Below are 1153433 nucleotides of genomic sequence, written 5' to 3'. Positions count from 1 at the left end.
TTGTGTTCACTCATACCATTCTCTATCTGAGAGCATCTGACTTGTGTTCACTCATACCGTTCTCTGAGAGCATCTGACTTGTGTTCACTTATACCGTTCTCTATCTGAGAGCATCTGACTTGTGTTCACTCATACCGTTCTCTACCTGAGAGTATCTGACTTGTGTTCACTCATCCCGTTCTCTATCTGAGAGCATTTGACTTGTGTTCACTCATCCCGTTCTCTATCTGAGAGCATTTGACTTGTGTTCACTCATCCCGTTCTCTATCTGAGAGCATTTGACTTGTGTTCACTCATCCCGTTCTCTGAGAGCATTTGACTTGTGTTCACTCATCCCGTTCTCTGAGAGCATTTGACTTGTGTTCACTCATCCCGTTCTCTATCTGAGAGCATTTGACTTGTGTTCACTCATCCCGTTCTCTATCTGAGAGCATTTGACTTGTGTTCACTCATCCCGTTCTCTATCTGAGAGCATTTGACTTGTGTTCACTCATCCCGTTCTCTATCTGAGAGCATTTGACTTGTGTTCACTCATACTATTCTCTATCTGAGAGCATTTGACTTGTGTTCACTCATCCCGTTCTCTATCTGAGACAGGTTATGATATCACCATTTTAGAGCTGAGCAAATTGAAGTATAGAACGGTAAGGCCGCCCAGCTAGTGAGAAAGGCAGCCAGGATCTGGACGTGGGTAGGCTGGCCCCAGGAGTGCCCCCACTCTCTCCAGCGAGCGGCAGACCCAGCCAAACACCCGTATTCCAGAGGCACCTGGAACTCCATATGGGGACTGATCATTTTCCTTCCCTAAACCACTTTTCTTTTTTTTTCTGGAGACAGAGTTTTGCTCTTGTTGCCCAGGCTGGAGTGCAGTGGTGCGATCTTGGCTCACCAAAACCTCCACCTCCCGGGTTCAAGCGATTCTCCCGCCTCAGCCTCCCGAGTAGCTGGGATTACAGGCATGCACCACTATGCCTGGCTAATTTTTTATGTTTTCAGGAAAGACAGGGTTTCTCCATGTTGGTCAGGCTGGTCTCGAATTCCCGACCTCAGGTGATCCACCCGCCACAGACTCCCAAAGTGTTGGGATTACAGGCGTGAGACACCGCGCCCAGCCCCCAAACCACTTTTTCCTGCAGTATTTCCTGTCTCGGTTGGTGCCATCGCTTCCAGAAGAAACTCCCTTTCTGCAGACCCCCTCCATCCTCCTGCCTCTTAACAGTCTTTTATATCCAGCTCTTCTGCGGCCCTGCCCTGCTCTGGGCCTTGGGAATGTGTGGCAAGCTCTTGGTTCCCGTGTGCTGCCCCGTGTGGGTGTGGTGCCAGCCTTTGGCTGCAGTGCTGTGAGAGCCCTGCCCCACTCTCCCAGCTGCCAGTCTGGTCCCCTTCCAGCCCACCACCTGAGCTGCTTCTGTGGTCATTGTCAAATAGCATTCTGACCCTGTGCTCTCTCCTGCTGGAAACCTTCTAAAGGTTCCCACAACCATCAGGACAAAGTTCTCCACCATTAGCCTCTGCCTACCCTTTGGCCCTTCTGTCTCACTGGTCCTGCTGTGAATTTGTACTCCAGCTCAGCAGCTCATTCCCTGTGCACACCACACTGGTGCCACCTCCTGCCTGCACAGGCTGCCCTCTCTCCCAGACTCTCTGCCACCTTCAAACTTACACAAAAGTTACAAAATAGTATAAAGAAATTCCCTATACCCTTCACCTTCACCCAGATCGTGGTTAGCATTTCACCATATACAAATGCACACACCCACCATATGTATATTTTTCTGAGCTCTCTGGGAGTGAATTGCAGATATACTATTTCCCCTTTCCCCCAAATACACCAGTGTTTACCTCCTAAGAACAAACATTCTTTTTTTTTTTTTCCAGAGACAGTTTTGCTCTTGTTGTCCAGGCTGGAGTGCAGTGGCGTGATCTCGGCTCACCGCAACCTCCGCCTCCCAGGTTCAAGCAATTCTCCTGCCTCAGCCTCCCGTAGCTGGGATTACAGGCACGCGCCATCACACCCGGCTAATTTTGTACTTTTAGTAGAGATGGGATTTCTCCATGTTGGTCAGGCTGGTCTCAAACTCCCGACCTCAGGTGATCCACCCGCCTCGGCCTCCCAAAATGCTGGGATTACAGGCGTGAGCCACCGTACCCGGCCCAAACATTCTCTTACATAACTAAACTACAGTTATAAAAGTCAGGAAATTTAACATTTTTGTAATGGTTTCTAAACTGCAGGCTGTGCTCAGATTTCACTAATTGTCTCAGCAATCCTCTTGACGGCTATTTTCTTTCCTGGTTTGGGATCACGCAGTATGTTTAGTTGTCATGTCTTGGTTTCCTTTGTTCTGGAACAGCCTCTCTTTCAGCGTCCCTGGCATTTTCAAAGAGCACAGGCTAGTTGTTTTGCAGAGAGTACCCCAGGGAGAGTTTGTGTGATCCTTCCTCTGGATTAGATTCAGATTCCGCCTTTTTGGCAAGAACAGCCCTGCAGCAATGCTCTGGCCTTCCCAGCTCAGCATCTCAAGGACCACATGGTGCTGCTGGGTTGGCCCCGTTACTGGTGATGTGGATACTGATGACTTGGGAATGGTGGGGTCTTATTTATTTTTTACAACCTCCGTATTCATGACCCCTCTGCTAAGAAAGCTTGCGTAGACCCCTCCAGGCACCCACAGTTAGGGTAGGTGTCTGTTCCCTCACCTGAGTCCTGGGTACAGTGCCTCGCCTGCACTGACCAAGCCATCTTGGTGTGTGTCTCTTCCCCCGCTCGACTGCAAGGCTCAGGGGACCTCATCTTGCTCACGATGGTGCCCCAGCTCCTATGGGCCTGGCACATAGTAGGCACTTAATATATTAAGATTTCTTGAGTGAATGAAAGAATGAGTGAGATTTCGGAGCTGATTGAGTTACAAAGCAGAAACCTCCGAATCTCTCCAGATAGGTCTTTGTGTGTGGTTTTCACTGTTTTACTCGTGAAGCATGGCTAAATGTTGGGGTTTCTTTTTATGCCAGATTCTCACTGAAAGCATGAAACTCTGATCAAATCCCAAGTAAAAAGCATGATATTTATCCTTCCTTTGGGGAATCACAGAATGGACCAGTTTTAGAAACTTGGAACCCCATCCTAGATTTTTCCATGTGTTTCTTCATGGGAGGGTGGATGGGTGTGAGGGGAGAGTCTCTGGGTCTTTGATTGTGGGAACTATTTGGCCTGGACAGAGCAGCAGAGAGTCTTGGGCCCCCTGCCCTGCTGCCTCTGTCCAGCCACACACTTCATGCACCAGTAGGGAAGTGCCTGGCGGGGCGTCTGGAAGCCTCTCAGGAGGTCACTGTCTCCCTTTGCTCTTTCAGACGCAGGAGGAGGGAGATGCACTGATGACATCGGGCCGCTCCTGCAGCTCGGGCGCCTCGCAGTCTCCAGGTGCAAGGCCAGCGCTTCCGCCGTGGCTGCTTCAGGACATCCCCCAGCACAGCCGCTCCTGGAGACCCGGCCATCTTTTCTGCATCGTTTTGCAATTTGTGAAACTTAGGACAGCAGCCGCCTGTTCAACCAGGCCCTCCGCCGGATGGCTCTGGGAAGTCACCGCTGGGCATGGCTGTGTCACTAGGGCTTTGTGGCTGATGAATAACAGCTGTCGTGTGCTGTTTCTGGGTGGAGATGTCCCAGGAAACCAGTCCTACTCTGCCAGCCAGTAGGATGGGGATGCAGGTCCCGCCAGCAAGGACTGGCTGAACCGTGCCACCCATGCAGTAGGGCCCTTGGGTCAGCTGTCCCCACCCACTACACTGATGGTGAATGAGGCCAGAAGACAGGGGGCTCTGCGTGAAGCCCACCAGCCCCTGCCATGTGATGGTTGCAACGCGTACCTTAGAGCTTCCAGTTCCGTCTTAGGACATTTTCAAAGATGAGCGTCCTCAGGAGGGGCGGTGGAGGGGGCATGTCTGGAGGGACCTGAGGCACGGGGAGCCTCGGTGCCCAGGCCGAGCAGTGCCACATGTGTGCACGAGTTATGCCTGCAAACACGGGTTACGCCTGTGAGACCAGTGGGCTCCTTCCAGCCGGGCTGCCTGAGGCCACTGTCTGTGTGCTGGTGCCCATTGTGGGCTCCAGGGCGCTCTTTCCTTGTGCTGACGTGAGTGGAGTTGAATTGCCCTGAATCAGATTAGACTGAAATAAATTGAATTGAAAGGCCTACAAATAAGTATGAATCTCTTGCTGAGTGCCAGGCTCTGGGGAGTCACAGCTGAGTAAGACAGCCACTGCCTGTCTTCACACTAGCTGGGCCCATAACTAATATTATGGACTTGCAGCAAGAACATATTGGGGGTGGTGGGTGGGAGTGGGGAGGGGGGCGAGAGGCTTCAGGAGGAGGAGATCTTTGAGCTGAGCCTTTGAGAATGGGAGTGGGGATTTTGGAAAAAGGTGAAGGTAAGAAGGACACAGGGGACCTGGGAGGCAACAGGAGCAGAGGTGCACTGCATCTGAGGCGAACACAGGAGAGGGCGGAGGCGCAGTGCTCACTTGCCACCTGATGGAGGCACACACGTGCACACAGAGTCACAGGCAGAGAGAGGCATCGCACACTCAGCCTGTGAGCCACACGCATCAGAGCCACCCGGAACACACACACATGCCTACTCCAGCAGAATCTCAGGGAGCCGACCCAGGAAGCTGCATTTTAAAACAAGCTCTACATGGGAATTCAAAGATTGACACTGTGTGTGTTGGGGGTGGGTGGTAAGCCTCTGTCAGCCAGCGGGGGTGCGGGGGCATTCAGTGATTTGCAGGCTGGGCCTGCCAGGATTTGCCCCTGGCACGTGAGTAATTGTTGCACTTCACCACACAGCACAGTTGCCTGCAGGACTTGTCCACACACAGACTGCTGGGCTCCACCCCCGAAATTCTGAGTCAGTCGGCCTGGAATTGGGCCCAGAATTGCTTGCTGATCAGTTCCCTGATGGGTGATGCTGGTACAGGGGCCTCTGAGAAAAAGGTGGATTGGAGAGAGATGAGGCATCAGCCAGACTGAAGGAAGCCCTCACTGGCTCTCCTGAGACTGAGGTGCCGGGACAGTCGCAATATTGGCAGCACTTTGATTTGACCAGATGTGCCTTTCTCTTCTGTGTGCCCATCCTTGGTTTCAAGCCCGGCCTGCGACAGTAGTATGGTATTCTGGACATATGACAGACACCCAGTGCCCCGATCTGAAGATGGGTGAGCCTGGGTCACGCCGCCCAGTGGTCCCCGCCAGGGTCCCTTGCTCAGGGTGATGCCATCTCCTAAGCGGTGCAGCAGAGACCTGTGGCTCTGAGGCCACTTAGGAGCATTTCTGGGCATCCATGCAGTGCCTTGATTCCAGCACCCAGAAATGCTTCCAGTGTTACCAAGGTCACAGTGGAAACCCCAGATGTCCCTTGGAAGGCTGTGCTGCCATCACCCGTGGGGCTTGGTCACGTCCTGGATCTAGGGGTGATCATTTATCAGCAGGCTACACAGGATTGGAAGAAGGGCCCCTGGGAATGATAAGTCTGTTCCCAGTAGGAACCCAATGTACCACCAGCAAGGAGCTCAGCACTGTGCTCAAGCCCAAAGGCACAACCAGCTTCCAAATCCCATCTTTGCAGGTCTATGGCTGGGACTACTCATGGTACCAATGCTGTACCAAGCAAGAGAGGAAACCACATATTAATTTGAATGGGGGAAGTTTGACATAACTGTAACAGGTTTAGAGTAGTGAGGGGTTGGCTAGTAAGAAGTCAACACCAATCATCTAGGAAGAGCAGCTATAAGAAACAGCCTCTCAGCCGAGATCCTGCCACTGCACTCCAGTCTCTGGGCGACAGAGCAAGACTCTGTCTCAAAAAAAAAAAAAAAAAGAAACAGCCTCTCATCCAACCGCTCCTCCACCCCACCTCGAGCCCTCATTTGAGAGAGCACTGCCCCGACTCACCGAAGGGCTGAGAAGTTGCTGTTGGTGCCAAAGCAGTGGGAGTTGCTGGATATCCAGCTCTGGGTCGGGCGGGGGGGCCAGAGTTAAACTGTTCCTGTAAGAGAAGTGCCTTCCTGGAGGAAGTCAGCCACAAACTGCTTGAAGAGGTTGGAGGAAGCTGCTGGCTGCTGGGTGCTGCTGACCACCACGCACTGCAGGAGCCTGGTGCTGGAGGGTCCATGAGCATGGCAGGAGTCAGCCAAGTGGACACATAGCACAGGAAGAAAAACCTTCTGGCCGTGTCCTATCACTTCTCTCTCTGACAAAACCTAACACCGTGTCAGCACACAAAGGAAACATGTCTAAAGGGGCCAGATCCATTTTCTCAAAGCAGGCAATGAAGGATGAACTTGGAGCTGCGTGGCACTAAATTGATAAGGGGCACAGTTCCCAAAGATTGTCTGGTCCTTGACAGTAGAGTCGAGGGTGTGGGAACTTGGCAAACCTATTATTTGATCGGAGGAGCAGGAGAATTGGAAGGGGCCTCAAGAGCTCCTCTGTCCAGCCTCTCACCACTCCCAATACAATACCAATCCTCTTACCAAGGCCACACAGCTCGGTGGGGTGGGAGAGAGGGACTGTACCACCTTGTTCTCCTTGCCCTCACACTCTGTCCTTCATAGGCTTCTTGCCATTAGATTGAACAGATAAACTGGTAGCATCCATTTTACAGATAGGCACCCAGAGCTGAGAAACCCCCTTTAGACGAATAAATATTCCCAATCAAAGAGAACTCAAGACACCCTATCTAGTTCTAGGACAGAGGAATTTCCTGACTTTCCCAAAAAAAACTCCATAACTTTTCTTGTTTCTCTGAATTCCATAAAGATATTTTAATGAAATGTGGGGACCACACTGGGCACAGTGGCTCAAGCCTGTTATCCCAGCACTTTGGGAGGCTGAGGTGGGCAAATCGCTTGGGATCAGGAGTTCAAGACCAGCATGGCCAACATTGTGAAACCCCGTCTCTACTAAAAATACAAAAATTAGCCAGGCATGGTGGCGGGCGCCCGTAATCCCAGCTACTCGGGAGGCTGAGGCACTAGAATCATGTGAACCTGGGAAGTGGAGGTTGCAGAGAGTCGAGATTGCACCACTGCACTTCAGCCTGGATGACAGAGCGAGACTCAGTCTCAAAAAAAAAAAAAGAAAGAAAGAAATGTGAGGACCAGCCAGCGTGATTAAAGCAGTGCTTTCCATACCTGGTATGGTATTGTAGGAGCCCAGTGAAGATCTGTGGATTTGATTTATAACTTGCCCAGCACAGGCCTTGGACCTTGGACCTTGGGTCATGCGTTCTCCCGTGAGCAGTAAGAGAAGGGTTGTCATTGCGATGGTTGTGCCGGTCCCTAATGCTGATGGAGAGTGTCCTGTGTGCTGTGCCCGCAGCATCTCATGAGACTCCATAATGAAAAAGCCCTGTCATCATCCACTTGTCTGTCAGCTGTATCAGGAACATGCAGAAAATCCACCAGGGCAGTGCACTAGTCAGGGCTGGATGCCACAGCAAAGCCCTCTGTCCGGGGGGCTTACACAGTAGAGACAGATTTCCTCACTGTCCGAGGAGCTGGAAGCCCGAGAGGAAGGCTTCGACAGGGTTGGTTTCCCCCAGGCCTCGCCTTGGTTTGCAGCCGTCTCCTCCTGCCGTGTCCTCTGAGTCTGTGTTACAAGCTCCTCTTATAAGGACACCCGTCAGATTGAATTAGGACCTACCCTGATGGCCTCACTGAAACTGAATTACCTTTGTAAGGGCCCTATCTCAGATACAGTCCCATTCCGAGGTAGTGGGGGCTTCACTGTATGGATTTTGGGGAGACTTAGTTCAGCGTAGAGCAAGCAGTATTTCCTACAGACTTGGCTATCTATGTGGATAAGGGCTTTGCATACTACTTAAGAGCTACCATCTGAAGTTGAAGCTGCCCTTCCTTACCTCGTGATCTAGTTAACTTCATCTTCAGATAAACATGTAACACCTGCAACCCCCAAGCTCTTGAAAATACTCGAAGCCCCATCCCCTTCAGTTTGTATAATTCTAAGCAGGTTCTTAGAATTAGAAAAGCTTCTAAGCCTCTCTCTAGTATCAATAAAAAAAAAACCTGAGCTCCGGTCCCAGAATCCTCCGGCCTTCCCGGCATGTGGTGTGATGATGGTGTATACTAGGATCTTGTTCAACAACTCTGGGACACAAAGGGGACCCATGACTTTCACAGGCAAGCATTCCTGTGGTGGGCAGCAGGGTGGAGGAATATTGCGAGTTTACGGCCCACTCCCCCGGCTCAGGTGGGCAGCAATACCAAGACAGGCCAACAAGGGCATCGCCTCGTGGGGCCCCGCGCCCTGAAGTGCCCTTTTTGCCCAGATCCAGGACACCCCACGGCCTCTTAGAAAAGGAAACGTTTGGGCCAGGCAAGGTGGCTCACGCCTGTAATCCCAGCACTTTGGAAGGCCGAGGCTGGTGGATCACCTGAGGTCAGGAGTTCGAGACCAGCCTGGCTAACATGACGAAACTCCGTCTCTACTAAAAATAACCAAAATTAGCCAGGCGTAGTGGCAGGCGCCTGTAATCCCAGCAACTTGGGAGGTTGCAGTAAGCTGAGATTGTACCATTGCACTCCAGCCTGCGCAACAAGAACGACACTCCATCTCAAAAAAAAAAAAAAAAAAAAAAAAAAAAAAAAGGAAAAGAAAAAAGAAAGGAAGAAAAAAAGAAAAGGAAATGTTTGGCTGAGCGCGGTGGCTCACGCCTGTATTCCCAGGACTTTGGGAGGCTGAGGCAGGTGGATCACCTGAGGTCAGGAGTTGAGACCAGCCTGACCACCATGGAGAAACCCCATCTCTACTAAAAAGCTGGGCGTGGTGGTGCATGCCTGTAATCCCAGCTACTCAGGAGACTGAGGCAGGAGATCCCTTGAACCCAGGAGGCGGAGGTTGTGGTGAGCCGAGATGGCGCCACTGCACTCCAGCCTGGGCAACAAGAGTGAAACTCAGTCTCAAAAAAAAAAAAAAAAAAAGGAAAGAAAAGAAAAGGAAACGTTTGTGCCTGCAGATGACAATTGTGCATATTATGTGGAAATATTTAGACAGGTCAATTTAGGGACACTATGAATCCTTCCCTCTATAATCAGATGTAAAATTAAGGCTATTCTTTTCCCAGCACTATAAAATGACTACAGTTGACATTGTTTGAGCCACCTCTTTTGAGAGTGTTGCATTGTCCCCACATGTCCCTGGGTATAGAAGACTGAGGGTCTATCTCAGTGTAGCCCTTAGGTTCTGAGGGAGGCTTGGGGGCTATCGCTTTAGGGGCTCAACTCATCTGCAGCTCTGTAGGCACTGTGTGTTCTGGGCAGTGGGCATTTTAAACCCATATGGGAGATGAAGATGACTGAGGCCCAGGGCTGCTGGATCGCACACAGAGAGTGAGGTGAGGGCTTGGACTGGGGCCGTTTGGCTCCAAATCCCATAAGCTGACCACACTATCGCACTCCCAGGGTACCCTTAGATCAGCCAGTCCCAGCCCTCCTTGCACTTTAGAAAGCTCTCGGGAGCCACGCGGGGCGCGTTGGCTCACGCCTGTAATCCCAGCACTTTGGGAGGCTGAGGCGGGTGGATCACTTGAGCTCAAGAGTTCAAGACCAGCCTGGCCAACATGGTGAAACCCCATCTCTACTAAAAATACAAAAAATTAGCTGGGTGTGGCGGCGGGTGCTTGTAATCTCAGCTACTCGGAAGGCTGAGGCAGGAGAATCGCTTGAACCCAGGAGGCGGAGGTTGCAGTGAGCTGAGATCATGCCATTGCACTCCAGCCCGGGCAACAGAACAAAAACTCCATTTCAAAAAAAAAGAGACATAGACTGAATAGCTAAAAGGTATTTGGTGCTGGGATAAGTTTTGGATGGTACACAAAAAAGAATAATTGCCTCCATCCTATCCTTCGGGATCTGAAAATCTAGCTGTGGAGACAGCTCAGCTTATTTTTAAAAAGGCAAATGTGCTCCAATGTATCGTAGGAACCAAGCGAGTGAACACCAGAGAGCTGGGGTAGTCACAGGGGGCCTCAAGGAGGTGGTGAGACTGAAGCAGCAGAACAGGATTTGGAAGAAGGATTTAGGATTTGGAGGGCTTTTTAGGGGAGGGCCAAAGAGAGGACAGGTGTGCCCAGGCATGCCCTGGGGGTGTGAGGGCAGCTGGATCCCAGGGTGTCTGAGAGTGGTCACCTGAGGGCATGCTCATTGGTGGGTGTGGACATCACAGGACATGGCTACAAGGGGCGTGACTATCAAAAGCAGAGCCATTCAAGGTCGTGCCCATCTGTGGGCGAGGTCACCAGGGCCGTCTGTGGGCGTGGTCACCACAGGGCGTGGCTGCAAAGGGTGACAGATGGTGGTCATGGTCGGATGAGTTGGGAGGCAGAGGGTGGGCTTGGGCCTGTTTGGGAAGCAGAGCTTGGATGTCATTCTCCAAGCCTCAGAGGCCACTGGAGGTGTTGGGCAGGGAGGGTGCATGGACAAAGAGGTGCTTGAGGAACAATGATCAGATATGTGCCAGCTTCAGCTGTCCTAGCGTCCCCGTCCCTAGGTAGGCACTGGGAAGAAGAAAGGCGTCTGGAAGTCCCATCCAAATCCCCCCGCCGCCCCCACCTCGCCTCTCAGGCTTCACTGTGAAGCGGGTCAACTTTTTCCAAGGGCAGGAGAATGTGGTTCCCTGTTGCTTGAGGGGCTCTGCAGGCCGAAGGTAAGGAGTGCTTCTGCCCCTGCGGAAACCGGGTCAAGCTGGTCCGGCACCCTCATCCCTTTTCTACCTGAAGCAGAACTGCGAGTGGAGCCCGCACCGCAAACGCAAGGCCTGTCTTTGGTGAAAAGAGCTGTCTTTGGGACCTTCCTCGCTGGGCTGTTCCAGCACTCGAGTCTCAGCGCTGCCATGTGACGCCCACGCCCCCTTCCCCTGTCGCGGGATCGACCCCTCTGGAGCTGCCGAGCGGCTTTCTCACCGCCATCTTCCCTTCTCTGGAAACATCCAAATCCCCACCCACTGCCCCAGGCCAGGCCAATCAGACGCGCTGGCCTGGAAATTCCACAGGCAGCAGGGAGAGCCCCAGAGTCCCTGGGCTGCGGGGCTGCAGAGGGCAGGGCCTGGACTCCGCGCTGCTGTCCTGTGTGTGGTTTTGCTTTGTTCCTTGTTTTTACCTTCTGTCAGCGCATCACCGGAGGCCTTTGGGTCGCCCCTCCTCCCTGGCCACTCCTCTCCCCCGGACCCAGCCCTCAGTCCCTCCCTGCCTCGCCCAGCCTGGCGCACTCAAGCACTTGCCCTGGTCGCTGTTCCTGGACACGCATGGACACTAAAAGCCAGGCTTTCTCGCGCAGTCCGCATTTTATTTGCAAAGCGAAGCGGGTGCTGCATTGCGGTCATTCAGCCCTGCTGTCCCTTGGTCTCGGCAAGGGCTGCTCTGCCCTTCCACTGCTCTGGGTCCCAAACCAGCTCTGCCCACACCCTGCCCTTTGCCCATCGTCTCAGCCCAATGGCCTGTCTTCACCCTCACCTTCAGGGAACTGGGCTCTCTCTTTTTAGGCAACACTGTTCTCGCCCACTTCCTCTTCAAGCGTCTCACCCTCTGTCCTCTGACTCTTCTTCCCCAGCGTGTCTGTCTCTTTCCTAGGTCCCTAGGTCCTAGGTCTACACCGGCCACTTTTCCTGATCTCATTCACTCCTACGGCTCCTCCCACAATAACCCCAACCTGGCTGTAGCTCTTCCCCGACCCCTGGGCTCCAGACATCTCCACCTGGATGTCTGCGGTGGACCCACAAGTCTTTCTTCTCCTCCTGGAGGCAGCCCCCACATTCTCTTCTTGGGATCCTCCCCTTTTCTGTGCAGGAGGGGTGGGGATATTTGACTTGCCCACTGCTTCAAGAATGACGTGTGACCCAGAGGTGGGCACGTGCCTCAGACCAGCCTGAAGTTCTGGTCTCTTGTTAGGATGAGCTGCTGTAGTCACCAAGCTGGCTGCACATAAGCTGAGCGACACTGCTGCCTGGCAGGTGCCCTCCCTGAGGAAGAAAGCAGAACCAGGAGATGGGACATGGTGGGCTCCAACACTAGCTTTGGTGGACGTGCATCTAACTAAAGTCACTTTCTGGACTTTTTGTCAATGTGGGCTAACCCATTCTCATTTTTGTAGAGGCTGGTCTGAGTTATTTATTTATTTATTTATTTATTTATTTATTTATTTGTTTATAGTAGAGATGGAGGTCTTACTTTGTTGCCCAGGGTAGTCTCGAACTCCTGGACTCAAGTGATCCTCCTGTCTCTGCCTCCCCAAGTGTTGGGATTACAGGCATAAGTCAATGCACCCAGCCTCTGAGTTGAATTTTTGTCACTTGAAGACCTCTGATAGACACCTCCAACAAGAAGGAACCCATGATCTCTGTGTTCCATCAAACTGACTTCTCCACCTGGCTTCCCTGGCATCCTTCATGGCACCATCTCCCCCAATTTCCAGTGACAATGTTGAAAGCTTGACTGCGCCCCCATTGCAATCTTCGTTAATCAAGTACTGCCAAATGCGATCTCTCCAGTGCTCCTCTCCTCCCCAGCCCACTTCAAACCCTCATTACCTTTCCTCTCTCTCCCCAACTCATTTTTTTTTTTCTTTGAAAGGGCCTTGCTACATTGTCCAGGTTGGTCTCGAACTCCTGAGGTCAAGTGATCCTCCTGCCTCAGCCTCCCAAGTAGCTGGGATTACAGGTGCACACCACCACATCTGGCCCTCGTTACCTTCTGCCTAGACTGCTGGCTCCCCGTCTCACACTGTTGCTAGGATGTTTCTAGACCACAGTTCCGGTGCATTCACGGATGCCCTCAAGAACCTTCAACGGCTCCCACCTCCAGCAGGAAATGAACTCAAGTGTTCAGAGCTCTCCTGACTCCCTGACTCGCTCATGCGTCTATTCACGGTCTGCTGTGCGGCATGTCAGCCAGTGGCCTGCCTCCCCTTCCAGCCGTAGCCCACACCACTCTGATGTGATGGGACACCCCGTGGCCAGCCTCCCTGTGCCCTGAGCTTCTTCCTGGCCCCGGGCCGGCGACGCTCCTCCACCCTGCTGCAACCTGCAGAAATCCTTCCAGGGGCCTCGTTCTATAAATTCTGTCTACATGTCCCCAACTAGCAGTGCCCCCCACCTCCAAATGCCCTTGATGCTCTGGGCTTGCCACTCCATTTAACAATGTCCTTCTCGGCTGTTTTCTCCGAAGCGGCTGGAGGGCAGAGTCTGTGTCTCATTTGCCTGAGATTTCCTCCCCTGCTGAGCTCAGGGCCTGCAAATATTTGCTGGGTAGACATGGATGGACAGCCTGACCAGGACGCCTCCTGCTCCCAGCACTGCCCCTCCCCGTCTGGGGTCCTCCTTCTGAGTCATCTGGATACGCCAGCAAGCCTAGATTCTCATCTGCCTGCCGGACTCCCCCGACTTTTTCAGAGATCATTGCAAAGCTCACTGCCATAAAGCCAATCTGCAAACACTTTTCTTGCTTCTTTTTTTAACCTCAATTAAACACACTAAAATACATAAATGAGTAAATAAATAAATAACAGGAAAACTTGGTGTGGTGTAATTCAGTTTTGGTAAACAATGATGGTGTTCTCTTCTTATTCGCACCCCCCTCCCCTGCCACCTCTCTTACACTCTCCTGCTCTCTCCTGCCACCCTCCAGGTGCCCTCTCTGACCCCACCTCCCCTCCTGCCCTCACTCACAGTCAGGAAGGCTTCCCATTTCCTCCCGACTTCCCCAGTGGGACCCAAGTCCTTGGGAGTCAGGACAGAAGGTGACTTGGGTGGAGGCAGTGAGCTAGGAAAGAAAGGCAGCAGGTATGATCTGGGCCATTCAGAGGGCAGGGCAGGGGCAAGGAGGCTTGGCTGGCTGGGTGGTGCTCTGGGGCCCATCCACCCTGAACTGGGAGGAAGGGTGTTGCCCCCATCCAGTGAGCATGGGTGGCAGGGGCACTGAGCTGCAGAGGCCACCACCCCAGAGCCGCCAGAGCCACTCTTGACCAAGCACTGAGGACCAGCCTTGGCACAGGCCCTGGGTGGAGAAGTCCCAAGGACACCAAACCCACCATTAGTGCTGGCTTGACTGAGCCTCCCTAGTGCTGATACCAGATAACAAGTGCAACTGTGTCCAGATCCAAGGGCAGCCATGGGTGTGAGATTCGTGGGAGGGCAGGGCCGCCAAAAACAGGAGTGGCTGGTTCAAAACACTGAACGGGGTCAGGGGCCATTGGTTAGGCCTTGGTATGGAAACAGAATTCTAGGTGGGGACAGACGGGGGCCCCACAGACAGGAGCGTGGAGCAGTGCCATGGGGTCAGCAGGGAGACCCGACAGGACCAAGGAGCTGAGGGAGGTGGGCAGGGTCAACAGCAGGGCCGGCTTCCTGCAGTGGGACCCCTGCGAGGGCCTGTGCTTGGAGTTCAATGCTCCCAGGGCCCCATCTTGAAACTCTTTATGATACTATCTTTGAACTGAGATTCGTCAGTGAACTCTGATGGGACAATGGAGTGTGCACTGGGTGCCGGGAGCCCTGGCTCCTGTGTGGTCCTGCCTCCCTCTCTCTCCTGCCTCCCTGCCCTTGCCTAGTGATTGCGGCCCCCTTGGCCCCTGGTGGAGGCCTGGGTGTGGAGGCAGAGAGGGTCGGGTGGATGTGAGATCTCAGGCACCTGTGGACACCTGCATGTAAGTATCCCAATGTCTAAGGTAATGTAGCCTTGGAGAGCCAATTGGCCGGGCACAGTGGCTCACGCTGTAATCCCAACACTTGGAAGGCCGAGGTGGGAGGATTGCTTGAGCCCAGGAATTTGAGACCAGCCTGGGCAACATAGCGAAACCCCATCCTACAAAACATACAAAAAAATTAGCTGGGTGTGGTGGTGTGCACCTTGGTCCTAGCTACTCGAGAAGCTGAGGCAGGAGGATCACTTGAGCCTGAGAGATTGAGGCTGCAGTGAGCTGAGATTGCGTCGCTACACTCCACCCTGGGCGACAGAGTGAGACCGTGTCTCTTAAAAAACAAAAAACAAAACAAAACAAAAACAAACACAAGATGGGCACAGTGGCTCATGTCTGTAATCTCAGCACTTTGGGAGACCAAGAGGGCAGATCACTTGAGGCAGCCAGAAGTTCGAGACCAGCCTGGGCAACATGGTAAAACCTTGTCTCTACTAAAAATACAAAAAAAATTAGCCAATTGTGGTGGCATATGCCTACAGTCCCAGCTACTCAGGAGGCTGAAGCATGAGAACTGCTTGAACCCAGGAGGTGGAGTTTGCAGTGAGCTGAGATTGTGCCATTGCACTCCAGCCCAGGCGACAGAGTGGGGCCCCACATTTTCATTTATCCATATGGATCCCACCATTATGAGCCAGCCCTGACAAGTGCGTATCAGGAGACCAGGGACCCAAAGCTTCAGGGAAGTGAGCCAGGTGGAGGCAACTGCTCCTAGACTCAGTGCCAAGGTCGAGCCCAGCCACAGGTTCTTAGAAGTTCCCTTTTGGGGGGTAGGTGGTAAAGTTGGGTGGGAGCACCTGTGCCAATGTATGTAGAGGAGTGGCTGCAAAAGCAGGGAAAGAGGCCAGGCAGGAGGCTTGAAGGAAGGTTCCAGTACATATCCTAGATATCAGAGAGTTACCCCAGACCAAACAATGGCTCCATTGCAAACAATTTGCCTTGGTGTTAGCTTGAGGGGCAACTAGAGGTACAACTGAGGGGCAGGAATCTGGAACAGTCTTTAACAGAGCCCTGGTTTGCAAACTTTTCTGGGCTTTAGCAAATTCTCTAGGAATTTGCTAAAAATGTATATGGCTGGGTCCTCCCTCCTGAGATCCTGAATTAGTAGATCTGAAATGCAATTTTTTTTTTTTTTTGAGACAGAGTCTCACTCTTGTCACCCAGGCTGGAATGCAGTGGCGTGATCGTGGCTCATGGTAACATCTGCCTCCCAAGTTCAAGTGATTCTCCTGCCTCAGCCTCCCGAGTAGCTAGGATTACAGACACCTGCCACCATGCCAGCCTAATTTTTGTATTTTTAGTAGAGATGGAGTTTCACCATGTTGGCCAGGCTGGTCTTGAACTCCTGACCTCAGGTGATCTGCCCACCTTGGCCTCCCAAAGTGCTGGGATTACAGGTGTGAGCCACTGCACCCGGCCTGAAATGCAATTTTTAACAAGCAACCCAAAGAATGTTCTTTTAGTGGGTAGGTGAGTGGGTGGGTTGTACACACAGAGGCACCTGATATGAGCGAGAAAAAATGGTCTTGGAGGCTCTGCCCTAGCTGATGCCTCATGGAGGACAGATGAGCCATCCCTGCAGAGCCCTGCCCAACCCACCAAATCCTGACCCAAAGTTTTGGTGTTCTTCGTCATGCAGCAAAAGAGAACTGGAACAGTTGGGAATTTACTCAGTGACCCTGGGAATATGTATGCCAAATATCTATGTGCCAAATCACAACAGTGCCATGTTTCCCAGAGGCCACGCATTCCTAGTTTTCAGTAACTCCCTTTTCAGTGGACGACACACACCACCCATTCTTGGGGACTTCTGTTTTAGGATTTTTCTGGTGGAGAATTTCATCCCAACAAAAGCACTCAATAGCCAGCTGACCTGGGCAAATCATTTCAATGCTCGTCCCTGCTCTGAAGGAATAAGGATTTTTTTCCTTCACAGCTCACTGGACTTGGGTGAAGAAAAGAAACAAAAACCACAGGAAAACACTGCAGTGTGCAAAGTCCTGTACAAACACATCTGAGAATGAGGAAGGGAAAAGTGAGGCCCAATGAAAAGAGCAACACTCACCAAATTAACACGGTATTTGAGAAGTGAGATGACTTCCTTAATTTTCTTTATATTTTCCTGAAGCTCCTAAATTTTCCACACTGAGCAAGGCGTTACTTTTACGTAAATTCCCATAAAAGAGTCATGTCAGATCCATGGAGGAAGGCAGGGCTGGGGAGCAGCTGAACCCCTTGCTGGCCCCACAGCCTGGGAAGCAGATGCCACCGTGGGGACATGAATTCCTGCCCTGACAGCTGGGCAAGACTTGAAGTGGTGAACGGCAAGGGCCAGGGATGTCACTTCCCCACTGGGCTGTGGCTTCCTTCCCCTAACAGTAAAACGGGAAAGGAGTGACCGCTTGTTTCTTATTTAGGACACTGACTCTGGCAGCCTAGAATTGGAGGGGACTCTTTTGTTGCTAAAGAGCAACCTTCAATTACAAGCTTAAAATAAGCCTAGTCATCCTCCCTCACTCCTGGCCTCCTCAGGGAGGTGGTTATGAAGGGGAGAGGCCTGAGCGCTGCAGGCCCAAGGCTTAACACCAGGACAGGCAAGCAGGCAGCTGGCGCTGTTGGCCAGTGGTTGGAGGCCCCCCTCGCTCCTCAGCCCTTTCAAAGTAGCCTTGGAATCCACAAGGATGGCAAACAGGCAGAAACCCCAAACAAGACTCTTGGGGCACTCGGGTTTAGGCAGTGGCTGAGTCTGTGCTGGGGCTGGAGTAGGGACTGTGGAAGGAACCTCTGGAGGGCCAAGATCGGCACTCTCTAAAGCCATATGTGGCCTCTGCCCACTCATTCTGAGATGGATTCTGTCTTTGAGGGGGAGAATCCACAGCTGTCTCTGCAGCCAGCTGCCGAGTCCGCCATCCACCTTATTCTGAACCAAGCTTTGGGGTCTAGACCGGAGCTTCTCAAACTTCAATGTGTGCACATATCCACTGTGGCCCTTGTTCACATGCAAATTCTGACTCAGCAGGTCTGGGTGGGTCAGAGGTTCTCATTTCTTTTATTTTTTGGTTTACGTTTTTATTTTTGTGAAGATGCGATCTCGCTCTGTCAATCAGGCTGGAGTGTGAACATAGCTCACTGCAGCCTTGAGCTCCTGGCCTCAAGCGATTCTCTTGCCTCAGCCTCCCAAAGTGCTGGGACAACAGGCATGCACCACCACACCAGGTCGACCTGAGGTTGCCATTTCTAACAAGCTCCCAGGGATGCTGATGCTTTGGGTCTTCAGATGACACTCTGAGCAGCAAGGTAACAAGGGACTAGGCCTCATCCTGGGTGCTACGTCTATGCCGCCAGCTCCCCCATCCCCATGCCCCATGCCCTCCTCCAGTGGAGGAGGCTTTGGTCCGGGGTGGGGATGCTGGATAAGCACCAAGGCCCAGGCAGAGTCCTGGGGCCATGGGGAGGTCACAGGCTGAGCGGGAAGGTAGTGGGATTACAGGGCCAGAGGAGGCCAGGTAGGAGAAGGTGACAAGACTCCCTGGGGTTCAAGGACAGTGCCTGCATCTTGGTGATCTCCCACAAGGCCCTCCTCTGGCTGTTCCCCGCACTGTGCCATGAATGTGTGTGGTGAAGTTCTACCTACTTCCTCACCAGGCAACCAACGAAGCATTCCCATGAGAAGACTGTAGAAACAATAATGAGAGCCCCTAACATGCACCTTATGTAATTAACTCATAGCATCCACACAACAGTGCCCATGAGGTAGGTACTATCGCTATCCCTTTCTTAGGAATGGTGAAATTGAGGCACAAAGCCATTCACCAGCCCCAAGAGGCAGAGCTGGGATTGTCATGCCAGCCAGCTTGTCCCCAGCAACACAGCTCGTGGCCACTTCTTTGTCCTGCATCTCTAACACAGTGCAGGTGGTTGGCTATGTCTTTGGGCAGAGGACCTGAGGTTTGAGATCCGCTTACCCAGGGCTAGTACATCTCCACCTGCCACCGCCCACTCAGGCATGCGGATCCCCCAAGCTCCCACATATAAATGTGTGTTAAATTCTACGTCTTTCAACAGAGGGGCCTGAAAAAGCTTAAGGACCACAGCCACAGCTCTGGTCCTGCAGGGAGGTGGCACTTAGCAGTGTATGGTACAGTGCACTCAATGCATTTTAGCATTATCCACAATCAGCCGCCTCCAAAACCAACTTCTTTCAGTGTTGGTTTTTTTTTTTTTTTTTGAGACAGTTTCACTGTGTTGCCCAGGCTGGAGTGCAGTGGCGGCATCTCGGCTCACTGCAACCTCTGCCTCCTGGGTCCAAGGGAGTCTCATGCCTCAGCCTCCGGAGTAGCTGGGATTACAGGCACACACCACCACACCCAAATTTTTTTGTAGTTTTAGTAGAGATGGGGTTTCACCATGTTGGCCAGGCTGGTCTCGAACTCCAGACCTCAAGTGATCCTCCCGCCTCGGCCTCCCAAAGTGCTGGGATTATAGGCGTGAGCCACCGCACCCAGCCCCCAGTGTTGCTTTTTGAGAGCCACTCCCTAGTTATAGGAGTTGAGGCTCTGCTAGGAGTTGGGGCTCTGCTGATTGCTATTTTACCCAAATGTGAGTTTTAACCTGCACCATCCCCAGCCCTAGGGTTGCTGTCCCCTCCCGTCTCACCAAAATCTGGTCACACTAACAGATTTTGTTCTCCCTCCACTAGGTGCTGACTCAATCACTTACCACTGGGTTGGAGGAAGAAGAGGCGAGGTGGACTTCTTAGGCATTATTGCACAGGAAACAAAAATGCTGGCTTTAGCCAATGACAGAGTGGCCTGCACTGTGGTGCCTCATTAGGTCCAGCCTCCTGGCCCTGTGCACCCAACACCAAGGTCTCCACTCTGAAGCTCTGACAGTGGCCATGCACTTAACTTTCCACATGCTCTCAAAGCAGCTCTCACAACTGCAGCCGAGTGCTTTTATATACAGCAGGGTCTTGCTGTGTCCCCCAGGCTGGAGGGCAGAGGAACGATCGTAGCTCATTGCAACCTCAAACTCCTGGGCTCAAGCGATCCTCCTGCCTCAACCTCCCAAATAGCTGGGACAACAGGCATGTACCACCATGCCGAGCTAGTTCTTAAACATTTTTTTCTAGAGATAGGGGTCTCACTATTTTGCCCAGGCTGGTCTTGAACTTCTGGTTTCAAGTGAATCTCCTGCTTTGGCTTCCCAAAGTGCTGGGAGCATAGGCAAGAGTCACTGCCACAGCCTCCAGCACAAATAAAAATGCTGCCTGGGTGACAAGAGCTTCCCTGGGCACCTGTGACTCCCCCCAGTGGTACTGCACACCTGGGACCTGCCCCAAGTGGGCTGTGGGTTTGGGGATGGGATCACAACAAATCACAGGACGGCCACGTGACCGGCAATCTGCCGCTTTTAAAATATAACATTTATTGCTTAGATGGTTTGATACAGAACAGCTTTCTTCTCATTCTGAATTTGGAAGTTCTATACAACTGAATACAAAGAGGAACAAAAAGTACCAAAACCAAACTTGTGATTCTCTGTTCATGTGGCATAAACCACTTTTGTACATAACATGTAGCAGCAGTTTTTAAGTTCCCTTTAGAAAAATATGAATTCTACAAATTTATTATTGTTTCCTGTTTAATGCATGGGCTGAAATCACTAGGATCAATTTCCTTCTTGAAGAAAGAGGAGAGGAAAGAGACGAACAGAGGGTCAGAACGTATGGTGAATCTTCCCAAAACTGGCATCCGACTGTTACGTAGCTTCCCCAGCGCTGCTTGGAACACAGCCCTCTGGGTTGTTTTGTTTTCACAGCCAGGTGTTTCATGTAGTGATTGAATCTCAGCATCATGTCCATTAATCAATGAGAAAAAAAAAAAAAACAAGAGAAAAAACTTGCACCTCAAAAAACTTTTCAGAAGATCCATATATATATATATTTTTTGTAAAAGCCCTGAGAGAAGGAGAAAGAGAATCAAACAAAATGTATAGAAACAAATTAGCTGGACATGCAAACTAAGCTATGATTCACCCAGAGTTTAAACAAATCACAAATTTCACAGTTTAATATTGGGGGGTGGGGGAAGGGCAAAAACAACAAACAAATAATACGTTTCTCCACCTCACTAATAAAATGTGGCAAGACCTTATTGACTACGAGGGTACAGATCAAGGCTAAGTAAAGCTTTAAATCAATAGTGATTATTGCGAGCGGCAGCCCCGGCTACACACGTCGCTGGGAGCTGATTACTGCTACATCTCACCGCAGCGTAGAGTTTAGTCACAGCTTCTCCCCACAATATTGCAAGTTTAGTGTGGAGAGTCGCAAAGAAAAAACACAAGAAACCCCAAATAATAATAACAACAAAAACAACAACAACTGTGATAATAATAATAATAAAAAAAACCCTAAGGGATGTATGAACTGGTTTTAACTAAGTAGACGAAGGGATCATTGGTTCTGATTTGCATTCATCTCTACAGTAAATAAAACCTCGTTTTTAAACTGGTTCATACATCCCTAATACAGTTAAAAATCGTATATACCTCAACCTTTTTTCCTTTCGTATGCGAAGATATCACTTTTCATTATCTCAAGAATATCTATCTTCTTGTGAAGTCTGGGAGGTTGGATTTCAGAAATTGGTGAAGTGGCGGAGAAAAGGGGGCGTGCACGTTTCTGTGCGAACAAGTCTATGTAAAGGAGGAGCACTGGGGCCAGAAAAGGCCAGGGGAAGGAAGCTGGGGTACAGGGGTGCCTCCCCAGGGGAAGGCAAGAGGCTCCACACACTGCAGCAAGCACAGGGGTCCCCAGCAGCAGGCTGGCTGGGGACCCCTGAGGTCTTGGCTGAGGGACCAGGAGCTCAGGTGCAGTGAGGTACATTCTCCTCCCTGCAGGCGGGGACAGTGAGGGAAGTCTATTGCCTGCATAGGATGCTCACGGGTAAAAATAACCCTGCCTTTCTGCATCCAGGGCTTTGGGCTATTTAAGAAACTAGAAACAGCACATTTGTCTTCAAGCACCAACCCCACATCGCAGGAAGGTAAATATAAACCTATTTCTCACCTGACATCTTGCATGTGTAGTTTTATTACCAGTAGTAGTATTTCCTCGCTTTGCAAATGACAGTAGCACAGCTGGGTAAGGCTTGGATTAGGCTTAGCAGGAAGACTGGGAATACCTCGCTCACGAGTAACGTGCCTGGTCACTGGGTCACTGCTTTGCTTTCTCCAAAGTCATCTCCGCAGTGCTCCAGGCACGGCCCTGGCTTCTTGATGCCTGTTCCCTGGATGCATGCATCCTCACTCCACCCTCTCTGAGCTGCTCCTGGACCATGCTTGGGAAGACTGCTCACGGCCCCTTCTAAATTCTGCAGTGACAGAAGAAAGGCTTGTCTCATTACAGTAGAAGAGCTACCACCCGAGGGTGCCAACCACAACCGCAGGCACACGTTAACACAGGGACCTGGGTGCGGCACAGGTCTCCCAGGACAAATATTGCCCATTTGATTCTGCTCACTGCAGAGAACAGCAAACTGATGAACTAATAATAATAATAATAATATTAATAATACATATACTGAAAGGGAAGAGGAGGCAATCAAATATATCCTATCCGTGCATGTTTTCCATAGGTTAAGACGCCAGGGGAGTAACTCTTCTCTATAGTTAAGAATGGATGTCTTGAAACTTGAACAGTGACCATGTCTAATGCTGACAGACTGGAAATGGACATGAGGCTGAAGCTAGAATCTTTCCTGGTTTTGGCCTGAAACCATATTGGAAACCTTCATCAACCACATCCTGTAATACCAAGGACCAGATGACAGCTCCACCATGAAGCACAAAGAAAAAAGGAAAATGTCTATTTAAGAAATTATCATCTTATCCATCTTTCCTCTGGTCATTTACATGAAATTCACATCATTTTCTTCCAGTTATTGGCTATGGGTACCCAAGGGTATGTTTTTTCCTTCTGTTTCCAGCTCACAGAACAAAGGGTGCTATCACAGATTCACAAGAACAAGCTCACACACACCAATACAAAATAACGCTAATGCTCAAATGAAGAGGTCCTCTCCAGACAATTCATTATAATATTTGTTTTGTTTAAGAAGTCATTTTGGAAAAATACAACACCCATGATAATATGGAGGGATCCGGTAAGTAGTTAAGGCACTGGAATCGGCACGGGCTGTGGCCTCCCGCGCAGGCTGCGGTAAGGCTATGGCACTGAGCGAGCAGCCACGCTCCTGCTTGTCTCTCTCACTCTCTCTCTCTCTCTTACTCAACAGCCAAAGGGCACTGAGGAAACCCCATGAAGTATACACGCTTTGCTCTGCTGGCTTTTGTCTGTGCTGAGGGGGGCTGAGGCTGTCACTCCATCCCCACGAGCTGGGAGGCGCCATCAGCTGTGGCCAGGGTTGGGTGGGCAGGCCTCTTGCTGCGTGGCTCCAGCAGGTCCTGCCCCAGGGCCGCCGGGCTCTCTGGGTTAAGGTCACCCTGGCCAGGCTCAGACGGCCACCCTGCCGTGACCTTCTCCTCCCTGTGGCTGCAGTCCTTGGTGGCACTGGCCAAGCCCTCCTTCCGGCTCCGGGTGACGGCCATGTGGTTGCTGGCATTGGGAGCCAGCTCAGCCTCGTTCTCTGAGACGGCGTTGTTGCCGCTGTGGGTGGACTCGTTCTCGCTGTCCTCCTCACCCCGCTCTTCCTTGTCGCTGTCCTTCCCGTGCTGTTTGGCATGCCTGGCTTTCTGGTGGATCCGCTGGTGGCGAACCAGGCTGTGCTTCAAGGTGAAGGTTCGCTCGCAGGTCTGACATTTGTATGGCCTTTCCCCTGGAACAATGGAAGAAAGAATTTCCATTAACCAAAAGGCACCAGTACCCACTGCACCCTGCTCTGCACAGGAAGAATGAGGCTCCCAGGCTATGTGCGGGGGGCCAGAACTCTGTCCTACTCAGCCAGAGGCCTCTTCCTTGAACCAGCAAACTGAGGACGGACAAGCTCTGTTTGCTGGTTCAAGCTGTCAGTTTGAGACCTTTCCTCTCCTTCCTCTCTCAGCCCAGGAACTCTACATACTGATCCAGAAAACCCAGGTCCCAGAAGCAGAAGCCTCAGGAGATGTGCAGACTGGCCAGGAATCTAGAGGGGGACAGGAGTGGACCCTCTCAGGGATCTGCATGGACAGCAGCACCTAGGTCGGGGGCACCAGTTACCCTCTGCATTGCGATGTGGTGCAGCGGGGGCTTTCCTGATGGCTCACACGCCAGGCCCGGGGCAGGGCCCACTACGCTTGTTGGGAGCCCAAGAATATCCCTCTTCTGAGAGCCAAGGACCCTGGCCCTTCACACGGGCAAGCGCAGGGCAGAGCCGACTGCGCTGGGTCGGGGCACATGTGTTCACTGCGGGCTGCAGCTGTGACAGGGAGGGAAGCTGCGGCTGAGAGGAGGGACAGGTTATTTTGGAAAGAAGGAGGATGTATCTCTGGACTCCATGAGCCATATTCAGGTCTTTGTGTCGAAGTAAGCGCCCCTGCTCTGGGGTCTGCAGCCTCCACCCTGTAGGTGGTGGGTGAACTCTAGAACAGTGTGAAGGGCAGTGGCTAAGGGTCCTGTCCCAGTCATCTCAGCCGAACTGCACGGCTAAGAAAGGAAAAGGCCCTCCTGACGCTGATGGATCACCCAGGGTGCCTGCCCCACAGCGGCCTGGGGCAGTGCCTGTCGTCCAGGCCACAGGACTAGACAGGACTAAGTGGCCCAAATGCCCAGCACAAGCACCCTCTCCTAGATACCTCTATGAAACAGGGCAGCTGTTACCCCCACTCTACAGATGGGGAGGCGGAGGCAGCAGAGCTAAAGGCGGATCACAGCGTTCTCAAAAACACAATGGCCAAGGACCCTCTCCTGCCTGGCTGCAGGAGGCCTGCACCGTCTTCAAGGGCTGAGAGTACAACTCCTTAAAACTCCTAGTTCACGGGCTTAAAGGGCGCACCGGCAACGTAAGCAAACGTTCTCCCGGTGGCCTCCAGCGCCGCTTCAGGGGAGCTCCTAGGAGAGGTGCCCGGCTCGCCTCCTGTTGTTGGGCCGGGGACCTGGCCTGCCCTGGTTACCTGTGTGGGAGCGCATGTGCCGGGTCAGGTCCTGCAGCGACCAGAACCGCTTGTTGCACACGCTGCAGACCTTCTTCCTCTTGTCTGCCTTGCTGGCCACGCTTTTGGGGGAGTCTGTCTTTGGTTTCTTGTCATCGTCGCTCTTCTCTGAGGACCTTTTCTCGGCCGCGCTCTCCCCGTCGGAGGGGCCCTCCGTCTCCTCCGCGGGCTTTTCCGCCGGGGCCTCCCCGGCACCCGGGGCCGACTCCACCACCTCTGCCGGGGTCTCGGGGGGCTTCTCCTCCTGTTCAGGGGCGGGCTGGGGCCCCTCCTCTGCAGTGCTGGCGCCATCTCCCTTCTCGTCCTTGGGCTCCTGGCGGCCGTGCGCCTTCCGGTGGCGGCTCAGGGTGCCCAGGAACTTGAAGCTCTTCCCACAGGTGTCGCAGGCGAGCTTCTGCTCCTGCGAGGCCGCGCCCCCGGCGCCTGCCTCGCCGTCGCCCTCCGCCAGCTTGAAGTCCATGAGCTTGGTGGCGAAGTCCAGGTCTAGGCTCTGGTTGCTCGACGCGTCCTCTTCCGCGCCGTCGGCGTCCCCAGTGCTCTCCTCAGTGCCATGCTCCTCCTCCGGCTCATGGCTCTCCCCACGCCCGTGCTCTTCCCGGTGCACCGGCGAGGCCGTTTCCGCCTTGGCCTGCTCCACAGGCGCATCCCCTGCGACCTGGCGGAGCTCAGTGGCGCCCTCCGACGGCTGCTCTCTGTCCCGTGAGGTGAGGTCTAGCACTTCGCCCGCGGCGGCTGCAGTCTCCGCATCCGACTGACTGTCTGTGGGGCAAGCACAGCGGGGAGGGCTCAGAGGGGCACCACCAGGTACGCCCATGCCAGGGATGTCGCCGGGAATGGGCTAGACCCACGCCAGCAGCCTGAACCCCAAACCAGTGAGGACTTCTTTCGGCCCAAATCCTCACCACCTGTTACATCCCCCAGGAGGACCAAGATGACCCTGGGGACGTTAAGAAAGGCAAAAGCAGCCTCCACATCACCTCAGGTGTGTTCCCAGGGCTGGCTGTGCCCCTGAACCCCTGGCTTCCACTGCCCCCGCCCCCAGGAAGGTGTGAGTGACTCAGGCAGGGCAGACAGGGGCTGCGAGATAGGAGAGGGGTGCATTCCAGAGACTCGCAGCGCTAGGGAAGTTGAGGAAGCTTGAGTTATAAGTTATTTTTCCAGTGCAAAGAGATCATACAAACATGCAACATACACAGGACCACCCCTACCCCTAATCCTCCAAAGCATGGTCTTGATGAGTTTCACAGGAAACGACCCCAAGCCTGCATTCTGTGTGTATGGTATGCACACTCTTGCCTGACGCTCATCTCCAGGTGGAGGCTGCAGAGACCCAAGGGGGCGCAGGCAAGCTTGTAGGCTTCCTAGCTGTCAGCCTCCCAGGGGTGGTGGAAATCTTTCAAAGGAAGGGCACCCTTGATGCCAGGCTTGGCAACAGCACACAGTGAGGGGAGCGGACTGTGAAGGGCTGTGGGTGCCTGTGAAGACAAGGGGTTCTGGGTTCCAGGCATCTCACCTGGACTTCCTGCCTCTTGATTTGTTCCTATCTGTCCATTCCACCCAGTAAAACTGTATGTGGAAAGCCTATCAGTTTTCAACAGTCCTTTTAAGGGATGGCACGGCTGCAATATTCACATCAAACAGTGTCAAAAGGCCTTCTCTTTACTAAGGTTGAAAGAAGACTTAATAACTTCTTAAAATTATGCACTATGACAGTACATTGGAAGCTGGTGGGACCTATTATTTAGCTGCAGATCCTATGTCTGATTTATTTTTTATTATTTTTTCAAGACGGAGTTTCGCCTTGTCACCCAGGCTGGAGTGCAATGGTGTGATCTCCACTCACTGCAACCTCCACCTCCCGGGTTCAAGCAATTCTCCTGCCTCAGCCTCCCAAGAGCTGGGATTACAGGCGCCCACCACCACGCCCAGCTAATTTTTGTATTTTTAGTAGAGACGGGGTTTCATCATGTTCGCCAGGCTGGTCTCGAACTCCTGACCTCAGGCGATCTACCCACCTCAGCCTCCCAAAGTGCTGGGATTACAGGCGTGAGCCACCATGCCCGGCCACTGTCTGATTTATTACTGCAGGGATTCAGAAGTTCCTCTGATAATTGGGTGGATGAAAGTCATTGTTTTATGGCACAAGTACGAGATGCCCCTCCCTCAATAGGCCAGATGTGATTGCAGTCCTTGAGCCAGCAGATTCACGCACCTAACCTGGATTCTCACTTGACGTGATCAGGTGTAACTACAATGTCAGCCTGCATCCATCACACCTCCTCAATGTCACATGCTTGATTATTTGCCATCAAGGCGGTCAGGAGGGCTGGGGTAAGGAGCTGGTTCTGCCCCGTCCCGAGGTCTGAGGAGACAGTACCTACTGTTGTTCACACCTGCTTGGGGCTTTAGGCTTTACCCGCAGCCATCTGCATAACACGGCTACTTACATCATTTCATTTCATTAGTTTTACACTGACTGCACTTTTTGGCAGCCACTGTTTGGGTACCTCAAGAGGTTTCAGAAGGAAATATTATGGTGTGAATATAAAATTTTAAAGAAGAAATGATTTTGCAAAATTATCCAAAAGCTTAAAGAATATGAGTCCTGGGATATGCACACCAATGTCTGGGCCACATTCCAAGGAAAAACTAGATGTTCGTTTTTCTTGAATCATTTCAACAGAGAGCATCTATAGAATGGATATTGGTATAAACTCTACAATAAAAATACAAAACGCTCAATTTGTTTGCTGGCTTTGTGGGTCATTTCCCTCCCTAGAGTCAGGGTCTCCCTATGTTGCCCAGGCTGGTCTCGAACTCCTGGGCTCAAGGGGTCCTCCTGCCTTGGCCTCCCCAAGTGCTGAGGTTATAGGCATAAGTAACTGTGGCTGGCCTTTGTAAGTAATTTTTTTTTTTTTTTTTTGAGATGGAGTCTTGCTCTGTCACCCGGGCTGGAGTGCAGTGGTGCAGTCTCAGCTCACCGTAACCTCTGCCTCCTGGGTTCAGGCGATTCTCCTGTCTCAGCCTCCCAAGTAGCTGGGATTACAGATGTGAGCCACCATGCCCAGCTAATTTTTGTATTTTTAGTGGAGACAGGGTTTCACCATGTTGGCCAGGCTGGTCTCAGAACTCCTGACCTCAGGTGATCCACCCTCCTCGGCCTCTAAAAGGGCTAGGACTACAGGCGTGCGCCACCACGCCTGACTGGTAATTTGTAAAAGAAGGTTTAATCTCTGGTTACTTCCCCTTTGTCCCCAGTATATCCTAGACTACACTTCTATTATTTTTTTTCAGCAAAGAACATGCATTATTTTAACTGCACAGAACATATTTAACATGATAGAGCTTTAAAGAAAGTAAAATAAATTTTGAAACAAAACCCAAAGAAATATAAGATCAAATTGTTCCTGCTCTCGGGCCCTTCCTTTGCACGGATAATGGAGAGAGATCACCCGGAGTACAATGAAAGGCCAACTCCCTCTTTGGACACAGGGGGCTTGGTTGTATTCTACCAAACTCCCACTAGGGGGAGTGTTTTAGCAGTGTAGGCTGTGCCCTTCACATTCTAAACAACTGATTTTCATTAGTGATTCTCATGAACAAAAAACTTCACCTCTTCACCTATCATGAATAGTCAACTTATAAGGCCAGGTGCTGTATAAATCCCCGCCCTCAACACCCAGACTCCCAAATGCAGGTAGCTGAGCTGATGACTTTTTATAAGCAATGCTACCTTAAAAATATGCAGTTCTTCCCTCTCCCCATCAGTCCCTCGGTTTGTGTTGTTCAACAACTAAGAAAACTGTTAGAGGAAGCAGAAGGAATCCTGGTAGATAATAAACCCGCAGCTCCTCCTACAGGACTGTGGAGACAGCCCTAGTCAGCTCAACAATTAAAGATCTATTGCTTCCTAAAAATTAAATGAGCCTCAACCAATGTGAGAGACTACCAACCTAAGTAATTATCTGACCTGGCAGGGGTGCCTTTGCAGGGGAAGCCGCTGTGTCTGCACTCCACCCAAAGCATTTGAGGATGGAGAGGGTTTCCTGAGGTGCAGTCCATGCTGACATGTGGGACTTCTGGCCTGGTAAAGGCGGCCACCATTAAGGGAGAGTTTAAACACTTTCATGTTTATACGAATTAAAAACAGCCCTATGTAGGTGCCTACAAACACAAAGACGGGGCATCATCGGAGGAAGGACCAAGGGCATATCTCTCAAGGGCAGAGGGGGCCAGGCTGCCTCTCTGTCCAGGACAGTGAATGAAGAATTTCAGTTGAAATTTGAATATTCAAAATGGACCTTTAAGGGAGAACTGCCCCCACTGTGGCATTTTTAGCATTCTTTTGGGGGACTTTATGAGACTGAAAAATGTCAGACCTACATTATAAAACGTGTAGGAATTTTAAGAAAATGCCACCTAGGCATACAAGCCTAGAAAACCCCTCAAGGACCTCCGTGGTCATTTCCTTCCCCCCCCCCCCCTTTTTAAGTGGTCTTCCTTCAAAGCCTCACTTTTTAAACTTCACTGGGGGGGGGGGGGGGGAACCCAGAATGAAGGCTTCACCCCATGTCCATCATGCTCATCTGCATTTTAAAATCCTCCTTGAAATCACTAAACTCTGCCTCCCTAACCTTTTCTCTCCCACTTAAATCTCAGTCCCTTTTCTCACCATGGACTGTGACCACAACTAAACCAAACATGTATTTTCTCTTTGCTGGTTTCACATTACAACTTTCAGTGACTTTTCTTTATTTCTAGAGGCTTTGTCCCTTCAAGGAACCCTATATAACTTCCGGGGTGGGGTGGAGGTGGGAAAGGGCTTTGTTGGGATTTGGACAACAAAACTTATGACTGCAAACTTATAAATACACTTGGTGCTGAACCGAAGCTAAGACCATAAATTCCGACTCAGCTTTGTGTCTGCAGATGTCAGCAGGAGCCCCAGTCTTTGTTCCTCCCTTATGATAAAGAAGCTGAATGCAAAATGCACATCCAGCACGGAGTTACTAAGACTTATTTGTAAACATGGAAACCCAAGGGCTCCCCCTCAGCTCCCTCAGTTACCGGCTGCTTTCGCTACTGTGGAACCACCATGGGAAGATCACAGGGCAGCTTTCTAAACCAGGATGAAAGAAAATGTTCCAGACTAACAGGTAATGTGGCGGCTGATGGTTAAACATTAACAGGATGGTCTGCAGCAAACACGTGCCTGCCAGCACTGGTGTGCGCTTCCAGTGGGCTGAACTCCAGGTCATCTTTGGCTCACAGGGGTCCAAGTTAGGCTAAGATTCCGTGGGCACCCACATCTTTCTTCACTCAAAGATACTGGTGAGTTATGTGGAAGTGGAAGCTGGGGAAGCAGTGAGCAAACCAGCTTACCCTTTCATACCCTCAGAGGATCTGATCTAGACTGGCGGTTGGGCAGTCAAGAGCACTCACAGTTGGTTTCACTAGGGCTCAGTGGGAGGCGTAGAGATGGGCAAAGGGTGGCCTCTCCACTTCAGATACACCCTGTACCCCTGTAACCAAGGTAAGGACAAGGGGCTAAGATTAATGCCCAACCCTCTGTCCACACCGACTCCTGAGGCAGGGGTGCCTCATAACTACAGGGCACCCCATCTCCACCCTAGTCTGAGGAATAGAAGCCACAGGACGCAAATACAACCCTAAAAAAACACAGCTGGGGGGATCTCTTTGCAGCCACGAGATAGTGTCAGGTTTTCAAGACTTGCAAAACTGGACCCAGCAGCATGATGCTGTCCCTGTTACTAATCAGTGCCAACTGGCGGGATATCTAAGTGGCCTGCAGCAGGCTGGCTTTCGTTTTGTTTGCTCTTGGGGGTGAGGATGGAGAACCCCAGCAGTCCGAGCGGATGGAGTGTACTGATAGAGGACATGAGGAAATTCAGAAACTATAAGGGAAACAAGGTGGCACAAGACGTATCGGGCAGCCGTTAATTGCTCTGTGGGTGCTGGAGGGAGGAAGCACACATCAGCACAGGAGAATAATACCCGGATTCAGGTCAAGCAGAGATGTGATTAAAGAAAGGACATGCACAGTGCTTTTTCAAACAAGGACAGTCTTACACCGGGAAGAGAGTTATTGAAAAGAAGAACACCGCACCCCTCGTTCCTACAATACCCTGATATCCCAGGGAGCCCAGGCCTGCTCCCGAGGAGGCTGCAGAGGCTAAGGCTCCCCAAACCTTTAGGTTTCACATCCCCTTTAGATGAGTTCATACCCAGGGCTAAAGTTGTAAGCCTTCCCATACATCCCACCTCCCAACATCGGGAACAAAGGCCTCTTCTGCCAATAGGGTGACAGATCTTCCCTAGCAGCCCCGAGAGTCACCGAGGGAAACTGTCACTGTTTTCTGCTGTCTGTCTAGGCGATCTGACCCAGGAGTTATACTCCCTCCCAATCATCAGCAGGGCCTGCCTTTCTATTAACAGGCTGTGGGCTCTGAATCCTACAGAGAAGTGAACAAGCAGCCCCTCCACAGCTCGGACTGGAGTTTGCTACAATTCTTAACCGAACTCCTCTCTCTCCCTCTTCCTGGGTTCTTGTTCACCTGGCGGCACTACCTGTGCTATCATGGGATCCAACATCACTCTCTTTTGACTGGGGGATAAGCCCGTTTCTTCTCAGGGAACAGGTGGTAACTCCGTGTTTGCGCAACTGGTGGCGTTCACAGTTAGATTTGGTAGAAAAGAAGGCATCGCATTTTTGACAAGGGAAGGGTTTCTGACCTGAAGCAGGAAAAAAAATATATATTTATCTGGCTTTCTACTGCAATGAAATAGAAAAGTCGCTTTTGTTTATTCTCCTGGGATCATCGGCAGTTGTTCCCCCCTCCTCCATCCCTTCAAGAAAATTAACAAAACACATTAAAAAAAAAAAAATAAATGACTAAAATGATCATTCTCCCTTTTCCTAAGTTGAATGGAATATGAATTTTTGTCCTCAAAATACTAAAATAAATGAAACTGAAAGATATACATTTAATGTAAAACAATGGTATTACAATTAAAATATTAACGACAACAACAAAAAAAGCGAATGAAGAGATTTTAGAGCACAGCAAGAAAACACCTATATTCTATCACAAAGAGAAAGACGCCCTCTAACGAGTTCTAGTGTGGCAAGGACACCGTAATATGGACACTAGGAAATCCAATGGGGAACCCCTGGGTATCTTTGGGGGCCCATGAAGAGAAGAAGTCAGGGACAGCCCCCGGCCAGGGTGGCCAGTCCCCCTTCCTGGCCTTGGTGGCTGTGTCCCTCCCACAGGGGAACGGGAGCAGTGAGTTCTGACTTCCCAGGACAACTCCTGTCTGACTTGCCGAGACATCCTGCAGTGACCTCTGCTCAAGTTCACTGTGGTCCTAGGTGGCAAGAGTCAGGAGATCTTCTCATTAAAGGTTCTTTGTTCCCCCTGCTCCAAGCTTGGTTGCAAATGAGTGACCAATACGTAACTATGTCTGCATTTGATCATGTGCTCCACTCAACAGATGTGCATGTGAAGAGGACATTTTGGCAGCCCTGCCTCGCCCCTAGACCCATCCCAAACGCACAGATGGATGAGCCACTGAGAGAGGCACAGTCCCCTCCTGCTTTGGTCTGCCTACCCTCTCCTTTTACTTGGATTCCTTTTGTGCTGTAAACATCATGTTTCAAAATGCAATCGAAGCTCCTCTACAACTTGTCCTGGGTTTGTGCGGATGCATGTGAGGGAGAAAGAAAGCACAAGGGAAAAAGGAGGTGGAGAGGAAAAGAGAGGAGAAGGGAGGGGATCAGGGGCCTTCAGGAGGCGGAAGTTGGTGGTGCATCACTTGTGTATCACTGAATTCCTCCCTTTCCCCCAAGTTGCTGGAGTCCAAGGTCCCAGTTGCTAATGTTACAGGGTAAAAGGTTTTGTGTGTTAACCAACATGACTTCAGAGCTGGGGCCCAGTACTTTTGTCTCATAACCCTGGGATTGCCACAATTAAACACAGCTCCCTGGAAACACAGATCACAGGGGCCTCTGGCGTTAGATTAATGTCGATAGAAGCCTGAACTAGTGCAGGTGCCCAAGGCCACGCACTCCCCTGTGAATGCACAGCAAGGGCCTGGCACCTGGGGACCAGCCAGAGGGGCCACATGTTTTCCCAGGGGAAGGAGGGACTAGCCTTGACCGCCACTGGCTGTGTCACACGACTCCAGGGGGCGCCATTCATACAGAGCCTGAAGGTGTGGACCTGGCACCGCCCCCATGACAGCATGGCCACAATTTCACATCAGGAGTAATAATCAGAGACAGGGGACACTGATTCCCTCCTGAGCTAAAAGACCCTTTAAGATGATGCTTACAAATCTCCTCAGGCGCTTTTAAGAATAAAGATGCAACAATCAAAGACAACAGAATTAGAAACCTGGAAAGGGCAGAATCAGAAACCCAGAAACCCGGCCTGTGTGCTTCTGAGTAGCTCCACAAGGCAACCTGAACAGAAGTGGAGAACCCCACTGACTGTTTTCAGGGTCTCCTCATATCATTCTGCAGGTGTTTTCTGCAAAATTTATTTTTAAAACATCCACATTAAAAAAAAAAAAGTGTGACTAGTTGTACAGTATGTCAGTGTTCATGGTGCGTCTTCCAAATTACTTCTTGTGGTCATGTGCGGTGGCTCACGCCTGTAATCCCAACACTGTGGGAGGCCGAGGTGGGCAGATCACTTGAGGCCAGGAGTTGAAGACCAGCCTGGCCAATATGGTGAAACCCTGTCTCTACTAAAAATACAAAAATTAGCTAGGCATGGTGGTGCACACCTTAATCCCAGCTACTGGGGAGGCTGAGGTGGGAGGATTGCTTGAGCCTGGGAGGCAGAGGTGGCAGTGAGCAGAGATTGTGCCACTGCACTCTAGCCTGGGCGACAGACAGACTCTGTCTCAAAAATAAAATAAAATGAAAAAAATTACTTATTGTTTTTCATTTAAAATTGAACACAGTATTTAATAATTTCAAGTAAAAATAAAGTACTTTTAACATTTTATTGTCAAAAGGTAACACTGCTGCTTCTCTGAGTCTGGCCAGATTGAGAAAAGAACTGGGCCAAGAGGAAAACAAGTAAGAAGCTACTATGATAGGATTCTTGATTTCAAAGAAAACAATCGGCTTCTCGCTCCCCCTGTCACATGGTTTACTCTGTAATTTTCACACTGGTAAGTGCGTCACCTTTACAGTTGGTTAGGACTGCCAGGCTGACGTCCCCATGAGAAGGTCCCTATTAATGCTAAATTCAGAAAACAATCCATGATGTGAAAGTATTGCATCAAACTACAAAGGCTCCCAAAGTGACATAACAACTCACGTGAGTCATTAGAAGCTCACATTTCACTGCGTAAGTCTGATATTTTTACATAGTGGTGGGCTCTCTGGATTGCAGGGATGCAGGAAAACGGGCCCATTTAGTATTTTATAATAACGCAGGTTTCAAAAACACTTGTTGGCCAGCCATCTATATAGAAAGTAGCAAATGATTCTATTTATTTGGTAGCTGCCACGAATAACTGCTTTAGAAGGGGATTTGTAAAACACCTGTAACCACAGTGAGTTACCTGTGCACTCAGGACCTACAGCATTCTGCAAGCCCCAACGCGAGCGCTTAAACCATCAGCCAGCTGGGCAGAGTGGCTCATGCCTATAATCCCAGCACTTTGGGAGGCCAACGGAGGTGGATCGCTTGAGCCCAGGAGTTTAAGACCAACTTGGGCAACACAGTGAGACCTTGTCTCTATAACAAATAATAAAAAAAAAAAAGGCCAGCACAGAGGCTCACACCTGTAATCCTAGCACTTTGGGAGGTCGAGGCTGGTGGATTACCTGAGATCGGGAGTTCAAGACCAGCCTGGCCAATGTGGTGAAACCCTGTCTCTACTAAAAATACAAAAAATTAGTTGGGTGCAGTGGCGCACGCCTGTAATCCCAGCTACTCTGGAGGCTGAGGCAGGAGAATCGCTTGAACCCGGGAGGCAGAGGTTGTGGTGAGCCAAGATCACGCCACTGCACTCCAGCCTGAGCTACAGAGCAAGACTTTGTCTCAAAAAATAAAAAAATTAGCCAGGCATGGTGGTGTGCACTTGTAGTCCCAGCTACTTGGGAAGCTGAGGCAGGAGGATCACTTGAACTCAGCCAGGAGTTCAAGGCTGCAGTGAGCTGTGATCATGCCACTGTACTCTAGCCAGGGTGCTTGGGTGACAGGGTGAGAGCTTGTCTCAAAAAAAAAAAAAAAAAAACAACCTCCAAAAACAAACAAAAAAAATTAGCCAGTGTTTACTCTCCCAGAACAGTCAAGAAACGAAGAAGGACATTGGGGCAAGAGAAGAGTGAACAGTGAGAATAGTTTGACGAGGAGACTGGGGCCTTGGCCTCCAAGATAAAAAAAAAAAAAAAAAACAGAACTGAAAACATTTCTGTTCATTTTTCAAAGACAATCAGGGTTAGAAAGGTGGGGTCTAACTAGCATAGAAAACCTTGCAGTTGCTTTTCTTTTTGTAACAAGATGACAGCCTGAGCAGCCCAGCCTTCTCTCCACTGCTCCTCCACCCCTGCAGGCAGGTATCTTTCTTTTGGTATTTTCTCTCTGTATTTGGCAGAAGTGTACACAGGACTGGGTACAAATGGCCAAAGCTGTCTTTTAAGAAAGCTAAAAGGAGCCAAATACAAGTGGTGTCCTAGGTGCTTTCCACACCCAGGTTTGGATGACTCACTGACCGAAGCTCTGACCCTCACTGCCAGGTAGGAGCAGGGAGGAAAGGGTGTGGGGGGAAAGCCTGAGCCGGCTCAAAAAAGGCGCTCAAAGCACCCATGAGAAAGTAAGCAAGCCAGGGAAGCCCAGAATGGACACCCCATAGTCCCAAGCCCATCACTGTGGGACAAGGAACTGGAGCAAAGGGAAGGGGGAAGAAAATGAGGACAGAGGCTAGAACAGACTGGCTGTGTTTCCTGGCACCCTCTCCTCCACCTGTGGCCTAAAAACACACGAGATGCTCCCGAGGGGTAAAGGCAGGAACAGTGCACTCTTGTCTCCTATGGAGTGGCGCGTTTAGGTAGAGAAAGGTAAGGAACCAGGAACTGTCCTCATCAGGAGGAAAGTATGGTCTGGGAGAGAGCTGGAGAGGAGTGGAAGGAAGGAGGAAAGGCAGGTGTGTGTGGAGACTGTGCCAGGGGGTGTGAAAAATGACAGCCCTGCCAGCTTCCTCATCAAACACAGTTCCTGGAACCTGAGCCGGGAGCAAGAAAAGGCTGAGGCCACATGCTCCTTGCCAGCAGCCAGCAGGTATACCCCTCGTTGGACACTGAACACCGGATCTGCTTCTTGCTGTCCCTTTGAGGACTGGGAGGACTGGAGAACACGTGTTTTGAGACAAAGTAGAGACAGTACAGTAATTTGCTGAGGGGGTAGGAGGAGGCCAGCATTCAAGGTGTAGACAGTTTGTTTAAATGCAGTCCAAAACCGGATGCTGCTCAATGCTTCTGGCTGGAACTCAGCTAGATTTTAACATTATACTCAAAAACACACAACGGCCAGGCACCGTGGCTCACGCCTATAATCCCATTACTTTGCAAAGCTGAGGAGTTCGAGAACAGCCTGGGTAACATGGTGAGACCTTGTCTGTACAAAAGCAAAAAACTAGAAAAAACAAAAATACCCCACAGAACATCTTCTCCGAATAACACCTTTGTTTGCAGGGTGGCTGCAGAGTCAATGTTTAACATGTGTACACTCAAGACTTTTTTCAAAGTTTTGGAGACAGTGCCTCACAGAAGCCTAGGGAGCCAAGGATCCATGTGGCTCTGAGTGACAGCAGAGCTGCCTACCAGGAGAAAGATCAGGTCTGTGGGCTGAGGGGCCATCAGGTGACTTCCCAGGCTCCTTCCAGCTCTAATGCTCTGTGAATGGAAAATGCTCTAACACGACACTGGATGTAGCCAAGTGCTCCATATAACATGATTTAGCAGTGGTGATGCTGAACATCCCTGGAAGCTGAGAGTGAAGCCCAGCAAAGGAAATTAATGGAGCTCAATGGGCACCAACCTTCATATAGTGTCTATGCATGTGGCTAACACGATTCTGTAGTCATTAAGTCTGAAATTAGCTAATAACATTCTGATCCACAGTGGTGTCCCCCCTTATCTCAAACTACTTCCAAACCTTCTGCAATGTGGACATGTGGGAACACAGGGAGACATGGAAGGTGCACTCTGCCCGCCTTCTGCCTTCACACAGAGGACACACTGGGCACACACACCCTGACCAGTGGGCAGCTGCACAGAACCGGACCCTGGCTTGGAACAGTAGCTCCATCTCTTATTCCCCATATGGCTGTAGGCAAGTTACTTAGCTCCTTAAAAGTAAACCTCAATTTCCTTGTGGCAACACATGGATGACATCACCCTCACAGGACTGTCATGAAGACTAGCTCTACCAAGAACATATTATGATAGGATACAGGGACTGCGCCAAAGCAGACACATCTATCAAGGTTATCAATAACTTTTAAGGGACAAGAGGCAGAATGTTTATATTTATATCTACCCCATCCTAACTTAAACAAACCTCCTGCTTTCTTGCTCAGTTTCAGATGCTACTAAATTTTAAACCAACACTGACATTTTGGCATTCAAAAGCCAGGCAATCATGACTGGATTCACAAATGGGAACACATATCAGGCACCTGCAAAGACATGGGCACAACTCTTAAAAAAGAAAATACTAGAGGAGGAAGATGGGGAGGTTGGGTGATAGCAGGGGGAGGTGGGAGCACTGAGGAAGGGGGCGAGCCAAGCCAATCATCAGATCCAGACCATCTGCTTTCTGAAAAGTGGTAACAGAAAGACTCACTTCTCCATAAACTCTCAGTAGGTGATAAACAGGTGGCACCCAAAAAAGGGTAGCAAAAGACATTGCTATAAGGGGCACCTTCTCTTGAAGATGCATTTTCTTCCCTGAACTGCTGTCATCATTAGAATGGTTGCTTTACTTGTCAGGCTTAAACTATTTTAACAGGGAGACAGTGGTATGAAAGGGCAGTACATACTTTACAAATCTAGAAATCCTGGTTCTCCTTGAGTCCTCCCTGGATAGGCACTCCTGACTTGCTACTCCTCAATCCCTGGATTCAAGGACCCACCACAGCAGAAAGAAATGCCGTGTCTGTGTGGCAAGCTCTGGTGACCAGTGCAGCCACTGAGAGTCCTATCGCTCCCAGCCACAACTCCCTCTGGCTCCCAGATTCCTCTCCCTCCCCAGGCTCCATTCTGCACACTGTTCAGGTATCCAGCGGTGGCTCCATGACCTCCCTCCTGCTGTTCCACCTCATCTAGGAGAAACATCCTTCCACGAGCTTCTCCAAAGCTTTGTGAATGCATTTCCACCTGGACACAGAGCACAGCTCACACCAATTCCCACAACCCACCCTCAACATCCTGTCATAAACCTCCTGACTACCTTGGGTTACCATATTTAGCGCAAAAAGAAAAACCCACAAAAAAAACCCAGGATGCCCAGAGCTAAATTTGAATTTTGGATAAACAAATAATTTTTTAGTAAATCCCAAGAACTACATAAAAATACTTATACTAAAAATTATTTGTTGTCTATCTGAAATTTAAATTTAACTGGTGTTCTGTATTTTATTCACCAATCCGGTACCATTTGGTTTTAGGCCCTATCTATATATTAATATTTTGGTTGTAAACTCCAAAAAGATAGGATCTCACTAATTTGCCCTTAGTTCAATAACACAAATCACTGAATACTGAGACTGTTCACTGAGAAAATTCAGAAAATTATAATTCAGATGAGAGTTGTATGGCCATTTATATACTAGAAGCACCTGATACAAAATTATTTAAAGTATATTCCTATCCTAAACTTCTCTTTAAAAATCAGCTTCTAGAAACTAACATTTGAAAAATATTTTTGGGCAGGCCGGGTGCAGTGACTCACGCCTGTAATCCCAGCACTTTGAGAGGCCAAGGTGGGCAGATCACCTGAGGTCAGGAGTTTGAGACCAGTCTGGCCAACATGGTGAAACCCCATCTCTACTAAAAATACAAAAATTAGCTGGGCATGGTGGCGCATGCCTGTAATCTCAGCTACTTGGGAGGCTGAGGCAGGGAGAATTGCTTGAACCAGGGAGGCAGAGGTGGCAGTGAGCTGAGATCATACTACTCCACTCCAGCCTGGGTAACAGAGCGAGACTCCGTCTCAAAAAAAGAAAAATACTTTTGGGGCCAGGTGTGGGGGCTCATGCCTGTGATCCCAGCACTTTGGGAGGAAGAGGCAAGAAAACTGCTTGAGCCCAGGAGTTTGAGAGCAATATAGTGAGACTCTGTCTTTTATTTAAAAAAAAAAAAGAAAAAAGAAAAAAGGAAGGTACTTTTGGGGTATCACTTTGACAATTTAAGTTTGTTACTTAGGATTTTTTCACACTTGGGTGTGAGTTCTTGGGGATGGACAGGTCGATGGGCTCCATGGAGCAGTCGTAGGGGGCTAAGGAAGAAGGGCTCAAGAAGGAGTTGTTTTCCTGCTTCACCTGGACCAGCGCCAGGCCCTTCTGACAGAAGTTTCTCAGAAAGGCTTACAATTGTAGTATAAACAGAAATTTTAAAACATTCTACCACCACTCATTGCTGATTTTCACAATCAACAGGGGAAGATGTGACTGCCTTAGTGAACTGAAAGAAAACAGCCAACCTCACAATTTGTAATATTTCTCTTTAAGAAGACATGGCATCCAAAAAAACTTCACAAAATTGTCAAAATTTAAAAAGCTGCATTGAGGACACTGGAATGGAATGTCAAAGCACCGAGCTCATTATGCCCCAATACCTTAATACAAAGTCTCATGTCTCTGGAGCCACCTCCCTGTTTAACCCAGTAGATAATCTGGCTACCACCTCCGGAAGGGATGAGGCGATGCCATGAGTGATCTGAGGGCCTGTGACCACTTTCACCTCAAAACGCCCTGGATGAACACTCAGTAGAATGCTGCCCTTGGAGGGCTCGGCCCCTGCACAAAGGCCATGTGGGTACTGAAAGCACACAGGAAATACAGCACCACCAGACAAGCTCGGGGCTTCGGAGACTGGGGAAGAAGCCAAGCTAGGAATAACTGGAGCTGTGGGAGATGGGTCTCGCTTTTGACCCCCACTCGTGGCTCCCCCTGCCAGGAAGTAGGACTCACTGCCTGGGAGCCCGGTGGCCCTCTTACCAGTGTGTGTGAGCATGTGCCTCTGTAGGGAGCTGGCCCAAGGGAAAACCCGGGGACAGTGGGGACAGGTGATCTTCTGCAGGCAGCTGGTGTACGAGTTCCGCTTGGCCCTCAGCAGCTTGTCTTCTGGGGGACTGCCCTGCTCTTCATCACTGGGCCCATGGTGGTCGGCAGGGGCTCCGGCCACCTCATCCTGAGTGTTGTCCTCCGCTGTCTGCAGAAACGGACTGAACTTGTTGGTGTCTGTGGTGGCCAGCATCTTCTCGATGCTGGCAAACTCCCCGCTGGAGTCCAGGTCCACCCCGCCGCTGTTGGCGCGGGGTCGGCTCCTCATCCCCCTTTTCCGGCCCCTCTTCTTCGACGTGCCCGCTGGGCCCTGCTCGGTGGGAGAAGCAGCCTCTGGGCTGCTGGCTGGAGCGGGAGGCTCACTAGACTCTTTTGGGCTGGTGGTGGCAGCGGGGGTGGCGGTGGTGGCAGCTTTGGGGACAGAACCTCCTAAGCTGTCTGAAGCCGTGGTGTTACTGCCAGTGCTTACGGGCCCTGGGTCTGCCACCTTGGTTTTCAGCAGGGTGGGGGCTGAGGATACAGATGAGATGATCTGGGCAATGGAGGCCAGCGGGGGCAGCTCTTCTGTCACGGGGGGCTTTGGCAAAAGCAGCGGGGGCTTGGGCCGCAGTGGACGCAGCAAGGCTGTGCCACTCAGGAGGGCTGAGCTGCCCACGAGTGGAGGGCTGCTGACCAGGGCTGAGGAGTAGATTGGGACCGCCAGCTGAACAGGCCCCTGCAGGGGCTGTGCTGGGGGTTCCGGGGTGGCCGCCGGAGCAGGGGCCATGGGGCTTTCCAGGATTCCGCTGGGCCCCAAAGTTACAGGAAGAGAAGGGCCGGGTGCTGGGCAGGGAGAGGGCTGCTCGCTGCTCCCCGCCTCCTCCTCAGGCTTCTTGGCTTCGCTGGGAGTGACCAAATCCTTGTCCCCTTTCCTGAAGTTCTTGGGGATGGACAGGTCGATGGGCTCCATGGAGCAGTCATAGGGGACCAGGGAAGAAGGGCTCAGAAAGGAGATGTTTTCCTGCTTCACTTGGACCAGTGCCAGGCCCTTCTGCGAGAAGTCCAGGGGCTCATTGAAGTCCACCGCAAAGCTACTGGCGGGCTCCAACTTGATCGAGACATGGGGAGGTGGAGGCTGGGTGGGGCCCCTGTGAAGAAAGCCGTTCTGGGGTTCCAGGAAGGCAGTGAGGGGCTTGCAGTCACCAAGGGCAGCGCAGCCACTGTCCTCCCCGCGCCCCGAAGCCTCAGCGGCCGGCGCCTCTGCGGGGCCCAGGCCGTCGGCGGCCAGCACGTAGCTCTCGATGTCCTGCTCGGGCACGTGCAGGTGCTGCTTGAGGATGTGGTGGATGCAGTTGCGCTTGGCCGCGAACGCGGCGCTGCACTCCTTGCACTCGAAGGGCTTGCGGCCCTTGTGGCCCCCGCCCAGGCCGCGGCCGCAGTGCGTGCGCATGTGGATGCGCAGGGCACGATAGTGCTTGAGGTCCTCGCCGCACAGGCGGCACACGGTGTCCGGGGCGCAGAAGGCGTCCACCAGCTCGGCCGCGCTGCTACTCACATACTCGATGTTCTTCTCGATATCCTTGCGGGTGGCCTTGAGGTGCTTCTTGCGCAGGTGCCGCTCGCAGTTGGCTTTGACAGTGAAGGGGTAGTGGCAGATCTTGCAAATGTAGGGCCGCTCCCCACTGTGCGTGCGCAGGTGGCGGATGAGCGCGGCCTTGTCGGCGGCGATGTAGTCGCAGATGTTGCACTGGTATGGCGAGATGCCCAGGTGGGAGCGCACGTGGGCACGCAAGACCCCCGAGAAGGCAAACACCTGGTTGCAGAAGCGGCAGGGGTAGAGCACCTTGCGCATGGCGGGCGTCTTCTTGCCGCTGGGCGCTGTCATGAAGGCCTTGAGTTCCCCCTCTGTGATCTCCTGCTTGATCTTGGCCTCCATGCTCAGCGGCAGCAGGGCCTCGATGATGCTGTCCTGCTCCAGCTGCGTCTTCATCTCAGGCTGGCCCGGCAGCTCCGCCCGCGGCTGCTGCAGGGAGAGCCGCGTGGCCGCGTGGGGCTGGGTCCCGGACTTGGACTGCAGCAGGTGGGCGTTGGAGGCCGCCTCCACTGAGCCTTTGAGGAGCTTCAGGGGCGGTGGCGGCAGGCTGGGGCTGATACAGCCCGGGGAAGCCTGCTGGGCGTTGATGAGAGGCGGGGGCGTGGAGGTGGCCACCACCGTCCGTGGTGTGACCAGGGGCTTTGGCTTCAGAGGGGGCATGTGCTTGAAGATCGCCTGCAGTGGGGCGGCGGGGGCCTTGGAGAAGGGCGGAAGACTGATCTGAGGGGGAGCCGAGGCCGCCATCTTCAGAATCTGCTGGATGTCTGCCAGCTCGATGGCCGACTCGCCAGAGATGGGCTTGACCACAATGCTGCTGTCAGGCTGGATGATGAAGCCCTTCTGGAAGGGCTGCAGGGACAGGTGCTTTATGCTGTCCTTGGTCGCGGGGAGAACTGTGAGAGAACCGCCTAGGGAAGCAGCTTCGAAAGGTGACAGGCTCAGCAGGTTGGTGCAGCCGGGGTCCTGAGGTAGCTGACACTTGAGTGTCTGGAGCTGAATTGCCTGGTTGTCATCCGGCAGGGGCTCCTCGGCGGGGGCAGGCCTGACGTCTTTGGTGTGCTGCAGGCCAAGCAAGGCCAGGAAGCCCTTCTGGTCCAGGGCGTCACCAGGCAGGGGCGTGGCCTGCGGCTTTTCTTGACCCTGGTCTGCCGCCACGTGGGTCTGCTTGTGCAGAGCCAGTGAGCAGAGCATGGGGAACGCCTTGTCACAGGTGTCGCAGACAAAACGGTGTTGCTCGCTGATGCACCTCCGCAGGTTTGTTTCGCACCAGGCCTATATAGAACCCACCGGTAAAAGCAAGGGAACACGTGAAGATTGAAAAAATAATCACTGAACGGAGATGCACAAAGTATTTGTCGTACATTTATCCCAGTACACAGCCTTTCCCCATAACATAAAGAGTTCCCAGCCTGGGCAATATAGCAAGATCCCGTATCTCTACAAAAAATAAAAAAAAAATTAGCCAGGTGTGTTGGCTCATGCCTCTAGTCCCAGCTACTCCAGAGACCGAGGCGGGAGGATCACTTGAGGCCAGGAGTTTGTGACTAGCCTGGGCAACATAGCAAGACCTTGTCTCTATAAAAAAAAAATAAGAAAATTAGCCAGATGTGGTGGTACATGCCTGTGTCCTAGCTATTGGGAGGCTGAGGCAGGAAAAGCACCTGAGCTTAAGGAGGTTGAGTCTGCAGTGAGACATGATTATGCCACACTGCACTTTAGCCTGGGCAACAGAACAAGACTCTGCCTTAAAAAAAAAAAAAAAAAAAAGTTGACCTTCTCCTGCTTGCTAACACACTGGACTGAATAAGGAAATCCACAAAGCATCTTAAGAATCATGTTTGCGTGATAACTGATATCAACCCACAGGGTATCTCACTAGAGATTCTGAAGTATAGTTAAGTAACAATACCACAAGGGTAGAATTAATTCTCTTTGTAAAAGTGGGTGCCTTGCAAAACTGAGGGCCAGAGATGTTGGAGAATCAGCTACCCTACCCCTCTATGATTGTGGAAGGGGGATGCTGCCTAGGAGGGGCTATGAGGAATGTCACCTGGGGGGTGTACACACATGGGTGTGTGCATATGGAACAATCCATTGAGTTTGTACCTTGTACACTTGAAGAACAACACTGTTGATACCTTCTATCTCAACTTTTTAAAATGGGGGAAAAAATAATTTCAAAGCAGTTTTAGTTTTATTTATTTATTTTTGAGACTGAGTCTCGCTCTGTCACCCAGGCATGATCTCGGTTCACTGCGACCTCCACCTCCCGGGTTCAAGAGATTGTCATGCCTCAGCCTCCCCAGCAGCTGGGATTATAGGCATGTGCCACCATGCCCAGCTAATTTTTTATATTTTTAGTAGAGATGGGGTTTCACTGTGTTGGCCAGGCTGGTCTTGAACTCCTGGCCTCAAGTGTTCCACCTGCCTTGGCCTCCCAAAGTGCTGGGGTTATAGGTATGAGCCATTGTGCCCAGCCAGTTTCAAAGTAGTTTTAGCAGGTGCTTTATTAGCAGTGAATATATATGGCTCTTTTCTTATTCAGGTCAATAATGACCCAAATTGTTTTTAATAGAAACCACAACGCTGGAATATTTAGCTGCAATGCAGATAGTAAAGAAAGATTTTTTTAAAATCCCACGAATTCCGATTATCATAGGACTGGGGTGTTTTACAATTCACAACTTTTATGTTATTTAAAAAAACTTTTTTTTTTTTTTTTTTTTTAGACGGAGTCTCGCTCTGTTGCCCAGGCTGGAGTGCAGTGGCGCGATCTCGACTCACTGCAACCTCAGCCTCCCGGGTTCAAGCGATTCTTCTGCCTCAGCCTCCCAAGTAGCTGGGATTACAGGTGCGTGCTACCACGCCTGGCTAATTTTTGTACTTTTAGTGCAGACAGGGTTTCACCATGTTGGTCAGGCTGGTCTTGAACTCCTGACCTCATGATCCGACTGCCTTGGCCTCCCAAAGTTCTGGGATTAGAGGCATGAGCCACCACGCCCGGCCCTAAAATTTTATTTTATTTTTGAGACAATCTCTCTCTGCCACCCACGCTGGAGTGCAGTGGCACGATCATGGCTCAATGCAGCCTCAACCTCCTGGGCTCAAGTGATCTTCCCACCTCAGCCTCCCAAGTAGCTGGGACTACTAGGTGCACACCACCACGCCTGGCTAATTTTTAAATTTTTTGTAGAGATAAAGTCTTGCTGTGCTGTCCAGGCAGGTCTCAACCTCCTGACCTCAAATGATCTTCCTGCTTTGGCCTCACAAAGTGCTGGTGTTACAGGTGTGAGCCACTGGGGCCTGGTCTACAACTGACAACTTAAACCTCAAAGACCCAAGAACGGGCAAAAGGCACAGAAGAGCTAGACTGTTGCACAGTTCATAGGATATTCAACCCCAAACAAGACTATGCACCTTTCTCAACCCAACAACCCAAGGGAGACCGAAAGGGCCAACGATAATTTTAAGAAAAAAGGTGTTACAAAAAAAGACAAAGCCCAACCGACATTTTAAGGAAAGAAACCTCAGGGAGAGGAAGTTTCCATGGTCTAACTGTGTGGACCATGGAAGGCAGTTGCTGGTTGCTTCCATGGGCTGATCAGAATACCTGAGAAATGCGAGGAAACTTCCTACAGGAGAAGTCCGTGAATCCTAAGTCGTGGAAGCCAGCAGGAATCGAAGGGTTGTTCTGTATGAAAGGTCTGCCCATTGCATCCCTGGGAAGTTGTTTGTGGACAAGCGCGTTGTGACGCAGCAGTCCTCGATGTGTTCGAAAGGTGACACAACAAATGTCACATCTAGGAGAGGAAAGGGAGAACATATGAGGCAGAAAGGGAGAGCATATGAGGAAGCAGTTAAGTCAGAGTTTCCACTCTTCCAGACTTAAGTTTTTGTTGATTCATTTCAATTGAGTAAAATAAAAATGATATGATGTCAAGAAGCCAGGCTGCATGGTTAGCACCAAAAACCTCTTCCTTTTAAAAAAATTGTATTCTATCAACTTCTGGATACCAAATCTTTGAAGGCAGCACAAGATGTACGTACGACCTAAACACCCACAGTCTGAGCACAAGAAGACAGCTGGGATCCTGAAGCCACCGTGGCCGACCTGCTCGCTCTCGCCTCGATCAGGCATTAGTGGGATCATGTCAGAGGTTTCTCTCTCCCTGAGTTCACTGGATTCTAATTATTGTAAATGTTTAAAAGTCAAAAGAGCATACATTTAAGTAGTATCTAGGGCAATTAATCAGCATCCCTGGCATCTGATAGGGATAAAAATTATTAAATTTTCCAATCTAATTAGAAGTGATGGTGATTGTGCATTAAGTTGTGGTATTAGCATCATCATTATCTGAATGATAACCATGGTCCTCATGGACTGAGCCCAGGCGCCCTGACAGCTCAGCCCATATGACAACCCCAGCAGGCAGGTGCGTATCATGACCCTCATCTTCCAGATGAACACCGGTGATCAAAAATACGAAGCGATGTGACTCAGGCCACACAGCCAGTAAGAAGCACACATAAAATGTCAGCCTGAGTTCCTGCTCCCACCCATGCTTATCACAAGGCTGTCTCCCCTTCCTTGAAAGACTCCCACAGAGGCAGTCCACTTCAAAATCTGACCCTTCATTTCAGAGATGATCTTTGACATCCTAAATGTTCTGGGCCACACAGATGCATAGCAAACACCACTTTATAATATTGTCTCTGCTTTTCATACCAGTATTGTCCTCTAGGTCTTCACTGAGAACCATATTAAAAATTTTACATCAGTGTGCAGATGGGTGGATAAAAACAAAATACCATCGTTATGGTATTATCAACATCCCCTAGACTTGCATGGAATGTAGTAGCCACCAAAGCCACATGTGGCTATTCAAATTTAAATTAAAGTTCCTCAGTCACTTCAGCCTTCTTTTAAGGGCTCAACTGCATCGGGAAGCACAGACACAGTATGTTTCCAAGATCACAGGATATTCTGTTGGACAATGCTGTATACCAAGCATCATTCCATGTATTTACGTGTGCAAGCGTATCTGACCCTCACCACCGCTAAGGTAGCTCCTTTTATCACTGTTTTAGCCAGGCAAAGCCACTTGCTTACGTCCACACTGCATGTACATCAGTGAAAACTTTTTTGAGTTGAGAGTCTTCCCTGGAAATAAAGAGATAACGAAGTCAGCCACGAAGCAGCTGTGCTCACTTTCAGGAAGCACTGAAAGGAAGAAGTGCCAGTATGTGCCGCCCTGCTTGCCTTATCACGCTGTAGCGGGCACAGCAGAACCCGGTCCTGCTGTGCATGCTCCTCCCCTGGCTCCCCTGTTCAGGAAGGGCCTCTCCTGAGCACTCTCCTGTCACTGCTCAGCTACCTTTGGAACCCCAAACCCGGGTTTCCATGAGCCACTCAAAACACAGCGTTCCTTTTGAGGGAATTCTGCTGAGCTCACCACTGTGGTCAAGGCCCAGGGAAGGGACAGATCTGGATAATGAAGAACACCTTTAGGGGCTGGAAGTCCTCACACTGCGGGCCCAGATGTCAAAGTACCCAGCGATCTAAATCACAGGCCATGAGACAGATCCTGCGGGGAAGCAGAATGGACACAGCCCCTCTGGGTGAGGTTCTTTCTGGCTGAAATACGTTCAAGCTCTGAGCTGTGCACACAGAGAGGACAGTGACCCTTGGAGGCAACCACAGCCTCTGTCCTGGAGATAGAGCTCCTTCCTTCTCCCACCCCCACTTCATTTCCCCCATGCTCAAGTTCAACTGCACCCTCCCCATGGTCACCAATCCATCACCTCGCCACCACTTGGCTGAAAGATCTATATTGGACTGAAAGGATAAGAGAAATGTCTGAATTGGGAAAATCTAACTCTGATCAGAGATATTTGATATATTCACAAGTGACTGAATTTTTTAGTTATGATAATATTTTGGCTATGCTTTTTAAAAAGGTTCCTTTTAAAAAAAGATATATAATGCAATATTTATAAATAAAACATAGGATATCTGGGATTTGTTTTGAAATTACCTGGGTTGGGGAAGAGAGAAAACAAAATTGGCTGTGAGTTGATAATCCCTGAAACTGGATAAGGGTACATGGGAGTTTATTATACCAGAATTTTGCAAGCCAAACTAAAGCAGAATCCTAGATTTTTACGATTATGGCATTCAACTGTGCACAGGTATCTTACCTAGCCTAAATTTGACAGCAACTAAAAAAAAAAAAATACTCTGTCCAATCTGCACTGTAAATAAGCCTTTCCAACATAAGTTTCCACAGAGACTATTCTTTTATTAAAACAACATTCCATCAGCTTATATAAAATTTAATTAAATTATAATAAATTATTACAAGTATTACAGACATAAACAGGTTGGGAAGAGACTTTTCGTAGCATACAAGTCAACTGCAAAGGGCAGGCAGGTAGGACTGAGAGGTGGCTGCAAACTTTCTGAAATGTGTACCGCTTCTATAAAAAAGGTTTTCGTACCTGGTCCATATGTGTTTGTTGTTTAGCTGAGAATGTGTATGTGTGTACGTAGGTAGTATATGTATTTATGTACACATGTATTTGCATATATGTAATGTGCCAGGCACATTACCAAATAGACATTTTAAAAGGGTGAGATAAAAAATATATTTTTTTCCTTGTATCCTAGAGATCTTCCTGAATACTCTTCACCTTTTTTTTTTTTTTTGAGACAAGAGTTTTGTTTTGTTGCCCAGGCTGGAGTGCAATGGCGCAATCTTGGTTCACCGCAACCTCCGCTTCCCCGGTTCAAGTGATTCTCCCGCCTCAGCCTCCTGAGTAGCTAGGATTACAGGCATGCGCCACCACGCCCAGCTAATTTTTGTGTTTTAGTAGAGACGGGGTTTCTCCATGTTGGCCAGGCTGGCCTTGAACTCCTGACCTCAGCTGATCTGCCCGCCTCAGCCTCCCAAACTGCTGGGATTACAGGCGTGAGCCACCGTGCCCGGCCTTTTTTTTTTTTTTTTAAAGAGAGTCTTGCTCTGTCGCCCAGGCTGCAGTGCAGTGGCATGATCATAGCTCACTGCAGCCTTGAACTCCTGGGCACAAGTGATCCTCCCACCTCAGCCTCCCTTCATAGCTGGGACTATAGGCATGTGCCACTATGCCTGGCTAATTTTTAAAATTTTTTGTAGAGACATGGTGTCACCATGTTGCCTAGGCTGGTCTCGAACTCCTGGGCTCAAGCAATGCTCCTGAATTGGCCTCCCAAAGTGTTGGGATTACAGGTGTGAGCCACTGTGCTTGGCTACTCTCCACTTTTGAGACTTCTGTACTAGTGCACAGCCTATTGGTTATGAATATTTAGTGTGACTGGCATTAATAAGTAGGTTTTATGAAGGGAATGGAAAATGAATGCCTCTTAATATGGCAATTAGATTTAGAATTTACTGTACCTCTATGGTTGTAGTGATTTTTTTCTCTTTTTTGAGGCAGGCTTGCTATGTTGCCCAGACTGGCCTTGAACTCTTGGGCTCAAGCAATCCTCCCATCTCAGCCTCCCTAGTAACTAGGGCTACAGGTGTGCACCCCTACACCTGGCTTGAATTTTTAATAACATTGAGGTTTATTTTTGTCTCTTATGCCTGTGTCTGTCTTCTTCATTCTCTCCCTCACCCTTAAATCCCTCCTGTTTCTGGACAGCTTCATACGTAGTAGGTGATGAAGGCATGACAATAAAGACGTGGCAGAATTATTCAGTATTGATCACAAACTCTGTGTCCCTGGGAAGGCAGCTGTGGAGCAGTGGGTGGTAGGGGGATGTGGGCTCAGGGACCAGAGACACCAGGTGGGGATCAGGGAGTTCAGATTGCATGACCTTGGACAACATATTTCCATGTGCACTTCAGCTGCCGGCTATGTAAAATTTCCCAAACATGCCAAGAGATAAGAATCCCCACATGACCTTGTTAAAAAAAGCAGACTCCTAGATCACCCCAGACCAACTGAAATCAGAATAACTAGAAGATGGGCCTAAGAATCTGTATATGAACAAGCACACCAGCGGATTCTTATAGTTAGATAAGTTTGGAAAATATAGTGAGTTAGGTGTGAGAATCTGCTATCTAGAAACGTCTTAAACTACAAGCCTGTTAGAATGTTAGAACTCCCAGAGAAAAGAAATTACCAATACTTTACTCATCTTTGTTACTTCTCTCCTGTTCCTTTCCTTCTTCACACCTCAGTTTCCCTTCTCATCTAAAACAGGGGGATCTTTGCAGTTACTGTGAATAACAAAGTGCTTTGAAAACTGCAAAGTACTTTTCCAAATTTAGTCATTATGTTATTGTACTAGGGGAAAAAAGAAATCAGGAAAAGCCCGTTTCCTGGCACGTTTTAGCTAACGTGAAAAATCAGGAAAAACTGAGTTTTAATTTCAAAGGAACGTGTTCTCTCTTCTCACTTTCAAGAACTTCACAATTGTCCTTACTACTTCTGTCTAACTGCAAGACTCATAGGGAGAAAAGTGTTCTTTCTGGCCAGTCTTCTGCCTCATCCCACCTGCTCCCTTCACCTGCCTCCTGAAAAGAAGTGCATGCTCTCCCAGCCTGCACAAGCACTCAACCTCCTAACAGAGTCTAAGCAAGGTGATCCACACTTCACACCCTTTTCATGGAATTTCAACTAAGGCACTCCTATAAGTCAAAAGACATAAAACATGAAAGTGGCAGAGAAGAAATTTCTGCTTTGAAACCAGAAGCATGTGGTGCAGTTGGTTAAAGGAAGAAACACCCACAGAAAAACACTTGCCTCCCTGCCTCACACTCAGCACCTGTTGATAGACCTTAAATAAAACCAGTGTGGAAAACCACCACCCAGAAACACTTGGATCAGCCCTATCAGGTGGAGACGCGAGGGTTCATCCAGCCTTCCCAAGGCCCCAAGGAGAAAGCTTTGCAACCTTGTTTCTAAGCAGCTCTTCAAGGACAATAGAGGCCACTGTAAATCTGTGGAGGGAGCTGCTGGATGCAAAGCCGGCTGCAGGCATCAGGGTATTTGCAAACCTCCTTTGGGCTTGTCAATCTCCATTAAGACCACAGCCACTGGCCAGGTGGTCCCCACGACTCTCTCCTCACCCCGTCTGTGGCGTATCTCCACTCTGCCAGGGGCTCATAAAGAGCACGATTGCAAAATATTAATATTTAGATGGGGCAGAACTGCACTTAGAGCCACAGGAGAGGGGAGGGCTGTAGGACAATTTCGTTTTGCAAGAGATCTTGACAATGTGCCAGAGGAAAGGTTTACAAATCTGATTGGCTGCCTTTTGATTTTCTGGCAACAGAGATAACTCGATGTTGGAAACAGGATAACTTTTCCAAATGGAAACTAACTTTGCTGTCAGTAAAGTAAATGTATTTGGGGGAAGTGTATCTCTTTGTAGAATTTAAAGAAAATTAACAAAACCCCACTGACCCTTTCAAAAACAAAACTTTCTTTTTCTTTTAAAATCACACTACATTACCTTCAGGAAGAAAAAAAAAATCGTCAGTGGAAAAATCTCCAAACGACAGATTAAGGTTAGATTACACACGGAATCCAAGATGGACATTCAGCCTGACCTCAACTTACAGGAGCTGCTTAGCATATGTGAACTCCAAATCACTGTGCTCACAGAAATAAGTGTGTCTGTACCAAGACAGTGCACAAGAGCCTGTTTCACCCAGAAAACACCTGCATTCTAGCACACGTTGGCCAGTGTTTCTGTAAGAGGATAAGAAACTTTAGTTTAGAGTGCTGGAGTAGATTGGACCATTCCCCACCCCCTGTATGACATGCCAGTCGCTGAACTGTTGGTCCTGCCTCCAATGGGGCTGCTCCACTGTGGAGGTTCCTATTATGGGGTGGAGGGGCTCTAGCAGTTCTCAAGGTAGATGGTAGGAGGGGGCTGTGGTGTTGGGGTGTGTGGAATTGGGGCTCCCTGGAACAGCAGAGGTGAAGCAGCTGCCTGCACTTCTCCTCCATCCCTTCCTTCCTCCCTTAGTATCAACTGTAATGTCCCTGGCGGCACTGGGTAGGGTGAAGTAGAGAGAAGGGCTGGGGGTCCCAGTGGAGGAAGACGACTCCCAGGTCATGAGGTAAGCTCTTTCTACATGGCCCCTGGTATGTAAAGGCACAGATGGCAGGAAGGTGGCTGCCAACACCAGGGGCCGGGAACCACGATCACAGAGTCTCTGATATGTGCTTAGAGAAGTGCCTGTGGTTGTCAGTGACTACACAGGCACTGTCACAGCCCTTACTGTCCCTTTTCCAAAAATCAAACAGACAAGCAAAATCCCACAGCATACTGGCTCTGACCCTTGCTGGGCTGGAAAGGGCACAGCGCTAACATGGTCAGAGAAGTCTGACTCCCACACGAGCTGGTGAACTCCACGCTGTCCTGAAGTCATAGAGACCCAACCTGCCAGCCACTGCCTGACCACGTGCCTGAGTCACCAAAGGCAGGAGGTACATAGGGTGAGGGGTGGGACCAACCAGCTCCAACAGGTCAAGAAAATACACTCAGTTGCTAGCTGGGGTTTTGTCCTTTCAATCCTCAAGGGACTTTAATACAACAAATACTGTTCTTATTCACACTCAGATTCACTAAGTCTTAAGAAAACAAAAGTAAATTAAAATTTTATTTTATTTTTATTATTTTAGAAACAGCGTCTCACTCGGTCAGCCAGGAGGGAGTGCAGTGGTGCAATCTCAGCTCACTGCAACCTCTACTTCCCTGATTCATGCGATTCTCATGCCTCAGCCTCCCCAGTAGCTGGGATTACAGGTCTGAGACACAGTGCCTGGCTTTTTTTTTTTTTGTATTTTAGTAGAGATGGAGTTTCGCCGTGTTGGCCAGACAGGTCTCCAACTCCTCACCTCAAGCGATCCCCTTGCTTCAGCCTCCCAAAGTACTGGGATTACAGACATGAGCCACCGTGAGGCCCTAAAATTTTAAAAAGCATTGAATTAATGGCTGTCTGTGCTACACAGCCTACCTATTTAGGCAGGGCACAGATATCTGTTCTTCTGACAGCAAATGTCTTTGGAAGAAGACAGGATATCCTTTTTTTTTTTTTTTTTTTTAAAGAAAGTTGCACAATTCTGAGCTGGGATAGAAATGCAGTGTGATAAATATGTAAATATGTTGTTATGGTATGGACATTCTCTAGAGGGAGTAATGGTAAAGAGGCAGCCAAAAATAGATCCAGCAGTTTTGATACCTCACAGCAGAGTTAAGGTACTTATCAGGAATAACTATCACTGTTAAAAGCATCAGCCCTGAAAAGGGAATCTGCAATCTGTAGCCAGTAACTGAGCCTAGTACCTAAAATGGGCAGGGTGCATGCCCAAAGGCAAATTTATCAGCAATGTGATTTACAGAAATGGAAAACAAGGACACCAAAAGTCTTTTTTTTTTTTTTTAACTTCTTAACCTTGTGGCTAAACAGTTTTGGGATTAGCTCCCCCAGTGCTCACTAACAGTAGTATTTTATTCATCTGGCGACCTTAACTCTCCAGAATAAGATGAAAATCCCAAAGTCAACAAACAAGCCTTAACAGAGTGGCCCAGAGATGAGAAACCACTCAGGTGCTTCCTTGGGCTCTCTTCTCTGTCACGTAACTCCATCAAGTCTACCATTGTGATAGCTGAGGGACAGATATCTGACCTCCTCACAATCAGCAAGAAGGGTGAATTTTCTTTTTTTTAAACTATGCTAAGCATATTTTTGAAAGGCTGCATTGGCAAATTTCAAACATCAGGAAACTCACTTCCTTAGAACCCTAGGGTTCCCCCAACAATCTAAAGAAAGTGATGTGTTGTTCTGTTACATAAAGGTGTCGAGTTCCTTCACGTTTCTAAATATCTGCTTTTCACACAGTGGGATTAAGAAACGTGGGAAGCAAGAGTCAAACCAAATTTAAAGAGCCACTCCATTTCCCAATCTTTACAAATGCGAAACTAGATAAAAACAGCTGTTTATAAGAGTAAAGGACAAATTGCTTTCATGTTCTCTGCCAAGTAAATCGCACCTGGAAATTTGACTCCTTTTCAATTCCATTGGAATGGGATAGCCATAGAGTGGCACAATGCCTATAACTGTAAATGCTGGAAGGTTTAAAATATCTAAAAATTTTAATTTTATATAAAATTTTATATAAAAAATACATTCTAAATAATAGTATCAGAAGAAAAATTTCATTTAGTATTTGTTACACTCTGAGGATTGTGGATTATCTCCCTTCGTCCTCACAACAGCCTTCAAATCTATTTTCCAGATAGGGAAACCAAGTCAGCACTTGCCCGAGGTCACAGAGCTGCCAGGCGGCAGGCTGGGACGGAGCCGGCTGGCTTCGTTCCACTCTGCCAGGCTGTGCGTTCAGAGGACAGCTATTTGCAGATGCCCTGGCTCCTTATGTGACCCACACATCCTTAATGCCTGGACGCTGGCTCAGCTGGGAGCATTTCCTAATGCTGACACTCCCTGCTCCCTGCAACCCTCATCAGAAGAACCTGCGAAATACCTGCCGAGAAGCTGCCACTCAGCTTGGCCATTTCCTTCAGATACTGAATTCCTTCCTCATTATTGTGTTTTAATGGAGAGACTGGCATTCCTTCTCAAAAGGGATTTCATGCTTCATTTTTCCTGTTCTGTCTCCAGAGGCCAGAAGGAGTAAGTGCAAACAACCTCTCCTCTAGAGTCCCAACCAACTCACACATTCTTCTCTCCTCAGCCCACCCTCCCCTGCCCATCTCGGGGCAGAGAACTGACATCCGACAGCTGCACTAATCTCTCCCAGTTGCTGCGAGCAACAGTGATGGCCCTGTGACAGGGCCCTGGCCAGGCAGCCGTCCCTCCCCATGCCCCAGGAACCCGCCCAGGCTGCACACAGCAACCCAATGCCCCGCTCCGACTGTTCAACCAAACCAGTGTGGCGTGAAGCACTGGGCAGAGTCTGAGGGACTTCACAAAGGGTGTGTAGTGGCTACCGAAGCTGGGTGGGCCACTCCTTGCTCTGGGCCTTGGGTGGGGGACAGGGTAGTCCTGACCAAGGCTTCTGTACCTCTCAGGTGAGGGGTGGGGGCAGTCTTCCCCTCCTTGAGGGACCTCTGTTCATAGCCCCCAGAAGTGTTTAAAATCTGTTTCTGCCTGCCCAAGCCTCAGACTCAGACTCTTCAATAGAAATGCTGACAAATATTTTATCTTTTCCCTGTTTTTAGGATGACATTTGACAAGGGTGGGATCAATAACGGGTATATGAGGAGTCTTGGGGTCTCTGTAGGTGGTAGGCGTGCAGTGAAGGGAGATAAACATTCCTTGGAACACTGGAGAATGCAGGAAAAAGAAGGCATTTCCCTTTGGTGGCCCCACTACTAAGATACAGGAAGGGGGTGGTCTCAGCTGCCCTCACTACTCATGGAGCCGAGGTTCCTGCCAGAGCCCCCTTGGGCTCCCTATGTACTAATTCCCAACAGAGATTTAATGTCATCACCTTGAACTCAGAGATGACCAGGGTCAATGAAGTACCAGACCCGGTTGGGCCCTGACCCAGAGGAAATTAAGTGAAGCACCACAGCCTCTGATGTAAAATCCCAAGGAGAAGTTTTGCATCCACCAGATCCCTCTGCCTGCCTGGAATCTGAGGGAAATGTGCCCTCCTGGGCCCTGAACTCACCCCTGAACTTTGTTTTATAACCAACCAGCTTGTTTTGTGCCTAGCCCGTACCCTGTCTCAAACATCACTCTTTCCTTCAAGCCTGGGCAAGTGCCTGGCACACAGTACAAACTCAATCATTTGCTGGGTACATTTTAACTGAAATGATGTTAACATTACTTATTACCCGAACTCCTTTCGTCAGGGGGCCATCTAAGATTACACAATAACTTTGGCCAAGTTTCACCCTCAGCAGTGGCTGTGCCAACAGGGTGACCATCCAGCTGCTGCCCTTGGGCCTTCACACACAAGACACGGCTCTGCGTCAAAGCTGCAGCCCTCCCTGCCGTAGGTGGCTCATCTGAAACCTCTCTGTGGGCTGTTAAGCACCTGAAATGTGGCTGGTGTGGCGCAGCCAAGACGGGCTGGGGTCGCGTCACACACACCAGATTTCAAAGAGTCAGTACATGGAAGCAAGAATGTGAATCACATCACTCACAATTTTTCTATTGATTATGTGTTGACATTATATTTTGATGATACTGGTATACTCGATGAAGCATTATTCATTTTGTCTCTTTCTTTTTACTTTTTAAAACATGACTACTAGGGCCAGGCAGGGTGGCTCACGCCTACAATCCCAGCACTTTGGGAGGCTAAGGTGGGCAGATCACCTGAGCCCAGGAGTTCAAGACCAGCCTGGGCAACATAGGGAGACTCTGTCTCTGCAAAATATACAAAAAAATTAGCCGCATGTGACGGCACATGCCTGTGGTTCCAGCTACTTGGGAGGCTGAGGTGGAAGGGTCATTTAAAAGCCTGGGAGGTCAAGGTGCAGTGAGTCATAATCATGTCACTGGACGCCAGCCTGGGTGACAGAACGAGATCCTCAAAATGAAATGAAATGAAATGAAATAAAAAATGGCTACTAGAAAATTCCAAGGACATGCGTGGCTCAGATTCTCTTGCTGGCCGGGCTGACCTGGATGCTTCTCCCAGCTGACTTCATTCACAGCAGGGTATGGCCAGTTGCTCAGTTCTATTCTGATGGACATTCAATGCCCAGCAACATCCTCACACAAAGGATGTCCTCTGTGTAGCCGCCTGCTCTCTTGAACACTCCGTCCCTCACCTCCGATTCCAAACGCCAGCTCGCCATAGCCTGACTCCGCTTCCTCCTCTGCCTTCTCTCCCTCATCTGGGGAGCCCTGGGGGAAGGGGGATGACTGACCATTGGTCATGTCAGGGTGAAGCTAACACCTGATCCTAAGAGCTGGCATCCCTACAGGCAGCTTTGTGTCTTCCTTTTGTTCTACGACACTTCATTCATTTGAAACACAGTGGAGTGGAGGGAAATGGAGTTGAGATTTATATGAGTTTGGATTTCCAACACTTTTTATTAAGGAACAATGGGCACCTTGCCAGTTGGTGGGGGGGTGGAGAAGGGGGACAAGTGCAGGAGAGTGAGAAGGCAACAGCTGTTTTGAGTTACAAACCTTCAGTCTAAGCGGGTAGCATCCCACTGTGGTTCTGCCGCCTCTGGGATTTGAAATGGAGCTGGTGTCTATTTTAGTTCTGGGTTAACAAGCTGTCTCTCCCACTAGCTACTGTCCCAGTCCACCGCCTGGCTAGGCCCCGCTGGCGCAGGCTGCCCCAGGCCTCCTATGATAGCAGGCTATTATGGGGATCGGCAGAGCAGAGAGGAGCAAAGGGACATTAACCGTGTTCTGTAATCAACTCTTTTTGGTTTCCAGATGCCAGCCCCACCCCATCTAGCAACAATTATAGATAGAGGCACAGGGCAGGGGTGGCCTGTGTGCCCCCACAAAGGATGCCTGGCAACTCTCTTCTTACGGGCCACCCCTCAGCCACAGCTGTGGGGCCAGCGAAGTGAGAGCCTGCCCAGAGGGGCCAAGTCCCTGTCAGGCTACAAAACTGTGAAGCCAACCCCTCACCAAACACAGGGCATTATTAGTAAACAGGTGAGGAAAATCCTCTAGGTCGGCTAGCTGGACGTGCAGGACTGAGGGTTCAACTTCACAGCCTGTCTACAGCACCAGCCCTACCATCATTGTGGATTAATCACCCACCAAATCCTACCCATCCCAACTATGAAAAAAATGACGAGCGTCCAGTGCAATGCCCATCTCCAACCTCTGTGCAGAGGAAGCCTGGCCTCTCCCTGGAGCAGGTCCTTGTTCAGAGGATTGCTCCAGGAGAACCTTGTCCCTCACCCAGGTCAGCATTTCAGAAGGAGACACCTGATCTGCGTCTATCGCTGCCACACACCATGCTATGCAGGCTTGGACTGCTGAGAAATCTCTTGTGGGAGCCACATTATTTTTCCTGCAGAATAGAATTATCTAGAAGGGGGTAAATGATAGTTTCTAAGGTGGTATCTGATCACAGAATAAAATATGAAGTGAGATGAAGTATACAGACGGGCTCAGAGACAGCCTGTATTCACTGCAGCACTGGCTCTGAAGGCTGCTGGGTAGGAACGTGAGCAGGAGCTGGGGTCCCCTGTGCTGTTTCTGCCTCTGCTCATGATTCTCTTTGGGAGGTTCAGCTGGTAATGTCATCTCTGCTCACTCGGGTCCTTGATCTAGAGAACTATTTCAGTATTTGCCACCCACCACAAGCCCACATCCTGGGGATGCTGTGAACATTCCTGAACCTGTGAAGTTTCCCAAATCTCTCAGAACTAGAGGGCCTACACAGGGAGGGGCCATATGCCTTTTCCTGGTAGACAGAATAAAACAACTGTTAAGAGGCAGGCTTTGGGGCTGAGCATGGTGGTTCATGCCTATAATCCCAGCACTTTAGGAGGCCAAGATGGGGCAGATCACCAGAGGTCAGGAGTTTGAGACAAGCCTGGCCAAAATGGTGAAACCCCATCTCTACCAAAAATTAGCCAGGTGTGGTGGTACACACCTGTAATCCCAGCTACTCGGGAGGCTGAGGCAGGAGAATCACTTGAACCCAGGAGGCAGAGGTTGCAGTGAGCCAAGATTGCGCCAGTGTACTCCAGCCTGGGTGACAAAGCAAAACTTTTCTCAAAAAAACCAAAAATAAATAAATAAATAAAAATAAGGTTTTAGTAACACAAGGATTATCTGGTCCTGCCCTCCTTCAATTTGAAGGATGAGAAAACAGGTTCAGATGTAGCTGGCTGAGGTCCTGTATGAGCAGAGAGAGGAGTGAGGTCTAGGCCTGACAACCAGTCTGTGCCCAACCCAATGATCAGGCAATTTCTTGAGACTGGGGAGTTCCGTAAAGACATTTTATAGCACTTCAATTGTTCAGCAGTTTAAATTCTTCGTAAGTTCCTTTTTCCCTCACCAATGGAAAAATGTCAGGCTAATGTGATTAAGGATAATCATATTTGACCTGGCATCAAGTTACTGTACGATTTGGATTTTCCCTATAACATAAGTCTTCAGCTTGCTCAGACTTTCCCATTCCTAAGTCACAGCTAAACATGTGTCTTCAAGAAGGAAATCTGGTCCATATATCAGGGATTCAGGCAAACAGATGCCCAAATTCCTGCATTCCCAAGCTGTCTTCTAAAACCCAAAGCTGCACGCGTGTATGGCCCTGCTGTGTGCTCGTGACCCTGCAGCTGTGTGTGACTTCCAGGATGGGCCACTTTCAAGTCTCTCAACGACAACAGGGGTTCCTAAGTAGTTCTTTGTTCTTTCTAATGCTTAAAATCTCTGGCAGTTAACATTTTTAAAGTGGCAATTTTCTAGGAATAACTTCCAAATCTATCAACTCATCAAGAATACAGGACTAACGGTTGCCTGATGAGTTATCAGAGAAGGTAGAGAAAGAAAGATGAGTCCCCTGAATTCTTGTGGGAAGTCCTGTCACTACTCGTGTTTTCTGCCTGGCAAGGCTGAGGATCAGAAACACTGGAGCTGGGAAGCCCCTACAATTGAAGCTGGATGGCAGAGCAATCACCTGTCACTTTTTTATTGAAACATATCAGGTTCTATTTTTGGCCAAGTGTCCTGCACTAAGTAGAACTTTCTCTGACCCCAAAATGGCTTCTCAGGTTTCTGTGCTATCAGGTCCAGCTCAGTTCAAACACTTCTGAGTGCCTATGATGGACCAGTGCTGTGCCAGGGGTATCCAACACGTGGGCTGTCCCTGTTTGGGCCACATATTCATGCATTGCTAATAGTCATTTGAGTTGCAACATCTTTTGCGAAGAAAATCTATCTGTTGTCCAAGAACACCCATGATAGCAGACTCCCCAGTGTTCAGGGGCTCACTGGTGACTACTCAAGGGGCTTTGCTGAGAGAAAGAAGGCACAGTGAACCATGTGAACACCCTGTGGATACAGCCACCCTCTGACAACTCTCAGCCAACTTTTTCCCCACACCAATACTTTCTTAACTGCCTCCCTAATGTTGTTGTGCCCAAGTTCAATCACTGGAGCCCGGTGTGGAGTAACGGGACTTAAGAACATTGTCACATGCCAGGAGAAACAGGAATGAACAAGGTCTAGTTCACTCTTTCTCCTACCTTAGTGGGTTATCTGAATGGGTCTCCATGTGGGTCTCCAGTCCATACTTGCAAACAAACTCCTTGAAACATACTGGGCAGTGAAAGACTTCATCAGCTTTCTTCTCCAAGTCACCTGACTGCCCGTCTTCTACCATCTGAGGGAAAAGGAAAAAAGTGAAGTCACGAAGGTCTCCCACATGGGATGGCTTCAGAAGAGAGGCCAATGCTAAATTCAGAGATTTACAATAATAAAAGGCAAGGGTTGCATTATCCAATCCTGATTATTAAGGACCTGACCATTCATTCATTCACACAACAAATACTCCCGGAACGCTACCATCCATCCATCCATCCATCCATCCATCCATCCATCCATCCATCCATCCACCCACCCACCCTCCCACCCACCTGACAAGTACTTTTGCAGCACCGGGTATCTGCCAGGCACTGGTAATAAAAAAGTGAGGACAAAAGAGTCCCGAATGCTTATGCAGCTTGTGCTTTAGCTAGAAAAAACAGGTAGAAAGCATGGAAACAATTGTAAAAGCTCTTCATTTCATCTCTGGGCTCAGCAGAGGGGCTCAAGAGGAAGTGCACATTGGTACTCTTTTCTTAGACACTTTACAGAAACAGTATGGGAAAACACAGGTTAAGAGCTTAGGATGTACGTCTGCCAAGTCTCCACACTGAGAAAATAAAGATTAGTGGTATTTCTGACAGAAGTCCCATGAGCAGGTGAATCTGCACTGGGAGCCAAGAGGACCTTTTTAGCTGGTGCTGGGTCTTCTCTCTCTGACTCAGCATCGTGACTCAGTTTCCTCTTGGAGGACAATCGCCTACGTTTCAGAGGAGATGGAGGGGCTGTGGCTGTGGCACTGTTAGGGTCCTTCTCATGGATCTTCATATGTCTGAAAAGAACACACACACACACACAATGTGATCTAACAAAGAAGTCAGTTCATTTATGTTTTTAATATTTTATATTTAGGCACTGGTACTTAAACTTTCTTTAGTTAAGAGATATGAGGTATAATTTATACAGTGACTTCTATCTTTTTAAAACTCTATAATCTCCTTGAACCTCTCTTAAAGCTCTTACAAGTGCTGTCCAAAAGCGTTGCTTAATGTCTTGCTGTTCACTGGAAGACATTCATGAACTTAACTGACATTAACAAGATGAAACAAACTATCTGGTGACCTGTTCCACTCATGCAGACAAAAAGTACTATTTTAGGACATGGAATTCTATAGAATAAAGAATTCCCAGATACCTAAACTGTTCCACTAGTTCATAAACTAAGTGATAATGCTATCCTTGCCCCAAGAACCCACTGCCCATCTATCTGTTGTACACATCTCTCTTTTCTGCTTTGGAAGCATTTTGGTGGTCAAATTTGAGACATGCTAACAGAGCAAATGTCCACAGTGCTTAAGACCTGAAAGCAGTTCCCTGTTGTTCGTAGTATTGTGTGGATTTATAGATCACAAGAGTTAACTCGGACAGTGGAATGAAAAAGTTACATGTGGTAACTCTAATATCTATAGGACTAGGCTACCCATATAGTTAAGTATTATATAAAATATGTGCATGTCTATTCCAAAAAGAGAGTCTTATGGGTTATTCAACTTAAGTGACCTTACTTTATTGAGTTCTAAAACAAACATTCTAAGAACAAGGTCCCAAGATATACAGGAAACGAATGACATTACAAATGAATAGTGAGTTTTAATTTCCTAATTTTGCAACATAAAAATGATTTAGTTTTGCCAATGACAATCATCATCACCCTCATCACGTAGCCGTGGTTGAACTGTGCCAGATTTAGGTCCATAGCCACAGCTTTTTATGAATAACTATTCTATAGGATTATCTTGCTTGAGAAATTCTCAGGAGTAGGGAAAGACAGCAAAATTTTCATGAGCTATCCTGTCAACCTTCTGAAAAGAAGTTCTGCTCTCTTTTTAGCTGTACTCTCCTTTTTTGTTGTTGAGATGGAGTCTTGCTCTGTCGCCCAGGCTGGAGTGCAGTGGCACGGTATTGGCTCTCAAGAGGTCATGGCTGCAGTCAGCTATGACCATGTCATTTCACTCTAGCCTGGGAGACAGAGTGAGAACCGGTCTCAAAAAAAAAAAAAAAAAAAAAAAAAGGAAAGAAATAGAATAATAATAAAGAATCACAGACAACCATTATTTAGTTCTTGGCCTCCTAAAGCCTTGTGAAAGTTAATGGGAACAAGTAGCTTTGTTCTAAGCACCTCTATTCCAAAGTGATTATGATTTGAGGACACCATCCCTCAATATCAGCATTAGGAGCAAAAAAGAAAGGCTGGCAAGTTTTTCACACTCCAATTTTAGAAATGCTCATTTTAAAGAAAGCATCTAAGAGTTGAGAAAGTATAAGAGATGTAAACTAGCATCAAACCTGCCCTTTCAATAAATTACTCAAAATTAATTTTAATTAACAAAATCCACGCCCTTTTCTACAGTTGATATGAGAATATTAAAAATTAGAGGTTGACAACTGTAAACAGTTCATGAGCCCATTTCAAGCTATATCTTTTGAATCATATGACACAATATTTATAGAAATACAAAATGGTAATTATTTTGTTCTTGGGATTTATGAAAGAAGCTGTTTTCATAAAGGAGGGACTGGGGCCAACACTTAGTTGAGGGCCTAGTAGGAACCTTAGACAGATCATTATTTCCATTTTGCAGATGTGGCAGCTGAGGTGCAGGGAGGCCAACCTGCCCATAGCCTCAGAGCTTGAGCCGACCTATGTGCACCAACTCTGAGCTCATGCTCTTCCCCCAAACCCAACCTATCTCCCAAGACCATGCCAGTCAGTTAACTCCGTTCTGGATCACCAGCTGGAATCTTAGGGATATAACCTGAACCTGGACACTTCCTCTCTGGTGGACTGTGGCCCAAGGTGGCACAGTTACTACCAAAGTGAAGAGGGTGAGGAACCCACAGCTCAGGCATAGAACATTCCCACCTCCAGTTTTGCTCAAGGACTGCAGAGCCTCTGTCCTAGTCTGGAAAACCGGGGCTGCCCTTGAACTGCATCACTCCTAGAAGTGGCAGAGTGACCAAAGCAGGCCAAGGCAGTCTGACAGACAGCGGCTCACTCCAGTTCTCCCACTGAGCCCCGGAGTCCCAGGTGCAAAAGCACAAGCACCGCTCCATTTCAGGGTGAAATCCCCAGCTACTGGGTACAACATGGGAAGTTCCTGCTTTGTCCTTCCAGCCGCTTGATGAGCAAAAGCTGCACTGACAACCTCAATTCAGCCCACGGGTGAACTGCAGGGTTGGAGGGGTCCGGCCAGGTCTGACGATGGATTTGATGTAGTGAGAGATTCTCCCCACTGCTCTGACCCCTGCTCTGCTTCCCTAGCCTCCAACAACAGGAGTGGCAACTGGAGCTGTTCATTTCCTCCCAAAAGCTCACAGGAAGTGCAGCCAGGATCATCATGATGAGACACTAATGACCCCTTCCCTCAAGCTGTGGCCAAAACAAATTAGGGGTGGTGGGAAAGAGAGTATTCCAATCCTTAGAAGGCTTGGGTCTGTCTTTCTCTCAGGGTTGATTTCAAGGGCTAATTTGTCTAATTTCCACGCATCCTGAGAGTCAATAAATGACAAGGAGCCCATGAACTGGAAGGGAGCTGGGATGGGATTCAGCCCTCTACTCTGCATAGAAAGTCCCTCTCCACAGCAGACTGGAGGCATCACCATTTAGTTCTGCTTGGACACTTCCACCAACAAGGACTTTTCCGGCTCTTCTAATTGTTAAAACCATCTCCCTCACATTGACTCAGAAATTCTGTCTATCTGTCCTCAAGGGAGATGCTGTGTTATAACATCAGTCCATGTTCTCATCTGCGTGGCAGCTCTTCAAATAGTGTAAGAGGACTACTGCGTTTCTGCAATGTGTTCTCTTTTCAAAAGCGAACAGCCCCCCTCAAGCTCTGCTTGCAAGTCTGTGGAATTATACTGGTCCTAAGTAAACTTGGAATGCTCTCCAGTGTACAGGTATCCTTCATGAAATGCTGGATCCAGATGCAAACTCCAGTCTGGATGTGATCCGACAGCTCAGGGCACATGGCTGGCACTATGACCTCCAGAAGGTACATAAAGGGAGCCTGGGTGGGTTCCATTGGGTGTGTTTATACCCTCAGTTCCTACCAAGTTTGTCGTCAATCACGATCCCCACGATTCCTTCATTTACTGCTATCAAACCACATCTCCTCCATTCTGCACCTGAGCAGTGCATCTTTTCACCTTCCAGACTGGCGAGGGTGTGAAAGTCTTACATTAACAATATGCGATGTTGGTGTGGTTCAGAAGACTGGTACTCTCCCATCGTTGGTGAGAGTAGAAATGAGTGACTGCCTTTCTGCAAAGTGGCTGAGCACTAGAGATATGAATTTTAAATATGTATGCTCTTTGCCTCAGTAATTCTACTCCTAGAAATCTGTCTTAAGGTCTAATAACTGAACAAATGTGCAAAGATCCATATATAAGGATTCATGTTTCAATGGATACATTGCACAAACACTAGCAATGGCAGGAATTCCTACCAGCTGGTCTTAGTATCTTAAGCTGGCCCCTCTGCTCTTCCTCTTGCTCTCTTATTTTCCATTTTCTATCCAGCAGCCAGACTGAGCATCTAAAACACAGGACCAATCATACCACTCCCCTGCTTAAATTCCTCTGACAGTCCCATTCTTAGAATTAAAATAAATCTGGCTTCCACCTATCTGCTAGACTTCAATAGTGGAGCACCCTGCCCTCTTCCATCCCAAAGCTCTTTCAGACAGACTAGCCCCTGTGGGTCCCTCAAATGCATCCAACTAGTTCCCGCCGCTGGGACTCAGATGCTTGCTGCTCCTGCCTGGAAAACTGCACCCCAGACCTTCCCAAGCCTGGCTCCTGCCATCCAGGTTTCGTGCCACGCGCCTCACCTGCAAAGCCTTCCCTGAGGCCCCACACCCTACTTGTGCAGATGCTCTTACACCCACAATTCAGCGTTCCTTCCTCCACAGCACGCAGCAGTAGCGGAAGGTATCATGTATTTTACTCGTCTGACTGTCCCCTCACCCTCAGTTGAAAGTAAGTTCCATTACAGCAAGAACCTGGTCTATGTTGTTCTCTGCACGAGCCCTGGTGGCACATAGGTGTTGGTCAGTAAGTATCTGCTAAATTGCTGGATGGAAGAACAAACAAATAAATATTTGTTGAATCCCTGAATGGACAAATGAAGGAAGGAAGGAATGAAGTATAGGTAGAAAATGTTTGCTTCACTCAGAGTATTACTATGACATACACTCTCAGGTTCCAGGACATCTTATAACTTGCCTTGCTAGAATTTGGTGTGAGCAAACATGACACGAGATTATGAACAGTGCCACACTGAAGGGACTTCAATCGAAAACACTCCAACAATGAACACTGAGGACATGTGTTAATCTTTTCTTATTGGAATTCATATGTTTGTTCATTCAAAACAATACCTACACTCATTGTAGAGAGAGGTTAATATAAAATCCAAGTATAGTTCTGCCTTTCCATAAAATTCTGTACTTTTCTTTTGGAAGCATGACACTTTAACAGTAGGAATCCTACCGCACTGTGGTCTTAGGAAGGAATTTTATCAGAACTTTTGGAGTCAAGAGAAGTTTTATCCTATTCATAACACCCAAAGAGGCTTTTACAGTGATGAACGAACACAAATATAGCAGATGTTTTTTAAACGTGGAAAAAACCCCCAAATCTGAGCATTTTTTGGCACAATTGGAGCCTACTTTGAATCTAGGAGTAGATGCTGATTTTCAACTTAAATGGCTTTTCTCCCACAAGTGTAATCATTTGCTTTCTAAAATTTGAGATGGTCCATTTTAGCAGGGTAGGTTGTCTGTAAGAATATTGAAAACATCAGAGTTAAACCAAAGAGTACACCCTGTGCAAGGGCTGAAGGCTGGTCAATAACTCCAGGGAGACAGACCAATCCCTAAAAGCTGACCCTCCCTGCCTCCCTAAATGTTCTCCTTTCCAGTTCCAAACACAGGAACTTTCTGCTGACCTTCCTTAGGCATGGAAGTCATTAGATTTGGGAATGGGGTAAAGCTCTTAGCTATTCAAGCACTGGCTTGCTCTGAGCAGCAATCAGGAATCTGGGTGGAAAGATGGTGTAGACAGAGACCATGTGATGCAAAGAAGCTTTTGGGTGGTCTCTGAGCAGTGACACATTTGAGACGTGTGATCTCTGTTCTGCCACCTAGTAATTATGGAGACTCCAGAGAATCTTGGGCTACCTCAGCTTCAGTTTCCACACTGGTAAAATAGGGACAATCCTGTCAGTCTCCTAGAACACCAGTGTTCACTCTGTAGGCTTCTGACCAGCAGCATGGGCACCACCTGGGAGCTTCATGCAAATAAAACCCCCCAGTCCCATCCCAGGCCTGCAGACTGGTAGGCGCTGGGTCGGGGCCCAGCAGTCTGGCTTGCACAAGCCCTGCAGGTGATACTGAAGCCTGCTTAAGTGTGAGAACCATGGGATCACAGTGAACTTCTCCAGCACTCTGCACCGTTTGCAGGTTCGGTCAACCATTTGACCAGGACACTGACATTTTTTGGATACCAGCATTAAACATCTCCCAGACTCATCTTCCAATATACCAGCAGTCTCTCCATCAGTTTACCAGGCATAAATGCTTAACCAAAAAGTTGGGAAATTTAACATTCTTAAAATTCTTTTGGGGGCAAAATCCTTTGGGAAACTCTCAACAAGTTTAAATGTGATCCAAACCAAAGATTACTTAGTCATAGCTGCCCTCAGAGCAGGTCTCAGACATTCTTCAAGCTCCCCATATGTAATTTGCATGTGAAGGTTAAACCTCAGGAGAAATCTAGACACTTCCAGTATTTGCTAACTTTTCAGTCTCAATTTCCTCCTAGGACTGTTAACGGAGGAGCCGACTTCTTTGATACTCTGAGTGAATGGTACCGTAAGGAAAGTCACTCCGTCAGGACACAGGACACTGTATACAAAGCACACACAGCACGGCCCAGGACCTGCCAAGCTGGAGGCAACAGGTTCAAACAGGGTCTAGCAGCCTGGTTATAGAGACATCCCCATCCGTATCTGGTGCTCGCTTTTTTTTGTCCAACAAAGCTTTGTGATAAACAAAAAGGGAATGAATAAGATTAAGAACCCCCACAGCTGCACAACCTACATTTCTGGCCAAAGTATGATTCTAGAAAGATGTGTGTATGTTTTCCTAACAAATGCCTAGGAGTTCAGTGTGGAGGGCTGTGGATGATGCTTGTAATGCCAATCAAGTTCTATGCAAACAAATGGGGGATGGAGAGCAGACACAGAGAGGGAGGAGGTGGGGGGAGGACAGCAAGGCGGCAACTGAGCAATTCCTGGTGTGGCCCCACCTGTAAAGTACAGAGGCACCTTCTAGTAATTCAGGTGTTGTATGGGTTCAGTCATGCTTGTCCGGAAGGCAGGTCACACCAGCTGTCCCAGGGTGTGGAGGAAGGTTAGACAATGTGTAAGCACCTGTGCTGACCTCCAAAGCCAGCCCTTAGAAAAATCTAAAGTCAGCCTGGCATGAAGTGTAAACCCACAGTCTGTAGGCTCGCTGTGGGAATGCCGTCAGCCAGGCAGCTCCCAGGGCTCGCAGGATGCTCCTGGTGAAATGCACCGGACACTGCAGCCACCACCACTGGCCAGTTAGATCCCACAGTCTCTGATGTGGGCAATGTGGCCCATGGAGGCCATGACAAAGTCAAGCTTTGCGGCTGATACTGAGGTTTATTCCTACTGCCTCCATTCTGGGAGGTGTCTATAAAGACCACATGCTCCACAGCATGGATGTCTTCTACAAGCCCCCACTTTCCCTGCAATACTAGGGCAATACGTCCCCAGAATAGAGAACGTCTCTCATCTGTTGACTGTAGCATAGTATTCCAAGGGAGCCAGTATAAGGATAAAGTTAAATTTTATCAGAAGTTAAGGAATCTTAATTTGAAGTCCAGGAGTACCAGGGGTTCATTTTCATGTTCCTTATAAGCAAACGCTTTGGTGGACTCTCAATCTCCACGGCTTATCAGCACAGAGCTTCTCTCCAAACCCAGGCATGGGGTCACGGTTCTCCAGGCTGGACAACCATCTCTGCTCTCCTACCTCAGGTTCCTTGGCAGTATTTGGAGACAGCACTTCCTTTTCTATCTTGGTCCTGGGTAAAGACCCTTCTGCATTCTTGGTACAGATACTTCCTTAATGATGCATTGAGCTAGAATTATAATGCCTGAAGGATATGTATTCTTTTCTTTTTGGAAATAGAATCTTGCTGCACCACCCAGGCTAGAGTGCAGTGGTGCAACCCTAGCTCAGTGCAGCCTCAAACTCCTGGGCCAAGGGTTGAGGGATGACATTCTCTTGCTAATGACTGTCTACTTAGAAAACTGAGGGCCCTTCTCTGCTGCCTCTACAGCTCCTTCCTCCTCTCCTGACTTTCAGATCCAGTAGGGGGTAGAGAGGTGTTGGCAGTCCACATGAACCAGCACTAACCTTTTAAAAATCTTTTACTCTAGACATGATTCCTAACTGCCCTACCCTTGAATCAGTAACACCCTACATCCTCCTGTGCTTGTCTTTTTCCCTTGCCTGCTTGTGTTTTGCTAAAATAAATTTTCATGTTATTTGGTCCCCATATCTATTTACAAAATCCACAAAAATACATAGTAATATGTCCATACAAAGTCAGACATTCTTAAAAACAAACAAAAGACCTCAGAAGTTGGATGAATTGATGTTCCTCTCACCCAAAGAGAACTCTCATTAACACAGAACTACAATCGGCCAGCTAGGACCTTCCTGGGTGAGTCCAGAGACATCAGTGGAAGGCTCTCATTTCCCACGGACAGGCCTTAGACACCTCAGGGCAGCTGCTGTGTTGCCATGGCCTCTTCTTCTTCCCCAGGCTAACCTCCCTCAGTTTCCTCAACATTTACATGCAGCCTGGGGTCCAAATCCCCACACTCATGGCTGGCCTCTCCCAGCAGGGATGCTGAATATCCCCATATTACAGTCTGAGGTGATGGTGCCCCAACGGAAGTCATCATTCCCAAAGTGACCTCAAGAGCCCAGAGCTGTCCCCTCTGAGGGAAGCCATCGCCGGCCACCAGAGACCAGCTTCCCAGGGCAACGACTAAAATCATACACCCCAATCCCCACACCTAAGCTCTGTAGGAGGAGGGAAGTGCTGAAGTCACGGGCCATTTCCCACTTCAGCTTGAAAGGCGATCACTTGAGGTGTCTTCAAGAAGGCAGGACCTAGTTACTTACTCACTTTCTGTGCAGGAGGAAGAGATGACTATCTTCATGATAGGGCAGTGCTAAGTCACTGCTACTCCTCAGCCAGTTCCAAAAGAGGAACAAGAAATGCACGGGTGGGGCCATCCCAGATGGTCGGCCACGCGCCCACAAGGAAAGTGGAAGGTGCCGTGGGCGAGTGCAAGAAGCAGCGTAGTGAAAAAGGAAAGCCACCCACTCTGGGGATGTTGTGTTATATTACTTACGGGCCACTGAGAAACTGCTGGCAAGGAAAGGGGAACCAAGATTGGAGAGAGAATGAATATAAATGAATCCAAAGAGAAATGTCACCTCCCAAGACCAACCAGGCGACAGAGCCCTTCTGTATGACCAAGGCCGTCTATAGCCACTTTTATCTAAAACGGATGGACATGGTGCACACATGGCCTCTGTTCTCCAGAGATGTCGAGGGAGGAACAGTACACCATCTACCAACAGAAATTGGAGAGGAGGGCCCCAGAAGAACCTGCAGCATTGCAGACCTCAGTTTTCCCACCCATAAACTTGGAACAGCAGTCCTCTTGAGCAAGCTGGGTTATATAAGCATGAAGAGGAAGAATTAAGTGCTGACACCACAGGACCAATGAACCCATTATGCAACTGAATCTCCGGTTTAAGGAAATACAAAATCTGTCTCCACTGAAGGCCAACAACCTTTCCATTAAGCATCCCAGAGCCCCAAGAGAAGCTGAGGATGGCCCATAGGCACACAGACATGCCAAAGGTGAGATGAGGATCCGTGTCATGAATACACAGGCTAAGACTTCAGTGCTTCCTGTTCATGTTTCAGTGGGGAGTGTGGGATGGGGGTTGGGGGGGGACAATGTTGCCACTAATCACCTTCCTTAACACATCAGAAAAAGGTTGACAGTGAGTGGGCACGCTTCGGTGTTTGCTAGCACCAGCTTGTTCAGCCCGAACAGGTCGGACAGGTTGGATATTTAAACAAAGGCGGAAAAATGTAAGGTATAAAGCCCTGTGAAGTGCTACGGTGGAAATGCTGCCAGCTCCCTGCAGGTTTCATTTTGTGATCTAATGCTGGAAGTCAGGCTCCCTCTTGACTTTGCTACTTTCGTGTTATGAAACTAAACTGGACACACACTCAGGACCTGTTCAAAGTTCTCAGTGCATCAGACGAGGGGCATGGTGGGAGAGGACACCGGGGCATGTTGCATTCCGGAGCAGAGGCCAGCTCCCTGCTAGTCATCCTACCCCCAGCAAGCCCATCCCTAACCTTCCCTAACCTAATTTCTCACTCTCACCACTGCCTGCTGTTCAAGTGTGGGCAAGCACGATGTTCCAGATTCTGCTGCCATCCACCAGTTTTACCCGGTAAGACTGAGCTGCTGAAATACCTCAACAAGATATGTCAAAAATACTGTACTGCTTGCATTAAAGATAAAATTTATTTTGCATTTCCTTTCCAAAACACAAACTGACAACAACTCTGCTAAAACAGAAGAAAACTTAAGTTATAAATATTAGCATCCAGTTGGCCAAATGATAAAAAACTAATTATGAACCAGATCATAAATTTGAGAACCAGTGATAGGACGAAAAAGGCTTGATTGTTGCTTAACATGTCCACTGAGGGGACAGTGTCCACTTGGACAGTTTTATGATTGTTATGCTCTTTGGCATAACTGAACTTGAACTTGGTCAATTCAATTCAGAGAGAAATTCTAAATCAAAAGTAAGCATCGGCCACAAGAGGTTTTTCAAATATTTCTTCAAAAATATAAAATAGGCCAGGCATGGTGGCTCATGCCTGTAATCCCAGCACTTTGGGAGGCTGAGGTGGTCGGATCACCTGAGGTCAGGAGTTTGAGACCAGCCTGGCCAACATGGTGAAACCCCATCTCTACTAAAAATACAAAATTAGCTGGGTATGGTGGCGCATGCCTGTAATCCCAGCTACTAGGGAGGCTGAAGCAGGAGAATTGCTTGAACCCAGGAGGCAGAGATTGTGCCATTGCGCTCCAGCCTGGGCGACAAGAGTGAAACCTCATCTCAAAAAAGAAAAAAAAAAAAATACACACACACACACACACATATATATACACACACATACATACATATATACACACACATATATATATAATAAGCTGTGCTGATTGTTAAAGGGTATTAGAAAAGAAAAAAACACAAAGTAAAAGGGAAAAATGTTTTGAGGAAGGTCAAGTCTAGCAAACAAAAAACAGGCTACACAAGAGACTGTCAATTAAAATTGGCCAACTTTTAGCTTTGAATAATTTTCTTACACTTTTTATCTAATTTGAAGAATAAAATTCAGTGACAGATCACATTTGCCTACCCTTTTTCTCAGAGGATAGTGGCAGCTTTCGATTATTCACAGATTTCTAAAATGCAAAGTAAAAATTCTGGAAAGAACCACAGAATCTCATCTAATAGTATTAATGCAAATCCACACTAAGAAAGTATAAAAACAGGCCAGGCATGGGGGAGTGTGCCTGTAGTCCCAGCTACTCGGGAGGGTAAGGTGGGAGGATCGCTTGAGCCTGGGAGGTTGAGGTTGCAGTGAGCTATGATGGCGCCACTGCACTCCACCCTGGGAGACAGAGTGAGACCCCGTCTCAAAACAAAACAAAACAAAAAATCACACACACACACACACACAAAACCCAAGCACACACATATATATATGTAAACATCATAGAACAAGCAATCAAAAAAGAAGAAAAAAAGGCAAGTGTTCAAATAATAAGGATTTGCACAACTTGGCCATGGAAATTCAGCACATGATACACAGCACTGTTACCAGGTTCTTGGGTTCTTAGAATGCAGTCTATGTTGCCCCAATTGTTAAGAAGCTGGGAGTCTATTTTCTCACTTTAGTAAATCCATCTGCTGAACTAGTATGTATAAGGAACTGCTGGGTTAAATATCTTAAGGGAGAAGAGAAAGGAAGGCCTTGAACTACAATTTGTTGAGCACCTAACGTGAGCCAGAGGCTTGAGTATATGTTACAGCATTTAATCCTTCTAACAGATTTTGTGAGTAAACGTTACGCCCACTAAAGATGAAGAAATTGAGGCTCTTGACCATTCCAGGGAGTATCCTTTATCAGCCCTGGCCAGAAAAGTTAGGCGGAGCTATCAGAGGACTCAGAAGCACCAAAGAAAATGTCGCCCTTCTTTAAACCACTACTGAAGTAAAAACAAAAGCACCCAGGTTTCAAATCCAGCCAACAAGATGTAAAGAAAGGCTAAATTTGTTTAATCAATCAATAAGCTTATGTGGTGAAAGCTTAATAATGCTACTGGGGGGAACTGGTAGCCCAGACATTCTGCTGCAATAAACAGATTTGTAAATATCCGCTCTTTTTCTCCATGTCTTATCTAGTGGAAAATCTCCACTCTGGAGGGAAGATTATGGGCCTCTTACCAAGGTGCACTCTCAAGAGTGAAAAGCATATTAAGTGGAATGATCATGGAATGGGATATTACACTTACATATTTTTTTTAATCTGGTTGAAAAGAGAAGTTTCAGCCCTTCTTAAAGAAAAGCTTTCTAAATTATACCAGAAGTATGTCTATTTTAGTGTTCAGAGTACTAACATATGCTGAAAACTGCTTTGATACCCAAGTATTATCAATAATGAAACTACAGTACCAAATATTCACTAAATGCCCAACATATATAAGGAGATATATACAGTTCATACAGCTATGCTGACTACGTATATCCCATTAAAATCACATTTACACGAACCCCTCAACAGTCTTTGCACAGAACATTTATGTCCTTCTAAGTGGAGTTAAATGTGTTAAGATCTCTGAGCATCCCTGAAGGACATTTGCTTTTGATTTGTCCTTCCCCCTTGGATGTAGACAACTGAAATGCTTTTAAGATTTTCTTTTCCATAGAAGTATTTCAAGGGAAACAAAACATTCACACAGTCCGGGGCAGGGTGACCCACAGATTTTTATCCTACAAATAAATATATAATTTATTCCCATGTGAACTGTCCTGATACTTTCCTTCCTGCAGAAGAATATGTCAAGAGGGACAGGGACCTGGTGATTATGACATTAATTTTAAGATGGGACTGACTGAACCTTTGAGTGGTCACCTCCACCCTTCAGAAGCAGCAAGCGCCAGAACGAGCTACAGGGTGTCCTCAGAAACTTGATACGACCATGATGGAAGTTCACAGGACCCTTCCTCTTGCGGGGAACTGAGGGTAAAGAAGTGACTGTCCCCTGCTTTCAGAGACACTGTGCTACCTCTGTTCCTTGTCTCATTTAATACTGGCCACCTGTTCCAGATACCCCACTGCAGTTGTGCGCCAAGGGCTGGCTTAGCCTAAGCATCTTAGAGTAGCATGCTAAATTCAGAGCCTTCGTGGTCTCATTTGTCATGGAGCAGGTCACATTTCTGCACAGCTAATATTTTCTTCAAGCATAATAGGAACATATAAGCCTCTTCCTGAAGCCTATCCTGATGTCCAGGGGCATCCTCAGGGCCTATGTCTCCCATACTTGGCAACAGAAAAAATCATGCCTATGGCTGCAGGAAAAAAGCCTGCAACGAAACAACTAGATGATGTTCCAAGGATTTCCCTTCTTCATCTTCACCCTTCTTTTTGAGGCAAAGTCTCGCTTTGTTGCCCAGGTTGGAGTGCAGCGGTGTGATCTCAGCTCACTGCAGCCTCCACCTCATGAGTTCAAGTGAACTCAACTTCCTGAGTAGCTGGGATTATGGGTAATCTGGCTAATTTTTGTTTTTTTTAGTAGAGATGGGGTTTTGCCATGTTGGCCAGGCTGTTCTCAAACTCCTGTCCTCAAGTGATCCATTCACCTTGGCCTCCCAAAGTACTGGCCCATCTTCACCATTCTAATGACAGCTGAAATCAGAACACATCCCTACTCTTCAAAGAATCAGTGAAGTTAGTCATGAAAGCTTGCCCCTGCCAGGGTCTTAAGCATGCCCTTAAATGTAAGACATGCTCCACAACTCTTTAAAATTAAAAGTCTACAGTCTGTAAAATAAGGAGCAAAGTGAAAATTAATTTCCTATTTTCCCAAGGCAATTTTAAAAGGAAAATACCAGTTTTAGAGACAGGCTTTATTCCAAATGAGGCACATTTCTAGCCTCTGTTTCAAGTATCATTTCTTCACAGCTTTGCAGCTCAGCACTTTCTGGAACAAGCTTTGCAAACTGCAAAGCTCAATGCCCTTTTTCCTACATTGAGCTCTCCCAGAGGCGTGCTCTGGCTCAGTTTCCCAAGTTTGTTTTGGAAGACGAGCACCACTCAATCCAAATTTTCAACGTGGGAGCAACTGATAAAGAGTTCTGGGAAGTTAAAAGCTGGATCCACAGTGATGTTTCCGTGCTACATGTTTTGTACTTGATGGTAACCTACTCTTCTGCTCAGCAACTGAGCTGTGGTTAGAAAGGCTTGGGACAAAGGATTTTCAAACCTCAAACACAGGAGAATCTGCATACAGGGAAGTGGCAGCTCACAAAGCTGTACCAGATATAGTAATAAATTAAAAAGGTCTTTACCCTAACCTTTCTCAGAATAAATTAAAATAATATAAGTAATAAATTAAAAAGGTCTTTATCCTAACCTTTCTCAAAATAAGTTGGAATTAGCATCACTCTCATCTCCCTACTTGCCAAAATATAATTACTTTTAAAAGATCAAGTAAATTTATTTACTAGAAAAAAGTATAGTAAGTTATAGGCTTTATCAGTGCTACAAAGCAACTGTCAATGACTACACATAATTTAATATGCTACCTTCATTCTGTGAAGTTTACTTTATTTGACCAATATAACAATTCTGAGTGTCCTCTTATAAAACTAAGATAAAGGAAACTCTACAAAAAGACTGAGTAGCATTACAAATACAGATAACTAACAAATACTCATAAAATGACTACAGGCCAAAGGAAATAGAGTGAGTTGCTCTATAAAGGCACCTCAATATCAGCTAAGAGTAACTTGAAACTTGAAAGGATGTAGTCCTCAGAGTCTGTGTTGTGAGGCCGAGTGTTTCAGCAAAAAAAAAAAAAAAAAAACTTTGGGGTGGAGCCCAGATCTGCCTCAAGCAGGCAACACCGGAGGGCTGGGCTCATCTGGAAGAGTGTGCACACACACGGAGGTGTGCATCCCACGTGTGCGTGTGGACAGCCTTCAGAGCAGGGGGTGAGCAGGAGGAGGGGGAAGGGTAAGCTGTGTAGTTGTCAACTGTGCTGTTGAGGAGCAGAGCACAGACCAGCCTTGTGGAATCAAGCCTCCAGAGAAACGGAACTCCAGAAATCTACGCTACAGAGAATCATGCCGCAGCAGAGGGCCCACCCAATCTGTGCCCCTCAGGGGAAGAGTCAAAAATCAGAGCACAGGGTCATGTCAGACGAAACTGGCACAGTTGAGGGAGGGCCTCAAACGGGTTACAAACAAGATGGAACGGAGGCACCTGGGTGTGGGTGTCCTGGGAAGCTGAGGCAGAGGTTCTCTGATCCCTCAGCTTAGCATCGGCTCTGGAGACCCCATGAGGGAATTCCTGTGCACTACCCAATCCCAGCAGGTGCCAACAGACCTTGGGAAGCAGTGGTAGCGGAAGGGAAACAAGAAAAAGAACTTTGATCTTAAGCACTAAACTCTCACAGATCGACTGATTTCCTTTCATACTTCTCAGGACCTGGGTTGCATTACTCTTTTTAATTCCTGCACACACATCCCAGGGCAGTTCTGGCCCCTGATTAACGTAACACAGGCCCACAGGTATTTGCTTGGGAGAGATCACAGCTCACTACTAGAGTCTCAGATTCTGGAACAGATCCACCGGGGCAAATAAATCTAACTCCATTCTCTCTGGCACATTTTTGTAAGTGTTCTCACATTTTTATAATTTTTTTCAAAAGTACAGTTTCGCTAACAAATGAAATGGTAATGACTTTTATGTGATTTACCAAAACCCAAATGTTCTTTTAACTCATTATTTGCAACTTTCTGCAAAGACATAATAAATGTGGTATGATAATCCCTAGTATTTCAAATATATTATTACTTAAATTACAGATTAAGTGTAGCAAAAAGTAAAACAAGCACACTTAAAAGAAATCACTCTCAATTTACTCAATTTATTTTCTGGCATTATATGAATGTTTACTCAATATATTTTCCCTCTCTGGCACATACAACAATAAAAGAGTAGTAACCATTATTGATATGGACCATTTAACAAGCACTACCCCAAGTGCCTTGCATGTAGTATTTACTGATCATCACAACATTCCCATACGGTAGGTACGGATAATACTACCTTTTACAGATGAAGTAATTAGGACACAGAGGTGTCAGGTAACTTGTCTGGGATCACACAGCTAGTAGTGGAACACTTCCTTAGATTGTCATTACGGTGGTTTCAGCTCTAACAATACAGACTCAGAAACTCCCTCTACCTAGGGCATGTCCATAGTACACTGTAAACCTTCAGAACCCTTTTACAAACATTCTTAAATCTGAGCCCAAGTTCAATATGAGGTAATACTAAGCCATTCTGTTAAAGTGTCGAAAATTTAAGAGATTTCCACAAAGTTCTGCAGAACTAAGATTAGAACTTAGCCCCAATTTAGTCCTCTCCTCTGATTCAAGGTGCCTCAAAATAAGGAAAATCAGTACCAGAAAACCAACAATTAGCACAAACAAGTAGCACCAAGGCCTGCTTTTCTTCTGTTCCCCAGGCTCGAGTGCAGTGGCAAGATCTCGGCTCACTGCAACTTCCACCTCCTGGGTTCAAGCGATTCTTGTGCCTCAGCCTCCTGAGGAGCTGGGACTACAGGCACACATCACCACACCCGGCTAATTTTTTGTATTTTTAGTAGAGACATGATATTGTTATGTTGGCCAGGCTGGTCTCAAACTCCTGGCCTCAAGTGATGGGCTTGCCTCAACCTCCCAAAGTGCTGAGATTACAGGTGTGATCCACCGTACCCGGCCAATGCCTGCTTTTAAAAAAATATTTATAAACAACTCCAAAATACAATGACCATAAATGAGAAATGTATCTTAGAATAGTACCAAGGGCTATGCTATAAAAAATTCAAAATAATTTCTAAGACTATCCAAGTAAACCCAAACAACACAGAGTAATAAAATTCAGTCAAAATGGCTGCCCCCAAAACTATCCCATGCTCACTATACATAGAATATGCTACTGGGATGACAGAAATAGTTTAACATTGAAAATAACGTTCTATAACAGCACAGAATTGTGTTGAGAATGAGGAAAAGAGTGAAAGAGTGCTTTTTTTCTAATATGCAAAGTGACACAAAAGCTACATCAATTATTTCTCACGTACAGTCTGTGCGTCCCAATCAGAAAATCTGAAATCTGAAAGGTTTCAATATTCAAAACTTTTTGAGTGCTGACATGATGCCACAAGTGAAAATTCCACACCTTACTTCATGTGATGGGTCCCAGTCAAAATTTTGTTTCATGCACAAAGTTATCAAAAATATTGCATACAATTACGTTCAGGCTATGTGTATAAGGTATATATGAAACATATATAAATTTTGTGTGTAGACCTGCATCTGTGTCCCATCCTCAAGATACCTCATTATGTATGTGCAAATATTCCAAAAAACAAAACAAAACAAAAAAACAACAAATCAAAATCCCAAACACTTCTGGTCCCAAGCATTTTGGATATGGGGTACTCAATCTGTGGTAGTTAAAAGCATGGCCTCTGAAGCCAGATATCCTTTATTCAAATCTTAGCACTGTCTATTACTTTAGTCCTTTCCTCATTTGCAAAATGGGATAATAATTATACAATCCTTACAAGGCAGAGTACATAAAAATAAATGGAGATCAATAAGGAAATGGAAGACTTGAACAATGCTATAAACCTACTAGACCCAACAGCAAATCTATAGAACACTCCACCCAACAACAGCAGAATACACATTCTTCTCAAACAGATGGAACATTCTCCAGGATAAACCATATGCTAGGTAATAAAACAAGTCTCAGTACGTTCACAAAGTTTGAAATCATGCAAAGTATGTTCTCCAACTATAATGGAACGAAACTAGAAATCACTAACAAATTAATGGAATGAATTTCCCCGACCATAATGGAATGAAACTAGAAATTAATAAGAAATTTGAGAAGTCACAAATTTGTGAAAACTGAAGACCACATTTCTAAATAACCAATGGGTCAAAGAAGAACTCACAAGGGAAATTAGAAAATATGCTGAGATGAATGAAAAAGAAAACACAACATACAAAAACTTATGGGAAACAACTAAAGCAATGCTTATAGGAAAATGGATAGCTATAAAAGCCTGTATTTAAAAAGTTCTCAAGTCAATAATCCAGCCTTATACTTTGCTATAACACTGGGAAAAGGTCAAACTAAACCTAAAGAAAGCAGAAAACGGATAATAATAATGTTTAGAGCAGTAATTTAATGAAACAGAGAACAGAATAGAGGGAAATCAATGAAACCAAAAGTTGGTTCTTTGAAAAGATCAATAAAATTTACAAATGTTTAGCTAGATTGACTAAGGGAAGAAAAGAAGATTCAAATTATTATAGTTAGGAGTGAAAGAAAGGAAATTATTACTGACTTTACAGAATAAAAAGGATTACAAAAGGATATTATGAGTTATTGTATGCCAACCAATTGTATCACTTGATGAAATGTCCAAAATTCCTAGAAAGACACAAATTGTTGAAACTGACTCAAGAAGAAACAAAATCTGGGGTGAGGCGCGGTGGCTCTCACCTGTAATCCCAGCACTTCGGGAGGCTGAGGCGGAAGGATTACCTGAGGTCGGCAGTTCGAGACCAGCCTGGCCAACATAGCAAAACCCCATCTCTACTAACAATACAAAAATTAGCCAGGAGTGGTGGTGCACGCCTGTAGTCCCAGCTACCCGGGAGGCTGAGGCAGGAGAATCACTTGAACCCGGGAGGCGCAGGTTGCAGTGAGCCGAGATCACGCCACTGCACTCTGACCTGGGTGAAAGAATGAGACTCTATCTCAAAAAAACAAATGAACAACAACAACAACAAAAGAATAAAGGACAAAAACAACCCAACCATAGATGCAAAAAAAAAAAAAAAAAAAAAAAAAAAAAAATCATCTGACAAAATCCAATACCTTTTCATAATAAAAACACTCAAAAAACTAGGAAAAGAAAGAAACTTTCTCAAACTGGTAAGGAACATTTATTTTAAAAACCCACAACTAACATCATATTTAATGGGGAAAGACTGAATGCCTTCTCCTTAAGATCACAAACAAAAAAAGAATCTTCATTCTCTTCACTTCGATTTGACATTGTTTTGCAGGTTCTAGCCAGGGCAAGTAGGCGAGAAAATGAATAACAGACATGGTATAGGATAAGGAATCCACTAAGTAACTACTAGAATGAATAAATGAGGTAAGGTTGGAGGGAACAAAATCAATATATAAATTTTAACTAGCCATGAACAACTGGAAAATTAAATTAGAAAACTCTACTTATAATAGTGCCAAAAATAATAAAATACTTAGAAATAAATTTAACCGATATAAAACTTGTACTCTGAAAACTATGAGACGTTGAAAGAAATTCAGGACAACTTAACAAATGGGAAAACATCCCATGTTCATGGATCGAGTTAGTATTGTTATGATGGCAATACCCCCAAATGGAAAGTTTTAACAACAGTTTGGCAATTCCTCGACTTAAACATGGATTTACCATATGACCCAGCAATTCCATTCCTAAGTGTCTACCAAGAAAAATAAAAACACAGGCCCACACAAAATGTCGTACAACAATGTCAACAGCAGCTTTGTTCATAATAACCAAAAAGTTGAAACAACCCACATGTCCATCAGCTGATCAAGGGATAAGTAAAATGTATCATATTTCTACAATGAACTATTATTTAACAATAAAAAAGAACCTGAAGCCCATTGAAGTGCACACTTTACATGGTATAATGTATGATGTATGAATTATACCGTAAGATGTAAAAAAAAAAAAATGAAAAGTGAATACAGACATGTGTTCACGTAATACAGATATGACACCCAGAGCACCACAGTTTCAGCAATGATTATTTGTAAAAACACACTGCCACACAGGTTACTGTAGAAGACAATAACTACGCCTTTTATAGCTGTGTTTATTTCAATCATGTCTCAAAATAGAAAATGTCTGAATCAGGAGTGATTGGGCCTACCATCAAGAGATGTCTCATGGAGGATCACAGTGGTCAGTGGTTAGGGCCAAAACGCCACTAGGAGGGGCCTCTTTACCAATGTGCCCACTTGCCCCTGCCAACTTGGAGCTGGCCCATGGGGAGTTCCACTGAGCAGAGGCTCAGCAGGAAAAAGTGATGGAACCCCCAAGAGGGGAACAGGCAATACCTCTAGGACCAGATTCTGAGAAGGGCAAATGTGTAAAGGACAAAGGACTTTTTGGGGGTGTGGGGTGTAGAACGAGCAGACCTAAACAGAAGGCAAAAATAAAGGATACCAACAGGCCAACATGGTGGTAAAAAAATAAAAAGCTAAAATGCAAAATATTGTATTGTAAAATAGTAACACTATTCAATTCCTTTGTACCCAAAAACAGTCCCAGGAAGAGATGAGGGGCAAAGAGAATAACCCATCAGGACTGAAATTTATGAGAAAATAAAAAGCAAAACACTTTGTAAATTCTTAAAATATTCACACTTTTCATGAAGTCATACTATACCTCACTTCTAAGAGTTTAGACTGAGATATACACAGGCTTTAAATTACTGCAGCATTACTTAGAAACCCAAATAATAATGAACATTGAGTGCTTAGTTTGTGCCAGGAACTGTATGCTAAACTAATTAGCACCTAATCCTCAGCCTTATCCAGTGATGTAGGTACGATTAAAAATCTCGTTTTGGGGGGTCAAAATAGCATGAAAGAAAATAATAAAACAAAAAAACCTCATTTTAAAGATGAGAAACTGGAGTACAAAGAGGTTAAGTAACTTGCTTGAGGATAGAAAATTTACAAGTAGCAGTTGAGACTTGAATTCAGGTCCTAGTTCCCAAATCAAGAAACTTAACCGCTGTATCAGTATGTCCCATGTGTACGTGTAATAAACTGGTCCAACTCATTTTAGTGTTTATATAACCAAATATAACTAGCATATCAATTTTATAGTAGTTATATAAAGTTTTCTTTTGAAATAAACATGTAACAAATGTGACTCAACTTTTTTAAAAGAAAGCAGAATAAGGACTGGACAGGAATATGGAAAAGTAAACCCCTCAAAACATGTATGATCAGCCTGTAAACTCTATTTTCCATAGGTTCACCCCAAACAATTTTAATATGTCTACCACTCTGCTGTCTCCCACTTGAGTGAGCATCTTTCTCTCTCAGGAATTAATGTCCTGATGTTTATCAGATTTTTTTCTTAATTTTATCCTATCTTATCCTGAAGCTCCAGGACCAGGCCACTTAACTATTTATTAAAAGGTCCCAGACTTTTTGTTTTTATTTGCAATGAAAAGGTCTGTCAGGAATCTGGTAGGCATATGCAAATATTTTTTAAATGGCAGGGTTACGTGGATGCTACTCATGGAAAGTTCTTCTCTTACATGTGATAATCTGCCCACTTCTAGCACCCAAACAACCAACCAACTCCAATCGGCAGAGGGGAAATGACTCTGTGTTTCATCCTGAGGAACTCTGAAGGGCCACAGACCTTGCCAAGGTACTTCACCTCTAATACCCCAGAGATAGTGTGCATCTCTGGTTTTTCCATACAATGGACAGAGCTCCAGAACTTTCTGTACCTTTAGGCAAGTCTTCTGAAGGCTCAGAGGCCACTGTCCTGCCTGCCAACCTCCAAGTACCAGCCAACCCCCCAAGCAAAGGGCACCCTCACCCACCTGTGCATGTTCCCATTGGTGGTAAATGACTGGCCACACACAGTGCACTTGTAAGGCCTCTCGCCAGAGTGCACCAGCATGTGGCGATCGAGGGAGCTGGCCGAGCTCAGTGACTTGCCGCAGATGCTGCATGAGTGGTCGGCTCCTCCAGTGTCTGTGTTGTGCTGCAGAAAGCAATGGTCACAGCGGTCACTTAAGAAAGTGCATCAGAAGCTCAGCTCTTAGGAAATGCAGATCCAGAGCTTTATTAAAAAAACCAATGAACTTTCTTGGCTATGTGTTTCTCTTTCATTTTAAATATCTTTCTGAAGGGGTAAAATGTATCAGGAAAACAGGCAAATAAATATTTTGTATGATATTCCTCCATTCCCACATTGTTTTGAAAACTACTTCTACTGAAAGGCTCAGAAAGAAGTAGAGCCTTCCCAGGTCTTTCTTTGAACCACATACAGATTCAGTGACCACATATATTAACTCCTACAAGCCGAAGGACACTCAACAGTGAAGGAAATATGTCCTTCCATTAAAGGAGTCAACGTCCCTTCTTCAGATTTGATGACTCAGGCCTGCCGTCAGAGAAAGAGAACTGAAACCTGCACAGGGTAGAGTTTTGGCCTCTGAAAGACGGTAAAAAGGAACATTTCTATTCAAACCCGAGTTACTTTAGTAACCTGATGTTAATTCAGTACTATGTCATGATTTTACTAGGTCATCAATCCTTCACTGTTCTACACTCATCAATATTTTGTCATGAATTGGCCACAGCAGGAGAAGAAGGGTAAATCTCATAATAAAGGAGAAAAGCAAAAAAAGACCCCAAGCTGAGTAGATTTCCTTCTGTGTTATGTACGTTTATACTAATATAAACGTGCTGAAACCCCGTCTCTACTAAAAATATAAAAAAATTGGCTGGGCGTGGTGGCGGGCGCCTGTAATCCCAGCTACTTGGGAAGCTAAGGCAGGAGAATCATGTGAACTCAGGAGGCAGAGGTTGCAGTGAGCTGAGATCGCACCACTGTACTCCAGCCTGGGCGACAGAACGAGACTCCGTCACACACGCGCGCACACACACACACACATGTGTGGGGGGGAGCGATTCTATTTTATTTTATTTTATTTTATTTATTTATTTTGAGATTTATTTATTTTGAGACAGAGTCCCGGTCTGTCACCCAGGCTGGAGTGCAGCGGCGCAATCTTGGGTCACTGCAACCTCTGCTCCCGGGTTCAAGTGATTCTCCTGTCTCAGCCTCCCAAGTAACTGGGATTACAGGTGCATGCCACCATGCCTGGCTAATTTTTGCATTTTTGGTAGAGATGGGTTGGCCAGGCTGGTCTGGACCATGTTGGCCAGGCTGGTCTCCAAATCCTGATCTCAAGTGATCCGCCTATCTTGGCCTCCCAAAGTGTTGTGGTTACAGGCATGAGCCACTGCACCCAGCCAAAAAGGAATTCTGTGTTGACCTAAGACTTTGTCACAGGAATATGCATATACAAAAGTCATTTCATAACCACCTCCCAAAATTATTTAAAAAACTAAATTTAAATTAGGCACAGCTACAGCTCATCCATTAAAATCCAATTACCCTGCCCTGTGCTTAAGGAAGAATAATTTAGATCAAAAATAGGCTGGTCCAAAGGTAGTGAGTTATCTCAACTGATTGCTCACAGTGAGTGTTTAACTCCTTGTTCTACTCTTCCCCCTCTTCTCATTACTGCACTTGACTAAAAAAAAATAAAATAAAATAAAATAAAATAAAATAAAATAAAAGAACAGTGGGAATCTACCTGGCGAATGTGCATGGTCAGCTGGTGCTGGGTAGTGCAAATCTTCTCACACAGGGGGCAGTTATAGGAAGACTTCTCCTCTTTCGTTTCCTAAAAAGAAAGATTAAAAGGGAAGATAAATTTCAAATCACAGTCAACAAGTGCCTTTTCTTTCTGTAATAAGTGTAATAAGCACTTGTGTCTATGTAGCTGAGAGCATGGGCTCCAGAACCTGCCCAGGTATAAGCTTGTGCAAGTCACTGCCCTGTCTGCCTCAGTTTCCTCATTTGAAAGATGGGAAAAACAGTACCACCTACCACACCATGCTGTGATGCAGGTTAAATTAACACATGCCAAGCACTAGAACAGTGCTGGGATCATAGTCAGTACTCAATCAATACTAGCATTCTAAGTACACAGACACCACTTAATAATCTGTGATGGTGAAAAATTAAGCATTGACTCATGGAAGAGCTAGAAAGGAATACATTTCTCCCCAAGTCCAGCCTGGGCTATTTTGCAACAGGTTTCAGGGTCTCCAAGAACACATGAGAGATAACAAGGTTCTCATCAGAAGAGCCCACCCTACAAAGAGGGAAGCCCTCAGTGCCTAGCTGTGCACCCAGTGGGCATGCCCCTGCCCACTGCTAGCATCTGCTTAACACTGCTCATAAATACTCAACAAAAACGTCACACTGAGAAAATTGCTGTCCTTATCACGACAACTTTGATAGGAATGCCAACCCAAACTGAAGACTTCCACAGAAGGTGACAAAAGAACCAGCTCACTACTTGGTGAGGGGGCTCCTTTTATGTTCCCTCAGAATGCACAGGTCAAGCAGTATGTTTTGTCTTTTTCAGAAAAAGCCAATGTCGTTCACTAACCCTATGCTACAGATCCTCTTTCCAAATAATTCATGCAGAGTTCTAGGCTGTGTGCATCATTGACTCCTCACCCCCACAGTCCCTAAGACCACGGGTTCCTGTCTCAATACCCAAAACTAACTGGACCTAGGCTTGGATACCTCTCCCAGTAATTTGGAGTTGGGATGCTCAGAGATTTCTGAAGATCAGCAGAATCACCTGGGGGGTTGGTTTCTATGCATTTAACCAGATTCTGGACGTGCCACATCGGAGTCACTGGGGGACTGGGGTTGGGGGAGTAGAACCCCAGAAATCTGTTTGTCTCACAAGCTCCCCAGATGATGGTGATATGTGCCCAGGTTTGAGGATGGCTAAGTTACTAAGTTGGGTGATTATGAGCACTTGAATTGAAAGTTCAGGGAGAGGTAGGGCTGAACCCAAGGAGGCTTGCACCTGGGCAAGCCCAAGCCAGGAGAAAGCAGTGTGGAAGATGTCAGTGTTAACCCAACGGGATGGAGGGCACCGTCCCTAGGGCTGGATGCTCTGTCTAGGCTCTGGGTCATTTCCTATCCTCGGGCATCTTTCAATAGACCTCTTTTTACTTGCATTCATTTGAATGAGTTTCTGCTCCTTGCAAATAACACCAATTACTGCACACTTACCATGTGCTAAACTCTATACAGAACCGTCAGGATTTTTTCACAACCACTAATAGACAAGCATTATTATGGATCCCATTTTCTGGACGAGGAAACTGGGGTACACAGAGGCAAGTAACCTGCCCCAAGTCAGAGAACTATTAAGTGGTAGGCACAGCATTAAAACCCAGGCCAGCTGCTCCACAGCCCATGCCCTAAGCCACTATGCTCTATATAAAGTCTGACCAAAAGGATTAACCCCAAGGCACGGAAAGGAAACACTCTTGTGGTTGCTTATGGGAGATGATGAAAATAAAAGTCACCCTGAAGACTATAAAAGCAAATGGCGCCATAAATCAGACGGGTGGAATGAAGGCATGATGATGTCTAGCTCACAGCCACCTTCCCTCTCACTCCTCTTCAAAGACAAACAAGTCTCATTCTGAGCAATAGGAACTTTTTCTTTTTCTTTTTAAATGGAGTCTCACTCTGTTGCCCAGGCTGGAGTACAGTGGCACGATCTTGGCTCACTGCAACCTCCGCCTCCCGGGTTCAAATGATTCTCCTGCCTCAACCTCCCAAGTAGGTGGGACTACAGGTGTGCGCCACCACACCTGGCTAATTTTTGTATTTTTAGTAGAGACGGGGTTTTGCCATGTTGGCCAGGCTGGTCTTAAACTCCCGACCTCAGGTGATCCACCCGCCTCAGCTTCCCGAAGTGCTGGGATTACAGGCATAAGCCACCGTGCCCGGCCAAAACTTTTTTCTAATCTATGGAATTGGGTCTGAGAACTAGGTATGCTCTACATTTTCTCACAAAAAGAATTAAGGATATGGATTCTACAAAACATGAACATCCTAGAGACAGTGGAAAAAACAAATTCCCAGTCTTACTCATTTATCATACTTCTAGTTCTTTCTGAGGTATAATGGGGGAGGGGGTGTCACACCTTCTCTGCCCAGTTCTACAACTGCAGTCGGAGTAGAGCTGGCCAAGGACCCCCATGGGGGCACGGGTGTGGGGAGAAACAAAAGCAACAGCAACAAAATAAGATATAACAAGGAGGGATGTCTCACAGCCAGGCCAAAAGTTGGGGATGAGTTCCATCTCCGGGGTATTGTTGTCAAATTAGTAGATAGGCAATTTTACATACATAAAATTTTTAAAGTCACCAACAGGATGGTGATACATCAATAGGATGTAAATACATGTTTTTTTTTAAAAAAAAAAAGGCCTCCAAGTGACCAGCCACAGGGAGACAAATTTGTTTAAAAAATCATCTTGCATTCACCTTGCAATAGACAGCAGGCACACTGTGCGGCTGGTGGGGCTGACTTGTGTTGACTCTGGGGTGACTCATGAACTGACACCCCAGCCTTCTCTGAGGCTGGCAGTGCTGTGCTGCAGGCCATCATACAGGTCCACAAAATCCAAGTTATATGGGAGGAGGTCTACAGACCCAGATGCAATCTTTTAAAATGAACCATGTCAAGCATGGTGGCTCATACCTGTAATCCCAGCACTTTGGGAGGCTGAGGTGGGAGGATGGCTTGAGCCCAGGAATTTGAGACCAGCCTGGGCAACATAGTGAAACCTCGTCTCTGCAAAAAGTTTTTTTTATAATTAAAAAAAAAAAAAGCCAGATATCACAGCAATCAAGACAGTTTACACACATTAGCTGTATAGTTTATGAAACTAGGAATCAACCATGCTCTGGTGAGAAATAGAGACCCTGTCTCTATTTTAAAAAATAATAATAATAAAAATAAATAATAATAAAATGAACCTACTAGAAAAGACAGCACTGTGATACTGGAAGAGAGGCCCTCCTGGAGAATTCTGTTTTTGTTTTTTATAGGACATGGAGGTCTCATAATATTGCCTGGGCTGGCCTTGAACCCCTGGGCTCAAGCAATCCTCCCACCTCTGCCTCCCAAGTAGCAGGGATTAGAGACATGCCACCACGCCCAGCACCCTAATGGAGAATTCTGAATCCAGTTATTGCAGCCATGCTGGTGGAAGGAGCACATCTCCTGAGCTGAAAGATAAAATTAGCAGCTAATGTGATAACTAACCATTCCATAATGAAACAATCTGGCACCCTTGTCAGCATCCGGCTGTGGCTAATCTCTCCTGGAACTCTAAGCTCACACCAGTGGGACTTTCCCCAGGCTCCCTCTCTCAGCACTCCCTGTCTAGTCCACAGGTAAGGAGAATGCTTCCTTCTTCCCCATACTCTCTCCCCACTGAGTTTTGTTTTTTTAGATTAAGAACTGTATTTACCAGGCTACCTCTGGCCAGGACCTCCATTTCAAAAGCAAACTCAGCATACCAGATCCCTGGAGAAGAAAGGAGGGGGATGAAAGGCAGCCCTGCCCCACCTGCACAGTTGCCTCCTCACGTCTGAAGAGGCAGCCTCCAGTTAGCATGCAAACATGGGAGGTGCTGTGGGCATCCTCCAGGGCCCTAACCACGGTCTCTGATCTGGAGGCTGGACTTGGGACAACTCAGAGCTATTTGAGGAAAAGCTCTTCCAATCACTTCACTTGTTCCTGGTAGAGCAGAAGGATGAGGACGACAACTTTGTCTGTCTTATTCTTCCCCAAATGCCTGGCACCTGGTACAGTAGCTAGCTGGATATAGGAACTGGGTACATATTGTCCAATGGGCTGATGGATGGAGAGATGGATAGATGGATAGTCACATGAGAGTGGAAATAAACCTTTTCTTCTCAGAGCTAGCACTCCTTCTCGACTCAGGCCACAGTCATACAGGCTGAGTATTTTCTCAGGCACCCACAGGAAGAGAGGCACAAGGAGAAAAGGGAAAAAAAGAGAGAGAAAGGAATCAATGTTCCAACCCTAAAACATCACTGAACTCTGCCAAGTCCCCATTCTTCAGCAAGGTGTGGAGAAATGCATCCTCCCCCACACTGCTGGCAGGGTTTGGGGCTGGTACAACTTTTCTTGTAGGGCAAGTTGTATCAAATGCCTTAATTAAGGCTCTACTTCTAAGAATTTATAGAAAACCATCATATTAATACTCAGAGAATTCTGTATAAGGACAGCCACAGTAGGATTATTTATAAAAAAAGAAAATTAGTTTACAAAAGCCCAGCAGGTTTGCTTTCTCATCCATTGCTGGTTCCTAGACAAACGCAAGACCACCTTCTCTCCAGGGATTTAGTATAGTCTCATTAAATCAGTTAAACCAAACTTTAAACACGAGGAAGTCAACTCGTATTACATGGATCCAGAGTTGAAATGAGAAGTATCCACGCTCTGCCTCCTTCCTCCACCTACCTTCTGTTCAACAGTATGTTGCCAAGACAGCAACAACTTTTCAAGGAAATGTCCCATCTTACATTGAAGATTCATTTATTTCCCAAAAGAGAAGACATAAACTTTTGTAACAGCATTAACCCTTCTCAATTTCACCTATTTACTTTACCCTGTTCTGATCTGATGCCCAATGAAAATCCAAGACGACTAAACAGCGTCTTAACTGGAATTATCTGAAGCCAAATTCTGTGCTTTTTCAAGGATAGAAAGCTGAACGGCAGCCCTAGCACAGGCAATACTTATTTGCTACCTAATCTGAAGATACTTAAAAATAGCCAGCTGTGTGAATGAGGAAACAAACCACATCACAGAAGAGAAATCAGTCATGTTCCCTGCCATGGCCATCACGTGAAGAAAGCTTGAGTTAAAATCCAATGGTGGGGCCAAAAATAAGGGCACTTCCACCAACATCGACACCAAAGCAAAGAAAACCTTCTCCATGAAAGGAAACTAACATAAGCCATAAAAATTTTGCCCTTGAAAAATGATCAAGGCCTCTGGGTATGTCCGTTTTATTCCCAATTCTTCCAAGGTTTTATCATAGGAAACTCGGAAACATCTCCCAATGTTCTCATGGATTGAACCCACCAGAGGTCACCACTAGGTGTGAACACTTACCTGGTTCCTTCTGCCAATCCGATTTGGTCCTGGAGGCTTCGAGGGGGACTTGATCCCCTGGGGGCTCCCGCCATTCTCTGTGACCTTCCCTACACTCATGACCGCCGACATCATGGTGTTGATGGAAGATAGGTCTGAACCTTCCAAGCCAACGGGCGAACTTGACGTCATTGGGACAGGGGTTTAAGCTTCTAAGAAGCCTCTGCTATAAAACTGAAAATTGGAAATTGCTGATGTGATCATGGGGAAGTTTAGGCTTCTGTCATTGCCAGGGGGCGCTGGCCATGGCTACTCTAATTGTAATTCAGGTCAAAAACATCCAATGCTGTCTTTCTCCAGTTAAAGGCCACATTCACGCCCAGAGTGACGGAAGCTTTCATTTAAACCAAGTCTTGGCATACCAAGGACGAAGTTACCTTGCCTCCTTTCTGAGTGTGCACTACCAATAGGACTCAAACTCATGAGAGGCAGGTTTCTCTACCTTTCCTAATCTGGGTTAGGCAGAGTGGGAAAGGCCAAGCCAACAATGACAAAGCCCAGAAAGCTGCCGCCCTGCAGCACCCTCCTAAGAACCTAGGCTCATTCACTACTACACAAATGTTCCAGACCTAAAACTAGTGATGAGAAACATCAGGTTTCATTTAACTCCACTGCTGCAATACAGTGATTCTGATGGGGAGCCTGAATTTTATAAGAGATTTGAGAAGCCAACGCTATCAGAGTTACAAACAAATTTCAAATTGACATATCAAAGCCTGTTTCTTAAAAAATATGTATAAAGCAGGTAACATACCCTAGAAAATGGAAAGAAGAACCCTCCCGCCACACTGCTGATTACCTCCATTTTCTGACCCACTGATAGACTATGAAACTTTCCCCTGCTGTAGCTATCATTCACACGGAGTAGAAAATGAGTCTGTGTTGACCTCTTGTCTTCTTCTCTTGGTAGTACTCGTTGACACTGGAAGGGAAGCAAAGGCCCAAAGTGAACATCTTTTCACTTAGTGAAGAAAAAACTGAAATCATTTATTTGCTATAATCTTAGACCACTATATTCACAACAATGCAAGGAGCACAAAGGAGAGGCAATGTCTGCCTTTCTTTCTTCCAAAACCACATTCTGCAGCTGTTTCTCAACCTTATCTTAACCCCTACAGTACTGCCTGTTACGCACACTCCCAACAGCCAAAAGGACTCTGCAGTAAAATTTTACTTTCTAAAGCTCATATTTATGCCCATGCATCAGATTTTCTTTCACACTGTGCCTCAGTCCCTTGCAAGGATGCTCAGGCTCCACTTGACCCGTCTCACGCCTTTACCTAAAAGTGACCAAAGACAAAACAGTTCAGGCATTCACTAAAGGCTGAGTTTACACACTCTCAGGACAGACCTAAAAGAAACCTGGCGACATGAAAAGAATGACCAAAGGGAAAACTATGGCCCATGGCCATGTCACAATTTACTTCTTCAGGCCATGTGTGTTCCTTGCAACTAGACTATTATGGCTACAGGTCCAGTCAGTAGGTATGAAGTCTACTGCTTCCCTCATTTTAACTAGGAGGATATTCTACAGCTGAAGCCCTACCATAAGGTAATTGGATATTAATATCCTATTATCCCACAAAGTGTGCTAATAAATTCTACGAGTCCACAACAGCAGCTGAAGATCAAGCTCATCATCTCAGCTGTAAAGAGAACGTGTAGGAACAACACAAGGAAGAATATGATTTCTCATGGCTTCCTCCTCCAACTTTAGGGGATATGACCTAGCATATGAGAAATGGTACCACCCAGAGCAGCTACAAACATGCAGTACCAGCCTAAATTCTTACCAAAAGGGCAAAAAGGAATCTTAGGGAAAGCACTTGTCTTGTAAAGAGACAAAATGTACCTTCCTTGTTAATAGACATTTTGAAGATGTGAATCGAATGGTTTTCCAACTGGTAGGTAAAAGGACTAACCGCAGAAACATACAATTTGAGACTATGGATCCAGCCTCTTTGCCCACATCTTTCTCCATAAAGAGAAGAAAGCTACAGCCCCCACCAAAAAAAAATCTACACTTTCATCTTTCCATGACATTTCCCCATGCTAGCAGACCCTTTAAATTTACGAAGAATTGTGCTTCACGCCGGGCACAGTTGCTCACAACCGTAATGTCAGCACTTTGGGAGGCCAAGGTGGGAGGGTCAACTCGAGCCCAGGAGTTCGAGACCAGCCTAGGCAACACAGCAAGACCCTATCTCTACAAAAGATTTTTAAAAATTAAAAGAAAAAAAAAAAACTGTGTTTCAAACTTCCTGTTTCTAACTGTCTTTGAAGGTTTATTTTGGGCGATTTCTCTATAGGGAAAAAACATGTAGACACAAAGTGCATACATGAGTGTGTACACACACTTTTTTCTTAATGGACTACTAAAAAGAGAGTCATCAGTCCCTAGAATTTTTGTAATCAATCACATAATTACATACTTGATTCATAAATGGATACCTTCAATACTGAACTCACCTCCTTTTAAATACGTATATCTCCGTCACAATTTTAATGTACAGAGAATTATAACATAACTGACTAGAAATCTCTCTTTCCTGTAATTGTTACAAACTTTCCACCAATTTATACTATGAGTTTTGAAGATGATCTTGCTTTTGTCCTATTACTACATTTAGAAAAGAGGGCTACTCCTAGCTACTTCAGAGGCCGAGGCGGTAGGATTGCTTGAGCCCAGGAGTTCAAGTCCAACCTAGGCAAAACAGCAAGACCCCATCTCAAATTTTAAAAGCAAAAACAAACAAACAACAAAATGTGTGTGTATGTGTGTAGAAAAAGGAAAGAAAAATGTGGTAGAGTTAGAGTTTGCTCAAGTCTGGGAACAGGTTAAACACCTTTAAGACTAAATGTAAAATTGTAAGTTATAAAAAAAATTCTAATTCTATCATTGAATAAGGGAAGAAAGTGGAGAGGAGGGAAATAATAAGCAAAGTGAAAAAAATACATTCACTAAACAGAGCCAAATTGCCAGTAAGAATTCTTTTCAGTCATGTTATCAAAGATACATTCTTGCAAACTACCTAAGTGTCTTAAACACAGAAAGCCTAGCAACAGTCAGTATAGTTAACCAATGTAAGGGCTGAAAATTGCAAAAGCTTATCCCACTTGAAAAGGAGAAAAGCCTTGTTGTTTGCCATTTTGTCTGGACAGGAAGATATTTGCTAAACATGTTTCTTCCTTGGGGATAAAGTATAAAGTGTGACACTACCCACTGATGACACCAAGATCACTTACATTTACTTCCTTTTCCTATTTTAAGTAAATAACAATTAAAAAAAAATAGAGACTCATCTCTAATCTGAAAGCGTAATTAATAAAATGAAACTCCTAGCTACACTGTTTGAAAAAAAGAATAGAGTCACTGGCCTCATCCCTGAGAATCTGTTCCAGAAGCAACTAACAACCAGCCCCTTGGGCTGTGACAAGATTGTACTTCAGCTTGTTCTTATGTCTTCTATTTGAGTTCTTCCTTCAGGACCACAGAGCAGGGAAGAAGGGGAAGAAGCTGGTGCAAGGCACAATGGAGCTCATTGTTCTACGTTAGAAAAAACCCACCATAACATGCGGGCTCTTCTACATGATCATCGAACCAGAGCAAGCTGGCCAGTATTAGTTGGTCCTATCTACCCTATAACCACATCCTGGACAATTTTGGAACAACAGCCCAAACTAACCAACCTAAACCCTCTGATACTCAATCTCAGGGAATAAAAGACCATTTCTAACATTTTTATGGTCTATTCACGAAGCATTTTTTTCTTTCTGGATATTTACAATCCTAGACTTTTCATTCTTTCTTCTGCAACATTTCTTCTCCCTGACATCACTCCAATATTAGTAATAATATATGTTACTATTATAAAATAAGGCCAGGTGTGGTGGCTCACACCTGTAATCCCAGCACTTTGGAAGCCTGAGGTGGGAGGATGGCTTGAGGCCAGGAATTTGAGACAAGCCTAGGAAACACAGGAAGACCCCACCTGTACAAAATAAAAATCAGCCGGGGCCGGGCACAGTGGCTTACACCTGTAATCCCAGCACTCTGGGAGGCCAGGGCAGGCAGATCACCTAAGGTCAGGAGTTTGAAACCAGCCTGGCTAACATGGCAAAACCCCGTCTCCACTAAAACTACAAAAATTAGCTGGGCGTGGTGGCACATGCCTGTAATCCCAGCTACTCAGGAGGCTGAAATAGGAGAATCGCTTAAACCCAGGAGGCAGAGGTTGCAGTGAGCTGAGATAGCCCAATTACACTCCAGCCTGGGTGACAGAGCAAGACTCCATCAAGAAAGACAAGAAAGACAGAAAAAGAAAAGAAAAAAGAAGCCAGGTATGGTAGCATGTGTCTGTAGTCCCAGATACTTGGGAGGCCGAGTGGGAGGATCACAGGAGCCCAGGAGTTCAAAGCTGCAGTGAGCTATGATCACACCATTGCATTCCAGCCTGGGCGATAGAGTGAGACCCTGTCTCTTAAAAATAAATATCACTGGTCATATTCTAATATAATCTCTTCCAACTGGAATCAGCACTGGGAACCCAGATGAAGCTCCCAAGTCATGGATATGATCAACATTACCAAGCAGATGAACCTGGTGTTCCAGTTTTTAACACACATGGTCTGGATTTGGAGGGGAGGGAGGGAGAGAAAAGGAAAAAAAAAAAAAGAGATGTCCAAAGTGTTGCTTCCTGAGACAAACCCTTGGCACCCTTTCTCATCCCACATTTCAGGCCCATCAGATCAAGAACTAACAAGTTATAGTTACAATTTCTTTCCTCCTTTTTTTTTTTTTTTTTGTGAGACAGTCTCACTCTATTGCCCACACTGTAGTGCAGTGGCACTATCTCAGTTCACTGCAACCTCTGCCTCCCAGGTTCAAGCAATTCTCGTGCCTCAGCCTCCTGAGTAGCTGGGATTACAGGCACGCACCACCACGCCTGGGTAATTTTTTTTATTTTTAGTAGAGATGGGGTTTCACCACGTTGGCCAGGCTGGTCTTGAATGCCTGGCCTCAAGTGATCTGTCCGCCTCAGCCTCCTAAAGTGCTGGAATTATAGGTGTGAGCCACCATGCCTGGCCTAGTTACAATTTCAACACGATTTTGCACCAAAGCCTCAGGAGGACCTGGAAAGGGCATGACAATTAAACGGGAGGTAGGGAGGGTAGGAGAGGAGGGCATGGGAAGACTCGACGTTCAACATTATTGTGACTCACTGCGAGTGAAAACTGTTTCACTAACCTGTTTTCTTTGTGTTATCAAGCTGCCCTCCTTATTGGGGGGCTGAACCTGGCTGGGCCCAAACGTGGGCAGGGTCACACCTCAGAGCCACCACTCCTGGAACACACAGTTGGAGCAACCTACAAAAATAAGAAAAGGTGATGTTAAAAGAGGATTAAGACCAGAAACGGGCCTCTGCTCAACATCACCGGGAGTCACCAATTAGGACTAGAAAACACTTCCCATCCCTTGCCTGCAATTACAAGCAAGCTGCCAGGAGCCAGGCTGATTCCACCCAGAGTTGTCCCATTAACATCCAAGTAAGAGCTTGGAACTGAGTGTGCCTTGAACAGACAGGAACACCCCTATCCCCCAGGCACATTCCAATAACGTCAAGGGCAGCACCATGTGAGAATGGCTCGGACCACTGGCTCCGGGGGGAGCTTCGTGCATCCTAATGGCATGTTCACAGCAGATACCTACAGACTGCCAGTTTAACATGAGAAAAGCAAGGCGGCAATTAGTGCTATCAGAAACAGAGGCGGAAAAAATAAGACAGTTGAAGAAATTAAGAAATATACAACTAGCAGTGGCTCATGCCTGTAATCCCCGCACTTTGGGAGGCCAAGACTGAGCAGATGGTTTAGCTCAGGAGTTCGAGACCAGCCTGGACAACATGGTGAAACCCTGTCTCTATAAAAAACACAAAAATTAGCTGGGTGTGGCGGCATGCGCCTGTAGTCCCAGCTACTCGAGCTGAGGTGGGAGGATGGCTTAAGCCCAGGAGGCAGAGGTTTCAGTAAGCTGAGATTGCACCACTGCACTCCAGCCTGGGCAACAGAGCCAGACCTTGTCTCAAAAAATAAATAATAAGAAATATACAACTAAACAGTGCCTTAAAGTAGAGGAGAGATGATTACATCCTCTCGCAGGTGTGAGGAGAAAGTGTTGGTAACACACGTCAAATAGGACCAAATGCAGACCTTTTCCTTTCTGTAGGGAAGATGCAGAAAACATCTCAAATTACACATGCCCTTCAAAAGTTTGAGCAAGTCTGCTCTGGGGTGTCAAGGGCTTCAAAGCCCTGTGCTGGGAGAAAACTGGAATGCAGCATCTCCCAGAGCTACAGCATGTGGCCACATTCTCTGGCTCTCAACACAGCCTCCCTCAGCTAACGTGAAGAGCACAAAACTGGGAGAAAACTCAGAGGTAAAATAAACCCCACACGGACAACACCGGGCGAGAAACAACTGCTTGGCATATTTTCTCACTTTTATTCCCCTTCTGGAGCATCTACAGACAAGCTGCCCATCCATGCCACACAGCTGTCACCATGAACCTCAGGACTAACCCACAGGCACGGACCCTGTCCCACAGAAGGGAATGCAGAGACCCTCAAACTAGACATTATACCCCCCCATCCCACCCCGCTGAAACAATGCACATACTCTATACTCAACATTTTCATTCAGTACCAGGAGGGTCAGGGACCCTAGAAACCCACCCAGGGACAGCAGGGTAAGAATCCCTGTTTTGCGTGACACATGACCTGCCCTCTTGTAAACTATGAATCAAGCCCATTTTATGAAAAATACCCGTGGAGTTTTCAGAAATGCACAAACATTCTTTCAGACTATCTTCACCCATCTAAGGTGAAATTAAATATTGCTTTAAAAAAAAGCAGTTATTATTCTTTTTTCATATTTTAATTAATAACAAATTTTATTAGGAACAAAGCCTGAAAAGGAATAGCCCTTTGGTTTTTTTCTAGAAACTGCCAAGATCTCCAAATAAATAGCAGGAACCATAGTTTTACTCATAATTAATAAAAACACACTTCAAAATAAAAATATATAACAAAAATTAAAATAAATAAATAAATAAATAGGCCAGGCGCGGTGGCTCACATCTATAATCCCAGCACTTAGGGACACTGAGGCAGGTGGATCACCTGAGGTCAGGAGTTTGTGACCAGCCTGGCCAACATGGCAAAACCCCATCTCTACTAAAAATACAAAAATTAGCTGAACATCTTGTGCACACCTGTAATCCCAGCTACTTGGGAGACTGAGGCAGGAGAGTCACTTGAACCCGGAAGGCGGAGGTTGCAGTGAGCTGAGATTGCGCCTCTGCACTCCAGCCTGGACGACAGAGAGTCTGTCTCAAAAAAATAAATAAATACAATAAATAAACACACTTCAGAGTCTAAACAAGTGTCTAGAATTAAGATTTTCTAGCACGTAGCTAAGACTTCCATTAAAATTTAGACCTGCTGCCTCCCCTTCATTTCATTTTATTTTATTTCCCTTCATTTTAAAAAGACACCTTAAAAAAAGGTCCACCGGAGAGCGTCCTGGAAGCACACGGGACAGCAAGGAGAGGATGGTTTTAGAGAAAGACGGCTAGGAGAGACTTGACCTTGAAACTTCCATCCTCTTGCCCTTGGGTGTAAATGATTTGAATATTGAGAATGTCTTGCAATATAAAGCCAGAGTTCACGAGGCTGTTTGTTTTGGGTTCTATTAGGCCTGAGGGAGTCACAGAGCTTGAAGAGCGGAAAAGTACAAAAGAGTTATTAGAAGAAACTTTAAGACACCCCTTACCTCCATCAACAATGCCTCAGAAAAAAAAAAAGAAAGACTAGTAGCACCCTAAAGATGACTCCTGTAGGTGAAATGTGACAGAAAGCCTGGGTCTGGTTGTTGGTGGAGGCTGCTGAATTTCTGGATTTGCACTCCCACAAGATTTACGCAAAGCCAATGGAGGCAGGAGGACTAAGAGAGGGCGGAAGTCCCTCTGTGGGGGGAGGGAAAGGCCAGCCCCCAAGCCCCGGGGGAGATAAGGGACAATGCTATGTAAAGCCAGAAACAGAAGATTAAGGGGCAGGTCTCCAGGTCTAAGGAGACAGCAATGAAGAGATGAAAGATAAGGGCTGCATCCCAGCTTCTGAAAAACCCGAGGGTTTCTTTCCTTTTTTTTCTTTCTTTCCCCCCCTTTTTTTTTTCTGTCGCCAAGGCTGAAAGTCTGTAACCTCTGCCTCCCTGGTTCAGGCGATTCTTGTGCCTCAAGCCTCCCGGGTAGCTGGGATTACAGGCGTGTGTGCCACCACACCCGGCTAACTTTAATTTTTGCATTTTTAGTTGAGACTAAAATTCGGTTTTTAGGGTTTTGCCATGTTGCCCAGGCTGGTCTTGAACTCCTGGCCTCAAGTGATCCACCCGCCTCAGCCTCCCAAAGTGCTGGGATTATAGGCAAAAACCTGAGAGTTCTTTTTTCTTCATGTTTTTGAGACAGAGTCTCATTCTGTCGCCCAGGCTGGAGTGCAGTGACGCGATCTTGGCTCACTGCAATCTCCGCCTCCTGGGTTCAAGTGATTCTCCTACCTCAGCCGTGCACCACCACGCCCAGCTAGTTTCTGTATTTTTAGTAGAGACGGGGTTTCGCCATGTTTGCCAGGGTGGTCTCGAACTCCTGACCTAAGGTGATCCAAACCGCCCCAGCCTCCTGAGGGTTCTTGAAGTGAAATCTAAACTCTGTCCTAAGGCCCCCAGGAAATGTGGAATAAGTTTAGATGCCTAGGATGATGGTTGAGGCCCTGAAAAAAATGTTCCCACAGACGACAGAACAGTGGGTTTTACAACACTTGACCAGGATGCACACAGTGCAGTCTCCAGAACACCCTCAAATACTTGGGATGGCTGATCCCATGCTATGTAAGAGCCTAGTTGACCAGTTCAGGCCAACCCAGGACAGGCTAAAAGTTTTAGTTAAGAGATCATACACTAAAATGGTCTGAGCCAGGAGGGAGCTTGACAAATAGCAAAGGCATCTCTTGAAGGATGGGCTGAGTCTTGGCTAGGCTGGGGACAGAATCAAACCAGGCTAAATGTTCCACGAGGGCCATGCCTGTTCTGCCTGCAAAGCTCGGGGCAAAACCATCTCTTCTAACCACCTCACATGTGCTCTGAGGGCTGAGACAGCTGTGACGACGGCTTTGAGTTCCAGGAAGTTGATGTGTTTCTTGGCTTAGGGTCCAGGCTATGCCTTGGATAGGGCGGCAACCCACGAAAGTCACCCCCCCCCCCGCCCCCCACCGACAACCCGTGGCTGGCACAGGCTTTGGTAAGACAGGAGCCTTAGAGCAGGCCCCTACACCATGGGGCACCGTGAGCTGCTTCGTCCAACTCTGATCTTCTCTTCCTGGGTGAGAAGGGACTCCTAAGAGATTGGGGAGAGCTGGGCATGGTGGCTCATAATCCCACCACTTTGGGACGGAGAGGCAGGAGGATCACATGAGGTTAGGAGTTCAAGACCAGCCTGGGCAACACAGGCAAAACCCATCTCTGATACAGAAAAAAAGGAAGGGGGGGGGGTGCATCCCTTGGTACAGGCCACATTCAAGACAAAAGTGCAGAGGTGAAGGGGGGCAGCAAACTTGGGACCCAAGATATATATGTCGGCCTCCTCTTTGGGTATCTTCTGAGCTCCAGAACACTCCTATACTCTCATCCTCTCAAGACTACAGCAAGCCAGGCACAGTGGCTCATGCCTCTAATCCCACCACTTTGGGAGGCCAAGTGGGAAGATCACTTAAGACCAGGAGTTTGAGACCAGCCTGGGCAACGAAGTGAGACCACATCTCTACAAGAAATTTAAATATTAGGCAGGTATGGTGGCACCCTCCTGCAGTCCCAGCTACTTGGGAGGCTGAGGCAGGAGGATTGCATGAGCCCAGGAGTTCAAAGCTGCACTGAGCTAGCATGACGTCACTGTACTCAAGCCTGGTCAACAGGGCAAGACTTTATCTCCAAAAAAAAAAAAAGACTAATGGTCAGGCTCTTTAACCTGCCATTCAAGGGTCTCCATGCTCTGGCCTCAGTCCACCTTCTGGCCCCGTGGCACACCAGTCCCCTTGGTTACCCTTTCTGCTCAGTTCCTTGCCCCAGAATATCTGCCTGCACCCCTCTCCTGACCTCATCCCTCATGGCCACGTTCCACATGACTCCCACTGACCCATGGCTCGTGGTTCCAAATTCCAGGACACACTCACCTCTAATTTTGCCATCACACCCATCACACTTCATCATGGCTAACCATTTTTGAGCACCATGTGCCACATGCATTGTCTCATTTAATCCTCAAAACGACAACCATGAGGATTGTTCCCACTGTACAGCCACAAAGACAAAGGTTGAGAGGGACTGAGTCACTTGTCTCCAAGATCCTAGAGCTGCTGCGTGGTAGAGCAATGTAATAAATCCAGTTGCTGAACTCTGTTAAATTTCTTTTGGAAAAGTGTGTGACTCCTGGCCCATGGCTGGAGAGCACAGGTGTGCTCCCTTAGTCACGTTCTCTGACTTCTAATAATCTGGCTCTGCATCACTGCTGCCCTTCCAGATGCTCTGCACCTGGCTTTCCATTTCCGTCCCCGTCAAGGCAGGAAGGAGGAGTGCTCTCCTCCCCCTTCACCTCTGCCTTCCTCTCCCTGGCAGGAGGCAGAACTGGACTTCCACCTCAGTCTAAAAGGTTCGTTGCAGCGGGCAAGAGTTTGGAAACACTACGCTTGCTCTGCAAAGTGATGGGGCACTTCACGTTCTATACCCTTGTGTTCTAGAAGCAGCCAAGCAAAGGAGGCTCTGCCTGAATCCTGAACAGTCTAGTCCTATCTGATGAGCTGACCTTGCAGAGAAGATCCACCAACACGAGGCAGGCCCTCCACCAAACCCCAAGGGCATGAGAGCATCCAGCCCTTTATTAGGAATGCAAATTCTCAGTCCCACCCCAGACCTACTGAGTCAGAAACCCTCTGGGGGCTGGTGCAGCAGTGTTAAGTTTCTGAGTTAACAGCTCTCTGGAGGCTTCCATCCAGCCCTGAGAACCAGCTCATGAAGAAGCTCAGGATCTCACTGAAAACCTTCCTTTAGTGAGGATTTGGGAGAAGCTGCTTGGCTTATCATACACCTCCAGAGCAAAAACCAAGGCCCTGGGTCAGAGACAAAGATCCCCATTTCTAACTCTGGCTTTATCTACCACAATAAAAAAAATAATAAATAAAGGACAGGGAGGAATGGATCTATGCAGGGCTTCCTCAGGAACAAACACACATCAGAGGTAGGCTTCAGACAGGCGAGCCCAGCCTGCAGTGCATGGCTGGCAAAACCACATGGCCTGGGCCTTCACGCAGCCCTGGATCCTAAAAGCCTTCTCTCCAGCAAACAGCAGTTGCCAAGCCTGTGGTACTTCCCGAAAAGCTCCTTGGAGGTGGTTGTGGAATCACCTCCAAACCTGAGCCCTTCAGCCAGGATTCCTGGTGGCCCCGGATACCCTCCCTCACCTCTCTGCTGCTCCTGGGCAGTGAGGAGTGAGCAACAAGGGGCAGGTGACAGGGAGAACAGTTAGGGAGATGACTTCAAGGGGAGACACGCAGCCCTGAGGTTCCCTCTTACAGCCTTGGAAACTGCTCACTGTCTACTACAGTTTATCTCTTAATGGGACCAGAGGGTGGAGGAAGGAAAATCAGAGGTCATTCTCACAGGCCAGGGTGTCTGCTCCTTACTCTGACTAGGTTTCAAATACCCCGCTGGTCTTGACCTGGAGCATTTTATTAGAAATAACACAAGCTACTGATGCTCCTTTTCAAAAGCAATGTCGGTTGTTCTTAGGTAAAGGAAAACTTCGATATTTTGTAAAGTGTGGGGGAAGGAGCAGCTTAATGCAGAGTAATAGGTTCCATGCAGGAAGCAGCTTCTCTTAAAAATCACTTGGACATTTAAATTATTACATTAAATATAACTTCAGCAGGGAGGCACACATTGACTGGGGAGACAGGGTCCCTGCCTACCAAATTTATCTACGTCAGTCAGATTGAGTATTTAAAACATGATCCACGGGAGAGCTGGGGAGATTTTCTGGACAATGCCAGATAAAACCATCCTGTGGTACCCCATTCTTCTTCCTGCACCTCTCTGCAAGGCTCTGTGCTTCTTTAAAGGAAGGAAATGGGGCACAGTCCCAGTGATAAGCTTTCCTGCTAGTACATGAGGACTATGAAGAAGCTGACTCCACTTCTTGTAGCTCTTCTCCAGGGAGCATGTCTTCCTGCCAGGATCTAACTACTGCCAGATTTGCAAGGCCAAGACACAGCTGCTAAATGGCAGCCATTTGTCACACAGCACCCGGCTCCCCTGGGAGGGGACACAGCAGCCCTCGGCGCTCAGCTGTGGGAAGAGTTGAGTCCCTGGCCCTTTCCCCAAAAAAGCCAGACTTTTCCTAAACATTGTTTTTCAGCCTGCCTGCCAGGACCCTGGTATTTCATCACTTTCTTGCCTAACTTAGCAGAAACATGTATCGTCCTCTACTCTGGGTGCCCAAGGTGGACTATGCTCTAATAAGGAAGCACCCATGCTGGACCACAGGGGCAGAGGGCCCACAGGGCACCCTCACCTACCCCCAGGGCAAGGCAGGGTCTCCTGGGCCAAGGCTAAAGATGTCCCGCAGGGAATTAAGTTGAGCAGCTCCCCTGCCCTGTCCCACCCTAAGATCTGCTCTCCTGGCTTATCAGGTAGACCCAGGTGCAAGAAAGGGTAGGAAGAGGCCTCCACAACACACCTTGGTTGAGGAATTTGAAAACAGAAAAGAATGTTGCTATAAGTAACAGAAAACAGGATTCAAGTCAGAGTATACTGGAAATCTAATGTGCATCCAATTATATTTTTTCCAGAGCACCCACTTCCCTGATAACCTAGGGCACTAACACTTGTGACATAAACTCTATGCTAGAAATATGCTAGGCACTTTACGTATATTTAATCCTCCCCTACATCTTGTAAGGTAATGATTAGGTTATTTGCTAGATATAGCACAGCTCTTAAAGGGCGGAGCCAGGAGTCTAGCCTGGGGTTGTCTGACTCCAAAAATCTTGTACTTTCCACTGTACCACAAGAAGGGTCTTTGAAAAACCATTCGGAGAAGGGTCATTAGCAAGCTAGAGGATTGGGAAACCAAGTCAAGGGGAAAACTGGAAATGGCTAACAGAATGGAGACAAGAGCCAGCTACAAAAGCTGCAGGACTGGTGTGTGGAAGAGGGGCACACTCATTGCACAGCTCCACCATGGAAAGAATGAGGCACAAACAAGAGCTCCACAAATCTGGAGCTCCATGATTCTTTAAACCAGAGCTTTGAACTAAGCCCTCAGATGGATACAGGCCAGATAAGGTAATGAGCTCGCTGTCCCCAGGAGTCTTCAAGCAGAGGGTGGGTAACCACTAGTTAATTAAAAAGCAAACAAAAAACCCCAGTCCGGCAATGGGTGGGAGACCAGGTTAGAAGACTCTTCTGACTTCCAGATTCTGCACTTCTAAGGGGACAATCTATCTTGCATAACACTTGTCCTCTCTGCATAATACCTTAAGATTCCAAAAGCATGTGCAAGAATAAACCATTACAGCATAACTTTAAAAGCACATGACATAGGGAATCTTTTTTTTTTTTTTTTTTTTTCAGACGGAGTCTCACTCTGTCACCCAGGCTGGAGTGCAGTGGCATGATCTCGGCTCACTGCAACCTCTGCCTCCTGGGTTCAAGTGATTCTCCTGCCTCAGCCTCCCGAGTAGCTGGGATTACAGGCGTGCATCACCACACCCGGCTAAATTTGTATTTTTAGTAAAGATGGAGTTTTGTTGGCCAGGCTGGTCTCAAACTCCTGACCTCAAGTGATCCTCCCACCTCGGCCTCACAAAGTGTTGGGATTACAGGCGTGAACCACCGTGCCCAGCCTGACATGGGGAATCTTAAATTTTGGCCTGGAAATCCAGCTTGCCATCAATGGAGCCACCGAACTCTGAGCCTCAGTTCTCCTAGCTGAAAAATGAAGCTGATAACACTGCCCTCCTTACCTTACAATATAGGTTCAAAGGAGTGCTTGTTAAAATACTTTACAAACATTATGGCATCCTCCAGCATGCGAGCTACTGATGCTACACTATTTATCCTCCAACATTCCAGGTAGTCCCTGGGGTGATTCTCCTAACTCCTCAATTCACCCGTCTGCTTCCCCTATTGGATTGCCAAAACCTTGAAGGCAGGAGCTCACCTTGATGGTCTTCTAAAAAAATTCCTGTCCCCGGCCGGGAGCGGTGGCTCACGCCTGAGGCGGGTAGACTGCCTGAGGTCAGGAGTTCGAGACCAGCCTGGCCAACATAGTGAAACCCCATCTCTACTAAAAATACAAAAAATTAGCTGGGCGTGGTGGCGGGTACCTGTAATCCCAGCTACTCGGGAGGCTGAGGCAGGAGAATTGCTTGAACCCAGGAGGCGGAGGTTGCAGTGAACCAAGATAGTGCCATTGCACTCCAGCCCGGGCAACAAGAGCAAAACTCCATCTCAAAAAAAAAAAAAAAAAAAAAATCCTGTCCCAGCCCACAAGTTGGACAATTTAAAATAAATATAATTTGGTTTTTCCCAAATGCAATCCCCTGGCCAATGAGAACAGCTGCTGACACAGTCGCCATGCTATCTGGCGACCAGGAAATAAAAACCCCTCTGACTTCAGTTGCTGCTGAAACCAATCCTGGTCAGCTTCACGTTTGGTTAATTACGGAAGTACACACTACTGGCTGCCACAAGGATGCAGCTCTTTCTTCCCTATATTCACCAAGCTGCTTCTCTCCCAACTAAGTGCAGCACCTGAATACAGCATGGCTGACACCGTGACATTGTATGGTAGAAATGGGAGTGTTCTGGACACATCTCTGAAGTGAATCTAAGTATCTTCGGTCACATTTCCAGCTTCTGGTAAGAAGCTAGGGTAAAGTTCAGTAGCAGTTTGCATAGAGTTTTAGGCAATATCCTGCAACTCTTTCACAGGCCCTGAGGTCGCCGGGCTGGCCTTTCTGACATGCTCAGGGAAAGGGTGCAGCAGCAACAGGATTCTCCACTTTGCCCCAGGGACGAGCTGCAAGCTAAGCAATCCCAGGGCAGGTGATTTACCTTAAATCTGGGCTTCGAATTCCCAGAATTCAGGATGACACTCCTTAGAAAACCAAAATGACTTGTGGAAGATACAAGCGTTTGAAATGCTTCTCCCCTAACAGCTTAGCTTAGAGAAGGCAGTGGAAGGAGGAGATCACATCTTTCCTCGCCCATTGGAAAAGTGGTCAGCTGTGGTCAAAATTTCACAGTGCGTAATCAGACGTTACAAACTGTCAGCTGGGAATGACTGTGTGCGGTGAAGTGACCACGCCCAGCTCCCAGGAGCTGCATGGGCTGCCCTCCGCCATACAACAGAAAACCTCCCATCCCCTCACCCCCAAATTCGCCTCTAAGAAAAGTATTTACTACTGTGCATATGAAGGAAAACAAATGCTCTGAGATATAAGTGGTTGATAAGTGTTTATCACAAGCTAGCCAACCAAAAACACTGGCAAGCAAATGGGTTTTCTTAAAGTAAACTGAGCAAACCAAAAATGACTAGCAGGCAGGATGGGCCTTTTTGGAAAGCCCATGTGCAGCTGGGAGAGGAGGTGGCATGTTCCTGGACCAGCAGAGGCACCTTGGAAGGAGGGGGCCAGGGCCAGGGGCTGGCAGTTGGGGTGGGAGTGGGGATTAGTGCAGTCCTGGAGGAAGTGTGAGGCACACAGGCTCTCCAGGCGGTGATTAGTTCACAACAACTGCACTCCCTGGGGGGTCTAACTGCACAAAGGGCCACCCCCCCTCCACAGCCCAGCGGGGCCTGAAACAAGCATCATGTCCCCGAAGCACACTTGTTCACTTGCTTTGGATTGAGCTCACACAGGGCACTGAACATGCCCAGGCTCTTAAGTGTGGGTTCACGTTTACAAGCCCCACCCTGAGAAACAGATAACCCCTTTGCAAGCCCCCAAACTCCCCCCAAATGTTACAAAGAACAGGAAGGAAAACTGAAAAGGGGAGATAGACACCAGCAGGACAGTCTCTTCCTTCAAACTCTTTCACACCCGGGCAATAATTGGGTCAACACCAGAAGCACAACTAAGAGGAGATGCGCACACTTCAGAGAAGCACAGCTGCCCGGCCTGCTCATCGGCTCAGTCCAAGGGCAGCTGGACACGTCCACCCAGTCCCCATGGGTCAGACACACCTTAACAGGGAAAATCTCTGTAGCACACAGATTTGGAAATCCAAGCTGATGCCCATTTAATGTAACTCAGTATGTAATGGGAACATTCCCAATCAGAAGCCTACCTCTACCAGTATTTTCATGACATGAAATTGTTTTGGCATACTTGTGAAACCAAGTCCTGCTTCTCAGAATTCTTCAACACGCTTGTGATCATAAAAATGAGGCATGTCTTGCTCACCACCCTTAATTTACTTGAATGCATGTGACAAAGGCACCTTCATGTTGTTTAAAAAGGACATCCCTACTCTTTTATCTTCCCTTAACAGTTTGTTATCCAGTGTTAGGAGGGGCCTAGCCTCCAACAGTCCACACTTTTATCTCCTGCTGACCACACGAAGGCAAGGGCTGGACTTCCTGCAGCTCGCCTAGAGGGGCTGTTTGACTTGTTGAAAATATTTGCCTCCAGAGCCTCTTGGAACAATGCCCAAGCAACACCTACCCGGCATCCATTGCAGCTCCAACTCTAACAGCCTTCAAGTCCAACGGATAGCACTCCTTGTGCCTCTGTGTGTGAGAGGCCAATGCTTCCGAGAAGAGAACTTACTGTCAGGGCTCACTTAGACATTTGCTTTCTGTCTGCTGCAAACACAAGAGCTATCTTCATCAAAGTCCAGAAACCCGAGAAGTTAGTTACAGTAGCTCAAGTTAAATGTAGTTTACACTACTATTCTTAAAATAATTCAGTAGCATTTAATAGCGTCCTTTAACCACTGGAACTGAAAGCAGAACACCATGTCCTTGCACAAGCAAATGGCCTGGAATACACTGGACCCCTCGCCTTTGGAGCGAGGCCAGGTCGTGGTCTTTGATGTTCCTCCCAATCCTAACTCTGTGCCTGAGATTTGACTCTGTGGGGATGTCTAGGTGTTTTTAGGTTCAGACTCAAAAGCACTTCCATCTGCCTGGCACTTAGAGCTTTGCTGTGAATATCCAGGACTCAGTATAGCAGCAAAATCCACTCTTTTGTGCATCAATCAAGAGGGTTGTGAGACTGTGCGTGTCACTTATGGGATGGGATGACCTGAGGGAACTCACACACCAGTGGACAGAGTTCCTGACTCCCTGCCATACAAGGGTAGGAGTTCCATTTTCTTGGCATCCCATCAGCATATGTGAGGTTAATGCATTCAGAAAATGATTAAATCAGACATTTACCACAGTCCCCCTGGAGTTCCTTTCTGGGATACAAAAGATCTTCCTAAAATCAATTAAGGAAAGGAGAAATTTCCTTGCCCAAATACCTACCACTGAACCCCTAACAGTCACACAGGTAAGAGAACCGGGTGGGGGAAAGGAGATGGGCAGTGGGGATTGATGATAGTAGGTAGGGAAGGCCATGGCGAAAAGGGTGGGAGGTGAGGAACAGAAGCCAGCTTATAGAATGAGTCCACAATCCGAATTTCTGTGCCAACTCTCCAGAATGGAGCCAGTATTTTTTAGGATCTTTTTTTTATGAGTCTAGATAATAGATGAGTCAGACAGGGCATGTGCGGCGACCAGAGGAACTGTGCTGTCCCCCCACAGAACTTAGAACGGTGCCTCTATGTGGCCCCTCTCCTATAGCCACAGGACCCAGCCCCGATAGGGGCCCATGGGAGAACAGGAGCCAGCTGACTGGCTCAACCCCACCGGCCAAACGGCAAGTACTCTTCAGCATCCTCAATTTCCTCCCAGCCACGAAGTCAGGAACAACCTGTACAGACAAAGAAAATAGAAAACTTGCGAAACAATGGCATCTATCATGCTCACTGGATATGTCTGAGGAAAATTTTTCAAAGTCCTTGAAGATGCTTCATTATACTTCTGCAAAGAAAATGCAGTCCACTATACCCAGGCACACACGTGCTCACACAAACTCAATTTCATGCTCTGCCAGCCCCACAACTAAAACGCTGAAGTGCCAGGCGCGGTGGCTCACGCCTGTAATCCCAGCACTTTGGGAGGCCGAGGCGGGCAGATCATGAGGTCAGGAGATCGAGACCATCCTGGCTAACACGGTGAAACCCCATCTCTACTAAAAATACAAAAAAAAATTAGCCGGGCGTGGTGGCGGGCGCCTGTAGTTCCAGCTACTCAGGAGGCTGAGGCAGGAGAATGGTGTGAACCCAGGAGGTGGAGCTTGCAGTGAGCCGAGATAGCACCATTGCACTCCAGCCTGGGCAACAGAGCAAGACTCTTTCTCAATAAATAAATAAATAAAATAAAATAAAACGCTGAAGTCAAAGAACAGCCTCAGTCACCAAACCAATTTAGAATGGGAACTAACACATTTCCACAAAGTATTTCAGAGGCCAGTGACTTCCTGGAGTGCTCCCAATCTGCAAACAGAATTTTCCTAAGGGATAAAAAAAAGGCTCAACAGATTATACAAATGGCTACCTGGCCACGGTAAATATGTGAGAAAAAACTCACTGTCTCTTTATTCCTTGTAGTTAAACTTTAATACTCTGCTCTCATCAAGGGAAGAATAGTCCTTTCAAGGCTTCCCCCAAAAGACACTGCTAATTATGGTGATGGCTTTCTCTTACCCTACTAGTCAAGATTCACTTTTAATGGATGAGAGTTTGGAAGACAGATATGCAAGTGTGGTGGTGGGTACCTGTAGTCCCAGCTACTCGGGAAGCTGAGGTGGGAGGATCATCTGAGCCCAGGGAGGTTGAGGCTACAGTGAGCGTTGACCGTGACACTGCACTCTAGCCTAGGCAACAGAGTGAGACCCTCTCTCAAAAAATAAAAATAAAATAAAATAAAATAAAGGGGAGCAGTCTACTCAGTTTCCTGCAGCTGGAGTTGTAGGCCCATCCTTGCTGCTTTCAGAGTGTATCCAATCCATAGGCAGAGAAAAATGGGTATTCTCAGCATGTTGTTAAAATTAGTGGCTTAAAATATTCTATACTGTTTGTATACCCTACACATAGGGTAAGGTTTGGGATCTGTGCGAAAACCTGGGATATTATGACGATCATCCTCAGACATCTAAGGCTACTAACATTCCAGGTGCCAGAACCACCAAGAGCTGTAAGACAGAGAGCCCTGGCTTCCTATGTCAGAGGAGACACAGAGAGGGAAATTTCAACTCCAGGGAACCTGGAGTATGAGCCAAACACTTCCAGAGCTGCAGGGGCTCACCAGAGGTAAGCACCACTGAGTGCGAGGCGAGGGCAGCACAGCAAAAGCAAACCTGAGCTTGAAGAAGAGATTCGCCTCCCAGCCACATGCAGAAAGCTGTTAACACAGTGTGCAGAAAAAGCAGATGATTTGCTGAGTTTCTCACAATGCTGAATTCATTCTTTTTTTTTTTTTTAGGGTAAACTGCCATCTTTTAAAATGAGATAAAGACAGTAGATGGTAGAGATCATTTTTTAATGCCCTTACTTAGCAAAATAAAAAAACGGCAACCTTGCGTCTAACTGCAAAAGTTTTGTGTGTCTTGCCCATGAAAACAAAACCCCTGGGAGCTATCAGAGTGCACCAGTGTGTTTTGAGAAAGGAGGGAGAGTGGAGTGGGGGAAATGGCAAAGATGTGGCTGGCAGAATGATGCTGGGCTCAAGGTTCCATCTAAGAGCCATGAACTTTATCCTGTTGCTCTGGAAACCCACTGAAGGGCCCCTCCTCACAATTTTTAAAGCCCACGATGAAATAATCGTATCCACAGCTTAAAGAGCTCTTGGTAGCAGATTTAAAAATGGACAATCAGAGGCATATAACCCAGTTAGGAGGCACTGCAATACTCTTAAGGGACAGGGGCACTGCAGCTGGTGGGTGGAAGCAATGCTGTAGAGAAGGAACCAAAAGGAGGCCAGGCAGGCGTCGAGAATGAAGGGCAGGAGTTAGGAAGAGAGCTCCCAGGACAGGAGAGAGTAAAGAGCATGGATGGTTATCAAGCAGGATTTAGAGGAGTTCTGTTTTAAAGAAAACCTACAAATAAATGTCTATAACCAAAATGCAGCAGATGGGGAAAAACAGCTGGTTTTGAGAGAGATAGGAAAGGAGGGCATGGGGGATCCCAGGCACAAGAAGATGAAACACAGTGAAACATAACACAAACACAGGCAACCATACTAATATACATGTTAATTGTCAAACTGAACTCTATGAACAATTGTACCTCTTTCTCTTCTGTGTCAAGTCTAACCATCCTAAGAACATCTGCAGTCTTTGTTTGCCTCCTGGGGTTTTTAAACCCTAAAGCAGGAATAAAGGTGATCTGGGATGGTTTTACCTGCAGGCTTGGGAGGGGAGTTAGTGGATCTCAAAGTAACTTACTTTGCCTAGTGTTGACTAGAGTTTCAGTTCATAGAGGGAAATAATCCATGAAACCAACAATAGAGGGACGTGTCATAAGCAGGCTGATCTCTCCCAGGTGAGTCATCCCCACCCTGCCCCATCTACCCTAAACCTGCTTGAACCTGGTCCCACCTCAAACATAAAGGTCAATGTGGGCTGGACACTGTGCCTCACACCTGTAATCCCAGCACTTTGCAAGGCCGAGGCGAGAGGATCGTTTGGCCCTAGAGTTCGAGATCAGCCTGGGCAACATGGCGAAACTCTATCTAGACAAAAAACACAAAAAGTTACCCAGATGTGGGCCGGGTGCAGTGGCTCACGCCTGTAATCCCAGCACTTTGGAAGGCTGAGGCGGGTGGATCACGAGGTCAGGAGATCGAGACCATCCTGGCCAACAAAGTGAAACTCCATCTCTACTAAAATACAAAAATTAGCTGGGCATGGTGGCGCGTGCCTGTAATCCCAGCTACTCAGGAGGCTGAGGCAGGAGAATTGCTTGAACCAGGGAGTCAGAGGTTGCAGTGAGCTGAGATTGCGCCACAGTACTTCAGCCTGGTGACAGAATGAGACTCCGTCTCAAAAAGAAAAAAAAAGAAAAAAAAAGTTATCCAGGTGTGGTGTTGTGCGCCTGTAATCCCAGCTACTCAGGAAGCTGAACCGGGAGGATTGTTTGAGCTCAGGAGGTCAAGGCTGCAGTGAGCGGTGATCGCACCACTGCATTCCAGCCTGGGTGACAAACTGAGACCCTGTCTCAAAAAAAAGTCAATGTGTGAAAACAAGGGAAAATGTTTATAAAGTTAGGTCAAGTTTAAAAAGCTAGCTGGCACATTTAAGATTCTATGCTATACTTATGGATAAAGTCTAGAAAAGGCAATCTGAAACGATGTATGTATCATGAGAATACAGTGCTTTTTTAAGCATAATTTGATGTCACTGTTTTTTTTTTTTAAACAAACTTAACATAATTTTTGAAAATATACCAGAAAGACCCAACTATTCGTGACGCCAGGAGTTTGAGACCAGCTTGGGCAATATAGCAAGACCCCTGTGTCTAAAAATTTTTTTTAATTTGCTGGGCTTGGTAGTGAGCTATAATTGTACCACTGAACTCAAGTAGCCTGGGTGGCAGAGGGAAAACCTGTCTCATTAAAAAAAAAAAAAAAAAAAATGCAAAAAAGAAAGTGATCAAATTTCAGTCCTTAATTGCTCCCTGCCCTCCCTCCCCCAATTTATGTATCTTTAGTCTGTAGCTCAGTGCCTGGCACACAGTAGGCATTGTTTCTCTCAATGTATAACAGGTACTGCAAGCCAACTATGGGCCAGCTGAGCTGAACAGATGACATGCTTAGGTTGATAAGCCTTGTTCTGTAGACAAGTGCAAGAGTCATACCCTTGAAACCACATGTAAAATGTAGACAGTATTCAGCTTTAGGAAAATAGTCCATTAATTTGATCAGCCTTTCAAAAGAATCTATGATTTCCAGGAAAGGACAGAACTACGGCAGTGGTCTGACCCTCAGCAGATTTAATCCTACTTTTGCAGAGTTAAGGAGACTGGCAGGCTTTTTCCTTACTACTGCCATCAGTTTCAGGCAGGCCACCAACAATAAGTAAAAACACTGGCAACACCAAATCCTCTAACCTTCCCTTTTCTTGTAAAGATGAGATGAGATAAACCATCTCATCAGCGTTTTGATATTTCACTCAAAACATTATTGACACAAGGCAATAACCCAGTGAACATTCGTTAAATCAATTCCTAAAGCAATCCGCCCAGTGCCTGTAATAAACAGTTATAATTTTAAAACAGAACTCATCCTCTGGAAAGGAACGAGAGGGGAGACATCCTTGTGAGCCCCATCTATGCGGCTGTCCCGTTATTCCAGGAATGACGTTGGGATTCGAGTTAGTTTCTGAATGATGACTATTAGGTTAAAACTTTCTCAGTGTGACTGTGAACACATCTAGGCCATCAAAGATGCTGGGGAGGTTTTCTGTAAAGAAGTCCTCCTGTGGGTGTAAATATGGCCCACAAACTATCAATTCCTAGGAACCTCAAAGGGGTCACAGAATAGAGGGTGGTCTTACGGAGAATGTTTGTTCTGCAATTAGTAAGAGGTACAGGGGCCTTAGTGATCCTTTTAAATTTAAGTCAACAATCATTAAATCCGAGTCCCCCTATGCACTGAACATTTCTGCTTACTTAAATTGCAGTGCATAAATCGGCTATAAAAGGAGGGATTATATCAACTATAAAATTCAAAAGTCACAACCAGGGGAGTGGGAAAAGTGACTGTGATTAAAAGGTGTTTGGAGGGTAGGGGTGGGCTGGCTCAGTCCTTCTTTTATCCTGTGTCCTTTGAAGATGAAAACTAATCAGTTTTTTCCTGGCCTTTAAGCTATCAAGGTTTAAAAAAAAAAAAGTCTGAAAAAAATAAACAAATGGGACCCACAATCTACCTTCAAATGATTTGGGGGTGAAATACTCTACTTTAGGCCCTCAAATATTTCTTGATGATAAAAATGTATGTCAGCTACTTCAATTAGTAACTCCTGATCCACTACTAGGTTGGGGTGGGGAACTCCATAAGCTTACCACTTGGTAAGAGGTAAAAGAAAGCTTGGGAAGGTAAGAGAATTAAGTGCTGTCTATACAATTCTAATTTTAGGTCTAGAAAAAGCAGAGATTAGTGGACTGGGGTAGTGTAAGAGGAAGGGTATGGAGGTGGAGGCTGGAGGGAGCTGATACCCAGGAAGTACCACAAGAAGCCCAGGAGCCAGGTCCTGCTGAAGGGCAGGGGCCTCATTACAGAGGGTGTGTGTGGAGTGGGCAAATTACAGGAGCTGGGAGAGTTGGGGTTGGGTCTGAGGCAGTAGGGGGTGTAGGCTGAGAAAAGTGATGTAAGAGTTTTAAGAAAACCTGTTTGAACATGGTATGGGATTGCAGGGGAGGGAGATCTGCCTACAAACGGGAACAAAGGGAATAGGGAGGGAAAGTTAAACCTGAACAACTTTCAAAGGGGAGGCAGGTGGGGTAGACAATGGAAAGGGCAGAAAGGAAGAGAGTCGCTCTGGCCACAGGCAAGTGTCCTGGGGCACTAAATGGTGCTTGGGAAGAAGTTTTAGATTGTTAGGGGGGTTAGGCTACATTCTTTTGCAGAGATTCTTGAATGTGAAGAAATGGAAAGGGATCCAGAAGGTCTTGGTCCTGGTGGGATTCATACCCTGAAGAATGCACGTGGGATGAATCCCTCCACAGAGAAGTCAGGCATGAGCCGGCTGATGATGTTCAGGGATAAGCAGGGTCACTGATGAGAACATGAAAACACCCCTGGTAGGGCACAGGCACAGCAACAGGGGCTGGCAAGGATGAGGTCCCCAGGAGGCAGGAATCCAGACAAATGTGAAGGCATTAGCAGCGAGTGGTAGAGCCCTCTTCTGGAGTCAGGAGGGATGAAAGAGCAAAGAGGAACAGTGGAGAGGGAGCACAAGAGAACTCGTAAGTTGGATTTTTTTTTTTTTTTTTCCAAAGAGACAGACAGAGTCTTGCTCTGTCACCCAGGTTGGAGTATGGCTCACTGCAGCCCTGACTTTCCAGGATCAAGCAACCCTCCGACCTCAGCTTCTCAAATGCTGGGACCACAGGTGCGCACCACCACACCATGCTAACTTTATTATTTTTTTTGGAGAGACGGAGTCTCACTATGTTGCCCAGGCTGGTCTCGAACTCCTGGGCTCGAGCGATCCACCTGCTTCAGCCTCTCAAAGTGCTGGGATTAGAGGCATGAACCACTGTGCCTGGCCCATGGTCACACAGGGTACATGTGCACACAGTAGGCACTCGATTTTTTTTTTTTTTTTGAGATGGAGTCTTACTCTGTTGCCCAGGCTGGAGTGCAGCTGCACGATCTCGGCTCACTACAACCTCCACCTCCCGGGTTCAAGCAATTCTTGTGCCTCAGCGTCCTAAGTGGCTGGGACTACAGGCACGCCCCACCACACCTGGCTAAGTTTTTGTATTTTTGGTAGAGACAGGGTTTCACCATGTTGCCTAGGCTGGTCTCCAACTTCCTGAACTCAAGCCATCTGCCTGCCTCTGCATCCCAAAGTGCTGGGATTTCAGACGTGAGCCACCGCGCCCAGCCAAATATTTTACTAATTAATTAGTCATCTCCAAAAAATGGGCAGTCGGGTCTTATACTATGAGTAAGAAGAAGAGAAAAGAAGAGCTGATGGATTAAGGAGCAAAGGACCCCAGGGAGCTGGGGCAAGGCAGCCCAGCGGCAGTCAGACAGACAAAGTCCTCCCCAACAGCCAGGGACGACGAAGCTGAACAGAGGGGCAGCTCTTGGTCAGCTTTGGCATTTAAGACCATGTGATCTCAAGGTGCTCTTGAACAAGAATGGGTACACAGGAGCAGCCAAGTGGCACTCTGGAACCCTCTCCTCCTTCTCAGGGTAGGTACAGCATCCTGTTTCCTACACTGGATGGCTGGCTAAGGAGAAGGAAGGAAAACTAAGATTGTCTTATTTCAAAGGGCTGCAACTATATTCCAGCTGTTACAGGCAAGCCTGTTATGTTTCTTCCAACGGATGCCCAATTCACACACATAGCTGCTCTCCTCAAGAATAAACAAGTGGATTCTATATACAAATACCAAGGGCACCAGGTCTCCAAAAGGAGAAAAAATTTGCTTTACAAATGTCCAACCCAAAATGGCTTTCACATTTTTTTCAGGGTGAATTTTGCAGCTCTAACGCAGATGTGGCTCAGTGCGGAAGGTGGCTGGGAGAGCCACAAGGGACTGGCTGGTGTTCCCTCTTAAGAGGCAAAAAGCACACCAAGGGCACAGTGTTCCCTGTCCTTCCTCACAGGTTAGATTGGTCTGAGCAAATCTGTGATTCAATTAGTGTGAGTTCAGTTGCTCTTTTTTAGGTCAGTTCTTTCTTTTGTTTAGATTTGACTCGAGATTTACTTCAATTATCTACACCTCTGCTGAAGTACCTAAGCAAATTAAACCATTTAAAGTGATGAAGGGAAAGGAAGTGGACGGAGCTTTAAAACAACTTATGCAAATAATTTCCTCCCTCTCCCACCTCTGTTCCCTTCAATTACTAAACTCCAAGACAAGCAACTGCTTCTCAAACGAAAAAAATCTAGACTCTTAAGTGTGAATGAGAAAAAACCCCGTGGTTAAGCCCTGGCTTGCAGAAAACTAAAAATTTCAGCAAATCTGGAATGAAATGTTACTTTCTGAGTTATACAAAGCTTAGCAGCTGTTCCCAGCCAACATGAAACCCGAAAGGGGTGATGCTATCTTTATCTTCTACCTAGAGTTAAAGCCGGTACTGTCCAGGACAGAGCTGCCAAGGAGCTGTCTCAGTTCTAGTCTGCTGAACACAAAAGACAAAAAAGCCAAGGGAATACATGGGCCAGCAAAGGACACCTAAACAACAACAAATAATAGGCCCACCTGGAAGAAAGAAAATGCAGTTAATAATTAAAAAATTTAAAAGGATGCAAGTTCTTAATGTCACTTGGAAAATCCTTTTCAATCAGTTCAAAATTCAAAAGATTAAATCACATCTAACTCTATCTGGATTTCCCAAGTGCAAGGGGAGGAAACTATTTTATCAGGTTTCTTGGAAGGGAAAACACATTTTCTCTATTAAAACTTAAGTCCTGGCCGGATGCTGTGGCTCCCGCCTGTAATCCCAGCACCTTGGGAGGCTGAGGCAGGCCAATCACCTGAGGTCAGGAGTTCGAGACTAGCCAGGCCAACAGGGTGAAACCCTGTCTCTACCAAAAATATGAAAATTAGCTGGGTGTGGTGGCACATGCCTATAATCCCAGCCACTCGGGAGGCTGAGTGAGGCAGGAGAATCGCTTAAACCCGGGAGACGGAAGTTGCAGTGAGCCAAGATCGCGCCACTGCACTCCAGCCTGGGCAACAGAGCAAAGCTCTGTCTCAGACAAACAAACAAACAAAACAAAACAAAACTGAAGTCCAGCTCATAAAGACTTCATAGAAACCTTCTTCAGACCACCTGATGGAATCAGGCCTCAGATGAGCATCTCAGGGCAGGCAGATGGATGATGGAAAAAGACCAAAGAAGAATCAAAAGGGAGGGTGATGAGAACAGGGCCTTTCTTCTCATAAGCCTGAAAATTACACACAGGTTAACTGAAGAAAATATTCTTCTAGTGCGACTGAACTATCTCCCTCTGAGAAACCACTTCCCACTAGGCCCCTTCGTTCCGCCCCTAACAACCCCGTTCTATTTATTGTTCAGTTTTAAATGACTGGGCAGCTGCTGCCTAGCCATGCCCCTCTAGTATTGACCAACACTGTCACCAGCCCCCCCCACATGTAAACCACCAACGAATGAAGCTCGTGGTAAGGGGGCTTAACTTGGAATGTGAACTGTCACCAGCACACCACACTTCCTGCGAACTCTGACAGACTGTCTCCATTCAAGAAAAAATGAAAAGACTACCTTAAGGCCTGGTGGGTAACCACCCAAAGATGAACAAGCGGAATTGCATGGTAGTTAAGGAGTAGGCTCTGGAACCACATCGCAAATCCTGCCTCTACCACTTGCCAGCAGTGGTAAGTGGCCTGACCCTTAGACAGTTAGGGAACCTCTCAGTTCTGCAATTTCCTCATCTGTGAGATGGAGACAATAATAATACTGAAATCATATGACTGTTGTGAGAAATAGATTAGTCAAATCTATAAAGTGCTAAAACCTGTCTGGCACACATGATACCATCCCTCAGTGCTTTTTATTATCATATACATGCTCACACCTGAGCACACATACTGTACGTTCACATTAGCAAGTGTCTATTAGTCCTTCACGTCCCCAGTGATGAGTTCAACAGGTGCTACAAACATTGTACTCCCACTGGGCAGTCATTTTCAAACTTTAGTATGCACCTGGAGAGCTTATAACAGATTTCTGGGCCCCACCTCCACATTTCTGATTCAGCAGGGCTGGAGTGGGGCCTAGGAATCTGTGTTTCTAACAAGTTCCCAGGTGATGCTAATGCTGCTTGTCTGGGGACCACACTTTGAGAACCAAAGTGTCATTATGTTCTAGGCTTCAGGCCTAAGCTTCATCTAGTTTATGTGCATAGAGAACCTTATGGAGATGAAATGGAAAAGGAGAATAAAGCAAAGATGCTCACTGCTCAAAGAATATCCACATATTCTTCCATATTTCCTGGCAACCGTATACCTTTGTGGTCAGGCAGGTCACATGACTAGTCCTGGCCAATGAGCTGTGAGCACAAGTACCAGCCATCACTTCCAGACTGCAGCCTTTCAAAGTCGGTATGTAACCCACTAGCTCTTTCCTTGTGGTGGCAACCTGGAAGCATGTGTAATGACAGAGTAGCTATAAGACAAGAGCAGCCTGGATCCCTGGGTTACCACTTGTAAGGGAGCTATACTAGAGAGCTGCCAGACCTGCAGAGGATTCTATACCAACAAGCAACGGCATTTTATGGGTTGAGCCACTGGGATTTCAGGGTTTGTTTGATACTTCAACACAGCTTCGCTTAGCCTGACTTCATTATAAAGAGGATGCCCACATCATCAGTCTTAAGCCCAAGCTATCAAACAGATCTGAGATATTTTATAAAATCAGCCAGAATTTCTACCCTACTCTCATTCACTTCTCTTCACCAAAATAGATGAACTGTTTTTAACTTATTTTGGGTCTGTTTCTCACTAACTAAAAAAATTATTTACTGCAACATGATTATGTACTAGTTGCTAATAACTTAGAAAGCTCAGTCCGCTAAAATGTATTAAAAATGTGAAAAGTAAATACATTGGAGGATTTGTGTGTGTGTGTGTGTGTGTGTGTGTGTATACCACTACTGGAATCCCTTGACTTTAATTCAGTAGGGAGGAGCAAGAGTAAAGGGTTTCAATTTTATTTATGTAATCACGTGTGGACTGATAACTTGTTTTGCCAAAATAGGAGAAAGTGATCTCTTTAAGGGCATCAGAATTTAACCACAAAGCTACTTAAAAAAAAAAAAAAAATAGTTCTACTAATCTAGGAACATTTTGCAGTTTAACATGTAGGTAATGAGCTGTCAACAGTATACAACTTACCAGACTGTGGAATGAAACATTAAAAATATTTTCCTCAAAAAAAAAAAAAAAACCTCTCACAAAGATTAATACCTCCTTCACTGTCACACACACACCAAAACACATTACAATCCAGAACACCTCAATTAACAACTTAAGACTACAAAATTCATGAAATACACAAAATTAAAAGAATTGGGGAGAGGGAACTAAGAAGTATGTAAGAGAATCGCATAGGACCTTTCAGGTCTGCAGAGCAAAGCAGCACTTCTTTGGAGGGCTATCTTTTAGTGGGATTGACAACTAATCTCAAAGGTGGTGGAATTTCCTGCTAGAATTCTCTCTAGCACTTTCTACAGAGAGCACTGGAACAACTCCTTTGTGTACACACACACATTTTAAAAACTCACTTGCTAAGGAGCTCAGTGACTTCTGCTTCCCACTTAGCACTGGCAAAGCTAAGCACTGGGATGAAGGGACCCTGCTGCTCCTGGCCTTCTCAAGTTCATAGGCCCCTCCAGTGCCTCCTTCTCTGGGTGTGTCACATTCCATCTCTTTAGGTACTTCCATGTGGCCAAAAAGGAAAGGAAAAAAAAAGGTAAACACTCCTGTGATGCATTTGGTCACATTTATAGCTCAGCTGTAAAATCAAACTTGAGAATAAAAAGGCCCCAGTGCTAAAGGCTGAATTTCTTTCATATGTTTCATAGCTATTCAGCAACTGTTGGGTTTTTTGGTGAGTGGATTATTTTCTTCATTTTTGTCTTTCAGGAGACATAAAAAAAGTCAATTAACAATAATGAAAACCTGAAGATCTAACATTAGTGAAGGTCTATTTTTAAAATCATGTAATACACCACTTATAAGAAATTAGAGAGACCAAGAAAGTCATCATGTACACCCTAAAACAGGATTATTTCTGTACTTTTCATAAGGAGCTAACACTGAGAGAGGTTCCCGTAGGATATTGGAAACAACAGGAATAATGTGCAATTAGATACCAAGTGGACTTATACACACAGCTAAAAAACTCAGCATCACATCTTACTATCACTCTCCCATAAAGCCCCAGAACTCCCTATTATTTAGCAAGGTGATTTTCTAAAACTCATAATGCATCCTCAAATCAATGTCCTTGTGTGTGTACCTACAAGGGAAATATAATGAGAATATCCAACGTTTTGAAAACGAAAGCCATCTAAAAGTGATTTCACATAGTTTCTGTGATTTCACTTGCTTGGTTTATTTCTCCCCCATAGTCCTGTTCATCACAAGAGACACTCAAACTATAAGTAAATTCCTGGGAGCTTATAAATGATATGCTTTATACAGCCAAAATGTCCAAAAAGATTTGTGGTTTCAGACTTTTACACACTGTTCCCGTGTCAGTAATTGATTTGTGAGAACTTAACAAGATGATCTCTGCTCCTAGCCTCAACCTGGCAAGGCCACCTTCTCCCTGACCCTGCAGGCAACTGCAGTGTGTGCTCAGCAGTGGGGCTGCTGCCCATTGGCCTCACTAATGTTACCTCCCCTTTAAGTTCTACCAACTTGCACCTAAATCTCAGCCCATTCAAGTGTCATGTGCCTGCAATGTGCAACATCTATGCAGATGTTAAGGCCATGACCAAAACCAGTTCTCAGCGAAATGACTCCCAAGCCAGCACACCCCAAGCACTTTGAAGTCCCTGTTCTGCGTGGACTCCATAGCACAGAGGTTGCCAGGGCCTGCTGCTCCTGGGGGCTGGTTTGTAGATCATATGACTGCTGAAATCCCTTAGATAAAAGCAGGCATTGTCCACTTTTCCTTGAAATCTTGAAATCCTGGATAAGACCAGCAATCAAGTAACATTTCAATCCTCCAACAACCTTAAATCAATTGATCAAATTCTTCTCTTTGGGCCTCAGCTCCCCCCTTATACATAATACAATGTCTAGTAAAAGCAATTTTAGTCAGTGTTTAAAGCAGACTGATTGCATTTATATTAAATAAAAGATAGGATTATGTGAAGGGGGCAAAGCTTTTAAAACAAACAATGAACCACCCAACAAATTTCCGCAGTATCTTTAAACTGCTCTGGAAGCATCAAGAGTATTAAATGAAAGCAGCTCCCTTCCCTCCTTCTCCATGTTCAGCCTCCAGCCGCACGGATGAGTTCTCTGTGCCTATGACTGATGCATGGAGGCTGATCTCCGGGCGGCCAGCAGCTGTTCAAATCCACGCCTGGATGCTTCGCTCACTGCACCTCCTGGCTCCACCACCCCAACCTCTCAACATGTGTCCTTGAGGCTCCGCCTACCCGGCGGATGTTACAAGCACACCATCTCAAATGCAGTCGCCATTGCAACAGGCTGCAGGTCGCTTATCACAAGGCACCGAAGACAAGCTCTTCCACCCTCGGCCACATCTCTCCTGCAAGCCCCCTCTGTGCCGTCCCCACCCTGAAACAGTCAGCACACAGACCTGCCACTTGCTTCCTGGGAAGTCCTGGTTTTTCTTACTTTTCCATCTGCCCTGAGCATCTAACAGTCAGACAACGAATTCCTATTTCTGGTATGCAATTCAAGAAACAGAAATTAGTGGCATTTCCCTTGCCTGACAGTATGACCAATGTCTATACAACAAGAGAATACTTTCTACCTTCAGCATAGCAATCAGGAGGTATAGCTGCCATGCATATGCACAACTATAGTTTAATTTCAAAACTAATTAAAATTTCAAAGGGAACAATTTCTCTTATGGAGAAAAAACCCAAAACACACAAAAACCCTATCTGAATCAGGAACAGAAAAATTTATACCAACCTATATATGTTAACCATGCGTTACAGCAAACCTAAGTGCACAGAAGACTTAAATTCAGTAGTATTAAAAGCTAATATGACAATGTTTCAAATGTATCTATCTATTAATCTGATTATTAAAACCTGGGTCCAGCAATGCTCCACACTTATGTATATAATATCAAACCACTTGAGAACCAGTAGCAGGTATTAGCAACTCTGGGGAGTTTTCAACCCTGGGATTTCCATGAAAATGTCCATTAATATATAACAAGGCCAAGAAAGAGTCTGGTATAGCACCATGGAGTGCTAAAGTGTTCTCTACCTATAAAATGGAACTACTGAGAAGAATAAAATTAGCAAATAACCTTGAAAAAAGAATTAAAAAAAAAAAAAAAACCAACCAGGCCAGGCGCAGTGGCCCACGCCTATAATCCCAGCACTTTGGGAGGCCGAGGTGTGTGGATCACCTGAGGTTAGGAGTTTGAGACCAGCCTGGCCAACATGGTGAAACCCCGTCTCTACTAAAAATACAAAAATTAGCCAGGCGTGGTGGTGCACACCTGTAATCCCAGCTACTCAGGAGGCTGAGGCAGGAGAATCGCTTGAACCTGGGAGGTGCCAGGTTGCAGTGAGCCGAGATTGCGCCACTGGACTCCAGCCTAGGTGACCAGAGCGAAACTCTGTCTCAACAAAAAACAAAAAACAAACAAAACCCAAAACCTAATAATTTCTGCTGAGTAAATACCTTTTATTTTCCAAGTTAGGATTATTCCTCATGGCCAAAAAGCCACGTGGACACTATTCCAGGTGAGTTGTTCAATTCTGGGCACAGACATGAATTGTGGAAGAACACTGGGTAAAATGAAGACAAACTCATAAAAACAGAACAAGTCACCTCTCAAGTCCATTCCAGCTCTAAAATTCTATGGTTTTTTACAGTAAGTCTTAGTTGAGGGCACTCCTTCCTTCCAATTCACCATTTGATGGTTTAAATTTAACTTGAGACTTCCTTTAAGTTCAGGATTCCTTTTCTACAGAGACTATGTTTTCCAGGATGTCTATGACTTCTCTGGTACCTAGGGATCTTTGGTATCATTTGCTTTTAAAAATCCATGACATTTTATATATTCTTTTGGTGATAAATATGCACAATTCACATTAGGAATACAGACAAATGGCCAGGCGCGGTGGCTCACAACTGTAATTCCAGCACTTTGGGAGGCCGAGGCGGGCAGATCACCTGAGGTCAGGAGTTTGAGACCAGCCTGACCAATATGGGGAAACCCCGACTCTACTAAAAATACAAAAATTAGCAGGGTGTGGTAGCACGCGCCTCTAGTCCCAGCTACTCGGGAGGCTGAGACAGGAGAATTGCTTGAACCTGGGAGGCAGAGGTTGCAGTGAGCCGAAATCATGCCATTGCACTCCATCCTGGGCAACAGAGCAAGACTCTGTCTCAAAAAATAAAGAGAATACAGACAACCTGGTATGGTATTTGGACATCATCTGAATCTGTTAATGAATAACTTTTTTTCTACAAATCTGGGCAAAATATATAATATTTTAGTATATGTCTGACTATACTGAAAGGTTTATTCTAACACGTCATGTTAACTCATGAAGCAGCTGCACATCACTGAGGGGGAAGGAAAGTATTCAGAAATTAATTTTCCATATAAAACTCCTGGGTGTCAATCATTCTAAAGTATCTTTCAAACTTCCCTGTTTCCTTAAGCATAGCATGGTGAATCAATGTATGATTAATTCAACCTTTTGTGGGGGTGACTCAGGATCATCACGATGAACAACTTACACTAGGCTGCCTCTGGAAACTAGTGACATACCCGCCCCCGCCACCCCCCCCCCCCGCCCTTTACTTTTGCCACTATACCACATGGCTCTGTTGGCCATGCTTGTTTTTCTCAATTGAAAATTTTCCTGAGATAATTGTGGATACACAGGCAGTTGTAAGAAATAACACAGAGGGCTCCTCTGTCCAGTCTGTGAAATTCCCCCAATGGGAATCCGCCATGCCGTTTGAATTCTTGTCTCATCCCCTAACATCTTTTCTGCTTGTTGTCAATGTGTCTCCTTCTGATGGCTTTTTTCCATCCCCAACATTGGCCTCAGAAATGTAGACTGGAAAATGTGAGACAAGGTGGCCAGGGCTGTATCTACAGTAAGAATAAATAGTGCTGAAGTGCAGGCCTAAAGGATCAATGGGAATGAAGGTAGGAGTGTTAGTACCAGGACTTCCTAACACCTTTGTGGCTTTGAAAACTTTATTTTACATACCTCTCCCCCCACGTATACCCTGCTGGCTCTCACTCACTCGCAAGCACATCGGCTGAATATTCTGGACCGAAGAATGCCAAATAAGCGACCTCTACATAAGCAATATACTACTTTTGAGTCAGCTAGCTAATCAACTGCTATATCCACAATGGTAATTGGCAATCCAGCAGTGTCCAGTGTCTTACTGTGAATACTGTCTACCAAGCCAATAATAGTTTGGAATGAATACACGCAGCTTAAAACACTAACTTTTTTTTTTTTTTCCTGAACTCACTGATGTTTCTGAGGAAGTTTTAACTTATCAATCACTGGTACTATGGAACAATTTAATTACCTAAGTTGAAGGAATGAAGTTATAAGAAAGATACAATGAAGAGCATTATGAATGTGCTTTAGAGACTTCAGTAAATAAGAAAACTGTCACTTTGTTCTCCTACTGCATTAGGAACTTCTCAAACAAAGAAGCTTGATGGAGGCAGACAGAGAGGGGCTTATCAGCTTAGGACACGGGAAGGATGGTACAATTAACTGTCACACAGTCAGATATAATTCACTCTGATGAGGCCAGAGAAAGAAAACAAGGCAAAGAAAGGGCTCATCTTGTCCCTTTACGTAATATCCAAATATCCCAGCACGGAAACCATCTTTTCCTCAAAGGTTATCTACACACGTGGCCTGAGAAGAAAGGCAGTAAGCCTTTGGGGAGTGGGGGAGAAGGAAGGAAAAGAAAACAGGAGGAGGAAAAAGGAAGACCTCTTATCTGAAGCACAAATGCCTCACGCTGCGCACTCCAAGCTGAAATGCAGTATGGTAGGTATTCTAGGGGGAAAAAAACAACTACATTTCTTTCCTACTACTGATTCCTCTCTGCTTCACAGACCCAGCTCGGCCAAGTGGAAAACGGCTGCCATGAGTTCTGCAGAAGCTGCATGTCCTGCCCTGGCAGTCTGAAGGTGAAGCAGGCTTCAGAGGTGGACAGCTCAGGGAGAATCCAGAGAGGACACAGAAAAGCACACCAGGGCACCTTCTCCACGAGCCACCCACAGTCCATTTTACAGGCTAGAGCTCACCCTCTCAAAGTTAGAAGGTGCTCCAAAAACAGCTGGAGACTGGAGACCATAAACTACAAAATGCATGTGATGTTAAGATACTAAGAAAAGTACGGTTTCATTCTAAAACAGATGCACACAGAGAATTGTTTCCTCTGCCATGACAATACAGTTCCTTAGCTTTCAGAGTGCCAGACAAACTAGAATCAGAAACATCTTCCACCCAGTGTGAAGATGGAAGGAAAAAGAGCTCCTTTTCCTCTCCCTCCCCCACCACCTCCTCCCCACCAAAAAAAAAAAAAAAAGAAGAAAGCCACGACACACCAGAAATAGCCTATGTGAGTCTGCTTCTAACAGCCAAAGGATGTGTGCACTATGAGCGGCTCCCTTGCAATGTGTGTTATAGTGAGCTCAAACATGACTATATATGGTATGTTTACGGAGTGAATGGACACAAACACGAAGCAGAACTTATATCAGACCCAAACTGGCTTTTAAAGAGCTCGGTTCCTCCACATTTATGGCCACAAGACGTCCCCTAAGTCAGAGCTAACTGTGGATACTTCCAGCAGTAATGTCTCCTGACTTGCTGGCACCGAGTTGCAGTGACTCCACCTCACTGCCCTCCCTGGCTGTCTGCGTGTGCACACACTTCCTTCTTCGTCCCCACCTCGCCTCCTCCCCTCCCATCTCCTGCTTTCCCCCTCTCAGGCCATCTACCCCCGGTCCCACAGAGACATAAATGCACATTCAAGAATGCTGCTGCTGAATGGGGCCTATGTTACATGACAGAGGGCACGGTAAGCGGGCCACAGACTGCTCTGGAAACAGATGGCAAGGCTGAGGCCCACAGCCGCTGCCGGCTTCTCACACAACAGGCTCCACAAAGTGTTTTATTCACATCCATGTTCTGCCTAGAAGGAAAGCCAGATACTGAACTGTGTGTGTGTCTATCTGTGTGTGTGTGTTGGTGGGGGGAGTATAGTCTGAAGATGTATTAAAGTCCTGGGGGGCGGTGGGGAGACGGTGCACAGAGCAGGAAGGAGAGGGATACAGAAAGGTGGCGTAGGGAGGTAGGGAAAGAGAGAGAGAGAAAGAGAGAGGAAGGCTTCATCACTGGCTTTAACAGTCTTGCCCAACCTGTTCTGCGGTATGTTCTGTTAACTCCTTTCTGGCAAATAGATGCAAACAGCAACCCCTTTCTTCCCTCTTCTTATCCCCACAGGCATAGGGGCAGCTACAGGCAGAGAAAAGTCCCAAAGAAAAAGACGGGGCCCATTACTGGCTGAAATAAACCCATAATTTTGGTCATCTAGTATGAGACTTCCACTATCAGCTACTGGGGCTGACATTTCACTGGAAACTACCAACCTCACAGGCCCTCTCCATCTCCCATCTCTCCTCCTGACCCTGCAAAATAGGTTAATCGAGGTTAGGTCCTCTAAAATAGATACATGGAAATTACGCTGAGCTAGGTCCAGTTTTCACGCACTTGAACAAAGCACTAAGGTAGAAGGAAGCATCAAGTTCTTTTCTTCTTCTTCTTCGGTTGACATTAGGCATTTACAGGGTTAATAAGGGCAGCCTGAAGACCAGAAATTTACCTGCTTAGCAACAGAAGCATCAGCTAAGCTGTACTGGTTGTTTTGATACAGGAAAAGCAGTTTCTACCTGGTGAAAATTCCTGGTGATGTTTCAGTTGCCATTTTAAGCAACACACATATTAATCACAGGTAGAAGCCAGCAAGAAACTACGGGAAAAGGAGAAAAGTCCAAGGAGACTTTGCTCAGTTGAAAGGTCCAGATCAAAACCAACCACCAAAACATGCGACCACACATGTAAACCTGCTCTGAAAATTACAACAGATCAGAGCTGAGAAAACTGCTCCTGGAAGCACTGACACACAAGCTCGTTTTCCCTCTAACTTGTTGTTTATGGCTGCTTTGTCTTCACATGGACCTTCAGGATTCTTCAGGTAGTGGAAAGAGTGGTTGTCTTTTTTAATCATAAAAAGACAGATCTTCCCCTCTACACAGTGAGACGAAGAAGAAAGCATGACTCTCACAAAAGATTACACTTTCCCCCCCCTTAACTATGTTTGTATGTCGCAATTTTATCAAAAATGCAGATGTAACCCAGGGCCTTCATAACCTCTCTGAAGGACAACAAATAAATATATCTACTTCAAAATTCAACTACAGAAAGCTTCTTCATTTTCAACAAGTGACTGTTTCATTTTTGGAAGCTCCAGGATACCAAGGCACATAGAGTTGGTTGCTGTAAGATGTTTACTGCTGCCTTAACGAAATGTATCTCCTTGGCCGAAGCAAGGCCTAAAAGCAGTTAGAACTGACAATTTGAACCAGTTGTTGAATATGTAAAGCACAGTAGAAAAAGATTAAAATATACTTTATTAACTAAAATACAAAGAAATAGAAATAATTTGTGAAAAAAAAAAGGAATAATGTCAATGTATACAACCAGAGAACACAGCACCTATATAATTACACAGGGCCAAAGAATGTCTATGTGAGAAAAACAAAACAGAAGTGAAAATCCTAACATTAATGCTATCACCTTTGGATAAGACCATGTTTCAAGAGCAGAAGAATGAGAAATTAAACAGTTACTTATAAATACTCTTCAATACCACATTGTAAAGTTTGGTTTTGACAGTTTCCCTTAAATTCAGTTTTAAAAATTAAGTTTTATATTATAATATAGTTGACAAATTAAAATTGTATATGTACAGTGTACAGGTGAGGTTTTGATACATGTATACATTGTGAAATGGTTAAATCAAGCTAACATATCTATAACCTCATATATTTATTTTTTGTTATGAGAACATTTAAGATCTATCTTAAGTTCTAAACTGAAGACATTATTTGTGCATAAAGCTCAAAAAGAAAAAATATAATGACTTAGGAAATAATAAAACTTTCTAACTTCAACCCAATTTAAAGGAAAATTTGGAAGTCACATGTTTGAGAATATAAAAAAAAAGTGTGCAAAACCAAGCCACAAAAACAATTCCCCCTTTAATAAAGTAAAATACTTGCACTTATTCAGGATCCCTAGACCAACAGTTTGAGCAAATTAAAACCTTATTTCTGAAACTTACATTTGAAAAAATGTAAGTTGGGTCAAAGAAATTCTAGTGTGGACAAAATGGTGGTATTTAAAGCAAAAATTTGGCCTATGCAAAAAAAAAAAAAAAAGAAAAAAAAAAAGAAAAAAAGGCTGCAGTGATGTACACTGGTCGCCGGCAGAGTGGGCTGCAGAGGCCAGTTGTATCTAACAGTTGTGCTCAAAACAACAAATGGTGCATTCATAAACTGCAAAAGCAGAGGCTGTTCAGAGGCTGTAAAGTCTGCACCCGAATGATGAGCGGCCGACTTTGCTGTTGTTCCACAGAAAGGGAGTGAAAAAAAAGGACTGAATTCAGTTAGAAGCACAGGCTGTCACTTCAGCGGTGGCAAAACGGTCTAGATAAAGAGGCCCCAAGCACCATTTACTCTCTTCCAACAGGAGCTGGGTCTAATGATAATTGAGTCAACACCTCTACCTAAGATAATACTGCAAGAGCCAGTGTCGGGGGAAAGCCCAACTAGAAACCAGAACGTGCACCTCCCCACACCCTTCTTGGTTTAAGAAAACATTCAGCACCACAAAACGCATAGTCTCAGACCAAGGGAGTGAACGACCATAGCCTGATTACCTGTGACACTGCCTCTCCATGCCCTTAACAAAAGAAACATCTGGTACCAGCTACTCAGCATCCCTGAAAACTGTCAGAGTTCCAACTTCTTAAAAAATTAATGAGCCGCATTTACACCTGCCAGTGCTGAAGGCCCATCAGGGCTAGCATAGGAACCACAATGCCTCACTTAATAGAAAACACTCGGGTTTGCAGCAAGCAAGCAAGCCAGCCAGCATCAGATGGGAGAATTTCCTTATGTATCATTTCCTAACCCTTTTAGCTGTATTTTCCCCAAAAATCCCAGTGGCTCAAATGTATTCATTTGTCTCAAGACAAGTTTCCAACACAAATGTAAAAGTGACCTGTTTCTAACGCAGTTTTGAAAGCTTTATTAGGGCTTTGTATTTGCATCGCCTGGGAAGCTTCCAATGCCCCAGCCAATGGTTCATGCTCCACCAGAACCTCCTGGAGTGGGGTCCCAGCATGTGTAGAAGAGAAAAGTTATCCCCCCATGAAGAATGAAGAATCACTATTGGGAGAAAAGCGACCACCAAAGGTGGTGCAGCAAAAGTGAGGTAAGTCTCGAAGTGGAGAGAGGGGGTGCCACGTAAAGTCACTGAACTCATTCTAGGGTCCTAGAGTGGCCGGTGCTGGGGTCCTCCCTGCCCGGCCTTGGGGCAGAAGTCAGTGCCCTGGCTTGGTAAGCTGGCCCCACGTGGTTCCGCCCATCACATGGCTGCAGAGGCGCCAGCTCATGAAGCGGGCCTGCTGGGGGTCAAGCCTGACCCCACGAACTGTCTCAGACTAAGGCAGGGCACACTCAGCAAGGCGCCTGGCAGCAGGCAACCTTTAGCCACCGGAACAGCCTGATGGTTACCAAACAGTGACCTGCTGCCCTCACTGGTGATGTACTTCCAGTACAGAACATCGAGAAACTGTCAAGTCCTGGAGGGAGACTTGACACCGAGGGCAGGCGGGAGGACACAAGGGCGTCCAGCTTTGCGGGGGGACAGGCACCCGGTGGTGCCGAGGGCAGCGCAGCTGGGAAGGGCATGGGAGCCGGCTCTCGGAGGAGGGTGTAAAAGCGGAAGCCACGAGAACTGGCTGGGTTTTGTGTGGTCCTCCACCTCCATTCTCAGAAAAATAGCCTTTTTTTTTTTTTTTAATTAAGACGGAGTTTCACTCTTGTTGCCCAGGCTGGAGTGCAGTGGCGCGATCTCGGCTCACTGCAACCTCCACCTCCCAAGTTCAAGCGATTCTCCTGCCTCAACCTCCTGAGTAGCTGGGATCACAGGCGCACGCCACCACGCCCAGCTAATTTTTGTATTTTTTTAGTACAGACGGGGTTTCACCATGTTGGCCAGGCTGGTCTCGAACTCCTGACCTCAGATGATCCGCCTGCCTGGGCCTCCCAAATTGCTGGAATTACGAGCGTGAGCCTATGGGCGAGGGCCACCGCTCCCGGCCCAGAAAACGGCTCCTTTTAGAAAGGAGAGGCAATTATCCAGCCCTCTGCGGAAAGGGCCAGAAAGGCCCTGCTTCCTGGCCCGGCCACCCGGCTGCCCGTTCTCCTGGGCTGTGTCCTACACACGCCCGGCTCCTTCCAGGTTCACTTTGCCGCAGGCAAGTGTCTGCACCCCTCCTCCTCGTCAAAAAAGGCTTTAAGGAGCATTTTCTAGATACGTGGTTTTTCTTTTAAACAAAAGTGTTTGGAGCTACCCATCATGAAATACCCTGCTACATGTTTTTTATTCTGAAATAGCCATCGGGGAAGCCAAATGTTTCAATGGGGACTTATTTGGGGAAATAATTACATAATGCGAGAGGGCATGCTCATGTCTATGCAAATCTTGTGAAAATTTAAAAGTGGTCACAGGCTAAATGCCCTCTAGCCAAAAAAGGCGGGGGGGCGGGCACGGGTTCGCTCCAAGCACACTCATCTTCTAATCTTTCCCTAAGAGGAATTTATTATTTTTAAGGAGCTGAGTTGCTAAAGGCATCTCTGAAGAGCTCTGGTTGTTCATTAGGTTGTGTCCCCAGCGGCCGTGCCCTTCGCAACTGAGGAAAGTGCGGCAAGATCCGCTGGAAGACGCGGCTCTACTCACAGGGGAACGACAGCGCGAACGAACACCGAGCCCCGCCCCGCCCCGCCCCCGCCAGCCCGCCAGCCAATCGGCGCCCGCCGCCCTGACTGATGGCCTCGCTACCCGCCCACCGGACACCCACCGCGGGAGCCCTGGGGGCGGCCCGAGGGGGCCCCTGCGGCCGTGGAGCCCTGACGCGGGCAGTCGGCTGCCCGGTCCCAGCCTGAGGAGGGCACAGACAGACCCTCGAGGCCCTGGGAGGGCCGCCGGCCGCCTTCAGCTGTGGGAACACAACTCTACTCAGACCGTGTTCCCGAGGCACAATGGCTGCCCGCCTCTGAGGGAAGGCACCCGCAGTTTTCCCCTCGCCCCTCCCCAGAAACAGAACAGGGTGAAAAGGCCGTCCGGGGCGGGGCACGGGTCACCCACGCTGGCGCTCGGGGGCCAGCGCGCGCGAGCCACCACACGAAGCCTGGCGCGTGCAAGCCCACCTGCGAGCAGGACCAAGTCCACTTTCAAGTTTAGGGACACCACCCTAAGGAACAACTCTTGTTCTATCTTCGCAACTTTCCACTTCAGCCTTAGTCATGGGGCAGATCCCGAACCCGCTGTCCAGCTAAGGAGTAAAAGGCGAGGACCAGCGGCTTCAAACCTATTGGATCGGAGGGGCAGGAGGAGAATAATTTTTGTCAGTAATTTCTTAAATGTTCGTGTCCTTTTCTCTAAAAATAAGTACAGATCACATTCCTGTTTTCGAAAATGATAGGCAAAAGTTGGGGAACATTACATGATATCCAAAACACGTTTATTCTATATCTGTGTTTCAGATTTCATCTTAGCACTTGGCTTACGAGTTACTGTGCTAACTCCAGAAACGAAATAGATTATCAGAAGGCAATCCTGAAAAATCTTTGAGAAAGAGAAAAAGGATATCCCTATAAAATTCAAAGGAGTCTTAAGAATCACCACGATAAGTGTTGCATTACGTCTTTGATAGGGCCTTGAGAATCTTTCATCCTAGAAGGCAGCCCTGAATAAAACTTTTTTTAATTGAAAGAAAAAAAAAACCATGTTTTAAAGTCACTTGCCTTGCCAATCAGCATCTGAACAAATGTTTTAGCTTCAGTACATACGAAAGCTGGCAAAGAAGCCGTGTGGCAGGCCCACATAAAGAGATTTAAAGTGTGAAGCCTGATGGTCTTTCCCCTAAATTCTCAATAATCAAAAAAAATTCAAAATCCATGTGACCTTGGACTCTCTCATTTTCATCTGTCTCTTGCAGTACACTCTCTTTGCTAACCATTCAGCACACTGCAAGCTCTGATAAAAGTAGTTAATGTTTACTGAAACCTGCGCATGAACTGTACTAAACCTGATAGGAATGAAAAAGGCAAAGTTCTGTTAACAGCATCTATGTACAATAAAAAGGGTGGGTGGGGGAAAGGACCAAGAAGGAATTTTTTTTCTAGTCGGAATCTAAAAGTTCTGACTGATAAAATATAAATTTCCAAAGTCTAATGAATTGAGTCAATATATATCACCAATTAAAAGATACTTGTAATCTATTTTATCTTTTTGGAAAATTTTGAACACAAATATACCTGAATGATTTTACAGATATTGTTTTTACAGAACTTAAATCTGTTTATATTTCATATTCTCATACTTTTTTTTGAAGGCCCAACTACCTGATCAATAACCAATTCAGTTATATTGTCGAATATTTATTCATTTGAATAGCTACACATAGGTTATAGCAGAACTATTTTATGCAAAAATAAATTTAACATTTCAACAGTTATCTAAAATATTTTTCTCCCCTTAACTCCAAATGTAAAGTTAACTTCAGTCAAACCAGATCTTTAATTTTAACATTTACCATTACATTCAAAGTATATTGAGTTAAACATCAGAACCTACTGATATTTTTAACTTACTGATACTGTCTTTTCCTCCCATTTCTACACTATCCCTTTTTCTCCAATTACCTCAGTTAAAATAAAATTTCAACTTACAAACATATACATACACACACTGTACCCAGAACAGGATGCTCTCAGGTGTTTGAAGCCAACTTTCTCTCTCCCCCATCCCCCCTCCCGCCTTTGCTTAAAGGGCAGCAATAGAACCAGTCACCTTGGAAACAAACATCACTCAGTGTTTGCAGAACAAACAATGGTACCTTTTCAGCCAGTACCAGGCAGGCAGGGCAAGGGGCAGCCAAGCAATTCTGGGCCTTACAGGAGTGTTAACATATTGTATTCATTCAGTGCACGAAAAAGTAGTTCGGCACTAAAAGTGAAATGTTCTCACATGTGTGAACCTTTGGCTAGAAACCATACACAAAAGTGAGTAAGGTTTAGAGTCAAATAAGGCTACCTACTAGTTAGAAAAAAAACTTTTCATTATTTTTGTAATTGTTTTACGTAACTCATGAATAAGGTAAACTATACTCTTGTTACGGAGGATTACCTTCTCCAGCAACTAGGAACAAGTTACTTTTAAAAACAAAACAAAAAAAAGTGTCATCTAATTGCTCCCATGAAACAATCATATTCATGTCACTTTTGTCCCAATATGCTAGCATATATTGATTTTTAAATGTGTATACTGGTGGGTGCCTTAACCCACTTGTGAATTTCTGGTATTAATAAAGAAATATGAGTGTGAGCTAGAAAACTGTCAATTTTCAGAGCACTGTTTAAAACAGGGCCAAACAGATACATAAATCTATAAGAGCTTTGGATAACCACCACCACTTTGACCTTGGATTACAATTACTAAACTTTCATTTTCTGAAGACTTACAAAAGCTAATCATTTGGCGGTAGCTCAAGTTTGAGGGGAGATTCTTTTGTTACTGTTTTTAAAAAGCTCAACTGGATAGTTAATTTAAAAAATATTCAAGTGTCTTTCAGATCCTTCAGAATGAAACTTCAAAATGTTCAACGTAAGTAACAGTTTCCTCCCTATTCTGGGTGTGTGCCGAAGTTTTCCTTCCCACCAATTAAGAGAGAAGGCTGGGCCCAACTGAATTATTTGGACAGGAGTTTGATGTCAGTTAAATACCACAGTAACTGGCATTTTCTATCACCTCCAGACTAAAGGACAAATGCCTAATTAACATGGACCAACATGCAGCTTAAACTGGAAAAGTGCCTGTCCTTTTTCTTTCTTTTCTTTTTTTCTGAAAGATTTAGGTCTTTAACATCCTTGAGTTAAAGTGCACAAAGGGTGTCTAATGCCATCTGACTGAGGTGTAAAAGTCTAATTAACTAATGCTTTTTGCAGTGATAGTAAATCAGTTAACATTATTAATCTTCCTGACTGGGCATAAGTGAGTGAGGAGGGCTATTGAAAAGGAGCTAAACAGTTAGACTGGGTACCCTTGAAAAAGAAAAGGAACTCTGAAAGTGATGACTGATGATACTGAAAATAACTGAGAAATACTTAAAATCCAACCGCTCGCCGGGCCTACCACCAGGCAAGAGACTCTGAAAGCTGAGGCTGCAGCTCCAGGGCAGGGAGAGGAAGAGGAGGAGCTAGGCGGCCGTGAAATGACTCTCATCTCCCATCCTTCCCTCCCAGCATCACCGAGAGAGACACGACTCTCACGTGCTGGAGGCTTCCCTGCCTTAAATTAACGCTGTACCTTTCCAACTAATGTTTTCAGTAGACCAAACAAAAGTTTGGAGTAGTTTGAGCAAATGACTCCAACAGTGGAGCCAGTTAGGCTAGTTTCAATTCATCAACAACTATCTTAGCATCTGGCTTCTTAGTTTCATCTGCCTATGTGTTTGGCATCCAAAAATGCACATGCATATCATACTCATGTTAGCAAACCATACTTTATCAAAGGCACTTCCTGCATGTAAACATCTGAAGAGAAAAGGCCAACAGCCAAACAATTTCTGTACCAGGGCTTGGTCTGTCTGTCCTGAGACAATGGCAGTAACTGCAGTCATGCCCTCCACCCTCTTTTCTGGATTCCAACCCTCTATTCCCTGCCTCCCTGTACCCGAGTCTATAAGGCAGCTCCTTCCCTGGGGGCTCAGGGGGGAAGGGAGAGGCATCAGGTCTAGCAGGCACTCTCTTGGTCCCTTGCCTGCTCCTGCCGCCTCCACCCAGGCCTTCCCAGGAAAGCCAGGGCACAGGACTGCTCAACTCCTGACAGCAGCTGGATGTGACGAGTTAGCTCTGGGCTTTGGGGAGGGAACTCCCAATGCTGAGGCACTCCCGTCGCCAGATCCTGGGTGATGACCCTAAACCCAGCAAGCTTCCTCCATCTTCTCGAAGAACATCTCAAAGGAGCAGAGTTGGAAAGGGAAGTGAAAGAGGGAGGCCAGGTGCCGCGGTGGCTTCATCTTTTCCCCTCCTCAATATTTCTATCAAGTTTCTGTTTCACTGCCACCTCACATAAGGGGGATAGGAACCTATGCATACCTTTTTAATAAAATTCTGAGGCAAACACAACACGTTTGGTTAACGACGGGCTTTCACAAGCCACCTGATAATAAAGAACTCTTGAAAACATCAGGCTTCAGAACTCAGTTCATCCTGAATAAAGATATTTGTGCTTTATTTATTGTTTTAAATGTCTTTAGAGGCTGTTGTTACTTTGCACACCATTATACCTAAAAATCACCTCTTCTGTTCAAAAAGGTAGGTTCAAGAGAAAACTTTTCATTTGTACTCCTAAGTTTATTATATATTCATGACCTCCTCCTCAAATAATGTCTCAGGCTGAGGGTAGTGGCTCATGCCTGTAATCCCAACACTTTGGGAAGCTGAGGATAGAGGATTGCTGGAGCCCAGGAGTTCGAGACTGGCCTGGGCAACACAGCAAGACCTTATCTCTATTTAAAAATAAATAAATAAATAACATCTCTTACAAAATCCTGTTTACTATTATCTCCATATTGCCTAGCCATTGGGATCTGAAGCTACTGAAGGGGGGAGAAATCCTAGCCAATTAAACAATTCTTCAAAACAAACTAAAATCCTTAAGATATAATTTATAACTCATTTCTACTTTTTAAAATACGGGCATTACTGACATCTATAAACAAAGGCAAGAGAGAAGGTGCAGATGAAGTCCCTTTTCAAATCAAACTTCTACTCAAATCAGAATTGTAAAATTATTTTAGAATTCTTAAAGTTTGGTGGGTTTTTCCCCCCCAGAAACCTGTGTGAGGTCAGTTCCATCAAAAGTCATCATCACCCCTGATCACCTCCTCAGACATGGGAATCTCACTCAGCTGAGACCAACAGTTGGAGGCGGTACTGGTCCCATTGTACAGATGGTCACAGCCCTTTAATTGAGGTCAGCTGACTTGCTTAGTCATATGCCACCTCTCTCACCAGGTCCACCACAGGACAGTAATTTCTCCCTGCCTGTGTAGTAAAAATCCAGCTTTAGTATCAGCAGAAAATCCAAACAATGTGATCTTCCCAAATCCCATTCTTTCCTGGGCTCAGTTGATCTGTACTTACTGTCTACCTGTTTTGCTAAGTCCCCTAGAGCAACTTGAAAGGGCTATAAAAGCTTGAAATAAACATCATGTTAAATGTTTTTGAAAATATACAGATGGCACATAAAACTTAAACGGAATACCTGCTCCCAATCTCAACTCCTAGACAAAGGTAGAATACTAGGATGCTTTTCCTGTAGCTAACAAGCACATCAGAAATGAGGCAGTCACCTCCCCTGCCTGCATCTTGGAGAGTTAAGTGGTGCAAGAATGCTGCTGTTGTCAGAACCAGAAAAACAGCAATGCAAGAGGCATCAACTGTGGAATGACCACAACTAAGCCACTAGACCCCATTTGAAAAAAAGGAAAATGGAACCACAAGAGAATGAAGTCAGGTTTTTCAGAAAGGTCTCAATCTACCAGCTGGTCTTTTGGCTGCTGCCCTGCCTAAAAGCAGCTTTCAGAATGCTTAGAATTTCCCTGGATTTACGGTCCTAATCCTTTATATGGTACTTTCCAATAGCTTCCATCTTTACAAAGGTTTTTGTTTACATTTACTGATTAAAAAGAAAGAAAATGCTGCCCATGGGTATCATTGTGTCACCTCCTAAGAAGGCACAAGGAAGATAATTCTACCCATTTTAGAGATGGAAAAACCAAGGTGTGAAGTATATCTTTTTCTATTTTAATCATAATCAAGGTTGGGCTTGCATTCAGGACCTTACGTTTGTTAGTCTCCTAGCTAACAAACCCAGTCCTCTCTCTAATAGATCACAGTAGATTAATTAAAAGGGCCAAGGGAGAGTCATTAAGTATGTCCAAATGTTTCTTACAATCTGGCTGATTGCATTCTCTTCCCCAATTGAATTCTTTGAAATGATGAGGAAAATGAGGTGATATCAAGGGCTGCTCTGGAAACCGTTCAGTGTATGAACAGGTGGAAGAAAATATATCTTCCTAACTTGTCATACAGTGGCGTTTAGCTCTAGAGTTAACAGAACTCCACTTGCGGTTCAGAACTAGTCTAATCATTATTTTCCTGACATTAGACTTTAGGGTTACATATGCAGGATCTGTCTTCCTCTAGGGCAGGGGCCCTCCAGGGAGCTATTTCAAGGGATCCACTTATTCATTTGCTCATCAAGCATCTAGAAATCAATTAAATTTACACATATATGTACAATTATTTTGCAAGTATATGAAAATGCTGCTGTATTTAATAAAGATAAGTGCCACTAAAATGTTTGATAGAGTTTTTCTATCATTAGAGCTTCTCAACAGAATCTAAAAAAATAATTAAAATCATACTTGGTCTGGAAATTTTTTACATTAAAAGAGTACCTTACATTTAAAAAGATTGGGAATAATTGCTCTAGAATGTCCAAATAACATGACATTGATTAAAGAGAAACATCCAGTAAAAATACAACCACAGATAAAGGACACATCACATCATTCCTAACATTCACAACACAGTGCCCTATGTAAGAGAACAAACACCTTCCTCTCAAGAGAGGCCAACCCTCTAGCGAAAGGACTTTTTGAACTGCTCAATTTGTTTTTCATCAGTAACCCTCACGGGTTTGGGGTAATAAGACAGATCACATGCTATCCAAAAATAAACACACACATTTTGTCAGTTCAGTATTTTCCTCTTTAAAATAAATATCTGATGAACTACGTATTCACAATTTACCATAAAAAGTTTAATACTATGTTGGTTTCATGTAACCTAGAAGATAGGTTCCTTCACTCACACAATGAGTGCCCAGGGAATGCAAAATAATTATAACATTAGCCTATGACCCTGCCCCCCAAAATTATGCCACATCAAAATGTGATTTTCATGTTCAAGAATATTTGAATATACCAAAAAAGACTTGTCATATCATATTAAAATTTTAAAACATATGGTATAAAGACATGTACAAAAATGGGTTTTTTTTATTGTCCACAATAAATCCCATTTTTGTAATATGTGTATATATCCATAGAAAACCACCTAAAAGGAAATAGTAAAGTATCAACAATGGTTATCTCTGACTTGTGGGCATAAACAATTTTACTTTCCTTTTTCCTTTTTGCATCATTAGATGTTTTTTCCTTTGGGTTCATTTATAATTCTTCTATTATGGGCATAGGTGCAGTGAAATAATTAAAATTCTGATGAAAAAATAATTTTTAATCCTTAGGACTATTTACTTTATAATCTTAATTTAGGATAACTTGTTTTTTCTTCATATTCCTTCTTATTATGTACAATGAATAAGAACATTCATTCATTCATTCATTTACTTATTTAGAGATGGAGTCTCACAATGTTGCCCAGGCTGATTTCAAACTCCTAGGTTCAAGCGATCCTCCTGCCTCAGCCTCCCAAGTGGCTGGGACTTCCCGGGTGTGCCATGGTGCCTGGCTAAGAACATTTTATGATGGGTAAAAAACAATGTTTAAACAGTCCTGATTTTGATGTATTGGCTCTTGGTGGATTATTGATACAATTTGCTACTAACATCATAGTAGGAATAATTGTGGCACCACCACAAAAGTTCATACAAGCCCGTCCAGGCACCTGGATTTGGCAGGGTGAGCTGATGTCTAAGAGAATGTGACATGCAAGTCCAGAGTTCCACATCAAGCCTGCCCCCTGCATCTCTCCAGGCCTCACTTTCCTCACCTGTAAGCTAAGGAGGTATAAGGAAAAGAAACGAACCATGCTTCCCTGAGGCCCCTTCCAGTGCAATGCTCTACGATTGTAAACAGGGAAAATGCAAATATCATTTAATCAAATCTTGCCAGTCATAACCCATTTGTCGACTTGCTCAGGATAGATGTGAACTCATATCACCAATTTGACTACTTGTATTGCTTGATGGATAGTATAGCAAAGACAGAAACACTGGATTAATTAAACATGTTTTTAAAAGGTTTCCATGGCTCACAAATTTTCAAGTTTCCTTATCTGTGTGGCAACCCTACCCAAAATGAGGGCACATGCAGAAAAGAAGCTCCAACCACAACAAACACAGTCACTTACTGAATGTTGACATTGTATACCAGACACTGGGTATTTATAGTGTGTTATATTACACTCTACAATCCCATCACTTAGGTCTAATGACTTCCATTTTATACCTGTAAAAAAAAAAAAATCTGTTAAAAAAAAAAAAAGATCTGTGTGTGAAGAGCAAAAGCTGTTTTCAACAATGGTGCATGCCTATGGGCAAGACACCCAACTGCTCTGTGTCAATATCGCCACCTGTGAAACAGGTCAAATAACCCCTACCTCATTCATTCCTTCAACAAATACTGACTGAGCACCTAGTATGTGCCAGGCACTATGGCAAGTGCTTGGGAGGCATCAGTGAATAAAATGCTTAAAAAGAACAAAAAGTGGCTGGGCGTGGTGGCTCATGTCTCTAATCCCACCACTTTAGAAGGCCGAGGTGGATGGATCGCTTGAGGCCCAGGAGACCAGACTGGGCAACACAGTAAAACCCAATCTCGGCTGGGCACGGTGGCTCACATCTGCAATCCCAGCACTTTGGAAGGCCGAGGCAGGTGGATCACCTGAGGTCAGGAGTTCGAGTCCAGCCTGACCAACATGATGAAACCCTGTCTCTACTAAAAATACAAAAATTGGCCAGGCATGGTGGCGCATGCCTGTAATCCCAGCTACTTCGGAGGCTGAGGCAGGAGAATCGCTTGAACCCGGGAGGCAGAGGTTGCAGTGAGCCGAGATTGCACCATTGTACTCCAGCCTGGGCAACAAGAGCAAAACTCTGTCTCAAACAAACAAACCAAAAAACCCCGATCTTTACTAAGAATACAAAAACTAGCTGGGAGTGGTGGCATGTGCCTGTAGTCCCAGCTACTTGGGAGGCTGAGGCACGACAATCACAGGAACCCAGGAGGTGAAGGTTGCAGTGAGCCAAGATCACACCACTGCACTCCAGCCTGGATGACAGAGGAGACTCTGTCTCCAAAAAAAAAAAAAAAAAAAAAGTCCTCAAGGAGCTTAACCTATAGTACATTATCTCCCTTTCTTCCCCCATTTAAAAATGGACAAAGCATTAGAAAACAAATCCAATAGAAGCCATCAGCTTTGGCCGGGCGTGTGGCTTACACTTGTAATCCTACCACTTTGGGAGGCAGAGATGGGAGGATCCCTTGAGGCCAGGAGTTCGAGAAGCTATCAGCTTTGTCAGCCCAAAAGTGGATATTTTTACTTAAAAAACAAATGCAGAAGTGAAAAGATGAAGAGCACTTGTATTGGAGTACACTGCCCTGGGTTTGAATTCAGACTCCCTCACTAACTAGCTAGAGTAACCTTGGGCAAGTTATTTAAACTAAGCCCCAGCTTCCTCATCTGTAAACAGAAATAACAGTGAACTTTTAAGTTGATGCAAAGATTAAATCAGATGAAATACAGACTGCAAGAGGTATAATGCCTCCTGTACATTAAGTTAGGTAACTGAAAAGATTAGGGTGACCTCCCCAAATGCCACCTTCCAAATCTGCAAAATGAGGATAATTATACCAATTTAATAGGACTGTTGTGAGGACTATGAAGATAATGCACAGAAAGCATTTACCATGACTGGCATACGATGGTACATATTTGCTTCTTAGAAATGAGTATTGGCCGGGCGCGGTGGCTCACGCCTGCAATCCCAGCACTTTGGGAGGCCGACGTGGATGGATCGCAAGGTCAGGAGATCGAGACCACGGTGAAACCCCGTCTCTACTAAAAATACAAAAAATTAGCCGGGCGCAGTGGCGGGCGCCTGTAGTCCCACCTACTCCGGAGGCTGAGGCAGGAGAATGGTGTGAACCCGGGAGGCGGAGCTTGCAGTGAGCCGAGATCGCGCCACTGCCCTCCAGCCTGGGCGACAGAGCGAGACTCCGTCTCAAAAAAAAAAAAAAAAAAAGGCATGACTATTAACAGTCAGGAGCAGTGGCTCACGCCTGTAATCCCAGCACTTTGGGAGGCCGAGGTGGGTGGATCATGAGGTCAGAAGTTTGAGACCAGCCTGGCTGACATGGTAAAACCCCATCTCTACTAAACATACAAAAGTTAGCTGGGTGTGGTGGCAGGTGCTTATAAGCCCAGCTACTCGGGAGACTAAGGCAGGAGAATTGCTTGAACCCAGGAGGCAGAGGTTGCAGTGAGCCAAGATCACGCCATGGCACTCCAGCCTGCGTGACAGAGCAAGACTCCATCTCGAAAAAAAAAAAAGAAATGACTACTAACAAAAGTAAATGGGGAGGGTAGGCATGGCAGCTTTCACTAGTGAACCCCATGACTAAAGCTATAGAGAAAGAGCTGGGAAAAGCAATTCTGGGGAAGAACACTATGCCCCCAAGACCAGGCACCAGGCAGAGACTCCCAGCAGAGAGTTTGCCCACACAGTGGGATCAGATGCAGGTGGTTGTGAAATGACAAATGCAACCAAATCTGAGTCACCCAGGGTGACGTCCAGAGCGCGTGGATTACGGCAGCCTTGGCTTCGGTTGCCTCTCTTTCAGGCGCTTCCAGCTTACCAGAGGCCTGAAAGAGCAAAGGAGAGGAATGGAAAGGGATTTACTACTACTACTTTGCAGGTTTTTAGAGGAAGGAGTGTTGGCTATGGAGGATAAAAATGATTTGGAGGAATTATCAGTAAAAGTCATTTATCCAGACTTGCTCTTGCCCCCAATGAGGGCAGGTGAAGGCACTCCTTGTCTCCTTTTGGGCTGAGGCAGAGAACAGCAACAGGCAAAGACAGCAAGACTCCAAAATTGAGTGAGGGAGGGGAGAGTCAGTAGAGTGGGCTCAAGTGCCACACTACAACACCTGGGACCACAAGTAGGTTCACTAGCTCACGGTGCTCTGGGCCAGGTGTCCTGACTGACCCGTAGCTCCACTCAACAGACTGCTGGAAAGCTCTTGGCCCTACCTTCAGTAAACCAGAGGTCTTGGTATATACACCCGTCTACCAACATTATAAACAAGATAAATCAGTTCCGTAAACAAGCACCCAAAAGGGGCCTACCAGACCAAAGGGACATGAACCAAAACTTTCTATGTCAGGGCTAAAGTGGAACCCAGGTTCCCTGCTGCCCGGCTGCACCTTTCCGACAACAGGATGTTACCCCTCTCGAAGGTGGCTCACCTGGAATTGGTAACCACAAAGTCAAATATCAAGCAAAGTATGTGATTCAGCTTTTCAACAAGTCTATGGCTGTAAAGAAATAAAGCTTCGCTATGTGTGTACATCACTGCAGTGGCTTTAGGCAATTCAGATATCCTGGGTGCTGCCTCTTGGTTCATCCTGTACGAGCTGCCATGGGAGGCACTCTCTGCCTCAGGCCAAAAAGCAAACAGTGAAGTGAGCCACGGCAGTCACTCAAAGCACAGACACACAAACCACATGCCCACTGTTGAGGGTGTCTCCAAGGCCTAAGCAGGCCAACTGTCACTTCTCTACTCAAAAACTTTGGACTCCCTACCACTTAAATTAAGAAGAAAAGGTCAAATCCTGCCCCACCTTCCACCTTGCCCCACTATCCCTCCAACCCATCTTCTCAGACACCTTCCTCAACGCCACATTACACTGTAAACTCAAAACCAACCTGCTTTCCCGCTGGGCTCTCAGCCCCTACTTGTGCTTTTCCTAGAAGTGCAGACCCACTCCTGCGAGCTTCTGTGAGCCTTGGCCTTCCCATGGGAACTTGGCTCAGGGTCCACATGGCATAAGAATTCCTTTCATAATGTCAACTCCCCAAAGGCAAGAACCACCAAACTCCACCATGCCTAAACCTAGCATCCTAAGCACAGCAATTGCTCAATTAAGAGTATTTCAGATGAAGCTGGAGGTATTCAAATAACGTGTTAAGCTCAAAAGCATAACTTTTTTTTTGAGACGGAGTCTCACTGTTGCCCAAGCTGGAGTGCAGTGGCCCGATCTCAGCTCACTGCAACCTCCGCCTCCCGGATTCACGCAATTCTCCTGTCTCAGCTTCCCGAGTTGCTGGAATTACAGGTGCCCACCACCACACCTGGCTAATTTTTCTATTTTTAATAGAGATGGGGTTTCACCATATTGGCCAGGCTGGTCTCGAACTCCTGAAGTCAGGTGATCTGCCCGCCTTGGCCTCCTAAAGTGCTGGGATTACAGGTGTGAGCCACCACGCCCGGCCCCAAGACAAACAAATTGAGTCGAGTGGTAGAAACTCTCCAGGTATCACCGTATATTGAGATTATCTAAAAGAACTCCTCTTAAAGCCTGCCATAAAGCTTCCTGGTCATGTGTCACTGGCTGCATGATCTCAGAAACAGGAGCATCTCTAAGCCTCAGTTTCCTGTCTTTAAAAAGGAGAAAATAACAGCTACACCTCATGAAGTTGTTGAGATGATTACACACAGAGACATACATGGTGCTCTGCTTCCCCAAAGTAGTGTGCCCTGGTCGAACCCACTAAAAGCAGCACTTTCAGACACTGCCTCCAACCCAGCTCCCCTCCAGGTCCCCCAAAAGCTCCACTTCAGCTTACCAGAATCCTACTTCCTCCTGCACAATCTCAAATGCGAGAACACATGAAAAAACAAAACTAAACAAAAAATGTTCGCCAACAATTCGGAAAATCATAAAATGAAACAATCTGTTTTCAGTGATGGAAATGATTGAGGTATGTGTTCTGTCCAACCCACCAAGTTTACAGGAGGCCTACCCCCATTTTGCGCAACCCTCCCGTCCAAGTCCCTTAGTCCATGAGTACAAGCTTTGAAATGTATAAAGTCAGGCTATAAAAAATTCGTATTTCTTCCCCAGAGGACTCTGAAAACCTGAGAGTACAAGGCAATGTTGTGCCTCTACAATAATTACTACACCATTAATTGTCTTTGGGGCCTGCAGTCTGACTTCCTTCACATCCACTCTAACTTTTCAGGCCTCGGGCACATGATGCTCCTTTGTTGGCTGTTTCAGCTGCAGTGAAGGGGGTAGATCCAAGCAGAGGACCAGGAACGTCTGAGGGGCAGAGCCGTGACCCAGATGAGGGCACATGCTCTGCAGGTGAGCAGCGAGCTGGCAACTGCTGTAAGGCAGCTCCACCTTTTGAACAGATTCTATTTCCACGAGACGCTGCCAGCCCCTAAAGCCATCATCCACAGAGTCATCAAGACAGCAAATTAGCTGGCCCTCTGCTCACACCCTGTCCCACCCTGCAGTCACTCCCAACTGACACACCAAACTCGTGGTTACGAGGAATACATTGTCCCAGTTCAGCTCCCAGTGTCCATCCTCAATAGTTTTGAGAAAAGAGTCCCTCTCCTCTAAAGAATTCCAATCTCTAATGACCTTAAATAAGTACCAATTAGTACAACACAATTAGGGAAGTCTAAACATTGTTGAATTATATTTGCTGAAAATAAATGTTCCCACCTTTCCACTATCATTTAACAAGGCTTCAGAAGGCAGCCCACATATCCTGGGTTGAAAAATCTCTTGTAAAAAAAAAAGGGAAGAAGTTATTCTGTTAAAGAGAATACCAAATTCCAAGTTCACACTGCAGTTTGCTAAACACCTTGTCTTCTCTCCGACTTAAATTTTCTAAAGGGTTAGCAGTTCTCTGAACCACAGAGCTGCTCACATCACAGTCCTGCTCCAAAGCATTTGATGGCTCACAACAGACTCCACCACCGAGCCCCCGTCCATTTTTCCAGGGCCAACACTTCTCATCATTCCAACTCAATACAACATGCCTAAGCCCTATCCTCTAGTCACACTCCACTTTTTGCCCTACCCTGTCCTCAACTAAGCCTCATATTTTCATACTCCAGGGCCTGTACTTAAGCTGCTCTTTTTGCCTAGAAGGACGTTTTCCTTCCCCACATCGTCCTGCTCCACGTGACAAGCCCTGCACATTTGAGAGCATCACTTCCTCTTCTTTTCCCAACCACTTCCCACTTGCAGGCCCCTCCACTTGTCCTTGCTGGTTATGAGGCACTGACGAGTTTTAGGGCAGGGACCATGTTTTACCCATCCTTGCATTTCCAGAGCCTGGTACCCAGGGCAGGTGTCAAGAAACGGTTCTTGATGCAGGCTTGCTGACGGTGATATTCCACAGATGGGAAAAAAGGAGCCCAGAATGCTGGCCTCCTAATCCAGATTGCTTCTCAGTATTATTTTGCTGAAACTACCCAGCTGCTGTGAGCAAAATAACAATGATAATAACAGTAGCAAATAGAGAAGATAGGTCAGTTATAACTGAGCTGGTAGCACACAAGACGTAATTCTCTGTTACTAGTTTCAAAACAGTCCTGCCAGCAGTGGCTCATGCCTGTAATCGCAGCACTTTGGGAGGCGGAGGCAGGCAGATCACCTGAGGTCAGGAGTTTAAGACCAGCCTGACCAATACGATGAAACCCCATCTCTACTAAAAATAAAAAAATCAGCTAGATGTGGTGGCGTGTGCTTGTAATCACAGCTACTAGGGAGGCTAAGACAGGAGAATCGCTTGAACCTGGGAGGCGGAGGTTGTAGTGCACTCCAGCCTGGGCAACAAGAATGGGTGGGGGGGAATCAAGGCCGGGCGCAGTGGCTCACGCCTGTAATCCCAGCACTTTGGGACGCCAAGGCGGGCAGATCACGAGGTCAGCAGTTCAAGGCCAGCCTGACCAACATAGTGAAACCCAGCCTCTACTAAAAATACAAAAATTAGCTGGGTGTGGTGGTGCGCACCTGTAATCCCAGCTACTCAGGAGGCTGAGGCAGGAGAATCACTTGAACCCGGGAGGTGGAGGTTGCAGTGAGCCGAGATCATGCCACTGCACTCCAGCTTGGGCGACACAGCAAGACTCCGTCTCAAAACAAACAAACAAACAAACAAACAAAAAACAGTCCTTCTCCGCAGACAGGAAGAGGCAGGAAACAGACCTTGAAGTACTTACCGTAATTCAATATCTGCCAGTTCCATAACTTGCTCTGATGCCCTCACAAAGGAGCAAGGCACACTGGGGACCCCCATCCCAAACACACTCTAAGAGACAGGACAGCCTCCTCTCATTGCCCTCCAGTCCACACGGCTCTTCCTGCTTGAAAAGTAAAACAACAAAGAAACAACACCTCCCAGAGGCTATCACACTTGAGCACTGCCACATGTCACTGGGCCTCTTACAATCACCCCAATACCAGTTCTGAGGCAAAACCTTGAGTTTCCATATCACGTAAAATAATAAACTATTATAAAACAACAATGGACCTGTTCTCAAGGCACTGGCCCTACCCAATGCAAAACTAAATTCCCAAATGCTTATAGAGCTTAGAGTCTCTTCAAAAGTAGGCAACCTGTGAGTCTGAAACAGGGCTGAGTACTTTCAGGGAGGTTAAAAGTGGTGCCCACATGAAAGGTTTCAAGAGACAGGAGAGGCCCCCCCATTAACCACATGGAGGACTAGCAGAAGCCTGGAGTCCAAGGCCCCACTCTTCCACTTCTGGGACATTTCCCACCAAGCAAAAGATCATCTCTGTTCTACACTCTAACCTTTCCAAGGGGAACAGGGTGACAATTCCATACTTGGCAGAATTTGTCCAGTGTTTCACCCTACCTCTCCACCAGGTCTTTCCCTGACAGTCTTATGCTTTAGTGTCTTGTTGACCTCCCTTCTATAAGGGCTCCCAAATTCCAGTCACCTGGTTTGTGTACTAACACCACCTTTGCAAACCCCTCACTTCCACAAAACACTGAATCTCCCTTCTGACCATCACAGAAGTGAAGCTCTAGCTTATGTTGTCAAATACCAGCTAGAATAAGCTGTTCCACTGGTAAGCTGTAATCTGCTGTTTCCACAAGCCAGAACAGTTTTCCCCTCGATGTGCCTCACAAGGAAGGATCTGCACACAGCAGGTTTTCAGTGAGTTCTTGTTTGGTGAATGGATCATGTCTCTATGACAGGTAGTCTGCCAGAGGTCAGAAGCACAGCTCAGAGTCACACTTCACAGTTTGAGCCCTACTAGCTAGCTGCTTCTCTGGGTCTCAATTTCCTCATCTGAATCATGGGGATAACAACTGCATCTACATCATGGGGTCAGAGAATTGTTGTGATGAATGAATGAGATGATGCATGAAAGGAATTTAGGCGGCTGGTAACTAGTACAGGCTCAATAAATGTTAGATCTTATGACTGCTGCTTCTACTGCCACCATGCTGGGAGTATTTCTACATGAAAAGCCTAACAACCAACAAAGGGTGAAAACTAAATTATAACAATGGAGTCCTATGGAGTAATCCAGCATGGGCAGAAGAGAAACCGAAATGCCTAACTTCTGGTGTATCTGATTTAAAGCAAATACAGGCAGGCCTGGCCCAGGGATGTTTTTCACCAAAGGTGGTCTGTTACTTGAATGCTGGGAGTTGAACTTATTTAAAAGTACTCTAGACAGATTAATTTGTAATATAACCACTTGCAGTTTCTGGTGTTTAGGACTGGATTTCTGTGTACTCAGTTTCCTGAAGAGACACAAGAGGCAATGCTAGCTACCATGAGACTTCTAGAGACAAGCTGGCCAAATGAGCCCTTCCAAAATTCCACTTCCTGCAAAGATAACAATGACATAAATCATGATCTCTAAATATAATAATTTGGCCAATGCTAACCACACCACCTCCCCAATACACATATACTCCCCCGCTTTTCTTGAGCACACCACAAAAGGAACACATGACCACACAGCATCTACTCTCCAGGGCAGAATGGAAGGACAAAGGCATAAAGCAAGCCTCAGAACACACAGGCCACCGTGTTTGCCACATCTATATCAAGAACTGCTTAAATAAAAAATAAAATCAACGACAAAACTCTCAGACGGGTGACCACCCCGGTCCCAGAGCTTACTACCGCAACAGGACCAAACATGGATACACTCTCTTTCTAAAGCAGAGTGTCCACTTTCCTGAGGAAAAAGTAATTTTTATACCATGTATCCCAACGCCGCATTCTTAGCAAGATGACAGGCCTTTGGGTACACGAAGAAGGGACATATCACAGATACCCTTAAGACACATCACATGAGGCAGGGCGCGGTGGCTCACACCTGTAATCCCAGCACTTTGGGAGGCTGAGGCAGGTGGATCACGATGTCAGGAGATTGAGACCATCCTGGCTAACACAGTGAAACCCCATCTCTATTAAAAATACAAAAAACTTAGCCGGGCATGGTGGCGGGCGCCTGTAGTCCCAGCTACTCGGGAGGCTGAGGCAGGAGAATGGTGTGAACCCAGGAGGCGGAGCTTGCAGTGAGCTGAGGTCACGCCACTGCACCCCAGCCTGGGCGACAGAGCAAGACTCCATCTCCAAAAAAAAAAAAAAAAAAGACACATCACATGGCCTGGCCTAACTGATGCCACTCTGAACTTCTCTGAGAAAACCTCACTAAAATTCCAAAACATGTATTTATTTATTAACTTATTTCAGTAATCTCCTCAGGTCCTCAGGAGCTTTATGTAAAATACGTTCAACTTTCGGCCAGGCGTGGTGGCTCACGCCTGTAATCCTAGCACTTCGGGAGGCTGAGACGGGCGGACTGCCTGAACTCGGGAGTTCGAGACCAGCCTGGGCAACACAGTGAAACCCTGTCTCCACTAAAATACAAAAAATTAGCCAGCCGTGGCGGTGCGCGCCTGTACAGAGTCCCAGCTCCTCAGGAGGCTGAGACAGGAGAATCGCTTGAACCCGGGAGGTGGAAGTTGCAGTGAGACGAGATTGCGCCATTGTACTCCAGCCTGGGCAACAGAGTGAGACTCTGTCTCCAAAAAAAAAAAAAAAAAAACGCATTCAACTTCATTCACAGATGATGCAACAGATTGTCTAACATATCCAGAAAACAGCCGTATGTAAGACATGCCAAGACCCCACAGCCTAGAGAAACCAACAAACCAGGGCCCCGAGGGGCAACACCATGGTGAGGCAAAAACACAAATGTTTAAGGTAAAACACATTACCCAACAGAGGGTATGTGTGGTCACCACTATCCAGCACTCTTCAAAATAAGTAGCTGTGGATGGGTTATCCAAAAGTGAGCTGATACACGCTTGTCAGCAGAAACTGGTTTCTAAATGTATTATCACCACCAATTTTGGATATTCATAACAAGGCAATTATCTAGTATGCTGTATTTATAACACACTTCTCATTTGACCTCTAAATCTACACATCTGCCTAGGTCACATTGAAGTGAAAGACTCCAAGTTGTTTGTAGAGTACCTTAAAATTTAAATTTTCAAAAATACGCTTAAGTCCAGTTTTCAAAGATTTCTTCCCAGCCATCTCCTCACCAAGCTATTCCAATCAGAAAAAGTGAGGAGTAGAAGGTCTTTGTTGAGTTTTGTTCCCATCTATTCAATTCATCTGGCCAAATACAGGGTTGGGCCAGGTGCGGTGGCTCATGCCTGTAATCCCAGCACTTTGGGAGGCCAAAGCAGGAGGATCACTTGAATCCAAGAGTTCGAGACCAGCCTGGGCAACATAGTAAAACCCCACCTCTACAAAAATTTTAAAAATTAGCCAGGCATGGTGGTGCCTGCCTGTAGTCCCAGCTACTCAGGAGGCTGAGGTAGGAAGATCACTGGAACCCGGGAGGTCGAGACTGCAGTGATCCGTGATCACAACACTGGACTCCAGTATGGGTGACACAACAAAACTCCATCCCTTAAAAAAGAAAAAAAAAAAAAAAATGAGAGAGAGATGGAAATTCACGTTCTCCTCAGTATACTACCTGGGGCCCAAAGGAATGTTCAGGTTATATCCATCAGGGTTGATACCTTATAAAAGAGAAGCTTCTTTGGAGCATGCTCACCTGAGGTTTTGATGAGTTATTCGGATGATATTAGAGAAAAGCATTACCCAAAATGGGAGCCCAATAAGACTTTCATGTGAGACCATCTTAAAGGCTGGTGACCCAACTCACGCAGAAGGGGATGGGCCATGCATCCAAGTGAGGCAGGCACCTTCCCTCGGGAAGCAGAAATCCTAAGTAGGTGACAACCACTTGCTGAGTGGCCGGAGCACACCCTGATGGAAGTCTCAGGGTCAGATTGCACCCTGCCTCCCTGCATTGCATCAAGCAGGGCAGCACACCTGCACTCCAGCTTCTAGTGTGTACCAACTCAGTGGAAAACACGTCACTGTCGGTTTTGTTCCAAAAAGATTCTGTTTGCCATTAAAAAAAAAAAAAGTTAATTAACGTAGTAGAAACCAAAGGACTGCCTGGGGGTAGGGAGCAAGTCAGCCATCACCAGAGGTATTTAAATACCAGCTAGACAATCACTCCATGGGGACAGGTTCCACTCCTTGTGAAAGGGGTCAAATAAATCTTCTCCTTTGGCACCCACAGATCTAGTGGAGGGCCCAACACATTAGATACACAACAAGTGTTGCTGACTGAATGAACTATGTTTTCACACAGATTACAGGTCAAGCAAAATACTAATGTAACTCTAATATATTAAGGGCATCGGGTGACCACTGAGGTACTTTATGTGGTTCCAACTAAGAAATAAGTTGGAAAATCAGGTCGCGAAATGAGTTCTGATGCTCCTAAGTAAAAGGTTTGAGCCACTGTGAGAGTCCTAGCTTGGTCCCTACCCAAAGGCTCTTCCCTTGAACCCTATGCTCAAGTCAAACAGATAAAGCATCGCTAAAACACACCTCAGTGCTTTTAAGATTTAGGTCTAGGCCAGGTGTGGTAGCTCACACCTGTAATCCCAGCCTTTTGGAGGGCCAAGGTGGGTAGATCACTTGAGCCCAGGAGTTCGAGATCAGCCTGGGCAACATAGTAAAATCTCATCTTTACAAAAAAATACAAAAATTGGCCAGGCGCAGTGGCTCATGCCTGTAATCCCAACACTTTGGGAGGCTGAGGCGGGTGGATCACCTGAGGTTGGGACTTCGAGACCAGCCTGGCCAACATGGTGAAACCTCATGTCTATTAAAAATACAAAAATTAGCCAGGCGTAGTGGCAGGCACCTGTAATCCCAGCTACTCGAGAGGCTGAGGCAGGAGGGAGAATCACTTGAACCCAGGAGGCAGAGGCTGCGGTGAGCCAATATCGTGCCACGGCACTCCAGCCTGGGTGACAGAACAACACTCTGTCTCAAAAAAAAAAAAAAAAAAAAATTAGCCAAGCGTGGTGGCGCACACCTGTAGTCCCAGCTACTCAAGAGGCTGAGGTGGGAGGATCACTTGAGCCCACAAGGTCGAGGCTCTAGTGAACCGTGATCACACCACTGCACTGCACCCTGTTGACAGAGCGAGGCCTTGTCTCAAAAAAAAAAAAATAGGTGTACATCTCATCTAAAAATCATTCAAAAGCTCAGACCATCTACAAGTAATTTTTCCTGTTCCTTTTAGCATCGGGAAATTAAAAAAAGGAAAAAGAAGGAGGATAGAATAGGAGGCAGCCATTGGTTTTTTCCCCAATGGTAAGAACATAACGTCTGTTTCTCACTGTTACATAAGTACTGTTCATGCTTCATCCATGCCATGTACTTTTTTTTCTTTTTGAGAAGGGGTCTCAGCCTGTTGCTCAGGCTGGAATGCAGTGGCGCAATCACAGCTCGCTGCAGCCTCAACCTCCTGGGTTCAAGTGATCCTCCCACCTCAGTCTCCTGAGTATCTGGGACTACAGGTGTGTACCACCATGCCTGGCTAAGGTTTGTATTTTTTTGTAGATACAGGGTTTTTTACCTTGTTGTCCAGGCCAGTCTCAAACTCCCAAACTGCTGGGATTAGAGGCATGAGCCACCACGCCCGGCCTAGGTACATAATTTTTAATCAACTAAAACACAGTGCAAGTAAAGAAATAGCTAAAAAAGGCGGGCGGGGGGTGGGGGTGGGGACATAAATATAGCTCTTTAAAAGGTAGAGAACACACCTTGTTCGTAAACCCTGACTAATCCAGCGTTTCACTGTCAGAGGCATCATCATCCACTCAGCTGCAAAAGCCAGAGACCAGGAAGTCATGTCTCCCTTCCACGACCCTTCCTCATCGCCAAGCCCCTCCCACCTCTTAAACCTTTATCAAATCCTTCTAAGCTCCCTTTTTCTACTGCCACCACCGGTTTTCAAAGTTTCAAAAACTAGCGTTCTAACTGACATTCTTCCAAACAGAAGGCAAACAGTTGCTTCCTTCTAGCCAGGTCTATTCTCAACTCTGGGTAGGAATAATCTTTAAAAATGCAAATCTCATCGTGCTAATCTGGCCTAACACTTTTCGTAGCTTCCCAGAGTTCCTAGCAGCCTGCTCTAGCCCTTATCTACCGCACCATCCCTGCAATTCACTGGTTCTGTGTCTTGTCTTCCTCCAAACACTGTGCTTTTCTCATTTTCCTGGACGCACACCTCTCTCCAACCTCAGGGTCTTTGTACAAGCCGTTTTCTGACACTTTTTCTTTCCTCTCACCCATCCTTCAGCTATTAGCTCAAATGTCACTTCCACAAGGTGCCTTCCTTGACCGGCCTCCCAGCATCTTTCACTCCTCCCACACACACAAAGGCCACACACTGGTAGCACTTAGCACGTGTATATAAAAATGACTTCTTAGTTGCTGAACATGCGTCCTTATTTTCTTTTTTTTTGAGATGGAGTCTCGCTCTGTCACCCAAGCTGGAACGTAGTAGCACGATCTCAGCTCATTCAACCTCTGCCTCCAGGGTTCAAGCGATTCTCCTGCCTCAGCCTCCTGAGTAGTTGGGATTACAGATGCCCGCCACTACGCCCGGCTAATTTTTGTGTTTTTAGTAAAGATGGGGTTTCACCATACTAGCCAGGCTGGTCTCCCAAAGTGCTGGGATTACAGGCGTGAACCACCATGCCTGCCATTTCTTTCGATGCAATATATCCTCTATGAGGCTTTCAACTATCTTTCCCATACCAGTAAACTTGGTGCTTAACACAGTAGCCTTGCATAGCGGATATTCAAATATGTACTGAATCAATAAAAATCTGTAAATGTTAAAAAAAAATAACACCATGGGAGGCCAGGTGCAGTGGTTCACGCTTGTAATCCCATCACTTTGGGAGGCCGAGGTGAGTGCACCACCTGAGGTCAGCAGTTTGAGACCAGCCTGGCTAACATGGTGAAACCCTGTCTCTAATAATAAAAAAAATAATAATAATTTAAAAAAACACCATGGGATTGGCAAATTTGGTGGTGAAAAACTGACTATTTTCAAAAGGACGCTGAATCTCATACTGAATCACACTCCAGGACAGGAGGTTGTGAAGCCTTATTAAGCTTTTGAACAAATGGTTCTCAGAAACCTTCTTTTCATGATTTAAATACAAATCAAATTCAGAGACATGCAAGTTAAGCCTCCTTTAAACTATACTTGGTTTTAAACTTTTAAGTAGAACACCTTAGCCAAATACATACAGATTTAACCAACCAAGTCACAGAAAACCTGTTTGAGATGTTCACTAGTTTTATAAAATTATCCTCCAAAACATTTAAAATTCCTAAAGCAAAGGAAAAACTGACTTTAAAATAATCTATTTCCTGGGCGGGAGCGGTGGCTCACACCTGTAATCCCAGCACTTTGGGAGGCCAAGGCGGGCAGATCACATGAGGTTGGGAGTTTGAGACCAGCCTGGCCAACATAGTGAAACCCTGTTTCTACTAAAAATACAAAATTTAGCTGGGTGTGGTGGAATGCGCCTGTAATCCCAGCTACTCAGGAGGCTGAGGTGGGAGAATCGCTTGAATCCAAGATGTGGAGGTTGCAGTGAGCTGAGATTCCACCCCTGCACTCCAGCCTGGGAGATAGTGCAAGACTCTGTCTCAAAAAGAAAACAAAAAACTATTTTCTGTATTGAAGAGGAAAATATATGAGCCTCCTGATAAATAAAACTATGTTAGAATATTATATCTGAATGTATCTGCCAAATCTGAGCCTAAACTCTAGTTAGCAGATAAGCACTTGTTAAAAAATATTTATAGTAATATATTTTTAATCAACCAGGATTTCATCCTGTATAAAAAATACCAAGAACTTCCACACACTATGTCATTTTCTTCTTTTTGCTTTTTAAAATTCATGTCAGGCTCAGTGGCTCATACCTCATACCTGTAATCGCAACACTTTGGGAGGCTGAGGTAGGAGGACTGCTCCATCCCAGGAGTTTAGGAATTTGAGACCAGCATGAGCAACATAGAGAGACCCTGTCTCCAAAAAAATAAAAATAAAAATTCATTGTTTAAAAAGGAAACCTGGTGGGGCGCGGTGGCTCATGCCTGTAATCCCAGCACTTTGGGAGTCCGAGGTGGGTGGATCACCTGAGGTCAGGAGTTCAAGACCAGCCTGGCCAACATGGTAAAACCCCATCTCTACTAAAAAAAATACAAAAATTAGCTGGGTGTGGTGGTAGGCGCCTGTAATCCCAATTACTCGGGAGGCTAAGAGAATTGCTTGAACCTGGGAGGCGGAGGCTGCAGTGAGCCAAGACTGCGCCATTGCACTCCAGCCTCGATGACAAGAGTAAAACACTTCGTCTCAAAAAAAAAAAAAAACAGGAAACCTATTCACATGGTTCACCTTTGTGTTTCAGAACACCCACCCCATCTTCCTGGTTATCTCCCCTATTTCTGAAGACATATCTACCTCTTTTATGAGAAAATTAAGATTTTGATTTTGTATATTCAGAGAAATGTTTTGTTTTTTATATTGAAGTGTCAGAATAAAGGGAGCTCCCTTAAAACAGTGAAAATGATTCTTTTTATAAATATGATCTAAAATCAACTATTACCACGTGTATATTGCACATACACAGACACATACAAACACATAAAGCAAGATTTATACCCTGTAGATTTCTGGCTTGGTATTCTGTTTTGAATCCTACGAGTAATGGAAAAAAGAGAAGCTAAATTATACACAGACCAACACTCCTATTAACTCATACCACTAATGAAACAAAACTCTAACTAAGCAGAGAAAATGGGCCCACACATTGGAGCTCTGAAATGATTTTGGTCTTTGATCTGTGTGCCCATCTCTCCTATTTAATGTAAACTTCAAATCAAGAGCCATGAAAAATGGTTATAATTAGTAAAGGCCCCAGTGTGACAGCTTTTAGCGCAACCAGGCATTAACAAGGAGTTTTTTTCACTTTTACATTAAGCTGAGCCAACTTTTATTTTAGAATTTCTGTAATTCAAAATTCTTTCCCACCAAAGAACTTAATTCTTTCCCACCTAGCACCACCTTCTGCATGATGGGTATGCTGAAATCGTTAGTTCATGTCTATTTCCTTCATTGAATTTGTAGCACTATTTAGGCCTTAGCTTCCAAATTACATGTGGCTATTCTCCAAAATCTTCAGAAACTCTCATTTTTGTATCAGAAATCAACACACAGTGGTGAGTGAGCACCAACTATGCAATCGTTCTAGGTGCAGGAGATGGGAAAATATTCTTGAAGTGAGAGAAACATGTTAAGAGATAAATTACAACAGACAAGACTTGACAGATGGGGGTAAAAGTTATTCACAACAGAAGAGCTAATTCTCCATAGAAGAGGCAGTATTTAAGCTGGGTCTTGAAAAAAAGAGTACAAAATTTTTATTGCTAAAGGAAGGGGATGGGGATGCAACAGAAAGAACAATCCAGGCAACAGGAGGCAGTAAGAATCAATTCAGTGTGGCAGTGGGGTAGAAGAGAGTGACAAGAGCTGAGACTAGAAATTCAGCTTGGAAGCAGACGAAGTTCCTTGTATGCCAAGTTAGGGAGTTTGGATTTCTTCCTGTAGACAACAGAGAGCCAAGAGATGTTTTTAAGCAGGCAAACACCACGCACAGCTTTAGTTCTGACGATTCTGGCAGCAGAGTGGAGGATGAACTGCAGTAAGGAGAAACTGGTGGCAGGAAATTAACTTGGGAGGCGTTTGTGACTTGATGAGGGCCTTAGGTCAGAAACGATAGAACAGCCAATGCCAGGGCCAGACTGGAGTATGGTTTTGCAGAGGGCCTAGTGACTGATTGAACACTGGGGCAGGACAGACCATACGTCAGGACGGCAGTAAGACTCCTGGCCTAGAAGGCTGGGTGGATGGTGATCACCTTCCAGAAGGAAGGGAGAGGACTTTCATTTTTACAAGTACCTGCAGGGTAAGCTACTTGCAGGGTGATCAGGGTGACAAAAGGTTCAAGCTTGGGAGAAGTTGTAAATGGAGATATAGAGTTGGGAGTTGGCAGTTTATAGGTTAGAGGAGAAGACAGAAAAGCACCAGAACGCAGAGTGCGTTCTGCAGGAACAGGACTCGTTACCAGGTATGGGACTGCAAAGATGGCTGCAGAGCAATGGCCCTGAGCACCATCAGTGCGACTGACACCAATGGGACACTGAATAACCGCTGGTTTAGATGTAAAAAGAGCTATCTTCAAGTATTGCACATGTCTATAAAGTGGGAGCCCAGGCCACTCTAGGGGTGACTCTGCCTACCACTGGCAGCCCTTCCTTTTCTGGAATTCGATCTCTGTCTCCCTGTTTTCTTCTCCCCTCCATGGTTTCCTTACCTCCTGTCTGTGTGATAGGCTGGGGGGTGGGGGGGAAGGCCAAGGGTCAGATCAGTTAACACTTGCTGGCTAAAAGATCACTCCTGTCACTATATTAGACATTTCTGGTCTGAGGCCTGGGGTCCCTTAACATAAAAATAATCACCGCCTCCTACCCTGCATCCCCTTACTCCCTCCCTATCCCTCCCAACCACAGCAGCTGGCGGCCATCCACCCTCTCAAGAGGAGATGTATGGACAGAGGACCCGGCTCAGAAACACTGCCCTATAAAAACGGCAGACGGTTATGTAAGAATTTTGCAAAAACTTGAGAAAATAAAATAAGGGAGACTACGAATGCAAAAACATTAACTGTTAAGCAAGTAAGGGCTAGTTCAAACACTTAAAAAAAAAAAAGGTATACTCCACATAACTTAGAACATGAAGGAGGCTGCAGATGACAGCACCAGAGCAAGTTTCCCAAATAACTGAAGAGGTGACTGGGAAAGCTGAGCCATCGACCAGAACAGCTTCACAAAGCCAATGAATCTAGTTTGTTTTAGAAGTAGATGACTTCTAGAATTTTCATTTACTACGGGGTTTTCAAATATATTTAATGCCACTTAACATTTTCCTCAACCCCAAATTTTCTGTGAAACTTCGAACTTGCCAACCATGGTACCTCAGAGGCAAATAAGAGCTTACTTGCTTTATGGAATTTCAGATTTCTAAATAGATCGCATGCAATACAGGCAGCGCACCCAGTGGACTTGTAGATGAGACCCAGGCCACGACTACCGTACCTTTCAAGCAGGCTTTCTCAACCTCAGCTCTGCTGACGTATGGGGGTCGTTCTGTGCACTCTAAGATGTGGAGCAGCATCTTTGGGGTCTACGCACTAAAGGCCAGTAGCAGCTCCCCGCTGCTGCCCACCCCCCACCAGAAACACTTAAAAATGTCTCCAGACAGTGCCAAAAGTCCCCTGGGGGCAAACCCACCAGGCTGAGAACCACTTCTTCAAAGAGTAAGCCCCAAGCTTGTCATCAGCTTTTTCCTTAAAACTCATCCCTCAGCCTGATCAACATGGTGAAACCCTGTTACTGCTAAAAATACAAAAATTAGCTGGGCGTGGTGGTGTGTGCCTGTAGTCCCACCTGCTCAGGAGACTGAGGCAGGAGAATCGCTTGAACCCTGGAGGTGGAGGTTGCAGACAGGCAAGATTGTGCCACTGCACTCCATCCTGGGCGGACAGCAAGACTCTGCCTCACCTAAGTGAACCACATTAAGAAGAATTTGCTAGTCCTGTTAGTCTCCCAGCACTAAAAACAAAAACAAAGTGCTGCATTTCCCCAATCTGAACATAAACTCCTAGGCAAAATTTGACTAAGGTAATGGAGGTGTGCAAAATTCTGGAAAGGAAATCCAGAATGGATACCCGCAAAGCTTCCTGAGCTCAAAATATACCACTTTCTTCCGTTTATAGCTTTTGACTTTCTGGAACATCTACTTTATCCTTACAACAATCTCATAAGGTAGAAAGGCTACTAAAAAGATACATATCATCACAGTTCATCAACAGAAATGCTACCAAGAGCAAAAGTGCTTTTTAAAATTTCCTTATACCTTCAAACTCAATTAGGTTTATTTTGAAAAGGATCTGGTCTTCTTTAAAAACCACACACCATACACATGGAGATAAATAGGCAGTATATATTTAATGCTGCTAAGTCCTCTTGAGGTCAAACTGACTCTAAAAAGCAGCTGTTCTACAGGGCTAGGCTGGAGTTAGGAGTTCTGGGTTCCAAGTTTGATTTATTATCAGCCCCTGGGTGGACCACGGCGCAGCTGTAAAATGGGTCAACATACCCACCCAACTCCCATAGTGTTCCTCTAAGCATAAACTTGGAATCTTTGCTAAAGGCCTCCACAAAAGCAGGGTGAAATTAACTAAGTCCTAGAAGGTATATCTGAATGAAAAAGAAAAATTTTAAAGTGATTAAACCACCAGAAGTATCAGACACTTTCATAACAATCCTATCCCATAGTCTCTGAAAAGGGGGAAAGAGATGAAATACCAAGCAAACTAGAGAAAAACAAATAGAGCATTTAAAAGCTTTATCTAATTACCCCCACTGAGACGTTTTCTCTTCAGTCTGGCTGTCTGACAATGCCTGTGGGGGTTTTCATTCTCTTTCTCCACCCACCCTCATGATGTCTGCAAGCCCTCAGGTGAATCCCTGCAGGAGCAGTCAGTACCCAGTCCCGGGACTTTACAGAGGTTTTCGAATTCTCTTAGCATTACTTGCTTGAATCACACTGAACAAACAGTCTCCACCCTCTCCCACTGCTTTTGTCTGAAGCACCTATTCACAGTCAGCCACCTTTACTGATGGGCAGACTGGCTAACTTCAGTACCCTTGAAGTCCCACCAGAAATAAGATGCACCGATCGCTCCCAGTCTCCTCCTCCCCATCCGCTTCACCCCAACCCGCCACTGCCAACGGCAGAGTGCAATCCCCAGCTACACTCGGCTGCAGTTCAGACCACGCTGAACACCAGAGAACGTGACAAGAGAAATTGAGCGGAGCACAGTCGATGACAATGCCGACAGGACTGCTAACAAAAAAGGAAAAACCCCTCTCCACCTTCCTCATTCTTTTACCTCTGTAGTAATGAAAACAACAGTAGTTTTCTTTTCTGTATTCTGCCTTCTATGGGAGTGGGGGAAATGAAAAATAAGTGATGCATTTCAGAGAGCACACCGTATGCCTCCCTCTGGGTTTCATACGGTGTACCTTTTACCTTTGATATAAGGGGAGGTCCCTGCAACCCTCACCCCCGTGTGGAAATCACTGTCTGACCCTTGCTCTTTGAAAAGTGCCATGGCTACTTCTACTCAAAAATCACTGTCTAAATCAGGAAAGAAAGAGAGAAAAGAAACAGAAAGAAAATACATTTATCAATTTCTTAATTATATTTGGACACAAAAAATATGACTCAACACTGCCTGTTCAATAGGTCAGATGTACAGAAATTAACCTTGAAGCAGGGAAACTTTTGGCTTACAACAGGCTTACCATTCAACCAAGAGATGACAGTTACTCATCATGGCTTCAATTAGATTTCAACCATTTTATCTCAATGAAAAACTTCAAGATACTTGAACATACTTTTGGCAGAAATGTAATGTACATCACACCTGTTTTTGTTTTCTGACATTTGGCCAGTCCTTCCAAAGATACTCTGAACCTAATATAATTATTTTTAAAAAGATAGCTATGAACTGGGCGGAATAAACTGCACTAGGGAGGTGGAATGAAATGGAGGAGAAGCCCTATCAAAACCTAATCTAAGGGAATGGTAATCTCAGTAAAGGGGGAAAGAAAGCTATTGTCCCCTTATCAGGACAGACTACATCGCATACTTTCTATTGATACTAAATTGCATTTCTATCTTTGAATACAAACCTGTTTGATGTGGAATAAAAGACATAACTTTATGGATGATGCAGAATTTCCAAAACAAACCAAGGAATCAGTTATTAATACTAGAAATAAGAGGGTACTATACACACAAATCCTCAGGAAGGTTCAACCTGAACACACTGGTAATAGTCAAGAAGTCCACCAGACAAGCTGCCATCTGACACCACAAGGCTGGTCATAGAGTACTGAACTTCAATTAAAGACACTTACAAAAGAAAGAGATTATTTAAATATAATAACAAAACCAAAACAAACTTTAACATCCTACCTTCCCAGGTCAAAGGACATAGAAGATTCAGAAATTAACTAAACCTAGTAAATAATGTAAAACAGGGAATGACTCCCTTTCAAAAATGCTTCGGTTAATTTTAGCATCCTTCTGTTTAGCTGCTTAGCAACCCTTATCCTATGACCTTCTAAGCACCACCTACTTTTCAGAAGGATAATGAATAGAAACATCAAAAGAATTCACTTCTGTTTCCAAAGAATATATTTAACCAATTCTTATAGGAGTTAAATTTATATTAATTATGCCGAGCAAAATCCTAAAAGGGTAGCATTTTAAAACTTCATTAACTAGGACATTTCCTTAGCTGAAGGTGATAAATGATGTTAGCAAGCAAGCATAAGATAGCAAGCAAAGACTTCCTAACTGACCTCAGAAGTGGAATAACGCAACAGTTCAAAATTGAAGAGCAAAAACGACCTATGGCAGCTACACTGTACAGTGCCTGGCACACAGCAGGTAACCAACAAACTGCTGTTGATCAGATGCTGGACTAATATGTGTAGGTTTATTTTCTTCCTTCAACACGCTGTACCTGTGTTGGATACAAATAAGGCCTTGGGAGTCTGCCTGAAGAAATTTAAAAGACCCTTCAATCAAAAGGTCGCTTGTTGGATGATGTAACTAGTTAGGAATGGATGCACCACCTGTACCAGCTCAATAAGACGCATGTTCCCCATCACATAACAAATACTTGTCTGCCATAAGGGCTTAGAGTCTGATTTTCTGATGAGAAATAAAGCAGTATCTAGAAAAACCCAGAGAATGATATTCCACAAAACGGTAAGCATCGGCAGCATTTCTTAAGAGTATTACACATCCAGCAAATCCTCTTTAAAAACAAGACATTCTAAAATGCAACCAGTTTAGCAGTATTTTTAAGACAAAGACAATGCAAGTTCATTAACCTAAAATGGAGCACAAGCTAAGCAAATAACTAAATCAAAGAGTTCTTCTCTCCTTTTCTTTTGTAAAAATGGAGGAAAGGTATTTTTTTAACACATTTAAAACTTGATTAAAGCCATTCAAATGTTTAATTCATCAGTGTAACCAAAGCTCAAAGCACATCAAAGCAGGACCCATCAGCGGGTACCCAGAAGGCTCCCTCCAAAGGGCAGAGGTAAACACATACACACACACACACCACCCCTAAAATTAGTGATCCGTCTTTGTATAAATTACTTGTAGAGTAGCTCGAACCCATTCCTTCAGAAGTTCTGTGGACTCTTGAAGATAGCACAAAACTCAACGTTTGTTTTTCAAAGAGGTTTTAGCCAACACTTTGGCCTCTATCTAACTCAGACTTCCGGGTTGAAATATGTCTTAGAAACTATACCTGCCTACTTGAAAAAGCACCAAATCTAGAGGATGATTTTCATGGGTGTGAAAAAACAAAACTAAACCACATTCTTTTCTTGGCAGTTCTCTTTTCCCCACCTTCCACTTCAATTAAACTTATTTCAGAATCAACTCGCACACATGCAGGGTCCACTACATATATAAAGGGGAAAAAAATATCAAAAATAATGGAGATGCACTAGCAACTCTGCCTTTGCAGAAATCATTTCAAGTCTTCTTAAGACAGAAATTCCTCGCTATTTCCAGCAACACCATTCAACAGGCAAACTTTATTTCCACTGGCTTTTAAAGAGCTAAGCTTAAATCTAAACTCTAAGAGGGTTCAATTTTCTACTAATGAAAACCCCCGGACAGGTTTTTCAACATACCAAAACGTTATATTTTTTTATTCACCCTTTTGTCTCTCTCCACATCCACCACCATCACAAGCAGCAGCAGCAGGAGCATCCTCAAACGAAGAAAACCCCTCCAAAGTGCCCCGAATGTGTGCTGCTGCTGGCTCTGAAGCCGTGTAGAATTTCGTAATGGAATGTGAACTGCTCGTCCGGATCTGGGCTCACGTTCTATCTCCTAACCAGTAAGGAGCGAGGGAGGGCAAATCTGCTGAGCAAGGAGAAATACTTTCCTCCTCTTTTATAACCCATCACGGATGCACTGCGGCCCAGGGGCGCGAGCTGCACGCGGCGCCTGTCAAGCGGCCCGGGCCCGCACCCCGTGGGGTCCCCGCGTCCCCCAGCTCCCCGCCCCGCCCGGAGAGAAAGGTGGCCTCACCCATCGGTGGGCTCGGCCGACGCGCCCCGCACTCACGCGCGGCCGCGGAGCAGGTCACATCCTCGACGCGCCCTTGGCCCGGTCCAGAAAACACGCCGCTTCCCAGGGAGGGGGTCGGCGACGGGAAGGACCTCCCCTGCTCCTTAGCAACCATTAAGGTCGCAGTTTCCTAAGAGACCGCGAGCGGGGAGGGGGCGCGGGGGGCCCGGCCCAAGGCTTGTGCGGGAAGTTGGGGGCGGGGGGGCAGCAACAGGCCCCCTCCCCCCACCCAGCTAGACGCCGGGGGCCGGGATGGGAGGAGGAAGGGAAGCCCTAGAACTCGTGAAAAACTGGTCCAGCGGGCGGCGGACAAAAGTTTCCGAGCGCGCTCCACAGCTGGGCGGCGGAGCGGGCCCCGGCGGCCGGCCCCGCCTCGGATGCTCCCGGCCTCCTTCCTGTGCTCGTGACGGCGCCGAGCCCCCCACCCCCGCCCCGCCCGCGAGGCAGGCTAGCTCCACACCGAGGGCTCCCACGAAAACACTCACCCCGCCAACGGAAGGGCGAGGGAACAATACGTGCCCGCACGGCTAGGGCCCGGTCCCCTCCTCCCCTGGCCCCCCGGGGCGGTGGTCGGCGTGACCACGACCGCCAGCCGGGAACCCGCGAGGGCGCGGGGCTGCCCGCGGCCCCCTCCCGGCCGGCGCCGTCCGCCCGGGAGGATCAAAGTCCGCAGAGCAGGGCGCGGCGGATGCTCCCACCGAGCAGCCCCGAGCAGGCACCCCCGCGCGAGCACCCCGGGCAGGCACCCCCGGATACCTTACGGCGGCGGCGGGAGGGCGGGCGCCGTCATCTCCGCGCTTCCCGGCCCGAGAGGGACTCGAAAGTATGTAGGAGAAAAGTTTCCCCTCCCACATGGGGGGGAGGATGTCGAGGGAGAGAGGGCGGAAGATGGAGAGCAGCGCTGGGAAGATGTTTCTGGCCGGCGGTGCGCGCACCATCCGAGTCCCGGCGGTGCTGGTTAAAAATAAACTCGGCGGCGCGGGTCGGGCCGGATTCCTGCGCTCGGACGGCTAATATGGATGCGCATCAGGTCCTGCTGGCGGGGCGCTGCGGCGGCTCGCGCTGGGAGCTGGTTGGCAGAGCCGGCAGCTCGGGAAAGGGAAAAGAGCGGAGGAAGGGGAGGAGGAGGAGGAGGAGGAGGAACGGCCCGGCGCGCAGCCCGAGGGGAGAGGGCTGCCCCGCTCATCCCTGGCCGCCCCGCCGGCCCGAGCGCACGCTGCGCGGAGTGGGGCGTGCGGGTCCCCGGCTCCGGGACACACCGAGTTTCAAAAGTACAACGCGCTCTGCAGACTTCACCCTCCCCATCCCCAAAGTTCTTTAAAAGGTCGCTCCGGCTGTGCCCCAGACTTCTCGCTGCCGCCGGAGTACCGCGAGTCGGAATCCGGGGCACGTACTTACGGCCGGGCAGGACGCTTGGCTCCCAGGCATGATGCGTTGGGGACCGGTGGGCTTCAGGGAGAGACCGAGGAGAGATGCAAACTTGTTCCGGAAAAGGAATCAAAATGGCGTTTCTGGATGTGCAAAGTTCATCAACTCCGCAGTCACTTCCCCTCCTCCTCTTCTCCCACAGGGAGGGAGGTGGGCGAGGAGCTGGCGACCCCGGCGCCCCAGCCGTCGTCCCGGCCCCCGTCTCGGCCCCCCGCCCAGCTTCCTCGCCCGCACGCTCGGAGTCTCGCTCTCCCCCTCTCACCCTGATAAGTAGACACATCACGTGTTGCTCCTGCGAGTCTCCTGGGGACGTGTTACTGAGCGGCCGCGGCGGCGGCGGCGGCGCTCGGACTGGGGGGGGTGAGGGGGAGGACCGCGGTACCCGCCTGTCCCCACCGCCGCCCCCGCCCCGACTTTAGCAGGGTGACCGCAGTTGCCATCCCGGGATGGATGGAGGTGGAGTCCCCTCCCCAGCCCCCACCGCAGCCCCAGGTTTGCCCTACGCCCTCCCAAGGCGCCCCGGGCCATGGGAGGGCCGGGCTGCCCGAGGGGAAGGGTCCGGGAGGCCGCGACTGAGTGCGATCCCAATCGTCCCGTTGCTCGCCGGCCACCTTATTCGGCCACCGCGCCCCCTCCCCTGCAGCCCCTCGCCGCGGGCGACTCCCCGCCCCCGGCTTTCCATCACTTCACTCCGCAGTTTCACTATTTTAACGGAGGCGGGGGAGACACGGTGATGCCTCGGAATTGCGAGAGGGGCACCTCGGAGGCGCTGGAGTTGGGGGGATGGGGGGCGTAGGGCTCGGAGCCCTGGCCTGACGCCGCCCCTCTGGGTCTCCGAGGCATCTGCGAGGGGGAGCCCCGCCCGCGCCGTTTCCTTTCCACGCGGTCCTCGCTCTGCATCCAGGTGGGGCGAGTGGATGATGGGGCAGGAGATTAAGGAGCAGGCGCTTCACCCCGCCCCTAGCTTCGAGCCGTTTCTCTCCCGGGGCCATCCTTCTTACTCGGGCTGCCGCCCTGAGTGTGCTCGCCGTCTAACAAACTCAACTCCGACCCGACTTTGGTCCCCCTCCCTTACCCCCACCCCACAAAGGATGCTTCAGCGGGGAACTGTCGTGGCCGCCAGGGGCTGAGGACGGTTCCTGCCGCCACTGTGTCCCCACCCCGCGATGGAATGGCTGATGCTGTGTCATCCACGTCGCCCTCCAAGGCTTCAGAGAAGCCACACGCAGTATCTCTTTCTCTCAGAGGGCTCCTGTTTCAACTCTGAAAAGCAGGGGCCCTCCTCCGAGCCGCTCTCCATCTCTCCAGCTCCTGCCACCACGCTTCGCACTGGCTGCCTTGCCCCAAGTTATCACGGAGCCCAGAGAAACCAGGCCTGGGCTGTGCTTCCTCCATAAAGCAGCTGACATGTTTCCAACTGTTAATACTTCTCCTACCGAGGTTCTGAAAGGGGTCTGTTCTCAGCCTTTGGAAACATCTTCAGAAAGATAAGGATGATTGTGGTTGTTGAAAATAAACACGCCCCCCCCGCCCCCGTAGTTCTAAAGAAGAGTGTCCAAAGAATACTACAGTAGAATTAAGCGTTTGAGTCTGGTTAGGCAAGATGATGTTATGCAGGCAGAAAGCTGGCTACTTTCTATTTACTATGACCTTTGACCCTGGCTCCACCACACCAGCTCCTCTGAGAAGGCTTGAACACCATGGAGAGTTGTCAGCCCAACTGTGGTCCTTTAATTTGAGCCCTTCCATTGACCTCTAGTTTTCAGGGCTGCAGACAGAAGTGTCTGTCTCGGGATGGGTCCTGGCCAGAATAGAACTCTTTAGAACCAAGGAAAAGCAGCTGGACCATTAGGTCTGATATGAGATAAGTAGGCTAAACCACTGCCCAAGAAGGAGCTGATTCAGCTGGCTGTTTCTCTGACTTTCAGTCATCAAAATTAAGTTTTCGGAACCTGTTATGTTTCCCAGGGTCTACTGTTTACTGAAGAAAACTCCATCCAGAGAAATTTTAGCGGTTGCATTTTTCTGAGCCTCCCCCAACCCCGCCGCCCCCAAATGTATTATCAAATGCTTTTTTGAAGACAGGCCAGTCGTGGAGGAGATGGGCAGGTCTCTAGACAGGAATAATAGTTCACATTGCCATCATAGAATAGGTGTCTTGTGTTTCTAAGTTGTAATGTGTTCCAATGAGGGCAGAGGAAGGGCCCTGTGGGGAATGCTACTTTATTTACTCACTTTGTCTCTGATTCAGGAGCTAGCCTTTCCTGGTCTCCCCATTCGGGGATAAGTTTTGAATAGGAAAAATATCAAAATTGGAATTTTATGCATAATTTAGCAAATCTCCAATGCTATATGAATTTTCATGACAAATTGCCACCTGTATAATGCCATCTAGAAAATACTGGCAACAAAAAAGATTGAAAACAGTTTTACTAAAACTTTTTTTAATTTTTTTTTTTTTTTTTTTTTTTTTTTTTTTTTTTGAGACAGAGCATCACTCTGTTGCCCGGGCTGGAGTTCAGTGGTGGGATCACAACTCACTGCAGCTTTGAATTCCTGGTCTCAAGTGATCCTCCACCTTTAGCCTCCCAAGTAGGTGGGACTACAGTGCATGTCACCACATCTAGTTAATTTTAAAAGTTTTAGTAGAGAGGAGGTCTTGCTATGTTGCCCAGGCTGGTCTCAGGCTCTAGGGCTCAAGTGATTCTCCCACCTTGGCCTCCCAAATTGCTGGGATTACAGGTGTAAGCCATTGTGCCCAGCCTATTACATGTTATGTTTTCAAAATTGGAGTATCATGATGCTGGGCCCTGTGTTTCTCATTTCTAGCTAATTAATAAACTTGGCAGTCAAACCACCTGTTCAGGAGTCATGCTATCTAAACCATGATGAGATGCCACTTCACACCCACTAGGATGTTTATAATAAAAAAACAGACAATAAGTGTTGAAGAGAGTATGGAGAAATTGAAACCTTCATACATTGCTGGTGAGAATGTACAATGATGCAGCCACTTTGAAAAATAGCTTGGCAGTTCCTCGAAATGTTAAACACAGAGTTGCCATATGACCCAGCAATTCCGCTCTTAGGTACATAAACAAGAAATGAAAACATATGTCCACATAAAAACTTGTACTCAAATATTCATAGCAGCACTATTCACAATAGCCAAAAAGTGGAAACAACTCAAATATTCATCAGTTGGTGGATGGATAAACAAAATGTGATACAGCCATACATAGACTGTTATTCAGCCATCAAAAGGAATGAAGTACTGATGCACGATACAACATGGATGAATCTTGAAAACATTATGCTAAATGAAAGAAGTCAGACCCAACAGGACAAATAATGGATGATTCCGTTTATATGAAATGTCCAGAATAGGCACATTGATAGAGATGGAAAGTAGATTAATGGTTGCCTAGAACTGAGGACTAGGGAGAAGTAGGGATTGACTGCTAATGTGTGGGGTTTCTTTTTGGGATGCTAAAAATGTAGTAGGCCAGACTACCCCTCTCCCCACCTCCTCCCTCCTCTTTCCACCTCTCCCCTTCCCCCTCCCTGTCTCCCACTCTCTCACTCCCTCTCACTCTGCCATATAAGAAGTATCTTGCTTCCCATTCACAAAACAACAGCAACAACAGTGTAGACCAGGCAAGGTGGCTCCTGCCTGTAATCCCAGCACTTTGGGAAGTCAACGCAGAGGATCGCTTGAGGCCAGGGATTTGAGACCAGCCTGGCCAACATGGTGAAACCCTGTCTCTACTAAAAATACAAAAAATTAGCTGGGCATGGTGGCGGGTGCCTGTAATCCCAGCTACTTGGGAGCCTGAGGCAGAAGAATCGCTTGAACCCAGGAGGTGGAGGTTGCAGCGAGCTGAGATCACGCCATTGCACTCCCGCGAGACTCTGTCTAAAAAAGAAAAAAAAAAAAACATCCTGGCCAACATGGTGAAACCTCGTCTCTACTAAAATACAAAAAAAAAATTAGTTGGGCGTAGTGGTGTGTGCCTGTAGTCCCAGCTACTGGGGAGGATGAGGCAGGGGAATCCCTTGAACCCAAGAGGCAGAGGCGGAGATAGCAGTGAGCCAGGATCACACCACTGCACTCCAGCCTGGCGACAGAACACAACACCATCTCAAGGAAAAATAAAAAAAAATTAAAAACTTAGCCAGACATGGTGGCATATGCTTATAGTCCCAGCTACTTGGGAGTCTGAGGCTGGAAAATCACTTGAGCTTGGTAGATCAAGGGTGCAGTGAGCTATGCTTGTGCCACTGCATTCCAGACTCAGCGACAGAGTGAGACCCTGTCTCAAAAAAATTAAAATTAATTAAAATTAAAGTGTTTTAAAATTGATTGTGGTTAGGGTACAGAACTCTAAATATACTAAAAATCCATTGAATTGTACATTTTAAATGGGTGAATTGTATGGTATGTGAGTTATATCCCAATAAAGCTGAGCTGTATAGACATATATGGAATTGTGCTGGGTTCTGTAGTGGAGAACTGATACAAAAATGGGTAATTTATAATCTGTGCCTTAAAAGAGCTTGCAATCTGATCTCTGCATCCTCATGATGTAATCATGAAATAAAATAATATATAATATGTATTATATATTATATATAATATATAATATATATTATAATATATAATATAATATAATATATATTATATATAATATATAATATAATATATATTATATTATATATTATATATAATATAATATATATTATATTATATATTATATATAATATAATATATATTATAATATATATTATATATAATATAATATATAATATAATATATAATATAATATATATTATATTATATATAATATATTATATATTTTATGTTATATTATATATTTATATATAATATATTAATTAATATATAATATGTTAATTAATATATAATATATAATATAATATATAATATAATATATAATATATTATATTATATAATATAATATATATTATAATATATAATATAATATATTATATAATATATTATATATTATATTATATAATATAATATATATTATAATATATAATATAATATATAATATATAATATATTATATTATATATTATATATTAATTAACATATAATATATTAATTATTATATATATAATATATATATAATATATAATATATAATATATATATATAATATAACATAAAGCATATAATATATATATAATATATAATATATAATATATAATATATATATAATATAACATAAAGCATATAATAAAAAACATTAAATACATACCAAATTCAGTTCAGAGCAAAGAGATCACTTTTTTTGAGACGTAATCTAACATATAATAAAAAAATTAAATACATACAAAATCCAGGAGTTCAGAGCAAAGAGATCACTTCTTTTTTTTTCTTTTTATTTTTTTGAGACATAGTCTCACTCTGTTGCCCAGGCTAGAGTGCAGTGGTGCAATATCAGCTCACTGCAACCTTTGCCTCCCGGGTTCAAGCAATTCTCCTGCCTCAGCCTCCTAAGTAGCTGGGATTACAGGTACCCACCACCATGCCCAGCTAATTTTTGTATTTTTAGTACAGATGGGGTTTACCATGTCAGGTCTCGAACTCCTGACCTCAAGTGATCCTCCCACCTTGGCCTCCCAAAGTGCGGATTACAGGTGTGAGCCACTGTGCCCAGCAGAAATCACTTCTTTTTTTCTTTTCTTTTCCTTCTTTCTTTCTTTCTTTTTTTTTTTTTTTGAGACAGAGTCTCACTCTGTTGCCCAGGCTAGAGTGCAATGGCGCAATCTCGGCTCACTGCAACGTCTGCCTTCTGGGTTCAAGCTATTCTACCGCCTCAGCCTCCTGAGTGGCTTGGATTACAGGCGCCCATCATCATGCCTGGCTAATTTTTGTATTTTTGTAGAGATGGGGTTTCACCATGTTGGCCAGGCTGATCTTTTTTTTTTTTTTTTTTTTTTTTTTTTTTGAGTTTCGCTCTTGTTGCCCAGGCTGGAGTGCAATGGTGCTATCTCGGCTCACTGCAACCTCTGCCTTTCGGGTTCAAGCGATCCTCCTGCCTCAGCCTCCTGAGTAGCTGGGATTACAGGCATGCACCACTATGCCCAGCTAATTTTGTATTTTTAGTAGAGACAGGGTTTCTCCAGGTTGGTCAGGCTGGTCTTGAACTCCTGCCCACCTCTGCTTCCCAAAGTGCTGGGATTACAGGTGTGAGCCACTGCCCCTAGCCAAGATCAATTCTAAGAAGAGTGATCAGGGAAAGCTTCATGGAAGAGAAAGTAATGGATTTGGGCCATGGAGAATGACGAGAAATTCAGTAGATGGAGATTGGGAATTAAAAACAGCAGCAGATGCAAGAGCACGATTGTAACAAATTATGGGTCCCACTCGGAGACCAGTAAGGATTACAGCTTGGCTGAATATAACATTTACAGGAATAGATGGGTGATGAGACTAAAAGGTAAATAAGCTGAGCCTGTCCCACGAAAACTTCTGAATATTGGCTGTGGAAAAGCTTAGGTATCAAGGGCCTGAACTAGGGTGAGGGTAGAGGAGGTCAAGAAGCACTTCAGAGGAAGAACTCACAGAGAAGCAAGCGGTAGACCCATAATGGAGGGGGAACGAGGGATGGGGGGTGAGGTGCAGAAATCAGGGCCAAGATGATGCCTGGGTCTTAGCTAGGTAGCTGACAGAAGGACAAAAATGAGAAAGTCAGGGAGAAGGGGAACCCATTTGAGGTGGAAGGTGACAGAGTAGGTGATATTGAGCCTGGAGGTAGAAATAAATGGACAACAGAGCTAAGCTGTGGAAGAGGATCATGAAGAAAAAAGGTGTGGATGCTGGAGAAGGCCACTTGGATGAGGTCTCACAGCTGTGTAGGTGTCCCCAGGCAGAGAGGAGGGGGCAGGGCACTCCAGCCAGAGTGGGCAGGGAGCTGCAAGCACAAGGGCACAGAGGCGTAAAACAAGGTCAGTTTCCTGAACTGCAAATACCACCCTCTGGAGCTGGAGCAGCAGAGGGAGGAGGGGAGGCAGCCAGAGATGGGGCTGTAGGAGTAGCCAGTGGGCCAGATCGCCAAGAGCGCTATGCACAGCGGACTTGGACGTTATCCAGCAGTCAGGCCGTGAAAGGGCTCACGGAGGAGGGTACCGTGGAGGATGGTCTGAAGGATGGCAGGACGAGGCAGGAGGGGGAGTTAGGAATTAATAGTAATAGAAGAATTTAGTTAAGCAAGAATAAAGACCTAGGGAGGCACTGGCTGTAGGGGTGGAAGAGGCACTTGCTGTAGAGGTGGAGAGGAATGGATTCATCTGGGACATAATTAGGCCATAGAATCAACAGAACTTGACCAACTGACTGCAAGAGGAAAGGAAACAATCCGTCTGGAGCACTGACCAGGGTGTGTGGCAACAAAAGAGGTGAAGCTGCCGCAGCAGTTAGCGTGACCCGTGGCAGTGCAGGAAGGACCAGAGACAGGAGATGTCAAGGGGACAGATCCGCAAGGCTTGGTCCCCGTTGGTTGTGGAGTGAGAAGTCGTGGGGTTAAGAAGGCCGATTCTCTGGGCTTGGCCTTAGATAACTGGATAGAGGGTGTGTCCATTCACCAGTGGCATGAGTCGTGGAGGGGGGTGCGACTTGTGGAATTGGAGAGGAGGGGAACTCAGGAGGGAGGCCTAAAGACACGTCTAGGTAAAGAGACCACGGACAATGACAGGCTAGGGCAGGACCCAAGGAAATGGCTGCAATTCAGTGGAAAAAGAAGAGGGAGTGGTAAGAGCTCCTTCTCTTTTGCCTCTAAGGAAGCAGAACAGCTAAGGGAAAAGGTGGCCCACAGTGTTAAAACACAGAGAAACCACACAGAATGTGGGATAATAGATGTTGGAGACTTGGAGGGGTGAGAGGGTGGCAGGGGGTAAGAGTACTTAATGGTACAATGTACATCATGCGGGTGATGGTTACACTAAAAGGCCACACTTCACCACTGTGCAATATATCCATGTACCAAAACTGCACCTATACCCCTTAAACTTATGCAAAAAGCAAACAAACAAAGAGAAACCAAGGCAAGTGGCAGAAACAAAGGCTGAGAGCTGAGAAAGTGAGTTCATGTGAGTATGGTAGGCAGGGGCCAGAAAGCAAGGGGTTAAACAGTGAGTAGAAGAAGAGGAAGTGAAGGCCCTGTGCTCTGGCGTAAACTTAGGTGAGAAAGGAAGGGAAAGAAAGAAAAATAACAATAGCAATGACCACTAACAGTTAGCATTTATTGAAGGGCTGACTCTGCCCAGGCCCTGCTCCAGGGCCTCCTCTGTATAGTCTGGCTCTGTGCCCTCCACCCTCACTCAGGTGGGTGCCATTACCATCCCCATTTTGCAGCTGATGAAACTGAAGCAGAGAGCTTCCTCAACTGCCCAACATCTCCCAGCTGGGAAGGGGTAGCACTGAGAGGCAAACCAGGCAGCCTGACCCTGGAGCCCACACTTTTTTATTGTCACTGTCATGGTTGCTGTTGTTAGCCTATTAAGAATTAAATAGTTTACTAATTTAAAAAATATCTACCACAAAAATTAGCTGGGCATGGTGGCATGCGCCTGTAATCCCAGTGACTCGGGAGGCTGAGGCAGGAGAATTGCTTGAACCCGGGAGGCAGAGGTTGCAGTGGGCCAAGATTGCGCCATTGCACTCCAGCCTGGGCGACAGAGTGAGACTCCATCTCAAAAGAAAAAAAAAAAAAAAACCTACTTAATTGTCTTGACTAATCTCAATAAAACCCTCTTGATTGGAGTTTTGCAGTAGGGCCATTGTTGTCTGTGCAGTTGTTTTACAAGGATTTAATTAGAAGGATAAGTAAGAGCACATTTTTAAGTATTGCTAATTTGGTTTATAATCACCCCTCCCTCACATGAACATAAGGTACAAATCTCTTTCTGTTCTCCAAGTATTACGTTCCATATGTGCAGAATAAATTCCGAAGCTGTAGCTGGGTATTTTGTAGATTCCAACATGCCTAGCATAGCAAAAGGCTAAAGATGAACTAGCACAGTAGAGTCCACATTTTCAGTGTCTACACCAGTGGTTCTCAACCAGGTGATTCTGAACCCTAGGGTATGTTTGGCAATGTCTGGAGACATTTTTTGGCTGTCACAAGCTGGGGGAAATGTGCAAATGGCATTTAGTGAGTAGAGGCCAGGGATGCTGCTTAACATCCTACACTGCATAGGGAAAGCCCTCCACAGCAAAGAATTATCTGGTCGCAAAGGTTAATAGTGTCGGGGTTGAGAAGCCCTGCTCCACAGTGCCTTGGAAATTATCTCTAGGAGCTGGGTGTGGTGGTGCACACCTATAATCCCAGCTACTTAGGAAGGTGAGGCAGAAGGATCTCTGAGCCCAGGAGTTTAAGACCAGCCTGGGCAACAACATAGCAAGACCCCATCTCTTAAAAAAAATTATCTCTATGAGTATTAGAATGTGGAGAAGGGGTTTTAGAAGGGTTAAACCACCCAAACAATTTATGTTAACAGGAAAGGAATGCAGACCCAGAGAGGGAGCGTATAGAGATGTATGAAACAACGTTGGAAGGGAGGTGAGAGAGAGTCTATGGCACAGGAGGAAAGGCAGAGATCAGCCTAGGAAGGAAAAGAGGAATACTTCATCTTCTAAGATGAGAGAGAAGGGGGAAAGAATAGTAGGAACACACTGAGAAATATATTAGTGGGAAAAGGTATCTGCTGGCCTTGACTGTGTAAGGCAGCATTGAGGAGAGTAGGGGTGGGGCCCAGGGCTGAGGGCAAGGAGAGAAGAAGGCAGGAACTGGTGGTGGAAGACCAGCTGTTTCAGCTTCCTTTCAATGCTATGGGCACCCCAGAGGGGAGGAAACGTACAGTGGGAATGATGACTGGCAGCTGGAAATTCAAATCAGCAAGGCAGACACAAAAGTGTCCAGAAGAGCCACAGAAGATGTCCAGAGGTTTCTGGATGTGATTGGGTGCCAACGTGGGCATGCCCAGGTCCAAATGGAGCCAGGAGGATAAGGCGGGAAGGGGCTGAGACCTTGAGAACTGGGAGTGGTCGAGGGGGCCTGAAGATGTGGAAGGAGGCAGGCTTAGTGGCTGGAGGGGTGGCAGGGGGGTGAAGCAGGTGCAGGGAAAGCAGGAGGGGTGAGGGTGGGAGACACAGGGTCAGAGCCCTTGAGGGGCAGACGCCAATGACTCTAAGATGGAGCAGAAATCCCAATCACTGGGCTGAGGAGGTGGAGCAGATATGCAGCCTGAATAGGACTTGGTCCCTGACAGAGATGGTCTTGTCTCCAAAAATGAGGAAGCGGAGGGAGTGAGAGGAAAAGTATGGAGCAGCTACTTAGACTTTTGTGAAGGAGGTGTGTCTTAGAGATTAGAAGAGGGGAAGAGGCAGGTAATCAACAGACGACCCCGGCTTTACCGTAGATGTGATGGGCTGACGTGTCCCCCAAAACCCATATGTTGAAGTTCTAAACCCCAGGACCTCAGAAAGTGACTGTAGTTAGAGAGAGGGCCTTTATTGATTGATTGATTGATTGAGACGGAGTCTTGCTTCGTCGCCCAGGCTGGAGTGCAGTGGTATGATCTCAGCTCACTGCAACCTTCACCTCCCAGGTTCAAGTGATTCTCCTGCCTCAGCCTCCTGAGTAGCTGGGATTACAGGTGCCCACCACCATGCCCAGCTAGGGTTTCACCATGTTGGACAGGCTGGTCTTGAACTCCTGACTTCAGGTGATCCACCCACCTCGGCCTCCCAAAGTGCTAGGATTACAGGTGTGAGCCACTGAGCCTGGCCAAGAAAGGGCTTTTAAAGAGGGGATTAAGGTAAAATGAAGTCTTTAGGGTGGGCCCTGATTCAATGTGGTCTCCTTATCAGAGGAGATGAGGACGCAGATACAAAAATAAGGGACGGCCAGGCGCGGTGGCTCACGCCTGCAATCCCAGGCGTGATTTGGGAGGCCACGAGGAGCAGATCACGAGGTCAGGAGATTGAGACCATCCTGGCTAACATGGTGAAACCCTGTCTCTACTAAAAATACAAAAAATTAGCTGGGTGTGGCAGTGTGTGCCTGTAATCCCAGCTAATCGGGAGGCTGAGGCAGGAGAATCGCTTGAACCCGGGAAGCGGAGGTTGCAGCGAGCCGAGATCGTGCCACTGCACTCTAGCCCAGGTGACAGTGCGAGAGTCCATCTCAAAAAAATAAATAAATCAATAAATAAAAAAGGGAAGACCACATAAGGGCACAGAAGACAACCATCTGCAAGCCAAAAAGAGAGGCCTCAGGAGATGGACAACCCTGTCCATACCTTGATTTTGGACTTCCAGCCCCCAGAACTGTGAAGAAATAAAATCTCAGCTGTTTGGCCAGGCAGGATGCAGATATAGTATACATAGTATTGTATATATACTTTTTTTATAGTATATATAGTATACAAAGTATTGTAAGGCTGGGCATGGCAGCTCATGCCTGTAATCCTAGTACTTTGGGGAGGCCGAGGTGGGCGGATCAGGAGGTCAAGAGATTGAGACCATCCTGGCCAACATGGTGAAACCCTGTCTCTACTAAAAATACAAAAATTAGCTGGCTGCGGTGGCACATGCCTGTAGTCCCAGCTACTTGGGAGGCTGAGGCAGGAGAATCACTTGAGCCAGAAGGCGGAAGTTGCAGCGAGCAGAGATCACACCACTGCACTCCAGCCTGGTGACAGAGCGAGACCCCATCTCAAAAACAAAAAACAAAAAAAAAGTATCGTATATATACTTTTTTAGTGTATATATATAATATGTATATATACTTTTTTAGTTTATATATATAATATGTATATATACTATGTACATAATTGTATATATACTATGTACATAAGCATACAAATACATACACCTTGTATATACATGTAGATGTATTACAGTGTATTATAATACATATATAAAATATGTATGCATGTGAAAGATACATGTATGCAACATGCACACATATAATGTGTATACATATGTATATATCTAATATATGTACATATATATGCAAAATATGTTTGTGCATATATATTTTTTTCAGAGATGGGGTTCCACTCTGTCACACAGGCTATAGTGCAGTAGCCTGATCATAGCCAACTACAGCCTCAAATGCCTGGACTCAAGCAATCTTCCTGCCTCAGTCTCCCAAGTAGCTAGGAATACAGGCATGCACCACTACACCTGGCTAATTTTTAAATTTTTTATAGAGAAGGGGTCTCGCTATATTGCCCAGGCTGATCTCAAACTCCTAGCCTCAAGTGATCCTCCCACCTTGGCCTCCCAAAGTGCTTGGATTACAGGCATGAACCACTGCACCAGCCCTTCATATTATATATTTTTAAATTAGATGTTTTGTTCTCACTTATAAGCGGAAGCTAAATAATGTGCATACACAAACGTAAAGTGTGGAATAATAGATACTGGAGACCCAGAAGGGTGGGAGGGGAGTGAGGAATGAGAAATTCCTTAATGGATACAATGTACACTATTTGGGCAATGGTTACACTAAAAGCCCAGAGTTCACCACTATGCAATATTTCCATATATCAAAACTGCACTTGTATGTACCCCCTACATTTATACAAAAGAAAAAAAAAAGGAAGAAAAAGAAAATGAGGTGCCTAATAGTCATATTTTGCAATCAAATACATGTACTTTAAACCAATAAAAGTGTTAAGGTTACATCAAATTGCCTTTTTTTTTTTTTTTTGAGACCAAGTCTTACTCTATTGCCCAGGCTGGAGTGCAGTGGCATGATCTCAGCTCACTGCAACATCCGCCTCCTGGGTTCAAGCAATTCTCCTGCCTCAGCCTCCCAAGTAGTTGGGATTACAGGTGCGTGCCACCACACCAGGTTAATTTTTTGTATTTTTGGTAGAGACAGGGTTTCACTATGTTGCCCAGGCTGGTCTTAAACTCCTGAGCTCAAGGTGAGCTCAAGGAGCCACCCACCTTGGCCTCCTAAAGTGCTGGGATTACAGGCATGAGCCACTGTGCCCGGCCAACAATGGCTTATTTTGCAGAAATATGTAAACCTGAGTGATGTGACTCCATGGTTTGTCGATTTGGTCTAATTATTTCAGAGGAACTTGGGTTAAGTGCTGATTTTCACAGGATTATTTCAATAAAGAACCTGAGGTTTACAGAGAATAACATGCACAATTTAAACAGCTGCTAAGTGGTGGAGCCAGGATTGGAATCCAAGTCCTCTGAGTCTACAGCCCAGGTTCTTTCTGTGCACTGTATGGAATGACAGAAAAATTGAAATCCTGATCAGGCTGTAATCCAAGTCTGTAAATTCTGAGAACAATAGATGGTGTTGAGGGGAGAGGGGATGAATGCTTGCAGATATTAATCCTGTGATAAGTCTAGAATGTACATGTTGTACACATACTATATACTATGGTACAGTGCTGGTGCAACAACAGATGGAGCAATGGGATCAAACAGAAAACCTAGAAGCATTTGGTGTATGGTAAAATGCACTTCAAATCAGTGGGGGAAAGAATAAAATTAGTCAATATATGTGGAACAATTTTAGAGGAAAAAAATTCACACCAAATACCCACTTTGCACTAAAGATTAAAACTTATGGCTGGGTGCAGTGGCTCATGCCTGTAATCCCAGTACTTTGGGAGGCCGAGACAGACAGATCATGAGGTCAGGAGTTCCAGACAAGCCTGGCCAACATAGTGAAACCCTGTCTCTACTAAAAATACCAAAAATTAGCTGGGCGTGGTGGCAGGCACCTGTAATCCCAGCTACTTGGGAGGCTGAGACAGGAGAATCGCTTGAACCTGAGAGGCAGAGGTTGCAGTGAGCTGAGATCATGCCACTACACTCCAGCCTGGGCAACAAGAGCAAAACTTCATCTCAAAAAGAATAAAAGAAAAAACAAAAAAACTTACTCCAGGCCAGGCATGGTGGCTCACTCCTGTAATCCCAGCACTTTGGGAAGCTGAGGCGGGAGGACTGCTTGAGCTCATGGGTTCAAGACCAGCCTGGGCAACATGGCAAAACCCCATCTCTATCAGAAATACAATCCTAGCACTTTGGGAGGCTGAGGTGGGTGGATCATTTGAGATCAAGAGTTCGAGACCAGCCTGGCCAATATGGTGAAACCATGTCTCTACTAAAAATACAAAAATTAGCCAGGCGTGGTGGTGCATGCCTGTAGTCCCAGCTACTTGGGAGGCTGAGGCAGGAGAATCACTTGAACCTGGGAGGCAGAGGTTTCAGCGAGTCAAAATCAGGCCATTGCACTCCAGTCCAGCCTGGATGTCACAGTGAGACTCCATCTCAACAACAACAACAACAACAACAACAACAACAACAACAACAACAACACAGAATTAGCCAAGTATGGTGTTGCACACCTGTAGTCCCAGCTACTCAGGAGGCTGAGGTGGGAGAATGTCTCAAGCCAGGAGATGGAGGCTGCAGTGAGCTGAGATTGTGCCACTGCATTCCAGTCCGGGTGACAGAGCCAGACCCTCTCACAAAAACAAAACAGTTACTCCAAGTGGATTAAAGAGCTAAATGTAAAATATGAAATGATTAAAGAGCCAGAACAGGCCGGGCACCGTGGCTCACGCATGTAATCCCAGCACTTTGGGAGGCTGAGGCAGGCGAATCACCTGAGGTCAGGAGTTCCATACCAGCCTGGCCAACATGATGAAACCCCGTCTCTACTAAAAATACAAAAATTAGCTGGGCGTGGTGGCGGGTGCCTGTAATCCCAGCTACTCGGGAGGCTGAGGCAGGAGAATCACTTGAATCCAGGAGGCAAAGGTTGCAGTGAGCCGAGATCACACCACTGCACTCCAGCCTGGGTGGCAGGCAGAGTAAGACTCCTTCTAAAAAAAAAAAAAAAAAAAAAAAAAAGAATCAGAACAAAAGTAGGTAAATATCTATCTGATCTTTGAGGGTGTGGAAGGGTTTTTGAGGAAAAAGAAATAAACCACAAAATAAAAGATATGTATTTTCATTTACGTAATTCTAGATATACTACTATAGGTTAAATTAAAATGGAAATTACAAACTAGGAAAAAACATATTTACAGACAGAATTAATTAAGAGCCTCAGTATAAGAAAAGCTTCACTTTATTGATCCCTTATTGGGTATAAGACATGCTAAGCACTTTGCATAAAATATCTCATCATAATCCTATAAAGGAGGTACAATTAGCACCACTTTTTTTTCTTCTTGAGACGAAGTCTCACTCTGTTGCCCAGGCTGGAGTGCAATGGCGCAATCTCAGCTCACTGCAACCTCCGCCTCCCTGGTTCAAGTGATTCTCCTGCCTCAGCCTACTGAGTAGCTGGGATTACAAGGTGTGCACCACCATGCCTGGCTAATTTTTGTATTTTTAGTAGAGACAGGGTTTCACCCTGTTATCCAGGATGGTCTCCATCTCCAGACTGCGTGATCCGCCCATCTCAGCCTCCCAAAGTGCTGGGATTACAGGCGTGAGCCACCGAGCCCAGCCCAATTTTTTTTTTTTTTTTTTGAGATAGAGTCTCACTCTGTTGCCCAGGCTGGAGTGCAGTGGCACAATCTCAGCTCACTGCAACCTCCACCTCCCGAGTTCAAGTGATTCTCCTGCCTCAGCCTCCTGGGTAGCTGGGATTACAGGCACACACCACCACACCCCACTAGTTACTGAATTTTTAGTAGAGATGGGGTATCACCATGTTGGCCAGGCTGATCTTGAACTCCTGACCTCAGGTGATTCACCCGCCTTGGCCTCCCAAAGTGCTGGGATTACAGGCATGAGCCACCACACCCAGCCTAGCTCAACTTTTGAAAATAAAGAAACAAACACCAAATGGCTATGAAGTAATGTGCCCAGGGTCTCATCACTAATAAGCAGCAGAACAGAGATTTGAACATAAAACTTTCTGAGTTCCATGCTTTTGATCTTAATTATTATGCTCTACTCACTCTTACAAATCAACATGGAAAATAACACCTCAATTGCAAAATGAGCAAAGGATGAGAAGGAACAATTTATGAAAGAAGACATATAAATACTAAAGAAACACCTTTTTAATGTTCAATCTCAAAGAAATGCAAATTAAAACAGGTAGTAAGATTTTTTTTCTTCTATCAAATTTGGCCTCCCAAACGTGCTGGGATTACAGGCGTGAGCCACCATGCCCAACCAGGATTATACATTCTTAAAAATGTATAACTCGGCCAGGCGCGGTGGCTCACGCCTGTAATCCCAGCACTTTGGGAGGCTGAGGTGGGCAGATCAAAAGGTCAGGAGATCGAGACCATCCTGGCTAACACGGTGAAACCCTGTCTCTACTAAAAATACAAAAAGTTAGCCTGGCGTGGTGGCAGGTGCCTGTAGTCCCAGCTACTCGGGAGGCTGAGGCAGGAGAATGGCATGGACCTGGGAGGCAGAGCTTGCAGTGAGCTGAGATCGCGCCACTGCACTCCAGCCTGGGTGACAGAGCGAGACTCTGTCTCAAAAAAAAAAAAAAAAAAAATGCATAACTCGGCCAGGCTCACGCCTGTAATCCCAGCACTTCGGGAGGCTGAAGTGGGTGGATCACCTGAGATCAGGAGTTCGAGACGAGACTGACCAACAAGGAGAAACCCCGTGTCTACTAAAAATACAAAATTAGTTGGGCGTGGTGGCGCATGCCTGTAATCCCAGCTACTCGGGAGGCTGAGGCAGGAGAATTGCTTTCCCGGGAAGCAGAGGTTGCGGTGAGCCGAGATTGTGCCATTGCACTCCAGCACTCCGTCTCAAATAAATACATAAATAAATAAATGAAGAATGAAAATGTATAACTCAGTCAGCCACTCAACTTCTAAGAAGAAAAAATTCTAGAAGCTATCTTAAAGAGATACATACTATTTATATAAGAATGATTGTCATTAGATTATTTGCCAGCATGAAAAACTGGAAACAAGCTAAATGTCTACTAACAGAGTTTTGGAACATAAATTTAAATGTATTCACATGATGAAATGACATGCTAACCATTAACAATCATAAGGTGTAAGGTTATTTGAAACTGGGAATTTTCAAAATACAGTAAGAGAAAAAAAGCATCTTACATAACTGTATGTGCTGTTTTTATTTTTTAATTTTAATGTTTAATTTTTTTTGAGGCTGAATCTCGCTCTGTCGCCCAGGCTGGAGTGCAGTGGCATGATTTCGACTCACTGCAACCTCCACCTCCTGGGTTCAAGCAATTCTCCTGCCTCAGCCTCCTGAGTAGCTGGGATTACAGGTGTGTGCCACCACACCCAGCTAATTTTTGTATTTTTAGTAGAAACAGGGTTTCGCTATGTTAGTCAGGGTGGTCTCAATCTCCTGACCTCAGGTGATCTGCCCGCCTCGGTCTCCCAAAGTGCTGGGATTACAGGCGTGAGTCACTGCTCCAGCCCTGGCTAATTTTTGTATTTTTTTAATAGATAGGGTTTCGCCATGTTGCCCAGGCTGGTCTCAAACTCCTGGGCTCAAGCAATTCACCTGCCTTGGCCCTCCCAAAGTGCCAGGATTGCAGGTGTGCACCACTGCACTCAGCTAATATGTTACTTTTATATCAAGAAAACAGTTATTATTAAAATATTAATAAACTTTAACCAGAAGAGTAACTAGTTTAAGATTATAGAGTTACTTAAAACAAACCTATCCAATCCGTGACCTGCAGGCCCCATATGCCACAGGATGGCTTTGAATGAAGCACAACATGAATTCGTAAACTCAGCCGGGCGCGCGTGGCTCACGCCTGTAATCCCAGAACTTTGGGAGGTCGAGGCGGGTGGATCACTTCAGGTCAGGAGTTCGAGACCAGCCTGGCCAACATGATGAAACCCCATCTCTACTAAAAATACAAAAATTAGCCAGGTGTGTGGTGAATGCCTGTAATCCCAGCTACTTAGGAGGCTGAGGCAGAAGAATCACTTGAACCCGGGAGGCGGAGGTTGCAGTGAGCTGAGATCGTGCCACTGCACTCCAACCTGGGCAACAGAGCAAGACTCGTCTCAAAACATCAACAACAACAACAACAACAAAAAACCCCAAATTCGTAAACTTTCTTAAAACATTATCAGAATTTTTTTTTTTTTTGCAATTTTTTTTAAGCTCGTCAGCTATCGTTAGTGTTAGTGTATTTTATGTATGGCCCAAGACAATTCTTCATCCTTCGATGTGGCTCAGGGACACCAAAGGATTGGGGCCCCCTGACTTAAAACTTAAATATTCCATAGTTGCATTATTCATGGGAATCAAAGATAAAAATGTGCCTGTAGGACACAAACCAGATATAAAAGTAAGGTACTAATTTCTATAACAGAAAGAAACTGGTGGTTTGGCCAGTAAAAGGAAGATATCACCTAAAACCCATCCCCAGGCAAATTAAATTAATTTCCTTTCCATATTCAAATCCCTAAAAAATACTTATAAAGACTTCACACATGAAAAAAAAATTCATGAGGGTCTGAAAGCGAAGCACACACACACAAATCCACTTCATAATGAACAATCTAAAAAGAAAAAAAAAGTGCTTCACTCATGAGCCTGAAGTCAGTGACAAAAATAAAATAAAATAAAGACTTCACACAGACAGGATAGGATTGATCCTACATCTCTTCCTTCTTAGGTAACATTAATACTATAATTTACAAATACAGTTGTTATAATTGTATAAATCTTCCAAGATAACTGATTTCTAATTTAAAAACACTTAAAAAGAAAGAACTGAAATATACTCTCTAACCTATAAAAAGTATCAATTTCAAGCTATGTCAATATTATACTTAATGGTAAAAAGCTAGAGGCATTCCTTTTAAAATCAGAATAAAACTCCCCTGGAATGAATATGTTCACATAATTGTAGAGTATTGTCCCACAAGTTTTTCTGGTGAATACAATATGACATGAAATGGATGTGAGAGATTTAAATATTGGAAAGAAAAAGTTAATATTATCATTAATTACAGATTATATCATTGTGTAACCAGAAAATTCAAGGAAATTAATGGAAATTATTTAAAGAGAAATCTAACTGTAGTAGCCATTATTTATTGAATTCCTGTATGTAAAACACCATACTAAAGTTTTCTCAGTGTCATGCATCTGGTAAGTGGCAGAGCTGGGATTCAAACCCAAGTCTGACTGACTACAAAGACTGTGTTCTTCTGAATATCTTATTGCTTTGCTCTGTAAAGTGGACAGTTACAACACATACTCACAGACACAAACACACACACACTCCTATAGGAAGGCAATAACCATTACAAAAATACAATTTTAATACCTCATTCACAAAGCAACAAATTCAGGAAGGTTTGTCTACAACGAATAAATGAAAAACAACAAACCTAGACATACATATAAGAAGAGAGATGAAGGAAGATTTAGATAGAAAGACCAAAATTTTATTTTTAAGAAGTTCATTCTACATTAATTTATATCTTAAATGCAACTCCAATCAAAACCCTAACTGGATAAAATATTGTACAGGGAGAAATATAACAAAAATAATTCCCAAGTACATCTGAGGAAAACAAGCAGATGAGAATAGCAAATAAAATTTTCCTGAAGAACCATAGAAAGGAGTACTAGATATTAATACTCTTATAAATCTATAATAAAAGAGTATGGGAGCATGCAAGAAAGGCCAAATGAGACCCCACCTCACACCTATCAGGTGCCTATTATAAAAAAAAAAAAAAAAGAAAATAGCAAGTGTTGGCAAGGCTCTGGAGAAATATAAACCTTTAAACACTGCTGGTGGGATTGTAACATGCTGTAGACTTTATGGAAAGTATGGCAGGTCTTCAAAAATTAAAAATAGAATTGCCATATGATTCAGCAATTCCACTTCTAGATATATACCCCAAAGAACTGAAAGCAGGGACTTGAAGAGACATCTGTACACCCATGTTCGTAGCAGCACTATTCACAATAGCCAAAAGGCAGAGAAGCAACTCAAGTGTCCATCAACAGATGAATGGATGAACAAAAAATGTTGCCTATCCATACAATACAATATTATTCAGCCCTAAAAAGAAAGGAAATTCTGACACATGCTACCAGTGGATGAACCTTGAAGACATTAGCTCAGTGAAATAAGCCAGTCACAAGAGGAAAAACATTGTGTGATTCCACTTATGTGATGTACCCAGAGTACTCCAATTTAACAAGACAGGAAGTAGAATGGCAGCTGCCAGGGGCTGGGGGTGGGGAATGGGGAGTTTGTGTTTAATGGGTACAGAGTTTCAGTTTGGGAAGATGAGAAAGTTCTGGAAATGGGTGGGGATGATGGTTGTATCACACTGTGCATATATATACTTAATGCCACTGAACTGTATACTTAAAAATTGTTAAGATGCTCAATTTGTATGTAATTTATATTTTACCACACTTTTTAAAAAATTGCCACATGACTGCTGAAGGCACCAGTCACATCTAGTATTTCGTTCAAAGATGCACCTTGCACTCAGAGCATCCCAGTGATACAGCACACAGCTGTGGCTGGGCAAATGGGATGTCCACAGCACCGCAGCCAGTTCTACATACCTAGCTGAGAGCAGGGTGATACCTGCTTCTCAGGCTTCTTCTCATGACTCACACCAAAGACCACGGGACGCCACAGGAAACCGAATGCTGGAACCATAAAACAACGCAGAGCAATTTCTTTATTGCCATCTCCTCAGCTTAGAACTTTTCACAGAAGTAATTTATGAAGGGCAAAGTTCTCAGCCCATGGAACTCCAGGGGTTTGGCTTATCTGGTGCATACAGAGTTCTTTCCTGTTTCACAGAGAACACTGGAGGAGCTTTTCTGTGGAGCTGTGAAGGATGACACCATGTCATAAATGAAAGGTGAAAATGAGTACGCCTGAGAGGTCTGCCCTGAGTACTTGCTTCAACAGTCTAAGCTCCAGTTTCAGGGATTATTTTGAGAACTTAATTTAGCTGTAGTCAAACATGCCCGTTTGTAAGGGGCCTAAATAAGTCACCTGTCCTTAAGCCCAAGGTCTGAAGCACTATTCAGCTCCTCCAGCATTGTTTGCAATACAAAGATACAACCACACTTTTCTTTTTAAAATCTGGTCCAATGGCTCTCTGAAGCTGCCTTTAGTCTTCTAAAGGCTCTTTGGCCACCTACTGGATTTTTTCAGTGCCAGAGCTGGGCAGAAAAAGAGCAACTTACTGCCCTTGTTCAAAGGAAAGCGAGAAGAGTTGCAGACTGGAAGCTAGACAGACTTTGTTATTCAGTACCCTCAGGGATTTGCAAGAGAATAGCTCAGACACAGTCTGTCACTACCCTTCTCTCAAGGAAAAGCCAATTATTTCTCCAACCTAAGGAGTCCGGCACGAATGGAAAAGCTTCTATGACATCTTTATTGTGGGCAAAAGGAGGGAAAAAGAAAAGGTGACAAAATTAAAGTACTTTGCTTATTTTTTCTAAGTTACCAGAGGAAAAATGTTTAAATGACTTGCCAGTTTTTTCCCCCCCTCATATTTAAAAAAGGATTATCAGCTACTTTCACTTTCTAATGAACAGTTCTAGTCTTCTAAAGGAATTCTGTGTGGGACATTTAATTTAAACTGAAGTCATTCTGATTAATAAAAAGATGTGGAAACCTCCTGTTCTTTTTTTTTTTTTGTATTGAACACGTGAATTCTGTTAGATGTGGCCCTTGAGATCAGAGAGCGAATCTAGAAAAAAATGGAAGTTACGACTCATTCAGGAAGAACACACTGAAAGTGAAAGATTCATTAAGAATGCGTCTTTAATTCTCAGATGGTGCAGGGGAAGAGGAGCAGGCGCACAGATGGAAGCTGAGGAAGGCTGGGCTGACGGGATCGCTGTGGGTGCAGCCAGGGTGTAGGGTGTGCTGGAAACTCATCAGAGTCATTTGAGCAACCTCGGTCATGGTTGTGGACATCAGGCTTCCAAAACTACAATTTTTCAAAATCAGATTGGAGTCTGAGAGGTGCTGGTAGTTAGGGACTGTGCCTTAGGTACTGACCCTGAAAGGTGGTGCTGCCTTGAAGGAGGCCTGGGGAGGTGACTTCAAAATGCATACCGACCAGCGGGGGAAGGACCCAGAGCCCACCTATTAAATGAGTCTAACAGTCATTTAATAAATTGGGAAATTGGGATTCTGAAAGCTGATGTGTGACTTGCTGAAAGTCCAAAGCTACTCAGAGCAGCAAAGCTAAGCAGAGCTGAGACTTAGATTCAGACCTCCTGACCCCAAGAATTGAGAGTTCAGCAGTCTTCTATGTGAAACTCAAAAGCATCCACTGATGCTAGCATCTGCCAGAGAGAGGCAGGACAAGGCCAAGGCCACATGGCTGTGAGCTAGCATCACCAGCCTCTGCTCTGTCATCAGGAGGCATGGCATTGGTACAGATCCCTGGAACCCTGCCAAGTGCTCCAGCCTTTGAGGGCAGCCTCTTCAGCAGTGAAAGAAATCAGGGAAAGACAGGAAAGCCCCTCCAAGGTCAGTGGGCTAGGATGCAAACCACCCAGATGGCCCCCCAGACTTGCATATCCCTTGGGGCTTTTCATCCGCCTTGGGTCTTCCTAGGTGTTCTGGCATCTCAAGTTGCTTGAAGCATTGCTTTTATTTACCTCTCTGTTGTCTTTCCTTTCTGTCTTCCAAGCAGCTAAGGATAGCCCTTGTAGACCTGGTCTCCTTCAGTTTCCTTAACCCATTCTATTTTTTTTTTTTTTTTTTTTGAGATGGAGTTTCGCTCTTGTTGCCCAGGCTGGAGTGCAATGGTGTGATCTCAGCTCACTGAAACCTCCGCCTCCCAGGTTCAAGCGATTCCCTGCCTCAGCCTCCCAAGTAGCTGGGATTACAGGCATGTGCCACCGCGCCTGGCTAATTTTGTATTTTTAGTAAAGACGGGGTTTCTCCATGTTGTTCAGGCTGGTCTCGAACTCCTGACCTCAGATGATCTGCCCTCCTTGGCCTCCCAAAGTGCTGGGATTACAGGCGTGGGCCACCGCGCCCGGCCCTCCTTAACCCATTTATAGTGAATTTCAGAGCAACAAAACATTGCATTGTCAATAAATCTGGATTATGAAGTTGGAAACAAATAAAAGTTGACATGTGCTGAGAGCCCTGACTCAATTTTGAGTCAAGTGGTTTGCCCAAGTGACCTCATTTAACCCTTGCAATTGCCCTTTGAGGCAGATAGTCTGCCCCCATTGACAGAAAAGAGATTCAGAGAGGTCAAATCACCCAAGGTCCTAGAATGAACCAATCCTAAGTCCCCATGTGGACAGTGAAATGATGCAGTACCATTTGCCAACACCCAGAAATCACAACAGTGAGGGGTCCCTCTACCGACTTAGTCCCTACTTGAAATAGTGATTTTAATTTTCTTAAAAGGTGTTGTGGTTAAAACAGACCAACAAATCGAACTTGATTTGTTCAGACAGCTCTGAACCCCACCCTCCCTGTGGGCCGCACCTTAAGGATGGGAAGAAGAGGGCTGCTGGAACACCAGGCTGGACATGAGAAGCTGCTGAAGCGCCATTCCTCTTTTTCCTAAATGCACACCAAGACACTAGATTTGTGAAAGGCGGAGAAAGGTTCTTATTTAAACTAGAGTGATAAGGAGCACCTTGGGATAAGATGGAGAAATGGCTCTAAGCACAGAGCTGTTGTTTTTCTGCCTGCCCCTCCAACATACAAAGATGTCACCAAGCTAACAGGACAAAAGTTAAAGAGGGGATGATCCACTGGAAAAGAGATTTGCAGCCGAGACTGCTATAGCTATCTGAATGCTGTAAAGCGAAGCCACAGGAAGGAAGAAGACAGGCAGAAACGTCACATACCCAGGGAGAGGGCTTAGTTGACAAGCTAACTAGAGTAAGCAGCTTTGCTTTTTTTTTTGAGACGGAGTTTTACTCTGTCGCCCAGGCTGGAGTGCAATGGCGCGATCTTGGCTCACTGCAGCCTTGGTCTTCCGGGTTCAAGCGATTCTCCTGCCTCAGCCTCCCGAGTACCTGGGATTACAGGAACCCACCACCACGCCTGGCTAATTTTTGTATTTTTAGTAGAGACTGGGTTTCACCATGTTGGCCAGGCTGGTCTCAAACTCCTGACTTCTGGTTATCCACCTGCCTCGGCCTCCCAAAGTGCTGGGATTGTAGGTGTGAGCGACCATGCCCGGTAGAGTAAGGGGCTTTTTTTTTTTTTGAGACTAAGTCTGGCTCTGTCGCCCAGGCTGGAGTGCAGTGGGGCGATCTCGGCTCACTGCAACCTCCGCCTCCTGGGTTCAAGTGATTCTCCTGCCTCAGCCTCCCGAGTAGCTGGGACTACAGGTGTCCGCCACCACGCCTGGATAATTTTTTGTATTTTTAGGAGAGATGGGGTTTCACCGTGTTAGCCAGGATGGTCTCCATCTCCTGACCTTGTGATCCACACGCCTCAGCCTCCCAAAGTGCTGGGATTACAGGTGTGAGCCACCGCGCCCAGCCAAGTAAGGGGCTTTTCAACAGAAGAAACCACCCAGAGGAAACTGGGGAAACAGAACGCTGTGAACTCATGTGTAGAATAAATGGTGCTCCTTTCTGCATATTCAGCCATCGCCAGCATAAACAGGTAGTTTATGCTTCATCCACTGCACGCATAATGGGTATTTCAAACAACACAATGATATGGGTCAAGGCAGGGTGTAAGTCAAAAATCTGGCAAGCAGAGGACCAAATTCCATGCTAAAATGAAGATTATTTGTGAGTGTGTACGTGTGTGCTCTCCACTTAGAAAGACTTATTTCTGGCCAGGCGCGGTGGCTCATGCCTGTAATCCCAGCACTTTGGGAGGCCGAGGTGGGCAGATTGTCTGAGCTCGGGAGTTAGAAACCAGCCTGGGCAACATGGCAAAACCTCACCTCTACTAAAAATACAAAAAATTAGCCAGGTGTGGTGTTGGGTACCTGTAATCCCAGCTACTTGGGAGGCTGAGGCAGGAGAATCGCTTGAACCCGGGAGGCGGAGGTTGCAGTGAGCAGAGATCATGTCACTGCACTCTAGCTTGGCGACAGAGCAAGACTCTGTCTAAAAAAAAAGAAAGACTTATTTCCAGTTCCTCAAACTTCTGAAAGATTCCAGGATTGTACTGTTTTTTGATGGGGGTTAATACACAAAGCTGTCACCACTAAGCACGGCCATAAGTCACAACGTCTTTCTGGCGGTTGATGGAGAAAGTTATGTGGGAGGGTGGGGAGAGGAGGGGAGGTGGTGCCCAGACAGGTCAGAGGAGGCTCCTATGGGAACAGAAATACCTGCCATGGCAGGTGCCACAAAACCCCAAGCAGTGGAGACTGGCTGGCTTTGAATCCAAAGGTTCTCCTAGATTGAACCTACCATCCCTGTAAAGGTCCAAATTAAAACCTTTTACAGGTCCAGAGAGGTCTCCTCTAGGAGATAATTTACAATTGTCTGCCCTGGCAATGAAAGAAAAAAATCTGAAATCTTAACTGGCTGTGGCACAAAGATGGTGGAAGAATATAGACCTTGCCATGGATACTTTCTTGGCATTCAGTATCATTCAGCATCCCTGGAGGTGGGCTTTCCCAGTTAACTGGGTTCTTCGTCGTTCCCAACCACACTCTTTGTGCATTCAGCATGCACAACACATTTGTAGATGCCCCTGGCTGCTTTTGCAATGAAAGAGTCCCAACCTGGATGTGAAAGTTTCTACACCTTTGCAAGAACATGGTCCAAAAGCTACCTTGCAATAGGTAAGTATGGCAAGGCCAGTCCCTGTCTCAAAATGGATGGTGGAGAGTTAAACGAGAAATTTGCTTCCTTAAAATAGAAAGGCTACCTAGAACAAGGGTGTTATAAAAATGCACAAATCCTGGTTCTATCTCTTATTAGCTGGCAACCCAGACAAATTATCTAACTTCTGTGGGTTTATATTTGTTCACCTATAAAGATATACGACCTTGTGTACTAGACAGGATTATTATATAAATTAAATAATGCACACATGCACTCAGCACAGTGCCTGGCCCATGGTAAAGAACAGGATTCATTCCCTCAGAGGTTCTCTTTCTACCAATTCCAGAGTCACAAATACCAACTCTATCTATTCATCTTTTCTGATTTTGTGATGCACTTTTATTAGAAACAAGCTCCACAAGGGCAGAGGCCTTTTCTATTTTATCAAACAGCCCTAATCTCAGTGCTAAATAAATATCTGTTGTATAAACACATTAATAAACAGAAGTGTCAATACTCTTTGGAATAATTGTGGATATTTATTTGTAGGTGTGTATCCAGTGGGTGATGGTAGTATGTCTTCGATCTTAGGAACCACAGCTGCTTTGTGTAGCATAATTAGTGCATGGTACCAACACAGTCTACGGTATACATATGTCTAACACGGGGCTTCTCAAACTTTTTGGTCTCAGGACTCCCTTTACACACTTAAAATTACTGATGGCCCCAAACAGCTTTTTTTTTTTTTTTTTTTTTTTTTTTTTTTTTTTTTTTTTTTTGTGAGAAGGAGTTTTGCTCTGTTGCTGAGGCTGGAGTGAATTGGTGCGATCTCGGCTCACTGCAACCTCTGCCACCCGGGTTCAAGCGATTCTCCTGCCTCAGCCTCCCGAGTAGCTGGGATTACAGGTGCCAACAACCACACCCAGCTAATTTTTATATTTTTATTAGAGACGGGGTTTTGCCATGTTGGCCAGGCTAGTCTTGAACTCCTGACCTCAAGTGATCCGCCCACCTAGGCCTCCCAAAGTGCTGGGATTACAGGCATAAGCCACGCGCCCGGCCTTTATTTTTTCATTTTTTTACTTTAAATTTCTCCTAACTCCCTAAACTTGTTATTTAAAAAAAAGATAAGATTATTTATTTCTTTTTGAGATATTCTGTCGCCCAGGCTAGAGTGCAATGGTGCAATCATGGCTCACTGCAGCCTCAACCACCTGGGCTTAAGCGATCCTCCTACCTCAGCCTCCTGGGCAGCTGGGACTACAGGCATGTGCCACCATGTTTGGCTAATTGTTTTATTATGTGTAATTTTTTTTATTAGACTCACTGCAGCCTCAAACTCCTGGGCTCAAGCGATTCTCCTGCCTTGGCCTCCCAAAGTGCTAAGCTCTGTTTCCTAAGTGCTTCCTAAAGACCATACTTCCTCCCTGGGGTCTTCTTTAGAACAGTCATAGAAAGTGCTTCTTTCTCCATCTGGCCTACACATAGAATTTCCATTTACCATGACACTGCTTGGTAGGTTTAAAATTTCATAAATGAATTTATCACAGGTTGCATGTAACCCAGTCTGTGTTGATTTTCTTTCTTTTTTTTTCTTTTTCTTTTTCTTTTTTTTTTTTTGAGATGGAGTCCCACTCTGTCACCCAGGCTGGAGTGCAATGGCACGTCTCGGCTCACTGCAACCTCTGCCTCCCGGGTTCCAGCAATTCTCCTGCCTCAGTCTCCCGAGTAGCTGTGATTACAGGTGGCCGCCACCATGCCCGGCTAATTTTGTATTTTTAGTAGAGACGGGGTTTCGCCAGGTTAGCCAGGCTGGTCCAACTCCTGACCTCAGGTGATCTGCCCACCTCGGCCTCCCAAAGTGCTGGGATTACAGGTGTGAGCCACCGCGCCCAGCCCAGTCTCTGTTAATTTTCATAGCACCATTGTAATATTAGAGAATATAATTTAATCTATTTTATGGTCATTTATCAAACTGTTTTTATTAAATGAAGCACTGGCTTTGTGTCACCTGTCTACACAGAGGCACAGTGTGATAAATCAGATACTCTTATTTATTACAGGGAATCCTGCTAGTTCACATTAAATTCTCTTTGTGAAGACCCATGGAAGGAAGGTCTGGGGGCCAAGAAAAAAACTGAGTTTCTCCTGCACTACCAGTTTGTTTTCACATTATAAGGACCTTCCAAATTGTATCATTAATCACTTCCCCTTCTTGCTTTGAGTGCTCTTAGGAAGCTGAAAGCCAACTCTGCAGACCATGTCTAGTAGATGATCTGGATCTCAGGATATACAGTTTGTGCATCAACCTTATCTCAAGGTTTAGCCTCAGTTCACCCACTTATTTATTTTAAATACTGTTGTACTAGCTGGATAGGAGGAGTAAGTTCCGGTGTTCTACAGCACTATAACAACAATTATATATAGTTCAATTATATAGTTCGACAGCACTATAACAACAATTTATTGTATATTTTCAAACAGCTAGAAGAGCAGATTTTGAATGCTTCCAACACAAAGAAATGATAAACGTTAGAGGTGATGGATATGCTAATTACCATAATTTGACCATTGCATATTGTACACATGAATGGAAATATCACACTGAACATCATAAATATATATAATTATTCTGTGTCAATTAAAAATAATATGAGGCCGGGCATGGTGGCTAACACCTGTAATCCCAGCACTTTGGGAGGCCAAGGTGAGTGGATCACGTGAGGTCAGGAGTTTGAGACCAGCCCGGCCAACATGGAGAAACCCTGTCTCTACTAAAAATACAAAAATTACCATGGTGGTGGACGCCTGTAATCCTAGCTACTCAGGAGGCTGAGGCACAAGAATCACTTGAACCCAGGAGGTGGAGGTTGCAGTGAGCCAATTTGCACCACTGCACTCTAGCCTGGGCGGCAGAGCAAGACTATTTCAAAAATAATAATAGTAATAGGAACAACACGAAAAAACTGTGGGTATAATGAAAGAAACTTTTAGCAAATAAACAAAATCTGAAAAAACTAGAATCAGGCCCCAGAAATTCATGACACTATTTAAAACAGACTGGCTGAGGTTAAAATAGACTCATTAGAGTCTTTGTAAGTTTAACATATTTTTATTTCTATAATATTTTTCCCCATGGAGAAATAAATACTATTGTACTCACTATGTGTATTTCTACAATCCCTTTTTGGGATGAGGCAGGGTATGTATGAATAAGTGGAATGAATCTTTATTATTTATTTATTTATTTTGAGATGGAGTCTCACTCTGTGGCCCAGGCTGGAGTGCAAAGGCGTGATCTTGGCTCACTGTAACCTCCGCCTCTCAGGTTCAAGCGATTCTCCTGCCTCAGCCTCCCAAGTAGCTGGAATTACAGGCGCCCACCACCACGCCCAGCTAATTTTTGTGTTTTCAGTAGGGACGGGGTTCCACAACGTTGGCCAGGCTGGTCTCAAACTCCTGACCTCAGGCTATCTGCCTGTCTCAGCCTCCCAAAGTGATGGGATTACAGGCGTGAGGCACCACGCCCGGCTGGAATGAATCTTTAATCTACTACTTATAGTTTTAATCTCCCTCCCTCCCCTCCCTCCCTCCCTTCCCTCTCTTTCCCTCCCTCCCTCTTTCACTCTCTTTCTCTCCCTCCCTCCCTCTCTCTCCTTCCTTCCTCTTTCTCTTCCTCCTTTCCTTCTTTCTCCTTCCTTCCTTCCTTCTTTCTCCCATTCATTCACTCATTTTTTGATACAGTGACTCTCACTGTGTTGCTCAGGCTGATCTCAAACTCCTGGGCTAAAGTGATCCTCCCGTCTCAGCTTCCCAAAGTGCTGGGATTACAGGCATGAGCCACCACTCCCAGACTAATTTACTACTTTAATCGTCGTTCTCAGATGAGTCCCTGAGATAAATGGTCAAAAATCAGTTGTAGCAAAGTAGGAAGTAGGAAAACTTTTAGTCATTTATTTTCCACAGTCCATATTATTAACTACATTTCCACACACAAATGAGCTGTTATTTAACATTACAAACATTCAACTACCACACATCTAATGCGCTTTGAAGGGGTCTCTTTTCTTTTCTTTCTTTTATTTTTTTGAGACGGAGTCTCACTCTGTTGCCCAGGCTGGAGTGCAGTGGTGCGATCTCGACTCACTGCAAGCTCTGCCTCCCCGGTTGACGCCATTCTCCCGCCTCAGCCTCCCGAGTAGCTGGGACTACAGGCGCCCGCCACCACGCCCAGCTAATTTTGTCTGTATTTTTAGTGGAGACGGGGTTTCACCATGTTAGCCAGGATGGTCTCGATCTCCTGACCTCGTGATCCACCCGTCTCGGCCTCCCAAAGTGCTGGGATTACAGGCGTGAGCTACGGCGCCCGGCAGAGGGTGTCTCTTTTCAAAAGCTCTCTTGCAATCAGAGGAAAGGAAGAAAAATGCCAGGTAAATGAGATGTATTATCTTTCACTCCTTACAAACACCTATGAAAGGCTATTATTTCTTCCCCATTTGATAGGTGAGAAAATGGAGGCCCCAAAAGGTTAATTTTCCTAAAGTTACACAGATGGTAAAGGCAGAATTTAAAAATCAGGTCTTTGGCACTTGAAAGCTCATGGAAGTGTGTTCATTGTGTGAAAGTTCAAGGAAGTGTATGTTTATGATCTGCACTTTTCTGGGTGAATATTACACTGCTATAAAATGGGAAAAGAAAAAGGCCACAAGGTTCTTCTGGTGTATCTCAATTCAATGCCAATGTGACAAAATAAAGGATGTAGGTAGAGCAGAATAACAAGGTACACGTTGTTCCTTGGCAGCCCCAGCAGACTGGTTCCAGGACCCCCGCAGATATCAAAATCCACGGGTGTTGAAGTCCCTGATGTCAAATGGCATAGTATGTGCAAATAACCTATGCACAATCTCTCATATACTTTTTACTTTTAACTTTTTTTTCCAGTCTCAGTTTGTTCACGTGTATTTTTTTTTTTTTTTTTGGTAGAGGCAGTCTCACTATGTTGCCCAGGTTGGTCTTGAACTCCTGAGCTCAAGTGACCTGCCTGCCTTAGCCTCCCAAATTGCTGGGATTACAGGCATGAGCCACTGTGCCCAGCCTTCTCATATACTTAAAATCACCTCTACATTACTTCTAAAACCTAGTGCAATGTAAATTCTGTGTAAATAGTTGTTGTACTGTATTGCTTTTTATTTGTATTATTTTTGTTGTTTTTATTTTTCCAATAAATTTTTTACATTATTTATTTATTTATTTTTTTAGAGACAGGGTCTCACTATGTTGCCCAGGCTAGTCTTGAACTCCTAGTCACCTCAGCCTCCCAAGTAGCTGGGATTACAGGCACATGCCACCACGCCCAGCTCTGTTTTAGAATATTTTGGATCCTCGGTTGGTTGAATCCTAAGGCCAACTATAATGAGTTACAGGTATGGTCCTGATGTTACTGTCTTAACTATTCTGTAATGGTGGGATTATTTTTATGAATGAAATACATCTAATGAATGGATTCTTTATTAAGTTTGCACCTCTCATATGCCCATTCTCCAAGGACACTGGGTCACAGGGATGACATAAGTGACAACCCATGCTTGTGTGTTTGAGGCCTCCACAGTAAGGAAGCAGGCCGAGAATAGATCAAAATGCAATAATTATGGTAACAACAACATGTACCTCATCTTTTCTTATCTTTTTGTTAGATTTTCTTCTTTCTCATTAAAAACACGTATAAGCAAATGTAATATCAACAAGTAGGTTTTCTACTTTGCTAAATATTAAAGTTTCCAGCTGACCTGATACTATTTTAGGAGATCCTCTGCCATCACCTGCCGCTATTTATTTAGAAATGTAAAGTCACTTTATCATTAACCTCAATAATTCATAATTAGGAAGGTAAAACTGCCTCTGAAAACAAAGCCCCACCACAGGAATCATTTTGAAGTTGAATTTCTTACAGCTTATTCATGACAAGATTCAGATTCATTAGGGCAGTCCTCACGTAAAATCAGATTAAAGGGGTAAAAGGAAGATATTGAACTGAGCGTCAGGAACTGGATTCCAGTCTTGCCACTAATTAGTTGTTACCTTGAATAAGTAACTTAATATGTAGGTTTTTCCTTCCTTTTTCAGTAAAATGGAGACATCAAATTTCTAAGGTTTCTTCCATTTTACCCTTCTGAAGTGGCTCAAAAACAATTATATTGAGACCAGATGCGGTGGCTCACGCCTGTAATCCTAGCACTTTGGGAGGCTGAAGCGGGCGGATCACGAGGTCAGGAGATTGAGACCATCCTGGCTATAACGATGAAACCCCGTCTCTACTGAAAATACAAAAAATTAGCTGGGTGTGGCGGCGGGCACCTGTAGTCCCAGCTGCTGGGGAGGCTGAGGCAGGAGAATGGCATGAACCTGGGAGGTGGAGCTTGCAGTGAGCCGAAAATGCGCCACTGCACTCCAGCCTGGGCAACAGAGTGAGACTCCATCTCAAAAAAAAAAATTATATTGAATATCCATCTGCATAGGGAACAATACAAAACATTGAACATCCTCTAGTGAAAATGAAGAAGCCTGAGTAGGGACAGAAGGCCCCTCACCTCTGCACAGCAGTAAGTGTGGATGGACAAAGCCATGATGCTCCTTCAAAAACAGTTCTTGGCTTCCTCCAGCCTACAGACATCTGCCAATCTGGTTATAGGCCATGGACATGGCCTTGATACTAATATTTCTGAAGGATTCCTTAGGGGCCAGGTGAGGACACCAGAACCAGAGGACAAAATAGAGAGGCCAAGCCAACGATGACTGACATCATAAGCCATGATCTCTTTAAAGCCCAGAGTGATCCTAGTGATGGGGCCATCTGGGTCACTATCAGAGGGATGGCAGTTCTCTTCTAGAAAACAAAATCCTATTTGACGAAAGCAGAAAATCCAGCGGATGAAAGCCAGGGTCCAGAGAGAGATACGCATTGCCTTCATATCACAACCATGAGGCCGAAGCCATATGACCACAGGCAAGTCTCTTCACATCTCTAAGCCTCAGTTTCCTGTTCAATAGATTATTCATAGAATTTAACCCAGTGGGGTTCTTGTGAGAAATTAATGAAAAAAAAAAATACACCTAAATCATTTAGCACACAGCCAAGATAACAGATAACAAGATAACAGCTCTCTGGACAGTAATTCTGTCAGCACCGCTCCCCCCCAGCCCTAATCCAAGTCCTCTCATTTATGTACAGGCATCTGCTAAGAAGTTTCTAGTTTGTCTGTATAACTTCCTGTACATCCCTCCCTTTTGTGGAATACCTGTCCCAAGCCACGGGGACTCTAAATGCTCAGTAAGGACTTGCTAAAAGAATGAATAATTTATAAGGGACCTAATACAGCACCAAGGCATGATTATGATCCAAGCAGACTCTTTGGGCCCATTTGTGCCAGAGACTCCGTTATTTTGTAATTAACAAATATCGTGAATTTGCTTTGAAGATCGTCAAAGAACATGACAATTCTGCCTCAGGTGTTTGACTCAGGGCAAAGCATTTAAACTCTATGTGCCTCAGTTTCCTTTTCTATAAAGTGGGACTAACAATAGTAGCCTACACATAGGTTTAAATGTGAAGTGCCTGCCTGACACATGGCACTTAATAAGTGTTAGCTATCTCATTTCATTTATTTTATTTATTTATTTATTTATTTATTTATTTATTTATTTATTTATTTTATTCATATAGACATGCGGTTTCACTATGTTGCCCAGGCAGGTCTCAAACTCCTGGGCTCAAGCAAACCTCCTGCCTCAGCCTCCCAAGCAGCTGGGACTAAAGGTGTGCGCCACAGCATCTGGCATTAGATATCTTATTTTAAACCTGGTAAAAAATTTTCCATTAGGCCAGGCGCAGTGGCTTATGCCTGTAATCCCAGCACTTTGGGAGGCTGAGGCAGGTGGATCACCTGAGGTCAGGAGTTCGAGGCCAGGCTGGCCAACATGGTGAAACCTCATGTCCACTAAAAATATAAAAATTAAGCCTGGCATGGTGGCTCTCACCTGTAATTCTGGCACTTTGGGAGGCTGAGGTGGGCAGATCACAAGGTCAAGAGATCGAGACCATCCTGGCCAACATGGTGAAACCTCGTCTCTACTAAAAATACAAATATTAGCTGGGCATGGTGGTGTGCGCCTGTAATCCCAGCTACTCGGGAGGCTGAAGCAGGAGAATTGCTTGAGCCCAGGAGGCGGACGTTGCAGTGAGCCAAGATCACACCACTGCACTCCAGCCTGGGCAACAGAGTGAGACTTGGTCTCAAAAAAAAAAAAAAAAAAAAAAAATTTAGTGATAATGTAGTGATGGATAAAAATCTGAGCCCATAATACCTTCATCATTGTTAGTAAGTCCTGTTTGACTGTCAGCACCACCAGGGAGTCAGGAGACTCAACTCTCTACCTCCTCCTCTTCCCACTGTCTTATTCCCTTAGTCTAGATCAGGCCCTGGAATCTGCATTTTAAATATCTTCCTTGAGTGAGTTGGACACAGGTGGTCACCGAACTGACACACATATGAACGAAAAGAAAAGAAAAGAAGAAATACAGACAAATATAGCCCTGGAGCTTAATGAGGGAACTGGGCCAAATCTTGGGTGATTCCCCTCTCCCTCGAAGAGAGGGATTTATGGTTTAGGTAAAAACCATTAAGAACACATTGGTTTTTTTCATTGGTTTCACTTTGAGTTTCTGCCTCCTGCAACCCAAAACACAATCATACAGAGCTTCGCAGCGTGGGTCTGGGCCCTGCGTGAGCAGGGCCACGTGACCGAGACTGCCTGTGCTGAAGAGCTGAAAGCAGAGGAACACACAGGCAAGGGGAACCTACAGATATTTCCCCCTTTACTTTCTTTTCTTTTTTTAAAAAAACTATAATCCCATAGAGACATATGTGACAAGTCTGACAAATGGACAAAGGAATGACGCTTGTTCTCATTTAGAAAAAGCTTGCTGATGCTGGATGTGTGTCAATGCACAAAGCTGTGGCTCGAATAGCCAAGGACATAGCATGTGGTTTTTGTTTTTGTTTTTGTTTTTTTAATAGATGAGAGCTTCCTATGTTGCTCAGTCTAGTCTCAAACACCTGACCTCGCCTTCTTATGTGCCAGGACAACAGGCCTGAGTCACCGTGCCTCCCGACATAGCATCTTTACAGGATTTAGGGAAGCATGAGAGCACTGGAAATGAAACCTAAATGGTGGGTGAGCTATAAGTAAACACTGAAATATCATGATCTTATTAAAAAGAAAATAGTGAACCCAAAGAACCTGATATACAAGAGAAAATGAACCAGGCTGCCAAAATCCTCTGGCAAGTTTCAACAACAGAAGTCAATGGGATACAGTGGTTTAAAATCATGTAAAGTGAGTAAAATGTTCAACCCTGTGAGAACAGAGCAGTAATCGTGATGGGCCATCAGCCAGATAAAAGTGTCCATATTTCTGGTCCCAGGCAGTATCTCTCTCTATCTCTTTTTGTTTTGTTTTGTTTTGTTTTTTTGAGACGGAGTTTGGCTCTTGTCGCCCAGGCTGGATTGCAATGGCACAATCTCGGCTCACTTTAACCTCCACCTCCTGCCTTCAAGCAATTCTCGTGCCTCAGCCTCCTTAGTAGCTGGGATTACAGGTGTCCACCACCACACCCGGCTCATTTTTGTATTTTTAGTAGAGATGGGGGTTTCACCACATTGGCCAGGCTGGTCTCGAACTCCTGACCTCAAGTGTTCTGCCCACCTCGGCCTCCCAAAGTCCTGGGATTACAAGCATGAGCCACTGTGCCCAGCCTCCAAGCAGTACCTCATGCAACACAAGTATTTAAGTATTTATCAAAGATGGTCATAATCAGCTCTTAAAACATACTAACTAAACACAACACTGTACACAGAAACACTTAAAAATACCACTTATAAGAGCGTCAAAAGTTTTAAGGTATTTTAATATATTTTAAAAGTTATATATATTCCTATATATTATATGATATGTAGGAATATTTACTATACACTAATACATATGTAATATAATATATTCTACCTATGTAGGGAGATGTAGGAATACACACAGTTGCAGCATTTCAGTCAACAATGGATTGCATATATGACAGGGGTCCCATGAGGGATAGTATATACACATTCCTTATAACACCATATTTTCACTGTACCTTTTCTATGTTTACATATGTTTAGAGACACAAATAATTTCTGTTGTGTTACAGTTGCCTACAGTATTCTGTACAATAACATGCTGTACAGGTTTGTAGCCTTGGAGCCATAAGCTATATACCATAGAGCCTAGGTGTGTAGTGGGCTATACCATCTAGGTTTGTGTAAGTACACTCTGATGTTCACACAATGACAAAATCACCTAATGATGCATTCCTCAGGATGCCTCCCCTTCGTTAAGTGACACATGACCGGATTGTATATTCTACAGGTCGAGTTTTATAAAGAAAACCACAACGTTCTTGGGGCATTGAAGAAGATATACATAATTGGTGTTCATGCACTTATATAATTTTACTATGTGCCTGAGACTATTCTGAGCACTTTGCACATATTATATGCAAGACATGTAATCACCTAATCCTCTCAATTACCCTATACAGTAGGTACTATTATGACCCTACAAGGTAGGTACTACTACGATCCGTATTACACAAGTGAGATAACTGAGACACTCTAAGGTCAAATTCTCCAGGGTCACATGGCCAGTGAGGAGCGGAGCCAGGATCTGCACCCAGGAGGTCTGCCTCCATCCTTTTAGCGATTCTGCACACTGCCTTTCAATGTGGTACACTCTATTGTAAACGTGCTGGTTCTCCCCACATTGGTCTACAGGTTCAGTGCAGTCCTAATAACTCCAAAAGATTCTGTAACAGAATTGGAACTGTTTCTAAAATTTATACAGAAGCACAAGAGGCCAAGAACACCAAGACATCATTGAAGAAGTACAAGGTGGAAGCACATGCCCTCCCAGATGGCATGACTCCTTAAAGGCTGTCATAACTAAGACAATGTAGAGCTGGATCTAAGGTTGACAAAGAGATGGACAGCACATAGAGAGCACAGAAACAGACGGAGCACACACGCATGACACAGGTGGCATTCCAGAGTGTGTGGGAAAGATGGAAGCTGCAATAAACAGTGCCTGGACAAACACATATCTATTTAAATGAAAACTGAGAATGGCCCTCTACCTTCCAACATTCATAAAAATCAGTTTCAGATGAGTGAAATACCATACAAGAAAATGTGAAAGGGGAAAAAAACTATAAAGAATAGAGGAGAATATCTTCAAAAAACTATGAAGAATACAGGAGAATAACTTCATAAATAGGGAAGAATTTCTTAAAATATAAAAGTATTAACCATAAAGAAAAAGACTGATAAATTTAACAATATTAAACTTAAGAATGTATGCCAGCCGGGCGCAGTGGCTCATGCCTGTAATCCCAGCACTTTGGGAGGCCGAGATGGGTAGATCACTTGAAGTCAGGAGTTCGAGACCAGCCTGGCCAACATGGTGAAACCCCGCCTGTACTAAAAATACAAAAATTGGCCGGTGTCGTGGCACACGCCTGTAGTCCCAGCTACTTGGGAGGCTGAGGCAGGAGAATCTCTTGAACCCCGGAGGCGGAGCTTGCAGTGAGCTGAGATCGTGCCACTGCACTCCAGCCTGGGTGACAGAGCCAGACTCTGTCTCAGAAAAAAAAAAAAAAAAGAAAGAATGTGTATGCCTTTGAATGCATACACATTCTTAATTTTAATATTGTTGAATTTATCAGTAAAAAGTAAAAAGACAAATCACAAAGTCAGAGAAGATATTTGCAACACATATACTCGACAAAAAGAGTCATACTATATCTTCGGATGCTGGGCACTGAAAAATAAAAAGAAAAAAGATTCATACCAGAATATATTAAGGAGTCCTACAAATCAGTAACAAATTAGCTTTATAAAAAGAGACAATCCACAGAAAAATGGGCAAAAAGTTTGAATAAACACTCAAAATAAAAAGTATACAAATGGCCAACAAACCTATTAGTAATCAGGGAAAAGCAAATTAAGACCACAACAAGATACCATTTCATAGTCACCATTTTGGCAAAAATATAAAAATCTAACACTACCAAGTTTTGGTGAAAATTAGGAATAATAAAAATGCTCATTCTATTTTTTTCATTTAAGAGACAGAGTTTCTCTATTGTCCAGGCTGGAGTGCATTGGTGCAGTCATAGCTCACTGCAACCTTGAACGCTTGGACTCAAGAGATCTTCCCACTTTAGCCTCTCAACTAGCTAGTACTACAGGCAAGAACCACCATGCCCAGCTAATATCTTTAAAAATTTTTTTGTAGAGATGGGGTCTTGTTATGTTGCCTAGGCTAGTTTTAAACTCCTGGCCTCAAGCAATCCTCCCACTTCAGCCTTCTAAAGTGCTAGGATTGGCCGGGCGCGGTGGCTCACGCCTGTAATCCCAGCACTTTGGGAGGCCGAGGCGGGCGGATCACGAGGTCAGGAGATCGAGACCATCCTGGCTAACACGTCTCTACTAAAAATACAAAAAATTAGCCGGGCGTGGTAGCGGGCGCCTGTAGTCCCAGCTACTCGGGAGGCTGAGGAAGGAGAATGGCGTGAACCCGGGAGGCGGAGCTTGCAGTGAGCCGAGATCGCGCCACTGCACTCCAGCCTGGGCGACAGAGCGAGACTCCATCTCAAAAAAAAAAATAAAAAAAAAAAAAAATAAATAAAAAAAATAAAGTGCTAGGATTAAAGGCATGAGTCACCCCACACAGCCAAAAGAAAATTTTTTTTAAAAGATGATTATGTAAAGTGACAGACGTGTTAAATTGATTTCGGTAATCATTTCACAATGTATACATATATAAAATCATCCTTTGTATATTTTATTTTATTTACTTATTTTTGAGATGGGGTCTCACTCTGTCACCCAGGCTGGAGTGCAATGGCACAATCTCTGCTCACTGCAACCTCTGCCTCCCAGGCTCAAGCTATCCTCCCACCTCAGCCTCCTGAGTAGCTGGGACCACAGGCATGTGCCACCACGCCTGGCTAGTTTTTGTACTTTTGGTAGAGATAGGGTTTCATCATGTTGCCCAGACTGGTCTCGAACTCCTGAGCTCAAGTGATCCGCCCGCCTTGGCCTCCCAAAGTGCTGGGATTACAAGCATGAGCCACCGCGCCCAGCCCCTGTTGTATATTTTGAATATATATTAACATTTTGTCAATTATACTTCAATAAAGCTGAAAAGAAAAAACCCTTTTTAAAAACCCAAACTTGGCCAGGCAGGGTGGCTCATGCCTTTAATCCCAACACTTTGGGAGGCCGAGGCGGGTGAATCACCTGAGGTCCGGAGTTCAAGACCAGCCTAACCAACATGGTAAAACCCTGCCTCTACTAAAAATACAAAAATTAGCCGGGCATGGTGGTGCGTACCTGTAGTCCCAGCTACTCGGGAGGCTGAGGCAGGAGAATCGCTTGAACCCAGGAGGCAGAGGTTGCAGTGAGCCGAGATTGCGCCACTGCACTCCAATCTGGATGACCGAGTGAAACTCCATCTAAAAAAAAGAAACAACAAAAAAACCCAGCCTCTTATCCACTGTTAGAGGGAGTACAAACTAGAACCACCTCTTTGGAAAACAGTTTCGAGTTACAGCACAAAGCTAAAAATACAAATATCTGACAATCCAACAATCCACCTTCCACCTATACCCTAGAAAAACTTTTGTGTAACTGTACCAGGAGATGCGTACAACAATGTCCTTCACAGCCATTTTCATAAGAGTCAAAAGTTAGAAACAGTTCAATGTCCATTGACAGTAAAACAGATAAATGCATTGTTGTAGTACACAGGAATACTAAACAATGAAGATGAACAAATGATAGCTATTGGCATCAACGTGGGCCAGACTTGCAATCATAATGTCGACAAAAGCAAACATATAAAAAGTAATATATACTGTTCTAATTTATATGATGTTCAAAATTGCAAAACTAGATGGTGTAGGTCAGGCGCAGTGGCTCACACCTGTAATAATCCCAGAGTTTTGGGAGGCTAAGCAGGGAGGATCACCTGAGGTCAGGAGTTCCAGACCAGCCTGGCCAATATGGTGAAACCCCATCTCTACCAAAAATACAAAAAATTAGCCGGGCATGGTGGCAGGCACTTGTAATCCCAGCTACTCAGGAGGCTGAGGCAGGAGAATGGCTTGAACCTGGGGGGCGGAAGATGCAGCGAGCCGAGATCGCACCATTGCACTCCAGCCTGGGTGACAAGAGCAAGACTCTGCCTCAAAAAAAAAAAAAAAAAAAAAAAAAAATTAAAAATAAATAACAAGAAAAAGAAAAAGAGGCTGGGCATGGTGGTTCACATCTGTAATCCCAGCACTTTTGGAAGCTGAGGCTGGTGGATTGCTTGAGCCCAGAAGTTCGAGACCAGCCTAGGCAACATGGCAAAACTTTTGTCTTTATAAAAAATATAAAAATTAACTGGGCATGGTGGCGTATGCCTGTGGTCCCAGCTACTTGAGAGGCTGAGGTGGGAGGATCACTTGAGCCTGGGAGGCAGAGGCTGCAGTGAGCCATGATCACACCACTGCATTCTAGCCTGGGTGATAGAGCGAGACCCTGTCTCAAAAAAAAGAAAAAGAAAAGAGAAATATGTCGCAATGAAATTTTATTCAAGACAGCAAGAATGTTCAATGACAAGAAACCCTAAATAAAAGCAACAACAGCTGACCAAAATTTGATTTTTGGTCAAATTTTGTTAGAAGATGAAGCCTGAAAATTAGCATGGACATTGAGTTGTATTATGTATTGGAGAAATTATCACAAAAATAATTAGAAAAGAGGTAGGAAATTCACAGCAGAGCAAATACCTGATGATGTTTTAGTTATATTTTAAAGGTAGGCTATAAAATTTAAATACGGCAATATGATGATACCTTGTTTTTATTTTTATTTTTTATTTATAGAGATGAGGTCTCCTTATGTTGCCCAGGCTGGTCTCAAACTCCTGGGCTCAAGTGATCCTCCTGCCTCAGCTTCCCAAAGTGCTGGGATTACGAGTGTAAGCCACCACACTTAGCCAATACATTTTATTTAATAATTCTTTTCTATCTCTTCCCTTCTTGCCTCAAAAAAAATAATTAAGTTCTCTTCCCCAAACCTAAGACTTTTCACTCTGACTGCAGCTAAGCACAGAACTATACAGAAAGTATAAATTATATCCCTGAAGGTCTACACTCACTCTCTTACAGCAAATAGATTTCTGCTCAGCCCTGAGTTTTCTGAAAATGGTTTTACATTTGTTTTTACTAGGAGGCCACTTAAATCTTACCCACTTGTTTAGCTGCAAGGATTGAAACAAAATGTTTGCTGGCAAAACAAACACTGGTTTTAAAATTCTCCACTTGGGCTGCTGGATAAAACACTTGTTTACCGAAACAAATGTTTTATTTGGAAAATGCCTGCCAGTGTGTACACTTTCCAAGAAACACACCAGGATGTACCAGGATAGTGATGTCACACCCTTGATAGAAGCTAGCATTTTAGGGCAACTTCACCAAGTTTACTTTCAGAGACTAGGACAACAATGGGAAAATCAAGCTGTTAAAAATTCAACCACCTGGGCCAGCCATGGTGGCTCACGCCTATAATCCCACAACTCTGGGAGGTCGGGAGATCAAAACCATCCTGGCTAACACGTTGAAACTTTGTCTCTACTAAAAATACAAAAAATAAACTGGGCATGGTGGCACATGCCTATAATCCCAGCTACTGGGGAAGCTGAGGCAGGAGAGTCACTTGAACCCGGGAGGCCGATGTTGCAGTGAGCTGAGATCGTGCCACTGCACCCCAGCCTGGGCAACAAGAGCAAAACTCCATCTCAAAAAAAAAAAAAAAAAAATTCAACCCCCAGCCAGGCACTGTAATCCCAGCACTCTGGGAGGCCCAGGCAGGAGGGCTGCTTGAACTCAGGAGCTCGAGATCAGCCTGGGCAACATGGCAAGACCTGTCTGTACAAAAAATTAAAAAAAAAACACAAAAATAGCCAGGGCATGGTGGCACGTGCCTGTAGTCCCAGCTACTTGGGAGGCTGAGGTAGGAGGATTGCATAAGTCCAGAAGGTGGAGGCTGCAGAGTCATGTTCGAGCCACTGCACTCCAGCCTGGGTGACAGAGTGAGACCCTGCCTCAAAAAAAAAAAAAAAAATTAAAATTAAACCCCAAAGGCCTAAAATGCTCTTACTGGGTCATTAGGTAAGCTGGTTCCATTCCTTCACAGCTAAATTCTTTATATAATCAAATTAGTTTTATAAATGATATGCTAATAATAATAATTTTAGAGGCCAGGCATGGTGGCTCACGCCCGTAATCCCAACACTTTGGGAGGCCGACATGGGCGGATCACAAGGTCAGGAGCTCAAGACCAGCCTGGCCAACATAGTGAAACCCCGTCTCTAGTAAAAATACACAAATTAGCCAGGCATGGTGGCGCCTGCCTGTAGTTCCAGCTACTCGGGAGGCTGAGGCAGGAGAATCTCTTGAACCTGGGAGGTGGAGGTTGCAGTGAGCCAAGATGGCACCACTGAACTCCAGCTTGGACAACAGAGTGAGACTTTGTCTCAAAAAAAAATAATAATAATAATTTTAGAATCAAATCTCTTCCTTTAGATTTAATTTATGCCTTCTGTTTTTGTTTTTGTTTTGTTTTTTTTTTTTGAGGCGGAGTTTTGCTTTTGTCGCCCAGGCTGGAGTGAAATGGCGGAATTTCGGCTCATTGCAACCTCTGCCTCCCCAGGTTAAAGTGATTCTCCTGCCTCAGCCTCTGCAGTAGCTGGGCTTACAGGCAGCCGCCATCATGCCCGGCTAATTTTTGTATTTTTAGTAGAGACGGGTTTTCACCATGTTGGCCAGGCTGGTCTCAAACTCCTGACCTCAGGTGATCCACCCGCCTCGGCCTCCCAAAGTGCTGGGATTACAGGCATGAGCAGCCGTCCCTGGCCCTAATCTGTGCCTTCTGGTTCTCGTATTTAACATGGTACGAAAAACCGTTTCTATCTCTTAATAAGATATACTAGCACCCGGGAACGCCACCATTAGCCATAAAATGGGATTGAGCATATGGCAAGTCTTTGTTAAAACTCATCCAAGGAGATTCACTTTATTTTTATTTTTATTTTTATTGAGACGGAGTCTCACTCTGTCGCCCAGGCTGGAGTGCAGTGGCGCTATCTGAGCCCACTGCAAGCTCCGCCTCCCAGGTTCACGCCATTCTCCTGCCTCAGCCTCCCGAGTAGCTGGGACTACAGGCGTGTGCCACCACGCCCAGCTAATTTTTTTTCTGTATTTTTTTAGCAGAGACAGGGTTTCACCGTATTAGCCAGGATCGTCTCAATCTCCTGACCTTGTGATCTGCCCGCCTTGGCCTCCCAAAGTGCTGGGATTACAGGCGTGAGCCACCGCGCCCAGCCGAGATTCACTTTCTTAAGTACCAAAAGGAAACATCATAAAAGACAGCCTTGGGATCCTAGGGTTAATTTCATATGGTGGCTCCAAGAAACACGTTATATTTAACCAAATAAGATTCTCTTGATGAAGCTTAAGGATTCTTATCAATAGTTTCTTGCTAATGTTAGGCACTAAGAAATAACATGGATCGGCTGGGCGCGGTGGCTCATGCCTATCATCCCAGCACTTTGGGAGGCCGAGGCGGGTGGATCACGAGGTCAGAGGTTGGAGACCAGCCTGGCTAATATGGTGAAACCCCGTCTCTATTTTAAAAATACAAAAATTAGCCGGGTGTGGTGGCACGCACCTGTAGTCCCAGCTACTTGGGAGGCTGAGGCAGAAGAATCACTTGAACCCGGGAGGCGGAGGTTGCAGTGAGCCGAGATCACACCACTGCACTCCAGCCTGGGCGACAAAGCGAGACTCCACCTCAAAAAAAAAAAAAAAAAAAAAAAAAAAAAAAAAATCATCGTTATGGTCCATTATAACGGTCTCCTAACTTTTTAAAATTATTCCTCCTATCTTTAAAAAACATTTGCGGCTGGGCACGGTGACTCATGGCTGTAATCCCAGAACTTTGGGAGGCCGAGGCGGGCGGATCACGAGGTCAGGAGATCGAGACCATCCTGGCTAACACGGTGAAACCACGTCTCTACTGAAAATACAAAAAAATTAGCCGGGCGTCGGGGCGGGCGCCTGTAGTCCCAGCTACTCGGGAGCCTGAGGCAGGAGAATGGCGTCAACCCGGGAGGCAGAGCTTGCAGTGAGCCGAGGTCACGCCAGTGCACTCCAGCCTGGGCGACAGAGCGAGACTCCGTCTCGAAAAACAAACAAAAACAAATAAACAAAACATTTGCATATACTGAAGCATATCCCAATTTTTATTATTTATATGTAATGCATACAATTATACACTGTTGATATATATATATATAATAAAACCTGCAAAAATGGACAATGCAAAGGACTTTTTTTGAGATGGAGTCTGGCTGTCGCCCAGGCTGGAGTGCAGTGGCATTTTCTCAGCTCATGGCAACCTCTGCCTCCTGCATTCAAGGGATTCTCCTGCCTCAGCTTCCCAAGTAGCTGCGACTATAGGCGTGCACCACCACACTCGGCTAATTTTTGTATTTTTAGTGGAGAGGGGGTTTTGCCATCTTGGCCAGCCTGGTCGTGAGCTCTGACCTCAAGTGATTCACCCTCCTCAACCTCCCAAAGTGCTGGGATTACAGGCGTGAGCCACTGTGCCCAGCCCAATGCAAAGGACTTAACAGACATTTCTCCAAAGAAGATATACAAATGGCCAGTAAGTGCATGAAAAGATGCTCAACATCATTAGGCATCAGGGAAATGAAAATCAAAACCACAATGTGATTCACATCCAATAGGATGGCTAAAATTTTTTTAAAATGGAAAATATGTAACAGTATCAAATATTGGTCAATGTATAGAGAAACTGGAACCCTAAATTGTTGCTGGTAGAATGTAAAATGGTGTAGCCACTGTGGAAAACAGCATGGAGGATCCTAAGAAATTAAACACAGAAGGCTGGGTACAATGGCTCACATCTGTAATCCCAGCACTTCGAGAGGCTGAGGTGGGTAGATCACTGGAGGCCAGGAGTTCGAGATCAGCCTGGCCAACATGACAAAACCCTGTCTCTTTTTTATGTAAAAAACTAAAAAAGAAAAGAAAGATCAGAGGTTACCAGGGACTGGGGGAAGGGGGAATAGGGAGCTACTGCTTAATGAGTATGGGGTTTCTATTTGCAGTGACGACAAATTTTGGAAATAGTGGTGATAGTTGTACAATACTGTGAATTAGTGCCACTGAATTATATATGCAAAAAATGGGGCTGGGCGCAGTGGCTCACACCTGTAATCTCAGCACTTTGGGAGGCTGAGGTGGGTGGATCACCTGAGGTCTGGAGTTTGAGACCAGTCTGGCCAACATGGTGAAACCCCATCTCTACTAAAAATACAAAAGATTGGCCAGGCATGGTGGTGGGTGCCTGTAATCCAAGCTACTTGGGAGGCTGAGGCAGAAGAATCGCTTGAACCCGGGAGGCAGAGGTTGCAGTGAGCTGAGATTGTGCCACTGCACTCCAGCCTGGGCAACGAGAGCAAAACTCCGTCTCAAAAACAACAACAACAACCACCACCAAAAAAAACCATGGTTACAACGGCAAATGTTGTTATATATATTTCGCCACAATAAAATAGTTTTTTAGAAAGGACAAAGTAAAAATACAAATAGAGGTTATAATATTTTCTTCTCACACTCCAGTGGGTCACCCTGCATGCTATGGGGCAAGGAGATGAGAAGTTTCCAAAGCCAAACCCAAAATTAATGAATCGGATGTGGGGTAGAGGGAATACTGGAGAAGATAAAAATGTCTGAGGCTTGGTAATGCCTAAAACTGAAAAAGAATCTTATTTTTAGGTCTAAAGGAAGGAGGACGCTTTTCTGTAACCTTTCCGCAGAGCTAAATACAGACCATCTGGAAGGTCTCAGCATCCCTCACACCACAGACCCAGAGACCTGAGCCACCTGAATCGCTGCACAAACACCAGGAGAGCCCTCAGCACTCCTAGTCCCAAGCACTCATTATTAGCACACTTGCTCCCTCACTGCAAGGACCCATGTAGTGCCTTACAAAACATACCGTGCGCTTTTTCAATCGCTTTATGGTCTCAGGTAAGACCCAAGTCCAACTTAAAATACTCCTTTTCAAAGCTGTTTTCAAAGTCATTTTCATCACTTTTCCCTCCTCTGGCTCAAGAGCATCAATCATGGTGAAAAGTGACAGGAAATAATAAAAAGATTAACAGCTCAACATCAAGAAGGACCTACACTGCCCGTGCTGAAAGTGTCAAATATGAGGCTGGCTGAGGACCAAGGTAATCAAAAGTAGAATAGACATGAGTTTGAGGGCTACGCTGACATTTCAGGAGGCAGAAAGTCCTGTTAAACACAGCCATGACAAAGCAAAGGGCCGCCACTGTAGAACAATGTATTTCTGTACCAGCATGCAATACTTAAATTTCCTGTTTATGATCACAGAATTTCACTGTAAAAATAGGCTTCCACAGATTGATAAATATTTTGATTTTAAACGAGAGCATTTTTCAATTAAAATGTAAGATCTCAGGTTTATAATAAAAGTTAAAATTAAGATATGCTGGACTCTCAGAGCCATTTCAACTTGTCTTTTCTATATAGATTTGTGATGCAGAAATATGAATCAGCTGCTCCTTTCCTTCAGCAATTCCACTGAAACTCGTGACTATACTGCACTGGGAAGGACAAACATATTCTAGAACTGCAATATAAAATAGTTGATTCATACTTTTCAAATTGCTAGAGTGACTGTACCTTATTTTTTAAACAACTTTTTTTAAAAAATTGAGATGTGGTCTCACTGTGTTGACCAGGCTGGTCTCGAACTCCTGGCCTCAAGTGATCCTTCCATTTCGGCCTCCAAAAGTGCTGGGATTATAGGCGTAAGCCTCCATGCCCGGCCTTATTAAAAATAACTATGACTTCCAAATCAAGCCTTTAGAGAGAACTCTCATTTGAAATACCGTATGTCTATGCTATTATAGTACAAAGTATTCAAATATCTGTGTAAAGACTGCTTGTAAACAGATTCCAGTAAGTTTTATGGAATGGAGTGGGAGGCAAGGTTGTGAATATGTAGGTATCATACAGCATAAACAATCTCCTGAGTTCTTAACAAAGCTCTAGATTGCCTATGCTGGGTATGGTTCTACCATTGAGAACTCTTCCACTAATTCAGTCCTATCACAAAACCTTGGTTTTTAAAAGATGAGCCCTCCAAATACAGAGAAATGTGCATCAGGAATATTCTTGTTTAAAAGTGTTCCATTTTAGGCCGGGCACGGTGGCTCACGCCTGTAATCCCAGCAGCACTTTGGGAGGCCAAGGTGGGCAGATCATTTGAGGTCAGGGGTTCAGGACCAACCTGGCCAACATAGGGAAACCCACGTCTCTACTAAAAATACAAAAATTAGCTGGGTGTGGTGGTGCATGCCTGTAGTTCCAGGTACTCAGGAGGCTGAGGCAGGAGAATTGCGTGAACCCAGAAGGCAGACGTTGCAGTGAGCCGAGATCGTGCCACTGCACCCCAGCCTGGGTGACAGAGCAAGGCTCCGTCTCAAAAATAAATAAATAAATAAAAGTGTTCCCTTTTAGTTCCAACACTGATATTGCTTCAAAACTCTTCTCTCAAGGCCTTCCAGCATGCTATATTTAAAAAGTTGCCAAACTGGTTTTAACACATCTTTTCAAGACTGATAAGCAAAAGTTTACTGAAGCAGTTTTGAATAAGATAAACTCAGAATTATTCTATAAGTTTTCTCAAATCTAGCAGCACTTTTTAAATGGAGGGTTGCTAAATAAGCTATAAATTTCCAAAGCCATGAGACATATACATAGGGAAGGCATTTCTCCTTTGGTAAAACACAAACCATACCTTCTTTGGAACTGTAGCTCACATCCTGTTGGACTGACTGCCTTCAAACCTGTTTTGTAGGTATTATGAACAACTGAGTGCAAACAGTAAGTGGTTGTGAAAATAAATTTTCTAATGTGAAAAAAAAAAGAATGAACTGTTAATACAGTTTGGGTTGACTAAGAACTTCAGCAAATGGCAATAATGTTTCCAATCTTTCTTGTGAATCTTAAGTAAGATTTATTTAACTTTAAAAATTCTTTCATTTAACGATGTGGTCATTTACCTGATGACAGATGTAAAGATCCCTGCCCATGTGGATTTTTTTGGCCATTGATATCCATATTTTCATATATAATAATAAGCTGTCTTTCACTAGGAAAACAATGGCAAATATCACCAACTTTCAGTGTCTGTCAAGAGAATATTTTCATACAGTATAGAAAAACAAAGTGGAAACTCTAGGAAATTGTGTAAATTAAAATCTGTAAATTCACAGTTGACTGGATGTCTCCTCTCATTGTATACTCACAGGTTCAAGAAAACTTGAACATCTGTATCAAGATGCTAGCACTAGGCTGGACCTGGTGGCTCACACCTGTAATCCCAGCACTTTGGGAGGCTGAGGCAGTTGAATCCCTTGAGGTCAGGTGTCTGAGACCAGTTTGGCCAACATGGTGAAACCCCATCTCTACTAAAAGTACAAAAATTAGCTGGTCATGGTGGCGGGCACCTGTAGTCCCAGCTACTCAGGTGGCTGAGGCAGGAGAATTGCTTGAACCTGGGAGGCGGAGGTTGCAGTGAGCCGAGATCACGCCACTGCACTCTAGCCTGGGCGACAGAGCAAGACTCTGTCTCAAAAACAAACAACAAAACAAGATGCTAGCACTGGCTAGCAGAAGTAGTTCTGGCTTTTTTTTTAAGACCTTGGCCTCCCAAAGTGCTGGCATTACAGGTGTGAGCCACCGCACCCAGTCTTTTTTTTTTTGAGACGGAGTCTTGCTCTGTCACCCAGGCTGGAGTGCAGTGGTGCAATCTCAGCTCACTGCAACCTCCACTTACCGGGTTCAAGTGATTATCCTGCCTCAGCCTCCCCAGTAGCTGGGGTTACAGGTACACACCACCACTCCCGACTCATTTTTGTGTTTTTAGTAGAGATGGGTTTTCACCATGTTGGGCAGGCAGGTCTCAAACTCTTGACCTCGTCATCTGCCAGCCTTGGCCTCCCAAAGTGCTGGGATTACAGGCATGAGCAACTGCACCTGGCCTATTTCTGGCTTCTTAAAGCCATCTCAAGCACCAGATTGTCTTTTTCCTCTGTACTGATTAAAATTAGTTACTGTGAAAGGATAGACTCAGGCAAGCCTGTCCTACAAGAAAAACATTCTATGTGCCTTCTCTTAGGATAGAATACAATTGCTGTGTTTGCACATAAAACTATTTTCTTTCATGTATAGTTTTTTTTTTAATAACTCTGGGTTTCATTTTCTGACATTTTTAGAATACTTTCTTATATTCTAAATGGATTTTTAGAAACCTAGACTCTCTTGCACAACAATGTGAATACACTTAACACTACTGAACTGTGTGCTTAAAAATGGTTCAGATGGTAAATTATTTTATTTTATTTTATTTTACTTTATTTTATTTTTTGAGATGGAGTCACGCTCTGTCGCCCAGGCTGGAGTACAGTGGCATGATCTTGTCTCACTGTGACCTCTGCTTCCCGGCTTCAAGCCATAATAATAAATTTTACATGTATACTTTCCCACAATTAAAAAAACCCCACTAGACTCTATCAACTTCCACTGTTGATTGGGTAGGGGTGGAGCAATAACAAAATGACCCACCCTTGGCTTCAACAGTTAGAGACTTAGAAAAATGGACAGCTTGAATTCTGTGTATGTGATGCTGGAGTCAGGTATGGGGTGTGGGGTGTGGTGTGATCCTACCCCTCAAACCCTCCATCATCAATTTTAAACATTCATTTCCGCCTGCTCATTCACCAGGCATGTAATAATATAGACAGGTGAATTCGTCTCTTTACAGCTTATAAACCAAATGGGAAAATGAAGAGCAAATGATAATTGTAGGCAGATCATCAGCATCAAACTAATTCAAAGCTGGCTGTGACAACGTGTGTAACTGCTGCTCCACAGGACAGACATTTGTCTTCTGACAATAAAGAAAGAAACATATACCTAGAGAGCCAGGTATTCCTTGAGAAAGGTGTTCGTACTCATCACCTTTTAGAAATCCCCCTCCAAGTTTCTGACGATCCATCTATCTCTAAACTAGAAACATTTGTGGGTTTGGAGCCTGCAGCCTGCCTGGCCTTACCTCTGACTACTCAGCTCCCTTGAAGAGGATCAGCCAGCCTACTCCTGAGAGTACTGCCAAATACCACACCCTGGGTCTGCATATCCAAAGGTACAGGAAGTGGTCTGTCCAATGCCTGGGTGATTGCATCATTCCAACAAGCTTCAATGTACAAAGTTTGAGTCACTCTCCACTCTCCACATAGCTCTTCAAGCCAAATCTCCTTCCAGCCTAGCAGCAGGGCAGAGGACTTCTGACACATCCCTCCACTCTTTCAGACCAGTGCTAAATTTGGAAAGCAGCAGGTCATCTGGATAAAAACAACTTTGAGCACCACTATCAATGACCGTCCATCATATACAAAAGCAAAAGGACAGGTTGAAACGAACTCATAAAAAGTTTGAGCTCTTTCTCTCCCTGGGAGAGACATAGGAGGTCTCACGGGAAGGTCTCAGGCTCTACAACAAACTAGCTAAGAAACTGGTTCCCCAAAATGATCCATACCAGAGTGACCTGTAAAGCTTATTAAAAATACAGACTGGCCGGGCACGGTGGCTCACACCCATAATCCTAGCACTTTGGGAGGCCCAGGCGGGTGGATCACTTGAGGTCAAGAGATGGAGACCAGCCTGGCCAACATGGCGAAACCTTGTCTCTACTAAATATACAAAAATTAGCTGGGCATGGTGGCACGCGCCTGTAGTCCCAGCTACTCGGGAGGCTGAGGCAGGAGAATCACTTGAACCCAGGAGGCGGAGGTTGCAGTGAGCCGAGATCGCGCCACTGAACTCCAGTCTGGTGATAGAGCGAGACTCCGTCTCAAAAAAAAAAAAAAAAAAAAGGACTACTGGCCCAGGAGATTCTGGTGCAACAACTACGTGGTGCGGCCTCTTAATCTGATGAGGCAGGTTAGGGAGCTGCTGGGTTAAAGCACTTGGTTGGAACAGTGCTGAGTCAGCGTATCAGCTCTAACTAAAGCCACGGAATGACTAACTTACACTCTATGAGGAAGGAGGACAATCTGCAAAATTACATATATATGTAATTTTATTAATACATTTACATTTATTAATGTTAATTTATACATAAATATATATTAAAAAATTTTTTTTGACAGAGTCTCATTCTGTCACCCAGGTCTGGTCTCGAACTCGTGGCCTCAACTGATCCATCCGCCTCAGTCTCCCAAAGTGCTGGGATTACAAGCATATGCCACTGCTCCCGGCCTGCAAAATTATATTTTGAGGCAAGTTCTAATTGTGAATGTTCCCTAAAACTAGTCCTTTGCCACCAAATTCAAATGTAGGTGCTCATTCACACCTGTGAATGATAATCACCTCTATAGAGATGACTCACAGCTCGAGTTTCGGCCCTGACCTATCTATTGCCCCTAACTCACCCAAACCCAGCTACCCCTCCTAGCCTTGAATGCAAATCAACCCTTCAACCTACCTTGAACACTGGCTTCCTGTTCTCATTTCTGTTGATAGTCCCACCTCTCAAGGTCTCTCTGGATTTAAATCCTCTGTCATCTTGGACTCTTCAAGTCTCCTGCCTTCCACATCTAAATACTATAAAATGATGACAATTTTTCTTTCATAACAACTCACAAAGCATTGTGTTCCAAGCAATTCCCATTGATACTATCCTTGTCCAGGTCCTCTTGGTTCCCTGCAATAGCCACTCATGGCCCCTAAACTCCCACTCCAATCAGACCTATGAGATTAACTTTCCCCAAATCCAACTTTGACCATGTATTTCCCCTGCTCAAAATCCTTTCATAATTCCCTATTACCTGCATATAAGGGCCTAACACTATAATCTATCATTAAATGACAGATTTCATACATGATCCATCTCTTCTAGCAAAGCTGACCTATTCAAATTCCCCAAAGGTGTCGTGCAACTTGCTGCCTCTTGGCTTATCTCACTAGGCTTATGCCACTAGGAATGCCTCTCTCTCACTAGGTATAAAATCATGTACAGCCTTTAAGGCCTAAGTTCAAGTCCTACCATCTCCCTTTGAAGCACTTCCTGATGGCTGCCACCCTCCCAGAACACACCCAGCACCCCGCAACATCTGAACCTTTCTTCCTTCCCCTCTCCCTTCCCTCGTTCCCTCTGCGTTCTACTTTTGACAAAGCTGAACTTGGTTCCTAGTACTCCACACAGTCCTCTTGGCCCAGCCTGCTTTGCTCTCTGGCCTTTCTGGAAGTTCCTGGGCACTTTTTGTCTGACACTTCATTGACAGTCATTCATACACTGGCTTCCTGGCAATGTTTCCTCAAAAAGAGCAAATCTCTTATACAGAAGCAGTACAGGTTTATTACTAACATTTTAGAGAATAAATAGAAGCAGGAAGAAAAAACTTAAAAAAAAACTCTTATTATTCCACTTCTCAACTCATGGAAACTTTCTTTTTTTTTTTTTGAGACAGAGTCTCGCTCTTTCGCCGAGGCTGGAGTGCAGTGGCACTAGCTTGGCTCACTGCAAGCTCCGCCTCCTGGGTTCATGCCATTCTCCTGCCTCAGCCTCCCCAGTAGCTGAGACTACAGGTGCCCGCCACCGTGCCCGGCTAATTTTTTGTATTTTTAGTAGAGACGGGGTTTCACCGTGTTAGCCAGGATGGTCTTGATCTCCTGACCTCGTGATCCGCCCGCCTTGGCCTCCCAAAGTGCTGGGATTACAGGCGTGAGCCACCGCGCCCGGCCAACTCATGGAAACTTTCGTATGTGAATCCATCATCTCTTTTTATGCACATTTTTTTTTCACTTTTTTTTTTCTTGAGGCAGGGTCTGGCTCTGTTGCCCAGGCTGCAGTGCAGTGGTGCAATCTCCGCTCACTGCAACCTCCGCCTCCCAGGTTCAAGTGATCCTCCTGTCTCAGCCTCCAGAGTATCTGGGATTACAGGCTTGCGCAACCACCCTGGGCTAATTTTTGTATTTTTAGTAGAGAGACAAGGTTTCACCATGTTGGCCAGGCTGGTCTCCAACTCCTGAGCTCAAGTGATCCACCCACCTCAACCTCCCAGAGTGCTGGGATTATAGGCGTGAGCCACTGTGCCTGGCCTTACTGGTGTTTTTATTTAACTCTTCAACAGTTAAACTTCTTGGCCGGGTGCGGTGGCTCACGCCTGTCATCCCAGCACTTTGGGAGGCTGAGACAGGCGAATCACTTGAGGTCGGGAGTTCGAAACTAGCCTGACCAACATGGAGAAACCCCGTCTCTAATAAAAATACAAAATAAGCCAGGCATGGTGGCGCATGCCTATAATCCCAGCTGCTCAGGAGGCTGAGGCAGGAGAATTGCTTGAATCTGGGAGGCGGAGGTTGCAGTGAGCTGAGATCACACCACTGCACTCCAGCCTGGGCAACAAGAGCAAAACTCTATCTCAAAAAAAAAAAAAGCCACTGCACTCCAGCCTGGACAACCTTGTGAGACCCTGTCTCTAAAAATTAAAAAAAATTTAAAACAGTTAAACTTCTTATATTTGTCATCTAGCTGTTGAACCCTTTGACTCTTAAAAGAACATGCATATACTTACTTCTCTGTAACTCTCAAAGTGTTAAACATAGATCTGCACAAGAATAGGTGGCTCAGATGTTTAAAACATTCATTCAAAAAATATTTTGAGGATGTCAGTGAGTAAATGGTTCCAAGTGCATTGCCCACGGTAATCTATGTGAAAACCTGCTATACGTAGATGATTTCTTGAAAAGTGCCCCAAAATGTATATATCAAACATTCTAAATATACAGGAACACTTCACAATATGAAGAATCCTATTGGTAATCTTTTCTTAACAGATACTCATTCTTTAATTTGCTTTATTAATCTGATTTACAGCTAAAATGCAGATCACCCTAGATATAAATGTTTCATGAATTCAGAGATGAAATATGGGGGTAGGGAGAAAGGATGAGAGAAAAAAGGAAGTTTGCCACTTCATTTTACTTAAATTTTCAATGTATTTCTATAGCAACAATTCTGGTTTGAACCAAAATTTTAAAGTCTAATTATCTTACATAGAAGGAAATCCTGCTCCTTAACAGGGTGACAAAATCTAAGATCATGAATGTGTTCAAGTTCCAAGAAAACTTTTGTATAACTGTTATTTTCATTCAGAATGCAAGACTATTCAAAGTATAGAATTTGGGATCTTTCAACTACAGCTGTTCTGCAGTTTAAGCAAACACCATAAATGAAAATAATGACTTTTGCCAGTTGAACTGGATTCTCTATCCAGAAAATAATGTAGAAAATCCAGGCCAGGTGTGGTGGCTCACTCCTGTAATCCCAGCACTTTGAGAGATTGGGAGAGGAGGATTGCTTGAGCCCGCCCATGAGTTCGAGACCAAGCTGGGCAACATGGTAAGACCCCATCTCTACAAAATTAAAACAACAGCAACAAAAACTAAAAAAGTCCAGTCTACCTCCTCAAAGAAGGCAATTGTTTTTGTTTTGATTTTTTTTTTAAGACGGAGTCTCGCTCTGTTGCCTCGGCTGGAGTGCAGCGGCGCAATCTCGGCTCACCGCAACCTCCACCTCCCAGGTTCAAGGGATTCTCCTGCCTCAGCCTCCCAAGTAGCTGGGACCACAGGCGCATGCCACCACACCCGGCTAATTTTTTTTATTTTTAGTAGAGACAGGGTTTCACCATGTTAGCCAGGATGGTCTTGATCTCCTGACCTCGGGAGCTGCCCGTCTCGGCCTCCCAAAGTGCTGGGATTACAGGCGTGAGCCCCTGTGCCCGGCCAATAAGGCCAATTGTTATTATTATTCTCATTCTACTAGTGAGACAACTTCAGCAAGGTTTACCTAGTTACCAATAAATAAGTAAATAAATGTAGACTGGGGATAATTACATCTCCACAAAAGTTTTCACAACAAAATAACCTCTACTTTTATATATTTAGAATATAATTCAATTGATTAGTTTCTGTCTCCTAAGAATATACTATATACTCCTTAAAGTAAAATACATCTCAATGTATGTTTCTTTATTTTAGAGTGCCTTGGATACAGAAATTTACTTCCTAAGTCAGCTTTTCAGATAACCCTTAAGAGGATAACACACCCCTTTTTTTGCTTCTGGATAAAAAGTCTCAGCAGTTGCACATTGCTTCTGGGTTTGCAGCTTCACTGCTCTTTGGGCCTTGGTTCAGCAGCCCTGCCTACACCTTGTGACTAAGGTCCACTGGACAAAACCGGATGCAAAAAAATGGGACAAAAACCAGGTAGGGTGCTCAAGAAGAGTTTGGGCTATACACTCACACAGCTAAATTTCCCTTTGCAGTCTCATCTTTTATTTTTTTTTTTCTTGATTTTGCTTGTCTCGCTAGTATTCAAACCCAAAGCCCATCCCTTTTAAATCTCCATTCCTCCCTTTCCAAATCATCACGTGCCTGGGGTGTGAGATGCCACTGTGCTCATGAGGGAACTGGGCTGCTCTCCTTCTTCTGCTTTGAGGAGGGTCGTTTTTTTTTTTCTTCTCCTTTTAATAGAGGCCTTTTCACGTTTGTTTCTCAGGCCTTCCTCAAATACAAAACTGTCACTGTCCCCTGCTCCTTCCAACTCTAGGATATCAGCTTCAAACCTTTGTATGAACTAAGTGGTGAGTAGTAAAACTTTGGTAAATGTATGGCAGCCCGGGCGTGCATTTGGAAGACAAACCCTAACGCAAAAACGTTTAGTTCGTATTCTCTGAAATAGTGAAAAAACAAACACAGAGCAAAACTCCACCTCCTCCCCAGCTTTCCTTTCACGTCTTGGTTCGGAAATAAGAAAAGTTAATCCACCCCCTAGTGCAACTGCAGCCTCTTTCTCGGCCAGGCTCACCTAGAACACTCACTGCATCATTGCATCCAAGCCAAACTCGGTTACTGAGGCAACTAAGTTTTCCTTCCCAAAGGGTCACAGGGAAACACATCCCTCGGGATCCCCTGGTAACCGTCCACCGATAATGCTGGGGAACCACAACAGCAAATGACTCGCTTTCCAAGGCTGGAGCTGGCCGCCTCGGTCGGCCACAGCGGGGGTGTGCGTGGGGGGTGTGCAGCATCCAGTTACATTCCTGACCCACTTTCGCGTCCCCTCCCTCCCCCTCCTCTTCCTCCTCCTCCCAGACAGGCCGCGAGGGCGCCAGCGCTCCGAGGAGCCATCCGCGAGCACTCCCCAGACCGCTGCCGGCTGGGTGCACCCGGCGTCGGGCACTACAGGGGGGGACGCCGAGGGAGCCTGCCCCCGCCCCCACCCCCACCCCCGGCTTCCCTGCGCGCTCCCTCCTCGGTCACATGGACCCGCGAGCACCTGTTGGCAACCTCAGCCCCAAGCCGAGCCCCCCGCCGCCCCCTCTCCACCCTCACAGCAAAATTCCTTGCGGGAGGGAATGGGAAGACAGCCCAGTTCCCGTTCTGCAAACCCCGCTTTGCTAGGAGGGCGCAGGGGCCGGCGGGCGACGCCTGCACAGCTGCTCAGCTTAGCAAAGTGCAAAAGCGCCGCAGGCAAGCGGCGACTCGGTAGAGGGGATCCTAACCACCCCCTCCACGCATCACCCGCCTCCCCCGAGGCGGAGCGGGGAGATGGGGTGCGCCCGCCCCCAGCCCAACTCCGCTGGAAACCTGGGCTCCTCGCGGGCGCAGGGTGGGGATGCTGTGGAGTCCCGGCCGGGGCCGCAGGGGCGAGGGCAGGTAGCGGGTGGTGACGGGTGGGTGTGCGTTCCGGGTAGCCCAGTGCAGGAAGGGGGAGGGAAGCTGCCGTCGCAGCTGCAACTTCTGAGCGTGCAGAGCAACTCAGCAACTTTGCCTGCCCGGCGCGCCCCTCCCCCGCGCCACCGGGCCGGGCCGGGGGCTGCGCGGCGCCTTGCGGGGCAGACTGGAGGTGCGGCCCAGTGGGGAAGGGACTGGGCTGGGGCTGCGGAAGTGGCACAGCCTCTCGGGGGACAGGAGTTGGGGGGCGCACCCACGCGCCCCGAGGCTTGAAAAATACGCCCGGGCCCCGCGCCGCGCACGCACCCCGCAGCCCCCCACCAGCCAGGCCCTCGACTGCCGCTGGGCTCCGCGCGAGGAAGGGGGCGGAAGGATGGCGGCGGAACCATGGAAACTGTGCTCGGTGGATAAATAAGGAGAGGGCCGCGCTAGGCCGTCCCGGGCTGCCAGCATCTCGGAAGGCGGATGCAGCGCCCGGGGGAAGCGCGGCCCAGTTCGCACAAGTTGTTCTTCCCGAGCCGCCGCAGGGCTGCTGCCCTACCGCCCGGCTCCGCGCCGCAGCCGCCCTCGGGGGACGCCGCCTGGAGAGGCAGGCCCCAGCCTGGAAGGAGGCCGCCGGCGGGGGCTACGAGGTGTGGGGCAGAGGAGAGTGTGAAGGTGACCCCGGGGTCATCAGGTGTTTGTTCCGGGTCTTAAGGACCGCGCAAAGCCCTGCCGGTCTCGCTAGTCCCAGGTGCGCGTCCCGGAAGGTGAATTCATGTAGTTCAGACATTCAGAAGCTTCAGTGGGGCTAAATCCAGAAGTACAGGGAACCTGGGACGGCCTGGGATGGTACCCCATGTCCCCGAAGTTCTGCCCACACCCCTTCAGGGCGGCTCCCGGGAGTCGGATTGGCAACAGGGAAGCAGGATGTAAACTGGGAGGCTCTGGCCAGGCCCGGGCGCTCAACCGCACCCATTCCCTGCAAGCAAACTTAGCCTCCAACCTTCCTCCCCAGAGCTCTTCATCTGACTCACTACCGAGTTACTGATGCTCTCCGGCCAAGCCTATTGCCTGTAAAGCTAGAGATTTCAATGGTGGTGTTATGAAGTTGAGTCACTTCAGGGTGTGGGGATCTTCAGACGCAAAGGGGTTATTTCAAGCGAAAGTAAACTACCTGCGCGGAGAAGCCTGGCAACCAGCTGAACGATTTAATTACATGCCATCTTAATTTAAAGAGATTTGCATGTTCATGAGGCCAGCTGGACAGTTACATTGTGATGTGTACCTGGAAATTACTTTTTAACTGGATAAGGTCAATTTATTTCACACCACGAACGGGTGAACAGTATTTCTCTTTTTTGGATTCAACATTTTTGGTTCTTTTACTTCTTTTTCTCTTTAATCCCACGACATTATTTTCTTTTACTTCTTAATGAAAAAAAATAACCTTCTACCTTTTTCCTCTGAAATAATTATGAAAGTCTAGGCTAGAGCGTAGTTTTCCAGAATACCATTCCAAAGAACTAAATCTTCAATATGGCCTTAAGTTATATTTGAAAAAAGGGCTCTGTGGTCATATATCACAACACATTTATTTCCAGATATACACAGTTTTGAATGTTAACATCTCTGATGTCTTCTATTTGGTGCCATCTTAGCATTGGGTCATAGTTTAATTGGCTATGATTTTCTTTCTTAGTGGTCCATAAAATAAGGAAGTTTGAGAAATGCTGAGTTAAGCAAGTTAAATCAAGTATATTTGTTACACAAGAAATAAATACAGCAGTGTAAGGCCTTTCAGAATCTTTGATGTGCTAAGGTGTTTGTGAATCACCACGAAGAGTTTATAATATGAAAACTTTCCTAAGTATGTTTGTTCAGTCACCGTTTTTGTTTTTTGTTGTTTGGTTTTTTTTGGTGAGGATTTTGCCCAGGGCTAGTGTTCCTTCTGGGTACTGCTGCTCTGCTGCTCTAGGAATTGTGCCAGATTTGAACAGGGTTGAGAGAAGTGTTCACGTTTCAAAATGGTGTCATTAGGAATCATCAACTGATAAACTAAATTTTAGTATAATTACCAAAAAGAGAAAGACCATTTGAGGAAACATTCAGAGGCAGACCTGTTCACATTTGGCTGTAGTGGAAACTGAATCAGGACCATCTTTAGAGAACTGGTTCCAGTGAACATTTAGTATGTCGGAAAATTCATGCATCTGATATATCTAATCCATGTTACACTACCTCCTGCATTATTTTAATTTGTAGGAGTCAATAAAAATGTCTTATTTAAAGTAGACTGGCACTAAGCCACTCCCCAATTACTTACAAAAAGTCCCCCAAAACATTGTTATAGAAAAATAAGAAAGGGTGGTGAGCACATGAAAGTGTACTCTAGGCTGGGCGCGGTGGCTCATGCCTGTAATCCCAGCACTTTGGGAGGCCAAAGCGGGAGGATCACCTGAGGTCAGGAGTTCGAGACCAGCGTGACCAGCGTGGAGAAACCCCATCTCTACTAAAAATACAAAAAATTAGCTGGCCGTGATGGCGCATGCCTGTAATCCCAGCTACTCGGGGGGCTGAGGCAGGAGAATCGCTTGAACCTGGGAGGTGGAGGTTGCGGTGAGCCAAAATCCCACCATTGCACTCCAACCTGGGCAATAAGAGTGAAACTCCATCTCAAAAAAAAAAAAAAGAGCAAGAGGCGTGTACAATTTTCCAAAGACAAATGAAATTGGAGATAGAAGGCCAGATGTGATGGTTCACACATGTAACCCCAGCCTTTTGGGAGGCCAAAGCAGGAGGATCTCTTGAGGACAGGATGAGACCAGCCTGGGGCAACAACGCAAAAATCCATCTCTACAAAAAACTTAAAACAAAAAATTAGCTGAGCATGTTGTCATGTGCCTGTGGTCCCAGCTACTCAGGAGGCTGAGGTGGGAGGATTGCTTAAGCCCAGAAGTTTGAAGCTGCAGTGAGCTGTGATTGCACCACTGCACTCCAGCCTGAGTGACAGAGTGAGACCTTGTCTCTGGGAAAAAAAAAAAAAAAAAAAAAAATTGAGCATAGGAAAGAAAAATCTACCTCACTAATCCCTTACTAAAGGTAAGAAGTAAAGCGGAGATTTTTATAAGCAAATAAAATATCCTACTTGGAATGTTTAAAATACAAATATAAAATGTGAATTTATGTGCATTAGCTCATTTCACGGTACAGTAATCCTGTAAGGTAGATGGAGCCACCATTCTTACCCTCAGATTGCATACCCTCCCATTCATTTATGTAACAAGCACTTATTGAGAACCTACCAGGCTCCAGACAGGACCCTGGACTTTGATGATAGAAAGACAAATATGAGAAAACCCCACTTTCTAGAAACTCACTTTTGATAGGAGAGATGATATGTAAAATAAATAATTGTAATACAGCGTGACATTAGGGCTTAGAAAGGTTAACGACTTACCCAAGGGACCTAGAGTCAGAATTCAACTAGTCTTATGATTTCATAAGACCCACTCTCTTTTACAATTCTCTCATTTTTGAAAATAACACCATGCAGATACAGCTTTTGACATAGACATAAAACCAAACATGTTGAATCTTAAAAGCCAGAAAGAAATTTAGAAATTACATAGGCTAAGCCACTCTTTTTACAGGCCTGGAAACTGAGACAAAGAAGGGAGATATGCTCAAGGTTATACAGTTATGTAACAACCACATGAAGATTAGAATCAAGGCTCCCCCGCCCCCAGCTCTGTGCACTTTAAGGCACTGCCCTACAGTAAGAGACAGTGAGAAGTCTTAATAGAGCCTGTTTCCACTGCTGTGCAGTGTTTGGGCCCATCTCAATAAAGGCCTAGAGTGATTGTTGAATCAGTGATAAAATGTCCCATGACTAAGCTCTTATTTAAAGACATATTTCTCAGAGGAACTGTAAGGGGATTTCAGCTATGTGAGTTCCTTAAAAACAGCCACTATCCTTAAAAGTTGAAGATACAATTGATTTTAAAAAGTAAACAAATATGGGATGTTTGGGGAAATTTGAATACTAGCTATTAAAGACTATTAAAGAATTATTGTTACTGGTTTGAGTATTAGTGAATTTGTGATCATACTGTTTTTTTCAAAGAGTTCTCATGTCTTAGACATACATCATGAAATATTTGCACCAAAATGATGTGATATCTGGTATTAAAATAATGCAGCTTTTTTTTTTTGGCGGGTTAGAAAATGAAAAATATAAATGAAATAAGATGCCATGTGCTGAAACTGGGTGGTAGGCATGTGAGAATTCATTATACTATTATCTCTACTTTTATGTATCTTTAAGAATTTCCAAAATAAAAAGAGCTTCTTTTTTGTCTATATGAAAGAAAAATATTTTCCCTTCATTTTAGTTAAGCACAGAAAGGGATACGCTCTATTTATTTCAGCCAGCTAACATTCTTCCTATGGAATATTAAGTTGGTCCCAATGCCACATCATCATGGAATCTATAGTATCATTAAGGGCCTCTTTGTGGCTAAGAAGAGTTGGTGCATTTCTGTTTTTATTACAAGATTTATAGAGCTGGTTTATAATACTGTATTCTTAATTGTATGGGTAATATATTTAAAACACATGTGGTAGCTACGGTTCTGCTTCTATTTTGAATGACTTCAGATTTTTTTCTCTTTCTATTCATATAAGGTGTATCTGCATCTGGAAACGATCAAAATCTCACAAAGACAACACAATGAATGTGGTTAATTTAAGGGATAGACACCACTGAGGTTATAAGCAAGATCACTATCATTCAATAAATATTTGATTGGCAAAACTTCTGGTTTTGTAAGGAGCTGAAAAACTGTAACATGGGCTGGATTTCTAAGCACATGGAAATGAAACTAATTGCAAGATGAGACTAACTTCACAGGCTCAGATGCTTAGGGGAAAAATAGTTTTATTTCACCTTGCTTAAATTACAGAAAAACACTTTAAGGATGTGTTGAGCATCCCTTCCTGCTTTCACATCATATTTCTGCTCGAAGTCAGTGGTTCCCAGTTGATGGCTAAATACTCCCTCAGGGACACCGAGTTACTGCAAAGGGTCAACAGTGCTTTATGTGCACCCAGCTCTTCCTGCAGATGGAATAATAGTACAGACATATAAAGGCACTCTGTCCAAATGTATGTCTTTGTCATTCATTAATAAACCACAAATTCATTTAAAAGCATTTTTACATTCATAAATTTTTACATTATTATTATGTTACGTATCTTTTATTTATGTATTTATTTTTTTGAAACAGAGCCTCCCTCTGTCACCCAGGCTGGACTGCAGTGCTGTGATCTTGGCTCACTGCAACCCCTGCCTCCCGGGTTCGAGTGATTCTCCTGCCTCAGCTTCCCAAGTAGCTGGGATTACAGGTGCATGCCACCATGCCCAGCTAATTTTTATGTATCTTTTAAATTAATGAATACTAAAGTAAAGCTATTGTCTTATATATATGGTGGGGGTCAAAAAAGGAGAACCAACTGTGAAGACAGAGAAAATCAATTTAGTAAAGCAGACATTCTCTTTCTCTCCCTCTCTCTTTCTCTCTCTATCCTTATTTTATGTAACACATAATTTTTTGATTGATTTTATGGGATATAACGGTGTTGGGGATAACTCTATGCTCTCATCACATTTGTTTTATCATTTGGCTAACAAAACTGGAAACTCCAAACATCTCTTCTTTGCAACTTCTTTATTAGCTAACCTACTTTGGTGCCCAAAGCCAAGAAAAGGTTTTACAATCCATGCACACTATCAGACCTGAAATACTGAAGATCTACGTCTCTGCTGGAATTTTTTATGGTCATGAAAACAAAATTGAGTGGTACTTGTCAGAAACACAAATGGTGTTCATAGTGACTCAGAAGGTTTTATTACTAAGTATATTTTTACTCTGAATATCTCTACTTGCCCTGTATAATTTTCCCTTCAGCAGGGTATCTTTTTTTTTTTTTTTTAAGGGTCTTTAGTCTTGGATTATTACAGCAAGCAAACAAGCAGATGGCATCATTGCTGAGCAGGGTTCCAGTGCGAAGGATGATACACTGAGCTCCCAAATCATAATTGAAGGTGGGATTAGTTGGAAGAATCTTGTTTATTAACAAAATCCTCTTCATTTATTTTATTCCCCAATAATAATTTGCCACTTACTAAGCCCTTATTCTGCACCTGGCATTTTATGCTAATCTTCACAACAACCCTAAGAGGCAAAGCTTCTTCTTCCATATTTTACAGATGAGGAATCTACGCTTAACAAGGCTAAGTAATTTAAGGTCATGCAGCCAGTGAGTGACAGAATTAGAATTAGAACCCAAGTCTGTGACTCCAAAGCCCTAACTAGCACAGATGGGGCTTCCTCACCAACTCTTAGATGTAATGCTTTGAACCCCTGGTTATCTTTGCAAAGGCAAGAATTGCTGTAAACTGAGCCCAAATAAGGACAGCTGTCTCCTTAGCATCATTAGTCACTTCTTCCTTCATCACTTCCCAGTGGATAGGAGGTTAGTAAGTGGCTTAACCGCTACCGAGATCATCCGCACACTCCATGCACAGATGGCACAGGGCTACATGTGACTTAACCTAATTATTCTGCCCTTTCTGGCTCTTACTTCTAGAAATAGTCATCAAAAAAAGGGAGACTTTGAAAGACTTATTTAGGTCTCTCTACCTGAAAGAAGAGAAAATTATTTTGGAGGCAAATGAATTTCTAACTTTCCTGAAAGAAAGGGAGATTTTTTTTTTATGACTTGTCTGAGGAGAAGTCAATGAAGAGGCCGTTGCACACAATAGCTATTGAGTCACAAATAACACATGCACCCTGGAAGATTCCACTATTTGGCATGTATGGTGGCTAAAAAAGTGGAGAATCTTCTTGGTTTCTCTTCCCACCCAGCCTTTCTTAGGTACTTTGACAAGAACTCACCTCTCACTTTCTATGAGCTTTGTAGGACCCTGAGCCATATTACCATCAGCTAAAGTCTTTATTTATTTTTAATTCTTGAGACAGAGTCTCGCTCTGTCACCCAGGTTGGAGTGCAGTAGCACAATCTCGGCTCACTGCAACCTCTGCCTCCCGGTACAAGTGATTCTCTGGACTCAGCCTCCCGAGTAGCTGGGATTACAGGTGCCTGCCACCATGCCTGGCTAATTTTTGTATTTTTAGTAGAGACGGGGTTTCACCATGTTGGCCAGGGTGATCTCGAACTCCTGAGCTCAGGTGATCTGCCCACCTCGGCCTCCCAAAGTGCTGGGATTACAGGCATGAGCCACTGCGCCCGGCCAATAATGAAGTCTTTAACTGGCCATTTTCCTCAGTGTATTTTTTCCTCATCATGTCCACTTCAAGATGGATGAAGAAGCAGCCTCTCTAACCACCCCAACTTTAAATCCAGTAGGATTGTCTGCCAGAAATAAACCCCTCTCTTCAGGAAGACAAAAGCCAGGTGTTTCAGGCTGACAGCTTCTGAGATCTCCCCTACACTACGTAAATCGTCACCACTCGCTGGGTAGACAAATAAGAGGAAGCCACTTAAAAAGTTTTTCAAAAAGTAGAAAAAGTTATTAAAAAAGTAGAGATGGGGTCTTGTTATGTTGCCCAGGCTGGTCTTGAACTCCTGGCCTCAAGTGATCCTCCTGCTTTGGCCTCCCAAAGTGCTGGGATTACAGGTGTGAGCCACCGTGCCTGCCTGGAAGCCACTTATATTTGAGAGTTGGGAGGAAGGGACGGCTTTCTGGACCCAAGGAAACAGCAAGGCAGCAGGGCAGGGAGCAGGTGCTACTGGCAGGTGGCCGGCACTGCTGCTGGCCTGGAGGGTGAGGGACAGCAGGAAGACGGCAGACTAAGAGGCTGCACGCTTTGTGGAAATAGCTGAAAATAGAACGTGAGGTTAGGCCCTGAGAATTCGACTCCTGCTAATGGCAAAGAGAGAAGCCAAGGTCTTCCGTACGTAAGACCAAGGCAACAAATAGGGCCTTTGCACACCCTGGGTCTGGCCTGCCTGCCTAGGACGCCAGCTCTCAGCCCTAACTCGTGGAAAGAGCTCAACTTTTAATTTTTTTATTTTATTAGTAGTATTATTTTGAAACGGAGTCTCACTCTGTTGCCAGGCTGGAGTGCGGTGGCGGGATCTCATTGCAACCTCTGCCTCCTGGGTTCAAGCGATTCTCATGCCTCAGCCTCCAGAGTAGCTGGGACTTCAGGTGCCTGCCACCACGCCCAGTTAATTTTTATATTTTTAGTAGAGACGGGGTTTGGCCATGTTGGCCAGGCTCGTCTCGAACTCGTGACCTCAGGAGATCCACCCGCCTCAGCCTCCCAAAGTGCTGGGATTACAGCATGGTGAGCCACTGTGCCCGGCAACTTTTTAATAATTTGTCTTCTTGCTGAATAACAAAGCTATCTAAGTAAAAAGATGTGTGTGTGTCTCTGTGTGTCTGTGTGTTTCACCTACTTGGTTGATTGGGGTCACAGTTGCAGTTTACACTGTGCCTGTAAATTTTATTTGGAAGACAAAGCAATATTTCTTTTGCTTCTTTTTTCTTTTTCTTTCTCTGTCCTGCTTTTAGGCAAGAAAGCAATATTTCATATCACAAATTCAGCTGCTGCTGCTGACAGACAGTTTGCTCTGACTGTTCTTCACCAGACGAGGCAGGTTAAACTCTTGTCAGCCATATGTTGATTTGTTAACACTACCCATGTCCCAGGTAGCAGGCTCAGATGGGTCTCAAAATAGACCAGGCACACATGGCTGATAAGATCCCAGTGGGCAGAAGATAATGTTACACCATCTATGACATAACCTCTAGAATAATCACTGCTGCCCTTTGCTCCAGAGTCCAGCTCCAGTGCATGCAAAAGTGGAAAGTCCTCAAACAGTGGGGGGTTTAGTGTGTGTGTGCTTTCCTTGAAATTGGTTAAACTTCCACTCAGCTTTGGAAGCTTCTAATAAGCGGTTCACAGCCTTTTCTTCTCTTTCTTCTCCTTTTTTGCTTCAGTGGGATGGATGGCCAAACAAACTTTCTGGGGGCTGCTAAGAAGAACAAAATTCTTTGCAGAAGCACGTGCCAGCGTTTTACAATGCACAGCACACATCGAGGCCTGCGGCACACACTGGAACACAATCGGATTCTGGAGCTCTAGGGACAAAGAGCACTGCTAATTTGTGCAGCCGCTGCCTTAGAATGGTGAGCAGGGAGGACCCTCCTCTAAGGAGAGGGAGTCAGGGCATCAGCGCAAATTGGTTTTCCAGGCGAAGGAAGGGGAAAGCCTCATCTTGGAAGAAATTTCAGTTTCTGTGGACCTGTGGGCCTGATGTCGGGTTACCTCGCCCCTCCCCAGCAGGAGCCGAATGCCCGTGCCTTCTCTCCTGGAAAGCTGCGTTTCTAAGCTAGAGAACTGCTGCCACAAACCGATTCTGAGAGGAAGGGAATGTACTCTTCATATTTGTAGAGAAAACCAGGAAGTGAGGAGTCGCAGCCCCGGCTTCCTGGTCGGGCTGCTGACTCACACACTGTCATCCTTTAGGCGATTTCCTTCATTTCTTTGCACCTCAGTTTCTCAGTTAAATGAAGGATGAAAATGGAATTCCCCTAGAGACATTGGCAATACCTCATTCATGTTTGCATTTCTTTGCCATAACTGGGATTAGAGATCTGATCACTGCAAAGCAGCATTACATGGAAGATTCCATCTTTATTGTCAACTTGAGGCCTATCTTTGAATGAATATCGTTCAAGGTCTTTTGGTCACCTTTCCCACTATTCATTCCATGCTGCCCCCTCCCCACTCCATCTGTTCTTTTCCATGGTGACTTCAAGTGATGTCGTTTGCATGAAGTTTTGTCTCCGAGGAGAGGAGGCTTTAATTTCTTTTGATTCATTCCAGAACATGGTAGTCCATGGATCACCACAGGCTTGACTGGTTGTGGGAGACAGGATTCAGAGGCCAGGAATGGGATCTCAGTCACAACCTCCACGCTCTTTTAAGGAATTTACGTTGTCACTTTGTACTTGATTTTCTTTTTCCTCTTCAAAGTGTCGACCTCTTTGTTTGGCTAGGGTGAATACATCACTTCCTCTTTGGGGTCTGCGTTTTGTCTCCTGCTGGGTTTGAAATGTCATGTAATTTGTTGGGTTTTCACTGGATTATGTTTGGAGTTTGTTTGTCTTTTTTGGTGTTCCCAAATCATCACTGGTCACCAGAACCCTCTCTCTTCTACCTCCTGATTAATGATGAGATAGAAGTGCACACTCCTCAGCATTTGCCAAGAGAGACACATTCATCTTCAACTGCTCTCTCTGGTCTGTTGCCTATGAAGGGAGTTACCCTGCAAGGGGAAAAACAAAAACAAAAAAAACCCCACAGAGCTGTTATCTTTTCTTCCTGCTGAGCGGTCTGGCTGCTCTGTTGCTTTGCTCATTATCTGGCCAAACTTCATTTGAGAGTGATCTCCATGCTCCTCATCCAGAATATGGTGCAAGCCTCAGGTCCTTCTCTCTTCAGACTCCCCAACCTTTCCTTGGCTCCTCATAGATGACATTTTCTGTTCCTAGAAGCAACATTTCTCTGCTATAATAAGTACCTTTTGGGGGATACACTTGGAATTTATTATTAACTCATCCCACAGCATTATTGATGTACTGCTACGTACCAGGCACTATACTAGACATCAGGTGTGTGATGAGAATAATGAGGCCAGGTGCGGTGGCTCTCACCTGTAATCTCAGCAATTTGGGAGGCCGAGATGGGAGGACGGCTGAGGCCAGGAGTTCGAGACCACCTTGATCAACATAGCAAGACCCTGTCTTTACAAAAAATAAAAAAATCAGCCAGACATGGCAGTGTGCCTGTAGTCCCAGTTACTCAGGAGGCTTAGGTGGGAGGATCCTTGAGCCCAGGAGGTCGAGGCTGCAATGAGCTGAGTTTGCACCACTGCACTCCAGCCTGGGTGACAGAGAGAGACCCTGTCTCTAAAATAAAATAAAATAGGCTGGGTGCGGTGGCTCACGCTTGTAATCCTAGCACTTTGGGAGGCCGGGGCCAGTGGATCACGAGGTCAAGAGATTGAGACCATCCTGGCCAACATGGCGAAACCCCGTCTCTACTAAAAATACAAAAATTAGCTGGCGTGGTGCGCGCCTGCCGTCCCACCTACTCTGGAGGCTGAGGCAGGAGAATCACTTGAACCCAGTAGGCGGAAGTTGCAGTGAGGTGAGATCACGCCGCTGCACTCCAGCCTGGTGACAGAGCGAGACTGTCTCAAAACAAAAAAAAAAAAAATAAAATAATGAGACTTATCTCCTGCTTCTAAGAGCAGGGCTGCAGGCAGAAAAGGGGTGGTGGAGGTGCAAGTAGTGATGGAGAGGGCTGAGAAAAACCTGCAGTCATAAGTTACAAGGCAAAGAGAAGCCCTTTTATAGTTCATAAGCATAATGATTGGGTTTTTGCACAGATGAGAAACCTTGTTAAGATGTTGGCACTTTACTCATAAGACATAAACACACACACACACACACAAACACACACACCAAAAAACAATGCAAAGAGAAAGATTTCTGATGGTGACTTGAATCTAGTAGTGATAATATTCATTGCACAACGTTACTATCTATTATAGCAAAAACATTCCCCCGAATTCTTACTGTGTGCCAAGCACTGTGCTCAGTAATCTCAATCCTTACTCAGCCCTTTGTGGTGAGTTCTATATTCACCCTTATTTTACAGATGAAGGAATGGAGATTTGAGGAGGCTAAGTAATGTGCGCAGGGTGATTAGCTAATATCAAACTCAGGCACTGAGGCTATGCTGTCTAGAGAAAGAAATACATGCTAAGGACCTTCTGGACAGGGTTCTGCCTATACTTGTGACAGCACTGGAAATTAAGTCCTCTCCCCTGTGTTTCTCTGAAAAGAAATAATTTATTTCCTGTGTTCTGGAAGGACATTGGGTGAAGTTGGTTGTGTTTTAAAGCATGTCCATTGACGCCTCTTTTGGTTCCTGAGCCGTTAGCAGGAGGCTCCTGCTATATTTCACACGACCCTGTCTTAGTGACCTCTCTGTTGGCCTTAGGGAAAACATGGGGGCCATTTTGCTAATCCAATGAGGAGTATCTGCTTAGAAAGGGAATTTTTTGGGGGGCAATGCCAGTGGCTGAGTAGCTCTCCCTTCATCTGTTCGTAAAAAAAAGAGAAGTCGGCTGGGCACAGTGGCTCACGCCTGTAATCCTAGCATTTTGGTAGGCCGAGGCAGGCAGATCACGAGGTCAGGAGCTCGAGACCAGCCTAACCAACATAGTGAAACCCTGTGTCTACTAAAAGTACAAAAATTAGCTGGGCATGGTGGTGTGTACCTGTAATCCCAGCTACTCAGGAGGCTGAGGCAGAAGAATTGCTTGAACCTGGGAGGCAGAGGTTGCAGTGAGCTGAGATCGTGCCACTGCACTCCAGCCTGGGCGACAGAGCTAGACTCCATCTCAAAAAAAAGAAAGAAAGAAAAGAAAAATAAATCTTTCTAATATTTTTAAAACTATTAAGAACTACAGCCTGACGCGGTGGCTCACGCCTGTAATCTCAGCACTTTAGGAGGCCAAGGCGGGCGGATCACGAGGTCAGGAGATCGAGACCATACTGGCTAACGTAATGAAACCCCAACTCTACTAAAACTGCAAAGAATTAGCTGGGCGTGGTGGCGGGCGCTTGTAGTCCCAGCTACTCGGGAGGCTGAGGCGGGAGAAGGGCGTGAACCCGGGAGGCAGAGCTTGCAGTGAGCCAAGATCGTGCCACTGCACTCCAGCCTGGGAGACAGAGTGAGACTCTGCCTCAAAAAAAAAAAAAAAAAAAAAAAAAAGAACTCCTTGACCTCAAAAGAGCATCCCTGAAATTGACCTGCTTGTCAAGGTCTTGGGCGATGTCTTTGTTGCTACAGTTAAGGGGCACCTCACAGTTCTTATCTGACTTCTCAACATCATTTGCTGCTGTGATATTTTGAATGAATCTATTCTCTTGGTTTCCTTCCTCTCTCTGAATGCTGCTTTGCTTGTCTCTTCAGGGTTCGTGGTTTCCAAAGATATATTTATTCTCTCATCTCAAGGCACTCTCATTTTCAGAGATCTCATTCATTATCAGGGCTTCCACTGTCAGCTCTATGTGAATGGCTTCCAAATCTCTGTCTTCAGACTGTATCTTTCTTCTTGGGTGCACATGTATGCACAACAAGTCTGTGGCTTGAGTAACCTCAAATTCAAAGGGTCCAACACCTAACTTGTCCTCTTTGCCCCAAGCCCTCTTGTGTTATCCCTGAGAAGGGCACCACTGGCCATCAATTGGCCAAAGCTAGGGGCTTTGGCATCATCTTCCATTCTTCCCATTCCCTCCCACAATAACAGCTAATCCTTCAACACTTTCCATTCCATAATTACGCGTATCTCTTTATTTCTCTCCACCTCATCACTGCCACCTCAGTTCATGCCACCATCATCTCTTTCCTGTGTGGACTCTTGCTCCTGCCAATTCATGCAACTCGGATAATGTGAGTCTCCTTACCTTCTTAAAACTCTCCAAGGATTGCTACTGCTCTTAGGATAAAATTTAAATGTTTTGATATGGCTCACAAGGTCCTGTATGAACTGGCATCAACTTTTCCTCTATTCCCCCACTTCACACTCATAATTCTTCAATTTCACATACTACATCTTGCCTATGTGGTCTTCAGTACATGCTAATCCATTGGCCTGGATTGGTCTCCCCTCTCCTTGTAAGCTTTCACTTGGGTAATTCTTGCTTGTCTTTTAGATCTAAAGCTTAGATATCACTTAGCTATGACCTCCCAGACTGGGCTAGGTGGTTTTCATCTCTACCCCATCCTCAAACTCCCACCCACTGGGGCCTCTTTCTTCCTATTAGAGCATTTGTCACTCAATATTAATTGGTTTTTGTCTGTATTGTCTAATAGATGAGCTCTGTGAGGCCAGGAATAGAGCGATTCTATATACTATTATATTTATAGAGCCTTGCACACAGTAGGGTAGAGGTCTATATGAGTTATTTATGGCTGCATAACAAAAGACCCTAAAACCTAGTGGCTTAAAAAACAAGCATTTATTATGTCACAGTTTTTTGTGGGTCAGGAATTTGGGAGCAACTTAGCTTTCTCATGAGGTTGCAGTCATCTGAAGGCTTGACTGGGGCTGAATGATCTTCCAGGATGGCCCACTCACATGGCTGTTGGCAGGATCCCTTAGCTACTCACCACTACGTGGGCCTTTCCAAATGTCTTCTTGAGTGTCCTTATGACATGGCAGCTGAGTTCCCCCAGAAAGTGTGATCTAAGAGAAAGAGCAAAGAGGAGACCACTATGCCTAGTATGTCCTAGACTCACTTGGATCATTATTTTGGCCATTTTGGCAACATTGAATTTGTTAGAAGAGACTATATACAGCTCACACTTAATAAGAGAGGAATTAGCCTCCACCTTTTGAAGAAGGACAGCATATCAAAGAATTTGTGGACATACTTTAAAACCACCACAGGCGTTGTTGAATAAGTGAGAATGTGTTGAATAAATGCACCAACGTAAGACACCCCCACCTCCCAATTCATTGATGCAGCCAGATATTTACTGAACACCTACTACTGTAGAAATTCCCCTGTATAGAAGAAGACTGAACATTCCCCTAAGAAAGTAGGAAACAGAAAAGTAAATGTGGCATTAGTGCTTCCTCTTTCAAACATGATGATAAGGACCTGTGGCTCACACTTGTCATCCCAGCACTTTGGGAAGATGAGGTGGGAGGATTGCTGATCCCAGGAGTTCAAGATCAGGAAAGAGGGAGACCCCCATCTTTACAAAATTAAATGTATATATATAAATTTTCCCAGCGTGGTGGTGTGCACCTATAGTCCCAGCTACTTGGAGACTGAGGTGGGAGGATTGCTTGAGCCTGGGAAGTCAAGGCTACAGTCAGCCATGATCATGCCACTGCACTCCAGCCTGGGTGACAAAGCAAGACCCCCATCTCTAAAAATTAAAAAAAAAAAAAAAGACCAAAGGATCACTCTGCCCCAGCAACATTGTCTTTTTATGGAGCCTATACCAAAATCTGAGGTTAAGCAACCCTGTCATTGCCGCCCCAAGACTATCTCAATTCTTGGTCTGACCTCACCCATCTCCATTGCTTGTCTCTCTCCTGTAATCCCCAAGCTTTTAATAACAGCTCTTTCTTCTTGTTTTCTGCTATATATTTGGGAGCCATTTGCATGATTATTTGTCTCATATCTCCTCAGATCATCAGCTCTTGGAAGACAAAGCTGGGTGGTATCATGTTTAGTACAGAGCTTTGCATCCATTTGTCACTACACAAATGTTAACAGACTGTGTAGGTGCACTATATCAAGCATATCAATGTGTGCACTCAGTAGTAGCTTCGGTTTGTACAGCATGTGGTCTGCAGCTGCTGTCATTGCCTTGGGAGCTGGGGATCTACCCGTGATCATTCTCACCCCACTCTCACCCCACAGGGCTAGGCTAAAGGGTTAGAACTTTGGCTTCACCTTTCAGTAGGTTGTAACCTCTGACACAGCTCTTTCTGCTTTTTAAAACCTGTTTGCAAAGATTGCTTCATGTCCTTTGCCAGCAGTCCCTAAGACTCAGCGAAGTCAGATGTGAGGTTTCTGGAAAACCAAAATGGAAGAGCTAGGAAATACCTGTAGAACATTGTTTGGTCAAACATGTTAAGATCTTCCTCTGTCTTACTCAGTGTGTTAGAACAAGCTAGTGGCAAGTAAGAGGAAGGTCTTGAGGCCAAGCCAGTCTTCTGATTCCTGTCTACCACATTCTGCAGGGAGGCAGCAGAGCTTGCTAGTTAAGGAAATGAGCCCTGAAGTAAGACTGTCTGGGTGCATAGCTTGGTTCTGCCACTTACTAGGTTTTTTTTTGTTTTTTTTTTTGAGACAGGATCTCGCTCTGTCGCCCAACCTGGAATGCAGTGGCACAATTATAGTTCACTGTAACCTCAAACTCCTGGGCTCATTGCCAGACTCATTAACCCTCAGTTCATTGCCTGTAAAATGGGAATAATAATGGTATCTACCTATAGGGTTGTCGTGAGGGCTAAATGAGATAATCCATGCAAAGTGTAGCATGTGATAACTGCTCAACAAATATTAATACTTATTATACCATTCCTGCCTATATTTTATTGGGGGAGGGTAGACAAATAGTAAAACTTCTTTTTTATTTTTTATTTTTAAATTTTTTGTAGGGATGAGGTCTCCCTATATTGCCTAGGCTGGTCTTGTACTCCTGAGCTCAAGTAGTCCACCCACTTTGGCCTCCCAAAGTGCTGGGATTACACGTGTGAGCCACTGCGCTTCACCAGAAAATGTTCTTTGCCCCATACCAGTTAAGAATGTACATTTTCTCTGGGTGTGGTGCTCACGCCTGTAATCCTAGCACTTTGGGAGGCCAAGGCAGGTGGATTACTTGAGGTCAGGAGTTCGAAACCAGCCTGGCCAACATGGTGAAACCCTGTCTCTACTAAAAATACAAAAAAATTGGCCAGGAATAGTGGTGGGCGCCTGTAATCCCAGCTACTTGGAAGGCTGAGGCAGGAGAATCACTTGAACCTGGGAGGCAGAGGTTGCAGTGAGCCGAGATCATGCCACTGCACAGCAGCCTGGGTGACAGAGCGAGACTCCTTCTCAAAAAAAAAAAATCGTACATTTTCTTACTTTTGCCTTTTTAAAAATTAATTATTTTTTTATTTTTGAGACAGGGTCTCGCTCTGTTGCCTAGGCTGGAGTGCAGTGGTACAATCACAGCTCACTACAGCCTCAACCTCCCAGGCTCAAGTGATCCTCCCACCTCAGCCTCCTGAGTAGCTGGGACTACAGGTGTGCACCATCATGCCTGGCTAATTTTTTTTATTTTTAGTAGAGACAAGGTCTTGCTATGTGGCCCCAGCTGATCTTGAACTCCTCAACTAGAGCAATCCTCCTGCCTTGGCCTCCCAAAGTGCTGGAATTGCAGGCATGAGACACCGCACCCAGCCTTCATTTTTGCATCTTAAATCAGCAACTCCCAAATGTCTTTTTTTTTTTTTTTTTTTTTTTTTTTTTATACAATATACATTGTCTTCCCCTGAAGTAGAAAGCTTGCTAGGAGCAGTTCCGACAGTTGAAGATGAAGGTGGTGGTGGTGTGTGTGTGTGTGTATTATTTACTTGACATTTTGCAGAAAATTCCTTGTTGTCATCTTTCAGTTTATGACACTGGGTAGAGCCAATCCACTATGATCAACTGATGCGGAGATTCTTGCGTACCTACCTAAGAGAGAGACAGAGAGAGAGGGAGAGAGATGTATTCTTGTAGATTTTGCTTGACACAGGCAAATACGCTGAGGCTGAGGTTGGATCTTTGATGGCTGAATCATGGAGTGTGAAAGGAGGGAGCATGCTCTCAATTATTTGGATAAGGAGAGAAAAGAGAAAGAAATTTTTATTTTTAGATGGGTGGCAGCATTTGAGGAAGGAACCACAGAAATAAGGCAACAACTCTCATATTTTTTGAAGTTTGTTTTTTATGTTGCCTTCTGTTTGATTTAATGTCTTCTCACCTCTGCTAATATTAAAGAATTAAAACCAATTAGGAATAATTTTATTTGAGAATTCAACTATATCACAATTCCCTAAGATGATGAAATCCTGTGGTTTATTCAAATTAAGCCCAAGAACCTCATGGTAACATTGTCTGCTAGGTGTTCAATTGTTGGTGTGACTGAAGGAGTCACCTGTGCCCACTCCCCTGGTATGTTACCCTTCTCATACCCTTTCCTGGGCTTCATTATTTTCTGATGCAATGGTGACATTTTTTTTTCCCTTTCAATTCTTCCAAAGGGAAACTTTCCCAGAGAAAATTCCCTGGTAACTACTTTTTGTTGCTGTTGTTGTTTGAGACTGAGTCTTGCTCTGTCACCCAGGCTGGAGTGCAGTGGCACAATCTTCACTCACTGCAGCCTCCACCTCCTGGGCTCAGATGATTCTCTCATCTCAGCCTCTCAAGTAACTGGGACCGCAGGCGCGTGCCACCACACCCAGCTAATTTTTGTGGAAATACGGTTTCACTATGTTGCCCAGGCTGGTCTTGAACTCCTGGACTCAAGTGATCCTCCTCCTCTGCCTCCCAAAGTGCTGGGATTATAGGTGTAAGCCACCATGCCCAGCCCCTTGTAGCTACTTTTATTTGGCAGGAAAAGTCCAGCGTTCTGCATAACCCCAGTAACCTAAACATGTAGCTTAAATTTCCTTTGATTCTCTTATCCCCATGCAGATAACTTATCCTCACACAGACGGAAACTCCAGACAAGGTCCGAGTCAGTGGATAGATTCCTTGTGGCATAGACTGGAGAGGAAGGAGTACTTGGATGGCTTTATTTAACCCTAATTCCAAATTTATTTTACTAAAGAAATTTAGAGATGGAGAGAGGAGGGTGGGGACAGTCATTTGTGTTTCTGCTTTGAAAGTGCTGAGATGCGTTTTCCCCTCCTTCCTGTTTGTCACTTGGCGAGGCTCTTCTGCAATCCAGCGCAGTCTTGTTTCCAGAATGCCTCCCGACGCCCGCTGCATGTTTTTTTCTGCCCAGTAAAGGCCCCAAAGTGAGGGCTAGGGCTGATGTTCTTGAAAATCTGAATGTGCTTTTTAGGTAAAAGTTCTTATTTTGAAAGTTCCGTTGAATAACTTTAGCTGCGTGCTCCTAGTTTCTGCCTTCCTTTAATTTTGTGAATTCTGGATTCTAGATTCCAGAAGTGAGATCTATCTAAATGAAGGCACAATGGAGAATGGTGGATTTTAAGAGAGGAACAGTGATGGAGTGCCTGGAGGGATGTCCTCACCACCTCACAAACGGGGGCCCAGTAACTGTATGAAATGACCTGGAGATGAAGATATTCCCAAACTCCTGCAGGTCCATTTGAATATGACTTGCCTGCCTTACTGGAGGGCACCAATTTCTTTTCTTTACTTTTTTTGAGACAGAGTGACAGAGTTTCATTCTTGTTGCCCAGGCTGGAGTGCAATGGTGCGATCTTGGCTCACTGCAACCTTCACCTCCCGGGTTCAAGCGATTCACCTGCCTCAGCCTCCCAAGTAGCTGGGATTACAGGTGTGCACCACCACATCTGGCTAATTTTTGTATTTTTAATAGAGACGGAGTTTCACCATGTTGGTCAGGCCGGTCTCAAACTCCTGACCTCAAGTGATCCGCCTGCCTGGGGCTCCCAAAGTGCTGGGATTACAGGTGTGAGACACCGCACCTGGCCTTTTTTTTTTTCTTTAATTTTAAAATTATTTTATTTATTTATTTCTTTATGATAAGGTCTTGTTTTGTTGCCCAGGCTGCAGTGCAGTGGCAAGATCATGGCTCACTGCGGCCTCAACCTCCTGGGCTCCAGCTATCCTCCACATCAGCCTCCCAAGTAGCTGGGACTACAGGGACGCACCATCACACCCCACTAAAGGGGCACCAATTTCAACAGTTTACAAAATATACTTTCAGCTTACACCCCTTAAAAGGGTTTTCACGCCTTGATTTTCCTGCCCTGCACTCAATCATTTTCCCTTTCACTTCCTGCCCCTGTTGCTGCCGGGTTCTTCATTGTTTAGACCCTGCAGCTGAGGAGGACGGGCATGCAAGCCAAGGGGCAGAGGGGAAACTGCTCAGAAAACATCAGTTTGGAGGGCGCAGAATTCAGTGTCAAGTTTCCATTTCTGGCCTGTGGACCAGCTGGGCACTGTGCAGGGCCCTGGGATGGGCCCTGTGGGGTCCCTCTCTGATGTCTCGCTCAGAACAGAGGCTTCCATTGGGATCCCTCATTATGTGGCTCTTCATGCCTGGTGAGACACCATATTCCTTGCACTGGGCCTCCCCAGTGCTGACTATACTTCCCATCGCCTGTTGCCACACTCGCCGTTGCCATCCTCTTCCTCCCAGGAAGGACTCCCTCCCTCCCAGCCACTGTAGTGGATCTGTGCCCCCAGAGCCTGTTCCACCCTCCATGCAGGAAGAGTCTGCTTGCTGCAGTGAGCCTTAAAGACCCAGGGCCATCCCCAAAAAGGATATCCACTGGAAATAGTGGAGATAATGGAAAGAGGCCGATTGGTTGTCCATTCATTTTCTCATTATGCGTTTATTGAGCTCTTCTCTAGGGTGAGCACTGGGCTGATGGCGTTGGGGAAGAGCTCGGACTAGGAGGGACACTTTGGTCTGTGAGCAAACAATCCAGTACAGGACACTGAGTACCTGTGTCCTGTCCGGAGAACCCGGAGACAGATACACATCCATGAGGGGGTGTCTGACGAGAACAGAAAGGCCAAGTTCCCACGAGAAGGGGGATCTGGAGGACTGAGAAGGGAATTCATTTGTTGCTTCATGAAGCAAATGTATATTTTTGAAGATGCTGAGAGATTATTTTACTTTTTTTGCCTTAAAAAATTTTTTTTTCCAGTTTATTTATTTTTTTAATTATTATACTTTAAGTTCTAGGGTACATGTGCACAACTTGCAGATTTGTTACATAGGTATACATGTGCCATGTTGGTGTGCTGCACCCATTAACTCGTCATTTACATTAGGTATTTCTCCTAATGCTATCCCTCCCCTTCCCCTCCACCCCACAACAGGCCCCCATGTGTGATGTTCCCTGCCCTTTGTCCAAGTGTCTCATTGTTCAATTCCCACCTATGAGTGAGAACACGCAGTGTTTGGTTTTAAGTCCTTGTGATAGTTTGCTCAGAATGATGGTTTCTAGCTTCATCTATGTCCCTGCAAAGGACATGAACTCATCCTTTTTTATGGCTGTATAGTATTCCATGGTATATATGTGCCACATTTTCTTAATCCAGTCTATCATTGATGGACATTTGGGTTAGTTCCAAGTTTTTGCTATTGTGAATAGCGCTGCAATAAACATACGTGTGCATGTGTCTTTATAGTAGCATGATTTATAATCCTTTGGGTGTACACCCAGTAATGGGATTGCTAGGTCAAATGGTATTTCTAGTTCTAGATCCTTGAGGAATCACCACACTGTCTTCCACAATGGTTCAACTAGTTTACACTCCCAACAGTGTAAAAGTGTTCCTATTTCTCCACATCCTCTCCAGTATCTGTTGTTTCCTGACTTTTTAATGATCGCCATTCTAACTGGTGTGAGATGGTATCTCATTGTGGTTTTGATTTGCATTTCCCTGATGACCAGTGATGATGAGCATTTTTTCATGTGTCTATTGGCCGCATAAATGTCTTCTTTTGAAAAGTGTCTGTTCACATTCTTTGCCACTTTTTAATGGGGTTGTTTGATTTTTTCTTGTAAATTTGTGTAAGTTCTTTGTAGATTCTGGATATTAGCCCTTTGTCAAATGGGTAGATTGCAAAAACTTTCTCCCATTCTGTAGGTTGCCTGTTCACTCTGATGGTAGTTTCTTCTGCTGTGCAGAAGCTCTTTAGTTTAATTAGATCTCATTTGTCTATTTTGGCTTTTGTTGCCATTGCTTTTGGTGTTTTAGTCATGAAGTCCTTGCCCATGCCTATGTCCTGAATGGTATTGCCTAGGTTTTCTTCTAGGGTTTTTATGGTTTTAGGTCTAACATTTAAGTCTTTAATCTATCTTGAATTAATTTTTGTATAACGTGTAAGGAAGGGATCCAGTTTTAGCTTTCTACATATGGCTAACCAGTTTTCCCAGCACCATTTATTAAATAGGGAATCCTTTCCCCATTTCTTGTTTTTGTCAGGTCTGTCAAAGATCAGATCGTTGTAGATGTGTGATTTTATTTCTGAGGCCTCTGTTCCGTTCCATTGGTCTATATATCTGTCTTGGTACCAGTACCATGCTGTTTTTTTCTTCTTATTTGTCTTGCTAGCGGTCTATCAATTTTGTTGATCTTTTCAAAAAACCAGCTCCTGGATTCATTGATTTTTTGAAGGGTTTTTTTGCATCTCTGTCTCCTTCAGTTCTACTCTGATCTTAGTTATTTCTTGCCTTCTGCTGGCTTTTGAATTTGTTTGCTCTTGCTTCTCTAGTTCTTTTAATTGTGATGTTAGGGTGTTGATTTTAGATCTTTCCTGCTTTCTCTTGTGGGCACTTAGTGCTATAAATTTCCCTCTACACACTGCTTTAAATGTGTCCCAGAGATTCTGGTACGTTGTGTCTTTCTTCTCATTGGTTTCAAAGAACATCTTTATTGCTGCTTTCATTTTGTTATTTACCTAGCAGTCATTCAGGAGCAGGTTGTTCGGTTTCCATGTAGTTGTGCGGTTTTGAGTGAGTTTCTTAATCCTGAGTTCTAATTTGATTGCACTGTGGTCTGAGAGACAGTTTGTTGTGATTTCTGTTATTTTACATTTGCTGAGGAGTGCTTTACTTCCAACTATGTGGTCAATTTTGGAATAAGTGCAATGTGGTGCTGAGAAGAATGTATTTTCTGTTGATTTGGGGTGGAGAGTCCTGTAGATGTCTATTAGGTCTGCTTGGTGCAGAGCTGAGTTAAGGTCCTGGATATCCTTGTTAACCTTCTTTCTCGTTGATCTGTCTAATATTGACAGTGGGGTGGGGTGTTAAAGTCTCCCATTATTATAGTGTGGTAGTCTAAGTCTCTTTGTAGGTCTCTAAGGATTTGCTTTATGAATCTGGGTGCTCCTGTATTGGGTGCATATGTATTTAGGATAGTTAGCTCTTCTTGTTGAATTGATCCCTTTACCATTATGTAATGGTCTTCCTTGTCTCTTTTGATCTTTGTTGGTTTAAAGTCTGTTTTATCAGATAACAGGATTGCAACCCCTGCTTTTTTTTTTGCTTTCCATTTGCTTGGTAGATCTTCCTCCCTCCCTTTATTTTGAGCCTATATGTGTCTCTGCACGTGAGATGGGTCTCCTGAATACAGCATGCTGATGGGTCTTGACTCTTTATTCAATTTGCCAGTCTGTGTCTTTTAATTGGAGGATTTAGCCCATTTACATTTAAGGTTAATATTGTTATGTGTGAATTTGATCCTGTCATTATGATGTTAGCTGGTTATTTTGCCCGTTAGTTGATGTAGTTTCTTCCTAGCATCGATGGTCTTTATAATTTGGCATGTTTTTGCAGTGGCTGGTACCAGTTGTTTCTTTCCATGTTTAGTGCTTCCTTTAGGGACTCTTGAAAGGCAGGCCTGGTGGTGACAAAATCTCTCAGCATTTGCTTGTCTGTAAAGGATTTTGTTTCTCCTTCACTTATGAAGCTTCGTTTGGCTGGATATGAAATTCTGGGTTGAAAATTCTTTTCTTTAAGAATGTTGAATATAGGCCTCCACTCTCTTCTGACTTGTAGAATTTCTGCTGAGAGATCCACTCTTAGTCTGATGGGCTTCCCTTTATGGGTAACCTGACCTTTCTCTCTGGCTGCCCTTAACATTTTTTCCTTCATTTCGACCTTGGTGAATCTGACAATTATGTGCCATGGGGTTGCTCTTCTTGAGGAGTATCTTTGTGGTGTTCTCTGTATTTCCTGAATTCGAATGTTGGCCTGCCTTTCTAGGTTGGAGAAGTTCTCCTGGATAATATCTTGAAGAGGGTTTTCCAACTTGGTTCCATTCTCCCCATCACTTTCAGGTACACCAATCAAATGTAGATTTGGTCTCTTCACATAGTCCCATATTTCTTGGAGGCTTTGTTCATTTCTTTTTATTCTTTTTTCTCCAAACTTCTCTTCTCACTTAATTTCATTAATTTGATCTTCAATCACTGATACCCTTTCTCCCACTTGATCAAATTGGCTACTGAAGCTTGTGTACGTGTCACGTAGTTCTCGTGCCATGGATTTCAGCTCCATCAGGTCATTTAAGGTCTTCTCTACACTGTTTATTCTAGTTAGCCATTTGTCTAATCTTTTTTCAAGGTTTTTAGCTTCCTTGTGATGGGTTAGAACATCCTCCTTTAGCTCAGAGAAGTTTGTTATTACCGACCTTCTGAAGCCTACTTCTATCAGCTTCTCTGTCCAGCTTTGTTCCATTGCTGGTGGGGAGCTGCGATCCTTTGGAGGAGAAGTGGCACTCTGGTTTTTAGAATTTTCAACTTTTCTGCTCTGGTTTCCCCGTCTTTGTGGTTTTATCTACCTTTGGTGTTCGATGCTGATGACCTGCAGATGGGGTTTGCCGTGGATGTCCTTTTTGTTGATGTTGATGCTATTCCTTTCTGTTTGTTAGTTTTCCTTCTAACAGGTCCCTCAGCTGCAGGTCTGTTGGAGTTTTCTGGAGGTCCACTCCAGACACTGTTTGCCTGGGTATCAACAGTGGAGGCTGCAGAACAGCAAATATTGCAGAACAGCAAATATTGCTGCCTGATCCTTCCTCTGGAAGCTTCGTCCCAGAGGGGCACCACCTGTATGAAGTGTCAGTCGGCCCCTACTGGGACGTGTCTCCCAGTTAGGCTATACAGGGGTCAGGGATCCACTTGAGGAGGCAGTCTGTCCATTCTCGGAGCTCAAACACGTGCTGGGAGAACCACTGCTCTCTTCAGAGCTGTCAGTCAGGGACATTTAAGTCTGCAGAAGTTGTCTGCTGCCTTTTGTTCAGCCATGACCTGCCCCCAGAGGCGGGGTCTACAGAGGCAGTAGGACTTGCTGAGCTGCAGTGGGCTCTGCCCAGTTTGACCTTCCCCGGCCACTTTGTTTACCTACTCAAGCCTCAGCAATGGTGGACGCCACTCCCCCGCCAGGCTGCTGCCTCGCAGGTCGATCTCAGACCACTGCGCTAGCAGTGAGCAAGGCTCCATGGGCGTAGGACCTGCCAAGCCAGGTGCGGAATATAATCTCCTGGTGTGCCGTTTGCTAAGACCATTGGAAAAGCACAGTATTTGGACAGGAGTGTCCCGATTTTCCAGGTACAGTCTGTCACGGCTTCCTTTGGCTAGGAAAGGGAAATCCCTCAACCCCTTGTGCTTCCTGGGTGAGGTGATGCCCTGCCCTGCTTCATCTTGCCCTCCGTGGGCTGCACACGCTGTCCAACCAGTCCCAATGAGATGAACCAGGTACCTCAGTTGGAAATGCAGAAATCACTATCTTCTGTGTCGATCATGCTGGGAGCTGCAGATCGGAGGTCTTCCTATTCGACCATCTTGGAATGGAATCTATTTTACTTTTTATAATTATGAAAGTAATAGCCACTCATTGCAAAACATTTAGGAAGTGTAAAACAGAAATAAATATCACTTGTGATCTCACCCTTCATTATTCACATTTTGGCATTCTCCTTCTTGATTTTCTTTTTTGGAGATAGAGTCTTGTTCTGTCACCAGGCTGGAGTGCAATGGTGCGGTCTCAGCTCACTGCAACCTCCGCCTCCTGGGTTCAAGCAATTCTCCTGCCTCAGCCTCCCAAGTAGCTGGGATTACGGGCACGTTCCACCACGCCCAGCTAATTTTTGTATTTTTAGTAGAGATGCAGTTTCACCATGTTGGCCAGGCTGGTCTTGAACTCCTGACCTCATGATCCACCCGCCTCAGCCTCCCAAAGTGCTGGGATTACAGGCGTGAGCCACCACACCTGGCCTGTCTTTTTTGATTTTATCTTGGCTTCAAGAGGGGCCATTTCAACTGGGCTTTACAAAACGAGTAGCACTTTGCCAGGCAATTCAAAAGTGGCAAGGCCTTCCAGAAGGACGAAATGACATGCCCAGGCCCAGAGATGTGAATGTGCATGGGCAAGGTGTGCAAAATCTGAGGAGAAAGGGACAGGAGAGCCAGAGTCATGAAACAAATACTGATTGAGCCCCTGCTTCTTGCCAGATAGTGTAGCAGGCACTGGAGGCACAATGGTAAGCAAAGCCAGATAAGGTCCCGTCCTTGTGGAGGTTAAGGTCGTTTGGGGAAGACAGATATGGATCAGATAAATGATCTGATCTGATCCACACACACATAAATGAAGCCTTACTAACTGTGGGAGTGGTGAGGGAGCATGGGTAGAGCTTGTGACAGGGTATCTGGCTGGTCTGTGGGCAGATGGGATTTGAGATAGGAGAGTGTCATTTGAATTGAGATATTGTTTTCTTTCTTTTCTTCTTTTTCTTCTTCTTCTTCTTCTTCTTCTTCTTCTTTCTTCTTCTTCTTCCTCTTCCTCTTCTTCTTCTTTTTTTTTTTCCAAGAGACAGGGTCCTACTATGTTGCCCAAGCTGGTCTTGAATACTGGCCTTAAGTTATCCTCCAGCCTCAGCCTCCCAAAATGTTGGGGATTAGAGATGTGAGCCACTGTGCCCAGCTAGAATTGAGATTGAAAGCATGAATCAAGTTGGCCTGGTGAAAGGGGGGTGACTAGAGAGCATTTCAGCAGAGAAGTCGCTGGTAAGGCTCAGTGGTAGAGGGAGAACTGTGGACCCAGAGAGCTGTGGCTGGAGCTCGGGGCAGCAGGGACCAGCTAGGGCCGCATCCCAGGCCAGGATAAAGATCTGTTAGGCTTTATCCTAAGAATGACGGGAATCCAAGGTTGGATTTTAAGCCTGGGGGGGGCAGGGTGGGTGCAGGGGCTGGTGGCCTGATCAGATCTGAATTTTGAAAAGGCCTCTCTGGCAGCAGAATAGAGGATTTCAGAGGACAAAGGTAGAGACAGGAAGCTAGCATTTATTTATTAATACATACATGGGATCCCACTGTATATATTATTCTGAAACTTGCCTTTTTTGTGCTAGTTATTATGTCATCTTGATCTATTTCGTTCAATTTTACAACTCAGTCCAATATTCCATAGTATAGATATACATAGTCTATATAAGCATTCACAATGTATTTAACCATTTCTACATTGTTTCCAGTTTTTCATCCTTACCAGCTCTCTACTGGCAGGAGTATCCTCTAATGTGGGCGGTGGCAGGCAGAATTCTGAGATTTAAAAAAAGGGTCTTGGCCGGGCACAGTGGCTCATACCTGTAATCCCAGCACTGTGGGAGGCTGAAGCGGGTGGATCACCTGACATCAGGAGTTCAAGACCAGTCTAGCCAACATGGTGAAACCCCATCTCTACTAAAAATACAAAAATTAGACAGCCATGGTGGCACACGCCTGTAATCCCAGCTACTTGGGAGTCTGAGGCAGGAGAATCACTTGAACCGGGAGGTGGAGGTTGCAGTGAGCCGAGATTGTGCCACTACACTCCAGCCTTGGAGACAGAGTGATACTCCGTCTCAAAAAAAAAACAAAAAAAAAACAAATAATAAAATAAAAGGGTCTCACTCTGTTGCCCAGGCTGGAGTGCAGTGGTGCAATCTTGGCTCACTGCAGCCTCAACCTCCTGGGATCAGGCGATCCTCCCGCCTCAGCCTCCTGTGTAGCTGGGACTACAGGCGCACGCCACCATTCCTGGCTAATTTTTGTATTTTTTGTAGAGATGTGGTTTTGCTACGTTGCCCAGGCTTGTCTCAAACTCCTGGGCTCAAGCAATCCTCCCATCCTGGTCTTCCAAAGTGCTAGGATTATAAATGTGAGCCACCATGCCCAGCCAGAATTCTGTGATTGCCCTGAGTGTCTCACCCATCTTGTTGCCCCTTCTCTGTGCCATCCCTTCTCCTTGAGTGTGGGCAGGACACTGAAAGTGGATGGGATACAACCCTGTGATTAGGTTGATCAACTTGTATTATCCTAGGTGGATCTGGCCTCATCAGGGGATCTCTTAAAAGGGGATCCCTGAAGGGAGAGATTTGGAAGTGTGAGGGGCATAAGGAAGGGAGTTATGAGGCCAGGTCATGTGATCCTTCCCAGGACCTCTAGTTGCTGAGAGTGGGCCCTCTCTGACAGCTAGTAGGAAAATGGGGACCCCCCATAACCTTGAAAAAATGAATTCTGCCAACAACCTGAGGGAGCTCAGAACCAAATCTTTCCCTTGCTGAGCCTTCAGAGGAAAACGCACTGGGCTGGCTGGCACAGTGTTTCACTCCTGCTGCACTCCAGCCTGGGCAACAGAGGGACACTCTGTCTCTAAAAAAAAGAAAAAAAGGGCCGAGTGCAGTGGCTTACGCCTGTAATCCCAACACTTTGGGAGGCCGAGGTGGGTGGATCACTTGAGGTCAGGAGCTTGAGACCAGCCTGGCCAACAGGGTGAAACCCCGTCTTTACTAAAAAAATACAAAAATTAGCTGGACGTGGTAGTGGGTGCCTGTAAATCCCAGCTACTCAGGAGGCTGAGGCAGAAGAATTGCTTGAACCCGGGAGGCGGAGGTTGCAGTGAGCCAAGATCACGCCACTGCACTCCAGCCTGGGTGACAGAGTGAGACTCCATCTAAATAAAAAAATAGAAAAAAAATGCGCTGGGCTAGTGGGGCATAGTGGGGCACACCTATAATCCCAGCACTTTGGGAGGCCGAGTCAGGAGGATTGCTTGAGCCCAGGGGTTTGAGACAAACCTGGGCAACAAAGCAAGACCTCGTCTCTAAAAAGAAAAAAATTAAAGTAAAAAAGTTAAAAAAAGACACAATGGGCTGAAACCTTGACTTAAATCTGGTGAGATTCTGACTGGAGGACTCAACTAAGCTGCACCTGACTCTTAATCCTGAGAAGCTGTGAGACAGCGATTTTGTGTTGTTTGAAGCTATTTTGTGGTAATTTGTTATGTAGCAATAGAAAACACCATGGTCATCTGAATACATTTCCCAGTATTTCTCCTGGATAGACATAGAGAAGTGGATTTGCTGGAGTTCAAATATATGCACTTTCAAATTTTTAATAAGTATCTTCAAATTGTTCCATAAAATGTTGTATCAATTTGAATATCCATGAGGACAAAAGTAAGTATCTATTTTCCCAAACCCTTACAGGCTGATTATTATAAGTTTTAAAAGTTTTGTCAATCTGATGGGTAAAAATGATTTCTCATTTTTGTTTAAATTTTTGCTTCCTTCAATATTATTGAATGTGAGTTTCTTTGAATGTCTGTCATCTATCTATCTATCTGTCTATCTACACTTGCCCACTCATATCTTTGGCTTTTTATTCTATTTTTTTCTTATTTTTATTTTTAAGATGGAGTTTTGCTTTTGTTGCACAGGCTGGAGTGCAATGGTGCCATCTCCGCTCACTGCAACCTCTACCTTCCAGGTGCAAGCGATTCTCTCACCTCAGCCTCCCGAGCAGCTGGGATTACAGGTGCCCGCCACCACGCCTGGCTAATTTTTGTATTTTTAGTGGAGACAGGATTTCGCCATGTTTGCCAGGCTGGTCTCAAACTCCTGACCTCAGGTGATCCGCCTGCCTTGGCCTCTCAAAGTGCTGGGATTACAGGCGTGAGCCACCGCGCCCTACTTGGTAGGCTGAGGCAGGAGAATTGCTTGAACCCGGGAAGTGGAAGTTGTGGTGAGCCAAGACTGCACCACTGCACTCCAGCCTGGGGACAAGAGCGAAAACTCTGTTCCATTAAAAGAAAAAAAAGATACATAGAGACAACAGCATGGGTCAAACAAAACTGGAGCGATGCTTCTGCTGTCTCCTCCCTCCCTCTCTCTCTCCTTCCTTCCTTTCTTTCTTCCATTCTGTTATCCTCCAATTTGTATACACTGATATTTATTCCTATTAAATAAGTGGAGGAGCCCTGGTTATTTTCCTGTTTCTGGAAACAGTTTATAAGAAGTACCTGCTCTTTGAAGAACTGGAAGTCACCAGTAAAACGCTTCTGCCCTTGATGTTCTTTTTTGTGGGAGAGGGGATATAATTTTGGCTATCTTTTCAGTTTTTCATCTAACCATTAGCCTGGTCTGGTTTTCTATCCTTTTCAAAGTCAATTTTTGACATTTTATTGTCCTAAGTTACCTTTTTCATCTAGAGCTACATATGTATTCATGAAAATATATTGTTCTCTAATACTTTTTGAACATTTTTTGAATCTGTGGTTATGACTCTTGTGATTCTGAATGCAATTTCCTTTTTTATGTTTTGTTTTTTTGAGATGGGGTCTCACTCTGTCATACAGCCTCACTGCAACCTAGACCTCTCAGGTTCAAGCGATCCTCCCATCTCAGCCTCCGAGTAGCTGCTACCACAGATGTGCACCACCAAGCCTGGCTAACTTTTGTATTTTTTGTAGAGATGGGTTTTCCCCATGTTGCTCAGGATGATCTTGAACTCCTGGCTCAAGAGATCTGCCCGCCTCAGCCTCCCAAAGTGCTGGGATTACAGGCATTAGCCATCACTCCTGGCTCCAAATGCAGTTTCTTTGTAAAATATTATTTTATTTATTTGTTAATGAATAGGTTATATATACGCAAGATACAAAATTAAATAAGCACCCAGGGCGCATATATATATATATATGTATATGTTTATGTGTGTGTGTGTATATATACTTATATATACTTACCCACTTGTGTGTGTGTGTGTGTGTGTGTGTGTATATATACATACACACACAAGTCTATATATATAGACACTTCTGGCCCCCAGTTGTCAAGTTCCCCTTCCCAGAAGCAACAACTGTAATTTGTTTCTTGTGCAACCTCCACCACCCACCACAATCACTTTTAGAACATTTTCATCATTCCCAAAATAAACTCTATTTTCATTAGTTATCAGTCCCCATTTCCCCTACCCTCTTCAGCCCATCACTAATCTAATTTCTGTTTCTAATCTTATTTCTGTTTCTAGATTTGTCTATTCTGAACTTCTGAACATTTCAAATAAAAAGTGTCATAGTAGCTGGGCACAGTGGCTCATGCCTGTCATCCCAGCACATTGGGAGGCTGAGGCAGGGGGATCATTGGAGCCCAGGAGTTTGAGATCAGCCTGGGTAACATGGCGAAACTCCATCTCAGATACAAAAATTAGCCGGGCATGGTGGCATGTATCTGTGGTTCCAGTTACTTGGGAGGCTGTGGTGGGCGGATAGCTTGAGCCCAGGGAGGTTATGGCTGCAGTGAGCTGAGACTGCACCACTGCACTCCAGCCTGGGTGACAGAGTGAGACCCTCTCTCAAAAAAAAGAAAAAAAAGCATCGTAAATATATGGTCTATTGTGACTAACTTCTTTCACTTAGCATAATGTTTGCAAGGTTCATCCTTGTTGTAACATACCAGCACTTTCTTTTCTTTCTTTCTTTTTTTTTTTTTTTTTTCCTGAGACGGAGTCTCACTCTGTTGCCCAGGCTGGAGTGCAGTGGCGCGATCTTGGCTCACTGCAACCTCCACCTTCCAGGTTCAAGCAATTCTCCTGTCTCAGCCTCCCAATGCCCGGCTGATTTTTGTATTTTTAGTAGACACTGGGTTTCACCATGTTGGCCAGGCTGTTCTTGAACCCCTGACCTCAAGCGATCCACCTGCCTCGGCCTCCCAAAGTGCTGGGATTACAGGCATGAGGCACCATGCCCGGCCCAGCACTTTATTTTCTACTGCTAAATAATATCCTCTTGTATGGATAGACCATATTTTGTTTATCCATTCATCAATTGGTGAGTATTTGGGTTGCTTTCACTTTCTGACTATTATGAATAATGCTGCTGTGAACATTCATGCACAACTTTTTGTATGAATACATGTTTTTATTTTCCTAAGACTTGAACTGATGGGCCATGTGTTAACTCCATATTTAACATTTTGAGGAGCTACCCAACTTTTTCAAAGCAGCTGCACCATTTTACATTCCTACCATCAATGTAGTGGGGTTCCAATTCCTCCACATTCTCTCCAGCACTTGTTATTTTCGTTTTTTTTTCACTACAGCAATCCTACTGGGTGTGAAGTGGATCTCACTGTGGTTTTGATTTGCATTTCCCTATTCACTAATAATGGTGAGCATCTTTTCATGTACTTATTGGTTATTTGTGTATCTTTTTTGGAGAAACGTATGTTCAAATCCTTAGTTCATTTTTCAATTGAGCTATTTTAGTAGAAATGGAGTTTCATCATATTGGCCAGGTTGGTCTCGAACTCCTGACCTCATATGATCTACCCACCTCAGCCTCCCAAAGTGCTGGGATTATAGGCGTGAGCCACCATCCTGTCCCTGGTTATCTTTTACATGCTCGATGAAGATCTGGAGACCAGCTGGCATTGGTAGCTGGTGCCTATTGTTCAGCCCTAATGAGAATTCCTTAGTTTCTGGCAATGAACCTGTGTACTGACCATGGGAATCAGAACTTGGTGGCTGTATGCAGGGAGAGAAGTGCAGATGAGATAAATAGAGTCTGGAGTGGAGATGAAAGGATTAGAATGTGGGGTACAGATGAAGGGATCAGGTCAGACTGGAGAAGAACCAAGGGTAAATGTAGATGTAGAGAGATTGTAGTAGGAGTAGGCTTGATGAGGTGGAGAGTTGAGAAAACTCAAGCCTAAATGGTGTCTTTTTACTGTGAGCAGCACAAAGCCAGATTAAAGATTGTGCTTGGGGCTTGAGATAAATTGAGATAATAAATAAATTTCAAAGGCAAGGAGACCATTTTGAGATGCTTGCAGCAGTTAAGGTGAATGACAGCTGTAACTAGGATGGTAGCCATGGAAAAGGAAAGGAGGGGACATATTCTAAAGACGTGGGGGAAATGACAAGGCCCAGGCTTTGTTGATCAGTTGGGTGTGGAGAGCGAGCAAGAGAGAGGGAGAGTGGCTGGGGATTCTAGTCTGGGTAAACGGGCGACTGCGCTAACAAAGAGAACTTCGGAAGAAAATGGTGTGGGGAAGATAGTGAGCAGTTTGGCCCCACTGAACCTGAGAGGACCCTGTGACATCGGGTGGGCAGCAAGTTTGGAAGCGTGGGTGTCATGCTCGGCAGGGAGGTTGGAAGCGTGGGTGTCATGCTTGGCAGGGAGGTTGGAAGCGCAGAGATTAGCCTGGGATTCATCTGCACAGAGCACCCACATGGGTGGAGGAACTGCTGAGAAAGAGTAGAGGCTGGAGCCTCGAGGAACTCCTAGAGGGTGAGAGGATGAAGAGGAAGCAGTAAAACAATCTAGAAAGGAACAAAGAAGGAAAACCAGAGCAGTCCAGAGTTATAGAAGCCAAAGGAAGGAAGTTTAAGAAGGAAGTGAGTGATCAGTAGTGTGAAATGCAGTAAGAAAGTAAATTGCAAAGACAATAAAATAATGATAGTGGCTGGGCATGGTGGCTCACGTCTGTAACCCCAGCAGTTTGGGAGGGCAAGGTGCATGGATCACCTGAGGTCAGGAGTTCGAGACCAGCCTGGCCAACATGGTGAAACCCTGTCTCTACTAAAAATACAAAACTTAGCCAGGTGTGGTGGTGCATGCCTGTAATCCCAGCTGCTCAGTAGGCTGAGGCAGGAGAATCACTTGAACCCGGGAAGCAGAGGTTGCAGTGAGCCACTGCACTCCAGCCTGGGCAGCAGTGTGAGACTCTGTCTCAAAAATAAATAAATAAAAAATAAAAATAACGATAGTAATCACATATTGGTGCTTACTCTGGGCCTGGTTCTGGTCTAGGCCCTTTACTTATATCACTTGCATAAGCCTTATAACTACCCCATAAAGTGAGTATCGTATTGGCTCCCATTTTATAGATGGGAAAACTGAAACCAGAGAGATAAGCAACTTGACCCACATGTCACACAGCTGGCGAGGTGGATGCCATGTTGACTCTAGAACCTACATCCTTATGAAATACTGCATTTCTTCTTAAAGCACTAGTGTATTTCTGATGTAAATCTTTATTTCTGACATAAGTCTATATTTTATATCCATACACCCTAAGTTGGAATAATCAGCTTCTCTCCTTTACCCATTGAGCTCTGGAGAATGAGAAAACCATTGCTTCATGTGGAAGAATGTGAAGAATGTTAATACATTTTAGTAACTCTGAAAAACAGTGTAAAATTTGGATCTTTAAAGATAGAATTTATTCCACACACTTGGTCCTTGTTATTAGGGGAATTCATTGCCTCAACACTACCCACAATAGAAAAGCCATCAAGGCCGGGAATGGTGGCTTACACCTGTAATACCAGCACTTTGGAAGATCATACTGGGAGGATTGCTTGAGCCAAGGATTTTAAGACCAGCCTGAACAATATTGGAGGGGTCCACACACACAAAAACCATCCAGTGAGTTTAGTAAATAGTGATCATGTCAGTCCTGCTTCAAGGCCTCCAGCTGATGCCATTATGCTTGGCATGGTATGTGTGGAGTGGCACATGAGAACCTTGGTGTGGCATGGGAGAATCTTGTTGGTCTTGTCCTGGCCAGAGTCTCCGGCCTTGCCTCTCTCCATTCCACCTGATGCTATGCTCCCAGAATGGCCACACGGAATGGCTTTGCATCGCTGGGTCCACCTCTCCCAGGGCCTGTTCACATGCTGCCTCCTTCAAGCACTCTTCCTCCTCCCCACGCCCTGGGCTGACCATGCAGCTCGGGTGACCACTTTAAAACACAAATCTAGGCTGGGCGTGGGGCTCACGCCTGTAATCCCAGCACTTTGGGAGGCTGAGTTGGGTGGATCACTTGAGGCCAGGAGTTCCAGACCAGCCTGGCCAACATGGTGAAACCCTGTCTCTACTAAAAATACAAAAATTAGCTGGGCATGGTGGCACACGCCTGCAATCCCAGCTACTCAGGAGGCTGAGGCAGGAGAATCGCTTGAACTGGAGAAATGGAGGTTGCAATGAGCCAAGATCATGCCACTGCACTCCAGCCTGGGCAATAGAGTGAGATTTTGTCTCAAAAAAGAAGGAAAAAAAAAAAAAAAGAAAAGCATTTCCTTCCATCTTATCATTAGGGTCTCAGCATAAAAATCACCAACTTGTGCCTGTAATCTCAGCACTTTGGGAGACCAAGGGTTGGGGGGATATCTTGAGCCTTGGAGTTCGAGACCAGCCTAGGCAACATAGTAAGACTCATCTCTGCAAAAAACTAAACAATTATCCAGGCATGGTGGCACATACCTGTAGTCCCAGCTACTCAGGAGGCTGAGGCAGCAGGATCGCTTCAGCCCAGGAGCTCAAGGCTGCAGTGAGTTGTGATCACGCTACTGCACTCCACCCTGGGGAACAAAGCAAGACCCCTTCCCTAAAAAAAAAAAGTATACACACACACACATTTCAATATATAAGTTTTATAAAATATATATTTTATATTTATATCATTACAATATATAAAGAATATTTTAAATGAAATATATGTCATATATTTTATTTTTAAAAACTATATATACACCTCTCTGGGCCCTGGAGGACTCTCTGTCATATTCCTCTATCCATTAGTGGGTCTTTTCCCTATGCTGTATTTCAGCACTCAGAGCAGTGTCGCACACATGATAATCACTCAGTACTAGCTGAATGGATGTAAGTGTTAGGGTCACTGCTCCAGGCACTCTTCCCTGACTCCAACTGCTCAACCCCTATCTTGGTTTAGGCTCTGCTTTGATGTGCTCACATGGAGCCTGGGCGTCTCTAGGGTCCAGCACCTTCACACTGGGTTGTAACCGTGTCCTGGCATGACTGCCCCATACCCCATGAGCCTGGAGGCCCCAGATAACTCATCTTGGTATTTATTCCCAGAGTGTGGCAGAGCACAGACCTGCAACCAATGTCTATTGCATATGAGTGAATGAGGAAAGGGGAAGCGAGAACGACTCTCGAAGTTGAGAGTCCCCTCTTCCTGTGACTCCAAGAAAACGTGCGGGTTCCCTTGTGTCCCTCCTCCTGGCAGAAACAGGAATTAGTCATTGTTCCAAAGCAAAGGCCGAGCGTCTGCACCCCTGGCTGCTCATTTCTAGATTCTTTTTTTTTTTGAGATGGAGTCTTGCTCTGTCACCCAGGCTGCAGTGCAGTGGCATGATCTCGGCTCGCTGCAAGCTCCGCCTCCTGGGTTCATGCCATTCTCCTGCCTCAGCCTCCTGAGTAGCTGGGACTACAGGCGCCTGCCACTAGGCCCGGCTAATTTTTTTTTTTTTTTGTATTTTTAGTAGAGATGGGTTTTCACCGTGTTAGCCAGGATGGTCTCTGTCTCCTGATCTCATGAACCGCCCGCCTCAGCCTCCCAAAGTGTGGGATTACAGGCGTGAGCCACCACGCCCGGCCCCATACCCATTTCTGACTGCCCTGATTCCTTCTCCTCACCGCAGTCTCCACCAATTCTTTCCCCCAGCTCCTCAAAACACGTTTGATTCCAAGTCACACTTCCTTGTTCAAAACTACAGCCACAGGCATGGCCTCAGCAAGCTGGCATTCAGATTGCACATCTCACTGTACAAAAGCAAGGGGAAAAATAGTTTGGGGCAGAATGAGCCTTGAGAGAGAAAGCAATGATGTAAGGTAGATTATTATATTTTAATAAATATGGTTAGATACAAATAAAGGTTGTATTACAACACAATACAGTGTTGCATGCAGCCACACCATTGCCCCGAGATACTGACCCCCAAAGTGACACGGCCCTCCCACCATAGCACTTGCAGAACTGCTGGAAGAAACAAAGTGTCCCAGAACTTGAGGGTACCACCTGCTAGTCCCCATGTACTATGAAGCCACTGGGCTGAGGGTGAGGGTTGGCATTTTTGGTCCACTCCTCAGATGCATTTCCAAAAGCATAGGCAGTAGAAATGACTTTCAGCACTATTTACAATAGCAAAGACATGGAACCAACCCAAATGCCCATCAATGATAGACCGGATAAAGAGAATGTGGCACATATACACCATGGAAAACTATGCAGCCATAAAAAGGAATGAATTCATGTCCTTTGCAGAGACATGGATGAAGCTAGAAACATCATCCTCAGCAAACTAATCCAGGAACAGAAAACCAAACACTGCATGTTCTCACTCGTAAGAGGGAGTTGAACAATGAGAACAGAGAACACATGGACACAGGGAGGGGAACAACACACACCAGGGCCTGTTGGGGGTAGGGGGGTGAGGGGAGGGAACCTAAAGGACAGGTCAATAGGTGCAGCAAACCACCATGGCACATGTATACTATGTAACAAATCTTCACGTTCTGCACATGGATCCCGTTTATGTTTTTGTTTGTTTTGTTTTTTTTTTTTTAAGAAGAAATAAAGAAAAAAACTGACTTTATTTCTACTGATACTATTTGTAATGATTATAGCTTCCCCTGTTTTGTGTTGAACTGTTTGTTTTTGAGAAACTTGTATTACTGTTTTTTCTTTTTTTATCTTTATTTTTATCTTTTTTTATCTTTAACTGTTGTGTTTTGGACAGAGTGGGCTAGAGCAAAGGTTCTTAGAGGCCCTGGGCCCCACCTCCTGGCAGAGCCTCCTTTTTCCTGAATAAGTGTCTTTTTAATTTTTTTAATTTAAAAATTTCTTTAGAGATAGTTTTGCACTGCTGCCCAGGTTGGAGTGCGGTGGTGCAATCACAGCTCACTGCAGCTTAGAACTTCTGGGCTCAGGCGATCCTCCTGCCTCTGCCTCCCCAGTGTCTGGGACTACAGGTGTGCACCATCATGCCCAGCTAATTATTTTTTTCTTTTAAGAAACAGGATCTCACTATGTAGCCCAGGCTGGTCTCGAACACCTGGGCTCAAGCAATCCTCCTGCCTCAGCCTCCCAAAGTGTTGAGATTACAGGTGTGAGCCACATGCCCAGCCCTAAATAAGTGTCTTGATTCCATTCTTGCCCCTAACTTTTACTCCCAGATCTTGGCTGAAATGTATATTCTCACTGCTCTTTGTCAATAAATTAGCCCTGCTGGTCAGATGGGTCGCCTGGTCGACCTTGAGCTCAGGTGCCTCTGGGCTGCCTGTGAAGGCTTCTTCCAGAGAGGTATCTGCATAATGCCACTCAAGATGCTAACTTAATCTATCGACCTGCATCCTTGCTCCCATGCCAAAAACGAGTCATGGTGTTTCCAAATGTTTTCATGCAACTTCTAACACTGCTAAGCTCTGGGGGTTTTGTTCATCATTTCTTCTCTCTCTGAAGGCATGAGCTCCACCTATATTTTGTAAAGGCTTTCCGTGAAGATGGTCCAGAATTTCCTATTTCAGTCTCTCGTACATGGCCTTTCCCATCTTTTCTCTCTGGTTCCCTCCTCCTTTCTGTGGTGTGGCTGTCCCCAGGACATCCTGGACAGATTCCACCACTCTGGTCATTGCCAGGTCTTTCTAGCAGCCCACACCTTGCCTTCTCTGAGTGGGTGGACCTTGAAAAGCATAGAGGGACTTTGAAGCCTCGGCTGTTGTGACCATCACTAGAGCTGAAACCTTAACTCAGGTGTGAAAAATGGATCTGGCTGTTTTCCCAAACCTGAAGCCCCTTTAAATCCCCTATAAAGTGCTACAGAGGTGACAAAGACAGATGGGCTTCCCTTAGGAGTATATTTCCCAGTGGGAGATAAGAAAAGGTAAACAAAGATGATGCCCCAAAGGAGGGTGGGATGAGGGCTATTTGGTGAGAAAAAGGAACCTATTTTCTCACGTTGATGCCCCTTTCCTCCATAAACTCACTGCAGCAAGGAATGTCGGGAGCAGGCAGGACCATGAGGAAAACATCTACCATTGTCTTCCCCATCCAACAGATTCATTTCATCCATCTCTCCAAACCTGCCTCTGGGCCCTGCTTTCCCCATTTCTATAACTGCACCACCTTCTCCCTGTCGTAGGTCACATGGGACTCCTTGCTGCCCTCCTTCCCTCAGGACTCACTGGGGCAAATCCAGTAGATTCCATCTCAAACTGCCTTCTTCTTTCCTCTCTTTCCTGATTGTGTGTGTATATATATATGTGTGTGTGTATGTATATATACATATACATACACACACACACATACACACACATATACACACACGCATATTTTTTTTTATTTTTTTAATTTTTAAAATTGTTTTTTAAGAGACAGGGTCTTGCTCTGTTGCCCAGGCTGGAGTGCAGTGGCGTGATCATGGCTCACTGCAGCTTTGGACTCCTGGGCTCAAGTGATCCTCCTGCTTCAGCTTCCCAAGTAGCTTGGACTATAGGCATGTGTCACCATACATGGCTAATTAAAAAAAAATTTTAGTAGAAAACAAAAACAAAAACAAAATATTTTTAGTAGAGATGAAGTCTTGCTATGTTGCCCAGGCTGGTCTTGAACTCCTGGGCTCGAAGGATCCTTCTCCTGCAGCCTTCCCAAGTGCTGGGATTTCAGGCGTGAGCCACCGCCCTGGCCTCCTGGACTCTTTAAATCTGGCAGACCAGCCCATGCGTCATACCCGTGATACCCCTGCCTGTGTCTGTCTTCCTCCTGCTCTTGCTTCTGAGCCCTTGGTCCTGGCCTCCTGCTCGATCTACTCTATGGCCTCCTAGATGTGCTACCTTCTCTCATTTGCTACCTTTATTTGGATCTCTGGTTTCCAGTGTGGTTTCTGGCTTGGCTGGAGCCCAGCTCTCCTGCCAGAGCATGTTGTAGAGACAGGCAGCCCCTTTGCTTTGATGCGACTTTCCTTCAAGTGCGAGAGGCTTGACAGAGAGAACAGGTTGAAGGGACAGTTTCTGAGGGGGCACTGTAGAGGCCAAACCCTCTGTCACGTCCCTGCTAAAAAGCCTCTAGGAAACCTGCAGAAGACCTAGGATCCGAGACATATTTGTTAAACAAAAACTCTAGTTGCAAAACAGGTTATAAGCCATATATATAAATGCTTGGAAAAAGTGCTGGAAAAATATAAACCAAACTGATCAAAGGAATATTCCGTGCCTCCCTCTATAGTCATTATAGCAGGGACGTACTAATATAATGTGTTTTGTGTATACACTTTTTTATTTTTTTTTTGAGATAAGAGTCTCACTCTTGTTGCCCAGGCTGGAGTGCAATGGCCCAACCTCAGCTCACTGTAACCTCTACCTCCCAGATTCAAGCGATTCTCCTGCCTCAGCCTCCCAAGTAGCAGGGATTACAGGTGCCCACCATCATGCCCAGCTAATTTTTGTACTTTTAGTAGAGATGGGGTTTCGTCATGTTGGCCAGGCTTGTCTCGAACTCCTGACGTCAGGTGATCCATCCACCTCGACCTCCCAAAGTGTTGGGATTACAGGCGTGAGCCACCGTGCCTGGCCGTATATCCTTTTTTTTTTAATGGAAAAATGAAACCAAGCTTACAAGTGCTGGAGAGAACAGCCTTTAGTGGTGTCTCTGACAATCCCAACCCAGTTCTGGGGGCTGTCCACTCCGTGGTAAGATCCATAAAAAAAGACTGCAGTGTGGGCTCTGTGGGTTAGGAGCTAGCTTAACACAGTCCAGTATGCTTCCTTAGGCTGCTGAGACACAGGATAGGGAGGCCTCTGGGGAAGATTGGAATAGGTCATATGAGCTTGGCCTACTGGGACATGGGAGAGGATAAAGCAGATGTTGGCTCAATTAACAATTACCTTGTCAGTGAAGTAAGCCAAATATTACTACCACGGGAATTGGAGTAATGCTACAATTTTATTTTTATTATTTAGATTAATTTGTTGTGAACTTATTATATTTTGTTATTGTGGACTTTACTTATCACATACTATAGGTATCACAATGGCAGGGCCCCAGAAATACTGTTTTCTGGGTTCTCCCCAGAGTATGGTTGATTCCTAGTTTAATGAACTCTACAGCTAATGTGTGTAAACTGTCTTAATTACTGTGGTATCTGGCCTTTTTTTTTAATTGTATAAAAACCTTTTTGTAGAGATGAGGTTTCACTATGTTGCCCAGGCTGGTCTTAAACTCCTGAGCTGAAGTGGCATGCTAGGATTACAGCTGTGAGTCACCGTGCCCAGCCAGGTTTCTTTTCTTTCCTTTCTTCCTTCCTTTCTTCCCTTCTTCCTGCCTTCCTGCCTTCCTGCCTCCCTGCCTCCTTCCCTCCCTCTCTCCCTGTCACTTTTCTTCTCTTCTCTTCTTTTTTTCTTTTCTTTTCTTTTCTTAGGGTCTGGCTCTGTTGCTCAGACTGGGATGCAGTGGTACAATCTCAGCTCACTGAAACCTCCTCCTTCCCTGCTCAAGCCATCCTCCCAACTCAGCTTCCCTAGTAGCTGGGACCACAGCCACAGGCCACCATGCCTGGCTAATTGTGTGTGTGTGTGTGTGTGTGTGTGTGTGTGTGTGTGTGTGTGTGTGTATTTTTTGTAGAGATGGGGTCTCATGATGTTGCCCAGTCTGGTCTCGAACTCCTGGGCTCAAGCAATCCTCCTGCCTCGGCCTCCCAAAGTGCTGGATTACAGGTGTGAGCCACCAAGCTGCACCTCTGACTTTGTTTCATTTTATTTATTTATTTATTTATTTATTTATTTTCAAGACAGCATCTTGCTCTGTTGCCCAGGCTGGAGTGCAGTGGTACGATCTCAGCTCACTGCAACCTCTGCCTCCCAGGTTCAAGTGATTTCCAGCTAATTTTTGTATTTTTAGCAGAGATAGGGCTTCACCATGTTGGCCAGGCTGGTCTGGAGCTCCTGACCTCAAGTGATCCGCCTGCCTCGGCCTCCCAAAGTGCTAGGATTACAGGCATGAGCCACCGCACCTGGCCTAACTTTGTTTTAATTACCCAGTTTCTACATTCTCTTGACTCACTTGCGGATAGAACAGTAAATCTCATGTCTTATTGGCCAATTAGCTGTTGTTTTATGATTTTTTAACAAATAGCAGGTTTTCTGGTCTCATCGGCCTTGATGTTGGGATTGCAAAAGGCTCTATCCATCATTTGTGGTTATCGTCAAACATATTTGTAGGTGCATGCTTTCCTTGGTCTACCATAATTCTCTTTTCAATCTTGTTGTTCTTCTGCAGGCATAAGAAGGAACCACTTCATAGCTTTGGAATTGGAGGTAGAAATAACACTCTACTGAAGAATCGACCTTGGTTGCTGTGTTTATAGAGAGCAGTCTCTGACCCGAGGAATGTTCAGATCCTTGTGCTAACGAGCTGTGTTATAATGGAGTTCTCTTGGTCTTAGAACACTGCATTTTGCTGACAGAATTCCCTCAGCTCCATCATGAAACACGTTTTGGTGCCAGAGAGATTGAAATCTGTTGAAACAAAATGATTTCCTCAGTTGGTGATGCATTTGGGCATTTTCCATTCTTGCTAATGAAAAAAAGAGTCTTTGCTCATGTGACTGAGAAAGCCTGGTGAAATATGCCACGAACATCCTGAACTGAGTCCTGGCCCCAGAGCACTGATGGCGAAGTCTTATATTTTGACATGAAGCCCAACATGGCGTAAAGAGCTAGCCAGCATTGTAATGCTGCCTGAGTTGGTCTTTGGCCTTCTCTAGCTTGACTTTTCTGGGGATTGACTACCCCTGGATGCCTGGAGCTTTTCAAGAGGCGATTGTTTCCTTGTGGCTTGTCTATGCTGACAATTCCTGGAGACTCCACCTCCTCTTTGAGTTCCCCTGGGCAGGCTCTATTCCCTAAGAGCGCCACTCTAAGCTTATTGTTTCATGGAAAACCAGTCTTTCAAGACAAAGGGTTGTGGGTCAACAATGGCTTTCCCTTGGAGCTATTTTTATTTTACTAGGAGATTCCTGGTAAAATTACCAGTGCCTTCATCGAAGTAAATAAATCTGTGATGTAGGGAATTTGAGGTATGTGGCATGACAAGTTGGGTAGAAAATTTTGCCTGGGAGAGGGGTTCTTTTCAACAGCTCCTTCTCCCCAAACGTAGGAACTGAACATTTTACAAACCATCCTAGTTAAGTCTCTTCATGTCTGTTTCCTCATCTATAAATAAGTATAGATGATGATTTAATCATTGTTTCCTGCTCTAACATTTTCTGATTCCATGAAATAAGTGATTTCCTGGTACCAGTGAGATAGAGGTCATCTGCTTTATTTTCCTAGACACATATGGCTCACCAATTCTTAAAATTTGTATTGAATTTTTGTACATCCAGGTTCACAGTAGCATTATTCACAATAGTCGACAGGTGGAAGCAACCCAAGTGTCTACTCACGGATGAATGAATCAACAAAATATGGTGTATACCTACACGGACTATTATTCAGCCTTAAAAAGGAAAGAAATCTTGCTACATGCTACATCGATGAAGCTTGGAGACATTATACTAAGTGAAGTAAGCCAGTCACAAAAAGACAAACATTGTATGATTCTACTTTTTATTTTTATTTATTTTATTTTTTTTGAGATGGAGTCTCACTCTGTTGCCCTGGCTGGAGTGCAGTGGCGTAATTTCCGCTCACTGCAGCCTCTGCCTCCTGGGTTCAAGTGATTCTCCTGCCTCAACCTCCTGAGTAGCTGGGATTACAGGCACATGCCACCACACTCAGCTAATTTTTGCATTTTTAGTAGACACAGGGTTTCACCATATTGGCCAGGCTGGTCTCGAACTCCTGACCTCAAGTGATCCTCCTGCCTCAGCCTCCCAAAGTGCTGGGATTTCAGGCGTGAGCCACCACACCTGGCTACTTTTTATTTTTTTTTGAGAGATAGGGTTTCTTTTTCTTTTTCTTTCTTTTCTTTTGAGACAAGGTCTCACTCTGTTGCCAAGGCTGGAGTGCAGTGGTGCAATCATGACTCATTCCAGCCTCAACCTCTGGGCTCAAGTGGTCCTCCCACTTCAGCCTCCCAAGAAGCTGGGACCACAGGCCTATGCCACCATGCCTGACTAATGTTTTGATTTTTTTTTTTTTTTTGCAAAAACGGTCTTGCTATGTTGCCTAGGCTGGCCTCAAAATCCTGGGCTCCAAGCCATCCTCCTGCCTCAGCCTCCCAAAGTGTTAAGATTACAGGTTTGAGCCGCTATGCCCGGTCAAGACAGGGTTTCACTGTGTTTCCCAGGCTGGAGTGCAGTGGCGTGATCATAGCTCTTGTGTAGCATTGAACTTCTAGGCTCAAGCAATCCTCCTACCTCAGCCTCCCAAGTAGCTGGGACCTCAGGCACGTACCATCACACCTGGATAATTTTTTTATTTTTAATTTTTTGTAGACTTGGTGGTCTGTGTTGCCCAGGCTGGTCTCAAACTCCTGGCTTCAAGTGATCCTCCTGCCTAAGCCTCCCAAAGTGCTGGGATTATAGGCATGAGCCATAGTGCCTGGCCCAGATCATCTTTTAAAATTGTAGATCATGAAACAGGAAGGTGCATGACATATTTGCCAAGTATGGCTACTCACTTAAATGTAACAGATGTGGTCTGATACAGAAAATGTGTGGGTGATGGAATGCTCTCCTCCTTTCTCATTCTCGTGATTATGAAAAAAGGTCTAAGCAAGCATGTTTGTACCCCTCAAGCACTGAATTTAGATTTGGAATTTCCTTTAAAAAAAAAAACAGTATAAAATGTAAAGGAACTTCTTAAAAGGAAATAATGAGACTTCTTTCTTTCTAAATAAGAGTCTCTGCGTGCATCTGAGATGAGTCCAGAGGTCACTGTTTAGCATGACCTTGGAACACTCATCATGTCGCTGCACAGACAGGAACACGGCATCAAGGCAGGGCTGGTGGGAGCTGGAAGGGAAAGCATCTAGACAAAGCCAGCGTGGTTATTTAATTTTCCCTGCCTTTTTTTTTTTTTTTTTTTGAGATGGAGTCTTACTCTTCTCCCAGGCTGGAGTGCAGTGGCACAATTTCAGCTCATTGAAACCTCCACCTCCTGGGTTCAAGTGATTCTCCTGCCTCAGCCTGCCGAGTAGCTGGGATAACAGGCATACGCCACCAGACCCGGCTAATTTTTGTATTTTTTTTTAGTAGAGATGAGGTTTTGCCATGTGACTAGTCTCAAACTCCTGACCTCAGGTGATCCGCCCACCTTGGCCTCCCAAAGTGCTGGGATTACAGGTGTGAGTCACCGCGCCCGGCCTAATTTTCTCTTAATGCAACTTTTTTTTTTTTTTTCCCAGCACAGTAAAATACATATTTACAAATAATTTTCCTTAACCATTTTTTTTATTTTGGTAAAATATACATAATATTTGCCATTTTGACCATTTTTAAGTGTGCGGGTCAGTGGCAGTAAGCACATTCCACACTCACATCGTGGTGCAGCCAGTACCACCATCCATCTCCAGAACTTTTTCATCTCCCCAAACTGAAACTCCATCCCCATGAAACAGCAGCTCTCCACTCCCCCTCCTCCAGCCCCTGGCAATCACCATTCTACTTTCTGTCTCCGTGAGTTTGACCACTCTAGGAACCTCATTCAAGTGGAATCAGACAGTCTGTGTCTTTTCGTGCCTGGCTTATTTCACTGAGCATAACATCATCCAGGTTCATCCATGTTGCAGCGTGTGACCCGACTGCCTTCCTTTTACAGGCTGAAGGGTATTTTATTGCGCGCATCTACACATTTTGTTTATCCCTTCATCTGTCGATGTATATTTGGGTTGTTTCTCATCATAGGTAATTTTGGAAATTACAGAAACATGTAAAGAAAAAGAGAAAAATACAGCTGTGTCATAACCTCATTGCTGGAGACAGTCGCTGTTAACATCTTGTGGCGAACACTGAGCTTCATGGCTGACTCTTCACAATTGTAAGTGACGAATATCTTCATCTGAATTTCTGATCATGATTCTTATAAAGGGAATAACTGTGGGAGGGAGTGACGGAGGTGGGCACGGGTTGAAAGCCCATCTATCTGGGAGTATGTTCACTACTTGGGCGACAGGATTATTAGAAGCCCAAACCTCAGCAGCAGGTAATATATCCACGTAATAAACCTGCATATGTACCCCCTGAATCCAAAACAAACAAATAAGTAAATAAAAGAGAATCACTGGGCCAATGGATATGGATAACTTAGAGTACTTGATGGACAATGCCAAAAGGGCTTCCAGAAATAACTCTGAAATTTTAGCCCTGGGAACTGAGGAGCACAGAGGCTTCCTTTGTGTCTTTGTGATTCTCTTTACAGTGAGAAAATATGCCAGTAAAAAGCTGAATTTATGCATTTAGCTGAATAGTTTCACATGTGCAAACTCCTGGTGACACACAAATAAAATACTGAATACTTATTTTACTTTTTTTTTTTAGTGATGGGGATCTTGCTATGTTGCCCAGGCTGACCTTGAACTCCTGACCTCAAGCTGCCCTCTTGCCTCAGCCTCCCGAGTTGCTGGGATTACAGGTGTGAGCTGCTGCACCCGGCCGATTTAGTTTTCTGTATGAGATTTGGTACTCTGAATATTTCTTTCATCCAGGAGAGAGTTATTGCTTCTATGTGCAGGTCTTATTTGGATTTGGGATCAGGGACTGGAAAGGGCTCAGGGGTTTATATCATTGCACCGATTTACAAGAGGTGTTGACAGCGGGGAGGAGGATCTGAGATCAGGGACATCACGAGGAGGCTGTGCTGAGCCTCATTTCCTGCTGCCTTGAGCAACGTCTCCCATTCCAGTGACTGTGGGAGGGCTGTGCCTCACGGGAGAAGGCTGCTTTATAGTCTGGGCGCTCAGCCCCACGCTCCGGGACTCTCCATGTGAGGTTGCAAACCAGCCCAGCAATGGTCCTGGGTCCGGATGAGCCTTTGTCAACAATGGGCAACCACTTTGAGATACCAGTTTGCCCAGACTGGGCAGTTTCTTTCCAGAGGCAATGTGGTTTTGTTGATGGAGCGCCTCACTGAGCATCGGAAGTCCAGCCCTGCCATTCTTTAACTTGGTGACCTTGAGGATGTTGCGGGCTGCTTTGAGTCTTGTTCTGCTCTGGTTTCCTCAGTGAGAATCAATGCAGAAAGTTGTATTAAAGGCACTTGGTAACCAGGAAAGGTCTAAATACACATCTGATATTATTATTACTCCAGAAGCAATTATTTCACGCTGCAAAGGTGGAGGTATTTAACAACTTGGATAGCAACTGACTTTCTGAGATTTTATAATCATTGTAACAATATCACTTAAAAAATATAGCATTTCTTACTCATATTATTGCTTGATGTATTTCATTTAATGCCATTTTACATTTGCCAGGTTCTGTTACCCACGTTGTCTCATACATCAACACCATGAATAGGTGCTTCCACTTCTATTTGCAGAGGAAAGTGATGTCCCATGAGGTTTAGGGATGTATTCGAGCTCACACAGCAGCAGAGCTAGGGAGAGACGCAGGGCTCCTGGATTCAAGCCCAGCATATTCTATAGCAAACCCCCAAACCGTAACTTCCTCAGACTGGAAGATTCCTGTGGGCATTTCCTGCTTTACCTTGTGTAACCTCGGGTAAGTCACTGCACACTGAGGACCAGGCAAGCTGGAGTTCAAGGGACACAAAAGTTCTTTCCAGATGTAAAATTCTGAATTTCTCTGGCATTGCCTCTCCAGCAGGCAGTGTTTGCGGGTTTTCCTTTTGTCGCTGTTTTACAGGACCATGACTTCCCGCTGTGCCAGGAGTGACGGAGAGGACAGAACTGAGTCGTGAACACATTCCACTGCACCCCACTCCGCCCAGTGTAGACTACACACAATATGCTTCTTTTTGTTGTTGTTAATTTTAAAGGCAAGAGGCTTATTGTTTATTAGCCATTCCGAGACAGTCTATTTCTAGCCGTTATTGCCTATTTTGCAAACACTCTTTAGGGATATGTACATATTGTGGTGTTTGACCCTGCAAATAAGGGTTTCTTATTATCCACAAAGGCTCACACTGCCATATGAAAAAGCGACATTAATATCTTACATTTTCCCTCCCTGTGGCTAATGCTAACCGGCAATCTGTGTTCACCATTTTCAGACTGTTCTCGCAGGGAGGAAGAAAAAGGGCTTCTTATGCCATTTGTGAGTGTGGGACGTGGCAGAAAGTTGAAGGAAAGGTAAATGGTTAAGGTTTTAGTGCTTTTTCCATTTTCAGATGTGTGGAAATCCTTGCTGGGCACAGGAGTGGGAGTAACCAAACTTTGGTGTGCTGGGCCTGACGTTATGCACACTTATAATGCTATCCAAACTTGGCTTCAGCATGGGCCTCCAGAACAGCCCTCTGTGAGCGCTGGCCGTGGAAAACCATCTACCGAGACCAGCAAACCCAGAGTCTACTCAATACCAGGAATTGTCCCGCCCAGAGCAGTTCTGAGCTCTGTGGGGCTGGGTGATGCTAGTCAAGGAAATTATAGGCTGTCCAGCCACCAGGCCTTTTAAAAAGATTATGGGGTGACTTACCGATCTTGAGGTGGGTCAGAGGTTTTGAGGGAAGGTTATATGTTAAGCCTGTAGTTAGCCTTGAAAAGGCCTGGCTTAGACTCTCAGGGCTCACGAGATTGGACTTGGAATCTCAGAGAGAAGTAGGTACAGTGGAGAAAGTAACGGGCCAAAAAAGATCTACCTGGGCTCTTGTCCTGGTTCCAACTCAGCCAGCGAGTGGATTTGGTCACTTATCCTCTGTGAGCCGCGGCTGGCTCATTCGCGAAGTGGGGGTTGTCTAACCCTTCCATCCTATGGGGCAGGGTACTGCAGCTCAGCAAGCACAGTGACGTGCTCAGATTTCCCCGGTGGAGTAGAGTCAGAGCCTGGACTACCGCCCACGTGTTCTGATGCCCAGGCCAGGACACCTCCTATGGCCAATGTCATTTCATTTCAGTGATTCTCCATCAGATTTTGACCTGATATCATTTCATTTCAGTGATTCCCCATCAGATTTTTTACACCCCTTTGGCAGCTATTCTGTTGCTTCAGAGTCTTCTTGTAATGCATTTCCTACGTAATGAAATAGGCGTCACTGGGTGTCACAACCACGAAAAGAGTGAATAGACAAGAAGGAGTTTGGGAAACTTCAGTGTGAATGATGACCATTGCCCCTTGTTTTTGTGCCCCCCAACCTCCTACCTGGAAGTCCTAATCTCCAGTACCTCAGAAGGTGACCTTGGAAATAGGGTCACTGCAGGCGTAATTAGTTAAAATGAGGTCACACTAGAGTAGAGTAAGTGCCTAATGGGATATGACTGGTGTCCTTATAAAAGGGAAATGTGGACACAGAACACACACAGGGAGAATGCCATGTGAAGATGAAGGCAAAGGCCAAGCGCAGTGGCTCACGCCTGTGATCCCAACACTTTGGGAGGCTGAGGTGTGGGAAGATCTTGAGCACAGGAGTTGGAGTCCGGCCTGGGCACCATGGCAAAACCCTGTCTCTACCAAAAAAAAAGAAAAAAAATCAGCTGGGCATAGTGACATACACTTGTAGTCCCAGCCACTTGGGAGGCTGAGATGGAAGGATGGCTTGAGCCTGGGAGGTCAAGGCTTCATTGAGCTATGATAGCATTACTGCACGCCAGCCTGGGAGACAGAGTTGAGACCCTGTCTCAAAAAAAAAAAAAAAAAAAAAAAAAAAAAAATAGGCTGGGCGTGGTGGCTCATACCTGTAATCCCAGCACTTTGGGAGGCTGAGGTGGGAGGATTGCCTGAGCCCAGGAGTTCAAGACCAGCCTAGGCAACATGGTGAGACCCCGTCTCTAAAAATAAAAATAATAAAAATACAAATAAATAAAATAGAAAGATAAACGCAGAGATGGAGAGGATGCTTCCACAAGTCATAGGACACCAAAGACTGCTGGCAAACCACCAGAAGCTGAGAAAAAGTGATGGAACAGGTTCTCCCCCACAGCCTTTGAAAAGAAGTGTTGAATTCAGTAAGCAGGAGGCTGCTGGCCTGAGGCTGTCTCTAAGAGTTCCCACACTACAAGCCACAACCTAACTTAATAGTACATTTTTGTAACAAATAGGTTTCAGCCAATCATTAGCAGCCAACAAATCACACCATGCATTCTCCCTGTGCGTGTTCTGTGTCCAAATTTCCCTTATTATAAGGACACCAGTCATATCCCATAAGGCAAATGCCTAGTTATAGCCAATCAGGTGATTTGTCTACTTTGCCTCCCCATCTTTGGCCTATAAAAGCTCTCTGTTCACAAGGCTAGGTGGGGTTCTCTGAACCTCTTCTTTTTCAGATGGCTGCCCTATTCAGGAATCGTTCTTTGGTCAAGTAAACTCTGCTAAATTTAATGTGTCTGAAGTTTTCCTTTTAGTAGAAGCAACTCTGCTAACACCTTTATTTTGGACTTACAGTCTCTAGAACTTTGAGTTGATAAATGTCTGTTGTTTAAGCCCCCCAGTCTATGAATTTGTAATGCAGTCTGACATTTGCAATGCACTAGCAAAGTAATGCACTCTTCTCATTCCATGCTCTTCTCCAAGAGCACTTCAGTGGTTGCCCATGGTATTGTTTTCTTCAGCTATTCTCTCACCCAAATATTTAACACCTTTCTAAAATATTTCTTTTTAGTACTGGTAACAGGCAAAAGACGTTAAGGAAAAAATAAATACTCCATTTAATTTTAAGACTTAAAATTAAGTTTAGTTTCAGTTTACTTTCTTTTTTTTGACACTGAAAATGCAAATACTCTTTCTGAAACAATGTATTTGACAAATTTTCTCAGCGATTTTATTGGTGTTCTGCTGTCGAGGAGAATAACCTAGGGTCATTTATTCCTCAGTCCAGTCCCAGAGTTTCTATGGCCTGGGAAATTTGTGTCAAACTCTGCCTAACAGAGACTGTGCTCCTTTCCCTCCCTCCCTCCCTTCCTCCTTCCCTCCCTTCCTCCTTCCCTCCCTTCCTTTTTTCACAGAGTTTCTCTCTTGTTGCCCAGGCTGGAGTGCAATGGCACAATCTCAGCTCACCCCAACCTCCACCTCCTGGGTTCAAGTGATTCTCTTGCCTCAGTCTCCCAAATAGCTGGGATTACAGGCATGTGCCACCACGCCCACCTAATTTTTGTATTTTTAGTAGAGATGGGGTTTCTCCATGTTGGTCAGGCTGGTCTCAAACTCCTGACCTCAGGTGATCTGCCCGCCTCGGCCTCCCAAAGTGCTGGGATTAGAAGCGTGAGCCACCGCGCCTGGCCAGAATGTGCTCTTTTCCTTCAGCCTAAGTATTCCGCACATTTGGGAGCCCTGTCAAAAGGGCTGCCACGGCACCAGGGTGGCTGCTTCTGTGGAGCAGCTGCTGAGGCATCCTACTTCTCCTTTGGGTCTTTTGAGGTCCACCCTCTGTTTGTGTCTTTGGTCAGTGCTGACCACGCAGAAGCCACGTCAGAGAGAGCCTGGCTACCCCGAGGGGTGGTGCTGGCTTGTGACCACCACACACTTAAGGGTTATCCTCAGCTTTCTAGGACCTGAAGCATAATGTTGTCCACTCACCCAGAACTGTTCCAGCTGCGCAGCTTTTGCTAACAAAACTTTTCAGGGGAGGATCATCAGCCTGCATGTCAAGAGCTGCGTATCTTCCCAGGGACTGGGGAACCCATGTTCCCAGCACCAGTGCTGCTTAGTGAGGGGGGAGTCAGAATAGAGGGAGCTGGAACCCCAGGACCACAGCTGCCCCTCGAAACCATGAAGTCCTCAGGAGGCTTGCTGAATTGAAGCTGCCATACCCCATGCAGACGGCCTCCATCTGTTGCCAAAGCTCTTTCAGACAGGTTCAAATACAGTTAATTCAGCTACACCTTTCCCTAGATTAACTGTAGAGTTAACTATATGAAATTGCCATATTTGTGGGTCAAAAACAGTCCAATATTACAACTTCATGTAGTTCCACCTAGTAGTTTTCTTTTAAAACTTTCTTTTTTTCCTTTCTTTCTTTTTTATTTTTTTTTGAGATGGGTTATACTCTGTCACCCAGGCTAGGATGCCATGGCGAGATCAGGGCTCAATGAAGCCTCGACCTCCTAGGCTTAAGTGATCCTTCCACCTGAGCCTCCCAAGGTGCTGGGATTACAAGCATGAGCCACTATGCTCAGCCGCTTTTAAAATTTTCTTTTTCTTCTTTTTTTTTTTTTTGAAACAGAGTCTCACTCTGTTGCCCAGGCTGGAGTGCAGTGGCACGATCTTGGCTCACTGCAAACTCTGTGTCCCAGGTTCAAGTGATTCTCATGTATCAGGCTCCCTAGCAGCTGGGATTACAGGCACACACCACCATGCCTGGCTAATTTCTGTATTTTTAGTAGAGATGGGGTTTTGCCGGGTTGGCCAGGCTGATCTCGATCTCCTGACATCAACTGATCTGCCCACCTCAGCCTCCCAAAGTGCTGGGATTACACGCGTGAGCCACCATGCTCGGCTCTTTTTAAATTTTAAATTTTCAATTTTAAACTTCTAAAAAGCAAAAGGTTGCAAAAACAGTGTTAAGAGGTCCCATGCACTCATCACTCAGCTTCCGCAATGGTGGCATCTTATGTAGTATTATATGCTGATCAAAACCAGGAAATTGGTATTGGCATCATACAGCTAATTAGTTTACAGATCTTGCAATGAACTGGTTTACAGGCTTTGCTTAGATTTTTACCAGCCTAATGGCTTTTGGGGGCTACCTCCTAGTGACTTCCACACTGACACTAAACAATCTTTTACAGTCTATTTATTTTACAGATAACAGATCACTTATTTTGTTTTTAAGTTTTTGCAAATATTATGTTCTCAAGATAAAAATTCAAATGATATAATTGTGTATAAAATAGAACACGAGAGCTTCCCTCCTCTCTTTTCTCTCTCTCTGTAGAAGTAGCTACCATTGGAAAGCTGATGTAAATCTATCTTTGCTTTTTCCTATGGATACACACACACAAACACATATGCAATTTCTTTTACAGAAACAATCATATTTTATAAACGTTCTCTTAATATGTTATGAACAAATTAATTGCAACAGTATCACGATTTTTGTTTATTACCATTTTCTTTTATTTGTTTCACTGAATGAAAGATCAAGTTCTGAGAGTGATTTACTCTGCCCTGGCAAGTGAGTCTTGAGCGCTCTCCTTTAATCCGGCCTCCATGCTGCAGATGACAGTGTCTTCCTGGCAGGATATTCTGTCTCTTTGTCATTTCAAATTCCCAAATTGATTGCATCATTCTCCACCAGAGCCCGAATTTCTGCTATGACCTCTGCAGCTTCTGGGCTGCTCTGCTCCACTCCACTCACTCACTCTCTCCATCGCGGTCAGCCAGGTTTGCTGACCCATCTATGATCTTCTTTGAAACTCAGCACATTTACGATTTAGGATTTCTCATCTGTCAGACCTGCATCTCTCCCAAGATTGTTTAACTTGGGACACGGTTATTAAATCTCTGTGGACTTCTGTTTTCTCATCCGTAAAAGGATCACCTACAGGGCTACAGGCTCTAGAGCAGGGGGAGGCACACTTTTTCTGTAAAGGTCCAGGGAAGCAGGCCAGGTGCAGTGGCTCACACCTGTAATCCCAGTACTTTAGGAGGCCGAGGCAAGAGGATCACTTGAGACCAGGGGTTTGGGGCCAGCCTGGGTAATACAGTGAGATCCCATTTCTACATTAAAAAAAAAAAATTAAAAGGTCCAGGGAAGCAAACGCTTTAGACTTTGCCAGCCATATGGTTTTTGTTGCAGCCAATCAGCTCTGTCATCGTGGTGCAAGAGTAGCCACACACGATAGGTAAATAAATAGACAGGGCCGCATTCCAACAAAACTTTACCTGTGGACACTGAAATCTGAATTTCGTATTGTTTTAACGCACCACAAATTCTTCTTCTTTTTTTCTCAACTGTTTAAAAATGTAAAGAATGTTTTTGACTCACAGGTGGTACAAAAACAAAGGTGGTGGGCAGGACTTAGCCCATGGACTGTAATTTGCCAACCCCCTGGTCTAGGAGGAAGCACCTAGGCTTTGGGGTCAGATAAACTAGGATTTCAGTAGCTTTTGTTATCTATCTTTTGTCACCTGCTAACTGTGTGACCTTGAGCAGGTTATATAAGCCTCTTAAACTTCAGATCTGGAAGGGTTGCTATAAGCATTAGAGATAACCTATGTAAAGTCTGTGACACGCAGAGGGCACTCAGTAAGTGCGAGTTCCTTTTCCACTTGCTTGAGGATATTTCCAAAACTAGAATTCAGTAACCCAGAGCACAAAGTCCATTTCCATTGTAAAGCATTTTGGGGTGAAGATGACTGAGAGGTGTGTATACACTGGTTTAAACATACTCTGCAGATTCTTTGGCTTAATTGCAAGTGTACACATGTGTGCATAGAGATTTTATGTTTACGCACAGATCCCGTGCCCCTCCATGGCGACAGGGAGCAAGTGACCTCTCACAAGGGGTCCCGAATTTTAGATTGTACAGGAGATGCCTCCAATTTAGTAATTTCTTACTCTTTTATAACTTTATAGCAATTTGTGGCATGCTTCTTAAATCAAGAAGTTTCAAAAAAATAAAAAACATCAATATGCATTATATATTCTATAAAAGAGACACTTCAGTAACTCAAAAAGTCTATGTTCTTCAAGTGCCCCGCCACAAAGGGTTATAGCCCTTGGATGAAGCATCTTTCTAGTCCTCTTCTGAACTTACCCACTTTCCTGTTCAGACAGGCCCCATGCTGGGACATTTCAACCCACTGTAGAATTTAAAGTGACTTACATGTTGTCGTAGTCCATTTTGTGCGGCTATAGCAGAATGCCTGAGACTCAGTAATTTATAAAGAAGAGACATTTATTTCTCAGTTCTGGAGGCTGGGAAGTCCAAGCTCCAGCATCTGGCAAGGGCTGCTCTCTGCTGCCAAGATGGCACTTGCTGTGTCCTCTGGAGGAGAGGGACCTGTGTCTTCACATAGCAGAAGAGCAGGAAGTAATGAACCCACTACTGAAAGCCCATTTTGAAAGGGCACTAATTCATTCATGAGGGCAGAGCCCTTGTGACCTGAAGATCTCTTCAGAGGCCCCACCTCCCAACACTGCTGCATTGGGGATTAAGTTTCCCACATATGAATTTTGGGAAACACATTCATAACATAGCACATATATTATTTCATTCGACACCTAGAACTGGTTTTATTAGTATCTTTTTGTGTGATGGAACAGGCTCAGAGAGGTTAAAATGATTACCAACAGCACACAGCTGTAGGAAGAACTAGAATGCAGGCCCTGGATTCCTGGTCTAGTCCTCTGGCCAATGTGTGGCTTTCTTCCAACACCGCTTCTAAATATTATATTTGGTCCACTTCACCTCTTTATTATCTAGTTTTTGAAGATATGGTCTGTATCTTTTTTGTATTACATGAGAGATTCTAGACAGTTTTACCTAATGCAGTTTTCAATTAGTATTCAACAAATACAGACACTCCTCTACTTACGATGAGGTTATGTCTGGATAAGCTCATCCTAAGTTGAAAATATTGTACCTTTTGTTTTGTTGTTTTCTGAGACAGGGTCTGGCTCTGTTGCCCAGGCTGGAGTGCAGTGGCATGATCTTGGCTCACTGCAGCCTCCATTTCCCAGGCTCAAGTGATACTCCCACCTCAGCCTCCTGAATAGCTGGCACTATAGGCACGCACCACCATACCTGGCTAAGTTTTATATTTTTTTGTAGAGACAGGGTTTCACTATGTTGTCCAAACTGGTCTTAAACTCCTAAGCTCAAGTGACCTGCCTCAGCCTCCCGAAGTGCTGGGGTTACAGGCGTGAGCCAGTGTGGCCAGCGAAAATATTGAACCTTTGACTTATGGTATTTTCAATTTAGGATGGGGATATCAGACATATCCCCATATGCTGAGATGTGTAGAGAATACCTACTGCTTTTGCACCATTGTAAAGTAAAAAAAATCATAAGTGGAACTGTTGCAAGTCAGGAACTGGCTGCAGTCATTTCTTCATTCACATATTCAGCAGCTGTGCTCAAGTCATTGCCCTTCAGTCATTTGTAAGCATTTGCTGGGTGCTTCTGTGAGCTCAGGGAAGAGATCACAAATGCTGTGGAGGATATGCAGGAGGTTTTCCAATGTAGCTTGTTTTCCAACATGAGGCAAGAGCCTCAGCCTTAGACAGACTCAGGCCCAGGTCTCAAAGCTGGTTAAAATCAGGTCTAAAGTTCCTTAATCTCTACAGGTCTTGTTTCCTCACCTGTAAAGTGGAGAAATGAATATCTACTTCATAATAATGTTGTAAGAACACAAGTGCTTGGTTTACAAACAGTGCTGATGAAATAGTAGCTATTATCAATCATAAGCAATGAATACCGTATTAGGCAGGATAGGGTAGGTTGCACGGGGTTCCCCATCTCAGTGTCTTACCACGTTATCCCTCATATATTGATGCCCTACGACCATTGTGGATGCCCTGAGGCTCCGCTCCAAGTCATCTTGCCTTGGGACTCATGCTGACTGAAAGGTTGTATCTGGAACACCAGAGAGAAGCCGAGGAGAGAGAGAGCTTGGCAGAGCCCACACCAGCTGTTAGAGCCCAGGGTGACCTGCGTTACTTCTCCTCACCTTTCGTGGGCCAAAGCAAGTCACATGGCCAAGCCTGACAGGACTGGGAAGAGAAAATAGAATTCTCTCCTGGCAGAGGCAGTGAATATTTTGGAACACTGTTACAGTTTACCACAATATAATATATGCAAAATAACCTGTAGAGACTACCAGAAAGTGTGGTACAGAAGAGACATGCAAATATGGAATCAACAGTAACACTGAGTGGGCTTTTAGACTTAATTGCTTCCAGAACAAACAATTCTTTTTTTTAATCAAACTTTTTTTTTTGACTGGGCATGGTGGCTCATGCCTATAATCCCAGCACTTTGGGAGGCCGAGGGGTAGGATCCCTTGAGTCCAGGAGTTCAAGACCAGCATGGGCAAGATGGCGAGATCCCATCTCTATTTCTTTCTAATTAAATAATAATAATAATAATAAATAAATTCATCTTTTTGAGACAGAGTCTTGCCCTATCACCCAGGTGGGAGTGCAGTGGTTTCATCACAGGCCACTGCAGCCTCTAACTCCTGAGTTCAAGTGATCCTTCCACCTCAGCCTCCCAGGTAGCTGGGACTGCAGGCATGAAGCACCATGCCCGGCTAAGTTTTTAACTTTTTTTTTCTAGAGATGGGGTCTCACTATGTTGCCCAAGCTTGTCTTGAACTCCTGGCCTCAAGCAATACCCCCACCTTGGCCTCCCAAAGTGTTGGGATTACAGGCGTTAGCCACCATGCCCAGCTGAGAACAAATGATTCTTTAAGAATTTTCTGAGAAAGGCTTGTCGTGCTCACTCTCTTGTCAGGCTTATATAAAATCAAAGATTACTGTACATGCACTCCAACAGTTGTGAAATACAGAGTTCCAGGACAGCCAAGCTTCTGTTTATCTTCCTCAAGGCTTTCCGAGGCAATCATCAATCAAGTTAAATAACTTCTTGTCATTCAACCTAGGTTTTTAAAATGCCTTTGGAGAAATCAATAGCATTTTGGAGACTCATTAATTTGAATGTGAGGGCACACACACACACACACACACACACACAGACACACACACACACAGTTGTCAATCTTTTGGATCCTGTATCAGTCAGGTCTTTTAGTTACAAACAACAGAATCCATGCTAGGAAAAAAAAAATCTAGTAATAGCAACTAAGTAGCTCAGAAAATTTCCAGGACAGCTTTGTTCTTAAAAACAATAGCTGAACTACATTGATCACATTGCCAGATTGTTCCAGTAGAATACTGACTGCTGCCAACACTGGGTGTGAGGCATTGCTGTGAGAACCTCTGCCAAGTTACCCTTGAAAGGTAGACATCTCCCTTCCTTGTGCTCTGCCACCTTGCCAGAATGGATCCTGGGTGACTTCCTCTGTTTTTGAAAAAACATCTCTTTTATTATTTTTTTTGATTTTTTTTTTGAGATTGACTCTCACTCTGTCGCCCGAGCTGGAGTGCAGTGGCACAATCTCGCCTCACTGCAACCTCCGCCTCCCGGGTTCAAGTGATTCTCCTATCTCGCCCTCCTGAGTAGCTGGGACTACAGGTGTTTGCCACCACACCCGGCTGATTTTTTTTAATTTTTAGTAGAGACGGGGTTTTACCGTGTTAGCCAGGATGGTCTCAATCTCCTTACCTTGTGATCTGCCCGCCTCGGCCTCCCAAAGTGCTGGGATTACAGGCGTGAGCCACTGCGCCCGGCTATTTTATTTTTAAAAATAATCTTCTCCAGGTCAAAATCACATGCATTCACCACCTTAACCAAGTGATCAAATTTAGCATCTCCAAAATGAGAAAATTTGATATACCACGTGTCATAATGTGATCCATTATGACATACGCAGCATCACCTGTGACATTCTTTTATCAGAAGGCACTAATATCTGGTGGTCTTTATTTTTTTGATGATAGCAGCTATGGATAATCATTGCCTAGACCCATTAATTCCTTGGAAGTTACAAAATGGTGATATTGTAATTGTGCCATTTCTTTTAAAACAAAACCTTTTTATTTTATTTTATTTTATTTTATTTTATTTTATTTTTTTTAGAGACAGGGTCTTGCTGTCACCCATGCTAGAGCACAGTGGTGCAATCATAGCTTACTGTAGCCTCAATATTTTGGGCTCAGGAGACCTTTCCACCTCAGCTTTCTGAGTAGCTGAAACTACAGGTGAGTGCCACCACGCCTGGCTAATTAAAATTTTTTTTTTAGTAGAGATGAGGTCTTGCTATGTGGCTCAGGCTGGTCTCAAACTCCTGAGCTCAAGCAATCCTTCTGCCTCAGCCTCCCAAAGTGCTGAGATTACAGGCATGAGCCACTGTGCCTAGCCTGTTTAAATTTTTTTTTTTTGGAAATTGGAATAGTTTAGTAAGGACACTCTTTCCCTTAGCTATTTTTAGTTACAGGTTGGTCAGGCTATAATAGAAAGGCAAGATAAATGTTTGGTTCTTTCCCTTTATTAGTTCTTAAATTCACGAAAATTGGTTCTCTAGCACCCTATCATCCTTTAAAGGTGGCCAATTCATTTTTTTTAAAAAAGAAAATCAATATGACTTCATGCATTAAAACATATTTGAGCTTCAGTCAATTGTAGTTCTTTTTTCTTCCTTTCTTTCCTTTTTTTTCTTTTTCTTTTTTTGAGACAAGAGTCTTGCTCTGTCACCCAGACTGGAGTACAGTGGCATGATCTCGGCTCACTACAACTTCCGCCTCCTAGGTTCAAGTGATTCTCCTGCCTCGGCCTCCCAAGTAGCTGGGATTACAGGCAAGCACCACCATGCCCGGCTACTTTTCTTATATTTTTAGTAGAGACAGGGTTTTGCCATGTTGGCCAGGCTGGTCTCGAACTCCTGACCTCAAGTGATCCACCTGCCTTCGCCTCCCCAAGTGCTGGAATTACAGGTGTGAGCCACCGTGCCCAGCCCCAGTTGTAGTTCATTTTTGAAGCTCAAATTGTTCTATCTTTTTCTAGTGGAAACCACTTTAATTTGGTTCTTGAGTTCTTTTGACATGACTTTTGTGGTCTTTATTTTTTGTTTGTTTGTTTTTTGAGATGGAGTCTCACTCTGTTGCCAGGCTGGAGTAAAGTGGCGTGATTTTGGCTCACTGCAACCTCTGCCTCTGGGTTCAAGTGATCCTCTTGCCTCAGCCTACCAAGTAGCTGGGACTACAGGCCCGTGCCACCACACCCAGCTAATTTTTTGTATTTTTAGTAGAGATGGGGTTTCACCAACTCAGCAGGATGGTCTTGATCTCTTGACCTCATGGTCTGCTTGCCTCAGCTTCCCAAAGTGCTGGGATTACATGCGTGAGCCACCGCGCCTGGCCTGTGGTCTTTATTTTTAAGAATTATTTTTATTTAAAAAATATTTTTTAGAGACAGGGTCTTGCTCTGTCCCCAGGTTGGAGTGCAGTGGCATGGTCAGAGCTTACTGCATCCTTGACCTCCTGATCTCAAGGGATCTTCCCACCTCAGCCTCCCAAGTAACTGGGACTACAGGCGTGTGTCACCATGCCCAGCTAATTTTTTTGTTTGTTTTGAGACAGGGTCTCACTCTGTCGCCCTGGCTGGAGTACAGTGGTGCGATCTCTGCTCACTGCAACCTCTGCCTCCCAGGTTCAAGCAATTCTCGTGCCTCAGCCTCTCCAGTAGCTGGGACTACATGAGCGCACCACCATTTCCAGCTAATTTTTGCATTTTTTAGCAGAGATGGAGTTTCACCTTGTTGGCCAGGTTGGTCTCGAACTCCTGACCTCAGGTGATCTGACCACCTAATTTTTAATTTTTTTGTAGAGATGGTGTCTTACCACATTGCTCAAGCTGATGTTGAACTCCTGGGCTGAAGCAATCCTCTTGCCTGGGCCTCCCACACTGCTGGGATTACAGGCATTAGCCACTGCACCCAGCTCTTGGTAGTCTTTAATGGTTTCCTCACTATCTGGTATGACAAGAAGTTTCAGGCTGATGGATGTGTATATGTGATGTGTATACACATATATGTGTGTATACATACATGTGTATATGTGTGCATATATACACAATTATATCTATTTTAAGGTAAAAGATTAAACAACGCATGCGTTTATACTGGTATTTCCAATTCAGATCTAGATTAGGTGTTTAACTTTTGCCTTTTCTGTGTTAAATCTATGCATCTCTTCTTTTGTACTGAAAATCTTGGTCCTCAAAAATACATGGGGCCTGGGAGCAGTGGATCACTGCTGTAATCCCAGCACTTTGGGAGGCCGAGGAAGGCAGATCACTGAATGAGGTCAGGCATTTGAGACCAGCCTGGTAAAAATGGTGAAACCCTGTCTCTACCAAAGATATAAAAATTAGCTGGGCATGGTGCATGCTTGTATCCCAGCTACTTGGGAGGCTGAGGCAGGAGGATTGCTTGAACCCACAAGGCAGAGGTTGCAGTAAGCCAAGACTGAGCCACTGCACTCCAGCCTGGGTGACAGAGCAAGACTTTGTCTCAAAAAAAAAAATTATATATATACAGGAGATTATATAATTAGAACATCCTATAGTTAATTACTCATTTACTTTATCTTGTAGTGAACACACAATAGTCTCAGACTACCAATATGAATGCTACCACCATGAGTAGAATTACTGTGAGCAGTTAAATATTATTTTTTCACGTGGTCTCCCTATTTTCCCCATAGTCATACTACATCAATTTTGCCTGAGCATGTAGTCACTGCATGCTGTACTCTGTCCCCTTTATTTATTTATTTATTTATTTATTTTATTTTTTGAGACGGAGTCTCACTTTGTCACCCAGGCAGGAGTGTAGTGGCGTGATCTTGGCTCACTGCAGCCTCCGCCTCCTGGGTTCAAGCGATTCTCCTGCTTCAGCTTCCCAAGTAACTGGGACTACAGGCGTGTGCCACCACACCTGGCTAATTTTTGTATTTTTAGTAGAGACGGGGTTTCTCCATGTTGGTTAGGCTGGTCTCGAACTCCCAACCTCAGGTGATCTGCCCACCTCGGCCTCCCAAAGTGCTGGGATTACAGGCGTGAGCCACCATGCCTGGCCTCATATCCTATTTATTTTTCTTTATCTTTGACTTTGTGTGTGTGTGTGTGTGTTTGTGTGAGATAGGGCTTGCTCTGTCACCCAGGCTGGAGTGCAGTGGCATGAACACGTCTCATTGCAGCCAACCTCCTGGGCTCAAGTGATCCTCCTGCCCTAGCCTCCTTATGCAGTTAGGACCACAGGCACATGCTACCATGTCTGGCTAATTTTTAAATTATTTTGTAGAGATGGGGTTTCCCCATGTTGCCCAGGCTGGTCTCAAACCCCTGGACTGCAGTGATCCTCTCATTTTGGTCTCCCCAAATGCTGGGATTACAGGCATGAGCCACTGCACCCAGCCTTATTTTGATTTTTAAAATGTCTTTTTATTTCCTATTTCCTTTAAGGCATTATTAACTGTATTTATTCATTCTAGTTTTTCTTCATTTTTGAAATGATGTTATCTTTGATATACAATTAACTTACCGAGTTGTATCACCTCATTTCTAAGTTTTTCCTAGTTTTAATTTATGTTGTTCTTTTATGTCCTATAGCCTTTAAAAATGTATTTCAGTTTTTTTTTTTCAACTAGAAGGTGATATTTTTGATATTTTCTTTGGGCATGTCTTTTAGTAGATTTTCATTATCTATATAGATGTTTTTCAGCTTACTCTTTTTTTCTTATAATAACTTCAGATGGGATTTGATCTTTTTTTTCTGCTTACTTTTAAAATTAAGGCTAGGTTCGGTGGCTCACGCCTGTAATCCCAGCATTTTGGGAGGCCAGGAGTTCGAGGCCAGCCTGGCCAACATGGTGAAACCCTGTCTCTACTAAAAATACAAATATTAGCCAGGTGAGGTGGCGGGCACCTGTAATCCCAGCTACTCGGGAGGCTGAGGCAGGAGAATCGCTTGAACCTGGGAGGTGGAGGTTGCAGTGAGCTGAGATTGTGCCACTGCACTCCAGCCTGGGCAACAGAGTGGGACTCCGTCTCAAAGGAAAAAAAAAAAAAAAAGAAAATAAATAAATAAATAAATAAATAAATAAATAAATAAATAAAATTAAGTCTCTTGACCTTTTAGAAGGAGGCATGGTTAAGAGTACTCTTTCTAATTTTATCTCCTGCCGAGCATGGTGGCAGGCACCTGTAATCCCAGGTACTCTGGAGGCTAAGGTGGAAGGATTAAAGCCCAGGAGTTTGAGACCAGCCTGGGCAATGCAGTGAGACTCTGGTTCAATTAAAAAAAACAAATTAGACTGGGAGCAGTGGCTCATGCCTGTAATCCCAGCACTCTGGGAGGCCGATATGAGAGGATCTCTTGAGCCCAGGAGTCTGACGTTGCAATGAGCTATAATTGTACCACTTCACTCTAGCCTGGGTGACACAGTGAGACCCAGTCTCTAGAGAAAAAGAATTAATTAAAACAAATTTTATCTTTGGCTCTTTTCTTTTTTTTTTCCTGAGGAGTCTTGCTTTGTTGCCCAGGCTGGAGTACAGTGGCACGATCTCGGCTCACTTACTTCAACCTCGCCTCCAGGCTCAGGCAATTCTCCTGCCTCAGCCTCCCGAGTAGCTGAGATTACAGGCATCCACCACCGCGCCCGACTAATTTTTGTATTTTTAGTAGAGACAGTGTTTTGCCGTGTTGGCCAGGCTGGTTTTGAACTCCTGACCTTGTGATCTGCCCTCCTTGGCCTCCCAAAGTGCTGGGATTACAGGCATGGGCCACCGCGCCCGGCCTTTTGGCTATTTTCATGCAGCATTTAAAAATATGTTAGTTTCGTTTCTCAAGATTTCCTGACTCTCTTCTTTCTCACTTTTAACTGGACTCTTTCCTCTGTCCCTGCCCACCTTTTAAAAAAAAATTCCACTCCCAGAAGTGTCTCAGTGGGGGAGTTCAGAACAGAACTCCCTGTTCTGAAAGGGAGCCTGACGTGCTGGTTTCTAGAATTCACAGGAGCTGGATTTCTGCAGACCCATTGATCCTTACTGAAAGCCTCTTATACTCACCTACTCAGCGAAAGCCCTTCCAGTTCAGCTGCTGTTCGCAGATGGCCTCCCTGAGCTCTCTGTGAAATACCATGGCTACTTTCAGGTTCTCCAATTTTCAGACCCACTGGAACACCCTTTTGTGTTGCTCTGCTTCCTCCCACAGAGACGATGCAGCTTATGTGATTACTGATGCTGTATCCTCATGAGCTTGTATTTTGGGGTCTGTGGGGCAAATGTTGTGACCTAATTTTGTTGTAATTGTCCATGGTAACTTGGTTTTGCCTTCTAGTTGCTTTATCTGTTTTGTTTGTTTGTGGGAATTCAGAGAGATTAACAAACTGTGCCCCTGCCTCCATCGTCTCCGAATTTCTCTCTCTATATTATTCCTGTTTGGAACTTTTTGTAACACAATTGGAAAAATAAAGCATGCAGGTGTATCTGATTGGTTGAGGTTAAAACGCATGTTTTTGCCGTAGTTGCAGAGGAAGGAGGCTGGCTTCCACCTTGGGAAAGTGGGGCTCATAGATTTGGAAGTGCCCTAACGTGGAAGGATATTGAAAATGGAAGGCATATATCCACTATGGATCTATCTGCCCAGGCTTGGCTTTTGCACACATAAGCCAGGCTGATGCCTTTGCAGTGTCATTTGAAGGGCCTCAAAGTTTCCAACTGCCTAAAATATTTGTCCTAATAACTTCCCAGAAATGAGAGACAATAGAGTGACTCCTAGGATAAAGCTATTGTCTATTAAAGATTCCACATTTCATTTTATTAATGAAATTATGATATTTAGGAGGTTAGGTTGGTTTATCTCATCAGAGGACTGGGAAACCAGTGAAATGTTCATCTCATAAACTGACCTTTGTGACAACTGGTTTTTGGATTGACTTGAGCCTCATACATTAGCTATGTGTATACACAGAACTTTTGACTCTAGAGATTATCAGAAGCACCTTGAGTTGACTCTTGCACCGTAGAAATCTTGAATATTTCTATGGACTGAGGACAAACCAGGCTGCCTCTCTTAGGACCCTGCATATTGTAGTTCTGGTCATCTTCCTTGCTTGTGCTAGTACTGCAGTTCAATTGATTTTGACCCTTCCTTGGCATATCCCAACATGTTTAGCTTCCCCACTGGCCTGACACAGGAGTCCTAACATGCTTTGGATAAACTCTTACAGCTTATCAATCAAGACTTTTAGGAAAATACATTTAAAATCTGTATTTATCTGCCAGTTAACTAAAGCACACAAGGTTTCTTCAATCCTTTCATCACAATGGCCTAAGTTGCATAGGGATTCAATAAGCATCCTAGGGATGAAATCAACAAGTTTTCGATGTACGACATCTATCTAATCCCTTTCAGTAAATGGACCACTCATCTCTGCACCAGCCAAGGTTTCCTGGTAGAACATGTTATTTATAGCACCACATACATGTGCCTCCCAGTACCATGTGGGCAATGCAACATGATGAATGCAAGTTCATTCCTGGGGGAGAGAGGCTTCCTTTAACATTGCCTTGTTTCCTGTTTTGCTGCTATATTTACAAAAAGTGTCCAAAGCATGTCATTTTATGAGTGCCTAGTCTGAAAATGTTTTTCACCAAGACAAGCCAGGACTACCACTGACTGTCTTCTAAGGAGCTGTTGCTTCCCTGCAGTGGAGATCACTATTGCTTCTGAGAGCAGATGGAGCTGAGCAGTGGATGCAAAATCCTACCAGCTATTGAGCTCCTACTATATGAGTCAGGTTCATTGTATACACATGCTTATCATTTAATTCTCCCTAGAACATCACGAAACAAGTACTGTTAGCTTCACTTTACAGGGGAGCACTTTAAAGCCTGGAGAAATGAAACTGTCTGAGCTCACAAACCTGGCAAGCGACAGAAGCGAAATTCAAATCCAGCTCTGCCTGATTCCTAAGTCCAGGCTCTAAATGGCTACATGGCCCTGGGCCTCAGAGCTGAAAGGCAGGGCCAGCTTCATGGGCAATGCCCTGGTTCCTGCACTTAGAACATCTCAGTGTTTGGTTTGAGGCTGTACTAGCACAGTCTTGAAATTCTTTTTCGTTGTTGTTGAGACGGGGTTTCATCATGTTGCCCAGGCTGGTCTCAAACTCCTGGGCTCAAGCGATCTGCCCGCTTCAGCCTCCTAAAGTGCTGGAATTACAGATGTGAGCCACCGTGTCCCCGGCCACCTTTTTTTTTTGGAGGAGGCTTTGCATTTTTATTGTGCAGTGAGCCCCAGAAATGATGCAGCGCTAACCAAACCACTGACGTTTGCACTTACCAAATGCCCGTGGCTCTTTCTATGGTGGTGCTGACTGTATTCAACCTCCCAGACCTCAAGAGCCAGGCTGAGCAGCTCTGCTACATGATGAGGGGTGTTTCCTGAGCAGGAGGAAGATGACTGTAGGGGCAAGAAGGAGGTTGGAAGGAATTCCTGTAGGTGCTAGCTTCACCCTGCTCCTGGCCTACACCTCTTTCTCTCCAGCTATCCTTCCTTTCCCCCCAACTCTGCTTGCCCTCACCATACTGGAGTATATAAGGTGTGGAGTAAGAATTCTGGAATTGGGACCCAGTTCTCCTGGTTCCTGAGCCCACGCTCTCCTCACTAAGGATGCCTATGGACAGAGAGGTGTGCTTCAGACTTCTGAATGTCTTAGCAATGTTGAATTAGCCCAGATTCACACCCCCTACATGCAACAGTTTGTGTTCTGCCTGGACTCCTTTGCGCTTGGAAGGACGTCTAGTCCAGAACTCTATTCTGAACTCCAGACATTTATTTCTGGAAACCAACTGGACAAATGTTCCTGGAAGTTTTGCAGGCACCTCAGGCACATTGTCCCCTCTCTGGCAACTTGGCTGTGATCTCGGTTAAAGGATGACCTCTGGGCCAAATGCCTCAGCTGAGTGTCTTAAAGTTGTCTTAGCTCTTTCCTGTCTCTTATTTTCAACATCAACAAATCTCACTGAATCCTGTGGACTTCTTCTTCTTTTTTTTTTTCCTGGAAAAGCCGGATCCCTTAGACTACTGCCTTTGTGTGTCCCTTGGCCATGTCTGTTGGCTTCTACAGCTGTGGAACTGGTCTCTTCACCCTACAATCTCTTCTTCCAGGCCATGCTCCACCCCACTGCAGAATGAGCCATTGATAAGACAATCCTGACCATTCACTCTCTTGCTCAAAACCTCTATAAAATCTCCATGGGCTCCCTGTTTGCCACAGGACAAAGTCCAAACGCCATCTGGCCGCATTCTGCCTTCTCAGCTTCATCTCCTTTCGTTTCCCGACTGTACTCGGCGCATCAGCGTTTCCCAATACGAGTACCCTTGAAGCCTCTCTGCGCATGTGCTGTTTCAGCCTGGAATCCGTCATGTTGCCATGCCCCATCCGCTTAGTTATATATGCATTCTCCAAGGCTCAGCTCCAACATTGTCACTGCCTGGACATTTTCCCAGACTCCCACCCACCCACCTCCCGACCTCTTCTTACTCATTGCCCTCATTGCCTGTCACACTATCCTGTAAGCATTGGGTCAAGGGTCTATCTGTTCGCAGTTGGATCATGGTTCTTGACGTTTGTATTCCCAGTGGCTAGCACGATGCCAGGCACACAGAGGGGTGAATGATGTGTGTGTGTAACATTTGGAATGACTATAGAGTTCTTAAAAGTTATTTTGATGTTTGAATTTTCAAACAGATAATTGACACATGCAGTACTTTTAAATCAGAAAAAAATGCTGTCAGTAGATGCATTTCAAAATGTTATATATATGTGTGTGTATATATATACACATATATGTGCATGTATATATATACATATATGTGTGTATGTATATATATACAGAGCCAGACCCTATTTCAAAAAAATATATTTTATTATATATATACAAATAATATTATATATATAAAATATATAAATATATATATTTTTTTGAGATGGGATCTGGCTCTGTATCCCAGGCTGGAGTGTTAACAGTGTAATCTTGGCTCACTGCAACCTTGCCTCCCTGGCTCAAGCGATCCTCCCACCCTCAGCCTCCCGAGTTGCTGGGACTACAGATGTGCACCACCACACCTGGCTAATTTTTGTATTATTTGTAGAGACAGGGTTTCGCCATGTTGCCCAGCCTGATCTCAGACTCTTGTGCTCAAGTGATTAGCCCACCTGGGCCTTCCAAACTGCTGGGATTATAGGCGCGAGCCACTGTGCCCAGACAGCTAAACTGTTTTTAAATGGTGTATAATTAATAGACAATAAAATGGCTGAGCACAGTGGCTCATGCCTATAATCTCAGCACTTTGGGAGGCTGAGGCTGGTGGATCACTTGAGACCAGGAGTTCGAGATCAGCCTGACCAAAACAGTGAAACTCCACCTCTACTAAAAGTACAAAAAAAAAAAAAAAAAGCTGGACGTGGTGGTGCGCGCCTATGGTACCAGCAAGTCAGGAGGCTGAGGCAGGAGAATCACTTGAACCCGGGACGTGAAAATTGCAGCGATCTGAGATCACGCCACTGCACTCCAGCCTGGGTGGCAGAGCGAGACTCCATCTCAAAAAACCAAAAACTAAATACCATAGACAATAAAATATACAGACCTCATGTTTAGTTTGATATGTTTTGCAAATTGGCATGCACCTGTGTAACCACCACAAGCAAGACAGAATGCTTCTGTCATTTTATTTTATTTTGAGACAGGGTCTTGCTCTGTCACCCAGGTTGGAATGCAGCGGTGGGATCATAGCTCCCTACAATCTCCAACTCTTGACCTCAAGGGATCCTCCCACCTTAGTCTCCCAAGGGGCTGAGACTACCGGTGTGCACCGCCATGCTCAGCTGCTTCTGCCATTTTAGAAATTCCTTGTGTGTTACCTTTCCAGTCAAATCCTTCATGCCCTCCAGAATGGCTCACTTTCTGCTTTCTGCCATCACAAGTTAGTGTTGCCTGTTCTAGAATTTCATGCTAATGGAATTATACAGTATAAATTCTTTTACATCTGCCCCTTCTCCCTAGATCACAACGTTTTTGAGATGGTTCTGCTTAGTAATGGTTTGTTCCTTTTTGCTGCTGAGTAGTTCATTGTATGAATGCACCACAGTTCATTCACCTATTCTCCCAGGATGAGTGGGTGTGTGGGTGAGTGAGGGAGGGATCTTGAACATCTATAAGGCATAAGCCATCCTGAAAACTTGGAGGATGGATCAATGAGAGCGGAATGGTCTGTCTGGCTCTGATCTTGGACCCTCGAGGTCTAGGTAAATAGGTCTACGGTAAATGGCCCCAGACGGATCTGTTCTTTCTTTTGTATTTGTTTTCTCCATTGACTGATGGTTAATACACCTTTCTTCTCAGAGTGACTGTGATGGCACTTCTTGTGCTAATTTTTGGCATCTGTGTTGCAATGGAAGACAGATCACAAAACGTCTTAGAATCATGATCCGAGTCATGGTCTAAGAGGGGGTCTTGTATGGGGACTGCAAGGTGGGTTTGGGCTCCTCCGAGGCCTTTTCTTCCCTTCATATTGTGAGTTTCTCAGCTATGTTCCCATGGCTGAAATGGCTCCTGGATGGTACCCTCTAGGCAGTTTGGGTCTCTGAGCTCCGACTTCCTGCTGCTCTGAACACAGGCCTCCCGTGCCTACCACCTGGCTCGCCTCTCTCTGCCTGCCCCAGCCTGCATACCCTCCATGCCCGGCCCATCCTCTTGCTTAGCATCTTCAGCACTGACCCCAGTCTCCTGCTTCTATATTGAAACTTGTTCATGTCCCTGAGCCCAACCTGGTGTTCCAGACCCTGACTTCAGCTTTGCCCTCATGACTCATGGCACAACCCTTCCTGGCATGGATACCTCTTCAAAGTGCAACTCTACACAGGGCCAAGGTGTGAGCACCGGAATTGGCCAGCCACACCTTGGCTCATCACACCTGCCCATTACCCCTCCTGATGCGGCAAAGTACTGTCTGTGCCCACTCACACAAAGGGAATCCCTTAACCCTCACAGGGGAGCTCTGAGGCTAGTGATAGTATCCCTGCTTTAGGACACATGCAGAAAAGAAGTGCAGAAAAATGAAGTGACTTAACCAAGAAAAAACCCCCACCCTCAAAGGCCATGCACTCCACAATGCTTAACAAGTTTCCCATCATGGAACTGGATGACTAACTGTCCCCATTTGCCTGGGACTCTGCCAGTTTTACCACCTGAAGTTCTGCATCCTGAGAAAACCCCTCCAATTCTGCACAAACTAGGATAGTTAACCTGAAACTTAAAGACAACCTTGAAAAACAGCCCATTTTAATTAGAAGACCTCTTGCATTTAGTTCACCCATTGAAACAATGATATTGTCACCTCGAAGTGCATTTATTAACCCAAAGGAGGTAACTGTTTAAATAGTACAGCTTGTGTAGAGTATGCCTGTCCATAGCATCCACCAGCTGCATGTCTATTTGTCAGATCATCAGGGTTTGGACTAGGCTGGATTGAGAAGGGGTCAGGGCTCGCCTCCGCAGAGTCCAATAACTCATGTGTTCATGTCTGGAATTTAACACACTGTCGAATCGCTACTGCTTTGGGCACTGTGTTCCTAGAACGTATGTAATACACAGTACTGCACTATGGGAGGGGCGTTTACTCCATCTCCCCATACTCAGGAAGTGCCAGCTCGCAGGATCTCTTTATTTTGGAAAATCTCCTAGAAGAAAGCCAAAACAAAAACAAGGAACGCTTTCCATTCTTCTTGCGCAGGAACGCATGCCCTGGGCGAGGGAGACGTGGCCTTCTGGCTTTCAGACTGCAGAGATTCGTAGCTCTTTGCTTCATGTTTTTTCAGCCTTGGGAGAAGGATGTTGCAATCTCACCAAGATTTAGGCTGTTATCAATAAAATGATTTCTTCTCCGCAGATATGTAAGGTGTGGGGAAGACTTATTTGTTACATTTTTATTATTTTATTTTATATTTTTTCTTTTTCTTTTTGTCTTTTCTAATTTTTTTTTAAATTTTCTATTTTCTGGGGAAGACTTTTAAAAACAAATCTGGGCTGGGCATGGTGGCTTATGCCAGTAATTCCAGCACTTTGGGAGGCCAAGGCGGACGGATCACTTGAGCCCAGGGGTTTGAGACCAACCTGGGCAACATGGTGAAACTCCGCCTCTACAAAAAATACAAAAAATGAGTGAGGCATGGTGGTGGGCACCTGTAGTCCCGGCTACTTGGGAAGCTGAGGCAGGAGGATCGCTTGAGCCCAGGAGGTTGAGGCTGCAGTGAGCTGAGATCGCGCCGCTGCACTCCAGCCTGGGCGACAGAGCAAGACTCCATCTCAAAACAAAACAAAAAACCCCAAACAAACAGAAAATCTGGAACTATTGTGGCAAGCAGAGAAAGTGCAGAACAGAATCAGACTTAGGTGCGAGCAGGGATGGCTGAGATCCATGAAACTGAACCACTCTCTAGGCAGAAAGGGATTTGTTTTCAAGCAAGTGGTAGACACATCTCGGAAGAGGGCAACTCATTGTGGGCTATGAGGCCTTGGGGGAGCAGAGGTCACCTAACTTCTGTACAGAAGGGAAGCTGTATATGAGAGAAGGCAAGAAGGCAGGGAAGTTTGGCATTGTGTACGCATGGGCACAGGCGCTTGTGTTTCTGACTCCCAAGGCCACCTGCTTTTCCTTCCAGTGGGGTCTCCCACTTTTGTACTCCCCCTGGTGAAGTGTCACGCAAGTACTAAGTACATTGTATATGATTTTACTGGAACCAGTGACTTTTTTATTTTTGTGAAGGATCTTGGAGTCCCACAGACCTGGATTTGATTTCTTGCTCTGCTACTGAACAGTTTCGTATCCCTGGTGAGTTGTGGAATCCCCTGGCCCTTGGATTCCTCCTCTGTATAATGGGGCAACACGTGCTTGTCTATCTCCAGATGTGTTGCAAGGATAAGAAATGAAATATGAGAGTGCTTTGAAAACTATAAACTGCAAGGTAAACAGTGCAGCAAGTTGTTATGGATTGGACTGGATTTCCCCAAAGTTCCTATGCAGAAGCTCCAGCCCCCAGTGTGACTGTATTTGGAGACGGGCTTTAAAAAAGATAATTATGATTAAATGAGATAAGAAGGATGGGGCCCTAATCGGACAGAATTGGTGTCTTTATAAGAAGAGGAAGACACCAGTGATCTCTCTGGGCGCAATCACAGGGGAAAGGCCACGTGAGGATGCGGTGAGAAGACAGCTGTCTGCAGGCCAGGAAGAGAGGCCTCACCAGGAACCAGCCCTGCTGGCACCTTGATCTTGGACCTCTAGCCTCCAAATTGTGACAAAATAAATTTCTGCTGTTTAAGTCACCCAGCCTGTGGTCTTCTGTTCTGGCAGCCCTAGCAGACTGATAAACAATTACAGGTTACATAGCAATTTAAAGCTTGCAGAATACTTCCTTTGTGCAACTTCTTTTAAAAATTGTTATGTTTTGTTAAAGGGGTAACAAAATACTGTCAGACAGCATGTAAAAATCTGTTTTCTTTTTAAAAAATTAAAAAAAATTTTTTTTTGTAGAGACTGGAAGTGGTGGAGGGCGTGTGCCGGGGGTCAGGGCAGCAATTGTCACTATGTTGCCCAGGCTGGTCTCAAACTCCTGGGCTCAAGTGATCCTCCTGCCTTGGCCTCCCAAAGTGTTGGGATTACAGCCATGAGCTACCACACCTGGATGAAATCTATTTTAATTAAGTGCATACATTTCTTGCATCATGAAGTGTTATTGAGAAGTGCTATAAAGAAGGTGGAAATGTTTGACAATTAAGTAGTGAAGCTAAAAGTGCAGTACAATAGGTATTCCTTGGGAGAAGCTCCTTGTGCTGTTTACCCTAAATCTCCTGCTCTGTGCTTCCCTGCATGTTGCTAGTACTTCTGGGGCTGATATAATTTTTTTTCCAGCTACAGTGTGCAATGCTGCTTCAAGAGGCTACAATTTTGTGGACGGACTTCCAGAAACACGAATTCCTCCTTCCACGCCCTAATCCTGACTTCTTGGATTAGTGAATCACAGACACAGTCATTGTGCTCTGGTACCAGCTTGTTGGTCCCAGCTGTTTACACGAATTTACCTTTCCTCCCTTCCTCTTTGTGCTCTACTGACACTTTTCCTTTTGCACATAAGCTCCTTCCTCTCCCTCATAGTTTTAGTAAGAACCATGGGCAGCTGGAGGTGAGGGACCATCTCCTGTCCCCATACTTCAGAAGGGCCTGGGAAAGGTAGGAAGAAAGTGTCACCTTTGTCCTACCAGTGAGATACACTAGGTACTTAGGCACTTTGGCTTATATCAACACTGTTGGAGTTATGAGTTCAGTCTTGGAAAACGAGGTCTCTTCAGGCCCTTTCTTTCTCCTTTATGAAATGTGTTAAACTTGTCCGGCTGGGGTAAATTCCCATCCTCCAAAGCCTTTGAGTATCTCCCTGTTGCCTATGAGGGTGACGGTTTTTAAGGTCTGGGTAGGAAGGATCAGTGCCTGGGTGGCCCCAGGCATTAAGGGTTTGGAGGGTTGGATTATCCTCAGGGCAGGCTCTGCTTTTCTTTTCCTTTATTATAGTAAAACATACATAAAATTTACCATTTCAACTATTCTTCCAACTCAGTGGCATTAAATGCATTCATGTTGTCCTGCTACTATCACCACCATTCATCTCTAGGACTTTTTCATCTTCCCAAACTGAAACTCTGTCCCCATTAAACAATTGCTTCCCATTTTTCCCTCCCTCCAGCCCCTGGCAACCACCATTCTATTTTCTGTCTCTAGGAATTTGATGATCGTAGGTGCCTCGTGTGAGTGGAAGGACATTTGTCCTTCTGTGTCTGGCTTATTTCACTGCGTATAATGTCTTTGAGGCGCATGCATGCTGTAGCATGGGTCAGAATGGCCTTCCTTGTTAAGGCTGAATCATATTCCATGGTGTGGATAGACTACATTTTCTTCATCCATTCACCTGCCGATGGACACCTGGGTTGGGTCCATCTTTTGGCTATTGCCAATAGTGCTGCTATGAACATGGGTGTACAAGCATCTGTTCAAGTCTCTGCTTTCAATTCCCCCGGGTGTACACCCAGAGGAGAATTGCTGAGTCATGTGGTCATTCTCCGTTTAACTTTTTGAGGAACCCTCAAACTGGTTTCCATAGAGGCTGGGCCATTTTACATTCTCACCAACCGTGATAGGCACCTTTTTAATATGTGTGGTAATTTATTGGGCACCTTCAGCTGCTCGATTAAAGCTATAGGGAAACAACAGGAACACCGTGTAAAATGTGCAATGGCCATATATAACGGGTTATGTGCCAAACAAAAATCTCTTTTCTTCAAGTTTTCTCATCCAAACAGCTTTAGGTTTAGGATTCATTTTGAACTTTTTTTTTTTTTTTTTTTTTTTTTTTTTTTAAGACAGGGTCTCACTCTGTTGCTGCTCAGGCTGGAGTGCAGTGGCACAATCATGGCTCAGTGCAGTCTCAACTTCCTGGGCCCAAGTGATCCTCCCACCTCAGCCTCCTGAGTAGCTGAGACTATAGGCGTGCAGCACCATACCCAGCTAATTTTTGTGTATATACATTTTTCTTTTCTTTCTTTCTTTTTTTTTTTTTTTTAGAGAATGGGTTTCACTCTGTTGCCCAGACTGGTCTCAAACTCTGGGCTCAAGAGATCCTCCTGCCTCAGCCTCCCAAAATGTGGGGATTACAGGAGTGAGTCACTGTGCCCACTTTGAACTCTAATACATAGAAATATTTGACCAAACAGAAACCAAACTCTCCCTGCTCTATTGAAAGTGATCTTGTAACAAATAAATTCCTTGGACCAGACTTGTGGCTTTCTGTGCAAATGTGACATAGCAGTTATATATTCAATAACAAAGTTAATTTCCTCACTTATTCCAAATGTTTGTTGAACTTATTAGGAAAAATTATTCCTTAATCTAAGTTTTTACCCTTTGCTTTGCTTTGAAATCAAATAAGTATATACTTATTATGCAAGTTAAAATTCTTATAACAAACTGTGCAGGCATCTGGAAGGTGGTATGTAAAGGTGCTCAGTAAGTGTCTGAAAATGGAACAGATTCTTTTTTTTTGAGACAGAATCTTACTCTGTCACCCAGGCTGGAGTACAGTGGCGTGATCTCGGCTCACTGTGACCTCTGCCTCCCAGGTTCAAGCAATTCTCCTGCCTCAGCCTCCTGAGTGGCTGGGATTACAGGCACACGCCACCACGCCCAGCTCATTTTTTGTAGTTTTAGTAGCGACAGAGTTTTGCGATGTTAGCCAGGCTGGTCTTGAACTCCTGAGCTCAAGCCATCTGCCCGCCTTGGCCTCCCAAAATGCTAGGATTAATAAGCATGAGCCACCTCTCCTGCCTAGGAACAGATTCTTTCTGATTAGGTTTTGGAACCAGTGGTACATCACCTCCTCTCTTCCCCTAAAGTTCTGGGGTAGAAGAAAGGGAGAATTTAGTTCCATGTGGCTGTTTTAGAGAGGTTTTTAAAGCGTGGCTGATGTTGTGCTTGCCAGTGACAAGCAGAACACTTTTTAAAAATTGATTGATTGATGGAGACAGAGTCTTGCTCTGTTGCCCAGGCTGGAGTGCAGTGACACGATCACGGCTCACTGCAGCTTTAGACTCCTGGGCTCAATGGATCCTCTTACCTCAGCCTCCTGAGTAGCTGGGACTACAGGTGCACACGACCACCCCCAGCTAATTTTTTGCAGAGTTGGGATTTTACTGTGTTGCCTAGGCTGGTCTCAAACTTCTGGACTCAGGTGATCCACCCACCTCAGCCTCCCAAATTGTTGGGATTACAGGCATGAGCCACCGCACCCAGTCAGAACGATTGCTTTTGAAGTGACCCTCTGCTTGTTTTTGAAGTGACCCTCTGCTTGGCTCCATGTGATTCTGTCACACGGCGCTGACTACGTTGTATTTATCAAGGGAAGCTGAGAGGCTTAAAATAAAAGCTGATGATGCACAACAAAGCCCTGTGCCAACTGCAATGGGCTGTGAGCAGGTGCTGTATGTTTCTCTACTAGCAGAGGTGAAGCCAGAACAAGGCTCTTGTATAGGAGCTTCCTGTTCCTGACCCTTTACTGCCCTGGCCCTCCCATGGGAGAGAACGCCACTTCCGATGATAACTTTGGCTCCACTGGTGAATCTGTCTTCAGCCTGAGGTTTCTTATTTGTCTCTTTGATAATGGTACTTAAGAAGCTACCAAGGAGGTTAGGCCCAGTCTAATTTGGGGACTAAAAGATAAGGGTTGAGGATTCTTTTGCAACTCTTTATCTACTACTATGGAACTTGGTCTCAAATCAAAAAAAAAAGAAACTGGAACTAGAGGAGACTAAAATAGGTTGTGTTCCAGGATTATATGGAGCAACCTAATTTGGACTGGAAACCGTGGAGAGAAAGTTCATGACCTTGACCTGCAGAACTGTAGGCACTTCCCCTTTGGTCAATAGGCACCAACTTTGCACCATATCACATTAGGGCCATCATCCAGGAAAGATTTTTAAGTTCAAGAACTTCTAGGTAACTCTCCTGTACTTTGTATTTCAGCATCTTCTTCTTATACTCACTGGCTATGGAGACATGAATTGTGCCAAGTGGGAGGGTAGTTCCTCCTAGGGTTCTTTTTTTTTTTTTTGAGACAGAGTCTCGCTCTGTCAACCAGGCTGGAGTGCAGTGGTGTGATCTCGGCTCACTGCAAGCTCCGCCTCCCGGGTTCAAGGGATGCTCCTGCCTCAGTCTCCCGAGTAGCTGGGATTACATGCACCCGCCATCACGCCCGGCTGATTTTTGTATTTTTAGTAGAGACGGGGTTTCATCATGTTGGCCAGGCTGGTCTCGAACTCCTGACTTCGGGTGATCTGCTCCCCTCTGCCTCCCAAAGTGCTGAGATTACAGGCATGAGACACCGCATCCGGCCCCTCCTAGGGTTCTGAGGGCTTTTTCTTTTATACAGTCTTCCCAAGAACGTGTTCTTCTGACTGACGTTCCTGTCTCCATTTCCTCACTTTTCTCAAGGCAGCACATGCACTGAGCACGGATATATATTTTTTGTGGTTGGCTAAGAGCAATAGTTGATATTTGAAATACTCTTTTGACCTTGATATACTGACTCACCAGCTAGTTTTAATGTGTAAGCTGAAGTGAAAAACAATCGTGTCTAAAATCTATGTTCTTTGGGATACTTAGCACATGGCAGTCTTCATATATTAAATGTCACTAGTGATTATACGTTGCTTGTCACTCGTGATAGTGTAAATAAGAGAGTGTGAATCTTGGTGGGTAGACGTTATTCTCAGATGCATTGTATAATTACTTCTGGCCTTGAACAGATGCAGTTATTTTTTTCTTTGCATGTCAGTCACTGAGACCTTACGATGTGTTATGTTCCGTGTCATAAAGAGATTAAGAAGACATGGCCGGGCGCGGTGGCTCACGCCTGTAATCCGAACACTTTGGGAGGCTGAGGTGGGTGGATCATGAGGTCAAGAGATCAAGACCATCCTGGCCAACATGGTGAAACCCCGTCTCTACTAAAAATGCAAAAAATTAGCTGGGCGTGGTAGCGCGCGCCTATAGTCCCAGCTGCTCGGGAGGCTGAGGCAGGAGAATGGCGTGAACCCGGGAGGCGGAGCTTGCAGGGAGGCGGAGCTTGCAGTGAGCCGAGATCGCACCACTGCACCCCAGCCTGGGCGACAGCGCGAGATTCCGTCTCAAAAAAAAAAAAAAAAAAAAAAAAGACACATTTCTTGCCCTCAAGGAACTTAGGAAAGGGCCTGAGAAGAAAACAGTCACGTCAATGTGATCATTGCTGCAAGAGAGTTTTGGACCTGAAGCAGGAAGTCTGCTGCTCTTGGTTTCACGGAGGAGAAGAAAACTTCTGAATAGCCGGGTTGGGGAGAGTTAAGCTGAATCTGGACCAGGGTTCTCCACCTCAGCACTATTGACATTCTGGGCTGGATAATTCTCTGTGGTGGGGGCTGCCCCGGGCATTGCAGGGTGGTTAGCAGCATCCCTGGCCTCTACTCACTAGATGCTGGTGATAGCAACCCTGCATTCTCCAGGTCGTGTCCATGAAAAAAGTCTCCAGGCATTGCTGGGAGACAAAACTGGCCCTGATGGAGAATCACTGGGTCACCAGGGAAATCAGAGGGGACCACATCATGGTCAGGCATGGAGGGAGGAGAGAGCACGGTCCATTCCAATACTCTCAAGTGGATCAAAACTGAGTGGAACTTGGTGTACCTGGAGGCTGGAAGGTAGCTGGGCCTGACCTTGAAAGTCTCATCTGCAGACCCCAAATGAACTACGTGGGTGCAGGGGCAGCAACAGGAAATAGCACTTTCAAATCAACTCAGAGCGTTCTTGGGTGGCCTTCCAATGGGTGTCATTAATAATATGCACCATCTGGCAGCTTCCTATTTTAACTAATTAGTCTTGCTAAGTACATGCTAAGCTTTTAAAATCATTATTTTAAAATGCTGTGCACACTATAGTTCGGTGCCTTGGGGCAAAGCCCAGGTCTCTCAGTTTATGGCCACGCTTTGAAGAGAGGGTTTCATGTGCGTTCACCGCTGAAGGGTTTAGTAGAAGATTGTTTTTGTTTGTTTGTTTGGTGTTATTGTTGTTTGCAGACAGGGTCTTGCTCTGTTTCTCAGGCTGGAGTGCAGTGACATGATCATGGCTCACTGCAGCCTCAGACTCCTGGGCTCAAACGATCCTCCTGCCTGAGCCTCCTGAGTAGCTGGGACTACAGGTGTATGCCACTGTGCCCAGATAGTTTTTTATTTTTTGGTAGAGATGGGGTCTTGCTATGTTGGTCGTGAACTCCTGGTCTTAAAAGATCCTTCTGCCTTGGCCTCCCAAAGTGTTAGGGTTATGGGCATGAGGCACCATGTCTGTCCAAGTAGAAGACTGTTTTAGCAAGACTGACCTGTTATGAAAAGTCAGAGGGTACCAAGACCAGAGTCTGGGCAACCTGGGAGAAGGCAACAGAAATAATGAGTACTTGAGACTAAGACAACATGCGCCTGGGGTGGACAGGAGGGCTGGCTTGTGAGTCAATTAGAGGGTATGGCGGGCTGGGCTTGGACACGGGGCAGCAGGAGGAGGAGACTAGGATGAACCCAGGTTGTCTGTGTGGGCCTCTCCCTTTGGTAGGTGCATAGCAATGGGAGATAGGAGGGTAGCCAAAGCAGGCACAGCAGAGCGAAAAAAGATGGTAAGTTAGAGTCTCTAGTTGGGATGGAGGGAAGTTACCTCACAGACCACTGGAGTCTGGCATTGAGGAGAAAGGGCCAGACTGGAGATAAAGGTTTATGAGTCATCCTGTCGAGGTAGTAGTTGAAGCTGTGGGTGAGATTGCCCAGGGGGAGTGTGGAGAAAGAGAGTCAGGAGGCTGGGATGCAGTTGGGAGAGTAGCAGCTGTTTTCCATTCTGATTCAAAGCCTCTTTAGTAAGTTCTTTGTCTCACCATCCCTTTCCAAACCCACAGCCCACAATGATTACTCTTCTTTATTATTTTTTAAATTAAAAAGATTTTTTTTCTTTTAGAGAGATGGAATCTCTCCATGTCCTGGGCTCAAGTGATCCTCCCACCTTGGCCTCCCAAAGTGCCAGGATTGCAAGTGACAGCCACTGCTCCTGGCCTGCCCTGTCTTCTATGCAAACCCCCAACCCGCTTTTAAAAATCTAAGCTGCTCGCTTTCCACCTAAACAATGACCATATTGGAGAGGCCTTGGGTCCAACAACTCTGTATTTCTGTTACCTTTTCTGTGTTTTGCTCTTGTCTTCTGAACTCCCCTGGAAGCTCACAAAGGCTTGGGTTGCATTTTTGTATCCTGTACCCCCTTACCCCAAGTCAGCTACACCTAGTAACAGTCTCCCCTTTGGATGTTTTGATGGCCCATGCTAGAGGATCCTTAAAGATTCTAGGTCCGGTTGAACATTTTGGCTAGACGACAAAGTTCAGGTCCCCTTGGAAGAGCCCTATGCCTGTCTCCCTGATGCCAGCAACTGGAGCTCAGGGGTGACTCTGAATATCAACATTTCCTAGGTCCGCTTGGTGAATCCCAAACCCTGATTCCACGAACAGCCTGAAAGCAGAAAAATCTCCTTGACTTTACCTCTGAAAACACTGCTTGGAAGAAGGGTGGTTTATTTCACTAAAAATAAGCTAGATGTTGAAGCAGTGTGTTGGAAAATAAAACGCCAAGCTCATTGTTTATTTTGGAAAAAAACGTTAAAATTCTGTTAATGCAGCTGTAATTGGTGATCAGTACAGAAAGGCTGGTTAGAGGCCTTCATGAGTGAGGCTACTGGAAGAACAGCTCAGAGGTGTTGTAAAATGTTTTCACTCGTGCTGGGGTTATCTGCCAGGAAAGGTGCAGCTTATCACCTGGGATGTTTTTACCAGGCCGCTTCTGAACTTTAACCCACTGTCGAAACCAGGGTCATGCGAGGGAGCCACAGCTTCTGGGCCCCCAGCACAGCTAACCCAGACTGCAGGCCTGATGTCAGCCACGTGATCTCACCTGCAGCTGAGGCATGGGCTGGCGAGGGATGCTGCGGCCCCGTGGGTTAGTTCTGGTGCTTAAGTCAGGGCGTCACAGCAATGGGAAAGGGTGATGCCAGGGAGAAGCCAGTGTAGTCCAGAGAGAGCTCGGCTTCTCCACCTGTGGCTTTCCTCTGCTCCAGGGGGACATGTAGACATCATTTGGAACGGAAAGTGGGCTGAGCAGCCACACCATTTGTTTCCCCATCCGTGTATTCCGAGGTTGCGTGCTCTTCAGTTTTTGCCCAGAGTGCTGGGCCCTGGATGATTTTGCTTCTTGCCCAAGTGCTGGTTTAATAACGGTGTGAATCAGAGGGGCGATGAGCCAGCGCCCACAGCGCAGAGCATCCAGGCATGTTGCAGCGGAGCAGAAGCGATGTGAGTTCCAGCTCCCGAAAGCCAGGGCTTTATTTCAGGGCTGTGGCAGAGGGCTAGATTGACTGTGGCCGGTGCCTGGCATCCTCCCTTCTGCCCAGGGGTGGTTCTCGCCTTCCTCCCTGAACTGCCCTGACCCAATTTCACCTTCCTCCAGTACCCCTTGCTCAGGGGTGGGAGTGGCTTTATTTGAACTCATTGAGGTTTCTAACACTCTTGGGAACATCACAGTAGAGAGGATGGCTGCACGCGTGCCAACATACCCATGCCTGTCTCAGCATCGCCCAGTCTCTTAGATTTAAAGGCATCCCTGAGAAGCAGGGCAAGCTTCCATTCAGGATAATGAGATTTAAGTTTGTTGGTCCTACTGTCTCTTGTGTTTGTAACTGCACATCACGTTTTCATTTGGTTTTGATGAGAGGCACACAGGGGCAGGAAGAAGGGAGCCCAGTATCCCCATCCTCACCTAGAGACCTTTCAACATGAAAGCCCCAGGTGCTGTTTGGACAGAGGGTGAGGGTGGAGTGAGTGGCAGATTGACCTGGGGCCTTGGCCTTTGGAATCCTCACGCTCTCTTTGGAGGTCCTGAGCATCCTGCAGGGTAGCATTAAGCCCTTCCTCGTTTGTGCCAGTGCACTTTTTGTAAATCTTCATGCCACGGCATCCCAACCTCCCCTTGCGTGTTAGTTGGTGTGATTGGGTAAAAGCGGATCAATCCTTTAGAGATGTAAAAGGCAGAGGGGACAGTGGGAAGCCATCTCATGGAAGCTTTTTGTGAAGCTGCTCAGAATTCCTTCTCCCTCCATTGCTAACAGCCCCTCCAGCCTCCCTCCTCCGATGGAGACATTGAAAACCGCAGCTTCCCCTTCCTTGCCCTAATCAGGGGTCTCCTCCTGTTAGCCCGTAGGACATAGGAGGCGCCTGCTGGCTGCTGCTGCTGGGAGCTGTGGAAACATGTGGCTGCCACGTAGGCTGTGAGTCAGCATCCCACCTTCCACAGGGGCCTTGGGAACCTGAAGTTGCTCAGTGCTCATTAATAGTAACCGTCCCAGGCAGGCCCAGGGCAAATCCAGGAAGAGAGGCGTGGCAGCCTCAGGGCAGGGCGGTGGGTGGAGACGCCAGAAGCCAGGTGTCCTCTTGGCTCTTCAAGTCACCTGGCTTATTCCCTCCTGAAAATGCATTCTCTCTTTCCCTGTTTGGGTGAACGGCTGCTGGCAGGGCCACGGAAGGGAGGGGCCAGAGATGAAGAAAGGCTTTGCAGTCAGAGCCGAGTTAGGGTTATGGTCCACTGTAAGATCTTGGAAAAGATATTCTCTTTTGTTTTTTTGAGACAGAGTCTCGCTCTGTCGCCCAGGCTGGAGTGCAGAGGCGTGATCTCTGCTCACTGCAGTCTCCGCCTCCGGGTTTCAAGCGATTCTCCTGCCTCAGCCTCCCGAGTAGCTGGGACTGCAGGTGCCCACCACCACACCCGGCTAATTTTTGTATTTTTGGTAGAGACAGGGTTTTACTATATGTTGGCCAGGCTGGTCTCAAACTCCTGGCCTCTAGTGATCCACCTGTCTCGGCCTCCCAAAGCGCTGGGATTACAGGTGTGAGCCACCACACATCTGGCTAGAAAAGTTACTCTCTAAGCCTTAGTTTCCTTATTTTGAGGAACGGTCATCATGATGTGTACATTTTAGGCTTATGAGTGTTTCCCTGAGATAAAATGAGCATCTGTTGGTGTGAGAAGCAGCAATGATCTTTCTTTTTTCTGAATGGCTGTTTCTCTTGTCTCTTCCCCCAAGATCTGCCTTTCCTGCCCTTTCGACTAATAAGGGAAGAACTTCTCAAACAATTCGGCTATGTAACCTGGAGATGGGACTTTATGCATCATAGTGACAACTGGCTTCTGCTTCCCTGGGTGTGGTAGTTAGTGGAGAAGGGGAGGGTGCCCTGAGGGAGGGAGGACTCTGCAGAGGAATGGGCAGCCAAGAGTTGGTTCACCTGTACAAGGAATCTCCTTGGTGATCCTGAATCCATTCATGAGTCCAGGATGTCTCGGTGGTGGAACAACATCAGGCCTCTGAAATAGGGAAAGGTGAGTTCAGCACGATTGTGAGGGGGCACTCCAGCCTTGGGGATTTGGGCGAAGGGGACATGGGGTCAGGCTGTGCAGCATTCACCTCCTGTCCTTGGAGCCTTATCACCCAGTAGATAACCAGCTGCTTGCCCAGATGACTCACAAGGGTGCTTTAACTTCTGGGATTGTTCAGGGCCAGCTCCTTGGAAATTGAGGAAAACAAGCAAACATAGGAAGATTTGTCTGTTTATTTGAAAAATATTTACTGTGCACCTATTACGTGATGGCCACTTTCTAAGTCACAGAAGGTGCAGAGCCCTGAGCCACATGGACAAGGTCCCAGCTTTCATGCAGCTGAAATCCTCCAGTGAAGGAGGACAAGAAATAAGACATTTAAATAAATAAGCAAGACAACTCAGCTTGCAGTAAGTGCTGTGATAAGGAACTAGGCAGTGGCTCTCAAATTTGAGTGTGTATCAGAATTCCCTAGAGCCCTTGATAAAAACACTGATGGCCGGGCCCCACCCCAGTATTTCTGATTCAGTGTGTCAGAGTGGGGCCGGAGAATCTGCATTTCTCATAAGTTCTTAGATGATGCTGATGCTGCTGGTCCTTGGACCACCTTTGAGAACCACAGACTTGGGTAATGGTACAAGGGGTTGGGTGGGGTGGAGCCTAGTTTAGAAACAGCTCAGAAAGATAAAGTCAAGGGCCTGTGGACTGTGTTCCTTTTTAGTTTAGAAGGCAGAAGGGATGGAGGTGCTGTGTTTTTTGTAGTTCTTTTGTGGAAAGGACAGCTGCAAACAAAACAAAAACCTCTGTCTCACTTCTTACTCTACGTTTCTTCCTATTCAGATCAGCTTCTGAGGCCGGGAGTGGTAGCTCATGCCTGTAATCCCAGCAGTTTGAGAAGCTGAGGCAGGAGGATCTCTTGAGTCCAGGAGTTTAAGACCAGACTGGGCAACATAGGGAGACCCTGTCTCTGCAAAAAATAAAAAACAAATGAGCTGGGCATGGTGGCACACACATGTGGTCTCAGCTACTTGGGAGGCTGAGGCAGGAGGACTGCTTGAGTCTATGAGTTGGAGGCTGCAGTGAGCCATGATCTCACCACTGCACTTCAGCCAGGTGACAGAGAGAGAGACCCTTTCTCCAAGAAAAAAAAAAAAAACACACAGAAAAAATCCTGAAACAGATGAACTTCTGGAATCTCATTTCTCTGGGGAGCCTGAAGCCAGCAGGCATGATGCTTGCTTGTAATACAGAGTATTCTCATCTATTTGTTGATTCTCACAAAGCAGGAGTTTAAAGGCCAAGTCTGGATCTAAACATTTCAGAGACACCACTGACAGCACAGAGAAGGACATTCTCATTCTAGTGAGAATCAGCTTCAGGGCTCATGTTAGGTAGCTGTTTTTATAAAAGTCTATCTATATGTGAAATAAAGATAAGAAATCATTATGGATTCATAGATGACAATTTGTCTGAAGGCAGAGGGCATAAGTTTATCTTTCTATCCTGTGTCCAGCAGCAGGCCTGCTGTAATGGTAAACCATAGATGTTTATTAATTTCATGTATTCACTTGCTCATTTATCCACAACCTGATGCTATGCAGGGTGCTAGAGATACAATGGCTAAGAGGACAGACCCAGCTCCCGCCCTCATGGAGTTTATGGTTTAAATAGAGGAGGCAGACAAGTTACCAGGTAATTACATGTGGAGGGTCATTTTGTGTCCTATGATAGGAGAAATACAGGGTGATACAGAAACACATAACTGAGAGAGGCCAGGAGGGATTCCTGGGAGAAGTGACCTCTAAGATGGGGAGAAGCTGGGTGTGTAAGGAGTGGTGTAGACGAGGGTACCAAGAAGTCAGTTTTCTGGATGGAGACACGAATGTGCAAAGACCCAGAGGTGAGAGAGAGCACAGAACATTCCCTGGCTAGTATTAGTTCAAGATGCCTGAGGCCAAGAACTGAGGCAGGAACCTGAAGGGCCTTGTAGGAATGAAGGAGCAATGAATTTTAAGTGATGTTGAGAAAATGTCTTAGGATTTTGCTGTTTGGTTGCTGTTTACACTGAGAGTAAAGGTTCTGACTTATGCCCAGAATGGGAATTAATCTCACACCCAGGTTGAGGAAACTTGCTAGGGTGATGATTGGATTCTGTTTTGAGTTGGCTCTGTTTGCAGGTCCTGGTTCCCAGATTTGCCCTTCCTCCCACCTGTTGAGCTAGGACGTCTGGGCAAACCAGTTTTGATAGAGGAAGAGGCTTGTTGAACTCTTCGCCATCAAAGAGTATTCTTGGAACCAAAGTGACAACTTTATTACAATGTGGTTTGGAGAAAGATTGTGTCCAAAATGGTTGTTGAAAGGTTCAAATATAATTTTTGTGATGCTGGCCCCCAAGAGGCACAGGTAGTTTGCTGTGTGCTCTGCAGGCATGGCATCAAGGCCCTGACTAATGGCTCCATGACCTTGGGCAAGTCAGTTAGGTAGGTTTTGGCATCTCACTTTTTATACTTACAAAATGGGGATAGTCTAGGAACATTCTGAGAATGTGTACAGAAATGAGATGGTGGCTGTAAAAACACTAGGCTCCTGGAGGAAATGTTCAAACCTCCAGGATGTTGATTGTTAAAGGCATTTAGTCATTGGTGTGGCAATGGCCAGGACTCTCTGTGTGTGTATTTAATGATTAGCTATTTAGCCTAGAATCTGTGTCTAGTTTATTTCCATAAAAATACATTGTACTTGCTTTTAGATAGACTGTCTTCTCTTTTGTTTGTATAGAGAACAGTATGTTCAGAAACTTCAGGGTAATGAAATTTCCCAAACAAGAGTGGGTCCAACCAACTTTTTCTTCTTTTAGTTAATTTTTAATGTACTTGGGAAGGCTACGCATTTTTAACTAAAAATTAGTGCTGTGTATGAGAAGTGTCTATCATCTCGAAAACTCTTTGAACCCTTTATTTTCCTTTTTTTTTGAGATGAAGTCTTGCTCTGTCACCCAGGCTGGAGTGCAGTGGCGTGATCTCGGCTCACTGCAACCTCCTGGGTTAAAGTGATTCTCCTGTCTTAGCCTCCCGAGTAGCTGGGATTACAGGCATGCACCACCAGGCCCAGCTAATTTTTTATTTTTTAGTAGAGATGGGGTTTCCCCGTGTTGGCCAGGCTGGTCTCGAACTCCTGACCTCAGGTGATCCTCCTGCCTTGGCCTCCTAAAAGTGCTAGGATTATAGGCATGAGCCACTGCACCCGGCCTCATCTTCCATTTTGAAATACATGTTCTTAGGAGTGAGGTTTTCTTATACCCCCTATGCTTTCTTTATTGGGCAGTGTCCCTTTTGAGGAGTGCGGGTCTTGTTTCAACTTGAAGAAGACAGAATTGCTTCCTCTGTCTTGATGAGCTTGTTTTCTGCCCAGGCTTCCTCATACTACAGCTGGTCTGAATTTTTTTCCCCTTCTATGGTGCCTTTTTTGACCTCAAGAAATACTGAAGTTTAGACTGAAGTTACCTGTAGTGGAAATACCTGGACTTTTCCGATTGTTTGGGATGTTTCTCAGGCTGGCTCCCATGTGTGCCTTGCAGCCCTGAAAGATACTCTCAGCTCAGAGAGACAGCCTTGTTACAGGGTTTCTCTTTCTGTATGCTGGATTTCCTTCCGATTTCTCGCTACCATTTTGAAGAATGGCACGGAAGGTAGAGAAACAACCACCTTCAAATGTGATCTCTGTGCCCAACGCAAGAAAGATGGAAGCTACTCATTCGAAGTGGCAGATGCCAAATGCAAATTATAGTTCTTGGCTGAGAGAAGAGTTAACCTTAACTGTTTTTTTTTTTTGATCCTAAAGTCCAATGGGCAGATTTCCTAAAGGAAAGCTAAGTGCCTTTAATCTGTCTTTGGATGAAGCATATTCAACAAACTCTCCTGTAGAAAGGCCTTTAGTTTGTATTCGATTTTTTAAAAGTACACAGAGTGGTGCAACATATATGAATACTCTGCAGTATAAGGTTTATAGATTCAGATGAAAGGGTACCTAAACTTTTACATGCTTGTGGACAATGTGAAATTGTCCCTAAGGAGTCTGTGCTGAGTCACACTCCTGGTTCCCCCATCCTTGCCAACGGTTGACATTATCATTCTTTTACATTTTTACCAATTCAATGGAGAAAAAAACGGCATCTCATTTTAATTTTAATTTTTTTGATTGCTAGTGAGGTTAAGCATCTTTTTATATATTTATCAGCCATTTATGTTTTCTCTTTGCAATGTATATATTTACTATTTGTATTTTTAAAATTGGCTTGTTTAATCTTTAATATGTACTGATTGTAATTATTCATTATCTTTTTTTTTCATCATATACTTGACTCCTGTGAACTATGCTTTGGAAGTAAATGATGAAGGAGGAATGAAGAATAATGCAGTAAGGAAGACCATAGCATTTTGGGGTAGGAAGAAGGTTGTGGAGATAATTTTGTGCAAATGCCTTATTTTATGGATGAGGAACTAAAGCTTTGAGAGGTAAAAGATGTCTCATAGCTGGCTAGTAGCAGTTCTGAAAGTTGGTTCTAGTGCAGGCATTTTTTTCTCTGACGCTATTCCTCATGAAAGTGTTTATGGGGAGTGTCACTGGTTATTCTTTTCTGGGTACTGTGTCTTCTTCATCAGTATAACAGCTAGCAATGTACATCTGTCTGCAAGGGGAAGAGGGAAGCTTTCCCAGTCACATGGGAATGGCCCTTGAGGTCTGTTACTGGGCATAAAGTGAAGTACCATTTCTTAGACATATTAAGTGAGTGAAAATCAGTAGGTTTTGCAGGAAAAGGAGTATCGTATGTTGATGAAAGAAAGAGATTTTCTTTTTTCTTTTTTTTTTTTTGAGATGGAGTCTTTGCTCTGTGACCCAGAGCTGGAGTGCGGTGGTGCAGTCTCGGCTCACTGCAACCTCTGCCTTCTGGGTTCAAGTAATTCTCCTGCCTCAGCCTCCCAAGTAGCTGGGATTGCAGGCGCCCACTACTATGCCTGGCTAATGTTTGTATTTTTAGTAGAGAGGGGGTTTTACCATGTTTGCCAGGCTGGTCTTAAACTCCTGACCTCAAGTGATCCACCCTCCTTGGCCTCCCAAAGTGCTGGGATTACAGATGTGAGCCACCACGCCCAGCTCGGATTCTTATTTTTAAAAAGGGGAGGGGGCTGCTAATTGGCTCACTGCTCACTTGTGAAGCTTACAGCGGCTGTACATTTTCTGTTTTCCAATCCTTTCAGAATTGACAGCAAAGTAGCAGTAGATATCAACTAATTCAGAAATCTCTTCTTCTTCTTCTTTTTTTTTTTTTTTTTTGAGATGGAGTTTCACTCTGTGCAGTGGCGTGATCTTGGCTTACCACAACCTCTGCCTCCCGAGTTCAAGCGATTCTCCTGCCTCAGCCTCCAGAGTAGCTGGGATTACAGGCATGCACCACCACGCCCGACTAATTTTGCATTTTTAGCAGAGATGGGGTTTCTCCATGTTGGTCAGGCTGGTCTTGAACTCCCGACCTCAGGTGATCTGCCTGCCTTGACCTCCCAAAGTGCTGGGATTACAGGCATGAGCCACGGCGCCCGGCCCAGAAATCCCTTTTTATAATACTTAAAAAAACACTCCACATGATCTAAGGATGTGCTTTCAGATGCAAAGTATTTGGCTTGCAAAGAAGATCGAGTGTGAACCTTCTTTGGGAGGAAAAAATATGTGATGTGAATCCATTGGTCAAATTAAAACAAAATTGTGTGGTGTGTGTGTAAAAGGAATTAAAAAGAAAAAAGCAGAAATGGTGGGGTGAAGAGGCCGTCTTCAAGTCAGGTTAGAGACCAAAGCAGAGGGGTGCCCAGGTTCAGGAGCTGAGCGCACAGATAACGTGCTTTCTCAGAGCTGGAAGCAAAGGTGGGCTTGTTAAAGGCAGAGAGACGCCGGCGATGTTTCTCTGCTGCACACAGGGTGGGAAGTAGAAGTGCATGAGTTATCTTGGTGCTCACACAATATCAGAAGGAAGGGAGGTGAGATGGGAGAGGACAGGAATGTCCCTGGGCCTGTCAGCTATACTGGCCAGTGTGGACTGAGGCTGAGCTTCCCACACACAGTGGACAGGAATTTGGAAAAGTGGAAGAGAGTTATTATCTAAATTGGGTCTGCAGTGCTGGGGCTGGAGATTTTCCCGAATTCTTAGCAGTTTCCAGATCCACAATCTAATTTCCTTAAATCATGTGGCCACTAGAACTATTCCAGAATAATGTGTTTTACTGCGAGTGACCAACCATCCCCGTTTGCCAGAGACGCTGGTTTCCTGGGATGTGGGACTTTTGAGGTGAAAAGCAGGACAGTCCCAGGCAAACCAGGATGGTTGGTCATCTTGTTTGGATAACTAAGATAATTTTAATAACCAAAATTAAAAACATCCAACATAAGTGTCAGAGCTAAAAGCTCAACAGACAAGAATCCATGAACTGGGCACAAGACTTTGAAATACAAGAGGAATATGGAAGTACAGGTTCATGCACAGGGCATGTTTCCCCGCAAATACATAGAAACTCATACAGAAGAAAACTGTCCCTTTATCTTCTCTACACAGCCTTAGTATTATTATTCCTTAATTTGCCAGCTGATGGGACATGCTGAGCCATTTGGTGGACTACCACTATCCCGTGCCTGAGGCAACGTTGTCTACTCTGACTGTACATTAGAACTACTTGGAGAGTTATAAGAAAAAAAGGAGGGGACAACCAGGCCCTCTTCTCCACCAAGTAAACCAGAATTCCCAAGGAAAGCAATATTCCCAAGCAGGGGATTCTTACAAGCTGCAGAGGAGATTGGACTGTGTAGACTGGTTGAGAGGTACTGGTGCAAGCAGGAAAGGGATCCCAGAAGTCAACATCCAATAAATTAAATCAGGGTAGCCACACAGCTTGGCTTAGGCCTGTTGTTCTGACATACTACTTTTTTTAAAAATATTTTTTTTTCAAGAGATGGGATCTTACTTTGTTGCCCAGGCTGGTCTTGAACTCCTGGGCCCAAGCAATCCTCCCACCTCAGCATCCCAAAGTGCTGAGATTGCAGGCATGAGCCACCATGCCCAGCCTGACGTATTTCTTAATAGCACTTGTTTTTACTCTTAGAACTCTCCAAATTTGACTAATACATTATATGATTATCCAACACATAAGACTTCCTTAGAATGACAGGGTGCAGTGGCTCACGCCTGTAGTCTCAGCACTTTGGGAGGTGGGAGGATCGCTTGAGCCCAGGAGTTTGAGACCAGCCTGGGCAACACCTCATCACTACCAAAATTAAAAAAAAAAAAAAAATTAGCGGGGCACGGCGGTGCCTGTCTGTGGTCCCAGCTACTCAGGAGGCTGAGGTGGGAGGATCACTTGAGTCCGGGAAATCAAGGCTGCAGTGAGCTGATTGAGCCGCTGCACTCCAGCCTGGGCAACAGAGCAAGACACTGTCTCAGAAAAAGAGTAATTAAAAAAAGACTCTCTTAGAAAATTTTTTTTCTTTCCTGCGTTTATTTTTTGCCTCCATTTCATGGTGATGGGAATAATAAAATTTTTTTCTTAAATAAAAAAAACCCCACAAGTTTGAAATATAACTCACAGTAGAGCACACAAATCTTAAGTGTATAGTTGACCAAATTTAACATATATGTTTTCCAAGTAACCACAAGGTATAAAACATTTCCAGCATCCCCAGAAACCCCCATGCCTCTTTCTGGTAAGTAGCCGTTCCTTCCCCTAACACACCAATTTTGGCTTTGTATGAATAGAATCAGATAATATATAGTCTTTTGTCTCCGGCTTCTGTCACTCGACATTTTGTCTGTGAAATTCATCTCTGTAGCAGCATGTATGTGAAGTTTGATCTTTTTCATGGCTGTGTAGTATTCCATCACATAATTATACCATACCTTATTTACCCATCTGTTGTGGATAGACATTTGGGTGTTTCCATTTTTGGCAATTAGGAATATAGCAACTATAAACATTCTTATAAACAGTCTTTTGTTGCATATGTGCATGAGATTTTCTTGGGTCTCTCTAGCCCTTAGAAATTGTGAGCTCACTGGTTGTTTACCCTCCACAGTCAGGCACGTTGGCTGGATGCCCTCAAGCTGTGGAAGGTCAGGTGGGCCTGGAAAAACCTGCTTTTGGCTTTAAGCGCTGGAGAAAATCAGCATTCCATTCAGTGATCACTGGAGGGTCTGAGGATGTCCAAGAGATTCCAGGTAGGGATGGGTGGATTCCAGTCAACGTAGTAATTGTGGAGGGAGTGTCCTGGAGGAGTTTGAGGCAATGCTTCAGAATCATTGGCAGGTGTATTTGCAACCTTTTATTATGGGAAATTGCAAATGTACATAAAACAGTATAGTAGAGGGAATAGCATAATACATCTTTATGTACCCATCACAGCTTCAACAGTTGCCAAATATGGACAGTCTTTTTTTCACCTCCACCTCCTTTCCCCCACCCCTTGATTATTTCTGAAGCAAATTTCAGGCATCCTATCATTTTATCCATAACGATTTCAGTACTTATCTCTCAAAGATAAGGGCTCAAAAAAGCCCACAAAGCAATTTCATTATGATGCCTAAAAATAATTTGTAGCAATTCTTTATTATTGTTAAAAGTCCAGCCATTGTTTATATTTTCTCAGTTATAAGATGCTGATGAATAGTGGTAAGACAGTTTGCTGGTTGGAATTGGGATCCAAATAAGGTTTTTATAGTGGGATTGGTTGATTTGTTCAAGTCTTAATCCATAGGAGCCTCTTCATTACCTCTTTCTTGCAATTTTTCAGTTTTTGGCTGTTTTTGAAGAAACTAGGTCACTTTTCCTGTAGAGTCTCCCACAGCCTTACTTGCGCTGATGATAATCTCAAGGTATTATCATGTTGCTCTGTACTACCATGTTGATCTGCCCCTGTATTTCTGTACCTTTAAGTTGATGGCGAGACTTGATCAGATCTGAGTTTGGTTTATTTTGACACTTGCCCCTCCACCCCAGAAGCAGTCTTGCCTGTCTGACCTTTACTCCCACCCCATTCCCTCTGGCTCACTTTGTTCAGCCCCTCTGGCCTGGAACGTTCTAGGCTTGCTCCTTCTCTAGGGCGGTTGCATGGCTGTCTCCTGTTTCTAGCCTCGTCAAGTCTTTGCTCAAGTTTTCTTTTCTGGGCAAGGCCTGTCATGGCCACCTACTGAACACCTGTAACCTCAGAGCAGCACTCCTGATCCTTGAACTGTGCCTGACACAGGATAAGTGCTCAATGCATGCACTCAGTGAATTACTGAAGGGGAGGACTCTTCCTCCAGCTGTTACTCGACCTGTGATGACAATGACAATAACGGCAAGCATTTATTGAATTCCTGTTCTGTGCCAGACATGCTATGTGCTAAATGTTTCATTTATGTCATCATTGCAACAACATAGGGTAGGTCCTGTTATTATTACCTCCTTCTATAAACAAGTGCAGTGGGTATGGAGGTGTGCAGCCCAGAGCCTACAGCAGTCGGCCTCTTCTATGCAGTGTACACCCTGGGCTGTCTACATCGATGACTGATCCAGGCAAGGGGATAAAGCCTTGGCCATTCTGGCCAATAGGGGACAATTTCAGGGTTGTCACATAGGCCCCAGAGTTTTCCATTGGGTTGGCTGAGGCTTGGTCCCTCTGCCCAGCTGTGATTCCTCCATCTCTTTTCTGTAAATGTTGATTTCTAATAAATATCCTGCAAACCAAACTCCATCTCAGTGTCTTTCTCCTGGAACCCCCAACTTGGGACACCAAGGAAAATAAAGTTTAGAGAGTGAGATAACCTTCCCAAATTCCTTCTAAGTAGGTGGCAGGGCAGGGACTTTACTGAGCTGTGGTCTCTTTGATGTGATGTGCTGTTTCTGGAAGCATCATGCTTCCCCAAACCCTGAATGTGGGAAGGGACCGTCAGCACTGTGGTTCAGCTCTATTCTGGGCTTAAGCTACTTTTGTGATACAGGCTGTCAGCAGTTAACATGGTTCTAGAGGATTCTGGGTTCTTGGTCACAAATGGCTAACTTACATTGAAATTAGGAGGACAAGTTGTAGATTTCCTGTCCTGTAACCAGGATAAGGTGCCGAGAGGAGCTCCAAAGTGTGATGCCTTAAAGAGAGAGCAGTGTTGGGTGGGGATGCAGGGATGGGAAGAGGCCGGGCTGAGACAAGGGGTGGCTGGATGTTAGGCAGGAAGAGTCCCCTCTATGGACAGCCTGGAAAGCTAGCAGAAGACTCAGTCTGTTGAGCAACCAGGAGCCTCAGAGCTTCTGAAGGAGGGAGTGATCTGATGGAAGGGCTGTCTTAGCAGGAGAAGCAGGTGCACGGAGCAGGCTGGAGGACTGGGGCAAGGGGTACAATTTAGGCCAGGAAAATAGGGAGCAGTGATGTGGGCCTGGACTGGGTGGAGGACATCAGAGATGGAGAGACAGGGACAAAGTAGAGACATCCAAGAAAAACAACATGGCTCTGGAGCAGGGGACAAAAAAGGAGTCAATTAAAGACAAATTCCAAGTCATTTATCTTGAAAGCATGTTTAGTTTTACTAGTAGTCTAAGAAATATAAATTAGCACAACCATTTAATTCCATTTTAGCCTATCAGAGTGACCTTCTCATTGTTTCAGTGAGAGTGTTCGGGTTTCTAAAGGGTTTGGAGAAATAGACACTGTCTCATGGTCCAGCAGGATCAGCACCTCTCTAGACAACCATTTCACAATTCTGATGCCAAACCTTAAAAACAGTGGCCTGTGATGTCAATTTCAGTAAAGTGAGCTGTTTGGGGATGAAAAAAAAAGGTGAAAGGGATCAATCATATTTTATAAGGCTGGAGTCCCCGCTTTCATCCCTGAAGCTTTCGGCATCCTCAGGGCCGTAAACCTTGCCTTATCTCCTAGCCCCACAGAAGGATCCCTTCTGGGTTCCCAAAACACTGGTTACCTGCATTCTCTTCTATTTTTTTTTTTTTTAATCACAGGCATTACTTTATAATCTGTTTGTTTGGCTCTCTCTGGACTTTGGGCTCTCCAAGGTCAAGGGCTGTGTCATGATGTGTGTTGTGTGTTTTTCTTTCTTTTTTTTGAGACAGACTCTTGCTGTGTCACCCAGGCTGGAGTCAGTGACATGATCTCGGCTCACTGCAACCTCCACTTCCTGGATTCAAGCGATTCTCCTGCCTCACCCTCCCGAGTAGCTGGGACTATAGGGATGCACCACCATGCCTAGCTAATTTTTGTATTTTTAGTAGAGATGGGGTTTCACCATATTGGCCAGGCTAATAATCTCGAACTCCTGATCTTGTGATATGCCTGCCTTGGCCTCCCAAAGTGCTGGGATTACAGGCGTGAGCCACCACGCCCAGCCCTCATGATGTGTGTTTCTCTAACTCTTAGCATGAAGTAGGCATTGATGACATATTTGATGAGTGAATGATGGGAGGATGGGCAACAATTTATTTTCAAGTCGGCTTCTAGAATTCAACACCACCAGCACGCCATAGGTGCGGATGTGTGAGGGTACAACACAGGGCCGCGATAGTTCCTACAACATTACGCCGTTTCAGCAAGGACTCTTAGAGCAAAAAGTTCCTGACTCCTTTCTTCAGTTACAGGGTCCAGCCCGTGGGGCTGTTCTCTGTGTTTCTTTGAGAAGTATGCATGTTCTCCTGGTCCTGTCTGCTTTCTGCTTCAGGCCCCGGAGGAACTCCCAGCTTTGCCACTGACAGAAAAAGATCCCTTCAGATCCCCAGTTCTTGGTGGGCAGGTGCTTCCCAGGTGGAACAGAGCCAACCGTTTCTTCTTCATTGGGCCTCCCTTGGCTTATGTGGGCTCCTCTTTGATCTATTGTCTTATGGATACTGGAGGTTTCTTGAAAAATCCTCCTTTGTTTACCCAATAGCAGTGAACTCCTCAAGTAAACCGCCTTTTACCAGTGTTCTCCCGCAGGCATTGAGCACAGGTAGTCTGAAGGCTGTGGTGCCGTTGCCTTGGAGAGGTGTTGGGAGAGGCCTTTTAACTTCCAGCGAGTAGGAGTCATACTGTGGCAGAAATGGGGGCTGAAGGCAGGGACCACTTGCTTGTGGAATTGGAGAGCAGAGGAAGTGAGGCAGGATGAGAGTTGGAAGGACAGAGAAGTGGATGTTTGGCATCGCAGTGGAGAGAGCTCTGTCCATGTGTGAGGTTTAAAATCCATATCAGGATTTTCTCCGAATTCTGGTCAAGTGAAAGTCACAGGACTGTTCTAGGAGCCAAAGGGAGAGGCAAGCCAGGGATGATGGGGTGAGGGGTGTTTGGTGATGCAGTGGGGAGGGCGGTGAGTAGAGAGTGGAGAGGTACAGGTGTGGAGAGGCAGAGGTGAGGCAAATGGTGTGGCAAGGAGCTCCCTGGGAGACGGTGGAACTGAAGAGTGGAACCATAGTGGGGTTGGCTTATAGGCGCTTTCACCCTGGACCCACATGAGAATGATCTAGGGAGTTAAAAAATAGCCGAATGTGGGCCAGGCGCAGTGGCTCACGCCTGTAATACCAGCACTTTACGAGGCCGAGGTGATACGGAAGGGGGCAAGGAAGTGCTGGGAGGAAAAGGGCAGGTCCTTGGCGGGGGCTCCACCCCTGGGCCTGTGCCCATGGGCCTAGGTGAGGACAGGCACTCCTGCCCTCATGCGCAAATGTTGCATTTCCCAAGACCATCCTGGCCTGCCATGCCCCGACCCTGTGCCTGTAAAAACCCGAGACCCTAGCAGGCAAGCACACGAGTGGCTGAACGTCTCGAGGAACACATCGGCAGAAGAAGACTCGTGCAGCTCGACATTGAGAGGACCCGAGGAGAGCACGCCGGCACACCTGCAGGACTTCCACCCACAGAATGACGCGGAGTTTGGCTGGGGCGGTCAGGACCACCGAGCGGCTTGACTTCAGGGGCAAACCATCTCCCTTCTGGCTCCCCCACCTGCTGAGAGCTACTTCCACTCAATAAAACCTTGCACCCATTCTCCAAGCCCACGTGTGATCTGATTCTTCTGGTACATCAAGGCAAGAACTCGGATACAGAAAGCCCTCTGTCCTTTCAATAGAAGAGGGTCAAATTGAGCTGGTTAACACAAGCCGCCTATAGACGGCTAAACTAAAGCGCACACGCCCACTGGGGCTTCAGGAGCCATAACCATTCACCCCTAGACCCTGCCATGGGCTGGGAGTCCCACAACCTGCCCACCTCTATGCTCCCCTAGAGGTTTGAGCAGCAGGACCCTGAAGAAGTGGGGCACTCCCCCTGTCACACACCCTGCGAGGGGGAAAAGGGAACTCTTTCCGTTTCAGAGGTGGGTGGATCACTTGAGGTCAGAAGTTCGAGACCAGCATGGCCAACATGGTGAAATTCCATCTCTACTAAAAATACAAAAATTAGCCGGGAGTGGTGATGCGTGCCTGTAGTCCCAGCTACTCAGGAGGTTGAGGCAGGAGAATCACTTGAACCCAAGAGGTGGAGGTCGCAGTGAGAGCAGATCGCACCACTGCACTCCAGCCTGGGCAACACAAGACTCCATCTCAAAAAAAAAAAATCCTTATGTGGGGCCCTTTCTGAGATATTCTAATTTCATTGGCCTGGGGTCTGGCCTAAGTGTTGGTGCAGGTGATTCTCATGGGCCAGCTGGTTAGGAACGACTGCTCTAGACAAGGGAGAGGACAGCATTTCTTCTGGAGGTGGGAAAGCACTGAGAGGGAAGGGGTGTGACGGAAGAACTTGAAGACAGATACATATGTAGTGTCTCCCATTCTTCTAGTTATTTAAATCAGCGCCTCTCAGACTTTACAGATGCATCCCCTGGGACCTTGTTAAAATGCAGATTCTCACTCAGGGGCCTGAGTGTGGCCTGAGATTCTGCATTCCTAACAGACTCCTAGAGGATGCCACTGCTGCTGACCCACAAGCCACACTCTGTTTTGTAATTTTTTTTTGAGATGGAGTCTCCCTCTGTCACCCAGGCTGGGGTGCAGTGGTGTGGTTATGGCTCACTGTAACCTATGCCTCTTGGGCCCAAGTGATTCTCCCACCTCAGCCTCCCAAGTAGCTGGGATTATAAGTGTGCACCACCATGCCTGGCCAATTTCTGTATTTTTTTTTTAACTTTTTTTTTTTTTTTGGAGACAGTTTTGCTCTTCTTGCCCAGGCTGGAGTGCAATGGCATGATCTTGGCTCACTGCAACGTCCACCTACTGGGTTCAAGCGATTCTCCTGCTTCAGCCTCCTGAGTAGCTGGGATTACGTACATGCACCACCATGCCCGGCTAATTTTGCATTTTTAGTAGAGACAGGGTTTCCCCATGTTGTTCAGGCTAGTCTTGAACTGCCGACCTCAGGTGATCCACCTGCCTCAGCCTCCTAAAATGCTGGGATTACAGGCGTGAGCCACCGTGCCCGCCCAATTTTTGTATTTTTAACACAGATGGGGTTTCACCATGGTTGCCAGGCTGGTCTCAAACCCCTGACCTCAGTTGATCAGCCTCCCAAACTGCTAGGATTACAGGCATAAGCCACTGCGCCTGGCCATAAGCCACACTTTGGTCGGCAAGTCTTGACGTTTATAAAGTCTCCAGTCTTGTTTTGCTTAAGATCTGGCCTGTGTGAGGTAAGCAGTACCACCCTGGTTTTAGAGATGAGGGATACTCAAAAAGAGGGAAGAGACGCTGGGCACAGTCCTAGGAAGCCATGTGTGGAGAGGCTTTGAGCCCTGGGTCAGATACTTCACACCTGCTGGTCATTTAACTGGCTGTCCATAGCTCAAACAGCAGCACCTGGTGGGGCCCAGAGCCACTCACTCCAAGCCCAGGGCCCGACTTTTTGCACCCCAGCAGTCTTCAGCAGGGCATGAGACAACTTTACTACATTTGAAAGGAAGGATAAGGAGCAAAGAAAGCTCAGGGAGAAAGGAGGGCATCTATAGATGCTATGATGGGAACTCAGCCCAGGGACAGTGGAGGGAGACAGCAGCAGCTGGAGTCAGCTTATACGTGGGCTTCCTAAGGCTGCCATGGATCATAGTTGCCCGAAAGGGATAGTCTCTAACCAAGCCAGGGTGGGAGCATAAAAGATACAGCAGTAGACTTTGTACAGCCAGAAGGTAACAGTTACAACATAGGATCGTGGTTCTCAAGCTGCAATGTGCATCAGAACCACCTTAAGGGCTTGCTAAAATGCAGAGAGCTGGCTCTGGGATCCACCTCAGAATTGTGGACTCCAAAGGTGTGGAGCGCGGTTAGGCAATTTACATCTTTAAAAGTTTTCACGGTAGGCGGATGCTTGTCCAGGTGTGTCCTAAATTGGTGGGTTCTCAGTCTTACTTCTAGAACGAAACCACTGACCCTCGTAGTGTTACAGTTGTTAAAAGACGGTGTGTCTGGAATTTGTACTTTCAGCTGTTCAGATGTGTCTCAAATATTTTCCTCCTAGTGGGTTCGTGGTATATGCTGACTACAAGAATGCAGCTGCAAACCTTCATGGTGTTACAGCTTTTAAAAGCTACGTGTCTGGAGTCACTCGTCCCTTCTGCTGAGTTCACGGTCTGGTGGTCTTCAAGAGGAAAGCTGCAGACCTCTAAAATGAGTGCTGCAGCTCATAAAGACAGCACGACTACAAACCCACCTACTACAGAATTTCAACAAATTGCGGCTGCTGGCTCGAACCACCTGCTTTTATTCCCTTATCTGACCCCACCCACATCCTGCTGATTGGCCCATTTTTCACAGGCTGCTGATTGGTGCATTTACGAACCTTGAGCTAGACACAGAAGTTCTCTGAGTCCCCACTAGATTAGCTAGACACAGAGCAGTGATTGGTGCATTTACAAACCTTTAGCTAGACACAGAATGCTGATTGGTGTATTTATAATCCCTGAGCTAGACACAGAGTGCTGATTGGTGCATTTACAATCCTCTAGCTACACATAAAAGTTGTCCAAGTCCCCACCAAATTAGCTAGATACAGAGTGCTGATTGGTGCATCCACAAACCAACCCCCCCCCCCCCCCCGCCGCAGCTAGACACACAGTGCTGATTGGCGCATATACAATCCTCCAGCTAGACATGAAAGTTCTTCAAGTCACCACCTGACTCAGGAGCCCAGCTGGCTTTCCTTAGGAGATTCTGCGCCGCGACCGCAGCTGGAGCTGCCCGCCACTCCTACTGCGCGCGCCTGCACTCCTGAGCCGCTGGGTGGTCAATGGGACCGGGCGCCGCGGAGCAGTAGGCGGCGCCCCTTGGGGAGGCTCGGGCCGCATGGAAACCCCCTGCGGGGGTGCTCCGGCGTGGCGGGCTGCAGATTCGGAGCCCTGCCCCACGGGGAGGCGGCTGAGGCCCTGCGAGAATTCGAGCGCCGCGTGGGCGGGCTGGTAGTGCTGGGGGACCTGGCGCCCCCTCCGCAGCTGCTGGCCCGGGTGCTAAGTCCCTCACTGCCTTGTGTTTGGAGCAGACACAAGACCACAGCCAGGTGAAGTAATAGAATTGGATGAGCTATGACAGAGAGGGTGCCAAGTGTTAGAGGGGTGAACTGATGGTCCATAAACCCCTCTTGCTTGCAGCTGGTCCGGTTTCCTCTGATCCTGGATTCTAAGGATAGGCAGGGAAGGGTCCACGGACCCAGTTGAGAGTGTGGGAGGGCTAGGGACAATGACAGGCTGACCAAGGCAAATGCAGACAGACCCACGTGCAGCAAACCAGGAAAACACCATGGCTACACAGAAAGGGGCATTTGCACATAATACATACTGTTAGGATCCATTATCAAAGGAACAGAATTCCATTCTTAGTTGTACATTCCTGAACGCTAGTACAAGAACCTAATCCGTGAACACTCTCCTAAGGCCACCCTTAAGGAGATTTCCATCAGAGGTTAAATGGTCAGAAGCTGCAGGGTAGGGACTGCAGCTTCATGGAGGGAGAAGGTGGGCAACAGCTGGCAAATCCCCTGAGAATATTCCAGAAGAGGCTGAGGAATCACTGACCAGTTCTCCTGCTGATGGGGTGAGGTTTGGGGTTGGAGCACTTGGTCTTTGAGGATCCTCCTTGTTCTGACCGTGTATGGTATGGTATGGTATGGTATGTCCTGGGTCCTGTCTGTGCCCTGCCTGCTGTTCCAAAGGCTGCCCCCATCCCCTCCTGTCAGGAGCAGGAGGGGCCTTGAAAAAGAGAATTCGGTTGAGTTCCCGGCTGTTTCTTGGGTAAATGGCAACTTACTCAAGATGTACAATTGTCTGAATAAAATGTAGTTAATTTGTGTTTATGGTATTGTTACTGAAACATCAGGGGTTTGGTCTAGGTCCTGCTGCCTGCAGCACAGAAAGTCAATGACTGAGCTGATGAGTACTGCCAAGGAAGAAGACTTTAATCAGGTGCTGAAGCCGACAAGATGGGAGCTCAGCCTGAAATCCATCTCCCTGACTGACTAAAATTAGGGGTTTTATATAGCAGGGAAGAAATGTAACAATGTGTAAGAAAACAGGAACTAAGAAGAAGCAAGGAAGCAATCCTGATGAAGGAGAAGTCCAGCATCTCATTGTCTGGATTCTGTGATCTGGTGAGTTTCAGTCCTTTCTTACTTTTTTTTTTGAGAGGGCTGAAGGTAGTTTCCTGAAGAAGGAACTGAGATTAAAAAAAAAATAAATGTTTATGTGTTTTAAAATTTCAAATATGAATTTCAAGCTTTAAGGCCAGAAGGGTCAATTTCTATGTTTATCAAAAAGAACTGTCTATGGGACTATTGGGTCAGTTTCATTATAAGGGTCCAAGTGCATTCATTTGCTTATGGATATCCTGTTTCCCCAGAACCATTGATTAAGAGACAATTTTTTCCCCATTGTGGATGTTGACTGCATATGCTTGGGTTTATTTCTGGGCTCTCTACTCTGTTTCATTGGTCTATGTGTCATGTCTGTTTTTATGCCACTACCATACTGTTTTGATTACTATAGTTTTGTAATATAGTTTGAAATAAAAAAGTATGATGTCTCCAGCTTTGTTCAGGATTGTTTTGGCTATTCAGGGTCTTCTGGTGGTTTCATACTGCATGATCTCACTTGTATGTAGAATCTAAAAAAGTCAAACTCACAGATGCAGAGTAGAAGGGTGGTTACCAGAGGCTGGGAAGTGGGAAATGGGGAGATGTTGGTCAAAGAATACAAACTTTCAGTTATAAGATGAATAAGTCTTGGAGATCTAATGTACAGCATGATGACTATAGTCAGTAATGCTGTATTGTCTACTTGAAATTTGCCAAGACAGTAGATCTTAAGAGTTCTCACTACAAAATAACTGTGAGATAATAAATGTGTTAATTAGCTTGATTGTGTAATCATTTTGCAATCAATACATACAGCATAGCATCACATTGTATACATTGAATGTATGCATTTTTTATTTGTTAACTATTGATACAGTTGTAAAAAATTCAAAACAAATACAAAGGAAATAAAATATGTGAACATTATGGCTGTTTCTCATAAAGCCTCTCATACCACTGGGCCCAGTGGCTCACACCTGTAATCCCATTACTCTGGGAGGCCAAGGCAGGTGAATTGCTTGAGCCCAGGAGTTCACCCAGCCTGGACAACATGGTGAAACCCCTACTCTACCACACACACACACACACACACACACACACACCCAAAAAACTAGCTGGGCATGGTGGTGCACACCTGTGGCCCCTTGAGCACTTGAGCCCAGGAAGTCGAGGCTGCAGTGAGCTGTGATCACGCCACTGCACTCCAAACTGGGTGATAGAGTGAGACCCTGTCTCAAAAAAAAAAAAAAAAAAAAAAAAAGCCTCTCATACCAAGGCTAACTAAAATAAAAGCAAGTGTATTCTTTTAAACTCCGTGGGTACTGCTGTTATGGTGGATCATCTCCTACACTGGGTTATAGTTATTTGTGCACTTGTCTGTCTTCCCCTACTAGACTGTGGGTTGTTTAAGCAGAGTTCACCTCTCTTAATAATGGCTTCGTCTTGCATGTGTACACTTCTTTAGAGAGACCGAGCCTTCCTTATCCATCATATTTGATCCTTGGCAAGGGAGGTCAAGTGGGCATTACCATTATATACTCATTTGGTAGTAAGGATTAAACACCTTGCCTCAGTGGATATGGAATAGTGGTTTCCAGTGTTACAGACCAGCTGGTCTGTTCACTACTCTGTCTGCAGCCTTATGCAGGCTACTTGACCTCTCTAAGCTTTGGGTTTTTTTCATCTTCAAAAAGAAGACAACACCTCAAACAATTTTTGTAAGCCTTGAGGTAGTGTGTATATATAGAAATAGAGCTTTAACACAAGTACCTTTCACATAACAAATGCCCAATAAATGTTAGCATTATTGCTGTAAGCACAAAGCCTGAGTCTTACTCCTCTGTTAGCACTCATTATTATTTATTGAGCAATTACTATATGCTAAGCCTTGTGCTGTGTGCTTCGCCTCAGCTACCCTTCACAAAACCATGTGAGCTCTTTAAAAAAATTATATTTATTTATTTATTTTTGAGACGGAGTCTCGCTCTGTTGCCCAGGCTGGGGTGCAGTGGCGTGATCTCGGCTCACTGCAACCTCTGCCTCCCGGGTTCAAGTGATTCTCCTGCCTCAGCCTCCCAAGTAGCTGGGACTACAGGCGCCCGCCACCACACCCAGCTAATTTTTTATATTTTTAGTAGAGACGGGGTTTCACCGTGTTAGCCAGGATGGTCTCAATCTCCTGACCTCATGATCCACCTGCCTCGGCTTCCCAAAGTGCTGGGATTATAGGCGTGAGCCACTGCGTCCAGTTATTTTTATTTTATAGATGAGGAAACCTTGACCCAGAGGTTTAGCTCCCAAGCCAGATGTGGTGGCTCACACCTGTAATCCCAGCACTTTGGGAGGCTGAGGCGGGAGGATCGCTTGAGCCCAGGAGTCCAAGACCAACCTGGGCAACATGGCAAGACCTCGTTTCTATAAAAAATACAAAAATTAGCCAGGTGTGATGGGGTATGCCTGTAGTCCCAGCTACATAGGAGGCTGAGGTGGGAGGATTGCTGGAGCCCGGGAGACAAAGGTTGCAGTGAGCCAAGATCACACCGCTGCACTCTAGCCTGGGTGACAGAGTGAGGTGATCACTGCACTTCTGCCGTGGCCTCTCAAAGTATGCAGCCAATATTTAAACCCCTGTCCTGCTAATATTTGTGTTTATGCTTGTTACCATTATGCTAAGTTGCCTCCCCAGATTTTTCATGTGTGTACTCCCCTTGGGGTCTAAGCTCAATTCTGGATTCAAAGGTAGGCAAGAATGACCTCTCGGGCTCTGTCCAAGTTACTTTCAGTTTGGTTTATTTCCAAGCCACCCCAAAATACGATGGAAATATCAGTTACAGCTACAAAAGAGTGAGTAGACAAGCTCCCAGGGCGGTCCTCATTCCACATGGAAGAATGCCCTGAGACCTGTGGCCAGAGAAACCCTCAGCAGATAAGGCTGCTCGGCTAAGGGTGGCTAGGGGATGGGCCATGCCCGCACGCTTGGTCCTTGAGAAGTAAATCTGCTCCTTGTCTAGTTTCCACGATTTCAACAGCTAACAGGAGGCCGCCATGGCCCACCCAACTCATCATACAAGATGCTTAAGAAATACAACTTGGGAGCAAATACATGCATGACAAAGGCCAAAGAGCTTGGAAGGGAGAGATTTGAAGACATCCAAAAAGAATGATAGACCCTGACCAGAAGAGACCTCACTCAGAGGTACTTTGTTTAGAGGCCTGAAAGAAGCTAATATGAATAATATTGATTGCTTATTAGGTGCTCTGCCAGATGCATTCAACATGTTTCCACATTAGATCCTCCCAAAGTTACCATGATAATGATCCTCTGTCGTATATTATAATGACTTGGGGTGGGGGGTTAAAAATACAGAGGTCATGTCAATTGCAATCTGCCCCTCCACCCCCAGCAGGACTTCTGTGAAGAGGTGGGGTGGCGGGAAGTGCAGTCTACCTTCCCTAGTCCCCCATATTGAGAACTCTGCCCTATGAAATTATAATTCTAGATTATATTATTATATATATATATGTTCTGTATATATATTATAAAAGAATCTATCATTCTTTTATAATTACAGTTGACCCGGCCAGGTGCAGTGGCTCATGCCTGTAATCTCAGTACTTTGGGAGGCCAAGGCAGGAGGATCGCTTGAGCCCAGGAGTTCTAGACTAGCCTGGGCAACATAGCAAGACTTTGTCTACACACACACACACACACACACACACAGCAATTAGCTGGGCATGGTGGCATGCACTTGTGGGCCCAGCTACTCAGGAGGCTGAGGTGGGAGGATGGCTTGAGTGCAAGTTGAGACTGCGGTGACCCATGATCATACCACTGCTCTCCAGCCTGGGCCACACAGGGAGACCGTGTCTCAACAAAAGGAAAATACAGCTGACCCTTGAACAACATGAGAGTCAGGGGCACTCACCCCACCCCTGCAAAGTAAATAATCTGAATATCTCTTTTGACTCTCCCCAGATTTAACTACTGATTGCTTGCTGCTGATTGAAGTCTGACTGATGATGTAAATGATTAACACCTATTTCGCATGTTATGGGTATTATACACTATATTCTTCCAACAAAGTAAGCCAGAGAAAACAAAACATGAAGAAAACTATAAGGAAGAAAACATATATTTACTATTCATTAAGTGGAAACAGATAATCATAAAGGCCTTCATCCTTGTCTTCACAATGTTGAGTAGTCTGAGGGGGAGGAGGGAGAGGAGGGGTTGGTCTTGCTGTCTCAGGTGGCAGAGGTGGAAAAGGTGGAGGAGGTGGAAGGGGAGGCAGGAGAGGCAGGCACACTCGGGGTAACTTTTATTGAAAAAAAATTGCACGTAAGTGAACCCACACAGTTCAAACCTGTGGTGTTCAAGGCTCAGCTGTATTTTCCCCATTTGAAGTCTGAGACTACAAGGTTCAGAAACTTGCCCTTACCCAAGATCGTATAATTAATCACATGGTGGAGTTAAGATTACAACTCACTTCTGTCTAGCTTTTCCCACTACAACACACTGCTGTATGCTGTTTTGTGCGCTGGAACTTAAAGAGAACTAGATTCATTTTTAACTTGACTGTTGACCTATGGAATCACCCACGGAGCCTACCTTCTCAGTCTCTTGCATTTTTCTCCCTCCCCTGAGGAAAGCCTGGTCTGCATGTGGTCCATTCTCTCAGACTGAAGCGGGAGGGCTCCAAGGAGCTCCAAGGAGCTCAGCATCTTCCGAAGGTGCCTGGGGTCACGGTTATATTTAACACAGAGTGTGCCTGCTACCCTTAACACATTTTCATTGATTATTTGCAAACAGGCAAAAATGATGAAAGCCTGGAAATTAGCACAGAAGCAAATCAGTTATTTGGAGCATGTATTCTGTCTTCAGGATTCTCAACTTTGGGAGGGAAATATTTACATAATTGAGTGTAGCTTTTGTTTTTGTTGAGATGTTTGGCAGCGTGTGAGCCAAATCTGAATCAGATTACTAGTCCTGTTTTCTCAATGCATGGCTTGGCTTGCTTGTGTGTACTTAATGTGGAATAGACGCTCACATAGAATTTATGTTTAGAGTATTCTTCCCTGCTTATTTTTTAAATTAATTAATTATTATTTTTTAAAAGTAAAGACGAGGTCCAGCCCAAAAACTCCTTAAGCTGATAAACAACTTCAGCAAAGTCTCAGGATACAAAATCAATGTGCAAAAATCACAAGCATTCCTATACACCAAGAACAAACAGAGAGCCAAATCATGAGTGACTCCCATTCACAACTGCTACAAAGAGAATAAAATACCTAGGAATCCAACTTACAAGGGATGTGAAGGACCTCTTCAAGGAGAACTACAAACCACTGCTCAATGAAATAAAAGAGGACACAAACAAATGGAAGAACATTCCATGCTCATGGATAGGAAGAATCAATATCATGAAAATGGCCATACTGCCCAAGGTAATTTATAGATTCAATGCCATCCCTATCAAGCTCCCAATGACTTTCTTCACAGAATTGGAAAAAACTACTTTAAAGTTCATATGGAAGCAAAAAAGAGCCCGCATTGCCAAGACAATCCTAAGCAAAAGGAACAAAGCTGGAGGCATCACACTACCTGACTTCAAACTGTACTACAAGGCTACAGTAACCAAAACAGCATGATACTGGTACCAAAACAGAGATAAAGACCAATGGAACAGAACAGAGCCCTCAGAAATAAAACCACACATCTACAGTGATCTGATCTTTGACAAACCTGACAAAAACAAGGAATGGGGAAAGGGTTCCCTATTTAATAAATGGTGCTGGGAAAACTGGCTAGCCATATGTAGAAAGCTGAAACTGGATCCCTTCCTTACACCTTATACAAAAATTAATTCAAGATGGATTAAAGACTTAAATGTTAGACCTAAAACCATAAAAACCCTAGAAGAAAACCTAGGCAGTACCATTCAGGACATAGGCATGGACAAGGAATTCAAGTCTAAAACACCAAAAGCAATGGCAACAAAAGCCAACATAGACAAATGGGATCTAATTAAACTAAAGAGCTTCTGCACAGCAAAAGAAACTACCATCAGAGTGAACAGGCAACCTATAGAATGGGAGAAAATGTTTGCAATCTACTCATCTGACAAAGGGCTAATATCCAGAATCTACAAAGAACTTAAACAAATTTACAAGAAAAAAAACAACCCCATCAAAAAGTGGGCAAAGGATATGAACAGACATTTTTCAAAAGAAGACATTTATGCAGCCAATAGACACATGAAAAAATGCTCATCATCACTGGCCATCAGAGAAATGCAAGTCAAAACCACAATGGGATACCATCTCACACCAGTTAGAATGGTGATCATTAAAAAGTCAGGAAACAACAGGTGCTGGAGAGGATGTGGACAAATAGGAATGCTTTTATGCTGCTGGTGGGACTGTAAACTAGTTCAGCCATTGTGGAAGACAGTGTGGCAATTCCTCAAGGATCTAGAACTAGAAATACCATTTGACCCAGTGATCCCATTACTGGGTATATACCCAAAGGATGATAAATCATGCTGCTATAAAGACACATGCACACGTATGTTTATTGCGGCACTATTCACGATAGCAAAGACTTGGAACCAACCCAAATGTCCATCAATGATAGACTGGATTAAGAAAATGTGGCGCATATACACCATGCCATAAAAAAGGATGAGTTCATGTCCTTTGTGGGGACATGGATGAAGCTGGAAACCATCATTCTCCGCAAACTATCACAAGGACAGAAAACCAAACACCGCATGTTCTCATTCATAAGTGGGAATTGAACAATGAGAACACTTGGACACAGAGTGGGGAACATCACACACTCGGGCCTGTCGTGGGGTGGGGGGATGGGGGAGGGATAGCATTAGGAGAAATACTTAATGTAAATGAGGAATTAATGGGTGAAGCAAAGCAACATGGCACATGTATACCCATGTAACAAACCTGCACATTGTGCACATGTACCCTAGAACTTAAAGTATAATAATAATAATAAAAAAGTCAGTTTAGGATGCATAGGAAGTCTAGTCCCTGAAGAAGAATATCAATAAAGGCCGGGCATGGTGGCTCACGCCTGTAATCCCAGCACTTTGGGAGGCCGAGGCGGGCGGATCATGAGGTCAGGTGATCTAGACCATGCTGGCTAACACGGTGAAACCCCATCTGTACTAAAAAATACAAAAAATTAGCTGGGCGTGGTGGTGGGCGCCTGTAGTCCCAGCTACTCGGGAGGCTGAGGCAGAAGAATGGCGTGAACCCAGGAGGCAGAGCTTGCAGTGAGCCGAGATCGTGCCACAGCACTCCAGCCTGGGCGACAGAGCGAGACTCCGTCTCAAAAAAAAAAAAAAGAATAATTATATTACTAACTTGTGAAATAATTATTTAATAAAGATTTAGTTGTAAAATGTGAAAAAAAAAAAAAGTAGAGACGAGGTCTCCCAATGTTGCCCAGGCTGGTCTTGAACTCCTGGGCTCAAGTGATCCTCCCATCTTGGCCTCCTAAAGTGCTGGGATTACAAGCACGACTACTGTGTGTGGCCTGATTATTTTTTTATTGTGGTAAAACATATGTAACATGCATTTTACCATCTTAACCATTTCTGAGTGTACAGCTCAGTGGCACTAAGTACATTCACCATGTTGTGCAGCCATCACCACCATCTATCTCTAGAACTTTTTCATGTTCCCAAACTGAAACTCTGTACCCATTAAACACCAACTCCCCATTCTCCCTCCCCCAGCCCCTGGCAGCCACCATTCTACTTCCTGTCTCTGTGAGTTTACTCCTAGGGACCTCATACAAGTGGAATCATGTAGTATTTGCCCTTTTGTTTCACTGAGCATAATGTCTTCAATGTTCATCCACGTTGTGAATAATGCTGCTGTGATCATGGAGGTACAAATATCTATTCCAGTCCCTCCTTTCAATCTTGTTTATTTATTTTTGTATTTTGTTTTTATTTTTGTGGTCTGTGTCATCTTTAGCACTGAGAATTAATACTCTTTCCAGTTCCCCAGAATAGCATTTTGGGGTCCTCCTTCATTAATGTATTGCAAAAGCAAAGCAAAAAAAAAAAAAAAAAAAAATGAGTGGAAAAATGTTTCTGACAATAAACTTGTAGAAAAAGCTATTTGCTTCCTGCTTTGAATCTTGCTATTATATCGCCCACTGGTAATTCCATTTCAGGACACGTCAAGCGGTTGGTCTTTCTGTTTACTGGCCAACATGTGGTTTGTAGGGGAGGCTGTGGAGAGCGCAGCCAGCCGCTCCGGCACGACACTGGGGCTCCTGCCAGCCCTCCCGCTCTTCTGCAACGGTCTGCCCATGTTCCACTTGAGACAGGCACCTGCCTGGCTGCATCACGCTCTGTCACTTCCTTCCCTGTATTTCAAATTGAGCTTTCAAAGCCCTAAGCAGCCGCCTGGTTGAGAAGTCATTAAAAAACAAAACAAAACAAAACAAAACAAAACAAAACAAAACAAAAAAAACACAGCACGTACAGAACAGCTCATTTCTACGAACTCACTTTTAAAAGGTTGGCTTTATTCAGGTTTCAACCCTGACGCCTCTCAAACCCTCCTGTCTGGGTGTCTTTGTGCATTTTAGCTTTCCCTGGGCCCTACACGCCATTTGGAGGGGGTGGTCTTGCTTGTGCTTCATTACAGGAAAGTTATTCTGCATCTCCAAAGGCTTATAAATCTGCTCCCCAGATGGAAGTCTCCAGCAGAGGTTCCTGTCTTTGTGCAAGTCGCAAATTTCCCTTCAATTTCAATTCAACAAGTGAATAATCACGTGGATGAGGTAAATTGTAATACCCACCTCTCCTCTCACATTTTTTTTAAAACTTTTAAAGTGAACACTGTTGTGAATTCTGACTTTTTCCCCCTTGGTTTATAATTAGCCAAGTCTGCAGCAGGTGATTCCTCAAGAAGAGACGGCAAGGATGAGTGGAAGGCCTTTAACCAATGCACAGCCTGGAGTAAGCAAAATGTCTCCAAGTGACAGCATATTTACTAGTAAAGGAATTTCATAACACGAGTTTTGAGTTTATTGGGGTGGTTTGTAAGAACCTAAGATTTAATTTTAAGGGAAAGTTAAGGGACAGGTACATCTGGGGCCAAAGGCCTGGGGACCTGCAGTGTGACCTTGGAGTGAAAAGGTGGGCCTCCCAAGCTGGACACGGGTACCCTCTCAGCACAGCAGACTCAGGCATTGTTGGGGCATTTAGGTCTGGTGACCTGGTGCTGTCTGACACCAAGAGGCACATGGAGCCTTGGACTGTCCTCTAAATCACACAGCTGTGGCTGGATTTTTCACTCTGCCTGTGCGCTGCTGCTTTGGATAACGAGTATAAAAAATGTGCAGTCCTCTTTATAACTAGTACACAATTGTCTCAGCTTTTTATGGTATTTTAAAATAATCAGAAAAGTACCATATATTGATCAAAACAATTTAAAACAATACAGAGCAGCATCAAGAAAACACTTAAGGCTGGGTAAGGTCCCTCACCCCTCTAATCCCAGCACTTTGGGAGGCCAAGGTATGGGATCACTTGAGGCCAGGAGTTCAAGTTCAGACTGGGCAGCATAGCAAGACGCCACCTCTACAAAAAATAAGAAAATTAGAGAAGCGTGGTGGGGAATACCTGTAGTCCCAGCTACCTAGGCTGAAGCAAGAGGATCACCTGACCTCAGGAGTTTGAGGCTGCAGTGAGCTATGATCACACCACTGCATTCCAGCCTGGGTACAATGCAGTCTCTTTCTCTCTCAGAAAGTATTCCTTCCTTCAGGTTTCTACCCACCCCCTCCAGGCTCCATCATGGCATTGCTAATGATCCTTTGTTTTCCTTTCTGTGTATGTGTCTTCCTCTGTCGCCCAGGCTGGAGTAGTCACGCAATTTCAGGTCACTGCAACCTCTGCATCCCGAGCTCAAGCCACCCGCCTCCCTCAGCCTGCCAAGTAGCTGGGACTACAGGCACACACCACACCTGACTGATTTTTGTTGTATTTTTAGTAGAGATAAGGTTTTACCATGATGGCCAGGCTGGTCTGACTCCTGACCTCAGGTGATCCACCCGCCTTCAGCCTCCCAAAATACTGGGATTACAGGCGTTGAGCCACCGAGGTTGCCTTGTTTTCCTAGGGACAAGTCATATATACACAAGACAGTTATATATTAAAAAGTGGAGCTGCAGTGTGTCTAGGATCAGGTAGGCTCTTGGTCTCACTGACTTCAGGAATGAAGCCACGGACTCCCTTGGTGATTGTTGTCTGGAGTTTGTTGCGTCTGATGTTCGGATGTGCTTAGAGTTCCTTCCTTCTAGCAGAGTTCGTGATCTTACTAGCTCAAGAACGAAGTTATGGACCTTCACGATAGGACCTTCACGGTAAGGTAAGTATCGCAGCTCTTAAGGGCAGTATGGACCCAGAATAACCAGCAGCTAAATTTTAAAGAGCAAAAGGACAAACCTCCACAGCCTAGAAGGAGATCCTACCGAGTTGCCACTGCTGGCTGGGGCAGCCTGCTTTTATGCTCTTATCTGGCCCCACCCATATCCTGCTGATTGGTCCATTATACAGAGAGCCGAGTGGTCTGTTTTGACAGGGTGCTGATTGGTGCGTTTACAATCCCTGAGCTAGACACAAAGGTTCTCCAAGTCCCCACCAGAGTAGCTAAATACAGAGTGTCCATTGGTGCATTCACAAACCCTGAGCTAGACACAGGGTGTTGATTGGTGTGTTTACTAAACCTTGAGCTAGATATAGAGTGCCGATTGGTATTTTATAATCCCTTAGCTAGACATAAAGGTTCTCCTGAGTCCCCCACCAGAGTCAGGAGCCTAGCTGGCTTCACCCAGTGGATTCTGTACTGGGGCCACAGGTGGAGCTACCAGCCAGTCCCGAGCTGTGGGCCCGCACTCCTTAGTTGTTGGGTGGCGGATGGGACTGGGCGCCGTGGAGCAGAGGCCGGCGCTCGACGGGGAGGCTCGGGCCGCACAGGAGCCCACGGGGGAAGGGGGTGGCTCAGGCATGGCGGACTGCAGGTCCTTAACCCTGCCCTGCAGGGAGGCAGCTAAGGCCTGGCGAGAAATCGAGCGCAGCGCCGGTGGGCCGGTATTGTTGGGGAACCCAACACACCCTTTGCAGCCGCTGGCCCGGGTACTAAGCCTCTCATTGCCGGGGGCCGGCCGGGTCGGCCGGCCGCTCCGAGTGCGGGGCCCGCAGAGCCCACACCCACCAGGAACTCGCGCTGGCCTGCAAGCACCGCGCGCAGCCCCGGTTCCTGCCCGCGCCTCTCCCCTCCACACCTTCCTGCAAGCTGAGGGAGCCGGCTCTGGCCTTGGCCAGCCCAGAAAGGGGCTCTCACAGGGCAGCGGCGGACTGAAGGGCTCCTTAAGCGCGGCCAGAGTGGGCGCCAAGGCCGAGGAGGCGCAGAGAGGGAGCGAGGGCTGCAAGAGCTGCCAGCATGGTGTCATCTCTCACTGGAATTATAGATACCCGGCCATAAGTACTGAAGCTTTTACTTCTGTGGAATACATATCTTGAAGTAGGATTGCTGGGTATGCCCAATATTAATTTTAACACATATTGACAGTTTAATTTCCAAACAATAGAGCAATTCGAGCAATTCACACTGCCACCAGCAGTGTGTGAGCGTGCACATTTCTCTACGTTCTCACAAAGACTAGATGCGGATAATGTTTTAACGTTTTGTCAACTATATCTCGTTATTATTATTTTTTGAGACAGAGTCTCGCTCTGTTGCCCAGGCCGGAGTGCAGTGGTGGGATCTCGGCTCACTGCAAGCTCCGCCTCCCGGGTTCATGCCATTCTCCTGCCTCAGCCTCCCCAGCAGCTTGGACTACAGGCGCCCACCACCACACCCAGCTAATTTTCTGCATTTTTTTTAAGTAGAGATGGGGTTTCACCGTGTTAGCCAGGATGGTCTGGATCTCCTGACCTAGTGATCCGCCCGCCTCGGCCTCCCAAAGTGCTGGGATTACAGGCGTGAGAAACCGCGCCTGGCCTATTTTTTATTTTAAAAAAAATTTATTTACTTATTTATTTATTTTTGAGACAGAGTCTTACTCTGTGGCCAGGCTGGAATGCAGTGGCTTAATCTCAGCTCACTGCAATCTTCGCCTCCTGGGTTCAAGCGATTCTTCTGCCTCAGCCCTCTGAGTAGCTGGGGCTACAGGTATGCAGCACCAAGCCCAGCTAATTTTTGTATTTTTAGTAGAGATGGGGTTTCACCATGTTGGCCAGGATGGTCTTGATCTGTTGACCTTGTGATCTGCCCGCCTCGGCCTCCCAAAGTGTTGCTATTGCAGGCTTGAGCCACTGCACCCGGCCCTCATTATTGCTTTAATTTATAATTCCCTTGTCACTAGAGAGATTGAGCCTTTTTTTCATTTACTTCTTGGTCATTTGCATTTCTTCTTGTGTGAATTGCTTGCCTATATATTATGATTCCTATGTCTTCGGGTTGTTTCTCTATTGATTTATAGGATTAAAACATATTAAGCTTGGTGTAGTGGTGCATGCTTGTAGTTCCAGCTACAAGGCTGAGGCAGGAGGATCGATTGAGGCCAGGAGTTCTGGGCTGTAGTGTGCTATGCTGATCAGGTGTGTACACTAAATTCAGTATCAATAAGGTGACCTCCCAGGAGTGGAGGATCACCAGGTTGCCTGAGTAGGGGTAAACTGGCCCAGGTGGAAATGAAGCAGGTCAGAACTCCCGTGCTGATCAGTAGTGGGATCACACCTGTTTATAGCCACTGCACTCCAGCCCGGGCAACAGGAGACTCCATATTTTTTTTAAAAGTAAATAAAATTAGAGATCTTAATATTAACCCAGAAGTTATCATAGTGTTAAGTATTTTCTTCTAGCCTCTTGTTTATCTATTGATTTTTTGGGTGTTTTTTGTCATGCAGACACCATGACACTGGCAAAATTTTCTTGCAGTGAAATCTCTCAATCTTTTTCTTTGGCTTCTAAGATTTTGGTTTTAAGACTCTATTTCAAGAAAACATTTTCCCCCTGTATTTCCTTCTAAAGCTTGTATTGATTATTTTTGACATTAAAACTCTTCATCTCTCTTGAACTTTATTTTTTAGTATGGTATGGAGAAGGAGGCATCTAATTAATTTTTTTTCCAGAGGCTTTTTTTTTTTGGAGACGGAGTCGTGCTCTGTTGCCCACGCTGGAGTGCAGTGGTGCAATCTTGGCTTACTGCAGCCTCTGCCTCCAGGGTTCAAGCGATTCTCCTGCCTCAGACTCCAGAGTAGATGGGATTACAAGCATGCCCGCCCAACATGCCTGCCGAATTTTTCCACTTTTAGTAGAGATGGGGTTTCGCTGTGTTGGCCAGACTGGTCTTGAACTCCTGACCTCAAATGATCCGCCAGCCTCGGCCTCCTGAAGTGCTGGAATTACAGGCGTGAGCCACCTCACTGGGCCTTTCAGTTGCTTTCGAGTCATGCCAACATTATGTATGAAATAAATGTTTTTGTCCCCCCTTGGGTTGATGTGCTTCCTTTATGATATAGTTAAGTTTCCATAGATTGTTGAATCTACTTCTAGGCTCTCTATTTTTTATTAATCTATTTGTCTGTTTCTGTGCCAATTCTATAGAGTTTACAATGGCTTTCATAGTTTTAGTATACGGAGGGCAAGCTCTCTCATCATTTTTGTTTGAAAACTTTGTTTTCAGCCATTAAAAAAAGTCTGGTGGGCCGGGCGCGGTGGCTCACGCCTGTAATCCCAGCACTTTGGGTGGCTGAGAAGGATGGATCACGAGGCCAGGAGATCGAGACCATCCTGGCTAACACGGTGAAACCCCGTCTCTACTAAAAATATAAAAAATTAGCCGGGCGTGGTGTCCGGCACCTGTAGTCCCAGCTACTTGGGAGGCTGAGGCAGGAGAATGGCGTGAACCCAGGAGGTGGAGCTTGCAGTGAGCCGAGATCGCGCTACTGCACTCCAGCCTGGGCGACAGAGCAAGACTCTGTCTCCAAAAAACAAAAACAAAAACAAACAAAAAAAGTCTGGTGGACCGGGCGTGGTGGCTCACACCTGTAAGCCCAGCACTTTGGGAGGCCAAGGTGGACGGATCATTTGAAGCCAGGAGTTCGAGACCAGCTTGGCCAAAATGGTGAAACCGTGTCTATACTAAAAATACAAAAATTAGCTGGGTGTGGTAGTGCATGCCTATAATCCCAGCTACTCAGGAGGCTGAGGCACGAGAATCACTCAAACCTGGGAGGCAGAGGTTGCAGTGAGCCAAGATCGTGTCACTGCACTCCAGCTTGGGTAACAGCGAGACTCCATCTCAAAAAAAAAAAAAAAGAAAGAAAAAAGTCTGGTGAACATAATTTTTAGTAGCTCCGTGAAATTCCCCTGTGCACGTGCCCGTGTTTGCGGTAGCATCTGAGATGACCACTCTAGTTTCTCTCCAGCCAGGTGTCTTTCCATGCTGAGCCTCTAGCAGGCTCTCCTTCTCACCCTCCCAGTTTTGATCCCGACATTTCTGCCTACCCTAACCCCAGGCAGGCTAACTTGTCCTGCCTTTGAGCTTCCAGCTTAGCAGATATTTCTCCTGGCAAGACTGCCACAGCTCCATCCCTGTTGGTCAGAGTTCCTTAGCCAGGCCTGGTAGCTCATGCCAGTAATCCTAGTTACTCTGGAGGCTGAGGCTGGAGGATCACTTGAGGTCAGGAATTTGAGACCAGCCTGGGCAACATAGTGAGACCCCATCTCTTGAAATAAATAATAATAATAGAGTCTCTCTTCATAGTCCCAAGGCATGCTGTTGCCCCATGCAGGCTCCAGGTGGCAAGAAGAAGGTATGGTCTAAATAGACCATTCAGGAGAACCTCAGAATCTCTTTACAAAGATGGGGGCAGGTTTATGGAAAACCAGCTGGCTAGCACTGGGGAAACCGTGGCCAGCCGAAGCCTGAAGGGGCAAGAAGAAAGGGTCCCTCGAGTGCAGGGAAGCCTCCTGATGGAAGCATTGGTAAGGAGCAGATCCTGTGCCAATCTGCAGCCTGGTAGGGAGGGACTCCTCCTTCTCTCCACCTATTCTCCCTTCTCCTCCTAGAGCCTCCTTCTAGTCAGCCCTAAGGGGAGCCAGAAGGAAAATGAGCCCTTTGATAGAGTTCTTAAAGGCCAGGCAGGGCCTGGGGCTGGAGCAGGATAGAGAGTGTGCCCGGAGGGGCAGAGGGTGTGTCCAGCACTTGCCCAAGTGTGTGGCCCTGCAGGGTGCCAACTTCCACATGCCCACGAAAGATTCCTCAAGTCAGGAACTGTGCTTTATCTCTTTGGGGATATTCCACCAGGAAATATCCTTTTGAAAAGGGGAAAATCAGTAACTTTGCACAATAATATTCATAATACCTCTATTTATAGTGGTGGAGAATTAGAAAGGGCCACAATAGAGAATCTGTCCAGCAAAGCAGCCAGAATGGGTCATTTATGATTTATGATTATGATTCTCAGGTGGACCCTGTCAACACCTGCAAAATGGGGGCATACAATGACAAATGACAAAAGCAAACCTACTGATTATACATATGTCAATAGGTGTACATGTGTACTATATAGGAAGAGATTCAAGGCATATATGTTCATAAAAGGCTAAATGTCAAATCCCATAATTTAAGAGGAAAACAGCAAACTTTTTTTTTTCAGATTTAAGTTTTTTTTGTTTTGAGAGACAGAGTTTCACTATGTTGCCCAGGCTGGTCTTGAATTCCGACCTCAAGTGATCCTCCTGCCTTGGCCTCCCAAAGTGCTGGGATTACAGGTATGAGCCACTGCATGCAGCCCCAATAGAGCAAACTTCTGATATAATGTATCCCCAAATTAGTGCAAAGTGGTTAGAATACTTAGGACTGTGCACAGTATAAAAATGTAGGAAAGACATCTTACTTAAGGAAACTGTACTGGGAAAAGCCACTCGGCTTTTGACAGCTATTACCCCAGCTTCCAATATTTTCATTGGATATGAAGCTCCGTGTCAAATACACTGTCGTAGATGTGAGGTGAATTTATTGCAAAGAGTCTTAAAGTTTCTCAAACTTTCTTTTTTCTTTCTTTTTTTATTTTTTTTAGAGACAGGGTCTCGCTCTGTGGTCCAGGCTGGAATGAAGCAGTGCAATCATGGCTCACTGCAGCCTCCACCTCCCAGGCTCAGGTGATCCTCCCACCTCAGCCTCCCAAGTAGCTGTGACTATGGGCATGCACCACGAAGCCTGGCTTATTTTTTAAAGAGATGGGATTTCGCTAAGTTGCCTAGGCTGGTCTCGAACTTCTGGGGTCACGAGATCTGCCCGCCTCAGCCTGCCAAAGTGTTGTGATTACAAGTGTGAGCCACTGCACCCAACCAAGTTTCTTAAACATTCACGTGCATGGGTATCTCCTGGGGATCTTGACAAAATGCGGATTCTGATTCTGTAGGTCTGGGTGGGCCTGAGAGTCCCCCTTTCTATCAAGCTCCATGGGATGCCCACACTGTGGGTCCTGACTATAGCCTGAGTAGCTGTGGTCGGTGGAGTTGCTTGTTTGCTTTTTTACCTTTTAAAACATGTATACGAAGTTTGCAGATATAAAATTTGTATGTCCTTTGTCATCCACCCTCCTCTTCCCTTCCAGATTCTGGTATGCCTCTGATACAGTGGCTTGTCCTCCTGTTAAGAATCCCAATATATTCTGGGCTTCCTCTCTTATCGGCCAAAAAGAACCAGTCAAATTTTGCTCTTTATTTTTATATACTTTTTTTTTTTTTTTTTTTTTGAGACGGAGTCTCGCTCTGTCGCCCAGGCTGGAGTGCAGTGGCGCGATCTCGGCTCACTGCAAGCTCCGCCTCCCGGGTTCACGCCATTCTCCTGCCTCAGCCTCCCGAGTAGCTGGGACTACAGGCGCCCGCTACCACGCCTGGCTAATTTTTTGTATTTTTAGTAGAGACGGGGTTTCACCGTGTCAGCCAGGATGGTCTCGATCTCCTGACCTCGTGATCCGCCCACCTCGGCCTCCCAAAGTGTACTTTTTTTTTTTTTTGAGACAGGGTCTCGCTTTGTTGCCCAGGCTGGAGTGAAGCAGTGTGATCATAGTTCACTGCAGCCTCGACCTCCTGGGCTCAAGTGAGGCCCCACTGCAGCCTCCTGAGTAGTTGGGACTACAGGTGTGCATCACCACACCCAGCTAATTTTTTAATTTTTTGTGGAGATGGGGTCTTGCTGTGTTGCCCAGGTTGGTCTTGAACTCCTGGGCTCAAGTCATCCTTCCACCTTAGCCTCTCAAAGTATTGGGATTACAGACATGAACTACCGCACCCAGCTGAACTGTACTTTTTATAGTTTTATCCCCAAAACAGTACTTCCAGTATCCCTGACATAAATATAACCTTGAGAAGGCTTTTTCAAATTGCATACAATCCCCACCTTTTCCATCCTAGCCACAGTTATTTTTATGATTATCATCTTGTATTTCTCACACTGTTTTCACATGAGAAACTTAAAATTGTCTATGAATCCGTCTAATTTCATGAATTCTTCTGGCAGTCCTGTGGAGGAGATGCAAGGCTTTGATAATGTAAAATTCCAAATATTATAGTATCTAGTGACCCAGTGTGATTCACTCAAACAACAGAGGAAACAGACCCTTATAAAGTTAGCATTTGCTGTTTGTTTCCATGGTTCTCAAAGCTTGAGTCAGGTACCACTTCAGCCTGGAGTTGCTGTAGAATGAGCCCCCAGTAGAAGGAAGCATCACCCATTGCAACAAGGGTGCATCTTTCTTTTTCAGGCTTCATTTGGTTTCCACTGAATACCCTTATTTTGCACATGTCAACAAAGAAAATATTTCTATTATGGGCCGGGCGCGGTGGCTCATGCCTGTAATCCTAGCACTTCAGAAGGCCGAGGTGGGAGGATCACTTGATTTCAGGAGTTCGAGACCAGCCCAGCCAACGTGGTGAAACCCCATCTCCACTAAAAAAACAAAAATTAACTGGGCTTGGTGGTACACGCCTGTAGTCCCAGCTACTTGGGAGGCTGAGGCAGGAGAATAGTTTAAACCTGGGATGGGGAGGTTGCAGTGAGCCAAGATTGTGCCACTGCACTCCAGCCTGGGCAACGGAGTGAAACTTCATCTCAAAAAAAAAAGGAAACGAAAACATTTCCATTATGGTTATAGTCAAGGTGTTTTGGGTTTTATTCTTTTTCTCACTTCCCATTTAAAAATTATCAAGTAATCATGTCAATTAAGTTTCTGTTTGCCTACGTAGCCTTTGTTACTGATAATACTTTCTAGTTGGGATTTTAAGAATTAATTTCTACATCCAGCAATTTGAGAATAATTTGTGCAACTCTGCCCTATTTTTTTCTTCTCCTTGCTTTATCCCTCTTTGCTGTGTTTTCTTCTAGCTGACATCAGCTAGGAAGTTGAAGTGTTCTGATGAACAGTTGGAGAGTAATGTGTCGTCACCACCTCCTTATGAACGCCCATCATCATCGAGGGTGAACGCATCCTAATACCCGAGCAGAGCAGTTGTCCTCTGTGAGCCAGGAGCCCTCGGGGACTGTGGTTCTCTTCACAGCTGCACCTCTGACTTGTTGTGTGAGCTTGGTGTGCCATTTAGCCTGTTTGTGTCTTTTTATCTCTGCTCTGAACTATACATGTCCCCCATCAATCTAGAAAACAATTCCCAAAGAATTATGACATCTTTGTCCTCGCAGACGGTTCATGAGGGTTTAGGAAACACTATGTTAGCAGACGTATTCTCTGGCCCTAGTTCCTTGTGTCGTTGGTACTCACACTGCTCACATGAGTGGGGATTGACTCTCACAGCTCCTGCGTATGTGTGTGTATGGGTGTATTTGTGTGTGTATGTGTGTATGTATGTGTATGTATGTACATGTGTATGTATGTGTGTGTATGTATGTGTGCATGTGTGTATGTGCTTGTGTATGTATGTGTGTATGTGTGTATTGTGTGTGCATGTATGTATGTGTATGTGTGCATGTGTGTATGTGCATGTGTGCATGTGTATTTGTGTGTATGTATGTGTATGTGTGCATGTGTGTATGTGCATGTGTGTGTATGTGTGCATGTGTGTGTATTTGTGTGTGTGGGTGTGTATGTGTTTGTGTGTGTGTATGTGTGTGTGTGTTTACAAACACAGGCTGAAAATGAAATGCATCCAACAGCAAGTAGACATTTGCTCAAGACCCCTTCTTTGTCATCACACTCCTCTCTGCAAAAATAGAGCCACTGGCCAGTACCCCTATTTAAGACACCCTTATAGTGAATGAACTCTACACTAGCCTCACATTTTTACCAGAAATATAAGTAACTCATTAATAAATACCCCAGATCTGTTCAATTTTCTTTCTTTTTTTTCACCCTATACCCTACAGACACAGTGTTAACAATTTTCTTATTTCTCAAGCACCTACCTGATTCTTTGCCATTCCAAACAATTAAATATTTTTATATCAACATTTGCCTTTCTTGCTCTCTTTTTAAAACTTAATACCCCGAACCCCCTTTAAAACCCTCTGTGCCTTAGTCTTGCCACACAGACGAGAAAAGCGCCAGGTTCAGAGACTGTGCAGGATAGGAACAAAGCTGTCTGCTGAACCATCTGCCTTTTCTTAGCTGTAGAAAAAGAGAGGATTTACAGGTTTAGAAGGAGATTATTTTTCACAGCTTCCAGGCTACTAATATTCTATCCTTGTTTGCAAAATTCCTCCCACAGGTTGAGCAAGTCACTGTGACCTCTACAGAGAAGAAATACCCCTGAGATGCACTCTCATTTGGAAAGATTCTAAAAAATACAGTTTGGAACTTCCGGGTTTGCCCCAGCCATGTGCAGTCCTGTTTGTGCTTCTCTCCTCTGTGCTAGGAACCTCCACCTTGACTCCCTATTTCTAGCAAACAGAAGGACCGCTGCTGCCTTCCATGAAAGGCATTCTATATCAGAGAGGGGCACGGAGGAAAGGGAATAAAACAGAAGTGAAGTCAATTTGCATTCAGATGTTGGCATTAAGTATTAATAGGGCTTGGGGTGAGGGTAGTTTCTCTTTTATTCATGCTCAGGTTGCCATGGCTGTCTGGGTTTCCAGGGATGGCAGAGGGGGATGGTGAAAAGGAGGAAAGGGTTACTGAGCCTTCGTGGAGCAGTTCAAGGTCAGAGCCTCACCCTGTGCCCTGACACTGTGGCCCAGATGGCCGAGAGCGAGTTCAAGGAACTGAAAGATGCAGAAGTTTCCAGCACAACCAGAGAATGTCTGATTGGCTTCTCTTTAACTGATAAAGACCCTTGTGCTTTAAAAACAATACCCTGGCCAGGCATGGTGGCTCATGCCAGTAATCCTAGCACTTTGGGAGGCTGAGGTGGGAGGATCACTTAAGGCCAGGAGTTTGAGACCAGCCTGCGCAACACAGTGAGACCCCCATCTCTAAAAATAATAACTAACAAACAAAAAATAAAAAAAAACAGCAATAACCCAAGCTTAGGCTCAAGAGGGAATATCAGCAGAGAGATAGGAAAGTGAAGAGTGGTACCATGGGATGGCCCAAGTTCAGATACCCTTTGAAGGCAGGGCTGGAGACTGTTCGATTGGGAATGGGAGAGGCCCTGTCCTCAGCCTGTGGAGCCACTGGGCCCTGTGCTTTCTTGTTCTAATTCACAGAACCAGGAAAGAGGAGAGGGTGGGATGGGAAGGGCTGGCACCCCTGCTGCATCCACCTCTAGCCTTTGGAAGGCGATCAGGAAGCTGTGCTGATGGTACTGGATGGGCAGCTGCTGACTGAGGAAGCGATGGCTCTGTGCCCAAGGTGGGCTTTGTGACCAGGGGAAGTCCTTTCCAGAGGAAGCCCTTGAAGCCAAGTATCCTGTAAGGGGAGGATTCTGTGTCTTCTTTTTCTTACTTTTCTTTTTTGAGAAAGCCTCTAGACTCGCACCACCCGAGTCACTGTTTATTTAGCGCTCTTGCAAGGCTGGCTCTTGTCACCCGTGTCTGAGCCTGTCCCTGCATTAGCCTCTTCCAGGGAAGCCTGGAAATTTCCATCACTCCTCTCTAATGCAACCCTACTCTGCCCCAGCCAGACTGCCCTGGGAATGTGTTAGCTTGACAGCAGAGAGCAGTCGTTCTCATTCTTGACTGCTCACTTGAAGCACCTGGACGGATTTTAAAGGTTCAGATGCCCAGATGATACATGGTGCAGTCAAATCAGAATCTCTAGGGGTGGATCCCAGGCTCGGGAGTTTCTAGAACTCCCCAGGGTGATTCCGATGGCTGCCAAGCTTGAGGGTCAGCATGGGGCTTCTGAGTGCATCCACATTGCCTGGACTCGATTCTCATCTCTGCCACTGGTACTAGTCTTGGCCCAGTTATTTTCCACGTCTGCCACAGTTTCCTCATCCGTAAACTGCAAATCATAACGGTACCAATAGCATATAGCATTAGTGTGAGGATTAAATAAGTTAATATGTGCTACGGGCTTGGAAAGTGGCTGGCACAGTCAGTGCTCTAAGTGTTTGCCGTGTGTGATGCCAGGGAGCACATCTTAAGAGGGACCTGGGCAAGAGGAACAGGCAGGGGACGGAACCTGAGGATGTGTCTCACGAGCAGAAGTGTAAAGACCTGGAGATGTATTTCTCCTGGAAAGGTGGAGGCTTTGTTGAGATAGGATGGTCATCTTCAGATTCCTATCAGATGGGAAAGAAATGACGCTTGTTCTGCATGACTGTGGAGGAAAGAACAAGGATTCAGTAGTGAAGAGTTTCCAGCAGAGCCATTCATTCACTCTGCAGTGAGATGGACAGTGTCATGAGGAGTGACTTCCCAGGCTCTGGGATGTTCTAGCAGCATTGCGTCAGTTTTTGGTGGAAAGGTTATAGGAGGAATCGGAATGGAACGGAAGGACTTTCAAGGCCTTTTCTAGCCCAGGCCTTGCATGTACTGAGCAGTGCTAAATGTTAGTTGTTATGAAATGCTGTCTTGAAGTGGGCAAGGCCTGGCAAGGGATGGTGGTGGAGGCTATCATTGAGTCTAAAACTGTGTCCAAGAGAGTACTAGGCTGAGCATGGAGGCTCAAGCCTGTAATCCCAGCAATTTGGGAGGCTGAGGTGGGAGGATCGCTTGAGCCCAGGAGTTTGAGATCGCTTGGGCAACACAGTGACAGCCCATCTCTACAAAAAATAAAAAAAATTAGCCAGGTTTAGCGGGGAGCAACCGTAGCCCTGGCAACTTGGGGGAGGCTGAGGGTGGAGGATCCCTTGAACCCAGAAGTTGAAGGCTGTAGTGAGCCATGATTGCACCACTGCACTGCAGCCTAGGCAACAGAGGAAGGCCTTGTCTCAAAAAAAAAAAAAAGAAAAAAAGAGAAGACCAAGGTCAAATGAGGTGGAGTCAAACCTGTTCTCAAATTGAGGGGTGAACACGGGGGCTGGGGTTGGAACCTGGCCCATGCAGGCATTGGAGAGGAGCCAGTTAAGACGCCTGCCTAGGCTGGGCGCGGTGGCTCACGCCTGTAATCCCAGCACTTTGGGAGGCCGAGGCGGGCGGATCACGAGGTCAGGAGATCGAGACCATCCTGGCTAAAACAGTGAAACCCCATCTCTACTAAAAATACAAAAAATTAGGTGGGCGTGGTGGGCGCCTGTAGTCCCAGCTACTCGGGAGGCAGAGGCAGGAGAATGGCGTGAACCTGGGAGGCGGAACTTGCAGTGAGCCAAGATCGCGCCACTGCACTCCAGCCTGGGCGACAGAGCGAGACCTCTCAAAAAAAAAAAAAAAAAAAAAAGACACCTGCCTAGGGGTGAGTATCAGGCTTCTGCTGTGAGGAGGGGTCGAGATACCAACAGGCCCTCTACTGTTAGTTCTGGACACAGGATAGATGGCTGGGCTGGCTTTGTTTAAGGCATAGGGTCAAAGAAGACACTTTCTAAATCTGAAGAGCTCAGCCTTAGCAGGTTTCCACCCAGGACGTCCATGCGCCATACCGTGCCCTGTGCCTTCTTCACTCCCTCTGGCCTCCCTCTCTGTGCAGATTCCTAGCATTTTGCCTACCCTGGGGGAATTCTACCAAGCCTATTTCACTCGACTTTTCCTTTTGGCGTGGGGCAGAGACAGCACTAGTTGTGACACTATGGTATTTCACTAAAAATCAAGCCACATTTCCCTTTCACTAAGTCAGCCCCACTCTCACCCTCTAGTGTTTGCCCAGCACATGTTCAGCCACATCCCTTGTGTGAGCTTGGTGGGTGGCTTCCGCACGGCGCCTGGTCCTCATTCTGCCCCGCCCCTGCTACCCTCCTCTGCAGGGCTTCAGGGTTGTGATCCTCGGTCCTACTTCTCCCTGGCTGACCTGCCCCCTTCAACCCCAGTGACCCCCTTCCCTCAGCATCTCTGCCACTCTGCATAGCCACACCCTGTAGGAGGCTCCACCCTCCGGATGGCCATCTCTGAAATGCCTTTGTAGCCACCACCCCGTCCTTCCATGGGTCCCACTCACTCGTTCCTGCTAAGCCTCTTCTTCGCCTTTATCGTGGCCCCTGGAGCCCCTCCTTGTGTTTGGCACTGTGGACCCGTCCTGGTTGCATCTGTTCCCTCCCTCCCTCCCTTTGTGGTGAAATGATTTGGCAAAGTTCTCAAAAGCACCTCCCTTTTCTTACCCTCTTGACCTTCCCCTGTGTCTCCCTGGGCAATCCTTTCATCTACTCCTGATCCCAAAGTGCTGAATTCCACTGAAGAGATTTGTGCCCCAAAAGTAATTGGACGCCCTGCCCAGTCCTGCTGGGGACGCTCCCAGTGCCTTCAGGCATGGTCCTCTGACTCCGTTTTTAGCTCCCTATCAGATTCCCAGGACAGCTGCTCCAAATCTTTTCCACTCTCCTCCAGCCCTAACTGACCCTGCTGGTTCCCCTCTCCAGAACAGACTCTTCACTGCATTGGCTAAGCAAACCACCCCTCCCCACTACGGAGATTGCTGACTTTTTTTTTTTTTTTTAATGGGGATAATTTCTCATTCTCTTTTTCTTTCATTTTGTTTTGGGGGAGAAATGTTCCTTATTCTTTCTAAGGCTAAAGCTCCCACCCTTGCTGCTAACCTTCTCTTTATTTATTTATTTATTTATTTTTATTTTTGAGACAGGGTCTCACTGTCACCCAGGCTGGAGTGGTGCAATCATAGCTCTCTGCAGCCTTGACCTCCCAGGCTCAAATGATCCTCCTGCCCCAGCCTCCTGAGTAGCTGGGACTACAGGCGTGAGCCACGGTGCCTGGTCTCTCTTCTTTCTCTGCGATCCTGCTCAGCTTTCACTTCTTCTCATCTTAAACCTCCTTTTCCTCTGAGCCCTGAATCTTGAGACTTTCTCTAGTTTCCTTCATCTTACAAAACAACCAGCAGCAAAGCTCTTATCTTGTTTTCCTCCTGCCTCCCTCCTTTCTCTGTCATCTTCCTCATTTTCTCAACCCCTTACCATCCTAGTTCCCCTGTCCCCATGAACTAGCCACACGGAGCTAATGTCCCTAAGCTATGCCTTGCCATCTCCCCCTCCCAGGGAGGCAGCCGGCGAAGTGGAAAAAGTCCTGGCATTGGAGTCAGCCTTGCAGGGATTCACATCTGGGCTTTGCCCCATATGCGTTATATGCTCCTGACCCTCATTTGATACATTTTTAATCTTTCCGAAGTCCAGTTCCCTCCACTGAAAAATGGAAGCAGTGATACCTAATTTATTTGGTTGTTGTGAGTATAAATGAATTTATACTTCTAAAGTGTCCAACATACAGTTGGTGTAAAATTTTAAAAAATGATTCCCATTTATCCCTTGCTTTAGCTAATGCTGATTCCTTCATGCGGTATGCCTTTGCCTTCTTCCATGTACCTGTCGGATTTCCACCCGCCTCTCAAGGACTAGGTACTTCCTTCCCTTTTCAGCTGCTGGGCCCAAGTCCTTGAAGTTATTTTTCCCTCTGAACCTTGTTTCTCTATTACAGCAGGTGCTGTGGTCTGCCTTGTATCAGGATCGTTGGTACATGTTTGTCTGGCCTGCATACAATCAGGAGCCTCTGGGGGCAGCGATATTGAACTCACCTTTGCATCCCTCTAGAGTACCTTTGGAGAGACTTGCATATAACAGTTCCTCAGTGACAGCTAAATTTAAAAGAATTGCTTGCTGTGAGTATATCTTAATAATTTGAAAAACAATTCTAGCTGATTTGGTTCCCACACATGAATATACTTCCAAATCTTGTAGAGTTTACAATGAAATAGAGATTTACAATGTAAAGATCTTCTAATGAACACCCTCAGGTCTGGCCAGATTTTGGGAGGTCCCTGTGCTGCCTTGTGGACATTATTTGTCTTCAGGTTACTAAGGTCCTGTGTCGGCAAGTAGTTAAGACATTCGCTGCCTGGTGGAATTGATCTCATTTCTCGTGTTAAAGGAAATGGCCAGGCTAGCGGATATCTGAGATTCCTTCCAACTTGAACGAACTATGACTCAGTGATCATGTTTAGAGTGTGATGTAATGAAGATACTCATTTGTAAAAGTGACCAAGGATGCTTCTCATGTTTGTCCTGTAATGAAAGTTCAAAAAGAAGGGTTAGGGTTAGGTTAGGGTTTAAGGTTAGGCTTGGGGGCTGTTTTCTCAAGTGCATTAGTTAATTCATTTTTTTCATGCCATAAATACTGAGCACGGACTGTGTGTGCCCGGTTTGGTGTTGGGCACTGGGAACAAGACAAGTCAAGCTCAGTCTCAGCATAACCCAGTTGGCATCTGGCACACTCTTCTTGGGAAATAGAGACAGATGCATGGAGGTGGGCCGTGGGCTGGGCGACTGCCTGGGCTTAGTGGCCAGTGTCAGAGAGGACAGTCTGGAGGGACAGTCTTCAGCAGTAGTAGCACCTGCCCCTCCTGGCAGGACCCTCCACATGGGTACTCGGGTCATGAGTCCCTGGGCTTGTCACATTATCCACAGGCCGGCTGAAATGCCTTCTGCTATACACACCACGCTTCCCTCAATTCATCTTTCAATCTGGAGGATTTACAAAGATTTATATCATTAAGAGCAAGATCTCCACAACATGCCGTATGGGGAAAACCTGTTTTGCTTCTGCCCTTATAGGTATTAGTCTGTAAGCTCTTCTGGGCAGGGACCCATTTTCTGTGTCACGGTTCTCTGTGCAAAGCTTTATTCCTTCTAAGGGCCAGGGTTTCACATGTTTGGGTCTATTCCTCTATCCAGGATTAATATGGAGGAACCATTGACCAATGGTAATTTACATTTTATATTGAGGCACGTGGGTCTGAGTCCTATCTTATATCCCCTAAGAAAACCTAAAGACAGGAGGAGTTGAGGACGCCAGTTTTTCTTAGCGTTGAGCCTGCGTCTTGCTGAGGAGCACCTGGGCTGAGATGCGCTCATCTTCCTCACAGCCTGGAGGCCATGGTTTTTGATTCTCCAGGGGTCTGGAGGCAAGAATGGAGGACAGATGAGAGGGGCAGTGGCCTCTTCTGTGTGTTCCCTGCACCTGGCCACAAATCAGATGGGCATGCGTCATGGGTGAACTGCTGTCAAGGACAGGGAAGTCACAGTACTGCCATCTGGGCTGTGGCAGGGAAGGGATACATGGAATCTTTCCCAGTTCTTGGTGATTTTGCAGGACCTTGTGAATCCCTTTTCTTCTCTCCTACTGGCCGTCTCCCTCTATAGTGGACCACCTGTCAGAAACCCATGTGAAGAGACCTAGATTCACCCCCGTGTCCACATAGACAAAGCAGAGGGGAGGGGAAGGTAGAGAATGGGGAAAGGACGGTGGTCCTAATGCTTTCTCTAAGTGGGTCAGGAGCAGGAGAGAGAGGAGGGCAGGTAGAGTGCAAATAATCACAAAATAATTTTTTTATTTTTAGCCAACAAAATGAATCAAACAGCAACTACTATTTGTTGATGACCTATTATGTTTCTAAGTACTTTATTATTATTATTATTTTTGAGATGGAGTCTCGCTCTGCCACCCAGGCTGGAGTGCAGTGGTACAATCTCTTCTCACTGTAACCTGTGCTTCCCAGGTTTAAGTCATTCTCCTGCCTCAGCCTCCTGAGTAGCTGGAATTACAGGCCCACGCCACCACACCTGGCTAATTTTTGTATTTTTAGTAGAGACAGGGTTTTGCCATGTTGGCCAGGCTCGTCTTGAACTCCTGACCTCAGGTGATCCGCCTGCCTTGGCCTCCCAAAGTGCTGGGATTACAGGTGTGAGCCAACATGCTTGGCCTGTTTCTAGGTACTTTATCTTACAATAGCCATATGGTAGATCCTGTGTCCATTTTACCTATGAGGACACTAAGGCTGAGAGGCTGAGTAACTTATCTTCGCTAGTCACGGAGCTAGTAATAGGCATGTCTCTCTGACTTCAAAGCTCATGTTTCTTCTTGTTCAACTGCCTCTGTGAAGTCTTAATTCAGAAAACTCTTCTGTGAGGTATATCCAGGGTCCATAAACATTCTACGTGAATCTTCTGTGGCTTTTACGATACATCCGTGTGTGTGTGTACATATATACCTATATAGACATGTGAAGTGGAATGTAAGGGAGACTTCTGTTGTCTACAACAGGCAGAGCCTTCCTGGGGCTTTTTCCCAGTGGAACCATTGAATTCTTAGGTCCTGAAACTGGATTTGGTCAGTTAAATGTTGACCAAGGGTCTGACTCATGCTAACCAAATTGACTGAAAAAAAAAGTGTCCCTGAGCCCAAATAAGGTTTTTAACCTAATTCTATATGAAAATGTCAATGATCTGTAACCCACCTAATCCGAATTCTCTTTATCCTCAGTGCACTGGTCCAAGCCACCTTCACCTCTGGATTATCACAACAGCCTCCTCGTACTTCCTGCATCTATCTTTGCCACCTCAGCCTCCTTCCCTAATCTAATCCTGAGGTGCACAGTTGAAAAACTAATATTTTAGTTAATAAATTCGGAATACCTTTCTAGGTTAGTGAAATTATTTTCCACTGGAAGGAACGTGGCTTAAAAATCAGGGCCAGTCATTTGCCCAAGGCCCTTCCATCTAGTGGGCTGATCTTGCTGTGCTACGCCAGAGACGTGGGCAGGTGGTAGCTTGACGTACAGAGAATTAGAACAAAAGGAACAGTCTCTGCACGCAGTATTTCTGTCTGGCAGTGATGCCCTGATAGATTGTCAGGTATCCTGACTGCTAACTTAGTCCTCTTTGCATATAGTACATCCAATGTTTGCTTAACTAGAAAATGCCGTTCTGGATAACTGAGATTTCATGGTATGCTCTGTTTTGTAATAAGGCCATGGCTACATTCCCAAGAAACCTTGGGTTATGAAAATCTAAATTAAAAAATGATAATTTGTTTTTCATGGCTCCTTAAGTGTCAACTTGATAAAAAAATAATTATTTCAGCGGTTAAAAAAGGGAGACACTTTCCCACAAATTATTTGTTTTTTGCAGGCATTGCCATTATAAAGGTATTTGATATATTTTGTTACTGAAAACTTAAAACTGAATTGTTTAATCAAAATGGGCAAAAACAATCCTAAATATCACAGGAGAAAGCCTATACAGCATACAAGATGGGAAATAAAAATCCATGTATTTACGAATAAGGAAAGTACGTTGTAGCAAACAAAGCTCATGGCCCCCAGTGGAGAGTAGAGAAGCAAGATGGCGCCTGGGCCATCGGCCACTTAAACCAAACGTGCCTATGAATGCACTCAGCCTTTTCTCTTCCTTGCACAGTGCCAGTGCCTGTTTGTGATCATGATAAAACCAAGCATGATAGGGTTGTGGTTTCAATATATCCCCTAAAGCTCATGTGTTGGAAACTTGAAGCCCAATGCAGTGATGTTTGTAGATGGGGCCTAATGGGAGGTGTTTGGGTCATGGAGGCCCCACTCTCATGAATAGATTAATACCATTTTCTCAGAAGTGGGTTCATTATCCTGGGAGTGGGTTCTTTATTAAAAAAAAAGTCAGGGCTCCCTTACCCCCTGCCTTCTGCCATGGGATGACTCAAGAAGGCCTTGCCAGATGTTGGCTTCTCAATCTTGGACTTCCCAGCCTCCAGAATCATCAGCCAATACATTCCTGTTTATTATACATTACCCAGTCTCAGATATTTTGTTATTGCAGCACAAAATGGACTAAGACAATATGTGTAATGCAAATCATGCTCCCATCAGTATCACTTTATTTCTTATTCACATTAAAAAATATGTACCATAGAAGCTATATCTATACATATGGTCATTACTGCTTCTGTGAATCAACCAGAAAATTTTTTAAAAAAAGAACATAGAGAACATGTTTTTGCTCTTTCTAATGTGGCATACCAGTCTTTATGTCAAAGTGTGGCCCCTCAAAGGACAGGCTGCAGGAAAGGATACACAGTGGACATCACTGTGTAACATGATCCTGGGTTCTCAAAGCAGTCTATTCTGTCCAGCGGGGAAAACCACCTTCCGTTTGTTAGAACTGAATGCTTCCCTGAGTGTGCCCCTTTCATTTGGAGGTGCTGCTAAAAGGATGCATTCACATCCACAAGCTGTGTGACGGTTCGTGTCGTATCTGAAAGTGAATGATAGGATGGGAGCTTGGGAAGAGTGAAGGGCAAGGGAGAGCGAGAGGAAGACAGGATGATCCAAATCAAACGAAACACATGGGAACAACCTCCTTCCATACCCCCAAACTGCAACATTGGACAGAAAAAATCCAAAATTGTTGTAGGCGCATCCTATCTTTAGGAACAACGAGATAGCGTACACTCAGAAACCCCCAAGAGGAAAAGAAGTGAATTTGTCTCAGAAGAGAATGTTCTAGACAATGTCATAAAATGTGCAAGAGAACATTTACTTTTGACCAAAGCTGAAAGAAGAAATGTGGCCAGAGCACAGGGGTGATAGAGAGTAGTTACCCTTGTCCTAAGGAGTTTTGAGAAAGCTACAGTCTTCTGCTGGCACCTGGGGCTTATCCATTGCCATAGGAACCATTCATCTTATTGCTGAAGTTCTAAGTGATTTGAGATGAAGAATGTTTGCTTGAACACATTTTACCCTGTGGTCATCCTTCCGCATACAACTCTACCCTCAAAGCCGGAGTGCTTCCTGCTGCTGTGGAGCCGGGGTGCTGCAAACTTCTGGGATATTCCACAATTTAATGCCAGTGATTAGGATTTTTGTTAGGAAACTCCGGCAGGCAGATAACTCCAGCAGGTCCGAGACAAGTTGGTGTAAATGTTGGCACGGACTGGCTCACCTGTTGTGTGATTAAGTCATGGGGCTGCCTCTTGTTCTCTTTGGGACAAAGCCAGGCAGCATTTGTTCAAGTGAAAATTAAGGCTCTGTGTGGTGTGTGCCTGTATCAATAGAAACAGGCAAGCAGATTCCGCAGGGGAAAAGACTGAGCAAGTGGGTGGGAGGGACGACCCCGCAGCTGTGTTGAAGGTATCTCAGTCAAGGATGGCTTGGTGGCGAGAAACAAAAACCTACTTAGCTTAAGTAAGTGGGATTTGTTGTAGGGTGTCAGGGGACTCACGGGGAGCCCAACAGGAGGAAGTGGAGGCTGACATCATGGGAACCTGAAAGCTGTCTGACAGCTCCTCATGCACTGGCCCAGGCTCTGTCATCTCTAGGGCATGTCTGCCTCATTCCCTTTCTTTGCAGAGTGGGTCTTTACAAGGCCTCTCTCCCATCACAGGGGCCTGCATGTGGACTTGAGGAGGCTGTGGTGCCCAGGAGCGCCCCAACTCAGTATCACCACACAGCTCAGGTACCCAGTACTCCCAACATAGTGGACTCTATTAGGAGTTCTTAAGGCAGGAGTTCATAACCAATGGGAGAGTGGGACCTGGCCGTCATGGCTAAATACTGGCATTGGTAGGAGGAACGCAGAGCTCTGATAAGGGCAACAGTAGCACTGGCTGTGAGTTACAGAGAGAATGAGTTGGCGGTATAGCCAGGAGAGGGTTGAAGGGCTGCCAGTTGTATAAAGAGGCTGAGTAGTTGAAGGACCTTGTGAGAACAGAGATCAGAAATTTGGAGGTTATTAGGGAACAAGATGGCCCCTGGGGAGAGGTGGACCTTGGAAAGGTTGTGATTTGCTAGGGGAGCAGGTGCTGAGTCAGGCTTGGGTGAGTGCTGGCAATGGCCAGGCCGGGTATGATGCAGAAACACTCTGATAAGTGTCATTTACATGGGTGGCATAGGGAGAGGCCACTTACTGGCAGAGAACTCGGATTGGAATTGAAAGGGAAGGACGGCCACACCCATCGTCACCACTGAATGGTGGGGGTCAGGGGAGACAAGGCAGGGGGAAGGAGATGTGTTTTCCAAGGAGAGGCAGGAAGCTGAAGAAAGAGGCGGGAGAGGAGGTGTCTGCATGATGGAAAGCTGGCAGAGGTGGCCCCAGTGCATGAGGCAGGGTGAGGAGATGCCGCTGGAAGGAGGCGACGGGGAGGTGGACCGGTGAGGAGGGATGGTTGATAGGGTTAGTACCAGTTGAAATGCCCTGTCTCCCGTAAAGGAGGCAGATAAACCATGTCACAGAAGCACTGGGTGGAAGTAGGCAAGATCCACATTAAAGGCAGGGAGGAGTTAACATGGCCTTGGCGGGATATTGCAATTGACTAAGAAAGCAGAGTTAAAGAGGAATGGGTGTGCATGGGCATGTGTGCACACACACACATACATACACACACACACACACACACACTTGCTTTCTCCAAGGTAAGCTCAGGGATTCTGGAACAAGAGGAATCCTAGGTTTTGTGTCAGAGTGACCCTTACCAGGTGGCTTAGAGCATGCCCAGTCTGAATAAGGTTTGGAATTCTTTGAGGGTCTTGGTGTAACTGGACCCTTGTGGCCTATTACAGTCAAGATCTACACCCCCAGCTGCTTGGAATAAAACCAGTTTCTGATTTGCTTTTTTTCATTTATGCCAAAACATCCTAAACCAAAAAACCAGAAGACACATTATCAATTAAAGTACTAGGGTGTCCAGAGCTGAGACCAAATTGTTCTCCATCATATTTTACAATATTTACCAACTTGCTTTTGCATGACTCAAGTTTATGTCATCAGATTATTTTGCTTTTAAAGCACTCTACTAAACATATAGCTAACCTTTAAAATTAAATGCATAATTTATACTCATTATAACATATTATGTGGCTTCAGTTACATTGTAATCTTTTGACCACATACTTTAATAGCGCTTGGCTTTTTTGTAAATGCCTAGCAACAATGTATTAGACATTATTGCATCTATTATGTTAACACTCACAATTTGTGTTATTGTAAAGCAGTTTCAAAAAACAGTTGAGCCTACAGTGCACACGAAAGTGATCTGAAAATCTTTTTCAATTTAGACGTAGGACTAAATGTAAAATATAATTCCTGAAGGATCTTAATTACTACAGTCTGTGTGTGTATTTGATAAGACTTGTGGAATCCAATTGTTGTTAAATTTTTACATGATGGACAAGTAGGAATGCTTTGGGGCCCCGTCGCTGTTAATAAAGCTCTGAGTTGCAAATATCACACACTTGTCAGACATGAATGGTCCTTTCTTTCTTAAGCTGCTGTGATGTCATTTTGCCTTATTTGGCTTCTAGCCTGGGTTCTCTTTCCAGTGCAGTCGACAGTGATTAGTCATTTCAGCAGGACTTCCCCATCAACATCTGCTCCACCAGCCAGTTACATGTGAGAAAACGTGGGATGGTGCTTTGAAATTGCAAAGGCTTATTGTGCAGATGGTGGTGAGGAGGAGATCTCGGCTACCCCACATGAAAGACCAGCGCAGTGGAGGATACCTCTCTCCACACCCACACACACGCTCCTGCTCAGCCTGCAGTTGCTCATTCTCTGAGAGAATCCTCCCCAGGGAGTTCACACCTGCCTTTGCAAGATGCTTCCATGCACGGATTGGTAAGACATGGTCCTTGCCCTGGAAGAGGCCACTATCTGGGAATACATGTCACTTCCCACGTTTCTGTGCTCACAGCTTCGCCTCCCATCTCTTCCTTTGGAAGGTCCCAGCTACTTTCCAGTGGTCAAAGATTGGTGGCTTCTTTTTGAGCCTTGTCCTGGTTGACTTGTGTGATGGAAAGAGCACTTGAATGGGAGTCAAAATATTTGCTTTAGAATTTTAACTTGGTTTTTCACCCACACTGTCCTTTAATTCTTTCAGTCAATGGTTGTCCTTCAACCTGAGCATGGTGGTTGCATTCCTTGGCCTGAGAGCCTTCCTTGGCTCTCCATTGCTTGTGGGGTACATTACCAATTTTATTTTTAGCCTGGCACCCCTTTCCTGTGTTTTCTGCCAGGTTGCCCCAAGCCCATGTGTACTTGGCATTCTCTAAATAATAGTATTTTAGGCCTGGGTTCTTACCGAATCTATACACTTGGTCCATAAGGCCCCTCCTTCCAAATTCTCCCTCTGCTTCTCCCCGCCGCCCCCACTGCTTCCCCCTCATTCTCCAAGGCTCAATTAAAAACTCATATGGTGAAGGCTTCCCCAACCTCCAGGCAAATTGAAGTTTTCATGCTTAATACCCATTTATTCCAACCATATTGCATCTTATACTGTATCATAGCTATTTGCATATTTGTTTATCAGTTTCACTGGATTATGGGCTTCATTATTTCATTTAACCTACTTTCTCATTGTGTCTGGCATTTAATAGGTGCATAATAAAATTCTATTGATTACAAATGGGTAATTTAACTTCTCCACTTCCCCAGACTGACTACAAGCTTCTGGGGCAGCCAATCTGCTTTTCCTCTGTCTTTTCTCCATAGAACTCAGCTCAGGGACTGTCACATAGTAGATGCTTAATAAATGTTGAAAGTGGTAATGTAAGAAAGTGACTGAATAAAGCAGCAATGCAGTATTTGCTAGACAATATTCCAAGTTGAGGGGTAAAGTGGGAGAAAGATGGTAACAATGTTAATTTTAGGGATGGAGAACCTGCAGGAAAAAGGATATCTTGTGGGCATGACTCTAGGCTGTGTAGTTTGCTACTCATTAAACTTCTGTGGCCACTCCCCCCGGGTCTCATCTCAGGTAATGCCAGTGCACTCTGTCGACAAGGCCACGTTCCCCACTGACTCACCTCACAGAAGCCTTCGGGTCTTAGGAGAGCCAAAGATTCTCGCCAACTGAGCACATCCACCAGGTGGAACGTGGGCAAATGGGAGAATAACCTTAATGATCCTTGTCGCCCCCAGAAGGTCAGGGCTTGTTTATTACCTGAGTCCTAAGGCCCTTGCTGTTTCTGCCCTACTGGAGATCACAGTGGACCCCAGCTCAGTCCAGCTTCCCACCAGGGCAGCAGGCCCTATGTGACCAACACAGAGTCTTCATTAGAAAGTGTGGGTTTCTATTTTTCAGCTTTTCATTTTTGGAACCAGGCTCACTTGCTCTGTAACATTTAACAGTTTCTGTTGCTGTGTTCCAGGCATTTTGCTAGGGGCTGGCACCCAGTGATGGGTCCAGTGAATGCAGTCCCTGGTCTCAGGGGCTCTCAGGCCAGGAGGGGAGGCTGCAGACGCTCACACATTGGCCCACACTGGACTAGCACGCAGGTGGGGTGCTCTGCAGGGGAGGTGGGACCAAGCACACAGTGCACAAAGGAGGGGCCTAGGGAGGCCTGGGAAGTGACTTGGCCCCCAGGGCCTTCTGTCTGGACTGATGACTCAGGGCAGCCAGGCCGGAGAGACAGGGCCGGCCACTGAGAACGAATCAAGTAAGAGGCTAATGGAGGCAACAGTACAGGGAATAGGAAAGAACTTCCAGAGTGTTCTTTTCTCTGCCCACGTGGCAAGGTGAAACTTATGGCTAGGTAGACTTCTACTCTGTTATACCAAGTGCTGCCTGCCTCATTCTGCTTTCCTTCCTCCCAAAAGTTTAACTCTGTCTCCATTTTCTCTACATGAGCACAGGCATGTGGAAGTGTGGCATCACACACACACACACACCCACACCCACCCACACACACATCCACACACACACCCCCACACACCCACACCCCCCACACACACACCCACACACAACCACACCCACACACCCCGCCGTGGTCTCTACTCCAGCTGTCAGAATGTCTGATTTTTGGGAGGGGTGGACTCACCTTTCCTCTGCCTTATCATCTCCAGCTAGTGAGGTTTTGTTCCTACTGAAACAGTAGAGAACAAAGAGAAAGAGGCTAGGGGAAACTCAGAGCTCCAGCAAACAGAAGGGATGGAGAAAGTTCAGCTGCTTTGTCGTGGTTGTTATGCAACCACTTTGCTAGCCCTTACCTGGAAAAAAAAAAGTGGAATTGTATTTTTGGACTTCTAGAGCTGGTATAAAGAGTGAAACTATCGTAAACGGTAAAATGATAATATCAATTTCCTTATTTTACGGATTTCATAACTCAGGCAGAAGAGGAGTTAAATTGTAATAGTGCAAGGAAGTAGCAGAGCAAAAGTCACTGTCTGTTTCTTGGAACAATTTCTGCCTAACCAGTGATCATTTCTCAAGCCCTCTGAAAGCATGCCAAAAGCTGTCTGCAAAAGTAGCAACGGCCGAGCAGCCAGTACGGGGTGTTCTCGTCTTTGGGTGAAATGCTGAGCAGTTTTTGCAGTTTTCTCTTTAACTGGCTTTTTATTTGCTTTCATTTTAAGCAGTGCCTTCGTGTGGAAAGTGCACTGAACTAAGACTCAGAATATCTGAGTTCTAGTTCTACCCGGCCACAGCAAACTACCCGCCTTCTGGAGGCTGGGATTTCTCACCCATGAAAGCAGAAACAATCCAATTAGAGCTCTTTCATGGTCCATCCTAATTCAGGGGGCCAGGGCTTGGCAAACTACTGCCCACAGGCGGGACAATCTGGCCACTGCCTGTTTATATACTGTTCACAAGCTAAGAGTGGTTTTACATTTTTTCAATGTCTAAAAGAATCAAAGGAGAATAGTATTCCATGATACATAAAATGATATGACTTCAAATATCAGGATCTATAAATAAAGTTTTATTAGAACACTGATCTACTCACTCATTTGCATATGGTCTGGGGCTGCTTTCCCAGGGCAATGGCAGAGCTGTGTAGTTGCCATAGAGACTGTATGGCCAGCAGAGTTCACTATCTACCTGATCCTTTAGAGAAAAGCTGTCCCTGTTGGCCACAGTACAACCTACTATCTTATTTTCTGCATTTATGAAAATAATAAAACCTCATTGAGTTACTGTAAGAATGAAATGAAATAATGGATGTGAAAGAATTGTGACCAAGTTAAAAGCATAAATACTCATCAGATGCACCTCAAATGAATTGAGGTGCATATTAATTATGCACCCAATATGGTGCATAGATACCCAGCTACTAGGTGTGGCTAGCTGGAGGAGAAACAAGCCCTTACTAATAATATGCACAAAAACAAATGATATTTTTATTCAGCAGTGTTGAAAACATACAGGATAGGATTGCAGAGGTGGGAAATTATGTGTGCGTCTGGAAGGGAAAATAACAAGAACTTATTTGTCAGTTTGGTGTAATTCTAAGTGAATTTTTAAATGTCTCTGTTAAACTACTGTTATAATTCTGTTTAAAAATAAATAAGAGTTTAGTGGGATATGATGGTGCAGGCCTGTAGTCTCAGCTACTCAGGAGGCTCAGGTGTGAGGACCTCTTGAGCCCAGGAGATGGAGGTTGCAGTGAGCAGAGATTGTGCCACTGCACTCCAGCCTGGGCGACAGAGAGAATCCCTGTCTCAAATAAATAAATAAATAAATAAATAAATAAATAAATAAATAAATAAATGCAAAAGGAAAGTACCTACCCCCCAAACTTGTTTCAATACTAATGTTTTAAAAAGGCTTTTTATTTCCAAAGTGAATGCTGAACTGCAAGGGGTAAGGTCTAATTGTCTGTATATTCCATCCTCAATTGTCTGCAGGCAGCACTGTGTCTCAAACACTTGAAGGATTTATAGTGAAGTATTAGAAACAAAATACACTTTCAGAAGAATTACAATAGCTGAGATCTATGGTTTTTGTTACAATAATATTGGAATAACCCGTCACCAATTAGACAGCTCATCTTTTACATATGTGTTTAACAAGAAAAGCAAAATTCCCCTTGTTAAAATTAACTTATTCAGAAAGTTGCAGGGGTTGGGGTGGGGGAGTGAACATTTAAAATGGGATTGAGTCAATTTCAGGGTTGGCAAAATGCAGAGGGATTGAATTTTCCCATGAGAGATTCAGAGGTTACATGTGCCAAAGAATAATCTAGAAACAGCAGAACTTGGGGTTTTGCATCTTGTTCTGATAGTGACTGTCTAGAAAGCTTCCAGATCAACTCAGTTTGTCTCCCTCTGGTATCTTAACTAGTAAAAATGATGTTCTTGGCTGGGTGCAGTGACTCACACCTGTAATCCCAGCACTTTGGGAGGCCAAGGTGGGAGGATTGCTTGAACCCAGGAGTTTGAGGCCATCCTGGGCAATGAGCGAGACCCACGTCTCTACAGGAATAATAATTTAAAAACACCAGCCAAACGTGGTGGTGCGTGCCTGTGGTCCCAGTTACTTGGGAGTCTGAGGTGGGAGGATTGCTTGAACCCAGGAGTTTAAGACCAGCCTGGGCAACATAGGGAGACTCTGTCTCTATTTTGTAATTTATAATTTTTAAAAAATAAAACAAAATAAAATAAAAGTGATGTTCTTTCCCCATGAAAGTGATCAGCTGTCGGGTTCACCTGGTGGAGTTTGCTGCAGGGGCACAGCCTTATTGTGAGCTGTGAATGAATTCATCTGCACAGAAAGCAGGGTTGCCCCTCTTCCTGTCCCAAGGTGCAGGGTGGCTGGGCACCCCAGGGAGCTGGGCTACTGACTCCTGCGTCAGTGAAATGGTTCCTTCTGGTATTAGCTGCGGGACCTCGGGCAAGCCATGGAAACTGCTGAACCTTGACTTCCTCATCTTTGAATGCGGTGGATCTAAGCATGTTGACCGAGAACTATCCATGGAAGAGGGCAGACACCCTGCCTGGCACATAGTACTCTTTCAATACATGGTAGCTATTCTTATTAGCATAGGTGGTGAGGTAGCCAAAAAGCAGAAACAAAACAAATACTTCCTGAGGTTGGTAGGGGTTCAAGCAATTGCCCTTCTGTTTCTTCAAGCCCTGGATCAAGTGGTGAAGGAAGGCTGTCCAGCTCACTGGTTTGTAAGGGCTGAAAATGTCTGGCAGAATTTATTATCAAATTTACATCTTCACAGAGTGCCTTAGGCAGAAGGCAGTTCTTCAGCACTTGATGAGTGACTTTTTTCTCCTTAATATCCATCAAACAGAATAATAAAGTACACACTGGTCATTCGATGTGTCAGGAATGGCCAATAAACAATGACAAAGGATCTTTTACATTCTCACAATAAACACTGCTGTTCCTTCTCATCATCTTCCTTGATAAACACCATCTGGAGTTAGCTTTCCCCAAGAGGCAACTCGCTGCCATGATGTAGGATGAAGTCGGTGGCCTCCTGAAGATTTATTTCTGCCTTTAAAAAAAATGTAAAGCATGGTAGCTGGTGGGGCTCCGTTCCCTGTTTTGGGGCCCTGGGTTCTAGCAGTTCCCTTTCTGACTTGGGAGCCAACTTTAGGCAATGACCTATTTATTTTTCTGTCACTGCTGCTGCCTTTTGCTCTCCATTACAGGAGGGGCCGAACTGGCTATGGGGAGTTGGGCATTTTGCATGGGGGGATTTGGGGGCAGTTGCTGGGTGTGAGAGTGGCAAATGGAGGCGATGAGAAAGAGGATTTAAACTGTCAGTTCTGATAATGAATGGACACTCCCTCTTTGGTGTTTTTATGAGAAACAACAGTAGAGAATGAAATATATTTTTGGATGTTGCACTAGTGTTTAATTGAATGCTACATTGGACCATAACGGGGCCACCACTGCAAGCTCCTGCCTCATCCCCAGTGCCTAGAACAGGGCTGGGCACACTGAAGTGCTTAGTGAGGATTTGTTGAATAAATTGCCCTCCTCCTCCTTCCAGGTATGAATCTTATGAACTTAATGCCACACATCTATAAATCTCCTTTTCAAGGAAGGAGCCAGTTATCAAAACTCTCTTTTGGCTTTTCTCTGCTCTTTCAATCTGTTCAGGCTGCTATACTAAAGCTACCTTAAACTGGGCAGCTTATAAACAACAGAAATCTATTTCTCACAGTTCTGGAGGCTGAGAAGCCCAAGGTTAAGGTGCCGGCAGATGCAGTGTCTGGTGAGCGTCCTATTTCTGTCTCATAAATGCTGTCTTCTCATCATTTCTTCATGCGGTAGAAGGAGCAAGCATCTCTGTTATAAGGGCCCAAATCCCTTAGGGCAGTGATTGTGCCACTGCACTCCAGCCTGGATGACAGAGTGGGACGCTGTCTCAAAAAGAAAAAAAGAAAAAGAAAAAGAAAGCTAGGAGAGGCAGGCCATTGAGCTGAGCCACATAGGAAGGTGAGAAGGTTGCCAGGTAGATGATGCAGGAAAAGGAGGGGAAGGGAAAATCGCAATGAGCCCAAGTGAGGACACGCAGATATGTGTGGTCTTTTGCAGACACAAACTAGTTTTGTGTGGCTGAGGGATTGTAACATGCAGGCTTCATGAAGGAGAAAGAAGGGAGCAAGAACATGGGAGGAGATAGCCTATTCCAAGGCCAGCCTGTTGCAGGTTGGGCTGTCCACACGTTGAGATGAAGTTTACGAGCAACCTAGGCCAATGAACGGGGAGGAAGCAGGGCTGAACAGACGCAGACTTTGAATCGCACCTGAGACCTCACAAAGCTTCAGCCAACCTAGTGGTAGGGCTATCCACCTCCTTGCTTTGGGTGTCTCTGGGAGAGCGGGGCATCTAATGGCAAGTGGGGAAGTCAGGCCCCCCCGGCCCCGACACCAGCTGTCTAGTCTGCTTCCAGTTCTTTTTGGAAGGTCCTGGTTGGGACGGTGGCATCCACTGAGGCTCTCATTAACCCCTCTGTGACAGTGAACATGGGTGCTACACCTGGACCAAGACCCAACTGGGGTCAAGAGACTCACATTGTGAAATCTGCAGGCCAACTCAGTATGGCTCTGGCACTGTGCGTGTTGCCTGGAAGTTGTGGGATGCTTTTCATAGCCCGAGGGCAGCGCCCACCCTCCCTCGCACACCCCTCGACTTGGTTGCAAACACATGTTTGAGCTCCGTGCTCCCTTCCCCATTCCCTCATCATTGAATGATTGACAGGCTGCCATATATGACATTTCCGATGGCCCATAGGAGGGCTGTGAGCACCACATGAAGGACACACCGGGACGTAGTCCAGCTCCAGGGTGCATCCACTACAAAGAAAAAGCTTGCCTGAGGGCTGTTTGTTTCGGAAGCTGGGTAAGGATGAAGCATGGCAAGGAGCAAGGGACAGAGTTGTGATTCATTTCTCTTATTATCAGGCCCTGCCAAAGATGCATCCTGTTTTTTTAACATCACACTTCCTGGGTCTAGATCCTGGCACAAGCATTTCCTAGCTGTGTGGCTTTGGTCAAGTTACTTGCCTTCTCTGTGCTGCAGTTTCCTCACATTTAAAACAGGAACAGTAATGAACGACAATGATAACTTGGTAGAGCTGTGGAAATCATTAGGAAGGTTAAATGCCTTGAGACTAAAGTGCTTAGAATGAGGTCTAACATGCTAGAAAAGTTAGCTCTTATCATGAATATTTTAAAGCCACACAAAGATAAAACCCCGGCCGGGTGCAGTGGCTCATGCCTGTAATCCCAGCACTTTGGGAGGCCGAAGCAGGTGGATCACTTAAGGTCAGGAGTTTGAGACCAGCCTGGCCAGCATGGTGAAACCCTGTCGCTACTAAAAATACAAAAATTAGCTGGACATCGTGGTGCACGCCTGCAGTCCCAGCTACTCGGGAGGCTGAGGCAGGAGAATCGCTTGAACCCAGGAGGCAGAGGTTGCAGTGAGTCGAGATCATGCCACTGCATTCCAGCCTGGGCAACAGAGTGAGACTCTGTCTCGAAAAAAAAAAAAAAAAGATGCATGGAAGGCCTGGGAAGAAAAGGGGATGTGCTGGGAGGAGAGAGATGGGAATGGATGTGATACTTAATTCCTTCCCTTCTTTAAGTTTTTGTGTATGTCACGTGCCCAGTGCTGTGTGAAGATGTGGGATTGCCCAAATATGAAACAGTCTCTGCTCCTGAGGTTTCACAGTTTAGGGGGCAACATACAAGCATCATAAAACATATCAATGCAGTGGCCTATGCACTATATCAGAGGTCTTTAAAGATGGCTATGGGAAGCAACTGCCTGGCCAGGAAGGCTTTGGAGGGGAGGGTGTCACAGGGTGAGGAGGAGTTCAGTGGTGGGGAGAGAGGAGGACATCTCGGATGGAGGATGGAGAGGGGAAGAAGGAGAGAAGGTGTGGAAGAGCTTGGGCTGCTCAACCGAGGGAGAAGTTGCCTGTAGTGGAGCAGAGAGAGGTGAAGGTGATGGTTCCACAGGGCAACTGGCACCAGGCTGCCCGGAGTCCTGAAATGCCAAGCTGGGAGTTGGGACTTCATTCTAACAGCAAAGGGCAAAGGGCAAAGGACAGGGGCGAGATGTGCTCGGATTCTGCATCTGGGAAGACTTCTCTGACTTCACAGCAACGCGGAGAATGTGTCGGAACGGGGAAGAAAATGGGGCTGGTGAGCAAATGTTCATGAGGCTCCTTCGCTGTCGGGGTGTGGGGTTCCTTTCCCTTCCTGGTTAGATCCTTGTTACTCAAAGCGAGGTCTGTGGAGTGGCAGGGCTCGCCAGAGCCAGCACCACCTGGGACCTGGCAGAGATGCAGCGTCCTAGGCCCCCTCCAGACCTGCCTTTCAACAAGATCCCCAGAGCACTCTAAGCGACTGGATCACATTGCACATTTAGGTTCTGAGTGTTTGGCCCTCACTCTGTGGCTGGAAGGTGGAGTCGAAGGAGAAAGGAGAGCACAGGGCTTTGGGGCCGACGGTTGCTGGGTCCCTGCAATGTTGGGACTGCTCATCCATGGCTCTCCCCCATGGCTTTTCTCAGTCAGGGCATTTGTACCTGCCAACCAGCACACAGACGTGTTTCCAGATGTTTCTGCTCATTGAGTGCTTAAAAATCGTCATTATCAGATTTTCATGTCCAGCCTAAGGCCACATGGAAAGTTATAAGTTGTTCCCACAGTTCTCCGTCCTGGCAGGACTTCTCCTGCATTATGTTAACAGCCCCATTCATGGCCTGGATTTTCCAAGCATTTTTCTGCTCTACCCTTCTAGAAGTTTCCAAACTTGCCTGTAGGTCTTTTCTGGGGGGAGGGGAGGATCTTTTAAAAAATTCTTTAATTTGCCAGCACGCTTTCTGTTCATAAACAAACAGGAAGAAAGCCTTCCTCCTTGTCTAGGATGTAGGCATATTAACCTCAGAGAAATAAGATTGTGGATCTTGGGAGAAGGAAAAGCTGCATCCTGATATTGGGGTGCTGCTTTCCCCTGGCTCACACACAAAGGTCAATGCATATGAGCTAACCATTGCATTGCCCCAAATAAGTGGGCCTCTAGGCTTCAAAGACTTTTTTTGGTGACAAGGTCTGGCTGTGGCCCAGGCTGGAATGCAGTGGCACGATCTTGGCTCATTACAGCCTCGGCCTCCTGGGCTCAAGCCATCCTCTCACCTCAGCCTCCTGAGTAGCTGGGACTACAGGTGCATACCACCATGCCCGGCTAATTGTTTCTTTTTTTTTTCCTTTGGTAGAGATGGGGTTTTGCCATGTTGCCCAGGCTGGTCTTGAACTCCTGGGCTTAAGCGATCCTCCCACCTCAGCCTCCCAAAGTGCTGGGATTACCAGTGTGAGCCACCTTGCCCGGCCCAAAGACCTTTTATAAAAGCTGAAAATACAGCTTGCAGCCCTGCACTGTGCTTTTCTCAAACTACTGTAGAATTGGTATGATATTTCAATGTACTGTACAGGAAGAGCCAAGGAAATCATGAGAATTCTTTTCTCTAACCTCCTACGATAATTATTTTATATATATCTGCAAAGCTGCCTGGATGTGTCCTACCAAGTCAAACCCAGAACCGGACAGCTCATCACAGGGCATCCAAGTACAACATACTGTTCTCCCAGAATGAATGTTCTACCAAACAGTTAATCATTCTTTTATTCCAACTCAGGAAAGGGAAGAGAGATGAAGGAAACTGGGGGGAGGAGCAGAACTTACCTTTTCTAATATATCAAGGGTAAATCTTAAAGAGACATGCCTATAACCTATTCCAACAAAGACATCCTAACAAATACCTTGACATTAAAGCAAACCAAAAAAGGATTATAACCTAATATAGCACAGTGGGTAGGCCATGGTCTGTCAGCTTTGGCACTGTGGCCATTTGAGGCTGTGCGATTCTTTGTTGGGGGGCTGGTGTGGGATGCTTATAGCATCTCTGGCCTCAGCCCGCTGGATGCCAGTAGTATCTCCTCAGTCGTGACAACCCAGTGTCCTTAGACATTGCCAAAGTCACCCTCGGTCAAGATCAACTGGATTAGACTAAAGAATTAAAGAATGGGCTGGCTGGATTCACACCCCAGCTCTGCCACTGACCAGCTCTATGATCTTGAAAAAGTCTCTTAGTCTCTCTTAAGCTTGATTTCTTCATCTGTAAAGATGGGGATACCTGACAGGATTACTATAGGATTAAGTACTTTAATATGCATCATTTAGTACATAGCAAGTGTTCACTACCTACTATTTTGGGCATGATCGTGATGTCCTCTCACCTGAGGTAAAATATTGGAACCAATAAACTAGAATGACTCATTGATAAGAAGATTAAAGACACACACCACATCTTACATTATCACATGGGGAAAAATTCTGCTGTAGTGAACAAAAGCATTGGTTTGCCCTACATTCACGCCCAGCTGAAAGAAAAGCACTACACACATCGGATTAGCAGAGAAGCTCTGCAAATTCTGAAGGACTCAAACAGCCTTAATAGGGGTGCTGGACTTAACCATGGAAATCTGGAAAACAACAGGGCACAGTGTATACAGCGAAAAAAAGAACAGAGGGCCTTTTAGAAGAGCTGCAAGCCTAAAACGAAATCCTCCCTTGCTGTAAAAAACCCTGCTGTCTCACTTAAGTGCCTCACTTACAAAGTCCCTGCAAGATCTGAAGTGACTGGCCATCTTTGCTGAAGAATACCGGGTCTCCTCCTGGAAGCTCTGACTTTCATAGGATCCTTGAGGACAGAAGCAGAAGCATCATAGCGTTCTTTAAGACGTTGACCCAAGAGCTCTGGCAGAGCCTGGGGCTGGGGAGTGCTGTGGAATAGAGTTGAAATTGATGGAAGAGCCCTCAGCTTTTGGTTGATTTCATCATGGATGCATAGATCAAGCAAGATGTGAACTTTAAATTGATTGCAACACGTTGTGTTATCAGTGTGTTCTCTGGTTATTTAATTTCTGTCTGATCTTATCTTAGGTTTCCCAAGATGCTTCTGAAGGTTTTCATGTGCACAGCCTAAATTACACTATCTTTTCTCGTGCCAATATTCCATGTTCCCAGAACGTGTGTAGATGGGGAAAAGTTTTATATAGCACAAATTAGTACTTTTGGGGCCTCTCCCTTGCCTGTAGCAAATTCCTTAGGGGTTGAAAGAAAAAAGTCTCTATCAAGTTCTTCTTGTGGTTTTGTTTTTTTTGTTTTGTTTTGTTTTTGGTATATCTTTAATGGATACAATCATCCCAAGGCCTTGTTTTATGTTTACATATTACTCATCTATTTATTCATTTTACATTTCATTTTATCTTGCATTTAGGTCTTCAAATTTCAATGTCAACTTGAGTGTTATCAGGGTTTTTTTTTTTTGTCAAAAGGCTCAGAAATACAGATGTATAGCTTTACCCAGGTCTTTTTTTTTTTTTTTTTTTCCCCTCTGAACACACTGTTATTGGTCAGGATCCTGGCCAAAAAAAAAAAAGACAGTTGAACTGGAAAGACTATTAATGAAGCACTTTGAGCAGAGTTAAGGGAACGAGCCTGGGGTGGTGAGGCACCCGGAACCAGGAATAGTGAGAAACAAGCCTGGAGTGGTGAGGCACCCGGAACCAGGAATAGTGAAAAACGAGCCTGGGGTGGTGAGGCACCCAGAACCAGGAATAGTGAGAAACGAGCCTGGGGTGGTGAGGCACCGGGAACCAGGAATAGTGAGAAATGAGCCTGGGGTGGTGAGGCACCGGGAACCAGGAATAGTGAGAAACGAGCCTGGGGTGGTGAGGCACCGGGAACCAGGAATAGTGAGAAGCTCTAATCCCCATGCCCAATGTGGGGGGTGAGGACAGAATTGTCAGCGTCTGATAAGAAATGAGCCTCCAGCAGGAGGGCAGCCACCTGGTGACACAGCCACCAGCAGTCCCTGGAGAGCCACAAGGGAGCAGGGAGAATAATCGCTCTTACTTCTCTTCTCTCTCACTTTTTGATTTCCTGATAGTGCTTCCAGTTGGCCAATCTGGATGGTCCAGTCCAGAGAGTTTAGCCTCCCTGACCCAGAGAAGGGCAGAGAATGATGTTTATTTGTCTATTTCCCACACTGCACTGATTCACAGAAACTAGATCTCGAATGAGGCAGGGATAAGGCACAAACAGAATAACCAACATCAACCTCTTCTTCATTCCTGGATGTTGAAATTCTCATTAGGCTATCAATAGGTGAGCAATTCTCAGTAGATTATCAGTGGTGATGGTGTGTGACAATGCATGCCAGCTCTATTCTTGTGATGAAATCCATGTTATGCATTTGTTGGAAATATGTATGTATTTTTTTTTCAGTTTAGGAAACTTCTCTTTCTTCTGCTTGATTAGCCTTGTGTCTCTGTACAGAGTGGATGGCTATCTTAGAAGCCTTAATGCCCGTGAACGAGAATGTGTTAGAAATGGTCATTCTTAATCTCCATCCCAGAGCTACTGAACCAGGAACTCTGAGGCTGGGCCCCATATATTGGTGGCAACGAGCCCCCCAGGTGACTCTGACACATGCTCAAGTTTGAGAAGCACTGGACTAGGTTCCGTACAGAACTTCTCTGATGTTTCTCACTCCACTTTCTTTTCCAGGTGTTGCTGTGGCAACCAGCAGCACACAGGTGTAGCTGGGTAAACCTTACCTCAGCTACACGTTGTATCTATTTTCTGCCCTTGGGCTGCTTTACTCCCACAGTGGGGGGTAACTGGGGGGCCTGCTCAGCTGTTCCGAGCTTGAGCAAACCTGGAAAGGCTGAGGAGTGAATTAACAGCCCAGGGCAGTCCTGGACCCATGGAGGGTGGGAGCCAGGGGATAGATCGCTCCCCATGCTCCTGGGATGGAGGTGCATTCTAAGTGGCTCCTCAGAGGGACCCAGTCAGGGATGGGTGCAGTGGTTCATGCCTATAATCCCAGCACTTTGGGAGGCCAAAGTGGGAGGATCGCCTGAGGCTAGGAGTTTGAGACCATCCTGGGCAACATAGTGAGACCCCATCTCTACAACTGTGGTGTGTGCCTGTAATCCCAGCTACTCAGAAGGCTGAGGCAGGGGGATCACTGGAGCCCAGGAGTTCGAGGCTGCAGTGAGCTGTGATCGTACCACTGCACTCCAGGCTGAGTGACAGAACAAGACCTTGCCTCTTAGAAAAAAAAACAAAGAGGGCCGCAGTGGGACTGAGCCCCATGTACCCGAAGCACTGACCTGTGCGGGAAGAGCCTTTCAGATTGTCTTTCCCTTTTTCAAGTTCCTTCATTTTTGTTTCCTGGGATTACTTCCCAAAATAAACTTACTTCACGCAAAACCCTTGTTTCAGGCTTTATTTCTTGGGGTGAAAACCAAGCTAAGAGAAATGTTCATTCCCTAGCCTTTATCAATATTTTGCTAACCTTTTAAGGATCAGTTCAAATATAAAACTTCCATCTTCCCAGTTAGAATAAAATATTCCCTCCCTCGTGCTTCCCTAGCACTTATTTTTGCCATGACAGCAGCAGCCATAGTCTGTCTGGAGATACGGTTCTGTAGCTCTCTGTCTCCCCAGCTAGACTAGTGTTCTTGAGATCACAGTGTCTGTGCGTACAAGGAACACTCCCCGACCCCTGTCCTACCGGGTTTTTGGACAGTGCTGAGCACAATAAATGTCTGTTGAATTCAACAGAACGTCAGAGTCACGTCTGATAGCTTTTAAGTCACATTATAATACTTACAGCTCATCTAACTTGGAAAAGTGATATTCTTTATTGCTATGGTCCTGGAACTCAGGCTTTCTCTTTCAGCTATTTTCAACCCAGTTGTTGCTTGAAAATGAGTTGTAATTGGTTGTGCCCATTCAGGGCAGTCAGGGCCAGCTCATGGGCATGCCACCTGCGATGCTGCACAGGTCCTTGTCCCCACAGGGTCCCTGAACTTGCTTAGTGCTCTGCTGTTGACGTCTTGATGTTCTTAATAATTTTTTTTTTCCTGAGCTGGAGTCTCGCTTTGTCACCCAGGATGGAGTGCAGTGGTACGATCATGGCTCACTGCAACCTCTGCTTCCCGGGTTCAAGTGATTCTCCCTCCTCAGCCTCCCAAGTAGCTGGGATTACGGGTGCACACCACCACACCTGGCTAGTTTTTGTATTTTTAATAGAGATGGGGTTTCGCCATGTTGGCCAAGCTGCTCTCGAACTACTGACCTCAGGTGATCTTCCCACCTCGGCCTCCCAAAGTGCTGAGATTATAGACATGAGCCGCTACACTAGGCCTCTTAATGATTTTACCTGTGAACTTGTGTTTGATGAGTGAAGTCCCATGGGACAATGGAGATACACATGTGCAGAGGAGATCTATGCAGTGTGTGTGTCCTCCTTCCCTGCTGCCCCATCCACAGTTTGGGATACCCCATGAGCACAGATTCCAGGGGCCCCATGATACATGGGAGTCAGTGAGAGCACTAGGGCTCAAAGCAAGCACAAGGTAGACGTGAAGTCCACAGTTGAATCACAGGGAAGGGAGAGTAAGTAAGAAAGCAGGTAGGGAGGGAGGAGAGTGGCTATGCTTTCCATTAGAACCAGGACTTGCTTCAAACGCACAAAGAAGGCAACAGCATTCTAATAAACACCAACAACCAAGGAAGGCTACCGTGTCCTTTCTCACGCATGTTACTTTTTTTCCTGTATTAGCCAACCAGTTATGCTGAAAATAATGACATAGAAGACAAGGAAAAGATAGGAACTTATCATTCCCTTTCTTTTGTTTTTCCTTACACCTCAGTAAGCTGAAGGTAGTGTTGGTGAAATGTGCACATATCAAGAGGTGAAACAAAAAGTTTGGCTAATTTTATGGAGTGTTTCCGCCGTTTGGGAAAGAACAAAATGTATACATATATGAGCTACAAAATATGAATTGTACACTTGCGGTGGTTCTGTGTGCCACCTGAATGTTCCAATAATTTGCGTTTAAAATTGCCATTGCACTGTTTAACGATGAGTGGAAAGATTTAAATACATTCATGCACGGAAATAAATGAAGAAATATTGATACTAATTCAAAAATAATTTTTTGAAAAGTAATACAAGAGAATTGCTTGAACATGGGAGGCGGAGGTTGCAGTGAGCCGAGATCACGCCACTGTACTCCAGACTGGGTGACGGAGTGAGACTCCACCTCAAAAAAAAAGAAAAAAGAAATATATATATATGGGCCAAACTTTTTGTGTATGCACATACAACATGCAACCTATACTTATAAATACTATAAAGAGCTTGAGTCAGTGAGAACTGTCTGTGAGGTGAGCTGCTTCTCCTCCCAGTCAGAATGTGCCAGGCTTTGGGAACGCAAAAATAAAAGCTATCGTCTCTGCCTAAGGACTTTACAGGTTATCAGGGGATTTGAACAAGCAACTCAACCCTCAGAGAAGAGGCTAGTGAGAACACAGGGATAGGGCAGAGTGGGCCAGCATCTCGGTGTGAGCTAGATGGTGTCTCATTTAACCCTGACCACCAACCACTCTCTAACATGGTCCTGGGCACAAAGTAGGCACTCAATCAACTAGAAGAATGAATTAAATTCAGGGTAGCTTCACGGAGGAGGTGACTTGTTAACTGGAAGTCCAATATGTGGGTTTTTATCTGCAGACATCAGCATGAAGTTGTGAATGAACTAGACAAGGAGTGACTTAGGTGACCCATCTCTTAGGAAGGCAGCATTTGCGTCCAAAATCAGTGGAAAAGGAAACGCTGGTATAGACTGGGCATGGTGGCTCACACCTGTAATCCCAGAACTTTGGGAGGCAGAGGTGGGAGGATCACTTGAGCCCAGGGGTTGGAGATCAGCCTGGGCAACATAGTAAGACTCCATCTTTACAAAAGTAAAAAATTTAGCTCAGGATGACAGTGCACACCTGTTGTCCCAGCTATTCAGAAGGCTGAGGTGGGAGGATCACTTGAGCCTGGGATGTTGAGGCTATGGTGAGCTGTGATAGCGTCACTTTCTCCAACCTGGGTGACAGAGTGAGGTTGGTGGTAGTGTGTGCCTGTAGTCCCTACTCCGATGGAGGCTGAGGTAGGAGGATCACTTGAGCTTAGGAGTTAGAGTCTAGCCTGGCCAACATAGTGAGACCCTGCTTCTATTAAAAAAAAAACAACCCAAAACACTGGGGCCTATTCCTGCCTTCTGTGTTACACATAGGATTCACAAGGCTAGTGTGTAATTTGTCATTATAAATGTTATTACTAAAAATTAGAAAAATCTTCATGTGTTCCTTACACAGATGTAATATCTTTCCACTCCTTACATTTAATAATTCATCCATATAACCTCTTCTTTTTTCCATTCATTTTATATTTCTTTGCCACAAAAAACTGAACAACTTTCACCCCTGGAAGAAAAACTTGTTCATCAAATCCCTTTTTTTTTCAGATGGCCCCAGGACTCCTGGAAGATGATATGTGGCAATAACTGTCACCCAGAGCCACCAAAGCACTTCACCTGCCCTGCCTTGTAGCCTGCCCTGCCTTGTAGTGCTTCTGCCGGGTGTCACTGCTATTTGTATGTTAATTAGACTGGGGGTTCCCCGAGAGTGGCTTGTATCTCCGTGACCCCTGTGTCTCCGCCGGGGCCCTGCACAGTGTCTGCTACACCGGAGCAGCAAAATAAATGGGGCTGGTTGAAGGAGTAAGCTAAGGCCAGCTAACTGCTCTCAAGCGCCTTTAATTATGGTCTTTGGTGCCCTCTTACCGCTTCATCTTATTTATCACTCTTTTCCTGAGACCTTCTAAGATAGAATGCAGACACAAACGTGCGCATGCACACACACGCACGCTGGCTTAATATATGCACAGTGGAAGCTGAATACATCTCGCTGGGACACTTCCACACTTGTTAAGACAGTTCCCAAAACACATTAAAAAATGATGGATTGTGCCGTCCCGGCTCCTTGTTCGTTTTAGCACGATAGAATTTCTTGATAGTGTCTGATTTCAGAGCACACCTGTAGACCTAGTGACAGCCTGCGCTCCTGGGTGGGTTTGGAAAAGCGCTTATTTGTTCTGAAGCTAAAATTAAACTGCAAGTTTTTACATGTTGTTTAGCGGCAGCAGCTGATGCAAATCTTTGTCAACACGGAACTTTTCACACCTCAGGTTTCAACTACAGTAAGTGGATTACTATGTAAGACTGGCATTGGGTTTTTGGCACTGAGAATGAATGAACTAGCTTGGAGAAATTAAAAGTCATGCTCTTTATCTTCCTTTGAGTTACAATCTTTTAATTTTAAGAATTTTCAGAATTTGGGCCACTTTTGTTCTTTCGTAGCACTTTTGAGTTTCCTCGTTCCAGCCAGGATGCCTGGACGGAAAAGGGAAGCGCCAAGCGCTTGTGTTGGTGAGGTGATCGTCTTTCCTGGAGAGGGAAGTGGCCTTGTCTGGAGTCTGAAACGCTAATCTCGCCACGCTCTGGTTTGCCGTGCTGCAAGTTCCAGTCTTTGCATTGCAGCCCCCTGTCCTTGGCCCACGTGATTTTTGTAGCTGGCACATCCTTTTGTCTTTCTGCTGTGCCCCTCTTTGCCCATCCTTGACAAAACATCCTGTTCTCAGTGAAAGATCCAGGATGAACTCATGGGAAGCCCTGCTCACTGTACAAGGTCCCTCCCAGTGTCACACGCTTTTTTAGATCACAACCCCTTTTGCACAATTTTTCATACAATCAGCAGGAAAAAATCTCTCTCTGTACATACCATGACTTAGACAGCTATGGGCCTCAAAAATAAGATGGGAACCAGAACGTAGGGGAAGATTAAAAAAAACCCGCACTGCTTAAAATCGAAGCTAATGAGACTTTCACACTACGAATGGGACGAGCTGCATGCGGGAAAACCACCGATTGTAATGTGGTCTATGTGCTGTTGTTATCTATGGTTATTAGAACAATTACAAATTTTTTCGACATTCAGATCTTAGTATTTTTAGAGTTTATTATGTGTTTATTTCCATTAAAGACTTAATTTTTTAAGAGCAATTTTAAGTTCACAGAAGAATTAAGAGGAAGGAAGAGAGAATTCCCTGCCCCCGCTTACTGCCCCCTGCCCCTGCCCCGCAACCCTTATCAACAACCCTCACCAGAATGGCACATTTCTTACAATCAATGAATCTACACAGATTTGTCATTATCACCCAAAGTCCATAGTTTCCATGAGGGTTCACTTTTGTTGCTATATTTTTTTTTGAAACAGGGTTTCATTGTGTTGCCCAGGCTGGAGTGCAGTGGCATGAACACAGCTCACTACAGCCTCAACCTCCCAGGCTCTAGTGATTCTCTCACCTCAACTTCTCAAGTAGCTGGGACCACAGGCACACACCACCACGCTGGGTTAATTTTTGTATTTTTTGTAGGGATGGGGTTTGGCCAGGCTGGTCTTGAACTCCTGGGCTCAAGGGATCCGCCCATCTTGGCCTCCCAAAGAGCTGGGATTACAGGTGTGAGCTACAGTGCCCAACCCATATATATATATATATATATATATATATATATATATATATATACTTGTTTGTTTGATTGTTTTGAGATGGAGTCTCGTACTGTCGCCCAGGCTGGAGTGCAGTGGGGCGATCTCAGCTCACTGCAACCTCTGCCTCCTGGGTTCAAGCGATTCTCCTGCTTCAGACTCCTGAGTAGCTGAAACTACAGGCACCAGCCACCACACCAGGCTAGTTTTTGTATTTTTAGTAGAGACAGTGTTTCACCATATTGGCCAGGGTGATCTCGAACTCCTAACCTTGTGATCTGCACACCTTGGCCTCCCCAAGAGCTGGGATTACAGGCGTGAGCTACCACACCTGGCCTTGTATTTTTTATCTACATGATGATCAACCTTTAACCAGAAGTAAGTAGGTTACAAATGAAGAAACTGAGGCTTGTAGAAGTGAAGTAATTCTGTACAAGGACACCAGCTAGGATGTGGCAGAGCTGGAACTAGAAACTAAGCCACTGGGTGCTTCACACACTTCTAGGACTGAGGAAATTAAGGTCTTTTCTTAGATACCTTTAGGAAGCCGCCCTTCTTAAATGGGACTGACCACAAATAATGCATCATCTCGTCACCATGGGCAAACAGCAGGGGCCTGAGCCTCCGGGGGTGCCAAAAGAGAGGATGAAGTTAAGAATAGTTACTTCCAGCACTGTCAAAGCGGAAAGACATTGTGTTTAGCGAACATGAACACGTTGGTCACTAAAAAAAGTTTATTCACCATCTGGGAAGAGATATTCTATCAGCCTCTATCTAATGCATCCTATCAGATGAAGCAAGTTCCAGGGTCATTCAATTCCTTTCACTTTGGTTTGGTGTATCACACACATCTGGCTAAAAATTCTGCTTCATTGGCCGGGCGCTGTGGCTCACGCCTGTAATCCCAGCACTTTGGGTGGCCAAAGCGGGTGGATCACCTGAGGTTGGGAGTTCGAGACCTATCTGGCCAACATGGAGAAACCCGTCTCTACTAAAAATACAAAATTAGCCAGGCATGGTGGCACATGCCTGTAATCCCAGCTACTTGGGAGGCTGAGGCAGGAGAATCACTTGAAACCGGAGGTGGAGGTTGTGGTGAGCCAAGATGGTGTCATTGCACTCCAGCCGGGCAACAAGAGCAAAACTCAAAAAAAAAAAAAAAAAATCTGCTTCATTAGTACACAGCAGGTGGAGGGGGCTGTCCTAGCTATTGGACAAGAAAACTATATTCATTGGAAAAGTTTGTCTTTTGCTCTAAAATTAAGGCCATGGCTCTCTAGTTTGTAAATCAGGCTCTTGGTGAATTTCACTGGCACGAATTGATTCGCCGGCACCAACTGACTCCCAGGTGAGCTAGACTTGACGAAGTTTCTGCGAGACTAAGCAAGAGATCTTCAACTCACGATGATCTCCTCAAGTGCAGTCTTCTGAGTCCCAGTTGAATCCACCAGCTCGCCTGCTTCATTATGTGGTATGAAAAGATATCTGATTAGAGGGTCCACTGAAACAACACCCTCCCCACTAGCATCTTCCATTTGAAGAGAGCTTTGTAATCATCCAGTCTAATCCCTGCCCCATTAGAAGTCCTATGAGACCTAGTGGTCACCTAGGCCAGCAGTGAGCTTGTGACCTCAAACTTTATTCTCTTTGGGATAACTCTAATTGTTAAAATTTGTTTTTCTTTATTTATTGAGCTGAAAATTTTCAGTCTGTAAGTTCATTTCTCCAGAGAAATGAACAGAGTAAATCTACTTCACCCACATGAACACCTTTTGAAATATTAGACTTGCAGGAATTATATACAAGATATAAAAATTTCTTACAGTGAATTTCTCTTTTCCCTAACCATTTAAGGACTGTTCAGTTTAAGAGAAGAATGTGACTTTTGTATTGTAGGCAGAGGGTTAAATTTGACTGGAACAAGAGCAGAGTTAAAGTGTTTTAACCTTCCATTATGTGGTGACTGTCAGGAACTGTGAAGGTTCTGAGATTTTACCCTATTTTCAAAGTTAACAAGTGAGCCTGCCACAGTTTCAAGATGCTGGCAGAAGACACGAGACTCCTGGTTTAGAGATAAAGGACAGTTTACTACTCACAGCAATAGCAGTAGCCTGAGTACCACCATTTTCTTGTGCTGGTTCCCCAAACCCCAGTTTCACAGGGCAGGCAAGCAGGGCCAGGTGTCAATTCCACATACAGGGTGTGTTACAGGAGAGGAGCCCTGAGTTTAGGAAACCCCAATCTTTTATTAAGGGTGGTAAGTAAACCTGCCAACCTTTGCCTGGGGAAGACATTATCTTTATTATACTGGACAGCAAACAAACCAGCCCTTTGCTCCAGAGGAAAGCACTACCTCTGTCTTCAAAGGCCGTTCTCTATGCAAACATCCTTGCAAAGTTTGGAGCAGAGTTAGTGCTTCTGCGTGCAAGAGAATCAGAAAGAAGAGAGACTCCTGCCTCCTGTTAGCAGCCACCTTTGACTTCAACCCTTCCATACAAATCTTTAAATCACCTAAACCAGCGCACTTATTTTTATAAACCTCCTACCAAACCAAAACTTCATGCCAAAAGATACAGGAGCTAGAAAGAAGAAAAGGGAATGTGGGCCTGAATTAATTCATTATTTCCCTACTAAGTTTTATTTACAACTTCCTCTATTAAGTTCTTTTCATTCACATCCAAGAGACTGTTTCTCCTCCATATAATGCAGATTTCTAGAAGGTGATTTCTAGCAATGCATGAATTCAACTGAAATCGTATTATGGACTATATGAAAACTAGAAGTTTTATACGACAAAAGATAAAATAAAGCATGCTATTAAAAGTCAAGTGAGAGACTTGGATAAAACTTTATGACTTTTTTTTAATAGACCAAAGATTAATACCCAGACTATTGCTCCTGTGTTCCCTACTGCAAAAGAAAACCAAAAACAAACAAACAAAAAAACAGAAAAAACCAACAAGCCAATAGAGAAAGGACAGAGGATCTGAATGAGTAATTAGAGAAAGGGAAATAAAATGGCTGATAATCTTATGGAGAAATGTTTAACCTCAAGCAGTCTTCAGATAAAACCAAGTTTAGAGAATGAGATAGCCTCAATATATTGGTAAAGACGTGAAAGACTGGTAATTGCCAGTATTGGTGAGAAGGTTAAAATAAGCACTTTCTTTTTTTGTTGTTTAATTTAATTTTTTAAACTTTTATTTTAGGTTCCGGGGTACATGTGGGGGTTTGTTACATAGTAAACAAATGTCAGGAATGTTTGTTGTATAGATTATTTCATCACCTGGGTATTAAGCCCAGTATCCCATAGTTATCTTTTCTGCTTCTCTCCCTCCTCTTACTCTCCCCCATCAAGTAGAACCCATTGTCTGTTGTTTCCTTCTGTGTGTTCATAAGTTCTTATCATTTGGCTCCCATTTATAAGTGAGAACATGCAGTATTTGGTTTTCTGATCCTGCATTAGTTTGCTGAGGATAATAGCCTCCAGCTCCAACCGTGTTCGCACAAAATACATGATCTCATTCTTTTCATGGCTGCATAGTATTCCATGGTGTATGTGTATCACATTTTCTTTATCCAATCTGTCATTGATGGGCATTTATGTTGATTCCATGTAAAATAAGCATGTTCATTGTGAGGGGCAGTAATGTAAATTGATACAGACTTTTTGGAGGCCAACTTCTTAGCTGAATCTCGTGAGAGTGCTAATTTAATATTGTTGGTAATGGTAAACTATTGGCAATAATGTAAGTGGCCATCAACAGGGGAATGGCTAAATAAATTGTAGTATGTCCATAACTTAAAATATAGCCATACAGCCTTTTTTCTTTTCTCCTTACATTTCCTGTGATAGGCATTTTTAAAAAATGTATGTATTTATTATTATTATTATTATTTTTGGACACAAATTCCCACTCTGTTGCCCATGCTGGAGTGCAGTGGTGTGGTCATGGCTCACTGCAACCTCAAACCCCTAGGCTCAAGCAATCCTCCCATCTTAGCCTCATGAGTAGCTGGGACTGTAGGCATGCACAACCATACCTGGTAAATTTTTTTTATTTTTTTGTAAAGATAGGGTCTCTCTATGTTGACCAGGCTGGTCTCAAACTCCTGTTGTCAATCCTCCCACCCCAGCCTCCCAAGGCACTGAGCCACTGTACCTGGCTGCCATGCAGCCTTAAAAAGAATGTAGTCTATTTATTGATTTGAAATCATCTCTGAAAAATATTGTTTATTAATAAAAGGAAGTTTTATTAACAGTACTTGTAATTTTTTTAAAATCCAAAACATATTTCTGCATGTAAATGTGTAGGTATATATATGCATATAGAAAGGCATGGAAGACACACACCTAGCTGCCAACGTTTATTAACTCTGAGGAGGAGTGTGGACTAGGAGATGGGGAGGGTGTGGGGCATAAAGGTTTAGTTCATTATTCTTCAGTGTTTATTTTTTTTCTGGAGACAGGGTCTTGCTCTGTCACCTATGCTGGAGCGCAGTGGTGCAAATTCAGTTCACTGCAACTTCCGCCTCACGGGTTTAAGCAATCCTCCAGCCTCAACCTCCCGAGTAGCTGAGGCCACAGGTGCACGCCACCACACCAGGCTAATTTTTGTATTTTATTGTAGAGATGGGGTTTTTCCATGTTGCCCAGGCTGGTCTCAAACTCCTGGGCTCATGCGAACCACCCGCCTTGGTGTCTCAAAGTGCTGGGATTATAGGCGTGAGTCACTGTGCCCGGCCCAGTGTTGATTGCTTTAATCCAATGTGTCACTATATTGCTTGTGCGGTTTAAAAATAAAAAAAATTGTACTGCAGCAAATCGATTTGGTTATTCTGTAGTAGTCACATCGTAACAAGTTCCTTATGGGCCAGCAGTGTGTAACTCTGGCTGAAAAAAAGAAACAAGTGGAATTTGGGCTGGGCACAGTGGCTCATGCCTAGAATCCCAGCATTTTTGGAGGCCAAGGTGGGTGGATCACCCGAGGTCAGGAGTTTGAGATCAGCCTGGTCAACATGGCAAAACCCCATCTCCACTAAAAATGCAAAAATTAGCTGGGCGGGCGCTTGTAATCCCAGCTACTCAGGAAGCTGAGGCAGGGGAGTTGCTTGAACCCGGGATGTGGAGGTTGCAGTGAGCGGAGATTGCGCCACTGCACTCCAGCCTGGGCGACAGAGAGAGACTCCATCTCAAACAAACAAACAAAAAACAAGTGGAATTTTAAAACAACTACATGGGAGAAAAAAGTAGGATTTTCATGAAATCCTCCCATTTTTGCACAGCACCGAGCTGTCTGGTTTTCTGTGTCTAGAGCTTCCTAATGAAAGAGAGATAAACTCATATTGAAATCAAGGGGGAGATCAAGGATGATTAAAGAGGAAGAAATGAAGACATATCACGAGGATACCACAGTAATTCCAGGGATTGAGGAAGCCAGAGTACATAACGAAGAGACGTTATGCACCCTTAGTGACGTGGGAATGAAGGTGTCACTAAACAGCTGCTCAAGAAAGACCAGAAGTTCTCAAAGTGTGGTCCTGGACCAGAGGCATCACCATCACCAGAAAACTTTCTAAAAATGCAAGTTCGGGGACCCCGACCCACACCTGCTGAATCAGAAACGTGGGGGTGGGGCCCAGCAAGGTTTTAGCAAGCCTTCCGGGGGATTCGGATGTGCATTCAAGCTTGAGAAACATGACTGTAGACCAGCGCTTCCCAGCACTGACTACGTACGAGTCACCCGGGAGCGTGTTAAGCAGCGCGCTCTGATTCAGCAGGAGAGGCCAAGATGCTGCCGTTCTCACCAACGCCCAGGTGAGGCTGATGCTGCCGTTTCTCAGGCCACACGTTGAATCACTTTTGAAGGAAGGTTGAGTGAGCATTCGGTGACTGCAGGGCTTCGTAAGGAAATAGTCAAGGAAAACACAAATAGCAGCATCGGTTTATCTCCATCGATATTTTAAAGGATCGGAGCAAGCAAAATGCTGCTTTTAGTGGTTTGTTGCCCGGTGTTCCGCGGATGTTTCACCAACAGCAATGCCTTTGCATATCTATTACATGCTTCCTGAAAGCCCCAAGCATGACCTGTGAAGCACTCCTCTCTGCAGACGCAGAGGCTGACGCTGGCCCGTAGAGCTATTTGCCTTCCAAGGTCACAGAAACCTTGGACGGATCGGGCTGGCAAAGGTCTCCTGACTACCCGGCTGGAGCTCTTTCTGTAGGCCCCTTAAGGCTGTCCTAGTCAAGCCACAGTGGGAAGTAGTGACAGAGAGCATGAGATTGACATTGCTGTGCCTCAGTCGTAAAAACCGGACCAGCTCAGTCTCCAGGCTCACTGGTGAATAATAGGAACCTTTATCATCCTTTCCGTCAGAAAGCATTTATTTAAAACCCCTTGGCTAACTCACAGGGTGAGCTGGCCTGTCACACACCATCACATGGTGTGGAAACTGGCAATTAAATTTAGCAACCCACCTCGGCAAACTCAGACTGAGATGTTTACTGGCCAGCCCAGCCCAGGGGGAGCCAGGGGCTTTCATTCCTAAATCAAGAGGTTTCCAGAAAAAGTGAAACACGGCTGGGGTGGGTTATGCTGAATTATGAGCACCTGTCCCCATCAATAACTTGGCGTCCTCAAAATGCTACTGCAGGACTCTGAGGTCCAAGAATGCCTGTCCTGTACACAGCTGAGGGACGGCTATTGGCCTCACTTGCAGGGCTGCCGCTCAGAGAGGGGGAGATGCCGAAAGGGAAGCGCTTGCTTGCTCCAAGGACAGCTTGTTTGTTTACTGACTCTGGGGACAGAGAGAGACAACATTAATCAAAGAATAGATGTCATTTCCCCTCCACACCCTGAGAAGAGTGCTGCAACTGTGGCCCGTGGTTTATCTGTAACAATGTAGGTGAGCCACTTCAGTGCATTTCCATGATGGCAAACAGCAAGGTGGGCATCCTGAGGAGTGAGTTTCCCGGTTTACAGGGGGCAATCAGAATTATGGCCTGGATGCAGTGATACAGCAATGCCTGTAGTCCAGGAAGCTGTTCTGTTATAAAGGTCTACTTTCTGGAACACCCTTGGGGCTGCAAGCTAGCAAAAGTGGAGTTTGTGTGCATCTTCCGGATCCAGCGGTGTGAGTTAGGATGTCTCAACAAGAGGGGCTGCCATTTGTCATCTTAGCCAAAGACTCAGCCAGAATCCTACTTTTTAGTGGGGCTGGGGATGTGATGGTGAGAGAGAGGTAAGAGGATGAGTATTGCACAAGCTAGACTCGTTAGTCACAGCTTTCCCAACCCTTGACGTGCCTGGTAAATTATAGCTGCCCAAGTGCAGTGAGGGCTTGTCTTCGACGTGGGCCCAGATCTGCTGCTGTGGGCAGAAAGGCGAGGACCCTCGCAGCCCTACAGGAAGGTACCAGATACCACTCTTCCTGTGTGTGAAAGCACCTGCTGCTCAGATTTAGATAAATGTGTTTCAGCTCAAGCACACCCACAGGAGTATCTGTTCTCCCACCTTACACAACAGCACCTGACAACAGAACAAAACTTGAAGTGTCGTAAACCGGGCCCTGAGGGGAGGAAAAAGGCTGGCGGATATGGGAGCTACCCCTGCTCAGAAATGAAGGGGAGTGGCTGTGTATTCTTCTGAATGTATAACCCCAGTGAATTTCCAGTAATGCTGGGTGATGATGGAAGGGCATGGAAGCCTTTAAGGCTGGTAAAACTGAGCTTGCCAAGCCAGGTTCTCACATGTGCTGTCATTAAGAGTCCTGGCAACCTGTTAGTGTCTACCCTGCCCCTTCCAGGTCCTATCTTTATCTCTGCTTTCCCTCCTTCCCTTTTTCTTTTGCTCCTTCTTCTTCTCTTTTGTTTTCTCTCCCTTTTTTAGACCTAAAAACAGTGTCTCCCTCCAGACCTTCCTTGAGTCACTGGGGCCCCTGGGCTAAGGAAATAACTGCTCCTCCATGGGGCAGAAGAAACAGGTCAGGGCCAACACTCGTGTGGCCTTGAGTCTAATGCCAGCATGACCCGCTGTGCGGGTTGCTGTCTATTTTCAGTGCCTGGTTTCTCTCTCTGTAAGATGGAGATAATGGTCCTCCCTCTCCCTGCCTTCACAAGGGTGATTTCAAGGACAAGCAAGATCATGCTTAAAAGCCCGCCTCGGGGGAAGGGCTGGGCGTTATCAGGATTGTTCATTTACCTTCCAGAGTCTGCTGATGTTTTTACTCGTGTCTTTCTCATCTTGTAAAGCAGGTTACCTCCTAAGAGTTGTGTTTGGCTCAAGGTCACGCAAGGTTGGGTGTCTCAGCTGGATTTAAACAAAGAACAATTGAGTTCCTAATCTACGGCTCAGCCCGTTGGACCACAGTGACTTCTGGTCTCTTGTACCTGGAAGCCCAGCCCTGCTGGAGGAAGTAACGCGCCTGCTCTCCAGGTGATGTGGGAACCTGTTGTGCCGCTGCCTCCTCCCCCAGCAGCCAGGTGGAATCCAGCTCTCTCTGTGTCCCCAGCATCGCACACCTGCCTAGCACAGCCTGCCTTGCAGAGCAGGTGTTGGCTGTGAGATGCTCAGTCTGGCGAGGGGAGTCAGAGGACGCAAATCTGCTTGGGGGATTCAGAAGTGATGGACAGGCCCCAAGTGTGAGATTTCCAGGCTAATTAAAAAGTTTCTCTTCTATGAAACTTCGAATTTAATTAGTTTGCTTATGGGGCATCTAAAATGGAAATACCAGGGAAGCAGAAATGCCAAACAAAAGTGGAAAGATCCCTTCTGAGTGGGGGACGACCCCAGCTGCTGTGGCTGCACTGCTGTGGTGGTCGTTTTCCTGGATTGCCCTGCTCTGCTTTGGACTGCAGGGCTCTGTCTTCTGAGAACTACATTTCCCAGGTCCCCTTGCTCCTGGCTTCTGGCTGGCCTCCACCCAGGGAGTCAGTGAAGATAAACCGAAGGGCTAGGGGACAGGAGATTCAGGGCGTTTCTCTGTCTCTCTGCAGCCTGGTCAGGGTCCTTGGCACTGGTCCTCTGTGGCTGGGTGGCCCTTCCCTCCATCCTTCCAATTCCTACCAGATAGTGCAGGATTCGGGTTCAGATAACATCCCCTTTCCAAGCCCAGAGTGGGTAGAAACTTCTAAACTTCTTCCTGTTATTTCTTTCTGGGTTGCCTCACTGCCCCTGTTTGACTTTTCAGCAACTCCAACGTCTTTGCAACCAGTTCCCCACTGTTGAAGACCTAGGCTGGGCACTGTTTTCCCAACTGATCTGTAGCTGGAATCTCTGAAGGCACCTCTGTGGTGCCTTCGGATTCATGGGATTATTTGTTCTAATTTATTTTCTCTTTTAAAAACTATGGTAAAGTGCATATAACGTAAAACTTACTGGCCGGGCGTGGTGTCTCACACCTGTAATCCCAGAACTTTGGGAGGCCGAGGCGGGTGGATCACCTGAGGTCAGGAGTTCGAGACCAGCCTGGCCAACATGGCGAAACCCTCTCTCTACTAAAAATACAAAAATTAGCTGGGTGTGGTGGCGCATGCCTGTAATCCCAGCTACTTGGGAGGCTGAGGCAGGAGAACCCCTTGAACCTGGGAGGCGGAGGTTGCAGTGAGCCAAGATTGCGCCACTGCATTCCAGCCTGGGTGACACTCCTTCTCAAAAATAAAAATTTAAAAAACCCCACTTACTATCTTAACCATTTTTAAGTGTACAGTGTAGCAGTTTGTTTTTTTTAGAGACAGAGTCTTACTGGCTCAAGTGCAGTGGCACGCTCACAGCTCACTGCAGCCTTGACCTCCTGCACTTAAGTGATCCTCCCACCTCAGCCTCCCGAGTTGCTGGGACTGCGGGCATGAGCACTGGCAGTTTAGCAGCATTAAGCACATTCACATTGTCGTGCTAACACCACCACCATCCATCTCCAGAATTCTTTTCATTTTGCAAGACTGGAGCTTTGTGCCAATTGAACACCGAGTCCCTTTTCCCTTCTCCTTCCAGCCCCTGATGACCACACTTCTACTTTGTTTCTACGGATGTGATGATTCTAGGTATCTCCTGTAAGCAGAATCATTCCGTATCTGTCCTTTTGTGTCTGGCTTATCTTAGCATAATGTTCTCAAGGTCCATCCATGTTGTAGCATGTGTCAAAATTTTCTTGCTTTTAATGCATTTTTTTTTTTTTTTTTTGAGACGGAGTCTCGCCCTGTCTCCCAGGCTGGAGTGCAATGGTGCGATCTAGGCTCACTGCAACATCCACCTCCTGGGTTCAAATGATTCTCCCGCCTCAACCTCCCGAGTAGCTGGGATTACAGACACCCACCACCATGTCCAGCTAATTTTTTGTTGTTGTTGTATTTTTAGTAGAGATGCAGTTTCACCATGTTTACCAGGCTGGTCTCGAACTCCTGACCTCGTGATCCGCTTGCCTCAGCCTCCTAAAGTGCTGGGATTACAGGCGTGAGCCACCACGCCCGGCCAAAGTTTTTTTTTTGTTTTTGTTTTTGTTTTTTTTGGAGATGGAGTCTCGCTGTGTCACCCAGGCTGGGGTGCAGTGGTGCGGTCTCGACTCACTGTAAGCTCCGCCTCCCGGGTTCATGCCATTCTCCTGCCTCAGCCTCCTGAGTAGCTGGGACTACAGACACGCGCCACCACTCCTGGCTCATTTTTTTTGTATTTTTAGTAGAGATGGGGTTTCACCGTGTTAGCCAGGATGGTCTCCATCTCCTGACCTCGTGATCCGCCAGCCTCAGCCTCCCAAAGTGCTGGGATTACAGGTGTGAGCCACCACACCCGGCCCCAAGGCGTTCTTAATTATGTTTTATGTTAATGCTCTAAGGGCGAGTACATCCTTGTGGCTTTTGGAGTGTCACACAGTGTGGCAGCATATTTGACTGCTTAGTCAGTACTAACAAGTGGACAATGCAGATTTGACATTTTTTAGGACTTGTAGCTGCCAGAGGAGTGAGGCAAGAGGCTTACAAGTTGAGTGCAGCCCCCAGTCAGTCTGTGACCTGGTCTTTTGTGGCATCATTGCTTTCAACTACACTTGTACTTAAGTTTATTGCATAGATTAAGAATTGGCTTTTTGCACTTAATTGAAAAACAGAGGTTACATAGCGGTGTCTCTTCAGTTCAGCAGCAATGCTTCAATCAGAGGTGCACGTGTGTGTGAAAGTGTGAGTGTGTGTGTGAATCACTTTGCAGTGACAAGCTAGATGCACGCCATGGAATTTCTCTTCCCATTTACTCTGCCTTAATAGAAGCATTGGTTTAGAGAGAATATTGATATGCTGATTCTAAATTGGAGACCCTCCCAAAAGAAGAAAAAGTCTCGAGTTTCTTTTCCCGTCTTTTTATATGAAGAGTGTTTCCTTCAAAGGAGAACAGGAAAGAAGGTGCTGAATTTGGGTGTGTGAGCTCTTTTCTCGCTTAAGGCCCAGGGAGTCACCACAGCCATGGCTGACGGTGCCAGCTCTCCTGCATGCGGCCGCTGGCCCATGGGTTTCACTTTCCTGTTTAACATTGTAGAAATGGGGACAGAGAGACCAAATGACAGGCACGTGGCCACGCAGCTGATTCAAATAGGGGTGGTCTGGCTCTGTCAACAAGGTTTGTTTAGGGCCTGGTAAGGGGTCACGTCTTGGAGGTATCAAGGTGCGCTTGGCTCCAATTGCATCTGCGTCTAGCAGGCTGGAGTTTGCTGCGCACTGTGGGCTGGAGCCAGGCCTGCACGCCTCCCTCCCATCTTCAGACAGCAGCTGCCTCTGGCCTTGGCCTGCTTTCCTCTCCTGCTGAAGGAGCCCCACCAGGTGGCCCAGCGTCCTCCATCTGTGGGGTCTCAGGCCCCAGGAGCTCATCTTGATGCCGGACGTTGCCCTGAGGTCAGCCTGGAGTTCTAGCTGGGCCTGGTGACCCTGAAGCTGTCTCCGCCCAACACTGCTTCAGCTTCTCAGAGGCCCAAGGCTACAGTCAACACCAGGAACACTGTCCATTCCAGAAGCTCCCCTGCGTGACTGTGAAGCACATGGCCTGGGGTGGAGGAAGGGAAGATGGGGGTGGATGTTCCAGTTCATCATCCGGGTACAGTTCTCTTCTTGTTACCTGAGCTCTTGTGTGTTACTGAAAGCCAGTTGGATGCACGTGGAGTTTGAACAAATAAACAAAGAATGAACACTGGGGTAGGGCACTGTCACCTCTAGGATACCATGTTCTAAAACGTGCACGTGCCCCTGGTGTGGTGTGATATGATAAGTCTGCAAAACGAGCTCTTGGTGGGAATGCATTTGGGGCCTTATCAATCAACCCCAAACAGTGTAGACACAGACAGAGATGGGCGTGGCATTGAAGCCAGAGTGTTCTAGGTACTGTGTGTGTGCTGGGGGTAATGTGTAAGTTCTGTTTCCCAAGATGTTGGGAAGAAACCCTGCCTGCCTGGAGTGGCTTCTGGGATGCAGCCTCGGAGCAGGCCTGGTGGTGCAGGAAGCATCTGGCTGTCACGCCTGGAGCTAGTGTGCCCCCGGCCGCCAGCCTGCTTGCTGGCCAGCCTGGAGCACGGAGGGGGAAGAAGCCACAGAGGAAATTGGTGGGTGAGGCCACCACGGGTTTGCAATAGGTCTCAACCTGTCACCGTCAAGGCGGGGCCTCCCATAAAAGGCCTCTTTAGCCAGAATTTGGGTTCCTTTTGAGCCTTGTACAGCACAAAATGAATCCAAGACAAGCAGACAGTCTGGTTTTACTCCTTCAGTTGATATATTTTAAACTCTGTAGTGCACATTTACATTTTTAACCACATGCTGACTTACTGTTTGTGTGGGGAGGTCTGTGCTCTCCTAGTGCCTTGTCACGGGGAAAGGTCATCCGAGGCTGGGCTCCTTCATGCAATCACCAAGTCTGGCTGTGGGAGAAAAGTCCTGAGTCCTTGGGTAGCTGTTGTGGTACCTGCTCTGAGAAGTCCCCCAGCCACTGGGCCTGGACCTGTCCTCAGCTACCAGTTCAGTGGGTCTCGCCTGCACCCCAGGCTGTCTGTCATCTGGCCAGGCTCTGACACAAGGGTCACGGGGCTGGGGGAGGCTCCTGGCCAGGTGTGGCGAGGGGCAAGCCCACACGGAAGGCAGCCCTCTGCCCAGGAGCCTGCGGGTCTCCAGAGCCTGCTTGCACAACACTTTCTGCGTGCGTTTGCATCACAGCCTCAGCAACTGTCGCGTCAGCATGTGACCTTTACAATTGTTGACAAGGAGCCACTTCTGGAGACTGTGCTCAGAAGGAGCAGTCCCTCTTCCCGCCACTCTCCTGCCTGCCTGCCCCACACGCTGAGGCCCACCGCTGGCCACTTGGCATTTTATTTCATTTAATTTTAAATTTATGTTTATTTTTTGAATTGATTTTATTCTGTTTTATTAATTTAATGTAATGTTATTTTAAAGATGGGGCGTCGCTCTGTTGCCCAGGCTGGTCATGAACTCCTGGGCTCAAGTGATCCTCCTACCTCAGGCTCCCAAAGTGCTGGGATTACAAGTGTGAGCCACCATGCCTGGCTTATTTATTTTATTGTTATTTTTAACCTCACTGCCTGATGCGCACTTTTGGAGAATTTGGCACTTCTCCCTCCCTGTGAAGACCCAAGATCAGCCCCCGTGTCCTGGCATCACCGCTGTCACCTCCAGGCATAGTTTGGCAACCGCCCCACCAGCACACACACACCCCCCCTGATATTTTCTGATTCTCAGTGGGGCTCGAGGAGCCTCCTGCTCCCAGCTTTATCTGACCTGGCGAGGAGTCGGGTGAAAGGAAAGGTACAGGGCACCTTGTAGAAGACCTGGCAGAGGAGGCTGGAGGAGGGAAACATTTCCGGGCAGGAAAACACTAATAGGGCCGTTCAGCGGCTCTCAGGCCTAGAGGGGTGTGATCCCTATAATTCAAGGCAGGCCCCAGACCCGCCTGGGCCTAAGGGCTGCAGGGGGATCCTTTTCTCTCCCTCACTGCAATTTAGGCCATTCTTCCCTGGAACACACAAGTCACAGTCAGCCAGGTAAGAGGCAGAGAGAAAGCCAATTCCTGTACCTGGAGGAGATGTGGATGCCATGGAAACTTGGTGCCCTTGGAGGCTGCATGAAGTTGAATGTGGCACGGTGGCAAGCAGGGGAACTGGGAAGCGGGGATCAAGGGAGAAGAAAATTGAGATTTTATTATGTATCCTCTTATGCATTGTGACAATTTTATCCCACATATAGAAGAATTTTTTTTAACATTACACTAAAAAAGTTGCACAACTTTTCACTGATTTCTTGGAAATAGGAAGATACAGAGATTCTCCGAGCGACTCATGGTCAGCCTCTACTCATGGGCATGGGTGCTGATTGTTTCAGCCACTGGTACCTCCTTGACTGCTTCCCAAAGCCAATTAATCACTAAGCTCTACTAGTTGTAGCTCTTAAACATTCTTTCAATACATGGATTTCTCTTTATTACCCCCTAATTCAGGAGTCAGTAAACTATGGCTCTTAGGCCTGATCTGTCTGCTGACTGGTTTGTAAATAAAGTTTTATTGGAACACGGCTATGTTCATTCATTTGTATACCATCCAAGGCTGATTTGTTTTTTGAGATGGGGTCTCTGTGTCACCCAGGCTGGAATGCAGTGCTGCGATCTCGGCTCACTGTAGCCTCAATCTCCCAGGTCTCAAGCGATCCTCCTACTTCAGCTTCCTGAGTAGGTGGGACTACAGGCATGCGCCACCATGCCTGGCAATTTTTTTTTTTTTTTTTTTTTTGGAGAGATGGTGTCTCATCATGTTTCCCAAGCTGGTCTCAAACTCCTGGGCTCAGGAGACCCACCTGCCGCAGCCTCCCAAGGTGTTGGGATTACAGGCGTGAGCCATGGTGCCCAGCCCATGGCTGATTTCTTTATTGTTTTCTTTTCTTTTTGAGACAGGGTCTCACTCTGTTGCCCAGGCTGGAGTGTAGTGGTACAACCACAGCTCACTGCAGCCTCGAAGTCCTGGGCTCAAGCTGTCCTCCCACCTCAGCCTCCTGAGTAGCTGGGACTACAGGCATGTACTACCACATCTGGCTAGTTTTCAAATTTTTTTGTAGAGATGGGGCCTCGCTCTGTTGCCCAGGCTGGTCTTGAATTCCTGGGCTCAAGTGATTCTCCCACCTCAGCCTCCCAAATTGCTGGGATTACAGGCCTACGCCACTGCTCCGGCCCATGGCTTCTTTTCTTGCTAAAAAGACAGAGCCGAAGATGCCCCAGATATTTGTTATCTGGCCCTTTACAGAAAATATTTGCTGACTCCTGCCCTAATTCATCCATTAGCGTCTTTCGGTGGAGTGAGTGAAGCATCTTCCTAACTGATGTCTATGCCTCCAGTATTGTTCTCCTCCCATCCATTTTCCTCACTCTGGCCTTTGTACAGGGAAAATCTGGTTATGGCACTTGGCCACTTGCTCCGCTGCCTCCTTCTGCTCTCTTGATGGATTCCAAACACCTTCTCATGGTCTGCAGGATTCTTCCACTCAGCCCCCGCCCTCCTTTCGCCACTGTGCCACGTTCAGCTGTATGCAGCTTCCAGCCACCGAGTTCCCACGGCACCTAGGTCTCCCTGCAGGTGTGGCCATTGGTGTGTGCTGCTTCCTCTTCCTGGAATTACCTTTCTGTCTGCTCCTTACCTGGCCAACTCTGACTCATTCTACAGTTCTCAGGAAAGCCTCTTGACTTCCCAAGGTTGGGCTAGGAGGCTTTTCTGTGTGCTTCCATGGTGCCAGGTTATATTGAAAATTTCATTTGCTTCCTTCCTTCTTTCCTTCCTTCCTCTCTTCCCCCCTCTTCTATATATTGTATTAGTCACTAATTGCTCTAAATACAAAAAAACAAAACAAAACCAAAATAATCCAAAGCTCCCTGCTGCTCTCGGAGGCTTGCATGCTGGTGGGCAGAGATAGAAATTAAGCAAGATTAGGAAGTAGGGTAGAGAATATTAGAGAGGAACATGTCTCGAGAAGAAGAAATAAATCAGGAAGAGGATATGAAATACTGGGGGTGTTGACATTTTAGATGGGGTGGCTAGACAAGGCCTCCCTGAGAAGGCCTCTTTTGGGGAAAGACTTGCAGGATGGGAGGGAGTGAGCCATCTAGCTATTTGGGGAAGAGCGTCTAGAGGTATGGTATGGTGAGGTATGGTATGGTATGGTATGGTATGGTATGGTTTGGCATGGCATCTAAAGGTATGGTACAAAGTCCTGAAGGCAGGAGAAATGAGGCCAGTGTGGCTAGAGAGGAGAAAAGGAGGAAAAGAGCAGGAGGATGGATAAATGCTATGGGGTGGCCAGGTCCCACGGGGCTGTGGGAAGGACCTTGACCTTTACTCTGAGGAGCATGGGAGCCATTGTAGAGTATTGAGCAGAGGAGTGACACGACCTGTCTGGAGCTTTCCACAGAGTCCTTCTGTCTGCAATTTTACTCTCCATTAGACTGACAAGCTCCTTGAGGGGAGGCACTGTGTCTTGTTCACCTTTATTCTCAGGACATAGCACATCTAGCTTTAGAAGACCTCAAGATATATTTAACAAATGAACAATGAATGAATGAATGCATGCATGCATGAATGACTGCTATCTCCCAACCGCCAGATCCTGGCTCCTAAGGGCTCTGGGAATCTTCTCCCTGTGGAAGGAAAGCTCTGGCAGAAGATGCTGCCAATAGCTAAGGCCTCGGGGTTCTTAGCTGCTTGCTTGGATGTCGCTATGGCAGCAACATACATCCAAACCAGTTTTCACCGTTGCCACAGAGCAGCTGCTTAATTAATCAATGTCACCCGGAGGGAGGATTTCAGGGGTGACCCTGCCCTTCACAGTCTTCTGCTGGATGAAGTCATAGAGTTATTACCAAACTTGCAGATGGAGGTAGGAGGAACAGAGGGTTTGTTGATGGATGGACTCAGGATTTACAACTATCTTTATAGGTTCAGGCCTATAAAGAGGCCTCATCAACTGGAGAAGGTAAGATAGGGAGATGTCAGGTTCTGCATCAGAGCCCCAAATCAACAGTAAAAACGGCCACTGGGGGGATTTGTAGCTTTGGTAGGTGTCAAACACTCTGAGTTAAAAGTGTGAAGCAACTGTCAAAAGTCTTAAAGCTCTCTGAGAAGCCACTGTAGATGTAGGTGAATAGATGCATCTTATCTGAGAGCTGTAAGCTGCCTCTGATTGTGTAAAGCCACTCCCAGGATTCCAGGTAGGACACCTCCAGAGAGCTGTGAGCACACTGGGAGGATGACAAGGAGGGGTATTTGAGAGCACAGTGGGTGGTTATTTGGAGAAGAGGAGTCTAGGGGTGGGACTTGATAAATGTCTCCAAATATTATTAGTTCTGAATTCTTAGGTCTGAGAGAACTTAGATTTGAGAGTTAATGTGAATGCCCTCAAGGGGCTGAAATAGGACCAACTGGATATCAGCTCAACTGATGGAAGCAATGTCCAGACATCAGACGGGTTGCTTCAAGCCTCTCTCTTTTTTTAGTAGGGAGGGGAAGACAATCGGTAGGGAGGAATGCTGTGGAATTGACTTAAGCATCAGATAAGCACTTTGACTAGAGTTCTTCAAAATGCCTTTTCACATTGGGGTTCCGTGAATGCATCTCCTCTACTACTGTATGGCCGACTGTGCTAGTTACTCTTTAATACCCGTTCTTCACTGCTTCATCAGTAATGATAACCCACATTTTTAGCATATCTTTCAAGGGCAAAGGCTTCTTTCCTCGGTCTCGCTTGGAACTAGGCGTGGTCAAGGGGAAAGCTGCGGCTAATGGACTAAAAGCAGAAGTACCATGTTCAACTTCTGGGAAGTAGTATTAAAGAGAGGGGGTGTGTCCTTATTTCTCTTTCCTACTTGCTGCAGGCTAGAATGTGGATGTGGTAGCTGGAGCTCAGTAGCCATTTTGGGCCATGAGGTAGAAGCTCTGTGTTGATAAGAAGCCTGGGTTCCTGATGATCTTGGCCAGTATTGCAACCCTGGACTGCTGACCGTTACTATTTATGTGAAAGCTATATAAACTTGCATTTCTTTTTCTTTCTTTTTTTTTTTTTTTGAGATGGAGTCTCACTCTGTCACCCAGGCAGGAGTGCAGTGTCACGATCTCAGCTCACTGCAACCTCTGCCTCCCAGGCTCAAGCGATTCTCCTGCTTCAGCCTCCCAAGTAGCTAGGACTACAGGCGCACACCACCATGCCCAACTAATTTTTGTATTTTTAGTAGAGACGGGGTTTCACTGTGTTGGCCAGGCTGGTCTCGAACTTCTGACCTTGTGATCTGCCCACCTTGGTCTCCCAAAGTGCTGGGATTACAAGCGTGAGCCACTGTGCCTGGGCACAAACTTGCATTTCTGACAAGCTATAGTTATTTTTGGGTTTTCTGAAACTTACAAATGAACCCATTTCTACCTAATGTACCATGGAAAGTAAATACACACACACACACACACACACACACACACACACGAGAAGAAACAGCATTGCTTGGCTTCAAATCCCAACTCCACTACTTGCTAAGTGCTGTGTGTCTTTGGACAAGTTTCTTAACATTTCTGTGCTTCAGTTTCCAAACTGAGAAACTGGGAATAATAATAGTAACAACTGTGTAGTTTTTGTTTGGTTAGGTTTTTTTTGTTTTTTTGTTTTTTGTTTTTGGAGGAGCAGATTAAATAAGAGAATAAATTTGTTTAAAGACATAGAACAGTGGTCTATACATAGCAAAGATTTGATACATGTTAGTGACGATCATCATGTAGGCACCATCCACATTTTCTTTTTCTTAAGACAGACTTTCACACTATTGCCTAGGCTGGAGTGCAGTGGCACGATCTTGACTCACTGCAACCTCTGCCTCCTGGGTTCAAGCGATTCTTCTACCTCAGCCTTCCCAGTTGTTGGGATTACATGCGCCTGTCACCGTGCCAAGCTAATTTTTGTGTTTTTAGTAGAGACGAGGTTTCACCATGTTGGCCAGGCTGATCTCGAACTCCTGACCTCAAGTGATCCACCCACCTCGGCCTCCCAAAGTGCTGGGATTACAGGCGTGAGTCACCACACCTCTTGGCAAACCATTTACACGTTCATTTCCTCATACTCTGCCTCTCCATACTAAAGAGTTTTCCTCATACTCTGCCTCTCCAAAACTATAGGGTTTTACCAAATATGTTTTCCCTTATTTTGTTTTCATTTGATGACTTCCATTAATGTCCCAGAACACAAAAAGAAACCATGTAAGAGTCGTCAAAATGCAGTTTATGCATAGGCAGCCAAGGTATTTTCTTCAGACAATCTACTGTAAGGCATGGGGTTGAGGAATCAACTGTGTCTAGAAGAATGGGTCGCTGGGGTTTGCTCTGTGTTCTGAATAACTTTCCTGTTCTGGTTATGAGTTCCTAGATTGTGCAGAAACATAAACTTCATAGCAGTAAGCAGTAATCAGTACCTAGAGAAAGAGTACCCTTCTCTGCTTAGAGGTTGTCTTTCTCAGTTTCTTAAGAAGCCTAAGTTTGAATACCATCTGTTCATTTGTTTATTTATTGAGTTATTCATGGGGATACAAAGTTAGATAAGAAGGGGTCCAGACTCCTAAGATGCTCACAGTTGAGTAAAGAAGGCAGATGCAGCTGCATTTCCTGTGCCTCTCTGGACATGCCTCTCCTCATGTCTGGCTCTCTGAGCCATGGGTGTCAGTGGGTGATTAACAGTTTGCTAGCAATAAAAGGTGGGGTGGTGCTTCTGGGAACTGATCCTCCAGAGGCGTCTGCACACGTATGGAAGGATGTACGTGAGCAGTTATTCACGGCAGCATCTCTTGCAGGAGCAGAAGCCTGGAAGCAACCCAAGCGTCGTCTTTAGAGGACTGGGTAATCCGTGAACATCCCACACACAAATACTACACAGCAGGGCAAAGGAGCAGGGCACAGACCTGGCAAGCTTTCCAGAAAATGCCGTGAAGAGACAAAAGCAAAAAGCATTGAGTATATATAGCTGGTTATATTTTGTGTAAGAAAATAGCATCTGTATCAGTATTTGCTTGTATTTTCAGGAAGACTGGAAAGATATCAGTGACCTTAGAGAATATAAAGTAAGATAAAGGGTAACTCTAAGTGGAATAAGTTTTTTTTTGTTTGTTTGAGATGGAGTCTCACTCTGTCGCCTAGGCTGTAGTGCAGTGGCGTGATCTCGGCTCACTGCAACCTCCGCCTCCTGGGTGCAAGCGATTTTCCTGCCTCAGCCTCTGGAGTAACTGGGACTACAGGCATGCACCACCATGCCCCGCTAATTATTTTGTATTTTTAGTAGAGATGGGGTTTCACCATGTTGGTTAGGCTGGTCTCAAACTCCTGACCTCAAATGATCCGCCCATCTCAGAATTAGGTTTTAATGTTATAATTTGATAATTATCCTATTCAACAACATATCAAATCTGAAAGAAATCACATGAATTTTTTTTTATTATTATACTTTAAGCTCTAGGGTACATATGCACAACGTGCAGGTTTGTTACATAGGTATACATGTGCCATGCTGGTTTGCTGCACCCATTAACTCGTCATTTACATTGGGTATTTCTCCTAATGCTATCCCTGCCCCAGCCCCGCACCCCACGACAGGCCCCAGTGTGTGATATTCCCCTCCCTGTGTCCAAGTGTTCTCATTGTTCAATTCCCACCTATGAGTGAGAACATGCAGTGTTTGGTTTCCTGTCCTTGTGATAGTTTGCTCAGAATGATGGTTTCCAGCTTCATCCATGTTCCTGCAAAGGACATGAACTCATCCTTTTTTATGGCTGCATAGTATTCCGTGGTGTATATGTGCCACATTTTCTTTATCCAGTCTATCATTGATGGACATTTGGGTTGGTTCCAAGTCTTTGCTATTGTGAATAGTGCTGCAATAAACATACGTGTGCATGTGTCTTCATAGCAGCATGATTTATAATCCTTTGGGTATATACCCACTAATGGGATCGCTGGGTCAAATGGTGTTTCTAGTTCTAGATTCTTGAGAAATCACCACACTGTCTTCCACAATGGTTGAATTAATTTACACTCCCACCAACAGTGTAAAAGTGTTCCTTTTTCTCCACATCCTCTCCAGCATCTGTTGTTTCCTGACTTTTTAATGATCGCCATTCTAACTGGTGTCAGATGGTATCTCATTGTGGTTTTGATTTGCATTTCTCTGATGACCAGTGATGATGAGCATTTTTTCAAGAAATCACATGAATCTTTAATCTGGGGCTTTAGCTAATGTATCTTGAAAATTTTAGAAGTTGTGAAAAAAATTGAGTTATGGTAAAAATGACCAGCATTAGTAAATATCAGGCTTTATTTGAATGTGCTTTTCTTTGCAGCTAATGACACCTCCTTGGGATGAGTTTTAAGAAGAGCTGCAAAGAATTTTTTATGTTTAAAAAAGTGAGGAAAGAGTCTTTTTTAGCATTCAATAATTCTTACAAAGTTTCCCTTAATTTGCTATCATAATACTAACCCTAGTGAGTGATAAGTTTTCTTTCTTCCTCCCTTCCTTTCTCTCTCTCTGTCTCTGTCTGTATCACACAAACACACACAGACACACACACACACACACAATTAGGAAGAATAAGAGGTGACTTTGTGGATGAAAAGCTGTTTTTCACTTCCCTCTACCATATAACTGAATTTAGACTATTCCCAAATACCCAAATTTTAATAATGGGTGTTCCTTTAACAAATAAACAAGCAAATATATAATGCCAGGGAAATCTCCAGAACACTCTGAGTTGATGGGGCTGTTATCATCAAAGGGGGCTTCCTTTTTTTTTGCTGCCCTGGAGTTTCCCCATCATGGGATGATGAATTGGAGTCAGACATGGGAGAGCAGAAAGGGGGCCTCTCTTGTCTAAAGTGGGAGACAGGCTATCATGAAGGAACTCCAGGGCACCTTCTCAGTCCAACCGCCTTAAGAAAGAGTGCATGTGGAAGATGAGAATCTGCGAGTTGATTCTCTTAAGACTAACCAAGCTGTGTCTCCCGGAAAGTCTTCAAGAACCCAAAGTTAGGGGGTGCCCAGTGAGTTGGAAGATTATTAGAGTAAAGAGGAATCATGAAGAGGGAAGGCATTTCTCTTTTTTTTTTTTCTTTTTCTCGTTTTCCCTTTTTAAGATAAAAAAAGTTCTTAAAATTTACATATATCCTCGGGACTTTTTTTAAAAATAGAGATGAGGACTCATTATGTTGCCCAGGCCAGCCTCAAGCGATCCTTCTGCCTTGGACTCCCAGAGTGCTGGGATTACAGGCGTGAGCCACCGTGCCTGGCCTTGGCTGGCATTTCTTAATAAAGGAGAGAGCCTCACCCATGATCACAACTCACCTATATGCAGCAGAATTGGAGAAAACTGTTCAGCAGCTCCCAGAAACTTCCCTGGGGCTTGTGTACTGAGGGGCCATAGAAATTGCTTTCTATAGATCGTAAGCTCTTTGAGGGCAGGTACTTTGTCATATCCTTCTTTCCTATTTCCCCCAAGGGCCCAGGAGTGTGCCAGGCACGTGGGAGTCCTGCACAAACACACAGCAAAAGGCCTTTTCTATTTCATGGAAGTGAAGGACTTGAAGAGATCTCTAGAGTTCTTCCAGTTCACTCTCTCGTGCACTATGAATGAAATCCAAACCCTTAAAGACAGCTGAGAATTCATCAGAGTTTTAACGAGCAAGAGAAGGATTCCAATAATACCACTTGTTGCCTCATTTCAGAGTCTACCAGACTACAGTTCAGAGATGCTTCCTTATGAGTCACTTAAGTGCCTGTGTGATTTCACTGTAGACTGAGGAGGCTGGTCCCATCACCAGCACCCTTGACCTCCACAGGTCAGTTACAGCTTTCTTCCCCCCTCCCTTCCTCAGGCTGGTAAATCATAGTTATTTTTATATCTCAGAAGGGTAGCATATTTTTGGGAGGTGTTCTCATTTGCCTTCTCTTATTATGAGCTGGGAGAATTCAAGTTTAAGAGGGAAAAGATTAAAAAAAAACTATCATAATAATATAATAATGATAAAGGCCAGGCACAGTAGCTCATTCCTGTAATCCCAGCATTTTGTGAGGCTGAGGAGGGAGGATTCCTTGAGGCCAAGAGTTCAAAGATAGCCGAGGCAACATAGCGAGACCTTGTCTCTATTTAAAAAAATGTTTTAAAATTAAAAAAAAAAAAGGAAAAGACGGTTACACCTCTTTCTTTCTTTCCTTTCTTTCTCTCTCTCTCTCTCTTTTTTTTTTTTTTGAGATGGAGTCTTGCTGTGTTGCCAGGCTGGAGTGCAGTGGTGCAATCTTGGCTCACTGCAACCTCTGCTTCCCGGGTTCAAGCCATTCTCCTGCCTCAGCCTCCCAAGTAGCTAGGATTACAGAAGTGCACCACCACACTCAGCTAATTTTTGTATTTTTGGTAGAGACAGGGTTTCACCATGTTGGCCAGTCTGGTCTCGAACTCCTGACCTCAGGTGATCCACCCGCCTCGGCCTCCCAAAGTGCTGGAATTACAGGCGTGAGCCACCGCGCCCGGCCACAGCTTTCTAACTTAACATCTGTGCTATTCATGGGAAAGTGCTGTTTATTTGTTGTTTCCTAATCCTCCCCCTCTCTCATTAAGTGACAGCTGCGTAACCTAATGTCACCTTTTTCTTAGTCCTCCATGCCCTTGGTGGTAACTGGGCACCAGGCTGCCGAGGAGAAAGATTGTATTTCCCTCGCAGCGGATTGTAGCCCCAAAGATATCAACAGCCATGTTACATGACAGCCAAAGGGAGAGCTGCTTAAAAGACAGTGCTTTTTGTCTTTTCTTTGCTTCTCCTGCTAGTTGCTTGCTTTCAGTTATCTGTTGTTGTGTACCAAGTCACTTCTATAATTAGTGGCTAAAAGCACTACAATTTATTACTTTTTGTGATTCTGTAGCTGGGAAATCTGGGAGGTTTCTCACGCCAGTCTTGCCTGATATCCCAGCTGCTGTTGGATCTAAGATGGCCTCATCCACATGTCTGCCAGCGGGGGCTCCTCAGTTCTTCTCTGGGAAGTGTCTCCTTCTCCCAAAGCCACATGCACCTTATCACAACATGGCAGCCTCAGGGTTTCAAGAGGGAGAGAGAGGAAGCTTCAAGATTGCTTAAGGACTAGGCTCTGTAATTTATACAATGCCACTTCTGTCAAATTCTACTGGCCAAACTGGATTCAAGGGTGAGGAACTAGACCCCACATCTTGATGGAAGAATAGACAGTGTCATTGACATTGCAAAGGGCTTTAAAACAAGGAGGCGTGATTAGTTGGAGGACCATTATTAAAAACAATCTGCCGCATCATTGGCTGGAATATGGACACGATGCTATTAAACAGAATTTAAGCAGCTGTCTTGGACAAGCTCTGGACGCTCTGTGCTAAGAAAATTGGAGAAACAACTTGGAGAGTCCCTGACACTTTGTGAAGCCTCCTTATGAACCATGGACTGTCTACCTCCAGTGTGGTTTCATTTGAGAGGTCGATAAATGCCTTTATTGTTTAGGCCACTGTCATTTTGGACCTTCTGTCACTTGCAGCCAAATCTAATCCTAACTTACATGCTTTCCAATACTCACCCTCTTACATTTTCAGCTCTACTTACCAGCCGAGGCTACCACCACACAGAGTGTACTGCAGTTTGAGGCTTTGAGAGGAAGGGAGGAAGCCTAACCCTCGGGAGACCCCGTCATGTTTTGATGTCATTGCGTGTCCCATTTGGCCAGCCTGGAAAAAATAAAATGAGGAAGGTGAACAGGAGGGATGTTGCCACGGGACTGAGGAGGTTAGGGGTTGTCATGGGCCTGCCTGAAACATTGCCTGGTCCTATTATTGGTCAATGTCATCTCAGCAATGAACCCAGGGGAGAGCCCAGGAACCACAGTGGCAGGTCTAAGAATGTTCCAGGCCAACTGAAAAAGCCAAACTTGCCCATGCATAGATGCTGTGGATCAGTGGTTCATTTGGATGTGGTCAAAAGTGGGCCTGCTCCCTGATATAATGATAAGCTATGTATCTCGGATTCCATCTGGAAGCCATTTTCAGATTTGCATTATGAAGAGATGATGTTGAGTTGGGGCTCTCTGAACTCATCTGTTTTGCATGTGCACAGGGGTGGGTTTCAGAGATGAACAGCAGCTTTTCTCCTCCCCACTTTTTCTTCAAGTTTGATGGTTAGGTTTGGGCTTTATTTATAACTTGTCACATGGAGAAATACAGCAGGGCACTATTCAGAGGCCACGCAGCATCATATCATTTTACAAATTCCCCACTCATAATTAGTTTAGGCTGTTTTAAGTCTGCATTTTTTTTCTATAATGATATAGTAGACACAAAGTGTTAACTAGAAACAGAAATATTCGCCTCTTCCTCTGTCCCACCCTTACCCCCACCACATCACCTTCCTCTACCCGCCGGGGGGTACCCTGGTAGCATATCTATCCCAGTGACGAGCAAGTCTATCTGGAGGCTTCAGCCACTCTTGGAGGCCAAGGAACCTTGAACGCTTATCTCATCCCTTTCTCTCCTCCCAACAGAATGGCCCACAAACAACCTGGACAGATAGAAGGCATCTGTCTGCATTTAAAGAAGCTCACAGACACAGCTGATTGATTCTGGACCTTGCTTTGTTACTCATCTCTGAGTTTAGAGGCTTCACTGCCAGGGACCTTGTCCAGAGTTTCTGAGACCTCCAACAGCCTGTGGTCTCCTGGTCACTCAGACCCTACTGGTGGCTTCAGATGCTGGATCTTACTGATGTTTGAATTAGCTCTCTGTGAAAGGCATGCTAGTGAGGTCACATACCAGGAAACCATGACAAACAACAGAATTACAGTCTGGTTAAAAAAGAAAATATACATATGCACATATGTATATTCCCCTACCCCAGGGGTTGAGACTTTTTTGGCATAAATTTACATATATTTTGGCACAAATTTGCATAGAGTTACACGAGAACCTCTCATTTACAGCACTAAAATTTGTATTGTTCCCCTTAGACCCTTGTCACTGGCTGTTACTAATGTACTGAGTTTCACCAGTTTGTCCTCCATTTCCTAGAATTTGTTCTAATTTTTAGGAAATGCTTACTAAATATCACCATTGTGTGTGCTGAAATCCAGCCCTAGAGGACATCAAAAGGTCTCTTGTTAGCTGGTAGCTATCGTTAGGTATTATCTGTAGAGACATCGGGTTTCCTGGAAATATCCCACAGAGCTGTCCAAAAGTATTAATTATTAAATTGGGCCTCTAATTGTATTTATAGAAATTATAATATTACGTTTATATGTATAGAAAAGAGATTATATCTAAGCCTTATATCTGTATAAAAAAAGGATTTTACCAAAAGTACTGGAAGGTGCATTATAGTTACTCTCAAATGTAATATTAGGGATTTATATTTACATATATTTGAGACAGGGTCTCACTCTGCCCAGGCTGGAGTGCAGTGGTGTGATCTCTCGGCTCACTGCAGCCTCCACCTCCTGGGCTCAGGTGATCCTCCCACCTCAGCCTCCCAAGTAGCTGGGATTACAGGCACACTCCACCATGCCTGGCTAATTTTTTGTATTTTTTGTAGAGACAGGGTTTTGCCATGTTGCCCAGGCTGATCTCAAACACCTCGGCTCAAGTGATCCTTCCACCTAGGCCTCTCAAAGTGCTAGGAGTACAAGCATGAGCCACCATGCCCAGCCAATATTAGATATTAATCATTGTTCAAGAACAATGTTATCAAACCTACCTGCGTAATTACGTGTGAGCTGGGGCAAGTTGTGTCACTCCCCTGGAGCCTCAGTTTCTTCCTCTGGAAACTGAGGGAAACTACACCAAATCTGAGTGTTTCCCTAATCTCAGGCAGCTGACGTCCCCTTTAGAATTTTTGCCATCTTCTCATGTCATTTATACCATTTCTTCATATTTTTCTGGAATTTAATAACTTTTCAACTTAAACTGGCATGATCTACCTTAGCCTAGTCCCAAGCAAAAATCTCTGTGAAACTACGTGTTCACTGTACTCTTTTTTCTTGCATATTAAAATAAATGCATGACTCTTAAAATGTTTTTAAGGTGCTCATTTGTATTCACTTGAAATTTTCTCAGGTCCTGCTGTACTTTGAGAATGTGATACAAAAACCTTCAGTGGTGTGAACGAGGAGCTTGGTATAAGGCCCAGCCCTAGCAGTCATAAATGGTAGCTGAGGCAGAAACAGCTAGGTTCCTACCTCAACATTCTCCTCTCAACACAGTAACGTGCTGACTTTCGGTTGGGCACACAACCGAAACCATTTCCCAGGATTCTTTGCAGCTAGATAGAACCATGTAACTTTATAATATAAATGTAAACATAATATTTTGGACTATGCTTGGACTAAACAAAACATTTAGTAAAGCTGGGCATGGTGGGGTGTGCCTGTAGTCCCAGATACTCTGGAGGTTGACAGGGCAGGAGGATCGCTTGAACCCAGGAGTTTGAGGCTGCAGTGAGCTATGATCTATGATCACGCCACTGCTCTCCAGCCTAAACAACGTAGTGGGACCTTGTCTCTAAAAAAAGAAAATACATTTAAAAATATATTTGGTGAGGTTTCTGAGTATCCCCCTTACGAAAGAGAAGGCATGTACTTCTGCAACTTCCTCCATTCTGCTTACTCAAACTTGAATGGGAGGGCAGCTATTTCAAACCATAAAGATGAGGGCTGTCCCCTAGGGATGGTAGAACTAAGAGCCAGAAAAGACTAAGTTCTCGATAATCATTTGGAACTGCAATAGTGGTCCTGGACTACCTATCTCTAGACTTCTTTTACATAGGGAGAAATATACTTCTCTGTGAAGCCACTACCTTTTAGGATTTTCTGTCACTTGCAGGTGAACATAAATCTGTTGGATACAATATTGCGTGCATGGTAGGTGGGCTGTCAGTGGTGAGCCGGGGCTGCCATTCAGGTAAGAACTGACTGTTAAGTTTTCATGAATTTTGCATGCTGGTGAATGTCACGTTGGTAGCTTGAAATTGGCCATGGTGGGAGTATTTACACCACAGGAATTGGCAAATGCTACATATACATCAGGGCTTTATTTCCTCCAAGAGATCTGGTTATTGACTACTTACCATCTACCATCACATCACTGTGGGATTAAGGATTTTATCCACTAAAGTTTGTTCATATAGAGAGGTGATCTGACCTCTTCATTTACCCTCAATTTGTTCAAATTCGAAGTCATGGACTATATCGGACCTAGACTTCCATATCGTCTAGTTCTGATCTTCAATGGAGGAAGCTTGAATGTTGCTTATACGTCTGCTGTGGTCAGTGCTCAAGAGGTCAATAGTAAAAGAGCCTGCTCATCCCTCGCTGTGGGGATAATGATTAGAAGGGATGGGAAATTAGCATTCTGACTTTGCCATCGGGTGTGAGAAGCACTGAAGCTCACATACAAATAATTAACTTGCCAACCAGTTTTTCTTTTTCCTTTTAAAAGGTGGAAGCAGATAACTTGGGAATAGATATGCCCACATTCAGAATTTACTGCTACAGCACAATTAATTATATTTAAACAACATATGCTGCATATTGATTAAGCACAAATGTAAACCCTTCATATAAATTAAGCTAATGAATTTAACTTTTCCATAGTCAGATCTTATCTTTAGTGATTCTTTTTCACATATCAGGCAACTGGCGATAACCCCTTTGAATCTCAATGCCTTTATTTGTGAAAAGGGGAAAATACATATTTTGCAAAGTTATTGTGAAAATTCAATGAAATAATGTGTAAGAAACTACTGACATAAACCTGATACATGCAATAGCTGCTCAATAAATGGCGGCTCCCCCTTCCTGCTCTTTCTTTGGGAGCTACTCAGATGTGGCCGCCTGCGGGGCTTCTATCCTGCGTCCGGTCTCTACCTCCCAGGCACACACAGGCCCAAGCCTTTGTGGACGTCTCAGATGTCTAAAGATTGGGACGGATGACGTGAATTCTGAATATCAAAGCTGGAGGCTGTACGCTTGTTTGGGGGTCCTTGATGATGGGGCAGATATAAGGGGTGGCACAGAAGAGGGTATTAAGAGTGGGGTCTAGGAGCCCCATGTGAAGGGGTGTCCAGCAGATGCGGGAAAACACAGAGGCAGTCACTGTTATGCCTGGAACCTGCCTGAGAACCTTCTGCTGCCTTCTGATCTTAAAGAAGTAAAAGAAAATTCACCATGGCTCTCAGCAGGTGTGTGGCAGCGGGAGAAGAAAGAGAGAGAGAGAGAGAGAGAGAGAGAGACGTTTCCCCTCAGGGGATATTGAAAAATGTCTGGAGACATATTTGGTCATGACCACTTTGGTTATCACAGCAGGGGGAGGGTTGCATCTAGTGGGTAAGACTAGGGATGCTGCCAAACACCCCACAGTACCCAGGACAGCCCCCACCATAAAGAATCTTCTAGGCCGAGGTTGAGAAACTCTTCTTTACAGCTATCCTGATTTCTGCTGGAGAAAGAGAAGGTGCCCTGCCCATTCCCCACCCACCATCAGATGAGATGTCCCTGACAGTTTGAAAACTCCTTTAACATTAGACAGGTATGGTGATGCGTTCCTGTAATCCCAGCTACTCGGGAGGTTGAGGCAGGAGGATTGCTTGAGCCCAGGAGTTCGAAACCAGCCTGGGCAACATAGTGAGACCTCATCTCTACCAAAAATTACAAAAATTAGCTGGGTTTAGGTCTACATGCCTGTAGTCCCAGTTACTCAGGAGGCTGAGGAGAGTGGATTGCTTGAGCCCAGGAGGTTGAGGCTGCAGTGAGCTGTGATCGTGCCACTGCACTCCAGCCTGGGCAACAGAGAGACACCCTGTCTCAAAAAATATAAAAATAAAAAAGTCCTTTAACAAGATACAATTTTTTTCATACACTAATTAATAGAGTTAAAATTCACAGACTTCAATAGTGTGGGCCTCTGCATGCATGTGTTATGGTCAAAGGAGCTAGAAAGATAGAGGGAAGATGATTCTGGGTGGCACGGATTCAGTTATAACAAGAGTTTAACAGAGTTAATATCTATCGAGTCCTCACTGCATCTCAGGCCCTGGGCTGAACACATCAGGCACGTTTCTGATGTCAGCAGCCTGGTGGCCAAAGTTTTGTAGCCCACAGGACACGCTCCACTTCAATATTTAAGTACTAATTACTTCCCTGGTGGGTGGGAACACCTTCTCTGGGTGCACTGTCTACCATTTACATAGAATATTGGGATGGGGTAGGGCTTACATGTCTTCTTGTTATTTATTTATTTTTAACAGCTTCATTGAGATATAATTCACATACCATCCAATTCCCCAACTTAAAGTATACAATTCAATGGGTTATTAGCATAGTCACGGAGTTGTGTAACTATCACCACAATTGACTTTAGAGCATCTTCATCACCCTAAAAAGAAATTCCAGTATGATTTCAATTATATGGCATTCTGGAAAAGGCAAAACTATGCAGAGCGTAAAGGTTGGTGGTGGTTGCCGGGGGTTGGCTGGAGGGAGGGATGACTACACACAGTACAGGGCTTTTTAAGGGGGTGAAACTGCTGTGCATGACATCACGGTGCTGGATCCATGTCATGACACACGTGTCAGAGCCCATAGAATGAACTGCACCAAGAGTAAACCCTGATGTCAACGATGAACTTTGGTGCTGATGATTAGCAGTGTAGGTGCATCTATTCTAACAAATGGACCACTGTGGTGGGGGATGTGGATTATGGGGAAGGCTGTGTGGGGCGGGGGACAGCGGATATCTCTGTACCTTCCTCTCAGTTTCTCTGTGAGCCAAAAACTGCTCTAAAAACAGTCTTTAAAAAGAAAAGAGATCCCATGCCTATGAGCAGCCACTCCTGTTCCCTCCTCCCCCAGCCCCAGCAACCACTAATTACTTTCTGTCTCTGTGGATTTGCCTATTCTGGACACTTCATGTAAATGGAATCATACACTATGTAGTCTTTTGTGGCTGGTTTCTTTCACTTAATGTTTTCAACGTTCATCCATGTTATGACATGTCTCCAAACATCATTACTTTTTTTCTTTTTCTTTTTTTTTCTTTTTGCCAAATGTAGTTCCTTATATAGATATAGCACATTTTATTTATCCATTCAGCAGTTGATAAACACTTGGGTTGTTTTCACTTTTTGACTCTTATGAATCAATAAAGCCATTCTGAATATTTATGTGTAAGTTTTTGTGTGGAGTATGTTTTTATTTATTTTAGATATACCTAGGAGTGGAATTGCTGGGTCATATGATTTAACCTGTTGAGGAACAACCAGACTGATTTCTAAAGCGTCTACACCATTCTGTACTCCCACCAGCAATGAACAATATACTCCCACCAGCAATTCCTCCATATCCTGGCAAACACTTGCTATTATCTGTCTTTTTTTTAATTTTTAAATTTTTATTTTATTTTAGCTACCTCTGGTTACTTCTTGCTACCTTAAAAAAAAATTCTGGACCCCGCATGGTGGCTCACGCCTGTAATCCCAGCACTTTGGGAGGCCGAGGCGGGTGGATCACGAGGTCAGGAGATCGAGACCATCCTGGCTAACACAGTGAAACCCCGTCTCTACTAAAAATACAAAAAATTAGCCAGGCATGGTGGCGGGCACCTGTAGTCCCAGCTACTCGGGAGGCTGAGTCAGGAGAAAGGCGTGAACCTGGGAGGCAGAGCTTGCAGTGAGCCGAGATCGCGCAACTGCACTCCAACCTGGGTGACAGAGCAGGTCTCCGACTCAAAAAAAAAAAAAAATTCTACTCAGTTCTGAATCTCACATCTTGCCTCTCATGTCTCTTCTCTACTTTCTAATTCACATTAAGTCAACAGAGTCCAACTTTTTTATCTTGTCCCCAAAGACAGTCGCATGTGGTAGATTTGCCAGATGATTTGGGGCTGCCGGTGGGAGTGGCTGGGGAGAGTCACTCCCATGCAGCACAGGGACAACTTAAAACAAAGTGCTCATTTCTTTCAAGTTTCTTGCCATTGCAGACACGGGGACTTGTCTCGCTGGCCAGTTTTCCTCTTCAGAAGCGTGGCCTCCTTCCCTGTGCTGGTCCCCTCTCTCCCTCCACTGTCATTCATTTCTGGACCCTTGACCCATGCTCAAGGACTCACAATTCTTCCCATTCTGTCACGCAGAACTTGGTGGCTCCCCCATCTCACCCTTTCCGCACCAGCCTTAGCACAACCAACATATCTGATGCGTTGCTAAACTGGGTAGTTTCTTTGAGAGGAATTTGCCACCAGCTTTTTACCCCTGAAAAATTCCACACAATCAAAAGCAAAAAGGACACGATTTGATATTTCACTCGCTAACAAAGTTATAGAATAAAGAAAAAAATCTCTCTCTTCGCATTCCGGCCCGCTCCCTAAAAGGGGCCATGATTAACTATCTGTTGGGTGTTTTCCACCTCTCTCAGGAAACCGTATGCCAGGCACACACATGTGTAGCATAAGTCATGATGGACATTAGTCTGCAACTTCTGTTTTTCACTTAATACGTTATGGACACATTCTCATGCCAGCTTTGTCCCTTTTAATAGCCTGGGCAGTCCATGACATATATTCACTATAATTTACTCTTTCATTTCCCTAATGACGGGCATGTAGGTTGTTTCCAAGCGCCTCCTCTGAGAGGTACCTTTGCCTACCAGGACTAGGGCTAGGATAAGGCGGATGAGCATCTCAGGCACACCTAGGACACTTGCACAACCCTGAAAATGAATGCCTTCTCACATTTTGCCCTGGAGGCCTACCTCTCCTGTTTCACCTGAGTCCTGGCCCTATTACCTACTGTGTTGCAAGCTTGCTTAGAGATAGATGGAATGAACTAGGGTTCTAATCTTCCCCTAAGTTATTCCTATTTATTGAGTTGTTTATCCTTTCCCCACTGAACCAAAATAGAACCTTATTCTATATTAAATTCTTATATATACTTGAGTTATTTGGGGTTATTTTATTACATTAATCCACTTATATTTACTATGCGAGAACCATATTGTTTTGGTTGTAACAGCTTTACAGTGCATTTTAATATACAACAGGGCAAAGATCTTATTGCATACTAATCTTTTTATAAAACTTCTGGGCAATTGTTGAAAATCTATTCTTTTGTATGAATTTTAGAATCATTTTGACCCATTCCACAAGTTTGTAAACTAACTTTTAAAAAAAAGTCTAGCTCAGGCTTAGCTCAGGCTTCTGTAACAGAATAGCACAGTCCGAGTGATTTAAGCAACAAACATTTATTTCTCACCATTCTGAAGGCTGGCAAGCCCAAGATCAAAGTGCTGGCAGACCTGGTATCTGGGGAGGGCCCACTTCCTGGTGCGCAAATAGCCATCTTCATTGTGTCTTCATATGGCCAAGAGAGCAGAGGTCAGGAGCAAGCTCTAGAATTGCTTTTTCATAAGGGCACTAATTCCATTCATGAAGGCTCTGCTCTCATGATCTAATAACCTCCCAAAGGCCCCACCTCCAAATACCATCAAGCTGAGGGTTAGGGTTTCAATTTGGGGGAATCTTGGGGAGACACACACATTCAGTCCATAACAAAAAGTCATGCACCATTTCCTTCAGTCTCACACTGACCTGATGAGTAAGCACTATAGATGAGGAAACCGATGCTCAGAAAAGTAACGTATAATGTAGTAGCTTTCAGTATAGTATAGAAGAGAAAAACGTAGTCAATAAGTCTTAAAATGTCAATAAGTCTTTTAACTCCAAAACATGTTCCCAGACATCCTTAAATGCTATAGAAACAATAATGAGTGAACGATCACAGACTCTGTGCATGGCAACCATGATTTTAGATCTTCAACGGGGAAGGAGTGTGGCTGATGGGACAGTCCTTGCCACCGCATGGTGGAATCTGTCACCATGACTGTGTGGAGGTCGTGCTTCTCACTGGCTGCTCCCAGTCAAGGATCTCCTGCAGCGGAACAGCAGACACAGCTGAGGGGCAGACTGACAATCTGATTGTTAGAGTCACTGAGCTCCAGAGTCATTGGGAAGCTCAGTTCCTGTGAAGTTAAGGGCTCTGATGGACAAAACCCGGGACCCTGAAACACAGATCCAAGGCTGAAGGAGTAGAAACAGGAATGCCTCACCATCCCTCCTGGTGACTCACTGGGAGATTCTGTGTTCCTGGTTCTCACAATTATGAGCTCTCTATGGGGTTAGAAGTCCTGGTGATAGTGAGGAACTGTAAGTTATGGCTGCCACGAGGACACCTTGGATTTGTGTCTGGGATCAGTGAGTGAGAAGAGTCACCAACGGGCAAGTGTTAGCCACCCTGATTGGAAGGAGGAGAAAGGGCTCCTTTTAAACAACGGGAAGGAGAGATTCATGTGGGACCCAGGGATCCACTTGGGTGCTTCTTGGGACCTACTGCCTCATAGCAACTATGACTGGACACTCCTTGCAACCCCAGAATAAGAAGGGTATCAAGACCTTGCATGAATGAGGATAAGGTCATACTACCAGGTAAACAACCAGGACCTGCCAGGGTGAGAGCTGAGGGGGAAGGGAACTCAAACCGGAGAGTGGAGGAGGGAGACGACAGATACGGGTTTGGCCCCAAGATCAACCACAGTTTGGGGGCTGTAATTTGTCTTACTTTCTTCTTCTGAGTTTTCTTTAGGGAAGAGGGATACATGGGACCACGGGGGCTGCAACTTGCAACTGTGGAGAGAAGCAGTTATGTGGCATGTTATGGATTGAACTGTGCCCCCAAAATTCACATGTTGAAATCCTAACCCAAGCACCTCAGAATGTGACCGTATTTGGAGGCGCAGCCTGTAAAGAAGGGGCCTAAGGTGAAAAGATGTCATTAGGGGGGGCCCTACTCCTATAGGACTGGTATCCTTATAGGAAGAGGAGGTGAGGACACAGACACACACAGAAAGAAGACCATGTGAAAACACAGGGAGAAGCTGGCATCTGTATGCCAAGAACAGAGGCCTCAGAGGAAACCAACCCTGTGACACCTGGATCTTGGACTTCCAGCCCCTGGAACTGTGAGAAAATGAAGTTCTGGTGTTGAAGGCACCCAGGCTGTGGAACTTTGTTATGGCAGCCCTAGCAGACTAATATATGGCACAAGGAGTGGACCGTGGTGCCAAGAAAAATGTGCCTGTCACTTCTCCAGCTGACCTGCCCTGGCTACCATGCTCTGAAATCTACCCTGGAACTCTGGGTGGGTGAGGCCAGGCTTCCCACAGGCTGTTCCCAGCCAGGGAAGAGTACAGCAGGGATACTGAGGCAGGCCTGTTCCCTAGAGCCCGCAACTTTGGCTCTCCATCAGCTTGGCTGAAACTGTACTGCAGCGTCAGACTCTTCCTACCCAACCTTCCTCCCTTCCCTCTCCTGCACGAGGCCACCAGGCTGCTGCCTGGTCTCCTGGCTCTCCCAACCTCCTCTAGTTCCCTCTTCACTTTCCCTTACAATTTTTTCCCTAAAGACATCTCTTGCAGGTTCAATCTACCCTCTGAGTCTGCTTCTTAGAAGACCTGGGCTAATGGACTTAGTGAGTTAGTCCTCCCTACTTGCACCCATTTCACAGATGAGGAAGTTGAGGCCCAGTTTACAGAATTTTATCGGAGCCACCCCTCTCTGCCTGCACACACCCACCAAGATAAGAAGCACTTTTACAGGCGGGCTCGGTTTGCTCAAACTGTATTTTATAATTATTACTATGAAAAAAGAGTGTCTTTGAGAATTTACCTTTAGATAGCAAATTCCTATACCCCTTCTCCGATTTACTCACCCCTTGGTACTTATTTCTAACATTCTATAATATTTTACTTGTTTATCTTTATTGTCTGACACATTACTACTGAGGGAATGAGTGAATTACCTCAAAATGTACCATCATCCTCACTGCTCACAAAGTTGGATAGCAAAGGTCAGTGAAAATTTCCCCCAGCTTGGCATTTACGTTGCTTCATTTAAGTGCTTGTTCACTTCTCTGTGAGCACTTCTACACTGGAAGCTCCATGAGAGCAGATTAGAATGAATGAATGAATGAATGACCTGGAATCACCCTGGGTTGTGTCTGGATCGTTTGGGTGGGACTCTGTGAGCCTTGTCCTCCTCATTCTGCTCCTATTGCTAATTGTAGAGAGGTGGTAGCAGCTCTCCAGACTGAAAAGGATCTGGATGGTTTCAGTGATGGAGGCAGCAGATTACCCAGGCTGAGCTCAAAGTCCCATGCAAATGAAGGTGAGTAAGAACCTAGGTAAGAACCATGTGTTCAGCAGAGCAATCGTCCAGCTCAGCCATTAGGATGGGATCAGGACATCATTATATTAAAAAAAAAAAAAAAAAAGAAAAGAAAAATCCTGGAAGGACTCCCTAGCCCACACCACTCAGAGAAGCAGCGCACGAGGCTTCAGTTGATGATTTAAACAGCAGGGCTCTTGTGCTGGGGAAATAGTCCTGGAGGTGGGAGCTAGAGTTGAGGCAAGGCTGGGAAGGAGGGAGGTGAGAGTATCCCCAGAAAGTAGATAGGGGCTCAGACTTGTGGCCTTGGGGCAGGGGGCCCTGCTGACCAGGGCTGGGCCCACCTGTGATGAAGGAGATAAAGTGACCCAGCGCTGCATGTGTGAGTGGCAGCCGCAGCAATGAAAGAGACAAAGTGACCCAGTGCTGCATGCGTGAGTGGCAGCTGCCCCAGGACTGTGTCTGCAGGGGAATCCCTTCCTGTTCCTGCTCTTGCTCAAAGGCATGGGGCTGGATCAGCGCCTTGTGGAGTTTGTGGAGTTTGGGCCTCTGTCTCAAATGTTACTGAACAACCAACTTAGCTTCGGCTGCATGTGGGTGCTTGGTGACATTTACTTTTTGTTTGTTTGTCTTTTTGAGATGAAGTCTCACTTTGTTGCCTGGGCTGGAGTGCAGTGATACAATTTCGGCTCACTGTAACCTCCGCCACCCAGATTCAAGCGATTCTCCTGTCTTAGCCTCCCGAGTAGCTGGGATTACAGGCACCCAACACCATACCCAGCTAATTTTTGTATTTCTAGTAGGGACGGGGTTTCACCACGTCGTCCAGGCAGGTCTCGAATTCCTGACCTCAGGCGATCTGCCCGCCTCAGCCTCCCAAAGTGCTGGGATTACAGGCGTGGGGCACCGAGCCCGGTCTGACATTGACTTTTTGAAGTCAAAGTATGACAAGTTTGCAGCATTAGCTTTCAGTGAGATCCCACAGGACCAAGGTCATATGGAAACTTCTGCCAAAGTAAACCCCTTTCGCCTTCTTCAAATTCTTTACAAAAAAAAAAAAAAGCTTAATTTCAGGTTAAAAAAATACATGTCATTATTATTATTATTTAAAGAGACAGAGTCTCGCTGTCTAGCCCAGGCTAGAGTGCAGTGGTGTGAGCATAGCTTACTGCAGCCTCGAACTCCTGGGCTCAAGCGGTCCTCCTGCCACAGCCTCCTGAGTAGCTGGGACTACAGGTGCACACTGCCTTGCCTGGTTAAAAAATACATGTTAATGTTGACAGACTTTATACTTAATATTTTTAGATGGGATGACTTAAGAGGCATAAAAAGAAAATTAATTCCTTCCTTCCTTCCTTCCCTCCCTCCCTCCCTCCCTCCTTGCCTTCCTTCTATTGAATGTGTAATAGGTAGGCTAACCAGAGAGAGGCAGAGCCAGTGGCCTATCTTTAAGAAGGAAAACATGGAAGGGGTAGAGAAGTTAAAGCACTCACCGAAGATTTTTCCAGCTATTACGTGAGTGGCCACCCCAGTTCTGTCCAACACTGCAGCCACTGGCCATGCCGGGCTCTCAAGCACCTGAAATGTGCCTTGTCATAATCAAGATATGCTGTCATTGTAACAAACACACTGGATTTTGAGGATTTAGAGTGAAAAGGAATGCAAAATTGCCCATTAACAATTGTTTTAGTATTAACTATATGTTCAAATGCTATTTTGGTTACATTGAGGTAAATAAAATATATTGTTGATATTAATTTTATCTGTTACTTTTCTTAGAACATGGCTACTAGAAAATTTAAAATTCTGTGCATGACTTGTATTATATTTCTATTGGACGGGGCTGGGCTACACATTTAGAGCCCATAAGCATAAACAGCAGGGCTTGTTTTCATAATCAATTTTCTTGGAAATTAATGTATCAACTCTTTATGTATTTTGTCTAGATTCAAAATGCTGTATACAGAGAGCCTTGAAGAGTTGATAAATCTAGGGCTTTCTGTTGGAAAGCTGGAATTTGTTTTCCCCCGAAGGTAAAACATTAGATAACATCAGGCACATATGTACAGGAATTGAGGATGGAAGCAGGGGGGTGTCAGTCCGATATTAATAATTCCGGAGTGAACGTAGAAAGGCATTCAGCATCTGAAGAAAGGCCTGCAGTGGAAGCAGGAAATCAGTTTTAGCGTTCCTTCTGCCACTCAGAGGAGGAGCTGAGAAAAAGCACCACGGGTGACAATGCAAGGTCTGCACACATGGGAGTCCCCAGGACCAAGTCTCCAAGGCCTGGGGGAGCAAGTGCAGATGAGAGCATTTTAATTCCAATTTTATAAGGAAAAACAGAATTTCCTGAATAGAATGCCCCTGAACTCCTTTGAGCATGGAGCTCACCAAGGTTTAGGAAACTTGTTAAAAAAGCAAAACTAAGACAAAGAACGCCTCATTATTGTGGTCAGACTCCTCCCCTCCTGCATAGGATTCACTGGAACGTGAATTACAATCTATCAGTTTCACTGTTGTCTCTCCACCAAGAGCCTGCGTGTATAATAAACCCGTGGAGTACTCATACAAGGTGTGATGAGCAGAAGCGCACAAGATTATGTCTATGGGGCGCCTGGAGGACCCAGAGGCTGAGAGTTAGGGCAGCCTATAGGAGAAACAGTCTGTTCTCTCTCCGGTGTCATTTTGGAGTCATTAACCCAGACACTACATTATTTAACTACGTGAGACGGTCTTTTGGGTTTGATTTGAAATCTACAAAAATGAGGAAGCCAAGGGATGAAAATGCAAGGTCATGCTTTAAGCCTGTGTAACATTCAAGGGACTTTCTCCCTAGGAAAGAAAACAGTTGGGCTAGTACGCCCTTCAGATGCTCCAACGTTGAGTTTCCTTTTGTGAAGGATTTAAACCAGATTGTTGCTTTTACTGGAGTTGTGCTGATTATAAATACTTAAATTCCACGACGTAATTTAATTTTCAATGTGCACGATGTCCAGCAAGGAGAATTCTGTCCAACATTTTTTTCCTGTCCAACACCTAAAGGCTATTCATACCAAGTCAGGCTGTAACTCCACAACTGCATTTCAGCATATCTCCTGTTTACCTTGTACAGTAGTATAGTAATTTGAAATAATTTATACTAGGTGCTTATCTATTATACTTTATAAATAAAAAACAAAGACAATTTAGAGAAATAACTTACTACATATTTTGAACAAAACGCCCTGGGATGTGGTGGGGTAGAACAACAAAAATAAAAGAGAAATTTTTAAATCTGAAGGGAATTTTATCCTGAAATATAGATTTTTAGATAGATTCAAAGCAAAGAGGATAATGTGTCATGCTATCTTTTTTCTTTTGTCACAGCTATTTTTAATCTTGATTGGTTCAGAAGCTGAGGCATCCTGAAATTCTACTGGGTCCAGTCATAGCTGCATATACAATATACACCCTTCCCTTTGTTGGCTGTATGGGCATCTTTTTTCATTTCTTGATCTTTCCTCTAGTTGTCGCTTACAACACATCATAGTCAGACTATCAAGATTTATCCTCTCAGAATTTCTCTTAATAGTTCAAGTGCTGGAGTCAGACAATTGAGTTCAAGTCTCACTTGCAAGCTCTGTGACCTTGAGCAAGTTCACCAGTCTTTCTAAATCTCATCTGTTAAATAGGCATAATAATGGTGCCAACTCACAGGGCTGGTGAGGATTAAAAGAGATTATTCACATAATGCCCTTAGCCCGGTGTCTGGCACTCAGTAAATTGTGACTGTATTTATCTCTCCTCTGCCAACCTCACCCTGCCTTCATACAGAGCCGTGCCTCCAGGGTGATCGGAAGCCTCAGCACCAGCATCCCCAGCAGCCTGCAAGAAATGCAAGTTTTCCATCCCACCTCGGACCCACAGTCATCCCTGGGAGATCTATGTGTGGGACAAGTGTCAGAGGCACCCTACGCTAGATTCTAGCTTCCTTCCACCTCCGGGTGGTTCTGCACACCAGCTCACACTTTGCTCTCGGGTCCTGCCCCACCTCATTCCTGGGAACAGTCCGGCTGCAGGTGTGGAAAGAGATGGAGGTAGATTCTGGGAAAGGGCTGTTGACTCAGTACTTCTGGATGGACCAAGGGCGTGGAGGGTATTTGGCCCATCCCTGCCTCAAGCACAGCCAGCAGAAAGGGGAACTGAAAGGAATTTCTGAGTATGCCTCAAGGAAGCCAGGGGAATTAAGCAAGCCCTTGGGGGAGGGGAAGGGCCTGAATCCCTGAATAAAGGTGAGGCAAGTCGGCTCTGGGATGCAAGCTTCCCAGTAAGGCTGCAACGGGATGCCCAGCTCCCTGATCAGCAGCTCTCCCTCTCCGTCACTCCACACCCTTCCGCCAGCCCCAGGGGACAGCGGCTGCACGTCCCAGCTGCACTGCCTGCTTTCCTCCACAGCTGTACCGGGAAGACACTCCAGCCCCCACCCGTCACTCCTCTGACAAACATTTGCCCTGGTCACCACGTATCTGGGTCATAACCAACAGATCTGCTTATTTGCCTCATATGGAAAGTTGTGAGCTCACTCAGGCCAGGATTTCAGTCATTCCTGCAACCACTATTTACCAAGTACACTGTGGCCAGGCTTCATCTGGGGGCCAGGATACAGCTGAGAACAAGGCAGAGGAGGACCACAGCTAGCACCCCTTGTCCCAGCAGACTCATCCCACCAGCGGGGCTCGACTGATCCCCTCGCCTCTGCTCTCCCTCCCTAGGCTCCACCTCCTCAGAAGTCCTCGGGCAGCATTTAAGAACACAAATCACCTGACTTCACTGCGGGGAAATCCTCTCACGGCATGGCTTCCTGTCACAGTAGAATAGAACCCACGCTCCGACCCATGACCTACAGCTCTCAGCATGCTCACTCTAAGAGCTCTGCCAGCTTACAGCCCTCACATCCTCACGGTGCCAGCAGCCTCCAAACCTGGTCCTGCGACATGGGATCTCTGTTGGTTCCTCATCCTGGGATGCTTTTCCCAGACCCTCCATGACTAGCTCCTTCCTCCCATTATCTGACAGCTCTGTGGAATGCAACCCCACCCACCCATCATCACTATCTCCCATTCTGCCTTAGTTTATTCCTTCGTTCTTCCTTTTCTTTTTGACAAGGTCTTGCTCTGTTGCCCAGGCTGGAGTTCAATAGTGCAATCATGGCTCACTGCAGCCTCAACCTCCTTGATCCTTGATCCTCCCACCTCAGCCTCCCAGGTAGCTGGGACCACAGGTGTAAGCCACCAAACCTGGCTAATTTTTGTTGTTGTTGTTTGCTTTTTTGAGAAAGAGTCTCACTCTGTTGCTCCCTGGGTTCAAGTGATTCTCCCATCTGAGCCTCCCGAGTATCTGGGACTATAGGCACGTGCCACTACGCCCGGCTAATTTTTGTTTTTGTTTTTGCTTTTGTTTTTGTTTGAGACTGAGTCTCACTCTGTTGCCCAGGCTGGAGTGTAGTGGTGCAATCTCCACTCACCGCAACCTCCACCTCCTGGGTTCAAGCGATTCTCCTGCCTCAGTCTCCCAAGTAGCTGGGATTACAGGCGCATGCCACCATGCCCGGCTAATTTTTGTATTTTTAGTAGAGATGGGGTTTTGCCATGTTGGCCAGGCTGGTCTTGAACTCCTGACCTCAGGTGATCCACCCACCTCAGCCTCCCAAAGTGCTAGGATTACAGGCATGAGCCACTGCACCCAGCCAGACTTGCTAATTTTTGTATTTTTTTTGTAGAGACGGAGTTTCACTATGTTGCCCAGGCTGGTCTTGAACTTCTGGGCCAAGTGATCTGCCAAAGTGCTGGGATTACATGTGTGAACCATTATGACTGGCCTGCCTTAGTTTTCTTAGTAGTATTTATCCCTGCCTAAAATTCTCTTCGATGACTATTGTCTTACACATGCATTTGTTTACTGATTTCTCTCCTTCCCTAGAATGTACAAGTTCCATGGAAGCAGAGACTTAGTTGGCTTGTTCACCACTCTATCTCCAATGCCTAGATGGTGGCTGGCACTCATGAGGAGCTCAATAAATATATGTTGAATGAATGGATGGAAAACGGTTGGATTTGGAGTTTATAGAATATCTCACTAAATTCTGGTCCTGAGGTCTTTTTTCTCCCACTCCCTCAGTAGAGGCACAGGCTTTTGAGATGGCCAGCAGGCTGCAAATGTGACTCCTTAGTCCCTAAGATTTGTTAGGGTGTCAATGATGGAAATCTAATGATACTTCCTGGCTCTAGTAGAAGTCCTTCAGGATGTCAGAAAATAGATTTAGGGAAAATTTGCTATTGAATATTAGCCTGGGAGTAATAAACATTCATTGGTAATTTTCTTACAGTACAGATACTTTTTTTTTTTTTTTTTTGAGACAGAGTCTCACTCTTGATCAGGCTGGAGTGCAGTGGCACGATCGCGGCTCACTGCAACCTCCGCTTCCTGGGTTCAAGTGATTCTCCTGTGCCTCAGCCTCCCCAGTTGCTGGGATTACAGGTCTGTGCTACCAAGCCTGGTTAATTTTTTGTATTTTTAGTAGAGACAGGTTTCGCCTTGTTGGCCAGGCTGGTCTCGAACTCCTGACCTCAGGTGATCAGCTCCCCCCCTCAGCCTTCCAAAGTGTTGGGATTACAGGTGTGAGCCACCGCGCCCAGCTCAGATACTACTTTAAAAGGTTTCTACACATTCTTTAAAGGTCAGACAGTAGTATAGGATGGGTTCATTTTAAGTTGCTTGTCAGAAAGTACTGAGTGATTTCAGTAGTGCAGAACCATTGAAGAAAGCAATGGTTTTGGGCAGGTGAGTTTTCCAGTTTAATAAAGCATCAGACTTCTTAACCCTAAAATCAAAATGCAAAGATGAAAGTCTTTTTGACAGAAGAATTCTTATGGAGTAAAATGTTTATATGTACCTACCCTATTATGCTGACTTTCCTGGAGAGTGGTCTGCAGAGAGAGGAAGGGTCTCTGTCTGAAGCCAGAACTAAGGACATGATTCCAGAGACTCTCACATCTATTTCTGATTTTGACTCTGACATGCTTTTGTGAGACCTCCTTTTGTTTTTCTCTTCCTTCCTTCCACTTTTCCTCACTGCTGACATGGAAATTTTAAAAGTTCCTTCTCTCCACCTGCTGCTTTGAGGTCCCAAAGGGAAATTCAAACAAACTTCTCCTATCCTATTTGCAGTTTCTGCCCCAGACAGATGTTCATTTAAGCAATCAAATACACTGATGGACCTGCAGGACTGTCCCGTAGGAAGGGCCACCGAGGATCTTACTTCCCAGTTCTGTGCTTAGGAATTTGGCGCCTGAGAGGCCAAAACCTGAGAGGGAGGTCAGGAGTGAGTTTTTCCATCCCTTCATCACCATGGACACCTGCCTGCAACCTGATGGGTTGGCCCAGCTCTCCTGACAGATCAAGATTTTGAATTGAGGGAGAAAGATCCAAGAAAACAACATGCTCTTCTGTACAGAGGCAAAATCATCTTTTGGAAACACCTCTATGTTAGTCAGTTAGCCCTGGGCTCTAATTCCAGCTCTGTCCTCATTAGCTTTCACCTTGGGCAGTTCTTTATCTAAGGGATAGAAATTAAAAATACTGTCTATGTCCACCTCTTCTCACTGGAATGTATAGTCCATGAAGACAGGGATTTATTTTATTTTTTTCTTCTTCTTTTTTTTTTTTTTTGAGACAAAGTTTTGCTCTTGTTGCCCAGGCTGGAGTGCAATGGTGCTGTCTCAGCTCACTACAACCTCTGCCGCCCGGGTTCAAGCAATTCTCCTGCCTCAGCCTCCTAGGTAGCTGGGATTACAGGTGTGCACCACACACCACATCTGGCTAGTTTTTGTATTTTTAGTAGAGACAGGGTTTCACTATATTGATCAGGCTGGTCTCGAACTCCTTACCTCAGGTGATCCACCCACCTCGGCCTCCCAAAGTGCTGGGATTACAGGCATGAGGCACCATGCCTAGCCAAGACAGGGATTTATATGTTTATGGCTTACTGATGGATTCCCAAAGCCTGGAACAGTGCCTGGGATATAGCAGTGCTTAATACTATTTGCTAAATAAATGAACTTCGAGTTTTCCACTTCCCACTGTTAACTGAGAAGGATAGCAGCATAGTAGAAAGAATACCAGTGGAGCTCCAGGAGTGTAGGTACTGGGGCTGTCTTACCCATTTGGAAGGCCCAGCTCACAGCAGGTGCTGTAAGTACTGGGTGAAATGAAGTAAATTCATCATAGAATTGGGAGACTTGAGTTCTAGAGCAGGGATTTAAAAACTTTTTCTGAATGGGCCACACAGTAAATATTTTTGGCTTTGCAGGCTATACAGTCTATGTTGAAACTACTACAATTCTGCCTTTGTAGCATGTAAGCAGTTACAGACAATACATAAAGAAATGGGTATGTTGTTCTCCAATAACATTTTACAGTTGATTCTTGCACAACGGAGTTGGAACTGCAGGGGTCCACTTATGTGGAATTTTTTCAACCAAAGATGGATGGAAAATACAGTATTGGTGGGATGGTAAACTCATGTATGAGGAGGGTTGACTTTTCACTTACTCAGGTTCTGCAGGGCTGATTGTGGGACTTGAGTGTCTGCAGATTTGCGGTACATGTGGGGGTCCTGGAACCAATTCCCCATGTATACTAAGGGACTACTATACTGAAGAAGGTGCAACACATTGATTATCATTCTTTAGATCTGTTTTCTTATCTCTAAAATGAGTACTTACATGAATTGTAAATGCTCCCTCCCATCTATCTACTCTGAAATAAAATATATATACAATGTGGGTAAAACAAGAAAGCAATCCCTCCACCAGCTAGGATAGAAATCAGACAATTGTCCCTTTAATAATTTCATGGTAAAGTAAGGGCAAATGAACATGACCTACCAAAGTTACATCCCAAACTGAGCACACTGTCCAAAAACACGTGGTGGCAGATAAAATGGGTCCTTCTGATCAGCTGCCTGGTACAGATGCATAAATGAAAAACAGCAAGAAAGGGCTGCAAGTTACATTTTTTTTAAAAGACTTCCCTCTTCTCCCCCAAATGCAATCAATCGTTATTTTAATTTTTTTCTCATTATTTTTAAACTTTCTTCCCTGAAGTTATTTTATGGGCCATTCCAGCTTGTATCTTATAAGAATTTACTGACTCTTTTACTAAAATACACCAATAACCTTACTTTTTCCCTGTGCACTATCCATACTTTTGGTAATTTATACTCATGTTAGGTTCACTAAATCCTTTATAGTGCTGTTTATGGCAAACCTTACTTTTTATGTTTTACTTTTATGACTCAGCAATCACCAAACCAGCACAATTCTTTCTGATTTTTGCAGAACACTTTATGCTTATGTAATATAAAGATTTTTTACAATGTGCCATTTTAATACTTTGTCAAATCTGCAATACAGCCAAGGAAGCAAGGAGATGAAATTATTACATCATCAGGAGAGTCCTTCTTTGGCCAATCAAATAAACCATTTTCTTTGCCATTTCTAGAAGCTTATGAATATTCCAGATTAATTCAAGTTGCCAGTGGCCCGTGTCTCTCTCATGAGAACATGTCCTTTATAAAGAAGACTGAGGATTCCTGCTTTTCTTGTGCTTCAGAGAGCTTACCTTTCAGGACTTTGTACCTTGTATTAGCGATAATTCTTTCAGTTGCAGGTTGACAAGAAACCTAATCTAAACAGGCTTAATCAAAAAGGGAATTTAGTCAGGCACAGTAGCTCAAGCCTGTAATCCCAGAACTTTGGGAGGCAGAGACAGGGGGCTTCAGGCCAGGAGTACGAGAGTAACCTGGAAAACAGAGTAAGACCCCCATCTCTTAAAAAAAAAAAAAAAAGAAAAGAGAAAAGAAAAGAAAAGAAAAGGGAATTTACTGGCCCTTGTAACCAAGCTTCCCAGGGTAGACTGGGTGTGACTTCCGGTATGACTTTACTCAAGTCTCAAATGATAAAACCCAGCCCTGTTGTCTCTTTTTCTCCAGCATCTGCCTCCTACACAATGGGCTCTTCCTTCGCAAGATGGTTGCCAATAGATCTCAAGAAGAGGGGCTCCTGGCTTCAAAACCTGCATAGAAAGTGAAGATCTTTAGCTCAGCATTTCTAGGCAAAGCCTCATTGCATTTCATGGTCTCTGATTGGACTAAGGGCCTATCCCTGAACCAGTCATGGCAGGGGGCTTATGAGATGCTGATTGGCTTAGACCCAGGTCACATGCTTTACACTAGAGCCAGCTGACTCACACAAAGTAAACACCTACGGAGAATCGGGGACAGTTACCAGGGAAAAAGCCAAGATAATGAAGCTGGACAGCCAAAGCAGCTGGTCTTTGCTACCAACGCGGCTGCGTTTTCATGGGGAAACCAGACTAGAGGAAGTGGAGGAACGCATAATTTCTAAGGAATCCTACAAATATGATCACACTTCCTTGGGGGCAGATTTAGCCAGAAGTAGAAGTTCCTAGCTGGCATATCATCAAAATTACTGAGGCATTTAGATTTAGTAGGTTTGAGGCGGGACACACTGAGTGTAATGAATCTGTTTTGTTTTGTTTTGTTTTGTTTTGAGATGGAATCTCGCTCTGTCACCAGGCTGGAGTGCAATGGTGCGATCTCCACTCACTGCAAGCTCCGCCTCCAAGGTTCAAGCGATTCTCCTGCCTCAGCCTCCCAAGTAGCTGGGACTACAGGCATCTGCCACCACACCCAACTAATATTTGTATTTTTAGTGGAGACAGGGTTTCAGCATGTTGGCCAGGATGGTCTCGATCTCTCGACCTCGTGATCCGCCTGCCTCGGCCTCCCAAAGTGCTGGGATTACAGGCCTGAGCCACTGTGCCCGGCCATTAATCTGTATTTTTAACATGCTTCAGGTGATTCTGAAGATCGGATGGAAGTGGGGATCCTGGGATGTACCCCCGCTGTTTTCAGGGCCAGCTCCAGCACAGGGGCCAAGCAGGCCACTATGTTCCCCATTGCTCTGCCTCCTGAGGTCTGGACTCACGGACTTTTCCGGCAGATCTCTCATGGCTCCTCTATCTGCACCTCTTGTTTGTCTGGATAAGCTGCTTACCCCAGAATGCTCTACCCGCTCCCACTTTTGTGTCTTTGTTCATGCTATTTTCTTCTGAAAGTCTTCCTCTTCTGCCTGTTGAAATCTTAGCTATTAAAACCTCATCTAAAATTCACTCCCTAGCCTGGCCAACATGGTGAAACCCCATCTTTACTAAAAATACAAAAATTAGCTGGGTGTGATGTCACACACCTGTAATCCCAGCTACTGGGGAGGCTGAGGCAGGAGAGTTGCTTAAACCCAGGAGGCGGAGGTTGCAGTGAGCCGAGATTGAGCCACTGCACTCCAGCCTGGTGACAGAGCGAGACCCTGTCTCAAAAATAAATAAATAAGTAAATATTCACTCCCTCTTTTTTTTTTTTTTTTTTTTTTTTTTGAGACAAGTCTCACTATGTTGCTCAGGGTGGAGTGCAGTGGCAGGATCATAGCACACAGTGGCCTCTAACTCTTGGGCTCAAACGATCCTTCCACACAGCCGCATGCTCACTTCTTTGAAGTCTTCCCTGATCACCCAGCCAGAAGTGATCTTCTCTGCCCTTGGCCATACCTTGTATAGTCTACCTTGGACTGTAGTGTTCATTTCCCCTCTAAGAATAAACCCCTGGGTGACAGGGACCATGTTGTCCCTTGAGTCTTGTTTCTCCATAGGCCCCACTTATGTGGAGGAGACGCTGAATTTATTCCTGCTGTGTGGAGGAACATGTGAGTGCAGAGAACCCTCACACCTTTGTTTTCTTCCCCCTTCTTTCTGTTTTTCGCCTTTTATTTTTCCCAACATGTCTGCCTTGGAAAGCTCTCATAAATTTCAGCCTAATTTGCTGATGAGGATTTGAGGTGTTACTTTTGCAGGATTGCTCACATTTTAAGAAGAGATTGTTGGGAGACAATAAATTTTAGTCTTATGGCTGGGCGCCGTGGCTCACGCCTGTAATTCCAGCATTTTGGGAGGCCAAAGCGGGCAGATCACATGAAGCCAAGAGTTTGAGACCAGCCTGTCCAAAATGGCAAAACCCCATCTCTACTAAAAATACAAAATTTAGCCGGGCATGGTGGCACATGCCTGCAATCCCAGTTATTTGGGAGGCTGAGGCATGAGAATTACCTGAACCTGGGAGGCGGAGGTTGCAGTGAGCTGAGATCCCAACATTGCATTCCAGTCTGGGTGACATAGCAAGATCCTATCTCAACAACAACAACAACAACAACAAAAAAAAAAAAGAAGAAAGAAATTTTAGTCTTAATGATGGACAGAGCAGAAGAAAAGACCTAAGAACACAGAATTACAGAATTCAGGGACTCTCTTCTTTCTATGGACTCCTTTGTTTTCGGAATGGGCTCTATTATGAAGTGAGGACAGAAGCACATGACAATAAAAAGAGTAGGATAACATTTAGGAGGATAGGTAGAGATTCTGCTTAAATAAGCTAGGAGACCCAGGAAACATTTAAAAAGAAAAAAGATTGCAGATTTGACTACCCCCCAAAATGAGAACTATCTACATGAGAATATACCTTAAATTTGATAAACGTCAGGAAAAAAGTTGATAATCTTATAACTACTGAAGTTTATTAATTAAATGTTTACAATTTGATATGAGAAAGCTAACATCTCAACAGAAAAATGCTCAAAGGCTAACAATAGGCAATTTATAGAAGAGGAAATACGAATGGCTAGAGTATATGAAAAGATGGTGAACCTCACTGCAGTCAGGGAAACAGAAGTGAAATTAACCAGACATCAATTTCTACCTATCCAATGATCAAAATTTAAAACAATTTATAGCATCCAGAGTGGGGAGGTTTGGTGAAATGGGCGTGTTATCCATTGCCAGTGCTGGTACAGATTGGCGTATTTACCAAAGTAGTTTGGATGCATCTATAAAATAAATGTTTATATTCTTTAACTGAACCACTAATCCTATTTCTAGGAATCCAAGTTATGGCTAAGAAAATAAAAGCACCAGGACGTAAGACTGTAGGTATAAAGATTATTTCAGTGTTGTTTAAGGTGGGAAGCTGGGTGGGAGGAGAACACTGAATATCCATCATAAGGAAACATGCATTCATTCTGTGGCACATTATGAAAAGAAGGCAGTGGATCTACATGTACAGTGGAGAGAATCATGATATATGTTATATTGTGCATTAGGATACCATTTTCATAAACAAGTGATCGAGAAAGAGAGAAAACCCCTTCCATATGTGTTTATATTTCTACATGTTTGTGAACCCATATAGAAGGGTGTGAAGGTTACATACCAAAACCATTACCATTGTCACCTCAGGAGGATGGAATTATAGTGGGGGAGGCTGGCCTGGTCTCAACCTTGTGAGGCAGGTGGCACGCCCAAGGCAAGAAATCAAATGGAAACTTGGGCCTTGTCTCCCTTGCTTTTTACTCTAGTCCCTTGTGCACCTGAGGAGACCTTGTGCACACAATTGTTGGCACCCCACGCTGCTTACCCCAGTTCATTCACCCCATACAAACACTCCTTGGGTCTAGGGGTGTGCTCATCCTGGGCCAGTCTGCCATTGGGAGGACAGGCCCAGGAGGAGGCCCACTTTGGTCTTGGAAGAGGGCTTGAGGCCAGGCGGACAGGGGCTTCTAGCATCCTGGTCACCTGGAATGTGGTCTAGCAGGAGAGTCACTGACTGCAGATGGGCATACCTTCGTGGCCCTGAAGACTCCTGTTCCATGGGTAAGGCTTGGCCTTCTAATGCAGAGGGCTCAGGGCAGGGGCCCCAGCTGCCCAGCTCTAAGTGGAGTTCAGGGGAGTGGGGAAGAGAGCTAAGATTCTTCTTTAATACTGTTTGGGTTTCTCTAAATTATTTGACTCATTACAATAAACATTCAGAAATTTAAAAAGTCACTTAATGCCATTTTATTTTATCTTATTTTATTTTATTTTATTTTATTTTTTGAGACGTAGTCTCGCTCTGTCTCCCAGGCTGGAGTGCAGTGGCGTGATCTCGGCTCACTGCAACCTCCACCTCCTGGGTTCAAGTGATTCTCCTGTGCCTCAGCCTCCCCAGTAGCTGAGATTATAGGTGCCTGCCACCATGCTTGGCTAATTTTTGTATTTTTTTTTTTTTTTTTTTAGTAGAGACGGGGTTTCACCATGTCAGCCAGGCTGGTCTCGAACTCTTGACCTCAGATAATCCACCCGCCTTGGCCCACCAGTGTGCTGGGATTACAGGCATGAACCACTGCGCCTGGCCTTTTGTTGGTGGGGGGAGTCTTGCTGTGTCACCTAGGCTGGAGTGCAGTGGCACGATCTCAGCTCACTGCAACCTCTGCCTCCCAGGTTCAAGCGATTCTCCTGCCTCAGCCTCCCGAGTAGCTGGGATTACAGGCATGAGCCACCACAAATTTTCTGTATTTTTTAGTAGAGGTGAGGTTTCACCATGTTGGCCAGGCTGGTCTCAAACACCTGACCTCAAATGATCTGCCCACCTTGGCCTTCCAAGGTGCTGGAATTACAGGCATGAGCCACCGCACCCAGACAAAACCATTCTATTAAATGTTTAAAAACAAAAATCAAAATTCTAGTAGAGAAAAAGAACCCCAACTAAATTAATCTCTAAGAGAGAAATGTCAGGCACCATGGCAAGCATGTAGGTAGGATAAGGAACTGAGAGCAGCCACCACTTCCTTACACCTCCTCACTCCATCTTCCCATCCTAATTTCTTGATTTCCTATCAAGCCAAGGGGCATGCCAGCCATGGAGTCAAGCACACGAAGGCACATAAATATTTTTGGGGGGTGTCCATGTGATTTATTCATTCGATGTTTACCAAGGGCCCTACGTGGCAGACACTATTTCAAGAGCTGGAAAAACAACAAAAAATAAAATAGCAATAACCCCTGTGCTGATGGAGACAGACATTAAACAATATGAATAAATAAAAGTAAAGGTGTATGAGAAAGTGCTAAAAATAAAGCCAGGAAAGAATGAGGGCCGGGGACTGCAGTTTTATATGGGTGCCGAGGAACGTGTTTTCTCGTATGATATCTGAATCCAGATGTGTAGGAAATGGCTTGGCTTGGGTTGGGAAACAAAATTAGGTGAAGTGACAGATTTGGGCTGCTTATTTTTTCTTTCCTGGAGTCAATTAAAAAACAAACCAGATACAAAAAGACATGGAAGAACCTTAAATGCATATTACTAAGTAAAAGAAACAAGTCTGAAAAGCCTACATACTGAATGATTCCAACTATACAACAATCCAGAGAAGACGAAACCATAGAGACAGTAAAAAGATGAGTGGTTGGCAGGGGTTAGTTGGGAGGGACAAATAGATGACGCACAGGGGTTTTTAGGGTGGTGACATTAGTCTGGATGGTACTGTAATGGCAGATACATGACATTATGCATTTGTCAAAACCCATAAAATTTTAATATATACAGTTTATAAAAAGAAAAGGTCATTTAGAAAGTTGTGGGATCTCAGGAAGAAATGCAGACTGTAATAAGAGAGGCTAACTGTATTAAAAATGTATGGAACAACCTCACTGAAGAGGGTGGGAGAAACGGTACTGACCTAAGTACTACTGGAAATGAGTAGACTATGTAAGACTAAAGGCAAAATGACTGCACACAAGCACTGTACTCTAGCTGATAACATTCTTTCTCACAGTGTTACAGGTTAACAATTCTTATTATTGCTATAGCTATACTGTAATGAACATGAAATAAATGAATAGTGGATGGTAGGAGAGAGATTTCACACTGTTGGAGTTGGTATTTACAGAAAATCAAGAGAAAGAAACTAGAATGGTCCATGTGGTAACAGCTTACAGTTGGAAACATCAGTAAAAACTCATGTTTAACTTAATATAAGATGGTTACATATAGAAATATTATATATATAAAAAACTGTGTATGCATGTTTGTATGTATATAAATGTATGTATGTATGTGTGTGTGTGTGTGTATGTGTGGTATGTATGTATATACAGTAGTATACAAACAAATACTTCTTTTCTCTGTCAGCTGACAGGGTCTAAAAAACCAACCAACCAAACAAACAATAAAAAGACACCCTAGTAGCAAGGAGTACACCTAGCACCCAGATCTTGGTTTCTAGCATCATTCTCACGTAAAAGGACCCAGAGCTCCTTGGAGAAATAGGACTGGGGCAAAAAAATACAAAATGAGCCTGAGGCATACTGTAGTGCCAGAAAGTAAGGAAGTGTTCTCTTCCTTCTGCCAAATTGATGGGGATATGTCTAAAGGGCACAAGAGCCACTGGAAAGAACTCCCAATGGCCAAAGAGCAAATTTATTGCTCAAATTTTATTTGAGCAATAGAATAAAGTAGCATTGAATTATAATGCAAAGTATAAAATCAATGTCCATGAGTCTATACTGATATAATTAAATAAATGGGACAGGTCAACAAATCTCTCATATACAAGAATTCCAGATATGAATTTATGTAGATAACTTCACCCTCAAGCAGGTGGGGCATAGCTCTTCACTCCTTAAGTGTTCACTGCACATAGTGACTTCCTTATGGAGAAAGGGGAAAAAGAGTAACTTCACAGTGGAGAAATCTGACCAGCAGTACCTCAGCGAGGTGATCAAGGTCAGCACAAATAGTCATAGGTCACGTTGATGGCGTGTAAGCTTGGCATGATATGAGCAGAACGGTGCTTCACTTTTATGCTCTTTCTCCCAAAAGCCCATAACCTAGTCTAATCATAAGAAAAGCATTAGACAAACCCAGTCAAAGAATGCTCTACAAAATTCCTGAGCAGTGTTCCTCAAAACTGCCAAAGTCATCAAACACAAGGCACAAGGAGAGTCTGAGAAACTATCACAGACAAGAGGAGCTGAAGGAGATATGATCTCTAAATGTAATGCAGTGCCCAGAAAGGAAAAACAAAATGTAACAGAAAGCTAAGGTACAAATTTAGGAAATCTGAATAAAGTATGGACTTCATTATCAATACTGGTTCATTAATTGTTAGCAAGTGCAACATCGTAATGTGAGATGTTAATAATAGAAGAAAATGGGTATCAGGGTACATGGGAACTCTATGTACTATTTTGTGAATTTTCCTGTAGATCTAAGACTGTTCTGAAACATAAATTATATTATTTCTTAAAAAGACACCTGTAAAATTACAATCACGATTTGTTATCCCTGGTTTTGTTCAAGAGAAAAGTAGTTATGCGCTTTTGTGTGCATGCACACCAGAAAGACGTTGTTAGTACCGGGGCACTGGAGTCTGGGGCCCTTCCCAAGTCCTTCGGGCAGACAGTCCTTCTGTGGCTTCCAGAAGCCATACACAAAGATGGAGTTCCTGGAACATGAGTGACCTCAAAGATAACTTCTGGGGACCTCTCTTTAGACCTGCAGCCTTGGCTGGGCATGATGGCTCATGCTTGTAACCCCAGCACTTTGGGAGGCCAAGGCAGGAGGATCTCTTGAGCCTAGGAGTTTGCAACCAGCCTGGGCAACATAGCGAGATCCTGTCTCTGAAGAAAATTAAAAAAAAAATAGACCTCCAATCTTCCATAATGGACTTCTTTGCTTCCAAGAAACAGAGAATTTCCTGACAAGGCTCACCCAAGCTTCCATCTGGAAGTGGATATTTACTAGTAAGGAATGGGCTGCTCCATATTTGTGTACAGAAAGTTACCTGGAAATGTGCAAAGCTTCAGTCCATGTTTGCTATTTTAGAGCTTGCCTTTGTGTGCTAAGGAATTATGCTGGCTTAAGGTAATTTTATTTTCAGTCTTCCAAGGGGAAACTGTCAGTAATTTATGTTGTACAGCTTTAGGTTATCATTATCTAATAATTCTGGATTTTCTGCCCTAAGGAAGGAGAAAAAAAAGTGGGGATTTCTTTTCTTTTTTAAAAAATTACTGCTCCCCTCAGTCAGAGGTAGTAGAGGTGTCAGAAGCTGGCCTGGGCGTGCTCTGGAGGGCGCCATGGTGAGGATTAGCTGGATGGAGAGGTGGAGGGTGGGGTGTGTGGCAGAGCTGGCCCTGAGTAAAGAGATACCAGAGCAATCATTCGTTACATAGATGGCCAGATGAAGTCAGGATAGAATCTCCTGACTACTCTTCGGCCCTTCCCAAAGGCAGTTTTTGAAGAGATCCGGCTTGTTTGCCTTTAAAATGGAGCTGAAAATTCTTGAGTATTTTGAATGACTCATCCCAGCCTGGTGTGTTGTAAATACCTTTCCTTGGAGAGATTTAAACAGGAAGCCTGGAAAGTCTGTGTTCTCCACGCATTGCACTAGTGGTTGAATTCTGTGTCTGGGGAAAAGCAAAAGGTGTGCCCTTTTCCATTCTCACTGGAGGTGCTGCCCTAAAACCATGGCCATGAAGGAGGGGCCAAGGTGAAATTCTGAGAGGGGCCCTGCTTAACCTTGGCGAATTACACATAAGGTGTTCTTAGGTGCAAGACCACCTGCTCTGTGGAGCATCGCCGACCCCATCTTAAGATTCCCTGGTAACCCATCCTATTCTGTCCCATCATGCTTGGGCATTTTTTAAGCTCAAGGTGGTTCTTCGCAGCCTTTGTCGCTGCAGAATGAAATGTGAGTGAATGAAGCTTAACTCTCAACTCCCCAAGTGCACCTGTGCAGCCGAATGCTGCTTTCTCACCCTTCACTTAAGGCTTGCCCTGCTCACCTACTTGGTATATACCATACATTTGATATTCACATTATTTCCCCTCCCTTTCCTGTTTCCTTAACACACTTTCTCTCTAAGTTCAAGTGTGTGGCAGGTTAATCACACCTATCATTTTGCAGAGCGGTCAGGAAGTGGGGTGGGTTCTGGAGAGGAGGGTGTGGAGAGAGAGGTCTCTAGATCGGCGAGTGGATGGCAAGCAGACCCGGACAGACAACCAGGAAGGAATGATTTCGTTGCAAGGGCTTTTCTTTGTCACTCACCTGCCTTTTCCCAAGTGCTGACATGTTTTATGTTGCGCTGAGAGTTGAGAAAAGTTGTGGTTTCTCTTAATTCCTGTGATTCCAGACAGGATGGTCCTTCTAGCAGACTGAGTGATCTCCTCTCATGAGACTCCAGGATTGAATTCATTCCTGCTTTTAAAAAAGAAAGAAAAGAAAGAGGAAAACCGAAACTTGTGAAAAAAAAAATCCACGTCGGGGGCGATGCTCTTTTGGGTAAATTCTTTGTCTCCAGGTGGAGTTACATTTTAAGTGAAAGAGAGTGAGCAAGGACAGGTTCCCCTTCTGGTTCCCTTCTTCTCCCCTCGCCTCCTCTCTTCTCCTCTCCTCTTCTCCCTTCTTCCTCTTCTCCATTCTTCCTTCCTTCCCTCCCTGTGCCTCTGTTCTCTCCCCCTCTCTTTCTCTCATTCTCATCTTTTCATTTGAAAGAACTGGATGCTTGCCCATCCAGACCAAGCTGGCTTTGGGAGGAAAAGCTTAGGGAGGAAGCAATGTGAGGAGACTGGAAATAGAATCTGGACTCTCTTTGGTTTCCAGCCCTTAAATTGGGAAGGGAAGAAGTCCTTCCTGCTCCTGGCCAGGGTCTGGGGAGATGAGGGGTGCCACTTGAGCTTCTGGCTTGTGGGTATCCAGGACTGGAGTTGCCTGAGCTGCCCACACCACGTGGCAGCTGGCACAAACCCATGACCCCATCTGCAGGCACCCAGGCTGCACTGCCAGGGATTAGGTGGAACATATGTACATAAGATGCTTATGGCTTTTTCCAGACAGAAGACCACTTTCCAGCCTGAGAAGCGGCTTGGAGGGGCAGGGTAATTAGGTAGAGTCTCATGCTAGGAGGGACAGAAAGCTCGGCTCCCAGCGGAACTTGGACTCATTCATTTCCCTCCCTTCCACTGATGCTTTCTCTCTTCTCATCATTTTTTCTCTTTCCCCACTTTTTCTTTTCTCTTTTTCCCCACCTGCTTCCTGGTCACTTTTTTCCTTCTTCATTCTTCCTAAACTTTTCCTGTTCCTTTTTTTTCTCACCTATGTTTTGCTTTCTTCTCATCCCTTCTTTTTCTCTTTTGCTTGCTTTCTTCACTATGCTCCTTCTGTATCTTCATGTTTATTGCCATTTTTTTCTTGACTCATCTATCAGCTGAAATGGATTGCAATTCCCATGGAGGGAAAGATGCAGGCTGTGTAATTGAAAAGCAATATGTGCCTTCATATTACTGCAGAGAGGCAAGGGTGTTACGACACAGAAGAGATCGCTGCTGCCGTTGATTGAGAACTACTGCTAATTCTTACAGCAGCCTCACTAAGTAGCATGAGGTTTCTGTTGTACAGATTGGGAAGCCCAGCCTCAGACGCCAGACTCAGTCTTGCACAAGGTCACCCTGAATGCTAGAAGGTGGAGTTGAACACAGTCCTGTCTAATTCTGTTGTTTCCCTTGCTTTTATACAGCTTTAGGATGGTGGGTATAGAGGCTGCGAATGGGGAAGTAGGAGGGGAAGTGTTTCTGATTTGAGTCAAATGTCTACAGTGATGGTTCTCCAACTTAAGCATGCAACAGAGTCCCCAAAGTTTCTAACACAGGTCTGGGGCGGGGCCTGAGAGTGTGTGTTTCTGACAAAATCCTGGGTGAGGCTGATGCTGTTGGCCTGGCATTGACCGTAGAGTTAGGTGTCAGGTTGGATCTCAACCTCAGGTGGCAGGGAACATTTTCTAGACCTCAGTATGTGTGCAGGGTGGGTGTCTATGGAAACACTTTGTTAAACCCTGTCTCATTTCACAAAGGACTTGAGACTGCCTTGTAAAACTATGCATCATTAGAAAAATGACAAACAGTTGAGGAAATCAAGTGAAGGGAAAATGAGGAAACACAGTTAGTATAAATTGTTGGAATCCAGTAAGGATCATTCTCCGTCTTTGTTGGCAGAATTGTGTGGACTTCCATTTCCTCATTGACCGGGTCCTGTTTTCATTTTAGGAAGAGGGCTCTTACATTTTATCCCTTGAATAAAATTCTCCTTTCCCCAAACTGCCTCGCAGAAAATGTCTTCTTACCTAAAGAATTTGTGTCAGGTGCAGTGGCTCACGCCTGTAATCCCAACACTTTGGGAGGCCAAAGCGGGTTGATCCCTTGAGGTCAGGAGTTTGAGATCAGCCTGGCCAAGAGGGTGAAACCCCATCTCTACTAAAAATACAAAAATGAGCTGGGTGTGGTGGTGCATGCCTGTAATCCCAGCTACTTGGGAAGCTGAGGTAGGAGAATTGCATGAACCCAGGAGGTGGAGGTTGCAGTGAGCCAAGACTGCGCCACTGCGCTCCAGCCAGTATGTTCATGAAGGCACATAAGAATAGAAATTAATTTGACAAAGAGGAGAAAAAAAGAATTGCGAACACTTTGAGGAGTTTTATCATAATGCAGATATACAAGTATAACTTTGTAGAAACAAAATACCGAGCAACTATTTAATGTACATACAGCTATGGTATAGTTTTTTTTTAAAAAAGTAAATTTGTAATCAGGAAGCTTGGATTGAGTTGTAGATTTCCCACCACTGTTGACCACTTTGAGTCTTGGTTTCTGCAAAAATAAAATAGAGATTTCTAGCATCTATCTATTTCAACCAGGCCTCAGTCAGAAAACAGAAACCAATATTTAAAGCAAATGGGCACTTAATACTGGGAGTTAGGTACTTAAAAACCACAGGAGAGACTGGGAGAACAGAAGGCGAGAGAAGCACCACTGCTTTCCAGTTCGCCTGTGTAGCTGCGAAGCTGTGAGCATCAGGAAGTTGCTACTTCCACCCAGAGATCAAGAAACAGCATCCTGGGGCGAGTGGCTGGCAGGGCAAGGCCCAGACTCCTGGCCCCAAAGGCTCACGTTTACCTGAGTGGCCTGTCATTGGCTACTGCTCCTGCTGGAGGAAGGAAGACTTCATTTGACTTCTGCCTTCCAAATCTCACACAAGGGCATTGTACTGGCACAAATGATAGTGGATCCTTGCTGGTAAGATGGTTGCTTCTAGCCCCCAGGAGTCAAGAAAGAGCTTAGAAGCAGGTGGAGATGAGGGTAACAGCCAACAGTGTTCAGCCCACTGACTAAAAGGCCGAGGGTTGCAGCTGGGCGTGGAGGCTCGTGCCTGTAAGTCCAGCACTTTGGGAGCCCGAGGAGGGGGAATTGCCTGAGGTCAGGAGTTCAAGACCTGCCTGACCAGTGAAACCTCCTCTCTACTAAAAATACAAAAATCAGCCGAGTGTGGTGGCAAGAGTCTTTAATCCCAGCTACTAGGGAGGCTGAGGCAGGAGAATTGCTTGAACCTGGGAGGCCAGGTTGCAGTGAGCTGAGATGGCGCCACTGCACTCCAGCCTGGGCAACAGAGAGAGACTCTGTCTCAAAAAAAAAAAAAAAAAAAAAAAAAGAAAAAGAAAAAAGAAAAAGGAAAAAAAAAAAAGAAAGAAAGCTGAGAGTTGCATTCTATTAGCAGGTTGCGAAATCAATTTAGAAGGGTGTGGCCAGCATCTTTAACAAATCAAATGGAATAAAATAGAAAATAACAGTGTTTCACATAGAGTAAAGGTAAGTGTCATTGTGTGAGAGTTTATTTTTGATGCTCTATGTTTGAATGTCTCTGTGTGTGACACGCTGGATCATTATGTCTAAAGGTCAAAAAAGGATGAAAACTGTAGAATAAAGAATCGATTAGACTGAAATCACTTAAGCATTTTGTCAATTGTAAATTGCAAAGCAAATATGAATTACTAGCACGCTTGCCCTTCCTGAGCCCCATACTCCATTTTCCAACCTCAATACTGCATCTCTGCAGTACAAGATACCACCTGACTGCCTTGGTATGCACACTCAGGTTTCTCCCACACTCACTGATGCCCACAAAGTAAAACCACCAGGGACAGAAAAGAGAGATTAGGATGTTAAACAAACAAACAAACAAACAAATTATGGTGTTTGATTTCTTTTAGACCCAGCCTAACTTTTCTGGTTAAAGGCATCCTTAGCAAAAATGACAAATGGCTGCTGGAATTTAGCTGGGGAAATAAAGAAGCTGCGTGGTATGTGAACTATCTCTATAAAGATAAACTGTACACCTTACTCATAATAACAGCGTCTATTTCCAGATAAAGCCATATCCCCATTCAGATGCAGGTTTCTTGAGTTCACCTGTTACCAACATCTGGAGATTCCAAGATAATATTCCAGAGTCAGATTCATACTTACCGAAAGCAGGCTTTGAAATTTTATTAACTGAGAAATCATGGTTGTCTCTTTCTCATAGACCACATTGTTTCAGGGATTCTCATATCTTTTGGAAGGGGCTGAATTTCACTTTGCTGGAGGATAAATGAAATCTTAAACTGGGTACAAATTTAATCATTTTATTTTATTTTTTTCTGGCTTAGAAATTCTTCCTTATCTGTCTTTCCCTGGACTCTCTCCTTTTTTTAATTGCTTGTAAGAGGCAGTCTGTGATAGAATAACTGGTTTTTCCTGGCATGGCTAGTAAATAATAAGAAAAGCACCATTCACTAATAACAATTTACTGATTGTCCTCCGAGCCCTGCAGGAGGTGGGTGAATCGTGTGACTCCTCTCTGTAGCAAAGGTTATGACAAGGTGGTAAGATCCAGGTCAGCACCAAGTAGGAATTCAAAACCAAGTCATGTGGATTCTGTTGAGAGCAGCATTTTTTGCCCCCTACCTACTTAAGTGCCCAGAGAGTGGCTGCCAGACTGAGTCTGCACTTATCAAAATGTACCTGGGCTTTTCTATGCTGGCGTTTGTCCCCAGGCAATGAGAACGACTCTTCTTGCTACCCAGGAGCGCTGGAGAAATATCAGGAAGGGGTGTGTGGAGATATGGATTGGGAGGGTTGTGGGCTGGTAGGATGGGGATGACTGAGGCGGGGAGTTAGGAGATGTGTATAGATTGAGAACTTTTAGAAAAAGAAATTCAGGAAGCACAAAGAGTAATTAAATAAGTCAGAGAACTGCTAAACACTGTGTGGGATTCGAATATGGACCAAGAGAGGGAGATTTAATCTCAGAATGTCTTGCGCGCTCCTAGTTTTAGTGTTTGTCTGAGAATGGATTTAAGGCTTGTGGGGACTAGAGAAAAACGGTGCTAAATCCAGAGCACCCCAAACAAGCCATTTTTTGAAATGAGAGTCAGAAGGAATAAGGAAGGAAGTTCCCATTTGCTGAGCACTGAGGACATTTCAGAGACCATGGCAGGTGCTTACATCTCCCTTCCTCCTTCTTCCTTCCTGCCCTTTCCTTTCCTTTCCTTCTCCCCTCTCCTCCCCTCTCCCTCCTACCCCACCCTCTCCTTTTTCTCCCCTCCTCTCCTCTCTCTCCCCTCCCTCCCTCCCCTCTCCCTCCCTCCCTCCCTCCCTCCCTTCCTTCCTTCCTTCTTTCCTTCCTTCCTTCCCTTTTATTCTGATATCAATTTATTTCTCCTAACAATCTTATGATTATTCTTACTTTAAAGATAAAACTTAAGGTTCCAAGAACTTAAATAGCTCTCCCAAGTTTATACAACTAAATGAAAAAAGAATATTCATGTTGAACTCTGCTTAAGTCCCAAATTCATATTCTTTCCAAAACATTACCCCTCTTCCAGAAAATGGAATGGAAAATGTCTGTAGAAACCCAAGTACTGTTCCAAGCTATATTGCATAGCAAGACCACTTATAATTATCTTTATGTATTCTGTCTGTGCCTGAAATTTCCATATATTTGGTTTCTACATGGTTGGTTATCTGTTTTTAGGAGAGGATTTTGTGGAATTGCCCTTCCCTGCTCTGCAGAAATAAGAAGGAAAGGCCATGATCCTAAGAGCACAGTTTTTGGAATAGAAATTCCTTTGCTACTAAAAGTTATCATTGTGAATGCCAGGCAGTACTGGAGTTCAACAGTGGTATTTTAGTTTCTTTGGGTTTCCTGTAGGTGTATGCTGCTTGATTTAGTCTGGTGCTAACCAGGGCCAGCTACATAATTTGCAGGGTCCAGTGCAAAATAAAAATGGGAGACCCCTTGTTAAAAAAATTATGAAGGGTTTTAAAATGGCAAAGGCACAGCACATTTGCACAGGACATCCACCAATGACACTGGTTCTGGGGCTAACCCATAGCGATTTGGTCCAACCAAGATAATTCACAGAACACCTGCTGTCCTTTGCCTGTTATACCATGGTTACTAAGATAAATACATCTGGCCGGGTGGAGGTAGGATTCTATTAAAAAGCAACTGAACAACAGCAGTTTTTGTAAACTCACTTACTTGCTCTTTCATTCATGAAGTTATCCATTCAAAAGGCATTTATTGACCTCATACTGTAGGCCAGGCCCCATGCAAGGTGCTGGGGACTCCACTCTGAAGCATGACCTTGCCCTTCCCAAACAGTAGCCACAAGCCCTGGAGACAGAGCAGCTTAGACACTGGATGTGGAAATAAATGACCACTTGATCTCTCTACCTGGAAGTCTTTTCCCTGAGAAGATTCTTGATGGTCCCCCAGAGCCCCATGCATTGAGGCCTTATTGGGGTATTTGGTGGCAAGCAACAGAAGCCGATTCTGCTAAATTATGGGGAAAAAGGTATTTATTGGAAAGATATGGGAGGGCTCCCAGAATTGGAGGAAATGGGGAAAACCAGGCCTTGGGAGGGACAGAAACTCAGGAAGGTTTGGGCAATCTAGGTCAAAGGAAAAATAGTCCCTTCAAAATGCCACTGTAGGAATGAATCAACTTTGGCTTTAAAAACATTTATTGAAAAACTCAGATAGATGGCAGAGAATTGAGTGAAGTCTACTCCTCAGCTCATGGCGCCCTGCCCTTTGGGGTCTGGGCAAAGCCTTGTCTTGTTTTATTTTATATTTTTTCCTTATTTGATCCCTAAATTTCAGTTCCCTCCTCCTCACAGGCAACCACTTTAAATGTGCTTGATTTATGTCCTTGAATTCTATATATGTATGTATATATAATATGTATATATAACGTGTATTTATGTATATGTATGTATATAAAACACATAGTGTCTTCGGTATGTGTTTAAAATGTACATAATTGGCTTTACACTATAGATACAGATAGAGTGGGGAGAGCCACTCTGCTCTCACACACAACACAGGTGGGAAGTGCCATAGGGTCACCACTTAGGAGCCGTCCTCCACCGAGGACTCTCAGGAGCTGACGTCAACTCTGGCTCCATTGACTCTCAGGTGGAATCACTTTGAGGCTTGGACCATTTCCCAGAGTTCCCTCCCAGAGTCATGCACAGGGGCAGCTACTTTAATAAGAAGCCCTTATTGCCTTTCGTCCTCTTCCTGCATCACCTCCTCATTTCCCAACTGGTATTGCTGGCACCTCCCAAATGCCCCACTTGCACTTGAGTTCTTGCTTCAGGGTCGGCTTTTAGGGAGATCCAAACAAGATGCCGTCCTTATCTTTGCCCTCCCTCTCAGCAGCCTGTCAAGTGATGAGGCTGGGCTCCTGACAGCCATGCTCGGGTAACATGAGCCTGTCCTTCTGCCAGTTGATTGGGCCAGAGAGAGAGAGAGCTGAGTCCACCTGGACCAATCAGAGTCCCTTCTCGGAACTTGGAAATTAGCAGGGATTGTGGGGGGGCGGGGAGGGGAGAGAGAAAGAAAGAGATGGGCGAGAGAGAGAAAGTGATAGGAGGGAGAGGAGGCAAAAAGAGAGAAGAGAGAGAAATGTGTGTGTGTGAGAGAGAGAGAAGAAAGAAAAGAAAGAAAAGAAAAGGGGAAAGAGAAATGGACAGAATGAATCTTTCCGGAGGGAGGTGGAGGTGGGGAGTGGGAGTATGTGCGTTGGAGCTATGAGCACGTTCTTCCGCAATACTCTGGGGAGCTCAAGTGGTCTGCAGAGAGCAAAATAAAGCAGGTGTGCAGAGCAAAGCATAGGCAAGGCAAAAGCACGCGGAGGTTTTGGCAGCCTTCCAGGTTGGGGTTCCAATCTTTTCAGAGGTCTGGCTCTATTTCTGCATTGACCAAAAAAAGTGCCCAGTTTTGGCTTACACTGGGATGACTTCTTTTATTTGCAGGCAGAACATCTATCAACATAACTTTTGCTTCAAAAGTAATTCTTATTAAAAATAGATTGCGTTTTTAGGGCTGTTCTGAAATACATTGGCTCTGGAACTGAGATTTTTATTGTATATTTGTTCATCTGCTTCCCTAGGAGGCACGTTGGCACAAGAAAGAGGTAATTTCCACTTTCTCCATAAGGAAAAGCCAGGGGCTTTCTTTTGAGGGGTTATTGTGTTCTCTGCTCTCTTGGGACCTGAAGGGGCAAGAAGCTGGATTCCTCACACAGGTGTTGGCTGTGTGTGTGGAAGGCCATCCTGAGGGTCAGGAGGCTGGAGATGCCATCTGTGCACGAGGACCTCCAGGACCCACAGGTTGCTGGATGAGGGCACCCCTTGGCCAGCACTTCCAAGGACCTGGCGTGGATAGGACAGTGAGGTTGGCCGCTGGGTCCTGCGGCCTTGGGGACGCTGGCAAGGCTACATGGCTGAACCTGGGGTTGATGGGAGGACAGTTGTGAGGGGCTGCCAGGGTGGCAGGGCACGCCAGAAGGGAGAACTTGCTCTTGGCAGTGGCTATGGGCAGCAAAGAAATAGTGACCATGCAGAGCTGAAGGCCATTCAGAACCCTTCCCCATTTCTCTGATGTGAGTAAGCCCTGGGAGTCCTACATGTTCCAGGATGGTAGATCATGAATATTGCCTTTTTTTTTTTTTTTTTTTTGAGACAGGGTCTCACTCTGTCATCCAGGCTGGAGTGCAGTGGCACGATTACGGCTCACTGCAAACTCTGCCTCCTGGATTCAAGCGATTCTCCTGCCTCAGCCTCCTGAGTAGCGGGACTACAGGTGCCCGCCACCATGCCTGGCTAATTTTTGTATTTTTAGTAGAGATGAGGTTTCACCATGTTGGTTAGGTTCGTCTCGAACTCCTGACCTCAAGCGATCCACCCGCCTTGGCCTCCCAAAGTGCTGGGATTACAGGCATGAGCCACCACGCCCGGCCTGATATTAGCCATTGTAACCAACCTTGGCAAGTGGTGCTGGGATTGAATTTAATTAAGAAAGTGCAATAAGACATTTGTTACACTCCAGGTGTGGTGGAAGAACTCATACTTGTTCCATTTGTACATTTGGTAAGACATTTGTTACACTCCAGGTGTGGTGGAAGAACTCATACTTATTCCATTTGTACATTTGGATAACTGTTCTGATTAAGGGTAATCATTCTTCATGGATGTATTTTGTCCTACAATTAAATCTCAGAGGTGACTGTTTCTTAGGAATGTTTTTAGGTGAAAATATAGAACCACTTCCACAATCTATTACAATGGAGAGAAAGGAGCGCAAGGAAAATAGAATTATCTAAGGAATTATCCAGTACCAATTATCTAAGCATTGGTACTGGACCAGTGAGAGAGCAAGTTAAACAAGAGAAACTGCTCTAGAGAAAGACATTTAGGGGACTAAGCCAAGAAGTTCACAGAACAGATAGAAAGACTAGAGAACAACTGCAAGAAAAAGAGGGGAAGCCAAGGGAATTCGGAGCCAAGGTTGTGCCTCAGGTTAGGGGCCCCCCCCCCGCCACCCCAAGACAGTGCAGGCATTGCTGTAGGTGGAACGCATGTGGCACCATTCTTTGCTTCTGTGTCACTTGCTGAGGACTCAGTGTCCTGTTAGATTGGCCAGACACATGTTGTTTGTTCAGGCTTGGCCTCCAGGGCTGAGGAACAGCAAATGTCTGGCTCTCTGACTACTGTAGTGGAAGGTGTGGGTCCCACCAAGACCGAGGCAGATTCCCCAATATGGCAAAGGGGTTCAGATGCGGAGCAGCCCAAGACCCCCTTGCATAAAGCTATTATGATAGGCAAACATCCACAATGAAAAGCAGCTAACACTGACACCCTTGTGGGCAGGTCAGGAGCATCCATGTCCCCAGGGATATCTCCCAGGCCTCTTCCGGTGCACACGATCTCTCTTCCTTCCCATGTGCCCTTCTGTGGCTGCAATCCCACCTCTATGCTGGTGAATCTGGCATCTCAAGCTTGGTTGCTATCTCCACGTCTCTTAGGAGTTTCAGACTGTTACATTCAACCCACTCCTCCACATAGCCTCTTCCATGTCCCTCAAACTAAACTGAACTCATTATCTCTAAGAAAGTCTACGTGTGGGGCAGTGGAGGTCATGGACTCTGGGTTGGATACCTTGGGTTAGAAGCCCAGCTGTATAGCCTTGGAAAAGTTACAGACCTTTTATGGCTTAGTTTTGTCATCTACAAAACGGGGATAGCATCTATCTCACAAGGTTGTTACGCCGATTAAATGACTTCATGGATGAAAAACGATTAGAATATTTCCTGGCACATAGTAAGCATTCAATAAGTTTTTCTTTTCCACCAGATTTAGACCTTTCCTTATTTCCTTTTCTCAGCTAATACTCCTTAATCACATGCACTAGAAACTTCGAAGTCACACTTGACTGCTTTTTTCCTTCACTTGATATTATAACAGTTTAAAAGTCTACTGACTCAATATCTCAAATGTTTCTCAGATCCTTCTCCTTCTGTCCAACCCTGCTGCCACTTCCTTGGTTTTGGCCACAATCCTCTTTTGTTTGGATAAGAGAAACAGTCCTCTAACTGGTTTCTTAGCCACCAGGTACTTCCAGTTTGTAGAAGGACAAAATTATTTCATGTGATAATCGTAACAGCTAATGTTTTTTGAATCTCCACTGTAAACTAAAAAATCTAAGAGCTGGCAGGGAGCCGTGGCTCACGCCTGTAATCCCAGCACTTTGGGAGGCCGAGGCGGGCAGATCACAAGGTCAGGAGTTTGAGACCAGCCTGGCCAACATGGTGAAACCCCGTCTCTACTAAAAAATATAAAAATTAGCCAGGCATGGTGGCATGCACTTGTAATCCCATCTACTCAGAAGGTTGAGGAAGAAGAATTGCTTGAACCCAGGAGGCAGAGGTTGCAGTGAGCCGAGATCATGCCACTGCACTCCAGCCTGGGTGACAGGGAGAGACTTTGTTTCAGGAAAAAAAAAAAAAAAAAAAAACAACTAAGAGCTTTACATGGATTTGTTCATTTAATTGTCACACCCACCTCTGGCATAGGATAATAATTTTTATTATCTCCCTTTGTAGATGGGCAAACCAAGGCATGGAGTGCTTAGAGGACTTACTCAGGGCTGCACAGCAGTAAATGGTCCAAGTGGGATTGAACACAGGCTCCCAGAGCAGACATTTATGTTCTTTACTGGATCCTGGCCCCTCTGCAGGAGTTTCCAGGAGAGCTGGAATTTTGATTTCAATGTATTCTAAACTAAAATTATGAAACAAATTGAACTTGATTGATTTAATTAAATCTTTTTTTTCTTTTTCTTATTTATTTATTTATTTTTGAGACAGGGTCTTGCTGTGTTGCCCAGGCTGGAATGCAATGGTGTGTTTGTGACTCACTGCAGCCTTGACCTCCTGGGCTCAAGCAAACCTCTCACCTCAGTCTCCTGAGTAGCTGGGACTACAGGTGTGTGCCACCATGCCCAGGTAATTTTTGTATTTTTTGTAGAGAGAGTGTCTCACCATGTTGATCAGGTTGGATTTGAACTCCTGGGCTCAATTGAGCCACCTGCCTTGGTCTCCCAAAGTGTTGGGATTGCAAGCATGAGCCACTGTGCTTGGCTGATTAATTTAAAATAAGTAGATTAACACTGGTAGTTTCGCTTGATCTGTTTGTCAGGTGATCATTCCTATATACGGCCCTATGAAGAGAGAGGGCATCTGACAATTTGAGAGACTGACAGATAACGACATGCTCACTCATGTTCACTGCCAATGACTCGTCACATCTGCCAATGACTTGTCACATCTGCCAGTGACTTGTCACATCTGCCAATGACTTGTCACATGTAGCTCATGTGCTACAAGGAGGTCGTGGTGTGGCTAAATAAGTGTGTGTGTGTATACACACACATATGCATATATACATACACACATATACATATGTAGCATAGCATATAACTGACTTCTACGTAGAATCTTTACACGTTTTATGAAATGGGAAGTAGATAGGAAACATGTATTTCAAGTAGAGGTTTATTCAAGGCAAAGCTCTCAGGAGATTTGTCAGATCTGAAGATGCAGATTTGACAGCGATTCCAAAATTTCTGACCTGTTCTGATGAGTAGCTATCAGTAGATATAAGCTATGTAGAAAATCATCTTGAAAATTAAGAACAACTTAATATGTCTCTTCTCAATACAGATGACATTTTAATAATGAGTGAAAGAATAATTGATTTTCAAAAGAAAGTTATGTTGCAGTGAGAGCATGTTGAAAACAGGTCTTTGAGATTATTTCTAAATCTTGCAGTGTCCTTCCCTCCCTCCCTTCCTCTCTCCCTACTTCCCTTCTTCCCTCCCTGCCTTCCTTCCTCCCTCCTTCCTTCCTTCTCTTCCTTCCTTTCAGCTGAAAATGATATTTATTAAATATAGACCTCGTACCTGCATTCTTTAAAAATATGGAAAAAGAATTTTCTATTCTGCCCCCAATTTGTCAAATAAAAAATTTCAGTGAGTTTTAAAGACATTTGTTAAAAGTATAAAGTACAACTTCTGATTAATTTTTAATAATAGCCAATCAACATTAGTGAAGACTGATACTTAACAGTCAAATTTCAATACACCTTTTGCTTAATATGGTGGATAGGTTTAAAAGATACGTACCAATGTACCAAGATCCTCATTTGGACCTACTTATGTTTGTGAGGCACGTCTTTTACTTATGACAGTCATTAAAATCAAATATCAAAATATGACCTTCAAATCACATGCTAAGCCAAGATTTGAAAAAATAACTAAAATTATTCAATCATATTACTCTCATAGAATATTAACATTACATATAAAGCTTTTTTTTTTTTTGAGATGGAGTCTCACTCTGTTGCCCAGGCTGGAGTGCAGTGGCGCAATCTCGGCTCACTGCAAGCTCCGCCTCCCGGGTTCATGCCATTCTCCTGCCTCAGCCTCCTGAGTAGCTGGGACTACAGGTGCCCACCACCACGCCTGGCTAATTTTGGTATTTTTAGTAGAGACGGGGTTTCACTGTGTTAGCCAGGAAGGTCTCGATCTCCTGATGTCGTGATCCGCCCGCCTTGGCCTCCCAAAGTGCTGGGATTACAGGCGTGAGTCACTGTGCCCAGCCTCATATAAAGCTTTTTATATGGTTGATAAATAAAATATTTTAAATTATTAAAATATTTTCTTTAAATTTTTGTTTTTATATTTCCTAATGTTTCTAAAAATTACATAGAGGCAATCATATGAAATTTATAAACAAAGCAGTATTAATGCACTAGTACCACTTGAATTTTTTTCCCCTGACAAAAATGTTTGAAGGCCACTGCTCAATTTTATAAATATTGCTTTTTTTTTTTTTTTTTTGCCATTGTCATTCTGCTAGTCAGAATACTTTAAATTTGCTAAGTGCTTATTTCTGCTACCTTTCTGGAATGAAGATTGTTGCTCTAATTAGATGTTTGCTTCTTGTTTTTTCTTTATATATATTACACATATATGTAGTTTGCCTTATTTTCTAAACTTCAAATTTCAGCTCCTTCTTGGGGTATAGCCTTGTTTCTAACTGATTAATTTCCCCCCACTTCAACTTTTCAGTCTTTTCCATTTTCTTTTCTTTTTTTTTTTTTTTTTTTGAGACACAGCATCACTTTGTCACCCAGGCTGGAGTTAAATGGCGCTATCTTGGCTCACTGAAACTTCTGCCTCCTGGGTTCAGGTGGTTCTCGTACCTCAACCACCTGAGTAGCTGGGACTACAGGTGTGTGCTACCGCGCCCATCTAATTTTTGTATTTTTTTAAGTTGAGATGAGGTTTCACCACATTGTCCAGGTTGGTCTCGAACTCCTGACCTCAAGTGATCTGCTCGCCTTGGCCTCCCAAAGTGCTGGGATTACAGGCGTGAGACATGGTGCCTGGTCTTTTTTTTCTTCTTTCTGTCCAATTTGTGTTTTAGGTTCAGGGAGTACATATGCAGGTTTGTTACGTGGGTAAATTGCATGTCACAGAGGTTTAGTGTACAGATTATTTTGTCACCCACATAATGAACATAGTACTAGATAGGTAGTTTTTTGATCCTGACCCTTCTCCCAGCCTCTACTCTCAAGCAGTCCCTCCCTCCCTTCCTCCCTCCCTCCCTTCCTTCCTTCCTTCCTTCCTTCCTTCCTTCCTTCCTTTCTTTCTATCTTTTTGTCTGTCTTTTTGGAGTCTCGCTCTGTTGTCCAGGCTGGAGTGCAGTGGCGTGATCTCGGCTCACTGCACCCTCCGCTTCCCAGGTTCAAGCGATTCTCCTGCCTCAGCCGCCCAAGTAGCTGGGACTATAGGTGCCAGCCACCACGCCTGGCTAATTTTTTGTATTTTTAGTAGAGACAGGGTTTCACCGTGTTAGCCAGGATGGTCTCCATCTCCTGGCCTTGTGATCCGCCCACCTTGGCCTCCCAAAGTGCTGGGATTACTGGCGTGACAGGGTCTGGCTCTGTCACCCAGGCTGGAGTACAGTGGCTCAATCTCAGCTCACTGTATCCTTGACCTCCTAGGCTCAGTTGATCCTCCCACCTCAGCCTCCGGAGTAGCTGGGATTACAGGCACGTGCCCCCATGCCTGGCTAATTTTTGTGTTTTTTGTAGAGACAGGGTTTCACCGTATTGCCCAGGCTGGTCTCAAACTCCCAAGCTCAAGCGATCCACCGGCCTCGGCTTCCCAAGGAACTGGGATTACAGGCATAAGCCACCACACCCGGCCTCCGTTTTCTTTCACAATATTCCTTTTAAACTTAGATTTACCTGTCGTTGTGTTTTGCATTCTACTTTAAGCATGCCGGGTCATCTCCTGCCGGGTGGGGAGCCCCCTCTGTCTTGCCTTCTGTGCTCCCACTTTCTGCCTTACCCCGCTGGGTTGCTGGCTTCAGACCTCTCTCCTTCTCTCTTTTCCCTTTCTCTTCTCTCTGTGTCCGTTATTCCCACTCCCCTCTGGAACACAATCCAATCTCTCAGGAGTATCTGTGGTGAGAGGAGTATCACAGGGAAGTAGCTGGGACTCATTGACCCAATCTCTCAGGAGTATCTGCGGTGAGAGGAGCATCACAGGGAGGTGGCTGGGACTCATTGATCCCATCTCTCAGGAGTATCTGCGGTGAGAGGAGCATCACAGAGAAGTAGCTGGGACTCATTGATCCAATCTCTCAGGAGTATCTGCGGTGGGAGGAGCATCACAGGGAGGTAGCTGGGACTCACTGATCTGATCTCTCAGGAGTATCTGCGGTGGGAGGAGCATCACAGGGAGGTAGCTGGGACTCATTGATCCGATCTCTCAGGAGTATCTGTGGTGGGAGGAGCATCACAGGGAAGTAGCTGGGACTCATTGATCCGATCTCTCAGGAGTATCTGTGGTGAGAGGAGCATCACGGAGAAGTAGCTGGGACTCACTGATTTCTGCTTCCCTGGTTGGGGCAGTGATGCCCAGCCGGGCGCATAAAACAAAACTGGGCCTCCCGGCTCCCAGCACCACTGGTCAAGGGCAGCACTGTGGCCCTAAGCCCCACCCTCAGGCCCTGCTGGGTGCAGCCATCCTGAGCTCAGTGCTCTCACGCTTTTCCCGAGAGATCGTGGAGACCAGCAGGAAATAGCAGAGAAAAACTGAAGTTATTAGTTATGTATGGGAAAATTCGTAGCTGTCTTGTGGGAGGCAGACAATGAGGGACACTTGGATCTTCCAATGTGGGGTCTAAACTTTGTAAATCTCAGGCAAGGCATCGGCTTAGTGGATTAAAATGGAAACCTAAAGGCACCTTGTTACCATGCTGTTTGCTGTAGGGCAGAAAGCAGCATGCGTCAGGCCAGCTCTGGGTCTCTGCCAAAGGGTTTCATTTCCTGAACTACTAAAACCATTTCCCTTTGAGGGCTGCCCTGTGCCCCAAGCCCCAGCACAGAGCTACAAACAGAGGCTCCAAGGCCAGTGCCCCTCTGGCCACACCTGCCAGTGGAGAATCTGTCCCCATTAGGGGCTTCCTGTGCCCTGCCACAGAGCATCCCCCATTCGCCTGTACAGTCCCTTTCCTCATCTACAGCCTTATGACACTGCCTATCAGCGTCCACAGTCACTGTGTGTGCCGGGGTGGCTGGCTGCAGTGAGAGGCCTGCAGGGGCCCACAGCCATCTGGAGTAGAGGCCAGGTCCTTGGGCCTACTTGGAGGAGCCACATTTGGTGGTGTGTCCTTTTGGGATTGTCATCCCTCAGTCTCAGGATCATGGACCGTCTGACTCACTGCCTGCAGCACACCACGTGGGTAATCTGAGTGCCCGCTGGGCGGGTAGCTGCAGCCCCTGAGCCAGGGCTGCTCTGTTTTTATTCAACTGTTAACACGTCTCAGCTCTTCTTCAATATCAAAATGTTTTCCCATGAACACCGAGTGTAGCATTTTCCCTGTCTTATCGGCCCTAGCAACCAGGAGCCTGGTTTCCAGGAAAGCAGCCACTCGATCCAACCTGGAGAGATCCACTCCCACTCCACTGTTAAGAGCTGGGACATAAATGCCCAGCAACTGTCGTGGCATTTATGCCCCAGCTCTCAACAGCAGAGTGTGTGTGTTTTTTTTTTTTTAGCGGTGGCCACATGACATCATTCCTAACTGGCCAGCCTTCCTTCTCCCCCCACTCAATGCAGCCCCTCATGTCCTCGCAGTCCAGATGCTGGTTTGCAGAATGCTGGGAACACTTTGGGCTCTTTTGTAGGGGGTAAATTTTCTTTGGGTCTCAACATATCCCTAGTCCCCTAATCCCATTCCTGGGTTGAGAATGAGTGGTTTGGGCTCCAGAAATGCACATCTGATTGCTGAGAAGCTCTGGCTGGGCTTGCTGGGTAGCCCCAAGAAAGACTTTTTTTCTTCCAAGGCGTTCCCTCCTCCCTGCTGTGAAATGGAACACCTTTTGTCTGAACCCCACTTCCTTCGGTGCTGACATGCAACTGTTAGGTGTTTCCCATGCCTGGCAATCGTCCCTAAGCGCGAAGCTCGGGGGTGCTTTGGTGATCCATGAAAAGGCTGGCAGGCGTGTCTTGTGATAGGAAGAGGTTCTGTTTATAACCATATATGTCTCCCCAAGAGAGCCGATAAATAATGTGCTCACTCTGGCAGGGTTGTCTTTCCATAGCTGCCCAGGGGCCCTTTGGCCCCCACTGGCTGCTTCTCCTGTTTCAATTTCCATGTCCTCTCGGTTTTGTAACTCAAGGAGCACCCCTGGCTTAGGAACAGCTGACAACTCCACAGCTCCCAGCAGTGGCACCTGGAGAAGGGGCGGATGGGCACTGACTTGTGGGCGTGCTCTGGGGCACCCTGTCCCCGGCTGTCATGAGTCATTTGCAAGGTGAGCCAGGATGTAAGCTGTGAGGGCGGAGAACGTTTGGTGCAGACCCAGGGCATCTGGCAGGGCCGTGTGGATGAGTTGTGAGATGGGGAAGAGCATTGCTCCCAGGAGAATCCCACAGACAGCCCTGCCACCACATCCTGATTTTCCATCTCCATCCCTCCACAGAGATGGGGCCAGCCGCACATTTGGGGGCCATTCCCGGCTAGACTCCACTCACGTTGCTGAATCAGAGAGCTCAAAGGACCTTCAAAAACCCATCAAACCCAAGATTTTTGTGTTGCAAATGAGGAAACTGAAGCCCAGAGAAAGAGTAATTGTCCCAAATCAGTGTAGGAACCTAACTCCTGTCAGAGCTGTCCCTCCACAGCAGGAGAACTCAGGGGCTGCCCCCACTCCGAGTGTCCTGAGCCTCCACACCTGCAGCAGCGGGAGGCGAGCACAGGCTGGGACAGGTGCTGAGGGTGAGTGGGGCGATCAATTGGAGGCAACAGAAGTCGTCAGTTTCATCATCATGGTGGGTCCCTGTCCTCTCTTGCTCTGCTGACCCCTCCTGCTGCACTTCCCTGGCCCCTTCCAAAAGTAGTGGCTTTTCCTTCTGGGTTGATGTAAATCCTTCGCTGCTTTAGCCCCACGAGAGGGACCAGCTGATCCAAGCTAGGGTGGCTGTGAAGAATACGGTGGGGCTGCTCCTGCCTCCAGCTGCCCTGTCATGATTGAGCACCTGGGGTGCAGGGAGCAAAGGGCCATTACAGCACAGCCTGCCATCTCCGGGGTGGCTGGCAATGGCTGTGCATGACCATGGCCGAGAAGCTGTTAGGCTCTGATGATCCTGTCACTGAGCGTAGGAGTGGGAATTTCTGAGAAAGCCCCTAAAGGTGGCAGCATGGACAAAAGCTTCTCCCTAGCTTCGAGGGGCATCTTTCCTCAGAGCTGTGGAATGCCACGCATCTGTTTATCTCCCCAGAGTGCCTGCCTGCCGACTGTCTACCTCTGATTTCTCCATGGGCTTAGCATGCCATTGGCATTTAATCCATTTGAAAAAATAGTAACATCCAAGCCACCGACCTTCACATAAAGGCCTTGGAGACCCCTGCCAGTGTGTCTTCTATGTGGGGACTGATTGATCCCTGCCAGATAGCCCAGTTGGAAAGGGTAAAAAGAAACAGGACCCCAGTGCCAGGAGCAAGGGACCCGTGGGCCACCGAGCAGGTAGTGGAGTTTGCCCTGCACTCGGCCAGGACTCAGAGGTCACAATAACATGGAACTGGGCCAGGGACTTTGCCGGAGGTGCCTAGTTGTTTGGCATTTCTGAACCAAAGGCCATGACTTTTGCTCCCACATTTCTGATTCTGTGAACAGGCTGTGCCTCCCTCCAGATTGCCAGGGTTTCTGTCCTCTTCCTGCCAAGGAGTGTCAGGTGTGCTGGTGGATTGGACATTTCAAACCCAAGCATCAAGCTGAAGCTGGGGCCCTCTGTCCCCCTCTGTCTCTTGTCTGTCCCTCAAAGAATCTGTTCCACCATTGTTTGGCCAAGACTTCCCTGTCTGGTGGTTAAGAACTGAGGGACTGGGGTTTTCCAGCCAGTCTGCATCTGTGAGGTTTGTCTTCTTCCTTTTTCTAAAAACTGTGAGGCCTGGTCAGTGGAGTCTAGGCAAAGTGCTCTTTTCAGCTAGCACTCTCTCTCTCTCTCTGCCGCCTTCCTCTTCTTCTTTCTCTCTCTCTGCCTCCTCCTCCTCCCCCTCCTCCTCCTTTTCTTCTTCTTCCTTCTCTTTTTTCTTCTCCTCTTTTCTTCTTCACAAGCTGTCTATAACTTACTTAATCTCCCCACTGAGCCGATTTTAAAAAAGAATATTTTGTAGAGATGGAGTCTTGCTGTGTGGAACAGGCTGATCTTAAACTCCTGGTCTCAAGGGATCTTCCTACCTCAGCCTCCCAAATTGCTGGGATTACAGGTGTGAGCTACTGTGCCTGGCTTGAACTGATTAAGTTCAGGTAGTTGAGATTTGGAGAGAATAAGGAAGTGGCCAGGGGTGGTGGCTGGCAGGTGGACAAGCCCAGGTGTGATTTCCAGGGCTTGATGCTAACACCTGTGGAGGAGGGCTCACCATGAGACGAATGCTGCAAGGATGCTGGATGCACTTCTTCCCTTTTTATCTCTCCAGCGGCCCTGTGAGGAGGTAGCCATTGCTATCCCTGTTTTAGATGATGAAATTGAGGCTCAGAGAAGTTAAGTACCTTCCAAAATCGTTAGGTGGGTTTCTGAGCCATTGTTATAGCAGCAAAAGGTATTTTCAGGCATCCTGGACCATCCGTTCCGGTTGGTCCTCAGCCTTGGGCAAGCCTGGAGGGCTGGTCACCCCATTAGGTGCCCCTTCACGTCTTCCTCTTCTTTTCCCACTGTGAACCTATTGCTTTGATCTTCACAGCAATGCGCTGTTATTTGAGTGGTACCCTTGGTAAATGTAGACAGAGCTCTGGGAGCAGAGGGCAGAACCCAAATCCAGGAGTTGTGAGGATTACAGGAGCAAAATTCTTTGCACAGTGCTGGGAAGGCACGAATGCTCAGTACATGCTGGTTCTTGTTAGTAGCACAATATGGTCTGGAGGGGGGAAGAAAAGAGGGAAACCAGGAGCAACTGCAGAATTAGGCATCAGGTGCCATGGAAGCAGAATGGCTCCATTTGTTGAGCTCCTGTTCAGGGCTGGCATTCTTTCACTTTCCTGGCTGGCATCCTCATGGCTGTGACTAGGTCTGGGAGCAGGATGGAGACCACAGTTTCCAGGTGAGGACAGCCAGGCACCTGCCCAAGCCAGGATGGGGTGGAGCAAGAATATGAATTCACCTTGGTCAGACTCCAAAGCGCTGATTTTAATATTGAAACCCAGCTGTCTTTTGGGGGAAAGGGGATGGGGAAAAGACACAGTCAGGAGGGACTCTGAAAGAACACAAGGCAGGGAGGCAGGAAGAAGCAGAGGGAGAAGATGGAGTCTCTGTGGGAACTGGGGAGTGTGAAGGGGTTTCCAGCCAGAGTTTTAAAGAATGGCCTCAGTGCACTGAGCATTCCTATGTGCGAGGCATATCTCTGTGGTTTCACACATATCAACAGTTTCAAGCCTCCCCCCAAATCCTATGAGGTTGGTAGTATCACCATCATCACCACCATCATCACCATCACCATCATCATCATCACACCATCATCATCACCATCACCACCACCATCACCATCATCATCACCACATCATCATCATCACCACACCATCATCACCATCATCATCACCACACCATCATCACCACTATCATCATCACCATCACCACCATCACCATCATCATCACCATCACCATCATCACCATCACCATCACCACCACCATCATCACAATCACCATCATCATCACCATCACCACCACCATCGCCATCATCATCACCACACCATCATCATCACCACACCATCATCACCACCATCATCACCACCATCATCACCACCATCACCACACCATCATGACCATCACCATCACCACCACCATCACCATCATCATCACCACACCATCATCATCACCACACCATCATCACCACCATCATCACCACACCATTATCATCACTATCATCATCACCATCACCACCATCACCATCATCATCACCACACCATCATGACCATCACCATCACCACCACCATCATCACAATCACCATCATCATCACCACCATCACCACCATCACCATCACCATCATCACCACCACCACCATCACCATCACCACCATCACCATCATTGTCACCACCATCATCACCACCACCATCATCACCACCATCACCATCACCATCATCACCACCATCATCACCATCACCACCACCATCATCACTACCATCACCATCACCACCATCATCACCACCATCACCATCATCACCACCACCATCACCACCACCATCATCACCACACCATCATCACCACCATCACCATCATCACCACCACACCATCATCACCACCATCATCACCACACCATCATCATCATCATCACCACACCATCATCACCATCATCACCACACCATCATCACCACCACACCATCATCATCATCATCATCACCACCATTACCACCACCATCATCACCACACCATCATCACCACCATCACCATCATCACCACCACACCATCATCACCACCATCATCACCACACCATCATCATCATCACCACACCATCATCACCATCATCACCACCACACCATCATCACCACCACATCATCATCACCACCATCATCACCACACCATCATCATCATCATCATCATCATCACACCATCATCACCACCACATCATCATCACCACCATCATCACCACACCATCATCATCATCATCACCACACCATCATCACCATCACCACACCATCATCACCACCACCATCACCATCACCACCATCAACACCACCACAACTATCATCACCACCACCATCACCACCATCATCACCACCACCATCACACCATCATCATCACCACCACCATCATCACCATCATCACCACAACTATCAACACCACATCATCATCATCATCATCACCACTATCATTATCACCATCATCTCCATCTTACAAATGAGGAAAGTGAAGCACAGAGGGGTAAAGAAACTTGTCCAAGATCACACAGCTACTAAGTGATGCAGCTGGATTCAAATTTGTCTTACGGTTAAGTAAGGATGAAAGGACCTTCTCCTTCTCCTTCCTCCCCCTCCTCCCCCCTCATCATGTCCTCTTCCTCCTCCTCCTCCTTTTAAAAAGATAGTCTTTTCTTTAGCTGCAAGGCCAGGTTAGTGGAGTCTAGGCAAAGTCTTATTTTTTAGCCAGCTCCTTTCTCTTTCTTTTCTTTTCTCTAATTAGAGCTGGGAAAAGGTGAACCTTTTAGCCCCTCTGCCACTTTGCCTTTTTACTGACTTGAGCTAATCAGGGAGTAGGGCTGCTGGTGGTGGTGGAGAGGGGATTTGGTGACTGGCAAGTGGACAGAAAATTCCAGATGTGTAGGGGTGTGTGTGTGGGTGTGTGGGTTGGGGGGTGCTCAGACAGAAGTTGCTCTAGGAAAGTAAACACTTGGATCCTGGAGCTTGAAACTCACCCCATCCCACACCTTTTTATTAATTCTCTAAACCTGTATTGTAACCTTCATGGTTGATCTCCTTTCAGGCATGGGGAAAGTGCCAAGCCCTGAGATGACCTGTTGGCTTTGTCCCAACTTGCTGCTCAGGAAGCAGCCTTTGTGCATCCCTTGCTCCTGTGTCTGACGGGTAACTGGGGCGGGAGTAGCAGATCAGGAGAGAACATGTGCTGGGTGTGGGTTCCCCGGCTGTGGGCGGGCTCTACCTGCTCCAGCCCTCCTGACCAAGGGGAGCCCATGAGTCACCAGTTCTGGCCTGCCTCACCTGTCCAGCCCTCTCCCCTGCATTGCCCCTGCCACCACCACCTCCTCACCCCATGCATTGTTCATCTGTTTCCATATCTGTCCCCTTTAACTGAGTCACCACTGGGCTTGTCCTGGGACCAGCCCTGCTGTGAACCACACAATCATGAATGGCCCGCACATCAATAGGTTGAAACGGTTAAACAATAAAAGTCTGGCACCAGCCAAGCTGGATGGTTCAACTTGTAAAGAAACAGAATCAACTGCTGCATAGCAGGGAGTCTTGTTTCAGGTGGATTTCACGCTGGAAGGTTCTCTTTCAGCCAACAAATTAGTGAACTAGATATATACCAGAGCTACAGAGAGAAGCTTTCTCTCTAAAGAGAAAGCATGTCACAGATGAGCTGGTAGAAGAGCATGAAATGCCTCAAACTACAGCATTGTACAAGTGTACATGTGAACTATGGTTCATCATGGTTACAATAACAACAATACAGAAATCAATCTTTATAGCCCACAGTAAGGTCTCAATAAAGAGTTATTAGATACATGAATAAAAAGTCTGTTTTATGTTTGAAATCTGAGCAATTATAGACCAAGAAACTGAGAATTCTGTGTAACAAAAATATCAATGCTGCTTCAAAACTGTGATTATTCCAATCTAGATTGGCTTCAAAGGTGGAGCAGTTTGAGGAACAGAAATAGATCATGAAGCCAGGATGATGAATGAAAAGAACCAGCAATGGAGATGCATCATTTAGCAGCAGTTGCCTAAAGGCAGGATTGCTGTGTATTATTGTACAGGTTGTATATGGCACAGCTCCTGAAGGTGCACCTCATAGAGACTGCAATATGCACGATGACCCTGGAGTTTTTCAAAGTGATGGCTCTGCATAAACTTTATCCCAATCATTTAGTGAGGGATGTGTGAAAAGTTAACATCAGAGCCAAACAGTGCATATTATTCGCAGTTTTTCTATATATCTATCTATGCTTACCTTAACTGTTTAGCAAATTGCATACGTAATTCATTCACATGGATTCAGCCTTTTTATGAGAATTATAGATTCACAGGAAATTGCAGAACAATGTACAAGGAGGTCCTGTGTATCCTTCATCTTCATTCAGTTTTCCCCAGGTAATATCTTATAGAAGTAGATACAATATTAAAACCCGGAAATTGACATTGGTATACTCTACAGAGTTTCCTTGGATTTCACCGGCTTTGCATGCACTCATTTGTGTGTGTGCGTGTCTGTGGGCAGGGGGGCAGTTCTGTGCAGCTTTATCACACTGAACTGGTGGTAGAGTCTTGTAACCATCACCATAATCAAGATACAGAACTGTTCCATCATTGCAAAAATCTCCCACCTCCTTACTCCCTCCTCCATATCTAACCCCTGGTAACGACTAATTTGTTCTCCAGCTCTATAATTTCGCTATTTTGAGAATGCTAGATAGATAGGAATTCAATCTTTTTCTTTTGTCAATCACTTTTTTTTTTTTTTGAGACAGAGTTCCGCTCTTGTTGCCCAGGCTGGAGTGCAATGGCTTGATCTCGGCTCACCGTAACCTCTGCCTCCCAGGTTTAAGTGATTCTCCTGCCTCAGCCTCCTGAGTAGCTGGGATTATAGGCATGTTCCACCAAGCCCGGCTAATTTTGTATTTTTAGTAGAGACGGGGTTTCTCCATGTTGGTCAGGCTGGTCTCGAACTCCCAACCTCAGGTAATCCACTGGCCTTGGCCTCCCAAAGTGCTGGGATTACAGGTGTGAGCCACCATGCCTGGCCCTTTTCAATCACTTTTTAACTAGTTATTTCACTACAGAGTTCTGACTTAAGGATTTCTATGCAAACATAAGAAGTAAATGTGTTTGAACTACAGAGACCCAACTGAGAACAAAGTGGACAATCTTGTGCCTAGAGAGGGCAGACCAGGAGACAGGAGAATACTTTGATTTATTAAGCACTTAACTGGGTGCCAGGCACTGTTCTGAGGCTTCATGGAAGTTGCCGACAGAATGGTGCCCTGAGAGGCTGCCTCCTCTTGGGAGATTTTTCCCCCACCCCCACCAACACACTCTCTCTATGTCCTGTGCAGATTCCCACTGGGTCACCATCCCCCCGACAGCAGGAGTCTCTGGCTTCTCAGAGAGCTTGGTGTGAAGCACAGGGCCTCTGGCCACTGAGTTGTTCAGCTTTGGTTTTCCCTCCCCGTGGGTGCAGGGTAAACTCTCACTGTTGGGGGCTTCTCCCCATTCCTTTGTTCTGCCCTTGGATTGCCCTTGTTGTCCCCTCCCAGCTGGTAGGACCAAATGCCACCTGGGAGCTGGATACAGGCAGCCTTTCCCTCCTGTAGCAACCATGGCGCTTCAGCTTCTTGCCGCTCGAGATTTGGAGGGAAACACACGCGACCATTATCGGCAACCTCAGCATTTTCAGGAATTAAAGATTAATGGAGAGAAACTCATTGTCTTAAATCCCCAGCTGGGTATGAGGTTTAGGAAATTCCCTTTTTGAGGTTATTAAGCCTTGGTGGCCTGGTGAGACTAGATCTCCAGTGACAAAATATAATTGGCCTATTATCTGGGGACTTTGGGGAGAATTGCCACAAACTGACAGTGAGGGGCTTTAAACGCAGGAATGAATGATTCAGGCATTGAAGAACAGTTACGTCTGCAGATGTTTGCAAACAGAAGTGAATATGATGGATCTGATAAGTTTGATGCAGTGTGGCTTGAAGTAAAAGCAGCAACCATGGCCGGGTGAAGTGACTCACACCTGTAATCCCAGCACTTTGGGAGGCCAAGGTGGGCGGATCACAAGGTCAAGAGTTCGAGACCAGTCTGGCCAATATGGGGAAACCCCATCTCTACTAAACAAACAAACAAACAAACAAACAAACAAACAAACAAACCAAAACTTAGCCGGGCGTGGTGGTGGGCACCTGTAGTCCCAGCTACTTGGAAGGCTGAGGCACGAGAATCGCTTGAACCCAGGAGGCAGAGGTTGCAGTGAGCTGACATTGCACCACTGCACTCCAGCCTGGGCGACAGAGCTAGACTCATCTCAAAAAAAAAAAAAAAAAAAAAAAAAAAAGAAAGAAAGAAAGAAAAGAAAAGAAAAGAAAAAGCATCAACCACATTCTTTTTGCACTTTGATTTTGTGAACTCTCTACATCTATTTGTCAATGGTCCTATGGCCTGATGCAGAGAAGATACAATCTTGGTGTTTCAACTTGCTTGAACTCTGATGAATAAAGCTCAGCTGTCTCATAGGCAGAATCTGCCAGTATTATATCCCAATAGTATACCAACCATTTCTGAAGTTGGACCACTTATCACTGTTTCATTAGCATTGTGGCTAAGTACTTCATCTTGTGGAACATATATACTTTATTAAGGCAAATAATGATTGATTGTGTTGTGAGAATTTTGTTAGAAACTTGCAGCCTCCTTGAAAATTGCCTACAGGAGATAAGACATCTGCATTTAACTTTTCTTTCTAGGTTAAATCCTAAGGCCATAAAGGCAGAAATAAAAAAGAATGATATTTGAGTTCATTAAAGTGCACACAGGGAGAGAAACAAGTCATTGTGTCATTGTCACTGCGCTCATTAAAAACTATGTGATTGAGGCCGGGTGCGGTGGCGCACGCCTGTAATCCCAGCACTTTGGGAGGCCGAGGTGGGTGGATCACGAGGTCAGGAGATTGAGACCATCCTGGCTAACACGGTGAAAGCCCATCTCTACTGAAGAAAAAAAAAAAAAAAATTAGCCGGGTCTGGTGGCGGGCACCTGTAGTCCCAGCTACTCAGGAGGCTGAGGCAGGAGAATGGTGTGAACGCAGGAGGCGGAGCTTGCAGTGAGCCGAGATCGCGCCACCGCACTCCAGTCTGGGTGACGGAGCGAGACTCCGTCTCAAAAAATAAATAAAAAATAAAAATAAAACTATGTGATTGAACTGAAATTCACCCAAAATGTAGGCATCTTGGTGAATTTAGAAATGTATCAATGAGTGACTCATTAGGTCTTTGTTCTTCATCCTTTTGTCTTGGAAACCCCCTCTTTCTTGAGCCACTTCTCATTATGGTTAAGGCAGCTTAAAGTTCTCATGAGTCCTTCAAGGGCAAAAATAGATTCCCTTCATAGTGGATTCCAAACTGAAGCAGATAACATTAAAGCAAGGCCCACAGTGCATTGACCCTAAATAGAGCCTTGGGAAGTCTTTTGTTTACAAATAAGAGCATGCGAGGCACTGGCAGTGCCTCCTTCTCTTTATAAGAAGTCCTTAGATTTATTGTAGGGACTTGCCATCACCCTTTTCTCTTTGTAGCAAGTATCCTTCCCATGACAGGTATATTAAGGACCCACACTCTCTCACCTACAACCCCCAAAATGCAGAGAGCTATGAAAACGAACAGTGTTTTGTATACTTGACACCACTGTGGCAGCATCATCTGACTGGAACTGGCTTGAAACAATGTGTAAGTTTTATTTATCTCACTTGCTGTGAATGTCCATGTTTCATTGCAAAAATGTTAATATGTGAATATGAGACAGTGCCCCAAGCCCCCATGCATGGAATTACACAATATATGGTATATGTACCGCATTATCTTTGGAACAATCTGAAAAATTCTGAAATCTGTAGTACACCTGCCCCAAGGGTTTTGGATACGGGATTGTGGACCTGAAGCTTACCTTTTTTTATGTATATACTACATAAACATCAGACACCCTTATTGATAGGGAATGGGATCCAACCAGATGACAACTTGACAGGCGTGCTTAGCCCTCTATTCCTAAGTCTAAGGCGACATGAACCTACCAGAGACCCCAGAGTCTGAAACTTCCTCTGCCTGCCCCATGTCCAAGCACCTGTAGTGCACCCTTTTATGCTAGCCAGGCTCAGAGGCAACCACAGCACTGTGGGCCCTGCGTTTCCCAGGATCCCTTCCTGAATATTCCACACGGGAGAGGGAGAGTTTGTGGAGAGGGCTTGGCTCACTGCTGCCAAGTCTTCCAGTGGGATGTGTAAGGCCTTCTGGTAAATTTGCTGAGTCATTTTCTCATTAATTTCTCAAGCTAGTCATTCACTCGATTAACACTTATGGTGTGCTTTTGTTACCTAGGAATGTTTTATTGAGATCTTGGTATAAAGTGTGTGTGTGTGTACATGTGCATACGTGTGTGTGAGTGAGAAACTTGTATGCAATCAGTATTTTCCCAGACCATATTTCAAAGAATCCACTAGATGTTAACCAGTTTTAAAGGAATAATATTTCTGTGATCAAATAAGTCTAGAAAATGGTGGATTAGGCCAGGAGCAGTTGCTCATGCCTTTTAATCCCAGCACTTTGGGAGGCTGGGGAAGGAAGATTACTTGAGCCCAGGAGTCCAAGACCAGCCTGGAAAACATATTAGTAGCAAGACGATGTCTCTACAAAAAAAATGAAAGAATTAGCTGGGTGTGGAGATGCATGCCTGTAGTCCTAGCTACTCGGGAGGCTGAGGCGGGAGGATTGTTTGAGCTCAGGAATTAGAGGCTGCACTGAGGTAGAGTGATGCCACTACACTCTAGCCTGAGTGACAAGATGAGACCCTATCTCTAAAAGAAAATGATGAATTAAACAATTCAACCGGTTTCTTCACTGCAGCACTTTTCTGAGTCCTTAATAATGCATGGCAGACATGCAAAGGTAGTGCTGGTATTGACCAAGGAATGCTGGCCTCTGGGCCTCTGAGTCCCTCCCAGTTCAGATGATTTTTCTGTTCCACAAAGGCTGTAAGAGCTAAGCAGTGAATTGCGTGGAAGGTGGCAGAGCTGACCGACTGTACACAGCAATGGGAAACATTTCTATCCTGCTCCGTCTCTGCGTTTGCAGGGGCTGCTGACGATCGTTGCCTCCTCTAACTACTCCGAAAAAATACAAAAATGCAGGTGGTCACTTGGGGCTGCGTCAGCAAAGAGAATGCTCTTCCAGGGTCATCTAACCTTGAAAATAACAGCCCCCGGGGAGCAATTTCCAGATGAATCACTTTGAATTTCTTTTATTGCCTAGACAGCTTGCCTTCTACAACGTGGTACTATGAACAGCAAAGAACATGACTGCCCTCCGACCTGTTGGCATGTTGAGAGGCAAGATTTCTCATGATCCAGGCTCTATGGAGGATGGGAGGAATCCCATTTTCATGCCTAGTTTTACAGCTGAGCTGAGGTCTCTCCTGGGAAAACCAACAAACATGGTCTATTTTGTTATTTTAAAACAGTTTTCCAAAGTTAGAGTGCTGGTTTTATCTGTGGAGGCTCAACACAACTTTATGACTCTTACACTGGACAACATTTTGCTACAGATAAGATATAGTTTTGAGGTAGGATGATGGCAGGTAGGACCCTTTAGTATTTGTTTTGTTAAATAATGACTTGAGCTCAATTTGTGAATTGAACTTAGGTCCTTTCTTTTCTTCTTCTTTTTTTTTTTAAACCATGTTTGTGGTTGCAGCTATCGTTGTTATTTTCATGATCATTTCTGCCACTGACTTCCTCTCTGACAGGAGTTATATCAATTTGTTTCTATTTTACTTTGTTGTACCTTGGTCTCTCCAGAGGAAAATGGGAACTTGAGAGAATTTATGAAGAAAATGCCTGTCAAATTGGGAATACTCTTGGAGCGGAAAATGGAGGCATTATGAAATAACTTTATTTTCCTCTGTGATCAACGTGTAGTGAACGCTCAATGAGATATGACTAGAATTTAAGAATGAAGACTCCACTACAGCAAGGATCTCTCCTATCTTCTTATCTATCGTATCTCTGGCACTGGGACAGGAACTGATAGTGAAGGTGCTCAGTGTTTGTTGAATGCATAAATGACCAATGGAAAGAAGGAAGAAAAAAGAAGGAAGGAAGGAAGGAAGGAAGGAAGGAAGGAAGGAAGGAAGGAAGGAAGGAAGGACCAGAGAGAGGAACAAGACCCTCTGCTGAGCCAGCAGGTAACTGAATGTCACCTTTCTTCTTTTCTTGTCATGGAAGCCAGGAGATGTGTAGAACATTTTTCTTCTCAATTCTCTCCAAATACATATTTTTTTTTAATATTACAAATTTTCTTAGATATTTCTTTCCTCCCCTCTTAAGTAGGTGAGTGAATCATCTCACTGACCAGGGCTTTTGGAGCTGATGAGTACAACAAGCAATGTTTCACTACCTTCTAAAAGCATGCACATTTCTCTTTTTAAAATTCTTTATATCTTAGTAAATCAGTGTCCTTTAGTAAGAGGGTAAGCCCACATTTGGCCTGTGTGCTAGCTAGTGAGGTCTGCATGCTACTAATATTTAAATTGTTTCATCCTTTCAAAATAGTCTACGCAAACCCAAGTGACCCTAAGGCTAAGGCATTTTTCTTCTCTCACTACAGAGGAGTTCCTTTTACTCCTGAACCTTCTCCCACCTCCCACTGTTCCTTCCCCAAAGGGGCGGTGGTAGGTAGGGCCAAGCGAGTGTGCTCAGAAGAAAGAACACTCGGGGCCGGGAGCCGTGGCTCACGCCTGTGATCCCAGCACTTTGGGAGGCCGAGGCAGGCAGATCACCTGAGGTCAGGAGTTCAAGACCAGCCTGACCAACATGGTGAAACACCGTCTCTACTAAAAATACAAAAATTAGCTGGGCGTGGCCAGGTGCAGTGGCTCACACCTGTAATCCCAGCACTTTGGGAGGCCGAGGCGGGTGGATCACGAGGTCAGATCAAGACCATCCTGGCCAACATGGTGAAACCCCCTCTCTACTAAAAATACAAAACAAATTAGCTGGGCGTGGTGGCGCATGCCTGTAGTCTCAGCTACTCGGGACGCTGAGGCAAGAGAATGGCGGAGCTTGCAGTGGGCCGAGATCATGCCACTGCACTCCAGCCTGGGTGACAGAGCGAGACTCTGTCTCAAAACATAAATAAATAAATAAATAAAATAAAAAATAATAATTTAAAAAAATTTCAAGTCCACTGGACTGTGAGTCAGGAGTCTGGGTTCTGGACTTGACTGAACTCACTGAGGTTTGCACAAATTCTGTGAATTTTACTTTCTGCATCTGTCACGCTGAGGAGGTGGACTACACATTTATCTTCAACATCGAGTTCTTTCACGTTTGCTGAGCACTGTTTTAAATACTTACTGTATAATAATTGTATGCAGTAGGTACAATTGCAACTCCCATTTTATGGAATAAGAAACAGGCTCAGAGAAGCTCAACCCTCATTTAGACCTGGATTGAAGCTGGTCGGCCTGGCGTCAAAGCCCATATGTGTAATTGCCCTTCGATGTTTCCCTTGACTTATTGATTTCTTAGAGCAGATGAACCCACAGGCTTGGGATCCACCGCTCCCTCAGAGCTCTGCCTTTAAGATGCAAAAACAAAACAGTGGTTCAGGTCTATAGTCCCAGATACCTGGGAGGCTGAGGCAGGAAGATTGCTTGACCAAGAGTTTGAGACCAGCCTGGGAAATGTATTGAGACTCTACCTCTAAGAATAATTTTTCTAAAATAAGAGAAAGAAAAAAGAGAAAAGATGCAAAAACAATCAAAACCTTTCTCAAGTAATTTTGAGCCTTGTTTTCTGGATTTACTTGATTAAGCCAGTGCCGGAAGCCTCATTATGGGATGGATATTCTTGCTTGTCATCTGGTCTAGCTGTCGAGTTTGTCAATTAGCTAGAAAAGTCCTCAAACACATATTGACATAGAAAAGCACCACTCTGCCTTTTGTATGTTGTGTTTTTTTCTTTGACTTCTGAGATGAATAAATACCAATGAGCGTGTTAGAGGAACACTAGCAAAGACTTAGACAGCATTGATTTTATAAACTACCAACTCACAAACAGTTCAGCTGTGGTCCTGGCTGCTGCTGATAAAGAGACAATCAGTTGGACAAACAAAATGTGGACATTTGAAAAAACAAACATGCCAGACAACCATTTAGTGATGAAGTATTGTGAAGGAAGAAGCCGTTTCCTTTGAAGCTGAGTGCCCAATTTTGCTTTCCGGGGTGCACGTGAGGCTTCTGTTAATGACAGCTTTGTGTGTGCATCTGAGGGTGGATTTCTGGCTCAAAAGGAGAAATGACGAAGGTGATGAGGACGTGCCTTGGACAACAACTGAACTATTGTCCTGGCCACCCCCTACCTCCTTCCTTCGTTACTGGATCCCTGGGCTTACCCAGTCACTGTGATAAGGCAGCAAGCACAGAGGTTTTCCCTGGAGGCTGGAAGTATTGCCTCTTCCCCCTCCTCCTCCTCCTCCTCCTCCTCCTCCTCTTTCGCAATTGCAGCAACTGCTCCCACTGAGACCCCATCCCATCCTGTGCCACCTGGGATTCTCCTATTTCAAAAGAAACCTTTGCTGGAGCAAAGCCTTGAGAGGAAATGAGTCCAGAGAGAGCGAGTCATTTCCAGGGAGGAGCCCTGTAAGAACAGACGTCAGACTATGACCTCACCTGTCCCTCTACCTGCGAAGGACCCATTGACATCAATTGCATCCTAGACCTTGGCCCGGCTTCCAAATCACCAGGAGCCTCTTCCTTGTTTTCCTAATAGCTCCAGATAACTTTTGTAGGGAGTACTTTTGCTTTCTGTTTTCAAACCAGCATCATTTCCTTATACTCTCTACTTTTCTTTAGCAGGAAAAGACCCAAGATCACAATGATGTGATTTATATTGATCCCTAGTTAGTCATCAGGAATGTCTGAGTGAAGAATGGAAAACAAAGGGATGCTTGAGTTTACAATGCCCGAGTGTCCCTCGTGGAGGGAGTGCTGCCTCTGGATCCAGGATCAGCATCCGTGGAAACATCTCCCTTTTGCAGAGGGTGGGTGCTGCCCGAAGTGAGACCCCAAATTTCATTCAGAGGATTTCTTTTCATTTGCTCCCTTCGGGCTGTGATTGTGTCAGGCGTCCAGCATTTTCTGCACCCAGGATCAAGTCGAGTTGGAGGAGCTTATTCTGACTTAGTCTGTGTGAACACTTTGGCTTTCCCAGGTACAAATCAGCTCATAGCCTGCAGAACAGAAACTGACAGCGCGTCAGAGACCTGCATGACAGTCCTGGCTTCCACTCTGGCCTCTCAGTTTCCTCATATGTTCAGTGAGTTCATCATCCTTCTCACACAATAAAGATGAAGACCAACACCACCTGACATTCATTGAGTATTTACTAGGGGCCGGGTGTTCTACTAAGTGTTTCCAATTCATATTCTCATTGAACCTCCACAACTACTCGATGAAGAAGGCATAATCTCTGTCCCCATTTTATAGATGAAGAAAGTGAAGTCTAGACATAACTTACCTGCCCAATGTCACACAGCTGGTAGTTTGCCAAATTAAGATCCAAATCATGATTTTTTTTAAATTCGTTGCAATAATCTCACTATACTATCTCTTGGAATCAGTAAAGCTCTATTTATCTATCTAAAATTTTTGGAGGAAGATGTACTTTTCACTTCCCAGAAGCCTTGAGATCCTCTGCCCACCCCCCCGACCTGCCCCCACCCCTGGCACTTCTGGTGCTGGTGGGAGAGAGAGGTGGTAGGCAAGAACCCTGTGCTAGGAGCAGGCAGCCTCGCCCCAGGTCCCCTCCTTATCAGGAATCTCTGCACACCTCAGCCTGGAAAGAGATGACCTGGTTGGTGATCTACCGTTAAGACCCTGAGATCAACCAAGAGAGGTGCACCTGCCCAAGCAGGACCCTGCCCTTCCTTCCCTATGAGGCCCCTCCCATCCTCCAGTCCTTGTACCTGCCACTTCTTCTGCCACAGGGCTCTCCCTGCTCTCTGACCACCTTAAACCTCTCCTGACCTCACCTAGGACCACGTGTGGATGGTCTATTTTCTAGTCCCTACCATCAGCACAGGGAGACTCAGGGTCCTCTTATGGTGCTTCCTTGCCAACATGTGTTGTGTGTGTTTGTGTGGGATGTAATTTATGCACCGCACAATTGGTCAATTTAAAGTCCAGGCTGGGTGTGGTGGCTCACGCCTGTAATCCCAGCACTTTGGGAGGCTGATGTGGGCGGATCACTTGAGGTCAGGGGTTCAAGACCAGCCTAGCCAACCAACATGGTGAAACCCCATCTCTAATAAAGATAAAAAACTTAGCCAGGCATGGTGGTAGTCACCTGTAATTCTAGCTACTCAGGAGGCTGAGGCAGGAGAATCACTTGAACTTGGGAAACGGAAGTTGCAGTGAGCCCAGATGGCACCACTGCACTCCAGCCTGGGCAACAGAGTGAGGCTCAGTCTCAATAAATATTTAAATAAATAAATAAAGTCTATAAGCCAATGATTTCTAATGCATTCACAGATATGCGCAACCATCACCACAGTCAGCTGTAGAATATCAGAAGCCCTTTTAGCTACCCCTCTCCTACCGCCTCACCCCTCCCCCCACCAGCCATAAGCAACCACTAATCTACTTTGTCTCTCTCTGAGTGTGTGTTTTAATTTACCAAGCAGATGAAGGAGGAGTTAAATGAAAACTTCTTCTCTTGCAGTGAAAATTATGATCATTTCTATGTGCTCATGAACTTCCAAAAGCATAAAAATCTTTCCCCAAAGAGCTGACACAACGAGATGGGGCAGGCGCCCATTTGTGAACATTGTGAGGTAAGTGGTCGCTGTTCATTAGAGAAAACTAAAGCTCCTACTTTCTTCCCCCCTCACTGTGCCTGGAGGACTCCAAGAGACACCTCTTTCCCCAAACTACCTACCCCATTAGTAAAGTGAATGACTGTTGAAATAGCCAATTATAATACAGACACAGGGACCTTCAGACAGAGGTGGAGGAGGTCCAAATCCTGCATTCACAATTTGTGCTTTTTAAATTGTGCAATCACAAAGCTGGAAGGACTTTAGAGTTCACTCGGCTCCTGTTTAGTATCCATTTTGCAGATCTGCGATCTAAGGTTCCAGAGAGGTTATGACAGGACCAGCAACCAGGTGTCCATAAATCCTGAGCTATTCTACCCCACTTCCCATCATTCAGCAGGCAGAACAAAACACATTTAGTTAAAGTAAAGCAGGTCAAACGGGGCTGGAAGAGTTTCAAGGGAATCTGTAGAAGATGCAACCTGCACATGAAAGAAAGACACTGGACTCTAGTGATTAGAAAATATCTTGCAAGCTATGGTGGAGCTCGCCTGTAGTCTCAGCTACTTGGGAAGCTGAGGCAGGAGGATGGTTTGAGCCCGGGAGTCCAAGGCTGCAGTGAGCCATGATCATGCCACTGCACTCCAGTCTGGGTGTCAGAGTAAGACCCTGTCTCTTAAAAAAGAAAAACAAACACACACACACAACAGAAAGAAAGAAAAAGAAGTTTCAGAGTCCCTCCCCAGGAAGCACTTATCAGTTAGTTACAAAGAAGAAGTGACCATGGACTTTATGGTGGACTTTGTCTAGCTGGTCACCTGGCCAGGTGGGACACGGAGGCCTATTTGTGCCCCAGTGGTGGCAGTTGTCAGCACTTTGACTTTCACCATCTATTTTAAAACATTAAAAGGAGAAAACAGCCTGGGTTCGGCCCTCATGAGAAATGAAGCAGAGTGTTTGTTGAGTGACTATTGCACCCTCAGCACAATCCCGTGGAAAAAGCAGGACGGCGATCAAAGAAAATGTGGTGTGATGCCTGCTCTGTGCAGTTTACAGTGAAGCTGGAGAAAGACGCAGCACATTGGAATGATTAATTACATAATTAAGTTTTAGGGATTCCATTACTAGCTTGAAATAGTAAAATTACGTGTCCAAAAGGGAGCTAAGTAGCTTGAAGTTGCATAGGGGATGGGTTGGACTTGGAGTAACTTTGAAGGGCTGCAAAGATAAAGGGTGGCAGGAGGGACCCTGACAATGGGAAGGTTGCACCCAGGGGCTGAGCAGGAGGAGAAGAACCCCCTGCAAGGTCTGGACAAGGGCAATGTATTAGCTCTAAATAGAACTGCAGTGCCTGAAGAGTTCACAAAGATTACAAACTCAAAAGATCCATGAGTCTCCTTTGCCTAAGCGAAGAGCTCATAGCTTCCAGTGAGAATTCCATGTCCTTTCTGAAGTGTTTAATTCTCCTGGGTTTGGGCAGGAAACATAGCCGTGATCTTGCCATGTTTCCACAAATAAGGGGGAGCCTTGTGTTGGGGCAAATTCTCTCTTTCCATTCTGAGATACATCCAAAGTCACTGTAAAGGGAATCGGCCCACCATTCCCTCAGGAACTGTGGCTTCCAGAGAGGCTCAGGGATTTTAAGGAGGAATGGATTTATTTCTCCCCAGTTTGTTCAATGTAGTGTTTACCAGCTCTCTGCACCCAGGGGCAGAACGCCTAGGAGCTGATGGAATTCAGTGGAGGGGTTTCTTCCTAGAGCTGGAGGGAGAACAAGTAGGCAAATCACCTTTGTTGGGACACTTGTCTCTTCCTATGTATGAAACGGTAAATGACTTACATGTTAGAGAAAAGCTTTCCTTTAAAAACAAAAACCAATTTTTCTTAGCAAGAATGTCTAATCTGTGTCAGGGCTGTGGAAAAGTTCCATTTGATAACAGAAACTTGGAAGCCACTCTTTTGAGTACAGGCCTGTGGGCTCTGAAACAAAAGCACATCCCTTGGCTTTAATCTTGAAGGCTTTTCAACATCCTTGCTGCGAATGTTTCAACTAACACAGGCACGCCCTTCCTGAGGATCTCAGGGCTGTCGGAATTTGAGAAGATCTTTGATATTTTAATAAAACTGGCTTAGATTTGTCCCCTTTAAAAACAAATGAAAATGAGCTACAATCCCAGAACGGGACCTATGTAGTGCATGTATAGTCATGGCAGGAGGGGCTGGGTTATGGTGCATAAGCAAACATCCCCCGCCCCTGTTTACGTCTCTTTCTCATCATATGTCCATTATGCTTGGGGCAATGCCCTTCTTCACATCAGCCTCATTTCAGGAACCAGTGGCCGAGCAGGCACCATCCTTAGTTCTAATGGTCCCCAGGATAGAGGAAGATATGCTGGGTGAGTCATCGCTGCTTTCTGGAGCTTCCGCCTAGACGCAACACTCCTGTGTGCATTGCCTTGGCCACTTCTAACTTCAAGACAGCAGAAAAGGCAATTCCACTGTGTGCCTGGGAGGAGAACTGAAAATCTGGTGACTTCCAAACTGCTTGGCCTGTGAAGGGTCAGGGTGAAATGGTGGTGCAGTCTGGTCTAATAGCCTAGGAGACCAGGGATTTTCTCTCATTAGCACTTGCCCTTAGGGAAATCATATAACCTCAAAGAGATTTCATTTCCTTACTCTTTAAGTAGAGAGTTGGTAGGAAGGGGTGGTGAATGGAAAGGAATAATTACATCTGTCCAACCTGCCTTGTAGGAATGTTGCATGGATCAAAATAAGGCAATGCCAGTGAAAGTGAAATGGGAATGAAAGGAGATAAAGTATTTTAATGATGGGCTGGTGTTGTCCAGGGAATTGCAACCCAGAGGTGATTTGGATGTGCAACTGCATTTTTTTTTTCGAGACAGAGTCTCGCTCTGTTGCCCAGGCTTGAGTGCAGTGGTGCAATCTCGGCTCACTGCAACCTCCACCTCCTGGGTTCTGCCTCAGCCTCTCCAGTAGCTGAGATTACGGGTGCATGCCACGACACCTGGCTAATTTTTGTATTTTTGGTAGAGATGGGGTTTCTCCATGTTGGCCAGGCTGTTCTTGAACTACTGACCTCAGGTGATCTGCCCGCCTCAGCCTCCCAAAGTGCTGGGATTACAGGCGTGTGCCACCAAGCCCGGCTCATGCAGCTGCATTTATTAGGAAAAGGTTACAGGTAAGAGAAAGTTCTGAATAGCTGTAGCTTAAATATGAGAGAGACATTTGTTTCTCTCCCAGGTTAAAGGCCAAGAAGCCCCCAGTCCAGGAGGGGTTTGGCAACGCCACAATTCTTAGGACCCCAGCTCCTTCCGCATCTCTTCTTTGCCATCCTCCATGTGTCTCCCTGTCTTAGTTTGGGTTCTCTAAAAACCAGAGACTGAGGCCAAAGCTAATGTACCAATACTTTCTTGAGGAATGCAACTCCAGGAAGCAAGAGGAAGGGGGAAAGAGGTGAGGCCGAGAAGGAAGGAGTAGAATACAAAGGGGTGCTTTACGAGGCTGGCCCCAGCTTTCAACAAATGCAGCTGATTGTTTAGTTTCACAGAGTGTCTCTCGAAAGGCCCACTGGGGCTTGGAATAATACATATGAGAAGAAGGGAGAAAAAATTGTCTGCCTGGCCATGTCCCCCATTAGTCAAAGTTGGTTTCACGGGGCAGCAGGACTCCACACTTCCAGGTGGCACCAGCTGGCATCTCCTAGCAGGGAAAAGCAGCTCCTGAAACAGCAGCAGGAGCATCTGCATTGTGAACACAGGACCTGGGGCCAGTAAGTGAGCGGGCGTGAGTCAGGGGGACTCTCCACCTGCCCATCTCAGTCTACAGCCCAACAGACCTTGTCTGGAAAGGCCGTGTGTCTACCTGAATGAGTAGATCCCCAGGTTTCTTGCTCTTCACAGTAACAGGGAAGCCCTAAGGCAGGTGGTGGGAGGCATGTGACGCGAGGCATGAAGCAATGTGCTGTTGGGTTGTGCCTACAAGCAACATGGGAAGTCAGGAACATCCACGACCATGGGCCCAGCCTGGCCAGGCAGGTGAAATGTCATGGCACAGTAATCTCTGCCACCAGATGGCATGAAACTCAATGAACCTCATTTAAAAAAAATAAAAACTCTTTCATGGTTTACAAGAAGGTGGTGATGTCAGGTGATCCTCTCCGAAGTTTAACGGTGGTACTGAGCAGAGGAACCACACTTGAGCAGATCCTGGGAAGTAGATACACTGGCTGAGACATAGACTTCATATGCCAAAGTGGCTGCATGAGCTCCAGCCATCATGTCCACATTCCTGCTAACAAGGATGGTGGAAAGGAAAGATTGAGGCACATTGCCTTTATCTGTGGTCACTTCTAAAAAGTTGGACACTGTGCTGGGCATGGTGGCACCGGCCTGTTGTCTCTGTTTCTGGGGAGGCTGAGGTGGAAGGATTGCTTGAGTCAGGAGTTTGAGATCGCATCTCTAAAATAAAAAAGAAAGTTGCACACGGCATACCTGCTGACTTTTCACTGGCCCAGACTTAGTCCTAACGCCACACCTAGAAGTAAAGTGAAGGCAATATTCTGAGAGATCTCATGCATAGCTGAAAATTGGCAGAACGGTAAAATAGAATATTGAGACCAATTGGCAGCTTATGGCACAGCTGCCAGGGTTGGGAGCGCCTGAGGGGGCACTGCAGAGTGTGCCCAATGTGTGCTCCCATTTCAAATGGGCATAAGCAGGATGGGAGGGGGAGGAAGAAGGGTGGAGATAAGGGAATGGTGGTGTGGAAGAGGTTCAGGGGAAGGCAGAGATGCAAAAGAAGAAGGGAGAGGGAGGAGACAGGCAGTGAGAAACGAGGGTGAGGCAGAAACAGGGACAAGAGGATTGCCCCACCTGCAGATGGGACTCGTTTTGTTTCTGTGGAAACCATGGAGTTTTTAGTGGGCAACAGATGAGGATGAGGATGAGGGTGGGTTCTTGCCGGCAGCAGCACCTCTGTCCAGCCAGGGCTGATGTCGTGCTAGCCTTGGCCTGTACCCTACCCTCCTCCTGCCCCTTGCCCTAAAACCCAGCCAGGCAGACACCTCCTCCCCCTTTTCTACCTCCTGCCTCCTTCCCCTCCCATAGTTTTGGAGTAGGAAGTCAGACATATTCCTTCTAGGGTCGTGTGGGCTAGATGCACCCCATCAGCTTGGCATCAGCCTCAGGCTCTCCTGTGGCCCTCTTGCACCTGTACTCTGAAATGGCCTTCCTTGTTTCCAAAAAGCTTCTGGGGAGATGGAAATAAGGTCCAATCTGCAGGACATTATGGCCAAATCAAGGATCCCTAGCCACTTCTGGGGCACTAAGATTGCAGAAGGATCATAGACAGCATTTGCTTAGGACAGATATCACGATGGAACAGAACCGTGAAGAGAGGCGCCCTCCTCGCCTAGTGGTGTCCTGAACTGAAGCTAGCTGGGTGCTTCCCCAAACCTGCGTTAACTGAAAACAGCCAGGTTCCTCCCTGCCCGGCCTCATTACTCATCTTGCCACATCTTTCTTCCTCCCTGAAGGAGGAGCCTGGCCCCAGGTGTGTCTCAGCACTGCAAGACGCTTGGTGCTCGCCCGGCCTCGAAGGCTCACTCATGACAGAAGCATCCATGTACCCCTGGGACACGTCACGGGGTGTGTCCAGCACCAGGAAAGGATCTGCCTTTTTGTGTTTCCCTCCCCTGAGGCAGGGCAGGAGTCGGGCAGGGACTCGCTGGACTGTGAGGAGAAGCAGTGTGTCCTGACCTTTCCACCTTCCTCTGGCCACAGCTTTAGATGCTGAATGATAACAAGGCTGCCTGCCGATCTCATAAGAGGGCATCTTGGGCAAGGCAAGGAGAAGGGGCTTTGGAGTCTTGGGTTCAAATCCCGGCTCCCCCAGCTGCTGTGCAACCATGATGTATGACAGCCTCTCTGGGCCTCAGTGTTTGTATCTGCAAGATGAGGCTCTGACATAGACCTGATTAGGTTATGGTGAGGATTACACAATCCCTGCTTGAAAGGCACCTGGCTTGTTCTGAGTAAACCCTGTGACTCCCTTTAATTCCTGGTGGGTGGCTTGTTTGTGCCCTCATGAGGTTCAGCACTTGGCAGTACCCCGTCACCTGTTCATCATTAGCAATGACGGACGCGATGCTTCCTCTGTGACAAAGCCTCATCCGACAGAGCAGGACTGCAGGGCTTCTCCAGGGCTTGGGGAGGGGGACAAGGGCAGTGCGCACAGTTCCTTTTTGTTTGCTGATGCCACACTAGGCACGTGAAAGGGCTGGGTCAGAGAACCCAGCTTGGCCCACGCTGTCTCGGTTGGTGGCCGTCCTCACCTTCCTCACCCTTCAGATCCCGTAGGGAGCCCCTGCGGTGGTGCCATGGAGGGAAGCATCCCACCGTGCTTGTGGCTCACCTCGAGGTCCAGGTGTCACTGCACGGACTGAAAAGGACTGTCTCCGAGCAGGTGATCCCTCATCTCCCCTCTCCCGATTTCTACAGCATCCTCTTCCCTGGCTCCTCGCCACTCCCTCCACTCTTTTTTCTTTAAACTTTTATTAAAGAATAACATCCCTCAATTTTTTTCCCTCCGACAAAGAACAAGCTCATGACCAGGAACAAAGAGGACATCTTGACCGTGTAAGTAATGATGACCGCTCTGTCCTCAGCTCATGGGGACCCTGAGGACTCCAGGTCGCCTCCCTATGTTGGCCCCTGATTCAAGCAGATGGCAGGGGGGTGTGTCCCAAGGAGCTGGGTGCTGATGTCAGGAGCCCAGCACCCTTGTGGAAGCCAAGAACGACACTGAGGGGGCAAGAAGAGACTGTGATGAGCTAAGTGATGGTGTTGTCCCCAGCACACACAAGGGCTGGTGCGGCAACTGGCGACCTGAGAGGCAGGGCTGGTCCCAGCAGGGAGGTGTTCATAGAAGGGAGAGATTTTCGGTGAGGAGTGGTAGCACAGTCATTCTCAACCCAGTGTGTCTTGGGAGATGCCTATGGGGTGGAAGTTGGATGATCAGGCTGTTATTGGGTCAATCTGATTCAAGGAGAGGGAGGAGAGGTGACGTGGCCAGAAGGAGGGCAGGAGGGTGGACAGCAGAGAATGCAGCCGGCCACCTGGGCCATCCCCCTTGCCTCCACTCACTCATCCTTTCCCACCCCTAGGCTGAGGACGCGTCTCATTAGGTAGTTTTCAGACGGGTAAACTGAGACAGGAGCCATTCCAGGCCCAGAGAGGAGAGCAAGGAAGGCACGTGTTGTAATCCCTGGGTTAGTTTTTCATTCACACACAGGGGAACCTCTCCAGCCCTGCCACTCACTATTTTTAAGAGGCTCAAGTGTTCTGATTCCTGGCAGCAGCAACGTGGTAATGCTTCTTTCCTGTTCCCTCCCTGACCCTTTCTTCCCTCATGCTTGGGGGCTTGGCCCCTCTTTTCTCCATGTATTTCCACTAGGGTGCCACACTGCCTGGAATTGCAACCGCTGGGGCCTTGTCCAGTTTATTATCTCTCACCACAGGTGCAGGAAGGAGGCAGGGAGCAGGGCTGTGTCGCAGAGCAAGGCCAGGGCATCCCACCCCACCATGGCCACCCATCCCCATGGCCTCCCTCAAGATCAGGAAACTGTTCCACATTGCAGTAACTAAGTGCACCAGGCGTGGCTGCTGGTGAGGGGTGGTCAGGCAGCCCCTGTCGCCAGCCTAAAGGAAGGTCACGGTTTGTGAAGGCATCTGGTTCCTCCCCTGTTGAAATTTCTTTTTCTCCTCCTTATTAGTTGAATCTTAAGAATTGACAGTACCATAAAACGTGAAACCTTTATTTCTGCTTTTTAAATGGAAAACCGGGCTGGGCACAGTGGCTCATGCCTATAATCCTAGCACTTTGGGAGGCCGAGGTGGGCAGATCGCCTGAGGTCAGGAGTTCAAGATCAGCCTGGCCAACATGGTGAAACCCCATCTCTACTAAAAATACAAAAATTAGCCAGGCATGGTGGCACATGCCTGTAATCCCAGCTACTCAGGAGGCTGAGGCAGGAGAATCGCTTAAACCCAGGAGGCGGAGGTTGCAGTGAGACGAGATTGCGCCATTGCACTCCAGCCTGGGTAGCAGAGTGAGACTCCATCTCAAAAAAAAGAAAAAAGGAAAACCAAGCAAAAGTCACTGTCGGGGGACCTCCCACCCACCATACAGGGGAACACTCGGCAGAGCCAGAGGCCTGGGCCCAAGTCCTGCCACCAGCTGGCTGTGAAACTGTGGTACAGCACCTTGTGTCCTGCCACCAGCCGCTGTGAAACTGGTACAGCACCTTGTCCTCAGGTCCTTGGTTTCCTCACTTGTAAATTCATGGTTCTCCACGGCATCTCTGGTCTTCAACATTATTTTGCATAGAGTCTCAGAAGCTTTAGTGTGAGTGGATGATATGGGCACGAAGCAAGGCACCCAGAAGTGGGGGCAACTACTCTGCTTTCTAAAATGCAAGGGAACCGGAAAATCCAGGAGCCGTGCCAAAGTGAGTGAGTATTTTCTTGGGCCACCAAAGGGGTCTGAACTGGTGTGGCTTGAGCTCAGTTTTTGTGGTTCAGATAGATTTGAAAACTCACTTCTCCCCATTAAGCACTGGAAGGAATTAGTCACCCTTCTTTGTGGAAGTGGAGAGATTCTCCGAGAGCTACTCAACAGGCTCCTTTGAAAGGTTCTCAGGACCAGCACTGTGCTGAGTGTGTGTGTGTGTGTGTGTGTGTGTGTGTGTGAAAGAGAGAGAGAGAGAGAAACAGAGAATGTGAAGGTATGTGAGGGACAGAGGGAGGAGTGAGAGAGAGACACAGAGGGAAACAGAGAGAGATGGAGAGATGGAGGGTGAGTGAGACAGAGAGATATACAGTGAGGGAGATGGAGAGAGAAATGAAGAGACAGAAAGAGAAAGAGAAAGGAGAGGGAGAATGAGTGTGGATAGGGTGGAGGGAACAAAAAGATTAAGATACAGTCACCAACCTCTAGGGTTTACCATCATGCCAACAAATATAGCAATGTTCCTGGGTAGAATAGGGCCATGACAAAGGAGGATAATGGAAAGGGTGGTTAATTCTGGCCAGAAGAACCCCAGAAGACTTCCTGGAGGAGGCGGCATTTGGCTAGTGTTTTCCATTCAGGGTGAGCTGGGTATCTGTGGGTAAGAGCTTCAGAGCAGAGGGAAAAGCAGCTGCAGAGATAGGATGCTGGCTGCTGTCTGTCTCTAAGCCTTGGGCTCCTGGGCCAGGCCTTCTTTATGCTCATTCCTTCACAGGTGGAGCAAGACCCTCAGTCCCCCTGACTCCCCACCCCTCACCACCTGGGCTCAGCTGGGGCTCCCCCTCCTCTCTAGAGGCCACACTGGGGAAGTTGCCCTCAGTCTGCAGGCAGCTATGAGAGGAGTTTCACTTCACTCAGCAAAATCTTTTCTTAGAACCACAGTTGGCTTTTACAAAATTTTCTGGCCACATGAAAGCCAAGCAGCCAGTTTTCAAAAGGCTTTAGATGGCTGAGAAGGAATGTTCAAGGAAGGCTGTTGTATCACGGACGAGACTCTTTCCATGCTTATGGTTTGAATGTTTGCTCCCTCCCAAACTCTTGTGGAAACTCAAGCCCCAGTGTGGCAGGATGGAGAGGTGGGAGCCAAGAGGTGATTGGGTCGGCCGGGCGCCGTGGCTCACGCCTATAATCCCAACACTTTGGGAGGCCAAGGCGGGTGGATCACGAGGTCAGGAGATCGAGACCATCCTGACTAACACGGTGAAACCCCGTCTCAACTAAAAATACAAAAAATTAGCTGGGCGTGGTGGCATGTGCCTGTGGTCCCAGCTACTCAGGAGACTGAGGCAGGAGAATCGCTTGAACCCGGGAGGCGGAGTTTGCAGTGAGCCGAGATCGCACCACTGCACTCCAGCCTGGGCGACAGAGCAAGACTTCGTCTCCAAAAAAAAAAAAAAGAGGTGAATGTGTCATGAGAGCTCTCTGCCCTCATGAGTGTGGATTAATCCATTCATAGATTAACGGATTAATGAATTAAAGGGTTGTTTTGGGAGTGGCTGGCTTTATGACAGGAAGAGAGGCCTGTGCCTGCCCGGTCAGCTCCCTCCCCACAAGATGCCCTGTGCTGTCATGAGACTCTGCAGTGTCCCTACCAGCAGGAAGGCTCTCCCCAAATGCAGCCCCTTGACCCTGGACTGTCATGAGACTCTGCAGTGTCCCTACCAGCAGGAAGGCTCTCCCCAAATGCAGCCCCTTGACCCTGGACTTCCCAGCCTCCAGAACTGTAAGAAAGACATTTCATTTCTTCTAAACTACCCAGTCTCCAGTATTCTGTTATAAACAATAGAAAAAGGACTAGGACACCATCTTTATGTCTTTTTACAGTTGGGATGGGGAGGGAAGAGGTGAGGAGAAGACCAAAGTTGGAGATATCTGTGAACAAAGTGACATCCTTGAGGGAGTGAGCCCCCTTCACCAGTGGTGTACATTCTGCCACCCACTCATGTTTTATTCATCTGGCTTCCACAATCTTCCTTTGCCAGCCACAGTGTTATGAGTGCTGAGGGACAGAGTGGGGAGATGAGGATTCCAAGAATGAGTAGAGTGAGTTCTCTTCCTTTTAAAGTTGCAAATGAATGAGTACTCAATGTGGCAGCTACGAGCTGCAGTCAACAGTGCAGAATAGCAAGTTTCTGGGTCTTGGGGAATCGAGGAGGCATTTTTTGAGTGTGGTTTTGCAGAATAAGCCAGCATTTACCCACAGAGACAAGCAAGAAAGATGTCCTAAAAAGCAAAGCAGCAACTGCAGGGGCCACCTAGGGGCAAAACCCCAAGTCCTAGTCTGTTGCTGTCACCAAATGTCACGTTGCCTCTTTGTGCCTCTGCTCAGCAGAGATCACTGTTGATGGAGCATTGTAAGGAGGTGTTCTGCTCTGGAACTCTATCATCATCTTACAGAACATGGCGTCAGCTTCCAGGGACTGTTTGACACACAATTTTGGTTTCCCCCAAGCACAGAACCTGGCACATGTTAAAAACCTAATCAGTGTTTTTTGTCATGAAAGCAAAGCATTGTAATTCTGTGACTAAAGCATGACAGCTATATTTTGTCAGGTAGTAAAAGAACACAGGTGGTTGCCTTGACTGTGCTCAGAAGGGCGTACACTAAACCTATTACTATTGTGGATTTTATTTGTGAGATTTTCTTTTTTTAATGAAAGAAGAGGTGCTTAACACATCTTAACTGCAATATTTGCAAGTGTTCGTAAGCCTGAAATGTACAGAACTGAACTGAATTTTTTAAAGTTAGGCATCGTTACCATGATTTTAGCAGTTGTTTATTGAGTAGGGATAAGGGGCTTTGCACACTGCATGCTTTCTCTATGTCTGTTTACTTTGATTTTTCCTCTCATCTCTATCTGAAAGTGGAATACATTTCCTCAGAAGAAGCCTGACTGGAAGCAAGCATCTGCAAAAGCAACATGGACTTGTTCTTAATAGGAAGAGGAGCTGCTGGCCTGGGCATGGAAGGGAGAGCAGGAAGGCCAGGGGCTCAAAGCACAGAGATGGAGCGCAGGGAGGCAGCAAGGGGTGGACAGAGTGGGTGACCTGGAGACTGTAAGGAGGGTGTTAACACTGCTAGAGAGAAAGCATGGGTGTGTTAGGCCAATCTGGCATTGCTATGAAGGCATACCTGAGACTGGGTAATCTATAAAGAGAAGAGGTTTAATTGGCTCACAGTTCTGCAGGGTGTACAAGAAGCATGGCACCAGCATCTGCTTGGTTTCTGGCAAAGCCTCAGGAAGTTTTACTCACGGCAGAAGGTGAAGCAGGATCAGGCACATCACATGGCCAGAGTGGAAGCAACAGAGAGGGAGGGAGGAGGTGCCACACACTTTTAAACAACCAGCTCTTGAAAGAACGCACTCAACACCAGGGGGATGGCGTTAAGCCATTCATGAATGATCTGCCCTCGTGATCCAAATACTCCTCGCCAGGCCCCACTTCCAACACTGGGGATTACAATTTTACATGAGATTTGACCGGGACACAGACCCAGACCATATCAACGGGCTTGAGGCATGGAACAGATCATTCTTTGCACCTCATGCTGTCTTCATTTCTTCCCCCTCTGGAAATGAGACCAAATGTGAAGACCGTGGACACTTTCAGGCAGGTGGGACCCCAGATGATGGCCTCTGGGGGGAACCATCTGTTACCAGGTGCCCAATGGGGTAGTGATAAAGAAGGTGAACCCCGGAGCTCAACTGCCTGGGTGCAAATCATGCTGTTCCACGCACTCGCTCTGCAACCTTGGGTAATTTAGTCAGCCTCTCAGTGCTTTCGTTTCCTCATCGGTGGAGGGAGCAGTAAGAACACGTGGCTCATGGGAGGCTGCAAGGGACCAAGTGCATGAAAGGTTTAGAATAGCACCTGGTGGGTTGGGCACGGTGGCTCGCGCTTATAATCCCAGCACTTTGGGAGGCCGAGGCAGGTGAATTAGCTGAGGTCAGGAGTTCAAGACCAGACTGGCTAACATGGCAAAACCTCATCACTACTAAAAATACAAAAATTAGTCGGGTGTGGTGGTGGGCAGCTGTAGTCCCAGCTACTCGGAAGGCTGAGGAGGGAGAATTGTTTGAACCCAGGAGCTGGAGTTTGCAGTGAGCCAAGATCACGCCATTGCACTGCAGCCTGGGTGATAGAGTGAGACTCTGTCACAAAAAAAAAAAAAAAAAAAAAAAAAATAGCACCTGGTGCCTAGCAAGGGCTCCACACTTAGGCATGGATCAATGTGCTTTCTATGACCCCTTAAGCCCATTTCCCCATAACACATTTTGTAGTCTCAACCTGATTTCTGACTACAAGAGAACCTGGCATAATTGCTTCTTTTGTTTAAATCAGTTACGGTGTTTTTTGTTTTTTTGTTTTGTTTTGTTTTGTTTTTTTGAGACAGAGTCTCACTCTGTCACCCAGGCTAGAGTGCAGTGGCATGATCTCGGCTCACTGCAAGCTCCACCTCCCGGGTTCACGCCATTCTCCTGCCTCAGCCTCCCAAGTAGCTGGGACTACAGGCGCCTGCCAACACACCCAGCTAATTTTTTTGTATTTTTTTTTCTTTTAGTAGAGATGGGGTTTCACTGTGTTAGACAGGATGGTCTCGATCTCCCGACCTCGTGATCCGCCCGCCTTGGCCTCCCAAAGTGCTGGGATTATAGGCGTGAGCCACCACGCTCAGTTACGGTGTTTTTAGCAGCAAGTAATACAAAGTGGCTTCTTCAATACAGATGTTCATGCTTACTTAGCAGGAAATTCAGAGGTAGATGGTCTCTCCAGACGTTTCTATGTCTCCTAATCTTTTTGCCTGATTTTGAGCCATTTAGGTGATCATCGGGCGAGTCTACCAAGGTTGAGCAGAGAATGGAGAGATGGTAAAAGCCAAACTGGCCCATTTATGAGGTGCAGCCGCCATGCAGAGGAATGACGTTTTTTTGAAAATAAAAGCAAAACCTGCCTGGGTTCATGTTTCCAAGGGAGCACTGTCCTTTGAGGTCACCCGGGAAGCAGGGCACTTTTTCCAGTGTGATGCATCACTCAGGTGATTTTGAAATCTTCTCCTGGAATCTTCCCTGGAGGTAAATTACAAGTCACATTCACATCTGAATATGATTTGTTTTCCTCTTTTAACTTATTCAAGATGTTCTCAGTTGGACAAATATTTTGCAAGTCTTCACTGTAGGCAAGCAAGGGAGGAAACCACCATTTATTCATCAGCAACTGCTTTCCAGGGACTTTGCCTGGGTTATTGAGTCACCTCACAATGACTTTGAGGAGCTGGCATTACCATCTCCAGTTTAAAGATGAACAAATGGGCATCTCTGCATGTGTGCGCCTAATCTCAGCTGGTTCACCTGAGACCCCCTGAACACCCACCCTAGACCCCCGCGCTGCCCCTTATCTGCTCCGACAAGATGAAAGAAATAATCACGAACCAGGGAAAACTCACCAAACTACAGGTACAAGTGCACATTGGCGGGAAAGGAACTGCCGGCAAAAAGAAGAAAGTGGTTCATGGGACAGTCACAGCAGATGATAAAATCTTCAGTTCTCCTTAAAGAAGTTAGGGTTAAACAGTACCTCTAGTATTGAAGAGGTGAATATGTTTACAAACCAAGAAACAGTTATCCACTTTGACAACCTTAAAGTTCAGGCATCTCTGGCAGCAAACACCTTCACCATTACAGGCCATGCTGAGGCAAAGCAGATGAGAGAAATGCTACCCGGCATCTTAAACCAGCTTGGTGCAGACAGTCCCACTAAGTTAAGGAGACTGGCTGAAGCTCTGCCCAAATAACCTGTGGATGGAAAAGCGCCACTTGCTACTGGAGAGGATGATGATAATGAAGTTCCAGATCTTGTGGAGAATTTTGATGAGGCTTCCAAGAATGAGGCAAACTGAATTGAGCCAACTTCTGAAGAAGATAAACCTTGAAGAAGTTCCTGGGAGCTGCTATCTTATATTATGACTGCATTTTAAGAAATTTTTGTGTATTGATCTGATGAAATCTAGATCTCTAATATGTTTAAGCCCAAGCTCTTTGGTCATGGCAGCTCTTTTCATCTTTTGCGTATATACTATTTCATTCTTTGCAGCTAATTAAGGTGAAAAAGCCTGGGAATAAAGTTTGAAACAAAGGTTAATAAAGTTCTTTGCCTAGGGGGGGAAAAAAAAGGCCAGGTGCAGTTACTCACGTCTGTAATCCCAGCACTTTGGTAGGCCGAGATGGGTGGATCACCTGAGGTCAGGAGTTCTAGACCAGCCTGACCAATGTGGCGAAACCCTGTCTCTACTAAAAATACAAAAATTAGCCGGGCATGGTGGCAGACTGCTGTAGTCCCAGCTACTCGGGAGGCTGAGACAGGAGGATCGCTTGAACCTGGGAGGCGGAGGTTGCGGTGAGCCAAGATTGCACCACCGTGCACCATCCTGGGCAACAAGAGCAAAACTTTGTCTCAAAAATAAAATAAAATAAAATAAATCCCTGTCTTCATGGAATATATATTCCAGTGAGAAGAGGAACAAATGGAGGAACATCCCAGTCAAGTGACATTCCTAGTGACATTCACCAGAACAGAGTCATGCTTTGGATCCCATGTTCTGTGACTTCCTCTTCGCCACGCTTCCTCCACACACGTAGCAGCTCCAGGGTTTCTGATGAGTGGGGTAAGTAGGAAATGGCACAAAAAACCACAAATGACACAGAACGCAATATGTGTCTAAGAATGTATGCATGTTTTAGTAAAAGGACTTTAGAGTTAGGAAAGATTCACTTTAGCTGAGTATTGGAGAACTTCATGGAGGGATTATCACTGAACCTGCATAGGCTGGAAAGCAGGCCCAGCGGCGGGAGGGGCAGGGTCAGAAGGGCCAAGGAGGAGCTTGTCTGAAGCACCTGGTGGGTGTGGGGAGAGGTGTGGGAGAGGGCTGGGACCTTAGGTTGGAGCTGGTTTGTACAGGCTGAAGACTTTCTATTCGATTTCACAATCATTGCAAAGCCCTTGCAGACTTAAACAAGGAAATACTTTATTCAGCAACATTTTAGAGGGATTAGTGTGACAGTGATGTGATGGAAAAGAGATCTGGAAGGTCAAGAGACCATTTAGGAAGCTATGAAAAGAGCCAGGACATAGCCTAGTGTTTCTAAGACCAGATTTCATGAACCAGCCAAGTTTCCCCTCGAAACTTAAAGAGATTGACCTAAGTGTCCCAATATTCTATTTTTGCCAAATAAGGGCATAGACAACAATAACAATAAAAACAACCACCTAGTCCCACTATCACTTTGTAAATAAAAGGACATGCTAGCTTCCCTAAGCAGGAAGGATGTTGTTGCTGTGTAGACAGTATTTCCCAAAAAGGACATCTGGGACTATATATTAACATATCATTTCTCCTCCCAACACACACATGCACACGCTCACATACTTACATGCTTGTTTTTCTCATTTCATCACAAAAAGGCAAGAACTTCGTTCTGGACATGCCACTGGTCCTTCACCCAGCTTCTAGGAAGCACTGCAGTAGACTATAACAGGGAACCCCCAAACAGCCCATCTGGAATGCACCTCCCCAATAGCTGCTGCTGAAGGACCACACCCAGGAATCGATGTTAATACCATGATTCTGCCTGGTATTAAAGCATTAAAGCTGGGCTCCTGGTGAGGCCAGTGCAATCCATTGGCTGGCCAGTGTCCACTGAACCTCTCCTTTCTGAATCTGAGCAAGTGACCAAAGCTGTATTTAGACTGGAGAACAGTTGCACTGGAAGGTCATGAGGGGTTGGGATAATCATCTGGGGACATAAACAAGCTAGAAAGGCAGGGGAACAGGCCAAATCTGCAGAAAGAAATCCAGGTAAGAAACCACATGGCCCCAGAGGAGGCAAAAAAAACAACTGGAAGCACAGCTGCCTCAACACCTTCCCAGGTCTAATCTTGTTTCCTATGAGGCCCCTTGTATTTCCATTGTGTGTCAGTGAGATGTGCCTCTGCCTTTTCATAACCCCCTTAGGTTGATTGGTTATTTCTTTCTTGCAACCAGAGGCTTGACTAGAATTGAATTCAAGACAAGCACAAAGATCATGATGCAAATGAAAGGGACAGAGGGGAGAGAAACAGAAAACAAGCTAGTAAAATTTGGTAAGGGATTAAATCGGGTGAAAAAAAGCATCAAATGTTACTCCAAGGTCTTGACCCAGGTAAAGTAGGTGTGTCGGAATCAGAAAACAGGAAACCCAGGAGGAGTTGCTGGGGAGGGAGTGAGTTGTTGAGTTTGAGGTGCCGGGGGTGGGCAGATGGTTGGTGCAGAGGAGCTATCCAGATCTCAGGCGAGAGTGACTACAGCGGGAGAGCGTGAGACGAGAAAGGAGAGCAAGTGGAATAAGACTGGCACAAGGACTTGGGTCTGGGCACTGGGTAACTGATCTGGGAGGGGAGGGATTTGGATGCTCCCAAGGAGTGGCGTTGAGATGGTAAAGGTGAATGGAGGCAAGATAAACCAGAAAAACGAGCCCAGAGAAGATGAAGGACTGAGGCCCTGCTGGTTTCTGAGCCCCCAGCACGTGCTCCACAGATGGCTGTGGAATGTGTCTGAGGGAGAGAGCGTATACTTGATAAAGAGTTCAGATGGCATAAATTGTGGGATGCTAGAACAATTCTCATACCTAGGGTCACGCCACTACATTTTAGTAATTCTGGTATGAAAATTAGAAATGGGTGAGGTATAGGGTTTGAGGAAGGAGGGGCTGGGAAGAGAGAGTTAATGGATAACATCCAAGTACACACCTGTAATCCCAGCGCTTTAGGAGCCCCATACAGGAGGATCACTTGAGGCCAAGAGTTTGAGATCAGCCTGGACAACATAGTGAGACCCTGTCTCTACAGAAAATTAAAAACAAATTAGTGGGGTGTAGTAGTGTGCACATGTAGTCCCAGCTACTCAGGAAGCTGAAGCAGGAGGATTGCTTGAGCCTGGGAGGGTGAGGCTTCAGTGAGTGGTGATCACACCACTTCACTCCAGCCTGGGCAGCAGGGCGAGACCCTGTCTCCAAAAAAAAAAAAAAAAAAAAGGAGAAAAGATCATTGCCCAAAATGAAACTTCCTGAATAATCAATGGATTTCAATCATTTCTATCTATTTTTCAATGGTCTGATGACCTTGTGTTGAAGGACATGCAGGGTTTATTTCAAAAGGAGATTCCTGGGCCCTTGCCTCGATTTCCTGAATTAAAGTACTAGTGCTGAGGCCCAGAACCTGCCTGTTAAACAAGCTTCCTAGGTCATGCATGTGCCCACCAATATGTGAGAACTTGTCTCCATTATCCTGAGAGGGCTGACTGTATTCTTTCACATGATTTCCTCTGGAAGCACTGAAGAGGAGTTCTTGTACCCACCTGTTAGGAAGAAAATCAACCATTTCAAAGCACGCTGCAAATCTGAAGCCTTCCAGGCACCACTGGTGAGACAAAGGATAGAATCCAGGTGGTATCTCCTCTCCATATAACTAGGCCAAAGGTAGCAACTAGGAAGGTTTTTGCTCCCACCTAGGAAGACTCACTTGCTGGGTCCCACTTCTGCAGTGCTTGCTGGCATCATGGCAGGGAAGGGACCTGCCCCTCTCTTTCCAGCCTCCCGAGGAAGCCTCTCTACAAACCCTCTTTCAGAATCACAAGAGCAAAGTGACTCATATCCGTAGGACTCACAGCGTGACATCAGGTTTATGGGCAGGGAAGGAAAGTAAGCTCCATTGTCTCCTATCATCGTGTGTGGCCTTCAGGCTGCAAATGTGCATGCCTGACTGCCTGAGCCCTTTCTTGGGATCCAAGTCCTCTGGTTCCACCTACAGACATCATAGTTGCCCTTGCAAGAATGTCCTGAGCTGGGCATGGAGGTGCATGCGTATAGTCCCAGCTACTCAGGGGGCTGAGGCAGGAGGATTGCTTGAGCCCAAGAATTCAAGTCCAGCCTGGGTAACATAGCGAGACCTCATCTCTGAAAATAATAATAATAAATAAATAAACAAAAAATAAGAATGCCCTCAGTTTAGGGTTGAGTTTTGACAAAAAGGCATCCACATCTCTCAGGCAATACAAGAGCAACGAAACTGACTTTGATGTCTCTGTTGATGGTGTACACATTGCATCATTAAAGATTGTTTGGGCTGCAACCAGCTGAAGATCCCATGACCCTTGACTTAGAGCACTAGGAATGGCCCAGGGTGAGTTCTGTGGCTCTGTGATAACCCCAAGGGTGGAGGCTCTTTCTGTCTTACTACTCTACCATTTTTGGCGTGTCAGCAACATCCTGCTTTCTAGTCAAAGATGACCACCGTGTTTCCTCGCACACCGTGGAAACCCAAGCAGGAGACGGGGGAGACTTGGCAAAGGGCTTCCTCCCCCTGAACCTCTTTCATCAGGGAGAGGGACCTTCCCTAGAGGCAGGCCTTGATCACATGATGACTCCACGGTCTATGACTGCAAAAGGGCACTCACTGCCATACACGAGGGTTCTGTTATTAATGAAAGGGGACTGGCCACTGGTAGGCCATAAAAATGTGTCCCGCATGGGGAATAGGTATTAACGAGTAAAGAATTCAAAGGACTTCATTTCCTCCCACCAGAGCATTGCACCCAGTGGAGAAGCATGTGTGGCCAGGGAGCTGCATGAAGGTGAAATCAGAACCTGTCCTTGGAGCACTCCTGGAAGTATGAGCAGGGGTGCAGTCAGGACGGCCTGACTCTCTGACCCTGTGACTGAGCCACAGGGGTCTCTTCTATGCTTCACTGTGCTTCTTCAATCTTGCCATCACTGTGTTGAAAAAGCATCCCTGGGCATTTGTGGTGAAGCCATTGGCAGAGCATCAACAGTCTTTCCAATGTACCAGTCCCACAGGGATCAGCCCCGGCTCCTTTACTTGGTTCATCATCCCACAAAAAAGGCTCCAGAGTGATGAGTGGAGGGAATGTGTATACAAGCTGGGAGACGCTTCAGGGATGGGGCACGACTCTGAGAAGCTCCACATGCAAAACAGGGTTATGATGGTCTAGGAGCCCAGCTGCAGGGAGGTGGGCAGCCAAGAGGTGGGCTGGGGCTATCAGGGGAGTGACTGACTGCAAGGGCAGGCTCAAGGTGAAACTTTGAGAGGCAGATCCCAAGGCCCTTGGATCTGGCCTGTTACAGCAAATGGAGGAGTAAGGCAGAAAGTCCTCTAGGGCTGTCTTCTACTTTCTCCTCCAACAGATTTTCACTGAGCATTTGCCATGAGCCAGACTCTGTTAGCTGTTGAGGTTTCAAGGGAAGGTAGAAAAGACAGAAGCAAACCAATGATAAAGATATCTATTGTCTTTTAGTGACTTTCATACATGCTCCCTCTCTTTTTTATTCTGTGCATCTCATTATCTAAGGGCTCGTTTTGTACCAAATGCTTTTATACATCATCTCATTCAAATCTCTCTGAGGTTGGAAATGCTATTTTTGTTTTACAGCTGTAAAAACTAAGGCCAGAGAGGGAAAGTGAGTGACCCAGGGCCCCACAGCTAGACAGATTCAAATCCATGGGGTCTATCTTAGTGACAAAGCTGGCACATTTCTTCCCCTCCTTGTGCCTGCTGAGGTTTTTTTGTTTTGTTTTGTTTTGTTTTTTGTTTGTTTGTTTTGGCTTTTAACATTTTACAATATTTTGCTATTTTTTCCTAATCAGGCAATATACATAAATATTTTAACAATCAACTAGTTTAAGATTTATGAAAAACAGCGTTTTCTTGCCCACCTTCTCCCAATTCTTCCTGCTTCCCAGAGGCAGCCACTTCCAAATGTCAGCCAGTTCAATTCTACATGTAATAGGAGAACGGCAATTTTTATTGATGTGTTGATTTGAGACATTTGGCATCTTCCGGTGATGAAGTTTTGTCTCTCTCTACTGGACACCATCTGCCTCTTCCAGATGTATTCTTCTCACCCTGGGCATTCTCCCAAGAGGCTGACCTGTATGAACGCAGTGAACAGGCTACCTGATCACTGGCTTCTGGGTTGGGTGTGGCTCATGAGAGACATTGGCAGGAGACTGGATTGGAGGAAGATGCAGGGGCCAGAGTGTTTACTGTCCTAGATAAGCCCCTTCCTCCTCTTCTGGCAGGCAGTGCTCTCCATATAGCCGCTGTCTTAGGTTCTAGAAATTGCTCCTACCTTGCCCTTGAGCTCTCATGCCTAGAGGTGGCAATGACGGCCTGCTACTGTCAGTGATAGGTACTGCACTCTCTGTTTTCCTAAACCCTTTTCACACTTTTATGAATAGCCCATTCATTACAATTTGATACAACTTACCCCCACACCATCCTCATACAACTATACACTCCCCTTCCAGTATCCTCTCAATATAATTATATCATATTTGTTGACATCATTAGTTGGACAGTATTTACATTATTAAACTATATAAATATTGCTGACTACATAGCCAAGTAGAGAGTTATCAGTCGTGATTGCATTTCCTTTTCTAAACTAATTTTTGTTTTTCCTGCATTTAACTGCCCATTTTAAAAAAAGACTTAGTTTTCAATACATAGGTCTTTAATTCTTTCCACACACACCATCAGACATGTTAAATGCCTGTACATGTTGTTTTCCTGTTTCAAACATTGTAAATTCTCTGAATCTTTTTCTTTGGGTGGGGGGCAAGTGTGAAGTAAACCAGCCTCCAGAATAAATAGAACTCAATGTTATGGATTCTAAAATTAAAATCTTAACAAATTAACAAAGTGATGAAAACAGGAAGTTTAGCTCTCAAGGATCCTTTATTGGTCTTAAAGGTTTTACTCTCTTTGGCAAATATTGTGACCACTTTATAGATGCTACATATTCTACTAGACAAATACTATGACCTCTTTCAAAGTGTATCATCATTCCCCTTTTAAATAGCACATTCGAAGTGTGCTGACTTTTAGTTCTAGGGTCTGCCTTCCCCTTACCTGCTGAGTGTCACAGGATCTCTTCCCTCTTTGATTATCTCAAGGAGATAAATCAACTTTTGGTTCATAAAAGAAAGTCAGTCGCTTTTATTTGTTAAAGACTTGAAGTATGGGCTGGGCGTGGTGGCTCACGCCTGTAATCCCAGCACTTTGGGAGGCCGAGGCAGGCGGATCACCTGAGGTTTGGAGTTCGAGACCAGCCTGACCAACATGGAGAAACCCTGTCTCTACTAAAAATACAAAATTAGCTGGATGTGGTGGCACATGCCTGTAATCCCAGCTACTTGGGAGGCTGAGACAGGAGAATCGCTTGAACCCGGGAGGCGGAGCTTGCGGTGAGCCGAGATCGCCCCATTGTACTCCAGCCTGGGCAACAAGAGCAAAACTCTGTCTCAAAAAAAAAAAAAAAAAAAAAAAAAAAAAATTGAAGTGTAGTAGGCCTCAATCTCTGGCTTCCTGCAGTGTAGATCTTATCAACATAAGGTCTCTATTTAAAAATGCTGAAATTGTAGTCTTATTTTTCACAAACTTTTCCTGGAGACCCTTCCCTGGAGCCCCCTCTTAGTCAGCTACTTGCTGGACCTTTCTTTCAGCATTATCAGCTATTTCCCCTTTCCCTCTCCTGTGCTAGATGTCCTGTTTCCTGGATTCCACACCCTCCTATTTCTTGATTTACTCCTTTGTTTTGCTGGAGCAGATCTTCTAGCAGCTTTGTAAGAAAGCGTGCATGGAAGGTAATTTTTCTTGAGTGCCTACATGTCTAAAAATGTATATGTCCTACTATCCACTTGAATTGTAACTGGACAAGTTTAAAATTTCAGACTATAAATGATCTTTCCTCAAAATTGTGAAACATTGCTCCATTGTTTTCTGGTAATAAGTGTTGCTGGAGAGAAATCTGAAGCCATTTGATCCCCTTTTTTTGGTTTGCTATGTGTTCCCTATAGAATTCTCTTTTTAACCCTGGTATTTTGAAATTTATGGCACAGGACTTTGGTTGTGCCAAAAAAGGGCACATTTTAAAAATTTTATTGTTTTAGTGGTGTTTTTCAATTTGAGAATCTTAGCTTTTAGTTATAGAAACTTAGTTATAGGAACTTTTCTTTATATAGAATTTCCTTCCTTCCAATTTATATATTGCCTTGGGAATTCCTACTATTCAATTTGAAACTTGTGGATTGAGCTTTTAAGTCTCTTCTTTTATCTCTCTTATTTCTTTTTTTCCTCTGGTTCTGTTTTCTGGGAGATTTCTTTGACTTATCTTTCAATTGTTTATTAGAATTTTAATGATCCAATTTCTTGTTTTCTGACTGCTTTACATTAAAAACATTTTATTCTAGTTTTACATATTCAATATCTTCTCTCTCTTTCTAAGGAGAGTAATGTGGTTTATTTTTATTTTAGAAGTTTTCTTCTCTTTCCTGCGTTGTCTCTGTTTCTCCTGGGTTGTTATTTTTCTTGTGTCTGTTTCGGTTTCTAAATCTTGAAGTCTTAACTTTGCCTGCCTAGAGACCCTTAGCTGCTTGGAAGCTCTGTGTTTTCAAGGTTGGGCTTTTAACTGGTGGGTATCAAAGTAGGGTTAGTGGTGAGTGGGACATTTTTGTGGGGACTCCCATATTTCAATATCTAAAGGAATCCTTTTTTATTTTTATTTTTCCAGGACCATTTAGTCTATCCAGGAAACTAATGTCTATATCTGTACCCTGGTTGGTAAAATGCTAGCTGTGAGCGGGGGCAGGGGGAGGTGATGAAGTGGGGATCCCTGTGTGTCTCAGTCTCCACTGTGCAAACTTACCCCTACCCCCGTCCCTTCAGTTTTATTGAACCCTACTTTACACTGTGTGTGATGACCCCAAGTCTAGAGAATTTCAGGTTAATTTCTCCCAGAGTGTAATTGCCAGTCCCAGGCTGGGGTCGGGTGGAAGTGAAGCAGTTAGTAGGTATGGGCTGGAGGGTAGTTGCTGCGGTCAAAGGGAGAAAAGGGCACATGGAGATCGAACTAGACCATGTTCTGACTTTCACTCTGCTCCCCTATTTCACACCCAAGCCTTGCACCTGTCTTTTAAGGCATCTGGTGCCTTAGCTTATGCTCTCAGAGTCCTGGAAGAGGACTGGCCTCTTCTCACACCCTCTTCTCCCCCTTCCCCTTGCAGGCACCCTAGCTCACAACTTACTCCTAAATCTGTGCCATTTCTTTATCTGCTTTCCATCTTCCAAAATAGTAATAATAATAATAATAATAATAATAATAATAAAAACACCTGCTGAGATCTCTTCTTCTGATGTCTTTTAATTCCTTTCCTGCCTCTGGAGGTCAATCTGCTATGTTTAGTTAGAAGTCCCAAAGGCCATGCTTTGAACCATTAGGTAATCCTGCTTTCTGCAAGACAACTTCAGTATCTGAGAGTTTTTTCCTCCTGTAGTAAAAACAAAGTCATTTCCATCTTTGTGTTTACCACAGCTGGTGGCAAAGACTCTCCTTGGCCAAGGCTTAGTCAGGCTCCTCTGAGCTCTCTTATCGACTAGGCTTCGGCCTTGGTCTTAGTCATTGCCGAGCCTGCACTGCCCAGTCTTGGCAAGAATCCTGTTAAGTCAGTTTAGCAAGAATCCCTCACCCTTGATTTATGATCACCCTTAATATCTGATCAAGTTCTTTATGTACCACATTTTCTTTTCTCACTGCACTTTCACACTTTCATTTCTAACATCCCTCACTTTTGATGTATATATCCTTGGCCTGCCTTTAGCAAGAATTCTGTTAGGTCAGTTTTGCAAGAATCTCTGTACCCTTGATGTGTCCTCTTGGTAATTTTTCATCCAATCATCCCCACCTTGTTCCTTGGCCCCAGCAGTCTTTGTTGTATTTGGAGTTGAGCCCAATCTCTCTCCCTTATTGCACTGTCCCTATTGCAATAGTCCTTTAAAAAAACAATTTTTTTTTTTTTTTGCAGAGACAGGGTCTCCCTATGTTGCCCAGGCTAGTCTCAGACTCTTGGCCCCCTAGGTGATCCTCCTGCCTTGGCCCTCCAAAGTGCTGGGATTATAGGTGTGAGCCACCACACCCTGCAGTAATCTTGGATAAAGTCTTCCCTACCCTTATAACAAGTGTCAAAATAATATTATCACTGGCATTTGGGAAACAGTGCAGAAGCAGTGCAAGCAGGGACTGCATGAGAATGGGAAAGCTAGCCTTTGCCTCAAGAACACTCTGCTTGACCTCATTAGACAGCTGCACAGGAGGTAATTTTCTAGGGCATGGTTTTTCAAACGGTGAGCTGCAACTATTTACTAAGTCACATCAACATTTTAAAATGAAATAGAATAGAGTTAGAAAATACCATCCTGTATTGCCTGTAATTAAGGGAAGTATTGACTCATAAAACTTTTGTTTCAGCTTATATGTCTGTGCACCTGGTCAAGGTGTAAAGATATATATATATATATATATACTTTTTACCATGTAAACTGGAAAAATAAAAAAAATGATAAAATAAAATTATAGAAGCCACTGGTCTAGGAAGTAGTTTTGGACCTTTTGCTTCCCCACCCCCCCCACCCCCGCCAAAAGAATAGCTATACCAGTCAGGCTGATACTATTATCTCTATTTTAGAGGGGATGGATTTGGTTAGGTAAACTCTCACCACTGAGTGCTAATATGTCAATTTCTTAGTCTCTATTTTACCATAACCTTGTTAGCTTTACCTTTGTTTAAAGCATTTTCTTAACTTTATCTTACTTAAGAAAGCCAGGACACGTAAGATTCAAGCTTCATTTCCAAAGTGAATGAACAGATAAATGCTTGTCAGTATTAGACTAACAAACAGATCAAAAGCAATAGGCAAAACAACCCACACATGCCTAGATGGGGTAAAATGAAGACTCTGTGAATCATTTCCTTTTTAAGTTATTAGTTCTTGGGAACCTAAGGAAGGAGTATGGGATTCTTACCTCCTGGTGGGTGGTAGGAATTGTGTGAAGCATTAGTGGCAAGATTGCATGCTTAGACTCACAGTATAAGTAAAACTCATTCTATAGACAATTCTACAAAAGAATGAGAAGAATGCCATAGACCGCTGGAAGGCTCATGAGATGAGCATGTCAGCCCACTTCTGCTCTGCCTTTCATTTAAACTGGTCCACACCCCAGACCCTTCACCATTTTGGTTTTTGTAGGAAGAGAACTCAACCACCAAATACCCTGTAGGCTTGGGAGGGCATACACATGAGAAGCAGGTTCCCCCTAGGCTCAAGTGAGCCCCACCTTCAAGGTGGAAAACCTTGGGGACCTTCTGGAAATGCAGAGGCAGATAGGGCTTCATGCTTGGTGAAGAGATGAGCATTCACAACTAGCTTGGTTCTCTACCAACGGTCAAAATGGTTGATTTTGCTACTGAATGAGAGACATGAATTTTCTTGAGATTCAACTATCTTTTGTGCCACTTCTGTGTAATGCCAACTAGTCATTTGGTGAGTTTATTTAGATAAAGAATCAGATTTTGAAGCAAACTTGTTTCCTCTGTGACCAAAAAAAGGGCATTTTAAGCCTGCAAATAGAACTTAAAATGCTTTATTTCTATAAATAAATAAACTGAGCAAATAAAAAAATACAACACATGGAACATAAAAACTCCAGTAACAATTGGACCAGGTCACCCTTAGTGTAAATGTCAACATTCTTTTTCAAATTGTTATTTAATTATTTGTTATTCTATATTGTATTTATTTGACAGCCAAAGCTTCCCTCCCAGAGGAGGATGTTCCTTTGCCTTTGTCCAGAGCCCTTCAGGAGAAGCAGAGGAATTGCTCAGAGATGAGCTGGGATTGCTTGGGGGGCACAAGGAGATAGCGATGCCCATCATCATTGTAATAGTTAGGATTGGCTCTCAGGCATGGTGCCGAACACTTTACCTGGATTCTTTAATTTAATTCACCCGACGTGAGATAGGTTTACTGACTGTCCCCATTTTGCCAATGAAAAAGCTGAGGTAGAGCGAGGTTAAACCACTTGCCTAGTTCAGTGTCAGGACTGAATCTCGGCAGCCTGACCCCAGGGCCTTGACACTGACCAAGGTTGCAGTGTTGTCTGCTCCTGGAAGTTCTCACTGACCAGTTTGCAAAGTGGGATTGCTTTTTCTTTTTCTCCTTCCTTCCTTCCTTCCTTCCTTCCTTCCTTTCTTTCTTTTTTTGAGACGGAGTTTCGCTCTTGTTGCCCAGGCTGGAGTGCAATGTCGTGATCTCAGCTCACTGCAACCTCTGCCTCCCAGGTTCAAGTGATTCTCCTGCCTCACCCTCCCTAGTAGCTGGGATTACAGGCATGTGCCACCATGCCTGGCTAATTTTGTACTTTTAGTAGAGACAGGGTTTCTCCATGTTGGTCAGGCTGATCTTGAACTCCCAACCTGGCTAATTTTTGTACTTTTGTAGAGACAGGGTTTCACCATGTTGGCCAGGCTGGTCTTGAACTCCGGACCTCAAGATGCAAGAGATGACACAGGTTTGGTGTTTTGTTTGTTTAATGACAAAAGAGAAGAGCAAAAGAGAATATGGTTGAAAGGACAGGAATAGAACTTTCAAACAGAATTTTCGATCCCTAACACAAAGAATGGTATTCCAAATCTGAACACTCTAAAAGAGAGAATAATGCCATTCCCCTTCGTTATTAGAAATAATATTATTGTGTCTATTAGGAAAAAAAATCACACAATTTTAATGTGCATCAGAAGCATCAGGCTGATTTTTTTCCCCTCTGGATTTTATTTTTAAAGTCAGAATTTGTTTCCTGCCCTTCAAGTGCTCCACTGCTGATACCAATAATGAGATTGTGTAATTGGCAATAAATTTCCTACATGAAGAGCTTCTGGCCAGCTCCTTTTGAAAGCTTAGAATGTTTTGCTTAGTTGGGCTTTTCTGTCCCTGCAAAGTTAGTCTCCTGCAAATTTGTGTCCACTTCTGCAGGAGGGAATTGGAAGGCTAAGGAGAAATTTGTTGGTGATGAAGTAGCACAAGACAAGGCACAAAAGATGGGGTGGGGGAGTCCAGGAGGCTGGGAGGCAGGCATAGGGTAAAATTGTTGAAAAGAGACACTATAGTTCTTTATTTAAAAAAATAAAAATAAAAAAGCATCTGAAGAATTTGCCATTTCAGCATTTATCTAGCATTTGCTTCTCTGGGGCAGTGATTCCAAATTCCCAGCCTGTCGGGAGCTGGAGCACCCTTTGCAACTGTTTGCTTGATGATAGGATTCTCTTTTCTCCCTCTTCTTAGAAATAATGCATCCATTAAAATAAAACTAAAGTGAATTTAAGATTTCATTGTTTTGAAATACATATTTTAAAAATACAAGGTTTGTAAAACACTCCCCCTGAAATAACTCTAGTCCTTTCTAGGGAGTCGTGAAACTGTAGCTTGTGGAGAGTAGCCTGCCTTCAGGCTTTCATAATGACCTGGTGACTCAGCACTGGCAGACTTCCCAGGAGTCAGTTCCCACCTTGGGGAATAATTTTCCATTCCTGGGGGAGTCCCTCCGGGAGACACCTCCTCTGCTTCTTCAAGTCAGAGAAGTGTTCTGCCCTGCCCTCCCCCAGCCTCCTGCCAGGTTCCTGCTGCCAGCCTCATGCTGTGCTGTGTATTATAGAATTTCTAGACTTACTGCTCCTGCTTAATTGTCAACTCGTTGCCAGAGAGTTTGTGCTTGCCCCTTATGTGTGTTGGAGTAAACTTTAATTTCTGTTTTGGAGGCTAGGGCTCTTGACTGTCATAAGTCTAATCAGAATGCCACAGAATCAGGCCGAGCATGGTAGCTCACGCCTATAATCCCAACACTTTGGGAGGCCGAGGCAGGCAGATCATCCGAGGTCAGGAGTTCAAGACCAGCCTAGCCAATATGGCGAGACCTTGTCTCTACTAAAAATACACAAATTAGCCGGGCATGGTGGTGCACACCTGTAGTCCCAGCTACTTGGGAGGCTGAGGCAGGAGAATAGCTTGAACCCGGGAGGCCGAGGTTGCAGTGAGCCGAGACTGAGCCACTGCACTCCAGCCTGGGCAACAGAGAACAAAGTTTTCAATATTGGGATGTCTTTTAAAAGACATGTATTTTGAGATAAACTGAAGTGATTTAAATATATGAGTCGATAACAAATCTTCACATTCTGCACATGTATCCCAGAACTTAAAGTATAATAAAAAAAATAAATATATGAGTCCATGGGAAATACTTTTTGATGCAGGCATTCACCAAATTCTTCACGGAGACACACATAATGTCCTAAAATCTGAAAGAAAACAGTTTACCTGAGACAATGCATAGGTTGAACTGGTCAGCAAAGTGACCACTTGTATCTTTCAAAGAAACTTGTTTCTGAAGAGTGGAGCAAGTACTGCTTTGAAAGAAGCAACGATTTGGAACTGAGAGTTCTGGATGAATGCCTATTGTTGAGTGCGCCGGATAAACGAGCCCTGTACAAAGAGGTCCAGGTACCCTGAGCGGGCACAGCATCTTTCTTGTCGCATGTAAGCCCGCTGTCCAAATACCCGATCTGGGGTGCGACTGTACACATCCTCCTGATTTGTTAGCTCTTTCTTGGCTAAGGTCAGAGATGAAGTTCAGAACAAAATTTAGATACCCGGACACACTGAAATGCATTTCTTTTTTGGCTAATGAAGCAGGCTTGTGCAGAAAATCCTCTTTGGTCATTGCTTCAGGCCAGCGTTTCCTTAAAGGGTTCATGACTCTGGAAAAGTTGAATATAAATAGGGGAAACCCTCAGCAAAGCTTTCAGAATTGTTTTCCCTGTTTCCAGCTTTCTACTCCTTGTTCTCCGTGTCTTCCCTCAACCCTCCTTTCTCTTCTTCCCAGTCATCCATTAGGCATTTTACAACTGATGGGCTGTTCATGTAATGATTGCTACCCTAAAGGATCATCAATGGGGCCAAGCCATTGGGCAGATGGTTGAGGCACAGGGGACCCACATGTGCCAATCTCTCCAGAGTTGTTTGCTAATTGCATGGGATAAAAGCACCTTCATGATGGAGAGATCCGGTGGTCACCACTTGGCTGAAATGCTCAAACTTGGCAGCACTCATCATGACACTACCCAACTCTGTGGGCCTCCTGATGGGCTGCAGCATAAAGCACACAGTCTCACTCAGGGCGTGCTCTTGCCCAAACATTCATTCTGAATCTCATCAAGCCTCTAGACCTATCCTTCAAGTTACTGGAAATACGGGGGCAGGCTAAGGACAAGCTACACAGTAGGATGAGGAAGCAAACCGACACATCAAGAATAGGGGAAATTTTACAAGAAGACTGTCCTGGACTCAGGAAGAAAATCAACATCATGATTTAAAAGTGTGTGTCGGGGGAGTGGTTGGGGGGACCGTTCTAGAGGAAAAGATTAAAGGAGTCTAAAGAGACATGAGAATCAAATGAGGAATATTTACCTCAGATCCTCGGTCAAAACAACAGCCACCAATAAGGTGATGAAGAACAGGAAAAAAAAAAAAAAACATCTAAGAGAGACATTTAAGGAACAGTTGAGGAAATTGGAATATGCACTAGATATTAGGTGACAGTAGGGAATTACTGTAGGGAATTTCTGAGTTGCGATCATTGCATTGCGGCTTTTTAGAAGAATATCTATTGCTTTTTAAAATTTTTGTATTTTTAGTAGAGATGGGGATTCGACATGTTGGCCAGTCTGGTCTCGAGCTCCCGACCTCAAGTAATCCGCTGGCCTCGGCATCTCATATGTCTTTTAGGATTACAGAATTCACATTCAGTTCCAGGGATGAAGTAACAAACACTAAACTGGCAAGTCCAATGTATAAGAAATAGAACCCACTAACATGCCTGAATGTCCACCCACACCAGCCAAGCAGAACTTCCAGCAGCCAGGCAAATCCTGAGGAATCTTGTGAAGCAGGTCAAGGGGTTGCCTGTCTTCTGGGTTGGGGACCAGGAAAGGCCAACTGGAGAGTCTTCTTGTCCAAGTTGCTGTTTTGTGAGGTTTTGGTGTCTAGCTTGCTTTTTTCATTTTTTATTGTTGTGTAGTTCTCACCTCACATGAGAGACTCCAGCTCTTCTGCTGTTGTTCCAATAGCCTTTGTAATGTGATTACATGGGCAGCTTCTAACTTGCTCAGTCATGGGGGAGTAGAAATACATGATTGGAACTTCAGGGTAAAGGTGACAGGGTGAACCCATACATCTATAAGAATTTCCCCAAGTTTTAGTAAATGAAAATAAAACGTGACCCACCAGAAAGTATCAGAGAGAGGAAATGTAAAGAGGTCACATAAAAGAAACAGTATTTAGAAAAGCTTTTATTTTATTTTATTTTATTATTATTATACTTTAAGTTTTAGGGTACATGTGCACATTGTGCAGGTTTGTTACATATGTATACATGTGCTATGTTGGTGTGTTGCACCCATTAACTCGTCATTTAGCATTAGGTATATCTTCTAATGCTATCCCTCCCCCCTCCCCCCACCCCATAGCAGTCCCCGGTGTGTGATGTTCCCCTTCCTGTGTCCATGTGTTCTCATTGTTCAACTCCCACCTATGAGCGAGGACATGCGGTGTTTGGTTATTTGTCCTTGCGATAGTTTGCTGAGAATGATGGTTTCCAGCGTCATCCATGTCCCTACAAAGGACATGAACTCATCATTTGTTATGGCTGCATAGTATTCCATGGTGTATATGTGCCACGTTTTCTTAATCCAGTCTATTGTTGTTGGATATTTGGGTTGGTTCCAAGTCTTTGCTATTGTGAATAGTGCCGCTGTAAACATATGTGTGCATGTGTCTTTATAGCAGCATGATTTATAATCCTTTGGGTATATACCCAGTAATGGGATGGCTGGGTCAAATGGTATTTCTAGTTCTAGATCCCTGAGGAATCGCCACACTGACTTCCACAATGGTTGAACTAGTTTACCGTCCCACCAACAGTGTAAAAGTGTTCCTATTTCTCCACATCCTCTCCAGCACCTGTTGTTTCCTGACTTTTTAATGATTGCCATTCTAACTGGTGTGAGATGGTATCTCATTGTGGTTTTTGATTTGCATTTCTCTGATGGCCAGTGATGATGAGCATTTTTTCATGTGTTTTTTGGCTGCATAAATGTCTTCTTTTGAGAAGTGTCTGTTCATATCCTTTGCCACTTTTTGATGGGGTTGTTTGTTTTTTTCTTGTAAATTTGTTTGAGTTCATTGTAGATTCTGGATATTAGCCCTTTGTCAGATAAGTAGGTTGCAAAAATTTTCTCCCATTCTGTAGGTTGCCTGTTCACTGTGATGGTAGTTTCTTTTGCTGTGCAGAAGCTCTTTAGTTTAATTAGATCCCAATTGTCAATTTTGGCTTTTGTTGCCATTGCTTTTGGTGTTTTAGACATGAAGTCCTTGCCCATGCCTATGTCCTGAATGGTATTGCCTAGGTTTTCTTCTAGGGTTTTTATGGTTTTAGGTCTAACATTTAAGTCTTTAATCCATCTTGAATTAATTTTTGTATAAGGTGTAAGGAAGGGATCCAGTTTCAGCTTTCTACATATGTCTAGCCAGTTTTCCCAGCACCATTTATTAAATAGGGAATCCTTTCCCCATTGTAGAAAGCTTTTCAATGATATTGTTGGAAGGTAGGGGATAATCAAGCAATGCTTTGAAATATCTAAAGGAAAACTAATTCCATCCTGGAACTCTATGCTCAAACTGTTACTTGAGTGTATGGGAGAATAATACACATTTCCTAGATATGTAAGGCTCAAAACATTTACCTCTCATGTTATTCAAGAAGCTATTGGAGGATTGGCTTCTCCAAAACAAGGAAATAAGAAAGAAGGATGCATAGAATGCTAGAAAAGGGGGAATTAATACATGAAAAAGGTGGAAGGATCTTTCAGACATCCTGGGAGGACTGCTTCACCCTGGGCAGAGAGGGCAATCATTCCTGATCTAAGACATCAGAAACCTCCAGAAGAGTCCCAGATGGCCCAATAACCTGAAAATATTGAGAGGTTTAATAGGTGGTTGAGAATTTGGGATTGGATTAGTGGAAGGTACAGAAAAAACTAACTAAGCAAAAGAAAGAGAATGATTATTAACTTCTAGAAAAACACAGTTTTTAGGAAAGAAAAAGTCATCATAGTATACTATGTGGCTCAGTTGTGAATGGCATCTTCACAGTCATGGTAATGTAAGCAGTGGATAGCGATCCAATTAAACTTAATAACAGAAAATATTGGTGAGGTGGGAGATCAGCAGGACTTGTTTTCTGAGCACTTGTTCCAACCCTGCTGATCAAACAGGATCTGGTCAAAACAGGATGTTTAAAGAAACTGAACAAAACCAGCTAAAACCAAGATGGCAACAAAAGTGACCTCAAGTTGTCCTCACTGCTTGTTATACGCTAGTTATAAGGCACTACATGCTAAAAGACACTCCCACCAGCACTATGACAGTTTATAAATGCAATGGAAATGCCCAGAATTTACTTTATATGGTTTAGAAGGGGAGGAACTCTTGGTTCCAGGAGCTCCTCACCCCTTCTCTAGAAAATGTGTGAATACCCTGCCCCTTATTTAGCATATAATTAAGGCATAGTTATAAATACAGCTAGCCAGCAATCCACAAGTGCTACTCTGCCTATAGGGCAGCCCTGCTCTGTTTGTGGAGCAGCCATTTTCCTATACTCTGTTGCTATAATAAACTTGCTTTGATTTCACTTTATTTTGTTGGCATGCTCTTGAATTTTTTCCTATGTGAAGCCAAGAACCCACCTGGGCTGAGCCCTAATTTTGGGGTTCACCTGTGTCATTGACGATAGGATGGGAAGACATGGAAGGTATGTATAGGAGTGTATGTTGAGGATGTAATATGAAAGAGACCCAAATGGCCATCTTCCAGAGTTGGAAGTCCATAGCAAATGCCTAAAGCTTAAAAAGATCAAGAAATTACAATATAAGCATGTTATTTAGAGAAATGGAGATAGGTACTCAAAGCCTTCACTAAAAGAGTTGGCTGTTGTTGCTCCACATAGTGGTTAATGAGAGGTGGCTGACAGCCTGCCTTCTTTTTTGTAACAGGGCTAAAAACTGCACCAAACAGGAGCCTATTCTCTGTAATATTTTGTCTATGAAATTCTGGAAGAATTCTTCTGACCTCATCACTATAGGACTTCATGCTCTGGGCCAGAGGTCACAAAATGGTGCCATAGTAGTGGGTTTTTTTATGACTCCCATAGTTTTATATTTTTAATAAAAATATTTGAATTCACTGACAACAATTACAAATCAGGAGATTTACAGTAAAATACCGATTTCTAATTTCCCTTGAAAGAAATCAGAAGATTCATGAAAACAAATGCCTGCCCAACAACAGCAGCTGACTGACACGGGGACAGAGCTGTGCCCCTCAGGCAGCCAAAGGCCCCACCTGGTACTCACCTGCTCCCCACCTTCCCCCACTGGCGTTTTTGGTTACGTGCCTGGCCTCTGTAGGCATTTGCATACAGGTGTCAAAATACTGCTTTTCCTACTTCACCTTTTGGAAGCACTATAAGGGATTTTTTTCTCTCTTTTCATCCCCATTAATTTTCTATTCCTTCATAAGACAAGTATTATGCAATCTATTAGGGATAGTGTAGCAGAGAGAGTTCAGTCACTGCAGTGAGAAAGAACCAGTTACAAATCCAGATTCTACCAAGTTCTGTGACTGTGAGCAAGCCACTTAATTTCACTGTACCTCAGGTTCCTTTTGAGTTGAATGGGTCATATAATTGTTGTTGCAAGGGTTAGGCATGATAATTTTCATGAAGTTGATTGCCCACTCCATTGTTAAAAGCCACAACACCTAAAGCAAATTATTAAATAGATAATAGATTTGATTAAATATCTTCAGGCAGATGTAGGTATTCCCAAAAGTTTTTTCATCTCTAAGAGACAAGACAAGATTCTGATCATCTAAGGGTCTTGGCCCATGGCTGTTCAATGCTGTGAGTGGGTATAGTCTAATTGTTTAAGTAAGTTGATTTATTGGGGAAAAGAGAATGCTGAAGTTTAAAGTTTCAAGCCTAGAACCCATGGACCCTTTAGTTAATCAGTTTCCACAAATATTTACCAAGGGTCTCCTGGGTTTCAGACACTTTAATGGGCTTCAAGTAAGGTACATGTTATTGTTGTTGTTGTTGTTGTTGTTGTTGTTGTTGTTCGAGATGGAGTTTCGCTCTTGTTGTCCAGGTTGGAGTGCAATGGCGCGATCTCGGCTCACTGCAACCTCTGCCTCCCGGGTTCAAGCAATTCTTCTGCCTCAGCCTCCCGAGTAGCTGCGATTACAGGCATGCGCCACCACGCCCGGCTAATTTTGTATTTTTAGTAGAAATGAGATTTCTCCATGTTGGTCAGGCTGGTCTTGAACTCGCAACCTCAGGCAATCTGCCCGCCTTGGCCTCCCAAAGTGCTGGTATTACACACGTAAGCCACCGCGCCTGGCCAGTACATGCTTTTTTCTAAGAGGAACTCAGAGTTTAATGAAAAATGCTTATTTATAAAGAGACATATGACTAGTTGTGGCAGTAAGAATTTAGAAAAGAGGGAGACTTTTTAACTGTGTGATTCTATACGTTCTAGAATGTGCTCCTGGATGTTGTCAGGACTCACTTCCTGGGCTTTCTGCAGAATAGGATCAGCAGTTATCCATTCACAAAGGGTCAGAAGATTGCTTTATGTGGCCCTATATTTCACAGAATTTTAGAGTTGGCATCTTCAAAATAATAACAGGGAAAATGCTGGGCCATCCGCAGATGTTCAACAAATTCTTAGAATATGTAAGCAGGAGGTCAATTTCATCAACTCCGATCCATCAAAAATGATTTCAAATAAGAAGGGCGGCGCTGAGAGACTGAGTGACTAGGTTAAGGTTACACAGCTTGCTAATCAAGCAAGGAGTGCACAGAAATGACTAGTCTATTGTAGGGAGGAGAAGAAAATATCTTTCAGATTTGCCCTGGGAAGAGAGAGAAAAGATCTTCCACTGCCTTCTCTATGGTGATGGCTGGTGTAAGGAACACCTGCATCCTACCTAAGTATTTAACTTGAGACACGTGAATCCTTTCATTTATTAACAAATATTTGGGCTGGGCGCGGTAGTTCACGCCTGTAATCCCAGCACTTTGGGAGGACCAAGGCGGGCGGATCACGAGGTCAGGGGATCGAGACCATCCTGGCTAACACTGTGAAACCCTATCTCTACTAAAAAATATACAAAAAATTAGCCAATCATGGTGGCAGGCGCCGGTAGTCCCAGCTACTTGGGAGGCTGAGGCAGGAGAATGGCGTGAACCCAGGAGGCAGAGTTTGCAGTGAGCTGAGATCGTGCCACTACACTCCAGCCTGGGCGACAGAGCGAGACTGCGTCTCAAAAAAAAAAAATTGTGGAGTGCCTACCTGTGCCAGGTACGGTTCTGCAAAGCCCTCTGCCCAGCAAAACAGAGCAAGAGACTGGCTCTCATGGAGCCTGCAGTCTAGCAGGGCTGGTGGCAGAGGGAGGTGGGGCCAGCCACAAACAAGGGATGCAATAAATATCACAGTACTGTGTATAGCATGGTACGAGGTGGCAGGTGCCATTGGAAAAAGTCAAGTAGAGCAGGCACAGTGGATGTTATGGGTTTCTGTCCAGACCTCCTCTTCAGGATGAAGATATCCCCATCCCCGAGCTGCTGGGATATCGGTGGCTGGTGACTCACAGCTGCCTCCCTCAGCTTCTGGAAACAGTCTTGCTTACAGTTATGCCTTTCCCAGGGTGAAGCCCATGACCAAGTCTGCCGGACCTGGGATACAAGGCCCAGCCCCTTTCCTCAACTGGAGACACTCTAGGGCCTTCCCAGCTCCAGAGCTCCCTGTAAGGCTGGCTCAGTCCTCAGTGGCAGCCAGCCAACCACATGGGGTGCCGGCTTCTCTCTCCCCATCCTGCCTTCCCAGCTTCCTCACAGGTGTGTGCTCCCTGAGCACCCCCCAAGAGCCTGCTGCATGCCTCTCTCTCGGTCTCAGCCTTTTGTTCCAGGGAACACGATCCTAGACAGCAAGATAGGAAGATCAGGAGGGAGAGGACGACAGCTTGCCTATTTTAAACAGCACGGCCATTGTAAACCTCATTGGGAAGATAACGTTTGGGAAAAGCTTGAAGTCATGAGAAAAATTTTAAATTGATAAAAACATAATTTAAATGTTTCTGTTGCTTTTGTCTTTGGTTGCTTATGGTGAAAAACCAAGGCAAATGTCTCTTTTATCAGGAAAATACATTAATGGGCTTAAAACATAACGTGAATGAAGAGATTGAAGCCTAGCAAGGCATATGGCTCAGGACAAAAGAAGGAGAATTGTGTGATTCCCCTCTGGCAGCCCTAAAGAGAAGGGGCTGGGGCCTCCAGAGGGAAGAAGGTATAGGGCAACAGTACTTGAGAGAGGTGAGGACCCCAGCAATCTGATAAGAGGCCTGCACCCAGTGCCAAGAAATTGGCAATGATTTCTAGGAACTAGAGGTCTGATATTCCATTTCGAGTTTCTCCCTGTACTCATGCATTGGCCGTCATGCACAATGCCACATCATCTTGGGGAATCTGGTGGGAAGAGAGGTGCTTTGTTTGCACCAGGTTATTATGAAGAGAGGGCAGAGGCCTAAGGCTCCCCAGCACCAAGCTGGAGTCAGGTGTTGTAGCAAGAGGCAACGCAAAAAACTGCCCGGACCAGACCCTCCCTGGATGGTTAATATTGGGACTGCTGGTCTCTGTGCCGTCCTGTGAGATTATAGCGTGCATATATTTAATTGACTATTAAAGGAAGAGGAGCGCCATATGGCTGTAAAACCTGGGGAGATTTAGGTTACAAAAGAAGCATGCTTATTTAGAAATCTTACACATTCAGAGGTATTATCCATCTCTAGCAATAGCAGAGTGAAATAAACATATTTAAGTAATGGCAACAGCAACAAGGAAGACTTTTAAGCACACTTTCAAATTTTGCATTGACAAACGTGGTGAGACCTTTCAACTTTCTGTTTCAAAATCCAAATGTATTCTGATGAAAGCTCTTTATTCATGAACATTTTTGTGCATGTGACTAGGATTTTACTCTACACATCTCAGACAAAACTCCTTTCATTCCACCTGCCATTGGGCAATGCTCTCCAAGGGGAGGAGGAAGCTCCTTCCAGAGTCCTGCCAGACATCAGCACAGGCCCTGGGGCAAGAACTGGCCACCTCTGCCTGTGCTGGGTGGAGAGCAGTGGAGTTGGATGAGGAGGGACATCAAATTTAAGGAACAAAATCAATTGACCCTGTTTTGATGCTAACTTTTCCTTGGCTGTTATTCTATGTCCAGAGAAGCAAATGGGGTGGTCCTGTACCTTTCCCAGATGGTCTCTCCTCCTCCTCCTCCTCCTCCTCTTTCTCTTCCTCCTCCTTCTTCTTCTTCTTCCTTTTCCTCCTCCTCCTCTTCCTCTTCTTCCTCCTCCTCTTCCTCCTCCTCCTCTTCTTCTCCTTCTCCTTCTTGTTCTTTTTTGAGATGGAGTCTCACTCTGTCACCCAGGCTGGAGTGCAATGACACGATGTCAGCTCACTGCAAACTCCGTCACCTGGGTTCAAGCGATTCTCCTGCCTCAGCCTCCTGAGTAGCTGGGATCACAGGCATGTGCCACCATGCCCAGCTGATTTTTGTATTTTTAGTAGAGACGGGGTTTCACCATGTTGGCTAGGCTGGTCTGAAACCCCTGACCTCAGGTGAGCCCCCCACCTCGGCCTCCCAAAGTGCTAGGATTACAGGCGTGAGCCACCGCGCCCTGCCCAAATGGTCTTTTCTTATCTGAGTTCCATTCTTTAAAAGTAAACTTAAAAAAAAAAAAAAGCCTCTTATCATGAAGACGTATGTGGGCAGGTAGAAAGGATTTTACAGGATACCTTTTGTAATGCTTCCATACAATATAAAATTTAACATCTTAACCATTTTCCAGTGTATAGTTCAGCAGCGTTAAGTACATTCATGCTGTTGTGCAACGAGCACCACCATCCGTCTTCAGAGCTTTTTCATCTTCCCAAACTGAAGCTCTGTACCCATCAAACAATAACTCTCAGTTGCCCCTTCCCTCAACCCCTGGCAACACCCATTCTACCTTCTGTTTCTGAATTTGGCTCCTCTAGGAACCTTATATGAGTGGAATCATACAGTATTTGTCGTTTTGTGACAAATACTTATTGGCTTATTGCACTGAGTATAATTTCTTCAAGGTTCATCCATGTTCTAGTATGTGTTAGAATTCTCTTCCTGTTTAAGGCTGAGTAATATTCCATTGTGTGGATAGATCACATTTTGCTCATCCATTCACCTGTTGAGAAAAACTTGGTTTGCTTCCACTTTGGACTATTGTGAATAATGCAGCTATGAACAAGTGTGGACAAATCCCTGGAACAGTTTTTGTAATTTGCTTTTACTTCCCCAGGGCAACTTAGGACTTGACAGATTTTGAATATGAACTTACTTTCCTTCCTTGAGACTAGATAGATTTAAGATTAAGTGTTTTTACAGGGGGCCTTTTCTTTGACTAAGTATCATAGAAAGTAATTTGGTGTCTGGTGCATGGTGCATTGCTTCTCTGAATGAATAATTCAGACATTTCAAAACACTAGTGGATTTGAAAATCAAATTCACACAGAGAGGGTGAGTTGTGAGAAAAGGATAGCATAGGCACCATGATTCAGGTTTGGGGTTCTACAGACTGACACCAAGAAATCAAATGAGAATAAATTACAATTCAGCTGTGAGTGTGCAACACACACACACACACACACACACGGAAGCAGCTAGTTTAAAAGTCAGGAAAGCCCACAATTCTAGCTGCATTTTGTAGACTACCTTGAGGTTTGAGCTTTTACCTTATGGTAAGACAGGTGGAAAGAGTTGGGAATAAGGATCTGGAGAGTTGAACCTACTTGTGCTCTCCCACCTTGTTGCCTGATAGTGTACCTTAGATAGTTAATGGCAAGGCTTCCAATGGGCCAGATGAGGTTGCAGAGAATTTTCCATTTCATACTACAGACTGCCCTGTTGACCCAGCCAACAGTATCACAGATTAACGTCACTGGCCAATTGAGAGGACACTCAGCAGGCATGAGTGCTTAGGGCCTCTGGAGCCCAAGAGCCAAGAGCAGGACCCTCACCTCCTGGACGCCATGGCAGCTATCCTTTCCAGTGGCCTCTCGCAGGCTACATGGCCTCTCATTTTTGCTTTTCCTTACACATCTGCTCTTGTTTTTTCTCTCAACTGACTTCCTTTGTTTACTCACTTTGAATATAGCTCAATAATGCCACAAAGCTTGATTTTCCAATGCTACTTTTATTGACTATCGAGTTCATTGCATCTGCCAGTGGTGTCTGCATACCTCGGTTTGAAACTTTGAGCATCTCATTGACAAGCTTTGGAACTCATTGCCCAATCCAAGTCATCTAATACCCTGGGTGGATGGCAGTGGAAGGAAGGTAGGAAAGGTAGGAGGATGGTGGTGGGAGCCCTGTGGCATGTAGGACTACCTACCCTTCTCCCTTCTTTTTTTTTTGAGAGGGAGTCTCCCTCTGTCGCCAGGCTGGAGTGCAGTGGCGCTCACTACAACCTCTGCCTCCCGGGTTCAAGGGATTCCCCTGCCTCAGCCTCCCGAGTAGCTGGGACTACAGGCACGCACCATCATGCCCAACTAATTTTTTTGTATTTTAGTAGAGACAGGGTTTCACCATGTTGGCCAGGATGGTCTTGATCTCCTGACCTCATGATCCACCTGCCTCGGCCTCCCAAAGTGATGGGATTACAGGCTTGAGCCACCATGCCTGGCCAGGACTACCTACCCTTCTTAGAGACGTCGGCTGGGAGCCAATAAACAAGTCTAGAGCACTGACTGAAAGCACGTTGGATGAAAGAAAAAGTTGGTTGAAAATGAAGAGAGAAACATCCATGCCCTCAGCTCACAACGTGGTCCTGTTTAGCTTCCATCCCTCCTTGTGTAATAGTGGCCCTCTAGACATGACTCACTCATTGGAGAGACTGTAAAACATCCATAGAAATAAATCATTGTGATTTTGTTGTTCTTTTATGGAAGGCCCTTGGTTACATTAATTAATTAGCCAGTTAATTAACTCATCAGCCTCCAAATGTGTATTGAGCACTGACTACGTGCCAAGCACTCTGCTTTGTCCCTTTTGCGTCAGTGTACAGAGGCTCTTAGAGTGCTGGCTACATTTAGCTTGGGAACTAAGACAAGAGTCCTGACACCTGGTAAGAGTTTACCTGTCTCCCAGGGACTCTCTAGGAGCTTTTATATGTTATCATTTTTAATCCCCTGGCAATTCCAAGTGCTAAGTATCATATTTTCCTTGTTGTAGGAATAAATCTGAGGCTCAGAAAGGTAAATAGCTTGCCCAAGTCACACAACCAGCAAGTGACCACGAGTGATGCCCTAGATGGCCTTTGGCAAAATTTGTGCTTTTGGTACTCCACAACCCTTGGCAAAGCTATGAATAGAGGTGGATGTGCTAGAGACGCTTGATTGAAACATACACCCTGTAGGTAGGTCTGTAACTCACTGAAATAAGTATAACCCAGATATGTCCATTTTAAAGTGAATTTTTTAAAATACTGGCTGGGCACGGTAGCTCATGCCTGTAATCCCAGCACTTTGGGAGGCCGAGTCGGGTGGATCACCTGATGTCCGGGAGTTCGAGACCAGCCTGGCCAACGTGGTGAAACCCCATCTCTACCAAAAATACAAAATTAGCTAGGCATGGGGGCACATGCCTGTAATCTCAGCTACTCGGGAGGCTAAGGCAGGAGAATTGCTTGAACCCAGGAGGCACAAGTTGCAGTGAGCGGAGATCGAGCCTTTGCACTCCAGCCTGGGCGACGAGAGCGAAACTTCGTCTCAGAAAAAAAAAAAAAAAAAAATACTGTGCCACTCTAATGATTTATCTGGAAGGAACAAGGGAAAGGGGTTCCTTTCTGATTGTTTCTAATTGTTCCCATTTTCTTGATGCATCCTAAAACAACAATGATATGTTCCATGCCTGTGTCCCTACCAAATCTCATGTCGAATTGTAATTCCCAATGTTGGAAGTGGGTGGGAGGGCCTGGTGGGGGGTGTTTGGTTTATGGGGGCAGATCTGGAAAGTAAAACATGGAAATGTGCCTGAAAAAAAACAACAGTATTCTATCTTTTAAAAAATTAGAGAGTTTACACTGGTTAAAAAAATTAATTTATTGGCCGGGTGTGGTGGCTCATGCCTGTAATCCCAGCAGGGAGGCCAAGGCGGGTGGGTCACTTGAGGTCAGGAGTTCAAGACCAGCCTGGCCAACATGGTGAAACCCCATCTCTACTTAAAAAAATACAAAAATCAGCTGGGTATGGTGGTTGGTGCGTGCCTGTAATTTCAGCTACTTGGGAGGCTGAGGCAGGAGAATTACTTGAACCTGGGAGGCGGAGGTTGCAGTAAGCCAAGATCGTGCCACTGCACTCCAGCCTGGAAGACAGAGTGAGACTCCATCCCCCCCCCCAAAAAAATTATTTATTTAAAATTTTCTTTTAAAATTCTTGGAATGAGTGATCGATGAACATTTGAACATTATGTTAAATTCATCTTGGTCTTATAATTAAATTACCTTTATTATCACCTCCTTTGTTCTTAACAGGAAATTATATTCTCCATGCTTTCTCTGTCTGAATTTTCCCTAGTTTTCGGTTCTATCAATTTATTTAAAACTATTTTCATATTCTCTCTTACACATGAAGATACACAGGATTTAAAAATAATTTAGTAGTTTTAAAAAAATCTGAGAGTAAATTAGAATGTTAAAAAGAATTTTTCATGTTGGTATTCTCAATTCAATTAGTAAAATATGCCTATAATATTTCCTAATCCAAAATAGTTATAGATTAACTGTCTTGAAATTTCAGTATGACTGGAATGAACTTCACAACCTGAAGACAGCTAAGGTTGCAAAGCTGGCACTCAAACCTCAGTGAGGCTTGGGTTCTTGTCAACTCCTGAGTCAGCACTGGAGGTGCAGATGGTCACTTGTACAGGACTAATTGTTTCTCTCTGCTGCAAGATACGCAGAACCTTTAAATGCCAGAATTAATACAGGGTTTTTAAAGAAAAGTTGGAAAATACAAGTTGAAAGAAGAAATAAATCTCTGCTAGCAGGAGGTAAGAAGCCCTAACTGTTTCTGACATGGCTCAGAAGACCCCGCACCTGCATGGCCGCACCACCTCACGCTGTCCAAGAGAGGTGTGCCCTGGCCAAAGGCTTTCACTCACTTCCCAGTCTGTCACGAAAAAGAACCGCATGTTTTCCTCTAACACAAAGGTCAGCAAATTACAGCCTGTGGGCCACCTGTGTGTATAAGGCCCATGAACTAAGAACAGTTTTCTTACTTTTAAATGGTTGGAAAAAAATCAAAAGAAGAATATTTTATGAAGATAGAAATTATCTGAAATTCAAATGTTAGCGTTTATAAACAAAGTTTTTAAAATTTATTTTATTTTATTTTTTTGAGATGGAGTCTCGCGCTCTCTCTCAGGCTGGAGTGCAGCGGTGCGATCTTGGCTCACCGCAAACTCTGCCTGCCAGGTTCAAGCATGCCCGGCTATTTGTATTTTTAGTAGAAACAGGGTTTCACCATGCTGGCCAGGCTGGTCTCAAACTCCTGACCTCGTGATCTGCCCGCCTCGGCCTCCCAAAGTGCTGGGATTACAGGCGTGAGCCACCGTGCCCAGCCTATAAATAAAGTTTTATTGGAACACAGCTGCATTTGGTCCTTGGCTTGGCTCCTGTTAAGGGCCTCAGGGAGCCTCCAATCATGGCAGAAGGTGAAGGGGGAGCAGGTGTCTCACACGGCAGGAGCCAGAGCAAGAGAGAGAGTTGGGGTGGGAGGTGTCACACTTTACAACAACCAGATCTTGGGAGAACTCATTCACTATTGTGAGGATCGCGCCATGCCATGAGGGATCTGCCCGCATAACCCAAACACCTCCCACCAGGCCCCACCTCCAACATTGGGAATTAGAACTCAACATGAGATTTTGTAGGGGCACAGACACAAACCATATCAATGTTGTTTTAGGATGCATCAAGAAAATGGAAACAATCAGAAAGGAACCCCCTTCCCTTGTTCCCTCCAGATCTCCTGGTCTACCCACATCTATGCCAGTTCTTTCTGGTCTTTTCTCCTGCTATGATGGATGAAATTTCCCTGCTTCTATCAAGGCCAAATCCTACCTTCTCTGGATTCCATCCTGCTTGCTTCTCAGTAATCTCTCTTCTTTTTCTCTCTTTCCTCCACCATCTCTTTTATCCTTTCTACTAGATCATTCTTACCAATATTCAAGTGTGCTCTGAAATCATTCCCTAAAATAATTCTCCCTTGACCCAGCTGGCACAGCTCTAGCTCTGGCCTGTTTCTCTGATCTGCTCCAAGGGTCACTCATGTGTGTCATCTATGGTCACTGAACCCACTGCCTCCCCTCCCATTCTTCTCACTCTTACCACTCCACTGAACCTGATCTTGTAAGGATCACTGTGTTGCCAAAACCAGAGGAAGCTTCTGTCTTAGTCTGTTTTGTGTTGCTATAAAGGAATATCTGAGGCTGAGTAATTTATAAAGAAAGAAGGTTTATTTGGCTCACAATTCTAAGAGCTGGAAAAGTTCAAGATTGGGCATCAGCTGTGGGCATCAGGCTCATGGCGGAAGGTGAATGGGAGGGAAATGTGCAGAGATCACATGGCACATGAGGAAGCAAGAATGGGGGAGGTGCCAGGCTCTTTCCAACAGCCAGCTCTCTCTGGAACGAATAGAATGAGAACTCCCTCACCCCAAGGGGGGCATTAATGAGCGGTTCACACCAAGACCCAAACACTTCCCACTAGGCCACACCTCCAATATTGGGGATAAGTTTCAGCATGAGGTTTGGAGGGGACAATTATCCAAACCATAGTAACTTCTCACTATTTCTCAAACTTTCAGCAGCATTTCATACCATTACTGTTTTCTTTTGTCTTAAATTTTTTCTCTTGGTTTTGGCATGCCATACTCACCTAGCTTTCCTTCTAATTCACTATCTTTCTTTCTTTCTTTCTTCCTTCCTCCCTCCCTTCCTTTTTCTCTATCTTTCTCTTTCTTCTTTTAGGGACAGCTTCTCATTCTGTCATCCAGGTTGGAGTTCAGTGGTGTGATCTTGGCTCACTGCAGCCTCAACCATCTGGGCTCGAATGATTCTCCCACCTTAGCCTCTCAATTAGCTAGAATTCCAGGCACATGCCATCATGCCCAGCTAGTTAAAAAAATTTTTTGTGTAGAGACAGGATCTTGCCCAGGGTGGTGTTCAACTCCTGGTCTCTAGTGATCCTCATGCCTCGGCCTCCCAAAGCACTGAGATTACAGGTGTGAGCCACTGTGCCTGCTGTCATTTCTTTACTGGCTCTTTCTCCTGAGCCCAGTCTCTAGTTCTGCTGTGGGATGCCTTTCTTCTCTGTGTAGTCTGTCTACATTGTTCCATACTGTATCTTGCTTTAAAAGCCATCAACATGCAAGTGACTTCCAAAATATTTCCAGCCCTGATGCTTCCCTGACAGGCAGACTTCAGAGCCTCTTGACTCCTTACTTGACATCCTCAATGGGATATCTAACAGGCATTTCAAACATAAAATTGTCTAAACAGAACTCTTAATTTTCCACCACACACTGCATGTTCTCACTCATAGATGGGAATTGAACAATGAGATCACTTGGACACAGGGCAGGGAACATCACACACCGGGGCTTGTCTGGGAGTGGGGGGCTGGTGGAGGGATAGCATTAGAAGAAATACCTAATGTAAATGATGAGTTGATGGGTGCAGCAAACCAACATGGCACATGTATACCTATGTATCAAACCTGCACGTTGTGCACATGTACCCTAGAACTTAAAGTATAATAATAATAAAAAATTCCACCACAAACCTGTTCCTACACGAGTCCTTTTCAGCTTGATGAGTGGAACTACGATACAGTTGTTGAGGCCAAAAATCTAGGAGTCATAAGAGATTCTTCTCTTTTGATTCAGTATTCCCATCTCTCCTCCACCCCAAATCTGGTTCATCAGCAATTCATGCCAGTTCTACCCTCAAAAAATTACCTGAATCCATCTCCATGGTTGCCACCCTAGCCCATGCTCTATCCTGCACATCTGGCCCTAGCGGGGTACTCTGGTCTCTCCCTCCACCCTTGCACCTGTCCCTTGCTTCTTCCCGGGGCCTCTCCAAACACACCTTCTACCACACTCTCCCTGCTCACTGCACTCCAACCTGTGCCCATTCCTCCACCATGCCAAGCCCACTCCTATCTTGGGGCTTCTCATTGTTCGCATTTTCTGTGAGAGTTCTTCCCTCAACACCCAAACTAAAGCAGACCCTTTACCCCATAGCCCTTTGTAAATTTTCTTAAGATCATCACTCTACAAATATATCTTATTGATGAGTTCTGTACTTGTATTTTGTTTTTCTCTTCCAGAATGTAAAAAGCAGGAACTTCTGATGTATCCCTGACTCCTACGATTGTCTTTGCTTTTAATCAGTACTTTAAAAATTGATTTATTTTAGTTCTCAGCATATTTTTTCTTTTTCTGTGCAAAATATTTTTCCATATTGTTTACATAAGTTTTGAGAGGTGACAGCGTGCTGGCAGTCCTCACAGCCCTCGCTCCCTCTCGGCGCCTCCTCTGCCTGGGCTCCCACTTTGGCAGCACTTAAGGAGCCCGTCAGCCCACCGCTGCACTTTGGGAGCCCCTTTCTGGGCTGGCCAAGGCTGGAGCTGGTTCCCTCAGCTTGCAGGGAGGTGTGGAGGGAGAGGCACGAGCAGGAACCGGGGCTGCGCGCGGCGTTTGAGAGCCAGCTAGAGTTCCGGGTGGGCGTGGGTTTGGCAGGCCCCGCACTTGGAGCAGCCGGCCAGCGCTGCCGCCCCCGGCAGTGAGGAGCTTAGCACCTGGGCCAGCGGCTGCGGTGGGTGTGCTGGGTCCCCAAGCAGTGCCGGCCCACCAGCGCTGCCCTTGATTTCTCGCTGGGCCTTAGCTGCCTTCCCACGGGGCAGGGCTCGGGACTGCAGCCCGCCATGCCTGAGCCTTCCCCCGCCTCCATAGGCTCCTGTGCAGCCCCCGCCTCCCCGACGAGTGCCACCTCCTGCTCCACGGCGCCCAGTCCCATCAACCACCCAAGGGCTGAGAAGTGTAGGCGCACGCCAGGGAACTGACAGGCAGCTCCACCTGCAGCCCCAGTGCGAGATCCACTGGGTAAAGCCAGCTGGGCTCCTGAGTCTAGTGGGAACTTGGAGAACCTTTACATCTAGCTAAGGGATTGTAAATCACCAATCAGCATTCTGTCTCTAGCTCAAGGTTTGTAAACACACCAATCAGCACCCTGTGTCTAGCTCAGGGTTTGTGAATGCACCAATCAACACTCTGTATCTAGCTACTCTGGTGGGGACTTGGAGAACCTTTGTGTCCACACTCTGTATCTAGTTAATCTAGTGGGGATGTGGAGAACCTTTGCGTCTAGCTTAGGGATTGTAAATGCACCAATCAGCACTCTGTCAAAACAGACCATTCGGCTCTCTGTAAAATGGACCAATCAGCAGGATGTGGGTGGGGCCAGATAAGAGAATAAAAGCAGGCTGTCCAAGCTGGTAGTGGGAACGTGTTCGGGTTGTCTCATGCTTTGTGCAAGTTTTGTTGTTTTGCTCTGTGGGACTATGTTGCCTTTGTGAGTCTATGATACTCCCTGTGAAGGTTTGTAGCTTTGCTTTCTGAAGCTAACATTAAGCTTACTTGAGCCTTAATGGGAGAAAAAAAGCTCCTAAACGCACCACTTTAAGAGCTGTAACAGTCACCGCGAAGGTCCGCAACTTCATTGCTGAGGTACCAAGACCACAAACCCACCTAGAAGAAAAACTCGTAACACATCCTAAACGTAATAATGAAACTCCGGATACGCCACCTTTAAAAAACTTACTACCGCTAGGGTCTGAGGCTTCCTTTTTGAAGTCAGACCAAGAACCCGCCAATTCCAGACAGTTTTATGTTTAACTCAATATGGTCGTGTTTTTCGTGTTTAACTGTATACACAAATGTTTTAATTGCATGATATTATGTACTCTGGTTTCCTTTGGTTTACTTCCCTGTGATCTGTCACTTAGGTAATTTCTAATTTTTCACAGTTGGCGACATGCTGATTTTTGTGCAAGGGTGCGTGTGTGTTCTCCTGTTCTGTCTGTACTACTGGAAACTGGAGTTCCATGACACCGCAGCATCCTTCCAGGGTCTTGCACACCTGGTCTGGCTTCAGTAAGGGAATAAACCAAGTCTAGAGTGCAATTAGCGTTTGAATTAGTGACATGAGGATAAACAGGTGATTATCCCATCTAACAGCTGTTGAATGGTGTTAGAGATACTGTCAGACCGCTTGAGCTTCAAATGTAGGGTTTATTAACGATAAAGAAAGGACTATGGGACTATTGGCTTAAATAAATGAAAATAGGGTTTCCAAAATGAAGTTATTTCTAAGTGCTTTAAACCAACTGATTCCAACTTCTAAAGTTGTTTAAAAGGTGAACGGCAGAAATTTGTACTTCTTGCGTTTTGTCTGAAGCGCTCACAGTGTTAAGTATAGACATTCTTACACACTCGGTTAGGCGAAGAACACATAAAATTCAGTATCTGCATTTTGCCCACGGGGAGACCAAGTCAGAACTCTCCACAGACTTCCACGGAGGTCACAATCAGACACTGAAGAGACAAAATTAGAACTCAGTGTTCTGGGCTTTAGAAGGATCAGCTTCTAAAACCAACACTTTTTCTCTCTGAAATCTATATTGAGATTTTTAGAGTTAGCAACAGGTGAGAACATTTTTATTGATGTTTGGCTTACAGTTTTCTTTTAATTACCTGTTTTGGATTAGAGCTTGTGGGAGTCTGCAGTCTGAGTTGGTGGGGACCTGATGGAATGTATTACAGCTGCTATTTTCATAAAAGTTTATGCTTAACTTTTTTTGCCTTAAGTTTTGGGTTCGTGGATATAGGGTCAACACAGCATTACAACGGTCTAGGTTTTCCAGAATTTCCACAAAATTCAGTAAAACTTTCACTGAGCCAACCTTCTTGGTGAAGAAGTGGTAAAACCTTAGCAAAAGAAATGCTGGGAAGAGTGTGACTTTGATAAATGTAAATATGACTTTCTTCCATGTACGTGTGTAGCACTGAAACAAATTTGGTCTATTCCTTTAAACACATATACAGTACAAATGTTTTTCCTTTCAAACAAATAGAAATCATTACCCTTTACTGATTTTAGATAATTCACAAAATGAGTTCTGTTTACCAATCAAGTAACTCATGCTGGTGTTTATATCTGAGGGAAGATTAGTGAACTCACATGTCTGGCTAGCCTGGCCTCTGATTTGCATATATGTAAATCACTCCCTTTCATTTTTTTCATGATCAGCCTGCTAGTCCAAGGGTTAGATCATCCTGAACAGTAAGCTGGCACTTTATTTGCTTGTAAGAGAGAACTTATACATCTGCTATACAATCTGCTATACGTTTTTGGAGGCGATGATGAGCAGTGAGGAGGAGGGCAAGGACTGGCTTATGTTGGATTACACAGACTTACTGTATATATGGCCCAGATGCTACGTGGAAGACTTACACAAAAATTCCTTGTTTTTGTGAAGGTTAGACTTAACTAGGCATCTGTATTTTTTGTTTGCTAAATCAAGTTAGCTAAGCAGGTTAGTGCTGGCCACTCTTTACTGGCCAGGCGTCCTGGGGGGTCTTCCCAGCAAGCTCTACAGAAGCAGCGCGGCTCTTCTCTCGTGGGTGTGGATCTTGAGATGGGCGCGCTGCTCTGATGCGGTGCTGCGTCTCCCTTCAGGAAGAAGATGGGAATAGTACCAGTTCACAGAGATCTTCCCGGTCCTCAGTTAATACATAATATTAATGAAACTTATCACTTTAAATGAACCCAGGTAGCCGCCCTTGTCATCTTAACTACCAACGAATGTCTCCAGGCCGTTAAGACAGGGCAAAGGGGTGAGAGGATCGTGGGAGAGAGGAAAGCCTGGCCCGTGTGGGGGTCAGACCTTCATTCTGCCGTCAGCTGTGCTGGAGACTCTCAGCAAGGGAGAGACGTGGCGTCTCTGGTTTTTGCCCTAAAGGATGCTTACGTTCATAGGAAGCTTTTCAATGTGTTTCCTTCATGGGTGTCTACGGCTTTTGTTTTCAGCTGCGCTTTGCACAGGGGCTGGAAGGCTAACTCCCCAAAAGGGAACTTCCTCTCCTTCTAGAAACTGACCCCTGGTGGTTGCTATAGCAACTGCAAAGCGAGAATAATGAGCTGTGTAAACAAGCCCCATTCCCAGTACTGGGGCGTTGCTAGCCCTCCTTAGAGAGGGCGAGGGAGAGGAGGATGCTGTGCTTGGAAAGCGGCTCTTGAGGAGAGCTGGAATCTCGGCAAAGCGTCCACTCCCTCCCCTCCCTTTTCCTCTCACCTCTAGTGTTCCCACCAGCCCCGGGGAGGAGACAAAGGACGTGGGAGGGCAGCAGCATGCAGAGGCCTGCCTTTGACGCCTAGGAGTTGAACACCAGACAGAAAATGAAATCTAAACATTTACCCAGAGCCCTGGGCTAGAAATGTGCCAACCTGACCCTGGAAAACAAATAACCCGCGTCACCGCCACACCTGCTGCAGGCCCCAGATGCCACAGGTACTAGAGGAATGGGCTGCAAGGCCCTCAGCTACTCCCTGCTTTAGCAATTCAGGCAGAACTGCCTGAAGATTTCTGAGACCTCTGCTGCTTGCATCCATATTCGCTTTCTTTTTCTTTTTTTTTGGAAAGAAGGAAGATTGGAGAAAAGAACATAGTACCTAAGCGTTTTGTGATTATGAAGCTAAACACACACAGACACACACTGTTTTCCTCTCTGGGAACTTGGCTGCTGCTTGCAGGAAACTTTCTGCCCATAATAGCGAAAGTTCTAGTATTATTTTCAGTTTTCTTTGGTTAACTCTCTCCCACCCTCACTCAGGTCTCTTTATTTTTTAGAAACAGGGTCTCACTCTGTCACACAGGCTGGAGTGCAGTGGTGCAATCACAGCTCACTGCAGCCTCAACCTCCCTGAGCTCAGGTGATTCTCCCACCTCAGCCTCCGTATTAGCTGCGACTACAGGCGCATACCACACCACACCTGGCTAATTTTTGTATTTTTTGTACAGATGAGGTTTTGCTCTGTTGCCCAGGCTGGTCTCAAACTCCTGCACAAGCAATCTGCCTGCCCTGGCCTTCCAAAAGTCCTAAGATTTCAGGTGTGACTCACCGCGCCCAGCCTCAGGTTGCCTTAAAGAAAAGTTTCTGTATATTAAATATAAACTATATGATGCACAACTTCCCTGTAAGCCTCCTAAAAAGATGATCCAAGTAAATTGGTGGGATGGATGGAAATCCCATATTGTTTCAGTCTTCAACAGTGCTGGTACAGGTTCTCATTTCTTTCCATGAATATCAGTGTTTTCTCAGTCAGTGTGATAGGAAATCTAGTGTAATGAACTACTCTTATAAAATCATTTTTATTTCACTTGTAACTTTTTAGAATGTTCATACATCTATTATTTCAATAGGTTCTTACAAAAATCCCCCAAATCTTGTAGGGCAAATTATATCTTTAATTCTTCAGATGAGGACACTGACATTAGGGAGATTAGATGATTCTATTATAGGGAAATTCGATGGTTCTTTTACAGAGAAATTAGATGATTCTACTACAGGGTCAAAAATTTAGGGTATAAAAGGATTTATCAAGGCATGAGTCACTATTATTTCCAAGATATCAAGTCCCCTGTATTTATATGAATCTAGATAGCAAAGAACATTTTTTTCTTTTCTTTCTTTCTTTTTTTTTTTGAGACAGAGTCTCACTCTGTCACCCAGGCAGGAGTGCAGTGGCACGATCTTGGCTCACTGCAACCTCCGCCTCCCAGGTTCAAGTGATTCTCCTGTCTCAGCCTCCCGAGTAGGTGGGATTACAGGAGCCCACCTCCTCACCTGGCTAATTTTTTGTATTTTTAGTAGAGACAGGGTTTCATCATGTTACCCAGGCTGGTCTCGAACTTCTGACCTCAGGTCATCCTCCTGCCTTGGCATCCCAAAGTGCTGGGAATACAGGCGTGAGCCACTGCGCCTGGCCAGCAAATAACATTTCTATAAGCTATATTTTACACATAAACTATAAAGCCTATGTTTACAGAGCATTTTCCTTCAATACATTCAAATATATTCTACCTCATATTACTCTTTCATTATCTTTTCATATAGGTGACCAGATCATAGTGTTGCCTGGTTTCCACTTTGTTATCTGACATTAAAATATTGTCCTCATTTTCCTTTCAAGCCACATTAACAGCTATTGCAAAGGCTGGTCTGCTGCAAATGTATTCCTCTTAGAAAAAGTGACAGCCAGGCGTGGTGGCTCATACCTGTAATCCCAGCACTTCAAGAGGCCAAGGCCGGGGGATCACCTGAGGTCAGGAGTTCGAGATCAGCCTGGCCAACATGGTGAAACCCCGTCTCTACTAAAAATACAAAAAATTAGCCAGGTGTGGTGGCGCGCCTGTAGTCCAGCTACTTAGGAGGCTGAGGCAGGAGAATCCCTCCAGCCTGGGAGGCAGAGGTTGCAGTGAGCAGAGACCATGCCATTGTACTTCAGCCTGGGCTATAAGAACAAAACTCTGTCTCAAAAAAAAAAAAAAAAAAGAAAAGAAAAAAGAAAGAAAAAGTGACAGACATCATGATAGTTCTTGCTTTTTCCACAAAATTTCTTCTTTTTCTTCTTTCTACCTTTGAAATTAAGTTCTAGGCCACAGCATTTGTGGGTTTTCTGTAAGTGCCAAGCTCAATCCTGATGGTGGGTCATGCCTTTGCGAGATTTTAAACAAGATAAAAGGAAGGAAATCTGGGCTAGTGATGCTGTTTCCTCAGAGGAAATAAGAAAACGTATGAAAAGTAACTTTGGAGCCTACCCCATTCTTATAACTGTTCAATGGTGGAAAATGATGACAGCTTTCTTCTACTAAATGTAGCATGAGATTCCCAGGAATCCATTAGGAGCAGCCTCTGTTAGGAGCAGCCTCTGTGGGTGGGATGGCTTGTAGAATCAAGAAATGCATTTATCTTAGCAGAACAAACTTGCAGTCTCCACCCCAAGACCAAGGGACTAAATTTTTTTTTTTTTTTTTTAGATGGAGTTTCGCTCTTGTCGCCCAGGCTGGAGTGCAGTGGTATGATCTTGGCTCATTGCAACTTCTGCCTCCCAGATCAAGTGATTTTCCCACCTCAGCCTCCCAAGTAGCTGGGATTACAGGTGCCCACCCAACACACCCGGCTAGTTCTTGTATTTTTAGTAGAGATGGGGTTTCATCATGTTGGCCAGGCTAGTCTCGAACTCCTGGCCTCAGGTGCTCCGCCCGCCTCGGCCTCCCAAAGGGCTGAGATTACAGGCGTGAGCCACCGTGTCCAGCCTGAGGGACTTGATTCTGATGGTATCTCGTCCCTCCCTTGGAACCTCAGAAGGTGCAAACTTTTATCAGCCTAATTTATATGCATGGATGCCTCTTCCCCCAGGTACAGGACAGTGGTGAGCTCTGGAGCCAAGACACCCACCAGTCAGAAGAGCCAGTCCACTCTACAGAGATGAAGGATCCCCTGAACCTTTGGGTCTTCCACGTTGTATGGGGGAATGATTCCTTTCTTCTCCTTTGACATGAAAGCAGTAGGTTAAGTCCTTAGAGCAGAGAGAGAAAGAGACCATAAAATATTATTCCTGGAAAGAAACTCAGAGATAATTAATTGGAACTGCATTTGCCACATTCTAAATAACAGGATTCCTTCCATTGCTAAAACACTCCGTATGGTAGGAGCTGTACCTTTATTTGCTCTAGACTAGAGCTGTCTAGTAGAAATACATTGTGAGCCATACATGTAACTTTAAATTTTCTAGTAGCCACATTAAAAAAAAAAAAAAGGAAACAGGTGGTTCTCCATACAAGATATACAAATAGTCACTATGCACATGAAAAGATGCTCGATCCATCACTAATCATTAAGAAAATGCAAATAAATACCGTAATGAGATACTGCTTCATAACCATGGTTTCTCTGAATGGTTTCTATGAAAAACTTAAAAATAAATAACAGAAAGTAGTGTTGGTGAGGATGTGGAGAAATTGGAACCGTTGTGCACTGTCGATGGGAATGTAACATGGTGCAGCTGCTTTTGGTATATACCCAAAAGAAATGAAAGCTAGGGCCAGGCGCGGTGGCTCATGCCTATAATCCCAGCACTTTGGGAGGCTGAGGCGGGCAGATCACAAGGCCAAGAGTTCAAGACCAGCCAGCCAACATGGTGAAATCCAGTTTTTACTAAAAATACAAAAATTAGCCGGACATGGTGACAGGCGCCTGTAATCCCAGCTACTTGTGAGGCTGAGGCAGGAGAATCATTTGAACCTGGGAGGCAGAGGTTGCGGTGAGCCGAGATGTCACCACTGCACTCCAGCCTGGGCAACAGAGCGAGACTCCGTCTCAAAAATAAAAAAATAAAAAATAAAAGAAATGAAAGCTAGGACTCAAACAGACATCTGCATACTGTGTTCATAACAGCATTATGCACAATAACCACCCTTAGTGGAGGCAACCCAAGTGTCTAACAGCAGATGAATGGATAAACAAAATGTGGTCTATACAGAAAAAGGAATATTATTCAGCTTTTTAAAAATAATGACATTCTGACACATGCTACACCAGGGAAGAACCATGAAGACAATGTTCAGTGAAATAAGCCAGTCACAATAGGACAAGTACTTTATGATCCCACTTACATGAATTACCTAGAGCAGTCAAATTTATCGAGGCAGAAAGTAGAATGAAGAGTTACTGTTTAATGAACATAGAGTTTCAGTTCTGGATGATGAAAAAGTTCTGGAGATGAATGGTGGTCATGGTAGCACAACAATGTGGATGTACCTAACACTACTGAACTGCACACTTAAAATGATTAAAATGGTAAATTTTGGCCAGGCACGGTGGCTCACGCCTGTAATCCCAGCACTTTGGGAGGCCAAGGAGGGTGGATCATGAGGTCAGGGGTTAGAGACCAGCCTGGCCAACATGGTGAAACCCTGTCTGTACTAAAAATGCAAAAATTAACCAGGCACGGTGGTGGGTACCTGTAGTCCCAGCTACGCAGGAGGCTGAGGCAGGAGAATCGCTTGAACCCGGGAGGCAGAGGTTGTAGTGAGCCAAGAGTGTGGCACTGCACTCCAGCCTGGGTGACAGAGCGAGACTCTGTCTCAAAAAAAAAAAAAGAAAAGGTAAATTTTATGATATTTGTATTTTATGATAATAAAAAAGGTGAATATAATTTTATACTATATGACATTTAACTCAATAAAATCAGAATATTATCAGTTCAACATATAATCAATGCTAAAAAATTATCGACATAGTTTACCTTATTTTTTTACACTATCTTCAAAATCCAGTGGTTTTTTTTTTTTGCACTTTCAGTACATCCCCATGGCCACATGTGAAGTGCTCAAAGGGTGCACGTTGCTAGTGGCTGCCATATTGGATGTACTGCTTTAGATAATGTTTAGCAGGAAGATAGCTTCAAGGACCCCTGATGGTTGTTCTTTCAACCCCAGGTCCCCAAAGGCCATGGGGTGAAACCTTGGTGACCATCAGTAAGACAGGAAAAACTGACTGTTTTTCCTTCTCTATACTCTCTCTGACCACACAAATCACTTCTGTGACCAGATGTGTGGGTTTTTTGCACATTGACCAGTTCTCTGCCACCAACTGGGTGTCCCACAATACAATTCAATTCTGACACCATCTACCTGGAGATAGTGTCAGATCCCACAGATTAACGGCTTAGTCTCACAAGACTGCCCCCTACTTCTGTGCAATTGTAGGTAGTAGGGCCCAGGTTACAAACAACTTCTGTCCAACTTGGCTGCAAATCTGAGGCTCCCACAGCCTCTTTCTCAGGTTCAATCATTTGCCAGAATGGCTCACAGCACTCACGGCAAGCCTTTGCTTACTTTAACCCATTTATTATAAAAGGATACAGCTGAGGAACTGCCAGGAGGAAGGCAAGGTATGGGGCAGCGGTGAGGAGGTTCCATGCCCTCTCAGATGTGCCGCCCTGCTGGCACACATCCGTGTTCTTATTCCTCAACCCGGAAGCCCCCCGAGACCCAGAGTTCAGAAATTTTTATGGAGGCTTCATCATGTACGAATGGTCAATTATTAACTCAATCTCCAGCCCCTCAGTCTCCCCAAAGGATGAGAGTTGGGATTGAAAGTTCCAAGCTTCTAATCATAGCTTGGTCTTGCTGGTGACCAGCCCTGACTCAGGAGCACACCAAGGACCGCCTCATTAGAACAAAAGCACTCCTATCACCCAGGAAATTCCAAGGGATTTAGGAGCTCTATGTTGAGAACCATGTCAAAGACCAAACGTTAGAACAAAAGATGTTCTCCTATTGCTCAAGAAATTACAAAGTTTTGTTTGTTGGTTTGTTTGTTTGTTTGTCTTTCTTTTAGGAGTTCTGTTCCAGAAACCAGAGACATGGGCCAAAATACACATTTCTTATTTTAAATCACAATATATCACCATTGCACAGCCTGTGTGGTGTCTGCAGCCAGGCGGGGCTGCCTGACTTCCAAGCACCTTTCCCCTCCCCAGGCTGAGAGACTTGCTCACAGCCCAGTGTCAGGACAGTCAGGATAAGACTAGACTGAGCTGGCTCCTGAGCCAGTATCTTTAGGTATGGTTTAGTAGCTAAGGTAGAATTCAGAACACAACTTGTAAGGTTCACGAATGGCTAACGGCTAAGTGAAAAAATAAAGTCCTTAAGAACTGGCAATAGAGAAGGCAAGGGATTTTATGGGGGTATGAGTAGGGCTTGATGAGCAAAGTCCCAGACAAACTGGCATCCTTATCATTGTAAAAAAATATAGACTTCCTAGCATGATCCTTCTTACATAGCTTAGCTGTTGATAGATTCCTTCTTTCCTTCCTTCCTTCCTCTCTCCTTCCCTCCCTCCCTTCCGCCCTCCCTCCCTCCCTCCCTTTCTTCCTTCCTTATTCCTCCCTTTTAAGTGTATTTCATGGGCCTCTCTGTAAGGTGGCTATCTGTTGTGAAGTCTGAGGGGACTGGGTCCCCTCCCATCCCCCAGCCCCTGCTCTCTGGGAAGTCTGCTGGGTGTGCTGGGCCGGCTCCTGGACAAGCTGAAGCCGAGGACTGCAGCAACTCTTCCCATCATCACCCTGGCTGCTGTGGGGAAGCTGGCAGTTTTCTGGAAGACTGCTTGCTTGGAATGCTTAGCATCCTCCCAGGCTTCTGACTCTCCACTGGGGATGCAGAAGGTCTGCATTGCAGTTTAATCCACTACTGAGAATTCCTGTGCTTCTAGAAACCATCCTCTCACCTCCGAGGGACTCCATCTTGTCAGCTGCCCAGAGGAGACAAAACGGAACACTGTCCCATGGCTCAGTGCTTTGCACAGTTGTCAGCTCCTTGGCTGGCAAGCATCATATTGATTAAAAGGAGGTTTTCTCAAACATAATCCTGCCCACTAGCCAGCCAAACATGTATGCAAAATGAATGGCAGTACTGGGAGAGGCTCTGTCCAGCCACCCTGGACATGGGTGTGAGTGTGCATGGGGGGTGTGGGTGTGTGCGTTGTGAAAGTAAAAAGGGTGTGGGGTACAGAAAGAAATGGTCTTGTTTTCGATTCTATCATCGTTTTACGACCTCTGGCTCCATTTCCTCCTCTGGAGTTAAGGGAGCGAACTGTCGCCAGCCAGTCCCAGCCTTGTGATCTCTGCGCTGGTTTGTGTAGGCGGCTCCAGAGACACAGATGCAAGACTTGCGTGTCTCAAACTTGAAAAGGAACAAATTGCTGGGGGAGGGGGAGGGGGAGGGGAAGGGGCGTGGCTGCCCGCACACCCATCTGCCCCTCCTGAAACACTGCCACCCTTGAATGCACATCCAGGAGCTCCTTGGAATCTCAAAATACATCACGTATATTAGGATTTAGCTCCCTGCTCCCCACTGCACACTCACAGCCTGCTGCACTGTGAGGATGGGCAGGCTGGTGTCACTCTCATTTTTAAAAACGTGGGTTTGTTCAGCGGCACGGGCTCTGAGGAGACCCTTGGGATGTGTGGATACCAGCTTTGGTAAAACCAGTGAGCAGGTAGCTGGAGGGACACTGTGGACCCTCCTCTGGGCAGTACAAAGGCCTCCTCCCAGGCCCAGCTCCGGAACCAGGCTCTGTGCCGTGTCTACCTGCTGCCTGGCCTCAGGCCTTCCTGCTCCTCTGAGGGCCCTGGCATCCTAGAAGGCTGGGCTGCCTCTTCTGCCTGCCCTCCTGCTCCCTGTTCAGGCTTCCTACAAACACCTTCTCAACTCCAGAGGCTGCAATTAGCATTTTACAGCAGACAATCCAAGGCTAACACAGATAATGTCATGGACAGCACTGCTTTTATTCCCCTCTGGGATTAATGTCCTATGAATAAACATTCCACAAAGCCTATATTCATAGAAACGCTTATGATGTGGAATTGGAGCCAAATGGTGCCTATGGACAGCCTGGGACAAGGGAGCATGGAGAGAAGGTGGGCTCAGGAGGAGAGGGGAAGCTGGGGGCTGCTTGCTCAGTGATTTGGAAGCTGCTGCATTGGTACAGTGCCATCAGTCTTCGTAGGCAGGACTTCAGACCAGGCAGGACAGGAGACCAAGCAGGGAGCTCAGGGAACCATGTCAGTCTCCACAGTGGAGTCTGGACTCCGGAGCTCTCGCCACGGTGTCCCACAAGCAACAGAAGAGACTCAGGGGTGGCAGGGTGAGGGAAGTAACACCTATGAGCTGATCCGTTCAGCGGAGAACTGGAGGTGGGCTCATTTGATATTGCGATTGCTCAACATCAGATCCCTTCAGGAGCTGCTTGCTTGACTGATTGCATTTTTGTTTTTGAAAATAAAAAAGTCTGTAGTATAGACAGCAAAATGTTAAAGCTGATGAGTGGGTACTTGGGCCTTTGATCTCTTATTTCTGCATATTTCTACATATTCAAATTATTTCATAATTTTATATATATGTATTTATTTATTTAAAAAGGAGGAACTGGATATTCTTTATTTCATTTGGCAGAAGCTGTTTTGGGAAGTCCGTCTTACCCATGCACTTTCCCTTCCCACCTGCTTTGTGAAGGTTCCAGACAGGGCCAGGAACACTGCGTTCCTTGACCGGCAAGGTTTTGTATCCCTGCTCCCCCCTCCTCCTGCACCTCTGCAGAGGAGCAGCACAATTCCAGCTTTGGCATACCCGGGAACCCCGGTGCTGGCCTCGCTGCACCCTCACAGCTCAGCTAATTCCAAGACGTGCAGGCAGCGCACTGCCTCTGTCTCTGCTGTAAACAACCAGCATGAATCATCGCGGAAGTCAGTAGTCATCTCTCCCCCGTTTGCAAAGACTGGGGAACTGCAGCATCACAGGGTGACCCGCTGGAAGCCACAGAGGGAAGATAACCTGGAGGAAAAACTAGAGCTGAAAAGCTGCAGCTGGGATTGAAGGCTGGAGGCTGGAGCAGTGAGCCCTTCTGTTCTGAGTAGGGCTGGGCTCTCCCAGCAAAGGGCCTGTGTCACCAGTAGCGACCGCTCAGGGGAGCCTTGGCCGCTGAATGGCTCTTTGGGTGGTGTGGTCTCCCTCTGGCCAGACCTACAGAGTGGCCCTCCAGCACCCAGCCTTGCTGAGTCCCTGCAGGCCTCCTCTGAGGGAAGGGGCTGATAGTTCAGACGTTCAGAGAAGGTGCCTGGTGGCTCCGGAACTGGTAAGACTATGTTCCAATGCTCGCAGCTGCTAGGAGTTACCAGGAGGACGTGATCAGGAGAAGCACTTGGCTTGAGCAGAAGGCATGGTTTCTAGGAGACTGGAATTGTTTCTTGGACCCCACCTCTACTTCTGTCTTTCCTGGACATTTTGCATCCAGAGTATGCTCTTATAATGTGACCATCATTTTGCTAAACTGTTTGGAATAAATTATACCCGGAATAAAATCTAAGTGCCTAGGGTCCTCTCAGAGAGCTCCCTTGGGTCTGATTTTATAAGAAACCACTTGCTATAGCCTCAGAAACAGTTAAGACCCCCCAAATATTTTCAAACCGGTGTAAGTGGCTTGGATTTTTAAAAAGTGCTCCTTTTACAGAGAAATTGTAATTTTGTTGTTGAATTATACATTTTTAAGTCAAGACTTGAAGTATAGTTACTACATCATCATACATAAAATGTTTTCTTTGGGTATGGCTGCTGCAGCCCTTGGAAACCAACGTCATCACTGAGAGTGTCACAGACTTTAACAGTCCAGCCTTCTGTTCCGCCAGGGCACTTGAGGATCGGTTCTATTTGCTGCTTTAAAATAACAGCCCTCCCTTATTCTGAGGAGAGGCAAGGATCCATCGGCCTGGACTATTTATCAGTGGTTTCTGAAGACAGGAGAATGTTTATTTTGTGAGAACATTTGTCCTACCTTAATTTGCAAGGGACTTAAAAAGTAGCCACCATGAAACACAATAGTAAATATTTGATTCTTGTGAAACAGGTTAATGTTTGTGATGGAATTTGTTCTACATCAGAACACCTTAAAAATCATTTTCCAATGGTCCCAATTTTTGTGTTTTCAGAGCCCTTGGACAGGGGGCGTTGCAGGTGCCGGGCATTGGAGGGACCTCACGCTCCGCGTTTCCTTCCCTAGCAGAGTTCAAACGACCTGCTGCCGCATCGGGCATTGTTCTCTCCCTCCTCACCCAGAGGAAAGTCCCCATGGCCCATTTTCTGAGCTGTGCTTTTCCACTCTTTCGTAATCTATTATTGTGACCTTGAGATGCAGAGAGAGAAGGCTTTGGCAGGACGCACTGCCTTTGGAACCAGAGCTGCTGCTATCTGTGCCCTGGACCACATGCTCCACGGCCATGGCCGTGCCAGTCCTACTGGTTCCTCTGCAGCTGCCACCCAGGTCAGCGCCTGCAGGAGCGTGGACACTGAGAGGACTGGGGCAGCGAGGAAAGCGTGCTTACAGAAGGGCCGTGTGTGTGTGTGTGTGTGTGTGTGTGTGTTAGAGATGCACAGAGGTACAGACACAGGAAAGAAAGAGACCAAGAGAATCTGCCTTTAAAGTAGACTTCAAGTTATTTGTTTCTAGGACCGTACCTGATAGGTTTGATTCTCACCAAACTCAGTTGCAAAAACTCTATCCAGGGAAAGGAATCTGCAAGCCGGAGGCACGGAGCCATGGGGACTCAGGGGCAGGAGGACTGTGGTCACCCTTGGGTCCCCACACTCGTGTCCCCGTTCCCTGCAGCCCCATTCTTCTCTCCGTCTTCACCCTGCTTTGCATGGGCAGATGCTCCTGCCAAAGCTTACTTCATCAGATGAAATGAAGGGGAATCTGATTTGCCACTAATTGGACTTAGTGTAGGCAATTAGGGTTAAGCTGGCATGAGGGAACCACCAGACGCTGGGATTTTCATCACAGTCCTGAGAAATTCTTCCAGAATTTAAGTGGTTGCAAATCACGATATTAGTTTACAGTAGCAATATTTTAAATCAGTTTAAAACAGGATATTGGCTGCCTGGAAATAGCCAGCTCAGGCATTGCCGTTATATAGATATAAATGTACATAATATGTGTATGTGTATATATGTGTCTATACACAGACATATACACATATATACACACATATATACACATACACTGTACACTTCTATATTTTTATATATACACCATATATATAAAAAGATAGTTAGTGGTGAGACTATATATGCATATCTCTCGCCAGGTGAACAAGGGCATTTAACAGGCACACAGGGTGTTTCCCTTTTCCTTTTCTCAGTTGCCTCATCTTCAATTCCTGTCTGGAATCAATCATTCACAGAAATGAGGCTAGAGCAACAGTTCCTGGGCCGTCTATCTCCTCCCGTGAAAGGAGTTTTCACTCTGCATGGGGCTTGCAGTATTTTAAGCCATCACCTCATCAGCACTTGTGGCGATGCTTCTGTCATGCCGCTGTTCAAATCTTAGAGCCTGCCCTGCATGCAGAAGCATCAATTTCACCTACTGGTGCATTCAGTCATTTCATCCTTCACTTAGTATCCAACAAACACTTACTGATTGCTTGCTCTCCGGACAGCCCTGTGGACACCACCAATGGGGTGGGAGATGCATGTGTTATGTGTGACTGCATACGTGTGGTATGTGTGTATCTTCATGTGTCTCTGTGTATGTGTGTGCTATGTAAGCATGTGTATATGTGTGTCTGTGTATATATAAATATATGTGTGCCTCTGTATCTCTGTGTGTTTGTATCTGTCTGTGTTGCATGTGTTTCTGTGTGTCAGTGTCTGTGTGTGTGTGTGTCTGTGTCTCTGGGTATGTCTGTGTGTGCTTATGTGTGTGTCTGTGTCTGTGCATGTCTGTGTGTATGTCTGTATGTGTGCATCTGTCTATATGTGTGTATGTCTCTGTGTCTGTGTGTATATGTCTATGTCTCTGCGTGTCTGTGTGTGTCTGTGCATGCATGTGCATGTGTCTGTGTGTTCCTGTGTGTATCTGTGTGCCTGTGTGTGTGAGCTCACAGCTCTGGAACTTACATGCAGAAATAGGCATACACAATCGTGCCCACACACACCAGTTGCATGCTTATTCCTACTCTGTGGCTCTCAGGCTGCATGAGTAAGTCCCCAAGCCATTTCCCTCCCCGGTCAGAGCAGCCACCTGCTTTCAGGACAGCAGCTGCCATTTATGTTTCCATTTCTGGCACCCAGTGACCTCGCTGAGAGCGGCTGAGGAGAAACAGACACCGACACCCCGTCCTTATCTGCAGCAGCTCCCACAGAACCACCAAAAGGGGTATCTTCAAGGGTGGTGGCACAAAGCAAGGACGGCGATGACGGGGGTCAGGAAGCTGCTGAGGACATTGCATCGCCCCAAATTTTCTCCCCACAAATGCAGTTGCCTCTGCCCTCTGATTACGATTCCTGCCAGATACTCCGAGCAGAATGCACTTTTGCCATGGCCAGGCATTTTCCATGTTACTCTGTGCCAGCGGTGGCTCTGCATCTGAGACCTGCCATTCTGCACACTCAGGATTAGGTCTTAGTTTGGGAGCTGGGGCTCTCGGTCACTCCCAGCCCCCAGCAGGCAGATGTGCAGACCCCCTCGCAGGGGACCTGCAGTGATCAGAAAGATCTAGGGAATATGGTGTGGTAGAGCAGCCCCGGGGACTCTCTAGATCCGACCCCAGAGGGTAAGTGGGACGTGGCAGCTTTCATTCAGCTGCAGGGGAGGTGAAGCCTTCCTCTAAGCCCCTGAAATTGACAGGTGACAGCGTCCTGGCAGCCCTTACACACTCTCCGCGCCTCCCCGGCCTTGGCGCCCACTCTGGCAGAGCTTGAGGAGCCCTTCAGCCCGCCGCTGCACTGTGGGAGCCCCTTTCTGGGCTGGCCGAGGCCGGAGCCGGCTCCCTCAGCTTGCGGGGAGGTGTGGAGGGAGAGGCGCGAGCGGGAACCGGGGCTGCGCGCGGCGCTTGCGGGCCAGCGCAAGTTCCGGGTGGGCGTGGGCTCCGCGGCCCCGCACTCCGAGCGGCCGGCCGGCCCGCAAGCCCCGGGCAGTGAGCGGCTTAGTGCCTGGGCCAGCAGCTGCTGTGCTCGATTTCTCGCCGGGCCTTAGCTGCTTCCCCGCAGGGCAGGGCTCGGGACCTGCAGCCCACCATGCCTGAGCCTCCCCCCACACCGCCGTGGGCTCCTGCATAGCCCAAGCCTCCCCGACAAGCGCCGCTCCCTGCTCCACAGCGCCCAGTCCCATCGACCACCCAAGGGCTGAGGAGTGCAGGCGCAGGGCGCGGCACTGGCAGGCAGCTCCACTTGCGGCCCCGGTGTGGGATCCACTGAGTGAAGCCTGCTGGGCTCCTGAATCTGCTGGGGACTTGGAAAATGTTTAGTCTAGCTAAGGGATTGTAAATACACCAATCAGCACTCTGTATCTAGCTCAAGGTTTGTAAACACACCAATCAGCACCCTGTGTCTAGCTCAGGGTTTGTGAATGCACCAATTGGCACTCTGTGTCTAGCTCAGGGTTTGTAAATACACCAATCCACACTCTGTATCTAGCTAATCTAGTGGGGACGTGGAGAACTTTTGTGTCTAGCTCAGGGATTGTAAACGCACGAATCAGCACCCTGTCAAAACAGACCAATCAGCTCTCTGTAAAACAGACCAATCGGCTCTCTGTAAAATGGACCAATCAGCAGGACGTGGGTGGGGCCAGATAAGGGAATAAAAGCAGGCTGCCTGCGCTAGCATATTGTAACCTAGTCGGTTTTCTTTTGTGGTGTGTGTTTATAGTGTGCGAGGTAAATCTTGTTGCTGTTTATTTAGGCCTATGTTGCCTTTATGAGCTGTAATGCACACTATGAAGGCCTGCAGCTTGGCTATTGAGTCAGTGAGAGCGTGAACCCCACCATTAGAAGAAAAATTCTGAATATATCTGAATGTCAGAAGGAACGAAGTTTGGACACATTATTTTTAAGAACTGTAACACTCACCCCAAGGGTTTATGGCTTCATTCTTGAAGTCACTGTAAACCATAAAGCTCTCCAAGGTTGAACACACAGACAGGGTAAGTCTGGGGTGGTCCAGCCTACGTAAGGGTCTGGTTTGCCTGGGTGATTTGATATAGGATTGTTGTTGGGCATAAGAGCAGTTTCTGACAGCTGGGGAGGATTGTAAAGAAAACCCATAATCCTTCAGCCCTGTTCTGCGTGGCCCGTGCTGTGGGTAGGATACACTAGAGAACACAAACTAGGATAGAAGGCCTGGTCTTGGGGCCGGCAGACTGATCATGTGATGCTTAGCCTAACTGCTATCCTCTCTAATCAGCTAGTAGCAGATCTGCCAGTGTTCCACCTTAGCTGATGTTACTGGTGCTAGGGGAGTGACCCTTTGTGGCTTTCCAGCCATTAGCTCCTGTAGGATAGACTGGTTTGTACTGGTGCAGTCAGTTTAAAAACATGCATTCCTCATGGCTTGTCAGTTTTGTGTGTTAAGTCTCGCCATGCAGGTGGTCTTAGTCTTTTGTTTTCAACTTGTAGCTCTGCCACACCTCTCTCTAAGGAGACCTAACTATTGCCTACTTCCCACCTGCGGCCATTCATCCACCAGGCCCAAGCTTATGGGTGTTGAACAATACAGCTACTTATTTTTGACATGTGTTCTTATGTGTGTGTGTGTCACTCCAGTGGAAGTCAACCCAACCGTGGGTAGGAGACAATACATGTATGAGGAAAGGGATCACAGGTACAGGAGTTCACAGAACTAATGCACTTTTTCACATTTTGGTGCTCATAATGCATTTTCCCCTTATAGATGGATGTGATTTGAGAAAGAAGACACTGAAAGAATGGAGGAATAGACACCAAGTTAATAAGGGTCCCTAACTGATGAATTTCACTCTTAGAATGGCTGAGCCAGAGACCATTTCATTCTTTTTGCTGTGCCCTGCCTGTTTCGATGGTTTTCCAGGATTCCCAACGTGGTAAGTGTGTCCCAGTGTGACATTATTTAATCTATTCTGGCAATTCAGTGTCAGTATCCGTTTTCCCTTCAAATATTTCACCAAAGTATTTATGCCCCACTACTGTATTTCATTGATTGTAAGATACACGTTGGTTTTTATTAGCATTTCTGAAGTTGAAACGCGTGTAATATTGGTGGTGTGTCATAATACTCTAGGATTTGTTACTTAGTGGTACACCAAATAATGGTAGGTTGATGGTGTTTTAGATTGTCTCGAGAGTTCCTGAAGCAGTAATGGTGGTTTTAATAACTCCTTTCCCAACTATGGGGAGAACACAGGCTCCTTTCTGTACCTGAAAGAATCTTGCAGGTGCTGCCCTCAAAGTCTACTCCAAACCTACTTGACTCTATCTCGATGACTGGCTTCAGTACTTTCACCTCCTACTTGGTGTTGGCTTCCCAGCCTGGGTCTCGACAGGGCTGGCCATTAATCTGAATCCTTGCTTTGCCGCTGGTCTCCATCCTCTGCCACTTCTTGGCTCCGTACTCTGCAGTCGGCAGACATTTGCACGTGCGTGAACACCTGCGGGGACTCGGCTGCCTGCTTGCCAGGGCCATGAGACCTGAAGGAGGACGCAGCCTCTCGTTTTTGCTTTTGTGTTCTCAGCGCTTTGCCCAGTTACTGGCACATGGTAAGGACCCCTTACCATGTTGACACAATCCGTGAGACAACAGCTTCGTTGTTTTTATCCACGCGAGATATATAGGTGCAGAACATTTATTTTTTTCCCCCACAATAAGGAGGAGCTCTGCCACAGAGCTGTTTCCTAGGCATTTAGTCTTGAGAGTTATTTGCTGAATTTTTTCTTTTCCATGTGGTGCATTTTTTTTTTTTTTTTCCTGGCCCTTTGGCTGGGATGGGATTTGGTTAGCATTGCCGGGGGTGTGCATGGGCTGAGGTGGGGCATACGTGTCTTGTCTCTTTCTGCATAGCTTCATACCTGGCTTAGCCTTGAAATTTCCAGTTTATGTGGGGGCAGGGCCAGGTTTGCTGCTGAGCTGAGCCCTGCACTGGAGCCAGGTAAGCCTCCACTGGTTGCCTTCCAGCAGAGCCTGGATGAAGGCTGTTTGCATCTGTCAAATGCATAGGATTCAGTCCTGGTACCTTATGTATGTCAGGTTTATCTCCAGCTTTCATCCATCTTTTCTGTAAAGGCTGTGGCTCCTAACTCGGTTAACTCTCTCAGTAAGGGTAGCTATCCTCCTATTAGGATAATTGAGCTTCCCCGTGGATTGAATACTTTGTACCTTGCTGCAGGACAAAGGAGAATTAAGGAGGTAAGGTCCCTGCCATCAAGAACTCTCCCTGCCCCCACACTCAGCAACAAGCTGAGAAGCAGGACAGGACACACAATCAATATGCTTCTCATATAAGAGACTGATTGTTCATAGTGACTGGTGATTTTTTTTCTTGAATATTCACCCAACCAGATTTTGGTATGCCAGCTTAGATTTCTTTTAGAAAATAAGGGCTACCAGTGTTTGGAGTAAGGCACTAGTCTTGCCTCTTTTTGTTGTTGTTGTTGTTGTTGTTGTTTGTTGTGAAGTGGGAGTTTCACTCTTGTTGCCCAGGGTGGAGTGCAGTGGTGCGATCTCAGCTCACTGCAACCTCTGTCTCCCAGGTTCAAGTGATTCTCCCACCTCGGCCTCCCAAGTAGCTGGGATTACAGGCACCTACCACCATGCCCGGCTAACTTTTGTATTTTTAGTAGAGATGGTTTTGCTGTGTTGGCTGGGCTGGCCTTGAACTCCTGGCCTAAACTGATCCTCCCACCTTGGCTTCCCAAAGTACTGGGATTACAGGCATGAGCCACAGCGCTTGGCCTTTATTTTCTTTAGTTGGGGGCTGCAGCAGGAGCTCAGAGTGCAGTAGCCCTAAGATGGGCCGATGGGAAGGTGTTTTGCTGTGGGTGTGCTATGACTGGCCTGTATGGGCTCCTGGGAGCTGACTGTTAATATATTCAGAAATTTTGCTAGCTGGTTGGCCATGGTAGGAGTGTTTATACCAGGGAAACCAGCAAATGGCACGTCAGGGCTTTTTCCCCTGCTTCCTCTGTAGAGCCAGCTTACCAGGACACCACTGATGGTGACTGCATGGAGCAGCCAGGAGGGATTATGGCTGGTTATTTCACTTTCCTTTTTTTAGTCCTGAATTTTATTAAGGAATATAATACAATATATTATATATATTATCTTACATAATTCTTACATATTATAATATCACATTATAACTAATCTTTGATAGATTTCAGGACTAAAATATAACTGCTTATATATATTCCTTATATATAATATTGCCTTATATAACATACTATATATAATCCTTGTAATATATATAATACATATAAAAAAATGATATAAATGTGTCCCATTATAAATAGGACAAGAAGACAGGCATACAATTAGACTATGGGAATAGTCCATAATAAAGAATCAAGAGGTTGAAAACACATCAGCCTTGGAGACATCAGTATCCAGACACTGTAGGATGTGCTGTGGTGGCCAGTGGGGATTCGGAAGGAATGCAAGTGTCACTTTCATCAAGTGCAGCCCTGCCTCGCTGCTGCTAGTCAGCAGGTAAGGCCCTGCACTGAGGGAGGCCTGCCTGGCCCAGAGAGGTTACACTGCCCCTTCTCCTTCCCACCCTAGGGCACAAAAGCCACTCCCTTGCCTCAAAGTAAATTACCTATGTGAGGGTTATGAACTGCTGGCGTTTAAGCCAGCAGCTTCTTTCAAGTTTTTGCCAATTAAAGGCAATTAGGCAAACACTTGAAGAAATCATTAACCCTCTAGTGAAACCAGAGCATTTTTATATTCTCCCCCCCTTTGTGGAGCAAGCGCTAAAAGCAATCATTTCCAAAAAGCCGAAGCAACAAGAACGAATCCTCCCATCTCCATCACCAATGCCCAGTGGACCAAAGTTTTGGTATGAAGAAATGAGTTTTCTTAGCTATCGTTATCAGCAATGCTTTTACCCAAATGCAAATTCCTTGCTCCAGCCTGTCTTTGACACAGGGGTGGGCGACTTCTCAAAGGTGGTGCAGGGAATAAGCCCCCAGGAGGTGGCATCCGAGCTAGGACTGAAGACCTAAGGGAACCAGCCCTACGAAAATCTGGAGAAGGAGGAGACATCAAGTCCCTCACCACATCCCGGGAATGAAAGACCCAGGTAACAGCCTCAGGTGGGGCGGGGAGGCCAGAGCCGCCTGGGTGGCCCTGCTGCTCTGTGGGCCTTCTCAGCCATGTGGAGGAGTTCAGGTATTTCTAAGTATAAAAGCTTCCAGGTCGGGCATGGTGGCTCAAGCCTGTAATCCCAGCACTTCGGGAGGCCAAGGCAGGTGGGTCACCTGAGGTCAGGAGTTTGAGACCAGCCTGACCAATATGGTGAAACGCTATCTCTACTAAAATTACAAAAATTAGCCGGGTATAGTGGTGTGTGCCTGTAGTCCCAGCTACTCGGGAGGCTGAGGCAGGAGAATCGCTTGAACCTGGGAGGCGGAGGTTGCAGTGAGCTGAGATGCCCGTGTACTCCAGACTGGGCGACAGAGTGAGACTCCATTAAAAAAAAAAAGCCTTCAGGTTCATCACCTTGATGAGGCAACCACCAATTTAAGTGACCTTCCAGAGCCCCCAGGCATCCCCCCACACAAATACTTTTTTCTAAGAGTGACTAAAATTGGTGTTTCCTAACCTACATAAAAAATCACTTAGGTGAGCAGTATAAAATACCACTCACTTTTCCTCCCCTATAAGATTACAGATATATCTAAAGTTTTCAGGTCTGTATATAGTAGTGACTCAGCTACATCACTGTGGTTAAAGTAAATGTGCCAGGACTGACTTCCCAGGCCTCTCATAGGCACACCCTTCAAACCCACATTGAACTTGAAATCCCAGTGTTCCAGGTTCAGTTGGTTTCCAATGGCACCCAGGTGTCAGGTTGACCCGATAGGATGCCTTAGGTATCAGGGCTGTGGGGGGATGGGAGGATGCAGGTGCCACCTTAAAGCATCACACCATCCCACCAGGCTGTTCTTCCAGAAAACACAAAACTTTTTCAGACTCTGTCTCCAAAAAGGTTGGTTTTATTTAGATGAGTTGATAGAGAATGTCTGCTGGAATTGGGCTCTGATTCAGTCAGCGTTTGCTATTGAAATCAGTCTTAGATAACTTCCCTATCAATTGCATTCTCTCTTGCATGAAAATTACTTCCTGACTGCCTCCTTCTAGCTCAGTACTGTTCTATTGCTTAGGACAGGAGTGGGCAGTGCCCTCGTGTTCATGAGTGTACTGATAAAAATTACCTATAACTCTTAGTGTGTGATCTAACACTTCAAGCAGTATCTGAGAGAGGGGTATCGGATATAAAGCAAATCATGGCCTGCCAGAGAAGAGTCCTTCAGTGAGCTCTTGAGAGTTGAAGCCAAAGAGGCCAGATGCTGAAGAACTTGGATGCTGTCTTAATGAGTTTCACAGTTAGCCTGTAGGTGATGGAGAGTCATAAAAGAATTTTAAGTAGGGGAATGACATAATCACACTTGCATTTTAAAAATATAGCTCTGGCTGTGATAAGTGGGGAACGGGATAAGGGTTTAATTTATCATGCACACTAAATTACTTCAAAACATAATGCCTTAAAACAACAGCACATTTGGTTGTGTGTGTGGCAGGGTGGAGATCAGGATTTCTGGAGCTGCTTAGCTGAGAGGTTTTGGTTAAGGGTCTCCCAGGAGGTTGCCATGAAGGTGCAGGCTGGGGTCACAGGCACTGGAAGGCATGGCTGGAGCAAGCAGTCAGACCATTTCCAAGTGGCTCACTCTCATAGCTGCCAAGTTGGTGATTGCTGTTTGTAGATATATCCAGTTCCTTCCACATCAACCCTGCCATAGGCTGCTTGAGTAGTCTCATGACATGGCAGCTGGCTCACCCCAGAATAAGGTAAGAATGATCTGAGAAAGTGTGGTGAAAGTGGCAATGTGTTTTGTGATCTGACCTCAGAAATGAAATATTGTCATCTTCTATTTGGTAGAGGAGAGCTGTTATGTCTAGCTCACGCTCAAGGTAAGGGAATTAGACTCCACCCTTTGAAAGAAGGTGTGCTAGAGAACTTGCAGATGCAATTTAAGATATTTGTTTGTGGAGGTTCCAAAATAAGAGGTTATTTTATGAATCAGGTGAAAAGGAAAAGGGGTTGTAATCTAACCCTAAAGCAGTGAGAACAGGACACAGATTTAAAAGCCATTAGGGTGCTGGAATTGATAGGCTTTGGACACTGCTTGTAATTAGTCTTAGCTGGGAGGAATCTAGAAGAGTTGCAATCTATAGGAGGAAGGGTATGGTCAGGACATGCTACATGTGAGATGCCTTGGTACAGTGAAGTAGACATTTCAAATAGGCAGTTGTACATACGAATCTGGGATTAATCAGGAGGTCGTAAGTGTGAAAGCTATGAATGTAGATGAGATCACTTAGGCAAAGGGAGTTGTGGAGAGTGGCCACAGGATTAAAGGGTGGGAGCAGAGTGTGGGAGAGGGCACTTAGAAATGTTTCCAGGCAAATGTCGGGGGCCTTTGGAGGTAGGTGATTATGCGTGTCCTATGGTGACTGACTACATGGTTGCCTCAAAGAACTATCTGCTTGATTGCGGGTTTGATGGTGGTAGATAGTGTGAAGACTTTAACTTCTGTGCCTCAGTTTCATCATCTGAAAAATGGGCATAACGGCAACTACCTTATGGATTAATATAGGATTAAATGGGATAATGGGTGTAAATGCTTAGCAAAGCTCATAGCATTTAGTAAGTGCTCAGTAAAAGGTCACTATAAGCATTGGCAAATACCCTCTTGACTAGAATTGAGGACGAGAATGAGAAAGTAATGAGATACAGCCATAAAAGCAAATGTGTAGAAAGGAGTTTATCTACTAGGCTGTGAGGACTGCTGAAGGATGTTGAGCTGGGGTGACTTAGAGTCTGCATTCAAAGTCCTGGCAAGAGAGTGGACTGGAGCCCCCAGGGCAGATCAGGGTGCCTTCTCACAGGGTCATGGCACCATGCGCTGCTTCGACTTTGCTTTGCTTTCTTTCTTTACTGGGACATTCAGGCCAATGCGTAGTTGAGGAAACAGATGATGAGTTACCGTTTCCCTCACTGGGTCTGATCAGAGCCACACACAGTGATTAGGGGACAGGGGATCTGGTGCTTCGTTCACTGCAGGGGAACATTCCTCAGAGGGACCTCTTTCTGATTGTTCTGATCATCCCTGCTGGTTGGACAGCAGAGAGGGGCACGTTTTTCTGAAGTTGCTCCAGTCTGGAGTTCTCAATCAGATGAAAAGGAAGCCGCTTGTCATGAGGCGGGGCTCTGGGCCATGTGGAAACTGAGACAAGTCATGTCCAGAAAGGCGCACCTAATCGGCGGCTTCTTATCTTTGGGCGTAGAGTCGAGCGGTTGATACGTGTTTCTGCATGCACTCTCCCAAGGTGACCTTTGGCCATGGCAGTCATTGCTGTGGCAGGCTGTGTCTGAGATCACAGGAACGGGTGATGAGGAGCCCCAGTGTCCTGCCCTGAGGACCCAGCGGCCATCTTGCCCGCGGAGACTACAAGTCCCAGCATGCACCGTGCAAGCCCCCGGCATCAGCCCCCGTTGCAAGAGAGGCCCGGAGCCGCCTCCTGCCTCCCTCAGAAATGCCCTTTCTTAACTTCCAGCAAGTTGGCAGGTGGCCGCCCAGCCCAGGACTCGAGCAAATGCTTTCAGTGTGATGGTGCCATTTTTAATTCCTGGTGGCTTCCTTACACCATGGTGAGGCAGAAAAACGAGATCTCTTGCAGAGCACGGCCTCGCCTCTCATTCATTCAGCCGGGACCAGAACTCTGGCGAGATCCAGAATTTTGTCAGATGGGAGCTGTGGCCGTGAATAAAAAAAGTGAAACCAGATGTTCTTCCCTCCAGTTGCCTCATGTCCGTGCAGGGGCTTGGAGGAGGAGGCTGTAAAAATGTCACAGCCCTTGATTCCCGAGGCCCAGATTTACGCGCCAAGTAACCTTGCACCATAAATCCACTGCCCTCGCTGGAGCATCAGCTTCCGAAGGGGCAGGGCCCAGCTGTGGTGTTGACCAGAGCAGACGGACGGAGCTGTGGGGACGCGGGTGGGGAACACGTGGGCAGGGAGTCTGGCCGGGAATCGAGATTGCTTTTCAAGAATTTTTACATGGGCAAGAGATTTTAAAAGATTGGCTCGGAGTTTGGCCTTAGGAGATACGCCAAACTCTATTTTGCATTTTAGCCTGAAAGGGAGCTTGATTTCTCTTTGGAGTGAATTGGCAGATGCAAGAGAACTTGGGAATGGAACTCACATAGGCAAAGTTTTCATTGCAGGTTGAAGTATTTGCAGGAGAAATGAGAAGCCGGCAGAGGCCAGACCCTGTGAGCCCATAGAGGCTGGGATTTATCCTGAGTGCCACAGAAAGATTTTGGATTTAAGTTTTAAAATGGTTATTCTATCTGCCATGGAGAGAACAGATTATAGGGGTGGAGGTGAGAATGGAAGCAAAAAGGCAACGTAGGAGTGTAGAAGTCCATGCAAGTGATGGTGACGTGGACGAAGAGGAAGTGTAAAAATGGTGGCTCAGAAGTGGGGTGAACAGACAGTGGGAAAAATTAAGGCTGCTTCCAGGGATTCTGGCATGTGGAGTGGATAGGGATGTCACCGAGACAGAAGCCTGGAGGAGGAGGAGCAAGTTTGTTGATGAGATTAAGAGTTTAGTTTGGGACATGTTGGGTTGAAAACACTTAGAGACATCCATGCCGATGTTTTAAACAGACAGTTGGATATATGGGTCTGCAGATATGAAAGCTCAGGGCTAAGAGATAAACTGGGGAGTCACCTTATAGATGGCAATCAAAAAGGTGTTTGGGCCACAGTTACTCTGTGCTGTTGACACTATCATTGTTGTCACCTTTTGTCTCTCCCTGGCCATCCCAATAACACCAGGCGGGCTTTAGGTCATGGATGCAATCACACGCATTGCTGTTCCCCCTCTGTCTAGCATCTGTTTTTATTTTTCCAGCTGGACCAAAAAGTGACACCACTGCTACCATACATGGTACAAAAACTTCTTATCCTGACTCTAGACAAGCAGAATTCCTCCCAAGTTCCCCATTTCTGCCTTTTTGCATCATCTGTCTCAAGTTTTCTGCTCTTAACATTCTCCCCATCTGTTGACATTTTTACGGTGGGTCTAGCCTTATTTATTATTGTCACTAAACATCGGTGATTTACTTTATCCATGTTGCTTGAAGTACGTGATTAGTTCTTAGTACATTCTAATGACTAAATTCTGATAGCTGACTTTACAAAATGCTTCTAGGTGTATGTCTAACCAGCTGATGATCAGGGCATCCCTGTTCACGGTGGGGACTGGTGGGGACGTCACTTGGTGATGCCCATTGAGAAGAAGGCAGGTTGCAGTGGGTCATTCTGTGTATGCTTAACATGTTAAATGCAGTTTCCATTTTACATAGCTACGTCATCGGTTCTAATTAAATAGTAACAAATGTTCCATTCAGTGGATTCTTCATATAAAATGACTCAAACAACTTTCCCCTCCCCCAAATAAGGCTGAAAACGGATGCACACTTGTGCCATGGAGTTAAAACCTGCACTTGTGTGTCCAAAGCCTGAACAGATGCACTGGGACAGCTGAGTGTTGCTTTGTTGATTGGCAGGGGGTTGATTGTGGTCTAATGCGGAGCGTTAGCGCTGCTGTTTGATCCCAGGACAGGTCTCTTTCTCCCCATATCAGTGAGCCTCATCCCCCACTTAATCATGAAGCGCTTAATCATGAGGCTCAGAAGGAACTGACAGAGCCTCCAGCCCCAGTACCTTGCAGAGGTGCCCCCAGCTCTGCCTATTCTTAGTGTGTTTAGCCTTTGCTGATTTCTAGATTCCTTCTGGACTGGATCTTCAGATTTCAACCCACTTTGGGAGACTCGTTACTGTTAACTGGGATGGCAGTGCAGATCCAGGAGTCAGGAGGGTATGTGTGCTGTACAGGAAAGTGTGTAGAAGGTCAGATGGCTCACAGTGGGCATGGAGCACAAGAAGCAAAGAGAACCAGGAAAGGAGCTCTGTCTGGGGGAGAACGGCCAGGTCAAGGCAGAGGCTGAAACGAGCTTAGAAAGCAGATTGAGAGGGAAAGATTGGGTGTGGGGGTGGGATGGTGGTGGTGGAGAACCAGGCCAGAGGGTCATGGAAGCCAGGGGAGAAGAAATTTCCAGGAGGAAGAGTGATGAGTCAGTGCCCTGCAGAGGTTATTAAGACACAATAGAAGTGTCCATTAGACTTGGAAATTCAGCAGTAACCAGTGCGATGATAAGAGCTGGTTAATGGACATGTGGGGCCCAACACCAGCCTACAGGAGGTTAGTAAGTAGGACAGTGAAAGTACTTTTAGAAAATTTGGCAAAGAAGAAAGAGGGGCAGAAGTTAGAGGGAGTGCCAAAGCTACTGGAGGAATCTGATCGCTAGTTTGTGTGTAAGGTTTTCTGCTGTTTTGCTTGGAGGCAGGGGTTTATAATGGTATTTACTTCATGAAGGCTCAAGTCTCTAGCGGTGTGTCTGGAGGGGGTTATATATGCCAGAAAGGGGTTGGAGTAACAAACCAAGAGAGCTGCCCACTTTTTAACCACCCACTCTTCTGCTCGACAGCTGCACCTGTGCCTTTGCAATTCAAACCTAGGGACTCGCCACCCTCAGTGCCCAGTCAAAACCCGCTAAAGCCCTGGCAAGGAAGCCGTTTGGTGCAATTCCTGCTATCCCTGGGAGAGTATTTTTGTTGTCTTCATTATGGTTTTGCTTTTTCCTGGAGAGAATTGTGATGGATAAGACGAAGGGCACACCTGGAGAGAGGGTGAAGAGAACAGGGAGGGGATGCTAGCAGAGAGAGAATGAGGTCTGCACAGCAGTGTCAGGCCAGCGAAGGCAGGAGCGAGCAGGGGGCAGGGGTGAGTTGCAGAGCTCAGGGCATTCATGACCGGCCAGCTCACCTTTCCTTGTTTAGTAGGGGGCAAGGCTTCCTATTGTGCAGGATGACAAGGGATCCATGGGGCTCCAGGAAAAAATCTGAGGCTGAACTGTTGTGGGGGCTGAGAGGGAGCTGAACGGGGCTGGGAGAGGACTGTCTCATCACCATGGCCCGATCAAGGCTAAGGATGCAGGCTTGGTGTCCCTGGCGCAAGTGGTTCAGAGTTTCTTCCATCAGTGCCATGAAGATGGGGGAAGGAAGAAAGTATGTGGGAATTAGGGGAGAGGTCAGGACTGTAAGGCAGGTGAGATTATGGGCTGATGGGTCAGAGGATCTGAGGGTCATGAGCAACAGTCATCCTTTCTCTAGCCCCTCCCACCCTAGCCTCTTTATTGAAAAGCTGGTTTATTTCACTTCTGTGTTTTGATACAGAGAGAGGCCGGTGGGAGCATTTTTCCTTCTGGTAATCCATGCACTGAAACAAGACCTGGCAGTGAGGAAGGGCCAGGAAAGGAGGCAGGTGGGACTGGTTGGCAGTGGGAGGCGGAAGAAGAACTATGCTGATAGACCAGACCTAGCGTGTGATTTTTCTTATTAGGCTTCGTTTTTAGAGCAGTTTTAGGCTCACAGCATAACTGAACAGAAAGTTCAGAGTTCCCATATGCCCGCCCCCACCCCCAAACAGTTGCCTCCATCATCAACATCCTGCACCAGCGTGGTCCATTTGTAACAGCTGATGAACTGATGTTGACACATCATTTTCACCCAAAGTTCACAGTTTGTATTAGTGTTTACTCTTGGTGTTGTACATTCTATGGGTTTAGACAAATGTATTATGCCATGAATCATCACTGTAATATACAGTTTCATTGCCCTAAAAATCCTTTGTGCTCCACCTAGTCATCCTTCCCTCCTCTCTAACTCCTGGCAACCACTGATCTTTTTCCTGTCTCCATAGTTTTGCCTTTTCCAGCATGTCACATAGTTGGACTCATACAGCATGTGTAGCCTTTTCAGATTGGCTTCCTTTACTTAGCAATATGCATTTAAGTTTCTTCCATGTCTTCATGGCTTCCCTATTGCATTTCTTTTTAGTACTGGATAATATTCCACTGTCTTGATGCACGATGGTTTATCCATTCACCTATTGAAGGACGTTGTTTCTAGCAATTTTATTCATTAGTTGCTACAACATGGAAGCAGTGAAGGGTATGTGCAGGGTTTTGTGTGGACATGTTTTTAACTCATTTGAGTAAATACCAAGGAGTACAAATTCTGGAGTATATTGCAAAAGTAGTTCAGTTTTGTAAGAAACTGCCAAACTGTCTTCCAAACTATTTGGCATTCACACAGCAATGAATGGGAGTTCCTGATGCTCCACATCCTTGCCAACATTTGGTGTTGACGGTATTCTAGATTTGGCCATTCTAATAAGTGTGTAGCAGTATCTCGTTGTTTTAATTCGCAATTCTCTAATGATATATGATGTGGAGCATCTTTTCATATGCTTATTTGCCAGCTGTATGTCTTTCGTGAGGTATCTGTTCAGATCTTTTGCCCATTTTTAAGTTGTTTCCTTATTGTTTTAAGACTTTTTATATATTTTGAATAACAGTCCTTTATCAGATTTATCTCTTGCAAATATTTTCTCCAATCTGTGGCTTTTCTTATTTTCATGACAGTGCCTTTCACAGAGCAGAAGTTTTTAATTTTAATAAAGTCCAATTTATCAATTGTTTCTTTGGTGTTGTCTAAAAAGTCATTCCCAAACCCAGGGATCATCTAGATGCTTTCCTATGTGACCTGCTAGGAGTCTTAGTTTTAGGTTTAACATTTGCATCTGTGATCCATTTTAAATTAATTTTTGTGAAGGATATAGTCTGTGACTAGATCCTTTTGCATGTGGATGTCCAGTTGTTTCAGCACCATTTACTGAAAAGACTATCCTTTCCCCTTTGTCAAAGATCAGTTGATTATATTTGGGTGAGGTCTGTCTGGGTTTTCTATTTTTCAATGAACGAATATGGTCATTGACCTATTCTTTGGACAGTGTAAGACTGTCTTGATCATAGTTTGATTTATCAATTATAGGTAATATCGATTGGCTTCCTCAGAGTTAATGAAAAGTTAGCTCCCTTATGCTCTTATTTATCTTTCCTCATCCCTCTTTATATAGCTGCATAGTTTTTTGTCTGTCATTCAGGCTGGAGTACAGTGGCATGATCTCGGCTCACTGCAGCCGCCTCCTGGGTTCAAGCGATTCTCCTGCCTCAGCCTCCCAAGTGGCTGAGATTACAGGCACCCACCACCATGCCCGGCTAATTTTTGTATTTTTAGTAGGGACAGGGTTTCACCATCTTAGCTAGGCTAGTCTCAAACTCCTGACCTCAGGTGATCCGCCCACCTCCCAAAGTGCTGGGATTCCAGGCATGAGCCACTGGGCTTGGCCTATAGTTGTTTAATTACATCAGTAATCACTTTATAACACCAAAACTATGTCGATATTGTTAATAGCAAATCTGCGTGGTGCATTAGGATTACATTTTTTCTTTAGGTTTTGTTTCCCTTGAAGTTATCTCTTTACCACACTTACTAACTTACATGCTACTTTTATATGCATATGTGTAATAGTTTAAAAACATGTCAAAAATTCAATATTCTTATAAAATGCAGAGCCCTATTTCCCTTGCCTTATAAGTGGGCTGTACTTAGTGAATTGCTTCTAACAAATAGAACATGGCAGAAATAATGACATGTGACGTCTGAGACTAGGTCATAAAAGGCATTACAGCCTCCCCCACGAACTTTCTCATGGATTGCTTTGGGGAAAACCAGCTGCCATGTTAGGCCACTTGAGCAGCCCTCTGAACAGGTCCATGTGACAGGAAGCTGAGGCCTGTTTGCCCATAGCCAGCAAGGAACTGAGGCCTTCTGCCAACTGCAACATGAGTCAGCCATGGTGGAGGCTGATTGCACAGTTCTGGTCATGCTTTCAGCTGACTGGAGCCCCAGCTGACATCTTGACAACCTCAGAAGAGATCCTGAGCTTAAACTACCCAGCTAAGCTGCTCCCAGATGCCTTATGCTCAGAAAATAGAAGATGATAAATGCTTTTAAGTCTGAAAGCCTCAGGGTAATTCATTATACAGTACAGCATATTTGATTTCTTTCTGATGATCACTTTGCCACTAGATCTGCCATATTTCTACTGTTAAGTGTACGTAATTTTTCCCTGGATGTCTTCCCCTTCTACTGTTGTGTGGACTGCACAGTGTAGCTGTCAGCTCTTCCACCCTGCTGACTGGACTCACTGGTTCCTAGGTGCCTTCTCTTCCCTTATTTTCATTTATATTCCTTTCTTTTCCTGAAACCCATCAACTATTAGCTGCTAGAAGGCACATGGAAGGTAAATTTTCGTCCTTGCACGTCTAAAGATAATTCTATCTACTTTTATTCTTGATCAATGGTATGGTTGGTTGCAGAATTCAAGGTAGAAAAGTGTTTTCTTTTAAAACTTTGAAGGCATTCATTCTTTTTTTCTAGCATCCAACATTGTGCTTTGAAGTTCAATACCATTTACATTCTAGTTCTTCTGTATATGATTTAGTTGTCCCCCTCATTGGAAGTTCTGGACTCATTGATTTGTCCCGTGTGGAATTTTATGATGCTGTGCCTTGGTGTATGTTTGCTGAAGTAAAACCCAACTAAAAGTGGTTCATACTGCAAGTTGATTTTTTTTTAATTTTGCATAATAAGTCTAGAAATAAGGTGGCTCCAGGGTTGATTAACATTGTGGCTGACTTACATCATCAGGGACTCAAGTTTTCAAAAATCTGTTCTGCCAGAGTACATTGGGTATTTCCCTTCATGGGCAGAAAATGGCAGCAGTGTATGTTCCAGATACAGAGGGTTGGGATTAGCTCTTCTTCTGACTCGTGGAAACTGAAATATTTCCCAGAATTAATCCCAGTCTTGAGTTTCCCTTATACTCCCATGTCCAAAATTAAGGGATCAGCTCTTAAACTTATCACCAGATAAAGGGAATACAATTAATAGTTACCTTAGATTAATCAATATTTACTCCATGGAACTGGGGTTAGGGTTGGTCTTTCCTGATAACATGACTTTGCGGTAGAATATGGGGATTTTAAACAATCTGAATCCTATTACAAAGAATAGGGCAAAAGCTACGGGAGGACCATCAAAATTGGCTGTTATAGGGGGTGCGGGTCACTCATTGTGATGTACTTGTTGAGGTTGCCTATCTGCTGATGTCCCTCTTGTTTGCTGTTTGTCCTTGTGGATTTCTGCCATTTGTTCCTTTATTATCATTTTAATGAGATCTGTGAAGGGAGACGTGATAAATGTGTGTGTTCAATCTGTCACCCCTATTTGAAGCCCCTTAGCCCGTGCTTTTCAAACTGAGTTGTAATCTATTAGCAAGCTAGGCTCAGGACTTTAAAACAATGAAGTAACATACAATACGATCTGGTATTTTCTGTATTGCAGAGAGTGAAGTGAAATATGTTTCATAAGATGTTTGTTTCAGTTGAGTATGAGTGGCTGCGTACTGAGTAGAGATGTAAAATGTGTTTCTTGCCATAAGCTGCATTGAAAAACTTCTGGGAAGCATTGCTTCAAATCTCTTCTAAGCATTTTGTGCTCTACCATGTTATCTTACTGTGGCTGGTTTTACAGATATCTGAGGTTAGGAGAACATAGCTAGCATATTAAGCTCCATGCTTGCGTAAGGTAGCAGACAGGTAAGACTAAAAGGCACTGGCGCATGGAGACTGGCTAAGACCTCTCAATAGTCAGGGCTGGTCCACAGAATGTGCAGAATTCTGCTTTCAGGAGTCTCCTATCCATTCAGCAAATGTCTGTCGAAAGGCTGCATTCCCCAAATGTTGGAGCTTCAGATGAGTTCTTCTCATGCTAGGCTTCTGCTGAGTTACATCTCATAAACCTGGAGCTTCAAAACACAATGGGATCATGGTTTGTTTTCACAAATTATTTTAAATCCATCTTGCCCTTTCCAGGCAGATGTATTCCGCAAAGGCTGATATGTACATTTCCTATGTCTAAAGATTCTCAAGACATGAAAACATCCTTCCGTGAAACCAATATTAGAATCAAAATGCATCTTGGGAAGCTCTTTCCTCTGTCTGAGGCTGCTTTCAGCTGTTCCAGTAACCAGCATGAAACCCCACAACTCAACAATCCCCGTGGCCACAGGGTGGCCTGGAGAACTTCCCGGTCTGGTGGCCTTTTAGTCTCCTTGCCTTAGGGTTTTGCCTCATCCAGTGCCTCTATTTCCATCTTGCCATCTTTGTTACATTGGTTTCTGTTGTCCATTTTGAAAATTCTTTGTTAATCTCTATCTACTTCCTTCAACATTTTCTCCTTCCTCTCTTTCTAACTTACCCAATTACTGTCCTAACTGGTTTTTTCCTTCCTTACCGTCCTTATTTTGCTCACTTTTTTTTCCCTTCTATTCTCTGCTTCAACATCCCCCATGCAACCCCAGACCCTGTCCCTCTCGCTGTTTCCAAGCACTGTTGACATCCCCTTTGCCCCTTGCTGTGAAGGCCTAGACTAGGCAGAACATGCCTCACAGACAGTGCACAGCAGGGAAGGCAGCCTGTGGGAGGTGGTGACTCTGAGGCTTTGAATATCAGAGCTGGGCCCTCACAAGGAAGGGCTCCTCTGCTATGTCTTGTCCAAAACTTTCATCATGTTATCCGTAGGAAGTCATAAAGGTCCCTCTTTACCAAATTTGCTGGTTACTGAATGTTGAGAGACTAACATACATTTAGTGGGGCAGAATCAAGATCCAAAACATCTTGGAAGGCATGGAAATAGGCTGATTCTAACAGGAAAATATGCCACTGTCTTCACCTGGGGGGCAAATGAATCGCACAGGACCAGGATAACGGAGCTGTAGCTGAGGAGTGAAAAAGACTTAAAAGGGTTTTAGTCAAAAGTAAGGGTAAAAGAAGCCATCAGCAGATGTGGACCCCACAAAGCTCATTTGAGGTTAGACTTTAGAGAAATACAACGGAGTGAGCAGCTGGTCACACACCACACTCAAGAAGGAAATGGCCAACCATCCACATTTGTCAAGAGCAACCAGGACAGGTCGAAAGAATTAAGCATGGGGCTGGGCGCAGTGGCTCACGCCTGTAATCCTAACACTTTGGGAGCCCAAGGCAGGCGGATCACCTGAGGTCAGGAATTTGAGACCATCCTGGCCAACATGGCGAAACCCCATCTCTACTAAAAATACGAAAATTAGCCAGGCATGGTGGTGTGTACCTGTAATCCCAGCTACTTGGGAAGGTAAGGCACAAGAATCACTTGAACCCAGGAGGCAGAGGTTGCAGTAAGCCCAGATCGTGTCACTGCACTTCAGCCTGGGCAACACAGTAAGACTCCATCTCAAAACAAAACAAAAAGGCTGGGTGTAGTTGGCTCATGCCTGTAATCTCAGCACTTTGGGAGGCCGAGGTGGGCAGCTCACGAGATCAGGAGATCAAGACCATCCTGGCTGACACGTTGAAACCCCGTCTCTACTAAAAATACAAAAAACTAGCCGGGCATGGTGGCACACACCTGCAGTCCCAGCTACTCAGGAGGCTGAGGCACAAGAATCACCTGAATCCGGGAGGCAGAGGTTGCAGTGAGCCAAGATCACACCACTGCGCTCCAGCCTGGGCAACAGAGCAAGACTCCATCTCAAAAAAAAAAAAAAAAAAAAAAGGCATGGTTAGTGCAGGGAAAAAAGGATGTGATAACAGTATTCAGATAATGAGGAAGAGAAATGAGACATTAGGCTCCAAGGCAGAGGACTAAGATCACTGGAGTCAGGCTTCATTTTCAACACTGAGACACAGTAGCCAAAATTGTCCAATGATGGATGGGCTGCTTCATGACGAAGTATGTCTCACTTTGAAAAAGTTTGAATATTTGGTGCAATGTTTCCAAAGAGATTCAAACGTTGGATATGTTCTTAAACAAGACGGCAATCATAACCATTTATGGTTGATACTAATGCTAAAACAATAGGAATAACATTAATTGGGCACTTACTATTGATATGTGGTGCTCAGTGTTTTCTGTACATTATCTTATTTAAACCTTTACCGTAACACTGTGGGGTAGTTACATTACTACCATCTTAGGGGTGAAGAAACAGGCTCAGGGAGGTGGAGTGAAGCCGCCTTGGTGAGTGCAAGTAAAAATCTAACAGGTCGAGAGACCTGATAATTGCATTATGGACATTGGAGGGGTAGAGTAGAATGGCATGGTTTTTTTTCCATTATGGCTGCAAACAACAAGGGCAGGTGCTTTCTGCACTTTGTATAGGAATGGTACAGCTGCAAGGCAGACAAGAGGGCCCCCAAAGGAATCTAACAGAGCTGTCAACTAGGTGGAATTTTTCTACCAGAAAAGATATTGTATAAATATTCATGCAATATAATTTTTGTCCAGCTTAATAGTTCTTTGGGATAATTTACTAGGAAAATTTCATGAAAACTACCTGTCAGTTTGACTTTGGAATTACTGTACCCATGATTTTGTTTCTGATGCCTATAGGATTAGAGAGGAATGACTCAGTCCCTCATGATTCCCTGGATCAACAGCCAGTATTACTTTTTACTATTTGACAATTTCAACAGAAAGATTGAGTTGTTTTATCTTATCCAGCTTTTAAATGGTTGTCAGTGGGAAATGTAGTCCAAATACCTAGCCTAATGCTATTGGAAACTGGAAGCACTATCAGTGAAGTGAAGTTCCCCGTTCAGTTATAGGCGCATTCTATGCTAGACTGTGAGTGATATTTTTATGGTTAGTACGCCCCCGGGTTGGAGGCTCCCTGGTCTTTGTCAACTGAAACCTCTGAATTGAACAAGGAAGGAGAAAGAGGAGTTCCAGAGGCAGATCAGATGCTGATGACCAAGAGTACGGAACTCGGCCACTCATAGGGCCTGCCAAGGTCCTAGCACATAGTGTGCAGAGGGCAGGGTCTGAAAATGAAATGTTTGTGAATGGTGTGCAACAAACAGTAACCACTTCCTAAAGAAACGTCAGGCACAGTGACAGATTGGACAAAAGCGAGAAGGGACTGGCTAAGGACTGGACACCTGGGTTCCGAGGCCAGAGTGGGGGAAAGGAAATGCAATGAGAAGGGGGATGGGGAGAAGGCAGTGAGAACCCCACCACCCCAGCTCTGGGCTTGTGAGCAGGTGGTGAGACCTCAGGGCTGGGGTTTGGTCACCTGTCACCCCTCACCTCTGCTAGACGCTTCAATCTGCCCAGGCCCTTTGGGGGCAAAGGTCTTCCAATGAGATGGCATCATGAATTCAGGCCTGTCCCGAGGAGCTTGCACGGAGAAATGAATAGTAAGATTACACAAGCCCCCTCCCTCCCTGCCTCTGGTGACCCAGATGGAGGGGGAGGCCCACCGTGCTGCCCCAGGCTTTTTCCAGCACGAAGGAGTTCTTCCTTGGGGTGGAACCCCTTGGTGAATTAGGAAGAGATGTGCGGGGAAGAAGAGAATGGTGCAGTGGGAGGAGGGGCAGAGGCCAATCCTGAACGCCCCAGGGGCCCTTTGCAATGCAGAGCGGTCCTGGCAGGGGACGCCCGAGTGGCGCTCGAGTTGGTCCCAGGGAGGGATGCCACGTTCTTACTTCTCTAGCAAGGCGTGGGTACGAGCTGGGGTTGTGACACGTGTGTTCAGAGCCAAGCGGCTGGTCCCTGAATTGGGTCACCTCAGACGGGCAACGGTTGATCTATCCCGATTGCTGAGATCAGATTTCGTCCTTCCTTGTAAAACCCAGCCGTGCCCCCCCCCGGCTTCTGCCAGCACCAAGGCACTCCTTTGTCCTAGCGTTCCAGGAGGCTGAAGAGCTAAGTAACCCAAAGGGCATGGCGCCCAAGCCGCCTCAGCGCGCTGTCTGCGAATGGGCTCTAGGCGCTGGGTCGGGCTGCTGGGCCCCAGGGGCTCTAAGGGGACAGGATGTGTTGGGACCTTCACTTATCTTCCTAGCACGTGCGGGGGCTGCAGCCCAACTTCCCCAAGAGCGGTGTCTCCCTGGCACAGCTTTGGAGTTGGAGGGATTGCCCCCTCCCCTGCCTGTCTTTCTAACTTGTTTTTCTGCTGACGCTGGAGCCACAGTACTTTTGCTTTTTGAAACACCCTGTAATTGGAAGAAGAAAAAAAACGACCAGAGTCTGCTCAGTGTTATGAGACAGGCACGTGCTGCCCTCTAATGGCTCCTGCCTTGTGGGTTTCCAGGCTCCCCGGGGAAGGGGCGCCCCAGGCCTGCCTTCCTGGAGGGTCTGCGGAGGGTTTCCTTCCTCCGGGTAAGAGGGCCCCTTTCCCTGCAGCCTGCTCAAGCGTCGGGGAAAGATGTCCGAAGACAGGCAGCTTTGTGTGGCTGGCTGTGAGAGGAAAAGGGTCCTACATTCACTCCAGACCAGGAGCGTTTCTTGGAGCCATGTACCCTACCAGCTTAGGAAGGAGTTGCTCATCCTCCCTCGCAGTCCCTCTGTGTCTACAAAGGAAAGCACAGCGCATGGCAGAGGCCTGTCAGCAGGCTCGTGCACGCAAACAGGCTTCCTTTTCCTGTCCTGCTGGCCAGAGGGGATGCGGGGGATGGGGTGAAATGCTGCTGATACCCCCCTCAGACTTTCCACTGGCAGCCTCCAGAACCTACTCAAAAGCCGAACACAAACCTCTTGAAAAAAACATCTGAGTTAATGTTTGCAGAAGCTGAAGAAATTGGTTGGACATAGTCCAGTTCTGTTTAGAGGGGAAACTAGGATTTAATCAAGGAACAAAGTTCATAGGTGTGGGAGGAAAACCTGGGAAACGTTCTGTTTTGGTAGCTGGAAAGCTTGTCTCCAGAAGTGAAGGAAAGAAGCTGAAAGAGGAACTTGTATTTTCCTCCAGCGAGCTCAGATCCTGGCAAAGGGAGAGCGTGATGCTGGTGTGAGCTCTGTGGCTCGGTGGGAAACAGTGCAAAAGTTAGTGTTCCCAAGTTTAGAACGTTTTATGTAGTAAGGGTTCTTGGAAAAGTGCAAAGCAGAGTGGTCCTTCTTGAGCTTTTCCTAAGTTGGGAGTTACTGGTCACAGAGCTTAATGAGGCAGTTCCTGTGGGAGCGGCTGCTTGGGGTGGCAGACCACCGCTAAATTCTGCCCCCGGAAGGGTGATGGAGGCAGAAAGTGGAGAAGGTTGGGTTGAAATCTGACTGAGCCTCATTTTCAGAGGAGGGTTAGACAAGAAGTCCCTTTCCTGGCTGGCCACTTCTTGTAGAAATGGAGAAGAAGCTTTTTTATTTATTTTTTACCTTATTTAGATCTTCAGTTACAAAAGGCTGTCATTAGGAAATGAGTCTTTCCCCATCCCTTCCCTGCTCAACTGTAGAGGATGAAAGTGTTTTTTTTTTTCCTTCTCTCTTTTCTGATAATCCTGAGCAAATTCTGAAGAAACACAATTTTTTTTTTAAAGTGTTCTCTCTTTCAACAGAACTGGCCTGAACTTTTGGCCTAGTCTCTCTCCATAAGCCTGATGGTGCTCATCCAGCTCCAGATTGTGTGAGCAGCTCTCTAAGGCTATAGGAGCCCCGGGCATGTCCTCTTCAGGCCCTGTGGGAACCCTGGCTCCCACATTGTAAGGGATTGTCAGGAAAAAGGGTTAGTGCTGGCTTCAAGGGGACAGAGCTGGGTCTGAAATATGTGTATTTTCTATCTTGAGAGTTTTGTTTTATGAGCACCCCTGCAACCCACAGCTTACAGATGCCACAAGGTGCCTTTGGGAGATGTTTTTCCAGTCTTGTTCAGCAGGGAGCCCCTTTCCCCTAACCAAGCATTTCACACAAAGCCAGTCCCAAGTCTGGAGACCTTAGTATTTCCCCAAAGCTGGATTCCTGCTGAGCTGCACACATCTGCTCCCTAGTTGGTTCTATTTGGGTAAAATGAAAAGTAAACAGAGGGCCCTGGGCTTATATGTGATGTTTAAAACAAAAGGATGTAACCAGAGGGCCTCTACTTTGAATCCCTGACATTCCATGATTCGCTGCTAATGTTCTTCTAGCAGTGGCTGGAGGAAGCCGGCAAGATCTGAATGCCGTGGGGTCCTGGGGAAAATGGTACCCAACAGTAGGACTTCAGCTCAGCAGAAAGTAGACGAGGCTCTGAATATGCCCTACCCCGTGCAATAGGGAGCCCATCAAATTCAGGCAACCCTTGCATTGTGGCTTTGCCCCCCACCTCTTTTTTTTTTTTTTTTTTTTGAGATCGGGTGTTGCTCTGTCACCCAGGCTGGAGTGCAGTGGCGTGATCACCGCTCAGTGCTGCCTGGACTGCCTGAGCTGAAGTGATTCTCCCACCTCAGCCTCCCGTGTAGCTGGGACCATAGGTGCATTGCCACACCCAGCTAATTTTCAAAAAATTATTTGTAGTGAAGTCTCATTTTGTTGCCCAAACTGGTCTCCAACTCCCGGGCTCAAGCAATCCTCCCACCCTGGCCTCTCAAAGTACTGAGATTACAAGCGTGAGCCACCACACCCGGCCAGCTTTGCCACTTTTATAGGCTCACAGGCAAGTTACTTCTCCAAGCCTGTTTCCTCCCTGGTAAAATGAAAATGTGAGCATTAGATTGTTTGGATGCAGGGCTTATTCTATTGGAAGAAGTCAGTATTATTAAGGCTTGAGCAGATGGGAATGACATGTAGAGCTGGTTTTGGTGAGTTCTGTGCCGCATTTGGACCATGGGCAGGTGCGGGAAGGGGATATAGGATCCAAGTGGAAAAGCTTTGCAAAGAAAGACAATGGTTCAGAGAGGACAGACCTGGGACTCCTTGTGTAGAAACTGGTTTAGATCACAGCCTGAGTCTTAAGAGCAGCCTCTGGGCAGGAGTCAGAAAGCTGGAGAAACATAGGAGAAACCCAAGAGGCCAACTCTGCATGGGGAATATAGCAGAGAAGAGAATAGGGCAGGACCTGCAGGGAGAAGTTTTGGCAGAGTGGAAAAGGGGAGCTGAGGGGGCCCCAAACTGGGAATCAGTCCAAAGACACCAGTCTGCCAGGCTGAGAGGGGAACTTGGAGCAACAGCTTGTTAAGCACTTGATTAATGAATAAGCTGCTGGCTGGTTCAGGTAAGGGTGCACCTGTGATTTACCTAATCCCTACAAAGCTCACACAGTGAGACCTCCACGCACTCAAGGTGTTTTGTACTCGAAGTGCTTGACTGAGCCTGGACTGTGCTGAGCAGCCTTGTGGGAGGGACTCCTAGGAGAAAGTTTCTTAAAAACAAAAACAGACTCTTGGGGTGGTGGTTCTTGCCCATTAACCAGAGTGGCAATCAAAAGTTGCTTTTAAACTTGGGAGCTCCAGAAGCTATTTATGGGACAAAATATGAGCAGAAGTTAGTAGTGTAGTATATCATTCTAGAACTTAGATTCTTTCATCCTTATGGCCTTTCTTGTATAGGTATTTATTTTTGTTCCTATAAACTAAGACTTTTAATTAAACCACAACATTCATAGAGAAAACTGGCAAAATTCTAAATATTTGGTTGATAAAAGTTCAAAAACTCAAAAGGCTTACATAACCAGCACTCCCATTAAACTATAGAACACGACCAGCTCCCGGGTACACACCTTGACCACTTCTCCAGGACCAGCCCTCATCCTTTCCATAGCTTAGTTTGCCTGTATTTCCTCCCTTTGGTTAAAAGAAATTAATTGTGGTAAAATACAACATAAAATTTACTATCTTAACCATTTTTAAATATACAGTTCAGTGACATTTCAGCATATTCATTGTTGTGCCACCATCAACACCATCTGCCTCCAGAATTCTTTATTTTGCAAAACTGAAACTCCATATACCTTAAACAACTCCCCATTTCCCCTGCTCCCAGCCTTTGGCAACCATTCTTCTACCTTCCGTCTCTATGGACAGTACTCCACTATGTACTTCATGCAAGTGGAATCATAAAGCATTCATCCTTGTGTGTCTGGCTTATTTCACTGAGCTTGGTGTTCACAAGGTTCATCCATGCTGCAGCGTATATCAGAATCTCCTTCCTTTTTAAGGCTGAATGTATTTCATTGTGTGGATACAACACATTTTGTTTACTCATCCATCTGTTGATGGATGCTTGAGTTGCCTCCGTCCTTCAGCTATTGTACATAATGCCGTTTTGCACACGGGTGTATAAAGATGTCTTTGAGGCCCTGCTTTAAATTCTTTTGGGAATGTACCCAGAAGTGGAATTGCTGGATTATATGATGATTCCATTTTTAATTTTTTGAAGAACTGCTATACTGGTTATTCACAGCTGGTCTTGTTGGTTTTTAACTTTATATTCATGGAATCATTGAGTGTGTACTCTTGTGTCTAGATTTTTGGTTCAGCTTCGTGTCTGTGAAACTCAAACTTTGTCATTTGCAACAAGCATCCTAGTGTTCTAAGGAGTTAACAATTACTTGATTTTTGTTTGTGTGTGTGCTTTGTTTTCTCATGTCTTATTAAGCCATGCTTTTTTTATAGGTAGATCCTTCCAGTTCTATCATTAGCCGTGCAGCATGTGGTAAGCTTATTGAGTAGAGTAGAACATTTCTTCTTTAAAGTTCAACAGAAACCTTTGCTAAACGCATTTTCTAGACGTTACATCAGGTCCTGTGATTCTCGTCTCCTGTGGGGACATCAAGCCCCAGCTCTGTTTCTGGTGCTCTAATAAACTCCACATTCCATGTGACGATTCCTGCAGAGTCCTCCAATTGGGCCTACTAGTATGGCCAGGATGCTTTCTAATTTTAGGGATCCTTTTATAATTTTGATAGAGTACTTCGATCAGCCCTTTAGTTATCCTGGCTGAGAAGCACTCCATCTGTTAAGATTACCCTACATTTCACACCACCTCTAAACTGGCTTTTCCAATGAACTCTTCCATCCAAAACCACGCAGTCGAAATCAGTGCAGTTGGAATTACCTCTCTGCAGAACCTCTGAAGCTCCTGTGGGTTTCTCTGAATACTTCTTTTTTTTAAACATTTTTGTAGATGTTGTGAAAAACATTTCTTGTAAATCAAAATATCTAGTTTAGTAATGTGTCAATATCACCTCTTTAACAAGGTCTTGTTGAAATGTTCCAGCAAGGTCCAGCTATGCTCCAGGGGGTCAGAGAAGTGTGCCCCTAACATGGTTGTGGGGAACAGAGCATTTCCTCTGAGGAAGGAGCTTCTAGGACTAGAAATGAAGGGCCTTGGGAATCTCCCTAAGCCATCAGCTTACAGTGGAGCGGAGCGGACAGATTTCTTTCTATGCTCTTTGGTGATTTCAGGATGGAGCATGGAATAGGAGCTGCTCATGATATGTTTAGGTGGAGTCGGGTCCTGGGTTTCAGTCCCTCCTCTGACTCTTAACAGAACTGTAATCTTGAGCAGGTCATTTGACCTTGCAGAGCCCTGGTGTCTCCATTGGTGAAAAAAGCATCATTTACAGAGATCTTAAGTTGTCTCGTCTGTTGTCGTCTTTCATGCCTCCATTCCCAGAAAGCTGCCCAGCCTTCGAGCTCCTCATCTTGCTTAGGTTTGTGATGTAGGACTTAAGCACATTTTCCCTCATGGATTTTATTTTGAAAGCTTAAAGTCATACAGGAGATCACGCTAGCTCGTGCCTAAGGATGAGGGGGTGTGAGGACAAGGCCATTGAGGGCTGGTGCTTTTGGTTTGGTTTGGTTTTCAAGGAGAGCTAGCTGCCCAGCAGAGACAAGACAGGTTGCTTTCCGTGGCTAGGGGAGAGTCGGTGGGTTGGGAATTCAGGGGGGTCGCTAGGAACTCGAGTCCTGGATTGTCAGTCACAGCTCCCAGAGGCGGCCAAACCTCGGAAGGGGTGGTGCATCCTGTGAGCAGCACACAGATCTCTTTAAGGTACCAGGTGGGCCAAGACAATGATCTAGTAAGGATGACCAGGGAGGAAAACCAGAGAAGCCACCATGCATGTTCTCCTTTGCTCACAATCATGGACCTTTGCCTTTGGAACAACTTTAGGAGCTGGGATGAGACAGGACAGTGGAGAAAGGGCTGAGGTTGAATTTCTGACCACTCTAGTGGCATCTGGGCTTAGAATTCATTTAATTCAATCAATATGAAGAAATGGGCCAGGCACAGGGGGCCAGTGGCCCACTGGCAATAATCCCAGCACTTTGGGAGGCCAAGGCGGGCAGATCAGGTGAGGTTAGGAGTTCGAGACCAGCCTGGCCAACGTGGTGAAACCCCGTCTCTATTAAAAATACAAAAATTAGCCAGGCATGGTGGTGGGTGCCTGTAATCTCCCAGCTACTGGGGAGGCTGAGGGAGGAGAGTCGCTTGAACCTGGGAGGTGGAGGTTGCAGTGAGCTGAGATCAGGCCATTGCACTCCAGCCAGGGCAACAAGAGCAAAACTTTCTCAAAGGAAAAAAAAAGAAATGAACATTTCTTATGATTGAGTTTCTGGAGCAAAATTTCTACTGGCCACATATAAAATGGAGACATCTTAGTTCACAGCTGCATGACAGTTGCAGGAATGAAGAAAGGGTGATGTGTGTGGAAAGATAGTAAATCATGAAGCACTCCACCAGTTCCCATGAGAAGCTGGCTCTCCTGGCTAGAGAAGTACAGGTCCCAGGCTCTCTTACTTATGGGTAGCTAGGAGTGGAAAGTTTCCACCGTGAGACTGGCTTCCCCAGGCCTCTGCATGGGGTTTTCCAGGGCCTATTGCATCCCTGGGCTTGCCAGAACAGGATGTTGACAGTTGGGGCTGCTTCCTCTGTGGGATGGAGTAGGGTGTAGCCTCTAAACGCTGATGCTGCAGGTTTTGCTTAGTTTAGTATGGAAGAGAGAGTTTCAAACACACCTTGGGAAATGTTCTGATGGGATTCTGTGTCCACACTCTATTACGCCTCAGCTATCTGCAGATAGTGCTGGAAAATGATTTCTTATTCCTGCAGTAGTAACTCACAGAATTGGGACTTACCTGAGTGGGGAGGACCTTAGCCTGAGTCTAGTCCCACGCTGGCCAGTAGAAATCTAATGTGGCCACAATGGGACCACATGTGTTATTTCAGTTGTTTTAAGTAGCCACATTATCAAAAGCTTATATTTATTTCATCATTTTTTAAATTATTTGATGAATGAAAAATAGTATAACAAATGATATAAAACGAAATGTAATATATTAATATTCATGGTTACTTTACATTCTTTTGTTCTTTAATGTTTGAAATCCAGTGTACATTTATACTTAAAGCACATCTCAATTTGGACTAGTCACATGCTTAATGACTACATGTGGCTTCTGGATTACACAGCGTAGGTCTATACCAGGAGTCTCAACTGGGGGCTGGGTACCCCATTTGGGGGACATGTAGCAATGTCTGTAGGCATTTTTGATTCTCATAACTGTAGGAGAGTAGAGGCCACAGATGTTGCTAAACATCCTACAATGCACAGGACAATCCCTGCAACAAAGAATCTTCTGTCCGAAGATATCAGTAGTTCTGAGTTTGAGAAATCCTGATTCTAGACCAAGCTCTGCCCCTACCCCTTGCCCTTTTGTATTTCCCCACGGTGATGGGAATGAGGCACAAGAGCCCAGGGTAGCAGGTCTGGTGTTGGCACTCAGGTGTCCTGAGTGGGGCCCCTGGGCAGCTCTGCTCACCCATGTCTCCTCCAGGCTTGTGACTGCAGCAGGGGTTCTCAATCCTTCCTCTAGCACAGCTCAGCAGAGGGACATAAGTGACAGGACCCAAGCCACAAGCAAGAAACCACACCCCCCACAAAGTTCTTTAGCACAGAAGTTCCTTTTGTGTTACATGAAAATTTAGGGAAAATTCACCCACTTGTCAGAACCTGAAGACTGGCCCAAGAGACAAAGGAAACGCTGAACCCAGCAAGAATTCCAGAGCTGATACTCAGCCAGCTCTGAAGGAGGGCCTTCGAAGCATGGGGTTCAGAGGGGGAGCATCTTCTGATGAGACTGGGTTTCTTAACGTGACAACAAGAGGACCAGGAACAGTTTTCTTAATTTTAATATTTTTTGAAAGGGAGTCTCACTCTATCTCCCAGGCTGGAGTGCAGTGGCGTGATCTCGGCTCACTGCAGCTTCCACCTGGATTCAAGTGATTCTGCTGCCTCAGCCTCCCAAGTAGCTGGGATTACAGATGCCTGCTGCCACCATGCCCAGCTAATTTTTGTATTTAAGTAGAGATGGGGTTTCATCATGTTGGTCAGGCTGGTCTCAAACTCCTGACCTCAAGTGATCTGCCCTCCTTGGCCTCCCAAAGTGCTGGGATTACAGGCGTGAGCCCCTGTACCCGGCAGGAACAGTTTTCTGAATGTCCATTTGAATGTTTATTCTCATCAGTCAATGAAAAGTACATTGCAGTGACTAGAAGCCACAGCTTAGAATGCAGTGACCAACTGTGTTTCCTTGGTCTCCCTAGGAGCCCTTTTCCTCTACAGTAGGTATGTAGATATGGAACTTGAAATTTTTGAAGAAACTTGCAGAATGAGTGATTGAATGAATTTTACATAACAGATATAAACTAGTCTTTTTCTTCGCTTCAGTGTGAAATCACAAAGTTCTTTTTTAAAGTTATATTTTTAAAATTTTATTGATATGTAACAGTTGTACATATTTTGGAGGTATACATGGTATTTTGATGCCTCTATACAATATGCAATGGTCAATCAGGATAATTGGGATATCCATCATCTCAAACATTTCTTTCCTTTGTGTTGGGAATATTGCAATTCTTCTCTTCTAGCCACCTTGAAATATACAATAAATGGTATAAATCACCTCGTTATTTCACTGTTGCTCTTCCCTGACCCTTGGCCTGCCTCCTTTCTGTTCTCACCTCCAGCCCCCTTCTGCATTCCTGCATTTGTTTGTGAATGGCTTGACTCCAGGATGGAAGTGTACTGATAGCTCCCTGGAAGCCTTCCACCCCAGCCATGGGGCCTGGTCCTGGGGGGGTCCCTATAATAAATTTATTTTGTGTCTTGTGCCCCAGGGGAACTTTAGACCTCACTTCTGGAATCTGTGAGCTTTGGGATCTCCTGGAGCCTGTCCATTCACCATAGAGAGGGGTCCTTTGCACATTTCTGAAGGATCAGGAAGCCTTCAGCCCATCCCAAACAGACTCCATACCTGTGGCATAAAGTGGTTATGCTTGCTGGTTGGCAAAGCATAGGCCACCGCATATTTACTCCGTTTGTGTTTTATCTGGGCCTGTTGCTCATTTTTGCCCACCTTATGCATTTCACTGCTCATTCACTCCATAGAGGTTGAGTAAGCAGAATTCAAACTAGCTGCATTCATTTTGTCATCAGCTTGTGTTAAGGAGACAGAGTTGCAGCTGTTGGAGAATGAGGTTCAGGAGCAGCCCTGTGGCTCTAATGTGTGGCTCCTACCCTAGCCCTGTCTGTGTCATCATGGGCCGACTGCTGGAATCTTGGCCTGTAAAGATGAACAGATGTCAAAGGCCAAGTGACGCCTGGGAATTCCCAGTCCTCTGACCCATGGGTGCAGCCTGGCCTGCCTTCCTCCATGGTCCCTATTTTTTTTTTTTTTTTTTTTTTTAAGACTATCAGCAAGAGACTGTTCTCTAACTCCACTGGGTGTGCTGGGTGCTGTCTCACTGAGATCCAGAACAACAGTCCTGATTTTCAGAAGTGGAAGTCCTTAAAGCTGAAAATGAGAGCCTTGTTCTGCAGAAGAGGAAGAGTACCTTCCGTGTCACTTGGAGCTGGCCTAATCCACTTAATGCCTTTCAGCTTGCTCATATGGAGGGACTAGCCACAAAGTTACGGCTACAGCCCCAGCCCCGGGTCCCAGGCAGCTGCCCAGTGTGCTCATGCAGTTAGAATGTTCAGAGAGTAGGACACTGGGCCAAGCACATGGACTATTCTGTCCACCGACCAGCACAGATTAAACCCTTTGTAGACTCCGAGAGCTGTGCTTCTCAGGGAATTAAAGGATAGCTTTTGAAAACTATTTTTCTTTCCTCTTTCTTGTCTCCTCATTATTTTATTTACTTGAAACAGTATACACAATGTCCTTTTTTGAATGAGGTGAAGCCCAGAATCTAGGGATCTGTTTTAAAGTGCAGTGAGGTTTTCCAGATCACTCATGAGGACTCTGCTTAATCTTGCCAGTCTCCTGGCTCTCATTAGAACACAGGCCTGCCTGTGGAAGGGACCCCCAGCATCTCTGCAGCAGCTGGGGAGGGCCATGAAGTGAGATGGAGATGACGCTTCCCTGCTGCTGCGCAGCTGTTTGCTCACCACCTCCCCTTGCAGGCAGCTCCCCGTGGCTGGACTGGGGATGTGCTACTACACAACATGGCCTTGTGCTGTGGACGGATGCTAGGAGCCACCAGGCCTGTAATGCACGTGCTACGATTAACAGGAGCAAGTGTTCACTTTGCATTCAGGCTCCGGGTTTTTTTGTTTTGTTTTTGAGACGGCGTCAGGCTGGAGTGCAGTGGTGCGATCACGGCTCCCAGCAGCCCCGGCCTCCTGAACTCAAGTGACCCTCCCACCTTAGCCTCCTGAGTAACTGAGACTGCAGCCACGCACCACCATACTCAGCTAATTTTAATTTTTAGTAGTGACGGGGTCTTGCTGTGTTGGCCAGGCTGGCAGGCCCCGGTTTTGCAGTTGTATTTGCTGACCTGGCACATCGCTTCTGCTGAATCGTAATGAAAACATTCTTGAACAGGGATGAGTCACAGATGCTTTCATGAAACCCATTTGAGAGCACTGTTGGCCCATGTCCTCCGTGGATGCAGCACTCTTCCCATGGGCGCACGATGGTCATTTACTCCTGGAAAAGGACCTGAGGAAGTAAATGTCTCATCTCATTTTTTTCTGCCCCATCTCTGGCTCTACTGCTTTTGTTTTTATCTTGAGACAATACCACGTTCTGCTGGAGTTCCTTGGGGAGTCATTTTTAGGGGGGGATATGAGGACACTGGCACGAGGAAAACCTGCTCTAACTGCATTAGTTTTTCTAGACTTTTCTATTGTGGATTAAGAAGTTGGAAATGCAGAAACTCTTGGGAAGACAGGCCATGTGCTTTCACGGTACACAAATGGATCTTAAAAACATCCACCCTCCAGCTCATCTGTTGGAGAACCGTGAAGACAAACAGCACTATAAAAAGCATCCTATGCAGCAACTCCGCTTGATGCTGCAGCTGCCAGCGACCCCTCTCTGGAAGGGCGGCTGCTGAGCGCTGGCATTTGCTGAGGTTACTGAGAGCCATTACTGTTCGCTTTTGCACGCCTCACAGCACCTCCCAAAAAGAAAGCACTCAGATGCTAACATTTGGCCTCTCCTCCTTCCCTGGCCGTTTCCAGGCCTCTGCTGTGCGTGTTCTCTTACTTCCCTTTAGAACCGAGCTGGTGCTTGTTTGGGCAGCACAGGAAGTGTGTGGCACCCAGATGCCTAAGCACCAGACAGAAAGAGGTGGCTGGATGGAGGAAGTGTTCCCTCTGCCATCCTACCCTGCTGCCTTTGTCTCCCTGGTCTGTTTTCTGGGCACTTGGCGCATTCTGCAACAGACGTCCACACACAGGGCTAAGTTCAGGTCCTCAGGGCACTGCTTTGGTAGGGTAGGTGCAGTAAGGCTGAGGTCCCTGGACACAGAAGCCTCCCCAAGGCTCTCAGCTCCTGGTGGAGCCCATTCTCTGCTCTGTCCAGGGCTTGTCGAGGGCGTCTCCCGACTTCTTTGGGAAAGCAGTTTGTTTGCCTTTCTCTTTCAACACTCGCCCATTTATCACAAACCCACAAGAGTTCAGACAGCCACGTAGCTCCTGCCTGGTCAGGACACATGGGGAATGGAAGAATTATGACATCGGTGCCCCCAAGAGGTGGTGCAAGTTGAAAACAATCGGACGCAAAAACAGGTCTAGATTGATTCATACGTGACTAATGCCTGAACATTTTCAGAGGGACCCAGGAATTCCTTCCATTCAAGCCTCTGCTGTGTGCAGAGGGAACAGTAAGGCTGCAGCAGGTCGTTCCTGGCGCTCAGGGAGCTCACAGTCCAGGAAGGAGGCGAGCTGCCTGCCTATGCGTCTGGCAGGAGTGGTACCCTGCTGGTGGCTGGGCACCCAGAATGAAGCAGACCCTTTCATGCACCCCACTCCCAGGTCTGTCTTAGCAGGGGCTGAACACAGTTGCACAAATCAGATTCCAGTCTTGAACAGTAATGTGTGTGCTCACCGAACAACTCCTGTGGGGCTGAGCCCACATGTATTAACAGGGTGAAGATTTGTGGGGGAAATCTTCCCTTCCTCACCTGTCTCTCACATTCTGTGCCTCCTGGAGACCATTCAGAATCTCTCTCAGCCCGGCCTCCTGCCGTGTGGCTCTTTCCCCCTCCCCTTTGTCAACCTCAAACCACATTCCCCCTGTATCCCTCAGCCCCGTGGACATCGTCTTCACTTCTTTTTTCAGTAGGTCTCGGTTCCCTTGCGAGTTCTTTCTCACCCCTCCCCCATCAGCTCGTGGAAGCTTGGAGTGTGGAGCACAGCAAACCAAGGGGCCTCCTTTGGGACCCTGTGACAGTGCAGGGCTGCACCTGAGCCCTGTGCCTCTGGACAACAGCCAAGGGCAATTGCCCACACTTGTATGTCAGATGTCTCCCACCCTTTTGTGTTCCAGGAAATGACTTACTGCAAAGAACCACTCTTCCCCACGAGACTTCGAGAAGACCCGCTGTCACGGACTGAGTTGTGTCCTCCTAAAATTCAGATGTTGGAGTCCAAACCCCCAGTAACTCAGAGTGTGAACGTATTTGAAGAGGTCTTTAAAGAGGTGATGAAGGTAAAATGAAGTCAGTAGGGTGGGCCCTAATCCAACCTTGACACATGTCCTCATAAGTAGAGGAGATGAGGACACAGACACATGGAGGAAAGACTATGTGGGGACACAGGGAGAAGATGGCTGAGGGGAGAGGCCAGAGGAGAAACCAGCCTTGTCCATGTGTTGACCTGGGACTTCCAGCCTCCAGCATGGTGAGACGATGCATCTCTGGTTAAGCCCCATCTTTGCAGTACTTTGTTATGGCAGCCCTACTAGCATACCAGTAGGTACATTCATAAATGCCGTATACTCGTTCTTGTGATTTCCGTAACAGTCATGGGTGACCCCCTGTTTCCTGTGATAAGAACACAGACCCTCCAAATTACCATTCTGTTTCTTAAATGATTAGCTGAAGTATTTGTCCCTCCAAACAAGCTAGAAACAGCTAGATACTCCTTGTCCAGCTGATTGACAGATGCCTCCTGATGACATAAACATGCCAACTGTAAAATCACCCCCACCTGGAACTGGTTCACTCCTCCCTATAAAAGTCTAGACAAAACCAACTGCCAGGACACTCAGGTTTTGGGATCTGGGTGCTCTCCCGACTATAATATAATAACCTGAATAAAGTCAGTTTGCTTACCGGCTTAGGTCTTTGTCTTTGACAATTTGCCGCTGTGACGTGGGTGGGACTGGAAGTCCATTTGGAGCCCTGTCTTCTCCACCTAGGGAGAGAGACCCCTTGAGCTCGTCAAGCTCCTTCTGTGACTGATCAGAGATCCCACCGTGAGTCCACCTCCTGGTCCCATGCTCTGGATATCGGTCCCTGGCAGCGTGGTAAGGATTTGATTTTGATTATTTGCTTGAGTGCCCTTCTGGCTTTGTTTTGTAGTTGGCTTCTGTTTAACCTTGGTGCTATGCGAAATTCTCAATCCACTTCTCACCCTGCCCTTTAAAAATCCCTTCCGACAATATGTATTCCACTGTGATGAGAATTCAGTTCATTATCCCAAAAAATGGCAAGATTTCCCTGAGGACAACTTGGAACTGCAAGTTGACCCCTCTGAGGCACCTGGAATCTCCCTGTGTCCATCTACAGATCCCCCTCAAGATCTCTTCTCTTCAAAGGTCAGCTTATTTTGCTTGGTCCAAGGAGGCTGAAACATGAGAAAATGTCTCCAATCTACTTCAAACTCAGTAGTCCTTTAAGCACGTCTCTCACTACCAATCTCTCCTCCCACTCCTCCACCCTTAACAAAACCTCTCAACCCTTTCTGCCCCTGCCCCACCCCTCTGTGGGCCCTGCTCTGATGCTTTCCCCCCTACCCAGTATTCCTCCTTAGTCTGAGGGACTTTTTTCCTCCTTTAGCCCCTGCTCCCCAATCTTCCCTGCTCCTACTTCCCTACCTCATCCTGATGTATTGGTGCTTCCCCATCATGATAGAAGGCCCATGACCTGAGGGCCCAATTGAATAAGGACTCACTCAGGTCCATATGCAGTTGTGAAGGGCTTTTCAGACAGAACAGGGAAGAGTTTACTACTCCATTTGGTTTTGTCCTTGGGGCATATTCTCCTGGGTTCCCTGAACTGTATCAATTTTTGCAGCTGTTAATGGGTACCAGAGATGCCACTTTATGGTTTGAAAAGCCACATGGGCCACTCTTCATGACGACTTTCAAGGAAATCAGAACACCCTGATGCAGGCCAGAACTATAGGGGAGAGACTTTAGAATCCATTCCCACTGTGGCTCCTCGAAAACTGATTGGTCAAAGATAAAAGACGACAGACAACACAGAGATGAATGTGCCTCTCAATATAGACATAGATTAGAAAATGTTAGGAAGGACATTTTCAGAGAGTCAGTTGCGAGAGTTGCTAAAGCTCTACAAAGTATATGATCTGATCTTATATTTGATGACTGAGCCACTTTTGCTTTTATTAATTATGTTAATGGCTTCTGATCAGAAATCAAAGATATTACCCCAAAGCCAATGTAAGTAGGCAGAACGCTTCTCTCTCTGAAAGTGTTACACTAGCCCAACACCCTGAAGAATCCATGAGAGAAAAGGCCAAATCAACACAGTGCAAACTGACGGCTGCACAACTTACCAGAAAGAAGCAAACCAGGCCAATCTGCTTACTCCAAACCCCCACTTGTTAGGCACATATGCAGATACAAATAAAAAGAATGCTGGCTTGGGATTGGCTGGCTTTAAAACAAAAGAGAGCAAGGGTTTAAAAATCCATCTTTTAACGACTTTCTTGGAGGGGTGTGTTCCCCTTTGTGTCCACACTAACTCATAAGAGGAGAGAATCTTCCCCATCAATGGACACTCCACTCCCTTCCTAATGGACCCCGAGCAACACATCTCACCATGAACACCTCTTGCCACACTCCCTAAGAGCACACAAGCCATGCCTGTTGGTGGGACTTGATAAGCATCCATGTGCTGCCTTTATCCGAACCTTCTGTCTTACTAGGACCCTCCCCACCTAGCACAGCTTCTTAGTTCCACTACCCAGTAAACCTTCTGGAAAGAGTTACTTTCCAACTGGACTGTCAGTAGTTTTGCTCCCCGAGGGCCTCACACTTGAGGTCCTTGGGTTCCCAGCCTTGCATCTTTGCCCTTTCATGGCTCTCATTGACCATCACACTTTTCTTGTTTCTGTCAAAATCCCTGATCCCCCTTTAAAACCTCAAGCACAAACTATGCTAACTAAAATACCCGACTGCCTTTGAGCTGGTCACTCAACTGACACAGGCCAAATCAAGGAGGCCAAACCTCTCAACGTAGAAATAGAACCTTCCATGCCACTCTCAACATTACTATAACATCCTCAAGACGAATTCTCCAAGATCTTCAACTTATAATTCAAGGTGTCCTTCACAAAGCTCTCCTAGTCTCCATGTCTGGTTCCTGTGATACTCCCATCCTCTCAGTAAAGAGGCTCAATGGGATACCAACTAGTCCAAAGCTCACAAGTCTTATGCAAATAGACAATACCAGGCTTTCTCTAAGGACCCCAACACCATTCTGGCTTCTCTCCACCCAACACTATTCATCTCATAGTCATCAACTTATGTTCTGCTAAAAAAAATTTTTTTTTTTTTTTGAGATGGAGTCTTGCTCTGTTGCCCAGGCTGGAGTGCAGTGGCATGATCTTGGCTCACTGCAACCTCCACCTCCCAGGTTCAAGCAATTTTCCTGCCTCAGCCTCCTGAGTAGCTGGGATTACAGGCACATACCACCACAGCAGGCTAGGTTTTTTTGTTTGTTTTTTGTTTTGTATTTTTAGTAGAGATGGGGTTTCACCTTGTTGGCTGGGCTGGTCTCAAACTCTTAACCTCAGGTGATCTACCCGCCTCAGCCTCCCAAAGTGCTTGGGATTACAGGCATAAGCCACCATGCCCAACCATGTTCTGCTTTTATCAGTATGCTTTCAACCCTGACTCAAATATCCTTTTGCCTTCACCTGGAAAGGTCAATAATACACATGGACTGCCATGCCTCAGGGGTTTACTGAGGCCCCCACCTATCTCCCCAGGACCCCTTTCAGGCTATTCTGGGCACTGGCTGTTGAGGAATGCCCTGGATTCAGTTTTCCAATTTGTCTATAAAGCCCTAATGTGAACAATTTTTTTCTTGCTGAGTGTTTTCAATGACAACCAAATAATCGAGTTTCCCGTAGATCAGTGATTCTTAACCGGGGCGTCTTGCCCCTCAGGGGACAATTGGCAATGTCCAAAGAAGACATTTTTGATTGTCACAAGTGGAGGGGAGGAGATGCTACCAGTGCCTCGTGGGGGTGGAGGCCAGCGATGCTGCTACACATCTTGCAGTGCATAGGATGGTCCCCACATCAAAGAATGATCCCACCAAAAATGTCAGCAGTGTCAAGGCATAGAAACGCTGATCAAGACAATGACCCTTTCCAGTCTTATTTAATAAATAAAAAGAACTCAACCAGTTTGCTCTGGTGATGGAGGATGGTTCTTACAGCAGTGTCCTTCCTTTAAATTGTATGAGCTGTAGTGTAGAAATAGAAATGAAACAGTTATCTTTTTGTCTAGTTTTTGGACAAAAAATTGGTCCAGAACACACCATGAAGGATGATTCTGGGAAATCAGATATTGCTGATGAAAGAGAACTTGGCTGGGGACCAGCTCTGGCTTCTAGCTCTGGTTCTAATGCCAACTTGCTGGGTGTCTGGGACTGTCACTCTCCTCTGGGGGTGGAACTAAAGCACCTTCAGACCTCTGCTGCCTCTAACAGTTTCTTCTAGAACAAGTCCATGCATGAGTCAGTTGAGAGAGTTGCTAAAGCTTAACAGAATATAAAGGAATAAGGAAGAAGAAACCACTCCACCTCTGCCCTTCCACTTTCGTCGGCAGGGTATGTCCACCCATAGCATGGGCTCCCCGTGTGACCCACTTCCCCCCTTCCGCATGGGCTTGAGGGAGGAGGCGGCCTGGCATGCCGGAAGGCTGGCCAGGGGTGACGTCCGTGCTTGGGGACTGGTGATGTGAGAATGGGCTAAGCAGTGAAGAACTCTGTGGCATCTGTTTTTAAAATGGAGTCCAGGGGTGAGCAGTGGCTTATGAATGTTCTCAAGAAAGAAATGGTGACTAGCCTTGGACATTTTGATGTTGCTCTTTGAAAAGATCCATATTCTCTTTTGGGATGAATTATAGTTCACTTGTGATATTTCTTTTAAATATATTTTTTAATCTTTAAAATTATTATTTTTATTATTTTTTAGAGATGATTCCTTGCTCTGTTGCCCAGATGGGAGTGCAGCAGCACCATTATAGCTCACTGCAGTCTCGAACTCCTGGGCTCAAGTGTTCCTCCCACCACAATTTCCCAAATAGCTCGGACTACGAGTGTGACTTACAATATTTCTTATTACGCAGGAAGCTGAATTTTTTTCTTTAACTTGCAAGAAGTCTGTGGCATTTTTAAAGTTTATTTTTGTCTTCACAAACAAGTAGAGTAAGTGATTTAAAAAGGTATACACGTGAAATCTTTTTCATAGGTTATCCATATTACATGGTAAGCAAGTTTAAACATAGAAAAGGCTGTACAGAGAAAAAAGGAGTCCTCCTCCCAGCTCGGGGGTAGTTGATCTTTGTTTTCTTATCACTATGGTCTTGGAGGGCAGAAGTTGGAGAGTTGATGCCATAGTGAAGCATCACCAAACTAAGAAGGCTCAGGTCTTGGGACAGCTTAGGAAGAGAAACAGGGTCTCCATGCAGAGGCTGAATGGGACGGCTACCAGGAAGATAATATGTTCTGGATGTACATTTCCAGGGCAGTAAATGACTGCACACACCTGAGGCAGTTGACCTTCTGCTCTGTCGATGAAAGAAGAGGGGACAAAAATCAAGGGACAGGAACAACACAAGAAATTGAGGCTTTTGGAGTTATAGGCTGGAATTGTGCTGAATTTTCTTCTGAAATAGTTCACTAAGGTGTATTAGCCAACAACTTATGTCTTTCCTTCTATGTCATTTTCTTTTCTTTTTTTTTATGATGGAGTTTTTGCTCTTGTTGTCCAGACTGGAGTGCAGTGGCGCAATCTTGGCTCACTGTGACCTCCGCCTTCTGAGTTCAAGTGATTCTCCTGCCTCAGCTCCTGAGTAGCTGGGATTACAGGCGTGCACCACCACGCCCGGCTAACTTTTGTATTTTTTGGGAGAGACGGGGTTTTACCACATTGGCCAGGCTGGTCTCGAACTCCTGACGTTAGGTGATCTGCCCACCTTAGCCTTCCAAAGTGCTGGGATTACAAGCATGAGCCACCATACCCAACCTATGTCATCATTTTCAGTGGAAGTAGTTGTCTAATACGAGGAAGTAACACATGTTCAAAAGAATAGAGTAGGGTTGCTTGATCTTCTGTGTTTTCTTAGAGCTCTATTTTCTTTCTGTGTTCAGAGCAAGTTCTGATTTGGACAAAAAGCATGGCCTCTTGGGGCTGTCAGTGCTGCCGCTTACTTGGTTGTGGGCTTAACGTGCTTACTGTGCTGGCTTTGAGTCTGTCTCACTGACTCCCATGCTTCGTGGGTCCCTGGAATTCTGTGTTCATGGGGATCCCCAACATGACCTGCACATAGGACAGCAGGAAAGGACACATATACTGCGTAGATCTCCTCTGCTCACATGCATCTCCACTGTCCCCATAGGACTTCACTCGTAAAACACAAGTTCACAGATAAGACTAAGGATGTTAAGACGGTGATGGTAGAGCACTAAGCCAAGTGTGGGTCCTTCTAAGCACAAGGCCTTGTGCAGCATGACAGGTTGGTCACCATGAAGTGGTCTCTGCCGATGTGGTTATGAAACCAGGAGGGCTGAGGGGTCTTGAAACATGGGATGAGCTGCCTAAGGCCAAAACCAATGTTCTGAGGATGGTAGAGCCAAGAGCTGGAAGGAATTTATGTTCCTGACAACGCTGAACCACTGGTTTTAATCTCCTTGGAACTTGCTTGGACTTCTTATCTGAGATTAGAATATCCTTGTTTTTAAAGGTGGTTTGAGCTGAGTGTGTTACTTGCAGGTGAAAGCTTTGTGATATACACCAGAGGACATCTTGTCCATAATGAGTGAATGCCATAATACTTTACCTTTATTTTCCTTACTAGGCTCCATCTCCGTAGCCTGCTTTTGACAAAAGTGGATACATAAATCTAGGGGCCACCTAGCTAGTTCTAATAAGACTTTGGAAGTCAAAAGCTAAAGAAGACCAGGGGACCAAGCTGGAAATCAGGCTCTGCAATCAGATTCCAGAGGGAATGCCATTCCACCCAATCACCTAGCCACAACGGTTCCCTTCCTTCAAGATGCTGCATGCCTCTTCAGGCGAATGGATTACCTTGTAAGAGTGACCTGTGACCTGAAAAAGCGTTAGCCCAGTCACACCCAGGCTTAACTGAGCCATTTGATTCTCACTGCCTCTCTGTTGGTTCCTCTTGCTTTCAACTACAGGGTCTTTCTGTTTAGGTGGTGAAAAAAATGATCGTTAAAAACAATAAACCTGGGGACCTCTGATACCATGAGCCCAGCCAGAGATCTGTGTCAAGCAAATCCTTGCAGACAGTTCTGCTAGCCTGCAGATGTCTGTTTGCCTCTCATGGATTTGACAAGTGCTCATTTATGCCAAGGTGGCTGTAATCATAGTACAGAGGCCTCTGGGAGATAGTGCTCATGCTGAGCTTACAAACTGAAAACCATTATCTGTTCCTTACCTGAGACCCTGGGGAGCAGTCAGCTCACTCCCTGCCGATGGCCTAAGATAGGTACTGATGTTACAGTTGAGGAATATCTAGGAGTAACAAACTTAAGTAGCTGGAATATGCCAATTCTGACAATTTGACAACATCATTATAAACATTCTGAAGTACTTACAAGTCCTTTTTTTTTTTTTTTTTTTTTTTTGGAGAGAGTCTTACTCTGTTGCAGACTGAAGTGCAGTGGCGTGATCTCGGCTCACTACAACCTTTGCCTTCTAGGTTCAAGCGATTTTCCTGCCTCAGCCTCCCGAGTAGCTGGGATTACAGGCACACACTAAGGTGCCCGGCTGATTTTTGTATTTTCAGTGGAGAAGGGGTTTCACCACGTTGGTCAGGCTGGTCTGGAACTCCTGACCTCAGGTGATCTGCCTGCCTCAGCCTCCCAAAGTGTTGGGATTACAGGCATGAGCCACCGTGCCTGGCCATGCAATACTTCGAGTCACGGAAGTTTATGGTTAGATAATTCTCACAGAGGCGACCTGGTTCAGCCCTACCATCAAGGTCAGTGAGACACTGGCACCTTGCCCAAGGTCATGCCAACCTGGGATTAGGTGTTTCCTGCCCGATGCCCTTTCCCCACTTCCCACACCTATTGTTCATACTAATTTATTGCAGGTCTTATTTCTACAGCCTCCTTTAATTGCTTTATGTTCACGGGACACTGTCTCCAGGATAAGATTGCAAGTATTTTTTTATATTACTTCCCCTTGTCCCTGGTGCTGTAGGGTTTCAAGCTGAAACCAGTAAAAAAAGGACTTCCTGCTGAGTAACTTTTGCCCAGGCAGCAGGGCTGAGGAGCTGGGGAGGAAGGAGAGACCCTGGCTGTATTCTTTCTGATAGGTGTTACACATCAGGCTTGAGTAATTTGGTCAGGTTCAATAATGTGCTGCAGTTACTCTGTAAACACTTAGAATCGTGGAGTGTCAGGTCTGGAAGGAGATTTAAAGACAACCTGGTCTTATGGTTCTCTAACTGTGCTCCAAGGAATCCTAGGGGCTCCTGTGTGGGGGTCGGGGTGTGCCTTCTTTTCAGTCTCTAAGAGCAGGTGGGCTGGAGAGCTGAGCTGACTTAGGCCTAAGCACTGGCCCCTTTTCTTGAAATATTTAATGGGGCTGTATCAGATTTCTTATAAACAAAGGGCTTGGATGATAGACCATGGTTGACAGCTATGAATCTAGTCCAGCTCTTTCATTTTCACTGTGAGAAAATGAGGCTTGGAATGAGGGAAGAGGGACTAGATCACTGCGTGCAGAGCTGCACACATAGCTAGTGACAGGAGCCAGGATGGAAACTCTTTGCAGATGCCTCCTCAATACCTTTCAGAGATGGCCTGGTCCCTCTAAGAAGCTATGTCTTTGGCTTGATGGAGAGATTGAACTACAGAAACCAACTCTCTATGGTGGCTGCTCATCTGGGAAAAGAAAGGGACAAAATCTACACTTACCGAGTGACTACTGTGTCACAGGCATGGAACATACATTCACTCATTCAGAGCAGGTGTGTGGAGCGCCTCCTGCATAGCAGATGCTGCCCTGCCTGTCATGGGTACTCTTTAAGCCTCACAAGCCTACAGGGGAAGCTATCACGTGCTCCAGAGCTGAAGGCTCTCAGGGTTATGCAGCTGGCTCTTCAGTGGCAGACCCACATCTGAACTGACACCCTTTGAACTCCAAATCTGCTGTGCCACATCTCATCCTAATATGCTTTTAATTTTTTTTTAAATGTCTCCAGAAGTCAGCGGGTGTCAACTGCCTACGAGCTTCCCAAAGACTCGAAACTCAGTTTAAAAAACAATGTGAGTTTCCCTTTATCTGTTTGGAAAAGAACGTGGTGGGGGTGGGCGGCCCTCAGTGCCTGTTCTCCTGGGGAGATGGTCTTCGGTAAGTGGAGCTCCCTTAGAGTCCTAATCTGTCTCCTGATTTGGGCTTTCACGATTGACACGCATGCAGCTTTAGCCTTGTCTCCTGCTCACAGGGAAAATTCTGCTCGTCTTGACGCTCAGCTGCAGGGTGGTTCTGGGAGCAGCTGTCCCTCGGGGAGATGGGTGAGGCCGTATGAATGCCAGCGATGGAGAGATAGCAAACTGTGTGGTGGAGGGAGAAACTGTTAACGTGCAGGAGGGCGCCAGCCTTCCGTGGTGCAAGAAGTTTTCAACTGTCCTTGTCTTTCAAAAGACACTGTCTCAACAGAGTGTCAGCAACTTCTGAAGCCATTTCAGGCTGTATTTGTTAATGACATTTTAGAATTCTTCCTTGGTGGGCTCTGCCCAGCTTCTGGTGGTTTAAATATTAGAAATCAGACTGATGTTGGTGCTGGGAGGAGAAGGAATTATGGAAAGACAACATGAAGGGAAGTTCAGGATTTGTGGCAAGTCTTGCCCAGGGATTTGAGGCAAGCTGTGTAGGATCTGGTTCAATCGTTCTGTCTCATACGGGGGATATGATGGCTACCATTCCTTGGAATATATGCATTTTCAGCATTAGTACCCAGGATTTTTTTTTCCCTTGCTCTTAGAGTGTGTTGTTAAAAGTTAGTCGTAGTGATGGTTTTATTTTAAAAATTCAAGGTTTTTTTTGTAGAGATGAGGTCTCCTTATGATGCCTAGGCTGGTCTTGTCCTGGGCTCAAGCAGTCTTCCCACCTCAGCCTCCCAAAGTGCTGGAACTACAGGTGTGAGCCACTGCACCCAGCTTCATTTTTATGTTATTAATTGAAGAGTATATTTTCCCCCACTAAAGTGGTAATTTTCCAGACTACCTTTAAAGAAGAATAAAACACCTTCCTCTTCCAGGCAGCTAAATCTAAATCTTACATTGTCTTTTAAAGCAACTCCTTAGCCAAAGACGTGGCAACTGCGGGCGAAGTATCTCTGGGCAGGAGATCAATGCAAAAATGCAACTGGGGAGAGGGGGCTTGGGGGCCAGTTCCGGGGAGATTGGAACTGCTGTGTTCTCATCAGAAGTGGCCCCTGCCCACCCCCATCCCAATCCCTTCTCATGTGGGAGAAGGTCTGTGAGCCCTCTCCCTACCAGGGAGGTTCTGTGGCAATGTGGGCACATACCCTGGGGCAGGGGCCGAGGGACTTACTCACTTCATGAGCGCCAATGGAGGAGCGAAGGGAATGCCTGATGAAAACAACATTCTACCAGTATGCACTGTTTTCTAACCTACAGAGTGCTTCTGTGTTCACTGCCCCATTTGAGAATTCTAAGTAGAATTCTGAACAGGCTGGAGCAGATTGCCCACCCCAAGGGACAGATGTTGGCTGGTACTGTTGGTGTTCATGGAAGATTCCTTCTGACACTCCCTCCTTCTTTGTAATTGCCCTGAACTGGAGCACTGGGCCAATATAAATCATCCAAGGATGAACACGCTGCACACGGACGGCTCCTCTTTGTTTTTGAAGGGATTCCATCTCTATTCTCTTGCCATGTGCTTCTTCACCCCACTCCCCACCCCCGTCTTTCATTTCTTTCTCTGGAAAAGATACTTCAACTCACAGGACTGGGATGTTGAAACGGACACCCAAGAGCATCACAGATGGGCCAGGCCTGGACCTCTCGGGACAACATTCCTCACGACTTTTAGAAGAGATTAGAGATTTGGGACTGGTGGCAACTGGTAACGTTTTCAGTGTTTGGTAAACAGCCAGGGTCCGGAGCTCTGGGAACAGCCTGATTTAGCTCTTTGTTTAAGTTTTGTGTTAGAGGCTCCCAAGAAGCTGATGCAGGGGAAAGAAATTAACAACCATGGCTCATTCACAGCCAGGCAGCCAAATGGACAGCTCTATAAGACTCAAGCCGACAGCGGAGAGAGTGCAACCAAACAGCCTTGGCCCAGCTTTCAGAGGAGAACGTTATTCACCCCAACTGCTCTGCATCTGCCTGGATGTCTGCCAAGATCTGTGAGCACTACAGCGTTGGTATGCTTTGGGTGAGGCCTGTGGCTATGGCAACGAGTTGGGAGCAACCCGGTCCCTGGGAATGAGAACAGTGTCTAAAATCAGGCAGGCGAGGGGTTAGGGAGGAGAGGTAAAGGTTGGACTTGCCTGAAGATGGAGCCGTTTTATTGTTGTGGGTAAAGCTGCTACCATTAGGGGCTGTTTACAGAGTGGGTGCAGCTCAAGCTGGGAGCATGTTAGACTCAACTACGATCAACCTATTGACTTGTTCCCATGAGACACAGAGTAAATTAACTGTTGCAGTACTGGTCATGTACCACCAACCTCCTGTGAACCAGCCCTCAGTGAAACATTTATGTGAAAGGCCATGGTGTTCCCATAAGACGGTGCATATTCTCTCCCTTGACTAACTCTTCAGTATGCCTCATTCTCACGCACTGCTGTGCAGGAAAGAGTCCAACATGCCCTATTTGACAGTCATGCTCTGTATGTGGAAAAGTCTTCAGGTAGAGCACTGGGCTCAGGTTTGAAGATGTGAGTTCTAATCCTAGCAAGGCCATTACCTCCCAGTGACCTCATGTCTCGATTTCCTCAACCACAAAACAAAGGCATTGATGAGCTGACCTCCAAGGCCTCTCCAGTTCTCACCTTCTGTGTGTCTACAGACTGGAGAGCAGAAGATTATGGGCACTTTTATTGAGTCTTCATTTTGTTTCCATTTCTTTGAAGTTATCAGCTGGAGTTGAGGACAAGTTTTAACAATAGAGATAGGTTTCTTTTTGTCTCTTTTTAAAAAATGTTATTTAAAATACCAAGTGTAGTGGCTCATACCTGTAATCCCAGCACTTTGGGGAGGCCAAGGTGGGAGGATTGCTTTTGAGTTTGAGACCAGCCTGGGCAATGTGGCGAGACCCTGTCTGTACAAAAAATTTTAAATTAGCCAGGCATGGTGGCGTGTGCCTATAGTCCTAGCTACTCCGGAGGTAGAGGCAGGAGGATCCCTTGAACCTGGGAGGTTGAGGCCACAGTGAGCTATGATTGTGCTATTGAACTCTAGCCTGGGCAACAGAGCAAGACCCTGTCTCTTAAAAAAGACTATTTTTTAAGAACACTTTTAGGTTCACAGCGAAATTTGGAGGAAACTTGGCATATGTCATATGCCCCCTGCTCCCACGCATGCACAGACTCTCCCATTAGCAATGTCCCCACTCAAATGGTACCTTTGTTGTAATCAACCCTGTACTGACACATCATCATCACCCAAAGTCCTTAGTTCACATTAGGTTTCACTCTTGGTGTGGTGTACATTCCATGGGCTTGAACAACTGTATAATGACATTATCCACCACTGCAGGATCATAGAGTAGTCTCACTGCCCTAAAACTACTCTGTGCTCCACCTGTTTGTCCCTTCCTTCACTCTAAACTCCTGGCAACAACTGACCTTTTCACTGCCTCGATAGCTTTGTCTTCTTCGGAATGTCGTGTAGTTGAAATCATACATCATGAAGCCTTTTCAGATTGGCTTCATATAGGTTTCCTCCCTTCCTCCCACCACCTTTCCTTCTTTCCTTTCTGTACTCCTAACTCTTGGATGTATTTTCCCCAGCATCATGACTTGATGGGACTTTTGCTAAGATAGGCAATCATAAAAAGTCATAAATCTCTCGTCAGCCTTATTGGCTCACCTCCGAGATGGTTCCAACACTCTTTAAGGCCCACTTTTCCAATCCACAGATTCCCCAGCAGAAGTCCAAGCTGCTGAGCCTCACATCATCTTTTGCACTAGTAATCTTTACCACTACTTCACTGTAGCATTTGAAAATTTTCATATGAAGCCATAGTTCTGTGTCTTTTTTTTTTTTTTTTTTTTGGGAGATGGAGGCTTAACCTGTTGCCCAGGCTGGAGTGCAGTGGCACAGTCTTAGCTCACTGCAAGCTCCGCCTCACGGGTTCAAGTGATTCTTGCCTCAGCCTCCCAAGTAGCTGGGATTACAGGCGCGCCACCATGCCCAGCTAAATTTGTTGGCATTTTTAGTAGAGATGGGGTTTCACCATGTTGGCCAGGCTGGTCTCAAACTCCTTACCTCAGGTGATCTGCCTGCCTCAGCCTCCCAAAGTGCTGGGATTAAAGGTGTGAGCCACCGCACCTGGCCTGAAGCCATAGTTCTTAACCTCAGTTGTGCAATAGAATTATCTGGGGAATTTAAAAATTAGAAAAAACCCATGCCTGAAGATTGTGATCTAATTGGTCTTGCGTAGCGCCTGGGCATTGGTATTTTTTAAATGTTTCCCAACTGATACTAATGTGGCCATTCTGCAAGCCACAGTTGAAAGGCTTATTCAAGCATCCTGTTGCTGAATGCATGTCGTCCTTACCACATGACTCTGGAGGTTTTCTTGTATTCTGATGTGGCTGCCCTGTTGAGGCCTGCCCCTTAGAGTGGAGATTATCCCCTGCAGTAGGCTGCCTGGAATATGATCCCCAGTGATCCCTGCTTCCTGGTATTCAGGCCCTGGTGTGATCCCTTTCCCTTGAAGCCTGGGCTGGATTAGTGACTTGCTTCTAACCAACAGCATATGGCAAAAATAAATGTTTATTGTTTTAAACCTCTGTTTTAGGGTCATTTATTACACAGCAAAGATAACGAATATACTTTCTGAAAGAAGGGGAGGCTCTTTAGACAGGAACATGTTCCAGTGGGAGCCACACCTTAGGTTGATTTTGAAGAATGGAGGGTCTAGTAATGTGTCCCCAGGGGAAGTGATAGGGCCCAGATTGCTTGGGGCTGGAAAGGCAGGTGACAAATAAGCAGACTCTTGGCTGGCTAGACTGGTGCTTCTGCTATGCGCACATACATAGGAGAGCCTGGGCAGTCCTGCTAAACTGTGGATTCTGGTTCAGCAGATCTGGGTTAGTGTCCAGGAATTCTACAAACTCCCAGGGGGTGCTGATGCTGCTGGTCTGGGGACCATATTTTAGGGGACAAGGAACTGTTCTAATTGAACTCATGTTCCTCCCTCTGCTTGCTTCCTTTTTAAATACAGCAGCCTTCATTCCACCAATGACCCCTCGTGCTGCTTCCAGAAGCCAAGAAAGTGGGCTTTGTCCTTGGGGATTTAGGAGGCGGAGCGGCGCCCCCTTGAGGCCACATGGTGGAGGCAGCGATGAGACCTGGAGTCTAAAATTTAGACTGAATCACAGGAAGAAGCTATTTACACAAGTCAAGCATGGTCCAATCTTGGCAATTTCATAAGGTTCCAATCCTTAAGGGATCAAAGCCTGGCCAACTGCTTCCACCGAGAGGTGTGCCTTTCAATGCCAGGCTTGGAGTGTCCCTCTTTATTTAAAAAGGAGAGGATTCCACAGCAGAGCTTCTCAAACTCTTCCACCCAAATCCCCTCACCACAGAGGGACAGGAGTCCTGGGCATGTAGCCTAAAGCAGCCAGGAGAAAAAAACCTTGACCTTAATTTAATGATTTCACATGAATCAGTGGAATGTGTTTATGATAAAATCATCTCCTCCTGAAATATATGTGTAAAACTGCTGCCCCAGTTAAACGCACTTAGTCTAACCAAGCCCTAGGATTGGCCTCTCCAGCATGAGAAGCATTTCCAGCACTCCAGCTCCCACTCTGGGATCCCACCTCAGACCCTCCCACTTCCTTGCACTCTGGCCTCTCGCTCTTGACCCTGCTCCCGCCACGCTCTTTCCTCAGAGTCCATCAGTCCTGTCTTGTCTTCACCTTGGTCTCCGCCAAGTGTGGGTCCAAGTCATATATTTGGGCTGTGATCACAGGAACCCCAAGCCCCAGACCTCCCAAAGCACCCTATGGAGAGACCTTACCCTCCTGGACAGACCCTCTCCCCCAAGCTAGACCTCACCCTCTAGGTAGACCCATCTCCCCAACCAGAACTCACCCTCCTGAGTAGACCCCATCCCCCCAGCTAGACTTCATCCTCCTGGACAGATCCTCCCCGCCCAGCTAGACCTCACCCTCTTGGGTAGATGTATCTCCCCAACCAGAACTCTCCTGGGTAGACCCCTTCTACCCAGCTAGACCCCTTCTACCTAGCTAGACCTGATCCTCTGGACAGACCCCATCATCCCAGCTAGACTTCTCCCTCCTGGACTGTCCCCATCCCCCCTCCAGCCAGACCTCACCCCTCTGGGTAGACCCCATCCCCCCAACTAGACCTCACCCTCCTGGATGGACTCCACCCTCCTGGAGATACCTTCCCGTCCTGGGTACATCCCATGTGGCTACACACTCCTTCCCCTGTCAGCTTTCTCCCCCAGGGTTCTGGGCAGCAGAGTCTGTGATAAAGGATACTAAGTGATTCCCCAATACTTCCCGTTTCCAGCCTCCAGTGGGCTCTCCCTGGGGCTAACGGTTCTTTTCGCTATTTCTCCAGGCTTTGCCTGATGACAAGTATATTCTGAGAGTGTCCTAATGATACAGATTTTGGACCCCATCCCAGTTCTACTGAATCCAAGTCTCTCGGGGAGGAGTTGGGGCTCTGCATCTGGACACTTCCTGCAGGGTCCCTCCTGGGAGGCAAGCCCGGGGAGCACCACTGAGGCTCACCTCAGTTTCTATCCTAGACCTTCAGCAGCTAGCAGAGGATGTCCCCACCATCCCTCAGCCCAGACTCCCACTGTCGCCCCAGCCAGGCTTGGCACTGCCTCCTTTCTCAGAAGATTAAGACCATCTGCTCTGTGTTTCCCAAGTTTCCCACCCTCCACCCTAAAAATTTCTCCCTGTTTCCCAGTCTTTCCTCGTCTCTTAGAAAATAAACATCTTCCCAGGCTGCCTCCCCAGTGGGTCTGGACTCCTTGCTGTCTTCCCAGCACCTGCCCTTCCAGCCCGCCCTCTGTGTGTCCAGTGTTTCCCTCACCAAAGGACTCGCTTTGTTTTTCAAATTGGAGGTTTTGTCTTCTCCCTAAAAACCAAAACATCTCCCTGAGAAGTAACTCCCTCAAGCTACTGATATGGAAGTGGGGTGGGGAAGTGCTGGGAAGGGAAGGGTGTGGTCCCTGGCTAGGGCTCCACCCCCAGGCCCATGCCCACAGACCTAGGTGAGGACAGGCATTTCTGTTTTCGTGCTTAAATGTTGGATTTCCCAAGACTACCCTGGCCTACCACACCCTCATTCTGTGCCTGTAAAAAACCTGAGAGCTTAGCAGGCACGCACACAAGCCTCTGGACGTCAAGAGGAACACACCGGTGTAAGAGCAGACTGATAGTGGCCCACGGCAGGCTGGCAGGCCATCGACAGGCAGAACCACTCAGTGCAGCTGGAGGACAGCCTGGCCACGGAGCGGTCCGACTTCAGAGGGGAAAACCACCTCCCCACTCCGTCTCCCTTCTGGCTCCCCCATCTGAGAGCTACTTCCACTCAATAAAACCTTGCACTCATTCTCCAAGCCCATGTGTGATCTGATTCTTTTGGTGCACGGAGGCAAGAAACCTCAGGATACAGAAAGCCTCTGTCCTTGGAATAAGGCAGGAGGTCTAACAGCTGACTAGGGATGGCTCAACTGAAACAGCACCCTGTAACACAGGCCCATTGGGACCTCAGGAGCTGTAAACATTCACCCTTAGACGTTGCTGTGGGGTTGGAGCCCCACCACCTGCCCATCTGCATGCTCCCCCTACAGGTTTGAACAGCAGGGCACAGAAGAAGCCAGCCACACCTCCATCGCAAGCCCTGCCATGGGGATAAGGGAACTTTTCCCGTTTTGCCACCAGCTCAAGCCCCGCCTTCCTGTCACTCCACACTCTTCATCTCTGTGTATGGGTCTGGTCTTCCTCAGTTCCTTCTCTGGCCTCACACAGTGCCCTGAATAATGCTTTGCAAGGCCTTTGCCAGGAGCCTAGGTGAAAGGCAGAAGAGGTGCCCCTGCAGCATCGCAAGGTAGAGATCGTGGTTACAAGATGGGGACTAGACTCCCAGTTTGCCCTTGGACTGGGCAGCCCCTTGGATTTTGTTTTCCCTGACGTTGCTGTTCTGATCCAAGGCCTTGTGGCCTCACTACAGACACCCAAGGCCAGGCCTATCTTTGCATGAATAACTAAAGAAAGCCTAGAGGATGAGTAAAATGACCACACTGTATGGCTTTGGAGGACTGGAAGTTACTGAGGACTATGAGTGGGTTTTTTGCATAGACTGCAGTAAAGGTCCTCAGAAAAGACCCTCAAGAGCTATGGGGGGGGTCTGGTCAAATGCCACTTCTAGACTGGACCCCAAAACTGGTGCTGATTATTTTTACTCCTACCCCACCCACCAGCCTGATAGGCGATTCCTGAAGTAGCAGTGGGGCGCTCAGTGGTGCTCATCAGGCCCAGAGCTCAGTCCTTCCCCCATTCTGCCTGATGGGGCTTGTGTAACCAAGGATGACAGATGGGACAATCCCTGTTGGTAAAGACAGTTGATTCTGACCAGGACCAGAGATAAAACCCAGCACCTTTATCTTTCCCCTTTGTACCTTCTTCAGAAAGACCTTCTGCAGCAGTTCTGGAACTGTGATCTGTGAGGTGTGGTTGCAAGAATTCTTTATTTTTTTATTTTTTATTTTTCAGACAAAGTCTCACTCTGTCGCCCAGGCTGGAGTGCAATGGTGCGATCTTGGCCCACTGCAACCTCCGCCTCCCGGGTTCAAGTGATTCTCCTGCCTCAGCCTCCTGAGTAGCTGGGATTACAAGCACGTGCCTCCACGTCCAGCTAATTTTTGTATTTTTAGCAGAGACGGGGTTTCATTATGTTGGTCAGGCTAGTCTCAAACTCTTGACCTCATGATACACCTGCCTTGGCCTCCTGAAGTGCTGGGATTACATGCGTAAGCCACCACGCCTGGCCTGGCAAGAATTCTTTTATAAAGAATTCTAGGTTTATTAAACCCAGATTCTTCAACTAGAACAGGCACACAGGAAAAAGGTTCACTAAAAACCCTGTTCTCTTGCCTCATTTTGGTGATTTCCAGCTAGGCTGTTGGGATAGGCAGACGTAAGTGTCACTTCCATCTTTTCATAGGTATCTCACAGAATCTCTGACCAATGGAGAGCTAATCAAAGACAAGTTTAATAGGAGAAGAAAATACTTGGATTGGGAGGATGGCTGAAAAGTCCCATTGAACAAGGCCCTCAAATGGAGTTCCTGTGGAGTGGTCACCTTTTTGATGACTTCAACTGGGAACATCCGTATGGAACCATCGCTGGGTGTTCATTCCATCACCCCTTCCTATGTCCCTGCTCAGGACACCCTGCGTCTGTCTATATGCATTGCTACCAGTTTAGACAGTGAGTTACATTTAGTGCATTTGTGCATTGTTCTTTATTGTATCCATGGTATCTAGCACAATTCTTGTTCTTATTAGAGCTTCGTAAATGTCATTGATTAATCCAGGGCAGATTATCTCTCTCTATTTTCGTGAATCCTCTGCATAAACAATTTGATTAAAAATTTATGACAAAATTCATGAGGCATGGTGATGTATACACTGATCAATTGATTTAGAGTGATAGGCAGACAAGATGCATTTACATATTTATCTATTGTCCTTTCAGTGTGAAGTTTCTTCTTAGTGGCAAAAGTTCTGGCTACTTGTATATCTCTCATGGAACGTCATTATTACTGGCAGTGCCGTGGCTCTTCTTCACTTTTTTGTATTGAAGCAACACAGATCATACCTCTGTAGTTCCCTGATACCATGTGTTTAATGGTAGTTACATCATCACTCAAGAGGCTGCCTTGTCCAGCATATATCTTGCATACTGGCTTCCACTGACCCTCTGAAAGCTGTTACTGTGCTTCCATTGGCAATGATCACAATTGCAAATCTTATCCAGAGCATGCAGAAAAATGTGAACAGTAATTCATCTTCTGGTCATGAAATGCACTGTTCTGAAATTTATGATGTAAAGGTAGAAGAACACATCTTCCAACCACATTTTCTCTTCACTCTTTAGACTGGCATCCTGTGTTTTCAGAGGGTTAACTCCATGCCTGCCTAAGACAGAAAGTTAAATCTTTCTGTGTTAACTCCACGCCTGCCTTCTACACTCCATCACCAATGGAAAGGACAGGCCAGAGGCCCTGGGTGGAACAGCTAGAGGGATCTCATTCAGCAAGGAATGTTCATCCCTCCTCTGGCATAGCCTAAGCCCTGAGAGAGCACAACGTCATCACATCCACTGGAATCAAGAGCATACCTGGTTGGAAACTTGGAGTGATGTCTCACAAGCCCTGGGTACTACCTGACACATGGCACAGAGCCTACAGAGGGGGTGACAGTGCCATTGATGGGGCACAGGGTAATGGATGCTTGCCATTCCCTCTACCTCACTGTTTCTGGGTGCTGCAGGCCACAGCTGCCACTAAGTAGGAATACAGAGGAGGGAGAGCTGCTGTGAGGGCCACTGATGCTGCTGAAGGTGAGGGTCTGGGATAGATCATCTTTAGCCCAGGACACTGTACTCATCCAGTGCCTGATGTGAGTGAGTCACCCCAGATCAGTGTGTCAGCACTCCAATATGGCCATACATATGAGCTGAGGCAGGAGCGCTGGTATAGCGTGGTGGGTGACATGGGGGTCTGGGCTACCAGCTTATGTGGATTACTCGTGTATCCTCCAGTCCTGCCTAGGTTTGATCTTAGATATACAATTTCCACCCTATGATGCATCTTGTCCCACTGCTGACACCTACAACCTCATGAGGTCCGTGAGATAACACGGCTCTAGTGGCAGGTGTGCTTGCACTCCAGTTCGGACCTGTTGCAGAGCTCTTTCCTAGTTTAGGCTCCACTCACAGTTAGCACCCTTTTGTGTCATCCAGTATAGGGGCTGAAGCAGCATTCCTAGGTATGAAATGTGTTGCCATCAGAAGCAAATGAGGCACACCATGCACTGTGCTTCCTTCTTTGTGGTAGGGAATGCAAGATGCAGTGGTTTTATTTGAATTTAGAGGAGATATTCAGGAATGACCCTGAGCATTGGATCCGTAAGGACTTTATTGACATGTATATCTCTCAATCTTTATAGGGTTTATTTCCCATCCTCTCTAGTGCATGTATCTTACCAAGACCTCTAGTGAGATAGCCATCTATTGTTGGTTCTGCCCCATCACCAAGGTGTCATGATGTTCTGTGGGACATTCAGGTGGTCCACATATCCTCAAGCTATTTTAGGACAGAAGGCAGTAGAGTTCATTTAGCCCTGAGGCAAAACTTCAGTTTAATATTGTTTTCTATCCTACCTAAATACAAACCATTTCTGATCCTCTTTCTTGATTGGAATGGAAAAGAATGCATCTCCCATGTCAATGGTTGTACCAAAAGCCTCACTAATTGGTTCTACCAAAGATACTATGTCTAGTACAGCACCTGCAATCAGGGTTACTATTTGTTTAATCCTGGTGTAGACTACAGTCATTCTCCAGGGTTTATCCAGTTTCTGCAGGGGCTAAGCTGGTGAATTAAACAGAGATATGGTTAATAGCACTGCCTTGTACCCTTGAGGTTTTTAATGGTGATACAAATTTCTGCCATCCACTTCAGAATGCAATATTATTTTTGATTGACAACCTCAGCTGACAGTGGTATTTTCAGAGTTTCCATTTGGTGCCCTCCACTATGACAGGTCTTAGCCCATGGGCCAGAGACCCAATGTTAAGGCTAATCCAACTATCAAGTAGATCAGTTCCATCTGTGCACTCAGGAAACAGGGCAATGCCCACAGCATGTTAGTGGACTCAGCAGGACCATTAGGAGCTGGACATTAGCTAGGACTCCACTTAGTCTCTGTCCCTGGGGGGCCCCACTCTAACAGGGGACTGTGATGACACTGCGGGTACCCAAGTGTCCATGTCAACTCAGACCTGTGTCCAGTAGTCCTTGGACTGTCTGAGACTTCCCCTTTCCTCAGTGATTAGCCACCTGAGTAAACATCCATAGGTCCCTTTGGGTAAGGACTACTTTTGTGGGTTGAATTGTGCCCCCTCCAAAAAGATCTCCAAAAGATCTGTTGCAGTCCTAACCCCCAAACCTCAGAATGTGGCCTTATTTGGAAAAAGAGTTTTAACCACATGGAGATGAGGTCATTAGGGTGGATCCCACTCCAGTATTACTGGAGTCCTTATGAAAGGGTGAAATGTGGATTGATTCTTGCTGTACGGAAGCCATGAGGATTCCTGAGACAATGCATGAGTACACACTACATTGAAGATGTCCAATCTGAGCCACTCCCCTTTCCACACCCAGGACACACATTCAGAGAGCATTTTTCCCCCAGAGGGACTGATTCAGCCCCTGAAACATTCTCAATACAGTGTAGCAAGTGGTCTCTGAAATGAAATCTTATTCTCAAACAGGACCTAGATACTGGCCTAGCCCTCTGTCTCCAGAAACTCTTTGATGGGAGCCCTGAGGCATTTCAAGGGCTTATTAACCGGCAGCTAGGTTTAATGAGTATATTCTGTAACTTCCAGGTATTCTGTTAGGACACTGTTATCCAAACAGTGCATAACAAAACTTTGGTTCACTGGAAAGACATTCATTTCCTTGGGTTCTTTGCCAATTTTTGCTTTAGGGAAGTAGAGGGTGGAGGCTCTGGTCACCATGGTGAAGACAGACAGGAGGACAGTTGGATGTGCCTGTGTAGAATGGAGTGGGTGTGGTGGTGGGAGTGGGTTCTGAAGGTTGTGTTGTTCTGTGGGGTGAGAGTGAAGGCATGTGCTTCTCCAAGAGTCTCAAAGATAAAGAGAAAAGGGGGATAGATTTCTGTCTGCTCCTTTCTCTTTTACTATCCCAGCTAATCAGACTTGTGAGCAACTCTGGATGGAATGAAAATGAATTCTCCTCAAAGCAGTCTGTGTTGGGATCTACTGAGACATGCTCACAAACACATGCAACACATACATCCTCATGCATGCACACACATGCATGCACAAGCACACACATGCACACACAAGCACACATATATATCCCACCAATATTTTTAGCAATGTTCATACAAGCAGTGTTGCAAAAAGGCTGGAAGCATTTCCATGTTCAGCAAAGCTCCAGACTGTGCTGTGTATTAATAGCCTACTGGCCAACACATGCACAGTGTTTCATGATGACAGCATCTTATTGTTTTATTTAAGTTGTTTGTTTTCTTTTTGGCCAAGGGAGGAAATGGGCCACCTTCTCTTCCCTTTCTCCTAATAACTGTCCACATGCACATTTCTATATTTAACTCTTTGGTGTCAAGGAGAGGGAAATCTTGTAATTTTCTGGCATACTGTGTATGTCTTCTGTTTCTAATGCCTGTTGACCTTGAAAAAGAATCCTACTTGCCTTTGGCAGCCTCAGGAAAATTTCTTTTCCTAGCCCTTTTATTCAGAAGCCTTGATCCTTCCTTCTGAGGAAGAATTTGTGTCATGGAGATTATAGTCATTCTCCAGGATTTATCCAGTTTCTGCAGGGGCAGAGGCTTGTGGTAGTCTGTCTTGTGTAGACTTTAAAGCCCATGCTGGTTACATGGTGAAAAATTAGGATTTGTACATTTTCCTTATGTTTACTTTCCCCCTTTGCTCCTTGTATGACATCTTCACGTCCTTGATATTTATTGATTATTTCCGATAAGAGCCCTTCTGTACATGTTGTGTGTGTGTGTGTGTGTGTGTGTGTGTGTGTGTGTGTGTGTTGAGAAAGGGAAAGGAAGGAAAAAGGGAGAGGAAGGCAAATACAGGGGAACAAAGACAGAGTTTGCACAACCCCTGCTGGGCCAGCAACCTCTGCCAGTGAATGAAAAAAAAACCTGAAAAGGACTTTCACTTTCTAAAGCAGTGGTTTCAATAAAGTACTATTTCACACCAGTCAGAATGGCTATTATGAAAAAGTCAAAAAATAACAGATGCTGGAGAGGTTGAGGAGAAAGGGAATACTTACAAACTTTGGTGAGAATGCAAATTAATTCAGCCCCTGTGGAAAGCAGTTTGCAGATTTCTTAAAGATCTAAAATAGAATGAATATTAGACCAAGCAATCCCATTACTAGGTGTATACCCAAAGGAATATAAATAGTTCTACCAAAAAGACACCTGCACACGTATGTTCATCGCAGCACTATTCACAATAGTAAAGACATGTGATCAACCCAGGTGCCCATCGACTGTGGATTGGATTTAAAAAATGTGGTACATATTTTTATACCACATTTTTTTGGCCATGGAATACTATGCAGTCATAAAAAATAAGGAAATCATGTCCTTTGCAGCAACATGGATGCAGCTGGCAGTCGTTATTCTAAGCAAACTAATGCAGAAACGGAAAACCAAATGCCACATGCTCTCACTTGTAAGTGGGATCTAAACACTGGGTACATAAGGACATAAACATGGGAACAACAGACACCAGGGACTCCAAAAGGAAGGAGGGAGAGGGGGGGCAATGGAAGAAAACCTAACTATCCGGTACTATGTTGGGCGACTGGATCATCATCAGAAGCACAAACCTTATCATAACGCAATATACTTATGTAACAAACCTGCATACAAATACCCCTGAATCTAAAATAAATAAAACAATGGTTCGGTGGAATAGGCTGGTGAGGCTCTTGGCCAGATTGTAGTGCTCTGGGGAGGGTAGAGCTGTCAGGATAAGAGGACCAAATACAGAGAACTTGGAACCACACGATGAGAAATTTGCATTTAATTGGCAGTGAAGAGCAATGGAAAGTATGTGTGCCAGGGAGCGCCAGGTGCAGGCTGACTAGCGTGGAGGGAGCCTGGGGCTGGGGAGGCGCACTGGGCTGCTGTTGGAACCCTCCGGAGGGCGGAACTGCGGCGGGAGCTGTAGGAATGCTGTGGAGCTAACAGTCAGGAAGGACATTTCAGAGGTCTGTGACTGGCCACTGACCTGATCAGGAGTGCAGGAAGCGGGAGGAGGCAGAGATGGCTCCCAGCCAGGATCCGGAGGCCCGGGAGGGGCGGGTCTTCCAGCCTGGAGGGTGAGGCCTGGAGTGGGTGGGGCTCCCAGCCAGGAGGGTGAGGCCTGGAGTGGGCGGGGCTCCCAGCCAGGAGGGTGAGGACTGGAGTGGGCGGGGCTTGCAGCCAGGAGATGAGGCCTGGAATGGGCGGGGCTCTCAGCCTGGAAAGGCGGACTGGAGGGGGCGGGGCTCCCAGCCAGGAGCTGAAAGCCCCGGAGGAGGAGGCCCAGAAAGGGGCGGGACTCCCAGCCAGTAATGGGAGGCCTGGAGGGGGATGGAGTTTAAAAAGGAAGCAGAAAGGCCAGGAGGACGAGCTTCACTGGAGGTGGGTAAGTTTTGTTTCAGACCTGTAGGGCTGAAAGTGTTGAAGAACACCTGGGAGAAAATGTCCAGTCACCGTCACTGCAAATGCGGGTCCAACCTTCAGGAGAGGGATTTGGACTGAAGATGTGGGTAGGAGCACCCTCTCTTAGACAAGAAAAATTGAGACTAAGAGGAGATGAGATCGCTGGGGGATCATAATTAAGTAAAAAATTCTATCTCTAAAATCCGTCCTGACATTTTCATTTATAGGATATACATATGTATGTATCTGTTATAATCTGAAATGTGTTCCTCAAAATTCATATGTTGAAGCCCTAACCTCCTTATACCTCAGACTATGACTGTATTTGGAGATGGGGCCTTTAAAAAGATAATTAAGGTAAAACGAAGGCATTAGAATGGGCTCTAATCCAATATGTCAGGAGTCCTTATAGGAAGAGGAGATGAGGACACAGACACCCACAGAGGGAAGACGGCGTGAGGACACAGGGAGAGGACACCATCTGCAAGCCCAGGAGGGAGGCCTCAGGAGAAACCAATCCCGCCCACACCTGGATGTGGGGCTTCCAGCCCCCCGCACTGCGAGGGAATAAAGCTCCGTTGTGTAAGCTGCCGCATCTGTGGTATTTTATTATGGCAGCCCCAGCAACTAATACAGTATCCCTACCGATACATACATATTTACTCACATGTAGCCACACACATGTGCACATATGTAATCTTTTTGCCTATAAAAAAGTAAGCAATGCCTAAAAGTACAGGTGGAGAGAAGGCTAAAAAGCACAGGCTCGAAGGGACTGCCAAGGTACAACGATCCAACAAAGACACATCGTATCAACAGTAATGATTTCCTAAATGTGAAGGTAATTTGGATGGCTGGTTTATAGTTTTCATGCCCAGGGAGTTTTCCAAGGCACAGTGTATATCCTTTGCAGCAGCTCACTCTCCTGGAATGTGCCTTCATGAAATTAGATAAACAGGGAGAAGATATGAAGTACATCTGCCTAACACCACGTTAGAAGAATCCCCGGGCATTTGCATCTTATGCGATGATATGCTGGCAAACCTTGGCCAACTTCCAGTCTTGTCCTTATGACAGGGGACTGCTGTGTTGAGTTCCCGTCTCAGGCCTCACATCCACCTTGGCCCTGCCTTGGGAGCCTGTAGGTGTGGGCAGAAAAGAGGGACGCTGCCTTCCTGTCTGGGCCTTTCTTCACACACAGGCACGAGGACCCAAGCTCTAAAGGATGAAGTCCCCATGGTCTCCGAAGTTTTCATTATCATCCCCCTCCTAAAGCTCCACCTTGCAGACAATGCACTGTAACAAAAGGACCAGCACAGTGCCCAGCACACAGAAAGCTATCAATCAATGTCAGCCTTAACCATTATGTTGGTTGACTTGCCATCCCTCTTCCTCAACTGCAAACTATGTGAGAGAAAGATTCATGTAACCTTGGTATTACACAACTCCATCGTGGTGGGTTCAGTTGCATTTGTTAAATGATTCAGAGTAGGACAACGGGAATTTTCTTTACAACATCACAGCATTGTAAAGTCTTTGCTTTGCACGAAAGTGTGGGACTGTAGAAATGATTGTGCAAGTTGAAACTGTGTGAAGCAATTTTAGGAAGCAACAAGGAAAATTATGATTGTTTCATAATCTTCAAAAAATTTTTAAAGTGTTAAGAACTGTTTTACTACTGGTCGTAAATGTATAAGAACATTTAAAGATAGCAAATTGAATACTTATTTAGCCTGTCATAATCTAAAAGATGAGAAACATTGAGAAATAGTGTTTTATTTCTTTGTAAAAGACTTATGGAGAGTAAATTGAACAGGGCTTTGCCACCTTCTCATTGTGAAACTTACAGTATGGACCAGGCATCTTTTCTATGCCTTGGCAAATTGTCACATTCCTTTCTATATTTGGATAGGCTTCCTGCATTTTGTCCTGCACACTTTCAGTGCTGTGAAATATCTCCAAGAGTTTCTTTAATATGAAGTTTTTGCCAGCATCTTCATCCTGAGTCCCTCAAAAGACACATCCAGAATCTCTCAAAAGACAACAGCATCAACTTTCCCACCATCAGCTCTTTCTTCTCTAAACTCGTTTACGTCTGAGTCAACTTTCACCTCCTGCATTCTCACTTTTTGTTTCTTTGCTATACTTTCATCTTCGTTGGCTACCTACCTCTCTTGAGTATTCATTTCTGTGAAATGTCACGTGGGTTTGTCACTGGGAGCCAAGGAAGCAGCACGACCACACGCTTTGCTGTCTGTGTGGGAACTGATAACACGGAAGGACTGAAGGACGTGATGAGGTTAATCACTGATCAGGATGCACATCTGTTATTACGTGGTGGTCTGTGGACTGCAGAGCAAGCAGCAGAGGTTGTCCCCCATGCAATCACTCACAGTTAATGGTGACTGAAATTGGAACCATGTTGTTAGGGGGCTGGTGTTATTTAACCTCAGTTGCCACAGGGCAATGAAAATTCGTGCGTTTGGGAACTATGCAAGGTGAGGACTGCCTGAATGTTCCATAATGTGATGAGTGCCTCACAAACAGGGCGTATATTATCACTGAGTTTTTTCATTATTCTTGACCTTCAATATATAGACATTCTTGTTGATGGTATCAGGTTGTTTCTGCGTGAATGAGCTTTACTCCTCTGAGAAACGGCATTCCCGACCCTCCTCTTTGAATCAATTGCACAAAAGCATCTGAAGGAAATTTGCTTACCTGCTGCTTTCTATGGAAGCTTTCCTGCAGCATTACCCAGTGTCTGTTTCTGGTTGATGATTAACCATGGGGAACAAGCGTTTGAGATAAAGAAGTTGCAGAACTTTTAAGAGAATGTAATATGTTAATGTGCACTGGGACTCTCCCTGAGCTATATCAAGTTTCCTGGATTCTGAAATGCTATAATTTTAAAAGTGTCATAAGGTTAAAACAGCTTTCTAAGAAGTGCCTTTGTTGGAAGAATACCCAGGAATGGTGCACTGGACAGCTTTTGTACATGTCTTGCATTTTCTCAGAACTATCTCTCATCTTGGCCATGGCATCAGTCACATCCTGAGTGGCTCACCTTGACTTGGGCTGCCTCCTACTGCAGTTCTCCTAAACTCTGGTGGGGGACACGGGCACAACCCACCCAATACTCATATGTGCTTTACCTGGAAGTAAGGAGCAGAGCAGCTAGGGGAAGGAGCCGATGGCTAAATGTTCCTGCCTTTTTTCCCTCAGGCAGATAGTTAGTTCTAAGGTGCACGCTGTAGGTTGCTTGGACAACCCTGGCAAGATCTTCCCCCAGACATCCACCTTGGCGGCCGACTTATTAACTCATTGGTCTATTGACTTTTGCTCCTTGCCTCGCCCCTGATCCCTGTGCCCTCTTTCTAATAAGCTACCTGCTGGTGAGGCTCTGCCTTGGGGGAAACCCAGGCTGAGGCAGGTGGGATGTTATAACCAGGGAGGCCTGAGTCCTGGGTCTTTGCCTGGGGTCCCCAAATAGGAGAGGGATTGGAGGAGGTATTGTAGGGGAGAGTGTTGCAAAAGCCCAGAGGAAAGGAGTGCTGTTACCACAACAGAGGAGACATGAACCTGCACAGACCAAAAACACGAGAGAGAGAGGGAAAGAGAAAGAGAAGGGGGAGAAAGAAAGGGAGAGACAGAAAGAGGAAGGGAGAGATGGGGAAAGAGGAGAGGAGAAAGGGAGGGAGAGAAAGAAAGGAGATGGAGAGAGAAAAGGGTGGGGAGAGAGATAAAGAGAGAGGTAAAGAGAGAGAGAATCATCTACTACATGATTCCTTTTTTTTTTTTTCTGAGATGGAGTTTCGCTCTTGTTGCCCAGGCTGGAGTGCAGTGGTGTGATCTCGGCTCACTGCAACCTCCACCTCCCAGGTTCAAGCGATTCTCCTACCTCAGCTTCCTGAGTAGCTGGGATTACAGGTGCCTGCCACCATGCCCAGCTAATTTTTGTATTTTTGGTAGAGACGGGGTTTCACCGTATTGACCAGGCTGGTCTCGAACTCCTGACCTCAGGTGATCCGCCCGCCTTGGCCTCCCAAAGTGCTGGGATTACAGGTGTGAGCCACCGCGCCTGGCCATGATTTTTTTTTTTAACCTATAAAAGCCTTGAGTAGTGATGGAAGCGATTCCTAGTAATGTCGTTTACTAAAGGGTCAGGCTGTCAGTTCACCACAAATACGCCACAGTAGTGTTTGGTATTCTCTCAATGTTCCACCCACCAGAGCATACAAAACAGCCACATTCCCCAAACAGTTAATTCTCAAAACATACTTGTAGAGGAGGGAAGCCTATTACTCCCATTAGAAAGATGGAAAACCAAGGTGAAATGATTAACTGAGCTACCAGGGCCTCAGAAGAAAGTCGCTGCTGAGTTTGGGATTGTGTTTTCAGCTTCCTGCCCACGTGGGTGAGCTCCACCTTTTACTGGAACCAACTCCAAGGAGGAAGGTTTGCTGGGTTTCCTGGAAGGCAAAGGTTTGCATCTGCATGCCCTGCGTGGAGGCATTGTATTTGGGGGCAGGCAGGAGAATACTGTAGCTGGTGTGCCCACAGAAAGGGAGGGAGAGAAGCCACTGGGAGTGAGCTGGGCTTGGGATCGGGCTGTGTCCTCACCAACTGTCTGCCCAGGCATGAACTTGCCACTGCTGTGGAAGAGTCTGACTGCACCCAAGAATGCCAAAGGTTGTGGCTGAACTCACTTCTCAACAGACTTGGATCATGTTCATATACTATTCTTTAAAAGATCACCATTTGTAGTAGAATGTCAAAAACCCAAAGATGTTGCTCCCGATGTTGAGCTGTAACTATTTTCTGTGTTGGTGGAAAAATATGACAGAATTAGTTGCCATTCATGAATCTCAGTGATACACAGACAAAAGCATGCTTCAATTTTGTTTCTTTGTTTTTGAGTGGTTCTGATTTATTTTCAGCTTTTGGGTGATGTCTGGGGCTGTTTATTGAGGACGGGATAAATGGGGGGGGGGGACCAAAATATATTTGGCATTTATTGGTGGTGTTTTATATTTGTGACTTGATTTACTTCTTATCACAACCCAGTGAGACACGTACTATTATCATCCTTTTAATAGATGAGCAGCCTGGAGCTTAGAGAGGTTAGGTAGCATGGACATCATCAGGCAAGTTAAATGAGAAAGCTGCCACCCATTCCCAGCTGGGGCTCACCCCAGCGCCTGTGTTATTTCTGTTGCCCTGAGCCTCCCCAGACTTCTTAACCCACGTGTACTCCTAGCTTCCAGCAGTGCTAATTTACACCGTGTACCAGCTGGAGACATTCTGGAGTGTAGACTGACGCAATAATCCCCAATCATAGGTTTGCCATTTTTTTTTAAATGTGTTTTTTCCTACTGTTTATTATGGATGTCAGAATTTTCTCCTTCCCTGAGTTATCTTTGGACTTAGATGTATATAAATGTATCTGGTTGGAGGTGGGGGGAAAAGTGGAAGTGGAAGACCACAAAAGTAAAAATGAAATTTGAGTGTATTTCACCGATTCTAAGAGGAATGCTTTCTCATGCTCCAACCACTCTGAAATCTCCGGGTCCCATACTCCCATCGCAGCTGTGTGACATGGTTGCCGTGGCCTTTGTGTGAACATCAAAGCTCAGAGGACGGGTGTCAGAGGCTTAGATGAAAATCCTGAAGACAATTGTCTGGCACTTTTCAAAGCAATACGGCCACACCAAAACCCTCCTGGAAGCTCTTGATGGCTCAAGGTTCAACAGTGTCTGGGAAGACACGGATATAAAAGATCCAGAATCAAAGAGTGATTCCAAAGAGTTAGAGGCTGACTGTGAAGTCTTAGGCATACTGTAACCCAGTGATTTACCTATCTTTGCTTTTCTGCACATGCAGAAGAGTGATATATGATGAATAAATTCTAAGTTCAATTAGGCCTAAAGGAGCTCTTGTAATATGCTTTAAAAAGTCTAAGTGATAAAACATTGTGACAGATAGAGTTCTGTCAGTGTTTATATTTTCTTAGTCCTTCATTAAATAACAGTGTCTCTTACACCAAGGCAGTTTTGGATTCCATAAAATATGGTAGTAGTTATGTTTTATGTTTCAATAGTCATCAATCTGTTTTTAATGTATTCATGGAAAAATATGTGGGCCATCTTGCTATTTAACTATTTTTGAAATCTCATGGAAGCCTGCCAATGTTTTTGCAATTTAGCTGCTGTCTTGCTTTTTGAGAGGGGAAGTTCCAATATTGTAAGTCTAGGTTTCTGAATATATTTTTGTTTTTTAATAAATGTAGAAAGAATGTTTTTTGTTAATCCTGGCATTTGTCTAGAGCAAAAGCAAAATAAATGAAAAGTGAGGAAAATTAAAAGGCTTGCGTTATAACATGTGCTATCTAGAGAATAAAAACTCATTTGTGCAAAGTTGGTATGGCTTTTATGAAAATATTTCAGTCCGAGCACCTTGCCTGTTTGCTGCAGTGCTGACTGACTCATGATTAGGGATCTGTGTTGCCTTTATTGCTCTCGGTTTGCCCTATGGCTTGATTTATTAATATATTTAAATATACAATTTTAACCTTATCATTGGTGTGCAGATGTATTTATTTATACTATCTTTGCTTTTAGAAAAACACTATTATATCATAAAAATATTTTAACCTTAAATTACTTCCCACAGGCTTCAAGTTTTATGCAGTTCATATCTGGGCATAAAGAGAAATCAATATACTGTGGCCTGAAGGGCACCAGCCTTTGGTGTTTGTCAAACGTTTACAGATAACTAATGTCCCACATAAAATAGATCCATTCTTTCCATCTTGCACATCTTGCACCTTTCTTTCTTTCTTTTTTTTTTTTTTTGTATGACCACTGCTGTGTAGCCATCCTGTCTAGACTGATAGTAGTTTCTAGGCTTGGAGGAAACTGCATTTTCAAGAAAGCAGGATGCAGACATCCCCTAACTGAGGAACACCTGCATTAAACATAGCCTCCCACCTAAAAAGAGCTCCCTGAGTTGGGATTTAGTCTTATTGGCCTCTCCTTCCGGCCTCTCCCACTCCCTATGCTGAAACCAAGAGCTTCGGGGCTCCCCTCCCTGCCCACCCTGGCAGGGAGCCCAGGGCCCTTGTTGCTCTCCCTCTCTCCTATGCTGTCCGAGAACCCCTGCAGCTCCAGGCCCTGGACCAGCCACAGAGTTTACTTCTACTGTCGCAATGCTTTGAAGGGAGAAGAGTTTCAACCTTTTTGATCAGTGGGGCTTCTACTTAAAATCCTTCCATGGCACCCCATTATCTCAGGGTAACGTCCAGACTCCTAAAGTGGCTTCCAAAGTCCTTCATTATCTGATGGGCCTCTGTGTACTTTCTCTCTCTTCTCTCTCCATTCCTGGCCCTCCTCATCAATTCTCCGGCCATTCTGAACTTGACTCAGTCTCCCCAATGTGCCAGGCTTTCCCTGGCTTCCCGGCTCTGCGGGAGGATGAGAGTGGGCTCAACTGTCTTTTGAGGGAATCCTGGAAACACACCCACCCTAAGAGTCATTGTTTTGATGGAAATGACATTCCAAACCAACCTTTGGAACCAAGTCCTGTAAGCCAGAGCCTGCACAGGTTTTGTTAAAGGAATCAATTTAGGCCGGGCACTGAACTCCTTTCTGCTGTAAGACTCTCTTAGAACTTTGGAAGTTTCTACGCAGGGGACTGAGCCATCCTGTCCCCGCCTGGTTGGGCATGAGAAGTCACTTGGAATAGGTCTGGGTGAATGCTGATGAACTCCGACTTAGCTCTGGTAAATAGTGCAAGTTCCCATGAGACTGCAGGGCAAGAACAGGGCAGGCTGCACACCGCGGGGAGAGGCACACCTCATTCCGTCAAGAGACACCTGGGCCTGGTGCAGGCGCATTCTCCGTGGTTAACGGGTGTGAAATGGGCATTTATCATCAGTGACTTTTCATTGTGTGGCTTCTGTGAGTTCCCACCTTCCTTCTAAACCTCAGCAGGACACTTTCCCTTCCCTGTAGTTCAAATATGCACCGCGACCTCAGCTTGATCTCAAGCTTTCTATTGCCATGTAAACAATCAGGGGAGCCCTGGAATGGTGGGCTCCAGGGGTGGGTGGGTCAGGGCCACCCCCAGGGGTGCAGAGTCTGAAGGGGCTAAACTCCGGGCGGAGGTGGGGGGGCCTCAAAAGCATTTTCATGCAGGTGAGAAAAGGAAAATTTCCAGGGCATCTTGGCTGAAGCACAGAAGTGACTCCCAGAAGACCTGGCTTGTGTGAGATGTAGGAGGGACGCTCTGTGCCTGCTTGTGTGTGTGCATGAGTGCATGTGTGTGTATGTGTGTATGCGTGTACATGTGGTGGGTATGATGAGCCTTGGGGCTCCCTTTAGCATCTGCTGGTGAGTTTACTGTGCCTGCTGACCGTTTCCCAGGTCAGGCCTCCGCCCATGATAACTACTGTTTACCAAGCACTTACTGTAGGTCAGTGACTCACATATGTGATCTCATTTCACTCTCCCAACAACCCTGACGTAAGGACTATTATCCCTATTTAACACATGAGGAAAGGGAGTTTTGAGAGCTCTGGTTACTTTTTCACATTCTGAAGCTAGGTGCCTCCACAGCACATGAAACGTTCTGCCGTCGTTCGTCTCCCTGGGACCATATGGAAACGGGGGCTGCTTCCCCTGGAGATCACAAAGGGCTTCTGCAGTAGAGAAAGGAGACTAAGAGCACCTTTCTAGACTTTTCCTTAGCATTCTTCAAGATGTACTATCAGAAGTTCGATAAAAACAACCTAATGCTGAGATTCATGGATAGAAAATTGACTCAACTTCCTGCCTTCCGACGAGCTTATTTTCTTCTTAGCCATTGTAAATTCATGGAGCCGTGTTCCTCCTTGGCTTAGAAACTTTTAATGGTGCTGTTGCCCTCAGGTTAAGGTCTGGACTCCTTGTGGCTCTCCAAATCCCTCAGAGTCCTTCATTGTCTGAGCAGGCACACTCATCGTATGTAGTTTAAAAGGTGGCAGTGGCTGGGCGCAGTGGCTCATGCCTGTAATCCCAGCACTTTGGGAGGCCGAGGCAGGCAGATCACCTGAAGTTGGGAGTTTGAGACCAGCCTGACCAACATGGAGAAACCCTGTCTCTACTAAAAACACAAAATTAGCCAGGTGTGGTGGCACATGCCTGTAATCCCAGCTACTCGGGAGGCTGAGGCAGGAGAATCGCTTGAACCTGGGAGGCAGAAGTTGGGGTGAGCTGATATCGCTCCATTGCACTCCAGCCTGGGCAACAACAGCAAAACTCACTCTCAAAAAAAAAAGAGTGACAGTAATGACATGTTCATTAAACATCTTTCAGGGAAGACTCTATGAGACCGATGTTTGCATGCTAAAGACAGGTGTTGCTGCCGGAAAGTGATTCGGTTTGAGGACTCAGGACTTGGGAACATCAGTCTCATCTCAACAGAACACTTTTTTCAGTTCCCTGCTGTTTCCTGCACAAACTGGGGGAATGTGCTTGGCCTCCCTGGAGCTCGGATTGTCTAGCAGCTTGGATTGCTTAGTCCCCCTTTCCACACCTTCCTGCCACCCTGAGGGGGAGGCCTGATGGTTCCTGGGCTTCCGCAGAAGGAATTTGCCCACTCTGCTTCCTAAAATGTGCAGCTGCATTTTGCTGCTGGGAAAATATTTATTGAAGGTCTGGAGGAGTCTGACAACTTGTAAGGCCCATACAGTTTTTATCTGCAGGATGAAGTTAGTTTTTGTTTGGGCCTGGTGTTTTCGAAAGAAGGAAATCACTTTCATAAGCATCAGATTAGATCCAGGAAGCGTCCGCAGGACAATGAGAAGCTGATAGAGGCAGTGTCTCAGGATTTTGTCATTGGTTACTACCGCCACCTCCTGGCTGAAATTGTGAACTACACAGCATGGGCTTCCTGGGCAAACTGCTTTAAGAAAAGGTAGCCCCCTTTTCCCCATTTTCTGCAAGTTCTGTGTGGCGCAAAAAGGAAATGAGAAGACTTATTGTTTAGATAGAGTATTTATTGGCATATTTTATATTAACTGTGATGATAAAGCAGACACAAGAATAAGAAATAAAATCAGAGTGAATTTTTCTCATCTGAGGCAACAGGGAAAATAATTCATTGGAACAACCCTGTGACTCAGTGTTAGCTTTGCCCAAAATAAGTGTCAAAGCCCTTATCTGAGTTTCCAAGACCCCCTGCCCATTCTCTTAAGCTGACCTCTTAGCATATTGAGGGAAATCTACCAAACATTTTGGAAAATTAGTACAAAATTAAGGAATTAAAATGAAAATTGCAATATAAAAAATTATTGGGTCTGAGGCATGTCTTCAGGTTGTACAAGGAAAAGATGTAAGATTTGGTATCTCTCCTCTTCATTATTTTATATTGGTTTTATACATAAGCCCTCACCCTGTAGAAATATAAGTTCTAAGTTAGGAAGAGGATTATTTGTAACATACATGCAATACACATACACTGACAGAAATAGAAACAGGCTTTTTCTGTTATTTAAATTGTATTTTTGGAGTAGATTGGTTTTTTGTTTGTTTGTTTTTGAGACAGAGTCTCGCCCTGTCGCCAGGCTGTAGTGCAGTGGCGCGATCTCTGCTCCTTGCAATCTTCTCCTCCCGGGTTCAAGTGATTCTCCTGCCTCTGCCTCCCGAATAGCTGGGACTACAAGCGTGTGCCACCATACTCAGCTAATTTTTGTATTTTTAGTAGAGACAGGGTTTCACCATGTTGATCAGGATGGTCTCTATCTCCTGGCCTCATGATCTGCCTGCCTCGGCCTCCCAAAGTGCTGGGATTACAGGAGTGAGCCACTGTGCCTGGCGGATTGTATTTTTAAAAATTTATTTAGAGATGGGGTCTTGCTCTGTCAAGCAGGTTGGATGGAGTGCAGTGGCGCGATCATAACTCACTGCAGCCTTGACTTCCTAAGTCAAGCAACCCCCCTCCCTCAGCCTTTCCAGAGGACAGCAGCTGGGGCCTTCAGACAATTACGTTTCCTGAGTCGGACATCTGAGAGGCATAATTTCATGGCTACCACAGACACTGAGAGCAAATATTACATTTCTCATCCCCCCTTGAAGCTTGGGTCTTGCTGAATATTGTTTTCATAAAGCAATCTGCCATATTGAAAAAGCCATATAATGAGAAGCTGTGTGCAACCTCCAGCCAACAGCCAGGAAAGAACTGAGGCCCTCAGTCTTCTCAGGTGGCCTACTGGCCAATATGTACAAGTTGTATATACAACTTCCAGAAGGGTCCTTAAAAGAAGAGGGCTATCACTTTCTTGCCTTCTTTTCTTTCTTGCTGGCTGGAATGTGACGATATCACTAGATCTGAAACAGCCATTTTGGACTAAAAGGCAGAAGCCACAGGTGAGGATGATGGAGTTACAAAATAAAAGAAGTCCAAGTCCCAGTGAACTGGGCCACCATGAACTTCCCAGGTTCACTGGAGAGAGAAATAAACTTCTAACTTGTGTATGTCTCTGCTTGATTTTCAGTTACTTATAACAGAACTTTATCCAAACTGAAAAAAATTTTACATTTTATATGTAAAGTCCGAAGTTTAACAGAGTTAGTATTTCCCAGACGATAAATCATGGGAAAAATAAAAGTTTAATTACCTAGGACTATTACTGGGAGATGATATTTGCTGCATATAGCGAAGGTGCTCGCAAATCTCCCCTTTTTGTTGCTAAGAGGGTGTTTCACTTAGTTAGCCAGGGCAACAGAAGGAAACCATTGATGTTCCTCACGGAGAAGTCTTTGAAAACAGCACATGAGACAGCAGCTAAGAGCGCCCCCCACCGCATTCCAGGCTAATAGCATTGGCTCCAGAGGCTAACAGGGTTTATTGAGTGAAGGGACCAAGGAGGAAACCAGCTTGATTTCAATTGTCTGTCTAGTCTGTTGGAAACTAACTTTCTCTAAATGAATGCTTTTTGAAGCTTTCAAAGCTCGAGAACATAATAAATATTACCCTTTGCTGGGTTTCCTCTTTGGCTATGGCACAGGGGGGTATTTTCTGGAAGGATATGGTTATCCTCTCTGATGACTTCCAAAATCTGAATTTAGGCTGGGCATGGTGGCTCACACCTGTAATTCCAACACTTTGGGAGGCCGAGGCAGGCGAATCACCTGAGGTCAGGAGCTTCAGATCAGCCTGGCCAACATGGTGAAACCCCATCTCTACTAAAAATACAAAAATTAGCCAGGCATGGTGGTGGGCACCTATAATCTCAGCTACTCCCGAGGCTGAGGCAGGAGAATCACCTGAACCTGGGAGGTGGAGGATGCGGTGAGCCGAGATCACGCCACTGCACTGAAGCCTGGGCGACAGAGCGAGACTCCTTCTCAACGCACATACACACACACACACACACACACACACACACACACACACACACACACACACAAGAATTTAGCCTTCAAAACATTTCAGCTATTTTATCCATAATATATATATATTTTTTGAGACGGAGTCTTGCTCAGTTGCCCAGGCTGGAGTGCAGAGGCACGATCTCGGCTCATCGCAAGCTCCGTCTCCCGGGTTCACGCCATTCTCCTGCCTCAGTCTCCCGAGTAGCTGGGACTACGGCGTCCGCTACCACACCTGCCTAACTTTTTTTTTGTATTTTTAGTAGAGGCGAGGTTTCACCATGTCAGCCAGGATGGTCTGATCTCCTGACCTCGTGATCCGCCCGCCTTAGCCTCCCAAAGTGCTAGGGTTACAGGCGTGAGCCACCATGCCCGGCCTATCCGTCACATTTTTAGTCCTCGCATGTATTCCCAATGTGTGGAAATTTCGTAAGTTTAGTAACTGTTCTGTAGGTTAGGAAGCAGCGTCACAGGAGTGATAAATGCCTGAGCCTGGAAACCCACCAGTCTGCTAGCTTTGGCTCTGCCACTCAACAGTTTGTATCACCTTGGGAAAGTGCATAATCTGTGAGGCTATTTCTTTGTTTACAATATGGGATTAATAACAGTCCCTAGCCTATGAGATTGCTGTAAGAAGTAAGTTTTGGAATGCATGGAAAGTCTCCAGGGCTCAGGAGTGTGCTGGGTATGTTGTAAGTACACAGTAAGTATTAGCTATTATTATTTTTATTACTACTAATACCTAATTTCTGGTCACGTGCTATTCAATACAATAGCCACTGGCTCCTAGTGGCCGTTACACACTTGAAATGAAGCCAGTCCAAATTGAGATGGGCTGTAAGGATTAAATACAGACTGGATTTTGAAGTCTTAGAGAAAAACAAGAATGTAAAATATCTTACTAATAATTTTAAAAACTACTTATTACATATTGAAATGATAACATTTTAGATAATTGAAATAAAATGTACTATTACAATTAATTCCACCTTTTTCTTTTTCTTTTTTTTTAAATGTGACTACTAGAAAATTAAAAATTTCCTCTGTGGCTTGCACATCAGGTATTTTTGGGATAAGGTCTAGACAGATGGGGCAGGGGTGGTAAAGTGAACTAGGAAATCATGATTTACTTTATCAGTATCTGGTGGTTATTAGGGGGTCAGAAGAAGGAGGCAGAAGTTTGGGGGAGGAAATCGACTTCCCAAGGGTATTGTGGATCCTGATATAATTGAACTCCACAGATGCTGAGTGAGGTCAGGGGGTGGTCATGTGTGGGAGCAGCACTCAGTCACACGAGTCTGAAGAAAGGATGAAAATCTGGTGGTTCACACAATGGAAGTTTAGAGCAGTACAAGTGTCATTAACCTGGATCCAAGGTGGAGTTTAAGATCCAGCATGGAGCATATTGTTGATGAATAACCAATGGCAAGTTGTTTTCATGGACCTGAGAAAGGAGGCAGAAGTAGAGGGGTAGAAAATCCCCTTCCAGAGGCACTGCTGGTACCCAAATTCAATTCCATAGACCTTGATTGAGAACCTACTATGTCCCAGAACCTCTGTTAGAAACTGGTGAAGACCAGTACCATGCTGTTTTGGTTACTGTAGCCTTGCAATATAGTTTGAAGTCAGGTAGCGTGATGCCTCCAGCTTTGCTGTTTTGGTTACTGTAGCCTTGCAATATAGTTTGAAGTCAGGTAGCGTGATGCCTCCAGCTTTGTTCTTTTGGCTTAGGGTTGACTTGGCAATGCGGGCTCTTCTTTGGTTCCATATGAACTTTAAAGCAGTTTTTTCCAATTCTGTGAAGAAAGTCTTTGGTAGCTTGATGGGGATGGCATTGAATCTATAAATTGCCTTGGGCAGTATGGCCATTTTCACGATATTGATTCTTCCTACCCATGAGCATGGAATGTTCTTCCATTTGTTTGTGTCCTCTTTTATTTCCTTGAGCAGTGGTTTGCAGTTCTCCTTGAAGAGGTCCTTCACATCCCTTGTAAGTTGGATTCCTAGGTATTTTATTCTCTTTGAAGCAATTGTGAATGGGAATTCACTCATGATTTGGCTCTCTGTTTGTCTTATTGGTGTATAAGAATGCTTGTGATTTTTGCACATTGATTTTGTATCCTGAGACTTTGCTGAAGTTGCTTATCAGCTTAAGGAGATTTTGGGCTGAGACAATGGGGTTTTCTAGATATACAATCATGTCATCTGCAAACAGGGACAATTTGACTTCCTCTTTTCCTAATTGGATACCCTTTATTTCCTTCTCCTGCCTGATTGCCCTGGCCAGAACTTCCAACACTATGTTGAATAGGGGTGGTGAGAGAGGGCATCCCTGTCTTATGCCAGTTTTCAAAGGGAATGCTTCCAGTTTTTGCCCATTCAGTATGATATTGGCTGTGGGTTTGTCATAGATAGCTCTTATTATTTTGAGATACGTCCCATCAATACCTAATTTATTGAGAGTTTTTAGCATGAAGCGTTGTTGAATTTTGTCAAAGGCCTTTTCTGCATCTATTGAGATAATCATGTGGTTTTTGTCGTTGGTTCTGTTTATATGCTGGATTACCTTTATTGATTTGCATATGTTGAACCAGCCTTGCATCCCAGGGATGAAACCCACTTGGTCGTGGTGGATAAGCTTTTTGATGTGCGGCTGGATTCTGTTTGCCAGTATTTTATTGAGGCTCTTTGCATCGATGTTCATCAGGGATATTGGTCTAAAATTCTCTTTTTTTGTTGTGTCTCTGCCAGGCTTTGGTATCAGGATGATGCTGGCCTCAGAAAATGAGTTAGGGAGGAGTCCCTCTTTTTCTATTGATTGAAATAGTCAGAAGGAATTATACCAGCTCTTCTTTGTACCTCTGGTAGAATTCGGCTGTGAATCCGTCTGGTCCTGGACTTTTTTTGGTTGGTAGGCTATTAATTATTGTCTCAATTTCAGAGCCTGTTATTGGTCTATTCAGAGATTCAACTTCTTCTTGGTTTAGTCTTGGGAGGGTGTATCTGTCAGGAATTCATCCATTTCTTCTGGATTTTCTAGTTTATTTGCGTAGAGGTGTTTATAATATTCTCTGATGGTAGTTTGTATTTCTGTGGGATCAGTGGTGATATCCCCTTTATCATTTTCTATTGTGTCTATTTGATACTTCTCTCTTTTCTTCTTTATTAGTCTTGCTAGTGATCTATCAATTTTGTTGATCTTTTCAAAAAACCAGCTCCTGGATTCATTGATTTTTTGAAGGGTTTTTTTTTGTGTCTTTATGTCCTTCAGTTTTGCTCTGATCTTAGTTATTTCTTGCCTTCTGCTAGCTTTTGAGTGTGTTTGCTCTTGCTTCTCTAGTTCTTTTAATTGTGATGTTAGGGTGTCGATTTTAGATCTTTCCTTCTTTCTCTTGTGGGCATTTAGTGCTATAAATTTCCCTCTACACACTGCTTTAAATGTGTCATGGATATTCTGGTATGTTGTGTCTTTGTTCTCATTGGTTTCAAAGAACATCTTTATTTCTGTCTTCATTTCGTTATTTACCCAGTAGTCATTCAGGAGCAGGTTGTTCAGTTTCCATGTAGTTGTGCGGTTTTGAGTGAGTTTCTTAATCCTGAGTTCTAATTTGATTGCACTGTGGTCTGAGAGACAGTTTGTTGTGATTTCTGTTCTTTTACATTTGCTGAGGAGTGCTTTACTTCCAATTATGTGGTCAGTTTTAGAATAAGTGTGATGTGGTGCTGAGAAGAATGTATTTTCTTTTGATTTGGGGTGGAGAGTCCTGTAGATGTCTATTAGGTCTGCTTGGTGCAAAGCTGAGTTCAAGTCCTGGATAACTTTGTTAACCTGTCTCATTGATCTGTCTAATATTGTTAGTGGGGTGTTAAAGTCTCCCATTATTATTGTGTGGGAGTCTAAGTCTCTTTGTAAGTCTCTAAGGACTTGCTTTATGAATCTGGGTGCTCCTGTATTGGGTGCATATGTATTTAGGATTGTTAGCTCTTCTTGTTGAATTGATCCCTTTACCATTATGTAATGGCCTTCTTTGTCTCTTTGATCTTTGTTGGTTTAAAGTCTGTTTTATCAGAGACTAGGATTGCAACCCCTGCTTTATTTTTGCTTTCCATTTGCTTGGTAGATCTTCCTCCACCCCTTTATTTATCAAGCGCATCTCTCTGCATGTGAGATGGGTCTCCTGAATACAGCACACTGATGGGTCTTGACGCTATCCAATTTGCCAGTCTGTGTCTTTTAATTGGGGCGTTTAGCCCATTTACATTTAAGGTTAATATTGTTATGTGTGAATTTGATCCTGTCATTATGATGTTAGCTGGTTATTTTGCCTGTTAATTGATGCAGTTTCTTCATAGCATTGATGGTCTTTACAATTTGGCATGTTTTTGCAGTGGCTGGTACCAGTTGTTCCTTTCCATGTTTAGTGCTTCCTTCAGAAGCTCTTCTAAGGCAGGCCTGGTGGTGACAAAATCTCTCAGCATTTGCTTGTCTGTAAAGGATTTTATTTCTCCTTCACTTATGAAGCTTAGTTTGGTGGATATGAAATTCTGGGTTGAAAATTCTTTTCCGTAAGAATGTTGAATATTGGCCCCCACTGTTTTCTGGCTTGTAGGGTTTCTGCCAAGAGATCCGCTGTTAGTCTGATGGGCTTCCCTTTGTGGGTAACCCGACCTTTCTCTCTGGCTGCCCTTAACACTTTTTCCTTCATTTCAACCTTGGTGAATCTGACAATTATGTGTCTTGGGGTTGCTCTTCTCGAGGAGTATCTTTGTGGTGTTCTCTGTATTTCCTGAATTTGAATGTTGGCCTGTCTTGCTAGATTGGAGAAGTTCTCCGGGATAATATCCTGAAGAGTGTTTTCCAACTTGGTTCCATTCTCCCTGTCACTTTCAGGTACACCAATCAAACATAGATTTGGCCTTTTCACATAGTTTCATATTTCTTGGAGGTTTTCTTTGTTTCTTTTTATTCTTTTTCTCTAAACTTGTCTTCTCACTTTATTTCATTAATTTGATGTTCAGTCACTGATATCCTTTCTTCCAATTGATTGACTTGGCTACTGAAGCTTGTGCATGCATCACAAAGTTCTCACGCCATGGTTTTCAGCTCCATCAGGTCATTTAAGGTCTTCTCTACACTGTTGATTCTCGTTAGCCATTCATCTAACCTTTTTTCAAGGTTTTTAGCTTCCTTGTGATGGGTTAGAACATGCTCCTTTAGCTCAGAGAAGTTTGTTATTACCGACCTTCTGAAGCCTACTTCTGTCAACTTGTCAAAGTCATTCTCTGTCCAACTTTGTTCCATTGCTGGTGAGGAGCTGCGATCCTTTGGAGGAGAAGAGGTGCTCTGGTTTTTAGAATTTTCAGCTTTTCTTCTCTGGTTTCTCCCCATCTTTGTGGTTTTATCTACTTTTGTTCTTCGATGTTAGCAACCTACAGATGGGGTTTTGGTGTGAATGTCCTTTTTGTTGATGTTGATACTATTCCTTTCTGTTTGTTAGTTTTCCTTCTAACAGTCAGGTCCCTCAGCTGCAGGTCTGTTGAAGTTTGCTGGAGGTCAACTCCAGACCCTGTTTGCCTGGGTATCACAAGTGGAGGCTGCAGAACAGCAAATATTGCAGAACAGCAAATATCACTGCCTGAGCCTTCCCCTGGAAGCTTTGTTCCAGAGGGGCAGCCACCTGTATGAGGTGTCTGTAGGCCCCTACTGGGAGGTGTCTCCCAGTTAGGCTACACAGGGGTCAGGGACTGACTTGAGGAGGCAGTCTGTCCGTTCTCAGAGCTCAAACACTGTACTGGGAGAACCACTGCTGTCTTCAGAGCTGTCAGACAGGGGTGTTTAAGTCTGCAGAAGTTTCTGCTGCCTTTTGTTCAGCTATGCCCTGCCCACAAAGGTGGAGTCTATAGAGACCATAGGCCTTGCTGAGCTGCAGTGGGCTCTACCCAGTTTGAGCTTCCCCGCCACTTTGTTTACCTACTCAAGCCTCAGCAATGGCAGATACCCCCCTCCCCCACTCCCTGCCAGGCTGCAGCCTTGCAGGTCGATCTCAGACTGCTGCGCTAGCAGTGAGCAAGTCTCCATGGGCATGGGACCTGCCGAGCCGGGCATGGGAGAGAATCTCCTTGTCTGCCAGTTGCTAAGACCATGGGAAAAGTGCAGTATTTGGGCAGAAGTGTCCTGTTTTTCCAGATACAGTCTATCACGGCTTCCCTTGGCTAGGAAAGGGAAATCCCTTGACCCCTTGAGCTTCCCAGGTGAGGTGATCCCCGGCCCTGCTTTGGCTCGCCCTTTGTGGGCTGCACCCACTGTCCAACCGGTCCCAGTAAGATGAACCAGGTACCTCATTTGGAAATGCAGAAATCACCCATCTTCTCTGTCGATCATGCTGGGAGCTCCAGATCGGAGCTGTTCCTATTCGACCATCTTGGGATGGACCCCTCAAATAGCTAGCATCTTGAGATGGACATAGTGGGAATATTTATACCATGGTAACTGGAAAACACTATAAATTTCTAGAAAACCTGTTGTCATACTACCAGCACACCACTGTGACGGATACAGCAAGGAGAACACAGGAATGGATAGAAGGGTTGGGCATGCTTTCTCTGTTTACCATTTAGAACACTGGGGAAGAGGCTATGCAGGGACTTAGGCCAGTATGCAGGGACTTAGGGGTGATCCAACATGGTGGTGTGAGACAGTTGAATACAGAACGAGTCTACTTAACACTCTCAACCCTATGTTGATTCTTATATGGCATAAATGCTGAGTGGAAAGTCAGTGAGTCTACCATAGGGCCGACTGTGGTAAGATGAGGGGCTCAGCCATAGAGTCTGGGCCATGGTACTCAGCCTCAGTGGTCTATTGACCAGTGGGAGCTGAGAGAAGACAAAGTCAATGGAAAGCCCATTGGGAAAGAATGGGCACAGGTTTGTGAGGCACATACATCATCAGCAGACTGGCAGATTCAACAGACAAGATCAAGTCAACTCTACTATACTGCCAGTCTACTATACTACCATACTGCCAAGACAAGCAAGCAAGGAGCTGCGGATAGTCCTCTGTCCCCACGCTCTTTCATCCCACCATCATATGGTCATGAGAGGCTTCCTCGCCCATGTACCAGACCCCACCTTGGAAGGAATGGGCATGGCAAAAGGGCATGGAGATAGCATTCCCCCAAAAATGAGTACCAAAGAGACTATTTAAATTATTGCATCTAAGGTTGAAAACCAGACTCTATATTAACTATCTTTCCTTTGCCCGTGATAGGTGGGAGCTCAGGAGGAAGACCAAGCCAGTAACAGACCAAACCTAAAGAGAATACATTTTCTTCTTCCTGACTGGTAGTATAAATATGCAACCTAGTGACACATGTAAAGTAAACGAATAGTATAACTTGTGCTTACTTAAATGTATAATTCATGAGGTTATTTTTTTGAATACTCAATCATCCTTTGCAAACTGAAGTTTGGCTTCACTTTTATTTTTCAGATGGAAAAGAGGCTGAGATTTTTGTATTTGAAGAATTTAAAGACAAAATGACTCAATTTTGGGTGTCCTTCCAGGAGGTGGGGCTTTCCTCTCAGGCTAATAAGTCCACAAACTAAATTTTTATCATTTCTCCCTAGAATAACAAGAATCAGAGGAAGTGGGTCATTTAAGTCAAATTCAGGACAGGCCAATTGATAAAAGGAGAATACTGAGTTCATATAGTTTCTGTGAAATACGTAACTGACAGTGGACTGGGATGTTCAAAGTTACAGGATGTTAGGGCCAAAGAGATATTTTGAGATAATTTAGTCCAAGAAACAGACCCAGAGAGGTAAAAACACATACGCAGAGTTAGGCAGCTTATCGATGACAGGATTGGAACTCCAACCTTGAACCCACGCACAATTTTATAGAAATACTCCAGGATTTGACACTGCATCTGCCCTCCTCCTTGGCAGGAGTTCATGTGAGAAACCAAGTCACAACTGGAAGGCTGCTTAGTGATCCCAGAATTAAAACAAGAACTTTAATTCCACTTGGTGAACAGACGGGAATTCTCCTGTGGGCCCATCTTTCAGATACACAAATTCTGGCTCCTCTGATTCTCGTTTTCTAAACTCTGTGAAGACCACTGGGTCTGTACATGGATCATAAAATGCTTAATTAAGGTATGCTATTTTTGGGTTAAATGCTGAGCCCAACACACGTTCTTATTGGAATATAAGTATGTCCCAGGTCATGTGATAGTTCCCATTGCCGAGTATTTCTTTGCTGTAGATGTGTGATGTGACGTGTTGTGCTGAGCGCTTTGCATAGTCTATCTCTTTATCCACAGTCTTGCAAGCCATCTCTAAAGACCACCTTCTAACGTGGTCTTTTCCCCTTGTCTGTGACCCTTTGTCTGTGCGGGGCCATATAGCTGCTTAGACATCCCACCTCTTCTCTTTCAGCCCCCAGGATCCCCATACATGTGATTTTGGAGAGCTAAGAGGGCCCTGGGAGCACATGGGACTGAGCCTGGCTCAGCCAAGTTCCTATTTACCCTCTTAACGTGGATTTCAGCCTCTGTGTTGGCATGAGAGTCCATCTGGTAAGCTGTTTTCTACAAGGAGAGGGCAGAATAGAGGCACTGACTAAAAATTGGAAACATTTAAGAGAAATCTAATCTTCCAGGGATACAAACATAATGCTGTGTGTAAGCAATCTGGATTTATTGTCTAAACCTGAAGACTTGTAGCCCTGCGGGCCCCTTCATAAGAGGAGATGGCAGGCAAATCACCTTGTGCTGCCCAGGAACTGTGAGGGAGGTAGATTAATCGTGTAGAAAAGCTACTGCGGCAGATGCTCACGGGGCAGCTGAGCTGTCAAAGGGCTACTGGAAAACTGACTGAAAAGGGAGACTTACAGGGGAAAGTGACAAAGAAAAAAAGACAGAAAACCTGGCTTGGATCCCAAGACAGAGGAAGGCGCATTCAGACAGGCTGGCCTTTTGACCTTCCTTGCCTAGTCTGACCATTAGGAGCAGAAGATGTGATTGAAAGTACCTAACAATTTACTAGAAGACTTCACACTTCCTTCACCAAAGCTTCTCTTTTCAGAATGTCTGTTTTCATTTCTTAATCCATGGTTGAAATAAAAAAATCCACAAAGACTTTTTAAAATGTGGTAAAATACACATAACATAAAATTTACCACCTTAACCATTTTAAGTGTACAATTATAAAAAACAAAGCAGGGCTGGGCGCGGTGGCTAATGCCTGCAATCCTAGCACCTTGGGAGGCCGAGGCAGGCGGATCACCTGAGGTCAGGAGTTCAAGACCAGCCTGGCCAACATGGTGAAACCCTGTCTCCACTAAAATGCAAAAATTAGCTGGGCATGATGGTGTGTGCCTGTAATCCCAGCTACTTGGGAGGCTGAGACAGGAGAATTGCTTGAACACAGGAGATGGTGGTTGCAGTGAGCCGAGATTGCGCCACTGCCCTCCAGCCTGGGCGGCTGAGCGAGACTCCTCTCAAAAACAAACAAACAAACAAACAAACAAAAAAGCATTTTGAGAAAATGTAAAGAATGCTTTTGGATAAGTTTTTATTATAGTGTCAATGTCTGTCAACATTTCAGGATCAAAGAAATTTGAATAGGCCTATACAATAGTGAATGCTTTGTAAAAAATGTTGAATTATAGGGACGGGCTTCAAGTATTAATCATTCATGGATCCATTTTCTTTTCCTTGCCCAGTAAGGAAAATAAGCTCAGAATGAACTGTTTTTTTTTTCTTCAGTTAAAGCAATTTTAATTTAAATATTTCAATTTTCAGTACTTTACATTTTGGTAAAATATGTAGAACATAAATTTACCCTTTTTAAGCATTTCTTAGTGTTCTCTGGCATTAGGCACGTTCACATTGTGTAACCATCACCACTATCTCCAGAACTTTTTCATCTTCCCAAGCTGATCTTCTTATTTTTTTAAGATACAAGTTGCATCTGTGAATTTAGAGTCCACATTTTCTTCTTGACTATATTTACAGTTGTTCTAATGTTGTATGTAAATATGTGCTTGTTTTAATGCATGCAGTTAAAAATGACTTCAGGGAAGGAAGAGGGAATAATATCCACTGAGTCCTTACCAAGCTTGGCATGTTACATATTCCACACAACAATCTGGGAGGCAGAAATTACTAGCCCATTTTACAGATGAGGAAGCTGACACATAAAAAAATTAAGTAGCTTTGCCTAAGGTCACACAGCCAGGACGTGATGCAGCTGAGACTCAACCCCTCTCTGGTATTCATGGCAACATGCCCTCAGGTTTATACCACTTTAAGAAAAGCGGGAAAAGAAAGAAAAAAAAGGCATAAGGACGTGGGTTACATGCAATTTTAGGACTGTACGATTGCTATTACTAAAGATACCACCGAAGAAAGTATGGGTTTTGCTTTCTTGGGAATTTTAGAGGTCTCGGTGGTCAGTTCTCCTACTTAAGGTATCCTTTGACTGAAAGGACTTCTAAAGGTTTTCTGTAATTTGTGGTTGCATGAAGGTCACCCCATTGTTACTTGTCGTTATGAAACAGTGACAATAGGGACTAAGAAGAGAAAGGGGCAGGTATAGAGAGTGTGTGGAATGCTACGGCAGCAGAGAGGGGTCTGGGCTGGGCAGCTGCTCCTGCCATTCCTGCTCTTCTGACAATATGATATCTGAGCACAGAGCGCTGGAGGAGGGAGGGTGGGAAAGGAAACAGATGGCCCCCACATGCACAAAAGGACAGCTGGGCTCTGTACGTCTCACCCTCCGCAGAGATAAGCTGGAGGCTGCGGCCTCATTTCTAACTGAATTCCGCTACTGTCTCCAGGGCCACTCCTTGGGAAGACCTAGTTAGAGCCATATCATGATATGATATGAGCCAATGTTTGTCAATCTCTGTGCTGCACATGATATGGCCATTGTCTTGTCATCATTTCTGTTTAACAGACGAGGAAACAGATGTCTCATGGTCTGTAGGTGGCAGAGGAAGGACTTGAACTGAGGTCCATCTGTACTCAAGCCCCAGCTGGTCTCCACCACGACGGTCTGGTTGTCTAGTGTTGAAGTCACCTACATGGGTACTAAACCCGGCTTCACCAATGAATACCCTGTAATCTTTTGTTGAGTTTCAGCTTCCTAATATTACAAATAATGAAGATTATAGTACCGACTTTGTGGGACTGCCATGAAGACTTAGTAAAATTACCCAATCTTGGCCAGAATGTTACGGCTTGAGTTGTGTGCCCCTCCAAAAGGTATGTTGATGTCTTAAGCCCTAGTGCCTTAGAATGTGACTGTATTTGGAAATAGGGTCTTTAAGGGGTCATTAAATTAAAATGAAGCCATGAGGGTGGGCCCTAATCCAGTGTGACTGATGTCCTTTGCTAAAAGGGGAAATTTGGACACCGAAACCGACAGGCACATAAGGAAGATGAAGCAAAGACACACAGGAAGAAGGCGATGAGAAGTGAAGGATTGGAGAAATGCATCCACAAACCAAGGAGTGCCCGGGGCTCCCAGAAGCAGGAGAGAGGCAGGAGCAGGCCCTTCCCTCGCAGCTTCAGAGGGAGCATGGCTCACCCAGCACCTTGATGTCAGACTTCTGGCCTCCAGAGCGATGAGACAATACATTTCTGTTGTTTAAAGCTACACCTTTTGTGGTACTTTATTGCAGCAGCTCTGGGAAATTAATACAGCACACAATCCAATGTTCTTGTTCTTCCTTAGGCCATTCATTCAACAAATATTTTAAACCAAGTGCTGGGGATTTGTTCAGAGGTTCAGAGGTGAACAGATCCTGTTTCTGCTCTCAGGTGGCTCATGTCCTAGTTAGGGACACAAACACATCAACAAGCAGTGATAGCGGAGTGTGGTTGGTGTCTTGCCATGGGCAAGGCAAGGCCAGGGTGCTTCAGGGGCTTCAAAGAGGGGCCCTTAAATTAGCGTGGGCATCAGAGAAGCACAGCTGCTTCGAGGGAGTGATATCCCAAAATGATGGAGTAGTCGTTTTATTTGGAAAAGAACACGCCTGTTATGGTGCAAGGGCGTTAATGACTTTTTGTTGTTATAATTGAACAAGGACAGTTCCAAGTATATATAAAAAATGACAGGAATAAGCAAGATTAGAAGGGAAGCCAATGTGTTTGTTTCACTTAGCAGTTCTGCCTCCAGAATCGCTTTTAGCTGAGATGTTTCCTGATTAAGGCTGGGGGATGGTTGGTAGTGACAAGTCGAGGTTGAGTAGGGTGGGGTCCTGATGAGATCAGGGAACATCTATCCACAGGAAAGACTGATGTCTTCTTAAGGCAGAAGACTTAGCCCTCTTTCATCAACATGTGCCACATGGCAAGAAAAGATTCCAAAGCCCTTGCTGCTGGGTAAAGTTGTGTAGCTTGTGGACTGCACAAGGACCCCTGACCAAGGGGAGAATGGGGACTGAAATCCAGCATATGCTCCCTTGCCCAGGCTGCGTGTCTTGGGATACCTCTTTGTTTTGCACAAACATACCATCTGCTTGCTCATCATCTGCCACTGACTCAGGTTCCACCCAGAAAGGGCACCTTTTTCTAATTCATACAAGGTGCCATCTGTGCAAGAGGTAATTCCAAGCATGGTCTTTGGGTCTGGCTGCATGAGGCAGCATTTGTTTCTTTTGAAACAAAGGCCATTCTACCAGTTGGAAGTCTGCCAACGAGTCCCTGTTACACAATTAGAGCCTGGTTCTCTGGCAACCCTCATGTGTACTCCCACGGCATTGGCTAAATTACCACCACCCAGTTAACTTGCTAGCCTGCACTCTTACTCTATGGCTTTCAGCTTATGCACCTGAAGTCAAGACCATATGTGGTTTTCATGGAGCCAGAAAGTTAGGGATGCAATAAAGCTCTAAGTAACTGGCTAATAAATGTTAGTTATATGTTTTGTCTGGGTTGCTAGGACAATCCTCTACAAATTCTATTTTGTCATATATTTAAACACTGAATATTTTGTACATTACTTTGAGCTTCAAGCTTCTTCTCCTTTAGTCTCCCCCCCTCCCCAGTTTGCTTTGGGAATGAGGTCAATGGATGTGCTGTGGGGGTTCAGGGGTGTGCTCCAGTCCAGAATATGAACAGACAACAGGTTCTTACACTTATTGTCTGGAGGATCGCGAGCAATGCAGCCTGTCTGTCTGAGAGCAGAGGGGAAAACAACAGTATAGGAATAGTGCAGGTGTTACAATAGTGCGCGTGGCCTTCCAGACGGCAGTGGGGGGAACAGAAGGAACTGGGGTGGGGTGCTTGGTAAGGAAATGGGATCCCCATTTTCGGGTGGCTGCAAGGGAGGGAAAACCTGTTCACCAGGGAAATAGGAATTTCTTCTGTGTCAACAGTCTGTGGGTTCATATGAAGACATTTCAGCAATAATAACATAATTAAAAATCACTGACTTACAACCCTACTTGCATGTTACAGAATCTTCAGTTTCTCCTCACTCCCTACCCTGCTTATTTCTGGAAGCCTCATGTCAGCTCAAGAACAGTTCTTTCCTGTTTCACCCTTTAGCTCCCTCTTCCTGGGGCTGCTGTCCAAGCCGCTTCAGGTCCATGAAGACAGAGTCTCTCTGCTCTGGTGTGCACCGGGGTGGCAAGGGGCCTGGGTCTACGCCTTGCTGGCCTTCCGTCCTCTGTGTTCTGGGTCCCCTCAGGTTCATGGAACAAGCTATGCTGTGCCCTACCCTCCTGCCCTTATGCCACCTTGCCACTGGGACCCCATGAAATGCTGCAGGTGCCCTGGTATTTCTCCAAATCCCTTATAAAGTTAGCTCCTAGCTGTTGCTTCTCTCTGCAGGAGGCTCTGCCACAAAACCAAGGGGCTAGGGAGAGAGCTGGGACCCCAGGCCATTCTTCCCACTCTGCCTCCGCCCCCAGGAGCTTGTCCACAGCATGTAGGCACCAGGACCTCCAGTGTCCCAGCCAACCTTCAAGGGCCAGCATGCTCCCTCCTTCTACCGTGAAGCCAAGCCACGTGTCCTCCCCGCCTCAAAGCCCCAACAGTGCTTTGTTCTTGTCTTGTGCTGCTTACCATGGTTTCTCCATCACAAGAGATTTTTGGTACTCTTCTTCTTCCCTTTTCCTAAAAGATAAGCTGAGTTTGAATTGGGATTATACTATATATTATTTAGTTTTTATATTTGATGTATTGTGCTTAATACAATGCTCAGCAAACCGTAGGTGCTGACTAAAGATTTATGAAGGGAAAGAAGAAAACAGTGAAAAAGCCAGACTATGCTTATGGCACATTCACCCAGGTGGGTTTGACAGTGAGTGACCAAAAGCTTTTGTGGAAGAGCATGAACAAATCATGAAACTGACTAGTATTCGTGATCCCTTTTTGTTCTGTGCTGTCTTCACTGAGTTAATGTAACTGTCATTAGCCTACCTTTGTTTTTAGCTTGTTTGCTGCTTGAGTTAACACATTCTGCAAGCCTGCAACTAAAACCATGAAGTGTTTCTTTATTATATGGTGTCTTTCCAAACAGCCAAGCAACGTTAGGTAGAAAGAGCCTGGATTTGGAGTGAGACAGAATTGAATCCTGGCTCACTGATGGAGCTCACAAGCCTGGGGAACCTTAGGCCAGTTCCTCAACTTCTCTAAACCCAGACTTCCTCTTCTATCACGTGGACCAGTGTGTTACGCACCCACAGGCTGTTCTGGAGATGAAGTATTGAGATGCAGGCCGAGCACAATGCTGGCGCAGAGATCCTGCACAAATCATTGTTAGCTTTTACACAATTATTATTATCATGGTTGTTGTTCTGCCTTCTCAGATGTTATCTTTCTGCACCCACATATATTAATCTTTGTAGTTTATGTGGAAGCCTTATTGCATCCCCTTGATTATGTCAATGATGTTCTCTGGCTCTTTCTTGAATTTTCTTCTACCACTTCTGAGTGAAGAAAAGGAAAGAAATGATATGATAAAGCCTTCGGTGGTAGGGATATTTTCTGTTTTTCCACCCTTGGGTGGGTTTGAGGGAAATCCAGAAAAATACCAGCTGGCAGAAGGTATCATTGTTTTTGGCTAAAGGAACATTGATACATACCCTTTTCCACAGAAGTGAGGAGACCAAACCACTGGAGGAAAGAAGGTGGTTTGTGTCACATGTGAAAAGAAAGCTGGGCGCAAGGGGAGAAGAATATTTCAGGCCAGAGCATTTGAACGCAGCTGAAGGCTTCTGTTCCAAACTAAGTAACTGAAGACATTTACAAACTAGATGAAAATCACTCTTTTATAAGCCCTATAGGACCCCTGCTTGCCTGATAAAATGATTGGAAAATCAGGTAGACTAACTTGTTTTGCTGATTGAGAAAAATACGACCAATTCAAACCTGCAGTTGAACTGTTGAGATAATAAACTCCCCCATTCTAACGAGTCTGGGTTATAATCAGGATGTGGCCCTTTCTGTTCTCTCGCTAAGGAGTCTGGGTTGTAATCAGGATGTGGCCCTTTCTGTTCTCGTGCTAGCTATTTTGGGTTATCTTTCCTGAAGGCAGACGTAATTGTTACATTTGCAGATGTCACATTTAGTTATGCAGGCATTGGGTGTGTGTCTTTGTGTGCAGGAAACAAGTTTAATTAAAAAAATACACATATTTTCTTTTTTTTTTTTTTTTTTTTTGAGACGGAGTCTTGCTCTGTCACCCAGGCTGGAGTGCAATGACGTGACATCCGCTCACTGCAACCTCTGCCTCCCGGGTTCAAGTGATTCTCCTGCCTCAGCCCCCTGAGTAGCTGGGATTACAGACATGTACCACCACGCCAGGCTGATTTTTGTATTTTTAGTAGAGACGGGGTTTTACCATGTTGGCCAGGCTGGTCTCGAACTCCTGACCTCAAGTGATCCGCCCACCTTGGCCTCCCAAAGTGCTGGGATTACAGGAGTGAACCACCACACCTGGCCCACATTTTCTTTCATAGGCCCTTTTGGCCTGGTTATATTGTTTCTGTTTGGGGGCCAGAAAGGTGTATCCAAATGTTTTCCTTAAATTCTTTTCAGAGTTCATGGCCCAGGGAACATGCCCCCATGCCAGGTCTAATAAAACTAGCTACACTTAGAAGAAATCAAGATGCCAAGGGACCATCTCAGGACCCAGAAGGGAATGTGGGCTTATGGGTGAGGGCTGGGCTTCTAGGATTGTTTGCTCTGATGATATAGGAGGATGGGAGAGGTAAATTAGGAAAAGAGGCTTTAGCACCGCAAGTGAACACCCACCTTAACATAATAATGACTTATTTTTATTGAGTGACGTGCCAGGCCCTATTCTCAGCATTTTACATGCATTTTCTCATTAATTCTCACACTGTCTCTACAAGATAGGTACTATTATTATAGTCAGCACCTACAGATGAGGAAACTGGGGCTTAGACAATAAAAGTCACTTGCCCAGTGAACAGCTAGGAGAGAATTAGAACTTAAAACTGGCCTAATTCGAGACATGATCTGGACATGTCCTTTGGCCTAGTTTGAAACATGCCCTTCCTCTCCCTTTACCCCTTGTCAACTTCCCCAGTTTCCACTTAAGGATATGTGTGGTTCCAGTGGGAATAACTCTGATCCAGGTCTAGGGGTGGGGCATGTGACATAGGCTAAGCCAATCAGAGTAGGGTCAAAGTGATTGGTCAGGATGTTACTGAGCAAGCAATGGGCTCACTGCCTAATGTGCATTGTGGCCAATACCACTGCATTGGCTTTTAAGAAAAGAAAAGGTTTACTGCAAGTCTACCGGCAAGGAGACAGGAGGAAACACTCCAACCTGTCTCTGCAAGTTGGAGTTTAGGACAGGTTTTATAAGCATGGGGTCATGAGGCATGATCTGATTGGATTTTGCAATGAGGTGATGCTGGGAGGCATAATCTGATTGGATCTTGCAATGAGGTGATGCTGGGAGGCATGATCTGATTGGATCTTGCAATGAGGTGATGCTGGGAGGCATGATCTGATTGGATCTTGCAATGAGGTGATGCTGGGAGGCATGATCTGATTGGATCCCGTCATGGGGTGATGCTGGAAACTGATATGATTGGATCCTGGATCCTGACATGCCGTGTTCACTTCTTAATTAAGTTCCCACTCCTCAGTCTTGCACTGAGGTCCCCCTGTGGTCTCATACTTGGTTCATCTGGGCATGCTCGGGTTACATAACCTTCAACCTGGGGTCCATGGCAACCGAAAAACAACTCACAACTTTATCATATAAGAGTTGAACCAGATTGGTCTGCTGTGGTTACAAGGAGAGGTCATGTGACCCAAGCCATTCTAATCAGAATGAGTAACAGTGTTTTGGGATAAAGGTCTCTTTTGCCTTCTGTACTGTGGACAGTGTGGATGTGAGGTCTCCAGCTACTGAAATGATTTGCTATTGTGGGACAGACTGTCCGAGGGTAAAGGCAATATTCCAGGAGACCCGAGGTGGAAGAACTGTGGAGAAATGGAGGTGAAGAGCCGATGATGAATGAACCTCAGCAGCAAACGCTGGCTGACACCTAAACCACCCTGGGACTCAGTAGTCATGGGAGACAACCTAGTCCCCTATGCATAAGCCAGATTCAATTGAGTTCTCTGTTCCTCATAGCCAAAACGTTCTAAGAGATGCGATCACACTGTCCTGAGGGGCTTTTCAGCATTCTGCCTAGACTCTAGCCTGACAAAGCTTCCCTTGGGCACTGGAATGTTCCTCAAAAATATTTTTTAAAACGTTCTATACGTAACGATGGAAATTGCCCTCAAAATATAAAGAAGGGCTGGTGGGCACTCCAATGTCTGAAGCTGGCTGATTTTCATAATAATTCCTTAATTGTGGCGGCACTGCATCATCCTGAACCAAGCTGTTTTTTTTTTTCTTCAGAAGAGTTTATTGAGGACACATTTTTGGAGTTGTTGATAGTGATTTTTGAAACAGTAGCAACTCTGTTTACAGGAGAAGTCAATTTAGTTTGATAGATTGTCTGGGCACTTTGACCCCACCCCAGCCAGTAACCACACAATGGCTAGCCTGAGAGGGCTTGGCTTGGGGTCACCCACCTCCCCTGACACCCCTGCTTCCTGGGCTGGCCCTTTCAAAGTCATCTTAGTTACTACATCCTGCCAGAGTGTTAAATAGTGACAGACTCTAGCGTTTCTCCTAGCAGGGCTGTTCGTATTCCAAGAGGAGACTCCTGAACATTGAAATATGTTTTCAACTTGCTGGAATAAAACTAATGGTGAAATGTAAGGCCCATGACAGGACACTAAGAAAAGACATATTCTGGGACAAAGAAACATTTTTTTTTCTCTCGAATCATGTCCTTAGTGAAACGGCTGTGTACTTGTATATTCAGCTATGACTAGGATAGTCTCCATATATGGAAATTCCAGTTTAACACAAACCTATAGCATCTGAAACTTTCTCTCTCCCTCCCTCTCTCTCTCACGCACACGCACCCACACAGTCAATTTAAAGAAGAGGGCAAAGGGATTGGGAAGGGACTGGCTGAGTTCCACCTGTGTCTTTGGAAGGCTGTGACAGCTGTCTTGTACTGTTAGAACATGTGCGTACACAGAGTCTAGCCAGGGACTTTACTACTCGTGGTGATGGTTACTGAAAAGGGAGAGAGGTGAACGTCTCAAGCTAGAGGAAATGGCCAGGGGCAGGAATCGTTTGCTATGCTGGTGCGTAACACTGTCACCCCCATGTACGTTCAGAGGTTTGCTCCTGAGCCTAGTATGACCACGCACGTCTTTTCCCTCGAGCATTATGGGCCTAGGCGAGGACGCTGCTGCAATTTTGCCTGCTCATAACCCAGAAAACCTCAGATGCTGGTTTTAAAGTTTGCCAGGCATTTTTGACCTGCTATTCTAGGTGGTTTAATGATGTATAAACAGTGATTAATAGCAACTACTGTTTTTTAAACTATGGAATTTTTTTCTCTTTTAATCTCTAATATAGTGGCATTTTTATGAATGATAGTGTCAACTCACCCACCTTACTCCAGCCCCTTAGCAGGAGCAAGAGGGCCAGCAGGGACACTGGAAGGACAGGGGCGTCGGATGGTGAAGGGGCTATGCAGCCCACCATGCGATCGGTGCATCCCAGGAGAGAAGACGGGGCTGCAGAAATGGCTCTGGAAGTAGCATGGGCAACATGCTCATTTATGGAGAGCATCGTAGAAGACAACTTAAGAACACAGCGCCTGATACACATCAAGTGTTCAGGAGTTATTCCTTGCATTCATTAATGAATGCAGTAATGAACGCCAGCATGTGCTGAGGTCAAGTGTAATCATGCTTTGAGGGATGAAGGTGAAATGAGTGTTTGGATAAGCGAGAGTATGATGTCCCTATTCGTGAGGTTGCATCAGCTTCTCGGCCCTCGTGGTCCAAGGGTGGGGGCCTGCCCAGGAGAAGCAATGGCACATTTTCCCAGCGCTCTAATTTTAGCCAGGCTGTCACCCTCCTGAATTTCTTGGAACTGCTTATGCTGCACCAGCATCCGGCACTGTATCTGGAGGAAATGACTTTTTAACTACAGCATTGTAGTAAGATTCTTTGAACAAACCACAATGAACAATGGTGGCCAGCTTTCTTTATTCTTGGTAACTGTGAGGAAGCACTCCTAAAAAGTTGAAAAGCAGGTGAGTCTGGTGGGAGGCGACCAATTAGAGAAAAAGGATGGACCCTCGAGGCTGCTTAAGGACTGCCAAGAGGCTCCTTAGAAACAGATACATTCGGGGACTTCATTACATCTGTGGAGTCTGGGGATGTCTGGTCCTGGGACTACAATTAGCAGCTGCACTCTTTGGGGGCGCTTCTTTGTAGAGCCTCTCTCTGTCATCGGCTGCTTCTCCTCCCACAGTTGGTTCAGTCAGAGGAGCTTGGCGGTCCCACGAGATGCAGCTGGCTGTGATTTTTGCTACAGGCCACGGTCAGGAGCACGTGATAGTAGCATTGGCACAGGCCACGGTGGACCGTTTTTCAGTGTACAGTTCCAGCAAAACCTGGTATTCTCCCTGCAAGGGGCACAGGTCAAGTATTAGACGTGTGACCCACAGTACAATTAACCATTTAACAAATATTTACAGAGAACCTTGTATGTGCTGGGTGCTGTTCTGGACATTGCCGATAACGTAGAACAAGACAAGCCAACCCCTGCCCTGTGGAGCTGACAGCATCTCTGGGAGAGACAGACCACCCTTATGATATGTGACTATGTATGGTGTGTCAGGTGCTCATGTCATGGAGAAAACTCATGCAGGAAGGGAGTGGATGGAAGCACTGGATGGGTCAAGGCAAGTGCTGGTCTGCAATTTTGAGCAGGGTGGTGAAAGGAGGCCCTGCTGAGATGACGACATTTAGGCAAAGACCTGAAGCAGATGCAAGAAGGTGCAGTGCTGCTATGGGCTGGGGCCCCCACCTTAGAGGGGCAGAAGGAGGCCAGTGGGGCTGCAGGGAGAGGGGGGGATGGGGGGGGGTGAGGTAAGGGCAACACAGGAGGCCAGACTCTTACGGTCTCAAAGGCCATGGCAGGGACATCAGCTTCCACTCTGAAAGGGACTGTGGTCAGGAGAGGGTGGCCTGCCCTGGCGCCTGTGTCGGTAAGATCCCTCTGGCTGCCTCACTGAAAAGCCCAGATGGGAGGCGATTGCAGGAATCCAGGTGAGAGATGAAGATGACTTGGAGTAGAGGTGGAGGTGGGGAAGGCTTTGGGTGCCAGAGAGATTTTGAAAGAACAGCCGATAGGATCCGCTGAGGAAACGCAAGTGGGTGGGAGAGAAAGAGACGGGTTAAAGGTGACTCCAAGGCTCCTGGCCTGAGCAACTGGAAGGAGAAAGGTTTGTATGCTCAGACAGAGAAGACCCCGGGGAGCACAGTTCACCAGCACAAAACCAAAATGCACCATCACAGAAAGAATGGCTGCCTTTGGGGATCATTGCTGGCAGCAACACTGTGAGGAGGTCTCCCTTCCTTTGCAGTCAGCTTGGCAGAAGCCACCTGGCAGCCAGGTCCTATGAGGACTGTAGAAGAGCCATTCCGGTTTTGTTTGCTGCCAGCTTGCTGCCAGCGCCCCAGTCCTGCACCCCAGCAGCCACAGAGCGGTGATGTGTTTGTAGACACGAATCTGGAGAGGAAAATGCTCTGGGGTGGTGGGAGGGTCGCAAGCAGAGCAGAGGGACTGTGGCAGAAGAGGCCAGGAGACTGCTGGCACATCTTTGAACTGCCTGTCACCCAAAGGAGGAAAGAGTTTAATCTGTATAAAGCAAGAGGGAAGGAGTAGGTGAGGCCACTGGAGAGAAGCTACATGAAAGGTGGCTTTTGTTAGAAGAGAGCAACTTTCTAGCAATGAGCAGAGCTTCCAAAGAGAGTGGAGTCCCCAACACTGAAATTGTATTCAAGAGAACCAGGCTGTGCTCTGGATGGTGCCTTGGGTGTGATTCCATGATTCTAGACGCTCCCATGAGTCACACTCCTCAAATATTGAGCAGCTGTAATTTTAGAAACAGTGTTAGGAATATAACCAAAGCAGTCCAAATGTTAGAGAATTAATTATGAGTAAAGACCGGCTCAAATTTATATCTCGTTGTGTTTCATCCTTCTCTTCCTCCTCATGTACTTTTCTTTAAAATCTCTATGTGCATTTAGACACACACCTACAAATGGATTGAACACCACATGAATTTTTCATTACTACATTACGAACCTAAGAGGAGCTGTTGTATTTGAAGGAAGGGGTTCTAGATTATGAATTACAGATATCACAGACTCTGGTATAAGAGATAAGAATATTTAGGCAAGCGTGCCAGGCTGGAGGCAGGTGGAGGTGTGTGCTGGGAGGCCAGGAGGCCAGGGTAGGGAAGGACTGAGTGCAGCGTTTCTGCTGTTGAGGAGGGCACAGAGTTTGTAAGTTAGGAATTTGTAGGTGCACCTTTGGCAACACATGGGTCAGGCTGTGCCTACGAGTTGTTGTCCACATGCTTCGGGAGCCCAAAGGATCCCCTAAATTCTCATTCAGAAAGCAGGAGGCATAGACAGAGGACAGCAGGTAGGGCTTCAATCCGGGCCAAGGGGTTGGATGAGTTCAGAGGGAAATAATACCAAGACCCTGGAGAATGATCGCTGAGTGGGAGCGTTTTTGGCCACATGGGAACTGCCATTAGCCCAGAGCCCATCTCTGGAGGATTTAGCTGGAGGAGGGGATATGGGGTACGTCTTTTACAACCAAAAGTCTTTGAACTGTGTCTGTTCCATATTAAGAAAGCAAAGCCTCCGTGCATTGGGGGCCGGCCACGGCTGACCTGCAGCCGGTGTAGGGAGCCCATTTTGGGATTAAGGCCTCCAGCTCTCTCTGCTGTACATGCGATGCCCTCACACTGGGCAATATTTGCTTGAGTACCATCAGCGGTTGAAGAACTTACGTTCTGCACTTCCTTCATGCACTGTAGATGATTAAAATAAAGCTTTTTACTTATCTGGTCAACCTTTTTTCTTTTTTTTTTTTGAGATGGAGTCTTCCTCTGTTGCACAGGCTGGAGTGCAGTGGTGTGATCTCAGCTCACTGCAACCTCCACCTCCTGGGTTCAAGCGATTCTCATGCCTCAGCCTCCCGAGTGGCTGCGATTACAGGCGTGCACCACCATGACTGGTTAATTTTTGTATTTTTAGTAGAGACGGGGTTTCACCATGTTAGCCAGGCTGGTCTTGAACTTCCAACCTCAAGTGATCTGTCTGCCTCGGCCTCCGAAAGTGCTGGGGTTACAGGCATGAGGCACTGTGCCTGACCTCTCAACTTACTTTCAAAGGGGTTTTCTGACTTTAAGAAGTTCTTTTCCCTTCTATCTTATAACAGTTGCTGAGTAACTGGTTTAAAAAGAAGCCAACAATGCAAAAGTGAAAGTCAATTGTTAGTAAATTTTAAGTCAGCCTCTAGTTGGGAGGAGGGTCAGAAGAACAATGGGGAAAGAAAAACAATTCAAATAGCAAAGATTTAAAGAAAAATGGAACTCTCTGGGAGAGTTTAGGCCCCTCATACTAGAAGTGAAGACAGGTGTAGTTTTTCTTTCTTGCAAAACTTTTGTATTTTACTGAAAGGCCTGAGGAGGAAACTAGAGATTTCCAGAGGGAGAGGGCTGGAGACTTCCCAGCTGCAAGAGCAATGATAGTGGAAATCTGAGATGGTAGCAAGATGGCACTCTGACATAGGAACGCAGAGGCTGGGAAAGAAAGGAAACAAACCCAGAGGTGAAACTAAGTTAGAGATTATGGAGAAAGAGACCTTTTTCTTCAGCCAAATACAGGTTTTGGAGAACTGAAAGGATGAGGTTGTAAACGAAACTATTTAAAGTGATTACATTTTTGTAATTGCACCCCCATGCTTACTGCAGCACTATTCACTAAAGCAAAGACATGGAATCAACCTAAGTGTCTATGTATGAATGAATGGATAAAGAAGATGTGGTATATATACACAATGGAATACTATATGGCCATAAAAAAGAATAAAAATCTTGTCATTTGTGGCAACATGGATGGAACTGGGGGTCATTATCTTAAGTGAAATAAGCCAGGCACAAATACAAATATTGTTTATTCTCAATTATCTGTGGGAGCTAAAAAACATGATCACATGGAGATAGAGAGTGGAAAGATAGATACCAGAGTGGGGAGGGAGAGGACAAGAGGGAGAGTATAAAGAGAAGTGGGTTGAAGGGTACAAACACACAGTTAATAGAAGACATAAATTCAGTGTTTGATAGCAGAGTAGGGTGACTATAGTTAACAAAAATGTATTCATTGACGGACATCCTAAATACCCTGATTTGATCACTACATATTACATACACATAACCAAATCTCACATGTACTGAATACATCAGCATGCATTTTTAAAAATCACATTTTTGTGATCCTTTTCATATTGTTCCATAAGATTCTCTGAGGGGCCTGTAATCCCAGCACTTTGGGAGGCCGAGGCGGGTGGATCACGAGGTCAGGAGTTCGAGACCAACCTGGCCAATATGGTGAAACCCTGTTTCTACTAAAAATCCAAAAATTAGCTGGGCGTGGTGGCGTGTGCCTGTAGTCCAAGCTACTTGGGAGGCTGAGGCGGAAGAATAGCTTGAACCCGGGAGGCAGAGGTTGCAGTGAGCTGAGATCACGCCCCTGCACTCCAGCCTGGGAGGCAGAACAAGACTCTGTCTCAAAAAAAAAAAAACATTATCTGAGGGGTAGCATATTGAACATTTATTGCTTATAGCAGAGTGATGTAAATTGAGTCATTTAATAATGTCACATTATCTTGAACAGAAAGGAATTAGTGGAAAATTCTACTCTTAGCTGTGAGCTTTGCCAGCAAATGCTAAGGATGTGGGCATTTTATTGACTTAGTGGCAGCTTATGAGTAACAACGAAAGGACAGTAACTGGAGGACCTTCATGCCTTCATGGCTTGTGCATCTTCCTTTCTCTGAACTGCCAGCCTCCTGAGCTCGGTCCCAGCACGTGCATGGTGCCGCCCACACAGCCCAGCAGCACTGCCATATGGAACCCCACAAATGCCGTAATCCTGCTGGACAAGACGCTGGCATCCCTCTCAGTGGGAGGTTTGTACTCGGAGGATTCCCTAAGGTTTACTGACATGTAAAATATTAAATGCCAAAATGACAAAGCCAGTGTGTCAAGAAATTTCAAGTGCCCACTCTGAAGCAGCAGTTTTATTAAGAAAGGGTTTTTGCAGGGATGGCCTATGGATAAGTTTTATTAAGAAAGGGTTTTTGCAGGGATGGCCTATGGATAAGTTTTATTAAGAAAGGGTTTTTGCAGGGATGGCCTATGGATAAGTTTTATTAAGAAAGGGTTTTTGCAGGGATGGCCTATGGATAAGTTTTATTAAGAAAGGGTTTTTGCAGGGATGGCCTATGGATAAGTTTTATTAAGAAAGGGTTTTTGCAGGGATGGCCTATGGATAAGTTTTATTAAGAAAGGGTTTTTGCAGGGATGGCCTATGGATAAGTTTTATTAAGAAAGGGTTTTTGCAGGGATGGCCTATGGATAAGTTTTATTAAGAAAGGGTTTTTGCAGGGATGGCCTATGGATAAGTTTTATTAAGAAAGGGTTTTTGCAGGGATGGCCTATGGATAAGTTTTATTAAGAAAGGGTTTTTGCAGGGATGGCCTATGGATAAGTTTTATTAAGAAAGGGTTTTTGCAGGGATGGCCTATGGATAAGTTTTATTAAGAAAGGGTTTTTGCAGGGATGGCCTATGGATAAGTTTTATTAAGAAAGGGTTTTTGCAGGGATGGCCTATGGATAAGTTTTATTAAGAAAGGGTTTTTGCAGGGATGGCCTATGGATAAGTTTTATTAAGAAAGGGTTTTTGCAGGGATGGCCTATGGATAAGTTTTATTAAGAAAGGGTTTTTGCAGGGATGGCCTATGGATAAGTTTTATTAAGAAAGGGTTTTTGCAGGGATGGCCTATGGATAAGTTTTATTAAGAAAGGGTTTTTGCAGGGATGGCCTATGGATAAGTTTTATTAAGAAAGGGTTTTTGCAGGGATGGCCTATGGATAAGTTTTATTAAGAAAGGGTTTTTGCAGGGATGGCCTATGGATAAGTTTTATTAAGAAAGGGTTTTTGCAGGGATGGCCTATGGATAAGTTTTAAACCGTTTAATTCTTTCCTTCTCTTCTTTCTTGGTTTCTCCTCCTTTCCCTCCTCCTTCTAGCCTTCTTCTTCTTCAAGAAACAAACTGTTTAATACAAGAAGTAAGTAATATCTTACCCGAGGAATAGTAAATTCAGGATTATTGACAGGCCCAGCATAGTAAATCTGCTCTGAAAAAATATATAAAGCATAGATGATGTTATTCAAGCATTTAAAAAAATGATTCATTCATATGATTTGTGGTTACACAGATATGTGACAATTGTTGGCACCAAAATAAGAGCAGCTATTGCTAGAAATGTTTTCATTTCCTGATCTACACCTACCATTCATTGACTTATTCATTCATGCCACAAATATTGGTCGGGCACCTTCCATGTGGCAGGCCCTGGGGATCCTGGGATGAAAAAAAAGAAGTCTCTGTCCACATATTGCTTACATTCTGTTAAGATCTGGCTATGTCCCCACTCAAATCTCATCTTGAATTGTAGTTTCCATAATTCCTGCATGTCATGGGAGGGACCCAGTGGGAGGTAACTGAATCATGGGGGTGGATTTTACCTGTGATGTTCTCGCGATAGTGAATAAGTCTCATGAGATCTGATGGTTTTATAAAGGGCAGTTCCCCTGCACACGCCCTCTTGCCTGCCACCGTATAAGATGTGCCTTTGCTCCTCCTTTGTCTTCCACTATGATTGTGAGGCCTCCCCAGCCCTCTGGAACTGTGAGTCTGTTAAACCTCTTTTTCTTTATAAATTACCCAGTCTTGGGTGTTTCTTCATAGTGGTATGAAAATGAACTAATGCATATTCTACTGAGGAGAATGATGATTCAGAAATAACTAAACAAGACGACATCCAGATTGTAACAAGTGCTGGAAAGAGACACCAAGTAATATGAGAGAGGCAGGAGGGTGTGGTGGGGAAGGGGCCAGGCTGGATCCAGGTTGCTCAGGGTTAAGTCCCAAGATTAGTTGACTGTGGACAGTTGTTATCTCTTTGGGCTCAGTTTCCTTGTTTTTTTTTTTTTTTTTTTTTTTTTCCAAGATGGGTAAGATAATGACAATAACAGTAACTACTTCCTAGGGTGGTGGGGAATTAAAAGAGGTAATCAATAAACAGCACTAATAACAATGCCTGGGAAGCACTCCATGAATACTTGCTAATGCCAGGAACTGGGAGGCACCATGTTCCACAGGGTGGCAGGTCATGGAGGCGTCTGTAAGGAGGTAGCATTTGAGCCAAGTCCTGAAGGAGCAGAATGGGCCAAGCATTTAAATAGCTGGGGGAAGATCATCTCAGAATAACAAAATAAGGACAGAGGCCTTGATGTGGAAAAGAGTTTAGGAAATTGGGAGGATAGAGGGAGATGAGACTGCTGAAGCACAGTGAACAAGAGGAACTGTGTTGAGAAGAGCTTGGAAAGATTGAGGGGTGACAGATATTTCAGGACCTGCAGGAAATGGTAGGGAGTTCAGATTTCATTCCAGAGGCAGTGGAAATGTGTCAAAAGTCATGTCAAAATAGCTAACTTATGTTTTGCAGAGACACTCTGCTGTGTAGAGAATGCAGAGGAGAGGCCAAGTGTGAAGGCTCTTCTGTGGCCAAGGTAAATGATGGATTGGTGAAGGGTGGTGGTGGTGGAGGTAGGGAACATGAATGAGATCACAGCTGTGTTGGGTGATAGCACCCACTGATGAGTGGGTATAGAGAGTGGGGGCCAGGAAGGTTTTGGTTTGAGCATCTGGATAGATGGGGGTGCCATTTATTGAGATTAGGGAAGGCTGGTGAGGAAGTGTGTGTGTGTGTGTGTGTGTGTGTGTGTGATGATTGAAGAGCTCTATTTCTGGGAGATGGTTAATAAGAATCCTTGGAAGCAGTTGGCTATACAAGTCTGGAATTTTAGGGAAAAGGTAAGAATGGAGCTATGAATATCAGAGTTATTAACATGTGGTGATTAAGCCATGGGACAGGATGAGATGCCTCCCTCATCCAAAGGAGATAGAATTAATCAACAGAGGAGAGGACAGGACCTCCTGAGGCCCTCCAACATTCAGAGGTTGGGTTGAGGAGAAGCCAACCAAGGAGACTAAGAAGAGATGGTCAGTGGAGTGGATGGTAGTCAGAGACTGAGGGATCAAGGAAGCCAGGAGTTGAATGTTTTTCAAACAGGAGGGTATTGCCAGCCATGCTGAATGCGGCTGCTGAGAGTTTGAGTAAGATGAGAACAGAACTGTGCAGTGGATTTGGCAACATGGAGGTCATTTGGTGACCTTGACAAGAACACTGGAGAGATGAGTACAGATGCCTGAATGGGGTGGACTGAAGAGAGATAAGGAGGTGAGGAAGTAAGAGTTTTGTTATAAGAGGGAGCAAAAGAAAAGAAAAGATAACTGAAGGAGAGTGTGGTATTAAGAATGGCTTGTTTCTTTGTTCAAGATGGGAGATACTGTACCATATTTGTTGTTCCAAGGGAATAATCTTGTAGAAAGAGAGATTGAAGATGCAGAAGAGGGAATAACTGAAGACATGAAGGGTTTAAGAAGGTGGAAAGGAAGGCTATTAACACTCCCTCCTGCATTTGAGAGAAGCATGAATATTACTCCCACAATTGTAGGAGAGAAAACAGAGCAGAATGAGTTCAGGTGTAGATACGTTTGTAGATGGGCCAGTAAACCAATAGTGGGGCTCCTGACTGATTACTTTCATTTTTGCAGTGAAGGTCACAGACAGGTAGGGGGCACTAGATGGCGAGTGCCTGTGTTGTGTTGAGTAGCAAAAGGAGGAATACAATATTCATGGACAGTGGGGAAGAAATCTACTTGAGAAATACAGTAAGATTTCTAGGCAGTGTTGAGTGCTTTTTTTGAGGTTTGTGGCCATAAATTTAAAGATACTCCAGTTAGCCCAGATGTATATTTTCTTAGAGACATTCAGCAGCTCTGATGCTACTGAAGGTCAATGGTTGGGTTGGAGTTTCACTGGACAAGAATGAAAAGAAGAGAAAGTCAAGGCTGTTGGGTTAGATGCAAGGAAAAGATTATAATAATAGACCATAGAATCTATGGCGAGTAAGGAAGAAAGTGAAGGCGGAATTGTTGATTGTAACAGTGGGGAAGTGAGTTGAATGGAGTTTCTATTATTGCAGTCAAGGTGCTAGAATTGGTGAGCTGGCAGGATATGAGGAAGCCACATGGCAGAGGGCTTGACATTTAGATTTCAGAAAGGGTGCATTTTTACAGGCTGTGAGATATCCAGGGTTGACATAAGAGATGGTGGCTGAGGTGTAAAGATGGAAATGCTTGTTGGAAGTAAGGGGGTGAAAGAACTGAGACATCATGGTGCTTGGTGGGCCATCCACATCAGTATTGAAGTCAGCAAGAAGGATGATGCCTTGCCCAGCCCCTCAGTGATGACTGCCTCCCCCGTGATCCCTCAGCACTGCAAACTGTGTATTCGAAGCATTGTGGCTAAGAGCACACGTCCAGGGGTCAGACTATCTGGGCTTGATTCTGAGCTCTTTTTTCTATTAATTGGGCAAGTTACTTAACCTGTCTGAGCAGTACATGTAGGCACTGTAACTAATATGTGGTTACATATAGAGGGTTCAGAGGGACATCCTGCCCGGGGTTCATTTTTCATGCTGGTGCTTTGCCCAGCCTGAGGATGCACCCCTTGCACTGCAATCTATGCTAATGGTGCCCCTAAAAGATATGCACCGCAGTGGTTCAGCTACTGGAACATGATTTCATTTTTGGAAGTTATCTTTTTCCCAGTAGATACTCTCTGACCCAAGCCAAGACAATCAGAGCAGAGAGACAAAGAGACCCCTTCCCAATCTGTTCTGGCAAGAGAAGCAGAACTCATCAGTCTCTAGAGCTGCCCACTTTCTGCCTGGTGTTCCAGCTTTCTTGCCAATTCTGTGACTCCTAAATGTCCTTTCAAGAAATTCCCTTTGCTTTTGTTGGCTGGATTGGGTGTCTTCTGCTTGCAACTCAGGATGTGGCCGCTACGGGCATGAACAAGCCAAGAGCACTCCTGCTGGCTATCAGGGTTTGGACACAGTGTGGCTCAGGAGCAGAATCCAAGAACAAGGACTGGTGTGCCATCCCTGTCTGATCTGGCTGGGTTCCCTTGGGCATGTTTATACCTGCTTTATGCAGGTATATTCTACAAATTGTGCAGGTATATTCTACAAATTCTACAAATTGCTGTAGGGTGGCACAGCCTCCTTCCTTCCTTCCTTGACCTAGGAAGGAGACAGACTTGGGTTTGAGACCCAGCTCTCCGACTCACTAGCTAAGTGATGTTGGGCAATTTGCTCAGCCATCCTGCAACTCAGCTTTTGTGCTTGCTAATCGAAATAGCAATGCCTCCCCATAGGGCATTGAGAGGACTGGAGAACTTGTGTGTAAAGCCGCTGAGCAGAATGTGGTCCCCAGGAAGGGTAGAAATGGCAATTAGTTATTAACTATATTATTATTTACCCAGGTGTGAAAAACAGTAACAGAATGGACATTCACTTGGTGGATGCTGAAATATGCAATGAGACTAGGTTTTGGAGCTTCTTGCTTGAGCCAGTATATGTAACTTCTAAGTTCTGTCTGTGCCTTTTTTTTAAACTTTTGTTTTAAAAAATGGATGAGTATGACTCTTTGAAGAACAACACTCTAATGATACCTAACATTTTGTTATGCTTATTTAATGCTCCCGGGGTTTGCTCATTTGTGTTCTTCACCATTAAGAGGTCCTTCACTGGGCTGAGAGGTTTTCATTAAATTGGTCTCTTACAGTTTACAGTTTCAATTGGAGCTTTTTTGGGGGCTCATGAAGTTCTTGAGGTAACTGCAAGTAACTCATGAAATTGTCTTTTTTTTTAACCTGATAAAACAACACCTAAAATTAAATTTTCACTCCATCCTTTCTCAGATCCTCTCCAATTCTGAGATTCCTTTAATTAACATTCTCACACTCCAGGACTATAAAAAGAGCCCCAGTATATTTGCACCCATTTCTTCCGTTCCCTTCATGTGCAATCTTTATCAGTTTTTAATGTGCAGTGGATTAAAGAAATTCACCTCCCTGGTTCTGAACACTTGAAGTCATTTCTGAATATCAGCTTTTTTTTTTGACCCAGATCTTTGGGTGATTGTCATTGAGTGTCTTTTTGAAAAGAAAATTGGTTTTTAAATTGTGAAAATAAAAGGTCCCAAGGGTTTTGGGTGACATCAACTTGATGCGAGGGCCTGTGTCTTCCTTTTTTTTTTTTTTGAAACAGGGTCTGGCTCTGTCACCCAGGTTGTGCAATCTCGGTTCATTGCAACCTCCATCTTCCAGGTTCAGGTGATCCTCCCATCTTCCCACCTCAGCCTCCTGAGTAGCTGAGACTACAAGTGCGTGCCACCATACATGCCTAGTTTTTTGTAGAGATGGAGTTTCATCATGTTGTCCAGGCTGGTCTCCAACTCCTGAGCTCAAGTGATTCACCCACCTTGGCCTCCCAAAGTGCTAGGATTACAGGCCTGAACCACTGCACCCGGCTGGTCCTGTGTCTTGGTCTGCCTCTTTTTGTTCTCAATAACCAGCGCAGATGCAGCCTGCTGACTGCATGAACTCTTTTAGGCAACCCTCTCCCCATTTCCTAGCCCTTGCTAGGATCTTGCTGGAATTCCTGCCAATTTCCCAAATTTATTATAAAATGTACATTAATGCTGAAGCATTTTTAGGGTGCTTAACAGTATAAAAATACTCAAGAGTTATAATTATGATGACTAGGCCAATTGGCATATCCAGAACAAATATTTTTGTTTAAAAAATCATTCATTCATTTACCTAGCATTTTGAGTCCCTTTCCCACCTGCTGGGCCCAGTAGGGCAGGGTAGAGGGGAAGCAGTGTTCTTTTTTGCCCCAGTTATATTGAGAAATGATTGACAAATAAAAATTGTATATATTTAAGTTGTATAATGTGGTTAGCATATCCTCACATAGTCACCTTTCGTGTGTGTGTGCATGTGTGTGCCTGCATGTGTGTGTTTGTGTGCATGCATGCATTTGTGTGTGAATGTATGTGCGTTTTTGTGTGTATGCATGCTTGTGTGCGTGCGTGTGTGTTTGTGTGTAGTGAGAACACTGGAGAGCTACTCCGTTAGCAATGCACAATACACTGTGATCAACAGTAGTCACTGCGCTGTACGTTAGGTCTCCAGAACTTACTCATCCTCTAACTGCAAGTTTGCACCCTTTGACCACCATCTCTTCTTTTCCCATGCTCCTTAGACTCTGCCAACCACTCATCTACTCTTACTATGAGTTTGACTTTTATTTTTGGATTCCACCTGTAAGTGAGATCATGCAATGTTTGTCTGCCTTATTTCGTTTAGCATAAGGTCCTCCAGGTTTGTCCACGTTGTTGCAAATGGCAGAATTTCTTTCTTTTTTAAGGCTGAATCATATTCCATTGTGTGTATAGACCAAATTTTCTTTATCCGTTCATCTGTCGCTGTTGTTTTTACATCTTGGCTACTGTGACTAAGTCTGTGAGAAATTCCCACTGTCGGTGGGAATGTAAATTAGTACAGACACTGTGGAAAACAGTGTGGAGATTCCTCAAAAAATTAAAAATAGAACTTCCATATGATTCAGCAATCCCACTTCTAGGTATATATATATCCAAAGGAGATGAAATCAGTATCTGGAAGGGATACCTGCATGCAGGGAGGCAGTGTCAACCTGGGAGGATGCAGCCCTCACTCTCCCCTCCAGGTGAGGCCAAGAGCAAAGTGGGAGGAAGCTCAGAGTCTGTGATGACATCTGGTGCATGGAGGACCAAGGTGAGGGGCCAGAGGACGAAGAGGAAGGTGGGAAGGATGTTCCAGACCAACCAAGAGCATCGTCTCCGGAGGAGGAGGAGGGAGGGAGTGCATGGCTTTATTCTAGTGAGCTCTGGATACAGTCTTTATTCCTCTCCTTACCTCTGAGTATTTCCTGAGAGAACCAGATCTGGAAGATGGGGAAGGCCCAGGCACTGCTTCTCATCCCATCCCCTCTGATCTGAAGCTTTGCTTTCTTCAGTTTCTGACCCTCGAGGATGTAGTCCTTACTGTTCCCTTAAGACTTGGAGCTGGTAAGTTAGGGCTCTCATTTAAGGTAATAACAAACTTGCCTTGGAGTAGGGACTGATAAGAGTGTCCACTGCCTTCAGGGCGAATGTCACTGTAGCTAGATCCCAGTGGGCCTTAAAGGCTGGAGGTTTCTTCAGGTTTCCATGGATTCCAGGCAGTGTGGGTAGGTAAGCTCCAGGCTAAGCCAGGCCTAATTGTAACTTTTTAGTATTATTTTTCAGTGTGTCCTAATTTGGCATCTCCTCAAGCTCCTGGGCCATTCAACTCTTATCCTCTGAGCCTCTGAGTCCTTTGTGTCTCTCCTGGAGGGGTCCTCCCGGGACTCTCAGTGCTGCAGGCTTGGCTGCTCCATTTCAGAGGGGGTTCTTCCAGTTCTCCCCATACAGTTGCACAGAATGTGCCTGGCTCAGGGTTAAGTGGGATCAGAAATCCAGCTGTGCCCTACTGGGTCAGGGCCTGTAGCCAAGGACTGGACTGAATCCCAGCAGCATATGCTTTTAGTGGTCTGGGTCACATCCTCTCAGCCCCTGGTGGAATCCCGGCTGCTGGAGTGGGCATCAGCAGGGCCTCTGACGTTACTCCATGTCAAGGGGCTGCCCCTCTGCATGCTTTCCTGCTTCAGAGAAGCCCATGAAGGGCAACTGGGAAGTGCAGGGATGTGAACTCCTGAAGCCTCCTGATCCTTAGAAGGACAATTCTGAGGCACACGCTGCGATTCCCCAGGGGTTGCTGAGGGATGGAGTCCTAGCTCCCTGTGCTGGTAATCAGCTCCCTGATGCATCTCTTACTGGCTTTCCCCATCACCCTTGCTTCCTGACACCACAGCCCAGTGTACAACCCACCCCCAAGTCCTTGAACCTGGCTTTACTTGGGGGTACCCCAAACTAGAAACACTTCCTGGAAGAAGGTGCCCCTTTTTCTAATGTATACCAAGACCATGGATGAGCTAGTGGTGGTCCTAGCCACCTGGCTGCCGATACGTTTGCACCTGTTTCTTGTGATGGAACCACCTAGTTCAGAAATGGTACCCGAATGCCCTGGAACCTGTTCCTTGACTTTTATGCCAAAGACCAGGAAGGAGAATTTTCATGCCCTGGATTATCTCTTTGAATTCTCTGAATCTCACACTCTGGGAGAAGACAGGAGCTGAGTGACAGGGACAAGAGGTGAAGATCACAGCTGTGCTCCAAGGGGAGGAACAGGGTATGCGAGGAAGCCTGTGAGTTTTAGAAAAGAGGGACTGGAGGAAGCAGCAGGGGGGCACGGTGAACTCTGTCTTTGTTTTCTTCATTCAGTTGGATGGAGAGTTAGTGTCCCTGAATAGCGCACAAGTGTCCAATAGTGCATAAGTGGAATAACCTATAATAAATCAAGTTAACTCTAATAAAGTGGATTTGAAAACTTTGGGACTCTTTGGCAAGTCAAATGGCCGTTTGTTGGAGGATTATTTCTGTTGCTCCACAATTAGAACTTGCTCAACTTTATTTCTAAATGTTTCTTGGGGATGTCCAGCATTTGGTCTCACCCCATTGGCTGTGTGAAGGGTCAGCGTGTTCTGGGAATAGTTGCTGAGGTGTTTTTGGAATCACAAGTGTACTTTAGAACTCATAACTGTATAATGTGAGTTTGGATGACTTTTTCTATACATGAGTTATCTTAGTTTTGCTTCCAGCTAACTCTACTTTGATATCTCTCCCTGTCCATTTGACGAGGCATGTGAGATTTTATTTTACGGCCTTTCACTACCTAGAGAAATTTAATGTTATTTACAACTTGAAAACATTCACTGTGTACTTGTAATGAATCATTTATAAAATTAGAATTTTTCCTGGGTTTCTTCACTCATGGTCCTCTCCTTAGGCCTCTGCAGTGATTCAGAGATGTACTCATCTCTACCCTCCTTTTCTTTTTCTTTTCTTTTTTTTTTTTTTTTTTTTTTTTTAGAGAGAAATCTCACTCTGTTGCCCAGGGCTGCAGTGCAATGGTGTGATCATAGCTCACCACAGCCTTAAATTCCTGGGCTCAAGTGATCCTCCTGCCTCAGCCTCCCAAGTAGCTGGGACTACACCACCATGCCCAGCTAATTTCTAAAATTTTTTTAGAGATGGGGGTCTTCCTATGTTGCCCAGTCTGGTCTCAAACTCCCAGCTTCAAGAAATCCTCCCTGCCGCAGCCTCTGTAGCTGCTGGGATCAGAGGCATAGCCACTGCACCCGGCTATCCCTGCCCCCTCCTGCCTTTTTTTTTTTTTTTTTTTTGTTCCAGAGATGGGGTTTCTCTATGTTGCCCAGGCTGGTCTGGAATTCTTGAGCTCAAGCAATCTGTGCCCCTCGGCCTCCCAAAGTGCTGGGATTACAGGTGTGACCCACTGCACCCGGCCTCTCCCTACCCTTTTTATTCCTAATATAAGCTGGTTTTCTCTCCATGACAAACATGATGAAGGACTCCTTGCCATCTTACCATCTTTCTTTGCCAAGAATGGGCACAGCACATGGGCTGTCATTGACTCCTAGCCAAATCATTTCTCCTCTGGTTAGAGGGCATGCAGGTGGTGGTTTCATGGGGGAAAAGTGACAATAATGACCCAATAAGGGAAGCCCTTGGGAGCAATGATACAATCTCCTAACAGAAAGACTCATCTCTTGCCTCAGATTTGTGAGCAAGCGCATTATCTGTGAAGTTCTCAGAGTTGTTGGACTTCTATGAAAGCATTTTAATTGAAAACCTATGGAGTTTGAGTTTTTCCCATATTATACACAGTTTTGGGCCTTTTCACATGGCACATAGAGTTCAGCAAGGCATGCTGGTTTTCCACTTGGGGGTTGTGCAGGCTAGTAATGGCCCCCCAAAAGTGGTCCAAATCATAATCCCCAGAAACTGTGAATATGTTACCTTATATGGCAACAGGAACTCTGCAGACATGACTGAATTAAGGATTTTGAGATGGGGAGATTACCCTGTGTGGCCCAGGGGGTCCAATGTAATCACAGAGGTCCTTATAAGAGGGAGGTAGGAGATCAGAAGGAGAAGGCCAGGTGGAGATGGAAGCAGAGAGTAGAGTGATGCCACTACGGGCCGAGGAACGCAGCAGCCTCTAGAAACTGAAAAAGGCGAGAAAGCCGGCTCTCCCTGTGCCTCCAGAAGAAACACAATTCTATGATACTTTGATGCTAGCTTTCTGATATCCAGACTGTAAGAGAATCAATTGATGGTGTTGTCAATGGCTACGTTTATGGTGATTTGTTACAGCAGCTATAGAAAGCTAATACAGCGGCCTTGGATTAAGAAAGGAGGGACCAGGTGATGAGCCTGAGAAGGGACAAGGCTGGTGGCTTGTTTGTATTTGTGCTCTCCACAAAGGGCCCTTCAGAACCATGACACGGATGTAACCTAGGATTTGAGCAGAAGAGAAAGTGCTTGGGTTTAGGGCTGGGCCAGAGAGTAAAATTTCTAACATAAACTCACAAACGAGCTCAGGATGGACTGTTAAAAATACTTTAGAGCTGAGAATGATGGTTTCCAATTTCATCCATGTCCCTACAAAGGATATGAACTCATCATTTTTTATGGCTGCATAGTATTCCATGGTGTATATGTGCCACATTTTCTTAATCCAGTCTATCATTGTTGGACATTTGGGTTGGTTCCAAGTCTTTGCTATTGTGAATAGTGCCGCAATAAACATACGTGTGCATGTGTCTTTATAGCAGCATGATTTATAGTCCTTTGGGTATATACCCAGTAATGGGATGGCTGGGCGCATGTTCTCACTCATAGGTGGGAATTGAACAATGAGAACACATGGACACAGGAAGGGGAACATCACACTCTGGGGACTGTTGTGGGGTGGGGGGAGGGGGGAGGGATAGCATTAGGAGATATAACTAATGCTAAATGATGAGTTAATGGGTGCAGCACACCAGCATGGCACACGTATACATATATAACTAGCCTGCACATTGTGCACGTGTACCCTAAAACTTAAAGTATAATAATAATAAAAAAAAATAGAGCAGTATAGATACTACTAGGTCAGATCTGTGCAATAGAACATTCCACAAAAATGGGAATGTTCTGTGTCTACACCATCAAATACAGTAGTCACCAGGCATGTGTGGCTATTAGGAGCTTGAAATATGGCTGGTAGGACTGGTGCACTGAATTTTTAATTTAACTTAAATGTAAATTCTTCAAATAGCCGCATGTGACTTGTGGCTGTCATACTGGACAGTGCAATTCTAGATCAGCACTGGCTAAGAGAAATATAATGTGAACCATATATGCAACATAAAATTTTCTAGTAACTATACAAAAAAAGGAAGAGGAAATAAGTAAAATTAATTTAGTAATATATTTTGTTTAACCCACTTATTAAAAATATTACCATTTCAGCATGGAACCAATATGAAGAGTCTTAATGAGATATTTACATTATTTTTTTCATACTTTGTACCAAGTCTTCAAAATCCGGTGTGTATTCTGTACATTTCACTTTGGACTGGCCATGCTCCTAGTACTTAATGGCTGCAGGGGCCAGTAGCTACTGTCTGGATGGTGCCGACTATTTAGTTGTTGCTGAGGAAGCGGGGCCTAGCAGGGAAAATGACTTTTTCAGTGGCATTCTGTCTGCAAGCCCTGTTTGTCTGCTGTCCAGTTTCCCCCTCTGAGAGATACATAACTTCCAGCAGCAAAGCAAAAAGAATTTAAGTTTTTTTGTTCCACCTACCAACCAATTCCTAAATTTTGTGGACAAATACTTTATATGACATTCAAAATACGACTTATAAATTGGTGGGCTGATTAGATTCCTAGAAATGGAAATGAAGTAGATGATGATGGAAGCAAAAAGAAGAAATTGACTTGATCCTCAGAAACCTGGGCAACGCTGGGAAAGAGTAATGCGACTGGAAAGCTAAACAAACAGACATCACAGAGGGCTGCGTTTCTCACACTGGGGGGCTCCGGGCTCACACACATCAGGGCTCTCGGGATGTTTAGTTTCTTAAAATGCAAATACCAGCAGCTCTGGGATCCAATTGGGTGATGTCGGGGAGTCGTGAGTTGGCCTTCTTAATTAGCTTCCTAAACGATTATTACATCAACGTATGTCACTGAGCTGGATTTATGAAATTCCATAACGGTCAAGGATTTGTAAAGAATTTTGTCTTAGAAAATTAAAAGTGTTTCTGGTCCTAGGTCATCCTTAGTCATAGTATGCTGGGCTCAAGGAACATAAAGAATTGACTGATGTCAAAGTACAGTTGCAGCATGGTTGGCTCATTTACAAACATGCTTGCATTTGAGGATGGGGAGAAAGCACCCAGGGCTCTAGAATTCCTTAAAAAACAGTATGTGGCCAGGTGCGGTGGCTCACGCCTGTAATCCCAGCACTTTGGGAGGCCAAGGCGGGCTGATCACGAGGTCAGGAGATCGAGACCATCCTGGCTAACAAGGTGAAACCCTGTCTCTACTAAAAATACAAAAATTAGCCGAGCGTGATGGCGGGCGCCTCTAGTCCCAGCTCCTCGGGAGGCTAAGGCAGGAGAATGGCATGAACCTGGGAGGCGGAGCTTGCAGTAAGCCGAGATCACATCACACTGCACTCCAGCCTGGGCGACAGAGCAAGACTCCGTCTCATTAAAAAAAAAAAAAACAAAACCAATATGCTTCCTTTCATTCCATTTAGCAAGAAAAAGTGCTCTTTTGCTTAGTCATTGCTTGTACCCTCTAGAGGGTGGCTACTGCTTTTAGTTCTGTTTTTTTTTTTTTTTTTTTTTTTGCAGTTCGAGGGTAGGAGTTCTGCTAATGCAATAAGTAAACCATTGTTTTTGGTGATTCTGCATGAATTTGCTGCAGCAGCAGCTGCCTGGTATTTACAAGCAGGAAATCTACCATTGAAGTCTGGAGACAAGGAATAATACATGAAAAGAAGAAAGGAATGAAGGGGAGATGATGGTGCTTCAAATTTCCAATTCCATGAGAGATGCAAATGACACTCTCTCCCCACAGGGACAAGAGGGCCAGGGAAACTTCGCCTTGTTCAACCATCAGAAAATATGCAGGCTTAGACCAAAGGCATCTTCCTGCTACCTGTAAGGAAAAGGTCTTAAACTTCTAAGCCTCAATGACTCCACTGCCTCTTCATGGGCCTTGTTAAAATGCAGACTTCCAGTCTGAGACGGATGATGACTTGAGGGGCTCAGAGCCCTTGCTTGAGAAACCTGTCATCAGCTGCACAAAGTTGCTGCCATGGATCACTTATTGAATGCTTGCTGTGTGCAGAACGCCATTTTATGGGCTATATGTGTATTATCCCATTTTATCCTTATGACTATCCCATGAGGTCACTTGTATTTTCTATATTGTACAGATGAGGAAACTGAGGCTCAGAGAGATTAAGTTACTTGTCTGAGGTCACATAAATGGTAAGTGGCAGTAGAGATTCAGCTCTATGTAGGTCTGGCTTCAAATCTTGTGCATAACCACCAGGCTAGAGGTTCTCAAAGTGTGGTCCCTGGGCCAGCATCATCAACCTCACTGGGGCACTTGTAAGAAATGCTAATTCTCAGACTCCCCACCTGATGTACGAAACTGGAAACCCTGGGGCTAGGTCCAGCAACTGTGGTTGAACTTGGGCTCCGGGTGATGCTGATGCCTGCTCAAGGTTGAGAACCACTGGACTGGGCTAAGGTCTCTGCTCTCCAGCGGCAGCACTGCAGTCTGATGAGTCAGGGGACAGGAAATGCTTCCATAATAATATTGGTTTTGGTAACATGCTGCCTGCAGCTACAAAATGACAGTGGGGATAATAATGGCAGGCGAAATAGTGCAATTTTCCAGGTCACAGAAAGCTAGCACTCCCTCCATGGCTCTACAGATCCATCCACGAGAAGAGGAGCCAAGGCACATGAGTTCCCATCTCAGCCACTTTGTCACTGGGGATACTGGCAGCAGTTGAAGGGCAGGACCAGAAGCTAGGATTGGGGGAGGTTGGGAATGAAGTGCGGGGATGGAAAGCCTGCAGCTTTTGAAGGAGCAGGAAGTCTAAAATGGCCCAGAAATCAAAGGTGAGCAAACAAGTATAACATAGGTGATACCCTAGAAAACATGTACAGTAGACAATAGTCCCCCTTATCTGCAGTTTCACTTTCTGCAGTCTCAATTACCTGTGGTCAACTGTGGCCTGAAAATGTTACGGTATTTTGAGAGAGAGAGAGAAAGGGAGAGAGAGAGTGAGAGAGAAAGACAGAGAGGAAGAGAAAGAGGGACCATACTCACATATTTTTTATTACAGTAAATTGTTATAATTGTTCGATTTTATTAGTTGTTATTGTTAATTTCTAACTATGGCTAATTTATAAATTGAATTTTATCATAGGTATATGTATATATGGGGAAAATAGTAAATATAAAATTTGTTACTATTCATGGCTTTAGGCATGCACTAGGGGTCTTGGAACATGTCCCTATCAGGTAAGAGGAGACTACTGTATTTTTAAATTTAGGCTTCTGTTAAGCTGCTTATTCCCCTTCTGTTATAGCCTAAATCAATGCCTGAATTCCTGGGGCTTGCATTTGTTAATGTATGTGCAGTGAACATGAAACAACTGAATCATGAAGCCCATGGTAGTGGGGCCATGGCTGGGAGCATGCTTTAGAGAGGTTGTCAGGTCATCAGCATAGATTAATTTCTTCAAGTAGCACCTGCTGGGAAGGTGGTTTAGCCCTGTCTTCTACTCCAGCAGCGCAGGGGGTAAGGCATTTTGCAGAAAGCATTTGTGGATTTTTTCCAAATCTAGGCAGTAAACAGATTGCATTCCCAGCACTCCCCCAAAATTCCCTTCATTTCCTAGATCTGTGGAAAGGAGCACATTGAAACAGAAATAGAGGAGGCCATAGAAATCTAACTGATGGGATCTGACTGCTGATCTAGATATTATTGTTAAGACAGAATTTTGAATTGATGCAGACATTGAGATTGAGAAGGCTCTGCAATGAATGATACTGGGAGGATCACAGGTCCTAGTGTTCAGCATGAACCAGGACCAGAAGAGAAACATCTAATTAAGAAACGTAATGAAAAGGAAGGGAAGATGGGTAACCACAAGCACCCACCATGGTTACACCTTTGACTTATTTGTATGTGTAAAATCAGTGAGCATTATAACAGAATCTCTTGGATGCTGTCACAAAAATATCTGCCTTATGGGCAATATTATGCCAGACTTTAAATACAGTTCTCAGGGGATCTACTGTGTTTTATATTGAAATTCATCTCATTATAATGTATTTCTCACTTCGGTCAAACAGTAGGAAAGTTCAGATTTACACAAAAGATAAACCAGGGACCAGTTATTTTCTCAACTAGAGGATTCTTCAGATTGCAAAAGGTGTCATCATATTTCTTTTAATTGCAAACTTTAAATATTAATGCATTTAAAATCAAGTTTAAACCTAATTATTTTCTCTAGCTTGCATATTGCACACAGGGAGGTATGTTTATCTGTTGAATGTGTTTCATAATGGATTTTGCTCATACTGAGAAGTGGCTTGTGCAGGCATGGATGCGCCATGAATCAGCAGTTCTTGTGGGCGCCATTATCTTCTGCACCTCTCTCGGATCCTGACATGAATAAGGCATCATTAAGTCCTCTCAGGTTTTCATTGGTTGAATTACATCAATCACAGCTTTCAAGGTCTCAAAGAAGATTCCTTGACCTACAGATACTCTAATTCATAATCATATACACTCCGTGTATACACACATGCACACACACACACACAATTTATTTAACTCGCTTAAGCCTTTAATTTCAGTTGATTTTGGCAGTAGGTTGTGTACAATTGATATCTGCAAGTCAGTCTGTGAATCAATACACAAATTATTTTTGAAAGAGTATTACTCACTTGGTGTTATGGAACCAACGCCACTTTGCCTAGGTTGATCTACCCTGGTCAGAACTCATAGAGGTTTGGCCAGAACCAGGTTTGACAGTTGACATGTCTCTTATTATCAAGTGTGAAAATCATGTGTTCCTTGGACACATTGTGGCAAACAACACACACTGGGGTCTGTTGGAGGGTGGGGGCTGGGAGGAGGGAGAGCATCGGAAAAATAGCTAATAGACGTTGGGCTTAATACTTAGGTGTTATCATGGGATGGTATCACAGATCATCATGGGATGATCTGTGCAGTTATTCACCATGGCACACGTTTAACTATGTAACAAACCTGCACATCCTGCACATGCACCCCTGAACTTAAAATAGAAGTTGGAAATAATATAAAACAATTTTTAAAAAGAAAGAAAATCATGTGTTCATTCTATTTACTTTATGGCTTTAATCTGAGTCTCTACCCAAATCGCCAGGTTCACTTCCAGTTGAGAACCTCACGTCTCCACGGCCCTACACAATATATTCTTGACAGTCCAAACATGAGCCACCTTTAAGTCATTTCTCTCCACTTTTTAATTGGGTAGAGCTTGTGGAGCAAGAACGAAGTGTTGCTTCTACTTCCCAGGGTGATACCTGAGTTTCAGGCTCCACAGTACATCTTACAACCAAATTTTGGCTCTATTTAACTTATTTCACTTTCATCTTCCTGACGTGGAATATTCTAGGAAACTGCTTGAACAAAATGAACCTCATTGAGAGTGGACATCAAGATGTGTTGAACGCTTGATAAATCAGAGACTGAAAGAGACTGGAGTGAACTTGACTCCATTCCAAGCTAGACAGGGCTGTGGGTGTCTCATGTGTGGTGCTGGTGAGTGCTGACAAACCCAGACTTTGGGAAAAGTCTTTATGTCAGACTATTGTGGGCTAGGGTGACAGATCACACTTTGATAGATGTCAGGTTCCCTTGAAGGGAGTAGACATTCCTAAGATTATGCATTCTGGATGGAAGTCAAGCCAGTGGTAGAAAATAAAAATTTTAGAGGCTGACCTTAGATCAAAGGAAGAAGACAAAACAGAACAGAACAACATAGCCATGAAAGACTTGTTCAGTTACTGGTCAGGAAATTCTGGGATCCTGAGCAGGTTGGCAGTGTGAGATGTTATGGACTGGCTGCTCCTCTGGCTCTATGGTGAACCAGTTTGAGTCCTCTGGCCTGTTTCTATGACAGACCCGCCAGAGTTTATCAATCAGCCCTGCAGTTTTCACAAAATGCTCCAACCCTCTGCCTCAAGGTCCCTCGGGTAGGGGAGGAAGCCCAGGGACTCAGTGCTGTGATTTCTAACGTGTCAGACACATCACATATCTTATTTAGTCTCCACTCTTACCCAATAATGAATTATGGCCACTCTCATTTGATAGATGCAGTAATTGAGAAATAGAGAAATGAAATGGCCCTCCAGACTGTCCATGGCAGCTGTGGGGAGGGAAGGAGGCCTCCAGGCCCGCTCTCTGGCTTTTTCCTAAGGTGCTCTTCCTCCTGCCAGCTGCCACTCTGACCAGTCTTTCTGTTAAGTCCCTTTTTCCCCAAATCTAATTTGTTGGCACAGGCCTTATAAAGCAGAGTCAAAGCACAGGTGTGGCATTGTCCTTGGTGTCCTGGATCTGAATTTATGCTGCAGCTCAGGTCAAGTGTCCACCTGGTGACAGCCCCCGCATACCTGTGCTCAGTAACTCTGGCTAAGAGCCCTGGATTCTGACTTACCTTCTAGCAGTGGTTCACAAAAGTTAACATGCCACAGAACCACTTAGAGCAGGATTGATCAGTCAAAAGCAGAATAATACTTCACCACATGTAAGAATTAAATGAAATTTAAATTTCAGTGTCCATAAATTAAACAAAGCCAAATCAATTATAAAATACATGCAGCAGATATAGACATACCTCACTTCGTGTAATCCGGGCACACAGCCATGTCCACTCATTTTCATATTATCTCTGCAAGGGCAGAGTTGAGCAATTGCCACAGAGACCATATGGTCTGCAAAACCTAAAATGTTTACTATCCTTCCCTTTCCAGAAGAAAGTTTGCCAACACATGGCCCAAAGGGCTTGTTAAAATACAGATCACTAAGCTCCAACCCCAGAGCTTCTGATTCAGTAAGTCTGGGTAGGGACCAAGAATCTGCCATTTCTAATAATTTCCTAGATGATGCTGATGTTGCTGGTCTGAGGACCACACTTTGAGAACCACTGCCTTATAATAATGGCTGGTTATGCCCAAAGATGATCCTTTGATTTCTATAATTTTGTTATGCCCTTTAAATCTTTTTCCTGTCTTAGTGGAGGGCTGAAATGAGTTTACTTCTTCTCTAGCAAAGCTTTCTTTATGTTTACAGAAGATATACTGCAGAGGAGTTTGGAGCTGGACAGAAACCCAGTTCCACCCCCCGCTGGCTTTGTGACCTTGGGTAAGTTAGACTCAATTTCCTCATCTGATAAGATGAGGGTGTATATAGGAAAAAACAGTTTTTTCCTCCCATATTCTCAACACAGAGCACTTCTGGTCACCACCTGGCTTGGCTCTCACTCCTAGAGATTCTGATATCATTGGTCTGGGGTATGGCCTGGATGTTGGGAGCTTCAAAATTATAAAGGGAGATAATAATGCAGCACTGCCAGTAAAAATATTAAAGAGAGTCACACATATAATTTTATGTTTTCTAGGAGCCACATTTTAAAAGGTGAAATTAATTTTAATATAATATTAATATCATTGATAAATGATTAAAATAATATATTAATGATAAATTCTACTTAACTCAGTATATTCCAAATATTAACATTTCAACACATAACCAGTGGAACAATGATAGAGATATTTTACATTCTTTTTCTAAGACTAAAGCTTTGAAACTGAGTCTGTACTTTACACTTACAGCACATCTCTATTCAGACTGGCTACATTTCAGGGCTCAGTCGCGACCTGTGGCTTGTGGTCATTGCTTCAGAAAGCACAGGAGCAGTTAATGTGCGACCAAGATGGAGACCTACTGGGGTAACGGCGCGCTTGGTGTTTGCAGACCAGACCAAAGCTCCCGGATCACACAGGGGTTCTATCGGCATTGTTGTTCTTGAGGATTGAGGGAGTTGGCTGCAGCTTCCCTCCTTTGGGCTAGGAATTAGGTGTGGTCATTAAGGACATTCAGTGAAGCTCAATTTAGTCTTAAAAGTGGATGTGTAGCTTATGGAACCTGTTTGAAAGCATGGCAATCAACTAAAGCAAATACATCTGAATGACTCGATACTATCAGAGGAGACAGAAGGACCAAGGCAGCTTTAACAGAGAAGAAAGTAAAACAGTGGCCAATGTTGTCTCCTTCTCAGTGAGCCCACAGCCTGAGTAAATGGGGCTGTGGGTATCCCAGGCAAGAGGATGGCTGTTAGATCATCCCTTGATATTCTACGCAACTCTTTGATTCAGAACTTTCTATTCGAGTCCAAATATCGCTGGATATTACATAGGCTGTAATTATCTTTGAAAACTCTTAAATTTATTCCCAGGGGAAGAGAATTTATTCTCTCTATTCTTTCCTATAATGATAAAGTAACACTTAAAAGAGTAACCTTGCAAATTTATCATAAAAGCAAGCGAGATTTCCAAAAAAGACAAAAATAAAGATCTGCAGAGATAAGTACTCTTAGCACTAAAGTGTGTACTCTTTCAGAGTTTTTTTGTGTATACACTTACACACATTTTGTACAATAGGATTCAACAGTGACTACACTTTTATAGCATGCTTCTTTGTCACATAATATTCTTACAAATATATTTTCATGTAATTTAGTAATCTACAGCATCATTTTAAAATCACAGCATACTGTACCTTTGTTTGGCTGAATAATGACCTACTTAGTCAATGCCCTATCGTTGGCCATATATGCTATTTCCTCCACATTGTCAATCACAGCGTAAGTAGTCATACTGAAAGAGCATCAGCTGGTCTTTGAATCCAATGTGATGCTTGCCTTAAAGCTAGCTGAGGACAAGGCAGAGGGAAAGGAGGCAACATTTCAGTCTCACTAAGCCTGACCCATTTTGTGTTTTATTTGGCTTGGAGAAAAGCCAGCGAGATGCAGTTTGCAGAGGAATGCATAGTAATGCCATGGCAATGATACCAAACAGCTCAACCGCCAGTGACACCACAATGTGCCACCCACAGTGGACATTAAGTTTTCTCACCGCTCTGCTAAGAAGGACCTGCAAGCCCCAGAGCAAGCCTTTTTCTGTGTAACATGTCAACAGCAGCTTGTGCTTGGATTTGGATTGACTTTAGTTCTCCCTGGTGTTCTTTTTTCCCCTTCTGGTCTTACTATTAACCATTTCTTTGGAATAGAATCATTCCTGCAGTAGGTTTGTGGGTGGGTTAAAACAATTTAATTATCCAAAAAGCCTCTGACTTTAAAATTTTAGTTTCTCTGACTTACATAGTTTACATAATTATTTGTTCATGCAGCATTTGTATATCACTTTTCTGATCATTTTACACTATATGATATTTTACACTATATGAAGTTTTCCGGCAATTTCCCCAATGCCAGCTTCTCAGCTTGCCTATGCAGTCATCACTCCCATTGCAATAAAGCAGATAAATGCTGCAGAGCTGTCCAACATTCAAATAAGGCAAATGTCAGCCTTTTGAGCTGCTAAACTGAATTGAATACCTCAAACTGATTTAGGGAACCATCTCTCTTCTGTTTTATCAATCCTATTAAAACCATACGCAGGCAAAAATAGCAAGGTTTTCTTATACTTGAAGGACCAGGAAAATGTACTCTCTGCTAGGGTTTGATGCATGTTGTGTCTTTATGCCATGCATAAGCAGCCTTAAGTAGTCATTTTTAAGGTGAACTGGTAAAACTGTGTTCAATCCATCATATGTTCACAGGCAAATGCAATAAAACAAGTATCTATTGTGTCTTTACTTTGTGCCAGGTCTCTTTGCCATGTCAGCAGAGACAGATAGGAGCAAGAAATATGCCTTCCTTCAAGGAGTTTAAAGTTTAATTGGGAGGGACGCACACTAACCATAAAATTCAATTCCATCTGAGATAAGCACTACAGCAGAAGTAGGAACACGATGCTCCCAGAGCACCCAGAGGGAGCACTTCATCTGTTGGGGCTGGAGGAAGCTTCAGAGAGAGACAGAGAGAGAGACAGAGAGAGAAAGGGATACTTGAGCTAGGTCTGGATGAAAAGCAAATGGCAAGTGGGCCACACATGCTAAGGGGACCATCCAAATAATGTTGCACGTGTTAAAATGCAGCTCTGAAGAGAAAGTGGCAAAGGATCCCTTAAGGCTGATGCCGCAGGTATGTATAGGGGGGTGGAGCAAGATGTGGCTGAAGAAGGGAGGAAGGGAGGGAGGGATGGGGGAGAGAAGGGAGAGAAGGAAGAAGGGGAGGGAGGGAGGAAGGGGAGGGAAGAAGGAAGGGGAGGGAGGGAGGGAGGGAAGGAGAAAGGACTCACTGTGGTTGAGGAGCTCGGGGTTGGCCCAGCTGAGGGCAGGTGGAAAAAGTTAAATAGGGATGGACTAATGATGAGTTCACCATTCTGAGGAAATGCATGAACGTACTTGATTAATCAGAAATGTCTCCAGTAAGCTGAGAGAGGAAAACTGACTTATGATTTTAAGGTGGGTTAGCTAAGAAAAAAAAAAAAAGTCCCAATTTGAAACAAAGTCAGATCACTGGGCAGAAAGATTTCTGAAATGATAATTTTAAATAAATCCCTTGGCCAAAAGCAAGACTCACTCATTTGTTGTATTGTTTGTTCTTTTATTCATTCATTCATTAAAGCTAAGATTGGAGTCAGCCTGCCTGGGTTCAAGCCATGGATCCTTCAAGCTCTGTGACTTGGTGCAAGTTCCTAAACCCCTCTGTGCTTCAGTTACACATTTATGAAGTTGGAATATTAATGTAGTATTAACTTGTAAGGTTGGTGTGGGAAGTAAATGACTTATTGGGTCTAAAGCTCTTAGAACAGGGCCTGGTACGAATGCTCAATCGTGTTAGGCATTTTGCTCTGCGTGTGTCTGTATTCAGAGCTCTCTGTGTGTCAGCCACATTTGAAATACTGGGAATAAAAAGACAAAGGTGATATGACCCTACCCTCAAGCAGCTCGTGGTCCAATGTGGAAGATACACGGCAGTAAACCAGGACAGTCCAACATGGCAAACGCTAGGATACAGTGATGTGCCACACACTCGGGAGGGATGGCGAGGGTGGTGAGGCAGCCAGGCTGGTTCTGCCCTCTACAGATCCCAGCAAAGTTCCCCTGACTTCCATCTGGCCACTCCTCCCTTAAGTTCCTTGTTTTCTTTTGTCTGCATCCCTCACTGTAGAAAGGAGATTCCAATTTCTTCTAGATCTTTCATTTAAAAGGAGTAATTGCAGCATTTCACAAGGAATTTACTGTTTAAAATTCTAGCTCTCTTGAATGAGAAAATAGATAAAGGAGTATTTCTGAGATGTGGGGTGAGGGGTGTACTGGGGGTATGCCCTGCCTTGGCCAGTGGGAGTAGGAAGGAGACCCTGGGAGGGGAGAGCAGCTGGGAGAGAACCACTCCTGGGGAAGGACAGTCAGAGAATAGAGCCAGGTTTTAACCACACCGCGGAAGCATCTCAGGGCCTTGGTGAAGCTGTGGGTAAAGACAAGGAGGAAAGGAGAGGTGGGGACAGGTGGGGGAAGGTGACCTGCCCTTTCTTCAAGGCTGTATGGCAGGCGGTAGAGGGTTGGTGCACTGCAGAAAAGGTAGCTAATATAATGGGGTTTCCGTTTCTCTACTTCGAGTGTAACTCCCGGATGCCCTGCTAGTCAATGACCCACGTGGGAAAGGTGGTGACATATCATAAGCTTCATTTTTTTTTCGTTTTTGAAGTCCATTACTATATTAAGGACATCCTGCCACTAAGGAAGTTGTGGAGGGAAAACCTGGGAGCACTCTGAACCTCAGTGGATTTTTGGAACCTCTTGGCTCTTTCTGCTGCCAGCCCTTTTTTATAAGATGCTGCTACTCACAGTAACAATGTTCTGTTTTAAAGCATCTCATACGTGTCATTTCATTTTGATATTCACAACAGCCCTGTAAGGTAGGCCTATGGAATGGGCCTTATTGTTATTTTTCTGCAACACATGCTGATAAGTGAGGATAAGCTCGTCCAAAGGCGAGGGGCAGAGACAGAGCTCTGGTCTGGGTGTCCTGGCCTCAGATGCAAGTTCGAGTTTCTCTCTCTGCAGGCCCCTGCCAGCAGTGAGCAAGACAGATGGCTTACCTCCTTTCCTTCTTCCACAGAAAGAAAACTTGGGCAGAGCCGCCTCACAGATGGGATAGGAGAAATTCAAAACAGATGAGCCTTGAGACATGAGAGCTAGGTCAAGAAAAAGCTCTTTGATGTCCTCTCCTGGAGGAAAGAGAAGAACAGCTTTACTCTTACTGCGTGTTTCACTGTGTATCAGAGGCATTCACAGTATACAGCAGCATGAGCTAAAGAACCTTTTGTTTCCATTAATCTGCTCTGTGTGGGGAACAGTTTTCTTCTTTCCTTGGTAAAACAGCATTTAGGCAATGCTACAGGGGATTATGATGGGGCCCTGTGTATGAAAGGTGGCTGTTTCTCAAAATACCTGCTTGGAACAAGGTAGTTAATCAGCTGAGCTCCCCACCCTGATGCTATGGCCTTTTAATGTGATGTCTGCAGGTCTGGCTTCTGGAATTTCTCAGTTGCATAGTATCATTTGTTCCCCATGATGGCGGTGGGGTGTGGTCATGCCTACATACACCTGCTGCTGTTGCCAGGGAGGTATTGCAGCACAGGTGCACAGGAAGCTGCAGCGGGTTCCATGGTGGTGGCTTCCAATTCTCTCTTTTTCTCCATTCCTCCCTTTTATGTTCCACCCACTCTTCTATTTCTCTTTTCTCGCTTTTTCTCTCCCCATAACATTTCTCCAGCTGCTGCTAGAGTCCAGATACTGTGTAAGATTCTAGAAATACAAAGATGCGTGAGAGTTCTTGATTTCTATGAATGTTCCCTCCATTTCTCTGGAATGATTCCACATGCTAAGTTTATTAAACCTCTCTACTTTGATTTTGATATAACTGCTTTGGAAAAGGAGGTCGTCTAGTAGCTATAGAAAATATATTGACCAACTATAATTGCATGATCATATGAAAATTAAACAATCAGAAAGTGCTCTAGCTTACTGATTGGGGTAGGGGAGAAAATATTACATCTCCTCCTTGCCGATGTCAAGGTTTAAGAATTTGTATTAACTATTTGGGATACAAAATAACACAAATGACAAACCGTACCACTGGTAGTAGATTTATTTGTTGCTGAGATAACTAAAAAAGTTAGGAGATCCAGAGTAGACATTAATACTTAATCTCAAAATGTTTTCCTTTTTTTTTGCTGGGTATACTGATTCCAGGTGCTTATAGCATCCAAATGAGTGCCTAGAGTCTTTTTAATACAAAAGCACAGCTTTAAGTGAGAGTTCTACCCTACCTGGATATAACCCAGAGAGAGATTTGAAAATGAAGATATAAATAGAGTTAATTCCAGAGAGTGGTGAGAGAACAGTAGTTCAGCCAGTCATTACAGTTAACATAAGTCATTGGGTGTGTGGAGTTGGAAGAGGCTGTGCAATGTTTTATTTCATGCTAATCATTTTTTTTTACTTACTCAGAATAATTCCAAATCTAATGTTGATATTTGATTTTAATTGCTTGGAACACTTTTCAACAGAAAAGCCAAAATCTTGTAATGGATCTGCGAAGAAGAAAACAATAGATTAGTTGCGAGTACATCGTATATTTTGCAAACATATTCAAAATTTGCAACAATATTGTTTTCACATGAATTGCTACATTTATTCAAAAGCATATTGCCCAACACTTTTTAAAATAAGCCCATGATATTTTCATCAGCTCCTCTCTGTGTCTTCAAAGCCAACGTCATGTTCACTCTGACAACAGGGGGCCTCCATCCATGGAATAAACAGGGTCTTGCTAGTTGGGTTATATCTTTACTTGTTAACGTTTTTATCATAGAAAATGTTTATCATTGCCTGAATTGTTTCAGTTCCTTAACGTTTGGCCTTAAAATTGCTCATGCATTGCATAGAGGATTTAATAAAGTATCTATTATTATTATCAAAACAGAGGGAGATACAAAAGTTGGGAGAGCTTGAGTAGACATTAATACTTAGGCTCAAAATATTTTCTAAAAAGATTTTCAAAGTTAAGACCTGCCTTTCTAATTCCATTTTATCCCATCCCATCCCAACCCATCCCATCCCATCCCATCCCATCCCATCCCATCCCATCCCAACCCATCCCATCCCATCCCATCCCATCCCATCCCATCCCATCCCAACCCATCCCATCCCATCCCATCCCATCCCAATCCATCCCATCCCATCCCATCCCATCCCATCCCAACCCATCCCATCCCATCCCATCCCATCCCATCCCAACCCATCCCATCCCATCCCATCCCAACCCATCCCATCCCATCCCATCCCAACCCAACCCATCCCATCCCATCCCATCCCATCCCATCCCAACCCATCCCATCCCATCCCATCCCATCCCAACCCATCCCATCCCATCCCATCCCATCCCATCCCATCCCATCCCAACCCATCCCATCCCATCCCATCCCATCCCATCCCATCCCAACCCAACCCAACCCATCCCATCCCATCCCATCCCATCCCAACCCATCCCATCCCATCCCATCCCATCCCAACCCATCCCATCCCATCCCATCCCATCCCATCCCAACCCATCCCATCCCATCCCATCCCAATCCATCCCATCCCATCCCATCCCATCCCATCCCAACCCATCCCATCCCATCCCATCCCATCCCATCCCATCCCATCCCATTTAATGTAATGCTTCCTCCTCCAAATATGCCACTATGTACAAGGTATTGTGTTAGATATGATAGGGGCTATAAAGATAATATTTTATGCATACAACTTCTGCTCATTCACAAAGCTCCAATGGCTTATCTATGCCTCAGAATACAGTCCAGAAATGAGCGACTGGCTCCAACTTCCATCCTCCACATCACAAATCCATCCTTCATTCCTTGAGGCCAGAGTGGCAACCTACACACCAGCACATTCCCACCATGTTTGATTTGCTTGTGTGCTTTCTCCCATTTGCAATGGTCTTAGTCTTTTTGGCCATTATCTAAATCCTCAGTTCTTGCTCATTCCCATCTTCTTTGTGAAGGCTTCCCTGCCCCCATATATTCTCTTGCTTCCTTGAACTCTTAAAACAGCGATGTCTGGCATTCTTGGTGAAGTGTACAAACATGTATCACTCTGCACTTTGCTACGTGGCTTATCCTGCAACACTGAATCTAAACATGAGATTTCTTAAAGGCCAGAGCTGGTTTCTTGTTTTGTTTTGTTTGTTTTGCTTTCCATTTCCTTTTCCTTTATGTTTCCCACTGGACTGGAGATAGGAGAGCTATTTTTAACAGAGGGTTTACCTTGTACTAATAGCTGAGGCTTGTACTTTAGGAGTGTTTTCCATTTAATTCTCTAGGTTCCGCAACACCTAGCAGAGAGCCTCACAGCCTCACGGTCTGATCCACAGTAAGCACTCCATAAATGTACATGTTGAGTGAATGGATGGGCCATATATTGGGGCTGTTTCTCAGCTCCAAATCCAGCCCTCTTTCCTCTGCTTTTTCACTGGGCTCTCGGTAATCATGTTTCTCCTTCACTGTCTGCCAGTCAAGGTAGCAGAGAGATGGAGGCTGGAGTCAAAGAAGGGACTTGCTCCTTTGTGAGTACTTGCTGGGAGTGTCACTGGTGATGGCCCATCATGTTGGCAGTGGCAGTTGGTTCCAGTTTCCAGCTCTCTTTTGCACCTTCCCAGCTTCAGCTGAGACTCAGCTCTGTGGGGCCCTAAGCTACTGCAGTAACAGCACATCAGAAGCTGTCACCCCTTCCTTAGCAGCCTGTGTCTCAGCTCCACAGGGTCCTTCTGTCAAGCATCCAGTTTCTAATCCCCACAACCTCTGCCTTTTGCTCTCCCAGCCCTCAGGGGTCCTTTCTTTGCTCTTTTGGTTCTCCAGCAACTGGTTCTCTAACCAACTTCCTATATCAAATTCTCTCTGTTAAAATAATTGATATGGTCTTCGTTTTCCTGACAGCACCCAGACCTGCAGAATAAACAATAATCTGAAGAGATAGGTATGATTTACCTCATTTTACTGTTATGAAAATATAGACTCGGAGATGTTGTATTAACTTATCTAGATCCCCACACTAGAAAGTGTCAGAGTCAAGATTCAAAGCCAGAGTTAAAAACAAACAAACAAACAAATTGCTTCCTGGTATTGTGCAGTGAAACTCACAAAATAGAACCTCAACTACATATGTTACTTATTTGATTTGTAAGATTGCCCAGAATATTTTGTGTGCAGGCATATGGCATCTGGTAGTTCTGTTTCATAACTGATTTCCATTTCAGCTTAGCTATGAGCTCACATTTGCCAATGATAGTGTTCCAGACAGTTTTATCATCCACATTGCTGACCTGGAAGATGCATCATTGTCTATGATATCTGCAATGGAAATGATCACTAGGCAATTTCAGCCTTGCAAATCTAACGTAAGTACACTTTTGTTTGATCAAAACCCCTTTGGTCCAGTCACTAATTTTCCTAAGGGTGGGAAAGAGCCCTTTTGTCTTATGCTCATTGGACTCCTTCCTAAGTATCTCTGTGCTGTCCCAGGGTTTCTTTCAGCCTGGAAAATAGGAGCAGGGGGTTGGAGACGATAGTTCCTGCTACATCCTTGGCACTCAGTATTGAAAAAGACAGAAGCCAATGAACAGATGCTTAGGAAGGTGCATCCTCAAAATTGTGGATAAATTTAAGTTGCTATCCAGGCAAAATAAAAGAGGCTAAGTACGTATTGTGTTGTTGATTAGCAGCTATAGAATTACACTGTATGTTTATCAATATTTTAAAGGTATAGATAGAAAGAATCAACTAAGGGCGGGAGAAGGAAGTAAAGCATTTTCTTGGTACTAGAAACACATTGTTGTTAGGAAAATAATCTCAATAAAGAACAAAGTCACAAAGAAAGCTGTAGGCTGCATCCCTCTGAGGATATGTATATAAAAGCAGAAAGACAGATTGCTTAAAAAGCGCTTAAGGGTTTGGTGAGCTTTCCTAGCAGTTATTTCAAATTTATATGCAAGAGTGATATCTTTGAGTGTAAACATGCAGTTTGTGGTCCTCTTGGGGAAAGTGACATTGGTTCTTCCTCCTCCCCCAACCCCACCCTCTCAAACTCATATCCTTCTCTGTATTTATTTGCATTTCCACTCAGGCACTTTGCATGTTTTATGTTACATTATATTTGTTTGTATACCTCTGTCATTCCTCCACTAGATACTGCAAAGCTAACTCCCCAGTGCCAGGGCTATACATTATGTCTTAATATCATACTAAATCTCCAGTGATTGTTTGCTGGATGAATAGTAGTGGTTATTTGTAGTAAATTTGCTGAGAACCTTAAAGCAGGATTCCTCAATGTCATCACTATTGACATTTTGTTTTGGATATCCTTTGTGGCGGGTGCTGTTCTGCACATCGTAGGATGTCTAGAAGCATCCCTGGTCTCTACCCACCAGATGCCAGTAGCACCCCCATACCCTCTAGTTGTGAAACCAAAAATATCTCTAGACATTACCAAAGTATCCATGAGGGACAAACTCACCCCTGGTGGCGATCACTGCTTTAAATAATCACTGTATCAATTTCCAGGCTTTACCTATCCTGCAAATGCCTCAGAATCACCTACCAATATAAAAGATGGTAGGTTGCATTTTAAAGTAGTTCTCCTTCTACAGTATGAACAGTGACGGACAGGCTGAGAGCGGAGAGACTTTCCCTTGGACCCCTGCCTCAGTAACTTTTAATACATGTAAGACGGATCATCTGACTTTGGACTTTCTGAAACAATAACATCGGAAAGTTAATCAGAGTTGGCGTTCTGGGAATTCAAGGGCAGAGATAAGTGTTTCCTCCAGATACTTCACTGTATTTCAGCAAATGAGCTGAGGAAAGAAGTCAAAACTTCATCACGAAATAGAAGACTGTTCATTTTCAATATTTCTTCCTTGGCCTCTATGTGGCACTCCCTTGCTGTCTGTTCTGTTGACTTCTATGGCTTCCACCCAAGGGAGGACAGCATTATAGTGGGTGAATCCAGCACACCCCAAACTGCCCCTGCTCCCCTCTCCCCCGGGCATGTGGGCCCTCGAAGGCAGGCTTCTCCAAACCAGCAGCATGTGAACCCTGCCAGAGGTGAGGAAGAGCTCTAGGAAAGCAGCCAGCAGCATCTGTTTTGCATACAAAGGGCAGCAACAATCAAATCTCTTCTAGAAAAGTTTTCTTGGACATTCATGGAGTAAAATAGAGTTGGATAAACAAGCCAGGTTTAGAGTGAGCAGCGTTTGAACAAATATCAGCTCCAAAGGTATTTTTGTGCCTTCCACCCTCCATTAGTGGCCTAGGCTGGGCTAGACCTGGGCAGCTGTCGAGGGGAAGACAACCTTGTCAGAATGGCTTCTATTAACAGCTAGCAGTGAGCTTTCAACTGGAATCAGTAGGAAGAAGACAAAATCCAATGACACAGACTCTAGAAGTGAAATTCCTCAGCAGAGGATGGTGGGGGCCTGGGTGCACTCCACTGGACCAATTCTTGATTTGACTTCAGGCAGCCGGAAAGCTTGGATGTATGTCCCTAAGTCCTGGAGGCCATGGATGTAGCTCCGCCCCCTGTGGCCTCTGCGTTGCTGGCTGGTTAGTTTGAGGCATAGAGGAGGGCCCAACTCTTACACAGCTAGTCCCATTTTCCATATTCTAGCTCTACTTGAGGTTTTTCTTTAGCTTTATATTTTGAAATAATTATATTTTCACAGGAAGTTGCAAAAAGATACAGAGAGGTCTCATATGTCTTTCCCCATCATCCCCCATGGTAAGATCTTACATGGAGGACAATACCAAAACTGGGACATTGACATTGATACAATCCACAAAGTTTATTCAGATGTCACCAGTTTAACAATCATTCGTGTGTGTGTGTGTACAAGCGCATGTATGTGCCTGTTTTTTACATTTCTATTGCTTGGGTTTAAAATGGTTAGAAATTGGTCTTCCTCCTCTCAGGGAAGGGTAGAATTCTTACAGCAGAGTCGCTGTGAAAAGGAGCTGACCCCCCTCCAATCTCACTTCCACCAGCCTTCCACATACTCATGGCCAAGTGCAACCCCAAGATTGCAATGTCCTTCCTGCTTTGTAAAGGTAGTCTTTCTCCCCCTCCCTTTCTCCTGGCTCTCCTCTTCTCTCTTCCTGTCTCTCATTCTTTCCCTCTCTCCCTGTCTCCCTCCCTTTCTCTCTCTCTGTTTCTCTTTTTCTTCTCATACCAGTACTTAGATCTGGCTACCATCCTGAGATTAAGAACACTGACTTTTCTTCAAACACATCTTAACATTCATGGCTCATTCCCTGTGGCCCACATTACTCTAAGAGCTGGTATTGCTTCCTGCATGTGCTGTTGGCAGAACACAGGCTGGCCCCAGGAGGATGTTAGGTATTACAAGCATGCTTCCAATAGAGGCACGACCTGCAGAGGAGAAAGGGCGTAGAGGGCGCAGGAGACCTTACCAGCCACAGGCAGCTTAGCTGCACTGGCAAGACTGCCTCTAGCAAACAGTTTATGGAGGGAAGGAAAAATTGGGTTAACAGAATGTGAATAAAGCTGGTCTGCTTCTGACTGCTCAATAAAACAGTACTGGATGGTTGTTTAATAATGGGGGGTGTGTTAGGGTTCTCTAGAGAAACAGAACCACTTGGCACTGGAGACAGAGTGTCTGAGTGTGGTTGAACTGCTAGTCCCGGGCCAAATAGTAGCAGATATTCCTCTGCATCTTTCAGAATTCTTTCCCAAATGTAACAAAATAACAAACAGACCTTGCTTTTGATTTCTTCTTTTAGGTTGGCTGATGGCCAATTCTGCCAGCTTGTGTTCTATTTATCAAACAGATCTAGTTGGGCATGGAACTAGAAGTCTGTCTTCTTTCATGGCTGTACTTTTACTGGAGTGTCTTAATTTTCTTGGCGAATTCATAGGATGATGTTCAAGGGTCACCGTAGACCTTTACAGGAGGATGATGCATAAGGCTTCAGTAAAATCGCATTGCTGGAAATCCATTACCAGCACAATGCAAAATTAACTTTCTTCTTTTCTGTCCTTAATGCCACTGTGTTCCCTCCTCCTCCTCCCCTCATACTCCCTCCCCACCTTTGTGGAAAAAGAAATAACTTACAATGTGGTAAATGTATTCTAGCTGTGGTTTTCTATTATGTCCTGATCTCTTCTTTTTTCTACCTGTCAAATCTTATTACTGTAGCACAGCAAGGCTCCCCAATGGGTCATTATTTCAAATAATAATAGTTCCACTCCCATTTGACTCTTTTATGCCAGCATTTCCTCGAGAATTGACTCGCACATTCAAGTCATACGTATGAACTGGCTTCCTGTTTCTTCATCTCAGATATGTAAACGGTGTGTTCAAAATACTTAAACACGTTTCTTGCTATCAAATGCAACAAAAATAAAATGAACACCATCATAATGGAATATCGACTATTTGTGATATGAGATGGTAAAATCTGCAACATCCTGCTGGCTGCCTGGCAACCTTGGTGAATATGTTTTTGAGTGACAAGGTATGTTTGGGCTGCTAAACTCAAAATTCTGGATCCCTAGCTTGTCTGCTTTTAATTGCAAAAAAAAAAATTGAATTCATAATAAGCCTTTTTATTGACAGAAAAGGAGTAGGAATCTTGCCTGGCCCCTCTGGCCTCTTAAGTTCCACTTTCTCAGAATAACCTAAGTTTGGCTTCTATCAGCATAGGAGGAGATGGCTTTTCTATCATGATATAAACATGAGAGACCATAACAGATGAGTGGCAATGAAGACACTCTTCTGCCCAAAATATCTTGCCAAATGTCTTGAGGAAAATAATGACCTAATTGAGGCAGTTTTGTCTGATCTTTGCATCTTAGGAGTAGATCAACAATGCGCTGGCCAGGTGCGGTGGCTCAGGCCTGTAATCCCAGCACTTTGGGAGGCCGAGGCAGATGGATCACCTGAGGTGAGGAGTTCAAGACCAGCCTGGCCAACATGGTGAAACCCCATCTCTATTAAAAACACGAAAATTAGTCGGGTGTGGTGGCGGGTGCCTGTAGTCCCAGCTATTCAGAAGGCTGAGGCAGGAGAATCGCTTGAACCCAGGAGGCGGAGGTTGCAGTGTGCTGAGATCGCGCCACTGCACTCCAACCCGAGCGACAGAGTGAGACACTGTCTCAAGAAAACAAACAAACAAACAAAAAACAAAACAAAACAAAAAAACCAAATGCACTAAGTGCAAGATTTTATTGTGTGTTACCAAGAGGGTGCCATGGCGCCACATAGCATAGGATCCTAACATGAAGGTGAGAGGAAACTGGAACCTGTCTTATGGGTGAGAGACAGTGCATCTTAGTGGCTGGAGGATGCAATAGGAAGAGCAACTTGGCTCATCATTCATTACCCTGTGATAGGAAGGGGATTAGGTCTTGGGGACAGACAAATCAGAAATGCTTCTGGTATCATCGTATGTATAATACTTCATCATCTGATTATGATAACACACTACTGAATAATAAACTCAACAAAAGATGCATGCATACTTCATATATACTCTAAATCTCTCATTTGTAGTCAACACATTATAGTCTCATTATCATCAACATTTTATAGTCTTCTGTAGACAAGGCATGTTTCCCACGGATTCACTTTATACTACCTTGCCTGGCCCCTCTTCATTTTAAACACCATCTTAATAACAGTGTCACTCTTCTTTCTTACAATATGTTTCTTAACTGTCTAATATGTGCTGGACACTGTGCTAGCCGTGGTGGAACTGAGGTGGAAAAGGAGCATTTTGACCAGGCCAGTTCACCCAAAGCCCTACTATTGGTTAAGTAGCGACCAGATTACTAGGGCTTCCTCAAGTCTAGAAGCATCAGGGGAACTTGCCTCTTTGGCTTGGTGTTGGTAATTGTTCAACTTTCTGTTACTAATTTGGAGTCAGTCCATGTGGGATAGAAAAGCGGATAAATGCTAGTCTGCTCTCTTTTTACAATGGAAGATTGGACGTTAGCACATGCTTCTCCACTGCCAATGTGGATTTCACCACTCCTTCTAAGGGAGAGCCTGGCTTAGGGACAGCGGGAACCATGACATTGGTGACACTCACACAACCAGGATATACCTGTTGTATTTCATGTCTGCGGTTCTTACACATTTGTCTGTCTCTTGACAGGGGACAGAAACAGGGCCAGATGCACAGGGTGGTTTACGTGACTGCACATTTGCAAAGATGATCTCTGGGACTTTTCTTGACATGCCGCAAATGCTGAAAAGGAATTCCCTTCTGCTTCTAGAAGTCATGAACTAGATATGATTTAAAAGAAAAAGCTAAGGTGTTTGTTGTCCTTGGCATCTGATGTTGTGGAATATGATGGATGGGTGAGCAGGAACTGACAAACTGGCTGGGAGGTAACAGCTGAGGCCAGCCTGGTCTTTGCTCATTGATGGTGCTGGATTTGAACCAAACATACAAGGAGGTCCTCAAATGTAATTTGAATTGTTGACTCTCTCATTAGTCTTGAGAGTGGCCAGAGCATGGGGTGTTAGTAACATCCCTGTTTGCTAAGGAAGAGACTGAGATTTCAGGCAGGGAAGTGACTTCCTCACATCTCCAGACTCAGCCTCCAGGGCCCTCAGCACTGCACCCTGGTTGCTGTGCGGGTCTCACCCTGCAGTACGTGAGCGAGGCAGACAGAAGACAGAAGCGGAACTTTAGATGGAGGCAAAACGAGTCCAGATATGTGTGCCGGGACCTGGTCCCCCTAGGATTCAAGTTGCTTACAGAGAGGGACGAGACCCAACAAGCTTCCCAATTTTGATAAAATTCTTCACTGAGATTGTGCAGGTCACTGTCACTCTGCGAAGGTGCTGCTTTTCTCAACCCAAAGGAAACTGGGATAGAGGAAAATGCACTGAAGTGTTTTATTAGGAATTAAGAAAAATAATGCATATAAAGCATCTTGGCCAGTGCTAGGCACATAATAGATAGTTAATAATCGGGCAAAAGGAGAATGGAGTCTATTAGAAAGAAGATATTACAATATTGACTATTCTCATTACAGTTGCAGAAAATGAAACCAACTTCTTTTTAATATTTTTCTTTTTAATGTAAGAACACCCTAGGTTTAAAATAATTTAGTTAAGTTCATACATCTTTTTTGTATTATTATTTTTTGAGATAGGGTCTGGTTCTGCTGCCCAGGCTGGTATCAAACTCCTGGATTCAAGCGATCCTCCTACCTCAGCCTCCCAAACTGCTAGGACTACAGATGTGGTCCACTGTGCCTGCGCCCAGCTTTTTTTTATTTTTATTTTTTTGAGACAACATCTCACTGTCACCCAGGCTGGAGTGCAATGGCACAATCTTGGCTCACTGCAACCTCCACCTCCCAGGCTCAAGGGATTCTCATGCCTCAGCCTCTCCAGTAGCTGGCATTACAGGTGTGTGCCACCACCATGGGCTAATTTTTGTATTTTTAGTAGAGACGGGGTTTCACCATGTTGGCCAGGCTGGTCTTGAACTCCTGACCTCAAGTGATCCACCCGTTTCGGCCTCCCAAAGTGCTGGGATTACAGGCGTGAGCCACCGCATCCTGCCTTCAGCCAAGCTTTAAGTTAAATAGATATTTCTGAGATGAAACCTAGATGTCAGTTGGGGCCTCCCAGCCCTTGAGATTAAACAGGATTGGTGGAACATAACCTCATGGTTGGGATGCTCTTTGCTGATGGTTCTTAATGTGGCTGCACGTTGAAATCAATAGGAGAGTGCTGTGAAAATACCCATGCCTGAGTTCCACCCCAGACAGTCTGATTTAATAAGTCTGGGTGCTGCCTGGTTTTCAAATGCTTCCCAGGTGATTCTCTTGCCTTGCCTAGTTTGAAACCCAATGTTAAAAGCCACACCAAGTTTTTTTTTGCTCATTTCCTGATATATGATCTTAAACGTGAGATCCTACGTCTACCGTGTATCACTCGGCTCAAAGTTTAACCCCTTCATAGATGTCCTAAGAAATCTCCTTACAAACCATTTCACAAGGTGTACAGAATTTATGAAGCGTTAAGAGGCAGCCGCCTCCGCTTAGCCCTTTATGACCCGGTGAGATGCTCCCGGCCTCTCCCTCTTTTTTCATGTCTCTGGCTCCTGTCTCTACAGGACACCATGTTTCCCCTGCCTCAGTCCTGAGGAGTTGGAACCTTGGCAGTTACCCAAGCGACTCTCAAGAATTCTTTCAAGAAAGGCACGGCCCTGCTTAGGTAGGATTCCTGCAACAGCCCCTAAAAGCATTTTTTTTTCTGTTTCATTTCCTGAGCATCGACTCTCTGCCAAGCACGATCTTAGGCATGAAAAGATTTGAGATGAGAGTTCAGGGACAAAGAGAACAAAGCTGAAGAGATGAGCAAGGAGAGCTAGCGGAGGATGGGGAGCATGAGACAGGACACGCCTGCAAAAAACTCCCAATGTGGAGAAGAACGTGGAAGAACAGCAGAGCTTGGCAGATGTGAGTGGGCGGTGTGGGGCTGGGAGAGCCAAGACCAGAGAGCCTGGTATGCGCAGGAGTCCTGGGCTGCCTGCAGGCTCGCGGGAGCTCTGTGCTCGGGCGGAGAGCAATGATTTGAAGGTGGGAATGCAAGCATACACTCAAATTAAAAAAAAAAAAAAAAAAAGAGACGTGATTATAAATAAAAAACATTTGGCGTCAATGAAGGAACTACTTAAGAGACAAGCAACATCTTTTGTAGCCGAATAAGCTTTACCTCCCTTTGCGGTCTGTGTTTGTAAGGCAGTCAAGGTTCACACTCTCAGCAATTTTGAGTGTGGTTCTTCTGCGGCTGTGACTTGGGCGGATTGTGTTGCGTTGTATGTGCTTCGTGCCTCTCCATAAGCCACTATGACTTTTGGAGATGGAAAGTCAACTCATCCATTTTGTTTCCTAAACACTGATTTTCTTCTGGAAAGGCTGCCTGTGTTCTTGAACACGGGAACCAACACAGGCTGTAAATAACAACTTATTCTTTTAGGGGATATAAGTAGAAGATTCTAAGGAATAAACTGTATGAAAAATATCTCCATAAGAATTTGAGAATGAGCTAAAAACGTCACTTCCCGATTTCTGAATTCCCCACTCTAGCAACACCTTGCTTCGCTCTTTGCACTGCACTGTGGGAGCTGGTTAAGTGTTCGAGGAGTGACTGAAGGCGGATAAACCATCAGGCAGGGAAAGTAAGGGGCCCTATTGAGAGGTGACAGCATGCTGGCAGCCCTTGCTCGCTCTCGGGGCCTCCTCGGCCTTGGCGCCCACTCTGGCCGCGCTTGAGGAGCCCTTCAGCCCGCCGCTGCACTGTGGGAACTCCTTTCTGGGCTGGCCAAGGCCGGAGCCGGCTCCCTCAGCTTGTGGGGAGATATGAAGGGGGAAGCGCAGGCGGGAACCCGGGCGGCGCGTGGCGCTTGCGGGCCAGAGCGAGTTGCCGGTGGGCGTGGGCTCGGCGGGCCCCGCACTCGGAGCGGCCGGCCTGACAGCAAGCCCCGGGCAGTGAGGAGCTTAGCACCTGGGCCAGCAGCTGCTGTGCTCGATTTCTCGCCGGGCCTTGGCTGCCTCCCGGCGGGGCAGGGCTCAGGACCTGCAGCCCGCCATGCCTGAAGTCTCCTCCCGCTCCCCACTCCCCCGCTGTGAGCTCATGAGCAGGCCAAGCCTCCCCGACGAGCAGCGCCACCCTGCTCCATAGCGCTCCGTCCCCTAGACTGCGCAAGGGCTGAGGAGTGCGGGCGCACGGCGCGGGATTGGCAGGCAGCTCTACCTGCGGCCCTGGTGCCGGATCCACTGGGTGAAGCCAGCTGGGCTCCTGAGTCTGGTGGGAACTTAAAGAATCTTTATGTCTAGCTAAGGGATTGTAAACACACCCATCAGCACCCTGTGTTTAGCTCAGGGTTTGTGAATGCTCCAATCGACACTCTGTATCTAGCTGCTCTGGTGGGGACTTGGAGAAGCTTTATGTCTAGCCAAGGGATTGTAAATACACCAATCAGCACTCTGTATCTAGCTCAAGGATTGTTAACACACCAATCAGCACCCTGTGTCTAGCTCAGAGTTTGTGAATGCACCATTCGGCACTCTGTATCTAGTTAAGCTGGTGGGGACTTGGAGAATGTTTATGTCTAGCTAAGGGAATGTAAATACACCAATCAGCACTCTGTATCTAGCTCAAGGTTTGTAAACACACCAATCAGCACTCTGTGTCTAGCTCAGGGTTTGTAAATACACCAATCAACACTCTGTATCTAGCTAATCTAGTGGGGAACTGGAGAACTTTTGCGTCTAGCTCAGGGATTGTAAACGCGACCAATCAGCACCCTGTCAAAACGGACCAATCAGCTCTCTGTAAGACAGACCAATTGGCTCTCTGTAAAATGGACCAATCAGCAGGATGTGGGAGGGGCCAGATAAGAGAATAAAAGCAGGCTGCAGGTGCCACTACTGGTAACTGGCTGTTTCGTTACTGTCGTGAGGGTGCTTTGTTCTTTCGCTTTTTGCAGTAAATGTTTTTTGTTTACACTTTGGGTCCGTGTTGCTTTTATGAACTGTAACGCTCACCATGAAGGTTTGTGGTTTCTTTTATGAGGCCAGTGAGACTAGGTACCCACTGGGGGGAAAAAATGATTAAAACTCCGAATGTATCACCTTATAGAGCTATAACGCTCACTGCAAGGGTCTGCAGTTTCATGCCTGAAGCTAGCGAGACTGCTAACCCACCAGAAAGAAGCTCGGAACACATCTAAACATCAGAAGACATCTGAACATCAGAAGGAATAAACTCTGGACACGCTGCCTTGAAGAACTTAACTGTGAGGGTCTGTGGCTTCATTCTTGAAGTCAGTGAGTCCAAGAACCCCCAAATTGCGGACACATTTATCAATCTAGGAGTAGTTGAGCTGATTTTTGGAAATAATCAGCTTGCTTTTGGATCTCCTCAAATCTTGGTAACACATTGGCTTTTTAACAAATCTTAAATTTGCCCTCTCCTAATACAAGAGACCACAAAGGTTATTTTCATAGTGCTTAGTACTCATAGTGTTCAGTACTCAGAGTTAAGGGGGGTAGATACCGTTTCAATTAGATTGCTTGGGACACGTGCTGGAAGTTAAGAGCCGCTAGCAGAACACAGCAGCAGTCTGATTTTTTCTTACTTTTGGTAGGTGCAGAAAAAAATGGAGAGATGCTAGTTTGACAGGAGAGACAAAAGGCCTGCTATTTTATCGCTCTGATTGTTAAAGCTTTTTGAGCCCGTACTGTTTGATAGGCACTGTGCTAGATGTGGGATACAAAGGTGATTTAGTCTTAGGCATAGCCCCTGATTTTCAGGAGAAAGGGGGGACAAACACGACCGGCACGCAGCGTAGCCACAAGGTGCGGTGAGAGAACGGGGAGGCACCAGTGTGGGTGACAGGAACTGCCACACGGTGGACAGGTAGCAGCGCTTTGCCTTGGAAGCTGTGGAGGCGCTTTTGTGACCATCTTAAGTATATTCGTATATATTTCCAAATACTTGCAGTAATTACAGATGAGTGTAATAACAGTGATCACTTCTATAGCTCTTTCCACAGCAGGTTCTGTTCTAAGCCCTACGTATGTATTAGCTGAAATCCTCACAAAAGCCTTAAGAGAGATGCTATCATCCGTGTTTTAGAATTGGGAAAACCGAGGCAGAGAGGGTTTATGGAAAGTGTGCAGGTTGAAAACCTTGTACTGGGCTGGAGTAGGAGCCTATGTTATGTAGGCTCTTTACCAACTCAGGCACAGAGAATAATATATACAAAAAAATCTCAAGTCCCAAAGACTGTGTATTCTGGGAACTTCACGTTTGTCAACAAAAGCTCTTCATAAAATCAAGTCAGTTGTGATTTTGTGACCTTCATTTTGAATCATATAAATGCAAACAGACCAGCTTATTTCTTTGAAAGGCTGGAGGTCGGAGGTGGCTGGCGTTTGCTCAGACATGGCCAGACCTTAAAGGTCCTAGAATCACCCCTGGAAGGACAGTGGAAAAACAAGATAATTTTCTTTTCCTCTATTGCTTAAAGTGGTATCAGAAAGGTAGACTTCTGTCTTTATTTTCAAAGAAGGAGCCTTCCTTGGCAAAATACAAATTTCTGTGGCTGCTGGGGTCAGAAAGAGTTTCCACCGTCATCACAGGCCTTCATCTTGCAGGTAAGCTCAGACATGCTCACCTTCTTACTGACTTTGCTGAACATCGCTCATGTTGTGGAATAGAATTTCCACACCATCTGTGCTCATAGTGTGACATCAAAACCAGTATGTCCTTTGCAGCCCTTAAATACACACATGAGAATGCACACACACACCCCACAAAACAAAACCCCAGCCCTCCCTTGCTTTGGCCTTCTAGCTTGACCATTTTCGGGCAGACTGTCTTGGTATGTTCCTAGGGACAGAAGCTTCCATGTAACTCAGGTAGTAAATCAGGGCATCAGCTAGCACTCACCTTGCCCGCCCCCCAAGCTTCCGTTTCCTCACTTGTAAAAGGAGGAACTGAGCACTATTTTAAGCTTCATGCTTCCTTCCTGTACCAGGCTTCTCAGATGCCCCAGAGGCCAGGGCAGTGGAGCCCAGGGGCCTGCACTGTGGGTCATAAAGGCAGAGGGAGATGCATAGCCTCAGGCTCAAGAGCTTCAGGCCATTTTTTTAAAAATAAAATCTTTTTATCTTGAAATAATGATAGACATAGGAAGCTACACAAAGAGTACAGAGGTGTCCTGTGTACTTTCACCCACTTCCCTTCATGGTAACATCTGACATAACCGAGTATCAAAACCTAGTCATTGACACTGGTGTACTCTACAGACTGTACTCAGGTTTTAGCGGTTTTCACACGCACGCACGTGTTCGCTCTTGTAGTTCTATGCAGATTTACTGCGTATAAGCACCACCATACAGATCCTGGCTGGGTGTGGTGGCTCATGTGTGTAATTCCAACACTTTGGGAGGCCTGGGCAGGAGGATCGTTGGAGCCCAGGAGTTCACGACCAGCCTGAGCAACATAGACCCTGTTTCTACAAAAATAGAGGCCAGCACCCTTCCTTGCCAGTGCAAACGTTTCTTGCAATGTTCAGGGCCCTGTAGCCAATCTTGGCCATACACAGAGGCCTACAGAACAAGCACAAATTCTTTTTTTTTTTTTTAATTTTAATGGACACACAATAATTATCCATATTTATGGGCTTGCTTCCTAAATGCTTTCTAGTATGAGAGCAACTTAGCTTATTTTTCTCCCTGGCCTTCCTACATGTGCTAATGAATTGTCCGTGGCTGCCTCCAATCCCCCAGCAGACCAACAGGAGGAAAAAATCAATTTGCACTTTTCCTAGGAAGCAATCCTGTTGGCAGAGCTGACTCATAAACACCCTCCTTTTCTGTGTTAGCATGTTGCCGAGAGGCCAGCGTGACACTGCTTCTGAATGTGGCCACCTGGTTTTAAGGTGGAGTAGTGCCTCAACTGAGAGGCCCTTGAAGGAAGAGAAAGTGTGTAAGGAAGTGCATAGAGAATAAGAGATCCAGTATCTCTAGGGTGTGGAATCTCAGGCTTCCTTCCTAAGGATACCGTGAAGCTTTCCCAAGAAAGCAGAGTGGATACCCAGTGGGAGTTCCCACCCATACGTCTTGAACTGGAACCAGGGAAGTCAAATTCTTCATTCCCAAAACCAATTCGCCATTTCTTTCTGCATCTCTTATGTCAATGAGATGAAGCCAGGGTGGGTCTGCTGGATGCTCCAACTCTGCAATAGAGCTCTCCTGGACAGGAAGGAGGGAGGTGTTTCTATGGGAAATCTGAACTTGCTTGTACTTTCTCTTCATTTCACATAGACCATCCGGGAATAGGATCCCGGGGCCATGAATAATAAAACATTACAAGCTTTTACAGGTGGATGCTGGAGGGGAAAAGCAGAGCTGCCGTTGGCTTGGTCCCTCTGCCAGCAAAATAAATTCCTAACCAAGGAAAGGACTCATTTCTCTGCCTCCAGAATCAAGACACCCTAGCATTCCCTTCCTGATTAGGGGAATAAAAAATAACTTTTGCTAAAGATATAAAAAGAATTATATTGAAAGATAGCAAGCTGCCATGAAAAATAAGACAAGAAATTGGATTTCGGATGAACAAAGGAGAAGAGTTCACCCGTTGAACCATCACAGCCGTCCTTCCCCCGCAGACCTGCACACAAGTTAAACACCACGTGTGAGTTTCTTCTGCTTCACAGCAAAGTTTAAAGAAGGCCTGGCTCAACGCTATGCCCTTCTCTGTAACACCATTGCTGTAACCGTTTGGATATTGTTCAGCCTTTTTTTGCCATCTGTTCATGTGTCTTCAGAACATTTAAAAACTGTTAGTGTGCATGGAAACATTACTAGACAAAACTGATACAACTAGAGCAATTAATCTAAATACTTTTGCCCAGGCTTAAGCTGCTGAAAATTGGAGAAAGAAAAAAAGGACTGGGCCGGTAAACATTTTCTGACACAGGAGACATAAATAATGGATATTCACAACAGTTTGTAGTTGCAAAAAAGTGGAAACAACCTAAATTTTTATCAAAAGGAGGAGGGACACAATTGTAGTCGATATGTATAATGATGTACTCTACCTCCATGAAAATGAATTAACTAACGCGATGCATGCTAGCTATCTCTTGAAATAATGTAATAAATTAGTCCCCAAATAAATTTCTAATTCAACTTTCATTAGTTCCAGTAATTTGTAGATTAGGTTTTTCTGCGTAGACAAAGTCATATTATATGCACATAATAGTATTTTTGTTTGCTCCTTTCAAATCCTTTAACATTTTCTTTTTCTTGTCTTACTACACTGGTGAGGTCCTTCAGTACAATGCTGAATACAAGTGGCAGTGATGGGCATATTTGTCTCACTCTTGATTTTAAAGGGAACGTTTCCAATGTTTCACCATTAAATGTATTGTTCACTGTAGATCTATATTTTAGGTGTATTTCTTTAAAGAGCAGACAGCTAACTTTTAAAATGCAATTTGTCATTTTTTTGTTTTGTAAGATCAGGTTAATATAGTCCATTTATATCTATTAGGGCTTCTGATTTATTTATTTATTTATTTTTATTTTTATTTTTTGAGATGGAGTCTTAGTCTGTCAGCTGGAGTGCAGTGGCACTATCTCAGCTTACTGCAACCTTTGCCTCCCGGGTTCAAGCGATTCTCCTGCCTCAACCTCCCGAGTAGCTGGGATTACAGGCACCCGCCACTACGCCCAGCTAATTTTTGTATTTTTTGTAGAGACGGGGTTTCGCCATGTTGGCCAGGCTGATCTTGAACAACTGACCTCAGGTGATCTACCTGCCTCAGCCTCCCAAAGTGCTGGGATTACAGGCGTGAGCCACCGTGCCCAGCCAAGCCTCTGATATTTTAATAATTATTTTATCCTATTTTGGGTTTTCTTTCTTTATGCCTTTCCTCCCTTCTTTCCAGCATTCTTTTGGATTTAATTGGAATATTTTAATTTTTAAATTTTTTTCTTTTGTTTTTATTGTTTTGTTTATAGTTTGGAAATCATATACTATATTTCTAGTCTGGTAGTACTTACCTTTGAAATTTTAACACGAATATCTTAATAAATCTTAAAAATAAACTTCTCTTTTTCCTACCTATTTTTAAAACCTTGGTATATAAGTATGTATATATTTGTTTTTATTGTGGCAAAAAACACATGACAGTGAATTTCCCATCTTAACCATTTTCAAGAGTACAGTTTGGAAGTCTTCAGTATATTCACATTGTTAGGCCACAGATTTCTAGAACTTTTTCGTCTTGCATAAATAAACATTGTCTTTACTCTCCTCCCTGAAAAAGACCAGGTCAAGGACATGAGAATACTTTAATGTTCACTCACCAGCCCCTCCTCTGTGTGCTATTGTTATCTGCCGTTTTGCACTAGGCAGCCTCCAACATGGCCCCAGGGACCCCCTCCTAGTGTTCACGTCCCGTGCAATCCCCTCCTCTGAAGTAGCCCAGTGACTTGCTTCTAAGCGGTAGTGAGAGGTGACAGCATGCTGGCAGCCGTCACAGCCCTCACTCGCTCTCAGCGCCTCCTCGGCCTCGGTGCCCACCTCTGTCCGCGCTTGAGGTGCCCTTCAGTCCGCCGCTGCACTGTGGGAGCCCCTTTCTGGGCTGGCCAAGGCCAGAGCCCGCTCCCTCAGCTTGCGGGGTGGTGTGGAGGGAGAGGCGCAAGCGGGAACCCGGGCTGCGCGCGGCGCTTGCGGGCCAGCGCGAGTTCCGGGTGGGCGTGGGCTCAGCGGGCCCCGCAAGTGCTGCAGGTCCGCCCGCAAGCCCCGGGTAGTGAGGGGCTTAGCACCTGGGCCAGCAGCTGCTGTGCTCAATTTCTCGTCGGGCTTTAGCTTCCTCCCCGCGGGGCAGGGCTAGGGACCTGCAGCCCGACATGCCTGAGCCTCCCCCTGCTCCGTGGGCTCCTGTGCCGCCCAAGCCTCCCCCGACGAGCGCCGCCCCCTGCTACACGGCGCCCCGGTCCCATCGACCACCTAAGGGCTGAGGAGTGCGGGTGTGCGGTGTGGGACTGGCAGGCAGCTCCACCTGCCGCCCAGGAGCAGGATCCCGTGGGTGAAGCCAGCTGGGATCCTGAGTCTGGGGGGGACTTGGAGAACCTTTATGTCTACCTAAGGGATTGTAAATACACCAATCAGCACCCTGTGTCTAGCTCAGGGTTTGTGAATGCACCAATCGACACTGTGTTTAGCTACTCTGGTGGGGCCTTGGAGAACCTTTGTGTCCACACTCTGTATCTAGCTAATCTAGTGGGGAGGTGGAGAGCCTTTGTGTCTAGCTCAGTGATTGTAAACTCACCAATCAGTGCCCTGTCAAAATGGACCACTCGGCCTTCTCTGTAAAATGGACCAATCAGCAGAATGTGGGTGGGGCCAGATGAGAATAAAAGCAGGCTGCCCGAACTAGCAGTGGTAACCAGCTTGAGTAGTGTTACATATTGTGGAAGCTTTGTTGTTTTGCTCTTCGCAAATAAATATTTCTGCTGCTCACTCTTTGGGTTTACGCTTCCTTTATGAGCTGTAACCCACGCTGTGAAAGTCTGCAGCTTCACTCCTGGAGCCAGCGAGACTAAGAACCCACCATGAGGAAGCAAGAGCTCTAGGTGCCACCTTAAGAGCTGTAAGATTCACCGGGAAAGTCAGCCAGCGAGACCACGAACCCCACCAGAAGGAAGAAACTGAACACATCCGAGCATCAGAAGGAATAAGCTCTGGACACGCTGCTTTTTAAGAACTGTAACACTCACCGCGAGGTTCCGCGGCTTCATTCTTTAATCCGTGAGACGAAAAACCCATCAATTCCAGACGCAGTAGAACATGGCGAAAACATTGGGATGTTGCTTCTGAGATGAGGCTGCAATGTCATGAGACTATAACAGCTATCTGTCATGCGCTTTCTCCCACTGTGGGAAGCACGTTGCCATGTTATGGGGTAGCCTTGTGGGGAGACCCCCCATGGTAAGGCACTGATGTCTCTGGCTAATAGCCGTTGAAGACTTGAACTCCAGTAACAGCCCTGTGAGTGGGCATGAAAGCGGATCTTTGGAGGTCTGTTCATTGCCATGTACTCACATGAGTTTGGAAGCAGCTGCTTCCCCAGCCAAGCGTAGAATTGACTGCTTCATCACCTTTTGCCAGAGACCCCCAACTAAACCACACCCAAATTCCTGCCCCAGAGGAAAAAAACTGCGAGGTGAGGTGATAATGCTTATTGTTTTTAACTGCCAAATTTTAGGGTATTTGTTATGCAGAAATAGAAATCTAATACATTCTTGTTCCAAATTCATCATTATCATCATTACATTCATTGATAAAGTTGCCGCTTCTTTGCTTGTCATTCCATTTTATATCTCAAAACTGACTTCTGGGATCATTTCCTTTTCAAATACCCTTTAAAGTTCTTTTAGTTGAGAGTCTTGGTGGCAAACACTCTAGATTTTTTTTTTCTCCAAAAAGTCTTTAACTTACTATTGAATGACTTAACTATACTGTATATAGAATTGTAGCTATACTGTATATCGAATTCTAGGTTCTAAGTTGATATTTTCTCTTTTCTATGAGAGTATTGCTGGAGCCAGCTGTCAGTCTATAACTTTTAGGTAATTTCTCTTGCAACTTTTACCATTTTTTTTTCCTTTGGTGGTTTGTGGTTTTATCCTGGTTGGTCTAATTGTGAAATTTCTTTTACGAATCTCTGGGAAACTGTGGGAAGCACGTTGCCATGTTGTGGGTAGCCTGGTGGAGAGACCCCCAATGTAATGCACTGATATCTCTGGCTAATAAACATTGAAGAGTTATTGCATTTATTGAAGCTGAAATGCATGTCTTTTGCAGTTCTGGAAAATTTTCAGCATTTTTCTTCAGAAATTGCCTTTTCCCCTATTTTCTTCTATAGCTGTAGCTCCATATTTTTCGTTTCTTTATTTCTCTGTGGTAGATTTTGAGTCATAGCTCTAGACCTTTCATCCAGTCCATCAGTTCTCCCTTCAGCTATTTTAAAAGCAATGTTTTAACATATTATTTTTTCATTTCAACAATTAAATGTTGCATTTTAAAGGGTCTTATTTTATTTTCAAACCTCCCTGATTATTTTGATACTATTTTTTTCTCATGTTTTGAGTTTTTTTAATTAAAGAAGCTATACATTTTATATACTGTATCTTATATTTCTAAAATCTAATATCTTTGGATGTAGAATTCTACAGTTTGGGTAGAATTTTGCTGACTCTTCCTCATGGTGGTTTATTTCCTTGTCTTTTTAAATTTTGGACTGTGAGCTTATGGTTAAAAATTTAGAGACCCAGTGAAATGTGAATTGAGGGTATATGACCCCATAGAGATAATTAATATTTCCTTCTGCCTATATGCCTCAGATGTTCCCAATCAAGAACCACTCTACATTTAATTTCTAGGCTTAAGATTTTTTTGAACTATGAAGGTAGTATATACATTTGGGGCCCAAACCTAGATGATAGTATACTTAGATGACATATTTGCATGGAAGACTTAATTTCCCAAGAGATTAGGCAGAGTTAGATAAGTTTTTTTGTTTTCTGTTTTGCCTAATAGTGTTTTTCTTCCTCACCTGCTTTTTTCTTTTTCTTTTATGATTTCTTAATTTATTACTATTATTTTTTTACTGTGACTGTAACTCTTAGAAGGTTGTAGCTTCATGGAGGGATCAACTTTCCATCTCACATGGGGAAGGGCTTCCTTACCAAACTCATGCACAGCCATTAAAGCCTAAGTTCTGGTTAATGGACATTGACACATTTTCTGTGAGTAGACACAACTTCACTGTTGTTTTTCCACTGTGTGTGTGTGGTTTTTTTTTTTTTTTTTTTTTTTTTTTTTTTTTTTTTTGGCTTTGGCTTTGTTTTGGCTTCTGGAGACCTCATCATTTTGTTGTTGTTGCTATTTTTTTTTATTGCAAGCTCAGCTATATATTTAAGATTTCTGTCATATTTTATCTGTTATTTTCAGATATTTTATAGCAAGGCAGTGTTTTTATGACAGAAAGAAGTTTTTTATGTAGACAGGAAGACTGCCCATACAGTTTCCTTAGATGTGTGGGTAATTTTTTTGTGAACTGTCTTGGTTTCTCTCTTGCCAGTGTCCTGTTCATGAATGCTTTAGTGTGATGCTAGAGATCCGAGTGCACAAGGACACTGCAGGGTGCTATGGTATGAATGTTTGTGTCCTCCCAGGTTTATATGTTAAAACCTAATTCCCAACGCAATCATATTAATAGGTGGAGGCTTTGGGACATCATCAGGTCATGAGGGCAGCACCCTCATGAATGGGACAAGTGCCTTCATAAAAGAGGCCTGAGGGAGCTTGTTTGCCCTTTCTGCCGTATAAGGACAGAGTCGGGAGGACCATCTGTAAAGCAGAGAGTGAGCGCTCCCTAGACACTGAACCTCTTGTCACCTTGATCTCCGACTCCCTGGCCTCTAGAACTGTGAGCAATGAATTTCTGTTGTTTATGAGTTACACGATCTAAAGTACTTTTTTATGGCAGCCTGAATGAACTAAGACACCAGTATTAATTTTCCTCAAAGATTTCTTCCTGTAAACTACAACTCTTTGCTTGAGGGCTTTCTGTGACTGTGGGAGTAAGCTTGTCCAATACACAGTTAAGCTGGAGTGCTGAGAGTTAATACCTCTAGGAACAGCTCTCAACAAATAACAGGTGGGAGTTGATAGATCAATACCCCAGTTTCTTCCCCCTTGAGATATGACATCTCTAAGGCATGTTTCACAAGGGCTCCCCAGGGTCCCCAGGACTGAACCCCAGTTACCCACAGTGGTGGCCTGCGCTGGCTTCTTTTTCTTCCCTGTCTCGCTTCTTCACTCCTGGTGCCTACCAGGATCATTTCTCAAACAAACTTGCACTCAATTCTTAGTGCCAGGGTCCATTTCTGAGGAAACTCTAAACTTAAGCAATATTTAAGCAAATTCCTGTAATTCACATTGAGTATGGACTATGTATACTGTACTAATTCCGATGTGGTTTCATCACCAGAGTAATTTACACCAGGTTTCTTGCTTTCGGCTGTGTTTTGGAAATGCATGTTTTAGTGGTGTTTGTGGGTATCGAGAATAATTTTTAATAGATTTGGGTCTGCTAGTTATCAAATCTAGCAATTCCAGGTGTTCAAATGGTGATGGGACTGGCATGAACTAGGTATACTTGAATACTTGATTGTTGGGCTGATGAGAATATTCCAAACTGAACAAGTGGATACATAACTATTATATAATTAGCATTCTTCAGGACTCATGTGGTGACACCATTTTGATACAGAGGGTGGTGATGGTAAAATCGAACTGAAGGATGTTTCCTGGAAATGCTTTGAGTCAAGAAGGGGAAGGAAGGTGGTAGGGTCAGGTGGCATAAAAGGCATGACCTGGCTAAACCCTTTTTCCATAGCAGAGGCTGCAAATGGGTAGCCCCTGTACGGTTCCTAGCTTCCAGATGGGTTTTGTTGGTCTGCGCAATGTTTAAACACACTTAAAATAGTTGCCATATTTATAAATTAGGAGGCTGCACCTCTAGATGAAGAACTTTAGCTTCTTTTGAAAAATGAGGAAATCAGGCATCCCAGGTCCTGCATTCCCACATGGCAATCAGATGGAGGGAAACAGCAGTTTCCCTCTTTAGATGAGGCAAGCACCATGGTCCCTTCTGCTTTCTATTGTATATTTCTTTTTTTTTTTCTTTTTTTTTCGAGACAGTGTCTCGCTCTGTCTCCCAGGCTGGAGTGCAGTGGCACGATCTCTGCTCACTGCAAGCTCTGCCTCCTGGGTTCACGCCATTCTCCTGCCTCAGCCTCCTGAGTAGCTGGAACTACAGGTGCCCACCACTGCGCCTGGCTAATTTCTTGTATTTAGTGGAGACAGGGTTTCACTGTGTTAGCCAGGATGGTCTCGATCTCCTGACCTCGTGATCTGCCTGCCTCGGCCTCCCAAAGTGCTGGGATTACAGGCGTGAGCCACCGCGCCCGGCCTCTATTGTATATTGCAACTGATTTCTATTGTATATTGCAGCTTACCCTCTTTGTTCATCATCTGCCCTTTCCGTAAAGATATTTCCATGTTTGACCCTCACTTTCCATCTTCTGGCATGGTTGAGATGTAGGGGATGACTGTGGTTTAGTAGGAAGGGAACTGTGGCCTTCTCTCTCTGTTGCCTGTTCTCCTACCACTGCTTCTCCCAAATGCTGAAGATCCACTCCCCCAGGAAAGAAGCTCTGCTGAGATCCTGAGATCAGGTAGTATTTACGTAAGAGTCTCCTGTTCATTGTTTTTGTTATTGACTCTAAAACCTCAGGCACATTTTTGTTAGGATACCTGATACTTGCTAGCAAGCCTGCACTCTGTTCAGCCACTGCTTGAAATAAACAAAGGGCCACTGGCAATTTTCCTCAGGTATTTTTTGGAAGTGTGCACTTATTTAAACATGAATTGCCCTTTAATTTAGTCAAAACTGAAGTCAAGTGTGAGGCAGAAAAGCTGTTGCTCATCCTGGAAGAATGACGTTCCCGTCTTCTCTCCAAAAAGCACAGTGTAGGTCAGTCTAGAATTTATTCTCTGGAGACTTGAGGCTCCTCATGCTTCCCTTTAGGAAAATATCCTCCATCCAGTGATCCAGACCCGTGGCAAATGATCCCAGTGGAGAGAAGTGGAAGGATTTTGGTGTTTATCTGATGGATGAAGTTGGTTGTATGCAGCGAGCTTTTCTACATTTGGAGAAAAGACCAGAAGCAGGCCCTGGCCTCAAGCTTTGGGGTGTTAGGGGCCAAAGTGACCTGCTATATTTCTTTTTTCTTTCTTTCTTTTTTTTTTTTTGATGGAGTCTCACTCTGTCTCTCAGGCTGGAGTGCAATGGTGCAATATCCACTCACTGCAACCTCTGCCTCCCGGGTTCAAGCGATTCCCCTGCCTCAGCCTCTGAGTAGCTGTGATTACAGGCGTCCACCACCACACCTGGCTAATTTTTTGTATTTTTAGTAGAAATAGGGTATCGCCATGTTGGACCGACTGATCTCGAACTCCTGACCTAAGGTGATCTGCCTGCCTCGGCCTCTGAAAGTGCTGGGATTACAGGCATGAGCCACCGCGTCTGGTTGACCTGCTATATTTTCATCAGGCATCCCCTGTCATGGTTATGTGTTTACTAAAGGCTGTTGGACTCCTTAATGAGGCTCCTATCACAGAGGAAGGCAGCCCTTACCCTAAACAAGCTCTTGCTTTCACTGCCCTATGAAAATGCCATTTCTATGTAAAGTTTACAATAATAGTACAATTATGGAATTGCTTATCTTCTCAATATTATAAAGGAGCCCCCAGTGATCTCTTACATATTCAAAGGCCCTTATTTGTAGGCTCTTGGGCAAAACAGGATGTGGGGAAATTGCCCTAAGAGGAGGGCTGCCTAGTGAGAGTTGGAGGATCCTTTGTGCTTTGGGGATGTGGGTGTGCAGGAGAGGGTCTGGTCTTGGTTTATTATGTAGCATCTTTCACCTGACATTGGGTGAGTTTGCTTCATGTGATGGTTTTTATGCTTGAATAAGAAGCAGAGTTTGCCTGGGAGGGTGCTGTCGGGCTCTGCTGCTGGCTGGCTGGCTTTGTGACCATGGTTAGGACACACTGGTTTTCTGGCTCAGATGTTCCTTTTCTAAACAAGGAGGCACTTGGCTTGAAGCCCTGAGGCTCTCTATCTTGCCTGAACATTTTCCAGTCCTATAAGGGAACCCCGTCTGCCTGTGGGAAGGGACTGGCAGAATGCTGACCCCTCTCTTTGTGCCTGCAGAGCACCAGGCTTGTAGGGAAATAGGTCGTCATGTGACAGCTCTCTGCAACCCAATGCTTCACCAGTAGCCGCAAGGCAGACACTGTCAAAAACCAATCAGTCAGCCTCACAGGACATCAAGCTGACATTCAGGAACCACTCCAGTGTCTCACCCCACACTGGGGCGTGCTTCCCTCTTATCCCTAGCCACTAAGAACTGACTGAAAAGACCAAAGTCCTCTACGACTGCACTGATGGAATGCTAGAGGGTAGGTTAAGGGAAAGTGCTCAAGTGTCCTGCTGGTTGGAGTGAATGGCATGAACAATACCAGGCAGTTCCTAGAAATAGGAAGACTACTGTTTTGAGCTCCTGAAGACCTCATCTCTCGTGATTCTGTCTTTCAGAGTTACTTAGCAGGCATGGCTAGGTGATAACAAAGATGGGAAGGAAATTGGGTCATGTCCCAAGCATTAGATGAGCACGGAGCCTCATTCTTAGTTATTTGGAGATTCCAAGCATTTCCATCCATATGGATAGATCAGAGACAACTATGCAGTTTTTTCTATCTTCGTAAGCAAGTAGGAGTAAGGACAAAGAGTTGTGAATGAGCCAGATAGTCTTGGGAAAAATGGAACAGAAGGACTGATCAGCTCAAGTGGTCCCATATACAAATTAGGCAGAATATCAGGCAACAGTCAAATCAGCTCCAGTGATGGCACAGAAAATACAAATGGAAAGACAGGTCAATGCCATGTTCTAGGATGATGAACTAGCTAAGTGTTGTGAGGATTAACCTTGACCATGCAGACAAAGTTCATCATGTCCTGTAAATCACCCCTCTAATGATATGTGGAGAAGGCAGGGGCAGGCATGAGTTTCCAATGATGCCTGTAGGCCAGGTCAATATACAATAAGGGTGGGACAATGAGTTACAAGACACTGACTTAGCACAACTTAAAGAGCACGTCACTTGAGAAAAAAAGCAGCAGGGTAGAGGGAACTTTGTGAAGGAAGAGGCATAAATTGTCTTAAGCACGTAATAGGTAAAATTTAAGTAAAGAGAGCTCAACTTGTGGACTGGCCACCAAGCCCAGAATCAATTGGTTGGTAAGTCAAAACCTGCATCCTCAGATGATCTGAAGAGATAGCCTTTATCTTTGGTCTGGAATGTATTAGACACCCAGAAAAATACTGAGATAAATATTACTGTAATCTTGGGAAAGTTTAAGAGTATAGGTAAAAATAAATGTCAGTACAAAGATAATAAAGAGATAAATGTAAACTCATGGTATCAGTATTTTGAAATGAGGTTAAGAAAAAGAATAATGAGTTGAATAATTTTGTGATAATTTGTTCTTTGTCTGCTTTTGAAATTTATAAGACAAATTTAAAAAATCTGCTATATTCGATTAGATGTTTAAGACAAATTTGTGGCCAGTGTATGTATGTCTGCAAAAATTAATTTGTTAAATTTACAAAGTTTTGACTTATTAGTTGTTTAAGTAGTGTTGAATTGTTTAAAGGGATATTTTAAAAATACAATATAAGAAGACAAAATTGAGCACTAAAGCACACAGAGAGGCCCTTTGAGTAAGAAAGATCTCAGCTATATGGGGAAGGATTCTAATGGTTAGGAAGCAAAAGGAATCCTGATAATTCTGTTCTAGATTTATCACTGAGGCTGGTGTAGCTTCCACTGGCCAGAAGGGAAGGTGTCAGGTTTCAAATAAGAGAGCCTTTGGACGCCATTCTGGCTAACCAGGCAGCCCTTGTGAACCTTAGACTAAACTGCTTGGAAACGCGAGTGGAGATTTCTGGGCTGGGGATTTTTTCTTCCTGGCCACTGTGTTGGATACCACTCACTTCTGCTGAGGGCAGGGAGCACTGGAGGAGGGACACACAGTGATGCCTTCCTGGGTCCCATGCAGGGGCTGGTGGATGCTGACGTGCACACTACCTACTGCACACAAATCCCACAGATGGAGGTGCAAATATTGGTTTCCTGATAGATCTTCTGTTGCCCACTTGGTGTCTCTAGAACCCCAGTCAAAGCTAATGGATCAGGGGCCTCAGATATTGCCTTACATGGCATCCCTGGAAAGGAATGAACACCAACCTAGATGGTACACAGGTCGCGGATGGGTCACCCTTTTATTTCAGTGAAAACCCCGCCTTGTTGTTCAGGTTTTGGAGGAAGCACCTGCCTCTCTATACTCCATCCTCAGCCCTGCTCCCGTTCTGTGCCTTCTGACTGCTCTAATTAGGATTGACAACCTCTGTCCACCTGGAGCTCCTGCCTCATGGGGCACCTGGTGCTGTCAGGTTCTGCCAGGAGCGCTGGCTGTACTACTGGAGCTGGGAATGGGTTCTTCCACCTTCGCTTTCCTTGGGCTCTGGAGAAAACAGAAACTGCTCTGGTCTTCACTCTCCCCCTCCTGCGGGCCTGGGTCTGAAACCATGCCCAGGACCTCACAATCGCTGCTGCTTTAGGAATGTGTTGCCTATGCTGTAGTTCCTACAAAAATAGCTGCTGGGCTGGAGGACAGCCCTTCCCATTTCTACCTCTCCAAAGGTTCTCCTCCCAAAACATGAGCAGAGCTGCCCATTAAGATTTTGCCTAAGGATGGAAATAGCTGTGAACAGCGTTTGGGAAAACGTTTCCTGCCTGCAGAAGAGGCCTCTTTAGAACTACAGACTCTTGGCTTTTTTCCCTCTCTAGGTTCCTATTCACTAAGTTACTTAGCATCTCGTTTAAAAACTACTTTGGAGAATTAACTCAGGCTTGGAGGTTGGGCTGTAAAACGTTCCTAACAATGGAAACCCAGAGGATCTTGGTGGCGTGGTCGCAGGAACACACCTACATGGCTTGCTTCCCTTCTGGCAGTGTTCACTTTCATCTAGCATTAAAAAAATCTGCACCACAGTGTGGATATTCTTGTGTTTCTTTATCAACTTCCTCTCTTTAAATTTGGGCCAAAAGGCCTTGCCCTACTCAAGGCAGCTAGCTATTCAATCCTGCGCGCCCAGAGTCATCCCTCTGAAATTGCATCTTTGTCTCTCTAGCTATTTGTCTATTTTTCCTAAATTATAGTTTTATATCCTTGTTAATCTTGGAAAATAAATGAAGAGAGAAATTGCTGTCTGTATGCAGTATTTGAAAGTACTGCTAAGTGACTAGACGACCTGTGAGGTTTTTCTTTTCTTTTTTTGATGTTGTTTCATGCGTGCTTGTTTTATGCTCCATTTCCTTCAGAATTATTAGGTTCTGAGGAAAGTAGCGTTTTCCCCATCCATTTTCTCCTGGGGCAGCTTTTAGAATGTTTTCTATGAGCATTTTATCAATACATCCTGTTGGTTCTGCTACATGGCGAGGTTGTTTGCAGCTTACCCTCTATTCTGTACGGAGATGTTTTACATTCTTCAAGTCTGATTAATTGTCCCGTTTGGCCACTTTGATGGATGATTCAGGCACATGTGACTTGATGCAGGCTTTGTAATTAAGAGGCTTTTTGGGGGTCAGCTAAAGCACCTGCCCTGTAGCAAACATCAGCAGCATGGGAAGCCTATTTAGGCAGAGGTGGACTTAAAGGCCGACTGTCTTTAAGGGGAGGAGAGCAGGTGCTGATTGCAAGTGTGAAGCCTGGTGACCAGATGCCATGGTAAACTGACCCTGGATGCTTCCAGGGGGCTGCCAGGTCCCACAGGGACCACCCACAGCCCTCCACACACTGCTGAATAGGGCTCCCTCCCCTCCCCGCTCACTGACTACCTCATGGTGGAATGGTTGGGGATGGGAAATAGGGCTTCCTCAGGAAATTAGCATGCCTCCTGTGCAGGAGGGCTCTGACTATAAAATATGCTGTTCTTAATGATAAGAGAATGGCCCTACATATACTTCTTTTAATTTGGAAGATGTCATTTCTAGATATCACTTTGCAACAAACAAGAACTTGGTGCACATGGCTGAAAAACCGAGATGTGGTAGGGCTCCTTCTCTTCTGAGGTGGCCGTATGTTCCTGAGGGATACTTGGGAAGAGCCAAATTGGCCCAGTTCTGGCTGTGCGTAGAGAGGATGGGGCTGGGGTGGGGTGGGGCAGGAGGGAAGCCATTCTTTCATCAGGAGATGAATCTCTCCCCTCCTTTCCTCTCCCTCTCTTCTTTTTCCACTCCCCCCTCCTCCCCCTTCTCTTCTTTCTCCCCTTTCATCTTCTTTTCCTCCTTCTCTTCTCCCCTCTCTTCTTTCTTCTCCCCTTCTCCTTCTCCTCTCCTGCTTCTCCTTTCTCTCCTCTTCCTCCTCTTCCACCTCCTCCTCCTTCTCTCTTCTTCCCCACCTCTTCGTCATCCTCCTCCTCCCCTTCCCTCCTTCTTGTTCTCTTCCCTCCTCCTACTCCTTTTCCCCTTCCTCTTCTTTCTCCCCCGCTTCCTTTTCCTCTTTTTCCTCCTCCTTCTGCTCTTTTCTCTCCTCCTCTCTTTCCCTCTCCCTCACCACCTCCCTCTCCCTGATCTCCTCTTCCTCCCCATCCTCCTCCTTTTGCTGGTCCACAGACTGCTTGGGGTTTTCACTTTTTTACCCGAAGACTTATGTTTTGTGCTGTGCCTTCTGCCTGGTCTCACCCTGTATTTCTGGGATCTGATGGCATGACTTACTCCCTACTAGAGTTCTATGACATAGCTCTATGTCACTGAGCATGCAGTAAGGACACATAGGTTTGTATCATGGCTCAGGTATATTACTTTATTAAAATGCTTAATGTGTGTAGGCTTCAGTTTCTATATCCAGAAAATGGAGATAAACTTCCTATCTACCTGTTTGTAAGGATTAAATGAGGCTTTGTCAATGGAAGGACTTCATAAATTTTAAAGTGGCATGCAGAAGGGAGAGGTTATTATGAGAATGATGATTCTCTGAAAAGGATCTTATAAATACCTTGCAATCATGGTGGGTTTACCATTGAGTTCACTTGCTCATGCAGCCTCTCTGTGGGTAGAGTCATCTGGAAGGCCTGGAACTTGAGACTCTGATCTGGCGAAGAGTTTAAGAGATTCCTTCCTACTCTTGGCCAGGGATTGGCAAGCCTTTTCTAGAAAGTTCCAGATGATTATAATGCTCTGTGGAGCCTTGCCATGTGGTCACTGTCACACTACCTTGCCATTATAACACAAGAGTAGCATAAACAACATCTAAAAGAATGGGTGCAGCTGTGTCAAATAAAACTTTATTTATGGACACAGAAATTTGAATTTCAGATAATTTCCGTGTGTCATGAATATTCTTCTTCTTTTGAATTCTTTAACATTAAAAATATAAAGATCATCCCTAGCTCACAGGCCATACACAAACAGGCACCGAGTGGGGTTTGGCCTGCGGGCTCTAGTTCGCAAGTGTCTGCCTTACACAACTTCTAGGAGCCACTCCTCTGTCCAGGTAGACTGTGAGTATCAGGGAAACCAAAGGGGGACATAAGTCATTTGAGCATGTGTCACAAGTCCTCCTCTGCCTGGTTGATGTCAAAGCATGTGAAATTATAACACTAGGCCCTTGCCAAAAAATACAATCCAGAACTCTGCTATCTGACCCTTATGAACATCCAGCAACAAAAACAATGGCAACAATAATTATGGAGGATTCCCCACAGAACGTGCAGCTTATCCATTCCTGTACACAATCTAACCTTCACTCTCAAAGAAGCCTGACCTGTGATTGCTGTATGCTGTATTCATGGAGGATTCTGCCTTGGCCCTTTGCAGAATGTATCTTGACTCTGGCTTCCTGACCTGCACCAAGGGGCATCATGAGAAACAGCGGGTTTGAGTCACCATGGCATCTCAGTAGAGACGCCATCCAGGATGCCATCTACTCTGGGGAGAAATTCCCCTCATCACTCATCCCTATATCAGGAAAAGCTGAGCATCTTAAAAACTAATTTTATTTCAGAAACAATGCCATTTCCTTGTTCGATTTGGCTTCAAGGAAGCTCAGAGTCTATTATACCTCAATCAGTTGTAAAATACTGTACAAAATCATCAGCAGCAAAGATATATTGAGTGCACAGTATGTGCTAAGCACCTTTCATATAGTCCTTCTCACATAATCTTCACACAGCCCTTTGGGTAGGTAATATATTCTCCCTATGACATTAGGCTAAATAATGGTCCCCAAAGATGTCTACCTCTTAACCCCTGGAACATGTGAATCTTATCTTACTTGGCAAAAGAGACTTTGCAGATGTGATTAAGGATCTTGAGTTGGGGAGATGATCCTAATTACAAGGGTCCTTCCAGGAAGGAGGCAGAAGGGAGCTTTGAAACAGAACAGGAAGGCCATGTGATGATAGAAGAAAGCAAGATGCTACACTGTCAGCTTTGAAGATGGAGGAAGAAGCCTCAGGCCAAGGAATGCACCTGTACAAGCTGGAAAAGAAAAGAAAAAGGGATTCTCCCCCAGAGCTTCTAAGGGAGCAAGGCCCAGGCCCTGCCTACCCAGTGAAATTGATTTTGGACTCTGACCACAGAACTATGAGCAAATACATGTGTTGTTTTCAGCCACCAAGTAGAAATTTGTTACAGCAGCAAGAGGAAACTAATACACCCTCCTTACGAACAATAACATGAGATCTAGAGTGTTGCCCCAAGATTTGAATGAGCTTTGCTGACTCCAGATTCTAAGCTCTTGCCTCTCATGCTGCTCTATCTGTTACATGTGTCCTAACCTCTCCTGCCTTTGATTTCCCCTTAGCCAACTCAGGCAGGTTTAACAAATTATATAGACTGGGGGGCTTAAACAGCCAACATTGATTTCTCAGAGTCCTGGAGGGTTGAAATCTGAGATCCAGGAGCCAGCAGGAGCAGGTTCTTGGTGAGGGCTCGCTTCCCAGTTTACAGCCAGCCACCTTCTCATTGTCCTCATGTGGTGAAAAGAGGGAGATCTCTGGCCTCTTCTTTTAAGGTATTAATCCCATTTATGAAGTCTCCATCCTCACGATCTAATCACTTCCTAAAGGCCCCACCTTCTAATACTGTCACACTGGGATTAGGGTTTAACATGAATCTTCAGGGGACACAAACATTCAGTCCATAGCACTTTCCCTTATGCTTCCCCTCACCCTGCTTCTTCCACTGCTGCCTATTTCCCCTTCCAATCATAAGTATTTCTGTCATCTCCTCACATCTTCGTGTATATGCTGGAGGCAGCATATAAATAAATATATCGGTGGGTGTTTGTGGTGTGTGCATGGGGTGGAGTCTCTGGGCTTTTGTAACCCTGGGACTCGTGATTTAGCAAACTCAAGGCCCTGACTGTGTTTGCTCCTCCTTTTGCTTTAGTAAAGACAGTGGCTCTCTTCTTTCCTGTGTCATTGACAGTTGGCCAGGCCAGGACTTCCACTTTTTCAGAAAACTGTGCTTACTTCCTAGTCAGTATTCAGAGCCCAGTAACTGCTTGTGAACTTTCCCTTCTCCTCAAGGTTATCAAGACTGCGGAAATGTCAACTCAGGCCTTAGTGGTTTCTTTCCTGAATTATTGCTCCACCTGGAGAAAACCCTATTTTCAGCCTCAAATAGCTTCCAATTCAGAATCTACACTCCTGCTTACTGCCCGAGGATCTTTCCAAAATGCAACCTCCTCCTGGCCAAAGGGAGGCAGCCCGCCATTGTCTGGGGTCCTGCTCATATCTTCCACTTCCTCTTTCAGCCCTTTGTGTTTTCAGCCCTCCCGCAGTTCCCTGAACCCTGTGCCTGGCCCCATTTTCCTGCCTTCACGCATGTCATTGTCTCTGCCAAACTTCTCCTCTCACCCCTCCTTTAGTCCACTTTGCCTGCTGATGAAACTCTAGACCACAGGGAGTTTTAGAGCATGGGTTCTGGAGTCAGGCAGGCTGGGGATCAATTTGTTTTAATTCCATCAATAGTTCCTCAATGCCTTACCTTCTCTGTGACCCTGGGGATATAATTCTGCCACTATTAGCTGTGTGGCCTTGGAAAAGTTCACTATTCATAACATCTTTATCCCTCAGTTTACACATCTGCAACATAAGAATGATGCATGTAAAGTACTTAGCCTGGCGGCCTCCACCAACATGAGGTGTTATCATTACTATTTTCATCAGTCTTTAAGCCTCAACTTAGGCTTGGTGACTCCTTTTCCAACAGATCCAGATGCCAACCTCACCATTGTCTGACTACTATGTCCCTGGTGCACAATGCCTGCCTTCACTACAGCCTTTCACACAAAGCATTTACCCTGTTGCTTGATTGTCTGATCTTCCCACTCCCTTGGATGAGAACTGCATCTCTTCCATCTCTTATTCTGAGTGGCTTGGCTAAGACATTCACTGACTCCATGGGGCAACTTCACCTACAGAGGAAAGAGCCATCCTCCTGTGGGCAGGTGATGTGTCCTTGTTCTTTCCCTGACGTGCCCAGTCCTCTTGCAAGTGACTTGAAAGGATGCACCAGCCTGGCTGCAGGCAGAGGGTGAGTCTGGGAGACAGATCAGCTGTGGCAACCTTTATGCAAGGATGAATTGGAAAAACCAACCCTGACCAGTCCATTTATCTCACATCTTGCTTCTCATCCTGCACTGAAAATGAATGGGATACTAGTGGTCCTGACGCCATGGGAAAACCTAGAATGACAAGATCAGCACTTCCAGCATCCAGTCGTTCATTCTCTTTTACTTATTTTTAATTTTTGTGTGCGTGTGCACTTCAATGTCCCTTATTTTTAAAAGAGTAAGATCAAATTGAACAAATGGCCCTGGTGCCTAGAGTGACCATCTGGACCTCTCTGGGCAGCTCTTTGGGTGGCAGTTGTAGGATCAGGTACTTGTTCAAGCACTGCATCCTCATCACTCCCCAGCTTAGAGTGAGGCCAATTCAGATGCTTAATCAACTTCTCTTTTCCATCTCCTGCAGTTCAAACGGCATTTTGCCCCCATCTCCCTCCAAAGTGGCAGATATCACAATGCCATGCGTTTGCACAAGCCAGTCCCTCTAACAGCAGATGTGATCCTGAGGCTGGGCTCCTGAATTGCTCCCCACTTGGGAGCCCTGTATGGGATGAATTGCATCCCCTCAAATTTATGTGTTGAAGTCCCAACCCCCAGTACAGTACAGCCCCCTTATCCAAGATTTCACTTTCCAAGGTTTTGGTTGCTCTCAGCCAACTGCAGTCCAAAAATATTAAATAGAAAATTCCAGAAATAATTCATTAGTTTGACATTGAGCATCCTTCTGAGTAGCATGATGAAATCTCGTGCTGTCCAGCTCCATCCCACCAGGAACATGAATTGTCTAGAATATCCATGTTGTCTCTACTACCTGCCTGTCCGTCACTTAGTAGCTGTCTCATTTATTGGGTCCAAAAACCATAGTATATGCAGGGTTCAAAACGATCTATGATTTCAGGCATCCACTGGGAGTCTTGGAACGTATTCCTAGCAGACTGGGGGGACTATGGTATCTTAGAATGTGACTGTATGTGGAGATAGGGTCTTTTTTTTTTTTTTTTTTTTTTTTTTTTTAAAGACAGAGTTTCGCTTCTCTTGCCCAGGCTGGAGTACAATGGCACGATCTTGGCTCACTGCAACCTCCACCTCCTGGGTTCAAGCAATTCTGCCTCAGCCTCCCAAGTAGCTGGGATTACAGGTGCGTGCCACCATGCCCAGCTAATTTTATATTTTTAGTAGAAACAGGGTTTCACCATGTTGGTCAGGCTGGTCTTGAATGCCTGACCTCAAGTGGTTCACCCTCCTCAGCCTCCCAAAGTGCTGGGATTACAGGTGTGAGCCACCATGCCCTGCTGGAGATAGGGTCTTTAAAGAGCTGATTAAGCTAAAGTGAGGCCATGAAGGTGGGACCTAATCTGATATGATTGTGTCCTTTTAAGAAGAACAGATGAGGACACAGATGTACACAGAGGGAAGAGCACATGAGGAGACAGGGAGAAGATGCCACCTAGAAGCAAAGAAGAGAGGTCTCAGGAGAAACCAGCCCAGCTTCCAGAGCTGTGAGGAAATAAATCTCTGTTATTTAAGTCCCCAGCCTGTGGTACTTTGTTATGGCAGCCCTAGCTGACTAAGACACAGCCCGATTGGTTGGTTCTGACACTTCTTACCACAGTTCACTGCATTCTCTTCACTGAATTGCAATTTATCTGTTGGTATATTGGGTTGGCCCGCTGGGGTGACAGGCCTGGCATATGCACTTTTATTATCTCTAGCACTGAGAAACCCTGGCATTGATAGCTGCATGCGAAGTGCTTGCTGAATTCATGAGAGCTACTGCTGCAGTGAAAGCTCTGAAAGTGTCCAGAGAGGGACAGGAATCTTCTCTTTGGGCAGAAGTGATCTTTTCACTTCACTTGCAAAGTACATCAGATGGAAAGGTAGCCCAGGTGTACAGTGTTGGGGAAGGGCCTACTGGAAGCTTCTTTTCCTAATTTTCAACTGGTGAGGTTTGATGATTTGGTAGACTCACTGATGATTTTGTTCTTTTTTGGGTTCTGTGGTGTTAGTAAATGGCTATATTTAGATTCAATTTCTCTTTCTTGTACTCTTTGTTGCTCTGCCATTCTCTCTTCCGCTCCCAGTCCTGGCCCCACCCCTCCTTCTCCCAAAGGCTCCCAGTGGCCCTCCCAGACCTGCTGCAGGTGGAGAAAGTGTTCAGCTGCTGGTCCCCTCTCCCCTCACCCCTCACCCACCCCAACTCCAACTGAGCACTAGCGGCTCACATCTGTGGGCCTTGCTTTCCCCATAAACACATGGGTGTACTGCAGGGGCTTACCGCAACTCTGGTAGAGCACTTCCAAGCCACTGTCGCTACAGACCACGTGTGTGGGCCAGGCTTTCCCACCGCCGCCTCCACTGCAGCTGGGAAAAATCAGAGTCCAGAGGAAGAGAGTGGCTGTGAAACCCTTCATGATGGGGGCCTGTATGGGACACACAGAAAAATAACCGGCCAATAAAAAGCCTGTAAAATTTCTTCCTCTCCCCTCACCAAGGCGGTGGGATGTTCAGTTTCACTTCTCAAATTTTAGACTCGATGGGAACCACAGTCAGAAGTAAAAGGCTGAGAGCAGAGGCATTTGAATACTGTTCCCCCAGGACCTTGAATCTACAGGTGTGGCTGGTCTGGTCTGGGGTAGGATGCGTGTTGACTTTCTGCTTTTACAGGGAGAGGGTCAGTAGTGATGCGTGAACTTACCTCTTGGGGCCCCTCAGAACAGCCTCCATCCCCAGGTGAGGTTGTAAACTTGGGAAAGACAAAGCGCAGGCCACCATCTGTTTCCCATCTCCAGCCCCCGAGTCTCTGCAGGCTCTTGATGCAGGCTGTGTATGGACCAGGGACCTGGCTGCAGCCAGCAAGCAGCAGTTGATAGCACGAGGGCTACAGAATGACATTTGGAATCTGGAATGAGGCTTTGGCCCTATTGTCACTTTCCTCTCCTCTGGCTTTGGCTCTGCTCTTAGGTTTGGGATTTTAGCAGTGAATTGTCCAGCTGCAGAACAGACCTTGTTTTGGGAGCTGCAGATGTGGTCTCTGGAGATGAGGCGAGGCAATAGCCCTGAGAAGTGAGCCGTGTTCTATTTCTGGGTTTGGCTTGGTAGAAAAAGTAGGAAGGGTGGGGAGGTGGGGCCACCCTTAAGGAGGCTGGTTTGATGGTTTTGGTGTTAGTGGGATCATTGACATCACATCTCACTTCTCTTCAAAGCCAAGATTCTGTCTTCCTTCTTCCATGTATCTCTATTCTGCTGCAGGACAGCAAGGTTTCTCAGTCTTGATTCCCCAACCCCGCCCCAGCTTCACCTTAATGTAAGAGGACCAGAGTCAGTGCCAAGGTCAGCAGATTTCAGGAGCAACAGAAAACACTATTTTCCCTGGGAGGAACAGCATTTTTCTGAATGCACTAGGTAAATTTACTATCTCTGCTGATGGCTAAGCAAAAATTAGAGTTAGCTCAAAACTTTTTTTGAAATAGGTGGAACTTAATTACCAATAAATTAATTGGTAAATAATTTGGATTTCTTGATAGACATCAGAGAGTGGTCATTTGGAGAAGGAACAGTTCTGGATTGATTATTTTTAGGTACCTCTGCAAAGAAGTTCAGTGATGATGGCTTTCAACAGCAGTTCTCAAAGTGCGGCCTGGGAAGATGACAGCCTCAGCTTCCACTGGAGGCTTGTTAGAGATGCAAATTCTGGGCTACTCACAAGGCCTATTAAATCAGAAACTCTGGGGGGCGGGACTCACCATTCTGGATTTTCACAAGCCCTCCAGGTGTGCCTGATGCAGTCTCAAGTTTGAGAACTGCTGGCTTTTACAGAACACAAAGCGAAGGTTGAGCCCCAAGGGAGTGGTGGGAAGTTGCTCTAAGAAGAGACAAGGTAGCCCCTCTGGCCTGTGTGAGTGGAAGGCAGCTGCGCTGTGAGCAAGATCTCGGGAGATGAGAGTCTGAAGCTCATGGTGAGAGCGGCGGCCCTGGGGGAAGCGTGGTAGCCCCTAGAAGGTCCAGGATGGAACACAGAAGCTTTCCCTTGGGATATGTGAGTGCTCCAGCAGTTGTAAAGAGAGCTCTGAACATGTGAGTGAGGAGAGCAATTGAGGGTGAGAACTTCCTTCCCTGCAAAGTGCGTCATGATTGACACTGGAGGAGGAGTCCAGGAGTGCAGCCAGGAGTGCAGGGCAGGGAGCAGAAAACCCAGCAGAGAGCTGTGGGCAGCTGTGGCAGGGAAATGGTCTTAGTATGTTCCGGCTGCCATAACAGAAATACCTTAGACTGGGTGGCTTAAATGACAAGCATTTATTTCTCACCATTTTGGAGGGTGGAGGTCCAAAGTCGGAGATTAAGGTGCTAGAAGATTCGGTGTCTGGTGAGGGGCCTCTGGTTCACAAATGGTGCCTTCTGGCTGTGCCCTCACATGGTGGAAGGGGCGAGGGGTTTCTCTTAGGCCTCTTTTAAAAAGGCACTAATCCCATGTATGAGAGCTCCATTCTTATGACCTAATCACCTCCCAAAGGCCCTTCCTCCTAATACCATCACCTTGAGGCTTAGGATCTCAATATATGAGTTTGGGCAGGGACACAAACATTGGCTTTATTGCAGAAACAGTGTCATCTGAAGACAGGGGTACAGATTCTTGAGAATCAAAAGACCTGGAAATGAAAGGAATCATAATTCAGGGATCACACTAGCATTTAGAAATATTCCAAATGGACCAATCAGGAACCTTGTGATCATGGTGACCCTAGGACATTGGTTTTCAGGCTAGAGTGGTCTTCAGGGCATCAGCATCAGCTGGGGGGCTTGTTAACATGCAGATTGCTGGACCCCACCCCAGAGTTTCTGCTCCTGTGTGTCTGGTGAGGCCTGAGAACCTGTGTTTCTAACATGTTCCCAGGTGATGCCAGTGTTGTTGATCTGGGGCCACATTCTGAGGACCTCTGGTTTAGCTTACAGAATTTGATCATTTGCAGAATGTACAATTTAAAAAAATCTTCTTAATAAAATGTTTTGTTTTATGACAGATGGCATTTTATATAACACATATATAACATACCCATATAGGATTAAGAGTAAGCCACATTCTCTAAGGAATTCTACTTACTAGTTCTGCCTACTGAAAATGGGATTTGATTGAAATCATTAGTTATGGCCCATCTAGTTCAGAAATCAACCCATAATGATGTCTTGAAGAGTTCTTTAACTAGAACCTTTATAAAGACAGCCAAAGTGTTCTTTGAGAATGTCCTATTCCCTAATTATAGAATAAAATTAGAATCGGTTTATGGTAGTTATTTAAAATATGGTTATGTCTATGGTAATGGTAACCAAACACACACATACTGTCAGGCTTTGATGCTGACTTCTAATCGCTTAGCAAGCTGTAGCTGAAGAAGCTGTGCTCTGGTCTCATTCAGATTTCTCTTCTACTTTTTGAACAATCCTCCTCTTCTTCCATGTCTCACACTGCTCTCCTTCATATATATATATATATAAAATTTTATTTTATTTTTTTGAGACGAAGTCTCACTCTGTCACCCAGGCTGGAGTGCAGTGGCATGATTTCAGCTCACTGCAACCTCCGCCTCCCGGGTTCAAGTGATTCTCCTGCCTCAGCCTCCCAAGTAGCTGGGATTATAGACGTGTACCACCATGTCCAGCTAATTTTTGTATTTTTAGTAGAGACAGGGTTTTGCCGTGTTGGCCAGGCTAGTCTTGAACTCCTGACCTCAGGTGATTCACCCGCCTCAGCCTCCCAAAGTGCTGGGATTACAGACGTGAGCCACTGCACCCACCCTTGCTTTCCTTTCATAGAGGTCGTCTTGGGGATGGTGCCTTTCTTTTCTTGCAGAGTAAAAATATTCTTATCAAGATGACCATCCCTAAAGCCGTTCTTAAGGAGAAAATGTTTGTTTGAGGAGAGACTTAAAGAATCAAATGTGAGACTCTGGGGGCAGGAGTCCAGCTATGTATGTAAGCAAGTAAGGGTGAAGCTGCGCCACAAGAGAAAATACAATACTCCAGGGCGTGAGGGGAGAAAAAAGAAAGGCCTGGAGGGGAGAGAGGAGAGGAGAGGAGGAGAGAAGGGGAGAGGAGGGATAAGCAGGTGATTGGCTGCTGTGGAGTGGAGGGAAGCAGCCTGCCAGCAGGTGGGACAAGCAAAGGTCCCTTAGGAACAGATTCTGCATTGCTTCCTGTGCAGTGTGCAATGTGACAGCCCTCTCCACTCTGTGACCCACAAAAGGTCAGGGAAAGGGGGTTTGGGCCAATGTAACCTACATTACATGTGCCAGTAGATGGCAGACAGTCCTAACTAGTCTTTTGATGCTACACAATGATGATGTAGCACTCTGTCTCCAGTGGCAAATGTACCTTCCTCATCATTTGTATCCGACTGTGGCTGCTCTCCTCTAATTTCCCTCAGATCTTTATTATATTAGGCAAAAATTTCCCTTTGCATAGCACTGCTACTTTGGTTTTTTCTCTGTGGCCTGTCTATGAGTTTCTGCCACACTGCAGTGGGAAGAGACAGGTTTGATCACATCCTGCCTTTGTCTTCTAGATCAGGGGGTCCCTAACCCCTGGGCCACAGACCAGTACTGGTCCATGACCTCTTACGAACCAGGCAGCACAGCAGGAGGTGAGCGAAGCTTCATCTCTATTTATAGCCGCTGCCCATTGCTCGCATTACCGCCTGAGCTCTGCCTCCTGTCAGATCAGCAGCGGCATTAGAGTCTCATAAGAAAGCAAACCCTATTGTGAACTGTGCATGCGAGAGATCTAGGTTGCACACTCCTTATGAGAATCCAATGCCTGATGATCTGTCACTGTCCCCCATCACCCCCAGATGGGACCATCTAGTTGCAGGAAAACAAGCTCAGTCCTCCCATTCATTCTGTATTATGGTGAGTTGTGTAATTATTTAATTATATATTATAATGTAATAATAGAAATAAAGTGCACAATAAATGTAATGAACTTGAATCATTCCGAAACTACCCACTACCCACCCTCCTATCCATGGAAAAATTGTCTTCAACAAAACTAGTCTCTGGTGCCAAAAAGGTCGGGGACTGCTGTCCTAGATTGAGTGCAACCCGAAAACTGCTCCCCTCCTGTGTAGAAGTCAGGAAACCATGCAACTTCCTGTGTAACACTGTTTCACAGCCCCCTTGACTGACTGCTGAGGTTTTACTTTTTAGTTAGTTTCAAACCCTATGTTATATGGGCTATACACATATTTTGTGGAATTGATGCCAGCCTACTAAGCTTTTCAGTAGAGTCTTTCTCACGATCTCTCAGACTTCTGGAAGACTCACTGCACAGAAAGTGTGAGATGCCCCCAAAGTCTCGGGCTCTTGATGTCACATAATCTGTATATGTATTTGATAGAAATGTATAGAAACCAACTGTATGCTTTCTACACAACCAGGGAAAATTCATCTGTCTGCTTGCTTCAGGTTCTCCCACTCATTTATCCAACAAATATTTATTAAGCACCTCCAAAATGCTTACATTTCCCAGCACCAGGAATACAGCAAAACAAAGTTCCTGTTCTCAGGGAGATTAACTTTTAGTGGGAAAAGACAGACAATATTTTTAGTACAATTGTTTAATAAAAGAGACTGCTTTTTGAAAAGCTTCTTGGATTTCACAAGGAAAATTGGAGTAAGTGTTCTGAAATATTTTCAGCTGGCTGTTTATTGTGTATATACAATAAACCTTTTTTCTTTAATTTGCTCCAGACTGGTAGCTCATTAGAGTTACCAATACCTGTTTGCTCCAATGGACAAACTGTAGTAGGCCTATCTTGGACACTACCCTTTCCTCATTTCCTTGTTACCTCATTTGTTATTATTATTAATATTTTATTATTCTGAGGACATACTATGCAAAGTACTTGCTTTTCAAATAAGTCTACATATACTATGGCAAACTACAAACAGAAATGGTTTTTGTTGGTGTGAGGAACACGTATGCGGGGCCAGGAAAGAGGTGAGCACTTATAGATCAGTCTGATCAATTTTCCAGTGATGAAAAGAGCAACACATTGCAGCATCTGGTTAAAGTCAAAGAAATTGCTCTGAGCTGCAGAGAGGGGAGCTCTAGCGTGAAAGGACTGACGACCATTGTATAAAAATCCTCTGCAGCATGGGACAAATTAGCAACTTGTAGCTACGACTCTGTTTCTCAAATTGAGAATGCTCTCAAGATCTCATCTTGATAAGATTGAAGTGATTTCAGTAAGCCGAAGGAAAAACACTGGGGAGGGAACCAGAAATGGGATGAAGAATGCAAAGAGTTCTTTTACGTGCTATGAAGAAGGGGTCCTCATTCGCTGTTGTAGATAGGATCCCAGGCTCTGGCTTCAGTGTGTCCCTCCAGTTCTGGCTAATTCCAGAACTTCCGGCTGCCATTATGGGATTTGCACTTGCCTCATTTAATCCGAAGTATTGGAGATCCCGTTTTGCTGGACTGGCAGGTGGTATTTGGAATAAAATAATTGTTCTCTGGATCAGACTCTTAGGGATTTTGTTGAGCTCTCTCCTGGCAGCGGCTGGCAGATCCACCCAGAATTCTTCTGAAGAGGTCTGATGAGGTCTTTCTAGTTCAGAATTCTTCTGAAGATGTCTTCTAATTCCCTGTAGTAGTAAACATCCTAGCAGTAATTTTGACATACAAATAATGGCCTTTGAAGTAGCCTGTGTTTTTTCTTTTTTGGAATGAATAAGAATATCCGAAATGCACTTCTGTTATGTCTCAGGCATTCTTCTAAGTGCATTCCATGTATTCTTTGATCCATTTCATCCTCACAGCAGCCTTACAAGGTAAACACAGCTCTGTCATCCACTCTTTGCCCCACCTCCCTGCCCAACCCCTGGCTCTGCAACTCTGAAATAAATTCCAAAGTCTTCCAGGTCTACAGAGGAGGAAATTCTTTTTTTTAAAGGTAGTTCTTTTGGTGGAAAAATCTCATCTAAACTGATGAGACTGTTTATAGTTTTAATTTATCTCACCTGGGTGTATTTCACTGTTTTGCTGCATACTATTAATGTGATTGATTTGTGGTTAATGGGTACTGTACCAGACTCCATTAGGAGTGTTATAAAATGTGAACTCTATTACCTTTCTAAAATCAAGAAATTCTGATTTATAAAACACATCTGTACCGAAGGATTTCAGGGAAAGGATTCTGGGCCTGTTGTATGATGATTCTTGTTCTCCTGATGAGGAAACTGAGGCATAGAGTGAGTGATGCATCCAAGATCATACACATAGTAGGGCCATTGGAGGTCAGACAGTGAAACTCCCTTCTTAAGTTCTTGGCCTCTGAGAAAACGGCCTCTTTCCTACTACGCCCAGTGGTTTGCTTATCTTCCACTGTAGTGATATCCCACAAGTGATCCCCAAGTGCTTGGAAACTGATGGGACTTGGACCACGTAGCTTCAAGAAGCAGGTCTGACCCAAGCTTCTGTCTCTCTCAGATGGAGGGAGAGGGGAAAGGCTGAGGGGAGGGGGCTCAAAGGGAATGGCCTTTGTGGTCTTGTAGGCCTGGGCTGAATCTTGTCTCTACTCTGTGGTATCAGTAGGTCACATAAGTTACATTCCCTTAATGTAGGTTAATTTACCTATAAAAAAGTCAATCATAATAAATGGTAACTGTTTTATTACTATTTTTATTTTTGGAGGAAACTAGATATCTGGAGGTGCCTTAAAGCTGAAAGCTTCTTTGTCATCTAGTGTGCAGACTCAGCTGGGGCCAGGTCCTCCATAGTGAGGGACTACATGGATGAACCTATGTGTGATACATAATAGCTTCTCATTAGAAATGTAAAACAGCCACGGAAAACAGGACTCAGTTCAGAAGAGAGAGGCTTGGCAGATGGCTCCTGGAGGAGTCTGATGAGTGGTGCCTTTCCTGTCTCCACTGCACACAGATGAAAACAAAGGGTCAGATGACATCACGGCACGCTGCTTCATAGACACAAATTGAGCTCTCTGCTTTTACTTTGAAGCTTGGATATGTGGGCTGCAATTGTAAGGTTATTGATGAACAAAGCAGGGGTTCAGAGGGTGGAAGGGGAATCATTTTGTGCTTTTCAGACAAAATGGTGCTTCATTGGCTGTGGCCTCTGCTCACCCGGAATTTGTATTATAATGTCCCTGGTCCTGAGCTGTCACTTCTTGCCCAAAAAGCTGGGCTTTCTTTTGTTACTGTTTTTGTTGTTATTTGTTTGCTTGTTTTAGAGATAAAGTCTTGCTCTGTTGCCCAGGCTAAAGTGCAGTGGTGTGATCATAGTTCATTGCAGCCTTGAACTCCTGGGCTCAACTGATCCTCCCGCCTCAGCCTCCCGAGTATGGCACTAAAGGCATGCACCACCATACCTGGCTAATGTTTTATTTTCTAGAGACAACGTCTTGCTGTCTTGCCCAGGTTGGTCTCAAACTCCTGGCTTTAAGCAATCCTCCCCCTTGTCCTGGCTCAACCTCCCAAGTAGCTGGAACTACAGGTGTGAGTCACTGCACTCAATCTTTGTTACCATTTGGAAGTGTAAGATTGGAAACTCCCCATCAAAGTCACTGAAAAATAGTATTTCCACTTGATATGGTTTGACTGTGTCCCCACTCAAATCTCATCTTAAATTTTCCCATGTTGTGGGAGGTAACTGAATCATGGGGGCAGGTCTTTCCCATGTTGTTCTTGTGATAGTGAATAAGTTTCACTTAGATACAGTTTTATAAGGGGGAGTTTCCATGCACAAGCTCTCTTTGCCTGCTGCCATCCATGTAAGACATGACTTGCTCCTCCTTGCCTTCTGCCATGATTGTGAGGCCTCCCCAGCCATGTGTAACTGTAAATCCATTAAACGTTTTTCCTGTATAAATTACCCAGTCTCAGGTAGGTCTTTATTGCAGTATGAAAACAGACTAATACATCATTTCATTCCACGTGTGTGTCACCGCCCTAGATGGGACTTCTCATGGCCTCCTGGGATCTACCATGGCCCCCTTCCAAATCCATTCTCCAGTCTACACCCAGAGCTATCCTGTCTGAAGGCACATCTGCTAAGGGATGCCCTGCCAAAGCCTCTCAGTGCCCCCTGCACGTACCTTTGAGGCCTCACATGCTTTGGTCTCTTCCCATCCAGCCTCCCTGGCTGTGGGCACTCCAGCCTTGCTGCCTGCTCTCCCCTGCCCTGGCATCTCTAGTGCCTATCCTGGACTGCCCTTCCTTACCCCTTTTTTACCATATTGCCTGCACTTCCTTGAGAGTTCAACTCAGTGCTTGCTTCCTGAAGAAAGATGTTCTGTCAGGGCTGGGGAGCTCCCACTGAACTCAGCTCCTATAGCCCTGTGACCCTGCCTCTGCCTAGCATGGCTCAGAGTCAGTCATTTGATGAAGGTCAGACTCCTGCATAATATGCCAGGGAAGTTTTCTTCCTCCCCACTTTCTTCCCATCCTTCCTTCCTTCTCTTCCGTTCTCTCTTTCCCCCTCACTATTGTGTGCCCCATGGCTAGCACATAATATATATTTCGCAAGCTATTTTAGGCTAAATGGACAAAATATAGAGGATGAGGACAGCCCCACAAACTTGTCTTTCTGGCTGGGCCACTGGACCTCTGGATTTGGCAGGCAGGGCAAAGTAAGGTGGGGTGAGGGGCTTCCCTCCCAGGCGGTCTGGCCCTCAGGAAGTTAACAGAGTGTGAGTGTCATCTTCCCCTGAAAGTAGATCACAGTTCCTTTTTCCTCTTTTTTTGCTTCTCATTCTTAAAGTAGTATATTCTAATTGAAGGATTTGGGGGATATACAAGCTAACCCTCCTCTGTGGGGCAGGGAAACTGGAGAGACAGGAAAAATAATCACCCATAATCTCAATACCTAGAAATCACTTTTATTTACATCTTGTGAAATATCTTTCCAGTACACACATACACACACACACACACACAATCATACTGTACCAACTGTATATGCTATAACATTATAGTACTTCCAGTGGTCACTTAGAATTCTTCCATTACTTGACTTTTAATAACTACACAGTATTCTACTGTATGGGTTGACCACAATTTATTTAAACACTTTACATGTAGACACTTGATAACAAAATAATTAATAGGAGATGATGCTACAGAGTTGCTTTATTGCTATATTTTTGTGCAGCTATGATTATTTTTTCCATCTGGTAAATACCTGAAAGGGAAATGCTCCGTGAAAGAGTTACGAGATTATTCAGGAGTTTGATACATGCTATTATGTTGTTTTCTAGATACATTGAAAAATTTAACCATCTCATCAGCTGCTAGGCATTATCATTTTACAGTATTTTTTGTTAAACATTGTCAGATAAATGTTAGATAAACATTGGTTCTCCTTATATTCACTTGGGTTTTTTTTCAGCACTGATAGAGTTGAATTTTTTTTTACATTATTATTACTGGACATTTGTGTTTCTTCCTTAGTAAATTTCTGTGCAAGGCTATTGCCTATTTTCTATTATAAAATCAAATTTAAAGGAAAGAAACAAAAGGTAAGAGATTGCTGAATTTAAACCTTCATGAAAATTCAGTTTAACCAGCATTTATTGTTACCTCCTTTTTGCACAGTGCTTTTTATTCTTGGACGTTGTTATGATCTGGTGCAGGTAAAGAAAATCCTACAATGAGATTTGTTTGAGACTTAAGTTTACTCTGTGGATAATGCCGGCTATTAATAAAATATACAGTGCTTATAATACATAAATAAAAAGAAAAATAAGTCTTGATCTAAGGTATTGCATTTGCTTGGGTGATTTGTCTATACTTATAGATGATTAACTTGGAAGTCATGTGGGAAAAGGTGAATTCAGGTACATTGTTTAGTTGCGACTCTTCAAGGCAAACACATGATTGTAGACTGCTGCTGCAGTTTTAGCTGCAACTTGGAGTACGTGGTCTTCTGGAGAAGCTTCTGAATGTTTGGTAAAGGCAGTTGTGGTTGTGTGACCAATTCCTTATATGTTTTTTAATTTTTTATTTTTAAACATGAGTGTCACTCTGTTGCCCAGGCTGGAGTGTAGTGGTGTGATTATGGCTCACTGTAGTCTTGAACTCCTGAGCCCAAGTGACCCTCCCACTTCTGCCTCCAAAAGTGTTGTGGTCACAAGCATGAAACATCGTGCGTGGCCATCAATTTCTTATATTTTGAACAAATATAAAATAATATTGCTCAACAATTGCTCTCTCCCAAGCACCCACCAGCAGAGGACACTATATAAAGGAGGTTGCATGAGGTGGGTGGAGTCGGACAGACAGACCTGTGTCTACATTCTGGTCTCACTAATGACTACTATATGACTTTGGCAAGTCACAGACTCACCGGCAAAATGAAACTTATTAAATCCATGTTTCAGATTTGAAAACAAAACAAGATAGATTGAATATGTATCAAAGTGTTTTATATATATATACACACCCATGTATATATGCTTATATACACACACACACACGTACACAGAGGGAGAGACTTAAGTTTACTCTGAGGATGATGCCAACTATGAAGTATACAGTGCTTACAACATGTAAATAAAAATAAAAATAATTCCTGACCTAAGAATAAACACAGACGACTTAAACACACACACACCTGGTAGCCCTCATTAGGAAATAGTTCAGTCTAAATTAGAATTAGGGGTTGGGACATATATGTGAATGAACACAATACTTTAAAAAATGCTAGTGAAGAAAATATCAACAAAATAGTAGTTTCTAACAGTGTTGAATATGATTCAGAAGATTGGAGCTTCTTGGTGAACAAGTAGAAAACTACTCTTTAAATGAGAATAATTTACTTCCCACTCATTGGTAGACTAAAACCTACTAATTTTTGGAGAGAATGGCTGGATCAGAACTATATCCATAATTTTTCCAGGCTGCTTGGTTGCTGTGTTTTGCCAAGGAAAAAGATTACACATCATAATACAGACACTTATATAGCAACATTTATATTTTTACCCTAGTGCTTCTGTCTGCTTTCTTATTTCTGACTCATAACAGCCATTTAAATAGGCAGTCAGATATTACATGTCTGGCTTCTCTGTTAAGAAAAAGGTCTTTGTCATACACCCTTGAATCCTTTCTGTCTTGAATGGTGTCTAGACTATAGTTCATGGTCTTAAGAGTTAGTTAACTGAACAATAATAAAAAGAAACAACTAACTTACCTTTTTGAGAGCTTTCAAGATGCTAGGCACTGTATTTTACAGGGATTTGAGGCAGGTATTGTATAATACCCATTATACAAATGAGGAAACTGAAGTTTAGGGCAATTAAGTAATTTGTCTAAGGTCTGAAAATGACAGAGCCAAGATTCAAATCCAGAGCTAATATCCAAATCCATTTTCTTAACTATAACACTTTATTGCTCCAAGTGAATAAACTAGCAGGCAAACAAGCTCTATGGTAAAGGAATAAATGCAGGATAAGAAAGATTAGTTTTTTTGTCCATGTTCACAAAGCTTACCATTAGTGGGTTGTAACTAAATGTCTTTGTTTGCATTACTCCATCTGCCACGGCTTCCTTGGCTGTACCCTATTCCAGCTGGAGAAAATAACAGATTAATCTGTCATGCCTAGAAGTGTTATTTGTCCTATCTACTCTTTGCTTTTTTTCATTCCCACCTCCTCCTGGATTAATATAGTGTTAATTTGGTATTCCATTTTATCTCCTCTAGCAGTTTAACTATACCTTCTTGTTTTATGTTAGTGGTTGCTCTAGTGTGTTGTCCAGTAGGCTAGCCCTTTGTATGTTAGCATGGGAAATACGGCTGAAATGAACTGAGATGTGTGGATGGTTTAACATACACACTAGCTTTTGAAGGGTTAATGTAAAACGTGTAAAATAAATAGTTCACTAGTAATTTTTTATGTTGATTACATATTGAAGTTATAATATTTTGAAGATCCTAGGTTAAATATAATACTACAATTTCCTCTATTTCTTTTATGCTTTTAATGTGGCTTCTAGAAAATTTAAAGATATATATGTGGCTTGTATTTGTGGTTTATATTATATTTCTATTGGACAGTACTGCTCTCAAGATAGTATATTAATAATAGAATATAAGATATATAACAACATAATTCAATTAGTAATTATATAATTATCAATAATTATATATTATGTAATATAATTAATACAATAATTATATATTGGGTTAAGATATATTAGAATAATTAGAATATAATACAATAATATAAGAAACTTGCAATAATACATTTCCACTTAACCACTCCAATTTCTTATTCTATTGCATGTATTTAACTTCTATATATGTTGTAAATCTCCCAATACATTGTCACTATTTTTTTTCTTAACTAGTTATTAAGAACTGTGAAGTTTCAGAGACTTCATCCCACTTGCAAGCTAATAGGTACCCTGTTGCTGTTTGAGGGATGTTGACAAGAGACATGAGACTCCTGGGTCAAAGGACTTTATTATTCAAAGAACAATGAGCAGCATGAGCATCTGTGTATTTGCATTGACTCCTCTTTCCCCTAAGTTCCACATGGGCGATGTGATGGGCCCAGATAGGTACTACACAAGCAGAGGTTTTGTGATGAAGCTAAGGAACTCAGGGTCTAGTGCCTAGCATGTTTTGAACAAGCAGTAAACATTGCAGAAAGCAGCTAACAGGCCAGTCTTCCTACCGTTAGAAAGGGAGTAGTTTCCTAGTATTTACACTGTCATTACCTTGCTACTTAGTCACCTTCAGGATTAGCTACAGAAATTGCTGCTTATCAGGAGACAGATAAACTTTGAAATCTGGCACATGCTGCAAGAACTTGCGTAGATGCTCATGGTGCATGGCATACTACTCAACACAATCAATTGCCTTTAAAAAAAATGAGGAAAAAAATGATTTCATATTTACCTACGTTTACCATTTTTGGTGCTCTTCATTGTTTTGTGAGAATCCTAGTTTCCATATATTGTTATTTCCCTTCAAACTGAAGAACTTCTTTTAATGTTTTCTGAAGTGTAGATCTGCTGGTAATTAATTATCTCAGCTTTTATTTTCCTGAAAATGTCTTTCTTTTACTTTTTATTTTTGAAGAATTCTTTAACTGTATATAGAATTTTGATAAGTTATTCTTCCAGAACTTTAAATATTTTGTTTTATTGTATTCTGGTTTAAATCTCATGAGAAGTTAAGGATTATTTTTACTTTTGTTCCTCTGCATCTAGTGTTTCTTTTTTCTTTGATTGCTCTTAAAATTGCCTGTTTATTTTTGGTTTTCAGAAATTTGACTGTGATGTGTCTTGCTATGATTTCATCTGTGTTTATCCTACTTGGGGTTCTTTGAATCTCCTGGAGCTATGAGTTGAATTACTTACAATTTGGAATATTTAAGGCTATTATTTCCTTAATTATTTTTTTGCTATATTTATCTCCTCTCTTTCTGGGACTCTGATTACTTGTATGTTAGACTGATATCATCACACAAATACTTAGGCTCTGTCTTTTTTCATCTTATTTATCTCTGTGTTTCAGTTTGGATAATTTCTATTTGAAATTTAAAATATAATTTTTATTTTAAATAATGTTTTCAGTTCCAAAATTTCCATGTGGCTTCTTTTGATAATGTCCATTTCTCTGCTGAGACTACTCATCTGTCCACTCATTATGTTTATCTTTTTCTTAAAGTCCTTAATTATATTTATATTAGGTGTCTTAAAGTCCTTGTCAGCTAAACTCAATGTGAGACACGTCTTTGTGTTTTTATTAACTGATATATTATGGGTTCCATTTTCCTGCTTCTTTACAGTGTCTACTAATGTTTTCATTGTATGCTGGTCATTGTGAGAGTTTGAATTATGTCAAGAGTTTGAATTATGTGCACCTGCCTCAAAGAATATTGAATGTTGTTAACATAGTCTTGTTAGCAAAAAATCTTGAGTAGTAAACCCATGGCAGCTCAGGTTGATTATGCTGAAATTTGGTTTAGGCTTTGTTAGTGTAGGCCTAGCATAATCCTCACTATAGGGCTAAGAGGGGCTCTGTCTCTGAGATGTGTCTTTTCTTGGGTTTCAGTTGAATTCCTACAGTCTCTTTACTCTGGCTGATCAAATTCAAATGTCTGTCAATAATGAGTAACCTCCAGGATCTCTGTCAGTTCCCAGCCTTTCTTTAGTTGTTCTTTGTGAGGTTTTGCAGAATTTTGCCCTGCATAGTGTATAACTTAGTATTTAGCCAAACAGTCCAGAGGGCTCATGAAAATCCAGTTATCTGAATATCCCCAAACTCCAATCTTTTTCTCACTCCAGTTAGACTGCTGCTGTGTTTTGGGTTCTACTTCCCTGTGCCAGGCAGAAAGTCAGAATAATTGAGGACATCACTTTGTATTTCTCTTATTTCAAGTATTACAGCCCCATGCTGCCTGTTGTCCAATTCTTGAAAATAATTGCTTCGTATATTTTATCCAGTTTTACAGTTGTTTAGGGTGATGGGTATGTTTGATGCTCATTACTTCCTCATGACAAAAAGCCCCTAGAAACCTTAGAAGATTATTTCATTTGAACCTAAATTTGCCTGGTTCCCAAGCTGATCTTGCCACTATACTGGTAACTGGCAGATTTCACAACTAAATAAAATAAACAACTTTTGGTCAATATGTGAGAAAGTCACAAGTAACATCACACTTAACTGTGGAAGATTGAAAGCTTTCCTCCTAACACCAGAAACAAGACATGGATTTCCACTTTTACCATTTCTATTCAACATAGTACTGGAAGTTCTAGCCAGAGAAATTAGGCAATATAAATAGTAAAAGCCATTCAAATTGGAAAGGAAGAAATAAAATGATCCTGCTTAGCAGATGACATTCTTATATGTAGAAAACTGTAAATATTATACACACGCACACACACGTACACATGTGCACACACTGTTAATGAACTTAATAAAGGTACAGAATACAAAAAAGCACAAATACCAGCTGTGTTTCTATTCATTAGCAACATACAATCTAAAAAGGAAATTAAGAAATCAATTTCATTTACAACAGCATCAAAAATAATACAATACTTAGGAATAACTTTAACCAAGGAGACAAAAGCCTTATACACTGAAAAGTACGTAATATTTTCAGAAGAAAATTAAAGAAGACATAAATAAATGGAAAGACATCTGTGTTCTTGGACTGAAAGACTTAATATTGTTAAGATGTTAATACTACCAAAAGCAATCTACAAATTCAGTGCAATCCCTATCAAAATCCTAATGACATATTTTGCAAAAATAGAGAACTCATCCTAAAACTTATATGAAATCTCAAGAGACCCCCAAAATCCAAAACGATCTTGAAGAGAAAAAGAAAAAGTTGAATGACTCACACTGCCTGATTTCAAAAATTACAACAAAGCTACCACAATCAAAATATGTGTTATTGGCATAAAGATAGACATATAGACCAATTAAACAGAAGAGAGAACCCAGAAATAAACACTCAAATACATGGTAAATTTCAACAGGCGTGCTGCTAAGACCACTCAATGGGGAAAGACAGTTGTTATAGTTTTTGTTTTGTTTTGTATTTTTTTTAAGCAAATGATGCTGGGAAAACTGGATACTCATATGCAAAAGAATGAAGCTGGACCCTTACCTTATACATATACAAAAATTAACTCAAAGTGGATTGAAGACCCAAATTTAAGGTCTAAAATGATAAAAACTCTTAGAAGAAAACATAGGGAGAAATCTTCATGACATTGCATTTGCAATGATTTCTTGGAAATGATACCAAAAGCATAGGCAAGAAAAGAAAAAAATAGACAAATTGGACTTCATAAAAATTAAAAACTTTTGTGCATCAAAGGACCCTATCAACAAAGTGAAGAGAAAACTCACAGAATGGGATAAAATATTTACAAGTCATATGTTTCATAGGGGATTTATATCCAGAATATATTAAAAAAAACCCTTACAACTCAAAAACAAAACAATCCAACTCAAAAACAGGCAAAAGTGTGAATAGGTAGAAAGATCTATAACACATGAAAAGATGCTCTGCATCATTAGTCATTAGGGAGATGTAGATTAAAGCTATGATGAGATACTACTTTACATCCATTAGGATGGCTAATTTTAAAAAACTGGAAAATAACAAGTGTTGACAAGGATATGGATGTGAATTCTCTCAAATGCTGGTAGAGATATAAAAGGTGCAGCCATTGTAGAGAACAGTTTGGTGGTCCCCCAAAAAGTTAAACATAGAATTACCGTATGATTCAGCCATTTCACTGCTAGGTGTATACCCAAATGAATTGAAAGCAAGGACTTAAACTGATACTTGTGCACTGATGCTTATAACATTATTCACAGTAGCCAAAAGGTGAGAAAGAAGCCAAATATCTATCAACAGATGAATGGATAAACAAAATGTGGTATATACATACAATTGAAAATTACTTAGCCTTAAGCAGGAGTGAAATTATGATATACTACAAAATGGATGAACCTTGAAAACATTACATTCAGTGAAACAAGCTAGACACAAAAGGACAAACATCGTATGATTCTACTTATATGAGGCACTTAGAATAAACAAATTCATAGAGACAGGATGGTGGTTACCAGGAACTTGGGGGAGGGGAAAATGGGAAATTATTGTTTAATGGTTACCGAGTTTCTGTTTGGAGTGATAATAAAATTCTGGAAATGATGGAGATGGTTGCCCAACACTGTGAAGGTACTTAATGCCACTAAATTTTACACTTAAAAATTGTTAAAATGGTTTCTAAAAATGAGGCTAAACTAGGATTGCTAACTTTATTTTGTAACAAATGCCATTAGAAAAGAAATTCCATCTACTATTGCTATAATTGTTTTAAAAGAAAGGATAGTTTAACACCAAAAAAGGGTGATGAAAGATACAATCTTAAACTAAAGGAGTGTTCTTCAGAATCAGGACAGTTCGTAACCTCACACTGACATTTATATTATTATTTTTTGTTTGTTTTGTCTGAGTCTGGTAAAAATGTTTCATGTATCTGTGGGCAAGCATTTCAGAACTACTTGGAGCCGAGCCCAGGATACCAGGGACATTTTATAGTGGCAGAGAGCCCTGAGAGATTGTATACAACACAGTCTAGATTCTTTATATGATCCCTGAGATATATACTATACATTGTATGTTGAAAATTTTACTTGTAATATTCATGAGTGCTCTAGTAGCATACTTCTATAACATTTGTATCTTTTGAAATAATAACCATACAGCACTTGTGCAATTTACGAAGAAAATTTAAAAATGGTGTTGAATTAGTTGGAGCAGGTAGAGATTCCTTCCTTCCTTCCTTCCTTCCTTCTCTTGCTTGCTTGCTTTTTGAGACGGAGTCTTGTTCTGTCATCAGGCTGGAGTAGAGTGGCATGATCTCAGCTCACTGCGACCTCTGCCTCCCAGTTCAAGTGACTCTCCTGCCTCAGCCTCCCGAGTAGCTGGGACTACAAGTGTGCACCACCACACCCAGCTAATTTTTGTATTTTTAGTAGAGATGGGGTTTCACCATGTTGGCCAGGATGGTCTGGCTCTCTTGACCTTGTGATCTACCTGCCTTGGCCTCTGAAAGGTTTCTTTCATTTTTAATGTCATTTTCTCAAACCTTAAAAAATATCTGCAGGATCTTCAAAGTCAGCCTCCTGGTGTAGTATCACCATTATTGTTTTTCCTTAATTTTTACTCCATGACAAGAGAAAATTTGAAAGTGATCAGCTTTTTTGATTTTTGCAAAAGGGAGCTGTTTTTCTGCTGTGGTGAGTTGTCTTTGACAGATTAATATAACATGTTAAAACTGATATGTCAGGAAATATTTAAACAAATTAACATGTCTGTTAAAATGTAAATTGTGGACATACATAAATATTTCCTCCTTTATTGAACAGGACAAGCACATCTCCCCTGACCATACCTAAATGTTTGAATTTTCTCCAAGGACAAAGCTGGAGACAGTTGGCAAAAATGGAGGGCACATACATGAAGGAATTACTGTGTTTTATTGGCTTAACCTCAGGTGTGCCAGTGGCTTAGCCCTTTGGGGTGAATGGCAGAGCCGAACCCTTTCTAGGAGTGCAGATATGAGGTCATCAAATTTGATGGCTCTGAATCATATCTGCTAGACTTTCTCTCCTTAGAGACAAGGAAAGCCTGTTTGTGTTGAATATTTTTTTTTTTCCAGGTCAGCTGCAGCAAGGAAAAAGAGAGGAAATTAACTGCTTTCTACAAACTTTTTGCAATAGCCTTCATATCTAAGACTAAAGACTCCACTTAATTCAAACTGGGAACAGATTTTAAAATGTCAGGGACAGCTGGGGAGTGATTCTTTCAAAGTCCCAGGGCTCAAAATACTTGTCAGGCTAAGAGAACAAGGAGAAAGAGGCAGTACTCCAGCTGTTCAAATAGAAACTGTTGCCTCCAAAAGATTCCCTTTAAAACAGGCCATTCCTCCTCTTGCTCCCCAGCCTGCTCTCTGGTAGACCTCTTCAAGTTCCACTCAACGTTAGCTTCCATGCTGCTGTTTTTTCTGAGTCTGTTCTTGACTCTACGTCTCATTCCTCACATCCTCAGTGTGGCGTGTGGAAAGAAGAGGAACCAGAAAAGAATATGTTTGTGAAGTTCTGGCTTGAATCTCGTGCCGGGAGGTGAGTCTGTGCACACAGCCCCCGATCCTTCTAAATGCACGAGGATGACGACTTCTGTTTTCCCAGGGATGTCTGAGCTTCCAGCGAAGCAGTCTATGAAAAAGCATCTGTTGCAAAGTAGGCATTCAGTACATGTAAAAAACAAATGCACACACAAACCAACGCTTCCCTTATTGCATCATTTCTCAGCTCCATCCCTCCTTTGCATTCTTACCGCCTCTCCAGCCCTGGCCTGTGCAACCTTGAGACTGAGCTATGGAATAGCCTTTGGTCCTGTCCTGCCTGGAATCTCTTTCCAAGCCTTTCTCTGGGTCACGGGGACAAAGTGCTCTGATCCGCACCTGACACACTGGTCTTTCTATGCACAGAACCCTGTGCATGTTCTTTTCTACTTTTAGGTTGGCGGTCAAAGTCCTTGGTCTGGTATTGGCTTTCAGAGTTAATTTTCCCAAAGTTGGTCTTCACACCTTGCTCCTTGGGCCTCCTTGTTTACAGGGAGGATAAAGATTTGCCTTCTCTTCCCTTTATAAGCAAGTCATGGGGCTCCCACCTCCACCTTTGTCCATGCAGCTCTTCCTTGACTACTTCGCCTTTCCTCTGCTTCACAGCTACTTTCCGTGGACTTTTCCCAACTACACCCTGGAGGGTCTGTCTTCTCTTACCTCCATTGCACCAGCAGAACGGCTTGGAATTTATCAGAGGTCACACTCTGTTTTGTATAAGTTCTGGGCCCTTGTCTGGTTTAGAGCTCCTTGAGGGATTGGCATATACAGCTTTAGACCTTCAGAACCTAGCATTGCTTCAGAGGGGCCATAAATCCAGGTTAATGAGGAGGAACAGAATAGGATAGGTATTCCCCTGACCCGCCCAGGGACCTCCCCTGATGCTTGTAGCCCTGTCTTGGATAATTGTTCACTGCTATTGCAACATAGGCTTTACTGTTCATTTATTCTTTAACATGTTTTTATTAAGCGCCTACTGTGTATTAGGCACTGTGGTAGGCACTGGCAATGCAATAGTGAAGAAAGCATTTCCTAAGTCCTTTTTGCTTATAGAAGCTTCATTTCAAAATTACTTGCAGAAGGGTAGGGGTGAGTCCAGGTTTTGTGGAGCCTAGCACGTTTATAATTGATGGGCCCCCTTGGAAAAAAAATATAAAATTTCAAATACGAATGAATATTTTGATTCAATGTTTAAAATAATAAAAGAAATAAAACATTAAATATTATTAAATTTATTAAATTTAAAACACTGACCAGTACCACAAACATTGAAAAATGCATGAAAAAGCATTTTAGCTAGTTATCTGTGTAGTTTTCCTAAGTACTTGTTTCTCTTAGACATTTTTGACTTCCCTCTCTTCAGATGAAAGTTTTGTAATATTTTCCTAGAAAGAAGCTAGGAAGATAATTAAGTCTTCCCTCTAGCATTGTTGATTAAATTTGTTATTATTGCTGATAGTTTACAACAAATGAATTTTTAGTTCCCCAATTAGTTATGGGTAAATTTTCAGGATTAATGTCAAATTTGGGCAAATGTCTACTGAGTTTCCCTTATACAGTAATTATAAGATTCAAGGGCTTTCCAACTTTTCTCCTATACTAGTTAATCTCTAAAAAATCTTCAAGTTGGAGCCGAAAACCGAATACCACATGTTCTTACTTGTAAGTGGGAGCTAAACACAGGGTGCCATGGACATGAAGATGAAAACAATAGACATGGGGACTCCTAGAGTGGGGAGAGGGGGAGAGGGACAGGGCTGAAAAACTACCTCATGGGTGCTATGCTCCCTGGGTGGTGGAGTTATTTGTACCCCAAACCTCACCATCACACAATATACCCATGTCACAAACCTGCACGTGCAGCCCCTGAATCTAAAATCAAAGTTGAAATTATTTTTAAAATAATTCATTCTCTTAACAAAAAGGGGAAAAAAGAAGATGGTTTGTTTATAATTGTTTTAGTTGAATCACCAACAATATTTCTAATAGGAGAGAACTTCCATTTTGCCTAGGTGCCTGTAAGGACTGAAACTTCCACTTGTAATGATACAAGGCTGCTGATTGGAAACATTCCCCACAGATTCCATTCCAAACCTTGTTTCTCCCCACCCCACCCACTGGTCTCTGAGGGTTGGTGCTATGGAGAGACTCTAAGGCATGAGCTGTCTGGTCAGTGTTGGTGCGTCAGCAGAATGGGTGGTAGGACCATCCCAGAAGCAACTCCTGTACCAGAACCCCCAGCATTGACGCTACATAAAAGTGACTGGGAATCACTTTTATGATTCCCCTCTTGACCAATCGAATGGATGCCCAATACCAATCTCCCTTTAGCATCATCCCTAAAATGCCCTCAGCCACTCCACACCACCAGATAGGTCCTGGAAGGGGCCATGGGAGTGAGGGCTGGCCAGTCGACTTCATCCACTTCATATTAAGTCTGCCCTGTGGCAAAGGAAAAGAAGTCAGCTCTGGGCTTATTGCCATGGACTGGAAGGACTGGAGTCCTTCAGAATGGTGCTCCCCAGAGTGAGAGCCATGGACCAGCAGTGTCAGAGTCACCTGGAGCTTGTAAGAATGCAGATTCTTGGGCCCTATCCTAGACCTACTGGATCAGAACTGAGATCTTCAGGTGGTTCTGATGCATACTAAAGATGCGAGGATCATTACTTTAGAATTATATATCCAATATGATAGCCACTCACCATATATGGCTATTAAAGTTGATTAAAAGGAAACAATTTCTAGTGCTCAATAGCCACATGTGGCTAGTGGCTGTCATAGTGTACACTTAGACATTGAGCATTTCTATCATCAAAGATGCTTCTGCTGGACAGGACTGTTTAGAATACATGCCATCCAGGTGTGCTTCCATCCCAAACTCCTTCCCACTATGGCCAGTTATATGGCTAGCATTATATAGCATATATTCAACTATATCATCAACTATGGCATGATCCCACTTTATCAACATTATCTATTTATATGTGGACCTCTCCAACTATAAACTGTGTGAGTTCCAGGGCCCTGGGTTGTTCATCTTAAAACCTGCAAAGCCTAGCCTTGAGTCTAATACATAATGTTAAGTGTATGTTTGTGCCACAAACACCTAAATGAAATATATCAAGATATGTTAACAAAGGATGCAGAAGTTTTCCTTTCTTCTGTAATTATAATTTATATGTTTATCTTGTGTTATGTAATGCCCTTATTATCAATGCTCTGGTTTGGGGGAGACTAAGTCCACTTGCATTTGATGAAGGCCACTGGCCTCGAGTTTGTACCTTTTGCTCCACTATGACTATTTGGGAAATATACTCTTTGGCAAAATAATCTCTGTCTTTCAGAAGCCCCAGGTTGATCTTGAAATAAATAACACAGGCAGGGAAAAACACTGATAGTGCCATTCACTCAATAACACCAAGATAAGAACCAAATTATTCCACCTACTTAAATCATTTTTATCTAGCTCACAATAGGAAGATAATTTAATTTCAGGAGATTGGAAACATTGATTGAGCGGTGAGTCCCTAAGGCATTTATTAGACAAATGAGACCAATGAAGAAGAAATATGTTTTTCATCTTTAAATTTCCATAAAAGATTTATAGCCAAACTTGGTAGAGTTGACTTTAAAAATATAACAGTTCCCACAAAAGTGGATACTCACAGGACATGGTAGATAAGGATACAGCAGAGGAGCTGACAACAGGTGGCCTTGGGTTTTACGCTGTGTCAGTACCTCTCTTGCCTGCAGTCTTTGGCCTGAAGCCCAAGGTGAAAAAGCCAAGGGGCAGCCATTGCTCCAGTGTGCAAGAGTGTTTCACTTATTCATTATAGCCATGATTATAGGGGGTACCGGCTATGCACGATTTTTTTTCCCTCCAGGAAGAAAGAGATGTAAAAGAATTTTAAAATTTTATTTTAATAAATGTCTCAGGTTGGGCTTAGTGGTGATGAGATCGCAGGGGGATTTGTCTAGTGTATTCCAGCCTTTCCCAGCATCTAATGATAAAAAACAGTGTCAGGTTTCTGCTTTCCCCCCACCCCACTAGGCTGTATTTATACCAATCAAGCCATATCTTCTTGACAATCTCATTCCATTTGACTGTCTTCCAATTCCAGCCACATTTATTTACCTGTATTTTGCTTGCACTGAAAGTGTGGGAATACAGTTAAGGACAACAGGTGGAGAAAGCTGGCTGGGGGCAGGAAGGAGAATCCCAGGCTATATCCAGTCTGGGCCCAGTATGAGACTCCAAAGAGATGAAGCAGAAGAGGACCCCTGGTCAGTACTACTCAGATAGGTCTCCTCGTCCCTGGTCTTGGCAGGAAAGTTTAGGGTTTGCTCATGTGTGGGGCCCTCGGTCAACACCTACCCTGGCTTTAGCCCAGGGGCTTCACTGCTGCTCAAATCTGAGCAAGGAGCCAATTTAGCTGCATTTCCAGAAAGTATCCCCCCTGATTTCAAAGACAGGAATCTGGACCCATTCATAAGTGGTGGGAACTGCAGTAGAAGAGGTGTGGATTTTAGGGACAGGAAGACCTGGTTTTAAAGCCCAGCCTTGCCTCTTAAAGGCTTTAACTGAACTACCTAACCCTCAGTCTCCCCATTTGTAAATGGTGAGGTAGTATAATAATAGTTATTGAAGTTCACAACTTTGAACATCCCCTTCTCAGCAACTGACAGGACTACTAGGCAGAAGATCAACAAGGATATAGAACATCTGAATGGTGCTATCAACCAACTGCATTGATTGACATACATAGAACACCTGCCCAACAACTGCAGAGCACACGCCTTTGAAAACTCCCATAGAATGCTTACCAGGATAGAGCATAATATGGTTTGGTTCTGAGTCCCCACCCAAATCTCATCTCGAGTTGTAATCCCCACCTATCAGGCGAGGAACCAGGTGGGACGTGATTGAATCATGGGGGTGGATTTCCCCCTGCTGTTTTTGTGATACTGAGTGAGTTCTCATGACATCCAGTTGTTTGAAAGTGTGTGGCACATCCCCCTTTTCTCTCTCTCTCTCCTGCGACAGTGTGAAGAAGGTCCTTGCTTCCCCTTCACCTTCTGCCATGATTGTAAGTTTCCTGAGGCCTCCCAGCCATGCTTCCTGTTAAGCCTGTGAAACTGTGAGTCAATCAAACCCTTTTCTTCATAAATTACCCAGTTTCAGGTAGCTCTTTATAGCAGTGTGAAAATGGACTAATACAGAAAATTGGTACCAGAGAAGTGGGGCATTCCTATAAAGATACCTGAAGATGTAGAAGCAATTTTGGAATTGGGTAATGGGCAGAGGTTACAACAATTTGGAGGGCTCAGAAGAAGATACGAAGATGAGGGAAAGTTTGGAACTTCCTAGAGACTTGTTCAATGGTTTTGACCAAAATACTGATAGTGATGAATAGTGAAGTCCAGGCTGAGGTGGTCTCAGATGGAAATGAGGAACTTACTGGGAATTGGAGCAAAGCTCACTCTTGCTATGCTTTAGCAAAGAGACTGGTGGCATGGTGCCCCTGCTCTAGGGATCTGTGGAAAGAAATTTCTAGGCAGTAAAGTGTTCAAGATGTGATCTGGCTGCTTCTAACAGTGTATAGTCATATGTATTCATAAAGAGATGTTCTGAAATTGGAACTTACATTAAAAAGGGAAGCTGAATATAAAAGTTTGGAAACTTTGCAGCCTGACCATGTGGTACAAAAGAAAAAAACATATTTCTGGGGAGAATTCAAGCCAGCTGCAGAGATTTGCGTAAGTAAAGAGGAGCCAAATGTTAACAGCTGAGACAATGGGGAAACTGTCTCCAGGGCATGTCAAGGACCTTAGCATCAGCCCCTCCTATCACAGGCCTGGAGGCCTAGGAAGGGAGAATGGTTTCCTGGGCCAGGTTCAGGGCCCCTCTGCTCTGTGCAGCCTTGGGACATGGCACCCTGTGTCCCAGCCACTCCAGCTCCAGCCATGGCTAAAAAGTGCCAAGGTGCAGTTTGGGCCATTGCTTCAGAGGGTGCAAGCCCCAAGCCTTGGTGGCTTCCATGTAGTGTCAGGCTTGTGGGTGCTCAGAAGGCAAGGGTTGAGGCTTGGGAACCTCTACCTAGATTTCAGAGGACGTATGGAAACACTGGATGTCCAAGTATTAGTTTGCTGCAGGGGCAGAGCCCTCATGGAGAACCTCTACTAGGGCAGTGCAGAGGGGAAATGTGGGGTTGGAACCCACACACACAGTCTCCATTGGGACACTGCCTAGTGGAGCTGTGAGAAGGGGGCCACTGTCCTCCAGACCCCAGAATGGTAGATCCACTAACAGCTTTCACTGTACACCTAGAAAAGATGTAGGCACTCAATGCTAGCCCATGAAAGCAGCCACAGTGGCTGTTCCCTGCAGAGCCACAGAGGTGGAGCTGCCCAAGGCTTTGGAATCCCACCCCTTTCATCAGTGTGACCTGGATGTGAGACATGGAGTCAAAGGAGATTATTTTGGAGCTTTAAGATTTAATGACTGCCCTGCTGGGTTTTGGACTTGCATGGGGCCTGTAGCCCCTTTGTTCTGGCTCATTTCTCTCTCTGCAATGGGAGCATTTACCCAATGCCTGTATCCCCATTGTATCTTGGAAGTAACTAACTTGCTTTTGATTTTACAGGCTCATGTGGAAGGGACTTACCTTGTCTCAGATGAGACTTTGGACTGTGGATTTTGAGTTAATGCTGGGATGAGTTAAGACTTTGGGGGACTGTTGGGAAGGCATGATTGGTTTTGAAATGTGAGAAGAACATGAGATTTGGGAGAGGCCAAGGGTGGAATGATATGGTTCGGCTCTATGTCCCCACCCAAATCTCATCTCAAATTGTAATCCTCACATGTTGTGGGAGGGGCCTGGTGGGACGTGATTGAATCATGGGGGTGGATTTCCCCCTTGCTGTTCTCTTGATAGTGAGTGAGTTCTTGCAAGATCTGGTTGTCTGAAAGTGCGTGACATGTCTCCCTTTGCTCTTTCTCCATCCTGCCACCATGTGAAGGAGGTCCTTACTTCCCCTTCACCTTCTGCCTTAATGTTAAGTTTCCTGAGGCCTTCCAGCCATGCTTTCTGTCAAGCCTGTGGGTCAATTAAACCTCTCTTCATAAATTACCCAGTCTCAGGTATTTCTTTATAGCAGTGTGAAAATGGGCTAATACAGAGCATATCCTAGGCTATAAAATAAACCTAAATAAACATAACATTTAAAAGAGTTGAAATTATACAGAGCATATTCTCTGATCATAATGGAATCGAGGTAGAAATCAATAACAGAATGATAACAGGAAGATCTCTAGATCGGTGGAAATTAAACAACATACTTCTAAATAATCCTAAGGTCAAAGAGAATGTCTCAAAAGAAATTAACAAAAACCTATAGAACTGAAGAAAAATGAAAACACAGATATCGAGAACACCTGAGATGAAGTTAAAGCAGGGCTAAGTGAGAAATTATAGCCCTAAATGTTTACATTATAAATGAGGAAAGGTCTCAAATGAATAACCTACATTCCTACTTCAAGAAATTAGAAAAAGAATAGCAAAATAAACCCAAAGCAAGTATAACAAAGGAAATAAAGATAAGGGCAGAAATCAATGAAATGGAAAATAGGAAAACAATGGGGAAATTATGAAATAAAGAGCTGGTTTTTTGAAAAAAATCAATGACGTTGAAAAATATCTATGATCGAGACCATCCTGGCTAACACGGTGAAACCCCATCTCTACTAAAAATACAAAAAATTAGCCGAGCATGGTGGCAGGCTAGTGTAGTCCCAGCTACTTGGGAGGCTGAGGAAGGACAATCACTTGAACCTGGGAGGCGGAGGTTGCAGTGAGCAGAGATTGCGCCACTGCACTCCAGCCTGGGCAACAGAGTGAGATTTTGTCTCAAAAAAAAAAAAGAAAAGAAAAAGAAAATCTCCATGAAAGTTGACAAAAATAAAAAGAATGAAGGCACCAATCACCAAATTTGGGATGAAACAGAGGATATCCCAACAGATCCTGCAGACATTGAAAAGATAACAAGGGAATACTATTAATAATTATATGCCCATCAATTTGAGAACTTGGAAGAAATAGATCATTTCCTTGAAAATGACAAACTACCAAAACTCAACCAAGGTAAAATACAATAGTCACTCCTTATCTGTGGTTTTGTTTTCTGCTGTTTCAGTCAACTGTGGCTCAAAAATGTTAAATGGAAAACTGCGGAAATAAACAATCTATAAAATTTTGATTGTGTGTCATTCTGAGTAGCATGATGAAATCTCTTACTGTCCTGCTCTTTGCATCCAGGATGTGAATTCTCCCTTTGTCCGGTGTCTTGATGAGTTGCACCATCACCTGTTGGTCATTTAGTAGCTGTTTTCTCAGATTGACTTTTGTGTTATTATAGTACTTGTGTTCCAGTTACCCTTATTTTACTTAATAATGGCCCCAGAGTGCAACAGTGGTGATTTGAATATGCCAAAGAGAAGCCATAAAGTGCTTCCTTTAAAAATGAAATTAAAAAATGAAAGTTCTCAACTTAATAAAGGGAAGAAATAATATACTGAGGCTGCTACAGTAAAAATGAATCTTCTATCCTTGAAATGGTGAAGAATGAAAAAGAAACTCGTGCATAGTATAGATAGGTAGATAGGGTTCAGTACTATCCTAGGTTTCAGGCATCCACTGGGGGACTTGGAACGCATCCCCTGCAGATAAAGAGGAAACACTGTAAATAATCCGAATATCCCTATAACCATTAACAACTTATAATTGAATTTGTACTTAAATCATCCTGAAAAAGAAATGTCTGGGCCCAGATAGTTTCACTGCATCTGTGGGGGGTCCCCAAGACAATCACCAGGTTCAGTGATTCACTAGTAGGGCTCCCAGGGTCCTGCATGTTGTCTCATGCATGTCTGAGATTTATTAATGGTGCAAAGATACAGGGTGGGGTTGGCAAAGGGAAAGGCACGCTGGACAAAGTCTGGGAGACACAAGGTGCAGGTGTTTGAGTCACCTCCCAGTGGAGTCAAACAGGACGTTGAGTTTCTCCAGCAACGAGCTGCACCAGTATGTGTGAAGAGTTGCCTGCCAGGGAAGCTCACCTGAGCCTTGGGTTCGAGGGTTTTTCCTAACCATTGGGCATGTAGGCCCGTAGTGCCTGTGTGACTGACTGACGTCACTGACACTCCAGACACTCACAAGGAAAGCAGTAGTTCAGCATAATCACATTATGCTAGCAGTCTAGGTACAATGAGTCACTCTTATCATTTAGGGAAAGTGTTATATCACCATAGGGAACTACCTTTCCAGCCACATTCTCTCATACCAGCCAAGGGTAAACCTTGCAAGAGACCCTTTGTAAGGACAGCAGTTCCAGATCTGCTATGCTATTTTCTCTACACTGAAGAACTTTACAAACCAACTAAAGAATTAACACCTATTTTACATAATCTCTTCCAGAAAACAGAAGAGAAGGGAATACTTCCCAACTCATCTTTTGAGGCCAGTATTAACTGATACCCAAACCAGACAGTCAATAAAAAAAGAAACTACAAAGCAATATTTCTCATAAACTTAGATGTGAAAATCCTCAACAAAGTATTAGGAAACTGAACCCAATGATGTATAAAAGGAATTATATGCCATGACCAAGGTGGGGTTCATTTCAGGTGTGTGAAGCTGTTTACATTGATTGACTCTCAAATATTGAATCTATTCTATTATAATCAAAAATCATACAATCATATCAATTCATATAGAAAAAGCATTTGACAAATCCCAGCTCTTAGCAAGAGTTGATAAAAACTCTTAGCAAGTTAGGAATAAAGTTGAATTATTTCAACTTGATAAAGAGAATCTATGAAAAACCTATGGCTAACATCATACTTAATAAAGACTGAATACTTTCTAAGATCAGAAAAAGGTCGAGTGTCTGCTTTTATTTATCTTATTCAACATAATGGTGAGAGTTCTAGCCACTGAAATGAGATAAGAAAATGAAGGATAAGGAGTAAAAATGGAAAAGATGAAACTGTCTTTAATTGCAGCTGGCATAATTGTCTATGTAGAAAATCTCAGGGAATCTACAAGAACCAAACTCCTAAGATGAATAAGTGAGTTCAGGCCATGGGATGGAAGATAACACAAAAATTAATCAATTTTCTATATACTAGCAATGAACACTTACAAACTGAACTTAAAAGCAATACCATTTACAATCGTTCTGAAGAAAATGAAATGCTAGGTATAAATGTAACAAAATATGTACAGGATCTGTAGGCTGAAAAATAGAACACACTGATGAAAAAAAGCAAAGAAGTTTATGGACTGAAAAGTTAAGCATGGTAAGATGTTAATTCTACCTAAATTGATCTGCAGTTTTAATAGAATCCCTGTCAAATTCAGCAAGATAATTTTTTAATAGAAACAAACAAGCTTATTCTAAAATGCGTATGGAAAAACAGACTCCAGAATAGGTAAAACAATCTTGACAAAGAACAATACAGAGGAGGACTCAGTCTGTCTGATAGTGTTACTGTATAGCTATGGTAATTACGACTGTGCTATTGGTGGAAGAACAGACACATTGATTAAAGGAGCAGGACAGAAAACCTGGAAATAGATCCACACAAATCTGCCCAAGTGGTTTTTGACAAAGGTACAAGAGCAATTTACTGAAGAAAGGATAGCTTTTCAATAAATGGTGCTGGAGCAATTGGACATCAGTAGATAAAAATAAACTTTGACCTAAAGCTCACACCTTATGTAAACATTAACTTACAATGGATCATGGTCTTAGAGGTAAATGTAAAACTACAAAATTTTCAGAAAAAAAATTAGATAAAATTTTGAGTACTTGAGCTTGCTACCACAAGCACAATCCATGGATGGAAAAATTGACACACTAGACCTCATCAAAATAGAAAACTTTTGCTCTATGAAAGTCCATGTGAAGAGGATGAAAAGACAAGCTGTAGACAGAAAAAATTTGCACACCACATATCTAACAAAGTGTTAGTATCCAAACATAAAGAACTCACAAAACTCAACAGTGAAACATCAATTTAGTTAGAAAATGTGCACAGACATGAAGAGATATTTCACAGAGAAAATACACTTAGAAAGTAAGGATACGGACATGTTCAACGTCATTCGCCATCAGTGCTAAAAACATCACCCAAATGTTCAATAGCAGTTTTGCTTAACCGTCAAATCTTGAATCAGCCCAGATAGACTCTGACAGGTGAATGGTTAAATGTGCTGAAGTGCGTGCAAGCACAAAGGAATGAATTATCGATGCATGAATCAACTTGTACGAACTTGGATGACTCTGCAGGGAGTCATGGGGAGTAAAAAGGTAATCCTGAAAAGTAACAGCCTATATTATGCCATTTTTATAATAGTTTTGAAATGATGAAATTTTAGAAGTGGAGGAGAAATCGGTGTGTGCCAGAGGCTTGGGTTAGGGTGAAGACGTGGGAGGGAGGGGTTGTGGTTATGAAAGGGCAGCTTCGGGGATCCCTGTGGAGGTGGAAGTGTTCAGTATCCTGACTGGTGCCAGATGCGTGAATCCACAGATGATAAAAATGTATAGAACTAAACATACCCCCCCCCCACACACACACGAGTAACAGTAAAACTAGGGAAATCTAAATCTGATTAGTAGATTGTATCTTGGTTGTCATAGTTTTGAAAAATGTTACTTTGGAGGAAGCTGGATAAAGCACATATGAGACTCTTGGTTATTGACTAATAATCCTTAAAGCAAGTAAGTATTGATTAGTAACACTCTCTATTGATTTCTTTCTTATGGTTATTGACTAATAATCCGTAAAGCAAGTAAGTATCGATTAGTAACACTCTCTATTGATTTCTTTGTTATAAACGTATGTGGATCTACAATTATCTCAATAAAATTTTTAATTAAAAAGCAAGAACACCCAGCCTTTCCTAATGAAATGTTGTATTTGGGTAACTCTAACAAGATTCCTGCTTCTGCAAGGACAGACGATGCCCTAAGCCCTGCGTTTGGGGGTAGAGGATCTTTCCAGTGCCTTCCATGAGGGGTTTAGCCACAGGGTGCCCCTGTGGCCGTGCCGCCGATCCCAGTCGGGCACTCCTGGCCAAAGTTAAATTTCTTTTCTTTCCAAAAGTTAATGAACGAAAAACAGTTTCTCCTCGCTTGACATCTGTGACATCGTTATTGTATTCCAAATCTTTATGGAAGAAGAAAATAAGCAGTTTGATAAGTTGTGTGGAATATACCAGAAAACATGAGGGACTGAGCCCCCTGGCTCAGGCAGATGTTAGTAGGGGGCCCTCTAGTGGCTCCCTGGCTGGTCTGCAGCTTCCCACAAGGCTCCTGGAATTAGAGCCACCTGTGGGAGACCCAGATAAGGAGAAACTGAGAGACCTTTTCATGGCAGCTCCCACCTGAGCCCACATGTAGAGGTAGTAGGCTGGGGCAACCAGGGTGAGTCAAAGGGCAGGTTTCTTTGGCTTAGTTCGTCCATAGCACCTGGGATCTGTGTGAACTGCTGCAGCACTGGTCTGACTGGGCACACACAGACCCTGGGGTACTGGGATAATTTTCCACAGTTAGGCAACATGGTAGAAATCAGAATCAATGAAATAGTGCTGTTGCAGATTAGAGCTATCTACTTCACCCAGTTCACTGTGGCAATCCTTCTAACTTTGGAGAAGAACATCTGATGAAACACACTGACGTTCTTGAGCAATATATTTATTGGCCATATGGCAGAGCTTACTGTTGTTGGAAATAATGCATTGCAAAGGACCGAGGAAGGGGCAGATGGGGTGGAGGGGGGAAACCTGCTTTAGTACAGAGGGCAAATAAAGGATCTGGCCCAGAAAAGAACTCTTATTATTTTCTGTTTCGGACAATCATCCAAATGCCTCTGAAGGCACAATTCTCCCTTTACCTATTTTGGTACATTCTGGGACAGTCATCCCAGGATGCTATTTTGGCCATAGAAAGCCAGATGGACCTGCCAGAGCACAGAGGGGTGGCGATGTTAGAAGGGAGACTATGAGTCACTCAAAGTTTCCTCAGGAACAGTTAGGAGTGCTCACAGAGAGGAACCCCCAGAACTGGTGTTTTCTAACAGCATGGGAGTAGCCGGCTGCGTCCGTGTGTGGGCTGGATTCTGGAGTTATTCTGCTGAATGAATCATGATTAGTGCACTATAAGTTTGAAGCTCAGACCAAATAGTTCATGAACTTTAATGCAAAAGTATTGTGGAATTACATTTTTCAGGGAAGCACTCAGTGGGAACCATGTTCTACCAAGAGCAAGGATTGTGTGGAAGCTTAAAGAGCATGAGCCTTGGTCTCTGTCACCAGAATCTTACAGTGTAGTTGCAGGGGGGTCATGTACAAAAAAAGAGTCAACTCTAGATTTAGGGGGGGTAGAGAGGCATGTTTTGTAGTGGGAGACAAATTGTTAAGCTGAGAAGAGAGAAAAGAGCCATTCAGATGGGTAATGTCTTGAGCAAAGGTGCAAAGGCAGTAACAGCATTGGCTACAAGTGACAAGCCCGGCATGGTGGCTTACCCTGATTGGAGGATTATTTTTCTCTCATAAGCCAGCATCTTGAGGTAGGAAACCCAGGATTGGTATAGTGGCTCCATGATGCCATCGGGGCACTAGTCTCCTTTTACCTTTCTGCTCATCCCTCCTAGGTATGAGGCTTTCGTCCTAAAAGTGTATAGCCTTATGTTCACAAAAGGGCCGGTAACCCCAGCCTAGCAGGGGAGCCTCCATTCCATGCTAGAAGAAGCAGGGCACAACGGGCCAAGGCACAGACCAGTGGAGTCTGCCCCCTTTTAGAAAGCCTTTGTAGAGAGAAGCATCACCTGGAGACTTCTCGCAGAGATGTGCTGCGTGGTCTTCCCCACCCACACAAGCTGAAAGGACTAGATGCGCGCATTACCACCAGAACAAAATAGAGGCTCTGCTGCTACAGAGGATGCAGAGATTGGGCGGCGAGCAGGCACAGGCAGGAAAGGGCAAGGCAGGTTTGGGCAGGGGGCGGATGTCTCTACAACAGTTTGTGTGGTACAGTTAATTGTTTACCATCCTCTTGCAGACTTCTTTTTATTACAGCAGGAAACTGGTACATAACATACGGGTTACACTTTATTGATCAGAAGCTTTGGATGGCTACTGCTGTACCCTTTCCACTTTCCCCAATCAGCTGTGGCCCCTCTTGGCTGGAATGCACCCTCAAATATTTGCAATTTGCACCAGCTTGGGTGCTGTCCTTCACAGTCTCATGAACTTTGGGCAAAGGCCCTGATTGTATCTCAGCTGAGTCTGACAGGTCCTGGTTTATTGACGCTCAGACCTCAGCTCACTGCAATATTTTCCACTGCTTCAAGTACTTCTGGGAGGTGGTGGGAGCATTTTCAAATGTGCTTATGAATAAAATTATTTCAATAATCTGTACACTGCCACGATGGGCTGCAGCCTGCACGCTGTGCTTCCGAGCAGCCAGCACATTGCAACCCAGCCTTGCTCTGCTGTGTGCAGTAGCTCTTTCTGCCTCCATGGTGGCCAACCCAAAACTTGAGCCACCAGAGTTCTATGGATGTCACTGTCTACACTTCTGCTCCACAGTGGTAGTGATGATGCAGCTCTCTTTCAGTCTTATTTACATCCCTGTTGTCCAGGACTCAGACCTGTATCCAGTTAATTATATTGGAGACGATTTAACCATGAATCACAATTTCTCTCTGATGACCAAGGTTGTTATTATGAACTCAATATCAGTGAACCTGGTTCCTTCCCCACTTAGCTTTCTTCTGAGAAATCCTTCAGTGATTCTGGAATGTAGACCTCAACCTCTGTAGTGTGTAGTGGAAGGTTTTTGGATCACGCTAACATCTCTGTTGTACAGGAAAGCGAAATCATTTCGAGTTAACCTATTCTCTTACTCAGTAACTATTTTTAGTTGGTTCCAGGTACTCATCCTCATATTAGGCACATGAAGAGGATACTAGCATAAGTAAATGTGATCATTGGCCTCAAAAAGCTAAGAGATTAGGGTCATTGTCCTCTCTACTTGTTCTTTTCTATGTCTTCTTTGCGTCTAATTTGTTCTTCTCCCTGAGACTATAGGGAAATATATTGTTGAATTTGGAAGCTTCTTAGTTACCACAAAGTAGCCCCCTTTCAACTTCTCCGTGCTTGAAAATGTGGGGTCAGTCATGTCTCCACTCTTTTCTCGAACCCTCCCCTCTCCATCTTCAGATCCTTTTGAGTTTTCCTTTGGACTTTCTCCAAACCCCAAGCCACTACCCCAATTCTTAATTTCATTGTTGAATTGTTGCATTAAATCCTGTCTGGCCTTCTTTCTCCACCTCTATAACCTTTCTCTTTCCCAGATCATTTTATATAAAGCTCTACACAATTCTCTTAAACGGTTCTCATCTGGACTTCAAGGCCCCTCCCTAATTTCTCCCTACCCCAGTTTGTTTGTTTATTTATTTATTTTTGAGACAGAGTCTTCCTCTGTCACCCAGGCTGGAGTGCAGTGGTGCGATCTCGGCTCACTGCAACCTCCACCTCCCGGGTTCAAGTGATTCTCCTGCCTCACCTGGTTAAATTTTTCCTGTATTTTTAGTAGAGACGGGGTTTCTCCATGTTGGTCGGGCTGGTCTCGAATTCCTGGCCTCAAGCGAACCACCTGCCTCAGCCTCCGAAAGTGCTGGGATTACAGGTGTGAGCCACCTCGCCCAGCGGTTTTGTTTTTTTTTTTTTTTTTTTTTTTGAGACAGAGTCTTCCTCTGTCACCCAGGCTGGAGTGCAGTGGTGCGATCTCGGCTCACTGCAACCTCCACCTCTTGGGTTCAAGCGATTCTCTGCCTCAGCCTCCTGAGTAGCTGGGATTACAGGTGCGCACCACCACGCCTGGCTAACTTTTGTATTTTTAGTACAGTTGGAGTTTCGCCATGTTGGCCAGGCTGGTCTCAAACTCCTGACCTCAGGTGATCCAACCACCTCGGCCTCCCAAAGTGTTGGGATTACAGGCGTGAGCCACTGTGCCTGGCCTTCATTTTTTAAATTCCTCTTGCTCCATCCATGCCCATTCTTGCCTTTGGCATATTTCAGGCCCTTCCCTTTGCTGTCCTGTGTGTCCATATTTTCATATGCTGTCCATTCTCTTCCCTTTCTACTAAAACTTGTCCTTTGACTCCTACTAAGCCCAGCTTGGAACACCATTCCCATGACTTCTCCTGCCTAGTAACTTCTCCAGTCCCCTTTCTTCCTTGACCTCAGCACAAGAATGACATTTGAAGAATATTATTGTGTATGTGTTAAGCTGTGACTTTTTTTTTTTTTTGAGACGGAGTCTGGCTCTGTCGCCCAGGCTGGAATGCAGTGGCGCGATCTCAGCTCACTGCAAGCTCCACCTCCTGGGTTCATGCCCTAAGCTGTGACTTTTGCAGATATGTTTAGCTTTGCTTGCCCATGGCTGTTCTTTCCTGCATAGGAGAAATTAAATGTATTTCCCATTCATTTTCTGTCTCATGCTGTACTTGGCACAGTACATTGACCTCAGCAGCCTTCCGATTATTATTGATTGACTGAATGAAAGGTCTGACACAGTCGAAACAGCCTAACCCCTTTCATTCTGTTTCCTCTGTGAGTTATTTCCGTTAGTGAAAACATAATGGCTATTTCGTTGTGGGTTCACCTCCCTTAAAGAATTAACTTCACACGGAGAAAAGATTTGTTACGTGACCACCCGGGATACCTCCCTCTCTGTTATGGATTGAGTGTTTGCATCCCCCCAGCTCGAAATCCATATGTTGAAATCCTCACCCCCAATATGATGGCCTTAGGAGGAAAGGCCTTTGGGAGGTAAATAGGGTGGAGCTTTCGTGAATGGGATTAGTGTCCCTATAAAAGGAACCCCGGAAACCTCTCGCCCTCTTTTGGCTATGTGAGGGAACTAGGAGAAGTTGGTCATCTGCAACCCACAAGAGAGCCCTACCCAGAACCCAACCATGCTGGCATCCTGACTTCAGACTTCCACACCCCAGAACTGAGAAATAAGTTTCTGTTGTTCATGGCAACTACTTTAGGGTTCTTTGTTAAACTAGCCTGAACTAAGACACCCTGTTCACAATCGCCTTAAAGTAAATGTTCTTAACAGCCCAGGGTAACAGAGTGGGTAGAACTCAGCAAAACCCATTGCTCTTATTAGAATCATGGCCTACATATGCTTGGCGATGGGTTTATGATGGTGAATTAGTAAAGGGATTTCCATAAATAGCACATACTAAAATGACACACTATAACCAAAACAACACAAGGAAATGTGTCAGGATAGGATGCCTTATATTTTAGTAACACACATGCCCAAATCTCAAGGCTTTAAAGCAATAACCATTTATTTTTCAACCACCCAAAGTTCACTGAATGATGGGTGACTCCTAGTGTAACCTTCCCCCATGTGGTAACTCAACAATTCAAGGTGCTGTCACCACCTCGTGATTCTCCTCCACATAGGAGACTCTCATCTCAACAATCACCGTGGCTGCGGGGACAGAGCTGAAAAGTTGGGCACTGGCTCTAAAATGCTTTGGCTCAGAATGGACACACATCACTTCGCTCACTGTGTGTTGACTAGGATAAGTCACATGGCCCTACTCAACTGTAGGAGGTGAGGCATTTGGTGAGCAGTAAGTTCTCTGTTGAGATACCATTTAGCTTCAAAGAGTTAACACAGATTTCAAAGTCACCTAACTACCAATCGTGGCATGGCTGACAGATTGAAATGACACCATCCATGTATCCTTTCAAAACAGTGTTGGTAACCACAACTGCTCACCCAAAGAATAAGTGGACTTAAATTTATGGTAAAGAAAATGGCTAAAGATGATCACAGTTAGCTTCTTGCTCAGTCAACTCTTCCTTCCATAAATAAATCATACCGCTCAGTGCTGTCAAGCTTTGCTTTACCCTGACAGTAATGACATGTTCTTTTCATCATTACTATAAATTTGGGTATATAATCAATGTTTTATGAGAAGTGGAAGATTTTAAGGAGTGAGAGTTTTTCTCATTTATGAAGTAAAAATTTTCTTGAATTTTATATACAATAATTTGTAGAAACATTTGTATTGTATATAAGTTTATATTTATTGAATGTGAGGCATAGGTTTACATGTACATCATTAAAAGCAATTATATAACTCCCTACGTTTTAAAACCTCAAACTGTAGAGCCCTGTCTCCTGCCTCCTTCCAGATCCTCACTCCCTGTTTTAACTGGTCAGCTGTTTTCTTTAGGATACACTTTCAAACATTAAAAGCAAGAAAACACCTAAGCTGTGATTTCTTGATTCTCTCCCAGCTAGGTGTGAACTAATGTGTTGACTTCCTAGATCTCAACTTGCCCTACCTCCTGCACATACCCTCTCCTACTTGACCCATCACCCCAATAAAATTATACTTAATATCTGGTAAACGAATATTCAGAATTAATATTATGACCGCAGAAACATTGTTCACAACACAACCAAGTAGTGTACTGTGATTATGTTTCCTTATTGTAAGACTTTTGTTTTTCCCAGAGTTTATAATTGACTTCTTTTTCCATTTTTATTGCTCTCTTAGTTTGTATCATTATCAATAATTCATTCCCATTTTCCCAGATGCTTTCCTCTCAGTACATTCAGCTCCATTTACCCATTTCATCTTTTAGGAGAGATTCTATAGAAGGCTTTTGTGGCTTGCCCTACTACCCTCTCCTTTTTACCATCAGGGCTGGAAGATTGCAAACTGCATTTAACAGACCCTCTTCCCACCTGGGTTCTGGTTAGGTCCGCCAATTGGAGGAATTCCCAGCAATTAGAAAGTGTAAAAGATAGAAACCATTATTTTTCTGGTAGGCCCTCTCTTAGCAAATGTCAGTGACTCCAACTCAGCATAGAAGGTGACTGTTGGCTCCTGCGACTGTGCCAGTGTGTCTTCACTAACAACAGCAGCTATAGGCTCCTGCCTGGGTTGCCAGCACATGACTACAAAGTCTTGGAGCTGCCGAGCAACAGTGCAGGGACCGGGTTGTATGGGCTCACCTGAGCACTGGATCCTGTAAAAGTGGTAGCAGCTTTCTGCAGTTCAGGATTTCTGGAAACACCACATTTTCCTTGTTTTTCCAGTTTTAATAAGAATTTGGTAACCAAATTTCCTATATGAAATCTCTTCCGCTTTGAAATACTTACAGTGGTGTCTGCTTTCTTCCTTGGAAATGGATGAATCCAGCCATGGCCAGGCCTGCTGCCCTGACCCCTTGTCATGGAAGAGCAAGAAATAAAACCCACAAATCACTAGGTTGGTGACTGGTTCCATAATAAATCTCTTTAGACCAGGATTCTTGGATCACAATACAACGGGAGCTACATTTTGAAAATGTTCTAGTAGCCACATTTTTAAAAAGTAAAAAGAAACTGGTAAACTTAATTTTAATAAAGCATTATTTAACCAAATAAATCCAAAACATCACTACAACATGTATTCAACATAATGCAATGGTTAATGACCTACTTGACATTGTTTTTTATGTGAAATCTGATGTGTAGTTTACACTGGCAGCACAACTGCATCAAACGAGCCAGATCTAGGTCTGAACAGTCACATGTGGTAAGGCTTCTGTAGAACATGGCTTTAAATCCTCAGGGCTGACATGGCATCCTCGCCTTCCACCTACTTTAAAACAGCCTGCAAGGCAGTGTGTGACCTATGGTTTTAACGCTGATGAGGATTCCTCATGGCATGGGTTGCTGGGAACCCTGAATCACAAGGTATAAAGCAGGGACCGAAGGACTGTGCCCACTGCAGCAACCCCCCACTGGGTTTAATGCTCTCCGGTTGCCACCCTGAAATTTTTAAAGACTTTTTGCGGGGTCTTGCTCTGTCATCCAGGCTGGAGTGCAGTGACATGATGTCTTACACCTCATCTGGCTGAGACTCACTAGAGAAGGTCACTAGTTAGAACTAGAGAAGGGGCTGGGCACAGTGGCTCAGGCCAGCACTTTGGGAGGCTGAGGCAGGAGGATTGCTTGAGCCCAGGAGTTTGAGACCAGGCTGGGCAACACAGTGAGACATTTTCTCTACAAAATAAAAATTTAAAAAATTATCTGGGCATGGTGGCACGTCCCTGTAGTCTCAGTTATTCAGGAGGCTGAGGTGGTAGGATCGTTGAAGTCCAGGAGTTCAAGGCTGCAATGAGCTAGAATTGAACAGAGTGAGACCCTGTTTCTAAAAAAAATTAATAAAGAACTAGAAAAGGTTCACTGCAGCGTTAACTCCTGGGCTCAAACAATCCTTCCCAGTAGCTGAGACTACAGACATGAGCCACCATGCCCGGCTAATTTTTTTTTTTTTTTTTAAGAGACAGGGTCTCACTATGTTGCCCAGGCTGGTCTTGAACTCCTGGACTCAAGCCATCCTCCCGCCTCAAGCCAATCTCCCAAGTGGCTCGAATTACAGGTGCATTGCACTGACCCCAGCTTCTTCAAGATAGACGGAGTCTTCCTCTGTCACCAGACTGGAGTGCAGTGGTGCGATCTCAGCTCACTGCAATCTCTGCCTCCTGGGTTCAAGTGATTCTCCCGTCTCAGCCTCTGGAGTAGCTGGGACTACAGGCACATCCTACCACGCCCAGCTAATTTTTTTTATTTTTAGTAGAGACGGTGTTTCATCATGTTGGCCAGGATGGTCTCGATCTCTTGACCTTGTGATCCATCTGCCTCGGCCTCCCAAAGTGCTGGGATTACAGGTGTGAGCCACCGCGCCCAGCCAAAATTCTTAAACAGAGAACTCCACATCATCATTTTTCACTGAGTCTCAAATTACGTAGCTGACTTGGCCTCTTGGGCTAATGTTGTAGTTTTCCTTCTTTCTAAAAATTGCCCTTTTGCCTTTTTATTGTACTTTCTGGAAGGCTTCACTAAATTTCTATTCTAACTCTTCTTTTGAAACTTTCATTGTTGCTATCATATTTTTTAATTTCTAATAGGATTTTTCCACCTCCTGAATATTCCTTTTCTTGCGGCATCCTTTTTTCATGTGTGCAATATTTTTTATTCATTCTTCTGAGAATGTTAATGATAGTTTCTTGAAGTTTCCTTTTGCTTCTATTTTGAGTTTTTTTTTTCCTGCTTTGTTTGGGCTTCATATTTTATGTTAGAGATAAAAGCAGATGCATTTGGTTTGGAAAGACAAAGGATTTTTCCCTGTTGAAGTAACGTAGAATGAAAAAATAAGGTGATACAAACATTTTAAGGGCAAAAGAGGCAACATTGAGGAAACTGACATGAGGCCAACTTCAACTCTGTAAAGTAGACGTTGTTTCTCAAATTGTGAGATACTGTAAGGGCAAGAGCTAAAAATTAGAAGGAAACATTTGGAATATCTGCAATGCAGGAATCAACAAATGCTGAAAACTGTGAGTTGCAGTGAGGGCTCCTCTGAAGTCCCACAGCCTAAATTTGCAGCTGGTCCAATTGGCATAGTTTGGTGACATTCTCTAGTTAGTCTTGGCCAGATGGGGTAAAGACAAAAAAGCAACTGCAGGGTGCTGGGCAAGTCAAGGTAAAAGGCAAAGAGTAGAGAGACAGCTGAGGGGTCCGAGGTGCTGCAGCGCCCTGGCGGGAGGCCAGCCACAGGCTGGGGTAGTAAGGGAATAAAAGGATGTCTGAGGGACAGAGGGGCAACTCTGGTGAGGATCAGTGTCCCGGGAATTTTTCAGGCAGTCTGGAGTCTGCTTTCAGTCCTGAAGGAATGCATGAGCTGGTGGAGGCCATGACAGCATAGGAATGTAAAACAGTTCCACATCCTGTTGGAATCAAGAGGCATGCATTCACATCCTGTCTTGGTGGGACCTGGTAAAGTCAGGTAGTCAGGCTGGGAATCAAAGAGATTGGATTTTTTATGTCCTATGTCTCCCTAGCTTCAAATCCACCCTCTCTAGAATAGATTGCAAAAAGGGGAATTTCCGTTACAGCATATAGAATTCGTCCTATGAAGAAACCCCCTCGCTCAGTGACTTACACGAAAAACTGGGGTATAAAACACCCATAACATCTGGCCTGCTGCAGAGCTGGCTTCAGGAACAATTGTGGACCATTACATCACTCTCTCCGGTCTGCAGGCATTGGCGGGTATATGCGGATCATAACCACCAGATGGCGCTGTTGGCCTAAGCTCCAGCACAGTCCACAGCCTGGAGGTCCTGGGAAAGCCTGACCTGAATCTAAAACTTCTCTAAACTCCCTAATTTGATTCAAAAGCAAAACAGTAGAAAAATTCTGCACATCCCAGCGAGGTCAGAGCATAGCATCTGCGTGGCCCGTAGGCAAGTCATCGGTGGTTATTTAAAGCTCGAGTTTAAGAAAATGACTTCACAATGCAGAGAACTGGGGAGCCGGCGCTGGTCCCTCAGTCCCCGACATGGAATGCTCCTGCACCCGCAGCGGAGTGGCTGGCAGCGCCGCATGGAGGTGGCGAGCTCCAGGTCTCACGCAGCGTCTGTCTGTGCAGTGCCCAGATGGCAGGGGCTGTAGAGGCCTCTAGAAACCTGCGGCTCGGTTGCATTTCTCCAACCTGCCATCCGCCCTCACCACCCCAGCTCCAGGCCGCCGCTCTTGCTGGCTCTGGCCACCGCCAAAGCCCTAGGGACGGTGCGCTCTGGCTGCGCGGTGGCCGCGGGAGCTGGTGGCAAGGGACTAGGTCCTAGGGGGAGAGACTTATTTAGTCTCGCAGGGCCGGCCTCTTTGCATACTCGGGGTCCCGGGAGCTCAGCGTGTGCTTCCCACGGGTGTTTTCGAGAATAACGTGGCTTTCAGCCACGCCAAGCCCCTCGCGGCTGGGCGGTGCGTGAGTTCCCAGGTGCGCGCTTCAGGATTGGAGGCGCCGGCCGGAGCAGGGCGTGCTGGATTCCAAGAGTACGTGCTAAGCAGAAAGACCTGAGCCCGAGTGCCGGGGCCTCCATCTCGGTGGCCTCCAGTCTCGTGGCCCACTTCCTACGTGCGCCTGGCTCAGGCGCGCGGCTCTCCCGGCTGGCGGGTGCACGGCCTCCCCTCTGCGGCTGCGGCTGCGGTTGCGGTGGCTTCACTGCGGCTGGTTCCTGCCAGGTCATCTGCTTTGCGCCCATCTAGGCCGCGGACAGGCAGAGGCTGATTAATTTTTCATGGCGATTCACCCGGCTGTCCATCCGAAGGCAGCTTCTGGGGCAGGAGCTGTTAAGGAACCGACTGTGCCAGGGGCTGCCCTTCCTCCGGCCGCACTCATTACTGACCTGGGAGGGAGACTCGGGTTTTTCTCCCCAGTGAGCTGTTTTGTGCCTTTTGGCCTCCTTTGATTTCCCAAGCAAAGCTGGGGGGCTGGGAATTCCAAGGATGAGGGCCAGGAAAGGCTGAGGGTGGAAGGGCGCCTGTTCAGTTTAATCGCATTTGTGGAAGGCCCCCCCCTGAGCTCAGCCTGGAGAAGGAGCTTGGGGATGGTCACATCCTTGTCCCAGGAGCTCGCGGGCTCCCGGGGAGATGGGACTCGCAGAGTGGGGGTGAAAGAGTTGACTGACAGTGTGGGAATGTATGTACCAAGGGCCAGTGTAGTGGGACCCAGTGTAGAGGAGTCGGGGCTCCAAGAACGAGCCAGTGGAGTGAGCGAGGAAAGGTAGTGAAGGAAAATGAAACGAACCGCCGGGCGCGGTGGCTCACGCCTGTAATCCCAACACTGGGAGGCTGAGGCGGGTGGATCATTTGAGCTCAGGAGCTGGAGACCAGCCTGGCCAACGTGGTGAGCCCTCATCTCTACTAAAAATACAAGAAGTAGCTGGGCGTGGTTTTGGAGTGGGGACTGGTGTTTTCTTAAAGTTTCCCCTTCCCTCCCCCATTACATAAAAATTTCAAAATTTACAGATACATATAGAGAAATCGCTATGCAGACGAAAACACTGGGATTTGTGTGTGTGTGTGTGTGTGTGTGTGTGTGTGTGGAGGGCGGGGAGTTCTATCCAGGTATTTTCCATGTGGATAATTTTTACCTAATTGTATTTTAAACATATATATACAGCGTACGTAGTGTTGTGTTAAACATTGTGTGTTTAGGCATTTAGAAAATATGATTTTTCATTATAAAAGTAGTAGATGTTCTTCTCAATTTTTGGAAAATAAGGAAATATATGAAAACAAAAATTAAATATTACCCAGATTCTAAATACATAATAATCCTTTTGGTATGTTTCCTTAAACTATTTTTTTCTGTGGGTGTTTAATTTAGTTGAGACCATATGCTATTTGCTAATTTCTAAACATGGTCAGTATAGAAACATCGTTAGATAGAAGGCTAAATGAGAGAGGTTTCTTCTTTTTTGTTTTTTTGAGACAGTCTCACTCTGTCACCCAGGCTGGAGTGCAATGGTGCGATCTGGGCTCACTGCAACCTCTGCCCCTCTGCCTCGCGGGTTCAAGCAATTCTTCTGCCCCTGCCTCCTGAGTAGCTGGGATTACAGGTGCCCACCACGCCTGGCTAATTTTTGTATTTTTAGTAGAGACGGGGTTTCACCATGTTGGTCAGGCTGGTCTGGAATTCCTGACCTCGTGATCCGCCCACCTCGGCCTACCGAGAGAGGTTTCTTAATCTCAGTGCTTCCCAGGGCTCCATGACACAATATCTCCCTCTGCACCACTTCACCCCAACACTTGTGGAAGAGCCAGGGAGGGCTTGGAACAAACACTCTAAAACCACCTCCCAAACCCCTCCTCACAAATAATCCCTGCACCCAGCTGCCCACTGGCCCCTGCCCTCTGGTTGTGGTGAGGGCTTGGGAGCTGTGAGATCCCTTCTCAGCCACCTCTGCAGAACATCTGTGCAGACATTGCTTTGTATATGATCTCAGTCTTTTTAGTATATTGTTTGAAACATTAATTTAATTAATGTCCAATTAATTTAATTTAATTTTCACGAAGGAACAAAGGTAGGGCCCACATTGGAGTTATCCTCTGAATCATCGAGTGCAAAAAGAGTATGGCTGGCTGGGCTCGGTGGCTCATGCCTGTAATCCCAGCACTTTGGGAGGATCACCTGAGGTCAGGAGTTCGAGACCAGCCTGGCCAACATGGTGAAATCCCATCTCTACTAAAAATACAAAATTAGCTGGTGTGGTGGTGCATGCCTGTAATCCCAGCTACTTGGGAGGCTGAGGCAGGAGAATTGCTTGAACCTGAAAGGCACAGGTTGCTGTGAGCTGAGATGGCGCCATTGCACTCCAGCCTGGGCAACAAGAGCAAAACTCTGTCTCCAGGGGGGGAAAAAAAAAAGAATATGGAACCACATCTACAGAATTTTGAGGATAAAGTGTTTGTGAACCAAACATTTTTGTTCTATGTCAAATTATCTTTCACATTTAAAGCAAAGAGAAAACATGTTCATTATATAAGAAAAATGCCACCTAGTACATTTTTTGAAAAAAACAAAAACAAAAACAAAACCTCAAAAAACTTAAAGGGGATTTCCATTTCTGGCTGTGAGGGAGTATTTTGTACCAGAATAACCCTCCTGCTGAAGAACTGTGAAAACCAAACCAAATAAAATGTAATAGAGTAGTCTGAGAACATCAAAGAGCAACCAAGGTTGCTGGAATCCAAGGGCCAAGATGTTCGAAAGGAGACAAGTGCATTGAAGTCAGTTCTTTCTTTGCAGCTGTTTTTGTCCCCCGGGAGCATTCGCTGATTCAGGTCCTGTCATGGGGTGTGAAACCCAGACAGAAAGTGGCAGCTCATAGCTTGCCACAGTCAAAAAAATGGGAATTCAGGATACAAAGTTGTCAGGACTTGATGGGCCATGAACACAGAGAAAAGGGAACCAGGGAAAATTGAGTCTTCGTGCGATTTCTCTTCAAACCATTTCCTGATGTCTAAGCTGTGCGTGTGAACAATGCAATGCCCAGAAACCAAACAGAAGCAGCTGCTAAGAGGCTGGAGAGCTAAGCCAAGATGCTGGCACGCTGGTGGTGCTGGGTGGACGTAACTGTCAGTTCAGGCACAAAGGAGCAGGCGCCCTGTAAGCACCTCAGGTTGTCAGCTGAGACCCAGGAGACCAAGTGGCAAGAGTAAGGGCCAGCAGGCGAGCGGCCTTCAGACAAGAGCAACACAGGCTCTGATGGGCTCGGTTTCTGCTGGGATGTGTGCAGATGGCCTGCATGCAGTCTGTCTTCTGCCACAAGCAAAGAAAGCCTTTCTGGAGGAAGGGAACATATTCCTTGCCACACCATGTTTTGTACTCAATCCATAGTTACTAGGCAAGAACAGGGGAGGAGGCACCAGCTGGCAAGGTGCAGCGCAGGGGAGGTGCTGTTGCATCAAGGAAGTAACTGTACTCCCTGAGGAATTGATGGGGTGCTCCGTGGGCCAGATGTGGTCCATGTAGGGGGGGAAGTCAGCCTGAAGGCACTTTAAGACCTTGTCCAGTGGCCAGGATGGAGGAGGTAATGGACTCCTCCTAAGAGTCTGCAAGAAGAACTGCAGGCGGGCTGAGGGGAAGCAGCTGGTTCCATTGGGAGAAAGGCCGTCACCCACTTTGGAAGACAATGGGCAGTTCTTACAAAACCAAACATACTCTTACCACAGGAGCCATCATTCACACTCCTTGACATTTACCCAAAGGAGGTGAAAACTCATGTCCATAGAGAAAATGGCACACAGATGTGTACAGCAGTTTCACTCATAATTGCCAAAGCTTGGAAGCAATCAAGATGTCCTGCAGGGAGTGAATGGATGAAGAAGCTGTGGTATGCCCATACAATGGAATATTACTCAGCTCTGAAGAAGAAATGAGCTATCAAGTAATGAAAACATATGGAGGAGGCTTAAATGCATATTACCAAGTGAAAGAGGCAAATCTTGAAAAGGCTTCTTCATGCACACTGTGTGATTCCAATTGTATGACATTCTGGAAAAGGCAAAACTAGGAAGACAGTAAAAAGATCAGTGGTGCCAGGGATTAGAGGGGAGGGAGGGATAAATGGGTGGAGCACAGAGGATTTGAGGGAACTGAAACCACTCTGTATGATACTATAATGATGGACACATCTCATTATACATTCATCAAAATTTATAGAATGTATAACAGCAAGAGTGAGGTCTAATGTTAACTGTGGGCTTTGAGTGATGATGTGTCAATGTAGGCTCATCAATTGTAACGAATGTACCACACTGGAGGGGATGTTGATATGGGGGGCTGTAAATGTGTGGGGCTGTGCATGTGGCGGTCACCTCCTTGTCTACCTGAATTAAGAGTTATGGCTGTACCTTCTCAATTTTGCTGCAAGCCTAAAACTGCACTAAAAAAAATTTCTGATTAAAAATTAAAAAAAAGCATCACCCATGTCTCATGCATTGCAATTGGAAAAATCCAACAGGAGAATCTTTGAAGTACTCACAAGGTGTCTATGAGAGAAAGAAGCAGCCAGCCATACTTGTCGCAAGGATGGCCCTGCTGTAGTGTGGCTCCTTTTCCCTAATCCCCTCTCCCCTGGTCCTGATTCTGGAGGACTCAAAGACTACAATTGGCAAGCTATGGTGGGAAGGGAATGCTGGGAAGACGGGAAAGAGGGAAGAGGGGTAGTACCCATAGTTCTCTTTGCAGGTGGCAGGAGGAGAGGAGATTTAATATTCAATCAAAGGGCTTTGGCTACTGCCAGGGACTGGATATATTAGTTTCTGACCTGTGACTGTGTTAGCAACTTAAAGTGACAGTAGAACCTGAGAGTGAGCTGAAATGTCATGACAAGTGTTCAGCTGAGGATCTGCAGGCACCTTGCAGAAACAAACATAAATCATCTCTGGAGGAAAGCATTTCTCTGCAAGCCCCTCCGAATTCCCATGGTTTAAATCCAACCTCATATGAACTCAAAAGTTACCAGCACCCAAGAAAGCAAGAACTCTAATAACTAAGGAACACATCATCATTTCAAAAGTACATGCAACATTTGCAAAAATTGGCATGCAGTAGTCCTTAAAGCAAGTCCAGAAAAACTTCAAAGAATTACTATCAGAGACACATAACATAGAATTATAATGGGAATACTAATTACCAAAACAGAGGATAAAGTTAAAGAGGTAATTTGAGGAAAATCAAAGTGAACATATGAGAAAAGAAGAAGGATTAAGAATTAGTGAACTACAGAGCCAACTTAAGTTAGGGGAAAAAAGAAAACAGAATAAACTCAAGAAAGCAGCAGGAATGAAAAAACAAAAGTAGAGAAATAAATGAAATAGTAAACTAAAATACACCAGAGAGATTTGACAATGTCAGAAGTTGTGTTTTGAAATACACTAACAATACAGATAAAACTCCAATGACTTTACTCTATGGAAATGAGAGATGGCACAAGTAAACAATTAGGAATAAAAAAAGGGATATACTCATGAGTACAGAAGACATGATGAAAGAAAATTATATAAAAAGTTACATGCTAGTAATTAGAATGTTTAGATAAAAGGACAAATTTCTAGAAACATCTAACTAGCCAAAACTAGTTCAAGGAAAAAATAGCATAAACAATCCCATAATGATTAATTAAAGGTAAAATTAGTAGTTTAAAATGTTCTCATAAAGAAACCCAGGCCTGGGCAACATGGCAAAACCCCATCTCTACAAAAAACACAAAAATTAGTTGGGTGTGGTGGCACGTGCCTGTGGTTCCAGCTACTTGGGAGGCTGAGGCTGGAGGGATCGTTTGAGCCCAGGTGATCAAGGTTGCTCATTCAGTTATAATCACACCACTGCACTCCAGCCTGGGTGACAAAGTGAGACCCTATCAAAAGAAAAGAAACCCAGGCCCAGATCCTTGATAGGTGAGTTTTACCAATCTTTCAAGGAAGAGATAATTATACTACAGAAGATCTTCCTGAGAGTTAGAAAAAGAGGGAGTTTATTTTCTAAGGCTACTATCATCTTGATTCCAAAACAAGACAAAAATAATATGAACTTACTTATGAACATTGTCACAATATCTTAAATATTGGTAAATTAAATCCAGCAATGTATGAAAAACATGGTCACATTGGGTTATATTGGGATAAAAATTAGCTTAACAATAGAAAATTATTTTATTGAATTTGTCAATCACCACATTAGAGGAGAAAAGCATTAAGACGATGTCAACAGATGCACACAAAGCACTCGATAATGTTCAACATCTATTCATAATTACCATTACTACCAGTGTAATTTGTAAATTCAATGCAAGCTACCATAGGAATAAGTGCAGATTTATAAGCAATGCTAATTCTAAAATGTATGCAGGAAAGCAAATATCCAACAATAACTGAGAAATTCCTGCGGAAGAAAAGGTGCAAGTGGGGATCCTGCCTTATCAGAAATCAAGGTTTAGTATAAAGCTCTAATAATTATTATAATCCAGTATTGGCTCAGATCTACAGAAATATAGACCAATGGAACAGAACCGAGAACCAGAAACAGACCCCATTCATAGAAATATGATTTGCCCAGTGAAGAAAGAATGGGCTGTCCAATAAGTAATGTGGAGGTAATTGGCTATTTATGAGGAAAAAAGGAAACTGGATTCCTTCATCACACCATACACCATAATCAATTCCACACGGATTACAGACCTTTACAAAAAAATTAGGAGAATGTCCTTATGTTCTTGCAATAGAAAGGATTTCTTAAACAAGGCATGAAATAAAAGCCATAACAAGAGGATGATATATTTAATCACAGAGAAACAGGGCCAGGTCATGCACAGCCCTGTAGGCTCAAGAAAGGGACTTGGTGGTCATGCTTGGAAAGGCAGTGGAGGGTTTTGAGCAAGAGTATTATGTGTTTTACACTTTTAAGAACCACTTTGGCTTTGTGAATAATAGACTGTAGAAGGCAGGAATTTGGATGACTGAAAGTAGCTAGCAAGAAGTCTCTTACAGCAGCCTAGTCATGAGCTCATGGAGCTTAGATAAGGTGGTTATGGTTGAGACAGACGGAATGGAATCAGTATCTATTTTGTGAGAGGAACTCGTAGAGTAGGCATAGATTTTAACTGAATGAGCTAAATCAAAGATAAGTCAGAAGATTTTTGGCCTGAGCAACTAGGCAGCTGTGATGCTATTTACTGAAATGGAGAATCCAAGGAAGGAACTATTTAAGGGGCCGCGGAGAAAGGATCCAGGAATTGTGTCTTGCCTTTTAGCCAACCAGTCAGCTTGGTAAAGAAGGCATTTAGATACACGAGTACAGAGCTGAGGTCAGGAGTGGAGATACATAAATTTGGAGAGTCATCAGTATATAGATGGTATTTATAGACATAAATTAGGTAATTTGGGACCATGCCACAAAGGATCTACGTGTCAAACAAAAGCATTTACTCAACCTGGAATATTTATGTGCTCAAAAAATATTTGATGATTCAAAGTTTTTGGGACTACTTGTATTAGATTTGTTACTTTCTTACAATATAATAAACAAACATAAAATTAACACTTTGTCTAGTGATTCTTATTAATGAATATTAAACTGTCTTAGCATTTGCATTTAGTAATAGAAAACACATCAGACAGAGTTGGGAGAATAGGGTTTTTGTGCTTGCTCTGCTGCTTCTAAGTTATGAGATCTTGAGTAAGTCATTAATCCCTTTTTCTTACAGATTTCTCAAGGGTGTTGGACCAAATGCCTTCTAAGATTCTATGATTACAACGGAAGATGCATTATAAAAAACATTCTTTGTAGCAACATTAGCATTTCCGTTTCGAGGAACTGGCTTTGTTTAAAAAAATAACAAATCACATGGGGTTAGCAGGAGAAAAGGAAATAGAAGAGCTAAATGTTCTGCACTTGCAGTCAGCAGGATTTAGGAATTGAGAGGAGAGAGAGGAGAAAGAGAGGGAACTTAGCAAGATGCTGAGGGGGCAGAAGCTTCACTAGGGTTGGTGTGACCAGCAATCCCATGGCAGGGAGGCGAGCCAAAGTGGTTTTGGAACCAGGTTATACTATCCTCATCTGTTGTTTGCATTGCTATGATGTAAATTTCTTTGATCTTCTCCAACCTCCTGTATAAAGTCTGCCAAGTGGAGTATTGGTGTGAACATGGGCTTTACTTATTGCTTGTTTTCTGAATTTTGTTTGTTTGGGAAGAAAAGCCACTTCCATATCTGGATTGATTTGGTACAGAACAGAAGCAGCCTGTAGAGGACTATGCTAGGATCCACATTGACATCCAATTGAGTAGAAATACAGGCCTGCAGTCAGGGGTAACCATAAGAATGTGAGGCTCCTCTGGGAAGCCCCATCCATCATTGATTGGCAGGGTGCCAGACTGTCCGCAAATCTTGGTCCTGGCATTTAATCCAAGGAAGTTAAAAGATCAGGGTGACCCTCAGCTCTCACTGGCTCTCATTGGCTCTGTATGCACAAAACTTGTAGATTCTGAACAATTCTGAGTATTCCACCAGTTCTTCATATAATACTTATGTTGCTATGACAGACTTCTTTGCATTATTTGAGGCAATTCCATCTATGTATTTTTCTACTTCTGATTGGTATTTATATAAAGAGACTCTTAAAACCATTTTTATCTAGTCATTTATATTTTAATCTAGCTTTTAATAGGAATTTGTGGAGAAACAGAACATGAGTTTAAAACAAGCTTGTATTCACAAGTGAGTCACATGCTAAAACAAGATTTCTTTCTTTTTCTTTCTTCTTTCTCTTTCTTTCTTTCTTTCTCTTTCTTTCTTTTTCTTTCTTTCTTTCTCCTTCCTTCCTCCCCCCCTTTCCCCCCTTCCCCTCTTCTCCCCTTCTCCTTTTCCCCTCTTTCTGTCTCTCTTTCTTTCTTGGAGGGTCTCACCCTGTCACCAAGGCTGGACTGCAGTGGTGTGATCATGGCTCACTGCAGCCTCCACCTTCTGGACTCAAGCAATCCTCCTACTTCAGCCTCCTGAACAGCTGGCACTACAGGTGTGCATCACCACACCTGGCTAGTTGTTTTGTTTTTTTTTGTGTGTGTGTGTGTTTTGTAGAGATGGGTTTTCCCCATGTTGCCCAGGCTAGTCTCCAGCTCCTGGGCAAGTGATCCTCCTGCTTCAGCCTCCCAAAGTGCTGGGATTATAGGCATGAGCAACCACACCCAGTACAACAGGATATTTTCTAATGCAGAAGAAGGAAGAATTGTATTTATGTTTTTCTTATGCAAGAATTTTTTGTTTGTTTATCTGTACAGGATGACAAGGAACTATTCAGCATGAAGAGGAAAAAAGAGAAAAACTAGAATTCATTGGAAAAAGTGTTGGGGGTTAACCTAAGTTTTAAAATTTCCTCTTAGCAATTAGATCTATTGTCCAATTTTCCCCTAATTATTCTAAAATAAAAAATTGAAAACTCATGATTAATGTGTTTAATTATTTTATTTTTTGAATGTTCAAACAAAATTTATGTATAAAAAATGTAGTGTGGGCTGGGTGTGGTGGCTTACATCTGTAATCCCATCACTTTGGGAGGCTGAGGTGGGTGGATCGTGAGGTCAGGAGTTCCAGACCAGCCTGGTCAACATGGTGAAACCCTGTTTCTACTAAAAATACAAAAAATGGCCGGGTGTGGTGGCTCACGCCTGTAATCCCAGCACTTTGGGAGGCCAAGGGGGTTGGATCATGAGGTCAGGAGTTCGAGACCAGCCTGGCCAAGATGGTGAAACCCTGTCTCTACTAAAAATACAAAAATTAGCCGGGCGTGGTAGCACATGCCTGTAATCCCAGCTATTCCGGAGGTTGAGGCAGGAGAATTGCTTGAACTCGGGAAGTGGAGGTTGCAGTGAGCCAACATCACGCCACTGCACTCTAGCCTGGGTGACAGAGCAAGACTCTGTCTCAAAAAAAAAAAAAAAGAAATTAGCCGGGCTTGGTGGAGTGTGCCTGTAATCCCTGCTACTCTGGAGGCTGAGGCAGGAGAATCTCTTGAACCCAGGAGGCGGAGGTTGCGCCATTGCACTCCAGTTTAGGCAACAAGAGCGAAACTCCATCTCTAAAAAAAAAATGTAGTGTGATAATTTCATGCTGAGACATTCAGCAGTCAATACAGTTGAAGGATACAGAGCAGCTCCACACTGATACATTGGCGAAATCAGGAAGAGCAAATGCACCACCCGGATCTAAATGTCTGCAGACCATTTCATACATACTCCTTTGGAAACATCACTCTTTCTGAAAAGATCTTGTCAGCTAAGGAAGAGAACGAGTACAAATATAATCATAAACACACACTAATCATGACTTTATTTAAAAATTAAACAATATGGTGGCAACATTCATTATGTAAATTTCTAAAATGTTGCATCTTAGGTTTGGTTGGCAAAGACCATATTTAGAAATAAGGATGAGCTTAGTCTTCCAGGCAGAAATCAGATACACTAAACTGTACAAAAATAGTAGTTTCCTATTGTTTGAAAATACTAGTTTAAGATTGTAAAAATGCGTAGATCTTTAATAAAAGAATTGGCTGTGCAAGAATTCTCCCCTTTCACAGTATTCCTTTTTATTTCAAATGCTAGTTATTGGTTATGCTGTAGGATTTAACTATTACAACAAGAAAAGGCAACTATTTAGGGAAGAGGCAGATACAGGAGAAAGGAATGTATATAAGTCAATTTTTTTAAGGTACAATAAGCTTAATAGTGTTTTAGGAAGACAAGATAAAAATTATTTAAAGATAGCTTGGTTCTCACTGAATGAAAACAGTAGACTAAATACTGAGTTCTTTTCTGTGAATCTAGTGATCAATGCCTTGGTCGCCATATTGGTAATCTCTAGGGCAGTCACCTTGGTACTCGCCATGTTAGTCATCTGGGTATTCTGTGTAATAATCACTATCACTGATTTTCAAACCATTTGTTTCTGTTGTGAATGATGGTTTCTGTCAGAGCAGCACAGTATTTGCGACCATATACTTGCCCCCCAAGCCCAGGCACACCCATTCTTTTCTGGGAAGCCACTTTGTTGGTACCCATCTGTAGAGAAATTGTCAAGTGGTCTACTGGCTGTAATGTTAGCTTCTGATAGTAGATGGCCCTTCTGGTGCCTGGTGCTAACATCCCTGCCTGGCTGTCTGCTTTGTTAGTGACCATCTGCAGACAAATTGTGGTCTGGTCAAAACGTTTGTCAGTTTGCATGTTGGGATCATAAAGATGCCTGTAGTCCCGTAAGTTGACATACCTGCCTGGCTGGCACTTCGTTGGTTCCCATCTGCAATCCAATTACAGTTTCAGCAGCTTTTAATTTTCCTTCATCCTAACGTCGTGTTTGTTTTTCTGCATATTTAACCCTGATGTCCATGGCTGTATCCTTTTGTGCTTGCCAACCTACTAGGGCCACCAGAGTAGCCTGAACTTGGGTCATGTTTCCATCCTAAAAAGATCACTTACTTCAAATATGTCACGTGGCTTCACACCATAAGCCTGAATAGCTTTAATAAAGTTGCCAATATTCTCCGCTGAGGCCAGTTTAATGAGGACTCATTGACTTTCTTCATTGGGCCTGCCTGCAGCTTGTTGATGAGTTCACAGAGCAGGATGCCCTCCTTGAAGCCCAGCTGACCTCTGCTATCCAGTTGTGAAAATCTTTTGTTTGATAATCCTATTTGGAAGCAATCTTGATCTTGACTTTGGCCGAGAGCTCGTAGGAAGGGCCCTAGTTGAAGTCAGCCATGATGGTTCGGGTGGTGGGAAGAGGCTGCACTCGGGGGTCCTGATCTCTCGCGTTTGGGTTTCAGGCTCCTGGCAGAAGGAGTGGCCCCCCGGGGATGCTCAGAGCTGGCTCTCTTGGGCGCGGTGCCTGGACGCCTGGGTCCCACGGGGCTTGCAGATGCTCCAGGGCCTCTCCGGATCCTGCTGGCTGTCTCGCTGGCTGTCCGCACGGAGGCTCCCTACAAATTCAACTTTTTATTTTGCCTAAAAACACTGCTTTTTTTTTTTTTTTTTTTGCGAGAGATGTAAAAATAAAAATATGCTTCCTAGTTACTTCTATTCTGTCTGTTAATCTGTGGAATAAGGGCAGTGGAGAGAAGAGCAAAAACTGGCCAGAGGCTGCAAGCCAGCTCAGAGCTGCTCGCGTGGGGCAGTCTGGTTTGCAAGAATTCCACCTCAGGGGCTGGAAGGGCTAGGGGTGAGGTCTTTGGAAAGCTGGAGAAGAGGAGAGGTGCCAGAAGACAGAAGGGCAAATGTTGTCTCAGTTTTCTTTAAAAGAGGGAGAAGGTGGAGTTTGCTAACTTATACCAGTGAGTTCATCACGTTTCTCTTTCCCTAATTTTTGAAAATTGTATTGCACGCGTTTACCCGACATTACTTTTTAACCAATCTAACGTGGGTGTTAGCGCAGGGTCTGGGCAGGAGGCCTGTGTTGGACTTTCAGGCCCACTGTGTATTATCTGTGAGGCTGTGAGCAACGTGACACATTTGCACTTCAGTTTCCCTATTTGTAAAATGGGAATAATAATGTCCCCCACATAGGGCTGTTGCAGGGATTCTGAGAATTAGGAGGAACATATCTGGCAGTGACTAGCACGTTGTAAGCACTATACAATTATTCGTGGAGAAAAACCAGAGATTTTTATTGGATGTTTAGGTGTTCCCCGTTTTGTTTTTTTCTTTCTTTCTATTTTATTTTTTGGTAAGCATAATGTTCTGATGAACATTTGTTTCCAAAACTCTTTGAAAACATATCCAGTTATTTTCTTAAGATAAATTCTTAGCTATGAAAACATTTGGTAAAAAGGTATGTACAATTTTAAGACTTTTGAATTTTATTTCCAGACTAACAGAAAAGCTTTTCGCACTCTTCCTAGCAGTAAAACTGTAGGCATTTCCACTGGAAAAAATAATTATATGTGTGTGTGTGTGTCCCAATTTGCTGAATGTGGGGATGTGGAAATAGTATTTCACTGTTGTTTTAATTTGCATTTATTTGATTAGGGCTCTTTACTTGATTAATGGTTCAAGCCATTCTTGTGTAATTCTAGTCCAGCGAACTAGCCACTCCCATTACTGCAGGCAGCTCTCTCATTTCTCTCACTGGTGAATATAGATCACCAGTCCTCTCAACCATTCATCATAGGAAATAGTTTTCAGAATAAGTTGCCCTATTCTGAATGTGTTCTAGTTTGTCATTGTTCCTCTTAAAATATGGCTGCAGAATCGAACATGTGTGGTCATACCAGCTGTTACGTGTGCCAAAGAATAGGATGGTTCAATTATAATGTGTTTTTCTTTGGAGAATCCATTAGTGTGCAGTTTCCTTTGAGTTTCTATTGAATCTTGCAGTGATTTAGGGTGGATTTAGGCCAGAGTAGTTTTGACTAAAGGACTGTTTTTAAAAATTGTGTTTTAAATGACTTTTTCTCCTTTAACTGTTTAATGCTGTTCTAAGACCACACGGTGGAACTAGTGCCATTTGGGCTCTGGATTCTCTACTTCCATTAGAGTAGCACTGGGTTATATTAGCTATGTTAGCAGCCATCTTATGCTTTGCTTCCTGTAAAGTTGATGGTTAATGGAATGGATTCTTTCTATGTAAAATGATTGAGACATATATAAGAGGAACGAAGGTGGCTGGCTCTGATTCTGAGAGATTTAGCTCAGCTAATGAACAACTTTGAAAAGAGAGAATGGGAGACTTTTTAGTGTTCCTCTGATTGTTCTTCTGGTGCATCAAGGAGATATTAATACCACTGTTGTTTTAAAGCCTTTAAAAATGCGTACACCCCATGGTAATTAATGTCCTCTGCTCATTCATTTTATTTACCTGCAAAACTCAAGGATGAAGGTGGTGGACTTGTGAAATATTTTGAGAGACAATAAATATTGCACATTTATGTGTGAACCACATTTATATGTGACTCATGCATTCCATATGTTTTATTCCATTCATTCTAGGGTACAGAAGCTAGTGTGACCTTTGATGAGGCTAAATTCGAGTGTTATTGTTGGAGCTGGGTAATGAGATATACAGAATATTAGACCTAGAGGGGGCTGGTGTGAAGGTAGGAATTGTGAGCAGAGTGAAAGCTTTTTACTAAATGAGGCATCTAATTTGATGCTGAGGACTAAGATTCCAAGAGCTGTCTGGCCTTGAAGCAGAAATGGAGCACAAATGGGAGAGACAGATAGCTCTTGCTGAATCCAGTGGGGTCTGGTATGGAGGGGTGAGATGATGTAAAGGCGTCGGCGAGTAAATTCAATTGGATGGGGTTCCCCATTGGTGGTCAACCCGTGTCTACCTCTAGGGTTGAAGCTGTTGATTCGCCTGGTGGTTTTGTGATTTTATGAGATAATGCCTAACAGGTATGAATCTGAAGTGAGCTAAATCAAAATATCTCTAGGATGGGGGACAAAAGAGGAATAGGCACAGAAATGGAGAATTGTGATCTTAATCAACCAGAGAATCAAACTCACTAAGTGAAGTGTGGTTGGGTTACTCTTACCTACTATACTCAGAGTGATTCTTTAATAATGTGACATAATTTGAAAGCCCTTATCAGTTTTACAGGTAAAAAACCTTAATCCAAATGGGGATTTATAACTGTGTATAAAAATAAACTGATGCAGGAACTAAAAAGAATTATACTTTTAACTTTAGGAGAAGACACAGATTTACTTTTCATTAAATACTACACCAACCAAGTTCTCTGGCTAAAATTTTCATGACACTGATTAACTTTTGTGTTGCAAGTACATTTACTCCCATGTTTCACTGCATATTTTTCTAATATACACTGATGTTTTAAACTTTTTGTTATACGCAAAATATCTTACTCATAGAACATAATTGTTGTATTCAGCAATTGCAAATGCCATTTTGTTGGTGGAATTCTGAATTTGACACATCAGCTTTCCCTAATTGCCCATGGAGTTCAAGAAAGTAGAGTGGTTTCTACACCTTTATAGTGGCTTACCTGGATTTTGCAAACTCATAGATTCAAAATGTGCTATTATATGAAATAAGTAAGGGATAGCAGAGGAAACATAAAATGAGTCTAATGTAATTGCCACAGCCCTTGAGACCCCCACTCTCTTGGGAGAAGCTTCTGGAACACACTGTACCTTTCTATGACATATCTGCTTGGAGATGCATGTCCTGCTGTTGGGTTTTCCAGAACATTCTTTTAAGAGGAGCTAGCCTCCCTGCTGAACAGGGGCGTTAATTTTTCATGGACTTACACTGTGATGAGGAGCATAAAAAGAAAGAGAGCTTTAGAAAAATAGTACTGAAACAAAATAAAAGAAGTCCTTCTCCGGTTTACACAGAAAATGGAGACTGTTATTGATATTTTGCTTGTTAGCAGACACGGAAGTTAAATACAGAGCAATTTAATGCAATTAACTCTTTGATGTAAATTTCCTGGGAAAGGAAGAAAGATTTTGCCAAGTCTAGCCCATTTAGAATCAGACTAGATTCTACTTGGAGGCTGCAAATATCACATTTTCACTCTGACAAGCAATTCTGCTTGGTAAAAGAGTGGCTTGACCCAGGGTAGGTGCCTATAATGACCCGAGGTAAGTCACTGGCCATGTGAACCTCTGATTCTCCACCTGTTAAATAAGGGAATCTTAAAAGCTTTCTCCGATTATAGAGTTATCCAAATCTACATCAAAAAGTTTTATCATATAGAACAGTATTTTTTACATTAAATCTGGATTTGCTGCTGTTTTCATAGAAACAATACTAATATTCACTTCTTTCTGCTTCTTGATATTTAATCTTACCTAAAAAACTGTGATTTTCCCCGTGTTTCTTAATAGTTACATACCTAAAGTCAGCATGTTGTCCCAAATAACTCCTCAGTCTGTCAAGAACTATTTAATGTCAATTATCTAGAACTTGATCTGCAAATATATAAAAGTCAAAGCCACATTGGTTCTTTTTGCCATCTGGTTTGCCTTTCATTTTTTGGAGCATGGGAACACCAAGTTGAAGTGATTAGGCTCCTCAGTTCATGATAAGTGATCATCACTGGTCATGGCACTGAGGTAGGGAGCTTCTAAGGTGGCCCCCAGTAATCCCCACTTCCTGGTTCTCATTCCCCCATGTAATACTCTTCCCTTAAGTGTGGGCTGGACCTAGTGACTTGCTTCTAGTAAATTGAATACAGCAAACATGAGACCGTGGCTTCCAACTTGTACATACTATCTCCTGCTCTGTCACTTGCTCTGAGGAATCAAGCTGCTGTGCTGTGGGCTGCCCTATAAAGAGACTCATATGGCAAGGAACCAACGGCCATGAAGAACTCAGGCCCTTAGTCCAACAGCCCACAAGGAACTAAATCCTGTGGCTAATAACCATGTTGGTGAGCTTAACAATGGATCCTCAGACTGTCATCTGAACTTTCAGATGAGACTGCAGCCCAACCCTTGACTGGAGTCATCTGAGAGACCATGAGTCAGAAGCATCTAGCTAAGCCGTGCCTGGATTCCTAACCCATACAAACTTTGAGATAATAAACATTTATTGTTGTAAAGCTACTACAGGCCAGGTGTGGTGGCACATGCCTGTAATTTAGCACTTTGGGAGGTCAAGGTGGCAGGAACACTTGAAGCCAGGAGTTCAAGATCTGCCTAGGCAACGAAGAGAGACCCCAATTCTGCCAAAATGCTACTACTTTTTAGGATAATTCATTATGTAGCAACAGCTGGTATAAGTACTCAGATTTTTAATTAATTATTTTTCTTTTTCATGCCCCAATCCTGCCAGCATTCTTGTATCCTACTTAAGCACATGCTGTAATGTTTTTAATACTTTTCCTTAAATATATATGAATGGTTGGAAAATTTGTAATGTTGTCTTGTGTTTACATTCTTTATGTAAATGGAACTGTGTTATATATTTTATTCTGTGTTTTAACTTTTATTACTTCACTCCATGTTTTTGAGATTTATTCAAGTTTCTTATCTAGATATAGCTTACTACTTTTGATTATTGCCTAACATTTCATCATTGGCATTTTAATCATCCATGTTCCAAGTGGCGGACACTTAGGTAACTTCCAGGTACTTGCTGTCAGAAAACAATATTGTAATGAGCACAATCACATCTGTCCTCTTACAGATGTGCCTGTTCATATCTAGGAGTTGAGATTAATGGGAAAATGAGTTGAGATTCATGGATAATTATGAATGCTTTTAGCATTCCTACTTAAATTGGCTTAAATAGTAAGAACCTAAATTGTCTCATGTAACAACAAGCGTTCTAGAGGAAGCATTAGCAGCTCAGTGGTGTAACCAAAGACTCGGGTCAATTTCATCTTTCTGCTCTACCGTCCTCTGTAAGTCAGTGTTATTTTTCCCACTGGCCACAAGATGATTGTAGCAGCTCTGAACATCACACACAGGCATGATCACAGCCAGTGTAGAAGAAGAGGGTTATAGCTTCCCATGCATCTCTTTTTATTACAGAGGAAAGCTTTTGCCAGAAGTCCATTAGTGGATGTTTTCTTTGGTCCCATTGACTAGCATTTTATATATATTATAAAAGAGACTGTGTAAGCAAGTGTGTGGAATTAAAGGACTCCATAGTGGGAGGCACCCTTTACTAACAAGGAAAAATCAGAGAAGCCTGTGTAGAAGTTTCTATTACATAATGTATATACTATTTATAGCCATTAAATACCGACTGAAAGCTATATTATTGTATCAGTCAGTTGTTGTCAAAAGAACACTGTGAAATAAACTTACACAGAACCAAATGACTTAAAACACAGCAATTTATTATCAGTGATACATCCGTGGGTCAGTTGGGTGTTTAGGCAGGCTTGGCTCTGGGTCAGGGGTCAGCTGGATGTTTAGGTAGGCTTAGCTCTGGGTCAGGTTTAGGTTGGTTCAGGTTTGCTCCCTGCATCTCTCTTCCTCCTTGGACTGGTGGACTTTGCTAGGGCATATTCTTCTCATGGCAATGGCAGAAACAAAAGGGATAAAGCCTAACCAAGCAACCACATTTTGAGTCTCTGCTCAAGTCACTTCTCTTAACATAGTATTGCCCAAAACAAGTCACATGGCCAGGTTTTAAGTCCAGCAGCAGAGAAGTGCACAGGGGTGTCTACCATGAGACCACATTGAGTCACATGGCCAAGCCCAATCATGAGAGGAGATATACTCCTCTGATGGAAGTGGCAGAGAAATAGTGAATATATTTGAACAATAATCTCATATATCATAACCAGTATTCTCTCACACCAGCAGTGCAAGAAGTTTTTGTATGCCAACATCATCACTAACATTTGGTATTTACCAATGTTCACATTTGTGTCAACCAAATGGTCATAAAGTTGTTTTAATTTACATATCAACAATTATTGTTGGATGAAGTTGAGGATTTCTTCATGTATTTATTAATTATTTGAGTTCTTCCTTCTGTGAATTACCTATTATACATCGGACATTTTAAAATTGAGCCTTCTATATGTTTTTGTTAATTTGTAGGAATTCCTTGTATAACTTTGATATTAACCTCCAATTTATTTTAGATATTGCATTCTCTTCTCCTATTCTATCACCTATATGTTAACCCTGTTTGTGATATTCTACATTGAACAGAAATCTTCAATTTTGTTGTAGTCAATTTTTTTTTCACCTTGTGTTTTTAGAGTGTTATTTGAAAACTCTTTCCATACATCCTAATGTCACAATGTTAAAAAAATATTTTTATACTTATTTCATAGTTTCAATTTTCATATCTGGGTTTTTAATCAATTTAGAATTGAATTTTTATATGCCATGAGGTAGATATTTGTCTTTATGTTGTGAAGTTTTCCTAACATCAGCTACTAAAAAGTTTCATCCTTTCCTCACTCATTTATAATGCCATCTCTGCTACAGAACAAATTCACACATTTACTTGGGTTTGTTTCTGGGCTTCCTGTTCTGTTCCATTGATCTCTGTCTTAGGCAATGCCAAGACCATATTTTTTTTCTTTTTAATTACTTAATCTTTGTTGTTTCTTAGTGTCTGGATAAGCAAGTTTCCTTGCTTTGTTCTTCCAGATAGCTTTCTGAATGAATTTGTCAGGTTCATACAAGATTCTGCCAGAATTTTGATTGGAATTGCATTTAATTTATAGATCAATTTGAGGACAACTATTTTGTTGAAAGTGCATAAAGAGTGATAAGTTTTTGAAGTTAATGAATTATAATAAACTTCTTTGGGATGATTTAGATACTCTTTCTTAACTGTTTACAATAAGACTGGAGTCTCTTAAGATATTCAATTGGTATTATTACAATAGGAGAAAATATATGTCAGGAAATGTGTGTATGTGGGAATTTGGTGAGTTGTAGGGAGCAATCATTCTTTTACCATAACACCCACCCTTTTTTCCTTAAGGTTCTTGATTATAAGCACTAGTGCTTGTTCTATTCAGTGATTCATTTAGTTAGTCAAGGGCTAATACCACTTCTAGCTTTGTATTTAACATCCCATGGAGCTATCTATATCTCTTCAAATTTGCTCAGTGTTTCATTTGTTCTGGATAGGTTACCTAATTATCAACCAATGTTAATGAGACCAAGCTCATTAGAATGGTCTGTTTTAGAGTCTTTTACTTTCCTTCTCACCCTGGCTAGCTGTCCTGCAAAGGTATGCTTTTGAGGACAAGGAAAGCCCAGAGAGAGTGTACTTGAAAAAATTCAAACCCTTCACTACTCCTGGAAAATACCCTAGTCATGCACTTGCTAATAGACTAATTTTCATATATAAAGGACAGGACCTGATCATTATTTGTAGCTCATTTAGGGTAGTTAATGAGGAGTAGCCTAATTAAGAGGCTGGAAAAAGTATAGCACAAAGGTGGTCTTGAATTGGCTTACTCATCTTTGTCCGGAACGTCTGCTCATCTTTTTTTAACCTACGAAAAGGGAGTATGAAGGGATGACCCATTTGAATATTTAGCAACATGTTAAATCCAGTTCAGATTCCATATTGTAGGTTTAAAAAAACCCACTGTTTAAAGAGTGCATTTCTAACATATAATTCACTGAGAGGATAAACATGCCTTTCAATGTTCTATTTAAGATAAAAACTGTATTAAATGAGCCCAGAATTGTTAAACTTAGCTCTGTAAATGTTCAGCAATTTTATATTTTTCCTTTGCTTTGTCTGCATATCTCCTTTTTCTTTCAAACCTTGGTTGGGTTCTTTTTAAAGTCACTGTCTTTTAAATCATGTAATTTTGAGTAACAAGACAGCTAGGTGACATATTGCAATATTGAAATTGTTGAGTCAGGTCTTCTTCATAATTTCACAACTGTTAAAATTCCCACATTGGAAAATATGACTAATTCCCTCTAATTCTCAAAAGTCTTCTCCAGAGAAAAATCACATTTTGTGCTACTCAAATGCCATAGAAACAGCTCCCTCATGGCTCCTTAGCTCAGTGTGGGGCTAACCTCACGGTAGGTTGATGCTTGTAAGCAATTGTTTGGATGCATTGAAAGCTCTCCTCGTAAGTGTGCCTGAGAGACGAACAGGGCAAAAACCACTGTACAGACCCGAGGTGGACATTTTTAGAAAGAAATGCTTTGTGTACAGTTCAAACTGGTGGGTTCATGCTTTTTAAAGTGCTTTTTAAATTCCCCCTAGAAGTTGTCCAAGTTCCTCCTGCATTCTCCAAATTGCTGAGAGACGGTAGAGACCTCAGAGATTTTTGGATACGTGTGTGGTCACTACATTTCTTTTGGCAAAATAACTGGAGCCATAGGCCCAGCTGAAATTGCTGTTCTACTTGCTTGTAGGTATTTACAGACGCTGGTATTTCTGAGAGCTGAAGACATGTCTTCCTCAATTGTCTAATGCGATCCTCACAACCACCCAATGAAGCAGGCGTTAGTACCTTCCCTGTTTTACAGATGATGGGTGCTGGACCGTTAACCTTATTTTGTATAGGGGAAAACTGAATCTCTCAGATTTCATTCTTTGCTCCTTATAGCAGATAATGTCTGTGCATTGCCCAATCATTGCTACTTTCCTTTGTGCCATTCTTGTGTGCCTGTTGGCTTGAGGGGGCTTTCTTCTTCCACAATCTCAGGGTGCTCGAGCCTCCCTGGCATGCACAACCTGAGAGCTGGAAGTGCCAGGGGAATTTACATCTGCTTGGGGTGAGCTTATCCAGTGGCTGATGGCTACAGGGGTCTGAAAGCCTCAGCTCCCTTGCATGGCAGAACAGGCCTTACACTACTGAGCTCCCTGCAGCCTAACTCTCTGCAAGACTTTGCCTGAGTGAGTTCACCTTCTTGCTTGGCCTGTTCCTTTCCCAGCTCTCCTCCCCGCTCTTACTGGCTTCCTCTAAGAGCATGTTCAAAAAGTCATTTGCACAGGAATCCTCCTCACAGGATCTGCTTCTGGAGAGCCCAACCTAAGATGCCCCTCTTTCCTATGGTTTTATGGGACAGGATGTTCTTGGAGCATGTTCTTGTGAGATTTAGGTTAATACATTCAAACTTGCAGAAGGTGTGAGTCTTGGAAATTTTAAAAAAGAAAGAAAACTATATCTAAATCTTTACATGCCTTTTTTCCCCCCATCGTGCATCTCACCTGGGAATACTTGAAGATTTTGTTTAACTTTCCATTTACTCATTCCAGGAAATAGTCATGTACCATATGGTTTTCAGTTGCATTGTTCAAGGAAGAAAAGCTGGATATTTTTATTTTTAAGGCATCCTCTTTCTTCGATTCCGTCAACTTGTTCTCAATACTAACTCTACCCCCAAACCATACTCTATCCTTCCAGTTTATCTGATAGTTCTTTCTGAGGTAAGGAGTCCATCTGCCTGTTATTTATTTATTTATTTATTTATTTATTTAGAGACAGGCAGGGTCTCACCCTGTTGCCCAGGCTGCAATGCCGCGGTATGATCATGGTTCACTGCAGCCTTGACCTCCTAGGTTCAAATGATCCTCCCACCTCAGCCTCCTGAGTTAGTTGGGACTATAGATGTGCACCACCACACCCGGGTGATTTTTATATTTTTTATAGAGATACGGTTTCACCATGTTGCCCAGGCTGCTTTCCAACTCCTGGGCTCAAGCAATCTGCCCGCCTCAGCCTCCTGAAGCGCTGGGATCACAGGTATGAACCACCATGCCCCGCCCTGCCTTTTAAAGTGGAATGAAACCTATCACAGCATAAAATTTATTCCTATGAGAAATGTGATTTATCCTGGGGCAAGAAGTGGTTAGGACTAGATATCAAGAGAAGCAAGCTCAGCTCTCAGAAATCTGGGACATGGAGGTTGGGGGACAGGCTGACAGGTTTTGGGAGAAAAGTGTGTGTGTTTGTGTCTGTGTGTGTTAAAAGAACTGTGTGGGTAAAGAACTCTAACCTAGTGAACCCAAGTCAGCATGGCATGGAGTGGTGAGAGGGAGACAGAGAGAGAGATGAACAGAGAGTCCACTTTCCTCCACGCCGCAACACTGGGAAATGGTGGTGCTGGCAGCATTTCTCAATGGCTACAGTGAGGGTATGCGCAGGTTTCAGTGGAGGCGTCTACCCTGTACTCAGTTTACCAGAGATCCCAGTAGCGAGGTAAGATGGCACGAGACCAAATACTATGTTTCACAAGTGACACCATGTGGCAGCCACAGTGACAACTGCCCCAAATAGCAGGGTTCTCCTAGGGACTCTTCTCTGGATGTTGAGGGATCAGCGTTAAATTTTATTGTTTTTGGAGTTAGAACAGGGTAATGTTTCTCATTCTCTCTGTAACCTTTATACAATTTGCTAGTGTGGTGTAGGGGCTCTGTTTTTTCTTTCTTTTTTTTTTTTTAAATCATACTTTAAGTTCTAGGGTACATGGGCACAATGTGCAGGTTTGTTACATATGTATACATGTGCCATGTTGGTGTGCTGCACCCATTAGCTTGTTGTTTACATTAGGTATATCTCCTAAGGTGACACATATACACCATGGAATACTATGCAGCCATAAAAAGGATGAGTTCATGTCCTTTGTAGGGACATGGATGAAGCTGGAAACCATCATTCTGAGCAAACTATCGCAAGGACAGAAAACCAAACACTGCATGTTCTCACTCATAGGTGGGAATTGAACAATGAGAATGCTTGGACACAGGGTGGGGAACATCACACACCAGGGTCTGTTTTTTCATGTTTTTACTTACAACCTGCCTAAGACTGTAAAACCCTAATCTCTTGAAACGAGGCGTCTCCTGCCTTCGGTATTTGTGCTGCGGACTTTGGGACGCTTCCTTTGTTTCTGAACTTGGAGACAGGGCCCTTCTGTTAGCTCTTCTAGCCTTCCCTCAGAAGCCAGCACTTAGTAGTGACACATTTTCTGTTTATTGGCTGCAAGAAGAAGTCTGCTTTCAGTGTGAGGCTCTGAAAAAGTTCATGTCCTATTTTCTGAATTCCTCCTGTTCTCCATGCCTTCAGGGAAGTGCGTGTTCTCTTTTCTAGATCAGCTCTGATTCTGTGCCCGATCCAGGCAGCGTGCCCATGGTTTCCTGAGTCCTTAGATAGCTCTTATCTGACCTACCCTCTCTTACCCAGTGATGAGGTAAAAAGAGCAGAAAAATCTTGAAGCCAACAGATGGCTGTTTCAGAGACTCACCTCTGATCCCTGCTAGTTTGGTGACTTTGAACACACCTCACTTAAACTCTTTGAAACTGCTTTTCCTCTTTACAAAAGGGGGATAATAATACCTCCTTCTGTTATTTTAAGAATTAAATGTGTTAATGTATTGAAAACAACTTATAAAGTGTAAAAGACTTATTATAGTCAAATAAGGCATGATTATAAAACATTATTATGTTGTACACAGCTCAGATTCAACTGCTTCACTGTATCTAGATTTTAGGATTCTGAAAGTTAAAAGCCATTATTTTAAGAGTGTCTTGAAATGCTTTGGAATAAGAATTCATGTAAGGAAATGTAGGATATGGAAGAATCTTCCAGAATGCAGACTGAGGAGACTCCTGAAGACAGAAGTCCTCGAACATGACTTGTTCTTCCTGTTGTTGCCTGTGCTAAAAGGAGACTCGGGCAGAGAGGCTGAGGAGACAGCTGAGAGATAAGTGTGTGTGTGTCTGTGACTGCGCGTGTGTGAGTGTGTGTGAGAGAAAGAGCATGTGCGTTTGCGTGTGTGAGTTTGTGGTGCATATGTTCGTGTGTGTGAGAGAGTGTATGCGTATTTGCATGTGTGAGTTTGTAGTGCATATGTGCTTGTGTGAGTGTGTGTGTGAGTCTGTGTGAGTGCAGTGGGGAGAAGGAGGAACTGCACGGTGGCCATTGAGAAATGCTGCCAACACCACCATTCCCAGTGTTGCGGCGTGGAGGAAAGTGGACTCTCTGTTCATCTCTCTCTCTGTCTCCCTCTCACCACTCCATGCCATGCTGACTTGGGTTCACTAGGTTAGAGTTCTTCACCCACACAGTTCTTTTAACACACACAGACACAAACATACACACTTTTCTCCCAAAACCTGTCAGCCTGTCCCCCAACCTCCATGTCCCAGATTTCCGAGAGCCAAGCTTGCTTCTCTTGAAGCAAATATATATTATATTTATATATAATATAAATTATAATATTTATATATAATATAAATTATAATATTTATATATAATATAAATTATAATATTTATATATAATATAAATTATAATATTTATATATAATATAAATTATAATATTTATATTATATATAAATTATATATATAATTTATATTTATAATATTTATATTATATATAAATTATATATAATATTTATATTTATAATATTTATATATAATATAAATTATATATAAATATACAATTTATACTAAATATAAATTTATATTTAATATAAATTATATATAATTATAATATTTATATTATTTATATTTATATTATATATAAATATTTATATTATATATAATTATATAATATTTATATTATAATATTTATAATTATATATAATATAATATAATAATTATAATTTTATATTATATATAAATTTATATATATAAATTATATATAATATAAATTATATATATAATTTATATTATTTTCTTTTTCTTCTACCAACCCTATGAGACAGGTATTACTATCTCTCACCTTTTTTGCATTAAAAAATTGCGATAAAAACATGCAACATAAAATTTACCAATCTTTGTTTTGCAGTGGATCTCCTGACCTTTTTCATCTTGCAAAACAAAAATCTATATGCATTGAACAGCAATTTTTCATTTCCCCCTCTGCCAGCCCCTGACAATCATCATCCTACTATGTATGAATTTGGCTGCTGTAGGATTCATAGAGTATTTGTATTTTTGTGGCTGGCTTATTACACTTAGCTTAATGTCCTCAAGGTTTAACCATGTTGTAGTATGTGTTAGAATTTCCTTCATTTTTAAGGCTGAATAATATTCCATTGTGTGTTAATATTTCCTTTTTGTAGATGAGGAAGCATGGTGAGATCCAGTTACCTCCCTCAGACTAATTAGCAGGGAAACCAGAATTGTAACCCAGTTGTGGCTTGCTCCGAAACCTGAGCTCCTCATGCCACATTCAACTGCCTCCACAGAGGATTCACTGAGTATGCAGATGCAAATCCTCATGCTTCCAGAATCTCCCCCTGCTCCCACCACTCCATAATATTTTATAGCATGAAGGAAATTACTTTGTTGAAGGTATGAAATGTAAGCCCAGCATGACCTCACCAGAGACTACTGGTCTCCTGGGCTGTGAGCTTGTACCATTTGAGAAAAGGAAGTTTAGAGAACAAGTCTCCAGTATGCCTTTTCCAAGGTACACTTGCCATCTCGTGTCAAGGTTTTCTGCAGTGTATATTTGGGGGAGGGAGAGGCTGAGGAGGGAGGCCATGTTTGGGTGAGCTGTGCATATAGGCGAGGCTGAGCAAGGAGGAGGAAGAAAGTTACCCTGAGAATGTGTCTGCCAACATGTAGGGATGTCCATCATATATTGCTAACTGAAAAAATCTAGTTGGCCAGGTGCGGTGGCTCACGCCTGTAATCCCAGCACTTTAGGAGGCCGAGGCAGGTGGATCACCTGAGGTCGGAGTTCAAGACCAGCCTGGCCAACATAGCGAAACCCCATGTCTACTAAAAATACAAAAAATTAGCTGGGTGTGGTGGGGGGTGCCTGTAGTCCCAGCTACTCAGGAGGCTAAGGCAGGAGAATCACTTGAACCTGGGAGACGGAGGTTGCAGTGAGCCAAGATTGTGCCACTGCACTCCAGCCTGGGCGACAAAAGCAAAACTCAGTCTCAAAACAAAAACAAAAACAAACAAACAACAACAACAACAGTAAAACTCTAGTTGTGAACTGTTGGGTGGTCTGATACTATTTCAGAATTGCAGAGAGACAAAAATCACATCCAAGTGTTGATATATGTGGATGTGGATTTGTGTGTGTGGGAAGGGGTTGTTACAGGAAACTAATGAGATGACTGTGTGTCCAGCACAGAGTTGCTCTCTAAAATATGTGGTGAACGCAGGAAGGCATGGCATCGGGAACTCTGGCATGCCAAAGGCCTTTTTTCTTTTTTCTTTTTTTTTTAATCTTCAACTTTCATTTTGAGTTCAGAGGTATATGTGCAGGATGTGCAGGTTTGTTACATAGGTAAATGTGCCATGGTGGTTTGCTGCACAGAGCATCCCATGACCTAGGTATTAAGCCCAGCATCCATTAGCTATTCTTCCTGATGCTCTCCCTCCCCCACTTTCTCCCTCCAACAGACCCCGGTGTGTGTTGTTCCCCACCATGTGTCCATGTGTTCTCATCATTCAGCTCCTACTTGTAAGTGAGAACATGCGGTGTTTGGTTTTCTGTTCTTGAATTAGTTTGCTGGGGATAATGGCTTCCAACTTCATCCATGTCCCTACAAAGGACATGATCTTGTTCCAAAGGCTCATTTTCAAGAAGGCTCCCGGACCCCTTGGGACTAAGTATAAATTTCATTAGTGAAATAAACTCAAAATCTTTACTGATTTCGAATAACATATCTCTTCCCAATCTACAAGATTTTGCATAATATATCTCCTCCCAATCTCTCTAATGTTTTTTGGGCCACTTACTTCCTCTTGTTAATGTCCGACCAGATTGGTCTTCTTGTAGTTTCTTCCATGGCAAAGTCTTCCCTACCCCCGGTCCCTGGCATGTGCTGTTGCCTCTGCCTGGAAGCCATTTACCTCACTCTCTCTGCCTGACTCCTCCTCAGCATTTGGATCTTAGCTTCTGTGTCATCTTTTCACAGAAGCCTGCCCTGACCACTGTGTCCAGTTTTGGTGTCCCTCCTACCTGATAACTTTCTACCTCAGTTCTTATGTTTGTTTTTTTACAGCACTTTTAAAACTTGCAATCTTTTTATTGAGTGGTGTTGTTTTTATGTTTGCTGCCTCCTTCCCTGGATAGGAAGTAGGGTGGGAGCTACAGCCATGATATTCCCATTAGGTACTTTGTGCTCAACACACATCCATCCTCAATACAGCCTTGCTGGATGAATGCACCCAATACCAGGCTTTCAAGGATATGACATAGTGGAAAAATAATCCCCAATCTCTGGCATAGATCCTGTTCCATACGTATTTGTTAAATTTAAAAAAGGAAATTTGAGGGCAATGCAGAGGAAGAAGCAGTGAATGAAGGAAAGAGGAGGATCTACTTGTGGTGAGAATTCCACAGAGAAGTGGGCAATTCGTGCTGACCTGAGGGAAGAGCCGAAGGAGTAAGGAGCCATTTGGGGACCAGGCATTGGGTAGGTACAGGACAATGTGAGCAGACTCTGGAAACTTGGCATGAGGCCAAACACTGTACACCACCCCCCACAGAGGCCACTTTTGGAAGCTGAGAGTTGGAGCTTCTTGGAAAATAAGTCGTGAAAGGTCAAGTGAAAGGCCTAGAACTTTGAAAGAAGTGCTTTTCCTTGGGCATAGGCAGAGTTGCTTGCAGTGTGAGGGACCCAGTGGTTGGAGCCCAGGGTTGTCAGAGACCAGGTCAGCAAGCAGGGTCAGGGACACTGGGACCCAGGAAATGCATAGTGCAGGCCTGGACAGGGATCACCCAGCAGTGGGCTCTCTGGAAAGGTACCCTGCCTGGAATCCCAGTGCTCTTGCCCCTGACAATCAAAGGCTGACACTGTGCTGGATTCCCCAGGCAGGAGAGCTAGCATGCAGCTGAGACGTTTGAAGCTGCAGTCACAAACCCACATCTAAAAAGCAAAAAGCTACACTCGGGGAGTTTGAGCGCCACCATCTCTTGTTGATGATCTGAGCTCATGAGATTTTTCATGGTTCTGGGAGAAAGAAGTTGCAAACAGCATCTTCTCTGCATCCAGCAAGTTATTAAGAAAAAGCACAATAAGAGCAAGGGAGGTGGGACTGGGGCTTACACTCTGGAGGCCTGTTCCACTGCGTGGCTCCTCACGGCTTCCCACTGCCCTTGACCTGTGCTTGTTTGGGCCCTCACCATGATGTGATGAGCCCTTCTGACCTTCCAGACCCTCTCCGTGAGGCACCACTGTTAGTTCCAATTTTAAAAGGAGGAAACAGACTCAGAGGAGATGAAGAACGAAGATCAGATATTCCCACTTGCTGGAGACTCATGCTGTGTCTCCTGTGGATTTTAAAGAGGAGAGTGATGTGAGTTAGAATAGCTGAGCCGTCTATGTGGGTGTGGCCTGAACACTGGCTCTCAGATTTGTGGGTTTTGGTGCTTGGTTTCACTGTGTAAGTAAGAGAAGAGAATAGCTTCCTGAGCAGGTCTTCCTGGGATGCAATTTTCTATGCCCTGGGAACCGTGCACCCTGGCCTTCTGGGGTTTGGAGAGAGTGTGAAGGAGAGGAAGATACCCCTCTGACAGGCATCGCTGGGGGAATCTGAGCTTTTGTCCTGGATGCTGTGTGTTCTCCTTAATGCAGGGAACCCAGTGTCCCTCCAGAGAGAGCTCATGGCATCAGAGATTGCACCATCCAGAACTCAAACAGGAAGAGACTTAGGTTAACAGAAGTGGACACTCTGGAAAAACTGATAAGATCAATCTTGCATAATGAAAGTGTGCATTTCACAATTTGTAAAATTTCTCGGCTTATTTTTTTTGATGGAATCTCACTCTGTCGCCAGGCTGGAGTGCAGTGGTGCGATTTCAGCTCACTACAACCTCCTGGGTTCAAGTGATTCTCCTGCCTCAGCCTCCTGAGTAGCTGGGACTACAGGTGTGCACCACCATGCCCAGCTAATTTTTGTATTTGTAGTAGAGATGAGGTTTCACCATATTGGCCAGGATGATCCTGATCTCTTGACCTTGCGATCCACCTGCCTCAACCTCTCAAAGTGCTGGGATTATAAGCGTGAGCCACAGCGCCTGGCCTTTCTCGACCATATTTGATCCAAAATTCTTCTGCTAAAGATACCAATCTTATGAGAAGCTTTTATGTGATTTGATATGAGAAATGGTTATTGTGGTGAAAACAAATAGCAATTTTAGAAAATGCTTTTTTTCCAATCAGCAAGCCTCACCCTCCATTCTCATAGGCTTTGTCAAGAAAATGCCATTCTCGTACAACTGTTGAAAATCACTGGATATTTCTTACAGAGGGTGGATGGAATGCCTTATGGTAGTGATTTCTGGAAAAGGGGTCTTGAAAAAGGCTGTGCCAGAAATATTTGATGAGATTGTCAAAAATGACATTCCTGGGCTCTGCTTCGTGAGGTCTGATTGAGTTGGTCGGGCTGGACTAAGGAAACTGTGTAATCAGAGTTCTCCAAGATGATTCACCCACATTTGGGAACCGGTGACCTAGGGCAGGCAGAGGATTTGGCAGAGGCATTTTCTTCATACACAGGGTCTCTGGGATGCCTTCTTCCCACCGTCTCCTGCAACCAAGCCTGCCTCTCTAGGGAAAGGCTGCAGAAAACGTCCTCTGGAGTCAGCAGTCTTCCTTCACCCAGTTAAATCCCTGTTAGTAAAATAAAATGTAGCTCTTAAAAAAAAAAGTTCATTTTGCAGAAGTCCAACTGAGGGGAATTCAATTAATGTGGAAATGTGTTCATATAACTCATCACCCATCCTACTAAGCTGCCTTCAGACCTGTCATCTGAGGCAGGAAGAGCTTCTGTCAGCCAGATGGAAACTGGGTCACGAAGTGTGTGAAACACGAGGCTTTTTCCCCAGGGCATCTCTGAGCTCAGACGTCCAGGGAGTGAGACATATCTAAAATCCACCCATTGACTGTTGGGATTCAGCAGAGCTCGTTAATTTTTCAGGAGACCACACACCGTCTTGGGCAAGCTGTCTGCCTTCTCACCTGCTCACTGGGGTTAGGTCCTGCAATTGCCAGGCCAACACTGGTTAGAAATGGGCTCTTATGGCCAAAGTCTCCTCCTCAGTCCTTTTCTTTTTCCTCTTGCCAGCTTGTGGCTGGGAGGCTCATCATCTCACCTCATCATCTCACTTGAATAGGATATAGATGGAACCTCTAGTCCTAACCTCTTTCAACAGCCCTGTGTCTGAATTTCTTCTTGCCTGCTGAGTACTTCTCAAATTTGGATGTGTTGTCTACCAGGTCAGCAGGCAGGGTCATAGATGCTGGGACCCAGGAAATGCACAGGGCAGGCCTGGACAGGGATCAACAGGGGCCCTCTGGAAAGGTGCCCTGCCTAGAATCCCAGTGCTCTTGCCCCTGGCACTCAAAGGCTGACACTGTGCTGGATTCCCAAAACAGGAGAGCTAGCATGCAGCTGAGAGGTTTGAAGCTGCAGTCACAAACCCACATCTAAAGAGCAAAAACCTAGACTCGGGGGGAGTTTTCAGGGCAGCTCAGACTTGGGGGGAATCGATCATCTCTTGTTGATGATCTGAGCTCATGAGATTTTTTTTATGGTTCTGGGGGAAAGAAGTTGCAAACAGCTCAAGCAGCTCTTCCCTCTGAATTTCCAATTTCCACCATGCTTCTTTCCTTGGCTCCTTTGCGCTCCAGCTCCCCCTTCACCACCCCCACATTGAATCATTGGCTACTGAGACCACTGTCAATTCTCCTACCTCTTTGGCTAAATCTGACAGCATTTAGGGGAAAATTTGATGAGCTGTTTCCAGAATTGTTCACAAACCCACAGACGTACAAATGTAACCACATACGTACGTACTACCACGCCATCGTTCAAATCAATGCTTTCCTTTTCTTGCTGTTCAAAAACCTCAGGATGAGGTGGCAGAGATGCGGCAATGATTGCAATTAGTTGGCACAACCCACGAAAACCTGCGAGGTAGATAACAGGGTGGACGGAGGGGGCGGTGGAGCAAACATTTCTAGATTTAGTCTTGATCTTGTTGCCTTAACAACTTGATGTAGATTTCAAAGAAGTAGGCATTTTTCTTAATAATCCTTTTGAAAGCCAGAGTCTTTATAACAAAAGCACTGAAAATAGCCAACCTTCTATCCAGTGGCTTTTGTGGCTGATTGTTCCCCCTCCAGAAAGACCCATAGAAGTTTGAGATCAAGACCTAATGAGAGAAAAAGAACAGGTAATTCTTTTCTATTTTTTTTTAAGATGGAGTCTCACTCTTTTGCCCAGGCTGGAGTGCAGTGGTGCTATATCAGCTCACTGCAACGTCCGCCTCCTGGGTTCAAGCAATTCTCCCACCTCAGCCTCCTGAGTAGCTGGGATTACAGGTGTCCACCACCACCTCCAGCTAATTTTTGTTATTTTAGTAGAGACAGGGTTTCACCATGTTGGCTAGGCTGGTCTCAAACTCCTGACCTCAAGTTATCCTTCCGCCTTGACCTCCCAAAGTGCTGGGATTACAGGCATGAAACACCATACCCAGCAGAACAGGTAATTCTTGCTAAATGCAAAAGGCTTATGCCAGTGTCCATGACATCTCACTCCAAGCCCAAAACACTGGGACTGATGAACATTGTTCTCACTTCTTCAATCTGTGTAATCAGTAACATCTCAGGTGGGCTTTTCACATTTATATGTTGTGCTTAAATAAAAGGTTAAACTATGGAAACTTTTTTTTTCTTAAACATCAATTTTTTAGTCCTGTGTTTCTTAACCATTGGGCCATGGACTCTTGTGATGAATTTTTGCCATCTTACTTGCTTGTGTAATTCTCTTCTGGGCTGCAGCATTCCTTCTTGGCCATTCTTCCTGTTCTCTGATTTCATGGTCTTCAGTAAGGAGTTTATAGTGTTACTAGAGTGTAATAAGTATGATTTCCTCTACATTTTGCTGCTCTAAATAATCAATGCTCGAAGATCCAAGTGTTTCTCTTCCTTCTTATACACTATACGCTGTATGAAGGGAGAGTAAACATTTCTTGAATATGATGTCCAAAGTGTGCATTCAACTGCATGACATGGCTAAGATGATCACATTTCTTGCAAGGGTGCAATTCTTGTTTAGAAAGTCGCTTATGGAAGCAATGTGGAATATTTTCCGCGTATCCTTGGCATGGACCCAGTGTGGATTTGGCATGAGGAAAACCTTTTATACGACTTGACCACCTTCATTTAGCTCAAGTCCTTCCAGTGAGAAGTGGAAGGGGTTGATCTAGGAGGAATTGGGTGGTGTGTTTCATTGAGTTGTGGGCAGTGTCTCTGGGAGAAAGGAGGGCATCTGTCCCTACTAGCTGACTCCATGAAAGTGTAAGCAGAGCTCAGACTCCTGCATCCTCCAGTCTGTGTGTTCTCACATTCATGTGGGTTGTGAATGCAGAGAGAGAAACTTGTACATTAAGAAGCCCTCATGAATCTTCTCTGTTTCTCAGGTTCCCCTTGAGAGCCATTGTTGGTCATTTCATCTTTCTTATGCGACTTTTAAGATTCTTGGGGAAGAAAAAAAAGAAATGGTTTTTTTGGTTACTTCCCACTGGGATACCTTACAAAGAAATAGTGGGGCTGAAAAATGTGAAGTGGAGCATAAATTCCCAAATACCCCAGAATATGCTGAGCTCAGAGCCAGTGCTGGAAAAATGAATCTAAATCATAACTCCTCCAAAAGGTAAAAACACCCCTCCCATTCAAAAACACAAATAAAATACACATTTTCTGCATGCATTCAAATTTATGGTTCTTAAATTATTTTGTTGGATTCTGCTACATGATGTATATCACCAATATTTCTGGTTTCCAGATGGGAAGTGGGAAATGATATGTTAATGAATTATAGATTTGAACCAAAGTTAAAAAAAAATGAAACCAAAATGCTTTTCAGTCAGTTCTCTTTTGTTTTGTTTGTTTTAAATTCAATTATTGTCCTGCTCAGTTACAAAATGTGACATTTGTCATTGCTTTATAGGTTTGGTTTTGCAAGGCCTGTGCTCAGGAGGTTGTTTATTTCCTTCTGCTTACCTTGCCTGCAATTAGGATGTGTGGGCAACAAGTGGATGATAGTGCCTTATAGCTCAGCAATATAAATGTTAACAAAGAGAAAACTGGAGTGTTTTCAATTAGATTTTGCTTTTGACTTACCATTTCCTCCTAAAGTAGTTTATCACAAAAATTGCCAACATAATAACCTTCTCTAATAATATTAGTCATCATGCTATAAAGTAGTGATTTTTCTAGAGTAATGCAGCTCCCAGTTGAAATTGTCTTGTTGTCTTAGCCTGGGTTTTCCCTTTGTGCTACTGTCTTATTGAGGAGTAAACTCCCAGGGAGTATGAGTAAGGAACAAAGGGTATGGGCAGGAGAGAAGGGAGGGTCAGTAGAAGTTGCATTAATAAGCTGGCCATAGCTGTGTGTGTGTGGCTGGTTGCTCCATGTCATGTGATTGTCCTCTGAGAAGACAATATATAACTGTGTTGCAGGATAGCCATCCAGGAGAAGAAAGGTGAAGAATTACCTACATGTTCTTATGTCCTTGCCCAAGGGGAGCCCCTTAGAGGCAAATTATCTTGCCCTTCTGGATTGCACACATCATTCCCACAGCTCTGGCCAATGAGCTCCTTGACGAACTTTGTTATATTTTACTGACTCTTGGGCTGTTGTCAGTGGTGTAGGCATCTGGTCAGCTGCTTGGGGAATGGTAGACCAGCTGATTAAAGATACCCCCTTTTGAGGCCATGAGCTATGGAAACCAATCACAGCTGCTGGTCAAGTTGTCTAAGTCACTAACATGGATGTCCTCTTGATCAACACACCTTAGTAAAGCAGCTGTCCCCGGAAAGGGATTATCTCCCAGCTGCTTTGTGGGTAATGGTCAGGATGAAAGGGATGAGGGTTATTTAGGCTCATGTGAATATTTGGAGTTCACTCCCACCACTCCAGGGCATTATGCTCTTTCTTTTCCCTAATAGCAGCTCTAAGCTGAACTCCTTGGTGCACCCTCAGGATGGCAGCCCAGCCAAAAGGGACCAGGAGATTCAAATTTATTACTGATTCAGTCACCTGGATTCTCCTGTGGGATTGCCATGATCCTGGATCATGAGGATAATTGGCTGAGTACATTCTTAGTGGTCCCTCTACAGTGGCCAAATATGGGCTATAATGGGTCTCTGTAAGCTTTATGAAAAGACCCTTCTTTGTCTTTCAACTGACTCTTGTGGATAAAACATCTGGGTGCAAGTAGGAAATGATTGTACAAAAGGCGAAGTCACACCTACTGGAACAGGAAACTTCAAGTTTGTAACAGTGAAGGGAGAACAACTTTGACACATGAGGTGGGAACACTTTAGATTTCAGGATGTACAAAGAAGGAAAAACATTATTGATCTTTGCCTTTCCGTATCACCCCTAGATCCTCTCCCACTGGTGTGGCTCCTCTAGCTGGTCAAGCTTCTTAAATTTAACTGCTCCCTGGGTCTGCCATTCTCCACTGGAGAGCTCTTGCCTCTATGGGATTGCCATTCCCCTTAACCTCACCATGTTTCCCCTGGAAACAGCAGGGGCTGGCCCCATTCCTGAGCTTTTCACACACAATACCTATAAACCCCTGTTTATGAGACTCAGCCATTCCATGGAGTGAATGAATGTCACCCAGTTGGTGGCATGAAAAAGTGGGCCAGGTTATACTATGTCCCCTCAGGCAGTTCCTCCAAAAACAAGGACTAGACTCAATTATTTGAACTGAGCAGGAACCCTAAGGTCAAACAGCTAGCCACAAGGCTATATTAGAGACACCATTAACTTGTGTCCTTGACAGATATGAATCGCACTTTGGAATCTCAATGATTGTAAGCAATATATTCTTTCTAGTAGCACATGTACTTCCTGGGACTGTACTCATGTGGAAGCCAGGCATTAATTTGCCTTCCTCCTGAGAACACAGTGACCTTCACTTTAAAGATGATCATTAAAGAGAACTTCAAGGGCTTAAGAGGTTTCTACTAATAGGTAATTTAGCCTCAAATGACTGTAGAGATATCACCTAATGGGCATATCCTGGTGTACTTGGGAGGAGCTTCCCAGAGGGATAACTTACTTACTATTTATGTGCATTATGCAGACAATCATCCCTAAGATGGAACCCATCTAATTAGAAAAGGTGGTATAAAATTTGTTGCTGATCTTAGCTGAAGTGATCAGTAGCATCGCCTAGAATCTGGAAGACATTCAGGCCGATCTCAACTCACTGGCCAGGGTTTTTAGGGATAACAGAATTCAGGCTTCTTCTTTGCAAGCCAAGGCAGTCTGTGCAATCACTAATGCATGCTGCTGTGCCTGGATTAATGCCTTGGATGAAGGCGGAAGGTTAATACAGAAACATAATAATAAAGTCTCCTGGTTTCATTAGACCCTTATGCTTTATGGGAGTTGTTCAGCTGGTTGGATCTGGGACACTGGGAGCATGACTGAGATCAATACTGTAGGTTTGCCTTCTCTTGCTGCTTGGGGTCTTATTAATAGTAGTCTCAATTAAATGTTGTATGAAACAAGTGGAAAGGATTTGAGTCCTCGTTGGGGGTCAGATTAATCATAATTATTGACAAAGTGGAGTATTATAGGGTAATTCACCAGAAGCCAGGACAGTGTAAAAATTAGGGTGGGTATCACTGGTAAACATTTTTTTATGGTTCTCTTGTGTTTCTGCATGCCTGACAGCCAATGCAGTTGCAAGCAAGTCCCTTTGTTCTAAATTATCTTTTCATGGATGTTTGTATAGCAAACATTATCTCTACCTATGTTTGTTTATATAGCAAACATCCTTGGAAGATAGGAATACTGTATTTGCCTGGAATAAAGAGCCTACACACTGCTCATAATAAAGCACTCATGTTTTGCAGCTTCAACTCTCTGCATGTGCAGGTGGCATCTGGTGCTCTTTGGATGGGATGGATGTACATGTGTGAATTAGATCTCAGAGAACTGACAAAAAATGCTCATATTTTGGCTACTGCTATTGCTATGATTAATAAACTGTTTTTCATTTCTGATCCAGAAGTCATATCTTTTATGAGCATCTCTAAAACTGTAGCACGCTAACTCATTAGCTTGCAAGAATGGTAAAATATCAGATCCTCATGGTTCTTGGCAATATAATATTACTTATTATATACTACATACCATGTAATTATGTATTTTATACTATCTAATGCATAATTATATAGAGAATATAATTTTATGTTTTATAGTATCTAAAATATATAATTATATGTAGTATATAATTTTATTTAATTACGTATGCTGTGTAATTATGGTACATAACAAGTTAAAAATGTACAAATACACATTATACCTAAAATAACAGTTATAGCTCATAAGCCAACAAAGGAAATAAAATGGAATTCTAAAAAATGAAAAGGAAAAAGGAATAAAAGTACAGATGTGACAAATAGAAAAGAAATAGCAAGATGACAGACTTAAATTTAACCCTACCAGTAATCACATTAAATATAACTGATCTAAACACTGCAATTAGAAGGCAGAGATGGTCAGATGAATAAAAACACAAGAACTAACTATATGCTTCCTTCAATAAACACATTTTAAATGTAAAAACACAAGTAGGTTAAAAGCAAAAGGACAGAAAGAGATACATTATGTTAATAAAAAGAAACTGTATTGGCAATATGAATGTCAGACAAAGTGGATTTCAGAACAAAATAATATTAGCGATAAAGAGGGATATTTCATAAAAAGGGGTCAATTAATCAAGAGGACATGACAACCCTGAACATTTATGTACCCCAAAATAAAATTTCAAAATACATGATAGAACTGAAAGGAAAAATAGATAAATCTATAGTTATAGTCAGATATATCAATCTCAATAATGGATAGAAAAATTAGGAAATCAGCAAAGACTGGGAAGACTTGATTAACACTATCAACTGATTCGAGCTAATTGCCTTTTATAAGACACTTTATCTAACAATAACAAACTTTTTGAAGTGCGTATGAAAAATCTACGAAGATAAAGAGATAGTAAACTTCTTAGGGTACGCATAAATAATCATTAACTGAATGTTGGTGGAAATATGAACCTAAAGTCCATTCTGGTGAGGTCTCACAAGGAGATGAGGAACATGTTGTTGGAAGCTGCAGGAAAGATGATCTCTGTCATAATGTGGCAAAGAACGGACTGAACTGTCTTCTAGTGTTTTGTGAAGGGGGGTAGAACTTGTGAGTGATGAAATTGGAGTTTTAGCTGAGGAGATTTCTAAGCAAAGTGTTTGAAGAAATGGCTTGGTTCCTCCTGACTGCTTATGGTAAAATGCAATAAGAGAGAAGTGAATTTAAGAAGGAAATGTTAAGCAAAAGGAAGCAGAACTTAAAAGTTTGGAAAATTTTTAGCCTATCCATAATGCAAAATATAAAAAGCTTGTTCTGAAGAGAAAGCTTGTTCTGAAGCCTGAACAACAATTTGGGAAGGAGATTAGTATGGGTGTGATGCAGGCACCCAGACACCCCAGCAGAAACATCGACAATTTGAACTGAAGGAGACAGAGCTAGAATGAAATAAAGAAAGGCCATTGGACTTCTTAGATAACTACAGGACTGGACCATAGAGATATTTGGCTGAAAATACACACTATTCTTCAAGACAAGGGAAGAATGACCCTGAATGGGATTCAGAGATCATTCAGAGTAATGAGTCCAGAGCTAACAGGCTGCACTTCAGCAGTAACATTTTATTTGACTAGCACTGAGTGAGCTTCCTCACTCCGGTGAGGATATAGTAGTTTCCTTCTTTTATTCTCAACTCAACTTAGAAAAATCAGTCAATAGTCAGTGGGTGATCTTCTTTACATAGGAAGTTGATGACAATCCACTAAAATTACGCAATTAAATTGTCAACTAATGTGACCATTACATAATGAAAATATTTAATAATGAAATTTCCAAGACCATCAATAGGCAAAGAAACTTGACATCTTTCAAAGTTAATTAGCAAATGTTTATCAATAATGCTTATTTTCTTAAGCGTTTTCAAATGAGATAATTTTAGATATTTTCTCATTGAGTGAGGCATCATGTAGTGTTTGGGATGAGGAAACAAAACTAAACTGTGTTTTGGGTTGCGTAAATGTCAGAGATCAATGCATTGTTAAATAGAAGGCATTCCACTTGGGAATGACTCATTTAGTCTTGGTTCTGCCCTTCATGTGAAAATGGAACATTCAGAGAAGCCTTATTTGCTATTGAATATCTTTCTCTACAAAATTAGAAACAAATAACTAAGCCAAGGCTAGGTTTTGTGTCAATCAAATGAATGGGCCTGTAGATAAAGCTTTGCATTAGGATTCCGACATCCCTGGCACAGAGATGGATTTTTCCCCCTTCATTCAATAAAGAATTCTACTGGAAAAAACTGGTATTTTCATGGGTAGAATAACTCAACTTCGTATAGTTCTTCAGTCAATTCATAAATGTAATGCAATTCCAACAGCCTTTTAACCAGTTAAATAGATTGTAAACATCATATGAAAAAGTGTATAAGAATGGCCAGGAGTATTTTAAAAAAGAAAAACAATGAAAGAGTACTATCTCTGTTTGATATCAAAACATATTTTAAAGCTACCAGAATTAAAACAATGTGGTATTGGTGCATGTCTAGGAAAACCAATAAATGAAACAAAAAGTTCAGAAACAATACATATTACTAATTTAGTAGGTGATATAGATGGAATTTTAATACAGTGAAAGAAAATAGGGAGTACCGAGTTAACGGTTTTGGGTCATCTTTATAATTATCTGGTAAAAGACTGAATTTCCATCATACATATTATATACACAGAAATCTACAGATTGGCTACAATTTAGGTGTTCAAAATGGGAATTAAAAGTATTATAAAAGCATATAAGATTCAGAAAGTTTAAATAGATACATATTTTCTAATAATAAAACCATTAAAAGTTGATAACATTTTTGACAAAACAATAGCGTTGCAAAAAATTTTAAACAAAGTGAAAACACAAAAGGAAAAAGGGTCAATTTCACATATATATGTATATATAAGCATATATATTTATATGAAGACCAAAACCCAACAGGAAAATAAAAAAAAAAAAGAAAGGATAATTTATTTCTTTTCCTTTCTTTCCCTCCCTCCCTTCCTTCCTTCCTTTCTCTCTCCTTCTTTCTTTCTTTCTTTCTTTCTTTCTTTCTTTCTTTCTTTCTTTCTTTCTTTCTTTCTTTCTTTCTCTCTCTCTCTCTCTCTCTCTCTCTCTTTCTCTCTTTCTTTCTTCTTCCTTTCACAGGGTTCCACCATGTTGCCCAGGCTGGTCTTTACCTCCTGGGCTCAAGAGATCCTCCTGCCTCGCCCTCCCAAAGTGTTAGAATTACAGATGTGAGCCACTGCAACTGTCCCTGAAGGGGTAACTTATAGTAAAGAAAATATAAATGATTGTTCTCAAATGAAACAAAATGGTGTTCAACTTTATTTATAATAAAGGAAATAGTAATTAGAATGATAATGATGCATAATTTACTTACCTATTTTTAACCTGTAACATTAGTAATACAGGCTGCATTGGTTAGAATGTAGAGACATAGGTTCTTTCATACACTGTTGGTGGAAATGTAATTTGGTACAACCTTTACACAGTGCAATGCAGCAATGCCTTTTAACATGCAGGATGCTTATACCCTTTGACCTTCTATGAACTTAAGCTCATATTATTAACTTTAGGTGTACAATGTTTTGTTATGTAAACTACATTTAACTAATTATTAGGTTGATGCAAAAGTAATTGCGGTTTTGCCATTACTGTCAATAGCAAAAAACAGCAATTACTTTTGCACCAATCTAATAGTTTGCTTCCAATTTTTTGCTACTATAAACAGTGTTGTAATATAATCTTTTAAAATAACTCTACACACTTGTGGTATTATTTCTGAAGGACAGATTCCTGTAAGCATAATTGTTGAATCATTTCTAGCTTCTCTGAGTGAACCTGGAAAAATAAACTTGAAATTCAAGGCCTGTTATAGAAGCCATTAGTAAAAAAGAATCTCCTTTCCTTTCCAAATACTTCTATCTACTTTTCTTGATAGTTTCTGCACCTGCCTTCAAAAGTTCACATTTTCGTTACAGTTTTTCTTAATTTGCCTCTGTCTCTGCACTGTCATGGCTACTATTCATAGCATTTACCTTCATAAAAAATAGTCACAGTTACTTAGGACTTTACCTTATTATAACTTTTCTTTTGAAATGGATTTCCATTTGTTGTGTCTAATTTTTCTTAGTGGAGACAGTAGAGGTCTGCTCAGAGCAGGTTAACCAAGCCATCTGTGTGTACGGAAAAGCAGAGACAATTAAAACCTGTTGACAACTTTGGGCAAAGCTGTGGGCCTCATGTTCTCTAATTTATGTGAGAAGCTGAAGAACAATCAGTTCAAGCTGGTTCTTCAAAGAGGCACAGCCTGTAACACACTTTTGGCAGGTCAGCATCTTTGCACTACAGCAAAGAGGTATCTGAGTCCAAAGAATTCTGAGATGTTCAGTAGGAGTCCACGAACAGGGCCCACGAAAACAAACACACACATTGCTGCAAAGAGAAGAGCAAAGTTACTGCTGGTTTTTTTTTTTCCAGTTTTCCATGTAACTTTATTTCTCTGTTAACAGACAAGCATACTGCATAGTGTCCCCATCCCACTGCTCAGTGCAGTGTTATCAGAAATTTCCAGCATTGTCAGCGGAGACACACAGGTGGCTAAGTGCTTGGGGAGGCAGTGGTGTGTGGAAAGGACTTTGTCTTTCTGCCACTCAGACTTGTGTTTAAATCTTACCTGTGTCATCTTGGCCAACTCTCTTTTTCCTATTTTTCAAAGGGAAGAAAACAATACCTGGCTTGCAGGATTGATGTGATGGTTGAAAGTAATGGACATGACATTGCTTACACTCTACCTTTCCTTGTTACCTTCCATGTCCTGTTCTGTGGTTCCTACCCTGATGCTTCCACTGAAATTGCTCTGATCAGATGACCAGGGCCATCCCAGTTACTAAGTGACTGTCTTTGTCTTCTGTGGCTTCTCAGAAACATTGACCAATCCTACTCCCTTGAAACATTCTCTTCCCTTGGCTTGCAGGAACCACACTTTGATTACTTATTTCTAGCTCTGTGGACACTTCTCAGACTCCAGTGTCTTCTCCTCTTCCTCGTGCCCATCCTAAAGTTGTTGGTACTGAGTTTCTGTTCTGGATCCTCTTCTTCTGTACACCTCTGCTGGACAATCTCCTTCATATCCAAGACATCAGTGATCATTTATATATTGCAGGGTCCAGTACATAATCTAGGTTCAAACGAACATACCCAAATCAGTCTCCAGATGGCACTGTTTGGGCACCACATGCTGGTGCAAGAAATCCAGAGGCCAGATCCATCCCCATCCCTCACTTCCCTCGCCGGGCCTTTGCTCCCCTCCTTTTCATGGGTCCTGGGGTCTCAGAGAGCCAACAGGTCTCCTGAGGAGGTGAAGTCCAATCCTTCCTGGCCCTATCTTGGTTTCTGCTAGCTTGGTGATTGCTGTCTGCTCAGCAGAGGCTGGGCCATAGCCGCATGTCTACAGTGATCACTAGTTATTGGGTAGAGGGTTGTCTTTGAGAGTAGTTACTCTTTGAGAGTGGGTTTTCAACTTCTCAAGTTTCCTCTTCAGGAAAGAGGCTTTCATTCAAGTCGCACAAAGCCTGTAGGATTAAAACTCATTCCACTTGTTCCCTCAGGTACTTCCTTAGGGTCCCAGGGTCAAAACAGTAGGAAAAGATCTGGTGTTAGTCACATAATGTCACAAGGTCACAGTGGACCAGAGCAGCTGGATGCTGAAGCATCTTTGATGGCACAAGGCCACACAGATACACAGAAGCATCTGAGTCTCCTCTTGAGAGGATTCAAGAAATGAGGTTATTTAGAACTGTGGGGGCAGCTTCAGTGGAAGACAGGGGCACACAGGGGAAGTCTTGCCTTTGCTGGAGAAGCTCAATTGGTTCAGTGTGTGGTGCCAGTTGCTGTATCCAAGGGTGCTGATGGGAGCTCTTTCTCAGAAGATCTTGGAGTTAAGGCAGCCCACGTGTTAAAGCTCCAGAGATAGAGTGTGTGATCCTTCTCTCTTGATCCTTAAGTGTTAAAGATGTTAGAGATTGGTTCATGTACTTGGCCACCATCTAGGCTGGTTGCATGAGATCTGGGTTGGGATAGGTTTCAGACTCACAATCCCTTCTGTGGCAGTCGTTTATGCCACATTATGTCCCTTGTCTGTTCTCTTTTCGATCCACGCTTCACACTGCAGCCAAATGGATATTTCTACAAGTAGATCTGATCCAGAGTGATACTTCTATAAGTAGACCTGATCAAAATATCCCCTAGTTGAAATCACTTTAGTAGTTCTCAGTTTTCTAAAATGTTACCTATAAACCACTGATTTGGCTCCTGCTTCCTTCTTGGACTACTCTTTGACTGATGCTCCGTAGTCAGCCACACGGAACATAACTGGAAGTTGCATACTTAAAAGCCAAACCTCCACCTTATTCCTCCAGCTGAAACACCCTGCTATTCTTTTCTCAACTAATAATTTCGCTCACTTGTTTGTCCTTAGCTTAGATCTTACTTCCTGTAGGAAGCCTTCTCTGATCCACCCAGGCAAGAATACATGGCCTTTTGCAGGCTCCTCTTAAAACTGTTCTAGTGCTTATTTATGTATAATCCTGTCATAATTGCCTGTTTCTGCTAATTGCCCCTCACTGAAATACTGTGCCAAGGGTTTACAAAGATATGTCATTTAATCCTCACAACATCCTTGAGATGAATAATGTTCCCATTTTAGAAATGTGTCCATCATTTTAGAACAACAAACAGAGATGTAAGGTTAAGTGATTTAAATCAATGACTAGTTCATGGCGATGTGAGACTGAACCCATGAGCCTGTGTCCAAGCTCATGAGCTTAGCCACCGTGCTGTGCTACACAACTGTAGTGTGTACAGACATGGCTTCTGTTGTTCATTGCTGCATCCCCAGCATTCAGCACAATGCCTGGTACAGAACAGGTGCTCAGTAAATGTAGCTAAATAAATGAATAAAAGAAAGAATGAAAAGCTGCCTGGCAAATGATAGGCACATAGTAAAGACTAGCTCTTATTAAAAAAAAAAAAAACTCTTATAAGCAACAAAGCAGAAAAAAAGGGAAGAAAACCAGATAGCATCAGCTCATTTTCTAGTCAGAATATAGGAAACATATCAGCGAAGTGCGGGGAAGCAGATAGTAGTTTCTGCATTTGCTTTTGAAGGAGGAGGCAGTTTCCACGGAGCTGGACTTGCTGAGCTCAGGGACTTGTTCTTGGCAGTTCAGGTTCTTGCTCTACCTTGAAAAACCACTGCGTCACAAAAGAACCGTCTCAGCTTTAGCACCATTTCCCAGAAGGCTGTACATTCACCTATATTTCCTTCGACACAACAGACTATATTTAAAAAGGTTCTCCCATGAAATAGAAGACAATCTCTGCTCATGGGAAAAGAAAAGGTTTCTAGTAAGTTCAATACCAACCTGCCTTTGGCTGGTGTATAAATGGCAATATCAGAATTTTTTTTTAGTAGGAATTTATATATGGTGAGTGAGGCTGGTAGAGTTTTTGGTATTTGAGTCTATAGCATGGTTAAAGTGTTTTAGGGGTGAGTTTAAAAATTATAAATTAAAAAGTCATCCAAGTAACCCATGTACACATCATATAAAACGGCATGTAGAATTTATACTGAACACTTCCTATCTTTGGCATGGTCCTACTCACCATCAATCTATGCAAAGACAACTAACTTTTTCTCCTTTTAGTTTTTCTGGTGATCAAATGCCATGTCCACCAAAACAAAGACAAAAAAACCAAAAAACAACTCAATACATTTTTGAAAACCAATAACTTGATTTCTTGATTTTTTGAGTGTGGTGGGCATTTGCCAGGTTTCTGAGGTCCAGTGTCTTCCTAATACCTTTCTCTGTTTGAAGAGTTTTCTATGTTATGTTATGTATCATACCTCCCCAAGCTAGAAGCCAAAACTCATTCTCTGGCCTCCTTTGCTGGAAGGAAGCAGACTGTGACATAGGCTCTGCTAACCTGCCACACCACACTGGGCTGTCACTTAGGAGGGGGCAGAGGAGGGAGTTCTGTGTGGGGAGTTCACTTTTCTTCGGTAAGTGTGGTAGTAGTGCTTCAACTACTACTTGCAGCACTGTTTGGAGGGAACGGCGGCAGAATTTCTGCCATCCAGGCCTGAGTGTTGTTGGAGGGGCTGCAGGGGCTGCACCAGCTGCTGGAGTGGTGATAGAGAAATTTCCCCACAGCAGCTCGTATATAACAGCTCACTGCAGAGCCATCTGAGGAGCTGACATTTGCTTTTCCATTGCTATGAGTCTAATGCTGCCACTGCTGTGCCCACTTTGGCAGTGGAGTTGGGCTTGGCATTATGTGAAATTGCTTGACCGTGAACTTCTAGAGGATTCTGTGAGCTACCCAGTACCCTATTAGAAAGGTATTTTTTGCTTACTCATCCTGAGTTCTGCTGTTTGCAATAAAGAACTTTAAGTGATCCTTTTGATCAAGATCTATTGACCACTGCTATGAGAGATGAGCATTTATCTTACTTATGCATGCCCTACCTCTTTTTCTCCCTCCCTCCTTTTCTCCCTCCCTTTCAACTTTTTTGGTTTTAATTATTCTATGGGTTACCTAAATATTTTTAATAAACCTCCACCTCTTATTCTGTAAGCGTTATTTCTTGACTAAGAATGATAAGACCTTCACTCCTGCTCTTCCCTATACATCTCATCACTTTCACTACCCATCTTCTGTCAGCTGCTGCAGCACTTTTACTTTGTCAAAGTTGATAACATTTCTCTTCTATTCTGTGATCATAATTCAATCTCCTGTGCTTTATCTCTTGGTGGATTCTAAAACTGGAAAACTAGTAAGTGGCATTGACATAATAAAGACTATATAAATGTTGACTGCAGTGCCAAGTAAGGAGCTAATGATGACATTTCCTGCCCTGTAGGTCTCAGGTCGTGACTCCAGAGCTACTTGAAGCAGAGTGTTCCTAGCTTCAAGGTCACGTCGGTTTTCTGTTCTTACATTTTATCAGTCACTCAAAATCAAGTGTTATTTTTCTTCCCCTGATTTTTGGGCCCTGCCTTAAAAAAATACCAGGTAGGTTTCTAATTGAGTTATTTTTTTCTTATTTGGAAAAGAATCTCAACTCTCTATCATAATCTCAACTGTATCCAGACCTTCAATAGTGTTAACTATTGTCTTGAATCCCTTTATCCTCTCATGGTGCCCCAGGATAGGGTCTCTCCCAGACTCTCCTATCCTGGACCTGTTGTTGTCCAGATCAGCTGCACAGCCACCATCCTTGGGCTTCCTATTAGTGACCTCCAGGATGAAAGTCTAGCCCTGGATTCCATGTCATCTTCAGTTTTTCTCCTTGTTTTACTAGTATATATACTCAGAAGACTTCCTCACACAGAAAGTGTGGTATATCATCTAGGTCTTTATCTGAAAATATTTTTATTTTACTCTCATACTGCAGTGATAGTTTGGACATCGAATTTTAGGCAAAAAGATTTTTTTCCCTTAGCACTTTAAACACATTGTTTCATTATCTTCTGACTAATCTGACTAATGACGAGTTAGATGGTTCCCTGAATTTGTCTTTGGAAGCTTTATAATTTTTTTCTTTATGTTTGGTGTTCAGAAATTTCAAGAGGATGTGCTGGCTCAGTAGTTATTTTAATTCATCCTGCTCAGTACTCAATGGATTCATCAAATGTGAAGTATGCCCTATTATTTCTTTAAAAAATTCTCCCATCCATTTTCTCTGTGTTTTTCTATAATTCCTCTTAGCTACCTGATAGATTTCTGCAACTCCTGTATTATTTCTCTATGACTCTTACCTTTATCCTTCAAATTTGCCATCTCTTTGCCATTTGCTTTAAGCTCTAGGAGAGTATTTTGACTTTATATTTCAGCTGTTCTTTTGAATTTCATATTTTAGAGGTTAGATGTTTAATTTATAGGAACTCTTCTGTGTTCTCTGCTAGTTCTCTTTTCAGCCATACTATTCTTGTTTTATAAATGCAATATCTTCTCAAATTTCTTTAAAGATATTTATTAACAATTTAAAAAATCTCTTCTAGTTTTTGAATTATTTCTTTTCCTTTGAGACTATGTATGTTTTGGTCTTTCTTTTTTTAATTTTCTGCTTGTGGTTGTCCTTAAATGTCTGATGATTTTTTTGTAGATTCACATTGATGAGTGAAGGATTCGTTTCATAATAATAGCTATCTAGTAAAGGTTTCTTTTTAATTTGGGTTGATGATATGTTTCTTAATAGACATCTCCCCTGAATGGGAAGGCAGACACGAAATCTGTGCAAATGCATAGGGCTAACTGACAGATTTTGCTTTAGGATGTACATGTGTGGGAATCAGCCTTAGATGAGACATTCTGCTTCATCTCCACCCACCAAATGCCAGAATAAGGGGAGCTTTCCTCTTAGACCAACATCCCCACTAAAATACAAATTTGTGAAGCATTCTATATTAAAAAAAATACAAATTCCTCCCCAGCTAGTTTATCCATTTGTCTTAGTGAAGAGTCTCTTGCTATTCTTCTGCCCTCTTTAGGAGATAAAAACCTGGTGCTCTCTGCCCTGTGTGGGAGTGGAGCCAGTAACCCTATGCCTAAATGCTGGCTGACATCTTGTGAGGCTGACTGGCAGCCACTTCCCCTGAAGTCCCCTCATACACATAATTGGGCTTTGGTTTCCTCTGTTTCATGTTCCCATCTGCTTCCATATTCAAGAAATGCATTGAAGTCTCCCATCTACAAAAGACCTTCATTGCTCCCAATTTCTTCACTGCTACAGATTTATTTATTTATGAACATCCATACAGTTATTTAAGTGGAACCTCTGCCACAGGGAGTGGCACATGCATGTGCTATTCTACCTTATTCGCACTAGACACTTGCCCACCTCCACAGTGCTGTTTTTAAAAATGGGATTTTTTTGTTGTTGAATGTGTTCTCATCTCTTATCTGTATTCCTACTACTTAACGTAATATTTCTGGAGACAAGAATAGGCTCTTGTTGAAGGAAAGAAAAAAGGAAAAGAGAAAGAAGGAACGAAAGGAAGAAAGAAAACAAAGAGAAATAAAGCAGATTTAAATGAAAGCAAACAAATGAAATAAATTGAGATAATAACAAGCAGTGCCACTCTCTCTTAAGTATGTATGATAAGCAGTTAAAAATAGTCAAGTTATTAATCCCTTTGAAAGACCTTGGCCTCATTGACCACCTTACCATGTGCCACACGTATTAAATGAACAGCTTCCAAGAGAAACCGGTTCTAAATATGTTAGCATGTTCTTGCCAGCAGGGTTCCTGGCATACTGGGGATACCTGCTCCAGAGTGTCTGTGGGAGAACTCAGACACATCATTCCCCCTCCGGCTGTTGAGGGCCTATTGATGAAAAGATGATACAACACAGATACTGCAAGTGTTTAAGACTCAAGTTTAAAAAACACACTTGCTGCTTCATTTATTTTCTTCCCATGAAACTAATTGAGACCCTAAAACTATTACCATGAGGATAGAAAACTTAATGTCAGTTGCTGTCGTAATCTTCTCCTTACTAGGGCTCCAACAGACTCATGGAGCCCAAAATGTGGAGAGAAGCCAGATTACCCACATTAGAAATGCTGGCATCTTCATTGTACTTGAGGTCCAACAGATCTTTGCTGTGCCTAATGTCCAAAGAGGAAATTCAGGGCTTTGATACCATCTCTCTTTGAAGTCCAGTTACATTGTTGAGGCCCTGCATTGGAGTGGTAAGGGGGTCTCCCCTTCTTGAGAGGTCGAGGGACCTTTTACCTCTCTTTAAAGCACTCTATTGAGGTATTTTGGTGTAATCTCTTTAATTGTTGGAGGCTTTGGTAAATATCAAAGCTAAATCAATAGACCACTTCTACCTTCTGCCCTTCTTTGAGGCCATGAATCCAGGAGACCATCTGCCTCAATAGGAGTGGGGGCAGTGAGTGGGAGTGGAGGATAAAGGGGAGGAAGAGGGCAAATATCAGAAGAAGTAAAATCAGTTAATGTTTCAAAAATACTACTATGCCATAGTATGCACATTTAACCACAGAGGGCTACCTCATGGGCTATAGGGGTGAATACGAAATGGCACCCAGGCCAGGATGAGTTGAAGTGGGTTAAGGTGAGTGGGAACAGGGGAGGGGTGGGAAAGATTTTTCTGGAGAGTTACCACTGAATTTATGACAGAACTTCTTGGAGAATTTGAGGAGATGAAAATAGCCTGTAGCTGTGGTGAATGCTTATTAGCCATGCCCACTCCACAGCCATGCCCCTCCCATAGCCACGCTCCCTCCCCCAGCACTTTGTCAAAGGTCTTTAGCCAAAGGCATGAGGCGCTGCATTCCTGAGGACTCCTGAGCCCAGACTGATGCTCCTGGAGGCCATGTGAATGTGAAGAATGCTCATCTTGTGTGGAGATTTTACTAATCTTTATAGGGAGCAGGACAAATATCTCCTGGAAAGTTCATGGCTACAAACATCAGTGCCTGTGGCATTCATACCATTGCCACAGAGCAGCCTCAGGATGCTGCCAGCTGATCTCACACATATTCCAAGGAACTCCAGTTTCAGGAGGAGACCGGCGCGGTCCCATTTGGATCCAGCTATGACATCTATTCACTTAAAAGCCATAAAGATTCATTTTGCCAAGGAAAAAGTATGGAAGAGGATTATGGACATTGACTCAAGCAGATACTCAAACCAAACCCCTGGACCCGCTGGGCTGCATAGCTGGCGCTACCATGAACAAACACTGCTGCATGTGGCGCGGGCCTTGCCGCAGCCGTGGTCAGCTCCCTCTTACGTGCCCATGAGAAACAAAGTGCTGGGGGCCTGCTGGGTCCCACAAGAACTGGAAAGTCACCTGGTAGCTTTTCTGTCAGGCATATCTTCAGCCTTCTTCCCCCAAAGACTGGCTCCTCTGCTCATCGCTTGAGGCCACCAGCCTCAAGTCTGCATGACTTTGTCTTGACTCCCACTAGTAACGGACACAATCTTTCAGTGAGAGACCCAATTTCCTATGAGAGAGAATCTGATTTCCCAAGATTTAGTCGTGTCCACCATGCCCATAAAGCTGCTTCCTGGAAGAGATGAGTGTATTGATAAAAGCACAGTGGTCTGATTATGTCCCTCAGCCAAAGCTGCAGATGCGGGCAGATGATTTTACAAAAGCATGAAGGCTCCAAGACAATAATTGATGATTAACCACTTCAGTATCCTATTCTATTCATCCACAGCTAGTCGTTGATGTCACTAGTGTGGATACTGTAACAATCGTGTCTCATCTCAGGGCATGCTACATTTGATTTCAAAATTTTCAATATTTTCTATTTCTGATTTCAGGTGTGGTGCCACATTTACATGATGAGATAAATAGAAGATTACAGAATTATTTTAGAATGTTTCACATGGTTTTCAATAACTAAGGAACACCGTGATATCATCATTAGTGTTTGCTACATTAAGTGAAGGCATAGGCAGTAACACACATGCCTCGTCCAAAAAGAAATCAAAAGGGCTATTATTCTTCATGGGCCCATTTAATTTCCACTTTAACTTCTCCCAAAGACAACAATCAGCAATTTTATCACCTACTGGAGAAAGGTATTCCAGGGCCTCAGGGCTCATCAAAATGAATGTGTTTTCTATAACATCTAGTAGTTATTGACTCCTATACGCTAAGACATGTCGATAAACACAGGCCACCATTTTCTCTGTGCTATTTTAACTACTACCATTTTTGCATTTCAGCACAAGAGCTGCTCTTAGTCAGAAAATGCCAGATGGTACTGAGGAATCAGACTCATACTATTCCAGAGCAATGTCATCTGCAGAAGAGAGCCAGTAGCTAATTGACAGAGGTGCCCTTGTTGTTTTTATGGAAGTCAAGATGTCCTACTTCTATCACTAGACCTGTCCTTCTATAATTGGCTTGGGTCTCAAGCTCTCTTTGGAACTTTATTCTAGGTAGGATCTTGCCTCTTCAATTCTGTCTTCCGATATAACTCTACAGTTCCTTCTTCTTCTTCAAATGGTTTTTCTTTACTTCTCTAGCTTTGAGAAATCCATCCTTCTCTTCCTCAAAGTTATTTTAGTTTTTCTTTTCTTCACCAATCTTTGGATAACTATTGTTTGTTATTAGAAATATCTTTTTTAAAAATGTATCTATTTTCTATCTTTACAGCCAACTGATATTTCCAGACAGCTAAATATTTTGCTTCTTTCTCTCCACTTTGGAGCTTCCATGGTGGTTTTCCCTTAGTGGGTGTCTAATTAATATTTGTTGGTGAAGAGATTGCTGTCCTGAGAATTGCTGTATCCTGATCAGATCAGAAGAACAGTCCTATAGGGCATGATAAAATCAGGAATTAAATAGTGAAGTTTAGCCCAAACCAAGATACCATACGGTATCTTGGAGTAGATTTCCCCAGAAAATTGTTAGTTACTCAATAATTCACAGTTACAGAATGAGTCACAGAAGATATGGCCAGGAAATTCTTTTTTACATGTCATTCCAAAGTTAGCTTGTGAGTGCGGCCCAAGTCCAGTGATTTCCAATTATCTGTCTTTGGATGGATTTGCTATCACAGAGTCATGTATGAAATATTTGATTTCTGCATCCACCTTTCCAGGTCGGAATATCATAGCAATATGTGGAAATTTAGCAAAACAGAGGTAATTCTTTTTAAATTTTTTTTTATTTTTTAGAAATGTTCTGGGGCAACTGTAACAGAAGTGATTCTGATAATCGTTTGAGAATGATTGTTCTAGGATAGTAGTTTTCAAAGTGTGGTTCCCAGACCGGTGCATCAATATCACCTGAGAGCTTGTTAGAAATGTAAAGTCTAGGGCCTAAAACGACTAACCAGAAACTCAGGGGTGGCCCAGCAGGTGTTCTCTGCTCCAGATGATTCTGAAACATGTGAGAATCACTGTTCTAGGGACATCTTATCATAAGAATCTATTATTTGTAGGGAAACTTTTTGGATAAAAAATTGTCTGATTGTTTACAAATATGTGACACTGCCAACAATTTGCAATCTTCTCATTTAACAGATTTTTTACTAAGTGTTCCTATATGCCAGATATTATGCTAGGATATAGCATAATAGGAATAGAATGATTTATGAAAATGAAGAGACAAGTAAGTCTCAATATTCTGCCTTAAGGAGGCCTTAGACTCAAATGGGATATGCCATGTGAACAAATATGATTCGGTGCTATAAAATGTATGTATAAAAGGTTAATTCTGTTATGATAGATGTGGTCCAAGGAAGACTTTTGGGTTCTGCCCCAGTTCTGAACCCTGAGAATTACATGTAGAAGTTAGATAGGTGTTGAAATACCCACTTAAGACTTTAAACGACTTAAGCAAGTTTGAAGAATGAAACTTGGAACTTCTGGCCTTTGCAGTCCTCCTGTCCATGTGAAGACCTGCGGTTTACTGCAAGAGAGTAACTGAGTCTGCAGAGTGAATGTTCGCCTAGCCAGAGGTGTGACTACAGCCGGCCTCCCCATGGCAAGTGCAAAACAGCCCAGAAGAAGGAGGTCCCATGAAACCATGAGCTCTAGCATGGCTGTCCACCGGAGCAAGGGGGCGCCCTAATGCTGTATATTCTTGCCTTGTACCTCAGGAGCACTGAGTTAGGGGAGAAAGAGTTATTCCCTCCTAGGAATGACGTCTAAGTCCTTCCTCTTTAAGGAAAACACGTGGAACTAAGTAGTTAAGTGCTCTCTACCAAAAGCCAGGAGTTTGTAGGCAGATGAGCAGAAGGAGGGAGCATTTCATGTGGAGGGAAGGGCACAAGCAAAGATCCTGGGGCCTCAAATAACAAGGAAAATTTATAGAAGGTTGGTGTGGGGTTTGGTTGTTTAATTTTTCAGTTTTTATCTTCAGTTAGGGTCAGCAGACTAAATTACTTTAAACATTAGAAAAGGAATTTCACTGATTTTAAAACAGAGAAAAATGGGGCCGGATGCAGTGGCTCATGCCTGTAATCCCAGTACTTTGGGAGGCCGAGGCAGGTGGATCATTTGACATCAGGAGTTCGAGACCAGCCTGGCCAACATACTGAAACCACCCTGTCTCTACTAAAAATACAAAAAATAGCTGGGCGGGAGTGGCATGCGCCTGTAACCCCAACTACTCAGGAGGATGAGGCAGGAGACTCGCTTGAACCCGGCAGGCGGAAGTTGTGGTGAGCCGAGATCACACCACTGCACTCCAGTCTGGGTGACAGAGTGAGATCTTGTCTCAAAAAAAAAAGAAAAAAACCAACCAAACAAAAACAAACAAAAAACAAAAACAGAGAAAAAATTGAAAAGATATACTTGACCAGTAATTAGAGACTATAATAAAAGAAAATGAAATCATATTATAGGGTTTTATATTTACTTTATTTACATTTTATATTATTTACTTATAGCTGTACATTATTATTTATATTTATATCTTATCTCTTATTTTATTAAGAACTGGAAAAATATGGAAATGCATTCTCTACAATGTTAACAATGAGTACTTTGAAATGTGAATCTGTTGTTAGTATTATTATTATAATTTCAGAGAGAGGGTCTTGCTGGTTGCCCAGGCTGGAGTACAGTGCCATAGCGCACTGTAGCCTTGAACTCCTGGGTTCAAGCTATCCTCCTGCCTCAGCCTCTTAAGTAGTTTGGACTATAGGCGAAATTATCGACAGCTTGAATCTTCTTTGCTTTGTGATTTTCCTTGTTTTTTCAGTTTTGGGAAGTGGCCATGTATTGCTTATACAATTAGGAAAAAAATGACAGTAGATCTTATTTATGAGGCAGAGCTGCACACTTGTCCAATGAATGGCCATAGATGATCTGTTCATTTTACCTGTCTTAGTCATCAGTCTGGATGATGATACAAACACAAATGGCTGTGGCCATCATTAGTCGTAGTGAAATGGATGTAGCAGTTATGATTTGAGGAGGTTCATTTGCTGAATATACAGCCAATCTCAGCCTTTATTACCACTTTATCTTTTTTTGTAAATGTTTTTTTAATTAAAGAAATAGATTCAATTTGAAAATTGAGTTCTAAACAAAGTAGTTTTATCAACTATTTCTAAACATTCTATTGAGTATTTTGGAATTGTTAAAAACAACATATTTCCTTTTTAAAGGTTCTTTGGCAAGAAAGTGGTTTAAATTCTTTATTTATTCTCCTTTTATGGATCTATTTACTTTTATATAGTTCATGAAAACAATCTAAATGTTTCTTTTTTGTTTGTTTGTTTTGCTGAAATGCATCATAAAAGTGAAATCTCCAGTGGCAAATCTCGAATAAGTATTTTCCCCTTCTATCCTGTTCTTGCTTGTATTTTCTGAATTCATTTCTTTTTTTTCCAGAAATTTGGGGGATGCATGCAACTTTTCCCTTGTCTGAAGTGATAACTCTGCATTCATTCTTGACCACCATTAATCATGCATAGCTGTGCTCACTGAGGCAATGTTTTTGAGCCAGTGGATGAACAAGATCTCATTAGCACTGGTTTCCATGGTTTATCGCTCATGGCCAATGTCACACAGAATTTTCAACCAGGATGGGAACGCCCAGCAGCTGGATGTCCAGCTGCCAATTCATCAATTTGAGAAGTGAGTCTGTTTCCGTCTAAGTTGTTGCATGCAAGGCATGGGGGGCTGATTCTGTGCCCACAGTGACTTCCTCCACCGTTTCTTTTCCAAACTCCCCCAACCCTGGTCATTGTCATCATCATCTCAGGCACATCACACACCCAGAAGGGCAATTCACAAACCACATGTTGGGTGAGATTTCCTCCAAAAGAATGGCAGGGGCAGGGGGCATAGAGACCCCACTCCTCATGGCAGTTCTACTGGGACTGGGGCAAACATGAAGAAATCATTACACCCATCTCTTTACCTCCACAATCTCCTTTGGAAATAGCATATCCATCCCTCCGGACAAGGAGGTGGTGAGGCTGGAGTCAATCCTATGGCAAAATGCTTAGACATGTGGGCAGGACCACCCAAGTCCTAGCCTGAAAAAGTTACTGCACCTGGAAGTAGGTCAGACAACCAGACCTAAGCAAGCTCAGTGGGGGATTGCCAAACAGAGCTGGGACGCTTGTATGATACCGAATGAATAGATGAGGGAGCAGCACACCAGGAATGTGCCGTGTAAGTTCAGTTCAGCTCCATCATCACTCTAGGAGGTAGAGACTCTGGTCTCATTTCCCAGAGGAATTAACTGAGAGTCACAGAGACTGAAGAACCCCAGTGAGCTGGGCAGTTATGGCATGCCTGTTTATTTACATGTGTCTGATTTCGAAGCCACACTCTTCATATAACAGAGAGAGGGTTTGCACGTGTGTGTGTAATGCTTGCGCCTAGGTAAAGTATTAAATGTGTGCAACCTGATTAATATTGGTAACTGCCTCAGGGATTGAATAAAAGGGATTTAATCGAAGCACCATTTATTGAGGTGGGACAGAGTTGAGGAAGTGATAAGGGAAAGTCTAGCACTCAGGGACTTGAAACAGGAGGAAGCAGTTTCCAGTTCCAGGCCTGAAGGAACTGGCAGAGCTCTGGCTGTGGAGACACTGAGACAGGGCCACCACGGAGGCCTGGCAAGGACTGAGTAGGGAAGAGGACACGCTGATCCCACCCTGATCTGACCTCTTTCTCCTCCGGTCTCCTGCCAGTATCTACTTTCCTATCCAGAAACCAGGGCTAGGGGGTCTGGCTGATGCTGTGTGTCAAAGTGGATGCCCTGGGGCCCAGGAGAAGGGCAGAGAACAATGAGGAGGGGCGAACGGAGGACAATAGCACAATAATCAACTAGAAACCTGGCCGCCTTGGAATCAAGTTAGAATTGCAGAGGGATGAAACCAATAGTATAATTTAGGAACAAAAAGAAGGAGGAGCAAACTGGACTCGAGGTCCATAGCTTCATCAGCCAGGAAGAAGAGGCACGTGGTGAGATGGAGCAGAGGAACATCACTAGGGCCACACTAAGTACACTGGGACTTCGAAGCGAGGATTCAAAATATTCCTGGGCAGAGTGCTGTGTAGCAGAGCAAGGGACTGAGAACTCCCGGCTATGTTTTGCTCTGGGTCTTGTAGGAGATATGCTTTATCTATTTCTGCTTCCTTCCAGCCCTCCTCCAACCTCTCCGGAAGTAGAGTGGCCTCATTCTTAGTAACCTCCCCCCAATCCCCACCCCAACAACTGCCACCTTCCCTGTGCAGGCGGCCCTCCCTCACTGTGGGCAGTAATAGCTAGGGGGTCTTAAGAACTGGGATTCTACAGTGGATGGTTGGATGACCAAAGGCCTGAGATTATGTGAACACCATTGCAAAGATTAGGCATGGTGTCACCCTAATAGGGCCTTGCTTGAGACAGATGTGGGTAATGTGAAAACCCCTGCAGTGATGGGTACCAATCTCCTATTGGGTGTAATTACTCAGTGGCTTCTGCTGGAATGAGCAGTTTGGAAACAGAGTGCCAGGTTTGATTAGCAGGTACACCAATCTCAGTCAGATTGTTCCATATTCTGAACTCCCATTCATTCCACATGAAGCGCACTAGTTGCAAAATGTTAAACAGGAAGCATGAAGTGCTGGGTCTTCATTCTGAGATGAGACCACAAGTTAGTACAGTTGTACCTCCATGGTTTTATAGGGCAGTAGATTCATCTAGGTGATCTGTTAGCCAGTCGTGTTTACTGAGCTCCTGCTGTATAAACTATGTGAAGTATTTTGATATGTGCATCATTTGTTTCCTAGAACAGCTCTGACAAATGACCACAGACTCGTGGCTTCAAACAGCAGAAATTTAACCTTTCACAATTCTGAAGCCAGAAGTCTAAGATCAAGGTGGCAGCAGGGCCATGCTTCCTCCAGTGGCTCCAGGGAAGGATCCTTCCTTGCCCCTTCCAACTCCTTGTAGCTTCTGTAGCTCCTTGTCTTATGGCAGCATAACTCCAACCTTTTTTTAAAAGTTTTATTTTAAGTTCAGGGGTACATGAGCAGGTTGGTTATATAGGTAAACATGTGTCATGGGAGTTAGTTGTACAGATTATTTCATCACCCAGGTATTAAGCCTAGTATACATTAGTTATTTTTCCTGACCCTCTCCCTCCTGCCACTCTCCACCCTCCAATAGGCCCCAGTGTGTGTTGTTCCCCTCTAAATGCCCGTGTGTTCTCATCATTTAGCATCCACTTATAAGTGAGAACATACAGTATTTGGTTTCCTGTTCTTCCATTAGTTTGCTAAGGATAATGGTCTCCAGCTCCATCCATATTACTCAAAATGTGGGATGCCTTTCTTTTTTATGGCTGCCTAGTATTCCGTGGTGTATATGTACCAGATTTCCATTATTCAGTCTTCCACTGATGGGCATTTAGGTTGATTCCATGTCTTTGTGCTTGTGAATAGTGCTGTGATGAATATAAAATGGAGAAAAAGGAACGCTTATACACTGTTAGTGGGAGTGTAAATTAGTTCAATCATTGTAGGAGACAGTGTGGTGATTCCTCAAAGACCTAAAAACAGAAATACCATCTCACCCAGCAATCTCATTACTGGGTATATGCCCAAAGGAATATGAATCGTTCTATTATAAAGACACATAGCTCCAATTTTTGCCTCTGTTTTTACATGGTCTCCCTTGTGTCCAAATCTCCCTCTCTTTTCTTGTGTAAGGAGACAAGTTATTGGTTTTAGGGCCCACCCTAAATCCAGGAAGATTTTATCTTGAGACCCTTAACGAATTATATCTTCGAAGACCCTATTTCCAAGTAAGATCACATTCTGAGGTGTTGAGTGACCGTGAATTTAGGAGATACTATTTTAACATATTATAACATGATTTAAATCTAGCCCTGCTCTTGGGAACATTAGTGTGCCTTATTTCCTCATATATTCTTTCCTTATTCCCACTTTTCCTAGAAAGTTATGTGCAAAGCGTTTCTGTGTATGTGTGTATGTGCGTGTGTGTGTGATTATTCACTTTGGAATAAGCTGAGTGCTATCTCCACCCCCTCTTGTCTTTCCTAAATTGTCTTATTTCATGGTGGAATTTTCATCTTCCTGCTTATACTTTACTGGGTACTATAAATCCAAGTGTACCAATTTGTTTTAATGAAAAAGAAATCTTTCTTGCTCTTGATGTTCAGCCCTCATGCTCCTGCACTCCCCAGGATCTTCTCAGGGCCTCATTTTCATCCAAAGTCTGCAGACAGTTCACTGCATCATTAAATTAGAAAAGGAGAACCTTTTTCTTGAGTTCAAAATTGTTTCCATTTTGTGGCCTATTGATTTCTTGTATATTTCCAGGACAGGAGGTACGGGTGTGTCCCGCAGGTGGAGGGATTTCCTGCAAATGTGCCAAGCAACCACCATTTCCCACATTCCTGGCCTCCTCCAAAACAGACATTGGACTTACCACTAGATCCAATCTCTAAACATAGAGTATTAAGGCCTCCACTCAAAGCCCAAGTAAAAATACTAAAAGAATAGGAATTTGTGCCTATGTGAAGTTTTAAATTTACAGTATTTCTGCCTGTTACCTTAGGCCATCTGGAGAGGTGAGATTCTGGGGTCCTTCTCAGAAGAATGGCAAGCCTGATCTTGCCTTCTGGCTTGTTTCTGTTAAGAAGAGAAGTAAAGAATAATAGCTACAATGGTGGCTAAAATTTGCTGAGTGCTTTTGATATGCTATCAAATAGCTTTAAGTAGATTTTCTTAATCATTTCTTGTAACAGCCCTATGAGGTGATCACAGGCTTATGGATGGGGAACTGGGGCTTTGAGAGGTTAAGTACCTTTGCATCGTAATGGTTTCTGATAACATTTATTTCTACATTTCTCCTTTTCCCTCACATCAGTCAGGGTCCCCATGGAAAACTGTGGCTCATTCATCTTTAGATAACTCAAGAGGGGGTTATTTTTAAAAGTGCTATTTACTGAGGTTCAGGAGAACAGAGAGGAACCACAGGAATGGTGCAGATAGTCAGGATTAGTAGTGTCAGAGCTGCTACCACCCCCAGGCCCCAATGACAAAGAGTGGAAATGATTCCTGGAATCCGGAAGGGAAGGATTGGGTAGAGGAGACCACCTGGTGAGAGCAGTGACCTTCAGTTAGCAAGCAAGCCAGCCTGAGGTGACCTTGAAAGGATAGTAGATACCCTGACCTTGCTCTTTTCACATAAGCTATCAAAGACTTTCAGGAGGTGTCTCGAGGGAGGGTAGCCAACTCGTCCCGGTTTGCCCAGGACTTTCTCAGCTTTAACACCAAAAAGCCCTATGTCCCAAGAACCTCCTTAGTCTCAGGTAAACCAGAATAGTTGTTTACACTAGCTCTAGGTTTCTGAGCCATGGGGCCCGGGGGTGGGGTGCTGCCCTGGGTACCCAGATAGAGGGATGGCTGGCTAGTGGACTTGTGGAGGCCTGACGCCACCCATCCATCCACTCCATCATTCATTCATTAGCTCAACAAGTATTTATTGAACACTTATTATATGCCAGGTACTAGTCTAGCTATTGGGTATTCTGCAGTAAACAAGATGAAGATCACCTAGCAGAGAGTGAGGAAGTCAGATGATAAACAAGAAAACATATAAATATGTGATACAATTTCAAGCAGCGATACATGCTATGAGGAAGAAAGTGGGGTTCTCCAGATACAGACTGAAGGCTGTGACTATGTGGACATGTTTTCCCTTGGTCAGGACAGTCTCCCTGAAGAGATGCCTGTAAGCAGAGCCCTGGTCCCAGAATATGGGCCAGCTGTGACTGCGTGTGGGAGCTTGTTCATGCACTCTCGTCTTCTGTGGCTTCCCTTCAGCCTCCAAAGCGTGTCTCTTCTCCCTGTGCCCTCCTTCTCTCCTTCAATTCCAAAGACAATTGCTTTGCTTTACATCTGCCAGAATGAACAGTCTCTGTACGAGGCAATGTTTGAAGCTGCTACCAGTCATTTATATCTTCGAGCTATCAGATAGTCCAGAGGCAGTGTGGAGAGAGGTTGGTGGTTCCACCTGTGGTCATGGGAAATAATGGCGGACGGAGCCGTGAGGGGAGGAAGCGAGAGGAGGGAAGACTTGGGAAGGCTGAGGCCAGAGAAGACAAACTCTCTAAATTTTGCTTAGGGAGATTCCAAATACTTCTTGAAGAGTTCATTGTAGCTTCTGGGTTCTGTCTCTTCTACATGAAGTCAGAACCAGGAGACCTAAAACCATTTTGAGAAGGCTTTCTGTGGAGAGATGAAGGCCCGGCGAGGCTAAGGGAGTTAGAATGCCTTGCCCACCGCCTCCTGTGTGATGAGCATTACTGACCTTCTCCTGGGATTATTCACACTGGACCCCGATGCTATCATTTCTACCATTCTATATCGTACAAAAAGATATAGGGAGCTAAACTGAAGCCCAGAGATTCCCAGAAATTTCGTGGTGTTCATGAAGAAAATATATATAACTTCATTCAAAAACGAAAAAAAAAGCCCTTGTTTTATCTCGAGATTCCTCCTCTTAGTTCAATAACCATGAAGCCAATATACCACTATCGAACTTCCTTTGCCTCTGGAATTTAAAGGAACATAAAAAGCACTAATTGATGTCTTGTTCTTAGACCACAGGAAACCACTAGTCACTATCCATTAACAGCTGCTTTTCAAGAATATTTTCCTTGTCTCCATCAGGAAGAAATAGATGACAAAGCAAAACTAAAAAGCTATTTGTTACATTCCAGTCAGAGGAGCTAAACTCAGTATTCCTGGACAGCCACATACTTGTACGTGACATACATTCATTGTGCTTGCAAGTGGTTTGTTGGTTTGTTTATGGCCTGTTGGTTTTGCTTTGCAACCAAGATACATCACAGGAGTGCTAGGCTCTGAGTAGTTCTTCAGGGAGTTGTACTCACAGTAAAGTCAGTAACCCACTGTCTGCAGAATTTGGTAATGGCATATATGTATATTTCAATGCTTAGAGGAGAGAGACAACTTTTAAACTGATGGATTTCCCTTGTTTTTATACATTCTCCCCCAAAGAACACCAATTCCTGATAAACTAATTCAACATAAAGAAAAAGTTGAGAAGTTGAGTCAGACAGTTTGTTCTCATCTTACTGATGTAAATTGAGGACAAGGTGCCAGTCTTGATTTGGAGTTTTCAGCTTCTTGTCAGTCTGTGTCGTGGCCTGAAGAACTCTATCTAGAGAGAAATTGGCAAAAAATTCCCCAGAATATTATTTTTCTAAAAGAAAAATCACCCGTAGAACTTCATGTAGCCTCCTTATTTCCCCAGTGCTCAGTAGAACATTCCTTCAGAAGTGGATTTTCAGCCATAATGGCCGTTTCCCTAGGTGAATTAAAGATGTCATGTGCTTCCTGGTTTCCAAAGAAAGGTGGAATCTAACAGATCACTTAACTTGGGTAGTTTTAGAAATACCCAAATTGGCATTTACATACAAATATTTTGGTAAGACACCTGTCTTAGAACCTTCTGTTTTGGTGGAGGTTATAGGATGGTTAGTATGAACCATCGGAACTTTCTTCAGTGCTTGGTAAAAGTGTACACCTGGGTTCCTTCTCTGACCTAAGTCTCTTCAGGTATAGGGCTAGGGGTCTGCATATTTAACAAGATCTGCACTTGAACTTTATACTCTTCAATCTTGAGAACCTTTGCTTTAAACTAAACCACCACCCATGAGAGAATTTAGCATATTTTCTTCATCTGAAATCTTGACAAATGGAAAGGATTATACAAGTTTGCCCTCGTTCTTTAATTTCTAATCCAAAGTAGAAGGCAGGAGATGGACAGTAGGCGTGGTCGAGAGTCTACATGGCATGTAGGATAGTTCAACACACATTTATTGAGTAACTTTTTTATAGCAAGCACTGGGCTAGGCAAATGGAGAAGTACAGATGAATGAGACATGGTGCTCGCCTGCAAGAAGCTTACACATAATAGAGAAGGCAAATAACTCTTGTAAAACATGGTGGATGCAAAGCTGAAGTCCTGCACAGAGGTCTTGGAGAAGAAAATGAAGTACTGCACATATTTCCAACTTCCTAATCAGGGTACACCTAACATACGGTGAAATGCGTATGTCTTAAGTTCATGGCTAAATGAATTTTTACATATGTATGTATAGACCCATTTTAACCACCACATAGATCAAGATATAGATCATTTTCAGCACTCTAGAAGGCTCCTTCATGCCCCTTCACCACCAGTAATGCCTCCCAAACGTAGCTACTCTTCTGACCTCTGTCATCAGGGATTAGTCTGGGCTGTTTTAAAACTTCATGTAAATTGAGTTATCCAGTATCCTTTTGTCTGGGTTAGTTCATTCAACATTATGCTGTAAGATTTTATTCACTTTGTTTCCTTTAGCAGTCTTCCTTCATTGTTCTGTAGTCTTCCACTGGGTAGATATACTATAATTTATTTATTCTACCCTTGCTGGTCATTTGGGTTGTTTCCAGTTTGGGGCTGTTATGAATAAAGCTAACTGTGGACACATCTTTTGGTGTGCATAAGCACTCAAATCTATGGGCTTTATTCCTGTAAGTGAAATTGTTAGGTCACAGTGCTGCATATGTTTATGTTCAGATAAAATTGCCAACAGTTATCTAGAGTGGCGTTGCATTTTCTGTTCTCAGCAGCAGCATAGAAGGGTCTCAGTTGTTCTGTGTTTTTACATTTGGTGTTCTCCGTCCTTCTAATCTTGGTCATCTCTCTCTCTCTCTCTCTCTCTCTCTCTCTCTGTGAGTGCATGTGTGCATGTGTACATGCACCTGGATGCATGTTCATGTGGGATGGGTATTTGTTAGTGTCTCAGTTATGGTGTTAACTTTTTATTTACTTACTGGCCCTTTAGATAACTTGTTTGTGAAATGCAGTTTCAAGTCTTTTACTTACTTTTTTAACCTAGATTGTCTTTTTCTCATGGATCTGTAGGAGTTTTACAATATATTCTAGTTTACAAGTCTTTTGTTAGATATATGTACTGCAAATATCTTGTCCCAGCCTGGGGCTTGCCTTGTCACTCTTTTAATGATGTATTGTGAAACTCACTTTTTCTTTCCTTCTTTCCTTTCTTTTTTTCTTTCCTTCCTCCCTCCCTTTCTTCTTTTTGAAACATTTAACTGAAAAATAAAAATTGTATATGTTCAAGGTATACAATGTGATTTCATATATGTATACACTGTATAATTATCAAAATCAAAATAATACATCCTCTGTCACCCATAATTACTGTATGTGTGTGTGTGTGTGCGTGTGTGTGTGGTAGGGTGAGGACACATAAAATATGCTCTTTTATCAAATTTCAAGTAAATAATACAATATTTTTAGTAATAGTCAACCTGCTATACATTAGGTCCCCAGAATGTATTGATCTTATAACTGAAGGTTTGTACCCTTTGACCAACATCTCCCATATCTCCAATCCCCAGCCCTTGGCAACCAGGAGCTCTCTTTGTTTCTCTGAGTTAGACTTTTTATAATTCCATGTATAAGTGAGATCATACAGTATTTGTCTTTCTGTGTCTAGTTTCACCCAGCATGATGTTCTCCGTGCTTATCCATGTTGTCACAGATGGCAGGATTTCTTTCTCTTTATGGCTGAATCATCTCTGTGTGTGTTGTGGGGGGAAGTGTGTGTGGGGGTGGGGGGAGGGATGGGTGTGTGTATGTGTGTATCACATTTTCTTTCTTTTTTTTTTTTTTTACTCACACAGGAAAAAGCATTTTATTTTTTTATTTTTTATTTTATTTTATTTTATTTTTTTATTTTTTATTTTTTTAATTTTTTTTTTATTATTATACTTTAAGTTTTAGGGTACATGTGCACATTGTGCAGGTTAGTTATATATGTATACATGTGCCATGCTGGTGTGCTGCACCCACTAACTCGTCATCTAGCATTAGATATATCTCCCAATGCTATCCCTCCCCCCTCCCCCCACCCCACAACAGTCCCCAGAGTGTGATGTTCCCCTTCCTGTGTCCATGTGATCTCATTGTTCAATTCCCACCTATGAGTGAGAATATGCGGTGTTTGGTTTTTTGTTCTTGTGATAGTTTACTGAGAATGATGATTTCCAATTTCATCCATGTCCCTACAAAGGATATGAACTCATCATTTTTTATGGCTGCATAGTATTCCATGGTGTATATGTGCCACATTTTCTTAATCCAGTCTATCATTGTTGGACATTTGGGTTGGTTCCAAATCTTTGCTATTGTGAATAATGCCGCAATAAACATACGTGTGCATGTGTCACATTTTCTTTTATCCATACATTCATTGATGGACACGTACATTGTTTCTGTATCTTGTCTATTGTAAATAATGCTGGGATAAACATGAGAGTGCAGACATTTCTTTGACGCACTAATTTTATTTTCTTTGGATATATGTTCAGAAGTGGGATGGCTGGATCATATGGCACTTCTATTTATTAATTTTTTGTGGAATCTCCATTATATTTTCCATAATGGCTGTACCAATTTTAATTCCAACCAAGAGTGTACAGGGTTTTCTTTTCTCTATACCCTGGCCAACACTTACCATCTCTTCTCTTTTTGATAGTTACCATCTTAACAGAGGTAAAGAGATATGTCATTGTAGTTTAATTTGCAGTTTTCTGAGGATTAGTGATCTTAACTACCTTTTCATATACCTGTTTACCATTTGTATGTCTTCTTTAGAAAAATGTCTATTCAGCTTCTTTGCCCATTTCATAATTGAGTTGTTTCTTTTTTCTTTTTTTTTTTTTTACTTTCAATGTAAGTTTTAAAAATATATTTTGGATATTAACCCTTTATCAGATATATGGCTTGCAAATATTTTCTCCCACCCTGTAGGTTGCCTTTCCATTTTGTTGATTGTTTCCTTTGCTGTGCAGCAGCTTGTTATTTTGATGCAGTCCCACTTGTTTATTTTGGTTTTTGTTGCCTGTGCTTTTGGCGTCATGTTAAAAAATCATTGCCAAGACCAATGTCAGGGAACTTTTTCTTTTCATTTTCTTCTAGGAGTTTTATAGTTTTAGATCTTATATTTAAGTCTTAAATCTATTTTGAGTTCATTTTTGTATATTGTAAAAAGCAAGGGCCCAGTATTACTCTATTTTGTGTAGATATCCAGTTTCCTCAACCTCATTTACTGAAAAAACTGTCCTTTCCTCATTGTGTATTCTTGGTGCTCTGGTCAAAGATTAGTTGACCATATATGCCTGGGTTTATTTCTGGGCTCTCTATTCTATTCCACTGGTATGTCTGTTTTTACACCAATATCATGCAGTTTTGATTACTATAGCTTTGTCAAGTAGTTTGCGATTAGGGAATGAACACAGTCTAACTTATTGGCATGGAATCCTAACACTTCCATCACACAGTCCCAGCCTCCCTGACTTTTAAAAACCCCATCTTGGTGTTGGGGGCTTCCTTAGCCTTCTTTACATGAGTATTTCCCTCTATTAAGAGGAAAAATGGATAAATCTTTGTTTTGGATCCCATAAATGCAAATTGCTTATAAAGTTGAACAACGTTCAATCCTTTATTTTGGATTTCTGTTTCCTTAGCCTGTACTCAAGACCTGGGTGACAACTTTAACCACATGGAGCCACGCCCACCCTTTTCAGCACTGGACTGAGCTGTCTGCAGCCCCACCCACCCCAAATGTAATTTCTCTCTTCCCCACTGGCTTCCCACTGGGTCCCCACCAGCATCTACTCTTCCCTTGCTGGTTTTTTAACTTTGCTGTGACCACCGCTGCTTCTCTTGGCAGAGACCCCCTCAAACGCTCCCAGTGCTGTTGTAGAAGTTGGAAGACATTTTCTGTCTCATGATTACAACCAGCTAGGCATGGTTCAGGCTTTCAGTGACCAATATTCTTCTGGAGGCTTCCTAATAGGTAGCCAGTCCTATTCTTTGAGGTTTGAGTCTCCCTTGCCAAGCAACTTGGAATGTATTTTCCCAAGACCAGACTGCAAGACATCTGAGTTCACTTGGGTCATCCTAAGGAAAATATTTCAGTCTAGAAAGATGATTGTGGTAGCCTTTGAATACTTTCCTAAAGTGATATCACTCTGAGAGCCTCCTACTCATCCCTGTCACCATGTCCGATGGCTTCCTTGTTTTCTGTCACTATGCTGTCTCCAACATTGCTGTGGGGTGCAATTCAGCCCAGGCAGAAAAGATGAGTTACAAAAGCACCAAACAAAATCAGTTACTGGTATCCCATATTTCCATATGACTGAAGCCCTTTTCTTGGCCACTTGTCCTAGAGGGCACCTGTAAACAAAGAGCCCAGACATAACTCTTCTAATTGAATGTCTTTCTTTAGCACATTCATGAGGAAATAAACTCCCAAGCCCTTTTCTTCTCTTCTCTTTCATTTGTACAAGTGGAATTGTGATAAAGCATTGTCTTCTGAAAGACTAATTTTCTAATGCCAAGTGGAGTGTTGCCCAATGTGCCCTGGTGCTGGTAGTCTCAGAGAGCCCTGTGCTGAGGGCTCATTGCTTTGCTCATTCTCTCGGTAATCAAACTGGTGTGTCAGATGTGACAAGAGCATCCGACATGGAAGAAAGGACAGTAATTGCTTTGCTGAAGGAAAAAAAATGGACTTGTCTTTTGTGGATTGCTTGGACTCCTGGAAGCTGTGAAACTGCACCTTCCAGTTCATTTCCCTGGATAATTGATGTTTTCTTCCTTTGAAATAAAGATAAAAATTCTTTATTTTGTTTTCCACTGTGGGAAGATGGGATTCCACCCACAGCACACTTCTTCATCACAGAAGTTAATAGTCATGATTAAGTCTGGGAAATATCCCAATCAAACGTCACATGCCACCAAACAGCAGGAGCTGAAGGCTTTTGGTTACTTTGTTGGCTACTGCTGGCTCTGAATCTCCCTTATGAGCTGATGTGTATCTTGTCAGCAGATTTGGACATTGAGACTTTTCAAAATACCCTTAAAATAGATGTTTCTAAAACCCAGGAGACTTTTCCATCTGTCTCCTTTGCAGAATTCATGTTGGGGTGGAGGAAATCATGCAGCCTTTTAGAGTCTGAGAATCACCTTGTGAATATTCTCTGTTTAATAACACATAGACTTGACTTTCCCAGTGAATTTATTACCTACTGTTCATTTTTTAAGAAAAATATAATCTTTGGGTTTCTGTTTCATTGGAATTGAAATCATAAAGATGTTACTCTGCACGTATTATATTTCGTAAGAGAATCATTGCTCAAGTAAGACTTCAAAAAATTTCAGAAAATATTTTAACTAATTGAAAATGGAATTTCATTTTGGTTTGGGGCTCAGAGTTTATAAATTTGGAGTGGGTTCTAAAATTAGCCATGAGCTACTCCCAAGCTGGTTTGAGAGGGAAAAATAAATAAATCAAAGAAAAGAAAATGTTGAGATAGCCTCTTGGTTCTCTTCAGAGCTTTCAGAGTATCCTGGTAACTTTCTAGGCCATCAGTGGTCAAAGGCAGTTGGTCCCTGTAGTTTCATATGGAACATTTCCTTCCAGAATATACTTTCTTTATAATACTGCAAGACACACTGTCATCATTGGCTTGAGAAGACAGCATACTTGAAAGAACTTTGGCTGAAGAATTAATTTCTTTACCCCTTCCCATAGAATCCTAAGTTTATAAACCCCTGTAGCCCAATTCAGATCTTTAGTTTTACCCACCATTACAATTTGAAAATATTTAGTTTAGTTTCTCTTCAATGAACTCCAAGATCTTGCCAATGTTGGTCTGTTTTAGTTCAATTTTAAGACATATGTAACTGGCGCAGCTAATTTAACCAGACAAATGAAGTGCTTTTCTTAGAATTGAACACACACTCTAACACACGCTCTAAAATCTGAAGATCTTCTCACTTCCATTCAAAGCACAAATAATCAGCCAAGCAAAACGATCCTCTTTAGCCAATTAAGAATCCAAACTCCTGTTATCCAGTAAGTGGAAAGCACACTCTGGGACAGAAGACTGGTGGCACTATTCTCCGGGTGAGCAATAAAACATTTACCCCGAGTCACCAAGCTGAACTGTGCCTTTCACATCTTGCAAGTCTTGATTATATCGTTTCACTAGTCATGAGCCACAGTTCCTGAAAATGCTGCCAAGGGGCCTGGCATTGTAGAAATTTGCCCTACCTCTTTGTGGACATGATAGATAGCCACGATCTAATTCTGCTTCACCAAGCTAGTCTGCAGCTAGGCTTTGCTATCTGCAGCCATCTGTCCTGTAGTTCTAGAAGCCCAAAGGGACTCAGGGAGTACTTCTACATGGAGTGGCTATAACTTTAGCCGTCCTGGAAAAATGGGTAGATTCAGACTCTGTGCACATGCAGGCAGTGTACTTTATTTCTCCTCTCAGGAGAAATAAAGTTTCCCAGGTCTCTGTGCTCTAGGAATGCTCTAATTTTAGAGCACAGTTTAGCCATTTTCTCCTCTGGGATCTTTTTGCTTCCAACTTGTGTAAAAAGTAAAGTAGAGGTTCCTCTTCAAAGACTTTCCTCCCCATCTAATTAGGAAGAAATAGTAACTTCTCTTAGAAGCAAAATTTATTCAAAGACCTGTACTAACATTCTTAAATATCTGCTAGCCATAATAAAGCAATCAATGTACTTTATGTTCTTAGCTCCCACAATTTAGCCTAAATATCTGCCCTGGCATGCTTATACCGGCCCAGGCAAGCATTAGGTCATAGCCCATTTCTCTTCCTTATTTGTAGGTGTTTTTACCTTTCTCAGCATTCCACAAGTTACTTCCTCCTTCCTTTGTTCTCCTCTGCCTTTGCCTCTTTAAAAAAGTTATAAGTTGCCAGCCATTCGGGACAAATACAGAATGTGAGGTCCCGTTCCAGCCAGTGGCAACCGGACACAGCAGTAGGGTGGACGCTTCAGGTTATAAATGACCCCGTCTCCTTTGTTCGTTGTACTCATGGCAAAACTGCTGGTGAGTGTACCCTTTCTGCAGAAAGTATAAAAATGGCCTTGCTGAGGAAATTCAATCTATGTTCAAGTGCTATTTCTTTACGGCACCGGGGAACAAGCATTTCAAACACTCGGATTCAGTACAGCTCCCCAACCCCATCAACTAACGTGCATATTGTAATTGTTGGTTTATGTCTGCCTCTCTTAGTAGAATGTATTCTCAGTGTCTTGAGCTCCTGCTTCAGTGCTTCACACATAATTTTGCTGAATGAATTATTGTGAGCTGGACAGATGGCCATGCCATGAAGTGTGGGTCTCAGCAAACTTTTGCCTCATGAAATTAGCCCTTTCTTGACAGTGGGATGCCACGCTGCTTGTCCATGAAGGCTGGCTTATGTATATTCTCCACTGAGCCCTGAAACACTGATGCCCTTGAGCAGAAGCACAGAGAGTCCGTTCTGGAGAACGGCCACAGCCTGAAGTCCCAGGGACAGTCTAGTTAGCTCCTGCTCTTTGGTGGCTAACTTTGCACCATCAGTTCAAGGGCAGAGAAGCATCTTCCCCTGTGTGGCAATGGGGACCGAGTGGGCCCCTGTTCTCTGGGTCATTAGGAGAGTGTGAGTATGCATGTGACTAAGGACATTCCTTTTTCAGCTAGCCAGCCCTGGAAGTCAGAAGATGTGTCGATGAAAAGAGTTAAATTCTGTACAATATTTGAAGATATTTATTCTGAGCCAAATACGAATGACTATGGTCTGTGACACAGCCCTCAGGAGGTCCTGAGAACATGTGCCCAAGGTAGTCGGAGTGCAGCTTGGTTTTACAGATTTTAGGGAGGCATGAGACATCAATCAAATACATTAAGGAATACATTGTTTTTTTCCAGAAAGGCGGGACAGTTTGATATGGTGGGGGCTTCCAGGCTATAGGTAAATTTAAACATTTGCTGGTTGACAAATGGTCGAGTTTGTCTAAAGACCTGGGATTGATAGAAATGAAAATTTCAGGTTAAGATAAAAGACCTGGAGACCAAGGTGCCTTTGAAGCCTTATAGTGGCTGCCCTTAGAGACAATAGATGGCAAATGTTGCCTATTCAGATCTTTAAAAGGTGCTAGACTCTTAGGTCTAATCTCTTTAGGATTGGGAGGGCCTGGAAGAAAAAGATCTAGCTACATTAATAGAGATTCTTTACATATGCAGATTTTCCCCCACAGAGGATGGCTTGCGGGGCCATTTCAAGATATGGCAAAGAAATATGTTTTGGGGAAAATATTTTGGTTTCCTTCCTTGTCTCATAATGTTATACCAGAGTCAGGTTGGAAAATAAGTCATGATATATAGGGTTAAATAAAACCTATCTGATGAGAATTTATGGTTTGTAGAGCATGACACCCCAGACTCCTTAGATAGGAATTTGGGCAAGATAAAAAAAATCAGAGCTTAGTCCTCAGGTGGGAATATTTGTTTTGCACATGGTAATAAGTTTCAGAGTGGCCGTGCTAAGGCAATCTGACTCGTCCAAATTGTGAGCCCTGTGTCCTAACTCAGAGCCACAAAACCATCCTGATTGCTAACAGACGCTATGTGGTTATAAACAGATAGAAGTCTTTCTATGTAAGGAAATGGGAAGTCGGGGGTTGTATTACAAAGGTTTGAATGTAGACAAAAACTTTTCTGATTCCCTGAACTGGAGGGCAGTTTGTCCTTTAAAGCAACTAGGTTCTCATTTCAGCCTTTGTTCAGAGGAAAAGTTACTTTTTTGGGTATTGATTTAGGTCAGTTTAATTTCTATTTGTTTGACCCACAGCTTAGATTTATTTTTCTTCTTTTGGGATTCCGTCATTTATAGCTGAAGAGGTAAAGCTTAATCTACAGCCTTGCAAAGTGAAGTCAATGATACCAAGTCCCAAGATTCCTAGTGGGATTGTCTCAGAAACCAAGAAGGAAGGGGCTTCAAACTTTTCCATTAGAAAGACATTTTCTATTGAAACCATTTATTTAATCTCTCTATGCCTCCACTTCTCCATTCATTTGTTTATGCTGTGCACTTATTTAGCTCAGCTGCCTATTTATTCAGCAGATATTTGCATAGCATGTATCAATGTCAAAACCAGAATTTAGCAGATTGAAAAACAAGACAAATCAATGGTCTCAGAATTTAATAACAAATGCTAGAGCTTCCAGGAGAGAGCATCTCCCATGGCCTGTCTTGGATTTTAGATCTCTGACGTAAAGGCCAGGGCTAGAATTGACTACCCCTCCCCTTATCCCCTCAGTCCTTCTGTAGGAATACTGCTTCTGCTTTACATTTTCCATATTCATAATTTCTTTTCTAATTACAAAAGTAATATGTTTATTATGGAAATTGAAAAATCCAAAAAGGTTTTAAAAAAGGAGAAAGAAAAAAATTATTCTAAAAGAGTTGCTGTGAACATGTTAATGTAATTTCTCTCTTTTCTGTTGTTTAAAAATCTAGTCAAGAATATTTTACATAGACCACCTTATTTTCCAGTTTTCACCTAATGTTATAACATAAGCATTTCCTTTTGTTACTCTAAACTATCTATATTATTTTAATGGAGATACATTCTTCATTCTATAGGTATAACCTTATTCACTTAAGTAATCTTTTGTTTGAGAGTATCTTTTCCCTTAGTTTTGTAAGCTTTTTTCTTATAAACAATACTGCTATAGTGTTTTTGTGGATGGAAGCTTTATACAATTCAGATTTTTTTTTTGAAGGAAAATTCCCCAGAGTGTAATTACTGGATAAAACATGAATGGATGTTTTCAAGACTATTGACATGGATTGTCAAACTACTTTCCAAAAGGGTTTTGCCATCTGCATTTCTTCTCCTGTGTCAGGATGTCTAGTTTAGCTGTGTCCATCGTTAAGGAGGTAGGATGCATAGTTAAGAACCTAGGCTCAGAACTGGATTGCTCAACTGAAGTGCTTGGTCTGCCACTTACTCTGTGATCTCAGACACTTTACTTAATCTCTCTATGTCTCTGTTCTCCCTTTGAAGAATGAAGACAAAAATAGTACTTCCTCATAGTGAGAATAAAATGAATTAATATATGCGAGGAGATTAGAATTTGCCTGGCATGTGGTATGTGCTATTTTAATATTAGCTATTATTACCCCATCTACTATCATGGATAAGACTTAGGCAAAAGATAACCGATGAAAATCTAACAGTGTCCTACATCAGGGTGTGGTGACTTGAGTAGTGTCCCCCAAATTTCATGTCTACTCTGAAACCTCAGAATGTGACCTTAGTGGAAATAGAGACTTTGCATATGTCATCAAATGAAGAGGCAGTCATACTGGGTCAGGGTGGACCCGAATCCAATGGCTGGTATCCCTACAGGAAGAGGAGGGAACACACAGAGACAGAGGAGAAGGCCCTATGAAGATGGAGGCAGAGACTGCAGTTATGTTTCCACAGCCTGAGGAATGCCTGTGGCCACCAGCAGCTGGAGGAGGCAAGGAAGGATTCTTAGAGCCTTCAGTGGAAGTATGTATGGGCCCACTGCACCTTGATTTCTGACCTCTAGTCTCCAGGCCTGTAAGAGAATAAATTTCTGTTGTTTAAAGGCATCACATTTGCATAATTTGTTATGGCAGTCCTAGAACAGTGATACACAGGGTAAATCCAAAGGTGCCATCAATAGGGAATATACACAGTCATTTACATGAAATTGGCATATCATCGCTGTGAAAGGAAAATAATCGGGGCCCCGAAATCACTAAGCCAACGGGAAAAGTCAAGCTGGGAACTGGCAAACCTGCCTCCCATTCTATTCCTACGTAAGGTCACTACAAAAATAAAAAAAGCTACACACCTCTCTCACAATTTGCCCACAAGGAAATTCCTTGTGGACAAAAGACAGAACTCAAAGTCATTCCCTTGCTCACGTGAGACAAATGCACACAATTAAAGAATGCCACTGTTTGTTTCTTTTCTACCTGTGACCTGAAGCCCCCTCCCCACTTTGAGTTGTCCTGACTTTCCGGACCAAACTAATGTACATCTTACATATATTGATTGATGTCTAATGTCTCCCTAAAATGTATCAAATCAAGCTTTGTGCCGACCACCTTGCCTACATGTCCTCAGGACGTCCTGAGGCTATGCCACGGGCGTGTCCTTAATCTTGTCAAAATAAACTTTCTAAGTTGACTGAGACCTGTTTCAGATATTTTGGGTTCACATAGCCAAGCAGAATTGACATCATTTGAGGTCACTAGGGATTCTAAACAGAGTTGCAGGCCAGCGTCTCAGGGTGATCTTCCTCGGTGACATCAGCGAGCTGACTGACCCAGGCCACCTGTTGTTCTGTGCTCCTCATCCACCCCCTCTGCTGGCCCTGGCCAGGTTCCCAAGAGCTTCTGGATGGATCTTTGTTCTAATTGGCCATTGATAACATGGGCTCATTTCCGCATCCCCTCTGTGCTAGACTGTAATGATGACTGATGCAGGTAGCAAATGGCCTAGAGTCGCCCTCACAGCCTTATTATTGCAGATACAATTACCACCAGGCTGAGCTTGCTGCTATAGTAGCTGATAATGGACTCTAATTTGCCAGTGGGGCTTGTGTTCCTTTGTTCCCAGACAGAGATCCATTTCTAAACTAGAGAGTAATTCATAAATATTTTTCTCTCCCGTCATGAGGGAAGGCCAGATTTAATTGCACAATGAAAGGCAATTCTACCCAGAAGCCACTGCCAGAGGCTGTGCTCTGCTAGGGCACAGCTCACTGATCCAGGCTGTTCATTTTGCAGAAAAGCCCTCTGAGGCCCACAGAGGTAATGTGACTTGTCCAAGGTCACACAGTGAATTAGCTAGATCTGTATGCTCTGCCACTGCCTCTCTCGCTCCTTGAGCTGGAGAGTAAAGTAGCAAAGGACCAGGTGTTTGTTCTAAGCAGCCCTTTGGACTTGAGCCACTTTGACCTCTGCTTATTTGTAATAATGATAGGAATTATTTTTCTTTAAAATAGTATACTTGTTGTTTCTATTTTGTAATAGTCAGAAGCTCATAGATGAGAATTTGGAAAATATAGAAAAATTTAAGAAAAAAAAAACCAGGAAGAGATGACTTCAAGTTAGCATGTTTCATTCACTTACAATTATTTTATGTATATGTAAACATTTTTAATTTTTATTTTGGATAAAATTGAGGTTATATATACAGTTTTATATTCTGTGTTTTTCCATTTATTGCAGTTTAGTTATTTTCTCACCTCAAGTGCCATGCTGTATCTTCAAAAATATGTTTGTATAATATTATAGAGATGATGAAGTTATTTAAACGTTTTTGCTATTGTCATTTAAGTGGTTTTGTAATTTTGCAATTATAAATAACACTGTTGTGTTATTTATGCATACATATTTATGATTGTCTCTGATTATTTCTTTATAATAAATACAAGTAGAAGTTGGGGTCAAAAGCTGGGCGCAGTGGCTCACGCCTGTAATCCCAGCACTTTGGGAGGCCAAGGTGGGTGGATCATGAGGTCAGGAGATCGAGATCATCCTGGCTAACATGGTGAAACCCCGTCTCTAGTAAATATATAAAAATATTAGCTGGGTGTGGTGGCGGGTGCCTGTAGTCCCAGCTACTCAGGAGGCTGAGGCAGGAGAAGGGCATGAACCCAGGAGGCAGAGGTTGCAGTGAGCCGAGATCACGCCACTGTGCTCCAGCCTGGGTGACAGAGTGAGACTCCATCTCAAAAAAAAAAAAAAGAAGTTGGGGTTAAAGAGTGTGAATTTTCAAAGAGTCCTAAATAATACATATTGCTAAGTTACATGGCTTCATATCAGAGCAAAAATTGAATGTTGGACTTACAATCAGAAAAACTGGGCTTGAATCTCAAGTTTACACTTATTAGCTGTATGACCACAAGCAAATTCCTTCCTTTCCTTGACCTGATGTGTAAAAGAAGAACAATAACTACCTTATCAGGTTATTATGAAAATATCAGGTTGGTGCAGAAGTAATTGAAAAGTAATTGTGGTTTTTGCCATTGAAATTAATGGCAAAAACCGCAATTACTTTTGCACCAATCTAATAAAAGGAAATAAATATTAAAATGCTTACACAATGACTAACACTTAGCAGACACTCAACAAATATTTATTGGTTTTGTTTTGAGCTTTTGCCATCAGTGAAAAAGAAGCCAAGCACTGGAATCTTCTAGGAAAAGGTCAGGGATTTTCATTTTCCAAACAAGTGACTGTTGGTGTGGGGAGGATACAGTAAGATTCTTCTGTCTGCCAGCATGTAGGTCAGTTCAATGGGATACCCAGGTAAAAGCTATTCTCAGTTGCTAATGTAATAATGAAAACAAATGCCAGGATTATAACAGTTCAAAGGACAGTCTCATCTGGCATTTTGATGAGGCTAATCTCTTCCTATGGAGGCGATTGGGAAGTCAAACTGCCTTCAGAAAGTTAGGATTTACCTAATGCAATGGGCAAATGCAGTCAAGTTTGATGTGGCCATAAGCTCTTCTTGGAGGAGGAAGAGGAGAGAATGGTTGTATATGAGACCAAGAAAATGAAGCTCTAACTGTGCATCCTTCCCTGAATTCTCGGGTTCCCAAAAGCAAACAAGGAAGTGGGGCAGAGAAAACCTGGAGGAAGTAAGCTAAAACCAATCAAACATGGGCCTTGAATCAGCAGGACTTGGGTGCAAATCCAATCTCTGACCCTCCCTAGCTACGTGACTTTGGGCAAGCCACTAGACCTTGACCTCCCCTGGTTAGTTTCCTGCTCTGTTAAAGGATGCTGATGCAGGCTACTCAGCAAGGTTTTTAATTAGGCTAAAAGGAAGTGAGTATGAGACAGAAAGTGGCCAATACATGGTAAGCAGTATTACTATTATTTATGTAACATTGGTTAATCCTTTTTATTTTATTATTTTTATTTTTTGAGATGAAGTCTCACTGTGATGCTCAAGCTGGAGTGCAGTGGTGCGACCTCAGCTCTCTGCAACCTCCAGCTCCTGGGTTCAAGCGATTCTCCTGCCTCAGGCTCCTGAGGAGCTGGGACTACAGGCACGCACCACCATGTCCGGCTAATTTTGTATTTTTAGTAGAGATGGGGTTTCACTATGTTGGCCAGGCTGGTCTTGAACTCCTGACCTTGTGATCTACCCACCTCGGCCTCCCAAAGTGCTGGGATTACAGGCATGAGCCACTGCGCCTGGACAACACTGGTTAATCTACTACCTTATTTTCATATTTTCATAATAAAATGGGAACAATAAAAATAATTTTTCCATGTCTCGATGTTATGGAGATTGTTGACAAAAGGATGTGAAAGTATCACGTCATCTGTGCAGTGCTACAAACAAGTTGAGATTGGAAGGGAAGGGGCTCACCCCTGAGCATAGGGTAAGAAAGGGTAGCAGCTGCTAGAGGGTCTGGGACCTGGGGCTTCCTCTTGTGACTTCCGCATTGCCTTAGGTCTGCAGATTGCTCACCACTTCCTTAGGCATTGCCCTCCAGTCATTGCTTACTGAGTGCCAAGATTATTCAGATGTTTAGTGTGACAAAATCATGCATGTCAGGATTTAAGCACATCCTACAGAGACAGTTTGGGATAATCAACACTTGTTTCCCAACAAGGCCTGTGGCTCCTGTGGTCTACTTCCAAGGCGAAGGCCTAATCATAGCAGTCAGGGAGCTATGTGGAGAAGGACGAGTGGGTGGTGCTTCCACCAACAGGCTCTGAACCTCCAACACCAGAATGGCCTCCTTCTGGCATTTTGCTGGTTACAAATCCATCTGAGAGGGTCTAAAATGTCAGGCCTACTCCCACCCACCTGACACAATGCATCCCTTCTCTCAAAAGTTCACTCTCTGCAGTCATCATCAGGTATGTATCAGATTGTGGCCAGGGCAGGTAATCTTTGTGAAGCCAAATGCCATTGATGACATGATTTTGAGCCACTTAAATTCAATACAATGAAAGATTTTCATGAAACTGTGGCGTTAGGCAGGATTCCCGACAGAAAGGTCAGTACTCTTAAAGTCTTTTTGTGCCTTTGACTTACATTTAAGTTCTATATAATAATCAAACCTAACCCAAATGCATTATTATTTGTAGTAGAAATTAGGAATTCTGCATGCATTTTAGACTTTTCATCCTGTGACCCACAATTTCAAAAGATGCCAACAAAAGATGATTTCACCAAAGTTATTGTTGATTTGGGAGAACACAAGGGGAGGTGTAAATGATATTTCACAAGCTCTTCTTTGATGACTCTATTGGTTACAGAGAGAGATGTGAGTGGATAGACCCATCATTCAGTAAATATTTAATGAGAGCCTGCCATATGGGTACTGCTTGCTGGTGGCCAGAGCCCCCTGGGAGTGGGAATAGAGAGGAGGGAATGCATGACAATGAGTGGTTATGAGAAATTAGATCTGAAGGCTTGGCCCCCAAGGAATGAGGGAGAAGAAGCCTTAGGTTACTTCTAGGTTTTAGCTTGAGTGACTGACTAGGCAACTAGAGGTGATGCCCCCAGGAGAAGAAAATGCAGAAAGAAGAGTGGCTTTGCAGGGGTGATTGAAGGGGCCTGTAAGGAATCATCCAGTCTCGATGACTGAGTCCTTTCCCCCGGGAGGCAAGGCATGGAGACAGGTGCATCCACAATAGTGTACATTTTCTCCAAAATTATACAGAAGGAAACTAGTCGTCAGAAAAGAGACATTATGTACTTCAGCAATGCCAGGGATCAAATATGAGAAAAGACTTCTCATTGACTCATCCATCGGAGTGACAAAATAGAGAACAGAAACCAGGGTATGGAGTATGTATCAGTTAGCTATGGCTGCATAGCAAATCACCCTAAAACTCAGTGAGTTAGAACATCAGCCATTTCTTACTTCTCATGAATCCATGGGTCAGCTGATCCATGATTTCCACTCATGAGAACTGGTCTTGGCTGATCTTGGCTGATCTTGGCTGATCTTGGCTGGACTTGTTGCATGTGTGATTAGCAGGCTGGTTGTTTGGAGCTAGCTGTTCTGGGATGGCTTCAGCTGGGATAACTCAGCTCTGATCACTGTTATCTCCCGTCCTCCAGAAGTTTGTTCTCACAACAGATTTGGGGTTGCAAGAGGGAGCAGAGGCGTGCAAGACCTCTTTTGTGGGGTCAGGCAGAGGATGGGCACCCAAGCGTGAACCTGAGAACTTTGTACGTGGGTTTTTCTGGAGCTCCTCACTGTAACGTGGCATTGTCTCCAAGGCCAGCTCCTCTTCCATGTGATTTTGCTACTCACACATGCAGCAATTACCATGTGGCATTAGCTGACCTTGCCGGGCACAGTGTTATTATTGTCATTATTTTTTCTTTTTTGAGACAGAGTCTTGCTCTGTCGCCCAGGCTGGAGTGCAGTGGCGCAATCTCGGCTCACTGCAAGCTCTGCCTCCCGGGTTCACGCCATTCTTCTGCCTCAGCCTCCCGAGTAGCCAGGGCTACAGGTGCTGGCCACCACACCACACTAATTTTTTGTATTTTTAGTAGAGACGGGGTTTCACCGTGTTTGCCAGGATGGTCTCCATCTCCTGACCTCGTGATCCGCCCTCCTCGGCCTCCCAAAGGGCTGGGATTACAGGCGTGAGCCACCGCGCCCTGCCCGGGCGCAGTGTTATTTGGGGCTGTTGACCTGAAGTAGGTCTGACTGAGATGCTTTGAGTTACAAGCACTGGAAGCAAATTCTGACGTAAGCAGGAAAGATGGTTCCATTTACTCATTTATAAAACAGACTGGGGTCCATGCTTGATAGAGAGAGGGGGAGAAACATGCAGGCCAGTGAGAAAACTGGGAAAGGGTGGTGCTTCCACAGTTAACAACAAGCACATGGGTGTCAAGTACGAGACTACAGACAAGTGATAGGCAGTGTGAGGCTGGGGATGAATCAGCTCAATAGAGGCAAAGGCAATCAAATGTCAACTACCACCCTGTGAGCCGCGTGGGCAAAGGAGTCCTGATATTAAGGAGGCTAGGAACAAGCTGCTTGGTGTTCTAAGGTGAGGCGGAGAAACGCAGGTGCCTGTGGGCAGGGCCTGGATGACGACATTGCTTGGGTGTCTGAAGTGGGTGATTCATCAGGGAGCTACAGCTGTTTACAGCTGACCCATGTGTGAAATATTCGTCACCCAGAGAAGGGAAATGTGTTCCAGTGCCCCCAAGCAAAGCTGAGGCTTTTCTGTTTGATTAGAAGATAAGTAAAAAAATAAGATGACACATTTTCTCTTTCTCCTAAGTTCCCAGGGAGTCTTTCAGTAAGTTGAGGTTACTTGCAGGGTTTGAATAAGTAAAAAAAAAATCTGTTTATTTGACATCACCTTTTTCAAAGTGTGTGTGTGTAGGAGGATGTGGAGGTGGGAACAAGGCAGGAGTCATTCATTTCTGATACAAAAGAACTGGGCTAACTTTCCCAGAGCACTGTGGTCTGGCTTGACTCTCTGGTACTTACGTAGAAGCACCTATGGAGGTGATTGAGCCATTTGATGACTGGTCTCTCTGGAAGGTCCACAGGGGATGTTATGTTTATTAGTAGATGACAGATGGAATACCATTATAAGTGACCATAAAATATAGTCAAGAGCGGATGGTTGCCGCTCTTGGGGTTGATCCAAGAAATATCGAGGAAAGCCTACATTCTATACCTGAAATATTTGTCACTGATGAACTTTTCCATTTAGACTAATTTTTCAGATGCTTTACAATAATTTTTCAGTGATAGGCTGGGCATGGTGGCTCATGCCTGTAATCACAGCACTTTGGGAGGCTGAGGCCAGAAGATTGTTTGAGCCTAGGAGTTCTAGACCAGTCTGGGCAACATAGTGAGACCTTGTCTCTACAAAAAATAAAAACAAATATACAGCCAGTCATGTTGGCACACGCTTGTAGTCCCAACTACTCAGGTGGACTAAGGGGAGGGTTGATTGAGGCAGGAAGGTTGAGGCTGCAGTGAGCTGTGATCGCACCACTGCACTCCAGAGCCTGGGTGACAAAGTGGGACCCTGTCTAAAATAATAATAGTAATGATAATTAGTCAGTGATGATATATAATATGTATGTATAACTTTGATGTATATATATATTCCTTTGAGTTAGACATTGTTGTCTCCGAATGATCTAAGAAAGCTTAAGTTACTGGCTTGGAGTCATGTAGATGAGGAATTGCAGAGGTGTTGTTTTTAATGGAGACATTCCTAATTCTAAGTTCTCTTATATTTATCTTACGCCCTAGCCAAGAAGAAATTTACAAGAGGCAAGTTAAGGATTCTAAATCAGCAGGTGTCGGAGAGCAAAGTTCCCAAGAAGTAGAGGTGGCAAGACCCAAAGACAGACTTAGCCTCTTTAGCTATTTTTGCCTCCCTCCAAGCTTTGCACAGTGGGCTGGGGACACACCTCTGTGGCCTGGAAGAGGAGGTTTTTGAGGGTTCATCCATTGTACAATTTTATTAAACATCTACTTTGTACCAATCCCTGTTCTCATCACCGAGGACAGATTGAGGAGTAAGACACAAAATTTCTTCCCTCATAAAGCTTTGGTTTCGGGTAGGGAGGTAAGGGTCACCCAGCCTTATGGCTTAACTTCTTGTGGCTAACTTCGAGCATCAGTGCCTTCTTTACTAAATTGTCAAGACTGAACAGTAAAGTCGTTACAAGGATGGGTTGGAATCCCCACTTTTCCACTCAATTTTCTTTGTGGTAAAAGGTGACATAAAAATAACTAATTTGTCGGGAGAATTAAATAGGATAATGTAGGTAATGTGTTCATCACAGTGCCTGACATGCAGCGAGTGCATACCTATTGCTGTCATCATAATCACTTTAATATAGGATGCCAAAGCCAGTAGCAGCAGGTTTCCCCCAGCAAATGGAGTTGAATTCAGTTGCCAAATTGTCCAAAACAAAGACCAACAGAGAATACCCTTCCTGGTATGGGATTACTTCAGGCTGCATGGGAGAGAGACAGGGCTCTATCACATTCTCAGCTCATTAGATGTGGCAGGGGAAGCAAAGTGCTCCAGAGTGACCCTGGAGCTGAGTCCTTGCAATTTTCTGGAAGCTCTTGTTAGAACGCATATGGCATGCCCACCAGCATACCGGCTCTTGGAGGTTATGAAGCTGTGAAGTATCTCCTAATTATTTCTTTCAAATAAATGTGACCTATTTCCTTTTTTCCAAGAATACATTAACTATAGTCATCATGTTATACAATAGATCTCTTGAACTCATCCCTCCTGGGTAACTGAAATTTTGTATCCTTCAACCAACATCTCCCCAATCCTAAATATGCCCTATTTCTACTGTGGCAAAGTAAGGAAAATTGTCCGGTGAATGCCTGGAAGATCAATGGCCAGGCAGTGGGTTCACCAGGGTCAAGAGCCCCCTGTTCTCCAGTGGCAGGTCTTGTGCCCAAACTCAGCTTCCCGAGGACTGTGCCCCTTCCCTGCCCATGCAGCAGCTGAATCCAGCATCTTACAAGGTCTCCGGGTACAAATGTGAATGTTCTCTGACAGCTTTGCCTACAGCTGAAACGTATAGGCAGATGGCAGGTGCTAACATTTCATCTAATCATTCCTCACAACCAAGGCTGTTTTTGACTCTCAATCTAAGAAGACAGGAAGGCAATGCCCCTTCCCCAGAGCACAGACGTGCAGTGTGTCTGCTCAAATACAGCTCTTCCTGGGATGATGACAGGATGGGTACTATGTGTCTCTTCTTGCCGATCTTGGCATCTAATTCCTCCTTTCACAAAGCCTGTTCTTTCACCTTTATCGTACATCCTGGTGGGTATCTGCTTTTGCTCATTACTCTATTACTTCTCACTAGAGAGAATGTGTTCAAATGAGAGTCAAAGTGGCTACTAAAAAACATCTATGTGAACGTGGAATAAGAATCTATTTAAATAAATTCCCCAACATTCTTAGTTTAGCAGCTCCTGATAACACACGGTTGAAAATAGTTTTCAGATAAATATAGGAAAGTAGTAAATTCAAGTAAAGAATGTAAAACTACTCCAGTCCTACTTTCCAGCTTAAATAAAAGCAGCGTTACCACTTAAGACATACTGTGTTTGCCTGTGCCCATGGTCCCAATGTAAGGAAAGATTCCCTGATTCATATACTCACTTTTTGCATTGGAGTTATTTTTCCACTCTGAATTGTTGCCAATATTATTTTTCACATGTATATTTTCATTCCTCTCAAATTACTTCATAAGTGTATGTTTGATTTCCTTAGTGTATAAGCATCCCAAGGTCAAGATCTACATCTTATTTATTTTGTATCCCTCCAGAGTAGACATTAAGTAACTGAGTTTTTAAACTGTATTATTATGGTTAGAATAAAGATATCTTCTTTGAAAATGTCCAAACCCAAAGTCCAAAGTATTGGGAAAAAATAAATAAAGCCAAGAATTATGTTTCTTTTTACCCATTCATTCCTAAAGCTAATTTGTTAGAAGTACAAATACAGACATTAATTATTTTGTGGATTTTGGTATCTTTAGAGAGGCAACAAAGTCCATATTTTGTATTGTCTCTTTGTCTCATTTTATGAATCAGTTCTTTGAATTTTGATGGAGGCTGCTAATGCCTCCTCTGTAGCTATTATGATGAGGGCTTCCAATTATACTGTATTAGTTCGTTCTCACATGGCTAGAAGGAAATACCCAAGACTGGGTAATTTACAAAGGAAAGAGGTTTAATTCACTCACAGTTCTGTATGGCTGGGAAGGCCTCAGGAAACTTAACGATCATGGCAGAAGGTGAAGGGGAGGCAGGCACCTTCTTCACAAGGCGGCAGGAGAGAGAATGACTGCAGGAGGAACTAGCAACACTTATAAAACCATCAGATCTCATGAGAACTCACTCACTATCATGAGAACAGCATGGGGGAAGCCGCCCCTTGATTCAGTTACCTCCACCTGGTCTGTCCCTTGACAGGTGGGGATTGCAATTTAAGATGAGATTTTGAGTGGGGACACAGCCAAATCATATCCTATACTTTCTCATCCTACTGCGTTTTTAATTAGGGACAGATTTAAATTAGAGATAGGTATTAGTGAGAACAGGAAGTAGTTATTCATCTCTTCTCAAGTTTGTGTGAGCACAAGTGGGGGAAACATCCCTGATCTTTGGCTAGTGTCCACTAACCTTTCAAAGTATGTTTGAAACTCTCTTAGATTTTATTTTGGCTGAGAGGACAGGCTTACCAAATGTTTTCACATGGTAATACCTCCAAATAAAACAGAAAGCCACCACTAAATAAACACATAGCTTCAGAAACAGGACTATACCACGAAGCACTGAGCCAGCATGGATTTTTAAATGCACGTTATGGCTACACTGACACAATGAACCTATTAAAACTTAAGGTGTTTAAATGAGATTTTGGAATCAAATAATACTCTGTCAATAATCCAAGGATTTTTATCCCCCTTAAAGAAGTCTGATTTCATGGGAAAAAATTTCTAAACTTATGTTTCTTTTAAAGTGAATGCAGGTTTATTAAGAAAATAAAGGAAATAAAGAATGTCTGCTCCATAGGCACAGCAGCAGCTTGGGCTGCTAGACTAAGAATACTTATGGTTATTTCTTGATTATATGCCAAACAAGGGATGGATTATTCATGAATTTTCCGGGAAAGGGGTGGGCAATTCCCAGAACTGAGGGCTCCTCCCATTTTTAGACCATATAGGGTAACTTCCTGATGTTGCCATGGCATTTGTAAACTCTCATGGCACTGGTGGGAGTGTCTTTTAGCATGCCAATGCATTATAATTAGCATATAATGAGCAGTGGGGATAACCAGAGGTCACTTTTGTTGCCATCTTGATTTTGGTGCGTTTTGGCTGGCTTCTTTACTGCAACCTGCCAAATTAATTTTGATTGCCTTTCTTGCCTCAAGTAGTTTTTGGTATCTACACTGTCTTTATGCAGAAACATGGGCATTTCAAGGTGAGCAAAGGCTGAGAGAGCAGGAGAGCAAGAAGGAGTAGGAGAAAGATTGCAAAGAAAGGAAGGAGGAAAGGGAAAGAGGAAAGACAGGAATTGGAAAAAGCGGTTTGAAGAATGCAGGAATACAGAGGAGGATGGGAGAGAAAGACTAGTCTGGGCAAATTTCTCTAAAACTACAGGAACTGGGCAATTACATCGAAAATGTCTGAGACGAGTAGCCCAGGAACTCTTTGTTAGAAAGATGAGCGCAGATTGCCTGTGCTTTTCTGAGCAGAGGTCATACTCCCTTCTAAGCAGCCCCTATGTGGATTTTCTAGGCAATGGCCTCCTCTGTAGCAGATGCTGGGGCTGCTCCACAGGTATCCCTTTGGTTCTTCTGCCATATTCTTGTACAACTTTCACTCCTGACAGCCAGCGTGGCTGAGTCGCCTTGTCTGAGGACCGCCACTGTTCTCAGCCTGTAATGACACCTTCAACTTGGCTTCCTCTGCACACTCTGAAAGCTGGAAGTGTCTAGGAACATACATCCCCATCCCATTCCCCATGGTAGTCCTTGATGGTGGGTGACTGATGGATACAATGTTATCATTATTCCAGCTCTCTTGTTCCTTCATCTCTGAGGTGTGGTTGCTGTGTCTCTACAGCATCCTCTGCAGGACTGAGCTCCCTTCCCTTCCTTTCTCCACTTCCCTCTACTGGTTTCCTAAATCCACTTCCTAATAAAGCTTATGACACCCCATCTCAGGGATCTCGGATCTTAATCTAAGACATAACTCAATTAACCTAAATGCCCAGATTATTCCAACGGCCATTGAGATGTTTCCTTGATCCTCAGGAGTGACCCAGCAGTGTGGAGGATTTACTCCATGTGCAGGTCTACACTTGTAATTACAGACTACATTCCTGAAAGATAGTCTCCCTCTGCCCACACTTTTCCCTTCTAGCACTCGGCTTCTTTGCCATGTGTGTCCTGGGACATATGGGCACCTGTCTTGAGCCACATCCTTGGAGACCTCTGCCCTCACAGTCTCCTTGCCCCTCCCAGGCTCTGCATGGTTGCTGGAGCTCAGCTCCATCCACAAGTCTGACGGGCATTTTTCTCCAGAGCTGGGTGTGCTTGGGAATTGGCTGGATTTTAACACCCATCCCTTTAACCACTGTCTGCTGGCATAGCCTCTGCTGGGATGGGTTGGAGCCCACAGGAGCAAAAGGCAGACATCTTCACTCACAGCCTTGTGGTTTGAATACACATTTATCACCCAAACCAAGACAGGTGTTAGAACTGGAGTCGGGGGGAGCGGGTCGGTACTAAAATAGCACCTGGGTTTTTATAATTTTGAGGGAGGCAGCTGAGGTGGTGTTTTCTGTCCCTGTGATTCTATAACAGGAACTCTCTGAAGTTCCTGTGGCTCACCATCTTCAGTGAATCAGTTCTCAGGAATCTAGTTTAGAGGGGGCCATTTTTAAATCCTAAAATACTATTGAAAATGTGTCTGGATCTACTCATTTCTTAATCCCAAAATACTATTAAAAATGTGTCTGGATCTACTCATTTATTCTCCCACTTACATAAAAAGAGGGTGGATAATCACTCCCCTTTTCAAAGTTAGAAAATGAAAGTGGTGATGACAATTTGTCCTTAATAAGGTTGTTCTGTATGAATCCAAGCTGGGAAAAGCTCTCTGCTGGTGGGTCCGTGGAACAGACAGGTGCATCCCATCAGGAAGCCAATTTGGAGGCATGTGGTAATGACAATTTCCTCTAAAAAAACCCTGCAGTATCTGTTGAGCACCTACTGTATGCTGAGTAATGTAAGGACAGGTGATGTTGGTGACAGTAGGGATATCTTATAGTGACTTTATTTGCTCTCCAGGAATTATGTTGCTTATAAAAATATGTTAATTTTGGCATCTTTGACCCAGATATTTTATTGCAAATAATAGTGACATGAGAAGTCTTTCCTGGATAGAGAAATCTGAGAGTTTTTATTTAAGTTGTTGCAATCTTGAAATAAGCTGTCTGGTTATGTTGGGGATTCCCGCATCAGCGGTCAGCTGCCTCCTTCTTACTCTAGTTGCAGAAAAATTGCCATGAGCCATGATTTTTGGGGGAGCTGTTTCTTTTTTTGTTTTAACTTATTTTTCCATAGGTTATTGGGGTACAGGTGTTGTTTGGTCAGATGAGTAAGTTCTTTAGTGGTGATTTGTGAGATTTTGGTGCACCCATCACCCAATAAGTATACACTGCACCCTACTTGTAGTCTCTTATCCCTTGCCCCCTCCCACCCCCAAGTCCCCAAAGTCCATTGTATCATTCTTATGCTTTTGCATCCTCATAGCTTAGCTCCTACACATCAGTGAGAATATACGATGTTCAGTTTTCAATTCCTGAGCTACTTCATTTAGAATAATAGTCTCCAATCTCATCCAGGTCTCTCCAAATGCCGTTAATGCATTCCTTTTCATGGCTGAGTAGTATTCCATTGTCTATGTATACCACAGTTTCTTTATCCACTTGTTGATTGATGGGCATTTGTGTGGGTTCCACGATTTTGCAATTGTGAATTGTGCTGCTATAAATGTGTGTGCAAGTATCGTTTTCATATAATGACTTCTTTTCCTCTGGGTAGATACCCAGTAGTGGAATTGCTGGATCAAATGGTAGTTCTACTTTTAGTTCTTTAAGGAATCTGAGAGCTGTTTCTGATTGTCTTTTTTTTTTTTTGACCATCAGCAACAGCTGAAATTATGAACATTATGAACACATCCTTGTCTTTGACATTACAAACATGTCCTTGTCTTTTTTATACATCTTATTTATTGAAAATTCTTATAAGTAATCAGCTTTAAAATATTTAAATGTAATTATTTGGGATATAAATTAATGAAAATAAACATTCCTGAGAGGGATAACAAACTGGAACACATAACAATTAAAATTTTTTTCCAAGGGTAGTTTTTAATTAAACAATTATTCCAAAACTATCAAGCTTGTTTTAAAACCAAGAAGCATGAAAGTGAAAAGTACTCACCTCTCTCCCCGCAAACTTCATTTTCTAGATTTGACCTCAACAACAGTCTGTATGTTTAACTGAGCTTTAAAATGTTACTTGCGGTACTGAGATAAGAGATTCCAAAGGGAAGGGAAAATCTGCCCAAAGGCGATGGTCAGATAACAATTATATAACTCGTGTACCTCTTACTCACATTATATAAAGGGTTAGTTTTGTGGAGTTAAATAAGGAGGTTTGGGGAGAAGGTTTTTGGAGAGCACTGTTGGAGTATTACAAGTCTCCCCTCCAAATTGGTGCATTTGGGTTTTAAGATCACTTAAAGCTTTAAGGTACCCTTGAAGTTTTGGGGTTTGCTGGGCCAGTACATAATTTAGATTTTAATTAGTGTTATTACACATAAGTATAATTCATTTAATTTGTATAAAATTTAGATTCTTTTCCAACTAGAAAAATCTAAAAGGTGGGATATTGGTTGGCCAGCAGGGAGAGATTGCTGCCGGTTGGGAATGGTCTATGCTTCCAGAGTTTGTAGCAGCTAAGGATGGGCGAGTGTTAACCACGGACTGGATATAGGCTGTATGTAAGGGAAAACCAACGTGGGATCAACTCCAGTCCAGTTCAAGGTGCCAGCTCAGCAGGAAAAGGCCAGAGGTGAATGGAATCTAGCCATTCCAAGGCTGAGATGAGGAAGGAGCTGAGTTGACGTGCTGAGTAGAAACAGAGATGCATCTGCCAGTATCAGTGGAAGTGCAGGAGAAACTTCTCCAGAAATAGGAGGGGAGGGCTTCTAAAGAACCCATGAAAGTTCCCACAAGGAAGAAATCAGCAGAAACTGTGTTAAGACCAGAGGTCACTGGCATCAGCTCACTTCAGTATCAAAAAAGGAAGAACCTTCCTACTGCCCTTCCCTTTGATCCTTTCCTGGGCTCTAACCCTGGAGGGTCAAGAGCTAGGGGGATGGAAAAATGTGGCAGGCAACTAACCCTTCCCAAGGATGACTTCCTACCTGCAATAGACCTGGGTTGGGAAAAAGGGGAGAAATCTCAAACTTAAATCAAATTTGAAGTGTTGATTTTTAGATGAATATTACATGATTACTAAATTGAGACTATGTTCTACATCTTAAAATGGCTGTAGGAATTTCTATGATGTGGAAATAACCACGAGCCCTGCCTAAATTTACATCCAGGGTCAAAGGAGAAACAAGTAACCCTCACTAAATAAGCATCAAGGAATAAAAGATGGCTCATGAGTCATACTTGTCTGACATGAAAGTTATACAAATGCATACAGGCATAACTTAGCGATGTTGTCAATTTGGGTCTAGACAATTGCAATAAAGCAAATGCTGCAATAAAGCAAGTTGCATAAATTTTTGGGCTTCCCAGTGCATATAAAAGTTATGTTTACACTCTGCTGTAGTCTATTAAGTGTGCAATAGCATTATGTCTAAAAATACAATGTGCATATCTTTATTGCTAAAAAATGTCAATGATCATTTGAGCTTTTGGCAAGTTGTAATATTTTTTGCTGAAGGAGGGTCTTCCCTCAATTCTGATGGCTGCTGAGTTATCAAGGTGGTTGTTGCTGAAGGTTGGAGTGGCCGTAGCAATTTCTTAAAATAAGACAATGACATTCTCCACATCAATTGATTCTTTCTTTCACAAAAGATTTATCTGTATCAAGCAGTGCTGTTTGATAGCATTTTACCCACAATACAATTTCTTTCAAATTAGAGTCAGTCTTCTCAAATCATGTTACTGTTTTATCAACTTGGTTCATGGAATGCTCCATTTATTTTTTGGTTGTGATTTCAATAGTGTTCACGGCGTCTTCACCAGGAGTCGATTCCATCTCAAGAAACCATTTTCTTTGCTCATCCATAAGAAGCAACTCTTAATCCATTCAAGTTTTATCATGAGATTGCAGCAATTCAGACTCATCTTCAGGTTCTGCTTCTAATTCTAGTTCTCTTACTGTTTCCACCCCATCTTCAATTACTTCCTTCACTGAAATCTTGAGTGCCTCAAAGTCATCCATGAGTGTCAGAATCCACGTTTCAAACCCTGTTAATGTTGATATTTTGACCTCCTTCATGAATCACGAATGTTCTTAATGGCATCTAGAACGGTGAATCCTTTTTAGGTTTTCAATTTTCTTTGCCCAGATCTATCAGTGGAATCATTATGGCAGCTACATTCTTATAAAATGTATTACCAGAATAATAAGACATGAAAGTTGAATTATTCCTTGATACATGAGCTGCAGAATGGATGTTGTATTAGCAGTCATGAAAAACATTATTCTCCTTGTATATCTCCATTAGAGCTCTTGAGTGACTAGGTGCATTATTGTCAATGAACATCTTGAAGGGAATCTTTTTTTTTTTTTCCTGAGCAGTGGTTTTCAACAGTGGGCTTAAAATATTCAGTAAACCATGCTGTAAACAGATATTCTGTCATCCAGGCTTTGTTGTTCCATTTATAGAGCACAGATAGAGTAGAATTAGCATAATTTTAAGAGTTCGAGGATTTTTGGAATGGCAAACGAGCACTGGCTTCGACTTAAGGTCACCAGCTACATTAGTCCCTGAAAAGAGAGTTGGCCTCTCCTTTGAAGATTTGAAGCCAGGCATTGAGTTCGCCTCTGTAGCTTTTAAAGTCCTAGATGACACCTTCTTCTAATAGAAGGTTGTTTCACCTACATTAAAAAACTGTTGTTCAGTGTAGCCACCTTCATCGATGATGTTAGCTAGATCTTCTGGATAACTTGCTACAGTGTCTTCATCAGCACTTGCTGTTTCACCTTGCACTTCTATGTTTTGAGGATAGCTTCTTTCCTTAAATTTCATGAACCAACCTCTACTAGCCTCAAACTTTTTTTGTGTAGCTTCCTCACCTCTTCCAGCCTTCACAGAATACACAAAAGTTAGGGCCTTGTTCTAGATTAGGTTTTGGCTTAAGAAAATTTTGTGGCTGGTTTGATCTGCTATCCAGACCACTAGAACTTTCTCCACATCAGCAATAAAGCTGTTCTGCTTTCTTATCATTTGTGTGTTCACTGGAGTAGCTCTTTCAATTTCCTACAAGAACTTTTCCTTTGCATTCACAGCTTGGGTAACTGTTTGGCATAAGAGGCCTAGCTTTTGGTCTATCCCAGCTTTCAACATTCCTTCCTCACTGTGTAATCATTTCTAGCTTTTGATTTAAAGTGAGAGATGTGTGACTCTTCCTTTCACTTCAGCACTTAGAGGTTTGTGTAGGGTTAAGTGGCTTAATTTCAATATTGCGTATCTCAAGGAATAGAGAGGCCCAAGAGGACAGGGAGAGAGATGAGAATGATAGGGCAGGTTGATGAAGCAGTGAGAACACAGACAACATTTATTGACTAACTGTGGAATCTTTATGGGCATGGTTCATGGTGCCCCCAAATAATGACAATAATAACATTAATGATCACTGATCACAGATCATTATAACAGATATAATAATAGTGAAAATGTTTGAAATACTATGAGAATTACCAAAATGTGACACAGAGACAGGAAAAATGGTGTTGGAAAAATGGTGCCAATAGATTTGCTTGATGCAGGCCTGCTACAAATTTTCAATTTGTAAAAAGCACAATATCTGTAAAGTGCAATAAATCAAAGCACAATAAAGAGGTATGCCTGTATATGAAAGCTTAAACACACATACACATTGTATTGAAATTACAGTTCTCAATACATGTGCTCAAGGATTAAGAGTTCATTGGCATCTACTCTAAGAACAGCAGTGATCTTGGCTGACTTTTCTAAGAGCACAGATGATTTTACAAGGAACAAGTAAATTGACACCTAGATATTATTCAATAAATCTTCTTAGAATAGCGTATCATTATATTAATTATGCACATTTGGTCAGTTACTTTGTTATTCAGAGTAATTAACAGGTAAATCTTAATTGACAAAAGACATATCTTAAAATCTCAGTAGCTTAACCAGTAAATGTTTATTTCCTATCACCTCTCTATCTGATTCTGGCAGAGAGGGCTCCTCCATCTGAAACGCATGGCCTCCATGAGACTGAAGCAAGATCTCCCTGGCCAGAGCCCAGTCACATGGCCCCAACTTGGGGGGCTGAGGAACTCAGAGGAGTGCACGATGTTTGGAGAGCACTTGCTTTCTCTGCCACAGTGATTCACCATATGCTCGTCAATATTGATTGAGCAACTATTACATAAATTGGATGCTTTTGGTAGGGAAAATCACGAACATTAGAATCAGACACATCTGGTCATGATTCCCTACTTGCTGGATATTAATAATTAGCAAGTTTCTACACCTCTCTGAGTTTTATTTTTCACATCCATAAAATGAGAGTAATTATATTAACCCCCATAGGATGATTATATGTACCAAATAAGATACATATATAAAGTTCTTTGCACAATAGTGACATGAATAAATGCTGGGTTTCTTTTGCCATGCCTGCAGGGTTTTATTGGCAGAGTTATACAAGACAGAAAGACTTCTAAGTAATGGTCCCCATCCTCAAAGAGCATGCAAACTTGGAGATAGCAGTAATGCAAGTACACAAATGCTTAAAATAAAAGGCATTATGAAAGAGCTATAGAGTTGATAGAAATAAGAGGTTCTAATGAGAACACATGGACACAGGGAGGGAAATAACACACACCGAGGCCTTTTAGGGGTGGGGCAAGAGAAGGGAGAGTATTAGGACAAATAGTTAATGCATGAGGGGCTTAAAACCTAGATAATGAATTGATAGGTGCAGTAAACCACCATGGCACATGTATACCTATGTAACAAACCTGCACCTTCTGCACATGTATCCCAGAACTTAAAGTAAAGAAAAAAAAAAGATTCTTATTTGAAAAAAGGAAATAAGAGGTTCTATAAGAATTTAAAGGAAAAACTGTCACTTCTGGCTGTAGAAGGCTTTCTGGGGGAAGTTACATTTGAGCTTTGTTTGGAAGAATGGAGAGGACTTCAAAGTAAGATGGGAGGATTTGGGAATTGTATGTTGTATTAGTCAGAGTTCTTCAGAGAAACAGAATCAATAGGATGGATGGATAGATAGATAGATAAATAGATAGATAGATAGATAGATAAAGATACATGAGGGGATTTATTACGGGAACTGGCTCCCATGGTTATGGAGGCTGAGAAGTCCCATGATAGGCTGTCTGCAAGCTGGAGAACCAGGGAGCCAAGGGTGTGACTCTCAGTCTGAGGGCAGGTGGAGGTGCTGGTAAAAGTCTTGTAGCCCAAATGCTGGAGAACCTGGAGTTCTGATGTCCAAAGGCAGGAGAAGATGAGTGTTGTATCTGCAGAAGACAGAGAGCAAGTTTGTCCTTCCTCCACCTTGTTCTATGTGGGCCCTCAGCAGATTGGATGATGTCCACCCACGTTGGTGAGGGCTGATCGTTTTTGCTCAGTCCACTGCTTCAAATGCTAATCTCTTCCAGAAACGCCTGGAAATAATGTTTAACCTGCTATCTGGGTGTCCCTTAATCCAGTCAAGGTGACACCTGAAATGAACTATCACGTATGTAGAAAGAAGCATTTGAGTAAAGGGACAAAATTTTTAAAATTTATAAACTATTTAGTGGACCAGAAATAGATCAATTTTGACTGCAAGGGAAGCTTAGGATAGGGGAATGGTGAGAAATAAGGCTGAAAAAGATAAAGTGTCAATGGGGTGGGGAGGTCTTGAATGTTTGCAGATGGAGTTTGGACATGATCTGGTAGGTAATTGGCGGATAATTACAGATACAGACATTTTAAGGAGTAGAGTAATAGCATCAATGTGATGTGTGTAGAAAGAGACAAAACTTGATGACAAGTAAATAATAACCAAAGTATTTTCCCTTCTCTCTAGCAGGGAAGAGAACCAAGAGAAAAAGGATCTTAGAAAATGTTTAATCCACTCGTGATAACTTGTAGATAAAAAAAATTGAGATCAGAGAAATTACGTGACTAGCCTGAGGTTACTTGATGAAGCAGGAATGGGTACAAGATGTTCTGATGTCATCATTTTGATGCTGTCACTTTAGTGAGTTCTTTTCAATGCTTTGTTAACATTCTAATAGCCCAAAGCAACCTGGGATTCTCAGGCTGCCCCTGTCTTTCCTCTGAGGACGAAACTAGCCCGAATGCCCTTGACATACCAGTGACTTAGCTTTCTAGGATTCCCAGATATGATTCTATTTTAATTCACTCAGTATCTGTTTGTTGACCACCTAGTGTATGTCAGGCACTGCATTTGGTGCTGTGGATACAACAAGGTTAACTTTGTGAGATTTCTGCCCTTAGATAAAGCATGTGGAAATTCAGAGAAGTAGGAAAATATTTTAGCTGAGGTTTTTCAGGAGGGAACCTAAGGAAAGAATGGCTTGAAGATCAGGTTCACAAAGGAATGAATTTCTAAAGTTAGATATCCACAACCGGTGAAAACTGGCAACGGGGAGATATCTGAGACACCCTTCCAACTGCTCCAGTAAGAGCTTGTCTATTTCCCCTGCCTGTATAAGCAACCTTGGTTCCTAGTGGGTATATGTGTGGGACATTACAAGTACACATAAAAAATATTTGTACACACACATGCTTCTCTCTAATACTTACAAACTCATCGCAGTGGAAATTCGTTCCTTCCCCCTGCCCGCCGGTTGTCCATCATCCAATTCCCCCACTTCCTGCTCTCACCTCCCCACCTTTGGGACATCACTAGATAGTTGTCTGACCTTAGGATGAGAACCATGTTTGTGGTGATGGATAAATTTCCAGGATATTAGGAAAATCAGGTAGGATTGCAATGTTGATTTTTTTCTTGGTACCCTGGAAACTTATCCGTGACCACATTAATTGTTCTCATCCTAAGGTCCGGCAACTGCCTGTCAGTTGTTATCCATGCTGTCCCAAAGGTGGGGAGGTGGGAGCAGTCCACTCTGGGCTGCAGACAACAAGGAGCCACACAGTCTGTAGAATGCTTAAATATAATAACAAAACCAACTGAAAGCCCATCTCCTTATTATCCCCATGTGACTTCCACCAAAGTCTCAGTTCTAACAATTGCTTGCAGCAGAGCAAACTGCCCCCCTGCGTCACCCTGGACCCCCAGGGGTCAGGCCCAGCTTCCACCTTTCAGAGCCTGCTGAGAGGCATCAGTTCAGAGAATTCCCCCACCACCCCCATTCCCTCCCTACATCCTATCCTCGCTGATTGGGAGAAGGGAGGAGCACCTTTGGGGGAAATGCAGTGTTTAGGAGGGAGTGTCATTTGTTCCAGTCACCACCCAATTGGGAGAAAGGGACAGGCTTTCCAAAGCCAAGGGAGCATTCCAGCCACCCCTCCCTCTCCGTCCGAGGCTATCTGTGTCACCAGCCAACTTTCTGATCTGTCCCTAGTGACTAGAACAGAAGGAAAACAAATAACAGGGTAGAGAAGGCATGGCATTTCCAGGCAAAGTGAGGTTAGGAACTTCCCTTCCCCTGGAAATTTACCAGTTTCCAAGAGGCACAGTGCCTACAGCCTGAGAGGTGTCCACAGAGAGATTGCACAGGAACTGCAATCTTGCCAGGACTATCACTGAATGCTGGTGGTGGTTAGGGGACAGGGGTGGGGTGGTAAAAAGTGGGAAGGCAGGATAGCAGGGAGGGGGAGAAGGGAGCCAAAACAGCTTGTTCTCACCAGCTTCTGGGTCAGTCAGAAGACATAGCCCAGTGTTCAGGAGGGCTCCCCTCATCTGTGGTGTGCTGGAGCCCACCACCTGACCACATGTGCACATGAACACACACAAAGCCATAGTTATAGCTAGGTAGGTCCAGGACACACTTGCTCTCCTCTCTGCCTGTACTGAGGGATGCAGGAATTACATTAATAGTTTCAAGTTTTAAGTAAAATATCCCTGCAACTGAGAATCCCAGATCCTGTGTTTCCCCATCTAAGTGCACCCCAAGGTAGGCATGTGATTCAAGCTTGGGCGTGAAGGTGCCCCTCTGGGCACATTTACTTTCAATGAATGAGGGAACACACAGGCTGGCTGGAGGCATATTCAGTGAGGGGACAGCAATAGGGTTCCTGCTAGAAGACCTTGGCTGTGGTGGCTTGTCCAGCCCATGAGAGCTCTCTCAGCTGCATATTTCCAAGCCTGTTCTCTCCTGGTTATCCAAGGATAGCAGAGATGTGTTTCTGTGGCTGATGGCATGAGTCCTGATAGACTCTTTAACTGCTGGAACTTGCCATAGACATCCACATCTCTACAATAGCACTGGTCACAGAACATTCTGGGTACAATAGCCAGAGTGTAATAATTATTTCTTCTTGATAGGGTGCAAACGCTCCAGGTAAAGTTCAACCATATGTTAGCTTTTCTGCCATCTTAAGTCCTTCAGCTTATGTGACCTGCACACTCTTGCTTTTCCTTCTTGCTCTGTGGAAATGCCTTTTCTGTCTCCTTTGACAAGTACTTCTCTGCCTGACTTTAAAATAATGGCATTCCTCAGGCTCTCTTTTTATTCTCTTCTTTCTGCTTAGGAGATTTCTTTCATCTCCTATATTTTAAAAACAATCTGTGACTGGCAGGACTTGTTCCAAAAACTCATTGTGCAAATATAAACCCATGTTCATATTTTGCAACTCAAATGAGATCTGGCTAGTTGAGAGCCCTGCCTTCCACATTAGCAAATATTGACGTATTTTCCCTTTGAGGACCCATCCTTCTGCTGATAACTCAGGAAGCCCTGAGCAGTCCAAGATGGGGCTAGGGTGGGGTGAATCCATTTCTCACTAGAAAAACCTGAAATTCCATCATCTTTTGCCTCTTGCTACCACATGGCTATTGACAACACATCCAACCCAGGTGGGCAGATGCCAGTGTTAATCCAGAGCCTGAGTAGATTCCCTAGTTGGGCCTTTCCTCCCACAGGGCCAGGTGTGGCCAGGGGCATCTCCCGTTTTCTTACCTCACATCTTAGGATCTGGTGCTCCCCAAAGCTCCAACATCAGCCAGTGTTCCAACTCACCTTGCAAAGACCCAGAATGGCTGTTCTCTTCTTCCCTGAATTCCACCTGCTCAGGCCAGCCAGCACCTTCTTCCAGGGTTTCAACACAAAGGTGTCCTTAACCTCATTACTCCCACAATGGACTCTAATGTCCTCTCAGAATCCAAATGCAGCAACAAAGACGTTCTCATAGCTCTTCTTTCCCTAACACCATGTCCCGATCAGATCCAGAAGCCACCCTCTACCATTTCAAGAAAGAGAATGTTCTTCTGTGATTTCCCCTTCGAAGGCAGACCAAGGTGATATTTTAGACTCTAACTGCTCACTAGCCCAGTGACTGTCAGAAAATTTTTTACCCTGACCACAGTAAAAAAAAAAAAAAAAAAAAAAAAAAAAAAAAAAAAAACATACTTTATAAAAATAAAGATTCAGGAACTGTTCCAGATTAAAAGAGACTGAAGACACACGACAGATGAGTGCCACACAGGATCTTGGATCTTCTTTTGCTGTAAAAGGCATTATTGGGACAATAACCAAAAATCCCAATACTGTCTGTAGATTAGATAATAACAGCATTTCAATGTTAATTTTCTGGTTTTGATAACTACATTGATAACTACATGTGGTTTATATTTTTAAGACATAAATACTGACTTACGGGTAAAGGGGCATTATGTCTGCAGTTTTTGAATGATTCAGAAAAGTGTGTGTGTGTGGTGTGTGTGTGTCTATGTGTGTGTGTTTATATATAAAGAAAATGAAATAAAACATTAACTTATGAGGAATCTGGGTGAAGGATAAAGAATATCTGGGGGCCAGTTGCGGTGGCTCACGCCTTTAGCCCTAGCACTTTGGGAGGCCGAGGCAAGCGGACCACCTAAGCTCAGGAGTTCCAAGACCAGCCTAGCTAGCCTGGTGAAACCCCATCTCTACTAAACATACAAAAATTAGCTGGGCATGGTGGCGTGTGCCTGTAATCCCAGCTACCTGGGAGGCTGAGGCAGGAGAATCGCTGGAACCCAGGGGGCAGAGGCTGCAGTGAGCCGAGATGGTGCCATTGCACCCCAGCCTGGGTGACAGAGCAAGACTCCATCTCATTAAAACAGAGTATCTGGGAATGGCCAGGCGTGGTAGCTCACGCCTGTAATCCCAGCACTTTGGGAGGCTGAGGCAGGTGGATCACGAGGTCAGGAGATCGAGACCATCCTGGCTCACACGGTGAGACCCTGTCTCTACTAAAAATACAAAAACTTAGCTGGGCATGGGGGCGGGCACTTGTAGTCCCAGCTACTCGGGAGGCTGAGGCAGGAGAATGGTGTGAACCCAGGAGGCGGAGCTTGCAGTGAGCAGAGATCGCACCACTGCACTCCAGCCTGGGCGACAGAGCAAGACTCCGTCTCAAAAATAAATACATAAATAAATGAATAAAGATAATAAAAAAAGAGTATCTGGGAATTCTTAGACTTTTCTTGAAATGTTTCTTTAAGTCTGAAATTATGTCAATATTAATATAGTAAAAAATAGTTTTTATATTGCCGCACAGTGAATGTACACATACTCACATGTTCACATATTTATTCATTCAATTAATGTTTAGTGACTGCCTACCATACACCATTCTAGGCAATGCATATACATCAATAACCAAAATAGGCAAAAACATTTGCCTATGAAGCCTATGTGTATATCTAGTCACCCATGATCATGTATGTATAAATGCACATAGGTGTATGTGCATTATATATACTTGCATAAAATCTTTTAAGTTATTAGCGGAACACCATGATTTAAAAATTCTATCTCATTAATGAAGTAAAAAATATTGTTTTTCTGAGCCACTCAAGGATCATAATGTGTAGTTTACGAAGCACAGCACTAGAGCAGAGGAAGAAAAGCAACAACAAAATCCCCCCAAATTCAAGTTTCCATCCAGAGCATTTTATAACACTAATTTGTGAGTACAATACAAACCTATCTTCTTTTTTACTTTTATTTTATTTTTGAGACAGGAGACAGGGTCTTGCTCAGTCAACCAGGCTGGAGTGCAGTGGCAAGGTCATAGCTCACTGCAGCCTCGAACTCCTGGCCTCAAGCTATCCTCCCACCTCAACCTCCCAAAACGCTGGGACTACAGGTGTGAGGCACCACACCCACGCTAAATCTATCTTCTGATCTCCATATCTCCATATCCAACTGTAAATCTGCCATAGCTGCAGCCATTCCAAACTCTCCCAGTCTAAAATTAAACTCTTGATCTTTCCCTTAAGACTGTTCTTCCTCCAGCATTTCCCATTTCAGGAAATAACACCTCAACCCACCAGTTGCTCATCTTAGAATGACTGGAATCATCCTTAACACCTCCCTTTTCTTCACTCCCCACAATGATCAGTAACCAAGTGCCGTTGATTCTGTATCCTAAATATATCTTGAATTCATTTTTCCTTTTCTTTTTGTCTGACACTGTTTTAGTCTAAATTCATCAACATCTTTAACCTAAATTACTGTAATCGTTTCCCACTTGGTATCTCTATATCCAATAGTTCTCACTTCAATTAATTCTTCATATGACAGTGAAAAGCATTTTTTAAAGCCTAAGACAATTATGTCTTAACCTTTATGATCTTCCCAGAACTTGCAGGAAAAACTAACACATCCTCGAAAGTGTATTAATTATATTTTGCTGTGAAGAAAAGAAAACCTAAATAACTGTGGATTCACTGGATAGAAATTTCTTCTTTCTCACATAAGAGACCTAAGAGGTAGGCAGATTAGGGCTGATTCATCGAATATGGTATCCAAGACCTGGATCCCTTGTCTTTTTCTGGCATTTGCAGCATGCAGCTTTCACCCTGGTCAAGATATCTGCCTGATCTCCAGTCACTGCCTCCATCTTCCAGCTAACTGGAAGGAGAAATCAAATGGACAAGAACATTCTCTCCCTTGAGAGACCATTCGGCTGACCTTGAGTTGTTCCCAACTTTATCACACAACCAGACGTAGCTGCAAGGCAGGTGGGATATAAAGTCTTTTATCCACTTGGACAATATCCAGCTAACAAGTTGCATTCATAATGAAGAGTTTGAAAGTGGATGTTGAGGTGCCACTACTAATCTGCCTTTAAGGCTGATCAACTCTGGCCACATTGGCCTCCCTGAAATGAACAAACATACCCACATCTCTGGGTCTTGGCCATGTTGCCACCTTCCTGAAATGTTCTTCTGCCTGCTTCCTTGGAAAAAACTTTGACTCAAAAGGCAAGGGGATAATTACTCTCTTAACTCCTTGTGTATCTCACTCATAGCATTAACTTAATTATATATTTGTCCACATAAGCATTTGGCTAATATTGTTATATTGTATTTCAAATATTTCAGCCTAGTAGAGAGGCGTGTGTATATAAACAGGTAAAACCTAATCCATATCAATAAATTAGAGCTGGCCAATAATCTTATAAAGTTAGTACATTTCAACGAATCTATAAGGTATAACATAGCTTTATTACATAAGGAGTGACAGAAGTAATGGAGTTTGGCATATTTAAGATATGTGATTGGTTGGAAGTCAGATAGCATGCCCACTGTCCTTGTATGAATAAGATAAAAAATATAGTAAGCCCATTAGTACTCATGGCACTAGTGCTTTCACTGGCACTCATGGTCCAGTGCCCACCCAGGCTATGACACAAAGTATGTATTCATTTGTTGAGTGAAAAATAAATCAGTTAACTTGGCGTTTATTTCGTGGTTAACAATGCTTAGTATAAAACTAAAAAGCCACTTGAGAGATACAAATCAATATTCTGATGAGCTTCTTTTCATGTGTTTGTTGGTTGCATAAATGTCTTCTTTTGAGAAGTGTCTGTTCATATCCCTTGCCCACTTTTTGATGGGGTTGTTTGTGTTTTTCTTTTTTCTCGTAAATTTGTTTAAGTTCCTTATAGATTCTGGATATTATACCTTTGTCATATGGGTAGATTGCAAAATTTTTCTCCCATTCTGTAGGCTGCCTGTTCACTCTGATGCTAGTTTCTTTTGCTGGGCAGAAGCTCTTTAATCAAAACCACAATGAGATACCATCTCACACCAGTCAGAATGGTGATTATTAAAAAGTCAGGAAACAATAGATGCTGGCAAGGCTGTGGAGAAATAGGAACACTTCTATACTGTTGGTGGGAATGTAAATTAGTTCAACCATTGTGGAAGACAGTGTGGCAATTCCTCAAGGATCTAGAACAAGAAATACCATTTGACCCAGCCATCCTATTACTGGGTATATACCAAAAGGAATGTAAATGATTCTACTATAAAGACACATGCACATGTATGTTTATTGCAGCACTATTTACAATAGCAAATACTTGGAACCAACCCAAATGCCCATCAATGATAGACTGGATAAAGAATATGTGGTACATATACACCATGGAATACTATGCAGCCACAAAAAAGAATGAGATCATGTCCTTTGCAGGGACATGGATGAAGCTGGAAGTCATCATCCTCAGCTAACTAACACAGGAACAGAAAACCAAACACCGCGTGGTCTCACTTATAAGTAGGAGTTGAACAACGAGAACACATGGACACAGGGAAGGGAACATCACACACCGGGGCCTGTCAAGGGGTAGGGGGCAAAGGGAGGGAGAGCATTAGGACAAATACCTAATGCACATGGAGCTTAAAACCTAGGTGATGAGTTGATAGGTGCAGCAAACCACCATGGCACTTGTATACCTGTGTAACAAACCTGCACATTCTGCACATGTATCCTGGAACTTAAAGTTAAAAAATAAAGAAAAGTAACAATAAAGGTAATTTTAAAATGTATGAAAAACAGTATTGTTGTTTTGCTGTGTGTTTGAATTACATTGCTGTCAAGTAGAGTGAGGTGAGCATTTGTATTTTGTCACAGGTTATGAACATGAAGATATTCTCATAACAAAACTCATCCATTTAATGTATACAATATATTAGATTTTAGTATATTCACAGAGTTGTGCAACCATCATCACTATCTAATTTTGAATAATTAATCCATCCCAAAATGAAGCCCCACACCTGCTAGCAGTCACTCCTCATCTCCCTACTAATTTATTTGTATTTCTGTTGTATTGTCCATTTCGGACATTTCATATAAATAATTGATTTCTTTCACTTAGCATAGTGTTTTTAAAGTTTATCCATGTTGTCGCTTGTATCAGTCATTCATTTTTTTTTCTTACAAATAACATGCCCTTGTTTGGATAGACCGCATTTTCTGTGTCTCTTCATCAGTTAATGGATGTGCAGGTCGTTTTCACTTTTTGGTTATTGTGAAAAATGCTGTAAGAACATTGGTGTACAGGTTTTTGGGTGACCATGTTTTCATTTCTCTTGGTTATTGGATAAGTATCCTGTTGCTTCTGTAACAAATCACCATAAACTTAATGGCTTAACACAACCAAAATGTATTATCTTATGGTTCTGGAGGTCTGGAGTCCAAAATCAGTTTCACCAGGGTAAAATCAAGGTGCTGGCCATGCTGCCACCTCTCTGGGAGCTCCAGGGGGACCTTTTCCAACTTCTTAAGACACCCAAACTCCTTGGCTCTACTAGCGATGGCATCTTCTCACCTGTGTTGCCATGATCATTATCAAAAGCTAATGGTTTCTGCCTCTGTTGATAATGATTTCTGCCTCCCTGATCTCTGCCTCTGCTGTAATGTCTCTCTCTGCCTCCGTTGTTACATGGCCTTCTCTGACTCTGATCCCCTCAACCTCCCTTTATAACAACACTTGTGATTACATTCAACCCACACAGATAATCCAAGTTCATCTCCCCATCTGGAGACACTGAATCACAGGTGGAAATTTCCTTCTTCATGTAAGATAATATGTTCGCAGATTTCAGGGATTAGGAGGTGAGCATCTTTGAGGGGCATTATTTTGTTTCCTATAGTATCTAGGAGTGGAATAGCTGGATATGGCAACTCTATGTTTAACCTTTTGAGAACTATCAAACTGTTTCCAAAAGTGGCTGCACCAGTTTACATTCCCGCAAGCAAAATCTATGAGCCTTCCAATTTCTCCACATCCTTGCCTACCCTTGTTATTGTCTGTTGTTGTTTTTTTTTTTTTATTATAGTCATCCTAGACGATGGGAAGTGGCATCTGTGTTTTAATGTGCATTCCCTAATGACTAGCAATGTTAAGAATCTTTTTATATGCTTCTTAGCCATTCTTACATTTTTTTTTGGAAAAATATCCATTCAAATCTTTTGCCCACTTTTGTTTTTAAGAGATGGGGTCTTGCTCTGTTTCCCAGGCTGGAGTGCAGTGACACAATCATATTTCACTGCAGCCTTCAACTCCTGGGCTCAAGCGATCCTCTTCCCTCAGCCTTCTGAGTAGCTAGGACTATAGGCACAAGCCGCCATGCCCAGCTAATTTTTTTTATTATTTATTCTTGTAGAGACAGAGTGTTGCTATGTTGGTAGTTTTTTTGCCCACTTTTAATTAGATTATTCATCTTTTTATTGTGGACTTGTAAGACTTTTTTTACATATTCTGGATAAAGTCCCTTATCAGATGTATGACATATAATTATCAGATGTATGATATATAATTTGCAAATGTTTTCTCCCCTACCGTGGGTGGCTTTTTTACTTTCTTGATGTATCATTTGCAGCAAAATGTTGTTAATTTTGATGAGGTCTTCATTAGTCAAAGTTCTTCAGAGAGACAGAACTAATAGGATATGTAAATGTAGATACAGATACAGATGGATATAGATATGGATACATGAGAGAGGATATATTAGGAGAACTGGCTCACATATGGAGGCTCAGAAGTTTCATGGTAGTGTGTCTGCAAACTAAAGATCCAGGAGTGCTGGTAGCATGGTTCAGTTCAGGTGTAAGGCCTAAGAACCAAGGAAGCCAATGGCATAACTCTCAGTCCAAGATCAAAGGCCTGAGAGCCCCAGGAGGCCTCTGGTGTACCTCCCAGAGTCCAAAGGCCAAAGACCCTGAAGTTCTAATGTCCAAGGACAGAAGTAAAAGGATGTTTCAGGTCCAGCAGAAAGAGAGAGAGAGAGCAAATTCATCCTTCTTTCCCCTTTTTATTCCATCCGGGCTCCAAGCTGATTGGACGGTGCCTGCCCACATTGAGGCAAATCGTCCCCACTCAGTCTATCTTTTTTTTAATTATTATTATACTTTAAGTTTTAGGGCACATGTGCACAATGTGCAGGTTAGTTACATGTGTATACATGTGCCATGCTGGTGTGCTGCACCCACTAACTCGTCATCTAGCATTAGGTATATCTCCCAATGCTATCCCTCCCCCCTCCCCCAACCCCACAACAGTCCCCAGAGTGTGATGTTCCCCTTCCTGTGTCCATGTATTCTCATTGTTCAATTCCCACCTATGAGTGAGAATATGCGGTGTTTGGTTTTTTGTTCTTGCGATAGTTTACTGAGAATGATGATTTCCAATTTCATCCATGTCCCTACAAAGGACATGAACTCATCATTTTTTATGGCTGCATAGTATTCCATGGTGTATATGTGCCACATTTTCTTAATCCAGTCTATCATTGTTGGACATTTGGGTTGGTTCCAAGTTTTTGCTATTGTGAATAGTGCTGCAATAAACATACGTGTGCATGTGTCTTTATAGCAGCATGATTTATAGTCCTTTGGGTATATACCCAGTAATGGGGTGGCTGGGTCAAATGGTATTTCTAGTTCTAGATCCCTGAGGAATCGCCACACTGATTTACACAATGGTTGAACTAGTTTACAGTCCCACCAACAGTGTGAAAGTGTTCCTATTTCTCCACATCCTCTCCAGCACCTGTTGTTTCCTGACTTTTTAATGACTGCCATTCTAACTGGTATGAGATGATATCTCATTGCGGTTCTGCTTTGCATAAAAACCCTAGAAGAAAACCTAGGCATTACCATTCAGGACATAGGCACGGGCAAGGACTTCATGTCTAAAACACCAAAAGCAATGGCAACAGAAGCCAAAATTGACAAATGGGATCTAATTAAACTAAAGAGCTTCTGCACAGCAAAAGAAACTACCATCAGAGTGAACAGGCAACCCACAAAATGGGAGAAAATTTTCGCAACCTACTCATCTGACAAAGGGCTAATATCCAGAATCTACAATGAACTCAAACAAATTTACAAGGAAAAAAGCAAACAACCCCATCAAAAAGTGGGCAAAGGACATGAACAGACACTTCTCAAAAGAAGACATTTATGCAGCCAAAAAACACATGAAAAAATGCTCACCATCACTGGCCATCAGAGAAATGCAAATCAGTCTATCAACTCACATGCCAATATCCTCCAAAACCACCCTCTCAGACTGACCCAGAAACAGTGCTTCCCCAATCATATAGGTATCCCTCCATCCTGTCAAGTTGACAACTAAAATGCACCATCACAAGGTCCAATTTATTTAATTTTTATTTTGTTGATCTTGCTTTTGGGTATCATATCTAAGAAAACATTCCCTAATTTTATGTTACAAAGATTACGCCTATGTTTTCTTCTAAGAGTTTTATAGTTTTAGCTCTTATGTTGAGACCTATGATTCATTTTGAGGTTTTGTGCATGTGTATGATATAATAAAGGGGTACAACTATGTGTTTCTTGGACATATGGATATCTAGTTGTCCCAGCTCTTTTTGTTGAAATGACTATTTTATTCCCCATTACATGATCTTAGCTCACTTGTTAAAAATCAGTTAAATATAAAGGTAGAGGTTTATTTTTACTCTCACCTTGATTCCATTCATTTATGCGTGTATCCTTATGTCAGTTGCATTCTATCTTTATTATTGTAACATTGCAGTAAGCTTTAAAGTTGCAAGTGTGGGCCTTCTAAATTTGTTTTTTTCTAAAATTGTTGTAGTTATTATGGGGTCCTTGTACTTTCATACATTTTATGACCAGCTTATCAATTTCTGTCAAAAAGCCAGCTGGGATTTTGATAAAGATTGTGATGAATCTGTAGATTAATTTAGGAACTATTAACATTTTAATGATAATAAGTCCTTTAATCCCAAAACCTGGGATATCTTTTCATTCATTTAGATCTTCTTTAATTTCCTTTGGGAATGTTTTGCATTTTCAGTGAAAAAGTCTCATACTGTACACAGTGTGCATTTGTTAAATTTTTCATAAGCATTTTATTTTGATGCTATTATAAATAAAATTATTTTCTTAACATTATTTTTGGATTGTTCCTTGTAAGTGCATAGAGATACAACTGATTTTTTTTATTGATCTTGTATCCTGAAATTTTTGGAACTCATTCATGAGTTATAATAATTTTTTAGTGTATTCCTTAGGATTTTCTATATGCAGTATTATGCCATTTCCAAGAAGAGATTATTTTACTTCTCATTTTCCAGTGTGGATGCCTTTTATTTATTTTTCTTGCTTAATTGCTCTTGTTAGAACCTCCAGTGCAATAGTGAATAGATGTGGCAGGAATGGACAATGTTGTTTCTGATTGTAGAGGAAAAACATTCTGTCTTTCACCAAGTATGGTATTAGCTATGGATATTTCACAGATGCCTTTTATCAGGTTAAAGAAGTTTCCTTTTATTCCAAGTTTGTTGAGTGTTTTTATGATGAAGGAATGCTGGATTTTGTCAGATACCTTTTCTACATCTGTTGAGATGATCATGTGGTTTTTGTTCTTTTTTCAGATGTTAAATCGACTTTAATTTTTTAGACCTGGTTTCCTTTAATTCTTAGAACATATATGTGTATGTATATATATTTATGTGTATATATATATTTATATGTATATATAATAACTGGTTTAAAATATTTGTTCATTTGGTCCCCTTGGGAACTTTTTCTATTGACTGCTCTTTTCCTTCATATGAACCTTCCTTTCCTATTTATCTGCATATCTTCTAATATTTTATTTCAAATTAAGCATTTTTGATATGATGTGGCAACTCTGGATATCAGATTCCACCCCTACTCCTGGGGTTTGTTGTTGCTGCTGTTTGTTTAATGATATTGGTTAACTTATTCTGTAAAGTATTTATTCCCTGTAGTGTGAAGTTACTGAGCCTTTGCTTGGTTAGCTTAGCAGTCAAACAACAATTGGTCAGAGATTTTCTTACATGCCTTGAAGCTATAAAACTTCTGCCCTTTGCTGACAGACTGTGTGTGTGTGTTGGGGTGTGTTTTCAATGCTCAGGTAGTTTACAGCTCTGTCTTAGCCTTCACTTCCTGCTTGTACAGGACCTAAAAGTCAGCCAGAGATGGAAGATGGGTTCCTCTCAGATGTTTCTAGGGAATGCACACAGCTCTGTACATGTATGTGGCCTTCCTTCTATATCCTCAGGAATATGTCAGAGCTTTCTGGAGCCCTGTATGGGCCCATTCCCCAGATCTTCCTTTTAAGTTTTTGGCCAACCTCTTGTTTGGTCCTACTGGTATCACAGCCTCAGGCAACTGTGCTGCTAAACAATTTTCAAAGCTTTGTTTCCAACCAATTCTCTGGGGGTAGAGCTTTTCTAGCAGAGTGAGCTCCAAGTCAGGTCAGATAGTGACTGCAAATAGAGCTTTTCTGGCAGAGTGAGCTCTATGTCAAGTCAAATAGTGAACACTGATCTGAAGATGGGAACTTTTGAGAAGTTTCAAATCAAGTCTGTCCCATTTAGTGGCTGCAAGGCTGCTGGTTTTTATAGCAACTGTGGCTGCCAGATGGTTAGTATTCAAGGCTCCTACGAACAAGTTAAAAGATCACAAAGGCCCTGTTCTCATGTAGGTTCAGCAGTTTTTCTTAAATAAATGTTTCTCAAATAATTGCCTGCCTTTTATTAACTTTCAGAGCTCTGAACAAGTTGATTTTGATAGCTTTTGTCATTGTTTCTGTTGCTTTTATAGAGGAGCAAATTTATTTCAGTTCCTGTCTGCCATTCCAGAACTCCTTCCCCCCGCAAAATTCCCACTGATTATCAAAATTTACCCCTCTTTAGTGATTAGAAATAGAAATTATAAAGCTAAACAAACAAACAACTTAATTCAGCCTTGGATAAAATTAAAATATAAGTCACAGTGGTATATAATAAACCTTAAGAAAGAATCAGAGTTCACTATCAAGTATTTTCAATTTTATAGTATTCTTCTTATAAAAAGAATATTTACAATGCAGAGTCCAGATAAGAGCTCAGAGAATAATGAACATTCTTGAGAAAATATATATAAAGGAAAAAAATACTTAGTTGTATTTATCCCAGTCCTGAAATTACATCAGCTCTTCAATAGGACTAGAAAATCCTTCCTACTTGTTTGCCCAATATTAAGTATAAAGTTGTTGCTTAATTTTTCTGGTGCATAATCTTCTGATGATCAGGAAAACCACAGATCTGGAATCAACTTTTCTTTTCACATACTGCATAAATGAAAATACAAACTATCAGATTCAGATTCAAATGCAATAAGAAGCCTGAATTTTTTTTTGACAGATAATAGCTTTCTATTGAAATTTCTATTGAATATATGTGATAAATACAGCTAGATGTATTGGTAGAGACATATTTTACCTTCATGTAAGTTACTACTTAGTCTTTCAGCAATAGAAATAAAAGATGGCTATTGGTATTTAAACTTAACACAATGCTATGGGGTACAGAAGAACAATTTATAGAAAAATAAGTCTTTAAAGAATTGGAGGATGCCCTTATATTTTTCACTTCCTATAGTATGTGTTTTGGATTGCTACTGACACCATCTTTTTTAAAAAATTGGTATTCATTCATCATGAAAAAGAAGCGCCTGGTGATTTGATATTTTCTAAATTGTACCTTTTCTCCTAAACATCTGATTTTGTTGGAAGCCTTTGGAATGAGTACACATCCAGGAGTGAAGAAGACAAGCTCAACTGCCATTCTCTGAGCAGTTCAAGGCATACTGAGGTGCGGGAGTTGTGTGGTGGTCCACTCTGACTGCAAGCACCCCTTTCTTGAACCGAACAGAGTCAAGTGGAATCAAAGGTGAGTCTATGACTTGTCTTGGACAAGAAACAGTTTATTGATGAATCAGCTGTGGCAACATGTCTTTCCTGCAGAGAGCTGAGTCAGAGCAAATTTAAGGCAAGTATTCTGACAGCTTCTAAAGAAGAATTTGCAAGTTGTTCCCTCCAATCTGGCACAAACCCAGATCATCGAATAGAATTTAAGGTTTTGTGTTTTTTTTTTTTTCAGTTGTGCCTGGGTGGTTTTCTTTCTTTTAAAAAAATTGACTCAAAAGTTTCCACTGAGTTCCAATCAATATGCCTGAGATGGGCCAAGTCATCCTGGCAGAGGGAAGCACTGAGATTGTGTTTCTGAGATGTGCACCAGGAGTTAGGGTTCTCCAAGGGAGGGTAAGGGATATGTAGAAGCTCAAGAGATCTGGTGGCTGTGAAGATAGATGGCTGCCATGGCCAGACTCGATGCCATGGGGTGTTCACTGGTGAATGTTGGCAGGCGGCTTTGGCTAGTTTTCTTCCTTCAATGCTGTGTGACCTGAATAAGCCATTTGGTTGCATTAATAGCCCCTTTTTTCAGCCCCCAAAATGAGAGATATGGAAATGAAGGAGAGTATATCCTTACTGTAAAAGTATGTTCTTGGATAGCCGAATATACATTAGGTAAATTTAAGCCAATAGTTTCACTGACATAGTATTGTTGAGATTTGTTTTCTCCTCCCTCACTGATCTTTGCTGGCAATGGTACTGACATATTAGTTGAAGGGTCTTTGTCCTCAGTCTCTCTGACAAGGAGTTAATAAATTTTAATGAAGAATTTAAGAAAAATCTCTCCTTTTGGAAATGACCGTATGTATAATCTTAAGTTTGAAAACACCTGTAAGTTAGTGGGAGCTCAAAATGAGAAGGGCTATGCATTCTAAAATATGCTGTTTCATTACAACAAGTATTTGTGTGTATGCATTTTTAATGTGAATGAAATTAATAATTTGATTAATGACAATCTGTCAGCTGTAACAGCTGTAACTATGGTTTGGGTGGAAATAGAAAGTTTGAGATCCACAGGGTTAGCTTTCATTAGAAGTATAACTCTGTGTTTGTGTGTGTGAATGTACACATGAACATGTAGTAGAAATTATTGATAAACTGAACTCATCAAATTTAAAAACATCTGTTCTTCAGAAAACATTTGACACTGATTTTAAAAAAGTGAAACCACAGATTCGGAGAAAATAGTCACAATATACATAACTGGCAAACCATCCAATGAAAATGAGCAAAGACTTAGACACTTATTAAGAGATATATCAATGATTAGTAAGCACATTAAAAAATGCTCCACATTGTTAGTTACCAGAAATGCAATTAAAATGACAACGTGCTAGCATTCACCATTCAGAATGACTAACATTAATAAGACTGAGAACACCAACTGTTCATGACGATGTGGACCAACTGGAATTCTCATACAATGGTAATGAGGTATAAACTTACACAACCACATTGCAAAATACTTGGAAAGTTTCTTATAAAGCTTTTTAAAAATTGAAAATGTATTGTGTCATTCACGGATTACACTTCTAGGTATTTACCTAAGAGAAATGTAAACATGTCTACAAAAAGTTTGTGCAAGAATGATCACATAGCTTTATACATATTAGCCAGAACATGCAAAAATGGAAATGTTCACCATTAAGAGACAGATAAGCAAATTGTGGTATATTTATACCACAGAATACTACTCATAATGATACAGGAGCTAAAAAGAAATTATTTAGGCTGTTAGTGAGGGTAAGAGAGTCCTCAGTAAGGCTTCCCTTTTAACGAAAAGCAGCCCCCAAATCATTTCTTTTCTAATAAAGAGCAGCCCCTAAAATCAAGCTGCAGACAAAGAAAGGCAAGCTAGATGCTTGCACGGGTGAATGCTAGCAGTTGTGCCAATAGGAAAAGGCTACCTGGGGGCCAGGCATGTTCAACATGAGGCTCCACCTTCGTTTTTCTTTGTCAACCACATGTACAATAAAGGAACAGGCAACATGGCGCCGGACAGGTAGAGAACCCATTTGCATAATAAAAGATTAGGTTGAGGTGGCATACCTGGTCTGACCAATCTCCTGTACCCTATGTAAATCAGACACCACTTCCTCAAGCTTGTCTATAAAACCCTATGCATTTCACCATAAGATTGGAAGACCCACTCAGGAGCCCCTCTCTGCAGGAAGGAGAGCTTTTCTCTTTTCTCTCACCTATTAAACCTCCACTCTTAAACTCACTTCTTGTGTGTCCATGTCCTTGATTTCCTTGGTGTGAGATGATGAACCTTGGGTATTTACCCCAGACAATGACACAGCTTCAGTAAGTAAAAGGGGAGTGAATTACTAATACCCACAACAACATTCATGAACCAAAAAAACAGAACAGAACAAAACAAACAAACAAAAAACATGTTGAGCATTAAGGGCTAAAAACAGAAGAATATATTCTGCATGATCCCATTTATAAGCCTTTTAGGAACAGGCAAAACTAATCTCAGATGAGAGAAATCTGAAAATTGTTGCTTCAAATGCAGGGTATGGAGAGAACTGAGAGGGGGCATGAGGAAACTTTCTGGAGTAAATGAAAATTTTCTCAACTCTGATAGTTGCATGAGTTGCACAAATGCACGCATTTGCTAAAAATATTTAAACTGTGTACTTCATATTTGTACATTCCACTGTCTATAATTTTCAGAGTGTTTAAAATATATTTAAAGATAAAATTTGAGTCTGTAAAGACAGTAGAAGGAAACAACCCCATTAAAAACTGGGTAAAGGACCCGAACAGACTTTTCTCTAAAGACGTACATATGAAAAGTGGTCAACAAAAACATGAAAAAATGCTCAACATCACTAATCATCAGAGAAATGTAAATTAAAACCATGATGAGATATCATCTTACACCAGTCAGAATAGCTGTTATTAAAATGTCAAAAACAATAGATGTTGGCATGGATGCGGAGAAAAGGGAACATTTATACAATGTTGGTGGGAATGTAAATTAGTACAACCTCTATGGAAAGCAGTATGGAGATTTTTTGAAGAACTAAAAGTAGAACTACCATTTGACCCAGTAATCACACTGCAGGGTGTCTACCAAAAGGAAAAAAAAAACATTATATAAGAAAGACACCTGCACTTGCATGTTCATCACAGCACCATTCACAATAGCAAAGTCATGGAACCAACCTAAGGGTTCATCAGTGGTTGACTGGATAAATAAAGTGTGGTATGTATTCTGCATGGAATACTATGCAGCCATACAAAAGAATGAAATCACATCCTTTGCAGCAAAATGAATGGAGGTGGAGACGATTATACTAAGTCAACTAACTCAGAAACAGAAAACTAAATACTGCATGTTCTCACTAAGTGTGAGCTAAACATTTGGCAGACATAGACCTAAAGATGGAAATAATGGACACCAGGGACTCTAAAAGGGGAAAGAGTTGAGGGGGAAGGTTGAAAAATAACCTATCAGGTATGATGTTCACTGTTTGGTAATGGTAATGGGTTCACTAGAAGCCCGGTATCCACCAGTATGTAATATATTTGTGTAACAAACATGCACATGTACCCCCCTGAATTTAAAAAATAAAAATAAATAAATAAAAGATATTAGGTTGAAAAAATAAATCAAGAGGTAGGAAAGGCTAGAAAATATCAAGAAAAAATGCTAAGTTGACAACTTTGAGTAATTAAAAATTATAATTTATGTATGGCAAAAATAAGAATATAGGTAATGTTAAAAGACAGATAAAAAAGTAGAAAAACGTATCTAATATGACAAAGGGCTAACTAAAATCTAAAGAGCTTTTTGAAATCATTAAATACAAGTAATTACTCCCTATAAAATAGACAAAATCATAAATAGATGAGTTCACTGAAACAAATATGTATAGATATAGATAAATGTATATATATAATATCACACATGAAAAGATGTACTCTATCCATAATAAAATAAATGCAAATTAGAGAGCAATTAAACATTTTTGACCTAATAGACTTGTAAAGAATGTAATGCTTGATAGTACACAGTGCTAGTTGCACTGGTATTCCCCACATTTTTGATGGAGTATGAATAAGTGCAAACTCTCTAAGGAGCAATTTGTCAATATACATCAAAATGTAAAACGTGCATATCCTTGAATCCAGGAATTGGGCTTCTAGGTCAAATATGCAAGGTTTTTTATTGCAGCATTGTTTGGAATGTCAAATGACTGGAAACAGTCAAGTTGGAACTGGTTACATAAATTGTGGTTACGTCCAGACATTGCTTACATACAGCCATGAAAAGGAACACGAAAGCTCTTTATATGATGATATGGATCTATCTCCAAGATACTTTGTTAACTGAGAAGCATAAGGTCATATCTGCATTTCTATGTAAATAAGAATGGATAAATGTAAATATAAATGTAACACATGCACAGAATACATTTGGAAGAAATAATAGCAAACTAACAGAAATTGTCTAAAGGGAGGGGCAGTAGTGTTGAGAGACAAGGAGAGGAGATGTTTACTTTTCACATCACCTTCTTGTAGTTGCATTTTTTTTTTTTAACTATGGGCACCTATGTGGTGTAGAGAAAATGGCTTAGCTGGAGCTATCACCCAGAGCGCCTTTTTATGGCCTGTCGAGCATGGCTATGTCAGAACAGTTGACTTCTTACATGCAGTTCAGGGGTCCCAGAGAGATGTATTCCAAGGAATCAACCTTCAACTTGGCTTTGGAAATCATACACTGACACTTTTACTGTCTGTATAAGATAAGGCTGTCGCAAACCAACCCATATTTAAACGTAAGGGAAATTAACTCCATCTCTTGGTAGCAGGAACATCAAAAAACTCTTGACTATCATCTTTAATTCATTACAAATGTTATCAGTAAAAAGTAATGTAAGAATTAAGAGGAGGACCAATTCATCAACATGAAGGTAATGTCACACAGCTGTCTTTCAGTAAGATGTGCTCTGTAGCCTTCACATACATTTCCTTCCATTTCTCAGTAACTCCCTTTGGAATTAAGTATCCTCATCTGAGACAATATATGAGAAGAGTATCATAATCTGCGAGGACATGTGTGTCGGTTCCATTCAAAATGGCAGTTCATAATTTGACACACTCAGATATTTTTGTTGTTTTTGGTTTTCTTTCAGACCTCAGGTACAGAATACAGTTTAAGAATTCTTATTTCATGGTCTGTTGTTGATTATTGGTTCTTGTTAGGCCTCTTTCTTGTTATTCGTTCATTCATTCTTTTTCACACTTATGCCTTTTCCCTGTGTACCCCCCTCTCACTTCATATGCAACCATTTTAGTGTATACTGTTTTGTATGTGTTCGAAACGAACATTACTGTTTTGTATGAATGTATTTTTATTGTTGTAAAATACACACAACGTACCATTTATCATTTAAAGCATTTTTAAGTGTACAATTCAATGGCATTAATACATTTACAATGCTGTGTAACTATCATCTTTATCTATTTCTAAAACTTTCTAATCACTCCAAACAAACACTCTTAGTAATTATGCAATAACTCCCCATTTCCCCTTCCTTCTAGCTGCTAATAACCTCTACTCTACATTCATTATCTTTAAAGTTGTTTTTTCTAGGTATTTCATCTTTGAGGAATCATATAATATTTATCCTTTGTGTCTGACTTCTTTCAGTTAGCATAATGTTTTCAAGGTTTATTCATACTGTAGCAACCATCAGAACTTCATTTAATTTTATGGCTGAATATTAATCCATTGTATGTATATGCCATTTTATCCAATTACTTATTCGTTGATAGATGCTTGTTGCCATTTTCAGCTATTGTGTGTGAATAATGCTACTGTGAACATTGTTGTATGAGTATCCATTTAATTCCCCTTATTTAATTATTTTGGGAGTGGGATTGTAGGAGTGGAATTACAGGGTCATACGATAATTTTATATTTAACTTTTTGAAGAACTGTCAAACTATTTTCCATAGCAGCAATACTATTTTACCTTCCCACCACCAACTAGGATTCCAATTGTTCTACATCCTCCCAGCACTTGTTATTTTCCATTTTTCTTAAAACAACAGTCATCTTAATGTGTGTAGTAATATTTCATTGTGGTTTTAATTTACATGTCCCTAACAACTATAATGTTGACCATATCTCTATGCACCTAATGGCCATTTGTATGTTTTCTTTGCTTAAAGGTTTTTATTTTTGCTGAAGTTCAATTTATCTATGGTGTTGTTGTTGCTTTTGCTTTTGGTGTCATATTTAAAACGTCATTGCCGAATCCAACGTTATGATTTTCCCTTAAGTGTTCTTCTGTGTGTTTTACATTTTTATCTCTGAAGTTTAGGTTTTTAATCCATTTAGAGTTAATTCTTATATATGACATAAAGTAAGAGTTCAACTTTATTATGCCTGTTTTCCCGCCATGTTTTGTTGGAAAGACTGTCCTTTCCCCTTTGAGTAGTCTTGAAACCTTGCTGAAAATGAATTGACTGGATATATGAGGGCTTACTTCTAGGCTCTTTATTCTATTCCATTGGTCCATGTCTCTATCCTTATGCCAATACCATGGTATTTTGATTACTATTGCTTTGTAGGATGTTTTGAAATTGGGAAGCACGAGTCTTCCAATTTTGTTCTTCATTTTCAAGATCTACTTGGGGTCCTTTGAAGTTCCTTAAAAAATTTTAGAATAGGTTTTTCTGTTTATGCAAAAGACACCATTGGGATTTTGAAAGGATTACATTACACCTTCAGACAGCTTTAATTAGTTTTGTCATTTAAAAAATATTTAGTATTCCAGTCTATGAACACGAGTTGTCTTTCTGTTTATTTATGTTGTCCTTAACTTTTTCAGCAGCGTTTTGTTGTTTTCACTTTACAAGTCTTTTTCTTCCTTGGTTAAATTTATTTGTAAATTGATTCTATCATTAATGAAACTTTTTTCCTTAATTTCCTTTACAGAGTGTTCCTTGCTAGTGTATAGAAATATACTGATTTTTGTGTGTTGATTTTGTATCCTGCAAATTTGCTGAATTTGTTTATTAGCTACAACAGTTTTTTTTTTTGTGGTTTCTTTAGAGCTTCCGACATATAAGATTATATCATCTGAGAACAGAGATAGTTTTATTTCCTCCTTCCAGCTTGGATGCCTTTTATTTTATTTTATTTTATTTGATTTTTGTCTAATTGCTCTGGTTGGAACTTTCAGTGCTATGTTGAATAGAAGTGATGATGATGAGCAATTTTGTCTTGTTCCTGATTTTAGGGGAAAACATTTCAGTCTTTCATCACTGGGGATGATGTTGGCTATGGGTTTTTCACATATGGCCTTTATGATGTTGAAGGAGTTACCCCCTATTCCTAGTTTATTGAATGTTTTTATCATAAAAAGATGCTGAATTTTGGCAAATGCTTTCTCTGTATCAACTGATATGCTCATGTGAGTTTTTCCCCTTCATTCTATTAATGTGGTATACTGTATTGATTGATTTTCATATGCTGAAGGACACTTGAATTCCTGAAATAAAATTTACTTGGTCATGGTGTGTAATCCTTTTACTATACTGATAAATTTGGCTTGGTAGTACTTTGTTGAGTTTTTTTAAATCTATATTCATAAAAGCCTGCTGGTGTCTTTTATTATAGTATCTGTTCCCAGTTCTAGTATAATGGTACTGTTAGTCTTAAGGAAAAGCAATATAAAATGTTTCCTTCTCTTAGATTCCTTAGAAGAGTTTGAGAACTATTGATGTCAGTTATTCTTTAAATGTTTGGTAGAATTCACCACTGAAGCCAACTTGCCCTGAACTTTTCTTTGTTGGAAGGTTTTTGATTTCTGATTCAATATGCTTACTTGTTATAGGTCTATTCAGATTTTCTGCTGCTTCTTGAATCAATTTTGTATTTTGGGTCTAGATTTTTCCATTCTATCCAGACTATCCAATGTGTTGGCATACAATATTCCATAGTATTTTCTTACCATCCTTCTTATTTATGCAAAATTGGTAGTAATATTCCTACTGTCGTTTCTGATTTTAGCAATTTCAGTCTTTGCTTTCTTTTTCTTACTTAGTCTAGACAAAGGTTTGTTAATTCTGTTGACCTTTTCAAAGAATCAACTTTTGAGTCTCTCTATCATTAATCTATTCTCAATTTTATTTATCTCCCCTGTAATCTTTATTATTCATTCCTTCTGCTAGCTTTGGGTTTACTTTAATCTTCTTTTTCTTGTTCTTTGGGTGTTCAGATAGGTTGTTGATTTGAGATCTCTCCTCTTTTTAAATGTCACTGTTTACAGCATAAATGTCCCATGTAGTTCCTCTTTGACTGTGTCCTATACGTTTTGAGATGTTGTTGTTTTGTTTGTTTGTTTGTTTTGATTTTTTTTATTATACTTTAAGTTCCAGGGTACATGTGCACAACATGCAGGTTTGTTGCATATGTACACATGTGCCATGTTGGTGTGCTATACCCATTAACTCGTCATTTACGTTAGGTATATCTCCTAATGCTATCCCTCCCCCGTCCCCCCACCCCATGACAGGCCCCAGTGTGTGATATTTTCATTCCTGTGTCCACGTGTTCTCATTATACAATTCCCACCTATGAGTGAGAACGTGTGGTGTTTGGTTTTTTGTCCTTGCGATAGTTTGCTGAGAATGATGGTTTCCGGCTTCATCCATGTCCCTACAAAGGACATGAACTCATCCTTTTTTATGGCTGCATAGTATTCCATGGTGTGTATGTGCCACATTTTCTTAATCCAGTCTATCATTCATGGACATTTGGGTTGGTTCCAAGTCTTTGCTATTGTGAATAGTGCCCCAACAAACATACGTGTGCATGTGTCTTTATAGCAGCATGATTTATAATCCTTTAGGTATATACGCAGTAATGGGATGGCTGGGTCAAATGGTATTTCTAGTTCTAGATCCTTGAGGAATCGCCACTCTGTCTTCCACAATGGTTGAACTAGTTTACAGTCCCACCAACAGTGTAAAAGTGTTCCTATTTCTCCACATCCTCTCCAGCACCTGTTGTTTCCTGACTTTTTAATGATCGCCATTCTAACTGGTGTGAGATGGTGTCTCATTGTGGTTTTTATTTGCATTTTTCTGATGGCCAGTGATAATGAGCATTTTTTCATGTGTCTATTGGCTGCATAAATGTCTTCTTTTGAGAAGCGTCTGTTCATATCCTGTGCCCACTTTTTGATGGGGTTGTTTGATTTTTTCTTGTAAATTTGTTTGAGTTATTTGTAGATTCTGGATATTAGCCCTTTGTCAGATGAGTAGATTGCAAACATTTTCTCCCATTCTGTAGGTTGCCTGTTCACTCTGATGGTAGTTTCTTTTGCTGTGCAGCAGCTCTTTAGTTTAATTAGATCCCATTTGTCAATTTTGGCTTTTGTTGCCATTGCTTTTGGTGTTTTAGACATGAAGTCCTTGCCCATGCCTATGTCCTGAATGGTATTGCCTAGGTTTTCTTCTAGGGTTTTTATGGTTTTAGGTCTAACATTTAAGTCTTTAATCCATCTTGAATTAATTTTTGTATAAGGTGTAAGGAAGGGATCCAGTTTCAGCTTTCTACATATGGCTAGCCAGTTTTCCCAGCACCATTTATTAAATAGGGAATCCTTTCCCCATTGCTTGTTTTTGTCAGGTTTGTCAAATATCAAATGGTTGTAGATGTGTGGTATTATTTTTGAGGGGTCTGTTCTGTTCCATTGGTCTATATCTCTGTTTCGGTACCAGTACCATGCTGTTTTGGTTACTATAGCCTAGTAGTATAGTTTGAAGTCAGGTAGTGTGATGCCTCCAGCTTTGTTCTTTTGGCTTAGGATTGTCTTGGAAATGTGGGCCCTTTTTTGGTTCCATATGAACTTTAAAGTAGTTTTTTCCAATTCTGTGAAGAAAGTCATTGGTAGTTTGATGGGGATGGCATTGAATCTATAAATTACCTTGGGCAGTATGGCCATTTTCACGATATTGATTCTTCTTATCCATGAGCATGGAATGTTCTTCCATTTGTTTGTGTCCTCTTTTATTTCATTGAGCAGTGGTTTGTAGTTCTCCTTGAAGAGTTCCTTCACATCCCTTGTAAGTTGGATTCCTAGGTATTTTATTCTCTTTGTAGCAATTGTGAATAGGAGTTCAGTCATGATTTGGCTCCCTATTTGTCTGTTATTGGTGTATAAGGATGCTTGTGATTTTTGCACATTGATTTTGTATCCTGAGACTTTGCTGAAGTTGCTTATCAGCTTAAGGAGATTTTGGGCTGAGACGATGGGGTTTTCTAAATATACAATCATGTCATCTGCAAACAGGGACAATTTGACTTCCTCTTTTACTAATTGAATACACTTTATTTCTTTTTCCTGCCTGATTGCCCTAGCCAGAACTTCCAATACTGTGTTGAATAGGAGTGGTGAGAGAGGGCATCCCTGTCTTGTGCCAGTTTTCAAAGGGAATGCTTCCGGTTTTTGCCCATTCAGTATGATATTGGCTGTGGGTTTGTCATAAATAGCTCTTATTATTTTGAGATACGTCCCATCAACACCTAATTTATTGAGAGTTTTTAGCATGAAGCGCTGTTGAATTTTGTCAAAGGCCTTTTCTGCATCTATTGAGATAATCGTGTGGTTTTTGTCTTTGGTTCTGTTTATATGCTGGATTACGTTTATTGATTTGCATATGTTGAACCAGCCTTGCATCCCAGGGATGAAGCCCTCTTGATCATGGTGGATGAGCTTTTTGATGTGCTGCTGGATTCGGTTTGCCAGTATCTTATTGAGGCTTTTTGCATCGATGTTCATCAGGGATATTGGTCTAAAATTCTCTTTTTTGTTGTTGTGTCTCTGTCAGGCTTTGGTATCAGGATGATGCTGGCCTCATAAAATGAGCTAGGGAGGATTCCCTCTTTTTCTATTGATTGGAATAGTTTCAGAAGGAATGGTACCAGCTCCTCCTTGTACCTCTGGTAGAATTCGGCTGTGAATCCATCTGGTCCTGGACTTTTTTTGGTTGGTAGGCTATTCATTATTGCCTCAATTTCAGAGCCTGTTATTGGTCTATTCAGGGATTCAACTTCTTCCTGGTTCAGTCTTGGGAGGGTATATGTGTCCAGGAATTTATCCATTTTTTCTGGATTTTCTAGTTTCTTTGCATAGAGGTGTTTATAGTACTCTCTGATGGTAGTTTGTATTTCTGTGGGATCGGTGGTGATATCCCCTTTATCATTTTCTATTGTGTCTATTTGATTCTTCTCTCTTTTCTTCTTTATTTGTCTTGCTAGCATTCTATCAATTTTGTTGATCTTTTAAAAAAACCAGCTCCTGGATTCATTGATTTTTTGAAGGGTTTTTTGTGTTTCTATTTCCTTGAGTTCTTCTCTGATCTTAGTTATTTCTTGCCTTCTGCTAGCTTTTGAATGTGTTTGCTCTTGCTTCTCTAGTTCTTTTAATTGTGATGTTAGGGTATCATTTTTAGATCTTTCCTGCTTTCTTTTGTGGGCATTTAGTGCTATAAATTTCCCTCTACACACTGCTTTAAATGTGTCCCAGAGATTCTGGTATGTTGTGTCTGTGTTCTCATTGGTTTCAAAGAACATCTTTATTTCTGCCTTCATTTCGTTATTTGCCCAGTAGTCACTCAGGAGCAGGTTGTTCAGTTTCCATGTAGTTGAGTGGTTTTGAGTGAGTTTCTTAATCCTGAGTTCTAGTTTGATTGCACTGTGGTCTGAGAGACAGCTTGTTATAATTTCTGTTCTTTTACGTTTGCTGAGGAGTGCTTTACTTCCAAGTATGTGGTCAATTTTGGAATAAGTGCGATGTGGTGCTGAGAAGACCTTCAAGACCTTCTTATTCCACCATTTTGTGTGATGTCACTTGTATGAATGTATTTTGAAATGTGTGTAAATGGTGCCTATTCTTCTAAAATTTCACTTTTTACTTTTTTCACCAACCATCATGTTTTCCAGAAATTCACGTTTCTTCCAACGGCTCCATTATACTCCACAAATGTGCATCTGCATTATTTTACCTGGCTTATCTCCCAGAGTAAACACCAGGTTGCATCTAGTTCCTCAATGTCATAAGTAAAACTGTAGTAGAATCTTTGCTCATGTCTTCTTGTGATTCTGTGTAAAATAATTTGGGCATATAAGCCCACAAATGGAACTGCTGAATTCTAATATATTAGAGTTTGTGTGTTCTTAATTTGTCTAAGTACAACCAGATAGGTCTCTGAAGTGGCTACACCAGACTATACTCCTACCAGCAATTCATGAAAGTTTTCTATCTCTACAATCTTTTACCAGAGCTTAGCATTACATAGCTTTTTTATTTTATGCACTCTTATATGTATGGACTTAGTTTATGTTTCTATGATTTCTAATTATTTTAAGCATTTCTTCCATAGCATTTTCCCAAAATGGTATGTGCCTTTCCACCTCTGTCTGAGAGGATTAACCCTGCATTGCCTGAGAAAATGGTAATGGCCACCTCTGAAGCAGTGGCCAAACATGACACTGCTGATTCTCCTAAAGACCCACCTCCACCACCCTTCTTTGCTTCTAGACCTATAACTAGACTCAAGTCCCAGCAGGCCTCTAAAGGCAAAGTACAAAGTGTGACCCATTAGTGCACTACCCTCCAAAAGAACTACTTGCATTTTCTAATTTATACCAGCAGAAATCCAGGGAATATGCATGGGAATGGGTATTAAGGGTGAGGGGTAATAGTGGAAGGAATAAAAAAAGGGGATCAGGTTGACTTTATTGATTTGGGCCCACTAAGCTGAGATTCTGCATTTACTGTTGCAGCTCAGGGACTTAGAAAGGGCTGTAATTGTTTGGTTGGTTGGTTGATTGGCTAAAATGTGGATCAAAAGATAGCCCACCGTGAAGAAGCTGGAGATGCCTGATTGCCCTTGGGTTAACATGGAGGAAGGGATTCAAAGGCTTAGGGAGACTGAAATGCTAAAGTCACTTAAAACTTGCTGACCCATGCTGGGAAAGTCAAGAAAATATACCTTTCACCAACATTTTAAGAGAATGGTTTGTGAGAGGAGTCCCAGCATCCCTGAAGAGCTCCATGATTATTCTTCTCAATAGGTCAGATCTTCTAGTGGGAACCACAGATATTCAACTGGAAAACTTAAATCCAGTGGGTATAATAGGATTCTGGGATGGCAGGAGCCAAGAGGCAGCTGTCATCCCAGAATCCTGCCAAAGGCAAGGTGGGCATAGTTACCATAAAAAACAGCAGAGACAAAGCAAAAATCAGAATAGTCTGACCTATGTAAATCTATGACATTTGCAAATTAATCATGGTGTTCCTAGAAGTGAAACAGTCAGGAAGCCTATCTAAATTTTTGCTTGATCTGTATAAGTAGAAAACTTGCAGGTCAAGTGAACAAAAGTTTAACTCAAATAATAAAAACTGAGACTCAAATCATGGCCCCTCAATCAATTCCCAGATGAGCCAGTTTGCAGAGCCAGAACCCCCTGAATGAAAGGGAGGTCAGGTCCTCTTCAGGAAAGACACCATACGCTACTAAAAATTTATACTGTTAATCACTCTCCAAGCCTTCTCCAAAGGGACCTGTGGTTTTTTTTTTTTTTCCAGGGTAAATGTGCACTGGAGAAAAGGAAATCAAACCTTTAGGGGACTGCTAGACACTAGCTCTGAACGGACATTGATTCTGAGAGACCTGTAGCATCATTTTAGCTTTCTGGTCAGCATAGGGGCTTATGGAGGTCAGATGATCAATGGAGTTTTAGCTCAGGTGTGGATCCAGTGGGTCTCTGAACCCATCCTGTGGTTATTTCCCCAGTTCCAGAATGCATAATGGGAATAGACATACTTGGCAGCTGGCAGAATTCCCACATTTCTTCCCCAACCTGTGAAATGAGGACTATGATGGTGGAAAAGGCCAAGTGCAAGCCATTAGATCTGCCTCTACCTAGGAAAATCGTAAATCAAGAGCAATATCACATCCCTGAAGTAATTGCAGAGATTTGTGCTACTATCAAGGACTTGAAAGATGCGGGAGGCGGGTAATTCCCACCACATCCCTGTTCAACTCTCCTATTTGGCCTGTGTAGAAGACAGATGGAATCTTGGGGAATGACAGTAGGTCACTATAAGCCTAATCAAATGGTTACTCCAATTGCAATGGCCGTACCAGATACGGTTTCATCACTTGAACAAATTAACACATCTCCTGGTACCTGGTATGCAGCTGTTGATCTGACAAATGTCTTTTATTCCATCCCTATCTATAAGGCCCACCAGAAGCAATGTGCCTTCAGCTAGCAGTATGTCTTCACTGTCCCACTTCAGGGTATACTAATTCTCCAACTCTATGTCATAATCTAGTTTGCAGGGATATCGATCACTTTTCTTTCCACAAAATATCACACTGGTCAATTACATTGATGACATTATACCGATCGGACTAGTGAAGGAGAAGTAGCAGCTACTCTAGACTTATTGGTAAGACATTTGCATGTCAGAGGGTGGGAAATAAATCAAACTAAAATTCCGGGGCCTTCTACCTTAGTGAAATTTTTAGGGGCCTAATTGTGTGGGGCATGTCAAGATACCCCCTCTAAGATCAAGGATAAGCTGTTGCATCTGGTCCCTCCTACAACCCAGAAAGAGGCACAATGCTTAGTGGGCCTACTTGGGTTTTGGAGGCAACACATTCGTAATTTGGGCGTGTTAATCTGAACCATTTGCCAAGTGACCCTAACAGCTGCTAGTTTTGAATGGGGACCAGAACAGGAGAAGGCTCTGCAACAGGTGCAGGCTGCTGCGCAAGCTGCTCTTTCACTTGGGACATATGATCCAGCAGATCCAATGGTGCTTGAGGTGCTAGTGGCAGACAAGAATGCTGTCTGAGGCCTTTGGTAGGCACCTATAGAAGAATCACAGGGCAGGCCTTTAAGATTTTGGAGCAAGGCCCTTCCACCATCTGCAGGTAACTGCTCTCCTTTTGAAAGTCAGTTCTTGGGTTGTCACTGGGTCATAAAAGAAGCTGAACACTTAGCCATGGGCCACCAAGTTACCATGAGACCTGAGCTGCTCATCATGAACTGGGTGTTGTCTAACCCAGCAAGCCACAAAGTTGGGTGTGCATGTGTGAGGGTAGGGGGTATATGGAAAATCTTTGTACCTTCCACTCAATTTTGCTGTGAAGCTAAAGCTGCTCTAAAAAATAGTCTATTTTATAAAAAGCCAAATAAAATATTCGAAAAATTTAAAAAAGTGGTGAATTCACATCTGTGACTTCTAAGGGGTAAAAAATACAAAGTTTAGTGGAAGCAAATTCTTAACAATGACAATAAGCCTTGTTTTTTAAAACTGCTTAATTCCATCTGTTGGCTATTCAAGGTCTTAGGATATACTCTGCCACTAGCTTAATCAGGCCTTGACCTTCTGAAACACATTTATACAGATATCTGTGGTTCAAGTTTCTTCCTCTAATAGTCTAGATTAGAATCCTCTTAGAATGTTCTTTCTAAGAAATAGATCTAATTTTTAAGCAATATTCTACATTTTAAAATCCCTCAGAGGAGACATCATAATTAGCTTAATATAGGTTACAGATGGTTACATAAAGCAATAGTTATAGATATATGCATATAAGAAGGTTAGTGTGCACACATATATACCCTTGCTCTGTCAGCTGAGAGGTCTAGAAGAAGGGCTGTGTGGGTATACCCCAGTAGCAGTGAGCACACCTAGTGCCCAGATCTTGTTTTCTAATACTAATAGTCTTCAATAAAAGAAACCAGGGCTCCTTAGGGACATAATAATTCTAGAACCAGGACAGGAAATAGACAAGATGAACTTGAAATATCTTGTAGCTCTAGAAAGTAATGGAAGTATTTTTTTAAGCCATAATATTGCAAGGTGTGGGGTGGGTGGGAGAAAGGTGTCAAAGAGACACAGGAGTGAAATAAAGAGCTCCCAGTGGCCAAAACTTTATTTTGAGCAACAAAGTAAAGTAGTATGGAATATAAACTAAAGCATAAAGTAAATATTGATGAGTGCATACTAGTATAAATAAATTATTGATTGAATAAATAAATAACTGGAGGAAAACAGACACATGTCCCATGCAGAATTAATTTAGGTAGATACTCTCCCCTCAAGAAAGGTAAGCATAGCTCTCCACTCTTTAAGTGCAGGCTGCACACGGTAAGTTCCTTCCAAAGAGCATGGCGTGCATTGGAGAAGCCTGACAAACACTACCTTGTCAGGTGATGAAGGCCAATGTCAACAGTGAAAAGACATTGATATCATGTATCCTTGTTGTAGTAGGATGACAATGGCATTTTGCCTCCATGGTCTTCCTCTCTTAAATCCACAATTCCAGCCTAATCACAAGATAGATGTCAGAAAAATCCTGGTTGAAGGATATTCTACAAAACGGTTGACCGGTACTTTTCAAAACTGTCAAGGTCATCAAAAAACAAGGAAACTCTGAGAAACGGTCACAGCCAAGAGGAACCTAAGGAGATAAGAGGACTAAATATAATGGGGTATCCTGGATGGGATCCTGGTGCAGAAAAAGGACTTTAAGTAAAAACTAAGTATGCACTTCAGTTCCTAATAATCTATCAATATTGGTTCATTACTTGCAACAAATGCATCATACTGAGGTAAGATAATAATAAGGGAGGGTCTGGTGCAATTACTTGCACCTGTAATCCCAGCACTTTCAGAGGTCAAGGCAAGAAGAAGGCTTGAGCTCAGGAGTTCAAGGCTGCATTTAGCCATGCTTGTGTCACTGCACTCCAGCCTGGGTGACAGAGGTAGACCCTCTCTTAAAATAAATAAATAATCATAAATATGTAAATAAATAGGGGAAAATGAATGTGTGGAGTATATGGAGGCTCTCTGTACTATCTTCTCAATTTTTTTCTGTAAATCTAAAACTATTTTAAAATGAAAAATGTTTATTTAAAAAATCACTCCAGAGACTGTGAAGTGCAGTCTCTCGGAGTCCGTAGTGGGAGTGGTGGGTGGAGGGTCCCTAGGCATTTCTAAGCAGTTTAAATGGTTGCGAGTGTAAGGCGTTGTGAATGAATGGTCCACCTCCAGATGGAACTGAGTGCCTCTACACATGTGTATGCACAGGTATGCAGGGTTCTGTGTGTCCAGCAATAGCTTCTATGCAGGAAAATGAGCAGGTTGTTCAAAGTCAGAATATTCTCTCTGCTTAATGAATTAAAAGAGAATGTGTTTTAGAAACACGCAATGTGCACTCACACACAAACACACGCACGCGTTAACAATGACTCTAGGGCAGCCCCATCCCTAGAGCTTTTCCTTTTAACTGCTCTGTCACCATCACAGATGGGTGATCATACCAGTCTTTTTTTCTCTACCAGAAAGTGACACTCCCTGACTCCCACCCTCTGTCCCTCCCCGCCACACCACACCCCACTCTGCTTTGTTCTTCTTTTCAAGGCCTTCTGGCATCACCTCAAAATAAACTAAAATCTCTTCAAACTGGATCCTTGAATAATTCCAGAGGGGAGAGGTTCTTTGTAAATTCTGTTTGCTTACGGATTCCGTACAGTGTTTGCAAATTCTACAGTGTGGGAAGCCTCCAGACATATTTAAATCCCTTTTCCAATTACCCAGCTCCATCAAAGATGTCACTGACTTGAAGCAAAAATCCAAAAAGATTGTTTTCTTCAGAGCATGTGTAAAACTCCAGAATTTTTTTTAAAAGCTTGTTGCTTACAGGGTAGCATCACCTGGACATCAAGATGCGTAGCTTCTGGCAGTCCATTATGTCCTATTGGCTACTGAAAATCAGAGCTGGAGGGGCCGGGCCCTGCTTCTGGCAAGTGGTCCAGTTTCCCAGCATGTGGAGGATTTAGAACAAATTGGAAAAGAACGTTTTAGAGCTGTGCCACCCACATTCAGCTTGGGTGCTCCCAGGAGCCACAGCTTAGCAAGAGCTACAAGGAGTTCGTAACAGTTGTCGCTCCCACCTCCCGAAAGGCTCCTCAGTGTTAGAAATCTGATTACCTTGGGACCAGGTTTTTTCCCTGTTTGAGAAGAGCAGGGTGACAAATTGCTAAATATTAGGCCTGGGAAGCTTTGTTATCTTATTCCATGGCCCTTGGACTTTTGGGATTCTCACTTTGGAATGAAAATCTTGTGTTGCAGTTGCTCATAGCCCAAAGGGTCTTCTATTGCCTCTTGGAGCTGTCTAGCTTCTAAGAGGATGAAGCCCCAAACAGTTCTTCCCAGGAAATCCCACTTTCCCCTAGGGCAGAAATGATGGTCCTATGCCTTAACATGAAGTTTCATTAGGAAAGAAATCCAGCCATGCCATGTGATCTTCAGCGTATGTGCATTGATGGCCCTGTGTCCCTGGGGCAGGAACTGCTCTCTTGGGACCTTCCTTCATCAGAGACTTCTCAGCCTGCCCTGGAGGCATACTCTGCTGAAGCAGGTGGCACTGCTGCTGATTGGGAGCCCAGGGGTTTTTGTAGCATGGTCCTCTGTGGGGTCACTTGGGCTGACTTTCAGGTCTCTCTGATCAGGGGACTTAGGGCCTCTTCCTTTTATGTTATCATCCATTTCCTGATTTGGAATTGTATGCATAATGTCTTCCATAAACATGGTTTCCTCTGAACAAGCTGGAGGAACCCTATCCTGCAAGGGCCTCATTCTTCTGGAAGACACGTTTACAATTCAAGTGTTTCTCCGCCCTCTCCTTCTGACCCAGACACGGTACCGAATCCTTGGCCTCTTGTATGCTTTCTGTCCATTGAACAAGAATCAGTCCTCATCCTTAGGGGTCTTACTCTACCCTGGACGGCCTTGGTTTTAAAACTGAAAACCCTCATTTCGTGAACCTTTTCAGTCCCCGGTAAACTGGACAGTTGGTCACTCTGTCTGAGTGACCACTCAGATTCCCTCCTAGGTTTGGTAGCTGGCTCAATATCCTAAATAAGATGTGCCAAGAGATGAACTGAGCATCCAGGAGTTGCTAAAATGCCTGTTTTGTTTTATGGATAAATCCCTCTTGCTCGTGAGTAGAGGCAGACAAATGAAATGGAACCCCAGTGATGTGCACACAGAGCCCCAGGTCCCTGGTCCCCTTTATCAACAAGGCTGCATTTCCTGAATGTTTCTTCATGTATAGATGCAATCAATGGACCACATGCAGCCATGCTAGGTGAAAGGCTTCAGAGCCAGCTGCTCAGGATGCCTGGCTCAGCTTTCTAAATGATGGGATGGAGAGGTTTACAAATGCAGCTAAGCCTATGCAGTCTTGTTCACTGGGCTCTGGAAAACAAAACAACAACACCCAGTACTCCATGAATAGAAACCATCTCTTGCTGCCACTGTTGTATTACAGTCTGTGAGTTAAATGAGCGCTAGGATTTCTGAGAAAGAAGGGATTCTGCTAGGTTTGAGAGACCCAGGAAGTCTTCTGGAAAGCAAGAAATTGAGCTGTGCTTTGAAAAGTGATCTTTGAGGAAGAATGGAAAGGGGATCCCAGGGTCATGTTCTGAAGCATAGAACCACACCATCAGTTCATGAATACATGTATACTCATGCGCTTGGCTAACTTTCTTTGCTACCATTCTGTTTTTGGAAATGGAAGAGCATTTCCAAGAGTATTGATGCCAACTCCAAATTGATTTGACTATACTATTTAAGCCTTCTAAGAAAATGAGCAATAGTGGGGACCTTAGTAACCCACTTTAGCAATAAAACATCTTCCCAGTGAGTATATTTTTTCTCTTATTTTTCTTCCATTGTTAGTGGTTTTGCTTCATCGTGATTATCATGCCTGTTACTTTGCTTGTATTAATTAAATTGTGGAAGGAATCATGCCAGAGATATATTTTCTCTACTGTCTGAATCATATCCTGGGAACAAGTTTATATGTGTGAGTGTGAGTGTGCAGGGAGAGGAAGTGTTGATGAAATGATGAGAAATTGGGGAAACAGTTGGGGAATAATGAGTGAAATGACTTGAAGTATGGCTGTGCACTAATTTTCTCCTAGTAAATAAGATAGGCTCAGTCAAACGCGTGAATTAAGTTTTCTACGAGCTGTGCCTTCATTCTGAAGCTTTTTCCTCCTTTTCCCTTCTAGACTCAGATTACCTTATTTTCCTGCCTTCCTCTCACATTAAAGCATGTGCTTAAAATCTTTGTTCACTCTAAGAGGTAAATAATAGCTGGAGAGTCAAAGGACCACCTGTAATATTCTTTTCTATTTTAATTAGAGTATTCTCAAACTACAAGCCTGGTAGCTACAATTATGGAATATAGGTTATAGGATTGTTGGTGGGGAAGGGTTTTTAAGTAGAGGTCTTTTGAGGATCCTCCAGACTAGTTACAGCATATCAGACTCCACCTAAAGATAAGGCCAGCTTTGACAGAGAGGGATTTAATCAAAGAAGAATACAAGAGGGAAAATTTATACTTGAATACCATAGTTCAGCCCATTGGAAAAACTGATGTTTCTGAATTACATGAATATCCCCTCCCTTTTTTGTTTGCTGCCTAACTACACTTCTTTAAAAGTCTAAATCTCTTTCTAAAAATTTCATAGATTTGGACTCAGCCAACAGATTATCTATTCCAATCGATCAATCTGCTAATGTTCTTTGAGGGTCTATATACGAATGGCATTTTGCTGCTTACTCTGTTTACAAAATGAGCATATAGATACCTTCTTTACAAGACTCTTTTAATAATTAGAGGTAGTCTACGTAAAGCTTTTAGTATTTAGTACAAAATAAGCACTCAATAAGTAGTTGCTGTTGCTGTTGTTTATCACCATTATTTCAGCTCAAACACTCCCTGACGCTTGATTTTGGACAAGTTAATCAACTTCTCTGGGCCTCAGTTTTCTCTTTGGGAAAATGGAGATAATATGGTAGCTCCTGCTTTATAAATCTAATATGAGTCTTAGAGAAGATAACTTATAAAATTGCTTTGAAAACTATGAAACACTGAGCAAAATACAGGAATTATCCTTCATCTCTTAGAAGGACGAGAGCTCAGTTCCAAATGAAAGGAAGCAGTTAAGTATTCTTGTTATATCTCCTGTTGTCTGCAGCAGGCTTGGGAAGAGGTCTTGGGCCACATCTACTGTACTGTCCACTGACAGAGGCATAAGGCTAGTTCTTTGGGTGTATAGGATATTAGAAAGTAGCATTAAAATTAGTCTGAATTCTCACCTGATTGCACCATCCATTTGTTCATTTATTCAGCACTTATTTCTTGGTAGACTTCCAAGAGACAGAGAGAGAGAGAGAGAGAGACAGAGAGACTATTTTCCTGGCCTACTAATACTTCTGAGAACCTAGCCAAGAGAATCTTTTCCTTAAATCTGTATTGCATAGCAAAGTGGGCTGTTGCACGTGGCTAAGGGGTGACTGGGAGCTCCCGAAATAATCCAGGCCTCTGACATCAGACTGTAGGTGCTGCCTTCTAAGGACTATGTGACTGGGATGCTGGAGATTCACAGAAAACCCCTGAAAGAGGCTTGGAAGGGCTAATGGTTTGTTGAGTTCCTGAGTCTGTGATAGTGATTATGGAACACTGTTTAGAAGGTGTTGCATAATGAGCCTTTGGTTCACTAAGAGGCATACATTTTTATAATCTATCTAAGGGAATTGAACTCCCTTATTAAAACAAAATGCAGACTCTCCAAAGTTTTAGTCCTCATAGGAGACTGCCCAGGTAAGACAAGGTATTGGGGCCAAGTGCATCTGCCTCTGTTCCTCCTAGATTTTATCTGTCCCATGGGTTTTCTCTTCTTAAATTACTGTGGCCACCATTGCACTGACTTCCTTTCTAAAATTCTGTCCCCAAAGTAAATGAAAGATCACTTTTCTGAGTTCTTACATTTTGAGGACTAGAACATTCTAGAGGACATTACTTAATGCCGTAGAGGATAAAAGGAAAGAAAGCAAAGATAATGTAAAATACAGAGCACAGATTTCTCATGCACTGCCAATGTCAGTTCCTACTCATTCTCCTCGTATGTAAGTCGAGAGGTATATATTCTTATCCCCAAGGATGGAACCACATTTTGCCTGAGCTTCCAGCTTCCCAATCCCTTACATTTTCTGCAATTTCCTGTTCCTGTAGATCATGTCTTAGACATTTTGTACATTTTGAGTGCAAGCCAAAGTCAATAAACAGCCTTGGAAGACCCTCACATAGTTGTGATTTCTAGTCTGCAAACTTTTTCCCAAGAGAATTGCAACATATATAAAAATACATTTGTTGCATGACCTTGTACTTCTCACATAGCAGCCTTGCATTAAAAAAAACCAAAAAAGCAAATTCAGTGACAGCAGTATTTGTGCAAGTATGACAATGACCAGCATGGTGGCCATGAAAATGCACCACTCCGATCTGCTGAAGAAGCAAAAGCCGCTGTCCTCTGGATCTACCTTCCATTCACTGGAAGCCACACTCCCCATGGGCTGCTCTCGGTCAGACTGAGCTTGGCAGTGCTCTAAGACAGGCCCAATCTGGTGAGACACAGGACTCCTCCTACCAGGTGACTCTGACTAGGGTGCTCGCCAACAGTCTCACCGAATCTTGCCTAGAACTGGGCTGTGGTCCAAGTCTCCTCTTGCCCAATTCTCCTTCCTTGCCTTTTTCCTTCCACAGTTGTCAGACCTTCCTTGTAGTCTGAAGGTGCTTCCTAACTCTCTGGCTGCCTCACCCATAAATCTCTTGTACATCTAATCCCATCCTGGCATTTGCATCTCAGCAGACAGAAACTAACATAGCCAGTAATCAAAAAGATGTTTGGTTTCCAACTGGAGCAGTATTTGCCAGTATAACCCACATGAATTTGGAGGTTCATGTGTTTCAGTCCTGCAGAAACCTGCTAGCCTCTGGCTGCCCTGGTGGCATAGAACACTAGGTGAGCTGTTGAAGTCAGAGCAGAGTGGACTCTAGTTTCTTCTCGCTGAGCTGTTTCCTCTATTTTCTGTGGCAGCTGCATCAGAAAAGGGGATATTATCATTTAGCTCCTTCCAGATCAAGAGCCTGACCCTTCAGGGGTAACGCCAAGGAATCTCACCTGAGCCTGTCCGTGTTATATTACCCAAATCATCTTGTTATTCTTTACAACCTAACTGGTCAGGAGCTTCTGAGAGTTGCAAAATAAACAAAAACAAAACAAAATCACCACAAACATCTTGTTTGGGAAACCTTGAAAAAGGTGGAACTGTGGTCATTGGCCCAGTATAGAATAAGCTGGTTGTTTGGGAAAGCAAAATAAAATTCCATCTATGTCCACAGCTGTGCTGGATTCTCCATACACAGACAAAGCCTGAGCCCGAAGCCCCATCAACACACGGGCACCAAATAATTGTGAAGAGTTCTGTTCCCATAAGCCTATTCAGAATTTTGCATCAAAATGATTAAAAAATGCCTTTAAATTTGGTATATGCACATTTTTTACTTTATAATTTAGCTTTTTTAAAAAACTTTTTGATGTGTCTTCATCTAGTCTGTAAGCATGGCCTCTGGACAACCAGCTCTGCACAGCTTGAAAACTCACAAAAGGGTCTTGATCAGTTATGTGTTGGTAAATGTTTAATTATTGCATCTCTGAGGAAAGTATTTATAGTGTTTGCTGTCTTTCATGGGTGTACATACTCCCTGCATGGCCAATGCCAAGCTGCCAATGTGGTGTCACTGAAAATATTGTTGAAAAGAGAAGCACACTGTTGGCTCCCATGAGTGGTCAGGAGCAGGACCCAGCACTGCTCCAGTTTATTTCCCCTGTGCTTCCTGCTTTCAACCCTACACAGCAGGCAAGGCATCTCTGGGGATGAGAAGATCACCTTTGCCAAATTTATCTCAGAGGCCCCTTGTCAAATTAATGTCACTGCCTGTGTATACCTAAAGCTCTGGTTTCTTTGGAATTTTAGTAAATGATATGCTTTCTTTCCTCGTGTAAGACATCCATAGACATCCCAAGAAAACCATTATAGGAATAATGAGTAATTAACAGGAGGAATAATGCTTTTGTCCTTCTCACAATTTCAATCTTGCTCCTCTGCCATGAGGAGCCATTTCAATGTCCAAGGCATTTAGGCCAATCAAGTTTAGAGATTAGTTTTGTGGTTAACTCACCAGCCCAATAATAGCAAATAGATTTGAGAAGATTCTTGCTGGGTCTGTGAACTGCTTTGAGGATCTAATAAATGCTATCATTCTTGCTACAGAAAAATGCCTTAGCACTTAAAAGCATGCCTACGATTTCATGGATGGCATGGATTCCTCCTCCTCCCCACCCCAGGTCATTCATAAACCCTAAATCAAAAACACGTACTTTAATGTGACTCTACAGAAACTCTGTTATTTATATCTAAAAGGTTCCAAATCTAGGCTAGTGGAACCCGAGAGAATTTTGTATAGGAGATGCACTTGCTCTGTACATGATACTATTCTTTCTAAGACATGTTCTGACCAAGAACGTCGGATACTAAAAAGAGGTTTTTTAAAAATACCAAATCCTAATATTAGGCTTGGCAGAGGCATTTCTGTATGCAGAGGTCTCTGACTTCCCTCAGGATCCTGTGCAACTATCCAAGTAATTAACGTGAGCCGAGGTTACAATATGTTGGAGCTGCGTATTTCACAAAGGGCAAGTGCTGATTAATGAGCTGATGTAAGTGGAAGTGTCAGGAGTGGCAGTGGGCAAGGGAGAGAACCTGGGAGCAGAGCTGGGAGATGAGGTCTTTGGGTGAGAAGGACGGTAAAGTCCATAGTAGTCTCAGTAAAAATGCATACTGTTGAGCAAGAAACCTTTAAATGGCCTTTTTCTTTTTTGCCCCCTCCTAAAAGATTTCCTAATCCAGCCAGCCTCTGATGAATGTCTGGGGCTACATTTTCTTTTCTCTTCCAAACATCCCTTCTATTTCTTTTAAGTTCTGCCGAAATCATCACTACCCATGAGTTGGGCAGGGGTGCCTGTGCTGCCTGTGCCACCTTTTCACAGACACAAACTTCCCAATCTGTAAATTAGGCCACGGCAGAAGAAAATTCACTTTGGAAGCTGCTTCCATGTGCCCAGTTTTCTTCAGTACTGTAGGACAAATTCCATCACACTGATCTTTGGGGATCGGTATGCATGTTTTTCATTGGTCATTGCTGGAATTTGGTTTTCACATGGATTTTAAATATTTTTTATTTATTTTGTTGGTTTTGCAATGTGTGGCCAGAGGGCTTTGACCTTCAAATTTTTATGAGAGCTTCCCAAAGAGCATAACAACAAGGGAAGTCTTGACCCTGTGGATTCAATCTGAATCAAGTGACTTCTAGATGCAAGGCACAGGGCACAGTGCCAGGATGAAGTGCCCAGTGAATGCAGACCTGGTTCTTGCCATCAGGAGCAGTGTGGAGACATCCGCTTATAGAGGAATCACACAAATGAATGCAAAACCACATCTGAAATGCCCAGTGCAAAGGGGAGGGGCCAGGTGCTATGAGAACTTGCAATACAGGAGCTGACCCAGTGAGGGAGGTCCCAGGTCCCTTCTCTCCGAGAAGGTGATGATGAAATGTAGTTCTCACCTGAAATAAAGTGGCAGGGAACTGTGGTGGGCAGGGCTGCGGAGCAGAGGAGGGGATTTGTGCTAAAGGAAACAGCAGCAGTGCTGGGGAGGCGTGAAAGGGTCCAGGATTGGGAAAAGCATGTGAATGCTCATGATATGCCAACAAATAGGAGCAACAAAACAATGGGAATGATTAACATAGAATCTGGGATTAGAGGTGTTGGTGGTGGTGAGGAATGATGTGGGGGGTGCAATCTGGGAGGGGAACACAGGGGCTTCAGCAATATTGTAAAAATTGTTTTTTTAAGCAGGGGAGTGTACTAGGCAGTTAATTTTAATACTCTTTATATATTTTGTCTATCCAAAATATTTAATATATTTTTTAAAAAACGCCAGTGAGTCTGAAGAGAAAAGGAGAGTGAGTAGCAGAGAAATGAAGCTGGAGGGCTAGAATAGATACCAATTAGAATATATAGTCTTGCATCACTCGATGACAGGGATATGTTCTGAGAAATCCATTATTAGGTGATTTCATTATTGTGTGAACATCACAGAGTGCCTTCACACATGCCTAGATGGTATAGCCTACTACACACCTAGGGCATATGGTAGAGCCTATTACTCCTCAGCTACAAACTTTTACAGGAGGTTACCGTACTGAATACTGTAGGCAATTGTAACACAATTATAAGTATTTGTATCTCTAAACATATCTAAACATAGAAAAAGTACAATGAAAATATGGTATTATAATCTTATGGGACCACTGTCATATATGTAGCCTGTCACTGCTTGCAATACCATGGTGTAGCACGTGACTGTATATAGTCCTGCTTAACTCAATTAAAATAGTGTGATGGTTGTTTTCACTTAGAGTTGGAGAGGCACAATTATTGCTTATGTAACACTTTTAACGAAGAGCTTTTAACATGTAACTATTCTATCAAAGAGCGGTCGTGGTGTTATCCTGTTGTTGAGCATAGACTGTCAGTCCCTGATCTACATGGTGTGTGGGACAATAAAAACAGCTCTGCTACCCTGCAAAACCATCTTCATAATCATTACGATTGCTTTGTGGTTTTTCAATTTTTTTCCATAATATGAAAAACTCTCTTACTATGGGTATAAATATACAGAAAACCGAAAAATATAGTAAAACTAATATTTATTTAGTGCAGTCTAATTTAAGTCATTAGAAACATGGAGCATTCAGGAGTTTTATTTTTTGTAAAAAACTTACCAAGAGTAGTTTGAAGAGTGTTTGCCTTCTTTTTGTCATAAACCTCACTCTATGGAGCAAACATAGTTTCTATGCCTTGGCAGAATGTCACACTCTTTTCTAAGTTCGGATCAGCTTCCAACATTTTATCATTTGAACTTTCAGTGCCATGAAACATCTTTCAATTCCTTCAATATGATTTTTTTCTTTTTTGCTGATGTGTCTTTCTCTCAGACATCTTACCTTAACTTTCAATCTTTTCCTTGTTGCTGCCTTCCTAATTCTTGTGTATAAATTCGCCTTCCTTAAGTTCCTCTGGCTGCCTATCTAGAGTCTTTCCAATAGACACAAGGTTCACATCTCCACAGTCAGCTGTTTTTCCTATAACTCCATTTACTTTCAATGTGAATTTCACTTTCACCATTATCATTTTTGTTTTTTACTAGACTGTCATGTTTATTAACTAATTCCCTCTTTTGAGTATTCATTTTTATAAAACGTCATGTATGTTTACCACTGGGAGCCAAGGAGGCAACACAACCACATGCTTTTCTGTCTGTGCATCAACTGATAACAGATGCACAGTGACCAGTCACTGGGGGGATGTGAAGGAAGTGATGTAGTTGGTCTCTGATCATGATGTACATCTGTTATTGCGTGGTGATCTGTGGATTGAAGAGCTAACAGTGAAGTTTGTACTTTATGCATTTACTCAGAGTTAATGTACTGTGGTAACGGAAATTGGAACTATGTTGTTGGGGGGTACTGGTGGTAACTGTGGTAACTGAAATTCATGCATGAGAGAACTTTGCAAAGTGTAGACAGCTTGTATCTACACATGAGCCAGAAAGAATCATTCAGTTTGGAGAGAGCAGAGCAGAACAGAGCAAAGCTCTGAGGAAATGAAATGCAGGACAGTTTAGGTGAGAAGGAGGGAAAAACTGGAACGTGAGGTTCCCAATAGTGAAATGCAACACAGGAAACAGTACCAACTTCATGTTTGGAGAACTTAGAAAGTGGAGGATGGGAGGCAGAGATTAACAGATGCCTGTTGAAGGAAGAAGACTCTCAAGGGAAAAGCAGAGGATAACCAAGACCAGATGCTCTTGCTTTAATGTTTTGCTAGGTTGGCCAAGCGACCATAAATGCTTACATGGAGAATATCGGATTCATTTTGTGTTTCTCTCCCTTTTTACCCCCTGCCCCCTGACACATGATGAATGTTTTCTCTTATGATGCAAAAGAAGAAAGTATTATAAAAAGCTTAGCATCTTCAAACAAGTGTGTTTGAATGCCCGCTGTTAAGTATTTGTGCATATTTCCACATGAAGTTTATATGTGGCACTTGCCCACTGCAACGAAAGCTTGCCAAACAGAGTCATTCCTACAATGCTGCCAAGAGCTTGGGATTCACTGCAGGAGAGTGATGGCAAGTATCTGGATGAGAGTCAGTGAAGAGGTTTGGAAGATGTTAGAGAGAACTGAGAGACCATATGAAGTACTTTGTCCTGCCAATGCAATGAGTTCTAAAGTAATCCTCTCTTTAAGTTGATGGGGAACTTTGGCTTTGTCATTTTTCTTTTTTTTCTTTTTTGACATTGTAGACCAGTCAAGATCTTTTAGCAGCTCCTCTCACTTCGGAAAGAGCTTTGCCTGGAGGCCTCTTTTGTATGTTTCTCCAACTGTTCACAACAAATGATGACACAATGTTTTAGGAACAGAGAGAAAACAGTGTATGAGAAATCAGAATGGAGCCAAAGCCAGCAACCTAAGTGTATTCAGGACATAGGAAAATAAGTGCTGGGATACAGGTGAAAGATCCTGGCCTTTGAAACATGTTGTCTTCTGCATTTCTTGGAAATGGCTGTTGTTTAGATACAAAGTCACCATAATATTTTGGCATGAAGAAAGTCTCTGCAAATCTCATGTTAGTATCCTTTATGGGGTAGCTGATTAATTTGGAGAAATGTCATCTAGTTTGGGTGAGGTACAAAACATGATTTGTAATTTTGTTATTTTGGCTCCTCAAATTTGCAGCCTAATTGTGCAATAAACTCAATAAAATTGGATATGTTTTTAGTCTTGAAAATAAAACAGATTCAGCTCTCACTTCATTCCTGAGCAGGCCTTGGGAATAAACTGAACCATTTTCAGGGTTTTGAGAATGGAACTTCTTTTCATGAACCCCAAAGCCTTTGAAGTAATTTTAGAATTTTTAACTTAGGATATTTCTGCTACTCTGAGGTTCCAGTGAATTTATTTTTAGTTTTAAGAAAAGTAAAATTAAGTCATGAAATTTGAGTCCATTTATAAACAGAATAAAAAATCACCCCCCTTAATGTGGGGATTGTACCTTTCAGTTCTCACTTGGAGGCTTTTCTCCTCTATTCATATATTTATGGCAGTAAGATTGAGCCCTTTTGTTAAGAAAATATTCCCCACTATTTGAGAACTCTAAAATAGAACAAATCCTTAAAGCAAACAGAAAAGAAGATCTTGACCATATTATCTTTGGTTTTTGTTGGTGACTTTATAGTGATTTTAATTTAGAGTTGGCTTCTGAAAAACATGACTTAAATTCCACTATGGTGAAAGAAATGACAGGAATGTGTCTTCTGCAGAGAAATAGGTATTTCAATCTTTATCTTTCTTAACATTCACCAAAGAAGAGTAGGTTGGTATTATTATTATCACTGTTATTGCTATTTTGCTGATAAGATCAATACTGAAATTTGAGACATAAAGTATACTTTTCAGTGGGGTTTGTCTGCTTTCAGTAATGATGAGCAAGACAATTTGAATAAACCCTATTGTTGAGAACAAGTAAAAACAGTTAGATGAAATAGGAATTTTAAAAAAAACCAAAAAAACGTTTAAAACTTTTGCTGTGAGAGTATTTGCTGATCCAGAGACAACAGTGGAAAAACTGAAGTGAGATTTTGGCAGAATCCCAGGACAAGGGGAACAAGAGTCAAAGTCCACCGAACATGAAAAATCTGATCCACCCCCACTCATATTTAAAGGTAGGACTCCAGCCTTAGGATGAGAGTAAACCACAAGTAAACCAGCAATCATGCTGACTCAGAGATCAGCTTCTCTTCTCCTGACATCTGAGGAACCTCAAGATTCAACTTGGATTGAGGTGGTCTTGCACTAATGGCCCCCCACACAACTAGTAGAAGCAAATAAACATTCTCTTTGAAGGAAGGTACCATCCTAGGACTCAAATTATGTCTACAACTTAAAAAAGAAATACTATGGGCCGGGCGCGGTGGCTTATGCCTGTAATCGCAGCACTTTGGGAGGCCGAGGCAGGCGGATCACAAGGTCAGGAGATCGAGATAACACGGTGAAACCTCGTCTCTACTAAAAATACAAAAAATTAGCTGGGTGTGGTGGTGGGCGCCTGTATTCCCAGCTACTCGGGAGGCTGAGGCAGGAGAATGGTGTGAACCCGGGAGGCAGAGCCTGCAGTGAGCCGAGATTGCGCCACTGCACTCCAGCCTGGACGACAGAGCGAGACTCCATCTCAAAAAAAAAAAAAAAAGAAAAAAAAAAGGCAATTTTAAAGAAAGAAAGACTAGGACATCTCTCTCTGTTTTAAAATACATAAATGTATTTCTGTATAACCAATGAGTCAAAGAAGGGATAATGGATGCTTGAAAATATTTTAAACAAAATGCTAAGAAAAATACCACATATTCGAACTCATAGGACACAGTTAAGGGCAGGATTAGAGAAAAACTTATATCCTCAAGGTGAATATAGAAGATAAAAGAAAGTCACAAAAGTAATGAACTAAGCATCTTTCCAGGAAACTAGAAAAAGAACAGCAAAATAAACCCAAATGAAGTAAAAGAAAATATATTTGATGTTGATTTTTTTGTAGATTCCCCTCAGCAAATTAAGAAAGTTTCATCTTATTCTACTTTACGATGGCACTTCATGATGAATGGATGTTGAAATGTAGCAAACATTTTTTTCTGCATCTATTAACGTTGTTTATGTGGACTTTTTTCCTTTGATCTGTGAGTGTGGCTAATCACAGCAACATATTTTTTTCTTTAATGTTGAAACAACCCTGCATTCCTCGGGTGAATTCAATTTGGTCATTTCTTCCTTTTGAAAATTGCTAGATTACATTTGCCAATGTCTTATTCATTCGTTTTGCATTTATGTTTATAGATAAGATCAGTCTGTTATTTTCTTCCTCTTGTTTTACTATCCTTATTGAATTTTGGCGTCAAGGTGTTGCTAGAATCATAAGGTGAACTGAGGAACGTGTCCCTCTTTTTCTTATTTAAAGAGTTTGATAAAACTATCAGCATTTTTTCCTTGAATATTTTGTGAAATCATCTAGTGGAGGAAGTTAAATATCCTTGAATTATCATCGTGGAGAGAGTTTGGATTTCTAATTCAAGTTCATTGATGGTTATATTACAGTTTATTCCTCTTATTTCTTCTTAAATCAGTTTTAAAAAGATGTATTTTTTAGAAATTTGTCTATTTCATCTAAATTATCAATTGTATTGACAGAAAGTTGTTAATAATAGTCTTCTGCGCTTAATGTCTGCAGGATACCTAATGATGTTTGTTTATTCATTTTTGTATTATCTCATTTAATCTTTACAAATAAAGCTATGATAAATACTATGATTATTTCCACTCTATAGTTGAGGGAACTGAGTAAGCTTCAGAAAGTTAAGTCGTCTCTCTATTAATGGACAGATCATAGATTTGAATCCAGGCAGCTAGGCTTCCCTTCTTTGACTCTTAACTAATCAATATGTTATACTTTTTCCATCATAGTAGTGATGACAATGACACTTCAAAGACCAGGGTATCTACAGTTTTGGTAACACATGGGCTTTATATAATTTTATATTTTTGTTACAGTTTTATAAAATGTTCACTAAACTAGTTGGACCTGGTTCTAAAGAGTCAACATTGAATCCATCCCTGGATAGGCAATTTTTTTTTCTCACTGATTGCTTTAGTCCAAGCTTGTAACAAGACAGCCTTACCAGATTAAATTTGCAGGTTTTTGTTTACAAAAAGGATTGTGTAAAACCCAGATGCACTCTTGGAATTAAGAAGTAATACATCTTCACTTCTAAGACTCTAGGCCAAGCCACCACCATTTCTTGTCTGAGATGCTGTAATAACTTACAGCTGGTCTCCTTTTGATCAATTTTCTACAGAGAAGTCATTATTTTGTTTTAAAAACATACATTATACCATGCCATGTAATTTCCTTATTACAGACCTTCCTTTGGGAATAATATTTTCAGATTTATTATAATGCTTTCTTTTTTCTTTCATTACCAAGGAAACAACCTTGCTGTGGCCTGCTGAAGACACTTAACCCTTGAGGAGTTATTAGGACTTATTATAGAAGAAATCAGTTGGGCTGAGGAAGTGAGACAAGGAAGGGAAGGAGGCCGTTGCGGGCTTCGTTAATGAGCTGTTACCATGTGGGCAGCTGGAGCTCCATCCCACTGGAGGGCTTGCTTCTGGGACACTACATATAATCTGCTTCAGAATTGTCCTACTCGAGTGGGGGCAGATTGGTTATTTATCCACCCACTCTTGACTGACATATTGAGATCGTCTTGTGAGGGAATGAACTTTCTGGCACTTCAGGCCTGTCGTGCACATAGACCAAGAATTCCTCTGTGATTAGAGAATTCCCTCTGCAAGAGGGTCACAGATGCTTACAGCTAAAAGCCATCTGCCTGTAAGGGAACAGTGGATATCAAGAAAATATGGCTGAAGCCTCAATACTTGCACTGCTGTGGTCAAATTCTGTCCCATCTTAAGTTCACTCTGTCTGATAACTGATTCTTCACAGTGAAATCCAGCCATAATTTCTTTAAAACACAACAAAGCAAAGTTCAGTAGGAGGATTAATAGGACCAGCTACAGTCCCTGCTGCTTCAGTTGATCCCAAGGACATAATAGACATTTACCTCCCTCTTTTACTGTCCTCTCTAGATGCTCCTCACACTCATTCAACACTTCTGCTTGGGTTTCTTGTGCAATCGGTGGCCCAGACATTGATACTGAAGCTTCTGAGTTACTGGTTACTGTGCCCTAGTCATGCCATGATTGCTGACTGCCCTTTCATGGTTTTTACTGGACACAGAAGCACAAAAAGCCATCCCTGAGTCCTTGATATACTCTTCTGTGCCACCTTTAGCCAGCAGCAACCATAGATCCTAATGATAATCAAGGTTGATTATGCCCATCAACATAACCATTCGTTTCTTTGCCTGTGTGTATATTGGTATGAGAGCCCAAAATGACCAGGTGACATTCATTGATTTTTGGGTTAAAAGGTTTAATGGAATTTTTAATGTGAAGTCTTAGTCTTTGGAATCAGAACTTTTAATCAATATGATTCTAAAATTACAGGGATAGAAAACACAAATTTCTCCAAGTGGACCACTGGGAGGGAAAGGCCGCTCTAACCTAACCTCTTGGTTCCTGGACCCATGTAGTCTAGCCAGCTATCATGAATAATGCATCATCAAATGGTCAAACAATAGTTTAAAACTTAAATTGTATCTCAGATAAGCATCTTTCATTCCAATCATATGGAGTATCTCAGCTATTCCAAGCTCATGCCCCAGCTGTCCCTTGGGAGGCCATCCAACTTTCTATCAGCCTGGTGGTTTCTGAGTGATGTGGTGTAGAGTAAGGATGATCAATCTCATGGTCATGTGCCCATCATCACATCTATTTTGCTGCCTTTGAGTGAATGAGTGATTGAGCTGCTGGCATTGACACTAAGACTCAGACTTTATGCTCATTCCCACAGGTCTTTCCAATATGTTATTCCCCAGACTTCTATGTCTCTGATCTTTAGTCTTGTATTTCTTGATCTCTCACCCAGTCAAATTATTCATCAATGCTCAAGATACCTTACCTTGGACCACTTCTTCCACACAAACATGATGGCCAGAATGTCCCCATCCACTGAGAGGATTTCCCCTCTTCACTGTATATCAGGGAAACTCTTGAGTAAGGCTGTTGTTTGTAAGCAGTCCACTTTTTAAACTCACATAGCTGTGAAGTGAGGGAAAGACCCTAGTACAATGGAGATATGTGGCATGGGTTTTCAGCCTACCTGTGCTTTCCAGACCTGCTCAATCCCAAACATACAATTTTCGTTGAATGACAGATTGCTGCTGAGCCATGCAAACCCTATAGCTTGCTGGCAGTGATGATACCCTATTCATGATGTACAGCATCTGTCACATAATTTCCTGATGTTCCATAGTAGGCACTCAATCTCTATTAGGTATGTACCTGTAACAGTTCAGGAGCTACTTTTTGAATAGCAAATAATTCTCTGATGCAGATGGCATTACCTTGCTCCAGAAACCTTGGGTTCTGACTGAGCTTCTACTACTAAGATTTGTCTGAGGGTCCATATGGTGTCCTTTTCAACTATTGATATTTGTAGCACTATTGGATCTGCTGGATCATATGGCCCAAGTAGTAGGGCTGCTTACACTGCAGAGCTATTTCTTGCTCTGGGCCCACTCAAAGCTTGCAGCTGTCTGAATCATCCAATAAATGGGTTAGAGGAGGATTTCCAAGTGTAATATATAATATCTCCAAATTCCAAAGATGCTTACCAAACATGGTGCCTCTTTCTTAGTGGTAGGAGGTGCAAAGTACAATAGCTTGTCTTTACCTTGGAGGGGATGTCCTAGCATGCTCCAGACCTCACAGTTCCTAGAAACTTTACCGAATCTTTGTGTGGCTTTTTTCTCCTTCCTGCTGGCATGCATGGGTCTTTCCAAAACATAGGAAAGAATTACCATTTCCTGCTCCACAGGTCTGATTATCATGATATCAATATACTTGACCAGCATGATTTTCTGTAGACAGTCCATATGATTTAAGTCCCTTGGGACTTTAATTGTGACATATTTAATTGACCATATTGTGACAAAGATCAGAAGAGGTAGAGATGGTAAATATTTAAAATTATCTGTCCTAGGTTATTGTGAACTGCCTTTGATCCCACTTCTCAATGAGCATAGGAAAGAATGCATTTGCTAAATCAGTATCCACATACCAAGTTAAAGAGGCTATTTGATCTAGTTCTAAATCTAGTAGAGACATCACATCCAGCACAACAACTGTAATTGGGACTATCATTTGGCTAAGTTTGTGCTATCCCCTCATCAGCTACCATGATCCATCTGGTTTTTGCAAAAACCATATGGTTGAATTAAATGGGAATATGATGAGAACCGCCATCTCTGCATGTTTTAAATCTTTGAGAGTGGTGCTATTCTCAGGTATAATCCCTCAGATGCAACATCACTTCGGATTTATTATCTTTGGTGAGGGAGAGAGAGAGTTTCAGGGACTCCCACTTGGCCTTGCCTACATTTATGGCTCTTACTTCGTAGGTCAGGAAACCAATATGAAGGTGCTGCCAGATGCTATGTGTATCTGTCTCTATTATGCAAGCTAGGACAAAGGGCATAGACTCAGGGTGCACTCATGTGAGATGGGCTTTGACCAGGACTCCATTTATCTCCTGACATCTGTGAATCTCAACTCTAACAAGGTGTCAGGATAGTATTAAAGGCTTAATGGCATCTTAACAGTAGCTGTTGATCCGTATCCATATCCTTATTCAAAAGCTGTTAAAAGATCTTTCTTCCCTTTCCACAGTTTATATTTACTCTGAAAAACAGCTATCAGTTCTTTGGGGGAAAGACTGGAGTAAGAGCTACTGATAATCCTTCTGTTATGTTGCAGGATCTTACCTCCAGGAGACCCCCCCAACCCCTCAAATCTATGGATCTCAGTCTATACCCTCAATATGTATCCCCAGCAGGAACATTGACCTTCTTTGGAAAGAAAGATATTATTCACCAAAAAAGTTGTAGGTTCTGGAAAATATGGAACAGCAGGAACCTTCTGGTTCCTGGTGAGTAACATCTTTCTTCCCAGAAAAGGGTCAATACTTCTCACTATGACATGAAGAAACTTGAGCCTGGTCATTGGTCTAGTATCATATTGTAAGACATTTGTAAGGAGAAGCATGTCCATGGTCTCCAGGTAATGAGAGGTTACTTCTCCTCTGACAAGAAGGAAGTAGGCTTTTATGCAAATTCAAGTAAATTTGGGAGATTTAAGGTTCTCAAGTGTATCTACCCAAAGTTCCCCATTCCAGGTCTCAATGTCCCACCTCTTCTATATCAGATCTACACTTTAGTATAGGTGGTTTATATCTCTAGCACCGTATAACCAAATATTGTGTCTGATTATTCATTACAGTTTGTCTTCAGGCCACAGGAGATGTGGGTCCTTCTTGTAGACTTCTGTCATTCAAATTAGAGCTTGGAGTGATAGCTGTCATTTTATTCTTTCAGGGCTTCTGTCATTAACAAAGAGAAGCAGTACAATTATCGTTATAATAATAATAGTAATTATTATTATTTTTTGAGACAGAGTCTCACTCCGTCACCCAGGCTGGAGTGCAGTGGGTCAATCTCGGCTCACTGCAACCTCCACCTCCTGAGTTCAAGCGATTCTCCTGCCTCAGCCTCCCGAGTAGCTGGGATTACCTGCATGCGCCACCATGCCTGGCTAATTTTTGTGTTTTTAATAGAGATGAGGTTTCTCCATGTTGGCCAGGCTGGTCTTACACTCCTGGCCTCAAGTGATTGGCCCGCCTCAGCCTCCCAAAGTGTTGGGATTACAGGCATGAGCCACCATGGCCAGCCATTGTTATAATGATCATTGCCTACATAAACTTCAAGAGCTAGAACTATTACAGAAGGCAATGTATCCCCTTTCATCTCTGCCCATCTCAATCCACCAAAGGTAAGAGTCTCACTATTTGTGATACTGTATGCCACCAGAAATGGGGTACTTGCTGCCATCTGTTTGGTAAGCAAGTGGGTTCCACAATCTCATCATGAAGATCTTCTTAGGACCACTTCTGGGACCATCTGATTTAGGTAAATGTAACAATTACCTTTTGCTGCATTATGAATCATCCCAATACTTAGTGGCTTTGAAAAGTAACCTTTTTTTCAGCTCAAGATTACGTAGGTTGACAATTTAGGCAGGGCCTAGTGGGACGGTTCTTCAGGTTTGGGTTGGGTTACCGGTATGTCTATGATTGGCAATGAGTCAGTTGCAGATTAGCTTTGCAGATTTTGGCTAAGTCTTCTCACAGACAGTAACAGAAATGACTCGCACTGGCCCACGTAATGTCTCATTATTCTGCAGGCTAGTCTAGGCTTTTCAACATACAGAGGCTGAGTCCCAAGAGAGCAAGAAGAAGCATGTAACAATCATTTAGGCCTCAGCTCATATCACTTGCCACTGTCGCTTCTGTTGCTTTCCCTAAAGTAAAACAACTCACAAGATCAGCCCAGATTCCAGGAGTGGAGAAATGATCTTCATCTTTTTATGGGAGGAGCTGCAAAGTCACATTGCAAATATAGTGAGGGGAAAATTGCAGTCACTTTTGCCACGAATTTGTCAGAGTTGTATCCTCCCAGAGGCAGATCCAGACAAAGAATTGATCATAAGCACTTAATATGAGAGGTGATTCTAAGGGGCACCGGTAAAGGTGCAGGTAAGTAAGACAGGGAATGGAGGGGAGTCCACACAAGGCGTGTTCATAAGAAGGTTATCACCGTAGGAAAGTGAACTCAATGCCACTGGATGCCTCTGGGAACCTATACAGAACCTGTGTCAGAATCGCCCATAGGAGGGAAAGGAAACTGAGGCATTTATACACCAGTTCCTCTCTGTCATTGTTTGAGGGCTGCCCCTGCAGGCTTTGACTCCCTAGGACTTCCGGCCCATCTGTAGCTGGCCATGCTTGCTTCGAGAGTCCCAGACGGCTACAGTACAAACCTCCGTGTATAAGGGAGTGGTGAGTGCCAGGGGATAGGGACTGAGCACTAATGACAAGGTGAGAACAGAAAAATGACCACAGGATTTGGCCACCTGATGGTCAGTGAGAACTTGACCAGAGCAGTTTCATTGGAGTGGTGGAAAGAGGTCTGTTTGAAGCAGGTTCAAGAAAGAAGGGGAGGAGAGGTGGAGAAAAAGGATGAAAGTCTTTTTAGTAGATTTCTGCAGTGAAGGAGAGTAGAGAAATGAAATGGGGTGGAATCTGAAAGGGGAGGGAAGGCAAGAGAAGGGTATTTTTTAAAAATTGAGAGATACTGTAGGTAAATTGCACACAGACAGGAATGATTCGGCAGAGATGGAAAATGTGCTGCTACGAGAGGGAGAATGGGAGTGTTGCTACTGGGGTGTGGGCAGGTGGTGGTTTAGGCAGAGCATGCAGGAGTTCTTCTTGTTACTAAATATGGCATCCTCAAGAAGGCCTTTCCTGATATGCAATATAAGACAGATCTTGTCCACATTACCCTGTCCCATGTTGCTCTTTGTGCTTATCTCTATCTGAAATTATGTTGTTCATTTATTCTTTTATTGGCTTACTGTAATATGAGCCCCATATTACAGAGCAAGTATCACCTCAATCTTATTCAAATGCTTAGTCACATCGCTATCGCTTAGAACTAGACTGGATGTTATGGACACAAATATTTGTTGAATAAATTAATGAACTGATGAATGAATGAAAGAAAATAGCTTACTGGTGCCTTCTTCATATGATGGGATAGTTTTTCTGTAACAGGGTCAATTCTATCAGCCTTGGTCCCTGCCTAAGTGTGAGAGGCGTCAGTCATGTTGTATACCTGAACGACGATGGATCACATCTATATGCACGCTGCAGGGTCAACCACTTCCTTTAATTAGGAAATTTCACTTTTCAAATTGGGATCCTGGCAAAAGCAGTTTCAGTGGAGTGATGGTGACAGAAGCCTGTTTGAAGTGGGAGAAAGAAAATGATCAGAAGGCTTTTGCCAACAAATATAGCAGGTCACTCCACTAACCCCACCCAGTTTGCCTTCCCTCTCAAATCCACCTGTTTCTTGATTTATTCCCTAACTCTCTCCAGCATTGTCCTCAACAAATAACTCAAATTCTGGCCTAAGTGAAAATTAATCCATTAATCTAATTGATTGATTGATTGCCTTGGGTTCTTTTTTTTTTCTTTTTTCTGGTTACTATGTTTATTAGCCTTCCTGAGCAGAAGCAATTCCAATGCCTGTCTCCGAAGGGTAGTGGTACAAAAGGGAGAACCAGTCTCTCCTCCAGCTACGTGCCTGTGAACTCTCTGTGGGCGTGTGACATTACAAAAATAGAAGTGGCAGAGCAGTACTCTCAGCTACTTTGGATTGCAACACAGTGAAACGTAAAATTTGCTTTTGCAGCTGTTCTTTACAAAATGGTTCCCATTTGAATCATGAATGTTTTTCATTGTTTTTTCTTTCTTTTTAAAATCCGTATTGGTTACTGAATAACAAGGTCAAGTTTGTTAATTCTGGTGGACTTGGCTGCAAGGTTGGCCAGTACTTACCACTATGTGAGCAGGTGCCCATCCTCCTGTTGAGAGCTTGCCTGCTCAATTACAGGGGCTAAAATGAATAGAATGTTGGAATGATTGACACCTAGTTGTGGACATTATTTTGATTTTCAAGTCCAATATTTTCCTATTTAATTCATGCTCAAAACAGTTCACTGGTGGTTCCGTGGAATTTAGCTTCTGATTTTGGTATATGAATCAGTATTTGCTGTCAGTTCAAGATTTGGCACAGTGTTGCTTTTTAATATGATTAGAGTTTATAGTTTAAATATAAACGTTAGTATTGAAACGAGTTTGCCTAACTAATGTAATAGGCAAATAGCTACTAGCCACATATAAAAGCTTGATTTAATATTTATTACATTCTGGAGATGAATGCTGTTAATTCTTGATTGTGTAGATGTGGATTATAAATATCATCAAATCCTCACTTTTCAGATTGTTGGCAGTAAATTATATTATAAAAACAAAGTTCACAACAAATGAGATACTGGATGTGCATAAAGTCTTGGTGTCCAGTATACATATTTGGAACATTCATATGGTTTGCAAGTGCTTGAATATTGCTTGGTCTAAATAAAGGATAAAGGATGCAGCCTTGTATGGGTAGAGAATATGACCTCGAATTCTAGGTCCAATCCCCTCACTGATTGGCTCTGTGCTCTTGGCCAAGTAATATTCATAATCTTCCATTCCGAGCAAGCTCCAGTTTGCTCATCATAAAACAAGGCATAATCTAAATAAGTGGCCTTTATACTTTTCAGGATCATTTTGAATTGATGGCAGAAACTGTGTCCTATTCAATTTGTAGCCAATTGTTACAAATGTTATGTAGTTGTTTAATAAAAATATATTGTGTTAAATGAAACTGAAGACACCTTGAAAACTGTAAAGCAATATACACATAGAAATGGAATTGCAAAACGTGTTTAATTGTCTAATCCCTTTCTATTTTTTTCTCCTCCTCTTTATCTGCTTTCTCCTTTTCTACTCCAACCATTTTTCCTCTTCCTCTTCCTCTTCTTCTTCTTCTTATAATAGAGAGTGAAAGAAAGAGCATTTTTTCCAGAGAAGCCTGTGTTTGCTCCCTGATATCCAGTACGAGTGCAATTCATGGCTAATGCAACTCATCCTGCTGGCTTTCTTAATTGTTTACTCCTTCACCCAATCATTTTCACTCACCAAACATTTCTGAGCATCTCTAGGGTACAGGTCTTGCTCTGTGGTTGATGTTAAGAGGTCAAGATGTGGCCCACATCTGTAAGCAGACTCGTTTTGGAGACAGGTGAGGAGAGCTGCTTAACTTTGGTCATGCACCATGGCCTGGCTGTTTAATCACAGAAAGGAAAAGTGAAATAGGAATTACTTTCCCTGACCCACATGTCCACAGCATTAGGAAATCAGGAGAATGGAGTACATTTTTCTCTTTCCATGGCAGTGGGCCTGTTCAGAAAGGCAGGAGAAATGCATAGAAACTTTCTAGATGGCAGAATGCTGTCCTCCTGCAGGAGACATGTGGTTCTGGAGGGGAAGGAGGTGACCAGACATCAGCGGGGGGGAAAAGAATAAATATTTGAGATTGTTTTGTTGATAAGAGACTGAGATGTCATTGAATACTTGTTGAAACACTCTTGGTTTGTTGAGGGTAAAGAGGTTTGACATTTTTTTTTCCAAATATCTACATCCACAGACACACAAATCCACAAATGCTACCAGAGGTACTAAAAGTCTTGTGGAATATGCTGCCCTTGAGATCCTTAGAACTGGGAGAGAGGTGCCGGGGAATGCCACCAAAAGGAAGAAAGAGATGACTTCCTAATGATGAAAATAATAACAATGATGAAAGAAAGAACTGGTAGATATGGTAGATATTGGATAATTCCTATGTGCCAGGGACTGTGCTAACTGCTTAATATGTATTATCTTCTTTAATTCTCAGAACAAGTATGTGAGGAGCACAAAGCTTATAAAGATGAGAAAAATGAGGCAACAAAGTTAAGGAAATTGCCTAAGATTACATAGTTTATGAAGTGAGATTTGAGCCTATCTATTCGACTCCAAAGCCCAGGCATTTAATCGTTACATTATACTACATCTAGAGAGGTCTTAGAGACTCCAGCCATTCCAAAATGGAGTCTTTTGGTTACCATGTTACCTATATATTTATGAGATTTGGTTCTGCCACGTGACTGCATCTGCAAACACAAAACCCAAGCATGTAATAAAGGAGTACTGTAATAACAAAGTATGCGAGGGAAACCAGTGGTGCCTGCAATTCCTTCCCTGCATCTTATTATATAGTAGCCATTGCCAGGACAGTGTCTACCCTCAGGGTGTGCAATTCCACTGAGAAAATAGAATTATTGTGGTCATACTGTGTTGACAGGCTGCTCAGAGAAAGCAGAGAATGTACACTTTAGAGATGAGTGAGAATTTCATTCATTCATTTGTTCAAGAAATATTTACTGAGGACCTACCATGTGAAAGGTATCTTTCACCTAGTAGTGAAAGATACAGTCTCCACCACGAAGGGATTTACAGAGGGAAACAGATCAGAAAATCCATGCCACGCATGTGCTTGAATAGAGGAAACAGATCAGAAAATCTGTGCCACGCCTGTGCTTGAATAGAGGCATGCTCTGGGTGCCATCAGCAAGCCAAGGAGGAGCATCAAACTCAGCCTTGAATCCAGGAGAAAGGAGGGGGAAAAATAGGTAGCAGTTAGCCAGAAAGACTCAAGGGATATCTGCGGGAATCCCCATGGAGATCTCCCATGGGCAATGGGAGTTTGCCAGTTTTGAAAACCTCTCAGTCATTGGGTGATTTGCAGAACTGAAACAGGATGCTGCAAAGGTGTGAGCTTCAGTCTGCATAGGGCTTCAGTGCAGCTTCAGTCTCCAAAGGGCTTAGGTGAGACCCTCACATTTGGGTAAGACTTGTGGTGGCTTACACACTGTTTTTACACTATCATCTCATGTGATCTCCTTTGGGACAAATGTTATCATCTTCAGTTTACTGATGAGAATGCCACGTAACCTGCCCCGTTCCCACGGTTCTCATAGGTAGGGCTACAATTCAGACTCTCATCCTGCACTCCAAGGCCCCTTCTCTGTACCACATGACCTCCCTCCAAATGGAGCGAAAGTTTGTCAAGAAGCTCAAGGCTTCTGAAAAGCCCCGAGGACAAAATACGCTATACTGGGTCTGGGTGGCTGCCAGGCATCAGGACCTGAGACAGTTGATGGGAAGCAAGCATGAAGGGCCTGGTGAGGAAGACAGCAGTGGCAGGAACAGGAAGGCAGGGGTGGATTCAGCATCTAAGAGGTCAGAGGGTCAGCCCAAAGATACAGTGACAGGGTTGTGTGGCTTTCATCCTCACTGGAAAAGTTTGAGTTTGTTGCCTCTGTTGGTCCCACGGGTGTTGACAAATCCTCCAGGGCTTACCAACTGTCCCACTGCCCCCACCAGCTAGGTCCGAGTCTCTTCTGACCAACCAAAATGAGTCTGAGCTATAAACAGCTAAACTAGCTCTGATGGTGCCAAGGTGCTGATTTGAGTCTTGCCTATACCATCCCTAACACAGGACACATTTACAGTATGATAATTGCCTGTTGTCTTCACTCCTCAAGTTCTTCAAGTCCAGTAGCTGGCATGGCGTGGGCATTGCTGAAAGGAATACAGCCCATGCTGAATTTTACCTATGATTAAGACAGGACTAGAGAAGCCCAGCCTCATGTATTAATTCTTCTTAATTTCAAAAACATGTATTGGCAAATTCTGGGTATTGAGGACATCAGGAGAGTTGCATCCAATATGGATCATGGATTAGATTGTCTATGCCAAGGGAAATGACTTGCAAACAACTGGCCTTTGGGGGCTGCAATTACTCTTAAGCAATTGAAAAATTTGGAAATATGTACAGTCATTTGTGGAAACAAAACACACCAGGAGCAGATCATTGTCTTATGTGTAGCCCAACACAGATGCGGTATCACTGAGCTGAGTGACTGCTGACTCCTAAGAAAGAGACTCACCGATAATTGAGGGGTGCACTGGCAATGGCTTACAGTCTGATTCTTTTAACATATATATGCTATATCTATATATTTATTATATATATTAATATATAATATATATATAATATAATATTTCCCCAAAACCTGAACAGAAAGGGGGAAAGCAATAAGTCCAAGCTGCTAGGACATTATTTGAAATCAGCAAAAAGGGAACTGAGACACTGAGTTGAAGAATGAAGCTATGAGGGTGTAACTATAAAAACATATTTGGCCTTTTAGGTGGGAAATACCCTTTGAAGTCATTCTGCCAAGACGGGCCACCCAGCTAACAGCGCATGGGGCCAGAGGACCTTGATGGCTAAAATGAAACCTAGTCTCTTTATGGAGCCTTATGGAATCTGGGTTCTAGAGAGAGTGATTTCATGTCCTTGTTTGGAAGAAAGGCAGATTGGCATGAGCAGCCAAGGAGAGTTTTCAGATGGAACTCACTCTGCAGGGAGAGGGTGCCAAGGACTCCCCACTCCAAGGAAAATGTTGATGCTCCTCTGGCTTCTTTATCAGAAGAAGGGACTCGGCAATAAATCCCAGACCTAGTTCCCTCTCTGTTTTGTGACAAGATGCTTGTTTTACACTCTCTGGAGCCTCAGTGTATCTCTTTCTCTCACCGACTGCATTTTCTCTGCAGTGAAGTAGAGCCACCCTCCCCGGAGCCCTCACTCTCCAAGTGTGGGAGGGGCCGTGGAGACCTGGTGGCAGGGAGTGGCATCTGCCCTCTTGGGAGCTGCAAAAGCTGCCTCCCCCTCAAACTGGCTCCGGTGAGATATTTTATGATGATGCTGTGAAGGGATGATTTGCAAAGCTCTCAGAGGTGCTGAGGAGCTGAGAAAAGCTGGCAGAAGCTAAGAAGAGATCTGAGGGCTGCCTGAAAGGATTTGGAGGGCTGTTGGGTGGAAGGGGGAGGAGGGCAGGAATAGAGGATTCCTACATGGTTGGACAGGGAGAGGGCCTCAAGGTCACCTAGCCCAGCTGCCTCATTTGACCAATGAAATTACAAGGTGAGGGTGGGGCATTTGCCTGGGATTGAAGTATGGAAATGATAGAAAAACTCATTTCAACTTAATATTCTTTCAATTAGGCTGCTACCATACAATGGAACGGGCACCCCATAGAACAAATAACTCCTCTTCATTGCCGAAATATGAATAGGAGTTCAGTATCACCCACAGAAGGGTCTGCAACAACATTGTCCAATAGAAATAGCATATAAGCTGGGCATATAATTTTAAAATCTCTACAAGTCACATTTAAAAAGTAAAAAGAAACAAGTGAAGTTAACTTCAATAATGTATTTTATTTAATTCAATACACCCAAAATATGATTGTTTCAACATATAATCAATATTCAATATAAAATTAGTAATAAAATATTTTACATCCTAGGACTGAAATCCAATGCTGCTTTTATATTTAGAGTACTTCTCAATTCAGACTAGCCAGATTTCAAGTGCTCAATAGCTGTAGTCCTATGCCAGAAGAGAAATAGGATTAGATTTCTGATGTTGTTTTATTCCCTGAAAATAGATTTATTTCTATTCATTCAACAAATACGTATTAAGCATCTAGTCTATTTAGGCAGCACGCTAAACTCTTCAACAATGATGGCTAAGCTGGGGTTTAAGAGTGTCTTCATGATTGGAGGAAACACGCCCACATTGAATAGAACTACCTTGCATTCTTTCATTTCTTTGTTATTGATGAGAAGGTGATAATTATGAATTTACTTATTAAGTGGACATAAAAATTTATACATGTGTAACAAACCTGCGTGTTGTGCACATGTACCCTAGAACTTAAAGTATAATAAAAAATATACATATATAAAAAAATTTATACTTGACCAAAATGAGCCTCTCCCTCACCTGTAATGGCTGGTATGCCAGGCTCATGCCTCGGTGATCAGCTTCTGTCAGTCTCATTTTGATCAATCACAAGCTACACTCTGCATGTCTTCTTCAGAACCTTGAGTGCCGCTGATGTGCTGTCATTGAGAAATGGATGGCTGCAGAAATGTTTGTATTAGTACTGAAGCAGGGAAATTGGAGAGAAGGCTTTTCTGGTGGGTACCATGAGGAGTTTGAACTTAGCAATTCTGCAAATAACAGAGAATAAAATTTCCAGTTGGAAATAATTCAGCAGGGAATTGGGAAATGTGGGCCTAGCAAGAAGCATAGACTCAGGGGTCCCTTCTCCATAGAGAAGTGAGGGTTGAAATTATGGGAGTGAATGAGGTATCAGAGAGAGGAGAGAGAGAGATGCTCAGATGGGCTAGTGCTCAGCCGTGGGGAACACACACCTTTATGGAGAGAAAGAACCTTCAATTCAACTCCACATATAATCTGAGTGCTTATTATGTGCCAGGTGCACTGTTCGATATGGGAATTAGGGGTGCAAAAGACAGTCACACTTCCTGCCCTCATGGAACATATAGTCAAAACTTACTGAAAAATACAGGACATCTGAGGCATGGAAGAGAGTCTACTCATTTCCACCTTAATATTACAGTGCAGTGGTAGCCCAGCTCTGGGCTGGCCCCTCCAGGGTGGACAACAGTCTTTCCTATTCTGGGGAGGCACTAAATCAGAACACCCTCTGACAGCCCTCAGAGATGTGAGGACTGACACCATGCGCTACCCCTGCCCTTAATTAACTGCATCCACACACAGCACGACGTGGATTTCCATCTCCTTGTTATGGGCCATTTCCCTCTCAGAGCTCTCTATGCCAATGCCCATCTTAAAGTGCATACCCCAGAAGAGTTCAACAAGCTCTGGCTCTGGTCTGGCCAGCAAAGAAAGAAAGATGACTGCTTGGCATTGCTCACATAGCATGTGCCACTCATGCACTCCACCAGATGCTATATGGCCATTAAATCAATCATTATCTCTTTAATCAATGAGAAGAGTTAGACTCCCTTGTTTTACAACCCAGACTCCTCTTAACATGCCCCAACTTCATTGACATAATTTTCCTTATTAAACTTATTACATCTTGCACTGTTCTATTTTATTTTGTTGTGATAAGAACACTTAACAGGAAATCTACTCTCTTACATTTTAAAGTCTATAACATGTTATTTTGTTGGCTGTAAGTAAAATGCTGTACTGTAGTTTTCTAGAACTTATTCATCTTTCTTGACTAGAATTGTGTGCCCATTGACTAGTAACTCAATTTCTGCTTTCCCTTGGCCCCTGGCGACCACCATTTCACTCTTTGATTCTGTGACCATTTTTAAATATCTTATGTAAATGGGATCATGCAATATTTGTCATTCTGTGTCTGACTTTTTTAACTTAGCATAATATCCTCAAGGTTCATCCACGTTGTTACGTATTGCAGAATTTCCTTCTTTTTAAAAGCAATAGTATTCCACTGTATGTGTGTATCACATTTTCTTTTTCCATTCATCTCTTGGTGGACATTTAGGTTGTTTCCACATCTTGGCTATTGTGAATACTGCTGCAATGCTATTACCTCTTCAAGATCCTGAGTTCAACTTTTTTGGATAAATACCCAAAAGTGGGATTGCTGGATCATATGGTGGCTCTATTTTTAATTCTTTGAGGAACCTTCATACTGTTTTCTATAGCAGCTGCACCATTTTGTATTCTCGCTAGCAGTGTGCAAGGATTACAGTTTTTTCACATCCTCGCCAACACTTGTCTTTTGTCTCTTCAACAAATGGTGTTGGGAAAACAATATCCACATTCGAAAGAATGAAATTGGACCCTTATCTTATGTCATACACAAAAATGAACTCAAAGTGGATCAATGACTTAAATGTATGACCCAAAACTGTAAAACTCCTAAGAAAAAAAACAGGAGAAAAGCTCTATGACGTTGATCTTGGCAATGACTTCGTGGATATGACACCAAAAGCACAGGCAACAGAAACAAAAATAAGTAAGTGGGACTACATCAAACTAAAAAGCTTCTGCACAGCAAAGAAAACAATCAACAGAGTGAAAAAAACAACCTACAAAATGTAAGAAAATATTTGCAAGTCATATGTCTGAAAAGTAGTTAATATCCAAAATATATAAGGAACTCCTACAACACAATGGTAAAAATAAATGAACAATTTGATTACAAAATGGGCCAAGGACTTGAATAGACATTTCTCCAAAGAAGACATAAGAATGCCAACAGCTATATGAAAAAATGCTTGGCCGGGCCCAGTGGCTCACCCCTGTAATCCCAGCACTTTGTGGGGCTGAGGGGGGAGGATCACCTGAAGTCAGGAGTTCGAGACCAGCCTGGCCAACTTAGCAAAACGCTGTCTCTACTAAAAATACAAAAATTAGCCAGGTGTGGTGGCAGGCACCTGTAATCCCAGCTACTCAGGAGTCTGAGGCAGGAGAATCGCTTGAACCCCAGAGGCAGAGGTTGTAGTGAGCTGAGATATTGCACCATCACACTCCAGCCTGGGTGACAGAGCAAGACTCCATCTCAAAAAAAAAACAAAAAAAACTTAATTCACTAATCATCAGAGAAATGTAAATCAAAACCACAAGATATCACCTCATACCTCTCAGGGTGGCTATTATCAAAAAACAAAAGACATCTTACATTGCTTGTAACACGGTTCTCTTTTTCCCTATCCTCAATTTGGGTGTTGTTTCAGAGACAACAAAGATGAAGATTTTGCAGTTGAACCATTGTTCCAATCTGCTGATTCTTACTGTCTTCATTGTGTAAGCTATCACTGTAGGTAATTTTCTCAGCTTCACAGTATCCAAAAATGTAAATATCATGCCATCAAGGTCTTTATCTGAGACACTATTACATTTCAATAGGAAAGCCTCTTCAATGTAGATACTTCTACAAGCCAGGCCCAGAAACAAAGCAGTGAATATTGGAAATTAATTTTCAAGGAAGATTAAGGGGGTTAGCAATGTCAAACAGGGAGAACGAACTGTGTGGCTCCTGGGAAAGTCACAGAAAGAGTCACTTCACCCAGATAGGTGGAGCAGAAGCCAGGCTGTAGAAGTGAAGGTGACCTTGATGCACCAAAGCATTTCCTAAATGTAAACGCTTCCTGCTCACACTGACTTCCTGCCATAGATGATGTAGGTTCAAGAAATAATCTAATTCTTTAAGTGCTTTGAATTCCTTCAATTTCTACTAAATTCAAGTGCTCTCAGGAAACAAAGATGATGTTATTTTTCATTATTGATTTTATTCTTCTTCCAATGAAGCCACTCAGAAAAGATGTGAATGTCATGCTGAGTGGGTATTCTAGAACAGGCTCTGTTCTTTAGAAAAATAAATAAATAAATAAATAAATAAATAAATAAATAAATAAATAAGCTCTGCTCCAGGCACTGAAAACAGATTCTGTTCTTCTGTAAAAGAAGAACAAGCATTTTCAGAATCTAATTTCTTATTTGCTTGCTTGCTACCACTATTCAGCTTACTCATAGTTTTTATCCATGGAGAGAAAGCAGCAAAACAAAGAACAGGAAATTTCACCACGCTGCAGGAACTGTCGAAATGGTTGTTCTGGGAAGAAGCTACATATTCACACTAACCACAATCCCCATTCTGGATCCTCATTTCTTTTGTAGAATGATTGGCCAGAAAAGAATTGGACTTAAAATATCAACCCATATCAACAATAATGAAACTGAACAGGCTGATTATTAAAATAACATGTTAGACTATCTAGTAGATAACACCTTCTGTGTAAGAACTGTGCATGTTTTAGCTCATTTAATCTTCATAATCTCTAGAGCTCCATATGTTTATTATCCTTATTTTACAGATAAGAAAATGAAGGACAGAGATAGAAAGTGACAAAGCTGCATAGTGGACACCAGAGTCCCAGCTCTGAAATAGAATGTTACAGTGTCTGTACTTCACACGACAGTATAGGTGACTGTGTCCCACAGGTGCATTCACAAATGTCACCCCCATCTAAGCGCGGGGAACACACCCTTCAGAAGCATCTAGTGAATGCACGAAGAATAAATGAATCAATGTCAGGAACGGGGATGCTGTTGGAGAAGCAGAGTAACCTTGGAAATTCCATAAATGCTATTAATTCACACTAGCAAATTAGATCCATGAAATAATAAGGAAAGAAATTAGTTAAAAACCTGGCAGGTATTCTATAATTATAAATCATCATGATAACAGCAATATAACAATAATGAACATTAAATGTATCCTGCCACCAGTGATCTGTTGTTATCAGACAAAATCCAAGTGTTTGGTATAAGGGTCATAGGGCCAAGAAGCAGTTGCATTTCATAGTCAAAGGTCAGAAATGGAATTGTTGGATCAGTGCTGTCTAATAGAACTTTCTATGAAGATGAAATGTTCTACGTCTGCTTCTTCAACATGGTAGCTGCTAGCTAGCCACATGTGGCCATTGAGTACTTGAAATGTGGCCAGTGTGACTGAAGAATTGAATTTTAATTTTATGTAATTTTAATTAATTCAAATTTAAATTGTTACATGAGGCTAGTTGCTCCTGTATTGGACAGAGCAGACATTGAGAATGCAATGATCTTTTTTTCCAGAATCGTGTTATCCATAAGAAAAGCAAGAACTTGGTGAATTAATTTAGCATCAAATCTGAGCTTCACAGCCCTAGGATTTTCTCATTCTAACTAATAGGGGTCGGGCTGTCTACACATAAATGCCTCACCCAAACCTGAACAGAAAGGGGGAAAGCAATGATTCCAAGCTGCTAGAACATTATTTGAAGTCAGCAAAAAGGGGACTGAGACTCTGAGCTGGCTGGCTAGGGGGAGCATCCTGAAAGCCCCGTGGCTGACGACCACCTGAAATTCAGTGGGCAGTTGGTATCGTTTCACTGCAAACAACCCACAGCTGAAAAGAAATGAGCTTGCAAGTTCAGATCCTCAGCCAGCAGGTCAGACTGCAAGTGATAAAAGGAGCCATCACTCCCACTGGCTGTGGGGTGAAGAATGTCAGAAATGCGGTTTGTGAGAGAAAAAGAAACAGGTGCAGGGCTACCTCTGTCTCCTTCTTCATAGTCCTCAGGGTTGCCTCTGGGTTGCCCTGTGCACCTGAGGGGTGCATAACACCTTTTCCTCCCAGGGGGTGAAGGCCAAAGAGGCCCTGGGCAGCAACAATCAATTATACTGAGTCTCCCTCGGCTGACTCCAGCCTTGTTCTCTTTTACTGCTTCTCCTCTCCCTTCTTCTCTGTGTAAGACATATCTCTCTGCCCAAGCTCAGAGCTGGTTCCTGCACAGGGACAACAGATCTCAACTAAGCCCATCCCTTGGGGGTGCCCACAGGAGAATATAGGTGACTGTGTCCCACAGGTGCATCCACAAATGCCATGACCTATATTCTCCAGGCAGGGTGAGAACGATGAGAAAACTTGAAGAAGCTGCAGTCTGGCCTTTCTGCTGCAATAATAGATTCCAGAATTGGGAGGCAGCCCAAGGGCTGATCCGCCCCACACTACCCAAAGGAAATATAGCCCAGAGAAGGTGCCTGGGAAACAGAGAATTTGTATTTGGGTGAGAATGTGTCTATTTCTTCACCAAAGACCAGGGCTTGGCATGCTTGAGATGGAAAGGTATCCGTTTTCTTACGGAGTTTTAGTGCCATCTAAAATTTGACAGACATTGACCCACGCCTAATCCTAATAAGAAAGCCATTCTAGAGAACTCTTCGGCTGCAAACAGAAAGGTAACTCAGATTAAATGTTGTTAGAGGCATGGTTGCATCAGTGATCTTTCCCCAGGGCACAGGGCTGCTTGGCAATCTACTGCTTCAGGAAAGTCAAGTTTATAAGTATGAACCAAACCCATTTGACACACATAAATCCATGGTATGCATTCTTTATTTTCAAGTACATATCTGAAGGTTTAAGGCCTTTTTTCTCAGAAGCAGCCAAAAGCAGATGGTCAAAGTCTGATTTCTGGGTTCAGAGTCCTCTGAGAAGGCTGCGTGGCATAGCGTGATTTCAGGAGCAGCAGGAAAAGGCATTGACTGTGAAAATGCCTCCCAGCCCCGGGCTGAGATTCCTCTCTTCCCCCTGACACTGCCTGAAAAGCACCAGGCTTTCCTTCGGGAGATTATCATTCTCTCTTCCTTCTCCATGACTAGGAACACTTGGAGCTTGATGGAGTGCAGGGGCGTTTGCATTCAGGAGGAGGAGGAAGGGCAATTTGAGAGCATGTGGGCCTAGGACCCAAGGATAGCAGAGAGAATGTGACAGGGGGTGGAAAGACATCAGGGACAAATTTTCCTACTCAAAAGTTTGCTTAGGCCAGCCTGTTGTTTAAAATAAGGCTTTTGGTGATGCCCAAGCTCTGGACCCACATTTCCAGCTGCTTTTTTGATCGCTCCATCCTAGTGTCATATGCACATCTTATAAGCATGGTCATGTCCTAAACTGAACTTGGCCTCCTCTACTTCACACCATGTCAGTGAATGCCACCCCCACACACTCCACTGCCTGGCCTCAAGAACCTCAGCATTGCCTCCAACTCCTCCCTCATCTGCACCGTGATATCAAATTAGTCAGCAAATCCTGGTTATTCTACCCCCACAGTGTCTCTTGGATTTATCTCCTACTGCATTTCCTATTTGCCTTTCTGTTGCTACTGCCCCAATTCAGATCATCATTACCTCTTGCCTTCACTAAAGCCATGGTTTCCCTTGGGTTTCCGTGCTGCTAATGCATCCTACACAATGGGAACAAAGGACTAGCCTGCTGAAAAATAATAACTCTAATAATGTTTCTCCCCGCTCAGAACGTCTGCTGTCTTCCTCTCGCATACAGAACAAAACACAAACTCCTTGGCCTAGATTTTAAGATTCTCCCTGTTATGGGTTGAATTCTGGTCATGTCTTGCCCTCCCACCCCCAAATTCCTGTGTCGAAGGCCTAAACCCCAATACCTCAGAATGCAACCATATTTGAAGATAGGACCTTTAAAATGGTGATTAAGTTACACTGAGGCCATTAGGGTGGACCCTGATCCAATGTCGCTGGTATCCTTATAAGAAGAGGAAACTTGGACATGCAGAGAGATGTGTGCATACATCTGTGACCATGTGAGGATGCAGTGATAGACAGCTTCGTGCAAGCCAAGGAGAGAGGCCTCAGGAGAAAGCAACCCTGCTGACACCTTGACTTTGGAGTTCTAGCCTGCAGAACTGTGAGGAAATAAATCTGGTATTTAAGGCACCCAGGCTATGGTATTTGTTATGGCAGCGCTAGGAAACTAGTAAACTCACCAGTTAGCTCCCATCTGCATGTTCTAACTGATCTTCTGGTACTTTCTCTCACGGCCCATACATGCTAAGCCCTAGCCTCGGTGGTTCTTATGTGATCTGTGGTCTTGAACCTTCTGTCTTTGCGGTGATGACCCCTCTGCATAGACTGCTCTTTCCACACTGCTTGCCTCTGGACTCAGCTCACACCTCACATCCTCTAACAACATGGAATGAGCCATTGCAGATGAACACACCTCTCCTTGCTCTCTGTTTGTTTTGCCTACCCCAAATCTATTCTCCCTCTACTTCTCCTTCTCATTCTTGTTGGAGGGATGAGCAGCAAAGTGCCTAGGTGAAAAAAAATGCATTTCTCAGCCTCTCTCTAGGCCCAGAGGTTATGGAGCACTGGTCTGGCCAGTGAGATGTTAATGGAAGTAGGTGGGTGGGATTCAAGGAGAAAGCCTCTAAAATGGGCTGCAGATGCAGCTGGCATTGGTCTGCCTTTTGCTCTTTTCCTCCTTCCTTCTTTTATCTCCTTAAAACACAATGTGACACAGTGGCTAGAGTAACCACTTTGAAACTACAAGGGACCATCAAGACTGTTGCAGATGCTAAATGTCCTCACCACATAAAAATAAGTATGGAGGTGATGGAGATGTTAAACACCTTGATTTAACCATTTCACTGTGTATGCATAGGTGGAGATCTCACATTGTATACTGTCAATGTATACAATTTTTATTGGTCAATTACATCTTAATAAAGCTGGGGGAAAACAGTTGTTGCAAAGACCTTGACCCTAACATCTTTGAAGCCTTGAAGCAACACCAGCAACCATGAACTTCTGGAATTCTAGTTGTATAGGAAAAATAAAGTCCTTACTTGTTTGAGCCACTTTTCCCTAGGACTTCTTTTATTCGTAATGAAATATAATTCCTCACAGATAAAACTTCCATAGCATTTAGTTTCTTGAGCAAAACACCATCTGGCTTAGTGGAGCTGCTTATATGTCCATCATCCTTCACTTATAAGTTCTCCAGGGGCAGGAGGCCCCAGTTTTATTTATCCTGTGTCTTGCACCACTCCCAGTGCATGATGAGTGCTCAGTAAATACTTGTAGAATTTTCTGGGTCTTCGTGAATCTTAGCAAAGGGGAGAAGCCCATGTCAGCCATGGCTTTTCCAGCATGAGGCTTGTTCTGCTGCAGGTTTCAAGAGAACGAAGACATGCCATGTGGTTGTGGTTAAAGGTCAGCCATAAACCACATCAGTATGGATTATCTTCCTGAAGGAAGTTATTCCAACTGCACCATTTGGATCCAAGTCTGGGTCTTCCAGACAGATCTTCAGTTTCTCTCATGTTGCACATACATTTGGGATCAGAGCATCAATGCAGATCTTCCTTGATAGAAAGGGGACATATTTGCAACACACAAAATACCAGACTGGGCAGCTTAAACAACATAAATGTATTTCTCACAGTTCTGGAAGCTGGAAGTCCAAGGTCAAGGTGTTGTCAGGGTGGGTTCCTTCCGAGGGCTCTCTCCTTGGCTTGCAGATGGTGTCCTTCTTCCTTGTGTCCTCACATGCCCTTCTCTCTCTTCACATGCATCCCTTGTGTCTTTTCCTCCTCTTAAAAATAGACACTAGTCATAATCCATTAGAGCCCTACTTTAATGGCCTCATTTTAAGTTAATCACCTATTTAAGGCCCTATCTCCAAATAAAGTCACATTCTGAGGTACTGGGGGTTGGAACTTCAACAAGTGTTTTGAGAGATGAGGGAAACAACTTTGTCCATGCCTTTATATGTGGTTACATTGGAGTGTGTGTGTGCATGCATGTGTACCAATTAATGTAGAACATGATTAGAACTGAAGGAACATTGAAGAATGCCTCATTCCAAACTCCCATTGTAGAGGTGAAGAGATGACACCCAGCAGTGGTTTGGCGACCAAGTTGGGCCTGAAACCGATGCACTTCCCCCATGCAGCTCTCCATTAAGGAGTAAAGGTGAGAACATAGGTTCAGAACATTCTGCTGAAATGAGGAGGACAGGGTAGATCATTAATCTCCATTCGATGTTCACAGCAGTACTTCCTAAGCTGTTTTCTAAGGAACGTTAGTCTTGCAAACTGTTGATTAGTATTTTATAAGTTTTTTCTGCAGTCTCATGAGGAAGAAAAGGAAAAAAGGAAGGAAGGAGAAGAAAGAAAGAAAGAGAAGGAAGAAAGAAAGAACGAAAGAATAGAGGGAGAGGAGGAGGGAGGAAGGAAAATAAAACTGTGACCCGTTCTTACTTAAACTTGGTTTAAACCACAGAAAAGCATATCCCATGGCTAAGATACTCTCTTTTTGGTGGGGTGGCCCCTGCAGTGAAATAGCTGTGTAGGTGGCATTTACACCTGTAATTCCTGTCCTATAAGGGAAATAGATTTGCCTGTTAGGTGAGAAGCAATGGAAAATGAGCAGTTTTTACTGTGTGTTGAGATCTCACCTTGAAGTCACAAAGGATAATGGCTAATAAAGCTTTCGAGTGGGAGAGACTGTGCCTGAGCTAGCGTCTCCTGATGAGCTGGGCTGGGAAGTGTGTCTGCAGGAAGAATTGTCTCTGGACCTGTGATGGCTTATTTAGCCTGAGGTCACGCAACAGGGGCTGTCTTCAACTATGAAGCACAAATGAAGTTGTTTGGGTTCCTCTGCCTGTGAGTCAGTGGCGTTACATGTACAACATGGCTCTTGTTGGTCATTTACAGAGGGAGGAGGTGAGATCAACAATATTTATTCACGCCTCATTACTTCTGCCCTGCAGAAAGCCATAATCCCAAGTTTATGACTGCCTGAAACCATTAGATTTTTTAAAATCTGGTTTTCAGAATCTATTTTCAAAAATCTATTTGCTCACCCCACCTACATTTGGCAGAATGAAAGTTACAGAGTATAACAAGAATAAATACTCTGACATTTTTCTCTAAGAATACTAAAATAAACATATTGCATACTGAGTTTATATGAGATTTTAAATATTTTAACGTTCAAACCTAAAACATTTGATTTTTAATGGTTATAATTGGAAATAGCCTTGTGTATGAAAGTCTCCTTTTTCTGTTTTTACATGAGAAAACATCTTACAGAAAATTGAATCAATGAAGTGTGTGGATGAGTATTGCATATTTTTATGAGGGTATTTCTTTATTCATATAGAAAGTGTGTATAAAGAATCTGCTAGGTATTATTGTGTTACAGGAAGGGTGACTGACTGTCTTGGCTTCCAGGAGATTGAAGAGTTAGTGTTAAAACCAGGATAAGTTGGTCACCCTGGTTAGACCTGGAGAGTCACTGATAAATAAAATATGGTCAAATAGTGGTATGGCAGTGCCTTGGGAGAAGTACTTTCTGTTTGCTTATAGGAACACAAAGTAGGCTACCAATTTAACAAATTCCAATTTTTTTTTTTTACTTCAATCTAAAAGACCCTTGAGGCCAGGAGCAATGGCTCACATCTGTAATCCCAGCACTTTGGAAGGCCAAGCAGGTGGATCACCTGAGGTCAGGAGTCCGAGACCAGCCTGGCCAACACGGCGAAACCCCGTCTGTACTAAAAATACAAAAATTAGCTAAGTGTGGTGGTGCGTGCCTGTAATCCCAACTACTCGGGAGGCTGAGGCAGGAGAATTGCTTGAACCTGGGAGGTGGAGGTTGCAGTGAGCCAAGATTGTGCCACTGCACTCCAGACTGGGCAAAAAGAGCAAAACTCCATCTCAAAAAATTAAATAAATAAATAAATAAAACCCTTGGGTGTTTTTGTTTTGTTTTGCTTTGTTGAAGGTTGTACTCCAGAACAGAACTAGTATAACAGTTTGGGTGTGATTGGGGGATAAAAAAGAAAGAGAGCAGATAAGAGAAAAAAGAGAGAAAGAAAGAGAAGGAAAGGAAGGGTGGAAGGATGACAGGAAAGGAGGGAGGGAGGAAAGGAGGAAGGACGGGAGAAGGGAGAGAGAGGGAGGGAGGGCGGGAGGAAGAGAGGCATGCCAAGCTTTGGCAGGCAGAGTCTATGAGACACAGCCTAGAATTTTACTCCATACACCTGGTCTTAGGAAAACATCAGCATTTTCAATAAAGTTCTGCAAAGGGCAATTCAGTCTTTCTAAACTCCAAAAACCTGTGATGTGGTAGAAAGGAAGCCAGAGTGTAATTTGCCCCAGCTTCAGCGATTTCAGTTCCACCAAGGCCCAGGTCTTGCCTGTTTTGTTCAGCAGCTAAATTAGCTCCTGGCATATTACAGGAGTTCAGTAAATGTTAGTTAAATAAATGAGTAAATAAGAATAAATCCTGGCCGGGTGCAGTGGCTCATGCCTGTAATCCCAGCACTTTGGGAGGCCAAAGTGGATCACTTGAGGTCAGGAGTTTGAGACCAGGCTGGCCAACATGGTGAAACCCCGTCTCTACTTAAAAAAAAAATGAGCTGGGCATGGTGGCACAAGCCTGTAATCCCAGCTATTCAGGAGGCTGAGGCACGAGAACTGCTTGAGCCTGGGAGGTGGAGGTTGCAGGAAGCCAAGATTGTGCCACTGCACTCCAGCCTGGGTGACAAGAGTAAGACTCCATCTCGGAAAAAATAAAAATAAAAATAAAGAAGAAGAATGAATCCTGTGATTGTGTAATTTATGCCTATTGCATGTTAAAAACCTCAAACTTCACAGAACTTATGATTTATTAAATTAGCTACTTCTTGCTTGCCCAAGGTTAACAACGTATTTGTGTAATTTGTACACATTACAAAGTTGCTTTTTGTTGCACCTTTCTCAGAAATATGCAGACTTATGACTTAATCTGAGTGATTACCTGAAAGTGGACATAGTGTTTAGAATAATGATGCTTATGGTTTTAGTAAAAGGCGAAAGATTTTTTGAGACGGAGTGTCTCTCTGTCGCCCAGGCTGGAGTGCAGTGGTGTGATCTCAGCTCACTGCAAGCTCCGCCCCCTGGGTTCACGCCATTCTCCTGCCTCAGCCTCCCGCGTATCTGGGACTACAGGCGCCCGCCACCACGACCAGCTAATTTTTTGTATATTTAGTAGAGACGGGGTTTCACCGTGTTAGCCAGGATGGTCTCGATCTCCTGACCTCGTGATCCACCCGCCTCGGCCTCCCAAAGTGCTGGGATTACAGGCGTGAGCCACCGTGCCCGGCCAAGGCGAAAGATTTATACCATCTGTAAAGGAACCAGAGTGTGTGCTTATGGTTTTAGTATACTCCATGTCACATTTGGGTCTGCAAAGGAGAGATTGTTTACTTTCCCGGACACATAAATCTATTTCAGGTGTTTGCTTGTCCGCAGAAACCATAGTTACATGCTTTGCAGTTCAGAGCCTGCTGAAGTGATGCAGTATGCAAAGGTGTCGTCCTATATACAGATTCTGTGTGGGAACTGAAGGGGAGAAATAGCACCACTCTGTGGATCACAGTTGTGACATCGTGTTTGGCATCCCTTCTATCAACTCCGTCTACTCCATTTCCACCTTTGTCTCCACTCCTGGCTGCCCGGGGCTCTCAGGCTTTCTGGCTCCTTCCCCCAAGACAGTGTCTTCAAGATGTGTCTGGGCAGCGGCGGGGTGGGTGGGGAGGGGGGCGGCGGCGGTGGTGGTGGTGGTGGTGGAGGGGTCACTGCAAAAGGATTTCTTGAGGATTTATTTTTAATGCTGATTTCAGAGCTCCCCCACCCCCAATAACTACCCTGCTAGTTATTTTGCTCCCCTATCCCAGCTCTGTGCTCTGGGAGGTTGACCTTGATTAACTGCATCCCTGGGTCCTTCCCTGTCTAGTTCTGTTGGCCTCAGTGAATGGTGGCCCTAAGGGGAGACCAGAGAACAGGAGGCGAGAGGGGTCGGCATGCTTCTTCCGGTTCCCTCCCTGCTTGGTCCTCACACCCCTGCTCCTGCTGCATGGCCCCTCTACTTGGACTGGCTTCATCAGAGCTCCAGTGCTCACTGGGCTTGGGTACCACAATCTCCATCCTTTGCCTCTTCAGCCCTAGGAGCAGTTCTACCTTTCTGCTGCCATTGGTTTCTGGGTGCTTCAGCATTCCTGCTGGTCTTCTCAAACCTGTCCTCATCTAAGTGAGGAATCCCTCCTCTTAGTACCTTCATTTGAGGCACCTGAAATGAATTCTGTCTACTGGTGAGACCCTCACACATATGCCCATTATTTTGTGTATTTTGCCGGGGGGGGGCGGGTAAATTTTTTAAATTTATTTTTTGTACATGAGTAAGTTATTTAGCAGTGATTTCTGAGATTTTGGTGCACCCATCACCCAAGCAGTGTACACTGTACCATATTTGTAGTCTTTTATCCCTCACCCCCCTCCTACCCTTTCCCCTTGAGTCCTGGAAGTCCATTGTATCATTCTTATGCATTTGCATCCTCATAGTTTAACTCCCACTTATAAGTGCGAACATACGATGTTTGGTTTTCCATTCCTGAGCTACTTCACTTAGAATAATAGTCTCTAATTCCATCCAGATTGCTGCGAATGCCATTATTTTGTTCCTTCTTACGGTTGAGTAGTATTCCATGTTGAGTACACACACATACCATATATATCACATTTTCTTTATCCACTCATTGATTGGTGGGCATTTTGGGCTAGTTCCATATTTTTGCAATTGTGAATTGTGCTGCTATAAACATGCATGTGCAAGTATGTTTTTCATATAATGAATTCTGTCCTCTGGGTAGATACCCAGTAGTAGGATTGCTGGATCAAATGATAGGTCTACTTGTAGTTATTTAAGGACTCTCCACACTGTTTTCCATAGTAGTTGTACTAGTTTACATTCCCACCAACATTGTAAAACTGTTCCCTTTTCACCACATCCATGGCAACATCTACTATTTTTTGATTTTTTGATTATGACCATTCTTGCAGGAGTAAGATGATATCGCACTGTGGTTTTGACTTGCATTTCCCTGATAATTAGTCATGTTGAGCATTTTTTCATATGTTTGTTGGCCATTTGTGTATCTTCTTTTGAGAATTTTCTATTCATATCCTTGGCCCAATTTCTGAAGGGATTGTTTTTTTCTTGCTGATTTGTTTGAGTTCCTTGTAGATTCTGGATATTAGTCTGTTGGAAGCATAGATTGTAAAGATTTTTTCCACTCCATGGGTTGTCTGTTTACTGTGCTGATTATGTCTTTTGCTGTGCAAAAGCTTTTTATTTTAATTCAGTCCTATCTATTTATCTTTGTTTCTGTTTTGAGCTCTTGGTCATAAAGTCTTTGCATAAACCAATGTCTAGAAGTGTTTTTCCAATGTTATCTTCTGGGATTTTTATGGTTTCAGGTCTTAGATTTAAGTCCTTGATCCATCTTGAGTTGATTTTTGTTTAAGTTGAGAGATGAGGATCCAGTTTCATTCTTCTACATGTGGCTTGCCAATTATCCCAGCATCATTTGTTGAATAGGGCGACCTTTCCCCACTTTATGTTTTTGTTTGCTTTATCAAATATCAGTTGGCTGTAAATATTTGGGTTTATTTCTAGGTTCTCTATTCTGTTCCATTTGTCTATATGCCTATTTTTAAACCAGTACCATGCTGTTTTGGTGACCATGGCCTTATAGTATAGTTTGAAGTTGGGTAATGTGATGCCTCCAGATTTGTTCTTTTTGCGTAGTCTTTCTTTGGCTATACAGGCTCTTTTTTTGGCACCATATGAATTTTAGGATTGTTTTTTCTAGTTCTGTGAAGAATGATGGTGGTATTTTGATGGGAATTGCATTGAATTTATAGATTGCTTTTGGCAGTATGGTCATTTTTACAATATTGATTCTACCCATCCATGATCATGGGATGTATTTCCATTTGTTTGTGTCGTCTATTATTTCTTTCAGCAGTGCTTTGTAGTTTTCCTTGCAGAGATCTTTCACCTCCTTGGTTAGGTGTATTCCTAAGTATTTTATTTTTTTTACAGTTATTGTAAAAGGCGTTGAGTTCTTGATTTGAGTCTCAGCTTGGTCACTGTTGGTGTATAGCAGAACTACTGATTCATGTACATTAATTTTGTATCCTGAAACTGTATGCTGAATTCATTTACCAGTTCTAGGAGCTTTTTGGATGTATCTTTAGGGTTTTCTAGGTATACAATCATGTCATCAGCAAACAGTGACAGTTTAACTTCCTCTTTACTGATGTGGATATCCTTTATCTCTTTTTCTTGTCTGATTGCTCTGGCTAGGACTTCCAGTAGTATCTTGAATAGAAATGGTGAAAGTGGGAATCCTTGTTTTGTTAAGGTTCTCAGGGAAGTGCTTTCAACTTTATTCCATTCATTATAATGTTGGTTGTGGGTTTGTCTGAGATGACCTTTATTACCTTAAGTTATGTCCCTTCTATGCCAATTTGACTGAGGGTTTTAATCACAAAGAGATGCTAGTTTTTGTCTCATGTTTTTTCTGCATCTATTGAGATAATCATGTGATTTTTGTTTTTAATGCTGTTTATGTGGTGTATCACATTTATGGACTTGTGTATGTTAAACCATCTCTGCATCCCTGGTATGAAACCCACTTGATCATGATTAATTATCTTTTTGATATGCTATTGGATTCAGTTAGCTAGTATTTTGTTGAGGATTTTTGCATCTATGTTCATCAGGGATATTGGTCTGTAGTTTTCTTTTTTTGTTATGCCCTTTCCTGGTTTTGGTATTAGGGTGATACTGACTTCATAGAATGATTTAGGGAGGATTCCCTCTTTTTCTTTCTTTTGGAACAGTGTCGATAGGATTAATACCAATTCTTCTTTGAATTCTGATAGAATTCAGCTGTGAATCCATTGGGTCCTGGACTTTTTTTTTGGTAACTTTTTAATTATTAATACTATTTCAATCTCACTGCTTGTTATTTGTGTATTCAGAGTTTCTATTTCTTTCTGGTTTAATTTAGGAGGGTTGTATCTTTCCAGGAATGTATCCATCTTCTCTAGGTTTTCTAGTTTATGTGCATAAAGGTGTTCATAGTACCCTTGAATGATCTTTTGTATTTCTGTGGTATTGGTTGTAATGTCTCCAGTTTGGTTTCTAATTGAGCTTATTTAGATCTTCTCTCTTCTTTCCTTGGTTAATCTCACTAATGGTCAATCAATTTTATATCTTTTCAAAGAACCAGCTTTTGGTTTTATTTATCTTTTGTAATTTTTTTGTTTCAATTTCATTTAGTTCTATTCTGATTTTGGTTATTTCTTTTCTTCTTCTGGGTTTTGGTTTGGTTTGTTCTTGTTTCTCTAGTTCCTTGAGGTGTGACCTTAGATTGTCTATTTGTGCTCTCTTAGGCTTTTTGATGTAGGCATGTAATGCTGTGAACTTTCCTCTTAGCACTGCTTTTGCTGTATTACGGAGGTTTTGGTAGGTTATGTCATTATTATCATTCAGTTCAAAGAATTTTTAAATTTCCGTCTTTATTTCATTGTTAACCCAATGATTATTCAGGAGCAGCTTATTTTATTTCCGTGTATTTTCATGGTTTTGAGGGTTCCTTTTGGAGTTGATTTCCAGTTTCATTCCACTGTGGTCTGACAGGGTATTTGACATCATTTCAGTTTTCTTAAATTTGCTGAGACTTGTTTTGTGGCCTATCATATGGTCTATTTTGGAGAATTTCCATGTGCTGATGAATAGAATGTACATTCTGCAGTTGTTGAGTAGAATCTTCTGTAAATATCTGTTAAGTTTGTTTATTCTAGGGTATAGTTTAAGTCCATTGTTTCTTTGATGACTTTCTGTCTTGATGACCTGTCTAGGGCTGTCAGTGGAGTATTGAAGTCCCCCACTACTCTTGTGTTGCCATCTATCTCATTCCTTAGGTCTAGCAGTGATTGTTTTATAAATTTGGAGGCTCCAGTGTTAGCTGCATATGTATTTAGGACTGTGATATTTTCCTGTTGGACTAGTCCTTTTATCATTATATAATGTCCCTCTTTGTCCTTTTTAATTGCTCTTGCTTTAAAGTTTGTTTTGTCTGATATGAGTAGCTACTCCTGCTCATTTTTGGTGTCCATTTGCATGGAATATCTTTTTCCACCCCTTAGCCTTAAGTTTATGTGAGTCCTTATGTGTCAAGTGACTCTCTCAAAAACAACAGATACTTGGTTGGGAAATTCTTAGTCATTCTGCTATTCTGTATATTTTAAGTGAAGCATTTAGGTCATTAACATTCGGCATTAGTATTGAGATGTGAGGTACTATTCTGTTCATCATGCTAGTGGTTGCCTGAATACGTTGCATTTTTTTTCATTGTGTTATTGTTTTATAGGTCCTGTGATATTATGCCATAAGGAGATTCTATTTCAAGGATTTGTTTCAAGATTTAGAGCTCCTTTTAGCAGTTCCTGTAGTGCTGGCTTGGTAGTGGTGAATTCTCTCAGCATTTGATTGTCTGAAAAAGACTGTATCTTTCCTTCATTTATGAAGCTTAGTTTCATTGGATACCAAATTCTTGGCTGATAATTCTTTTATTTAAGGAGGCTAAAGATAGGGACTCCAATCCCTTCTAGCTTGTAGGGTTTCTGCTGAGAAATCCGCTGTTAATCTAATAGGTTTTCCTTTACAGGTTACCTGTTGCTTTTGCCTCATAGCTCTTAAGATTATTTTCTTCATCTTGACTTTAGATAACCTGATGAGTATGTGCCATGGTGATGATCTTTTCGTGATGAATTTCCCAGGTGTTCTCTGAGCTTCTTGTATTTGGATGTCTAGATGTCTAACAAGGCTGGATAAATTTTCCTTGATTATTCCCTCAGATATGTTTGTCAAACTTTCAGATTTTTCTTCTTCCTCAGGAACACCAATTATTCTTAAATTTGGTCATTTAACATAATCCCAAATTTCCTGCAGGCTTTGTTCATTTCTTACAGTTCTTTTTTCTTAGTCTTTGTTGGATTGAGTTAATTCAAAAGACTTGCCTTCAAGCTCTGAATTTCTTTCTCCTAATTGTTCAATTCTATTGCTGAAACTTTCCAGTGCCTTTTGCATTTCTGTTAGTGTACCCTTCATTTCCAAAAGTTGTAATTGTTTTTCATTTATGCTATCTATTTCACTGGAGATTTTTCCATTCATATCATGTATGTTTTTTTATTTCTTTAAGTTGAACTTTACCTTTCTCTGGTACCTCCTTGACATATGCCTGTTGAATTGGACTGTCTGGCAGCAGACCCCAGGAACATGCTTTTCTTTTTTTTCTTTTTCATTATTGTTTTTAATTGTGGTAAAATACATATAACATTTATCATCTTGATCATTTTTAAGTGTACAGTTCAGAGGCATTAAGCATGTTCGCATGGTTGTGCAGCCATCACCACATCTCCAGGGCTTTTACATTGTTTCAAAGTGAAATGCTATACCCATTAAACAACAATCCTGCATTCCTCCCTCCCCAGCCCCTGGCACCCACCATTCTACTTTTTGTTGCTATGAATTTGACTACTCAGTACTTCCTGTAAGTAGAATCAAACAGCATTTGTCCTTTTGTGATTGGCTTATTTCATTGAGCATCATGTCCTCAGGTTTCATCCATGTTGTAGTATCTGACAAGATTTCTTTCCAAGATGGAATAATATTCCATTTTTATGGCAAGACCACATTTTGCTTATCTATTTATGTATCAAAAGATATTTGGGTTGTTTTTAACTTCTGGCAATTGTGAATAATGTTGCTATGTATGTGGGTGTATAACTATCCAAACCTGCTTTTTAAATAGGCTTCCCAGGTAATTCCTATGCCCTTTAATGTTTAAGAATCATTGCCTTTGGGAAGCCAGAGCTCTGACATCACCATTTATATAATTTGGTGTAGAGCTTCTAACCCTTAAGAAGTGACCTCTCCAGAGGCATTTTATTTCCAACTATAGGGTGGCATATTTGTGCTCTCAGTTAATTACAGGCAAGTCTGAATAGACAGAGAGATGTCTTGGCAGTTCAGGGGACTTTCTCCTTGCTCTGATATCATTTTGTCCAAAAGTCTTGTCTAAGAACAAGCCATTTAAGCCAGTTGCTGATATTTGGAAGGTGTTGTGTCAGAAGAGACTTGATGTCCTCTGAGAGGTTTCTTGACATTCTCTGTTCCTCAAACTTCCACATGGGACACTTTTCCTCCACCTCACTTTGCCTGGACCACTCACCTTTAAATTTTGAGTTAGATGTTGTTTTCTTTAGGAAGGTTTCTCTTTGGTGAGGGCAATCACCAAGATGGGATTAGCAGCCTTCCCCGTAGGTTCCTGCCCACTTTTTACTGTGTACTATTATTACTGATTTACCTGCCTTTTGTCCTCACCAGACTATAAGTTCCTTGAGGGTGGGACTCATGCTTTCCCAGAGCCCAGCCCTCCTGTAGCAGCTGCCCAAGACCTCTCAGCCCAGAGGTGTAAATGGGGTGGTCAATCGAATGTGTGGATAGGGGTGAAGCACAGGAAACTTCATCCTCAGCAGGGCATGGAAGTGGGACAGGGGAAATCTAGGAACTGACATTTGAAAAATAGTGTGTAAGCACCTGTGTGCCATGCCAGATGTGGTGAGCATTTCTCCATGGTGTCTGAGAAGTCAACATCACCAAAACTGAAAATAGAATTTGCTAAGTCAAAAGAAAAAAAAGTTGCTATTTATTTGACAGTGCAATTAAAGTCATTTATGAGAACTGATTATTCTGAAATTCTATGCAATATCATTATTTATATAAAATTCTTTTAAAATATTGTTGTAAATTTGGAGTAATTACAGCAGGATACCCTATGCATGTTTCACTGTTCTTATTTGCTCCTGGAGAGTGTCTAATTGCAACTCAGAAAAATAGACTGTGCTAAGGCCAATCAATGTGTTATGATGCCATCAGGCCCTAGTCTGGGGCCATTTATATCCAACTGAGATAGAGAGGATTGGAGAAGATTTCTGCAAATAACTGACCTGTGTTTTAGAGGATAAGAAGAAGGGAATTTCAAGCCCAGGGACAGTATCCGAAATCTCTAGTTCCCACAGAGTAATGAGACCCGGTTCTATAAGTCTTAAGTGAAAATACATTGCATTACTTGATAGTCACATCTTATATCCCAAAATGTCCTGAATAAATACCCCGTGTGCCATTTCTTTCTATGTCACCACATTTGCATACTCAAACATCTTCCTTCCTGCCTTCCTCCCTCCCTCCTTCCCTCCCTCCCTTGCCCTTCCTTCCTTTTCTTTCTTTTTTCTTTTTCTTTCTTTCTTTCTTTCTTTCTTTCTTTCTTTCTTTCTTTCCTTCTTTCTTTCTCTCTTTCTTTTTCTTTTTTTCCTTCTTTCCTTCTTTCTTCCCTCCTTTCTTTCTTTCTTTCTTCCTTTCTTTCTTTCTTTCTTTCTTTCTTTCTTTCTTTTTCTTCAGGACATTACCTGTTGATTCTTGGGCAAGGCCCAGAATTTGGTGGACATACTTAAAGAAGAAAGGAATCTTCAGCTAAAGTGTCTACGATCAATTCAGATTTGGAGGGCATGGATCTTCTGACAGTAGGGGCCTTTCTAGGATTTTTTGGTTGAAGGTGAGTGAGAATTTGGTACATGGAAGGGGATAGGTGACTCTAAGGGCAGAGAAAGGAAAATCAAGTGAGCTGAAGAAGGAAGCACAGTGGTGGGACTGACCAACTTCACTCATGACCATTTAACCATGTGTTGGCTTGTGTAAGGGTGTGGAGCTCACTAGAGGATTTGAAGATGTTCAGTCTTGCAACATACTCAGTGACTGTGTGTCCTAGAAATAGCACAGCTTCTATAGGGACTAGAGGGAACAGAAGAGTGGGGCTGAGGAGACAGAGGTAAAAAATTGACAGAGGGTTATTTTGCCTAAATCAGCATGACCTCAGAGGAGCTTGGATTAGACCAATAATATTGGGTTGGTGCAAAAGTAATTGCAGTTTTTGCCATTACTTTTAATTTGCCATTACTTTATATTTGCCACACATTTCATTGACTATTCCAGAACTACAGGTTCACCTAATGTATTGGGTTGGTGCAAAAGTAATTGTGGTTTTAGCCCACTAAATCTAGATCTAACCCATCTAGATTTAGTGGGCTTTCTTCAAACAGACTGCGCTGATCAGGTAGATGATAATAGGATTTTTTTTTTCCATTACCAAGACTTAGATAAGGTAGTCAGGGAGTAGTCAGTAAGCCTGGTTTCTAATGATAGCTGTACCACTTACCGTGTTACCTAAAGCAAGGTACCACATTTGTTTGGCTTCAGTGGCTTCATCTATAAAATGGATGATTGCATAAATGATCAGTCAGCCCTCTACACCTCCTAACTCAAACAAGCAATGTAGTTCAGTTGCTATGCATTTTGTAAGGCTGTGGTTCTCAACCAGAGGTGATTTTACTTCCAGGAGAGAGTTGGCAATGTTTGGAGACACTTTTGGTTGTCATTGCTGCCATTGGCATCTGGCAGGTGGAGGCCAGGGATGCTGCTAAACAGTCCTTCAATGCACAAGGCAGCCACCCTGCCCCAACAAACATTTATCCAGCTCCAAATATCAATAGTGACAAGGCTGAGATACCCTGCTTAAGGGGGAGAAACTGACACTCAAAAGAGGACATGACACTGTCTTGTTCTGTAAGTGTGGCTGGGGAAAGTTATGGCAGGTTCTATGCCATGAACTATGGAAGAGTAACAGCATATTAGAGCTAGCATCTTGATATGCTTTTTTCCCTTGTTGAGTGTAGAATATAACTTCTCAATAAGTTTCTTTTAAGATGATGAAATAAACTCTAATTGAATATGCCATCTGGGAACATTGAACTGCACAGAGACAGCAGTGGGCTCAATTCACATTATTCTCCCCACCCACTCTGGGTAAGTCTGAGTGTGAAAGGACTACTCAACTGCTGTCATACCATCCATTTTTAAACACCTTTCCATGAAGAAGCTCAGAGTTCTACATTGAACATGATAACACTGATCCTCTACTTACCTTAATGTTGTCTATTGCATTTTAAGGGAAACTGAGGCACAAATGATCTTGTGGATCTGGAATCATGACTTGGCTTTGCTGGTTCTTTCCTCTAGATTCAATCCATTAGCAGATTTTGCCCATCACCGATGTTTCTGCCACATGCACGTGTTCTGCGTGAACTGTGCTTCTGCAAGAGAGGCTGCTGTATAAATCTCACTTGTGAGGATTAAGCGAGATTATGTATATAAAAAAAGTAGATGCCCAGAACATGCTTGTGTTCTTTGAAAGGGCCAAGCTAATGTTGAGCAACAGCAGTGGGTAGATCTTGAGATTAAATGTCACCTCCATGCTGTTGCTGCTTCTCAGTCTACTTCTTAATTTGAAGTGGGTGGTGATTGAAAGTGAAGGAGGTTTGTTCTGTCCCAATCTGGACGTGTTTCATGTTTGGGAATACAGGAAAACAAGACAAATGGACCAAACTGCCTTGTTTCAATGCTCCAGTGACCAAGAGGACTAATTGCTGTGCTAACAAGAATGAGAGTTTATTTAGACTTAGCGGATCAATGGACACATTCAATTTTCTACAGGCACAGCTCAGTCCTGTTCCTGCCTCTACATGTGCATTCCAAAGAGGCACTGATCTACAGTAACCTCCAGATGGCTGCAAGTCCCCAGTCCTCAGCGTGGGATAACCTCCAGCAGGAGAGAGCCCCGCAGGCCGATTACAGCCACTGCTGTCTTTTTCTATTCACCTCTAACCTCTCTTCTATGTCCCTAACACCTATAGAGTTTTAATCACATTCCAATTCAAGATAGATATACTATAAGTAGAATAAATCCTGAGAGGCTGTATGAAAACCTAGTTCTGTTCTTGGGATGACTAAAGGAAACATGAACTAGAAGGGTAGTTAGAAGGTAACAGAAGAGAAAGCAACTAGCATGCAATTTACAGATATTTTCTTTTCCTTTATAGAGATGAACTTCAACTTGGTTCCAGATTGGTGGTCCAGCTATTCTGCTGGCAACATTTTTCAGGGCAAGGCTTTTGCTACTGGAATGATTTAAGGAAGATCCCTCAGTGTTTCAGAGTAAAGATATTTCTAAAGAAGTACCTGTGTCATTGCCCATCTTGAAGATTGACTTTTATGGATTGCTCAAATACTGATATCGGCTCAATGTCAATATATACTCCTACATACAAAATCCATCTTCTAATCATAATCACTAGGTAAGATGCTAGTGCAAGTTGAAGTTCTTAAAGGAGATGACCTGAACAGCCTTCTTAGTGTACCAGGGAGACCAGATTGAGTTTAAACTATGTTTACCTTGCACTCAGACACGCCTAGGTGTGTCTGGGAGATTAGAAGATGGTGTTCAAAAAGGATCTACTTAAACAAGGGAGACATTAATTTGGATTCCTTTGGTTGTAAATTTCCAAAAAAAAAAAAAAAAGATCTAAGTTAAAATTTTTAAGGAGGATGGGGGAAGAATGTGATGACTGTTATAGTCAATGTGCGCTTTAGGCTTGGCCGATCCAGGTACTAAAACAATGTTATTAGATAATAAATCTAATTAAATGTAATCTAAATTTCCATCTCGACTCTGCTTAACCCTGTTGGACTGCAAGTTAATGGTAAAATGAGCAGCCATCACATTCACCATTCCACTTGCTTCAAGTCTAGTGGAAATAAATGAGAAATTAGCTTATTTTTTAACTGAGTGATTGAGCAATAGATCTGGGCTTGGATTTCATTGATGTGGTTCTCATCTCTATCACTACACTCCCCAAAGTCACCAAAGATTAGGGTGACCATGCATCTCAGTTTGCCTGCGATGGTCCCAGTGTATATCTGCTACCTGAGCATAAATATGGATAAACCCTGCTGTAGTTATCCTTGAAGATGGCCCTCAATTAATTATCCTAGTCTCTAGTCTCCAATTGTTCACACTCTTCTGGGACCCCTTCCAGATTGAGTAGGGCCAACATAAGTAACCACTTCAGCCTTGCTCTCTCGGGTTGCTTGACCCGGGGGAAGACAGTTGCCATGTTGTTAGAATACTCAAGCTGTCTGTGGGATGCCCGCGTGGGGAGGCACTGAAGCCCTTGCCAACAACTGGTAGTAACTTTCCAGCTATGTGACTGAGTCACCTTGGAAACAGATCTCACAGCCCCAGTGAAGCCTTTAGATGACTGCAGTCCCAGCCAATATCTGGCTGCCATCTCATGAGAGGTGCTGAGCCAGAACCTGTACCAAATTCTAAATTCTAGACCATCTAAACTGTAGGAGGTAATAAATGTTTGCTGTGTTAACACAGCACTGAGCTTTGGGGATAACTTGTTATACAGAAGTAGATTACTAATACATATCCTCTTTCACTCTTAAAAGTGTCCCAGTTTAGAAAATAAACTAATTGTTCACCGACCGATGACCTCCATGTTGACAATGCTAGTCTTCAATTCTCCATCAACCTCTATACTCATTTTCCTCAATGTGTCAAAAGTATTCGGTACACTTGGCCACTCCCTTCTCTTTGACACAATTTCTTCACTGTGCTTTCAGAATAGTACTTTCACAGGCTACTCCTCCTCAGGGTTGTTTTTTTTTTTTCCTTAAACACACTCTCATCCTTTCTTTAGCCCTGGATGCTGCAGGTCTCCAGGATCCTTCAGAAGTCCTCAGAATTTTTCTCTTATCTGTTTAATATTAATGCTTAGTGCCTCATCAATTTCATTTAGTCCAATGAACTTATAAGATGAACACTCCCAATGTTAACTCACTGGTCCAGATGTCTTCCTATGCTCCAATCCTGTGTAATCAGCTGCCTAGTCAGTATCTCCACTGGATGTTTAATATGCATCTGAAATCAACATGTCCATAACCGAAGTTCTGATCTTGCTCCATAAGCTTTCTTCCCCTTAGACTTTCACATTCCAATTAAAGATAGCTAGCAGTACTTCTGGAGTTTCTCAGGCTAAAAATCCTAAGTTGTCCTTAACTGCTTTTCCCTCCCACCTCACATCCAACACAAAGCAAATTCTGAGTCCAAGCATGCTCTCCAACCCCTCTACTATTACTAACCTTACCCAAGTCACCATCACCTTTTGCCCACCCCCAAATATCTCCCTCTCAGCACCCTTCGATCTATTCACTACTCCCCAGCCAGTCTGTGCTGATTCTACAGCCGAGGTCAGATTATGCTGTCCCTCTGTGCAACCCCTACCATGGCTTCTTACCTAACTCAGAAGAAAACCCCAAGCCCTTCTCAAGGTCTGCAAGACCCTGTGAAATCCAGCTCCTTCACTACCTGACCTTATTTCCTTCATGTTCATTTTGATCATACCACACTCACTTACTAGGGGTGGCCTGAAGATGTCAGGTGCAATCCTACGTCAGGTCCTTTGCACGTGTAGGTCCCTCCACTGGGATGCTCTTCCCCCAGATATCCATTTGACCACCTCACTTTATTCAGTCTCAGCCCAAATGCCACCTTGTCAGAGTGGCCCTTGAAGATCACTATATAAAAGTGATCTCTACCATCACTTTCTCTCTGCTTATTGTCCTTTGTTTTTGTTTTTCTTCTTGATAATGGATAATGGTCACCACTAGCTGATGGAGTTGAACATATGTATATGTATATATATATGTGTGTGTGTGTGTGTATATATATAATATATATGTATATGTGTGTATATATATAATATATATGTCTATATGTGTATATATAATATATATGTATATATGTGCATATATATGTGTCCTTCCCCAATTTTCTCCCTCTGGAATGTGAAGTTTTTGAGAGGAGGACTGTTGTTCATTGCAAAGCCTGTTGACAAAAGTCCTTGTGGGCCATGGAAAGGACAAGATGCCATGAACATGGGTGCTGGCACCTTCTGCCACCATGGGAAATGCCCCCAATGGCTTCAGCTTCCTCGGCCAATGGCAGCCTGGCCATGGTCCTCCATATTTTTAACCCATTTCGTATTTCCCATTTAGAAAAAAATGAAACAAGTGCAGCTTGCTACCAGTGCTCATTTAATTTACATAAACATGCTCTTTGAGGCTGAAGCAAATCTGACTGATCTGCAATGTGAAAATAAAATATAAAAACACTTCATGTAGTTATTTCTAAACAGAACTTGTCTCTAATCCTAATGTAACACAGATGTATATGACGTTACATTAAGATTAGAGACAAGAGTGTTCTCAGGCAAACAGGAAATAGGTTAACAGGTGCAAGACCAGCCTTGGAGCAATCTGATGGGCACCATCAGAGGAGCAGTGTGACTGCTGGGCACTGACCGCAGCAGTGCTGGTTGGGTACAGCTAAGGGTAGGGATCATCCCCAAAGAAAATGGGACAAGGAAAGAAGAGCATTGGATGTCTCTTAGAGCCAACAGCACTGGCACTCAGAGTACAAGTGAGACCATCTCTGGGACAGCCCAGAACCCTTCATCACATTATCAGCTCCTCACAGAAGGGCTCATGACTATCCTTTTCACAGCTCTATTCCTCATACCATGACTGGCACATATTAGTCGTGGCTCATAGATGCTTGTTGAGTTTATCAATGGTTCTGCATGAAGAGTTTGAGAAAGGCCAGAAATTTATCAGAGAATGGACGGGTGGAGACCCAGGAGTATTGACCTATGATTGTTGAAATGCTATTTTTATCATCAGCAAGATTTGGTCAGGGGCCTACAGGAACACTAGGAAGATACTTATAAAATATTCTGCTTCTTTAAAATCTCTCCCTTTGTAGAGATTTCATTAATCATAGAATTCCCAACCTGATGCCCCACTTTGTGGGTCTGTCTTCACAACTAGGGTATCTAGCTCATTGCCCCAGTTGCTCTTAACCTCTAAATTATGTTTTATACCTTTTTCTGCTGCTGCCATCCTAGGTTTTGCTGGCAGTAGAAATAAGATTGCCCCACTATCTTTCTTAAAACGATGTGAAATTTTCTGCTGCTCACTGGGTTAGTAGTTGACTCATGCTGCAGAAAATCTGGGAATTGAAGATATGACAGATAATTAAGCCCCAACTCTCTCAAATAAACTCCTTCCCCTTCTCCATTACTCCTTCCTTAACTGTTTACTGTCAATTATGTGCTAAGCAATATGTAAAACATTAGGACTGTAGTAATAAAAGATACCCAATTTGTTTTAAAAATATTTTTGAAAAGTAAAAACAAAAGGCTGAACCATGATGCTGGAATAAACAAATTGTTGTTGAGCTTAGACTCTGAAAATTTTCTCTGCTTTTACCCTGTGTGTGTCTGAAGGTGGATATTGTTATGCAAGGAAGAGATGTGAATATACAGGAAATGAGATCCTTAAAGGGGTTGCCATCCAGATGTTAGATCAAAGAGATTATGATTCATTCAACCAAGTCGCTGGACTTTTGAAGGCCTATCCAAGTCGTGGTGCCTTTGAGGTTGCGCCTGTTACTATTCAAAACTTGGTATGTGTTATTCCATGTAAATGTTATGCAATGATTCAAAAAATGAATACCAGGTTGAAAGATGTTATAACAGTCCCTTGTTCCAATGAACTCTGCCTTTGTGAGCAGAGGTGACCAAAAAGACCACACTGCATGACCAGCAGCCCACAAACCAGACTGGGCTAAGTTCTGCTGCTATTTCTAGAGCTTGCTGCTGTTCAAAGCACTCCTTGGGTCCAGCCAGATTGCCATAGTTTCTTGATATATTTCCCACGGCTGCTTCATTTGTTGTTCATTTCTCTTAGTGCTTTTAGTAGGTTATTGTTTGAGGTGGCGTATCTGTACCTCCTCATAAAATATTTTTGGGTCCACATTTTCCACTCAAAATCATAGTAGCCATGATGAACACCTGGCATCCTTTGGACAACTTTCCATAACTAGATAATAATGAGACAGTTTTTACCATCCATATTAGATATGGCTAGAGTGACTATTTTCTGAACCAAAATTATGCTGAGCATTTGCCAAATATCAGATAAACTTAAAGCCCTAGAAGTATCTTAGAAAGTCCAAGGGGAGTGTCATTGTTCTAGACTTAGTTCAAAAGATGCTAGACAATGGCGTCCAAGTTCAGCCTTTGTAGACATATAGAGTGCACATTACCCTTGCTGTTATAGGTTTTATTCTCCGCTGAGGGCCACAGAGCCTCACCGTTGGTTTGCCCCACACACAACAGGGTAAATTCCTACTCCTTTGTCAATTAGGAATTTTCCAGGGAATGTGTTTACCTCTTGGGTAAATACATTACTTTCATCAGTGTAACTTAACTATAAAGTATTTTTAGAGGATCAGATTATTTGAGTATGGCTGTGATAAGTCTCTCCCTAAATGGACCTTAACAAAGTAGAACGAAAACGTTAGCAGACATTTCAGACTAATGATGTTTTCTTTTTTTCAAGTGGGTTATTTAGAATTGCATAGCAATTACTTAAAGCTAGTAGCATAGGAACATTTTCTGTAATGATGTTTATTTATGCCTTTTCATTCTATAACATTCAGCATGTGACAAAGGAATTACAGAAAAGACTAGTCGAATCTGGAGCCATGCAATTAATGAAATCCATATGTTTGAAGAATCGTCGTATATAACTCCCATGCTTCTGATATTTCCTAGAACGTCTTAGCTTGAGGTCATTGTGCACTATTAACAGAGTCCTGGTTAATAATGTACAATGACCTTAATTCAGCATGTTTTTAATGAGTAGCTGACCTTCATGCTTATAACATCCTGACTATGCTTACAAATATTTTTCTAAATTGCTGGTCTGTTTGCAGATGCATTATCAGTGCATGCAAAAAATAAGATTATGCCTCGTTTAGGATTCTGTTTCTTGTAAAGTCCAATCACTGCTGCATTAAGATAGGTATGGGAATGTGTAGGCAAAGTCACATATAGTGACACACATTGGATAAAAAATATAAACTTCAGCCACATGATTCTTTCACTCAAAAACATAATGTGGCTCTCCTTTATATCTTTTTTTAATGATTTGCATAGCTTTCCATTGTGTGTATGTGCTATAATTTGTTTTAATAAACCCCCACTAATTGACAGCTGGATTGTTTCCTAGTTTGTAATTTATAAACCATGATGCAATTAACACCCAGGGAAACATATCTTTGTGTACTTGACAAATATTTCTACAGCATAAGTTTCTAGAAGGGGAATTTCTGGTTCAAAGGAAATGTACACTTAAGCTATGATTGGTATTGCTAAAAAATTATTTGTTTCAAATTCTTGCCAATTCTGGGAATCGGCATTTTCAATTTTTGCCAATTTGATGTGTCAAAAATCTTACTGTTGTTTTGATTTGCATTTATTTAATTAGTAAAGAGTCTGAATATCTTTTCATATATTTACTAGCCATTTTTATTCCCTCATTTGAAAACGGCCTATTCCTGAGCTTTGTTCATGGTTGTGTTGGATTGTTCTTTTTCTCATTAAGTTATACAAGCTCCTTGTGTATTACAGGAAAAAAAACCCTCTATTTTAATACATATGTTGCTTCCATTTTCATACTAATCACATTAGTATGTATTTTTCTATTGTACACTATTATTAAAGTTCCCCTCACTTTGATTCTCTGGCAAGTCCTATAAATTTTATGAGCAATTTTATTAAAGACATTTTTAAATATCATTATCAAAAAAGAGTGAGAAACTTTGCCTAAATATAGGAAAAATGAAGAAATGTACAGAACTTTTTTACTAAACATACAAGCTTTAATGTATATAAAGAAAAAACCTTTTATTTTTCCAGAAGATTCTTGAAGTCTGGAAATTCTTGGAGATCAAAAGTCTTGCATCACTTATGGAGACACTTCAGGCATGAGAGACAGACCTATCTGTATCCCCTTAGAACACAGCATTATCAACTCCAGCAGGAGTAGAGTGTATTGTACAAAGAATATGGGTCATGTAGACATTCTAGTTCATCATTCGTCATCATGTGCCCTGGTTTACCAGACAGTTCACTTCCTTTTCTGTGAAGTGCATGCAATTATACCTGACCTGGATGTAGGATTACTGTGGCCATTAAATGAGGTACACTATGTAAAATGTCTATATATAGTAGATGCTCAGTAAACACTCCTGTTCTCAATCCCGCAAGTTATCTCATGAAAAAATTGTACCTATAGCTACTCAACTGTGACAGGAACATTTAAAATGTAAAATCACCAAGTCAGTCAACATAAGGGTTCAGCTCTTTCTTGAAATACTCAATTGCTGAGGTTTCTCACAAGTAAATCAAGATACACTTGATTTTCTAGAATGAGGTGGAAACTATATTCTCTTCAAGATAGTTCATAGCCTCTGTACATTTTAAATATCTAATGTTAATGCTGAAAATGATGCTTACTAGGGAAAGCAAGTGCTGCATGACAAATATTAGGGTCCATAAGCCATGTGAGTAAACTGAGAAGCTGGTCATAGTCCAAGAAGTGGATCAGGTATATGACTTGGTGTATGACTGATGCCTTATACGTCTACTTTGGCAGGGAAGGCCTCAAATACTTTTAGACAATAGTCTTCTTGGGGAGAAAAGTATGGCACCTGCAATTAGTCATGTTGATAGTACACACTCTTGATCTCACATGATGAAAAGGGCACTTCAGCTCTGTGGTCTTTCTCCCTCCAAAATCATAACCCCCATCTACTCATGAGGACAACTTTAGACAAATCCCGACTGAGGGGCCTTCTACACAATATCTGACCAGTGTTTCTCAAAACTGTCAGGGTCATCAAAACTAGGAAAGTCTAAGAAACTGTCCCCAGAGGAGCCTGAGGAGATACAGTGACTAAATGTAATGTGGTAGCCTGGATGGGGTTCTGGAACAGAAAAAGGACATTAGGCAAAACCTAAGGAAATCTGAATAAAGTATGACTTCAGTTAATACTAATGTATTACTATTGGTTTGTTAATTATAACAAAAGTACTGGACTAATGTAAGATGTTAATAATAGGGAAACTGGGTGTGTGGGCATATGGGAACTCTCTGTTCTGCCTTCACAATTTTCCTATAAATCTAAAACTCTTCTGAAATGAAAAGTTTATTTAAAAAAAATAGCTTCTTGCTTCACCATCTATTCCACTCTCATTTAGTACATCAAAAAAGCAAAAAACAAAACTTCCCCAATACTTCTGGAAAAATAGTATGCTTTCAAGGAGGTTAAAGTCTCAATGTCACAAATCAGCATTTAATTTTCTCCAAATGTGTCTCAGATACTGGTCTCTTCTCGTCTGGGTTGCCCACTGATTTGGGGGCCTATGCCAATCTGGGGCGCTAGTGGATGCTCGATAAATAATTAAGAATTGGTAGAGTGATGCGACAATTAGGTCTTTGTTGAGTAAATTCTGAATTCTGGCCAAACCAGTCCATGTCATGAAGTGGCTCTATTCTACAAGAAGCCAGCCTGCAGACCAGCTGTGGGGCAACACCCAAGGTTGGCTTGCATGCGTGTGCACAGCCACTCTCCTCACATTCAGTTCTCACGCGGCAACACATCAGTTCTGGACAGAGGGTGCAAGATTAAAAAATGAGAGTTGATCTTTGCACAGTGTCCATGGCAGGCCCCTTCTCCTGGCCTGTAAATTGTGGTTGGGTACTACATGGTCTTAAATACAACCAGTTCAGGCAGAAATCACTGAAGCAACATTTAAAAAACAAACAAACAAAAACACATCATTTCTTAGTCAGCTAGGGTGTTAGGAGTTTCCCAGTATTTTATTTAAACTAATGAACCAAAGCATTTATCAGACTGAGTAATTGACTAATGCAAATTTGCATGTTCAAATGGATGCATATTCCAAGTCAATTTGGCATGTTCTCCATCTATACACTCCAGAGTGCTATACTATTTGCAGAGCACGTGGAATATAGAGAAATCTCAAGTTCATTTCTCATGTGTGTGTGAGTGTGCTGATGTGTGCATGTGTTCGTGTAATGTTGGTTACTAATAAATTTCAGCCAGAGGAAGGAAAGGAGTGAAATATCTTATATTTAGCAGCCTTTCCAATCGATTTTAAGTGAAATTGTTGCTTAGTGTTTTCTTTATGTCAATAATGAAAAATGGTGGGGGTGACAAATGAGTCTTGACTTTCCAGGTCCCAAGGATGGTAACAGAAGGCACTCAGCAGGTCTGCCCACTCCTGTTGTTAATTAAAGTATTTTCACATTCTCCAGGGTGTAATGCACTCTGGGCATTGAGCCCCAGAGAGACTTGTGCAGTTTAATAATCACACATTCGAATAAATGCAGTAGGGGTCCACCAGGGAACAGATCGCTTCTCCACTCTCATTAATGTCTGCAACACTCTGCAAATATCTGAAATGCACTGGCTCCATTTCTTACGAATAATAAATAATATTCAGGCTCCTAGTTGCTCAGTGGCTCAAGGCAAGGCAGACACCCACCTGCTCAGCTGAGACCAACGTGGGGGCAGGGAGTGACATTTGCAGCTCAGAGCTTGCTTTATTGCATTCACTAAGTGGTTCTTGCCAAAGCAGATTTCCTTGGATTTGTTACACCCTTTGTCTGGATTGCACTGTAATTCTCATTTGTTGGCACTGTTAATGCATTTGTCTGCGTATGAAATATGAAGACTTTTACAAAGCTGATCTTGAACTGTCACAGGGTATATCTGCACACCCCCAAATCATCTTAAAGACCTCGAACCTCAGCAAACAGGACACATTTTAAATATTCGACATCCTTCCAAACTACTGCTAAACTAAATTGAATGTAAGCCTCCTGAATACTTCAAATTTTAGTTGAAAGAAAGTTGGGGCAATTTTACTTCAGGGAAGTATATAAGTCCAAAAACTCAGGGTAGGAACTAGCTGATGGAAATAACGCTAGGATTTGACCCTTGCGAGTGTTTGTAGAAGATCGGGACTCCGTTTCAGTTGTAATAATGCAAACACAACACAGCTTAATAAGAATAACAGATTATATTTTATTGTATATTGTATTTCACAAAGGGCTATATATGTATATAAACCACATGTAATCATCACAACAGCTTATATGAAAGATAAGGTTATTTTTCAAAAAAAAAAAAACAAAATTACCGTTCAGTGAAGTTAAAGGATTAGCCCAGAACACACAGTACATGGCAGAGTTTCTCCTTAAACCCAGGTCTTCTGACTCCAAGGATGTTCACTGTTAAAACAGTGCTTTATATTGGATAGCAATTGATATATTTCAGCCTTTTGCCTCAGGGAATATTGACCCTCCATCTTTGTTTTGTAAAGAAATCTGTATTATATCTGTGGCACAGAAAGACTTAACATTCTTTGATGTGTATTTGGTTGGCTGCAAAATAGCCTGGCTGCTCCAAGCTAAAAAGCAAGTTAGCAGGATATCGAAATCTGCTGTCATTCATTTAGCAGTAGCTTGAGTTGAATTAATTAGCAGTAGCTGAGGTGGTCATAGTGATATGACATTCCTTAATACATGAAAGACCATCAGCTCAGGATCAAGCAGATAGATACAGAAGAAGAGGAGGAGAAAGAGATTCCTGCTCCTTTTCCTCCCTTTCTTCCTCCTAAAACAGGTATAGTTGGGAAATGTGATCCTAACAATTTGTGTAATATTTTGTACTCTATAAAGCACTTTTGTGGTTGGTGGTATTATTTAAGTCTCTCAAAAGCCATCGTCAGTAGGTAGATATTATCACAATTTATGGGCAAAGCTAAACTACTTGAAAAAGTCTTACTTCCTTTCTCCCTTCCCTACGAGCCCACTGACCTGTCTGATGGCAAATGCCTAGTGTTCAAGGCATGCTTTGAAATCAGCACTTCTGTTCCAGTCTCTCCAATTTTTCACTAACACTTCCTTCTTCTTTGTTAACACTACCTTCTCACTCATGGCTGTGCAGAGACTCCCTAAAATATACTCCTATCTTGATTGCACGAAAACATTAGTTTATAATACTCATCAGGGAAACACAGATGCAAAGAATATTGTATTCATCTGTCAGTAGAGCAAAGTGGCCTTCATGCACCTGTGCTGCCCCTGCCTTCTTGCTAGGGTTGCCAGATAAAATACCAGATGCCCAGTTAAATGTGAATGGTTCTTTTAGTACAAATATATTCCATGGCTTATGTGGGGCATATATATACTAGACAATTATTTATTGCTTATCTGAAATGTAAAGCATTGGGGTCTGTAGTACAATGGTGGGCACTCTAGGGTCTGAAATTTGACTTTAACTTCCTGTATTTCTATTTGCTAACGTGGGCAGCCCTATGGGGCTCTGGGCTCTGCTTACCTCTGGGCTACTCTGGATACCAGTGCCATTTCTCTTTACATCTTTCTGGGAGATCATGGGCATCGTCAGGACAATGGCTCTTTTTGAGATATGCCAATAGACACTGTGGAGGAAAGAATTTATAAACTGTAAAAGCTTTACCAGCACTGTGCGCCACCTCATTTCCACGGTGGCATTTTTGCTCCACGAGGCTCATTCAGAGAAGGAGGGTGATGAGGGCACCAGCTCTAGGCCCGTCTTCAGTTTCAAAATCTCATTCTCACTCATCTCAAAGTGCCCTTAAGATACTCCACAAGCAAATGCTATTGCTATGAGAAAATAGTCAAACCCTTGAATCCTTGAATATCTTTGACTACAATCTGCATTCACATAGTGTTAAGTAAGAAGCAGTGTCAATGGAGAAGTTAATATATGAGTAAAACTTCCTAAAAAAGAACAAAATAAATAAAAGCAGGTAAAAATAGCCCAAAACATCAGTGATGGTCAGTAATAACTCGTTGATAATGGGCTTAATGAGGTGACATCTAGAATTTTATAACAGGTAAATAATAAGACATTTATATGCATAGGATAGACAGACACACACACACACACACACACACACACGCATGCACAAATTTGTTCTTTGTATTATTTGGTAGCATGGTTTTTAAAAAAACATTTTAAAAATGTAGCATGGTTTTTAAAAAAGCATTTAAAAATGGATTTAGATTATTTCTATTTTCACCTCTAGTAAATAAATGCATAGCTTAAATAATATCTTGTGAAAGAAGATTTCCTATGACTTTTCACACTGTTTAATATGAAATTACACCACAATTAACATTTCTTTGCAGCGTTAACAAATTCGTTCTCCACAACTCTCTTCATCCAAAGTCTGAGGCCTTGCAAAGCTGAATGTGAATGGTCGGAGGTATAGATGCACATCCCTCAAATCATCTTAGAGAGTTTGTGGCCTAGAGAAAAGCCCAGGGAAAATTTTTATGTACTACCAAGCTGCCCAACTAAGCCTGACTAAATTCCCCCTCGCAGGTCCCCTCTCAGGTGAGAGTGAGCTGGACAGGGTGCTGGAATGGAACATGACTACAAGATCAGGAGCCAGAGGGGCCGTTTGAACCCTGCTTCATCACGTGCTAATTATGCACCCTGAAGCATGTTACCCAACCTGCCCAGGTGTGGTTTCCTCATCTGTAAAGTGGGAGTAGGGGTGGGGGGAAGAAGCTGTAGCATTGGGTTGTTCTGAAGGTTAAATTAAATGAGTTATCATTTATAAAGGGCTTGGGACAGTGTACCTAGAAATTGGTATATAAGTGTTTGTTAATTAAATAAAAGACACATGCATACCTGTGCATATATGCACATACCTATATCTGTGTAATATATATTAAAATATATTATAAATCATATTTATTATTATATTATAAATACGTGGTACACCTAAAATATATTGAACATACTATACATCACATCTTACATTATGTCTGACATTTTCATCATAGTGTATATTACATGTATACATATACATATATATATATTTTTTTTCTTTTAATGAAGCCCAGAAGCCAGTGTGACAAGGGAATCCTGCATTCCTCAGGCATTTTGGCTCAATGAGCACCTTCAAGGAAGTCCTTCTCAGCACCTGGAGGACAGAGTGAGAGATAAGGAAAAATCCCCTGAGGGGCAAAGTGTGCCTGGAGGTCAAGTCTGAATGCCTCACACTTTGGAAGGACGTGGCGTTCGCACCAACAGGGCACTGTGCCTCCCTCACAGGCTGGTGCACCCCGATAGGTCTCAGGACGCCCCACTCAGCATGAACACAGACTGCGTGCTGGCACTCCTCCTCCTTTCCCAGCAAATGAGCAGGTTCCACAGCTTCTGCCAAGGGATCTGCTCACATCAGGGGCTGCAGGCAACCCCTTCGATGCTGAAAATTCTGGACACTCCCAGAGTCTCCAGCCTGCAGGTCCTTCTGTCACTGACAGAAAGAGACTCCACCCACTGCTCAGACACCTGTGCAGAAATGAATTCACGGGGTCACTTATGTGAGAAAGTAGTAGTCATGGACTGCCACTGCTGCCTGGGGTTACTGTACATTGTGTGTGTGTGTGTGTGTGTGTGTGTGTGTGTGTGTGTGTGTGAGAGAGAGAGAGAGAGATAATGGTATACTCAGTGAAGGCAATATAAATGCATAGAAACAGAAGAGAAGCAATGATGAGAGGAAGCTCCAGTAACCCAGATGAACCAAATTACTAATATGGACTGTATCCACTTCTTTACCTTACAGGTGTGCAGGTGGTGTGCGGTGTGTGTGGTGTGGTTGTGTTTGGTGGATATGTATGTGGTATGCATGGTGTGACGTGTGGTGTGTATGTGTGGTGTGTGTGGTATGGTGGTGTGCGTGGTGTGATGTATACGTGTGGTTTGTATGTGTAGTGTGTGTTGTGTGCATGGTATGATGTGTATGTGTGGTGTGTATGTGTAGTGTGTATGGTTTGCATGTGTTTCCTTTGCAGGTTATTTCTTTGATTTTGTTTTTTGAGACAAGGTCTCTCTCTGTCACCCAGGCTGGAGCGCAGTGCTGCGATCTTGGCTCACTGCAACCTCTGCCTCCTGGGTTCAAGCGATTCTCCCACCTCAGCCTCCCGAGTAGCTGGGACTACAGGCACCTACCACCTTGCCTGGCTAATTTTTTTTTTTCTTGGTAGAGACAGGGTTTCGCTACATTGGCCAGGCTGTTCTTGAACTCCTGACCTCAAGTAATCCACCCACCTCAGCCTCCCAAAGTACTGGGATTAGAGGTGTGAGCCACCGCGCCCGGCCTCTGCAGGTTATTTCTGTGTGTTTCTCGTCCGTATGCATCTGGCCTTTGCCTAGCTGAGGTTTTAGTTTGTAGAGGCATCTCCCACATTCCTCTTAAACATCCAGTGGAATCAAGAGGATATTGCTGCATTTCCCCATCAGTTTTGGGGAGCCCCCCTCTGCACGGATAAGTAGGCTTTAGAGTATTCATCAGCATGTCTGCCGTTTTCCTAATACCTGCTCAGCACAATGGCCAAGGGTTTAGTTTAAAAAGCATTCAGAGCCTGGTGTGGTGGCTCATGCCTGTAATCCCAGTGACTCAGAGGCTAAAGCAGGAAGATTTCTTGAGGCCAGGAGTTAGAGGCCATCCTGGGTAATAAAGTGAGACCCCCATCTCCCCCAAAAAATAAAAAACTTAGGGCAGGTGTGTGCCAGTAGTCCCAGCTCCCCAGCTACTTGGGAGGCTGAGGAGGGAGGATTGCTTGAGCCCAGGTGATGGAGGCTGCAGTGAGCCATGACCATGTCACTGCACTCCAGCCTGGGTGACAAACAAGCATCTGAATCCCCCTGCACACACACACAAAAATAAATAAAAGTATTCGATATTCTCTCAGAGCAAACAAGATCCACAGTCACAGTTTTGCTGGGAGATAGATGAGCAATTGCAATACTCTGACTCTCCTGCAAAACCTGGGCACTGGCCAAATATTTTCCTACCCGCTGAAAGAACCGGTAGCAGGAAGTTATCTTAAAGGTAGTTGATGGCTTTCTTTTCAAGTTGAAGAAAACCTCTTGTTATCAATGATGGCAGACTGAGGTTAAAACGGTTTCCTCTCAAATGCTTGGATAACTTAAACAGAGCTGATGAGGACAGCTTTCAATGTACCCAGTTCACCAAGACTGAGCAATTCCAATATTTAAATTACTCAGGTTAGAAGTGTGCTCTCAGCTGGTAGACTAAAAGTTACAGACAATTCTGACTAATCCGTACATTTAATCAGATATAGATGGATTCTCAGAGGGCAAACTCCATGCCTGTTTTATAGAATTCCCATGCCTCTCTCTGTTCTCCCCTGCCTCCCCTGGAGTTAAGCATGAGCTGTCTTAAGTTGTACTCCTCCTCATCTTTCCCATTTGTTGTTGTTGTTTGTTTGTTTGTTTGTTGCTTTTGTTTTTTTGGTTTTTTTGAGATGGAGTCTCACACTGCCCCCTGGGTTGGAGTGCAGTGGCGCGATCTTGGCTCACTGCAACCTCCACCTCCCGGGTTCAAGCAATTCTCCTGCCTCAGCCTCCCTTGTAGCTGGGATTACAGGCGCCTGCCACCATGCCCAGCTAACTTTTTTGTATTTTTAGTAGAGACGGGGTTTCACTATGTTGGCCAGGCTGGTCTCGAACGCCTAACCTCGTGATCCACCCGCCTTGGCCTCCCAAAGTGCTGTGTGATTACTGACGCGAGCCACTGCGCCCAGCCACCTTCCCCTTTTTGCACAGTGGACAGCTCCTGCCCCAATTTTATAACGGGACTGTGCACCCATTTCTCTTTTGAGTGCAGCTTCAGAGATTTTCTTTGTAGGATTTTTACTTTCTTGTCAGGGACTTGATCAGGCCAAAAATACATGCCAACAGCATTTGGGAAAATCCCCTGGGTCACAGCCACCTCTACACCCATTTTCTTAGGACAGATGGTATTTTGTGACAGCTGCCAGATTTACCAAGACCTAAGTTTAGAAAAAAATTCAAGTAAAGGCAGAAAACTTACTAGAGAGAGGGATAATGTCACAGGCTTCAGTTCTCTTTTAATTTCACTGCAGATCGCTTTGATTTGCTGCCTGTTTGTCCCTCCCATGCCCCGTCTATTTCTATATGTATGCTCTTGGGGAAAGGTCTTTGAAAAAATTCCATCGATGGATTTTTACTGGGGGTAATTTTCTTCATCATGTTTACTGTACATTTCCACTTTAGCTACTTGATTTGCTGTTCTTAAGATCGATCCTAGCAGTTTTTTACTTCTGGAAGTGAATGATCACTTCATCTTAATTTTGGCTTTTTTTTTTTTCAAATGAAAAGTATTCTGAAATATCCTCCAACTATCACAATCATTTCTCATCCTGACCCTTTATTCTTCCAAGAGAATCTGTAATCATAACCCTCTAATCTCAAATCATAACCATGTGACATTGCCTCCTTAAAGCCGCACAGGATTAGCCCCAGATGGACAACTGTTCTGAAACACTTCTAGACGTGCTGTGGTCGCTGAAATCCTTTTACGAAAGTATGGGTGGAATCAATTCAATAGAAACAGATATAATGAGCACCGGTAGTTGATAGTGAAGGCAGGACCTGCCATGCCATTTAGACTTGAAAACTGGGAACACTATTTGGATTCATATGTCAGCAAAGCAGGTAGGGAGAAGAAACTGGTGGGTGCGAGATAAAGGAAAGTAGAGGTGCAGGAGATGGTCTGGCCCCTGAGATAACATGTGAGTGAGGGCAGTCAGTCCTTGATGTTTTCATTCTAGTCCAAGTGAGGCTGGGGTATGTATAACCTCATTCTCATCCATGAGATTGCCCTTGATAGCCTTAAAACAGGTATTCCTCTCCAGCGACTTTGTCTTCGTACAACTGCATTTCTCAAGAACACATACTTCATGTCTAAGACCACTGGTTTCATTCTAGTATCGATTCTCTCCTTTATCACAGGTAGCAGAACTCTGATTTTTAACCAGCTCACTAGGCTTGGTATATAGACTGATTTTCCTATTTTTCCCTTGTAGCTAGGAGTGATCAGGGGACTGAAATGGTAAAACAAGGATTTTTTTTTCCAAAATATATAACCATAGTACAAACAGTAAACTCAGGGAATGAATGTTGCTACAATTCTGTTATCTAATCCATAGATCTTATTTGGATTTTGCCAGTCATCCCAGTAATATGCTTTATGACCAGAGAAAATCCTGAAAGATATATTAAGTTGTCTGTCTTTTTAGTCCCCTTAAGTCTGAAACAGTTGTTTCTCAGTCTTTCCTTGATTTTTATAACTTGATATTTTTGGAGGATAGGCTAGATATTTTGTAGAATGTCCTTCCATTTGGGTTTGTTTCATGTTTCCTCACAGTGAGAATCAGGTTGTGGGGCAGCAATAGCACAAAAGAGGTGTTGCGTTCTCCCCAGTTCATTATATTTGGAGGCAGAGGATTTGATTTGTCCCATTACTGGACTTTGACCACTTGGTGAAGGCGGTGTCTGCCAGGTTTCTTCACTATATAGTTACTATTTTTCCATTTTTATTGTTTTAGAGCTACTGTTATTAGGTGATTGTCTGTACAGCTGATCCTTGTTGGATGACCAACAGATAATAAGGACAGGATCATGCAAAAATACTTTGCTCTATCTTTTCCATCATTTTGATGAACTGGCTGAGTGATCATTTCAAGACCTTGACAACTTTATTAAATAGTTCTTTTCTAACTCTGTGTTGACAGTAATAAAACAAGCAAGGGGCCAAAAGACCTTTGCTAAAAAGCTCTTTCTTTATACAAAATCAACTCAAAGCTAATGGTATGTTCAGTGAAGGCAATATAAATGCATAGAAACAGAAGAGAAGCAATGATGAGAGGAAGCTCCAGTAACCCAGATGAACCAAATTACAAGTATGGACTGTATTTACTTCTTTACCTGACGGTGTCTTTTAGCCATCAATGAGGTTCTTGATGGGGGTTTCCCTGAAGTACAAGTGGTTGTGGAAATACTTGAGGACTAATCTCATGCCAAGTAATGAATTATTATATTTTAAACTCTGTCTCTTTCAGGTTTTAACCATTTAAGGCCATGAGGTGTGAGGTCTTTTGAGAGTGAAAGAACTCATATTAATCCAGCTCCTGACTCCTAAAAAAACAGTAACTCTTGTAATTAAAATGGGCAGAGTCCATCAAGAAGCAGTGTCCAGAAGGTAATTTTGTTTTTAAAAGTCTGTATCTAAGTCCGAATTGAGATAGAAGCAAATGAGAATTATCACCCTATTTCTAATTCAGCAGATGTAACCTTTGTGGTAAAGCTTGAGGTGAAATGATGAAATCCATGCAGCGGGTCTGTTGAACAGACTTCCTCTAGCATTGAGGTGCACAGCCTTTCACAGTCTGCAGCATTTTTAGCCTATTCGATCGTGTGAAGATGATGAAAGATTAAAAGTTCAGTAAAAATACCCAATTCACAAATGTCATAAACCTAATGGAAGCAAGTGCAAAGAATGCCTCAGAAACAACAGGGTGATGGAATCCACGTGTCACAATTAGTGGACAAGAACTATGATTGCAAAGTCCACTTTGTGTTAGAATAAGGTGGATTTGGAGCCATTTTGAGGATGTATCTCAAAATGATGAGATACATCCTCAAATGGTGAGATTGTGGCGGGTGTATCCACCACAATAACACACTTATTTCCCTGGAATGATCTTGCAAGATCAATATGGAATCTTAAACAATATCTTTCAAAAGGTATGCTAAGTTGGCCAATGTGTACTTCATTTTTTTACAGTCTTTTCAACATCAGAGCCATTTAAAAAAATTATTACATTCATTTCTTACAATCAATTACTGGAAGCAAAATATGCTGAACAGTAAATGAGCAAGGATAACTATAATAATTTTAAAAGACAAGAACAATGAGAGAACTGCTCTGATATAGACAGATAGATATACATATATCTATATATATTCATCCTACAGTAATTGAACATAGATGGTGGCATGGGAATATGCCAACAGATCAATGGAAAAGAATATTGGACAGAGCCACAGCCATGTATCTGTATGGAAATTTGGTGTATGAGAAAATTGGCATTTCAAATCAGCAGAGAAAAAAGAAATATTCAACAAACTATGTTGGGATACTTGGCAATGCATCTGAGGGAAAATATTAAATTTTAGCTTTATTTTATTGTAACGTAAATTTCAGATGCAAAATCAACAAGCTAAACAAAATTTATAAAGTATTAGAATAAAACATAAGGGGAATTTTTGTAATTGAAGAAAGTCTTTTAGAAAATACAAGGGATTTGCAGATTTTGAGCTCATAAAGTTACTGTTTTCTCTATTAAAAAGACACTTAAAAATTAAATGAACAAATGTAATTATATAAAAATATTTGCAGCACTGGGCCATGTGGCGGGCAGCAGTGTCACCAGGAAACATGCCGAGCTGGGTCAGGAACTGCGCAAGGAGGAGGAGACACTGCTCCTGTTGAAGGCAGCCCTCGCATGACCTGCTGAATCACATCAAGGTTGAAGCATTGGCCCTCCAATCAATGATTAGTTCTAGGAGAGGGGATGAGGTGCTGTCTTCTCCAAATTCTCCAACTGTGCCTGAACAGTCACACGTCATGTCAGTGCATATAGAGAATGAAGCATCAGTCAACCAAACTACGCTGGAGTGGAGCATAGAGTCCTGTGACAGAAGAAGAGGAGGAAGAGAAAGAAGAATCAGATCCCTAAAGGAGGGAAAAAGCCAGGATTCGTTATACAAATTAAATTTCTAAGTCTCAGGCTCTTTCTCCCCAAGGAAATCATCTTGCCATGAGCCCTAGGGCCTGCTTGAATGGAGAGCAAGAACTATAGGAGGATGTGTAGCTGCAAAAATTTCTCATCAATAACTCAATCTTCAGAATGTTATGACATACAGAAAATCAAAGATGCTGTGTCTTAGCATTGAGCAATATGGGTGGTGCTATGTCTGTAGTCTGGTCAAATTCAGTAACTGTGTTCAAAACAAAATTTCCTCTGGAATACTATTGAGAAAATCTGGCATTTGCAAAAAGGGCAGAGTTTAAATATGAGTCAGTCTTTCCAATCAGCAATACCTCTTTTAAGAAAACCAACTAACAGCTGTTTGCATGCCGTTGAATCCTTGTGAGCAGTTAGGCCACAGTCTAGGACAGAAAGATGACACGGGGAAGGACTGAGGGCCATCTGAGAACAAAAGTTGTTGCTACTTCTCAGAGTCATTGAGACACACTGCATGCTGTAGACTGCTTTGTGTAGCTGTTATCACATCTTGCTTGAGATGTCATTGGCAGAATGTTCTTGGAAATAAATTATAGATAAATAGCCATCATGGAGTTTGCTGGTTTCTAGATAGCAAAAGAGAAAAGAAGCAGTTCCGGCCTGGCACGGTGGCTCATGCCTGTAATCCCAGCACTTTGGGAGGCTGAGGTGAGTAGATCACTTGAGGTCAGGAGCTTGAGACCAACCTGGCCAACATGGTGAAACCCTGTCTCTATTAAAAATACAAAAATTAGCTGGGCATGGTGGCATGCGCCTGTAATCCCAGCTACTCAGGAGGCTGAGGCAGGATAATCACTTGAACTCAGGAGGTGGAAGTTGCAGTGAGCCGAGATTTTGCCAATGCACTCCAGCTGGGGCAACAGAGCGATACTCTGTCTCAAAAAAAAAAAGAAAAAAGAAAGAAAGAAAGAAAGAAAGAAAAAGAAAAAAGAAAAAAAAAGAAGCAGTTCCTCCTCTAATGAAAACATACAACAAGATAGTTTGAAATTCATTTCTGACCCTTAGAGAAGAAGTGTGCCATGCTTGGAAGACGATTTTTATAATAGAGATGGCAGCTACAGAATAAGAGTTGTTGATACTTGGGATCTGAAGTAGAGATCATTTCTGCATACTGTCCCTTTTCCACTCACTATACAGTGAAATGAGTAGTTGCTTAATATTATAAAATTAATTTTCCCTGCCAAAGCAACAGTGAAAGCCAAACAAAATACAAATAACCTTCTCAAGCAGAATTTATGTAACAGTTCCCAGAGAAACATGGATACCCTTTTTTGTTAATCAGCATTTCATTAAAGTTATGTTGAGTTACTCTTAGAGAAAACAGACAAAAGAAATTGCAGCATATGTAACAGTTAAAAGAATTAATAACTGCAATATGTAAAGAGTAACACTAGTTAATTAGTAAAAACAAATAACCAATAATACATGGACAAAGAATAAGAAATTCACAGAAGAAATACAGTTATTAGTGAGAAGCAATGGCTCACGCCTGTAATTCCAGCACTTTGGGAGGCCGAGGTGGGCAGATCACCTGAGGTCAGGAGTTCGAGACCAGTCTGGCCAACATGGTGAAACCCTGTCTTTACTGGAAAATACAAAAATTAGCCAGGTGTGGTGGCGGACACCTGTAATCCCAGCTACTCAGGAAGCTGAGGCAGGAGAATCACTTGAACCTGGGAGGTAGAGGTTGCAGTGAGCCGAGATCAGGCCATTGCACTCCAGCTTGGGCGGGAAGAGTGAAACTCCATCTCAAAAAAAAAAAAAAAAAAGAAAAGAAAAGAAAAGAAATGCAGTTATCTAATTAAACACATTAACATTTGCTTAGCTTCTTCACTAGTGCTAAGAGGAATTAAAGCAATGAGATATGATTTTTACAAAAATGGGTATGATTTAAAATCAGTTTTGTCTGATAGTATGTTCTGATGAAACTGGGGGGAAACCAGCATTCTCATACATGCTTGTTGGTGCATAAACCAACATGACTATCTTCATGGGCATTTTGGCAATATCTATTAAAGTGAGAAATATGCATTCTCTATGTCCTTGCACTTTCTCTTTTCCGTATCTATCTCAGAAAAAAAAAACAGCCTTATGAAGTAAATTTAGGGACACAGTGGAGCAGCTAGCACACAGGTAGATGCAGAAGCAAACCTCTGCTTTGGGCCTTAGTGTCCAAGCCTGGAAATAAAAGGGGTTTGATTATGTGATCTGTAAAGTTTTCTTTAGTTCTAAATATTACGCATCTCTTACATGAAATTCAGTAATGAGTGGATGAAAGCATTTTAAGTAATCTTCTACTATTAACAAGTTCAGTGGTTTTATTTTTATCATTTTCTAGAGTAGTGTTTCTTAGAGGTTAAATTCCTTTCTGTGGAGGTTCTGCATTCTTCCTTACATTGATGAATAGAAGCTTCTCTAGAAAGAAGCAAAACAATTTCCAGCAAAATTAAGTATGGGTCAGCTACAATTATTGAAGACTGTTTACTAACCAAAACAGGAGCTTATAAACTGACTTGTGAGCAGCTGTTTTCCAATGGAACATTATTGGTTATTGAAACCCTGCAACAGGAGAAAACCTGGTCCTAACATCTAGTTATGTGTATCTATTTTTGAGACCAACTGTAAGAATTGATTTGAGCATCTTGCTTTGGGTTCTTAAAATATGTTATCCCAGACCTTTAAGTGCTATGAATAATAAAAACTTCAGAGTCCTATCTCAAGATGATCCTTCTCTTGCAAAATTACTTTATCCTAAAATCTCCCAGCAGAGCACCAGTGCAACTGTCTGGAGCTCAAGCTGGAGTTGGCCATGTCTGAGCTGTTCTGCAGCCAACTCAGAATGTAGATTTCTTTTTCTGTCTGCTGGATCTATTCCCTATAGTCCTTCACCCTGTGTTACATAGACGAATTTTGTTAAAAGCTACTCTTTTGTTTTCTATGATTTGTGTAATAATAAACAATGTAGTTTCATTAATCAAAGACTTTTCTTGGAGATCAAATTTGGTTCGGCCAAGAAGTATAAGTCATTTAAGTACAATGTCATATGAAATCCCCTAAATGATGATCTGGTTTATAGAGTTTAAATACCTACCCAAAAACTGATAAAATTATAGATGCATATGCTTTCATAATCTAACAAATTGATTAACTCCCTTAGTTTTGGAAAACAGAAGAGCTATGAGAGAATTTTATTGTTATTATTATTATTATTATTTGAAGGAGAAGTCTCTACAAACTAAAGATCTCTGTAAACATCTACTCAGGTCCCTCTGTTTGATTTGCTTTATGGTGGAATGATATTTTTTCAGGTAATAAGTTCAGAAGAAGTGGCTGATTAATATCAGATTTTTCATGTGCTTCAAAGAAGCCATTTAAAATGAAAGGTTTAGGAATTTCACTTCTTGTAATGGGAAGAAACTTAGTTAAGTGAGCTAACTGCTAAAATAAGCAAACATGCAAATCAACACTATTTGGGGGAACATAACAAAATTCATGGTGTCTACAAATATCATTCATGATGTCCAGGATGCAATGCAGGATTACCATACATACAAAGAAACAGTCAAACATGACCCATGCTCTAGAGAAAAGAAATTAATATTGACCAACTCTGTGATGACTTGGATATTAAAGTTACTAGAGAAGTATTTTAAAGCAGTTATTATAACCATGCTCAATAAGATAAAGACTGCTTTAGTCATAATGAAAGAATACATAGGAAATCTCATATAGGGACATATGGAAAATCTTAATAGGGAAAATAAAGGATCAAAAAGAAATTAATGGAAATTCTAGGACAAAAATAAATCAATAAAATAAAATTTCAAATAGTAAATTCACTGGTGGGCTTAACAGCAGATTAGAGGTAACATAAGAAAAAGATAAACAGAAATAGATTAATAGAAATTATTCGGTCTGAAGAACAGACACTAAAAGATTGGGGGAAACATGAACAGGCTTTAGTGGAACAATATCCACAGTCATAACATATATTTAATTAAGATCCCAACATGAAAGAGAGAATGGGGCAGAAAAAATATTTGAAGAACTAGAGGCTGCAAATTTTCCAAATTTGGCACAAAACAAAAAGTGTTTATGTTTCATACTGGAGACCATATTCAGTTGCTTTCTAAGATAAGTAAAAACTGGCCAGTCTTTGTAAAAAGAAAGGATGTTATTCTGATTGCCTGATGGTATGTTATTTGGATTGCAAAACAACAGGCAAAATATGAGTAGTCTTTCCAAATGCATGATTTGGTGAAATAAAGAATATCTAAATTAGATATTAGCAAACAATTAGAAAAACGTAAAGCCAAAAAGAAAACAAATAAAACCAAAGCCTTTACAATGGCAACAATAACAGGAAACTAATACTGTTGAGCCATAACGATCTGTAAGATACGTCACAATTTACTAGTTTAAATTTCAAATTAACAAAGAACCACATTACAGGGGAATGAAGTCAACCGGGAGAGTTTGATTCATTAGTGAACTGTAGTTGTATTCAGCTGTTCTCATGCTGCTGTGAAGAAACACCCAACACTAGTTAATTTATAAAGAAAAGAGGTTTAATTGACTCACAGTTCTGCATGGTTAGGGAGGGCTCAGGAAACTTAAAATCATGGTGGAAGGCACCTCTTCAAGGGGTGACAGGAGAGAGAATGAGAGACAGCAGGGGAAACGCTAGACACTTATAAAACCATCAGACCTCTGAGAACTCACTCACAATCACAAGAACAGCATGGGGGAACTGCACCCATGATTCAATTACCTCCCACCAGGTCCCTCCCACGACATATGGGGATTATGGGGATTACAATTCAAGATGAGATTTGGGTGGGGACACAGCCAAACCATATCAGTAGTACTAAAGCCAACTCAGAATTTGAGAGATGGAAGAGACTGTTAGAAATCAACAAAGTCAGTGAGGACACTGAGGCCAGGGAGGGCTTGAGAACCAAATATGCCAATTCTCCTTTCCATTTATGTAGATCTGGGAGAGTTAGTGAATCTTTCCACACTTGGGAAACAAGTTTTTAAGAAAATTATATGAGGTATTTGGGCACCTCGCACAGTATTTGGCCCAAATGTCCTCAAAGTTAGTGCCTGTCCCTAGTGATTTAACAAAGGCCACATCTTTCTCTGGGGGTAGCTCTACCTTCACCTGGTCTTGACCCTGTCATTCAGTCCTCTTCCTCTCCACATTCTCCAGCCATTAAAGTTGCCTTCATTTCTTTGTTCCTGGGGTCTATGAACATCCTGTTCCGAGAGAACTCAAATCAGGTATCACTTCTTTTTCTTTGTAACCTGGAAGTGGTTCTCTGAAGAAGCCATTCAATCCAACCTGAGGCTCCATCAGGTACGTGAAAAGAGCACCTGAGAACTGCTAGTGTTACCCTTACTAGCTGTGTGACCTAGTCAGAGCCCTTCATCTTTCTAAGCCTAGTTTTTTTCATCTAAAAACAAAATATGGGTATGGCTATCTCTCTCACAGAATTCTTATAGAAGACAGATGAAACCATGAATGTAAAAGGGATCTGTACATGATAAAATGTTATATAAATGTGATTTTGCTGTATTTGTTTATGAAATTTCTTGGAAGAATTAACAGCACAAATCAAATAGTGATCAATCACCGTTGAAACTCAATTTCTTTGCTTTCATGAGGATGCCCTCAGCATCTTTGGTTTACATAATGATAAATTTTATATGTGGTGCCAGATGTTCCTTTGTCCCCAAGTTCTGGGAAGCATGTCAGAAAATGTCAGAGGTGACCATTGGAAGACATTCAGGGTAACCTAGTAAAGTTCTTGGTATCTAAGGCTTATGACAGATGGTTTTAACTATTTGGTGCTTCACGTATAAGTCAATTAACATTTAACCCAATGCACTTATTTACAAAAATCTATTTAAGATATAAGACTTTCCAAATGAACATTAAAAATTCTTAAATGAAAATGATTTAAACTCACAGCTATAAAAATAATGTGGTTTTTAATTCAATTAAGATTTGTTCTCCACTGTCTTCCTTCTCTCTTAAAAAGTACAGTTGAAAGGAGAACAACCTAATTTTCTTATTTGTTTGCAAAGTACAGATGAGGGTCTGTCTTCTTATATTTTTATAGATGATCTAGTTTCCAAGGGAGAAGCAAAATAAAGGTTGAAGGCTACGAATAGACATGTAACATTGCTCCCACCATTACTGAGAAATTAAAAGAGACATCTTTCAGTTTGTGGGGGAAAAAAAAACCATCTCTGGCAGAACTCAAATCATGTCATGACAGAAAGAGCTAAACTCCAAACTGGCGTTTATTATCTCCCTCAATTTTATTTGGTTTTAAGTTATATGTTCTCTTCATTTATTTAGCCATTTTCAGGTGAATTTCAAACCTGTCACTTTCCTTTACTGTACACACATAAAACAAGCCCTCTGAGATTCTAGATCAAGTGGACACATTGCAGGTGAATCACTCTTAGGACTTCTACCACGGCATGCAGAGTGGATGCAGAGGAAACATAAGCAGAAATGGGCCGGACGCGGCGGCTCATGCCTGTAACTCTAGCACTTTGGGAGGCTGAGGTGGGTGGATTGCCTGAGCCCAAGAGTTTGAGACTAGCCCTTGGCAACACGGTGAAACCCCGTCTCTACTAAAATATAAAAGAAATTAGCCAGGCATGGTGGCATGCGCCAATAGTCCCAGCTACTTGGGAGGCTGAGGCAGGAGAATCGCTTGAACCCAGGAGACAGAAGTTGCAGTGAGCCAAGATCGTGCCACTGCACTCCAGCCTGGGCGACAGAGCAAGACTCCATCTCTACAAAGAAAAAAAAAAAAGCAGAAATGGATATTTCAAGTACAATGAAATAGAAATTTCAGATTTCTATTTGGTTATATAAAACATCAACTCCAAGTGGCTGGAGCAATAGAAAATGTGTTGGCTGACACAACTGAAAGTTCGGAGTAGGGCTGGCGTCCTTGCTGACTTAATCCTGTGGTTCTGGATGTGTTTTTCCTGACAGTCTTTGGACTCAGCTTTTCTCCACACATTGGCTTCACCTCTAGAGTGGTAGAGAGATAGTACTAACACTTCAGATTTCGCATTTTGCACCCGGCCAAGTTCAAAGAAAGAAAGCAGAGTTATTTTCACAAGTTTTTGCAGAAAATTAAGAATGAACTTTCCCAGAATCCCTGATCTTAGAGTCCCTAACTTAAGTCCCATGCCCATTTATGAACCACCAACCACCAAAGGAAATTGATTACCTCCAGGCATGTGGTTCTCATAAGAAAGACACTAAGGGAGAAAGCAATAGTGTCCCCAGTAGGCGTTATGAAGAAATGACAGCAAAGCCCACCAGGAATTCCTAATGGAAAGAATAGCTGCTCATCATTATACTAATGTCAGATCTTGAAAAGCTTTTAGAAATAATCTATTCTAGCCAGGCGCAGTGGCTCATACCTGTAATCCCAGCTCTTCGGGAGGCTGTGGCTGGTGGATCACCTGAGGTCAGGAGTTCGAGACCAGCCTGGCCAACATAGTGATACCCTGTCTTTACTAAAAATACAAAAAAAAAAAAAAAAAGGTGGGCATGATGGTGGGCACCTGTAATCTCAGCTACTAAGGATGCTGAGGCAGGGGAAATAGCTTGAACCTGGGAGGCAGAGGTTGCAGTGAGTTGAGACTGCTCCATTGCACTCCAGCCTGGGCAACAAGATCAAAACTCCAACAAAAATAAAAAAATAAAAAAAATAATAATCTATTCAAATTTTGCAGTTTATAGGAAAGGAACTCAAGACAACAAATAAATTGAGTTTCCCAAGTTGCACAGCCGAAGGTGGCACAGCTATGACTCTGACTTAGGTGTTATTTCAAATCCATTGTGCTTTCAACACCAGGTTATTATTTATTTCATTCTGACTAATAAAAACAAAACCAAGGCATATAATTCTAATTGTTTTTTCATTGCTTTGGGATTCCAGCTGCTGGTGGGTACCATAACTTGTAGAGGGGAAAGGTAAATGCAGTTTATGTGATATAACTTATTTACAATACCCTTTAGTTTATTTTGAGGATATAGATTACCTTTCAGCATCCTGGTCTTGTGTAGCTGTTTTTTTTTCCTTATCAATAAAATTTTAAAAGAGCAACCAATGTTCCGAAAAGAACTATAGTACTTGGGGAGCAAAACTGTATTAATTTGTGATGGCTGTTGTTTCATAGCATAACCTTCTGTATCTTATCGAACCAGGTTTTATTGTGAGTGGATTATTTGGCTTTTATTGTTTAGTTGTGCAAAACTTTACAATTATTAGAAAGAAATTGCTGATTTGAAGCTTGTGCTTAATGGGTTATTTAATTGAACAATATTTGCAGTGAATCCTGGGATAACACTTATTTTACTAATCAACTCTACATTTAGAAGGGCTTATACTTAATTATTCCAAAAACAGCTGCATACAGTTTAGTGGGCTTTTTTGGGTCCATGTCCTTGAAACAATTTTCTGGGATGAAGAGATTCCAGTGAGAAACCTCGCTGGTATTCTGTTTCAGGCCAGCAACTCAGTCTTTAAGGTAAATCTTTAAAGTCCAATCCTTAATGTAAAACATCAGTCACTGAGCTGGCAGACCAAGCATTTTCATCTGGCCTGTGACTGCAGATCTCTTCCATTGTGATCTGTGTGTGAGAGATTTTAGTGTTTCCATACAAAGACATGCAAATCTTTTGGAGACATAGTCCCATCAACTGTGTTTCTCAAATTCCCACAAGTAGGTTTTTGTCTTCATAGGAAAACAATTCTAATGTTTTAATAAAGTGTCCAGCTTGTGCATATATTAAACCAGAAAACCTAAACATTCCTTTTTTTTTTTTGAAACGGGGTCTTGCTCTGTCGCCCAGGCTGGAGTGCACTGGCTCGATCTCCGCTTACTGCAACCTCTGCCTCTCAGGTTCAAGCGATTCTCCTGCCTCAGCCTCCTGAGTCACTGGGATTTACAGGCATGTGCCACCACTCCTGGCTAATTTTTGTACTTTTAGTAGAGACAGGGTTTTGCCATGTTGCCCAGGCTGGTCTCGACCTCCTGACCTCAGGTGATCTGCCCACCTCGGCCTCCCAAAGTGCTGGGATTACAGGCATAAGGCACTGTGCCCAGCCAGCATTTCTTTCTTATCCCCTTAGTGGTTTTCCAATGAGTAATGTTACCATTTCTAAATATTTGATGAAGGTGATAAAGTGGATTAGTCCTCCACACTTCAGTGACTTGTGGATTTACTCCCAGTTGGGAGCATTTCTGTCCTAGGAATATCAAAATCAGTGACCTTTTGGATGTCGATTTGTTTCTCCATCTGTCCCACAGTAAAGATGTGAGAAATTGGGCTGATAGTATTGAGCTATGTTTTACCTCCTTTTAGGTGTCTATATGTTGATTCCCATATATTGAACTTCTTTGGCAAATTTTTTTATATGCTACCTCTCTTCACGAGAGTGCAGATAGCTCACAAGTGAAGGATGCAATAATAAACCTTAAGATTTGTGGCTCATTTCCTGCCCCCTTTTTCAGTATATAGTTTCTCATAGTTCCTTCTAATATTCTAGTTTTTTTCCCACCCAAACAAAATTGTCTATGTTTTTCTAGCCAAGTAATGTTAATTCAGTTACAGTGGTACACACTGGAAAAAAAGTAATGTTATAGGAAAATGTGTTTCATTTTCTGAATTTTTGTCAGCTTTGTCATAAGGGGAGTTGGACCAGCATAGCCTATATTAAGAACAACCAGCATAGCCTATATTAAGAACAATCTATGAAATAATCTTTTATACTTGTCAATAATCAAATTAGAGCTTGAAGGAAACAGATGTAGTCTTAATAACTTTCAGAATCATGTCACCTGTTTAAATTAAAGGGAACTTTAACCAAGTAGGTGGGTTGTTAACTCGAGGCATTGTTATAAATCCTGATTTTACGTAATTATTTTTGGGCCTTTTATTTTTGTGTAGGTCGATGGGAAGAATGGCTGTTAGCCTATCTGCATAAGGTCTATGTTGTCTGCATATTATCCTTTCTTAACTTAAATCTAATTTTTATATACAACATACAAGACATGAATTTTATTTGTTTAATTTAAATTTTCTTTTAAATTTTACTTCCTGTTCAGGTTATTTCTTGTCCTTTGCTCAGAGACTGATGGCTTACTCTCTGTATTTGAACCCCTAGTTCTCTTGGTCTCAACCCTGGATGTGCACTTCCTTTCTTTGTCTGTCTAGTATTTAGGTTTCTAATATGGATCATTCTCGTGGCCACCACACTTCACACCAAGCTCAAAGATAACCATCCCAGATTATAATCCTTGAGCCCAGTGAGGCATTTCAGGTTCTAAAAGTCACCTGTACTGACCCATCTTGTCTTCCCCTTAATTATAACGGAAGCCTGAGATCATGTCTTACCCCAACAATGAAGTCTACTGTAATCCAATGAAAATGTTGAAAAAAACTTATTGGGAGCACGAACTGGTGGCCTGGGAATAGGACCAGCTCACAGACAAGTTTTATTTAGCCAGACATGTATTTTAGAAAAATCTGAGTGTGTTCAGACAGAACAGGGACTCTCAGGTTTGAGTACGTGTTCCTGACACTCAGGTGTCCTAAATCACACTACATTAACATTACCCGTTTGTCCCTAAACGTATTTGACATTGTGACAGTGAAGACTGGCTTTGACCATCCAATTATTTTAGGTTACCCCTATTGTGATTTTATTTTTTTTAAGAAAATGCATCCTTCTATCATTTCTAAACTGAGATTTTGTGGGTGCTATGATGTCCTATCTGCTTAACATATTTGACATTGTTTTATTCTTGGTGATGATCCAAAGGCAAACATGAGTGACTAGAAGTAAGACCTCTGCAGTATCCTGAAGGTATGAGCAGCTCTAACACACTGAAGACTGTGACCATGATGAGCTACTATTTGAGACTCTGGTGAATATGCTTCTGGGTGGATTTAGGCAGTCCTTTGTGGCATGAATGTTCCTTCCATCTTTTTAAAGGACAATGCAAAATGTATTCCTTTATATTTGATTATTTTGGTGTTTTATTAGTTATGATCAGGCTTGGTTACAAGCGATTAAAAAACAAGAATAACAGTGCTCCTTAAAAACTGATCAAATGTTTATTTAACTCTCACTTAAGAGGCTAAGGAGGTGATCCAGGGCTGGAATGAGCTCAGGCTCCTTCTAATTGGCTGCTTCATACACCATCCTTAAGGCTTTCCCGATGTGATCCACATGGCTGCTTTAGTTCCAGCCATCACGTTCACATTCCAGCCAGAAGAAAGGAAAATAAGTCAAGAAAGGGCACATCCCCACCTTCTAAGGACTCATGCCAGAAATTTCACGCACACATATCTCCGTTTATACCCCTTTGTCTACAGTTTAGTCATCTGGCCATAACCACACACAAGAAAAGTTGGAAAGTAGGATTCTTCTTGTGGACAAGTGCATAGCTAAATACAGGAGGTTCAATTATTATAGAAGAAAAAGAAAATGGATATCGAGGAGCAGTTAACAATCTCTAATTTCAATATACATAACAGAATCATTATTTCAATAATTTAATTTTTCATCGTTTATGCAACCATCACAAAGATATTTGTTTTCTGCCCAGAAAAAATAAATGCACATACCCGAACACACCCAACATGTCTGAATTCAAAGGTGAAAAAGCCCTAGCTCCCAGATGTATTATTTACTTTAATAATATCTATGATTATTATAAATGAAAAACCTTTGCTATGGATGTTTTAAATGCTAAAATATTTTACATTGAGTGCCTATGGCCATTTTAGTTTACTGGAATAATCTAATATATGATGGATTTATATGTTAAATTTTTCCATGAGCAATGACTATAAGTGCAGCAAATAAGCAATTCTGAAAAAAAAAAATGAGAAAGGATGGCCCAACACATGAGCTTCTCATGGAAAATTAATTAGGTGCTCACGGCTCACTAGACCTCCTGGGAGCCACCCCAAGAGGAGTTTCAGAGAGCCAAAGAAGTGGCATAAATAAACCATGGTGAGCCACTTGCAGAATTAGAGACGTGGCTAAAAGGTTATGTGCCATCAAAGAGCTGGTCAAGAGGCCTGAAGGAAGGCCATCTCTGATGGAAGATAGAAGTTGGCAGCTGACTGCTGTGGCCAAAGCAGCTGCCGACAGATGGTGAGAACAGAGAGTCGTCCTGCAAAGCTTCAATGTGGTGTCTGGGGAGCACTGATATGGAGCCTTTTTAAGCGCTTGCTGGAAAAAGAGGTGACCCCGCTCAGCTGTTTGGGGCCACGAGCCTTTAGGATGTTAGCTTTGGCAGCAAAGACCCCATCTGCAGAGTTTCCATTTCAAGACACTTGCAGAGGGCCCAGTGCCTGCATCTGCATTTATCCAAAGGGAGCCTGCAGGGTTCTCTCTACCTGGGGACTTGGAAGCTCTTGCAGAGAGCACTTAATTGTCCTTCCATATGAGGTCAAGGAGAGAACTGTGACCCCTGGTCCTTGATGTCTCCCACGCAGCTTTGGTATCTCCATACAAGCGATAGCTGTCACCCTGTGAATAGCGATGGAACCTGAGGATTGGGCTTCACTCAGGAGCAACTGAACCAACATCTGCTCCTCCAGGAGAAGTTCCTCATCATCAATCTGAGGGATGAGAGAATAAATAGAACACAGAAGGGCTCCTGAGTGCTCAGAAAATAAGGAGGGAACTCTCAAAAGTCATTGGCGAAGTGGAATGAGGCTAGAAGCCCATATTCTCAAAAAATGAAGAAGAAAAAATATGAAAAGAGAGATGACATCAGGGCAAACCCCAAAAATCCAGAAACAAGAGAGTGAATGTACAAACATCAATGACCAGACCATATATAAAAACAGAACTACAACCCACAGCCTGCAGCAACCTGCCCTGGAGACTATCCCACCTCTATGTAGCCAGCCAGGAAGCCAGTATGCTACTTATAAGTCAGACTTGTAGAAAGTAAGTTCTTATCTCTCATAACAACTCAGGAAGTCAAGCAATAACTTCTATAACAATTGTCAAAAATGGCCAGGACTTGATCAATAAATTACAGCTTCCTTAATTTTTGTCCATCCTTCCAATTTAGGACCAACTGGAAAAAGCAAAATATACTCCCTAACCAATCAAATGGGATTCCCATTTCTAGTGAGCCACCTCCAGCTTCCTCATGCCAACAGCCTCTAATCAGCGCACACTGGAACCTTCCCTTTCTGCCACTCTAAAACTTTCCCACTCCTCTGCCTGCCTTTGGATTTCTGCCAAAATGCAAGTGATGGTGACTAACTGTCTTGCAAGCTCTGGATAAATAGTTTTCTGGTTCTCATTTGGTTGGTCTTCATTTATTTCTGCAGAAACTATGCATCAGCTCTCAGTCCAAACATATCATTATTTGTTACCTTATCCTCCTGCCCAGGAGGCCTTCTTCTCCCTTCCCACCTATCCACATCATACCCTTTCTTCCAAACCCCACTGCCTCCAAAACCCTACCCCAGAGAGTGGCGACTAATCTGACACTTTTGGTCCACAGTGGTTGGTGATTCCTGTCACCTCCTGAAGGCCACTGGCATTCTATATCTCTAGAGTGCATTTTGGGGCTTGAATTATTTGTGTTACTGGTTGTCTTACTGTCTAATTCAGATGTGTTTCAATGTCTTCCCACAAAACCCTGAGCATTTACTAAGGTGTCTCTCTCAGCAGTGTTACTCAAAGGGGGTCCACCGAGGCAACGTCAGCATTCCCTTGGGATGTTTCAGAAATGCTTATGAACTGGACCCTGCTCCCAATCTGTCTAATCAGAAAGCCTCTAGAGGATTGTGGTACACATTGGTTTATTTTTGAGAGGCCCTGCAGCCTCTGGCATGAATCAGTTCATAGGTCCTAGGAAGTATTCAGTGAATACTCACAGAACAGAATTGATTACTTCCTTTAAATGAACCAAAGCTTCACTGCCTTTTGTTTCAAGGACTGAACACATGAAACTGAATGAAATTTCTCTGGCCTGAGAACAAAAGTAAAAAACATATTGAAACACAGCTCCTCCCAACACATTCAGCCATCACACACTTAGACACTTCAAAGAATAGAGATTTTTATGGCGTGTGAAGAGTGAGTTAAGTACTAGCAAATTCTCAGATTAACAATAGTGCCGAAGAAGCTGCCTACTAGATGGTAGTTTTTTTTTAAAAAAAAAAAAAAAAAAGGAAGCTAATGACCATGGAGAGGGCTGGTTCCTAACCAGGAGCTGCATCAAAAGCCAGACACTCAGATGCATGAAGAAGTCTCAGGTACCTGGGAGGGAAGGGAGTGCAACGCAGTCAGGAAATGGAGTAGTGCCAAGTATCAAGGCAAAACTGCCTGCAGCAAAGTCTTTTTCTTTCTCCCCAAGTGTGGCTGTGTATGCAAAACCTGGGCTCTGTTAACAGTTGGAGCCAATTGGAGAAGTGAAGCATGTAAAATCATGTTGAGGGGGAGTCTTGCATGCGGTTTGTGCAGGGTGTGTAGCTATAATCACTACTGAAAGAAAATTAGCTGCCCTAGTCAGATCCTGGATACCTCTAATAGCTTCGGTTTAAGGAAGTAAGGCCAGATGACTGGGTTTTTTTTTATTATTATTATTTTTCAGAAAACACACGAAGTTGGCAAGAGAAAGGACATCTGAAATTCATGAAAATGATCGCAGCACTGGCCTTGCATGTAGACCCCTGGCAACCAGCAACTCTGCAAACACTGTCACTTTCCCATCACTGTGTTTTCTAAGTTGTCTGTGGGTCTCTTCAGTAATGGGGGCTGCAAAGAGGGTTTGAGGACAGCCAGTGAGTCACTTGCCGGCTTTGCTACAGCATCCAGAGACGATCTGAAACAAAGTCAGGCTGCTGCTGCTAAGTGAGAAGAAAGATAGCCTTTGGGGTCAGCAGGCCCCTTATCATAAACTACTAAATAAGCATGTTTCATACAAACAACAGCCTTCATTTTAAACAGGCCTTACCTCCACTGCACAGACTCCATATGCTTCTTAAGAATCAAACTTAAACTGGAAGATAAAGTCTGAGGTTTGGGATTGGCGTTGTTGTGTATGCTGTCTCACTGATGTGAACTACTGATAATAAATCCAAAGAAAAGCAAGTATATTTAGTCCAAAAATACCTTCATCTCCTTTCTAAAAACAAAACGTGATTAAAATCCCACACAAAGAGGTGAGCCTGCCTGCAGACCGGAAGGCTGGTAAATACATTAACGACGCCTTAAAATCTGAGTCTTATCATGCCTTGGCAATTAGACCAGACAGTATAGAATGAAGAACTAAAAGCCACTTATGGGCCCCTGGGCCATAGATTTCATAAAAAATTAATGCTGAGTGAAATAGAAACCATCTGAACTACAGCTGGCAAACATGGGCAGGGCTTTGATCGCCAAGGCCCAGCCACAAAGAGCATTTTCGGTTATTGTTTGTTCGACTGGGACTTTCTTCTGTCATATTTCCTGCCTATGCTGAAAGGCATTTTGAGACTAGAGAAGAAGTGGTGGGAAGTGAGGGTTGAAATAAAGATGGTAGTTGGCTGTTGTATTTAGAATAAATGGGCAGTTCTAACCTGCTATGGTTAACAACCCTGGTCCAGAGAACATGAGTAAGGGTCCACAGGGCAGAGCCACTGCAAGGCACTCGTGAGGTAGAAGAACCAAGGGGCAAGGTGTCCAAGACGGATGTTCAATGTTGCTCTTCCCTTCACCGAGAAGCTTAGGGGCTGACCGTAAGTCTTTTGTGGGAAAGGACCTCTCTCTTGCTCCCTGCTAAATCCCTTGCAGCACATAACAGAGTCCCTGACCCATATGAGGGTCCCATAAAAACTATTCTGTTGACAGACCAGAGTGGTAGAGTCACCCCACCTACAGGGGTGGTCTCCAATAGGTACCAGCTAGCTGCCACATTCTAATGTCTCCATCCCCTGCACCAGAAGACCTGTGCCTACACTGCTCAGAGGGTGAAGAGAAATCCAATCATGTCTTCCAGGAGCACCATGGGCCCAGCTCTAAGAGAGATCTTGGAATGTGTAGATTTGAAGGGAAATTTTGAGTAAGAGAAAGATAGGAGTTTGGTGAAGGTGTACTTTAGCCAAGACAATGGACTTGGTTTTAAAAATGTCTGTTTGAGTCTGAAATCCGTAATGTGCCAGGTGTGTGATTATGAGCAAGCCCCTTTGCCTCTCCAAGCCTCAGTTCCCTTGTATGAATAAAGCATTTTAGGGAGCACAAATCATTCTTTACACTTGCAGTTATTTAGTGCTCCCTTTTATGTGGCTCTCAGCCTCGGAAGCCAAAGTTTAAGTGAGTGGCTGACTGTTTAAGATAAAGGTGAAATAAAAACCAGTGGTGCATATACAATTCACTAAAAACTTTTACTTTCTTTTTTTGTCAGCAACCCTATTGCTTTCACTGACATAAGAGATTCCACTGACTTTAATTCATTAATTAACTTGTATTTTTGTACATATATTATATGCCAGATTAGGTCCACAAGGAACATATTTGTTATAGGAGCAAAACACAGAATATTTTGAAGTCTATTAAATCGTGGAAACAGACTTGTTGACGAAATTCCAAAACACTAGCTTTTAATATAGTTTCCCCTTCTTGACCGCAGGCCTTAAAGATAGATACAATTTCCTACTCATCACAAAGTCTGTCAATAATAGATAGATAAATATTACCATATTAATTATATTGCTATATATTACAGCATATTCAATATTAGTGTTGTTTTATTATTATAAACAGTAGGTTAGATAAATATTTATTAGATGAATGTGTCTCAGTTATCTATTGCGATGTAACACACTATCCCAAATCTTAGTGGATTAAAATAACAGCCACTTTGTTTCATTGCTCACAATTTTATGATTTTGGCAGGGCTCAGCAGGGCAGTTTCTCTCTGCTCCATGCACCATCAGCTGCAGCTCCTTGACTGGGGCCAGAGGATCCACTTGCCAGGTGGCACACTCGCGTCCTCACTCGTGCTGCAGGTTGGCAGAGATGGCTGATGCCTGGGCTCCGGTAGGATTATAAGGCAGCTGGACTCCTCTCCCTCCCTGCACATTCTCATGTCCCCACCGCTCCATGTGGCCTCCCTGTATGGTTTCTCCATGTTAGCTGGACTCCAGGAGTGTAGCTAGACTTCTTAATGTTGGTTAAGGGTTCTAAAAGCATGAAAAGGCAGCTGTTAGGACATCATATAGCTTAGGTGGAGAACTGGCATAGGGCCACTTCCACTGCACCCTGTTGGTTGAAGCCAGATTCACTGTGGAAGGGGACTACGCATGGCTGGGAATACCGGGAGGCATGGATGGTTGATCCATCCTTGGAAACTAGCTAATCCCGAATGAATAAATGAACACAATCATTAAAGAACCCTTCAGGTTTGAGGGTGAATGTTTAAGAAAGTACTACATAAAGCCATACCTAGCTATAATATGTGTGTGTGTGTATATATATATATAGCATATATATATAGCAGATATATACACATACACACACACATATGTGTGTATATATATGTGTTTGTGTATATATATGTGTGTGTGTGTATACACACATATATATATGTAATGGTATCCCAGGAGGTTGCATACAAGGTGAAAATATAGTAGAGAAATACATGGACATAGGCCATGTCCAATTCCATAAAACACAATATAACATCATATCACACAGTTAAGCTTATAAAACATTATTGATTCTGTTTCCCAGAACAGAAAGTTTTCATAGGCTTTATGATCAAGAAATCAGATGGAACAATCAGAAGGAGTTTGAATAATCAGGGACAATGGACTTTATTAAGTCATGGCTGTTAGAAGACTTCTTTTTGGCTTTTCGAAGAATTCTAGATCATTATCACTCATAGAAGCCAGCAGGAGAATCTTGGACCACTAAAATCCCCTTATAAAATTTCATATATTTTTGGGCATCTGTGCTGTCTTTTTCAGAACATAGGCATAAGGAACTCTTCTGGGTAAGTTACATTGTCTATATTTATTAATACACACATGCACACACACACGTATATATAAACAACTTTTGTTTAAGTTAAAACTGCATTGTGGGAAATATTTTTAGTGAATCATGATATATGTCCATATGATAGAGTTAGTATTTCTGATGCTATTTTAACCACTTATAGTTACCATTGTGAGAGGAGAAATGCATTAACAAGAAACACTTTCACAGGAAGGGCTCTGGCACAGTTATCTGAAACTTCACTGCAGAAATTGCTGAGGGAGCATCAAAGAAAGGAGAACTTGCCCCTTTCTTTGGCTGTTTTAGCACCCACACGTGCGATTATGCAATGGCCTTTGGCTTTCCTTAGAAATTCATAGATCATTATCCAGAAGTTCTGCTGTTAGGAAGACTCCAGCCGACATCATGTCCCTTCCATTTCTGGCCTTGTGTTAGTGCTTCACCTCATCAGCAAGAAGGTGCAGTTGTGCGACTACAACAGAGGGCAGCGGCACTCTTGGGCAAGGGTCTGCCATAGACAAGGGCACCCTGCAGACCCATAGCCACAGACCTCATTAGAAGAGTTTGGTGAGATGCCCGTGGGTCTGCCCAGGAAGCCTACCTGGATGTGGGCTTCCAGAAAGAACTGGCAACATGTGGAAGCTGGTGCCTTCACTGGCAACCGTGGGGAAGCTGGTCCCTTCACTTGGCATATATCAAATAAAATCATTCTCTGACCCACTCCGCAGACATCTTTCTTATATAGCTTAAAAATGGAAGGCTTTGGCTGGGCGCGGTGGCTCACGCCTATAATCCCAGCACTTTCGGAGGCTGAGGCGAGCGGATCACGAGGTCAGGAGATCGAGACCATCCTGGCTAACATGGTGAAACCCCGTCTCTACTAAAAATACAAAAATTAGCCGGGCATGGTGGCGGGCACCTGTAATCCCAGCTACTCAGGAGGCTGAGGCAGGAGAATGGCGTGAACCTGGGAGGCAGAGCTTGCAGTGAGCTGAGATCACGCCACTGCACTCCTGCCTGGATGACAGAGCAAGAGAAATAGACCCTTACATATACATATCCTCACATATACAACCACAACCAGCCAATTATAAATCTCACCCCTTGACAAGCATGAATTGCACATGAAGCTCTTGAAGAGCTTCTAGACTGAAAATACTGCAATAAATGCTGCTAATGGCCTCTTCAAATTATCCAAAATTATTAGCAACTTAAATATTCACTTCCCTGATATGAGGATGATAATGAGAAAATACAGATAATAACTATTACAAAAAGTTAAAATATTCATCATGGATGAGTGAAGGTTGTCCAGTGCACACATACCATTACTGGTAATATTTATTTAGAGCTAGCTTCTTGCCAGGGACTGTACAAACCTTTTTATAGGTATTCTCTTCTTTGATCTTCATAATCTTGTGAGGTATATATTATTAGGATCACCATTTTACAGGTGAGGTTAAGTAATGTGCCCAAGGTTACATAGATAGTAGATTCTAACTCCAGCTGCCATATTACTCTTGGGAACACTCCAAAGCTCCTACTGTACTTGTACACACACATGCACACATATGTGCATACACATTTAGTCAGCATTCTGATAGTTTTACTGAAGCAAGCATTGTTTTTATAGCATCCTCATTATCTGGTGTTGGTTGTGGTTTTCAATTGCCACTACTCTTTAAATTAATAGCTTTGTAATAAGTTTGTGGACTTACTATTAGGTTTCACTTTCATTGATTATTTTGTTCATACACATTGCTGTATTATTTTAATTACTAATTTTTTCATAATGTTTTGTTATCATTGAATTTTTCCTCTGGCAAAGTGAGATACTTGGGATGGGTGGATGTGGGGTCTCTTGCTTCACTTAAGGAAAAGTATTGAATTAAACCATGCATGCATCTGTGTCATATGCAGTGAGGCTGGCATGACTGATGTCTCTCCCCGCTGTGGGTGTTTCTAGCATTTTTTATGAAATTTTCTTTTTTTATGAATTTTTCATTTTTTATGAAATTTCTTTCCTTTAAACTTGAAAAATCATTATCTGTTACAGATCTACTTCTAGTTGACCCTTCGTCATGTTTTATAAAGTCTTTTCAAGTTTAAAAATCTCTTGGAGTCTCCTTAAACTCCATCAGGACTCTGGAGGAGTTAGGAAGCCAGTGGAGAAAGTTTTCTGGAGCTAAACCCTCAGTGCTTCCTCAGTCCTTCCCTTCCACCTGCATACTCACTCATATGCACGGCACACTTGCTCACACAGATGTGCACACACTCACAAACAGACACATACACTCACATAGACAATGCGTACACACAGAGGCATACATACTCAGAAATACCCATACACACAGATACTCAGACACACTCAGTCGCTCACACAGATGTGTGCACAGTCACATGCAGACAGACATATACACTCACAAATATATAGCCAGACACACACAGACACACATACTCACAGGGAGTTATTTAATGGAAACAGAGTTTCAGTTTTGCAAGACAGAAACATTCTGGAGATGGGTCATACAATACCATGAATAGCCTTAACACTACTGAATTGTATACTGAAAAATGGTTAAGATTATAAATTTTATGTGTATTTTACCACAATTAAAAATTTTTTTTAAGACAGAGATATTTACTGTAAGAAGGTGGGTACATTATTTAAATCTTTCTTTCCTAAGGTGAGAACAGCTTTCTTCCATTTGCCTGCCATGAGGTGAGGCAGCCCCCAGCAATCCATCACTGCTCCTCGGGAAGGTAGATTACAGGTGATCGTAGATCCCTGGCAAGAGTGGGCTATGCCCAGGGAAGCCAAAGCAAAGAGAAAACTCCTGCCATCTGGAGCTGTCCCTGGCATGGGTTTTCATCTTTCCTGAAAGAAGAAGGAAAAGAGGCTGTGGGAGACACGGTCCTGTCTTAGATCCCACGCCCTATTGTGGTGGCAACTGTGATGATGCTTTATAAATTCCTTTTAAAATGTCATTGCCAGACTTTGTGAAAACTCTCGTGAGGCTTTGAAAAATATGTGAATGGATACAGAGGGCCGCTTGCCTTCCCCCACTGCTCACTACTGTGGCTAGAACCTGACTACAAACTGCCCACCCAGCCTCCCTTCCATCCTCTCCCCCAGGACACTTCCATCTGGAGTGGAAAGTTTTCTCCAGCTCCTACAGGATGAAGGGCAGTGCAGGAGAAAGACTCTCCCAAGAGACGAACTTGGGTCATTCATGTCAGAGGGTCTGGCATCTTTGAACAAGGCCAGTTGTTATTTATGTATCTACTCACCTCCCTCTGGAATTACATCTATAACCAACAAAATCCAGGTCTTGTTCAGCTGGAAAAAACCAGCAGCGTCCAGACATGACTGGGTTTTTTGTTTGTTTGTTTGAGATGTGAAGTTTTGCATGTAAATCAAATAGAGTTTGCCAGAAAATTCATTGCCTGAACAAATACGGTCTGCTCCTTGGGTATTGCCAAGTAGGAGAAAGATGGTTTGTCTGGAGAGACTGCAGAGAAAAGTGTCAATACCATAGAAATGAAAACTCAGAATTAAAGGATCAAGGTAAGGGGATCCGGAATCCCTCCTCCCACGTATTTTCTGTTTACTCACAACTCCCAAAGTTTACTACATATTTCTGACAGACGCCGGGATCCCAGAGTGATGTGTTTAGGAATTTTTACCCTGCTTCTTGGGGAGGCAATGGGGTGAGCCCTTCAGCTTCAGAAGAGTGAGAAGGTATGCCAAGGCCCGTGCAGCCAGAGGGAGTTCACGTCTCCTTGGAGGTCTCATGCTGAGCTGGTAAGGCCAAGAAAGTAGGGGCAGAACTGGATTACCCTTGTGACGTTCTCATTGGAGTCTCCTCGTGCTCCAGGCCTATTGACATCTCATGTGAGGGACTGGCCATGCCACAACGAAAGAGCACAGTGTGTTGTGGCAGTCCTGGAACTGTTTGCCCTGAGAGCCTTTCCTCACCCTTTCCCTGTATGGATGCAGAAAAGAGTTAACATAGCAAACCTGAAACTGAAACTGGCTTAGAAAGCCCTACTTGCAAGCTTGGCCCTTGTCTGGCATCTGGGAACTTGGACTTCAGGAGTCTTCCCACTGTTCCCTAACTGACAAGTGGGGCTGGCTGGGCCTAAACTGTACAAAAATTGTGGCCCATGCTTAACACCTGCTTCCTTCAGGGAGTCTGGAAAATGGCTATGAGCTAGGTAGAGGGTACCTATGTGACCAGCCCCCCATAAACACCCTGAGCACTGAGCCTCTGGTGAGCATCCCTGGCAGATGACATTACATCAGTGTTGTCACAACTCATTGCCAGGGTTGGTAGGCACAGCCCATGTGCCTTGATTAGGACAGGACCTTTGGGAGCTTCTGCCTGGTCCTCCAGACTTTGCCCAAGTGCCTTTTCTCTGCTGATTTGGATTTGTATCTTTTCGTCATGATTTATCGTGTAGTATATATAATATATGTACATTTGTATCTGATCATAGCCACGTGGGTGGCCGAGTCTAGTGAGTCCTCCTAGTGAATCACAGAACCTGGGGGTAGCCTTGGGGCCCCAGCACAGGAGTGGTGGGGCTAACTTTGCAGGCGGTATTTTCCAGAGTCCTTTGTCAACTGATTCTAGTGGAGTTCAGCAAAACGGCAGACAAGGGAGGGAGAGGGAGCGGGAAGAAAGGGACAAGCTAGGATCATTCTTCCCTCCCTCTTGACCTCAGACAGTGTTTCTTGGAATTATGGGATCTAAAGCTCCCACCAGACAGGACCACACGGTTCCAGTGCCTGACCTACCCTCAGTCCTCCCGCTACAACGACACCAACTCCTCTCTGCTGTTGCTAATTGTGGAGTTGATTCACCTTCTCCTGTTTGGTTTCTTGTCTCTTCTCTCACCTGTGTAACCAATCCCCCGCCTTAAATTCCTTCTTTTAGAAAGACCTAAAGTGGTTTTTGTTTTCCTGGATGAACCCCGTCTGTTACATGCCTTAAATATTTACATGGCTCCACTTCCATGCCAGGCAGGGGGCATTCAGAAATAAAAGACACCATCCCATCCTTAAGGACCTCAGAGCCTATGCACCTGTGGAAGTTGCATCCCTAGCACAGTTCAAGATTCACTGTGTGACCAGAAACCTTTGTTCTGATGTCTCAGCCATATAACCATGAGGAATACCCTGTAAAATGAATGGGCTTCAACCGCATTCTAGGGCTTGGTGCCTCGGACACATTTTTATCGACTTTGTTTAGCACAAGGAAAGCCATTGCATTTATGATGCTCTTGAGGTTAGTGGTTTGGGGGAGTCAGAAAGCCAACCACTGTGTGTGTATGTTCACAAAGTCAATAATTAGTCTAAGGCCAAAAGTGACACCGTGGAGGTGGTTGTGAGGGTGACAATCCTGTTCTGAATGCACAACTCAACCCCAAGTCCCAGGGGTACCTGGCATCTGCGTAACCTCATCTGAAGGGTGCAAGGGTGGCTGCTCATCCTCCAACCCCACATGGATGAGGGTATCTTGGAATTCTAGACACTCAGATTTGATGTTTGCCAGGAGAACTACCAGAATATGATCGTTAAGGATTGGGGGAGGGTTTAAAAAATACTGAGGAGACCTGAAATTGTATGAATGCTGAGGGGAAGCAGTGCTAGACATCTTTAGGGTCTTTCTCTAGCACTCAGCAAGGGATGTGGCAAAGATGGCCTTTGGATAGTTAAGTGGTCAGCAGCCTCTCTCCAGGGAACTCTGGCTGGAGTCCCTACCTTTTTGTAGTCTAGTGCAGGTACAGCCAAGGAAACAGAAAATGATCATGCAGTGTGAGGAGCACTACAACAAGGCAAACTCCTTGCAAGACAACTGGGGAGTCAGTGGAGGGAGACTGGGCAGGGAAGAAAGATGGCAGAGGAAGATGATAGGGAAGAAAGATGGAAGCCAAATGGCAGAAGCTTAGTGATGAAGAGGAGGAGAGGAGAAACAACAGTGGAAGGCGGGGAGGGTAGATTGGTGTTGGGAGAAGGTTTTTTTAAAATACTGGAGACCTCAAATTGTATGGATGCTGAGGGAAAGAGCAGTGCTAGAGGCAGGGTCCAGCTTGTATAGGGCCTTGTCAGTTTCAGCTTGCAATTTATCCAAAAAGCAAAGAGAAGTAGCCATATAAGGACTTTGTGCAAATAATTTGATTTCAGATTTTAGCCCTGAAATGTTCATTCTGACTGCACTGTAGAGAATGGACTGGAAAGGGGTACGTACACGGGTAGATTCAAGGGCTGTTTAAGAGGTAGGATAGAAAATATTTGCTCAAGGATCAGATTTGATGATTGAGGGAGAGAAACAAGGAAGCCTCAAGAATGATGCCCATGTGTCTGGTGTACCACCTGCGTGCAAAGTGATGGTATTCATTGAGGTAGGGAACTCCTGAGATGCACCAGGTTTTCCGGGAAATTGATACATCTCATGTTAGACATGATGAGCGTGTGTTGTCACTGGGATGTGACAAATGAGGATAGCCAGTAGGCACTTAGATACGGGAATCTGCAATTCTGGAAAAGATCTTGGCTAAAGACTCAGATTTGGGAGGTGTCAGGATGTAGATGGAATTTGAAAACTATGGGAGTTCCTCAGACAATCAACGAATATTGCGCTGCACTGGAGGAAACCACAGAGTGTTCAATGTCAAGGAGGCCTAGGAAAAATACCTTCAAAGACAGAGTTCAATGCTTCCAAAAGGTCAAGTAAATAAGAACTGAATCCTGTCTTTTGGCCTGAGCACAGGCCTTGGAGACCGTGACCTCCACTTTCAGTAGAATGATGAGGTGGAAGCCAGATGGCAGAAACTTAGTGATGAAGGGGAGGAGAGGAGGAGTAACAGCAGGAGTGGGGACATAGGTTGGGGGAGGTTTTTAAAAAAACACTGAAGAGACCTGAAATTGCATGAATGCTGAGAAGACACACTATTAGCAAGCAGGAGCTTGAAGCTGCAAGAGGAAGAGTAGGTAAGAGTCACAGCAAAGCCCCGGAGAACAAGGCAACGCAGAAGCCTGGTTTGGAGATGCAGAGGGAGGAGGGACCTTTCCAACTTCAGTAACAAGAAGAAAGAGGAAAAGATAGATAAGGTTGCAGGCAGGTTCATAGATTGGTAGCAGAAAATTGAGAGCATTTCTAACCAATGGCATCTTTTTTTTTTCTTCTTTATAACATTGGGAGATTGAGTGGCAGGGTCAGAAATTTGAAGACAGTAAAGAAGGTTAGAAATAGCCATGTTTGACTGGGTGCGGTGGCTCACGCCTGTAATCCCAACACTTTGGGAAGCCAAGGAGGGTGGATCACCTGAGGTCAGAAGTTCGAGACCAGCCTGGCCAACATGGTAAAGCCCCATCTCTACTAAAAATACCAAAATTAGGCGGGCATGGTGGCATGCACCTGTAGTTCCAGCTACTTGGGAGGCTGAGGCAGAAGAATCACTTGAACCCGGGAGGTGGAGGTTGCACTCCAGCCTTTGCAACAGAGCAAGACTTCATCTGAAAGATAGAAAGATGAAAGAAAGAAAGAAAAAGAAAGAAAGAGTAACAGAAAAAAATTAAAATTTTAGGGGGAAAATTTTCTAATTTTTGAACATGCACTAAAATGATTTTCAGAGAAAACCAAGTGTTATTTTCTAATCTGCATGGCATTATTAAAGATGTTTACTCATCTTCCTTGGGGCTAGGCATCCCATTCCTGCAGGAAGTCTTGTGGTTAGGCGGTGGCTGTGGCTCTGGGATGATTCAGGAATGCAGACCATGCCTTATTTGCACAGGAGGGACACGTTGCTCTCACTGCATGCATGGTCACAACTGTCTGTGTGACCTGTCTGTGGGAGGGCAGACCCCGCTCCTGCCAAGCCACAGCAGCAGCTGACCTGCCAGGCAAAAGCATTCCTTTGTAAAGGAAACCCTCCCAGACCCTCTGACCAAAGGGGACGGGTGGGGACTTCCTGGCACTGCAGGGCCCCTCGCCTGGTACTCCCAGCAACTGGTGCGGGGGGTGGGGGGGAGGGCAGATCTAGGGGTGGGGATGGGGAGAAGTGGGAATGGGAAATTGGAAGTCAGAGGGGTAAGTGGGAGAGAAGGGCGCACCTGCCGGGATAACAGGCCAGATGAAGTAAATAGAAAATCATCTGAGCTCCCCTACTGGCTCCAGCTGTGGAGAAGGGGGAGGAGAAAACCCTGTGGGACAGGGGAGGAGGGTGAGGGCTCCTCTTAGGAAGTTATTTAAGAGCCAACTGTCTTGTCTTTCCCGAGTCCGTTTGAGGAAGTCCCCGAGGCGCACAGAGCAAGCCCACGCGAGGGCACCTCTGGAGGGGTGCGCCTGCAGGTAAGCCACCGCCCCTCCACCCTATGAGCCCGGGCCCGCTGCGTCCACCTTCTGCACCTCGGTTTCCTGGTTGAACCAGCAAGCGGCTTGCTCTGGGCCCTGTGGCGCCGGTCACAGGCAGCTCCACTTGCCCAATCCTGGCTTCCCGCCCCCAACTCCGCACCTGCCCAGCCCAGCTTCTAAGGGGGACTTCTCTCAGGCTCTCGAGGCAGCTCTCCTGAAGCCGTTGCTTGCTTAGAATGCCAACAAATGGGGATGGGGGAGTTGGAGGTGCTTCCCCGAGGGACAAGCCCCCTTTCCTCAGGGAGCAGATTATGGAGCTGGAACACAAAAGGTGGAGGGAGTGGGGCCAAGTGAGAACGGCCTGCTAGGCTGGAACCCCGCCGGCTTGGCTCCCCACTCCTGCGCGCCTCCCCACTCCTGCGCATCGACTGCCTCCATCCCAATTTGGAGCTGAACTCGAGCCACTTCTCCTCCTTAGACCTGCCCAGAAGCGAGGGCTCCTGCCCGCCGCACTCACCCAGCCAGGCGTGCACCTGGGGCTCCCCCCTTCTCCCCCTTAGCACTGTCTCCCGACAGCGTGCCACACTGTTCTGCACCCCTAGCAATGCCACAGCCTACCTTCGGTATTTCCCACTAGAGGATGGCTCTCTCAGCCTTCTCCCTATCATTAACCCTTTTTCTCTCTCCTCCCTCCCTTCCCCCCTCAGCTCACCAATGACTGTAAATATATTTATCTATACTTATGGATACCTATTCACACCTTATGCATCCAAACACTCCTGTCTCCTTCTCAGACCAAACACCTTAGGCGTGGTTGTCTTTTCTCCAGCATGTTGTTAGTGCTCCACGTGTCTCTGTAACCATGTCTCTACTCTGGTGGCCTCTATAATGGGGACTCTTCACCTCTTGGGGGTGTGCCTGGTTTTTGAAAATAGCCAAGTCGCCAGGAGTCATGACTGGGTAATCCAGGGGATCAAGGGGGAACCTTCACTGGGCCCAGAAACAAAGTCCCCCTTCATTTGGTCATTTGGTCAACAAGTACTTACTGGGCACTGACCGTCAGGTGTGTGTTGTTTAAACTGGCTCAGTGCCTGCACAAGCTCCAAGGGAAGGGGAAGCAGGCTTGGGGAATGGGAAATGTTGGCAACCCTGACTTCTTAAGCCTATTGATAGCCCTATTGAAAATTGCATGCCCAAACTCTCCACCTCCTTATCCTCCTCCATGTGGCTCAGTTTCCAAAGCAGTTCCTACCTCCTCACCCCTAAGTGGATTTACTTATGGCTCTTCTTGGGCTCCACCCTAACCCTATCAGACTATAATCTATCAGAGCAAACATTCTGTTTTGTTCTCTGATGTATCCCATGTACCTAGATCACAGCCTGGCATGTCATAGGCCGTCAATAAATATTGGTTGAATTAAATTGCAAATGTAAACGCTTTAGAAGACAACATTTATCTGGACATGGTTGTGTGCGTTTATTCTTAAAAGTGACTTATAATCTCATAAATCTGTATGAAATGAACATAGATACAGCACATGCATATAACAGGAAACATCTCTTGCGAAGATGCTGCTGTAGGATTATGGAGGGTGGGGGAATCCGGGTCTCCAAAAATCTTTTAATTTTTAAATTTCTTTGAATAAGCCCCTTTTCTTCTGCTTTCCATATGTTTTGACACATACAAAAATCTCCCCAAGATCCTTGGGGAACTGTATTCCATCATTAGACTAATCCTTGCTGCCACTTCTCAGTTTTTATTTATGCAAACGGCAAAATGTGTTGCTCAAGTGCTATCACACACAGATATGTCTGTTTCTCTATTTTGGAATCCTTGTCTCAAATGTTACTCACTTTACATGCCTTTTCTGTTGTCTTCTTCTTTTTTTTTTTCTGAAGGACCTTGTAAAGTCAAAAATGTCAGAAACTTCCAGGACTGCCTTTGGAGGCAGAAGAGCAGTTCCACCCAATAACTCTAATGCAGCGGAAGATGACCTGCCCACAGTGGAGCTTCAGGGCGTGGTGCCCCGGGGCGTCAACCTGCAAGGTATGAGCATATCCCCCTTCCCCACCACTCTGGGTCCAGGCACAGCCGGGCCCTGGCCCCTCTTCCCTGCAGGTAAACATTCTCTGTCTCCACTGGGGTTCCCACAAAAGGAAGCCCCCTGCCAATCTCTGGTTTTATAAAGGAAGAAAGCAAAAGCTTTCTTTTAAGTGGTTAAAGCACCAGAGACCCAGAGCCTTGTCCCAGTTCTGCCCCTTACTGACCTTGTAACCTCAGAGAAGTTGCTTTGTCTTTCTGCCTCTCAACTATTTCCTCTACAAAACCAGAGTGCTGGATTAGCTAGGGCCTCTTCCAGCCCTACTGCTCAATGCTTTAGAGAATTTTCTCTAGCTGGAATATTCCACTTCCAAAATATTGTGGCTGTTTTGATTGTCTGGCTTGCACCTCCTTCCTTCTCCCTCCTCCCTCCTCCATCCATTGCTGTGAATTTCAGAGCCGGGGAGAAGTGCCAGACTCTGACAGTAATAGAGATAGAAGCCCTCTATTTCTCTCCAGAGCAGCCTGGTGAGCTGGCAAGGCAAGCTGCTTCCCCAGCCTCTTGCCTGATCCCTAGAAACCTGTTCCGGGTACAGCAGCCGGCAGCTGACCTCCTCTCAGCCCTGTCAGTGGTGACAAGGCCCAGGTGCCAGCACTGGTTTGGTGATACAGACATCATTCCCCTGGGCCATGGCAGGGACATTCAGACTCATGTCCCCGAGTGGCATTGAGCAGCGAGTCTTTTTTGTCAATAACATTCATGCACCAAAATCTAATTTTACTCCTAAGGGTGTTCTGTGCTGGGTTTCACTGGGGATAAACACCCATTTGCTGGGATAGGTGAGCATGGTCATGCTGGAGCTGTGTGGTCGATTCCCCTCATTAGAAGGAGACCAGTGCCTGAAAGCCCAGATTGATGCAGCTCTCCATATAGCAAAGGGAAAGGGGAAGTGCAGTTTATCCAGCAAGCCAGACACCTGCCCAGGTGTTGTGGACTGGTGTCATTGTGTTACTGTCACACTAGATGATTTGATATCAAATAGTGAAATCAGGGAGGTATCCAGTACCATCCAAGTTTGGGAAAAGAAGTTCACAGAACAGAAGGGCATCTTCAGTCAGGTGGTAGAGTTTGAGGGGCTAAGACGAACTTGTAGTTCTGAAGTCTGTCTCCCAGCTGGGTGCCACTCTCTAAAACCCCACCTTGACAGCCACAGAACTGAGTTTAAGAGGACTTGCTAATCAATAAATCCTCATCCCCATGTTATAGGTTAGGAAATAGAGGCTGAAGGTAAGCAGTTGATATTCACTGCTTACCCAGTCTACGAGTCTTTTTCTTTAAGAATGCAGATAAAATGGAAAAGCCTACAGATATCAAATGATTAAGCAGGTTGCCTTTGTGTATTCCATCTTCTAGCAAAATTCCCCTGTGGCCCAAAAGACTCTGGGCCCCTGGAAAGGGGGTGTAGGCACTGGAAGAAGTGGGCAGTAAGAACAGGAGGAGTAATGACACAACCGCCCTTGCCACATGAGGAGTCAGGACACAGCCACCCTTGCCAGGATTGGGAAAAACGGGAACCTCTACAAAGGCAGTGCAGGGAAGCAGAGAGCAGAGGCAGAAGACCTGGCTTCCTGTTCCACATCTGCCACTTCTTGCTCACTCTGGGAAAGTCATATTGGTGCCCAAGCCTCAGTTTCTCCATCAGCAAAATGGAAGCAATGCCTACTTCACAGATTGTCATGAGCATCTAGTGAGCAGTGTCTGTGATCAAGTCTGACCCACAGCACGTGACCAATAAGTGTTCATTGACTGGGAATGTGCAACTTATCATATCCCAGCAAGGTCAGGAAAGCACTCCAGGGAATACTTGTTCCTATGAGGAATATGTACGACCTGTAGCCCCCATAAATCTGACATCTGAACAAAATGCTGCTAGTAAGACATTAAAACTGTCAGAGAACATGTGCAGGTAGGCCAATTAAGAAAAATAAAACCTGGGATTACTGCTTTTGTTGATTTCTGGAGGCAGAGGTGGGGAGCAGCATAACTGAATTACTCTGAAAAAATCAGTCATTATTTACTTGGCAGACATATGTGTCCACAACCCAAGTGACATTCTGGGATATCCATTAGAGGCACTGGCATAGGAATATGAATGTCCAGTGGCTGTAGAATGAATGAACAAACAGTCAATCACTTGTGAATTGAATGACTCATAGCTCTAGTGGCATTATAATTTATTATTAATAACAAGCTCTAGATTTCATACATATGCATTCATTTAATATTTTTCACAGACAAGATAAGTGTTACATGCTCTGGGGATACGGTTTCTGAAGCCCAGAATCATGACAGCAAGTCCCAGATGAGAAGGACAGGAAAAAAACTATGTGTGTGTGTGTATATATATATATATGTATATATATATATATATATATATATATGCACACACATAGCAGCACACAAACCATCTGAACAAGGAGGTCTATCTCCTGGTTACCTTTCGCATTTCAGATTTATATTTAATTGTTCTAAAAGCAGGTTTTCTGGCACTATATATGAAGTTTTCTCCAAGTCACTAAGGGACGAAATTTGCTAAGCGACTAAACCTTGGAAAGCACACTCATTTTTAAAATGCCATCTTCATGCAGTTCACCCAGTGGCCACTAGTGGCCTCTAAGAGGCCTTGTATCCGCGGTTACCAATCTGCGGATGATGACTTTGGCTCCAGGAACACCAGCCCCAAGTTAAACTCTTGTCTCCATTTTTTTCAGTGGCCACTCTTCCAGTTAGCAAGCTGCTCTTGTAATACTGACTGAGAAATGCAGAGAGGCAAGAAGAGGAAAAGGGGGGAAATGGCGGGTTTTTCATTTCTAATAGTTCTGTAGCAGTGAGTCCTGCCCATCACTGTGTGTGATATATACAGTGTTATAAGGTATACTGAGTGTATATAACGCCCTTAAGTCATGGCTTTGGTAAAATTTGGTTAAGAATTATTTTGGTAAAATCTATATTTTAAAATGTATAAACTCGTGTAAGTTTCCTCTCATACACACCACGATATTCAAGAAAAAAAATGAAATATTTGAGGTAGGCACAGAAATCCCAGAGGTGGGACCAGCCATTCAGTGGTAGTGTTTGACATCTTTGCATGATTTTAGGCATCTTTAATGTCACCCTTTGAATTCAGTTGTAGCCAGGAAAGGTACTGAGATGATCTCCTCAGATTTGGATTTGTATCAATTTCTAATAGACTGTTCTGCAGGCTTAGTTGGTGTTTCTGAAAAATCTCTCCACTGCCTTCCTGGTCTGAAAGGTTATGTGTAGCTGGAAATGTAATATTCCAGAAGAAACCTTATGTTGTTGGTCTGCTTTGGCTCTATATTGTTAACAATAGGCGACCATTTGTAGCAGTAATTGGAATCATTTGACAGTTCTATTGTATTGAATTAAAACTGGAAAGCAAGCCTGGCCCTATTTAAAAACTGGGTTCTAGTAGTTTTTCAGGCTAATGGGGTCTTATACCTTTCTAAGAATCTCCTCCATCCCACCACTCCTTGTCAGAATTAAATCAACCAATTAATGATAAACCTCCTCTTTGTGCAGAGTAAACCTCTCTGGATTGAAGGTTACTGAGAGACTAAGAGGCATTCAGTGTATGACTGAGAAACGCTATTGTCCAGCAGCAGTTCCTCCTTTCATTCAGTTCCTGGAAAAATATACACTGGTTTTCACATATGTGTCAGGAGCTGCTCCAGGCTGTCCCTTGGGACATGAAGTTGAGTAAGTTAGTCCCTGGCCTCAAGAAACTCTCAGTGTAGAAGACAAAATAAATAAAAGATCATTGCAATTCAGTGTAATAAAGACTGTGACTGTGATTTATGCAAATTGCAGTGAAATAACAGAAATCAATGTCTAGCGGTGTGGTGGAGTGGGGAAGAGGATGAGGAGGGCTTCCTGATGCAAGGATATTGGAGCCGAGACTTAGAGGATGAGTATGAGTGTTCCTGACAGGCAAGCGCATGGAAAAGTGTTTGCAGTAGAGGGAACAGTATATTGCAAGTGAGGAGGGACTAAAAGATGAAAGAGAAGATATAAGCCTGGGAAAAGATGGCAGGCATCACACCATACCAGGCCTTGGGGATCTTGCTTTCCTCCTGCAGATAATGGGGGACTTGAGAAGGATTCTAATTAGCAGAAATACATAATCAGAATTATGCTTTACAAAGTGGTAGGGAGGGCTGGGCACGGTGGCTCATGCTTGTAACCCCAGCACTTTGGGAGGCCGAGGTGGGCAGATCACCAGATCAGGAGTTCGAGACCAGCCTGGCCAACATGGTGAAACCCTGTCTCTACTAAAAATACAAAAATTAGCCTGGTGTGGTGGTGGGCACCTGTAATCCCAGCTACTTGGGAGGCTGAGGCAGGAGAATCGCTTGAACCTGGGAGGTGGAGGTTGCAGTGAGCCGAGATTGTGCCATTGCACTCCAGCCTGGGCGACAAGACCAAGACTCCGTTTCAAAAAAAAAAAAAAAAAAAGTGTAAGGAGAAAATGGAGAACAGGAGATATGTTTGGAAGCTGTAGAGATACTCCAGGCTAGAAGAGGAATAGACCAGAGGGATTTTAGCCCCTGGAGGTATGGGGCTCATTTCTCTTGTTCCAGCTTCCTCTGAGCACCTGAGCAATCCTTCAACATTATAGGTTCCAGGATGTATTAATAACAGCACTTTATAAATTAAGCCACTTAAGAAAATGCTTTTAATCATTCTAATTAAGGACATGTTAAAATTCTGGGTACCCAAAAGAAATGTGAGAAAGAGTTATTTTTCCTGTTTTTTTTTAAATAAATAAACCAGTTTCTCATGGATAGCATTTATGCTTATAGTTCAATAATAGTATTACCAAAAATTGCATGGAGAATTCAGATCACTAGGGAATTCCTAGTATATAAACCTAAACATTTAACTTATTTCAAGATCCCATCTGTGACAGGTATAATCATTCTCTGAAGAATATTTTACAACCTAGGGAGACAATAATTTACATTTCGTTCATATTAGAGAAAAAGTAGGAGGACAGGGAGGCAGTTGCTCCTCCGGAGATTTTTTTCTTTTCTTTAACAGTCCATTTTCCGATATGTTTGGAATTAGGCTAAATTGTGTTAGGTAGACAGTTTGAAAGCTGTCACTTTGAAAGAGCGAGCTGCCAAGTTTCTAGCTACAGTATTTAAAAAAAAAAAAAAAAAAAGGCGGCTTAGCAATGAGTTGTTCCATTTTGCCAGGAACCAGGCTTGGACAGGGGAAGCAAATTCATTTCCTGTTTGTGGCAAACGGAGCCTGGATGATGATAAGACTTTTTCCATCTAAACTGCCTTGTTAACCCAGTAAACAAAGCAAAAATCAATATGCTAGATTAATCGATGCTTGCTGGAACACACTCCATGGCAAGGGACATTTCCTAGGCAAAATGGACAATGGAATGAACAATGATATTTTTATGTCTATGTTCATATTTTATACAGTCATCTTCAGAGTCTTTGATACTATCAGCTGTTATAAGAACCAAATACTTGGTTGACCTGTGTGTGGCTGACTCATGGGCAATGAAATAAATTTTGTTTGATCAGTGGTATTGGGGACCTCACCTCTATCCCCAATACTTTGGACAACCCATTAAGCTTCCTCATGTGTTTTCCATTTGACTACAGTCTGGAACATTATTTCTTTAAACTCTCAACCTCTCTGTGTAGCTTTTAATCTTCCCCTTCTTAGCCAAGTTTTGTTTTATTTTTTTATGAAATGTCTTTCTTTGTTTAAATCATTTTAAGACAGACTTTTTTTGTTTTTGTTTTGAGACGGAGTCCGGCTCTGTCGCCAGGCTGGAGTGCAGTGGTGCGATCTCGGCTCACTGCAAGCTCCACCTCCCGGGTTCAAGCGGTTCTCCTGCCTGTCTCCTGAGTAGCTGGGACAACAGGCGTGCGCCGCCACACCCGGCTAACTTTTCTTTTCTTTTTTTTTTTTTAGTAGAGACTGGGTTTCACCATATTCGCCAAGATGGTCTCCATCTCTTGACCTCGTGATCCGCCCCCCTCAGCCTTCCAAAGTACTGGAATTACAGGCATGAGCCACCACGCCCGGCCCCCAAGACGGACTTTTAAGAGATTATACAGGAAAGTTTTACTTATCACTGCCTTAGTTTCTCCCCACTTATAGTACCACTGTGATTTTATGTTTTTCCTGAGGCATTGGCTTGTTAAAGTGATATTGCAACAGAGAATCAAAAGATCACTTAGAAAAAGTAACATGTTAAAAAACATCATGCTTAGAATTAAATGTCAAAAGTATACCAATATAGATGATATAATTTAAAACAATTGATATTATCAGCTGTCATAAGAACCAAATACTTGGTTGACCTGTGGGTGGCTGACTCATGGGCAATGAAATAAATTTTGTTTTATATGTATAACTTTATATATATGTAACTTTATATATATATAAAAAGTTTGCTTATATATAATATATATACACATATCATATATAAATATATTGTTTATAATATGTAAACAATATATTATATATGTAAATAATATATGAAAAGTATATATTATATATGTAAACAATATATTTTTAAAAACCAAACTCATGGGTTTATAGTTTTTTCATAGTGAAAACAAACAAATATATAAACAAATATACAGTTTGCTTATATCTATTATATATAAACAGTATATAATATATAAAGATATAAATAATATATAATATATAAATAATATATATTTGTAATATATTATTTGTTTATATCCATTATATAATATAAACATATGTAATATATATAATTTATATGAACAATATATAATATATAAACAATATATGTTTTTATATATTATATATAAACAATATATGTTTTTATATATTATATATAAACAATATATGTTTTTATATATTATATATAAACAATATATGTTTTTATATATTATATATAAACATATATATTCATGATATATATATGTTTGTTTACACTATGGAAAAACTATAAACCCATGAGCTGGGGTTTTGTCTTTTTTTTTTTTGACTTAGGTTTTCTATTCTCAAAGGCATTAATCAGCACCCTTTTTCTCACCCTTCGTTATCAACATATAAGCAGGCTAGAAAGACAGTATTTTATTCCAATGTGAAACAAAACTGCTTATCTGGAGGTCTTATGTTATGAATTCCCACATCATACCTTCAACTATATATATGTCCTGAAACTAGCATATTTTGAGAATAAAATGGTAAATGACACTTAAAGGACACCTATGGTTAATCCTACAGTAAATGAGATAATTTATTTTGAAATGAATGATCAACTCTACGCTCCGAATTTTCACGTAAAAGGTGTTCAGGTGAAAGGAGGCATATTTGCTGTGGCATTTCTGCACACTGCCCCAGGCACTATAGCAAGATAATTAAGACATGGTCCAGTCTTCAAGGGGATTACAATCCCATGGCTAAAAAATCACCTATATAAAGATAATACAAAGAGATGATGATACTTTTTTTTTAAAAAAAAGACAGATGTTTCCTGCGAATCAAGAGGAGAAATGCTTTCTATTTACCTGTGGAAATTCAAAGCAAGCCTGTCTGCTCAGAACACAAGGAGTATAAAATGGCATGCTTCCCTGGGAAGGCTGGAAGGCCACTGCTAAAAAGCTTCCCAGGGACCTTCTTTACCTTGTGACTTCCATTGCTCAGATTCCAGCCTCGCACCATGCCTTCTCAGATACCTGACTACTTAATGATTGGTCCTAAGGGCCCATCCAAATGCTCAGTGCTATTATGATTATTATTGCCATCAATTTCTGAGCATTTACCATGTACCAGGCCCTAGGATAGAGCACTCGGTGCATTTTCTCATTTAATCCTCACACCAACTTCATTTTGCAGATGAGAAAACTGAGGCACAGGACATTTATGTAACTTGCCAAGGTCACAAAGACAGTACGTGAGAGTTGGGATTTGGGTTCAGGCAGCCTAGCTCCACAGTCTATGCTCTTACTATGCTCTTCTACTTCTCTTAATGATAATAACAACAACAACAATAATAAACATTTATTAAGAATGTACTTGGTGTCAGCCACTCTATAAGATAGGTACTTCATTCCCATATTAAAGATAAGAAAACTGAGGCTCAGAGAGATTAAATAACTTTTCTGAGGCTGCGCAATTAGTAAGTAGTGAAGCATTTCCAAAAACATATTCTGAAAAATGCAGATCTCCAAAGAAGAAAGTTTCCATAGTCATTTACGTTTGGAAACCATTGCCCCTCTGGGATATCTGTGGTGTACATCAGCATATTAAAGTCTCACATGAATGCTTCAGTAAAGAACCCTGATCAGCTTTGGTTAGGCCAGCATTTTCCACGCCGGTTTAACCATGGAGCTCTAATTCTTCCAATACCTGTCAATATCCCATAAAACTAGCACTATGCCATGATGGACTGACTCTAACCAGTCTCACTAGACATTAACCAGGTACACTAGGCTAGGATGTAAAGCTGGAAAGCCAGGTTTTCATTTGCAATGAGAACTAGGGTGGATGAGACATACCAATGATACCAAAGAAATACTTGAATATTTCTCCCTCTCCAGCCTTACTTTGCCTTGTAGGTAGAGCTGCTTGGGAAGCCAAGGCAGGACTCATTTCAGGGACACATTATCATGCAGGGAGGGAGGGTAGGAATAGAGAAGGCAAATCCAGGAGTACCAGAGGAGCAGTGCCTTGAACCCCTACATGCAGGCTAAACTCACGTGGCCCCTCACCCAGAACACTGCAACAGCTTCTTAACTGGGTTCAACTTCCAGCATTGCCCCTTCCAACCCCTTTTCCACTCTGCCACCAGAAGCAGTTTCAATATATATATAAATCTAATCATGTCAGTTTGCTGTTTCAGATTCTTCACTGGATCCACCATGCAATTAAAACCCAAACTCCTTCGCATGGTCTCCAAGGCTCGTGTGATGAGCGGGCTCCTCCTTACTCTTCCACCGTGGCTCCCACTAGTACCTTTCAGCCAACCATCATCTTTCAATTTCTTAAGCAACTACGCACTCTCTTGCCTCAGTCTTCACCTATCCTTCTTTCTCCGCCTGAAGCATTCCTCTCCACCTCCCTTTCCACATGGACACCTGACTCCTCTTTTGCTCACTGCTTATGTCTCCCTTCCTTCAGAGAAATTCCTTATTTTCCACCCCCTAAATGTGGGTTAGGGGCTCCTCCCTGATACTCCCCTCAGTTCTCTTTACTTCCTTTGTTAGAGATGTCTGACACTGTGTCGTAATTATCTGTCCACATTTTAGCATCTACTGCTGTGTGTTTACTTAGTTAGTAGTTATTAGACAGTTGCCTAATCAACATTTATACCCATGTCTTGAGTGGCAACATAAAATAGCGCTCTTATAACATTCCCAGAGGACAAGAAGCTAGGGAGAATATTAAATATATTAAATGCATACTTAGGGGTTAAAATGATCTTAAGAGCATGGGACAGTGAGCCAAATTCAATAAGAAGAAATTTAACCCATGCAAAGTCTTAATATCGAACTAAACAGAAGAAAACAATTGCACAAATAAATATAGCCAAATAGAAACATGAGTGGGTGACTTGTAGGGGCCTCAACTGAATTTTGATCCATTGTTGCTAGAAATAACATTAGAATGTGTTTTAAGGGAGGCTGAGGCAGGGGGATTACCTGAGGTCGGGAGTTCAAGACCAGCCTGACCAATATAGTGAAACCCCATCTCTACTAAAACAAAAACAAAAACAAAAAAATTAGCCAGGCATGGTGGTGTGAGCCTGTAGTCTCAGCAACTTGAGAGGCTGAGACATGAGAATGGCTTGAACCCGGGAGGCAGAAGTTGCAGTGAGCCGAAATTGCACCACTGAACTCCAGCCTGAGCAACAGAGCAGGACTCCGTCTCAAAAAAAAAAAAAAAAAAAAAGAATGTGTTTTAAGGGTTTTGCTTTATCAGATGCATAATATAAATCAACAGTGAGTTAAGAGTATCCAAGACACTGACAATATCTTGAGCTGAAATAGTAGACTATTTATTTTAAAAGATGTAATGGTCTCATTTTTTTTTTTTTTTTTACAGAAAAACCACAACTAGAGTAATGTACTTAATTCCAGAAAATAACACTTCAAAAGAGAAATTGACAAAATGGAAAATATTCCAAAACAGAGCGTTGGATAAAAGTTCTAGAAATAACTTCTTAAAAACAGTTAAATAGGCTGGATGCGATGGCTCACGCCTATAATCCTAGCACTTTGGAAAGCCAAGCCGGCGGATCACCTGAGGTCAGGAGTTCAAGACCAGCCTGGCCAACATGGTGAAACCCCGTCTCTATTAAATTTTTTAAAAATACAAAAATTAGCGGGGCATGGTGGTGAGTGCCTGCAATCCCAGCTACTCAGGAGGATGAGGCGGGGAGGATTGCTTGAACCCAGGAGGCAGAGGTTGCAGTGAGCCGAGATCGCGCCACTGCACTCCAGTCTGGGTAACGGAGCAAGGCTCTGTCTCAAACAAACAGTTAAATAAATGAAGAATGTTTTACTCAGAAAAAAAAAAAAAAAAAAAAAACCCTATGAACAGTCTTTAAATACTTAGAGAGTGCCAGCTAAAATGAATAAGAGGACTTATTCTATATTTATCTAGAAGTCAGAACGAGGACCCATGGTTAGAAAAATTACAAGGAAGCAGATGTCAGTTTATCTTAAGAGAAGTTTTCAAATAATTAGAGTTGTTTAAAAATGGACTGTTTGCCCTATGAAAAAATGAGTTCCCTGTTCAAATGGAAGCTAGAAGCCCAAGTAGTAGGGCTCTCATGAAAATGTTTCATGCAGGGTATAGTAGTTCTACCAGATGGCTGAGAAAATGCTATTGCTGTTCTGTGAGATTCTGTAAGGATGTAATATCAGTATATTCCTTCCATTGGTGCTGGTAAACGGAGAACTGATGAAACCCATTTCTAAGGACTTTGGTTTTTAGCTATTTTTTTAAAAAATGTTGAAAGCCCCTGTGCTAAGAAAGAGGACCAGAGGAGTTGACTGCTAAGCTCCTTTTCAACAGGAACATTTGTGCTTCTCCAGCTCATTCTTGGGCTGGTTTATCACTGGGGATTGTGGCCTTAATAAGACCAGAGGACTTAGGAGAAAGGCAGCTTGGAATAGAGAGGTCTAGAGAATTAAACATCTTTAGCTCACAGCATAATGGAAAGAAAGTGCCCTTCAGGGGAACATGTATACAACAGGGTTCTGAGAAGAGGTAAAAATAAAACTGCATCCTGCACTTTCTGCTTGCCGTAATGCTGCAGTCAGGGTAACCCGGGGAGCACCACGCCCTGTGAAATGGCTGTCACAGTTTAGGGGCAGTGAGCCACAGTAAGCCTAGGACCCACTATGTGCCAGGCATAGTGCCAGACCCACTGCACCGTTATCTCATTGAGCCTTCATAGACCTTCTCAGGGTATTAGTATCCTCATTTTAAAATAAGAAAATTCAGATTCTGAAAGGTAAAGTACCTTAACGCAGTAATTTTGAGACCTGAGATTCAAACTCAGGATTGCCTGAACTTTGAATTGCTCAGCAGTGTTTCAGGGACTCCTGGACTTTAGGACCGAAAAAGATCTTAAAGAGCCCAACTTCTTGGTTTTGACTATGGAACACAATGGGGTCCAAAGGGACCAGGCATCCTGCACAGGATTTATGTGTGGAGGTAAAGGAAGCCATTCGACTATGGCAGGAGATGCCCCGGCATGGGTACAAGCTAACAACTGTGCTTTCTGCGAACATGGTGCTTATAGCCATGAGGGCAAATCATGCATCAGGCAGGGGCAGGGAGGGGGAGGGCAAGAGGCCAGGGCACCCCTGCCGACCCTTCTACCCTCCCACCCCACCTTCTCCCCAGTAACTCTTTACAATGCCAAATGCACATGCAGAAACCAGTCTCTAGACTAGATCTTCTAAAGTACAGTGAGGACAGGGAGTTAGGATGACCCCCACTTTCAGTCATCATTCATAGAGGGGAAGGGGAAAAGGGCAGGAAGAGAGCTGACTTTCATGTGTCAGACCTTTTGCTAAATGCCTGAATACGTGTCATCTCATGCCGTCTCCCGTCACATTCCTGTAAGACGTGGAACATGTTAGGCTATGAAATGAATATTAGTGTCTCCATTCTATGATGAAGAAATGAATTTATGTCACACATACAAAGTTAGACAACTAAGAAACATGTGATTTACATTTACACTCCTGATGCCACAAATCAAAAGAAAAACCTGTGAATGTTGGCATCAGACAGTCCAGGTTTTGACTTTTGAACTGGCCCGTTAGTAGCTAAGGAAAGCTGAGGATAGTTTCTGTGTCACTGAAAACGATCACACTTATCTCACGGAAATGTTAGTGTCCTTTCTCCAGACCTGCTCCCTCTCTTTCCTGCATTTGAGGGATGAGATCTACTTTTAGAATTACAGAGGGAGGGGGCATTTGACCCTTTTTGAGGTAAAAGGAGAATTTTGGATTAACGGCTAACTTTGTCCTTCGAATGTCCCCTTGAGGCTTTGTCAGATTTGATTCCTTCCTTTGGAAAGATAAGAAAATTGAAGTGGCTATTCCCTGCTTCTGCCTGGTTAGTCACAGAGTGAGGCAGTGACATGATGTGAAGCTCCTAACGTAACGAAAGCTAGCGTGAGACTGAGAACCTGAAGACTTCAACTCTGGCCCTAGCTTCTCTGTATTTGGATCTCCCAGACGGGCATCCATCTATCCCACAGTGAGTGCCTTGTGGTCTGAAACGAGATCAAAGGTGGAAAAAGCTTTAAAAAGCTCTCTTCAAAAACAAGAATGTCACAAGAGGCTGACTCTCGAGACTGTGTTCCCCTACCCCTGCCTCCTACAGAGTTTCATTCAGCAGACCTTGCTACCTGCCTTCTTCAGGGAAAATAATCTTGTTTTTGAGTTTGTGTTTAAACTAAAGTTAGTTGATTATTTTCTTCAACCCTTGTTTTTCTTGTTCATAGAGTTTCTTAATGTCACGAGCGTTCACCTGTTCAAGGAGAGATGGGACACTAACAAGGTGGACCACCACACCGACAAGTATGAAAACAACAAGCTGATTGTCCGCAGAGGGCAGTCTTTCTATGTGCAGATTGACTTCAATCGTCCATATGACCCCAGAAGGGATCTCTTCAGGGTGGAATACGTCATTGGTGAGTGCCATGTGCAAGCCCCAGTCTTGACACCATGGGTTGCATTGTAGAGAGAGGTGGGTACAGGCACAGTTGTGTGATTTCCTAGTGTCATATGTCAACAGTGGCAGGAGCTGGAATGACATCCAGCCCCTGAATTACCCTGTGCTCTAAGACTGGTCTGTATAGTGCCAAATATTGATAACTTGGGCCCACCCAAGGAGAAAATCTCATATAAATAAAACTGGTATAATGTGTTGCTTAACTAAATATTCTTCCTCAAACAAATGGTTTTGGCATCCTATGATTCTAACTTTTATCTCCATGATTTAATTGGTCTCGTGCTGAAAATGTTTGTAAATCTTAGCATGCAATCCAAGTATGCATTCCCAAAGTTGATTCTGCTCTGATCTAGTCCCATGGGATGGCCCGTGAAAAATATAGTCCAATAAACTTCACTAAACACTTTGTACTTTAATCACCCTTTCTTTTTTTTTTTTTTGAGACAGAGTCTTGCTCTGCTGCCCAGGCTGGAACAGTGGTGCGATCTCAGCTCACTGCAACCTCCTCCTCCTAGGTTCAAGCGATTCTGGTGCCTCAGCATCCAGAGTAGCTGGGACCACAGTTGCACACCACTATGCCCAGCTAATTTTATGTATTTTTGGTAGAGGCAGAGTTTCACCATGTTGTCCAGGCTGGTCTCGCACTCCTGACCTCAAGTTGTCCACCCACCTCAGCTTCCCAAAGTGCTGGGATTGCAGGCGTGAGACACCATGCCCAGCCTTTAATCTCCTCTTGAAGATTAACGATGCACATTAGCTTCAAAGGTTTGGGGAGGGACCATTTAACTTTGGTCTGGTGCTTCTTAAATTAATTTGATCATGGAACCCTTTTATTAAGTTATGGCTATTAACTTTTGACACATTTTGGTAAACATTTCTATAGGAATTTATAAGATTATCAAGGAAATACATGCACAGAGAAGCAAGGGTGGCACAACATAGGAAATCTGCCCATATAATCCTATGCACAAATTAAAGGAAAAAATTAGGCAATCAAATCAGTAGTCACAGAAAGGTACATGGTAAAATTCAGCATCCAGTTTTAGGAAGAGTTTAAGGGGAAAAATTTAGAAAAAAAACACCTCAATGATAATAAAGATTGCTTACATTAAAACAACAACTTTTGATATCTAAGTGGAAAAAAGTTAACAAATTTCATAATCAGAAATTAGAAAGAAATGCCTGCTATCATCATTCCCTTTTTAAAAAGAACTACTTTAAAGGTTTTAGTAAATGAACAATGTAAGAGATACATCTGCTATAAATGCTGGAAACTAAGAAGTAAAACTATATATTTGCTAATACTATGATTGTGTATGTAGAAAGCCCAACAGATTCAAGGGAAAAAAGCACTGTATTAATAAAACTTTGTAAGTTGGCTAGATAGAAGATAAATATATAAAAATCAATAACTTTTATCTTCTCCAGCACTAAGCACCCAGAAATAGACATAAAAAAATTGCACATGACCAAAACTATAAAATGTAGGACTAAAACCTGAACACGCAACCTATATAAACCAGCTATTAAATCTTAATAAAAAACATGAGAAACCAATGAAAAGTCAAACATGTTCTTGAGTGGGAAGTCTTTCTGTATACATTTTTAGTCTCCCAAGGGGTTGGTCAAAGAATACAAAATTTCAGTTAGATAGAATGAATGAGTTTTAGTGACCTATTCCACAGCATGGTGACTATAGTTAATAATAATGTATATTTCCAAATTACTAAAAGAGTAGATTTTAAATATTCTCACCACAAAGAAATGGTATGTGAAGGAATGAATATGTTAATTAGCTTGAATTAATCAATCCACAATGTATATTTTGATCAAAACATCACATCCCAAAACCCCATAAACATATACAATTATGATTGTCAATTTTTAAAAGCCTCCCAAAATTAATATGTAAATTTAATGCATTTCCAATTAGAATCCCAGTGGAGTTTTGAGTTGTCTTTGGCTTTGGTTTTGGTTTTTTGGACTTGTATAAAATAATCTTAAAGTTCATTTGAAATAATAATTACCTGGTGATAACCAAGGAAATCATACAAAGAAATAATAAGTAAGAGTATTTTCTTTCTGAAGAGCCTATCAGAACATACTATGAAAAATATTTACTAGGACATAATAGAGAATCCAGAAATGGATTTCAGTATATGAGTTAATATGATTGTTGGTTTCATGAAGTAAGAAGACCATATGAGATTTTATCTGTTTGCTTGTTTGTTTTTACATAAATGATGCAGAAATAACTGACTCTCCAACTGGAAGAAAGTTTAAAAATTGACCCTCATCTTATCCCATATACAGTAGTAAATCTCAGATGGAATGAGTATTAATGTAAAAAAGACAATTTTTTGAGGAAATTTAACAGACTTAACTAAAAACTGGAAACTCTGACACTGTAGAAGAAAGCAAGAACCACGTACAGTTATGTGCCACATAGCAACATTTCAGTCAATGACAGATCATGCATAGGTGATCTTATGAGATTCTGATGGAGCTGAAAAATTCCTGTCACATAGTGATGTCATAGCTATCATAATAGAATAGTGAGATTACTTATTTTTTTTAAATGTACTGTAGCCTAAGTTTGTAGTGTTTATAAAGTCTACAGTAGCATGCAGTAATGACCTAGGCCTTCGCATTCACTCACCACTCACCCAGGGCTACTTCCGGTCCTGCACGTTCCATTCATGGTAAGTGTCCTATGCAGGTGTACCATTTTTTACTTTTTATATTGTATTTTTACTGTACTTTTTCTATGTTTATATATAAATGTTTCTATATAAATGTTTCTATGTTTATATATAAATACTTACCATTGTGTTACAATTGCCTGCAGTGCTGTATTCAGTACAGTAAAACACACTATGAGTCTGTAAACTAACAGCAGTAGGCTCTGCCATATAGCCTAGGTGTGTAGTGGGCTGTACCATCTTTGTTTCTATGATGTTCACACAATGACAAAATCACCTGCCTAACAACATATTACATCCCGTGCATGACAACAAATTCGCGTTTGAAGCTCTGGACCACAGTTCTGCTGCAATTATGAGGGAAGTTTTATCTCCATCTTTAAAGCCAAATATTTAGGGTGGGGAGAAGAGGAGAGGGAAGCTTCAACTCTGAATTGGACTTGTCTGAGGTTTGAAACACTCTCATAGGCCATTCAGAAAATAATTATGATAATGGAAGTCTTAGAAAAACTGGTAAGATGAATGTCTTAGATCGGGTTACTAGGAAATAAACTCTGAGAAGAAGACTTGTGCGCAGAAAGTTTACTGGGGAGATCTCTCAGGATCAACATCTGCAAGGGAGTGGAGGAATCAGTGTTGGACAGAGGGAGGAGTTGAACTGCAGTGCAGACAGGGCCCCTGTGGATCTCAAGGTGAACTCTAGCTATGGGTTGGATTTTCAGAGTTGTCTCACCTTGAGCCAAGGGCATGGGCCTGTTATACCTTTTATACCTTGACTGGGGTTGTAGCCTTGGTGTAATTGGTTCTCTGTGGCTGAGGGCAACCCCTGAAAGCAACTAAATGAATGAGAATTGTCAGCCACCAACACTCCCAACAATGGGAAAGGTCCAGGCAGCCCACCACAGCATCCATTACAGTGAACATTTTAAGTCCTCTTTTCTTTTTTACACAAGAAATACTATTACTTTTGTTCCCTCAATAAAAGAGGGGGAAAAGCATAGCTAATTTGTTTTTGAGATAAAATCTGTATATTTTTAAACCAACATGTATTCTAAACCTTTCAGAACCCATGATGTGTGCGTTCAGAGTTAAGCTGTATTCTAGTATGTGTGGGCCATTACAGGGCCACATGTATTTGAAGATTTTCTATTATAGGTCACACACATTTGAAGATGTTTCATTGCCCAACCTGTTGTAGATACAAGAAAGGCAAGTGACAAAATTCCACACTCTACTATTTAGTGTAGAAATTAAGCACACTTCGAGGGGCGTTGAAGGACCCATGGTAGAGGATTTATCTTGATCAGAGTCATTTCTGCATCTCACGTCATTCAGGAAGTTACATGAGAGCCTCAACTTCATGGCTGCCATAGTTCTAAGGAAGAAAAAAGAACATTGCTGGGGAAATAATTCTCTTAAAATTCAGTGCCTGTTTCAATAGGACTGAATAAAGCCAAGGAAATTAGATTTTAAAGCTAATTGCTATAATAAGAAGAGACAAGTATAGAACGTGAACTAGAAATGAAATTAAGTGCAAAGGTTTCTATATACAGGTGCACCTCAATTTCCAGAAACTCAGAAGGTAAAAATGATGCTTTAAAAACGAAAAAGAATATAATTTCTATTCATTTTTAAAAATCTGGCAATACCGTTTCAAGAGAAGATCCATTTTAGCTAACGTTTTACAATCAGCTAAATATCTAAACATTTGAGATATCATTTACTATTAAAAGTGAACCAAAATGTAACATAAATTAAAAAAAAAAAAACAGACGAGAATAAATACTTTGTTAAAAATAAAGGGCACTTAAAAGAATCTCAGGGGGAGGAGCCAAGATGGCCGAATAGGAACAGCTCAGGTCTACAGCTCCCAGCGTGAGCAACCCAGAAGACAGTGATTTCTGCATTTCCATCTGAGGTACGGGGTTCATCTCACTAGGGAGTGCCACACAGTGGGCGCAGGTCAGTGGGTGCGTGCACTGTGCGCGAGCCGAAGCAGGGCGAGGCATTGCCTCACTCGGGAAGTGCAAGGGGTCAGGGAGTTCCCTTTCCGAGTCAAAGAAAGGGGTGATGGATGGCACCTGGAAAATCGGGTCACTCCCACCCAAATACTGCACTTTTCCGACGGGCTTAAAAAACAGCGCATCAGGAGATTATATCCCGCACCTGGATCGGAGGGTCCTATGCCCACGGAGTCTCGCTGATTGCTAGCACAGCAGTCTGAGATCAAACTGCAAGGCGGCAGCGAGGCTGGGGGAGGGGCACCCACGATTGCCCAGGCTTGCTTACTGAAACAAAGCAGCCTGGAAGCTCGAACTGGGTGGAGCCCACCACAGCTCAAGGAGGCCAGCCTGCCTCTGTAGGCTCCACCTCTGGGGGCAGGGCACAGACAAACAAAAAGACAGCAGTAACCTCTGCAGACTTAAATGTCCCTGTCTGACAGCTTTGAAGAGAGCAGTGGTTCTCCCAGCACACAGCTGGAGATCTGAGAATGGGCAGACTGCCTCCTCAAGTGGGTCCCTGACCCCTGACCCCCGAGCAACCAAACTGGGAGGCACCCCCCAGCAGGGGCAGACTGACACCTCACACGGCCGGGTACTCCAACAGACCTGCAGCTGAGGGTCCTGTCTGTTAGAAGGAAAACTAACAAACAGAAAGGACATCCACACCAAAAACCCATCTGTACATCACCATCATCAAAGACCAAAAGTAGATAAAACCACAAAGATGGGGAAAAAACAGAGCAGAAAAACTGGAAACTCTAAAAAGCAGAGCGCCTCTCCTCCTCCAAAGGAACACAGTTCCTCACCAGCAAAGGAACAAAGCTGGACGGAGAATGACTTTGACAAGCTGAGAGAAGAAGTCTTCAGACGATCAAATTACTCTGAGCTACGGGAGGACATTCAAACCAAAGGCAAAGAAGTTGAAAACTTTGAAAAAAATTTAGAAGAATGTATAACTAGAATAACCAATACAGAGAAGTGCTTAAAGGAGCTGATGGAGCTGAAAACCAAGGCTCGAGAACTACGTGAAGAATGCAGAAGCCTCAGGAGCCAATGCGATCAACGAAGAAAGCGTATCAGCAATGGAAGATGAAATGAATGAAATGAAGGGAGAAGGGAAGTTTAGAGAAAAAAGAATAAAAAGAAACGAGCACAGCCTCTAAGAAATATGGGACTATGTGAAAAGACCAAATCTACGTCTGATTGGTGTACCTGAAAGTGATGGGGAGAATGGAACCAAGTTGGAAAACACTCTGCAGGATATTGTCCAGGAGAACTTCTCCAATCTAGCAAGGCAGGCCAATGCTCAGATTCAGGAAATACAGAGAATGCCACAAAGATACTCCTCGAGAAGAGCAACTCCAAGACACATAATTGTCAGATTCACCAAAGTTGAAATGAAGGAAAAAATGTTAAGGGCAGCCAGAGAGAAAGGTCGGGTTACCCTCAAAGGGAAGCCCATCAGACTAACAGCGGATCTCTCGGCAGAAACTCTACAAGCCAGAAGACAGTGGGGGCCAATATTCAACATTCTTAAAGAAAAGAATTTTCAACCCCGAATTTCATATCCAGCCAAACTAAGCTTCATAAGTGAAGGAGAAATAAAATACTTTACAGACAAGCAAATGCTGAGAGATTCTGTCACCACCAGGCCTGCCCTAAAAGAGCTCCTGAAGGAAGCGCTAAACATGGAAAGGAACAACCGGTACCAGCCACTGCAAAATCATGCCAAAATGTAAAGACCATCGAGGCTAGGAAGAAACTGCATCAACTAACGAGCAAAATAACCAGCTAACATCATAATGACAGGATCAACATTCTTAAAGAAAAGAATTTTCAACCCCGAATTTCATATCCAGTCAAACTAAGCTTCATAAGTGAAGGAGAAATAAAATACTTTACAGACAAGCAAATGCTGAGAGATTCTGTCACCACCAGGCCTGCCCTAAAAGAGCTCCTGAAGGAAGCGCTAAACATGGAAAGGAACAACCGGTACCAGCCACTGCAAAATCATGCCAAAATGTAAAGACCATCGAGGCTAGGAAGAAACTGCACCAACTAACAAGCAAAATAACCAGCTAACATCATAATGACAGGATCAAATTCACACATAACAATATTAACTTTAAATGTAAATGGACTAAATGCTCCAATTAAAAGACACAGACTGGCAAATTGGATCAAGAGTCAAGACCCATCAGTGTGCTGTATTCAGGAAACCCATCTCACGTGCAGAGACACACATAGGCTCAAAATAAAAGGATGGAGGAAGATCTACCAAGCAAATGGAAAACAAAAAAAGACAGGGGTTGCAATCCTAGTCTCTGATAAAACAGACTTCAAACCAACAAAGATCAAAAGAGACAAAGAAGGCCATTACATAATGGTAAAGGGATCAATTCAACAAGAAGAGCTAACTATCCTAAATATATATGCACCCAATACAGGAGCACCCAGACTCATAAAGCAAGTCCTGAGTGACCTACACAGAGACTTAGACTCCCACACATTAATAATGGGAGGCTTTAACACCCCAGTGTCAACATTAGACAGATCAATGAGACAGAAAGTCAACAAGGATACCCAGGAATTGAACTCAGCTCTGCACCAAGCGGACCTAATAGACATCTACAGAACTCTCCACCCCAAATCAACAGAATATACATTTTTTTCAGCACCACACCACACCTATTCCAAAATTGACCACATACTTGGAAGTAAAGCTCTCCTCAGCAAATGTAAAAGAACAGAAATTATAACAAACTATCTCTCAGACCACAGTGCAATCAAACTAGAACTCAGGATTAAGAATCTCACTCAAAACGGCTCCACTACATGGAAACTGAACAACCTGCTCCTGAATGACTACTGGGTACATAACGAAATGAAGGCAGAAAAAAAGATGTTCTTTGAAACCAACAAGAACAAAGACACAACACACCAGAATCTCTGGGACACATTCAAAGCAGTGTGTAGAGGGAAATTTATAGCACTAAATGCCCACAAGAGAAAGCAGGAAAGATCCAAAATTGACACCCTAACATCACAATTAAAGGAACTAGAAAAGCAAGAGCAAACACATTCAAAAGCTAGCAGAAGGCAAGAAATAACTAAAATCAGAGCAGAACTGAAGGAAATAGAGACACAAGAAACCCTTCAAAAAATTAATGAATCCAGGAGCTGGTTTTTTGAAAGGATCAACAAAATTGATAGACCGCTAGCAAGACTAATAAAGAAAACAAGAGAGAAGAATCAAATAGACGCAATAAAAAATGATAAAGGGGATATCAGCACTGATCCCACAGAAATACAAACTACCATCAGAGAATACTACAAACACCTCTACGCAAATAAACTAGAAAATCTAGAAGAAATGGATAAATTTCTGGACACATACACTCTCCCAAGACTAAACCAGGAAGAAGTTGAATCTCTGAATAGACCAATAACAGGATCTGAAATTGTGGCAATAATCAATAACTTACCAACCAAAAAGAGTCCAGGACCAGATGGATTCACAGCCAAATTCTACCAGAGGTACAAGGAGGAACTGGTACCATTCCTTATGAAACTATTCCAATCAATAGAAAAAGAGGGAATCCTCCCTAACTCATTTTATGAGGCCAGCATCATCCTGATACCAAAGCCGGGCAGAGACACAACCAAAAAAGAGAATTTTAGACCAATATCTTTGATGAACATTGATGCAAAAATCCTCAATAAAATACTGGCAAACCGAATCCAGCAGCACATCAAAAAGCTTATCCACCATGATCAAGTGGGCTTCATCCCTGGGATGCAAGGCTGGTTCAATATACGCAAATCAATAAATGTAATCCAGCATGTAAACAGAGCCAAAGACAAAAACCACATGATTATCTCAATAGATGCAGAAAAGGCCTTTGACAAAATTCAGCAACTCTTCATGCTAAAAACTCTCAATAAATTAGGTATTGATGGGACGTATCTCAAAATAATAAGAGCTATCTATGACAAACCCACAGCCAATATCATACTGAATGGGCCAAAACTGGAAGCATTCCCTTTGAAAACTGGCACAAGATAGGGATGCCCTCTCTCACCACTACTATTCAACATAGTGTTGGAAGTTCTGGCCAGGGCAATTAGGCAGGAGAAGGAAATAAAGGGTATTCAATTAGGAAAAGAGGAAGTGAAATTATCCCTGTTTGCAGACAACATGATTGTATATCTAGAAAACCCCATTGTCTCAGCCCAAAATCTCCTTAAGCTGATAAGCAACTTCAGCAAAGTCTCAGGATACAAAATCAATGTACAAAAATCACAAGCATTCTTATATACCAACAACAGACAAACAGAGAGCCAAATCATGAGTGAATTCCCATTCACAATTGCTTCAAAGAGAATAAAATACCTAGGAATCCAACTTACAAGGGATGTGAAGGAACTCTTCAAGGAGAACTACAAACCACAGCTCAAGGAAATAAAAGAGGATACAAACAAATGGAAGAACATTCCATGCTCATGGGTAGGAAGAATCAATATCATGAAAATGGCCATACTGCCCAAGGTAATTTACGGATTCAATGCCATCCCCATCAAGCTACCAATGCCTTTCTTCACAGAATTGGAAAAAACTACTTTAAAGTTCATATGGAACCAAAAAAGAGCCCGCATCGCCAAGTCAATCCTAAGCCAAAAGAACAAAGCTGGAGGCATCACACTACCTGACTTCAAACTATACTACAAGGCTACAGTAACCAAAACAGCATGGTACTGGTACCAAAACAGAGATATAGATCAATGGACAGAACAGAGCCCTCAGAAATAACGCCGCATATCTACAACTATCTGATCTTTGACAAACCTGAGAAAAACAAGCAATGGGGAAAGGATTCCCTATTTAATAAATGGTGCTGGGAAAACTGGCTAGCCATATGTAGAAAGCTGAAACTGGATCCCTTCCTTACACCTTATACAAAAATCAATTCAAGATGGATTAAAGACTTAAACGTTAGACCTAAAACCATAAAAACCCTAGAAGAAAACCTAGGCATTACCATTCAGGACATAGGCATGGGCAAGGACTTCATGTCTAAAACACCAAAAGCAATGGCAACAAGAGCCAAAATTGACAAATGGGATCTAATTAAACTCAAGAGCTTCTGCACAGCAAAAGAAACTACCATCAGAGTGAACAGGCAACCTACAAAATGGGAGAAAATATTTGCAACCTACTCATCTGACAAAGGGCTAATATCCAGAATCTACAATGAACTCAAACAAATTTACAAGAAAAAAACAAACAACCCCATCAAAAAGTGGGCAAAGGACATGAACAGACACTTCTCAAAAGAAGACATTTATGCAGCCAAAAAACACATGAAAAAATGCTCACCATCACTGGCCATCAGAGAAATGCAAATCAAAACCACAATGAGATACCATCTCACACCAGTTAGAATGGCAATCATTGAAAAGTCAGGAAACAACAGGTGCTGGAGAGGATATGGAGAAATAGGAACACTTTCACACTGTTGGTGGGACTGTAAACTAGTTCAACCATTGTGGAAGTCAGTGTGGCGATTCCTCAGGGATCTAGAACTAGAAATACCATTTGACCCAGCCATCCCATTACTGGGTATATACCCAAAGGACTATAAATCATGCTGCTATAAAGACACATGCACACGTATGTTTATTGCGGCATTATTCACAATAGGAAAGACTTGGAACCAACCCAAATATCCAACAATGATAGACTGGATTAAGAAAATGTGGCACATATACACCATGGAATACTATGCAGCCATAAAAAATGATGAGTTCATGTCCTTTGTAGGGACATGGATGGAATTGGAAATCATCATTCTCAGTAAACTATTGCAAGAACAAAAAACCAAACACTGCATATTCTCACTCATAGGTGGGAATTGAACAATGAGAACACATGGACACAGGAAGGGGAACATCACACTCTGGGGACTGTTGTGGGGTTGGGGGAGGGGGAAGGGATAGCATTGGGAGATACACCTAATGCTGGATGATGAGTTAGTGGGTGCAGCGCACCAGCGTGGCACATGTATACACATGTAACTAACCTGCACATTGTGCACATGTACCCTAAAACTTAAAGTATTATAATAATAAATAAATAAATTTTAAAAAAAACTAAAAAAAAAAAAAAAGAATCTCTACCAGTACATCTTTAAGAGTGTTTATAACAAGAGACTTACCAACAACGATTGACTTACTCTCACTCACTATATTAGTCAGTGTTCTCTTGAGGGACAGACCTAATAGGATATATATATATGTGTGTGTGTGTGTTTGTACGTATACGTGTGTGTATATATATATATGTGTGTGTGTGTGTGAGTGTTGTGTGTATATACATATAAAGGGGAGTTTATTTAAGTATTAACTTATATGGTCACAAGGTCCCACAATAGGCTGTCTGCAAGCTGAGGAGCAATGAGAGCCAGTCCAAGTCCCAAAACTGAAGAACTTGGAGTCTGATGTTCAAAGGCAGGAAGCATCCAGCATGGAAGAAAGATGTAGGCTGGGAGCCTAGGCCCGTCTCTCCTTTTCGAGTTTTTCTGCTGCTTTATATTCACTGGAAGCTGACTAGCTTGTGCCCACCAGATTAAGGGTGGATCTGCCTTCCCCAGCCCACTGACTCAAATGTTAATCTCTTTTGGCAACACCTAGGATTAATACTTTGTATCCTTCAATCCAATCAAGTTGACAGTATTAACCATCACACTCACTATATACTTAAAAAAACATTTTTTTTTTAGGTTCGGGGGTAAATGTGCAGGTTTGTTATATAGGTAAAAACATAGCTGTTTCATAAAGCAAGCTATTATTATATTTAAAATACAGAAAAAATAACTTTATACTTAATTGCTTCCAATTTGCATTCAGTTCTTTGTTGAGGTTGCTCTCTCATTCCCTGTGCCTGTATAGATGAGCTGAGATATGTTAGTACACTGGAGTTGCCCTATGTTGCTGTTCTCAGAACCTAGGTCATGGGATTTATTTATGTGATTCTGCCTTCTAACCAATTTCCTTCCCTCCCTCCCTCCCTCCCTCTCTCACTCCCTCCATTCCTCCCTTCCTCCCTTCTTCCTTCTTTCTTTCTAAATATTTAAATAAATAGGGCTCTTGGATGGTGTGCTGGGCTCTGAGTAGAGAAGGTGAGCAGGAGAGCTACTGCCTTACCTGGCCAGGGCTTGATGAGCTGTGCTGCAGGGGTTCTTTGTGCTTTGATAACTGGGTTCATTAGTTGCTGGCAGAGCACAGCTATCTCTGTGTTAGGTGGGAGGTGTTAATGAATCTGAGGAGGTGGGTGTGGCTGAAAAATGCCCTGGGAGTCTGCAGGGCCTTCTCTCTCTCTCACCTCTGAGCCTGCAGCCTCGACAAATCATGAAAGGCAAGGAGGGGAGTGCTAATCACAGGTTTTACTAACCTGTGGCTGAGGCTGTGAAAGCTTGGGAGCAGCTTCTGGTGTTAATTTGCTGTTACTTTGACATGGGCCCCTGCTTTTTTGATACCCAGTTGAGGGAGAAATCCCAAGCTGTATTTCTTACCAGCTCTCCCCCTCAAAACAGCAGAGGTTTCACTCCCTGAGGAGCCCTCCGAAGTGACAGTAGGGTCCGTGAGCAAGTTTCTTTCTCCCTGGAGTTCAACCACAGGAACCTGGGGGTGTCCAGGTCAGCGCTTTGGAGATTCTCCTGAGCTTTCCCTCAATTCTATGATGGCCCTCACAGATTCAAGCTTCACATTTCTGGTTACAGCAGAAAGATGAGGAGAAGGATGGCATTAGCAAGCCCTACCCCACTTATCAGGAAAACAAAAGCTTTCCCAGGCACTTCTGGCAATCGTTTATGTTTCATTTGCTACCCTTAGCTGTAAGGCAAGCTGTGAAAGTATTCCCTTTTTCCAGTCTCTTCAGAGGAGAGGGATGGGGCAGAGCTGAAAGTGGGTGCTGGTGGACCCGCAGTCGTGTGTGCTGGGCATCCCCCCTAGCTGGGCCATCCTGTGAGTATAAAAGTGCTGTCCTAATGCTGGCAGCCTTGAGGCAGGTTGTTCATCACCTGCTCAAGCATTTCTAGGACTGGGTCAACTGCACATGTTCTGCATCACAAACCCCATAAAACATGGAAATGTCATCAGCAACACTTTAATATCTTTCTTTCACTTAGTTCTTGAGTAGCATTTATGGAAAGCCAGTGGCGGTGTTGGATGCTGATATGTTTTCAGGGTGGGAGTGACATGGATGATTCTCATTTGAGATAGCTTGCTCTGGCCCACTTCAGGGAATCAGGTTAATTCAGGATAGGAGAGGAGATGATCGGAAGAGAGAGGATGAGAACCGGGGTTATGGCTGCACTTGTAGACATGGACAGGAGTGACAGGGTTTGAGAAATATTTAGGAGGCAAAATCTGCAGGACTTGTGCTGGGGAGTCTGTGAGGGGTGGAAGGGAGGAGGGTCAAGGTCGACTTCCAGGTGGCTGGCTTATGTGACTATGATGACAGATGCTAGCACTTCCAAATGAGATAAAGAATGCCTGGAATTCCAGAGGGAAAAAATCAAGTGTGGAAAATGCTAATGGTGGTAGTAGCTTCATTGATAACTCATTGGCACTGGTGCTGTGCAGAGGTGCTGTGTGCCTCCCATTTAATTGTTCAAGCAGCCCTCTGGGCATTGGACTATGGCCATCTCCATTTTTCCCATGAGATAATGGTTGAAAGGATTAAGTAATTTACCCAGGTCACACCTGGAAAGTGCTGGGACCTCAGTTTGGACCCAAGCAGCCTCTTCTACTTATAATGCTTGCTACCTCCACCAAGGGAGCCTCCACCACGGAGATGGTGGAGGTATGAATGCGCTTCTGTTTGAACTGATGAGTGTGAATTACTTGAGGGACTTTCAGGTAAACCTGTCCAATAGATAATATGAGTCTGAAGCTTTGGGAGGAGGTTTGGGTTGGACAGGAGATAATTTGGATATCACACACACGTGGGCAAGCTCACTCAGAAAAAGGTAAATCAAGTCAGCAGTGGACTGAGGCTTAAGCCCTGGGGAAAACAACTTCTAAGGCATCAGTCCAGAAACTAGAGCCCCTGGAGGAGACAAAGACCAAATGAGCAGATAAACAGAAGGAAAATAAGGGGGGTGCAGTGTCACTCAATCCAGGAGAGTTGTGTGTTTCAAGAGGAAAGCATGACCAACGTTATTAAATATAACTAGGAGATGCAGTGAGATAGGAACTTCCCACTGGAGTCAACAGTTGGGGGATACTGGTTGAACTCGGGGAGATTCCAAATTTTAATGGTCTAAAAGTCAAGGAGATGTGAGGAAATGGGTGTAGTCAATTTGGATGAATCTTTAAAGAAATTTGAAGGAGAGGAAAAGAAAATTTGGGTGGTAACTAGAGAGGAATGTGGGTGAGAGGAGGGGTGTTTCGATTTCAGTATTTGTTTCAGGATTGGAGGGACTGGAACATGTAGCAGGCAGAGAGGGAAGAATCAGTCAAGGAAGAATTCTGAAGATTCAGGAGGGATTGGAGGAGAATCCTGGAGGAGGTAGAAGCATAGAGGACAGGGGCACGGGTGAGGGGCTGAGTAGGAAGGAAAATTCCTCATCTTCCAAGGTTGTCGAGAAAGAGGTGAAGGAGCGTATGACTGCCTTAGGTGGAGAAGTATGAACTAAGCCTCATGCCTGACAATCTCAAGTTATTTAAAGATGTAGGTGGTGAGCAGGTGCTATAGGGTCTTAGGGGGGCAGATGAGTACCCTTATATCTGAAAACATCATCCATATCCTTTAAGACTATGTCTTCCTATGGATTTTGTTTCAGAAAGTCCAGGTCAAATCATCATGCTGATGTGTGATTTTCACATACATAACATAGTTTCTCTATTGAGAAATGTCTTGCCCCAAATTGTGCAGCTTGTAACGTGTACAGAACTATTTCTTAGCCTATACTCTTTCAACTATTTTGTGCTGCATTTTGGTGAAAATAAGCCTATTTCATCATTTTGAAGCAACATTTATATAGAATGTCATTTCAGATTTTTGCTCCTATGGGTTTCTGCATTGATGATCAACGTGTTTATTTTTAAGCGTCTCTGTGAAGTGACTAATAATGGCATCTAAGAAAGTAGGACAGTGTTTCCCAGAGTGTGTTCTCTATGAACACCTGTCATGTGAGATTCTCCTTGGGGGAAAAAAAGTTCCATCATCAAATACAGTTGGATCATGCTGTGTTTTGTGTCTCTTCTCATAGAGGCCCAAGGCACATTAATATATAAAAGGCTGTGAGTAGACACGCAGTCAAAAAATGAATCTTGTTTAGCCCAATAATTCCCAAAATTGTTCTACTATAAACACTACCCTACCACATTTTTATTTTTATAATACCATTGAATAAAGTGCAGAACTCATTCCAGGAAATGCTGAACTATAGAGGCATATTACCTCTATTCCATACAACACTGAGGCAGGTGGCTGACAGAACTTGAACAGATTTGTAGTCTATGCGTTGTGATAACTTTATATCCATTTTTTCTTTTTGACATTTAAGATTTTGTGCAAACATTGAAATAACTATTAATTTGGCATTCATATTTAGTAACTTTTCAAAAATAATTGTTAAGAGTATGGTTTTATATTTATTTTTCAGATATTTATTTGGCTTCTTTTAACCATAAAGCCTATTATTTTCTTTTTGAATGTGCTTATTGAACTCTTATTTAATACTTTGTGTGTGCAAAGCACCATATTGGGATTAGAGTAGTAAGATATGTTCATCCCTTGCCTCCAGAGGATTTGTTGTCCAGAGGGGACAGTCTGAGTAGGAAAGGCTGTGTTCAATGCCAGCCTTTTGAACAAAATGCTTAGAAGCTACTTTGGAGGGAGCGACTGATGGCAAGAATAGTTGAAAGAATCCTCCAGAAAGTGCTATTTGAGGCGGGTCTCAAAAAATGAATAGAAATTGACCCAGGGGAATGGAAATTGTATACATTCTAGAAAAAAAAAATAGAAAAGTTCAGTGGAGCATGACATTTTGGAAGCACACTGATGTCTTTGTATGACTTGATAAGAAGTTTAGATGTAATTCTATAAACAGCCAGAAGCCTCTGTAGTAGCATTTTAGGTAGAGTATTAAGATCTGATTTTTTTCTACTTTTTAGATTACTATAGCAGAAGTGTGGAAGATAAATTGGAGGACCGAGATTTTGTTAGGGACATTAGTAAGAGACTCAAGGGGGAAAAAAATCTCACTAATAAATGATAGGATAAATGGATGCTGCATGAGTTTGTATGATTTTTCCCCTCCTTTTTTTCCCCCAAAGGAACTTATGTTTACTTCTATAACTAGAAGTAGTAAAATGTGTGTGTGTGTGTGTGTGTGTGTGTGTGTGTATTTGCATAGTAAAATGGGACTCACCTGCAGTGAAGTAACACACTGTGGTCTGAGGACTAACAATATGCCCCAGTGGCTGGCCCTCTGCCGTCTGTAGGTCATCTCAGGGATGACAGCTCACGTGATAAAAGGGCTAAATGAAGCCCTTTTTGGTGGGGAAAGAGGGGGCTTGAACTCAGGCAGTGCCCAGTCAGAACCCGAGCTCCACCATGGATAGCAGTGACAGAATCACTTTACCCCACTCCCCATCACATTACTGTTTCCTCACCTGAAAATAGGGACTATACTATTTATTTTAAACAGCCATTTATGGGTTAAAGGAGATAATGTATAGGAAACCACTTTTTTATTCTCACAATAAACTGGGAGGCAGGGAAGGTAGAAATAAAACTTATTAAAAACGTGGAAACCAATGTTCACAGGGATTAAGTGATTTACCCCAGGTTGTGAGCAAAGGATCTGAGCAAACATTTCTCAAAAGAAGACACCAAAATGGCCAATTGGCTTACAGAAGAATGCTCAACACCTCTAATCATCAGGAAACGCAAATTAAAACCACAATGAGGTGCCACCTCATACCTGTTAGAATGGTTACTACCAACGAGAATGATAACAAGCCTTGGCAAGAATGCAGGGAATAGAGAACCCTATACACTATTAGTGGGAATGTAAATTAAGGCAGCTGTTTTGGAAAGTCGTGTGGCAGTTCCTCACAAAACTAGCAATAGAACTAACGTGATTCAGCAATCCCACTTCTGGGTATGTATCTAAAGAAAATTGAAATCAGGATGTTGAAAAGATGTATGTAGTCTCATGTTCATTTCAGCATCACTCACAATAACCAAGATATGAAAGCAACCTAACCAATGGATAAAGAAAATGTGGTATATAGACACAATGGAGTACTATACAGCCCTTAGAAGAAGGAAAATTCTGCCATTCTCAACAAGGGTAGAACTGGAGAGCACTATGCTAACTGAAATAAGCCAGGCACAGAAAGATGAATATTGTATGATCTCACTTATATGTGGAATCTGAAAAAGTCAATCTCATAGAAACACAGTAGAAAGGTGTTTACCAGAGGCTGGGGCTTGGGGGCAAGGAATGAGGAAAGAGAAGATGTTGATCAATGGGTACAAAGTCTCAGTTAGACTGAAAGAATAAGTTTTAGTGATCTACTGCACGGCATGGTGACCACAGTTTAAAATAATGTATATTTCAAAATTGCTAAAAGAATAGATTTTTAATGTCTTCACCACAGTTACCTTTCTTTTTTCCATGTACATAGAAAAGAAAGGTAACTATGTAAGGTAATAAACATGTGAATTAGCTGATTGAATCTTTCTACAACGTATACATAGATCAAAACTTCACATTGTATCCCAATAGATTCCCCATAAGTGATTGTCTATTTTTTAAAAAACATCTACACATGCACAAAGAAAATGCTTCCAAATCAAATAGGAGGGCATTGCTCTCATGTCTTTTGTCTCCTGGTGGCAAAGACAACCATCACTGAACCTCCCAACAGAAATACCCAGTCTCCTTGTTACATCCATTCTGACAGCTTCATTAGTCACATAGGGGCTCTGACAACCCACAGGCCAAGTTCTGCCTGGAATTACTTGCCCATAGTTCTAGCTGAAGTGACAGAAACAGTAGGTGGGACTGCCATCCATATTTTGGTGCCAGAGACTGTACCATGTGCTTCCTCAGCCCTGCCCTGTCACCCACATCATGTCTGCAGAGCTGGAGTTTCCCAGTGAAGCTTATGTTCCCTAGGGTAATAGAGTCACTGATGTCTTTGTCACATCAAGGGTGCCACACAGAGCACTTATGAAGGGCCGTGGGTATCGGAATGAGAACACTCAGAACATCCACAAACGCTTCCTCCCTGACTGCCTCCCGTGCTTTCTCCCCTCTCTTTCCTATTCCCCTAATTTGCCTTCACCCTTGCTCCTATGTCTGTTTCTCTCTGTCTTCACACTTGTATCTTATGATGACCTCTTTCAGTTACAAGAATTCATAAATGTGGCTCATTTGCACCCACATAATTGAAACTGTACTCCACCAGAAAGCGCTGGTCTGAACTCAGGGAGGATGGACTGTGGGCATTCCCTGGCTTTTCCACATAAATTCTAAGACATTCTTGCAGCATATGAAGCAAGAGGTGAAAAAGGTGGGGGAAAATATTTAATGAAAACAAATGTGCCCACTGCGATACCTTGCTCTTGAGTCTCTAATCTAAAAAGAGAGCATGCAAGTGGAATTACAGCCCACTAAAGAAAGGATCCAAATGGACTAAATATTCTTCATCTTTGCCCTCCAGTTACTCCAGAAGCATGTTGTAAGGATTAATGAGGGAATAACTGGAAGCTCTTTGAACTGCTTCGTGATAGTTCCTTCCTAATAAGATGACCCAATTACCAGCCTTATTTTCAATATTGCAACTATGTAGGAAAGCTAAATTCTTATGGTATTCCTTAAGGAAGGATAACCTTCATAAAATGCTACTATAACAGCAGCCAGAGCCAGACAGGTATTACACAACCATAAGACAGGCTATAAATAGCTATACCTCTCTCTTGCTACCCTCTTCACCCTCTTTCTTCTCAGTATCTTGGCCTCTTTTCTGATCTTTTCTCTTCTTTCTTAAGATTTCTATTACTTTCCATCTCGGCCTGTCTGTTTCTGTCTTGCTCTTGCTCTCTCTCTGTCTCTCATGCATACATACACACTGTCCTGTGGATGCACGTCTTGGTGTTAGTGGCAGCAAATGTACTGGAGTCCCACGGCACCAAAGTATGTTAGCAGCAGTGAATCCATATGGATCTACAGCAGCCTCAATTCTTGCCTCCTCATAAGGCAGGAGAGACTGGGACAAGTTTTAGAGCAGGAGTGAAAGTTTATTCAAAAGCTTTAGAACAGGGATGAAAGGAAAGAAAATACACTTGGAAAAGGGCCAAGTGGGTAACTTGAAAGACAAGTGTACAGTTTGACTTTGACTTAGGGTTTTTGTTCGTTTTTTTGAGACAGAGTCTTGCTCTGTCACCCAGGCTAGAGAGAAGTGGCGCGATCTCAGCTCACCGCAACCTCCACTTCCCAGGTTCAAGTGATTCTCCTGCCTCAGCCTCTCGAGTAGCTGGGATTACAGGCACTTGCCACAACACCCGGCTAATTTTTGTATTTTTAATGGAGATGAGGTTTCACCATGTTGACCAGGCTGGTCTCAAACTCCTTACCTCAAATAATCCACCTGAAAGTGCTGAGATGACAGGCATGAGCCACCGCACCTGACTGACTTCAGGTTTTACCTGTTGGCATACTTCTGGGGTCTTGCGTCCCTACTCCTGTGATTCTTCCCTTAAGTGGTCTGTCTGCGTGTGCAGTGGCCTGCTAGCGCTTAGAAGCGGAGCATGCACAGTGCATTTACTAGTGTTGTACTCGTGGCCACTTGATGCATTTTTTCCTTACCAGTTGAGTGTCCCTGGAGGAAGGCCACATACTGTTAAATTCCGCCATTTTGACTCTTAGTGCGCATGCCTGAGCCCACTCACCCAACTGCTGAGGTTTTATTGGGAAGCTGCTGATCACCAGTTTCAGGTATTTCTGTTTATTGGGAGACTGCCCTTCCCTAGCACTGGCTGGGACCAATTATTATTTTAGAAAGACAGTTTAACAATTATCTGACCGTCACCTGATGGTCGCCTGCCATTCCTGGTGTGTGTGTAGTGGGGGAAGCCCTCTCCTCCCCTACTCATGCCTGACTAGGTACCTACTGTAGCATAGGTATTTACTCATTTGTTAGACAAGTAATGGGAGTTACCCTTGGGAGGTGGGTCTGACCGTTTTTGTGTCTGTTCATGAGCATTTCTTTAGCCTTCAGGAAGCTGGGGCTGGATGTTCTAAATGTGCTGCCCATCTCTGGCTAAAGCCTAGCTTAGCCATTGGGATGCTCCTTCTCTGCACTGTTGGAGGTTTTGCTTTGGCTTCTTCAACTTCCTTGTCTATTTCCTTTCCAATTCTGTTTACAAATCTCTATAACATCTTGTCACATGTCTGGTTCAGTGAATTTGTGATGCAGAAACCTCTGCTGTGTCCAGCAGTTTGTGACACCCCATAGGGGGTTTAAGAGGAATGAAAGACCCCATCTCTGTCTTTTTTCTTTTTGAGTTGGAGTCTCGCTCTGGTGCCCATGCTGGAGTGCAGTGGCGTGATCTCAGCTCACTGCAACCTCTGCCTCCCAGGTTCAAGTGATTCTCTTGCCTCAGCCTCCTGAGTAGCTGGGATTACAGGTGCCCGCCACCAGGCCTAGCTAATTTATTTTTTGCATTTTTAGTAGAAACGGGATTTCACCATGTTGGCCAGGCTGGTTTCAAACTTTTGACCATCTCTGTCTTTAAAGAGCTTACTGTAGTTGGAGTGAGAGGAATTCCACAAACAATGAACACAGTCAGAGAGTATATAATCGAGCTATACTGATACAGTTGCCTTCCAGAAATGTGTGACACGACTGGCAGAAGTGACTCTGGGCAGTCAAGAGCAAGAGGATCAGCTAGAGTTGAAGGGTAAAATCTCAGAAAAGGGCAGGGAGGTCTTGAGATGACTCTTGAGGAACTGGGAGCATTCCAAGAGGGCTACGAAGTATGTACCTTCCATGCAAGGAGGACGGCATTCTTGGTAGTCCAGCAGCTTATTGTTCTGCTGATGCAAACAAGCTTCTAGTGAGAAGGAAATATTTCCCTGAATCAAGTGTCTGGCTGCATTTGGAGTTTGGACATCACTCAGTTTCAAGGCTCTGGAGTTGTAAGAAGCTTGCAGCGGCAGGAAAGGCCCATCAGGCAGGCCCATGAAGAATGTGCTCCCCTCATGCAATCAGTCTGCTGTTATTGCTTGGTTAGTGCCCAGGGTGGACAGGGGCCTTTTGTATTAAAGCAATTAATTTTACAAAAAGAGGAAGAAACCCTTATGTTTCTGTGACTAAAATGACGGAAATGAAGTAGTGGAGACAGCTGCAGTGGCATTTTCCATCAAACAGCTTTTCTATTTGTGCAACATATTTCTAAGTGATAGAAAATGACACACTCTCTCCATTACTTCACTTCCATCATTTCCATCATTTCAACCTTTTCTGACTTTCATATTTGTGAAACAAATTGCTTTAAACATGTCAAAGACATTTGAGTGGAGTGTTAGCCAAATTTTAAAAATAAAGATGATTCATAAAGACAGTGCTTGTGTTTATAGCCATCAAGACAAAATTTCAGGAAAAAAAATCACAGTCCTAATTACTGAAGGCGCATGCATAAGGTAATCATATTTGGAAGTTAGAAACAAATCTCTTTTTGCTCTCTGCCTCTTTTCCCTTAGATTTATATGGGTTGGTAAACCTGGCCTTGTGGTACTCAATCATCCTTGCTTCAGTGATTCACTAAGTAACCCCTTGCGAGTTGATTTCTCCAGCCTCTGGATTTATTTGCATTGTTATGCAATGGGTGGAACACCTCACTGCTGTTCTGCTCCTCAACAGTTAGTTCTATCTTCTCTTACAGCTGATGCTTCTTGAGGGGAAAGGCCACCTTGTGTCTTTTGTTAGAGATAGGATGTTGCCAAGGGTAGGGCAACCAGGAGGGTATCCCTTAGCATGTAACTTTGAAGAATCAAGATTGGTGCTCCACACAAAGTTCGTTCAAACATATTTCTCTTAAGAAACTTAAAAACCTACATCGCTGATGGAAAAAAAAAAGGAAGGACATGAATATACAGGATAATTGTACAAAAATTGGGTACATGTATTGTTGTTGTTTAAAAGTTTTTTTTTAATTTTGAAACAAACTCCACTTTACAGAAAATTTACAAGACAAACCATACAAAGAACTGTTTTTTTCCCAGAACCGTTATTAGAGTTGTCAATCTGATGTCTCGTCATCCCTGAATACTTTAGTGTGTACTACCTATGAGCAAAGACATTCTTCTGTGCAACCATCAAAATAAGGAAATTAACACTGATATTTGATGGTAGTCTAATCTTTAGTACACATTTGAGTTTTTCTACTTGTTCAGTAATGTACCTTATAGCAACAGAAGCTAGTCCAGGATCACATGTTATATTTAGATGTCATGTCTCATGTCTTTAGTTTTCTTTAATTTGGAACAGATTCATAATCTTGCTTTGACTTTCATGATTTGACACTTTTGAACATTACAAGGCAGTAATTTTTAGAATGCCCCTCCATTTTGGTTTGACTGATGTTTCCTCACTTGATGTTAAAATCAAGTCACGTATCTTTCACAGGAAGATTGCAGAAATGATGCTGTGTTCTTCTTGGTGCCTCCTACCTGGTTGCACATAACTTTTACAGATCCCATTACTGATGATGTTAACTTAACCACTCGATTAAGGTGGTGGCACAGGTTGAGTGCCCAGGAAGTAGACTGTGAAATTAGCATGCAAGCTATTGATTAGGGAGTGCTGTTGGGATCAACTCCTGTGGAAGGAAGCAGTATTAGGTAGTAGGGGAGTCAGGCTGCAATGCACTCACACCAAAGGCCTCAGATGACCCTCTGTGAAACTCTGGAGCTGAGATAGCTCTTCATAGTGCTCCTGAGATGAGGACAAAGGGATGGGGCTTTGTTCCTCCATAGTGATCAGTCACTGGATGTGAGCCACCCCTGGAATGAGGTGTGACCCTGGATGAGGCAGTTTTCTTCTGCTAAGGCAACTCCCAAGGTGGGCTGAACCACCAAGGACTATTTTCTGTCATCACTCCCAGCAGCTGAGGATAAGCCTGTCTGTCATTTCCGAAGGTGTCTTGGGCAGAACATCACAGAGCCCAACACAGAGGTGACTGTTGGGGTTACCCCTGCAAAGTTACTCTTTGTTCCTTTTATAGTTAATAAGTACTTTATAGGAAATTATCTTGAGACTATAAAATCCCATTTATTACCAAAATTATTATTGATAGAATGATTGATTAATACCAGGATGAATCCTGATTTTCTCTTTTAATTAAATAGGTTACTTAAATCTTTTATTATCATTAAATAACTTAATGTTCAAACAGCCTCGATTTTGCCAGTTGGACTGTTCCAACTAGTTTCAGTATCCTTACTTCCTCATAGTCTGTTACAGTAAGATGTTTCAGGCCCATTTTGAGTTTTCCCTGCACCTACCCTCAAAATAACCATTTATCTAAGGAGAACCGTTTCTCCAAAGAACTCCGCTTCATTTTAGTAGAAAGTAGTATTTAGAAACCACGATCTAGGTCCTAGGTGTGCTCATCAGTATTTTACCTCCTTTCAGTATTTCCCAATTCAACCTAGGTATATCTCACTTACCATTCTTTTCACCTCTCTGTCATACCTATGGTGACCCCTGATTCATGACTCTTGTCCTCCATACATTTTTTTTTTTTTTTTTTTTTTGAGACGGAGTCTCACTCTGTCGCCCAGGCTGGAGTGCAGTGGCATGATCTCGGCTCACTGCAAGCTCTGCCTCCCGGGTTCATACCATTTTCCTGCCTCAGCCTCCTGGGTAGCTGGGGACTACAGGCGCCCACCACCAGGCCTGGCTAATTTATTGTATTTTTAGTAGAGGCGGGGTTTCACCAAGTTCGCCAGGATGGTCTCGATCTCCTGACCTCGTGATCCGCCCGCCTTGGCCTCCCAAGGTGCTAGGATTACAGGCGTGAGCCACCGAGCCCGGCCGTCCTCCATACATTTTTTATCTTTGAGCTTGTCATTTACTGAGTCTTCACAATGTGCCAACAGCGTGTGCTCTGTGTTTGCATTAGTTTTATGTTGCTGTTGTAACAAAATATCATAATCTTAGTGGCTTAAAACAACAAACATTTATTATTTTGATATAAGGTATAATGATATATAAAAGGTGTAATGACATCTTAACTGAGCTCCTCCTACCTAGTGTCGTCCCTTAGGGAGGAATCAGTGGAATTCAGATCCTGATTATTCTGGCTCTAAATGGTCCAGAATAATCAGGATCCGATGGCTGGTCCTGGTATACCTGGTCTGACACTGGGCCTGGGATCTGGAAAGGTCTTAGAAGAAATTACATTGAGACTGTAAAATCCCCTGAGGAAGAAGACAAGGTCTTCAGAATGTGAAGTAAAGAGCATGCCCTCTCCCAATTTTATGCAATGAGTGAAATTCTATTATGGCAATTTATTCATTTAAGATATGAAGGAATTATTTTCTACAAAGTGTAAATATGGAGGTAAGAAGAAGTATTAGCACTCTTCTTAGACATTAACATTTTAGCAAAATGAATTTATTAGACTCTTGCCATTAACTGTTAGCTGAGACCAGTTCCCTTAGAACGAGTTGCCAAATGACCGTTTTCATGGGGAGCCATGCGATGTTCAATGACTAGGTACTGCCAGGGAAGGCTGGCCCAGCTGAGTCCCAAAGTGAGGATTCTCCAGCCACTCCGCAGACAGTATGAAACTCCAGGGTACATGCTTAAAGCACTCTGGAATTTAAGTAGTGGCAGATGTTTTAGAAGAAATTCCACTGTGCCACTTTCCAAAGCACTGGAATTAGGTGTTATTTATGGAAGGCAATATTGTACCCCTTCAAGCCCACAAATAAAGAGGTACTCAGCAGTGACCTTTATTAAAGGCAAATCAGTGGGGAACGCATGACCAGAGGAAATGAGAGAAGATTGGAATATATTCCAAGGCCTTAAAAAGATGTCAAGAACAATTGTGTTCCCCCACAAGGCATCCTTAGGCAAGGATGGTCCAACCTCAATACGGTTTCTTTACATCCCTGTGTTTCAGCTACATCCATGGTCTCTTGTATTGTTTATCTATGTCACTTGCAAAAAACTAGGCTTGAATACAGTTTTTTAAAAGTGATGCTTTTAAATATAAGCAGTAATCAACTTATGAAGGAACAGTGAACATCTATAGTAAGCAAATAAACATCCACACATAAATATACATATGAATAAACAAAATGCAAATGTGTGTCATTCTTTCTGCCAGTCCTTTGAGTTCCATATTTGTTGTCATGTAGTTAATAAAGTCGTTGACTTCCCCCACAGTCTACTACTCTTGCTCTGTTATTCTCATGTGGCATTAGTATTATGAATTAAATTACAGTCTAAACTTGCATATTTAATTATAAACCCATTGAGCACAGGAAATGTATCATATCTCAGCACATTCACCACCCTGTCTCCTCCAGATTAAGTGGTATCACTCTGCTCATCATAAGCACTAGTAAACATCTGTTTAAATAAATGTTTATTGAGTATGTATTGTAAATATCCACTTGTAGGTTAATATTAGATGGACTGTACCATACTCCTTAGAATGTTTTCTATGTTGATTTTTGTTTCTCCAATAATTGCTTTAATCTCTGGCAATGCAAACTCATTTAACACTTGCTTTTATATATTGCATTCATATATACTCCAAAGACAAACAAATGCTTTATCAGAATTACCAGTGATTTATTCTCATTATTGTTGCCATTCAATTATTAACAGGAATTGACTGTTTTAGCAAAAATGTCATAAGTTGGCCTGTTTTGTTTGGAAGACATTCAGCTAAACTTTTTATTTTTGTTGGCTAATGACACTTTATTTTTTAAGTCAGTTGCCATGATTTTAACGAAATGAGCCTTTCTTGTAAAACCTAGAAGCCTCATTCTGCTCATATAATGGATGGAACACAAGCAAATGAGCAAATGGTGCTTTGGCTCCATAGACTTGCCATTTGCTGGGGGAAATTCAGTTGTTGTAGGAGATTCTTTATGGCATGTGTTCTGAGCTGACTGAGAACATGAAAGAGATGGGTCTCGAAGATGCTAACTGCAGTTCATCTGGTCAGTGACCTTCATGTTCAGTGCAAAGTGTGCCTCCCCACCAAGTCCCTCTCCACCCCTTGGGCTTCCAGACCCCAGCACGAGGGGTCAGAAACCCAAGAAATATGGAAACATTCTTTGTCAGTTGAAAGAATTGCATAACAGTTGGGGTCAGATGGGGCAAAAAGCTGGGTATGCAGTTTGGTTTATAACTGTGAAATCCGGCAAACTACAATAAATTAGACATTGTGACACCAACATCCTATTTCTCTGTCTCACATCTCTAGATCTTAAAGAGTTTAACCTTCATGGATTGATAGAATAACATAGTCTTGTTTAAACTCATGCCAAGGAAGGGCTGGAAACTGCCCTAGAAACAATGGTCATGTAGATGAACTTTGTGCTTCTGGTGGCCACATTTTTTATACCATGTCCCCCAAGCAAGTTTCCCTATTTCCAACCTCCACTTTCCTCCCTATTTCCAACACCCAGTTCCAGCTTTTAGGAAAGGTACATAGTGCAGTAAATTTAAGCAAACACATTGCCTTTCCCAGGGATATAAACATTTCAGCATCATCTCTAATTTCTCTTCTGTTGGTAGGATTTTCGTTACCAACAAGCAAAGGGGGAATATTGAGAGGTCAAGAGATCTTCATAGCAATCCTGATTGCTCTCCTGCAGTCTTCACAGAACAACCAAAGTGATTTTTTAAAAGAACTTAAAGCAGACCATGCCTCTTTTCTAGTGACTGCTTTTCTCAATCAGAATAAGATCCAAAGTCCTACAAAACCCTGCTTGATCTGGCTCTCTCTGACATCATCTTCCATGGTTTCCCCTGCTCCAGGAACTTTCTCGTCTCCCACAATTCCCCTGCTCAGGCACTGTCACCTCCCACAATTCCCTCTGCTCCAGGCATCTTATCTCCCCCAGTTCCCTCTGTTCAGGCACCTCATCTCCCACAATTCCCTCTGTCCCAGGCATCTTATCTCCCACAGTTCCCTCTGCTCAGGCACCTCATCTCCCACAGTTCCCTCTGCCCCGGGCATCATACCTCCCCCAATTCCCCTGCTCAGATACCTCACCTCCCACAGTTCCTCTGCTTCAGGCACATTGGCCTCCTCAAGCATGCCAACTACCACCTCCCACAGGGTCTTTGCACTGATGACACCTGTCCCCTGATATTTGCACTGCTCATTCCCTCACTTTTCTCAAGTCTCTTCTCAAATGTCTCCTCTGGCCACTGTCTCTAAAATAGCACCCCCAGCTCTGACCCTCTCTGTCCTCTTAAGCTGCTCTAGTCATTTTTTCATAGCACTTGTCTCCGTTTGACATATCATGTATTTATTTGTTTATTGTCCGTATACTCCCACTAGACTATACATTCCATGAATCTTTCTGTGTTGACACTGCTGTATTCTCAGTACCTAGAACAGTGCCTGGCACTTAAATGGTGCTTAATAAATAACCTGTTGATGAAAAAAATCCTGAATCGTGCCACAGCAACAATTACTTGTTAATTGAAAAATCACAAATCTATACATTTGGAAAGGAGTCTTTATTTCTTATAAAAGATTACAGCCTGCAGAGTGACTATCCGGACAGGCTGAGAAGCACAGCCTCTGGCAGAGGCTGAAAGGTGGGCACTTCAAGGGAAAGGAAGATGGAACAGGAATTTATGCTGAGCTGGTTGGCCAAATATACATATTCCACAGGTTACAGGAGGAGCTATGAACATTTATGAAGAGGGTCTTAATGTATGCATACTGAATAAACATGCATGTTATATGTGACCCATGTTCGCTTTGGGGTGAGACTTAACATTTATATGTGCTTCAGTTAGACCCTATACATCAAAAGGTGAAGCAGGGACAGGAATGCTTTGAAGTGTGCAGCTTCGGTAAATCGGCCAGAACCAGTCCATGGTTGATAGTCTCTTACCAGGAGAAAGATGCTGAAATCAGTCTCTTACGCAATCAAAGCTGTAGTTGTGGCTGGTGGAATGTGAGTTAGTTAGTCAGCATCTGGTGATGGATGAACTGTAGTTGTTCCAACATTGCTCATCTTGAGACCAGGGCTTGTTTAGCTGCTAGACAAAAAGAAAAACTTTGTGGCAGTTAGAACATAGTTTATTCTTTAAATGCAGGGGTTCATGACTTAATCCTTGCCTGGTGTGGCCTTGGGTCTTGTTTATAATTAGATATTTTATTGCCACAGTGTCAGTCTTATGATCTCTATTTTAACATTGATGCTGTTCAATTTTGTCTAAACAGCAAAAGGAAAGGGAATATAGTGAGGTGTGTACCACCTCCCATCCCATCATGGCTGCAGCTCAGTTTTTAAGGTTTCTCTGGGGTCCCTTTAGCCAAGAAAGAGTCTGTACAGTTGATTGGGAGGGGGGTGGGGATAAGATTTTACTTTTAGTTCTCACACCTTATTCACTACCTGTGTGGTTATGCTCAGAAATAAAAATAAAATAAGTTTAGTAAGATTTCTTTGCTATTATAGCCATCAGACACCATATAATATGGAGAATAATAATTTGTTCAGTTTATGAAATGCCCTTCACACACACTATTGTTTAATCCTCATCTTCTGGAATGCCAATTTTACAGATGGAAAATGCACTGAGAGGGTTCATTAGCCTCCCCAGTCACAGCTCCGGACCAAGCCGACCTGGGTTCAAATGATTGTTCTGCATCCTGATAGCTATGTAGCCTAGAGCTAGTTACTTAAGTTACCTGAGCCTCAGTTTTCCCATATATAAAATGGGCATAACCCTTAAAGGTGATAGAGCAAATAGAAACTGCTCTAGATTTGTAAGCAGTGGGAGCTTACTGGAGGCAATTGGGTACACAAGCGAGTGAATGACTAAGACGCCAAACAAGCGACATGGTGAGGCAACCCAGGAATTAGGAACAGTAGAAAACTGCCACCACACCAGGAGCTGGAGGCACATGGAGCAGGAGGTCCCATCAGAACCCAGAAGGCATCAGCAGGTGCTGGAGCCATGGAGGAGACTCAGACTCTCACCTCAAGACAGAGAGAGCACAGGAGACACACCCTGACATCTCCCCTCCTCCTGCTTCCAATCCTCTCTTTGGCCGAACCTACCTGGAAGTCAGAGAGCAGAGGAGCGTGGGAACATGGCTTCCTGTGGAACCTGACAGAAGATTCTAGGGGTGCAGGCAATAGGTCTGAGAACAGCCAGTCTGTCAATAGGTGGAGTTGCTGAGACAAACTATAAGTGGTTGTTATTCCCGAATGGACAACAGGAAACACAAGTCCAGATTCTCTGACTCCTGTTCCTCCTGGTCCTTCGGAATTGAATGGGCGACGTGAACAAATCTGCAGTGTAATGTTATGCTCTGTAACCAACTTTGTCTACATTGTAGAACATTTTCTGCTGGTTATTTTTTCTTAAAGACTAAAAATATCCTGTCTTCTCTTAAATGAGGCAACACACATGTGGGTTAGGGAATTTCTAGAAAACTAGCTTCCTGGAGTAAATTTGTATCACAGTTAACAACACCAGGTCCTAACTTTTGGAGCAAACTCCTCATAAAGCAGCATGTTCTCCCATGCTTGAAGCTTAGTCTGGAATCTTTGGGTTAGAGGGAATGACTGTTTGGTTCATGGCTGTATCTCACTTAAAACAGTGCCTAGGGCCAGGCACAGTGGCTCACGCCTGTAATCCCAGCACATTGGGAGGCCAAGGCGGGTGGATCTCTTGAGGTCAGGAGTTCAAGACCAGCCTGGCTAACATGGCAAAATTCCCTATCTACTAAAAGTACAAAAATTAGTGGGTGTGGTGGCCCACACCAGTAGTCCCAGCTACTTGGGAGGCTGAGGCAGGAGAATCACTTGAACCTGGAAGGTGGAGGTTACAATGAGCTGAGATGGCACCCCTGCACTCCAGCCTGGGCAACAGAGCAAGACTCTGTCTCCAAACAAAACAAAACAAAAACAAACAAAAAAATAAAAAAAATGGTGCCTGGCACCTTGTAGGCACTGAAAAACTCTTTGAAGAATGAACAAAACCTGGGGTCGCCTATGGCTCTGCCCCCCTACTTAATGCCAACATCAAATACCTGTTGCGTCTACTTCCTGCTTCCGCTGGCACCCCTCCACTTACCTTCCCCCGAGAGTCAGTCAAAGACACCATCATGCCTCCCTTGAGCACTTCAGCACCCTCTGACTGGTTTCCTTGCTCCACTCTTGTCCCTCTCAAACCATTTTCCATCTTGCAGACAGACTGATCTTTCTAAAATGTAATCTCACCAGATCACTTAAGCTTTTCAATGGCTCCTGCCCCATCTCCATCCCCTCCCTAGGACACACTCTACATACCTTTGCACAGCGTTGGAGGTCCCTTTGCTTTTTACCCTCCCTGGGTCAAATGCTTCTTCTGCCACAGGTATCCTGAGTTTCCTGCCATTCCCTTTATGCACCATCCTTTCCTTATTCCCTCAGTTGGTTACTCCCCCAGCTGGGAAGACTCTTCTCTACCTTTTCCACCTTTAAGATTGTATCCCAAAACCACATTCTCTGAGGAATCTTCTTCAACTTCCACAGACACTGTTAGCCACTTCCTCCTCTGGGTTTCCACACTGTGTTCCTCGTGACCAGTAGTCCCAGGAAGAGGCTGGCATGCTGTAGGAATGTTTAAAATGCATGCACATTTCATTGAAGGGGCTTCACAGTCCTCTTTCTCAGAAATAAGCCATTCTTAGGGAGAAATTCTCCTATCTCAATGCTGTTCGTATTTTCTCTGAAGTTCGTGTTATGTTCTTACTTCCTGTGAATGCCACTGGCATCATCCTGAGACAGGGTGTCCTCATGTTCACATTCCTGCCTTGGTTAGCCATCTAAGTGGTGCACTTCTTAAAGCCAGGGCCCAGGTAGTCAGCATCAGGTGACAGCCTTATGATTTCTTTCTGATTCACTCAAAAAACCTAGCACGATGCTGGTTTCATGTATATCCCACAAAATTACACCTTACGTTTACTCCAAAAGAGGCTTTAAGTGATGTAGGAAGCACTGAAAGACAAGTGAAATAAAATCAAGGTAGAAAAGACAACTTAACAAGTACCTAGCTTCCATTTGCCAAATATTTATTGAGCACCTACTACGTTCCAAACATCATGCAAGCTGCTGGGTATACAAAGTTAAACAAAACTCCATCTCTGTCTTCACAAAGCTTCCCCCCAACCCTTCCTAAGTTTGCCTGAGCTAGAATAAACATGGCCAGGAAGGTCTCTTTTCTTTAGGAAACATCTGGAAATATGTATGTAATCTGCCAATGGCAACTTAGCAATGGAAAGGGCAGATTTCTACAGTCCTCAAAGAGATGATTTGCTTTTGAATACTTGTGTTTCTCTCCTCTTAGTTGCTATCATCCATGATTTCTGTGGCTTTTTGATTGTTTCTTTTTTGGTGGTGGCATTTTGTTTTTGTAGTTGGTAACCTGGTATTTCTAAGAGTTATTCGGTGACTTATTCCCCCTTGGTCTCAGCACACTCCCTTTCCATCCTAAGACTGTTAGCACAAGTTTTGCTTCCTTTTCCAAAGCAACTGTATTCACACTTCCAGCACTGCCACATACATCATGCTGTCACCTTCATACTTCAAGGGCCCATTTGGAAATAGATTGATTATTTTGAACATGAAAGGTGCGCCTTGGGAAAAACAAATGAATCAAATGGAAAAATGAATTAACATCATGAAATTTACCTTCTCAGCTGAAGACATGATAGATTCCTGTGTTCCTTAGAGACAGTCCTCTTATAAGAATGAACTCTTAAGGGAAGTCTGCAGGTAGATGGAGTCAGGGCTCAGCTTAAAATGTGTTTATATAAGAATGGAAAACACCCTCTGAGGAAGAAGCTTAGAAATAAAAACGTTTCTTTCTTGTGAGGGGTGCTTGGATTGAACACCCAGATTGCTGTGGGCATCTCATTCCAGAGCTTCTAACATCTCTATGATGATCTTAGTGGGGCTTGCCATTTGCAGAGAGCTCAATTCAGCCTCATTGACATTTATTAGGTACCGACTGGGTACAAAACACTGTGACATTCTATGGGAGCTATACAGACATATTAGACAATGTCTTCAGTTCAGTTTAACAAGCGGAATAGATATCTAAGTGAATAAGGAGAAAAAGGTTTGTTTGGGCTTTTCTGGCAAATAATTGTTATAGGAAAAGGGGTCTCGATGCAGACCCAAGAGAGTGTTCTTGGATCTCATGCAGGAAGGAATTCAAGGTGAGTCACAGAGAGCAGTGAGAAGAGATTGTTTATTAAAAGCTACTCCATTACAAAGTATAGGGTATCCTCAGAAAGCAAGTGGAGGAATGCGCTGTCATTGTTTTAAGCTTTTCTTATATAGGAGTCTTGTCTATGTAAAGACTAAACTAAGCTGTGCTTTTGTGTGGGTAGGCTGACAGCATGACAAAATTGATTATTGATTTAAAGAAAACTATCCTTGACATTTTAGTGTGTGAGTATATCAAAGCATAACTGTAATTCTCTTGAAAGTATATATCGTTATGGGTATTGGGACATCTGGACTTTCTGTTGTTGTAGGAGTTTGTCTTTACAGGCATTACTAAGTTGTTTCCTTAGCTGTCAACATCTTAGGACCATGGGTTTTGACTGGCAAGGAAAGTGCCTTGCTAGTTTTCAGATGCAGTTGATTTAAAAAGGTTGTGACCCTGGCTCTCCTACGTTCATTTCCCTAACAATATGGCCAGAAGTCTTCTTATTACTAAGTATAGCATATGAGGGGCATAGACTACAGCCACTGGACTTACAGATGACATGCCCAAAAGAGGAGAGAAGTGGGAGTGTCCTGAGTTATCAGCTTCTTTATTTTGGAGCACGAGAGGGAGCAGTGATTGATAGATGTGTCTACTCAGTCACTGATACCAACCCTCCTTGATGGCAAGTATGTTCTTCCAGGTCCTAGGCATGAGAGAGGTGGAGTCAGAACAGTTCTATTAGGAACAATATTCAACCATACTGACCATACCATGTGCTATTTGATGTCCTTTCTAGACTACCTGGGAACCTAATCACCACCTAGGACATTGTATTTTTAATGTAAAAATATTTCAAAGCCATCAACTAACCCAAAAGATTAATTTTTTAAAAGGCAATGAATTCTTCTAGTGGGCACTACCAATGCAGGGCTTTGCGTGCAGTGGGCTGTCTGGTCTGTGGAATGCATTGAAAGGTTGAGAGGACATTTTCCCCAGGGTCACATAGCACTGAATTTGAGCTGTGGCTAGATTTCTCTTTCCTATCTTGTGAAGAATACTAATATCAAGAAACTGTGCACAAAGCTCAATCAAGCCTAAGTAGCTAAGGTTGGAAAAGAGTAACATCACAAATGGAATTAAAGATTTTCATCTTCTTCCTCCTACATCCCAGCTGGGGGGATTAAGGTAGGTCTGTGTAAGGATAGTGAGGCCCTCAGTAAAGGGACAATGAGACGTTCGAATATAGGCATATGGTCCAAGCGGCTTTTGCCTTAAAAACATTAGTTTTGTGGCCTCAATAATAATTCACAAATGGAAGCAAGCACTGAAACTAAGAGCATATGTTAATTTCTAGATCACTTGGGAAGATGGCACTAGTTTTTGATAAGTGTGAAAAAATGCAATTGGTAATTATAATATTTCCTCATGTTTAGTAGTCCAATTTCAAAGGCTGCAATTATTAAAAACAAAACGGGATTCCTTTCTTGGATGCTGTCTCTCCCGAGTCTCTTTTTCTTGCCCTGATGTTTTTAATGCAAAGTTGCATGATTTGGGGGAGAAAAACACATCTATCCAGGCATTATATACTCTAGGCAAACACGTGCATGGAGGTTCCCTGTATGGAGCCATGTTTTCCATCCAGATTGGGCCAAGGATAGCTGATGGGCAGTCATGGATGTTGATGGATGGATTTTCCAAGGATAGCTGGATTGTGGTCTCGTAACCATGCCGACTCCTGGGGCTGAGAAGGGCTATTTAGTGAAATGAAATACTACTCTGTCACAACTTCCTCACTCACAATTCAATCATGGAGAGTACTTCCCCAGTGCTGTCACTGAAATCATTACATTCAGAATTAAACATGGGTGTAATAGAGCAGTCCCTGAGGTTCTATTGGCACATCAGGTTCCACATTCCTAACCAGCTTTCCCATACAGGAATATGAAAAGCCTGCCAATCAGGATTCTTTTTCCTTCCTTTGGAATTAATCTCACCACTCCCTGTCCCTGATATGCTTCCATACCCTGTTCCCGGGCCACGTGGCATCAGCGTATCAGCAGGATTGCTCAGCCTTCACCCTTTGGTGTCTGACATTACTTTGGAAGTCTTCCCAATGCAAATCACAAAAAAATGAGTTGGCCCAGAGAGACCCTCGTGCAGGTTCTCTCCACCTGGTCTTCCTTCTCTTCACTCACTCAGTTGTTACCTCCTTTGATCCACATTTCTGGCTCACACAACTCTTATCCACGGCAGCATATTTTCTCAATGTCCCTTTTCCTCATATTCCTTCGGACTTTCCAGTTTTATTCTTCTCTTGTCTCCTTTCATCTCCCTAGATCCCTTTTGCCATTCTCCACCTTCCTCCACAGAGGAAGCATGACATGGAGCAAAGAGAACAGGCTTCCCTGTCCCCAGTTCTGTCTCCACTTCTGCCTAGCTATGTGATGTGCACACATGATGCCCTCACCAAGCCTCAGTTTCCCATCTGTAAAAATTTCCTCACAGAGGTTTTGTAAGGACCCCAAGAAATAAAACTTATTTCCTGTCACTTTATTTGCATCACTATGTGAACTGCCTTGGCAACTCTAAACAACTTTTGCAATCTTAAAATTGAATATTTTAGCCATGAATCATAAAATCAATAAAAAGCTACAAACTTCCTATGTTTTCAACACCCCCTGAGACTGTGGGGAATTTAGGAGACTTTAAGGAAACTAAACGTTGACCTACTAGTAGTACAGATGTTTGCGAATAGTTTAGAAACATATTTCTCCTTGGAAGGAGAAGCTAGGTGATGGTATTTTCTTCTTAGGCTCAAGTGTTAGACTCCAAGAGTCTGTAATAAATCGCTCCTTAAATAAATAAAATGTGAAATCCTCTAAGGCAGATGTTGGCAATTGTTTACTGTAAGGGCCAGCTACTGTGTTAGGCGTTGCAGACCATAGGGACTCTGTCACAACTACTCAACTCTGCTCTTACAAGAGTAGAGTTGTATTGTAGCACAATAATACACAAGCAAATCAACATAACTGTGTTCCAATTAAACTTTATATAAACAGTAGGTAGGCTGGGTGCAGTGGCTCATGCCTGTAATCCCAGCACTTTGGGAGGCCTAGGCGGGCAGATCATGAGGTCAGGAGATCAAGACCATCCTGGCTAACAAGGTGAAACCCCGTCTCTACTAAAAATACAAAAATTAGCCGGGCGTGGTGGTGGGCACCTGTAATCCCAGCTACTAGGGAGGCTGAGGCAGGAGAATGGCATGAACCCAGGAGGCAGAGCTTGCAGTGAGCCAAGATTGCACCACTGCACTCCAGCCTGGGCAACAGTGCAAGACTCCATCTCAAAACAAAACAAAATAAAACAAACAAAAATAAAAACAGTAGGTAAGCTACATTTGGCCTGCAGACTATAGTTTTCTAACCGTTGCTCTAAAGGATGAATGGAGATTACATTGATCATTAACGACTCAGAAAATCAGAAATTATGATTGAATGGGAGGTTTCAGGTGACTCCATGATGATTCTGGAATTATTAAGGCTTTTGGTTACTAATAAATGGCAACACTTTTTTTTTTTTTTCTCTTTTTACTTCTACAAGTTCTCCTGATGGAAAAATCAGTCAGCTCAAGGTTTTTTAATTTGGGATGAACTGGCCTTTGAAATAGATTTGGGCTTTGATAGGTTTGTTGGCAATTGGTAAACCCATCCTAATTTCCCACAGATGGAGCAGAGAAGGATCACTTAGAGGAATCAGAAAGCCCAGGACAACAGGGAAGTAATGATAACTACCAATTATTAAGCTGCCCTCCCCATCACAAACTATGACCACCATGATCTCCATTTTGTAGAAGAAGCAAAGTTTTAGTTGACAGGGGATGAGTGCTTTGCCCGAGATCACACAGAAGTGTTAGAGCCAGCTGAATTGCTTTCCCCTTAGCCACAATATCTCAATCAACACAAGTAACGTACTTTCCTTGGGACATTCACCTTTCTTCAGATTCAGAACCAGAGAGGAAAAAAGAAATCACCCCTTCTTCCTTCTGCCTTTACTTTCTAGTAGAAGTTATACTTAAAAAAAAAAAAAAAAATTTGCCAGGCATGGTGGCTCACACCTGTAATCCCAGTACTTTGGGAGGCTGGTGGGGCGGGGGGGGGGGGGGAACACCTGAGGTCAGGAGTTTGAGACCAGCCTGCCCTACATGGCAAAACCTTGTCTCTACTAAAAATACAAAAAGTTAGCCAGGCATGGTGGTGGGTGCCTGTAATCCCAGCTACTTGGGAGGCTGAGGCAGGAAAATTGCTTGAACCCAGGAGGCAGAGGTTGCAATGAGCTGAGACTATGCCACTGCACTCCAGCCTGGGTGGCAAGAGTGAAAGTCCTTCTCAAAAAAAAAAAAAAAAATGAGTGCCCCCTCAGCCAGCCCCTACTGTGTGCTAAGCATAAAGCTTTCATTATATTATAAAATCTATTGTCTTTTTATTTCCCAAACTAAACTGCAAAGAATCAAGAAAATGGAAGCTAAGACAAGTAAGTGATTTGCCTGAAGTTGCACCAGTAGTTAATAGTGGAGTCAGAATTTGACATGGTTCTCATCAACTCCAAAACATTTTCAACTCACACAGCTGCCATAGAGCTTAGAACAGGCTGACTCTCAAGCCAGATGGTCTGGGTTCAAATCTGAACTCCACTATTTGCTAGTTGTATCACCCTAGGTAAGTTGCTTAATGACTCTTAGTTTCCTGATTTGTCAAATTAGGATGATGATAATGGTTTCCTTCTCATCTTTTGTTATAGGGAATAAAGCGGTAATAAGAACATGGTAAGCCACATGCTTTGGCTTTTTCTGTGGAATATCAGCTCTATGAGCACAGAAGTTATTGTCTGTTTTCTTCACTGTTGTATCCTTAGCACTTAGGATAATGTCTAGCACATAGTAGGCAATATCAATATATGAATGAAAAATGTCAGAAGTAGTCTTTAAATTAGGTTATGACTGGGTTCAAAGTCAGCATGAAAAAGCATAGCTTTCCTTTTGCTTTACTATTTTTGTATAACTTGGATTTGATAGGTGAAATTTAATATGAGTCTTTGAAGTCTTAATTTAAAGTGTAACAGTGGAAACTAGTGATTGTCTTCATTCTTTCCATGTTCCCAACAAAAGTAGAAGTTAGTACAAAGGTGAAGCTTTTAAAACAAAAGTGGAAGTTAGCACAAAGGTGAAGCTGAGGTTGAGCACATAACAGGCACAAAGAGTGCTTTCAGATGTACTTCTCTAGTTCTTTGCTATTCCCCAAAGTGCATCCTTACATAATTAGCTTTAAAATTCCTTTCATCCCTTATTGTTTTTAAAAAAATCTATCATTAACACGTAGATTTTTATCTCTAAGTTTATTTTTACTAAACTTGCATCTTTTTAAATATGACGTATTCTGAATCTAAATCAGTATTTAGTGACAACAGCTGCTGGGAACCACTGTAATAAATGAATTATGGGTCCCATTTACCTGGCAAGATTGCCTTTGATGTCTACACGTCAACAGTGAAAGGGGTTCCAGAGAAAAACAAAGCCTCTGGTAAAAAGGGCAAGCTCATCCCAAGACTGAGTATGCACAAAGAGGGAGCAGAAACAGGAGATGGGTGCCTCTGGAACAAACATGCTTATGCAGGTGGGTTTATGGAGGGGCTCCTGAGAGGCTGAGTCCCATGAGTCTTCAAGAGCATTACTTAGATGCCATGGCACCTAGGCAGAAAACAATGTTTAAATTTGTGCTGGATTTACAAGTATATGTGATATTCATTCTGAGTGGTATAACCTATATCCGTAATAGCAAAGTGTTGAAGTTCTAATCTTTCTCAGTGGTTTGCACTGTGTAAATTATTATTTTCATTAAGATTAAGCATCCTCACAGAATTGCACAGCAGTAACTTATGTAACCACCTCCTTAGAATGTTCTCTCTCTGACAATAGGCCTACCAAAGACTCTTTTAAAGATCTTTGAAATTAGTAATTAGGGAGGTTAAAATGGAGCACTGTTTGCTTGTCTTAATGTGGAATCCTCTACATGCTTTATAGAAAACAAATGAAGTGAATAAGTTTTGCTCTTGAAGGTTCTCCAGCTTACAATCAAAGTAATTTGCAGACTTGCCTGATTTGTATGTTTCTTCAAGTCAAGAATAATTCTAATGGATTACTCCTGTCCCTTCAGCTATAAGATAACAGAGTGAGAACAAAAATGGCTTGTGAAATCAACCTAACAGAGTATTTCTTCTCTCTTCTCATAGGTCGCTACCCACAGGAGAACAAGGGAACGTACATCCCAGTGCCTATAGTCTCAGAGTTACAAAGTGGAAAGTGGGGGGCCAAGATTGTCATGAGAGAGGACAGGTCTGTGCGGCTGTCCATCCAGTCTTCCCCCAAATGTATTGTGGGGAAATTCCGCATGTATGTTGCTGTCTGGACTCCCTATGGCGTACTTCGAACCAGTCGAAACCCAGAAACAGACACATACATTCTCTTCAATCCTTGGTGTGAAGGTAAGAGGCAGACATTTAGTTTTCTCATTTAAAAATTCACCTATTTGGCGGGGTGCCATGGCACATGCCTATACTCCCAGCTCTTTGGGAGGCCAAGATGGGAGGATCGCTTGAGGCCAGGAGTTTGAGACCTAGTCTCTAAAAAATAAAAATTAAAAATTAGATGGGTGTGGTGGTGCACACCTGTACTCCCAGCTACTTGGGAGACTGAAGTGGGAGAATTGCTTGAGTTCGGGAGTTGGAGGTTACAGTGAGCAATGATTGTGCCACTGTACTCCAGCCTGGGCAACAGAGCAAGACTCCGTCTTTGAAAAAAGAAAAAAAACAAGCTCATGTATTTCCAATACATCTCTTTTTGAAGGGGTAGTAAGATTATTCTAAATACATATGCCTCTCCTACATATACCATCTTTAATGATTGAAAGAGAAAGATAGAAAATTCATCCTCCATGTATATGAGGATAAAACCTCTATATGTGAAGTCAATGCTGCTATACATTTATTTCGGGATTAATTGGAGATTGTCTAAAGTTGCAGTTAGTTATTTGTGGAGCTATTAATTGCAGTTTTGTAATTAAAAGTAATTGCAAAAATCACAATTACTTTTGCACCAACCTAATATATGTTGACAGTATAACCTCTGTACACTATTACTCTGTAAACAAATTTGGCTTATTAAGCTTGATTATCAAAACTATTAGAGTCTATAACTCTGACTTCAGAAAAATAAAATAAAGTCGACGCTGTTCATAGTAGAACTAACCTCTCTATCCCCCTACTTTAAGAACAGAAAGTCTGTATATCTAAAGGATTCCACAAAGTTGTTTATGTGCATAGTGGGTGCAAATTTTGCAAACCATAACTCTGGATGTGCAAAGATGTAGCTGTACTTTAATATAATACAACTTGATCTCTAGTGCTATTTTCAGTCTTCTTTTCTGTCTGCGGCAGAAGCTTAATCTAGTTATATTCAAATAAAACTCAGTCAAGTTCAATGATTTCTCTATCAATTCTGTTTTGTGCCTCAGTCACACGTAGCATTTTCTCCTCATCTTCATCTCTGCCCTTTCGTACCTCTCCCCTGCTCCCACACTTTGTATGAAGCTGTTTTAAGTTCCAGAGGCAGATGCAGATGCTGCAGCAGCATCAATGTGGGAGAGACCACTTCTAGGTCCTAGGAAATAAGGCAGTGAAAGATATGAAAGCTCACATGGGGCAGGAGACTTCCCATGGCACCCTACCCCATATGCACTGCTCTCTAACATCATCCAAAATGAGCCCATATTATTGCTGATTTTGAATGATCCTTGTATGTGAAAGTCACATTTGAATCAGGGTTAATCTGTCCTAGATATAGATAAGTGCACAACAATATTTGCTACTCATCTAGAACATACACCTTGGTCCTACTGATCTTTTCTTTGTTTTATATTTATATTTATTTACTTTTTGTAGAGATGTGGTGTCACTATGTTGTCCAGGCTGGTCTCGAACTCTTGGGCTCAAGCAGTGCTCCTGCCTGAGCCTCCCAAAGTGTTGGGATTACAGTCATGAACCACCACGCCCAGCATGGCTTGGGAATTACCTGTTCCACTAGTGTTGGCAAAAGGCGCCAAGCTATTCCTACACTCCCTATACATCCATCCTCATCATATTGTACCCAACACTCCTATCTATGAGACAGATATTCAAGGTAAATGGTAACAGGAAATGTTAACTGGGCCATGTGCAGTTCAAAAAATGAACTCTTGGTAGTAATCTTAAAACCAGATGTGAGGCATTTTGCAACTGGTTGATGGGGTGATATTTACAGAGATGAAAAATACTGAGAGGATCAGAGTTACAGATATATAAATTAAGATTTTGAATATGTTAAATTGGAGATAACCATAGATAGACAGCAGAAATGACAAATAGGTATGTGAATCTGGAGAAGAAAATCAGAGATATATATTTGGGAGTTATCTGTACCTAGGGAGAAAATATAGATAAAGAAGGAAATAGGATATAGTATCTAGCCTTCAGGAACACCATCATTTAGGAGTCCAGTAGAGAAGGAGTCAGCAAAAGAGAATGAGATGGAAGAGTATGTAGGAAGCAACCTATTCTAAGAAAATTGTATTTAAAAATTCATACTTGTCAATCAAGAGTTTGTTATTGACTTTCTTTTTATTACAAAACGAAAATCCTAGGCTACATATAACTGTTCAGAACTCTAGGAAATTTCAGGAATGCTGTAATTTACCCAGACTTTGGTTTGTTTGCAACTTTTCTGGATTATATCATGTGTGTAAATGGGATATGTGTCTGCATTCATTTCAACTTATGTGACCACTCTTCTTGACGGGAAAAGGGTTAGTTATGTTGCTTGACATATTAACTTTCAGGATAACTACTCAGGAGGTGGACAATCTAATAACCTTCTAATTGCTGCCTTGATCTTCAGTTGTATCCATGATGAGTAGCTTCCAGATACCTCTGTTCTGAAAAAGTCGCTTAGGTCTGGAGGCGTTCTTGTTCTAGAGGCTGTACAGGGACCTCCCCTAGGTTTTCAGTTCATGGAAAGGATTGGAGGAAGGTGGGACAAAAACCAGAGACCAATTTGGAAGCTGTGGTCTAGGACAAAGATGATGATAAACTAAACATGGTGGTACCAGTGGAGATGAGAAGGGGTTAGATTGGAGATCTATTTTGTATTTAGAACAAAAATTGCACAGGGATTCAAGATGAGAAGTAAAGAAATGGGAGGACTTGAGAATAACTCTAGATTTCTTGTTAGACCAATTGGGTTGATGGCGGTGCCATTTTCAGAGCTGGGAAAACTGTGGGAAGTGGAGGGGAAGCACTAGGGGTGAAGCTAAGAGTTACATTCAGAAATGTTAATTTGGTGATGTCTATGAGACATCCAAATGAAAACGTCAAGTAAGCACTTGAATAAAGTGAATCTAGAACTCAAAGGAGATGGCTGAGCTAGACATGTAAACATGGGCACGGTTAGGAGCAATAACGGACACAAATGATTCAGGGTCATTAACAATTAAGAGTTGAGACAAAGGAGAAGTCAACAAAGGAGGCTGAGCAGGAGCAGTCAGTGGAGCGCAAGGAGATCAAAAGAGCCCAGAACCAGACACATTGATAGATTCAAGACAGCAGTCAACTCTGTTTAATGCTATGATTAGTTGAATAGGATAGGGGAGGAAAGTGGCCATATAGTGTGGAAATATGGATGTCTTCGATGATCTTGAAAAGGACGGTTTCACTAAAGTGATAGAGACAGAAGCCAGGGAGATGGTCATGGGCTGTGTTGTAAACAGGAGGCGAGAAAGTAGAGACGGCGGGAGATGGCACCTTTCTCAAGACTTTCTGTAGCACCTAGATGTTGAAGCGAAGGTCAAAGGAGAATTTTTTAAAGACAAGAGAGAGTGGGTGTTATTTTATGGTGACGGAGAGGAACCAGGAAAGAGAGTTTGCAGTCCAGAGAGAGGACGGTGGTTCACAGCCTTGGCTGCACGTTGCAATCATCTGGGAAGCTTTGAAACTATAGATGCTTCAGTCCCCCATGCAGGCATTCTGATGTAATTGCTCTGGACTGCAGCCTGGGCTTTGGGGTTTTTTTAAGTTCTGCAGGTGATTCTTGGAGCTAAGGTTGAGAAGTTTCAGGAGTGAAATCCTTGAGTGGTTGGAATCCAGGGAACAGGTGAAGAAGGGCCTGTGATGGATGGGGCTATCTACTCTCTCCAGAGACAGGAGTAGAGTAGAAGAAGAGGGGTGCAGATTTTCCAGTTTAATGGAAGAAGAATGAGGTGATTGCCATTTTGTGACTCCTTTTTTTTTTTTTTTTTTTTTTTTTTGGTCAGTGAAGTGTAAAGCAAAGTCATGTGTTGAGAAGCAGCAGCAAGGAAGGGCATGAAACGCTTGATAGGGAAGATGTGAGCTAGTCATCTGGAGGGTAGAAGGTGAACTTATTACAGGGACATGCCGGGAGGGTGCTCCCTGCTTCCAGAACACAGGGCAAACTAGCACAATCTTCTTCATTACTTGGCCTGTGGAGGCCCAAACATCTCTGCAAATTCTTTAGGGATTTCTGACTTCATGGCTGCCTCTGCCTCTAGGAGTCCTACTCACACTTGTGCTGCTGCAAGTGAGAAACTTGACCTTCACCTTCAATTTCAATGTTGGCAACAACAACAAAAGCAGCCACACACAACATCTGTGAATGCCCAGACCTTAACTGCAGTTTGGGATGGAGGGTGAGAGCAGGAAGGATGCACTCTGTGGTCACCACGCTTGGAGCACATCAGAATCACCTGGAGGGCTTGTTCAGCCACTTCTGTGCAGCACCCTCAGGTTGAGTAGGTCTGAGGCCTGGCCTGAGAATTTGCATTTCTAACCAGTTCCTGGGAGATGCTGTTGCTGCTGGTCGGGGTCAACACTTAGAGGACCACTGGTTTCATAATAATCACGAAACAATAAAGCTGGGCTTGGCCCCCAGAGCAGCCTGCGGTCCCAGCTACTTGGGAAGCTGAGGCAGGAGGATTGCTTGGGCCCAGGAGTTCGAGGCAGCCCCGCCAGCCTGTCTCTAAGAAGAAAGAAAAACAATAAGCAATAACTTTAAAACTCAAGAGGCAGGGCCAGGCCCAGTGGCTCACGCCTGTAATCCCAGCACTTTGGGAGACCAAGGCAGGCAGATCATGAGGTCAGGAGTTCAATATCAGCCTGATCAACATGTTGAAACCCCGTCTCTACTAAACATACAAAAATTAGCTGGGCATGGTGGTGTGTGCCTGTAATCTCAGCTACTCAGGAGGCTGAGGCAGGAGAACTGCTTGAACCTGGGAGGCGGAGGTTGCAGTGAGCCGAGATCGTACCACTGCACTCCAGCCTGGGCCACAGAGTGAGACTCCATCTCAAAAAACAAAAACAAAACAAACAAACAAACAAAAAACCTCAGGAGATTATAATTTACTCTTCTTAAAATTTCACTGGCTCTACCCTGAACCTAATTCCAGTCTCTCTCCCTTACCACCCCTTCTCTCTCTCCTACTGTTCTCCTTTATTCTTTGAACTTTTCTCTCCCATTCTGTCCCAGGAGCAAATTCTCCTTCCTTAATGCAGAGGGATCCAGTGAGCTTTATTATTTTTGTTGCTTGATCTCTTCCAACAACCATGCTTTTGGGCCCTGAACACCATTTTTTTAAATGAAGTGAGAGAAAGAGGTCATCTCCCCACTTATTGTGTGGTTTTCCCGGCCTAGCACGCAAAGCATAACCCAAAAAGGGGATGATATGATGAACCGCTCCCCACAACACACACACAAGCACATACACTGTAGCCCAGCAGTCCCCTGCAGTTTTATGCTTGTGTGTGTTAATGCATAACAAAGGATTCAGCGCTATGGCCTGGTAACTGGAAAGTAGGTCAAAAGAGAGGGGTGAGACTGTCGCCCAAGTGAAAAAGATAGCAGAAGATAAGAAGGAAAACTGTTTCCAGAAATTGTCAAAAGACAGCCAGGTGAACAAGATTGTGGTCCGAGGTGGCACAGGACGCTGGGCTGAAAATTACAGCAGCATGCACAGCACTTATTGATAGGAGAATGCTCAGCTGTGCTCCTGAGGGCCCTTCAGCCTGCTTTGCATTCATAGGCAATTTATCCTCCTTAATCACTAAATCATTAATGGGGATCAATAGCACTGCCACATCAGTGAAGGCAGGGGTGCATGCGGGGAGAATAATTGCTTGCTTAGTTTTTAGTTTAGTGGTGCTAACCGGGCTTCGGGTCCATTCTGGGAGGAAACCCTTCTCCTGGGTGTTAGAGAGAACTGTACCCACAAAGGCAGCAGGAGTGAGACGGGCAGTTATTATGAATTCATCATGTTTTTCTAACTACTCAGGAACTCTGAACTATTGAATGTATTTCACTATTTAAATATAGAATGTTCCAGTTTGGTAGTCTAGCACTAGTGCCAGATAGTGGGTCCTGAAAGATTTAGATTTCTGATATCTGTGCCTAGTACTCTGGAGAAGCAATGAGCAGTATTTTTGATTGGGCATCAGTTACCTTTAAGGGATCTTTCTCCTCTTGATAAGTTGTTCCCCCATTCCATTCTCCATCACTGCTTTTCCCTCACCTCATTCAACCTCATGTCCTTAGCCTCTGGCACACTTGAGGTTTAATAAATGTTTGCTGTGTTGATTTAATAATCCCAAGTAAATACTCTTTAGATTTGCTGCACCCTGTTATTACAGATAACTTGTAAATGTAATCTCAGACCTTACCATCTTGAGAAAAGTCAAAAACATATCCGGTGTGCTGGGAGGAGTGTGTCTGTGGGTGATGTGTGTGTGGATTTCTCTATCTCTTAGCATCTGACACCAAATTAGCATCTAATATTTCCTTTTTATTCAATGTGTTTTTTCACTTTTCTTTAAACAAATAAATCAATTTAATTTAATATGAAGAAATCAATATGTTCCCAATATCTTGGATGCTTTTAACAGCAAATAAATAAATATGACCTGCTTGTATTTTATTATTAAATTCATCCTTAGCCTATTTGCTTTGTATTTATATACGGTCTTTTTAGCCCCTTTCATACAGAATGGAGTAAGTAACCAAGACTGGTGTCCTCAGAGTAACAATGACCCACATTCCTTCTCTTGGAGACTCTTGAGCCCAGACCAGAATTTACGCCCTCAGGCTAGAGCCATTCATCCATCAATCCACAAATATTGATAGTATGTCGCATCCCATGCCCATGACAACACAATGACCTGTGCACAGTACAACAATATTATGTATTCATTCAGAAAAATTCAAATCAATACTGAATTAGGTACTGGGACTATGGCAGTGAAAAAGGCAGACACAATCTTCGTATAGCTTCTAGCAAGGATTTTACAAATGAGCTCCTAATAAAAAACTGATTACAATTGTAAAAAGTACTAAAATAAGTCAGTGCACAAGAAGAACACAAAACTGGGGACTCCGACCTATTTGGGGAACGAGGAGAGACTGGCCAGTGGCTTAGCTTTGCACCTTGCCTAGCACCCAGAACAGTATTTGCATAGGATAGTAATCAAATAGTTGGTTAACTGAATTTTTATGAAGTTTTAATAAAGCTTATGAAAAAATTTTAACCTTTATTTACTCAATATTCCTCTTAACTAAAATAGTATGCATCATTCTTCCTAGTATCTGAGTCATTAGAGACTTATTATGCTTTTTATGCCAAGCGAGGATCATTTAGTGTGGCCCTGTAATCAGAAAGGATCCCAGAGAGCTCACAGTAAACCTTCTTTTCAATGGCATGTAGGTGACCCCAGGATTGAGGTGCAAAGGTCTTTACAAGGTGTTTCTAGAAAGAGCATGGTTGGAAGTGTCTAATGCAGAGACACATTCACCCACCAATTCATGTGGTTTACAATTCCTTCCTTGTAGAGTCTCTCATATGCTTCAAAGTGTGCTCATAGTCAGTATCTCCCTAGATTGTGTGTTTGGAAGGCGTAATCCTTATCTCATTCAGCCTTTCGTGGTGCCTGGAATTGAGTCAATGTTCAGTAAATGTTTGCTGAACTGAACTGATAATCACCATTCTGAGAGGCAAGGAGACGATTATTAGACTCAGATTTCAAGAGAGAAAGCAGGTTCTGTGATGTTACGTGCATTTCTCAAAGTCCTATAGAAAATTAAGAAACAAACTGAGGCTAACCCTGGAGCATCCTGACTCTGTCAAGGTAAGCACTTATATTTTTAAAACAAAAGCCATCAGTATCTGGCATTGTGTAGCAAAAGAAAAAAAAAACCAGTAGATGGCCAGCCGAGAAGATTCTGTAATGACCTAATCAACATGGAAATTTCTGCCATAATAAATAAATACATAAATAAATAAATAAATTCAGGTTGATATTTACAAGATCAAATGAAAGCTTTCTCTGGGAAAAAAAATTAAAGCATACCAACAAGGGCACAGGCTCCCTTAGAGGATATGTGCTAAGTAAAGAAGCTCTGACATTTTCTTTGTAGAATTGCTTCATGAATAATAGTCTATCTTCTGAAGATATCTCAGTACACTAAAAAGCCCTTAACCAGCAAAACAGGCAAATTAGCACAAATCCAGTAACCTTCTCAAGCTGGTGTGAGCTGTAATGCAACATGTTTGTAAGGAATGTAAACTATGTTGTACTATGCACGCACGGATGATTGTGCTGTCGTGAGCACTGTGGAAGATATACTATCAATATCGGTGAATTGATGGATGAATGGCAGTAGCCTGAGGGTGCAAATTCTGGTCTAGGCTCAAGGGTCTCCAAGAGAAGGGGTGTTAGTCATTGTTATTTCGAGGATACCAGTCCTGGCGAGCTACTCTACTTTATACTGAAGGGGCTAAAAGGAAAGAAGCAAACTCAACTGACTGTTGAGGAACCATTTGCTTGTGCTTCATAGATTGATTCCATTCCAGTGTTACTAGATAGGCAAGCAACGTCTCTGGAGTGGCTATATGAAACCATTTTAGGAAGGCAGTGCGTTTGGATCCTTCCAGAATAAAAAGCTCAGACTCTAAAAATGCCATTCCTTAATATGCTCACAATTGCCACCGACAGGAAGTTACTCCTGGTATGCCACAGCACACACAGCCTGTTAGAATCTGCCACCCCTTTTGATGTACTTTGTGATGGAAAAACATATCATGGTGATACCAGTCCGGAGTCACATTTGCTCTGCAGATCAAGCCACTCCCTCTAAGAGTGATTACACACTCCCAGCATGAATCTTTCCTCTTTTTAGTGGTGCTCAGCTTTTATATAAAGGGGGAAGCAAGTGTAAGTGATTCCTAATCCCCTCGCTCTAAATTCCTTCCTTCCCTAAATGGTGACTCATTTTGCCTTTTGGAAGGGCCAAACCATTATTCCTTCTAAAGGATTAGAAACAACACCAAACTCTGGTTTAAACTGTTGAAAGAGACCATGTAGGTTAGCTGTTCTAGCACCATAGTTTTGTTTAATTCCTGGGCTCCCTTTGCCAGACTTGAGCCTAATGACCAAGGAAATGGAACTTGCTCTGACTTTGAAATAGCATGTAAATAAGCAGAAGGAATGTATCAGCCCATGCAATGATGAATGATCTTCCTTCTCACAAAGAGGTTATACAGATACTAATAAAATCAGTAGGCTCAGCATTTGTTTTTACATGTTTGTTATAAATCCTTACCTTCTCTGGGTCGGGAGGACAGTGGGAATGTCAGAGGGCGACTGAAATCCACCCCAAATTTTCTTGGCCCACTCTTTTCTTTTTTAACTACCCTTCTATTCCCACCAGAGGAACAGTAAAATAAATGAGGTCATTATTCTTCACTACATGCCTCTTGTAAATTGTTAGTCAGCCTGCAAGGGTGGTTATTTACGAGGCATTTTGAAGGTCTGTTCTGGTGACAGAGTTGCTCTGGGCAGTGGATGGAGGTGCTGTGTCACACTCACCAATGGTGCCATGTGTAATCTGTTTTTCTCAGAGTTTTATCGTAATGGTGGTTGTCTGCCAGAGGTCACCTACGATCAAAGAGTTGTCAGTTGGTCCAAGGTGCAGCCGCTCCTACTCTGGGAGCTGTCTAGACCTTATTTCTCCCCTCAGTCCTCAGTTAAGTATGGTTTCCAGCTCCCACATTCCACACAAGCCTCATACACGTCTACCTTCTACCAGTCCAAATTGTTGGGTTTCTAGAATAGTGAGTTGTTTGTTAGTTTGTTTTTCCTATTAGTCGAGCCTTCCATTTTACTAAGTGAAGAACTAGCTTCCCCTGAAACTTAGTGAAACCCCACCCCTCTGAAGCTAACCAAAAATTTAAAAACAAACAAAAACACTATCAAAAAGCCAACAGCAAAAATCTCCAAGGGCAAATGATTACATTTTTCTATTTTTGTTAGCCTTCCAAACATAGGGAGTTTTTTTGGAGTTTCCATCGTGATACAATTTTTTTTTAACCTTGCTTTGGACAACTATATTTTAAAGTGACAGATCTGAATAAAAACGGGAAATAAAGCACTGCTTTCCACCCTCAATCTTCTTTTTAAAATCATAAATAAATTTAAAATTAAAATCGAGCCTTCCCATTTGACTTCCTTGCCATACTGTGGATTCATGATAATGTCTGCCTGTTTGAGGTGAGATTTAATTCAAGTGTTGGAAGGGAAAGGGTGGCCTAGTCTGGAGGTCTAGAACCCCTCTCTATCATGCTTTGCCACTTAAATTTATCACTTCCCATCAATACTAACGCAAAGCCCAAAGGTAAATCCTTCATTTTCTTGGACTTCTTCCTTACTCTCTAAGCTCCAGACATCTTCCCCATCTCTCATTCTTTCAGTAGACATTGATCGATTTCCTACCGTGTTCCAAGGCACAGTGTTGGGGGCTGGGGACACAGTCATCCGATCCTTTGGACCCAAGAGCCATGGACTACTTAGAAGGCAGCTTATTCAAATCCTAGCTTCACAACTCACTAGCTGCATGACCTTGGAAAAGTTATGTTTCTCTCTGCCTCAGTTTCCTCATCAGTGAAATGGGGCTACTTTCCTCACAAGGATGTTATGAGTGTTGATGAGTTCATGTGTCTTGTTATAAAGCACTTAGAAAGTTCCTGGCCATAAATAAGCAGTATAACAATGCTTATTTACATGCTACTACTTAAAAAAAATTAAGAAGTAAATACTTAAACACATACTTATTCAATAAATATAATCATTAAACGGCAATGTCCATACAGTGGGATAAATGTTACCCCAGCCTCCATAGGGCACTAAGGGAACAAGGTTTAATTCAATCTGTGCTGGAAAGGAAAGGGTTCAGGGAGACTTAAAGAAGGAGAAAAAGGTTGTGTTTAAGGACTCTGATAATAAAAAAGAGCACAACCCTATACTGCTCTTAAAGAAAAACTAATGCAGAAAAGTTGGACTTGTTAATCTCTTTTTAAATGGGTAGCTTCACTTAAATGGAAACACATTTTAGAAAATAACTTTATCTGATGGAAAAGTCTCATTATAGAAATAAAAAATAATAAAAGCATAAAAAGAGCTCAAAGATCTACAAATTAGAGACACTAACAATTAACATTTTGTTGTAATGTCATCCATTTAAAGTATTTTCAGTGCTTTTCATTTTTAATTGGCAATTAATTGAATATATTGTTCTTTCAAATAAACACACATGTACATTTACATGGCTAAAAGTAAACTTTCCTTTTCACCAATCTTCCAATCCTAGAGAATCCCCAGGGAAAACCAACTTTAACTGTGTATATCATTACAGATACTTTGCTATCATTTTATGTATTGATTGCATATATATACCTAGAGAATTTAGGCTTTTTTAAACCACAAAAGAGATTGTGTCAACCTGTTGCTCTGTACCTCATTTTCTCACTCAGTATATCTTGGAGCGTTTTCTATATCAGTACCTGCATCTTCTTTTTAATGGCTGCTTGGTATGGTCATATCATATTGTTTTGGTGTTTTGTTTACAACTATTTGGATTGTTTCCCATTTTTACTATAGCACGTTATGCCATTTTGAAGGTTGCACATACATTTTGTACAAATGTCACTGTAGAATAGACATCTAGAAATAGCATTGGGCAAAGTGAATTCACATTTTAAATTTGCATAGATATTGCCTAATTACCCTTCTAAAAGGCTGCAGTATTTTACACTACAGCCATAGTAGATGAGAGTATCCATCTCTTCATACCCTCATTGGCACTGGTGGTTAATCATTTGTTTTAATATTTGCCGATATGGTAGGAGAATTATGGTATTTCATTGGTATTTCATGGTTAATTTGGTTTTTATGTCTCTGATTGTTAGTGGAGTTGAGCATTTTTTCATATATTTATTGAATGTTATGTTTCTCTACCTGCTTATATCTGGAACATGTCAGGTGAAATAAAGATCGTCAGGGAGAGACACACATGTGCCTCTTAAATCTATGGATACAGTTTGTATATAGTACGATAAAGAGATCTTACTGACACTTTTTTTCTTACATGGATAACCAGCTGTCAAAACACCACGTATCGATCAGATCTATTTTTACCTATTGATTTTAAGGGCCATCTTTATTATTTACTAAGATTTAATACACATCTAGCTCCTTCCATATATTTGTCCATTACTGTGCTAATGTCAGTTTTAAGTGTAGCTTTGTTTCAGTTAGCTAATGCTACATAAAACAGAACCAGAAAATCTTAGTGGCATACAACAATAAGCACTTACTCATGGATCTGGGGCTTGGCTGGGATTGGGCTCATCCAGACTGGGCTTGACTAGCCAGCTCTGCTTCCGGTGGGAACAGCTGGAGAGGATCCGTCTCTCCCTGAGAGATCCGGAGACCCTCTGCTCTGGTGCCTCTCATCCTTCTTTGACCAGTGGGCTTGCTGGGTCATATTTTCCTCAGGGTAACAGCAGATTTGTATGATCACATGCTCAGCTGCGCAGTCATATTTTAGACCCCTACTTGCTTCTGCTAACATTGCTTCTGCTAACACCCCATTAGCCAAAATAAGCCTAAAGTTAAGAGAGGATATTCCACATTTAGAGGAAGAACTGCTAGTTACATGGCAAAGGGCATAGATGCAGGAAACTATAAATTGGGGTCCAAAGTTTAATTTACCTTTGGGCAAGTCCTTCAATTTTTCTTCTTTTTCAACATATTAGTTTTTGGCTATTTTCTCTCTCTCTCTTTTTTTTTTTTTTTCCGGACAGATTCTAGCTCTGTTGCCGAGCCTGGAGTGCAGTAGTGCTATCTCGGCCTCCTGGGCTCAAGCGATTCTCCTGCCTCAGCCTCCCGAGTAGCTAGGATTACAGGCACACACCACCATGCCTGGCTTATATTTTTATTTTTAGTAGAGATGGGATTCCACTGTATTGGCCAGGCTGGTCTCAAACTTCTGACCTCAAGTGATCCACCTGCCTCAGCCTCCCAAAGTGCTGGGATTACACGCATGAGCCACCACGCCCTGCCTGGCTGTTTTCTTTCACATTGTTTTTTCCAGATAAGCTTTTGAATGAGCATGCAAAGTTCCAAAACTTCTGAGTAGAAGTTTGGTTGGGTTCACATTGGTCATATAGACTAATTTGGGTAGAATTTATATCTTTACATTACTGAATGTTCACATCCAATTGGAAACATTTTGTATGTGTTCATTTTGTATTTCAGTTTTATATCTTTTGACAAAGTTAATTTTTCTTATAAATACTTTCAGACAAACTCAAAAGCAGAAAGAATAGCACAATGAGTATCTACTTATATGACTCTCAGAGTTAATGGTTATCAAGATTTTGCCACATTTGCTTTATCTATCCCCTTTTCCCTTATTTTTTGCCTTAGCATTTTCAAGTAAATTCTTGTAATCATATTATTTTACCTGTACATATTTTAGCATGTAGCTTTTTAAAAATAGACATATATACAGTATACATAGATACATATGTACATATGTGTGTATGTATGTGTTTATGTGTGTTTAATTATTGCAGCTAATACAAATCAACAAGAGCTCCTTGGTATTATCTAATGAACCATCTTTAATCTAATTTTCCCAATGTCTAAAAATTATCTTTTTAGTTAGTTTATTTGGATTAAGGTCTGTAGATTAAATTTGGTTGGAATGTCACTTAAATCTTTTCCTCTAGAGTAATCCTCTTCATCTGTTTCTTCATGCCACAAACTTATGGCTGAAACTGAGTCATTTTTTATGTAGAACTTTCCATATTCTGAATTTTGCTGATTCCATCCCCTGGTGTCATGAAATATTTTTCTCTAACCACTGTGGGATTTTTTTTAACCACTGTGGCATTTTCTGTTAAGCAGCTGGTTAGATCTAGAGACTGTCAGATTCAGCTCCAAGTGGCATTTTTTTTTTTTTTGGAGGAAGGGGCAAAAATATTTCATAAGTCACGCCATTGCTTCCTAGGACATTCATCCTGGCAGAAGATACATATATTTAGGTTTGTCAATAGTATCTGGTTCACGTTTTATCAGTCTCATCCACCCGTTACGAAGTTCTCTTCTTAACGAATTATTTCTGCCTCAATTCGTTACTTCATTAGGGATTGCGAGATCGTGACATTCTAATTCTACCATTCCTTTTGCATTTATTATAATCAATTATTTCATTACCTTGAGGTAGAATTCATGTAAAAACGCTTAGATGCCTGTCCCAAACACACACATTTTCCTGAGTGCGATTTACACTTGTAGGGTCCTGTCTGTGTTAAAGATGCTTTGCTGCTCTCCCACCAGGCCTGGGAATAAGTACCAGACTGATGATGGACGGGGAGGATGACCCTCCTGAAATTCTAGCCACAGGGAAGAAAAGTCCTTGCAATGAAAGACACTGGCCAGGGAAGCTGGTTGGACACACACACATACTTGCACATCCACAAGTATCTTTCATTAAAAGGAGATGACCTACTGCTTCCCTCCTGCCAGGGATGGGCCACAAAACAGACATGACATGACAAATTAGGCTGTTGCCTACTCACGTGTCCCAGATTTGTTTTAAAAATCATTTTCAATTCATCTAGTTTTCTATTAATGTGAAAAGGTTGGAAATTATATTTTAATTTGTGTTAGAGACGTACATCAGCATCATAGAATTCTGAAACTACTGATGCACCAGAATCATAAAATGTTTAATGAGACATATCAATTTAATTCTGCTGCTTGGAACTTAAAGAGCCAGAGTTTGTCAGCATTTTGCTAACAAATGTCATCATTTACAGACTGAATTTGGTGCTGATTATGTTCACCATTACTAAAAATATTGGGAAATGAGCTATGCTTGGTGAAACAAAGGGCATTTTTTAAAAATTTGGCTGATTAAATGTAGTTTAGAAACAAAATAAACTTGCATAAACTTGCAAGTGTTTGGAAACAGTCTGGTTTGGTAATAGTCACTATGTTTAAACCCTGATGCAGATGATGCTGTGTATCTGGACAATGAGAAAGAAAGAGAAGAGTATGTCCTGAATGACATCGGGGTAATTTTTTATGGAGAGGTCAATGACATCAAGACCAGAAGCTGGAGCTATGGTCAGGTGAGCCACTTAAAATTTGTTATTGTCAAGGACATTTTTACTTCATATTTTTTGTCACATGTATCCCTGCAGGATCCCATATATCGATATTAGACAAGCACAATTTCCTGCTTTTTAGGATCTGAGACTCCAAGGCAGAGAGCCTAGGAGTAGGGACTCATAAAGACAGCTGCATAATTTATCAGCTGAAACCACATATCTCTGGGTATTACAGTGTTACAGAAATGAGAGATTCCATGAATAATGTGGCATTCTATTGAGAAATGCTTTCGCCACTTAGAACAGTGAAATCTCATTAGTTCAACCTGGCTTATAAAGAAAGGTATTTTGAAAGTGATGCAAAGAATACTGCAAGGGGTGTGCCCAATTCAAAGAAATAGCTTCTTTTTTTTTTTTTTAAGTGTTAGCCTAGGGTACTGCTAATTAGAAAAGAGAGTTATCATTTCATCAAAGGAAGGGCCACTGAGCTTTTACATAGAAAGATTTTATCAGCTGCAAGTTGATTGTCTAGACACAAAGTAGCAAATGGCATTTCTTTAAGATGTTCAGTCATTCAAACTATTTCAGTTTGGTATCTTTATCAATGGAGCAAATGAATGATATTTTACCAGTTTTCCATAAATAAATGCATGTCCTGTGATTTCAAAATGATTTTTAATTAGCGACACAAGAGGGGGCGAATGTCATTTCTCAGGAGTTTTGGCTGGGATGGCTGGAACTGTGCATCATTGTGCTGGGCATTCAGCAGGGAGTTTTCACAGAATCTGGTGGTCACAGGGTACTTTCTTGGCTCCGGATGCCTTGCTTTGACTTCCATATGGGATCTCCCTGTGTTCCTCACCCACTGCTCCAGTACCCGTGTTATCCTGCCTACCTGGCTTTGTGAACAGCTTCCCTGACTCCGGAGAATTACATGCCCAGTGCTCAGGCTTCCCCGCCTGCATTTCTAATGTCCTGCCAAGCTACAAGCTACGTTGGCACCCCCTGTTCTTGGATTCCTGCCTGACTCCCTGGTTTCAAGCCATGAGGAGGGCCTCAGTGACATGCAACCTTTGACTATACTGCCTACTGCCTGATGCCCTTGTCTTGGGTCCCCAATTTCTAGGCTTTAGCCTGGTGATTCTATTTATGGCCCAAATATGACAATCTATAGATAGCTAACAAGGGGAAAAGTCATCAAGGTGGGCAGCAAGGAGGTCTGGAAAAGTGTCCCAAGCCCAGTCAGGGCACTCTTTGCCAGCTTGCCTTTGGGTAGGCACCCTGGAGCACAGTCACTTGATTGTATCTTCTGCCACTCAAAGAGGCTATTGCTGTGTATCCTTTGGCCAGAATAAACAGCCAAGTGTGTTTACAGTGATGCAGGGAATCAATCCGTTCTATGACTATTTCCTTAACTCTCCAGTTAGTTGCTATCCTGCCCAGCAAATACAGCTGAGAGAAGCTGCTTAATAAGAACCAAAATACTGAGCTATTTGCATACCTGAAGAACTAGTGCAATTACCCATTACTGCATCCATCCTGTCAGTTTGGGATACACCCAGAGTGGGTATTCTAACTGGACTGAATAAAGAATTGTGTGGTAATTAGCCATTATGATTGTGGTTTCTGTCACAAGCACTTGGGTGGATAGCACACAAGGTTTCTCTATTCAGGAAAATCTCTTACTACAGTGAGGTACAGTATAGGTAAAATCTTCCTGTCTTGCTATTTGATCTTTATTCCTTTTTAAGAAAATTCTGGTATTGCCTGTGGCTAGCAGTTCTTTCTAAGGAGACTGAACTGGTACCAGACTCCTCCCTTGAAAGTGTAATCTACTTTCTGCAGCCTTCTGCCCTCTCCTTGATCCTGGGGTCCACCTTGTCTCAGAAGAGGGGAAACCTTACAGGGACAGTCACTATATGAGGTCTCCTACTATTTTGGGTGCAAACTAAGTAGTGTGAAGCACCTTCCTGTGATACACCTGAGAGCTCTTTATTTTCGAAATGCACGAGGATTCACATTACTTTCGAGGTCCTAAGACTCTGGCCTGACTTTGGTAAATGATTCATTCCTTCTTCTTGGGTACAGGAGCCAATATGTTGAAAGGACCTTCTAAATTGAATCATTTTCTGAAGAACTTCAAGTCAGCTTATGATCCCTGAGTATATCAACTCTCTAGTATTTCTGTTTATGTTTCTGGCTTGCTTTTATATTCTTATTCACTTTAATGAAAAACAAAAGAAGATGTCTCATTCCTTCTACTTTAATATTTCATACTAAAGATTATGGGAGATCACTATACAGGAAACACACATTTCTAAACATTAGGTTGTGGTTTCATGTTATTTTTCATCAGAATATTTTGCTTGCAGAGTGAACACTAGTTTCTCTTTGTTTTTCTTTCTCCAAATAGTTTGAAGATGGCATCCTGGACACTTGCCTGTATGTGATGGACAGAGCACAAATGGACCTCTCTGGAAGAGGGAATCCCATCAAAGTCAGCCGTGTGGGGTCTGCAATGGTAAGCAGCAATTACTGATACCTAAAATCTATTACACCTGTCATTTGCCTCAGTATATATGCCAGTTCATTAAGAGCTGCTGAAATGATGACTTACACTTAATAAACTTTCATTTGTAAGATTCTAGCTTCTGACACCCAGTTATAGCTCCTGGAATTTTCTGAGCTTATCATGTGCTATAAAACAAAATTATCGTCTCAATACTGTATGTTTCTTTGGCTTCAGAAAACAATGATAGATATAATGATACTGTAGACCAGTTATTCTTAAGAACCCCTTGCCTAGAGACTGAGGAGTGATCATGACAAAAATGTCAATGACTATAATCAAACAGTTGATCAACCAAACATCAAGGTGCACAGAAGATGTGCAAGGCACAGCTTTTCTCAATTTTCACCCTGATAGTAAGAGTGAAGAAATGAATGGCTACATCTCATCCTAACTCCTGTCACAAGGATGTGTCACTGTAGGGCTTTCTCACTTACGAAGTGGGTATTGATTCTTTGCAGGATCCTGTGTGGTAAGTAGGGCAGCCATTACTCATGCACTTTTACAAGTTAGGACACAGGGTAAGGACAGCTTTCAGTGACAAAGCCGCAGCTAGAACTCCGGTCTGCTGACTTCAAATCTAGACATTTTCTACCTTTCATGCCGCTCTCTGCAGGATATCCTAAAACAACTTTGAGAATGCAGAGATCTTGCAGTGGAACAACTTTCTGAGAAAGGAGATAGAACTCCCATGAGTGGGAAGGGTGGGCCAGGCATAGGACATGGATTAAATGGGATGTCCAGGACCCATGCAGTCCTGGATTATATCAATGTACCCAACATGGAGAGCCAGATGTTGGTACGGAGAAGTAGACCCAATCTGGCTGAAGAGTAGATTATTTCTGAAGAAATGTTAAACTGGGTGGTATTTCAAACAATCAAAGACTGAAAAAAAGAAATACTTATATTACCAATTTCCTTAAGTTTTCTAAGAAATCCTCTTTTTGAAAGAATGTTATGTTTGAGTTTGGTTTGTATATTCTTTTGAGCTAAATGAAATCAATATTGTTAATATAAAAATATTAGACTGAATGATATGAAATATAATTTCTGGTTAGCTTTTAAGAATGGTGGCTTCTCTTTTATTAATAACTAAGCTACATGTGAATTTAAGAAACAGCAGAGCATAAAAAGTAAAAGTAGAAACCAACATGTAAAGGCAGTTTTGTTTCCTATGCATTTACATTCCATAATGGGAAGCCAATGAATTCCAAAGATTTGGGGGAATGTTGAATTTGGGAAATGTTTACCAAAGTGTCATGACCGTTTATAACAAACGTATATTAGACCTGCATCTGATCACTATTTTTACTGTTTCGCCCACAAGATTTCTCTTTTTCTTCTTTGAAGTTACCATAACAATTTTGCAGTAAGAAAGGAAGCAACAGCTAGCAGTGGTTAAATTTAAATTAATTCCTTCTTAAGCATTCTAAAATGGCACACTCATCAGCACAAGCTTACTCACACACTGTGTGTACTTTTACGCACCCAGAAGTCAGAAATCACTGCCTAACAGAAGCCAGTGCAAAAGAGAAGCAGACAGGAAGCAGTTAACCTAATGTGTCTGTCGTGGCAGCTGGCTAAGCGGAAGCTGTTAATTATTGAATAAGCACACACACTCCTAATGCAAATTGCCCTGAGATTTTATTAATCATATAAAGCCTATGAAGTTCTAAGTTTGAAAATTTATATCCCAGTTAAAAGATTTAAAACTAGACAGAGAAAATCCATTTGGAAAACGGTTTGGTTTTATTTTTGGAGGGGGAGAATTTGGGTGTTAAGGGGTAGAGGTCCTGACCTGAGACATTTTGAGCAATATTTCTATTTCCATCACACCCTTGTTTATATATACAAAATGTTCAATGGTTTTCAAAAACACTTTCACCTCTATTAGCTCCTTTAAACCTTAGAATACCTCTGTGAATCTTTCCAAAATCTGTTCCATTTTAATAATTTTAAAAGCTAAAATACTGAGCCTCCAAAAATCAATTTAAAAAATGACACAGAGGAAAAATCAAGTGTTCTTTGGTCATTCAGGCAGATACTCTCCCGTTCACAAATCCTGGAAATCTATCATGAAATTTCTGAATGCAGTTAAACAAAGAACAAAGACAAAAAAAATCTTTAAATTTCTCAATGAATGATTTGACTTTATTAGTATGAAAAGATGTGCCTGGAGAGCCCACAAGAAAATGTTCTGAAGTTGTGGACTCTTAGCCAGAACCCTGTTGCAGGGCGACAGAGCTGTGTGTGTTTTCTCAGGGGCTGGGCCCAGGCCTCACAGGTAAAACAGAGGCTGGTGCAGAGTTGTTCTGAATTCCTCTCAAATACCTCCCAGCCTGGTCATAGAGGCCAGAAATCCCATTCGCAGGTTGCAAATGCCAGAGCAGCGGTATAGGTGGCATGTGGACTCTCCAGAAGAAATAGCATATAGACCTCAGTTCACCCCCAGGTGAGAGTGAAGGAAGGCAGAACTTTCCTGAGGGCACTTGCTGCTGGGAAACAGTGAGGATGAGCAGACCGGTCTTTGCTGGGTATCTGGAGAGAGTGGAGCTGGGTGGGGACAAGATGCAGAGCACACGACTGGGGCCCCAAAGACAAATTTGCTTACTGTGGTCAAGGACAAGTCTAGCACTGAAGGTTGGCAAGGAGTTTTCAGGAAACAGGTGGGTGCATGTTGAAAAAAGCACCGATAACCCAAATTGTGCAAACTTTCAATCATAATAAGAATCTGAATTTGGGCCAGGAACGGTGGCTCACGCCTGTAATCCCAGCACTTTGGGAGGCCGAGGTGGGCAGATCACCTGAGGTCAGGAGTTCAAGACCAGCCTGACCAACATGGAGAAACCCTATCTCTACTGAAAATACAAAAAGTTAGCCAGGCATGGTGATGCATGCCTGTAATTCCAGTTACTCAGAAGGCTGAGGCAGGAGAATTGCTCGAACCCGGGAGGCAGAGGTTGTGGTGAGCTGTGATCACACCATTGCACTCAAGAGTAAAACTCCATCTCAAAAGGATTTTAAGTGCACAATCCCCAGATAAAAATACTTATTGTTCAGTATATTTATATTTATTGTATGTGACCTTGGGTAATTGTTTGTTGTAGAAGGTTGTCCTGTGTAGAATGTTTAACGACATCCCTGTCTTCTACCTGGGGGAGGCAAGTTGTCATAACTGTTCCCTTACCAGTTGTGACAACTCAAACTGATTCCACATATTACCAAATGTCTACTGGGGGTAAAAATCACCCTTAGTGAGGACCACAGCACTAAACCCCTCTGTGACTCAGTTTCTCCACCTATGGAATGTAAGTAACACTCTCTTCTCACCTGCATAGCGAATCTGTCTTCCTAACTCACTCAAAACCTGCTGGTTTTCATCCTTGACTGAAAATAAAGTGAAGGCAGCATCATATGGGAAGCGACTCAGCTCGTGTCGAGGGATTGGACCTTGATTCTGGTTGTGCTATTAACTTACTATGTGACCCAGGGTAAATAACTCACCTCTGCTGGCCTCGCATCTTTGTCTTTAAAGTGAAATTTTGTCTCTGTACTCAAACCACATTGGCAGCAAGAATATTCTTTTATTCTTCAAAATAGTGCTCTCCCTTCTTCTATTTTTTCCTTTATACATTCAGTAACTTCCCTTGTTCTTATATTGAGTTGCTGTTATTTCACTTTGATGTAAAAGTAGGAAAAGTTATGACAATCTGGACAGCCTGGGGCTACTGGAGTTTCCCAGGAGAAAGCAAGTCCAAAATCCTGTATTCTCATCATCTAGAGATTAGGCCTGAGATGTTATAACCTTACATAAGCTAACTTTTGCTTAGGCTCCTTTAAATACTGAGTGGTGCATTTTACCAAGCTATACTGCAGATTGATTTAAGAGAGAAAAGAAAAAAAAGAGAAGCAATTAGAAAAAATGAAGAAACTTGCCCACAGTTATTCTTCTCCCTTTAAATTGCATTGCTTGATTGCTGCTTTCTTTCCAATGCATTTCTGATGTGACAGTTCCCACCAGGAAAATTGTCAGAGAAAGCTAAGGAGAATGCTTAACTTTGTGCCATCCGAACACTTACTTCCCTCACATGGCATTAATAAAGCATTCTATTGCTAGCCCCAAGTTTCTGTGAATAAGCCAGACATGGACTCTGAGCCCTGAGTCAGACTATCAAAGAAGGTGGGCCGTGACATATTGTGACAAGGGCAGCATGGTTCTGGGGAAAAGGGAAGGCTGTGCAACCACCTGGCATTACTGCGGCGTGGTTACCTGTCTATGCCTGTTCCTGCCTCCCGACTGATAGGATCTGGCAGCAACTATGGGCAGAGAATTTCCCCCAAGGAGATGCAGCTGCTTCTGCAAAGGCTGCTGCTACTGCAGATAACGGCTCGTTATTCACTGTGACACACCTACATGTACCACCTCCATCCATATTTGCTCCAGTGGGTCAAGGCATTACCAGTGGAGGATCTGTGTTGAAACACATGCTGAACCAGCGTGTGCAATGGGGAGGACTCTCCAAGAGTCTTCTGGGTGAGGAAGCAGAAGCCCTTGGAAGTGGTGTCCCTCACTCAAAGTCACACAGCAAATAAGTGGCTGAGCTGAAACCAGATATGGTCCTTACTCTCAGATCATATTACCTTAGAGGGCCACTATCAACACATTATTGCCAATAACACAATAATTATGTCAGATTGAGTTGCCATCTCCTAGAAAAGAACAGAGCCCCAAGGGAATGGAGCCCAGATGAGGCAAATTATTGAAAATGGGGAATAAGTGAAGAAAGGTATCAATCAGAGGATTCTAAATAGCCATAGGCACTGGGGCCCTGGAGAATGAGCTTCCAAAGACAATCAGGTACCAAATATGATATGATAATGGTGGTGGTGTTTGGTGGCGGTGGTGATAGAGGTAGTGATGATGGTGGTGGTGACGGTGGTGGTGGTGATAGTGATTATGATAATAACGGTGGTGATGGTAGGGTGATTATGGTGGTGATAGTGATGATGATGGTGATGGTAGTGGTGGTGGAGATGGTGATGATGATGGTGGTGGTGATGGTAGGAGTGATGGTGGTGGTAGTGATGGTGGTAGTGGTGGTGATGGTGGTAATGTGGTGGTGGTGGTGATTTATGGTGGTGGTGATAGTGGTGGTGGTGGTGGTGGTGGTAAAACACTCAGTATTTACTCATTTGTTCGACAAATGTTTATGGCAATCTACCTGTCTGAACACTGGAGTACTATTGTGAACAAAATTAAGTTTCTGCCTTCACAGAGCTTACAGTCTAACAGAGAACACAGACTAGTACATAGAAAATTTTAGCTCAGCATGGCAAATTCTCTGATGGAAATAAGCATAGGGTTGTATGGGAAAGCAAATCTCTCAAATGTAGCTCAAAGGTTTCCCAGGACTAAACATTGGATCAAAAGATAGAAGAATGTCTGAGGTCCCACAGTAATAACTAACCATGCTATTATTTGAAGAAACCCTTTCTCCATGGTGGAAATTATATACAAACAGCTAGTCACCATAAGCACTGAAGAAAAATGTAGTAGGGGGTTATTTGCTCTTCTGGGGGCTTGTTTGTTTTGCAATTCAGAAAACTAAGGTTGACACAACTGAAGTTTATTCCATAGGATCTCAACATTTACAGTTACTTGATCCATGGTATTCTGATTCAGTTGTAGTAAGAAAAAAGGTAATATTAATGAGAAAATTAGGAAGATAGGAGGAGAGAAAAAAACGTCAATATAGTTACATATTTTTAAATTTCAGTGTTTGTACTGCTGCCATCCTGGACTTTCCAGCTTCCCTTGAGATGTACGCATTTATTTTTAACCCTGGCCTTTTGCTAATATCGAACCACAATGCCATCATTAATCCCCATTAATACTTTGCTCTGACTATGCCTTTTGGGAACTAACTCATGACTAAACTTTTTTAACCAATCGATGTTCGATGTACTCTTTAGCATTGTAAAAAAATCTTGAACTTCAGCTAGTAAATCAAACTGACCACAATTCGGAGTAGGTCCTGGATTTTTCTAGGACGCAGTACAAGATGAATGACTGTAGACCTTTGAGATGAAATGGACTTTAGTGCATCCGATCCTCATGCATCTGTGATCCTACAGATAAACAGAAAATAAAGTTATTTTCCCTTTGTCCATCTTTTCCTCCCCTTCTTTTTGTCCCAGTATTTAGAAAGATTTTTTTCTTTCCATGCATGAAAAAGAGAGCAATGACATAACTACTTTTATATCTTGCCAAGCAACTCCTCAAGGGGTTTACTATAAAACCATGTTTTGTTCATTTTCTTTCAATTGTTTACTTGCTCATCTTATAGGAAGCTTCACGTTGAGCAAACCTCTTCATGCAACAAACCTTAATTATAAATATTCAGATTACATTTAAAAGTTCACTTTGATTAGAAATTTCACACCTGAGTCATCCCAAATGAACTGTAAAGACAGAAATAAATATATAAAGTTTGTATTTATTTCTAAAGTTTATTCCTTGATCATACAGACCAGTCACAATGTACTTTCGTAACAGTTTTATTAAGAAAAATTTTAATTACAAAGCAATATCTAACCCATCCTTTGGTTTATAAAGCAGCTTAAACCTCTTTTTTTGGAGTGAACGGTCGTAGATACATCTGAGGACCCAGGTGCTCAATGGGCATTGTCCTTGGCATTTCTAAATCACCAAGGAACTTTTTCACATTTACCCATATGGATTTTAATTTTTGAAAAAGTTCCTCTATCAAAACAAATCATGATTATGTAATAATACCTGTTACCCCATTCTTGTGTCAGATTTATATAACTGCCAATGGGAACTTCTAATGATGGTGGTGGTGGTGGTGGTAATCATCTCTACCAGATAATGAGTATGACCACACTGAATATGATTCGGTGTCACTTTGTGGGGGTAAAGATACAACTTCCATCTGGTCTTTTCTAAAAGCGACAACAGCATACCTGCATTACTAACCCGCAGATGCCTAGAGGTCAAAATTCCCCAGGTGGTGACCACTGCCAGATGTAGGTTCCATCATGGACTCGAGTCTCCATCCAGAGCTTCTGGGTCTCCAACCCTATCAGCTTTTATTTAAAAGTGTTATTGTCTCTTTCTATGATTCATATCAGGAATGAAATTTCTCAGTTTGGAACAGCAGAAAAAGGCAGAAGCCTCCGGTGTTCCTTGCAACCTTTCCAATTGTAACGCATATCAATTAGTAGGAGCTCTCAGGGTGACAACTTTGGGAGAATCCACTGATTTATATTAATGAAGAGCGTTACTGTAGTCCAACAGAGTAAAGTACTAAATTACCAACTCTAAAAAGATTTTTTAGAAAACCATTAAAGTTAAAGTCAAGGTATTTCTAAGAATGAAAGTCGTTTCTATGATTCTGAAATGACCCAGGGAATTCAATGATGAATGACAGGTACAGACTCAAAGCAATTCTCTAATGTATTGAAAGTAAACAATACCATAAGGTCACATTATTCACCAGGGATTTTCATTTCTGTTCGTTGAAGATTTTTAAAAAATTGACAAATATATTGGAAGCCAGTGGGAAAATAGAATTTATCTAACAGAAAGTATCTTCATAGCCAATTTTGAGAAATTGCATAAATCCATTCCATAAATAACCAAAGTGCAGGTGGAGAGACTGAGGCATCAGGAAGTTAAGTAACTTTATCCAAGGTTGCTGGTAGCACTGGGGGTGGGTCATGGGTTGCCTGGCCCCACTAATTCACACACAATGTTCTATTTCCCCTGGATTTGTCCTCTGTCTGTCCTCTCTCCAGGTCACATGAGCTCCTTGGATACAGATATAATGCCTTTTACATGCCCTGTCTGATTCAATCCTTCTCTTTCAGGTGGGGGCAGTGGGGGGACGATGAACTGCTCAGACATTATCTTTTTTCTCTTATGGTAAAAGCCAGCAGTGTAATGAAGTTTCCATTTGTGGTCAAACAGCTTGGTTTCTCAATTATTAAGCTTACATTTCTTATGCCTCTTCACCCCATATTTTTGGAGAAAAACAGACATTTATTACAAGGCATCTCTCGAATGTGATAATCATGGGCAATCTAAATGTCTGCTTTCCCTGAATTGCTTCCTGGAATGAGGTTTCAATGCTGCAGCTATTCTGTAATCACACAGGCTATTTCTGAAGCACAGGGATGCTTTACAGCACTCCCTCCAAGCTGAGCGGTTGGTGCTGTTCTCGTCTCCTGGGGCCAGCATCCCCAGGATAGATGGATAGCAAAGGAGCAAAGCAAAGCCAGCTCAGCCCTTTAGGATATGCACAGCTTCATGCACCTTGGGTTCCCTTCATACCCTCTTTCTTTCCCCTCTCTCCTCCTGTGACATCCTTCCCTTTTTCCTCCTCCTGCTCTGCATTCTTCCCTCTCTCATACGTCCATTCCTTTAATTCAGATATTTTTGGAGGCCTGTTCTGTACCAGCTCTACACCATGCAGCAGTGGTATGGCAATGAAAACAGCAGGCCACACTTGGAGACCTTGAAATCTCAGTTTCTCTCTCTCAGTCCACATTTGCTTATTTCTCTCATTATTGTCAATTAGTAAAATATGTTTTGGCCAAATGAGCATCCTCAGTAACTAAGAGAGACAAGGTTAATAATTTCCTGTGGTCATAGTTATCATGAAAAATGAGTCTAATTACCCACCCCTATCAGAGCTTGGGTCATATATATACCAAAGGACATTCATATATCGGTAGTTATATGCTTCATACTATTCATTACAGTTAGTTACAGGGTTTTTTTTAATTGAAGTAAAATTTACATACAGTAAAAAATCACGGATATTAAATGCACAATTCAATGACTTTTGATTGGGGTAATCACCACCCCAATCAAAATATAGACATTTCCACAAGCTCGGAAGTTTCCCTCATGCTTCTTCCAGTCAATCCCTACCTCATTAGGTAGCTACTATTCTGATTTCTTGCAATGGGTTACATTTGTCTATTCTTAAACTTTACATAAATGGATTCAGACAGTAGAAATAGGGCTGGCTTCTCTTACTCCATCAACTGTTGCATGTGTTTTCAATGCTTTCCTTACCATTACTAAGAAGTATTTGATTGCATTGTGTATCACAGTTTGTCTGTCCATTCACCTATTGATGCATGTTTAAGATGTTTCCAATTTGAAGCTATTATGAATACAGTTACTATAAACATTCTTGTACAAGTGTTTTTGTGTATGTGTTTTCATATATCTGGAATAAATAGCTAAAGAGAGCATGCCTAGATCAGAAAGTATGTATATATTTAACTTTATAAGAATTGGCTAGTTTTCCAAAGCAGCTCTACGGTTTTACACTCCTGCCAGCAACATATGAGAGTTCCAGTTTCTCCACAGCTTCACCTATTCTTGATGTCTTGAACCTTTTTAATTTTACACAATCAAATGGGTATATAGTGGCATTTCATTGTAGTTTTAATTTTCATTTCCCTGATGGCTAATGATGTTGAGCATCTTTTAATACATTTATTGGCTATATATATATATATATATATATATGTATATGCAGCATGTTTTCAAGTCTACTGATTTTCTTATTGGGTCATTTGTACTTTTATTATTAAGTTATAGTTGCTCTGTGTATATACCTCTCATTTGTCAGATATGTGTAGAACATATTTTCCCCAAACTATGGCTTGTAGTTATATTTTATAAATGCCATATTTTAAGTAACAAAAGTTTTTAAATTTTATAAAATCAAATTTCTTCATTGTTCTTTAATAGTCATCCCCAGTAAATGTTCTTTCCACATGAAGACTTTCACATGAATCACTATTTGCCCATGTTTGCCACTATTTCTCCTATGTTTTATTTTTGAAGCTTTATAATTTGAACTTTTACATTGTGATCTATGATCCATCTTGAGTTACCTTTTGGTGTTGTGTGAGGTAGGGATCAAATCTTATTTTTTCCAAATTTATCCATTTGTTCCACCAGCATTTGTTGAAAAGACTGTTGGAAAGGCTTTCATTCGTTGCAAAGAGTTTCTTTGTTGAAAAGACTGTCATTTTCTTCATTGAATTGCTTTGGTGACTTTGTCGGAAATCAAATGTCTACATGAGTATGGATCTATTTCTAGACTCCCTTTTCTGTTTCATTAGTTTATATGTATGTCCTTATGACAATACCATGCTGCCTTTTTTACTGCTTTCCTCTAGTAAACCTTCAAATCAGGTAGTCATTCATTTTTGTTCTTCTTTTTCAATATTATGTTTAATTATTCTAGATCCTTTGTATTGCTATGTAAATTTTGGAAACAACTTTACAGCTTTAATGAAGTGCCTATTGGCATTCTAACTGTCCCATTGTCTTGATCTATTAAAGAAGTATTAAAATGTAGCCTATAGCCATCTTCCAGTGATAGCACATCCATTCATTCAACAGAACTTATTGAGTTCCCACTCTGTGCTAGCCCTGGGAATATAAAGTCAAAACAGCATAGTGCCTTCCTTCCTTCTGTGAACATAAAGTCTGGTAAAAGAACAAGGACAGTCTAACCAATGACACAATACAATGTGATAAATGGATAGTACTATGCAAAGAGTACTATGTGATCAAAGAGTAAGGACATCCAAATCAAGGTGATAAGTAAAGATTCCCAGAGTGAAACCAGCTGAGTTTTAAAGGATCAATAGGGCACCAGGTAAAGAAGAGGTTTGAGTGTGGATGGACATTCCAGGGAGCGAGAATAACATTTCCAGCAACAACAAGGCAGAAAACAGCTTGTTATTAAGCAAACCACTATGAAAAACCAAAGACATGGTAGATGATTTTCCTTTCCTTTCGACCAAGTATGTGACCCTGGCTGTTGTTAAGTGCCATAAAAGCCCAGAAGAAAATCAAGGATGAGGAGCCAGGCAAGGGAAGAAATAGAATTGCTGCTACCCTATTTCTTTTTTCTTGTGCATTTTCTGGGATGCCTGCCCATGGAATAACCTGAGTACTTGACCTTCAGCTCATCTCCCTTCCTATCCTTACAACATAACTTGGCAAATGGTGGAGCAGGCACAAAAACAGATCTCTACATTCCCAGAACTGTGACCTTTTAAATTTTATTTTTTAGAACAATTTTTTCAAATAGCAATTGAATCCGAATACATAAAAGAGAAAAAGCAGAGCAGCTATTATTAAAGAAAGGTGGTGACTGCAGCCTTGACTATCAACATTCAGTTCTCACCTGCCCCACCCCACAACACCATAACTACTGAGTTTCTTTTGCAAAACCCTAGCATGTCATGAAGCACAATTTGACATCCACCACACCACTTCCACCTGTGATTAAGTCTGGTCACCACCACACTGTAGCTGGGGATTTGTGGTTCACAAAACCTGGAAATGATTTTCTACAGGAAATAATTCTTCTCCTTGCCAAATTTAACGCTAGGCCTTTGATGTTAGTTCGTGTTACTCAACATCAAAATTCATTTCCAATGGTCTTTGAGAAACTATTGTGGACAAAATTAGGTATAAGACTATTTTCCAAAAGAGTTATGGAAATCCTAGCCTTTATGAGGACATAACTTTTAACAATGAAATTTAATGGAATATGATAGGTTTATAACAGAGAAAAGTCATTTCATCATAGCCATATAAAATGCACACAGAGGAGAAAAGTACCCTTGCATATTTTTTTAAAAAGCAGAAAGAAATAGTAACTATACAAAATGTAAAGGTCTGCGCTACAGGAAATTGAAGAATCAAGAAATGTCACATTTCTTTATTTTTCAGTATCAAGTTAGAATCTGCTCACATTCCAATGACCAAAATTAAACAGAAGTCCAGTACGGGTCATGTTTTAAGGCTATTTCTATTCTTTGAATTATACAGGAGAAATAGTTTTTAAATCATAGATAATATTATACTATAGATGCTGGTTTAATTTAAAAGTCTTCACTGATTTTCACAGCTTTATTGAGATATAGTTGACAATAAAATGTGCATACTTAATGTACAATTGGATAATGTTGACATGTATATGTACCCATGAAATGAACACTAAAATCAAAATAATGAATATATCCATTGCCCCCAGAAGTTTCCTTATTGTAATTTCTTCCTTAAACCACTCCCTGCTTTGTGTACCATCCCCCATCACTGCTCAGCCTTCTGTCATTATACATTGATTTGTGTTTTCTAGACTTTTACACAAATATAATCATGCAGTATGTACTCCTTGTGAGGCTTCTTTTATGCTTCCTTACTGTATTCTGAGCTTCATCCATGCTATTTTTTGTTTCAGTAGTTCATTCCTCTTTATTGCTGAGTAGTAGTGTTTCATTGTATGGATGAATCACTATTTGCCCATGTATTTACTTGTGGATGGACATTTAGGCCATTTTCCGTTTTTGCCTCTTACAAATAAAGCCAGAAACTTTAGCTTGGAAGACTTTAGTAAAAGTCTTTGTATAGACATAAGCTTTTATTTCTCTTAGGTAAATACCTAGGAGTGAGGTGGCTGGGTCATAAGCTAAACATAGGTTTAATTTTTAAGAAACTACCAAACTGTTTCCTGAATTGGATGGGCATTTTACATTCCCACCAGCAGCATATGAGAGTCTCAAGTGTTCCATATCCTCCCAGACACTTCATATGATCAGTCTTTTTAATCTTAGACTTTTAAATAGATGTCCAATGTTACCTTGCTGTGGTTTTGATTTGCATTTCCTTAATGGCTGATGATACTGAGCATCTTTTGCTGTGATTGGCCACCCGCGTATTTTCTTTGATGGAATATCTGTTCCAATATTTTTCTCTTGTTTTAAGGTTGTGTTTGTTTTCTTACTATTGAGTTTCAAGGGTTCTTTACATATTCTGGATACAAGTTTTTTTTTTTTTTTAATCAGATAAAGGATTTACGAATATCTTCTTCCACTCTAGTTTTATTTTTTCATTCTCTTCACAGGGCCTTTCAAAGAGCAAAAGTTCTTGATTTTTATGCAGTCTGATTTACAAATTTTTTTATGGATCATGCTTTTCATATTTTATCTAAGGAAACTGCCTAACCTAAGATCACACAATTTTCTCCTTTGCTTCCTTTTAGAAGTTTTATAACTCTAGGTTTTATATTTAGGTCTAAGGTTCATTTTGAGTTAATTTTTACATATGGTGCAAGGTATGAATCAAAGCTCATATTTTTGCATAGGAATATCCAATTGATGCCACCCCATTTTTTGAAATGATTATCCTTTATCCATAAAATTTCCTTTGCAACTTTATCACAAATTAGTTAACTGTATTTGTGTGAGTCTATTTCTGTGTTCTCTATTGTGTTACATTGATCTGTTTGTATTTACACCAAATGGTATCATGCTACTTAATTTAAAAGTATTACATATAATTGTACCCAAATTCTATTTAATTTTATGTTTTATTAAATTTTACTTTAATAGGAAAGAAATTAAATTGCAACAGAAGAAATTATTAAACTTCAAATAAATATTTCTTCACTACAAGAGATATCATTTCTTAACAGGTCTCCCTAAGGTTATTAAAAACTATAAAAACCATTAAAAGAATAAAGTAATTATGTACTTTTAAATTATACTTTAATGTTAGATGGTATCAATTAACTGAGAGACCAACACACTAAAACATTACCATTTTCACTGTTCCTCTCCTCTTTCTCCTATCTTTTTTCTTAGGATGATTATTGTTTTTATATTATCAAGTTTTAAAATTCATCTGTAACTGTAAATCCCAAAGATGCTTAACTTATATAGAGTTTTCTCACCCCTGAATCTGTTATCACAGAGTCTCTGTTCCTGGGTTCTTTGTTTGACTCAGCCCCTAATTATTTTGATATCACTTTCAAGTATTAATAGTTTGGTTATGATAGGTACCATATTCCCTGAAGTACTTCATGTTTGACAATGTGTGTAAAAGGGGGCTGAATGCTTGATTTGATGCTCCACTTGGTCACTGTTGATGTAGAGAAGAGCTAATGATTTGTGTACATTAATCTTGTATCTAGAAACTTTGCTGAATTCTTTTATCAGTCCTAGGAGCTTTCTGGAGGAGTCCTTGGGGTTTTCAAGGTAAACAATCATATCGTCAGCAAACAGTGACAGTTTGACTTCCTCTTTACCTATTTGGATGTCCTTTATTTCTTTCTCTTATCTTATTGCTCTGGCTAGGACTTCCAGTACTATGTTGAAGAGGAGTGGTGACAGTGGGACTCCTTGTCTTATTCCAGTTCTCAGAGGAAATGGCTTTCAACATTTCCTCATTCAGTATTATGTTGGCTGTGGGTTTGTCAGAGATGGCTTTTATTACATTAAGGTATGTCCCTTGTATGCTGATTTTGCTGAGATTTTTAACGATAAAGCAATGTTGGATTTTGTTGAATGCTTTTTCTGAATCTATTGAGATGATCATGTGATTTTTGTTTTTAATTCTGTTTATGTGGTGTATCACATTTATTGACTTGTGTATGTTAAACCATGTCCACATTCCTGTTATGAAACCCACTTGATCATGGTGGATTATCTTTTTGATATGTTGTTGGATTCAGTTAGCTAGTATTTTGTGAAAGATTTTAGCATCTGTGTTCATCAAAGATATTGGTCTGTAGTTTTCTTTTTTGGTTATATCCTTTCCTGGTTTTTGTATTAGGGTGATGCTGGCTTCATAGAATGAATTTGGGAGGGTTCCTTCTTTCTCTATCTTGTGGAATAGTGTCAAAAGGATTGGTACCAATTCTTCCTTGAATGTCTGGTAGAATTCTCCTGTGAATCCGTCTGTTCCTGGACATTTTTTTGTTGATAAGTTTTTAATTACCATTTCAATCTCACTGCTTGTTATTGGTCTGTTCAGGATATCTAATTCTTCCTGACTTAAGCTAGGAGGGTTGTATTCTTCCAGGAATTTATCTGCCTTTTCTAGATTTTATAGTTTATGTGCATTAAGGTGTTCATAGTAGCCTTGAATGATCTTTTGTATTTCAGTGGTGTCAGTTGTAATATCTCCTGTTTCATTTCTTAGTGAGGTTATTTGGATTTTCTCTCTTTTTGGTTAATTTTGCTAATGATCTATCAATTTTATTTATCTTTTTAAATAACCAGCTTTTTGTTTCATTTATCTCTTGTATTTTTGTTTGTTTCAATTTTGTTTAGTTCTGCTCTGATCTTGGTTATTTCTTTTCTTCTGCTGGGTTAGGGTTTTGTTTGTTCTTGTTTCTCCAGTTCCTTGAGGTGTAACCTTAGAATGTCAGTTTGCGCTCCTTTGGTCTTTTTTATGTAGGCCTTTAGGTCTATGAACTTTCCTCCTAGCACTGCCTTTGCTGTATCCCAGAGGCTTTGATAAGTTGTGTCATTATTGTCATTCAGTTCAAAGAATTCTTTAATTTTCATCTTGATTTTGTTTTTGACCCAATGCTCATTCAGGAGCAGGTTACTTAATTTCCATGTATTTGCATGGTTTTGAAGGTTTCTTTTAGAATTGCTTTCCAGTTTTATTTCACTGTGGTCTGAGAGATGGCTTGATATAATTCCAATTTTCTTACATTTATTGAAGCACATTTTATGGCTTATTGTATGGTCTATCTTGGAGAAAGTTTTATGCACTGTTGATTACAATGTGTGTTCTGTGGTTGTTGGATAAAGTGTTCTGTATATATCTGCTAAGTCCATTTGTTCCAAGGTATAGTTTAAATCTATTGTTTCTTTGTTGACTTTCTGTCTTGATGACCTGTCTAGTGCTGTCAGTGGAGTACTGAAGTCTCCCACTACTATTGTCTTACTGTCTATCTCATTTCTTAGGTCTATTTGTTATTGTTTTATAAATTTGGGAACTTGAGTGTTCAGTGCACATTTGTTTAGGATTGTGATATTTTCCTGTTGGACAAGGCCTTTTACCATTATATAATGTCCCTCTTTGTCTCGTTTAACTGCTCTTGCTTTAAAGTTTGTTTTGTCTGATATAAGAATAGCTACCCCTGCTCGCTTTTGGTGTCCATTTGCATGAAACACCTTTTTCCACCCCTTTACTCTAAGTTTATGTGAGTCCTTATGTGTTAGGTGAGTTTCCTGAAGGCAGCTGACAGTTGGTTGGTGAGTTCTTATCCATTCTTCAGTTCTGTATCTTTTAAATATAGCATTTAGGCCATTTACATTCAATGTTAGTGTTGAAATGTGAGGTACCATTGCATTCATCATGCTCTTTGTTGCCTGTGTACTTTGGTTTTTTGGTTTTTTTGTTTTTTTGTTTTTGCTTTCTAACTTGCATTTTTGTTTTATAGGTCCTGTGTGCTTTATGCTTTAAAGAAGTTCTGTTTTGATGTGTTTCCAGGATTTGCTTCAAGATTTAGAGCTCCTTTTAGCAGTTCTTGTAGTGGTGGCTTGGTAATGGTGAATTATCTCAGCATTTGTTTGTCTGAAAAAGGCTGTATCTTTCTTTCATATATGATGCTTAGTTTCGCTGGATACAAAATTCTTGGCTGATAATTGTTTTGTTTGAAGAGGCTGAAGATAGGGTTCCAATCCCTACTAGATTGTAGGGTTTCTGCTGAGAAATTTGCTGTTCATCTAATAGGTTTTCTTTTATAGGTTACCTGATGCTTCTGTCTCACAGCTCTTAAGATTCTTTCCTTTGTCTTAACTTTGGATAACCTAATGACAATGTGCCTAGGCAAAGATCTTTTTGCATGAATTTCCTGGCTGTTGTTTGTGCTTCTTGTATTTGGATGTCTAGGTCTCTAGCAAGGCCGGGGAAGTATTCCTCAATTATTACCCCAAATACATTTTCCAAGCTTTCAGAATTCTCTTCTTCCTCAGGAACACCGATTATTCTTAGGTTTGGTCATTTAACATAATCCCAGACTTCTTGGTGGCTTTGCTCATATTTTCTTATTCCTTTTCCTTTGTCTTTTTGGACTGGGTTAATTCAAAGAACTTGTCTTTGAGCTCTGAATTTTTTTCTTCTACATGTTCAATTCTATTGCTGAGACTTTCCAGAGCATTTTGCATTCGTAAAAGTGTGTGCAAAGTTTCCTGAATTTTTGCTTGTTTTTTCTTTAAGCTATCTATTTCCTTGAATATTTCTCCCTTCACTTCTTGTATCATTTTTTGGATTTCCTTGCATTGGGCTTCACTTTTCTCTGGTCCCTCCCTGTTTGGCTTAATAACTAACCTCCTTAATTCTTTTTCAGGTAAATCAGGGATTTCTTCTTTGTTTGGATCCATTGCTGGTGAACTAGTGTGATTTTTGGGGGGTGTTGAAGAGCCTCATTTTGTCATATTACCAGGGTTGGTTTTGTGGTTCCTTCTCATTTGGGTAGGCTCTGTCAGAGGGAAGGTCTAGGGCTGAAGGCTGTTGTTCAGATTATTTTGTCCCATGGGATGTTCCCTTGATGTAGTACTCTCCCCCTTTTCCTATGGATGTGGCTTCCTGTGAGCCAAATTGCAGTGATTGTCTCTCTTCTGGGTCTACCCACCCAGCAAGTCTACCCAGCTCTGGAGTGACACTGGGCATTGTCTGCACAGAATCCTGTGATGTGAGCCATCTCTGGGTCTCTCAGCCATGGATACCAGCGCCTGTTCCGGTGGAGGTGGCAGGGAGTACAATGGACACTGTTAGGGTTCTTAGCTTTGGTGTTTAATGCTCTATTTTTGTGCTGGTTGGCCCCCTGCCAGGAGGTGGTGCTTTCCAGAGAGCATTAGCTGTGGTAGTATGGGGAGGAACCAGTGGTGGGCAGGGCCCCAGAACTCCCAAGATTATATGCCCTTTGTCTTCCACTAGCAGGGTAGGTAGGAAAGGACCATCAACTGGGGGCTGGGCTAGGCGTGTCTGAGGTCAGACTCTCCTTGGGCAGGTCTTGCTGCAGCTGCTGTGGGGGACGGGGGTGAGATTTCTAGGTCACTGGAGCTGTGTACCTAAGAGGATTATGGCTGCCTCTGCTGAGTCATGCAGGTTGTCAGGGAAGTGGGGGGAAGCTGGCAGTCACAGGAGTCACCCAGCTGCCATGCAAACCAAAGGGCCAGTCTCACTCTCACCGTGCCCCCCTCAACAGCCCTAAGTCCATTTCCAGGCAGAGGGCAAGATGGCCTTGAAAACCTGACCTGGTCTACCCACCTCCCAGCTGCAAAAGAAAAGGGCTTGGTTCTTCCACACCTGTGGAGCCTGCACATCGGATTTGCACCCTCACCCAAGTTCTGGCCAGGAGGCTTCTCACCCCATTCAAATTGCTACAAAGTTCAGCTAGAGATTTCCTTCTCCATGTGGAGTTTTATCCTCTGCTCCTCTGTCCACCTTTCTGATGGATCTCTGTGGTGCCAGGCAGGGATGGCCTGCTAGGGGACCTAGCAAGCTCCCAGGGCCTTTCTGCTGCTTCCTCTACCCCTGTATTTCCCTCAGCTCTCCAAGTTGACCCAGCACCAGGTGAAGTCAGAAACTTCTCCCACAAACAGACCTTCAGCTTCTCCAGTGGAGGTTTGTGTTCGGGAGAGGAGGGTCTCCCTTTCCCACTTCCGTAGTTGGGACACTCACAGTATTTGGGGGGGTCTCTCGGGTCCTGCAGAAGCAGTCTGCTTCCTTCAGAGAGTCTGTGGTCCTCTCAGGATTGATGGTTTGTTCTTGCAGTCGACCTGGATCTAAAATTTACAGCACGAGCCTCCACATGCTGCTCTGTCCAGAGCTGCAATCTAGTCCTGCCTCCCATCCACCATGATGATCCAAATCCTTGGGTTCTCTATTTTAAGGACACTAATCATCCTTACGTTGCATCATCTTTGTTTTCCATAACTATGGAACTATTAGAATCTCTCTAAATAATTCATCACTTTGGTTTTTTATTAGTATTTTCTTTGATATCTCAAGTTTTCTTCTATGTCATTAATTTTTATTTTTAATAATATGTATTCTGTTTCTTGCAGTTTATAATTTATTATTAGCTCTGTAATGGTATGATTTGGTCCTCAATTTGTTGCCTTTGGTCTGTGATCTCCTAAAAGGTTGTGAGAAAATAAATGACTTATGCTCCTTAATTTTGTTTTCTTCTATGTATATTTTTTCATGATATCTCCCTCTCTCTCTTTCTGTCTCTTCCTCTGCATGCAGTTTCTTTTCCCTATGTTTATGCTCAAACTTGCATCATTCTTGTCTCTAGACGTTCTATTTGCTGTAATAAATGAAATTCTTCTCAATCTAAGGTTAGTTTGATCTCACTTCTGAACTACAATTTGAGGCCAATGTACCACATTCTATCTACTCTTCAGTACTCTGCAAGAGATTGGAGTGAGGAATACAGTATTAGAAGATGAACAATCTTTGGTAGCATGCTTAGGGTCTGCTCTTTCCCTTAAGATTCTCCTACATCTGTCACTCCAGAACCCACCCCCACAACTGGAGGCATATCTCAGTTCCATTGGGGGATACGCTCAGCTTGTATTATTTCCCAATTGTGTTCCAGAATCTCTACCTCTTTTAAGGTGCAGATACTTTTTCACTTGTTTCTCCACAGCAGGTGTTTCCACCATTCTGTTCAGAACAATAAAAAGATCAGCTTTTTTTTTTTTTTTTTTTTTTTTTGGAGACAGGATCTCACTCTGTTGCCCAGGCTGGAGGGCAGTGGTACAATCAGCTCACTGCAACCTCTGCCTCCCCGGTTCAAGCGATTCTCCTGCCTCAGCCTCCAGAGTAGTGGGGACTACAGGCATGTGCCACTATGCCCAGCTAGTGTTTGTATTTTTAGTAGAGATGGGGTTTCACCATGTTGGCCAGGCTGGTCTTGAACTCCTGACCTCAAGCAATCCATCTGCCTCATCCTCTCAAAGTGCTGGGATTACATGCCTGGCCAAAAAGATCAGCATTTTGATTATATTTATTACTTTCTAGATTTTGAAATATAAATTAGAAATCTCAGGTTTTTGTTGACTAGCTGGTAAGATGGTTCAGGTTAGGAGCTGAGCCATGTTGCCTCTCTGCTTTACTCCATAGTCCTCATGTTTTGTTGGGACCATGTTTTGAAGTTTATTGCATTATGCTGATAATGACTTTTAGGGGTTTTTGAAATTTTTTTCCAATTTTATAGGTATTATGGGAGGGCAATTTAGTGTAGCCTTAATGAAGTTGGATAATGCCTCCTGTACGTAGTCCTGGACTTGTGTTGTCTACTTGACCACCAGTGACCCAAGACCAAGACACTTTATTCTGCCACTGGTCAAACCCTGAGATCATGAGAGGGTGTTAAAACAGCCAACTGTGGCATGAAAAATGACAAACATGTCCTCCAAACATATCTTGTTGATTATGAGGGGAGATATTATTTTAACCCTTTACATCTGTCACTAAAAACTTACCTCTTTCATGGCCTGAGCTCCCTAGAAATCAATGTTCTAATTAGAAAACAGTAGCTAATCTGCCCAAATGCTAATAAATGAGAGTTGTGATTTATCTAGCAACAGGGGAACAGCTCAGCATTAACAATTAAAAGGTCTGTAGAGGACAGAGCTTTTTTTTCCTTACTCTTCCCCTTAGCTGATTGAGTTCAGCCCTATGCTATAAATAGCCCTTGTAATTAATGGCTATCTGTTTGAAAATCAGTTATCAGGACCACAGTTTAGGAGCCTTTACCTCTGAAATTCATAGAGCCTATTTTATGTCTCAGTGATAAGGGAATGATAATGTGAGTTCAAAGCTAAACCTACCTACCCACAAAGACCAAACCACATCATAGCCTACCAAGGCATTCTTCAATCTTCACGATAATGGATACAGATTTTTAAATAATCAATCCAACTGCAAGGAGAAGTACTGATCTTTAATATAGCCAGAATGTTTGGCTAAAGCCTGCTGCACTCCAGTCATTTCATGACTCTATAAGCTAAAGTCAAAATTTATATCAAAGGCATGAGTTTGCAATTAGCTGAGCAAGGTCTTTTAGAGACCCCCAAAGAGTTCATTTTTTCCTACATTGAACAAATTAACTGTGTGGTTGATAAAGTTCTTCTTCACTTTAACCTGACTGGACACAGAGTTAAAGGGGGAAAATAGCATGTCTAAACCAAATTGAATAGTGATCTTCTAGACAACACTCCCCAGAAGGGGCCCTCCTTGGGAAATGCCACTTAGTGCTAGAGTAAATCTCAAATTTCAGTGAAGGCTTTGTCATTCACAGTAAAAGATGCTTGCACATCTTGCATGTTTTCTTCTAGTATTTTTTTATTTCATTCGGTATTGCCTACTTACATAATACCCATACAGAGCTCCTAGCAGATCCCAGAGCCTGCCATATTATTTCATGACACTACACATTTATTAAAACTGTTTCCACTATGTAGATGGCCTTTTCTGGCCAGTTTGCATGTCATCTCCCTCTATTAGGCCCCCCAGCATCACCACCATCACCCTCCAATCTAACTGATAACTCCCTTCCTCAGGTTCCCACTCTACCTCTACATTTTTCTGTCTTAATACCAGTAATCTTTACATCCACTTGATTGGTTTCTTGACCATCTCTCTCCAGGCATAAGGTCTTATTCTTACTCAAATGTACATTTTCTATATGCTTGTTGACTATATAAGTGATTATTGAACAACTACAGAGCATCCAGTCTTTGCTAACACTTGGTAAAACTCAGAAAGACGGAGATTTTTTTTCTTTGTTCCCAGTGAATTGATAAACCAGTGGGGAAGACAGACTTCTCTACAACTAGACACAGCAAGTCAAAAAGAGGGGTCTAGGCAGGTGATGAGGCTGAGTTGTTAGTTGGTGAGGCAACAAACACATAAAAGCTCACCATGTTTTAATGTCTCTTCTGTGATTTTCATAATCAAAACACACATGCTTCAATCATATGTTTCACATTGCTTACTAATGTCTTTGCATTATAACTCAGACCTGTGCTTCTAAACGAATGTGCACACAAATCACCCAGTGATCTCGTTAAAATGCAAATTCTTATTCAAGAGTTCTGGGAGGGGCCCGAGATTCTGAATTCCTAACAAGCTCCCAGGGAATGCCAACATTGCTGATCCATGAATGCCTCAAGTAGCAAGGCTCCACACCATTGTAATGTCAATGTAAACATTGTTGAAATGGCACCAGTTTTTGGAAAAGCTCCTGGACTCCCTACCTAAACTCTTCTGACTGTAATTAAACATGATCAACGTTACACCAAGAGAGGTAGATTCAGCAGTGCCCAGAAAAAAACTGGCAAGATGCCTTGAAACCGTTACCTCTTGGCCTTTGTTTTACTATCTAAACACAAAAGGTCTTTGCTCCTGCACTTTAGGTCTGCTGCTACAAGATGAATGTAGTCTGAAGGTGTGGCAAGTTTTATCCAGATATTCAAGATTGCCTTTCTCTGCTAAAGTCTCTTCCATATTTAAACCATAACATCCCAGGTTCTTTATGGAAATAGAAATACCTTCTAAGAAAACTCTAAAACTTTAATCTGTTTAAACAATCATAAGAAAGAATAGTTAAGTGAATTTTACAAAGGGAAAAAGAAGCTCTGGGCCAGGCATGGTGACTTATGCCTGTAATTCCAACTCTTTGGAAGGCTGAGGCAGGAGAATCACTTGAGCCCAGGAGTTCAAGACTAGCCTGGGCAACATAGGGAGACCCTGGCTCTACAAAAAAAAAAAAAAAAATTTAATTAGCCGAGCATACACCTGTAGTCCTAGCTACTCGGGAGGCTGAAGTGGGAGGATCACTTGAGCCTAAGAGTTCAAGGCTACAGTGAACCATGATCGTGCCACTGCATTCCAGCCTGTGTGACAGATCGAGACCTTATCTTAGAAAGAAAGAAAGAAAGAGAGAGAGAGAGAGAGAAAGAAAAGAAAAGAAAAAAGAAACAAAAACAAAAAACCTCTGTAAGCATCCCATGGGAATCTATTTTCTTAACTCTTAATGATTCCAAGACAACATCTGTTAACTTTTTCAATTCATTAGAGTCTACCACTCAAAATGACAACATCTGTTAACTTTTTCAAGTCGGTAGAGTCTACCACTCAAAATGAAAGTCAAAATCCATTAGACCACTAATTTCTCATTTGTGAGTTTTGAGTTATCTTTCCACCAAGACAAGATCCCTACTTGAGATTTTATCTTTTGTAGGTCTTCTTCCCCTCTTCCCCACATCATTCTTGAGCACTAACCTAGCCCAAACCAAGTGTCCTATGTATGTCTTCTTCCAATCCGGTAGGTGTCACACTCCTCCTATCTGCCGTTCAACTTTGCCTTGCTATAATATGCTATTTAACAGGCAGTCTTGGTTATTTGGTCTCCTCTTGCATATTTAGTTTTTGCATTTTTTTTTTCTAACAATGTAATGGTAAACTGAACAGAAGTGGAACTCTTTTCACTGGGCACAACATATAGAAGGCAATGGCAGCCATAGCTTGCGCCATGCGTAGCCTGGAGTAGACAAACCTAAATGGACTTTCTTCCTTCTCACTTCTCACGGACTCATTTAGGTGAATGCCAAAGATGACGAAGGTGTCCTCGTTGGATCCTGGGACAATATCTATGCCTATGGCGTCCCCCCATCGGCCTGGACTGGAAGCGTTGACATTCTATTGGAATACCGGAGCTCTGAGAATCCAGTCCGGTATGGCCAATGCTGGGTTTTTGCTGGTGTCTTTAACACATGTAAGTATCCAACTGAGTAATTTCTTTTTAATATAAAGGAAACTTCACTTTAAGACATTTTATCTATAACCTAACAAAGAGACATAGCAGCCCCTGTTGACACTATAGAATTTATGGGTGAGCCATTCTGGGATGTAGTCAATGCATAATTAAATTGTAGTGGGCCAAATATGCTCATAGTTTCTCTTTGACTGCAGAATCTTTATAGAAAGAATGATTGACTATTTCCTGTGCAATCCATCACTTAACACCCAAAGAAATAGAGGGTTACAGTAAAAATATAGAGAAAAAAGCCATTTCTTTTCAGCCACCACATTTTAAAAAAACTAAAACAGTTAAAACTAAAATAATAAATAACAAAAGATATATATTGCTTATTTATCATTGAGAAGTTGTATAAATATGCATATTTATTTATTATTGAGAATTTTATAAATATATCCACTTAATTTTTATCCCAGTTATGGAAGGTATTATAGCAGGTGGTCTCATATTCATTTTTCCACATGTCTCAATGCCCCTGAGCAATTAGAGATCAGAATATAATGAACAATCTCTCCCTCTCCAGTTTCCTCTCTGGTTTTTAATCCACCCAACATCCAATCTGTAGAGGAAAGCATATGAGAACAGAATTATTCTCTTCAGTGTCATGCATCATTTTTCAAAGTGGCATTTGCCTCTCTAGACCTAGACGATATTACAATTAATTCAGTGAATATTTTTAAAAATATATTTATTTCAGTATGTCTTCATCATTGGTAATGATTTTCATTCACAAGCCATTTCTACAGCCTTGGAGAAACATTAAGCTCAAGTTGGGGTGTCCTTTCTGTCTGCTCATTAATAAAGAATGTTTACCTAGTTAACATTTTTTAAATCAAAAACAAAGGGAGGGGTTGGAGGCTGGATGGAGGTCATTTAAAAAACATTACAGAACCTATTTGTTTTAGCTCAAAGTCTCAACAGTCTAAGATTTGGTGATCTAAATTTAAAAAAAAAAAGTCATGAGTTTTGTTTTGTTTTGTTTTACCATAGTATCAAACAGGATAAGATTATTTTCTTAGCCATTTAAATATAACCCAGGAAAGAAGGAATACATATTTCTTGGGAGCAATGAAAATCAAAAGTATAGTCCCCTGGAAGCACTGGTCTCTGAAGTTCCAGATAGAAGCCGGAACTTCATGGTAGGTTAAAAGTTGGAGGTCATCCCCTGCCTCGAGGCTCCCAAACCAAGACAAGGTAAAAACGCCCAACAGAGGCAACCACTCTTGTGAAATGATTTTAGGAAGACAGAAAGGACCCAAGTTCTCCCCATGCCTACAATTTCACTATCCCAGTGTAATTCCTTCCGGCTCACAACAAGATAAAATAGTGAACGCCTTACATCCGTTCATGTCTTTGGCATAAAAAGGTTATCCAATCTATGCCTGAAAACAGGCTTTGGCGGTAAATCAAGAAAAGGCAGAAACACACAGTGGGGAAGTCACAACGAGAGTAAACCTGAAGATGGAAATTGGGGGAAGGAGGAACAGGTGCCCTAAAGTCAAGCCTCACTTTCTTGAAATTATGAGTAAGGCAGAGTCTTGACCAGGTCGTGTCTGGGATAGTGTGAATTAGTGTTCAGCCAGAAACAGAATGAGAGTGGTAATCGTTTTATTGGTAAGACCCTGGGTGAACAGGGCTGAAAATCAAGAAAGGAAGATGGGAACGGGAGGCCCGTGGCAGCTGCCACTGTTGTTTGGGGCATTAAGATCAAGTCCTTTAAGGAGGGGGACCCTTGAATCTCTACCAGACTCCAGTTTGGACTTCCAAGGTTGTTCTGTTGAAGGAGGTGGGTAGTCTTTGGTTAAAAATGCTAAACTATTCTGAAGGAGAAAATAAAAAGGCAAGCCAAGTCATTAATCTTAAAATTGTCAGCTGAATTATTTTCAATGAGCCCTGATGACTGTTGTCCTGGGAGGCAGGGAGGGCATTTGGATTAAGTTTAATCAATCGGTACATATGGCAAGAAAGGTATTCAGATAATTTGTTATCTATTAAAATGAATTAAAATGAATCTGTGGTGTCACCCACCAATGCATGTCACAGGAGCAAATTCTGGCCAAGACAGCAAATTCCACCAAGGACCTACTCTGTAAATTCCTAACTTCCTATTAGTGGGTTTTTAAAATTGTATTTTCAGGAACATAGTCCCATTCATGGGACTAAAATAATACTACGTTGATGATCAAACGCTTAGAAACGAAACAATTAGAACCCTGTTGGGATTCTACTCTAGTTGGCTTCACTTGACACCAGCTGCAATTCTGAAGGATCACACAGCAAGATTTCTCTCTACCGTCCCCATGGGGTTGAATGACCACCCTTTTCCAGCATGGAACATTTGAGAATAACATGTCCAAAGGGTTTTCCATGTTGGGTCAGGAAGAAAGTCCTCTACAAGAAGGATTTTTTTCACTCTGTGTTTATTAAATGCCGGTGATGTGTTTAGCTGTGGTCTGTCCTTTCCTGTAGTTTTACGATGCCTTGGAATACCAGCAAGAATTGTTACCAATTATTTCTCTGCCCATGATAATGACGCCAATTTGCAAATGGACATCTTCCTGGAAGAAGATGGGAACGTGAATTCCAAACTCACCAAGGATTCAGTGTGGTGAGTTTGATTGACAATGGCATTGGCTGATGTCGCATTATAGTAATGTTACACATTTACCACAAGATAGACTCAATCTGATGTTTCTGTTCTATTTTGAGGACCATTCAACAGCACAGGCAGAAAAGTCTGATTGTCAAAGAATGTTCTAGCAAATGATTAGAAATGTTACTGAAGAGACAGTTTGGGTTCCTAGTGATAAAAATCAATCATTCCTTATAACAGCAACCACCAAAAAAAGTCATAGTTTTAGCTGCTGCATATGCCTATACTAGTTCCTCTCTACCTTGATATATTAATATTACAGTTAATAGCAGAAATATTGGAGCCAAGCGTTCTCTGGGTCAGTGCCCTGGGACTAATAGAGCTAACATTTATTTAGTATTTACTGTGCATTGGTCTTGGTGTATGCATGATCTTATCCAGTTGTTTTTAGTTGTATCAGGTGGATGTTATTAATATCGCCATTTACAAATGAGGAAACTGAGGCCCAAAAATGCTTGCTCATGGTCATACATCTGGTGAGCTGGGAATAAACCCAAATGCTTCTGACCATTAACCACAACCTTTTAAATGACTTCAGTAGTATAGGTTTTCTTTTCGAATGTAAAGATGAGATTCTCCTTGATTATATTGTCACCTTTCATTGAGATATAGAAATGGGAGTAAAACTGAAATTGTTCCCCAAAACCAGCTGTGGGGTTCTCTCACTGCCCTGAACAGCTTTGTTACAAGCTGGCTAGAGGGAGCTTAAGATCCCAGGGAAATTCCATTTTTCCTTGAGACCCCCTAAGTCCAAATCAATACACTAAGAAGAAACAAAAAAAATCCTAAGAGTTTAAGTAGGAAGAATTTTTATCAAGGTGTGTGTGGGAGGAAATTGGGGCATAAGTTCCTCTGTGGTCAGGCATTGAGCTAGGTAGAACTTCTAAGCCAAAAATGAGTCTCATGCACAAATAATAAAGCTAAAACACTTTCTGTTACACAAGCATCCAAATGGGGATGGTAGGAAGTTACAAGTTCATTTTAAGCAAAACTAAAAGTTAGAAGTGCCTGAACTTCTTCATGTTACAGGAATGGATCACAGTTGTAGCAGCAGTATTAACTCACCAGTAGGGGCACACATTCATTGGAGAATGTTGAAATGAAATTGCTCAATGAGTAGCAAAGTGCTACCATGAATTAAAAATAGTTCGGTTCATTGGAAGGGAATGAGCTGAGCCATAGTAAGCTGGAGGGCACGTGTAAGACAAAACCTTGTCTCTGTAAATTGAACAGAAATTTAAAGAACACTTTAAGCCTGCAGAATTATAATATAGCAGCCCTGCATGTATATGGGATGACAAAACAGACCAAAATAGTCACCCCAAAAACTCATTGCAATTGTTAAAAATGACAAAAAGATAGTTATTTGGCATTCTCCATATCTCTTCCTTACAAACACACAGACACACACACAGACACACAGACACACACACACAGCCTTTGTAGCTAAGTGCACTTCAAGGTTATCTTTCCCAGCTCCTAGATTCAGATACCTCCCATCATCAAATAAGTCCCTATGAGGCACTCCTACAAATAACCCCACAGGCCCTAAACAGAATTAATACAAAATTGCGAAGGTAGATCTTGCTCTTGGTAACCCTGTCCTCTTTCAGGTTCCTGCTCCAAATTACTTCCCCTTTTCCTGACACCATTTGTTCCTTTGGTGCCTTACTCAAATATCCCATCATCCTGGGACTGTTCTTCCTGGCCTGGGACCCTCACCCACCCTCCACTGCAGACCACTGCCTGAGACTCCTCTTCCCTTCCTTTGCCTGGCTTGTAGTAGGTTTTCAACGCATGATGCCTGATCAGATGCTCTGACTGACTGCGGGGCTGAGACCAGCACAACTCAGGACGTGCCCAGACCATGAAGCACAGGGATAAAAGGGCTCAGTGGGATCTGAGGCCAAGACTTGGCTCTGCTACTGCCCAAGCTGTGTGACCTTGGGCAAGGCACAACCTCTCTGTGCCTCTTTTCTCCTCTAAAATGGAGAGAACAATATTCCCTGCTTCACTCAGCACAGAGCCAAGCATAACAGGTGCCTAATGAACGTTAGCTGCTATTATTGCCTTCATTATTAGTCACACAGCTGGAATTTCTTAGAGGCAATATGTTTCCATCAATGCAAGTACATCAAAGCAGTCAGAAAAAGAGGGATGCCCAGTGTCCTAAGATGACTGTGCTATTTCTGTTACTTTGGGGTATTTTTAAAGAAAAAGCAGACACTTGGCCTCACCAATGCAAACACCCATGCACCTTAGAAGTTATAGGTGGTCCAGGAAAACAAGAGTATGGCTAAGACTATCCTGGATTGAGGAGGTTAGGGCGGGCTGTCCGCAGACAGATCAGCCAGTGCATGATCACCACAGCCACACTCCTATGTCAAGCTCTGGCTTGGGCAGCTACTTGCTGTGTGGCTTTCAGAAAATGACTTCACCTCTCTGAGCTTCATTTTCTTCATCAGTAGAATGAAAGTAATCTTAGTAGTTACCATTTCCTGATGGAGTGGCTATAATGATTAAATCAGGTCATCCAGGTAGAGTGCTTACCATAGAGGTAGGCCTGATGCTGATTTAATTATTATTGGTCACTGGTAAGAAGCAGGGGCTGCCTGAGCATAGGGCTGGTGAGGAAGGGTGAGGGTGAGGGTGAGGGTGGAGGCTAAACAGGGGCTGAGGTGGGGGTGGGAATGATTTGCTAGGCATCAGCTGACCTCTGTGAGGTCAGTGCAGTGTAGACTGGCAACACATGGCCTGATGGATTTCCTAGCAAGGATCTCAGGAGCCATTGGCCTCATACTCACCTCCCTCCACAGGCTCTGGTCAAACACACCCACCTCAACCTGTCTTCCCCGCTCCTGGTTGGTATGTGGCTGGGGCCCCTCTCCTCTCCAAGTAAAGGAGACCTGAGAACAATCTCTCATCCTCCACCATCTATTTCTTCTTCAACACTCAGGTCCCAATGGTCCACAGTTTGTGATGAATCAGTTTGTCCAGTTAGGTCTCAGTGACTCAGGGTGTCCTCTTCTCCATGACTCAGCCAAATCCCAGCCTGCCAAAACCAGAAATGAGCCAGTAGGGAGGCTCAGAGGAAGAGTACAAGAGGGTGTGAGAGGTGTATTCTGCTCACCACACTCCAGAGCCAGGAGTGACAAGTTTGGCTCTGTCTGTTGCTGTGACCCTTCTCGCCTTACTACTGCAGACCATCAAGGACAGACTGCTTCCTGGTTTGCCACCGAAGGTCCCCTGCATGAAGGATGTTTCCTTCCAAGAGGGAGCCTCACCTCAGGGGGGCTACAGTTTTGCACACAGCGGCCCCACTGTTGACGCCAACAGAGGCCATGGTCTGGGCTCCTTAGCTGTTCAGGAGAGGGCTGGGGACTCAGGAACCTCAGAAGGGCAGAGCAGGGCAGAGTAATTAGATCCCAGGGTAGCAAATGAAACCCCAAGTGGGCAAATGCAAAGTAGCAGATCCCAGAAGGAGCAATTTCAGCCGCCTGTCCCCAGCGTGCTGATGAGTTCTGAATTATGTGTAACCTCTGGGGGGAAGGCAGCTATGAATCACTGGACAGTTTAATGAAGACGCTTGCTCAATGTTTAGCTGCAGTCCAAACAGCAAATAGAATATGAGGGCTCAGTGAGGAGGGAATCAGGGCTACTCAGAGGGGCACGGGGACAGCAATGGTTTGGCCTCACCTTGGAAGAGCTCAGCTTGATCACCTCATTATACAAAGGTCACAGTCAAAATGGAAACAATTTTAAAAGACAGAGACGTTGGCACTTACTAGGATCAAGAAAGATTTTTCAATGAAAGGCTTCGCTCCTTCTAAATGAAGAAGCCTCCCTGTGTTCTTTTGCTGGAGAGAGTGTGGTCTGATAGGATGATTCTGGGTGAGGGTTGGTGTCCTCTCAGCTTTTCCCCACCGGAATGCACCCACCCACAGGGGGAGCAGTGTCTGATCTATTTTATTTTTGTTGTTTTGTCAGCATGTAACAGTGTACAGGGCATAGAGCAAACACTGAATAAACAGAATTGGTTGGAAAAAATTTTTAATGCATAAAAACTCCATGCTGCAATGGGTGGTCTTAATCTATAAACAAAGCTTTTTCAAAGCACATTTTAGAGCAGAAATTAACCAGCTTTCACACCTGGGACACTGCCCTAATCAGTGTATAATCCTAATTCTCATTATGTCCTCAGTACTCATATGGTGTTTTACACATTGTAGGTGAATTTTTGAAATTGAGATTGTTCTTCTATACATTATTTTATTTTTAATTTTATTTATTTTTATTATTATACTTTAAGTTTTAGGGTACATGTGCACATTGTGCAGGTTAGTAACATATGTATACATGTGCCATGCTGGTGCGCTGCACCCACTAACTCGTCATCCAGCATTAGGTATATCTCCCAATGCTATCCCTCCCCCCTCCCCCCACCCCAAAACAGGCCCCAGAGTGTGATATTCCCCTTCCTGTGTCCATATTTTCTCATTGTTCAATTCCCACCTATGAGTGAGAATATGCGGTGTTTGGTTTTTTGTTCTTGCGATAGTTTACTGAGAATGATGATTTCCAGTTTCATCCATGTCCCTACAAAGGACATGAACTCATCATTTTTTATGGCTGCATAGTATTCCATGGTGTATATGTGCCACATTTTCTTAATCCAGTCTATCATTGTAGGACATTTGGGTTGGTTCCAAGTCTTTGCTGTTGTGAATAATGCCGCAATAAACATACATGTGCATGTGTCTTTAAAGCAGCATGATTTAGAGTCCTTTGGGTATATACCCAGTAATGGGATGACTGGGTCAAATGGTGTTTCTAGTTCTAGATCTCTGAGGAATCGCCACACTGACTTCCACAATGGTTGAACTAGTTTACAGTTCCACCAAGAATGTAAAAGTGTTCCTATTTCTCCACATCCTCTCCAGCACCTGTTGTTTCCTGACTTTTCAATGATTGCCATTCTAACTGGTGTGAGATGGTATCTCATTGTGGTTTTGATTTGCATTTCTCTGATGGCCAGTGATGGTGAGCATTTTTTCATGTGTTTTTTGGCTGCATAAATGTCTTCTTTTGAGAAGTGTCTGTTCATGTCCTTTGCCCACTTTTCGATGGGGTTGTTTGTTTTTTTCTTGTAAATTTGTTTGAGTTCATTGTAGATTCTGGATACTAGCCCTTTGTCAGATGAGTAGGTTGCAAACATTTTCTCCCATTTTGTAGGTTGCCTGTTCACTCTGATGGTAGTTTCTTTTGCTGTGCAGAAGCTCTTGAGTTTAATTAGATCCCATTTGTCAATTTTGGCTTTTGTTGCCATTGCTTTTGGTGTTTTAGACATGAAGTCCTTGCCCATGCCTATGTCCTGAATGGTATTGCCTAGGTTTTCTTCTAGGGTTTTTATGGTTTTAGGTCTAACGTTTAAGTCTTTAATCCATCTTGAATTGATTTTTGTATAAGCTGTAAGGAAGGGATCCAGTTTCAGCTTTCTACATATGGCTAGCCAGTTTTCCCAGCACCATTTATTAAATAGGGAATCCTTTCCCCATTGCTTGTTTTTCTCAGGTTTGTCAAAGATCAGATAGTTGTAGATATGCGGCGTTATTTCTGAGAGCTCTGTTTTGTTCCATTGATCTATATCTCTGTTTTGGTACCAGTACCATGCTGTTTTGGTTACTGTTGCCTTGTAGTATAGTTTGAAGTCAGGTAGTGTGATGCCTCCAGCTTTGTTCTTTTGGCTTAGGATTGACTTGGCGATGCGGGCTCTCTTTTGGTTCCATATGAACTTTAAAGTAGTGTTTTCCAATTCTGTGAAGAAAGTCACTGGTAGCTTGATGGGGATGGCATTGAATCTGTAAATTACCTTGGGCAGTATGGCCATTTTCACGATATTGATTCTTCCTACCCATGAGCATGGAATGTTCTTCCATTTGTTTGTATCCTCTTTTATTTCCTTGAGCAGTGGTTTGTAGTTCTCCTTGAAGAGGTCCTTCACATCCCTTGTAAGTTGGATTCCTAGGTATTTTATTCTCTTTGAAGCAATTGTGAATGGGAGTTCACTCATGATTTGGCTCTGTTTGTCTGTTGTTGCTGTATAAGAATGCTTGTGATTTTTGTACATTAATTTTGTATCCTGAGACTTTGCTGAAGTTGCTTATCAGCTTAAGGAGCTTTTGGGCTGAGACAATGGGGTTTTCTAGATATACAATCCTGTCATCTGCAAACAGGGACAATTTGACTTCCTCTTTTCCTAATTGAATACCCTTTATTTCCTTCTCCTGCCTAATTGCCCTGGCCAGAACTTCCAACACTATGTTGAATAGGAGTGGTGAGAGAGGGCATCCCTATCTTGTGCCAGTTTTCAAAGGGAATGCTTCCAGTTTTTGCCCATTCAGTATGATATTGGCTGTGGGTTTGTCATAGATAGCTCTTATTATTTTGAGATACGTCCCATCAATACCTAATTTATTGAGAGTTTTTAGCATGAAGGGTGGTTGAATTTTGTCAAAGGCCTTTTCTGCATCTATTGAGATAATCATGTGGTTTTTGTCTTTGGTTCTGTTTATATGCTGGATTACATTTATTGATTTATGTATATTGAACCAGCCTTGCATCCCAGGGATGAAGCCCACTTGATCATGGTGGATAAGCTTTTTGATGTGCTGCTGGATTTGGTTTGCCAGTATTTTATTGAGGATTTTTGCATCAATGTTCATCAAGGATATTGGTCTAAAATCCTCTTTTTTTGTTGTGTCTCTACCCGGCTTTGGTATCAGGATGATGCTGGCCTCATAAAATGAGTTAGGGAGGATTCCCTCTTTTTCTATTCATTGGAATAGTTTCAGAAAGAATGGTACCAGTTCCTCCTTGTACCTCTGGTAGAATTCGGCTGTGAATCCATCTGGTCCTGGACTCTTTTTGGTTGGTAAGCTATTGATTATTGCCACAATTTCAGATCCTGTTATTGGTCTATTCAGAGATTCAACTTCTTCCTGGTTTAGTCTTGGGAGAGTGTATGTGTCGAGGAATTTATCCATTTCTTCTAGATTTTCTAGTTTATTTGCATAGAGGTGTTTGTAGTATTCTCTGATGGTAGTTTGTATTTCTGTGGGATCGGTGGTGATATCCCCTTTATCATTTTTTATTGCGTCTATTTGATTCTTCTCTCTTTTTTTCTTTATTAGTCTTGCTAGCAGTCTATCAATTTTGTTGATCCTTTGAAAAAACCAGCTCCTGGATTCATTAATTTTTTGAAGGGTTTTTTGTGTCTCTATTTCCTTCAGTTCTGCTCTGATTTTAGTTATTTCTTGCCTTCTGCTAGCTTTTGAATGTGTTTGCTCTTGCTTTTCTAGTTCTTTTAATTGTGATGTTAGGGTGTCAATTTTGGATCTTTCCTGCTTTCTCTTGTGGGCATTTAGTGCTATAAATTTCCCTCTACACACTGCTTTGAATGCGTCCCTGAGATTCTGGTATGTTGTGTCTTTGTTCTCATTGGTTTCAAAGAACATCTTTATTTCTGCCTTCATTTCGCTATGTACCCAGTAGTCATTCAGGAGCAGGTTGTTCAGTTTCCATGTAGTGGAGCCGTTTTGAGTGAGATTCTTAATCCTGAGTTCTAGTTTGATTGCATTGTGGTCTGAGAGATAGTTTGTTATAATTTCTGTTCTTTTACATTTGCAGAGGAGAGCTTTACTTCCAAGTATGTGGTCAATTTTGGAATAGGTGTGGTGTGGTGCTGAAAAAAATGTATATTCTCTTGATTTGGGGTGGAGAGTTCTGTAGATGTCTATTAGGTCTGCTTGGTGCAGAGCTGAGTTCAATTCCTGGGTATCCTTCTTGACTTTCTGTCTCGTTGATCTGTCTAATGTTGACAGTGGGGTGTTAAAGTCTCCCATTATTAATGTGTGGGAGTCTAAGTCTCTTTGTAGGTCACTCAGGACTTGCTGTATGAATCTGGGTGCTCCTGTATTGGGTGCATGTATATTTAGGATAGTTAGCTCTTCTTGTTGAATTGATCCCTTTACCATTATGTAATGGCCTTCTTTGTCTCTTTTGATCTTTGTTGGTTTAAAGTCTGTTTTATCAGAGACTGGGATTGCAACCCCTGCCTTTTTTTGTTTTCCATTTGCTTGGTAGATCTTCCTCCATCCTTTGATCTTGAGCCTATGTGTGTCTCTGCACGTGAGATGGGTTTCCTGAATACAGCACACTGATGGGTCTTGACTCTTTATCCAATTTGCCAGTCTGTGTCTTTTAATTGGAGCATTTAGTCCATTTACATTTAAAGTTAATATTGTTATGTGTGAATTTGATCCTGTCATTATGATGTTAGCTGGTTATTTTGCTCGTTAGTTGATGCAGTTTCTTCCTAGTCTCGATGGTCTTTACATTTTGGCATGATTTTGCAGTGGCTGGTACCGGTTGTTCCTTTCCATTTTTAGCACTTCCTTCAGGAGCTCTTTTAGGGCAGGCCTGGTGGTGACAAAAATCTCTCAGCATTTGCTTGTCTGTAAAGTATTTTATTTCCCCTTCACTTATGAAGCTTAGTTTGGCTGGATATGAAATTCTGGGTTGAAAATTCTTGTCTTTAAGACTGTTGAATATTGGCCCCCACTCTCTTCTGGCTTGTAGAGTTTCTGCCGAGAGATCCGCTGTTAGTCTGATGGGCTTCCCTTTGAGGGTAACCTGACCTTTCTCTCTGGCTGCCCTTAACATTTTTTCCTTCATTTCAACTTTGGTGAATCTGACAATTATGTGTCTTGGAGTTGTTCTTCTCGAGGAGTATCTTTGTGGCATTCTCTGTATTTCCTGAATCTGAATGTTGGCCTGCCTTGCTAGATTGGGGAAATTCTCCTAGATAATATCCTGCAGAGTGTTTTCCAACTTGGTTCCATTCTCCCCGTCACTTTCAGGTACACCAATCAGACGTAGATTTGGTCTTTTCACATAGTCCCATATTTCTTGGAGGCTTTTCTGGTTTCTTTTTATTCTTTTTTCTCTAAACTTTCCTTCTCACTTCATTTCATTCATTTCATCTTCCATCGCTGATACCCTTTCTTCCAGTTGATCGCATTGGCTCCTGAGGCTTCTGCATTCTTCACGTAGTTCTCGAGCCTTGGTTTTCAGCTCCATCAGCTCCTTTAAGCACTTCTCTGTATTGGTTATTCTAGTTATACATTCTTCTAAATTTTTTTCAAAGTTTTCAACTTCTTTGCCTTTGGTTTGAATGTCCTCCCGTAGCTCAGAGCAATTTGATCGTCTGAAGCCTTCTTCTCTCAGCTCGTCAAAGTCATTCTCCATCCAGCTTTGTTCCTTTGCTGGTGAGGAACTGCGTTCCTTTGGAGGAGGAGAGGCGCTCTGCTTTTTAGAGTTTCCAGTTTTTCTGCTCTGTTTTTTCCCCATCTTTGTGGTTTTATCTACTTTTGGTCTTTGATGATGGTGATGTACAGATGGGTTTTATCTACTTTTGGTCTTTGATGATGGTGATGTACAGATGGGTTTTTGGTGTGGATGTCCTTTCTGTTTGTTAGTTTTCCTTCTAACAGACAGGACCCTCAGCTGCAGGTCTGTTGGAGTACCCGGCCGTGTGAGGTGTCAGTGTGCCCCTGCTGGGGGGTGCCTCCCAGTTTGGCTGCTCGGGGGTCAGGGGTCAGGGACCCACTTGAGGAGGCAGTCTGCCTGTTCTCAGATCTCCAGCTGCATGCTGGGAGAACCACTGCTCTCTTCAAAGCTGTCAGACAGGGACATGTAAGTCTGCAGAGGTTACTGCTGTCTTTTTGTTTGTCTGTGCCCTGTCCCCAGAGGTGGAGCCTACAGAGGCAGGCAGGCCTCCTTGAGCTGTGGTGGGCTCCACCCATTTCGAGCTTCCTGGCTGCTTTGTTTACCTAAGCAAGCCTGGGCAATGGCGGGCGCCCCTCCGCCAGCCTTGCTGCTGCTTTGCTGTTTGATCTCAGACTGCTGTGCTAGCAATCAGCGAGACTCTGTGGGCGTAGGACCCTCTGAGCCATGTGCGGGATATAATCTCCTGGTGTGCCGTTTTTTAAGCCCGTCAGAAAAGCGCAGTATTTGGGTGGGAGTGACCCGATTTTCCAGGTGCCGTCTGTCACCCCTTTCTTTGACTCGGGAAGGGAACTCCCTGACGCCTTGCACTTCCCGAGTGAGGCAATGCCTCACCCTGCTTTGGCTCGCGCATGGTGCGTGCACCCACTAACCTGCGCCCACTATCTGGCACTCCCTAGTGAGATGAACCCAGTACCTCAGATGGAAATGCAGAAATCACCCGTCTTCTGCGTCGCTCACGCTGGGAGCTGTAGACTGGAGCTGTTTCTATTCTGCCATCTTGGCTCCTCCCCCTAATTATTGTCACTTCTATACATTATTTTAGATGCTGTGTATGACTCATCTAGTTGGACTATTATATTGTAAAATTATCTTCAATTTTAATCACTGTCTGCAAAGCAGAATGATCTAAAAACGAATTCCAAGTAAAATAGTAGAGAAGAAAAATTCAGAATGTAGACCAAATTGCTTAAAGATGCTTAAGGGTTTGTAAAAATATCCCATGATGCATTGCAGTTGCCAATTCTGGACAGTTATCAAAGATGCTTATTTTCAAACATTTTCTTGTTAACCATATTTCTGGCCAAGTTGGTTTTAGGAAAATCACCTGGAGTTAGACCATGAGCCTTAGCATTAGAGGACTGAGAATATACACTGAAGGCACACAATAGTGTTGGAAAAAACATTATTTGCCACCTTCAAAGAATAAGAGTAGCTCATGTTCACAAAAATACTTTTTTTTGCAATGCCCTGATTTAAGTGCTGACACGTATTAATTTACTTCTACCTCTTAACAGCATGTTAAGGTAATTACTGTTAGTGGCACGGTAACTTAACCAAGGTCCCAGCCAATAAGTGGCAGAACCTGAATTACAAACCCAAGGGGGCTGACCCCAGAGCCCACTCTTTTTAAAATGACATCCTTATTGACTGGGCATGGTGGCTCACACCTATAATCCCAGCACTTTGGGAGGCTGATGCAGGAGGATCACTTGAGATCAGGAGTTTGAGAACAGCCTGACCAACATGGTGATACCCTGTCTCTACTAAAAATACAAAAAAATTGGCTGGGCGTGGTGGTGCATGCCTGTAATCCCCGCTACTTGGGAGGATGAGGCAGGAGAATCACTTGAACCTGGGAGACAGAGGTTGCAGTAAGCCAAGATCATGCCACTGTATTCCTCTAGCCTGGGTGACAGAGTGAGACTTGGTCTCAAAAATAAATAAATAAATAAAAATAATTAACATCCTTCTTAAAATATGCTTCACAGCCTGGCGAGGTAGCTCACACCTGTAATCCCAGCAATTTAGGAGGCTGAGGCAGGTGGATCACAAAGTCAGGAGATCAAGACCATCCTGGCTAACACAGTAAAAATCCCGTCTCTACTAAAAATACAAAAAAATTAGCCGGGCATTGCAGGCTAACTGTGGGAGGCGCCTGTAGTCCCAGCTACTCTGGAGGCTGAGGCAGGAGAATGGCGTGAACCTGGGAGGTGGAGCTCTCAGTGAGCCGAGATCGTGCCACTGCACTTCAGCCTGGGTGACAGAGCAAGACTGCCTCTAAAAAAAACAAAACAAAACAAAACAAAAAAAAACATATATATATATCTCACATGCTACAAAATTTACAAAATTCACTCCTTTAAAGTACACAATTCAATAATTTTTAGTATATTTTTATTTATGTATTATTATTATTATTTTGAGACAGGGTGTCTCTCACCCAAGCTGGATTGCAATGGCAAGATCATGACTCACTGCAGCCTTGACCTTCCAGGCTCAAGCAATCTTCCCATCTCAGCTTCCCTAGTAGCTGGGACTACAGGCACACCCACCACACCTGGCTAATTTTTAATTTTTTTTTTTTTGTAGAGACAAGATCTCACTATGTTGCCCAGGCTGCTCTTGAACTCCTGGCCTCAAGAGATTCTCCTGCCTCAGTCTCCCAGAGTGCTGGGATTACAGGCATGAGCCCCGGCACTAGGCCATTTTTAGTATATTTGTGGTCTTGTATAACCATCATTATCATCAGATTCCAGAACATTTTCTCTCCCCTCCGCCATACCTATTAGCAGTCACTCCCCATTTCTCCAACTCTGGCAACCTCGAATCTACTTTCTCTCTCTACAGATTTGCCAGTTCTGATCATTTCCTATAAATGGAGTCATGTAATATGTGACCTTTTGTGTCTGGCTTCCTTCACTTAGCGTAATGTGTTCAAGGTTCGTCCATGTTGTAGCATGTATCAGTACCTCATTCCCTTTCATTGATGAATAATATTTCATTGTGTGGATAAACCAGGTTTTATTTATCCATTCATCAGTTGTACATTTGGGTTGTTTCCATTTTTGGCTTTCATGAATAATGTTGTTATGAACATTCAGGTAAAAGTTTTTATGTGAACATATGTTTTTTATTTCTCATGGGCATATATTTAGAGTGGAATTTCTGGGTTGTATGGTAACTCTATGTTTAATTTCTTTTGATGAAGTGCCAAACTGTTTTCCAAAGCAGCTACTCCATTCTATATTCCCACTAGCAATACACAAAAGTTCCAACTTCATATTCTTGCAAATGACTTTTATTTTCTGTTTTTTTTAAAATTATTATTGTAGCCATCCTAATGGGTGTGAAGTGGTATTTCATGGTGGGTTTAATTTTCATTTCTCTAATGACCAATGACGTTGAACATCTTTTTGTGTTTTTCTTGGCCGTGTGTATATCTTCTTTGGCAAAATGGTTATTCATATTTTTGTCCCATTTTAAAATTGACCTACTTTTGTATTGTTGAATTGTAACTATTCTTTATATGTTCTGCATATAAGCTCTCTATCATATATGTGATTTGTAAATATTTTCTACCATCCATGGGCTCTCTTTTCACTTTCTTAATGGTGTTCTTTGAAGCACTAAAGAAATTAATTTTTATAAAATCCAACTTTTTAATTATTTCTTTGGATGCTTATACATTTGGTGTCATATCTAAGAAACCATAACTTGATCCAAGGTCACAAAGATTTGCTCCTCTGTTTTGTTCTAAGGGTTTTACAATCATAGACCTTACATCTAGGTCTGGGATTCATTTTGAGTTAACTTTTTATATATGTATGAAGTATAAATAGAAATGGAGGAGAGAGAAAAATAAGAGAGCGAATAAGAGAGAAAACTAAAATCATCTTATTGATTATCTCTTGTACATGATAAATCATTTTTTTAATGCTGTCTTAAAGATTCTTTGTTTCACTCAGATCTGAGATTTGAAAAAGAAAAAAGTAAAAAAGAGATTCTCTATTTGTCTTCAGCTTTTGACAGTTTGAATATGATGTGTCTAAGTGTAGATATCTTAAGTTTATCCTACTTGGAGTTTTTGAACTTTTTCAATGTACATAATAATATCTTTCATTGAATTTGGGAAGTTTTTGGCTATCGTTTCTTCAAATATTCTTTCTGCTACTTGCTGTCTTTCCTCTTCTTCTGAGACTCCCATTAGGAAAATGTTAATATACTTCATCAACTGCATAAGTAACATCTCACCTGTTTCTGGGGCTTTGGTTTTGTTTTTGTTTTTTCCTTCTGTTATTCAAATTGGATGATTTCAGTTGGCCTACCTTCAAGTTCATTGATTCTTCTTTCTGCCTGCTTAACTCTACTGTTAAAACTAGTGAATTTTTCATTTTGGTTATTGTACTTTTCAGTTCCAAAATTTCTATTTGGTTCCTTTTCATAATTTCTATCTTTTCATTCGTATTCTCTATTTGATGAGATATAATTCTCATGGTTTCCCTTCAGTTCTTTGAACATATTTATAATGGCTAATTTAAGATCTTTGTCTTATAAGTCCAATGTCTTAGCTTTCTTAATAACAATTTCTCTTGGCTGCTTCCTGTGTATGGGCTATACTTTTCTGATCCTTTCTGTGTCTTATAATTTTTGTTGAAAACTGAACATTTAAAATAATGTGGCAATTCTTAAAATCAGATTTCCTGTTCTCTAGCACCTATTGTTGATGTTTGCTGCTGTTGTTGTTTTTGCTGCTGCTGCTCGTTTATTTAGTGACCTTCTTGGACTAATTCTATGAAGTCTGTTTTTCTTGTTATGTATGGCCACTAAAGTGAGCTGAGTTAGCTTAGTGGTCATATAACAATTGGACAGAGATTTCCTTAAATACCTTGAGCCAAAAGCTCTCCAGCTTTAGCCAAGTAGCTTTGTGTGTGTGTGTTGGGGAAAGTCTTTAATTAACCTGCAGGCAGTTTAAAATTCTTCGTTAGCCTTCACTTCCTGTGTGGACAGCGCCTCAAGATCAGCCAGAGATGAGAGATGAGGACCTTCCTGGGGCTTTTCTTTTGGGTATGCTCACAGCCCTGCACATATTTGTGGCTATCTATGTCAGAGTTTTTCAAAGCCTCCTGTGGACATCTTATTCCCTGTTTTTTCTTTCAAAGTCTTTTGGATAGCCCTTTTTTAGTCTCAAGTGGTATTGCCCCTTCAGGCATTATGATGTTAAACATTTGCTTCTATTTTATTTTTATACTTTATATGAATAGGGCTGATTCAGAATGAGCTGTGAATCAGATCAAATAAAAACAAGCCCTGAGAATGGAGCTTTTCAGAGAGCTGCCAGGCAAGTTAAGCAGTGGCAATTTGGAGAGAAAGAGCTTTCGGAGTGTTCAAAACTCATTTTCTCTCCTTCATTGGTTTCTAGGCTGCAAGTTTACAAAGCTACTGAGGCTACTGGTTTTTAAGACTACTGTGGAGGTGGGGTGAAAATAAGGCAAATTAAAACTTCACAAAGTCACTCTTCTTACTAAGATTTATGTTTGTTTGTTTGTTTTTTTCCTTGAATAAATGCCCCTCAGATTGTTGTTTGCTTCACTTCCAGAGTTCTGGAAAGGTCGGTTGTGATCATATTTGCAAGTGTTCTCATTGCTCTATGGAGGAGCAGATTTCCAGTGGTCCTTACTCTGCCACTCTGGAGGTGTTTCCCAGAGCCCACTCTTAACCACTACACAAGTGCTTCCAAATGGGGACCTACCACACCCCTAAGGTGCTTTACATTTTGTAAGAATATTTTTGGCATCTAGTAGAGTCTTCCTGACATATATCTGCTGAAACACATATTATTGTGTGTATATCCTTTTATTTCTCCATTTCTCCCATACATTACGGGGCATGATATTGATCTTTTAGAAATTATGTATGTAGAAAGCCATCTATGGATTTAGTTTCAGCCTAATGAAGGAATGTAAAAAATATTTGCTTAAAAACAAGAAGGGGGCATTGCTCTTTGAAGGTTGGAAATCACTGCCCTACACTCTCCTCCCGTTCCTCTCAGGCACCCATCCATTCCTGCTGCTGGAATGTCTCCAAAGAGCGCCTGAAGCCCTCATTCCACTCAAGTCTCACTTGAGAGTAAACCAAGGGGAGTTTGGGGGTAAAATGTCAGAGGTCATTGTAATAACTTCTCAGGAAATTAGGCAGAAAGGGAAAAAAAGTGGGAATCATTTAATAAACCACATAGAAAACACTCCATATGGCAATGGAATCATGTTCTGGTTAATCACAATTTTTGCCTACAAGAGTCATCATATATACCGTTAGAAGGTTACTAGTTTTAAAGTAATTAGAAACTAATAAAGTATGCACTACCGTTAGAAGGTTACTAGTTTTAAAGTAATTAGAAACTAATAAAGTATGCACTGCCTAGGCTATACTGAATGTAATGTAATTCCTTTTGGTAATCAATAATACCTCTAGGAACACGTTACAAAAATAAGAGCCATCAGCTGTAGAATATCATATTCATAAATAGTTTATAATGCAAAACAGTAACTTTGGTACCTACTGGGTCTATTGGTTGGAATTCTTTTAACCCTTTTCAATAATTATGGAGACACTTGTCCAGAATTTATTATATAAACTTTTTTATACATTAGACTTTTACAAACAAATGCTCTCAAAATTCAATATTTTCTTCATGTTCAGTCAGGATATTAATTCCTAGCTTGCTATGCCAGAGTGGTAAAAGAGGGTAGGGCTTCATTTTCAAAATGAACCCAGCAGAGGGAACCAAGAAGTGCTCAGAAAGGGCTTTCTGCTAACTAATGATGGCAAACGTGGTCTGTGTGATGGGGTGGCATCTACTTTCTGAAAATTTTTAATTTTTGTTGTTTTCATTTTGTTTTGTTTTATAACTTGTGTTTTATTTTTGCCAAATTTGGTTTCATTCCCTGCCTGTTCCATTTGGAGGTACTACACTAAAAAAATAATAATAATAAAACACGTAATCACACCATGGGGAAAAATGAAAGGAGAAGAAAAAAGGAAAGCTGGATAATCAGCCCCTAATTTTCTAAAAATTGCTATTAACAAAGCTGCTGTACAATTCTCTTGATAAATATCCAAGAAATCTGTTCTTGGAAGCTTAAGAAGAGAGTGGAAAGGCTGTACTCTCAGGACTAAGGAAGGACTCACTCCCTAAAGACTTTGGGGATGGAAATTTGTTCAGTACTCCTGTAGTGTGTATGTGAGTGAGGACATCTGGACTAGTATCTAGCCAGGATGCCCTGGTAGAACTGCATTTAGCGTTGATGACCTTTCCGATGGGTTGCAACATCCATTTGGTTCATGCCTGTGTCTGAGCACTTATTAATGGTTTTGACTATCACTCCTACTACACATACACCTCATAGTTTAATGGTGGAAGCTACAGCACCTGTCCAAGTGCACCCCGCCATCTGCAACCCCCTCCATTGAGGTCTCTTGTGCTATATCAGACTGTATTTACATGTGACTTCTCAGTGAGACTTGTAAAACCCCTTGCCTTCACAGGACAAGTAAGAATAAACACATTCATTTCTTCTTTTTTCTTGGCGGTCAATTGATTCCTACAACAGCATCCTTTACTGAGCTGGGATGCCCATGGCGCCCTCCATTTATCTCCCATATAGCATTGCTATGCAAATGAGGCCATTCATGACTGGCTACCCAGGGCTTCCCCAGGTGGCTCCCAGCCAGAGGGATCTGAAGCAGCTGAGCCTCAGAGAGGACAGGGGCCCTGGCCTGGTCTCCACCTGACTGGACTGCTGGCCTTTGACATGACGCCAGTTAACATCCAAATGCCCCTTGCTGGTTTCAGCACTCCAACAGGCTCAAACAATGAATAGCTGTATTCTGAAATAGTGTCATGCTCGCATCTCCATCAAAGATTCCTGCAGCATGCCTCTTTCCTCTGAATAATTCCTTTCTGTCATCTTCCTTCATTATATTTCCTAACTGACAAGTTTTTTTCTAAGTCCAGGCTTTCATTTCCACTTTGAAATGTCTTGTTAGACAAGCCTCAGAGTCCACCAAATTGTTCCCACTTCTTTCCAACAACTCCCACCCCATCCTATCCCCACTGCCCCTGAAATGGCCAGAGCTTAATAATCCAGGATGTCCTGTCATTATTGTCAACAATATTGTTGTCTGTATTCGGAATGTATTAGCAGAACCAGAGAGGTAGGGCTACATCCATCTGCTACAAATACACAAATGATTTGCAAGATAGACAGTGCCTTTCTTTCACCCCCTGCCAGTTTTGCTATGAAAGAATTCAAACCCTTGGTTTACAGTTGAAGTTGGTCCAAGACATCTCCTCCAGGGCTTTCTCTTGATCTTATTTGTGCTCTCCCCTGAGCCCTAATAAAGCTGCACAAACAAAATTACAAGCCCATATCTCTTTCTTCCCTTTTAAGAACTCCTTTTCTCTGAAACCTTTCTGGACAGATTGTAAATGAGATGACCCTGTGGACTGTTTAAGCAGTTAGCCAAGTTAAGGTCAGTAAAGGACTCCTTGTTTAAATTAACCACTTTATTTTCTTCAAACACATAGCACCCTGAAGCCCATGTTGGTCTCAGCTGTGTTCTCTGTCCAGCTCTTCACCACCCCATGGGCTCCTATACCTCTGGATATGACCTTAGCCAGAACCAAGACAGATTTTGAACTACTGTGCTCTACTGGGTTTTGGTAAAATAAATACATAAATAAATAGTCCTCAGTGTTTCAGAGGGAACCTAATACATGTTTATTATGCAGTATTTTAAATGTTGCAGAAAAAATACCAAAGTAAGAAGTATCTATTTTCTAACTACTCAGAACATCTGTAACATTTCCTTAACCCTTCTGTAATATGTCTCTTTGTGTGTCGTATGCATGTTTTTAATGCTGCATACCAAAGTACCAAAGTATCACAAGCGTAACAGCTTAAAAAAACACAACTTAACTTATCATCAGACAATTCCTATGGGTCAGGAGTTTGGTCACTGGTTGACTGGGTCTCTCTGCTCAGGGTCTCAGATAACTGCAATCAGTGTTGGCTGGGACTGTTGTCCCATCTAATGCTCAGAGTCCCCTTCCAAATTCACTGAGGTTCTTGAAAGAATTCAGTTCCTTGCAGCTGTAGAACTCATAGATGCTTCTATCTTCTTTGAAGCCAGCAGGAGAATGTCTCTGCTGCTTTGAATCCCTGACTTGCTCTGTCTCTGATCTCTAGACCCAGACTTAAAAGGCTCATCTGATGAGGCCAGACCCACCTGATAATCTACCTTTTAATTAACTCAAAGTCAACAGATTAGTAAACGTAATTACTTCTGCAAAATCCTCCTTGAAACATAAAGCAACATAGTCACAGGAGTACTAGCCTGTTCTGTTTATAGATTTCACCTACACTCAGGGGAGAAAATTATACAAAATTATGCAAAAGGTAGTGGGAGTCATTTAAAATTCTGCTCTGCATGTGATTTTGAAACACTAATATGCCATGGATGTCTTTCCTGCCTAGTCAATATAGATCTGCATTTTTATGGCTGAATAGCATTCTATTCTGTTTCAAAATACTTGATCACATGTTGGACAGTTAGGCTGCTTCCACTTTCCCTTTCTTACACCATGATGAACATTCTTACATAACACACTTGTCTTTGCATTTGTATGATTATTTCCCGTGTACAAATTCAAAGCACATGGATTTACTGAATCACAACATAAACTATGACGTCCCATGTAGGGTCCCCCAGCAGGGGATGGTGCTGCTGTTCTAGTGAAGTACTGCCTTTGGTGAAGGTTCTCTGAGTCCTTTGTACCAATACTGCTGAATTATTAGCATCCTTGAAAGGAGTTCTAAAAATTACTAGCTGTCACTGCACGGAACACACAGGAAGAAACATAAAGCAGAGATGTGTTCTTCACTTGTCATCTCCATCGTTAACCTCCCAAAGGTTGTTCTCATCTTGATTAAACAAGTCTCAATGAAATGAGGCCTTTATTTTGATTTCTATACTGCTTCTATAGAAAGAGGCAACAAGGAGATTTAGAATTTTTTTACTTTAAAGGGACACGGTACATTTTGACTGTATAGTGAGAAGTTAAGTTTCAAATGAAGGCTCCGAGAACATAGAAAACCATGAATCTTAAAGAGAAACAAACAAGCAAAGGTTTAATAAGAACTTCCTTGCTAGATGTCCTCATGATTTATTTAGCCAACACTTACTGAGCACCTCCTAATGACTGGGCCCTGCTCTAGTGCTGGAGATGTGTAGAAGAATAAGACCAACAGAGCTCCCAAAGTAGATTTATGCACTCTACAAATGCATGATGGAATTGCAAGATGAAAACAGAAAAACTCTTATGGATCTAGATAAAGAAGCTTTAGAATAAAAAGTAGCATTTCAGGAATCAGTTGGTATTTTCCAACCTGGAGAATCAGTAGATGAAATTAGGAAAAGTCTGTACGGAAGGAATAAGTGTTTGAGATCAAATATACAACACGTTGGCTATAGTTAATTATACTATACTATATATTTCAAAATTGCCAGGAGAGTAAATTTCAAATGTTTGCACCACAAAAATAAATATGGGAGGTAATCGATATGTTATTAACTTAATTTAATTATGCCGCAATGTGATTTGATTTTGTATATATATGTAAAATCATCACTTTGTACCCCATAATATATACAATTATACAATTATTATATGTCTATTTAAAAAATTAAAGACATGCTAAAGGAAGTTTTCCAACACAAAGGGAAATGACACTACTGTATATTGAAAATTAGATCCTCTGACACGTATGAATTGCAGCAAAAATGCTAAATATCTGAGTAAAATGCTCACACCTGTAATCCCAGCACTTTAAAAGACTGGGGCAGGAGGATGGCTTGAGGCCAGGAGTTCAATACCAGCCTGGGCGACATGAGACCCTGTCTCAAGAAAACAAAACAAAACAAAAAACAGGAAAATAAATGTCTGTAAACATTAGCCTCTTTCATGGAGGAACTTGGGATATAAAAAACTGAGCATGCTTAAATAGAATTGTGTAATGTCAGCCAAATGGAAACTCTTGAGGCATGGGTGGCTTAGGACACAATTCCCCTAGTCATTCCTGAGTAGAGAGGATTGCATGGTGAAAGAGATCCCCATGGCTGTGGAGGTAGCACCCTCTTGTTCTCTTCATGGGCTGTCTGGGAGCTGAGCCATTAACTTTCCACCCATTGATGGAGGCCCAGCCCTACTGGGAGCATTTGCTTCCTCCCCACCTCACCCACTGCCTGCAAGTTCCTGACCCTGTTATGAAACTCCCACCCTAAATACACAGATAACATCTCAGCCATGAGTGAAACTAGAAGAGATCATGTGTAACTAATTAGATGTCAGAGTGAGAGAAAAGAAACTTTTCCCCGGGTCCTGGTCATTTGAAAAGAAATATTATCCTCAAAGAAAAGTCTTTACTTGAGATCTGAAGTGCAAAGCATATTTATCTTGTTCCAGGCTAACCTTGCCAAGGATATTTGAATTTAAATAAGGCTATTCTGGAGCCTATTAATCTAGGATGATGGTGTAGCAGTGAAAGCCAGGGGGTCACTAAACACTTCGGGTCGTATAGGAAGCAGGATGGGGTCCATTCAGGGTTGCAAATGTTTTATTGCTGTTTTTCCCTGGGTCCTTCTGCCTGATGGGGCAACCTTCACTGCTCTGGAGAGAGGCTAGCAGAGTCATTGTCTAACATACACAGTGACCTCCCTTCCAGCTTCCAAGCAAAGATGGAGGCTCTCAGGTGGGAACTGACCTCATGTTCCTGCTCAGAGACCTCCACACCTTCACCCTAATCCACATCTGTACCCTTCTCTCCCTGCAGACCCTGCCTTGCTTCCCACATCTGTCCAGGGTGTTGCTCTCAGCCTCATCCTCTTGCAACCTTGGTATTTCAGCTCCCTTTTATATTCCCACTGTCTCTACCTTCCTCCATGAACATGCCTCAGTCTCTTTTAATTTGAAAATAACCAAAACAGACTTCCCTGCATTGCATTACATGCTAGCCCCTGCCCTATCTTTTCTTCTGTCTTACAACCTAGATCACTTTTTTTTTTTTTTTTTTAGACAGGGTCTCACTCTGTCTTCCAGGATGGAGTGCAGTGGTGCAATCATGGCTCACTGCAGCCTTGATCTCCCGGGCTCAAGTGATCCTCCCACTCAGCCCCTCAAGTAGCTGAGACTACAGGTCAGCTAACTTCTTTAACTTTAATAGAGACAGGGTTTCGCCATGTTGCCCAGGATGGCCTCAAACTCCGGGGCTCAAGCAATTTTCCTGCCTCGGCCTCCTAAAATGCTGGGATTACTGGTGTGAGCCACTGTAGCCAGCCTCTAAGTCACTCTTAAGGAAGAAGCTACCTCTTTCTTCCCTCCTCATTCATTTGTCAGCTGGCTTTGCCCAGCCCTCCTCCACCACCCACCAATACTCCCGCAACCTCCTCCTCCGCTTCATCCAATCCAGACCATCACAAGTGTAGACAAAAATGCCTCTTAGGCCTCACCTCCTGGGTTTCCCACAGGCACTCAAGCTCATCCTGCCCAGAATTGGGCTGGTCATCCACCCATCACCACCAGTCCCAACACAGACTTTCTTCTCTTCCTTTTTTATTCACAGTCTTGGTAAACAAAACCATCATACTCCTTGGACAGGCAAAAGTCTTCCCCAACTCATCCAAGTCCCTCACATCTCCCTAAACCTGTGGGTTGTATCCCCAATGGCTTCTCTCCCTCTCCATGGTGCTGGCCACCTGAATGCCTTTCTGGTCCACTATTGCAGTTCTTCAGGGGTGGGGGACAGCCAGGGAGGACTCAGCTCAATCTCCAGCCTTGCCTCTCCATCCATCTTCCACGAACAGAGATTTGCAAATTTAGATCTTCTTCTTAAATTATTCCAATGGCTTTTTATAGCCTAAGAATAAAGCATGAATGTTTAATTTGATATCAAAGGATTTCACAATCTTATCCTCACCTATATCATAGGTCAGTGTTGAAGAGCGTGGATTTCAGAGCTCTATCACTAACTAGGTGTGACCTCAGCAAGGTTCTTAACCTTTCTGGGTTTCAGCTTCCTCCCCTATAAACTGGGGGTAATTATAATAGTACTGTTCTTTTTTTTTTTTTTTTCTGAGATGGAGTCTCGCTCTGTCGACCAGGCTGGAGTGTGGTGGGGTGATCTCGGCTCACAACTGCAAGTTCCGCCTCCCAGGTTCACACAATTCTCCTGCCTCAGCCTCCCAAGTAGCTGGGACTACAGGCACCCGCCACCACGCCCGGCTAATTTTTTTGTATTTTTAGTAGAGACGGGGTTTCACCGTGTTAGCCAGGATGGTCTCGATCTCCTGACCTTGTGATCTGCCTGCCTCGGCCTCCCAAAGTGCTGGGATTACAGGCGTGAGCCACTGCGCCTGACCAATAGTACTGTTCTTATAGGGTGCTAGGGACATCAGATGTGTTAACATCCATGAGGGTTTTAGAACAGCACTTCGCACTAAGGAAGTGTTCTATGTATTTGTTAGTTTCGTGCATTGCCTGCCATCACTGTTCTCCTATGCACCTCAATGTTCAAACACGCTACGCTCCAGCCACAACACACAGCAGACAGTTCCACAAACACACCATGATGGCTATTTCATGCCGCTGTAACTTTGTTCTTCCAACCTTTTCTTGACCTCCTAAATTCCCATTTATCTTTCGAGCCTCAGCTCAAATATCACTTCCCAAATACCTGGAGACTTTGCTCCACTGAGACTCCATAGCACCCCAAATGAACGCCCGTTTTACCAGGGATCATTTAAATTAATTATTTTTCAAAGTCTGAGAGTTACCATTTTTGAGCACTTAACACATGCCAGTCCGTGTTCGAAATACATGTATTAGCTTATTTAAGTCTCACAGCAAACCTATGACAGTTTTGATAATTGGTTTACAGGTTTGTCATTTCTGCTAGAAGATTACCCTTTATGGGTAAGAATCTATGTTTTGATCATCTCTGAGTCTCCAGCACCTACCAAGGTGCCTGGTGTATAGTGGGTACATAGTGAAATTAATATCTCTTGAACCAATCAAAAATGGGCTGCACTCAGAGAAAGACGGGAGCATGGGCCAACAGCTGACATTGAAGGGCATCTAGGCAAGGAACCCGTGGTAGTTGAACCTGAAATTCATCAGTGTCATAAACAAAGACTGCAGTAACTACCTCACCACATTATTAAATCTTTATTACTATATGAACATTTTCTATAGTGCTGAGGGGTTAATGTGCTCTCATTTGATTCTGTACTGTCATATAATTTCAGGTCTTTTCAAGGACATAATAATACAATTCATGATGGCATTTTATTCCATGCTCTTGCTTCCAGGGTCATATTCAAAGTTCTGAGAAGTTTTCCATGACCCTTAGCACTTTTAATAAAGGGTAAAGAGAGATTCACCCTGACAACGTATTCTTCTTGTTGGACACGAGATGGACATTGTAGAGAATTATAGTCAGGGATAATTGTTGTAGTTTCTACGGTAATGGTCTAAGACCACAAACACAAGTATTTTTTGCTTAATTGCTACAAAGGAATATGCTTTTTCTAAATAGGAACTATATTAAAAAGTTCAAAATAAATATTTCAGTTTTGGTTAACTTTTCTTCCCCACCCTGTCAGTACATAGTAAGTTCTGTTTCGTTAGTCAGCAGAGAATGGTTAAGATTAAAACTGTTCAATGCACTGATTCAAATATCTTTGGGTGGCCTTGAAGCTGCTCTTAGCAGAGGGAAAGAGACATCCAGCCATGTTAGTGTCCTGAGGGATGCCAATGAGAATGAATCTGCCCAGAAAACCCAAGTCTAGAGCCCCAGGATATCTCCAGGAGCCCTCAGATTTGGCTTAATCCATTCTAATAATCTGTAGATAGCATATGCACAGGATTTGGGGTCACTTTTTTTTTTTTGAGATGGAGTCTCCCTCTGTCACCAGGCTGAAGTGCAGTGGCACAATCTCAGCTCACTGTAACCTCCATATCCCAGATTCAAGTGATTCTCCTGCCTCAGCCTCCCAAGTAGCTGGGACTACAGGCACCCGCCACCACACCCAGCTAATTTTTGTATTTTTAGTAGAGACAGGGTTTCATCATGTTGGCAAGGCTGGTCTTGATGTCTTGACCTCGTGACCCACCTGCTTTGGCCTCCCAAATTGCTGGGATTACAGGCATGAGCCACTGTGCCTGGCCGTCACTTCTTGATCTCTTGGAGCATTGGGTGTGATGGGAAGTTTAACCTTTCTGGGCTTGTGTTTTCTAAGGAACTACCACTGCTGGAATGAAGCATGGATGACAAGGCCTGACCTTCCTGTTGGATTTGGAGGCTGGCAAGCTGTGGACAGCACCCCCCAGGAAAATAGCGATGGTAAAACTGTGTCCTCCCTCTGGGAACTTGCTTCATTGCTGATCTTTGTTTTGCTTTTATGCTTGCATTTGATGTGTGGGAACCACGCCCATTGGGAGCCAACATCTGAAGTGTGCTGCCTGGGCACATGTACAGTATTAGCTACCTTCCAATCAGGTTTAATTTCATTTCAATTGTCAGCTTTACCCTGATTATTTTACAGATTTTAGAGAAAGAATATAAAACAACATATAATTCATCCATTCTTGCTTTGCTAAGCAGTTTTGAAGACAGGAGAGAAAATATCTGTATGCATTTTTACTAGGCTATAAAATATACTTCAGCCCTTTGTGGTATGCACTGGTAAGATATAAGGCAGTAGAGAAAATAGAGAACTCGAAAAATAATTATAGATCATCCTTTAAATTGTTATTTTTCCAGAACCTGGCCTCCTTTTATGTCATGTGATTTCCTCCAAAGCTTGAGTATGTGGGTATTTGTCTTCTAACTTGCCAACTATGCTAAGCAGCTACAGCTCTGACCTCCCCCAGATTTTTATAAAATCACATCATAAGCCTCCATCTCTCTTTAATATGATAATATAAAGAATCAGTAGACTGTGGATATTATGTTTATTTCCTCAGGTGTTGATATATCGATGGGCACACACAGGAACATGCATAAACATTCAATGGATATTCATACTGAAACCATATTATAATCCTAGGCTTTAAGTATAATCCTAGGCTTTAAGGAAGAAAGTTTAGCACTTTCTGGTGTTCTGGTATATATATCATGGGGACATTTTACAGGTGACTAATAGCAGCTAATCTCTTATTAACTATAGATAGGTGGTTAAAATTTAAAGCATTTTAGAAGAGTAACGTGGGCCTTCTGACTTCCTAAATGCATGGTGGGCATGGCCAAAATGCACAGGCAATGTCCAAATTCTCCAGTTAAACTTGACATATGTTCATAATGTCCAAAAACAAAAGACAAAAAGCAAAACAAACAGCAACAGCAACACAACCACAGAGCACACATCAACATTTCCAACATTTCAGATACCACCTGAACAAGAGATAAATGCTGTGTAAGCCACCTGCTTGGCATCAACACATCTGGGTATGTGTCTGTAGGTGGCAGAGTAGATGCAGGAATAGTGTTGCCTTGTATTTATTTCCATGGCTTCAATTTTTGGCTTGAGGGGGCATAGCCAATGGAATTCTCTTCAGCCTTGGAAAGCATTTGGGCTAAATCAGCAATGAAGTTGGGAACACTGGTCTTTACAGAGTCACCCTCAGTGCCATGAATCTTGCAGTATCTGGACAGAATTGGAGATGATAAACTCACACCGCCCTTCCTCTGTGCAATGCAGGCATGTATCGGTGTGGCCCCGCCTCGGTTCAAGCCATCAAGCACGGCCACGTCTGCTTCCAATTTGATGCACCTTTTGTTTTTGCAGAGGTAAGCAGGAAGCTGGAGGAAAGTGCTGTTTTTCTCCCCAACCTCTTAACATATGAAAGAGTAAGCTAAAAGTTGTTGTTTCTAAGTTTTCTAGGTACATAGTGTATGCTTCGTGTTGACAAAGGTAACTAGGCGTTATTCCAACTTCCAGGCTATTAATGCTAAATGCAGTTCTTGTTTAACATTTTTCTTTCGTTGATGTTTTGGGATTCCCTACTCCCAAAAGTAAATGCTTTACTAACATTAGCTTAGTTCTCTGCACCCATTAAGTATCAACTGCTCCAGAGAAATTATATGACTAATGGATCTCTCAACTAACCTCATTGGAAGAGATGAGTCATGAATTGAAATTTCAGGACATGCCACTTCCCTCTGGGACTAGTCCAGCAATCCATGTAAGACAAAAATCCACATACACACACCCAACCATGGTCTTACCCTGGCCTTTGCAATCTATGTCCTGCCATCCCACACCATCACCCGTGGCCAGGGAGGGAGGGTTGAGTTGCCAAAGGAGGAAGGGGAGCCTGGAGGCTACTCTAAGAGAGGAATACAGCCCACCTACAGGGTCGATGGGAATGCCTGGGCAAAGGCTCTGCCATTTCAGAAGAACTAGGCAGGGACTGGAAGCAGAACAGGCTGTTAAAGGATACTCAAGGAGAGCTCTGAAAATCAAATTAAATGTAAGAGATGTTGGGTAAAGGAGAAGGCTGGGCTGCCGGCCTTGGAAGACTTGAAAGACTGAGAGGCAGGACTTCCCCAGGGTATATTTGCACCAGTAAATACACTGAAATAATGTCTTTCACTTTGCCTACCATTGGATGCTCTTAGCAACCTTCTAAAATTGATAATTCTTCCCATTTTACAGAAAATAAAATCGAGGCAAAGAGTGATTAAGTGACTTTCTCACAACCATCTAGCTAATAAATAGCAGTGCTAAGATTTGAAGCCAGGCAGATACCTGAATGCATACTGGTAACCATTGCACTCTAGTACTCTAGGAGGAATAAATAGTTATTATTAATATACACCAGGCATTGTACTGGGGGGAATTCTAAGGTTGAAGTCTTTAAGAAACGTATTTCTAGATGCCAGGTGACAGGGCACAAACACACTGAACATGAAATAACAACAATACTAGTGATGCTATGGAATTAATTGTCAGGTGGGCCATGTAGAGAGCACAGATCTGCATTCATATGATGCATGAGTTGGGAAGTAGAGGCCAAGAACTGAAGCAGGATGGCAAAGACCACAAGACACCATCTAGGAAGGAAGGGCGACCTGGGAACAGACAGTGGGGATGCCTGTGGAAGTGTCCCCAGGTGGTAGGAGCAGAGAACTGTGGGACCACATGGGAAGGAGGGATGATTAGGCAAACTGATTAGAAAGAAGCCAGAGGAAGGGAGGAGTGCAAAGCAGGGGGATGAGTTGAGCATCTGAAAGCTTTGTGGGGGCAGCTGAAAGCTGTGCAGACTCACTAGAACGCCAAGGATGCATCAGGGGTGTTGGAAGGTGGAGGCTGAAGGAACGCAGTGCAGGGGACCTCCCTGAGAGACTTGCTCCTTGTCCCTCCTGTAAGTGAGGGAGAGTTTTCACTGGGTGGGAACTTGGGCAAGGTGCTGACAGCCTTGTGGAACACGGATTGGAGGGGTTGTTAGGAAGTTGTGGGGAACATCTAGAGGGCTGGTCATCCCTCCAAGCCAGAGATGGAAAGGGCATGAGCTAGACAAATGGCAATAATGAGGAAAAGAGGAGGCAGGACTGAGAAATGTTAATATTTAGAAGGCAAAACGAACGTCAAAATTCAGACAGCAAGATCAGGAATTTGAAACACACAAAAGACCAGTATTCATCTCATCGTACCTGCCGTGGCAGTTTACAGAAGCCTTTGGAGACCAAGCTTACTGGACTTGGAATTTTATCCCCTCGATTTCACTTTGGGATTTGAAGATTTCCACAAACCTCCCAGCTGTCATTTGATAGTTTATGATGCTACCAGAGCCCCTAACGAGGAGATCACTCGGAAATCCACAAAGCCTTGTTTTCAGCTTTTTATTACACTTTATTGCTGCAAAGAAGAAGAAGGACCTCCCTCCACAAGCGAGCTGCCTAATAGCTGTAAATGCAAACACTTTTTGCTATTATTAAATATAGATCGGGGTGTTATGAATGTCATCAGGATTTGCAGATTATAATTACTCCTTTCTCACCCACTGCAGAGGCGTGTCTGACAGAGGGTACAATTTGTTGCTTTGGCATGGGCTGCACTCCAGGGCTGAGCCATTTTTAAGAGATGTTTGAGTTGCTGAAAAGTGTATGAGGAATCTTTTCTCAAGGGTGCCTGCAGTGGGACCCCATGGGGAGTGTTATATGAGTCGATATGACTCAGGTTCGAGTCTGTGGCTCTCTCTGCTCTCCCTCGTCCTTGCTGCATCAGCTCGCCTTCTCTTCCCTCCCAGCATGCTGACTTTCTTGGTCATTCCTTACTCATTTCCGGGCTTGATCAAGCATCATGTTCATTGACTATTTTTTAGTGTTCCCAGGGCCTTAGTCTCCATGAGTGAAAGCAGAGCCTAAAAAGAAGAGGGGTATGCCTGGAAAATGTCTTACCTTCTGTTCCTTTTTTCTCTCCTCCTCCACTTTGGAAGTTCACCCTCCACATTTCTGGGTTTCTGCCAGGGCTTGAAGCTAATTTCTCTTACCCCTCCCTTCCCATGTCCTCCCTGCTGCAGTGGGTTCCTGTGGATCTGAAGCCCCATCTGCCTATCTCCCCAGCTCATAGTGGCCTAGGGCTTCCAAATAGGTGAGAGGAGATGAGAGCTGTTCTAAGTGTCTGGAGTCGTATTCCAAGATTCCATGTTCACGAAGCCCTCAGGGGTTCTTAGTGAAGAACTCTCTCTTCTTGCCGAAGATAACTCTCTTCTGTCCTAACTTCTCATTAACTCTGCTGCCCTCTCTCACACCACTCCACCCCAAACTCACACACATACACACACACCTGTGCGCACACACACATGCATGCACACACCCATATGCACATACTCCTGCCTGCCCTCACTGGCACTGAGATGATTTTGACAGGAGCAATAACTGGTTCCCTGGGACCACAGCAACCATCTCATCACTCAAGAAGCTAAGCCCTCCTCTGCTGTGGGCCAGCAGTTCTCTTATACAACGTGTGGAGATGCTTTCCTGTAGATTATTCATTCTCAATTCAAACTTATTTATTTTGCTACTATCTTATCAGATGCAGCCTATTTTTTTGGCATCTCCTACTTGGCTATAAAACAATCCAGTCATTTATTCAAATAGCATATAAAACTTTGGAATTATTTTAGCTTTCCTTCTTAACCTCCCTTATGCATCTTGCCAAAAATACCTTCCCAAAATTATCATAAATCCAGCCACTTCTACAATCTCTATCATTACCCTCTGAGCTCTGTACAACACTGAGCTCCATAAAGTTACCTCCTAACTCATCTCCCTGATCCCCCTCTCTTGCTCCTTTTCTGTCTATTCTCCACAGATCAAGAGAACTATTCTTTAAATGTAAATACAAACATCACACTCCTGCCCCAACCCTTCTGGTGGAGTTCCACCACCCTTACAATAAAACTGAACATAAATTCCTACAAGATTCCATGGCTTCCCTTCCACTTCATCCCTTGTTTATTTCCCTCCAGCCATACTGAGATTTTTCTCTTCAGAAAGCATCCACACATCCTCTTGTGTCAGCACTTTTAGACATACTGCTCCTTTTGCTAGGAAAGCTCCCCTCACTATCTTTCACTCTATGTAGGAAGAATGCTTTGCATGCTTTGTTCCCTCTCTGCACTCAAGTCTCTGCTCTGGTCACCTCTTCAAAGAGGCCTTCGCTCACCCAACTCCACCTAAAATATCACCATCTGCCCTGTTATTATCATCCTCCAACCTTAGTGTGTACTCCATTTCTCCCTTCTAGAATATGAGCTCCATGAAGGTAGAAGCTCTTGTAACCGCATTGCTGAGAGCAGGATCTAGGGTCCAGTGCCAGGAAGGCCTCCTGGCCCAGGAAGGCATTCACTGCCTCCATATGCCCTCTGAGAAGCAGCATTTTCTCTGCAGAGCATGCAGATAAGGTTATCTCCACTTGGAAACAAATGAACAAACCAAAGCAAACTCTGTCCAGGGTCCTGAAAGCAAGAGCACATCTCTAGCCTCAGTGGTGAAGAGCATATCTTCTGCCACCTGTGGACAAATGTTCACATTCTATGGGCCCAGGTGGACATTTGCAGAGAGCAGCCCCCAAGCCTGCTTTCCACCCCACCTTTGCTGAGAAGCTAGGGCCCTGACCAATGGTAGAGGCTACTATATAGAAAGTGCCTGTACTTAAGAGGCAAGGGTGTGGTGTTGTGAAAAAAATATCCAATTTCATGCACCAATGCCCAGATTTTGTGTGATGATAACCCTTCAAGTGTAGGGATAGAAAAAGGTGATCACTAACATTACATTACATTCAAAAGAAGGAAGAAAAATTAGCCTTAAATGTAGGGCTTTCACAAGTAGTACCAATCTATCCACCAGCCCTACAAGGAAGGTAGGCTCAGAGAGATTCAGTAACTCGGAGGGAGGAGCCAAGATGACCGAATAGGAACAGCTCCGGTCTACAGCTCCCAGCGTGAGCGACGCAGAAGATGGGTGATTTCTGCATTTCCATCTGAGGTACCGGGTTCATCTCACTAGGGAGTGCCAGACAGTGGGCGCAGGTCAGTGGGTGTGCACACCATGCATGAGCCGAAGCAGGGCGAGGCATTGCCTCACTTGGGAAGTGCAAGGGGTCAGGGAGTTCCCTTTCCTAGTCAAAGAAAGGGGTGACAGACGGCACCTGGAAAATCGGGTCACTCCCACCTGAATACTGCGCTTTTCTGACGGGCTTAAAAAACGGCGCACCCGGAGATTATATCCCGCACATGGCTCAGAGGGTCCTACGCCCAAGGAGTCTTGCTGATTGCTAGCACAGCAGTCTGAGATCAAACTGCAAGGCGGCAGCGAGGCTGGGGGAGGGGTGCCCGCCATTGCCCAGGCTTGCTTAGGTAAACAAAGCAGCCAGGAAGCTCGAACTGGGTGGAGCCCACCACAGCTCAAGGAGGCCTGCCTGCCTCTGTAGGCTCCACCTCTGGGGGCAGGGCACAGACAAACAAAAAGACAGCAGTAACCTCTGCACACTTAAATGTCCCTGTCTGACAGCTTTGAAGAGAGCAGTGGTTCTCCCAGTACGCAGCTGGAGATCTGAGAACAGGCAGACTGCCTCCTCAAGTGGGTCCCTGACCCCTGACCCCCTGGCAGCCAAACTGGGAGGCACCCCCCAGCAGGGGCACACTGACATCTCACACGGCCGGGTATTCCAACAGACCTGCAGCTGAGGGTCCTGTCTGTTAGAAGGAAAACTGACAAACAGAAAGGACATCCACACTAAAAACCCATCTGTACATCACCATCATCGAAGACCAAAAGTAGATAAAACCACAAAGATGGGGAAAAAACAGAGCAGAAAAACTGGAAACTCTAAAAAGCAGAGCGCCTCTCCTCCTGCAAAGGAACACAGTTCCTCACCAGCAAAGGAAGAAAGCTGGACAGAGAATGACTTTGACGAGCTGAGAGAAGAAGGCTTCAGACGATCAAATTACTCTGAGCTACGGGAGGACATTCAAACCAAAGGCAAAGAAGTTGAAAACTTTGAAAAAAATTTAGAAGAATGTGTAACTAGAATAACCAATACAGAGAAGTATAACCAATACAGAGAAGTGCTTAAAGGAGCTGATGGAGCTGAAAACCAAGGCTCGAGAACTACCTGAAGAATGCAGAAGCCTCAGGAGCCGATGAGATCAACTGGAAGAAAGGGTATCAGCGATGGAAGATGAAATGAATGAAATGAAGGGAGAAGGGAAGTTTAGAGAAAAAAGAATAAAAAGAAATGAGCAAAGCCTCCAAGAAATATGGGACTATGTGAAAAGACCAAATCTACGTCTGATTGGTGTACCTGAAAGTGATGGGGAGAATGGAACCAAGTTGCAAAACATTCTGCAGGATATTATCCAGGAGAACTTCCCCAATCTAGCAAGGCAGGCCAACATTCAGATTCAGGAAATACAGAGAACACCACAAAGATACTCCTCGAGAAGAACAACTCCAAGACACATAATTGTCAGATTCACCAAAGTTGAAATGAAGGAAAAAATGTTAAGGGCAGCCAGAGAGTAAGGTTGGGTTACCCTGAAAGGGAAGCCCATCAGACTAACGCGGATTTCTCGGCAGAAACCCTACAAGCCAGAAGAGAGTGGGGGCCAATATTCAACATTCTTAAAGAAAAGAATTTTCAACCCCGAATTTTATATCCAGCCAAACTAAGCTTCATAAGCGAAGGAGAAATAAAATACTTTACAGACAAGCAAATGCTGAGAGATTTTTGTCACCACCAGGCCTGCCCTAAAAGAGCTCCTGAAGGAAGTGCTAAACATGGAAAGGAACAACCGGTACCAGCCACTGCAAAATCATGCCAAAATGTAAAGTCCATCGAGACTAGGAAGAAACTGCATCAACTAACGAGCAAAATAACCAGCTAACATCATAATGACAGGATCAAATTCACACATGAGAATATTAACTTTAAATGTAAACGGACTAAATGCTCCAATTAAAAGACACAGACTGGCAAAATGGATAAAGAGTCAAGACCCATCAGTGTGCTGTATTCAGGAAACCCATCTCACGTGCAGAGACACACATAGGCTCAAAATAAAAGGATGGAGGAAGATCTGCCAAGCAAATGGAAAAGAAAAAAAGGCAGGGGTTGCAATCCTATTCTCTGATAAAATAGACTTTAAACCAACAAAGATCAAAAGAGACAAAGAAGACCATTACATAATGGTAAAGGGATCAATTCAACAAGAAGAGCTAACTATCCTAAATATATATGTACCCAATACAGGAGCACCCAGATTCATAAAGCAAGTCCTGAGTGACCTACAAAGAGACTTAGACTCCCACACATTAATAATGGGAGGCTTTAACACCCCACTGTCAACATTAGACAGATCAACGAGACAGAAAGTCAACAAGGATACCCAGGAATTGAACTCAGCTCTGCACCAAGCGGACTTAATAGACATCTACAGAACTCTCCACCCCAAATCAAGAGAATATACATTTTTTTCAGCACCACACCACACCTATTCCAAAATTGACCACATACTTGGAAGTAAAGCTCTCCTCAGCAAATGTAAAAGAACAGAAATTATAACAAACTATCTCTCATTCCTAGGATTCCTGAGAGATAGTTTGTTATAATTTCTGTTCTTTTACATTTGCTGAGGAGAGCTTTACTTCCAAGTATGTGGTCAATTTTGGAACAGGTGTGGTGTGGTGCTGAAAAAAATGTATATTCTCTTGATTTGGGGAATCCAACTTACAAGGGATGTGAAGGACCTCTTCAAGGAAAACTACAAACCACTGCTCAAGGAAATAAAAGAGGATACAAAGAAATGGAAGAACATTCCATGCTCATGGGTAGGAAGAATCAATATCGTGAAAATGGCCATACTGCCCAAGGTAATTTACAGATTCAATGCCATCCCCATCAAGCTACCAATGCCTTTCTTCACAGAATTGGAAAAAACTACTTTAAAGTTCATATGGAACCAAAAAAGAGCCCGCATCGCCAAGGCAATCCTAAGCCAAAAGAACAAAGCTGGAGGCATCACACTACCTGACTTCAAACTATACTACAAGGCTACAGTAACCAAAACAGCATGGTACTGGTACCAAAACAGAGGTATAGATCAATGGAACAGAACAGAGCCCTCAGAAATGATGCCGCATATCTACAACTATCTGATCTTTGACAAACCTGAGAAAAACAAGCAATGGGGAAAGGATTCCCTATTTAATAAATGGTGCTGGGAAAACTGGCTAGCCATATGTAGAAAGCTGAAATTGGATCCCTTCCTTACACCTTATACAAAAATCAATTCAAGATGGATTAAAGACTTAAACGTTAGACCTAAAACCATAAAAACCCTAGAAGAAAACCTAGGCATTACCATTCAGGACATAGGCATGGGCAAGGACTTCATGTCTAAAACACCAAAAGCAATGGCAACAAAAGACAAAATTGACAAATGGGATCTAATTAAACTCAAGAGCTTCTGCACAGCAAAAGAAACTACCATCAGAGTGAACAGGCAACCTACAAAATGGGAGAAAATTTTCACAACATACTCATCTGACAAAGGGCTAATATCCAGAATCTACAATGAACTCAAACAGATTTACAACAAAAAAACAAACAACCCCATCAAAAAGTGGACGAAGGACATGAACAGACACTTCTCAAAAGAAGACATTTATGCAGCCAAAAAACTCATGAAAAAATGCTCATCATCACTGGCCATCAGAGAAATGCAAATCAAAACCACAATGAGATACCATCTCACACCAGTTACAATGGCAATCATTAAAAAGTCAGGAAACAACAGGTGCTGGAGAGGATGTGGAGAAATAGGAACACTTTTACACTGTTGGTGGGACTGTAAACTAGTTCAACCATTGTGGAAGTCAGTGTGGCAATTCCTCAGGGATCTAGAACTAGAAATACCATTTGACCCAGCCATCCCATTACTGGGTATATACCCAAAGGACTATAAATCATGCTGCTATAAAGACACATGCACATGTATGTTTATTGCAGCATTATTCACAATAGCAAAGACTTGGAACCAACCCAAATGTCCAACAATGATAGACTGGATTAAGAAAATGTGGCACATATACACCATGGAATACTATGCAGTCATAAAAAATGATGAGTTCATGTCCTTTGTAGGGACATGGATGAAACTGGAAATCATCATTCTCAGTAAACTATCGCAAGAACAAAAAACCAAACACCGCATATTCTCACTCATAGGTGGGAATTGAACAATGAGATCACATGGACACAGGAAGGGGAACATCACATTCTCGGGACTGCTGTGGGGTTGGGGGAGGGGGGAGGGATAGCATTGGGAGATATACCTAATGCTAGATGACGAGTTAGTGGGTGCAGCACACCAGCATGGCACATGTATATGTATGTAACTAACCTGCACAATGTGCACATGTACCCTAAAACTTAAAGTATAATAATAATAAAAAAAAAACTATCTCACAGACCACAGTGCAATCAAACTAGAACTCAGGATTAAGAATCTCACTCAAAACCACTCAACTACATGGAAACTGAACAACCTGCTCCTGAATGACTACTGGGTACACAACGAAATGAAGGCAGAAATAAAGATGTTCTTTGAAACCAATGAGAACAAAGACACAACATACCAGAATCTCTGGGATGCATGCAAAGCAGTGTGTAGAGGGAAATTTATAGCACTAAATGCCCACAAGAGAAAGCAGGAAAGATCCAAAATTCACACCCTAACATCACAATTAAAAGAACTAGAAAAGCAAGAGCAAACACATTCAAAAGCTAGCAGAAGGCAAGAAATAACTAAAATCACATCAGAACTGAAGGAAATACAGACACAAAAAACCCTTCAAAAAATTAATGAATCCAGGAGCTGGTTTTTTGAAAGGATCAACAAAATTGATAGACTGCTAGCAAGACTAATAAAGAAAAAAAGAGAGAAGAATCAAATAGATGCAATAAAAAATGATAAAGGGGATATCACCACTGATCCCACAGAAATACAAAGTAGCATCAGAGAATACTACAAACACCTCTACGCAAATAAACTAGAAAATCTAGAAGAAATGGATAAATTCCTCGACACATACACTCTCCCAAGACTAAACCAGCAAGAAGCTGAATCTCTGAATAGACCAATAACAGGATCTGAAATTGTGGCAATAATCAATAGCTTACCAACCAAAAAGAGTCCAGGACCAGATGGATTCACAGCCAAATTCTACCAGAGGTTCAAGGAGGAACTGGTACCATTCCTTCTGAAACTATTCCAATCAATAGAAAAAGAGGGAATCCTCCCTAACTCTTTCTGTGAGGCCAGCATCATCCTGATACCAAAGCCAGGCAGAGACACAACCAAAAAAGAGAATTTTAGACCAATGTCCTTGATGAACGTTGATGCAAAAATCCTCAATAAAATACTGGCAAAATGAATCCAGCAACACATCAAAAAGCTTATTCACCATGATCAAGTGGGCTTCATCCCTGGGATGCAAGGCTGGTTCAATATACGCAAATCAATAAATGTAATCCAGCATATAAACAGAGCCAAAGACAAAAACCACATGATTATCTCAATAGATGCAGAAAAGGCCTTTGACAAAATTCAACAACCCTTCATGCTAAAAACTCTCAATAAATTAGGTATTGATGGGATGTATCTCAAAATAATAAGAGCTATCTATGACAAACCCACAGCCAATATCATACTGAATGGGCAAAAACTGGAAGCATTCCCTTTGAAAAGTGGCATAAGACCAGGGATGCCCTCTCTCACCACTCCTATTCAACATAGTGTTGGAAGTTCTGGCCAGGGCAATTAGGCAGGAGAAGGAAATAAAGGGTATTCAATTAGGAAAAGAGGAAGTCAAATTGTCCCTGTTTGCAGATGACATGATTGTATATCTAGAAAACCCCATTGTCTCAGCCCAAAAGCTCCTTAAGCTGATAAGCAACTTCAGCAAAGTCTCAGGATACAAAATCAATGTACAAAAATCACAAGCATTCTTATACACCAACAACAGACAAACAGAGAGCCAAATCATGAGTGAACTCCCATTCACAATTGCTTCAAAGAGAATAAAATACCTAGGAATCCAACTTACAAGGGATGTGAAGGACCTCTTCAAGGAGAACTACAAACCACTGCTCAAGGAAATAAAAGAGGATACAGAGAAATGGAAGAACATTCCATGCTCATGGGTAGGAAGAATCAATATCGTGAAAATGGCCATACTGCCCAAGGTAATTTACAGATTCAATGCCATCCCCATCAAGCTACCAATGACTTTCTTTACAGAACTGGAAAAAACTACTTTAAAGTTCATATGGAACCAAAAAAGAGCCCGCATCGCCAAGGCAATCCTAAGCCAAAAGAACAAAGCTGGAGGCATCACACTACCTGACTTCAAACTATACTACATGGCTACAGTCACCAAAACAGCAAGGTACTGGTACCAAAACAGAGATATAGATCAATGGAACAGAACAGAGCCCTCAGAAATAATGCCGCATATGTACAACTATCTGATCTTTGACAAACCTGAGAAAAACAAGCAATGGGGAAAGGATTCCCTATTTAATAAATGGTGCTGAGAAAACTGGCTAGCAATATGTAGAAAGCTGAAACTGGATCCCTTCCTTACACCTTATACAAAAATCAATTCAAGATGGATTAAAGACTTAAACGTTAGACCTAAAACCATAAAAACCCTAGAAGAAAACCTAGGCATTACCATTCAGGACATAGGCATGGGCAAGGACTTTATGTCTAAAACACCAAAAGCAATGGCAACAAAAGCCAAAATTGACAAATGGGATCTAATTAAACTCAAGAGCTTCTGCACAGCAAAAGAAACTACCATCACAGTGAACAGGCAACCTACAAAATGGGAGAAAATTTTTGCAACCTACTCATCTGACAAAGGGCTAATATCCAGTATCTACAATGAACTCAAACAAATTTACAAGAAAAAAACAAACAACCCCATCAAAAAGTGGACAAAGGACATGAACAGACACTTCTGAAAAGAAGACATTTATGCAGCCAAAAAACACATGAAAAAATGCTCATCATCACTGGCCATCAGAGAAATGCAAATCAAAACCACAATGAGATACCATCTCACACCAGTTACAATGGCAATCATTAAAAAGTCAGGAAACAACAGGTGCTGGAGAGGGTGTGGAGAAATAGGAACACTTTTACACTGTTGGTGGGACTGTAAACTAGTTCAACCATTGTGGAAGTCAGTGTGGCGATTCCTCAGGGATCTAGAACTAGAAATACCATTTGACCCAGCCATCCCATTACTGGGTATATACCCAAAGGACTCTAAATCATGCTGCTATAAAGACACATGCACACGTATGTTTATTGCAGCATTATTCACAATAGCAAAGACTTGGAACCAACCCAAATGTCCTACAATGATAGACTGGATTAAGAAAATGTGGCACATATACACCATGGAATACTATGCAGTCATAAAAAATGATGAGTTCATGTCCTTTGTAGGGACATGGATGAAATTGGAAATCATCATTCTCAGTAAACTATCGCAAGAACAAAAAAGGAAACACCGCATATTCTCACTCATAGGTGGGAATTGAACAATGAGAATACATGGACACAGGAAGGGGAACATCACACTCTGGGGACTGTTGTGGGGTTGGGGGAGGGGGGAGGGATAGCATTGGGAGATATACCTAATGCTAGATGACGAGTTAGTGGGTGCAGCGCACCAGCGTGGCACATGTATACATATGTAACTAACCTGCACAATGTGCACATGTACCCTAGAACTTAAAGTATAATAAAAAAAAAAGAAAAAGAGAGATTCAGAAAGCTCATCCAGAGCCACACAGCCTAAGTCCAATATTCCTTGCCATACACTCTGAACTTATCTACTGTTCTACCATAGAGAGTCAATTGATTTTGGGTGGGGCCAATCATTCAATGCTTTTTTAAGCTCCTACATGATTCTCTAGTACAGCCAGAATAGAGAACCATTCCACTACAGGCTGAAACCAAAAAGAAAACTTGCTAATGTCACTTGGAAAGAATAATTTCCCTCTACATCCCACCCCAACACACATATACAAAAGCCACCCCATACAGGTGTTTCTCGTCTCTTCTCTCCACAAAGGACAGTGCTGTTGGTCTGTCCTGAGATTTTAGCCTACAGAAATTTCTGAAGCTATATTCAAGGTGGGGGGCAGGAATTAGCCACTTTCATGTTTTGCTTGTCTCCCTGGAAAACCACAAGCTGTTATAAGGATTGTTATTAAGAAGTTATTTAACATTATTGTTGCTACGATTTGAAAGTAGAGGGGGTCGCTGTTTGTACTTACATGGCTTCCTCCAGAGGGAATGCCCGAATTCTCAGGCAGCTCATTTAAAGCTTCCAAAATGACAAATATTCCACAGGTATCTGCTGTGTCCTCTCCTGTCCTGATTCCTGACTTCACATTTCAGCCTTTCACAACATGTGGCTAGCACCCCTGAGTTCTGGCTGCTCTGCTGAGGGGCAGGGCCACCGTTTATCACCCTCAGAAATGGGAGCCGCAAGCGTGGAACCATCTCACCACTCAAGCTGGGGCTCATGCTCCCGCAGGGTGGTGTGGGAAAGGCAGTGTGCCGTGAAGGCCAAGGGCCAGGTTATGGGCTGGCCCAGGGCTTGCGCTGCTTCTCCAGCAGCTCCTAGCCATGAAACCACAAACACTTTGCCTCCCCCTTCTGAGTCTTGGTGCCCTCATCCATAATACGGTTACAATAGATACCTCACAGGCTTGTTGTTGTGAGGTTCAAACTAAATCCTTTATAAAATGTCCCTGAAACATTGTAGGTATGCAACAAATGTTGGCTATCTCCCCCTTAGTAGAAATCCGACTTCATGTGCACTCAGAACATTCTGTGAGAAAGTAAAATTGCTCTCTTTAACCTCAACTTTAAAACCTAGGGATGTATCTTCAAGTTTCCCCATTACCTAATGATGACTATTATATTTTTACTCAATTTTGAAATTTACAAGTCATGTTCACATAGATCTTATCTCACTCTGGCCTAAAATGCTCCCATAAAACTGGCAGAACAAATTTAATCATTTTTATAGAATCAGGAACTGAAGTTCATAGAGATTAACATGCACTTTCTACAAGGACACACCCACTATCGGAACCCAGTTTTCTTGCAGCAAATCTAGTATTCCTCTCAAATGCCATCTAGGTTTCACCTTGGCTGTTACTTTCTAGCCAACCCTTGACTCCACTGCCCCATGTGCTCCCAAAGTATCTTGTACTTATTCTTTCATGGTACTTATCGCACTGTATTGCAGGGCTTCTCAAGCCTGACTATCTAACAGAATTATGTGAGACTTTTTGTAAAAGATAACGGATTTAGGGCCTCACGTGATTTAGGTCCCACCTCCTTAATCAGGCGTCTATTTTTGTTTAAAGTTCTCCAGGTGACTCTGATGCACAGAATCATGCTTCCTAAAGCATAAACTCTCTAATGGCAGCAACCAAATCTATTTTGTTCATCATTAGGATTCTGAATCCTTAAACAATATCTGGCAATACTATTCAATATTATTATCAATAACATTTACTGAGCATTTACTGTATGCCAGACACTATGATAAGTAATGTGTGTGCATTTGTTTCTGTTAATTCTGCCAATCGTCCTGTGAGGAAGTTATTATCACCCTATTTAAAGAGTGGGTAACTGAGGCTTGGAGAGGAGCTTGGGAAACATTTAGTAAATACATCAATGACTATTAGCAGTACAATTCATGCTTCCTACCTGCTTCCATGATATTAACTGGAACCTTCAAGAAAGTGATTATAAAATATGTAATAAAGGACTCTGGTACAGTCAGCTTTCAGGCACACATTAGTCATTGTCTCTAGAAAGTAGAATAGTAAAGCAGAGCCTTGGGAGAGCTTGGGGGCAGACAGCATGGCCCCAAGACACTATTTCTGAGTTCCACAAATAGCACATTCTAGTTGCTGAACCAATAGAAAATAGCCTGAATTCCTCCTAGATCATCTAATATTATTGTTCAATTTAAATACTTTTGGCTTCAAGTAGCAGAACTAATGTGGCTGAAACAGATGGGGACTGATTTTCTCATATAAGAAATCCTGAAATAGGTGGTCCTGATGCGGGCTTAGCCATTTAACAGCATCATTAAGGCCCCCAAATCCACAAATGCCTCTCAGCTTTCTACTCTGCCACCTTCTCATTGTCAGCAGTGTTTCTGTTCACTGTCTCACGATGGCCACAGCAGCTTCAAGCATCCCTTCACCTGAAAACACCTGAAAGCAGAAAGGGAAGGACAAACTCATCCATGTACCTCTCTCCTTTTTCAAAGGGGAAAAATGTTTCCCAGAAGCCACCTAGCAGACTTCCTCTTCCTCCTGGCAGTAGGTCACATAGCCACAGTTAGCCCAAAAGAAGTCCAGGGAAGCAAGCGATGGGCATGGTGGCATGGCGTTGTCTTCTCTCCTGTGAGAGGTAGGACTTATCACAAGGACAGAGGAGGGAGAAAAATGGTTGCTTCTTAGACAATTTATTGTCTCAGCCTCAAATAATCTTTATTTAAAGTACTACTAAATCAACTAGATTCGCCTTTAGAATATTTTCAAAACCTATTTGGCCCTATGATACGAATCCAATGTTGTTGAAGAAAGGGGCATGTCAGCTCCAGAGATCTCTAGACGACTGCTCTATGGACAGTTAAAGACTTTGGCAACAGCAGACATGTGATGATGGCTAATGCTCTCCTCTCCTGTTTCCAGGTCAACAGCGACCTCATTTACATTACAGCTAAGAAAGATGGCACTCATGTGGTGGAAAATGTGGATGCCACCCACATTGGGAAATTAATTGTGACCAAACAAATTGGAGGAGATGGCATGATGGATATTACTGATACTTACAAATTCCAAGAAGGTAATTTACTACCACTGAATGAAGATTTATTTGCCCAAGTCCATTTAGTACTTATTCATTGTCACTCGGAGATGAATTCCAGAGAATGCACTGGCATTTGCAGCATTTCGTAGCAACAGCAGAAGTATAAACTTTCACATGTGAAAGACAAGTCACATATGCAATTTTTCATTGTAGTTTTCTTTGCTAGCTTGCTTTGGGCAGAATTCTCATTCACGTGGCTTGTAAAATGATTTGGTTTAAAGTCATACCTAATTTAACAGAATATAGAATATGTTCTTGCTCACAAGAACCTTAATTTTAAATAATCCTATTAGAAAACACTGTATAACTAATGTAATTTTAGTCCAATAATAGAAATTAAAATAACTACTTCACATTTGTTTAGTACTTTACCAATTATTTTCACATACATTGTTCCATTACATTATCATGGAAGACTACAAAGTACATAATACAATATTAATAGGACAATGCAATCTCTCTAACTCAGGACAATTAGGTCGAAGGCCAGTTTCAATTACAAAATAATGTCATGGTGGGTTTTTTTAACTTTTATTGCATAGAATGTTTCACATGGCACTACTGAGTTTAATTCTATCTCAATCAATGCTTAGTGTCCACTCTATGCCTGCAATTGGTTTGGTGCTGGCGATTCCAGCAGTGAGCAGGACTCAGTTCCTGTCCTGGTCCCAGTGACAGGATTATTGTGCAGAGGGGTCTTTGGAAACAATAAGTAGGGGCATTTAGTCCAACTGATTCAGAAAAAGAAGGACTTGAGAAGTCGTGGACCTCGGTTAAAGAAGCTGGACAGGGGTTTCCAGACAGTGTGAACACGACCAAAGTTACAGGGCGTGCAGCAGCCCGTTATGTTTAGGGGGGTCCTGCAGGCTCAGAATGCCCAGTGACTGGAGACAAAGCTGCCCGAGGCCAGCAGTGGCCAGGACTGGAGGACCGTGAGTGTCCTGATGGGGAACATGCAACGTATTTTGCAAATGATTCACTGCCAGAGGTTCTTAGTATTTATTTTTAGTAAATGGATAAAAATGACAAGTAATTAGCATATACCTAAATATTCATTGGAATCCATGAAGTGCTAAGGAGTGCAGATTTTAAATAGTTTAGACAGTCTCCCTGCTCTTATTTACAAAAGTAATTTGCACTATAAAGAAGAAGCTTGCTGAATTGAGAACACTTGTGCATAGTCTCAGAAAGTCAGAATTTTTGTTATCTGAACTAGTGAATTTTCACTGTATTTTTGAAATGCTTCATTTTCCTCTTCTGTTGGTTATCATCCATTGCACAACACAGATACAAAGGTGGTATTTTTTTGTCATTTGGATTTTTCCTTAAAGGAAAATTTAAAACAATATAAGTGCAAATAAAACAAAACAAACAAGCAATGCCCTCTTACTGTAGAGTTATAAGCAAAAAAAGGTTTGGAAAAACAAAAAAGCAAGTTCATAGAAAAGTTAGCTGCAACATCCACTCATTCATACATACATCCACACGACAGCTGGCTCTTACCATCTGCCATCTTCCAGTGCTGTGTAGAGCTGGATACATGTACAGCCCTGCCTTCCCGTGCAGCTGGGGAGAAAAGCAGAAGGCAGCCCTCACTGTGCTGGGTGAGAATTGCTCTGGCACAGGGTGGACGGGTGCTGCCGGGCACAGAGAAAGGCTCTCAGCCAAGAATCGGCAGTTGGGGAAGACCTCGTGGAGGAAGTTAGTGATGGGCTCACTAAGCCCAAAGGACACACAAGAATTGGCAGATGAAGCTGGGGAAAGAGGTTCCCAAGAAAAGGCAGTAAGGCAAGGACTGTGGTGAGAACTCTCGTATTTGGAAGAAGTCCTGACCAGACAGAGTAGTGAAGAAAAGTTGCACCTACAGGCAGCTAGGGGCAGCAGGAAGCGAGCTGTCCACATGACAGATGTCTCGTGGAAACCATGGAGCCGAGCACAGCTGCCATTAGCTGTCAGCATGGAGGTGACAGTGAAGGCCAACTCAGGAATGGGACAGAATCAGATGCCACGAGAGGAAAGACTAAAACCCAGTCCACGAAACAGGAGTCAGGGGCTTGGCTGGGGGTGGATAACAAATTAAAACAAAATGTGTCTGCACTGCATGAGGAAGACATCTGAGGTCCAGGCCTCTAGAGTTTAGCAAGGAGGCAAGGCTGAGGGAGAGGGACAGTGTGGAGGTCTGGTCCAACTAGAAGAATCCCTAAATCCACAAGTGACCCCAAGTGGATAGTTTCTTAATCAAGGGTGGCATACACATTTCAAACTGGAACTTTGGAAATGACCAAGTAGAATGTTGTTTTGAGAAGAACACCAAGACTGCCTCTGAATGTGGCGGGTAGAAGGATTGATGGCCGCCACTGGCATGCAGTGAGGACTCGTCATATCCGTGGCTTGGTACTTACCACCCTGATTCTCACCGTTGAATATCTCTTATAATTTCTCTGATCCACAAATGTTGAGTGTAGATACCAAAATATGGAAATGAGTAGAATCACAGGAAACAAATTATTACTAGATTTAGGACTTAACTATTTTAATGAATTAAATCATGGAAAGATCAGGTTCACTTCAACTTACTAAAGCTTATTATTAATTTTATAACTTTTTTCAAGATATACAATTAAGAAACGATAAGACTTTGAAAATCAGAATTTCTGAAGACTTCTCCTGTGGCAATATATCTTCTTTGATAACAGTGTCTTGATTCCATTCCCTCTTTGCTCCATCAGTTACTCCCAGGGTCACTGGTATTTCCACCTCTCCCTCTCTATTTTCTCCTTCCAATCAGCATTTAAGCAGGCTCAAATGTCTGCTGTGTTAAAAACAAAAATTACAAAAATCTTTTTCACCACTGTCTCTTCCTCCTCGCCTTCTTGCCGTCCTGGAGCGCTGCCTGGACTTGCGTCCTGCTGTGTTCCTTCTCCACTCCTTCCGCGCACACTCTGTCCTGATTTCTGCTACCAGCACTTCCTTGAAGTTGTTCTTAAGGTTGCCAAGACCACCCAATTGTCACAGGGAAGAAACATTTTGCAGACTTCAGCTTATGTGACCTTCCTATACTTCCTGGTGCTGTTGTTCACCCCCTTTGCTTGCAATTCTGTCTTTTTGTTTCTACAATGTTACTTTCTCCTGGTTCCACCCCCTCCTACCTGACCCTCTTTTCCTATCTCTTTTTGACTATAAGCTTTTCCCCTTTCTTCACCCTTTTCGAATTCCATTTCATTCTAGGCATCTATCCTTGGGCTCCATTCCCACCCACCTGATGTTCTTCCCACATAGCTGGCGTTAATGTTCACATGTATACTATCACCCCATGTCTGTGTCTCCACCGGGACTTTACCTAAATGTCCTACAGAAACCTGACACGGAACTTCCCAAATGACACCTCTCACTCTCTCCCTCACCTCAGGTCTGTTTCTCCCACTCCCCCTACTCTGGTGAAGAGAACCACCATCCACTCAAATTTAGCTACTTAAGAATGAGTCAAGCAACAAATCCTCTAAATGTCCCCTGTGAAATTGTTCTCGAATGCATCCCCTCCCCTCCAGCTCTGTAGCCTAAAAATTAAATATTATCTGGTGTGTACAACTCTTAATATAGTGCCTGACACATAATAAGTGTCCAGTAAAAGTTTCCCCTATTACTAGTAATTCTGTTATTCCTGCCATACTACTACTATTAGTTTGGGCTATGATTAGTTTTCTCCTGGAAAAATACTTGCTCTAGCTTCCCAATTCCACCTCACCTCCTCAGGCCCTCCTTCCCTCAGTCTAGCCCCTGCCTTGCTGCCAAAGTAATATCTGAAATATAAACCTGAGCCTCTTCCAGCACTGCTTAAAAGCCCCACCCCCCCTCTCTCCCTGTGGCCTCCAGGGCATCCAGTCCTAACTCACAAAGCCTCTTGCTAAGTGGCTTTTTGGCACCTGGTCACTGCACCTCCTGAGCATGCCCCCACAGGTATTGTATGCAGAGGCCAGGGACCTGCCGGCAGTTCCTCCAACAAGCCAAGCCCCCCACCTGCATCCCTGGTCTTGCCCTCTCTCCAAAAACTCCGAGAGGCCTCCCATGCCCCTTCCTTTCCCCATGCACTGCAGGCCAACCTCCGTCCCAGCATCTGTGGTGAGCACATGTGTGCTGCCATTGCTCTTCACGTGTTCCTTCTGCACCAGTGAGGGAAAGACTGTTTCTCCTCTGTGCCTAGTGCCTAGCACGGTGTTTGGAACATTATGGGGTTTCCAACAGCATGAGACGATTTGAATGAATGGTTACTGGGGAGGCACTTTCACAGCTAGGCTTAGTTGAACTTAAAATGTCCTAAACTGGACTATTATGTAGAGGAAAGTTTTGTCTCTGGCTGAAAGCAAAATGCTTCTCCAAACCTCAATCCTTCAGATCCTCTGTGCCAGGCTGGGTTTCAGGGCCTGGGGATGCAGAGGTGGACAACATGTCTCTGTTCTCATGGAGCTTGCATTCCAGCAAGGAAGATAATGTCACACAGTAACTAGTACTGTGACAACGAAGAGGAAATAAAACCAGGTATGTGTTAGGGAGAGCCGAGAACACTAGGGTTTGAGGACACATTACACAAGGTAAGAGGGGGAAGACAGGGGAGGTGACAGTGGAGCTAAAGCCAGAACAATGAGAGCCTTCGTCCAACATAGAAGGGCTCTCTTATTACATCCTAGTTAATGGAAAGATATTTTTGACTTTGCACCCAGAGGCTGCAGAAGAATCTCAGAAAATATAATCTGGCTTTGGATATGTCTCTCACAGCACTAAAATGTTGCCTGTGGCCCTGAATTATGTAAGATGCCAGAGCACGCAGCATAACTGTAGAGAAACAGGAATTACTCTGCCAGGCTCTGGGAAAGCCGTGCAGTTGTTTTCTCCTCTCTGGGCCTGTGCTTCCTGGAACAGCTCCAGCCTGCTTCTGCTTGGCGGTCTCCGCTCACAGAGGACAGCGCTTCCCCAGAAGGAAGCTCCAGGTTCCTCCACCCATGGCAGGCTGTGAAGTTGCTCATGGCTGGCTTCAAGGCTGCTTCTCCCATTCACCTCACCTTGGCCAGCTCAGCTCCTCTCTGATGTGTTCCTGATGCTCGAATTTGCCTCCTGCATTTTGCCTCAATGCATCTCTGGCCCGCATCCAAAGTGATCATCATTAATGTTCTCTTCTCATGGATCTATTGGCCGGATGATTTCTGCTAAAAGATTTCACTGCACTTCCCTTGTCCTCACTCCTCCTTCCCTTTTTCTTACCTCCCTCCGAGTGCTCTAGCCGATGCTTGTCCTAGACCAACTGTTCCTGGCACATTCTTGCAGTCTTGACAATCAGGGAAATCGTTAATACACACACACACACACACACACACACACACACACACACTCTACACATTCACATTCGTATGCAATGCCTTCTGGCATTTTTTCTGTCTTTGTAGAGTAGCTTCCATTTATTATATATCTACTACCTCTAATTCACCTAATAAACCTAGGATGTAGACACCCTTATTTTACAAACAAGGAAAGTGATGGTAATAATAGTGTCTGTCTTATAGTGTTGTTATGAGGATTAAATGACACAATGCATCATAAGCACTTACGCCAGTGCTTGGCACAGAGCTAGCCCTCAGTGAGGGTTCTGATGATTCACTGACCCCTCAGTCACCATTGCATTTTATTGTTAACTAGATAAAGTAGAAGACAATACCTTTAAACTAGCATAATTATAAAAGCTAGGATTCTTATTTTAAAGTGATTTTTTTTCACTAGCCATTCTCAAGCCTAGTTTTTACAAGCCAAGGAATTTGCCTTCATCTTCTCATCTCTATCCTTAGGGATACACAAAGATAAACCCAAAGGTATTTAGGATGGAAAAGAGGATGATGACCATCCCTCACATCTGCATGAGCCCTGTTTCCAAGGCAAAGCCTTTTGTCCAAGGCTCTGTAAGGACCGTTCTCCCAGCTTCCCAGTGTCTGAGGCACAAGCTCCTTCTGAGGCCTGACTTGTATCTGTATTTTCTGCCTCATCACTTAGACAAAGCTATGTTTTTCTTCTTCTGGAGGTTACCCTCCTCTTTTTCCTCCCTTCGTCTCCACCACAACCACTTTGCAAACCCTGCACAAAACATTTTCCTAAAAGCAGCACACACACCTCGAACTGCATTAGAACTTAGGTGCACCACCGCCTGTCAACAGATGTCCCTCAAAAAACTGCCCTCAGTGTCAGATGAGTTTGGGAAACCTTGTGTAAAGAAAGGCAAAGAGGTATCCTTGCTGCTGGGCTTCACTTAGAACCTCTAATCTGCTAATTAAGGTGGAGAACATCTCCAGGAGGCGCTGGACAACTAGGGCACCTCCAAGGGATCTGACCGGAGCCCCTTGGGCAGGGTCGCCTTTTTAATGTCTTGCCAGAGCCCAGCATCCTTGGGGACTGGGGGATGCAAGGTTTGGTAAAACCTTCTGCCACGGCATGGGTGTTGGGGGCAATGGCAATTGAGTAAGATAGGGAAGAACGGGGCAGGAGCCCTCAAGGGTCAGCTCAGCAAACAGCAAGTGGGACAGGCCCAAGTGGAAGGAGAGATGAGGAAGACAGGTCTTATTAGGGGGCAGGTATTCACAAATCAGAGAGAAAAGTTACATTGCAGGAGGTGGAATGGCAAGAGGCAATTATTTCCAATTATTAGAGGTCCTCAAATTCTAGCCACATGGCTGGGACTAAGAAAAGCAAGCAAACTGACACCACAGTTTAAGAAAAGATAGACATTGCCAATTTTACCTCCCACCCCCTGAAATAGTGGCCCCGGAGAAACCCCTTTCTGGATAGATCCCAACACTGTCACCTCCTAACTTGCAGCCTAGGCTGGTCACTGACTGTCTGGCAATCTGACTTTGCAGAATTTATAACATAGGAATAATGACGGCACCCTCCTCCTGGGGAGGTCTGAAGCTTGTATTATAGAAACACCCCAACAAGTGCAGTACACGGTGCATCCATTAATGTGACTTTCTCTCTGGTGGATTGTATTTTTGCCTGTCATTATCTCTGGATCTCCCCCAGGTCAAGAAGAAGAGAGACTGGCCCTAGAAACTGCCCTGATGTATGGAGCTAAAAAGCCCCTCAACACAGAAGGTGTCGTGAAATCAAGGTCCAACGTTGACATGGACTTTGAAGTGGAAAATGCTGTGCTGGGAAAAGACTTCAAGCTCTCCATCACCTTCCGGAACAACAGCCACAACCGTTACACCATCACAGCTTATCTCTCAGCCAACATCACCTTCTACACCGGGGTCCCGAAGGCAGAATTCAAGAAGGAGACGTTCGACGTCACGCTGGAGCCCTTGTCCTGTAAGCTAACAATGGTGTGGTTCTTTGTGAGACTCGCTGTCTGGCCCCTGTCTTGCTAGGTGTTAATGCCCGTTATAGCTTTATATCAAAGTTAAAGTTCCCCCCAAGATCTCAGAAGTGTGAGCCTCACAGGGAGAACCCACTCATTCTGCAAAAGCCTCCACTTTCTTCTTTTTTTTTATTTTTATTTTTTGGGATGGAATCTCGCTCTGACACCCAGGCTGGAGTGCAATGCGATGATCTTGGTTCACTGCAACCTTTGCCTCCTGGGTTCAAGCAATTCTCCTGCCTCAGCCTCCCGAGTAGCTGGGATTACAGGCACATGCCACCACGCCAGGCAAATTTTTGTATTTTTGGTAGAGACGGGGTTTCACTATGTTGGCCAGGCTGATCTCAAACTCCTGACCTCAGGTGATCCACCCACCTCGGCCTGCCAAAGTGCTGGAATTATAGGCGTCAGCCACCGCACTCGGCCCAAAAGCCTCCACTTTCATCCTCACGTCTCATGCACAGAAGTGAACATTGAAAATTTCAAAGCCTAGAGCCCCATAAGTTGTGAGAAATAAATGTAACTTCTTGCTACTCAGAGTGTGGTCCATGAGCCAGCTGCATCAGCATTCCCCAGGAGTTTGTAAAAAATGTAGAATCTCATATCCCACCCCACACCCTCTGAATCAAAATCCATGTTTTGACAAGATCCCAAGCAGACTGGAGTGTACAGGAGAGTTTGTGGAGCATGGATCTAAATGATCCATCTCAGAAACAGGCCCCCTGCTGGTGCCTCTCTCCCAAGTTAGGTAAGTCTTTTGGGGGCTGTCCAGAATGAATGGTGTGCTTTGCTTTCCCATTCAAAAAGATACACGCGCTGACATAGGCCGCTTCTTAAAACGCTGTCTCCTGTAATCTCAGCACTTTGGGAGGCTGAGGTTAGCGGATCACCTGAGGTTAGGAGTTCGAGACCAGCCTGACTAACATGGTTAAAACCCATCTCTACTAAAAATACAAAAATTAGCCCGGCGTGGTGGCAGGCACCTGTAGTCTCAGCTACTCAGGAGGCTGAGGCAGGAGAATTGCTCGAACCCGGGAGGCGGAGGTTGCAGTAAGCTGAGATCGTGTCACTGCCCTCCAGCCTGGGTGACAGAGCGATACTCCGTCTCAAAAAAAAAAAAAAAAAAAAGAATGGAGGCTGGAAACAAAGCTATGTCATCTAGGAGGGGCCTATGAAGAGGTTTTCTGCCTCTGCCATCTCTTGTGGGGCCTCTTTCTCGTCCTTGCATGCACATCCTTCCAAGCATTTTCATCACTGTAAAAACTCAGAATATTTTAAGCAGATCAGGGTCCACGTGCTACAGCTTGCCTTGGGGATTACAATCTCAAAAAATCACATTTCCTAGGATGTTCGTATTTGGTGGGCACAACAGTTGACCACACGATGGGCAACACAAGTCCATTGGAAGAAACTGGTCTCTAGGCAGAGAATGAGTTAGAGCAGGTTGCAAAGGACCTCGATACTTTGGGGCACCAATTTCTGTTGGCCTGACATGGGGCACTGAAGAGAAAAGTGTACAAATAATAATTTTGACAAAGCAAAGGCAAGCAAAACTAATACGCTCCCCTGGGATGGTCAAGCCACAAGTCTGAATTGCCCTCAAGCTCTCTGGATTTTGTGGCTGTCACAGATCATGGTCCCCTTGCTGAGGTTTTGGAAAATATTCCCAGAAAAATGAGAAACTATTTTTTAAAATCCTAATTCCAAGGAACTTACTCAAATTTGAAGGAAGCAAATCTCCCCAGCTTCAGTAATGGAGCTAACAATTAAGAAATCACTATAGTGGGGCCAGGCATGGTGGCTCATGCCTGTAATCCCAGCAGTTTGGGAGGCTGAGGCGGGTGGATCAACTGAGGTCAGGAGCTCGAGACCAGCCTGGCCAACATGGTGAAAGCTCATCTCTACTAAAAATACAAAAAATTAGCCAGGCGTTGTGGCAGGTGCCTGTAATCCCAGCTACTTGGGAGGCTAAGACAGGAGAATCACCTGAACTCAGGAGGTGGAGGTTGCAGTGAGCCAAGATCGTGCCACTGCACTCCAGCCTGGGGGACAGAGCAAGACTTCATCTCAAAAACAAAACAAAACAAAACAAAACAAAACAAAAACACTATAGTGTTTTCTTTGGAAACTAAAAGCTTTGGCACTTTTCCTATTCCTAGGGTAGTAAAGGTAATTTTCATGGAAAAGAATAGTCAGTGTAAAGGACTGAAGAGGACAACAGTCATGGGGATTGTTTAAAACAGGCAGCCACATTTGATTTCAGAGAGTTTTGCAAATAGAGAATTCTGGATGTAAGCGATGACTGTGTCACCTACCAGCTGTGTTTCCTGAGCAAGGTACTTAAGCACTCTGAGCTCTCTCTCCTCATCTGCAAAGGGGAAAAACAGCACACACACCCCAGGGTTCTTGATTCATTCCCCTAACCTTTATTTAGTGCTTGCAAGTCCAGGTTCTGTTTTATGCTGGAGACACAGCAATGCCTATTCTGACTGAATTTCTGATCTCATGGGGGAACCAAACAAACAAGTGAATCTATAGTATAGTTATATGGGTAATAGAAAAATACAAAGCAGGTTAAGGAAAACGGGGAGTACCTGTGGAGATGGTCAGAAATAAAACCCTCTCTAATGGGGTGACATTTAACAGAGACCTGAGTGAAGGTCAGAAGTGAGCATTCCAGCCAGAAGAAACTGTATGTGCAAAGGCCCTGGGGCCAGAGCACGTCTGATGTGTTCGATGAGCAGGAAGGAGCCAGAATCAGGAACAAAGGTGGCAAGGGGGCAGTGCTGGGTGCAGACCATATAAAGAATTGTAGGCCTTTATAAGGCCTTTGGTTTTTATTTTGAGTGAGCTGAGGAGCCTTTAGAGAGTTTTGAGCAGAAATGTGGCATAATCTAACTTAGGTTTTGAAAAGACCACTGGCTGCTGTGTTGAGAAGAGACTAAAGAGGAAGTAGGGCGGAAGGTTAGAGACTGGTAGGATGCTTCTGCAATCACTCCACTGAAAGGGGTTGATAGCAGTGATGGAAGCAGCGAGAACCAGTCCGATCTGGGCATGTGCTGAAGGTGGAACCCGCCTGATTGGCTGAGAGACTGGATATGTGGTGTGAGAGAAGGAGGGTATGGAGGAAACCAAATGAGTGATGAATGTGAAATGTTTGCCACATGGTAGACTCTCAGTAAATGGTAATTTCCAACATGTTTACATTTGGGGAAACTGAAGCTCGAGAGATGAGTCGATGTGTTCAAGCCCCCACACAGCAATGAGAGGCAAAGCAGATAATAGAGTAGACAGATAATAGCAGTGACAGTGAGCCAGTTCAGCGTAAACTTGGCCCCAAGTGGGCCAGGTCCCTTCCTTGTGCCCCCATTACCTGGAGTCTAGCACAGATCCTTAGACAAAGAACCAAATGCCAGCCCTTTTCCCACCTCACAAGTGTCCTGTCTCATAATCTCCTTCCCCTTCCCTCTTTAATCCAATTAAAGAATGAGCTTGTATGGGTGAGCAGAATGATATCATTCTCTCAGTCATCGACCTAGGGACAGCTGACCAAACCTATGCCTGAGTCCATAGGAACACATCTCCCATTCGCTTGGCCAGCCCCAGGTTGTCCTGAATAACTTGAAGGGAACTGGAGACTCTTTGTTCCTTTGCCCTGCAGGCAGGTGGTATTAACTGTGAGCAATAAATTGTATATTGAAATATAAATTAAATTGCAGTGTATTGCAAAAAGCCACATAACTTTAGGCCTTGATCAAGCATTCTTAGATGCCTCTGCTGCAAAGAAAGCTTTCCAAGTAGAATGGGAGGCATACTTTCCAGATTGATGATTAAAGGGAATGTGTGTGCTGGAATCAGCTTGGGAGATCTGAATAACTTCAACCTCTCCGTACCTTCAAAGGTGCTATCGTTTCCACTTGGCTATATTTAGTTTTCTTTGCTTTTTGGAAAAGAGATGAGGCAGCTCCAGTCTGTGTCTCCCTTGGCTTTCCCCAGACACCGTAAATGATATTGGCAGCATCCCAGCCCTACCGCTCATAGAGCGAAAACCTATTCCTCCTTCTCTTGCCACGTTTAATAAACTTTATCTAGAACAATTTCTTGTGCAGTGGCAAAACACAGCACTTACATAACATACTATTTCAGAAGCACTGTTCTCTTGGGCTCTGAAGCACAGCCTGGTTTCTTTAGTGCTATGATTTAGGGAGTGTTCTACCTCAGAGAAGAAAGGGATCCTGATACTGAGATTATAAAGGTAGCAAGAGCCTCTGTAAAGAAATCATATCCCATTAGCCAGAAGAAATCCAGTGGTCAAACATAGTCCTCTAGAAATAGTCAGAGGAAGTCATTTTATTATTGTTATTACTGGAAACAGCTAGAGGCAAAAGGCATCTTCTTCGAGGCCTTCCACCTTGCCACTTCATCCATTCTATCTAGAGACACGATAAACTGACCATTTGTGCTCATCTGAGGCTGTAACCAATAGAGGGCCAGAACCTCACTCATCTAAACAATCAATTGCAAGGGGAGCCACGGAGGAAGCAGGGTCCAGGCTTAGGTCCCAAGACAGCAATACGAGCGGGTCATTCCAAAAGGCAGGACCTGGGGGCCAAGGTCAAGGCAAGGTCATAGCTTTAAAGAGTCAGCTCTAAATGGAATAGCTCTGCCCCAGGAATCAAGCCAACAAAGCTAGCTCTTTAGCGCTTGCCCAAAATAGGCCAATACATTCTAATAATCCACCTGCCCTATGCGGGGTTTCTTGGTTTCAGCACCATTGACATTATGGGCTGGATACTTTGTTGTGGGACTATGCCGTGCATTGTAGGATGTTTAGCTGCATTTTTGGCCCCTATCCACCAGATTCCAGTAGTAACCCACCCTCCACCCCAGTTGTGACAATCAAAAAGTTCTCCAGACATTGCCAAATGTCCCCTGGGGATAACATTGCCTCCTATTGACAACTACTAGTCTAGGATGACCAACCTTTCTAGTTTTCCAGGGATTGATGGGGTTCTCAGGATGCAGGCCTTTCCATTTAAAACCCAGGTAGTTCTCAGTCCACCCTGACTCTGCCCTAACTTACCCCTTCTGCTGTTAGAACCTCCTGTCTCTCAGAGTATCTCACACTTCAATAGGCATTGTCTGGGGTCTTATTCAAATGCAGATCCTGACTTCACTGGTGCAGTAAGAAGTCAGAGAATCTGCATCTGTAACAAGCTCCCAGGTGATGATGGTGCTGCTGGTGTGCAGACCGCAGGAGGAACAGCAAAGACCTAGACTGGAAAGCCATCCCTTCCACTGGAACCCAGGCTGTCTGCAGGGCTGATTCTACAGGGATGCCCCTGGTTGTTGGAGTGGCCCTTCTCAACCCTGGCTGCACATCAGAGTCAGCTGCAGAGCTGTTAAAAATACAGATGTCTAGGTCCTCCAAGGCTCTGATTTAATTGGCCTGGAATGAGAGCCAGCTTGGTAGGTCTTTAAGGGTCCCCAGGTGATTGTGATATAGAGCCATGACTGAGAACTCTTCAATCAGAAGTCCTGGAAGCAAGGCACAGCACTTACGCATCTGTAGAGAGACTTCTAAATAGAAGTGCTGCCCAAGACAGAGGCTTTCCCAGCCTCTTGGTCTTCAAGGTCCAGAGCAAGCTGCTGCAGATCCATCGCAGGTGTGAGAGTTCCTCCACAGATGATGGGCATGGCTCAATGCACCCACACCTTCGAGCCAGTGGGGAGTCAGGGGCCCTGCCCTCTGCTCTGGTGCATGCCCATCCACAGGCACCCCACCCTGCTGCAAAACTGCTGTTCAGTACAGCAGGCTAAAATGAATTACCCTCTGCGCTCAAACTGTTGGCCATGAAGCTGTTTCCTTCAATAACTTCCACAGGAAGGGGAAGTCTTTGGCAAAAGCCAGAAACTGAGAAGGAAAGCAGTAAAGACATTCAGTTCTGTGAAGGTTCATAGAGTCTGTTCTCTGTGGCTGGGGATGGAGGAATGAGTCACCCATTCACCTGCAGAGTCTGCCAACTGTCGGCACATACAGGCATCTGGCTCCGACCAGGTAGCAGTGGGTGCACACCTGGGCTCAGCCTACAGAAAAACTGCCCATTGCTCTCTAGAATCCTGGACAGTGGGAAATGGGAGTTAGAGAGAAAGTGAGCCAGAGCCACAAGATGGAACTCACCATCCTCAGCCCAGATGGTAATTGGAGGGGAGCCAGGACCACTCTCCATCTTCCAAATGCCATTCTCATTGGCTTGTCCCCAGGACCTAGAAATCTGACATCAGTGACTGGTTTCCATTGAGAAAACAATTGTTTGGCACAGAGGTCTTCTAAATCACAAACAGAGGGTTGGAGATAGTTGAATGCCTTTGGTAGAAACTGGTTTCAACAGCTTCCTTCTCTTAAATAGAAAAATCATATCAGATTGGAGAGAAAATGTGGAATGCTACAGAGAAAATGTGTAGGTAGTTGACAGTTTAGTCTGAGTGTGGCCCATGGCCTAGGTGAGACACTTCTTATTTGACAAGGGGATCCTATGTGGAATGGGGGCCTTGGACTTCAGCACCCCACATGTTCCATTTTGGGATGATCCCGGCCCAAATCAAAGCCACCGTTAAAACCCATTGGTCCTTCTTTGCCATGAAAATCACATCTTTTCCATGGCATTTCTTTTACAACAGCAAAAGAACTGTTTGGAAGGTTTGACACATTTTCTCCAGTGAGACTTCAATGAATATTAAATTTCCAGCACATTCTTTACCTAAGAAGCAGGACAGCTTATCCCCAATTGACTCTTTGTTCCACTTGCCCCTTACCTTTGCTGTGTTCCTGGTGGCTTCCAGGCTCATGTGGGAGGGGTAGGGAAACTTGGAGAAAAGTAAAGCAGACCCTGTCTCAAGTCTTGATGCCAGGCCTGTGTGTGTTTTCTCCTGCCAGTCAAGAAAGAGGCGGTGCTGATCCAAGCCGGCGAGTACATGGGTCAGCTGCTGGAACAAGCGTCCCTGCACTTCTTTGTCACAGCTCGCATCAATGAGACCAGGGATGTTCTGGCCAAGCAAAAGTCCACCGTGCTAACCATCCCTGAGATCATCATCAAGGTCAGTCTTAGCGTCTCATCCTGGAACAGAGACAAAGGCACGCAGACTTAGTGTTCATGTGTGCATATGTGTGCTTGTATGTGTGTGTGTGAATGAATGTCCTGCTCAAAAAAAAAAAAAAAAAAATACCAGTGCTAGGATCCTCTTGTTCTTTGAAAGAAGTAAACTGCCCTATATATAGACACATACATATAACACTTTCCTCTCCTCTCCAGATTTAAATATATAGATGTGGCTGCAGATATAAATATAACCTGTGGGTATAAACACACTTGTGGAGGAAGATAAAGATGTGTAATGGCTACAGATACTTAGAACTTTCAGTGTCTCCAGAATAAAGTGGGTCAGGCATGCTATAAGAGGTAGATAAACTGCCTGCAACATTTTGGACAGTAATATTGTTTATGGAGGTATAATTGTGGATAGTAGATTGGACAGATCAAAATATACAGCTTGATGATGATTTTGTATGTGCGTGTGCCTTGCAACCACAAGCCAGATGAAGAAATGGAGGATTTCCAACACCCCTAGAAGGTTCTCTCGTGCCTTTTACAGCCAATAACCCCCTGGACTATCACCAAGATAGTAACTTTTCTGACTTTTATCACCATAGGTTTGTTTTGCCCGTTTGACCAGTAGTTTTCATGATGCCTCTCCAGTGATCACCAGAAATCTCTGCCCAAATGGCTCAAGAGACTTGGCAGAGGAAGGCCGAGGGTGGATGAGAGTGGGAGATAAATGTGGGAGCCTGTGTGCTCCTACTTCTCAGGCCCACAGCTGTAGCTTCTGGGGGCATCTGTGGTTGCATCCATGAGACACCTTCCTGCCCTGGAAGCAGGAACCCAGGCCTCTGGCAGCGACCCTGAGGAGTGACATCTCATGCAGCCCTTATCCAGGTATTAGAGCTCTTCCCTAGTCTCTGGAGAACAATCTTCTTGAAGTGATTAAGAGCAATTAGCGCAGATCCTGCTAAACTACATTGCTCTAAAGTGGTAGATAAATCAAAGCTTTATAAAGTTGATCACATTTTAATGGTCCTAGAGGTGGGCAGGGTGAGGGTAGGTAGTCCTTGCTTCTCATGAATCCTTTGCTGTGAGTCATTTGGAAAGCCAATGACTGCTGTGCAGCATTCAGAATGGCAGTGTTCCTTGGGTAACTACTGGGCTCCAGACGCTGTTCTTAAAGCACTTTACATGGTTGCATTTTCAACCACCAACAACCCCACAAGGTAAAGAGTACTGGCATCACTTTACAGATGAGAAAACTGAAGCACAGAGAGGTTCTATAACTCCTCCAAGGCCATACAGCCAGCAAATGGTGGAGCTGGGCTTCCAACCCCAGCAGGCTGGCTGCAAAAGCAGGGCTGGGAACCAGCTCCTTCAACTGAGAGTTTCTATAACTCCTCCAAGGCCATACAGCCAGCAAATGGTGGAGCTGGGCTTCCAACCCCAGCAGGCTGGCTGCAAAAGCAGGGCTGGGAACCAGCTCCTTCAACTGAACGTTCTTATGGTCTGGTCCTGTGTGATTGACACAGTGAGCCACCCCAAGGCAAGGCCCACCCAAACTCACAGGCATGTAATGCCCATCAGGGAGCAGAACACCAGGCCCTTCTTTTCTACAAAGGCCTACATTGTCATGTCTCTTTGTTTCCTTCGCCTCTGTCATGGCCCACAGGCCCACCATGGCGTTGTCTGCACAGGACGCCTGAAAAGAATGAAAACGAGGCTGTGCAGGGTTGGCAGGCAAAGGGAGAAACAAATGCAAAATGGAGAGGTGGGGATTAGGGTTGCTGCAGAGGTACCATCATCCATGAGAACGTGAAGTTAATAGCTTAAGGTGCAGGATGCCCTAACCCCGAAGCTGTTCTTCACAGCTGGCTCTTCCTATAGACATGTGGGACCCCCTGCTGCAGGCCTGTCCCAGCAGCTTGGTGGAAGCAGCTTTTGCTACCCTTCTGGGCTATTGAGCAGGTTTCATTTATGAGCTCAACCCTGAACCTTCCCTACCAGCAGCAAGGCCTGTGTGCGTACCTAATTATGAAGTGATGGCCTGTCCCTGTGAAGGTCTCAGGAGAGAGCCTTCCCAAGCTGTGAAGTGCTCAAACCACAGCAGAAAATAGAATTTAATTGCACCACTGATAATAAACCGGATGTATGAAGGAAACTGATAACTTTCATCTTTTAGGCACTATTAATTTGCAGGATTATTTGTTAGTTATCTTCTGGGTTTACTTAAAGAGCAGTTTAATTCCCCAGGGCACAATCAGAATACCTCATCCCACAAGTTAGCAGACCTGGGCATGTAGAGAGTACTTTAAATGGAGAGTTATTTTGTTTTGTGTTTCCTTCCACAAAGGAACCAGAGATGCTGTTCCTGGAGGAAACTTATTTAGAGGTAGGGACATTTGATAGGGAAGAGAGCATGAGAGAGATGGAGATTCTGGCTTCTGTCCATGCCAAGTTTGTTCAAAAAGGTGGAATGGGGCATCATCCCATAAACTGTCCTTTAACCATTAGCCCAACTAACTCCAAGGATAACCTAAATCCAAATGGAGTAGGAGTGCTCCTGGGTAAAGCACTCACACCCTAAGGACCACCCAGGAGTCCCGGAGCTGTGAGAGGCCCTGAGTGCAGAAGCTCCGGCCTGTGGACTGGGGACCTGCCTAGCCTCCTGGAGGGGTGAAATGCAGAGTCACAGCAGGGGAGGGAAGGAGGGAGAGGAGAGAAGAACAGAGGGGAGAGGAGAGAACAGAGGAGAAAAGGATGGAGGGAGGGGAGGGGAGGGGAAGATGGAGAGGAGAAAAAGAGGAAAGAAAAGAGGAAGGCACAGGAGGGGAGAGGAGAGAACAGAAGAGAAGAGGAAGGGACAAGAGGGAAAAAGGAGCGAGAATGGGGAGGAGAAGAGAAAAACGGGGAGAGGAGAGTAATAAGAAAACTTCAAGTTGAAATATTCCAAAGGAGGCCTAGGGAGAGGGGTCAGATAAATTGTATAAAACACAACTCAATTAAGAGTTATTTTTTCTCCTTCCTTCCTTCCTTTCCTTTCTTTCTATTTTTATTTTAGGTCTGAGGGTACATATGAAGGTTTGTTATGTAGATAAACACGTGTCACAGGGGTTTGTTGTGTATATTATTACATCACCCAGGTACTAAGCCCGGTACCCAGCAGTTATCTTTTCTGCTCCTCTCCCTCCTCCCATCCTCCCCACTCCAGTAGACCCCAGTGTCTGTCGTTTCCTTCTGTGTGTTCATAAGTTCTCCTCATTTAGCTCCCACTTATAAGTGAGAACATGTGGTATTATGTTTTCTGTTCCTGCATTAGTTTGTTAAGAATTATAGCCTCCATGGGCTTTTTTTTCATGTGTTTGTTGGCCATATCTATGTTCATGTCCCTTGCCCACTTTTTAATGGGGTTGTTTGGTTTTTTTCCTGTAAACATGTTCAAGTTCCTTATAGATGCTGGATATTGGCAACATCACCAATCATCAGAGAAATGCAAATCAAAGCCACCATGAGATACCATCTCATACCAGTCAGAATAGCTATAATTAAAAAATCAAAAAATAACAGGTACTCGTGGGGTTGTGGAAAAAAAGGAACACTTATATATGGTTGGTGGGAGCGTAAACTAGTTCAATCATTGTGGAAAACAGTGTGGCCATTCCTGAAAGAGCTAAATACAGAACTACCATTTGACCCAGCAATCCCATTACTGCGTAGATACCCAAAGGAATATAAATCATTCTATCATAAAGATACATGTGCATATATGTTTATTGCAGCACTATTCACAATAGCACACACATGGAATCAACCTAAATGCCCATCAGTGGTAGACTGGACACAATGCAGCCATAGCTGTAAAAAAGGATGAGGTCATGTCCTTCGCAGGAACACGAATGGAGCCAGAGACCATTATCTTAGCAAACTAACACAGGAAGAGAAAACCGAATACCGCACGTTCTCACTTATAAGTGGGAGCTAAAAGATGGGAACATGTGGATATATAGAGGGAAACAACACACACAGGGGCCTATTGGAGGGTGCAGGGTGGGGCGTGGGAGGAGGGACAGGATCAGGAAAAATAACTAATGGCTACTAGGTTTAACATCTTTGTGACAAAATAATCTGTACAACCCTCATGACATGAGTTTACCTATATAACAAACCTGCACATGTACCCCTGAACTTAAAATAAAAGGTTTTTTAAAAATGAGGACTTGGAAAGAGAGCTAAATGCAGTAAAAGTACGAAACCACAATGGCTCAGAGGTCCAGAATTACATAGGATATGTTTCTCTAAATTCTAAGAAAACACTCACACCCTTTTTCAACCTCTTTGAGCCTGGATGGACACACAACTGACTGAGCCTGAAGGTTGCTGTGGGCAAATGTGCCAGGCACAGGGTGAAATTATGTGAGAGACAGAGAGGAGACCACAGCCCTTCCTGCTCAGCTCAGTCAAGATAAGGGTTGGGACCAGCCCCTGGTGATTATGATGACAGCAGCTATGATTTATTAAGCACTACATTATTAAACGCCTCTCTTCTATGATCTTATTTAATCCTCTGTACCATCCTACAAGGAGGACGTTACTATAACCCCTATTTTACTGATTAGGAAACTGAGAGGACCAGAGAAGGCAGTGCCTTGTAGCACAGTGGTCAGAACATGGGCTCTGGAACCAAATTATCTGAGTTTAAAGCTTGTTTTCTGAACATCGTAACTGTGTAAACCTGGACAGATCATTTCACCTGTTGGCTTCTGCATTCTCATCTGTAAGTCAAAAGCAATGGTAACTCTCCTCCTGGGGTCCTTCTGAGTTTTTTATGAGTCAATGGATGCCTGAGTCACAGTGCACACCTACATATGTTGGTTGCTGCTATTATTGCTGTTTATTAGTAACTGGCCCGTGATCACATGCCTGTTGAGGGAGGGAGAGACACTTCTGGCTCAGGTCTTCCTGACTTGGAAGGCTGTGCTATCAGCCACTGGGCTACAATGGAACTATCACAAAAAGCAGAGGTGGTCATTGACTTCGCAGAGAGTTTTGTATTCAAGGGAGGAGAGATCACACACACTTGAGTGGTGTGGGACATCAAGAATTAAGACTGTAGAAAGATGAATGGTCCCCAATGAACAGATAAGGTTCAACCAGTAGAGATGGATGGAGAGACCCCTTCAGATACTAGGAAGAAAATGTTAGCAAGGGCTAGAGGGGAGGTGGACGGCAGTATGTAGAGCAGTGAGAAGCGTGCCTTGGCTGGGGTGGAGGCTGGGAGCAGGGATGAGTAAGGGTAACCTGAAAAAGATAGCTTGAGGCTATGTGGAGGGGAGTCTACAATTTTGGATGAGAGCTTTATCATCGACTCTCTGAACAAAGAGGCTTCAAGGGAGTTTCTAGAGTGGGAATGTAACATGATTGTCAACTCCGCTCTCCCACAAGTCAGAGCCGCTTTTTCTTCCTCCCTTCTCTTCAAAGCCTTTGCCCAAAGCATTGTCTTCTCCAGGAAGTACCCAACTCAGCCTTGGAACTGGAGTTTCCTAAAAGCTCGTTTCCAGCTGTTCTTACCTGATCCCCTTTAGATCAAATCTAGGCCAATCTGGAACAATACTGGGCTCACATGTCTGAATCCAAGTCACTGTCAACCAAAGCAGGCCAGTGGCTTCCTGTTTGTGCATCCCAGTGGACCCAGTCGTGGATTTCACTGGTCCCTGTGGTGATAAAGATGGGGCCTGGGCTCAATAGTGCTCCCAGTCAACCATTCCCAGCACCCACCATATGTGAGTCAGAGTGTGTAATCCTCACATGGAAACAGGCAGAGAGAGACAGTCATTAAACTTTAATGAGCACACGTCTCTTTCCCCATGCTATCAAAATATTTTGATGAGAAAAGAAAATTTCATTACAATCAGACGTAGAATTTTTCTCTGCCTTCCCATGTGTTGCTTGTTCTCTCTCTCTCTCTCTCTCTCTCACACACACACACACACACACACACATCCTCTCTCTCTGAACTTCAGTATCCCCTTTGCAAAGTGAACACACTATGATTATACTGCTCCTTCTATTAAGTACAGTCATATGTAAAACACTGCATTGGGGGGATTCACATCCATAGCAATGTTTGTGAGAATGCATGGCCCACGTCCGGACCTAGTAGCTGTTGGTAAATGTTCTTTCTCCTCCGTAGTCCATCAATGCATGGGGGTTGCTTAGGGCAGCATGTGGGCCACTGGCCTGAGGTGGGCCAGTGGCCTGAGTGTGGCCCTCACCTAGTGGCATGGAATCTCTTGAATCTCTGGTCACCAGGTGTTGAGTGTATGCAGCATTCCCTGTGGAATGGGGCCTTCCTCATGCAGGGAGGCCCGCCTTGGAGATCCTGGGGTAAGGCCTAGGGGAGAGAGGAGACACTCACATGTTCCTCCAATGATCTCTACTCAGTACCTGCCATTCTAAAGCAGCTCAGGAGCCAGCATTTGTGTGGTATTATCATGTGGAAAAAGTCCTGCAGCCTTTGCAGGATGTCAGGAAGCACCGATAGAACTAATTTTCTCATGTGAACTAGGAACAATTTTGCTAGGAGAAAACAAAACCATTTTTTATGTGTGTGATTTTTAAAGTTACAAGCGTAAGCAAACAGATGTCTCCAAATTTTTCAAAAAAAAAAAAAAAAAGCTTTTAAAATGAGGACAATTGACTGTTTCCAAGAGTTTTTAAAAGTAAGCATTTGCTCTGTATTTATTTTGTCCATTAGCTGAAAGACTTTCTAGTTTTTATTTATCTGTTTATTTAGTCACTCTTGCATTCATCCATTCTTCATATAGTTATTTGGTGCCCACTCTGTAAATAAACTGTAGCAAATGCCTAGAGCTTTCAAAACCATTATCAGAGAGGCCACGCGCAGTGGCTCACACCTGTAATCCCAGCACTTTGGAAGGCCAAGGTGGGTGGATCACTTGAGGTCAGGAGTTTGGGACGAACCTGACCAACATGGTGAAACCCTGTTTCTACTAAAAATAAAAAATTAGCCAGGCTGTGGTGGTGCGTGCCTGTAACCCCAACTACTCAGGAAGTTGAGGCAGGAGAATCACTTGAATCCAGGAAGCAGAAGCTGCAGTGAGCCGAGATCCCGCCACTGCACTCCAGCCTGGGTGACAGAGCAAGACTCAAAAAACAAAACAAAACAAAAACAAAACATTATCAGAGAAAAATTCAACAGTGAGAACATTTTCTTTCTTTCTTTCCTTTTTTTTTTTTTTTAGATGGAGTCTCACTCTGTCACCCAGGCTAGAGTGCAGTGGTGTGATCTCGGCTCACTGCAACCTTCATCTCCTGGGTTCAAGCGATTCTCCTACCTCAGTCTCCCGAGTAGCTGGGATTACAGGTGCCCACCACCACACCCAGATAATTTTTGCATTTTTAGTAGAGACAGGGTTTCACCACGTTGGCCAGGCTGGTCTCGAACTCCTGACCTCAGGTGATCCACCCACCTTGGCCTCCCAAAGTGCTGGGATTACAGGCGTGAGCCACCGCGCCCGGCCAACAGTGAGAACATTTTTGTTGCATTTTTCTGAAATGGGGAAAGGTTGCGCCACTTTCTTTCAGCACTGGCCCACCTGGAACAGCTCCAGGAGTGCAGTTGCTCTGTTTTAACCTGAGCTAACCAGCACTTACACAGAGCCTGGGGTGCTCCTCTTGCAAGGACAGTGTACATGGGGCCTGTGAAAGAGGCTTAACCCACAGAAATCGACTTCAACAAGCAGAATATCTACATGACCAGCACTGATTGGTGGGGAATTGTATAGATAACACAAGACCCATGGGAAGTATCACTGTTGACCCCAGAGAGGAGGCAGGGACCTTCCTCTGGGCGGCTTCCCTCCAGGCCAGCACTTACCCCTGTGCAGATTGTGCCCATCTGCGGGTGGGAAGGAGACAGTGAGGGGGCCCAGTCCAGCCCACTCGCCAACCATCAAGCCCTGCAGCCTGGCATGGAGCCACATCCCCCCAAAAAAGGGGGTTCCCTTTTCCACTTTGCACAGTTGCATCCTGGCTCCAGCCCCATGTCCAGATCTCTTCCAACTTGGGACACTAGCTTGTTTTTTCTTAACAGCCATCCTAATGTTGTGTTCTAACTGGAGCTTTTCATGAGATGCCCACAATTTTTACCGAGGTTAACAGTAGAATCCTCTTCAGTCTCCTACAGCTCACACCCTAGAAACCCACTGGGATGGACCAAGGAAGGGTGGGTGGCTGTGGTGGCTGCTGATCTCACTCCTCCCACATCCCATTCATACAACTTTATCCCAGAGGACACATTAAAATTGGGGAAACCACCGGGCGCGGTGGCTCACGCCTGTAATCCCAGCACTTTGGGAGGCCGAGGTGGGTGGATCACGAGGTCAGGAGATCGAGACCATCCTGGCTAACACGGTGAAACCCCGTCTCTACTAAAAGTACAAAAAATTAGCCAGGCATAGTGGCGGGCACCTGTAGTCCCTGCTACTCGGGAGGCTGAGGCAGGAGAATGGCGTGAACCTGGGAGGCAGAGCTTGCAGTGAGCTGAGATCACACCACTGCACTCCAGCCTGGGCAACAGAGCAAGACTCCGTCTCAAAAAAAAAAAAAAAAAAAAAGAAAGAAAGAAAAAAAGGGGAAACCACTTGAGATATAATGAGTGCCCCAAACAAAGTACATGACAGTGACTGGCTACACTGTGAGACTTAACTATAGTTTCATTTAGTTCTGTAAATATCACAAACTTTTCATTAAGGTGGAAAATGGAAACAGACTATGTGTTCTAATTATTGCTGAACCCTGACCATTTTCCCCTCCATGTCCACAACCGAGCACGTTCTCTCTCCAGCCTCCTGTGCTCTCTGTGGCTCCATCGCACTCTCGTCACCAAGATTCACCCCTGCCCACACCCACACCCTTCGTGGGGAGGCCGGGGATGGGAACCAGGAGGTGGGCTTCTTCACCTCTCCCCTTTGTGGCTCTCTTCTCTAACCCCTGAGAAACCGAATCCACGTCATTCTCCATAGAAGACCCTATAGGTGAGGAGGTTCTCAGGGTCACCCTGGCAACATGTTCTCCCTTTAAACCTCATATTTCATTAATGCCAGTATGTGTCCGATGCTCTGTTGTATGATATTACATTGAGTCACCCCACTAACTGCATAAGAAGCTGAGGCCCAGAGAAGTCAAGTGACTTGTCTAAAAACTCAAAGTGGCAGCCCCGGTCTTCAGCCCCTGCATCCAGCTTGCTCTCTCTTCAGCTTGGCCTGGAATAGCACCACTGTGTGCATCCCAGTCACCTCAGTTATGTCCGTGACACTGTTTCAGGTTATTTGTGGAGTAAATCAGAGGTATCTACCTATGAGTCGTGAGGGACTCTGAGCAAGGAAAGCCTGCTTACCCCAGGGGACCCTAGGAGGGGACACCTTCAGCCCCGCTCCCATAGCTGACTCTCCATCCCCTCGTGGCTACTTTCACAGAGGATTGTGGCCATGGGACCAAACCGTGGGTGCCCTTAGCCAGGATAGATGATCCTAGACGATGTCTATGAGTGAGCCCTCCTCATCGAAGGTGTTCATTTCCATCTCTCTCTTCAGGACAGCTACAGAACAGTGCACATTTTAGAATGAAAATGAGGAGTCACTGGTAACTGCGGTACCTAAAACATAATTTGCTCTGTGCATTTCATGTTTGCTATTTTTTTGAATCTTAAAAAGAGACACACATGAGAATAACCAATCTCACATTCCAGTCCTGTAATCCCAGTATGTTTGGGCTACTGATTCTCTTTTTAAAAGTGGCATCTCTGTCATTTTTAAAATAGAAAATCCTAGATAGTGACTCCTATTATCATCAAGTAATATATATCAAGGCCCCAAGGCTACCTTGTCACATTTTACTCTGGCATAGAAATCTAATTCCTTCTCTATAAAGTCAAAAAGAGAGAGGTGAGTTATAGATGTTTTCTAATTTAGTTCAGGGTCAACTTATAATCCTCGTCCTCAACTGATGGTTTAACGATAACTTAAAAGGTGATGCTGCAAATGATTCTTTGCTGGATTTCAGAAAATAAAGAAGCTATTCCAGCAAAAAAAAAAAAGTTTCTATTTTTACCTCTATTCTGTCAGGGATCACAGTGTATGTAGTTTTGAAGATGAATGTTTTAGAGTCAGAAAGACCTGGATTTATATCCAACTTCTGCCAGATTCCTAACTCTGTAGGCTTTTTATTTATCTTCTAAATTTCAATTTCACATAAACAGAATGGGATTAATAATCATGTCTACCCCCAAGACCATAGGGCTGTAGAGAAGATTAAATAAGGTAGTGTAAGTAAAATGATGAACAGAATGCCTGCATTACTAAGTAAACACTAACTAAATAAATGTAAGTTACTTGTTATTATTGTTGTCATTAATCAGAGTCAGGATCATGTGTTGCTGAGCAACGGCTATGGCCCCAGACTGTCTACATTTGAATCTCTCCTACCCTACTTACTAATGGTGTGAACTTGAGCAAGTTACTTAACTCCTCTGTGCCTCAGTTTCCTCATCTATAAAATGAAGACTCCTAATATTTACCTCTTAGTGTTGGGAGGATTAAGTGAGTTGATAGAACTTTCTAGGGTAATGGGAACATTTTAAATCTGCTCCATCCAATGCAGTAGCCACGAGCCATATGAGGCTTTTGAGTCCTTGAAAGATGGCTAGTGCAACTGAGGAACTGAATTTTTTACATTTCACTTAATTTTAATTAATTTAATTATAAATAGCCCTAGGTGGCTAGTGGCTACTATATTGGAAAAATATAGACTGAGAACATTTCCTAACCACCCTAGAACCATTAGCATTGGTCAGTAAGTGTTCATCTAAGTGTCAGCTAAAAGCAGGGGCAGTGCCTGTGGTGATGAGCAGAGTTTGCAAACAAGAAATTGCCCATTATCAAAATTGATCACAGGCCAAGGGGGAGGGAAAAATACAGTTTCCAGAAATACGTGCAATACATGATTGAAAGTACTTGAAATAAGAGCTGTTAGGTGTGCTAATAAATCATGTATTTCAAATTGCCAACCTCATTTATTGTTACTCTTTCTCAAACTTTTTCCTTCATTTCAGTTTCAATTTTGAATACAGTTATGTATTTTTAAAGCATATGCTTAGTGGAAGATATCTTGTGATTTCTAAAAAAGTAATTTCTTTCCAAAAAGTTTATATAAGAGAAAGAGAGTATGTGTGTGTTAGTAACTTTCCTGTTTACCAAAGAATCAGAGTAGCAGCTCATTATCATGAATTAGTATAAAGGACAGGAATGTCAATATCAGTAAGTGATATGTAACTTGAAAAAGCATCATATTACGGGTTGATTTTTTTAAAACAGAGAGAGATATTTTCAATAGAATATTGAGAAAAACTTAAGGCCATCAAGTATATGCAAAAGCATTTGACGTCACCAAGTAAGACATATGCTTTATTCTTTTCTCTGGCCCAAGTAATGAATACTCTTCTCTAAAGCAAATACACATAAAAGTTTCTTCTTGAACTAACCTTCTCTAAATTGCCTGAAGGCTCCCTTTATTTAAGGTTTTATGAGAGCAAGAAAATGAAAAATATGACTGCGAAAATGAAATGAAAATATGACTATGCAGATATGGAATTATGCTTTCAGCAATAAGGAAAAGGGAGCTTTGCAGATTCCTAAAATAATGTGATGCAAGCAGATATTTTCTCCCCAAATAGTCATTGTTCTCAGCATTTTGTAGGTACCATAGCATGGTGCATCACTGAAATCAACACGTAACGTGAAAACACTATGTGTTGGCAGCATTTTCCTCAAAAGAAGCAAGGAGAGGGAGACACCTCCAGTTACATTTCCCAAGCAGAACACAGTGATGTCGAGCATTGGGTAGGTTTTTACATTTAGTTTGGTTTGAGTGTCTAAGGTTCATTATCATCAGTAGTCAGGGACAGGAAGTTTACATTCTCGGTGCAGGAGACAAGTGTCAGAAAAGGGACACTGGTCTTTGTTAATTGCAAAAGAAACACACTACAACCAGAGAAGGGCTTCTCCTCTCACCCCTCCCCATCCTTCTCCCTGCTCCCCACTCCAGCATCAGGGAAATCTGGGCAGAATTGATACACCCATGCCAGCATCTAATTACAGAGACAATACTGGAAGCAAACTGATTAGGCATGACATATGAAATTACCTGAGAAGGTTTAATGTCCTGATCATATTCAGATCTGAAGCCTATCTATGATGGCCCAATTGCATGGGCCAGTTTCTCAAATACTAAGCATTCCTTCTCACTGTCATCAGTGACCTGGAAGGGTGTATTTCACTTTCCACAGCGTAGGAGGCTTCATGTAGAGCCAGTCTACTGGTATGGAAAGGGTTCTTAATCTAGGGTTCATGGGCCCCTAGAAAACCATGTATGGACTTCATAGGTCTATAGTGCATCCCCTAAAAATACATGCCTATATTGTATATATCTTGTATTTGTCACTGTGTATGTCTGTGTAGAGGAAAGGTCAGTAGCTACTATCAGATTTACTTTTGAAGGGGCTTATGCCCATCCTTATATAGCATACCATGGAGAAGACAGATGGCTCCAAAATATTTTTTCCAGAAAGAATAAAGTGATCATAGCAAACACTTTTGCCAATAATGTCTCTGTGGCAGCTCCATCTTCTTCAGTTTAGAGAGCTTTTGTAAATGCTATCTTTATTTTGTATTTTTTAAATCCAAAGATGTTTTTGAAATGTTTCTTAATGCAGGAAAAAATATATTGGACACACTTGAGAATGAAATCAGGGACACCATGTAAAGTATTCTGATGTATTGCTACACCTTCAATATCTAAATTGATTGAGGCAGGGCCTCTGGGAAGAAAGTGAAAAATTCGGTCTGTCTTCCACATGTTTTGTCTATACCAGTGGTTTCCAACTGGAGGGCAATTTTGCTTACTAAGGAATATTTGGCAATTGCTGGAGACACTTTTGGTTGTGATGGCTGGGGTGCGAGGCTGCTCCTGGCATGCAGTGGGTAGACACCAGGGATGTTGCTTAACATCGTACATTGCACAGGACAGCTCTGCAACAAAGATGCATCCAGCCCGATATGTCAGTAGTGTTGATGCTGAGAAGCCCTGATCTAGATCATGATTACTGTTTTTGCCACAGCCTTCAAACCAGGCTTCTCTCTCCACACCCCATGTGCCAGCCAGCCTAAAAGTAACTTCTGGTTCATGTTCTAGTTTGCCTGTTATTTAACCAATCTCCTCCCCATTAGGCCTTATTCATTCTCAGTCTTGTCAGTGTGGCTTCAAATCCAATGTTGCTCCCACCAGTTTGAAAATCTCCCTTACTTTCTGACTGCCGTTTTTTTTTTTTTTTTTTTGGACCTCAGTACGAAACAGTTTTGGTTGTCTTGTTATTGCTGAGTTGTTGGCTTTTCCAGCTCCTCTGACCTCAGAGTAGCACTCTATCTTAGAGTTCAAGATCTCCAGTTAGACAGACTTTAACTTCAATCCCACCTTGGTCATTTAGCAGCTTCAAATCCTCATTCAAGTTACCTATTTTCCTGAACCACAGTTTTCTCTTTTATAAAATGAAATGCCTGGCACCAATGATCCTGCCCTAGAAAACCTCCTTCTTCTTAAGGGAATAACTATTATTATAGTCTGATCGAGCTGATACAAATATAGCCCTTGTGTTGTGAGGCTTATGTGAGAATATATGTGAATTATGGTTGTCAGCTGGGGCTGGTTCTTTGTAATCAACAGGGGTGCCTCAAATAAATGAATTACAGGATCCACCCATTACCAGACTGAGGATTGCTGGTTAAAGTGCTGGACTCCCTGCCTGGCACACGATCCATGCTGTCTAGGTGCACCTGCTGTTGTTGCCCTCTCCTAGTTGTCTGCCCCTCTCCTAGTTCCCCTGAACCCAGCTCTCCACCACTGCCCTCCAGGAGATGAGGATTTAAATGTAACAAAGTTAGGGAGTTGGCTGAAAGTTTCATTTTTCTTATAGACTTAAGAAATCCCATAGCCATAAATTTAGTCACAAAGCATGGCTTGATGAGTAAAGCCATAAGAGTGTATTCTTCTTTTAATCGATATATAATAATTGTACATATTTATGGGGTACATGTGATTTTTCAATTCATGCATACAGTGTGTAATGATCAGATCAGGAAGATTTTATTCTTGACTGTAGCATAAGTAAGCAAGGGTCCTCTTCTCTGGGCAATGTCCTTCCTCTTTACGTCCATTCTTAAAAACGGCTCATTTCCATATATTTTCTCCCATATTATATAGTGGCTAAAGAAACATGGTATAGTAATGGCTGTGTTGTCATACGGAAGATCCAGACATCCAGTAAATTCCATTTTTGAGCCATTGACTTAATTTAATAAATATTTACTGGACATTGGTATTGAAGTACTAAGTATTGGAGTTAAAAGTGGGCTGAAATATAAGGCGAATAAGACAAACTACCCAGAGCACTGCTACCCTAAAAAGCATCAACTGTAATGCATTGGGCCTTTGCCATGTGCCTTGCAATATGTTTGCCGTTTTATGAGCATTTTTCATTCCAAACCTTTCTTGCAAGGGAAGAACTATTATTCTTATCTTATTCCCAAGTTACTTAGAGCTTATACAGATCCATTCATTTGGTATACATAGCTCCTAAACAAACAAACAAGTCTTATAGCCACCTGGCATTTTGCAGCACATTGCGTTTATGTTGGAAAAGCATATGGTTCTAAAGTGTGTGGCATACAGTAAACACAGCTTAAGGTATAGTAATAATAAGAGCATTCTACATAGATCGCCCCATAAAAGTGTCAGCCCATTTTAAAGACAAGAAAACTGAGTCTCAGAAAGCCTAAATCACCTGAGTCCCCACTGTTAATAAGTGTTGAACCTGGCACTGAGCTCTGGCTGTCTCCTGTGGTGTTCTTCCAAATACCTGATACTTCTGAGAGTCATAATAGATAAACTCACCAACAAATAACCTTTTATTTTCCTGGACTCTGGTACTGTGGCTGTAGAAGAAAAATCTCCTTTCCTTATTTTAGTATCCAGGTTCCTCTTCTTCATGTTCAACAGTAAGGACTCCATCCTTGGCATATTTCTTGCAAATGTGTCTAAAACTAAGAAGGCACATGTGCCCTGAAGCATTTTCTACCTCTTAAACTCAGGAATCCCCTTTGTCCCAGCAGGAAACTTGATGCCTATCCAGAAGCAAAGTTCACTTGGCCGCCCTCACCGTGGAAACGTGTTGCCACACCAAATGAACTTCCCCCTCCTGCTGTCAAAGAGCAGTCAGTGGCCACCGCTATTGACCTGAGCTCTAATTAGGCTGGTTTTATAATGAGGAAAAGAGTGCGATTCTAATTAGTAAATTTCCATCTCTTTCTCAATAGGTATCCTCCAGTCAAAGCAATCAGCTATCCTCATCACACTGGTTCCATTGCCAAAAAAATAACTGTATCATAAAACTCTAGTAAAAGTGATGATGGTTAAGACAACAAGAGAGCAGAACGAGGTTTATATTTGCTGCTAATGACCTGCATTCTCTCTCTTAGGTCCGTGGCACTCAGGTAGTTGGTTCTGACATGACTGTGACAGTTGAGTTTACCAATCCTTTAAAAGAAACCCTGCGAAATGTCTGGATACACCTGGATGGTCCTGGAATAACAAGACCAATGAAGAAGATGTTCCGGTAAACCTTGGGTTGGGGAGACCGGGCAGGCAGCGCAGGGCTGTGGGAAGCTTTCTCTGTGTGTGTCTTTTCCAAACACAGATCTGCTCCCCAATGAAAATGTCTTGGAAGCTGCCTCCTCCTTGCTGACCATTTCTGTAGGGCGTGGAGTAAAACTAGGGTTGGTTTGACCAGCACTTTCATCATTTAATCCTTAAAAACACCCTACAATGTAGATACTGCTATTATCTCCCTTCTGTAGCTGAGGAGTTTGAGGCTTTGAGAGGTTGACTGGTTACACAGGTTCAGTTACACAGTTTATGAAAACAGAGCCAAGATTCAGACTCAGGCTGGTGAATTCCAGAACCCAAGTTTGAACCACTTTGCTGTACTACCTACTCATGTATGGACTCTTCTCATCTTTATTGAGCTCCTACCACGTGTCAGATATTATGCTGAGAGATGCCCCCTTTTCATGGGTGCTTTGTCTCCAGCCTCACCTCACAGATTTTACCATCCCAATCAGTGTCTACAACTGTTGGATTCAGAATTTTTTTTAGTTGAGCCTAAAGAGCTCTAGATGGTTCCCCATTCAGGGGACCAAAGACAACCCCAGGTTCTGTAATGATATGAATGAAACTCAGCCTCTTCCACACACAGGCCCCTTCAAATTGTGCTTGACAGGTCTCAGTTTCTGTGACTTCTACTAACAAAGAGTGTGACCCAACAAGATAACCCATTCCATGGTCAGGTAGCTCTAACAGTAAGGAAACATGTTTTTCTACCATTTGATCCTGCCAATGATCCTAATTCTGCCATCTGGACTGACAGAAAATAAGGCCCGTCTCTCTTCCGTCTGATGGTTTGCAAATGTTTGCAAACAGCTGTCTCATCTTCCTTGAATCTTTTCTACCTGGGGACAAATATCTGTCCTGACTTTATTTCTCTCTCCTCTAACATGGTTTCAGCTCTCTCTCTCTCCCACACATTCCAATTTGTCACTACTCCTCTTAAAGTGTGACACCCAGAATGGATCCCAATCTTTGAGGTTTATTACTTTCATTTCTACCACAAATAAGTCCTTGTCAGCATCAATCAATCTAGCACATTTCCTGTGGAGTGACCTTCTAAGGCATAGAAAGGGAGGTAGAGGACTTTGGAAACTGCCTCATGACCAGATATGTTAAGAATTTTCCCGACACCCTTTATGGAAGCGACCCCACTCTGGAATCTGTGGGATAAATGCAAGGCCTCACTTATACCCTCTGGGGCAACTTTATTGCCCATAAAGGGCTCTCCGCATTTCTTTCAAATTACAATGCTCATAGCTTCTGCATCTCATCATTTAAGAGATGCCTTATTGCAGATGCAATAAACAACAGAGAAAATAATCTTAGTGCTTTTGAAACAACGCAAGCACAAAACATAGCAACCTTCCTGTGCTAACAGGAAAGTTACAGGAAAAAAAAATAAGTAAATTAGTAATCAACCCCAGCTACATAGAGAGGTCAGCAGCCATACCCCTGCTTTCGTCAGAAACGACAGTCTCACTCACCCATTCTCGCACCTTCCCACTCAAATCAGATGCAAGAATCGTTCAGGCAAAGTGAAACACGTTTCCTCTTCCATACAGCCCCCTGCTGTATCCAACTTTTTCCTTCCCAGACAGTAAACCCACAAGCTTTATCTGAGTGTACTGGAACCTTCTCTATCTTTACACTTTGGCTATCCCCCTAGAATTCCACCTTGGTCAAGGCCAACACATGAAAAAAGACACTGTGTGTCTTAGACAAAAGATGAATTATTACACAGTGAATTATTACACAGTGCAATGACCCACTATTTGGGAGGCCTCAGGCTCAAAATAGGTTAAATCTCCAGATGGTTTGTTTATTGTTAATGTCTGACATTGGAGTGGAGCAAAGTGGAGTGAATCGGGAGAAAGGATGGATAAGGCCAGTCCCTTCTTGGACACAGATGTCCTGCCCACACACTGGCTTAAGGTACTATTACTAGTTACTGCAACACGTAAGTCTAGGCAGACAAGTAGATAGACAGAGAGCTAGCTGCTCTTAGTCAGTTTGAGCTGCTGTAACAGAAATGCCATAGACTGGGTGGCTTATACAACAAACATTTATATCTCACACTTCTGGAGTCTGGGAAGTCTGAGGACAAGGTACCGACCAATTTGGTTCCTGATGAGGGCTCTCTTCCCAGCTTGCAGATGGCTGTCTTTTCACTGTGTCCTCACATGGGGCAGAGAGAGGGAGGGCAGGTTCTCTGGCACCTCTTCTTCGAAGGGCACTAATCCCATCATGAGCCCCACCCTCATGACCTATTCTAATTTAGTTACCTCCCCAAAGCTCCATCGCTAAATGGTATCACACTGGAGTTTGGGTTTCAACAAATGAATGTGTGAGGACCACAGACATTTAGTCCATAACAGTCCTCAATCTCTCTTTTTAAGTTTTTTTTACTGACACATTGTAATTGTACATATTTATGTGGGGCAATTTGATGTTTCGATACATATATATGTTGTATAATGATCAAATCAGAGTATTTAGTGTATCCATCACCCCATGCATTTATCATTTCTTTGTGGTGAGAACATTCAAAAGCCTGTCTTCTAGCTCTTTTGTAATATACAATACCTACTGTTAATCATAGTTACCTTATCATGCAATAGAACACCAGAACTTATCCCTCCTATTTAATTGTCACTTTGTTCTCATTGGCCAACCTCTTCCCATCTTCCCCTTCATGTTCTCCTCCTCAGTCTCTGGTAACCACTGTTCTGCTCTTTGCTTCTATGGTATAATAATTTTTTTTTTTTTTAGTGTCTACATGTGAGTGAAATCATGTAGTATTTGTCTTTCCATGTCTGGTTTATTTCACTTACCATGATGCCCTTCCTCCAAGTCTAATTCATGTTGTTACAAATGGCAGGATTTTATTCTTTTTATGGCTGAATAGTTACAGAAACCCAGCTTCAGGGTGGAATATCTCCCAGACAAGAGAAGCTTTATTTCTCAGAGACAGTCAAAACTTGGGCTAAAAATCATGACATAGAAAACATTTGTTATCTAAGATGGGCTTACAACTTGGAGCAAGCGCCACTTTCTCTGTTTACTCCTCACTCCAGCACACACCTTCACAACCAAGACCTGAGCCAGTCCGTGCCCACTTCCATATGGTCAGATAATTAGAAACACTCCACTGTGCCCTATGTTGCCAAGATCTGATCTAGGAGCGCCAGATCCATGTAACAACTTGGACGCCTAGAAAGTGCAATTCCACAAAACCAAAATCCTTTGCAAGACCGTATTTCTTTCTAGAATACAGCTCTTAAGTAGTTGGGGAATCACCACCCCCACTCATTCACCCACACCCTGCCAGATGTGGTGTCTAGAAGGCAGGGGTTATTGAACCCAAAGCAGAGGGCCTGGAAGGTGAGGAGCTGGTAAACAGGGAATTGGAGCTGGGAACAAAGAAGGCGGTGCTGTGTCTCACCCCTCACTCACTGTGAGCCAACTCTACTCTGAAATGGTTTATCTTCCTGCTCTTCCCCCACTGCCTCCGGCCTGTCTCAGATGTGCAGAGGTTCCACCTCCACAGACTCTTAACTTTCTGCACTTGATGCTTCCAGAGCGTCAAATAATTTATCTTCCAGATTTATTTTGCTGTTTAGAAAATGATCCAGTTCAATATGTTATTTCAAGAGAAAAACTCCCCCACTTTGTGATTTGGGCTTAAACTTTAAGTTTCTCAAATAGGACAGAAGCTAAGGGCTAGACGCACAGAGGACAAACCATGGGCAGTTGCAGTTTATTGTAATAATAATCTCATTTGCCTGCGTGCATTCAAGATGATAAATGGCCAGTATCTCCTGATGGCTCAGCACATTACTGAGAATCATTTATCACAACATCCATCCCCAGAAAATAGGATTACTCCAACATTGCTCCACTTACCAAAATACTTTCTTCTCTGTTATGAATTTATCTGTATGTAAAATAGCATGCATACGTATCTTCATGTATGAGTTTTTTCGTATGTACACATCATTATGCCGGATGGTTTTATGAGTAAGAGAAAATGATAAGAGGGGGCTAAATACTTAGCTTCTATTTGAGGTGGTTATCTGCAGTACATGGTCTCAGGTCAGGTCCTTAACCAGGGCCACTGTTTCACAAAGTGCTTCTGATTGATCACTTGGGGGAACCAGAGGAGAGAGAATGAATGGATACAGGTAACAATAGCACAGCTGTTGAGAAATAAATATCCCAAATTTATATTGGTATTGAATTGAGCACTGTGAATTGAGGACTGAGAATTTTCTCTCTGCATACAGGCAGGAGAAACTTTCCTAAATTATTTTGCAAAGAGTTCAATGAATCCTCCATGAACACTTGCAGGACACTCTTATTACTAAGTCAAAAAGTATCTTTCCTGCTTGAGAAATAAAATCCATGAAAAAGTAAGCACAATGGTCAGAAAAAGCCTTTTCTTCTTTTCTTTTTTTTATTTCTATAGATTTTTGGGGAACAGATGGTGTTTGGTTACATGAATAAGTTCTTTGGTGGTGGTTTCTGAGACATTTGGTCACCCATCACCTAAGCAGTATATACTGTACCCAATTTGTAGTCCCACCTTTCCCCTGAGTCCCCAAAGACCATTGCATCATTGTTCATTGTTATGCCTTTGCATCCTCATAGCTTAGCTCCAGCTTATGAGTGAGAACATAGGATGTTTGGTTTTCCATTCCTGAGTTACTTCACTTAGAATACTGGTCTCCAGTTTCATCCAGGTCACTGTGAATTCCATTGTTTCATTCCTTTTTATGGCTGAGTAGTATTCCATGGTATATGCATACCACAATTTCTTTATTCACTCATTGATGGGCATTTGGGCTGGTTCCATATTTTTGCAATTGCACATTGTGCTGCTGTAAATATGTGTGTGCAAATATCTTAGAAAAAGCCTTTTCTTATAGAACATATGGTGTACACTTTTATGAAGTGCAATGAAGAGGAGCAGAAAGAGTATGAATATGGGACTCAGAAAAACCCGGGTTCAAATTTCATCTCTGATCATTTACCAATTATGTGATCTTGAAAAAGGGACTTCACTGGTTACCTTCCATTTTTCTTGATCATAAAATCTACTGAATAGTATCTGCCTCAAAGAACTGTCATACATATAAACCCTGAATATAATCTCCCAAGGTTTATAGGGGAGGCTATATGTGAAGCACCCCAGAGAACACTAAATCTCACCAACCCTGATTAGTCTGTCTGCACTGATGTGGGCTTGTTCTTGACACTCAGGAAGACTTCAGGGCAAACGCTGGGAGGAAGAGGAGAACACTAGAACCATGAAAGGCTATGTCATTAGCCGCATACATTAGGGCATTGGCAACAAATGGTAGCAGAAAGTTGCATAGGTGGAGGGGCCCAATTTGGTGGTTGAAATAGGAATTTGAATTACAGAACATGAAGATTCTCAAAGTCAAATGGCAGCAGGCAGGGCTATATTCCAGATGCCGAGCCTGGGAACAAGGTCTATCCCAAGGGAGTTGGCAAAAGCTAATTCGAGTGTCAGGGCCTCAGCAAAGGCAGCTGGGGGATTCACATAGGACTGTAATTCCAGGAGGAAACTAGTGGCAAAAACTGAGCTGAGGCTCAGAAGATCAGTCACATAGATAAGGCTACTATGGAGGGCTTGGGGACAAGCTAGAGTTCAGTTGATTAATGGTTGGATGGGAATCAGCCCAGCTCCTGATGGCCACTGGGAGGCCGGCGGATGCATCCCAGTGGAAGGAACCATGACCCAATAAGACTGTCAGTGACAGGTTCTGCAGAGCTTTATGTGGGGGCCTCATTTGGGGCGTAACTTGCTGAATCAGCCAGTGAGAGTCTTCAGTGTCCTAAGCACCAACTGAGAGAAAGAAAGCAAGTGACTTAGGCAAGAGTTTTCATTGCTTCCTGATCAAAGTGGAAAGCTGGATCTTCCAACCTCTCCTCTCTTTTCCATCCTTTCAGTGAAATCCGGCCCAACTCCACCGTGCAGTGGGAAGAAGTGTGCCGGCCCTGGGTCTCTGGGCATCGGAAGCTGATAGCCAGCATGAGCAGTGACTCCCTGAGACATGTGTATGGCGAGCTGGACGTGCAGATTCAAAGACGACCTTCCATGTGAATGCACAGGAGGCTGAGATGAACCCTGGCATTTGGCCTCTTGTAGTCTTGGCTAAGGAAATTCTAACGCAAAAATAGCTCTTGCTTTGGCTTAGGTGTGAAGACCCAGACAGGACTGCAGAGGGCCCCAGAGTGGAGATCCCACATATTTCAAAAACATACTTTTCAAAACCCAGGCTATTCGGCAAGGAAGTTAGTTTTTAATCTCTCCACCTTCCAAAGAGTGCTAAGCATTAGCTTTAATTAAGCTCTAATTAAGCTCTCATAGCTCATAAGAGTAACAGTCATCATTTATCATCACAAATGGCTACATCTCCAAATATCAGTGGGCTCTCTTACCAGGGAGATTTGCTCAATACCTGGCCTCATTTAAAACAAGACTTCAGATTCCCCACTCAGCCTTTTGGGAATAATAGCACATGATTTGGGCTCTAGAATTCCAGTCCCCTTTCTCGGGGTCAGGTTCTACCCTCCATGTCAGAATATTTTTCCCAGGACTGGAGCACAACATAATTTTTATTTTTGGCAAAGCCAGAAAAAGATCTTTCATTTTGCACCTGCAGCCAAGCAAATGCCTGCCAAATTTTAGATTTACCTTGTTAGAAGAGGTGGCCCCATATTAACAAATTGCATTTGTGGGAAACTTAACCACCTACAAGGAGATAAGAAAGCAGGTGCAACACTCAAGTCTATTGAATAATGTAGTTTTGTGATGCATTTTATAGAATGTGTCACACTGTGGCCTGATCAGCAGGAGCCAATAACCCTTACTTTAACCCTTTCTGGGATGCAATACTAGGAAGTAAAGTGAAGAATTTATCTCTTTAGTTAGTGATTATATTTCACCCATCTCTCAGGAATCATCTCCTTTGCAGAATGATGCAGGTTCAGGTCCCCTTTCAGAGATATAATAAGCCCAACAAGTTGAAGAAGCTGGCGGATCTAGTGACCAGATACATAGAAGGACTGCAGCCACTGATTCTCTCTTGTCCTTCACATCACCCATGTTGAGACCTCAGCTTGGCACTCAGGTGCTGAAGGGTAATATGGACTCAGCCTTGCAAATAGCCAGTGCTAGTTCTGACCCAACCACAGAGGATGCTGACATCATTTGTATTATGTTCTAAGGCTACTACAGACAAGGCTGCCTGCTATGTATTTGCAAGGCTGATTTATGGTCAGAATTTCCCTCTGATATGTCTAGGGTGTGACTTAGGTCAGTAGACTGTGATTCTTAGCAAAAAATGAACAGTGATAAGTATACTAGGGGCAAAATCAGAATGGGATGCTCTGGTCTATGTAACCACATTTCTAAGCCTTTGAGACTGTTCCTGAGCCTTCAGCACTAACCTATGAGGGTGAGCTGGTCCCCTCTATATATACATCATACTTAACTTTACTAAGTAATCTCACAGCATTTGCCAAGTCTCCCAATATCCAATTTTAAAATGAAATGCATTTTGCTAGACAGTTAAACTGGCTTAACTTAGTATATTATTATTAATTACAATGTAATAGAAGCTTAAAATAAAGTTAAACTGATTATATTTGCATCTGTGCAGAAGTGAATGCTTTTAATTTTCAATATAACACACTACTAATCACAACTTCTTGAGAAACCATCCTTCCTCCGCAGTAGACAACCCACCCTGGATAGGAAAACAACAAGCATTTATCCTCTAAAGAAAATGACTCTAACAGGTGTTAATGTCACAGTTTTCTTCACCTCTCTCTTTCTACATTTTATTAACTATATTCACTGAAGGATCAAGTTGCATATTAGTTCAAAAACCAGCTTCCAGAAACTATAAAATCTCTGTAGATATTTTCTCATAAATAATCTTATGAACCATTATGGTGAATCAGTGGATAGCCAGCATGGAGACCTAGCATAACGAACACCTGTTATGGTGTTATGACAATCATGTATAGGAGATCCTATATTCATGGCAGACATCACTGAACAATTGTAGCTCAGATAAGACCTCAGAATCTTTCTCAATTCCAGGTAGCAACTAGCAATTGATTTTAAACTGGCACACAATCAATACCTTACCAATGAAAAAGAGTCCAGGACCAGATGGATTCACAGCCGAATTCTACCAGAGGTACAAGGAGGAACTGGTACCATTCCTTCTGAAACTATTCCAATCAATAGAAAAAGAGGGAATCCTCCCTAACCCATTTTATGAGGCCAGCATCATCCTGATACCAAAGCTGGGCAGAGACACAACCAAAAAAGAGAATTTTAGACCAATATCCTCGATGAACATTGATGCAAAAATCCTCAATAAAATACTGGCAAACCGAATCCAGCAGCACATCGAAAAGCTTATCCACCATGATCAAGTGGGCTTCATCCCTGGGATGCAAGGCTGGTTCAATATACGCAAATCAATAAATGTAATCCAGCATATAAACAGAACCAAAGACAAAAACCACATGATTATCTCAATAGGTGCAGAAAAGGCCTTTAACAAACTTCAACAACGCTTCATGCTAAAAACTCTCAATATATTAGGTATTGATGGGACGTATCTCAAAATAATAAGAGCTATCTATGACAAACCCACAGCCAATATCATACTGAATGGGCAAAAACTGGAAGCATTCCCTTTGAAAACTGGCACAAGACAGGGATGCCCTCTCTCACCACCCCTATTCAACATAGTGTTGGAAGTTCTGGCCAGGGCAATTAGGCAGGAGAAGGAAATAAAGGGTATTCAATAAGGAAAAGAGGAAGTCAAATTGTCCCTGTTTGCAGATGACATGATTGTATATCTAGAAAACCCCATTGTCTCAGCCCAAAATCTCCTTAAGCTGATAAGCAACTTCAGCAAAGTCTCAGGATACAAAATCAATGTACAAAAATCACAAGCATTCTTATACACCAACAACAGACAAACAGAGAGCCAAATCATGAGTGAACTCCCATTCACAATTGCTTCAAAGAGAATAAAATACCTAGGAATCCAACTTACAAGGGATGTGAAGGACCTCTTCAAGGAGAACTACAAACCACTGCTCAAGGAAATAAAAGAGGATACAAACAAATGGAAGAACATTCCATGCTCATGGGTAGGAAGAATCAATATCATGAAAATGGCCATACTGCCCAAGGTAATTTACAGATTCAATGCCATCCCCATCAAGCTACCAATGCCTTTCTTCACAGAATTGGAAAAAACTACTTTAAAGTTCATATGGAACCAAAAAAGAGCCTGCATCGCCAAGTCAATCCTAAGCCAAAAGAACAAAGCTGGAGGCATCACACTACCTGACTTCAAACTATACTACAAGGCTACAGTAACCAAAACAGCATGGTACTGGTACCAAAATAGCATGGTACTGGTACCAAAACAGAGATATAGATCAATGGAATAGAACAGAGCCCTCAGAAATAACGCCGCATATCTACAACCATCTGATCTGTGACAAACCTGAGAAAAACAAACAATGGGGAAAGGATTCCCTGTTTAATAAATGGTGCTGAGAAAACTGGCTAGCCATATGTAGAAAGCTGAAACTGGATCCCTTCCTTACACCTTATACAAAAATCAATTCAAGGTGGATTAAAGACTTAAACGTTAGACCTAAAACCATAAAAACCCTAGAAGAAAACCTGGGCATTACCATTCAGGACATAGGCATGGGCAAGGACTTCATGTCTAAAACACCAAAAGCAATGGCAACAAAAGCCAAAATTGATAAATGGGATCTAATTAAACTCAAGAGCTTCTGCACAGCAAAAGAAACTACCATCAGAGTGAACAGGCAACCTACAGAATGGGAGAAAATTTTTGCAACCTACTCATCTGACAAAGGGCTACTATCCAGAATCTACAATGAACTCAAACAAATTTACAAGAAAAAAACAAACAACACCATCAAAAAGTGGGCAAAGGACATGAACAGACACTTCTCAAAAGAAGACATTTATGCAGCCAAAAAACACATGAGAAAATGCTCGCCATCACTGGCCATCAGAGAAATGCAAATCAAAGCCACAGTGAGATACCATTTCACACCAGTTAGAATGGCAATCATCAAAAAGTCAGGAAACAACAGGTGCTAGAGAGGACATGGAGAAATAGGAACACTTTTACACTGTTGGTGGGACTGTAAACTAGTGCAACCATTGTGGAAGTCAGTGTGGTGATTCCTCAAGGATCTAGATCTAGAAATACCTTTTGACCCAGCCATTCCATTACTGAGTATATACCCAAAGGACTATAAATCATTCTGCTATAAAGACACATGCACACGTGTGTTTATTGAGGCATTATTCACAATAGGAAAGACTTGGAACCAACCCAAATGCCCAACAATGATAGACTGGATTAAGAAAATGTGGCACATATACACCATGGAATACTATGCAGCCATAAAAAAGGATGAGTTCATGTCCTTTGTAGGGACATGGATGAAATTGGAAATCATCATTCTCAGTAAACTATCACAAGAACAAAAAACCAAACACCGCATATTCTCACTTATACGTGGGAATTGAACAATGAGAGCACATGGACACAGGAAGGGGAACATCACACTCTGGGGACTGTTGTGGGGTGGGGGGAGGGATAGCACTGGGAGATAAACCTAATGCTAGATGACGAGTTAGTGGGTGCAGCGCACCAGCATGGCACATGTATACATATGTAACTCACCTGCACATTGTGCACATGTACCCTAAAACTTATAGAATAAATAATAATAATAAAAAGTGAAAAAAAACCATTAACAACTGGTGAATGTAAGTGAAGGATATGTGAGTACTTATTGCACTGCTCTTGCAAATCTGTAGAACTAAAGTTTTAAAAAATAAAAATTTGCAAAATAAAAGAAAGAAAAAAAAAGAAACTGGCACGCAAGATGGAACCTGTTTGTCATGCTTACCCTTAGAGCCAGCCCATTCCCTCTGATAGCTAGGATTTCATACATATTAATGCTATGGCTCTAAGAGTTATGATTTAGCAATGGTAACAAGCAATGTGTCTCATGTAGCAGCAGGACTGTGCGTTCTAACTCTCCCTGAGTCTCTACCTGTGCTAGTCCTCAGTGTTTTTAAACAAATCCTTATTGGTGTTTGGGACTTCAAAGACAAAAGAGGGGAAACATAAGATACATAAATATTTTTGTTTCTCCTGGGGGATATCTCAAACAACCTCAACAACAACACGTATAAGATGATAGATAGATAGATAGATAGATAGATAGATAGATAGATAGATAGATAATAGATATAGATAGATTAGATAGATAGATAGATAGATAGTTTTGCAAATATTTTACCTCATCAGCCTTGTGACAGAAGTAAATATAACTATCTCCATAATTAAGAACCTAATTGAGCCTGGGAAGCCATGTATCATGACAAATCAATCTGGGGTTGGGAGTGAGCAGTGAAACAACTCTGGTTTCAGAATCACCATTTGCTGTACACTGTTTAAATCTTTTGTTGCCTCCTTAGAGTTTTAAGAATGCTGGCTTAAGACCAACTTCAGGATTCTTTGAAGAGCTGCAGTAGAACAACAAATAAAAATACGTATAAATTTGTATTAGAAATGTCATGGGAAATGGAGTTTGTGCTAGACTCATTGGCAATCAAAAGTCCCAAAATCCCAGGGGGAAAGTCACTGCTTATGAACATTCGTCCAATGTTATTACAAAGTTAATAGTCAGCGAACCCAACCATCAATTAATTCACCTTTTCTACAATCCAGCCATCCCCTGACATCCAGACAACCATCTAGCCTTCCAAGCCATCTATCCATCCATTTTTTCCAACTATCCACCCGTGCATACATCAGGTATCACTTTAGAGAACAGGGATGCAAAGATAAAAATTCCATGGTTCCTGCCCAGAAAGAGTTCATAAAGCAGAGGAGTAGCAAGATATTTAAACAGATAATCCACAACCAAATAATAGAGCTACGCCCAGGGTGCCATAGGAATGAAGACAGAAAGATGTCTAAAGAAGCCTTCCTCAATGTGCCCAGGAATCAAGGAGGAAAGGTTCAGATTGAATCTTGAAAAAATAATAGGTAAGTTGGAGACCATTTAACAAAGAGGAGCTCGTGTAACAACATAGAGAGAAGACCATGAACATGGCCCCCAACTGGCTTGAGATGGAGAGATGGTAAGTGTCCAGTGAGAAGAGGTGGGGCCGAAAACGCAGGAATGGGTCAGAGTTGGAGCACTTCCCGAAATGAGAATTTGTTTCTTCTGGTCTGTATTGTAGAGTAGAACTAAGAGAGGCTGCTAGGAACAAACTAGATACAAAACTAAAAGTTATGCGTGGCTCAAGGAGTGACAGGGCCAAGAAAGTATGGGGTGGAATGCCCTAACTCAGGCCAGTGAAGAAGGTATCAGAATGGGGGTGTGGCCACAGTTGGATTCAAGGAAGGGAAATGAGACATACCAGGCTCAAGTGGATAAAGTGGGAGAGATAGCATGTAGAGACAGATAGCTGACTATGTCAGAAACTATAGAAGTGTAGACAGACAAGTTCCTTCTAGGGCAGCCAAGTAAAATCACCATGAGCAGGTAGCTCTGAAGACCTAGAATCTTGCCCCTCAGGTCATGCTTATGTCTGTCTTTGAGGCAAAATTCTCTCCAACCCAGTATCTAAAAGAAATGAACTGCTTCTAGAGACATTCCTTCACACCTTAAGGCAAGTTCGTCCTTCTGTTCTCACCACCCCAACTCATTCAGACTCAAGTTTGCCTTCCCAAGCACCTTCCTTTCTACATAAGAATGAAACAAACAAAAAGCCTTTTAGTGTGTCTGTAAGAAATTACTTTGTCGAAACAAATAAATAAATGAGAAACAAAGCGCCTCAGTTGCATCAGGAAAAGGGACAGGGAAACTGTGTTCACCTCAATTGCCAGGAATTATACACAGCATTTTCTAGCTCTAAAACAATGAACATTTTAAAAAGATACTTGGTAAGCTAGCTGTTGATACTACTCATGAACTCCCATTCATTTTCACACTAATCATTGTTCTAGGACTTACATAATTACCTAAGTAACGTTTCAACAGTCCCAAAACTAACATAAGGGGTCCTAATGAGGATTTCCTATTAGTAAACAGCATGTACCTATAAACAAAGAGGATTCTTTCCTCTCTTTTTTGATTTGAGCAAGTTTAGACAGTGGGAAGGTACAGTATGAAAAATATGTTACCACCAGATTTAGGATTTGTTATAAAGGTGGCAGATTTTAAATGACCATAAAATGATTGTCACTCTTTCCTTTGAGAAATGGGAACCACATTCCCTCTCCTGCCCTTGATTTTAGGTGGGCTGTGACTGCTTTGAAAGAATGTGATAAAAGCAATGCTGCCAGTTCTCAGCTCCAAGCCTTGGAAAACTGGCAGTTTCCACTTATTTTCTCTTGAAATCCTCTTCGTAGAAGCCCTGAGCTTCTGCGTAAAGGCTCAACTACTCTGAGACTCCCATGCTAGAGAAGCCACGGGTATACACACTTCAACCCTGCTCTGAGCTCAGCCTTCCAGCGACCTCCGCCAAGGCACCAGACCTGATCATGAGGCCATCCTGGGCTCTCCAGATCAGCCCATCCACCAGCTGAACACCACCAAGTGACCTCAGTCAATGTCACTTAACAATCACCCTGCCCAGCCTTGCCCAAATTCCTGTTCCACCAAATGATGAGATAGGATTAAATAGTTGGTTTTTAATTTTTGATTGATACATAATATACATATATATTTATGGGGTTACATGCATAGAATGTATAATGATCAAGTCAGGAAGTTTAGGGTATCCATCACCATGAGCATTCATCATTTTCATGTGATGGGAATATTTCAAGTCCCCACTTCAAGCTATTTTAAAATGTGCAATCCGTTGTTGTTAACTGTTATTTGAAGCCACTAAGTTTGAGGTCATTGGTAATGCAGTAAAACATTACCAGAACACTAAGCTTAACAATCTCAGGAGAGAGAGATAAATTTACTGGTTAATGCTATTTTTTGCTTCGAGGAAATGCTTAGTGTTTTTGAACTTTATCTGTTCTTTCTGAAGACTATGTACAGATATGCAGCATGCTGCCTCTCAGAAGCCTCCACATATGTCAGGAGACCTAATGTGTACTCCCAAGCATAATAGTTTAAACATTGCCATTTCCTTTAACTCGTCCTGCTAAATTGTGGTTTTATGGGCCTTTCACCATCCTTATCTCCACCAAGATTTGGTTAGATACCATTAGGAATAACTTGAAGATGAGAGAGAGAGCCCAGTGATGAAAGATGACATTTCTTTTTCACAAAAACCTAGGAAATGAGGTCTTCCTGTGGAGAACCTTGAAGAGATACCAGATTCACTAGCAGCCCCACGAACCCAGCCTACCTGCGAACTGAAGTACTCAGGAATGGCCAGTCTGGTCATAAGCTCCCGTTCTATTTTTTTCTTCTTGGATATTTAAAAATGTCTTGATGTGCACATAGATTTATACTGATATAGCTCAAACTATGTGAAACAAAATAGAATAAAGTAATTTACTTTTATACTGGTTATACCTAAACCCAAAATCTGCAGCCCCTGGAATTAGTAAACATAATAATGGCCTGGAACCAAGTGTTTCTGATAAAGGCAAGTCAGAAACCAGCCATGGGTGTAGGAAGTCAGTTGCACTTTGGCATGACTGACAGCAGCGACCCGAGATCCATCTTGCCTTCTAGCAATGTGTCCTCAGCCCTCACCGGAGGTCACAATGACCAGCCATTCTCCTGCCCAGACTCTTTCTACAAGGACAATTTATGCCACAGCTGGGACCCCATGTTTTTGTGTAAACCCTTTCATCAGAGCACTGCCCAAGACCCACGGAAGGCCCACATCTAGGTGGTCTCCTGAGGTCCCTGACAGAATACACTGGGAGTGCTTCTCTCTGGCAAATCTTCATTGTTCTTTCCCATCAATTGGTATGACACAGCCCTCAGAAAGGGGAAGGGCATCTGATTTGCCATTCCATACCTTTTTCCTCGGAAGAAAGATTCCTAAACTTCATAGAGATGTCCTTCTATTGGGAACCATAGCATTTAATGTGGTTTTTGAATGTTTTCCTGCCACAATGACATTCTTATTCTCCTACTTTTGATGACCTTTTATTATTCACTGTTTCTTTACAGTTTCAGGTGGTAGACCCATATGGCTAATGTTACCCACACCTCAAATTTGAACATCTCTATTTTCCAGGGACTTTCAGGTGACAAGTAAACACAACCACTAAGCATCTCCCTATCCAAACCAAGCCTGTCGAGGCTGAAGCACCCATGTATTGGCCTGCTACTTCCAAATTTGCTTTTATGTACATTACTTTTATTATAGACACAGGCTAAGCTCATATGATTCTGTCGTCTTGGCTATAACCATGAATTCAAAAATTATGGCTCAAATAAAGGAATCTGCCTTTTATGCTTATCATTAAAATGAAATGCTGGGTATCTTCAGTAATATTCCAATTAGCTTTATTGAGTACACAATGCTAAAAACTCATATAGATCAACAAAATATTATTACTGATGCAAAATTGAAAAATAGATATAATACAATAAAACCTGTCTCTCTGATGAAAAACAATAGGCTTCAGTGATATCTTCACTAGCAATACTAACCAGAAAATGAAGGCTATTAACTGGGAAAGTTAAGCTTAAAAAAAGAGAAAAGTCCAAGCTCGTTTAAATCATCTAAATATAAAAGCATTCTACTTCTACCATTTCTTTTCTTTAATCCTGGGTATCTCCTAAAAGTCTAATTTAAAGATAACCATGGTATCCATGCATTCTAAATACAGATAAAATATAAAATATAATGAAGTACTGACTGTATCTTGCTTTTTGAAAATTAACATATCAGGCAATTAGATATCCAAAAGATTATGATCACTGTTATTCTTATTAGTAGTAGTAGTATTACCAATAAAGTATGCTATTAAAATACCATGGGATACTTTGTCTTGTGCTAAACTGAGAGGCAGCAAAGAAGCCTGCTGACATAGTGAAATAAAAGTTGGTCTCAGACATTGCTGGTAAAGTGTAAATTGGTGCAACCCCTTTGGCAATCTATTTAGCATTATCTGCTAAATCTGAACAAATGCTATGACCCAGTAATCTTACTCCCAGGCATATTTCCAACAGAAATATGCTAAAATAGAATGGACAAATAAACCGTGGCATATTTACAATTAATTGTAACACAGCAATGAGAAAACTAAAAATATATAATAAGATAAATAGCTCCATAAAATACAATACTATATAAAATATTACAAGATGACAGAACTGCAGCCTAACATTGAAATAAAGAAACCAGACACTAAAAAGTACATGTCATAACATGATTCTATTTATTTAGAGTTCAAAAATAGGCAAAACTCTTCTTTAGGTTAGAAGTCAGGATGGTGGTTACCCTTGGAAGAGGGACTCAAGGGACACAAAAGAGCTTCTAGGAAACCAGAAGTATTCCATTTCTTGATCTGGGTGTTGTAAAACTTCATTGAAATACACATTTAGGCTGGGTGCGGTGGCTCACGCCCATAATCTCAGCATGTTGGGAGGCCAAGTCGGGGGGATTACTTGAGGTCAGGAGTTCTAGATCAGCCTGGCCAACACAGTGAAACCCCGTCTCTACTAAAAATACAAAAATTGGCCAGGCGTGGTAGTACGTGCCTGTAATCCCAGCTGCTCAAGAAACTGAGGCAGGAGAATTGCCTGAACTCACAAGGCAGAGGTTGCAGTGAGCTGATATCGTGCCACTGCACTCCAGTCTGGGCAACAGAGTGAGACTCCATCTCAAAAAAAAAAAGGAAAAGAAATACACATTTATTATTATATTCATTATTTATTGCTCTTGTGACATATTACCCCAAAACTTAGCTGCTTGAAACAATATTTATAGCTCACAATTTTGTAGGTCAGGAATCCAGGCATGACTTAGCTGGGTCCTCTGGCTCATGTTTGCTCACCAGGCTGCCATCAGCTAGCCAGAGATGTAGTCTTATCTGAAGGATTGAGTGGGACATGATCTGCTTTCAAGCTTGTTCACAGGTTCCACACAGACTGGTAGACTGAGGGCCTTGGTTCTTTGCTAACTGCTGGTGGGAGGTCACTCTTAGTTTTTTGTCATGCGAGTATCTCTCCAGGGCAACTCACAACTTGACATTTGGCTTCATCATGGTGAGAAATCAAGAGAGCAAGATAGGGCAGGCAAGAGAGAAGCCAAAATCTTTTTGTAGCCTAATCTCAGAAGGGACAGCCCATCATTTTTGTTGTATTCCATGTACTAAAAGTGAGTCAGTGAGTCCAGCCCACAGTCAAAGGTTGGGAACTATACAAGGACATGGATATTAGGAGGCAGGAATCATTGGGGACCATCTTAGTTATGCTTCAGTAACAGTAACAGAAGAAAATTATTCTTAGAATTGCCAAGATAAAGCCACAGGGTCTGGCTATACAAATTTTTTAAAATTTGTTTCATATTGTTCTTCTTCCTTGGCTTAAGAAGCTGTCCATGAATATGTATTGAGTCCTATTTCGTTTTCTTGGGGCTTTTCCCTCTTTAACATCAAGCTTTCAGATTTACTTCCTGACAGGACACCATCTGACCAGACTCAACTGAGCTGTTTTGACCTCCTAGTCAAAGGCTTAAGTTCCCTAGCTCAAAAAACAATGTCTGGATGCCAGAGAGGGAGGCACTGCTGTTCTCACTTTAGTAGCACATTATAGATAGAGTTTGGAAAAGGACTTGGAAAACCAACACTCTTCATTAGTACTATTTGCCCATATCAATTGGAATTTGCTTCAGTGTGCATAAAAATAAGTAAATAAAACAGAGATTGTATGGCAGACCACATGTTAACACATGGAAAATCATACCCTCTATGCCTAAAGTTGATTATCTCTTTTACCTCTGTTGTGGCTTGGCATGGCTTCCCTGACAATTTCTACCAAAGGTTGAAAGGAATTGTAGTATCTGGCTGACCCATTATGATGATTTCCTTTGCCAATAATGACTAACAGTCCCAAATGACTAAAACAGAGCCTATCTAGGCAAGCATCCACTTTTTATAGGAGCTCTGCAGTTCTGGTGTATACATTGCTACCTGGTACAGAATAAGCATGTATTGAATGAATGAATTATCCTAATGGTCACTTAATGGAGTAGAGAAAAACTGTTACTCTCCCTGGTACTCCACAGTTCAGGCTCTTCCTTGGTTACCCCCATTCAATATTTTTATGCTCCCAAAATGCCAAAGCCCTTTTTCTTCAGGCATTTTGTTTCCTTTTTCACCATACTGGGTCCTCAGCATACAAGCCCAAATAATATCAAAGACAACAGATGTCAAGATAAAATGAGAATCAGAACTTCACTATTGAGCATAGCTCATTTGAACATATCCCATTGTCTATCTGCTCCCCTCTGGAAATAAATCATCCTAACCTGAATTATCCTAACCAAGTTTCCCAGCAGCCTACCTCCCATTTTCCCGTGCAGAAGACAATAATCAGAAAATCAGAAACGGTCCTTTTCTCTTTCCCATACTACCACCAAAGTAGCTTTAAACAACTCTGCAGGAAAGATTCTGTCACTCAGAGCTCCTTTTGTTACTGGGATTGGAGCTCAGGGATGAGGCCAGGTTTTAAAAATTTAGAGATAAATATACAGAAAAAGAGAGAAGTTGAACTTTCATTTTCTATCTCAAAACCAAGCACCATGAGCTGACCTTCCCACAAATGCAGTTTCCAGCCACTCAAGAAGGTAATCCCCAACTCTGGCAGTGCCCAAGCAGAAGCTAAGACTCACCTTCTCTGATGGGAATGGTTTCATGAGGGTTGCTAAACTGGACAAGAGAATGGAAAAGAGAGTTACTAAAGTCACTTCCAACTCTAAGAAGCTATTATTAAACGGGTCTTTATTTGATATAACACCTAACATTTTCCCATCAACAATCTGAGCTGAAACATGCACTGTGTCATTCAGTCTTTCCTGTGATCACGATGGCTATTGCGGGTCTTGTTCACAGTGTGTGTCCACAAACAAGCATTTTGTTACCTTACCCAGGTGAGAATGTAACCCGCAACTTGAGGCTCGTCAGTATGCCCTTGTAGCCAACTGTTTTTATCAGATAAAGACAATATGCTCTTGGAGTACCAATAATGAAATACGGCAGATGTAACAAAAAGACAGACTTCTCAACTTATTAGCTGGATTCCCAGACTTTTTCCCACAACACCTGATGCGTAATTTTAAATAATAATTGCCTTTCAATTAACAACCATGGGAAGTCAGCAAAAGCAGGAAAAATAAAGGCCTAGAAGCAAAGTGATGTTGAGGACTGAGCAATTAATAATAATCCAGGCTCCAGAAATGACTGTTAATTATATCAGCTGGTTGGAGGAGGTTGAATTTTCAAGAAACATTGCATATGTATTGGAAGCATAAATGTATGGAAAAACATGGCGTACTCAATGTTGCATAGACCCATTCCTAGCTAACCACTATCTAGAATTTAACAAGATTTCAGATAGCTGGAAATGAGAAGTCAAGGCTGGGAGGAAATGCTGTCAGGAGCAAAACAGCTAAAGGATGTGCAACCAGTTGGAGGCTCCCCCTCCAACAAAGTTAGCTGAGACAGGAGCTCCTCTTGAATCATGGGAAGTATTAAGACCTCCTAAGTAGGAAGAGTGGGCCAGAATGAATACCACAATGAAGTATCTAGGCCCAACAGGGGATGACACTATGTAGTAGAGAGACAGTGCATTTGATTAAAGGAGGTACCAAAATGTTGCCTACTTTACAGCTCCACATCCAATTAATATTGCTACACCTTTTTTCTCCCCTCTGGGAAAAAAAAAAAAAAAAAAAAAAAAAAAAAAAAAAGCACTTAACCAATGAACTGATTCTCTGGCCTTGGCCCTAGGGAAACATGTTTCTCTTACTTTATCCACCAGGAGGCGGTAAAGAGTCTTCTCTAGTGCAGAGCTGAGTTGGGTTCTTGGGCGGAAGGTTCAGCCCACATAGTCTATAACCCTACTTAAGGTCATAGAAAATTGGGATTGTCTGTTCTGACATTATGCATTAGGCATAAAGAATAAGGCATTAAAGGCTGCTGATCTAATTACCACTTTCTGTGCCCTCCATCTTCGCAGAGCCCAGGAAATATCAGCACTGCTCAGAAAGAGTACATGTTCAGATTTCTTCTTGTATCTGTCTCTGCCTCCCCTGAAGTAGCTTTCTGGGAAAGAGAAAGACTGTAATAAAACCAGATATACACATGTCTTAATTAGAATGAAAGATGGATGTTTATTATTTCCAAATACTTAGTACTTTACATGCATAAGAACTCCAGTCTCTGCAAAATCTGAATTAAAAGAAATGATGCAACTAAAAAAATTAATTTCTTATGTTTCAGAAGACTAGTACCAACACCCATATCTCCTTATATTAAATGCATTGGCACTAAGTCCTAAGAAAGAGTGTGAGGGGCTGAAGGGACTGGGAACTGGTAAGGTGGCTCTCTGCAGACTAGCTGGCCTGGCACACTCAATGCTGTCTCTTTTCACAGACTTCTCAGATTTGCAGTAGCTCCCTCCCCACCTTCTACTGTCCCTCAGAGAGGGTTCTCAGCATCTTTGCCTCCCCTGCACATCTCCTCTTTACTTTGGCTCATTTGCATGTGCATGTGAAGAATGTTAGATTTTATAATTCCAGGAAAGGACAATAAAAGCAGATGCAGTCTGGCTCTGGCTGATCTATAAATGGACCCAAATTAAATCTGGGTAGCCAAATGTGGTGGCATGCACATGTCATCCCAGATACTTGGGAGGCTGAGGCAGGAAGATCACTTGAGCCAGGAGTTCAAGACCAGCCTAGGCAACATAAAGAGATTCCACCTCAAAAAAAAAAAAAAAAAAAAATTCTGGGCAGTGCTGAGAACAAAAGCAATATCAAATATAGAGCTCACCAAAAGCGTTCTAGATTTGGATGTTAAGAGGCTTAAGATACTCTCCAGGACATTGGAATGGGCAAAGACTTCTTAAGCAATAGTTCCACAGGCACAGGCAACCAAAGCAAAAATGGACAAATGGGATCACATCAAGTTAAAAAGCTTCTGCACAGCAAAAGAAACAATCAACAAAGTGAAGAGACAACACACAGAATGGGAGAAAATATTTGCAAACTACCCATCTAACAAGGGACTAATAACCAGAATATATAAGGAGCTCAATTGACTCTGTAAGAAAAAAATATAATAATCTGATTTAAAAATGGGCAAAAAGATCTGAATAGGCATTTCTCAAAAGATGATATACAAATGGCAGATACATGAAAAGATGCTCAACATCAGTGATCATCAAAGAAATGCAAACCAAAGCTACAATGAGGTATTATCTCACCCCAGTTAAAATAGCTTATTTCCACAAAACAGGCAATAACAAAAGCTAACAAGGATGTGGAGGAAAGGGAACCCTTGTACACAGGCGGGAATGTAAATTAGTACAACCACTGTGGAGTACAGTTTAGAGGTTCCTCAGAAAAACTAAAAATAGAGCTACCATATGATCCAGCAATTCCACTCCTAGGTATATACCCCAAAGAAAGGAAATCAGTATATCAAAGAGATATCTGCACTCTCATGTTCATTGCAGCACTGCTTACAATAACCAAGATTCAGAAGCTACCTAAGTGTCCATCAACTGACAGATAAAGAAAATATAGAACATATACACAATGGAGTAAAAAGGAATGAGATTCAGTCACTTGTAACAACATATATGGAACTGGAGGTCATTATGTTAAGTGAAATAAACCAGGCACAGAAAGACAAACATCACATGTTCTTACTTATCTGTGGGTGCTAAAAGTTAAAACCATTAGAACTGATGGAGATAGAGGATAGAAGGATGGTTACCAGAGGTTGGGAAGGGTAGTCAGGGAGAAGGGGCAGGAGAAAGGATGGCTAATGAGTACAAAAAAAGAAAAAAAAATAGAAAGAATGAATAAGACCTAGTATTTGATAGTATAATAGGGCAACTATAGTAAAACAGAATTTAATTGTGCATTTTAAAATAGCTAAAAGAATATAGTTGGATTGTTTGAAACACAAAGAATAAATGCTTGAGGTGATGGATACTCTATTTATCCCAATAAGATTATTATGATTTGCATGCCTGTATCAAATATCTCATGTAACCCGCAAATATATACACCTACTATGTACCCACAAAAATTAAAAATAAAAAATTTTCAAAGAGACCTTAAGATAAAGACAATAGCCTCTCCCTCTCTCTCTCTCTCTGTCTCCCTCAACATGCAGTCATTTTTATCAAGACCTATTTTCATTGACTTTTATGATAATTTCGCTTTAATTCTATCACTTTCACATGTATTTCTTATATTTAGAGGGAAAGGAAAGACACAGAAAAGGTGAGTAAAAAGCTATATAAAGTTGAATAACAAAACTCTGCTTTTTGATGATTCATGATCTTTTGATGGTGTAAGCAGTTTACTTTATAAACCCACACTGATTATTCCGCTGCATGTTGGTTGTTGAAACACAGACTCACTCTAGTCTTAAAATGCCAATTTATTATCTGCTCTTTGGTTAATATTCATCTCAAGAAGATAGACTGCCATTAGATACCAAGGGTTACAAATTCAAAGTTATACTTCCTGATTTGCAAAATAAATTATTTTTCTTATTTAATCACCTAAGCCAGGTTTAATGAACCATTTTATAAGGCCATTTAGATAAGATTAGCTAATCCATATGATTTGTCTAACTTCTATGTTTTTCCATATCATCTATATAATGCTTTACTTGTAGTAAGTTCTCAAGTAAATGTAAGTTGAATTTAATTTCATTTTCACTTATTGGAGAGATTCATAATCCACGTTGGAAAGACTGCTTAAATGCTCCTTTACACCAAACTAAAAGCATCCCTTTTTAGTTTTTACTATTTCTTTGCATTTCTCCCAAAATCTACGGACTTATTGAGAATGAAAACTGTTTAAGGTCTGAGTTTCAGGGTATCACAAAATCACAGGGCCCAAGACATATAAGACGAGGGTCAAACGCACTCCAAGGCTCCAAAGATATGTGCAGTAACAGAGACCCCACTTCAGCTGTTGCTCAGGAAGATGAGCCATGACGCTAACGAGCTCATGCTCCAGGGCCACTCACTTGCACTGTGCCCTTCTAAAGCTCTGAAGGAGCCCTGGCATTGTTTTGACATGGTCATAGCTATATTTTAATTCTGCAAAAGGAAAACAGTTTCACCATAATCAGCTAAATTATCAGTTTTCCCCCAGCCTACTTCTCTTTGTATTAGATGGCATTAGACTATACACAGGCATTTTGGGGATCCAGATAAGGGAAGGATATACTGGGGATAGATTCACTTTATATTTAGTTGAATATACTTATGTGGTTCATCACCTCTGTGGTGTATAGTGAGGTTACTGCTAGCTACCTCACCCTAAGGATGACTTCCAGGAATACTGCCATCTCTTATTTACAAACGTGTAGGGCCAAAGATCTACTATGGTACAGGTGAATGTGACCTCTGGTGCCCAGCACTGGATGTATATAGAAGAAACAAGGTATAAAATGTAGAGAGCTTGAAGGTAGTCTCTGTAAGCTTGCAAACTAAGGATTCAGTTCTTGTCAATACCAAGTCAAAATGAAAGAACTCTACTGAATAATACGGCATATATAGTTTTAAACACATCATGTGACTGTTTTATGGGAATAACATAAAATACAATTATGAAAAAACTCGCATTTAAGCACACAAGCAATTACATTAGCATGTGAGCTTGCATATGCATCCCAACGTATCAGATCACATCTTAGCAGCTTGATGCACTGAATCCAAATAAAGTCTGGTAGTTCCAGGTGAAATATTATGAAACTTCCTACTGATGCAGTGAAACAGGCTGAAAAAACAAATGTTCCAGTGACAAACTCCTATACATATTCATCAATAAGTCAAATGTATGATATAATAGTAATTTTATTATGCAATTATACAACTAAGTATAACATAGCAGTAATTTTAAAATGCATTTGAATTGCTCTTTCTTATGCCTTAATGTCAGATAAATTTTGAGTTTTATGCAAAAATTCTACATTTTACTACAATTCAAATGTGACTGAAAGTGAGAATCCTAGTAGGAGCCAAAATGTAAACTAAAAGAAAGGAAATGCAGAAGTTTCAAAATGTGAAAGCGTTCTTCAAGCATTTCTTTCTGCCTTGCTGTTTACCTTCTACTTCAAATTGTATTTTCTTCTGGAATGATTCAAGGAAAATATCATTAAGTGGTGCTAAGTGGGGTGGAGGATTAGATTGAACAGAAACCTAGCATGGGCATTGAAGCCCAGGCAAGATGAACCAGGTACCCCATGTGAGGGATGGTCACAGTACAACATGGGCTGTCAGAACCTCAACAGCAGAGGAAGAGGTTCCTATGGGATGGTATGATGGAAGCAGCCCTGGAAAAGAGTATCAGCACACAAGCCATATGAGGAGGGGCTTTTACAAGGGACTAGCATCAGCCCAACACAGATTGGTGGAGACAGAGCAAAGTGAAGAGGGTGTCCATATAATGGGAGGGTGGTGAAATCTGCAGCCTGGGCACAGGCCAATGGAGCCATGCTGGGTGGGGAGTGGGGCATGATGTGGGTGTGAAAGTAGCAAGACAAGAAAGAAAGGCATCCCCATCACATGCTGATGGTGGCCCAGGACTGGGTATTAGAGCCCAAGCTAGGAGAGGAAAGTGTCTTTGCAGTGGGGGAAGTGGGAGCCAGTACTGGTGACTGATAAGTAAATATATTGAAGATAGTTACAAATAGGAGAAGAGAAAAAACAAGAATGATCTCTGTAGTATTGAACTGAAATTGGAAATATTGATGTGAACTCACAACTTTCTATATATAGATAGATAGATATGAAAATAAATCTAAATGTATGTATTTATGTACGCACCTCTGTACCTAATTCCCCCACTAAGTCGGCTGTTACTGACACCCAATAGCTAAGAGCACACCTTAAATGCACTGTGGATTCTAAATGCATTTCCCAGAGAAAAATACCAAGACTCCTTGGAGAAAAGACTAATTCCAAGGCAGCATAGGGAAAATACAAGATGAGCCTGGATTATTTTAAGGCAGAAAGTGATGAAGTGCTCAAAGAATAATAGGAACATGATGAAAGACCTGACACAGTTTCGGCATCTAATAATAATGATAGTAATAGATTGGAACTCATTGAGTAAGCTAGGAGTCCTTGGTACTATAAATATATATCTACATACATACATACATACACAAATAAAGTTTTTGCCTTATATCAAGTAATAAATATAGAAGAAAAATTTAATTAGAAAATAACAATTTAGCATTCATCGCAGTAATAATTAACTTAGTCAAGAAACACCAATGGGTGCTAAAACTAGTGTGTGAAAGTTTTATGACAACGGGGATATTTTAAACAGTCTTGAAAAATTTCCCCACAAAACATATATTAATTGCAAAAGAGAAAACATTAACTTAGCAGTGCAGAAACCTGGCAGACATCACCTTGATCAAATGATCAAAGTTAACATCACCGATAATAGGACAAATCCAAATCATGTGTCACCTAATCTAATGCAATGAGAAGAGAACAACAATGCTCCTGTGATATTCCTGCCACAGAAGCATAACCTGAACAGAATCATAAAGAAACATCAGGGAAACCTAAATTAAGAAACACTTTACAAAAGCGGGGGAAGATTCAAGATGGCTGACTAGATGCAGCTAGTACACTCCTCCACAGAGAGGAACCAAAATAGCAAGTAGATATTCACACTTAAAATAGATTGTCTAGGAGAGACACTGGGATTCAACACAGAAGTGAAGGGAAGCACCGACAGCTAGTAAGGAGAGGGAAGCAAGACCTCCTGCTTGGCCAGGGTTGGCAGGGAGCCAAGAGAAGCTCCCAGACATGGTATAGGATAAGAGGGAGACTTCCAGGGCTCCCCAATGCTGCCATGGTCTTTTAAAATCTTAGCTACAGGAGAATCCCTCAATCCATGTGGGCTCAAGACTAACATAGGGAGTTTTCTAGAGATTGCACAGAGGCATTGCTCCAGAGAGGAGACTCACACAGAGTCCCACAGGCATCCAAAACCTGAGTAGCTACAGTTTGGTGCCACTCTAGGAGCCAAGCTCCCAAAGGAATATGCCCTGCCCTGGGACCAATGCCATCATTGCTGCTGCTTCCACCAGGCCAAGAAGGGAGGGAGGAAGCCAGGCACTACCATGCGCACCTATGACAAATCCCACCGCTGCTGCTATGGGCCACTGTGGGATTGTATTTGTCCATTTTGAATCGCTATAAAGGAACACTTGACACTGGATAATTCATAAAAGAGGTTTATTTGGCTCACAGTTCTGCAGGCTATATAAGCATGGCACCAACATCTGCTTGGCTTCTGGTGAGGCCTCAAAGAGCTTTTACTCATGACAGAAAGTGAAAGGGAAGCAGGTGTGTCACATGGTGAGAGAGGATGCAAGAGATAGAGAGAGGAAGGGGTTTCAGACTATTTTTCACAACCAGATCTTGTGGTAACTGATGGAGTGAAAACTCACTCATTACTGCTTGGCTTCTGGTGAGGCCTCAAGGAGCTTTTACTGATGACAGAAGGTGAAGGGTGAGCAGGTGTGTCACATGGTGAGAGAGCATGCAAGAGATAGAGGATGAGGTTTCAGACATTTTTCACAACCAGATCTCATGGTAACTAATAGAGTGACAACTCACTCATCAGTGCTGGGACAGCACCAAGTCATTCATGAGGGATCCATCCCCATGAACCAAACATCTCTCACTAGGCCCCACCTCCAACATTGGGGATCACATTTCAACATGAGATTTGGAGGAGACAAATATCCAATCCATATTATTCTGCCTCTGTTCCCCCTCCAAATCTCATGTCCTCCACACATAACAATATGAAATTATCCCTTCCCAATAGTCCCCAAAAGTCATAACTTGTTCCATCATTAACAAAAATTCAAAGTCCAAAGTGACATCTAAGACTCAAGGCAAGTTTCTTACAGCAAGTTTCATGAAATCAAATAGAAGTTATTTTCTTCCAAGATACAATGGTGGTACAGGCATTGGGTAAACATTCTCATTACAAAGAGGAGAAATTGGCCAAAAGAAAGGGGTTACAGGCTCCATGCAAGTTTGAAACCCAGCAGAACAGACATTAAACTGTAAAGCTCCAAAATAATCACCCTTGACTCCATGTTCTGCATCATGGGCACACTGGTATGTTGGGTGGGCTCCCAAAACCTTGGGAAGATCTGCCCCTGTAGCTTTGTTGGGTGCAGCCCCCATGGCTGCTCTCACAGTTTGGAGTCCAATGTCTTTGGCTTTTCCAGTCTCAAAGTGCAAGCTGCCAGTGCCTACACCACTCTGATGTCTGAAGCACAGTGACCCCATTCCCACAGCTCCACTAGGCGGTGCCCTGGTGGAAACTCTGTGTTGGGGCTCCAACCCTACAATTCCCCATCGGCACTGTCCAAGTAGAGGCTGTCTGTGGGGCTCCACCCCTGCAGCACTCTGCTGCCTGGAAACCCAGGCTTTCCCATGCATCCTCTGAAATCTGGGTGGAAGCCACCAAGCCTTCTTCACTCTTGCATTCTGCATACATGAAGACTTAACACCATGTGGACGTCGCCAAAGCTTATGGCTAGTGTCCCAAGGCTACACAGGACACTGAGGACTCAGGCATGGCCCCTGAAGCCATTCTTTCCTCCTAGGCCTCTGCACCTGTGATGGGAGGGGACTTCCCCAGAGATTTATGAAACTCTTTTGAGGTTTTTTTTTTTCCATTTTCTTGGCTATTAGCACTTGGCTCCTCTTTAGTCATGCTAATCTCACTAGCAAGTGGTTGGAGCCCTCTTGGATTCTTTTCCTGAAAATGCTGTTTCTCTACCACATGGCCAGACTGAGGATTTTCCAAATTTTTACACTTTGCTTTCTTTTAACTGTAAGTTCCAACTTTAAATCATTCCTTTGTTCCCACATCTAATTGTAGGTTAGAAGCAGCCATGCCACTTCTTGAATACTTTGCTGTTTTGAAATTTCTTCTGCCAGATACCCTAGGTCATTCTAGGTTCAACCTTCCACAGATCCCTATGGAATGGACATAAGGTATCCTAGCTTTTTGCTAAGGCATAATGCAAGTGACCTTCACTCTGTTTCCCAATAATGAAATGAGGAACCTCATTTCCATCGGAGACCTCATAAGCCTGGCCTTCACTGTCTATGTTTCTATCAGTCTTTCAGTCACAAACATTTAACCAGTCTCTAAGAAGTTCCAAAATTTTCCTCATCTTTCTGACTTCTTCTGAGCCCTCCAAACTCTTCCAATCTCTGCCTGTTACCCAGTTCCAACGCTGCTTTGGTCACATGATCCTTGGGGTGTCACAGTGCCAGCCAGAAACTTCTGTGTATGGTGGTGCCTTCTGCCTGAGAATTGCTCACACCCACTAGGCTCGTTCTGTCCACTCAGCCCAGCAGGCTGAACTCGAACTGCACTACCAGCCCAGATCCCACACCTGCCAAGGGAGAGTCAGGTGCAGAGTGGTGACGGGGAGGAAGCAAGCATGGTGTCCAGCCACTGCACACAGCCAGGTATGCTGGCTGCTGCAGTGGGGCGGGCAGCTCCAAGTGCCAGCACAAGCACGGGCTTCATGCAAGGCTGTGGCTATACCAGACATACCAAAAGTGGCTTCTGCTGCAGGCACCAGTGTCTGGACAAGGGGAACGTGGTGGTGCCCAAAAGCTTGGAGACCTCAGGAACTGCAAAGCCCCAAAGAGAGTATCATAGCAATGGCTAGGGGAAACCCTATGTCTGGGTTCCCTGAAGGGCCACAGCTGTCCTCTCTTTGTTGTCCTCAACATGGCAAGTGCAGGGGTGGGGGGCCATGTTTCACCCCTGTTTGTGTTATAGCTCTTTCAGACCTGCCATTGGGTGAGTCCCGAGTTCTTGTCCTGTGTCCAGGAAGAATGAGGTATGCAGAAAACTGGAGGGTGAGCAAAGCAAAGAGGAGCTTCACTGAGCAACAGAATAGCTCTCAGGACCCAGAGTGGATAGCTCCTTTCTGTAGGCAGGTCATCCTGATGAGTACAGCCCTCAGTGAAGAGGAGACCCATAGTGGGTAGCTCATTTCCACAGGCTGAGTGTCCAGCTCTCAGCAGAGAGGAGACCCATAGTGGGTAGCTCCTTTGCACAGGCAGGTCGTCCCCACAAGTGGAGGATACCTGAAGTGGGTAGCTCCTTCCCACAGCTGGTAGTCTTCATGTTTGTGTGAGTCTGGCTGAATCTCAGGTTTTTATGGGCTCAGAAGGGAGAAAGTGCATGCCAATTGGTCCATGTGTGGCCATGGGAGGACCAGGATAAAGCATCATAAGTTCTCACTCCAGGCAGCAGACTCCACCCAGAACTGGCAGTCTGGCCCCCAGGCTATAGGCCATCCATGGCTTGAAGGTGGGGCTTCACTGGGGACTTGCCCTTCCTGCCCAGGAAACTGTTTGCTTCCTGCTGCCATCAATAGGCCATCCCCTACACCCAGGCTGTTTGTGCTGAGAGGCACCTGCAGTCCTGTGCCAAGTCACCTCAGTGCCCCCCCAGCCTCCCTCCTGTGCTCCTCGGTGCCCAAAGTCTGGAGGGAGCTGAGGCAGCAAGGGGCTGGTGTATCAGCACCACCCTGAGTACACACACATCTGGCCAGGTCACAACAGTGCCTGGGCTTAGCTGCAACTTTGCTCTGCACCAGAGCTGGTGCCAGGAGTAGGGAAAAGCAAGGAAGTGGGAGCAAGCACTACCAAACCTGCAAGGGCAGGGGGTCTTCCTGGGCCCCAAGACCACAGGGAAGCCCAGGTACGGAGCCACAGCTGGGTGGCTGCAGCTGCACCCAGGAGCATGGGGCTCCTACTATGCCAACTTGGTAGGGGGCGGGGCCCACACCAGCCCCATGGAGCGCACAACCCCGGCTGTGCCCCCCCCACTGCAGCTGGCATCTTCACAGCAGCCACTCCAGACAGGCAGCCACTGCCATTACTTCTACATATTTGGGTATCTTTATAGCAATGCTCCCCTCCTTCTTAGTTCCAATTTTCTCTATTAGTTCATTTTACATTGCTATAAAGAAATATTTCAGACTGGTTAATTTATTTAAGAAAATAAATATCTTTTTATCTTGAAGAAGTAATAAAAAAGAAATAAAATATCTTTTAACTGGCTCACAGTTCTGCAGGCTGTACAAACATGCCACCAGCATCTGCTCAGCTTTTGATGAGGCCTAAGGAAACTTTCACTCATGGCAGAAAGTGAAGTGGGAGCAGATGAATCACATGGTGAGAGACAGAGAGAGTGGAGGGGGTCACCATACACTTTAACAACCAGATCTCACAGTACTAATAGAGTAAGAACTCATTCATTACTACTGGGACAGCACCAAACCATTAATGAGGGATCTGACCCCATGATCCAAATACCTCCCACTAGGCTCCATTTCCAACTTTGAGGATCACATTTCAACATAAAATTTGGAGGGAACAAATATCAAAACTATATCAGGGACCAAGGTATGAGCAAACTGCACTTGTCACAGCTATCTGACTACACTGCTCCAGCTGAGAGGGACTCTATTCTCCCTGGTGGTAAGTCTTCATCTGTCATGATTCTGAAGGCCTAGCTTCCAAAAGTTTGCATTTTTGCAGCCAGTGACAATATTGTTCCTGCTGCTGCTGGTCTAAAGAGAGAGGGAGAAGCCAGGCCCTTTCACATTCTTTGAAGACAAATCCCATTGCCACTGTTATGGGCTGCTTGTGGGGGCTGGGGACATGGCAAAGTGAGGAGTGAGCAAACTGCACTCCCCACAGCTACCTGCCTATGCTGCTCCAGTTGAGACGGACTCTGCACTCTGTAGTGGGAGGCCCACAGCACAGCCATCTCTTCCCACAGTTGAGCATTCCGGCAGTATGGGTGATAGCTGACACTGACTATCACAGCTGGCACCTGAATGCACTATGAGGGAATCTGAGGACAAGTCTGCTGCCCCAGTCCCCTTCCTCCAATATTTGACAACCCGATCTGGGATCCTGGGAATCACCCAGTCCAGTCCACCAATGGATGTCCATCAATGGATGATTGGATAAAGAAAATGTGGCATATATACAGAATGAAATACTATTTGACAATAAAAGCAAACAAAATTATGTCATTTTCAGCAATACGGATGGAACCGATGGTATTTACCTTATATAAAATAAGCTAGGCCTAAAAAGACAAATATTGCATGTTCTCATTTATATGTGGAGCTAAAAATAGTTGATCACATGGAGACAGAGAGTGAAAAGATAGATAACAGAAACTGGTAAAGGTGAGGGGAGCTGGAAGGAGGCTAAAAAGAAGTGGGTTAAAGGGTACAAACATATAGTTAAACAGCAGGAATACATTCAATGTTTGATAGCTGAGTAAGGTGACAGTAATTAACAAAAATGTATTGTACTTAGATAATAAACACCCTAAATACCCTGACTTGATCACTACACATTATATACATGTAACAAAATTTCATGTTTGCTATAAATTTATACAAACAAAAAAAAGTGGGGAGGGAAAGAAACACTTTACAAAATAGCTGTTTTGTAACCTTCAAAATTGTCAAGGTCATGAAAGCCAAGGAGAGACTGAGTAATTGTTTGAGGTTGAAGGACTCTGAAGACATGATTATTTTGCCATAAAGAGCATTGTTGGGACCATTGTTGAAATGCGAACAGGGCCTTAGGATTCGATGTTAATGCCATTAATAAATAAATTAATATGGAGGATTAGTTTTCTGATGTTGATGATTCTGTTATAGGTATGTAGATGAATGCCACTGTTCAATGAAAATATACTCTAAAGTTTTCAGAAAGTGATGGGGTATCGTGTCAGCAACTTACATTGAAATGGTTAAGCATGAAAGGTTTTTGTATGCGTACTTTCAACTTTTCTTTAAGTTTGAAATGATGTCAAAATAAAAAGGCAAATGTCAAAGCTCGTTAATGTTATTGCAAGGGAAAGTACACCCTGTAATAGTCAATATCAGAAATTTTTTTTTTAAAGGCCGGGCGCAGTGGTTCATGCATGTAATCCCAGCACTTTGGGAGGCTGAGGTGGGCAGATCACGAGGTCAAGAGATCGAGACCATCCTGGCCAACATGGTGAAACCCCATCTCTACTAAAAATACAAAAAATTAGCTGGGCATGGTGGCATATGCCTGGGTCCCAGCTAATCGGAGGCTGAGGCAGGAAAATCACTTAAAACCCAGGAGGCGGAGGTTGCAGTGAGCCAAGATGGCACCACTGCACTCCAGCCTGGCCACAGAAAGAGACTCCATCTGAAAACAAAACAAAACAAAACAAAACAAACAAAACAGGATAGTAAAAAAGATGGATGATGGAAATGACAACAGAAAAAAATAAAGGAGATTATGAGAACTGGTACACTCCCAGCCAGGAAGCAACAATTTTAAAAATTAAGATAAATAAAAATCAGGAAAAAATATGAAAGTTATTAATAATTTACACAATTTTATAGTCAACAGAACATGCACAAAAGTCAGGAGTAGCTTCATTTGATGAATTTGTTGATTTCTATTTGTACTGTGATCTTTCCTTATGACATATATAAGAAATAATTGTATTCAACTTTCTTTAGTAAAAGACAGTTTGGTTTTTAAAATTATGACCCCAAAAATGTTTACAAAGAATCAATTAGCACAGTCAATGAATTATTAAAAGTTCTCTCTCAGATACATATTTTAATGATAAAAGTTAAATTTTCAAACTATTATGAAATCTTGATTAGCCTACTACAAAACCCCAAGACACATAATCATCAGATTCTCCAAGGTCAAATGAAGGTAAAAATGTTAAGGGCAGCCAGACAGAAAGGTCAGATCACCTACAAAGGGAAGCCCACCACACTAACAGCAGACCTCTCAGCAGAAACCCTATAAGCCAGAAGACAGTGGGAGCCAACATTCAACATTCTTAAAAAAAATAATTTGCAACCCAGAACTTCATATTCAGCCAAATTAAGCTTCATAAGTGAAGGAGATATAAAATCCTTCCCAGACAAGCAAATGCTAAGGGATTTTATCACCACCAGGCCTGCTTAGCAAGAGCTCCTGAAGAAAGCATGAAATATGGAAAGGAAAAACCAGTACCAGCCACTGCAAGAACACACCAAAATATATAGACCAATGGCACTATGAAGAAACAGCTTCAACTTGTGTGCAAAATAACCAGCTAGCATCACGATGACAGGGTCAAATTCACACATAAAAATATTACCCTTAAATGTAAATGGGCTAAATGCCTTAAATTAAAAGACACATATTGGCAAACTGAATAGAGTCAAGACCTATCAGTGTGCTGTGTTCAGTAGACACATCTCACGTGCAAAGACACACATAGACCCAAAATAAATGGATGGAGAAATATTTACCAAGCAAATGGAAGACAAAAAAAAGAGCAGGGGTTGCAATCCTAGCATCTGATACAACAGACTTTAAATGAACAAAAATCAAAAAAAGACAAAGAAGGGCATTAAATAATGGTAAAAGGATCAATGCAACAAGAAGAGTTAGCTATCCTATATATATATGCACTCAATACAGGAGCATGCAGATGCCTAAGACAAGTTCTTAGGGACCTATACAGAGACTTAGACTTCCACACAATAATAGTGGGAGACTTTAACACCCCATTGTCAATATTAGACAGATCAACAAGACAGAAAATTAACAAGGATATTTACAACTTGAACTCGGCTATGGATCAAACGGACATAATAGGCATCTACAGAACTTTTCGTCCCAATTCAACAGAATATACATTTTTCTCAGGGCCACATGGCACTTATTCTAAAATCGGCCACATAACTGGAAGTAAAACACTCCTCAGCAAATGCAAAAGAACTAAAATCATAACAAACAGTCTCTCAGACCACAGTGCAATCAAATTAGAACTCAGGATTAAGAAACTCACTCAAAACCACACAACTACATGGAAATTGAACAACCTGCTTATGAATGACTCCTAGGTAAATAAGAAAATTGAGGCAGAAATCAAGAAGTTCTTTGAAACCAATGAGAACAAAGAGACAACATAGCAGAATTTCTGGGACACAGGTAAAGCAGTGTTAAGAGGGAAATTTATAGTACTAAATGCCCACAAGAAAAAGCAGGAAAGATCTCAAACTGACACCCTAACATCATAATTTAAAAAACTAGAGAAGCAAGAGCAAACAAATTTAAAAGCTAGCAGAAGACAAGAAATAACTAAGATCAGAGCAGAACTGAAAGAAACAGACACACACACACACACACACACACAAACCCTTCAAAAAATTAATGAATCCAGGAGCTGATTTTGTGAAAAAATTAGCAAAACAGACTGCTAGCCAGACTAATAAAGAAGGAAAAAGAGAAGAATCAAATAGACACAATAAAAAATGATAACGGGGGTATCACCACTGATCCCACAGAAATACAAACTACCATCAGAAAAGACTATAAATACCTCTACGCAAATAAACTAGAAAATCTACAAGAAATGGATAAATTACGACACACTAGACACTAGACCACTGTATAAGTCCCTAAGAACACTCTCCCAAGATTAAGCAGGAAGAAGCTGAATCTCTCAATAGACCAATAACAAGTTCCAGAATTGAGGCAGTAATTAACAGCCTACCAACCAAAAAAAGCCCAGGACCAGATGAATTCTACCAGAGGTACAAAGAGGAGCTGGTACCATTTCTTTGGAAACTATTCCAAACAATTGAAAAGGAGGGACTCTTCCCTAACTCATTCTATGAAG

The 1153433-nt window shown here is 43.7% G+C and overlaps 3 protein-coding genes, 2 long non-coding RNA genes and 4 pseudogenes across 20 annotated transcripts; 5 read left to right on the top strand and 4 right to left on the bottom strand.

Annotated features, from left to right (window-relative positions):
• Positions 1-20159: 20159 nt before the first annotated feature.
• Positions 20160-164064, bottom strand: RREB1 (ras responsive element binding protein 1). 15 transcript variants are annotated; one of them, XM_009450453.5, is made up of 14 exons: positions 132294-132389; positions 130770-130930; positions 94827-94945; positions 90378-90500; positions 89540-89752; positions 84099-84188; positions 82311-82474; positions 60767-60911; positions 60022-60158; positions 45430-45619; positions 40181-43091; positions 31508-31672; positions 24881-25678; positions 20160-23607 (listed from the first exon to the last, which is right to left on the bottom strand). In XM_009450453.5, exons 5-14 carry the CDS (start codon positions 89708-89710, stop codon positions 23150-23152), a joined length of 5229 nt encoding a protein of 1742 aa, XP_009448728.1. In that variant the 5' UTR covers positions 89711-89752; positions 90378-90500; positions 94827-94945; positions 130770-130930; positions 132294-132389; the 3' UTR covers positions 20160-23149. The 15 variants fall into 15 exon arrangements, with proteins under 15 accessions (XP_009448728.1, XP_063668139.1, XP_009448731.1 ...); XM_063812069.1 differs by having other exon boundaries at positions 132308-132389; XM_009450456.5 differs by lacking the exons at positions 130770-130930; positions 132294-132389 and adding an exon at positions 163910-164064.
• A 67819-nt stretch (positions 164065-231883) lies between these two features.
• Positions 231884-231970, top strand: LOC112209706 (small nucleolar RNA U13; annotated as a pseudogene).
• Positions 231971-378731: 146761 nt separating this feature from the next.
• LOC104006707 (uncharacterized) lies at positions 378732-385488 on the bottom strand. The gene is made up of 3 exons (XR_001718658.1): positions 385123-385488; positions 380528-380635; positions 378732-379124 (listed from the first exon to the last, which is right to left on the bottom strand). It is a non-coding gene; the product is annotated as an uncharacterized LOC104006707 (long non-coding RNA).
• Positions 385489-476119: 90631 nt separating this feature from the next.
• On the top strand, positions 476120-476648 carry LOC100614062 (transcription factor BTF3-like; annotated as a pseudogene).
• A 35501-nt stretch (positions 476649-512149) lies between these two features.
• LOC107975247 (uncharacterized) lies at positions 512150-515954 on the top strand. The gene is made up of 3 exons (XR_001718656.2): positions 512150-512520; positions 515050-515171; positions 515432-515954. It is a non-coding gene; the product is annotated as an uncharacterized LOC107975247 (long non-coding RNA).
• A 99981-nt stretch (positions 515955-615935) lies between these two features.
• Positions 615936-685303, bottom strand: LY86 (lymphocyte antigen 86). Of its 2 annotated transcripts, XM_063812068.1 has the most exons (6): positions 683935-685303; positions 683515-683659; positions 646788-646874; positions 645378-645506; positions 622139-622191; positions 615936-616374 (listed from the first exon to the last, which is right to left on the bottom strand). In XM_063812068.1, the coding sequence occupies exons 2-6, from the start codon at positions 683648-683650 to the stop codon at positions 616291-616293; spliced, it is 489 nt and encodes a 162-aa protein (XP_063668138.1). In that variant the 5' UTR covers positions 683651-683659; positions 683935-685303; the 3' UTR covers positions 615936-616290. The 2 variants fall into 2 exon arrangements, with proteins under 2 accessions (XP_063668138.1, XP_016810351.2); XM_016954862.4 differs by lacking the exon at positions 683935-685303 and having other exon boundaries at positions 683515-683746.
• A 22663-nt stretch (positions 685304-707966) lies between these two features.
• On the top strand, positions 707967-922185 carry LOC100613846 (snRNA-activating protein complex subunit 5-like; annotated as a pseudogene).
• F13A1 (coagulation factor XIII A chain) lies at positions 707967-1126029 on the top strand. The gene is made up of 17 exons (XM_009450449.5): positions 707967-708054; positions 779856-780101; positions 947985-948057; positions 949960-950107; positions 963160-963348; positions 1001878-1002129; positions 1017094-1017212; positions 1019605-1019712; positions 1043240-1043414; positions 1045929-1046067; positions 1070815-1070918; positions 1072276-1072364; positions 1087888-1088041; positions 1095125-1095412; positions 1102399-1102559; positions 1118170-1118306; positions 1124330-1126029. Exons 2-17 carry the CDS (start codon positions 779956-779958, stop codon positions 1124481-1124483), a joined length of 2436 nt encoding a protein of 811 aa, XP_009448724.2. The 5' UTR covers positions 707967-708054; positions 779856-779955; the 3' UTR covers positions 1124484-1126029.
• Positions 736737-737671, bottom strand: LOC100613669 (calponin-3-like; annotated as a pseudogene).
• Positions 1126030-1153433: the final 27404 nt, after the last annotated feature.

The sequence above is a fragment of the Pan troglodytes genome, chromosome 5 (genome assembly GCF_028858775.2).
Source record: "Pan troglodytes isolate AG18354 chromosome 5, NHGRI_mPanTro3-v2.0_pri, whole genome shotgun sequence".
NCBI classification, from domain to species: domain Eukaryota; kingdom Metazoa; phylum Chordata; class Mammalia; order Primates; family Hominidae; genus Pan; species Pan troglodytes.
The sequence above is the reverse complement of the archived record's forward strand: the minus strand, read 5'-3'. Positions and strand labels throughout refer to the sequence as shown.

Coding starts and splice junctions, on each gene's coding strand:
- RREB1 (XM_009450456.5), bottom strand. CDS start 89,710: ATGACGTCAAGTTCGCCCGTTGGCTTGGAAGGTTCAGACCTATCTTCC. Junction 60,912..82,310: donor ACCAATGGGAACATGCACAG/GTGGGTGAGGGT, acceptor TGTTCTTTTCAG/ACATATGAAGATCCATGAGA. Junction 23,608..24,880: donor GCACATGCGCTCCCACACAG/GTAACCAGGGCA, acceptor CCATTGTTCCAG/GGGAAAGGCCATACAAATGT.
- LY86 (XM_063812068.1), bottom strand. CDS start 683,650: ATGAAGGGTTTCACAGCCACTCTCTTCCTCTGGACTCTGATTTTTCCC. Junction 646,875..683,514: donor AGTGCTCTACCAGAGTTGCG/GTAAGCCCCTGC, acceptor TCTTCTTCGCAG/ATCCATTACAAGATTTTGGC. Junction 645,507..646,787: donor TAGATTTGGAATTATTCTGA/GTAAGTAAAAAA, acceptor TCTTTCCTCCAG/GAGAGGACATCAAAGAGCTT.
- F13A1 (XM_009450449.5), top strand. CDS start 779,956: ATGTTTTTGAGCCAGTGGATGAACAAGATCTCATTAGCACTGGTTTCC. Junction 1,002,130..1,017,093: donor CTTCAATCCTTGGTGTGAAG/GTAAGAGGCAGA, acceptor ACCCTGATGCAG/ATGATGCTGTGTATCTGGAC. Junction 1,088,042..1,095,124: donor TACTTACAAATTCCAAGAAG/GTAATTTACTAC, acceptor GATCTCCCCCAG/GTCAAGAAGAAGAGAGACTG.